General features: G+C 42.3%; 9 protein-coding genes across 17 annotated transcripts; 3 read left to right on the forward strand and 6 right to left on the reverse strand.

The window, feature by feature from the left end:
* Positions 1-94,964: 94,964 nt before the first annotated feature.
* On the reverse strand, positions 94,965-805,287 carry LOC119652307. Of its 4 annotated transcripts, XM_038057485.1 has the most exons (20): positions 804,587-805,287; positions 710,832-710,844; positions 473,955-475,600; positions 464,743-464,795; positions 353,114-354,594; positions 338,361-338,599; positions 301,182-301,535; positions 234,326-234,483; positions 225,959-226,461; positions 225,653-225,834; positions 225,390-225,593; positions 225,206-225,318; positions 225,007-225,145; positions 214,076-214,273; positions 205,479-205,750; positions 204,074-205,041; positions 168,139-168,854; positions 162,176-162,745; positions 157,952-158,143; positions 94,965-95,186 (listed from the first exon to the last, which is right to left on the reverse strand). In XM_038057485.1, exons 5-20 carry the CDS (start codon positions 354,591-354,593, stop codon positions 95,115-95,117), a joined length of 6,360 nt encoding a protein of 2,119 aa, XP_037913413.1. In that variant the 5' UTR covers position 354,594; positions 464,743-464,795; positions 473,955-475,600; positions 710,832-710,844; positions 804,587-805,287; the 3' UTR covers positions 94,965-95,114. The 4 variants fall into 4 exon arrangements, with proteins under 4 accessions (XP_037913413.1, XP_037912653.1, XP_037914128.1 ...); XM_038056725.1 differs by lacking the exons at positions 710,832-710,844; positions 804,587-805,287 and adding an exon at positions 622,418-622,898; XM_038058200.1 differs by lacking the exons at positions 473,955-475,600; positions 710,832-710,844.
* On the forward strand, positions 184,342-185,897 carry LOC119656124 (GDP-D-glucose phosphorylase 1-like). The gene is made up of 4 exons (XM_038062795.1): positions 184,342-184,617; positions 184,680-185,063; positions 185,250-185,559; positions 185,615-185,897. Exons 1-4 carry the CDS (start codon positions 184,444-184,446, stop codon positions 185,767-185,769), a joined length of 1,023 nt encoding a protein of 340 aa, XP_037918723.1. The 5' UTR covers positions 184,342-184,443; the 3' UTR covers positions 185,770-185,897.
* On the reverse strand, positions 234,593-265,025 carry LOC119654373 (GDP-D-glucose phosphorylase 1-like). Of its 3 annotated transcripts, none has more exons than XM_038060124.1 (4): positions 264,739-265,025; positions 264,299-264,682; positions 234,922-235,231; positions 234,593-234,825 (listed from the first exon to the last, which is right to left on the reverse strand). In XM_038060124.1, the coding sequence occupies exons 1-4, from the start codon at positions 264,910-264,912 to the stop codon at positions 234,659-234,661; spliced, it is 1,035 nt and encodes a 344-aa protein (XP_037916052.1). In that variant the 5' UTR covers positions 264,913-265,025; the 3' UTR covers positions 234,593-234,658. The 3 variants fall into 3 exon arrangements, with proteins under 3 accessions (XP_037916052.1, XP_037916842.1, XP_037917588.1); XM_038060914.1 differs by lacking the exons at positions 264,299-264,682; positions 264,739-265,025 and adding exons at positions 249,318-249,701; positions 249,758-250,099; XM_038061660.1 differs by lacking the exons at positions 264,299-264,682; positions 264,739-265,025 and adding an exon at positions 249,758-250,099.
* Positions 424,413-425,088, reverse strand: LOC119657681. The gene is made up of 2 exons (XM_038065110.1): positions 424,963-425,088; positions 424,413-424,898 (listed from the first exon to the last, which is right to left on the reverse strand). Exons 1-2 carry the CDS (start codon positions 425,020-425,022, stop codon positions 424,413-424,415), a joined length of 546 nt encoding a protein of 181 aa, XP_037921038.1. The 5' UTR covers positions 425,023-425,088.
* Positions 432,752-433,720, reverse strand: LOC119656878. The gene is made up of 2 exons (XM_038063919.1): positions 433,344-433,720; positions 432,752-433,266 (listed from the first exon to the last, which is right to left on the reverse strand). Exons 1-2 carry the CDS (start codon positions 433,401-433,403, stop codon positions 432,781-432,783), a joined length of 546 nt encoding a protein of 181 aa, XP_037919847.1. The 5' UTR covers positions 433,404-433,720; the 3' UTR covers positions 432,752-432,780.
* LOC119651160 lies at positions 436,514-465,094 on the forward strand. The gene is made up of 7 exons (XM_038054613.1): positions 436,514-436,689; positions 441,392-441,559; positions 456,993-457,155; positions 457,407-457,528; positions 457,626-457,766; positions 464,398-464,608; positions 465,026-465,094. Exons 1-7 carry the CDS (start codon positions 436,514-436,516, stop codon positions 465,092-465,094), a joined length of 1,050 nt encoding a protein of 349 aa, XP_037910541.1.
* Positions 701,102-704,901, forward strand: LOC119658424. Of its 3 annotated transcripts, none has more exons than XM_038067809.1 (3): positions 701,102-701,351; positions 701,478-701,727; positions 704,751-704,901. In XM_038067809.1, the coding sequence occupies exons 2-3, from the start codon at positions 701,571-701,573 to the stop codon at positions 704,870-704,872; spliced, it is 279 nt and encodes a 92-aa protein (XP_037923737.1). In that variant the 5' UTR covers positions 701,102-701,351; positions 701,478-701,570; the 3' UTR covers positions 704,873-704,901. The 3 variants fall into 3 exon arrangements, with proteins under 3 accessions (XP_037923737.1, XP_037922133.1, XP_037922942.1); XM_038066205.1 differs by having other exon boundaries at positions 701,102-701,343; XM_038067014.1 differs by having other exon boundaries at positions 701,102-701,323.
* Positions 805,288-815,961: 10,674 nt separating the features above from the next.
* LOC119661385 (fibrous sheath CABYR-binding protein-like) lies at positions 815,962-832,120 on the reverse strand. 2 transcript variants are annotated; one of them, XM_038070707.1, is made up of 3 exons: positions 832,011-832,120; positions 817,968-818,262; positions 815,962-817,913 (listed from the first exon to the last, which is right to left on the reverse strand). In XM_038070707.1, exons 1-3 carry the CDS (start codon positions 832,032-832,034, stop codon positions 816,070-816,072), a joined length of 2,163 nt encoding a protein of 720 aa, XP_037926635.1. In that variant the 5' UTR covers positions 832,035-832,120; the 3' UTR covers positions 815,962-816,069. The 2 variants fall into 2 exon arrangements, with proteins under 2 accessions (XP_037926635.1, XP_037926634.1); XM_038070706.1 differs by having other exon boundaries at positions 815,962-818,262.
* Positions 832,121-971,375: 139,255 nt separating this feature from the next.
* On the reverse strand, positions 971,376-1,036,488 carry LOC119646141 (putative mediator of RNA polymerase II transcription subunit 12). Its single transcript, XM_038046498.1, has 3 exons — positions 1,036,333-1,036,488; positions 1,035,757-1,036,038; positions 971,376-973,574 (listed from the first exon to the last, which is right to left on the reverse strand). Exons 2-3 carry the CDS (start codon positions 1,035,778-1,035,780, stop codon positions 971,709-971,711), a joined length of 1,890 nt encoding a protein of 629 aa, XP_037902426.1. The 5' UTR covers positions 1,035,781-1,036,038; positions 1,036,333-1,036,488; the 3' UTR covers positions 971,376-971,708.
* Positions 1,036,489-1,149,653: the final 113,165 nt, after the last annotated feature.

Raw genomic sequence — 1,149,653 nt, forward strand, 5'->3', positions numbered from 1 at the left:
TAGATTCATAGACATGAAACCGGTTCCGATTCCTCAGAAGGGTTCTGGCCCCTGTAAAGGCGTCCCTGCTCCCTTTTTGGCTGGCCTGAAACCCAAAGTATCCAGACCTTGTTGGACGAGCCGAGTGTATTCAGTCCCTCAAGGCATTCCCACACCAGTTTAGAGTTCACCTAGTTGGACCTAAGTGCCTTGATCGCTGCTTGGCTATCGGTGAGAATAACTATGTTCTGCCCCCTGTAGTTCCTTTGCAAATTAAAGGAGGCACATTTGTCTATGACGCATATTTCCGCCTGGAATATGCTAATGTACCTGCCCGTTGGCTCAAAGTACATTTTTCTTGGACCAATGACACCGACACCCGCTCCCTCTTCTGTGAAGGATGCCTTGCTACTCCAACGTATTTCAAACTTCTTATCGAAGTGAAACCTCGTTGTCATGTTATCCCTTGGTATCAGTAATTCGGGATACCGCCCAGAAAGAATATCAATCTTCCTTCATTTTAGGCAACTCCCCGCCTAACTCATACTACCGGCCATCCTAAACATTGCTCTCCTTGCCTGCATCTGTATGTGCAGATGGAGAGGGGTTAATCCCAGAAGGACCTCCAAGGATGCCATTGGGCATGTCCTCATTGCCCCACTGATACACACGCAAGCCAGCCTTTGGAGCTTCTGTAATTCCCCCTGGCTTGTGTGCTGATTTCGGTTCTTTCTGCCCAGATTATCGCTGCATAGGTAATCATTGGCCTTACTATTGCAGTATATATCCAAATTAGTAGCTTCGGGCTGCAACCCCATTCTTTCCTGCTATGGATCTGCAAGTCATCAGAGCTATCGTGGCTTTCCAACAAGTGTTTTCGACATGTGGCTTCCAGAGTAATTTGTGGTTCAGCGTAATTCCCAAATATTTGACCTCTGTTTCTCGTTTCACCTCCATATCATGTAATGTTATGGCTCTCAGGTGATCAAGCTTACGCCTATTAGTGAATGGTACTATGGTGGTTTTGGCTGGGTTGATCCGCAGTCCCACCTTCCTGAGCCAGGCGCTAGCCGCCATCTTAACACAAAGAACAAGTTAGGATTGTTCCGTGGTAAAGAACACTTGTAAGGAACACTTTCACCAGCCAGTTCGCCGCGGGTGTATTGACGAGAAGGCAAAAGTGGTAGATAAATGGTCACACATTAAGCAGAAGTGGCAACTTCATTGGTTGGCTTAAGAGTTAACGAAAACAAGGCGAAAAAATATAACGATTAACTGGCGAAAGATGGAAATGCAGTAGATGATATAAAAATCCGAATTTAGCTTACAACCATCCTCCTACGTGATTCGATTTTACAAATTGATGATAGGACCTATGCTGCGTTACGGAGATAAAGCAACATAATCTTCCGGTCTGGTCAATAACTCTGAGATGACGGTCTTAAGAATAATAGGAGCTAGAGGAGAGGACGATCAACGGGGAATCAGACACAAGCACGAGCTGTATCAAATATTTGACGATCCTGAATTCTCCGAAATAACTGAACTTCGAAAGCTGTAATGGGCCCGCCACATTCAACATACGGACGATACTCGGATAGCGCGTGCTTCTTTAGTGCATTTTCAGAGTCGGGATACTCGATCTCCAGATATTTCAGCGAGAATAATGTGAAGCTAATCTGTTTGAAATTAATTTTGATAATTATTCTTTCCAGGCTTTGGTATGAAGACTTCCTTAACCTTCTACCAAACAGTAGGGACGTAGCCTAGGACGATATTCATTATGAAGATATTTCATAGAGGAAATCTTTTAGTATCGATAAATTCCGAACATGTCAAATGCTTCGAAATGGTGAAGGGATAGCATAGCCGTTTTCGCTTTTGCATACGTGACTATCGTTCTCCCAATTTTCTAGTTTCCCTTGCAAGCTTTTCAACATAAAAACCGCTAGTTTTATTTTGCGCAATTCAGTCACCTTCTCTCACAGGTGACATTCTACAAAAGAGTGTGTACTGACTCAAGGCTGGAGTCTGTAAGAATACCATCTGGGTTTTGAAGAGGGTCCAATGTGGCAGCAAATATGTTTAACGTTTGCATGACTTCGGATAAACTATCAGATCTGTTAGTTCTTCCATCAGTGGAGGACACCAAGAATCATCGGATCGATACTTGAAGTAAATTATGACGCTTCTCATCCTATTGTGGAAGCGCTTAGCTTCACACCAACGTTGCGCAGCTCACCGTGACTTCGAACTCACCCGCCTGAGCAGCTCGCTTGTCTGTTGCTAGTAGGTTGACAACCACGAGGCTGGCATAGGAGTCGGGCTGTGCAGTCTTCCGTCAGCCGTCAAAGAAAAACGAAGGAGAATGAAAAATTAATAACTTAAGTATATAAAATAATTGTAATTCAAACGAAAAAAAAAAAAGAACAATTTAATTTATTAATTATATTGTATTTTCATAATTAAATAAATAAAAATTAAAAATATCATTGTAATTTTAATTATATTATACTATCATTAACTTGGTATTGTAAGTTGATCGCTGCTAACAAATCCTAACAAATTTCGTATTAGGACATAGGTTCTTGGTCCAGTGGATCTTTCATTGCTGAAGATTTCAGCCCCGGAAACCACAGACTTTGTTCAAGCAAACCCATGACTGTTCTACCGGAAAGATATGAGAGCAGCCTAGCATGATGCCAACATTTCAAACTGACTTTACTCACAAATGAAAAGCTCACCTCAAGCAAGGGCACTGCCACTTGCAAATTTGCAGCTTCCTTATTACATAACTTTATTTTTTTAAACCATTTCCCAGAAATGGGAAGAAAAATTATGACCCGCTATTTCCCTTCTTAAGAACCTCATCAGATTAGCTGGGAATTCGAATTAAACTTTTCATTGAAATTGTTGTCTCATTTTTAAGGTGCCTAGATACAGTCAATAAATGCAGTCCAATTTCTAGGTCAAAGGCTCTTAAATAAGTATATCATCGAAAATGGCCTCCCACGTCTTAAATTTAAGGGGAATCTATAACGCTACAAATTTCAGTGTAGGAATGATTTCGAAATATCTAGAAAATGTTGGCAGAGCTACTTTACTCAAATGCATTATGCTTGTTTTACAATACAGATTACGCTGGTTTGAAAGTGGTAAGTATAGTACGACTGTAAATAATCCTTTTTCAAAAACATTTGGGAAACCAGTTTAATCAACTTCCACCAAGAGGTTCAAGGAATTTCAATTATGCAATAACCTCTCGCAGTATCCTAGGTATCACTTGCTACATAAGATTTACCCGTTTCCTCTTCCCGATCAACTTAGAATTGCTACTGATAAAAAGAACGTAATTTCCTTCGGTCCAGCCAACATCTTTGAAATTATCTACTGGAAAGCGCAAATAAATTTTCGGAAAGGGAACACATTGCCCAACGCCAGGGAAAGCATCCTCCAGTCTAATAAATTTACCACATAAGTTGGTATATTATCTGTTGGCGCTAGTTGGAGCGCGTAAAAAGTTTTGCAATGTATCTAGGTGATACGATCGTAAATCTAATTTATTACCCTAATCAATATAGTATGCATGAGAGTGCTAGATGTAAGGACGATTTCGGAGCTGGCGCGGGGATGGGTAATAACTATCGTGTATTCATGCAATGTGAGTGTCGAATGTCCTCTTTTCCAGACAGAATTGACTTATGAGGGTGCGGAACTTTCTTAGCTTCCTTCCAGATGTCTTCTTTCTATTACAAACTACAGCAATGAAATTTCACTTTGTAAACTGACTGTAAATAAGGAGAATTATCTCCATTTTCTTTGCAGCACATAGCACGTGTCACTGTGCCATTAATCTTAGAAAACACGACTCGTGAAATAATGCTCCGTAACTATCGCCTTTTGCATCAGCAAATTTCTTACTTTTTCACTATCTACCTTGGAGCAAATTATCCATCAAATATTTTCATTGCTCCGTTACTAAATAAAGAAATCCTTGCGTCTGTGACGACAAGGACGAGGAGCAAAAATGCGGTAATAAAGCATTGCCGTGTTCGTGTTACGATAAAATCACCTCTGTCACATGGTATAATCCACGTAGCAGCCAAAGATTACCACCTACCATCTGACTTCAGAAGGATTATGGCGTTTGGGGGTGTATTAGTAAGGTACGCTGGGTGTAAGGACCGAATAGCAAATCCTCAATATTTTTTAGGGGAATGAAAAAATAGGTGACATGACATAATGATGGATGAACTATGCTTGACGCTGATTTATATTCAGGCGTAGGGACGGGACTCTGTGCTGGGAAATGTAATAAGGTCATTACAGGGAAGCATGTTCTCTGCGGTATGGAAACTGTTAACATCTTGCCCACCATGTGTTGACTGTTCCGATATCTGCACTGGGACTAACAACTGCTCCCCGTGATGGCCGAAGTTCAATTACATTTTCAATCATGGGATTTTTCATATTATTCTGTCGAAAATGGACGGAACAGGAGAGTTAGTCTGTGCAGAGCGTCGGCAAACAGACAAACATGTACAGAATATTCTGAAAATATAATGCAGGCCATTTATCTTGAGCAAACATTTGTTTGGATAGAAAACTGATTCATGCTCCTTCGGAGATATCACATTTTTGAGGGTGAATTGTGTGGTGATTTTCAAATATTTATCCAAGCAATGATTTTGAAATTAGAAAGCAAGTAAGAGCATAGTTAACAGAAGTTTGGGAAGTATCCGTTATTGACTCACGCCAGTAGTTAGCATAATATCAGGATTGGGGTTAGTCGCCTCATTAACAAACAAAATATACGATAAATTCTGTTTTTAATAGTAATTCACTTACCAGAATAAAGGAAAATGCTAGTTAAAAGGGGCAATCGTAGCACCAGGTAATCAAGCCATAACAGGTGCCTTGTACGAGCTACTGTGCGATCTAATCTGACAGTATTGCTGCGCCCTAGAAGGACTATTGCACCCCTTGACTTTTTAGAGTACACCTATTAAACCTTTAACCGACGGGAATTTGTTCACTACTTCCATCATCATTATCTCCAAATGCCGTTAACCCACTGTAATGACAACAAGTTGGAAAATCGCAATCTGGACGCTTCAAGTGAAAATATTAGTACCTAACATGGGTATGGAGGGTATTTCAGAGCCTAGGCATCATACAGTGGCAGCTTCGTGATTTTTTCAGATATTTCGATTGGGCAGGTTCTGAGATTGGATCCGTAAAAAATGATTATTTTTCAGCACCTGCCTCCCTCCTGTGTATATTGAATGTCGGAACTGAGATCAGATTTGAAAAGTACTAATCGAGACCTTTCGTTTGATACTCCACATGGCTGTATATTTACACCCTACTTTTATATATATGGAAAACCCCTTTAAATTCAAAATGGAAGGATATAGCTGCCTGTATGCGCATGCGCTCACAGTTCCCACCTTCACACCAAATTTGGTGTCAACTGGCATAACCGTTTCTAAGAAAAATGCATGTGACAGACAGATAGACAGACAGTAAACCGATTTATTATTATTTATTATCCTGATAAGGGAAAGTCGCACCTCGTCCTTGAAGAACTATTGCGCCCTTTTACTTGGTATAGTGTACCTATTAATCATAGCATCTCAAGCCTATAATCGTTAGGAACTTTAGTATGTTCCCTACTTCTAGATCTTTCACCCTTGCATCTGGTATTAAGTGTTCTCCCAGATGCCTCGACCTACTTTGCACAAGTGACGAACATTGTCCCTAGGTGATAGTTCAGCCATAGCCATGAAACCGTTTCCGATTCCACAGAAGGGTTCTGGCCCGTCTAAAGGCGTCCCTACTCCCGACTTTAACAGGGCTTTGTTTTACACGAAACAAAAATTCTTCGGAAGATTCTTCTCTCGAACGCGCCCAAGAGTTCGCAATTCTTCTTGCTAAGAACCCAATTCTCCGAGAAATAAATGAGGACTGGCAAGATCATTGTCTTGTACAGTAAGACCTTTGACCCTATGGTGAGACTTTTCGAGCGGAGCGCTGTCCCATACCTTGAGCACAAGTTGATGAACCACTTCGTGTAACTGGTCGCCTCCATATTTAACCAATTCGGCTGTAATTCCATCGGTTCCTGGCGTTTTATGATTTTTTAGCCGATGAATTGCACGGACTGTTTCTCCTATACTTAGTAGTGGCAGTATTTGTCCATCGTCTTCAGTTGGCGGGACCTCCAACTCGACGATGTTCTGGTTGTTCAGTAGTTCATTAAATACTCAACCCATCGCTCCAATATGCCCATTCTGTCAGAATTCATATTTCTCTCTTTGTCTCGGCAGGATGAACATCGAGGCGTATAAGGCTTCATCCTGCTGATTTGTTGGTAAAACTTCTGCGCCCGATGCGGTTGGTCCCAGTAATTTTCTAGTTCACAGACTTGTTGGTTCTCCCAAGCTTCTTTTTCCGTCTGTGAAGTCGCTTCTCCGCTCGACGGAGTTCGTGATAAGTCTCTCTCTTTGAGAATGCAACATTACTCGGTATGCAGCCTTCTCCCGTTCCGTAACTAAATTACGTTCATCGTGAAACCAGCCGTTCCGACTTTTCTTGCGGCTGGGGCCAAATATGTTTGTGACCGTATCAATGATAACGTTGGTTGTGAAGATCATTTGTTGATGCTTCATCTCCAGGACCTCTGTTGACTACGGTTATTGCGGCATCCATTTTCCTCTTATAGTTGTCGCGGAGGGTTGTGTTGTGGATGGCTTCAGTGTTAACTCTCACCTGATTTTCAGAGGGGATTCTGGGTGGTGTTGTTATTCGAGTTCGGAGCACCATACTAACGACATAGTGATCCGAGTCTATATTATGTATATATGTTCTGACATTCACCAAGGCTGAGAGGTGGCGGCGTTCGATCAGCACGCGATCAATTTGGTTGAAAGTAGGTCCGCCTGGAGAGACCCATGTATGTTTCTGGATCGCTTTCCGCGCAAACCAGGTATTTCTACCAACCATTTCGTGCGATACTGCTAACCGAATAATCCGCAGTCCGTTATAATTTGTATTTTGATATAAGCTATGAGAGCCCACGTCGCGCCTGAATACGGGCTCCTTCCCTACTTGGCTATTAAAATCCCCAAGTATGATTAACTGCTTCGTAGAAAGTATCCTTCTCCGACTTTGCAGTCTCCTCTGTAGGGGCGTGAATGGTAATGAGGCTTATATTTCTAAATTTGCTTCGCAAGCGTAGAGTGCATGGCCGTGCGCTTTGTTTTCAAAGTCTGACTAAGAAACTTACTCCAAGCACATGATTTACTGGATGGCCATTATAATATATGTGTAGTGACTCTTCTCCGGAAAACCGGTCCCTGTCCAACGCATCTCCTGTAACGCTGTTAAATGAGCCCTATAATGGGACAGGGTATCGGCTAGCTGCTCAGCAGATTCATCTCTGTACAGGGAGCGCACGTTCCATGAGAAAATGCGCAAATCGTTCTTCCTTTGTAAAAAAACCTGTAAAGATGGCAAAATTGACGCAGAGATCCGCCCGCAAATTTTGAAGTGCTCCATTAACGCCGGCTTACAAGCCTCTGTGCTAGCAAAGCTCGGGAATGTGGAGAGATCCTTGGAGGCATTCGAACCGTCACGTGTCATTCTAAAAAAATTCACGTGTGGCTTCGGAAACGAACTGAGAATTTCGCATGAGTCAACCTAATGACCAGCGCTCGAGCTAAAATTGAAAATTCAAAATAAAAGAAAATCGGAATATCTGAGGCTAACGTTTTGGATATAAAAACTTTATTTTCATTCTGTGTGAGAAATTTCCCATGCACATTCTTTCATTCGTATATAGCTAAAAATTCAAAATATTTCTTTGATATATCCATCGCCGACGTTCATATAAGCTCACTTTGTATGATCATGAGATTACGTCTTATATTGTATAAAATTCTCGTGCCTTCGATAACTTTATTGATAAAAGTTGATTTTTTCCCAAGCTTGCCAGAATTGTGTATTGTATTATTGCTTATCACAGTACCAAATTTTGTATTGCTACGATTAACTTTTTCAGGTAAATTTCTAACATGTTAGGGACAACATATTCCTTGGGTCTTTCGTCCGTATCATACCAGAATCTCCGTTCTTGTAAGTATCTATCGACAATGGCAGGCAGTATAAAAATCCAATTGGTCGAATCCAGGGCATTTCTAACGTCTTGAATAACAACTTCGCAAGATTTGCTGATACTCCCCTTTCTGTGAATTGAATTTTCGGGCAAGCCACTCATCAACTTGTTAGCATCGATGGCTGATCTGGCTTTGCGTAACCCACATTGCCGATCTGAAAGGTCTCTCAACGACCGGGTGCAATCTATAATAGATTACCTGTTCTAGCATATTCCCCACAGTTTCTAAAAGGCATACGCGCCTATCACCGTTTCTAAAAGTCATACGCGCCTATAGAAGGACGGTTTACCTGAAGGTTTGCCAACGTTAGGTAGCAGTTCCAACTTCTGTCGGTTTTATGTCGCAGGGAATGTACCTTTGGACATACATATTTCGAACAACTCAGGGAACATGTCCAGAGCTTAAGGGCCCTATTTGGTATTTCGTCCAGGTCCAAAGCTATTCTTACTGCAGGGATTGGTCCCACATTCAGACATCTTTTAAAGGTGTCAGCGCCGCTCTCATGCTGGAGGGATGCGTAATATGCTTACATACATTGTGTTATATGAAGACCTCCTTCCGTTTGGCCGCCAACCTTGGTAGGTTGATCTAATTAAACTTCTACAGAGGTTATTCTTGTAGACCAGCTTGATGTATTTCTTGGCTTTGGGTGCGCTGTTTCGGTGTCATGTGGCTCTCTTCATAGTTCGACGATAATTCACGTATTAGTGCAGGGCTGGTAAATATCAGGTACCCCATGCAGGTAGATACTTCTTTCCAAAAGATGTTTACACCTTACACATCCTTCGACCACGAGTATGTGTAACTTTTGCTTTTCTCTGCTGCCTCGCGGGCTCAGGGTTTAAAATCATCGGTAATCACTTTCGTATTTCGTCCCTTTGTGTCGTGAACAAAGTTGCCTAACATGTCTTCAAATTCAGACGTGTGCACGTACACACCACTTACTTTCGCCCACACAAAGCCACCGGCCAACTACCAGATTCGTACATGATCTGCTCAAGTAAATCCTGAGTAACCCTGCAAAGATGGAGGTTTATTCGAATGAATCTCAAGTTTTCATTACATTTGACACCTTCTTTAATTTCAGGCATTTATCACTTTTAGCACTATGCCAGTTATCCTGTCCTTCTTTTACGATTTTGGGATCCCTTTTGTTCCCCTTGGTAATATGACCTTTCTTCCCCCCTTTCTGCATCAATTGTATCAATGTCTCCGCCACCTGGGATCGTGTATGATGGGAGATCTGGCAACTCCTCACAAGTCCTTGTCTACATCTGTATCTGATGGTGACGTTATGACAAGTCAATCTTAGAACCTCCATTGACGCCGTTGTGCATGCCCTCATTGCCTCAATAATACTCACGCAACCCTGTCTTTTGAATTTTGTGCTAATCACTGGCTTTTGGGCTGAGCTCAGTTCTATATGCCCTGGTTTTCTGTGGGCAGCAGGTCCAACTTCCTGCTCGATTCTGCGACTCTTTTTGGGATCACGATAGGCTTTCCACTCGATAGGTCGTTCGAAGTAGCTTTCCTCTGTTTCTCCCTGTTCACCTCCCCAGATATATTGCCAAATCTGTAATTGATAATGGAATTACGTCGTTTATTTGCCTCAAAAAATCCTTCATGTACTCCGATAGTACGGAGTTCTTCCGTCACCATGCTTCTAAAGACTCTCCACTATCGCGTGTGGAGATTTTCATCCTGAGCAATAAAGAGGTGCAACAATTTCTCCATTTCAATTGACGACAGTTCCTCTCCATGCCAACTTAGGAATTTAGGGACTATGGTCCTAAATCAATTTACCATATCTTCTGTCGCGCAGTGAACCAGTGTTGTTCGTCAGCACTCCATCCCTCGCACATCTACATGAGGCCAATGTTTTCGATGATTCTCTACTTCTCATCAGTGAGTATTTGCTTCGGAAATAATTTTGCCAGAATAGTCAGTTGAATACCCTGCACTAGCGTAGCTAGCGGCGAGCTTCCGGCTTCCTAGTTCCTTTCACTCTTGACCCACGGACGACGCCTCACCTCTTGGGTTCAGATTTCGGTTTCTTGGGAGCATTCTGCTTACTTTAGATCCGTAGCATTTTGTTTATACTAGGGTTACCATGAACAAAGTGTGGCTATCACCATCCAAATTTGTGTATGATTGTCGGCGGTCAGTAGTAGTCCCATATTAAGAGGTTTCCAATAAATCAAACTTTACTCGATTGCAGATGTCCTTATTTCGGCACTGACACTGATGCAACTCAACATCTTTTGATCTCTTATCGCAAGGGGCTGTTCATTACTTCATTAACCAGCACTCAGAACTGAAGGGAACCTGGGATAAATATTTGGATTTGAGGCGTTCGTTGATGTCGTGTTCACCCTCGAACCGAGGCATGAAGCAGTCTCGACCTACTATACCTACCATACTTTGGACTTTACTGTTTAGATCGCGATTAAGTAATTTAACTCGGCGCCCGATTTTTTTGGCACTAGCTGTTGCCACAGAGGGAATCAGATGAGCTTAAGATCCATTCGGTCAAACGCCTTTTTTAATTCACAATTGTAATGTAGAAGGGTCGGTGCTTTTCGCGGTGTTTTGCGTCAGTGCTTGATATTTTGCCTTAGTTCATGGTTATCTGATACATCTTCATTATAAGGGACAGTAACCGGATCAGAGGGTAATTTGAATATTCTGCTGGACTGTCTTCCCTCTTTCATATTGGAATGGTCGCTGCCTGTTCATCAATCGGCAAGCAAAGTATAGCTCATCTTATTAGAGCAACATAAGGATATCACACAGGATGTGCGCTACAGTCGGCTTTTGACAAGTAGATATATGTAGATCTCTGCCTGTGTCACGATGTGAATTTGTTGTAAAGATCTTTGTATTGGACCGTTCGGACACGGTGGCAGGTTGGCATTCTCGCAAATTTGCGAATTCGATAGTGTTTTATTGACGAGGAGCTAATGACAGAGGCGTTTTTCTCACCGACCTTCATTTGGACATCATCGTTACATAGGTTTATAGGTGGCTTGATTCGCAAAACAGTAATCGAAGACCGATATTGATGTGCGATGGTCTCATAGGGAATAGCTTTCGCAGTCACTAACGGTGACAAAAAGATGAGATAATCGTTTGATGAACCATGTGTTGGTAAGCACAAAGTTGTAACTATTTGGAAAATCGACTATAGCGCTCGCAACCGTTGCATCTTCCAAATCGATTTCGATTAAAGCTATTGGTCTGAAATGCGCCTCAATACCTTCCAGGATGACAGAAGAGGCTCTTATTCCTTTCCTACTGCTCTGCACTAAGTTCCTTGGGGCGACTCACTTTTCGGCCATCTTGGAAGAGTGGATTCGACTGCATGACGTAGCCAGTAATTGAATTATTGTCGCTCCTTAATGTGTGACCTATCCATTGCCACTGACGCCTTCTGATCACATCGCCTCCAGGTAACAAGTCTGTGCGCAGGCCAATTTCTTTGACTCGAAATAGTATCAGGCTTGCGTTCTCCTGGGAACCGTCGCAGGCAAGTGTTTACGAAGGCTTGGAGAATATGAGTGGAAGGGGGAGTCATTTTCCGTCTCTCTTCTTTCTCTCTAGTGTCCGGATATCTGGGCGGTTAGAGCATAAGACGTACGGAAGGTTGCGGTTCAAATCTCATTGATGGCAGTGGGATTTGTATCGTGATTTGACGTCGGGTACCAGTCGACTCAGCTACGAATGAGTAGCTGAGTCAAATAAGGGTTATAATCTCGAGCGAACACATAATGCTGGCCACATTGCCTCCTATGGGGTACTCTAATCCTGTAGTATACCATTACGATCTTGAATGAAGTGCTCTAACACAATTCAAAGCCCTGATCCAATTTCATTGCTGCGCCAACGATTATTATTATTCTCCTCGATAGGAACCTGCAAAGAACATAAGCAGAGATCAATATCAACTTGATTTTGGTGTTGAGATAACTGTATTTCCAGATTTTAGTCAAGCAGCGCAGGCGGATCTAGTGCGTAATGGGTTGAGTGATATCCAATTCCATGCCAATGTCGGCACAAACCATGCTTCCTATTTAGATGAATTGACTCTTTTGGTGCTCTTCCCATTAATGCAGACAGGGAGAGTTGGATGACCTGTCGGACTAGGAACCTTGGTTTTGTTGTTGTTTTCTTAACTCAGTATCTACTTGCCTCTCTTTCCATATCAAAAGCTATTTGTCTAGCTATACCTGGTGAGAGAACAAACAGATGTCATCAACGTGGCCGAGATGTTTGAGGATACTATGATTCATTGAACTTTTCCACGTCCTCCGGACAACACAACATGAAGAACGTTACCGATAACAAGAAGAAATAAAATCGGTGACAAAATGGCGAACGCCGCCTTTAACCTCAAATTCCTCTGAGATTTGACTTCGATGTAACATGTGACTTTTTCGTCATCATATGTCGCTCTGATATTAGCTATTAGTTTCTCCTCTGTCGAAAGCCTTCTCTAAATCGATGAAGGGCAAATCAAACAAAGATCTAAACTCTGCACATTGTTCCAAATTATATACAGGTGGTTGATATGCATAGATATAGTATTTGCGACGTCAGGGAGTACAAAGATGCCTCTCCAATTGTTACATTCAAAATGGGTGAATTTATTTCGACAACTTAACGATCATCTGCTTCTTCCACTCTGTGGTAAAAGTCTGGGTCAAGCCTTACGGCTTTAGTTCCTTCGAGTGTTAAGGTCGAGATGAATTATTCTCGGTTTAGAAGAACAGTCAAAAAAGTTCTATTGACAGTCAATTGCCGTCCATCTTGGCCGGGTGAAGACCTCTGCCTGGTCCGAATTCATTCAAGATTAACTATATATATGTTTCATATTAGCATAACTTAAGAATCATCACACTAAACATCGGTCGCAACGGTCAAAAGATCTGTAAATCCTTCCGCTCATTGCACCGCCTCCATGATTCCGTAGTCATTGGGGTTAGAGACGTGGCCGAAGGCCTGCGTAGAATTCGAGGAAGGAGCATTTTTTATGGTGGCTCAATACTCTATCGATATTCTCAAGCGGATTGCCCAGGGTATCTGCGTCTGATCAGCAAGTTAACACTCTCAGTGTGGAGAACTGTTGGATCATATGGGCGGTCAATGTAGATCTTATTGGATCCCAGCTTTCCAAGATTTCGTTGCGTTTGCCACTAAACACAACGAAAAGTTGAATGTAAGTCACCCTATGAAGGTGCTACTTTTCGAGCCAGATGTTATTGCCTTTCCTGTTATTCACATCCAGAACACAACCCCTAAATCTGCTACTGGTCGCAAAACGGTCAATCTGATGCCCCGTGAGATATCGACTAGTGGAAACACAACTTTAGGGTAACCTCTGTGCTCAAATAATGCGCTCCCAATTACGAAACGTTAGAAAACTGCAATGCAAAAATTTCGTACCAGTATTTTTACGGCCGCCAAGGGCTTGTTTCCCTATCACAAGTCCGAGGTATTATCAAAAACCACCTTGGAATTATGATTACCCATCATGATCACAATATCACCTTTAGGAAGCCTCTCCTGAACTCCCTTTCCGTTATATTGGAAATGTCCGGTGGTGGATAGCGCTGCACAATTATGATGGCCCTTAATTTGGGCCGGAATCCTGCCAGAAATCGACTCCCAAGTTATGAGTGCTTTTCAGAATGCAAAAGCACCTTGCCGGAAGAAGGAGAGGAGTACGCTCCAAAGTCCCCCCACCAGAATGTGCAACTTGCATCGCTATAATTCTCGCTCAAGTTGTGAACATTTCAGAAACCAATCATATGCAGTTTTGATAGCCATTGTTCGAAGTTGTCAAGTGAGTTCTAGCTGAGACGTTGTCGGCGTCTCGGTAGCACTAAAGTTTCGAAATTTGCATTGTGTTAGTACTCAAATTTGCGTCCTTTTTAGTCTCCTTTACCAGCAATAGGGAACACTTTGACTGTATCAACGACAACAGGTCTTCAAGACCTCATACACCTTGACTACCCTTATGATATAATGTCAAGCTTTTCAGTCTTACTGGTCACCGCAGTTTTCCTAGTTGTATTAATGGTTTGGAGATTGAACTCGTCGAAGAGTATGTATACCAGGTTGGCGTTGTTCCCGCCGCGGCGGCACCAAACTCAATTTTAACCGACATGTAAATAGCGGTAAATCTACAGTTTTGTTGGAAATTCGGAAATGCATCTCTTTCAACATCAATATCAACGCTTTTCCAGGGCTATATTTTCTTTGCGCTAATATACGAGAAGATGACGTCGTTGTTCCTCGAAAGATCCAAAGTTGTCAACGATTCTGTGTGCATCATTTTAGCGGGTGTATTCTGGTTTAAGGCGGTAAATAATAAAGAACTTTGTTGGCGTACCGGGCAGGTATCCCAGACTAGAAACGACCAGAAAACGGAAGTAGCAGTAGAAGGATCATACATTATTATAGGTCAAAAACTCCACTGCGGCTAATGTCATACAATGGAACCCACTTTTCCAGGATGGGTGGCGAGTAAGCGGCCCAAGAACTACCTGGCGCAGTATAGGAAGAGTGTAATATTGCCGGAACCGATTGTGTGTAGTCGTAGTTGACGCGCTATGCTGTCCATGGGGGTCTATCACAACTGTATATAGTTTCCTTTCTTGAAAACATGCTACTACCACCTTTAATGCAGATAGCAGCATCCGAGTTTCTAATCCTCAAACGAAGAATCAAAGCACAATGAGTAGCGAAATGTCTGAAAACAATTTACTTTCAAAGGATTTCTTGGGTTTCCATGAATCCAGCATAGCTAAGATATGTATCTATGTTGGACCTTAAAATTGTTTAGGGTAAGACGGCCAGAATGGTATGACTGCGATACATATCTGGAATCTTGCAGAAAAACATTGAAGTGGTCTTCATACGAATGCAATTTTCCGTAAAACTGTGGAAAGTCTGTACGACGGCCAAATTGACTATGCAGAAATGTATGTAGAAAACCAGAGCTTCTATAAAATCTTCACATCAGATATGTTTGGACTTCGACAATGAGGGGCAACCGCTTTGGAAGGGTACCATGCTTCTCTTTAAATTTATAACCAGAAAGTTTCCATCAACTTTCCACAACCGAAAACTCGTTTAAACTTCTCTCGAAGGGTATTTATCAAAACGTTGCTATCTTTATGCCAGCATCCTGAAAATCGACCAACTATTTACATTTTGTGCACTGCATGCATTGAAAACATCTATGCATGTGCTATAACTAAAAATACTCTGAGTTTTCCACCCTGGCATCTCAAGCGAAAGGGGGAGGCATCTGAAGGCAAAGTTCTCTGAAATCTTGTTAGTTCTCGCTAATCGCAAGTTTCACTAAGCGCCGCTTTCATCCATTTGGAAGGATGTCGAAATTTTATGTGGCAGCTAAAGGAATGTCTCTACTACATTACGACGCCAACACTATTCCAAACAGTTTTCGCTCTCTTTGAGCTCCTCATCCGCATACAGCGGAAGTCCTGGGGGCGCACTCAGCCATTTGCAAGGTTGCTATGCATTAAAAGTTTTTTAGAGCCAGTAAATTTAATAAATATTTGACGCCATTCAACGCCAAAAGCAAATGTGTGGCACTATTAGCAGGAGCCCCAAGAGTCCTTCCTCGAGCATAGTAAACGAGTTTCACTGAAGTTTGCGAAGTTTAAAATAAAATCAAAGCCACGAGTAGATGAGCAGAACAGCAAACGTGATTTATGGCGCTTATTGTATCAACACAGGAGAGGCGGCTGATTGATTACCCAAAACGCAACCAACCAAGAAACTATGGCTAAGGAAACTGCCAAGACGAACACGACCAAGAAAATTGCCTAAAAATCTTAGGGGATGTAAACAATGAGCCACAATCCGCAAATCATAAAAATATAAAATCTCTAAATTTCCGTCGTGATATAAAGAGCAATTCACTTGTGACAATATATCAGCTACCAACAGGCGACTCCGACCGAAAGGAGGACTAAAAACAACACAACGCGGATTCCCAACAGCCGATCTCAGACACAGATCATAAAGGGGCCATCAAACTGCAAACTAAAAAGGCGTCACAGCCCGATATCTCGACCAGTATTGGTAAATATGAAGTAATACCTCAAACGCGAATGTCAACATTAATATAGATAAAGTCCAGAAAAGGAGGTTAATTCGCGATCACTAGTGAAGACGAGAATTACAACCTCCAACCGGTATATAGGCTAACGGGTCGAGATATGGGCAAAATGGCCCCGAAGTGCAGAATCTTATGAAAAACTTGAAACGCTCATATCTCCGTTTGTATTGTGAATTTCGAGAAAAGGAGCTTAATTCGTGATTACTACAATTAGCGGAGGCTCTGAGCTTGAAAATGGTATATAGGTTGGGGCGTCTAAGTGCCAGGAAAATGATTGATTTTTAAGGCTTTGTGTGAAACAAAACCTTATTAGAATCGTCTTTCTGTCTGTCTGTGTGTGTGTTTTTTTTTTTGATGAGGTCAAAATCCTCAAAGGCACTGGTCTGCATACACCAGCGTGTGCGATTTTTACCCACTAAAACCACCCTTGACTCCCTCTCTACCCCGCGCAACCACCATAAGGTATTACATCACGGGGCGGAGTCAGCTCACCCTAGTTTAGTCACCTTTCTTCTATACGCGGCGCACGTAACAGCGTTTTTCTTCCCTCCTCTGCTTTTCGCAGTTTATTTTGGATAGATGCGATCATGGAGTTGACCGCATCCCAATTCTCTTGATGTGCTAGCATTTTCCTCACCAGATTTTCTGGTACCACCACCGCTCCTAGAGTCTCCTCTAGATTCCTCCTTTCTTCCACAAATCTCGGCCAGTGGACGAATACATGCTCTGGTTCCTCTGAGACACCATCGCAATTTGGACAATCGGGTGAGGTCTCCAATTTAAACCTGTGAAGGTATTGGAGATATTCTCCATGCCCCGTGAGAAACTGGGTGAGATTATAATTAATCTCACCGTGTCGTCTCTCCAACCACTCCTTGATGGCAGGAATGAGCCTGTGCGTCCGCAGGCCCTTTCCCGAGCATTCCCACCGCTCTTGCCATCTATTTATGGATCTCTCCCTTTCAGTCTTCCTCGTCCGCGATGAGGAAGAGGTTGGCTTTGCATTGTATATGTTCGCCATCTCATCTGCCAAGATGTCAATCGGAATCATTCCAGAGATGGCGAATGCTGCATCATCTGAGACAGTCCTGAAGGCGGAGCATACCCTCAGGGCTGTCCTCCTGTAGACTGAACTCAGTTTGGTAGCGTTCCCTAACATCCACAACGCCTCCCTCCAAACTGGGGTTGCATAGAGTATGATCGAGGTCACCACCCTGGCTATAAGCAACCTAGAGGTATGCCGTGGCCCTCCAATGTTCGGCATCATCCTCGCCAGGGCCATACTTGCAGTGGATGATTTGTCGCAAAACATATCGCACATGTTGCTTATAGCTAAGCTTCCAGTCTATCACCACTCCCAAGTATTTGATGGTCGGCATGGAATGATGATGATATGATTCCCGATTCTAATACAAGCGTAATTTCTCTTCCGGCGCTTAGTGATGAGGACTGCTTCCGTTTTTTCCTTCGCAAGTGTCAAACCAGAGCTCTTTAGCCAATTTTTAACAGCACCGATTGCTTCGCTTGAGTATAACTCAGGATCTCCGAGACGCTTTGCGACAACAACCAGCGCTATGTCGTCAGCGTAACCCACCACTGTGACATGATGTTCCACGGTAGTAGGCCCAATACGGAGCCCTGCGGAAACAACGTACTCCTGGGGTCCGTCGTCGGTGTCGTACCAGAGCCTCCTTTCCGTTAAATAACTATCGACGATAGCAGCGAGATCCGTATTAGAATTCAATTGGCCGAATTGAATGCATTTTTCACAACCAGGGTTACTACTTGCAATATTTGCTGGTACTACCCTTTCCGTGAATTGCATCTTCGGTCAAGTCAGTAACCAATTTGATGGCATCCGTGGGTGATCTGGCTTTACGGAATCCATACTGCCGATCTGAAAGGCCGCCTTGGCTCTCAACAACCGAGAGTAATCTATTATAGATTACCCGCTCTAACATTTTCCCCACCGTGTCCAAAAGACATATGGTTCGGCGTGAGGATGGTTCACTTGGAGGTTTACCAGGCTTAGGCAGAAGTACCAACTTCTGCCGCTTCCATGCCACTGGAAATATCCCCTCAGACATGCACGCTTCGAACAACTCAGCAAACATGTCCGGTCTGGATTTCACGGCAAGCTTAAGGGCCTTATTCGGTACTCCGTCCAGACCCGGTGCTTTATTTTCTCCTATTCTTGCGTAGGTATCCAGCAGCTCGCCTCTGGTGACTGGCGGAATTGCCGTCACATTCAGAGGCGGCTGGAATGTGTCGGTGCTCTCCTCTTGCTGGGGGAATGACGCTTGGATGATTTTCAGTAAGAGAGTAGGACACGTTATCTGCGGAGATGAGCAGCCTCTGAACCGTCCCATCACGATTCTGTATTCACCCCCCCACGGGTTTACGTCCGCTTCTGAGCCGAGCTCCTCAAAGTATTTCCTCTTGTTTCGCTGGATGGCGAACTTGAGGGTTTTGCGGGCTGCCTTATAGGCACGCTCTTTTTGCCCCTGATCGACTCTACCTACTACCCTCTGAGCCGCTCTTCTGGCTCGGTGGCAGGCTGATCGAAGACCGATCAGATCCTCATTCCACCAGTAGTTTGGTCTACTACGGGGGAATGAGCACCTCCTAGGCATGGACGCGTCACATGCTTTGGCGATGCATTGAGCCACATGGACGGCTTTTTCCATAGAGGCGCCTGCTTTATCAGGTTAATCCAACCACACCTCTATGAAGGTCTGTCCATCCAAAGTTTTTGCTGACCACCCAGAAATCTTTCTCGGTTTCGGGCATGATGGGTCTTTGCTTGGTGATCGCTGTGGGTGTAGCGTTCGCTGACGCACCAGGACATACTACGCGCCAGCGCAGGGCTGACAAAGGCCAGGTCTACAACGGAACCTGATCCACTTTTCTGAAAGGTTTTTACAGCACCTTCGTTAGCCAAAACTATGTCCATCTGCGCAAAGCTTCTAATAAGCTGCGCCCCCTGGCATTCAATTCTCTGCTACCCCACTCAAGGGCCCAATCGTTGATATCACCAGCAATCACCTTTGGACTTCGTTCCCTAGCGTCAAGAACAAGATTATCAAGCATTTTCTCGAATTCAGACAGTGTCAGACTTGGTATGGGGTAACAGCTGTATACATATACACCAGTTATTTTCGTCCACACAAAGCCACTGGTTGCCTGACTTGCAGTACATTGTATGGCCTGTTGACCACAAGCTCATACGCCCACCGTGGCGGTTTCTGTACGGCTCACTTATGATGGCGATTTCCATCTCAGATTCGAACGTGGTCTGCTCAAGTAAATCTTGAGCGACCCTGCAATGATTTAGGTTTATTTGAATAAACCTCATTTTCTTATTGTAGTGAGCGCCTTCCTAAATTCGGGACATTTACTACTTCCGGCAATATGACGGTTATCTTGTCCCTCTTTCACCTCGCACAATAGGCATTTGGGGTCCCTATTGCACTCCCTGGCAATATGACTGTTCTCCCCACACCTTCTGCATCGATCGGATCGATCAATGCTGCTGATGCATACCTCGGCGAAGTGCTCAAACATGAGGCATTTAAAGCACCTCTTTAGTAAAGTCTGTTCTCTTAAACGGCAGACAACCCATCCAATCCGAACTTTTCCGGCCGCCAACAACTTCTGCGCTGTCTCCGCTGGTACTCGTATTGTGGCCGTTTGAGTATCGCCATAGGCCTTTCGTAAACTCATAACAGACTCCTCGGCAAGTTCTTCCAACTTGAATTGCTCCTTCAGAGCAGTAAAAATTTCTGCTTTCGATGTTGTTTCATTGACATCCTTACATTGTATGTAGATCTCATGTTTTTGGGCACGCACTGCGGAATTCTCCCCAAGTGAGTCCTTCACTCGAGTGCGAAAGTCATCAGTCTTGCCCACGCTGGATCTTTTCAGCTCGAACATGAGATTCCCCTTCTGGGTTTTTCGGATTCGATTCACATTTCCACTTATGTAGATCTTTTAGGTCTCTGTCTGTCTGTCTGTCACAGCCGATTTATTCGGAAACGGCTAGACCGATTGTCATAAAAATTGGTGAGAGTATGTAAACTGGTGTTCCCTTTACACGCAGTAAGTGGTGTCATTTTGTGTTGAGTTTAAGGGGGCTACTTTTCGAAACTGGTTCAATATTTGATATTGGGTGAAACATAGGGGAATGAGGGCTCAAAATATGACCCCCAAAAAGTGTAACAGGTCTCGTTCTCAAAACCTATCCAACCGAAAAATCCGAAAAAAAATCACAGTGGTGTATCTCTATGAAATCTAGGCCCCAAAATATATCCGGTTCTGATATCTGCAAAAATAAAGTTGATAACAGTATATTTCCACATTTTAGAAATTTACCCGGCAGACCCCCCTTATGTTCATCCCAGAAGTACAAAAGTGCGTGCGTGTAATGAAGAACATAATGCACAATTTGGTCAACTTTGAAGAAAATCCAACTATTATTAACAAAATTATAGGGGGTAAAACTCCCTGACGTCCTCATCATATATCAATTCATCAATATCACAACGAAATGACTTCTAATGAATGGGATCGCAAAGAATTATTTTGTTTTAGTTTTTTAGTCATTTGTTTGTGAATATCAATTACTCCAACCAGACATGTATGTATGTAGGTATACAGTATATGGGAGATCTGGGTGCCAGGAAATTGCTGATTTTTGGAGGAATCTTTTGAAAAACTTTAAACGCTCACATCTTCGTTAATATTGAGAATTTTGACAAAAGGAGCTTAATTTGTGTTCACTAATGAAGAGGAGAATTAGAACTTTCAAACGGTACATAGGTTGGAGTCGAGGTGACGGGAAAGTGGCCGCAAAGTGTAGGAATCTTTTGAAAAACTTGAAACACTCATATCTCCGTATGCATCACAATGCAGCAGTCCCGCGAAAATAGACACTGAGCTGATAAAAGCTCAGTTGCTGGGGAGGGAAGGTTCGAGAGACTGCACTTCTATACCTGAACACTCTCCACCGCTACTCATCTCTTATTTGAAGTCATAAATACTGTATTCGCGGTCAGCTGTCTCCTTCATCAGTGCGGTCTCATGTCTTTGTTACTTCAGTTTTTAGTACAGTGTAATTATTAAAGTGACCTTGTCAGAAACTGATAAGAACTTCGTTCTGTATGTTTCTCCGCAGAGCTGTATTCCTATTCAATCTATAGTAAACAAACCTTACTAAACATGTCAACATGGATTTTCTAGAGACCGCATTGCCAAGAAAATTTTGCATAACTGAATGCAAGATCGTTCAGAAACGCATAACTCTCCCCAAGTGCTGCTTTCAGACTTGGTTTTAAATCCTCCCATTCGTATGATATACTTGAGATTTATGCAAATTGCATTCTGGGAACTGCTCCTGAAAGGTGCATTAATTAGGAGAATGTTGAATTAAACACAGCGAATATTTCACGCTCATCTTCCGCTTTTCTTTATCACTATCTCAATGCCTTATCGCATCTAGTCAGAGTCACGAAGGGGATAAAAATGAGCGAAAATTGCCCGGCACTAAGCCACTCCAGGATACTTCAACCTGCCACTTAAAGGAATAGCCCAGCTATTTAAACTAATGGACTCAGCTGACTATGAGGAATTTTGTATCGTTCCTTCGCAGAAGCGCAAGAGGGTTTCCATTCTTCCCAAGCGTGGATGGCAAGCCATTCTTGGTCTTGTCAAGTAATACTGAAAGTGGTATGACCGAAATAATCTCTGAAAGAATCTCGTATTAAAAGGACATTCATAAGAAAGAATGTGGGTCGGGTTAGCTGATTCTTCATTGTGAAAGTATTTGTTTTTTTAGCCAAGACTTTGATGCGTTCATCTTCAGAGCATAATAGAATAACTGAAGGCTGGATTAATCTTTGTGCATAAGTGAGCAATCTGTTGATGAATAGTCGAAACACTGCGGTTAGGTGCAGTTTTCAAAATGGGCCAGTTTAATTTAAGGTTTCTAAAACTAACTGAACTGAAAAAAGAAACACAACCTGAAGTCAACACATCTTTGAGACTCATAATTTTCGGTTCCAGATGCGTAGAGAGTAATTTACGTTAAAAGGGGTATTTCCCTTGCAACTGCAAATAAATTACACAAACATATGCATGTTGGTATGATCGTATGATACTATGTGATTCAACACTGATGAAAACGCAATGATAACTCTTCCAAATGAGCTGGAAATCCAAAAATCCAGATTAATGGAATTGACATAATACCACCCATTGATTTGAGATACAAAGGTTAATGCTTTGGAGCGAGGGAAAATTGTACACATTCATCACAGGGGCAATCACTGAAAGTATACAGCTCCACCAAGCAGGGATGGGTATCCAATTCCTGTCTGCAAGGTAAGATAAAAGAATCCTATAATCGATTAGGACTTAGCTGGGTTTCCTTCTCACTTCATTCGGGATAAGATTCATCTTGTTTACTGGGAAATAAATTCCATCTTAGTCCTGTCGAAAGCGCATGCAAGGGAGACCACATTTTTCTGAACGGTGACGATAATAAGATGAACGTCGAGAATTATTAGAGCATTTTCTTGCTTTAAGTTTGAAGTGGTTCGGTTGCTTCACAGCCAGTCCAAAAATACAGAATGCATGCATTTATTACTCAGTCAATAGAATCTAACAAAAGATAGAATATATACTCATTACATGGCGTTGAAATACTGCTAGCAAATTGAGTATAGTATATTATCGTTTATTTTCGGGAGATTCCTTTGTTTAGATAAGTACTGGTTTGCAGTTCGCCATAAAAACGTCAACAATATCTCGGATAGGGGCTAACTTCAAGCTGAAGGCCTAGGGCTTTTCAAATCGATTGATGATTGGTTGCTAAAATGAGTACCCGTTCCTCAACAGCGTTATCAGAAGTCCCCAGAATGCTCACTTTCTTTCACAAGAGCGAGAACTCCAACGATATAAGGTCGGCAATCTGGGCGCAAGCAGAGTAAGATCGTGGGACCCTGCAGAATACTCCTATCCCTCTGGCCGCAATGCTCTTTTATTCGCGGAAAAGCCAAATGGTGTCAATTTGTTGATGATGGCTACCACAAGACGCGCTCCCTTGCTCGGGGAGCCAGTTTCTAACAGGATTCTGATTGCCAGATTCCCTTCCAAGCTAAGCAGCATCACAACTGTATAGTGATACGCACCCACGGTGACTTCTGACATAGTGCAAAACAATGGTATTTCTGAGCGAATACGTGCAGTTCAAAAAGGGCTCTGACAACACCTCGGTCGAATATGCGATGAAAAAGCGCGGCCGTAGACACCACCATCGATGTAGAAATTCATCACCACATAATAGTCCCTTGGGTTGCGTCCGCCGCTTCTGGCAGACTTGGAAAGCTGCAGTTAGATAACATGACTCGATTTTTCTGAATAAATGTGCTTCATTAATTGGGTGTGAAAATAGGGCTAAGTGTTTGTTACTATCATATTTTGCATTTTAAGGACTAATTCTTATCTTATTTGTTGGGCGTTTAATCTAAGATAAATCCGTATCTGAAATATTTGAATGTCTGGTAAATTCATAAAGATAGACAAAATATCCCTTTTTTTCAATGACTCACACCCTAGGGTTTAGACATATCTTTAATGACTTACGACTCAACTATATGCCCCTCAAGTTCAACATCGAACGCTTATACGACCAAGCTGTGACTCCACAATGAAAGTTGAACACTATTCAACAAGTATGCAGATATAAAGAACGGTGGTAAAGTAGGCAGCTACTTCACATATGGGCCTTGAATACCATTTTCTATTCTGAGTCCCATATTTCAAATAGGCGCATTATCGTTAATTTTTTCCGATTTTCGAGAAAAATACGTGTGACAGGCAGACAGGCGGTCCTGTGCGGAGTTACTAGATCTCCCATCAAGCGCATACCTTCGTGTGGATGAGAGCAAATGCGTACCGCATTTGGGGCAGGGTGTGCATGGGGATATTTATGTTCACCTCGGATAGGGTGGCAAATAGCCTGCGGAAATGGCTACGGGAAAGACACCCATATAGAAGGAAAGAAAATTGCCCTTTGGTGCTTTTCGAAATGGGTAAGCAGTGACCGCAGTGGATTACTTGGGCACCGTTGCATCTAATACTGAAAATAGTCTGGAGCAAATGTAACTAGGCGACATAAGGTAAACTTCCTCAAAACCTGTCACCTCGGAAGGGAGAGTAGGGGGGAAGCGAACACTTCCCTAGCAGGGCGCTAAAAGGCAAAAACGGCCCAGACAAGGAAAACAGCAAAAGCGCTAAAACGAAAGACACAAATGAAAGTAAAGTCACAAAAAACCACCGTAGAAGCTTGATTGAAGGTTGATGCAAAGAAAAAACTGATTAACAATAGAAGAAGTAAATGCTTAGGAGAACGCAATGAAGAAATTAGATTTATACGAATCAACCTCAATCATTGCGGGGCCGCAAAAGAACTACTCTCACAAACCATCGACATATGTATATGACGATGGTCGAAGTGGACATATTCCCGAACTTTACCGAAACAGCAACAGTGGGATCAGGGCTAAAGATGTGACTGGCCTGACGTGTAGAATTCAAGCCGTCCAAGAAATGGTGAAGTTTCCAGTAGTCAGACTCATCAGGGAAAATAAACTGACATTTGAAATAATAAAAACTTGTTTTTCCTATTCCCGATATTCCGGGAACCACTTGTTCCCTAGCAGAGATCCCAAAATTATAGCGGCTGATTTTAAGGTGTAGGTTGTTGAGTGCGGCTAACAAACAAGTAACATCAAGGGTCGTACTCTACTCGAAGCTTCCCCAGTTCAATACTTTATGCTTGTAAGTACAGTGAATGTTTCCGGGGGTCAGCATCAGACTCCAGTCGATTTGACATATATGAATACCACATTGAGGAGAAGGATGGTCTACTTTATTAGTGAGGACTAAACCCATAGCCGTCAAAGCTGAAGCTGTAATTTCGGCCTAACTGCAAACGTTGTGGATCCTAAATCTAGCAGACGACTTCTTCTAATGCACTACGATGCATATGAGTTGATGGTTTTTGCAAGGAGGTATGTTGTAAGTACTTTGCATAGAGAGAGACGCGGAGCGTTGCGGGTGGCGTCTAGCTATTGCATTCTTCTCTGAGCCGTGATAGTGATCGCGGGAGTGATTCCCCTACGGAACCTCAAGCCATGTACAAGTCCAATGGAGAAGACCCAAGGGAGGTTGTTGCTCGTAGGCACGGAAGTTTTCAGTTGTTCAACAACAACAACAGGGGAGCTCTCTTCAGACAACATTGTGAAGGAGATGAATAGAAGCGCTGAGAAGTAGAGCCATATCACGCAAATTCGGGTTCTTCTTATTACGGTGGAGGGTCTGGCGGGTAGGGGATTCCTGAAATTAGCAGGTTTCTCCCTCTGCTTCCCTCCCGCTGGTGAAAGGGTAGACCAAGGCAGAAGAACTCAGTGGTTAACCCAAAGTAATACGATTGGCTAGTTCTTTGGCTATGGGAGGTGTTTAGTTGCTAGTCGGACTGTGTACCGTTTCGCGAGTTCAACAATCTGTAGACACCTATACAACCCCCAGAATTATATGATACTCGTGGTGGTACGGTGACAGGGAGATCACAAATGGGTTGACACAAATCTCTACGAGAATTTATCTTCAGGGCCAGGATCAAGCACTACCCTGAAGTCCATCTCAACCGAACCTACTCTTCTAGCCCAATGATATCATATCTGAAAGTAGATTCACTTGCTGTGCAGGGCAGCTAGAGCATTCTAGCAGCTGTACCAAATTTGGGGGAACTCAAAAAAGGAGATGAGTCATTCTCTGATTTTATCATTAATAGAAATCTATCGGTGTGTGACCGGAGCAATACACCAACCTTCCATTTTTCCTAGCTCGGAGAACTTTGACAGTGGAGAAGAGGTCCTTGATATCTCTCAACCGACCTAGAGAACTGGAGAGTGTCAGACCAAAGATTCTTCTCAGATTAGAGTTGGCTACTTTTTAGTCTAGATCTCGCCGCCTAGATCTCCAAACCTTTAAGAGACCCCAGAATAATCGACTGGAGGAAGTTTAGTGTGGTTATCAAGAACAAACGCACCGGTGTGCAAACTAGTAAGATTGGCGCGAAAGATGAACTGCCTTTAAAGTCTCGTGCCGTACTAAATACAGCAAAAAACATTGCTACCGTAGAGGAATGAAGATCTGTCTAGCCTCACAAAGTTGACGAAGAAGATCTTCAACATCAGCTACGGGCAGAAATATTGGCAACCAAACAAGGACTCCCTGGAGATGCCTCAAGAATGCCAAGGGGCGGACCTGGTTGGAAAATTATCAGAAAAATTCCATCCAAGGAACATAGGAGCCCATCCTTTCTTAAAAAGTCTGAAGGCTTCTGGACGAAATATTCTGGTAAAACCCTGAAGCTGCCGATTGAGACACATTTCCCCGCCAACAAGGTGGACTGTAGCGAGCAGTGTGAAACTATCAAATCAATAATTACAAAATATAAAATTGGCTGGGCTATAAGCCGCCAGGATAATTCAATCGGGTCCCGCAGGCAGCCTCTTGATCAGAACTGGGAGCAGAGGCACACCCCAGTGTGGTGTCATCTCTCCGGTGTTCTGGTTAATAGTGATGGGCGAAATTTCGCGGATATGGGACAGGAGCGGGGTGAAGGTGGTGACGTGTGCCTACAACTTAGCGATATTGGTGTCAGAGATGTTTCCTGAGTGACACCATGGAATTTGCGTTGGGAAAGGTGCGCCTGTCAGACAAGGGTAGGTTTTTTCCTCCAATATAAAGAAGCTGGGTGTAATCTTCGATACGAATTTGAATTGGCTATTGAACCGATTGGAGATTGAGGCAAATATAGCCTTCTATACTGTCAAGAGGACGTTTGCAAAGAAATGGGGTCTCCCGGGGAGGCCATAGTAACTTCCTAGCCAAAGTACCTCGGGAATTGTGGGCATTCCCTACGGATTACGCCACACGCAACCCGAACTTCACGAGAAATTTTGCTGTGGACTTTCTAACCAGGATACAGTTGAAGACCGGCGGCATCTTGCAAGGCAATGACGCAGTATGTTTCATTGACGGAGTTGGTGCGTAAGCTTTGTTAGAGACACACAGGGGTACATATCATACGGTCTCCCAGGTTTCGCCAGTGTATTCCAAACAGAAGTACTGGCAACACTGGAAGTCGGTCGTTGGCTGGGCCATTATCCGAGCTCCAGGGGTAACATAGCCATTCTGACAAACCGCCAAGCGGCCATTGAAGCTTTGTAGTCAGCGGCGACATTCTCCAGTCTAGGAGGGCCATGCAAAAACGGAGTGAATAGTCTAGGTGGCATGCTCAAAGTCACCCTCCTCTGGATTCTCAACCATAGGAATAAAGAGGAGGATAAGGAAGCCAACGGACTGGCCAGGAGGGCTCTACTCTTGCAGCTCTTCGGCGGGAACAGTCTGTGTGCCACTGGCAACTGTCAAGGGTGGAATCTATTGACACTACTTATCAGACCTCAGATGGCGAAGGCTCACCACCTGTATCAAATCAAGGAGGATTTGAGTCTCTTTTAACGAAACCCTCTCGCGGGAACTCCTATGTCAAACGCATGCAAATGCATACAACACTTTGTATGGAGCTAAACTCGGCATTCCTTACAATTCGCATTGTCGGAGCTACATAGAAGCGGGGGACACCGCCCAGTTCTAGCTAAAGCTAGGTTGCGGGCACTAGGTAAACCATTCTTTGAGGACCTCAGAGAGATCTCTAACTGCAGGGTGGGAGAGGTGATTTCGTTCGTGGATGCTACAGCTGGCTCAGAATATCTGACACGAGTGACTCTGTTCCTTGCTCTTATAAAATCAGTCACGATTTTAGGAGTTTGTGGCGTCAAAACGGTGCACCACAGCGCTAATTAGGTTCTTCAGAGCGGCTGCTGATACCTACCTGCCTACAATACTAAAGTAACAGAATGCCACAGCTGTGAACTCATCTTTAACCTATTCCGCTCCTCCCTAGCATAAATCTAAACGCACTTAGGAGAGTCATAATCATCCCTCACGTTAATTCAACACAAGACTAACTACCCAGGCCACGAACGAAGAAACAAGGATCGTTACCAACCAACAACTTTGCCCTCTGTGTACGAGCTGCTTGGGCCCGAACGTTAGAGTATTAAAGCATGAAGGTATCACGTTAACATGGACAATTACATATATAACGAAAATAATACATTCGGTTGAACTTATCACAAGAGCCACACCTCATGCTGGAACTACTGCATTGCCTGCTGCTTATCCTCTTCGCTCGTAATCCACCTGATTTTAGACCAAGAAGTCTGCGTATACATGAACGAAATTTACAATTTGCTCTTACTTAATTCAAATCTGTCCAATCGTTACCAATTTATCTGACTTCGTTTTATCCTTAAAAAAACCAAAGTGGATAATTTTTACTTAAATTCAAAGCAAATCAATTATCCAAAGTCGACTCCGTTTTTATTATGCCTGTTTTCCGCTTGCATTTATCCTTGCAAATCCTTCCCGTATTCAATTCAATTCATTGTTGAGATAAAACTTGGGTACTTAATCGTTTAAGATTAATCTTATCGGGAAACAACAACGGCGAAATTTAAAGTTCAGAGAGTGGTCTTGAGTTTCGTCCTTGTCGTTGTTGTCGACGTTATCAGCGTTCACTTAATGGACGGCAAAATAGCTGAGTGCAAATACGGGAGCGATTCAAGCACAAATAGGCACTTGACTAGGACCAAATCGATTTTTGCTGAAGAAATACGAGACAAAGTTTTGTGGTCCTTGGTAGAGGCAATAGCGCACCAACATTCCAATCTAGGATCCCAGGTTGAGTACAAAAAGTGGCTTTTTATGTGTATGTAATTTATGCACGGATTCCGTCGCGAATGGTACCAAGCTCAGAAGCTTGTTATCCTAGAGTATTATCAGCACTCGTATGGTGTCTAGCCATATTTTAGGGGCTATAAGGCAGGCTCCGTATTCAGAGTTATCGTTATTGTGCCTTAATAAAAACTTTACTAAAAAAGCTAATAATCCTCTGGAAATAGGCACATAAATGAAAAATATTTCATTGCATTCTTGGCTACTTAGGGAAATTTGAGATTTCATTCTTCCGAAGAGGCTATACCATTGCTAATGACTGACCTCGTGCAGGAAAAGGGACATCGTATGTACATAACTCTGCTCGTTCTATAACCTGTACTAACAAAACATATTCAAGGTAGAGCCTGTACATAAGTTACATTTTCAATAAGAAACGGCCGGGGAGCAACTCGAACTAGACAAGTAGTTGTGACAAACGAAATCTGGAGTATGCAACCCGCCCACCCACTCGTACAGCAGTCTGTATGCAACATCCTCCCTCCCGCCTCTCTTAAAGAAAATGTTTTTTGGTAACTCTAATCACATGCACCCACACTACACTAAGTTTCCCTGCGTTATCCCAAGGGTGGAATAGATGTATATAAACAATGAGCTGTAATGGGCTTTTGCAAAATTAAATCAAATGTACTGGAAATTTCTTTTTCTCCGAAGACGAGCGATACACTTTCAAGCAAACAAGGCTTCGAACAGCTAAAACGCCGAATTCCTCCCATTTTATTTTGTTTTAGGAGCGGAATATTCATCTGGAGCGACGATAGATGTTTGCCGATGAGAAAATGGTGAAGACCGGAAGGATAAAAAAAGTTTACTTTTCCGATTTATTAGAACGAATTGGGCTTAGGGGCTCGACGAAAATACTGGAGAAAAGTTCTGCAAAAGGGTTGGAACATATACATATGACTTGGAAAAAATTTTCCAATTGAATTTTCAATATTCACGAAGGAAATTGTGCTGATCAAACATTTGCCACTGATTTATTTTCGGATGGGAATTTGGAGCATTTGAATGGGATACAAATTAAAATGTTTCCCTTAGTAATCCCTGCGGGGTAAATTTAATTTTTAACAACATACAAAACATGCCACTACCATGGTATTTTGCAGCCCCAACTAATTGCCTTGAAACACCTTTGAGTGCTCTCATAAATGCGGGCTTTCATTAGTGCAATTTCTCTTTGCTTTGATAAGTTTAACGTCCCTTAGAATTGCTGCAGATGTTGTGTGCAGAGAATTTAATTTAATTCAATTTGATTAAATTTAGAGGAACAATATGCAGAACGGAGTGTTATCTAAATATACTATCTTATAAATATTTTAACTTTATAATATTCTTAACAAAATTAAAATGAATTAATTAACAACCAATGAAGGATTGTGCAGAGATCCCGCAAAGGCAAAACCATCGCAACTGACCCTGCGTTCTTTCCATTATATTCAAAATGGAGTGTGATCGTTACGCACTTTGCTTGCTCCACCACAGTAGAACTTTGAACTACCACGTATTGTCATCAAATGGAGGGCAATACCTTACTTTTCGTATAAAAAGGAAGAAAGAGAAGCGTAAACAAACTTAGCTTTAGGGCCTCGGAAAAGCGGCATAACCGCGGGATCGGGAAATGAAAGTACCTATCGAGTTTAGCCAAGGAAACTTCCAAATTGATAATGCTACGAGAAATAATGCAGGAGATAATATTCAAAGAGGCAGAGCTGTCTATCAGGAAATTATAGAAATTGACAAGAGTATACATGCCAAAAACGATTCGGTATTGTTGCAGACAAGGATGATTGACAGAAAAGAGCTGAGAAGAATGGTACACACAGTAAAGCTTTTTTTATTTTTTAAAGGAAACGGGTCAATGTTTTCGAGGGTCAAAGAGTAATATAGGTCCCAGGGCGAAACGTGGAAGACACAACGCGAAACAACTCCTGGGCCAACACCAAGACCTATCTCCACTTCCACGTGGTGATCACTGGGAGTCCTCTCTTAATGAAAAACTTCAAACGGAGAAGGGTGAAGGCGCGTTTCCCACGCCTAAAAATGGGACAAATTATACCATTTGTGCTCCAGGTTGAGGGTTGAATAGGACTAATAACCCTACGACGGAAACCATAGTTACGGAGACACGAAAGAAGCCTCGAACTAAATTAATTACACAACGACGACCCCCGAAACAAAAACCGACAAATGATTTGCAAACTTTCTCATTGAATATGCGATCCCTGTACAGAAAAGGAGTGGCCATACAGCATACGGCTTATGTAACAGAGATGCGGTGGTCTGGCTGGTCTCATGGAGAAGAGTCACTACACCATATAGTATAGTGGCCGTCCGGTAAACCATGTGCCCGGAGTAGGTTTCTTAGTCAGCCAAAAACTGAAGCCTGCTGTCGCCGGCCTTGCAAACAAAAAGGAACCGCTATCCACTCTGCGTTTGCGAGGCAAACATAAGCCTCATTAATATTCACGCCACAACAAAGGAGACTGCAGGATCGGAGAAGGATACCTTCTCCGAGGCAGTAGAATGGAACCTTGAAGCCTGTTTCAAGTGTGACATCAAAATCATACTTGAAGATTTTAACAGTCAAGTAGGGACGGAGCCCGCATTCAAACGATACGTTGATTCCCATAGCATGCACAAACTCGTTGTTGGAAGTACCTGATTTGTGCTGAAAGCCGTTGACAAACACAAACAACATGGTCTTTTCCAGACGGGAACACTTTCAGCAAAAATGTCCACGTGTTGATTAAACGCTGCCACATTTCAGCCTCGATGAATGTCAGAGCATATACGGAGGCCAATATAGACTCGGATCACTATCTCTTTGACATGGTATTCCAAGCTCAATCAACAACACCATCTAAAATCCACTCTAACAATCAAGTGACAGTTAACATTGAATCCATCCATAACGCAGCCCTTCGTAACACTTATATGGGGGAAAGTGATGTCACAATAACCGCAGTCATCAGAGGTTATGCAGATGAGGTATCGATAAATGATCGTCACCACCACCTGAAGAACGTTATCATTGATATGGCCTCAAACATACTTGGCCCCATTTCCAAGAAAAGCTGGTTCGACGATGAATGTAAGCTTGCAACGGAACGGAAGAAAATACCGAGTAAGGTTGCATTCTTAAAGAATGCGGGCAGGGGCAGAGACTTATCACGAACTCCGTCGCGGGGAAAAACGACTTCACAGACGGAAATAGAAAGCATGGTAGAAACCACAAGTCTGTGAACTAGAAAAATTAGGTAGCAACCGTACCAGGTGCCCAAGTTTCATCAGCATGTCAGCAGAATGAAGCTCATCCAGCCGAGACAAAGAAGGAAATATGTTTTTCGACAAAACGGGTATATTTGAGCTATGGATTGAGCACTTTGACAAACTGCTGGACACCTAAAATATCGGTGATTTGAAGGTCCCGCCAACCGAAGACAGCAAAGAAATGTTGGCAACACCCAGCATGGAAGAAACAGTCCGTGCTATTCATCGGCTTAAAAACCATAAGTCGCTAGGAGGCCACAGAATTACAGCTGAATTGTTTAAATATGTAGGCGACTAGCTGCCCTAAAGGATCTATCAGCTGACATTTGTAGAGAATTTCAATTAAATTAAATTTTATTAATTATGTAAAAAGGTAGTAACAACTTTACTTAATACAATATAATTTAAAACTTTAAAGTGGATTTGTTATTTAAGTTTCTTTTTCCCCGAAAATTTTTTTTAAAAAAATAGTTGCTTGAAGGCAATGAGCAGCAAACCACCGACGGGTGGCGGGCTAGAACGGCCCCCCACCACAAAGCCTAAAGGCACTCGGATTGGCCATGGACCCTTGGCGAGGAGGATCCAGATCTAGAGAGAGGCAAAGGAAGGGTAGGCAACCTTGAAAAAAGAAATGGCGAGCTGGCGAATACATTCGAAGATCTAAAAAATAAAATCTCGTTATTAATAGAGAATAAGTGGGGAAACCGGCAGCTTAACGCTTCAGGTATAAAAGGTTTTGCGTTTCCCTATGTGGGAAGCACAACGCAGTTCTCCATTGGCTGACAGCATTGACTCGAGATATTTAAATTAAATATCTCGGGCCAACGTTATCAGAGGAGAGGAGGAGAATTGCGTTTTGAAAATGCTTCACGTATTAATGCGACCTGGATGAAGTGACATTCCACAACTGGTGTTCTTTGTGATCGACGCATAAGCGAACGTCTCAAATCTAAAATTTACCGTAATATCATCCGTCTGCCGCTCTTTATAGGTCTGAGTGTTGGCCGACTATAAAAGACAATGAAAGGCGTCTTGCGGTAATGGACATGAAGATGTTGGATTGCACTTGTGGCGTGGCTCGTTTTGATCACATCCGAAATGAAGATATCCGCGATCGATATGGGATTGCACCGATCCTGGAAAAACTGCGAGTGAGGCGTCTTGGATGGTATGGTCACAAAATTCGGGCTAACGAGAATTCAATTGCCAAGTCAACGGTAACCGACCAAAAGGCCGGCTGAAAGAACCGTGGCTTGATACACTTGATGGGGATTTAAAAGTCTCGCGATTACATCCAGATCAGGCATTTGATAAAATAAAATGACCACGATTGTGAATGGGACAAATGCTAAAAAAAAATATGTGAGGAGCGACGAGTTCATCACAGCCCCGTATCACATAGTTAAAAATTCCATTGCCCTGTAGTTTTTAGAAAGCGATTTAAATAAATAATTTAATGGAAAGCACATTATTGATAAAAGTCAACCTCTTACGATTCACTCTGAGTTTAATATTATTAGCAATTGCGAAGAATTTAACCTATAACAAGTCAGAATACCGGAAGCTCACACTTCAGGTATAAAGGTTTTGTGTTCTTCTTATGTAAGAAACTTCAAAGCATATTTTCCTATCCGTATATAGTTACAAATCCAACATATTCTTTCATATTTTTCCAAACTACAAAACGCAGGTACATATTGCAGACATAGATATTACGCTCACTCTAAACAAACAAACTGCCTATTTCCGACTACCGAAAAATGGCAAAGTTTCACCTCCTATAACTTTATTAATAATAGTTGGACTTCCTTCAAACTTGACCAACTTGTGCACTATGTTCTTATACCCCCCTCGTTATACCCATGCCAAATTTTATACTTCTGGGATGAACATAAGGGGGTTGCCGGGTAAATTCCTAAAATGTGGAAACATACTAGTATTAACTTGATTTGTGCAAATATCGGGACCAGATGTATTTTGGGGCCTAGATTTAACACTGTTACACTTTTTGGGGGTCATATTTTGAGCCTTCATTCTCCTGTCTTTCAGCCGAAATCAAATATGGAACCAGTTTCGAAAAGTACTAATTGTGCCCTTAGTTTGATACCCCCCACATGGCCACATTTTATGAAAAAAATGTTTGCACCATCCATTCACATGTATGGGGAGCCCCCCTTAAACTTAACACAAAATGAAGCCACTTGCTGTATGTAAAGGGAACAATAGATCACATACTCTTACCAGTTTTCGTGACAATCGGTCCAGCCGTTTCCGAATAAATCGGGTGTGACAGACAGACAGATAGACAGGCAGACAGACAGACAGATAGACGGACAGGCAGGCATCGACCCGATTCTAATAAGGTTTTGTTTCACACAAAACCTTAAAAAGGGCCAATGTCAATTATTCTCGTTAATTACGACGTCAGCATCTTATTTGTATGGCTCAGGATGCTGTTAATTCGCACGAAATTGATAAGTTTGAACTGCTATAACTTTGACACTAATAGTCGGATTTTCATGAAACTTGACATGTGTATGTACGAGACTGTCCTCTATGTCGGTGCTTTAGTACATCCAGGATGAACTTAAGGGGAGTTTTTCAGTCAATTTCTAATATACTATTTGATCAGATACCGAAATGGGACATATTTTAAGGCCTAGATTTCATCTAAGCGCACCATCCTGATTTTTTTTCGGATTTTTAGGTTGGGTAGTTTGTGAAAATTAGTCCTGTCTCACTTTAAGTGCGCACATTTTGATTCCTCACTCGCCCACATTGTAATCCACGACAAAACTAATATCAGTTACGGAAAGTATTAATTGAGACCTTTCATTTGATACCCTACACGACTATATCCACTTTATCCAGCGAAAAAACTGTTTGAATCCCGCGTTTGCATGTGGCCCCCCTTTAAACTCTACCTAAATTTATATCACTCGCTGTATGCTTGGGATTTCATAGTTCCCATCTGTCCACCAAATTTCGTTCGGATCGGTTTACTCCTTTTGGAGAAAAGTGCGTGTGACATACTGACAGAAAGACAGACAGTCAATCGATTTTAATAAGCTTCTTTTACACAAAACCTTAAAAATTAAAAGCTTACGGAGCAGCTGATAGCTAGGGAGGCGGTCCCGCCGACTCTAAAGGTAGTCAGGAAAATAGTGAACCTTGACAACGGGGGCGGTGGAAATGTCCCAGACGAGGCTGCTAACTAGGCTGGTTGCGGTAGTGAAAAGTGGTGCGGCAATGGCAGCTCTGAAGAGGGAAAACTTAAAAAATTAAAAAAGAAAAACAAAAATGATGAAAAAATGAGAACTGATGAAAAGAATAACCTAATTAGGACTGAAAATTTTAAAAGTGGTCCGACTGGGGCCACATTTTGCATACGAAATAAAGATAAAGGGGAATCGATGCCCCTATTAATGTTTGTGAATTAAATGGTGGAGATTTAGGCACTTTACTTAATAAAAGCTCGGGGCTCTCGAATTTTGTTATCAAAAAGTCTGGGGCTGAAAGAGTCCAGATCACATGCAAACAATTAGCGGACATGAAAGCAGGGGATGTCCCCGAGCGAGTGAAGGCTCCTCACTTTACCTACAAACCAAAGGAAGAAAAGGTGCAAACCTTCCTTCTGAAAGACTTGGATGAGGAGGAAGAGCCCGATGAGGTGTTGAAAATGTTCCAGAAGACGGGAACTGAGGTCAACTTCCTCTCAGTGTCGTATTTTAGTACAAGGAGATCCGTATTGGAAAAACGAATTCTGTCACACTTTCTCGTGTAGATAAGCCGGGAGAGCCAGGGAAGCGATCTGATCGCCATCAGGTCGCTTAATTACCAGGCGATTCGTTTTGAGCGCCTACTTGGGGGCCAAATAATCCAACAAGATGCAAATGGCGAGATGATCACTATCCTCAATAAAATACTAACCATGTGTGAAAACACGTAGCTTATGCTACACGTACACAATACAAAAATAAACAGTGTAACTGAATATTCACACACACGCCGTTAGGTCTGTAGTCTCAAAAAAATAGCGCTGGTCTCCGGAACATCACGATTAATGTGAATTCCATTATAGGAATGCACCGAAGAGTGGAGCTCGTTGATTTGCCAGGGAATAACCTAACATTGTCTTGATTTCAGAAACCCACCTCAGTCGCAGGCATTCGATAACATTCAAGGATTTTGAATTCGTGAGGAAAGATAGATGAAATTGTGATGGGGGAGGTGGTACCGAAATACTTGTAGGTCGCCATTATAGTTTCAGGCATATTAATAGCCTTGAATTTGAAACCTTTGAATGTATGGAAGTCTCTTGTATTCTGTTTTCACTCCCTAGAGAAGAGATTCATGCATTCTGTCAATATTTGCAGTGGGAAACAATGGAGCCAAGTTCAAGGACGATTTCCATTCTCTGTTTACGATACTAGAACTGAACAGGCTGCATAATTATTATATTATAGCCGGTGATTTGAATGCTACGCATAAATCGTGGCTAAACGCAACAAATAATCCCAGAGGGGTATTCCTCAAATATTGGATAGAGCAACGCCAGATAGAGGATAAATGCGAAATATACGGGTCAGATAGTCCAGCCAGGTAGAGAGCAAATTCCTATCTGGATTTGCGCTTTGCTGATGCGCTCAAAAAAACTTTAATTTTAGGAATCGTCATCGGAAACTACAGACTCTTCCTTACGATAGCGACCATAACGATATACTTATTGAGGTTCTGTTTGATGGGAGAATTTGAGAACAAGTTTTTTAAAACATAAAGTGCAGAATTAGGTTAGGGTATTTCCTTAATTTTTTTTTTTTCGTCAAGAAAACACAGCTAGCTTTGGAGGGTTTGTATTTTGTTATATAAATATATAATATAGTTTGTTATTAATTAGCCAAAAACTTTGAGTGACAGTGACAGTGACCATAATGATTATTCCATTTGTAAGGTTTTGTGTGAAACAAAACCTTATTAGAATCGATTCGATGTCTGTCTGTCCGTCTGTCTGTCTGTCTGTCTGTCACAGCCGATTTATTCGTAAACGGCTGGACCGATTGTCACGAAAATTGGTAGGAGTATGTGATCTACCGTTCCCTTTACATGCAGCAACTGACGCCGTTTTGTGTTAAGTTTAAGGGGGGCTCCCCATACATGTGAAAAGAGGGTGCAAAATTTTTTTTCATAAAATGTGGCCATGTGGGGTATCAAATGAAAGGTCTTAATTAGTACTTTTTGAAATATTTGATATTGGGTGAAACATAGGGGAGTGAGGTCTCAAAATATGACCATCAAAAAGTGTAACAGGTCTCGTTCTTAGAACCTATCCAACCAAAAAATCTGAAAAAAATCGCAGTAGTGCATCTCTACGAAATCTAGTACTCAAAATATATCCGATTCCGATATCTGCAGAAATAAAGTTAATAATAGTATATTTCCACATTTTAGAAATTTACCCGGCACCCCCTTATGTTTATCCTAGCAGACATACGTACATATTACAGCCGTAGATATTACGCTCACCCTAAACAAACAAACTGCTTATTTCCGAATACTGTACACATATATGCACGTATATAAATTGATCGTACCCATATTTCCGATTTACTTCTTATATCTATCTGAATTAAGCACTACCCGCAAAGTTTATTAGCACGCATATATTACGTACGTACATACACACATGTCTAATTGACAAATAACTAAAAAACTAAAACAAAATAATTCTCTGCGACCCAATTTATAAGAACTCATTGCGTTGACGAATTGATATGTGACGATGACGTCATGCAGGTTGTAGAGTGCACGAAATTCACAAAAAATTAGAAAGTTTCACACCCTATAACTTTGTTACTAATAGTTGGATTTTCTTCAAACTTGACTAAACTGTGCATTATGTTCTTCACTACACGTATGCCAAATTCTTCTACTTCTGGGATGAACATAAGGGGTGTGCCGGGTAAATTTCTAAAATGTGGAAATATACTATTATTTATTTTATTTATTTGTCCAGATATCGGAACCGGATATATTTTGAGGCCTAGATTTCGTTGAGATGCACCACTGTGATTTTTTTCAGATTTTTCGGTTGGATAGGTTCTGAGAACGAGACCTGTTACACTTTTTGGGGGTCATATTTTGAGACCTCACTCCCCTATGTTTCACCCAATATCAAATATTGAACCAGTTTCGAAAAGTACTAATTGAAACCTTTCATTTGATACCCCACATGGCTACATTCTGTAAAAAAAAAAATTTGCACCATCCATTCACATGTATGGGGAGCCCCCCCTTAAACGTAACACAAGATCACTTACTGTATGTAAAGTGAACACCAAATTACATACTCTCTCCAATTTTCGTGACAATCGGTCTAGCCGTTTCCGTATAAATCGGGTGTGACAGACAGACAGACGGACAGACAGCCACGATTCTAACAAGGTTTTGTTTCACACAACACCTTAAAAATGAAAGGTCTTGAGCTGCACATAAATAAAGGCAAGACGTTCATAATTTCTTCCACCTAGAGTTGAAAATTACAACCGATACAATTAAGACGATCAAATCCTCGCACAGTTGCTGGCAACCAATAAAGCCTATTTCAGCTTATAGAAATTATTTCGCTCACCATAATGTCAAAGTTCTTATTGCTCAAAACCACGATCTTGTCAGTCCTCATGTATTCCTCGGAGACTTGAGTTCTTAGCAAGAGAAACTACGAACTCTTGGTCGCGTTCGAGAAAAGAATCCTGATGTTTGCCTATATAACGACGAAATTTATGAGCGATACCACGACATCTGGATAAAATCCGGTTTAATATATTGCGGGGGCGGGTCACTTGAACCGTATGAGGGTGGTCTACTCCAGAAAGTCTATATGGGTAATATCTGTAGTAACAAAAGATGACGTCCCTCCGTGGAATGGAGCGATTGCGTAGACCAATGCGCAAATAGCTTTTAAGAATACCGAATTGGTGGACCTTGGCGGGAAACCGGGATGTTGGGAATTCCTTTATAAGGCCGGCCTAGACCGGATACCGGTTTTTGCGCCGTTGATAATGATAGTTCTCCGGAAAATCTCTGCAAGTTGCTCTTCACCGCAGGTATGCATATGACGTCGAAGTCTAGTTTATACTTTTTGCACTCCCTTTTGTGTAGAGGGAACAACGCCATAACTATATCAGGGAGAAGATGAAGGAAGGCTCCAAAAGAGTTCTCACTTATTGGTACAAGTAGTCGAGGATTTACGTATACTTTAGGTTTCATTCTGAAGTCTGCTCTTCCTCTAAATCGTTGGCAGATAATTCTCGCTCGAAATTGATTTCACCAATTCTTCGTTTCACCAATAATTTGACCACCTATTGATATAAATTCTCCATCTGGGCATGACAGCACCGCATGCTCCCGTTATATGTCTCATCACTAGTGCTACCTTCTCTGAGACCACACAATTGGAATCAGGGTCTCCTAATGGCATCTCTAAGAATGCATCTCCGTCAAACTTTTTCAAATCCATGGCAAAATACATCGCCGCGTGGCGAAATTTTGATTTGCAGGAAAATTTATCACTATTGCGCCCGAGCCTGCCCCTTGAAAATAGGATATATTTCCGGTGTCTACAAATACTAACTCTACCTCCGTCAAAGCCTCGAACAAAATATAAACCTTGGGATTTATCGTTCAACTTTCACGCTTCCTCGCAATGAAATAACCCGCTATTCTGAGTGAAATTATGCGATGTTTCCAACGATTAATTAAATGAAATAATAAAAACTTGTTGTTTCTTTTTCGTTGGTATGAATATTTATCCAAGCAAAATGCGTGTGATGGACAGACGGACAGACAGTAAACCGATTTTAATAAGGTTTTGTTTTACACAAAACTTTAAAAAGGAAAATCTCCCCCATAGCCGTCATTAGTTGAGCCCACCCCTCCGGAGTTAATACTGAAGTACATGTTGATGTAAGTTCAATTAATGTAAGGAATCGTATTTCATTCCGAACCGCGAACCTGAAAAACCAAGGACCTCTAAAGTAACAACTTTCATTAGGTAGATAAATAAGCAGAAATTGCTCGCAGCCGTTGTCAGACATCAATCGTATGATTACAATGCCAAGCGCGTTGGCAAGTTCCAAGCTTATATAATATATTTCAATAGGCACATAAGACTTATTGGCTTCCCTTCTCCTTGATTTGCGTCCCGCATGGAGTATATTGCATTCATACGTCCTTAATTCAAATCGCGAATAGAACATTCTTCTCTCAAGCCTTGGTAACAGCACTGAGATTGAAATTGAATCAAAATAAGACACATTATTCGTGGCTACTTTTGTCACTATTGATACTCCTACGTTCAATGTCCCAAAAATATCTTTCTGGTTGACTTTGTCTTCAGGCAGTAAGCTCTTGAACAGTACCAAGGATATTTTCCCGAAAGGCTCACATGACTTTTGAAGTTGTTTTCCTTACAATATGCTTCGAAGATATGAAACATATTAGTGTTGTTAAAAGGGGGATCAAGATATTTTCAGATGTCATAGAATGACAATCATTTAGCTTGATAAAGAGGAGAATTTTCTGCATTAATTTTTCTTCTGAGAAGTACTTTTTTGGTAAATTCCAAGTACTTCAGATCTGATGTGGGGAATGATACTTAATTTCGATGATATACATATGTATATTTGTGCCAATATAATTCCTTGTTCGGGTGTTCAAGGCTTCAAACTCACACTGACACAGTCATGGCAATGACTATAAAAAATGGAACAGAAGCGTTGAGAAAAAGGATATCAATTCCTGCGACTTGTAAAGCTGCTACTGAAATCGCATCTCTAATGGAAGAATACCATAAGCGCATTGAATATATTCACCATGGCTTCACTGAGTTATGCATTGGGAATATTGCCGTGGACGAAAACCGATCTGGAATATGTCCAGTGGTGGATACGGACTACTATGTCCAAATTTCGAATGCATTATCCAAACTCTACCGTGGAGCGGATAAACTTGTCTCGTGACGTTGGAGGTAGGGACGTGGTTAACGGGGCGCCTCAACATCACCGCCAAGTCGACTCACTACGCGCTTATTTTTACAGCATATAGCTGTGCGACTCCACCTACCTTGAAGGATCGATCTGTGATTATTCTGAGTGAGGTGAAGTCTGATCAAGAGCGGATCGATAAATGAAAGTCGAGGTCAATACACGGTAAACACGTCACAACCAGCCCGACGTGCTGTTAGTTGCCAAGACGGGTCGCTCTGCATATATTATTCATGTTACTATCCCCCCAAGTAGCAACATTAAACGGAAGCTCGTGAAGAAGAAAATGAACTATGAGCCACTGACTCGGCTTCTTGAGCGGGTGGTTATAGCTTCCATAATATTGTCAGCTACAGGTATTATACCTAAATACCTCTCGGCTTCCCTCGATATCCTGCAGCTCTCACACAGTCTGGTTTAAATCATTCAGAAATATAGCATTCGACATACGTTTCCCATATTGCATGGAGTCCTCGACAGATTCTCCCACTAACCTACCTACCTAGAGCCTCTTTATCTTTTAAGTAAGAAGGATCGTCCGAGGCTAAATTTTTGGCACTGAGTGCTAGTATTAGGTAAAATCCGGCATTTGCCGAGATTGTGATAGCTGGGAAAGTAAATAAGAACAAGTCTGGATAACGGAAGCTGGGAGCTTCGGGTGTAAAGATTTTGTGTTCATCCTACGTGAGAAACCTTTTATGTACGGTTTTCAAATCTTTCCTTCGCTAATTGCTAAACTCCAAATATACGTACAGGTACGTACATACATCAAAGACATAAATATTGTGCTAATCCGAAATAAACAAACGTCACCCATCCAAATTGGTGTAACGCATCTTCACGTATTTTCACTTTACCTTGTGCACGAAAGCTTACCTACCTAAGACGCTATCCGCGAACTTAAAAAGCATTTACATATACAGACACATATCTGTCTCGAGTAATTCAAATAACTAAAACAACTACAAAAGGAAAACTAAAATGTCCCAATCGACCCTACCGTTCATATAACTTATTGTATATGATAATGTGGTCATACACCTCTTCAAGTGCAACAAATTTTCGTCAAATGTAAAAAAACTTCCCGTGAATTATGTCTTATCATCAACGGCGCAACAACCGGTATCCGGTCTCGGCCTGCCTTACCAAGGTACTCCAGGCATCCCGGCGTTGCGCCAAGGTCCACCACTTCGATATCTCAAAAGCTGTCTGGCGTCCTGACCTGCGCCATCGCTCCATCTGAGGCAGGCTGCCACGACTTCTTCTTCTTTTTCTACCATAGATATTGCCCTTACAGACTTTCCGGCCTGGATCACTGGTGAGACATTTCGACCGAAACAGTTTTTGTAAGCTGAAATAGGCTCTGTTGGCAGCCAACAACCGTAAGCAGATTTCATCGTCATAGCTATTATCAGTTGTGATTTTCGACCCTAGATAGGAAAAAATTTCAACAGTCCGGAAGTTATAGTCTCATCTTAATTGTTCTCGTTTGGCCAGTGCGATTCGATATTGTTCGTTCTTCGGTTTTTGGGGCTGACGTTGCCACCATGTACTTCGTCCTGCCCTCATTAATGTGCAGCCCAAGATTTCGTGCCGCCTAGGGGTTGTTCCTGTAATGCCAATATCGTCAGCATAGGCAATAGCTGGGTGAGATTGAAGAGGATAGTGCCCCTCGCATTTACCCAAGCATCGCGTCACTTTTTGCGGGGCCAAGTTGTTGATGTTGATTGAGAGCGGTCCTGCTATTTTTATCTAGGTTCGCGCATAGGCCAGGGTCAGCCTAGTCAGTCTTATCAATTTCATCAGAATACTGAATTTTCTCATGATCCTGTACAATTTTACCCTGGCTATTGTATCATAGGTGATCTTGAAGTCGACGAAAAGATAGTGCAGCTGACGTCCATATTCCAGTAGTTTTTCCGTCGCTTGCCGCAGAGATAAAATCTGATCTGTTACTGAATTACCTAGGGTGAAGCTTCTTTGGTATGTGCCAATGATGTTCTGGGCTTATGGGGTTATCCACCAAAGTTATACCTCTGTAATTGTTTATAATTTATATAATTATAATTTTTATGTATGAAACAGATAATACCTCGTTGCCAGTTGTCAGGCATTGATTCGCTGTCCCACACCTTGAGCATAAGTTGATGAACCGTTTGTTGTAGCTGGTCGCCGTCATATTCAACCAATTCGGCTGTAATTCCCTCGTATTCCGGCGACTTATGGTTTTCAAGCCAATGAATTGCACGAACTGTTTCTTACATTTGTGGTGGTGGTAACATTTGTCTGTCGACTTCAGTTGGTGGAACCTCTAACGCGCCGATATTTTGGTTATATGTCCATATTTGCCTCGTCCGGAGTGGTATGTACATATGTCTGTCGACCGCTTTCCACGAAAACCGGGTACTTCAAACAACCATTTCGTGTGGTGCTTCTAAGTGAATAATCCGAAATCCGTTGTCATTGGCTTCCTTATGTAAGCTTTGGAGGCGACCTATCGCCCTTATACGGGCTCCGTCCCTACTTGACTGTTGAAATCTCCAAGTATGATTTTGATATCATACTTGGGACAGGCTTCGTAGGTGCGTTCAACTGCCTCATAGAAGGTATTCTTCTCTGACGCTGCCGTCTCCTCTAAATGGGCGTGAACGTTAATGAAACTTATATTTCTAAATTTGCCTCACAAACGCAGAGTGCATAGCCTTTCGTAAATGCTTTTAAAGCCGATAAAAAGTAGGTTTTATTTTTTGGCTGACTAGGAAAACTACCCCGAACACATGGTTTACTGGATGGTCCCTATAATATATAGTGTAATGGCTCTTCTACAGGAAACCGGTCCCTGTTCAGCGCATTTCTTGCAAATGCTGTTTCATCGCTGTATTTCTAGGATGAAATTAAGTGGTACTTTCGGGTAAGTTTCTAAAATACTCGTATAGTAATATGCTGTAGCTAATTTTGAGCAGATATCGGAATGAGATGGCCTAGATTTCATATAGATGCACCATTATGATTTTTTTCAGATTTTTCGACTGGATAGGTTCTGAGAACGAGACCTATTTCACTTTTTAAGGGACACATTTTGAGCCATCGCTCCCCCAATATTAGAAATAAGATCAGTTTTGAAAAGTGATAATCCTTTCATTTTATACCCCACATGACTATATTCGGTGAAACCTCAAACTCAATGCAAAATTGCGCCACACGCTATATGTAAAGGGATTCATAGACCATTCATTAAATTTCGGGACAATTGGTTCTGCCATTTCCGAGTAAATCGGATGTGACAGACAAACAGACAGATAGATATTAAATCGATTTTAATATTTGTGCACAAATCCAGATAGATTTTACGCTTTTGTAGGAAGGGGATGTTCAGTAAGCAGAGACGGGAGGTATAATCCACACGAGGGAAGTTTTTCTTAAAAACAGGAGAACGAGTGAATTGTACATTGCACATTTTTTATGGCAAGGCATTTACAGTTATGGGAAAGTAACCAGATTATGGAGCAATAGTCGAAGGCACCACTTACGAGAGAATTGAAGAGAGCTAAGGAGGGTTGGAATGGAGTCAAAATCAGAGGAGGAACGAAGTATAAAACCTGACAATTTTGATGCTCGACTGACGGCTTTTAGTAAATGGGTGTCGAAACGGAGCGTATTATTGAAAGTGACTCCGAAGTCTTGAATAGAGTTATGATGAGGAATATCCCTTAAGAGAGTAGGAGTGAGGATTGAAATGGGCAGCACATATAGACACTTTCTGAAGTTTAGCGTTACACCATTAGCAGACCACCAACAAACCAGAGGGTCTAAGTTTGCCAATGGGGTACTTGACAAGGAGAGAGGTTAGAATGGGAATGGTAGGCGATGCATGGCAGGCTACATCCACTAGCGGGAAGGGAGAAAAAGAAGGAGGAGGAACATTGACTGAGGAAAAGTAGCGATAGAATTGTGGGAAAATGTCCTTCTTTGAATTCTTTTGCTTATTATTTTCTACATAAAACCGAATATTTTGAATCGATTCACAACGCTTGGAAATTCAGTAATTATTTATTTTCAGCAACTTTTTAATTTAAAGACATAAAGGAATGCAGCAAACAAATTTTTCTAAAACTACAACTTCTTAACCCCTTTACATTTAACACGGGAAACTGGTCGCATTGGAAATTGTTCTGAATTCTACTACATGATATTTAAGGGGGTCATCCCGTGTGAAGGCTGTTTTTTTGCCTTTTTTGAACCACATTGACCACATTGCCTCCTAGTGTACCGTTACGGTGTTGAATGAAGTGCTCTAACACACTTCAAGGCCCTGATCCAACATGGATTGTTGCGCCAACGATTATTATTATCATTAGATGCAGCGGTGGAGGCGAATCCATAATGGCGCCCAAGTTCGCGCCTTCGATGCCCTGCCAAAGAATAAATCACAAGATAGTTGGAGGGAGTTAGCTGAAAAGCCGGAGAATTTAATGGACGGAGGAGATAACCGCACAAAACAGCGGGAGTTGCGAATGTGGGTACCAGAAAGGTTTAAAATTACCACGCTTCAGTAAGTCTTCAACATTGGCAAGATATTCCTTTCTGGATTTACATATTAAGGATTTGATCGAGAAACGCAGAGTTTTGAAAAAAGCCAGCTTATATTCTAAAGGACTGGAACTGTTTTTAACGAAGTTTTTATAGACTTTAGTGGTGAATCAGACAGGCTAAGAGTGCAAGCACTTAGGAGAGGGGGAACGTAACAGGGAAGAAGATCAGATAAAGTGGTATAGAAGGTGTTGAGTGCTTTGTGACACATTAATGGAGAGAGGAGGGGTACCCAGTTGATTGCCGCCAGGGCTGAGTTCGGACCTTCGAAATTCGCCTTAGGAAAGTCAAACTCGGTAGGCTTGCGCATGACATTGGAGTCAGGATATATGAGCATCAAGCTCGAGAGCAGGATGATAGACAACGAAAGAGGAGGCATGGGGGGATTAGGGAAGGTGTCATATTTCAGAGGGAATTTATTAGATATTCATAGTAATCTCAGAAGCACAACGTTTAAGTAGAGGACGATTAAAATCATTTGAAAGAATTATTTGATCAAGTTTCAATTCCAGAAGCAGGACGGAATCATGTAAATTCTTGAGAATCATACCAGCTTACTCCTATGGTGAGAATTATTCCCTCCATGCCGTTTCTTCGGAAACGCTTTGTTATTTGAAGTGTTTGCTGTATTTGACACTTCTTGGAATTCGAGCATTTGCAGAATAATCACCTCTACTCATAAGGGTTTCTGTTAGAATCGTTCAAGCTGCCTTTTTCGCCCAGACATATGGTGGTACGTGGTTTGGGTCTTCACATTCATTTTGACAGTGAGGGAAAAATAAGGAATTGTCAGGTCGAATATGAAGCAAATTCCCGTTGTCTTGTGTGCCCGGTGAAAAGCTGTCCACCTTGCCTTTTGAGAAGTATTCCAATGTTTTCGCGACCTGATGACTGTGCACGTTCTCTCCTCCCATCTACCATGCTGCAGAAAGCAAGTAATCTTAATTTTCCATAATAAAACTGGGAACTTGATCCTCCTGTCCACAGGTTGAAGCCGGTCTTTTGCGGGGATTCTTATGCTGATTGTGGTTCACACTAGCAACACACCTTTTACATGTATAGCACAAAACGATGGAACTCTTGGCCCGATGTCCCCATTTGAATCGTATGAAAGTGTTATTTTTGAAGAGGTCTCAATCAGCTTTATCAAATAGCCAAGTATATTTGTTTTAGCCAATTAGCTTTTAATCTGTCCTCACTTGGCTGGATTAGACATATTTTTGGCGTGCAACATTAATCTTGCACAACATTTGTTCGAGCAGAACTTGGGGGAGTGTACATTTTTTTCATAGAATATAGTCATGAGGAATATGAAATAAAAGGGCTCGATGAGTACTTTTCGAAACTGGTTCTCTTTTTGATATTCGGTGGAAAACATGGGAGTGAAGACTCAAAATCTGTGCCCCGAAAGGTGAAAAAAATGATAATGATATATACGAAACTTAATAAGCCTAAAAATACATTCCATTCCTATATCTGCTGAAATAAAGTTAATAAAAACATATTACCATATTAAAATTTATCCGAAACCCCCCTTAAGATCATCCCAGAAGTACGAAATTGGTACCGTTATAAGTAATAATATAGTACATAATTTTGGAAAGTTTGAAAGAAATTCAACAACGTCGATTGTCTTGGTAAGCGCAGCACAGCGTAGTCTCTGTCACAACAAAAGACAGGCTAACCTTTGAGGCAGCTCGGAATCTAAAATCCTGTCATCCAAGCAGGTTTCAGAAATGCATACATGACATGACATGACATGATGTTGGAATGCTAAATCAGACTGCTGGATACCCGACAGCTTGATCCTTAGACCCCTTACACCTTCATAAAACACTCTAAAGCTGCTAGTCGGTCAGGAGACCCATCGTTCGTCAACTTCACACATGGGAGACGTGCAGATTTGATTTGGCCTTGCTTTTGATGTAGGCCAGAACTTCGTCGGAAGTAGTTGAGTACGCTAGCCTCGAAACGAACAGTTGTTCCGGTAGTGAGGCAATGTTCAGCGAGGGTCACAGGGGCGGCACGAGATTGGGACGACCGCAGGTGTGACTTGCGGTTCAGTCGTGGCGAGTGACAATGATTCACAGGAGGTAGCATGCGGTGACGCCAACGCAACGGAAGTAGAACGATGGAGGGCGATTGTTAATTTGTCTTAGGAACATCATCGGGCTGGCGCTATCTTTTATAGACGTACTGGAACAGTGCGTAGCAGACAATGGCGTGGGATAAGTCGGCCGGGGCGACTTAGCTAGTTTGATGAAGCAGCAGCTCGAGGAAGCAGATTAGAAGGTGATTTTGAGAATGCATGTTGAATCGACGCTAAAGTGGCCGTGTATTACAACTATACTTAGCATCCAGAAAGAATATTGTATGGATGTCTGTGAACACAGAGGCCATCCTCAGACATTCGGCGTGGAAGGTCATACCACAGTACCCATCGCAGTCCAAAAACTGGGAGCGAATAAATTCGGGCACCTTGCAGAAAGCACATAGTGTGCCTTAAATCGGCGAGCAAGTTACATAATAGATATGAAGATGACTTGAATACACTTAGCCACCGGAGACTAACGATGCCATAAGGGTTTGTTGGGTTATCAAAGGGGTGCTTGCCTTATATATTAATTACCTATTACTAGACCAAACTAAAAAAATATAGTGACGATAGTGAATCGTGCTGAAATCAGAAATCCAGAACTTTCCCCCTTTCAGAATTTTTTTATTCTTTTTGTCGCCTTTTACGACAGCAGAGAATACTGGGAGTGGATTCTTAATGCCCAATTCACCGACAGTCACTATTTAAATTCAGTTAATTGTAACTACTATCAACTACTGTGATATATATTAACATCTCATTCACTCAGGTGTGCATAGTTACTTTAATTGCAGATTATTACTACCTATGAGCAAAGTTTTCTTTTTCACTACGATTCTCGTAGATGAAATTTTATGACAAAATTCATACAAATAGCACAACCTGAGCCAACTCAACTCCCATAATCTACAAAATGCATCCTTCAGTTTAGCCGCAAGGGATATTTTGGCGCTAATCATGTTCAAATTTGACCGAACTCCACCACATGTGCATAGCTACACGAAATAATCTCCCATACGAGACTTTATCAGGACCAAAGTTTGAAGTTTCCAGTGAAAACGCGAACTCTGTCGTGTTGGGAAAGTTTACATGTTAACAAAACAACAAGCAACCAGTTCATGGCTCGATACTGTGGCAAAAATTATGGCCGCAACGATATCAACCGGGGCTGCAACAACCCAGCGCCATTTGTTCTGATAAAGTTTAGACAGCTCGAATGCATGGCAAAAATTAGAAGAAATGTTGCAATGTAAAAGTTTCTCACAAATTTCCTGTCCGAGTTTAAAAATGTCTACTTTGTTCTGTTTTTGTTTATATGTACTATACAAGCTCGTAGCGAACAAGATGCTCGTCTGGGCGACGTTTCTTCTTAAACAATTGTTTCACAACTTTTTGTGGGTGATGTTCTCGGAGGAACTTTTTCCTTTGAAGTTAATTTAGTGAAATAGGACGAAATGGATTAGACTTTAGATATTTGACTTTTTCTTCAATTATCAAGAAAACTACTTGGATTATTAAACAGGGATTAAAATGTATGTCCCAATAATTGCAATTATGGAAGAAAGCGGACGACACTAGCTGCAAGACTGGTTAGTGATAGAGGATGAAAATGCTCTATGTTTTTTTTGGGGGTCACGAAGCGCACCACTCGGTGACAGTCACGGCTATGTGCATCAGCCAGTCTCGCCGCTTGGGCCAGTTCCTCAAGCATATCAACTGTGGATCGTCCCGTTCTATAATCATGTTGCTTTGGTGAAACGTCTCCATTAGGACGTATTGCATAAGTCAACCTTAACTGCATGAGCTTACCTGCTATGTGCAGCACATTGAAAGGACGGTGCATTGACGGTGGCCCGGATTCGTCTTTGCCTTTGCTTCCTGAATCCTGAAGCCACTCATAGGCATAGCATCAACTCCTCCTAGGAAAAAGCAATGGCAGGAGTATATCATATCGTGTCATGTTGCACCAAGGGCTCTTCAAGCAATACGCGCACGTGACTGTGAGGAATATTTTAGAGAATTATCACTTTATCACTCGAAGCGACACATACCTTACCGTCATCATGATACGTTTACTAGTTGAAGTTGTCGCCGAAACTGATAGCCAAGGGTCGATCAATAATAAAAGTTGATGCGGACTTAGGACCCCGCAGTTCTCAAAAAAATATTTTCAACTCTGGCCAGGCTCTGGTCAATAGTATGGACGGATTCGCGCTCAATATAATTCGTGGTCACGTTGTTTTCTGCGAATTATATAAAGAAGCACTTAAAATCTGCGAGCCGCTTCGATCACGCTGCTCCCAGGACAGAGGTGAGGCAGCGTCTGATGATTTGGCTCTGTCCTGATAAGAAACCGTAAAGCCGCCATCGCCTAATATTTATCTACAATACTACAACATAGTGCGGGCAAGAGGTTTAGTACCCCTTCACCATCAGGCGGTAGTCTCCGCTGAAACTCTGAATTGAATTTTCAGGAACTGACCGGATAATCTCAGGTTCTATGCATATTCAACATTTCTGTGAATTAAATGACGTGCTTATATATTGCTACTGCAACTATACTCACTAATAAGAACATAGTTCAAGACCCCGCAGACACAAGGCCGATCATTTACTTGCCATTGCTTTACAAATTCAGAACATCCACCATTAGTGGAAAACGAAGAATCAGCTGCCTAATTGGATCGAGTGGTTGCAAAGAGCATCTGATTTTTGGTTAGGTAGTTGTAAGATAGGCAACTAAAGGACAAAGAAATCTGTTCGGTTACTATATTGATTACGTCAAGGTTTTTGACAATCCCCCACGCACCTGGCTAATCGATGTCCAACGTCTATGTTATATCACAGCACCTCAGAACCCATTCGTGCACAAAAAGTCAGGATTCGTTGAGTCACTTTTGGTTTTGAATAACACTACGCCCTTTCTCATAACTACTGAAGGAGGGAATGGTTTCACAGTCAGATATACCCGACTTGAGAACTTTAGATAAAGTTGAATACTGGATTGATGATCAGGACATTCCGATGAAATTTAGTTTAAGCGAGTGCCGCTTTTCGCGCTTTGATAGCCCATCCACCCAAGCTATGGCCCAGATAGTCTTCTAGGATTATCTTGGAGTTCCGAAAAGAAGTCATGATCGGATTGGTGATTTGAAAGATGCTTTGACCTTTGAGTTACAGTAGTACGTACAGTATAAGGCGACTACATTGAATAGAAATTTGTGAACTAGCAACCCGCCAGTTTCGAAATTTGGCTGATACCGAAACGTAAACAACACATCGGCTACGGCCTATGGAATACCGAAAGCCGGTGCTTCAGGTATAAAGGTTTTGTGTTTTTTTTATGTGAGCAACTCTCTATGAACATTTTTTCATTCATACATACATACAAGAGTGCAGAATATTCCGTCATATATAGACAAACAAAGTATGCATATGTACATTCATACTAAAAACATAAATATTGTGTACAAAATTGATCTAAGGCATTTTCAGGCATTTCCACACTGTGCACCAAACCATACATACATGCACATACGTCCATCTTATTATTCATTAGCATATATAATACATACGTATACAAATACATGCCTGTCTCCAGTAATTGATACTGATATTAAAATAAATAAAAACACTTAAAAAAGAAAACCGAATGGCTCTCCATGGACCCCGCTTTTCATGCAACTTCGCTTTATACATATGATGATGACGTCATACTTGTCCTAAAATGCAATAAATATACAGGAAATGCAATAATTTGACTTCCAATAACTTACTTAATAATAGTTGGATTGCCTTCAAACTTTTCAGAATGATGTCCTATATTATCAGCTATACCATTGCCAAACTGTTGTACTTCTAGGATGAATTTAAGGGGGGTTTTCGGGTAAATTTCTAAAACATGGTAACATACTATTATTAACTTTATTTGTGCAGATATCGGAACGGAAGGTATAATATTTTGGAGCCCAAATTTCGTATAGGTCACTGCGATTTTGTCAGATTTTCGGGTGGATACGTTCTGAGAACGTTACCTGTTTCACTTTTTGGGCCACACATTTTGAACCCTGACTCCCCTATGTTTCATCCAATGTCAGAAATAAGATCAATCTCCGAAAGTTCTAATCGAGTCCTTTTATTTGATACCCAATATGACCATACTCTAAGAAAAAAATGTTGCACCCCCTTTCACATGTACACTTCAAACTAAACACAAAATGGTTCCGCCGTTTCCAAGTAAATCGGTTGTGACAGACAGACAGACACCGATGGTTGGTTACCTTAACATGCAGGTACGCACTACTCCTCCTTACAGAGGAGAAATAACCTCGGCCATCTATGTAATGAAATGTAGTACAGCTGCTAGGCTTTCCAGTCTCCCCAAAGAGTTATTAGTTGTTCCTATAGTTGCTGCAGATCTGCTATTTCTACTCGTAACTAAATTCTGGAAACACAACACCTTTTATATGGAATGGAAGTAGAGAATGATTGTTAAAATTTCGAAAAAGACCATCTGTCTCGAGTCCTGAGGACGGAGGGGTATTTTCGACCTACTTGCTACCACAAAGATAATCATCATCATCATCCCCAAAAATTGTTCGAACGCGGCCACGAGTTCGCAATTCTTCTTGCTAAGAACCCTGTTTTCCAAGGAGTAAATAAGGACTGGCAAGATCATAGTCTTGTACAGTAAGAGCTTTGACCCTATGATGAGACGTTTCAAGCGAACCAGTTTTTGTAAGCTTAACGGGGCTCTGTTGGTTGACAACAACCGTGCGCGGATTTCATCATCGTAGCTGTTATCGGTTGTGATTTCCGACCCTAGATAGGAGAAATTATCAACGGTCTCAAAGTTGTAGTCTCCTATATTTATTTTTCCCGTTTAGTCAGTGCGGTTTGATGCTCTTGGTTGGTTGGTTTTTGGTTCTGACGTTGTCACCATATACTTTGTCTTGCCTTCATTGATGTGCAGCCCAAGATCTCGCGCCAATCGCCACCTGCTCGATCAGGATGAAGGCAGTTTGTACATCGTTCTTTCCATGATTTCGATATCGTCCGCATAGGCTAGTAGTTGGGTGGACTTAAAAAAGATCGTACCTCTTGCATTCACTTTCTCGGGGGCCAAGTTAAGAGGATGCATGATAGGGCATCCCCTTGTCGTAGACCGTTGTTGATGTTGAATGGTCTTCAGAGTGATCCTGCTGCTTTTATCTGGCCTCGCATATTGGCCAGGATCAGCCTAGTCAGTCTTATCAATTTCGTCGGGATACCGAATTCTCTCATGACCGTGTACCCTGTTTATGTGTGCCCTGGTTATGCTATCATAGGCGGCTTTAAAGTCGATGAAAATATGGTGCAACTGATGTCCATATTCCAACAGTTTTTCCATGGCTTGCCGCAGAGAGAAAATCTGATGTGTTGCTGATTTTCCTGGAGTGAAGCCTCTTTGGTGTGGGCCAATGATGTTCTGGGCGTATGGAGCTATCCGGCCTAGCAAGATCGCGGAGAATATCTTATAAATACTACTGGGCAACGTGATACCTCTATAATTGCTGCTCTACTTGATATCTCCCTTTTTATGTATGGGACAGATAATGCCTTTCTGCCAGTCGTCAGGCATTGATTCGCTGTCCCATAACTGGAGCATAAGTTGATGAGCCACTCAGTGTAACTGTTCGTGCCTATATGTAACTAATTCGGCTGTAACTTCATCGGCTCCTGGCGACTTATGATTTTTAAGCCCCTGAATTGCACGGACTGTTTCTTCTATACTTGGTGGTTGCATTATTTATCCATCGTCTTCAGTTGGCGGGACCCCCAAATCGCCGATGTTCATCAAAATACTCATCCCATCGCTCCAATATGTTCATCCTGTCGGAAATCAGATTTCCCTCTTTGTCTCGGCAGGATGAACATCGAGGTGTGTAAGGCTTCATCCTGCTGACTTGTTGGTAAAACTTTCCCGCCTGGTGCGATTGCTCCCTGTACTTTTCGAGTTCACAGACCTGTTGGTTCTCCCAGGCTTCCTTTTTCCATTTGTCAAGTCGCTTCCCCGCTCGACGGAGCCCGTGATAAGTCTCCGCGCGTGCCCGCGTCCTTTGAGAGGCAGCATTACTCAGTATACAGCATTCTTCCGTTCCATTGCTAACTTACATTCATCGTCAAACCATCCGTTCCGACTCTTTTTGCGACATGTTTGTGGCCGTGTTAATGATAATGTTCTTGAGGTGATTGTTAATTTGCTTCCACAATAATCGATTCGAAAGTCACATGGTATTGGCCACTAACGATAGAAGGCCTAAGGTAACCGATAAAGAAAGTGCAGTTTGTTTGGAATTAATTTTTTTATCACTCGCCTCATAAATAATCAACTGCATGTTCCTCTCTGCAGAGAAAATAATTATAAATGTAGCCCCTGAAAAGCATAGAGGAAAACTGAAAACTATTTCACTCTTAAAATATTTCAGACAGGCAGTGTTCGCTTTATTAAGCAAAATCATTTGATCATTTTATCACCACTTACCTTTCTGAGACCACTTTAAGGCCCTCCTTAAGCACATTTACCAATGTGATTAATGAATACTTCACGAAAAATTAATGTCTTCTTTAATATGGTGAATAATTAATATTGTCTGGATGAAATATCTCCACTGAATCCTTTTTATGCTTCTTTCGCCACAGTCCCTTTCAGAAACTGCCCTAAGCATCTTAATTATTAACAACGATAAATTAATTTCAGTAGCTCGTCCTCATTCTGCCTAGTTCCTCTTATATCCAAGGAAAAAAGGAGATTTTAATTTAATGATAACGTCTGGCTTTATAGGGATGCCTGTTTTGACCATCCTATGAATAATGTGATAATTATTCGATGATTATGGAATGCTTTTAGGAGTGCATATCTGAAGATTATATACCTTTGTTATATCCACAAGAATACCTATCTTTTAGTCAGGCATAAATTTGTAATTTAGTTAAATTAAGGCTTCTTTGCAGTCCTATGATAGCCACAAGTTGTACTGATCGCGAAGGGCAAAAACTAGATGGAGATATGATTTATGCAAACAAAATTAAGAGAAAATCATTGGTCTTTCCATATAGTAACTAACCCAATAATAAATTCCTATTGTGATCTATTCTCTTCTTAAACGATGGCAGTACCTGAGTTCAGATTCGAAATCTAACGTTAGCCTTAAGCCTAAATTAAATCATAACTACTACCGGATATTAAATGTTTGTTTTGATTATTTGACTGCGTCATTTTTGAGCCAAGAATCCTTTTGGCTGTTCCGGATTTTAAAAAACTGAAAACATCTCATAATCAAAATCATTTTTCACGTGGTCAGTGTGCCTTCCTTTCGCGCCCCCTTCACGGCAAGGGAGCTCTACTAGGCTTGACCCTTCGGTGCACTTCGACGATTAACGGTGGCATAAGGCCATAAGAAAAGATCCTGTGGGTTGGGTTGATCCTAGAATGGAAAACTTCGATAGAGCTTCAGTATTTGCGGGCAAAGCATCAGCGTCAATTTCGCCAAACTTCATTTCTTTTTAGGTTTTCATATAGCTCTCTCCGGGTACTCAGCATGGTCTTTGGCCATCGTCAGAATCGCAGTGTCTTTACACTTTGCACCATTGTTTTCATATTTATTTCCTCGTTCATATTAGTGTTTTGTTCAAAATGGCCTCCTCATAGACATTCTTGCCGACAAGTAGGCATTTTCCATCAAGTAGCCACCGCGCCAGCTGCATAGATATGTAAGTTAAGATACATATATACGCCAAACACTTCCTTATCCGCACTAGTGAACGGTTTCCAATAAGCCTTCAGGCATTCCAATAATTCGCCAACTTAGGCAACTTACAATTACCTTTGCGAACGTCCCAAAATTAATCTCCAGAATATCTCATGCTACGCAAGGCCAACAAAGTTAGCATTCATGCGACCTCCACCAGCTATCCGTCCCGGATCTCCGATCTTTCCTTCTGCTCCACTTTATATCTTTACACCTAAAACTTCAACTTCATGACTGAGATCTCCAAATTTGTCACATTGCTCATCTACCCCGATAGTATTGCAGTGCTGTGAACTTCTGCAATTCCCTTTCACATTTGCTACATAAGCCAGCGAATCAGTCACAAATGTAGTCGTGTTCCTACATATGTAACTATGTGTAAGCTCAATATCAACCAAATGAAACTAACTTTCAAAAGATTTTTTATTAACATGATAATTCCGAAATTCACCTATAAAAACCTCCGATTAATTTTGAGATTTGAGCCGCATTATTGCTCAACGCCTTTGCTCTCTTCCTTTTTAATCTGACCGTCTCCCAGTAAATTTCCACCAAAAACAACGCCACACTTACCAGGAGCCCACTGAACAGAGCAAAGAACGCCAATTGAAGATGACTCAAAGTCAAAATAAGCTGTGAATCCTTAAGTAGCTTTCGGTTCTTCAAATGACCATGCAATCGAAACATATAAACCGAGTCCCGGGTCCATTTCTCCACCAGTCCGCCCGCCGCCACTAATAGCAAATAATGATTTATTGCGGCATAAAGTTCCGACGATTTATTCAGAAGAAACGCAAGATTATACGTCCTGCAAAAAAGATGAAGGTAAGGACGTGAAAATCTCCAAAAGGTGGGTGCGAAAAAGTCAAAGCGAAAATTCCCTTATCCTGTTTCCGACGCTTAGTTACAGGCAAATGGAATTCTTCGGGGATTTCGTCTTCGTGCATCCTTACTTAGGACAATCTGGAATTACGTGAATAAGTGTTTTTCCATCGGATCTATAAGGAATTTTAAATTTAATTCGATCGAAATCTCCCAGTCGCACTAGAGCTGCAAATTTCTGCCCCGACCCGATCTGCGCCAGAAGGGTATCGTCCGGTACTCCGGTTGCTTTGATTTTTCCTCGGAGATTCCCTTTAAGTAAGATGAGGACGAATGAGTGTTTTTGTGTGCCAGGAAATTTATGCTAATTTTCATTGGTGAACGCAAGGATGATTTGAATAGGGTTTCGGGTCAACATGATGGGATTGGAATTGAAATCGGATTTCTGAAATAAAGATGGGATCTAAATGCGAAATACAGTTTGTTGGCTTCACAGATTTACATTTTAGCGTAACATTTGTGATGTCTGTGAAATTGTGCATGAACAGCAAACCCCGCTGACAGTGCAGAAACTGTGCGTCAGTGGCATTATGGAAATATTAAATGGCCTTTGTTAGGGCAGCGTTTTTACAAAATGCTAATGTGGATTTGTTCAAAATTATGTTTCAATGAAGTTTTAAAGCAGTGACAGACACAGTGGTTAATACGAACAATGAAAAGTGAGGATAGCATATCACAACCAAAAACTTACATTATTTCAGAAGAAACGAAAAACCTCAACGACACAATAGCAGTAACCTTTTAAATATAATTTATTTGCTAAGACAATATTTAATTAGAATTGCCTTTGCTTACATACATATTATATTAACCAACAAGCAACTAATTGTAGTTTTCAAGCGAACAACATTCAGAATTAGCGAAACCAATTTAAAATTTGTTCGAAAAGCGGTACATACCAGGGGCTAAAAAACCTTGATTCGATCCGCCCCCGCACAAATGCCAATAAAAATGTTTGCACTGAATATAATCGCTTCGGGTATAAAGATTTTGTATATATATGAAGAACTCTCCATGAACGGTTTTCAAATCATACATAGCTAAAAACGCAAAATATTCATCATCAACGGCGCAACAACCAGTATCCGGTCTAGGCCTGCCTTAATAAGGAACTCCAGACATCCCGGTTAGGCGCTGAGGTCCACCAATTCGATATCCCTAAAAGCTGTCTGGCGTCCTAACCTAAGCCATCGCTCCATCTTAGGCAGGGTCTGCCTCGTCTTCTTTTTCTACCATAGATATTGCCCTTATAAACTTTCCGGGTGGGATCATCCTCATCCGTGCGGATTAAGTGACCCGCCCACCGTAACTTATTGAGCCCGATTTTATCCACAACCGCACGGGCATGATATCGCTCATAGATTTCGTCATTGTGTAGGCTACGGAATCGTCCATCCTCATGTAGGGGGCCAAAAATTCTCGGTGGATTCTTCTCTCGAACGCGGTCAAGAGTTTGCAATTTTTCTTGCTAAGAACCCAGGTCTCCGAGGAATACTGAGGTCTGGCAAGATCATTGTCTTGTACAGTAAGAGCTTTGACTCTATGGTGAGACGTTTCGAACGGAACAGTTTTTGTAAGCTGAAATAGGCTCTGTTGGCGGACAACAACCGTGCGCGGATTTCATCATCGTAATTGTTATCGGTTGTGATTTTCGACCCTAGATAGGAGAAATTGTCAACGGTCTCAAAGTTGTATTCTCCTATCCTTATTCTGCCTGTTTGACCAGTGCGGTTTGATATTGTTGGTTGGTTCGCCTTCGGTGCTGACGTTGCCATCATATATTTTGTCTTGCCTTCATTGATGTGCAGCCCAAGATCTCGCGCCGATTACCGCCTGCTCGATCTGGATGAAGGCAGTTTGTACGTCTCGGGTGGTTCTTCCCATGATGTCGATATCATCAGCATAAGCCAGTAGTTGAAGAGGATCGTACCTCTTGCATTCACCTCAGCATCAAGGATCACTTTCTCGAGGGCCAGGTTAATGAGGACGGATGATCGGGCATCCCTTGTCGTAGAGCGTTGTTGATGTTGAATGGTCTTGAGAGTGATCCTGCTCCCTTTATTTGGCCTCGGACATTGGTCAGGGTCAGCCTAGTCAGTCTTATTAGTTTCGTCGGGATACCGAATTCTCTCCTGGCCGTGTACAGTTTTACCCTGGCTATGGTATCATAGGCGGCTTTAAATTCGATGAATAGATGGTGCAACTATTGTTCATATTCCAACAGTTTTTCCATGGCTTGCCGCAGAGAGAAAATCTGATGTGTTGCTGATTTGCCTGGAGTGAAGCCTCTTTGGTATGGGCCAATGATGTTCTGGGCGTATGGGGCTATCCGGCCTAGCAAGATAGTGGAGAATATCTTATAGATGGTACTCAGCAACGTGATACCTCTATAATTGCTGCAATGTGTGATATCTCCCTTTTTATGTATGAGACAGATAATGCCTCGTTGTCAATCGTTAAGCATTGATTCGCTGTCGCATACCTTGAGCACAAGTTCATGAACAGCTTGGTGGAACTGGTCGCCTCCACATTTAACCGATTCGTCTGTAATTCCATAGGCTCCTAGCGATTTATGATTTTTTAGCCGATGAATTGCACGGACTGTTTCTTCTAAACTTGGTGGTGGCAGTATTTGTCCGTCGTCTTCAGTTGGCGGGACCTCCAACTCGCCGATATTCTGGTTGTTCAGTAGCTCATTAAAGTACTCAACCCATCGTTCCAATATGCCCATTCTGTCGGAAATCAGATTTCTCTCTTTGTCTCGGCAGGATGAGCATCGAGGTGTATAAGGCTTAATCCTGCTGACTTGTTGGCAAAACTTCCGCGCCTGGTGCGGTTGCTCCGTGTAACTTTCTAGTTCATAGACTTGTTGGTTGTTCCTGGCTTCCTTTTTCCGTCTATGAAGTCGCTTCTCCGCTCGACGGAGTTCGTGATAAGTCTCTGCGCATGTCCGCGTTCTTTGAGTATGGACCGGTGGATGGTGTGGAAGCGCTTGGTTGACTGGCACGCGGAAGCGTATCTATTTTCACTTGCAACACTTTTGTCAATCATAGCAGGATTACCAGTATTGTGTTCTATGCGCAGGTCTATATTACTGTATTTTCTGGAGAAGAAGAATCAAACACGGTGACGTTGCGTCGACTGCGCCCAGACAGATCTCGAACGGCTCCACCCCAGTGTTGGATTATCATACTGCCGCATTGATTGCAAAAGCAAAGAGAATATCGTCGATCGTCATTCCGGCAAGACCATAGAGGAGAACCCCAAAGCTACCACTACTGGAAATCATGCTATGGTTATTAAGTGCCAGTTGATACACTTCCACATGCTCTTTCGGGGTTGCCTAAATTCTAAAACGGACTTCACTTAATTCTGGGTGACATAAACAATGACCCCAAGAGGGAGAATCCTTGCGTCAGCTCGGCGTCGATGAAAGAATTCCGTTCCGAAGTAATTCTGTTCCGCGCTGGCCTCATGACTCAGCAGCCTGATGCACTGGCTTCGGTTCTGTGCCGATGGGTGTGTTCACTGTGTAGTTCGCGAATCCGATACGATTCGCACATTTGATGCGCCCATTGTGGGGTGCGTGTCGCCACAGTTTCACACAAAACTTTAAAAACGATTAAAGTTCATTTACAAAATTTCACCTAAAATACTAAACAGGAATTAATAGTAATATTCGTTGGCGCAACAATCCGTATTGGATCAGGGCCTGGAAGTGTGTTAGAGCACTTCATTCAAGACCGTAACGGTACACTACAGTAGTACACTGTAGGAGGCAATGTGGTCAGCATAGCGCTCGCCCGAGATTATTACCCTGATTTGACTCAGGTACTCATTTACAGCTGACTCGGCTGGTATCCGCCACGATAACAAATCCCTTTGCCACCAGTGAGATTTGAACCGCAGCCTTCTGCTACGACAACCCAGCGCTCTAACCATTTGAGCCATCCAGACACCAGGAAATCTTGGTGCGCAGTTAACCATGGGGGCCGTTGTGTTACATGTCCCTGGCATTTTCGTTGTCATTACTTTTCTGCCTACTTCGAACCCCTCAATTCTCCTTTTGAACCCGGGGCTATTACTTCGGAAATTACCACGCGAAGCGAACGGTTGTTAGCAGGAATTCAACGAAACACTTTTTTGATAAACTTAAGGTGTTTGTATGCATTTGCAACATCGGATCTGATTTTCACAGTAGGTTCATGAGGTGGGGAATGATAATAAACCCCTACCTACCTTCTCTTAACCCTCTGGAAGTGGAATAACTTTTTGGAGTCGATCACTTTGGTAGAAAAGAAAGGTAAGTAAACAATTTCAGGTGGTGCCCGGATTTCTTACTCTTGATAAGTGTCTCGAGGTGATTAGCATCGCCACGCTATAATAATTAGATCGTTCCCAAGGAAGCTTTTCATATTGTATTGGTTCCGTAAAGTGAGAATAACCACCAAACTGGTTACTACAGTAACCCGGCCGAAAATTCAGGGCGGGGAAGGGTAGTACTAGCCAATACTGCGCGTTAATGACCCAAAACGTGAGAAGTGCATTCATTTAGACCAATTGGAGCATTAGGCGTCTCTGGCGACAATTGGTGTTCGCACCTATTTCATTGCTATTATTATTGCTATCTTCATCATCAACAACGCAGCAATCGGTGTCCGGTCTAGGCCTGCCTTTGTAATGAGCTCCAGACATCCCGGTTTTGCGCCGCAATCCACCAATTCGAGGTCCCTAAAAGCTGTCTGGCGTCCTGACCTACGCCATCGCTCCATCTTAGGCAGGGTCGACCTCATCTTCTTTTTTTACCACAAATATTACCCTTATAGACTTTCGGGACTGGATCTTCCTCATCCATACGGATTAGGTGCCCAGCCAACCGCAATCTATTGAGTCGAATTTATCCACAACCAGACGGTCGTGGTATCACTCATAGATTTCGTCGTTATGTAGGCTATAGGATCGTCTATCCTCATATAAGAGGCCAAACATTTTTCGGAGGATTCTTCTCTCGAACGCGGCCAAGAGTTTGCAATTTTTCTTGCTAAGAACTCAGGTCTCCGAGGAATACATGAGGACTGGCAAGATGATAGCCTTGTACAGTAAGAGCTTTGACCCTATGGTCAGACGTTTCGAGCGAAAGAGTTTTTATAAGCTATATAAGTTGGCAGCCAACTACCGTGGGCGGACTTCAGTGTCGTAGCTGTTATCGGTTGTGATTTTCGACCCTAGATGGGAGAAATTTTCAACGGTCTCAAAGTTATAATCTCTTATCGTTATTAGTCTCGCTATTGCGATTTGATTTTGTTGGTTCTTTGGCCTTGCTTTATGCAAATGATGTTTTCCTAGAGACTTATAGCAAAACTGACCTCCAGCAACTTGTTCAACAAGTCGGAATACCGGAAGCTCGCGCTTCGGGTATAAAGGTTTTGTGTTCATCTTATGTGAGAAACTTCAACGCACATTTTTCTGTCCGTATATAGCTACAAATCCAATATAATCCTTCATATTTTTCCAAACTACGAGACATACGTACATATTACAGCCACAGATATCACGCTCACCCTAAACAAACAAACTGCCTATTTCCGAATACTGTACACATATATGCACGTATATAAATTGATCGTACCCATATTTCCGATTTACTTCTTATATCTATCTGAATAGGCACTACCCACAAAGTCCATTAGCACGCATCTATTATATACCTACATATACACATGTCTGGCTGACAAATAACTAAAAAACTAAAACAAAATAATTCTCTGGGATCCAATTCATAAGAACTGATTTCGTTGTGGTATTGACGAATTGATATGTGATGATGACGTCATGCAGGTTGTAGAGTGCACGAAATTCACAACAAATTGTAAAGTTTCACCCCCTATAACTTTGTTAATAATAGTTGGATTTTTTTCAAACTTGACCGAGTTGTGCACCATGTTCTTCGTTATACGCATGCCAAATTTTGTACTTCTGGGATGACCGTAAGGGGGGGTGCCGGGTAAATTTCTAAAATGTGGAAATATACTATTATTAACTTTATTTGTGCAGATATCGGAACCGGATATATTTTGAGGCTTAGATTTCGCAGAGATGCACCACTGTGATTTTTTTCAGATTTTTCGGTTGGATAAGTTCTGAGAACGAGACCTGTTACACTTTTTAGGGGTCATATTTTGAGCCCTCACTCCCCTATGTTTCACCCAATATCAAATATTGAACCAGATTCGAAAAGTACTAATTGAGACCTTTCATTTGATACCCTACATGGCTACATACTGTGAAAAAAAAATTTGCCCCCTCCATTCACATGTATGGGGAGCCCCCCTTAGACTTAACACAAGATGGCGCCACTTACTGCATGTAAAGGGATCACCAGATTACATACTTTCACCAATTTTCGTGACAATCGGTCCAGTCGTTTCCGAATAAATCGGGTGTGACAGACAGACAGACAGACAGACAGACAGACAGACAGACAGACAGACAGACACCGTCTCGATTCTAATAAGGTTTTGTTTCACACAAAACCTTAAAAATGGAACGATCGTTTCATGCAATACGGTCTCAGATTGAATTTGAGTAAGGCAGAATTCCTGACGGTGACCTACCCAAGGCTGAGCCATTCAATGCTATCAGCCAATGGGAAACTGCTTATTAAAAATGCTTCCATCAATGGCGCAACCTAGCTAAAGTGGTGCTTCACAGCTGGCGTTCTTGGTGATCGACATATCAAACGTCTAAAGTCGAAAATTTGCCGCAATGTCGTTAGAGCTGTAGCCAACTATAGTTCTGAGTGTTAGGCGAATGAGCAGCGTCTTGCGTTAACGGAAACGAAGATATTAGATTGGACTAGTGGCGCAACACGCCATGATCACTTCCGAAATGAGGATATTCAGGATCGATGTAGGGTTTCTCAGATCGGTGAAAAATTGAGGAAGAGGCGTGATGGTATGATCACGCAATTCGCGCTTACGAAAATTCACTTGACAGGACTGGTCTGAACATCGAAGTTGATAGGAAACGACCAAAAATCCGACCAAAAAATCGGTGACTTAATACACTGGATGATCTGAAAACCTCGCGACCGTGTCTAGATCAGACATTTGACAAAACAAAACGACGCTACCGAACAGGACGACCTGACCCCGCTTCTAAACAGAACAAAGGCTGAGGAATAACAGTGAACCCAAGGAGTATGTTGCCTCCACGCGCGGGTGCCACAGAAAACTCCGAGCTGGGTCCGCTATTACGAAACACCCTTTTGCAGTCACCACTAAAATCAACGTGCTGCTTTAGCCCAAAGACGTAACACTGGCTCTGGTCACAAAGCATCTCTAAGATGAGAGGCCTTCATTAGCACTTCCGAAGGTAAAGATGGAATCGGTCATCATTTCCAAATGCCGTTGAATAATACCCGTTATAGATTTGGGATCCATACCATGACTTCCAAGGCAACCATCAAATATCAAGAGTAATGATAGGTGCAAAACTCAATTTTAAACAGCTTGCAGATTATACTTGCAAAAAGGCACCCAAGTATGATGCCGAATGTTGGTGACTACTTGTAGCCACCGTGTTGATTTTTATGTTAATAATGATATTAATAACATACTACTCACCCGTTGGCGGGGTATAGCGTGTCAAACACACCAAAGTCTTATTGTCCACGGTTCGGTAAAACAAAGTTTAGCTCCCCTCAGGACTTCCCGAGACGCGCGCACTGCTCTTCTACTGTTCTCCACCAGTGGTCTGGGGGCGACTCAATGATCAGTCATCTTGGAACAATACAACTGTCGCCCTTGCATATTGTGTGACCTTTCCACTGCTACATTCGCCTACCAATCACATCGCTGACGGGTGGCTTCTGAACTGGATGTAATTCTTCATAGGAAATATCATTCTCCGCAATATCAGAATTCTCCGTTTCTGCATAGCTCCTTAACCTAGCCCGGAATCTTGCAGTCAGAAACCAGTCAGAAATGCGGTAGTTGTACGAAACGATCGGTCACCGGATTCGCGTGAAAGCGAACCTTGTAGAGATCTTCCATGCTGTTGTCGAGGAGCGTGTTCACATTCTACAAACCAATCATAATCCATTTTCGATAGCCAAAGTTCTTCGGTGTAAGGTCAGTCCCTATCCGAGGCGTTGCTGACGTTTCGGTAGCAGTAAAGTTTCGAAACTTGCAGGTTTCTAGCACACGAATGTCTATCCCTTTTAGTAACCTTTTAAGACAAGCAGGGAAGGCTTGGAGTGTATTCTTGAAACCCAACCCACAAGTTTTTATGCAAAAACTAAAAGGTTAAGGACCTGACGTTTGATGCGTTAGGAGACTTTTAAGACATCACCAAAAAGTGTTAATAATTCGTATACAAGCACATGTGTCATGAAAATAAAGATACTTAAAAATGTTCTACTTTCATTAAAGTTAATATTGAATTCCCATGTAAACTCAAGCAATGGTATCTCTGACTTCCACATTATTAAGCTCGTTAAGCGCAAATTTTGTTAGTACACTCTAATGATAGTGTATATTAGATGAATTAAGCAGTCCTGACAATTAAATTGAGCAAAGGAAAGTGGCAGTGGTATCAATTGACCTTTCGCATGCTCAGCCAAAGTGAGGGATGCAAGGCCTGCCAAAGCTATTCTGAAATTACTACAGAAAACCAATGGTCACACCGAATGAAGCATCAAAATCAAACATTAAACAAATAACTACCTAAAGGCATATCTGCAAGGACATAACATTTATCAGTCTAACCTAAAATACTTCCTGGTGCCTCGGTCCCGAATACATCTGTTTGCAATCCAGTGTGCTCCAGGATAATTAACATTCCGCTTTTGTCCAATTGCTCGAGTGTATCAATGCTCGGGTACTCCCTGGGCGTGGTGTAGATATCCATTAGTGAACCCTGTTATTAACATGAGATTCCAATGAAATTGCTATTGCTTTATCCACTGTCGCCCGTAGTAATGATGGTTTGCGAAAATGGAATTTACATAGTAATTACGGCTACAATTGTGGGCTATTTGCTATCATACGAGGGTGGACTGTTTGGAACGTTCCATCTAAACCGATAAGATTAGTTGTGGGTGCGTTAATTGGAAAGAATTTAACAGTGTGAGTGGTTTATCTGCTGTGCTGTGATTCAGCAGAAAAATCCTATTTAGATAAAACAATTGTGCGTCTGGCAGATAAAACTGGACATCTATATCTAGGCAAATTGTTTAAAGTGTTTGGTGCAGCTTTAAGTTCTAATCTAAATCTGGTGAATGGATTTCAACGTGCAAGTGGGCTTTCAACGTGTTTCGTAACAAACACCGGACATTGTTCCATATGTTCTACTAGAATGCACGGAACACATGTAACCAAGGTGGTAACGTACTTACCTGGAAGGACCCGGTCAGGTTGAGTCCCAACAGGAGGCAAAGCACGACGAAAAACCGCTCGTAAGAGGAAGAGTCAAATGGATGGCTCACTGAGGCATTGAGGATGATAGCAATTATCCGGGAGCACTGCGAAACGATTGTCGAAATTCGATTGTACAATTGATTGGAGGACTTGAAAGGTAATTGTCGCTTTCCTTCTAAGCCACTTGGCCCTTTATGTTGTAGCTTTCGTTCGTGAGGCTTTGTCCGCATTACAATTTGTACATCTGGTGTCGACGGTAGTGACAGTGAATTCAAAGATTCCAATTGTCTGGTTTTATTAACAATGCATAGGAGGATCGTGTATAGGATTGCAGTAACTACAAATGTCGCCATCAGAAGTATCCATACTGATGCTGTGAACACCTTGAAAAGCATCAAGGATCTAGGAATCTGTAAATGGAATATGTGTTCATCAGTTAGATCAAAGGAGAGTAACGAAATTGTGGAAAGTTTGTCGATTCATAGAAATTGTCTTGTCTGTCTGTTTATCAGTCATATATAAATAGCAAATACCTATCTTATTGGAACCTCATATGATGATTAACTAAGCTTAATCTAAGGACTAAGTTAATTTACTGCTAAAGGCATAAATAGGAAGATATATTATATTTATATGTTATTTTAGAGGGAATGTCGGGGAATGATATTTTAATAAAATATTGGGTGAGAGAAGGGGTAGAATTAGAGGCAAGGTGCTGGATTGGACAGATGCAGGGAAGGGTTGGAGATTGGTACTAAAGATAGATAGGTTTTGAAAATTAGGACGGCGGATAATTACTGGTGTAGAAGACTGCTCTCCTTGTAGATCGAAGAGTCTGTTGCCTTGAATTGCCTAGATAATGGAAGTTAGGGGAACAGATGAATGCGAAGAAAGTTCTTTTCGACATCTTCACTCTTATTACAAGGGGGTTGAGGTTTGTCTCACATTTGGTTAACAAGTTAACGGCATGACAAGCAATGGCAGTATCGATGGGTGCAGTTTAACAAAAATCACATAAGATTTCGCTGGAAATGAATTCGGAATGATCTTCGTCCAGATGGATATTAAAACACTTGCGGGAGATTTCTCGTTATCTTACTCGGAACCTTTCTATTTAGGACTGTGAACTATCGAATTAGAAGATGGAGCCGAAAATGATACGGGGTCTAAACAACTGTTTGTAAAATAACACGATTCAATGCCTTCAAAATATAGGATACGGATAGGAGAGGGTAGGGAAAGACGGGAGATCGTGTCACCACAAAATAAGTTTAATATTTTGAGGGAAAGAATGTCAGTGTCCCTCTTCATTTCAGGCGGCATTCTCCTACTACAACGGAACACCTACTTCACCATAAGGCAAGGTGTGACTTCCGTGTCGAAAATTGAACGATCACAGGGGTTAGATATGGCCGTCAATGTTGTACCAGCCGACTCCAATCTCAACTAACCTTGTCTCGATGAAAACGAAAATTACTTTCATCATCATCATCAACGGCGCAACAACCGGTATCCGGTCTAGGCCTGCCTTAATAAGGAACTCCAGACATCCCGGTTTTGCGCCGAGGTCCACCAATTCGATATCCCTAAAAGCTGTCTGGCGTCCTGGCCCACGCCATCGCTCCATCTTAGGCAGGGTCTGCCTCGTCTTCTTTTCCTACCATAGATATTGCCTTTATAGACTTTCCGGGTGGGATCATCTTCATCCATACGGATGAAGTGACCCGCCCACCGTAACCTATTGAGCCGGATTTTATCCACAACCGGACGGTCATGGTATCGCTCATAGATTTCGTCATTGTGTAGGCTACGGAATCGTCCATCCTCATGTAGGGGGCCAAAAATTCTTCGGAGGATTCTTCTCTCGAACGCGGCCAAGAGTTCGCAATTTTTCTTGCTAAGAACCCAAGTTTCCGAGGAATACATGAGGACTGGCAAGATCATAGTCTTATACAGTAAGAGCTTTGACCCTATGGTGAGACGGTTCGAGCGGAACAGTCTTTGTAAGCTGAAGTAGGCTCTGTTGGCTGACAACAACCGTGCGCGGATTTCATCATCGTAGTTGTTATCGGTTGTGATTTTCGACCCTAGATAGGAGAAATTGTCAACGGTCTCAAAGTTGTATTCCCCTATCCTTATTCTTGTTCGTGCTTGTGTTTGAAAAGTGCGGCTTGATGTTGTTGGTTGATTTGTCTTCGGTGCTGACGTTGCCACCATGTATTTTGTCTTGCCTTCATTGATGTGCAGCCCAAGATCTCGCGCCGCCTGTTCGATCTGGATGAAGGCAGTTTGAACGTCTCGGGTGGTTCTTCCTATGATGTCGATATCGTCAGCATAAGCCAGTAGTTGGGTGGACTTGAAGAGGATCGTACCTCTTGCATTCACCTCAGCATCACGGATCACCTTCTCGAGGGCCAGGTTAAAGAGGACGCATGATAGCGCATCCCCTTGTCGTAGACCGTTGTTGATGTCGAATGGTCTTGAGAGTGATCCTGCTACTTTTATCTGGCCTCGCACATTGGTCAGGGTCAGCCTAGTCAGTCTTATTAATTTCGTCGGGATACCGAATTCTCTCATGGCCGTGTACAGTTTTACCCTGGCTATGCTATCATAGGCGGCTTTAAAGTCGATGAACAGATGGTGCAACTGTTGTTCATATTCCAACAGTTTTTCCATCGCCTGCCGCAGAGAGAAAATCTGATCTGTTGCTGATTTGCCTGAAGTGAAGCCTCTTTGGTATGGGCCAATGATGTTCTGGGCGTATGGGGCTATCCGGCCTAGCAAGATAGTGGAGAATATCTTATAGATGGTACTCAGCAACGTGATAACTCTATAATTGCTGCACTGTGTGATATCTCCCTTTTTATGTATGAGACAGATTATGCCTCGTTGCCAATCGTCAGGCATTAATTCGCTGTCCCATACCTTGAGCACAAGTTGATGAACCACTTGGTGTAACTGGTCGCCTCCATATTTAACCAATTCGGCTGTAATTCCATCGGCTCCTGGCGACTTATGATTTTTTAGTCGATGAATTGCACGGACTGTTTCTCCTAAACTTGGTGGTGGCAGTATTTGCCCGTCGTCTTCAGTTGGCGGGACCTCCAACTCGCCGATGTTCTGGTTGTTCAGTAGCTCATCAAAGTACTCAACCCATCGCTCTAATATGCCCATTCTGTCGGAAATCAGATTTCCCTCTTTGTCTCGGCAGGATGAGCATTGAGGTGTATAAGGCTTCATCCTGCTGACTTGTTGGTAAAACTTCCCCGCCTGGTGCGGTTGCTCCCTGTACTTTTCTAGTTCACAGACTTGTTGGTTCTCCCAGGCTTCCTTTTTCCGTCTGTGAAGTCGCTTCTCCGCTCGACGGAGTTCGTGATAAGTCTCTGCGCGTGCCCGCGTTCTTTGAGAATGCAACATCACTCGGTATGCGGCATTCTTCCGTTCCGTTGCTAGCTTACATTCATCGTCAAACCAGCCGTTCCGACTCCTTTTGCGGCTGGGGCCAAGTATATTTGTGGCCGTATCCATGATAACGTTCTTCAGGTGGTTGTGAAGATCATTAGTTGATGCTTCATCTCCAGGTCCTCTATTGACTGCGGTTATTGCGGCATCCATTTCCCTCTTATAGGTGTCGCGGAGGGTTGTGTTGTGGATGGCTTCAGTGTTCACTCTCACCTGATTGTCAGAGGAGATTCTAGGTGGTATTGTTATTCGAGCTCGGAGCACCATGCCAACGAGATAGTGATCCGAGTCTATATTGGCCCCCCTATATGTTCTGACATTCATCAAGGCTGACAGGTGGCGGCGTTCGATCAACACGTGGTCAATTTGGTTGAAAGTGGTCCCGTCTGGAGAGGCCCACGTATGTTTGTGGACCGCTTTCCGTGCAAACCAGGTACTTCCAACAACCATTTCGTGTGACCCTGCTAATTGAATAGTCCGCAGTCCGTTATCATTTGTTTTTTCGTGTAAGCTATGGGAGCCAACGTATCGCCTGAATACGGGCTCCTTCCCTACTTGGCTGTTAAAATCCCCAAGTATGATTTTGATATCATATCTGGGACAGGCTTCGAGGGCTCTTTCTACTGCCTCGTAGAAGGTATCCTTCTCCGACTCTGCAGTCTCCTATGTAGGGGCGTGAACGTTTATGAGGCTTATATTTCTAAACTTGCCTCGCAAGCGCAGAGTGCATAGCCGTTCGCTTATACTTTCAAAGCCGATAACAGCAGGTTTCATTTTTTGGCTGACTAAGAAACTACTCCGAGCACATGGTTTACTGGATGGCCGCTATAATATATGGTGTAGTGGCTCTTCTCGAGGAAACCGCTGCAACGCTGTTACATCAGCCCTATATTGGGACAGGGTATCGGCTAGCTGCTTATCAGCTTCATCTCTGTACAGGGAGCGCACGTTCCATGAGAAAATGCGCAAATCGTTGTTCCTTTGTCGTTGCCGGGTCCGTCGTTTTAACATCCGTCCTATCCGAGGCTCCTGTTGTGGCTTCGTAACAGGTTATTTTCCGTCTAGGGTTGTCAGCCCTACCCAACCCCCAACCTGGAGGACCAGTTGGTACAATTTGTCCCGTTTTTAGGCGCGGGAGACTCGCCTTCATCCTTCTCCGTCTGCAGCTTTTCGTCAAGAAAGAGCTCCCAGCGGTCACCACGTGGAGGTGGAGATAGGGTTTGGTAGTAGAGCTGTTGGTGTTGGTTCAGCAGGCATTTCCCAGGTTTTATGCTCCATCGTGGGTACCAATCCACGTTTCGCCCCGGGACCTATACTACCCTTTGACCACCTACCCGGTAAAACAATATCAGGCAATTATGAAAAAAACTCTAAATATAAAACTAAAATCGAAAATTTCGCTTGTGACGATACAATCCTGAGCCCATCCATTGGGACCAATACAATTAGGATAGCTGACTGGTCAGAGCATAAGGCTGTCGTACGGAAGGTCGCAGTTCAAATCTCACTGGTGGCAGTGGTATTTGTATCGTGATTTGACGTCAGATACCAGTCGCCTCAGCTGTGAATGGGTACCTGAGTCAAATCGGGGTAATAATCTTGGGCGAGCACAATGCTGACCACATTACCTCCTACAGTATACTGTAGTGTACTGTTACGGTCTTGATCCAATATGGATTGTTGCGCCAACGATTAGGACGACGAAGGCCCTTTCTGTCAGCACTCTTAACACCAGTTGTCGCCACCGTGTAAGTCCTCACTCTTACGCACGGACAAGTATCCGCCTTCGGTAAAACAATGTCTCTGGATGAACTGCCTTCAGGCAAGCCACAACCTCCGAGTCCTGTCAAAGTGGAAGTGGTTGGATCGTCCGGGGAATCTATGTCTAAAATAATCCGAAGCGGCAGCAGTTCGGTGACGACCCTAACTCCTCAGTCCAAAGAACCGCAAAAAAGATTTGGCTGGCAACAGGTAAGTTTTCTTAGCTTAGGAGAAAAGCCCTTCTAATTTTAAGTGCTTTCTCTGCCTTCAAGTAATGGGCATACTGACGTTAAAGCTTTAGAACACCCTCTACCTTGATGCTGTTAGGCAGCAAAGCAGGAGAGAGCGGGCAGATAGGCCGGGAACTTACCTTACTATCGCCGTTCTTGAAAGGGATATTAAGAAGATTCAGGGACAAATGGACTATCAACTCTTTTATGGAAGTGCAGTTTACGGCATCTTCTTCTAAAGCGTAAATGAGGAAGGATATTTCTCAAACAAATTTGCAGCATTCTAAAGAAACCATCGCATTTTGTCAGTCGTCGTGGATTGTTCATGGGGAAATCATGGGCTTTAGCTTCCAACATACTGAGTTGTTTGATGCCAATAGAAGTGCCCGATTCCTGCATGGTGGTTTCAAAGGACCTCCAGGTTAACGACCCATGTAGTGGTGGCCCCACAGCTGCCGAATTAACCATAAAATCTCAACAGGGATATAAATCGATTCTTTGGAACGCTGCTTATTTTCTCTACTGTGAAAAGGTTTCCAGTGGAACCTTCCTTGGAACAATTCAATATGCCAAGAGTGCCTATACTCTAGCTAATAGCAGCGTGCAATGTTAAGGCTCAAAACAAATCCTATATAGCGGCTCTTGTTGGAAAGTAAAAAGGCTGGACTGTATCAGCCTTCCGGATCACAGGCGCATTGATTTCAAAATGAATTTTCCTTTGACCTTTCCATTTCAGAATCTGCGCAAAGCAGATTGGGTGACTTTCAAAATAGAACTGAGCCTTCTTCTTCTACTTTCGGAATTGATAAAACAATCCAGATGATCATAACTAGTATGAGAAAACTTTCGAAGAGAGCAATCCACTCAATAGGTCAGAGAAGTGTAAAACATCATAGTGGAACCCGGATTTGAAAAAATGTAGGAGAACGATATACGCATTCTTAAACTGAGCTCTGAAGTCAGATTCCACTGTTGGGTGAAAATGGTAGAGAAAGCTTCAAAGCTCTAAAGATGAGTGTAAGCTTGGAAAAACGATCATCGTGGAAACGCATTTCTGAGGAGACTAACTTGATTAAGACGGCTTCGAAGTTGAAGCGAATCCTAGTCAGCAGCTGAGTAACCCACGTTAATAAAGGTACACAGAAATCGCCTTCGGCAGATACACAGAAAGCGATGAGAAAACGGCAAATTATTGAAATGTAATTTCGCCGTGTTTCTGGCGATTAAATTATTTGAAATAATTAAGACGTAATTATTCGCCGCGATTTGTGAGCAATAAAACATCATGCAATCAATCCGCTAGTAATCAGTTGAATTCTTCACACACTGGACTGAAGGAAGTCTTTTCGGCTAGGCTGTTTTAGAGACTGCCCACAAAGAGAGCCTCTTCCTCCACCACTATGTTTCCTGATAATGGACACCTTGCTATGACTCAGATTTTTGCGCAAACATTTGCCGACGATCCAGCCGTAATAATTGTAATTATTGGCAAGTTGGCAGGAATAATATGCGACCGCTTCAATGCAACTATCCGGATAATCCACAGTTGGTGCCTCAGTAATGCCAGGAAAGCTAAGAAGACTAGATTTCAAATTAGCTTAACCGAAGGAATATTACTAATGGAAGAGTAAAGGATCAGGTCATCCATAGATTTTACTGGTTTTAGGGTTAAGAAGCAGTTTAGGAACGTGGAAAATAGGGTAGCTGAAAGGAATGAATTTTGGCCCCTTGCATATATATCGGGGATACCAGTGAATCTGCATTGCTAGACGAATTTGAAAGCTTTTCCCCAGTCTAGCAGGCTGGCTATTGTTGGAGTCCCACAATTGATACCGAGAAGAATATACGTTTTAAGGACACGATTCGCGTGCACAACTGAGTGTTTGGTTCAGTTGACAAACTGGTGGCTGGAAAGTTTATGATTGGATTCACCGTGCTCGTCGATGATAGACTTAACTGTCCGCTCGAAGAACTTCGTTGTGGAAGATAGGATGGAGATTGGCTCATTACTATCAGGATTCAAAGGGTTTTTCTTAGGATTGAGAGTTATACGAGCACTCCTCCAAACAAAGGGGAAATCGACGTTGAGGAGGCAACGGTTGGTAATTGAGGAAACGAAGGTTGAAATGCCTGAAACACATTTCTTAAGGTTTTGTTGGAAACAAAACTTTATTGAAATCGACTCACTGTCTGTCTGTCTGTCAATCACATGCACTTTTCGTAGAAATGGTTAACACGAACTTTGATAGGAAAGTGTGAAGTGTGAACAGATATACGGTGAATTATATTGTGCACGTTGAAATTATAAAGACTGATTTTTTTCACCGAATATAGCCATGCCGGGTATCAATCAGAAGGTTTCGATTAATACTTTCTAAGGCAGGTATCAGTTTGGGTTGCAATGGAGAGGAATGCGGGGATCCAAAAGAGATCAATCATTTCAAATTATAAATAAATACTTTCAAATTATGTACATGTTCTATAGGCCTCAAAATATTCTCCATTGCGATAACTGCCCCTTCAATTTCACCCTGGATCATCATACTGGGAAGTTTGCCGGATATCCTAATATCATTAACAAAGTTATAATAGATCAAAATTGGTTGGATTTTAAGTGACGTGGATGTGGCAAAGAATGGCATAGATTGGAGTCGTCAAATTGATTGATTTTGAAAAATGATCGCATTTTCGAGCGGTGAGATGCGGTTTCGCCCAGGCGAAATCAGGTTTTTCTAATCTATCTAGACGTGCCAGGGTCCAGCTCGATGTTGACGAGGCATATATGCGGAAATACAGGGCTAAAATTCGTTGGCAGGTTGACCTGTCAGTGTTGCGGAGTCCTTCAGGTTATAGGACCACGGAGAGTATCTACGTACAATATATCTAAACAGAAGAAGATAAATGGTGTACAGTGATAGCGGTTGAAGTGAATAATGCCTTTGTGTTTTGCTCCATTTCGCAGAATTGAAGGCATTATTCACTTCAACTGCTATAACAGTACACCATTTATCTTCTTCATTCATTAGGGTAATGAATTTAGACCTGGTGCGCATGATTACCAACTTTCTAATCAATAGGCTTCTGTGCTGTGGTTCAGATGAAGGACCGAAATTATATCAAATAATAGCGGAATACCACGAGGGTCCGTGTGTCCGAAGCGTTGACGTTAGATCTTCCTACCGCATTGATCAGCATCGGCTTCGTGGACGACGTTGAGCTAACAGTTTTTTGCCCACCTCCTTAATGAGGTCAAGATTTACACGAATGAAATGGTTTATAGCATTAAGTCCTGGCTGAAGTATGCGAGCATATCGTTGGCAGAACATAAGGCGGAAGTAGTTCGTATCATTAAGCGGCTGAATTTTAAATTATATGTGGAAAATACAGCGTTCAGGACACTGAAGGCTGCCCAATAAGGGTGGCCCAAGGCCGACCCGTCGCCAACTTATTTCAAGGGTGATCAGCTCGAATTTACTATATGCAACTGCAGTGTGAACGGATGCAGTGGCCTTAATTTACTCCAAACATATGGCACTTATCAAACAATATCCGACCATGCAGCTTCCGTGATAGAATGAATGATAATGTGGCGAGAGAAAGGCAACGCCTTCTTGATCGGACTATCTCACAGGATTATCTATTGCACGCTAGTGGCATGAGATGTGGAACAAGTTCCTGAACTCACAAAATCATATTGGATATTCGGAGATGGGCAGAGCAACCCCAGGCAAAGTAGATTTCTACTTAGCTTTTGAGCGGATAAGGAGGCAATCGAGCATACGAGCACTTTTATTGATTTAGGCATGACGATTTGCCATATTGCTCAATGTGCCCGGGAGATGGACTGAAGTCGAAAAGGTGGTCGGAGCCATCCCCAAGTAGCTTAGGCAGGCAGAAGTCAGATGGAGGAAGGAACGATTGGGAGTAAACAAAACCTTAGAAAGATTGACTGCCTTAGTGGTTGACACCAAATTATAAATACACTGGAACAATTCCTGATGGTTTCAAACATATATATTAGACCCTAGCTGCATCAAATTTAGAAGATTCTTCACTATCTTAATATTGGTTGATCATTGAAAATTGAAAAGACTGAAAATATTGTAGGACCAAAGCAAAACTTACCAACTCTGGAGTCTTTACCGCCACACAAATTTTATCGTCCAGGATTGAAGTAGTAAATAACAGCCGTTCACTTTCATAGTCCTTGACGAAAAATCCATTTACGCAAAGATCCACTCGATTATAAAGCAAATCGCCAAGTGTACCCACAAAGGTTCCATTGTCGAGCTGCATTCAAGTAATCGAAAAGTTTTAAATGAAGAAATTTTTTTTCAATATCTGGGTACATACAAATATATGAGCTAACTTTCAAGCCGGGAAAATCCTCATCTTGGTACGTGAATTCCCAATTTCCTCAAATTCGACTTGCTCAAATTCATTCTTAGTGAACGACAAGCTCAATTTAAGTGGATTTTTTTTCGGATATTTCTCTCTGCATTCTCAAACAATCGTTTTTGCAGCACTTGACCGAATCAAAACTTTTCGCGTTTGTTTGTGCGAGGAATTAAAGAATTCCCTTCCAATTACTTCACTTCACCCAACCTAAGCAAAGTACTATGCCGGAAAATCGTTTAGCCTGAAACTTACCTTCCAACCGTACGCGTTGTGATCACTGACTGGAACTAGTTGAATTGTGAAGTTCAGCTTTCGTGCCAACTCTTGCATTAGTACCACTTCTGGGCCCACAAAAGAGTCCAAGGAATTGAAAGGATTTTCGAGCAGCTCAGGTGTCAGGTGGCGGGCTAAAAACCGAAAGTCAGATTTCGCTATGGTGTTGGGGCTTGTAAAGGCAGCTACCCGTAGATTTTGCCCATTTGCATTAAATAGTAGTTTTACCGCTTTACCAAGATTTTTCTCAGTTGTCTGGAAGTCCCGATTCAAATCGATTTTCTTTAGTTCTCCGAACTTATGTAATTCACTCCCTATTTGGGTGTAGTTTCCACTTGCGGGATTCTTTATTGAGAATGGATTGTAGACGTACAGCGAATGGACGAGGCGAATGTTCTCACTTTGAAAAAGAATTCGATTATCCTTGTCTTCGAATTGATTCCAGAGGAGACTACTGAGACCATCTGCAGTCATCGTGTTATTATCCAGAACAGCGTCATCTTGTCGACTACAATTCTGACTATTGCAATTGGGATTAGAACGCAAATCTTCTTTGGGGCAGAACAACACAAAATATGCAAATATGATCCGGAATTTCAACCACAGATTCTCAGAAAACTCTTGCATTCGGTCTTCCGCCCGTTTGTCTTCCTTATTTACACATTCATCGTAGAAGAAAATAACTTTCACCAGCAACGGAATATTTATAGGGAAACTTTTCAAAGAATCCAAAGCCTCCGAATTTCGGAGAATGATTACTATTGATGTCATGGCACCCAAATTAAAATTCATTTGCTCCGACAACGGCGTCCCAGCGACTAATGTTTGCGAGACAGCACCCTGTTGACTAAGTGGGGTGTCAGATTTTCGCTTGTAAGATCTATGTCGTTCCCATTTGTTTCTCCCCTTGCGCTTTTTGCGAAATTTTGCATGGCTCATTTCTCGCTTCCTTCTATAATTGAACTGCATATTCCCCGAAGAATATCCACGTCCCCATCCTAGCCTGGAGTCGGGACGTCTCTTCCTTGCTGTCGCCAATATTCCAATCACGGATGAATTTTTCTTGAGCTTCTTCCTATCTAGATTCAGCAAGTCTGGGAAATTATTGAATGCCAGTATCTGAATTGTCTTCTGATGTGAAAATAGTTTTATGGCAAGTTCGATAACAACTGATGCTGACGATGCAAGGAAATTCCTACTGCTGTCGTCCTGATCGTCAAGCAGGAACAGAACGTTTGTAGTGTTCATAAAAGTGGACTGTAAAATGTTGGCAATTTGCATGTCCTTGCGACGGAAGGATGAAGCCGACGCTACATTTGTGAATGTTGTCATTACCGATATTTGCGAAAACATCAGAACGGGAAATAGTCGAGTCGCTGGTAAGTTGGGAAACGATATCAACTTGAGCATTTTCCTACTGAAAAGTCTGAAAGCGAAAAAAGATGAATTTATATTATAATCTCGTTGTTCTTTTTGTAGTTTTAATGTTAAATATGAAAAGGATGAATGCTCTTCGATATATAGGACGTTTAAATCAGATTGCCGTTTGATGATGTAGTCAACGCAAATGATGCAGTTGATTAAGCTATCAAAAGTTATATATCAAAAAAGGATTTCAATGTGAACAATTACCATACGAGGGAGGGAACTTGGAACAAAACCCTAATGAAAGATTCATATCCCACTTTCATACAATATATGTATATTATGGTATGTTATTATCATCTCCACCATGTACTATACATATGTTCCCAAGGTGCAAAAGGTAAGGGTCATTAAAATCTAAAAAACTGGGATACAGTCGATAGCATTAAGGTCAATTAACACCAATGTGTAGGTAGGTCAATTGCAACTTTGAACGATCGTAGAAATGTCTAAATTCTCAACAGGAAGTGCATATTATTTATACGCATTTATTTAAAGGCTTAACTTCCCTCAATTAACATTCTCCTACCACTTAGTACATGGGTTGTCTTCTACCTCTCTAACCGTTCCTGTAGCGCTTCTTTCGTCAGCTGCATACCCCCTCGTCCCCTCTCCGTGGTGTGGGTTCACTACTAATTTTATTCTTCGGCCACTTTTCAATTGCCCCTGTCCACCAATTCGATATCCTTAAAAGATGTCTGACGTTATAGCCTACGCCATTCCATCTCTAGCAGGGTCTGCCAAGTTTCCTTTAAATATTGCCTTTCTAGACTTTTTGGGATCCCAACCATACAGATTAAATGACTCGGCCACCGTGACCTATTGAGCCACATTTTACCCACCATTATTAACCAAACTACAATTCTAAACTGTACCTCATTGGGATTCAGTTAAGGAATTTTAACGAACAAGGACCATCACTCCCAGTACTATGCTATTTACATAAGTACTTAGGATCGGTACTGCACTGATTGCACTGACCTCAAAGAAAGAGATAAATAAAGTATAATGGAAGTTACTCCATTATGCTAAATACATCCTGATCTCTATTCGTGACAAGTCCCGCCGCAAGCCGACCAGCAAAACTACTACTACTACAAAGCCTAGGAGAAATGCTAGGGCGTTCACGTTCACGGTCATGTCAAAAAACCAGCAAGGGTTCTTCATGGATAAACGACGTCAGAACATATATATACGTATATATATCGTCGATCTTAATGGCCACACAGGTGAAAAGGCACATGGCAGCAAATTCCATGGGGAAAACGGTTTGGAGTGCCCAATGAGGGTGGCGAGCGTATAGTCGGTTTTGCAAACACTCACAACCTTGTACACGTTTTGACAGCTACAGCAGGCGGAGTCATGTTCCTGATCAGCGTAGCACCTAGACGTCGAACCGGCCCACGATTAACAGTTTCAACGCCGTGCTGTCCAGTCCGGGAACCCGACCCAGTCACCAATTCAATGAGTAATCTGCAAGAATAGCCTGAGGATGTCAAGGTAGGGTGGGAACATCAAAGATGACGCCTCACCATACATCTGAGGCAGGGGGAACATTGATCGAGGATGCGATCCATGGTGGATCAGCCCTTTTGATCGCGGCACTCAGGTCCGTACTTTTAAGGCTTCCCACGCGCGGTCCTGCCGTTATTATTTTATTTTCAAGTTTAGTTCAGGTGTAGTTGAAAAAGAAGGTGTCTCCCCCTGTGGAAGAAACGAAAAGCTGATCCTAATCCCGAAGCCGAATAAGCTACTTGGCCTCTTGCCTCTTAAATACCATCGGCAAACTTTTCGGGCGAGTAATTTACTAAAGATTACTCATAATCGCGGAAAAAATTGGTGGTCTATCAGGGAGACAAACTGGATTCCAAAAAGCGAAATCAACTGTCGATGCGGTCAATTTGGTGGGAAATCAACTTTTGTAGGAAACAAATGTTGTACGAAAGTAAAAATTAAGGCACCTACCAAGCTCGGTACGGGACGTTCATTATACGAATTGTTCTCGAATTTCTGATAGTTGTAGTTTTATTGTGACTCAGATGAGAGTCCTAAAAAATATTCAATATCCTGTGGAGTACTACAAGGATCAGTCCCCGATCCTTTGTTGTGGAACATATATATAAAGGAGTGCTAACGTTGGGCGTCTCCGGTGGGGCGGCCTCCACGTAGGTGGTATTGGAATTATTTATTTATTTATTACCAAACAAGGTATACCAAATACAATAATACAAAATACAGGAAAATATTTATTTATTTTTTATAATGTAGGTACATGTCTAAAGTTTTTATTTACGTTGTTTTGAAGATCAAAGCTGTTAGGTGACGTCCCTCATTCTCCATACATTGCGTAAACCGATTTCTGGCGTTTGTCATGACTCTTGTTAGCATAGCAGGTGTTATGTTTCTTTCTTCTTGGATGTTGGTCTTCAAATCTTGTAGGGTTCTTGGACGGTTCACATAAACACGGGATTTCAAAAAACCCCATAGAAAAAAATCACAAGGGGACAGATCGGGAGAGCGTGCCGGCCATTCCAAATCGCCTCTAATTGAGATAAGGCGCTCTGGAAAGTGTTCCCTCAAAACAGCCATCGATGCTTCTTCCTTTTGTCGTACTTGCAGTTTGCCTGAATGTAGTGAACCATGTAACAATTGATTTGCGGTCTGGGACGGGAGCCAACGGGGCTAAATTAAAGCGATTCCAAAATGCACGCTCAACGGCAAAGGCACGCTCCTCACTATTCCAACGCATGATGGCGGCTGAACCCTGTCGGGACAAAACTTTACAGTATCCCCTCTTGAACGAGACCACTAGCGCTCCGCTATGACATCAACTAACTGTGTGTGTATGGCGCGCATTTTAAAAAAGGAAGTTATGCTGCCACACCCTGTACAACACACAAGTTACAAGTAATACACGTAATTACAAAATAGAAAGCAAAAGCAATGAAAGAGATTGAGATTGGAGTCTAAAATTGATAGACCAGCAAAGCTAGCTTTGTACTGATGAAGGGAGTAAGTTGCTCCCGAAATATGTATATACATAATAAAATAAAATTGTAGTTTGGAGTAAGCTACTGGTCTATCAATATCAGACAATACACGAAATAAGTCGAAAATGAAAATGTTACATAGAAGAGGACCTAAATGACTTGCGGTACTGCAGAAGGCACGAAAACCCTCTTGGATAGATATCCTTGAAACTAAGCGAATTGAGTTTGATCCAGAAAATAGGATTGGAGCCAACTGAGTAAGGAACCCAATATACCGAAGTTACGCAATTCGTTCAATAGAACAAGATGATTAACCCTGTCGAAAGCCTTGCTGAAGCGTGTATAGATCGCGTCCACTTAGTGTCATTTTTCCAATTCCCAGAAGACGTTAGAAACTAAATTGATGAGATTAGTGGAGGTCGACCTACCTTTTCGAAACCCATGTAGTTGTTCGTTGAGAAGAGAGTCAATTACAGGAGTGAGTTTTTGCCTATGCCTGTTGCATGAATGAAAGAAAGGACGGAACTTCCAGCATATTGCCGTTCTGGCCAATGAATGCTATGGGTATGGGCTAGTGCATCAGCGAGGGGTATGCCTACAACGATCACCAAGCAATCCTCTTCGAATTAAGGTGGAGCAACAAAGTAGAGATGCATCACAACCGAGACCACGGAAATTATCAGGCTGGTCTGGAAAAGCCTTGGATGATCAGACCTTCATGGAGGTGTGACTAGACCAAATTAATAAATCCTTTTTGGTAAAAATCGTCCAGGGGTTTTTGCCCCAGCAAGAGGAGAGCACTGACAGCTTCCACCGACCTTAGACCTGCTGGAGATTTGTGAGAGAATAGGAGACAACGAAGCTACGAGGCCTAATGTTATATCGAATGGGGCATCAAATTGATTAGCCCTAGCTGCTAGCATGTCAGAGATGTTACCAAATCTATGCTCGCATCTATCCAGAGATATCTGCGAAAAGCAGAAGAGATGAGAAAAGCCCGAGTGCGTATGCCACGTAGAGAAGAAGGGTGGCCAAGCTAAAGTGAGCTAACTCCAACCCATGACGTAATTCCCTATGGTGGTTCCACGAGGCATGGGGGAATTCGTAGGTTTAGTGCTAGCGTGTCCAGACCAGTGTGTTTTGAAGTTTTCTCTCTCCTTAACAAAAAAAAACATTGAATCGGTTTCAGTAAGGGTAGATAGACGATGAACTAACTTTAATATGTAAGGTCTTGTTCTCCATCAGATCTGAGGAATGATAAAATTCTGGTAATAGCAATCGATACATTCCAGCAAATACTCGACATCGCTATATTCCGAGACAAATAAAGTACGAATCGCCTCTAAATACATCTCGATATTGATGAATACGTGATAAAAACTCCGACACTATCTCGACAATTCTAATAGATAATTGTTAATTTATAAGTCTGAGAAAAGCTAATTTTACCGATTGTTTTTAGTATATTCCACAGGGATTGTCGTTTCTCTGCGAATTCAATAAAATCTTTGAGAACCTAAATCTATTATTGAATAACGTAGATAAACGGCAAATGTTTCACTTTTTACTCATAATTTTGGTCACTATAAATATAATTTCTAATTCGGCAATTGAGTTATACCCCACACTTTATCAGTGGAACGTCCTGTTAATTAATTTTCACTAAATTTAAGTTAGTTATCTTTTTTCCACTATCTTTGGTTTTTTATGAATTAAATCAACGAAAATGTAATCAACAATGGAAATGCTTCCAACATTTATCATAGAAGGGAGTAACTTTCCAGACTTATATTTTTTTAAAAATCTATGCACTAATAGTTGGGGAGTTTACCACAAATTCTTAGTAATATTCTCAGAAACCCTCCCGTGAAGCAGCTAAGGCGACGGATCCATTAACAAACTAAACGATTTCCAAGGAGACATTTTCTTATATCCTGATTTCGACTGCAGTTAGCAACTCTACAAAAAGACTTAATTATTGTATCCCCTTGTTAAAAAGGAATAACAAGCGATGTTATCGCAAAAGCGGAACATTTCTAAGGTGCATGTCCCTTTTGTTGAGACTATGTATGTTTAGGTAAATATTTAGCATATCCCACACAAATTGCCTTTCAATCCATTTCTATTCCATGAATGGTCCTTGTTCGCTTCCGAAAAGGACACAAAGTTGAATAGTTCATTCATGTTGTCATCAAACTCACTATGGAGTTTATGGCTACGACTGAATCAAGGATTTATGGTAAAAGTTTTATTGACTTAATTTCGACAACGAGATTTTGGATTATACTAAGCGAGACATGGTGTGCCAGCTTGGAGAAAAGGTCATGGGAAACAGCCAAAGTTTTGGGGTATTCCGTAGAAGATTATCCTGGAAATGGCATCGGAAGCGTTGCTTTGATGTATTCAATTATAAGCTTGATGGTCTTCATTGTCATTTATTATAATAAGGAGTTAGGGTGTGAATCTCTTCTCAAATAATCTGCAATCATTTCCTGTATTTTTTATATCTGACATTCTTCATTTCTGTTATCATTTTAATTTGGTTATTGCTCCCATTCCGAATTTTTTCACTCCCTGGTTTTTTTCTAGGCATAACACTTGACTTCCAGCATTCTTCTCAGAGCTTGTGTTGAATATGGAGCTGGGCAGTAATTGAAGAATCATCATCAGCTAAATATAAAAAGTACCAAGTTCCGAAAGATAGGCTTAGACCTTAGTATTTCAATACCAGTACCGATATTCATGTATTTTAAGGTGAGCGCATTGAAATTGGCACCGTACAATGCCATCGCTCATAAAAAAGTAAAAGAAAGTTAACGAATCGAACACGCAAGTGGAGTCGAACCTCTGGCTAACCTAGATGCCGGAATCAAAGAGGGGAAGGGCCTGATGGATTCCATTACCGTTTAATACATCTCTAATTTCTCACGCTTAAATCTCACTTGAAGATTACCTTCCCTGCAATGATGAAGGCACTCAGTAAGAAATTGGCGAACTCAAAAAGAACTTGAAGCTAAACTCCAATCAAAGTCCAAGATAAGATGTGACTACCATGCCGACGGCCGAATGCTCACTAAGATTAAGTGTGAAGAACAATGACCTCTGTATTCCGAGTGACCCCGCATTTCGATAAGCCTTTCCTCGGCAACAAGAGGCTTTGGCAAGATTCACCCACTTTCGCCATGGCACCATCCGAAGCTCACCTAGAGAGAACCTGAATTTAGACTTAAATTCGGAGGAGCAGTGGCCCTCGGAGGATCCCAAGTCGGCAACGGCTAAACCTTTATTTGTAAACCAGTCTGTGGACATCGAAGAATGGGACCTATATGACGAAACAATTCCTGATCCAATCTGGATCATCAGAAGGTATCAAGCATTGTTTTGGTAACATCTTGCAGCTAAACCTAGCCAACGGAAGTTTGAACGATTAGCTCAAGCATTTTTACTGTAATGCTGAATAAGAATTTATATTTTTCATTTGCCAATATTTTGAGGAGTTGCCCTGTTCGTCAGTGAGTTTTAGTCTGACGAAAAGGACAATTGGTTCTCAAAATATTTGTATATGATAAATATAAATTCTTATTCGGCATTTCAGGAAAAAGTTAGTCTTTTCTTTATGTTTTTTCTTACTAAGAAACAAGCCGGACAAAACCACACACATAATCTCTCTTCTTATTCAGTCTTTGTTCCGTTCAGAAGCGGAATCGGTTTATCTTGGTCAGTTGCGCCATTTTACTTAACTACCGCGTTCTACCGGATCAAGCTATCATTATTTAGATAGATTTAGATAGATCCTGAAAGTGAGTAACAAGAGAGGCACTGACATTGGCCTCAAAAGTAATTGCCATCTGATAGTCCTTTACATTCGCCTCCATGTTGCGTCCGTCGCTTCTAGCATGGTTGAGGAGTTACATCTCCAAAATTCATCCAGCTTCTGCTCAAAAGGGGAAGAGCTATCCTGCCGGTCGGACGACAGATGCACTGAGTAGCCTGCCTGAGAATATCGATGGGCATTGAGCCGCGAAAATACTCTTTTCTCGGTTGCAACACTAGTCTTCCGCCACTTTCAGAGAGGGGCGTAATAAAATCTGGATGACTGCGGAATTGTAAAAACAGATCGATGAACGGAAAGGATTGAAAGCTCTATTGGCCGTTGCGGGTGATGCCGCTCGAAAATCGATATCGTACAAAATGCCGGGAAGTTCAACATCGTGTGCACCATGCAAAAAGAAAATTTTTTACTGCGATGATCATCATCATGCCGCAGAACGCAATGGCTTCAGAAGTCTTGACCACATCGCAAAAGAAAACCTTTCGATGGTCTTGTGAAGGATGTTAACAGTGGACTACTCATCCACGATGACAAGCAGTTGAATAGGCGGAAGGAAAACTTCACCACCAGCGAAGAGCTAATGGGTGCCCGGTCTATCACTGGTACGCGATGTGATTGGAAGGTAGAAGTGGGCTATCCACTCTGACGCTAAGAAGGGGCGACATTTGCATCGCTGACTACGCCATGCAGTGAAGCACACCCTCCCAAGGTGGTCAAGGAGTGGGCCGCCCCAAAAGCACTTGACGCAGGCCAGTAGAGGCTTGTTTCAGGAAGCCGAGAATCATGACACGTAGATGTAGTTGACACGCTATTCCGCTATTCGAAATTGGGAATCCGTCAAATAGGAAGGTAGTCCATAATGGACAAGCTAAAGCAGCTCCAATGGTCGCTATGTAGTGAAAACAGAGTGTTGTCCACAGGAAAGCAGCGGCACACAACCTATTTACATCGCATACAACGTGACAGCATTCCTTCCCGGGAAAGGTGCGCAGCTATTTGGGAGAACTTAGAGCACGTCTGCTTTCATTGCCCGAGATTTTTTGGGGGTGAGAGTGAGTTAAAAACTGCTTTCGATACTGATGGTGGATTGAGAGTAAAAACGCTAATTTTAGAAATTATAGGGTCAGAAAGGGTACGGGATGCCGTGAATAAGCCTGAGGCAGACAGGACGAAGAGAAGGTCGCGAGGAAGAAAATAATCGCACAAATGGAATAGAGCTTATGGCGCTCTCATCTAGTCTACAAAGCAATGTCCGCCGACAAAGGCTATATCGAAGAGGCGTTGTATTTGTAATGCTGTTGATTGCGCCATGAAGTAAAGTCTCGCGGCGTTCCGCGAGGGTACCCAATAATGAAAAGTGACTTTTGGTTTGGATCTTGCACTGTGACTTTTGGCAAAGGCAGACAACAGACAGATAGAAATACATATTGCGAGCAGGCTTTCCAAGTGACAGTATCATCGACCATATCTCAGCCAGCAGCAGGTGACCAGTTTTCAAGAAAACAATCTCAGCTATCCGTAAAAGGAGTTCCTAAATTTAAACTTTTATCATTACCAGGTAGCTCAAGGCCTAGTTTTCCCATATATTCTCAGAAATCAAATTGATGTTGGCCTCACAAGCAGTCAATACAAAAATACGGACTTGTGCCAACCGAGTCAATGAAAACAAACGCAAAAAAGAATTGCCACCAGTCATTCCAAGAAGTAGAACAGGATATTTCAAAAGATCATACAAGGAAGCTACATGGCGCATCCTCTTTTCCCGCAAGTGAACTGAGTCAAACCTAATTGTTCAGTTATACCCAGAGTATATTCCTTACGTAATCAGTAGAAGAAGTATTGAGGTAGCGGATCCCGAAATGGAAAATCTACTAAAAATGCGATCAATGCAGTAACGAGAATTGGAAAGAAAGCAATGGAGGCCAAGAAGCCTTGTGCGCTGGTGATATGAGGATTGCTATTAATTCTTCGAGAGGAGAAAAATAATTAAAACCAGTCAAATTAGGCGCTTCCAAATATCTAATGGATGAAATTATACAACTCCTTCTAGAGAGCCTACTGTGCTGCGATTCAAACAATGGATTTAAGACGTATCGGAAAACCTGCGAGGTGTGCCAAAGATCAGCAGGCGGTTTAAGACAAAGCCGCCTGAGTTACATCAGTCTTGCTTTATAAAGTTCCTGTTTGGGCCTTGGCACTGGAAAAAAAGCATATAGTAAACCTATGCTGCTTATCGATGAAGTACATTTCAAACCTGATGTACCTACCTTTGTGTCCGGATAGCTGAGTGGTTAGAGCACAAGGCTGTCATACAGAAGGTTGCGGTTCAAATCTCTCACTAGTGGCAGTGGGATTTGTATCGTGATTTGACGTCGGATACCAGTCGACTCAGCTGTGAATGAGTACCGGAGTCAAATCAGGATAATAATCTCGGACGAATGCTCAATGCTGACCACATTGCTTCCTGCAGTGTACTGCTACGGTCTTGATGGAAGTGCTCTAACACACTTCAAGGCCCTAATCCAATATGGATTGTTGTGCCAACGATTATTATTATTATGTACCTACCTAAAATATCGGACGAAGCAGCATGTGTGATAGTAGGCATGATCCTCATCAACATCTTCGCCAAAGAAGGTCAACGCCCGTACAACGCATCATATGCAATAGACGAATCCCATTATTACTGGTCGGCAATCAACATGAGCTGAGTCTAGTTTGGAGCGGGCCAAACAGGCCTCCATCTAGTTCGACATGTAAGATGGTTGGGAGTCATGTGGGGCCTGTTGCTCCTTAATATCAACCAAGGCACCGATATTGTTTACCATGACTTTCGCTGTACCAGGTGCAGACTGTTATTCACAACAATCACCTTTTGTTCTCACTTTCCGCAGTTTCGATCTTTAATTACAACCACTAGGGAGGACCACTAAGCAGAAGAACGATTCTATCCATATATTCCTGTTTCCACTTATATGTTTATCTCAATAATAGTTTCACCACTTTGCAAGGAATATGGTAGGAATGTGGCAGCTGTAGAGGTCCACCTGCGCTATTCAAAATTTCACAAACGCATCCCCATCAACTTAATAGCAGGAAAACACTTTTTCACTGACGTGGAGCATGGGCAATTAAATTAAATAATTTAATGTAATTTTTCCATTCATAAACGAATCATTAATTAGAAAACACTTATAGGCAATAGCTTATAGGGTATAGCTACTACCACGAGACTAAACAAATATGTAGAAATAATAACAAAATGTTTAAAAATGATTACATCGAATTTCCAGTCGAAGGCTTCCTAGGCTGGAAACAACCCCTCTGAAGTGGGTGAAAATGACTTTGGTTGAAATGAGGTACGTTAATAAATTACACTAAACAACTATTTTGAGAACAGCTGATATATGATGTAGCTGAATGATAAGAGGTTAAGGAGCCGACGGGTATGTATGCGTCCTTTTTAAGTTTTTGTGTAAATTAAAATCTTATTAACATCGATTTACTGTCTGTCTGTCTGTCGGTCTGTCATTCTGTATGTCTTTTTAATGGATGGTGGTGGAAATCTTATAAAGACACTGCCGCGCCAGGTTGCAGCAGTGTGTATGATTCTCACCCACTAAAACCACCCCCACTTCCTCCTTCTTCCTTCCTTCCCTTCTTCTCTCTTTTCCAAGTTCCTCTTGTATACTTCTGATTGCGGACTTCATTGTACACCAGTTTTCTTCTGACTTCAGCATTTCCCCGACGATGTTCTACGGGCTTAGGTTGATTTTCAGGGAGTCTTCCAGGCTCCTCCATTCTGAATAAAATCGTGGACAGTGGAATATAACATGCTCCGGGTCCTCAAGTGTGGAACCGCATTCAAAACGAAAGGGAGAATCATTCAGCCTGAATTAGTGCAGATACTTCCTGTAACCACCATGGCCCGAAAGGAATTGCGTCACATGGTAGTTAATCTCGCGTTGTCGTCGCTGGATCCACTCCTCAAAACGGGAAATCAAAGTGTGGGTCCAGCGACCCTTCTGCGAGTCATTCCACCGTTGCTGCCACTTTTCCAGCGACTCTCACCTTGCCACATTTCATCTGTTCGACAAATGCAAACCGACAAATTGCTGCTAAAGGCAATTCTCGTGTTTACCGTGCATTGCCTTCGACTTCCATTCAACGATCCGCTCTTGGTCCGACTTCACCCCACTCAGAGGATTGAAAGAGCGATCCTTCAAGTTAAGTGGAGTCAGCCCACAGTCTGCCTTACAGACAGTCGCATGCAAGGGACTCCTTTGCTGTAAAAATAAGCGCGCAGCGAGTCGACTTGGTGATGATGCTGTGCCGCAACCACGCTCCTACCTCCGATGTCACGGGGCAGGTTCATCCGCTCCACGGAAGACTTTGGATGACGCATTTGGAATTTGGACATAATTGTCCGTATCCGCCGTAGGACGTTTTCCAGTTGGGTTCCTCTCTAGATTCTCCTGCTTTGATCATATCAGCAGCCTACGAACCATTTTGGAAGAATCGCCATTTCACCTACTGTTCATCAATTTCGAGAAGACTTTGGAAAGCGGGAACAGTGAGTGTCTGAAGTGCCTTGAGCGGAGAAGTATCCTGGAGAAACCAAAAGATGTTATCAGAGCAACATTTGATGGCTCAAAAGTCAAATGTTGAACCCAAGTAAAATCTCAGAGGAATTTGAGGTTGGAAGCGGAGTCCTCCTGACTTCATCTTGTTGACGTCATTCATGATGCCTTTTCTGGAGGATATGAAGGAGTTCAATAGATCATCACACATCTAGACTACACTGATGGCATCTGACCACCGACAAACACCAACAAAACCAAGGTTCTCAATTTGGTGAAGTGTAATCTCACTCATCACACATCTCTATTTGCATTAATGGGCAGAGCACCAAAGACGTTGATCAATTTGTTTATCTAGGAAACATTGTATCTACCAATGGTGCCACCAAACCGAACGCATCAGGATCACTACATCCGCTTTGGATACCTTGTCTACCATCTACAAATTAAATTATCTCAATACGAAGATCAAGCTGAAACTGTTCTGTGGTAATTTTCGTTCTGTGTTGCTATATAGGTTTATCACATGGGAAGGGTTACTCACTTTTATTCAAAAACTGCAAACATAGTCAACACTGGCCTGTAACATGTCATTGGAGTGCAATTTCGAACGAAAATGAAAGTGGCAGCGAATAGGTTATGCAGTAAGAAAGAGCCACGATTCCATTGCTGACTACGCCATTCGATGGAATTCACTACCACACATGGCGTAGAACAGTGGAGGGGGACCGAAAACGTCTCGGGAAATCCTAGAAGGATCTGAAGCCCATTGGCGAGAAAGAATGATGGCGCGTAGGCGTGGTTGAGGTGCTACGCCCTTTTAAATATTGAATGGGAACCATATAGTCTTTCAAAAGCCTTGCTTCACTTGTCCACTATGCGTTATCTTTACCATCCATCGATCCCCTCCGGGTCTGACATCACCACCCCCAGAGGATTGATAGATTAATCCTTCAAGTTACTTAGAATGAGTCCACAATCTGTCTCATAAATACCTGTATGTGATAGACTAGCTTTCTCGTTGCTATAAAAATAAGTGAATAACGAGGCGACTTCGCAGTGATATTTTGCCACTACATACACCAACCACGTCGTCTTCCGATGTCACGAGGCACGCTTGCGATGGCGCCTTCGCAATTTAGACTTGCTGGTCTGTAGCTATCGCTGAAGGTTTTCCAGATCGGTCTTCGTTCATGGCAATATTCCGAATGCATATGAACTTACTTTCTTCTCCTGCACCATTTTCAGACGTCTCAAGGATTGAAATAATAAAACATCGGACGTGAATTCCTTGACAGATTTGTAGGTTTTTATAGACGTCTGTCTCGGTCGCCGACTGGAAATGGATTGCCACACCCAACATGCAACTCGTGATGACTAAACGAAAATACGTCCGAATATCGTTGACAAACATGTTCCTAAGATGGCCGTCGTAACACCTAGTCTCATCTAAGTACATCAATTGTGTCAGTTCATTTCTAGTCCACATTTGATTGCATAGCCATGCTCCTGACTCTAGAGAACATGGCTCAGTAGCCAAAGGGGTTCTAATGTCATACAAAGGCAAAGAGAAATCAAAGAATCCCCATGGGAAATGCCGCTCTATATACTGATGAGCTTTGAGATGTTGTTACCCTGAAGTGAGCACACTAAGAAAGTGGTATGACGGTCCCCAAAAATTTTATCATTTTCTATGATGCAAATGTAGCCTTGTCATAATCACGAGGGCCCCTGGTTGTCTTTCCTACTACTACAGAGTCGATAATGATTTACTTTTTGTAACCCTTAGATCCAACTCAGCAGGCGTTCTGATCCTCGGATAGAATATATCATAGTTAGCTTCGAGGAACACACTGGTCTTTCCACTAATATCGCACATTATGCATTTATAGAGGGCTGGCAAAGAAGTAATCGGCCTTGCGTCCGCGGGTTCTCCACAATGAGGAGGGGTAGGAATTCCACCGGTTGATTAATGATCTCGTTTATACCATGTGCTGGTGGACTTAGATCAGGAACGAAAACCTGATCTCGCTTGGGTCAGTTATGCAAACGACTTATCGTCGACCCTCCTCTTCAGTGGCATCCGCAAAATTCATGCGCTGGATGATGTTATAGCAGATGCCTTCAGCGGTCATCCACCTGTCATGCTGGGCGGACAACCACTACAGTAAACCTCATTATTTGATTCCGTTACCAAAAATAGAACTGTCGGTCGCTGTACTGGGATTCGCTAAGTGTTCTCAAAAAGCTTTATTCTGAAAAGATTTGGAGCGACTTTCATAATACCGTCGTGATTGACTGCATACGGAAAAACGTTTTTTTAGATGTGTCGAGAATTTAAACTCCAGATGGCTCACTGGAAATGCACAGTTTTGGTAAACACCCTGCACCAAGAAGACCGTATATGGGAGGAGCAAATCCAGCGGGATAGAGGTACCGAACGTCGTTGTGTATCTTTGACCCATGTGTGTATGTGTCGATGACGCTTAGCCAGTTTTGTTATTTGTATTTCCTCATCTCATGTAACAAGCCATAAACAACCGCTTGAACGCACACAAAGGCACTGCATAACATACACGACACTAACGCCACACCTCCGGCGCGGAATTTTTCCACCACAATTACCGTCGCCGTCAAAAATGCGCAATAATTGTTTTCCCCATAAAATTTGAAAAAGTGAGCAACATTCTTGCCCTGCAGTTTATTTTTCATTCATTTGCAGGAATTGCCAGTGCACCTTAGCAATGTCCTACCTCAATGAATTCCGTAGACATCCCAAACAAATAACACGAGGCTCAAACAGATAACACGAAAAGTGTTCTTCTGGCCGTTCAACTTGACAGCAGCAACTGCGCAACGTAGTAGCGATATACTCGTATCCGCATACAGTTGAGATGCAATATGATCATTGATCTGAGATAGAACTCTCAGTTTGCTGGGAATAGGTAGAGCCAGAGAACACCTGGTCTGTTCAATATGCCCGTTCCTGAAAATTCTATACAGCCTCTCACCGCCATTTATTTCAAAGACAATCCTTCGCAATCAGTAATCAACGGTGGGATGATTCCTCAATTATTGCACTTTCAACCAGATATGGTGTGGCGCGGCAGGATTCGCGGCATTCGAAATTTATTTCGAATGTTGCGGATGCGTGCGGACAGATGACGCCACCGGCGCCCTCCACTCAGTTCAGATCTCGCCACAAGAGTGGAGATCAGAGTGCCATGACTAAATAGCATGACATGAGAAAAATAATTGCTGATATTGAGACGTTTTGTAAAAAGAGTTGTGTTCGATTAGATTGATTAGATTGATTTCATAGTTTGTAATCATTGAACTAAATAAAAGGTTTTGCATGTAATCGTTTTATCGAAAATATAATTATGGTTGTGATATGACAGAATGATTTTATTGAGGAAGAAACTAGTCGTAACAGAAGTGGTAGCAGAACCTAATATTGAATTACTATTAAAGAGTCAACCATTTTTGGAAAACGTTTGAGAAGATAGCCAGTATGGACTGTCACTTGCGCCTGATGCTTTTCGCATTTAGTAACTATTTTGACTTGTGAAAACTCTCTGACCAAGTAATAGAAGCATGTTGAGATTGCATTCTAGTCTTTTTTGAAATAATCAGCTCTCTGCATAAATACTTCAGCGAGTAGTGATATCTGCAAACGATTTCCATTTAAGATCACCACTTGGTCACAGCGTGTGAATCCTGAAATAACTTCTCGTTGCACCTCTAGAGACTTATAGCCCCTCTTTTCACTGGAACCTGAAATTGTCATCTACAATAGGACATATTGGAAGTGGTCACATTTCTAGTAAACAATTTCTTCCTTATTTATGGGACCAATCGCCTGTGAAGCCATGTACTATTGACTTCTTAGCAGTTCAAATCGAAACAGACTAAGTCAGACATACTTACTTAATAACCTGTTTCTGGACAAAACAAATAAAATAGGATTCGAAACACGCTTCTATCGTTAAACTGGTAATCACATAAATATGCTTTATTCTCATGTAATAATAGTCTAACCCAATATCAATTGTCTTGTAATAATGCTCGTTAATGAGGCATATGTATGATTCAAATAGGTCCAATATATGTGTTATTGTATATATAATACGAATGTACATAAATTGAAATTAATGATAAATACGATCATTACACGTTTCACTCGGTAGCTCTCCTCGAAATTTCGCCCAGTTCACATCTCACAATGGTCAACACCCGCATACTGACATTCAGCCCCGTGAGTCTTATTTTCCCGAAGAAGAGTCAGGTCGTCGTTAGTTGAACAGGATTCGAAACTTCGAGCCGTTCCTGCTGTCGAAAGCGCATTTTTTCGATAACATCCAACTACTCTCACATTCACGTCCCTTCCTCCATTAGCCGAAATAGGATTACAGTCGTGTTTAGGAACCCTGCTCGCATGGTTGTCCACGATATTGGAAATCGCTCCTTTGTTGTCACCGTCTCCAACTGGCAGTGCATCCTTTGGTACGGTTTGTTCGAAAATTCTCACGGATTGCATCCACTTTGCGCTATTCAATTGATGAATCGGCAAAAGTCCACAAAACACAACTGGAATTGAATTATCCTCATCCACTATGTCATCCCCTTCAGAAGATCCCCGTGACAGAGGACGTCCTTTTTGAAGCTGGTTCGGGTGTCGTTCTTGTTGTTTGCTCGTAGGTTTTTCTTTTGCTTTGAGCATCGCCAGGGCACTTTGGAGGAACGGAGCCATCTCCGGCTGTAATTGAACAATTCGCTCGAATGGTTCGTCCATAGATTTAGTCGACATCATCTCGAAATTGTCCTGATAAAATTTGTCCGTGTAGAACTTCGTGTAAGTGGAATTTTTTGGCTGGTCTGTCGTTGCGGCTATCTTCGCTTCAGGCGATTGCTTTTTCGGTTCAGGGTCATATTTCACATAGGATTCGCAAACAATCACCTCGTCCGCGTCGTTGCCATGCTCGTAATTCCCGAATTCATCGAAGCCACTGTTCTTGTAGTAAACCTTGTTCTCGCAATAGCCAGCCTCAAAATTATCCGATATTATATTATTATTATTGGAAGTATCGCTAACTCTATCAAATTTACTAAAATTTTGCATTGCATTCGATTCTAGACTATCGCTAACTACTGCTAATTTAGAGCACCCTGATTTATTATTCTTTAACAATTTATTGTTCGTTACATAACTAATATTAGTGCACTCGCTGCGGTTGCTGCTGACCTTAAAACTACGACAGTTATTACTGGAATTGTTGTTCTCGCCATTCCTCAGTTTCGCGGAAACGTCGCTTGGCTGATCCAGGTTATTCAATTGTAGGTTCCGGTAATTCTTCCAATTTTCACGTTTCAGATTTGACTCCATCGAATTATCCTTGATCTTTGGCTCCAGCACCATCCTTGGTGCTGGTCGCTTTTTGCGACGCGGTGGTACGACTATGGGTTTTTCGGGGATTTTCTCTTCACAACTGAAGGGAAGGTTTGGACTCGCCCGGCAGATGTAATTGATTTTTCCATAATGTCCTCCGTGCAGTGAATCAGACGGACTTCGATGGCAATCATTGGGATTGAGTCGCTGCCTTTCGCATGGAGTGAACTTCTCATGATTCATGTCAAGGCTGAATGATGTCGAACGACTGCAGGGGTAGTAGGAATTCCCAGCCGAACATCGGCTGTAGTCGGAGGTGGTGTCATTCTGTCCATTTTTCCCATCGTAGACAACTGTAAATTTTTCCACTAGAGATGAAATTGTGTTGATTTCACGCGAGGGTTTACTGCAGTCATCGACTGATCGCCTTTTCAATTTTCCGAATGGCTGGCATGTTAGACAACCAGAAAATATATCTGAGATTGAAGTGCTATTAATGAATGGTACATTGACGAAAGGAAATATGTCTGAAAGGAGAGAATAAAAAGCATTAGAGTGATTGGGATAAGTTTGAAATTATTAAATATTATTTAGACACGCATTTATCCCGGTTTCCCATGGTCAAATTAATCCAAGGCTCTGTTCACAATTGAATTCCTCTTACCCTGATTAGATGTTCATCAACATTGTAAACCATGGCGTAATTACCCAAAAAAAGGTCTCTTGTGTGTGTGTGTGGTTGTGGTGGGGGAGAAGCTATAGCCTCTGAGCACTCAGGTCATGGTCGCCCATTGTACTCGACTCCCCCGTCTAATGGAATATCCCGGATTCGTTAAGGTATCTCAGGATTTCCGTTATTGGATATGATGCTACTCGCCGCAACTGGAGAACATCGGCACCAAACATTTGATGTCTGATGCGCGGATGAGCGGGACATTCACATAGAAAATGCTCCGAGGATTCCGCTTCCTCATTACAGAAAGGACCCGTATCATCTTGGATAATTCCTACTCTGAACATATTTGCAGCTAGTGAATTATGGCCTATCAGAATGCCCCCAATACTCCTACAAGTCTTCCTTCCCACTTCTGGTTTTTATTCGAGAGGCAGACTCCGGCTCCAGAACCTTGTTCTGTTTTTGAGCCATCGGTGCAGAAAATCTCCATGTATCTCGCCACACATCCCTCTGAGACTTCCCAGGGTAACTTCATATCTTCTACAAAACTGATGTATGGGGAGACGAGAATCAGAAGGCATTGTAAGAACTGGATTTAGTACTCCCAATGCCTTACGCTCCCCCTCCCCCCACGTCCATTGTTTCCCCATAGATCTAATCGAATTAGTCTTTGAGCTGCTCTCATTGCAGTACTTTGAATAAATATATCCAAGGGCTGCAAATTGAGTAATGCATTTAGAGCTCCACCGGATGACGTGCTCATGGCACCGGTAATACCCACACAGACAGCTCTTTGCAGTGTGATAAATTTACAGCAACAACTTAACCCACTACACTAGGGATGCATAAGCGCATATCGGCCTAATGGTAGCAACATATATCCATATTACTCCCTTAAGCCTAAATCCCCATGTTGAGGCACACCCCTACACACCCCTTAAGCTGTGAGAGCTTGTTTCACCTTTACCTCTACATGTTTATTCTAAACAAGCTACTTGTCAAAAAATATTTCACTTCTTCGGAGAAATGAAGGGTTGTACCCTTCATCTAAAGCTAAAGCCCATCCAGTTTTCTCCAGTTTACAAATAATACCATTGTGGTTTTATTTGGATTAATTGAAAGTCCATGCCAAAGGCACCAACTGTATATCAAATCAACTGCATGTTGTATATTTGTACAAACCGTTCCAAGATCCCGAACAACAGCAAGCACAGCAAAAACGTGAGTGTGTATTAGCCAATTTTTCAGTTCGCATAGTAGTGAGTTGATAAGCAAACTCCACACAAGTGGCGATAGGATACTTCCATGAGGGCAGCCTTTCGTTGCTTCTGCTGTTAGGTAGCAATCGACACCTACTTCAGCCCATAGCAATCTCTGTGTTAGTACAGCATAGATCCACTTAATTAAATTATCATCTAACCATACGCTCTGGCGGCATCACAAAGTTTTTGGAAAGGCGTACAGTCAAACACCTCTTCAATATCTACGAAAATCCCCATCGGGTACTCACCCTTCTGTTGCATCCTCTACCTTTGAAACTAAAGAATGAAGAGCAGACTCACAGGAATTTTCACGCTGGACAGCTGGTTGATTTTCATTAAGTGAGCGCAACCTAAGCGCCTTCCCACAAATGTGATGCTCAATCAGTCTTTCCAAACCTTTCAACAAGAATGAAGTCAAGCTGATCTGTCTGAAGTTCTTTGGATTAGAATAGTCATCTTTTCCAGGTTTTGATATAAAAACTACATTAACCTTTTGCCAAGGCACATAGCCCAAAGCAAGGTATGGTAGAAAAATATTTGTTAGCAATCGCTCTAAGTGCACCATACCTTCCCCTAGCATTGCTGGATAGATGCAATCTATGTCAGATGCTTTGAACTGTTCACAGGACAGTATGCCAGCTCCCACCTTTTAATAGGTAACAACCGCTTTTAATGTGTTCTTGTTGTAGGGGTTGCAGGAACCGTCAAATTTGCCCTTACCACTTCTCTCTGGTGTAGTTCCAGGAAAGTATGTACTAATTCCATCGGGTTTCGGCAGTGTCCCAATTCCCCCTACACACTTTCGTGTTGAAAGGTTTACAGAAACGACCAATTATCTCCCTCCCACTGCTGTCATCTGTTCTCCTGGATGGCGAACTTCCAAGAGAGTGTTTACAGAATCAACTCTCGAGTTCGTAGAAGTTCCATCCTATTTTCTAAGAGAGTCCAACTTGACCGACTCATCCCTTTTAAGGACTCTGAAGTCTCTCTTTGGTTTTCCAGTTCCTCACAGTATGCTCTGAAGAAGTCTTGGTTCGAACACTTAACGTGCCTCTTATATTCACGCTGTGAGTTCCTGAAATTTAACCAGTCTTCATTATTATTGCTTTTACAAGCACGGTTCTGAAGTCACCTAGTTGATTTCCTGAATTTTTGCAGTTCCCGGTTCCACCAAAAAATCGTTTGACCTCAGTAAATTGGACAAGCCCCTTCATAGCACTCTAAAAGTGTGTAATTCAAAGTTTCCAATTCAACTTCAAGTGCCAAAGGAGTCCTTAGTCACCTAGGGTGCTCTACTTTGTTGCCAAGAACTTCATTGTACTTTGTCCAATCCGTTTTCCTAGGATTCCGTCTTTGAATTACAGACTGTTCGCCCTCAATAATCATCAGTGATCTGACAGTGGGCGCCAGTGTGTAATCAACTCTAACACTTTTGAAGTATACATTGTTAGGTCAATTACTTCACTTCTTCGCGGTCTCGCGAAAGGTAGGGGCGCACCTTAGGTTTGTAGTCATGAGATCAGCTGATTAAATCAAATAGTTTCTCTCCTCTTGGAGTGCATTTGCTACTTCCCCAATAAATATCTTGAGCGTTTGTATCGCAACTTATTAATAATTCGAGATCACTTGATTCTGCATACGCTACCAAATTCCTCAGTTCTTGCCTCGGTGAAGGATGCAAATGACGATGTTTTTCCTATCGCCATTAGTCTGGTCTTGTACGATACCGTAACTAAATCCTGGGAGCAGAACTGTCGTAACATGGTTGCTTCTAGCCATCTTGACATCAGGACGCAAGCTCTCGGTCTTATGGATCTTTCATGGTAGAAGATCCTAGCCCCCTTTACTGATCTTTCCACAGATTCTATTAAATTGTACCCATGGTTCTTGCATCAGAAAAATGTAGCAAATATTAGGAGACTTTGGCATGCTGCAGGTTAATTTGACTAATCTTTATGCTTTTCGACATAAACTACTACCACGTATATATCTAATGTGTAATGGAAAACTATTAGAAGCGTATGTCGCGGTTCCCGTGTGACGGGGTTATCCCCACACCGTACTGCCAGAGACTAGATCCCCTCGTGTTTCATTTCTCACAGAATAGCCGCACTATGAAAGGTGTGTGTGTGGCTCATCCCACAGAGCCTGAGTTTGTTTTTCACTTAACATTTTCACTAATTTGCAGTGCCCGGTTTGCATAGATTCAATCACTCGAACTGGAATTAAGTCAATTTCGTTCACTTCCTTTCCTTCCGCCTGTTCCGTAAATGGTTTTGGAGAAGTTACTAGGAAGTGGAATTCTTCCTCGCCAGTGCGAATACCCATACGGGGTTCCGTGCACCGAAGTCCATGCCCGGGTTCTGTTCACCCAACATGCGAATGATGTCCCCTGCCTACCTTCGAAGACCAAGTAACTAATATCCGACGTGTTCTGTCCTGAACTGCTCAGCATTCACAATAACGAAATTGTGCCGACCGTCTGAACTCAAATCCAAGATTACCAGCTGGAACTACTTTAAAGCAGCCACATCAGTGCACTCCAAGTGGAGAAGTCTATCGCGAAAACCTCGATTGTGAAATCTTGGCTTCTTTCCAGGCTCCAGCATTTTTCTCCACAGCCATTCCCCGAGGATGGCAAATTGTCCCTCTAACATTTTACCATCCTTGGAGGAAACTCACAGCAGTCAGAAATGAGGCTGCAGCTTGCGCATACGCTCCCTTCCTTCTCGGCTCGGTTTCCGTATTCGTATGAAAGGGACCAGCTTCGTTGAGACCTCTCTCGCTGATTTAATCACCTCCCTCCCTCTTGACACACCAGTCCTAATCCCCGCGGGATGCGTGGGTGTTGGTTTTGGTGCGAAGTACAATAAAGCGTTGCCTACCTAGTCTTATTCTTCTTGCTCGCATTACCGCTGACATAAGAGTCTGGTGAGTCCAGTATAGCTCTCACCCGGGTTACTAGTTTGTCCCCACCTTCCGTAGAAGATTCCACTCCCTAGCGTCGGATTTGTCTAGACATTACCGCAAATAGTGGTACAGCCTCGTCCATGTCCTCTTTCCCAAGGTGCTTCATCTTCTTTCGCAATGCCTTCTTCTGCCGCCGGCTTGCGGCCTTCCCAGGTTCATAGTGTCTGGGCCGCAAACCGGTAGCGTCCACATCACCAGCTTCCCTTTCTTCCGCTTCTCCCGTTAAGGGTGAAGGAGAAGGTGCTGACGGGCAGGATTCAACCTGTAGTCCCCCCTTCTTAGTGGCTGAAGTTCCCTTCTGGCGGTGGATTTGAGCTGTAATTCCGCGGACGGGCTGGCGTAGTCGTATTTCCAGCTGGCTTCGCCGTATGCACTAAATGCAAGCTTTGCATTGAGTCGGAAAGCATGACTTCTACAGATTTCTCCGTTGAGGGGGCATGAATGTGGTGAGGCCTCTAAAAACCGCACCTCGACCGCGACATCATTGTTCATGGGTGGGCGGTTCGAAGTCTGTGACTATTTACCACTTGGAGAGTTCAAATCCCTAGTTTCCATATTCATGTTTGGATATCCTTATTGTATTTGCAAAATACTAGAGGCTCCCCCACCACGACAAGGTGGTGTCCGAGGAGAAACCCTCTCTTACACTTTGAAACATTATTTACTATGACGTTTCCCACTCCAAAGAAATCGAAGATGACAGGTCTTTCGTTTCAGCGGCTCATTACTGACAATTCTAATAGGCACTAGCGTTCTGAGGCAGTATCGTGAGATGCAATCGACCTATAGAATTTCCTTCACTCATCTCAAAGCTTTTAGAAATCATAGAAGTTCCTCGCCTACCGGTTTAGAACAAAGATTGTTGCGTGAAATGAAAATTGTGTTTTACCGAAGAAATTGGCCAACGCCATTAGATCGGGGTGAAGAGTTAACTAATAGGCATCAGGGGGCAACATTTCCAAGACAAAAACTGTTCTATAATACGGGACCGCCCTGAAATTAGACAACATTATACCCTCATGACCTTACTGTGCTACGGGGGGATGTCTACCTGACGTCGTAAGCAGCTAAAAAGGAGATGTACTATCGTCACACAATATACTCCACAGATAAATGATGATTTGAGAGCCTCTTAACTCCATCTTGATCAGTCCTATGACCAAGCAAAATGGCGCATTGATTGAGACCAGTCGGCGTTTCTGAATAAGACAAAGGCGAAAGATGAAGAAAATTTAAAAAAAAATTGATTGACAACCAATTGAAAGACAGGCGCATTGGAATGTATAACGATAGATTTTGAATGCTTTCAGCAGCTCATTGATTACCACAAAACTCATTCAGGAGTTCAAACTTTATTTTCAAATGATGATGATAGAGAAGGAATACCAAGCAAATGAAGAATAATTGGCCAGAGAAACTGACTGGATCTTGCAAACAAGAAGAGCATCTAAGAAAAGGCAGACAACTCGTCACCGAAAATCATTAGACAAATTCTTGCGAAAAGCGATAAATCCAAAAATCTAACGAAATTGAAAGTGAAACTTCCTCCACCGATAAATATTAGCGGAATCGATGGGAACCAGAAAGTTAAAAGCCTCCTATCGGCAGCCATGATAAAGGAGTGCTCATTAGTTGCTCTAAATAAAAATGTTTAGAGAGCACATACTGTAAACGCAGATGACTGCAGAGCCCTCTCGAAAAGCTGAACATGGGAAAAATCCAATAGAACATATATGAAGCCAAAAACAACAGGCTTCTTGAGGTTATGGCTAGGTGACTCCACTCAACGTGCCAAAAAGACGACATTGAAGAAGACCTAAAGGAAAAGGATTTTAAGATCCTAGACGCTGTGAATACATTGAAAGAAAAAACAAATTCAATGAAAACTGTGTGAAATGTGCTGGGACTTCAAAATGTCTAAACAACAGAGCTTCCCCGGCAAAATGTTTAAATTGTAAAGACCAACACCCAGCCAATTACAGAGGCTTTGAAGTGCCGAAAGAATTACAGAAGCTAAGACGTAAAGGATCGCTACCGTCAAACGCTAAAGTCATCATAAGCGGAAAAAATGTGCCACAGACACGTGAGGTCAAATATTTAGGTATGACACTCGCTGGAAAAGAGACATCCTAAGAAATCAGGACAAGCTAAATGTCGGATACAGACAGATGTACTGGCTATTGGGGTTAGCTGCTAGTTTATAAGCCGATCCTAAGTCAGGAAATTGACTGATATCGCGATATAATGAAACGACCGAAGAGAGTAAAGCCAAACAACTTGCTAACACAAAAGATGCTTAAAAGTATAAGCTATTGAGGAACAGCCAGTTCCTCAACGAAGCTAACCAAAGTGCTGGGAAGGACCACAAAGTTTTCTCCCAATAAAAACGAAACATAAATATGTAAAGAAACCTCAGTCATAGCTTGACGAGAGGTGATTTTAGTGAGTAGAACTCCCAAACTCTCAGGGATCGTGAACCCTTAGGTTAAACTTTTGAACATTTCCATCTATTAAAAGGAAAAAAAAAATAGTTTAAAGTGAAAGCGCCCTCCCTTCAGAGCTCTCATGGTTGGTTTACGGTCATGTGCACACTAAATATCTTACTAACTTGATACTTCTTCGGTGTTTTGATTTATCGAATAGGAGATTATTATTGACAGAATGAAATCTTTCATTAAGTTTCAATAAATTGTAAAAGATTCTAATTGAGTGATGTCTATCGCTCGAAAATTTTGAAGTCTTGTGACTTAATTCATACACGGTCTATCTAAGTTGATCTTTTCAAGGAGAAGTGAATGAGCTTTTAGGATAATAAAAAAAGTAGTCTAAGAGGCCGCGCAATTCAAATTCCAATACTATGTAAATACAGGAGAGTTTCCATGAGAAAATCACTTTGGCAGCTGGTTTCGACGAACCAGAAACAAATTCTACAATTCTGTGGAGCTCGTACGCAAAAGTCGAGGAATATGAGGCGAGGTGTCCTGCACGAACTTTTCTCTACTTATTTTCTTGTGCACGAACCTTTTATTTGCGGGACTTAGCAAGCCCCTAAGAGCTATCCCAGAGCTGCAATAATTGATACGTCATCGCACCAAGATTCCAGATGAAAATTGCGCGATTGCAGAGGAAAACTGAATAATGCATAACCTACGAACATCCTCTCACGCATTATGGACCATATGGACGGCCGAATAACTCACAATTTTCTCGGAGAAACATCTAGGGAGCCTCAATGTGTTAACGATTAACTTAAAATGAATAAATATTCCTCCAAAGAGAACTTCGCCTGTTTTCAATTTTCCTTGTTCCCCTCCAAAACTGCACTCGACAGCCAGGAACCCCAAACTCCACTCTTCAGTCATCTTTCGCCGAAGCAGCATCTACCTAATCGGGTTCCCGCAATATCCCAGCATTCGCATGAATAATATTTCGCCCTAGCTAGAAACAAGCATTAGAAATGTACTTAATAATATGCAACATGATTAGATCTAGATGAAAACAGAATGGAAACGCTAAGGGGCCACATGCGAAAAATAGTTATGCTGCACATTCGTGAGTGCTTGTCACTTGAAAGGCGAGCGAAATGATGCAGATGCCATAACGCTGGAGATATTTGCTAATAGAAGAAAATGTACGAGGCAAACAGCGCTAGCTAGCGCCCGCGAAAGAAACAGGTTGTTTTACATGGCTTATGAGAATGTTACCAATCGCAATTATGAGAATGTTACCAATTGCAATAAAGACATGGGCTGAAGGCGAAGCCATTGCTTCCTTATTTCAAGAATTGCTAGCGGGGTTCTATCATAACCCAGTGGATTTCTATCTGCACGGTGGGTATTCACGTGAAACTCCTTAAGACTTCAAAAAAATGTTCACAGCCAAATTTGAATCTTTCCTCTGTGCTGCTCCCTATAGATATGTGTGATAAGTATTACACTAATGCGACATGATACCGTAATCAGATTACAGAAAAGGATTGTGGATGTACTGAAACGTACGTGCATATGTTTATAAAATAAATACAAACGAATCAGCGTAAACCTTTCACAAACACAGGCTCATAGCATTGCTAAAATGGCATTTTTCCATTACGGAGGAAGGCAAATTCCCTTAATTTAAAACTTAACATGGAAAGCGTATGCTAATTAAGCGCGAATCGCCTTCTCTTCCATTCGATTTGAGGAAGTAAACAGAACGAGTGCAGTTACGCAATACCACCCCCGGTCAATAAATGGATGGTCATTCCCCATAAACCAGGATTCATTGAACGGACTGTGACAATAATTCTGACTGATTGGTTTTTTGGGGAAACTGAAAGGGTGAGTTAATGGGTTCATGATTAAACCGAGTCTGCAACTCGATACGTGTCCTCCGGATTTGCAAGTACTTTTCATGGATGTCCGGACGGGTAACGGAACGAATGAATTTCATTATGGATAAATCATTAAACCTAATGAATTTTCGTCTGGATTTTGTGCTGGAATCAGAATTCGGACGAACGAAATCCATTTAATTTCCTGTTGATTAAAACAAAAGGCACACGTCGGCTTGCGGTTATTGAGTAACCTGAAAATCCGTAGTATAAATGAGATTAGTGTCGTTCCGTCATTCCACTTGTGCATACCAATGAGCTTCACTCATATGGAACAGATTTATATTGATGCATGATACATGTTAAACATGCTTGAAGGAATGGCGAACTCAAGGTTGACCAGCATTAGTTGCGAATTATGAATGAAAGCAATACCTCAAGGTGCGTGAAATACATTGCGAAGGGTAATATGTATTATTGGAGAGTCTTCAGGCATACATTTAACTTATTCTGCTTCTGAATTGTTGAATTAGAGCAAACCAGTAGTTGAAGCCATTAATTCTCAGAAGAAAAAATATTTTGTGCTTTCATGGGTGAAATGTGTAAAGAAGCTGAGCCCCTACTCATCTAACTATTGTACCTGTCATTTTTAGTGAGGAACTTTTATTGGCAACAATTAAGTTATTTAGCTGTATGCTTACAGGGTTCTATTTCCCTTTTGACATCACTTTGTCGTGGTGGCGTAACCTATAGTAGTTCACTACTTCACCAAGGGTGTCCCAAAATACTGGAAGATAGAAGCTGTGGATTTTAACTCTGTGATAAAAAACCATAGACTTCAAATCTACCTGCGACTTTGAGCAATCAAGTCGCGGCCGAGGCACGGAGAAATCTATGGAAAACATACTCTCCGAAGAGAACCGCTCAGTGTCCACGACGCGGTAAACCAGACAGGAGTGCACAACAACTTACAGGATGGATGGACCTGAAAACCTGACTGCTCCCTAATTCTGGTAGAAAACGGGAGAGGCAGCCTCGAGATAAGGAAACTTCTGCCGCAAAGGATAAAGGACCACTGGCCAAATCTTATCTGTCAAAACTTTCTCTACCGCCTCTTCCAGAAAAACCGGAAGAAATAGAGATGGTGATGTGAACGCAACTGATATAATTCCGATACGTGGAAGCAGATCCTTGCAACCCAGACACGGTGCACCTGGGAATACGTCGGTAGCGAAAGAAGGCGAAACTTCTTGAGAATGAGGAGAAGTGCGTAGTTGTACCGCCATGTGTACCTGCCAGAAATTGGAGTAAAAAAAGCGGCGAGACTCATATTGGATGTAGCAGACTCTTCAGTTAACCACGGTTTTCACAGTACTACACTTAACATACGACTACGAATATAAAGATTAGTCAAATTAAGTTCCAGTAATGCCCTTATATACTTCTGGTAGGAGAGCCACATGTTCGGTTTTGGGATCAGTAAAAAGACTAGGATCTTCTTCGATGAGAGGTCCCTAGGTGCAGCCATGTTGAGAAAACTCTATTCCGAGAATCTATGTACTTGGATCACCCTACAATACCAGATTGATGGGAAGCGAAGAAGAGTCATAGTTGCCTCTGCTTATTTACTTATAATTCATTATAGCCTTCGCGCAAGAACTAAAGGATCTAAATGTATATGTAGAATCAAGTGGCTTTGAACTCTTAATAGGTTGTGATGCGAACGCTCAACCTTTTGGAAGAATTAGCAAATGCAATCCTAGAAGGGAACAGCTATTTGATTTCATTACTTCGACCGGTGTCATGACTGCGAACGTAAGGTGCGAACTACAAGAAGTGAAGTAATTGACCTAACAATCTAAACTTCCAAATTGTTAGAATGGATTAGAAACTGGTATCTTAAAATTCAGTCTGACAATTGCGAGCGAGTAGAATGTTATTCAAAGACGGAATCTCGGGAAGGTGGAATAGATATAGTTCAATGAAAAGCTTGGGAACAAAAGGTGGCTTCCTAGGCTACTAAAAACTCCGATAAAAGTTCAATTAGAAACTCTGAATTGGACACTTTTATAGCTTTGAAGAGGCTTGTCTTTTAACCCGAGGCAAACATGGTAAAACGGTTTCCAGCAGGGACCGAGAACTGCAAAAATCCAGGATATCAACCAGTCGATTTCTGAATCGTACTTTTAAAAACAATAAGAAAGAAGACTGGTTAAACACCCGGGACTCACAGCGTGAATATAAAAGGCTCGTAAAATGTTCGAAGCGAGACACCTTTAGAGCATACTGTGAAGAGCTGGAACGAGAAAAAGAAACTTCCAGGCTGTGCAGAGTCTTTAACAAGTCTGAATACCATAAACTAGCCACTCCTCGTATAAACATGTTCATCAAAAATAAATAAGCATTGTCTATTACCGCATCACAATGCACAAGTCAAAAAAAAAGAAAACTAAAACCCCCCTATGGACTACGCCGTTCATATAAGTTCACGTTATATGATAATGACGTCATACACACCTTAAGGTGCAATACATTCACCTAAAGTGCAAGACTTTGACCTTCGATAACTTTGTCAATAATAGTTTAATTGCCTCCAAACTTTTCAGAATTATGTCCTATATTGTCACCTATGCTGATGCCAAATCTTCTACTTCTGAGATAAACTGCCAGATTTCATATATATTCATCAATGTGATTGTTTCAGATTTTTCGGTTGGATAGGTTCTAAGAACGAGACCTGTTTAACTTTTTTGGGCACACATTTTGAGCCCTGTCTCCCTTATGCTTCAATCAATATTAGAAATAAGATCAGTACTAATCCAGCCCTTTAATTTTATACATGATGATTGATAGATGACCGTATCCTCTAGAAAAACATTACACCTTCCTTTCGCTTGTATGGACCCCCCTTCAAACCCAGCACAAAACAGCGTCATTCGCTGTATGTAAACGGACACGTAGACCACATGTTCTCAACAAGCTCCATGACAATTGGTTCGGCTGTTTCCGTTTATTTCACACAAAACCTTAAAAAGGATGAGTCGCACAAGTTGGAGTCACTTAGAAAACCGGATGGAACTTTCACGAACTCCAGAGGTGAGTCAGTACAGACTCTCTTGGAAGTACACCACCCGGGAGAATAGGTCTAGGAAGTGGGAGAAAAAGAACTGACGGTTTCTACAAACCTTTCAACACAAAAGTGTTACAAAGTGAATTGAGACACTGCGAGAACGATTGTTACCAATGACAAGGCGAGCACTGCTATACTATCGTTTGTACACTTAGCATGGATGGCAACTATTCGGCAAGACTAAAGGAGGGTATAGAGCACTTAGAGCAATTTCTAAGAGATATTTTCCCTTGGGCTACGTGCCTTGCTCTTGGCAGAATGTTAAGGTAGTCCAAGCTTAAGCCTGAAAAATATGACTATTCAACGTTTGTTTATAAAAAAGGACCGACGTGTTGATCATCCAGAGATAATACGATACATACCAGAAAACACAATGCAGTTATCGCCCTTTGTATAACCCGTACACTGCAAGTTCTGAATTCTGGTCACGAATCCACGAATGTCTGGCTCGTACTCCACGGAAGTTCTTCAGTTCTTCATTTGTTGTTGTTCCAAAATGACAATACGCTGACACCAGTTAATGAAAGCTTAGAGTCGGTGGTTGCCACTTTCTCTAAACCACTCCCATATAGCACCACATAAAGAAAATTGGCTTGAAGCAACATCATCTTGATGTTGGTTTTAAAATAGTTGTATCTCCGGATATAAGACAAAAACGGAGGCGGCTATAGCGCGGTTGACGCACCGAACGACGCCAAATTTGGCAAACAGGGTTATCTTGATATACAAATTATAGGCTCATTCGATATTCCGCCCATTAATTCACATTAAAAGAGTGACACAACGATTCCAACTGAGAACCTTGGTTTTACCAACCCTCGTTGTCCAAATCCAGAGCCATTTGTCCATTCAGTCAAAGTGGCAACAACGGCATCGCTAATAACGCGAAGAAAAGGTGTCGGTGATAAAATACTACATAGCCGGTCTTCGCTTTGGAATTTAATTTCTCCAGCGGTTTTATCCTGATACCTTACTGGACATATTTCACCATTATATGTTGCACTAGTGATAGTTATTAGTTTCTCCGGTATGCCCCTACTACGTAGTAGACTCCAGATACACTCCTTGCTGACGCTATTAAAAAGCTTCTTGAAATCGAAACAAGTTGGGAAACCGGAAGGTATGAAAGGTATTGTGTATTTCTTTTATAAAGAGATTTGGGTGTGCATTTGTCCCATTAGCATGTAGCACGTAAAATATGCATATATTATGTGAAAATAGCCACTTTCAAGTGATATTGACATTCATAGTCTTGAATTTGCAGTGGAGCGGCAGATTTGACCTAGTATAACTTTGTTAGTAATAGTGCGATTTTCACCAAATTTGGCAGGATCATGATCTGTAGCCTACATTGCTGCAAAATTTTGTGATTCTAGGAGGAACTTAACGGGGGTTTTCCTGTCAATTACTAAAAATTATTTTAATATACTATTATTAAGTTTATTTGAACAGGTATCGATATGGAGGGTATTTCGGAGCCTAGGCATCATATAGTGCCAGCCCCCTGATTTTTTCCAGATTTTTCGGTTGAGTAGTTCCTGAGAATGGGTTCGTTAAAGAAATGACCATTTTCAACACCCCGCACTCTCCACCTTTTCAGCAAAAGTCAAAACTAATACCGGCCTCGAAAAGTACTAACCGAGACCTTTAATTTGATACCCCACATGACTATATTTGATGAAAAAAAAATTTACACCCCCCTTTTGAGTGTATGGGGACCCCCCTTAAATTCGTCGTAAGAGGATGTAACTCACTACATGCGTGAGCGTTCATAGTTCCCACCTTTCTACCAAATTTTGTGTCAATCGCTATAACCGTCTCCGAGAAAAATGCGTGTGACGGACAGACAGACAGACAGACAGACGGACAGACAGACAGACAGTAAACCGATTTTAATAAGGTTTTGTTTTACAAACAAAACCTTAAAAAGGTTTGTCGGCCATACTGGGATAGTGGGTTCTATTGCACGACGTGGATTTTTCGTCATTCCTTCATGTGAGGCCACTCGTCTGACATTTCCACGCCACTCTAATAATAATGATTGGTTTCCCCAGAATACCCCCCCCCACCCTTGCATAGATGCTGTTCAAAATGCTGACCCACGGTACGCTACACTTCCCTAAGTTGGCCGCTGTACTAGAGGTCAAACGCATTACGCTCGCCTCCACACACAGCGGCAATAAGAGCCTTCATTCCATACGCTCGTTGATTTCTAGAAAATTGTATCTCAGTAAAATAAAATAAACTTCAAAGTTCTTCTTGAAAATGAGCAATCTTGCTGATAGTCTTTTGTAATTTCACCTCAAGGAGTCCTTTGTATCTCATATCCTCCGACCGGTTTCTGCGTAATTCGAAACCATTCATATTCAAAGTTCACTTTCAGCTGCCTGATTTGTTTACTTCTTGCATCTTTCGGAGTTTAAAATTTAAGTTTTACCTTACCATTTTCCCTCAGCAAGTTGTACAGGTAAGTATTTTTTATTATCTCAATTGAAATTGATTTTTCCTTGAATGCTCTTTCAAGAGGACGTAATTGATTTTTATTTGCGAGATTTTCCTTTTCCATGAATGTAGACTTTTATTTTCAGTAAAAATCTTATGTTCGCTTCTAGTCTAACTGAAAATAAATGAACCGAAAAAGGGCTTTCAACTCAAATGGAATTTTAAGATTTCTTTTACTCGTATCTGCCAGTCTCAGAGTTTTGTGTTGCATAACATTTTCAAAATTCATGAATGCAAATGTTCGTATAATACTTTTGCGTATTCTTTAATGATTGAAACGGTAACGGAACGACTCCGAAATAAACCGTTCTTATGCTGGCGGAGTCATATTTTCTGATTAAATTTCAAGAAATCATCAAGTTAACAATGCGTATACCAAAAATCATGGTTGAAATTAATGGAGCGATGAAGTTACATTTATCTGAAAATAATCTCAATTGAAAGGGTAATCAAGTAAGAAATCAAGCGTTCCATTTCGATTGGAGAACTCATCAGACAATCCGATTATGGTACCCACAACTAAAATATGAGAATATTTATTTAAAATATAAATACTAAGCGAATTGTGCTAAGTTCTAAGACAAGCGTATATAGGACAAATTCGCGATGTTCAAAAATTGATCAAGCAAGTTTGTTGTTTGGAAATCCATAGAGAAGACATCCGAATATAACGCCGCTGCTGGTGCTCGTCACTTCAAATGGACCCTAAACCTAATAGTGATTGGTGACTTTCTGATTACGGATGGGTATCACATTCGACTCATCTGTTTTCTCCTCACCAAATCCGTGAAGTTCTTGAAGGCATTCCGAAAATGACAAAATATACACCCCTCACGGACTCTTCAAATTCACTAGGATGACTTTTGAGCTGTGCAATGCGGCCCAAACCTTTCAAAGATTCATCCGCTCTGTGCTGCCACACCTCTACTTTTTTTCGTATATTTGGATGAAGTTCTAGTGGCATCATCCCCTGAGTTCGAGTGTTTAGTGCATTTTTCAACGTCTCCTTGAGGCCGATCTTGTACGCAGGTGAAATTCTTCGGCCACCTAATCACTCCTGAAGGTATCCAACCAAACCCAGTTCAAGCAATTCTGAGGTTCCTGCTTCCGAAAACAATTAAGAGGCCAAGTACCACCCGCCTACGTGGTCCTGCCATTTGCGACTACCAAGCAACATCTGGTGGAAGGTACGCTTTCTCGTTCAGCTTCTTTTTCAAACTGAACCCCGCTTTACGGAATAGCAGCACGATCAGCACCGTTGACTTTCGCAATCGGATGCGCAGAGGGTGGCAAAGTTCTTCAAAGGGTCAAAGTCAGTTCGAAATACTCATTTAGAGAATTTCCTATCTTTTGGTCAAAGTCCATTATATACTACGAGTCCTCAGATAACCCAAATCCTTAAAGGAGTCATTAATATCGTTCACAATCTAGCAAACCAGGACATCCGGACAACGAATCGGTTAGTCACTGCAGAGTATTTATGGCTGTCCATTAACAATGACATAAATTCTTAGGCCGGGAGTGCAAGACTACGAAACATGTTCCTTCGGTTCACCAAGAACTTCCACACAATGCATCTCGATCGTGATCATTGATAAGTTCATGCGGTGACTAAGGCAATAGCTCTGAATAGCATTTCCGTGCAATCTTCTGGCAAAGCTCTGTGTCGAGAGAGAATTCTACTATTCGATGTGATGCAAGTCATAATCACCGACCAACAAATGTAGTTTGAGTTCTTCCTCTTTCTCAACAATCGTGTACCAACCGCAGTCCAATGGATTCCTATAAAATGGCATAGGATGCTGAAGGCAGCTATAATGGCGCAAAATAACCTTTCCTGGTCGCAAGTGCTTCTACTCGTTTTACTTCTCCTACGGACAGCCGATCGCGAAGAATTGACTAGATTATTTATCTGCTCAAGAACGCAGTGCGAAGCTGAAGGCGGAATCACCCAATCACGCAACCAATGTGGTCAACGTGCCCAGGGAACTCGACTCCTGCATCCATGTCTGAATTAGAACGAATACAACCCGGTGACCTTTACAGCCGAGGGTTCCTTTGAAGGCCTCAAGCGGGGCCCATACCTTTTTAGCCTCGATGTCGGAAGCACGATAATGAATGCCTCCCTAGCCCAGATGAAGCCTTGTTTCCCGGAAGTAAGCGCAGACAAGAAACAAGTCGGAATACCGGAAGCTCGCGCTTCGGGTATAAAGGTTTTGTGTTCATCTTATGTGAGAAACTTCAACGCACATTTTTCTGTCCGTATATAGCTACAAATCCAACATAATCCTTCATATTTTTCCAAACTACGAGACATACGTACATATTACAGCCATAGATATCACGCTCACCCTAAACAAACAAACTGCCTATTACCGAATACTGTACACATATATGCACGTATACAAATTGATCGTACCCATATTTCCGATTTACTTCTTATATCTATTTGAATTAGGCACTACCCGCAAAGTTCATTAGCACGCATATATTATATACCTACATACACACATGTCTGGCTGACAAATAACTAAAAAACTAAAACAAAATAATTCTCTGCGACCCAATTCATAAGAACTCATTTCGTTGTGGTATTGACGAATTGATATGTGATGATGACGTCATGCAGGTTGTAGAGTGCACGAAATTCACAAAAAATTATAAAGTTTCACCCCCTATAACTTTGTTAATAATAGTTGGATTTTCTTCAAACTTGACCGAATTGTGCACCATGTTCTTCATTATACGCATGCCAAATTTTGTACCTCTGGGATGAACATAAGAGGGGGTGCCGGGTAAATTTCTAAAATGTGGAAATATACTATTATTAACTTTATTTGTGCAGATATCGGAACCGGATATATTTTGAGGCCTAGATTTCGCAGAGATGCACCACTGTGATTTTTTTCAGATTTTTCGGTTGGATAGGTTCTGAGAACGAGGCCTGTTACACTTTTTGTGGGTCATATTTTGAGCCCTCACTCCCCTATGTTTCATCTAGTGTCAAATATTGAAACAGATTCGAAAAGTACTAATTGGGACCTTTCATTTGATACCCTACATGGCTACATTCTGTGAGAAAAAAATATGCACCCTCCATTCACATGTATGGGGAGCCCCCCCTTAAACTTAACACAAGATGGCGCCACTTACTGCATGTAAAGGGATCACCAGATTACATACTCTGACCAATTTTCGTGACAATCGATCTAGCCGTTTCTGAATAAATCGGGTGTGACAGACAGACAGACAGACGGACAGACGGACAGACAGACACCGTCTCGATTCTAATAAGGTTTTGTTTCACACAAAACCTTAAAAAGGCACGCAATGCGTCTATTTTGACTTACGGCAGCCGAGCTTAGGAAGTCTTGCGTCTGGTTGCCCCCTGAAACCCGACGTAACTGTAAATGCTCTAAAAAGAGTCAGCCATGATTTCAAAATAATGACAACTATTAAAAAATTGTTTTTCGAAATCAGTCGGAAGTCAGGAGTGTGAGTGAATTAGAAATAATTTAAAATTTTTAAATATAATAATATATAATATATAAGTAATAGATATAATTTACATTGGTTGTGTTGTATTGTTTTGTTAAATATTAAAAATTAAAAAAGATTTATCATAACTACCATACAGTCTCACTATATAGAATACGTTACAATTATCTTGAGAGTCCTCATGCATTCCTTATGATTTTCGCAAGGATAATTGGGTGACCTTAGTCGCATTCGAGAGGCAGATCCCCTGAAGAATTTGTGACTCCCTGCATGAGGATGAAATAATGGTATCAGTGTTGACATCTCTGAGAATTTCTGTGATACCATTAAAGAAGGCGAGCGATTAGATGACCGATGATTTAAGCCTACTATTATCTCAGGTGATAATTCGATTCATTTCATTGCCGCGCATGTACCACAAACAGATCGACCTGATGACAAAAAATATGCCTTCTTGCAATTGCTCGTTACAAAGCCATGCGATGTGCCTGCCGATGACTACATCTTCATTGAGGGTGTAATGGTTACGGGTACCATGGGATTAAGGGGTATGAAAAACGCAATGTAGGTAGCGAATGTGCAGATTTTGCCGACACCCATGACCTCGTACTTTTCGATAGATATCTTCGTTTTGTGCCCTTTAATATATAAACAGTTAAATAAAAATACAATCCAGAAAGTGACCTATATAAACCTGGAGGTCACCAAATCTGGTAAGCGGTTCACCGGCCAAGATACTTGGCTTAAGAATGACAAAATCCAAATGAAGGTCCGTGAAAGGAAACGCCTACCGTATCTGCTCAAGAGGTATGCCAGGACCAGGAAATAGACCCATTCAGTAGAAGCAATTTTAAGATCTCCGCCACCGCCAAATACGGCAAAGAAAAAAGCTCATGAAAGCTTAGTAAATTATAAAAGTGAAGGAGTCTACGAAAGGAGTAACTCCGCCAAGACTTGCCGAGAAAAGGGTCTTGATCTGAAAGAACTTTTTTCCTGCAGCTTGAATCCAAAATAATTGAGTTGTCTAAATTCATTGAGGTCAAGCACAATGTACACCAAGCCATGGGGAGAGCCATCAGGGTGCTTTATAATAGGTCACAAAAGGAAGAAAGAAGACCTAAGGGAAAATCGAAACCTGATGTCCCAACAATATCATAGGGGATCCAACTGAGAACAAAGCGCAAAGTATCGATCAGCAGGTAAGTAAAAGAATGCGAGACGAGGAGAGAGTACCTTCAGAAAATTAAGAAACCTCTAAAAGAAAAAATGCATTCTGATCAGCCTAATGAACAGAAGTAAAAGTTAAGAGAGGGAAAACACATGTCCAAAGTGAGAATGTCGAATACCGAAGGAAAATAAAAACGGTTGACGGACTAAAGTCATAAACAAAATGAAAAGAAAAAAATGGTTTCTCCAGCAAAGGAAATCTATCGTACGCGATGATACTAAAAAAGGCCAAAGCTGACAACGATCGAAAAGACCTAGGAGGTCAAAAAGAGGATCTCATGTTTGAACTGAAAAAAAATCAGCATTTGAAAAACGGACGGCTTTCGTAACCAAGTTATAAACTCGCTTGGGGAAAATGTTGCGGCACGTTCCCAAAACATGAGCGTTACATACAATACAATAATGTTGATGAGGTGACATCCAGAAAAGAAATATTCACTGCCTGAAAACAATAATTCAAGTTGGAGGAATTCAGTGAAGTTAGTCTAAGAAAAGCTTATGCTGTTCTTAAACGGCCACAATGCAACTGCCAGTTGAGACAGCGAAAAAGTTATTGACCGCAGGGAAAGTTCGAATTAGATATGTTTTCTGCTATCAAACAGAAGAAATTAAATAAGTGCTTCTGCTTGATGTTTGGACCCTTCGGAGAAAGGAGATATTGACAAGGAATGCAATAGAGACCCCAAACACATTTCATGTGAAGGAAAGGAGGGACGGGGTATCCGGCACATTGCACATTGGAGACATACTTGCAGGCTGCTTGTAGCCAGGATAGTTAGTTCCATCTGACTATATGCAGTCCCTGCTTTGGAAACAACGCTGTATATTTAATGTAACGCACATAATCTGAGTGCGGGTGTAACATTTTTGTGGCTAAATATCTACATGGCCGACGTGACCAAAAGGGTAACGAAAATATAGAGGGATTCTGATTTAAATTTTGTTTTTATTTTTGGTGATTAAAATCACAATTAAACACACGTACGGAGGGTGCCAACTATTGCGAGTAAGAAAGGAAAAAAATACTAAGCAATTACAGTCAACTAATAGACTACCAAGACGAATACGTCCGCACTCGCTAACGATCGGTACTAGAAGGAAGTGGAAGTGCAACACACCGACCTCGTGCCAGGCCGCCAGCTGTGTCGAGAACAATTCAGTACGTCGCCCGAGGTGTTCTCACTGCCGGTAATGCAGTCAGTGGTTCTTGCCTCCGATTCGCCACGCAGTCTACAGATGATGGCATAGCTTTAATCGGACACCCCACCTGATTATCCAAACAGCCATGGAGTCCTAAAGGACACAGAGCACATATTCTTCCAATGCCCGAGGTTTTTGGAAGAGAGGAGGAACTTACAGGAGGCTCTAAATCAAGTGTTATCACCAGGAAGTTTTGTCTGGAGAATGGCAGCTTCCCTGAAAGATTAGGTTCCATAGTAGACTCTGGTAGGCGAGTGTCTTTCGAAAATTTCCATCTCCTTAAAAAAAGATAGACAGACGAATGGACAGAGCGCCAGTTAACCGATTTTGTTTAACATGTGATCTTAAAAAATGAAAAACTCCTCTGCGAGGACTACCATACTCGAATCTCAAAAAATACTCTTAGCGAATATTAGGGAAGGAATGAGGTGGAAATTCAGATAGTCCCAATAAATTAAATACTCAAAAACCGTCGGAAATACAAGGTTAATGTTCATCAAAGATTCGTTTACTTCAAACAAGCATACAACAGTATCGACTGTATTATCTGAATTTGAAATTTCAACGAAACTGATTGTACTCACCAAAATAACAATGAGTCATTATTTGCAAGATCACCTAACAAGATGCGTCCGCACAGACTCGGGATAAAAGCATGGCGGTAGGCTTACCAAAACCCTACTCAACATGGCTCTGGAGCATATGATCTAACGGATACCAGTAGATCTAAATGGCACGCTATAGTACAAAAGTCGCAGACAGGATACTATGTCGAATATATTATTATCTTACACAGTTCAAAGAGTAAAGTGTAAAGTTGGACGAAGTAGCGAAGGAAGCCTCCTGTAAATTCCTCCTCTCTTCCACGAACCTCGAGCATTAGAAGAATACGTGCGGTGTGTCCTTTAGGACTCCATGCTGTTTGGACAATCAGGTGAGGTGTCCAATGCAAAGCTATTCAGGTATTGGCGATATCCTCCATGGCCGATGAAAAATTGGGTGAAATTATAATTCGTCTCTCCATGTTTTCTCTCCAGCCACTCCCTGATGGTGGGGACCAACTTGTGTATTCAAAGACATTTTTTTGAGTGGCCAAAAAATATGGAGACCCCTCCTCTTTAAACTAAACGTAAAACGATGTTACTCACTGTATGCGGAAGAGTTACCAGAGCCCATCCTACCACTAAACTTCATATTAATAGAAGTAACCATTTCTGAGAAAAGCGGGTGCCACAGGCAGATAGACTAAGGGACAGACACCCAGTAAACCGATTTTAATAGAGTTTGGTTTTACACAAAACCTTAAAAATATATTATCTTCACTTAAAAGGTGTCAGAATAGCTTTTATTTTGAGGACTTGATCTTAATCAAAACATCAACAGACATAATAGATGTCAGGAAGGGAACCCATACCAGTTCCACTCACTATTCCAAATAGTTTTGGGTTCTTTTCAAAAATGAAAATGCTTTTAATCTATCATCAAACCAACTATATTTGGAGGGTCAGATTTGTATACCTATTTGAAATTTATTTATTGCAAATCCCACTCCATGTGTACCCCATGTGCCTTACATTTAATATTAGCCAGCTCGTGGAGATCTTTCGAAATCTTGTTCCATTCCATTCCGAATGAAAATACACAATTAATTCAATGGCCCATCCTCAGAAACTGCCCAACGGAAAAATTTAAACAAATCATGACAATCGAAATAGAAATATAAACAAAGTAATAGTATCTTTTTTTATTTTGGAAATTTGTTGGAAACCCACCTTAAGTTCACCCTAAAATTATAAAATTTTACAAAAATACGTTACATAATAAGAAGCGCAATGATGGGAAGTTTGGTGGAAATCCTGATATTGTTACCAAACTTATAATAGTTAAAAAATGTCTCCTTCGCCAAAATCGACTGCACTCTAAGGTACCATGTGTAGGAGTCAGCATCACATTAAAGTGAATATAATCAATGAATATACACTGCGAGCTGTGCACAAGCGGGACTATGTGCACTCAAATATTCTAACATAGGAAATCTACAAAACCATTCATAGCTAAAGCGTCGAGCCTTCGCCGTCCGACTTGCTTGTATGTTTCACATATCTAATTAGGTTCGTAAGCTAGCCACGTTTCCCGTATGCATTTACTGTAATAGTCAATTTATCAATTTTTAATTCATAATGGGTGATCATTTCAGGGGAATTTATTGCTGAATAAAAAAGTACCCAGACATTAACTGGATTATTTCGTAATTAAATTATCTGCAGGACATATGTATAACTTTCTAATGAGACAAAAGACCAACCAACTTATTTGATATAAAGAAATACTCAAGTCGAAAAAGATACGTATTTATCCACTAGCTTGATTGCATCCTCCATCCGTCCCTGAAGTAAAAGTCGCAAAGCTTCATGACATTGACAATGAATGGTTATTAGAACACATTAAAATACTTCCAGGGAAACACACCTTTTATGCAGTTCATATTTCGGCTTTATTTTGGCTTTCGTACGTAACCACTTTTTATCAATACTGAGCACTTTAATTTCAGTGTCAATCAGCACAAACTACGCTTAGTGCCCATTCGGGCTAATCCCCGAGCAGCTGGGTTCCATCAAAAATGTCAGTCGTGCTATTTGTCACCATAAGGACACAGATAACTTGTGCAGTAATCACTTCTTATCTCTCCACATGTGACGCAATCCCTGAAACCATGCCTATTTCAGAGTGAGTCCTGGTTTGCATGGTTCGTCGAGTCGGGAGCAAGGGTAACAAACTCGAATTCGCACAACATATAATCGATACAATATTATATGGGTGCATAAGGATCCCGCACTTTATTTCCCGACGTTTTGCTTAAATCGGACTTTAAGTCGAACTGACGGCTTCCATTCTATGGCCACCCGCTCTTTGTGATGTTCTTCTGCATAATTGAATTAGGCTTCCTCCCTGCAGACATGTAGGTAGTTAACCGACGCGGTATAACTTGTGGGCGGAATTATGGAGGGTATATTCGCCAAGGAATATTATTTTTTTGCTGTTCTGGCCGCTTTTGTTTTCATGTCATTAGAGGCTCCGCATGCATTTTTAATAAACTTAATGGTGTTAATCCGTTTATCATGCACATTTTTATGAGCTCCTCCTAGGATGACTAGTTTCAAATAGTCGTCCTAAAAGTATAGACCCGGAAAATGTAAACGAATATTCTTGGAAATTGAATCTTCGCTGAAATCATGGTGAATTTATGCAGAGATGTAGGATCATTTTATTAAAAAATAAATAATATTCTCCATCTCTCCCTTGCTCTCTAGGAAAATATTGACAAGAAAAATAGAGTAAGACTAATAAATAAAGTATAACCAAACAATAGATCTTTTTCTTTTCGTTATTAGAACTTTAAAGTTTATCATTAGATTGAAAAAGGGGAAAATTTATACTACACCAAACGAAAGTCACAACGATGCAAATGATCCTGCTTTATCAATTACCATACCACCAACGAAAGGAGTAAAAGTCCTGCATTGTAACTTTAGAATTGAATCCGCCGCGATAACAGGTAACAATGCCCTTTGCTATGCAGAGTGGTCTGCATCTGGCTGCCGTAGACAACAGATGTTTTTTTAAGGCCTGAAGAAAGTGGACTGCAACCAGCCTGTCCTGTGCCTACCAAGGGAAAATTCCCTCCGCCAGTATCGGTGCTCAGAGGTGACGATGAGGAAGACGGAGTGGCAACCCTGTCGGCCAAACCAAAACCAAGTGGCCGAGGAGAACCTCCATAGTGGTGGCACCGGGAGACGCAATACTCACTTTGACTTGCCGGCCGTGTTGCAGTAGGCGAATGCTCCAAAGGCCTAATCAGGGCGATCAGACCCGAGTCTGCATGGGGACTCATCTGAAGAGGCAATTTAGTCACGAAACCTTACCAGGGGTATACTGGTAATATGGGAACCGGGATAGCCCCTGGACTCTCATACTTCGGGTGAACTCCCGTCGTATGTGAGTACAGCTCGGTTGTTTGCGGTTGGTGAAGGTTGTGGTTATGCTCATGCGAGAAGAGATCTTCGGGCCTCGGCGTGGTGTTGCGTTTCAACACCGGTCCCGTACTCCTTAGCTCGGTAGAGGTTTCGGTAGGTCTTGGATCTACCAATATGAATGCTAAGCCATGCACTTGGTATAGACTGGTACCGTTCTTGCTTGTCTCAGCGGGGCTCTGATTGTAGTCACAAAAGCAATCCGTATCTTAAGAAGACCGTGGGATTAAGTCGTCTAGGTGATCACATTAAACCTTCAAGGACTTAACTCCGCCAGTATCAACTGCTAGTTTTTAGGAGCAGGTGCTCTACCACACTTCAAGGCCCTGATCCATTTGGATTGTTGCGAAAACGATTATTATTATTATTCCGAGTTATCACAATCTCGGCAGGTGCCGGATTTTACCTAATACTAGCACTAAGTGCCAAGCATTTAGGCTCGGACGATCCTACCTACTTAAAAACTAAAAGGGGCACTGGTGGTGATGGCCGGTGGTAGGTCAGTGGGAGAATCCGTCGAGTACCCCCCGCAACATCGAGCACGTGTGCAGAATGGTGTACTTCTGCATGGTTTGAACCAGACTGTGCGAAAGTCCTAGGACATCAAGGGAAGCCGTCAGGGATTTAGGTACAATACCGGTAGCTGACAATATTATGGGAACTACAACCACCCGCTCGAGACGCCAAATTTCTTTGATTTCACGAGCCAATGGCTCATAGTTCACCTTCTTCTCCACGTATTTCCGTTCAATGTTGCTATTATGGGGGATAGCAACATGAATAATATACGCGGAGCGACCCGTCTTGTCAACTAGCAGTACGTCAGGCTTGTTGTGTGCGGTATGGCGATCAGTCAGAACTTGCCGGTCCCAATACATGCTGTAAGCAGAACTATCAAGTACTGCTTGCGGCTCATATCGGTAAACCGGACATGTTCCCGTGATCAGCCCATGCTTATATGCAAGGTTTTGATGGATAACCTTACATACAGCATTATGCCTGGTGATGTATTGCACCGGTGCCATAACAGTACAGCCAGAAATGAGATGGTCCAACGTCTCTAACGCCGAACCACACATTCTGCACTGGTCGTTCTCCACCCGTTCTTTCATGATGAGCTTTTTATAAGCTCGGGTGGCGACCACGCCATCCTGAATGGCACACATGAACCCCTCCGTCTCAGCAAAGAGCTCCCCAGCACACAGCCATCTGTTCGACAGATGCAAACCGACAAATGGCTGCCAAAGACAATTCACGTGTTTACCGTGCATTGCCTTCGACTTCCATTCATCGATCCGCTCTTGGTACGACTTCACCCCACTCAGAGGATTGAAGGATCGATCTTTCAAGTTAAGTGGAGTCAGTCCACAGTCTGCCTTACAGACAGCCGCATGCAAGCGACTCGCCTGCTCTTTGCTGTAAAAATAAGCGCGCAGCGAGTCGACTTGGCGATGATGTTGTGCCGCCACGTCAACCACGCCTCTACCTCCGATGTCACGAGGCAGGTTCATCCGCTCCACGGCAGACTTTGGGTGATGCATTCGGAATTTGGACATAGTTGTCCGTATTATTATTATTATTTATTTCTCACTATCAGCGAAGGGCACAAGGCTGTCGTACGGAAGGTCGCGGTTAAAATCTCGCTGGCGGCAGTGGGATTTGTATCGTGATTTGACGGCGGATACCAGCTGACTCAGCTGTGAATGAATACCTGAGTCAAATCAGGATAATAATCTCGGGCGAGCGTAATGCTGACCACATTGCTTCCTACAGTGTTCTGTAGTGTACTGTTACGGTCTTGAATGAAGTGTTCTAACACACTTTCGGGCCCTGATCCAATTTGGGTTGTTATGCCAACGATTATTATTATCAGCAAAGGGTCCTAATCAAACCAACAGAAGTTCTAGCTGACTTCCCTGCATTTCGCAACCCACGTCAGGTAGTGACTTAATCTCGACCAACGCGGGACGGACCCGCAAGTGAACCAAAGCAGTCACCCGAAGCAGAAAAGATATACCTTGAAGTCAACTTCGTCTGTGGGCGGAAAAACTCCAAAAAGCAACAGAGGTGTTAAAAGTGGGAGTGCTTTCCAAATGCTAAATGCCAGTGCCACCTCTGCTTCTAGGGCCTTAAATCTAAAAAGGGAAACAAGGGATCATGCTAAAACATTTTCGCTGATTAAAGACCAAAGGTCATCACGAAAACCTCTCCACCCCTCCGTGATCTCTAAAGGAAAACTGATCCCGAAGGAATTATAGCCGAAGAGTACCCAATTCTGAAAGTTCGCTCGGTTACAAATTTTGTAACCAGGCAAGATAAGGTCCTCAACAGGATCTAATTTGAGTCCCCAAGATCTAAGTGAAGTTCATCTTTCATCAAAAAATTATCTTCGAAAAAGCATGACCAGTAAGAAAGTGCAGTGTTACAACTGCCAAAACTTCGGGTATATCGCCCAAAATTGCTCGATAGGGCACAGATGCGCTGAATGCATAAAGCGCCATCCACGTGGGCAACGCTCAAGATCCACTATGGAAGTTTCGCATTGCTACAACTACGGCTAAACTGGGCACCTTGGAAGCTCCCGTGGCTATCCACCTTATCAAAAATGATAATCATAAGGTAAACTGCCAAAATCCAGAAGGCAACTGTGACTCAATTTTCAAAGGGTTTGACTAGCCCAGGCAGTTGCTAAAAAATCTTTCTCAATAATAAGATGGCTTTGCCAGATACACCAACAACACCGAGCAATCAGCTTTCCTCGTCTTCTGAACTGCGAAAGGGGTTCTTAATAACTATAAGATCCTTCACTCACACAGCCTGCGGTAATTCAAATCACACTTACCGCCTAATCTGAAATAAAAAATAAAGAAATAAAAAAAATCGACAAAGCAATAATTGTGGCTACCAACGCCATCATCGGTGCTGCATGCAGAAATACCAAGCTAATAAAAGTCGATGAGTTCGCATATTATTCTCTACCCCATGAAAATCAGACAAATATGGTGCAGGAACCTAAAGCAGATTAATTGCCTGAGTGCGATTATTCGGGAAATGTTGTGGAATTTCCGCAATAAAAAAATAAGCCGGATATCAGCAGCCATAACACCCGGATTTAATATGTTCCAGAGTATAAACAAGCTGACGGGTAAACAAAAGCCCCGAAAGTTCGCTCTTACTAAGAACACAGAACCTGTCTGCAGTGACGCTAGAAAAACGCAAGTTCTTGCGGAATCGTTTAAGACGCAGCTCAATACCTCTCCGCTTCGAAACGAACCGGCCTTAACTGCGACAATTAGAAAATTCCTCCCCGAACATTCTAATAAGTTGGTAACCTTTTCGGCTGCGACCGTCGTAGTCAGACCAGCGGATTCACAACATTTTCGGAGTTTTCAACAACTTACTACCTTGACCCTCAACATAAACAGTATAAAATCAGCCGGACCTTTACCCATAACAACTGCATTAATAATGACCATTTTCCGAACGAAAGAAATCTCCTCCGAGCTAAAAAAAATATTAGACCCATTTCCCTGCTTTTCAACCTGGGAAAACTGTTTGAGAGTCTGGGCAAGTTCAGTAGTGAGCAATCTCAAAAGTATTCCAAACCATCAATTCGGACTCATATACAAACTAATCAAAAACAACTTCCCAATTCCGATTATCAGAATTTCCTGCCAGTAACATCAGGAGTACCGCGAGGATCCATTTCAGGAGCTGCCTTACATAACATTGCTGTTCCTGAGACCGGCGCTGACATTATCTTCGCGTCTTAGCGTCAAAGCCAAACTCATTCTCTACCAAACCCTGATAAGACCCATCACCTTTTAAGGAGCAGCTTCGTGGATCACCTGTCCCAACCCTGCCATCACTACATGCGAAGCAGTTTATTCCCGAATATTGCACTGTCCTATCTTATAACTGGAAGACTAGAAAGATCGGAAAAACGCCGAAGTATATCGACTAATAAAAGCGAAGCCACTTCGAGAATATGTTCTCAATTTGATCGAAAGGTTTTTAAGAAAACAGAAGGTCGCCCAAATCTACTAATTTGGCAACTCTACCAACATAACCCTTTTGGCCATATTTCTTACACCCTGCCTAATTGTGAATAATAACCTGAAACCCTTCGTCCTTTCCCTCTTAGATAGAGGATAAGCGCAAGTTTCTGTAATGTGCGATTGTATATAGTATAATAGTTTTAAGTATCTTAAGTTAGTAAATAGCAAATTTTTAAGTAATTAAAATAGAAACCTTCTGGACTCTGATGAACGGGCTGGTCAAAAATCGGAGGGTGTCGGATAAGCTCTCTATGTCGGATCACAGAATAATCAGATTCGACATTGAGGGCAACTACGAAATAAAAAGAACAGGAAATACTGCATGTTTTGGACTGTAATAAATTTGCAGAAAAAAGACAACTTTGACCTATCTTCTTTATTAGAAATCGTGCGATTGGCACCAAACTTAGCAGTATCGTGGTCTATATTATGGCATGTAGTACTGCAAAACTTGATGATTCTAGGATGTACTTAAAGGGATTTTCAATCGATTCCTAAGAAAAAAGATGTCGATGTTGAAGATATTTTGAGGCCTAGATACTATATTATGACGGCTTTGTATTTTTTTCAGATTTTGCCGTTGAATAGTTTCTGAGACCACTTTCCTTCCTCCTCCTTTTATCAAATTTAAAAAATCAGGCCAAATTTGGAAAGTACTATTGAAGGCCGTTCATCTAATACCCCACGTGACTATACGCGATGGACAAAAGATTACACCCCCTTTTGCTTGTGTGGGGGCCCCCTTAAAATCAACGTAGAGAGGGGTTAATAGTTCCCAACTTTCCTTCGAATTTCTCATCAACTGAAGTAGTCGTTTCTGAGAAAATGGGTGTAAAAGACAGACTGATAGAGACCCGGATCTGTGAGAAGTTACCAGAGTCCCCATCAGTTGCGACCCCTGGTGGCGAATATCGGCATACCTATTGATGTGCAAATACGTATTCATGCACTTCCTTTTCTGACTGTGAATGGGCTAGTGTTTATTCATCTCTGGTGCGCGGACCAAAATGACTATGGGAAGGGTACCAAGAAAATAAAACCAACACAGAATAAGACAAAAGAAGGAAACTTACGATGCAGGGTGTGATTTAGGGTTGGAGAAGGAGGTGTTCAATCGAAAAAAGACCTTCGCAAGAAAACCGATAACGAAGGCAAAAAATGAAGGGTTGGAAGGAGATCGCTGCCCAACTAAAGCGTCTTCGGCACCCATCTCAATTGTCCAAGAGGGACGACCACACATTGTCTGAAGTTGAGGACATACTAGACAACCTTATTCTCAATCCAAACGGGTAACCTCCAGAAGTAATTGCCGGTGACGTCAACACTTGGGCCCTCGAGTGGGAAGCAGGAAGAGTAGCGCAAGGGAAGAAAGTCTATTAGAGGCTTTTGTCCAGTTGGATTTAATGTTGGCCAATAAAGGTGATGCAAGCACTTTTTGCAAAGTGGGGTCGTCCTCAGTAGTAGACCTAAGTTCGTCAGTGTTGCACTGGTACGTGTTATGCACTGACACGTTAGCGAGGACTACACCAACAGCGATCACCCGGCAATTACCTTTGAACTGAGGAGAGAGCCACAAGCCAGGGTAACAGGATACCTAAAACCGAAAAAGGCATCAGACTGGCCTGGAAAAGCATTGGACGAATTAAGCTTCTTAGAAGTGTGGCTAGGTCAATATGCTACGGTAAGCGAGTCAAGGAGTCAAATCAAGGAGAGAGCTCTCCATATCACACAATGCATCGCCAAGGCATGTGACGCGTCCATGCCCAGGAGGTGCACATTCCCCAGTAGAAGACCCAACTTCTGGTGGAATAGTGAATTGGTCAGCCTTCGATTAGCCTGCCACCGAGGTAGACTAGCGACTCAGAGTGGGGTGGGTAGAAGTGATCAGGGACAAAGGGAGCATATTTACAAAACCGAAAAACCTGAAGATCTGCTCGAACGCGGATGTAAATCCGCAGGGGAGTGCTTATTCAATTGTGATGCGACGGTTGAGAGGCGGTCATATACACAGATCACGTGCCCTACTCTCTTATTGAAAATCAGCCAGGGGTTATTCCCTCAGCAAGAGAGGGTCACTAACACATTTCAGAGATCTCTGAATGTGACGACAATTCTGCAGTAACCACGGACAAGCTGCTAGAGATCTACAGGAGATTGGGTGACCACAGGGTTCCGGGCCTGGACGGAACACCAAATAGAGCCCTTATCATCATCATCATCATCAACGGCGCAACAACCGGTATCCGGTCTAGGCCTGCCTTAATAAGGAACTCCAGACATCCGGGTTTTGCGCCGAGGTCCACCAAATCGATATCCCTAAAAGCTGTCTGGTGTCCTGACCTACGCCATCGCTCCATCTTAGACAGGGTCTGCCTCGTCTTCTTTTCCTACCATAGATATTGCCCTTATAGACTTTCCGGGTGGGATCATCCTCATCCATACGGATTAAGTGACCCGCCCACCGTAACCTAATGAGCCGGATTTTATCCACAACCGGACGGTCATGGTATCGCTCATAGACTTCATCATTATGTAGGCTACGGAATCGTCCATCCTCATGTACGGGACCAAAAATTCTTCGGAGGATTCTTCTCTCGAACGCGACCAAGAGTTCGCAATTTTTCTTGCTATGAACCCAAGTTTCCGAGGAATACATGAGGACTGGCAAGATCATAGTCTTAAGAAGAGAACTTTGACCCTATGGTGAGACGTTTCGAGCGCGGATTTCATCATCGTAGTTGTTATCGATTGTGATTTTCGACCCTAGATAGGAGAAATTGTCAACGGTCTCAAAGTTGTATTCTCCTATCCTTCGTGTTTGACCAATGCGGTTTGATGTTGTTGGTTGATTCATCTTCGGGGCTGACGTTGCCACCATATATTTTGTCTTGCCTTCATTGATATGCAGCCCAAGATCTCGCGCCGCCTGCTCGATCTGGATGAAGGCAGTTTGTACGTCTCGGGTGGTTCTTCCCATGATGTCGATATCGTCAGCATAGGTAAGCAGTTGGGTGGATTTGAAGAGGATCGTACCTCTTGCATACTTAAGCATCACGAATCACTTTCTCGAGGGCCAGGTTAAAGAGGACGCATGATGGGCCATCCCCTTGTCGTAGACCGTTGTTGATGTCGAATGGTCTTGAGAGTGATCCTGCTGCTTTTATCTGGCCTCGCACATTGGTCAGGGCCAGCCTAGTCAGTCTTATTAATTTCGTCGGGATACCGAATTCTCTCATGGCCGTGTACAGTTTTACCCTGTCTATGCTATCATAGGCGGTTTTAAAGTCGATGAATACATGGTGCGACTGATGTCCATATTCCAACAGTTTTTCCATCGCTTGCCGCACAGAGAAAATCTGATCTGTTGCTGATTTGCCTGGAGTGAAGCCTCTTTGGTATGGGCCAATGATGTTCTGGGCGTACGGCACTATCCAACCTAGCAAGATAGCGGAGAATATCTTATAGATGGTACTCAGCAACGTGATACCCCTATAATTGCTGCACTGTGTGATATCTCTTATATATGAGACAGATAATGCCTCTTTGCCAATCGTCAGGCATTGATTCGCGGTCTCATGCCTTGAGCACTAGTTGATGAACCACTTGGTGTAACTGGTCGACTCCATATTTAACCAATTCGGCTGTAATTCCATCAGCTCCTGGCGATTTATGATATTTTAGCCGATGAATTGCACGGACTGTTTCTCCTAAAATACAGCCCTTATGCTCACCGTAAATCCAGACATGTTCGCTCCATCGTCCAAAGCATGCACGCCCGAAGAGATATTGCCTTCAGCGTGGAAGCGGTAGAAGTTGGTACTGCTGCCTAAGGCTGGTAAACCCATAGGTGAACCATCCTCCTATAGGCCCATATATCTTCTAGACACTGTGGAAAATCTTGGAGCGGGAAATTTGCAACAAATTGCTTCCGATTGTCGAAAACCCAGGAGACCTTTCAGGTCGGCAGTATAGTTTCCGTAAAGCCAGATCAGCCATTGATGTCATCAAAATGGTTACTGTCTTGGCCAAAAATGCAATTCACGGAATCATGCTCTATGAGACCCTAGTTTGGAGAGAGGCATTGCGAATGTCAGTTAAAGCTAACGAACTGAGTGCAGTCTACAGAAGGACAACATTGAATGTATGCTCTGCCTTCAGGACTGTCTCAGGTGATGCAGCGTTCGTCATCTCAGGAAGAAACGCTCGAAAAGGACCGGTAGACTCATACATTCATCCCTGCCATCAAAGTGTGGTTGAAAAGATGACATCGTGAGATTAATTATAATCTTACCCGGTATCTCGCGGGGTATGAAGGATTTCACCAATACCTGCACAGGTTTAAACTAGACACTTCACCTGCCTGTCCAAATTACGAGTCCCACAGGACCCAAAGCATGTATTCTTCCAGTGTCCAAGATTTGTGGAAGAAAGGAGGAATTTAGAGGAGGCTCTAAGGGAGGTGCTGATACCAGAAAATCTGGTATCGAGAATGGTAGCACGTCAAGAAAATTGGGATGCATTAATCTCCATGATCGTATCTATTCAGAACAAACTGTAAAAGATAGAGGGGAGGGAAAAAGCGCGGCTACGTACGCTGCGTAGGGAAGAAAGGTGGCGAAGCTGGAGTGAGCTGGCTCCGCCCCGTGATGTAATACCTCATGGTGTTTCCGCGGAACAGGGGAGAGTCAGGGGTGGTTTTAGTGGGCAAGAATCCCACACACTGGCGTGTCGAGGCCAAACAGATAGTAAACTGATTTTAATAAGATATTGTTTCCCACAAAACCTTAAAATGAGGCGAAACTATAATGTAAGAAGGGATTTCTTTTGCGTTTATGACTTTTGTTGAATACAAAGTAACACGATGAGAAACCTATAAGTTATAATGGTATTAATCTAGACAGATGAATACAAATGTACGTGAACCTCAACTTAGAGCAAATTCCGAGGTACCTCACCTTCATCCGACTGTTCCAAAAACTGGAGCTAGATTAAGGTGTTTTTGAAGACTTTGTATTGTATGATCTACCGTTTTCGGGTCCCACATTGGGTACCATTTACAATACACGTGAAATTCTTCTATAATCCCTCAAAGGTGTAATGGTTTCGACTTTCAAGGCTAAGCCTCTGACCACTCCCAAGCCCATGTCTCTTGACTTGTGTTTTGTAGGTAGGGAATTCTATAGGTGAATCTATATTCGCGCAATCCAGCCAAGAGTGACTATCTTAAATGGTTAATGTTTATATCGACAGCAAAATGCCTTTTCGTTTTCACTTCAACGGTTATCTGAAAGGATCAGAGGCTGTTCCAAGGAAAATTACACCCCCTCCGGATTATTATCCCCACGTCATCTTGACGGTGGTTGGAGATCAACACAACCTAAAGAGAATAGATTCTGTACTGGAAAAGGTTTGGAACTAGACCCTTCAAGCTAATGTAATCTACTTTTAATAGAAAAAGCTTAAATCCCAAAGTCAATAATATGGGTGTAAAACACGCCATATCATCTTCTCGTAAGCCTCTCGTAAATCCCATCATATTATTGACTTTTGAATTTAAATTTCTCCTCTTCAAGCAGGAGTAAATCAAATTTTATGATTCGCAAGGCCAGTCAAACACCACGACGAAATCTGACAGGCAAGCCTTTTATGACAAAAATAGAGCAATAACTCCTTTCAGACCTAGTCAAATGACAGAAGCACTCGACTCCTTTTACTGGTTAATGCCACCATCTAGCTATGATTTTGGGAAACAACCAAATGTGCCTGTTAATAAATCAGGCAGACGAGGCTCCGAGGTCAGGTGTTTGAAAGATAAAGCGCCGAAAACGCGATAAAACCGTATTCTGACATTAACAATTAAAAGCGACTAAGGACGCTGTACGTATGATACACTCAGTATAATACGATACTTGCCGCTGAAGGAGTTTCGCTCAGAGAATCCGGAAGGGGCCGGAAGGCAAGGATTATATTACCTTGGGAAATATGAGTCGTACATGCGGTGTTGTTATTAAGATTTTATGATGTCATATATTCGTTAATAACATAGGGACCAGTGCAATGGGGAAAATGGAGTTCATCGAGCAATAAATTTCAGGAATGTGGAGAATAATAGAAGATGAAATAGGATAGGAATTTTCTGGATTGTAGTGTGGGAATTTTCTTCGTAGGTTTTGTGTGCAGTTGAAAGATATACATACACCAATGTACAGATTTATACAGAAAGGCTGGCTTTACGAAAAATTGGATTTTGTTTTTTAAGATGTTGTGTAAATCAAAATTTGTACTTCAAATAACCCTACGAACACAGGAACGAAAGCTGGGCGCTTCATGTATGAGAGGTTTTGTTTATTTTTCATTTAAAAATATTTGAATGCGCTGCTGGCTAATTTGTACATAGCATGAATGTGAATGCTTTTAGTATGTTGTATGATAAGTAGTGGCTTATAGTTAATTTATGAACCCGGCAATTTCAATCTGCGATAGCTTTATCAGAAATAGAAGAACTTCCACTTAATGGTTGATATCATGCCCATATTACTGTAAATTTTTCGGACCCTAAGCTAAACATAAGGGGAGTTCCCAGCCAATTTCTCAAAAATATAGTGACTTATCATTATTGACTTTATTTGAGCTGATATCTCTATGGAGGGTGTTTTGAGGCCTAGAAGCCATATAGAGACGCCTTCATGACTTTTTCAGATTTTTCGATTGAGTTTTCTCTCAGAATGGTTCCGTGAAAGAAATAATGATTTCTAGCACCTGCCATCCCCCTTTCAAAATTAATGTCACCACTGATATCGGTTTCGGAAATCAAGGCCTTTCAGTTAAAAACATTTATGTTCAAATTTTGCTTGGAGCCAAAATTGTTGAGCTGTCGGAATTTGTTAAAAACAAGCACAATGTTCACCAAGCAATCAAGAGTATACTTTTTTTTGTTCATGCACGAAAATAAAAAATCTTGGAAAGACATGTCTACTCCAACCCAGCCGCACAACCATCGGGTTTAGAGTGAGGATGCGTGTGATTTACACCCACTAAAAACCATCGTCCCCCCAGTCCCTCGCGACTGCCATTTAGGGGGGATGACTTTTTCTTTGGGTACTCGTGCTTTTGCTCCTTTCCGCTTTCCTACTTCTGTCTTTAATCAGCAACTCCTTATGCATTTTTAAGATTGCGGCGAAAATCGTAAGTCAACTCTTCTTTGACATCAGTATCTCCGCAACTATAATTTTAGGTAACATTTTTACATTTTGACGATGCATACTTTAAGTGTTCCTTAAAGATCAGTTTAGCATCAATCATCCCCCACAGGTATTTGATTGCCGGCATTGAGACGACAATATGTCTACTGACTCCTCGTACTTTAACAGTGTTTTTCTTTCTACACCGCTTTCGTTTTCTCATCAGCCAAGGTCAGCCAGAACTTTACCGCCCTCACTGTTTCCGTCACATTGACCTTCACATGCTCTGCTACCACCACTACAGAAAAATCATTTGCAAGGGCAAAAACCGTAACCTCTCTGGGGGCGAGAAGTACAAACACCAATTATACATGACCGAATCCTGAGGTACCCCGCTGCGGCATTCATTTGTTTCATATCAGAAAGTTCTCTCTGAAAGATAATTTTCATCTGCCAGCGCCCCTTCAATTAAGTTCCAGTTGGATGGTTGAATGCACTTTTGATATGCCAACACGGCACCGTAGTCGCCAGACAGTCGGATTTTTCGCAGAAATAAGAGGGTTCGGGAAAATGAGGATCACCAAAGAAGCCAGCAAGTTTCCAAGAAAACAAAAAGGCGTATTGGCCACTTAAATGAAGGAGTTTAAATCCAAGGTAGACGGGAAAATTGTGACCAAAAAACTAACGCACTCACTGATCTCCATTTAAAAAGTACGGGAACTGATGCTGAAGATGAAAAAGTTCCAAAACATCCTACTTCTCTGTAACCCTCAGGGTCACCAGGCCAAATATGTGGTACATCAACCGAGAAACTTGGTTTTGGAATGACGATGTTAAAATGAAGCTCTGTGGAAAGAAACGCCTCTGCCACAAGTTTCTCGAAGATACAACACTCGCCAATTGGCAAATATATAAGAATGCCAACCCGAAGCAAAGAAAGCGATCGCTGTCACCCCAACGGCCCATTACAAAAACATAAATAAACTGGACACTCGGGATGGCGGGAGAGATCTGTATGCCAACTGGCCAAACACCCACTCGAATGCACATAGAATATCGAATATTTCTGTTGCGTCAATAACAAAAGCGCTACTTTGCTTACCAACCGTCGAGCCGCGACGGATAGATGACGAGGAGATTTCAATTGAAGAATTTGTTCACCCACCACTTCCACAATCATTGCCAACATTTGAAGCAGTTCCACCTGTCAGCGCAATTGAATTCGAGGAAGCAATAAAACGAATGAAATCGGGGAAATCAACAGGACCTGACGATATCGCATCTGAGCTTTGGAAAGCGAGCACCGTGACTCAGTGAATTCTTTAACTAGGTTATTAAGGAAGGTAGAACACCATCTGACTAGCAAAAAAGTACCACAGTTCCAATATGGAATAAGAAAGCTTGTGCAGCACAATGTTCAAATTACCGTGCGATCCGATTACTTTCCCATAAAAAGAAAATTTTTGAAACATTCTTGCCATCCGTACTCGCGAAATTGTTCAAATAACTGTGAAGCAAGCCGGAGTTATCAAGAGCTGCGGAACTACTGACGCAATACACGCTGCGTAGTTACTCATTGAGAAACACCGTGAGAAGCATCGTCCTCTGTACCTTACATTTCCTGATCTAGAGAAAGCGTTTGACCGTGTGCCAGAGCAACTCATCTGGTATGCTCTAAAATAACACTGAGTGCCGAAAAATTCGTGCACTAAGTTCAATTGCTCTACCACGATCCAAAAAGTAAAGTTCAAAGTGAGGTGGGTGTATCAAAACCACTTCATGTCTCTGTTGGTGTTCATCACTACTCCTCCCTGTTCTTGTTATGGACATTGCCACACGGAACATCCAACGTCCAGCGCCCTATACACTACTTTATGCAGATGATCTTTTCATAGGGTCTAATAGCAAAACTGATCTCGAGCCCCTTGCCCAAAAATAGAGTAATCGCCTCATGCAACACGGTCCCAGATTGAATCTAAATAAAACTAAATTTTTGACGACCGATTCCCCATGAAACCGGCACAATCACTGTCAGCGGCAGTGAACTGTGAACTGAGCTGAACCTGGATGGAGTAGCATTCCACAACTGGTTTTCTTTGTGATTGACGTATCAACGAACGTATCAAATTTAAAATGTGGTCCGTCCTGTTTTCCCCTATCGTTCTGAGTATTGGCCGACTATAAAAGACAATGAACACCGTCGTGCGGTAATGGAGACGCAGATGTTACATTGGGCTAGTGGCGTGACACGTTTTGATCACATCCGAAATGAGCGTATCCGGAGTTGCGCCAATTGTGGGAAAATTGCGAGGTAGGCATCTTCGAAGGTATTCTCAAGTTTTGCGCTCCTTCGTAAGTACCAACTCACATTTTTTGCTTGAGACCTACGCTAACCTTCGTCCCCTATGTTGTCCAAATAGAGATAAATATGGACGTCCTACTAAAATGTATGGCTGGAATAGTTTTTATAATATGATACAACTAATATACAACTGAAACTGCTTGCTTCCATAACAGACGTCTGGATACTGTCAAGCCAACCACAATCATCCGTACTGCATAAGTCAGAATTTAGATAGTCCCCGGGGAGCACGTCCTCCTGATGAGATCCATCTTCTCGCCTCCTTTGAGCGTTTTGATCCTTCACATGTCATCGGTACAAAATTAACGTGTCTATACCGATGCGTGGGTCCTCACCGGATTTAAAAATTGACAAGAAAGGAAGTCGCGACGGCCTAACAAAAAAAAAACAGAACGCTAGCTAAACCTGGAAAATAGAAAATAAAAAAACGGCCTGACCGCGCCGGACCCGAATGCCGCGATCGAGATGGAAGATCCACCACGAATCACAGTCCCGACCATTGTTTATTCTGCCTCAGATAGTTATTAAGGCGCGGCCCCTGAGGTTCCCTCCCTCCCCCTTGACATCCACAGGCCATTATTTAGAGGATGTCCCTAGTAAGGTTTTGCGGGGGTCAAGGAGAAAAAGAGAGGGAGGAAGTCCTCAAATAAAAAAATAGCCCAAATTCATGGTATATTCATGGTAAATGCAATCAAATAAAAATATAAAAGAAAAAATGAAATTAAAACAAAAAAAAACTTATGCACTGATTACACTCGGAGCTCGGCGTGGCGTGCATTTGATATTGTTTTATTTTTTTCTGTTTAATTCGGAAATTGCTTGACTCAAAAGAAGGAAGAAAAAAAATATGCATACGTATAACATCCAAAAGTTTGCACCGCTATCTCAGCAAGCCAATTCCCTGACCTTCCGACTACGCCACCACATCAATCATTCCTTCTTCCGCTGACCTTCTTTCTCATTCATGGCTTCGGCACAAACAATCAAATTTTGAAATCCCACCAGCGTTGACCAGTTGTCCACCCACGAACCGGCCCCCATTCCGCCACGCTCGCCTTGAACTCTGTTGAACTCCGATAATTCATGTTGCAGCAACATACGCGTGCGCTTACGGATGTGGCAAATCATTCCCCTCTGTGAAGATCAATTCGCCCGAATGCATTCAATAATGTGCAATCTGCGGCGACATTGGGGTAATTGCACATTATGGAATCCATTATTTGAGTAAATTAATTCAGAAAGAGACGAATGAAGGGGAATGCATGAGGGTCCCCTCCCTTCTCCGCAGCTTCGACAACGCAAATTGTAGGGTACGCTGAGCCTGGCGGCATGATCCCCTATGCGTCAGTAGTACAGTACAGTACAGCCCGCCAGAATCTTGAATGCACCGTCGTAATCTGTTATGCTTCTAGCATAAGAGCTCTCGTGATGGGACTACATTATAAGCGAGCCCAATCCACCTTAACTTGACACAGCTGGTAAGCCGTCTGAGGCCCGCGGCTGCTAAGTAGTGCAAATAGACTCCGTCCTTGAGAGCCGCCAGCAAGGCACCGACTATACCGGCCGAAGTGCCGCCAAGAGCAGAGCCTCGCCTAGCCAATCCGTCAGCGTGCTCATTCCCCTCTATGTTCCTATGCCCGAGAACCTAGAAGAGAGTGACCTTGAGCGTGCTGCCCAGACTGTTCAGCGCGTCTCTGCACTGCCCCACCAGCCTGGAAGATTTCGTCGCTGAGTACAAGCCGTAGATGGCCGCTTTGCTGTCGGTTAGAATGGTATACTTCCGCTCCTTCTAAAAATTCTGGCTATTGCTGGTTGTGTTGTTGTTATTGTTGTCATTCCATTCTCACAATGATCCGCGTGGTTACCTCTAAACGTCAAGAAGTCATATATGGATTGACACAACCTCTTATGAAAGTTTGTATTCAGAGCCAGAGGTTAGATGCTACCTAATGAGATGCTCAACCTAAGAACCATTTCCACGAGATGCCACTTTGATGTACTAAGGTAACACCTTCTCCTAATTGGTATTCTGCTCTGGTGCCTGAACGCATCGGGTCTTTTCGAGTTAGGGCACTTTTAACAGAACCCATTAGCATTTTAAGTCCAAGTATGTTATGAAACAAGTCGGAAAATGGGAAGCTAGACACTTCAGGTATAAAAGGTTTTGTGTATTCTTTCGTAAAGAGATTTGAGTGTACATTTGTCCCGTTAGTATCATATATAGCACGTAATATTATATATGCATATATTATGTGAGAATATCCACTTTCAAGTGATATTGACATTCAATGTCTTGAATTTGCACAGAAGCCACAGCTTTGACCTATTATAACTTTGTTAGTAATAGTGCGATTTTCACCAAATTCGGTAGGATCATTCTCTATGCTGTAGCCTATATTGCTATATTTCATGATTCTAGGAGGAACTTAAGGGGGATTTACCTGCAAATTACTTAAAATTACAGTTATATACTATAATTAACTTCATTTGGATAGGTATCGGTATGGATGGTATTTTGGAGCCGAGGCATTATACAATGGCAGCCTCTTGACTTCTTTCAGATTTTTCGATTAAGTAGTTTCTGAGAATGGGTCCATTAATAAAATGATTATTTTCAACCCCCCACACACCCCACCTTTCCAGCAAATGGCAAAACTAAGACTGGCTTCGAAAAGTACTAACCGAGACCTTCAATTTGATACTCCACATGACTATATTTGATGAAAAAAAATGCACATCCCCCTTTTGCATGTATGGGGACCCTCCTTAAATTCTACGTAAAAGAATGTAGCTCACTATATGCATGAGCGTTCACAGTTCCCACCTTTCTACCAAATTGGGTGTCAATCGCTGCAACCGTCTCCGAGAAAAATGCGTGTGACGGACAGACCGACAGGCAGACAGTAAACCGATTTTTTAATAAGGGTTTGTGTTTACACAAAAACGCAATCGAATCTGCGATGTCATAGAAGTAACTTTTTTTATTTCGCAGAGAACAATTGTTTATCAATTCAGTATAAGATGCAAAAAATAACGATATCACCCCTCTACTGTGCGTTTAGAAACAAAAAGTCCCAGATTTCGTCATAACCGTTTAAAATACCGAATGCCCCCATGAAACGTTGTAGTGACCGCGGCTGCGCGACGGGAGCGGAATTTCATTCGGCTCTTTCTTAATCAATTTGCTTAAACAATGCATTTAATAGTGTGCAATTGCCTTAAAGTTCGCCGCAGATTGCACATTATTCAATGTATTCAAGCGAATTGATCTTGACAGGAGGGGAATGATTTGCCGCATCCGCAGGCGCATGCGTATGTTGCCGCAACATTGCCTAGCGAGTGAGAAAGGCTATGTAGCGGGAATAGAAGCGGTGCACGAACAAAGGCAGCGAGAATGTTGCTGGGAGGAGGTTTTTGGCGGGAAGGAAAAAAACGAGGAGTTTGGTTGGAGAACTGGAAGACGGCGGTTCGAGGAGCTTTTGGGTGGAGGAGCAATTTTTGATCTTGAGGAGAAGGCTGGTGGTTTGAGCGAAGGAAGGTGCAGCAAGACTGAGGGGAAAAAGAAACCGAGGAGGAGGAAAGAGAAGAGTGAGGACGGAGGATAAAGAAGAGGATGATTCATCCTAAAGTGAAGATTTTCGCGAGCAAAATAAAAGAATCCGACCGAGAAAATTAACACCACATCGTGCTATCGGAAGTGTAGTTTAAACGAAGATTCCGAGATTAGATTCAAATCGTTTAATCGTTAATAGATGAATAAAGTACAGAGTTTAAAACAAAGAGAAGAAAAACAATTGGAATAGACGAAATCGTAACGGAAAGAAGTTAATATCTAATTTGCAGAAGTCTAGTGTCGAAATTTGCGCGTTGTGTATAAACAATCCCTCATAAAAGCATGAAGAACGAAATCTTAAAGAAGAAGTGAACTAACGTTAGTTTTGTGTCGTAGGACTATATATATTTTTTTTAGTTTTTAAATAATTTGAATTCAAAGACAAACAAAGAAATAGGTACCCGAAGGATCGGTCCGAGCTCGGAGTGACATTTGGGTAAGTGGTTGTTTATTTTCTTTTCTTTTCTTTTTTTTTTGTATGATTTTTAGTTTATTTCCCTTTTCGTTGGTAATTATTACACTTTGGTTATTTATTGTTTTTTTTCTCTTATTTTATTATCATTTTCTTTTTCATAAATTTACATTTTTAGTTAACTTTATTTTAATTTCTTCTTGGTTGTAATAATTTCTTTCTTTGTATTATGATCATAAGCGTGAAAAAAAATACATTAAAGGGTGAATAATCAAAGGTAGTTTGAGGACTTCCTCCCCTTAGTTCCTCCTTACTCCCGCGGGATTCTCATACAAAGGGACATCCTCTAAAAGAATAACTGGCCGGAGGATGTCGAGGAAGGGTGGGAACCTCACCGGCCGCGCCTCGTTCAAGATCTGAGGCGGAAGGGACGGCAATCGGGAAGGTGATCCGTCGTAGATTTTCCAATACTTGATCGCGGCACTCGGGTCCGGAGACAAACGGCTCCACGCGCGCGGTCGAGCCGTTTTTTTTTTATTTTCCAATTTTCCAATTTAGCTCGCGTTCTGGTTTTATTCGATAGGCCGTCGCGAATTCCTACATAAATTCGATTTTAAAATCCGGTGCGGACCCACGCACCGGTAAAGACACGTTATTTTTAGTAATGAAGCGTGAGGGATCAAAGCGCTCAAAGGACCCCCCCACATTCCCGAGCCTGGCTAGCACAGAGGCGTGCAAGAACGTGTCGACCGAGAGCTTTGATAGAGCTGCAATCTTCGTGGGCGGACCTTCACGGTCAAATTTTGCCAAATTGTTTAGTTTTTTTTGGGATAGCTCTGCCCTCTAGGTCGTTATCGGCCACTCAAGGGATCGACTGGATCTCCTATCTCCGCAAATATCATTACAAATGGCGCCCAACGTGGGGCCCGACATATCCTGGATTCAAGCCTAATTAATTATTTATAGGTTTCCTGAATCATGTGGAAGATAGCCTATTCCGGCTCACAACTTCGTTTGGTGGTGTCGGATAGAGAATCAATAGATTCTCAATATTGTTCCCGGCTAGGCTCCACGTACACTTGTCTTCAGATTTTTAGTTTTAGGTTTCACGCCTTTTTCCCCGGAAGCAAGTGTTCCTAAGCCTCAATTTCCTTTCCCACCTTGTAACGTAGAGTTTCCTGCCCTATCCTTGGTAGAATACCATAAGAGCTAGTCGTTTGTTGTGTTTGTCTTGAGACTTAACGTCTCGTAGGTGATTGCCTCCCAGAAGCCTCTGGATCTACGGGCCTTTGCGGCTATACGCTGAAAGGTATTGCCGTCCGAGCTTCTGAGGAGTGTCCTTCCCTACCTTTATGTGAAACGGCTATCTCTTCGATTCAGATTTGAAGAAAATTAAATATTCTTTCTTCTTTGTAGGGATGAAGTGACGGGTGAGATGGATCCTTGATGGAATACGGAGGTAGTCGGCTATATGCTGTGCCATTCCGTCCTCAATGATTCATCTTCACTTTGTTCTCTGACTCCAGACGAGGAAGATTGAATTCTCGCGTTCCCTTTTTGCTTGTTCTTTTATTTAATATTCTGCGACGGGGAGCAACTCGATTGTTGTCTCTTCTTGGAAAACACTGTGTGTGGAAGTTCTGCACACAGATGAGAAAATTTATGAGGTTGGGATGGCATTTTAGTCATCCGAGAGTTCTGCGGGAGTTGAATATGGAGTTGAAAATTTGAGAGAGGGAGGAGTCCTCAAAGTACATTTTACTGCATTTTTGGTACTACTTGGCTGTTGTTTTCCTTTCTTCTATTTTTGCTGGGATTTTTTTTTCAGGTTGTCTGTCAGTTAAATTCGGTTTTTTTTGTTTTTGTCATTATTCATTTTTTTTTTTTTTTATTTTCTCTTCGCCTCCAAAATGTCCGAGAACGAGGGTGACACGGTGCCGAGTGGCGATGAACGAGGGGCAGGGGCCTGGGCGTCGACCCATAATCGAGGGGCGCGATCAAAGCAGCGTTGGATTTCGGCCACCTGCGAGGATTCTGCTTATCCGGCGACAGATAACACCCAACAGGGAACTTCTAGCACAGCGACTCAAGTTAGAGGACCGTATGATGTGACACCGGAATCACCGTCGGTGTCATATCTAGAAGCTAGATTAATGTCGCGTTTAAACATGTTTGTGAAGGAGGTGCTGGACGAGGAACAGCGTTCTTCCACGCTTAAACATCCTCCGAGAGTGGACCGCCCCCCGGCACCTGTTTCTCTTTCATCGCCATTACCCCCGTTAACTCTCCCTTCTAATTCATCAGGACGACTACGTAGCATGATGTCCCCAGACAAAATTACCCACATCATAAACTCGTGGGGTCTAAAATATGACGGCTCTGAGGGATCGCTGCCAATAGAGAAGTTCCTTTTCAGAGTCGAATCTTTGACTCATTCGACTCTGCAGGGGAACTTTTCTCTTCTCTTGGAGTTCGCCTACACCTTGTTCTCTGGGGAAGCGGCTGACTGGTATTGGGAGTATCGACAAGGCAACCCTGACGCGCAATGGACGGATCTGCGGGACGCTCTCCGAGATCAATTCCGAGATCGTTTGCCGGACATTGACCTTTGGGAGCGAATTCGGAGCCGGACTCAAAAAGATCGGGAACCTTTCCATGAATTCTATAAGGATGTCCGACGTTGGGTGTCCCGACTTCGACAACCACCTAAAGAAGCTGAGTTAGTGGAGACTCTACGGCGCAATCTCCGGCCGGAAATCATGCGGGCTATTTTCCCCATTCACCTAGCGACAATTCGTGAATTGCGTGAATGGGTTGAAAAGTTCGAGAATGAGCAAGACCGCTTGGCCGTACGCCAATTAGCTAAATTTTCGGGTCCGAAGCGACATTTGTCGGAAGTGGACGCTACCGAACCTTTTGGCGTACGCAGCAGCTTGAATCGTCATGACATGCCCGAAGCAGAGGTCGAAGCGTTACAGCCCAGGGGTTGTTGGAATTGTGGGGAGTTAGGACACCAATGGCAGGATTGTATGGGGGAGTTGCGTCGATTTTGCTACGGTTGCGGAACTCCTAATATCATGAAGCCACAATGTCCTCGTTGTTCAGTGCAAAAAAACTGGACAAATCGCTCCCTCGGGGAAGGGAGTCGCAAACCTCAAATGCCACGACAACACTAGTCTCCTCGACTCTCGGTCCACCTACCGTGTTGAAGCGGTCCGACAAAATAGATATGACCTACCCGGATTTGACCCCACCACCAATTATTTCAAGGAAACCAATGCTTTCGGTTCTGAGGCCGTTGCACGTAAGACTGCAACAATATCAAGCGGCCAGAGAACGAATTTTCGGAGTAGCAGAGATGGCGACGAAAAAACCGAAGCGTTCAACTCTTCGCTTACGCCACTATTGGATGCGAATAATGCGCAACCGTCGTCTTTACTACTCTGCCATTCTCACGAGTCGGCCCAATAACGACATTCGCCCGTATGCGGATGTCACAGTCTTGGGTGAGCGTGTTTCAGGACTGATTGATACCGGAGCCACTGTAAGTTGCTTAGCTTCGGATTTCGCCCGGAAAATTATTAACGACGGTCGGTACAAGTGGGAGAGATTACGCATCGATCTCAGGACAGCTGACGGGACTAGCCACTCGACAGTAGGCAGAGTGTCAGCTGACATCACGTTTCGTGATCGGACGGAATCGATGTCGTTCCTCCTTATCCCGTCGTTAACGCAAAATCTTTACCTTGGAGCTGATTTTGTGCGCAAGTTCGATCTCGCACAGGACTTATTTGTACCTTCCGTTTGTTCTATCGAAAATGTTGAGAACGTCAATCAACACCAGTTGACGACACACCAGCGAGCAAGGCTCGAGGCTGTCATTGGCAGTTTTCCGTCTTTCGAGTCGGAGGGCTTAGGACGTACAAGTCTTACGACACACGTCATCGATGTCGGCGGTAACAAACCGATTAAACAGAGACACTTCTCAGTCTCTCCCGCCATCGAAAAGCTCCTCTACGAAGAGATTGATAGGATGCTGGCTTTGGGAGTCATCGAAGAATCGCAAAGCGCCTGGTCTTCGCCAGTTACCCTTGTGGTGAAACCTGGTAAAGTGCGACTTTGCCTTGATGCACGTAAAGTGAATAGTGTAACAGTGAAGGACGCTTATCCTTTACCTCTCATCGAGGGAATTTTCAGTCGTCTCCCGAAGGCTAGATTCATTACGAGTTTAGATCTGAAGGATGCGTTCTGGCAAATTCCTCTGGATGAGGCGTCCAAGGATAAGACTGCCTTCACCGTCCCAGGTCGGCCACTCTATCAGTTTGTGACCATGCCGTTTGGGCTCTGCAATGCACCTCAAACCATGCAGCGACTGATGGATAAGGTCATTCCTGCTCACTTACGTCATCAAGTCTTTGTATATTTAGATGACTTGCTGCTTATTACAGAGACCTTCGACCAGCACCTGCTGCTCTTAAGCGAAGTGGCTCTCTGTATGAGACGCGCTGGCTTGACGTTGAACATCCGGAAGAGCAAATTTGTCATGAAGGAAGTTCGATACTTGGGGCACATCATCGGTAACGGGACGATTTGTACCGATCCCGACAAGGTACACGCCATCAAAGATTTTCCGCGGCCGAAAACCGTCAGGCAACTGCGGCGGTTTCTTGGGATGTGTGGGTGGTATCAGCGATTTGTGCCAAATTACGCTTCGCTGACTGCACCGTTGACAGACATGCTTCAGAAGAAGCGTCAGTTTTGCTGGTCTGAGGAAGCTATCTCGGCCTTCGACGCTCTGAAAACGAGTCTCTCCTCGGCTCCAGTTCTGCACAGCCCCGACTTCTCCAAGCCTTTCGCCATACATTGTGACGCAAGTCAACATGGCATAGGAGCGGTGCTGATGCAGAAGACAGAGGAGGGACATGAAGTTCCTATAGCGTATATGTCGAAGAAGCTTACACAGCCTCAGCGAAACTACACTGTCACTGAGCAAGAATGTCTGGCAGCGGTGGAGGCAGTGCGCAAATTCCGAGCGTATGTTGAAGGCACAACATTCGAAGTGGTAACTGACCACGCTTCGCTCAAATGGCTGATGAACCAGTCCGACCTTCACGGCAGACTGGCCAGATGGGCATTGAAGCTTCAAGGATTCTCGTTCGTCATTAAACACAGAAAGGGATCACAACATCTGGTCCCGGATTCTCTATCTCGCATGTATTCACCAGCGGAGGTTGATGCTTTGGAGAGAAGTGGGAACAACGCAGACGTGGATTTTAATTCACCACATTTTCGGTCTGCGAACTATTTGCAGTTAATAGAGCGTATTAGGGAGAATTCCAACAAACTCCCTGATCTGCAGGTGTGCGATGGATTGGTATACAAACGAACCAATCATGCTTCAGGAGATGAGATGCAAGAACAACAGGCTTGGAAGCTTTGGATTCCGGAGGAGCTGACGATGGAGGTGATCACCCGTGCCCATGATCATCCTTTGAGTGCACATGGGGGGGTTGGTAAAACCTTGGGTAGACTGCGGTTGTGGTTTTATTGGCCTAAAATGGTTTCACAGGTCAAGGACTATATTCGCAATTGTGAAACGTGCAAGACGTCAAAAGCTCCCAACCAAACGCTCCAACCTCTAATGGGAAAAGCGCTCATCTCCGATCGGGTATTTCAACGTTTGTATATCGATTTGATCGGCCCATACCCCAGATCTCGCGCCGGAAATATCGGAGCAATAGTCGTTCTCGATTCTCTCTCAAAGTTTTCATTTGTGGAGCCGATTAAACGGTTTACCGCAAACGTGCTGACAGAATACTTGGAGAAGAGAATCTTTCATGTGTTTGGAATCCCTGAGTCGATCACCTCTGATAATGGGGTACAGTTCAAATCCGTGGCTTTCAACGATCTTCTGAACCAGTATGGCATTCAACACATTTACACCGCTTTATACTCCCCGCAGGCAAACGCCTCGGAGCGAGTAAATCGCTCACTGTTGGCTGCTATACGCGCTTATATCGGTCCTGATCAAAGAGATTGGGATAACAAGTTGTCATCCATCAACTGTGCCTTGCGTTCAGCGAAACACGTCTCGATAGGGACATCACCCTATCACGTCGTTTTTGGGCAAAGCATGGTCACCCATGGGAGTACCTACGCCCTCTTACGACGCCTGAACGCCTTACCTGATGCGACCTTGGAGATCTGTTCTCAGGATAAACTTGCTATTCTGAGAGCAGAGGTTCAAGGGCGAATCCTTCAGGCAAGAGAGACACAGGAAAGGGGTTACAACTTACGATCCCGAGCTCGTGAATTTCAGGTCGGAGATATCGTGTATAAGCGGCTCTTCAACTTAAGCAGTGCAGCAAAGCGATATAATGCCAAATTGGATCAGAAGTTCGTGAAGGCGAAGGTCATCGGTCGAGTCGGAACGGTTCAATACGAGCTGGAGGACATGGAGGGTCGTAACCTGGGCATCGCTCACGCGAAGGACCTCAAGACCTAATGTGGGTTTGGATCTCGGTCTACCTTTCCTTGTAACCGCCAACACCCAGCCGCTATCAGCAGTGAGGCCCTCACTGGTCTTCAGCTTTCTTTCCTCGAGCGGGTCTCGAAAACCCAGCTGCCCTGTAGTGACCGCGGCTGCGCGACGGGAGCGGAATTTCATTCGGCTCTTTCTTAATCAATTTGCTTAAACAATGCATTTAATAGTGTGCAATTGCCTTAAAGTTCGCCGCAGATTGCACATTATTCAATGTATTCAAGCGAATTGATCTTGACAGGAGGGGAATGATTTGCCGCATCCGCAGGCGCATGCGTATGTTGCCGCAACATTGCCTAGCGAGTGAGAAAGGCTATGTAGCGGGAATAGAAGCAGTGCACGAACAAAGGCAGCGAGAATGTTGCTGGGAGGAGGTTTTTGGCGGGAAGGAAAAAAACGAGGAGTTTGGTTGGAGAACTGGAAGACGGCGGTTCGAGGAGCTTTTGGGTGGAGGAGCAATTTTTGATCTTGAGGAGAAGGCTGGTGGTTTGAGCGAAGGAAGGTGCAGCAAGACTGAGGGGAAAAAGAAACCGAGGAGGAGGAAAGAGAAGAGTGAGGACGGAGGATAAAGAAGAGGATGATTCATCCTAAAGTGAAGATTTTCGCGAGCAAAATAAAAGAATCCGACCGAGAAAATTAACACCACATCGTGCTATCGGAAGTGTAGTTTAAACGAAGATTCCGAGATTAGATTCAAATCGTTTAATCGTTAATAGATGAATAAAGTACAGAGTTTAAAACAAAGAGAAGAAAAACAATTGGAATAGACGAAATCGTAACGGAAAGAAGTTAATATCTAATTTGCAGAAGTCTAGTGTCGAAATTTGCGCGTTGTGTATAAACAATCCCTCATAAAAGCATGAAGAACGAAATCTTAAAGAAGAAGTGAACTAACGTTAGTTTTGTGTCGTAGGACTATATATATTTTTTTTAGTTTTTAAATAATTTGAATTCAAAGACAAACAAAGAAATAGGTACCCGAAGGATCGGTCCGAGCTCGGAGTGACATTTGGGTAAGTGGTTGTTTATTTTCTTTTCTTTTCTTTTTTTTTTGTATGATTTTTAGTTTATTTCCCTTTTCGTTGGTAATTATTACACTTTGGTTATTTATTGTTTTTTTTCTCTTATTTTATTATCATTTTCTTTTTCATAAATTTACATTTTTAGTTAACTTTATTTTAATTTCTTCTTGGTTGTAATAATTTCTTTCTTTGTATTATGATCATAAGCGTGAAAAAAAATACATTAATGGGTGAATAATCAAAGGTAGTTTGAGGACTTCCTCCCCTTAGTTCCTCCTTACTCCCGCGGGATTCTCATACAAAGGGACATCCTCTAAAAGAATAACTGGCCGGAGGATGTCGAGGAAGGGTGGGAACCTCACCGGCCGCGCCTCGTTCAAGATCTGAGGCGGAAGGGACGGCAATCGGGAAGGTGATCCGTCGTAGATTTTCCAATACTTGATCGCGGCACTCGGGTCCGGAGACAAACGGCTCCACGCGCGCGGTCGAGCCGTTTTTTTTTTTATTTTCCAATTTTCCAATTTAGCTCGCGTTCTGGTTTTATTCGATAGGCCGTCGCGAATTCCTACATAAATTCGATTTTAAAATCCGGTGCGGACCCACGCACCGGTAAAGACACGTTATTTTTAGTAATGAAGCGTGAGGGATCAAAGCGCTCAAAGGACCCCCCCACATTCCCGAGCCTGGCTAGCACAGAGGCGTGCAAGAACGTGTCGACCGAGAGCTTTGATAGAGCTGCAATCTTCGTGGGCGGACCTTCACGGTCAAATTTTGCCAAATTGTTTAGTTTTTTTTGGGATAGCTCTGCCCTCTAGGTCGTTATCGGCCACTCAAGGGATCGACTGGATCTCCTATCTCCGCAAATATCATTACAACGTGATGAAATCAAACTTTATTTACTGCCTTAATCTATTACATCTTAACGAAGCAGGACAAACATCACCCCCAATACATCGCTCATCTTTACGTGTCCAAAACTAATCCCTACTTTTTAACTGAGTGCTCTTCTTCCACCCCATTAATTTGGGGTTCGTTATTCTATTTATTTTCCTTGTGTCAACTGTCTCCCGGTCTTACTGTAATCCCAGTCTAACGATTTATACATTTCTCCAGTAATATCATTAGAAATAAGGGAAAAATGTAAGCCCGATATATTATGACAGAGTTCTCGCCATATTCAATATTGGAACGCCAGTCCCGACCACGAAATGCGGAAGCATTACAACGAAGCTTACCCGCAAACTTCTGCTGTGGTTATTTCTGGCTTCGACAGCACGTCTCCGAAAGGCTACTTTATTTCATTCCTTTCTATTTAAAAAGTTACTCAAGACATTTACTTTATCATCATCCTCATCACCACGTCGTCATCTTCCGGGCAACGCTTCCACTTTTAAGTAGGTGGACTCAGAAGGAACCAGTTCGCACGAGCGTTTTGTGCAATTATTGTTGAAGTTGGTGGGAGCGAATTGAAAAAGGGGAGGCTCGTGAATTTTATAATATTTAGAGAAGTGGACTAGGTTCCTTGGGACTCCCAAGGGAAAAGTTGTGAGTTGGTATTAATTTTTCATAGAACATAATTCATTGTTATTTGCACGCATATTTTATGAGCTCTGTCGCCAGTTTGTCCATTAAGTGAACGCTATGCAAATTGTGGAATTTCAGCTACTTCCGCAGTGAAAAAGGACCCGTTTTTGGGAAAACATTTTAAGAAAGGCTATTATGCTGTTGAATGAACTTAACTTGGCCAAGTAATTTTCAGGCTTTTGTCACCAACCAAACAGAGGTAATGGGATTGGATAATTATCATTGCGTATTTATGTAATCACGAAACTTTTCATATTCCAAAGGGCTCTTGATGCTCCGTAACCTAAAGTCAGATCTAATGCTGCTAATTTAAGTTTTTAAAGTACTGGCTACAGATAAAAAGCTGGGTCGGTCAATTTGAAACTTTCAAAATCATATGGATAATAATGTCCCACTTTTTTTTCTGCAAAAGCCACTACCTTTGACAAGGAGGCATATTGACCCTGGTTGCATAATATGGTAGCGATTTAGAGAAACAATTGGCAAAGTAGTGCACAGCATACTTACAGTACCTTCTGATAATTGGATTGAAGACTAAACTTTTTAACTGTTGAATATTTGGAAGCCTAGTTTAAACATAAAGTATAAAGCACTTGATCTGCTTTTTACTGCTTTTCCCAAAAAATAGGCTCCTTTGTTGATTCATGCTGACCTTATCATGCTACGAGTGACATGGCAGACTTCCTAACCACCATACTTGTGGAAATTAAATGAATGAACAAATTTGAAATAAAAAAACAGCAGGACCCACGCCGCACATAAACTAATTCAACAGGCGGAAACACATCACACCCAAGTTAGACAGTTGAGCCAAGCTTACCATTGGTCTGCTGCGAAGACCGCAATCAACCAAGGTCCTTGGCGTAGACAGGGTATCTACACTATCTGAAGAAAAGCCTAGAGCGGGAAGAGGTCCTTAAGAAGGCATAGAGTAGACCTAAGTCTTCAACTTCGAAATCAGGAGGTACCAAAGGTCCGGTTGCAAGAGTGGAATGCTCCCAAGAAACCCAAATCCAAACCCAAGAAGGAGGAAATCTCGGAGATCCTGCGTTACATAGTTATGCTGACGCGGTGAAGGGCATCCCAGTGGTTATTCTACCTAACAATTTCTGGAGCAAATACTGACTCGTGAAGAGCAGAAAATCATAAAAACCTTACCGTCGGGCAGATGTCTAAGGGATACAGTGCTTGTGTTCTCTGGCATACAGGTCTGTCATGCTGGTAGACTACGTCGGAATGACTTAGGATCATGGTTCCTAAATTGCCTTACTAGAAGGGAGCAAAACTGTTACCATATGCTGAAAATGATATACCACGGGCACATATGATGACAGTCTTCCTAAAACCACACCACGAAAGACGCTTCTCCGCTCCTTAATCGACGAAACTTTGGGTCCTCACACACAGTGCTTGAGAGTATCCAGAAACAAAGTGAAAGGTAAAGGCAACTCAAGGTAGACCATCGACCCCTGAAAAGCCATAAGTGTCGTAACAATTATAGATTCGGTAACATTCCAGTTCATGTACACAAGGATAAATTAAAGAAAGCTTTTGCGGAGGACACATTCGGTTACCTAGAGTTCTGAAAGGCCCATGGAGGTTATGGCTACTTGAAGGGCAGATTCGAGTAAAGAAGTAGACTTACTGCTTATTGAGGAGAGAAGCTGGATGATCTTGAAGTGGATTTCCTAAGGCTCAAGGTGAACAGCGAGTGCCATTAAAGTCCTACGTCAGACGAGGAGACGATGCTCGGGCATTGCAGAAGAACTCCAAAAGTGAAGGGAAGCATCATTAAGATAATCCAAATAAACCTAATGAATAGTCCAGGCTCAAGAGCCCTGGGCATACCAGGGCGCATTCATAATATGAAAGGGAAAAGATGCAGATAAATCAGATATACAGAGATCTTGTCGCTGTCCAACTTCCATTGGTTGGAGACCTCCAGAGGCGGTCGTGGCAACGAGCTATTTCCCAGGAGACAACACTCGGATCCCAACTGACCTAGTCATTTGATTAGTGAAGTGTTGCGGGAGCAACGCAGAAAATGAGAGTTAACACAAGTTACCTTCTAAATTTATCCAATAGATTGGAAGTATATAATGTAGGAAGCATGCTCGACTGTTGCCAGCGCCAGGCCACTAAATACACCATGAACAAGCTAGTCAAAAATTGGAGGGTGTCGGAGAAACTGTCAGATCACAAAATAATAAGAGTCGACGATGAGGATATCTGCGAGGTAAAAAGAAAAAGAAGAAATTCCAAGAGAATAGATTGAAACTCCTTTATATGACACCTGACCAATGACATAGTTAATTCTGAGGTGGGCGGTGATATCAGCGAGAAAATGGAACTGGAGGCAGTGGTAGAGACCTCAACAAAGCCGTCATTGATGAATATGAGGATGTGTGGGCGGATATGTGTGGTGGGGGAGAAGCTACAGCTTCTGAGCACTCAGACCGCGTTGGCCCATTGTACTCGCCACCCCCGTCTAACGGAATATTCCGGATTCGTTGACGTATCGCAGAATTTCCGTTAGTGGATGTGATGCTACCCGTCGCAACTGGAGAACATTGGTACCAAAGATCTGATGCTGGATTCCGTTTCCTCATTACAGGAGGGGCACGTATCATCTTGAGTAATTCCTTCCTAATTTGAAAACAGACTTAGCCAATGCTACTGATACTCCAAATACTGGTTCGAGTCCCGGCATAGGGTAGATTGACCCCTCTTTCGCTAAAGCAACCGAGATTTCATTTCCCTCTACGCCACAGTGGCCAGGTACCCAGAGTAGTTCCACCGTATTGAATCTAAAGATAGAGTTCAAACGGTTTCTGCATTTCTGAACGATTTTCGCGGTGATCAGAAGACTACTCAACGCCCTCAATGCAGCTTAGCTATCACTGTAGATTGTCATGCGCATGCCCTTCAACCGCTAGTCAATCACCCAGTTTTCCGCCCTTAGGATCGTATAAACTTCGGCTTGAAAAACCGTTGCATATTGTCTGAAAGGAAAAGCCCACTTCTCGTTTTTATTCAAGAGGTAGACTCGGGCTCCAGAACCCTTTTCTGTTTTTGAGCTATCGGTGTAGAAGACTTCCGTAGATCCGCCACGCAGGCAGCAGCAGGTGCCCGGAATACAGGAGAGCCCTTAGCACAAATCGCAGATGAGGTTGATACAAATCAACCTCAACCACTGCAAGGCGGCGCAGCATCTACTCGCGCAAACCATCCGCGAGAAAAACATCGATACTAAGTGAACCATACCGAAGCCGCGGTGGTAGCGTTTGGGTCAAAGACCAAACGGGCCAAGCAGCGCTGTGGACTTGTGGAGAACAAGCCTTCCAGGAAATAATGGAGCACCCGGAGGAGGGCTTCATCAGAGCGAAGGTGAAGGGCATCCACATCTACAGCTGCTATGCTCCACCCAGCGCTACACTCGTCGAGTATGAGCGGATGCTTGCTGCTCTTGTTTTGGATGCAAGAGGACGTTGGCCGATCATAATAGGAGGCGATTTCAATGCGTGGGCTCTTGAATGGGGCAGCCGGATAACTAATGTCAGGGGACGTGTTCTCCTCGAAGCATTCGCGGAGCTGGACGTGGTACTGGCGAATGTTGGGTCTTCGTACACTTTCCGGGGAAGGGGCCTGGGGTCTATAGTGGACCTGACATACGTGAGTGCCACTTTAGCCAGTAGAATCGCTTGGCATGTCAGTGAGGACCATACTCACAGCGACCACCAGGCAATCTGCATAGAGATCAAGGGCGGATCGAGCTCGAAAAAGAGTTTTCGCAAAATGCCGGGTGGTATGCTTGGCTGGACAGTGAAAGCGTTCGAGGGGGACACGAGAAAGCCACCCAGATCACTCGATGGGTGACGGAAGCATGCGATGCTACTATGCCCAGAAGGCGATTGCTCCCCAGTAGGCAACCCAACTACTGGTGGAACAATGAAATCGCAAGTTTGCGAGCCGCATGTTTTCGGGCAAGGAGGCTTTGCCAGAGGCTCAGGGGAAAACCCGGTGGCGACGGTCGAGAGAAGGCACACAAGCAATTGCGTGGCCGCCTAAAGGAAGCCATTCGGAGGAGCAAAAAGAACTGCTTCAAACAGCTGTGCGACCATGCCGACATAAACCCTTGGGGCGAGGCTTACAGAGTGGTGATGAAAAGGCTGCGGAAATCACCCCAGGTGACCTGTCCGCGCCTCCTGAAACAGATTGTTACCACTCTGTTCCCTCACCACGAAAATAGGGGAAGGCAAGTTTTTGTCCAGCCAAATGACGGCATAATACCGCCTGTAACTGTGGAGGAGCTGCGGGAAATATGTGGTAGGTTCGGTGACAACAAGGCCCCAGGTTTGGATGGCATCCCCAACCGAGCTTTGAAACTGGTAGTGAAGACTAGGCCCGACCTTTTCGCCAACACCTTCGAGGCGTGCCTAAAAGAAGGAATATTCCCTGCCCAGTGGAAAAAGCAAAAGTTGGTGTTGCTTCCGAAGCCTGGCAAGCAACCTGGAAACCCAGCGTCGTATCGTCCTATCTGCCTGTTGGATACAATGGGGAAGATGATGGAGAGAGTCATCTACAACAGACTCCTGCCCCCGGAACGCCAGTTTGGTTTCCCACGCGCCCACTCTACGGTGGACGCAATTGGCATGGTGGTAAACCTGGCAAAAGGTGCACTGATTTCTGGCGGCTGCTGTGCCGTGGTGGCGTTGGATGTCAAAAACGCATTCAACTCGGCCAACTGGAATAGAATTAAAGGGGCGTTGGCTGACATAGGTGTCCCCGGATACTTAGCGAATTTGGTGGAAAACTACCTCTCAGAGAGGACTCTCTGGTACGAGACGGATGAGGGCCCCAAAGAGTACATTGTACAGGGATCGGTACTTGGTCCCCTGTTGTGGAATATCATGTATAATGGGGTGCTTGCTCTTCCCGTCCCCAAAAGGCAGCCAGTGCCACCACGGCACTTGCAAAAATGTTGCCAAATATTGGTGGGCCGAAACATTGCCGAAGGTTGGTGCTAGCCGGAGTGGTGCGCTCCATCCTGCTCTACTCGTCGCCTGTGTGGGCGGAGGCGCTTGCAAACTCTCAGAGACAGAAGCAGGTGAACTCGGTTTACCGGCAGATGGCTTTGAGGGTTTGCAGTGCTTTTAGAACCACATCAGATGAGGCAGTATTGGTGGTGGCAGGCATGATCCCGGTTGACATTGAAATGAGTGTCCTGTACAATGCAAGACATATGGAGGGGCATGCACAGCGTAGAAATGCGGCAAGGTCAGAGTCGCTTGATCTCTGGCAACGCAGATGGGACGAGTCTGCGAAAGGTCGGTGGACGCACAGGCTCATTCCCAACATTAGGGTGTGGCTTGAGCGAAAACATGGGGATACCAACTACCGCATTACCCAGTTCCTCACGGGACACGGTGGTTGCTACAGGCAGATTCTGCACCGCTTTGGGTTGGATGATTTTCCGAACTGTCCCAGATGCGATGGCATACCGGAGGATCCAGAGCATGTGATGTTTCACTGCCCACGATTTGCGATGGAGAGAAGGAGCTTAAACCAGGTGCTGGGCAGGAGCGGGACCCCGGAGAGCTTAGTTACTGAGATGCTGGAGTCCAAGGAGAAGTGGCTTGCGGTTAGCTCCGCAATCATCCAAATGCAGGAGGAGTTGCTGAAAGAACAAAGAAGGAGGAAAGCTGCAAATAGGAGAAGGATGAGTGCCTAAGAGCAAACCTACCCCGCGAAGTGATACCTCAATGGTGGTCCCGCGGGGCTGGGGCCGGAGAGACCGGGGGTGGTTTTTATTGGGTGTGAATTCCACACGCGCCCGCTGTTGTTCTGCCGTTCGGGCGGCGGAGCTGCGGCGGACGTGTCTTTCTAAGATTTTCCACCTCCGTGTACGCACAAAAAAAAAAAAAGATCCGCCACGCATTCCTCTGGGGCTTCTTCCCAGTTCTCTCTACGCTTGAGAGTAACTTAATATCTTCTACCAAATAGATGTATGGGACACGAGAATCGGAAGGCATTATAAGAACTAGATTCAGTCCTCCCAGTAACTCTTCCAATGCTCTGTGCCCCCCACATCCGATGTTTACCCATAGATCTAATCGAATTAGTCTATGAGCTGCTTTCATTCCAGTGCTTTGAATAAATATATCCAGGGGCTGCAAATTAAGTAGTGCATTCAGAGCTGTGCCGGATATCGTGCACCAGTGATACCCAGACACACTGTTGCTTGCAGTGCGCCTATTTTACGGTGAAAACCTTTTTGTCTCACCTTAACCCACCACACTACGGATGCATTTACGAACATCGGCTTAGTGATGGCAACGTATACCCACATGAGGCCTGAGTCGCCATATCGAGGCAAAGGTCCGTCTGCATAGGCCATAAGCTGTGAGAGTTCGTTTCATCTTTACCTCTACATGTTTGTTCCAAAAAATTTTTTTATCTTGATTGACTCCCAGATATTTCACTTCTTCGGAGAGTTGAAGGGTAGTGCCCCTCATCTCAGGGAGGCAAAGTCCATCAAGTTTTCTCCTTTTTGTGAATAATACCATTATGGATTCCGGGCTATATTGCATTAGAAAGCAAGGGGGCAGCGTTAAATGTACTGAAACACTTCTGTGGAATCAGAATGGAGTGTAAAATCATGACCAATCATGGCCAATCATGGCCAAAATAAGCACTGGCAAGATCATTGTCTTATACAGTAAGAGGTTTGACCCTATGGTGAGACGTTTCGAGCCAAACAGCTTTTGTAAGCTTAAATTGGCACTATTTTCTCCCAACAACCGCGCGCGTATTTCACCGTCATAGCTATTATCGACTGTGATTTTCAACCCTAGATCGGAGAGATTTTCCAAGGTCTCAAAGTTGTAGTCTCCTATCTTAATTGTTTTCGTTTGACCAGTGCGATTCGATGTTGTTCGTTTTTTGCTCTTTGCCACCAAGTACTTGGTCTTGCCTTCATTAATGTGCAGCCTGAGATCTTGCGCCGCCTGCTCGATCTAGGTGAAGGTAGACTGTACATATCCTGTTGTTCCTCCCATGATGTCAATATCGTCAGCGTAGGTTAGTAGTTGGGTGATCTTGACGAGGATGATCCTCTGGCATTCATATCTGCTTTCTCCAGGTTAAAGAGGACGCATGATAGGGTTTCTCCTTGCCGCAGACCGTTGTTGATGCTTAATGGTCTCGAGAGTGATCTTGCTGTTTTTACCTGACCTCGCACATTGGCCAGGGTCAGTCTAGTCGGTCTTATCAATTTCGTCGAGATACCGAATTCTTCCATGATCGTGTAAATTTTACTTGGTTATGCTGTTAAAGGCGGCCTTAAAAATGAAAAGAGGGTGCAACTGATCTCCATATTCCAACAGTTTTTCCATCGCTTGCCGCAGAGAGAAAATCTGATCTGTTGCCGATTTGTCTACGTTTAAGCCACTTTGGTATGAGCCAGTGATGTTCTGGGCATATGGGGCTATCCCGCCTAGCAGGATAGTGGAGAATATCTTATAGACGGTACTCAGCAAGGTGATACCTCTATAATTGCTGCACTGCGTGATATCCCCCTTTTTATGTATGAGACGGATAATGCCTCGCTACCAGTCGTCAGGCATTGATTTAAAGCCCTATACTTTAAGTATCAATTGATGAACCACTTGGTGTAATTGGTCGCCTCCATATTTAACCCATTCGGCTGTAATTCCATCGGCTCCTGGCGACTTATGGTTTTTACGCCGGTGGATTGCAAGCACTGTTTCTTCAATGCTTGGTGGTGGCAGTATTTGTCCGTCGCCGTCAGTTAGCGGGACCTCCGATATTTAGGTTGTTGAGCAGTTCATCAAAATACTGTCGAAAATCAAATTTCTCCCATCCTTTCCGCAGGATGAACATCGATGTGTATAAGGCTTCATCCAGGTGACTTGTTGATAAAACTTGCGCGCCTGGTGCGGTTGCTTCCTGTACTTTTCAAGTTCACAGAACTGTTGATTCTCCCAGGATTTCTTTTTTAGTCTGTGGAGCCGCTGATCCGAGTCTACATTGGCCCCCCTATATGTTGTGATAGTCATTAAAACTGATCAATTTGGTTGAAAGTGGTCCTGTTTGGATATGCCCACGCTTTCCGCGCAAACCAGATACTTCTAACAACCTTTTCTTCCGCTACTGTTAACTGAATAATCCGCAGTCCGTTATCATTGGTACCCTATGTAAACTATGGGAGCCGACGTATCGCCTCAATACGGGCTCCATCCCTACTTGGCTGTTGAAATCCCCAAGTATGGTCATACTTTGGACAGGTTTCGAGGGTTCGCTCAACGGCCTTGAAGAAGGTATCTTTCTCTGACTTTGCAGTCTCCCCTGTAGGGGCGTGAACGTTTATGAGGCTACGCCATCCGGATGGGTATAAACATTTTATACAGTATGCAAAATTCGTATTGGAACACCTATGATTTTACAGAAAAATGGTTTATTCTACGAGAAAATTAAATGATTTTAGCACAATTATATTTCTAATTATTTGCATTTGAGTTAAGACACTTTTAACACATAAAAGTTTTTAAAATAACAAAACCGGTTTTTCATAATGGGCTATAGATCATTATTGTCGAAGCAAAATTCGTATTAGAACACTAATGGTGCGACACTGTACGCTTCCAGGAAATGCACAATTTGCACAGATTGTGATGTTTTAGTTAATGATCGGCTGTGTATCGAATTAGAGAATAGTTTTAAGTATAAAAATTACATTTATTTTCCATAATTAGTTATACTATTCAAAATTTATCAAAATGGGTCGGAAGTCAACAGAGTTATCAAACGATGTTCGAAAATTAATCGTTAATTTGCATGAAAATGGGAAATCGCTCCGGGAAATAGCAACAATCGTTCAAAGAAGTCATACGATGGTTTACAAAATAATCAAAATATATAAATCAAGCGGCAGGATCAATAAGAAATCGCATAATCCGAATCGAATGCTTCTGACTCGCAGACATCAGTCCTTTCTTCTCCGTCAAATTCGAAAGGATAATGCCGTAAGTGCTGTAAAGCTAGCTGCCCTCCTAGAGAAATATTGTGGAGTAAGTGTAACAGCTCAAACGATTCGAAATTACATTCGCCGGCTTCAATTTCGGAGCAACGTAAGTGCAAGAAAACCTTTTATAAATACAGTAAATCGGAAAAAGCGAATTACATTCGCAAAAAGGTATTTAAATAAAAACTTCCGATTTTGGAAAAATGTAATTTTTACCGACGAATGTAAATTTAATGTTAAGTCGTCGGATGGTCGCATACGAATTTGGCGTGAACGAAATACTCGCCTCCATCCGAGAAATCTGAGACCAACCCTTAAACATGGGTACCGCTCATTAATGGTTTGGGGTTGTTTCGCTGCATCCGGCGTTGGAGAGCTCCACTTTATCGAAGGAAATATGAATGCCGCGCAGTATATCGACATTTTAAAAAAAAATCTGCATAAAAGTGCGAGAAACTTGGGCATTGAGGACCGCTACATATTTCAGCAAGACAATGACCCCAAGCATACCGCTTTAAATACTCGCTTGTGGTTATTGTACAATTGTAGAAAATATTTAAAAACCCCTCCTCAGAGCCCAGACATTAACCCTATTGAAAATTTGTGGTCAATTTTTAAACAGAGGTTCAGATATCATAGCATAAGAAACATCAGTGACCTTAAAACTGCATTACAGGAAGAATGGAAAAAAATTCCGAGAAACTTGACTGAAAAATTGGTGCAGTCGATGCCAAAACGACTAAGGGCTGTTATAAAGCAAAAAGGCTACCCAACTAAATATTAGATGTGTTTAAGAAAATGAATTTTTGTAATCCATTTTAGTGTTCCAATACGAATTTTGTTTTTGTTAAAGTATGAAATTATTATTATTTTTTTTTTGTTACCAAAATTTTTAGTTATTTTTATACAATTGAATAAATATTTTGCTTTAAAATCCAAAACACATTTTAATTTTTCAAAATTCGTGCGAATTTCGAAGATTTAAGCAAAAAACTGTTAAAAACCTATGTGTTCCAATACGAATTTTGCATACTGTATATATTATTTGTAGTTGCCAAATTTTCAAATATCCAAAAATGATCGTAAATATTTCTGTAGTTGTATTTCGTATAGATTCGATGGCATTTTGCATAGCGGTACGTCTCGGGAATGCTAGCTCTGATGCATTTAAGTATTACTGTGAAACAGCTGAATGAATAGTGGACTTTGTCGAGGGTACAAAGAAAATTCCAAGCTTTTCGTGGGGATAGAACTACTTTCTTTCCTTTTTTAGCCAGTGAGGAAATCAATTTTTTTCGATTGTGAGGTAACCGCGAGATTTTATTTTCTTGGAAACAGAGAACTGTTTGAATACGTCGTGGAAGAAAGTTTGTCGAGAAGTTACTGTATGGGCATTTGCGCACGCCAATTTAAAATGGAACGATATTAAATGTTTACACAGCCTTCCAGGAAACGGAGAAAATTTTGAAATTTGAGAGAGAAGTTCCCCAAAGATTCAATGATTTACAGAGGACAAAAACACTCAACTAATCCAGCTTAAAATGAGACTGTTAATAGGACTTGCAGTTTGAACTCTGCTCTCAGGTTGCAATTTTTAAAAAATGTCTTAGTAGCGTAAAGACATTTTTTTCGGATGAGAAAATTATAGAAATAAAGAAAGTGAAGAGTGATCTTTCGCGGAATGTACGACTCGTCATCGTTCTTATTCGGTAGTCGAGTTTGGTGAAGCACGGATGACAGTCGTCAAGAAAGTAGATGAAGGTTTCCTAGCAATCCAAGTAAAGAAACATAATTCTTTTGAAATCGAAATTTTCTCAAAGCAGTTACCGCTGATATACCGAGGTCGTCATCGTCTCATAACGACTAAGAAGGCAACAATCATAATTTCTAGGAAAGTTTTTAGTGAATTCAGGAGTGCATCGAAAATCCTTTTGAAAGTACAAAATTAAACAGCAAACGATCCCTAAAAATCTATGATACAATTTTGAGACAATTTTATGGTGGTGATGTCTATTTCTACGTGAATTTTTATTGAAATGTATGAGCATCAAGCAACATTCTATGGCGTCCCAGAGTTGTTGGAAATTACAGAAGAGGCAGTACACTATGCAAAGTAAATGATTCAGCGCTATCTGAACTATTTTGTGCTTCTCGAATTGTGCAATTGATCTTGCGGGAGCTATCACCTAACTCAGCAGCATTTCCACCCAACTAATTGTACTAATCCGGGTCCATTATCAATCACTGTTTCAAACATATTTCATGGAAAGGTATGAGTTACTCAACTGCAATCCAAGTCCACAGTCCAAATGTAAGCAAATGCCCTAATGAGGTTCAGACAACTTTTCGGTTTATAAAATTTCCGAAATATAACTTCAGGAAATACTAGAAATAAAAGGGCAACTGAAAATGTAAGGAAAGTAAGAACCAAATTCAAATGAAACAAACGTTTTAAACAAAATCATAAAACTCTTTAATTTTTTATATTGCATAAAAATCATTGCTAACAATCCATACTATGTTCTACTTAAAACATACCAAATGAAACTATAAACATTAAGCAAGCAAAGAATTAATTGAACATTATCAGTAAAACCGTAAAGAAACAATATCGTAAGAAAATTAAATTGGTTAATCTATTCTAATAATTAGATATTCATATAAACACCTGTTCATCATCTGAATCGGCTAGGAGAGATAGCTGATGGCGAATTGGTGAGAGGATGGTTTTAATTGGTGTCACAGGGTAACGCACCGGACCTAAGTACTTCCGGGACTGCGAAGCAGTTCGGGCTACTCGTCTCTTCCTTTCGTTGTTTTCTTCAGCAAATTGGTCTGGTTTGGGGATTATGGCAACAACCTGTAAAGAAATGTAGAGTCGTCATAAGTGGGGCCAAGAATAGGCTAATAGAATGGAATTTGCATATCTAATGTTAAGAAAGTCGTTAAACATAAGAAAGGTTCCTTTTATAACTTTTTGAAAATAATAATAATAATAAATGCACAGCGGGCCCATTTATGGAGCCTAAAAAACAACAAAGTTGACCCAGGGTTACCGACAAATAAAAGTGGTGGGACGCCTGTATCTATTATTCAGAAAAAAAAACGCAAAAGCGCTTATTATTTCTTTAACAAAAAGGGAGATTTCCCTCTTGCTGCTGCCCTTCCCTTGTTTGTCCCAAAATTCTCGAGAGATATGTATATTAATGACTAGTCGACCACACAGCAGTATAACCGCAACAAGACTTCATAAAACATAACTTTACCTACCATTCTGAAGCCTTTGTTTTATTTCAGTCAGTCAGAAGATACTTCTGTCCAAATTAGTTTCACTGAACTTTATTCTACCAATTATCCTTCTTACCGTTCTAATCGGGCACGTAGAATATCTTTCGATAATTGCACACTCCATTCCCAGCCCTTAGTCCACTGTGGCGCCCTAATAATCCTGCTGCTTGTTTAAATCCTCCTCTTCTCCCTCTTTATACCTTTTCAGTAGACCACCCCTATCAAATATGCGTTCATTCCCAGACCGGGACGTAATCTTCCTGGATGTCGGTCTACCTCATATGCACTACCGTAACTCCCTTACAAGCAACAATACAGAATCTTTTAGATGTTTGTAGTCTTTTTAAGTTTTAGAAAAAACCGATGGACTATTCGAAGAGTGACAGTCTCTGCAAAACAAACACCGCGAGGAGGAAGCCTAAGATCTACATTCAACCAGAGGAAAACTCTACGATTACAAGAATTCAGTATTAAAAAAGGCAACAACTCGTATTTATGAAGATGAGCAAATTTGAGGATAATAAAACACCGACATGTGGATAAAAATTGGTCATGGGAAAGATAATTCAAAAAGCAAAGCAAATATGGAGGAAGGCAGAAATAAATTCTGTACAATGCGGGGTTTCGGGAGCACAGCGGGACTGAGGAAGAACCCCGACTGTTAATACACATCCAACACAGTGCCTCATAAATGGCAAATTTGCGACTGTGGCATATAATACTACGAAAGATCATGTATATGGACTGCCATTTATCCCTCGGTGGAGTATACCGCATCAAACACAACTACGCGCCATCGCTCGCGATTACCTGAAATGCGCTTCAGCCCCCCCACCCCCACACTTCTTGGCCACCTTAGGAGAGTGGATTCCACAATTGTGACCTATCCATTGCTATTTCCACCTTTCGTCAACCAACTTCTTCGTTTGCAATAGTAACATACCAGCGTACTCCGATAATACAAGGCAAACAGGTGCTGACGAAAACTGGGAACTTTTGAGTAGCAGTGGGGCTCACTTTCCACATGCTACTACCAAATAGTAACAGAGGAAGAACGGAAGAACACTACCACAAAACAACCTCAACTTGATCTTGGTGTTGAGAAAATTGCATTTTAAGCAAAACATAGAAAAGCGTATCTAGTGCTGCTAATGCATCTGGCAGCATCTACTTCAGTACCACTGCCCGCAAAACTCACGATTTCCAGATGTACAAATTGATCAACACTTTCGATGGTCTGCCCATTAATGCAGATGGGAAGAATGTCATCACGAACCAGACTAAGATACCTTGGTTTTGTTGGTGTTTTTCATATATCCGACTCTACATCGTTCTTTCTCCAAATCCAGTGCCATCTGGGCAAGTTCCATGACTCGGTGAGAGAGCAAACAGATGTCGTCAGCGAAGCCAAGATGTTTCAAGAGGTATTTCATGGTAACTTCGATGGAGTCCAACATGTCCCCCGGACAAGAAATAATAAGGCATCGATAAGAAGAACAAATAATATCAGTGACAATATGCCGAGATTTTACTCGGTTCAACAAGTAACATTTTGCGCTATAATAAGTCGCTCTGATAATAGCTATTAGTTTCTTCCTCTTGCGTAGAGAACCTCAGGTACACTCCCTGCTCACACTGTCAAAAATATTCTCGAAATCGATGGAGAACAATTGAAGTGAAAATCTAAACTCCACGCACTGTTTCAAAATGATCCGTACGGGTGTATCGATGCAGAAAGATGAAGAATGGAAATCTACCTTCTCTATCGATGAAGCTTTCGAGGTGTTCCTTGATGCGTCCGAAGATTTTTTTGGTGATTATCTTTACGACCGCGGAAAGCACGCAAATACCCCTCCAGTTGTCACACTCTAGACGTTCCCTTCTTTGAAATCTTAACCATCATCCCCTTCTTCCATTCTCAGCATTTCCGTATAAGTGGAAGTAGCAGGTCTGCAACAACTGCGGCAACAGTCATGAACAGCTCTGCAAAAACTGCAGGAGCAGTCATGAATAGCTCTGCTGCGGGGACCGTCCATTCCACCGGCTTTACACCGTTTGAGGGCGTTGAAACCGAGAAGATTTCTATCCGCATGTTACGGTGGCTAGGCATCTCTTCTCCAAGACGCGAAACTTCATCGAACTTTCTCCACAGAAGTTCTAACCTGAATCCCCGGTCAGACTAGAAAGAAGAAAGCCCATTTCGCTTTGTTACATATTACCAATCGCCCACATTGCATCCGATCATCAACCGGCCATACGAAACGTAGAATTGTACAGGGCAGGGCGCCTTTTTTCCCGAAACTCAGTGAAGTACGTCATAACCATCAAAAAGCAGTAACAAACTCAGCTTCAAGTCCAATTTCTGAACCACTTGAGCCGAGTTAAGTTGTTTTTAAAGACTGATAGTTAACGTATCAAAATAAATAGGAAGCGCCGGGCATTGCCGATGAAAATTTTCAAAGTTTCAAACAGAAAAAATGTTATCAATAAGATGCTGATTTGTATTCGCCATTATTGAGAAAATACTGTACCATATAAACTTGCATCTATAAACCCAGAATATATCCATTTAAAATGGGCTAGAAATCAATCATATTTCTGCTTCCTTTACGATATTATCAGAATGGCTATGAATATATATTATCCACATGTACCCAATTCCCTAAATTTATACCCCAAAAATATACCCACAGACAAGAGTCGGCTACTTTTCCAGCAAACTAAATGGCATTAAAATTACCACCAAAATACACATCTTCCTCTGGAAAAACCCGATAAAACGCAAGCCTAGACAACATCCCCACAAAAAATGTAAATTGACACAGTTACGTGACGATCCCCGGTCATAAAGCTCGAGGTCATCCTTTTTATTCCTTCCTTCCACTATCTTATTTTCCATTCTGTGAAGGGATTTTCAGCTGCTGACTCCTTCAAATTCAGCACAAAGAAGATCCAGAAAGAGGCACGTTGATGTCGACCTGCCTGCTTACCTTGACTTGTCATCTGCTCTGGCCCAATTATCATATCAGCTTGCTCCGGGGCCAAAAATGAAATAATGCGAAATGAAAATTTTCTTGTCAACTATAAATCAGAGACACTTTAATACTAATGAGATTGTGTCCTTCAGGTGTAACTAGTTCCTTACGGAGTATCTAAATAAGAGGGGGAAGTTACGGTGATAAACTTAGAGCTGACGACCTGACCTTGGAGGGAGTTTCACGAGGCATACGGCTGGTTGAGGAAGCAGATGCAAATTGGACTTTCACCACGCTCCTTTCTCTCGACTGGGCGTAATCACCTTGATCCTGAACCATGAGTTTTTTGACTTGGTGACAGAAATAAACTAGGAAGAATTCACCGTGATAATCAGAGAAAATTTTAGAAATAAGGAGGTCAAAGAAAACTGGAAGCAACATATGCTTGCGCTTCTCGAAAGTTATAAAAATCCGAGATTGTATTTCGTCCACTGTTGGTGTAGTCACGCTCCTTTCTTCACTCAAAATAATTCCCAGAGGTGAATACATCAGAGGAAGAAAAATTTTTGAGGATGCTCCATGGACGAAAATAAAGCGTTTTCGTCAGCAATGAATGGATAGAAACTTACCTTTGGCAAATCTGGCATGCTTTTTGCCGGAGATAGAGCACATAAATTTCCATTCACGTTTCTTGGCGATTTAAATTTGTCCCGCGTCGGTCGTATATTATCGCCAGCGATCTCAAATGAGCCTATTCGCTTCATGCTCCGCTTTCCAATTCCCTCGACAAGATGCTCTGCATTCTGTCGGCTCGCTTTCATCTCATTCATATCGTCCTGGCACAGCAGGACACGAGCTTCCTGTTTTCTTCTCTTCGCAACCTCCTCTGGCTCCCTTTCGAGACATTTTAAATATTCATCACAATGATTTGTTACGACGCTGTTTAGATTTCTTCTTTCGTTATTTGCATAGTTAGGTCTCGTTGTCGGGGATGAGACGGATCCACGACTTACAACTAGATTCTCGTTATCCTTTTGGGATTTTGTTGTTGGCGCCGTCGGTGAATGTCTTGATGAATTTAAGTTCTTATTGAAAATTTGCGAAACTTGTAATTCCACAATGAGTCCGGTATTTTGAAGGAGGCGAAGGGATTCCGCGTAGGAGAGATTCAGGAGGGAGATTCCATTAACAGCAATTATCTGGAAGAAAAATGAAACAATGACGAGGGTTGAGATTTTGATTGCGTGGAGTATCAGAAGTAAATATAATCAAAGTTCATCCAAAATGTTTCCTCCTGATGATGCTTAGCAAACTTATCTTACAATTACTTATAATTATCTCCCATTATTGCGAAGCACCAGTCCTGTCACTAATTTTCTTCGAAATTGGATGGAGTTTTAGATGCGAAAAGTGGATTTTTGCATCATCATAAGAATAATTCAGCAATAAGTTCGAAAACTAATATACACTATTAAAAGGCTATGGAGACGACTTAGAGTTACGTACCAGCGCAGAGACAACTCACCAGACACTGCCCCACCTCTGCCCTCGGAACTGCATGTCCGAAACTGTTCGCAGGTGTTATACGCTCCTTTTAATAATTCGGAAACACAACATCGATGCGTATTATATTGAACGAAAATCTGCCCACACTTCAGGAAGATTCAGGAGCTCTAAGTCCGGATCCCACAAAAAGAGGAGTCCATAAACCAAAAAGAGTGGGAGTAAGTTGCTCTCCATTTGGTCCTTTATGTGGTGCCTGGTGCGTCAGCACGCTTAAATACCATCGCTGTCTGTTCCTGGCAATCTGCTTCAACTCCCTCCACGATTTTCTGAGAAGCTTGAACTGCTCGTCCACTACTCTAGGAAAGTTTTATCCATACTCTCCGTAACTTCGACATTATGATTTGTAGAGCATGCGACATGCTCCTGTATATGTAGACCACGGCCCCATACAAATCGCCACCCTACCGCATTTACACGAGCCTAACCCAAAAGCTCACGCAATCTAGTCTTATTATAGGAAACTTCGATGAACCTTCACCATCGGCAGTTAAATAGTGCGAGTAGACTCCATAATGCATAGTCGACAGTGAGATTCCGAATGGACAGGTCCCGAGGTACTTCATATAGGATGTTAATATGGCGCTCTGCAACATCTAGACTCATGTAGTCTGATAGTACTGAACGCCACAGGGTATCTAATGTAGAGGTCCAGGGTAGGAGATCAAGTATATGGACGGCATATGCCGGGCAGGATTACAGAGTCCCAGTACTATCTATACACGTGGATTTTTTAGTCCTATTAAGCTTGGTTCTATTGTATTGTTTGATGTTGGATATCCCGCAGTCATATATTACTAGCTTTCCTAAGGAGCTGTTTTTCTTCCATCATCTATCTGCTTCACACGGTTTGTTGACTGAAGCTCACAACTTAATATAGGTCGTGGATTCTAATTGGCTAAAGGCCATCCATTATCATTGGGCGTAGAATTTTTCTAAAGTGTTCGAAGACATTGATTGTCTGATACCTGATACGATTCATTATCCAAGTTTTGATCCATCCAGTATGAGCACACTTATGATTGCCACAAACACCTATGCATCGTCGTTACTAATTCCTGGCAATATGCTCCAACGTCGCCACGTTTTTCGGATAAGCTTCACCTTTCCTCCATTGGCTCTTTAGTCTGCGACCTATCCATTACCACTTCCGCCTTCTAATCCACACGATGAGGAGTATCTAGCCTTTCTTCAGTTCTTCATTATTCTCTAGGGCCAGGGTAAACACGACGAAGATATGAGCTTGAATACTTGAAGCTCTCTTTTGTAAAGCATTCCCAAAGATACGCTGTCAAAAGCTTGACTGACTGTAGTCTAAACTCTACAAACCATTCCACAATAATCCTAAGGGTGCCAAGATGGTCGGTATGGCAGGAAGCAGAACGAAAACCAGCCAACTAGGATGGCCAATCAAACTTTTGAGGCGTTCCTTAATGCGTTTCAGCAAGATTTTACCAAATATCTGCGCAAATAACCCTCCAATTGTCATACTCAAGGCACTTACCATTTTTTGAGATCTTAACGATTATTCCCCTCTTCCACCGACTGAGAAAAATCTCATACTTCAAAGACTTACGAATTACAACTCTACTCAGACTGGTGGGATTATATGGAAAACTTCCGAGAGAAGACCGTCAAGACTGACGGTCCTACTACGTTCTATTTAGAGGAGTAGTAGAAATGGAACTTCATCGGTGGTGGATGAAAACCCGATCGATAACGTCCCTCACGGGACCATGGAAATATTTACCAACACTTACCAAGATCTTTCGTAATGCAGCACACGATAGCGAAATCATTACTATTTGCGCCAACTTCCCTTACCAACGCAATAGTGAAACTTCTTTTATTATAACGTACATTATATCTTCATCGCATCGCGCTCACCCCTGGTCGCACGTCCTTACGTTCATCGATCCGCATACACATTTTCGTAGTCAGCCAGGTCTTATAGTATGCTTTTGAAACGTAGTCAATAATTTCATCCGCACCAGAGACAAAGGTATTTCTGAAAACGACCCGGTGCCCATCAATTTTCTCAGATGGGTTGGATAGACTTTGTGTCGTTTGCGGAGTAAGAAAGTTGTCCCACCGACTGATGACATCCTCTGTTCCCCTGCGAGCGAACGCCACAGCGACACGCAAGCAGAGCTAAAAGATCATTTCATCGAGGCAGTGAAAGTTGCCGAAATCTACAATAGCCACATACACATACAATCATACTTCCCGATCATATACTCGAGTAACGTTATTCCAAATCCTACTCTGGCATTCAGATCACCCATCAAAATCATGATCCTAATCGTTCATAGAAACCATCCTTTTCCTCTACATCGGAAATCTCCGGATTCGCGCCTGCTACCACTAGCCTTTTCAGAGTATAAAAGCACAGTGCCACAACACTTCGCTCAATTCCAGAATATTCAACTTAAATCTCCAGAATTCTCGATCAGGTTGGAGAAAGCCTTTGATACCGTTGTCGAGATTGGGAATGGTGAAGAACGCTGCAGCCATGCAGCGAAGGAGTGAAGAGCTGCCCCTTCCACCCTTCTGACAAGCGAGCCCTAGATTTTGATTTCTGAAAGTGGGGTCGGCGTTTAACGTGAATCGGATTCGTTCCACAGAAGTAAATATGATTAAGGCAACTTAGCTCTCCACCCCATCATCGTTCAAGAACAAAACCAGTCTACCAAACCAGCCAAACAGACTCCGCCCACAGACAGGTACACAAACTCCTCACGGAATTGAAGCTTGGTGACAAGAAGCCCTTGCAGCTACTTAGACAGATGCGCGGGCTAGAAATGGCCATCACCGATAACGCACCACGTGTCAAGCAGTTGAATCGGCTTGCCCCTAACGGACTGAACAAACTGCTAAGGTTTCTCAAGGCACCTCAGCGTGCAAATAATTTTTGCAATAATACCACGGATGCAGTCATGTACTACAATCGCAACATTAGCACACGTGGATCCCTTAACGAAGAACTTAATAACATTGTGACTCAGCGGGGCCTAGCTGAAATTACTGCGTCCTTGACCAAAGCAGCAGCGAGGACGTCGTGCCTCGACTTTCGAGCGGCTAACTCAAACTGGTGATGGTACCGCGCATTGCGTTGATGGCAGGTGCAGAAATATAGGGCGCCATACTATTTCAGAAACAAAATCCAAAGAAAATGCTAAACCCGTCTTCGAATCAGGCAGCAGAAGTCAACATTACATTTCCCGCAGAAAAATCTTTATACGTCAAAATACCTGCCACAGTTCCTAATTGGCACACGCTTATAACCTTAATGCTTAAAAAGGTGACCATCAAGACCAGCCAACAACATCGACAGCCTCTCTATGCAAGCAACAGCTCACCATTTGTCACGTAAGATGCATATATAATGACGCTCAATTTAAGATTGCAACGTCGGTGATACTCGCAACTCATCGTCACAGATGTACATACAACTAGATGTCACCTGTGTAGACTTCTTGTTGTGGTGGGATCTCGCTATCGAAATCCGAAGGAAAGAAATAGTCAGGTCATTACAGGGCCTCACTTCCTTCGACAGTATGAAAACATAAGTGGTGCTAAACATCTCTAGCATTTCGAGAGTAGCCGCACCACCCGTTCCTGCCGTTGCTGCCAGCGTGGCAGCAGAAATTATCAAGGCTTTATCACACAAGACCGAATCATTGAAGAAACGCCTACCCAGGTCCATCGACTCCCAGAAATACTCAAACTTTTCTTTCAAGAATTTTCGTGTGAAATAACAAGAAGATCGACCCACTGTGGGCAAGGCGAAAGCTGCATTCTGAAGCGGAACCTACTATCGTTCCTGACACCTAGTCGGATTTTTCTCCAAAAAGCTATTGAGCAGGCAGAGACGCTACAGCTATATTAAGCAGTTCCAACGCTTGCTGGGAGGCTGTTCTTCGATGGTCTTTAGTGACTATCAGACTCATTAGCTGGACTATATCTTTCCACGTCAAATTATCCCCAAGTAGTTGAAGAGGGAGCACATGGAGACAACAGATGCTCTTTTGTTCAAAGCTCAAGTAAATGACTTTTGATCATGGCACCGCAAAGGTCAAGGGTTCATTGATACAAGCGTAACTCCCTGGGAAACTTCAAGGCTCCGGACTCCCGATTCGACCACTTACATATCACATGACCCAGGTTTTCTATGTGGCCACTCGCCTTCTGCTGTGGTCGCTGTCGCATTCGGAGACGATCAGTGTTTCTAAGTCGCTGTTCACTCTCTCAAACGAAGATGTGCAGCTCGAGTTACTGATTTCAGTTTAGTTGTGTACTATCGGTCTCGAACAATCCTCATGGAGGATCCAGGTCTCAATAGTAGAGATGCTTTTTGGAACGACGAGTTCTCGATTTCAGCAGGCAACAAGGATTCTAGACAGAGATGGACGCGTCTTTGGTTTTGCACTCTCTTTTGAACACCATCCAGCAAAGAGATCAGAAGTATTCTACGACTCTACTGTTCCAAAACTGTCCCTTAAGACGAAGTATGAAAATTATCGCAAATTATCTCAAACATTCTAAGATTAAGTTAACCTCATTTGAATTCCGAATCTCGCCACAGGACATCCTGTACGAAAATTCCTGAATAAATTCAAGGCAAGCAGAACTCGGTAGTAGAACTTCAGCTTCTAAATTTAAATTTCTGTACAACCTTTGCTGTAGCTAATCATACATAACACTAGAAAGTAGACAAAAACTTTCTTCACCTCCTTCACCCTTCTCCAGTTTTTATTCAAAACTAAGAATAGAACATTCCAGGGTTATTTCTTATATCCTTAAATTCGAGGAAAATTCCCCCAGATTTTAAAGGTTCATCGTTTCCCACTACTCACTGGTGCTCACCACATCCGTTGAGTCAAAATAATAGATCAGGTGAGCCGGAAAATCAGAGAGGATAAATTTCTCATGACTATTTATGAAACATTCAATATCCGAGCACCATCAATCAAATAGGAAACATCTAAATAAAAATTATGAATATCATATGGATTTTATTGCACATTACCTGATCGCCAATTCGTATTCCGCCCTTCTCGGCCGGACCATTTTTCACCAGATCCTTGACGTAGACGTTATTATCAGAGCCCTGCACGATACTAATCCCCAAAGTAAATTCATTCGCTTCGCCACCCCCTCCGTGCCTGGTCCCTTCTGGTACCTTCGCATTGTAGTCGGATCTGCTGCTGCAGGAGCTGCTGTTCGTTGTGTCCTGATTTACAGCCAAACATTCATTTCTCACCGGAAATTTATTATTAATGAAAATTGATTCTTGACTCCGGGAGAGATGCCATAGAGCCTTAGAATATTCTGAATTCTCTTTGATATTATTCGCTTCGACATTTCGATTATTTACGCAATCCGAATATTCCTTTGCCATTTTCTGATTGAATGTGGCATATTTTATGTTGCTGTTGTTGCTGGCATTTGCAGGAGTCCCGAAGTTGATCCCATAATACCTCATTCCCGGCTCGTTGGAAATTAAATCATTTTTCTTATTAAGATGCGAATTATAGCTGAGGTGATTGTGTTGTTGATTCTGATTCTGATTTTTATTAAGACGTTCCTTCACCACCGTCACTTTTGCTATTATACGGTCCGTCACCGTATTGTTGCCTGAAATGTTGTTGAATTTTTCCATTAAGGATTCCGAAATCGTTTCGTTTGGCAGGCAGAAGTTATTGTACAGAGTGTTGATGTCCTTTTCGCTCTTTATGCTTGAATCTAGTTGAAGTAAATGAAAACAGTCGTATTTTAATAAGCTGAATAATTTTGAGTGTTGAACATGTGTTTAGAAATCCTTTTATGAAGGTGCATATATATATGATTTGTACATAAGAAGAACCAAATAGCAAGAGACCTAATTAAATATCATACTAGAATTAAGTACAAGCAACAATCTAAGACAAGCAATATACCAGCCACAGGTTCGAATTCCGGTAGTTATTGATGATGCATCTTAGCGTGTCTAGATGTTGATATGACAATAGAAGATTCGATGTTGAAGTGCTGCAACAAATACCCAATAGTCATCTATACCTGGCTCATTGTTCGGAAGTATCATAATATTGCAATACGCGATACGGGGATCGTCCTCCCTGCACTGGAGAAGGTGCTAATAGGACCCAAGCCAAGGTGGAACAGCATACGCGGAGGGCTGCATGGCCAATGGGGAGCTTGGTCTTAAGTATGCGAACTCTGAATACCTTGCGCACCTTCAGTTTCAAATAAGACCCTTACCCTAGTGGGGCCAGCCAGGGTGGACATTCTTCCCGGACTACTCGTGGGACCAAGACATGGACTCAATTTTTAAAAAACAAAAAACAACGATAGAAAAAGAGGGGGTAATACCAGGCGCATCACCGGGGGACGAGCTGCAGACATCCCGCCAGGAGACAGTAGCCGTCGAGAGCAGTACACTCGGTGGCAGCCGTAACACCGCTGTGCTAAAACCAACCGCAGGGACCTTCCCGGAGCGAGGCGGCCGACGGACTAGTGGCTTCCAGCCTGCAATTCACTGACGTCGAACTAGGTGTAGCGAGTACCAGACATAGTACTCCTAACTCGTAACCCTCAACGTCGGGGGATCCCTCGAAGGTGAAAACCGACAAGAACATCGGTCGCTAGAAACCGACTAAGAAGCGAAGGTCTACTGGTAACCTGCTCAAGAGCCAGTACCAGAAGACCATACATACTCTCAGCAAGATTGCTAAGAATAAGGAGGCCGATACTGTCCACGAGCGCGATGAAAAAGACCTCGCTAAATACCAGGCGATTGTTGAGGAATACAACAGCAAACGCCTGACAGACAAGCAGAGGGAGAAGCCCATCGCTCTGAAACGCAATCGACCTCAAGACGAGGTCGAGTAAGATCAGAAGCGGAGCAGTGGGGCAGTGGGCAAGATCTCAGACGCTAAGCAACATCCGAAGAAAATTGCGCAGCAACAGTCAGCCGACGGAGCACGAACTGCAAAACCCTTCAGCAACGTGGCCAGGAGCCACTTACGTGTGGCGCTGGCGGATGGTAATTCTGCTAGCGGCAAACTAGCGACGGAAGTGTGGACCAGTGTTGAGGACAGGCTGTTGGGGATGGTCTTTGAGCATCTCTTGGACACCAAAGGCAAACACGTGGGACTGATACCCTGCTTTGATTTCTCTCAGGTGGTCCGTGGGTTCCACGTTATAGCGTTATAGTTATAGGACCAGTTCTCTATGGACTTTCTCAGTTCATGCGTCGCTATGATCAACGCCTAGGAGGGCGTAAAGCTCAAGGTCATCCCTTACGACGAGATTCCCAGGAGACCGGTCGCTTGCATCTGGTTGTCGAAGATCCGCATGGATAAAGACAAGCTCGTCCAAATCCTGCGCCTTTAAAACACCAGGACTCCCATGTACGACTGGGTTGTTATCAAGGAGCAGACAAACAGCCAACCTTTCCTACTCCGTATAAACGAAGAGTGCCTGGAGGCACTGAAAAAGGTCGACTATAAAGGGCAGTTCGGAGTCAGAAATGCAAAGGTAAGAGTGTTCCGCTCTGCAAAACCGGACGATGACCAAGATCTAATCGACGCCGCCAACGAGCTGTTGAAGGAGATGACGATTGACGGTCCGACGAGGACTGGCGAACCCCCCACTCAAGCAGATCATGCTGAGGGTAACGCAGATAAATCTGCAGCACTCGAAGTGCGCCTCGACTAATCTGCTTGTCTTCCTTCTAGAGGAAGACATCGACATCCCACTAATACGGGAGCCCTGAGTCGGAAGCGACCGAACCATCAAAGGGCTCTAAAGCAAATATTTTAATTTATTCCACAGCATAGGAGACGCTGATCAGGACAGACCTAGAGCATGTATCTTCGCGAGGAAGAGTCTGCCCGCTTTTCTGGTTCCGGACCTGAGTTCCAGCGACCTAGTCGTGGTCAAACTGGAGCAGGTGGAGGCAGAGAACGTGTATATTTCCTCGGCTTACATGACTCATGACCGATCAGCTCCGCCAGAATAACTACAACATCTGACGAACACCATAGCAACAAAAAAGGACAACCTGTTGATAGGCTGCGACGCCAATGCAAGACATACGCCTTGGAGTAGCTCGGAAATCAACGAGAGAGGTGAGTTATTCTATAATTTTATTATTACTTCAAACATATCTAACCTTCTATTTCCCCTGCTCGGAGAACTGTGGCGATTGGGAGGTGGTCCTTAATATTATCTTAATAACCGACAATGGGATTCTTAGGGTAGCGGACTGGAGAGTGTCTGACCAGCGAACCTTCTCTGATCGCAGTTGGATACCTTTCAGTCTAGATCTCGCCGCAGAGGTCTCCAAACCCTTCAGAGATCCCAGGAGGATCGACTGGAGCAAGTTTGGTCAAGTAATTAAGAACAAACTTTCCGGTGCACAAATTGGCGAGATTGGCACGATAGACGACTTGGAGTCATAGGTCGGAGCTCTGGATACCTTTCAGTCTAGATCTCGCTGCAGAGGTCTCCAAACCCTTCAGAGATCCCAGGAGGATCGACTGGAGCAAGTTTGGTCAAGTAATTAAGAACAAACTCTCCGGTGCGCAAATTGGCAAGATTGGCACGATAGACGACCTGGAGTCAAAGGTCGGAGCTCTGGAGAAGGCATTCGATACCGCCTTTAAAGTTTGGTGCCCTACTGATTACAGAAAAAAGACGCTGCCACCGTGGTGGAATGAAGCTCTCTTCAGCCTCGGGAAGCTGGCTAGAGAAATCTTCAACATCTTCTACTGGCAAAAATATTGGCAGCCATACAGGGACTGCCTGAAAAAGTAGAAGTCGGCCGTCAGGACCGCCAAGAGGCGGTCTTGGTGGGACTATTGTCAGAACATCGAAAGCACCAGTGAATCCACGAGGCTCAGTATAATTCTGTTCACGGAACATAAGGCATCTTCTAGCGAAACCTTGGAGCTGCTGGTTCAAATGCACTTTCTTGCCAGCGAGGAGGACTCTGAGTCAGAACTTTGCCTGGAGGATTGGCGGCCACCCCAGCTGTGCGAGACTACCAAATCGGCAATTACCGAGGATAAGATCGACTGGGCTATAAACAGCTTCTCCGCATACAAGTCTCCAAGCCAAGATAGCATAATGCTAGTCATGCTAAAGAAGCAGCAGGAAAGGGTTATGCAGTGGTTTGTTGAGATTTACCGGAGCTGCATCTCTTTAGGATATGCACCACAGTCCTGGAGACGCGGACGAGTGGTTTTCATGCCGAAAGCAGGTAAGCGCGGTCATGAATCCGCGAAGCACTTTCGACCAATCAGCCTGACCTCTTTCGTGCTGAAGATCCTAGATCGCATCCTGGACATTCACTTAAGGACGATTATGGAGAGAACGTCTTTCTCTAAGTCCGAACATGCCTACCTCAAAGGAAAATCCATAGAAACCGCCCTCCACGAGGTAATTGGCACGGTTGAGCGGTCGCTGCAGTACAAGCACTATACCATAGCTGCTTTCTTGGATATATAGGGAGCTTTTAACAACGTTAGCACTAACGCCGTCAAGAAAACCTTGACTGATATTGGATTGGAGGGGTATCTTACGCATTGGATTATACCCATACTAAGTACCAGGATAATCCAGTCGGATCTGGAAGACAACCACTTGACCAGAGCTGTGAACAGAGGCACGCCCCAGGGTGGCGTCATCTCACCGATGCTCTGGTTAATAGTAATGGACGAAATTTTACGAACATTGGACAACAGCGAGGTGAAGGTGGTGGAGTATGCCGACGACTTGGTAATATTAGTATCAGAGATGTTTCTGTCCATTATGAGCGACATCATGGAGAGAGTGTTGCGGAAGGTGTGCCTGTGGGCCGCAAGATACGGACTCAACATAAATCCAAGCAAAACCTAACTGATGTTAGTTAAAGTAAATGGGGCGCAAGAGACAAACGTTTGTTCGTCTATTGCTTCTGTAGAGCAGCCTGATTGCACGGGGAATGATTTTTTTTATCTCCGTCCTTTCGTGCTCGACTGGTTTAGCAAGGTGACTTGAAAAGGGATAGCAATTATAGACATATATGCCATCAATTTTTGCCCATACGAAACCAATTGCAGGCTCATATTTGTCAGATCAATTACCCATATATGGTAGCCACAAAACCCGTATGGGGATCAAAGGGTGTTAAGCACACCAACACGCCATCGCTTTTGATTCCTTGTGACACGCTTCAGCTCCCTCCATGACTTCGCGAAAAGATTGCACCGTTTCTCCGCCGCTCTGCATCATGTAATTCGACCGTCCGGAGGTAATGGGTTCCATTGCATGGCGTAGTCCACAATGGAGTTGCCGATCTTTCTTAACGTGTATTCACTTATCCACTGCTACTTTCCCTTTCTCATCAATACTTCCACGGTTATTTGGCTCGTACGCCGAGGAAGTTCTTCATTTGATATTCTCTCGGTCCAAAGTACCTCGATAACCCAGCACAGATATGACTTGATGACAGCTTGCAGCTTTCGAAAAACAACAGAGATTTAAACTTTGCACACTGTTCCACAATGATTCGAAGAGTTTTAATGTGGACAGCAGAACCGGTCTGCTCTTTGTCGATCAAACTCTGTTGCAATCCAGGGACTATTTTAGATAGTATCTTTGCAGCACCTGGAAGTTAATGTCCCGGCAGAGGTCTCAAGCTTTTTGGTTATGCAGTATATGGTATCCTCGCTATTTGTGCAGTTTCTGCTTCTCTCACTAACACAGTGATGAAATTGCTTTTATCCCGGCGTCCGTTACGCTAGACTTTTGGTACTTTTTAACGGAAATTAAACTCCAGCGCGTCGTGCTCACTTCTGCTTGTGGCCACCAACTGAACAATCAGCTGCTTACAGTTATCGACGCGTCTTCACCTTTCCGGAGTCAGCCAGGGCTTGCAGCAAGAAAGTTGTCCAACTGCTGGACGACAGCCAGATCATATTGAATTCGAGAAAATGAAGTAGCTACATGCAAGCGAAGATAAGGGGTCAGATGATGATTCCTCTCGAGGCGGATGTTAGCACCTCTTTTGTTACACATATTCAGATTTTACCTCACAGCAACACGTAACATTTTGCGCTATCATATGTCGCTCTGATAATAGCTATTAGTTTCTCCGGAATGTCCCTCCTGCGTAGAGCACGCCAGATATACTCCCTGTTCACGTTTTCAAAAGCTTTATCGAAATCGATGAAGAGCAGGTGGAACGAAGATCTAAACTCCGGGCACGGCTCTAAGATGATCCGTAGGGTGGTGATGTGGTCAATGCAGGAGCATATGGAGCGCTAATAGATCTCCAGTAACTGCAGGTGTAGCGATAAATAACTCTGCGGTGAGACCGTGAAATCCCGCTGGTTTACTCGGTTTGAATGCATTGATGGCTTGAGTGATTTCTCTTCTAGTTGGAGGAAGAGTCCGTACCCGCATGTTATAGTGACTAGCCATTTCATCGACAAGAAGAGGAACCTCAGCCGATGTGATTGAAAACCGTGGTAAAGACTTCTTTCCACCTCTTTAATTGTTCGTCATCGTGAATAAGAAGTCGACCGTTAACGTCTGTTACAAGACCATCGATAGATTTGCGACCACATGCAAACTCTATCGTGTTGCGGTATACACTTGTGAAATCATTGCATTCTGTGGCAACTTTCGTTTCCCTGATCAGCAGAAGACAATTCCAAAATCTACTGCTGATAGCGATATGGTCGATCTGATCAGATGTTCGTCAAAACTCAACTGGCCTTGTGGCAGCCTCTGTGCTGAAATAAGGTGACATTGATCACGCTGACAGCGAGGTGAAAATTGCAGAAATCTACATACATCTCACTGTTGTTATTACGGTCACTAAGACCTTGCTTCCTCATTATATGCTCGAGCAAGGTGTTGTCAGAGCCCACCTTGGCATTCAGATCAACCATCGCAGTCACAATTTTTAGGAAGCCTCTCCTTAACTGTGTTTAGTTACTCATAGAAGGAACCCTTCTGCACTATATTGGGAAATTTCCGTAGCACTGTAAATTTGTGATGCTCCCTAAACTGGACCCAAATGACGCAGTCAAGGTCCAATCAGAAACCGGTCCCTAGCTTAAGAGTGTTTCGAAAGTACAAAACGGCAATGTCATTAGTACTCTCCAGAATCCTATCATCTCATTTCGCTTACGTCCAGAATATCCAACTCTTATCGCCGCAAATCTCGCCTAAATTGGAGAAAGTGAACATTGCAGGGGGGGGCTCCGATATAGTTGTCAAAGAGGGTGCGCACATTCTAGAAACCAAACGCGAGTAGTTTTCGATATCAGAAGTCGCAGCCATGATGTCAGGCTCTGTCCGAAGATTTATTGACGTTTCTTTCTTGAACCCTTACTCACAGTACCAGATATAAGTTGAGGATGCGGATCATGGGTATATCTTGCCCTACAAGATGCTGGAGATTAGCATGCGCCTGGCTTCCAATTAGCTAACTAGAACTCCTAGTATTCATATTATAGGATTCTCATTCTTAGTGAGCTGTGTTGCAATCAGTCAATAATTGGTTCAATTTAGGAGGCACTCATTGTCCAACAGCAATTTTTAAAGAGAACGCACTATATACAAAAATGTAACAGGGCTAATCTGATCCACAACAACTCTTTCGAAGGATTTGTTTGGGTAAAAAAATAAACCACATTTCCAACTGTAAAGAACTTGAGGACTGCACCACGCAAAGTTCTTTACAAAATTAGAGACAATTGAGATTAAATACTTTCATGGAAATACCACTCCGCTTTCAATTTTTAAGTTCATTTAAAAATTTACATAATAATGGAAAGAGAGAGAGAGAAAGTCAACTTATTAAACTTTGACAGTTTCTAATGAAACTCGCGGAATTTTTGATCACGATTGTTTATAATCTCCACCCACTATGCCGTTCTCTTCAGTATTATCCACTTCATTTGCTATCTTATCTTGACTCGTGCTGAAGGTTCATAAAAATTCATTAATGAAAGATTGAAACTTTGTTCTTAAGACAACTAGTTCCTCAGGGAATGGAAAATACTTTATATTAAGTTACATCCAATCCAGCTCGCTCGGGTTGTTGGAAGCAATTTTTTATGCAAAAATGACCAACTTTAAAAACTTTAGCTGGTTAGAAGCTTCCTTCAAGGTAGCAGCTAAAGCCACAGGATACATTTGACGAAGCAAAGAGCCCAATTAATATTTCATTGAATGGATGCATACACGGCCCCTATTATTCTAATATATTACCCACGAATACGGCGTTATCAATACCATAATCATATGCCTATGAATATCTCCTACATACAACCATGTGATTATTGATTTCATTGCCGGTATTTTCAACAAGCTCTCTCCTAATCTGCTTTCCATGCAATTCAGCCATCAGTGCCTGATAATTGAATATGCAACCCCATTTGGTTCTCCCCTAGTATCAATTCCATCGCTGATATCTAAATTATAACCAATAACGACATTTTGGTGTCTATTATCCCATCATTTTGAGCATGAGTTTCACATTCTCATCTCCGTGAAAAGCATGTATTTTGTTGTTCATTGATAACCGTCCTGAAACCATTATTACAGTGTAACACGATTACAGCTCACGAGTAGGGTGTAAATTCAGGTGGCACCGAAACGTATTTTTGCCATTGGAGAAAAGCTCAATAAAACTAACTCAATAGACAGATGGATGGATAAAGTTCCCACACAATGGAAATACGAAAACCATAAACCGAAATAATATCAAGAACTGGATGATTGTAAACACAGAGAGTTAGGAAAGGATATTCCACAACGTCGACACAATGGATTTAATCTTGCTTGAAACAATAAGTTGTTTGTAAACAAGTGGAGACAATCAGATTTGTATCAACACGTCACAAAGAGATATTTTTAAAGGATGGATCCCTTGTGGCGTTCAAAGATGAAATAGATCTGATAACATTTTATCGATAGATGTGATACTGCAATCTATGTATGTATTTTAGATTTTGATTACACATTGAAAATCAGTTTCGAAACGTCGCAAAAATACAAAACAGACGGAAAACCCAAAATAGTCCCTTTTATTAACCGCCACTTCTGACACTGGAAAATCAATTGACATTCAGGGTTTTCCGGGTTTGACAGCTGGCATGCTGAGTCGAAGTAGACATAGCAATGAACTAGGCTCTCACTGGAATCAAGCCAAGATTTATCTGCAGACACTTTATTAGTGTGTAGTTTGTAGAAACAATAACGCTGTGAATACTGAAGTTTTGGCATATTTCAGGAATTCAATCAAGCTTGGTAATCCTAGAGGGAATGAATGATTTGGCTCAGCGATATTGATATATATTCATGTAGGGCTGAAATAGCGGCAAAAAAGTTTCATTCGAAATACCATCGCCTCAATTCTTCAATTAATTTGATCCTTTATCCAAATATACCAAATATTGTAGTGGAACAATCGTTGAAAAGTGCTAGGAATATGACATCGATGTGCACCAACTGTTCGTTGGCTTCTATCAGGCGTAGAATAGTTTAAATCGTATTGTTCTGTGCATAGTAATGATCGGGCCAGAAACCCCACCCAAGCTAGTCCGGCTAGTAAAAGTCACAATGATTAACAATAAAATCCAAAATGAACTGACACAAAGTTTTCCTATAGTGTACGAACTCAAACAAGCAGATGGTCGCCCCACCCTTTTTAACTTGGTGCTCGAATACGTGGTCAGGAAGGTGGTTGCAGTTGATACCAAAGATACGTTACGTCATATCCGCTGGTGGCATACGCAGGCAACGTGAATATTCTTGGCCGATCGATGCTTCGTGCGAAGAAAGTGTTGCAGCAATGCGAGTCAACAGCGAGTGAAGTGGGGCTCAAGGTCAATGAAAAACGAAATGAAAACTAATACAAAATACATAATCTAAACTCGAAAGGCGGCTGCTAGTATAAAAAACATTGCAATGGACGAGCATAATTTGGAGCAGGTTGACTAATTCGTCTACCTAGGAGCCCTACTCTCGAAGGACGGAAACGAAAAACACGAAATCCAAAGACGGATTACTACTGCTCATAAAGCATTTTATGCGGTCTTCCCCATAATGGTCCGTGCTGTTGTATGGATGCGAGACGTGGACCTTGGGCAGATGTCGGAAAAGCATATCGATATCTTTAAAAGAAAAGTCTTCGGAAAGGCAAACCAGATACAATCATGAATTGTATGAAATACTTGACGACCCAACAACATCGACACTCGTCAAAATCGAAAAATTCCGATGGAGTTGCCACATCGAATGAATGCACGAGGGAAGGATTCTAAAACGAGAGTTGAAAGACAGAGTCGATGGTAGCCGACTAAAAGGAAAGCCAAGGAAACGTTGGGAGGACTCAATGGACGCAGATTGCAGATTAATTCTAAGATTTTCTAACTAGAGGACGCAGTCTTTGAATCAAGATAATTGCATCCCAGAGCCAAGGGTCGATTTGGGCTGTAGCACTATCGAAGATAGAAAGAACCCGAACTTAATGCGTAAAACCTCCGTGGGCGTGAGTAGTCAGTGTCACCTCTTGACTCGTTCTGCCAAGGGAGTTACCACTCATTCTTGCCATTCTTCACGAACAACTACTTCACTTGAGTCTTTTCTATTGCGCTTGTATTTACGTAGCCCTACGCTCCTTAGCAAGAAGGGAAACGGAAATCACTCTGGCGATCATTATCACGGCCGGCCCAGAAATAGGACGATAGGCAGGCGTCACCCACAAAGCTCCGCATCTTTATACTTGCGCAAGGTGATTACGATACGCCTCTTTGCCCATAGCACCAGCCTATACCTCTGCGCCATAGAGCAGAACAGACAACGTTGCACTTATTAGATGACGCCGCCTGCTAAATGTAGCACCCTCAATGTTACCATTAGCCGACTTGAGGCCGAGACTCCAGCTGCAGTGTTATCCGCTGCTGCTTTGATTTGCTCGGAAAAGCTTATCTTTGAATCGCATATAAATCCAAGGTATTTATTAACCATGGGTTTTGATTTGATTGTTATGAGATGCAGGGTCGGGGTTCTCATTTCAGTTAGAATGACTACTTCGGTTTTTCCCAGCGCAAAGTTGGAACCAGGGGCAGTTTTCCATCCGCTTACCTGCCGCATCAATATGCCAAGTCTGCTCATCGGCTCTGTACCTCCGCTTGATGGACCGCATCCGCGGCTTGCATCTCCCTGCTCTAAAACCGAACTCCCGTCAGGATAAGTCTTCGGCAGCACGTATCGCTTTATTTGCCAACATACCCGTCCCACCAATATGCAAAGTCTGCTTCTGCAACATCTATATAAACAACCAGGCGCGATTCTTTTAGCATTTCAAGTCTTAGCAAACTATCATAAGAAGTATTTCAGATGTTTACCCTAGAATGAATCCCTACGCTACCCCCGACGTAATCTCTACCCTCCTCTGATCGCGTCGCGTAGAGCAGGGAGCAGTTTGACAGATAATCCCTGAATATCCGCAAGGGATAACCCGGCACTTAGAATTAATTGCCCAGGGTGTCTAGCATAGCTCTCCATCTTACGAAATTAAAGACATTTCTGACTTGATCAACCGTATCCATAATTTGCATGACAGCGTCCACCGTGGATCTTCTAAAATAAAAAAATGTCTTGGAGTCCCCGGCAACATGCATGCTCCTGATGAATTTCTCAAACACTTTCCCGGCCAGTCAAGCACATGACCGTTTAGGGTCTCCTTTCCCTTTGCTAACCAGCGCAAGGTTCGCCATCTATCAGCTGGAAAGAGAAATACCCTCTTTCAGGCAAGCAACTTGCAGCACCAGCACCCCCGGAGTGTCCTCCAGCATGACTCTACTTTTATTAATAGACAAGAGGTAGCTTTCTCCAAACTACAATTTCTGGTTTTAAACGTAAATATATATTTCGGGAGCAACTTATTCCCTTCTTCAGTACAAGGCTACCACCTTCGCCTTTCCACGCACAGAGCGCCGGGCTGGTACACACCGAGAGGTAGCTCCAACCACTTCGAACATGATAGTCGCTTACCGAAAAGTCAGAAGTCGCCACTAGCCGCCATGATTCCGACGTCAAGGTTACATGACGCAGCCTGAGCGCCAGAATGTTGGCGTCGATCTGGTGTTTAAAACTACGAGCCCTGTTCTCGCCACCATTTCGAAAATCCGTCCCCTCTGGAATCTGGATGAGACATACCCCATTCAAGTGTCCTAGTTTAAGGTCAACCCCAACCAGGATCCACAGCTCCGTACCCAGGAAAGCGTCTTCCAGAGCATCAAGCCTACCTTAAGTATCTCTTCTGAAGAACTAATAGTACTTCCTTGTAGAGGTGGTCTACCGAAGAAGGAAGGAAGGTCATTGCCCTCTTTCGCGGAGTTTTCGCGAGTATTAGTAGATGGGCCCGCATATTTTTCACCCCGAGCCCATTCCTGAATATCTTAATAAGCCGTAGAATGTAATGGCATTCTACGAGGAAAGAAGCCAAACAAAACTTATAAGAAGCGAAGTTTTGATAATATCGTGATATACCACCAATAACTATTTCTGAATCCTGTTTAGCTTGTATGATTTGTTTGTAACTGTTACTTCCTACATTCGTCATTTTTGCTATGATTGTTTTCAGCGAGTACGGCCGTAAATATGACTTTCTCGAGAACACTAGCAAAAAAAGAAAGAAAGAAAGAAACTATAACAGTTGTGATTGATGATTTTTCGGTTTCAAAAAAAGTGAGATGTCAATTGATGAGAAACCTCGCAATAGATGCGCTTCATCCTTCCAAAAAAGTAGAGTTGGTTTTCACCTTTGATGACACTGAACAACTTGTTAATCGGTTCTTGGAAGGCCGCCTGAAGGACAAGAATGCATTAGATTACCGAGAAAAAATTACGCAGCCCAGGAAATAATGTTTTAAACAATACGCATTCCGAACTGAACTGAGCGAAAGAAATTAATCAACCGAATTTCCGCATGCAATGAGCTGCTGAAAAAGTTCAAAAACAAGCAGTTGTTGAAACGAGGGGTGAGAAATAGATGACGTATAGCGAATTGCAGTGAAAATGGTCCGAGAAATCAGAAGCTCCAGAGATAGGCGCGAAGCCAATCGACGAATGAGAAGGTGCTACTCTGCGCATGACGGGACTACAAAGGAATCATCCACTAAGACCTGCTAAGGCCTGGCCAAACTATTGATTCGGATTCAACAACTAACGAGACCAAGTTCCGCGACGTCTTTTTCCAGCAGAACAACCACACACATCTTTGACTACCCGTCAAATGGAGGAACTTGGCTGGACAATTTTGACCCCTTCGCGGTATAGCCCTGCTGAGTTTGTACCTTTAGATTACCATTTATTCCGGTCTCTTCAAAACTCTGCAGGGAGAAAGAAATTAAATCTAAAAGGTAACTGTGAAATCATTTATCCCAGTTTTTTGCGCGCAAGTCACAGAAATTCTGAGCATGGGATCATGGCTCTACTAGAAACATGGCGAAAGACCGTCAATAATAATGGACAATATTTCGACTGGTTCTACTTATTTTAAACAAATAAAAAATACACTTGAATTTACTCAAGAAATACCGCATTACTTTTTCACCAACTTAACATTAATTAAAAGCTCACAACTTTTATCCATTTATCTGCGTCAAATGAGGATACTTTGGTCGACTAAAAAAAGAAAATGCACAATTTCGTTGGTGTGCAGGCCAGATTCCCGCGGACGTTATGATCACAAGGCGAAAGTGGCAGTGGATAGGCCACGTATTAAGAGAGAATGGCCAAATATTGGTTCGCTGTAGAGCTACGCGGCGTAAAATAAAAGAGAAAGTGAGCAAACTTCCGGGAAAGCTGTGGTGCGTTCAAACCTCACGGACGGCTCTATTGTATGGTGGCAAGTTTTCAGCAAAAAGTACAATAGAACGAAGTTTAATAAAATTCAAAGAACAGCGTGTGCAGATGCTAAAGGCACACTGCAGTTCTGCCCGACAGATGCTGCCAATGTACTCCTACTACAACTCCTCCCCTTAGACCTCTACATTAAATACGTTATAGCGTGCAGTGCCATCAGTCTACGTCCGAATTCTGTAGAGCGAAGCCCTGTGGCCATACTATCATCCTAGACGAAGTTCCTAAGGAAATCTGGGAATTCCTTACGGACTATCACTAGAAACTTTGCTGTGGACTTCCCAACCAGGACTTTGTGGAAGACTATCGGCGTGTCGCAAAGCTTCGATGTTAAACAATTAAGTAATGAGACTGACTTCCCCGGCATCTTTCCCCTCTCCATGGATATATTCACCATCGCTCTAGCTTGTTTAGTTCGCCTGCTATGTCGTGTTGAGTAGACGTGTGTTGGTGGTGCTCGTCACGAAAATGGAGAAACAAAATTTTTCCAAAAAATTTGTTCCACCGGGACAAACCGTAAATCAAGGCTACTATCGCCAAGTACTCGAAAGATCGCTCGTAACTGGACCCTTCATCACGACAACGCGCCGTGCCACACCGCCCTCAGCGTGTCCCAGTATTTAACCTCTAAAGGGATCGCCGTGTTGCAACAGCCGCCTTATTCGCCCATCTCAGTCGAAGGGTTCCAAAAATGTTACGAAAAATGAAAAACGAGGTGAAATCGATGTATAGCTGCCCAAGGGAACTACTTTGAAGGGGACGGCAGAATTGTAGAATAATTTTTAAATATACGGTTTTTGTGGAATCAGTCTCATTACTTAATTGTCTAACCTCGTATGACACAGTATGCTTCACCGACAGATCAAAGATGGTCTGTGGAGTCGGTGCGTGGTTGTCTCGAATAGACACCGTGTTTCCGAGTCGTATGGTATTGCAGGTTTCGCCAATGGATTCCCAGCGGAAGTACTGGTGATACTGGAAGTCTGTCAATGACTGGGGCATGATTCGAGTCCCAGGTGTAACATAGCCATTCTGATCGACGACCAAGTGGCCTTCATGGTGTTGCACTCGGCGGCGGAGGGCGTTTCTGCACACACCGGGGCGGTGCTGAACAGTCTGAGCGGAAGCCCAACATCACGCCCTTCTGGGTTCCCGGTAACATAGAGGGGAATTAACGGTCTGGCGGACTGCCCAGGCAGGATTCTGCTCTTGGCAGTCCTTCGGCGAGTACAGTCTGCCTTCCGCTGGCCATTGTCAAGGGTGCAGTCTACTAGCACTATTTAGCACCCGTGCACCTTAGATGTCAAGGAGGATTTAGCCCGCTTATAACAAAACTCGCGAGAACTCTTGTGCCTTGCCGTCAGACTCGTCACATCTTACAATTCGCATTACCGACGTTGCGGAGAAGTGGAGGAAACCCTTAGGCCGTTCGTTTACGATTACCCAGCTCTAGGTAAACCGTTCTTTTGGGACTTCAGAAAGATCTCTAGCTGCAGGATTGGAGACCTGTCTTCCTTCGTGAAGGTTCCGGGCTGGCTCTGAAGATTTGAGCCAGCTGGACTCTGCCGCTATACTCTCATAACACCAACCATGGTCTTAGAAGTTTGTGGCATCAAAACGGAACACCACAGCGCTAATCGCGCTCCTCGGGGTGGCTACTGGAGAATCAGTGAATGCTGTTTTCATTAGATTGATAGCACGCTTATAGCAACTGCCTCGTCCAAACTCTGGAAATTCAGTTATTTCAATATCAATCGAGACTGTTCCATGTCAATGTTCTTTTTGGGTTGTTATATGGAAAGTGACTGCCACGTAAAAGCTCCAAACCTGCGTTGTCTACATTATGTCACCAAGGTACTGGGGCCTGACAAATTTTGGATGAAGAACTTGGTCAGCATACGAACCAGATACCTATAGACGTGTTGATGTGTTATGGACTAAGCCGAATCGAATCGACTACCCCAAGATAGCGCCAGAATCACTTGGCGCAGAAAAGTGGAAAAAACCTGAAGGGAGATGAAACACATGTAGGCGTAGTTAACGCACTATGGGCAAAAAATTGCAAATATATATGTAATACTCGGAAATTATTTTCCCTAGTAATCGAAGAGTTTTTTACTATGAACACTTACATTCTTTCTAACCCTCATACGTTAACATTCCACCTGTTTGAGGCAAAATTCTGATGACTGACATCTACCTGTTTATAGAATGACTGGCACTATCTTCTCAAAAACATCAATTGCAGATCCAAACAGAATGAAAGTTCTTCTTTACAAATATCAGTGTCACAAATTTTCTTTTAGACAGCGTCTATGTCACTCATTGTCAAATGTGAAATTTCATAAAAATGTATTTACCATAAATTTCGGCAAACATATTTTTTCAACAAAATTTTAAAATGCCCACAGGTCAGAAAATCTATCATTTGGATAACATTCTCGAAGCACGCAAAATTCGCCCTGAAATTGAAGCACGCTGGGTAGAAGTCGAACAAACTCCAGACCTTTTCCGTTACAAACTGAACGTCCAAAAACGGCGTATAATTGATGGGGAGTACGGATATATACTTGAAGTAGGAACGTTTGAGTTTGATTGAAGTTTCACTTGAAGACGTCACTAAAAATAAATTCACAGTTGAATGCTGAACGCGGTACAAAACGACGTAAACCAATGGTAATGGACACCCTGAAACCACCAGTTAATGAAGAGGATTTTAACTTTACCGCTATCAAGCCAGAGGAGAAGTTATTAGGCATCAAATTCAAGGATTATATTGTGTCGGTACTCATCAATGCTAGCCCGGTCACAAGGTATCATTGCTTGCTGGTCCTGAAACTGGAGGAAAAACTTCCGCAAATTCTGACTTTCGCGGCAATACAATTTGCAATCCGATTAGTACGAGTCCTTAATACTTTGGATTACAAAGTTGGATTTAATAGCCCCGGAGCTGGAGCATCTGTGAATCATCAGCATCTGCATCTTATCTACTCGCCAAGCGAGTATTTCGTTCAAACAGCTGTGAGTCTTCCCCGTCTAAAGGATTGCTAGCATTTTGAATTTCCTTGTGATGTGGAAGGAAAAGGAATTAACCTTCTATCTTGAAGTGTGCAACCAGTCAGTCAGTCCCTTTTTGCACCGTCCTAAATCCTTAATTATACAAGAGATCATTCCTATCGAGTATAACCCGTATAAATCTATTTCTAGGAAATAACCAGGCTCCGGTCAGGAATCTACCGCCTCAGTCCCAAGTACGCCGTCAGAGCCATTTGCTTCGTATTGCACGATTCAACTTTTGAGGAATTCGAAACCGAATCCGCCGAACGTGTTTACAAACTAGTCCGATATATGATCGACAAATCCATTCCGCATAACTTGTTCATTACATTGGCGAAATGCGAGCACAACAAGGAAATGAGGATTTTCATTTTTCCACGCAATGAGATAAAGCTCATAAAGGATGTGAATGAACTCAACATATCTTATTGTGAATATGCTGGATTCTTTCCACTACCAAGTGAGTGTACATTTATGGAATCAGAGGTTATTGCTTCAAACGAGGTAATTTGCAGACAGCCAACTATATGATACTCTAGACGAAAAAACTATTTTGGACGCTATAAAGGAACAACAGTCATGGGCCTTCGACCGACTTCTAGCCGTGGTTACCAATACAAAATTTTTTCCACACAGGCAAAAGCGACGGCAGTCGTCCGGACAAATTTAAAGGGACTCGTTTGGAAATAGATACAGCAGTTTATCTTAATTCTGCTTTAATGGATGAAAAATTATCAGAACTGAAGAAAAAATTATACTGAAGTTTCACAATAAAAGCATTTTAAATTTAGATCGTTAGGCGTCCCTCTTATCATTTATTTTATATTTACGTCCCTTAATTGTTTTCGGCGCAGAATGTGGACCAGGATCGGAACTATCATCATCATCATCAACGGCGCAACAACCGGTATCCGGTCTAGGCCTGCCTTAATAAGGAACTCCAGACATCCCGGTTTTGCGCCGAGGTCTACCAATTCGATATCCCTAAAAGCTGTCTGACGTTCTGACCTTCGCCATCGCTCCATCTCAGACAGGGTCTGCCTCGTTTTCTTTTTCTACCATAGATATAGCCCTTATAGACTTTCTGGGCTGGATCATTCTCATCCATGCGCATTAAGTGATCCAGCCACCGCAACCTGTTGAGCCGGATTTTATCCACAACCAGACGGTCGTGGTATCGTTCATAGATTTCATCGTTATGTAGGCCACGGAATCGTCTGTTCTCATGTAGGGGGCCAAAAGTTCTTAGGAGGATTCTTCTCTCGAACGCGGCCAAGAGTTCACAATTCTTCTTGCTAAGAACCCAGCTTTCCAAGGAATACATAAGGACTGGCAAGATCATAGTCTTGTACAGCAAGAGCTTTGACCCTATGATGAAACATTTCAAGCGAAACAGTTTTTGGAAGCTAAACGAGGCTCTGTTGGCTGACAACAACCGTGCGCGGATTTCATCGTCGTAGCTGTTATCGGTTGTGTTTTTCGACTCTAGGTAGGAGAAACTTTCAACGGTCTCAAAGCTCTAGTTTCCAATCTTTATTGTTTTCGTTTGACTAGTGCGATACTGAATGAAGGTAGACTCTACATCTCGGGTTGTTCTTCTCATAATGTCAACATCGTCAACGTAGGCCAATAGTTGGGTGGACTTAAAGAGGATGGTGCCTGTCGCATTTACGTCTGCATCGATAGGGCATCCTCTTGTCTTAGCCGGTTGTTGATGTTGAATGGTCTTGAGAGTAATCCTGCTGCTTTTATCGGGCGTGGCAAATTGGTCAGGGTCAGCCTAGTCAGTCTTATCAATTTCGTCGGGATACCGAATTCTCTCATGGCCGTGTATAGTTTTATCTTGGCTATGCTGTCATAATAATAATAATAATAATAATCGTTGGCGCAACAATCCATATTGGATCAAGGCCTTGAAGTGTATTAGAGCACTTCATTCAAGACCGTAACGGTACACCACAGTACACTGTGGGAGGCAATGTGGTCAGCATTGCGCTCGCCCGAGATTATTACCCTGATTTGACTCAGGTACTCATTCACAGCTGAGTCGACTGGTGTCCGACATCCAGTCACGATAACAAATTCCTCCGCCCCCAGCGAAATTTGAACCGCGACCTTCCGCTACGACAGCCCAGCGCTCTAACCACTTGAGCCATCCGGACATGCTGTCATAGGCGGCTTCAAAGTCGATGAAAAGATGGTGCAACTGATGGCCATATTCCAAAGAGAAAATCTGATCTGTTGCTGATTGGTCTGGAGTGAAGCCTCTTTGGTATAGGCCAATGATATTCTCGGCATATGGGCCTAGCAAGATAGCAGAGAATATCTTATAGATGGTACTCATCTATACCTCTATAATTGCTGCACTGCGTGATATCCCCCTTTTTATGTATGAGACAGATAATGCCTAGTTGCCAGTCGTCAGGCATCGATCCGCTGTGCCACGCTTTGAGCATTAGTTGATATTTAACCAATTTGGCTGTAATTCCATCGGTTCTTGGCGGTTTATGATTTTTAAACCGGTATATTGCACGAATTCTTTCTTCTATGCTTGGTCGTGGCAGCATTTGTCCGTCGTTTTCAGTTGGCGGGACCTTCAACTCGCCAATATTTAGGTTGTTGAGCAGTTCATCAAAATACTCAACCCATCGCTCCAATATGCCCATTCTGGAAATCGGATTTCCCTCTTTATCTCGGCAGGATGAGCATCGAAATGTATAAGACTCTCCCAGACTTCCTTCTTCCGTCTGTGAAGTCGCTTCTCTGTTCGACGGAGTTCTTGGTAGGTCTCCATCCATTTCTCCCTTATAGGTGTTACGGAGGGGCTGTGTTGTGAATGGCTTCTGTATTCACCCTCACCATGTTCTCAGCGGGGATTGTAGGTGGTGTTGTAATTCCAGCCCGGAGCACTATGCCAACGAGATAGTGATCCGACCAGAACCATGCTGACCTACAAAGGTTAGGTGACCCGCCCATCGCAACCTTACAAGCGGGGCCTCTTTCACAAACAAATGGCTATAATGTCACTTCGATTGAAATTGACCCTACAACTACAGAGTCCTTCAAATTTGAAAATCTCAACTGAACTAAATTGAATTGCTTGAGCACACGAATCCAAACTGAAGAACATTTGTGGTAGCAGATGATAAATCGATTTTATTACCAACTGAAACATTAACAGTGCTAAACGCCCCCTTTGCTATTCTGTCCAGTGCAGGTACTTCAAAACCAACGTCAAGTTATAGCGGTTATACACGAATGTTTTCTCTCCGCTGTTACATGGGAACAGCGCATAGAAAGTAACCCCTGTGGACAAGATAATTGGAAGACATAGATGGCAATTGATAAATTAGACCATGTCGACGATTCCGTTGCAGAATATGCCACCATATGAAACCCGCTACCCCAAGGTAGCTGACAGATGGATCGCCCTAAAATTACTTGGCGTAGGATAGTGGAGGAGTACCGCAAATTTCCCGAAAAACCCCGAAAAGAATCAGTACATATATTTTCTACGGTTCTGAGTCACTTGACGAAAAAGTTTCACCCGCAATCACTATTTGCGTTCCCACAGAAAAACTACACCCTATTTTCATTATCATTCTTTAAATTGTCGCTGAATTCCTCACCCCTTTTTGTCTAGACATCATAGTATAGTAGTCATAGTATATTTCACTTCATATTTATGAGAAAAAGCTCCACAGATAGGTTCCATTTTTCCATGGACTACAAAAATCATGGCATCTGTTATTTCTTAATTCAGAAATGATGCTTTGAAGAGAACAGTAATGGATTTCCTTCACTTTCACTTTCAGAGTCATCAAAAATCCCTTTAACTTTCAATTTAACGGGAATGGGAATCAATTAAAGCCTGTAATCAGTTAGAAGATGGTAAAATCCAGAAGCTTTTATCTCATTAACCACTCTGAGAAATCTGAAAATTTCTAAACTTGTTGTCATTGGCTTAATTGAACCCAATTCCAAACACTTACTAAAATTCGATTAAGAAAATTGTGGAGAAATTTAGACGCAGAAACTAATTTACAGCAAACTGCCACGCAAGGACAATAAAAGCAATGAATGAGAAGTTCCAAAGACTTATCAGAATAAAACTGCCTAATATCAGTATATAAGTACGTATATGTCCATAGATGACTTGAGTTAAAGACAAAGATTTTTTCATTTCGGGTTTTCTGAATTTAAGGCTTAAAAAGACTCCTTGCTAAATGTGAAATGAACACAATAACAGCGTCAGATTCGCTTTTCAGTTATGTCCAAAACTTGGCAATGCATATACCTCAATATCGAGTTAAGGTTTCTCCAAGCCTTCATTAACAGTTGTACCTGCCGGTGTCATCTGGCCTGAGAAAATCCGGAATAACCCAAGTCGCCATACGGGCCTGGTATCGGTGGATATGTTCATTAGAATGCGAAAATGGCAACCGATAGGTGGGAGAGCCACAAATGCATTGCAAGTGAAAAGTTCGGTGTTTTCTGTTTTCGCTTTATTTCATCGAGAAAATTAACATAAGACGGCACGATATTAAGGGGTAGAGCGCCACTTTTTCAATCGTGCTGCTCTGGGTTCGAATCCCAGTCGTCACGAGTGTCTATGTTCGCTTTATATTTGTCTCGCTGTTGGAAGCTTATCAAATTGCACAGCGTTAAGTGTGATAAAAATGAAACTAAAATACTGAAAATTAAATAGAGAAAAAATAATAACAACAAAAGGACTTTGCGGATGCGCTATACTCCACAGAGGAGTGAACAGAAGATATGCATTATCATAGAATATAGGGATGGCCAATCGATGCCATGGGCATGGTTTTGTAGCTGGCTCACAAGGTGATGTCCTCCAATAATTGACTAAGCCGCTCGAAAGTTTCCTCTCGAAAATAACACTTTGATACTATACAGATAAGGGAGTTAGGTAGTATATCGTCATGGTAGGAGCACCACAGAACTCAGTGTACCTCCAGTGGAATGTGGTGTAATATGAAGTCCATCTCCTGCCCGTGCCGAAGAAGGCTATGATACTCGGTTTTGGGGATTGGCTATTGTTGTCATCATGCAAGATGTTGATAAAAGTGTGGCTAGAGATGGTGAAGCTTGATTTCGCCAAGCAAAAAAAGGTTCCGATCTTGGTTACCAACTTTAGGAAAAGGAATACGACTAGTATTCGAATTTGTGGCCACACTATCACTTCCTTCCATATACCTGGGGGTGGTGATTGACGTGAAGTTCAATTTCAAGGGATACCAGCTTATCAGCATTGGAGGCCCGAAAGATAATCGTAGATTATATGTGGCCGGAATAGTTTGCCCTGTAATATTATAAACAGCGACAAACTGGGAGGAAGCACCAGCGTATTTGAACAATCGAAGGAGATGAACCATGGCGTTCCGTTTAGTGGCGTTAAAGGTGTGAAGGGCCTTCAGAACAAAACAGGCGAGGCAGCATGTGTTATTGCGAAAACGATTCCAGTGAACATTCTGGCAAAAATGCCGCGCTATCTGCACCAGAAAATAAAGATGAATTTATCTAAAAACAAATAGGAAAACCGGAAACTCGGTGCTTCAGATATGAAAGGTTTTGTTTGCTTCTTCTGTGAGTAAATTTGAGTGCAGAAGTGTACCATTTGTTCCTAGCCCGTTATGAATATGCATTTAACATGTCAGACTACTCACTCTAGTGTGATGTTGATATTTAGTTGCAGTAAATTTACACGGTAAAGTAAACTTTGGGCTACTGTAACTTGGTTAGTAATGGTATGATTTTGATTGAACTTGGGGATAACATGTAGAGTCTATATTTCCACAAATTTTTATAACTCAAGGGTAAACTTAAGGGGGGTTTTATTCAATTTCCCCAAAAATATAATATACTGTTTGTTGAATCCATTCAACATTGTACCAATATTTTATAATATCAATATAAAATAATCATATTCAAAATTTAATCGATAAATTTTCAAATATACTAAAATCAATTGCAACATTCCGGTTTCACATTTCGTCTAGAAAAAATTTAAAGTTAGCATATTTCAATTTATCATAACGTTCCGATCCAAATGTAATTTAATGTAATTGGATCGATCGTTCAATTTTTTCTTCAATCAATAGCTGACCCCATCAAAATCAATGCACATGCCAAGTAAATTTGCAATGTAAACATTATCTATTTTTCACACAGTTAATATTAAGATTATTTATGTATAAATACACTTTGTTAGGTTAAGAAAAATCAGTGAGATTATAACGTTGATATAGAAACAACAGTCTTTTCTATAATTCAAATATTTACACAAAGGTTCCTCACTCCCTTTACCCACAAGTGATTTGATCCTACTACAATTGGATCCTATCGCTTTCCTTAAGTTAGATTATACAACGACTGGAGCGGTCGTTCTATAAGCTATCAACAAATGGTCCGTCGAGCCTACCAAACGAGAGGTCAATCGAACCCTCAAAAATAGCGGAGAAATGGCGGAAGTATTACTAAAACACCAGCAGGACATCGCGAAAGAAGGAGAAATCATAGAAAGAAATTATAAGAAGGATGGCCCTTCGCGTAAAACTGACGAATACTATTCGAGGAAAATCAACAGGCTTAACGAGCTTGTTTCGATATTTCGCTCGAATCATCAACAGCTTCTCCTCTTATTGGATCCAGAAGATCCATACTTCGAATTATACAAGGAGGTGGAAGCCAAGTTCGCCTCATTTAAAGACCTAATGGAAAAAGATCGGTATCAGTTACCGACGAAAATTCCAACTAGCCTTGGACCGGAAGGTCTTGCAACGGCAGTTACTCCGTCTGCCAATGAAAATCAGCGCTATTACTTAAGTGAAGACTTACCGAAACTCCCAGCAATCCAGATACCACTCTTTACCGGTCTTAGTAAAGAATGGAGAATGGAGTCATTGAATTATTCAAATCAGTCATTCACGAGAATAGAACTCTAAAAAATATCCAAAAATTACAATACTTGCTGGGTTATCTTCGAGGAGAAGCGAAAGAAGCCGTGGCACATCTCCAGCTCACAAGTAGCAATTACGAAGCTGCGCTTCTTATTCTGGAAGAACGTTTCTCCAACCCTCGGCAGGTGGCTACCGAATACCTAGATTCAATACTGGACATTAAAAAGCTGGATTATAGATCCACAAACGATGTCATATCCATGTACAATACAATCAGAAACTGCCTTGCCGGTCTACAAAATTTGGGGTGCGCGACTAGCCATTGGGATCCCATCATAATTCGTATTATCATGCGAAAATTCGACACTGAAACACTCAGATTATTCGAAGAAAATTTGGGCACCAACAAAGATTTCACATCCGTCGAAAATCTATGCTCTTTTCTACTGAAGAGATATCAACTGTTATCCACAATAAAACAAAAGCCCACAATTTTCGAAAACAAAAATAATTTTACTCACCCGCAACAAAAGAAAAAATCGTTTCTCGTATCTGCTACCGCAAAACCCAATTGCATTCTCTAAGGGTAAACATAGACTATTTGCTTGCGAGAAATTCAAGCAATTCGAGGTCGAAAAACGAATTGATTTTGCAAACAGCAAAAATTTATGTCTAAACTGCTTGTCACATGGAAACAGTTTACAATGCAAAAGTAAATTGCATTGTTTCGAGTGCAATGGCCCGCATCATACATTGCTTCATAAAAATTCTCCAATAAATTCTAATTTTGCAACTAAACAAAAAAATTCGCAAAAAACATATACGGTCATACTAGCCACTGCACTAATCAAGGTGAACAATAAGACCGGCGGTCAAGTTACCATCCGAACGTTAATTGACCCCGGTTCACAAATTTCATTTATAACCCAAGCCGCAGCAAATAAGCTGGGATTGCAAAAATACAATGTATTGGCAGAAATCACAGGTATTGGCGGCATACATGCTGCTACAATAAGAAAAAAGATTAATGTGCACATTTCGTCAACGTACGAAAATAAGTTTAACTTATCCACTGATATGCACATAATGCCGTCATTGAACATGACACTGTCAGAAAAATCCATGAAGTTGGAAAGACCGACATGGGTCAATACTCTGCAACTTGCAGATCCGAACTTTGAAAATTCAATGAATATCGATGCAATACTATGGGCCGATGTGTATGAGCGCATCGTTGAGCCCGAAATTAAAAAAGGAGAAGTTCTTCTTGCCCAGAAAACCAAGCTGGGCTAGGTTTTATTGGGAAAAATTCCAATAATAACAAATAACTTGATCAAGGCATCAGCTAACATAACAACTGCAGAATTTCAACAAAAAATGCAACGATTCTTTGATATGAATGAGAAAGAAACAGAACAGTCTGATCAAAAAGAAATCCCAGAAATAATCTATCAATCCACAACCGTCCGTGAACCAAACGGAAGATACTTGGTAGCACTCCCCTTTAAAGATGATAACAAAATTCCACCACTGGGGAACTCTCGGAACAAGGCATTGATTATCTACAAACAACTTGAAAAACGCTTGAATCGAGATCCAAAGCTGAAAAAAGCATACAATGAGGTACTACAAGAATATTTAGATTTAGGCCACATGAAAGAGGTACCACCATATGTGGGGGATGATAGAAACGTTTTTTACCTCCCACACCATGCGGTGGTAAAGGCCGAAAGTAAAACGACAAAAGTCAGAGTGGTTTTCAATGCCTCTGCAAAAACTACTTCTGGGTCCAGCCTCAATGATCATTTATATACTACGATTAGATCGATGCTTCAACTTGCGATTGACGAAGCCCATAGGTTCCCATTAGCAGCAAAACGTTTAAAAGAAAACTGCTATGTAGATAATGTCATGACAGGCGCAGGAACAAAAGAAGAGGCAATGAAATTGCAAGAGGAAATGGTAGCCTTGTTAAAAGCTGGTGGTTTCAACCTTCGTCAGTGAGCAACGAACGATAAGGAGTTATTAGAAAACATACCGGCTGAATTACGGGAAGACAGTATTTGCGAAATATCGAATGATCAGACCGTTAACACATTGGGCATACAGTGGTATCCAGCAGACGATATTTTGAAATTTAAACCACTTAAATTCAGCGAATCCGAAAAAATAACAAAGAGACAGCTTTTGTCCAATATCGCCTCAATATATGATCCATCACAATGGCTAGCCCCATTTACAATAAGAGCGAAAATTTTAATGCAGCGAGTCTGGCAAACCGGAATCGGCTGGGACGAGGTTCCTTCTGATGATATCCTGACGGAATGGAGGCAGATAAAGGATGAGCTTTCAGTTTTACCATCGATTTGTATCCCACGTTGGACTGGTTACTCCATTGAGGATACAGTCGAATTGCATGGTTTCTGCGACGCATCAGAAGTCGCATACGCAGCGGTCGTATACCTTAAGACACGTCATACCAATGGGAAAAGGACTACTAACCTTTTATGGGCGAAGACTAGAGTAACACCACTAAATTCAAATACAACGCAACCAAAGAGAGAGCTCAACGGGGCGGAAGAACTAGCCAAGCTTATGGAGTTGACAATTACTACCTTATCTCTCGAGGGCGTTCCAGTATATTGTTGGTGCGATTCTTAGATTGTTCTTGCATGGCTGCAGAAGGAGTTGGTAAAACTGGAAAAATATGTAGCTAACCGAGTGAGCAAAATAAGACTTCTTAGCAAGAGTTCTTGGAAATGGAGCTACATTAGATAAAAACAAAATCCTGCCGATTGCGCCTCAAGAGGCATCAAAGCGCAAGAACTGAAAACACACAAGCTATGGTGGGAAGGTCCGACATGGCTTTCGCAAAATCAACCACCGGTTGAACTGCTCAGCTTTTCTGGAATTATCATACAATGGACGACGACTTTCTAACACGCTACTCCAATTTCGCCAAACTGGTTAGAATCACAGCGTATTGCACGAGATTTACGACGAAATCCAAAGGAGCCATATTGGCAGACGAATATGAGCAAAGTCGGTTGAGAATCCTACGAATCATTCAACAAAACGAGTTCTCGGACGAAATCGACGATATTACGAAAGGAAAACCTCTAAAGAAGAGGCTGAGAAGTCTTAATCCGTTCATCGACCGCGATGGAATTCGACGGGTGGGGGGCAAGCTTCGCAACGCGAATGTAAACAATGATTACCGACATCCGATCCTTTTGCCGCCCAGTCATCATGTCACCCATTTACTAATTCGAGAAGCTCACGAAAGGACAATGCATGGTACCGTCAATATGGTTCGCCAATACCTACGGATGCGGTACTGGCTCATAAATGACAAAAAAAGTATTCGACATGAACTACACCGATGTCTGACCTGCCTTAAACAGAACAGTAAACCAGCTACTCAGCTGATGGGTGACTATCCAGCAGTTCGTATCAATCCAGACCATCCATTTATGCACTGTGGAGTCGACTTTGCTGGACCCTTTAGAACACGCATGTCTAAAGGACGATCCACTGCAACCCTAAAAGGATACATTTGCCTGTTTATATGCATGGTCACCAAGGCCATACATTTGGAATTAGTTAGTGACCTGTCTACTGAGGCCTTTTTAGCTGCATTCAAAAGGTTCATCAGCAGACGAGGTCTATGCAAAGAAATATATAGCGACCATGGCACAAATTTCACTGAAGCCGGCGTGAAATCTGCAAAGAGGCATATAAAAGGTGTGTTCGACGAATGTAGAATCGTGCCAACTTTTGAAGAATTCTCAACAATTCTATGCCAGAGAGAAGCATGTCTCAACTCGAGACCACTTGTACCACTATCGAACAGCCCAGACGATTTAGAAGCATTGACGCCGGCACATTTTTTGGTTAGCAGACCACTGATGGCCCTTCCAGAAGTCGACATAACGAATGAATCACTACATGATCGCTGGCAACAGTTGAAACAAATTAATCAGATATTCTGGAAACGGTGGGTCTACGAATATCTTCATCTTCTTCAAAAGAGGGACAAATGGATAGCAGAATCACCTAACTTACGATGCGGTCAAGTGGTATTAATCCGAGAAAGAGAAACTCCTCCCACGAAATGGCCGTTGGCTCGCATTTTAGAGGTACACCCAGGACAAGATGGGAAGGTGCGAGTGGTCACTATACGATACCATGGTAACAAGTGTAAACAAATTGGTATCGTTAACCTTTGTCCGTTACCAGATGACATTCCTGCAGAACCCACTCCAGGACCGTCCATCAGCGACAAACCAGCAACCACCATCAGAAAACGTCCACCTGTTCCGCGAAGAGGTAAAAATCCTCCAAAACCAACGTCCCCATCAACTGCTAACCGGAAACCGAGACGAGCGAAAAAACCCAAAATAGCACCATGCACTTGGGCGAAGGCACTGCTAAACATCGCCATTCTATTTTTTACCTTCGCAACCGCTTTCACCCAGGATACATCCACAGAGTATTATAAAATCTGGAAACCTCAAGCTGGATACTACGTTGAGAAACTACAACCAGCAAAAATCATTAGAGGAAAACTGAGACTAGAAGTCGATCTTCCTCTGAAAAACGTCAACCAAGACCTAGACGGAATAGCTTCTACTTTGAACAAGAGCCAGGAGATGTGCCAGATGACCCAAGATTTACTTCAGTCCACTCATTGCGACGTATTACTACGACATTTAACTTCCAAGCGCAATGAACTCACCAGGCAAATCGACGAATTAACAGATATTCCAAGAGTTCTAAAACGAGACAGAAAAGGAGTCTTCGGAACAATCATGACAGCAATATTCGGGGTTAACGATGAAGTCTACAGAGATATTGAAACACTTCAAAGAAATCAAGAGATGACCCTAAAGACGGCAACTGAACAGAATATCCTAATCAACGCTCGCATAGATGACATGAAATTTTACACCACTCAAAAGCTGAGCGAATTTAGCAAGAAACAAGCAGAGGTCATAGATTCTGTAAACTCAATGAAAAAATGGTTCTCGAAGGTGGACCATGCGGCTATAGGCGTACAGGTGATATCAGCCTATTTGGCTGCTATAAATTACTACGACGAGTTGGCGGACAAATATTCAAAATTTAGTGACTGCCTCTATGGACATGGTAACATACTTAGCTTCCTGACTATGGCGATGGTGACGAAGACGATCAGCGAGGTCTCAACACAAATTGGACCACAGTTCACTATTTACAAAAGACCTTAAAGCCGAACCGATCTTATTCGTACCCAAGAGGACATCATTGTATATGGGTACTTTTATATTGTAGAGGTCCACAGCTATGAGCTTCTTCACGTCACAGCAGTTCCACAAAGGTTGCAACCGAACCAGTTCCTTTTTCCTCGAAGTTCCACATCGTTAGTTGCCGTAAATTTTAACCAAGAAGCGTATTTCGAGCTGGATAAAGAGGGACTTGACTCCTGCGAAATCATCGAAGAAGTTTACCTTTGTTCACCTACCTTGACAAAGAACATTAATCGTTTTCCTAATTGCATTATAGATGAAGTTTACAACCGACCGGGCAAATCCAGGTGTCCGCTACTGCCAACGATAGTCAATGAAACGCAATGGACTGAGCTGACAGCGCCGAATACCTGGCTTTTCACTACAATTCAACCAATAACGGCCTCGATTTCCTGCGCTGGCGAAAGATTCGAAGTTCTACTGAAGGATGTCGGCATAATAAAAACAGCAGGAGGTTGCCTTACAACAGTCGAGGGCATGAATCTACGATCGAGCACCACGAAAACGAAGAAGGTTACGCAAACGTATATGAAGGAGGTTCCATGGTTAACTTCAAAGAATTTCACTAGTCATCCCGTCAACGATACGATCATAATGAAAGTTGCGGATGCAAGCTTTGAGCTACCGACACGAAATAAAACATCGCATGAGGTCCTTCTGGAAAAAATTCATCACCAGAACCTCATCACAATTGCTACAAGTGTGCTATTAGTGGCAGCGGTTATGCTGTTCCTATACCTCCTGATTAAAAGACGATTCAGTATAAGGCCGAGTCCACAATCATCAAACGAAAAGGAAACAGAGGAAGTACAAGACAACGTGCCGCTATCTGAACGATTTGAAGAGCTCATTGCCCGGCCCCCAATATGTTGAATCCATTCAACATTGTACCAATATTTTATAATATCAATATAAAATAATCATATTCAAAATTTAATCGATAAATTTTCAAATATACTAAAATCAATTGCAACATTCCGGTTTCACATTTCGTCTAGAAAAAATTTAAAGTTAGCATATTTCAATTTATCATAACGTTCCGATCCAAATGTAATTTAATGTAATTGGATCGATCGTTCAATTTTTTCTTCAATCAATAGCTGACCCCATCAAAATCAATGCACATGCCAAGTAAATTTGCAATGTAAACATTATCTATTTTTCACACAGTTAATATTAAGATTATTTATGTATAAATACACTTTGTTAGGTTAAGAAAAATCAGTGAGATTATAACGTTGATATAGAAACAACAGTCTTTTCTATAATTCAAATATTTACACAAAGGTTCCTCACTCCCTTTACCCACAAGTGATTTGATCCTACTACAATTGGATCCTATCGCTTTCCTTAAGTTAGATTATACAACGACTGGAGCGGTCGTTCTATGAGCTATCAACTTATTTTGAGCAGATATCGGCATGGAGATTATGTTGAGACCTGGACACTGTATAGAGGAAAATTCATGATTTTTTTTCAGATTTTTCGGTTGGGTAGTTTCTGAGAATGGGTTCATGAAAGAAATCATCATTTTCCACACCTCCCACTCACCGCCTTTTTAAAAAATGTCAAAACTTTCATTTCATACCCAACATAACTATATTCGCTGAAAAAAATGTTATACTTTTCTTTTGCATGTATGTGCCCCCCCCTTAATCTCAACGTAGAAGGATATCACTCACTGTATGTCTGGGCGTTCACAGTTTCCACCTTCTCGCCAAATTTCGCGTCAATCGGTATAGCCGTTTCTGAGAAAACTGACACATACAGGAGGACAGCACTGAGGGCATGCTCTGCCTTCAGGACTGTCTCAGATAATGCAGCATTCGTTATCTCTGGAATGATGCCGATTGATATCTTCGCAGATGAGATGGCGAATGCGAAGCCAATCTCTCCCTTACCGCAGACGAAGAAGCCTGAGAGGGGGAGATCCATAAATAGATGACAAGAGAAGTGGGAACGCTCGGGAAAGGGTTGGTGGACTCACAGGCTAATTCCTGCTATCAAGGAGTGGTTGGAGAGACGACACGCCAATACCTCCACAGGTTTAAATTGGAAACCTCACCCAACTGTCCAAATTGCGATGGAGCCCCAGAGGACCCAGAGCATGTATTCTTTCACTGTCCGAGATTACATCTAGAAAATTGGAATGCGGTCAACTCCATGATCGCATCTATCCAAACGAAACTGCGAAAGGACGAGGAGAGGAGAAAAGCACCGTCACATGCATCGCGTATAGAAGAAAGGTGACTAAGCTAGAATGTATTGTTTTGTAGAAATGATAATATTAAAATATCATATCATATTCCTGACAAGTGAAGTGAAGCTGAAGAATTTGACAGAAAGTTAAGATGTACAGAGTTTTGTTTTTAATCATCCGAAAATGTGAAATTTTGTTCCTACGAAGCAGTATTGCGGGAAACTTTGCTACACTGTTGCAAATTGAAACAAGTCGAGAAACCAGAAGCTGAACGCTTCAGGTATGAAAGGTTTTATATATTTCTTTTATAACAGTATTTGAGTGAACATTTCTCCCATTAGTACTTAACACGTAAAATATGCACATATTAAAAGTATGTGAGAGTATCCACTTTTCCGTGATACTGACATTAACATCTTGAGTTTGCACCAAAGCACCAACGTTGACCTATTTGTTAGTAATAGTATGATTTTCGTCAAACACAACAGGATCATGCTCCATATTATAGCTTATATTGCTGTAAAATTCCGTTAGTCTAGGGTAAAATTAAGGGGGATTTTGCAGTCAATTATTTGCACAGATATCGATATGGAGGGTATTTTGGAGTCCAGACATCTTATAGTGGTAGCCTTCTTATTTTTTTTCAGATTTTCCGGTTGGATAATTTTTGAGAATGGGTCCGTAAAAGAAATGATCACTGCGAGCATTCACAGTTATAATCTTTCCGCCAAATTTGGTGTCAATCGCTCTAACCGTTTCTGAGAAAAATGCATGTGACAGACAGACAGACCGTAAACGGATTTTAATAGGGTTTGATTTTACATAAAACCTTAAAAATGGGCCGCTGAAAGTCTTAGATTGTTTGTCGAAGCTTATGACGGTTACGCAATATCAGAGAGCAGGTTCAGGGAATGGTTTAGCCGATTCAAAAGTAATAAATTTGACGTTTGCGACCAATCACGCCCCGGTGCACCAAAAAAGTTTGAAGAACTGGAAGCGCTACTCCAAAAAGATTCGTGTCAAACTTTGCAGGAATTATCAGAAGCATTAAAATCTTGATGTGACAGTTGCAAAACGCGTGCACAAAATTGGATTCATCGAAAAAGAAGGAAATTACGCATCGCACCAGTTGATCGAAAAACAACAAGAAAGGCAATTAGCACAAAGAGAAGTCAATGTTTATCGAAAAATTACCGATGATGAAAATTGGATTCACTATGGCAATCCTAATCCCAAAATCAATAGGGAAGCCAGGTGAACCGTCAGCATCGATACCAAAACAAGACATTCACCGCAAGAAGCTTATGTTGGGTATGAGGTGGGAACAGGGAGGTGGGATGTATTACAGTTGCTGCAACCGAATGAAACTGTGACAGCTCAACGATATCGAGAGCAAATGATCGCTTTAAGTCGAACATTGTACGACCTGAATGGGCTGAAAGACACACGGACGTAATTTTGCTTTACGACAACACTATACCTTACGTCGCGAAAATCGTAAAAGAAGCATTAGAATTACTTGGCTGGGGAATTTTGCTCTTCAGACATTGCATTTTCAGACCATGTTCCAATCGATGCAAAGCGGTTTACAAGACCAGCATTTCAAAAACTACTCAGAAGCCAAAAATTGGGTCGATTCGTGGATCGCTTTAAAAAATCAGAATTTCTTTCACAAAGGGATCCATATTTTGCCCGAAAGATGGCGAAAGGCCGTCGACGCAAATAGGAAATATTTTACTTAATTTCAACTGCAAATGTCTTTTATTATTACACAATTATTTTCGAACACTTAAAAACGCCTGGAATGGAAAGTGGAATTAGCAACGTTTCGCTACCACATATAGTCCATAACATCATAAAATTTAATAACCCATTAAGTTGGACATAAATGGAACGGCACATTGCTGGCAGTTCGAAAATAACGGGATGTTATTCGCGATTCCCATAAAAGTGCGTTCAATAGCGCCATGACATCGAAAGATGTCACCACATGCACGGGCGCACAGGTTCACTTTTAGAATTTTTGTGGGTAGCCAAGTTTCATAGTCGCTCAGAGTGAATATACTCTAATGTGTTTTGATTTAATTTGCTGCAAAATGCCACCTTGGCCATAGAACAACCAACCAACAATAGGACCACAACCCCAAGTACACTTCCTACTCGGCACGGGAATGGTAATAATGTCCCACGCTGACTCTATATGTCTCCATAATCGGTAAATCTTAACCTGGTTAACCTCGAACTCCAGATCAATACACGGCACATATCATGCAATTATGATTTCAGCAAGGTATTCTAGGAAGCTACGAATGAAATTTCCCCTGATGTGATTCAATACCTTTCCAATTCGATACATTGTTGTCTTACAGCAATACGTACTAAACATTCAAACTGAAGTCGAACTTCAATTTTTTATTGGTTTTTAATTATAATCTGTTTATTTTTCTTGTTCTTGCATTTGCCCCTTTAGTACGTAGCACATAATATATGCATTTATGTGAGAGTAGCCACATTCGGGTGATATAGACATTCATAGTCTTGAATTTGCAAAGAAGCGACAACTTTAACCAATTATAAATTTGTTAATAATAGTGGTACGATCATACTCTATACTCTCATTACAGCAAAAGTTCATGGTGTAAGGATGAACTTGAGGGAGGTTTTGCAGCCAATTACTAAAAATTATAGTAATACAATACCATTAACTTTATCTGAACAGATATCGGTATGGAGGGTATTTCAGAGCCCAGGCACGATATAGTGGCAGCCTCCTGACTTTTTTCAGATTTTTCGGTTGGGTAGTTTCCGAAAATGGGTTCGTTAAAGAAATGATCACTTTAGACCCCCGCACTTCCCACCTTTCTAACAAATGTCAAAACTAGGACCAGTTTTGGAATGTACTAATCGATACCTTTTATTTGATACCCCACATAACTATATTCAGTGAAAAAAATGTACAGCCCCCTCTCCTTACATTCGACGTAAAAGTATGTAACCCCGCTTTCCACGAAATTTGGTGTCAATCGCTGCAACAGTCTCCGAGAAAAATGCGTGTGACGGACAGACAGACAGACAGATAGTAAACCGATTTTAATAAGGTTTTGTTTTACATAAAACGTGAAAAACGGCAATCCGACAGAATGTTCTAAATGCCTTCGCTCTGGTTATCGTCCCACATAGCATTAACAAATTTGCGTACATTCTTAAAACTGCGTGCGCGACTTCGTTATAATTATTAACAATCAAGTCGATTTTTTCAAGGACTGTGGAACTACTAATGCTATACTCACTGACCGGTTTCTCATCGGGAGCTACCAGATAGCTCAATCTGTCAAGAACCGAACAATTTAAGCGTCTCAGATAAATGTTAATCTGTCAAGAACCGAACAATTTAAGCGTCTCAGATAAATGTTATCAGCCTATCGTGAACTGCGATATGGAAGTGTCTTTCGCCCTGTCGGCCTCTAGTGATCCGAGTACTGGTGGATCATCAAAGACAATGAACAGTGCCTCGCGGTAAGGAAAATGTTGTGTTGGACCAGTGGCACAGCACGATATGGTTTGATATAAAGACATTCGCGGTCAATATGAGATTGCACGTTTCGTGAAAAAAAAATCCAATAGAGGCGTCTTCGATAATATGATCATACAATTCGCGCCGCGAACTCACTGACATTTGCCTTAGCATCGAAGTCGATGGGGAGCGATCCAGACTCCGACCGAAACAGTAATAAATTAATACGATCAATGGGAGTTTAACAATCTTTCAACTCCACCCGAACCAACCCGGGAGACTACGATACGGGTCAAAGGTCCAACAAGAAGAAGAATGAAAATAACCACCCAACCATATTATGTCCTATGAGCTATGTAGAAGATGATCATTTACAAAAAGGGTTTTCCACTATCATTTTACGATTAAAGTTCTACCAACCTAAGTTGAAATTAATGTCCATGTTTTTTTTACAGTTGGTATATAAGTTGAAAAAAGAACGAGGTTTTTTTCCTTATCCTGTAAATATTTTTATTTTTTCCCGCATACAATCATTTCGAAGACCACGTGCCTCCTTCCTCAGTGCTAGTAACTTTCTACCAACCCTTTATTCGCTATAAGCACCATGATCATGTCCTTGATAAGAATCAATTTTTTTAGCCTGATTGCAAGCTCGTTCAGTAATGGTTAGGATGCCTTCAAACTGTTTCTTTGTCCGGTTGCAGCGAATATTTCAGTTATACCCGTAAGTACAAAACGGCATTATCCTTTTAAAATAGAGATAATAATTGAACCTCTCTAGCGGTAAAGCAGCGAAATTGTGATTTGGGGTCAGAACGGTGCTGAGTTAAAAGAATCCAGAAACAGGCCAAATGAAATTCTAACTACGACAAGGGATACCAAGAGGGTAAGGGCCTAAGAGATAGCTGTTAGTGAAATTCTTCATGATTTTTTGTTCAGAATTGATTGTTTTGAACAACAATTTGAGCTTAAGATTAATCTTTTGCGGTTCCACAGGGGAAATTAATGGTATACTAAACTAACATTATAAAAAATATTCAATAAGTACTTACGTATCACATAGGCGTCGTTTGTAGGCGGCGAATCTGAATATCGATTTAGCTTCTTCTCCGAACAGTATAAGGAATTCAAACTAGCACTTCGCACAGACAATCCATCATCTGCACCACTAAACTTGAATATCTCCAAATTGTTCTCCATCACATCGTTATTAATTGAATTATTCGATTCGAAACGATATAAATTCAGCGTCCTATCATAAATATTGTCGTAGGACTTGTTTAAAAATTGCGTGGAGAAGACTCGTGTTCCCATCTTCACTCGATTCCGGTTCGGACTATAGATTTTCGGTTCGAGATCATTCAACTGACGAACTTTAGGACATTCATTCTCTTTATTCTGATTCTCTTCTTTGCTGCGACCGCAATTGTTCCTGTCATTGTCCTCGACAACCGGAAAATTATTGCTTTTTTCCGTCCGTTTGCAGGACTTTTTACTGTCGTTTTCGTGACTACCATTCTCGTTTGATGAGCACGACCCAACGGTGGATTTGGAACGTCGCAAAAAACGTTGCTTCAGCTTAATCAATCTATTGTCGTTCAACATAGATTTCTTTAAATTTCTGACACGTAGTCCACTAGCCTTCAATTGTTTATCAATTTTCTTGATATTTTCCTGAATGCCGGAACTGATACCACCCCCTCCAATCCCATTTGCCATGTTTGCACGATTGACGTCTGCTTCGAAATCATCCTTGCCATTGTTGGGCTTCATCTCCGCATCCTGTCGCCCAACAGCCATATTATTGTGGTTCTCGAGCATGCCCTTCATGCTATTACTTTCGACTCCATTAAATTGGCGTTCCTCATCACAGGCCCCGGAACCCGACGACTTTGTCGGCGTTGTCGATGCAATTGGAATATTTAATTTATCCGATAAAGTTTTTAAGGATATAAATGAGTTTCTTAGCTTCATGTAGAATTGATGATGTTCCGATGCCAGACTAAATGCGAAGTAACTTCTGAAAAAGTGGAATTAGATATCCAAGGTGAAATCAAAACTTAATGAAGACCAAATTTCAATGAAATACTATTAAAACAAAGTAATTGTGTGAATGCCAAATAGTCATCGAAGGAAGGAAAAATTGGAAAACTTTCCGCGACAGAAGTCTCACAACAGTGGAATCACTGCCTGGATACCACGTCCTTTGCAACTTTCTTGTTAGGAATACCGATCCCCAACCTATATCCTCGCAATTGTACTTTTTATAGGGTAGTCCCGAAATAATCTTCACTTTTCAAACTAAAGTAAGTTCGTAGCGAACATAGACGTGACATCCTTAATTGAATTAGCAAAATGTTCCTTTATCATATACTTCTTACGTGACGAGACGACATGGGAATAATTCAGTACAAATTACAGGAATATGATTCCTTTCGGCTGGAACTGAATACTCACTTTCTTCCATCCATCTTTAGCTTATATTTTATCCTATTATTGTCTTTTGCTTTCAGACTTTCCGTTTTTCGTACAACGATGCAGAGAATATGCTTTGAGAAACATAAATTTTCAATTTCGAGCCATTCGAAGCTCATATAGAGTTTTCTTTGGTAAGAAGTTTTGGAGTTGGTTGAAGGATTTGCCTGCGGCTGACGATCACGTTCAAACAATGCAATTCCGCCTAAAGAGATTCCCACGTACACGTCAACCAGTATTGATTCGTCGGTGGTCTGGAAGGAAATTAAAAGAGAAAAAAAAGTGATTAGTGCAGCCAATTAAAATATTGAACTTAAATTTTAGAAAACACACGGAAATTCTCCTTGTAAATTAGCGGTTTTTCCTTGGCCATGACTAATTTTTTAGTTGTAGAAGTATAATCCCGCCTAATGTATCAAAGGAAAAATTATGGAATATTCGAAAGTGAAATGATATGCTTTGCCAAGTGATTACAGTTGCAGATATTAATATAATAAGTACGTAAAAGTATGTTTCTTGCAAAGTTTCCGGCGAGCCTTAGAGGGCCTGGGGTCCGCCCCAGAATGAGTTAAGTTCTAGAAACAGAGTGATATGTTTCAGTTATTGGAGCTAATTGAACGTCAGAAGCAGCGTCGGATTGTTCGATTGCTCTTAGTGACAGACCTGTCACATTACCATCCATGATCTCAGGCCACCCTTGTTTCGGTCGACCTTTGGATCATTTCCCATCGACTACGGTGTTCAGACCAATATGAGCAAGCGAGTTCTTGTAAGCGCAAAAACATCTCCATACTATCAAAACCTCCCTCCCTCCCCCGACGGTGTAACGCTACATCGATTGGAAATGTAGTCATTTTGTATATAATCATGACGTTTTACGCGACTGATTCGGGACCCATCTTTGTCTCCATTGCCACGAGGTGCAGAACACTGCGATAAATTTTGGAATTGAGACGTTCGTTGATGCAGCGATCATAAAGAACACCAGCTGCGAAACGCCACTTCATCCAAGTTGCGTTTATGTGTGAAGAAATTTCATAACGCAGATCAGCATTGACTGATATCTTCATTCTGACTCTTTTTCGTTCAGATTCAGTATCAGGTCGTGCTACATGATCATTCCACATTTGGACAAGTTGAGCGTGCATGGCGCTGCATATTGAATGTTCCGTGTGACCGTATCCATAACAAGAACGAAGAAAAATGGCGAGACGGCATTTCCTTAATCCACTGCAAAACTTCCAACTTTGTAAATGTAGTGGTTTAAAAAAGTACTAGTTGAATCCCTTCATTTTTATACCTCTCACGACCATATTCGTTGAGAAAAAAATTGTGCCCCCTCTTTCTCATGTATATATGGGAATCCCACCCTTAAACTCAATAAAAAATGGCACCACTTCCTATTCGCAAAAGGATTATCAGACCACACATTCTGACCAAATTTGTTGACCATCTGTATATTGACAATCAGTGTTTTGGATTGCAGTAAATTTACAAGTAAAAGACAACTTTATATATATATATATATAATATATGGTTGTTATTCACCCCTTGGTGAGGTATAACGCGCAAATCACTTCTACACGCCATTGCTCGCAGTTACCTGAAATGCCCATCGGCTGCCCTCACGACTTCCTAAGACGCCCGCACTCCTCCGCTACTATTCTGCGATAAATGACTTTGCAGCGGCCCACTCGCCGGCCATCTTGGGGAGTGCAATTGTCGCCCCTACTTAATGTGTGATTTAAATATAGTCACTTTCGCCCTCTGATCACAGTGCGTATCAGTGCCAGGCCAGCTCTTCGTTTGAGATAGCGTCCGACCAGCGTGATCCGATCATACAACGCAGACAGGTGTGGACGAAGGCGTGGAGCTTTTGAGTAACCGTAGAGTTCGCTTTAAATGTGCTACTCCCATATAGTAACACAGAAATGACACTAGCACAGAACAGTCTTAACTTGATCTTGATGTTGAGATAACTGCATTTCCCCACAAGGCAGCAAAAGCGGACCTAGCGCTGCAAATGTGTGAGCCAACTTCCAGTTCGGAGCCACCGCCGCCAGAAACCACACTTCCTGGATATACAAATTGATCGACGCCTTTGGTGCTCTATCCATTAATGCAGGGGAGAGTACGATGACCCGTCAGACCGAGAACCTTGGTTTTCTTGGTCTATTTTCAGTCCAAATCTACTTGCCTCTCTTTCCAAATTCAAAGCCATTTGTCCATGACCCGGTAAGAGAGGAAACAAATGTCATCAGCGTAGTCGAAGTGTTTGAGGAACAATGTCATAGTCCATCCAATTCCTCCACGTCCTTCGAATAAGGCAGCATGGAGAACGTCACCGATAACAAAAAGAAATAATATTGGTGAGAAGATGCAACCCTCCAATCCACTCTGAACCTCAAAATCAACCGACATTTTACCTCGGTGCAGCACCTGCCATTTTGCTCGCTCTAATAATACCTATGAATTTCTCTGAAATGCCCCTTCTGTGTAGGGCACTCCAGATACACTCCCAGTTCAAGCTACTGAAAGCTTTCCCGAAATCAATGAGGAACTGACGCAGCAAAGATCTAAACTCTGCATACTGCTCCAAGAATCCGCAGAAAAATCCGGAGCGGAAACCAGCCTTCTCCCTGTCGATCAGGTCTTCGACACTTTCTTTGATATGTTCCACGAACATGTAGCCATTATCTTTGCGACACATTCTTCCTATTGACACACTCAAAACAGATGTCCTTCTTTGGAATCTTAACTAACTCCCTGAGAAAGATCTTGGATTCCCGTACGAGTGGAAGTAGCAGATCTACAGTAACTGCATGTAAAATGATAAATAATTATGCCGTGAGACGCTTGACGGTAGCCGCTTTACTCCATCTGAGTGTATTGATGGTCGAAATGATTTCTCTTCTGCTTGGAAGGACAAGCCATTTCATCTACAAGAGGAGGAAGCTTACCGAATGTGCTACAGTTAATAACCGTGGTGTAGTATTGTTTCCATCTCTTTAGTCGCTCGAGTCCGTGAATGAGAAGTCGATCTTTGACGTTTTTCACAGGACCATCGAAGGATTTCATAATCCCGCATACATTTTTGAGATCATTGCGTTCTGCGGCATCTTCCGCTTCCCTGACCAGCGCAATAACAAATCCTCTCTTGTCATGGTAGTAAGCACTACGCTGAATTTTTCGGGATTTCACTAGGTATCGAAGTCAGAGCGCGTCACGCTCGACATCACTCGCAACGGTCAATAGAGCCTTAAACCTTCTTTGTTCATCGATCCGCTTCCACGATTCCGCAGTCAGCCAAATTTTATAACGACCATTCGAGACGTGGCCGACGGCCTATGTAACACCCAGTAAAAGACCATTTTTGATGGCGGCCCAATTCTCATCGATATTCTTAGGCGGGTTACCTAGTATACCTGCTGTCCGCCCGATCAGCAAAATAGGTCTCCCACTGCTGAGCGACAGTTGGATCATACAAGCGGCCCCTCGATAACTACCTACCTTGTCGTGGTGAGGGAGCTCAGTTAGGAAGTGCCTCCGGGAAACCAGAGATAACAGCTGAAGCTAAGCGGTAATCAAAACCCCAAGCCAAGCTGTGACTACCGTGCTAAGAGCTGAATGGTTACAGGGTGAATTCTGGGTACCAAATGACCGCCAGTTTCAACTAGCCTTGTCTGGGCAAAAAGGGGCTCTGCCGAGATCCACTTACTTTTCCCAGAAAAACAAACTATGAACTATGAAAAAATTAAAATCCCAAAGCTCAAAACAATACAAAAGCACTCCGATCATGACGATTCAACCCTGAGGTGACCCAGATTCTCCACTTGTTCAAGTGGGATCCAACCCAATTGAGACCCAGTCCTTAACGGACAAGCCGAAGTAGTCCCCTTCTGCCAGGACTCCTGTCCCCGGCCTTCAGTCGGCGCTACCTGGTGAGGCCACAGTCTTGCTTACGGCTTAACATCTGTCTTTGAGCAGCAAACAATCTCCGGGCAAAACACAGCCCCGGGTCAGGCCAATGTTGAAGGGAAAGGATCGTCCTGGGCATCTGCGACTAAGGTCAAACCATAGCGGCGGCGATCTTCTGACGATCCCAACTGTTCGGTTTAAATGACTGCAAATAGGGCTTGACGAGCAGGGGCCAAGTCTTCATTTGCAACCAAGAGTATCGTGGCCCATTGATGCGTTTTGTATGACGACACCAATTCATCAGGTTAAGATACTAAGCAATACAAGCAGCTTAGGAGGAAACTCTTCCTAGCTGTACGGACTGCATGCTCATAATGGATTATATATACCTCCAGCTGGATTAAGTTAGGCAGCAAAACAGGAGGAACAGCCGATAGGCCAGGAATTTTTCTTACTATCGGCGCTCCTGAACCAAATATTAAGAAGGTTTGGGAACAAACAGTCTACCATCTCTACTACAGACTTGGGGCCTTCACATTATAAGTGTCGGCTACTAAGACCATTGAAGGGGACGTGCAGCCCATGGCATCTTCATCCGAATCGTGGATGAGATGCCAATCTCTCATATAAATTTTCAGCATTGTAAAGCGGCGACCGCACTTATCAGTCGTCGAGTCAATAGCTGCAAGACACGTATATATCTCATACAAGAAGATTCTATGGTACTCTGCTTATTTCCCTGATGATTTATACGAAGTTCCCAACGGAATGTGAATCAGAGCTAACCAATATGCCAAAAGTAAAGGCATAGGAATAATAGCAGGATGTGATGCCAACGCTCACCATATATGCTGGGGAAGTTCCATCATAAACGCAAGGGGATTGAGACTACTGAAATATGTGGTAGGAACCAAATTGCAGATTATCAATTTGGATAATGAATCCACTTTCTTTAATGTTGTCTGACAAGAGGTCAACGAGATCACGATGGCATCCCTGGCATTGCGGCATTTGTCGGAGAGTATCTAAGGATATCACGCTTTCAGATCACAGGCGCATTGATTACGTAATGGGCATAGATCCACTCCATCCACTCTATCTCGGAATCCACGTAAGACAGATTGGGCGACGTACAAAACAGGGCTAAGCGCCCGAGTTACGATCCTTGGGATACCCATCAAATCCATTGCTGGAATTGAGAAAACAACTAAGATGGTCACAACTAGCATGAGAGAAGCTTTCGAAAAGAGCTATCCACTTAAGATGCAAACGAAAGGTAACGCACTATGTTAGAACTCGGAGTCTGCGAAATAGGAGAGAGCGACAAGGGTGTTCCTCAACCGAGCTCTAAGGTCTGTTGGCTAAACGATCAACATGGAGAAGTTTTTGAGGAAAGACCAACTCTCTGTAGGCACCCTCAAAGCTAAAACGGATCCTTGCCAAAGAACGGAGCCAGCAGTTGTGTTATCTACGGAATCTAGCGAGAGGTACGCAGAAAGCAATAGAAAAACAGCAAACCACACATCACTGGACGATTCAAATAAGCATTTAACTTGTTCCATAGATACAAAATATTCGGGTCCGGATGGCACCTGGGTCTACATATTCGGAATATATACCGCGCTTGCCTGGCACAGGCTTATATTTCAACTAACTGGCATGATGTGAAATTAATATTTATCCCCAAGCCGAGAAAACCCACCTATACAGACGGAAAAAGTTTCCAACCGATCGGTTTAACTTCCTTTCAACTAAAAGGATTGACAAGACTAGTAGATCGATTCATACATCCCTAGGTGGCCACTTCACTGTAGGCAACATACCTACCAAAAAGACAAATCCACGGAGGCGTCTTCAATTATCCCTCTTTCGCAACAATTTGTAACGCGGCAAGACAGCTTGGAATCGATTCGCTGTTAATAAGTTGGATCCTTCACGTGTTAGAGTGGACAAAGATTCACATATTGGTCGGTCAAAAGTATATTGAAGCAAGATGTCTTAGGGGTTGCCCACAGGGAGGAGTTTGCTCTCCTTTGTTATGGTTCCTAGTGAAGGACATCTTGCTATGGCTGCTGGAGAGCACACAGGTCTTCGCACAAACATTTGCGGACGATTTAGCCGTAATAATTTTCCGCAAATTTGAGAGCACAGTATGTAACCGCCCAAATGCAACGCTGCATGTAATCCACGGTTAGTGTTTCCATAATGGAGAAAGGTAGATTGGAACTTCAGGTGGAGCAGATACACGCTACCCACCTTAGCAAGGGCGAAAATCCAGCTGGTACAAACAGTCAAATATTTAGGAGTATATTTCGACTCCAAGTTAACGTAGAAGCACCATATCCAGGAACAATACCAGAAATCCTGCAGATTACTCTAGTGCTGTAGGACTACGATAGGACCTGGGGACTTTCACCAAAATGGATTCAGTGGATGAATACATCCATAATAGAACCCATTTTGATGTATGCATGAATCGTGTACTTGCCGAGACTGAGCTTTGGTAACAGTATGAAGCTGGTTGACGCAGATTGAAAGGCCCAGTTGCCTAAGTATTACTGGAGCAATACCCCAACCGCGGCACTAGAAGCTATCCTAAATCTACCTCCCATTCATTTGGAGGTGAAACGGAAAGCAGCTAACGACGTATAAGCTTGATACTATCGGTGTGTGCAAAGGCGGCCAATCATACGGTCAGGCGTCCATCAAGCAATTCCTTGGCAAACATCAGGTAGCTCTGATACCTACTAATCATATAGTTTCCGAATTCGTCATGATCACCAAAAGAGAAGAATGGTCGATAAATGGCCACTAGTCTTTTCGGATTGCAGGCTTAGTAATTTTTACCGATGGGTCAGTCATGAACGACGGATCGGACACAGGGGTGTTTTCGGAAAATCCAATTATGGAACTGGCTCGACCCCTTGGAAAAATGACAAGCTTATTCCAAGTGAACATATATCCCATTAATCTATTCCGACAATCGGGAAGCATTTTCAGCACTAAACAACAACGACACTACCAAGCCAGTTGGTGTGGAGTTGTCATCAAATGCTGCTGAAACTTAGTCCACCGAAGGAAACATTCCTGACGTGGGTGCCAGGGCACTCAAACATCGTTAGTAATGAGGGAGTTGACAGACTGGATCGCCAAGGTTCTGGATCCATAATGGTAGGGCCAGAACCAGTTTTTGGCATCCAGTCATCAACTGTCAATCTCACTCTTAAGGAGGAAATTGCAAGGTTTCACAGAACCGAATGGAGAAATTTGAACTTCTGCCGATAGGCGAAAATCTTTGTGAAGGAACCTGGGGAATTTTGTTGTCCTTCGAAAAGTGGAACATGAAAATACAAGTAGGGCTTTTAATGGGACACTGCTCCTCAAACTACCACATGGAAAAAATTGGAGTGGTGGTCTCGGCTATATGCAGCCAATGAGGAGGAGGAAGAGAAGTTCCTGCATTTCATGCCCTCAGAAGATACCTTGGCAAGGGTTTCTTCAACGAAGAGTCTGTGCATTCGCGTGCTTGGCGATAACCGTCAGAAGCAAACCGACTCCGGATTCGCATCTACTACCATTTGATTTTCCAGAGTACAAAAGCGCATTTCCATATGTGTGGTAAGAGGGAGAGGAGTACTCTCCAGAGTTCCACCATGTTACTTCGCTTAAGCCCAAAATTTTCAGCTTATTTCGTTGGAATTTCAGCTTAAGTTGGAGAAAGCGGGCATTCTGAGGATCCTCGCTACCGTCGTCGAGGAACGTGCACACATTCCAGAAACCAATCATAGTCCGTTTTCGATAGCCAAGCTCGTTGCCGTGACGTCGTTGTTGACGTTTCGGAAGCAATAAAATTTCAAAACTTCAAAACAGGTTTCTAGCCCACAAATTTCAAAACTTTTTAGTTGCCTCTTACAGCAAACGGGGAAGACTTTGAGTGTATTCTTAAGCCCCAACTCACAGACCAAAGCGTATGTAATGAATTTACATTGAATTGAGAATTTTTCTCACCCGTTTTTTAGCTTTTTTAGAAAGGAGCATCTCTAATATTGAAAGACCAGGGTATATCAAGGTTGCTCGAAAAGCCTCGTTTATATTCCTAAACTGGTTAGCATACCGACGTGCAAGCTAATTCTATGGGCACTACTGCTCTATGAAGCCACGAACCTAAATGGTCACTATTCGCCACTTTGTATATGATATATAGTTACGGTGTTCACAAAAGTCAAGTCAAAGATAGTCTCCTGGCCACAACATAGCACTGTGATAATTACACTTGCCGGAATGTGAATCAATATGAGAAATACATACGAATATTGTCAAAGGAATGCATCTGCAATATTGCGTGTTTCTACTTCAATCGTGGTAACACAGCTTCGAACAACCATCGACATGAGCCAAATAGCATAGACGAATTGCCTTTATATAGTCAGTAAACATTTTCAGCAGCAACTTTGAAGTCAATAGAAACGAAAACTGCCTGGGTTGTGACAACTCCGACCAAAGTTATTGCAATTCTCAAAACTCATTTCCACACACTTGGCCAGAACTCTTGATGCATATTATTGCTGTCCAAAGTACTGACAACATTATTGGCTCTCGTATATCCTTTTAACTCTAATATTAGCACAATATCTGTTTCTTCTGAATTTCCAAATACTCACCCAAACGGCACTGTACAAGTGAAACCCGTACTCCTTCATATCCTGGACGTACTTGATGAAATTTTGTTCTGCTTCTTTGGGGTGCAAACCATGACGGCAGTAATGCGAATTTCTCAGATATTTCGCCATCTCTTTGTTTCGCTGGTATACACCCTCGGGTAGATAATGTGAAATCGTAAAGTAGTCGCTGTATTTCATCTGAAATGAGAAGGAATGCAAAAAATTTAGGTAATCAAATTAGAGTGAATGCAAAGCTTTTTATCTTAATCCAAATAACTGTCTTCCATGATGTCTGCAATGGAACTATGACTGCCAGGAGTAATCTTCCAATGGAGTGAAACAAAGAAAATCTACTTTCATATGAAGATGAATCTACATCTTGAAGCTCCAAATTGAATTTGAAATTGTGAATATGCTAACAAAGTTAGAGAACAATCCACGGGGGAAGACGAGAGCCAGTTTCAATTGCAGTTAATATTCCAGAATTCTATTAGAATGCATTTTCCTTTCTGCTGAAGAGATACGTTTCAAATAACGATGATATGCATATCCATGTCTTGAGTGTATAAAATGGCTACAGTCAGAATTGAAATAAAGCTTTCTGGACTTTGTTAGATAGCAGAAGCGAAGAAAGCGATACTTGCTTATGTCCCGAAGAAGGATAACTACGAGTATATTGTGTACAAAATTTCGAGTAGAAGGTGTGTGCCATTAATACACAAAAATTGCAAGCTTCCTTAGATCCTTATTATGACATGTTATCGAGTTATCTTCAGTTCTCCCGAAACGGTTTCAAACGAAAAACTATGTCACCATAGAGAGTTTACTCAAATGCAGAAGTGATCACCCGATAACGGTGATCGGTTTCTGCAGCATTGTCAGGGATTAATTTTTCGACACGGGTTTTTGGCACATTAATTATTCATTTATCTTCAAACAAGAGCACAAACCAACTTGTACTGCATTTCATTTCATTAAGGTTTTGTGTAAAACAATACCTTATTAAAATGGATTCACTGTCTGTCTGTCTGTCTGTCACACGCGCTTTTCTCCAAAACGACTAAACTGATCCGAACGAAATTTAGTGGATAGATGCGAACTATGAAATTCCACACATACAGTGAGTTACATTAATTTAGGTGAAGTTTAAAGGGGGCTTTCCATACATGCAAGGGGGGATTTAAAAAAAAATTTCACCGGATATAGTCGTGTAGGGTAACAAATGAAAGGCATTGATTAGTACTTTCCGAAGCTAACATTAGTTTTGACGTGAATTGTAAAGTACGCGAGTAAGGAGCCAAAATGTACGCACTTAAAGTGAGACAGGACCCATTTTCAGAAGCTACCCAACCCAAAAATCCGAAAAAAACAGCGTGGTGCGCTGAGATGAAATCTAGGCTTCAAAATATGTCCCATTCCGATATCTGCTCAAATAAACTTACTAATAGTATATTACCAACTTTTAGAAATTGACTAAAAGACCCCCTTAAATTCATTAATTTAATGGAAATCTGGCCATTAACGCCCAAGTTATAGCAGTTCAAACTTAGGAATTCTGTGCGAATTTGATGCTTCCAATGCCATGCAAACAAGATGCTGACGTCATAATTAGAGAGAATAATTGACATTCGCGTGAAATATTAAAGTCGTATTTATGAAGAATCTACTTGTCCCCTTTTTTAAGGTTTTGTGTAAACACAAAACCTTATTAAAATCGGTTTACTGTCTGTCTGTCTGTTTTTTTTTTGAGGAGGTGGAAATCTTCAAAAGACACTGGTCTGGACACACCAGCGTGTGGGATTTTTACCCACTAAAACCACCCCCGACTCCCTCCCTGCCCCGCGGAACCACCATAAGGTATTACATCACGGGGCGGAGTCAGCTCACTCTAGCTTAATCCCATTTCTTCTATACGCGGCGCACGTGACCGCGTTTTTCTCCTTTCCTCTGCCTTTCGCAATTTATCTTGAATTGATGCGATCATGGAGTTGACCGCATCCCAATTCTCTTGATGTGCTAGCATTTTCGGCACCAGATTTTCTGGTACCAGCACCTCTCCTAGAGTCTCCTCTAGGTTCCTCCTTTCTTCCACAAATCTCGGACAGTGGAAGAATACATGCTCTGGGTCCTCTGGGACTCCATCGCAATTTGGACAGTCGGGTGAGGTCTCCAATTTAAACCTGTGAAGGTATTGGAGATATCCTCCATGTCCCGTGAGAAACTGGGTGAGATTATAATTAACCTCACCGTGTCGTCTCTCCAACCACTCCTTGATGGCAGGAATGAGCCTGTGAGTCCACCGACCCTTTCCCGAGCGTTCCCACCGCTCTTGCCATCTATTTATGGATCTCTCCCTCTCAGCCTTCTTCGTCTGCAATAAGGGAGAGATTGGCTTCGCATGGTATATATTCGCCATCTCATCTGCAAGATGTCAATGGGCATCATTCCAGAGATGACGAATGCTGCATCATCTGAGACAGTCCTGAAGGCAGAGCATACCCTCAGAGCTGTCCTCCTGTAGACTGCATTCAGTTTACTAATATTAACTGACATCCGCAACGCCTCGCTCCAAACTGGGGTCGCATAGAGCATGATTGAGGTCACCACCCTGGCTATAAGCAACCTAGAGGTATGCCGTGGCCCTCCCACGTTCGGCATCATCCTGGCCAGGGCCATACTGGCAGTGGATGATTTATCACAAACATACTGTACGTGTTGCTTATAGCTGAGCTTCCTATCCTGTCTATCACCACCCCCAAGTATTTGATGGCCGGCTTGGAAGTGATGATATGATTCCCGACTCTAACACAGGCGTAATTTCTCTTCCGGCGCTTCGTGATGAGGACCGCTTCCGTTTTTTCCTCCGCAAGGATCAGACCAGAGCTCTCCAACCAGCATTTGACAGCACCGATTGCCTCGCTTGAGTATAACTCAGCATCTTCGAGATGCTTTGCGACAACAACCAGTGCAATGTCGTCAGCGTAACCCACCACTGTGGCTTCCTCCGGAAGGGGAAGATTAAGTACATCGTTGTACATTATGTTCCACAGTAGTGGGCCCAATACGGAGCCCTGCGGGACACCCGCGGAAACGACGTACTCCTGCGGTCCGTCATCAGTGTCGTACCAGAGCCTCCTTTCAGTTAAATAACTATCGACAATTGCGGCGAGGTAGGCGGGAATACCAACCTTCGCTAGGGATTTCCGGATTAGATTCCAATTGGCCGAATTGAATGCATTTTTCACGTCCAGGGTTACTACCACGCAATATTTGCTGGTACTACCCTTTCCGTGGATTGCATCTTCGGCCAAGCCAGTAACCAATTTGATGGCATCAATGGTTGATCTGGCTTTACGGAATCCATACTGCCGATCTGAAAGGCCGCCTTGGCTCTCAACTACTGGGAGTAATCTATTATAGATTACCCGCTCTAACATTTTCCCCACCGTGTCCAAAAGACATATGGGTCGGTATGAGGATGGTTCACCTGGTGCTTTACCAGGCTTGGGCAGAAGCACCAACTTCTGCCGCTTCCATACCGCTGGAAATATTCCCTCGGACATGCACGCTTCGAACAACCCAGCAAACATGTCCGGCCTGGATTTGACGGCAAGCTTAAGGGCCTTATTCGGTATTCCGTCCAGACCCGGTGCTTTGTTGTCTCCTATTCTGCCGCAGATCTCCAGGAGCTCGTCTCTGGTGACTGGCGGGATTGCCATCACATTCAGAGGTGGTTGGAATGTGTCGGTGTTCTCCTCTTGCTGGGGGAATAACCCCTGGATGATTTTCAACAAGAGGGCGGGGCACGTGATCTGCGGAGACGAACGGCCTCTAAATCGTCCCATCACGATTCCATAAGCTCTCCCCCACGGATTTACGTCCGCTTCTGAGCAGAGCTCCCTAAAGCATTTCCTCTTGCTTCGCTGGATGGCCAGCTTGAGGGTTTTGCGGGCTGCTTTGTAGGCGCACTCTTTCTGCCCTTGATCGACTCTACCTACCGCCCTCTGAGCCGCTCTTCTCGCTCGGTGGCAGGCCGATCGAAGGCCGGTCAGTTCATCATTCCACCAGTAGTTTGGTCTTCTACGGGGGAATGCGCACCTCCTAGGCATGACGCGTCACATGCTTTGGCGACGCATTGAGCCAGATGGACAGCTCTTTCCGTAGAGGCGCCTGCTATATCAGGTTGATCCAACCACACCTCTAAGAAGCTCTGCTCATCCAAAGATTTTGCAGACCAGCCTGAAATCTTTTTCGGTTTCGGGCATGATAGCTCTTTGCCCTGAGGTTCGATACATGTCTCAAAGAAAACTGCCTGGTGATCGCTGTGGGTGTAGCGTTCGCTGACGCACCAGGACATACCACGCGCCAGCGAAGGGCTGACAAAGGTCAGGTCTACAACCGAGCCTGATCCCCCTTTCTGGAAGGTGTTTACAGCACCTTCGTTAGCCAAAACTATGTCCATCTGCGCAAAAGCTTCTAATAAACTGCGCCCCCTAGCATTTGATTCCCTACTACCCCACTCTAGGGCCCAAGCATTGAAATCACCAGCAATCACCTTTGGACTTCGTCCCTTCGCGTCGAGAACAAGATTATCAAGCATTTGCTCGAATTCAGACAGTGTCAAACTTGGCGGGGCGTAGCAGCTGTATACATATACACCACTTATTTTCGCCCACACGAAGCCACTGCCTGCCTGACTTGCAGTACATTGTATGGCTTGTCGACCGCAAGCCCATATCGCCGCTCCACCAGTCGAATCTTTGACCCATATGCCACCGTGACGGTGTCTATACGGTTCGCTTATGATGGCGATTTCCATCTCAGATTCGAACGTGGTCTGCTCAAGTAAATCCTGAGCGACCCTGCAATGATTCAGGTTTATTTGAATAAACCTCATTTTCTCATTGCAGTGAGCGCCTTCCTAAATTCTGGACATTTACCACTCCCGGCAATATGCCGGTTATCCTGTCCCTCTTTTACTTCGCACAATAGGCACTTGGGGTCCCTATTGCACTCTCTGGCAATATGGCCTTTCTCCTCACACCTTCTGCATCGATCGGATCGATCAATGCTGCTGGTGCATGCCTTCGCGAAGTGTCCAAACATGAGGCATTTAAAGCACCTCTTCAGTGAAATTTGTTCCCTTAAACGGCAGACAACCCATCCAATGCGTCTGTCTGTCTGTCTGTCCGTCTGTCTGTCTGTCTGTCTGTCTGTCCGTCACACGCATTTTTCTCGGAAACGGTTACAGCGATTGACACCAAATTTGGTGGAAAGCTGGGAACTGCGAACGCTCACGCATACAGTGAGTTACATCCTCTTACGACGAATTTAAGGGGGGTCCCCATACATGCAAAAGGGGGGTGTAATTTTTTTTTTCATCAAATATAGTCATGTGGGGTATCAAATTAAAGGTCTCGGTTAGTACTTTTCGAAAACGGGCTTAGTTTTGACATTTGTTGGAAACGTGGGGAGTGCGGGGGGTTGAAAGTGACCATTCCTTTACGGGGGCCATTCTCAGAAACTACCCAACCGAAAAATCTGAAAAAGATCAAGAGGCTGCCAATATATTGTGCCTGGGCTCCGAAATACCTTCCACACTGATATCTGCACAAATAAAGTTAATAATAGTATATTACTATAATTTTTGGTAATTCGCTGCAAAACCCCCCTTAAGTTCATGCTAGGACGACGAAATTTCGCAACAATATAGGGTGTAACATAGAGCATGATGTTACCAAGTTTGGTGGAAATCGCACTATAGTTAACAAAGTTATAATACGTCAAAGTTGTCGCTTCTTTGCAAATTCAAGGCTATAAATGTCAATATCATCCGAAAGTGGACATTCTCACATAATATTGTATATGCATATATTACGTACTACGTACTAAGAAATGCACAAAACCTTTCGTAACTGAAGCGTCCAGCTGCCGGTTTCCCGACTTGTTTATATCTGATGTAGGTTAAATTCTTCACATTTGCTAATAATATTAAACTCAGAGGTCTTTCCATCAAATGATTTATTTAAATCTCTTTCTAAAAAATAAAGGGCAATGGAATTTTTAGCTATGTGACATGGAGCTGTCATGCACTGGTCGCTTTTCGCATCTTCTTTTTCTTTAGCCTTTGTCCCGTTCACAAGCGGGGTCGGCCCGTCATGATCAGTTTCGCCATTTTATTTTATCAAATGCCCGATCTAGATGTAATCGCGAGGGGTTAAAAGGGGTCGTCCCGTGTGCCGGATCCGCGGAATTGATTTTTTTCTGGCATCAATTGTATCTAGATATAGTGTAGAATATATAGGCGAAGTGATTTTTTGATATTCAGAGACGTTCGAGAATTAGTGTTAAACAAGTAAAATGTCACATGCCAGGTTTATGCCGATCGCCGCAATAAAGCGCGTATTATCGTCCAAATGACATTCGAATGACTCTGCTAAAATCATTAAAATTGAAGCTACGACTTTACATGTGGAATAGCAGATTAATGGCCGTTTAAGAGTTTAGGGTTAAAAATCGCATTCTACTTTTCAAATGCGTTTTTCTCGAAACTGTTTATTGAAAATCTGCTACCACCATAGCCCAAAATATATCCAACGAAATTCCTTGAAATTTGCAAAATTTATTCAGAACACATTTCTACGGTCCGCAAACTAGGATAATTGCGATTCACTCAGTAGTTTTTTTATTCATTAAAGAAGCCTTAAAAAACGACAAAATTCACGAAAAAAAGTTTAACAAGGTGCCAAAAATTTACCTTTTAATATTTTTTAATAATAATAATCCTACTTTTTTTCTCTAAGATGCTCACAGCGCTCTCTAGCGTGGCAGCAGAAAACACCTTTTTTTAAAGATGGGTATATAAGTACGAAGTTGTCGTGTTGGATAAATTAATACGCATGCTCAAGACATTAATAAATATATGGTGAAAAATTCGTATTTGTACCTCCGGTTCTTCACAAAAAATTCCTAAATAGATCGACCCCCTTAAATCCCGATCCAGCGTATCAAGCCATCGTTATTTCGATCGGCCTTTTGGTTGGCAGGTTACTGCCGAAGAACTGAGCTATTTAAATATCTCGAGTCAATACTATCAGCCAATGGAGAAATGCGTTATGCTCCCACAACACCTTAACCCAATCCTCGTCTAACCACTGCGAATAGTTTGATGCGAAATGTAGACGTTTTTCTGTATGCCTTATGAATAACAAGGGTTTTTTGAATTCTTCCTCATTGATTAGGGGAATTTTTGCAGCTGATATGGTCAAATTTAAGTCTGAATTGATAGAGAATTTAATTTCAAATACATTTTCAAGGTTTTGTGTAAAAAAATCGTTTTACTGTTTGTTTTTTTTTTTTGTGAAAAAGTGGAAATTTTCAAAAGACACTCGGACACACCAGCGTGTGGAATCCTTACTCACTAAAACCACCAACAACCCCATCCCCCTGTCCCGTGGAACCACCATAGGGTATTACATCACGGTGCGGAGTTAGCTCACTCTGGCTTGATCTCCTTTCTTTTATACTCCGATCTCCTATGACTTTCGGAGTTTGCTGTGGATAGATGCAGCCATGCAGTTGATTGCCCTCCAATCCTCATGACGCGCTCGTCTGCACCATATTTTCTAGCATTTACACCTCTCCTAGAGTTTTTTCTAGTTTCCTCCGCGGTACGCTTGAGCAGAATAGCAAGCAAGGATGCTCCAAGGAACTTTGCGCGGAGGCAGACCAAAACCTTTGGGGAAAAGCGTACAGGGTTGTTATGAAGAAGATAGAGGGCCCGAATCTTCTTCTCGATATAGCGATGGCGCTCTTTCTTGAATTAAAAGAGGAGCGCAGAAAATATAAAGAAGTGTTAGACATCTTTAGCATACCTGCAGTAACCGAGGAGGAGCTTACTGAGATTTGTCGGAGAATCGGTGACAATAAAGTTCATGGTTTGGATGCTATTCCCAATAGAGTCGTTAAACTCGCTATTCAGACTAGACCCGACTGGTTTATCAGCGTTTTTGAGGCATGCTTGGTAGAAGGAGTGTTCCCCGATCGGTGAAACTGGCAAAAACTAATTTGCTTCCAAAGCCCAACAAGCAACGAGGGTATCCATCATCACACCGACCGATTTGCCTTACAGACACGGCTCGAAAGGACCATCAACAATAGACTTCTCCCTATCATAAACTACGGAGATAACCTATCAGGGCGGGCGTTTGGTTTTCGTCAAGCTCATTCAACGATAGACACGCCATGGCTTCTAATAAATATTGTGCCGTGATTCCATTGGACGTCAAAAATGCATTCAATTCAACCAGCTGAGAGTGGATAAAAAGATCAGTGGCTAAAACGGATGTCCCTTGTTATTTGACTAACCTAGTCGAAAGTTATCTTTCGGAAAGGACACTTTGCTAAGGAATACACCGTCACAACCGGAGCACCACGGGGCTCAACGTTGGGTTCTCCCGTGTAGAACGTAATGTACAATGGGCTCCTTGTTTTTCTCGTGCCAAAAGAGGCCAAAATAAACGGTTTTACAGATGATTTAGCGGTAGTTTTCAATGACATGACATGGCAGGCCCTATGCTCAAACAATGCAGAAATCCACAATCCTCCCACCATTACCGTTGCGGTGACCAAGACCGTGTTCCTCCATCACTTGTCCGAGCAAGGTGTTATTAGATCCCACCTTGGCATTCAGATCACCCCTGAACTGCGCTTAATTGCTCGAAGAAAGCATTCTTCTCCACTACATCGGAAGTCTCCGTTGGTGCGTAGCATTGTACAATTGTGATCTGAGCCGGAATCTTGCAATTAGAAGTCTGCCAAACAAGAATAAAGAAAGCAAACATTCTGAGAACCTTCACTACCATTGTCAAGGAGCGTGCGCACATTCCAGAAACCAATCATAGTCCGTTGTCGATAGCCAAAGGTCGTTACAATGGGGTCACCACCTATTCGGTAGCACTAAAGTTTTAAAATTTGCAGGTTGCTAGCCCACAAATCCCACGTTTGGTGGGAAGCATTAAATTGTATGTAAGAAATGTCATTTTTCTTTAGGTCAATTAATTCTGCACCGATTCCGGGGATTTGGAAAAGCGCTGTGCTGCCTATTGGGTAAAAGATATATTATCTGAGAATTTTACTTGCTTACTTTCTCGCTTAAGTACGAATACGCTCCCCTTTGTGGTGGTGTAGTTTACTACTACACTAAAAGTGTCCAAAAACACATGAAGATGGAAACAAAAGATTGTAACTCTCCAAGTAGTAAGAAGTCACAGACTTCGAATCCACCCACGACTCTGAGAAATCCGGTTGTGGTCGAGGCATGGATTTGGAGGCCTCACCTAATTCATATTCCCCCACGAAGACAGGCTCTCCACTTCAGTGGAGAACCTACACCCGGTGTCTACGGCGCGGTCAGCTAAAAAGAATAGTACAGCAACTCCCTTAATGAGAGGAACTGGAAATCTGACTACGGTCGTGACACGGTGACACTGTTACCTAACTCTTCTAAAATACGGGGGAGGAAGGCTCGGGAGAAGGAAACTTCAACCGCAAAGGAGAAGGGGTTACAAGCTTGCCTGTCAGAACCTTCTCCTCCGCTTGTACCCGGAAAAACGGAAGAAAGGGAAGCTGGTAATGTGGGCGCAAGTGGTTTAACGTCGGTATGTACATGAAACTTGGGAGGGCTTCTAGCCGACGACAACGGAAGGCAGTGCGAAAGAAACCGAAATTGAGGTCCACACTGAACGCAGCAGACTTTTCAGTTAGCGGCGGTTTTCATATTAGAGTGCACTTATGGCTACAAACATAAGAGCTTCTTCCTATCTACTGGCGACAAAGCTGGCAAAGTTGTAGGACTGTCCTTATATATTTCTGCTTCAAGAGCCATGGGTTCGTTTTAACAGAATCTATGGTATTGGATTAGTCAAGGGGACTAGGATCTTCTTCGAGGAAAGATCCTCGAGACCGAGGGCCTGTGTTCTGATGTCAAAATTGTTAGAGGCAACCATGCTGAGACAATTCTGTTCCCAGGACCTCGTTGCGGTCAATTTACAATACCAGGTTAATGGTAAGAGGTGAAACGTTATAGTTACCTCTGCTTACTTACCAGATGATTCTTTGTGCCCTCTGCCGATGCAAGAACTAAGGGATACACTACCATGCAGAATCAAATGGCCTTGAACTTTTAATAGGCGTGTGATGCGAACACTTAGCATATTTGCAGAATTTGCAGAAGTATGGTGGGCATTCTGACTGGCCATAATTCACTAGCTAGGCATATATTCAGATGTAATGAGGAAGCAGAATCCACGGAACATTTGCGATGTGAGTGCCTCACTTACAGACGCATCAGACATCAAACTTTTGGTGCTGATGTGCTCCAATTGCAGCGGATAGTATCACATCCACTAACGGAAATCCTGCGATACATAAACGAATCCGGGATATTCCGTTAGACGAATGGAGTACAATGGACCACTAAGGTCGGAGTGCTCAGAAGATTTGTCTCTCGAACAATAAATGTAATTAAATAGCTTTAGTTGAAGGAAGTAAATCATTTGAAGGCTCCCAATTAACATCGGCCAAACATAAAAATGTGTCCAGATAGCTGAGTTAGTTAGAGCACAAGGCTGTCGTACGAAAGGTCGCGATTCAAATCTCACTGGTGGTAATGGGATTTGTATCGTGATTTGACGTCGGATGCCAGTCGACTTAGCTGCGAATGAGTACCATAGTCAAATCAGAGTAATAATCTTCGGCGAGCGCAGTGCTGACCACACTGCCTCCTATAGGGTACAGCAATCCTGTAATGTCCGTTACGGTCTTGAATGAAGTGCTTTAGCACCCTTCAAGGCCCTGATCCGACTAGATTATTGCGCCAACGATTATTACTATTATTATTAAACATAAAAATAATTAGTAAGGACACTTACACTTTCTTTAAAATCTCCAACTTCAGCTTGTAAAGCTAAGCCTCCAAGCATGATTAAATCATCATCTGTGCAAAGAATGTGTTTCTCCAGAACACTTTTTCTCAGTTGCAAATATAACATATGGCGTGATTCAAGGGAACTGAAAAATAAAAAAAAAAATAATTGAGACTATTTCTATATGATAATAACAAAGACGCACCTGATGCCCCGCAAAGTTGGTAAGAAGAACTTTATCCTCAGGAATAGAGTGAAGAACACGTTATCAATATTATTCGTCCTTTTCGATACATTCACCCATATTTGAGGCGCAACCTACGGTAGGAAAACAAATTGAAAATTGACTTCAATCCTTCATTGGCAAAGAAGGAAAAAACAAAGTTTACCTTGTAAATTTTCAAGTCCTTTGGCAAAAATACAAAATCACCACCAATCAATGCACACAATCCAATAAAGAAGTTTTCAACGTAGTTCTCCGACTTTATAACAGCTTCAAATATTTGCTGAGCAGTTGTGTTGAGTGAGTTGCATGAAATGTGCAAACTTTGGCCGTTCAGCAGCAGAACGCTTACAACCCTTCGATGTTGGCACTGTAAGTGTTTGTAAAGAAAAGATGTAAAACAGATCGACGGGAGACTGATGGATTTACCTTCGATTCCACTAATTCAATCTCCCTCGATGGCAAGCTCGATTTCACTATGAATTCCGGTCCATTAGGTTTAATCCAAAAACTACTCTCGGAATAGGCTTTGGTTAGAGCCTCGAAACTTTTCAAACGATAATTCTTTGGGCGACTATTTGGTAACGTTGTGATTTTATGTACATTCAAATCTAGAATGAGGGAAGCAATGTTTCGATAAATTTAAGTTGCCACCGTAATATGTAGAAGCAATTTCAAAGGAGAATCAGTTAACGCTACATAAGTCCTTGTATTTTGAATAAAGCCCTTACTCACCCGGCATTGACAATCCTTCCATCCTCCTTGCTGCATCATTCTTAATCTTTTTCAAGCCTCCACCGACAATTTCGTCGTCAATCCGATCAATGCAATTCGTTGATTTAGATTTATTCAAATCGTTCTTCTCCTCCATTTGGAAATTCTCTTGGCGAGCTTTTTCCAGGTCAAATAAGTTGATATCAATGGTATTTCTGCGGAAGCTATTCCTTCTCCTGAGGACACCCTCCTTGTTTCTTCGTACTACCTGAAGAGCAGGTGCTCTCACTCCTTCTTTCTTTTGCATTAGAAGCGTTTTCACGCCCGCATATCCAATTGTTCCGAATTTCTGGTATTCAGTGTTCTCTGTTGGGCGGTTGCGTATCACTCGCAAATTCTGCTGATTCATTTGATCGTAATTCAGATCTGCTGTTTGTAGTGCTTGGTTCTGACAATCATATTGACCATAGCAGTCTGAATCTTTGTCACCATGTGCTGAACTCCGTCCAGAATCGGTTTCGCTCCTAGAAATGTATATTGAAATTATTGCAGGTTGTTAACTGAATGGCGGTCAAAGGGTAGTAAATGTGCCAAGGCGAAATATGGATTGATACACACGATGATGTATAAAAGTTGGGAAACGACTGCTGAACTAATACCAACAGCTTACTACCAAACCCTATCTCCACCTCCACGTTTGAAAACGGGACAAATTGTACCAACTAGTCCTCCAGGTTGGGGGCTGCGGCTGTGACAATCTTGCACGAAAAACTAAGGTTACGGACCCACGAAAAAGCTTCAGACTTGGCGAATTTCATAATGACGAATCCGGCAACGAAAATGACCGAACATTTTGGGCATTTATTCATGGAACATGCGCTTCCTGGAGCTGGCGAGCATTGAGTCGATAGCCTGTTCTAATACAAGGCTGATGTCACTGTGATACAAGAGATGCACTGGTCAGGGACGGTTTCCTGACGAAAAGCGACTGTACCATATGTTATAGTGGCCATCTAGTAAAACATGTGCTTGGTGCAGGTTTCCTAGTCAGCCAAGAAATGAAACCCGGTCCCTCGAAGCCTGCCCCAGGAATGATATCAAATTATTCATCATATTTGGGGACTTTAATAGCCCAGTAGAGACGGGGAAACATATTCAGGCGATACGTCGGCTCCCAGTACTTGCATAAAACTACCAATCATAACGGATTCCGGATTATTCAATTAGCAATTTCCCAAGAAATGTTTGTTGAAAGTACTTGGGACCACTTTCAACGAAATTGCATGTCACCACCTCTCAGTCAAACATATAGGGGGGCCAGATTACTATTTCGTTGGCATGGTGCGGCATGGACGGAATTTTCGTACCACCTATGAGGTGAATGCCACAATAACCGCAATCAACAGTTATCTTTGCAGTCGGCAAACAATTGGAACGATTAGTTCGACGATAAACGTAAGCTAGTAACGAAACGGAAGAATACTGCATTATCAGGTAATGCTGCAATCTCAAAGAATACGGACACGCGTAGAGACCAATCACGTACTCCATCGAGTGGAGAAGCGACTTCACATTAGCTCAAGAAGTACCGGGAGCAACCGTACCAGGCACGCATGTTTTACCGAAAAGTCAACAGGATGAAGCTATATACACATCGATCTTCATCCTACATCTGAGGGAAGTTTGATTTTCGACCATATGGGCATATTGGAACGATGGCGGTCTGGCGGGTCACTTAATCCGTATGAGTGAGCATGATTCAGTCCAGAAACTCTATATCTATGGTATAAAAATAAGACGTGGCAGACCCTGCTTAAAATGGGATGGGCCTAGACCGGACACCGGTTGCTACGACGTTGATGATGATGATGTTAACTGAATAAAATAATAAGAAGCAAGACGATCATTTTGACCCCTTTTTTAACCTAAACATGTGGGTCATTTCACTAGTTGATGAGAATAAATTGAACGCTGAAAACAAAATGTCAAATTTTATATTACTTACTTATATTACTTTCAAAACCGAAAAACCTTGAGCTACCTACCGGAGGGTTTACGAAACTATATTTCATCTGTGGAGACACGACTTTTACCCCGAAAACAAGTCTAAAAGTCGACTGTAATCAGTCTGAAACAGGCGGTCGGCCCACCATTTCAAATTTAGTTGTCCGACTTTATCAGGTTCGAAGGCGTCGAGCGCGAAAAAATGAGCTAGGCGACATAAGTGACATGAAAGAGGATAAATGGGAGAAGAGGCTGCGTGAATGTTCGAACGAATCATCGGGCAGCAACTCCGGAGGAGAAAAAGAGACCAATTCCCAAAAACGTGCAGCAGGTGGAGAATACGGCCAGCGAGCCTTGCGTAGCGGCAATTCTAAAGGAAGGAAGTAAATCTCACAAGGAGGATATGGAAGCATGGAGAAAGGTAACATCTCCGAAACGTAGAGATCGAAGGAAGAAAAACCCGGTTGTTATCATCATCTCCAAATTAGACAGTCCCAGAAAGGGAACTTTATGCTGGAGCTCAAAAAATCCGGAAATCGAAAGTCTTTGAGCCAGGAAGCCGAAGCCGACAGGAGGGTTAGCAGGCCGGAGATCATTATAGTCTTCAAGGACATAGATGAGATCACCACGAAGGAAGAGGTTGTATCCTCCGCCGAGGCAAAAACTAGCTTATACAGAAACAAGTGGTCTTGAACTCTTAATAAGTTGCAATGCGAACACTCAACATTGTTATTGGGTTCGCAATTCCAGAGGAGAGAAGAGAGAGGAGAGAGATTTCATCACTTTAGTTGGTCTCATGACTGCAAACATATGATGCACCCGGTTCCTTGGTGGAACCGCAAACTGGAAATCAACGAGACGACGTTTGCACAATTTTTATAAAAGCTATATGAATGAAGTCTGGTCCGAAACTCACAGCGTAAGTATAAGCGGCTCGTTAAGTGTTCGAAGCGAGACTCGTTTAGTGCGTACTGTGAGGCAAAAGGGAGACTTTGAGGCTGTGCAAAGTCTTCAAAAGAGATGAGTCGGCCAAGTTGGACCCTCTTAGAAAGCCCGATGGAACTTTCACAAAATCTAGACTGGAATCAGTACAGACCCTCTTGGAAGTATACCATCCAGGGAACTGGTGAGAGTAGTGGAAGAGGGAGAGCTGACGGTTTCTGGAACCCCTTTAACCGTAAGTGTCTCAAGGTTAATTGGAACACAACGAAATTGGGTGTTATCAATGAAAAAGTGAGAACTGCTATATTATGCTTTAAACACTTCAAAGCACCTGGCATGGATGGCATCTATCCAGCAATGCTAAAGGAAGGTGTGGAGTATTTAGAGCAGCGACTGCTAAGGAATATTTTTCTAGCATGTCTTGCTTTGGGCTACATACCTACCTCTTGGCAAAACGTTGGTTGACGTAGTCTTCATACCGAAACCTGGGAATGATGACTATTCAAATCCAAAGGACTTCAAGCAGATCAGCTTGACATCATTCAGGTTTGGAGAGACTGATTGAGCGTATTCGTGCGAAGACGCTAAGATCGCGCACACTACATAAAAACCCACATACTTCCCAACCTATAAGTCTGCTCTTCGCTCTTTGGTTTCAAAGATAGCGGATGTAACTCTGAAAGGTAAGCAGGCGATGGAGGTGTTCGTGGATATTGAAGGCGAGCTTAACTGAGTGCCTTCCAAAAACTTGGTGAAGCCGCCAGAACGCATGGTGTCAATTATAGTTCAATTAACTGCTGATAGAGAGAGAGGAGAAGAGAGATTGCTGTATGCTCAATTGGATGCCGATCTCTATCTAATAGGAGAAGTAACGAAAAGCTGTCCCAAGGAGGTTTGTCATCGCCACTTCTATGAAATATGCTAATCGGCTCACTACTATCCGAACTGCAAAATTTGCCAATACTTGTGTTGATGACGTGGCTGTGCTTGCTGTTCATCAGGATCTCGAAACAGTGTGTAGAAATATACCACGTGCCGTTGATTTGATTGACAGTTGGTGCCTCAGGCATGGACTTATAGTAAAGACAGAAAAAACACGCTCGTATTATTAACAAAAAAGAGAAAACTGGATGAAGTTTGCCTCCCAGAGATGAGGGGTACAATCCTTCAACTCTCCGAAGAGGTGAAATATCTGGAAGTCACTCTAGATAAAGAGTTTTTTTTGGAACAAACATGTAGAAGTAAAGTTGAAACGAGCCCATAGGCTGTGAGGATGGACCTTTGCCTTGACATGGGAACTCAGGCCTGATGCGGTAATGTGGATATATGTACGTTGCTATCATTAGGCCGATGTTCGCTTATGCCTCCATAGTGTGATGGGTTAAAGTAAGACAAAAAAGTTTGCACTGTAAACTAGCCGCACTGCAAACAACGGTGTGCCTGGGTGTTATCGGTGCCGTGAGCACGACATCCGGTACAGCTCTAAATTCATTACTCAGTTGACAACTCCTGGATATATTTATTCAAAGCACTGCAATGAGAGCAGCTCATAGACTAATTCGCATAGATCTGTGGGAAAACAACTGACGTTGGAAACACGGAGTATTGGAAGAGTTATTGTCTAAACTGAATCTAGTTCTTACAATGGCTTCTGATTCTCGGGTCCCCATACATCTGTTTGGTAGAAGATATGAAGTTATTGTGAAGCGTAGAGAGAACTGGGAATTCCCAGAGGAATGCGTAGCGGGATATACGGGGGTCTTCTAACCGATGGTTCAAAAACAGAACAGGGTTCTGAAGCTGAATAAAAACGAGAAGTGGGCTTTTCCTTTGGGCAAATATGCAATCCTAAGGGCGGTAACCTGGGTGATTGACGAGCGGTTGACGGGCAGACGCATCACAATCTTCAGCGATAGGCAGACTGCACTGAGGGCGTTGAGTAATCTTTTGATCGCTTGGAAAGTCGTTCTGGAATCCAGAACCCGCTGAACTCTATTTCTAGATTCAATGCGGTGGAACTACTCTGGGCACCTGGCCACTGTGGTGTAGAGTGAACTATCCCGGATGCCTTAGCAGAAGGGAGTTCAATCTTCCCCAGCAATTTGAGTATCAGTAGTATTGACTAACGCTGCTATTAAAAACTGGGAACAAGTTTCCCATAACGGCAGGTAGCAGAGCCTTAATGCTGCTAAACACACCAAACTTTTCTTATCAGAACCAAACAAACACTCTTATCCTGTTGAAAAGTAGGAAGACATGCAGGAGTATTGTGGGCATTCTGACCAAGGCTGTCTCCATAAACTGGTGTGGCGCAACACGGTTAAGAACATTCGAAATTCGCCCGATTGATTGGAACGAGGGAACATCTGCAAAGTTCTTAATTGTGCGGAAATTTGCAATTGCGACGATTGTGCCCAGTTAGAGCGAGGCAGCGCAGCCAAGACTTGAGCGAGAGTTGACATCGTCGCAGGGCCAGTTTCGGACTGCTTTTTTGTGTGCCGCTCGTTGTGAAGACGGCATAAGGTGGTTAAACTGTGCGCCAGAAGAAGCCAGACGCAGCACCGCGAATGCGGCTTCGAATGAGCGATCGTAAGGAATTCATTTCGTGGAACGCCGCCGTCGTGGTCGTGGCCACCACATTGTTGAGTTCTGCAGAGGACGTCCCGCATCATCGCCTACTAAAAGACGCGAAAAATTCCGTTGATTCTTTTGTGCCCCCGATGTCTAGTGATGAAATCATTGATTAGTCCGTTCAGCCACCAGCCTCTAAGAAGCGGAAGCTGACTTCGACAACGTCACCGCAGGGAGCCGGAGCCGCCGACAAGGATCATCCGCACGCTCAGGAGCCCCAACCTCAAAAAAGCTGTCAAGGCAAGAACGTCAAAAAAGCTGTCAAGGCAAGACGCCGCAGGTAAAAATTTTTTTAAGTTGTAAAATTTTGACATATTCCATCCGTGTCCTGAATTTCTAGTTAAAGCATAAATAAATGTAGAACCGCCGCGAGGGACGGCGACGATATTCTTTTTAAAATTCGTCGCTGGGGTTTCGCTCTCGTGGCGAGTTTTTTATTTTTGGTCTGCGCGTCAAGCGTCCGCTCCGGCGTACATCGGTGGTGTTTTTTTTGTCGTACGGGGATTTGTGGGTGCCGTCTGCCGTAGTCGAAGTAGGGCCTTGTGGAATCCGGTACAGCCGCGTCTTCGACAAAAACTCGCGTTGTTAACTTAGCTTTTGTTTTATCGGTTGACAATAAAGAAGCGGCAGACCCATCGGACCCTCAGATGACCGCCTTCGCTGTGCGCGTCCCTACCTTTTGGCGACGGAATCCGGAGCTGTGGTTCATCCATCTGGAGGCGTAACTCCAGTTATTTTGTTGATACTAGTGCGGAGGTTTCGGTTCTTCTCGTACCCCGGCGCCATCGGCTATTCCCTCAATTTTTAAGGTTTTGTTTGTAAAGCAAAACCTTATTAAAATCGGTTTACTGTCTGTTTGTCTGTCCGTCACACGCATTTTTCTCGGAGACGGTTACAGCGATTGACACCAAATTTGGTATAAAGGTGGGAAATGTGAACGCTCACGCATATAGTGAGCTACATCCTTTTACGATGAATTTAAGGGGGGATCCCCATACATGCAAAAGGGAGGTGTAAATTTTTTTTTCATCAAATATAGTCATGTGGGGTATCAAATTAAAGGTCTCGGTTAGTACTTTTCGAAGCCGGTGACTTTTGTTGAAAAGGCGGGGAGTGCGGGGGGTTGAAAGTGGTCATTTTTTTAACGAACCCATTTCTCAGGAATTACCCAGCCAAAAAATCTGGAAAAAATCAGGGGCTGCCACTATATGGTGCCTAGGCCCCGAAATACCCTCCATATCGATACCTGTTCAAATAAAGTTAATAATAGTATATTACAATAATTTTTAGTAATTGATAGGAAAACCCCCCTTAAGTTCACCCTAAAATCACAAAATTTTGCAGCAATGTAGGCTACAGTATAGATCATGATCCTGCCAAATTTGGTGAAAATCGCACTATTACTAACAAAGTTATACTAGGTCAAATCTGTCGCTCCTCTGCAAATTCAAGACTATGAATGTCAATATCACTTGAAAGTGACTATTTTCACATAATATATGCATATTTTACGTGCTACATGCTAATGGGACAAATGCACACAAAAAAGAAATATACAAAACCTTTCATACCTGAAGCGGCTAGCTTCTAGTTTCCCGACTTGTTTTATTAAGGTTTTGTGTGAAACAAAACCTTATGAGAATTGAGACGGTGTCTGTCTGTCCGTCTGTCCGTCGGTCTGTCTGTCACACCCGATTTATTCGGAAACGGCTGGACCGATTGTCACGAAAATTGGTGAGAGCATGTAATCTGGTGTTCTCTTTACATGCAGTAAGTGGCGCCATCTTGTGTTAAGTTTAAGGGGGGGCTCTCCATACATGTGAATGGAGGGTGCAAATTTGTTTTTCATAGAATGTTGCCACGTGGGGTATCAAATGAAAGGTCTCAATTAGTACTTTTCGAAGCTAGTTCCATATTTGATATTGGGTGAAACATAGGGGAGTGAGGGCTCAAAATTTGACCCCCAAAAAGTGTAACAGGTCTCGTTCTCAGAACCTATCCAACCGAAAAATCTGAAAAAAATCAGTGGTGCATCTCTACGAAATCTAGGCCTCAAAATATATACGGTTCCGATATCTGTACAAATAAAGTTAATAATAGTATATTTCCACATTTTAGAAATTTACCCGGCAACCCCCCTTATGTTCATCCCAGAAGTACAAAATTTGGCATGCGTATAATGAAGAACATAATGAACAAGCTAGTCAAGTTTGAAGAAAATTGAACTATTATTAACAAAGTTATAGGTGGTAAAACTTTACCATTTTTTGTGAATTTCGTGCACTCTTGAACCTACATGAGCCACATTACTACGGAATGTAGCCTCTTTAAACCAGTGAAGCACAATGTGCAGCACCACATTAACACTACTGGTTCCCCTATCTTCTCAAAGGTGCGTCCCCTACCACCCCAGGAGCTGGCTATTGCACGGAGAGAGTTTGAACAACTTATGCAACAGGGTATTTGCAGACCTTCGGACAGCTGTGGGTCTTCCCCACTCCATGTAGTCCCTAAGCCAAACGGCGAATGGCGCCCCTGTGGGGATTATAGAAGGCTAAAGGCAGACTGTTCCTGACCGATATCCCATTCCACCCATCCACGACTTTGCGCATCATATCGCAAACTGCCGCATCTTTTCGACCTTGGATTTAAGGCTTCTCCTGGGTCTTCCATCCACTTGGTTGTTGAGATGAAACTTAGCCAGCAATTTATTATCAGTAATCAATGACATGACTGTATCATTGAAGACCATCGACGATACATCCGCCGCCATATATATGTATATTTTTTTCCAAAACTGTTTCAACTTACCTTGAACCATCTGCTGGCGCGGCAACTGGTTTTAGCGTATGTTTGGCTAAGTCTTCGTTATCCCGTTCAGGGGCGGCAGTAACGTCAGCAAACAATTCCATGACAATGTGTGAAAATGGTTTCACCTGTTGCTGATTTCGGCAGAAGGTAGAAATCACCTGAAAAGGAAAGCAGGCAAACATCCTATAAAAACACTGCAATTAAGAACGAACTGAAAAAAAAACAATTTCAAATGAGTAGGGTCTTTCTGCACAATGAAACGCATAGTTTAAAAATTTCAACTGTTTATTCAAGGTGAAAAGGAATGCTGTGGATGTTGTACATATTTCTTGACTAATAATCATCTCGCATATTCGCAACAGTTGATAATCGAGGTCTTGTATGGGGATAAAATGCTGAGTCCTTTACTTTCACAAGGAGTCGATCAAAGGCATCACATTGTTGATCTTTAATAGCTTCCAGTAACTCAGCTTCAGTTAGTTGCGTAAAATGTTTCTCATCTGCAATGAACAAGAGGAAAGAAAATGAAGAAAGTCTTTTAAGAGGATTTCATGATCCCGGTTTCTAGTGCTAAGGCCACTTCATGTTTCACTTACTTGACAATGGAAGAAACCCACTAAGCTCGCAGAAAGCAATGTTCAAATCAGTTGTACTCTTCAAGGCGCACATTTTATCTCTCGGGTAGACAATGATTCGCATTACTCTTTCCTCTTTGTGTTTGGCCAGTGTAAAAAAGAGGTTGTGCGGAATTCCATTGTCGATCATGTAACGAACTAGTTTGTAAACCTTTTCGGCTACTTCGCTCTCATGCTCGTCATCCGATAATCTGCGCAGTAAGAAGCAGAAGGCTTTGATCTCATATTCCTGATTGAAACAATAAATGCCTGAACGGATTTTGGTGAGTTCCTTGAAGAAAGATCAATTGGTGTTATTTTAGCAAATAAATTAGACTAATCAAATTCAACTAACGCATTCACTGGCTCTACACGATAATATATCCGGTTAAGAATGTTGTGTTGTTATATTCAGTAAATTATATGAAAACAGTTGAATAAGTTAAGCCTATCTCCTTTCTATCGCGAATGTTTAGTGAGGTCGAAGAGAAGAGGTGGTCAAATGGTAGTGCAGGTTCCAGGGCGAAACGCGGATTGTTACCCACGATGGAGCATAAAACCTGGGAAATGCCTGCTGAACCAACACCAACAGCTCTACTACCAAACCCTGTCTCCACCTCCACGTGGTGACCGCTGGGAGCTTTTTCTTAACGAAAAGCTGCAGACGATGAAGGATAAATCCCGCGCCTAAAAACGGAACAAATTGTATCAACTGGCTCTCCAGGTTGGGGGTTGGGTAGGACTGACAACTCTACACGGAAAAAAGCTTGTTACGAAGCCACAACAGGAGCCTCGGACTGGACGAATAACACAACGACGAACCCGGCAACGACAAAGGAATAACGATTTGCGCATTTTCCCATGGAACGTGCGCTTCTTGTACAGAGATGAAGTTGCTGAGCTACTAGCTGATACCCTGTCCCAATATAGGGCTGATGTAACAGTGTTGCAGGAGATGCGTTGAACAGGGATCGGTTTCCTGGAGAAGAGTCGCTACACCATATATTATAGTTGCCATCCAGTAAACCATGTGCCAGACGGGACCACTTTCTATCAAATTGACCACGTGTTGATCGAACGTCGCCACCTCTCAGCCCTGATGAATGTCAGAACATATAGGAGCCAATATAGACTTGGATCACTATCTCGTTGGCATGGTGCTCCGAGCTCGAATAACAACACCACCCAGAATCCTCTCTGACAATCAGGTGAGAGTTAACACTGAAGCCATCCACAACACAGCCCTCCGCGACACCTATAAGAGGGAAATGGATGCCACAATACCCATAGTCAAGAGAGGTCCTGGAGATGAAGCATCAACAAATGATCACCTGAAGAACGTTTTCATTGATACGGCCACAAACATACTTGGCCCCAGCCGCAAAAAGAGTCGAAACGGCTGGTTTGACGATGAATGTAAGCTAGCAACGGAACGGAAGAATGCTGCATACTGAGTAATGCTGCGTTCTCAAAGAACGCGGTGCACGCGCGGGGACTTAATACGAACTCCGGCGAGCGAAAAAGCGACTTCACAGACGGAAAAAGGAAGCCTGGGAGAACCAACAGGTCTGTGAACTCGAAAAGTACAGGGAGTAACCGCACCAGGCGCTCAAGGTTTACCAACAAATCAGCAGGATGAAGCCTTATACACCCCGATGCTCATCCTGCCGAGAAAAAGAGGGAAATCTGATTTCGGACAGAATGGGCATATTGGAGCGATGGGTTAAGTACTTTGATGAGCTACTGAGCAATCAGAACATCAGCGAGTTGGAGGTTCCGCCGAAAACGACACCACCAAGTATAGGAGAAACAGTCCGTGCAATTCATCGGCTAAAAAATCATAAGACGGCTCCTAGCCGATGAAATTACAGCCGAATTAGTCAAATATAGAGGCGACCAGTTACACCAAGTGGTCCATCAATTTGTACTCCAGGTATCGGACCGCGAATCAATGCCTGACGATTGGCAACGAGGCATTATCTATACATAAAAAGGGAGATATCACACAGTACAGCAATTATAGAGGTATCACGTTGCTGAGTACCATCTATAAGATATTCTCCGCTATCTTGTTAGGCTGGATGGCGGATAGCCCCATACGCCCAGAACATCATTGGCCCATACCAAAGAGGCTTAACTCCAGGCAAATCTGCAACAGATCAGATTTTCTGTCTGCAACATCAGTTGCATGATCTTTTCATCGACTTTAAAACCGCCTATGATAGCATAGCCAGGGTAACACTGTACACGGCTATGAGAGAATTCGGTATCCCGACGAAATTGATAAAACTGACTAGCCTGACAATGACCAATGTGTGAGGCCAGATAAAAGCAGCAGGATCATTCTCAAGACCATTCGACATTATTAGCGGTCTACGACAAGGGGATGCCCTATCATGCGTCCTCTTCAACCTGGCCCTCGAGAAAGTGATCCGTGATGCTGAGGTAAATGCAAGAGGTACGATCCTCTTTAAGTCCACCCAACTACTAGCCTATGCTGACGATATCGACATCATGGGAAGAACGACCCGAAACGTACAAACTGTCTTCATCCAGATCGAGCAAGCGACGATTGGCGCGAGATCTTGGGATGCACATCAATGAAGGCAAGACAAAGTATATAGTGGCAACGTCAGCACCGAAAACCAACCAACCAATAACATCAAACCGCACTGGTCAAACGGGAAGAATAAGGATAGGAGAATCCAACTTTGAGACCGTTGATAATTTCTCCTATCTAGGGTCGAAAATCACAACCGATAAAAGCTACGATGATGAAATCCGCGCACGGTTATTGTTACAAAATCTGTTCCGCTCGAAACGTCTCACCATAGAATCAAAGTTGTTACTGTACAAGACAATGATCTTGCCAGTCCTCATGTATTCCTTGGAGACTTGGATTCTTAGCAAGGAGAATTGCGAACTCGAGAGAAAAATCCTCCGAAGAATTTTTGGCCCCCTACATGAGGATGGACGATTCTGTAGCCTACATAACGACGAAATCTATGAGCGATACCATGACCGTCAAGTTATGGATAAAATCCGGCTCAATAGGATGCGGTGGACGGGTCACTTAATCCGCATGAATGAGGATGATCCAACCCGGAAAGTCTATAAGGGCAATATCTATGGTAGAAAAAGAAGACGAGGCAGCCCTGTCTAAGATGGAGCGATGGCGTAGATTAGGACGCCAGACGTTAGGGATATCGAATTGGTGGACCTCGGCGCAAAACCGGGATGTCTGGATTTCCTTATTAAGGCAGGCCTAGACCGGATACCGGTTGTTGCGCCGTTGATGATGATGAAGAGAATTACGCAGACCACGAGAACGGAATGCTGGTGATAATATGAAAACTCAGTTCACTGAGGAAGTTACGAGAAAGACGGCGAAGAAGGAAGCAATGTAGCGAATTCATCGGGAGACGCTTGTCATCTCCAGCAAGGGCCATCCGCCTTACGGGGAGATATTGAATTAGGTCCAAGTCGATCTCGACCCAAAAAACCTGAAGGATTCGAAAAACTCAGAAAGGGGAAACTATTTTCAAACTGAAAAGATCTAACGCAATTGTCCGGAATTTATAATTGCGTTAACTGCAATGAAAAAAATAAAGTTTATCCAAATGAATCATTGCCGGATCGCTCCACTATAAGTGAATCATTCAGAAGCTGTGATGGTTATGTATGGGTCATAGATTCGAATGATGAAGCGGCGATATAGGCGTAGCCACACAATGAGTGAGCATAAGTGGTGCTATGCCCTAACAAGTCTCACTGTATGAATTTGAAGACATGCCCGCCGACCGGCCGAAGCCCAAAGTTGATTGCGGATGATTTCAATGCATAGGCACTTGAATTGCGAAGAAGAGAAACTAGCGCTCGCTAAGTGCTAACACTATAACCACAGTGACCACCAGCTGGTTATCTTTAAATTATGGAGAGAAAAGCCAATCTGACCAAAGTCAAAATTAAGGAGAACATCAGATCGTCTGTGAAAGGATTGGATGAGCAAACATTCCTGAGGATACGACTAGATCAGCCTAACAAGGAAGGCATCTCAACGGAGAGACCTCGCCATATAACACAATGCATCGCCAAAGTATGCAACGGGTTTATGCTAAGGTGCTGCACATTCTGCAACTAGTGGTGGAATAGTAAACTGACTAACCTTCTATCTATTGCTACCAAGTCAGACGAACGGCTCAGATGGAAGTAGGTAGAATAATAATAATAATCGCTTGCGCAACAATCCATATTATTATAGATCAGATCAAAGCCTTGAAGTGTGTTAGAGCACTTCAGTCACAGTACCCTGTAGGAGGCAATGTGACCAGCGTTGCGCTCGCGCGAGATTATTACCTTGATTTGACTCAGGTACTCATTTGCAGCTGAGTGAGTAGAATGCTTTAAGGATATCTGCCCGATAAGAGCCAGATGTAAACCCGCAGGGAACACATAGAATTATTATGGGATGACTCAAACATATCTAAGCAGATCACTTTGTAATATCCTCGGTTTCTCAACACGTAAATAATCCTATTTCTTTATTGCCGAGAATCTCTCTCCTCCTTTGCATAGCATCTTTTAACATTCCTTTCATCCCATTTCGAATTTCCTACATTTCGCCCCGACATTACCTTAATAATAATTAGCATATTTCAAAATATTCATTTGGAAAAAGTTCATATTAATCTCATCTTGAGTGAGCCCCTAACATCGTTACCTCCAACTCTTCTACCGCAAGCATCATTATCGTAGGGTATATCACTCAGTTGTCCGGATAGCTGAGTGGTTAGAGCACAAGGCGGTCATACGGAAGGTCGCGGTTCAAATCTCACTGGTGGCAGGGAGATTTGTATCGTGATGTGACCTCGAATAACAGTCGACTCAGCTGTGAATGAGTACCTGAGTCAAATCAGGCTAATAATCTCGGGCGAGCGCAACGCTGACCACATTGCCTCCTACCGTGTACTACTGTAGTGTACCTTGAATAAAGTGCTCTAACACACTTCAAGGCCCTGATCCAATATGGATTGTTGGGCCAACGATTATTGTTATTATATCACTCAGACCATAGGCTATCATTATGACAATTCTACTCAACTATTTGTTCAAGTCCGGCTGAAAGACCCCTTACTGCCCCACGTATTCTACACTAACCATCTGGCTAGCCACTTTAGAAAAGAACTCCCCACAGAAAAAGGAAATTCTTATTATTATTATTATTCTGTTAAGGGAAAGTCGCACCGCATCCCTGAAGAACTATTGTGCCCCTTTTACTGGTTATAGTGTACCTATTGATCATAATATCTCAAGCAGGCCTATAACCGTTAGGAACTTTAGTATGTTCCCCACTTCCAGAAGTTTCAGCTTGGTATTAAGTGTTCTCCCAGATGTATCCTACTTTGCACAAGTGCCGGACACTGTCCCAGGACGTGCATAGAGGTTTCGTCCTCCTCCTCACAGAACCTGCAGGCAGTGTCCGTAGATATTCCTAACTTCCCTAGGTGATAGTTCAGCCGACAATGACCAGTGACAATTCCCACTATGATTCGGAGGTTCTTTTTGGCGCGGTTTAAGCAATCTTTTGTACGCATGGGTTCGTATCCCCCAATAAGCACCCTGGACTGCTCCATCCCTGGTAGGCCCGCCCAATATAGTTCCCTCAACCGTTTCTCTTGGTTGTTTAGATTCATAGCCATGAAACCGTTTCCGATTCCACAGAAGGGTTCTGGCCCGTGTAAAGGCATCCCTGCTCCCTTCTTGGCTAGTTCATCCGCCATCGTTCGCGGTTCACTGAAATACACTTCAAGAACCATCCATGACTCGAGGAGAGAGCCAGCAGATGTCATCAGCATAGAACTCCTTCACATCCTCCGAACATGGCACCATAATGAACTTCTTTTTCTTCGACCTTTGTACCGTTCACAAGTGGGATCGGCTTGTTGTGATCGGTTTCGCCATTTGGTTCCGTCAAATGCCTGATTCGCATGCAATCGCGAGGCTTTTAAATCTCCATCAAGCGTATAAAGCCACTGTTGCTTCAGTCGGCCTTACTGTCGACTTCGATGTTCAGACCTATCTTGGCGAGTGAATTCTCGTTAGTGTGAATTACGAGACCATACCATCGAAGACGCCTCTCTCCCAATTTGCCCATTATCGGTGCAACCCCATATCGATTACGAATATCCTCATTGCGGATGTGATCAAAACGTATCATGCCAGTAGTCCAAAGCAACATCTTCGTCTCCATTGCCGCTATACGCCAACACTTAGAACCATAGAGAGTGATAGGACGGACGACATTGCGATAGATTTTAGATTTCAGACGTTCGTTGATACGTCGATCACAAAGAACACCAGTTGTGGAATGCCCTTTGATCCAGCTTTCGCTAATGCCTAAAGCAATTTCATAACGCAGTTCTCCGTTGGCTCGCTCAGTTCTAGGCAGGTTACTGCTACTGACAGTGATTGTGCCTGTTTTGTGAGAATCGGTCGTCAAAAATTCAGTTTTGTTTAGATTCAATCTGAAACCATGTTGCATGAGGCGATCATTCCATTTTTGGACAAGAGATCATTTTCGCTATTGTCACACTTCGAACTTTACTTTTCGGATCGTGGTAAAGCAATTGAACCCGGCGTACGAGTTCTTCTGGTACTAAGCGTTGTCATAGAACATACCAGATGAGTTCGTGTAGCACACGGTTAAAGGCTTTCTGTAGATTCACAAATGCAATCTAGAGAGGGCGATGCTTCTCCATTAGTAACAGCGCAGCGTGTATTGCGACAGTAGTTCCGTAGTTCTTGACAAATCCGGCTTGATGCACGGTTATGTCAACTATTTTGCGAATACCGTTGTTAAGAATACGTTCAAAAATCTTCATTGTATGGAAAAGTAATCGAATCCGACGATAATTTGAACATTCTGCTGCACTACCTCCCTTATTCCATATTGGAACTGTGATACTTTCTTGCCAGTCACATAGTGTTCTACTTTTCTGAACAACCCGATTAAAGAATTCACTGAGCCCCAGTGTTGGATCCCAGCTCTTGGTTTTCCAGCGTGTGATGCGATGTTCGGCTTCAGTTGCGCTGACATTTGGAACTACTTCAAATGTCGACATTGATAATGGAAGTGGAGGATGAAGAAATTTTTCGAAATATTTCAATCCGTCGCGGTCTTTATGCGAAGTACCGTTCTTGTCATTAACGCAAAAGAAGTGTTCGAAATTCTATGTGCGTTCGTGTCGGCTTTTGGTAAGTCGATACAGATATCTCTTGAATTCCCGAATGTCCAGTTTATCATAAATATCTTTGTAATTGAGCGCTCGGTTGGCATTCTTATATATTTGCCAATTGGCGAGCTTTTTATCGTTGAGAAGCTTGTGGTAGAGGCGTTTCTTTTCACGGACCTTCATTTCAGCATCGTGATTCCATCCGCACGTATCTCAGTTTATGATCCGCTTACCTGACTTGGTGATCCCGAAGGGTTTGCAGAGGCCGCTTTGTGGATCGTGTCTTTAATTTGGCTCCACGATTCTTCCACATTCGTAATGGTTGGTAATCGCGTGAGATCATTTCTTCTTTGTTATTACAAAATCGCCAGCATTTAATGCGCGGCGGGCCAGTGCATTCTTCGCACTGCTTTATCGGTGGTTTGATTCGAAGAACGGCAATCAACGGTCAATGGTGAGGTCCGATGGTCTCATAGGGAATGACTTTGTAATCAGTGATGGTGGTAAAATGTCGGTGCTTTATGAGAATATAGCCGATTTGCGTTTTACTTTTCCTACTATAAAATGTAGGAAGATTGTCTGTTTGATGAAATATGTATTCATAAATACAAGGTCATGGGTGTCTGCAAAATCGATTATACGCTCGCCACCCTCATTGTGCGCTCCAAACCCCTTTCCCCATGTCACCTGTTACCGTCTGCCTTTTCACCCACATGACCATTCAGGTCGCCGGCAATGATGATATAGTCATATGGTCATCAGCAGGCACGTTGCAGGTCTTTGCATCGAGAAGTTACCAGAAGGCATCATGAAAAACGTCACAGATAATAAGGAGAAATAATATCAGTGACAAGATGCAACACCGGCGGACTATATTTTTGGAATTAAATGCCTCTGGGGTTTCGCCTCTCTGCGTAGAACACTCCAGATACAACCCCCAGTCGATGAAGAGCAGGTGAAGCGAAGATCAAAACTCAGCGCATTGTCCCAAAATGATCTATAGAGAGTTGATGTGGTCAACGTAGGAGGATCCAGAGCGGAAACCAACTACTCTCTGTCAACCAAGCTTCCGAGATGCTCTTTGAAGCGTTCCAAGATTATTTTGGCTACTATCTTTGCAACGACAGAGCACGGCGAAACCTCTCCAATTGTCACACTCAAAGCGGGTACTCTTTTTTGGAATCTTAACGATCATCCCTTTCTTTCACTCTTTGGGAAAGGTATCAGATTCACAGGATCTCCATATGAGTGGAAATAGCGGATCAGGAGTAAATGCAGGTTAACGTTAACGTCCTTCACAGAACCATTGAGAAGTTTGCGAGCACATACAAATTCTTTCAGGATGCGGTATATGTTTCTGAAATTATTGCGTTCTCCGTCATTTTCTGCTTCATTGACTAGCGTAATAACAAATTTACATTTATCACGACGCACACTACGTTGAACTCGGAATTTTGCACGGTAATGGAGCGCGTCACGACTGTCAATCGTCAATAGAGCCTTCAATCATTTTCCTTCCTGATCCGCTTCAACGATTCCTTAGTCAGCCAGTTCTTATGACCTCCATTCGGGACCTGGACGACGGCCTGTGCAGCACCCGAGAAAAGAGCATTTGTGATGGTGACCTAATGCTCATGGAGAGGGGGGAGGGGTATTCAATGTAACAGATCAGTAAGGTAACACCCCACAGCCTGAGAGGATCATATTAGCGCGAAAAGCAGCGGGCGCAAGACGCAAGCGAACGTAAGCAACCATTAGATGGCGATCCCTTTCCAAGCCGATGTCAGCACCTCTCTTGTTATGTACATCCCGGAGACAACTCATAAATCTTCTGCTGATCGCAAAGTGGTCAATCTGATTGCTCGTGTCGGCCAACTGAAATCCAAGTGACCGTATGGCAGGCCTTGTGCTCGAAAAATGTGCCACCAACGACGAGGCGATTGAAGCTACAAAAATCCATAAACCTTCCACCATTACCATTACGGTCGCCAAGATGGTGGTTTCCCATCACTTGTCCACCTTGGCATTCAAATCATTTTCACGATCACAATTTCATCTTTTGTGTAATTTCCATCCCTTTTAGTCGCCTTTTGCAACAAGCGAGAAAGACTGTAAAGATATTATTACGCTACAATTCGCAGGGCAATGGGATAAGGCTTTCTTTGCTTTTGAATATGAATTGCAAGTTGTTGTTGTTTGTTGGTAAACCTCACCCATTCCCGGTCCTACCTAAAACAGGAACATGTAAGCGAATATCAATGGGACCCTCCAGTGGAGATACACTTACCTATTGGGGGACTTGCACAGTCAACTGCAACTTTCTTTAGATTTCGGGATAGCTCTACTCTCGGGGTTGGTCATGATCAACCGGAATGGTCATTATGGCCAACCCCTACCCTAACGTCCATTAAAACGAGACCGAGAAAGATGAACAGACCTGCTCAATACAGATTGCCACTGAGCTCAGTAGACGACAACTGGGCAAGAAATTATGTCAAAAAAGGGGCGACATTTTCCAAACAAAGTTATTCCTCCCCCGCTTACCGGAAACTGAGTCAAGAAGGCAAGCTTCTCATTTAGAGACAAACAAAGTCTTTACACAACAAGTGGACCTAAAGAAAGCTCCAGGATATGATCTAATCATGAGAAAAATGTTGAAGGAACTTGCAGGTGTAGCAATCATTCGCGTAACCCACATATTGAACGCAATTCTACCTCTCGACTTTTCAGAAGTAAATGATTCCTAAATGTGGGAAGGACCAAACGCAGGCTGCATCATACAGGCCTTTAAGTCTGCTACCCATCCTCTCAAAGGTGTTCGAAAAGTTACTACTCGTACTTTCAAAAATATCACCACATCGAGTGAAAAACGAAGTAATTCCTCAGAACCAGTTTGGCTTTCGAAAAGTTCATAGGATCGTCTCTAAGATCTAAAAGAGTGCACTAGAAAATAGAGTATTACTCAGGGGTTTTTTTTCGAATGTGGCGCAAAGCCTTCGAGAAAATGTGGAACGAGGGCTTGATTCTTAAAATAAGGAAGTTACTTCCAGTACAGTTTCATAGAATTCAGTTTCAAATAAGACCCTTACCCTAGTGGCCAAGCTAGCCGGGGTGGACTACTCGTCGGACCAATTGTACTCAATTTAAAAAATAAAAAAATCGACGATAGGAGAGGGGGGGTGATGCCAAGCGCCTCATCGGAGGAAGAGCTGCTGCCATCCCGCCAGGAGACAGTAGCCGTCGAGAGCAGTACATTCGGTGCCAGCCGTAGCACCGCTGTGCTGAAACCAACCGCAGGGACCTCCCGGAGCGTCAAACCGGGTGTAGCGAGTACCAGATATAGACTCCTAGCCCGAAACCCCCGAAGTCGGAGGATCCCTCAAACGTGGAAACCGACAAGAACGTCGGTTCAGGGAAACTGACTAAGAAGCGAAGGTCCACTGGTCTCCTGCTCAAGAGCTAGTATCAGAAGGCCATGGATATTCTCAACAAGATTGCTAAGAATAAGGAGGCCGGTACTGTCGACGACCGGAATAAAAATGACCTCGCTCAATACTAGGCGATTGTTGAGGAATACAACAGCAAACGCCTGACAGACGAGCAGAAGGCGAAGTCCACCGCTCTGAAACGCAATCGATCTGAAGACGAGGTGGAGCAAGATCACAAACGGAGCAGAGTGGGCAAGCGTTCAGACGCTAAGCAACATCTGAAGAAAAGTATACAGCAACAGGCAGCCGAGAGAGTCACGAACTGCAAAGCGACGTGGCCAGGAGCCACTTCCGTGTGCTGCTGGCGGATGGAAATTCCGCTGTTGATAGGCTGCGACGCCAATGCAAGGCATACGCCTTTGGGCAGCTTGGAAATCAACGAGAGAGATGAGTCATTCTTTAATTTTATTATTACTTCAAACGTAACGGGGGCAGTACACCAACCTTCTATTTCCCCTGCTCGGGGAACTGTGACGATTGGGAGGAGGTCCTTGATATCATCCTAATAACCGACAATTGGATTCTTAGGGTGGAGAACTGGAGAGTGCCTGACCAGACATCCTTCTCAGATCACAGTTGGATACTTTTCAGTCTAGATCTCGCCGCAGAGGTCTCCAAGCCCTTCAGAGACCCCAGGAGGATTGACTGGAGAAAGTTTGGTCAAGTAATTAAGAACAAACTCTGCGGTGCGTAAATTGGTAAAATTGGCACGACAGACGAAATGGAGTCAAAGATGGGGGCTCTGGAAAAGGCATTCGATACCGCCTTTAAAGTCTCATACCCTACTAAGAAGAGCAAAGGGACACTGCCACTGTGGTGGAATGAAGATCTCTGCAGCCTCAGAAGCTGACGAGGGAAATCTTCAACATCTGCTACAGGATTGATTCTTTCCTCTAATGTAAATTATCTGGGTGTAGTCCTGGATCCAAAGCTAAATTAGAGATTGAACATAGAAATGAGGGTAAAGAAGGCCTGTATAGCCTTCTCTATCTGTAAGAGAACCGTTGCAAAGAAATGGGGTTTCCGGCCGAGGATGGTTCTCTGTAGTGCGTCCAATCCTAAAGTACGGTTCTATTGTATGGTGGCAGGCTTTGAGCAAAAAATACAACAGGATGAAGCTTAATAGTATTTAAAGAACCGCGTGTGCAGGTGCTACTGGGCCTCTGTAGCCCTGCCTGGCAGATGCTCTCAATGTACTCCTGCATCTCCTCCCCTTAGAACTCCACATTAAATAGCGTGCAGTGCCGTCAGACTACGTGAGTCAGGATGCTGGGCAGCGAAGTCCTACGGCCACAGTAACACCCTAGACGAAGTACCTCGGAAAATCTGGGCATTTCCCACGGACTATGCCACACGCAAGCTGAAATTCACGAGAAACTTTTCTGTGGACTTTTCAACCAGGTCAAAGTGGAAGACCGACGGCGTGTTGCAGGGTTGTGACTCAGGATTCTTTACCGATGGATCAAAGATGTTCTGTGGAGTCGGCGCGGGGGTTTTCTTGAATACACACAGTGTATCCGAGTGTATGGTCTCCCAGGTTTCGCCAGTGTATTCCAAGCGGAAGTACTAGCGATATTGGAAGTCTGTCGATGGCTGGAGCGAGATCCGAGCCCTAAGCGTAACATAACAGTTCTGACCGACAGGCAAGCAGCCATCAAGGCCTTGTATACAGCGACGACATCCTCCAGGCCGGTGGGGCAGTGCAGAGACGCGTCTAGGTAATACGCTCAAGGTCACCCTCCTCTGGGTTCCCGAGCATAAGAACATAGAGGGAAATGAGCAGGCTAACAGATTGGCCAGACGGGGCTTTGCTTTTGGCAACCCTTTGGTGAATACAGTCAGTGTTTCGCTGGCGGCTTTCAGCGGAGGAGTCCACTCACACTACTTAGCAGTCGCGGGCCTCACAAGATGAAGGGTTACGAGCTACGCCAAGTCAAGGAGGATTTGGCCCGCTTATAATCGATCACAAGAGCTCCTGTGCTAGACACGTGCAAATGCATTCAAGATTACGGCGATCGGCACGGAGCACTGGCCAATAGGGGATCATTCTGCCAGGCTCGGCATACCCTACAATTCGCATTACCGAAGCTGCGGAGAAGGAAGCGAAACCCTCATGCACTTTCTCTGTGATTGCCCAGCTGTAGCTAGAATTAGGCTACAGACACTGAGTAAACCATTCTTTGGGGACCTCAGAGAGATTTCTAGCTGTAGGGTGAGAGAGCTGCTTTCTTTCGTGAATGCTACGGGCTGGCTCTGAAGATCCGAGCTGGCTGGACTCTGCCTCCCTGCTCTCATAACAGTAGTAATGGTCTTAAGAGTTTGTGGCATCAAAACTGCGCACCGCAGCGCTAATTGGGCTCCTCGCAGTGGCCACTGATACCTACCTACCCAACCTAAGATGAATTGGAAGGTGAGAGAGGACCAAAATTATATATTGGCTTCTAAACAAAAACTCTAAGTTGAGATTCGACTACAAACGCCTGGTCTATCAGGCCGTCATAATGCCAACATGGATTTGCGGAATTCAGCTGTAGGATTCAACGTGCACATCTAACATCGAGTTGCTACAGAGAGTAGTATATGAAAAACGAAAACATACACAGAGACCTTCAAATTGCGACAGTGAGAGAGTGACGAAGTACAAAGTAACCGTTAGCTAGGAGACTGCTGCAACAGCCTAGTGTCAGTCGATTAAAAAAATGAACATGCTAAAATGAGAGTAAAGACATAATAAAAACAAATAGCTCTACTTTGTGAATAATATATTCTGCAGCACCGGCAAGAAATAATAATAATCGTTGGCGCAACACTCCTATTGGTTCAGGGCCTCGAAGTGTGTTAGAGCACTTCATTCAAGACCGTAACGGTACACTACAGGATTACAGTGCCTTGTAAGAGGCAATGAGGTCAGCATTGCGCTCGCCCGTGATTATTACCCTGATTTTGATAGGTACTCATTCACAGCTGAGTCGATTGGTATTCGACGTCAAATTACGATACAAATCCCAACTGAGGGAATGCTGAATTGAAGTCATGTGAAGCAGTTAGTGCCGTTATACTTAGAGTGCGCTGAGCTGATAGTTGCGGAGGTAAAAGTGAGAGCGGTCGTCATCATCAAAATCCGTAAGAGAAATTACAGTCGCATTAGAACTAGGAACCATACCATCACCTCAAAGCTAACCAAGCTACTTTCGGATGATATGCTCCATAGCAAAGCATCTGCTGGGGCTATAGGCGTAGGAATGGTGATGCCCAAAAGGAGTTACGATATACTTGCAGGCTACTAACAGCCAGGGAGGTGAGCTCTATCTGAAGAAGGGCACATAATCTAAGTTCAGACGATGCAGTATTCGTTAGCTCATCTTGATAGACAAGATGACGGACACATATAATGTGAAGTTCAACTGTTGTGGACGATGTCGGCAGTACCTCTACAGCTTTAAATGGAATAATTTGCCGGTTGAAGTTTCGGAGGCATCCAGTCCACTACGAATACATACTTCGCTGATCAGTTTTCAAATATCCAACATTTGAATCTTTCATTGTAGAAAATAACCACAGCAACTAATCAATTATGGTACGTTCAGATAAGTTTTATCATTAGAAATAAAGCGCTAAATTATGTCATTGTGAATGAGTCAATTAGTGCCAAACTTACGGCTCGTTGCGCAAAAATCTCGTACTCCAGATGAATTAGGTGTAAGTGCAAGTGATTTACTGATCCCGATCCACCAGAGCTGTTGTAGCCTATCTTGTGCTCATAACTATCCAAAGATTTCAAAAAACGGATTGAAAACATGATGGCATTAAGCGTCAGCACTTGCGGCTGGCGGTCATGCAATCCCGGGATTATCAAGCAATGGAATTTTGTGTAAGGGCTCACGTTGGCGATAATCGCCACTTCGATGTCCTTAAGTCGTAGGTCCATGAGCCTCTCCTCGGGTTGGACTTTTGTAAAGTTAAATTGATTGTCGTCATAAGGAGTGTGCAGTGACGCCATTAATATGGGCTGCCGGCAATGAGTTCCGCGTTCAACAATAAGCTAAAAAGAACACTCCTTTCTCAATCCGCTTTACGAAACAGAACATATTTTCTCACCCGCATTAAAACTCCATAAGATCCTTTCAGCACACGTTCCGCCGGATTATTCAATTTGTATCGGACAATATTAGGCATGTTTTCAATTTCACCCAGCCGCCTTTTAATCGCCTCCCTTATCAATGGGTTGGGTCGGTCTGTTAAATCGAAAATTTGACAAGTCCTCTCCATTTTGTTTTTCAGTCCTTTGTACAGTAAATCCCACTCCTGATGAAACTTAGGTCCAGTTTCATTATTTTTCCTATTTAGGCTGCCAAAGTCACAAAACTAAAGCAGAAAAATACGAGCTCGAGAAGCTGCCGACCGACAGCGGCATCTTAACCGCCTCTTTAAGCTACTGCCAAAAATTCACGTTATGAGCTTATCACAATAATTTGTCATGATAATGAAATTGATTTTATTCATAATCAATGTAAACAAATGGGAAATGAATCAGGAACACTTACACTCGTAGCTAAAATTAACTTTTCTAGGTCTAGGTCCACTTAAGAAGTTGCATAGATGGAAACCGCGGTAGAGGATGAAGTTTTTGGGAATTAGCTAAATGACAAAGCTACGTTTTCGTGAACACATTCGCTTACTATGGAAATAAATAGTTATCGAGATGCTACAGGTTTGTACATACTTCTATCAATAAGTAAACCGTGTTTCTTTATCCAATTCTGATAATAACATATTGTTGTCTTAAATCCCATGGAGGAACTCTCCGAAAGGCTTGTTTTCTTCTTCGACTGTTCTGGACTGTTCTGGACTATGTAGGTCTAGAGTGACGGCCGTCCTTGACACTGTCAAAAAAAAATTTTGAAATTGATGAAAACCAGATGGAGCGAGGATTGAAGCTCAGTCACTCTTAGACAATAGTTCGAAAGGCGTTAGTGTGGTCAGTATAGGAGCGGAAATTAGCCTATTCCCTGTAGATCAAGATTTCGAGCTTTCCGTTAATGCATTCAAATACCGGCAGTCAAGAGATGGTGTAGGTCCTAGAGTGAAACATGGTTTGGTAGCAGCGATAGAGTAAAAAAACCACATCAGCAGCTCTACTACCAAACCCTATCTCCAAGCCTTCCTTACAAACGGAACAAATTGTACCAACTGGTCTTCCTGGTTACAGGTTGGGTACCTTTGACAACCCTACCCGGAAAAAGTTACAGAGCCATGAAAGCAGCCTCGGACGGATTTCACAACGGCGGACCCAGCTACGAAAACAGACTAACGATTTGCACATCTCTCACTCTCTCCCTGTACAAATCGAATGCCAGCTGATACCTTGCCCAATTATAAGGCTAATATGAGAACGTTACAAGAGACGGGTTGGAAAGGCAACGGTTTCCCAGAGAAAAGCCACTACACCATATATTTTAGCGACCATCCAGTAAACCATATGCTCGGAGTAGGCTTCCTAGTCAGCCAAAAATTAAACCTGCTGTTATCGTTACCCTACATGGGATACTGCAGAGTCGGAGAAGGATACCTTCCATGAGGCAGTAGTGCGGATTCTCAAAGCCTGTCCCAAGTATGATATCAAAATAATATTTGGAGGTTTTAACAATCAAGCAGGGACGAAGCCCACATTCAAACGATACGTCGCTTCCCATAGCTTAAATAGAAACACCAATGAAATTGTCGAAAGTACCTGGGTTGTGCGGAAAGCTGTCTACAAACAAACGTGGGTCTCTCCAGGCGAGACCACTTTCAACCAAATTGACCATGTGTTAATTGAACGTCGCCACCTCTCAGCCTTGATGAATACAGAACATATAGACGCTGACCACAATCTCGTTGGCATAGTGCTCCGGGCTCGAATTGCAACACCCGCTAGAATTCTCTTTGACAATCAGGGAAGAGTGAATACTGAAGCCATTAACAACGAAGCCCTGCGTAACACCTATAAGAGAATGGATGCCACAATAGCCGCAGTCAACAGAGTTGAAGGTTCCACCAACTGAAGACGACGGGCAAATGCTGCCACCACTATGCATGAAAAAAAACAGTTCATGCAATTCATTAGCTTAAAAGTCATCAGTCGTCAGGAGCCGATAGAACTACACCCAAATTGATTAAATATGGACGCAACCAACTACACCAAGCGGTTTATCAACTGTCGCTTAATGTGTGCGACTGCGAACCAATGTCTGACGACTATCAATTGGGCATTGTCTGTTCCATACATAAATAGGGGGAAATAACGCAATTATAGAGATATCACGTTGCTGAGTATCCTCTATAAGATAGTCTCCAATGTCTTACTAAGGCGCATAGCCACATACACCCAGGTCATGATCGGCCCACACCAAAGATGCTTCACTCCAGGCAAATTAGCAACCCGCCAGATTTTCTCTCTGAAACTGTTGAAATATGGCCATCAGTTGCACCATCTTTTCATCGACTTCAAGGCCACGTATAATAGCATGGTTAAAGTAAAATTGTACACGGCCATGAGAGAATTCGATATCCCGATCAAATTGATAAGACTGACTGGGCTGACCTTGACCGAGACCATTCAATATCAACAACATTCTAAGACAAGGAGATGCAATATCATGCATGTTCTTTAACCTGGCCCTGAAAAAAGTGATCCATGATGCTGATGTTAATGCGAGAGGCACCATCCTAGTCAAATCCACCCAACTAATGGCCTAGGCTGACGATATTGACATTATGGGAAGAATAACCCGAGAGGTACAGTCTACCTTCATCTAGATCGAGCAGACGGCGATTGGCGCCAGATCTTGGGCTGCACATTAATGATAACAAGACGAAGTACATGGTGGCAACATCAGCACTAAAAACCAACGACAGAACATGCCTTGACCAGTGGCAGAGAAGAATAAAGATAGAAAACTAAAACTTTGAGACCGAGTCGAAAATCAAAACCGATAACAGCTATGATGGTGAAATACGCGCACGGTCTTTGGCTCCTAACAGACCCTATTTCAGCTTACAAAGCCTGTTTCGCTCGATACGTCTCATCATGCGGTTAAAGCTGTTACTCTACAAGACAATGATCTTGCCAGCCCTCCTGCTATCCTATAGCAACCTCCAGCCTGGAAATCACTGTCGTCCAACTGGACGCAGTAATAACCAGCCCCAGTACTTCTGCTCCAAAACCATCGAGGTCCAGGTTGTCCTGTGGAACGAGGACCCACAAGAATGGCAGCTGCAGGAAACTAACGAAAAAGCGGAAGGCTGCTGGAATCCTACTCAAAAGCCAGTACCAGTATGTTATACATATTCCGAACAAGATTGTGAAGAATAAGAAAGCCAGAGGTAAACTTCGCCATGCTATTAACATAGTATGCTGGTCCCAAGCCCAGGTAAAGGAGGAGGGTTTGAGGCAACGTACTCTGTACTATCCTCAGTAAAACAGAAATAAAATGCTGAGATCAGGGAAAGAGATAAATAGATTATAGTTGGAGTTATTCTACTATGCTAAATCCTACCTCTCTTGGATCTCTCTTGGTAACAGGCCCCGCGACAGGTCGACCAAGAAAATGCATAGAATGTCGTTACAAACATGATGATCGGATTGAGTCACAAGCCTCGGAGAAATGCTAGGGCGTCCACCTCAGTCGACGCGGCAGGACGGGCCCCGGTCCTGTCGAGAAATGGGCAAGGGTTCTTGACGCATGGACGTAAGCAAGTTAGTACGCACACAACGAATAAAACAAATACGTGTCTGCACGCTAAATGTTGGTACCCTAACTGGAAAGACGGAGAAACTCGCAAGAGCCCTTCGGAAAAGGTGCATTGATATCTGCGCTCTGCAAGAAACCCGATGGTCTGGTGCCGAAAGCTGCGACATTGAACGCGAACGCAGTAAAAATGGCTACAAACTTCTCTATTTTGGTAACCCACACACTCAATATGGTGTTGGCATTGCCATCTCAGAGGGTTTCCGTGATGCCATTAAAGAAGTCGAACAATTTGATGATCGGCTGATGAAGCTCACCATTATATCAGCTGATCGCACTATTCACTTCTTCACCGCGTATGCACCACAGACAGGTCGACCTGATGCCGAGAAAGATGCCTTCTGGCAACTTCTCGATAAAAAGACTTGTCACGTGCCTGCTAACGATTACATAATCATTGCCGGCGACCTTAATGGTCATGTGGGTAACAGGTGCCATGGGGGAAAGGGGTTCGGAGCGCGCAATGAAGGTGGCGAGCGTATAATCGATTTTGCGGACACCCATGACCTTGTACTTATGAATACATGGTTCATCAAACGATTGTCTCAACTTCCCACATTTTATAGTGGGAACAATAAAACGCAAATCGACTATATTCTCATAAGACGCCAACATTTTACCACTGTCACTGATTGCAAAGTCGTTCCCTATGAGACCATCGCACCTCAACATCGGCCGTTGATTGCCGTCCTGAGAATTAAGCCACCGATAAAACAGCGTGAGGAACGCACTGGTCCGCCGCGCATTAAATGGTGGCGATTTGGTGAGAAGAAAGAAACGGTCTAACTCATACGATTGCCAACCATTACGAATGTGGAAGAATCATGGAACCAAATGAAAGACACGATCCACAAAGCGGCCTCTGCAACCCTCGGGGTCACCAAGCCGGGTAAGCGGTACATCAACCGAGATACTTGGCTTTGGAATGATGATGTTGAAATGAAGGCCCGTGAAAAGAAACGCCTCTACCACAAATTTCTCGACGATAAAACGCCTGCTAATTGGCAAACTTATAAGAATGCCAACCGGGAAGCAAAGAAAGCGGTCGCTGTCACCCGAGCAAACCATTTCAAAAATCTTTACGATAAACTGGACACTCGGGATGGCGAGAGAGATCTGTATCGACTTGCTAAAAGCCGTGATGAACGCACACAGGATATCGAACACTTCTGTTGTGTTAATGACAAGAACGGTACTTTGCTTACCAACAGTCGAGCCGCAACGGATAGATGGCGAGAATACTTCGAGCAGATTTCAACTGAAGAATTTCCTCATCCTCCACTTCCACAATCATTGCCGACATTTGGAGCAGTTCCACCAGTCAGCGCAACTGAAGTCGAGGAGGCAATAAAACAAATGAAAGCCGGGAAAGCAACAGGACCTGACGACATCGCATCTGAGCTCTGGAAAGCGAAGAGCTGAGACCCAACACTGTGGCTCAGTGAATTCTTTTACCGGGTTATTCAGGAAGGAAGAACACCATCTGACTGGCAAGAGGGTACCACTGTTCCAATATGGAAAAAGAAAGGTAGCCCAGCAGAATGTTCAAATTACCGTCCGCTCCGGTTACTTTCCCATACCATGAAGATTTTTGAACGCATTCTTGACAATCGTATTCGCGAAATCGTTGAAATAACCGTGAATCAAGCCGAATCAAAGTACTGACGCAATACACGCTGCGCGGTTACTCATGGAGAAACACCGTGAGAAGCATCGCCCTCTTTACATTGCCTTTCTGGATCTAGAGAAAGCGTTTGACCGTGTACCACACGAACTCATCTGTTATGCTTTACGACAACACTTCGTGCCAGAAGAACTCGTGCGCTGAGTTTAATTGCTCTACCACGATCCGAAAAGTAAAGTTCGAAGTATGGCAGGTGTATCAAAACCGCTTCGTGTCTCTGTTGGAGTTCATCAAGGAAGTGCCCTTTCACCACTCCTCTTTGTCCTTGTTATGGACACCGTCACACGGGATATCCAACGTCCAGCGCCCTACACACTGCTTTATGCAGATGATGTTTTCCTAGCATCTGAAAGCAAAAATGATCTCGAGCAACTTGTTCAAAAATGGAATGATGGCCTCATGCAACACGGTCTCAGATTGAATCTAAACAAAACTGAATTTTTGACGACCGATACCCATGAAACAGGCACAATCACTGTCAGCGGCAGTGATCTGCCCAGAACTGAGCGATTTAAATACCTTAAATGCTTCACGCATTAACGCAACCTGGATGAAGTGGCGTTCCACAACTGGTGTCCTTTGTGATCGACGTATCAACGAACGTCTCAAATCTAAAATTTACTGCAATGTCGTCCGTCCAGTCGCTCTCTATGGTTCTGAGTGTTGGCCGACCACAAAAGACAATGAACGGCGTCTTGCGGTAATGGAGATGAAGATGCTACGTTGGACTAGTGGCGTCACACGTTTAGATCACATCCGAAATGATTATATCCGCGATCGTTATGAGGTTGCACCAATCGTGGAAAAGTTGCGAGAGAGGCGTCTTCGATGGTATGGTCACGCAATTCATGCAAACGGGAATTCACTTGCCGAGATTGGTCGGAACATCGAAGTCGATGGTAAACGACCAAAAGGCAGACCTAAGCAACGGTGGCTTGATACGCTGGACGGGGATTTAAAAGCCTCCAGATTGCACCCAGATCAGGCATTCGATAGAGCCAAATGGCGAAGCCGATCACGACGAGCCAACCCCGCTTGTGAACGGGACAAAGGCTGATGAAAAAGAAGAAGAAGAAAGCCAGAGGTAGTGGGCACCTCGAACTCCATGGACGATTGATTATTGAGGATGGGAAACTAGACAAATCAACAGCCTTTCCTATTCTGCATAAATGGAGAGTGGTTGGAGGCACTGAAAGAAGTAGACTGCAGAGGGCCGCACGGAATCAAATTCAAAGCATTCCGCCCTAAGAAACCGGATGACTTGCACCCAATCAATGCCGCCAACGAGGCGAGGACGAAATTCTGATGAGCAAAATGCTAGTCCATATGGACTTTCTGCAGTTATTTGAGGATACCAAATCGATAATCACCGAGAATAAAATTAGCTAGACTAAAAACAGTTCCTCCGTATATAAATCTCCGGCTCCAAACGGCATAATGGTAGTCATGCTCCAGAAACAGCAAGTAATAATTGATCTGTGGATTTGTCCGAGCTGAATTTCGTTCAGATATCCTGGAGATGCGTGCACGTGGTTTTCACTTCGGAAGCGGGCAGGTGTAGCCATGAGTTTGCCAATCAGCCTCATCTTTTTCATGTTAAAGACCTTAGGGAGCTTCCTCCATACCCCTTAAGGATATTCACAGAAAGGACGATCCTCTGCAGATATCAACATGCCTATCTCCAAGGCAGATACCCAGAAATCGGTCTTAATTTCCTTGGCTATCTTCGTGGATACAGACGGAGCACTCACTCATTCTCAGGCTTAATGTTATTTACTGTTAAAGGTACCCGAATAGAACTGAGGATTGAAAAGAACTGTATATTTTTCTGCGACTGAAAGAAGACCTTTGTAAGGAAAGGAAGTTTCCAGTTGAGAATCGTTCTTTAGATATACGAAGCCGTGGTTCGTCCCATCCTAACGTACGCCTAGTGTGTATTGGCGAGCACTGAGCAGGAAGTGCAATGTATCCAAGCTTAGTAGGATCCAAATAATCACATGTGCAAACGCTGCCGGGGCTCTTTAGTCCTACCCGCCGGATACCCTTAATGAACCGATGAGCTTACGGCCAAATGAGAAATGTAGATAAGCTTCGGCATCAGATATACTTCCGATAGCTTCACTGGTCCTTCTGGGAACTGCTCTCCGCAAGGTGAAAAACCAGGAAGGCAAGCCAGTTAAACTGAGAGCTGTATTGTACAGTGGTTCCCAGATTACCATTAAAACTGAAGTCGCCGTAACCAAACTGGGACTGTCTCTCGTAAAACACAAAAACTGAATACCTTCCTTTGGAACATACCAAAGGATATTCAGTTGGGCGATTTCCAATTCAGACACGAAATACGTTTTACTTAACTTGAGTTAAATCCGTTTAGGGAAGGGCCTTCCAATACTGCAGGATATTGTATTCGACTGGATAGTTCCAGGTGGAATAACAATCCCTAGCACACCAGATGACTAAACTATTCACAATTTGTATACGGCGAATATCGATGTATCGTCAGATTCTGATAGCAAAGGAAGATAGAAAGATCCAGCTTATCGTATGGTGACATCATCCAAGCGAACTAATGAGATACTACAAGCTCCAACGCGCCAACTAAATGCCTCCACTAGTCGTCATGACAGTTGCAGTTTCAGTCTCCACTGGAAGGACCAGCCTTGAGAAAGGACATCCATATGAATGATGTGATGTCGGCAGCAGACATCCTCAGAGAACCCCTTTTCAAGCAACTTTCAAACAAGGTACCACTATCAAATCTTGCAACAGCGGACCAGGCAAGAAAATACACACCCTGGGCCTTATTTGGATACTTAAAATAGACGTAGATAGAGTGTCCACACCTTGAGACCGATAAGAAGACAACGAGAACAGTACTAACGTTTGTTCAACGCGTTGAGGATTATGGACTCAATAGCTATCATGACTAAGATATCACTTCCAGAAATTATGGAGTCATAAACCAGGATAAGATTACAGCTAGAATGATCGAGACATATTCGACATAATCTGCAAGAACTAGGCAAAATTTAAGATATCCCGACAGTTGTTCGGGGGGAGCACCCTAAAAGACGCAGTTACACGCATTAAAAAATGCATTAGAAAAGGGTACCCGCATGTATTTTGTGAATAGATTCAGACATCTTCCTGAACTGACGCCAAGCGCAACCGTCTTACTTTTGCAATGTCGTGGCCAATCGAGGTGCATTCTTACAACAATTGTCCAGACCGAATCAGTGAAATCATGTTGACTGCAAGCAAAACCCGGCAGACCCTGTATTCAGAGGTATCACACCAGAAAAACTTCGCAAATGCGGTCATTGGTTCTTTTCAATCTTTTTTCACGGAACTCAAGGTTCTTGACCTAGGAGATATCACAGCAGTAACATTGATCTGGTGAAGGAACGAACGAAGTTGGAATTGCCAGTAGAGACCGACCAACCTTCGTTCATCCATCAAATCCATCCGTCGGATGCAGGGGACTACGATCGATTAACCAGACAATTCACCGTGAAGGAATTAGGGAAAGCACTTCGCGTGATTATCAGGATGGATCAATGGGAGGCACAGCCAGAATCGATGAAACAGCTGCAAACTACCCACCAAACAAGTAGTACTCACCGATTATTACCTTCATCTACTTTCAGATGCAAATTGGACTTATGCGAGTGGACGGTTGACTAAAAGCATCAAACCTAGCCTACGATGCCAAGCATGTAACCACTCTGTCCTACGCACACTACGTAGCTTTCACTGAATGAACTTCGACACTCTCAAACAAATCATTGGATGGAGAGAGCACTTGTGAAATTTCTATTGCGACAAAGTAATCAGGCATGGAACCGACTGATCAATTAATTTCTGAAGGCTAAAGGGAATCAATTTTCATTTTATACTCACGGGGGTATAAAATTAAAATTGATTCCCCCTTCAACGAACTCTAGGAGGCAGCAGTGAAGATCAAAGGGCTACTCAACGCCCTCAATGCAGCCTGGCTATCGCTGCAGATTGTGATGCGCCTGCCCTTCAATCGTGAATCACTCGCGTTACCACCCTTAAGATTGCATATACTTTAACTTGAAAACCATTGCATATAGTCCGAAAGGAAAAACCCACTTCTCATTTTTATTCGAGAGATAGACCCCAGCCCCAGAAACCTTGCGTATATCCCGCCACGCATTCCTCTGGGACTTCCCAGTTCTCTCTACGTTTCAGGTTAACTTTATATCTTCTACTAAACAGATGTAAGGGGACCCGGGAATCAGAAGGCATTGTAAGAACTGGATGTTGTTATGCCAGTAACTCTTCTAATGCCCTGTGCCCCCATGTTCGTTGTTTCCCCATAGATCTAATCGAATTAGTCTATGAGCTGCTCTTAATACAGTGCTCTGGATAAGCAAGGGCTACAAATTGAATAATGCATTTAGAGCTGCGCCGGATGTCGTGCTCATGGCACCGAAAATACCCAGACACACAGTTCTTTGCAGTGAGGCTAGTTTACCTTGAAAACTTTTTGTGTTACCTTAACTCATCACATTAGTGATGCATAAGCGAACATCGGCCTAATGATAGCAATGTATATCCACATTACCACATGAGGCCTGAGTCTCCATGTCGAGGCAAAAGTCCGTCTGCACAGTTCATAGGCTGTGAGAGCTCGTTTCAACTTTACTTCTACATATTTCAGATATTTCACTTCTTCAAAGAATTGAAGGGTTGTACCCCTCATCTCTGAGAGGCAAAGTCCATTTTGTTTTCTTTTTTTTTTTGTAAATAATACCAGCGTGTTTTATTTGAATCAACTGAAAGTCTATACCTGGGGTACCAACTGTCAATCAAATCAACGATACATTGCATACTTCTACACACCGCTGCGAGATCCCGATCAACAGCAAGCGCAGCCACGTCATAGCATAGGCTTGAGCGTGTTTTGGAAAATTTCGCAGTTCGCACAGTAGTGAGTCGATCAGCATACTCCATAGAAGTGGCGGTGGCACACCTCCAGAAGTAGTAAACACAAGGCTACCTAGAAAATGGAAAAAACTGACATAAAACAGAAGGTTTTCACATTATTGGTCTTCTGAACATTTGTCTACGCTACAACTTCGATACAAATGGAAACAATACTGTAAAAACCTCAAGCCAGGCATCCTAGAAGTCCTTAAAGAAGACAACATCCATACTTTCAAATGGCAAATGGATCGAATCATGTGACATTTCGATCAGACTTGTATTCAATCAATCGCCAAAACGCAACGCTTTAGAAACCCGGATTCCCATTGTTGAAGTTTGGAGCGAAGGAAGAGACCCTTAAGCGCTGTCCGATCACCTAGCTCTAGGTAAAGCCAGGCTGCAGAGCAAGAGCGGCTACTTATAGCTACCTACCTACAAAGTACTAGGTAAAGGCCCTTCACGAGTACCGACTTAACACACCTCTCTGAGTGCTACATGCGCAACAACTAATGTTCGATGTGGGTCTGCCTTAGCAAGAAACTCTAAATTCTCCAGGTTTGCGCTGAGATCCCCCAAATTGATATCCTCAAAAGCCGCCCGCCATCCGGGCTTACGCTTTCACCCCATCTGAGGCACGACCTGTTTATTTTTTTTTGCCATACGGACTGGATCATCTTCACTCACACAGATTAGGTGAGCTGGAATTCAACCACAACCAGACAATCGTAGCATTCCTCATAAATTCCATCGTTGTATAGGCTACGGAATCGCCCTTCCTCCTATGGGAAGACCAAAAATTCTTCGGATTCTTCTAACAAGTTCGGCATTTTTCTTGCGAAGGAACCAAGTCTCCGACGAGTACATACGGGCAACTATATACGGATTTCGTCGTCCTAGGTATTATCGGTTGTGATTTTCGACCCCGCATTTTCTCTTTCTTTCTCAGTTTACCACCATATGTTTCGTCTTGTCTTTATCAATCTGCAGCCCAAAATCTAGTAGTGGTGTCGATATCGACAGCATAAGCGAGTAGTTGGATGGACAAAGCATCACGGATAACTTATTCCACGGCGAGGTTAAAGGGTAGTATAGGTCCCAGGGCGAAACGTGGATTGGTACCCACGATGGAGCATAAAACCTGGGAAACATCTGCTGAACCAACTCCACCTCCACGTGGTAACCGCTGGGAGCTCTTTCTTAACGAAAAGCTGCAGACGGAGAAGGATGAAGGCGAATCTCCCGTGCCTAAAAACGGGACAAATTGTATCAACTGGTCCTCCAGGTTGGGGGCTGGGTAGTGCTGGCAACCCTACACGGACAACTTGTTACGAAGCCACAAGAGGAGCCTCGGACTGGACGGATAACACAAGGACGAACCCGCAACGACAAAGGAATAATCATTTGCACATTTTCTCATGGAACGTGCGCTCCCTGTACAGCGATGAAACTGCTGAGCAGCTAGCCGATACCCTGTCTCCATATAGAGCTGATGTAACAGCGTTATATGAAATGCGTTGGACAAGGACCGGTTGCCTGCAGAAGAGTCGCTACACCATATATTATAGTGGTCATCCAGTAAACCATGTGCTCGGAGTAGGTTTCTTAGTAAGTCAAAAAATGAAACTTGCTGTTATCGACTTTGAAAACATAAGCGGACCACTATGCACTCTGCGCTTGCGAATCAAATTTAGAAATATAAGCCTCATTAACCTTCACGCTCCTACAGAGGAGACTGCAGAGTCGGAGAAGGATACCTTCTACGAGGCAGTAGAACAAACCCTCGAAGCCTGTCCCAAATATGATATCAAAATCATACTTGGGGATTTTAGCAGACAAGTAGGAAAGGAGCACGTATTCAGGCGATACGTTGGCTCCCATAGCTTACACCAAAATACAAATGATAACAGACTGCGGATCATTCAATTAGCAGTGCCACACAAAATGTTCGTTGGGAGTACCTGGTTTGCACGGAAAGCGGTCCACAAACATACGTGGACCTCTCCAGACGGGACCACTTTCAACCAAATTGACCACGTGTTGATCGAACGCCGCCACCTCTCAGACTTGATGAATGTCAGAACATATAGGGGGGCCAATATAGATTCGGATCACAATCTCGTTGGCATGGTGCTCCGAGCTCGAATAACACCACCCAGAATCCCCTCTGACAAGCAGGTGGGAGTTAACACTGAAGTCACCCATAACACAGCCCTCCGCGACACCTATAAGAGGGAAATGCATGCGCAATAACCCCAGTCAACAGAGGACCTGGAGACCAACAAGTCTATGAACTAGAAAAGTACAGGGAGCAACCGCACCAGGCGCGCAAGTTTTACCAACAAGTCAGCAGGATGAAGCCTTATACACCTCGATGTTCATCCTGCCGAGACAAAGAGGGAAATCTGATTTCCGACAGAATGGGCATATTGGAGCGAAGGGTTGAGTACTTTGATAAACTACTGAACAACCAGAACATCGGCGAGTTGAAGGTCCCGGCAACAGAAGACGACGGACAAATACTGCCACCACCAAGTATAGAAGAAACAGTCCGTGCAATTCATCGGCTAAAAAATCATAAGTCGCCAGGAGCCGATGGAATTACAGCCGAATTGGTTAAATATGGAGGCGACCAATTACACCAAGTAGTTCATCAATTTGTGCTTAAGGTGTGGGACAGCAAATCAATGCCTGACGACTGGCAAAGAGGCATTATCTGTCTCATACATAAAAAGGGAGATATCACACAGTGCAGCAATTATAGAGGTATCAGGTTGCTGACTACCATCTATAAGATATTCTCCGCTATCTTGCTAGGGCGGATAGCACCATACGCTCAGAAAATCATTGGCCCATACTAAAGAGGCTTCACTCCAGGCAAATCAACAACAGATCAGATTTTCTCTCCGCGGCAAGCGATGGAAAAACTGTTGAAATATGGACATCAGTTGCACCATCTCTTCATCGACTTTAAAGCCGCCTATGATACCATAGCCAGGGTTAAACTGTACACGGCCATGAGAGAATTCGGTATTCCGACGAAATTGATAGGACTGACTAGGCTGACCCTGACCAATGTGCGAGCCCAGATAAAAGCAGCAGGATCACTCTCAAGACCATTCGACATCAACAACGGTCTACGACAAGGGGATGCCCTATCATGCGCCCTCTTTAACCTGACGATAGCGACATCATTGGAAGAACGACCCAAGACCTTCATCCAGATCGAGCAGGCGGCGATTGGCGAGAGATCTTAGGATGCACAGCAATGAAGGCAAGATGATGACAACGTCAGCACCAAAAGCCAACCAACCAACCATAAAGATAGGAATTTTTGACCTCCTACATGAGGATGGACGATTCCGTAGCCTACATAACGACGAAATCTATGAACGATACCATGACCGTCCGGTTGTGGATAAAATCCGGCTCAATAGGTTACGGTAGGCGGGTCACTTAATCCGTATGGATGAGGATGATCCATCCCGGAAAGTCTATAAGGGCAATATCTATGGTAGAAAAAAAAAGGCCGACGCTGCCTGAGATGGCGCGATGGCGTAGGTCAGGATGCCAGACAGCTTTCAGGGATATCGAATTGGTGGACTGGAGTTCCTTATTAAGGCAGGCCTAGACCGGATAACCGGTTGTGGCGCCGTCGATGATGATGATAAGGTTAAAATGATCGCATTATGATGATGTTGTTAGCCGTTGTGCATGGTGAATGATCTGGATAGTGATCCTGTTGCTTTTATCTCGCCAAACACATTGGTCAGAACCTGCCTAGGCAGTCTTTTTAATTCAGTCAGATAGGGGAGAATATCTTATAAAAATTACTCAGCAGCAACGTGATACCTCTATAATTGCTGCACTGTGTGATATCTCCCTTTTTATGTAAACGCGAGGCAGCGCCTCGTTTCCAGTTATCGGGCAGTGATTTGCTCGTCCAAACCTTGAGCATGAGTGGAAGAGGAGGCAAATTGGGGACCTCTCTGAGGGACGGCGATGATTTGGGAGATTGTTCCTGATAATCGGTTTGTAACGCGAACCAGAAAAGAAAGGGCAAAAACGTCTGGAAAATAATCTTCGCGTCCACTTTCAAATGCAAAGAAATTCAGCTGACTTTATAGCTCTATCTTATCTACAAATCTATGTATCTCCGTATCGAACACGTAAGTAGTGAATGCGTCAATCCAACCAAGTAATTACAAAACTTACGGCTCGTTGGGCGAAAAATTCGTCGTTCATATGGATCAGGTGTAAGTGCAGATGGTTCACGGACGCTGCTGCTCCCGGGCTGTTGTAGCCAATCTTGTACTTGGAACTGTTTAAAATACGTAAAAGGCGGATTGAAAACTTGATGGCGTCGTGTGTCAGCACCTGCGGCAAGTTATCGTGCAACCCCGGCACAATCAGACAATGGAATTTGGTGATGGGGCTCACGTTGACAAGGATCGCTACGTCGAAGTCTTCAAACCTAAGATCCAAGAGCCTTTCCTCAGGGCGGGATTTTGAAAAGTTGAATTGAGTCGGATCGAAACTGGGGCGCAAGGACTCTATCGCCATTGGCTTCCGTCGCAGAAAACCGCGTTCGACATTCAACTGGAAGGTACATGTCTTTCTGAACTGCTTCCATGAAACTAAACAGACTGTCTTACATGCAATAGAAACCCGTAGTTCCCTTCCAGAACGCGCTCCTTCCGGACGTTCAGCTTGTACCGGAAGAGGTTGGGGATGTGTTCAGCCTCGTGCCATCGCCGCTCAATTTCTATAGAAACTTGTAACCCGTCGTGTTTGCTATTTAAGTTTAATGACTTCCATGTATTGATCATTTGGTTCCTAATACTGGTAATTTATTAAAACCCGAATATTTAAATATAACCGGCGAAAGCCGAATGCTAAATATTGACACTAAAAGACATTTCAGTGGCCCATCTGACATGACGTTGACGTTACACATGTAAATACTTACAATCAGCTTTCTGTCAAAGGTAACCAGGTTTAAAACAAAGATTACTTCGAATTCGAATATCATAGGAGAGATTCTCTAACACGGTTCGAAACCCAGATCCAATTCGATTCTCGGAAGAATGATTTTTATTACGGAAAAGTTTTAGCGAAGACAGGTCGCATCTTTCCAGACTGGAATCCGAAACTGGTATACTTGTATAAAAGCGAAAACTGGTGACGCATAGTGGAGACATGAATCAAGCGAGTAAGTCCCGTTTGAGCACTAGGAATGTCTAGTGAAGACATAAATCGGTTTGAGTTATGGGAAGAAGAAACAACCGAAGTGTAGTGATTTGAACATATGCAACAACCAGATTTCTAGATTGCTCAGGCGAGAACCCGAATCAGATGATACGTGATACATTCGTTACAAGAACCAGCGAACGCGTCCGGAATTTTTTGGGATCTGCTGAATCTGGTACTATTAAGGGTTTGTAGATACGTTTGAGAAAAGGATAAAAGTAGTGCAGACTTCCTTTCACGGAGGAAGATATCCTCGAAGGAACCACCTCTCCAATAAAAATAGCCCGTTGAAAGATTTAATCGAAAAAATCCGTTAATTCCGAGGAATTTCTTCTATCGCCAAATGTTCATGGGATCTAATCTCCCGAGAAAATTGTTCTTGGCTACACACTGTTAAATGTTGAATACTACATTTCAAAACCAGGAGAATGCAGAACTCCGCCATGCTATTAACATAGTATGCTGGTCCCAAGTCCAGGTAAAGGAGGAGGGTTTGAGGCGACGTACTCTGTACTATCCTCAGTAAAACAGAAATAAAATGCTGAGATCAGGGAAAGAGATAAATAGAGTATAGTTGGAGTTATTCCACTATGCTAAATCCTACCTGATCTCTGTTGGTGACAGGTCCCGCGACATTCCGACCAAGAAAATGCATACAATGTCGTTACAAACATGATGATCGGATTGGATCACAAGCATCGGAGAAATGCTAGGGCGTCCACATCAGTGGACGCGGAAGGGCAGGCCCCGCTCCTGTCGAGAAATGGGCAAGGGTTCTTGACGCATGGACGGCATCAGGACGTAAGCAAGTTAGTCCGAACAAAACAAATAAGTGTTTGCACACTAAATGTTGGTACCCTAATTGGAAAGACCGAGGAACTCACAAGAGCCGTTCGGAAAAGGCGCATTGATATCTGCGCTCTGCAAGAAACCCGATGGTCTGGTGCCAAAAGCTGCGACATTGAACGTGAACGCGGTAAAAATGGCTATAAACTTATTTATTTTGGTGACCCACACACTCAATATGGCGTTGGCATTGCCATCTTAGAGGGTTTTCGTGATGCCATTAAAGAAGTCGAACGATGTGATAATCAGCTGATGAAGCTCACCATTATATCAGACTGGCAAGAAGTACCACTGTTCCAATATGGAAAAAGAAAGGTAGGCCAGCAGAATGTTCAAATTACCGTTCGATCCGGTTACTTTCCCATACCATGAAGATTTTTGAACGCATTCTTGACAAACGTATTCGCGAAATCGTTGAAATAACCGTGAATCAAGCGGAATTTGTCAAAAACTGCGGAACTACTGACGCACTACACGCTGCCCGATTACTCATGGAGAAACACCGTGAGAAACATCGCCCTCTTTACATTGCGTTTCTGGATCTAGAGAAAGCGTTTGACCGTGTGCCGCACGAACTCATCTGGTATGCATGACGACAACACTTAAAGTTCGAAGTATGGCGGGTGTATCAAAATCGCTTCGTGTCTTTGTTGGTGTGCATCAAGGAGGCGTCCTCCCACCACCCCTCTTTGTTCTTGTTATGGACACCGTCACACGACATATCCAACGTCCAGCGCCCTACACACTGCTTTATGCAGATGATGTTTTCCTAGCATCTGATAGCAAAAATGATCTCGAGCAACTTGTTCAAAACTGCAATGATCGCCTCATGCAATACGGTCTCAGATTGAATCTAAACAAAACGCAGTTTTTGACGACTAATCCCCATGAAACAGGCACAATCACTGTCAGCGGCAGTCATCTGCTCAGAACTGAGCGATTTAAATATCTCGGATCAACGCTATCAGCCAATGGAGAACTGCGTTATGAAATTGCTTCACGCATTAACGCAACCTGGATGAAGTGGCGTTCCACAACTGGTGTCCTTCGCCGACGTATCAACGAACGTCTCAAATCTAAAATTTACCGCAATATCGTCCGTCCAGTCGCTCTCTATGGTTCTGAGTGTTGGCCAACTATAAAAGACAATGAACGGCGTCTTGCGGTAATGGTGGTAATGATGGAAGATGCTACGTTGGACTAGTGGCGTCACACATTTAGATCACATCCGAAATGAGGATATCCGTGATCATTATGGGGTTGCACCCATCGTGGAAAAGTTGCGAGAGAGGCGTCTTCGATGGTAACGAGAATTCACTTGCCAAGATTGGTCTGAACATCGAAGTCGATGGTAAACGACCAAAAGGCAGGCCTAAACAACGGTGGCTTGATACGCGGGATGGAGATTTAAAAGTTTCGAGATTGCACCCAGATCAGTCATTCGATAGAGCCAAATGGCGAAACCGATCACGACGAGCCGACCTCGCTTTTGAACGGGGAAAAGGCTGAGAGGTCAATCAGACCCAAGCTTAAATATGCTGAAGCGTCCCGTCAACAACCCAAGTTACATTAACAAAATGCTGGACAGCCTCCTAATTGGGACGTTGTGCAGGACTCATCAGTTCCACCGTTACGCGTGTTATCTTCGCCCCAAACACAGAAAAATGATTCTCAGTGCAAGTGAAATCATCAAATTAACAATACGAAAGTTTTTGAGAGTATTTATCCAAACCTTGCAGCAGCTGAGAACGATTACACGCACTGTTTCAGTGTCTTAGCCAACATCTTTCATCAGATCAAATCCGATCAAACACCCAACAGGGCCACCAAAATCCGAACCAGAATGGAATACAGCCCTCCCCCTCTTGATTATAAATTCCAACACAATTTAGCTGACTTGTGGAGTAGCTCACAAATTGTGGCTTCCACCTCCTTGGCGTTGATACAGCACGCTCGGCCGATTCTGCAGACTTCGCTGTTATTTTTCCCATATCTGGGAAATGTTTAGTTTTCAATCTCGTTGAAGCTTCGATCCTTACTGCTGAGTTAGCCGCCATCAAATTTGCAATCCGAGGAGCACAGGACTGAGATTTCGGAAAAATTATCATTTTGACATTGTGGGAGCGTGCAAATGCATAAAATCTCAAACACTCACCCGCTACTTAGTTGCAGAAGGTAGGTATCAGTGGTCGCTTCGAGGAACCCAATTAGCCCTGTGGTGCAACATTTTGACGCCACAAACACCTAAAAGCACAACTGCAGTTACGAGAGTAAGGAGCCATAGTCCAGCCGGCGCAGATCTTCAGAGACAGTCCGTAGCATTCATGAAAGAAAGCAGCATCTCTACGAAGTTCTCAAAAAATGATTTACCTAGTGTCCCTAGCCTGGCTCTAGCTAAAGCTGGGCAATCGCAAAGGAAGTGCATGAGGGTTTCCCTCGTTTCCCCATAGCTTTGGTAGTGCAAATTATAGAGTATGCCAAATCTGGAGCCATGGTCCCTTATAGGAAAGTGGCAGGTGCATACCGCCGTAATCTTGCTGACATTTGCACGCGTCTGTCACAAAAGCTTTCGTGATCGAATTTTGTTATCGGCGGGTCAAATCCTCCTTGACTTGGTACAGGTGATGAGCCTTCATCATATGAGCTCCGCGGCTGCCAGGTAGTGTGATTTCACCATTGAAAGTCCGGAGCGGGATACAAACTATACCCACCTGGGCAGTCCGTCAGCAGGCTCATTCCACTCTATGTTCCTATGACCGGGAACCGAGAGGAGGGCGACCTTGAGCGTGCCGTCCAGACTATTCAACGCGTTTCTGCACTGGCCCACCAGCCTGGAAGATGTTGCCGCTGAGTACAAGACCTTAATGGCCACTTGGCTGTCGGTTAGGATGATCCGTTGGTGAAGAATACTGTGTCATAGCCTTTTAACATGTCGCTGGTCTTCCAATCTGTCCTGGTTCGAAGCAGTATACGCAATCACGTAGTCTGACAATACTGCGCGCTACAACGTATTTCCATGACTATGTTCCTGCCTCGAACGAGGCTATGATTGTTGACTTTGCAGATGACTTGGTTATATTTGCTAAAGAAAACTACCTAGCGGATGTGGAGATCTACGTCCCGGAACTATAGAGAGCAGTGAAGTCTTGATTGGAAACGGCCGGCTTGACCCTGACTGACGAGAAAACGGAAGTGGTCTTGATTGGAAACGGCCGGCTTGACCCTGACTGACGAGAAAAAGGAAGTGGTCTTGATTACGAGCAGTGGAAAGAAAAACACTGTCAAAGGTCGGCCGTCCTTAAACCTTAACGCCAAACTAAATTTTAGGTGATATGTATGGTATGCATGTCAAAAGGTATCTGACGTCACTGCGGTAATATTTGCAGGGCGAAATACAAATAGGGGATTTATTATAGATGAAGTGATGCCATCCATTCTGCTATATGTGCTACCAGTGTGGGTGATGATGATTACACCACACTAGCAGAGATGAAACTGATTAGTTTGTTTTACCATCAGATGAGGTCATGATGTCGGTGGCAAACATCATCCCAGTCGACATTGACGTATAAATGAATGTAGAAACGCAGCAAGGCCAAATCCGTGTAATGGCTGGCAAAGCAGTCTCCGAAGGAATGGTGAAGGCTGCTGAGCTGGAACGGACGTCCTTTTTTATTATTTTTACGCCTTCAAGGACTGTCGATGTACCCATAAGATCATGTAAACTGGTTGATTGCAAGTAGGAGGCAGCAGGTTTGCTTTACTGTTGATTATGCGATGCAATTCAGTCAATCTCAATGGCTGCATCTGCCATTCTTATACGATCCAGTCAAGGTGTACAGTGTATAGTGTATGTGGATAAAAAATCTTACTCTGACCATATCAGAAAAGGTGGTACATGGATTCCATTTGTTACGAATTAAAAGCTCGCTCATCGTAATATCATACGAAAGTTGAATAAAGAACAAATGCTAAGGCTTAGCAACGGAGAAAAAATTTCAATTCTAGAGTTGGGGACTGGAAATTTAATAATGACTCCTTGTAGGGCCAGGGTACGGTAAAGAGTTTAGGAGAGTATCTTGGCAAAAAAGGCATTATGTATTGTTGCTACTGACAATTTGGAATGAAGGGTTTATCAAATCCAAACACGTGCCGTACTGATTGACGGTAATTAAGGATTATATTCACTCAGGTACCCTCCCATTGAATAGATAAAATTTTTGGACCTAGCAAAAATATTACGCTGAATGATTAAGTGCTCGTCAGAGACTTCTCAACCGTTTAGTCCTTGGCTCACCATTTTAGGCTGCAATCGCAAAGCGAATCCTTATCCCTGGGATAATTTTCTTCCAAGGATTCATCGAGCTGGCGTAAAATTAGGTAGTTGTGTGGGTGCGAGGGTTGGGGGCTGTAAATTGAATATACACTCTCCCAATTATGTGCACCTGTTATCACCCTTACCTTCAAATCTATCATTAACTCTGGAAACTCCTCTTTACAATTTCGAACAATCCTTCATTATTTTGCGGATTTTCGACGTGCTCCTTGTCATTAAAAGAATATTCAGGATGCTGATAGAAACGAGAGTAAATTTACAACCGAAATATTTCAGGATTAATTTGAAGAAAGCCAGCATACCGTGCATCCTTTTGTCTTCGTTCCTACCTTTGTCCCTATTCACAAAATATTCGGATACATCCAACCAACACATGCGGGTGATAGATGCAAATGACATGTCAAAAGTTTTCCCATTGAAAATCTTTAAGCTCCCAACATCGACAAATGTGTTCGCCGTGATTGAATCCTGAGTCCCGTTGATATATACGTGATGCCGGGAGTCGGCAGCGGCACAATGCCATTCACTCCTTGTTGCTTCTCAATTCAAAGGAAGGAATAAAGAAGAAACCTTTTAAAGTAACGAACTTCCTCTGCCTCCTGCAAACTATTCCTGCGGAAGGGAAGCGGCGCATTGGGAACAGGAATACAAAGAGAAAGAACGTATTGAGATACACTGTTCGGCATGACGACAGAAACAAATGAGTCTAAAGCAAATTGTTGAAGCGTATTCATTAAACGGAGTCCTTAGCTTAAGTTTGCCAGGACCTGGCTGTCTTACATTGATGCTCTGCAGATAACAAATTATTTGAGCACGCGATGAGGGGTTGGGAGTGCTCCATGAGTGTCAAAAGTAATTTGGGAATGACACGACAAATAGGCGCCCGTAAATCCAGTCGAAAGAAAATAAACATGTCGAGTTAGTTTAGAATGTTCTAATTGAAAAAATTGTGTTAATGGTGTACTGGGAAGGGGGTTGATAAGCACCCAGCAATTTCTATAAGCTGTTTGGAGTTTGAGTGAAAACTTAGACTTCTGTTATTTTCCATTTTCTCGGGGCCAACTTGCTTGGAATGAGTGCTCCGTTTGATGTGATTGACTTTCTGGTCGGGTAGAAGTATTTACCCATCTGTTTGGGGTTTGTTTTGGTAATGTGGTGACTATATTAAGCGAAGGACAGGAGATATGCAGAACCCCCTATGAGTAGGGTTCTTCATATCTCCTTCTCTCTAGGCTTAAATCATACGTAAAATGATACCATTCACTGTATGCATTGGGGATCACACCTCCGTTTCATTAAATACTAGGTTTACAAGGAAACTGCGTGCGTCAGACAGATAGACAGACAGCAGGCATGTGTAAAGTGTGTGTAACGGCTATGTCCCACCAGATCTCACAATGCCGCAGTTTGAAGACATGCTTGATAACCTTCTTATCGATACAAGGAAATAAAGTCCAAAGGTGATTGCCAGCTGACTTGATCGCCTTGGGCCCTGGACCTGGATTGGGGAAGAGAGGTTGAGAAATAATCGAAAGGAAACACACTTTTTTACGCAATTAGCATAATATTGGCTAATGAAGACGATATGAAAAACTATCAGAAAGACAGACCTGGATGCGTTGGAGATTTAGTCTTTATCATTGATGCACGAGTGCGTGGTATGTCCTGGCACGTCAGCGAGAATTACACTCACAGTAACCACCAGGCAATAATTTTTGAACCATCGAGAAAATTCCAAGGCGCAGAACCCACATATCCGAAGCCGAGAAAGACGTCCGACTAGTATGCAAAGGCATTTGTAAATCTTTATGAAGGTGGGGCTAGGCCTACCAATGAAAGCGCCTCCGCGGAAAAAGGTAATGCATCGCATTTTTCCGCGGCTGCATGCCGTTAGCTACCGTAATGCGGTAAAGAGCATTCGTCTGGTCATACTGCTGAAAATACTTCCGGAGGAAACACTTACTTGAGAGGGGCAGGAAATACTTGAAGACCTCATCACCATGAAGATGTGAGGGGGGGGATACAATAAGGAACTCGTCTTCATCGGCATACGTTTTCGACTAGGTTGACTATACTGGTAGACGGCGTAACAGAGGACATGGCGGACAGCCGTGAGACTATAGTTACCAAATTGAGAGGATGCCAGGGGCCGGAATTATCGGCATGTGATAGAGATGATATACCAGGAGCACACATCGTGACGATCTACCTTCGTGTAGTGAATGAGACGGGCAAGTTTCTGCGTGTTCTCATCACTTAAAATGTGGATCTCTTGCGATCGGGGTAGATTACCGATCCTTGAAGGCAATTAAACGTCGTACCTGTTCCATCAATTACAACTTTGACAGTATACTACGTGCACAGGGAAAATCAATGAAGGTTACTTCGGAAGACACAGTGAGTGGAAAGCCTACAGAGGTCCCCCAGGGAATCGCGGAGGCCAGAAAGGCTAAAAGTGCAGAAGCCAGCAGAGAAATGGACTTGCTGCCCACAGAAGTAGAGAGGCTAGACGACCTAGTCCCAGACCTTCTAGGGCTCAAGTTGGACGGTGAAACGCAAGAAAGTGCCATGTTGGAGGAGGAGGATGATGATGCGACTTTGGATAAGAGCTCTAAACACAAATGGAGCCAATGACCAGTACTAAAATAGTCCAGGTAACCCTCCACCAAGTAAAAGCTCTATCTGCAATAATTTCAAGGGCAAGTTCCAAGGATAACATTGGAATAGTGCTGTCTCAAGAACTCTCGATGTACCGCGGGCAAAATCACGGTCTGCAAGGAGGAAGCATGCATGAAAAACCAAGAGCTTCCATCATTCTCAGATACCTTTCAGATTTTCGGACTGGCTGCCAAAGTCTAACTAGAAGCCGGGAAAAGAGCTTGGGAGACGACAGTCGTGGCATCAGGATATTTCCTTGGAGACGACACACGGATATCAACGCAATTAGTCATTAAAGTGGTGAAGTCCTGGGAGAGGAAGGCGCTACTACTTCTCCTTGGTTGTGATGACAACGCCCACCATGAGATCTGGGGAAGTAATGACATCAATCGAAAATGTGAGTACCTTCTTGAACTCATCATTAGTAATAAGTTAGAGATACATAATGTAAGGAACAACGTCCGTGGCCACAAGGCAAAAGAGTACAAGACATAACTCTAGGGAACACTCTAACGAGGGGTTGGTCAGGAGTTCGAGGGTGTGGGATGAGCCCTCTATGTCGGATCAGAGAGTAATCAGATACGACATTGGAGGTAATTTGGAAATAGATAGAATAATAAGGAATTCCAGGAGAACAAATTGGGGTTCCTAGACAAGGCACTTGGGTGCCAATATCGCTCAATTACAAGTGAACGGTGACATCAGGAGCGAAAAAGAAGTGAAAACAGCGGTGGAAGGAAGAGAGGAGATGAGTTCAGCTGTCCATCTAAGGCAATAAAAATTCAGGATCTTCTATTGAAGGTGCGGTGGCCGAATTGGTTAAGCGTCAGATCGTGAAAGTTCGAATTCTGGTTCGAATGTTTGCGCATGTTCTGTTGCTGTAGACTTATTACTTGCCCAGTATAAAGTATGGATGATGATAATAAAGGCCCAGTTTTCTTAAAACACTATTAACCAAAGAAAAGAGGGTATGGGGGATGGGGGATGGGGGAATACTCCACGAAGGAGACATCAGACAGACAGACATCCAAGGTGAAGCAGGTGTAATACAGTGGATCTCTTTCGTACAAGGTCCTAAGCACAAGAATTTCAGCCTTTTCGCAATAAGTCGTCGCATTCAATATGACTTGGCACAGGTGCTCCCAGGGTTTCTTCATGAAGAATGCAGCGTCGGCTGCTGACTATCTGATGCCTTCGTTTATATTAGGTGAATTGATAGCCCGCAAAAAAAAGCTGTGCAAAATTAGCTTCACCAGTGGGTTGAAAAATGTAACCTTAAATTGTGGTTGTTGATCATTGTGATTGTTATTGGAGCTGCACATAGGTTGAGTTTCACCATTCCAGAATAAAATTAGTTCCAGCCACCTAGTCAGGATATATTGAAACTGTATTTAGGTTTGTAGTGGTCCAACGACCTCCCGCTGAATATATTCAAAACCTTTGTTCGAGACCGCAATGTACTCGTGTGGTCGATTTACTTCCCTATCGCGTCAGCCAGGCATGAGATAAGTCCTTTGTATGCTTGGCCATGTTTAGTCATCCGAATTGATGTTGAATAATCTTGTTCTTGGCTCGTTCACTTGAGTGTTATATCGAGAACCGTTCTTGGCAGAGACCAAGAGATATAATGCCAAATAGTATCAGTGGAATTATCACAGTCGGTTACAATGTTTGCGTTGTCCAGTTGCTGCATGCTCTAAGTGAAGAATTCTTTGCGTCTTTTCATAGCCTAGTTGAGCATCAGGTCGTCTGTATGTTGTAATGTTAATGCCCGGTGATTGGTAAGGGTGGAAAAGGATTATCCCTCTACGACCCAGGTGATTAGTTTATTTTGCGCGTCAATGATTAGTGAACTACGTTCCGAAGTCCTCGATCATAGACAGTATATTACCGGCGCTAGGGTTTTGAGTAGCTTCCAGGTCCCGTTGTTTTGGTCCAGGACCGGTCTTGAAGCATCTCTCTGGTTCACAAGAGTTATGACTTAAAAGGAATGAGATAATTGCGTTGCTGATTGTTGTCTAACCAATGCACTGATATTTCACTATGCACACTATACACTCCAAGGAAGGATGCTGATGAGATTCTTCTTCGCTCATCCGTGCGATTAAGATGTTATTGATGTATGCGTATCTCGGGTGAAGATCGATATATTTTTGAAAGGTTTCTTCTCCGCTGTTCAGGCCAAAGGACTTGACAAGAAACTTAAACAGGCCGAATAAAGTGGTGACTGTAATCTCACGATCCTCATTTCCTCAGCTCTGTTTGATATCAGTTAGTATGTTCTATTTAGAGCAGTGTGCCGAAAACGGCGCATCTGCTGTGGAAATGCACAAAATCGTGAACGTGAAAATTGCCCTATTCACCTTCAGGGACCTTTAAGCGGTGTAGATATTGTTGATTAAAATAATGTAGATTGAAGATGGGCACTGAACCGTTTATCCATATGATGAACTGAAAATTCATTTTATTGTTGCATTCCAAATCCAGAAAATGAAGCTTATGCAGATTGCGAAGGGGCACGTTTAGACACGGGCATGGGGATTGCCTCTAGGACATTTATTTCTGCGAGTTAAGCAGCTCCTGGAGAAAATAAGATAATTTCTATCTCTAGACGCTCTTCCTTTAGAGAAGGTACCATACTTTGATCTTCCCGGAGTCCCAAAAACTCTAGGACCTTCTACTTGATGACTTTCACTATCGCTAGCGCTGGAAAGTTACCAAGTTCCCACTATGCGGGTAGATCCTTTTCGCAGCACCTGCATTATGTAATTGTAGTTTTAGTGATTTCGTTGTTGAAAGTGCTGTCTTAGGTAGGTAGCCGCTACTCTGAGCTCGATTAGCGCTGTGGTACGCCGTTTTGATGCCACGAACTATTAAGACAATGGCTAATGCGGTAGGAGCAAGGAGCAAAGTGCAGCCGGCTGAGATCTTCAGCGCTCCCTCAACCTGGAACCAGAAATCCACTTGAGGTCTTCAAAGAATGGTTTACCTCGTGCCCGTAGCCCGGCTCTAGCTAGAGCTGATCAATCGCAAAGAAAATGTCTAAATTGTAGGGCGGCATGGTCTTCTATAAGCCAGTGCCTCGAGGAGACCACCGTCAATTTGTATGGCTTTGCACGCGTCTGACACAAGAACTCTTGCGATCGGGTCTTGTTATAGGCGGACTAAATCCTCTATGACTTAGCGCTATCTGAGGTCCGCGGTAATTAAGTAGTGTCAGTAGATTCTACCCTTAATAGTCGTCAGTGGAACACAGAGTGTACCCCCGAGGCACTGCCAAGGACAGAGCCCCTGCTGGCCAGTATGTCAGGTCGCACATTCCCTCTACAGAGAAGCTTGACTCTAAGCATGTCGCCCAGACTGCATTGCCCTACCATCTTGAAGGATGTGGACGCTGACTACAAGGCCTTAATGACCGCTTGGTTGGGCTGTCGATCACAATGGCTATGTTGCTCTTCAGGCTCGGACCATGCTCCAGCTATCGACAAGCTTCCAGTATCGCCAGTACTTCTACTTGGAATATACTGGCAAATCCTATAATAAATGAATGGTTAATGGAGCACATTATAGACTTCTTGCCATTAATTCAATCATCGTGACGTAATTCGTAATGGATTTGAAAAATGTCAAATTAATATTTGAAAGATTAGGTGATTAATGCATGAATTTTAATTGAAATTGATTTGGAATACTAATTAATCCGATTCAGTAGCAACTGTACATTTCAATCCGAATATGCCCGTTCACCGCATCGAATTGCTGGAGCGTACTTCCACTTATTTTAACCTTCGGCAAATATGCAATTCAATTGCATCCCAAATTAATGCAGTTTACATTTCATATTTAAAAAAATTATTGTTGGAATTAAAAAAGAATTACTGCATCCTTTGAGTGGGCTCGAACATGAACTCGCTCACTAGGATGCGATGCAGGGAAAATTAATTAATCTTCGATGCATGTAATGTAACGAAAGCAAACGGCTCGTTAGTAATAATAAATCGATGACCTATTGCGGTTGGTGGTTGTCGGTGCATATGCTGCCATAGTCAGGGCTATCCAATTGGAGAAAATTTAAAAGAAAAACATGAAAGCATTTCGCTGAAGTGAATCTGATTAAAAACACGTTTCGTGGAGATTCACGTGAAAAATTACATTTTCAAAGTTGAAAGTTAAGCATGATTGGAAAATGGCATGACTTTTGGGGAAAAATCATCAGCATCGGGCGTTTTTCTGGTCACTTCTACAAGCTACACACTCGTATCTGTAGTGAATCTAAATAAAATGGAGTATCTGACCACCGACCCCAATGAAACAAGTGCAGTATTACTGATGTCCATCTGCTGAGGGATTTAAAGATCAAGGCCGTCAGTCAATGGTGAACTGCGCTATGGAATTGCTGCACGCATTAACACAATTTGGATGAAGGAGTGTGTTGGAATTGGCATTTTTTGTGATCGATGCATCAGTGAACTTTTTAAATCTAAAATCTACCGCCTTGCTGCCCCCTATGAATCTGAGTACAGGTTGACTACCACAAACAATAAACACCGCCTCCCGGTAACGGGGACGAAAATGTTGGATCAGTTGTGTAGCATGCTAAGACCATGGCTGGAATGAAATCATCCAAGGTCGATGTGGCAACTTCGATGGTATGGCATGTAATTGGCGCTGACCAGAACTTGCTAGCAAAGATTGACCAGAACAGCGAAAAATAGTGATGTTTTTATATGGTGATTGCGAGACTCTTGGCTCTGCCCGTATCAAGCCAAAGGCTAAACAAGTCGGGAAACCGGAAGCTCAGCGCTTCAGGTATGAAAGGTTTTGTGTATTTCCTTTATAAAGAGATTTGAGTGTGCATTTGTCCCATTAGCATGTAGCACGTAAAATATGCATATATTATGTGAAAATTTCCACTTTCAAGTAATATTTACATTCATAGTCTTGAATTTGCAGAGAAGCGACAGTTTAGACCTAGTATAACTTTGTTAGTAATAGTGTAATTTTCATCAAATTTGGCAGGATCATGCTCTATACTGTAGCCTATATTACTGATTTTGTGATTCTAGAGTGAACTTAAGGGGGGTTTTCCTGTCAATTACTAAAAATTATAGTAATGTACTATTATTAACTTTATTTTAACAGGTATCGGTATGGAGGGTATTTTGGAGCCTAGGCATCATATAGTGGCAGCCCCCTGATTTTTTTCAGATTTTTCGGTTGGGTAGTTTCCGAGAATGGGTTCGTTAAAAAAATGACCACTTTCAACAAATGTCAAAACTAATACCGGCTTCTAAAAGTACTAACCGAGACCCCCCCTTAAATTCGACGTAAAAGGATGTAACTCACTATATGCGTGAGCGTTCACCTTTCTACCAAATTTGGTGCCAATCGCTATAACCGTCTCCGAGAAAAATGCGTGTGACGGACAGACAGACAGACAGACGGACAGACAGACGGACAGACAAACGGACAGACAGACGGACAGTAAACCGATTTTAATAAGGTTTTGTGTTTACACAAAAGGGAGGGGAGGGAGGGGGGGGAGAACCAACAGGTCTGTAAACTGGAAACTACAGGAAGCAACTGAATCAGACGAGGAAGTTTTCCCAACAAGTCAAGAGGGTGTAATCTTATGTACCTCGATGTTCATCTTGCCGAAACAAAGAGGGAAATTTGATTTCTGACCATATGGGCATATTGGAGTGATGAGTTGAGTACTTTGATGAACTGCTTTGTAACCAAAATATCGGCGAGTTGGAGGTCTCCCCAACTGTAATTGGAATTGGTTAAATGTGGAGGCGACCAACTACACCAAGCGGTTCATGAACTTATGTTCAAGGTGTGGGATTAGTGTTGCCGGAAGCGGAAAAGTTATGGCATAAAAAAATGAGGCAAAAAGGTATTAAAAAGTACTTTTATATGATCGTATTTAGATCAAGGGAAAACAAAAGATTGTAAGCTCCTTTGTTGCTGTATTTTGCGTCATGTCCATGTATATAGTATAATGTGACTGTGTTTACACAAAACTTTGAAAAGTCGCGAAGTCGGTCTAGAAAAGGCAAACAGACATTGAACCGATTTTAATAAGGTTTTGTTTTGCAAAAAAAAAACTGGTTAAAATTTTCATTTTCTTATTTCATTAAGAGAAAATATTTTGGATTTACCAATGTTGTTCAAAGAATGCGCAGAGTAAGGTCTGATATTATCTCTTTGCGTACGTTAGTTAGTTGAAGTTTGTCATGCAAGCCGTGCTTATTCATTAGTTTCCTTCATTAAAGTCGAAAGTTTATCAGCATCACCTCCTCGAATGGAAATATGAAACTTTTGTCGGCAAACCAGCAAACCAATTCCTGACTTCAATAAATTCTACAAGTTCCATCTTCCAGTATCAAACTTCTTTCAATACCTGCACGAAGACCCTCACATGTTTTGCACTCAGGCAATCTGATTCCTTCAACGAGTTCGTAAAGATATGTACTTTAATTGGCTTCAAGTTAGCTCAGAATTTTCTGGCAGTTTTCAGCGACAGAGATGAACTTGATGAGGGCTACGTATACGTACGAAGGCGGGAAACTTGGCTAGATTTCAACAGGATTTTCATTATCAAATCTCGTCATAAACTTTGTGAGTGGCATGTGTCAGAAGTTTGTGCATTCCAAAGTAATCCCCGAGAGACTGTTAATTTTCATATGTGACGATGTGGACTTAATTTAGAAGTTCTAATGAGATAATTGGACAGAGCAGACGTGAATCTTTTTAAAAGTTCGCTCTTTAATGGAACATTGAAATAGGATTCATTTCCTTCGATCCCTACATGAAAGTTGCAAGTTTTCAATTCCGAGAAAAATTGAATGAGTTCAATGCGGTATTTTAGCTTAGAAGTTGTTAAGGATCCTTAGGCAAATTTGATTTTAATTTAGGGAAACGCAAGGAAGCGATGGGCCAAAGATGATATTGGCGAAGTTTGATTAAGATTGAGTTCTTTAGAGTGAAAGATTACCTGCTGTACACGTAGTATCTACCTGTAACCCCCTTGGACACCACTTTGTTGTGGTAGAGTTGCTCATAATAGTTCGCTGCTATATTAAGGGTGTCCAAAAATTAATATGGAATCTAAGGATATTGACTCTCCAAGTGGTAAGAAATCATAGACTTAAAATCCATCTGTGGCTATTACGAGCGTATTTTCGAAGTCTTAATATATTTATGCCCCGATAAAGAAATCTCAAGGAAGTATGGTCTCCTATGGCACAGTCAGCCAGAAAGGAAAGTACGAAAACTCTGATGACAAGAGAAGCTGAAAAAGCGGGAGAAAAGGAAGTTGGTTATGTGGACGCAACCGATATATCTATCAAGGGCGTGGCCATTATTGCACTACCAGGTGCGATAATGTGGAGAGAAATTGGACATAAGGGAGCAGAACTTCACTGGATGCAACAGACTTTTCGGTCAGAGCCAATACGTGCAAAAACGTAAGATCAATACATCTGTGGTGGGCGACGTTTCGTTGTGTTCTGAGCTAGAACCTATCGACGGTTTCAGCGAGAACTAGGACCAGTTTCCCGACCCACAATCAGAGAAATCTCAAGGAAGCTGGTCTCTCCCATAGAAATACAAGGGCGAGAAAAAGAAGATGTATGTGCAAGCAGTAGCCTGGTTTCTGGTCACTGCCGTAGGATTTGCCTCTAAGGTTAGCAAAACGCAAGAGGAACAATTTGCCATCCTCCGGGGATGAATGCATCCTTGACTTCGATCCAGGTTCTATTTAGTAATCAACGCTTTCGCGATGTGCTCGTCCTTTTCAAATGCACTGAGGAGGCTGCCCTAAAGTGGTTCAAACAGACATATTCGAGCTATTATTAGCCCCTCTCGAATGAAGGCAGGGGAACATAATTGACATGCTGGGCGTTAATGTTGGAGGTCTAATGCCGGAGGGTAACGCACATGACTGCCAAGAAGAATAAATCCACAAAATTGAACTGGATGAAAAGAGTCTAGACGGGTGCGATAGTCGAGAACGTTGAGCGCCAACTTCTCGATCTTGTTACCCTGGTTTCGAAACCCAGCCGTCTTGGATGTTTGTGTTCGTTTTCGAGCTACCCCGCTATTCTAGGCTTATTATTTGCACAGCATTAAATGTGTTGACATTGAAACCTGAGGCTGTGGCCTGTACTCCAGAAAGGAGTGTACAGAAGAAATACAAAAGAGTCTAAAGGTACTTAGGGACAGTCACCATATGATACTCCATTTTTACCTGGAAAGATTTAAATTCAATCATATGAGGAAACGCAAAACAGCAAATTACAGCATTTTCAGTGCGCTCCTTCACAATGGATATGCCCGCGGTGAATAGTGCATACATTGGCACAACTGCCGTATGGTGGCTCGCACTGGCGAAGGAAGCAAATGCTACATTCCAACTATTAGAATTTTGTCGTATACCTTTAACGGAACAAGCGCATGAAAGGGAAGTGAGTGACGTGGAGGCAACTGACTCATGCTAAATCGAAAATAGAAGAATAATAATAATCGTTGGCGCAACAATCCATATTGGATCAGTGCCTCGAAGTGTGTTAGAGCACTTCATTCAAGACCGTAAATATAAGAATGATTTGCATAAAGAGAAGGCACCTTTTGCGGATGAGCACCCTTTCGACTGTGTGGTGGTTGTGTGAAGTCTTTGACGGTAGACTGTGAGGGACTACGCTTATTTTGAAAAATATAAAGGTGGGTCAAATCAACCCGCAGAAGGCCTTGCCTTCTCTCTTGGCAACAAGCCTAACAAAGCTTCCAGGCTGATATTATATCTTTCTATTACAAGAGCCATACGAGGTTCGATTTGTGCTATGGGTCAGTGAAGGAGGCAAGCGTCTTCCATCCAACATCGAGGGCAAGTATCCTAAAGTCAGAATTGTTTGAGAAAATCGTATTGAGACAGATCTGTTCCCAGAACCTAGTTGCGGCAATCTCACAATATCAGGTTGTGCCCTCGGCCGACGTCATCTGATACTGTATGTAGATCCGAGGTGAAGTGGTCTCGAAATCTTAATAGTTTGTGATGTGCAGACTCTAAATATTTGTAGAGGAAGTAACGAATACAATCTTAAACAAGTCGGAATACCGGAAGCTCGCGCTTCGGGTATAAAGGTTTTGTGTTCATCTTGTGTAAGAAATTTCTACGCGCATTTTTCTATCCGTATATAGCTACAAATCCAACATAATCCTTCATATTTTTCCAAACTACGAGACATACGTACATATTACAGTCCTAGATATTACGCTCACCCTAAACAAACAAACATTGCTTATTTCCGAATACTGTACACATATATGCACGTATATAAATTGATCGTACCCATATTTCCGATTTACTTCTTATATCTATTTGAATTAGGCACTACCCGCAAAATTCATTAGCACGCATATATTATATACCTACATACACACATGTCTGGTTGACAAATAACTAAAAAACTAAAACAAAACAATTCTCTGGGACCCAATTCATAAGAACTCATTTCGTTGTGGTATTGACGAATTGATATGTAATGATGACGTCATGCAGGGTGTAGAGTCCACGAAATTCGCAAAAAATTGTAAAGTTTCACCCCATATAACTTTGTTAATGATAGTTGGATTTTCTTCAAACTTGACCAAATTGTGCATTATATTCTTCTTCATTACACGCATGCCAAATTTTGTACTTCTAGGATGAACACAAGGGGGGTGCCGGGTAAATATCCAAAATGTGGAAATATACTATTATTAACTTTATTTGTGCAGATATCGGAACCGGATACATTTTGAGGCCTAGATTTCGTAGAGATGCACCACTGTGATTTTTTTCAGATTTTTCGGTTGGATAGGTTCTGAGAACGAGACCTGTTACACTTTTTGGGGGTCATATTTTGAGCCTTCACTCCCCTACTTTTCACCTAACATAAAATATCGAACCAGTTTCGAAAAGTACTAATTGAGACCTTTCATTTGATACCCCACATGGCTAACTTTTGTAAAAAAAAATTTGCTCCCTCCATTCACATGTATGGGGAGCCCCCTCTTAAACTTAACACAAGATGGCGCCACTGACCGCATGTAAAGGGAACACCAGATTACATACTCTCACCAATTTTCGTGACAATCGGTCTAGCCGTTTCCGAATAAATCGGGTGTGACAGACAGACAGACAGACACATAAATCCGTGGGGTAGCGCCTATAAAATCGTGACAGGACGATTCAGAGGCCGATCGTCTCCGCAGATCATGTGCCCTATGCTCTTGTTGAAAATAATCCAGGGGTTATTTCCCCAGCAAGAGGGGGGTGCTGACACCTTCCAGCGCCCCCTGAATGTGACGCCGATTCCACCAGTCACCAGGGACGAGCTGCTAGAGATCTGCAGTCGAATAGGCGACAGTAAAGCCCCGGGTCTTGACGGCATACCGAATAAGGCTCTCAAACTTGCCGTCAAAGGTAGACCGGATATGTTCGCGGAGCTGTTTGAAACGTGCATGTCGGAGGGTATTTTTCCTGCACCATGGAAGCGGCAGAAGCTGGTACTGTTGCCTAAGGCTGGCAAACCTCCAGGTGAACCGTCCTCCTATAGACCCATATGTCTTCTAGACACTATGGGGAAAATGTTGGAGCGGGCCATTTATAATAGATTACTTCCAGTCGTTGAGAGCCAAGGGGGCCTTTCAGATAGGCAGTATGGGCTCCGGAAAGCCAGATCAACCATCGATGCCATCAAAATGGTTACAGGCTTGGCCGAAAATGCAATTCACGGAACGGGTTGTACCAGCAAATATTGCGTGGTGGTGACCCTAGATGTGAGGAATGCATTTAACTCGGCCAATTGGAACCTTATACGAAAGTCCCTGGCGACGATTGGTGTTCCCACCTACCTCGCCGCTATTATCGATAGCTACTTGAAAGAGCGGACACTCTGGTATGATACCGATGACGGATCCAAAGAGTACGTTGTCTCCGCGGGTGTCCCCCAGGGCTCTGTACTGGGCCCACTACTGTGGAACATCATGTATAATGATGTACTCAACCTTCCGGTTCCGGAGGAGGCTACGGTGGTGGGTTACGCCGATGATATAGCACTGGTTGTGGTTGCAAAGCATCTCGAGGATGCTGAGTTGTACTCAAGCGAAGCAATCAGTGTTATTAAGGCTTGGTTAGAGAGTGCTGGACTGGCACTCGCGGAGGAAAAGACGGAAGCGGTCCTCATCACTAAGCGCCGCAAAAGAAATTACGCCTGCATTAGAATCGGGAGTCGTATCATCACTTCCAAGCCGGCCATCAAATACTTGGGGGTGATGATAGACGGAGGACTTAATTTTAAGCAGCACATAGAGCATACTTGTAAACGAGCATCCACCACGAGTATTTCCCTGGCAAGGATGATGCCGAACGTAGGAGGCCCGCGGCATACTTGCAGGCTGCTCATAGCCAGGGTGGTGAGCTCTATCATGCTGTATGCAGTCCCAGTTTGGGGAAAAGCACTGCAGGTTTTAGGCAATACACATAAACTGAGTGCGGTATACAGAAGAACATCCCTAAGGGTGTGTTCTGCCTTCAGGACCGTCTCAGACGATGCAGCGTTCGTCATCTCGGGAATGATGCCGATTGACATCCTGGCAACCGAAATGATGAACATTTATAACACCAGGTCCATCTCTCCCTTATCTCAGGTGAAAAAAGCCGAAAGGGAGAGATCCATAAGCAGGTGGCAACAGCGATGGGACCAGTCAGAAAAGGGTCGTTGGACTTACAGGTTGATCCCTTCCATCGGGGAGTGGCTGGAGAGAAAGCATGGGGAGATCAATTATAATCTCACCCAGTTTCTCACCGGCCATGGAGGATACCGTCAATACCTGTACAGGTTTAAATTGGACACCTCGCCTAATTGTCCAAACTGCGGGGTCCCAGAGGACCCGGCGCACGTTTTCTTCCAGTGTCCTAGGTTCGTGGAAGAAAGGAAGAACCTGGAGGAAACTCTAGGTGAAGTGCTATCACCGGAAAATTTTGTCCGAAGAATGGTAGCCTGTCAGGAAGACTGGGATGCGATCAATTCCATGATCGCTGTAATCCAGGAAAAACTGCGAAAAACAGAAGAAGTGAGGAAGACGCGGTTACGAACCCCGCGGGTAGACGGAAGGAGACCTAGCTAAAGTAAGCTAACTCCGCCCCGTGATGTAATACCTAAAGGTGGTCCCACGGGGTAGGGGGGGAGTCGGGGGTGGTTTTAGTGGGTAAAAATCCCACACTCTGGCGTGCCCAGGCCAGAGTCTTTTGAAGATTTCCACCTCCTCAAAAAAAAAAAAAAAGACAGACAGACAGACAGACAGACAGACAGACGGACAGACAGACACCGTCTCGATTCTAATAAGGTTTTGTTTCACACAAAACCTTAAAAATAACAGCTATTTGATTTTATCACTTCAGCTGGTCTCATTAGCGAGAGCGTGGGGTGTGCTCCTACCTCTAGGAGAAGTTATGTAATAGACCTCGCAATTTGCACTTTAAAGATGTCAGAGTTGATCACTGTTAATTAGATTTTAGTCTGACCATGGTAGGTGAGCAGGCTGTAATACCGAGACGCAAACGTAAGAAAACGGATTGAGCAAAGTTGAACGAACTTCTTGACAATAAAGTGTAGTTCCCTAGGTGATCCTTTGGTGATAGAAATTGGAAACTCCTTTGTCCTTCGGGAACTTCAAAGCATCTGCCATGGATGGAATCTACCTAGCAATGCTAAAGCAGAGGATAGAACACCTAGAATCACTTCTTAGAAATATTTTCCGATGATGTTTTGCTCTGGGCTTATGTTCTCTGCTGCTCTTGGCAGAAGGTTAAGGTCAACTTCGCATCTAATTTCGGGGAGGATGACTTTTGACCCAAAGAACTTCAGACAGATTAATTTAACGTTATTTTCGCTGTGGAGAGACTGGTTGAGGATTACCATGAAAATCAACATACTTAGCAGCGTGGAAAGTCCTGTGACTCTACTTTTTAATTTTTGGTTTCAAAGATAGAGGATGCTATTCTGAAAGGCGAGTACGCGATAAGGTGTTCGTCGATATTAAAGAGGTATTTCACTGCGCGCCGTTGCTGTATGCTGTGGTGTTGGTTGCTACGTGACAACATATAGATATATACATATATTCCGAGTATTGCAATGGGAGCAGTTCATAGACTGATTGGTTTCAGTCTATAGGGGAGCAGCAAAAGTGAGCAGCACAGAGCATTGAACAAAATATTGGGAGACCTGAATTCCCGTTTTGTAATGCCTTCTGATTTCCGTATCGCCATACATCTACGAACTTGTCCCCAAATGTAGAGGAAGCTGGGACGAACCAGAAAAATGCGTGGCAGGATATATTGACATTTTCTACACCGACGTTAAAAAAAAAAAAAGGTTCTGAAATATGAGTCTACCTTTCGGATGAAAACAAGCAATGGGCTTGTTCCTTGGGACAATATACATACAGCGGCCTTTTAGGCTGAGGTGTATGTAATCATACGAGGTACACATCGTGATCTGAAGCAAAAGTCAAGCTGCAATGAGGATGTTGAGTAATCGTTTGATCACCTGAAAAATGGTTGAAGAATGTAGAAAACATTTGAACAAAATTACTAGGTTCAATACCTGGTCACTGTGGTGTAGAGGAAAATGAAATCTCAGCGAGTTCAATTTCTCCGTTAGATCGAAACAAACCATTGAAGTGTTAGTAGTATTGGGTAATGCTGGTACCAAAAACTGAGGATAAGCTGGACATAAGGAAGAATGGAAGAGTCTAAATGTTGCTAGACTCACCAAACTTGTCCTGTCTGAACCAAAAAAGCATACTGCAAAGTTTATCCAAGGGAAAAGTAGGAAGACTAGAAATATTGTGGACATTTCAACTAGTATAACTCAGCAGCTGGACATAGGCTCTGAATAGGAAGGATTCCTTTTGAAGAATTTTACAAGATGATGATCTTATACTGAGGAAGCTGGATTCATGGAACATTTCTCACTATATTAGTGCCCCTCCTATGATTAGATTTTTGGTACTGATCTAACGGAAATACTGCGATACGTATACGATTCTGAGTTTCAGGAAGGAGGCAGGAAGGCGCAAAACCCTAAATTGACAGGTCCAAAATAGAAGGATAGTTTTATTGGCAAAGATGCGTTTGACTTAAAGATAAATTCTGTCAGTATGAATCAAGCATAAGCAGAAATATTGCCCAAACAGCTAATTCAGGCTGTTGTCAACGCTCGCCAGACAACAATACTAAAAAGAGAACACAGCAGGAGAGACTTTCCTTACTACTGGTAGGACGAAGATTGGACTTCCAAAAACAGCTGTCTACGTATAGACAATTGAGGCACGACCTGCAGAAAGTGATGAAAGAAAGTCAAAGCAGAAGTTTTAAAAACCACTGTAAGGATACTGACATAAACCCGCGGGGCACAGTCTACAGTGTGTTGACGTCTAAAATAAACGGATTAAAGACCAGAGTGAAATTATGCGGTGTTTCCAACGATTAATTAATTGAAATAATAAAACTTGTTGTTTCTTTTTCGTTGGTGTGGGTATTTATTCTTGCAAATACCGATATTTCGGGAACCACTTGTTCCCTTCATCAGTGCAAACAAGTAAAAACGGACGAGAAATAATCCCGAAGCGGTTCACAAGCTGATTTAGAGGAATAAGAAGTATGATTATCCAATTTGATATTAACAGCGAAAGAAGTGGGCGAAGAGCGTAAATTGGAGATGTGTGACCAGAAGAGGTTGAATTCCCGTCGCTCAAGAGAGCCTTCGATGCTATTTAAATATTGGGAACGGGCATTTTTGATCAGAATTTTCGCAGATTAATGTAGAGCTAGAACTTTGCCCTGTCTTCGACATCACCGGAACGATTAAATCTCAGACGAGCTGTATGTTTATCGGTATTTGCAAGAATAAATACCCACACCAACGAAAAAGAAACAACAAGTTTTATTATTTCAATGGATTAAAGACGTTGTACTTAACCTGTCTGATAACGCTGAAATCAGTAGTAGAGATACTGTTCCCGGAAAGATCGAACACCGTGATTAAAGCAACCGGTGCAACCAATCTAGAGATCATTCCTCGTATCACCGAAATAGTAAGCGACAAGAAAGCATTCCAAACAAAGCAGTGAAAACTGTGGTCTGCATAAATATGTTTGTATAAACAATGCAAAAATGGCTCGCCAAAGGGATGGCACCAGACGACTAGGAGATCCCTTCTCATTTCGTTCAATATGGCTTCTGAATACGATGGGAAAAATTCTAGACGGGAATAATTACCAGCAGATTGCTGGGGCAGTTGAAAACAAAAACGTTTTATCTGATATGCAAAAAATGCCGCTCCACCGTCAATGCAATGAAAATGGTGGTGTATACCGCGGCTGCTGACGTAAAAGGGGAGAGATGGTGGTGGGAATCATAGAATACTGTACGGTGATCACATCGCATATAATGTGAGATCGTCGCCCATCAAAAGGTCGCTAATCAGGAGTAATACGCTCCTAGACTACAATATCAACACTGATGAAGGCACAAATTGCAACCACGTGCCAAAAGGCAGGGATCGGTGTTTGGCCCACTGTTGTAATTGAATATTATGTACGATGGAGTCTTTCGACTGCTTTACCATGTAAATGATTCAATGAGAGTATGGTATGCTATTGACCATGAAAACGTTCTACAAATTTTATTTTCATTTTTAATACTTAGTCAACGCTCAGGCTGAACGTCTGCTAAAAAATTTTAATAGAAATCAAAAGTGGTTGGTTTCGTCAACGATTTAGCCGGATATGTGACAGTGGTTGTGACAACGCGGCGTTGGTTTTAGCTGGTTTATTGTCGGTAGACAGCCTAGCTGAAGAGATGCCACAAATCTACGCCAGAAGAACAACATTCAAAGTCGACGTGGAAATTATCACGATCGAGGGAAACGGATGTCAACGGTCAAATGGCAGACAGATGGAATAGCTCAACAAAAGTTCAATGGCACATAAGCTGATTACAATTATCGATAGCTTGTTTAATCATCGCCATGGAGACTATAGGTATTATCTAGCCACAGTGGCTACCGTAAGCCCCCCCCAATACCCAACTTGCCCAGTCCAAAACGGACACGGAGTACCAACATTCTGAGCGTGCGTTTCTTTGTGGATCACATGGTGCAGTCGCAAGGCGGATGGAAGGATGTATTGTAATTATAAGTGTAAGTGTAAAAACGTCAAAAAACGTTCGGTTATCGCGGAAAGGGAAAGTCACACAGTGCTTTTGATGCATCGAGCGTCACCAAGTTCGGGTTCGCCGCCGACAGAAATAACGATTCCTAGATATATAAATTAATCAAAGTCTTCAATGTTTTGCTCATTAGGATGAAGTCCAACCATACTGAGGGACCTATTCCAAATCAAGAACCATTGGGGATTGTGGATTCGGCGATGGTCAGGTTTACGAGGAAAGATGTCAGAGTTCATGGAACGCCTCCATATTCTCTGGATAAGGCAACAGGAAGAACGCAACCGATAAGAAGAATATAGAGAATAATATCGGTGTCAGGACACAACCCTGGCAAATTCCGCTTTAAGCCTTTAAATTCCTCTAAGAATTCGTTCTGATAAAAGCTATTAGTTTCACCGCTCTTCTTGTATAAAGCATTCCACATACACCTTCTGTTCACATTGTCTAAACTTTTCTTGAAATCAATGAAGAATTTATGTAGCGAAGCGGCGATGTCGTAACGGTCATCACCTTACTATCCTTGAGAGACATCCAGCGGTAGTATTGCCGAAAGCAGAAATATTATCGTATTAAAAAAAAATAAGACCAAACGGTACTGAATAGTACTTTTGTATGAGCTCACTTAGCTCACTTACAGACAGCCTGTTTTCTTCGTTATTTTCAGAGATACACAGTTTTCGCTACCTACAATACTTTCCTCTTAAATCAACCTGTCTGCCCCTGGATGTTGCAAAAACTTCCTCCAATGTCATAACTCCTTTGAATGGACTTTTCCGTTTGTTTTGAACTAGCAGCTTCCGCAGGGGACGGTTCCACTTTATGTCCACCTTAGTGGGTAATTTTATGCCTTTTATGGCGTTATGGGTCGTTCACCGAAACCATTTTTGCTATTTTATGCAAAGTTTGGGCTATTTAATGAAAAGGTCACAGACAAGGTAACGTTGCCAGTTCAACTTTCCAGTCATTTTGTCACTCACAAAAACGTTATATTGCCAAATAAAAACTTCGTTTCGGTTTCTGTCAAGAAGTACTGAAAAATACCTACGTAACTGAAAAAGTACTGAAAAACTGAACTTCAAACTGTACTCAATTTGGTACCTCTGGTACCAAAAAGACAACACTGTTCAGTGGGTTTACTGGCATTTGCACGTTTACCATAAAAATCCTTATAACTTACTTACGGTAAGGTTTTATGTTTTTTTTTCATTTTCTGTACCAAATAATTAAATCTGGACTCCGACCCACCTCCGATTATCTATGAGTTTTCATAGTCTCTTTATATGACGGCTTCAAATCCTGATTCGTGGATTTTTCAATATCCTTTATACAGGAAAAGCAAAGTTTATCTATGAGCTCTACAGGGGATATGCATTTTATACTATAACTAATCCTTACAGTGCATAGATCCCACGGACGGGATTCCGCCCGGATTCGTCTTTCCACGATCATGTTTTTCGCTTAATTTTATTTTGAAACTTTAAATAGAAGAATATGAGAAAATAATCTCCTATTATTCATTCGAAATTGCCGAAAAATACTCCCCTTTAATATTCGTTTTCCTGCTCACGTGTCGCGATTAGGCTATATGATTTGAATAAACAGGATTCCTACTAGATTGCCTATAATAAGCAATAATACACTCAACACAGTATCTATCCATCCTTGTACAAATTCCATTCCATCCTTTCTTAAACTTCACCCTTATAACCTTTCTGTCCTTTTGTGCCAGGGAATTATCTTCTAAAAATTCATCAAGTATTTTCTACACAGGAAATATCGTTTGAATAATAATAAAGTCTAAAAAGATCTTTTGTTAGGACTTGTCAAACTCAGAACAGTGCCAGATGTGATGATGATAAGATAGAAAATGCTTTCTTCCTTAACAGAAGGGAAAGTATCTTTTTTTCTCCTGGAATCCGATAACTTGGGAGATGGATGCCAATGCGGATTTAAAGGGACAGTTTGAACGAGTATATGTTAACATATAACATAGGTACATAGAAAGGACTAGACTTGATGGGAAGTTTAGTGTGCTTGCTCTATAATTTAAAGGACTTTAACCTTTTGCCTAGTTCAACGTTGAATTATTTTCAATGATTATTACTGGAAAGGGAAACATGAGAGGATCTCATTGAAATTCCACTCCAGGCGTAATTATTGGAGATAACTCGCTGAGGGATGATGACATGCCTCCGGATAGTGGGGATTTTTAATGGAGGAAAACTGGATTTTGATTACACGTATAATAGGTGAAGAGCAATTATGGTGTGTAATTTACAAGTACGATGTCGAGCAGAGGAGCAGATTTTTTCCTCCATTCCTTGTAGACGGCAGACCTGAATAAATTTTGATATTCCCTTGAGTCAAATAAGCGCCTTAACGTAATGTGCTCGATGGCGAAGATTATACACAATTCTAGGCAATAATTTGTATCTTGTTCGTGAAACAATTACTTTAGGGATTTTCGAACAACATATGAACATTCTCGCAAGTAAGGTTTATGCAGACAAACAATTGTACATTATCTTTTAATGTGTAGAGCTTTGTCATGTTACTTACATAATCTTCTGGTTTTCTGGACACTGAAGGACGATTTTCTTAGGTAATGGACCCAGAACTATTCTCAATAAAATAATGAGTTGGGAAACCGGAAGCTTGACGCTTCAGGTATAAAAGGTTTTGTGCTTCCCTATGTGAGGAGCATAACGTAGTTTTCCATTGGCTTATAGCATTGACCCGAGATATTGAAATCGCTCAGTTCTGGGCAGGTTACTGCTATTGCCAGAACAGAGCGATTTAAATATTTCGAGGGGCAGGTTACTGAATTCAGCGATTTAAATATCTCGAGCCAATGCTATCAGCCAATGGAGAACTGCGTAATGAAATTGTTTCACGCATTAATACAACCTGGATGAAGTGGCATTCCCCAACTGGTGTTCTTTGTGATCGACGTATCAGCGCACGTCCCAAATCTAAAATTTACTGCAATGTCGTCCGTCTGCCGCTCTCTATAGTTCTGAGTGTTGGCCGACTATAAAGGACAATGAACGGCATCTTGCGGTAATGGGGACGAAGATGTTGCATTGCACTGGTGGCGTGACACGTTTTGATTACGTCTGAAGTGAGAATATCCCCCATCGATATGGGTTTGCGTCGATTGTGGAAAAACTGCAAGAGAGGCGTTTTCGATGGTGTGGTCACGTAACTCACGCTAACGAGAATTCAACAACTAGTAATGGTCAGAACATCGAAAGCAATGGGAAGCAACCAAAAAACCGGCCAAAACAATGAAAAAGATCACCACGAGCCGACCCCGCTTGTGAACTGAAGGCCGAAGAAAAAGAAAAAGATGTGAGGAGCGACGAGTGCACGACAGCTCCGTGTAATATAGTTAAAAATTCCATTGCCCTCTATTTTCTAGAAAGCAATTTAAATAAATCTTTTGATGGAAAGCCCTGTATTGATAATGGTCAACTTCATGCGCTTCACGCTCTCAGTTTAATATTATTAGCAAATGCCAACAATTTAACCAACATCAAATATAAAACAAGTCGGAATACCGGAAGCTCGTGCTTCGGGTATAAAGGTTTTCTGTTCATCTTATCTAAGAAATTTCAACGCACATTTTCTACCCGTATACAGCTACAAAACTACGAGACATACATACATATTACAGCCGTAGATGTTACGCTCACCCTAAACAAACAAACTGCCTATTTTCGAATACTGTACACATATTGGCACGTACGTAAAATGATCGTACCCATATTTCCGATTTACTTCTTATATCTATCTGAATTAGGCTCTACCCGCAAAGTTCATTAGCTCGCATATACTATATACCTACAGACACACATGTCTCGTTGGAATAACTGATATTCATATACAAATGATTAAAGAACTAAAACAAAATAATTCTTTTCCGCCCAATTCATAAGAACTTACTTCGTTTTTGTATTGACGAATTGATATGTGATGATGACGTCATCAGGTAGTAGTGTGCTCGAAATTCACAAAAAATTGTAAAGTTTCACCCCCCTATAACTTTGTTAATAATAGTTGGATTTTCTTCAAACTGACCAAATTGTGCATTATTTTCTTCATTACACGCATGCCAAATTTTGTACTTCTGGGACGAACATAAGGGGGGTGCCGGGTAAATTTCTAAAATGTGGAAATATACTATTATTAACTTTATTTGTGTAGATATCGGAACCGGATATATTTTGAGGCCTAGATTTCGTAGAGATGCACTATTGAGATTTTTTTCAGATTTTTCGGTTGGATAGGTTCTGAGAACGAGACCTGTTACACTTTTTAGGGGTCATATTTTGAGCCCTCACTCTCCTATGTTTCACCCAGTATCAAATATTGAACCAGTTTCGAAAAGTACTAATTGAGACCTTTCATTTGATATCCCACATGGCCACATTTTATGAAAAAAAATTTTGCACCCTCCTTTCACATGTATGGGGAGCCCCCCTTAAACTTAACACAAAATGGGGTCAGTTGCTGCATGTAAAGGGAACGACAGATCACATACTCCTGCCGATTTTAGTGACAATCGGTTCAGCCGTTTCCGAATAAATCTGCTGTGACAGACAGACAGACAGACAGACAGACGGACAGACAGACAGACAGACAGACAGACAGACAGACAGACAGACAGACAGACAGACAGACGGACAGACAGACATCGAATCGATTCTAATAAGGTTTTGTTTCACACAAAACCTTAAAAAGGCTGGGGAGAATTAGATTCTTCTTGAATAGAATTTTAATATTTCACTCGAATTTCAATTATTCTCGTTAATTATGACGTCAGCATCTTATTTGTATGGCTTAGGATACTGTTAATTAGCACGAAATTGATAAGTTTGAACTTCTATAACTTTGACACTAATAGTTGGATTTTCATGGAACTTAGCATGTGTATACACGAGACTGTTCTCTATGTCGGTGCAAAATTTGGTACACTTAGGATGAACTAAAGGGGAGCTTTTAAGTCAATTTCTAAAAATTGATAATATACTATTAGTAAATTTATTTGAGCAAATACCGGAATGGGATATCTCTCGAAGATTAGATTTCACATAAGTGTTTTACACAGAACCTTAAAAAGGACTGCGGATAAATAGATTCTTCATAAATGGGACTTTAATATTCCAGGCGAATGTCAATTATTCTGGGTAATTATGACGTCAGCATCTGATTTGCATGGCTTTGGAAGCAGTAAATTCGCGCGAAATTGCTAAGTTTGAACTGCTATAACTTTGGCGTTAATTGCCAGATTTTCACGAAATTTAGCACGTATGTACGAAATATTGTCCTCTATTCTGGTGCAAAATTCGGAAGTCCTAAGATGAATTTAAGGGGGGTTTTCCAGTAAATTTCTAAAAAGTAGTAATATACTATTAGTAAGTTTATTTGAGCAGATATTGGAATGGGACATGTTTTGAGGCCTAGATTTTATCTAGGCGCACCACCCTGATTTTTTTCGGATTTTTAGGTTGGGTAGTTTCCGAAAATGAGTCCTGTCTCACTTCAAGTGCGTACACTTTGACTCGTTACTCACGCACTTTGCAATTTATGCCAAAACTAATGCCAGTTTCGGAAAGTACAAATCGAGGCCTTTCATTTCATACATTTGATAGACAGACATTGAATCGATTTTAATAAGGTTTTGTTTTACACAAAACCTTAAAAATGAAGACCAGGCAGAGATTAATATAGTATAGGTGGGGAGTTTTCAGTAAGAAGTGGAAATTTTGAACTTTTCAAGAATGTCACGGAGCCTTAAGTCGCATTTTCTTCTGAAAGGACGAATCTGAGAACGACGTTAGACTTATAACTCTTTGTGATGAAATTTATTGGTCTTAAGACTTCCTTTGTACTGAAAACCGCGAGAGAAATTTGCGTAAGTAATCTTAGATGATTCGTCGCTAGGCAAGTTCTGACATGTGTATCCTGAAAGGGTCATCTATCCTGACAATCCCAAGAGGTGGCGAAGACGATTAAGTGAACAATTCGTTACGAAAAATAAAAGTACGCTACTGTTGGATACAACACTTATTGACTTACTTTCCCTGTTCTTAATTTCAATTACAAAACCCTATCACCACCCCTCAAAACTATAAAATTAATTTAAATATTTTCAAATTCTAATGGAGCAATATTCTGATATTTCGAAAATAATCATTACCTTTTTATTGTTGCTTTCACATAGGCCCGCTCATGCTGTCAATTAGGTGCTTTTGTTTCTGGATAAAGCGAAATGCATCCGAATGAAAATGATGCTGACGATTTTGTTGAGGCTAATCCGGGATAATATATAAAAAAAAAATATAAATTATCGAAAAAATTGATGCATTTTCTGTTGTTGTCCCAGTTGACGGGGATTTTTGGGTTCAAGTTCCGGGCCGATGAATTAGGGGCATTGGGCAGATGCGGAAGGTGAACCGGTGAGTCAGCTTGCTGAGGAGATGTTGGGCCTGCTGTTAGAGTCACATTCATTCATATTTCATTCAATTCCCAATTTTAAAAAGGAAAAACACTGAAGTAGAAGAAGGATTTCGATTTGAAATCTGCTCGTAACAGTTCACAGAGACTTCCAGAAAACTAACCCTTAACGTCGCATAATAAACTAAAGCCGGCGTAGCAAGAAGAGTGCAATTGCCTTCCTACCAATTAGTTAAAGCCAAAAAAGGGACCACTTGTGGATGACAACGTCCGAACTTTCACGAGGATTCAGCGACAGCCAGAAACAGTTGAGCAAGAACTCGAGATAGTGTAGACAGAGTTACAATTTTGGACCGGAGAATACATAAACTTCTCGAACAATTCGGAGGCACCAGGCGTTAATAATTTTCAAAGGCATTCAATACGCTTTTTCGATAGCCCGCTCACCTGTTCGATGTAAATCATACTCCACGTAAACTGTGCTGACTAGGCAAATTAGGCTTGCAGGTTGGTCCAAGCCTAAGACGTTGTAGATGATGAAATCAGTGTGTCATTCTGGCAGTTGTTCTCCACCAATGACCAACCTTCAGTTACATCAAATCACCGTTAGTGACCTAACTGTCGGCGGCAACATCGTAATGATATCTTTAGCTGAAACATTCCAGTTCGTTGTCAAACCTATTGAATTATATCTTGAAAACCTCTTCTATCCAATAGGTCGGTCCCTCTCTCGTGTCTCGGAACCCAGAGAGAAATTTTGAAAGATTTTACCGCCGTCTCTGATGGTTACTTGGCTGTTAGAATAGATATATAATAATTTGCTAGTTAATCAGTATCATGACTCCGGGAATTGCACTGTACGATACAAAGTATTTGGTATGAAGATTCAATGGAAGGAGGTGACAACAGCTTTTGCATTTTTATATAGTACATTATACATTTCTAAATTTAGCAAACAAAAAAGTAATTTGAAAAATATAAAAACTCCCACATTGATAACTGCTCAAATAAAATTAAAATTAATTAACTACTATATTTTTGAAATTTACTGGAAACCTTTTTTATGCTAGAAGTATAAAACTGCACTAATATAGATCGCAACATGAAGCACCATACTGCAAAGTCTGGTGAGCATCCTACTATTATTAAGAATATTAAAATAAATCAAATTGATCTGTTTTACATAATTTTGCTGTACTCTAAGACATCATCAGTAATACATAACATATTTACGAGATGCTTCTTACAAGTGGAACCATCATAAGAAATGCACAAAAGCTTTCATTTCTGAAGCGCCGAGCTTTTGGCTTCCAACTTTTATTATTATTTACAGCCACTTCTTTCACCCTCTCCATATATTCGAAGAGAGTGGTGAAGGCGACTTAACATATTCTGGATTTTTTTATTGAGGATGCTGGTAGTGCTGAGTCCGCACCCACTTGATGATGGGCCCGAACATATGGGAAGCAACTTACTTCCTCTCTTGTGGCCCACAGACTTCCCTTTTTTGGGTTAAACACCCAAGTTTTCCAAAAATGTTGACTGACGGTTTCATCCAGAGCAGAAAGTAATGACAGGTGGTAATCGCTCCATTTTATATAATCGCAAACCGTCATGAATAGGAATTATATTGAAGTGAAATCCGTGGTAAGTTCAAACCAAAACCACGCCAAAGTGAATTTTTTTATTGAAGATGCTGGGAGTCCTTAGTTCGCACACACTTGATGATAGACCGGAGCACTTGGGGAGACAACTTACTTCCTCTCTGGAAGTTGGCAAACTTAACGGGTACACCAACTGGACCATCAATCGTTTGATCTCTCAGACGTAAGATGACTGAAAGCTAATACTCAGCAAACTTACTCTAGATCAACAGCTTGGAAGTAGAATAACAATGGAGATTCATCAAATCTCCGATTTGCTGGAAGAAGAAAAATCGATCAAATGGCTAATTCTAAGTATACAAGATTGCCTGCACCCTTGGTAACAAAGTGGATTGGACAGACTAGAAGGACAGTTGAAAACCGCCTCAGTGAGCCCCTAAAAGTGGCCGAGTTGCCGGAAAAAAGGAACGTTCTCTTTCCTTAGTTCCAACATAGCCCAGATCTGAATTGGCGGAGGTATATAAAGTAATTAAACATAGCCGCAAGTATCTATGTATCTATATATGGCTGCCATTTACCCCTTGCTGGGGTATAGCGCAACAGTTCGCGGTTACCTGAAGTACTCTCTCACCTCATTTTCCTGAAACCCCTTCACCCTTTCTCTACTGTTTTGTTCTGTGCGTATGGGGCGTGAATTTGGCTGTGGGGCGTAGCAGCAATGCGATTATCGGTGCTCTGCCCAATAATGCAGACAGGTAGAATGCGATGATCCGTCAGACTGAAAACCTTGGTGTGATTAATGCTTATCTAACTCGCCTTGCCTCTCTTTCAAAATCAAGCGACACTCAGCCATGACTCAGTGGGAGAGCAAACATATGTAATCAGCGAAGTCGGGGTATTTGGAGGAAGATGCCGTGGTCCATTCAACTCTTCCATATCCTGCGGAAAAGGCAGCATGGAGAACGTCACCGATAGCAGCACCTTACATTTTGCGCCATCCTATGTCGCTAATAGCTAATAGTTTCTCCAGGGGGTCCCTCCTACGCAGAGTACTCCAACTACATTCTTTATTCACAATATCGAAAGTTTTCCCGAAATTGATGAAGAGCAGGTGAAGCGAAAATCTAAACTTCGCGAACTGTTCTAAAATGATCAGCAAGATGCTGCTGTGATCAACTGTCACACTCAGAACGGGTAGGGTATCGGAATTTCAATGATCATTCCCTTCGTCCACTCTTTAAGAAAGGTCAGGGGTTGCTAAGATTTCCGTGCAAATGGAAGTAGCGCATGTGCAGTAACTGTGGGTGCAGCGATAAATAACTCTATGAAAAAACCGTCGCTTTACTTCGTTTGAGCGCATTGATGGCTGAAAAGATTTCTCTTCTGCTTGGAGGAATAGTCCGTATCCGCATGTTACGGTGACTGGCCATTTAATTCACAAGGGGAGGAACTTCACTGAATATGATACTGTTAAGAACCGTGATGAAGTGTTCTTTCCACCTCATCAGTTGCTCGCCGTCCTAGATGAGGGATCGACAGTTAACGTCCACGCATGGCTAGAGAAACGGCAACATAATATAACATAAATAAGTCATTGAAAAACAAATTTCATTTTCAACCGCCCAATAATTTCGGGCGTACCTATCGTGATTCCGGACTTGCATGGGTTATCGACCTAATCTGCGACATGCGGACATCATTTTAAACGGATCTCTTAACACAATATGGACACGCAGGCACTCGCAGCTTTCCAACCCTGGGAGAAGTGGCGAACGTAAGTGACTCTCAGATAGTGATCCCTTTCGACCTGATGTCTCCGCTGACACTCTTAAATCTCTTGCTGATTTCGAAGTGGTCGGTCTGATTGCTTGTATTCTGCTCTCTCTGAAATCCACAAACCTTCCACCATTATCATTACGATCGCCAATACAGTGCTTCCATATCACATATCCGAACAATGTGTCATCATCACAATTTCAGCTTTAGAAAACCTCGCTTCAACTGTGTGGAACTGCTCGTAGAAAGCATTCTTCTCCACTATATTGGAAGCCTCCGTTGGTGAGTAGCATTGTATAATTGCAGCCAGAAGTCTGTGAGAAACCAGCTCCCAGGTCAAGAGAGCGCGTTAGAAAAAATGCGGCACCAGATTTTCGTCTACTACTACTCGGTTTTCCATGGCTAGAAATTTAAGTTGGCTGGAACATTCACAGAAGATTAACTACTTAAAGTCGTTCTTTCCCCATACAAAGAACAGCAAAAAAGATATTGAAGACTTGGTCATAACTGGTCAAAGAATGACCAAAGACTTTTAGGTGAGGTCATATCGATTTCATCTCCAAGGAATTTCTCCAAGGAATTATTAACAATAAATTTCATATGAAAAAGATATCCCAACCGAGAATATTCATCCAAAATCAAAAGTGACCTGAAAATTTAGAGACAATTTTTTAAATGTCCCAGTTCGTCCAGGACTGATTTTTCTTTAGTTCATGACCCATAAATGACAGTTGATCTGTCACTTTAATTTGGAGATCAAAGAATAGTCGATGGTTAGGGAGGGACCGTCGTGAACGAAGCTAAGAAAATTTAAGTTTTCAGGCTCTGCGGAAATGGTAACCTACGTTGGAAGTGGGACTACTATAACTCGCACCTACTACCCAGAAAAGAAGTGTTAATACTTTGTGAAATAGTTTCCCAACTTGCTTACTCATTAGTCAAAAATCCATTGATTCACTGATGGTTGTCCACTTCCAGTTGAAAATGTCTTGGCTGTATCGAAATCCACTCAGAACTCTTAAGTCCATATTTCACTCCTTCAAGAAACTATTAACACAAATCTTCTGATCTAAATCTTTAGATCGGGATTACGGAGCGTTATAAGTTTCCCCGCTTATTCTCCTTCCTCCGTTGAGGCTTCTTGCAGTAACTTTAACCATGCGAGACATAAATCTCGAGCGAAGTATGAAAGTTTTCTAGCAACTGTCCTTATCCCATTTACACAGTTTTCAATATGGTCATTGTTCGCTTCTGATTAATGGTTGGAGTGAAGATTTGCACGAATCTTTTTGTTTGTTCTACTCAAGTTTTCAGGATTATTTTCGTCCTGCTTTATTCAGAATAAGGTTCCAAAATTTTATATTTGTTAGTTTGTCCCTAATGTTACCAAATTCTTTGAAAAGGTGGTAAAATGTTTGCATTTAAAATGTTGAACACTTAACACTAGCGGAGCGTGGTTAGTCCCAAACAATGCAGCATACGTAGATGCACATTTGCATGCAAATACTCAGCGTGCATGTTTCAGGGAATTTCGACAATGTTCTGATATATTCATTTGGTTTTTAGGACAGAAAACTTAGCAGACTTTTGTACTTACCTTTTCTAGGAATACTTTAAAACTTATTCACATGACACATTTTGTACTCGGAACACATATCTACGTACGAAAGGAGCTCTTCCGAGAAAAGCCTTGAAAACTGAAAACACTTTGCACTTAGACCGCGGGCGAAATGCAACGACCCAGCTGACCCTATTTTATGTACTTTTCGAATAAATCACTCTTGGCATCCGATATTTATGGACTCGAATATACGTACATATGTATATATGCTGGGAAAGCCAAGCAAAGTAGGATAAGGTGAAGTGGCTTACACTCTAGATACTCACGTCAAGTAAATACATTAAGCTGGCCCTCTGATGAAGATTACGTTCACACATGCATCCTAGCACCTGATCAAGGCTGATATCCAGAGCGCACTGGTAGCTGTTGTACGTGCAATAGGGATTCAAGCTGGCTGCACTGTTCCCACTTTCGCTATTGTTGGTCAGGCCATTCTCTTTGACTTCACACTGGTTGCAATGGCCATGATTTTGGTAAGTGCTTCTTGCAATTGACATAATTTTCGAATTAATTGCCGTTTCCGAGCCATTGTCATATGACAGTGCTCCCGGCTCGCCCTTGCGATTCTGCTGGCCCCTTATGATCTTCCGTAGTGTTATGCCCAATGAGTAAATCCACATCTGTAAGGGAGAATTGAAAGGACTTATTGTTTAATTGATAAATAGTGTTGAGGATAAAGCGGTATGAGAGTAACGTCTTTATGGGAGCCATTATTTTGCTGGGGACAGGTATTCCCAAATACTTATTTAGTGCTTGGCAAGGACATATTCGATTCATTTTTCATCTTGTGTACTAATGGCTTCAGGTGGGTGTTTGTGGATTGCTTAAGGTTAGTGACAATGGGCTGGGATAGGTTTACAATTTAGTAGAGGGATTTATGTGGCCAGATGACGAAAGCCGCTTTGAGAGTAGGCTCTTTACTATTTCGTTTATATGATGATGCCGCTAGCTGAATATTCGATAAATTGATTTTATGGAAGCATCTCAAAGGAAAGGAAAGGAAGAAGAATCCTCCGAAGAATTTTGGATGGACAATTTGACGAAATCTATGAGCGATACCATGACCGTCAGGTTGTGGATAAAATCCGGGTCAATAGGTTACGGTGGGCGTGTCACTTAATCCGTATGGATGAGGATGATCCAGCCCGGAAAGTCTATAAGGGCAATATCTATGGTAGAAAAAGAAGACGAGGCAGACTCTGCCTGAGATGGAGCGATGGCGTAGGTCAGGACAGCTGTTAGGGATATCGAATTGATGGACCTCGGCGCAAAACCTGGAGTTCCTTATTAAGGCAGGCCTAGACCGGATATCGGTTGTTGCGCCGTTGATGATGATAATGATGATTTCAAAGGAAAACAGAGATTCAACAGCGCTCTTGGTTTATAAGCCTTATACAGTTAGCCTCTCGGACTGGTTTTGCTCCCGTAGTTTAGGCTTACGTCATCGCTTCACGAGGCGATACGGAAAGTAATCTCCGAGTAAGCGGAGCAGTCCATCAGGCAATTGCAAAGTTTCAAAAGGAAGGAAGGAAGATAGGGCCTTACTGTAGGAAGGGGTCGTGCGTGGTCAACCAGTCGTTCACGTATCTCTCCAGGATTTTGGAGCAAGGGGAGAAACGAGAAATGGGGCGGTAGTTCACAGCAAGAGAAGGGTCTTCGCTCTTGAGGGTAGGGATGATAAGGGCCTTTTTCCAGAGATGGGAAAGTAGCATTCTTATAGACTTTTGTTGTAGATTATACTCAGGGGGACGGAAATATGTTTTCTACAGTTAAGGAGAAAGAGGTTAGGAAGCCCATCGGGGCCAGGCACGACATTGGGGTCAAGATTACTAATGAGGAACTCAACCAAGGAAGGCGTGAGGAGAGAAATGGCCAGGGATTCGGAGTAGTCCGCAGTTAGGAGAGGAGTAGAGGGAGGGGGAGAAGTAGGTGCGGAGAAGGTCGCAGAATTGTTGTGGGGAGTTGCAGTGGAGTCAGCAAAACTCATAGATGGACGGAGAGCTTAAGTAGGATTACGAGAATTGTGAGCGTGAAATAATAATAATCGTTGGCGCAACAATCCATGTTGGATCAGGGCCTTGAAGTGTGTTAGAGCACTTCATTCAAGACCGTAACGGTGCACTAGGAGGCAATGTGGTCAGCATTGCGCTCGCCCGAGATTATTACCCTGATTTAACTCAGGTACTCATTCACAGCTGAGTCGACTGGTATCCAACGTCGAATCACGATACAAATTCCACTGCCACCAGTGAGATTTGAACCGCGACCTTCCGTACGACAGCCTTGTGCTCTAACCACTCAGCTATCCGGACACAGCGTGAAAACGAAATGGTTTTAAGTTCTCGCGGGCAAAGGCGGCTTCGACGTTCAATAAGTATCTTTTACACGCTTTTAAGAATCTCCGTCATGAGCCAAGTTGGGTACGAACGTAGGCAGACAGAAGAAGAAGAGGAGATCCGACAGAATATTGTAAAAGGTGTTTAGAGTTTCATCACACGATAAGTTGCTTAATATATGTACCCAGTTGAAAGACGATAAAGCTGAGTTCAGACCGTCAAAATTGGCTTTGCGGAAGTTGAACTTAGTGGATTTAGGCTTGGTTTTGGGTTTTGAACGAAGGAGCTCCACTTCAAATTCAACCGTGGGGTGGTGAGCGTCAGTTTTGACATACGAAGATGTGCATGGAAATAAAGAGAGGTTGCGGTCGAGGAGGTTGGAAAGGGAGAGATCGAGAGTGCGGCCCAAGGAGTTTTTGGTGGTATTGAAATTCAGGGCAGACCAAGTGTTCATAAAGGAAGAAAGGGAAAGGTTGTTGGAAGGAATTGGAAGGCTAGGATGATTATGCCAGTGGAGCATGGGGAGCTTAAAAGCTCTGCAAAGGAAGAAAGGGAGGGAATTCAGACAAACTATCAAACAATTCTTCATACATGTGAGAAGGTCAAGCACAGGGGACATATAGACAAGATACAATAAACGGGAGGAAGTTGGGCGGAGAGATATGAAGAGCCACACAGTCAAAAGAAAAACCAGAGGAGGGGAGTGTATCTTTTATTGCAATTAGGATCCCACCGTCGGTGGACTTACAAGATGCATCCCGGTCCCTGTCACTGTGGAAAGTAGAGTACCTTTCGGCGAGCTCGGAGTTTAATATGACATCTTCCAGCTAGGTTTCGGAGATACAGACGGAGATCGGAGATCTTACCGCTCGCAAAGAAATTTTTTTTATTTTCTTAACCAATAATTTTTTTCATGCAATTATCCTTATTTAAATTATTACAAGCAATTTGTAGCTTTCTAGCCCCTTTTGAATTTTTTGAAAATAGTTAGATATGTTATTCTCTTGCCGTTGATTGCCGTCCTGGCCTGGCTCGTGGCGCAAATGGTGGCGATTTGGTGAGAAGAAAGAAGAAACGACCTCACTCATACGATTGCCGACCATTACGAATGTGGAAGAATCATGGAACCAAATGAAAGACATGATCCACAAAGCGGCCTCTGCAACCCTCGGGGTCACCAAGCCGGGTAAGCGGTACATCAACCGAGATACTTGGCTATGGAATGATGATGTTCAAATGAAAGTCCGTGAAAAGAAATGCCTCTACCACAAATTTCTTGACGACAAAACGCCGGCTAATTGGCAAATTTATAAGAATGCCAACCGGGAAGCAAAAAAAGCGGTCGTTGTCACCCGAGCGAACCATTACAAAAATCTTTACGATAAACTGGACACCCTGGATGGCGCGATCTGTATCGACTTGCTAAAAGCCCTAACGAACGTACACAGGATATCGAACACTTTTGTTGCGTTAATGATAAGAACGGTACTTTGCTTACCAACCGTCGAGCCGCATCGGTGGCGAGAATACTTCGAGCAGATTTCAACTGAAGAATTTGTTGATCGTCCACTTCCACAATCATTGCCGACATTTGGACCAGTTCCACCTGTCAGCGCAATTGGTGCTCTGAGGTGGCGGGAAGGAAGACGGGGCGGCAACCCTGTCGGCTGAACCAAAACCAAGTGGCTGAGGATAACTTTCACGTGGTGGCATCGGGAACCGCTGTATCGCATTGGCTTGCCGGTCGTGATGCAGTAGGCGAATGCTCCAAGGCCTAATTAGGGCGATCAGACCCGAGTCTGCACGGGGACTCATCTGAAGTGGCTTCGGTCACGAAGCCTTACCGGGGGTATACTGGTACCATGGGAACCGGGAAAGCCCCTGGACTCTTATACTTCGGGAGAATTCCTGTCGTATATGAGTACAGCTCGGTTGTTTGCGGTTGGCCCCTTAGTGGGAGCTTCATGGGGGCTGTTGGTAATACTCAAGCGAGAAGAGACCTTCGGGCCTCGGCGTGGTGTTGCGTTTCAACGCGGGTGCCGTACTCCTTAGTTTGGTAGAGATTTAGGTAGGTCTTGCATCCACCAGTGTGAACGTTAAGCCATGTACTTGTATAGACTGGTACCGTTGTTGCTTGTCACAGCGGGGCTCTGATTGTGGTTCCAAAATCAATCTGTGTCTTAAGAAGACTGTAGGATTAAGTCTCCACGGCAGGTACCTACGTTAAAACTCAAGGACTTAACTGTCAGCGCAACTGAAGTTGAGGAGACAATAAAACGAATGAAATCGGGGAAAGCCACAGGACCTGACGACATCGCATCTGAGCTCTGGAAAGCGAAGGGTTGGGACCCAGTGAATTCTTTAATCGGGTTATTCAGGAAGGAAGAACACCAGCTGACTCGCAAGAAAGTACTACCGCTCCAATATGGAAAAAAAGGTAGTCCAGCAGAATGCTCAAATTACCGTCCGATTCGGTTACTTTGCCCATACCATGAAGATTTTTGCCAGACAGGTTTTAGGGATGTCGAATTGGTGGAGCTCGGCGCAAAACCGGGATATCTGGAGTTCCTTATTAAGGCAGGCCTAGACCGGATACCGGTTGTTGCGCCGTTGATGATGATGATGAAGATTTTTGAACGCATTCTTAACAACCGTATTCGCGAAACCGTTGAAATAACCGTGAATAAAGCCGGATTTGTCAAAAAGTGCGGAACTGCTGACGCAATACACGCTGCGCGGTTACTCATAGAGAAACACCGTGAGAAGCATCGCCCTCTTTACATTGCATTTCTGGATCTAGAGAAAGTGTTTGACCGTGTGCGACACGAACTCATCAGGTATGCTTACGACAACACTTAGTACCAGAAGAATTCGTGCGCTGGGTTCAATTGCCTTACCACGATCCGAAAAGTAAAATTCGAAGTATGGCGGGTGTATTAAAATCGCTTCGTGTCTCTGTTGGTGTTCATCAAGGAAGCGTCCTCTCACCACTCCTCTTTGTTCTTGCTATGGACGCCTCATGCAATACGGTCTCAGATTGAATCTAGACAAAACTGAATTTTTGACGACTGATCCCCTTGAAACAGGGACAGTCACTGTCAGCGGCAGTGATCTGCCCAGAACTGAGCGATTTAAATACCTCGGGTCAACGCTATCAGCTAATGGAGAACTGCGTTATGAAATTGCTTCAGGCATTAACGCAACCTGGATGAAGTGGCGTTCCACAACTGGTGTTCTTTGTGATTCTCAAATCGAAAATTTACCACAGTGTCGTCCGTCGGGTCGCTCTCTATGGTTCTGAGTGTTGGCCGACTACAAAAGACAGTGAACGACGTCTTGCGGTAATGGAGACGAAGATGCTAGATCACATCTGAAAAGAGGATATCCGCGATCGTTATGGGGTTGGACCGAACGTGGAAAAATTGCGATAGAGGCGTCTTCGATGGTATGGTCACGCAATTCGTGCTAACGAGAATTCACTTGCCAAGGTTGGTCTGAACATCGAATTCGATGGTAAACGATCAAAATGTAGGCCTAAACAACGGTGGCTTGATACGCCGGATGGGGATTTAAAAGCCTCAAGATTGCACCCAAATCAGGCATTCGATAGAGCCAAATGGCGTAACCGATCACGACGAGCCGACCCCGCTTGTAAACGGGACAAAGGCTGAAGAAAAAAGAGGAAGTTATTCTCTTTGCACGCTTGTATCTATCTACTGTGATGCTGCAATTATGTGCATTTAAATATAACCTCGAACACAACTGCAGGTGAGTTTGTCTGGAGTTTCAAAAAAGGCTTCGTTAATACTTGTTTCCGCCGTATCATCGGGTACTTTGGCCCGACACAATCTCCAGCGTAGTACTGGGCTGGCGTACGACGCAGGTACCGATAGTTGCATTGATTAAAAAATGACAGTAGTGGGTAGGTCACATTTTAGAAAGGAATGGCAACTCCATTGCAGATTATGCCATGCAATGAAATCTAGAGTACAGAGTGGCCAACGAGTGGATCACTCACGAAACACGTAACGCAAAACAATCGAGGAGAAGCCGGCCAATTCGCAATGATGGGACATAGGTGGGGTTGACGCGCAATGCTTCATTTAGTGCATTTAATTATACCATATATATGTATCCTCTGGTGTAGTCCTAACGGTGAGATTAAATGAGAAAACAGGGGGTTTGAAACAGAGTGTTCTTCAAACAGATAAGTTTCGGGTATATTCGCAAAAATCTAGAAAAGATGCAGAGAAGTGGCTGGTTATATGAGCCAAGGTGTTTATATAATATGATAGACCCCTTTGGACTGGGATCTAAGAATAAACTCGTAAAACGGATTCCCTACTTCACGTAAAAAACAACGAAATTTTTTTTAGCTCTCGATGCATCATCAGTGCATTAGATAGGAAGTCTCCTCTAGGCTGCGATCTTTTGCTTGTGATTGTTTCTGGAATGTACACATGCTCCTCGAAAATAGTGTCGGAGCTACGGCCCTCAACTTGAGCGAGAATTCGACCGGTATTATTTGTGTATTATGAATCTATTGATGGCCGATGGATTTTTATCGTGATTGGATATCGGATACCAGTCGACTCAGTTGTGATTGAGTACCAGAGTTAAATCATACATATTGCCTCTAACAGTATACCGTAGTGTAGCGTTACGGTCTTCAATGAAGAGCTCTAACACGCTTCAAGGCCCTGATCCAAATGGATTGTCGCACCAACGATTATTATTGTTATTATATGGAGAATACTCCTTTCTCTTTTACGGAATTGTCTTTTTACTCTGGAAAGCCTACAAGCCTACAAGTAGGCACAAATTCAATGTCTCACTTTGGGTCTACTGCAAGGCGGGCTCTCATGACCTAGGAATCGATTTCTGATAGAATCTTTACTGAGAGATCCCGATTTAGATTAAGCAGCATCACAATTGTGCAGCTCTACGTTCCAAAGGAGATATTCGTATTGAAAACAAGGACTCTTCAGGAGGAATTCAATGGACTTTTTTCTTCAAACAGCTTCACTACACTCAACTTTTAGACTGAAGGTAAACACAAACAAAACCAAGGTTCTCGAGCTCACTGGCCACCACTATCCTTCTATTAGCATTATTGAGCAGAACATCAAGCAGCGTTGAACAATTTGTATATCTAGATAGGGTTATGTCAACGGAGGAAATTGTTCGATGTATAAACTGCACTAAATCGGTTTTCAGTGGTTTTCCCAAAATTAGAAAATTCAACTATCTCAACACCAAAATCAAGTGGAAGTTGTTTCACACTAATGTTTTCTTTCTGCCCTGATATATGGGAAAACAATAATTGAATAATCTGGGTTGCAGGCCATTTTGAGTTAGGAAGCAATGGGGAGCAGGAACGCCGCTATATGGACCATAACTCTTTTGTGGAATAAGAAAGGGGTTCATGGCTACGACGATAACGAATGAAGAGGTACAATTGAGTGAGCTATACTTGATGGACTTACCGAGAATAAAATAGTCCATGGTATTCATGGAAAGATAGCAACTTAAGCGCTCACAAGATTCATAAAACCTAACCAAGAAGAGCCTTAGGGTTATAATTAGAATACTCACTGGCCATTTCCACTTAGGGAAGCTAGCGATTCTGTGCGGAGAGTGACGAAACCTCCATATATATTCTGAGACAATGTCTAGCACCAGAAGGCTAAGACATTTGAGGGAATACTTAAAACCAGGTGCCAGATTGAAACACCTAGGAGTATGGAACATCTTAATGTTCACTATACTGCACTATAATCACCTTAGGGGCACAGTAGTTGTTTTAGAACGTAGCATAACTTCCTCTGACAATTTTATATTTGACATGAAAAATGACGGTCACTGTAACAAATGAAGAACTTCGCCAGCGTACGGGTTAAATATCCAGGGACATGTTGAGAGAAGGTGGAAGAGATAGGGGATAGGCTAAACATTGTGGCAAGGCGACAGCTCCCTCTAACCCATGATGGTTCAGGATGGTTGATGCGCTATGCCTAAGGCAACCATTATCCAATCGACCGTCGTGATCACTATCATTATCATCATCAACTACGCGAAAACCGGTATGTGGTTTAGGCCTCCCTTAGTAAGGAACCCCAGACTTCCCGGTTTTGCGCCGAGCTTCATCAATTCGATATCCCTAAAAGTTGTCCGGCGTCCTGGCCTACGCCATCGTTTCATCTTAGGCAGGTTCAACCACTACTAATTTTTCTACCATAGATATTTTTCGCAGGATTCTCAGGTAGTAATCACTAAATAAGGAATTTAACCCCACTTCCTCTTAATAAGATCAAGTTGAAGGAGAATTTTCCGCAATACGGTTCGGGTTCGAATTATAATAGGTTGTAATCAGTTTCAAATAGAACGTTCAACTCAAGTGAATTTTTCTCGCTGTAGTGATTTTAGCTTTTGTAATGCGTGATTCTCGGGAACAGGGTTCAGCAGTACAATTTTGCTCAGCAAATAGTAACAACAATAAAGATTGCCGATGGTCAAAAAACCATCCTGAGTGGCCGGAGGTGACCAAGAGGGGAGAGCTATCCCAAACACCTAAAAAGATGATCGTGAAGGTCCACCATAAATATTGAAGCTAAATCGAAGCGCTCCATTGACACGTGCTTGCACGCTTCTGTGTTAGCTGGGCTCGGGAATGTTACGGGATCCTTTGAGCACTTCGATCCCACAAGTCTCATTATACTAAAATTAACATGCCTTTTCCGGCACGTAAGTCCGCACCGGGTCCTGGAAATATAACGGAATAAACAACACGATGAAATTAATCAAAACAAGTCGGGAAACCAGAAGCTGGAAGCATCAGGTATGAAAGGTTACTGACAAGTCCTAAATTTGCATAAAAACGGCAACTTAGACCTATTATAACTTAATAGTGCAATTTCAATCAAACTTGGTGGGATCATGCTCTATGTTATAATCTAGATTGTTGCAAAATATCGTGTTCTAGGACGAACTTAACGGAGATTTTGCAGTCAATTACTAAAAATTATATTGATATGGTTGATGATTGATTTTATTAACTTTATTTGAACAGATATCGGTATGGGGGATATTTCGAGGCCTAGGAACCATATAGTGACAGCCTCTTGATTTTTTTTTCAGAATTTTTGGATTGGGTAGTTTTTGAAAAGAAAGGATCACTTTCGACTCCCTGTACTCTCCTATTTTCCAACATAATCCCTAAGACCGGATTAAGAAAAAATGTACACCACCCTTTTGGATGTATGGGGACACCTGAACACAATACACAAAACCTTAGAAAAGGACGGACCTAAGTACCGCGATCGAAAAGGAGGATCCACGACGGTCAATATACCTGCCTCAGATGTATTATGTGGCGTGGCCTTTGAGGTTCCCACCCTACCTTTACATTCTCAGTCCAGTCCCAGTTACCGGACAGGATCCGTGAATTTTGGAATAATGGCACGTGAGGGATCGAAGTGCTCAAAGAACCCCACCACATTCCTGAATCTGGCTGGCACAGAGGCGTGCAAGTATGTAGTAGTAGCCGACGGAGCGCTTCGATGCAGCTTCAATATTTGCTGGCGGATCATCACGGTCAATCTCGCCATGTTGTTGGGTTTTTGGGATAGCTCTCCCCTCTTGACCATCTCTTTAAACTTTTATTTAAATAAAGTCTCCGTTTTGGGGTCCTGAAAAACATTCGGCCTTGAGGAAATCGCATCTTTTCCTTCTCCTTCGGACGGGTCAAAAAGAATATTAATAATATTCGCTGGTTTGACAAATCAATTGAATCTAAGCGCCTTGAAGCGTGTTAGAGCACTTCATTCAAGGTCGCAACGGTGTACTACTCTGTAGGAGGCAAAGTGGTCGCATTGGGCGTTTCTGCCATTAGTAAGATATGAACGCGCTACGACAACCTAGTGTTGTAACGAAACTATCCAGACATACAAAAAATAGCACACGATAAAATGAGATCATGCACATAGCGATGAAATCTATGACCGGTACCATAACCGTCCTGTTGTGGACAAAATTCGGCCCAAAAGGTTGCGGTGGGCGGGTCACTTAATCCGTACGGATGAGGCAATCTCTACGGTAGGAAAAGAAGAAGTGGCAGACACTGCCTCAGATGGAGCGATGGCGTAAGTCAAGACGCTAGGAGTTCCTAATTAAGGCAGACCTAGCGCGAATATCGGTTGTTGTTGTTGTTGTCGATGATGATGATGTACATGTGGCCAAAGCTGTCATAACATTATATATTTTTTAACTTTAGAAAATGTAGATTGTCGCTCAGACGCGTTCCTAAAGAAAAAAATTCAGCAACTCCTCGTAAAACAACAACTAAAAATCGAAACGATTGTTTAGAAGGAAAGGGGAAAAGAGAATGAACGAAAAATTATTCCATTATTTAATTTCAAGTTGGACCCATACATTTTACAGCGAGCCCAAATTTTCCCTCTCTCACCATGGTTGGAGCACACAAGTGCTTAGCGAAATGACATCATCTGCTTGGGGGAGAGGGGATGGGCTTCCGTCTCTGGGAGAATTGCGTTTAAAGTGCAGGAGTATGGGTCCTTGTAGGAAGACACTTTAAAGAATGAGCCCTCAAACGAGGTATACTTCAGCAGGACCTCGCACCAGTCAAGCATATCCTGAAACTCGGCAATATTCCATTATTTTCATAATTTTGACTGCTAGATAGTTGTTTCTGACCTGGATCTTTGCATCAGAGTTCCTAGTGGCAGTCATATAGTATCAAAAACTGTTAATAGAATAGTCAAAAGCCATCAATATAAACCCTTCCGGGACAAGTGAGAAATATTCCCAACATTCCGGCGTGCTCGAAATATTGGGAAGGTGAACGTAGGCAGATTTGTCGAAACTGAATGGAAGAGCTTCCTCTAAAGGCTTCTGCTCAATTATGAACACCTGAAGTTACTAACAGTCCACCAAAAGGGTAAGATGAAGGGCGTAATGGACCTGAAAGTTTTCTCAAGAGGCCTCAGAGTGGATACTTTAACGAAGTGAAATTGATTTTGAAAGTGGAGTCTTCTCTCCAGTTCGTAATCTCTCCCTATGATTCTAGTTGCCGACTTACGTAAGAATAACCATCAATTTTGGAAAATTCCAGTGAACACGAAATCGCAAAGTGAAGAAAAATGTGAACTAAGGGAATGTCAAGACGCGGTGAGAGATCTTCACCTCGTAATCAACCGAGGAAAAGAGTTCTGTTGGCATCAACTAATTGTTAACATGAATAAGACTGCTGGGAGACTAAAGAATAAGCTGATTATGTAAATCATAATTTGTGAAGTTTGGCGAAGCTACGACTATTTTCGTCTTCGGTCAATAGTACGGGCTATTTTCTAAGAGCTGATAATACCCGGAACGTGGATGCCGAAACACATGTTCGTCTTTATTGAGGTCATCCTGCCATCCCATGAATGTTATGCCTAATGGCAAGAACTGTGCCACACATTTCTATACCGACTAGTATATGTAAGCACATACCAACGGCCAGTTCTATGGAGAGGCGAAAGAGAGAATAGTCCTTATTCTATGTAAATGTGTAATATTCAAAACTAGCACAGAACAGTTGGAAAGGGGTGAAAACTTCTTGAAGGGTCCTGATAAGTTTTTAAGGTGCTGTTAAGCAGAATCTAGCACTATATCAGGCATATAATCTTACAACAACCAGACTCGTATGCATGTGTAGATGCGAGACATGCTTGTGAAATTTTGAGTTCGTAGAAGTAGTTTTCCAGTCAAATAATTTTGAATCCTAGTTCAATAAAATTATTTAATTCGTTGTCTGAATAAATTTGTAAATGTAGCCAACACAGACACAATAATCCATTCAATAATTCTCAAATTTTCTATTCTTAAGCCCATTTCCTTTATTGTCATCCTTCCTAAGACGACAAAAGCCGAAAAACAAGAAAATCTGCCAACAGATGATTGTGTCAAAATTAACCTTCCTCCTTTATGTTTAGCATCACAATAAGATTACACACATTGGCTGTCATCATTTTTTATAGAAAAATGCGACTTCATAAAAGACACACATCCAACACCTTCAAACATCATAAAAGAGAGAATCCTTAAAAGCCATAAAACCCGTCATTCTCGTGGGTGACGTTTGCCTGCTGGAAGCATGATGACAGCGGTAGCATTGATATATAAGAGATTGCATTTGGAGATAACTTTGCAAGCATCATATTATGATGTCTAAATATGGGAAGTGTGGAAAAAAATGCGGAATTTCGCCCCAAGGTACGGTTTGTTACCAAAATGTCAGCACTGTAGGTATACACACCATGATGGGTACGTTTGCACACGTAGCGTTGCCAGTAAAGGGAGTTCTAGGACCGTCATCAACAACAACAATGACGGAAGTAACAAAATCAATTTTATCAGACTGATACCAGCAGTTTTTTGTGGTCGGAAGGATTTTTTTTTTGCGTGCGAAAAATAGAAAAGCAACACAGTGGAAGAGTCCTTGTTGATTGCACTTGTTGACGAAATTCTTGGCTAGACGCATTTTTTGTGAAACCTGGGTGGAAACTCTTCTTGGGATTTTCGTCAACTATTTTGGTAGGTATGGAAAAGTGAGAATAATTTGAATAATCAGAAGAATGGAATTTTCATCTGAGTTTCGGAGTATTCTGAGTTCGATCGTCAAAGAGGGTGCCAAGTCCGTTTGAGAGAGGAGTCAGTATAGTCTGAATGTCCCTCTAATAACAGGCGTCTCAAGGAGTATATGAGGCCTTATCAATAGCATTCGCTATTAATCTACAGTATCTTTATGCCGCTGATATAGTGACTCCCTTGTGGGGTGGGGATTAAGAATTCATTAAAAGTATTGTCTGCTTGGCGTAAAAAGCGACTAAAAGGAGCAAAAATTTGTGTGGTAGCAAACAGAATCTTACTTGTTATAGAAACGTTATCCAAACATCGGGTAAGGACGCACTTACCGAGAACGACACTTGGCTACTATGGGCACCATGGGAGCACTCCTTTCCTTCTTATGGCAGACAAATTCGGTGATGGATTAGCACTTCCAGTAACCGCAAGGCGCGCCCATTTCCATGTCAATTTCAAACAGGATACTGAATGCGGGATTCGGATCCAGAATTAGGGAAATTTCAATAGTAGCGTTACACACCAAGGAGGTATTCTATTGAACAAAATGTCACTCAATGTTGAGATGATGCACATTCCCTAACAGAAGTTTTACCTTCTGGTGAAATAGTGAACTGTCTAATTTGGGTTCACTTCGCTATAAAGTCGAACAATTGTCTAGAAGGTGACAAGTAAAACTTGGTAGGGAAGTCTTTAGATGGTTGTGATAGGCTTGACCAAAAACAAGGCAAGAAATCAAGTGAATCATCAGTTAGCGATTATCATCTCAGCAGAGGTAGATTTATGATTGCCAAAAGTGGCTTGAAAGATAATAATAGTATCCACATTAATCAGACAAAATGTACTAGATATGGGGGAACGAAACCTTGGGGCCGAAAAGAAGTTTTGCAGAAAATCCATTACAAAAGAGATATCCCCAGTATTACGGAAATGACAGATGCTTATACTAATACCTAAAGCTGGTAATCCTTCAGATAAGTCATCCTTTTTATTGACCCATAAATTTTCCAAAACACGCTGTAAGCTATTCAGGTTGGCCATCTGATTTCCATAAAGTGATCTCATTATTGAAATTAAATTGGTTGGCGAGTTAGTTGAAAAAGTGGGAATATGAAAAAGTATGAAATTCTCACTATTTCAATCAAATTGGGAAGTCCCTAGCGACGGTTGAAATTCACAGTTAACTTGTTATTTTTCGCGATAGTTGAGTTTGCTTTTAACTTTGATGATGGACTCAATCTCTCAGGGCTCTATGCTGCACCCACTATTGTGAAACATCACATATAACAATACATCGACCCTTTAATAAGCTACGGTATTAGATAACGTCAAATATACTATGAGCTATAGTTACAAAATATTTGAGGATGAAAATTGCAGTCATCATCACAAAATGCTATAAGGGAAATGAAGCTTTTGTTAATATTGAAAATAACATCGTTCCTTCTTAAGTTGGCTAATATGTTGGAGTTAGCTCCTGTAGTGCACTGGTTATATTGTGTATCCTAAGCGGAAGTGATCCCGAACGCAGGAAATATGTAATTTTTTGTCACCCAGGGTTGAGGGGATGAGCGCAGAAGCCGATTTACATCAGGCCCGGAATTTCCCCGTGGTTCCGGAATAGAATAACTAAAGAATCATAAAGCTCCCCGTATATTTTTCACCCCGGCCCAAAATTTTGCGGGCCCCAACCAGCACCAAAAGCCTAGATAATATAACAAAAGTGATATCACTTCAGAGTGTAACACATAGGTTACCAAACGGCACTTAATATCACCGCATCATGTAATGTACGTACCACTCTGACATCGCACTACAAGACCTCACTAAACATCACTCAGTAATACTGAAATGTTTCGTTCAATACATCACACCAATGGCAACTATCGGTGGCAAATCTGTTGGTGTTATAATTCCCTGTTTTCACGGCTAGCTTCGGCCTCGGAAAATGATTTAGAGTTTGTGTGCGACAACTTTGAACCATGTGGATCCTATGCAACGTTGAGCAATGTAATAGAAGATACATATACATAAATACTTCTAAGTGATAAGTAATACTCGTTTGCAAGACTCATGATTCGTTGATATTTGAAATCTTCATTTTTCAGTCATACCTACTTGGCGCTGCTGAATATTTTGCGTTATGAATTTGATAATGTGATAAATTCAGGATAAATAATACTCTTGTGATAAGTGATATTTTGTATTATCGGCTGCTGAGTATAATATCTGATGTTGGTGATATAACATCTCATGTGCGATAAGGGCAAGAAGACTACATATAGTAGATTTGCCTCGCGGCGTATTGCTTGAAATTGTATAGTGGAGAAAAGCGTCGGACATGTTCGACCTTCTTCTTCCTGACTTTCATACCAATGTTTAGTGTCAAATTAACAATTTAGCTATCAATCGACAAGGAAAATGCTATCCACGGCTCAAACTACTTTCAAAATTAATATTCTTAAGATGGCTGGCTTGAGAGACAGTGGATAGCTTCCAAGATCGATGATTTCCTGTACCTAACATCTGTACGTCCTTCCTGTAAATCAACATTAAAAAATCGTTCCAGATAGATTTCCTATTTATTATACGAAATGGCTAGAATTCACAACATCCTTGTAAGTAAATAAGTAAAATAAATTTCAAGTCCAAAGATTTATTCCAAGAACTCGTAAATCACGATCCAAAAATGTGCTTCTCTTTTGACAACTCTAGTCATCTAATTTTTTAAGAAACTAAGATTTTCATCTTCCAGGAAGAATCCCTGAGAACTTCATACAAAAAAATATCTGGGGATGTAGTATTGGATTCATTTCTTGGTAAAAGGGATTCTAAGAATCTACCATTTCTACCCATCTAAGACAGGGAAATATTTGAACATGACATTCAATGTAGAGCTGTGCAATGGATGAAAGACCGAACTTAGGAAATGGAAAGGTGGAATCGGATATTGTTACGAGTGTCACTCATTGAGATAAATCTGAGAAATTCTTTCAAATTCCTAAGGGATTGCTGGGACTTTTCGCTACTCCGGTGTGAATTAATAAGAAGATTAGATATAAGATTCGTTAATAAATGAGGCCATATTCAAAGTTTATTAATTAGAATTACTTGGAAGTGAAATTAATCCCTTCACTGATTATTCGTACTCCATGGGAAAATTTAATTGAAATACGTGTACGATAACCGTAGTAATGCTAACATCATTAATTTGACTAATTGACATTTCCACTGAATAATTAGAAAAGAGCAGCAGAAAAGAACATTGCAGGATAAACTGTTAACTGAACGAATGAAGATAGGCTGCGAATCCTACCATTAGCACCAGATGCAAACGTTTCAGGCCCTATTCAAATAGAAGCGAATAGTGCAGATTGCGAAATAGGAATATCTTTAGTTCGCAGCTCCACGGCACTAAGCTGTGATCGGATACATAAAGACTGATGCCATATTTCGTCACCATCCTCCCTTTTTCAACACAGTTAAATAATTGGGGTACACCGCTTTTAAGCCGCTTATATTTGATGCTTACTTTTGTATACAGTGCACTAACATAAGGGCGAAGTTAGTGAAACAAAACAAAGCTTCTTCTGCCCCATCCCAAGCCAATTAAATAAATGGGAGTGCCAATCAGTATAAGAAGAAAAGTTTTGCAAGTCCTAAGGCGACTAGAGGAATCTTATATTATATCAAACGTCTTTCCTAGAAAGTCATTGATTGCTACCTTTTGTTTGAGTTTCTCGCTCTCTTTTGGGATTATTTCAGTGAAGACTTGAAAGTTGAACATGAATATTTCAAACCTGGTACCAGACGAGTGATTGTTTGCAATAATCAGCTGGTGAAACTAGCACAATAGAAATGGATTATCTTTTCTTGGTGTTTGAAAACTTTTTAAGGAATTCCGTCTTCACCTTCTTCGTATTATAATCGTTTACATTTCCGAGAATTGGAGGCATGGTTTATATATAATGAATTCATATAAGAAAATTGATGGCTCCGTCTTCTCAACATACATATGTACATGTTCCATTATAAAAATACATCTGCGTATTACTTTATTTGCGGATTCGAAAAAGTCATTATAACTTTTTTTCCTGCAGCATTTACTCCATAAAACGAACGGGAGACATATGGTACGTATTAGCTTCACTGATGATGTATTTTTGGTAACCCTAAATATTCCACTATATAATAATTAAACCATTGTATACTTTGAAAACAAAGCGATCAGCGACCTCATTTCTTGTATTTCAGCATTACCATGCTATGTATATTTCCATGCTACCACACAATTAAATGCATTTTGTCTAAATGGACCGCGCAAGATAGAAATATGTGGTAATATAGGATCTGTTATGAAATTGTAAAAGTTTTGTTGTTGCCGATCGAGAGCGCAATCGATTCATTGTTACTAGCGATCGGTCGACCATCGATGGTGAAGTGAAACAGTTTTTGAATTTCGAAAGAGGTAAACAGATACCGTAGAACTGAAGTTTGAAAAAAGATTCGTGAGAAGATCCGAAGAACAGAGTGCTCTGTTAAAGAGTGCACGATGAGTTTTTAGCTTGTAGTTCAAATCGATTTATGCCTCGACAAATTGGCTGATAAAAATTAATATTTATGCGTGCAAGTTGATGTCCTTCGATATTGCCCGAAAACTTGCAAATTTCTAGAACAAATGGACTCGATTGGACTGATCATTCGAAATCAGTTGAAGGAGATGGAACTAGTCGTTACCGTTCCCAGTTGATTAGCTTCTTTTAGGTTTAGTACATTTTATTCGGCGGTCATAACATGCTTCAATCATCCGAATTCTGTCCATCTACGAGCCCATTCATTGGAGACGATTTAAATTGGAGTCAACCGAGGTTGACCATTGGTGGTATCGGCGAAACTCAGGGATTAGTCTTGGTCTTCTTTCGGAATAGTTAGTTTTCCAATTTTATTTTCAATTATAGGCCATATGCAGCATTTACATACTTTATTTTCTTTACTGTAATAGCTTTATGCAGAGTTACTTTTATCAAACATTTAGAAAAAATATTAAATGCAGTAAAGGAAAAAAGTTGCTGGTTCGAGCGATTAAGCCTCAAACGACTTTGAAAAAATCAGATTCTATAACTCTACAAAAATTGGTTGCTTAATAATCTATATTATCTCCACAATCAGCAGTCACTCTTGGTACTCTTAAGTTGAGAGTTTTTCTCAAGACCTCTTCAAAGAACCTACAGAATCTTCTTTCATTCACTGCCGGTATTTTTTTATTCCAATTTTCAGAATAGAAAAAACAGCGTCGTGTAAAGATGAGTCGACAGGACGTTTCAGCGAAGCTGCACGTCGAACTTTCGGTTGAATACAATCAACTCAAAGGGTCATTTTGACCATCTGTAAATATCTGCTCATCATCAAGGATGCCAGGTGAAATGAATGAAATTGTTTGTGCTAACTATCATGAAGCAGCCCGGAAATCACTAGCTTTAAAATGATCTGACCAATCTGGGTTTACCTCTATCGTTCTTCCAGAAATTGCGGTCGAAACCATAGAACTCCCATGCCCATCAGATTGACTGCTGCCGGAGTGAGTGAAAATAATCCTTGAATCCCAGAAATCAATTTCGGTGGATCCACTCAAAAGTCAATTTCCATCGTGGTTTCTTGACGCACAGCTTCAACTCAGGAATCTTTATACTAACTGTTGGTAAGGGTAAACAAGTTGGGAAAGTGGAAGCTCCACGCTTCAGGTATGAGAGGTTTTGTTTATTTCTTGTGTCAATATATTGGAGTTGAGAACTATCTCAATTGCACGTAGCCCGTAATGTATATGTATTTGGCATGTCAGACTACTAGCTTTAGTGTGATATTGATATTTAGTACTTTGGGTTGCAGTAAATTTACACGATAAAGACAACTTTGGGCTACTGTAACTTTGTTAGTAATACTACGATTTCGATCAGTGTTGAGGATAACATGCTTCATACTATAATCTAATCTCTAGCTGCAAATTTCCATAGCCCAAGGATAAACATAAGGGGGGTTCCTAGTCAATTTCCCCAAAAATATATTAATATACTATTACTAACTTAATTTGGGCAGATATCGATATGGAGAGTATTTTGAGGCCTGGACACTGTATGAGTATTTTCAAATTTTTTGGGGTAGTTTCTGAGAATGGATAGTTTCTGAGAATGGGTCCGTTAAAGGAATCATCATTTTCGACTCCTGCCACTCCCCGCCTTTCCAAGAAATGTCAAGACTAGGGCTGGCATCGAAAAGTACTAATCCAACATGACTATATTCGGTGAAAAAGAAATTTACACCGCCCCTGCATGTATAAGGACCGCCCCCCGTTAATCTCAACTAGAAAGATGTAACTCAGTACATGTCTAAGCGTTCACACTTTCCACCACGCAGACCAAGAAAATATAACCATACGTCCTTGGGAGTACAAGAAAACTCATGACATGGTCCACAGCTTCTCTGACCGTTCAACGAAGAAATCCATCCATATAAATTTCGCTTGGCCTTTCAAGTTAAAACATATCAATGGACGGGATCGGGGTCGGTGTTTTTTGCCGGTTAGAAAAATAAAATTAGGAAGAACATCAATTACTTCATGAAAATATCAGTTTTCTAAGCAACCAATTTTAACATATTTTTATTTAAAAGAGGACAAATATACGGAGATAATTCAATTAAATAAATACATCCAAAGAAAAAGAGGACTAGCTTCTGCTTAAAATCATAGTAGGAGGAGATTAATGGACCAGGCTGTAATGCGGCATATCACCGACAAGATCTTACCATGCACTCCGAAAATTTCTTCGTTACGCGTACTATATGAAACCGTACGGTAGGTAACGTTGGCAGAGGCGGAGCAATCTCTCGGGCTGGAGGATGATTCTGCGCAGTTTTAGGTAAGGGAGATTTAGAGAATGCAGACGGATAGGAAAGTCTACACGGAGGAAGTTCCTCTTAAAACGAAAGATCGGATAAAATTCCACTGCAGTTCCAAGGGACCATACTACCAAACCAAAAGTCAAAAATACTTCAAACAAGGAAGTTGAAGAGTGGTAAGAACGGTTTGACTGAGTCAAAGTCAGAAGAGATACCAAATATCAAGGCAGACATTATGCATGCGCGATTTTGTGTGTGGCGAAGCGGAACTTATCATCGAGTTCTTGGAAAGAACTAACAGATGAAAAAGTTTGGCCGCCTAGAGGCAAATGGAGTAGGGAAAATTCAGGGTCTACTCACTAACAGAGCAATAGAACCGATAGCAGTGAACCAGAGTGCTTATGTTTTACTGTAGAGACACACAACCTAACTAGCATTTTCTCTCGAGAAATTCACAGCTTTTGTCACGAAGTAGATGCAGCGTAGTAGGTTTCTAACAGTGGACACAAAGCGTATTGAACCTTAGCTATAAGGCGGCCAACATGAATGTTTGACTAGTCATCGACAAATCACTTAAAATTTCTAAAACAAGGTGGAGGGACGGTAAATCCTGGCGAAAGTATGATCGCCACCCTCTTTTCACCGGTTAGGAAAATGAGAATCTTTTGCAAAAACTACACGGGAAGAGACATAAGTATATCAATTGACCTATAGCAAAAAGACGTTTGGAAGGAAATCGCGTGAAAAGGAAACAAACGCGATGTTTGCGTCCCACTAAAATCTACAGTGTTGGAAGCATGTTGCATTTTACTGAAATCATCTATAATCATCTATGCAACCACGGAAATGCTAACTTCGTGGAACACTTTGTTATTCTAAGCATAGGTTGACATTATACTGCTGAGTTTAGATATTTCTGGAGTAGTAAAGGCAATGGTACAGCTTCATTCATGCTAGATATTTAGCTAGTGTCTGCCTGATGGGATACACCATTATTCACAAGATAGTTGCTAAGTGGAAAAGTGTCAGATCCAGGGCTAGCCTTGTTCCGGCTAATTCCTAGTGTGCTGACGGATACTGCTGTTTTTACATTTCGCGATCCATGGTCACATATGGGGGACAAAAACAACTGTGGCATAGTCCATTTATACTCTGCGTGGGACTTGATTATTAAGGTTGAACTCGTGCGGATTATGATAAGTAAATGTTCGATGTTATTTTTTCAAGCAGAATTGCCATGTATTCCAGGAGATAGAGGTTTAAGTATGCTTTGGTTCTAGGGGAAATATTGCCGGATCTATATCTTCTCATTAATTGCTACCTAAGTAGCACCTCTTCCTTTGTGGGCACTCATTTTCGTCTCCAACAAAATGGTACTATGATAGATCGTCCTTCTTGGCTTTCTCTCCAAAACCTTAATGAAAGTTATCTGCTACCATGGAAATTAGAATTGCCTCCCAAGAGTGTATTCTCCACGAAGAGTCTTGTTCTCAATACAGTAGAACGAAATTGGGAAATGGAATAGCCTATTTTCCACAAGTTTATCATAAAAAATTGAGTGATTGCGAAAAGATTATCTGAGCTGATCAAGGTCAACTAAGAGAGAAGAGCTAACAAAAAAACAATTGGAGCTGGAGTATTCAGATAGTGGTTAGTTTTGGAAATTCTGGCAGCTGATTTAGTTACCACGATTACAAAACAGAGTTTTTCCTTGTGTGTTTAGAGTACCCGGCTGCCGCAGTGGAAGTCACGGTTCAAATCTAACTGGTAGCAGGGGGACTTGTGTCATGCCTGAATATAGGATACAAATCGACTTATTTGTGAAGTGAGAGGTGTCATGAATGAAGTGCTCTAGCACACCAATTGTATTGTCGTGATACTGACGACAGAGTAAAGAATGCACAAGGCGGGGAATAGAGGACTGAGAACAGAGGGCTGCGAACATCGGCCGGAGGACAACTCCTACACCTCATGTATTATACGCCGATGAGATTAATAAATTCCATTATCATTATTATGAATGCTCTCTTCAGTCCATCTTTAAATCGGCCATTCCTCGGTCCGACTGGGTGGCAAGAGCGATTTTGGGTCTTTTTATTATACATATGTATATAAATTATAATTATATTAAATAATAATAAATTTTCTATGTAACTTTTAGCAAAGAGACTATGAACAAAACAGAAATTCACAGGTGATAAACAAGTTTCATAAAGGGACCACAATAAGTTAAGAGTGCTAGCGAATCCGGAGTCTTGAAGTATTTGTTTTATACGTTCTTTTGAAACAGTAGCTCTTCGTGAATTATCTGATGTTATCTGAAGGACACTGCTCTCGAAACCGCTCAAGGGAACTTAGCCTGCTGTGAATGGTCACAATGAACTAATGACGAACAGATGTGTTTTTGGTGCTTCTCTCAATTCTTTCTATCTCAAATCAGCGCGCTGAAGCTTACGTTTACGAATAGCGCTATCCGTGGGTTGGATTTAAAAGTGCCAAAAACAGTTCCATGCAATTTTCCAAGGAAGCAACAGGAGATTTCAGTTTGCAATTCAAGTGATTTAAATTGAATACACCGCGTTTACCGACAGTTCTGTGGAATTCCTGGCACGCGTAAAAAAACCGGTTGAAATATCATGAAAATTGCCCCTCCAAAAGAATGGAATATTACCTAAAGGAATGCCAGCGAAGGTTCGTAGAGGACTAAGGAATTATTTGAACTATAGGATATTGTCCACGGAGATTATTCACATTCATTCAGATCATTCACTTTTTAGCAAGGGATACCGAGGGTTCAGCAAGAGCCTTCATATCAGTTTGTCCATTCAATCAAAATGAAATGACTGTTAAGGTTGGGAGCTAAGTGGAAGAATACGCAAGGGAGACACCAGAGCTAAATTAGCAACGAAGGAAAGCACACAGAGAAGCCACAGAGGCACAGCTGGGCCTAAAACGGTAGAAGACATGGCATGATTTGGACTACATAGTAAATATAATTTCTGACTAATGGCTTAGTGGATTATATTCTTCAAACATTTTTTTTCGGTTTCAACATATTGCAATAACCGTAATCAAGAATCTTGCGAAAATTAGAAGGCATGTTAAAGATAACATATTCTAGAAGCATTAAGCAAGCAAGGTCAAGCAATTAAGCTTTTTCAAAAAAAACTTAGTGTCACATTGAAAAGACAGGTATAAAGAAGTGACTTAATTTTCACGGCAGATCACATGGTAGTGATGATCCGGATGGAACCGAAAGGTTCTTAGGTAATTATCTATCGTATCAAAATCATCGCTGTTTCGGTCACCTTTTGAGTCGTCTCTAGTTAATGGGTTCTCAACAGCGTGAATTATATGACCGACCATCGAAGACCTCTCTCTCGATTAGTGCACTCATATATGGATTGTAGGAAGTGTCGAGAGGGCACTTTCTTTATGAACACCGAAAGGGACAGGATATACCTACCACACTTTGAACTTTAGTTTTCGGATCGAGGAACAGCAATTTAACCCAGCATACGAGCTCATTTTGAACTAGGTATTGTCGCAGGGCATACCAGATAAGTCTTTGCGGAACAAATGCTTTCTCTAGAGCTAGGAATGTATTATAGAGAGGATGATGCTGTTCACTTGTGTTGATACGCAACACCACGTCGAGGCCCGAAGGTCTCTTCTCGCTTGAGCATAACGACAACCACCATAAAACTCCCACTAGGGGGCCAACCGCAAATAACCGAGCTGTCCTCACATACAACAGGAGTTAACCCGAAGTATGTGAGTCCAGGGGCTTTCCCGGTGCCCATGATACCAGTATACCCCTGGTAAGGTTTCGTAACCAATTTGCCACTTCAGATGAGTCCCCGTGCAGACTCCGGTCTGATCGCCCTGATTAGGCCTTTGGAACATTCGCCTACTGATTCATGACCGGCAAACCAAAGTGATTACAGCGTCTCCCGGTGCCACCACTATGGAGGTTCTCCTCGGCCACTTGGTTTTGGTTTGGCCGATAGGGTTGCCGCCCCATCTTCCTCGCCGCCACCTCTGGGCACCTGTGGTGCTGACAGGCAAAATTGCCTCAAATGTCCGTAGTGCTTATGGAAGTTACTTTGTTCCTGGAATTAGAAAGAATCGTGAAAGGACAATATTTTGCCACCCTTGATAAAATAGAAACAGAACCACTGAAGAATATTAACGCCATTCTATCTGAAAGGGATTATTTTGGAGAAGCTGAATTTGATGTTGACAAATACATAAAAATATTTTAAGAAAAATGGAAATATCTCTTATTTATTCTATCCCATCTCATACGGCATGAACTGAACGTAAGAGATTTCCTGACAGTGTATCAATCTGAACAAACGCTACCGTATAATCAATTTTCTTTCACTCTTGCTATGCGTTCGTCCCATGTGTATCTTTTGCCATTTTTTCAGCTTTTTCTTCAGCTATCGTCAACAGAGGTGTTTATAGTCACTGTTTTCCGTCGACACCTACGCATGCATATACCATACATAGCAAATATATGGTGTCTCTCGGGTATATGTCACCTTTAAGAGATTTTCACTGATTTTTATGGATTTGAGGAAAGGAATCATTTGTTTTTTATTTTGTCTTTACCGAGAGTTTTTTTTCCTCGTTACCAGAAACAGTATCAATTTGTTACTTAGAACTGAAATGTGATTACATTTAAGATGGTTCTTCGGATTGGATTTTGTTATTTAACCAGCATGAAATTGAAATCAGAAGGAAATCTTGGGACTACTATAGTTCAACTGTGTTAGGATAAAATACATATTTGTCTGTAAATATCCAAGAAAGGAATGGGGTATCAATTTTTCTGAGAAATGTATAAGCCAAGGGCTTTCAGCCGGAAATAACAGCTACAGAGCGGGCAATTTTGTTAACAAAGTCGATGTTATTGGATAAGGACCGCATACATAAACACATGCACAAATAGGACAGGAGAGAGAGGAGGCCGTGAACCAAAGGTTAAACTTGTTTCTGCTATGAATTTCTCTTTCACTGGTCAACAATCAACAACCTGCACATTATTTTAGAACAATGCGTCGAATTTAGATCACCGCTCCACCTGCACCTCATTGACTTTGAGAAGGGTTTCGACAATGTCAACACGGAGTGTACCTGGGGTCATCTACACAGAAAGAGCATTCTGGAGAAGCTAATAACAGTTACCAGAGCGAACATGTGATGATGAAACATGTCACGGGTTGTATCATGGAAACATTTCGGAGGAATTTGGAGTGCTAAACGCGGTCCAAAAGGAATGCATTCTATTGACGATACTATTTCTTCTTGTTATCAGCCACGTTTTTCAGAGAATGTGGAAGACTTCGATGGATCATGACATCTATCTTCAAACACTTAAATTAGAATAATGACATTTACTTGCGCTCACCAAGTCAATAGCCTTAACCAAATTGGACTGGATCTGGAAAAGGAACTATTAATATTCTCTGTGTGCTTGCTGTATGGATGAAGTACATGAAAAGTAGCTCCAACGGTCCTAACATCGGTGGATACTTGCTTCCGCCATGTAATCGAGATACTCTGACGTGTAAAGCTTCATTGACGTACAGGTCATGCACGGTAGTGACATACATATTGACAAGACGGCGAAAGTGGCAGCGGATAAATCACGCATTAAGAAAGGGAAACAACTCCTTTGTTGGCTATGTTTGCACTATCCCACTATGGCCGATGAGTGAGCCGCTCCAGAAACACATGGCGCAGAACAGTGGAAGAGAAGTGTCAACTTTCCGCGAAGTCGTGGAGAGAGCTGAAGCAAATTGCATCAAACCGATATTTAACGGTCAGTGGCAACCACATCTTTGTAATCCTGAGTGGAATTGCAGAATCTTCCATCGTGCGGAAACGGTAACGCTTAGTGGCTATGCCACGAACTTACACATGTATGTACGCATCTGAACCTGTGCGGGTAGGGCACGCTTATGTACTGGCCGGTTAGGTGGGAACCAATACCTATCGTCGATGAAAATTGGCTATGAGAGTAGAAGGTGACATTCTTTACGCTTCAAGATTGCGTTAACTCATTACTGGCGGTTTATGCGAGCGGGTAAGTGATCTCCCGGCCGTTGATATCCAACAACCGTAGTACCTCTATTTGTGGAAAATTTGACTACACTTAATACTACAAAAGATAATAGTAAAGTAGAGGAAATTATATCCAAACTGAATCTTCTTCACAAGAACTCGAAGCTTGAGGGGTCATCACCAAGCGCAATATTGCTTCTGCCGAGACTCGATTATTATCTGGTATTTGTAGTCTAGTCTAAAATTGATAGACAAGGGTATCTTCCTCCAAGCTACAATTTTAGTTTTCAATGTAAATGTGTATTTCGGAAGCAACTTACCCCTTCATCAGTGGAAAGCTACCTTTGTTAGATAGGCAAGAGAAAGTTAAAGCCCCAAATCATAACAATTAAATGCAAAGACTTAGATGAGGTTACATTGCAGGAGGATATCTGCGTATAGTGCATATACTACTATTATTACCCTGCTGGTGGAAGCAGCGGTTAAACTGATTACTGTGAGCTACTTTGGGGAGTAAAAGTTTCAGATGCCTCGCTTTCAGTCATGTTGCAGCATAATGCACCAATTAGACCATCATGAAAGATTGTATTGGAAATCTACAATGTATTTTGTATATACGGAAAAAGGGCATGGATGACCAACAAGCGTTATGTGGTGACAAGTGTCCGGTATGCAGGAGGGGGCTAAATTGCGTGGCTAAATGGAATTGATGCAAATTAACAATTAACCTCAGCAGATAGTTCAAGTCCTGCTCTTCGAAATCATTCGAAAATCGAATGATGCATAATATAAGCAGCAGCTAGACAGCCTTAAAATGATTGACGACAATTTTAAAGTGTGGGCCATGGAGTAGGAAACCCAAATGAAGCCCCAAATTCCACTTGAAACCTGTGCGGAACTGGACACGTACTGACCAACGTTTGATGCGTCCCTAACCTCCGTTACTGATGGCAAGAAGGATGGTCTGAGGGGTGAGTCAAAATTACAGCCACAGTTTCCACCATCCTTCTTGAAGTTAGAAACGCATGAAGCGATAACTGAAAGCGCTCTGGAAGTAAAAAACGAGAATACTTGGCTGCTTTACTGAAACTCTTGAGAAGGAGGTAGGTAGGACTCTGGAGAATCTGGAAAGATGTCACGAACCGAAGGGGACAGCGATGGTATAGGTGAGTCAGCTGCACCAGCCTATAACTGTGATCTGTGACTCTACAATGCAGTCACGGCACTTCAACCACAGTAGGAAAGCAAACTAATGGTGGAAGCAAAAAATTGCATAGTTGAGATCATCTTGTCTACGAGCAACGATACTTTGCCAAAGGGCAAGGGGGCAATGGATAGGTTACACATAAATGAGGGTCGAAATTGCATTGCCGATGAGTGGGTCGCCCCAATAGTAGAATAGTAATGCGGACATCTCGGGATGTCTTGGGGGAAGCTGAAGCGCATTTCAGCAAACCGCGAATGATGGTGCGTAGGTGTGTCTGGTGCGCTATACCCCACTAGTGGGTAAATGGCAACCATAAAAAGAAGAGGAATGTTGAAACCTTCGCAGTAGGCTTCAAGATGCCATACCGAAAAGCGGTCTGAATTGCAGAATACATGGAATTTGTGAATCGCTGGCTACAAGGTTCTAATGAACAAAATTCGTTGCTGAAAACTACTGATATGATAAGTGATATGTCCACGACTCTTGTATAAAATAATCACAACTGCTTTCCGCAACATGAAATAAGCGCGCACCGGCTAACGGTTCAACAGAACAAAACCCTAAAGTTGGCTGTGACGAACTTCTCTTGTCAAGGAACAGTTAAGTATCTCAATACGTTGGTCGGAAAATATAATAATTAATAAAAGTAGCCTTTATATTCGTCAAAAATTTTAAATGCGTGAACGATATCTCCTTGTTCCCTGTCAAACAGAGGATATTTGCTAAATCCCTTTAGATTTGAAGAAATTGACAAGGCGGAGTAGGCACTAATACCATTGAAATCAAGACTTTCAGTTTAACGATAGTGGCGTTAATCTCGATGGCACTTCAGATATGCATTGACTACCACGGAAAAAGTCAGGAATTGCAGCTGTTCCAATAACAACAACAAGTCGAGGGTACTCCGCCTAAGTATTAGAGGACAGTACACAGAAGTAATCACCATCGTCATTCAAAAGCTCTAAGTTTTCCTTGACTCCCTTCTGAGCTACGTTACCGGAGTGGGAGCTTATGGGAACCATATAGCAACGAAGTTACTTTCTAAATACCGGCAATCTCATCTTTACTCGCGATGCGGCTTAAGACTTTTGAAGAAGTGTTGTCTGTCGATGGGTATGGATGGCAAACTTGGTGGGTTGATTCATGCTCTTGAAAAGTCTGGCTACCTTTATAAAAGAAAGCATCGAGGTAACACAAGTTTAAGGCAGATTGGGAATAGAGGAAAATCAGAAGTTGTTAGAGATATTAACATACGGTATCCTTTTTCATCATATCAGGCGCCAATATTTCGCTCCACTAACAAGTTCATTTTTGGTACTATTTACACTATGTCAACTCCGATCTTTTGCAGGAATATATCAAAGCATCTTTTTACGGTTTTGTGTAAAACAATATCGTATTTAAATCGGTCTGTCTGCCTGCCTGTCTGTCGTTTCTTTTATTGTAGCCGTTGTTAGATGGAAAAGATCGAAACCTACTGTTGGCTCCTGTCATACAGTTATGTGAGACTTATGCTCACCTCCTTCCCCTCCGCTTATTTTACGGGTCTGCCATTTCAGTGTTACATCGCGAGGTAGGATCAGCTAAGAATTGAGCCTCATGTTGTTATTTGGCACTTTTCTGTGAAGCTCCTCCTTCTTCATCATGTGGATCCTCTTCAGCAGATAAAAATAACATGATCCACATCTCCTATATTCGGCAATATCGAGAGTCGTCACACCCGAAGCGATAAAGGTATGAACAGAACCCTTCGAGTCCGCTTAGCAACTATTTTAGATCATGGCTAACTTCAAACCACTCACGTTTGATCCGTTTTGAGAAACTAGAGATAATTCTGAGAGACAATTGTTCTTCAGGTGAATCGTTCTATTTTTTGCAGCTTTAAATAGCTTCATTTCGTGTCAATTGCCGAAGCTAAGTACAGGGCTCGGCGATCGCATATATTGGGGCATATAGGCGAAAACATTCGTTCGTCAAGAGGCCGATGGGCACCATGTCTGCTATTAAAAATAGTGCTTCGTCTAATGTTCTACGGTAAGCACATGACGTCTGCAGTGCACTTAATTAGAATGGGGCTGCTCGTTTTCTCCTATTTGGTGCCCAGACAAGAGCTGCATAAAGCAAGATGAAGCGGGCAACTCTCGAGATAAGGAGCGGTAACATTTTTGCCAACAGTGTAGCAACTCCAAACGAATTTGTTGCTAAACTCCCAAGATGTGACTTTAAATTTAGTTTTTGGTCAATCATGACTCCTTGGTTTTAAGCGCTGATTGAGAATATATGATGTGTTCGCCAGTTCTAATCTTAACCCTTCGTTTGGTGATCAGAGCTACCTTGGTTTTATGACCAGCTTCTTCCAGTGGAAAACTGATTTGGCCCGTTTGTAAGGATCTCGATTTCCATGATGGTCATTCCGAAGTTATCTGCGAAGGCAATAACGGTCAATCCTTTAAGGAGCTGTAACCTCGAAATTCCGTTATATATTATTATGCATGGGAGAGAGCGGCTAACTGCTCCTTGTGGAACCCCATAGGTTGGACGATAAACACATCAGCTTTATTCAAAATGCCGTCTAAAGTGTGGCTTTATTTTCGACAATCTTTTTGTGGGTGTGTCTATCTCGAGAATATCATCAGGATCTATCCGAACAGTGGGTTCAATTCATTTCAAACTTGTGAGAAAAGAATACCAACGATATCATGCAGCAAATCAGGGCCTTGTACATACCTCTACATGGGACGGAGTTTTCTTGTTTGCACAACCTCTTGAAGTGTTCCTTTTTCCACATCGGTTGTGCAAATTTTGAACCTCAAGTGTGTTCCTGCTACGTAGTCTGAGTCTCCTGGCTTCAAGGCAAATTTTGCGACTTTCTTCAACTTCTGAATTCAACTAGAAGTGGAGCATTCATTTCTTGAATACAGTGCGACGTGGAGTGCAAACATCATATACTTTTTGTATCTTTTCAGCAACCTGTGTTACTTTTTCCATTGCATTTCCCATCACATCGTCTCCTGCAATAGTACTTTTAGGAACATTTGTTTATCGAGTTTCTTGGGTGTTCAGCCCACTATTGTAGTTTTCTTGGGTCGATTTGCTTTGGTGTTACACTTCACCTGGAACATGATGGCATAATGATCACTGTGATCGCTTCCATGCCGTTGGGGGCCCTTTGGTGTCCATATCACGTTTCGGAAAGCCGTCGACTCCGCCGGTATTTGTCAGGACTATATTCAGACTTGAAAAGGCCTCGAGTAATATGCGGCTTCTTGCGTTGTTTCACGGCTTCCACAATCTTCAGCCCATGCGTTAAAATCGCCAGCTATGATTATGAGGTTGTGGAGTCTTTTGACCATTAGTATTAATTAGTCTAGCGAAAGGGTTGGCGCAGCATAGCAGCTGTATATATTTATGCAGCCTACCTCAACTCGTGTGAATCCCCATCCTCTGGGCTATTGATTGTGTTTTTGATAGTCGGCTTCCGCAGTCCCAAATTGCAGCTTTGCCGCTTTAATCTGAAACCCAAACACCACTATGAATGTCTCTGTATTGCTCGCATATGATTTTAACGTAGATTTTATGTTCCAGTGCACTTTGAGACAGCAGGTCCTGACTGCTTGGCAATGATTCAAGTTTAGCTGTAGGAAATTCATTTACAGAGAGCTGAAATCAGCTTCTTGCATGCCAGGCATCTACTGCGGCCCACAACGTAGACCCATCAAGGTTTTTAAAAATATGTTGGAATGGGGTCAGCCATTATTATATAGGCTGAATAGCTTTCATCGACTACAGATCGTCTAGAAAGAGAACATGCTGGCAATGAAGTAGCATTTAAAATAAAGTCATGCCCATCAAACTTCTCGCTATGGCGGTATTGTTCCTGTAAGCAAGCGGGGTTGTGCAGATTCAGGAGTTCTCAACGAATAGATGAAAGTGCATGCAGTTGCGAACAGACTGTGTAGAACTAAGCAGAATACCGTTTTTATCTCATAGACGACAATAGTTCAAGATATGGCAAAAGAAAACTTTACGATCGAAAAGATTTATGAGATGATTTTCTGGCAAAGTGAGTATTAATTCTTTAATACTCAGAGCCTCATCTCTGGACCAGGGCCTTTGTTACTCATTTGTCTTAATCTCTACTTTGTTGGCCAATGGCCCTAATGTACAAATTACTATAGATTCACAACAGATTTCAACGAAATTAATCCCAGAGTTCATATATCAAGTTATTGAGAACTACACAGCCCATTAAATATCAATTATTTCAGCACGTTCAAGTCATCATATTCCCCAATTTCCGCTTATCATAATTCCAATTATACAACATCAGACATTAAATTTTCCTTGGCTTTAAGTTATCACATAAGTGGGGCCATTATCCTAACAATTCCCAACACTATTATATATTTTGTAAGACCCATTTCTCCACGCATGACTCAGGGTACCAATTCAATATAGAATCGTCGTTAAAATATTCATGATCTGAGCATCCTACGTAGGCGGCTTGCCGGCAAAAGAAAAATCCGCATACATTATACAAAATGTCCTGCCTCCCAGGACCGATAAACTAGGAAAATTGATAGGAAAAGTGTGTCAATTTTCATTACCAGAATACAAATTACAATTTATAGAAATCCATTGAAAGTTTAGTATTTGGGCCCTGGGAATTAATAGAGAAATTCAGGGCTCACAGGATATGAAAGGACCTATATGGGAAGAAAAGTGTATACGTGCGACAAGAGAACTGAATAGGAACATTTTCAATTTTAAGAAATTGTCAAGATATATTTTTATATTCCAAAATAAGTTCGAAACAGAAGTGGAGTTAATGGTTTGGAAAGAACGGCGAATACTTCTTTAGTATCTTCCAGATCAGGATTTTGCGAATTAAAGATAAACGTTACGATTTAATTGATGGGAAATGATAGTAATTGTTATGCGGTAACAAGTGGCTATAAAAGCTCTTAAAGTTTGGTTAAAGCCATATAAAAGGACGGGCTACAACCAGATCTAACGAGGCGGAGGGAAGAGAAAGAAGTGATTCCCCCGAAACTGGAGTTTTCTCGTGCGCCTCTCCTTCAGGCCTTGAATAGAATAAATCGATATTTTAGTAATATACCGCTCTGCTCATTGGTATATGAACAGGGTCGTAAAAGAAAGCATGTAAAAGGGTACTAATCAGTCTGTTCAATGCACAAGTTGTGCTGGTAAAGCACACATTGCAAGGAGTGCGACAACACGGGAACTGAAAAATGAAATTAATTCGGGATCGGTTTTCGTAGTCAGTTTGGGTTTGCATTCCTCGACTACTTCCGAAGTGAACCCTTATGGATTTTTGCAGCGATGTATGGATTACAGATGAAACTGGTGCAGTCAGTTGTGTATAGGTGCCATGTGCAACTAAGTTTTAATCTGGGCGCTTTTGAAAAGATGCCTCGATAGCCCGCTCTTGGACGCCCATGAGTAAGTAAGAATATAGGTTTTTTCTTTGTCATTGTCGATTCTATCATGTTTCCGTCTTTCTGGTAATTGCCTTTGCCTACTTCAGACGTTCGGCTCACCTCGTTCTTACGCGCTTTTTATTTGCCCTATGTGGGGCATATAACAATCAGGAAAAGGCATCTGTTTTTCCAAGGTAAGTTTCTGTCCTTCACTGAGGGCAATTTATTTTTTAGTTGACCTTTGATGTCGCTAGAAATCTGGTTTTACAATGTTGTTAAGCGTTTTCTTTCAATCCGATTCTTATTAAGGATTTGTGTAAAATAAAATCTTATTAGAATCGGTTTATTGTCTGTATGTCCGTCTATCACATTTACTTTCTCAGAACTCATGTTGATATGAAATTTAGTGAAACGTTGGGAACTGTGAATCCGCTATAATACGTAGTATTGTTCCACTTTGAGTTTAAGGGGAGCGGGAGTAGGTCCAATTTAGGTACATATGTGGATGTGTCCACTCAATTATTATTAAATAAGAAATACACAAAATCTTTTATACCTGAAGTTTCAACTTCCGGTTTCCAGGCTTGTTCCCTTTTAATGCGAATTCAATTACGGCGGTTTTACTTGTTTCAGTCAGTTGCAGCATTTTCTGTAGATTTTGTTTGATGAATAAAGACCAGCTGATAATATCATGGGGACTAAAAACAACCTCTCGGGATGACAAATTTTTTTTATTTTCCGGGCCAGCGACTCATAGTTCACCTTCTTTTTCACATATTTTTGCTCAGTGCTACTTTTATGGGGAATAACAACGTCAATAATATACCCGGTCTCGGCATGGTAGCGGAACTATTGTGTCCTGCTTCTGGTTCGTATCGATAAACTGAACATGTTTCCGTGATGAGCATGCAGTATACTGGAAACAGGCAAGTGCGACCATGAGTCCGCGAAGAACTTTTACCCAATTAGCCTCACCTCTTCCAGCGGGAAGACTCTAGAGCGTATGCTGGACATCCGTTTAAGGACGATCAAGAAGACGTTGTCCTTCTCCAAATTTCGGCATTTTTATCTCAAAGGAAAACGCACACTTTCCTTCACGAGGAAAAGTTAAGATAGTGTTCGTTGCCGTTCCTTAGCCTTCCTGGATATAGAGGGAGCATTTAACAACATTAATACCAAAGTTATCAAAGAGGTTTTAACTGGAATAGGATTTGAAAGGTGCCTTGCGTATTGGATAGCATACATACTAGGATACAGGATAATCTAATCTGATCTGAGGAAGCTGGAGCAGAGGTCATCTCTCTGGTGCGCTCCTTCGTAGGGAAATAGTGTCATTGATTGAGGATGGGTCTCTTGACATGATACCCGTGGTTCGTACTATCTTGATGTACGATTTCACTGTGTGGAGGCCGACGCTTACAAAAAATAAAGAACCGCATTACTGGGGATCGCAGTCCTCATGCCCTAAATGTATTCATCTACCTCCTCCCTCTGGACCACCACATTAAATACTGGACAGCGAAATCCTACTGGCAGAGTAAAGAGGAATTTTGCTGTGGTCTTTCCAACCAGGACAAAGTAGAAGAACGCCGTTATGTAGCAAATTTATGACAAAGTATTCTTTACGGATGGATCAACTGTTTGCAAAGTCGATGGCGAATATTCCTCGGATACACATAATGTAGCCGAGTTGTTTCATTTTCCGGGATTCGCAAGAGTATTCCACATGGAGATACTGGAAACCTCTCAATGGCCGAGACATGGTCAAGCGGCTATTAAGTTTTGTACTCAGTGCCGACAACCTCCAGGCTGTTGAAGCGCGTGTTAAGGGAAACGCTTAACAAATCTATGCTACAGCAAAGGTAGGTTTAAATCCCACTACGAAACTACAACAGCAACAATTGTAGTTACGTAGTGGGAGCGGATGATATAGAGGTTGATTTCTTCAGTCCATTTCAACCGCTGTCTACGTGAACCAGTTGAAGTGGTGGGGATTGATTATTGCGAACCAGCTGTATCAGGTGGCACTCTGCGCCTGGTAATCATGATGCCTAAAAGTCAAACGGTTCCAAGATTGTTTTTCATTACGGGAACCCAACCACAAAGTCAGATGGCTCCCGCCGGTTATTCGTACTGGACCTTAGTTTTCTCTTTCTCCAGAGGGAGTACGCAGATTCTTAATTAAAGAAAACCTTTCCGAGGTGTCTTCGCCTGAGGTCTGAGGAGGGCGGACAGCTGTATATGAAGTGCAGGGCCGTTTCCTTCAATTCCTCCTGCATACAGCCGAAACCACCACCCCCGATTTTCTATCCGGTAGTTTAATGCGCAGTGTCCCGTTAAAATACCTACAAGGCTTTTCAAGTCCCACTTCTTAAGGCACAACGAAAATGCGCAACCCCAGGCTCACAAGGATTTTCGCCTGCCGACAAGAATTCAAGTTCCTCCACTCGGCTGCGTGAGTCATTGCAATTTCACCCTTCAGAGTATACTTGACAGTGGATGGCCGGATGCCAAAAGCTGGTTCTGCCTCCACCATTGTGGATTCAGAACCTTGGCGAACCAGCCTGTCCTCATTACCGGTGAAGTTTGAGTGCTTTGACACCCACATCAGGAATGTTTCGTTAAGTTAGCTAAGCTTCTGGAGCAACTGGTGGCAACTCTACACCAACTGGCTTGAAATGGTGTTGCTGTTTAGTGCTAATAATGCTGTCCGACTATCCGAACAGATTCGAATGGTGCGACCCCGCCATTGTTTTCGCAAGCATTCTTCTGCTGCCTATGAAATGGCATATATCTCCCCCTGGAATATGGTCGCCATTTTCCCGAGGGGTCGGCCCAGTCCCATAATTGGATTACCCGGAAAAACTCCGGGTTAACGGCTATATCGTTGGTAAATGCTTGTGCGAAGACTCCTTCCCTGCGGGCAGCTCCTAAGACATCCTACTTCAATAAACTTTTCGCTGGCCAACATGTGAATTTTTCTCCATTCCAGCATGTGAAGGATCCAACTGATTAACAGCGCATCGATTCCTTGCTGTCTTCCTCCGTCACAAATTATCGCGAATGAGGCATAATTGAAGGCACCTTCGATGTCCATGAATGATTTGCCATAAGCACATGGAGTGCTGTTAGCGTGGATTTGTCTTTCTGGTAGGCGTGGTTTATAGTGAAGCCGCCACTTAGGAATGTATATATCTCTTATGAACCGCTCTACTAGCTTTTCCAATCCAAGTTAGATTGATCGGTTAGAAGTTTTCTGCGTGCGTGTAGATGCGTTCCTTTGGTTTGGGGATAAATATCACCTTCACATCGCGCCAGTTAATTGGAATATAAGCGTGTGCTCGGTATGGCGGGTATATATTCCAAATATTTAGACTCAGGGCATCCATTCCCTCTATTACTAGCACAGAAATGATGCCATTTGGACTTACAGACTTGTATCTATGGAACGAGTTAAATGCCCATTTTACTCACTCTAGTGATACTACATTGCATGTTAGCTTCCAGTCAGCTGGTTGAGGGCTGTATGTGCCTGTCGGAACTGAGAAGAGATTTTGGAAGCTAGTCGTTTTTATTTCTCTATGGCTTAGGATTAACAGTTATTAAATGAAATAGGAAAATTAGCTCTTGGAGCTAATTTTTTAATTAATAATTAATAGAAGTGGCATCCGCCATTACCAGGGCTAAGCAAAGTAAGGGTAAGCTAAGTAAGGGCTCGCGTCTCCTGAAAATCGGAGGGCGAAGAGGCATAGAGTGAGATTGTGATTCGTCGTGGATCTTCCCTCTCGATTGTTGGATTCGGGTCTTCAGTATTTTAGCTGCAAGCCCACGCGATCGATCCGGTATTTTTTCTTTCGTTTCCATCTTCGTTTGCAGTGTTTGGGTGCGGAATAGACCTTTTTGCATTTCAGGTTCCGATGCATCTCATTGAAGGACACGCGACAATTTTGTAAATAGTATAAGAGGGGCGGAAGTATTTCCCCACAATCCGGTGCCTGGGCAGCATAAAGGCGTGGGGCCGCGTGTGAGCGAAACATTTCAGTAGAACTAGACCTAATTGCAGGTGGACCGTCACTGTTGACTTCGCCATTTTCTTTGGATTCTAGGATACCTTAGTTGAGCCTGGTTCCCTGAGAGGGGCTCTCGCAAGATGTACTGTGATTGCAGATAGTAGTTAAAATTTGTGTTTGCTGAGTATATGTACTGCTCCTTAAAATTCTGGTAAATTAAAATATAGTAGCTCATATTAGGCAACTACGTATCTGAAAATCCTTACACAAAAAACACATCAAGCGCCAGACCTTATTTTTAAATGGTCAGAATGAGAATTTGCAGTTGTTGCACTCCCAAAAATATTTGAGGATGTAAATTGGAAATATCAATTGTTACTTTGAACACATTGATTTTCATTAGCAAGACCAAATATACCAACGATTTAACTGCTGCCGGAAGCATCCTGGCCTCACTTAATATGCAGCCTGAATATGATAAAAAAAAAATATGACGCCCTTGAACCCGCCTAAGCACGTTCCGTTTCAATTAAATTTTATTCAGAACAACAACGACGGGGAAATAAGAAAGCATAACGGAGAACTAATGCCTTCAGTCGTCTGTGAAAAATGTTCAACAAAAGCCAGGACATTAATTCGGAGTTTATTGAATTTCTCAGTTGGAAGGAGGAAAGGACACAATTTTACTCATCGTTCAGATCGCCCTACAGTTCTCTGTTTCGTGCCTGCTTCCGCAAACTTTCCATGTTTGATCCGTTCATCTATCAGGTCTCACCAGCCGGCCATTCATCCTGGCTCCCACTCGCTGTAAGTGCCACTCCACGCAGGATAGTCGTGAACTTACCTTTTCGATATCTGATTCAGCAAAAGCCACTTTTTTGTCGATGGTACTCAGGAACTCCGGCGCCAAATGGGCTGTGATATCGTGGCACGGGGAAGCGTCCACGTCATTAAATTTGTCCAGTTGACCAAGCGATGCTGTTCCGAGCGTTGTCGTCACGATGAAAACGACACGTCCACGTGAGGTGATTTGTATTGTCGATGGTCGGACGAGTGGCAGGATCCTTAGTGTTGACGGGGTATCTGAAAACAAGAACAAAAACCATTGAGCCTCCAGAATAAGAAATTGGGAAGGAAGTTTGCTGAAAATTGAGTAAATGATTCGACATAAATAAATTTCATTGTAATGCAAATTACACGCCTGGAACTGGGCGTTATGAGGTCGTTGTGAAAAAACAGGACAAAAAGCTTGGACTTGAGATTTAAAGTGCTCTTAAAGATTTAGTTTAGTAGTGACAGGCATTACTTTTAGCACGGTAGGAAGTTTTTGTGATTTTGAAAGTATCTGCCCCTTTTGTTCCAAGGAGGGTAAAAAATTAACTAATATTAAAGGTAGTGTTCAAATGGAGAGAGAGGTGTCGCTTGGGTTTGCAGCAAAGAACTGACTCGGTATAATCCATGAGCGGATAAATAGCGTAACTTTTTCCCTTCCTTAAAATTATGACTTCTATAAAAAGTCTAACTACCTAGCGAGATATGTACAATCCTAATTGAATCCAACTCTTAATAGAAACAAAGTTTTACATAATCACTATTCAAGCCATAAGGAGAGAGCACATTCCCGCCTACAAGTGATTCCCAGCTATTGTGCGATCTGTAAAGCAAAGAAAAACAAATGGCGAGGAATGTTCCCGAGACAATCAAGAGGAAAAATGTGACTATTTGTCTTTAGTCATGACGCTCAAATTAAGCTTACATTAGGTTGATAACTTCGTCCATCAATTGGCCAGACAATGGTCAGAAGCTCGACGAACAATGCTCGAATAAAACTCCACTAAAGCTGGTTAGATTGGTACCAACTTTTTCATCAATTCCCCTTCATTCCACTCTTCTGCTCACGAGTCCTTTTTAAAGTAGATACTAAATAGAAAGTACTTGGGTACTGATGTGACGATTCCCAGGATTTAATGAAACTTTTCCCATACAAACAATGCTGACGTTCGACTGGGTTCTATGATAATTTCCATTCATTCCCGTTCTGATCTGTTTTGCGACGAACAAACGTAGGGGACGGGGCTGACTCAAAATAGAGAAAACGGACGAGCGTGAAAGGATCCCAGATTCGCTTTGAACACAGTGTGAATACTCGTACTAAAGTCTAGATTAAAAAGATAATGCTGGAGTAATGAATGGAATTCTTTTGTTTTAGGGAAATTGCAATTTTTATGGTGCATTGTTGGAAGATTAGCTTTTTGCATTGCCGGCATCGGAAATGGTTCAATAGGTCTGGGGCTGACGGGAACGAATGACAAACGAAAATAGTATTCCTGTTGGGAAAGAGTAACTTTCGTAGTTAGTCCGTGGCAGGAAGGCCATTGTGTGGATGGAATTCCAGCCTTTTTCATGTCAACCATCAGAGTTCAGGGGATAGCTATTGGGTACATAACAGGAAGGACGCACCGTTTTTAATTGTTTGCTTAGTCACTATTTAAATCATATCATTGTGATCTACAAGTTGAAAGTAACATCCTGCGGGTTGAGTTTACATTTCTCTATTTCGAGCATAAAGTTCAATTAATGCATGAGCTAGAAAACTGAAACCAAGGAGTACCCGAACGTCAAATACGTTGTGTAGGGGCAAAGTTTGAAAATAGGTCAAAAACCGGACGATTACGCTTCAGGTATGAAAGGTTTTCTGTATTTCTTGTGTAAGAATATTTGAGTGCAGAACTGTTCAGTTCGTACGCAACTTGTAATCTACCTGTACTATATATGCATTCAGCATTTCAGACTGCTTACTTTAGCGTGGTATTGATATTCAATGTTTTGGGTTGCATTAAGAAGACTACACAGGAAAATCGTCTCCCGCGCATTGCTTGAAATTGTATAGTGGAAAAAATCATTGCGTATGTTCGACTTTTTGCGCAAGAAAAATTTGCGTTTGCTTCGATGTTAGGGCCATCCATGTGATGCAGTACATCGATGTGCAGCCCCGTGGCTGCGAAACACACACAAGCTAACCATCTAGGCGCCATCGTCACACCAACAGTAAGCTACCACGTCCCTATCCTGCGAATCCGCATTCTGTGCCGCTTAGATATATGATTTGATCCTCATCTATGGGTTGTAGTAAATTTACGCGTAAGAGGAAACTTTGAGCCGGCGATAATATGCTTTATATTAGTCTTTATTATTGCGCACTTTTATGACTCCACTTACTTACTCTCGCCAGTTTTCCGAAATAGTAATATACTATTATTAACTTTATTTACATATAGGGTATTTTGAGGCCTGGATACAACAAGACTATATTTGTTGAAAAAAACATTGTACACCCTATTTGGCATGTATGGAGAGCCAGGGAGTTACACAAAGTTCAGCGATTGGCTTGTGGTATCCCTGGAAGTCTTTCTGGAAGTAACCCCTCTCCAGCTGCATATACAAATGCAGGTAAGGAGGGCGATATTCAGAATCGAACAAAATTGATATTCGTTCTAAGTGGTACCCCGAATTATTGATACAAAGGCATAACATGACGAGGGAGAGCGTGACGGTCGCATACGGCCTAATACGTCAACTGATTACCTGGTACACAGCAAGTGATTACCTGGCACACTGGCACCGGGGTCATTAGTCCAATGAAAAAGTATTTTTAACCAATGGGCAAGCACGTTAGTATATTCTAGGCGGAAAAATTAGTCATAGACACATGGGTCTCCTTGAAGCTCCAGACGAACTATAGGGGGCAGAAAATTGCTATTCTAAGCGACAGCCAGGCGGCAAACAAGGCGCTTAGGTCCAACCAGGACTACATACGCTCGACTCGCACAATAAGATGGGTTCCAGGCCAAGTTAGAAGGCAATGACACAGCGAACGAAGTGGCCAAGGAGGGAGCAGAGACGCGTCTACACAGACTTAAACCCTTCTGTGGAATCAGAAACGGGTTCATGGCTGTAGTAGCCATTATTATTAAAAAATGAAGAGGAACGGGTGAGGGAACTGTACTGGGCGTCCATGGTAAGACCTTGAGGTTGAAAGATTCTCTGAAAATCAGCATACGTCTGCAAAACATTATCAGTGAAGTGCTGAAGTTAGGGAAAAACTGGGGCGCGGTGAATTTCATAATAAGGTGAATTCAGGTTGTGTTCGACAAGGCGGAGCGAAGAGCGGAAGGCATGCTCACTCGAAGCGTGACCCCCTTGCGAAGTAATGCTTTGTGATGATTTCGCGGGGAACAAAGAAGCTTTTCGTGGATGAAAATCCCTCACATTACGGACAAACTCTGTACCAGTAATATCTTCTCAAGATTTCTATTTACAAGCATAGACATTTTTTTAAAAATTTTTAATTTCTAATTTAAATTTGTTTGTGTAAAACAAAACCTTTTTAAAATCGATTCAGTGTCTGTCTGTCACACGCACTTTTCTCCAAAACGGATTAACCGATCCGAACGAAATTTGGTGGATGGATGGGAACTATGAAATACCACGCATACAGCGAGTGATATTAATTTAGGTGGAGTTTAAAGGGGGGCTTCGGGCTTCCCATACATTCAAAAAGGGGATTTAAAAAAAAATTTCACCGGATATAATCGTGTAGGGCAGGCATTGATTAGTACTAACTAACATAAGTTTTGGCGTGAATTGCAAAGGGCGCGAGTAAGGAGACAAAATGTACGCACTTAAAGTGAGAAAAGACTCACTTTCGGAAACTACTCAACCCACAAATCCGAAAAAAATCAGGATGGTGCGCTTAGATTAAATCTAGGCCCCAAAATATGTCGCATTCCAATATCTGCTCAAATAAACTTACTAATAGTATATCACCAACTTTTAGAAATTTACTGAAAAGCCCCCTTTAAATTCATCCTACGACTACCAAATTTCGCACCAGCATAGAGGATAATATTTGGTATACACTTGTCAATTTCATGGAAATGTAGCAATTAACGCCAAAGTTATAGTAGTTCAAAATTAGCAATTTCGCGCGAATTTACTGCTTCCAAAACCATGCAAATAAGATGCTGACGTCATAATTAGCGAGAATAATTGACATTCGCGTGAAATATTAAAGTCGTATTTATGAAGAATCTACTTCTCCCCAGCCCTTTTTAAGGTTTTGTGTAAACAAAACCTGTCTGTCTGCCTGTTAGTCCGTCACACGCATTTTTCTCAGAGACGGTTATAGCGATTGACACCAAGAAAAGTGAGAGCTGTGAATGCTCACCCATATAGTGAGCTACATCCTTTTATGTCGAATTTAAGGGGGGTCCTCACACATGCAAGGGTGTAAATTTTTTTTCATCAAACATAATCATGTCCGGTATCAAATGAAAGGTCTCGGTTAATACTTTCCGAAGCCGGTCTTAGTTTTGGCATTTGTTGGAAAGGTGGTGAGTGCGGCGGATCGAAAGTGATCATTTCTTTATCGAACCCATTCTCAGAAACTACTTAACCGAAAAATCTGAAAAAAAATCAAGAGGCTGCCACGGTATGGTGCCTAGGCTCCAAAATATCATCCATAACGATACCTGTTCAAATAAAGTTAATGATAGTACATTACTATAATTTTTAGTAATTGGCAGGAAAACCGCCATTAAGTTCACCCTAGAATCACGCAGCAACAATGTAGGCTACACCATAGAGCATGATCCTACCAAATTTGGTGAAAATCGCGCTTTTACTAATAAAGTTATAATAGGCCAAAGCGGTCGTTTCTGTCCAAATTCAAGACTTTGAATGTCAAAATCACTTGAAGGTGGATATATTCATATATTACGTGCTACATACTAATGGGACAAATGCACACTCAAATCTGTTTATAAAAGAAATACCAAAGCCTTTCACACCTGAAGCGTCTAGCTTCCGGTTTCCCGACTTGTTTATATCTGATGTAGGTTAAATTCTTCGCATTTGCTAATAATATTAAACTCAGAGTGTGAACCGTTGTTTCAGCCGGCCTTTTGGTCACTTACCATTGACATCAGCGTGAATAACGTGACCACACCACCCATAACGCCTCACTCAAGATATTGAAAACGCTCACTTCTGGGCAGGTTACTGTCATTGACAGAACTGAACAATTTAAATATCTATCAGCTAATGGAGAACTGGGTTATGCTCCTCACATAGGGAAACACAAAACCCTTCATACCTGAAGCGTCAAGCTTCCGGTTTCCCGGCTTGTTTTTATAAGGTTTAGTTGCTCGGAAAAGTTCCGTGGATTTGTATATAGGGCTATAGTGAAGTGAAAATTCCTTGTAATCACAAAAATAAATGCAGAAATACTTCTTGATTGCAGTAAAAAGACCTCGATAGATCTCCGAAAACACAGTAATCTCTATTTCAATCAAGAGAGAAAAAATCACATCTAAAAATAAATAAATTCAGTGGAATTTCCAAAACGCTTACTTCTAAATATAAACCTTATTCTAAAGGAGGATGAGAAATCAATTTATTGGATTTATCAATGTAAAATTTCCTCTAATTCTCTTCATCTCTTTCAAAATGCACGGCACTACCTCACTCATCTCACGCAAAAATGAAAAGAGAACTAATCACATTGGATAAGAAATTTAATATAAAGTTTGAAGGAATTTATTAATTTTTCCCAATTTCACTGTCGGCATCCCTACCGGGAAGTTTCATGATTGGCTTTGGGTGGGCATGCGGACTCTCTCCTTTCAGAAATTGAAAAATGTAAATATATTCATTAAGCAGAAAATTGGTCCGGTCTCGAGGTCATAAGGCAAAAAAGGTTAATTTGCGACTGGATTTTTTTTTTATTTTTATGAATATTTTTAGTGAACACTTTGTAATGAGCTAGTCGACCTGTCTGGTGAATAAAAAGGGCTCCTTCCTATTTACTTGTGTCTCTTTTCATCAGATAAAAATGGGAGAGAGAGTCGCAGGGACGAAATTTCACCTCTTCAACTGCGAGTCAATTTATCAATCGAATTTGCGCTACGCCGGAACTGACTGGCTAGCGCGGAAATCCCGTCCGTCCTTATTAGTATTCTCCTCTCAGAACCAGTAAGCGTGCAATTTCGATCGATTTCATGGTCCTCATTTTGTCAAATCGGTTCGAAAGGCAGCGCTTTAATAACATTTTTATGTCTATTGTCACGCACCAATCGCTCATTCAGCAATAATTCATCGACAACAATACATATCACGTATCCAGTTGTATTCACTGAGCACTTATTTCCAGCCTCCCACACTAGCTCATAATAAAAGTAGAAAAAGGCCTACCTTAGCTTGGTGATTCCCGAATACCAATGGACCAGCAGGGCTCAGACATTTTAAATCCCGCTGGGAAAAATCACCTGCCTGGAAATCACGTACACGCACATATCGTTTACCTGATGCCCTCACAAATTGAAAGCCATCGAAACTTGGGGTAGATATGGGAATCAGGACTGAAATAGGGGCTGTTCACAACACATGTACTCCGATTTGTGATGACACGGGCTAGACGCTTCCACCAGCGGATTGAATCATCACAACTTCAATGGGGAGATGAGTTCTCTGCTTTTCGGGTGAGTGGAGGCAAATGTTAACTTCCGAGAGCGTATATGACTTTCGACATGGCGCTGATGTGGTGGGTTGTTTCGAACGATTTAATTTGATGAAAGTTGATTTGGTATTCTATGATGATGGACAGATAAACATAGGATATGCAGTCCATTTGTGAAAGTGGGAGAATAATGATACCAGCCAACCAGAGGATCTAAAGGATCTAAGCAGAAGATTACAACCCTATGGACATTTTTCAAGCGGGTATTCACATTTTTGTAGAGCTTTTGGATAATGATGCTTGTAAACAAACAATAAGTCTGCGAGTTGATCATTTGGAAGGACACGGGCATCTCTCAATTTTGCCATGAAAATACAGTAATCGCTCGAAAATTAGAACTGGCGGAAATTAGAAAAGCTTGGAAACTAGAACAAACAATTTATTTACATATGCTGCTCTGAAATTAGAATAAGTGGAAATGCCCACGTTCCTTGGCAAGGGGGGCAACGGGAGTTACTCTCGTGACCAACATCACTATCGATTCTGAGACAGCGCGATAGGCAGACACCAACCGCTAAGCTCCAGGTCTCTGTACTTACACAAGGTAATTGCGATACACCTCTTTCCTAAGAGCATTAGCTGGAACCTGCGTGCCATAGAATAAAACGGACTGCGAAACTCCAACAGTGGCTTCCCCACTGCTGCTTTGATTTACTCAAAAGCTCTCAAGATACTTAGCTATTGGTTTTCAATTTTTAATAATTGCCCCGATCGATACAGGACACAGAGTCGAGATGTTCCTTTCAGTTAAGATTGAAACCATGAACAGTCATCCACCCTTTTACCCATCGCATCAATATGCAAACTCCTATTTGTGCCTATTCAAAAAAATGTCTGACTTTTCTGGCATGTCAGGTCAGACTATCGTAGTGCTCGAGAGGTCCGGTCCTAGGGTGGGTAGGTGAGCTGCCTGATTTTCACCTTCTCTGGCCCATAACCTATCATACAGAGGGACGCTCAGATAACCCTTAAACATGCGTAGGTCTGGCATGTTCAATGGATTTTCTAGGAATCTTACGGATTTGAAGGTATTTCTGACATTAAGAGTTACGAGAAGTCAACATCAACGACTATACGGCTTATCTTAATGAATAGCATTATAACCTCCGTGGCAATGTCAGTGTGGATCTTTTTGCTTTGAAATCGAACTCTCTTGGGAACAACTTCCGCCAGTAAATATCACACTGCGTGTCCGGACAGCTGAGTGGTTAGAGCACAAGGCTGGAAGGTCGCGGTTCAAATTTCACTAGTGGCAGTGGAATTTGTATCGTGATTTGATGTCCTATACTAGTCGACTTAGCTGTGAATGAGCTGAGCTGACCACATTGCCTCCTATCATCATCAACGGCACAACAACCGGTATCCGGTCTAGGCCTCCGATAGGGTACTGTAATCCTGGAGTATACCGTTACGGTCTTGAATGAAGTGCTCTAACACACTTCAAGGCCCTGATCCAATTCGATTGATGCGCCAACGGTTATTATTATTATTAAATATCGTATCGGCGATTCTACTCATTAGCTTTTAAAGTATTTTTCCGACTGCATCAAGCATCATAATGTCTGGTATGTAAATAGCAACTCAGGATCTTCCTTGCCTGAGTTGATTTGCACCGACCTTGACACTTTCCAGCGGCAAGGAAAATTGCTTCCTCCAGGTAAGGGTTAAATGCCCGGCGATGGTGGAACACTAGTTTGTGCACCTTTGACAGGATACCTTCGGGTCCCATCTTATTTTCCATGGAGAAGAGCGCCTTTCAAGCCATTGTCATCAACCGGAACGGGTCCACCTTTTTTGAGATTAAGTGGACAGGGCTTCGGCGGAGTCTCGACCTTTCTAGTGATTAGTTATAATCGAGTCTCCACGGTTGCCCATCCACCCCGTCGACTAGCTCGTACCAAGCAGTGGGATTGGCTTTTGTTTACCATTCTGTGGAGTCCCTTTTTAGCTGTAATTTTGTTGCGCGCCACCTCGCAACTATGTAAACGTTGCATCAAACGGAAAACTATTTACATTTTTCTTTGTAGAGTTACTGAAAAATGTTATCCCTCAACACCAATTGCAGATAAAGCTTACCTATTGCCCTTAGGCCCCAAACTGAAACCGCCCGTCGTTACGGACCCAGTGGCAGCAGTTCGTAATAAGTCGGAGAGTCATGTGACTAGGTTTTCCTTCCTGTACTGTTCACTGACTAGCAGTGAATCTGCCTTGACCTGCGCATCGAACTGTGCCAGCATTGAAGAAAGCTACAATCCGGGAAGCCATTCTGTTTTTAAAGTCGGCTTTTGGATTCAGTTTCTCAGGCTGTCCTGCAATCGAGTTGGAAGAAAGTTTAAACCACTGTGCTGATATTACTGTGATGAAATGGCCATAGGAAGACAATATTCCACTTGCTATTCTAATGCTTAGATAGAAAGTACAGAACTGTTCCAACTTCTGAATATCATGGGGTTTTGAATGACACAATACACAGTGTAAGGATTTCTGTTTTTTGTAAGAGGTAACGGGCGTTCGGGTGGAAAGATAGAATGATGACATTATTGACAAAAAGCTACATTCATTCGTTCTGAGGATGAGAAATTGGGTCTCCCATTCAGAGAAAATTAATTTTGCTAATGGTTTGGTCAGCTCAACTAAGGAGAGCAGTTACCAGCGTTCAAAATTGTTCACAAATAAAATGTTAACTATGGTAGTTAACATTTTATTTGTGAAGAAATATTATTAATATTAAATCTGCCGAACAAAAGCTCCAGAAAACAATTGGTTGATTTGACTTGATTCAGATAAGCAGTTTAAAGACAGACGACACCAACCACATGTATCATAGCGAATTTTGAATAGTATGGCAGAAAGGCGGATCTGGTTTGCTAATTTGGCACGATTATCAGTTAATCGCTTGAGAATATCGATTTCTGCGCGAATCTTGTATAAAACAGATTGCCATGGAATAAGTGCTTTGTATATACAGAAACTTTAAGACATGGTCCTCCATCTCATTACATAGCAGTCGCGATAACGCTTAACAATGTAAGATTGAAACAAAGCCGCTTTCAACAGGTCTTATTTGGAAGGCAATGTAATATTATCTCCAACAACTCACGACTTGTGGTCATAATTCGTCAATCCCTCTAGTAACCCAGATTTAAGTTTGGCTTCAACGGAGTTTTTGGAAGTTGCATCAGGATGAATCATCGAACCCAAATATCTATCCATAATGCAAAACAATAAAATATGGAATGATAAATGCAAAATAAAGAAATAAGGAAAGTAAATGTTTTGACCGCGGGCGTAAAGCCAATTTCCTGATGACGTTCCATTTATATACGTCGTGTTGACTTTATGCAATTCGTACTCATATTAGACTTAATCGCACCTTTTTGATTTCTTATCCAAAAATGCTGGAAATATAGATCAAAACTAGTTCACTTGTTTACTAGCCAACAGTGCATGATGCTGTTAATGTAAATGGTAGTTTCCCGTCCTTGGAGACGATGGGTACAAATCTTAGAACACACGCAGTAGAACACAAGATGATTTGACCCGAGAACCGTATCTGAAGATTTTGGCACCTTTAGTAGGAAAGCTGAACATTTGTTGCGATTGGAGTCACCGAGGGGGTCATGGAATCACACATTGTTACTATGACCCCACTAAGCAGCCCAACTACTGATGTAGCTATGGCATCGCAACGTAGCAAACTATACCTTTTCAAGGAAGGAAAGAAACTTCAACAGAGGCTTAGTGAAAAGTCGGGTAGGGAGGATCGGGAGGTGGTATGGCATTTGCAGGCCGACATAAACCCTTGGAATTTACTGGGCAATTAAAAGATTGTGAAGGCAAGATTAGGTCACCTGCCCGCGCTTTCTTGAAGAAATTATTGCCACTCTCTCTCCTCCTCAGGGGCACCACCTTGTCGCGTTGAGGGAGCGTGCAGTAATGTACTACTAAATCCAAGGTATCCAAAACATTAACATAGAATCTATAGACTTGAATTTCCTCTAGTGGTAAGAAGTCACAGACTTCGAATCCATCCGCGATGATGAGCAATACAGTTGCGCCGAGGCACAGACTTTGGAGACTTCACTAAATTGAAGGCAAGCTGGTGACATGGACGTCACTGCGCTAACGTCGGTATATCACAATGGAACCATGCAGCCCAGGCACCATTGCATCCTGGATGACAGAACCTGAGCATTGATTTCGGACACGTGAAGGTAAAGTTTTTATCAATGGCAGGCAGGACAAATTCACAAACGTGGTTTCAGCTTGGCGTTCAAACTGGACTAAAAGCGTTTGAAAGTCTTCAGGAACAGTCATCATATTGTTCTCGACGTTTTCCTGGAAAGATGTATAGTGCATACCATAGCGGAACTCGCACTGGCGAAGGCACTAAATAGTAAATCCTACCTGCTAGTAACTTCTCCTAAATCTCCAATGAGACAAGAGATCGTGTTAAATGGAAAACAAAAGAATGCTCTGCGTGAAAAGATGAGATGCTTTGTTGGCGAGGAAATGGATACCTTCAAATGCGAAATATCTCAAAGAAACTGAGAAAGAGGGGATCGAGCCTCCGACGGTACAGTGTGATGGAAACCTGGGTACAAACCAATCGTGACATATGCCACGAACTGTTTTCTATTACATAGTGACTAAGTTTATGTCGAAAAACATAAAGGTTAATCAAATTAACCGGAAGCATGCCAAAGTCTTTTCTTATCTGCTGGCAGTGATGCTGACAAAGCTGATTATATTTTTCTGGTCCAAAAACGATTCGATATACCAACATATGTCGCACTAGATGAGTTAAGGCAAGGATCTGTTACGAGAGATCCATAAAACCGAGAGCTGGTGTCTTAGTGCCAAAACTATAACTTAGAGGCAACTATGCTGAGATAAATAGGGATCTGGTAGTGCATGCATAATTAAGTGGCGATGAACTTTTAATAGGTTGTGGTGCAAACGCTTAGCAAAATTATTGGAGCAGTAGCAAATGCAATCCTAGAGGAGAGACGCTATTTGATTTCACCATTTCATTGGGCTCATGACTGTAAACGTAGGGTGCGCCCCTACGTTCGTGGGCCAAGAAGAAGTGAAGTAATTGACCTAACAATTTGTATTTCAAAGGTGTTAGAATTGCTCACAGACTGGCGGATGCTAGACGAAGTCTCAATCTCAGACCACTGATATTTAGAATCCAATCTGACTATTGCAGGCGCACAGACTTCAATGTAAATGCGGAATTCTGAAAAACAATGTTTAGTGAACTTGGGAATAAAGGGTAACTCTCTACGCTACTAAGGACACATTTACGATAGAAGATCAATTGGGGACTCCGAGACGCACATTTGTAGAAATTTGAAGAGGCTTGTTCTTCTACCTAAGGCAAACCTGGTAAAACGGTTCTGTGGTGGAACCGAGAATTGGATAGGAAGTCAACCAGACAATTTCTAAACCGCGGTTGGAAAAGCTATAAGAATGAAGACTGGTTATACGGAACTCACCGCATGAATATAAGAAGCTCGTAAAATATTCGATGCGGGACTCTTTTAGAGCATACTATGCGGAACTAAAAGGGAAAAGAGGGACCTCCAGGTTGTGCCCAGTCCTTAAAAGGGATAAGTTGCCCAAGTTGGACTCTCATAGACAATCAGATAGATCTTTTACAAACTCCAGAGTTGAGTCTGTACAGACTCGATTGGAAGTATATCACTTGGGACAACAGATCTACAGAAGTGAGTTGGCAGTATCTGTAAACCTTTCAACACGAGAATGTTCCAAACGGAATCGGAATACTGCGAGAGCAGTGGTTACCCATGAAAAAGTGAGAGCTGGTATAATCCCGGTCGAACATTTCGAAGCACCTGGTGGCATCTATTTAACCATGCTAAAAAGAAAAGGTATGGATCACCTGGAGCAACTACTAAGAAATATGTTACTCTCTCTGGGCTGCGTGCCCACTCCTTGGCAGAAAGTAAGGTAGCCTTCATTCCGAAGTCTCGGGAAATAACTTTTCATACCTAAAGAACTTCAAATAAATCAACTTAACATCATTCTTGCTTAAATGTGTGGAAAGACTGGTTGAGCATCGCATTCGTGGGAAAGCGCTAAGATCGTACCCACCAAATGAAAGACAACGTGCTTACCAGCATTTTGCTCTTCATTCTTTGATTCCAAAGAAAGAGGATGCAACTTTGAAATATAAGTACGCGGTATGAGTATTCGTGGATATTGAAGGGACCTTTGACTGTTTCCAAAAACTTGGTAATGTAACCAGAGGACATAGTGTGGATGGTACTTGAATCAAGTGGATCTATGCTACGCTAACGCAGAATTTGCTGTGTGCGTTCGCTATCTAACAACAAAAGTGATGAGAGCCGTGACACGGCTATCCTAGCTGTTGATCAATACCTCGGAACGATATGTAAAAATATACAAAGCGCCGTTTATTTGATTAACAGCGGGTGCCTCAGACATCGGTTTCTATTTTCCACCACAACGCATTATCTACTAAGGGAACTAGATGGACTTTGCTACCAGTGATGTGGGGTACAGCTCTTTAACTCTCCGAAGAAGTGAAACCAATATCTCACAGCTTATAGCCGATAAGCGGACCATTGCCTCAATTTGTGGACTTAGGTGTCAGGAAATAATGTTGATGTATTGTGCTATCATTGGGGCGACGTTCGTATTGTGGTGAGTTAAGGTAAAATAAAAGAGTTTTTACTATAAATTAGCCACACTGCAAAGATCTGTGTGCCTGAGAATTACTCAATATGCGTTCTTCGAATTGTTTATTCAGAGTCCTGCAATGAGGGCAGCCCATAGATTAATTCGGTTAGATCTATCGGGAAACAATGGACATGAGTGGCCCCTTGCAAGAGTTATTGGGAGAACTTAATTCAGTTTTCGCAATGAGTTCTGATTTTCGGATTACCAAACAACTGTTTGGTAGAAGATTTGAAAGAATCTTGAAACGTTGAGAAAACTGAGATGAATCAGAACAATGTGTGGCGGGACACACGCAAGTCTTCTACACCGATGTTTCAGAAATAGAACAGAATTCTGGAGACGGAGTCTACCTCTCGCATGAAAATGAGAAGCGGACTTTTCCTTTGGAACAATATGCCACGATGTTTGAAGTATATGCAATTTTAAGAGCCCCCAACCTGTATGGATGACGAGTGGTTGAAGGGCATGTGCATCGGAATCTGTCGCGATATTAAAACTGCATTGAAGGGCGTTGAGCAGTCTTTTCATCACTTGAAAAATCTTTCAGAAACAACTGCGAAGAAGCTTCTCATAATGACAAATGGCAGAGACATACCAAATTTTTTCTGTCAGAATCTAATATACAATACATACCGTAAAGTTTATCCTACCGAAAACCAGGAAGAGTTGCAGAGGTTTTGTGGGCATTCTGACAGGTCATAATTCTATGTAAGTGCCTCGCCTATGGACGCATCAGAAGTCAGATCTTCGGTGCTGATAAGTTCCAGTTGCAGCGGGTTGCATCACATAAACTAACGCAAATCCTGCGATACTAAGACGAGTCCGGGATATTCCGTTAGGCGGGGGAAGCGAGTATAATGGACCACTAGCATGCAAATGCTCAGAGACTTTGCCTCCCCCACATCCACCTACTATTTAGAGGCCTATTTTTGGTAAACGCCCAACTTACTATTACCACCATTCCATCAAAAACTATTTCTGGATTTCACATTCATTTACAGATAATTGAAAGGGATGTAAGGCTTCCCTTTCAATCATAAAGTACAAAGTATTTGTATAGCAATAAAAATCCATGATATAATACCAAATATCCTTTACGTTCTCTCTTCAACCTATTTGAATTGCTCTCGGCATTTTATGCTCAATCCTTTTTTGCACACTTCTTCTCACTTCTACAATCACTGCAATAAGTCAAAAGAGCATAATGGAATGATGTAGTGCCGATTGAAAACTGTTAACCCTAGTTATCTAGAGATGCAACCTAAACGGATAATAAAACCTTTCAAACTCACCAGTCAAAAATAAATCCTGAAGTGCTTGTACTGCTTGACATAACAGTGCCCATCCTTCATATTCACTTAATCCACCGGGCTTCAATCTTATAACATCGTCCAGAGTAACACAATTAGTCTGGCTCGTCAGGGCATTTGTAGAGCGACTGAGCTGAGTGGACATGCCGCCAGGCTCACTATTAACTCGTCCAGTTAAAGGATATCTAATTTCCTGCTGTGACAATGCCCTGCCATAATTTTTGGCTAATGTGGCCGACATGCGAGCCAGCATATTAGAATTTTTCTGTTTTATCTGTTGCAGAAAGTCACTGGTGCCAGACGAACCAGATGGTACCGCACTGTAGGTTTTAACGTGCATCTGGTTTGATTTAATATCCTCGTGGAGGTTTCGTTGTAGTAGATAGTTGGTATCCCGGCTGCCGCCACCACCGCTGCCACCTTGACCGCTTCGCAATTTATGTGGTAGCGTTTGATATCCTTTTGCAGGGAGCAGCTTGTCGGCTTTTCCCTTTGCGTGGAATCCGTTGCTGGCGGCGCTAATTTCAGGTCGATTGACATTGCACGCAATTGGGTATGCGGATCCGGGCCCAGAGGCTGAGTTGGTATTCTGCAGAGATGGATTGCTGGAAGTTTTCGCAGATCGGCTTTGTTCAGGATGATAAATTGGATTCCACTGGTCGGCATTCACATTCGCATTCGTCATGTAGTGCTGACTGCTGTATATATTGTGCGTTGGAGATGCTGCGCTGCTGCCAAAGGTGGTTGACTTGCTAACCAGATTGCCTACTGAGCCTGGCGCCACGCTGGCCATATTGCCTCCACTAGGTCCTAATGCTACCGAAGGACACTGATTGTGATAACTATGATGGTAATTCGATAATGGATTGTTGCCGATGACAGGATTTGCATTAGCGGCGTGTGGTAATGAACGAAAGTCCTTGGAGACCGGGACAGCTTCTAATTGATGGTCTCGATGATGATTTATCGGATTCACTTGAACTTGCTGATGTTCGTGATGTGTGAAGTGGTTCAGATGCTGATGGTGGTTTAAATGTTCGTTATTGTCATTCTCATTGAAATGTGACTTTATTATTGGCTGTTGCTGTTGATGTTGCTGATGCTGGTGATCATTAAATTTATATTGTAGGTAAGGCCCCCTAGGCAAAATATTAGTTAAATAGGCACCGTAGGTGGGTCGATAATTTTCTACTTTTGCAATCGCGTTTACGTTTTGATTTCGATTTTCATTACTAATTTGATTGATTTTAACAAGATTATTACTATTACTAGCACTAACACTATCGATTATATTGTTATTATTGATGACGGTATTAGGGTTGCCGTTGCTATTACTATCATTGTAATTGTTGTCGTTTATTGCTGGTGCAGTTGCTTCAGAGGCTGGTGAATTCTTTGGTGACAAATTGACCATATTTGTGCTGATTTTTGGTTTTGTAGTTTCGTCTGATCGTTGATACATTCTGAAAAAGATAGGGAAGAAATTTATTAGATATATGTCTATCAAGACGTTAATTTTAAATTAAGGAATCTAAAAAAAGTTTGATAATCATAATTATTTAGGGTCAGATATACCATTTTTTCTGCAAAATTATTTGTAAGAATATTTATTTTTTTCCACAGTCGACATTTACGGTCATGTTATGCACTTCATATGGACTTACATTTACAGCCATTTGTACAGTGTACTCAATATTTTCACATAATCTTCCTAACTTCATAAATATCAAAAGAAATTTATTTTCGTAAAATAAAAGAAATGAAGTCAAATCTCACATTAACTAAGGATCTTGGGATTTTCTTCTAAACAAACACAGCAAAAACAAAGCAAGTTTCCACGAAAACTACCTGCACCGAACCATAATAACGCCCGACTTTCCTTCGCCAGGATTAAAGGCGAAGCACGACAGAAACACCATAAGGAACTAAATCGTTGGTCCGTTGACCACTCTTCCATTGCCCAAAGTGACGGCATGCACAAAACCTGTTTTCACTGTCTCCTTGTCGGGGTGCACTTCTCTAGTGCATATGAAATTTAGCGCCAGACCTTCCCTTCTGAGTATAATAAGATCGGCAACTTGCGTGGTTGAGACCTAGGAACTGATCATTCACAGCTCTCTTATTGGTAATAACGTTGCATGAATAGACAGCCAGGATTGTATCCTCTCTTTACAATTTGAAGGACAGGAAAATTGTGAGGGAATGTGAATACTAAGAAAGTGATGCTGAGGAATTAGATTAGGGTCAATTGGATTTAATTGACGATCCCTTATATTCCATATAATTGAATGATGGTGTGATAGGTCGAGCAAAATGTGAGAGACGTCGTGTATATTGATAAATCTGATTGCGAGAGCAAGGTCGCTCAGTATATCAGGTTTTTCTTTAGATAGTTTTTGGTTCGAAAAGTATCTGTAGCACGCTTGCAGGAAATGGAAATTTGTTAAATAAGGGTTGAAAGTAGATCTCTGGTTTATCTCTGTGAATAGCATATTCAATAAATTTTAAACATTTATTATTAAATTCATACCATTTTTGAGGAGCTTCCAACAGATGTCAACAAATAAAATTTTTGCTGAGAGTTATCAATCTGATGAGAGAATGCATTCAATAATATGTAATAATCCCTATTTCTTCCCATTTTGACACCCCCGCCTTTTCTAATTACGCCTCTCAATTTCATAATTCTCAACTCGAAAATCATTAATATTCGACATCTAACATTTAAAATAATTTATTTTATTTCTATTTTAAAAAACAATTCGTCAGTTTCCCCCAAAACCAAGAATCCATTTTCATTTGAACAATTCCAAATCTTATTTATTAATAATTTTCAAATGGTGCAAGCGAACATTGACAGAACAAACCGTTTGGTGACCCTCGTAAATTTGGTCATATTACATATTATTGGATCCAGGCAGGTGAGTGATCGTTGCTGGGAGGAATTTGCATGCTACATGCAAACAATTAGTTGTTTTTGTATTTGCTTGTCCGATTCGAACTTTTAAGTTCAAAGCCGGGGAGATCCGACTGATTAGATGGGCAGCTAATCAGCTGGACACGAGACATTTATTATTGGTCTTTGAGGAGTGAAGATAAAGGCACAGGTGGTGCGGTGTGAGTCGACTGGAATTGTTTTGGTTCGCGTTGTTTCCATTTTGGATGCCAATTTTTCCGTGAAAAATTCCCTAAACATGAAAGTGGTCTTCAATAAGGAATTGGAGTTTAATACATAATTTCGGAATTAATGTGAAAGAAAACTGTTGTTGAAATTTGGAGCCGTCTTGGGAGCAAGTGTGTGCTAACTTTCATTTCCTAAAACAATTTACTTACAAGGTTTTGGCAGTGTTTGAACGTATAGTATAATTCTTAATAAACAGGCTATTGAACTGATTTGAGATAAATTCTTTTTGATTTGAGAATCACCTTTTTCTCTTCCCCTCTTTGACCCTGCAAAACTCCCCGTATTAAGACGCACGCGGTCGAGCGGTTAAATTTCTTTATTTTCGCATTTCGGGTGATGTTAATTCGGTAGGCTCGCACGAATTCTCGTATTTATGGATTTTTCAGGATCCGGCGCGAACCCGCACATCGAACGTGCATTTTCGTATAATGACACGTGAGGGATCGAATTGCTCAAAGGATCCCCTCACAATCGGGCGGACCTTCACGGTCAATTTCACCGTCTTTTTATGTTTTTGGGATCGCTCTCCATTTTCAGTTGTCGCCGACCACTCAGGATAGTCTTAGACGATCACCAATTCCACTCAATCATTAGAAAAGTCAGTTTTTAATGTTTTACTTGTCCAGGGACCTTTCTTAGGTACAAGGGTTTACTTTTTCCCAGTAAAAGAAATTTTCTTTCCATTATGTTAGGGTAACTCTTTAGTTTGGCGAGAACCTTGTTCTCGTGCGCCACATCCCGAAAGGGTGAAACAAGGTCTGGTTGACAACGAAATCGTGGAGCCGAATGGTGGAAAGGAAGGAATTAAAAGCTCTATCGTTTGCTGCGAGCAGTGGCAAGTATGACAGACTTGAGCCTCAACATAGTGTGAAATCTCGGAACTTTATTATTATTATTGCACTAGTAAGGGAAACAGAAGCTACCCCATATCGTTAAAGTTCAACGTTGACGTTGACGAGCAGCTAACGAGGTTGACGAAACACTTCACCACTGTTCTCACCCTCTTAAACTTGCGCGTGTTGTGGATGAAATGGCTAGCTACCGTAACATACGTGGAAGGCTATGAAATATGGCATCCTTCCTTAAACAATTCGATTACGCTGACCATATCTGCCCGCTTTTCCACTGAGTTATGGCAAAATGGGACTGAAAATAAACACCAACAAAAGATTCTCAGTCTGACAGGTCATCGCACTCCTCCTATTTGAAATAATTGGTACAAAGGCAAAGCAGAGACAGGTTCTAATGTTCTTTCTGTATTTCTATATGCGAGTAGCACATGGAAAGTGATCGCCACTGTTACTCCAAAGCCCCGAGCCTTCGTCAGCACTTATCTGCATTGTATTATAGGGTTTCCCTGGTTTGATAAAATTTCAAACGAAAAACTGCGACGGCCTGCTGCCTGCAGACATGTTGATCACAAGACAGCAGTAGCAGTGGGTTGGTCACACATTACGAAAGGATTATAACTCCAAAATATTGAAGCTATCCACAACAAAGGCCTCCGTAACATCATCAAGGGGGACATGGACGTCGCAATAATCGCAGCTAACAGAGGTCCTGGAGATGAAACCTAGATAAATGATCTTCACAGTCACCTAAAAAACGTTATCATTGATATGGTCACAAACATACTTGGCCCCAGTCGCAAAACATCGAAACGACTGGTCCGACGGTGAATGTAAGCTAGCAGTGGAATGCAAAACTGCCACATACCGGGTAATGCTGCAAGTACAGAGAGCAAGCGCCTGAGGTGACCAACTACATCAAGCGGTTCATCAACCGATGCTCAAAGTGTGGGACAGTGAATCAATTCCTGCAATCACGCAGTTCAGAAATCATAGGATTATCTATAAGAAAGAGGCTAAAAGCAGTAGGATCATTCTGAGACCATTCGTCAACGGTTTAAGACAGAGAGGTGTCCTATCGTGCATCCTTGTTAACCAGGCCCCGGAAAGAGTGATCCACGCTGCTGATGTAAATGTGAGAGGCCCCATCTTCTTTCAGTCTACTAAACGACTGGCCTATGATGAAGATATTGACATTATGGGAAGAACAACCCGAGATGTAAAAGTTGCGCTCATCCAAAGGAGGATGAAGGTATGAAATTTTGGACTGCAGATCAATGAAGGTAAGACGAAATATATGGTAGCAATGTCAGCACCAAAAACCAAAGAGGGAAGAACAAACAGAGATAGGAGACTACACCTTTGTGATCGTTGATAATTTGTCCAATTTAGGGTCGAAAATCAGAACCGATAACAGCTACGACGATGAAACTTGTGCACGGTTTTTGACAGCCAACAGAGTTTATTTCAGCTTAGAAAAACTATTCCGCTCGAAACGTCTCACCATAGGGTCAAAGCTCTTACTATACAAGATAATGATCTTGCTAGTCCTCACGTATTCCTCAGAGACTTGGATTCTTAGCGAGAAATACTGAGAACTCTTAGCAGCGTTCGAGAGAGGAATCCTCCGAAGAATTTGTGGGTCCTACAAGAGCATGGACGATTTCACTATATAACGACGCAATTTTTGTGTGATATTATCATCCCCTCCTTGTGGACAAAATCCGGCTAAATACGTTGCGGTGGGTCATTCAATTTGTATAGATGAGGATTATCCAACCTGGAAAGTCTATACGGGCAATATCTATGGTAGAAAAAAAAAGACGAGGGAGACCCTGCCTCGATGGAGCGATGGCGTAGGGCAGAACGCCAAACAACTTTTTTGGATATGGAATTGATGGACCTGGACGCAAAACCGGGATGTCTTGAACTCCTTATTAAGACCGGACACTGCTTGTTGCGCCGGTAATGATGATGAGATTATTTTAGTCTGTTACAAAGAAGTTTACGATAAACCAGATATTCGGGAGGGGGAAATATTTTGATCAAACTATGAAAAGCCGACACCAGCGCAAGAAACTCTATGGAGGAGAATAGGATATTATCTGATTGATAAAACAACGCGACGGTATCAATATTAAAGGAGCTTTGGGAAACATCGGATACCAGTCGACTCAGCTGTGAATGAGTACCTGAGTCAAATTAAGGTAATAATCTCGAGCGAGCGCATTGTTGACCACATTGCCTCCTACAGTATACTGTAGTGTACCGTTTCGGTCTTGAATGAAGTGCTGTAACACACTTCAAGGCCCTGATCCAATATGGATTGTTGCGCCAACGATTATTATTTGGGAAACATCGCCTACTTTACTTTGGCATTTGCAACCTGAAGTGGGAGTTCCTGCGCGTGCAACGCATTAATCTGATATTTGCATACCGGAGCAACATCTTATGTTATGAGAAAAAGGGGTTTAATCCAGAGTTTTTACAGAAACTAATGAAATTGATACGATCATTGTTAGTGAGCAATTTAAACAGCACGGAATGGTGCTCTGAGCTAATGATAAGCTGCTCTATAAGATCCCCGCTCTCCTTCCTCCATCAGCGCTATCTAGATGAAGTAGCGTTTCCACATTATAGTTTTTTGCTTCCGACGTATTAACATGGTTCCAAGTGTTGACTGACCCCCATAGACAACGCCTGAAATGAGGACATTCGTAATCAATATGGGATTAGTTCCATCGTGGAAAAATGGCGAGAGAACCGTATGGGGATATTATTACTTTGATCGAAATTGCAGAGTTCCCTGTTGATAGTCAGTTAGCGAAGAGGGTTTGGCAATTAGAAGGGAGAAGGTTTGTGGCGCGGCAGGATTCGCAGTATTCGAAATTTATTTCGAATGTTGCGAATGCGAACAAATAAATGGTGCAGAACTTTCCACTTTGTAGAGCTCGCCACGGGAGTGGAGGACTAGCGAGGGAAGTGTTGGGGGCAGAAAGAACCACATGGAGACAGATCGCTCTCTTCTGCCTCTAACCTGGCGATAGATGACTGTCTTCCGGTGTAGCATTTATAAATTTTCTTAAACGCTTTCGTTCCAATTAGTGGATTTTGATTTATAAATTTCTTTAAACTCTTTTGTTCTAAAAGTGATTTCCAAGTTGTTAAATATATACAAAAATATGAAATTACTGAGTTTGGCCTCAAGGGTGTAAAGAATCGTAAGAACTGTGAATTGCCAGACGATACTGAAATTTTCTTAAAGTTGTTGAAACGGAATTACACTCGGAAATCGTTAAGCAGACTAGTGCAATTGCACAGCAAGGCCGGAGGAAAAGCCATGCCAGCAGAAGAGAAGAATTTATTGGGAAAATTTAGACATAGTAATTTGAATATAAGACCAAATCATCATAGCTCCCTTTATAAGATTTAGCGAACGCATTCTCAGACTTGAGATTTGTCAAATATCAAACCAATCGCGTCTCCGAGTTTTGATTGAAAACAAAACCTTATTCACATCAGTTTATTTTCTATCGGACGCACTTTTCTCAGAAACGACTGTACCAATTGACACGGAATTTGGTGAGAAGGTAAGAACTGTAAACGCCCACGCATGCAATGAATTACATCGTTCTATGTGGAACTTAATGAGGAGGGGGTAGTTCCCCTAGGAAGCAAAGGAGGAGTGTACATTTTTGTATTTTTTCATCGAATATAATCATATGGGGTGTCAAATGGAAGGTCTCGTTTAGTACTTTCCAAATCAGCCTACTGGAAAGTTTGGTGGAAATCCTACTATTATTAACAAAGGTACAGTAGGTAACAGTTGCCTCTTTTGTATTAAATTGGTACTGGCGAAGAGATAAAATGTCAGAACCAAATCGAATTGAATATCGTGTATGTTTAACGTATATGCTCTACGAGCTATGTGCAAATGGAACCATCGTGTACCCGAATATTCTTGCATGAAAGATCAGCAAAAACTTTCATACCTGAAGCCCGGAGTTTCCGGTTTCCCGACTTGTAGTACCTTTCCACTCTATGGATAATACCCCCAAATTGTGATTTCTGGAATTCGAGGGAACTATCGCTGCAATATGAAAGTTGTTAGGAGAGTTTAGCATTCATTCATAAAGGGTTTTAGCTTCACTCAATATTTTCTTTCGAGCGAATCCCAATTGCTGTGCATTTTAACTGCTCAACAGATTGAAAGACGACCTTGCTACATGATTGAATTTGTGACAAAAGTATAGCCGGCATGCCATTGTCCCAGGCCCCTGGGTCAGGCTCGGGAATGATATATAAATACTGACATCAAGAGTACAGTAAAAGCGGATATTTGCCCCTGATGTTAATCCCAGTTCCTTTCCTGGTTTGCACCACCACCACAGTGAACTACATTCAGGTTTTCATATTGCGACCTGCTGAATCATTTCATCTTTAAACAATTCCAACTCCCGACAAACTAAATGCAAAGCGGATAAAACAATTGTATCCAGTGTCGTCTTAGTTGCAATAGTAAAAAGATCCTGTCTCAGTTTCACCGAAACAGCATCAAACTCATCAATCTACACCTACCAGAGAATCTTCCTTCAAAAGAAAGCTCATAACTTACAGCTATAATAAATGTCAGTCATCAATTTGAAAATGGCATTTCATATACCATCACCCCCATTGATTGTCATAGACATTATGAGAAAAACCGTAATGAATTCAAATAATTCACAACCTTCCAGCGAACGTCTGCATTCTGTTGTGTTTTATGCTAACTATTGTACCACGCTAGCATCGTATTTTTGTACACACGCTCATATGAGCAAGGGGAGGTGAATTTCTAAACTTACAACGTATCCCTAATAAGTCATTTCTGACAGAGGATACTCTAATCCATTCAGAGTCCGTAATATTATTCCTGTTTTTCTGTGGCTCACCCAAACCCCAAATTGTAGTTGGAGGAGCTGGGGATATGGGGGTCATTTATATAAGTTACAAATGATATGAGCCTGCTAGCTTGTAAAGCTGTAGTAATGTACAGGGTGAGCCATAGAACCGATGTATTGTTTGATACGCATTAGGAGAGACTCAATTCTCAGGTTGTAAAAATTGTGAAATGCATAAAAATATCCAGTCTCTAAGCTTTTGCAGAGTTTAGCATGGTAAAATTTGTAATCCCACGAATTGCTCTGGGATTAAGTCTGAGGCATACAAAAGGAAAACTCCAGACTATCCTAACGATTTGAGTTTCAACATTCACCCTACAAAGTAGGGTCAAAATTTGGTAAGCACAGACCCATAAGCCCCTTAGTTACTGCAAAGCTAATAAAAAGGCGGCCTCGTTCGACTTTTGATGATGTTTCACGGCCAAACTTTTTCCCCCCACCCACCATTCTCGTATTCTCGTACTATTCATCATTGCTTAGACATTTTGCTGAAATTTGAACTTCGAAATAAAGTTCCTGAATGTTTTTGCATAGCAGAAATACTTTAATCCTTTCCACCTTTAACTGAACAAAAGGATATTTACTGGACTTTCGTAACTGCCGCTTTCCAACTTAAATCCTTCGGAATACAAGCCACGATAAGAGTGGTATCACTCCCATTACCAGTAGGAATAGGAATAGAACGGAATAAGAGCCCACATACACGCACAGCAGTGTGTGGAACAGTTATAAATTTTACTACTGCAAAACTTTTCAATTGCAATTTTAATCTTAATTAAAATCAGCCTGGAACGTCTGTTCCGTTACAGTTTTGCATATAGCATTAAGTTTGCTCATATGTTTCGTACATGTTAAATTTTATTCCGTGTCTAGGATTCATTTGAGTGTTTGCCAGGCACTTGTAATTGTGCTAGTCACTGACACTCTGCATGCACATATATATTTTCTGAGACGACATGGAAACTCAGAACGTGTAGATATAAAATACAGCCCCACACAGGACATACATCTGCTCCTTTTCTGTGCCTACTATCTAGTCTTGTGAAAGTTGTAAAGTAGGCAATGAATCTTACAAGGAGGAAGAGTAAAAACATTGAAGTGGTTTACAGCATAAATTTTCGTATAGGGGTTGCGAATTTTCAAGATATTATTTAACTAATGGGGGAGTCGGGTCGGTTACCTTTTGTAATGAGGATACAGACCACAAAATTTTCAAATACTCGCACATGTCAGTTGGAAGAGTTTCATGGAAGATTGCTGTGTACGACAAGCTCCATTTTGTTGGCTTGGCTTGCTGGAATTAGTTTTTCGGTCTTCTGCTATGATATTTTGAGTGTTGAGGGCGAGGGTGCCACACTCCATAGGTATATAGGCGAAATATTACTGGGTTTAAACGTGCAATTAGTTTCAATTAGTGAAATCATACGTGATACTTGGTTCAAGAGAATTATACTTGAGAAATGAGAATGACCCTCAGGTCATTGAGGATCGCAAAAACCCCTAAGACTACTTTCTCTCGACCTTGTATTTCATTAGCTCGAAAGTTGTCGCATTTAAATGCTAGACTATTTTGTGGATGGTGCTCCTTCAAGACATTTTATGCATCGTGTTGAAGAATTGGAAGAGTTTCAACAGCTTTGAAGTTCAAGGACATTTATATGAGCGTAATCTTACGCGAAAATGTTCTCGCTCGTGAACGTGCTGCAAATTAGCTAGATAATAAAGCTAGACACTGAGTGGTTCTACATGTTCCATATGATTGGTTTCTGAAATATGAGTACACTCCTCGACAACGGTATCGAAAGCTCCCAGCATACTTTCAGCATAGTTTCTTCATCTTAAGTGAGAAATCCAGTGATATACGCTTGACATTGTAGGCCTAATCGAAGGGACAAGGTGTGACAACAATGGTGGAAAGTTTGTATGGTTTCCGTTTTTACCATCTTGTCATTGACAGCACTTTGTTCGAGCAAAGGACATGTTAGAAAGTCAATTGGGTTCCAACTGATCGCCAACGAACATCTAATCGACTACATCGCTTTCAGCAGAAGATTTATGTAGGAGCAGCTCTCTTAATTTGCATAACAAAAGAGGTGCTGTTATCGGCTCCGAAAGGTATCAACGTTTCTTTCGCTTGAGGGTTGCTACTGATCTGCATCTGGGGAAGCAAACCGTGATCCGGTTGCAAAAATACTGATGTCAATGCTGTGACATCCGAAACGGTTAGCACCCTTGCAGTAAATAATAAATGTGAAGCCATCTTGCCTAGCAACGTAGAAAGATTCTAAAGAATGTTACTCGATTTGAATGCGAGAATTGGAGCGATATTTACATCCTTCTACTAATGCAAAGATAATAGCCAAACTAATCCCGGAACGCATCAACGAAGGCTTCGAAAGTTTGATTGACTAAGAGCTAATGATTTCCGCCTAACACTTTTTTTCTATTCATCAGTGACATTCATCATGCTGCTTTGACTTTAGGACGTGGAGGAGCTCAATAGACTATGTCTCTGTCACCTCAACTACGCTCATGAAATTAGATTGATCTTTTGGCAATATTTAAACCAAACTTTAAAAACCAATTCGAATTTATTAACTTAAACTTTAAACTTTAACTTTAAAAACCTTTTACTTTAAAAAAAACCTTTTCAAATATTACAAATTACTTTTAGGTGTTTACGCCGCCGCGGTTGGAAACAGAAGAGACCGGCTTATTTCCATGCGGTCCTTACTGTCCCAACCAACGGCATTTTTCCACCGCTAATTCTCCACTCCCTCGGTGCGTTCCGAAAATGAGTGAGTGGAGAGTTCCGCGCCATCTACCCGTCCGCATCCGCAACATTCGAAATAAATTTCGAATGCTGCAGATCCTGCCGCGCCACAATCTCACCGGGTCCAATGGATTTGTATTTAGAGAAGGAACCGGCAGAGTTTTAGTAAAAATAAATACAAAAAATATCAAGGTTCTAGGTCTAATGGGTTACCGGAGCTTGCTACATGCATTAATGGGAAGAATATCAAAGGTGTCAACTACTTCCGCTCTTGTGTGGAAAATTTGAAAATACAACTTTTTTTAAAAGGTGGAAGTCTTTAAAAGACTAACTCCAAGGTTGATATGCTCTGAGAGCGTGGGATTTTCAATCATGTGAAGCTATGACTGAGATTTATAAGGGGCGGAGCCGATGGTCAACCTAGCAAAATGGTTGTCTTTGCTATGGAATTTGCTCTTCTTCAAAATATTAGGTACTTAGACTTTTTGACCTCTATAATATTATGATATTTCATTCTAGTCTTTTCAGTCTCATCATAGTTGTGATGTCCGCCAATTTTTGGATTCGTTATGGCCTGGTGAACGTAATCGTTGAATATGATTAATTGCATGTTCTTTGATAACCTCACTAAGCCCCCAGGAAGCTCTGCTCGCGATTTGGGTACAGCCGCAATGGAACTCAAAAAAAGGGCTAACCGCAAATAACTCGGTCGAGAGAAAATCCTCATGAATTCTCCTGGAGCAAGTGCTCTTAGGCTCTCCTTGCGCTGCTAAATAATAAATAGTTAAAAAAGCGACGATGGCTTGTATAATAATTCAAGAATGCGTTGACCGACTGAATTTGTTCATAAAATAGGCATGAACATGTTGATGACAGTAACATTTTGCACTTACCTTTCATTAAGGCAAAAGAAACTTTGGCAGGTTTTGATATGGGAAGAAAGGATTGGGATGCAAATCAGAACAAGTCGGGAAACCGGGAGCTGGACACTCCAGGTATGAAAGGTTTTGTGTATTTCTTAGTACGTAGCACGTAATATATCCATATATTATGTGAGAGTATCTACTTTCGGATGAATTGACATTAATAGTCTTCAATTTTCCAAGCAGAAACAATTTTGACGTATTATAACTTTGTTAGTAATAGTACAATTTCCTCCAAATTTAAGATCATGCTCTACATTACAGCCAACCTCACTGCAATTTCGTGGTGCAAGGGTGAACTAAAGGGGGCGGGGGTGGGGGGGGGGGTTTCCAACCAATTATAAAAAAATATAGTAATATACTCTTATTAACTTTATTTGAACAGATATCGGTATGGAAGGTATTTCGGAGCCCAGACACCATATAGTGGCAGTCTCCTAATTTTTTTTCAGATTTTTCGGTTTGGTAGTTTCTGAGAGTGGCCCCATTAAAGAAATGATCACTTTCAACCCCTCGCCCTCCCCACCGTTCCAACAAATGTCAAAATTAAGACCGGCTTCGAAAAGTACTAACCGAGACCTTTGATTTGATACCCCACATGGCTATATTTGATGAGAAAACATTTTACACCCCCCTTTTGTACGTACCTTTCTACCAAATTTGGTGTCAATCAACGACCGTCAGGCAGACGGAAGTTCGTATCGGATGGGTGGTTTGCCGGATTCGAGAGCAAAGTCAAGTGCATAAATGTTTTATGTGCTGGCAGTTCGGCCACATTGCGAAAGCCTGTACCAGCTCACAAGACAGATCTAGTCTGTGCCGCAAGTGCGGAGAACAAGGCCATTTTGCGAAGGATTGCGACGGAAAGCCCAAATGCGTGTTCCGTGTCGAAATGAAAAATAGCGACAGCGTCCACATTGCAGGAAGCAGTAAATGCCCAATGTTCAGAAAGACGTTCATAAATAAATACAAATGAAGTTTACGCAACGAAATCTGAATCACTACCAAGCGGCCCAAAACCTGCTCTCCCAGAACGTGTTCGAAAATAATGTTGACATAGCTATTGTATGCGAACAATATGAAAATCTTCATAGCAGAGTATGGGTAGCTGACAAAAACAGCAAAGCCGCGATATGGAGCTGCGGAAGTCGTGCTATAGAAGATGTGAAAAAACATCCAGGGAACGGATTTACACGTGCCAAGATAGGAAGTATATACATCTATAGTTGTTACGCAGCCCCGGGTCTCACGGTGGAGGTATTCACTTTGTTGCTTGAGAAACTATCCTTTGATGCCAGGCGCTACAATCCCAAAATAATTGCCGGCGATTTCAACTCATAACGACGAAATCTATGAGCGATACCATGACCGTCCGGTTGTGGATAAAATCCGGCTCAATAGGTTACGGTGGGCGGGTCACTTAATCTGTATGGATGTTGATGATCCAGTCCGGAAAGTCTGGAATAGCAATATCTATGGTAGAGAGGACGAGGCAAACCCTGCCTAAGATGGAGCGATGGCGTAGGCCAGGACGCCAGACAGCTTTTAGGGATATCGAATTGGTGGACCTCGCCGCAAAATCGGGATGTCTGGAGTTTCTTATTAAAGCAGGCCTAGACCGGATACCGGTTGTTGCGCCATTGATGATAATGATTTCAACTCATGGGCAGAAGAATGGGGAAGCAGAAAAACAAATGCAAGGGGGCAAACACTGCTAGAGACATTCTCGCATTTAAATGTCGTACTTGCAAACTCTGGGGGAGCCAACACATACCGGAGTGGAGAATTACAATCGGTAGTAGACCTCACTTTCGTCAGTGACACCCTTATCAAAGACTTGCAGTGGCATGCTGCGAAGAATACACACACAGCGATCATCAGGCTATTGTCTTCCAAACCTCGCGTAGGAATTATATGAAGCCACCAAAAAGAATAACGATGAGCTGGGTAACTAAGAAATTCGATGAAGAAATGTTCAAGGAGGTACTTCTTGATGATACATTATTATCGGGAAGCGCACAAGGAAAAGCTTTACAGGTCGCGGAAAAATTGCAGCGGGCATGCGATGCCTCTATGCCACGGCGTAGAGCTTTCCAAAGACGAAATCCCAATTTCTGGTGAGATTCAGAAATTGAGAAATGTCGGAAAAATTGCCTCAGAGCTAGGAGATGCTCTCAGCGCAGAAGAACTCAACCTGAATTCGTTGAGCTACACATGCAATAAAAGGAAAAGATTGCAAGTAGCTATCACGAAGAGCAAATCCGGACATTTCAAGCGGATGTGTACTGAAGCTGATTCTGATCCATGGGGTGGCGCCTACAGGTCTGTAATATCATCACTGAAAGGCAAGGGCTCTCCACCGATTACGTGTCCTAAATTACTACAAAACATAGTGGACACTCTCTTCCTAGAGGATGTGAACTACACAACTATTGGCTTTGCAGACGATATCGGGGGAACAATAGTTGCAAAACGCTTAGGCGAAATCGAAATCTACGCGAATGAAGCGATATGGGAGATCTATTCCTGGTTGAAAAAGTCCTAAGCTACGAGCTAACACAGTTTTTAAGTGAACATGGAGTTTATAGGGCTTATCTACATCGATTTGGACACGACGAGTCACCATGCTGCCCAAGATGTGGTAACGTAGCTGATTATGTAGAGCCTGTTGTATTTGAGTCCCCAAGGTTTACAGCACACCAAACTAGGCTGGAGGCGATCACAGACAGGCGCTTAACACCTGGAAATATAGTGGAGTTTATGTTGGAATCTACGGAAGCTTGGAATCAAGTGCTAATTGAGCTGAAAGTGATTCATCAACAGCTAAGGCATGAGGAGAAGAAAGCAAGAAAGGGAGCGAACAATAATACGCCGCAGTTAAGAACTGATCCAGCCCCGTGATGCAATGCTTATAGCAGTCCGTGGGGAGAGTGGAAGAAGAAGGAGGTGGTTTTAGTGAGTAGGAGTCTCACATAACTGCAAGGCAGGAGCCAGCAGTAGGTTTTGAACGTTTCCACCTTCCAACGATGAAAAAAAAGACTGACAAACAGTAAACCGATTTTCATAAGGTTTTGTGTTTACAGATGGCAGCTACACTGAATAGCCCGCCTCAGGATAACCGTCAGCATTAAGCCACCATCGAAAATTCTCTTTTCTCGGGTGTTACGCAGGTTATCGACCATGCCCCAAAAAGGCGTGTTGACTCATGGAACCGGATAGATGAACGGAAGGGATTGAAGGCTATGTTGACCACTGCGAGAGGTGGCGAGCGTTGCGCGAGCTCCGTAGCCGTGTGAAATATTGCACCGGTCAGGGAAGCGGAAGACTCCGTAGAACGCAATGATTTCAGAACTGTATATAGCATCACGAAAAAACTTGCATGTGGACGGAAAGCTAGCGATGCTCCTGTGAAGGACATTAACGATCAGCACCTCATCCACGGTGACGAGCAACTGAAGAAGTGGAACAATTCCAATCGGTAAAGTTCCGCCTCCTGTGGATGCAATAGAATTTCTATAAAATGTGAGTGAATTTCTATAAAATGTGCCGTTTCCATGTAGGGGGTGCTATCTTTCTCAATGATTTTGCAACGGATTATTCCCCGTCTAAAAAGAGTCCTTTGTATGCGAAGTTAGAGTTGATGTTTGTTTAGATCCGTGCTTGTTTCCGGATTACTTATCAGTGTGGGGAATTTTTTGGAAGCCACCCATCCCAGCCACCACTTTACTTCAAGTTATGACAGATGTGAGTAGATTTAATTCCGGGTTTAAAAAAGATGCATACATTTTGATCGCTAGAAGTCGCAGCAATTTTTAAGGAAAAAAACTTAAAAATATGAAATTGGCGTATTTGTCAAGCGCCTAAAATTTTATCACGATTTCTGGATTTTTCACCAGATATACTATTTTGAAAGTTTCACCGAAAATTTCAACTGGAAGCTAATTTGATTGAATATCCATTTAGCAGCAGAATTAGAAATAATTAAAAATAAATTGTGATTGCAATGATTTGCCACAGTTGGGCGACGGCCGAGTCTCAGCTTAACAATCATAACGAGATTATCAAGCTAAGACTTAGCTACAACTACCCTTGCTCGAATTCCGTTATAGATGATTGGGTTTATCTTTGTGCTATTCTAGTGCAGTAGGCCTATCATGTCCGCAGTTTCAAGTCTGATAATAATGAAAATGAAGCATAGTATCATTGAAACTCAAATATAAGGAAAACACAACATGATAGAAAAGATAGCGTATGGATGCCCAATAATCCTTGAAATAGTGACCAGGAGATATACATACAATGATTTGCTAGGAACTCAGATTAATTGAAAGCCGGTAATATTTTTGTTATTCTGTAGTGCTCAGCCCTTTTGACATTCTACACTGTCAAATTTATTGGTTCCAGTTATTTATAACACTTTCAAGGATTCAACCTTTACAATTCAAATCCATCTTGCGTTCTCTGAAAATGTCGAAAGAGTTTCTAATAAATTCCTAATATTTTTGCACCTTGTCCTTACGTTGAACAAGTTCTGGATGAAAACTAGCTAAACAATAACTACGTGATCTTTGCTGGACGAATATTTTTCCATTCAATGCTAATTATGGATTTACACGAAAAGTTACAAATTTTCTCTACCACTACGATTCAATTAACTTCCTAAAACGTGCAAAACACAGCATTCCCACAAATTGCCAGGTTGACGACCCTTGTAAGACCCCATAGAATAACAATTGACTTTTTCCATTATGTGAAAATTATAGGGTGTCTTAGGAGGTTCCCACGACAGATTTTAATTGTTACAATAAAATAAGCCCCAATTCAATTCTTGCTCTATTACGTAATGCATAGACACCATGCTTGCTCTCAGGCTGTTTTCGATATTTGTTAATTATACACACACTCCTATGAATGTATTTTTCCTTCTACTCAGTAAGCAATAAATGCCCTCAAGCATGAGAAGAAAACTCAAAAGAAAATCCAAGAAGAGTCTCGAAACAGATGGTGGAAACAGGCCGAAGAAAAAATTAACGCAGTTCATTGCTCAGAATCCTATTCTTGATGTAAATTTATTCCGCCTGTGGTACATAATTAAATTACGATAGTGTAACTGTTTCCACCTACCACCATCCGATGTGCCTCAGGTTTTTCATTGTTTTCCACATTCATGGGCGATATAGGGCCACAACTACTGCCAGTGTATACCGCACTGGATGCTCGCACTACTATAGTTCCTAATAAAGTTTTATAGGAAAAGTTTAGGGGAAAAGTTCGGGTATTGCTATTTAAAACTTTTCCCGGGATGAAATCCAGACAATCCGAAAGGTTGTCGTTTGGTTCATTTGTGTATTTGCTCTTTCGTTTTTATCATGTTTTGAAAATCGTGAGTACAAATCCGGGAGCGTTCCGCACCGGAAAATATTTCCTGAAGTTTTCGGGATTGGCTTTAGAATGTTAATTAAGGAATAATAACACATTTTCGGCTACCGTTGTTTGAAGCTATTACGAGCAATTGAAATTGTTGAAATTTTACGACTTTCATTGCACTATCAGAAAATTCATATGTAAATTGTTTATGCATGTATATACGGGAACAGTAATTTAGAATTAATTTTCGGCAAAAACTGAAATTTATGAGTGAAAAAATAGCTCATCAAATAAAAATTATCCCGAACGGAGGAAGGGAGAGAATTGGATGCATGCAAAAATGCAACTTATTTGCAAAACACCGAGTGCAAAACTATTTTCATGCAAAAGGAATCAACGGAAAAAGATAAAAATAAAATCCTTGCTAAGGGCGAAAACAAAATAAACTCTATTTTCGTATGCAAAATTGAAATCTGGACAATACCAAAGAATCGTAATAATGACTTTAAAAACTCAAATAAATCGGAATACCCGCTTCGGGTACAAAGGTTTTGTGTTCATATTATGTGAGAAACTTTCTACGCACATTTTTCAATTCGTATATAGCTACAAAACCAAAATATTCTTTCATGTTTTTTCAAACTAAAAGATATACATACATATTATTGACGTAGATATTATGCTCACGATAAACAAACAAACATTGTCTACTTTTTTTTATGGATGGAGGTGAAAATCTTAGAAAGACGCTGCTGCGCCAGATTGCAGCAGTGTGTGGGATTCACACCCACTAAAACCACCCCCATTCTTCCGCCCCTCCTCGCGGGACCACCGTGAAGTATTACTTCGCGGGGGAGACTCTGGTTCGCTATACCAGCTCGTCCATGTTGCGTCTCCGTCGCGCCGCCTTCCGAGCTCGATCCAACTCCAGGAGTTTCGTCTGCACCACGGCTACTACCTCATTTACCGCCATCCAATTTTCCTCCGACTTCAGCATCTCTTCCACCAGGTTCGAAGGACGCTGATGGCTTTTCGGAAATCCGCATTCACCTCGGCTGGATTTGCCTTCCGTTTTTCGTAGAGCCAGTGTGCCTCGCTCGCTAGCAGATCTATAGGGATCAATCTTGCGATGACACACACTGCCTCCGTCGACGCCGTCCTAAATGCGCTGCACACCCTTAGCGCAATTGGCGGGTATGCCGAACTTATCGTCATCCGGTTGACAGCGTGGTTCAACACTCTCGCCCAGACAGGGGCCGCGTATAGCAGGATCGACCTCACCACTCCCGCGATGACTAGCCTGCGACTATACTTCGGCCCTCCCACGTTAGGCATCATCCTTGCAAGGGATGAGCTGGCATTTGCTGCCTTCTCTCGCGCATAATCCAAGTGTCCCTTGAAACTCAGCTTGGCATCGATCATCACCCCCAGGTGTTTGACAACCGATTTTGAGACGACCCCACGATTACCAACCCGGATGGTAACCGTGTTGTTCTTCCTACGGTTTCTTTCGTCCGCCAGGTCCAGCTTGGCCATTCGTAACCATGACTTGATGGTATAAATGGCTTCATTTGCATAAAGCTCCACGTCCTCGGGATGCTTTGCAATTGCAACTACCGCCAAGTCGTTCGTAAAATTCCACGACCTTTGCTACTGCATCGACCGTAGAACGGGCTCGCCGAAACCCATATTGCCGCTCTGAAAGACCACCCGCAAGCTCGATGAACGGGAGAAGCCTGTTATATATCACCCTCTCCAACATCTTCCCCATGGTGTCTAAGAGACAAATAGGGCGATATAAAGAGGGCACGCCGGGTGGTTTTTGGGGCTTCGGTAGCAACACCAGCTTCTGCCTCTTCCACTGGGCGGGAAATATTCCTTCCACCATGCACGATTTGAATGTGCTTGCGAACCACCTTGATCTGGCCTTGACCACCACCTTCAGAGCCTTGTTCGGAATTCCGTTCAATCCCGGAGCCTTACAGATCTCCCAAAGTTCATCTTCGGTGACATCAGGGATCGAGAAGACGTCCTGCTGAGCTGCCAGTTGGGGTTCTCTTTCGCCCTGTTTCTGCTGCGGGAAAAGAGTTGTAATTATTTGCAACAAGAGCCGTGGGCATATCACTTGAGGTGATTTTTGCCCGCGGATTTTCTTCATTACAACTTGGTAGGCTGTACCCCACGGATTCGTATTAGCCTCCATGCAGAGCTTCTGGTAGCATTCCCGCTTGCTTCTCCGAATGGCCTTCTTCAGGTTGCTTCGCAGATCCCTGTATTCCTCCTCACGCTCCTAGTGCTCCGGCCTTCCCCTTGTCCTGTGGGAAAGTCTCCTCGCTTGGAGACAAGAGGATCTCAAGGCAGCGATCTCCGTGTTCCATCAGTAGTTTGGCCTCATGCCGTGGTGCAAACGTCGTCGTGGCATCGTAGCGTCGCATGCTTGGGTTACACGCTGAGACAACTGTGTGACCCTTTCCACCGCTGCCCCATCTGGACCCTCCAATGCGGCTAGGAATATCTCCTCGTCGAAAGCTTCGATAGACCAGCCAACCGCCTTAGCCTTTCCATCCCCAGAGCGTCGTTGACTGACACATGGCTATATTCTGTGAAAAAAAAATTTGCTCCCTCTATTCGCATTTGTATGGAGCCCCTCTTAAACTCAACACAAAATTGCTGTGTGTGAAGGAATCCACAGACCACACGTTCTCACCATCCGTTTCCGAATAAATCTAACGTGACAGACAGACAGATATCGACTCGGTTCTAATTCATCCATGTCGATTGTGTGAAACAAAACCTTAAAAATGACTAGTTGATGCTATGTATGGAGGCTTCTAGAACCATATGCATCCGACATAATCCCGGAGGTTCTCAATAATATTGCACTTCTAGGATTGTGGAGAGGTTTTAAGTAGCTTCGAGCAATTGAACACTATCACAGGCGCGCTGTCACGATTTATGTTTTGGGTCACTGTTTTGGTATATCTTGAATGTTTGAGAAATACCTAACTTCTCTGCGCAGACATGCATATTTTTTTAAAATATCAGCATGCAAATTTCAATTTCTAGCTAAAGAAACGAAAGTTCAAACAAGAAAGGTTTTGTGTATTTCTTGTACATTTGAGTAGACATTTGTCCGGGGCTAGATACAAGCCCTTAATGTATATTCATATATAGTATCTGCCCAATGAACTTTTTCGCAAAAAATATCTATATCATTGGGTTTTTGATTGTAAGGAAAAATCAAAACATGTTTTCTGTCACCTTCATTTGTTGTTCTACTACCTAGGGTGGAATGTTAAAATATAATTAGAACCGTTATTTGATTGTCAATAGCTTAATTTTGTGGAAAGTGGTATTTTAAGCTGTTGGATTTTTCAATATTGTTATGTTTTTTTCTGGTTTTTCTCGGGAGAAACGGGAAATTAAACTTAGAATAGGTATTTGCGAGATTTGTGGTGTAATTAACGGTACACGTGAGCAAAAACATGATTTGATTTTGCCGATACATCTCAGCCTTTTTAATCTTTTTAATATTGGCAAATTAACAGGAAATGGGTAAAAAAGTAGATATTAAGGTAAAATAGAAGATGCTAATTGTATCTCTTTTGAAAGAGGGAAGGCTATGTGATAATTGACTTTAATGTCCGAATTTTTAAGTCACTAGTGGCTGAAATTGTGTGAAAATTCAGTATTGGTCATGATAAACCAGAGGTTTTCCAGAGTAGTCGAAAAAATTGCAAGGGAAAGCGGAAGACTAGTCAAAGGGAGACCGACCAATTATGCGGAAATCCCAAGCGAATCGACTGCAACCTTGCAGAGTATTTTGGATCACGCAAGAGATGCTGCCGTTGAGGTATACCATTATACTCTAGGCAGGCGTTTGTATGAAAACAGTTTGAAATACAGGTAACCAGTTAAAGAGCCACAGTTAACAGAAGCGATTTTTATGGGTCCGCTTACACGGGGATATAATTTTAACTATTGGAGAAAGATAAATTGGTTAAAAATACTTTTTTCGGATTCAAAATGTTTTTACCTTTCTCATTTCGGTATATGACCTTTGGTGACGAATGTCGTCTAGAGGCAGTGATTGAGGTGATGAATTAGGTTTGGAGAAGGAAGGATGAACACTTGTCTGATGCATGAATGGTCCAGAAGATTAAACATTCATCAGCAGTGATGATTTGTAGCTGTGTTCCTGAAGAAGGACCTGATCCTATACAATTTATTGAAGATACATCACAATCTGGACAGTACGCTAACGTAATACAAATGATATTTGTGTCATATATCAACAATCTGCAGCTTCTGTGCACAGAATATGACTACTGCTGAATGTCCCACCTTGCCATACCCCCATAGTTAGCATGAATTATCTAAATTCACTGGATTTGGATATGCTGCCTAGACCCGGCAATTCTCCGGACCCGATAAAGGATTGTTATCTGAAACCCAAAGTATGTCAGCAGAATCACAACGCTTACAAATTTCAAAGAAAATATTAAGGATATATGGATAAGGATATATATACCATATACCGTCATTATAATGACGTTGATTCAGTCTAGTGTCTAGTGTCTAGCAGTTGGCACGAATCTATCGGAGAGTGGCGAAAGAAATGGTGTAAGTTACAAACTATTCGTTGGATATACTACATTATCGGTAATGTCGCGAGAATGTGGAACTTAATTGCCCCAGGTTTATCGCACACGGAACCATATTATAGACAGGCCAACCAAGTTGAAAAGGAGTTGAAAGCTATTCACGAAAAACTTAGGTAGCGAGAATCGCGAAGAAAACAAGAAAGGCAGAGAACCACAACGAGCCGCAATTACAACTTCGGCACGCGATGCAATACTTTATAGCAGTCCCGCGGGAAGAGTGAAGGGAGAAGGCGGTCGTTTTAGTGAGCAAGAGTCTCATATAACTACATGGTAGAAGCCAGCAGTAAGTTTTATCTTTTGATCTTCCAACGATGAAAAAAAAGAAAAAGGTTTTGTTTTACACAGAACCTTCAAACGGAGTGAACAGCGCAGTCTGCCATCCCATTGCAGGGTACACAGTCAGGGGATTGGTCCCATCCCAAACCAGTGCAGGTAAAGTTAAAAAACCTCCATGCCCGCTTTGAAGCTGCGTAAAGAAGTAAACAGTGCGTAAAGAAGTAAACAATTTTACCAATCCTTTAAGTTGTCAATGAGCCATGCAGTCTATTTGCCTCTTGACTCGTTTTGCCAAGAGAATTGACACTCATTTAATGTATGTTGCCGTTTTCACGAACTTGAATATGGCTTCACATCCCAAGCACGCAGGGCAACGGCGATCACTCCCTCGACCACCATCAGGGCCGATTCAGAGGCAATACGATAGGCAGATGTCACTCACAAAGCTCCTCGTCTCTGCACATACGTAAAGCATTAATGATACACCTGCTTGTGTTGGACTAATGAGAACTCAACGAACCTTTTCCACAGCCTCCATGACGACTTTTCTGATGAATTTCCCTGCTTTAATACCGAACTCTCTTGAGTCCGGCAGTCTTCAGTGAGCCTACTACTGATGAGCGTTATTGCGCTTCCCTGACTGTGTCAAGAATACACCAGTGTTCGCTCTGCAGATGGCAGTTCAGTCCTTTTTTCTTTATTGAACAGTACAAGACCCGTCAGCTTTCTGCAAGAACGCAAAATACACCCCATCAGGCAAATGTTGAATGCGCGGAGCAGTAAGTCTGACCGATGTTGGAACACCAGTACACAGTCTTGACTAGTGAGATGAAGCGACGTTTATGGAGGTGCCAGGAGTTTCATGAATGCTACGAAACCGGTCGGGAATAATTAGACATAGTGGGGGATGAAACCGGAATTTTTAGTATAGAGTATGATCTGGAATTGAAGCGTCAGAGTAACGAGTGGCACAAAAAAGAACTCCTCGCCTGAAAAAAAGAAAGATGAAGAAATCGGGACTCAAGACGGTGCTCATTGCGTTCCTTGACCAAAAATGAGTGGTTCACATCGAAAGTGTACTGTGAAATTTTCAAATGGTTGTGCAAGAGAGTTCATAGAATAGTTCGGAACACTTTGTAAACTTCTATTGAATAAACAATTTTCAAAAAAAATCAATCCGGGAACTTTTGGTATAGACTTTGTATAAACTAACCCCAGATGAGAATATATTTCATTGCTATTTTAACACCATAACAAGTCACTTAACGCGAGACTTACTACTAGTTGATGTTAAAATTCGATTATCTGAATAAAACGTTCTTGATGTGGGTGTCGGGATAGCCGAGCATCACTGTTTATGGATTAGAGCCAGCTTTAATCATTAAATTAGTCCTTCTGAAGAGCGAAGCTGTAAGGACTAATGGAGGAACTTGAATTAATGTGGGTGACCGAATGCTACCAGAGTGTTGCTAGCAGGGCACTGGCCCCTTAAGTTATCACCTCGCGAAAATTGGAGTGGTCAGCTGGATTACTTGCAGCCAGTACGAGGAGGAGAGCACGATGACACTAGATGTAGCTAGCCGGCCTTTCAGACCTCAAGTTGAGATATCTTGGAAAGATTTTTAAGGAGAAACATCCTTAGATCGACAAAAGATTGTGAACTTTGCACATACATATGTATGTTCAAATTTCAAAATTCAGAAATTCTAGCTCTGGTTTACCAATTCCTCATTGGTTTGGAGCAATTCCTTATCAGTTCAAACACGTTTCTTCAACACTTCATTTTTTCAATTCGGTCTTTCTCTTCCAAGTTCCTGGAACAGATATTGACTACACAAGTGCACTACAAATCTGTTGTGTCTACAGGAGAATAACTGGAAAAAACCAAAATTTATTCTAACAGATATGGTGCTTACCGACTTTATAATGAATGAGGCGCGTGACACGCAGCACAATCCCAAGTAATTAAAACTGAATTCAACGACTCCATGAAGAAGTTATCGAATTAACCAACCTCGGCATCTCCTAGTCGTAATATGCACAGATGACCAGTAGGTCGTACCTCATAGTCATCTGAACCGAAGAAGATTGAGGGTTTCGGGTTTCAGGTTCACGGATGTTTGACGTATTGCGGACATTCGATTCGCAAACTTTACTTCCATTCTAAAGTCCGTCGGTGCATAATTTTCCGTTTTAAAATAATAACTTTTAACCAAAAATTGGTCCCCTTAGAAGTACAATAGCTATCTAGGCTGACGTGTTCAAGTACCACACTAACTTTCACAAACTTGGGAACACTTCAGTTGAGCTGCATTTAGATGCAGGTGCTTCTAGACCTCAAAATACTCCCCGACGCGATGTTTTCTTAAATAAAGTTAGTAACAGTATATTTTTATATTGTGTAATTCATTTCAATCCGCTCTCCATTAATTTCATCCTAGATCCATAAGTAGCGATAGTCTAGCTTATAAAGGGAATCACTACAGTGGAAAGCTTGGTGGAAATCATACTATTATTAACAAAGTTGTAGTCAATGAATGTCACTTTAAAATCCATTAACCCGAATATATATGAACTAACTAACTGAAATTATTATGAAATAATTATAAAGCTTCCAGACGGTCTGAACAAACTTTTAGTCAAATTTCACCCCGTTTCCATAAAAACCTCCTGGTTTCCGTTAAAATAATAATGAAAAAGTTTAAAATGTTCCCTCAATTAGCTCCCTTAAACTGCTTAATATATAGATGTTCATAGATATCTGATGTATAACGTGAAACTTCCAAAATATAAAATCTGATAAATTACTCATCATCAACTCTCCAAAGAGCGGAAAAATGCCCAAGCTTTCATGGCAATTACAAAGGACAGTTTTGAATAACTCTAACGAAAAATAAAATTCATAGCCTCGCCTTTTCAAATAAATCCTTACAAAAAAATATCTTAACAAGAACATAATCCTTTCGTCCAATTCGCTATAAATAGCCCGGGGTTATAAAAAAGGGATTGCAAACAAGTTCTATCCAACGAGAAAGCAAAAAACAGAGGACAACAAAACGGAAAAAAACTGGGTACATTATAGAAAGTATATCCTTTCGATATACCAAAAATCCTTTCAAAAATCATTCATTCCAAAATTCTGCACCATGCGCCTAGGTATGCTTTCGATTTTCACTTGTGACCGTTGAATCTTCTTTCAAGGATTTCTTGCGTAAGCAAACGGCAAATTTCCGCTTTAACTCATTGCGTCTATGCTCTGTGCCGTATCAGTCGTATCCGTTTTTCTTCGAGGGAATGACAAGAAAGAAGAGGATCAGAATCAACACGGCACGAGCTATATGCTATACTATTGTGTCACTAGAAAGGACATTGATTTCATCAGTTTTCCCGCGACGGAAGGATGGGAACCGAATCAAGGACAAGCATGTATAGCAAAGTGAATATACAGCTTCTAAGCAGCTGAAAATATCTGTGTAAATATGTGTCTATTGTTTTGGCGAAAAATATCTTTGCTGAAAATATATGGGTGACATTTAGACACTGGAAGATATTTGATTATTCTCTTCAGATGTTGAATGTACACATCAATTTGTTCTGTTCCTAACACGAACGTGAAAAAATGTTTTCTTCCTCCAGGGGTTAAAGTTGACATCCTTAATGCAAAAGTCAGGCCACCTGTTGTGTCTGTATGGTGAAGATAAGTATAAACTTGGCACAGTAATTTTATTACAATATATGGAGTCCCATATTGCATTGAAGGATCAATCTCAAAGAACCCAACATGTAAGTGCAAATTGAAGTCCCGAAAAGGAGTTAAGATTTGATGGGAGAACAAGGCTTTTACGGTAATTTTTCACAGAAACTAAATTTGCAATTCTAACAATGATATCAAGATAGATGGGTTTGCGCTAAAAAGGGGGATCCATATTGGAAGCATGTTATACATTTTGTGCCAAGTTGCTACGGTGAGGATGATCCCCACTGAATGAAACTTAATAAGTTCACGCAGGAATATTAATTTAATTTACTAAATGAATTTATTTATAAGTGGCATAGTTATTGTGTCCAAGAAAAAAGAGGATTCCTTATGCTTTTTAATTGAGATTGTAGTCTCGAAGATTCCCTAACTTGTCATAGTGAGGCAGTGCAGAGAGGAAGATCCCTTAGAAAATCTGGAGTTAAGCGGTAATCAAAACACACAAGCCAAGGTGTGACTACCTTGCCGAAGGTACAGCTCTGTCCCGGCAGAAAGGGGATGTCAAGATCGACTTACTTTATATAGTAAAACAAAAGGTTTTGGCAGCCAATATTGATAAAACTTTCAACAAAGAAAAGAAATTATAGTAAACCCAGATTGGGTGTAATCCTGAGCTCATTGGTAGAGAAATTGAATCGAGGCTCAGATGTTCCAGTTATTCAAAAGGGACCAATTCACCTGGAACTTAGTCCTTAAAGGTGGAGCTGAAGCAGACCCCTTCTATCAGCATCTTTGCCCCTGGTTCCATTCGGCGCCTTAGTCCATCAAACTTTGCTTTGAGACGGCTGGTGTTTAGCGTTGAACAGCTGACTTAAATAGTTGCACTCTTCCCTCAATTATGTGTCGAACGGTGCATGACTAGTGTTAAGGAAGGTCTCTGACCTGCCATCGTACAACAAGTGCTTTCTCTGGCTTCCAGGCGAGGAGCGTAGTAGCGTTGAAGTTCTGAATGTGGCAGCATCCTGTTGGAACCACGTGTTTCATTTGAAGTATGGATTATTCAGAAGTTTCGCGTGGTGGCGGCCAATGACGTTGCATGATTTCTGCCCTCCATGTTGTTTCAGTTTTCAATTAAACTTGATTCAGTGCTGATAATTCCACATCAGCCGGGCAGCACAAAGATGAACACAAGCGTCCAGAATGAACCAGGATTCAAATCCAGGGTAGATCTTGAGGCTAACGCACTCAACTATTGCTAATGTGATTATTCACGTATTCTTTCATGTGAAGGTGGGCTTCGGTTCAGAAACTATTCTTATTCAATCTTGGTGGTCCGGCGCTGTGGATCTTGTACTTTTCGAAACTTATTATAATCTATTTGCAATACCGGTTAGGGCATAGAGAAGTGACTTTATTCGATGTGTTACAGGGCACGGAAGTTGACAAACTGTGCCCATAGACTGCCGGGAGCGGAGCGCCGCCTGGTCAGTCCAGCCCAGTACAAAGTGACTTTAATTGTTCGGGCCATACTGTTTCAGCGCCTCCCTGTACTCTTCTACTAGTCTACAGGACTTCGCTAGTGAACACAAAGACTTAATTGTCGCTATACTGCCGATCAGAATGATCACTGCCGATCAGAATGATTATGTTACGTTTGAGATAATGAGCCAGTCATCGAAAGGCCTGAGTACCGTTTAAAATATACTGGCGAATTCTGGAAGCTAATACGACTTGAAAACTTCTTATACTAAATGAGTTGAATATGAGTCTTTGATCAGTTGATATAGGGCAACTTAGTGTCACCACAGAGAATGAATGAAGTTGATATTCGCAGTGCATCGAAAGACTTTTTAAGAAATATACGGTAGCCATTCACCCCTTGATGGTATAGCACCTCAACAACATCTACGCACCATCGTTCACTGTCAGCCGAAATGCGCTTCTACTCCCCTTAGAACTCCTCGCGGTGCTCGCACTACTTTTCGAAAGTTCTCTGCCAAGTACCCTTGAGGCAACACACTCATTGGCCATCTTGGGAGAGTAGATTTCACTGCATAGCATAGTCAGCGATGCGATTTTCACCCCTCCTTAAAGTATGACCAATCCAATGCTACTTCTGCCTTCCGAACACATCGTCTACGGGTAATACTCTTGTGCTTCGTTTAAAAAAGTATCAGACAAGCATGCTCCGATTATATGTTGCGGACAGCTTTTGATAAAGAGTTAGAGCCTTTGAGTGACAGTGGGAGCCACTTTCTATGTACTATTGCTATATAGCAACACAGAAATAAAACTAGCACAGCACAGTCTCAACTTGATCTTGATCTTGAAGTCTTTTTCCCACCTCTTCAATTGCTCGTCATTGTTGGTGAGGAGTCGACCGTTAACGTTCTTCACAAAACCATCGAAAGATTTGCTCCGTTGTAACACCAGTATATATTTCTGAAATTATTGTTATCTGCGACATTTTTCGCTTCCCTGACTAACGCAATAACAAATTCCCTTTTTCCATGGCCCTCGGTTCATACATTCACTTCCACGATTCCGAAAGCCAACTAGATTTGGTGACACCTCTTCGGGGCCAAGCGGGCAACTTCCGTCGCATCATGAAAAAAACATTTTTGATGGCGTCCGAATGCTCAACGATATTTTCAGTCGGGTTACTCAGCACTTGCGGGTTCCAGCCTCCCAACCCTGTGAGGAATGGCGTTCGCAACACGCAACCGGAAGTAACCGACCATCACATCTCTTACGAAGCCAATGTCAACGCTTCTCTTGTTGCACACATCCAGAAGGCAACTCCTGAATCTACTGCTGATCACAAAATGGTCATTTGATTGCTCGTACGGTGTCGAAGATTTGAAAGCCAACGGAGCTTACGATAAGCTCTGTACTTGAACAATTTGGAAAGACAAGGCTTTGGAAGTTGGAAAAATTCACAAACCTGCACCATTATCGTTACGGTCACCTAGACTATTTCCTATCACATGTCCCAGCAAGTTGTTGTCAAAGCCCACCTTCCCATTTAGTTACCCGTCATAATGTCACCTTTAGCAAGCATGAACTGCATGTATTTGCTGCTAGAAAGCATACTCTTCCATTATATTGGAAGTCTCCGTTGGTGCATAGCACTGTATAATTGTGATACTTCTCAATTTGGACTAAGAGAGAGTCCTAGGGGTTTTACGTGAGTACCTGCCTCATGGACTTAATCTCACAGTCTTCTTAAGACACGGATTGATTTTGTGACCACAATCAGAGCCCCGCCGCATCAAGCTACGACGGTACCAGTCTACACCGAGTGCATGCCTCAGCATTCATACTGGTGGATGCAAGGCCTACCAAATCTCTACCGAACTAAGGAGTACGGTACCCGTGTTGAAACGCAACACCACACTGAGACCCGAAGAACTCTGTTCGCTTGAAAGCAAACACAACCCCATGAAGCTCCCACTAGGGCACCAGCCGCTAAAAACCAGGCTGGACGCACATAAAACAGGAGTTCACTTGAAGTATGTGAATTCAGGGGCTATCCCGGTTCCCATGGTACCAGTATACCCCTGGTAAGGTTTCGTGACTATTGTCACTTCAGATGAATTCACGTGCAGACTCGGGTCTGATCGCCCTAATTAGGCCTTTGGAGCATTCGCCTACTGCATCACGGTCGGCAAGCCAATGCGATACAGCGTCTGCCAGTGCCACCACTATGAGCAACCTCTGAGCACCTCCTCAATTTGAACTGGAAACTTGCAGTCAAAAGTCTACGGTTACAAACCTAAGTGAGAACCACTATAAGAGGTGGTAAGTACGACAGGAATACATCACATAACTTTCGGAATTTTTTACTATTTACCCCATGACTTGTTCAGTAAGTCTATTGGGTAAACATACTTCCATAGTAAAAGGACCAGAATCTGTGCTATGATACCCGAGATGACTGCAGAACAAAAACAGTTTTTCTGCTTAATGGCAGGTTGGACCAAAGTTTTTTGCCCCTGCCAGTACTTCCTATGTTAAAGACATCTTGGCTTTCAGATCAACTGTTATATCTTTCGAAAACGTCTCTTGGTACCTTATTGAACAGCTCATATACAGCCCCCTTTAAATTGTGCCAAAAAAATACAGTGACTCCCAGTTTATTGACTCAGTTAGTTGAAGAATGCTTACAATTAAGAACTAGGAGACTCAAAAAGTTGACTGACGGTTAAGTCCAGAGGGAGTAAGTGGCTCCCCAAGTGGTTCGCTCCGTCACTAAGTGGGTGCGGAATCAGGACTCCTAGCATCCTCAACAAAAACTACAAGACTATTGTCAACCATAAATGCGACACTACCAAACAAACTAAACCAAAATATCCATCGAAAAGCGCTTGCTTGGATTTTGTCTAACCAGTTCGGGAAGATGGATCGTATGCTTAGAAGTCCCTTCCATCATAAGTCATTACCAAAGAACATGCGGCATTAAAATACAACCCTAGCGATCATTATCAACGACCAAAAGGCAGGCCGAAACAACGGTGGCTTGATGCGCGGGATGGGGATTTAAAAGCCTCGAGATTGCACCCAGATCAGGCATTCGGTAGAGCTAAATGGCGAAACCAATCACGACGAGCCGACCCTGCTTATGAACGGGACAAAGGCTGAACAAAGAAAAGAATGTGGCATTAAAATACAAATTTCTTTAGTAAGGGACAGAATAAAAGAACGAAAAAATATCCGATTCGGCTGCGTGTGCAGTCGATCAACGGAAAAATTTTAAATCTTCCTTTTTCCTTTTCTTTACTTTAACTTCACTCTTTCACTGCCATAGGTAAAATAGTTTTTTCCAAAAGTTTTCACATATTTGTTTTCGAATTTTCAACCCACCAATCCAATCCATTTTTCAAGGTATCACCTAACAACTATTTAAAGATGAAACGTCAAATCTTAGGCGTTATTAAAATATTGCTAGACATTAATTCAAAGCTAGCCCTTTTCGAGGTGCTGTAATTTTAAGAGAAATGGAAAGGGGGAATATTTTTTTCCTTCTATATATCCTCTTTACACTCTTACTGTCCGGGGATATGGTTGGCAAATTCAACTTTACGATGATAATTTCAAAATACCCCCCATTAGACGGACGGAATTTGAGAGAGGGGACATCCTTTATCACTGCAGAAATAGGGCTCAAAATTAAACCTTATCGTTTAAAGGGATGACGGCTGCCGATGGTTAGAAAAAGAAAACCTTTCTTCCCATTCCGTCCTCCCCGCGGGTTAACCTTGAAAATTCAACTTGGTCATGCTGATGTAAAAGGAACCCCACTTTGAATGGCCGTAACTTTGTTAGGGCGATGGGCGCATCGAGTTCCTTTTCCTCCTTTCCACTCCCTCCGGGGATGAGGTTGAAATTCTACCTTTATGAAAATTATGTTTCAGCGGTCGGTTGAAAAATATTGCCGAACGAAGCACAATATGCCGACACACAACACATCGCCTTGCGCAAATGTCTCCTTTGCGCAAAAGATTTCAAATATGTTTGAAATCCGTCAAACATTTGCGCAACGTGTCCAACATTTGCGCAACGCGTCAAACGCGTCCATACATTAGCAAATTATTGCGCAACAGCCTGCGTTGCGCAATGTGTTTGATAGTGTATGGGCCCTATACATGTACATGATCTTATGCAAATACATCCGAGTGTCTTTGGCAATCAATTTCAAGATGAGCAGACCATCTACAAAAAGGAAGGTTTTTAATTAATTAATTAAGCGGCAAATAATTATCAACTATCCATATTATCCACACTTCACTTCTGAAGGCTTTTTTCACTGCCATTTTTGGAATTTTTTTCAGATCCATATTACCGGTCCTATGGCAATCTGTTGTCTTTAATATAATTATACAATTGCCAATTTAATTGCGGACGGCTAGATCAAAAACCCTGGGTTATAGAAAATCCACCGTACCAATTATGAACCATAATTACTCATCATCCATCTAATTGTTTATATGACCAACAATGCATAACATCCCATGCCTGTTAAAATAGGAAATGGGAAACTGGGAAATTTGATGAAGCAAATCAGAAAAATTCTACCCTGTAAAAATTTGTCTATTGTGGCTGACGGACCCTTGTAAGCGGGAGTGGCATCTACTACTTATATGTCGGACAGTGAACTAAAATGGAACAAACTATTAGCCACAAATCGGTTTTTTCAATAAAATCCTCCTTCCAAATATTCTACACTACCCCAGGCAGGCGAATAACCCAACAGCACTTTTATGCTCCTAATTCAGAAATGTCTAAACGCATATACCTAAGGAATATCAGATAAGTGACTTCAAAATGCTCGTCTATCAATCCCTATCAATATTGGCATCTGTACTAGTCTTTACCGGTTTCGGTAGGTCAAAGTTTTTTTTCGCTCACTTCGTCCTTGAAGTGTTCTCGAAAAGTTGAGATTCTTATAGTTAAAATAGACGATGACTGTCCCTTGATTTGATTTCGTCATTTGTTTGATAAAGGTTTTAGTTTGAACCGAAACGTCATTCACGAGAAGTTTTTCATTTGGAAAATGAATAACCGAAGCTTTTCGGAGTTCAGTATCCTCCAGATTGATTCACTTTTCAAAGTCTTAAAAAGATTATTTCACATTTAATGTCAGCTCTCAGCAACTCATATTTTGGGAGGAAAACTCATTTTAGTTTACGAGTAATTACCGCAGATGTAAATACTTTCCAGACGAATTTTATGAAATCATTCAGAACTTCTAATTGGTCTGATAAAGAGCTATAAACATAAACTTTTAGTATTATAGTCCTTTAAGAAATACATTTGATTTTTTGGAAGTTGTATTTATAACTACTGTAGAGGCATAAAATGTGTAAAACCATGACTTCATTAATTAGATAATGGGGAAGATAATATCAGCAAGATAAAGGTATTAGTTCGAATTGTTCAAAATTAGGACAAGTTTTATCTTTCAAAACAGAAGTTTTGATCCTCATAAAAACGGTCGAAAAGATATGTGGGTAATGTGTAAGTCCAGATTGGAATAGGTGATGGTTGTATTGTATTGCGAATAACATGTTTTTTTGAAGTAACATAAGACAAAAGGCTGTCGCTATCACTTACAAACTTCAAAATTTCCATGACGTGTGTCTGAAGAGCTTCATCAATGTATTCCATTTCCAAACACAGAATCTTCCATGAAAATCCTGGATACTCCATAGCTGTGGTGAAGTCTACTTGAAGGTGGAAGTGACAGGCGGAAGGCGGAAGAAAAGACGACGGGTCCATTGCTTTACATGCTATGCAGAGGATTCCGCTTCCTAAGCCTTTTTTCGGAATTGTCTGGCGCAAAATAATTGGGAGATCTAAACAGACGTTGAGACGAATTGTCAAAAGTACCAAGGTACACTTTTATAAGAGAGTGAGTAATAGTAAATATTTGTAAGTAGTAGCAGCTTATGTTTTTAATATAATAAATACATAGCTGCTTGAAAATAAATAGTATTTTAATTTACTATTTCTGGACAACAACTTTTAACTCTATCCAGTGCATCGCACCGACCAAAAACCAAAAGAAACATCGAAGGGAGGTTGCTGCAAAGTCTTCTATAGTTTTGATTTCCTTCCTAGATCGAAGGCAATTCCCAATAAAAATTGAATCACTACCAGGATATGGCGAGCATGGTGTTGAAATAGTGCAGGCAATCCTCTATACGGCAGAAATTCCAAAAAGGAGAAAAGGAATGCCTCTTTTAAGGACTTATATGGCCGAAGGCTTGTCGGTAACCATATTCCGGAAGGCAAAGGACAAGGGTAATGCGGACAACATAGTTGTTTATAGGGGTATGCATGAATCAACGTGTGAATTGGCTAGGATTAGAAGCTTCCAAAAACATGACGTAGGAGAGTGTGACTGAATATCGACCTATCGAAGACGGCCATGGTACCATTGATGACAACACTTGAGGACCACTAGGAAATTGAAGGTAAATATCCAGGAATCAGCTTAGACTAAAATTAGTTTGAAACGCCCATGTCAGCAACGTATCAAAGGTATCCAACTATCTTGTTGTTCGGATGACAGATATCTAGAACAGCTCGACGTAGAATACTGATATCATCATCATCAACGGCGCAACAACCGGTATCCGGTCTAGGCGTGCCTTAATAAGGAACTCCAGACATCCTGGTTTTGCACCGAGGTCCACCAATTCGACATCGAATACTGAAATGCTGCTATCAAAAGTGCTTCTCTCTCCTGTGCAAGTGGGGTTATTGGTCACTTCCTGAAAGAGTGGCATAAGTATATCAATGATCCTGACGTTAATGATAGAGTCCTTATTCAAGATGATGAGAGATAGAGGTAACATTGCACTGCGATTCTTAACCGTATAATATCTAGTCAAGTTCCACCTCTTGTGATGATGAAATGGCTAGTCACTGTAACATGAGGATTAGATTTAATCGTCAAAAAAAAGAGTGATCGTTAAGATTTCGAAGAAGAGAACCCGTATTGAATGCAATAATTAGAGGGTGATTCTTGGCGTGGCAGAGAAAATAGCTAAAGTATTCCCGGAATGCACTAAATAACAACCTGCAGCATAATTGACAAAGATCAGACTTGATTTCGCTCTGAATCCTTGGACTACATCAGCACCTTTTGCACGCAGGACGTTCATTCCGAAGAAACAAATTATTAACAAATAATTAATTATTAATTAACTATTATCAAAGATCGACATATGATGGCGCGAAATGTCAGTTCTAAGTGGCGTCATTCTGTCGACGATACTATTCCTTCCTGTTATCGGTGATGTCCTTCATCGTTCCTTATTCGGAGGATGCGGAGAACTTCAATGAACCATATAGTCGTTCGTCAAATGCCTCGACTAAACTGATGATATCTGTCTGCTCCCTCACCAGGTCATGGACCTTGACTGGAATAGTACTATATTTGACAATAAAGCCAAGCAGAGTCGAAGTGAAAATACACACCGACAAAATCAAATCAATCGAACATACAGGGTGTTTTCCAATCTTTGTGGCGTTGTTTCTGACAAGGGTAATGCCAAACTGGTTATAGCTCGACACATTAACAGCGCAATATTCGCCTTCGCTATTTCATCTCAAATATATATCGTGCCCCTCAGCCTGAAAATCAACATCAGATTTAAATGTGTCCGCGCCAATTTTTTCTCTGCATTGTATGACAGCGGCAGATCGTAAGTGAATACCAATGTTACCCAAAAACTCCAAGCTATCGTTGTCTCTGCCTGAAAAAAATCTCAAATAATGATCTGAGTCAGGAAGAGGGCAGCGTTTCTCTGTACACATCAAAAAGGACCTCAGATTTCCTATTTACTTGGCCACTATGGGCCAAGTAAATTAAAAATCGAAGTCGTTCGTCGAGAAATGGGTACAGCGGCACAAACAGTGGCAAAACATTAATGACTCCTCGGATCACGGTTCAGTAGGAGGCTGATTACGCAACGTCTATTGTCAATCACGAGGGCAGAGGTACTAAAGAAAAACGTCATATTCAAAATTTTTAAGTCGGCTAGTATCGAAAAGAATCAGTCGATATCTGTTTGCTCGGCTCTTTGGTAGACAGTCCAGGAATATATAATAGTACATTGATTTGATGACGCAATTCCCAAAGTCAATGATATAATGGGAGGAGAGAAATGAAATCCGCAGGCGTCTGTATTCTGTCGTTATGAGCTGATGGAAGGTAACAACTGTCTAATCCTACCGTAGAGATTTCGTTGAGGTCAGTGCAGTTTATGTAGAGACCACTACCTGGTTCTAGATAGGATGAGGGTTTCGCTCTCGTCTTCACATAATCAGAAATACGTATTATAAGGTATGTCAGATAATGTGGTTCTCTATTGCCTAGTACTCTATGGAGGCCACACATCTGTCAAAGTCCAAAGTGCTTAAATCCAGGCCTCCAAGCATCACTTTGGACTTCTGCATTTTTTTTTAATTTTCAGTTTTACTGACTCGACAATTTTATTATCTCACCTAATGGTGGGCAAAAGATAAACCTCTAGCACCGGGACAAACACAAAACCAAATATCGCTGGAGTCCGACGGGACGGTTAATATACGTAACTTTTCTATGTTAGACAAAACTGTGCCCTTTTGGATGATAAAAATCCAGACTAAATGGTATTCGACCAGCCAATATTCCTAGCTCATTATAAACTGACGACTGAAAACGATAACCGGGGGCCATCTTTCAATACATGTTTAATAGTTTATTGTAGAAAATCTTATCTGATTTGCAACCAATGTGAACAGATAAACTTGTTGAAGGATGTCGTTGGTTTCGGCCTTGAAGACATAGAGCATATTATCATATTGAAAAGCTCTTGGTCTATGTATACGACAGTTTCGTTAGATAATCATGTCTAGTCCGTCCCCGGAATCCTATTCATGAGAATCAAATGCCCGTCCGGCTCCAATTTTAATATGTCCTCTAAGCGTTTTTTCCTTCCTTTGGACCTATTTTGATACCAAAAGTCCAGCTAAATTTGCACAAAGCTCAAACAAATTAAATGATATGGAAACGATAAGCTTTCCTCTGTTGCTAGCAATTCCCAAGAATACGTTAGAAGCAGGACTAATGAAGGGAGGAAATACTCAAAAACCCAGCACAACAATAGTCCTCGGTTAGCGGCTTGGATGGAAATAAGAGATCTGGCGTAGGAGTCGGACATCAATGAAAGAAAGAGGATAACATAAAATTTTATATTCGCATTAGTGCCACTAAATGGTTACTAATGACTTCATTGAATATCCATAAAAGAAGTGACCAGTAATGAAGCAAGGAGGAAGTATATCGGCCCCATAAACTGCTGCAGATGAACAAAGTGAAGGAAAATGAATGGCAGGAAGTCATCGCCATCATCTTCATAGTTTCCGAGCAGGTGGATTCCTTTTATGCGAAAAAGGAATGATCCTGATGGTTGAGCTGGGAGCTTAATGAGGTTTTGAAGAGTTTTCCGACGTAAGTTTTGATATTAATAGCAGAGCATGAAAAATTTTCGTGGTGAATGGAAGTTCATCAAAGAGGGGATGCAATTAGGTGGATCCAACTTTACTTCGAAGTAACTACTCAAATAGCAGGAAGTGATGTGAAAAGCTTGCATACTTTCTATTAAAATAGAATAAAGGTAAGTATGCCTCATTAGTTCTTAGTTTAACTTTCACATACTGAAATAATCCCTTAATTTTTGGAAAATTAGAACGACAATGAGCTCTTGTGTAGCAAGAAGCATCTTATGTATATCCTGGCATGGAAGATTGCTGTAAATATTTTATTGATTGGATTTGTTATTTCCTCAACGAAATGCAATTTTCAACCACTCCACAGTAGCCGTTAACGGTTCGCATATAATGCTGGTCCCACTTTCGGATATGTTTGAGAGGAACTACAAAAGGAATTATATCCGAGCATATACTGAGGCTCTAAAAGTTTCAGGTTCTTTTTATGGTTTTATCATTCTACTGGGCCAAGTGTTACTAATAATAATCGTTGGCGCAACAATCCATATTGGATCAGGGCCTTCAAGTGTGTTAGAGCACTTCGTTCAAGACCGTAACGGTACACTACAGTAGACTGTAGGAGGCAATGTGGTCACCATTGCGCTCGCCCGTGATTAATACCCTGATTTGACTCAGGTACTCATTCACAGCTGAGTCGACTGGTGTCCGACGTCAAATCACGATACAAATCCCACTGCCACCAGCGAGATTTGAACCGCGACCTTCCGTACGACAGTCTTGCGCTCTAACCACTCAGCTATCCGGACAAGTGTTACTGCCATTTATTGTTATCATGTGGGAACAGTACGCATGGGGGTTTTAGAACATTGTATATATACATAAATAGTAGTGCAAGCTTCAGACGGATTTCAAATCTAGGTAAGGGCAGATAATGAGAGATGAACGTCTACCTCAGCATGAACGCTATTAAATAATCGTCATGCTGAAAGATTAGCCAAGTTCGTAACGTCTAAGTATCCTCGTTTCCGGATTAACTCTGGATGGAGTGCAATATGAATGCTTAAATACGAATCACACTTCGGTGTCCCCATTCTTATCTATGGAAGTAGAAATTTTCAACTGGGTTGGTAAGTTCTTTCTTTGGCTATGTCTTTTTTGTCGGTTCATTTGATGGTTTTCCTTCGATCTGTTTCTGCTTGCCCGTTCACAATGCCACATCTGGTTGCCAATAGTGGCAGCAATAGCACAACAATAATAACGGCTGAATTGAAGTATTTAGTGTGCGAAACTTGCGATTACAGGATTTATTGGGTCATAAAACTCGAAATATTACTTAACACAAATTTTCCAAGAAAAAGGTTGTAGATATCCACTTTGCCATTATGCATCGACTGTGAGCGGAATGAAAAAAAATATTATATATGAAAAGAAGTGGATAGGGAGGAACATTCAAATGCACCTCCTAGGGAATAACGGAACGTGAAGGAGAGAGGGACAATATCGCTCGCGCAATAACCGGTTCTTGGTTTTACCCAGATGGTAAGGCAGTAGTTACTATCTGCTTCCCGGTTGAAATAGGAAAATGGAAAATCTAGAATGACCCCAAATCGAAAAATGCTACCTGTACGAACTCGCCGGAGAGTTATTTGACAAATTATCTCAAAAATGCCTCAGAACCTACAAATTATAGATCTGAACTCTAAGCTTGAAGATATTTCGATATTTAAAAAAAACGGAAAACCTGCGATGTAACTAAGGTAGATTTCTAAAAAACAAAATTAGATTTTTCTTGTTCTAAATTGAAACAGTTATGAGAAAGCACCATTTTTCGATAACTAGGGTTTCGTCGTTCGGTTCAATGGAATACTGTGGGTCATCCAATTCATTTTGGTGAAGATGAGGCCACCCAATTCTGCCTAGCGAAGAAGACAAGGACATCAGGCAGCTACTAGATGTGTCGCATTGATGGACCCCAGCGCAAACCCAGTATGCTTGGTGTTCCTTACTTAGGTAGCCCTAGATCGATTGATGACGCAGGTTCTCTTAAAAGGATTATTATCGAAAAAGGTAAAGTATACATAATTAGAAAATTTTAGGACTCCAGTCCTGCTCAGCAGAAGTGACTGTCAGTTTAAACTTCGATACTAATGGGAAAGAACAGGGATCTGATAGTGATATAATATCTAAGAAATGAAAAATGTTTTCGAACGAGTGAGAAAATTGGAAGAGCGCCTGGCGACTCCAAGAAAATTAGTATGGATAGATCTAGTTCGATCTGAAAAAGCCCAGTGTGAACAAAGCTAATGACCTCCACAGAAAACCTAATCTACTTGGGGAGAATTTCAAAAAAACATAGGACCTGGATATGATGTAAGAACCAGGAGAAATCAAGGTTAAAGAAGAAATATGTGCTGCATCTAGAGGACTTGAGGACGAATCTGTTCTGAGCCTTAGAAAGAGTTGTACTCAAACGGTAACAATAAAACTACCAGCGAAAGCAGAGCAGGAATGATATTATCCCCCAGAAAAGCTTGTATTGGATTGACTCTCTACAATCTGAGAGAACAGACATCAGCCATGATTTAAACGCTTTTTCTACGCACAATTCCTGGTATTGACTGGCCCGTGATTTCTACTGCTAAAGAATGCAATAACGAGCTCAGAAGCGTACTTTGCGAAGGAAAGGAGAGGATGAATAATACGCACATTGCCAAAGGGGTTAGAAAATCTTTAAATTCAACCGTTGCTATAACGAACTGCTTCAAAAGCTCACAGTTTAATCTAGACAGGACATACATGTTCTAGGAAATAGACAACTCGAAGAAGCTCTTCCCTGCGTAATGAAAGCAAATGGCGTTGATATTTGAAGATGGAATACCTCTTTGCGAAGCACCCTGCTGTAGGTCCACATTTGTTGAGAGACTCTTGTAGTGGGCAGTCTGTGCGAAATGTAACAGAAGATTGCTCCTGAATGTTGAACGCCTTGGTCTGGCAGTATAATTTTTCTGAAGTCAAATTAATCAAATTGGTTATTATCTTGGTCAGAAATGCACTTTGCGGAAAGGGCAGTGGCAAAAAATGTTGGCTGGCTATTGTCCTAGATCTCGCTGAACTTGAACTTAACATTAAGTCCGTTGGTTATCTTATTTCCATTGTCGGCTACACACTGACTGAAAACGTTGTCTCCGTGGCCGTCTCACAGCCTCTGTTCTGATCTCACAACTCTGAGTTCTTAACCTTACAGTTCCGATGTTTTGGTCGCGGATCACGCATCCCAAAGATGTTGGGTAATTCACTGGAAGCCTTGGTTAGAGAGCGCTGGATTGACATTTACGGCGGAAGAAACGAAAGCGGTGTTCAATGCAAAGCCTGAGCCAATGCGAATCTGGTTCTTGCACAAGAGGAATAATACATACAAAGATAGAGAGGAGAAAATGAGTAACATATTTGACTTTCTAAACTAAAAAAGAGAGGCATATAAGGCTGGCATAATCGAGAGATAAGGGAATGAAAGTAACAATCGAGCTCTCCAGTGTTATGAGGAGAGTGTTATGCGGAAGATAATATCCGAGGAGGCAGAGGCAATTACAGAGCTTGAAAAGTTGTTGCAAATAAGGTAGATTGAGATTGTAGAACAGTGAAGCATAGTTCACACAGGAAAAGATTTTCCTAAAAGGAAAGGATTTGGAGCTTGGTGGAATTGAAAGTTTTGGAGAAATCTGTATATATGGCTTAAAAAATCCCCCGTAAACTAAAACATTTAGCAACAAAGTCGGGAAAGTTGAGTCGCTGTGAGGTGATTAAAAAGTGCTAGTCGTTGGCGTATAGCTCTTAGCACTGGAGTAGCGAAGTGAAATAGGACGGCGCGGTTCAAAGGTGAAGTCCGGCAACCGGAGAAATGCAGAGCCTTAAGATGAGCAAAGTAAGTGACATTTTTGAAAGACAAAAACTTCATTCGTATTTTATGTTGTAGGCGAATGTATGTTCATGTTCAACGAAGTTAAGGAAAAGTGTAAACACATGAGAAGGAAGGGGCGTAACTGCGGAGAAAAACTGAAAACATTGAGAGTTCTAGCTAATAAGCAGTCCCAGTTGATGTTGCTAAAACTAATGCCTGCCATACATGATCAGACCGGTCGGTCAGTTACGCCTGAACAGTTCGCAATTAACCGGCGGCGACTGGAACGTATGTGTGACTGTGGCTTCCCTGTCAGTTTAGACTGTTCAGGCGACCGGTGATCGACTGAAACACGATGGTGTCATTACGCCAGTCGGAAAGGAGATCAGACTAACTGGTACGTGTGTGGGTCAATGCACCCGGCCGATAGTCGCGCAACTGACCATTTAAGCAGTGAGAGGGAAATCGAATCCGCATAATTCATCGCTGGTCAATATTTGTTATAAATGCCCAAACACAAAAATATCTCAAATTTGTATCTCAAAGTCTTACAAGGCTAAGTTGAAGTGATGATGTCGTCCGGCGTGCCGGAACGTGTATGTATTCAGTGCAACAGTTGGCCGGATGGACTGTGGACTGTTCAGGCGTATTTGGAAAGCCTGCCGAATTGTGTATAGCCACTTTAAGTTGAAACCCTTAAAATTGCTTCCGCAGGAAGTTGAATTTAACTGGTTTACATGCAGCGAGAAGGTTGGATCATTAGAGCTCCGCTTCAAATTCAGTTCAATTTTCACATCCGAGGATACGTAAAGAATTACACAGGTAACTCTCGGGTAGGTTGGGAAGGAGTGGGGTCCAAAGAGTTGTCGGTGTTGTTGAATCGCAAAGCAGAACAAGAAGAAAGAATTGGAAATCTACGGTGGTTACACTAGTTGAGCAGGACTAGGTCGAGGTTAAGGCTGACTTAGAAAGACGGTGGAAGCAAAGGCAATAAAAGATCAAAAAAATGGTCAAAGAATTCTATCAGAATCAGTTAGCATAACAGAAATGAGTCTTTGATACATTTCTCTTCTTCCATGGAACTGAAAAGGTTCCAATACCAGGTAACCCATGAGGGAAGAAGAATGGCGGGAAGAGCCCGGGATGCTTATTGAGACATATGAGCTAAAAGTCTCACGTGATTGTTTGAAACTAGTTAAGATGAATAACAGTGGGCATACTCATAGGTCATTGCCGACTAACCTACCATCAGCAGAAGCTGAGGATAATGGAAGTCAATATACACTCACAGCAACAATTAATCGACCACCTATATAATTCGTCGGCCTATTTGTTTACTTTAACTATGGGTTATCAACTGTTTTGTATTTTTGTCAAGTGAGTAGTTTTGCAATTAAATAAATATTAAAACCATTATTTCGCTCCTTAAATTTATGTCACCGAGGGGATTTTGTTGCATTGTTGCAATTGTGATACTTTGTTAACCTATCCTGCCATATTGTTCGCTTATTGTTTGTGATTGTAAAAAATGCCACTCGATGTAACCGATGCAGCCTTCGTTGGGTACAGGCAACGTCGCATCGCTCGTATATTCGGTGTACATCCTACTGCGGCACGGTGGCCGTCAGACAATTTCGGGAGACAGGCTCATACATCCGCAGGCCAGGTCAAAGCCGACATCGATGCTCTTCAACTCTAGATGACGGCTTCGTGGTCAGTAACGTGTTGAAAAATCGCATTTGCTACTACGTCTATTTGAGGTGAGAAATGTCATGTAAGTGAACGTACCATTAGAAAGAGACTGGCAGAAAGAAATCTGAGGGCTTTTCGTCCAGCTCGGGTTCCCGTAGAGCTAAGCTTGCTTTTGGCCAAAAATATCTTGACTGGACTGTGGAGGAATGGAAGAATGCCCTGTTCTCGAAGGAAAGCAGAATAATCTTAAGGGATCCAGATGGATGTCAGCGTGCCTACAGGCGCTAAAAGATTTCTTGATGCAAAATATCCGAAAAAGTAGGTTATCAGGAAGGCTGATTTGAGGAGGTATCTCTTATGAGGCTCGTACGGATCTTGTTGTGTTCGACAGAGGCAGTGTACCCGCTCAAAGATTTGTGAAAAATATTCTTTAAGACCATGTCGTACCTTTCGCACCATCCATTGCATAGCAACGCACGTTGCGATATGGCAAATCCCACACTAGAGTACCTTAATGAGGTGAGGATTCAAGTTTCACCATGGCCAGCACGCAATCCCGACCATAACGCAATTGAACATATTTACGACAACTTCAAGAGACGTTTACGAGCAAGAGTACCAGCCCCTACGGCCATAGGAGAGCTTGCTGTGGAAGAGGAGTGGCATAATATCCCCATAAGATAACCAACATATGATAAAAGAATTGCTAAACCGGCTCCAAAAAGTCATAAGACCACAGACGACAACACCCATTATTAATTTAACTGGAACATTTTTCCTCAAAATTTCTTTTTTTTTCTAATTCCTTCTAATTCTAATCGGAAGGAATACAACGTGGGCGGTTAATTGTGACTGTGAGTCTATTTGAATCGGGTTAGGGGGAGGGTGGTGGGGGGGTTGTGTATGTGAAAACAGTCAAAATATAATTGGAAAAACACCAGGCTAAATGCTAAAATATCTTTAGTACTACTGCTGCGCGCACGCGCAGAGAGTTATCCCGAACTCCGTCGAGCGGAGAAGCGACTTCACAGGCGGAAAAAGGAAGCCTTAGAGAACCAACAGGTCTGTGAACTCGAAAGAGCAACCGCACCAAATGCAGAAGTTTTACCAACAAATCAGCAGGATGAAGCCTTATACACCACGATGCTCATCCTGCCCAGACAAAGAGAGAAATCTGATTTCGAACAGAATAGGCATATTGGAGCAATGGGTTGAGTGTTTTGATGAACTACTGAACAACCAGAACATCGGCGAGTTGGAGGTCCCGCCAACTGAAGACGACAGACAAATACTGCCACCACCAAGTATAGAAGAAAGAGTCCGTGTAATTCATCGGGTTAAAAATCATAAATTGCCAGGAGCCGATGGATTTACACGCCGAGTTGGTTAAAGATGGAAGCGACCAATTACACCAAGTGGTTCATCAATTTGTGCTCAAGATGTGGGACAGGGAATCAATGCCTGACGACTGGCAACGAGGTATTATCTGTCTCATACATAAAAAGGGATATATCACACAGTGCACAGTGCAATTATAGATAGCCCCATACGCTCAGAACATCATTGGCCCATACCAAAGAGGCTTCACTGCAGGCAAATTAGCAACAGATCAGATTTTCTCTCTACAGCAAACGATAGAAAAACTGTTGGAATATGGATATCAGTTGCGCTATCTTTTCATCGACTTTAAAGTCGGCTATGATAGCATAGCCAGGGTAAAACTGTACACGGTCATGAGAGAATTCGGTATCCCGACGAAACTTGTAAGAGTGACTAGACTGACCCTGACCGATGTGCGAGGCCAAATAAAAGCACTTTCAAGACCATTCAACAACAACAACGGTCTAAGATAAGGGGATGCCCTATCATGCGTCCTCTTTAACCTGGCCCTCGAGAAAGTGATCCGCGATGCTGAGGTTTATGTGAGAGGTACGATCCTCCATAAGTCCACCCAACTACTAGCCTATTCTGAGAGGGGGGACATCATGGGAAAAACCACCCGAGACATATTATACAAACTGCCTTCATCCAGATCGAGAAGGCGGCGCGAGATCTTGGGCTGCACATTAATGAAAGCAAGACAAAGTATATGGCGGCAACGTCAGCACCACAAACCAACCAACCAACAACATGAATCCGCACTGGTCAAACGGGAAGAATAAAGATAGGAGAACTACAACTTTGAGACCGTTGATAATTTCTCCTATCTAGGGTCGAAAATCACAACCGATAACAGCTACGATGATGAAATCTGCGCACGGTTGTTGGCAGCCAACAGAGCCTATTTCAGCTTACAAAAACTGTTCCGCTCGAAACGACTCACCATAGGGTCAAAGCTCTTACTGTAGAAGACAATGATCTTGCCAGTCCTCATGTATTCCTCGGAGACTTGGGTTCTTAGCAAGAAAAGTTCCGAACTATTGGCCCCCTACATGAGGATGGATGATTCCGTAGCCTACATAATAACGGAATCTATGAGCGATTCCATGACCGTGAGGTTGTGGATAAAATCCGGCTCAATAGGTTACGCGGTGGGTGGGTCACTTAATTCATATGGATGAGGATGATCAGAAAAAGAAGGCGAGGCAGACCCTGCCTGAGATGGGGCGATGGCGTGGGTCAGGACGCCAGACAGCTTTTAGAGATATCGAATTGGTGGACTTCGGCGCAAAACTGGGATGTGTGGAGTTCCTTATTAATTCAGGCCTAGACCGGATACCGGTTATTGCGCCGTTGATGATGATGATGATTAGGAGGGGGGATGTATTTTGGTTTTGGAGCCTTCTGCAATGGTAGATATTGCTCGCAGAAGACATACACTAGCTATTCCCTATAATTGAAGAGTAGCTTCACAGAAAGTATGGCGAAATTATTCATGATCTCTCCAGTTTGCACCGAGGTTCACTTCTGGAAACACGCGGAAGATAGGAATCGACCATTGAACCACACCAGGTAACTTATCGTCTAGTTTCGGAGGAAGAGCGGGTAAGGTTAAAAGGTCAAATGGAATTCAAGAACCATACTTGTTTAACCATATTGATGATCTCCACCATATGTACGAATGAAGAGGAATTGTTTTCTATCTTCCTCGTCATATCAAGAAACGATCTTGAAAGTTTTAAACTAACCAATAAACTTTTAAATGTCATCTTAATAGCCTATAATTCCGGAGCTGTAAATAATTTTATGACTCTTACAGCAATAATCCCTTAAAATTGCATCAAACATTTAATCCAATTCAATTAAATTAATCCCGAATTAAGCATTTAATTTTAAGTAGTAAACTCAGATCCCGTGGGGATGAAGGCAATTTTCACAAGCGATTAGCCAGTCGACAAATAAAACATTAAATCTGGCCAATTAAAGTCCTTTCTGTTATGTTTAGCATCGGAAAGCACATTATCCTATATCTCGCCGGATTATCACATTGCAATGTAATGACTATTTGATTCGTACCAACAGGCGAGTCAACGATCAACAGGACGACCCTACCTTTGTTGTGCTTCACTTGTCGATGGTTTAATTTCTGTTTGCAGGGTGTCCTGGAGGTATTGTGGCGGTGAAGTAGAAAGTAGACTTTCTAATCGGTAATCGGAATCAGTAGAATTGTGTTTATTAGTTTTCCCAGACACATCCTTCTTTCCTTAATCAGATAGAGATAAGATTTCTAAAAGGTGGATTGTGGGAATTTCATGAATCTGTTAGCAGCCGTAATCCTTAAGGCGCTGTGGAACTGTGCGGCAGATTCTTGAGCATCCTATGTCCTCCTTCCAAGCAACTATCAGCCAGGACGATTACATGCAATTCCAATAACAGCGATACAAATCAGTAATTACCTGGCATCGTTGACATCACTTAAAAGTACATCGTCGTACATATTTGCCTCAATTATAATTGGGTAAACACTACTGTGTTTGCCAGATTATAATTGGTGCTGATTATGAATGAATTAAAAATGAGTTTGTTGTTGATGGTGACATATAAAGGTGGAGTAAGCTTGCAGGGGAAGTTTAAATTTGAACGCATTCTGCTTGTTCGTAATCAGGGGTAGCTCGAGCAGTTTACGAGTTGAAAAGTTTTAGTGTGGTTTGGAAAGTTCCCGAAATATTTTCAACTTTCCAGAGGAGTTATTCGGGACAGGAATTTCAATTTTCAGTATTTTAAGGTAACATTCAAGTACACTTCAAGTGGTTGTAGATAGTTAACTCTTGCTCTGCTCTGATTTTCATATAAAAGTTTTCCTTCTAAATATTTCAAAAGGAAAATAATATTTCGGGATTTACTTTTAGTGAGTGTTTATTTCAGTAGATAAAGTTTTGTAATCGTATAAAATGCGTTATTATTCGACGGAAAGTAATAAAAGTTGAATAGTTTCGAGCATGTAACATGGGCAGAGACTGTTCCTGGCATAACTTTGCTCTGATTTTCTAAGGCGTCACGAAGTCTTTATTTAGGTCTTGAAGGCAAGAAATGTGCATACTAACCTGATATTTCTTTTGGCAAAACTCGCTAGTTTTATTGTAGTAGAATCGAGAAATATGTATTCTACATATCTATATGTATGCATCCTATACAAACTGTGAGGGTGCACCGAGATTTCTAAAAATTTTGTACCCAACGGATCAGGCTACAGAGTCTCCCTATACCAAGCGAAACAGATGGTGCTATAAAAAGTAACCTTTTACGGAATAGAATGGCCACATCTTTGAATTATCCATCCCATATCCCATAGATCTCACCTTAGTTGCCGAATTACAGTATATGACCTTCCGAACAATCTACAACCCAGCAGGTATGGTGATCTCCAAAATTCGAATAACATGTATCATTTGGCAGGTGAAGAAGTCCTGCCAATTGTATTGGTTAATATCAGGCTGAAATTTCATAACTTATCAAGTTTCTTCAAAGAACAACTACCTCCAGAGGCGTAGGCTTCAGTCTCCAGCAGGAGAAGGCAACAGTCTCCTGAAAAATTTATAAATGGTCTTCATAAAACATGTATTCGTACTTTATCATCGTAGGCTCGAAGATCACAAATCACCACGACAAGCGCTTGCGGCCTTCTGAACTGATATGGATTTGAAATCGAGGAGTCCCGGGGAAAGCACCAAGAGTTATGGAAGCGGTCGCAAATTTAAAATGCGGAAAATAACAAAAAAATCTCGTCCCTGCACGAAGAACTGAAAAACTCGACACCTGAATGCAACGACCAAGAACGGAAGATTCACGACGGATCATATCAACATCTCATTCATCTTTTGTCTTAGGTGTTGATGAGGTGGAGCCTTTATGATTCAGATCGTATTATGGAATTTCTGAACCATATTTTTGGTATGCTGCTTTGGAGGCCGAAGCGCTTGGTTGAAAACCTTGATGTTTTATACTTTTCACAATTAATGGATTGGTCTTTGACCTGGAAAACCATTTTAGGTCAATATGTTAGAACCACATATCCAGTCGACCAAAGATTAAAGGATAAACGCTTTCGGTATCCAAAGTTTTGAAGCCTGTTGTTCTTACCTGAATGAAAATTAGGGGGCCTATTCACGAATCCGTTGTACCATCTCAGATCCAGAAGCTTCGTGGAATTCCCCACGATGTGGGCAATCGATAACAAATATGGAAACTGTAAGTTTACTATGTGCTGCTCCCGTTTCTTTCCAAGGCATCCTTTCTCATTTCGGCAAATGGCGAACTCATCAATACCCATCTAACCATCTGAGCGAAATATGTCCACCATTTTAAAAGTTGTACCTCCATATAGGTTCCAAATTTGGATAATGAACTCACTTTTTTCAACGTAGTCAGGCGGCAGGTCATTAAAATTACGACGGCATCCCTTGACATTGTGTTTCTTGTCAGAGAGTCGAGAGTATCAAGCTATATCGGGCTCTCGGACCAAGTGCATTGATTTCGGGCATGGATCCACCTTCAATAACTTTTGCAGAGCGAGAGGTACACAAAAAGTGGTGAAAAAATAAAATCTCATCTCACGACCGACAGGTGCATACAGCCCTCAACCCAGAGCCTGGACCTTGGCATGCAACGTAGTATTCCTGGAGCGAGTAAAATGGGCATTTAACTCTTTCTATAGATGCAAGTCCGGATGGTTTAAGTGGTTAGAGCGTTGGGTTGCCTCACTGGTGGCAGAAGGATTTGTTGGACCACATTGCCTCTTACAGTCTACTGTAGTGTATCGTTACGGTCTTGAATGAAGTGCTCTAACACGTTTCAAGGCCCTGATCCAATATGAATTGTTGCGCCAACGATTATCGTTATCATTTTTACAGATACGATTCTACCGGCCGGGATGGTATTATTCCTGCCCTTGTAATAGGGGAAATGGTTGTCCCGGATCTATATATTCGGAGTATATATTGTACCTGCTAGGCAGGCACACACTGATATTCCAATCAATTGGCGCGATGTAAAAGCGAAATTTGCTCTCAAACCCACCTACACGGACGCAAAAAGTTTTCGACCGATCACTCTGACTTCCCTTCTACTAAAAGGCATCGGAAGACTGGTAGATCAGCTCATAAAGGATATATAAATTCCTAGGTGACCATACCAGAAAAGAGAGAGAGAAGACAGCACTCCACAAGCTCACGACAAAAACGTGATGTCCGAAAAAGAATACGACTTAAGCGCTTTCATGGACATAGAAAGTGCTAACCGCGGTACTCGAGGTGAAACAAAAAATAGCTACTAAACACATACTTCGCCGTCATCATGATGCGGCCAAAGCCAGCTTTAGGTATCCGATCATGCACTGTCAAGTATACTCTGAAGAGTGAAAAATTGCAAGGATTCACGGAGTCGAATGGAAAATTTTTAATACCTGCCTGCAGGCGAAAATCTCTGTGAAAAAACTCATTGCCGCTAGAGCAGCGTTTTTGTTGTCCGTTAAAAAAAAGACCCTAGCAGATCTTTTAATGCAACACTGCTCTTAAAATTACTACATGGTAAAAATGGGTTTAGTGGGCGCGATTATATGTATATGATATGATCGGCCCCACCTCCTTAGATCGCAGACGAAGATACCTCGATTAGGCTTTTTTCAGCGAAGAATCTGCGCACTTTTCGCTACTGAATGTTCTCAGATTCGTGAAAGCCTGCCAGAGATTAGTGTTTAGATTAGAGAGATTAGGGTGTTGAAGTCTCAAATATACCAATCAGACCATCAAGACTGTCGCTTTTTCCGCAGCATCTCTGTTGGAGGACAGTGAATGAAGCGTTATTGTCCACATTCTAAAGACGTAAAAATTTGGAGATAGCACGAACCTTGTGGAGATCGGTGGCAATTGTTTGGCTCCCAATGATGAGGTAAAAGGATCGGACTTCTTAAATAATAGGATCGCTCCCACGTTAGACTACTGCGCTTTCGCGTTTTTCATATCAGAAGTGTACAACGATGTCTTTATCCATGAGATGCTGTATAATTTGACAGAAACCCGAACGGCACGGGTATAAACTGAGAGAGCGGTTGCCTTGGAACTGAGAAGGGAGTTCCACGCTTAAACGTTGACGTTTGACTGAGAGGAATTTGAAAAAATACCGTATTTCAAGTAAACCCCTAATAAGCCTAGATTTCGGAATGCGGTTAAAATTTTCCTCGGTGATAGGCAGGGTATAAGCATCTTGTACAGTAATCTATGAACATTGGGACAGTGACGCATTTCACAAGGTTTCATCACGAGGCTGACCGGTGACCAGTGAAACTTTGCGACTCGTAATTGCATGATCTGATGCACAGAGAAACTCAGAGAACTCAGTGTCTCTGCTTGATTTGCGATTGCTCACATCGATGACGTATGAAACAAAATTTGTACGCTCTATGTTTTCAGATGACAATGATAGCCTTGAATTTGCTTGCCGGTGGGAGGCAAATTGGTGTTGATTGATGTGCGTCACATTGATGGAAGATATGGAAAATGCAGATAAGTCTGGTGCGTCGCCAAACCTACACACGAAATAGGTGTCAAAGTACAAGTTTCGCGTTATTAATGAGGCGAGATAAAAGCATCGGCTCTCTTTAAAGTATAGATAATTGTGCCAGGTGTGCTTGATATAAGGTCATGTCATAGGAGACAGAATGGCTCACTTTCCCTTTCGCCTTGGCTTCTGGAGTCGTCGCTTAACTACGAGTACCAATGGCATTGGAACTTCGAGGTATTTGAAGTACCCAGTCCATAACGAAAGAAACTTTGTTGTCCTATGTACCCTCATTAACCAAACCCCATTCGTCAGAAATTCAAGCATTGCCGAGGTGTTTTGTTTGGTAGTAGCCTTTATCGCCGAGTCGATTTTCAGTTTGGAAAAGTGAGATCTTCATGAAGAAGAACCCTTGTCAGCTCGTCAGACTTGTTCATTCAACTTTGTAAATCCCTAAGTATGGTGACATGTATAGGAGCCTATGTAAAATATGACTTCAACCCTCAAGACTTTCCACCAACTAGATCCTTCACAACAGTTGCTGCAGTCGCGAGGGGCGTGAGTCGAGTCTTCTTAATTTCGAAATAACCTGCAAACGACTTACGATCCTGCTGCAATAGTCAATAACTGATCTTCAAATTAACTTCTTAAAGTATTCCGAAGACTCGGCCAGCTATCATGGCTATTCGACTGGCAACACTCCCAGTACCAATCAGTTGCACCACCCCCAAATAACATACATACGTATTCTGCCAAAAAGGAAAATTTCCTTCAGAAGTAGAGCATGCTCGAGTTTCGATTCAAAAAAGTAACTTGTCCATGGATCGCGAACCTTGTGATCCGTTTAATTTAAATCCACTCGGTTCAATGAGTGACAAATATGGTTACTCATCGTATGATTGATTTGCCCTGAGACTTGAGCTTAAGAATACACTCAATGTCTTCCCTTCTTGTAACCTGTAAATTTTGAAACTTGATTGCTACCGAAACGTCAGCAACACCTCGGATGAAGACTGACATCAAGGCTACGACCTTTGCTTATTGAAAATGGACTATGTATGGAAAGTGCTCACGCTCTCCAACAACGCATTGAGTGCTCTCAGAATGTTCACTCTCTCCAACTCGAGCGGAAATTCCAACGATATAAGCTAGACATTCTGGGTCTATCTGAAATAAGTTGGTGGGACTCTGGAGACTACTCCTCTCCTCCTCCCCTGTTGCTACATTTATGGCGCTGTGCTTTTATGCTCTCCCAAGCTGAGCGGTAGCAGGCGCGAATCTGGTGTCAAGTTCTTTCCCTCGGCTGCCGTAAGGCGCGTTCTCTTGACCTAGGAGCCAGTTTCTGACAGACTACTAGAGGATTACTATTCAGCTTAATGAGCATCTCAATTGTACACAATTGTGGATTTCTGTAGCTTTCACGCCCCTAATAGATATTATCAGAACGACATATGATCGCGAAAATGTCACGTGCTGCATCGAGGCAAAATGTCGGAGAACTTTGAGGTTCAAAGCAGAGTTACATTTTCTCACCGAAATTATTTCTTCTTATTATCGGTGATGTTCTTGATGCTGCCTTGTAAGGAGGACGTGGAGGAGTTCAATGGACGATGCCATCTTCTTTCAAACACCTGGACTATGGAGTTGACATCTACTTGCTCTCTCACCAGGTCAAATGGGCAAATGGCTCTGGATCTGGAAAGAGAGTCAAATAGAATTGAACTGAAGATAAACACCAACAATGGATGGAGCATCGAAACCGTGGACCAATTTATATATCTAGGAAGCGTGGTTTCTGCCGACGGTGGCACCGAACTGGATGTTGGCCGATGCATTAACAGCCCTAGATTCGCTTTCGCTGCCGTGTCTAAAATCTGGAAATCCAGTTATCTCAACACTAAGAGCAAAGAGAGACTGCTGTATTGTTTCTGTACTGCTATATGGGAGTAGCACATGACAAGTGACCTCAACTGTTCAAAAGCTCCAAGCCTCCGTAAACACTTGTCGGCATTGTTTCTTAGAAGTATGATGGCATGATATTATTACAAACGAAGAGTTGTTGGGAACACAGACTTTGCACTCGTATGCGTTCGGATAGGAAGGCGGAAGTGGCAGTGGATATCTCACACATTAAGGAGGAGCGAACCCACTCTCCCAAGATGGACGACGAGTGGGTCGCCTCAACGGCGCTTGTAGGAAAGCAGTAGAGAAGAAGTGCAGCTGTGAACAGCTGAAGCGCAGTTGGAATTTTGTGGGGCCTAAAGATCAAAGGGTAGGTCCCGGGGCGGAACGTGGTATGGCATCCACAATGGAACACAAAACCTGGGAAACCCCTGTGAACCACCATCAACAGCTCTACTACAAAACTCTGAGAGTTTTTTCTGAATGAAAAACTACAGGCGGAGAAGGATGGAGGCGAGTCTCTCGCGCCTAAAAACGTTACAAATTATATCAACTGGTCCTCTAGGTTGAGGGTTGGATAGGGCTAACAACCCTACACGGAAAGCTGAAATTACGAAGCCAAGGAAGGAGCTTCAGACAGGATGGATTACAACGGAATAACGGAAAACGGAATAACGATTTGCCCATTTTCTCACCGAACGTTCGCCCTCTTTACAAGCCGCTAATCGCTACCCTGTCCCAATATAAGATTGATGTAACAGCGTTGCAAGAAAAGCGCTCTACATGGACCGGTTTCCTGGAGAAGACCCACTACACCATATATTATAGCGAAGTCCATGTGCTCGGAGTAAGTTTCCTAGTCAGGCAAAAAATGAAACCTGGTGTTATCGGCTTGAACAGCGTAAGGGAAAGGCTACACACTCTGTGTTTGCGCAAATTTGGAAACATAAGCCTCATAAACTTTCAAGCTCCTACAGAGGAGTCTGCAGAGTCGGAGAAGGAGTTCTTCTGCGAGGCAGAGCGGACCCTCGAAGCCTGTCCTAAGTACGATATCAAAATCATATTTGGAGGTTTTAACAGTCAAGTAGCGACGAAGCCGTATACGCTGGCTCCGATAGCTTACATAAGGATATCAATGATAACGGACTGGGGATTATTCAGTCAGCAGTATCGCACGAAATGGTTGTTGCAAGTACTACATGAAGATGGACGATTCCGCAGCCTTTATAATAATGAAATTTATGGGCGATACTACAACCGTCTGGTTATGGATAAAATACGGCTCAACAGATTGCGGTGGGCGGGTTACCTAATCCGTATGGATAAGGACGAACCAGCCCAGAGATTCTATGAGGACAATATCTGTGGTAGAAAAGGAAGACGAAGCAGACCCTGCCTCAGATGGAGCGATGGCGTAGGTCTTTTAGAGATATCGAGCTGGTGGATCTCGGCGCAAAACCAGGATGTCTGGTGTTGCTTACTAACGCAGGCCTAGACCGGATACCGGTTGTTGCGCCGTTGTTGATGTGCTCAAAACTGGGGACCAGCGAGTATCTCCAAGATTGAGTTAGCACGGCAAGCTTCATCAAAGATATTATTGACGTAAACTAACCATAGAGGAAGTTCCACAATAAAGTGATCGATGTCGAATGTCCTAAGTCCAAAATTTTCCATAGAGTCGTCTCCTTTGTTACCTTCCATGGTCCCCCAGGTTCCCCAGGAGCTTTCCTTTATTTTTAATAGAAGGGACCTAATTAAAATGTACAGTAAAAACTACATAAAATACGTAAAATGCCGCCTCCTTTCTGATGCGTCATCAATTTCCAAAAGTACTAAATAGAAAAATTATCTTCATAATGATTATTGCCATTTCTTGTAATAGAAGCTTTTAGCACATTAGCTTAATATTTTGGTGGCAATATCATGGCTAAGTCCATAAATTATTTTATAGGCTATAAAGTGTTTCATAGGAGATTTATGGGAGACTGAATTGAGGCAGGATACATTAACGCATGTCCTTGTGTATGCGTATATAATGTTCATATGATATCAAGTGTGAACGTAAGCATGGAAAATATTGGGAATTGAGCGGTTGGGGAAACATAAAATCATTTACAATTCTTTCTATGCTGAGCTGTCGAACGTATTTGAAAGGAAGATTGAATAAGTTTAAGGTAGAAATCGAGACATCGCTCTGTCATAAAAAATTGTGATTCGTAATTTAATGTTAACGAGTTTTAGGAGACGAAACTTTCGAGCAAGGTTCGAATCTATTTAACTGAAAATAAATTGCATTGCAAATTAGTTACTCCCGAAAAGGCTATCATAAAAATATTCATTTCAAAATTCTATTAAATTTAAAGAGGAATTTAAATTTAAACGAAGAGGACAACTGGTCCTCGAAATATCCCTATATGGGAAATAAAAATTTTTATACAGCTTTTCGGGGAAAATTCAGTTTTTTATTTTTTATTTTTTTTTACTAAAAAACAAACCGGACAAAACGACATACATAAGAGTAAAATTAATATATTATACTATTAATTATTTATAACTGTTCGCTTTATATGAGCAGACGTTGGGTCCTATTTTCCATGTGCACGGAACACCATAATTCCTTCCAAATTTTTCAGTTGGGCAGTTTTTGAAAAGAAGTCCTTGAAGTAATTGATCCCTTTTCGGACCCGCACACTTCCTCTTCCCATAAATATCAAAAATAATACCTGCTGCGGAAAGTACTAATCGAGACTTTTCATGTGAGGTAACATGCCTATAGTCGGTGAAAAAAAATGTTGCCCTCCCTTTTAAGTTAGGGATCCTTGAGTTCCATGTTGTTGTTGTTGGGTGGCATCATTCTGCAGGATGACGAGACCACGGTGGTGATCAAACATTAACGTGTCTGAATCTTGGATGCGGGTGGCGCCATCACCCCGAGATCAAACGGGAATTGAATAAGCCTAAAGATCCGTCATGTTTCCCTTATGAATGGGAAGGGTTATCTTGGCTTCTCTTAACTAACCATCAACATTAGCAAGCAATCAACTAAAGCTGATGGTAATTCAGATGGAACATTACCATTAAATACCTTTACTTTTAGAAACTCCTTATGTTTAATGGTGTATATAACGGAAGTGAAAAAGGAAAGAAATGAAAAATTTCATTGCGCGTGCCGGGAAATTGTTTCGCGAATGTTAAGAGAGTATCTTAGAGACCACTTCCTACTCTATGGGACGCTCGAGGGCCTCTTCACGCTTGTTATGATACTCTTCTAGAACTCGATATGTAAGAAAGGTTGTGCTGGTTCCGTAATACAAATAATAATCATCATCATCATAATAATCATCGTCATCATTAGCAACGGCGCAACAACCGGTAACTGGTCTAAGCCTGCCTTACTAAGGAACTCCGGACATTCCAGATTTGCGGTCAGGGATAGTCTAGTCAGTCTTATCAATTTCGTCCAGATACCGAATTCTCTCATGGCCCTATACAGTTTTACCCTGGCTATGCTATAATAGATGGCCTTGAAGTCGATGAAAAGATGGTGCAATTAATGACCACATTCCAGCAACCTATCCATCGCTTACCGCAGAAAGAAAATCTGATCTGGAGCTGATTTGGCTGCAGTGAAGCCTATCTGGCCTCTCTGGCGGAACATCAGAGACGCGAACCAGAACGACATTGTGAATTCACCTTTGCCGCTGCATTGAATAGCTTAACCGGCCGGGGGACAAGAACAGAGTTTTGAAATGACAAAATATCATTCTTGACATTTATCACCCCAGTCTGCTGTCCGGTCGTCAACTGTTTCCACGGCCATTGACTTTTTCCTTGTGCAACGCTGTGCAGACTTTCCAGAGGTTCATCCACTCTGTCTTGCGAAATTTGAACTTTTGTTTGGTTTATATGGATGATGTTTTGATTGCATCTTCTTCAGAATCTGAGCACTTGGACCAACTTGAGTGCATTTTTCAACGTCTCCTTGAGGCCGGACCTGTTCCTAACTTTGAAAAATGCAGATTCATACAGAAGCGGGTAAAATTTTTCACCTGGGGGTGAAATGATGTGGCGGCACATCGGAGAAGCGAAACTGAACGCCATTGTGGATTCGCCTCTGCCGCTGCACCTCAATAATTGCTGAATTGCGTTATATTTCCCTTTCTATATATGGAACAGATAATACCTCGTTGCCAGTGGTCAGGCTTTGATTCGTTGTCCCACACTTTGAGCATCAGCTGGTGTAGTTGGACGCCTCCATATTTAACAAATTCGGCTCTAATTCCATCGGCTCTTGCTGACTTATGGCTTTTAAGCCGATGAATGGCACGGACTGTTTCTTCCATGCCTGGTGGTTGCAACATTTGTCCGCCGTCTTCATTTGGCAGGACCTCCAACCTCCAGGACCAAAATACTCACCTCATCGATCCAATATGCCCATTCTGTCGGAAATCAGATTTCCCTCTTTGTCTCGGCAGGATAAGCATCGAGGTATATAAGGCTTCCTCCTGCTGACTTGTTGGTGGAACTTCCGCGCTTGAAACAGTTGCTCCCTGTGCTTTTCGAGTTCACAGACCAGTTGGTTCTTTCAGACTTTCTTTTCCCGTTTGTGAAGTCGCTTCTTCGCTCGACGGAGTTCATGCCCAAGTTCTACCATAATGCCACATTACCCAGTATGCAGCATTTTCTTATTTCCGTTGCTAGCTTAAAGTAACAATAATAATAATCCTCAGGTGTTGTAAAGATCATTTGTTGATGTTTCATCTCCAGATCATCGATTAACTGCGCTTATTGCAGCATCCATTTCCCCCTTATAGGTGTTATGGAAGCCTATGTTCTAGATACCTTGAGTACTAACTCTCACCTGATTGTCAGAGGGTATTGCAAACAGTGTTATAATTCAAGCCCGGAGCATTATGCCAATAAGATAGTGATCCAAGTCTATATTGGCCTCCTATATGATCTGACATTCATCAAGGCTGAGAGGTGGCGGCGGTCAGTCAACACGTGGTCAATTTGGTTGAAAATGGTCCCACCTGGAGAGGCCCATGTATGTTTGTGGACCACTTTCCGCGGTCCCAGCAACCATTTCGTATGATACTTGCTAACTGAATAATCCGCAGTCCGTTATCATTGGTATTATTATGTAAGCTATAGGAGCCAACGTATCGCCTCAATACGGCCCCGTCCCTACTTAATTGCAATATGATTTTGATATCAGGCTTGGGGCTTGGTCCGCTCGATTGCCTCGTATAAGGTATCCTTCTCCGCCTCTAAAGGAGCGTGAGCGTTTATGAGGCTTATATTTTTAAATTTGCCTCGCAAACAATGCGTAGCCTTTCGCTTGTGTTTTTAAAGCCGATAAGAGCAGGTTTCATTTTTGGGCTGACTATAATATAGAGTGTAGTGGCTTTTCTCTAGGAAACCTGTCCCTGCCCGGCGCATCTCTTGCAACGCTACTACATCAGCCTTATATTTGACTGCTGAGCAGCACTCGGTCTGTATAGGGAGTTCACGCTCCGTGAGAAAATGCGCAAATCGTTATTCCGTTTTCGTTGTCGGTTCTATCGTTTTGATCCATCCTGTCCGAGGCTCTTTTTGTGGCTTTGTAATTTCGGTTTTTCCTGTAGGGTTATTAACCCTAACCAATCCGCAATATGGAGGACCAGTTGGTACAGTTTGTCCCGTTTTTAAGCGCGGGAGACTCACCTTCATCCTTCTCCGTCTGCAGTTTCTCATTAAGAAAGAATTCCCAGCAATCACCACGTGGAGGTGGAGATAGAGTTTGATAATAGTGCTGTTGGTGTTGGTTCAGTATGCGCTTCCCAAGTTTTGTGCTGCATCATGGGTTCCAATCGACGTTTTGCCCTGGTACCTACACTACTCTTGAACCGCACAATACAGATAATGCTCTTTATAAGGCGATGTATCTTAAAAGCCTTGCGGAAATGCCTATTGCACTGTCTCAGAACCGGCGGCGATGGTGTTCGTGGATTTGATCAACTTTTGCTTCTTTACTAAGGAACGCAAACCCTTCTACAAGTCGAAGAAAGAAAACTCAGCGGAGGTGCCTGCTCCTAAAGAACCGCTTGGTGAAAGGAGTCAAGAGGCACCTTGTTACGTTCGTCAACTACACTCTACCCTTGCAGACTTAGACTTAGGAATGTATCAAATTCCTGAGAGGTGTCTGACAACTAGATTAAAAGTAAATGCAAAATTATTAGTGCTCATCCTTAGTATCTTATTTTCCATTATCTTTTGCATAAAATTCGACAAGTTAGCTGAACAATTGGTGTGAAAATTCAGAAATAGAAGACATCTATTTGTCTTAACTAACATCCTAACCTAACATAATCTTATGGTAACTCACCCTCGAGTGGAATTAGAATAAATTTGCGAATCGGGGAAGCGTTTCCGACGGAATGTACCAAAAAGTGGTTGCGTTTCTTAGAAATTACCAGCAAAATTCGAAATGTAATTAGGAGAACCGGCCATCGATCTTTTATTGAATTTCCAAACTTCTCTTGATAAATACTTATCTTCCTTACATTACGCAACTTCTTTTTAAGGCTTTATTGTCACTTTATTTCCGCGTTTTCCTTCCGTAGTACAGCTTCTCCATTAAACTCCTTTATCTATATCCTTGCACCCAAATATACAATTTCTGACCGCTTATCGCGAATACTAGCACAAAGTTCGCAAAACACTTTTCAATCTGGTTGAGTAGACAATCTCTTCCACTATGACCATGGACCAAGCCAACTAATTGCACATAGGTCCAACAACACACAGCATAACAACAATTACAAGTATGTACGTAGATATCCTTATCTATAGTAGTCCGAACATTATCAGGATTAGTCCGGCAGTAAAAAAGCCATTCTTATCAGAATAAATTTTGAAATAAAATATAGAAAAGGATTAATGAAAGTAAGTTATTATGGAGTCGGGTAAAGAGTAGAAGAGCCAGAGAATTTTGGGCACGGAGATTATAATAACTATATGTTGTAGGGAAGGAGGAGCAAGTCTAAGGATGAGGAAGAACCTCTGGAAAGATGAGGTCAGTGAACACCGCCGGACGCTGGTTTTTTTTTGTAAATTTGTAAACTGGAGTGCGCAGTGACATTAAAATGGGGAATTGAGATCAATAACCGAAGCCGACCTTTCGTACCCTAAACTCATACAGGTGAAGCTTTTCAGAGTCAGTAATAGGTGCTAACGATAAAATATCATAAGATCAGTTAAATCATATCGAGGCCTTAAAAAATACAAGAGGTTGATATTGGCTACGGCACAACGTCGAAGGATTGCTATGTTTAGTGCCAATAAAAAGGAAAGCCAATATGTGTATTGCACTGGGTTCTTCAAAGCTGATGTAACGGAGGAACGTCAGAATCAGAAGAAATGAGGTGATTTGCTCGAAAACTTTTGGGGTTGCTATGTGGAGCAGCACCACTTAAACGACAAATGCTCTCTACTAATGAAGGAAAAGGGGATTGATTTTATGAAATTTTAAGTTATAATGAAATTGACGTCTGTCGATGTTGATGTCACTGGAATATTGCTCGAAAAACAAACCCAGGCCTGCTTGCAGTATATTCTCAATATTTATAGACGTAACTTACCTATTTCTGCTGGGGCTAATCCCTACGTGCTCAGGTCCTATTCAGAGCACATCGTTTCTATATTCGTATTCATCCCTATTAATATACACATTGTAATTAATGATCGCAATCATTCGGCTGGAAAACTAACTATAAGCAATCATCCTTCCTTCCTTTTACAGAGCTATTCCCGGAAACAATGACGCAACTATGTGGCAGGCATCACGGAGAAATGCTTATAATCGCATTAACAACGATATTGTTCCTGAATTTCGGTAATCCGCAGCTATCAAAATGGCGCTTGAGCAAGGACACAAAAATAATGGAACCTTGTCTATCATATGTGAGTGAAATGAACGTGAACAATAGACACACCGTCGCCGTGCTAGTAAACTCTGATGCCAGCGAATTATATAACAATGCGTTCATCCGGAGAATCATCAATTCGACTAATCTCTTAATCATCAGTAACAAGGATCAAATGCCAGGAGCCGCAACCAAAGCCGCAATGATGGCAAAAAATTTCACCCTAAATAAATTCCATCATGGATTAGGACGCGTAATGATATTCTTTCTGGAGATAAGCTCCTTATCTAGTCTGCACGATAAACTTTGGTTTATTGCACGTTTGACGTCAGTATTTGATTCACGAGGATGTTTTATAGTCTGGCATCATAATGACTTCAAGGACGCCAAGACAAGGGAGAAAATTACGGATGGTAACGAGCGCAGAAACAATGCCTCCCAGTATCTTGGATCGTTTCTGCAAAAAGCGTTCTCAATACTTTGGAAATTTTATATTTTCAACGCAATCATAGTCACGTGCCAGTATGGCGGCATCGGGGATGCCAACGACCCAGATGACGCAACTTCGCCTAATTGCCCGATATTTACGTGGTTCCCGTACCGCAAATCATCCCGCTGCGGGGAAAATACTCAGAATTTTGTAGAGGCGGACAGGTGCGAATTCGTGCCTAATGACAACGGTGGAGCGTTTTACGTAAATTATCTGAATAGCAGTCGGCGGCAGATTTACGATAATAGCGAATCCCCCGCTACTACCAGCAACGACTCCCGTTTACCAGTGCCCGTTGAGTCGCAAACAAACGACAATGGAAACGATGGATGTAATCAGAAATCCTGTCGTAACTTATATTATATGCATAATTATTTCAAATGGGAACCACATGGCATCCTGGAATTCCGGAAAATTAGCAGAAAGAACGACTCCCAGAGTGCAGAAGATCCTAATACAATGGCAAATGCAGATGAAGGGATTTTGAAGATTCAAGCAATCAGTCCTGAGTTTCGCCACTTTTTCAATAAAATTCCCAGCGATTTGAATGGATGCCAATTTCGAACGGTTCTGTTTATTTGGCCGCCATTTGTTACACCGCCATCAGTGAGCTGGATTGGAATAGAACATAAATTGCTTCTGGATGTTTCGAGGCTGATGAATTTCCATTTGGAGGAATTTTATGTGAAAAATGAAGCACATCCATCAAATGATTTGCCATCGGATGTTGTAGAGGTATGTATCCGGGTGAAATGTAAAACTGAACGAAACCTATATTACGAAAAAAAATCAACTTATTAAAAGCTATTCATTAAGGCTATGCTCTATTGAAAAAGCTCATTGAATGTTACTCAGTCGTCGTCACTCCCTTTTGAGTGAGAATTTCATCCTTTCAAGTAGGTTACTTGAACTGACTTCTCTACTTCATGTTGTCCAGAAAAGACAGAAACTCTGAGCCCATGATTGGAAGGGTATTCACGTACTCCCTATAAACGCGGCGATGACAAGTATTCTAAAATAATTAAGAAAAAACTTACTCAGGAGATTCACAGGTTGGTTCCTCCATTCTTATTTGTACCACATCACCATATTCTGGACCATTTGAAATGAGCATAAAGCAAAGAGGAAACTTTCGCCAGCCGCAAGAACAAAGGCATACTTCGCTGTGAAAATTTGCAAACAGTGATCGCAAAGGTCCACTTGCAACAGCACGGTGCCGCAGGCATGACCGTTGACATTTGATTGCATCCCTTTATGCAGCCTAGTTCGTCAGTGTTGAAAGAACTCTTTACATTTCCTCCTAAATTATAGAGGACAAAGTGTAATTCTCTTTCTAGCCTGGAGTCCGAGGTGCCTAAGAGGTTCAAGGCCACCTAAGAGGTTCATCCTGATTCCTCGGCCCCATTTTATATTTGATAGTAACCCACAGTATATATTTGACGGTAACCTTCATTGGACTACGTAACGTAAATTATGAATTCCTGAGACTCTACATTCCATGCGTAGCACCGCGAACACAACAAATTTAAAGGACGCTAGGGAGAGACCCTCTGGCCCGAGTGCGAGTGCCGACAATCGAATCGGCGCGGTTGGTAACAAAAAGACGAAGAAGAAAGCAAAGATACGAATTCGCCCAGAGGCAATTGTTATCTCCTCCTGGAGCAAAATGCCCACGCGTAGATACTAATAAAGGAAAAGACTGAACCCGAACTTGAAGATCTAGGCGGAAATGTGAGCAAGATACAAAGGACCCAGAGAAGCAATCTCATATTTGATTTAGAAAAATCCAGCTTAGGCAAAACTGAAGGCTTTAATAGAATCCACCTGGGGAGAATGATATCTCTATGCAGTGCAAGGATAAGGGCTTCAAAAACAAGACTGCATTGTGTGGAAAGAACAATTTAAGTTAGCAACTGGGAAGAATCCATTGTCTCAGAGTAGTACTCAAACGGCCACAACGTGACCGACAAAGAGGAACGGAATAACCGGCATATTGCCGAATGTGGTAAATGCTCGAAATTTAGGAAGGTGTTGACTACAATGAAAAATGAGGTTTATTCGAATATACCTCAATGATTGTAGGCTCCCTCAAGATTTACTTAAGTCTATGAATATGCGATGGAAATTGTCATTATAAGTAAACCCCACAAGAACCATCAAGGCGGTGATCGGGTTGATATAAGGGTACGGCCAACAAGCTATATAATCCCCCATGCTTTAGTCGACTAATGGACGACGCCTTCACCCAGCATCACATTGTCTGAGTTCGAAAACACGTTAGAAAACCTTGTTCACGACAAAAGACGACGAAGTCCAAAAGTGACTACTGGAGATTTTAATGCGTGGGCCCCCGAAGCAGAGAGAATAACGCTAGAGGGTTTTACGAAGTTAGATATGATTCTGATAAACGAAAGTAATATGAACACCTTTCAGAAAGGCTGGTCTGCCTCAGGAGAAGACCTGATATTTGATACCTCATCTGGTGGGCCCTGATACGTTAGCAAGGATTACACCCACAGCGATCACCAGGCTAGAGAGCCACAGGACAACGAAACTGCAAACCTAAAGCCAAGAAGGACCTCAGGCTGGTATATAAAAGTATTGAATGAACAAACCTTCATGGAAGTGTTTCTAGGCCAACCTACTAAGCTTGCCGGGCCCAGGGAAAGAGCGTTCCATTCGACGGAATGAATCGCCAAAGCATATGATGCCTCCATGCCTAGGAGATGCACATTTCCCAGCAAAAAACCAAACTACAAGTGGAATAGTGAACTGGCCCAGCCTTCGATCAGTTTGCCATCGGTCCAGATGAACGGTTCACAAGGCAGTAGATAGAATCAGTTAGCTACAAAAAGAGCATGCATATGAAAAAGCTCAAAAACCTTGAAGGTGGGTATCCAGCGGAGCAAAAGTGAATGTTTTAAGGAGCTCTATTCGACGGCAGATGCAAACTAATGGAGAGCGCCTGTAAAATTGTAATGAGATGTTCACCTGCACAGCTAACGTGCCCTACCTTCTTGCTAAAAATCGTCTAGAGGCTTTTGCTCCAACAAAAGACAACAAACAATTTCGCAACACCCAAAGATGAGCTTTTGGATATCTGTACTAGAATAGATGACAACAAAGCTGCGGCTCTAGGCTCGCCATGAAATCCAGATGAGCCATGTTTGCTGGCTTATTCAGGCCTACATGTCCGAGTGGATATTTCCGGTAACAGGGAGTAACAGGAGTAACAGGAGGTGGGAGAAGCTAGTATTGTTGCCCAAGCCTAAGAAACGTTCAGGTGAGTCATCCTCTTATATGTTTGCTAGACCTTATGGCGAAAAAGTTGTGGCAGGTAATCTACAATAGATTGTTGTGAGCTAGAGAAGCCTCTCAAATCGACAGTGCGAGCTCAGTAAAACCAGATCAACCACCAATGCCTTCATATTGATTACTGGTTTGGCCGGAAATGCAATTCACGGAAAGGGTAGCGCGTAGTAGTAACCCTGGACGTGAATAATGCTTTCAAGTTGGCAATTATGCAGAAGTTCTTGGCGCCAATTGGTGTACGCACCTACCTCGCTGCTGTTGTCAATAGAAGAAGAACTCCGTAATAAGCCTATTACTGTGAAATATCATGTATAACGATGTACTCAATCTTCCGGATCCTGGTTATACCATGTTATACGACGTAATCACCCGACCGCATGTACTCATTCGGAGCAATCAGTGATTCTAAGACTTACTTAGAAAGCGCTGGACTGGGACTTGGAGAGGTGACGCAGAAGCGGTCTGCTATTACGCTAACATTCGAATTGGCAAACATATGAGCTCAAAGCTTCAAATATATCTCCCCTCTATTGCAGGTGAAAAAAGCCGAAAAGGTAAAAAAACGGCAAATGACAGCGTGGCACCAGTAATATGCGAACAACGCCTTAGATAGGAGAAATATATGGAATCACGCCAACTTTGCGTCACTATTATTTTCAATGACGTAACAACCGGTGTCTGGCCTGGTCTTTAAGAAACTTCAAACATCCTCGTTTTGCATCGAGGTCCATCAATTCGATGTCCCTAGAATCCTGGCCTACGTGATCGCCCCACTTCAGTCAGGGTCTGCCTTCAATCTTGCAGATCCGGGGTAGTGACATATCACTGATTATGGTCGCCTACATGATCGCCCCACTTCAGGCAGGGTCTGCCTTGTTTTCTTTTTCTATCATAAATATTGTCTCTACAGATTTGTCGTCCTGAATCATCTTCACCCATACAAATTAGGTGACCCACCCACCGCATCCCATTCAGCCGGGCATTATGTACAAGCAAGCGGTGATGGTCAGCCTAGCCAGAATTACTATTTTTTTCGCCAATATCCACTCTTCTCATGACCGTGTACATTTATACCTTGATTATGCTATCGTACACGACTTTTAGGTCGATAAACCAATGGCGAAATTGATGGCCATATGTAGTTGATCTTGTACCCTGTAATTCTTCCATCGATGGTTATACAGAGAAAATTTAAACTGTTGCTAATTTGGCTGGAGTGAAACCTGTTTGGTATAGTTCGATGATGTACTGATCATATGTTGCTCTCTGACCTGGGAAGATAGCGGAGAATATCTTATAGATGGTAATCAGCAACATAATACCTTCATAATTGCTGCAATGCGTGATATCTCCCTTTTTATATCTGGAACAAATAATGGATTGGATTGGATTGGATTAACAGTATATATTGTTAGGTCGAGAAGCGTCGGCTGACATAGGGATTATTCTTTCAGCTCGGGGTTTAAAATTCACTTCCAATCTTCCCTGGTTTTCATAAAGGGCTAATATCGAAAACAAAAGTTTGTGGGCTAGCAACCCAGGAATTTCGAATTTTGTTTTTACTTCGGAAACAGCGACCATGCCATGGAAGCAGATCGTCCTTTAGACTACCATTACTTGCTTTTGTCAAAGGGCTATGATTTGATTTGATGAATTGATAAATGTACTCTGAAGCTGCTAGGTTTGCTCCGTCTTCAGCGGAAATACCAGCAGACTAGATGGTGAAATCCTGGAGAACATTCCTTTTCCTTTCAGCATTGCATTAGTGTACTTTGGCAAGCCTGCCGGAAGTAAGCATGAATCAGGCGTCGGACAAATGTTGATCAGACAGAATATCGACTGCGGTCCGGGTCAAAATGAGGAACACCTCAATTGTACATTGTTACTTATCAATTACGCGCCGACATAGAGGAGGAGCAACATGGTCCAAGAAATTTTCTAAAGGTCGAATGGCGATCGTGACTAATCCAATACCAAGGTAGGTTGTATAAGACCTTCCTGGGGAAACACGGTCTTGATGACCATAATAATGGTGGGGAGAGGTTTATGGCTTTCTATGACTTCCACCTCCTCAATATTCGTGGCACATTGTTTGGGCACAGAGTCTTCCATTAGGTCAGTATGACTTCGTCTGACATCTAATTAAATCAACCACATCGTGATCAACAGTAGATTGAAGAGTTGTCTTCTGGCCATGCATAATAAGAGAAGTGTTGAACTTTTTTATCTTCTGTGGAACTGTAGACCAATGTCGCCCCTTGACCTCCCGAAGTTTTCGTCTTCACTCTTTTCGGTCGAACAACTGCGTCCTCCGACGAGGACCGCCGAGCCTGCAACTTGCCCTCTACTTTTTGAAATACTAATATGGATGGCAGCTACTGGTTTGTCGTATGATAGGTACAATGGGGCATACCGGGCCTAATACTCTTCTGAGGACTCAACTTTTAAAAGCATAAATCTTTTACTTGTTGGCCCCATTCATTGTCCACATTTCGCTTCCACAACCTAAAGTATTTAAAGTTAATGAAAATTTCATGGACATAGGCGTTGTATTTCTAACACTTTTTCAGTATCTACTTCACTGAAAGTATCTTCGTTGGCTTTCCATTTTGAAATCCTACCTGGTTTTAGCCATAACATTTTGTGGAAAAGGTTCGAGCCTACTTTCAGTTGCTTTTGACAGTATCATATAACATGTTTACACGAACGATATTCCACTAAAGTTCTTGCAGAAAAGTTTGTTACCTTTTGTATAAATGGGACAAATGACGTTTTTGCGCAAATCGTTCGGCATAATTTCGTCAGGTCAAACAACGTTTATGACTTCATAAATCATGATCATGATCGCCATTTTTATACTTCCTGCTTTCAATACCTTCAGAAGTATTCTATCCACATTAGCGGCTTTGTTGTTCCTTTTTGTTTCAATACACTCTTGATTTCCTCGAGTGGTGGAGCAAGTGCCTTATAGTCTGTGTTCTTTCAATATGCGGAGATTGGATTGTGGCTTTGAGTCGTTCTTCAAAATATTGGGCCGATCCCCCATTTTATCTGCTCCACTTTTTCAATGAAATTCCCTACTGCGCCCCTGAAAATATATGTAGTTTTGGGCTGGAATCCTATTCCCATCCTATTCCCATCCTTTTCGCCAAGCGTGAAAAGACCTTATGCCTCTTGAAGTTATCGTCTAATCTGTAGATCTTATCATTGACATGCTCTCGTTTATCCTTTCTACAAATTTTGTCAGCGGTAGGGATTTATTTGTCTTGTTTGACTTTTTTGGGCCGTTTCTGATTTTATTTATGTGCAGTGCTTTTCTTGTTGATGACTTGCTGGCATTTCAACTGTTCAGTATTGGACATGACAGCTGGAATGCGCCTGATACTCCCATTATTTCCTATCCGGTATTTGCCCTGCGGTATGAGTGTACGTGTTAGATGCAGCTGATTTCTCAATAAACTTGATCAATCTGATTGAACAATTTCCAATTGAAGAGCACTAAGTTCCTTTGTGGAATAGAGGTGAGTACATGATGTAAGTAGTACAGAAAAGTGATGTCACCTTAAAATTTAATATCATATTACCATTACCGACCGCGATCCAAGCATCACAACATGATCCCACCATAAACCAATAGAGAATTGATGATGATATTTCTCTTGAGGTAAACCATTACCTAAGATTATGTTTAGGAATGAAAGGGAATCCTGGGTCCGCCATCCATACCCTGGCTACAATGTGTTGTTAGCCTCCTTAAAGTGTCGTGTTATGAATTGTATATAAGGGGGCAAACAACACCTTGTAAGCACTTCGGTCACACAACTCCCAGGGAGAGGTGTGGTAGCTTCTGACGAGTTGGCTCTGACCTGGACGAAACCGTCCTTCGTATTTTTGTATATGTTTGTCCGCAGAAACGACAACTCCCTTTCTCTGTCGGAGGTCTAGCCACTGCTGGCTTAGGTTGGTTACGTTCTATCTGCTCTGCTATTTCTAAAGCCACTATCTTGCCTAGGGCAAGTTTGAACATTACTTTACTTACATATGGTACAATGTGATGCGTTTTCTCGCTTGAAGCATTCGTTGTGTGTATGCCCTTTTTGTGACAAAAAGCACATGTTATATTTTTTAGGGTCCTTTTTAACCCTGTTTGTCTACTTTGGTTGTTGGTAGGAAATTGACTGCTGCAGTTTTTCCATGTCTAGAGCCCGCTGTGCTATACCTTCGATTATTCTATCATCTACGATGAATAGATATTGACATAGATGTGACTGCCTTCTTTCAGGTGCTAAATTTTTGTCGTGGTCTAGACAGAAAAGTTATCAAAGGGAGATTGTTTCATAGTAAGCAATTTATGTACTAGGTCCTGATATTTATCGCGCGCTAAATAATTTCTAGCCAGTAGCTTCTCAGCTTTTTGAAAGGTCGACAGCCGGCTGCTCACAATTCATTAATATGCCTCACCCCTAAGTCGAGTGGGCAATAATAAATCTGTTGGTTCGGTGTTTATGCAGCACCCAAGGAAAGCATTAGCTCATAATGGCACGTGGGGATTGGATAATATGGGAATTACTCACACTAAAACTATTGTCAGCTAAACTTATGCCTTTTTTCGGACTTTCCGTCTCGAGAGAGAGAGAGAGGATTGGTCAAATGCCAATAAATCTGTTCTAAATTATTCGGTGACGTACCTAATTCAGTCAATTTTTGCTGTCTTTGCAGCTGACTTCCTTCTCCAAAGTTCTTATGTACTACAAACATGCATCTTGGGACCTCATTCCCAAAGTGCAGCAGTACACGCATGGTTTGCTGGATTCTCAAGCCTAAGTGTTTGTACCGGTAGCCCACACTCTCCTCAGTGTTTACTTCGTACGTTGTCGCTGCTCCTAGGCCAGCCAAAAGAAGAACATAATCATGACATATTATATATATGTATTACAACCAAAATCCGTGGTTACTTACATATTTGTACAATCTGTAGTTAACAAAAATCTGTAGTTAACAAAAATCTAATGTCCTAGAACCACTGGCTGATGAGCGTAAGAGGTCGATCAGACGAAGGCGCAACAACTACCCTCGGCTCAGGGCCAGCTCACTCACTCGATCGGGATAGTACTTCTCTTTTACTTCGCAACAAAAGTGTCGAAACTTTTGGCGTGGATTTTCCACATCACAACAAAACCATTACCTGTTTATAATGTCCGTGCCCATGTGATATCATATTACAAGACATTACCGAGTAATATTGTAATGTATCGTTCGATACGTCACTTCGTTCCTAGTACAAGTGGCGGTTGCAGTTGTTGAGACCCGATGGCGACTATCTAATTAAAGGTAATATCCTGCGGTGAGGCAACCAAGTCGATTAAATTGTCATGTTTCTACTGCAAGCAAATTCTATGAGTTAACATTCGTTTGGGTTTCGGAGACTATTGCCCCAGTGGATGAACTCTTTTCCGCTTGTGTATTATGCCCGCATTGACGTGAAGAAGCGGAAAGCCTCAACCTTGTAAAGTCAACATGGTTCCCTTTTGTGATCTTGCTGTGATTCGGCAGTTGAGGAACTACCTTTCTGACTGGACAACAGACAGTTTGAGCAGCTTGCTGGGGATAGAGATGAGCATTGAATCACCATCATAGCCGCTCTTTTCTATGGAGCATGTCAAGCAGTCACTCACCTTTCAAATTTGCCTCATAGGATCTGGTTGATTGCAGATCGAGGAGAATAGGTCTCTACTCCTAATGAGGTTCCAAGATTTTCTCCACGGAACCGGAGGAGTGGAAGATCATGAAGACTTTGAAGAAAGGCATCTAAGTTCCAAAACTGGAGAGGTATCACGAGCTCCTTACCGTTCCAAAGACAATAGCTAAGATATCATTAAATCCGTCGCTAAAGTTATTCTGAAAACACAGAAGAACACTTTCAAAACGGTGACGGGCAGGACTCCACTCTTGATCTTTCTATAGCGATCATTGTGGAGGAACGTGCTTCTTATCGATTTTGACAAGGCTTTCGACAATAAGAGCATGTGTTTATCTGGAATGCTCTACGTATGGGGGCTTTCCGATGGTTTTAATAGCCATTATAACGCGATATACATAAGGGACGGTGAAATATTTTGGACTAGGAAATAAAATTCTGCCTTTATAGTTGATGACTGTGTAGATTAACTTATTATACTCACTCCTTAAACTGTCTTTGAATAAATTGTGTTACAGAAAAACACGCATATTGCTAATAAATGGATTTTAATTGAATTATTTTGGTAACGAAACCTTTAATAAAGTTGAAGATGATACAAATTTATATAGTCCCTGTGAAGGAAAAAATAACAAGAAATAGGGGTTGACATTTGTAGTTTTAACGACAAATATCCTTCAAAAAATATTCGGGAGTTACTCTCACTAAAGGAAAATATAAAGTATTTGTTTTTTTTTTTAAATCGGTACCACCGCCAATTGAACATCCCTTTCATCAACATCGTTTGTCGATTGCAAATATGGAATTAGTGTAAACCACTTCAATCATCTTGTTCCTTTCCTTCGAATAGACCTTCGCTTGGAAGCGGATTGAAGCCTTTTGGCTATAAAACAACTGATACGGAAAAACAGATGCTTCCAACCGAAGATTTCGTATATAATAATGGCCAGCCTTGAAGGGGCATCGGAATGAAATATCTGTAGTATTGCTCAGAGCGTCCAGTATCATCTGGAAAATCGTGTTGTACTTTGCAAATCGTGTGAAGTCACAAAATCGTATTGTCTTCCTCAGATGAAAATTGTCATTCTTGTTTTTGTCCGATGCACTGATATCAAATTTGATGTAAGGATCACTTATTGACTTATGCAGCATTACTTCCGCGTTGAAGTACATTTCTTTGGCCACAGTCACGGTGTAATTCAGATATTCCGAAGCTAATACACCATATGAGATGTTTTGAAAGGTGAAGAAGTAACATCGCTGCTCAGAAACAAGGATTTATTTACTATTGATTCTATAATACTGGAAAGGGATGCTGTCTAATCTGGCAGAAAATCACGTTTATACTTGATATTAAAATGAATACTTTTAACCAAGACTCCATTACCGAGGAACTTCATAGATCAGCTAAGCTTAACAAGTCAGTATTTGTAGGATAACTGACCTACTCAGGTTGCCATCGTGCTATAATCGTGATATAATCATAATATAATTTCGTTTCCACATCACTGAATGAATGATGAAAAACAATCTAAAGATAACAGCAGACCCAAACATGGTGAAATGTTGATTACAATCAGTATTTTTTCGGAATAATTTGTGCGTACGCATTAACTAATATATGTAATATGCCAGACAAATGACTGTTATTACAAAAAGACACTAATCAACTCGAAACGAATATAAGAAAAGAAAGATTTCAGTAGTATTAACGACTCTTCAGTACTGTCACTTGTCTCCTCTACCCCGTGGTCGTACTGTGCATGAAAAGCCCACGCGCAGCCGACGCGAATTCGTTGTCAAACCACAGCAAGGTGCGCTGTCATGACCTGAAGATCAGATTCTGACTGGATCTTGAGTGCAAATTATCTGACCAGAGTAAAAAACCGTGCTATGCGCCCACGGAGTTTTCCTATATAAAGAAGAAGTATGCGTTCTATGGGCAATTATACCCAGTTCAGGAGAGGTTTCCCAAAAGTGACATTGTCGTCATTATAGGTAAACATTGACTGACAAAATTTTGCCCGAACATGTGATGGGGTAACGACCAACGATGAAACGTTTGTAGATATATGTATTTCTGTAACTCTCAGCGCCTTGTTATTGCCTGCACATGGTTCAAGTACAGAGCCTCCCACAAGCTGAGTTGTGTTCTATCGTGGACTTCGGGGTCGAGATATGCTTCTTCCTACTGGGGCATGGTAGCTTGAATGAGCTTCCCTTTGCGAAACTGTCCCTCCAGCCAAGGATTTGTTCTATGCGGGGCAGATCCAGAGGACTAGTTTCACGTCCTCTGTTCAGTGTACTGTGACACCTGCAATCAAAGGTATCTTTGATTTTAGCTGGTGTCTTGCTAGTAATGATACGTTTGGAATATCAGACTCGAGTCTGCATGGGACTCACCTCAAACCCCCTTGTGGGAGTTTTATCGGGGTTATGTTATGCCCACCTCGCGGACAGAGCTCCACATGGGCTCAAGAGTGAAGTTGCGCTGTACAACTCGCGTGCTGTGCTCCTTAGTTGCGGTGAAGGATTTACGTAGATATTGCATCCTCCAGTACGAATAATGGAAGTAGTTCTTGTCACGAAGCCTCATTGGAGGTTATCTGATACCATTGTAACCTGACTAGGCCACTAGGTCGGGAACTTTCCTCATTATCGGCATTCCTGAACTGGTTATTAAGAAGGTTCGGGAACAGACGGGCTGACGGCTCTACTACGGGCTTGGGACCGTCACACTACAAGTGTCGGCTACTAAAACCATTGACGGTGACGTGTAGTCCACAGTACCCTCATATAAGTCGTAGATGAGGTGCCATACCCCTCAGATAAATTTGCAGCATTTTAAAGCGTGACTGCACTTATCGGTCGTCGGATCAATAGCTGCAAGACATGTACGAGTATATACCTCATAAAAGAAACATGGTTTGTCGGTGGGGAAATTAAGGGCTTAAATTTTCGACATGTTGACTTGTTGTATGCCAATTGAAGTAATAAACGCGGCTCCTGGTTTCAAAAAACCTCCAAACTATGACGACAAAATGTCAACAGAGAGACAAGGAGATTCTTTGATGCCCTACTTATTTTCCTGATTACGTAGACAAAGTTCTCAATGGCAAATTAATCAGAGCTAAAAAATATGCCAAAAGTAAAGGCATTGGAATAATAAACGATATCAGGCTATCGAATCACTGTCGCATTGATTTCATAATGAGCATAGATCCACCTACACCCTGTTCATCTCGGAATCCACGTAAGACAGATTGGGCGACGTACAAAATAGAATTGAGCGCCGGAGTTACGATCCATGGGAGACGCAGCAAATCCATTGCTGCAATTGAGAAAGCCACCCAGATAATTACAACTAGCATGAGAGAAGCTTCCGGAGAGAGCATTCCACTTATGATGCCAAAGAAGGGTAAAACACTATGGTGAAACTCGGATTTGGCGAAGTCTAATTCAGCCGCTGGCTAAAACAGAACTCAAAAAAGCTCAAAAGAAGAGCAGAAAATCTGCAAAACGATCATCGTGGAGATACCTGTCAAAGTACGTAGCTAGCAGCTGGGTTATCTACGTTTACAGAACGCGAGGTACACGCAGAAAGCGATGAAGGAATGCCAAACCATTTGCTTGAAGTGCACTTGCCAGGCACCAAAATCACATCTCAGGGCCGACGGATACCAAAACCGGCAATCAACTACTTTGAAGTGATGGTAGATGCTAGGCTTAACTTCAGGCACTATTGAGAGTTCGCTTGCATTATGGCGTCCAATGTTATCATAGCCCTGCCAAAGAAGATGCCAAACGTTGGGGGCCTGGGATACACCCGTAGCCTGCTTATAGAGTGGTGAGCTCTATACTGTTCTACGTGGCGCTAGTCTGTATATTACATGCAAAGTTCAAAAGATAGTGCGATTTATGAGAGGAGTATCTTAAGAATCTGCTGTGGCTTTAGGACCGAAGGAACGTATGCAGTAGCCGGAATGGGAGAGTCATGACAATCCCGGAACGTAACACTTTGTGGAGGTTCTACGGGGAAGAGGACAAAAGGTGTTTATTCGAAGCTGTTTGCAAAATTCGTGGTGGCAGATTCAGTTTAGCAATTCAACCTCATAGTGAGTTGACTGCAAAAAAAAACAAAGATTGAGACGGGAGTGACAACAATGTAAGTAGCCGTCACTGAAAAAGCAGTGGAAAGCAAAAAGTCAGTACGCAAAGCGCTGAAATAGAAAATGGAAAGTGACTTAATATTTCTGATTATCGTGAGAAATATTGGTCAGGAGCGATGCTAAGAAAGAACCCGTTCTAGCCGAACAGTTAGCTCATAGACTATCAAATACCGCCTTCGATCGCCCGAGCGTCTTAAAGTGACGCAAGAATGCATTGACCCTAAAAAGTCCCTTTGCTGCAATGACATTTTCGGGAAGGTGACTAAAAACTCCCCCGATCCACACTGGCTAAAGTGCTCCCCATGAAAGTATTATCCCAAATAATAATGACTCTAAAGGAAGGGAAAACCCCGACACCGGGTAATCTCATATGAAATAATAATGTTTGTTTATTCTTTCGAAGCTCTAGTCGCTCCTTTGTTGAGTACAGAACGCAGTGTCTTGTTCATATCATTACTGTGGAAGTGATGAGTCCACAACAGCGTGATAACACAAATACCAACCCAAACATCTATGACAAATCGGGATTTGAACTCCATGGTAACAAAATCAAGAGCATGACGCTAATCACAGCGTCAGCGATACTTGTATATGAAAGAAATAATTCCATACCATCCACTCCAGTTTAGAGAAATATACAGAACTGCTGCACGAATACCGATTTGATTTCGAAAAAGCAGATACTGCTCGATCCTTTTTGGAGGTTGCGCTTGCGTCCGACATCTTCCGGTATGATGGTCTTGTATTATAATTTTATATTAAACGTTCTTTGTCTGGTAGAGGCACAGAGTCTTGAAATTAGACCTTACCGATAAAAGATTCCTTGCCAAACACAGCGGTTTAGAGTCAGAGCATAGAGTGCCCGAGGGTAGTGTGATGGAGCCTTTGCTGCACACCTCTCTATCAATGAGAACTTCTTTAGATTAACCTTTGATGATTACGTAATGATACTGATCTCCGATTCGAACCCCGAAGTGGCATTTTGACAGTATTGAGCAATGGGAGGCACGATCGAGAATAAAAGTCAACGGGGCGAAATCGAAAATCAGCATTTTCTCCAAACCATGTTTTTCAACCTGGCGAACGCTAGTTTCTTCAGTTTTATTCAGTTTAGTTGACATTTTAATTGTGGCTTGGTAAAGTGCTGCCATTATGCAGCTTCTTAACCAATTCCAGATTTTTCGGCTGGGGAATGAGCCCTTATTTTAAATTCACATTTTTCAACCACCCTCTCCCTCCCTTTATAACCAGACTGAAATTTTCTTCGAAAAGTACCAATCGACACCTTTGATTTGATACGCTACATGGTAATAATAATAATCGTTGGCGCAACAATCCATATTGGATCAGGGCCTTGAAGTGTGTTAGAGCACTTCATTCAAGACCATAACAGTACACTAGGAGGCAATGTGGTCAGCATTGCGCTCGCCCGAGATTATTACCCTGATTTGACTCAGGTACTCATTCACAGCTGAGTCGACTGGTATCCGACGGCAAATCACGATGCAAATTCCACTGCCACCAGTGAGATTTGAACCGCGACCTTCCGTATGACAGCCTAGTGCTCTAACCACTGAGCTATCCGGACACTGAGGTCTACTACATGGTAATATTTGGTAAAAAAAACACCTCCTCGCTCCCAACTGCACCCCCTTTTTGCATGTATGGGATCCCTTTCTTCCGATCCCAAGGTTATTGGACCTGTTCGCTGGACATGTGGGGCTTCATAGTTCTAACCTTCTTTCCAAATTCCTTGCCAATTTCCGAAAAAAAAAGCACGTGCGATAGACAATGGACGTCTTCACTAAAAAAATATAGCACTGATGAATCAGATCAAAAAACTACCACGAACTCCTCAGATCATGATTGCTGTGGCAAGAGCAAGGGGCAGACTCCAGCCCAGCAGTTCTCTAACCCTCTTCCTTTTGTCCTGTCCAGCCATTACTTTTGCGGCCGCTCTGTTCGTCCTTTCCCATCGACTTCGATGTTTAGACCAATCTTGACAAGTGGATTCTCGTTAGCGTGACTTGCGAGATCATCGAAGATGCCTCTCTCGTAGGTATCATCATTTCGGGTGTGATCATGGCGTGCTACATCCCCCCTACAAATGTAATGTAAAGAGGGTGATGTTTTTCAAGATGCTTCTTCATGAGTAACTGTGCAGAGTGTATTGCGTCAGTAGTTTCGCAGTTCTTGACAAAACCCGCTTGATTTGCTCTTAACGCGAACGAAGTCACGAATACGGTTGTCAAGAATGCGTTCACAAATCTTGATAGTATGGGACAGCAACCGGGTCGGCTGGTAATGTGAACATTCTGCTGAACTACCTTTCTTTTTCCATATTGGAACTGTGGTACATTCTTGCCAGTCACGTGGGGTTCTACTTTGTCAATAACTCGACTGGAGATTTCACTGATCCACAGTGTTGGATTCCAGCTCTTCGCTTTCCAGAGATTAGATGAGATTTGGTGAGGTGCGTTCTATTGCTCCCTCGACTTCAGTGGCGCCGGCAGATGTAATTGCTCTAAATGTCGGCATTACTTGTGGAAGTGGAGGATGGACAATTTCTACAGTTGAAATCTGCTCGCCATCTATCCGTTGCAGTTCGTCAATTGATAAGCAATATACCATTCTTGTCATTAACGTAACAATAGTGTTCGATATCCTGTGTGCGCTGATATCGACTCTTGACTAGTTGCCACAGATCTCTCTCACCAACCCGAGTGTCCATTTAATCGCAAAAATCTTGTTAATAGACCGCTTGGGCAACAACGATCGCTTTTTCTGCTTCTCGGTTGACTTTCTTGTAAATTTGCCAGTTGGCCAGCGTTCCATCGTTGAGAAATTTGTGGTAGAGGCGTTTCTTTTCACGGATTTTCATTTGGACATAGTCATTTCAAAGCCATGTGTTGATGAGCAGCAATAGATACCAACGCAGAAATCACAGAACAACCCGATATGTCTAATATACGATCGAATTTGCCAAGTTGGACTCACAAGTTTACTTACTCTACAGCTTATGGAATACGTCAATCCGAAAAATAATGTCCATCACACCATCAAAAATCATGTGAAGGCATCAGAGCTTCCGTCCAACAACCCCACCGAGGAATTTATTAAGATTCATACCAAAGGAGACACCGACGAAGAGCAACTCAAACATTTCTAGCCGAAGCTAGTCAAATCTAGAAAGGTCCAAGGCGAACACCAAAAAGAACGACAGCTGCTTGAGATATTAAGAAAAAAATTAATAATACGATTTGTAAAAGAACATCGAGACATCACTCGGTGAACAAGCTTTTACTTTTACTGGCAATAAAATGCGTCAACCCCTGAGGCTCGCTTTAAGTACATTATGCTAGCTGGCCCCGGGACCTGTTATCACCGAAGGTCTATGAAAAAGTATAAGATATCGCCATTGTCTGCAAACAATTAAAGAATCTCCATCACGGTTTCCAGAAAATAGACGTAAAGGGGAGGGTTGTGTTCTGACCGTGCGAAAATCGAACTTTGTAGACAATTATAAACCACTCCGCACAAAGTACTTCAATAATTGGTTATTGTAATATATTAGGCATACTAATCAGAAATGCTGAACATCACAATCTGAGGATTATTACCAACCATTTTCAATAGATTTGGGGAGCCGAAAAACAAACGAAATGCGAAGGATCTTATTCAACGCGTTTCCTGTTTAAACAGTGCTTGGATTAATCCTGGAAACGTAAACACACTTCGGCTCTATTGTCAATTTTACTTCGTAAGTGACTGGATGGTCAACCCTCTACTCTGACATATCAGCGAAGATAAGCCATTCAAAGCAACAAGTCCCCAGAATAAGAAACCAAAAACAGGTTTATCACCAAAATCACTGATAACAGGAAAACCTTTGACAAAATACTACTCGGCGGAGTTGACTTTAAAAACGCGTTCAACTCTGCAAGGTGGAATCGTATTATTGAAACGCTCACCTTGGCACAAGCGTCAAACTACATGCTAAATATAACCGCCGACTACAATGTTAAAGGAGATGTTCCAAAGGGACTTGTTCTCGGTTTTCTGCTATAAAACATAATATACGATGGTCTAATGGCTTACAGTGCCAAACCAGGCCGTCATCTTCATGGCAGTCATGGCATGCCATCATTTGAATTATTGATGGCTTGGAGACCTGTGCATACAAGTTCAATGCCTTACGGTACAGAAATGAGGCCCACTGTAGCCTTGTAAATATTCGGGGATTTCCGCCAAATTTCCCAGAATACTACTATATATTTTGACCTTTTATACTTGAAGCGTCGAGCTTTGGGTTCCCGACTTGACAAAATTAACGTAAGTAACGTGGTTTGACGTCGGATGCCAATCGACTCAGCTGTTAATGCATACTTGAGTCAAATCAAGGTAATATTCTCGGGCGAGCGCAATGCTGACCACATTGCCTCCTACAGGCTATCCTGTAGTGTACCGTTTCGGTCTTGAATGAAGTGCTCTAACACACTTCAAGGCCCTGATCCAATATGGATTGTTGTGTCAACGATTATTACAATATATTATATTATAAATTCCTTCTGTATAAAATATTTAAAGTTGTCTTTCACTCTTAGCAGTTTTTACAATTTAAAAAAAAAACACCCCTTTTGACATGCTTTTGGATGTGAAATAAAAATTTAGTCTTGTGGTTGATAACTAACCAGATTCATTGACATCCTTACTTTTTGAACCCTCTTTGAATAAACTGTTACAGAAAAACAGAAAACAAGCAGATTGACAATAACTGAACATTTATTGATTTATTTCTCTATGGAAGCGTTTAATGAAGGTTATTCAAACGTAAATAGTCACTGTGACAGGAAAAATATCAACAAATATCTTTCATGGAACAATTTGTAATTATTCTCACAAAATAAAAGCTGTAAAATGCTTTCTTTCTTTGAAACCGTTACATTCACCACATTAAACACTAAATCCATCCTTCAACACCGCTTTTCAATTGCAAATTTGGAATTAGTGTAAACCACTTCAAGCAACTTACTCCTTTCCTTCGAGTAGACCTTGGCTTGGAAATAGATCGAAGCCTTTTGACTATAAAACAACTGATACGGAAAAACGGATGCTTCCAAACGAAAATTCCGTATATAATAATGGCCGGCATTCAAGGGGCATCGGAATGGAATATTTGTAGTATTGCCCAGAGCGTCCGATATCATCTGGAAAATCGTGTTGTACTTTGCAAGTCGTCCGAAGTCGCAGAATCGCATTGTCTTTCTCAGATGAAATTCGTCACTCTTTTTCTTGGCAGAAGAACTTACATCAAATTTGATGTAAGGATCGTTTATTGATTTGTACAACATTGCTTCTGCGTTGAAGTACATTTCCTTGACCACACTCAAGGTCAGATTCAGATATTCCGAAGCTGGAACACCATATGAGAAGTTTTGAAAGGTGAAGAAGTAACATCTCTGCTCAGAATGAAAGATTTATTAATGCAATACCGGATATATACGAGTACAATGTACGAAAATGGATGCTGTCTAACCTGGCAGAACGTCACGTTCACAATAAATGCTAAAACGTACGCTTTTATCCAAAATTCCATTGCTGCTGGTTGGAGCCCGTAGTTCAGCCAATCTTATCAAATCAGTACTTGTAATATAACTGATCTACCTAGATTGCCATCGTATTATAATCGTAATTTGAACATAATATAATTTGGTTTCCACATCACTGAATGAATGATGAAAAACAATCTGAATATCCGAGTCCAAATATATTGAAATGTTGTTCCCAATCAGTATTTTTTTAAGAATAATTAACTAATTAACTAATATGACATACTGTCAGACAAATGAATGTTATTGTCAAAAGATACAGATTAACCCAAAATGAATGGAAGAAACCTACTAGAGATTTTGAAAAATTTTGAAAACTTCGATAGGAGAACTTCTCATCCTGATTTTGTGGAAGTGTGACAGTTACACACATCAAATTATAGAGCACCGTGTGCTAACTAAATTCTCTTATCTTTTGTTGGGATTTCCCCAGCAAAGAAAATTAGCCTGTCCTTCAAATACTCTATTTTTGCATTTGAACATTCCATTATATTGTAGGTATCATGTTTCTCCTTAGTATATATATATATATGTAGTACGGCCTACATTGCCATTACGGGCTTATTTCAGGGCCATTCTTAGCACACCTGTTCAGAAACATGGTACTTCATCTATCTATGCATGCATTTCGATTTGATGATAAACATAACAAAGTAAAATGATATTATTCGCGAACTAGACTCTATAACGCAGTGATCCCTGTTTACTCCGTAGTGGAATATAGGACAATCACACCCTCGAAGTGGGAGGAGTGACCTCCCCAAGCAGCTCGAGTAGGCGGCTCTTATCCCTTAGCTGACAGTATACCTACGCATTAGGTAATAGTCTTGAAAAAGCCTCTGGTAGTCCCCGGAGCCGTCGACAGCTCTCTGCTCACGTCGATGGGGTGACGTGAGCCTAACTCTGCCAAGGTGGTAACTGTGACGCGTGTCATTATTCAGCCCCTTTGGAGCCTGGGTCAAGTAGAATGTATTAAGTCGGAATAAGTACACCGCGCTGCCCCAAGCGAGCGCTGGTCCGTCCGTCCGGGATCAGTTAATCGTAGGTCAGGCCTCAACAAACTAGTATAGGGGCTTTGTCCCGAGGGTACACCTGTTCCTGCCTATTGCGGCCCGCTTCCTTGCACACGATGCGCGAATAACAAAAACCCATAGAGCATCTATGCGATAATAGGGAAAGAGGAAGCGTTCGCTGCGCTTGGGTGCAGGACGAAAATGCGTGGCGCACTACAGCGGCACCAGTACGCACAAAGAAAGAGGACAAATTCCGATATGACGCGACTTCCGGTACGGGGATGGCAATTTTAGCGCACTGTAGTGTTTCTGCTCCGGAAAAAAGCCCGGGCAAAATTCATAAACCTGCAAAAGTGTATGCGGTCAGCAGCATTAAGCAACGGCATCAAAAACGTCAGCAAAGGCGTCAAAAACGATGGAATAAAATAGGAAGAACTACTGGAGAGCATTATATAAACGATAGAATGAAATAGGAAGAACTACTGGAGAGCATTATCTTCTACTGGCGAACATGGAAAGGATTGAGAAGCGCGCAAAAAAATAGCAGGCGTAGTTCCCCCTAAGAAGACTGTAAGCTCTAAATAGATTGCAGACAGCCCGCTGCAAAGCGAACTGGGAAAAAACGAAAGGAGGACAACGTGCCTGAAGGACACTTTATCCAAGTAGTTTCCAGGGCCCAAAAAAAGAAGACAAAGAAAGACAAAAGGAAACAACACGCTATGTCGTCAGAAACTCGAGTGTCCAAAGACAAGGAGGCTACGAATAGAAAATCACTAACAGAAAAGACATAGAAAAGAAGAAGGATTAGACCGTCGGGACTGTTCATTAAGCCGACGGAAGGCAAAACATTTGCAGAAGTCTTCAGTGAAATCCACTACAATCCGAAGTCCGAAGACAGTGGAGCAGAAGTGTTTTCCATAGGGAAAACGAGCTATGGCGAAGTCTCCGTTGAATTAATAGCAATAATAATCGTTGACGCAAGAATCCAATTGAATCAGGACCTTGAAAAGTGTTAGAGCATTTCATTCAAGACCGTCACGGTACTCTACAGTAAACTGTAGGAGGCAATTGAGGCATTGCGCTACCCCGAGATTATTACCCTGATTCGACTCAGATGCTCATTCACTCATTCAGCTGAGTCGACTGACATCCGGCATCCAGTCACGATAATAATCCCCTTAAACACCAGTGAGATTTGAACCGTGACCTTCCCCTACGGGAGCCTAACATTGTAACCACTTAAGCCATTCGAACACCGTTAAATTAAGCCCGAAGTAAACAGGAAGGCTACGCTCTGTGTACATTCTCGTTGAGTTGGGCCCGAAAGCAACAGCAAGAGAACTTTCTGTGAAGCGATCAAGGGGCTACTAAGAGAGAAGGCTCTTGTTTCTAATCTAAAGCCTATGTGCTCTCTAGAACTTGATTACCTTACAGGAAAGATCGAACTGGAAGAGGCCATAAAGCGTGAATTTCCAAAGCTAACCAATGCCCCGATAAGTATCACATCTGCTAATGTTCGAGGCCAAAAACTTGCCGCAGTGGAAGTCCCCGAGCAACATGCGAGGAAACTCCTTAAACACGGATAACAACGCGGATAACACCACACTAAGTGTTACAGGTGTCTGGACTGTGGACACACGTCTGCAACTTGCTAGGGACCCTACAGGGGGACAGTATGCCGCAGGTGCGGTCAGGTCACCAAGCGAAGACCTGTGACGAAAACGACAATTGCGTTCTCTGTGAGCATCGTGGCGCGTCTGGTAAAAGCGCTGGACAAACTGCAGGTTCGGGACGGTGTCTAGTCTACCAGGCGGAACTAGAATTGCTAGGATGCGACAAGATCCGCATCCTATAAATATTTTGAATGCATAAGCCAGTGAACGGATAGCGAGTACATTCAACACCCTTATTTTATGCTTCTATTCTTCCCCGCGAGAAGCGATCTCAGCACCGGTTCTACACGTCGGAGCGTACCAGCTTTACGATTCGGACAGCAGAGTATTCCCAAGATCACAAGTTCGAGCATGAGTTCGCTGGAGAATTTTTAGGTATTTGTAGACGTTTACCTCGATCATAACTTGGATATGGAGGTCACGAATGTTATGTTCGGCATTCAGTTCGTGATGGCCTTTGCGGATGGCTTGGATTCGATACTTGTCTGTTCCAAATTCCATGCGAATATCATGGTGCGAATATGTCCAACATTCATAACATATTTCTATGATAGCCCTCAGTACCAGCATACAACTAAGTACATCAAGTGTGTTAGCTTGCGCTTAGCAAGTAGGTCATATTTGATTGCAAAATCATACGCTCTAGCATCATTCAGTTCTATGCAAAACCAAAGGGGATTAACCGAATCCCCTTGGAAGATGCCTCTCTGTATATGGATAGACTCTGAGGTATCGGTATCCTCAGATGAGCGCACTGATTTTTTTATTTAATTAAGATAAGATACAGAAAACAAATGCCTTGTTACATTTTGTTCTCAGAGGGAGGAGGAAGTAAATGACGTATGTTTAAAACTAAAGAAGAAGATGGAGTCGAAGGACTGGGAACGCCATAGCCTCGGGATGGGGCAAAGAAAGTAAATCTCGAAGTCAGCGAAGGGTACTTCAAAAATGTCCGTACTACGAGGGGCGGTGCGGAAAATAATATCCGAGTTGGCAGAGCAGTCCATCAGGCAATTACAGGGTTTGAAAAGAGTACACATATCAAGGAAGATATGGCGTTGCTGCAGGAAGGGGAGATTAAGGATGCGGAGTCGTGACGAATAATCAACCCAAGGAAGGTTCTTTTTGTAAAAGAGGGTCCGGGTGAATTTGCATTGTACAACTTCAAGAGCACGACAGTAACAGATGCGGAAGGGGGACTGTACAGTAATACTGAAGGATGTTTCTGACAAGGGAGCTGAAGAGTGTTAAGAGGACTGAGCTGAGGTAAAGTCGGAGGAGGAACGTAGGATAAAACCAGACATTTTGGAAGCTCTATTGATGATGCCAACGAAGTGGGAATTGAAACGAAGTTTGTTGTCGATTATTACACCCAAGTCTTGGAAGGACGTCAGTAGTAAAAGGGGTTATCCAGTAAGAGAATAGGAAAAGGATGTTGGGTTTAGGGGAATAGCACATCCAGTCGCATTTGCTGACATTCAGTGTCAGCTTGTGGACTGAACACCGCCGGGCCAGATTATCAAGGTTAAACTGCAAGAGAACACAGTCCAGGCGAGACGAAACAGAGGCAAATAATTTAAGGTCATCTGCGTAAAGCAAACACGGGCAGGTGAAAATGGAGGCGAGGTCGTTGACAAAAAATAGGAAGAGTAGGGGACCAAGTATAAAGCTTCGGGGAACACCAGAGGAAGGAGGAGATGGGTAACAACGAAAAGAAACTCTCCAGGAATGGTACGAGAGTTAGGCAGAAAGCCAGGAGATGATTGCGGGAGTTTAGAGAGGAGAATATTATGGTCTACGGTATCAAAGGCAGTGTAAACAGCATCTACCTTCTGTTGTAAATTAAAGACCTCAAGGTTTGAAGTCGTAGACCTACGTTTCACGAAACCATGCTGCCCTTTGACAAGGAGGTGACCGAATTGCGCGGTCAACCAGTCGTTGACGTATCTCTCCAGGATTTGGGAGCAACGGGAGATGGGGCGGTAGTACCCAGCAAGAGAAGGGTCTCTTGAGGATAGCGATGATAAGGGCCTCCTTCCAGCAATAGGGAAAGTAGAATTCTTCCAGATTTTTGTTGTAGATTGTACACAAGGGAAGGGAAATATATTTTCTCCAGTTAAAAAGGAAGACGTTAGGAAGCCCGCCGGGGTCGGAATTGGAATCAAGGTTACCAATGAGGAGAAAGGCGAGGAATGGTCAGAGATTCGGCGCAGTCTGTAGTTAGCAGAGGCATAAAGATAAAAATGTTTGCTTTTGTGTGTCCAAAATTTCAGCTACGGGTATCTCACTGGGAACTGCATGGTTCCAGTAAACTCTTTGCACTTTTTTCTCCATCCGTCTGCTGTCACTTCCTGTGCTGATTTCAGTCAGCATACCAATCAATTTTCCATGACGTATCTCTAACACTAAAGCGAATGTTTTGATCGTGTAATCTGACAGCCGTAACCGCACTAGAATACACAAGTGACTGTGATTGCAGTAGCGACTCATCTGCACACGGTCGAGACGCAATTTTATCATTGATTTGAGATAGAATTCTCGACGGTGCTGGAAAGGCATAGAGACTAAAATATTGCACATGTCCCCGGCGTTATTTCGTAGTAGGAGCAGATGATGAAGAGGATCTTTTTCTCAGTCCACTTTATCCGCTGCCTACGCAAACCTGCTGAAGGGGTCGTCACAGATTGTGGAACCGGTCCACCTTTAGCGGTTTCGACGCCACGTTGTCCATTAGGGGAATCCGACCTAGTCATCAAGTCAGACATTTCCCGCCGGTTATCCGTTGCGGGTCGAAAATTCCTTCTTCTCCTCGTTTTTGGGTTTGCATTTTATACCTAACTGTCAGGTGTGGTGATAGCTTCCTCAGCGAGTATTCTGTAAAACTATAAAGTTCCTGCACCCTCCTCAACTACCTCCTGAGACGCGACCGGCCCTTCGGCCATTCAGACTGAAGATATCGATCCATTCTCCATTCACAACCGTGTTAAGGACTGACTACGCATATTATTTATTTTTATTTTTTTTTAAATTTAGTTTTCGTTATCCCAAATAAGGACGAATACACTTATGAGATATTTTCTGAACGGAACTTCTATCCTAGTCTTATCGTTTGCAAAGGCAGAAAGTTAGAAATTAATATCAGACTTATGAATATGGGGAGGTTCTTTTCTTCTTTAGTTTCAACCACATTTAGATGGATATGTACATACCGCAATTACCAAATTTAAATTTGAGGAAATATAACTATAATTCTCCTGAAACGCATCGCGAATTAAATTGGGGCTTACTCGATGGAACCAGCCCAATAAGTTTTATATAATTTTCGATTACCTCTTCCGGAAATTCTCTTTTCACAATCCAATAATACACACAAATTTAAATGAAGCTATTCGCCCCGGAAAAGTATCTTCCCATCACTCATCTCATTTTATCGGTTAAATTTACAGCGTGACCTAATAAAAAGCGAGGCATGGCCCCTTGTCGCTTACAAAAAAAAAAAACAAAAAAAAAATCAATTTGAATGGAATGTGCCTTTTTGAATGGAAACCGAAAAAGAAGAAATTTTCAATACCATCGGGGTAAGCCTGGAGGCATTCTGTACCCCGGAAGGATTGTGCTATTGTAACGAGGGACAATAATGTCAAGCCTAGTTATCCGGGTCCTCAAGTATCTATTCTGTCTGCGTATCCAGAGTGTATCGATTCCTTTGCTTCCTGGAATATTGTCTGCCTTCGAGCCAGGAATTCACGGGACTCCCTGTTCGGGGCTGTAGAGGTTATCCAATTTAACCGTAGCTCCTATTCTTTAGTGTGTGGTGTGCAGATAGTGGGACTATATTGAATTTTCTCATTCAGTTTTTTTACAGGACTCCCCGCTCATGACGTGCTTTTCTTTTTCATTTCAGAGTTTCAATGCTGACTTGGCATTTGGCAATCTATACCCCAGCATTGAGCGGTATCAGTTAATGGACCATTCGATTGGTTACTTTTACGACCATATAAATTGGGTGGTTCCATTAGCTGGAGATCAGCCCGTCTGGTTGAATTTGATTCATTGTTTCGGGTAATCAGAAATATTACAGTTGGTAAGATGAATAAGTTTAGTGAGGGCTGGTGAGCGGTGAAAATTGACCAATCAATAAGGTTCGGAAAGTACCTTGGCTTTTCGGCTGTGCAAATGTTTTCTCGATTCTAAGAGAGGAAAGGATGATTATGCGTTTCTGAAGTACTATAATGTTCGGAATTATGACGGGCGGAAAAATAATTATGTTTAGTTCTTAAAAAAACATCCAGAAGAAAGTGAAGTTCAATACTAGACCGTTAACTGTTTCGTCACTTATAAAACCTTGGAATATATATGAAATGCGGAGAATGGTAAATGTGCATGTCCTTATAGTACCTCACATGTGTTCTCAGCCACTTCCATTACGGAATCGACCTAGAAACAGAGTGACAAAGTATCTCTGGAAATGTAGGAAATCGTGGAACGTTGATTTCAGTTCGCGGTTATCCCTCGTGTTAGATCCAGAATATGGTTTCAAATTTGAAAAGTAGAAACAACAACGCATTACGTCCGTAACAAACGTTTTCTTTTTAGTAAGTGAGACATTAGGGGGAAATGTATATAGTAAAAATCTTTTCTTTTCCCGGGAAATATGTTTGAGTATCTGTTGGAAGCTTGGGGTTGTAATTTTATATTTATCTTTAATTAGAATTAAACTCGGCATTTCGTTTATTTGATATATAGCATCGGGTCCATAATTCATACTATATTTCGCTTCCCCAAAACATAATTTGATTAAACCAAATCGACATTTCTGCGAATCAGCACCCAGCGGTATTCCAGGAAAGGAAATAGCTTTGCGAGAAAATATTCCTTGGAGAATATTTACCGGGGGTAAATGGAAGGACACTTCAATTTGATGCCATAAAATGAGCGATTCCAATGTTTCGTACAACGGTAGAATCAAATATCCAAGTATCCTGCAGACTTTTCTCCCAATTCGAAGTTAGTTCCCAGAATCACAGTCCTATTATTGCGAGTATGTATAGAAATTTCCCGTTTGATTAAAAGCCTTAAATACAATATTTCTCCTAACAAGGATTTTCCCAAGAAACTTATTTTATGTACACATAAATACTGAGGAACATTGTGAAAACGCACAGCTATAAAATTCTATAAATTACTTGAGGAGTAAAGATGGAAGGAAGATGCTAACGAGAGAAATACGTTCCAAAGCGGGGGTGGGAATAAAGTAAATTCATGTCATTAATCATGTTCTTTTTCCAGGCCAGAAATATGGGTTCTTGTCGTGGTAGCTGCGGCTACTTTTATCCCACTCTACACAAGGATTTGTCAACTAATTGGAAATAAATCGTTTTCTGCAAGCGTTCTGGATTGTGTGATGATTGCTTTAGGAGCTAGTCAATATTCGTTGCCACGAAATGGAACCGTAAGGTAAGTTAGCTGTGAGTTCTTATCACTCTTGTACTTGAGAATTATATCAGACGTGCAAGGACATAAAAAGAAATTAAGTGATCATCAATCTGATATCACAAGAACATAGGCTTCCGGCTGATCTGACAGTAGCTTAACCAGAGTAGTACTCAAAAAGTGGATTTTTTTGGGAGTTCCGTAACGGAACGGATTATTCTGATTGACGGCTCAAATCAGCGCGTAAAGTTGCGCATTCTTCCAACCAGTGTTAGATAAGTATGGATATCAATTCTTCTCTAGATATAAACTAGTAGTTTTTCTCAGAACATGCTTTATTATTCTGCTGCGGGCCAACCACATTTCGGGTCGTTCTCCTGAATTACTGATAAGCGGTAGCATGTCAGCAAGCAATTTCAATACGAAATTTAAAATACGATGGAGCAACAGGGCAAACAGGGAGGGTATACTAGTGACCTATGGCTTAAATTAGTAATTGAACATTTAGTCCACTGAGGGGATATTGGTCCAAAGAAAACGTACTTTGAAGCTTGCTTATTGCATTGGTGTATTTCGACTCCTTATCAGCGATGACGAGCAGCTGAACAAGTGGAAGAAACATTTAACCACTGTTCTTAACTGCATCAGGCTCGGTGAAGTTCCATCCCTTGTGGATGAAATGGCTAGTCACCGTAACATACGGGTATGGGCTGTTCCTTCAAGCAGAAAAGTAACAGAGTAAAGCTGCTGGGCTCGAAGGTTTCGTCACAGACTTAGTTATTGCGGCGCCTGCAGTTTCTGTAGATCTGTATAGAATTTGTACGGAAATCCTGAGAATCCGAGCACTTTATTAGAGAGTGGAAGAAGGGATTGATAGTCAACGTTCCAAAGAAGAGTACCCGCTTTGCGTGGTCAGTTGGAGACTTATTTTCACGCTCTCTGCCGTCGCAAAGACTATAGTTAAAATAAGCTAAAACGCTTCAGAGATCATCTCGAGAGGTTGGTAGACAGAGAGAATGTTACTTTTTGCACCGAACCCTCCATTATTGACTATACCAACAACCTATTGAACTATTCTAGAACGGTGCGAGAAGTTTAGATCCTCTTCGGGAGAGCCATTCTGATAGAACTAACAGCCATTATCAGAGCAACATATGCTACACCGAGGTAAAATCGCGAGGAATTTGTAGTGCGAAGCGGAGTCTGTCAGAGTTGCATCTTGTCACTAATATTATTTCCAGTTTTTATCAGTGGCGGTCTTCATGCTGCCTTATCCGGAGGACCTGGAAGAGTTCAATCAACGATGAGATCTCTCTTCAAACAACTCGACTATGCCAAATGGCTCTGGATGTGAAAAGTGAGGTAGATAACGTTAGGCTGAAGGTAAACTCCAACAAAACGAAGGTTTTCAGCCTGATCCGTCATCACACTCTCCTGATTTGTATTTAATATGCAGAGCATCGAAGGCGTCGATGAATTCGTATATATAGAGAAAATGTGGTTACTGTCGATGTTGGCACGGAACTTGATGTCGTCTGATACATTAGCAGCGTTAGATCCATGTTCAATGTCTCGTCTAAAATCTAGAAATTTAGCCATCTCAACACCAACATCAAGTTGATGTTGTTCTCTTCCAATCTTCTCTCTGTGTTGCTATATGAGCGTAGCACGTGGAAAGCAAACCGATTTCTAACTCAAAAGCCCCAAGCTTTCGCCAACACCTGTCTGCGTCGTATCATCGGAGTACACTAGTCTGACACTATCTCAAACGAACACCTTAACACATTAATGAGAGGCTGTGACATACAATTGAATTCACTTTCCCCAGATGGCCGACGCCTGGATCTCCCAAAGTCACTTGGCTCAGAACAGTAGAGGAGGAGTACGGGCGCCTCGGAAAGTCCTGGGCGGTGCTGAGGTGTTTTTCAGGTAACCGCAATAGATGGCGCGTAGGTCTAGTTGACGCATTATACCACACCAAGGGGTAAATAGTAACCACATATATTTTTCAAGGTCAATTTGACAAGAGAATCTATTCAATTATATGTAATATTGCCTGTTTTTCTGCCATTTTAATACCCCTTAGTTTTCCTCACTACCTCTTTCAGTTTCATAATTCGTATCCCGACATTATCGATATCGAACGTTTGAAATAATTAATTTTACTTAATAAAAATGAAAATTTTGTTTGGGATGAGCCTGTCCTGAGCCCACCATCTACTTGATGGCGGGCTGCACATATTTGGGAAGCAACTTACTTCTGCTATTCAGTGCGCGGACTACTCCAGTTTAGGTTCTAACAAGGCGATTTCAGTCGTTATAATTCATACCCTTGGCGGGTTTTGAATTCAATATAAACGAGCCAAATGCCACCTGTTGACGCTTTCGGTCACGCTGCCCCGCAGGGTAGAAGCGCTGAGGCAGCGTCTGATGAGATCGCCTCTGCCCTGCGATCGAAACCGCATAGCCAATATTATAATTTTACTTATTTAGAAAAAAAAACTAACAAGTGGTTGCTTTCCCTTAAAGTCCAGAATCCATTTTCATTTCAAAAATTCCAAATTTTACTTGTTAATAATTTTCGTATGTTGCAAGCTAAAATTGACTGGGCGAATCGTGCGTTGGTCTTCATAAATTTATCCATATTACCCATTATTATCATCATCATCAGCGGCGCAACAACCGGTATCCGGTCTAGGCCTGCCTTAATAAGGAACTCCAGACATCCCGGTTTAGCGCCGAGGTCCACCAATTCGATATCCCTAAAAGCTGTCTGGCGTCCTGGCCCACGCCATCGCTCCATCTTAGGCAGGGTCTGCCTCGTCTTCTTTTTCTACCATAGATATTGCCCTTATAGACTTTCCGGGCTGGATCACCCTCATCCATACGGATTAAGTGACACGCCCACCGTCACCTACCGATTATTAGCTGGAGGTAAAGCGGTTGACCTTTGTTGTGATGAATGTGGACGCAGTAATGCGATGCAATTTTCTGCTTTTGCTGCACCGAATTTAAATTCTGAAGTTGAAAGTCGGTGGGAACAAAAGTGAGAATTAGCGGGATCGAGACCGGCTGATGATGCTGATGACGCAGCACAGGCAGATTGGTTTTTTGTCTTTGGAAGAAGGGGATCGATTTTGGATTTTGGTGGGTGAGGAAACCATTGCTGATGGTTGCAGAGTTGTTGCCATTGGATCGACGGTCCGAAATTAAAGAAAAACAAAAGAAATAGTGATGGTGACGGAATACAAAAGAAATAGTGAGCGCGAGTAAGAAAAGGGAATTTTAATTAAATTACTGCCCCTTCAAATGCGTGAGTACTGTGAATTAACATAAAGTGACTAGGCGGGGTTCAAGAAGTGACTGGGAGTCCGTCTGGTAATAAACTTGAAGGTGATGGCCGAGTAATTTTTATTCGATCGAATGAGTTTTAAGATTGGCGAGAAATGACTCTCACTTTGTGAAAGAACTTGGGAGTAAGTAAAGATAGATTCACAGATCACCATATATTGTCTTATGTGGAATATTTGGTTGTTGGAATTTCCAACGGGGTAGCATTAGCAAAACGGTCTGCATTCGTCAGATTTGATCCGGATTCAGTTCGTTGCGAATTACGGGGGTTGTCTGGTCAACAACGGGGCACAATTTTTTCACCGATCCTGGAGTTCTGAGCGGTGGCTTTTGTTTTCGTATTATGATAATTATTTTGAGTTGTTTTATTTTTATTTATGATTTCCTTTCTATTATTTTGATATTTTTTTATGAGCTATTTATCTCAGTTCACCTAATTTATTTTTATTATATTTGCTTCCTTTTATCTCATCTTATTTTCATTATTTTGATTATAATTTCATATTCTTTTTATTTCTATTATCGTCATTATTTTTTTAAAATTGTTTGAATATATTATACTAAGAATATGAATTTGAGCCAAATTTCTTTGATTTGAGGACTCCCTTTTCAATCGTCCTCTATCGTCGCATATTCAAACTTTCCGTATTGACAGACATCAACCAATAGAATGGTCTGGTGATGCAAAAGTATGGAAGGATCCTCGAAGGCCGCGCGTCACCATACAAATGAGGCAGGGGAACCTCCGATTAAGGATACGATTCGTCGTGGATTATTCCGTTCGATTACGACAATTGGGTCCGGAGTTTAACGGTTACACGCGCGTAGTCGAGCCTTTATTTTTTCCATCGTTCTATGTGGAACGTAAGGGGGGCCTCCCCATATATGCAAAAGAGGGGTGTACACTTTTCTTCACCGAATATAGTCATGTGGGATATCAAAGAAAAGGTCTCGATTAGCACTTTCCAATTTAAGTCTGAGTTTTGAAGCCGGTCGCCGAACAGGGGAGTGAGGAGTCATAAAGGGGTCACCTCAAAGAGGCCATTCTCGAAAATTACCCACCAGAAGAATATAAAAAACATCATGATGATGCCCCTGTATGAGATCTAGGTTCCGAAATACTCTCCATATCGACACCTGCTAAAATATCGTTGATAATAGTACATAAATATATTTTTAAAATTTACTGCGAACCCTCCTTAAGTTCATGCTAGTCCCGTAAATTTGTAGGTTGAAGTTACTTCTTTCCGTGAAATTGATACTCCCTCAGAGATAAAATATTATCATAGTACCATGTCGAACTGAATATCGAGCACTTCAATGTATATACACTACGAGCTGTGTTTAAATGGAAGCATCGTGTGCCCGAATATTATTACATGAAAAATCAACGAAATCTTTCATACCTAAAGCGCCGAGCTTTCGGGTTCCCGACTTGTTTTTATTTCTTTTGTCTTTTTAACTCCCTTCTCGACTTTTCGGGGGGTTTGCAGGAATTTTATTTAGTTTTAATTTCACGTTTTTGTATGAACCCACGCATCGATTAAGGACACACTCCCGGTCAATTTCAACAAATTTCTTTTTGAGGTTTTGGGAGCGTTTTCCCCTGTTTGTCGTCTCCGCTTATTCAGGATAGTCTTTTCACTGTCGCTAATCACATAAGTCATTACATCATTTTTGCTACTCTCTGGTAATCTTATTAGACAAAGTGTAATCGAAGCAGATATATGAACTAGAATTTTAGATTGAAAGAAGCTGCACTGCACTGACCGGGATGATAGGAAGAGGTATACATAGTTATGTGTTTTCGTAAATCCTCTCCTTTTTCCTACATAGGTGAGTATTTAGCTTAAAACCAGGAGTGAAAACTAACATGGTTGTACAATCCCCATAACTTTTGAACATAAAACTCACTTACAATCAACTGACACTTCTTATGGAGTTGCTACGAACCATCAGCAACTCCTCTCGCTTTCCACTATTTTTAGTAGCAATACGCATATTTCTAAAAAGGTTTGAAAAAATAGTCAATAATTCTTTCCGACAAATAAGTCTGAGGACCTTGTTCCAACTCACATGTTTTGTTTTCTTTATGCCGCATTGCTTCAAAATATAAGAATGGCCAATGACTGGTATATAGTAAAAGCGAATTCAAATATTATAAAACCTTTAAAGCAGTACAAATTCAGTTTCACTGTGAAATATCCTCTAAATGATTAGACTCTCCTAGTCCACCTAAATTTACCTTTACAACGCCACATTCCTCTGCGATCGTAGTTAATGGGATACTCACTGAAAGCAAACATTTTCCATGAAATTCCTGTAACTTTCATAATTTCAATTTTCATTATATCCCTTTGTAAGCATTGGCAATTACCATGAACTTTTATGAGCAGAACTGCACAAAATGCTGCAATCATAGCACTATGCAAAAATTAACCGTTTGGTAGCTTCCAGGCATCGTCAAAGTAGAAATTACGCAAGTGCAACATTTCATAAAACTAAAAAGCTCATGACCGCAATTTCATTAAGGTTCCAGGAGAGACAAACTTCTTACAAGTCACCCCTTGGATTCTTGTGGAAACCTCTGGGTTGAAAGTTTCAAAGGATGGAATAATACGGGGGCTGAACATAAAAATCTGTTTATAAAAATCAAAAGAAAATAAAAGCATGTTCAGCACCTTAATTAAAACCAAAGCAATCAGTTTCTAATGAGAATGTTCCAAGGGGGTTGAAAGTTGAAAGTCTAAGTTTGTTCCTCAGGAAATATCTCTAATGACAGTTTGCGTAGTTTGTCCAAGATTATTTCAAAGTGCATGCATTCCTTGTGAAGTCTAAATGTTGCAGTCCTTGTGTAGGAAGTATACTATTTCGTGTATTTATTGAATGAATATGATATCCTCAAAACTAGTATTTAATATTCAGGTCTCCCCCTTATTATGCATAAATAATTATTCTTTACAGTTGGCTGGTCTAGCCTTTCGATGACATATCAAACAAAATGAAGTGAATCTGATCGCATTTGTTCGACATTCTCCCTCCCATTAAATTCCACCCTTAATTGATTTAAAGCAGATTTTTTTCCAATACACTACAGTAAGTCCTAGAGAAAGTGTCTACATATAAAAGTCACCCCAACATCATCTATCAATATTATCAACATATTCCCGACTCTGTAAAAGGAAACTTTTAATCTCATTGCAAACGGGAATGAGGTCCATATTTTTCAATTCAACGACGAAACAAACGTGAAAAAATGCGGAGAAACGACAAAAAGTCATAAAGCTGTTTTGGATAACTCAATTGAGACCCATCCCCCTAGAAAGTTTCGAGTTTGTTGTTAATGCTTTTAAACTGATGAAAAAAGTTAAAAGTTGGTCTTTATTGGTGGATGCTTGGTTGTCTTACAACATGATGCCCGGAGAATAGCATTGGAAGTGATGGGAGGCGATGGAAGGAAACTGCTTATTTGAAGGCTGAAAATAGGGAATAATGTCCTAAACGAGTTGTTAACAGATAATGCTTGTGCGAATATGACATGACTACGTAAATGATTACAAAGGATACTGGGGAAGCTGTGATTATATTGCAAAGTGAAATTTTCCTGCGTCTCTTGCATCGATAGAATTTGTAATGATATATTATTGCATATGAAGGACAATCGTTACGTTCAGTATTTATTAGACTGAAATAGACATTCTTAATGCATGACAAGGGGTGAAATACACTAAATTTCACCCCTGGAAGCAGAATCCTTATTATCTTGCTTCGCTTGTGATGTTATTGGAGACTTCGAGCCAATTCAAGGAACTTGATTTGGTACTACCTAATCAAAGATAAACAATAAAGAAGAAGATGGATGAGCTCACTTACCATCTTCAATCACTACTGGAAGGGTCTAGTAGTTCGGACGACCAGGGACTATTCCGCAACGCGATTAAAATAACTCGAGGGTATCTGCACAGGGCTTTGAAAAAACAGGGACGGCGGTTTCTGGTAGTGGACAAGGAGGCTCCCCGCCATCGATATCCAAAGACCATTGCAGTCTTAGTAGTGGGAATGTTGACTACTCTGGCATAAATGTTATATGCACAAGGAAGGGAGTAGAATTGGTTCCATAGAGAGTCAGGTTCGTTCTTCAGTGGGAACAATGTAACAGGGAAATGAAGAAACTGAGACGCTTAACCATCCGAGCGATATAAAATTCAGGCAAAGAGGTTGCGTCTATCACCCTGGGTACGAAGATCACAGAACTTTGTGAGTCTATCAGGGAACGCCGGAATAGTCAAATAATAAGGGCTAGTAAGAACCATCAGGATCGCCTACGATGAAGCCCAGGAGAAGAGCGACACCTTGGAAAAAGAAAAATTAGAGGAGGATACGGCCGGAGGTTACCATCATCTTCAAACGAGGAGAAGGATCATACGTAAATATTCTTAAGAGGCTGAAGGCTGACCTAGCATTAACCAATTTGGAAGGTACCGCAAGCCGCACTAGATTTTACCACAGACCTTGAATCAAATCGGAAAGTGCTAACGACAAGAAACTGATGAAGCAGACCAGAGATCATACCATTTGCAAATGCATAAATGAGATTACCGATTCGATTCGCGAGATCTTAAAAAAGGAGTTCAAATTTATCGAATTCCAAAGCGACACAAACTACTATTACCAACCTACCAGTAGATGAAGCAGTCAAACAGTTGGTAACAAGAACAGTAAGAATAGGATGGGTTATCTATCGGCTTAGGAAGTAGGCAGCACAGAAACAATCCGGTAGATGCCTTGGTTTCGGCCACATCGCGAGGTTATCTAATAGTGCAAATGAAAGGTTGAATGAATGCAGAAGGTGCGAACAAAAAGCCTTATCAGCAAGGACTGCGGAGCTGACGCAAACTGCATACTCTGTCAGGGGATGAAGAATGGGAATTTTAACAACAACGAAAGGTTGCGGAGCTGAATGTGGTACTTGCGAATGTTGAGACTAGGTACGATCTTCCATAGACACCTCCGAGGCGTGCCTAAAGAACGGAATATTCCCTGTTCAGTGAAAAAAGCAAAACTGGGTATTGCTTTCCAAACACAGTAATCTACCTGGAAAACCAGCATCATATCGTCCGATTTGTCTGTTGGATATAATGAGGAAGATAATGGAGACAGTCACCTACAACAAGCAGTTACCTATCGCCGAAACAAGCAACGGCCGGTTGGAGCGCCAGTATGGATTTCGACGTGCCCACTCTATGATGGATACCATAAATACGGTGGTGAATCTTGCAAAAGGCTCACTGAATTCTGACGGCTTCTGCGCCGTTTTGGCACTGGATTTTAAAAGCATATTTAACATCGCGAACTGAAACTGAAATAAAAGCGAGACGGACGAGGGTCCCAAAGTGAACAGCAGGCATTGTATAAGGCTCGGAACTTCGATCGCCTTTATACCTGGGGTAATGGTTGAAGCTAAACTGAACTTTAGGGAAAACCTAAACTTCGCATGATAAAAGGCAACTGGTGCCACCGCGGCATTTGCAAAAAATTGACAGTCGAAAACATTGTCGGAGATTGCTCCTAGTCGGAGTGATGCCATCCATTCTGCCTTACGCGTCACTTTTTAGGGCGGAAGAGCTTGTTTAACAGAAGGAAGCACGTTGATTCCATTTACCGGTTGATGGTCTTGAGGGTGTGATGGCGGGCATGATCCCAACTAGTGTTTTAGTGAAAAAAATGAAAGGGCTGTACCTTGCAAGACGTTTAGAGGGGCCCGAAGAATGCAGGAGTACGGCAAGGGCAAAGCCATATGATCTCTGGTGACGCAAATGGAACGAGACTTCGAAGGGTGAGTAGACGCATAGGCTCATTCCCGACGTTAGAGTATAGCTCGAGTGAAAACACCGGGAGACCGACTACTGTATTATAATAATAATTGTTCTGAATGCAGTGCTCGTGACAATGAGAGGAAATCTGCACCAAGCGGAGGGATAGATCGTGGCCCAAAGGGTATAATTACGGAGACGCTGAGATAGAAGAAGAACTAGTTTACGGTTTTCACTGGAATTCCTAATACCAGATACATACGCTTACAAAACTGATCCGCTCGAAACGTCTCACCATAGGGTCAAAGCGCATACTGTGCAAGACAATGATCTTGCCAGTCCTCATGTATTCCTCGGAGACATGGGTTCTTAGCAAGAAAAGTTGCAAACGCTTGGCCGCGTTGGAGAGAAGAATCCTTCGAAGAATTTTTGGCCCCCTACATGAGGATGGACGATTCCGTAGTCTACACAATGACGAAATCTATGAGCGATACCATGATCGTCCGGTTGTGGATAAAATCCGGCTCAATAGGCTACGGTGGCCGGGTCACTTAATCCGTATGGATGAGGATGATCCAGCCCGCAAAGTCCATAAGGGCAATATCTATGGTAGAAAAAGAAGACGAGGCAGACCCTGTCTAAGATGGAGCGATGACGTAGGCCATGACGCCGGACAGCTTTTGGGGATATCGAATTGGTGGACCTCGGCGCAAAATCGGGATGTCTGGAGTTCTTTATTAAGGCAGGCCTAGACCGGATACCGGTTGTTGCGCCATTGATGATGATGATGATGAGATACACAAGTGCCTAAATGTAAACCCACTCAACGAAATAATACTTAAAAGGCGGCTCCGTGGGGCTAGCGAGGCCGGGGGTGGTTTTTAGTGAGTAAGAATCTCACACGAGCTCGCGGCTGAGCTGCAGCGGACATGTTATTCTAAGATTTGCATGAACGAAAAAAAGGAGAATACTTGCCCTGAGATTCCAGGTACTGATACGTTAAATACAGAGGTTGCCCAAACAGCAAGCAATAATCAGTCCGCTCTTTCTAAAGATATTATCATGGTTATTAAGCAGCAATAATCTACGGGTTGTGGAATGTATCATTAGAGGCATCGACACATTTAACCAGGCGCAAACTATACTTTGAACTGAAATCAGCTAAGGTGTTCAAATACTGCAAACACTTAAATCAGGGCTATCAAAACATACAGCAATGTTCCAATGCCAAAGTGCTTGGGGCGATTTTTTTCAAAATCGGAAAGCGAGGACATTTAAATGTTGCTCCGATTACAAGCGTGCTTCATGCAATAATTTGCCGCATACGTCTATTCCTACCTGCACTGGTAACTAAACACAATGGTAATTGTCAAATGATCTATTCCGTCAGATGATTCATTAGCAAAAATTGAGGAATGTAGAATGCGATTCGTCAAGAGTAATCTAAAGGGTGATGTGGAGCGATTTATTCGTTATCGTCTATTCATCTTCTAGAAGATGTTGAAAAACCGATGCAGTTATCAACGATTAAGGCTCTATTCATACGATCCAGCAGCTGGCATTTCTAACACGAAGCGCGTCCAGCACAGACGAAAATATTGATACCATCCAGCAGCTAGCGTGAGAATATTCATATTATCCGCAGTAGTCTTTTCGTGTCCAGCTTGGAATAAATTTATCGCAATACTAGTTTTTTCGTGAAATTGCAAATCAAATAGAAGTTCACCCTGCACATGGAATCACTTTATATTTGTGAAAATTAGCCTCCGTCGAAACAAATTTCCCAAACAACTTCGTGCGCGTCTCTATGCTTCTTCGTTTTCAATGAAATGACTGCGGATACGAAACTTCTGGTGCTGGGTAGTATAAATATCCCCATAGTATATGTATGTAATAATTCATTTATGTTTGACACGTTCAGTACTGGACACGCTAGTTGCTGGGTCGTCTGGCTAGGTGGTTGGGCGGGTCATTGAGCTGGGTGAACATACGGTCACTTCAGGATCCCCTCGCCTCGAAAAGATTTCACGATTTTACTAACGAATACCGATCGAAAGGAGTTTCACGTCAATATCGAGTGTCGGGATCCTATCTTATCACATACTATACTAAAGACTCGAGAGAGAATAATTCATGCTCCAGGAGGTTCTTATTCATCCTAGCGTCAAGTCATTGCCGCCTGATCCTGACCATTGCGAACGGTGCCAGTGCACTCTTCTCAAGAGAGGTAAAAATTGACTGTATCTGTTCCTGGGTTCCCATGAGGGAGGCAGAATTTGTGCCCTTCACAAGCGGGGTCAGATCGTCGTGATCAGTGATGACATTTTACTCTGTCGATGGATGCAGTCGCAAGGCTTCCAAATCACCACCCAGCGTATCAAGTCACTGTTGCTTCGTGCGGCCAAAACGCTTATCATCGACTTCGATGTTCAGACTAACCTTGGCAAGTGAATTCTCATTAGCGCGAATTACGTGATCATACCACGATCAGTACAGCCCCATATTGACGCAGGTATCCTCATTGCAGATGTGGGCAAGGCGTATTACGCCCAAGAAGACTATATACAGGACGAGTAAATCCAGTAGCAAAGGGGACCTTCCGGGTAGAGACGAGGTAGATAAGTGGTCCATTACCGATGTGGTTTTCTTGTGTGCGTTTCCCTATACTATCCCAACAAGAAACGGATGCATCTACTTATTTCCCCCTCACTTCCTAAGAAAGCGAACATGTTTGCTTCAATCAAGCTTCCTCTACAGGAATGTTGAAGCATCATTTCCTCAGTGATCCATTAATATCCAAACTGAATCTTTAAGGAAGCTTTGTCTTTCATTCTCGCTAGAATATGGGAATTTGTGAGCAGCTGTCCAATGATGGCAGGATATTGATAGGTAGAATGGATTTTGGTTGCGGACAAGTAAGTACTTTTTTGCCAACAAGTTTTTTGCATTTGAGTGGCCAAAATGTTAATTTTAACACACTTCCCTTGCTTCTATTGTTATATCAGATGCTGCCACGTGCTCGCAGCAACTCGCAGCCATGTCCTTGCAACCACGTGAGCACACCAATGGACTGCACCACATACACGAAACTAACACCAGCCCTTATATGCGGAATTTTCGCCCCATCCCATCGCAATCGAAGATGTGTAAGAATCTCCCATCACCAGAAAATGTTGAAGAATGCACCGGGGTTAAGTTCCTTGTAAAGTCCTCTTGGTTACGCCATTAGTGTAACGCATCATCTTCATCTCCATTACTGCGAGACGAGGTTCGTTGTCTTTTATAGTTGGCTAATGCCACCACAGAGGGTGGCAAGGCGGACGATACTACCGTAGATTTTAGATTTGAAACGTTCATTGATAGGTCATGTCTATAAAGAAACATCAGTTGTGGGGCACCACTTCATCCAGGTTGGGCTCATGCGTAGCTTCATAACACAGTTCTCCATTTGCTGATAGTATTGATCCGACACGCTCTATTCTGGGCACATCATTGTCACTCAGTGAAAGTGCCTGTTTCCTGGTGATCGGTCGCCAAAAATTGTGTTTTATTCCGATTTAATCTGAGACTATGCTGCATGAGGGTCCCTTTCTCCTAATGCAGAATCAATTGAGTAAAATTCTTGGTTCAGTGCTCCTGACAACTATAAAGGCAGAGATCCAGTGACCTACTCTCTACTCATCAGGTTTATACTCCCTGATGAGTAGAGAGGAGGAAAATTATATCATCACAATAAAATCATTGGTGACAGAGGACAGCTTTGATGCATCCCATTTTGAAGTTTTATGTCGATATGGATGTGACATTTTCATATTGCTTCATTCATTCGCAGAGCTTAGTTGTGATAAGTCAAAAAAAATCTGTTTCCTCTTTATTAGTCATACTCCAGAGATGACATTTCATTCAGTCGAGGGCACTTTTCACTTTTAGATATTTAAGGCAGGGAGAGCACATTATCTCCTTTTTCTACTTACTATCAAAAGTTCAAGGATTTTAAACTAAATGAGTGTAACCTATCTGAGAAGATCCGAGAGTATACGAGCTCTCACAACTTATGGGCTGTGCAGACGAACCTTTGCCTCGACATGGGGACTCAGACTTCATGTGGTAATGTGGATATACGTTGCCGTCATTAGGCCGATGTTCGTATATTCATCCGAAGTGTGCTGGGTTAAGGTGAGACAAAAAGGTTTTCACCGTAAACTATCCGCACTGCAAAGAACTGTTTGTCTGGGTTTTACTGGTACCATAAGCACGACATCCGGCGCAGCTCTGAATGCACTACAAAATTTGCAGCCCCTGGATATATTTATTCAAAGCACTGCAATGAGAGCAGCTCATAGGCTAATTCGATTAAGATCTATGGGAAAACAACGGATGTGGGGGGGCACAGAGCATTGGAAGAGTTACTGGGAGGACTGAATCCAGTTCCTACAATGCCTTCCGATTCTCGTGTCCCCATACATCTGTTTGGTAGAAGATATGTAGTTACCCTGAAGCGTAGAGAGGACTGGGAAGACCCAGAGGAATGCGTGGCGGGATATACGGAAGTCTTCTACACCGATGGCTCAAAAACAGAAAAGAGTTCTGGAACCGGAATCTACCTCTCGAATAAAAACGAGAAGTGGGCTTTTCTTTTAGGACAATATGCAACGGTTTTTCAAGCCGAAGTTTATGCGATCCTAAGGATGGCAAACTGGGTGATTGACGAGCGGTTGAAGGGCAGGCGCATCGCAATCTGCAGTGACAGTCAAGCTGCACTGAGGGCATTGAGCAGTCCTTTGATCACCTCGAAAATCGTTCAGGAATGCAGAAACCGTTTGAACTCTATGTCTAGATTCAATACGGTGCAACTACTCTGGGTACCTGGTCACTGTGGCATAGAGGGAAATGAAATCTCGGACGTTTTAGTGAAAGAGGGGTCAATCTCCCCTATGCCGGGACCGGAGCCAGCAATTGGAGTATCAGTAGCATTGGCTAAATCTGTTTTCAAAAACTGGGAACAAGTTTCCCATAATGACAGGTGGCAGAGCCTAAATGCTGCTCGACGCATCAAACTTTTCCTGCCAGAACCGAACGTACCGCAAAGTTTATCCTGTCGAAAAGCAGGAGCACTTGAAGGTGTATTGTGCGCATTCTGACAGGCCATAATTCACTAGCTGGGCATATGTTCAGAATAGGAATTACCGAAGATGATACGTGTCCCTCCTGTAATGAGGAAACGGAATCCACGGAGCATTTCCTATGTGAATGCCCCGCCTATGGACGCATCAGGCATCAGATCTTTGGTGCCGATGTTCTCCAATTGCGACGGGTAGCATCACATCCACTAACGGAAATCGTGCGATACGTTAACGAATCCGGAATATTCCGTTAGACGGGGGAGGCGAGTACAATGGGCCAATACGGCCTGAGTGCTCAGAAGCTGTTGCTTCTCCCCCACCATACACACACAGACATACGATTCCTAAATAGTTCCACGATGGAGCCAGCAATGCAAACGGCTTTCACCTGTTTGATCAATGATTCAAAGAACTTAGTTTTTTCAGCGAATTTGCGTCTTATGATTGAGACTTACTCGAATCTTACACCATTCCGCATCATCGTGCTAAGCTTACCTAACAAGTTCATTTTGGTTAATATCTTTTAAAGGACCATCAGTTCTAATACCGCATAATTAACCTCCAGAGCTTAATAGACGGAAAGCAGACTGGTTTTCGTTTTGGATTCTCCTATACCAACCACGTTAAACCCCTCGAATCATCGAGGACTAGTGAATAGAGTTTACATCGCAGCTCAGCCTGTTCTTCAAAGATTTTGACAGCGCTTTCGACAACGTGACACGAAGTGAACCTGACATGCTCCCCGCGAAATGTGCATTGTTGAGAAACTACCAGCAAAATGTTACGTGTTGCACCGTAGTAAAATTTCAGACGAACTCGAAAGTCCAAAGCGAAGTCCGCCAGGATTTCATATCATCGCCATTTTTTTTTCCTTTTCGTTATTTATTACGTTCTTTATGCTGGCTTGGCAGGGGGGCGTAGAGGGCTGCAAATACACGACTACTCGAATGACATATGGCTGCTATCTCACGAAGCTATGGCCAAATGTCTCTGGAGTTTTGGAAATAGACAAGCAGATCTGGACTGAACCTAAACCCAAACCGAATCAAAGTTCCCAGTGTAACTGAATATAAAGTAACCAATTTAGATTTCCAGATATTTTTGAATCAACAAACCAAATCGAAGCTGACCTAATTACTAGATTTTGTATTATTATTTCTTCGTTTTCAGATTCATCCTCGTTACTTGGATTATTTACTGTTTTCATATAAATTTGATGTATCAAGTGCAATTGGTGTCTGTGCTTACAAGACCAATTGCTGAAAAGCAAATATCGACGCCATCAGAGTTAAAAAACAGCAAACTTCCTTTTGGATTTACGAAAAATTTTGAGGTAGGAATCGAAAAATTAGGGAAAATATTACTTTCGTTATTCATCCAAAATTTCAAGTGATTTGCTATATTTAAAATCGTTTGTATCATATTTCATTCAATAAAACCCGATAAGAACGATTCTCAATTTCTAGGAAAGTCTCTGAAATATGAAATTTCTAGTGATTTAAAATTTCAAGGACTAAAAATTCGCTTCAAATTGAAGTTTCCAATTTACGATATTTATATCCATCCACTCTCCTTCCACTTCAGGTGCATTTGAAACGGATCAATGACAGCGAGTCCAGATATTTCATCGCCAACAATCAGGAGTGCTCTTTTGAAACGTGCATCACAGAAATGCATCGAAAATCTTTCGCTACCATTGGAAATAGGTATTGGAAAATCGAATCAAATATATTATTGGCTTGTCGAAAGTGAAGTGAATGAAGGAGTTTCCTCAGCTTACGTAAACACTTTTTTTTCTGGCAGAATGTATGTTCAATACGTGATTGCTTTCGAGAAACAGAATACCAAAATCTTCACATTTCGAGAACCAATCGCTAAAAGCTTTGTGGAAGTTTATATGACGAAAGGATTTCCATTAAGAGATAAACTCAATTTCCTGCTGAGGTGAGAGTTTTCTCTATTTTCAGATCATATTTTACTATTACATTTAGGGAAATAGTGAATTTTACTTTTGAGGTCTTCTGGTGAGGCAACTACAATAATATTACACATACCAGCTTAAGGGCGGTAAAGGTCCGCGTGTTGAAATCGAGGACATTGAATCGCAAGTTGATCCAAATGAAATAAAACAGGAACTTACTAAGAAAGAATATACGGTGAAATTTGTTAGTGTTATAATGAATGGAAACAGGATACCCCAACGTTTATTCAAAGTTAAGCTTAATCCAGAGACTCGCAAATTGGGAAAAAAGACGTTTGGCCGATGTACAATCTTCGCTATCCTTTGCACAGGAGAATTGCGGTGAAAGAACCATATAAACGCAATGGTCCAGTGCATGAACTGTCAGGACCTTGACCACATCAAATCATATTATACACTTCCGAACGAGTGCGTAATCTGCGATGAGTTCCATGAAACCGTTTTTTCCACCAAAAACGAAAAGGATATTTCAAGCAGAAAATGTAGTAATTGTGGACAAAATTATGCCGCCAATTATAGACGATGAGAAGTCTATAAAGCCTTGAAATTAAACACGCTTCATGTTCAAAGATTGGCACAACAAATGAACACTGCGGCGAAAACTCAATCATTGTGTAGCTCCAACGACTTTCTAACTTACACTATACGCCTTGGAATTCGATTCGCCGGATCGGATCTAGGAGCTAACAAAAAACCAAAACATCATGCTAGAGACCTTTTTAAATAATCAACAAATCAAAATAAAGTCAAGATTTTTCTGTGGAAAAAAGCACCAGTCCCTCTGAACTGTAAGAAGTAGAGCTAGAAATCGGTGCTTAAATCTACTTGGAGATACGGAATTTAAATTTCAACCATTCAAAATGAATTTGGTGTAGTGGTCTCAGTTTAAAAGTCAGAAATTTACATATCCATATATCCGGTGTCCCCTGGCATTAGCGTGTCGATGATCTCCACAAAAATAAGATATAACATACAAGATATTACATAGGCACGCGCATATTACGGACTTCTAACAACATTCTTCTAAACGTGGTCTTCTGCAAGCTACGCTTTGTGTGAAACAGAGCCTTATTAAAATCGGTGTATCTTCTGTTTGCTTGTCTATTATCTCAAAAATCGTTACTCTAATTGATACGGAATCTTTTACGTCACCTCAGGCAGGGTCTTCCTCATCCTCTTTTTCTACCATAGATATTGCCCTTATAGACTTTCCGAGCTGGATCATCTTCATCCATGCAGATTAAGTGACCCGCCCACCGTAAACTATTGAGTCCGATTTTATCCACAAACTGGTGGTCATGGTATCGCTCATACATTTCGTTGTTATGTAGGCTATGGAATCGTCCAACCTCATGTAGGAGACCAAACATTCCTTGGAGCATTCTTCTCTCGCGGTTCAAATCTCACTGGTGGCAGTGGAATTTGTATCGTGATTTGACGTCGGATACCAGTCGACTCAGCTGTGAATGAGTACCTGGGTCAAATCAGGGTAATAATCTCGGGCGAGCGCAATGCTGACCACATTGCTCCTAGTGTACCGTTACGGTCTTGAATGAAGTGCTCTAACACACTTCAAGGCCCCGATCCAACATGGAGTGTTGCGCCAACGATTATTATATTCTTCTCTGGAACGCTGCCGAGAGTTCGCAGTTTTTTGCTACTAAGAACGCAAGTCTCCGAGGAATACATAAGGACTGGAAAGATCAATGTCTTGTACAGTAAGAGCTTTGAGCTGTAAGCTGAAATAGGTTCTACTGGTAGCCAATAACCGTGCGCGGATTTCATCTTAATAGCTGTTATCGGTTGTTATTTTCGACCCTAGGTAGGAGAAACTTTCAACAGTCTCAAATTTATAGTTTCCTATATTCATTGTTTTCATTTCACCGGTGCGATCCGACGTTGTTCGTTCTTTCGGTTTTGACGCTGACGTTGCCACCATGCACTTAATTTTGCTGTCATTAATGTGCAGCCCAAGTTCTCACGCCGCCTGATCGGTTTGGATGAAGGTAGACTGTACATCTCGGGTTGTTCTTCTCATGATGTCAATATCCTCAGCGTAGGCCATTAGTTGGATGCACTTGAAAAGGATGGTGCCTCTCGCATTTATATCCGCATCACGAATCACTTTCTTGAGGGCCAGGTTAAAGACGACGCAAGATAGGGCATTCCCTTGTCTTAGACAGTTGATGATGTTGAATGGTCTCGATAGTGACCCTGCTGATTTTATCTGTTTTACTTGGCAGGGGCTATGCTGTCATAGCCGGCTTTAAAGCCGATGAAAAGATGGTGCAACTGATGTCCATATTCCAACAGTTTTTGCTTGCCGCAGAGAGAAAATCTGATCTGTTGCCGATTTGCCTGGAGTGGAGCCTCTTTGGTGTGGAACAATGTTATTCTGAGCGTATGGGGCTATCCGGCCTAGCAAGATAGCTCTATAATTGCTACACTGCGTGATATCTCCCCTTTTATATATGGGACAGTCGTCAAGCATTGATTCGCTATCCCATTCTTTGAACATCAGTTGATGAACCGCTTAGTGTAATTGGGCGCCTGAAATGTTTAAATAATTTGGCTGTAATTCCATCGGCTCCTGGCGACATATGTTTCTTCCATGCTTGGTGGTGGCAATATTTGTCCGCCGACTTCAGCTGGCGCGACCTCCAATTTGGTTGTGAAGATCATTTGTTGATGCTTCATCCCCATTTCTAAATTGGCTTCACAAACGCAGAGTGCATAGCCTTTCGCGTATATATTTTCAAAGCCGATAACAGCAGGTTTCATTTTTTTGCTGACTAAGAAACCTACTCCGAGCACATGGTTTACTGGATGGCCGCTATAATATATGGTGTAGTGGCTCTTCTCCAGGAAACTGGTCCCTATCCAGTGCATCGCTGTATCGGCTAGCTACTAAGCAGCATTCGATCTGTACAGGGAGCGCACGTTCCATGAGAAAATGCGCAAATCGTTATTCTATTGTCGTTGCCGGATTTGTCATGTTGAAATCCATCCTGTCCGATTTCCCGATTTCTGTGTTTAGACTGGTTTACATGATTGTGAACGGTCTATTCAAGTGATTTTGTCCAAATTTTGGGGGATTCTTGTAGTCCTATATAATTACAGCCCGTACCAGAATTACGATTTTTTTTATTACTTTGAATTATTGTATATATTGTTAACGGCATACGAAGCTAAAAAATTCCAAATGTCCTGATTTTTTTTCACCCAAAAGCCTACACATTTTTTCGTCACAATTTCCAGAACTGAAACATTATGTTAAAAAGTCATTTTTTTTGTCCAAGGCAGCCTTATCACCGCCATATTGGAACTAAAAAATATATTAGGTTGGTGAAGAAGTAAGGTTGAACTGTATTTTGTATGACAACACTGCACCGATTTTGACAAGTGCGCGTTACCGTCGATAGTTAATTGGATATTTCGCATGAAGAAAGTGCACCTCGCTATGGAGAGCAAATCACGGAACAAGCCGATGAAATAATGGAAAAACTCCATAAAAATCCAGATGCGGCCACTCGTGAGATTGCTCAGCGACTAAGTATTCATCACCTTACTATTTTAACCATTTGCAATTTCCGCAATATGAAGCAATAAACTGCTGTAAAATTCAAGAAACAAGCCAACTGTTGAAACGAAGGATTATTAGGGATGAGAACACACGACAATGTGCAACAAAAACGGTCGTGGAAAAAGCGATCAAAAGTTTCAGAAACGTTCGCAAAGCCACAATAGAGGAATAAGAATGTAATGCTCAGTGTCTTGTGGGACTACAAATAAACTATGAACTTCTCTTCATTGACGAAACTATTGATGCAGATCTCTACTGTCAACGACACCAAGCGAAGCAATTAAGAAAGAGCGATCAGAATTAACGAAACCCTGTGGCGTCTTCTTCCAGCAGGACCTCGTGAGACCACAAATATTTCTGATCACCCGACAAAAACTACAGGTGCTTGACTGGGAAGTTTTGACGCAGGGACAATATGACGGAAGAATGCATTTAATAATAAGCAATACTCCTCCGTTTTCTCCTGTCCTAAAACTCCTTAGCTTTCCCAATTTACTCCTTTCCTTGCCCATCACTACATTTCAGTTTCAACTCTTAACTTCAATACGTAACTTTTAAATTGAGTAATTTTATTTATTTTACAGAAAAGCTAATCACTGGTCGCTTTCGCCTAACCCCAAGAATTTATTTACGTTGGAACAATTCAAAATTTTATTTTAATTTTCAAATAATGCAAGTCAGTATCGAACGCAGAAAATGGACATTCACATCATTGGCTTTTACCTAATTGTGGAACGTTTTTATTGTTTCCACAACGAACCGTTCCAACGTAACGAAAGGATCACCATGTTGTTAGGTGAATGCTATAGCCGTTCTTTTGCTTTTGACCAAGAAATAGAGTGTCAATATTGCCGCTGAACCGCCATGAACTTCAAGGTAATGTTTAGTGGAATCACGATGAGTGGGACCGAAATCGGCTGATGAGTGGACAGCTGATAAACTGGATCGGGGGTTCATTGGGCATCTTGAAGAAAGCCGGACTTGTTTTTGCAGCAATTTGTGAAACCCTTAAGAAACCTTAAGAAATTGTGATATAAGACAGTGCTAAAGCAACTTTTGTAACTTTGAATCTAATAAAATGTCGGGCGTGAATTTTTGAAAAGGAAATGAAAAAACTAAACTGAATAGGAACATCGTTTCCGTCCTTAGTTAATGTCGAGGGGAGTTGTCATTTTCTTCGCGCAAAGGGGACTTCGTGAATTTCTGGAGATTCAAGTATTTGCGTTCTCATTTAATGGAATCGATTAAACGTCCAGAAAGTATTGAAGAATTTGAAAAGATTGAAAATTAACCATAACTGAGATAGGAAATGTTCATTTTTGGAAGAAGAGGGAAACTAGTGGGAACGTTTATCTTTGTGGTAGACTTGAAGAGAAGGTGAAAGGGCAACTTTTGAAGCGAGTAAGATGGTTTAGCGAATAATTAGTTTTTGCTTGGATTAGTTTTATAACGGCGATATATCAGAACGAAGAAAAACTATTGAATCGTGAGAGAGTGCACCGTGGTTGAAACTAGTTCATTTTTAAATAAAGAGGAATGAACCAGGCTTGCATTTCGTAGCCTATCCATCATCTTTTCCTCCCCAGTTAGGATTCTAGGAAATGAAGATCCACTCATAAAATTTGGCAATTTTCAAAATTTATTTGTACAAATTGGTGATCTGAGTTTCATTTCTTCATTGCATGCCTTCTGTTAACTACCATAATTTTTTTTCATATTTTATTATTTCTTTCCCTATTTTTGTTTTTAGTACTTTGATATTTTATGTACTTATGCCTCGAATTCATTCTCAAGTTATTTTATTTCCTTTTATTTTATTTTATCACATATATTTTCCTTCTTATCTTTGTTTATGTTGTATTCGAATTTGTATCTTTTCTTTTTTAATATTTATTGTTTCCTGTTTATATATAGATTTTTTTTGTTGAATAAAACCTTGAAATATAAATGGAAATGAATTCGAGCTAATTTCTTTTTAATCTGAAGGCCGTGCCTCACAATACATCTGAGGAAGAAGAAACATCGATCGAGGACGCGATCCGTCGTGAATCCTCCTTTTCGATCGCGCCGCTCGGGTCCGGAGTTATATGGTCCCACGCGCGCGGACGGTTTAGCTTGCGTGTTGGTCATTCGATAGGCTGGCGCGAATCGCCTTTGTTTTTATTTTTCAGGATTCGGTGCGGATCCACGGATCGAAAGGAACACTTGAATTTTGATATAGTGACATGTGAGGGATCGAAGTACTCAAAAGACCCGCTCACATCCCCGAGCCAAGCTAGCACAGAGGCATCCAAGCACATGTCGATGAAGCACTCGATGGAACTTAAATATTTGCGGGTGGAATTTCACAGTCAATTTAGCCACCATTTTAGTTTTCTGGGATAGCTCTGCCCTCTTGGTCGTCTCAGTCACGTTTGACCACTGCACAATCGCATTTGATCATTAAAGAGTCTCGTCAAAACTCTTGTGATTGTGAAAATCATTCGTTTCAGTTTTCTTGCCCACAAGGCACAGAAATTCTATTCGGATGGGCTCATGGCTCTACCAGAAAGATGCCAAAGACCATCGATGATGATGGATATTTCGATTGATTCTGTTTATTTGAATAAATAAAAATATACAGTTAAATTTACTCGAAAAATACGACATTATTTTATCGCTTTTTGCATAGCTCAATATGTATATTTTCTGGTGTGAAAATGATACAAAGCATAAACACATCTATCTATGAAGGCAAAGATCTTAAAAACTTGTTGAAAGAACTGCAAAATATTATATCTGAAGCTTCCGATGTACGGTTTGAATCAAAAAATAAATATTTATTCTAAAATAGGAAACTATATTCTATTACAGGATCTAATTTAGTTTAATATAAATTCCCTAAACTGATATATGTAACTTCTCTCCTAACTAACATAACAAAGCACAGCCAGTGACTATCTTTTATGCTACTTCAGAAGTACTATAGGATAATAAAACTACACACATCCTAACTTTTATCTTTCTTTCAGACGTATGGTAGAGATTGGGTACTTGTCGGGATCTCAAAGCTTCTATAAAATGTTTGTGAGAAATGTGTCAATTGATAACAGTATTCGTTTCCGTAAAAGAGAATTTCTCACTTTGGAACATTTCGCTGGTGCATTCATTGTTCTTGCAATCGGTGCCATAGCCGGAACTTTGTCCTTTTGTGGGGAAGTGTGGATTCGGAAACACAGGAAAGTAAGAAAATAATTCATGCCTTTTCTTTTAAACTCGGCAATTTACTTTATATATTGTCTATTTATTGATTGCTCTTTAATTTATTCAATGTAAGGAAATATGTAAAACAATGTATCTGTAAGAATGTGACTTACTCTAATCTGTGAGTCTATAGCAACATTTAACGGTCGATCGCAAATCTGAAAAACTAAGAAGATATTTATTAGATATATATAGATATATTCGTAATATAGTGAAAAAAAGAATTAAAATAAAAAAAAAAGTTTAAGAAAATAATAAATACAGTTTTAATAGGACATAATCAATAAAATAATAAAAATAAAAATACGACACTATAAATTGAATATTGATGATGATTTTTTCAAAATTTTTCGAGCCGTACCTAACACGTAGTTAATTACTTATTTTTACAAATAGCGCCAAGGAGCTCATCAGCCTGCAGCTGCCGGACATGTTCAAATGTTTTACCTGATAACCCATGGCTAGATCAGGATTGGAGGTCAATTCTTAACTAGCTTCACCAACGTTATGCGCCACATCATGTTAGCTTATAAATGTCAGTGACTATTCCACAGAATATGACAATTCATCGTAGCGAGATAGATGCTGCTGCATATAATTACTCAAATATTTTACAAAACCACGTTTTGTTTGCGAGAAAGTAGGACGCACTTCTGAATCTATTATAAGGATATATTAAAATAATAAAAGAATTTCAAAATATGAAACTAAATAGTTGATCAAATTAGTCATTTTTGGAATGAATTCGATAGCCAGCATTTCAAGTAAAAGAAAAAAAGATCTTAATTCCTTCCTTCCCAAAGTTTGCAAATCTCGCGAGAAAAATGTTTGAGCCATATGTCAATTTATATGCGAATAAAAACAGAAGGACCTTCCTCTTTTGACTACAATTTTGTTTCTTTAAATAAATACCATATTTCGAAAATCCTCATTGTCTCTGTCCTTTCTCCACTGAGGAAAAGAAGAAGAAGGCTTTTATTGAAATTTACAAAATAGTAACCAAGAAAGAAAGATCCTTCTTTTCTCGTTTTACATAAATAGTCTAACATGGACATGTGGCTCAAATATAATACTTATTGCGTCGAGATTTTAAAACTTTGAGGGAAGTGTCTAGACTTCCACAGATTCTACTTTTTACACAGTACAATCGTACACAGTCAAAATTAATGCCGTTTATTCAACCAAATGTGGTAATTAATTTATTATGTTGTTGCACATGAAATGCCCGATTTCGCAATCAAGTCAAGTTAGTTGCGATTTTGCTATATCAAACCACCACCAGTTGGGGTTGTTGGTGTCGGATGATGAAACATAAATACTCCTACATTTAATCAAGGAGTCATTTTAGTTTTGACCATCGTTGTGATAACAGGGAATAAAAAGGAAAAAAGAATGGAAAAGAGCCAAGAACGTATACTTTTTCTGCATGAGTTCAAACTCGGTCATAAAGCAACGGAGGCGACCAGGAGCGTTAATAGCGCATTTGGAGCTGATACAGTAAGCGAACGAACCACGGTGGTTCGAAAAATTCCGGTCAGGCGACGTAAACCTTCAAATTGAGCCACGTGGACATCCAGGACCATCGACTAACAACGACGAGCTGCGTTTGCTAGTCGAATCCGACACACGTCAGTCTGTGAGAAACATTGCAGAGAAACTGGATGTACACTATTCGACAGTTTCCCGGCACTTGCAACAACTTGGAAAGGTGAAAAAGCTCAAAAAATGGGTTCCGCATGCCCTTACGGAGCAAAACATAGCACTTGGAATGGAAATTTGCTGTTCTTTACTCTCCAGCAACAAAAGCGATCCCTTTTCACACAGAATAGTGACATGTGATGAAAGTTCTGGGGATTTAACGTGAGTACCTGCCGTGTAGCACCGCGGTACTGGTTTATACTGAGTGCAGGCTCAGCATTCATACCAGCAGATGCGAGGTCTATATAACACCTCTGCCGCAGCTAAGGGGTACGGCATCCGAGTTCCACAGCGCAATTCCACGCTTGAGCTCCAAGGAGCTCTGCCCGTAATGTAGGCATAACCACAACCAACATGAAACTCCCACTAGGGGGCCATCCGCAAATAACCGGGCCGAGAACACATCCTCCAGGAATTCTCCTGGAACATATGCTCTCAGGGGGCCATCCCGGTTCCCATAGTACCAGATAACCTGCGGTGAGGCTTCGTGGCAGAGCCACTTCAGATGCGTCCCTTGCAAACTCGGGTGGACATGTGCATTTTATCCATATTGTACTTCATTGCTTTAAGAAAGGCACACAAGCCTCACGGAGACGATGCCCTAACAGAATGTACTGCCGAATTTCACTCCGGAAATACGAGCCTTGAAGGTGGATTATGCAACAGTCTGCCAACCGAGATTAATTCGAATGATATCAAGGCAGGTCGTGCGACACCGAACGCTAGATTGTGAGAGATTACGGAAACATTTAAAATAAGTTATGGAACTGTTCAAAGACATTTGCACGGTCTGTTCAAAAAGTAGGGCCCCTTTAAAAAAAAATATTTATCTTCAAACGATTAGAACTTTTTAAAATTGGACCTTTGCACGCCCAATGAGTTTCCGAGTTCTCGTCGATTTTCTTCTCGGAAATAGAAAAAAGCTCCGCGGGGCCAAGTCCGAAAAATCTTCATTCTCATGATCCTGCCAGATCACTTTTCGATAGGCCTATTGTTGTTGCTGTTGTATTTTGTGTCGTATATCGTATTATGTGACTACCAATATTGTTAGTATAAAGCGAAAAATTGTTCTAGGAGAGAGGAGATTGAAAAACGCACATATGAGAGGATAAATGAAAGGTCCAAAGCATTTATTCCCACGTAAAACAGTTCACATGAGGAAAACAAAAAAGAAAACATAGTAGTTTTGTAATAAATTAGAGCGCAGCACAAGTATAATTCGTTTTCATCCATATACCAATCCTTTTGCCATACTTGACGATTTCATGTATGTCATCATCATCAACGGCGCAACAACCGGTTCCAGTCTAGGTCTGCTTAGCAAGGAACTCCAGACATCCCGGTTTTACGCCGAGGTCCACCAATTCGATATCCCTAAAAGCTGTCTGGCGTCCTGACCTACACCATCGCTCCAGCTCAGGCACGGTGTGCCTCGTCTTCTTTTTTCTACCATAGATTTTGCCCTTATAGACTTTTCGGGCTGATTCATCCGTATCTATATTTTGACCTGTTTCATGAAGTGGCCGCAGGCACCTAAACCTCACCATTTTCACTTTTGTCCTTTTGCAATCAGCAAAAGATGATTTTGACAAATATTGATTTTGCCTCGGTTTCTGCTAGACCCTTCACCGTACTTACCAGACCTTGCATCATCTAACTACCACTTGTTCTAGTCCTTGAAAAACACCTTCAACAGGAAACCCGTTGATCATCAAACAGCTGTGGTAACACATTTCAGCTGATTTATTGCAAGATGGCAAGAGGTCATCAACAAAAACTGAAAATGCACTATCAATTAAAATTTATCCTTTGCATGAAAAAAAAAAATATTTTCACTCCAAAAACCGAACGAACATATGGCTCTACCCAATATTCTCCCTGGGGTCAGCCTATTAATATCAACAAACGAATGTATTTGAACAATTCTTGTTGGAGATTATATTAAATGCAATATTTAAATAAAGTATGTAATTTAATACGTGTACAAAAATAATCATGATTGACTTGGTAATTTTTAGGAAAAAAGGACAAATCGATGCTCATTCTGCCGAGACAAAGAGGGAAATCTGATTTCCGACAGAATGGGCATATTAGAGCGATGGGTTGTGTACTTTGATGAACTACTGAACAACCTGAACGTCGGCGAGTTGAAGGTCCCGCCAACTGAAGACGACGGACAAATACTGCCACCACCAAGTTTAGAACAAACAGTCCGCATAATTCATCGGCTAAAAAATCATAAGTCGCCAGGAGCCGATGGAATTACAGCCGAATTGGTTAAATATGGAGGCGACCAGTTACACCAACTGGTTCATCCAACTTGTGCTCAAGGTATGGGACAGCGAATCAATGCCTGACGATTGGCAACGAAGCATCATCTGTCTGTCTCATACATAAAAAGCGAGATATCACACAGTGCAGCAATTATAGAGGTATCATGTTGCTGAGTACCATCTATAAGATACTCTCCACTATCTTGCTAGGCCGGATATCCCCATACGCCCAGAACATCATTGGCCCATACCAAAGAGGCTTCACTCCAGGCAAATCAGCAATAGATCAGGTTTTCCCTCTGCGGCAAGCGATGGAAAAACTGTGCGAGGCCAGATAAAAGCAGCAGGATCACTCTCAAACCCATTCGATATCAACAACGGTCTACAACAACGGGATGCCCTATCGTGCGTCCTCTTTAACCTGGCCCTCGAGAAAGTGATCCACGATGCTGAGGTAAATGCAAGAGGTACGATCCTCTTTAAGTCCACCCAACTACTGGCCTATGCTGACGATATCGACATTATGGGAGAACCACCCGAGACGTACAAACTGCCTTCATCCAAATCGAGCAGGCGGCGCGAGAGAACTTTGAGGCCGGTGATAATTTTTCCTATCTAGCGTCGAAAATCACAACTGATAACAACTACGATGATGAAATCCGCGCCCGGTTGTTGTCAGCCAACAGAGCCTATTTCAGCTTAGAAAGACTGTTCTGCTCGAAACGTCTCACCATAGGGTCAAAGCTCTTACTGTACATGACTATGATCTTGCCAGTCTTCATGTATTCCTCGGAAACTTGGGTTGTTACAAGAAAAATTGGGAACTCTTGGCCGCGTTCGAGAGAAGAATCCTCTGAAGAATTTTTGGCCCCCTACATGAGGATGGACGATTCCGTATCCTACACAATGACGAAATCTATGAGCGATACCATGACTGTCCGGTTGTGGATAAAATCCGGCTTAACAGGTTGCGGTGGGCGGGTCACTTAATCCGTATGGATGAGAATGATCCCGCCCGGAAAGTCTATAAGGGCAATATCTATGGTAGAAAAAGAAGACGAGGCAGACCCTGCCTAAGATGGAGCGATGGCGTAGGCCATGACGCCAGACAGCTTCTACGGATATCGAATTGGTGGACCTCGGCGCAAAACCGGGATGTCTGGAGTTCCTTATTAAGGCAGGCCTAGACCGGATACCGGTTGTTGCGCCGTTGATGATAATTCCCTACTCAGTGGAAAAGGCAAAAGTTGGTGTCGCTTCCCAAACTCAATAAGCCACAAATAACTCTTACCCACTGTTAAAAACGATATGGGAATCCCGGAGTGGTAGCAAGGTTTTGGCACAACCACTCTAGAGTGGATATGATAAGCACGCGATCGGCAAGAGAATACGGCAAATTCTGATGGATGATGAGTTAAAGAGTATTAGCTGCAATAAGTGTTTATTAATAATTGCTCGTCTTTTACTTCTTCTAGAAGACTCTCTGATACGGGACTGATAAGGGTCTCAAAAGTGCATCATCACGGTCCTTTGTTATGAAATGTTATGTATTATGGAGTGCTTTCGTTTCCCATCTCCGAAGTAGTTTAGTTAAAGCGAAGCACCTTGGTATAGAGGTAAGGAAAGCGATAAAGTCCTGCTGGACGCGGTTGGACTGACCGTGGCTTATGAGGAAACGATAGCGATCTTTATAAAAAAACGGTAGAGAGAAAAACCCTGTCAAAGTGAAACTGTCGTTGTTTCTGAGTCGGCTAATAAATACCTGGGGCTGATGCGGCAAACTGGGCTTTACAAGGTATCTAGAGTATGCTTGTCAAAAGGCAGCTGTGCCACTGCGGCATTTACAAGAATATTGCCAAATACAGTCGGAGCCCGCATAGCTAAAGTAGTGTGATCCATTCTACTATATGAGTCGTCTGTGTGGACGGAGGCACTTGCATATTCGCAAAAACACAAAAGCAGGTGAGTTCGGTTTATCGTCTGATGACTCTCAAGGCACGCAGCGTTTCTAGAACTATGTTAAAGAAGGCAGCGTGCTGGTGGTGCCTGGAATTGGTTTATTGCAGACACGGTGAAGCAACCCACGACATTACCCCCGTTGTCATAAGGCACATTGGTTGCTATAGATAGAGTATCCGTACGCTTTGATAGGTGGAGCTCTATCAAGAGTCTCATTATCTTTTTTCGCCTAGGCTCGAATGTCTAAATGACATTGACAAGGCTCTTGCTCCAGTTGAAAAAAAGCGACCAATGTGCACATATTCCAGAAAGCATTTGTTTGATAGCCAAGGGGCAAGGATGCAAATTCCGCCCGTACAAGTCGCGATTCACATTTCGGCGCCAAGCTACATTCGAAAATTATACTAATTTTCACCCTCAGCAGAGAAGAATGCTTTCCAGGAATGATACGCCGCATCGTAAGTGGTATAATATTACTCATATAAATTTTGTGGTCTATCTTAGTACATAATGTATTTAATTTATAAGCGACCTTTAATATTACGACTCCTTAGCCATCTCACTAGGACTTTACCGGGGCATGAAGTAGGGCGGCTACATTTAGCAAGGCCAGGGGAAGCCAAGCTGTGATGGCGTTGCTACACTGCACGTAAATGTAGCAGCGACGGGTGGGGGTATGAAACATCGAAGAACGCGACCCACATTCTCAAACATGGTAATAAACAGGCAAGCATATGCATGGCGATATATGCTTCCTCTGAACTAGTCCATAAACTATCATCGGTTTATAGGAGTGATTGCTAATAATCGAGCTATGTACGGTCAATGTCAGAAAGAGGATGAGATGGAGCTCCACTTCCTATGCAAACTATAACACTTTTTGCTTTAGGTTCTTTAACTCACAGAAGTGTAAGTGTGGTAGATAGGAAGCCGGCTGAAAAATATGTCAGAAGATTGTGCAATGGACCTAATTTACGTCACTGGAGTGCTTGGAACTGTACTCCATCTAGAAAAATCCAAAAGCCATATTGTTTTCGGGGCAGAAGAGAGGAGACGAAATCGCATAGATTTGAATAACTATGTACTTAGGAAACGGGTTTGTCAGGTAACAACTAAATATTTTTTGAACGGGTGAACTTGGAATGCTCATTCCAGAATAAGTTCAAAGTTTTGTCATATAAGACGACTAAAAAGGATAGAAATCGGTGGACAACAAGCTGAAAATTTCGCAATTCTATCACCATCGAAACGTTAACAAGACCTCGAATAGGGACTGGACTCAGGGTTACGGCATTTGGCCACCGAAAACCGCTTATGATTAGTTTTTGCAAAGAATTCATTCCTCTCATAAAAAGCCGATGCTTTCCAAAATGCTTGCTTTCCCCAACTTTAGTGAATGCTCCGAAGATATAAGGTGAATGTGCTGGGTTTAACCGAAGCGATATAGTATGATTCGCAAGAAAGCATAACAGAGGCTGCCCAAAGTCTCCACATTCCATTAATAGGATTTTTGTTTACTGCGCAAACAACGCAAACTTTAACGAAGCCGTCTGCGTATATCAGTGAGCACCAGACCACCATCAAGAGTGTTTTCACCTCTGGCGCAAATAAAGTTTTCGGCCTCTTCCCTGAAGGACGTGGCAAAACCTGACTGCGCAATTGTGATGGCGGGTTGACGAAAGTTAGAATCTGATGCGAATATGCGAGAAGGACGAAAAGTGCAGCGCAACGTATGCCATAACAAAAGGAATTCCACCAATACAATTTCTACAAATTCGATACTAAATATCGCATCACGAAATAGCTTGATATACAATATATCGCTTGGATTGGTAGAAGGGGACCCGCTTGCATGCAATTACATGAGGGATAATTGCATGATTCCTCCTGCGCGAAGATATTGACCAAAATAATCCTAGAGTTCATCAAACAACATCTGGAGAGATTGATTGGATAGAGCAGAGAGTAGAGACTGATTTCCAGTCTACGTGATTTTTATCCATTTCAGGAAAGTTCTAAGTCAGGAAGGAGCGAATGTGAAATGCTCTACGCAGAAAAGGGATTCCGGAGAAACTGACCTCTATTATCAGAGCGATATATGGTGGCGCATTCCGCAACGAAATAAAATTTTAGAAGAATTGCAAAAGGAGGGTGTACTTTTTTTCACCAAATATGTGGCGTATCAAACGAAAGGTTTCGGTTAGTACTTTCCGAAGCCAGTTTTGACATGTGTTGGAAAGATGGGAAGTGCAGAGGGGATCGAAAATGACCATTTCTTTAAGGGACCCATTCTCAGGAACTACCCAACCAAAAAAAAGTGGAAAAAGTCAAGAGGCTGCGACTCTATGGCGCCTAGACTCCGAAATACTCTTCATACCGATATCTGCTCAAAAAAAGTTAATAATAGTATATTACCCTAGTTTTTAGTAACTGACTGCCAACCAGCCCTCAAGTTCATACTCGCATACTCGAGGCTATAACATAGAGCATGATCCTACCAAATTTGGCAGAAATCGCACTATTGCCAACATAGTTACAATAAGCTAAAATTGTCGCTTCTTTGCAAATTCAAGACTTTGAATATCACGCGAAAGTGAATATTCTTACATAATATTGTATATGATGTATATATTATGTGCTACGTACTGACGGGACAAATGCGCACTAAAATGTCCTTTAGAAAGACAATACCTGAAGCGTCCAGCCTTTCCTGTTTCGTGTAGCTAAATTGCGAAATTCAGCGATAGCAATTCGACATTTTGAACAATTTATTTATCTTTCTATCTCGTATGAGTAGTATCAACTTGTTTGATGGATTGCCACTATGAAACATGCAGGAATGAAGAACTGATAGCGATGACAAATTATTGGATGGAACTATTCAATATCTCCCTTTTCCGCGTATTAAAAACTAAAGAGAAAACCCAAAGCTTTTCTTTTGCTCCTGCAAAACTAATTAACTTTTCCAGTGGTCTTTTCCGAGCTACCTGAAAATGCTGTTAAAAGAAGGAGAAAAAAAAACATTGATATAATGGACAAAAATAGAAATGAAACAGTTCAGGCTCCATTAACAGTAAAGTTTCCAGGAAAAAGATCACGTAGCTGTTGTTATAGAATAGAATGAATAGAAATTGATCCGAAATTAGTCGGGTATCTTCTTCCATCAGAAGAGCCCTTAATTCAGTTGACTCCATTTATCCTCCTTCGCCTTTTGTAACCGATCCCTTCCAGCAAAGGATTAATATTTGGAGGATTGATAGTGTAGTCTCCGATAGCAGTGCATATTTAAAACTATTGTGTTGTATAACGAAACAAAAAGCAACAACGAACGAAAGCGTACGGAACGACAAAAGTTTCGTAGGACTTTAATTTATCGGTAAAGGACTCACACTTACCTCTTCCAAGGATACTGACTTGTCCGTTGAGTTCTATACATCAGCAATTGGTCCTACACATTCCTTTACATCCATAAACTTGGCCTTAATGTAGCAGCACTGCGGTGCGGTGTGGGATGCGGAGCAAGGAGAGGCAACACCATTTTCAGTCTCATTGATAACTACGTGTTCGAATATAGGTGAAACGGATGGGGCAACTGAGCCAAGGATTTCTCCGAAGCTACTTACTCCCATTGCCGAAGAATTATCCTCGTTGCAATAGAAAATGTCATCACTACTGTCGTTATCAGGATCGTCGTCTTCGATATAATGCAGGCACCTATCGGTTTGTATACTGTGTCGATGGCAATAACGGTGATGAGGAGTAGGATGACGTTCTAGTAGCCGCAAGTCTACCGTGGAACTGGAAGCAGCACCCTCCTCATCCAAAGTAAGAACACAATCTCCTTCACGATTGACGGGATACGTACAAACTGAGCAGCCTGCGGATAAGCTGCAACGACAAGGACGCAAAGGTGTCAGAAGATGCTCTGGAATCTCGCGCTCCCGATCCTGATTCCGGATTCGATCTGGATAACAAGTCGCTTCGGATTCAGTCTCTGTTTCCGTCCCTTCTGTGTCTATGTCAGCTGACTGGGGATTGTAGCGCAGCTGATGAAGTTGAGTGAGTCTGTGGTGAGGACACAAATGGAATTTATGACGCTCGTATCTACAGTTGACAGATTCCCCGGCGCTCTCGTGATCGTGATGATGTTGTGAATGCGAATGTGATTGATTATGTTGTTTGCTTGCACCTCCTCCGCCTGTGGGGAGGTAGTAGACAAGACACGTGACTCCGACCAAAAACAGGAAGAACACAAACACTATATCAAACATTAGGAGCGAATTAAACGTCATAAGCTGCATATTATACTGAAAGGACCAGTTGTAGAAGTTACAATGACGATGGCGGGCCGGGGGTGGTATTCCCCTTTGAAAACGTCCCGACGTCGTTATTCAGGAGCTAACTAGGCTACGAAATCTATGTGTACAGGTCGTAAACATTTCCAGCAAATACATAATTGTCCGTTTGTTCGTCGAGTATTGCAAATGATGCTCCTTTCCTAAATCCTTTTCCACGTTACTATTCTATTCTGGGTTTACGCCAAGCACATCCTCGTGGGAGATGTCTGGATATACGCTGTTTTGCAAGAGTACTGACTGTCTAGAAATAATGCAATGCATTCACCGGGAACCGTCAGTCTTGAATGCTTTGTTTTGAAATTTCGCGGCACGTTGAACACTAGAGAGTCTGCTCGCTCCGGCATTTTTCACGAGGCTTTTCGTTATTTTGTTGTAATGTTTCACTTTGTTTTGCACTATCACAAGAAATTTATGAATATACTTCTCTCCTGACAATAACAGACATTTCCTCGGGAAGAGTTTATTCGCCCATTCAGAGGAGCTTGTGGGAGCTCGATGCTCGTCTTCTAGCCTCCAGGAGACTTCCTGGGTAGAAAATATCGCTGGCCTCGTTAGTGGCTACTTTACGTTCGTTATGTGTTTTCTTATATTATCACGAAAAGTTTTCACCGTTCCGTTTTATTATGAACAGAGAAGGCTGAACGCTGGTGCTTTGTAGTCCATTTGCTGGTTGTCGGGTGAACCTGTGAACAATATGACTTTAAAGGATATCCAAAACAGTATCATAAAGAAGACAACATGATGATGATAGCCTGGAGTGTTGATGTCACTTTGCTGGCGATGATGGAGGTCTACGGGTTGTCGCTTTGAAATGGGTACCCGACAGTTGATAAAAAAGTGCACCATCATGAACAATGATGGTACATTTTTTCTAGATATTTCAAATAAACTGTGTTGTTCTGCCGGATGAATTTCAAGCGAATTTGATTTTTCTTTTTATATCAAACGCTGGAGTCTGAGTTATTTGCCGATATTCGACAAAAAGTGATAAAAAGTTAGAAACATATCCTTTTTCTCCGTCCGAGAAAATTTAGCTTTCTCTTGAAATTTTGAGCAATTGGTAAAATTGATTGTGTACTATGTGGAGTTAAAAATGTGCCAGAAGAATTCTAGAATTGGCTTTCTCATACTATGTCAAATGTTTGGTAACACTTCAGGGATGGGGACATCTGTAAATGTTTAATTTTTTTTAAGAACGTACCAAGAATAGACAAAATTTCAGATGAAACCATCGCGGCGACAGCGCCAAAAAAAGAACTCGGGAATTTTCCAGCACTCTGCATGGTTATGATAAGATCCAGTTTCAATTTTTCAGGGAAAATTATGGCAAACGACTTTCTTAATTTTTATTAAAGTCAATGGTTTTTTTATGGCATTGCGTATTCAATCAGCGTAACGACCATTGAATAATTTGGCACTGGCTTCTAAGTGGTACTTACAGTTTGAGATCTTCGCTAGACGCACCAAGGTGGGGGATAATGACGAAGCCAGGGAAATGTGGATGCCAACCAACATAAGAAGAGTTAATGTCTCTTGAATTCTATTCATTCTCCAAAAGTACAACTTTTGTTGTTTGAAAAATGGGTCAGAGTCACATTCAGGCGGTCATGATAATATCGATGGCAAAAGGGAATAATTGAAGGCAAAAAATTAGTTCCAAATTTCAGCAGATGAATATCAACGGAATTACATGATTCTGGGGCACTGTGTCATTTAGGGTACAGTACCAATTACGTACCCCTGGTGGTAGCATCTTTATGATCAGGTTCTGTAAGATTTGGCCCAAACGTAGATATAATATTTCAGATGGCATTCGTTGCACCCTCTAGGAAAATGTTTAGTGTAAAGTATGAAGAGGACCTGGAGAATGTTGTTCAGAAAATTAATGTTCTGCGTAATAATGTCACATAAAACCTAAATATGCATTGTATAGGTGAAATTTATTCAGGAAGATATAAACCATCTTTGTGAAATAAAAGGGCACTTAGGTTTTTCTTTGCGGAGGTTTTGAGAAAGCATGATATTTTCGAGATAACGATGCGGCATATGTTGAAAATCGGCAAACTGAATCTTTTTTTTTTTTAGAAAAAAGCGAAAATCATGAAAGACATTTGCAGGCGAATCTTAAATGCGTAAACCATTTCATAATTTATTTTCCCGACATAAAGCGAATAAGGAGAATTCTCACCGTCTCCAACTATTAAACAATAATATCCGAATAGCCACGGCCGAGGCGATAATAAAGGAGCAAAAAGACCATGCTAAACAGGTTTCGATCTTCGAAGGGAATTATAGGAAAGATGGGCCTTCCTGGATGTCAGTCTACTTATCGAAGAAACGAGAAAAACTGATGACAATGTTCGGGGCAAATCATTGGAAGCTGCTCGATATCCTTAAGCCAGACGTACTTTAGCGTCGGAATGGAGATGGCGCGAAATTTGAAGCGATCAAAGCATTAATCGAGAATAGTCAAGTTCAGATTACCAGCAGATTGACGATGGAAGATTGCCGGTCCCGCTTCTTTTCTTCATTGACATCAGCCAGTAATACAAAAGTTGTAGGAGGTGCTGAAATATTTGCAAAAGGAAGCGAGAGTAGGCGTCTCGCCCCTGCAGTTGTTCAGTAGAAGCAACGAGTCCCCGCTCCTAATATTGGAAAAGCGGCTTTTTTAATATTGACAAGCTCCCTCTGAGTACATGAACGCAATCCTCGACGTGACCAAAAATCGGCTACAAAACGATTAACGACGTGATAGCGATGTTTAATTCGATACGGAACTGCTTGCCTGGGTTGAGCAACTTCTTACATATCATTGGAACACAATGATAATCCGTACTATAATGTGAACATTTGACAACGATACCCATCGTTCGTGTAAAGACTACATAGAGGGTAGCAACGGGGTAACTCCTGTGGGCTACTTATGCGATTTCCTCCTGAGATGTAAATTCAGCCTCCGAAGAAAAATCCTTTGCATATATTGCAAAGGAAAACATGCGATTTTTTCATGCGAAGAATTCATGAAGCTATTCCACGGGGAAAAAGTACTTCATAAAGTAGTCCAAAGTATGCCGAAACTGTCTACCGCAGTGACCCACAGAAGTGTAAGAGCAAAGTGTACTGTGTACACAATTTTGATCTTATAGAACTTCAATTATAATAGTTTGACTTTATTCAAACTTTCCAAAATTGTGTATTACACTATTATTTGTAACGACGACAATTTTGTACTTCTAAACTGAACTTAAAAGCGGTTTTCTAGTATATTTCTAAAATATGGTAATATATTACTATCAACATGTGTTAATGAGATGTATGATATTTTGAGCCCTATATTTCATATGGATGCATTATTGTGATTTTTTCAGACTTTTCGGTTGGATGGGTTCTGAGAACGATACCTGTTACTCTTTTAGGGCACACATTTTGAGCTCGCACTCCCCTATGTTTTACCCAGTATCAAAAATACCATCAGTTTCGGAAAGTACTAACTGAGCCCCTTCATTTGATGACCCACACGACCATATTCTGAGAATAGAGAGCCTCAAGCTCAACACAAAATGGTGCCACTTGCTGTATCTGAAAGGATTCACAGACCACTCCTCATCATCGTGACGATTGGTTCAGCCGTTTCCCAGTTATTTGGATATGACAGACAGACAGACAGACAACGAATCGCTTCTAATAAGGTTTTATTTTACGCAAGACCTCAAAAAGCAGTAAATGTGAATTCAGTCTGTCACCCCACTTGAAATGAGGAACGGCCTCCATACTACTAGCAACCGGCCCAGTAACGACGAAGGGGCCAATTGGTAAGAGTTCGGCACTTGAGGTTCTGATTGATCCCTTCTAGACATCATTCATTGCGGAATGTGTTGATGTCACTGTCAGACATCGATGGTGTTCATGCTGCGACTGTAAGGAGAATCGTCAATATCAAGATTAAACCAAATTTTGCGTCCAACTTGGAACTGGCGATTGAGGCGTGGTGTGTGTGTAACGCTAACAAGGGAAGGAAGGTATGACCCGCAAACCCGAAATATAACATAAAGGCCGACATAGATCTAGTACTGAGAGCTGAAGTACGAGTATTTGAGGAAATAGTTGAGCCACAAATCAAGAAAGAAAACCTATTAAGATGACGAAATTAGTTTGGCAAAGTGCCCATCGGTTCATCTGATATATCCCCGACGGACGTACGGTGCTCTAACGATTTTTCGAAGCTACTACGGACAATTTTTGGAAATTAGTAGCCGATGATTGTCAGTTGACGACCGTTGCGTACGATTCAACCAAAAAATTGATGAAACTTCTGTCAAATATTGCAGCCATATACGACCCATTGCAGTGGTTAGATCGAATGACGGTTGTTGCGAGATCTTAACGCCACAGATATAGGAATATAGATTTGGCTGGAATGATATCCCAGCGGAGGCGCTTGGAAGTCAAACTATCGATATTGGAATCCCGCGATGGGTTCAATACTTAAAGAATCAAAGATGACATCAGAGTCTGTGTATATCACTGTCGTCTACCTTAGGACAGCGAACATGCAAAAGAAGGTAAATGTTACCATGTTGTGTACCAAGAGTCGAATGAAGCCACTGAAAGCAGAAATAGTTCAGCCACAAGTGGAGCTAATCGGAGCTCTTCTATTAGCCGGACTGATGAAAATGGTGTCCACAACAGTGCAATTGAAGGTAACAAAGGTTGTGCAGGTGTGACTAGACATAGTTTTAGCATGTCTTAATAACGAGCCTGGAAAATGACGTATTAGCGATGATCCCCGATTTTGGAACCGCTAGATTATGCTTCAAGGGAAATAAGCCCCAAGAAGCTATGGTGAAATGGTGCTTGATACCTTGCAGGCGATGGGGTAGCTGAAGACGTACTTTCCGTTATTTTTAAGGCTGGTAAGAGTGGCTCCAAAAAAGCATGGAAGGAGCAGACTGCAAATTTTTCGATTGGTGCGTGATGAATTAAGCATCGACGGTGTAGTCAAAAAGAATTAGTTGAAGAAAAGTCTACAGAAACTATATCTCTTCGATGAATATCAGGGCCACCGGGGGTTCGAGCAAGGCGAAATACTAGATGCAGTAGCCAAGCCATTTATCCCGGTGACAACCCCACATTTTGTCGGGTTTTGGAAAACTGCAGTAAAATCAGCAAAGCGGCAGCTTAAGTGTGTATTCGATGAGACGAAAATAGTCCCGACGTTTGAAGACGTTCGACAGTGCTGTGCCAGATTGAGGCTTGCTTGAATTCTCAATTTCCAGTTAGATCAGTGCGAATTTAGTGGTATCTACAGTGCCACGAATTGCTCCATTTATGTGGGTATGCCCGCTTCTAATAATTCTGTTCCTCCGTTTGGCGAGATACTCTGTCAGAATATCTCCATTAAGGACTACCAAATTTAGACATCTCACATCGCGTACCACGTAGAAAGACTCGACTAGTCCAGACTAGTTTGGGGCAGCAGCAGAGTTAAATTTTTCCGTCAACGGAATATTGGGGGAGTGACAGGGGGTGCTAGTAGTATTGAACCACCAATGATGCATAACAATACAATATTGCAACACTTACTATCACTATATAGACACATGATTCGTACATCGTAAAATCGACGAAATCCTCGACATTCCAGTAAAGAGGAGAAGTAAAAGAGGACTACTCGGGAAGATATTCATGGCAGGTTTTGGAATCAATAATGAGTTCTACGATTTATTTCTACAACATGACCAGTTTACGACTCTACAAACAATAACCCAACAAAATGTTTTACTCAAAGCGATGGAGGCGTACCATTCGGCTACCTCTAATTCGGCCAACAGGTTCAACAACTTTATACTATGCATTCTTATAAATTTGTGTAAGTATTCAGCTACTAAAATTTATAACTTCGAAAAACAGCCACTCCTACATGCTGTAGGTTCTTCGTTCAACTAAATCCTCCAAAGTAACCAAAAATAATTCGTCAGTTTATCAAACAAGTCGGAAGCCGGAAGCTCGACGGTTTAGGTATGGAAGGATTTATGGATGTAAAAATATATTGAGGTCCACGATACTGACTATGTCCAACCATTCACAACAATCTATAATAATAATTAGATTTTACGTCTTAGCACACAGTAATTTTACGCACAAAAGGTAATTTAAGCTTATTTTGTTAGTATTAATCAGAGGCCGTTCCAGCGCTTAGATGCTATGTGTTTGAAGCCAGTAGGTCGAGTGAAGGACAAATTTTTGAAGACTTTGTGATTTTACCGACTGCTTAGTGGGCCATTTTATGCATATCGGAGACGAGGGATGTAACTATCGGAAATTGTGAACCGAATACTCCAGAAACGCCAACCTCGAGGCACATCAGTCGTCTTTTCCTAAATATCGTCTTCGCAAGAGGAACTAGCTTGATAGACTCTACCACGCCAGGTCCTTTAACCGACACGCTTCAAAGATTTGTAGGCGAACACCAGGACGAAAAACCAAACACCTTTCGTGGTACCGCGCGCTGGGTCTGAAAATGTTTCACCCAGAAATTCAACCGACGCTTCTCGCCCAATCATTGGAGCCGATCTACTCAAGCGTTACGGTTTGCTAGCAGACAAGAGAAACCACAGACTAGATCCGGAGACCAAAAACTTTTTGAGTGCTGTCAGCTATTCTAGAATTTCATCAATAGAAGGTGTTTCCTGTTTCCGGGATCCTCTGTGAAAATTCTGCCACTTATTGCAGACGACTAAACACACATCGCAAATTAACTTGTGAATATCCTACCACCAGGACAAATTGGACATTCTCAAGACGGTTGCGGTCACTCCCTTTGATTTATTCGAGTAGTGTAGTGTTGATATTTCGACTTTGAAACACCGCCCAGTTACTCCTGCGGTTTATGACCTACGTTCTACGAGGACTGGATTTTTGGGTTTGCTAGATTGAAGACATTCTGGTAACATCGAAGAACATGGGACAGCATTTGCTATACCTCCGGCGGTGTTCGGCATTGCAAAGGCCATATTTGGAATATTTCCGGTATTTCATCGACCAGTATTGTATTAGAGCACTAACCTCGTAGGTAGGAATAATTGAGAATTACAAGCGCCCGGAAGCTTCTCAATTTTCGGGAACAAGAAACTATTAATATCGATTCCTACCCAAAGCAACTAAACTGCAGAAACCATTAAACTAACTACTATGCAAATCCGAAAGTGAAAGCATCGTCGACGAAGTATTTCAGCGCTGCATACCCTCGACGGCAGAAACAATATTACTGATTCAGACAAGGCACATCATTAGCATTAGCCACGGAGTTTTCTAACTTAGTTTAAATGCGTTGTTGGAGTAAAAACACAGAGGAAGATGGTTGCCCCCAGAGTTCAATTAGCGGAAACCGACTTGTGAGGAAAGGTAGCAGTAAGCACGTAAGACCATAAATGCCTTGCTATATTGGCCAACGTTTCTTATTTTAATCACATCTTTGTAGGCGCTGATTTCATGGTGAAAACTCTGGCTTTCATTAGAAAACCGACATACTTCGCTCCCCAGGCTCCCCTTCCCATACTCAAGCAAGCAGAGCAAGCAAGAGAACTATCGTTTTTATTGGAGTTCACAGCGAGGATTGAATACGACTCCGGCGAGTTGAATTGTTAAGTCAATCTCCTTGCCATCAGATATCGACTGGAAAATTTGAATGATTATTACTACATTTCCTTCGAAGTGGGAAACGATTCTTCCCAATGTGCTGTCGTCCGGCAAACACCCATCGGATGGAACATCGAGAAAATCGGCGTTGGAAAATTTGTCGAAGCTCTCTCAAGAGGAGTAAATTAGCGACAACATCCAGCTGCAGACAGAAGAACTACAACTGAGTCGCTAGTTCATTCAGCAATGAGCCTTATTACCACATCTTGTAATGGATCGGCTCCCAAAAGGAAAATGCGTCGCAGGAACGGCTGAAATTTCAAGTCAACGAGCTAAACAACGACGTAAGCAGAGAACCATGGGACCTCAGGTGTAAGCTGATTTCCAAAAAACTCGGTGCTTATCGGAAGCCCTGTTCTATGGAAGCAGCGAAGATGGAAGAAATCGTTTTCTTGTCCCCTACGCTACGAGCCTCGGGAAGGACAGCGCATAGAATGCAGGTTACATCGGTCGCCGCTCAGGGATCAAACCTTGGTTCGGACCTTTATACGATAGTCTTTTACGATTTAAGATGTAATCAACCGCATGTGATCGGCTTCATGAATGAGCAAGTTCAGCGACTACTAGGAGTGGTGATGCAAAAGCTAAACATGGCTTCTCCCTAGTTCTGGAGAAAACCGAAGTCGTTGTCCTGACTAAGGAGAGAGGAGAGGAACAATGGTCTTTTCAAACCCGGCGATGAAATACCTCGGCATCATGATAGACACGAAGATGAGCTTCTTCGAGCAACACCGTAGACCGCCTGTGGCTGCAATGTTTGTGATTTTCCGGCTGATGTCCAATATCGGAGGTCCCTCATCCAGCAGGCTGAAGAGTGTAGTTCAGTCCGTTCTTCTTTATGGTTGTGAAGTATGGGCTGACTCCCTCTGTATCGCAAGCGCCAAGCGCAAGTACAAAGACGAGGAGCTCTGCGAGTTTTGACTGCTTATCCTACCATCTCGAAAAGGCGAGAAGAATGGAAAAACTGTCGCTTGTTGAGAGAGAGGTCATACTCTCTTGGGAAAAAGAATCAAGGGGAAGATGGACCGCGCATTTCAAAAAGAAGTGAGACCTTGGTTCAATCGAAAGTACGGTGAGGTTGACTATTACCTAACCCGGCTGCTCAGCGGATATGGGTATTTTCAATCTTACCTGCAGACAATCGGGAAATCACAGTCACTCGACTGCATTTATTGCAAAGATGTAATGGATAATGCCTGCAACTCCTCTTCATCTCTGCAGAAAGTAGAAATCGCCATTGCCATGACCTTTCGATGGAAGGTAATTTTGCAACCCCGGGCACTTTGATTGAAGCCATGCTGCAGAGCGAAGACTCGTGCAGCCGTGTGACACTTTGCACTCAAGGAATTCTTAAGAAATAATAGAGGATGGATAGAAAATAAATGCCAAGGTAGTTGACGCTCCCTGAATCTACGAGATTTTGCTCGTATACTGAATAGGTCTGGCGTGAGATAATGTGTCAACGAGTCCAGGTTAGATCCCTGGAAGCTCCAACTTCGTTTCGCAGTTTGCATTCTTGAAACTAAACAACCTATCATTATCATCATCAACTGCGCAACAACCGGTATCCGGTCTAGGTCTGCCTTAATAAGGACTTCCAGACATCCCGGTTTTGCACCGAGGTCCACCAATTCGATATCCCTAAAAGCTCTCTGGCGCCCTGACTTATGCTATCGCTCCATGTCAGGCAGGGTCTCCGTCGTCTTCTTTTTCTATCATTGATATTGCCCTTATACTTTTCAGGCTGGATCATCATCATCCACACGGATTAAGTGACCCGCCCACCGTAACACATTGAGCCGGATGTTATCCACAACTAGGCAGTCATGGTGCCACTCATAGATTTCATCGCCATGCAGCCTAGGGAATCGTCCATCCTCATGTAGGGGACCAAAAATTCTTCAGAGGATTCTCTCGAATGCGGCCAAGAGTTCGTAATTCTTCTTGCTAAGAACCGCTCCGAGGAATACATGAGGACTGGTAAGATCATTGTCTTGTACAGTAAGAACTTTGACGTGCGTGGATTTCATCATCGTAGCTGTTATCGGTTGTGAAACAACCTATGCTACTCGCTAATCGACCATTCACCAAAGACCCTCCGTATTTAAACAACTGGTTATAGTACTGCTGCAGAACTAGTTGTCTGAGGTCTGAAATCATTATTACGTCTATACTCTAAACATTTGCAGGTGAAAAAGACCTAGTTAATTAAAACTAACATAGTCTATTAGAAGTGTGATATGTAACTATGCACCATTGCTGAAAAAATCGAAGTAGATATCTGCTGCGTGTACGTCAATATCCCAATTTAATCTAGACTTAGCGGTTGGCTCAATTGCATCACTTTAATATTTGTATCAATCGTTCTATGGCAAATATCTTTCGTTCATTTCAAAAACGTGAAGCGAAGACAGCTCCAATCCCGAGTGCTCATACATGACCAGAAGTAAATAGAATTTATTCAAGTAACAAAGCTTCTGTAAAACGAAGTCTAAATCAATTCACTTAAATCTAACGTCCATTAAAATTATTACTCTGAAGACTTTATAAATTTAAGTAACGCTCTGTGTCTCCACTAAATCCTACCACCCCCCTTCATTCCCAGTCATTACAATACACCAGGCAATGAAGAACTGAAAATTATTTAAGAAGTTTTAAGTAATTGAAAGTCTCTTCCGAAGCTATTAGATGTTACGATACAAAGGACCATACTCGTATACACGACTCCTTCAACCCCGAACTCGGTGAAAAGTTACCCTAAATAACTCCAAACAATTTAGGCAAAGATCCCCGACCAAAAGTTAATTTGCTAATGGCATTAGGCAACCAAGGTCCATCGTTATTTTGTTTAGGAGTGTCATCGTTTGAACTGCGATATAACTTTCTGCTTGGTCGAGACAATGACAAAATCAATAGCATCCGTTTGTCGTGGGTTTGGCAGAGTACCTTGACCTTTTTCTTCTGTGCTCGATATTTATTGAAGACTCCAGGTATTCAGGATGTGTTGATTCATCCCTTTTTGATATATTTACAGCTTTCCCTCCAGCTTGGCACAATTCAAATTTCGTCCTACGCAAAGTTTTTGTTTGAGCCTCTTGGGCCTTCTCATTTTGCTTCAAAAGTATGGCACGTTTTGTTTGTTCTAAATCTTGAGGTTCAAATGCAATTTCCTTTTTCATTTGAACGCACCTTCTTCATTTCCATTGCTTAATATTTCTGAATTCTATATTCATCTCTGAATGGTAACGAAAAACTAGGGAAGTGATGTAGAAGATACAACCTCGTATAGCTCTCCCGGAATATGAGAACTAAATAAAGCTTAAAGTAATGCTCCTCCGAAAGACCTTCTCATTTATTTTATATGAACTGAAATAGCCTGAAAGCATCCACCACTATATATGTAGGTTAAATAATAACATCAACAAACAAAAATGTTTCATCCTAATTTATTTCTGTCCCAAGAGTGGACCAAACGATTTACCCAAATGTTTAAACAATGACCAAAAAGTGAGAAGTTTCGGAGTAAATTTGTTACTTAAAATGGCGCAATAGATAACTTTTGCTCTGTATATGATATCCTTGGCCTCAGAATAAATTGCTTTGGGGAGATTCTAGGATTATTATCATTTTTTTACTCCTGGTTCCCGAGCATTTGCATAATCAACCCTTTGCGAAGAGTGAGTAAGATTGATGTCATTTTTGTCTATACATTCCTGTACGAATAGTAGCGAAATTTTTTAAAGTGTCATCAAAATCGATCTATTTGAACTACCACCTGGCGGTCTGCAGGGTTGCAGGGTCATCTGTAGTTACTGTGAAGAAGCGGATGAGACGATTTTCCACTTCGAATCACACTTTCTGGCTTCCTTTGGCTTCGAATCCCAAAAGTTTATGGGAGGTACAGAGGAGAAGCTGTCTGAATAAAAGCCCAAGGAGGTCTACTGTAGTTTGTGTGGGAAACTTAACCTCCTTTTCAGCCTTCCTTTACGTATAACCGCACTTGAGTATACTCACTTATCCGCTACCTAAGGACTGGTAATAATAATAATATCGAGGCTCCAAAAGTATGTCCTACTATATGCGGGTCATATCTAAACGCGAGCATGAACCGGAAGATGATAAGCACGGCATACCAGGTAATCGCGATCAGTCTATGCAGCAGATATAAGACAGTGTGTCACCGCGGGGGTGATTCCTCAGCTCTCCTACTAAAGAAAGAGGACAAATCCACCCGAGCTTTCCACGGATTTCGGAAAAATCTTTGGAAAGAAGCTATACAGGAGGTGGCAGCAACCGCGGGACAATTCCGAAAAAGACTGCTTCACCCATAGCCTGATCTCGTGTGTATAGAGATGGGTCAAGCGAAAACAGGGAGAATTGGATTATCGCCTGGTACTTTTCGACATAGCTATATTTGGTGAAAAAAGTTTTTCACTCTAGAACCCACCAGGTCAGTTCTGTAAGTAGCTACTGCAACGAATGATAAGGAAAAGGTGCGCTAGCAAAACTACTCCGGGTGGAGGATTGCCTGAAGAAGATGGGGGAATACCATGAATACGCTCTACAAATTCATCGGGTCAAAGTATAATGTTCACCGCTATATTAAAGTGGTTGTTCGAAACCTTAAAAACACCTACGGAAAGACCATGAGCAAGTTAGGTTCGGGGAACTAATGCATCCCAAAGGATGAAACGATCTACTCAAACAAGTCCAAACTGGAAAGTTATAGAGGGTGTAAAGAGCACAAAAAAAGGAATAGAGGATACCGATGTAAAACTTCCAACGCCGAAGAAAAACCGAGGGTCCGAAGAACCAATAACGGAGATAGTTCAACGTTTGGACTTGAAATTCGGTTCATAAATGAAACCCTAGGAAATGGGAGCAAATGTTTGAACAACTGTGAAGACACCTTGACCGCGTGGAAAGAACTGATGCGGCAATCTCAATTTTCAAACGGTCACGTCGACGTATAAAACAAGTTACGGAAAGCGCATAGTGGCACGTGTAGAGCAGTCATTAATTTGCCAGTTGTTTGGTCAAATACACGGACGAAGCAAGGCGTAGAAATAACGTCACAGATTACCGAAACAGTGGCGGGATGACGAAGTTAGGCGTGCCGTATGCCTCCAAGCAAGAAGAAATTACCAACGCGCGAATGATGAACAGAAAATTACACAGAGAAAGTACAGAAGGAGCTGCGGAAGACAATCCGTAAAAGTAAACGAAAAGCCGACATCAACCCGGCGGGGGAGCCTCTAGAGCGGGAATAACTAAGTCAAGAGGAAGTAGGTTCCATGCAGATCAACTGCCCAGTTTTCTTGCGAAAAATAATGATCAGTCTCATAAAGCAAATGCACTATTGTAGTCGAAATAGAGCATCCCCCCCCCATTTCAAGTAAAAAAGAGGATGAGCTTACCATTGCCTGCCAAAAAGTATGGGCTTAAAATGTACTCGGGCTGGACGGGATACCCAACGTGGCTTTGAAAACGGCGATAAAAGAAAGGCCGTCGTGGTTCATTTCGACTTTTAATACTTTCTTGGAAGGGGGCAACCTCCCGACTCAGCGTTAAAGCGAAATACTGGTACTACCACGAAAGAGAAGTAAACCCTCTGGTGACCCATCGTCGAATCGTTCCATTTCTTTGCCGGGAAGTATGAGGAAATCGTTGGAGTGCATTATATGCAACAGGCTGCTCCCAATTATAAACGGTTTTCGCGCCTGCTGAAAAGAGTGGATTTTATTAGTGCAGTGGTCAATGTGGCAGAGCAAACAATTGCTGGCATAAGGTGGCAGGGTGGTACCAAAAAATACGGTGCTATCATCTAGAATCTTTTACAATGAGAGATTCTCAATATCGATGAGACAATTTTATGTCCAGGACCTAGATGCGGTCATCTTTTAGTACCCGGTTAACATACTTGTTGGGAAAGTAGCAAATGCAATCCTAGAGGAGGAAAGCTATTTGATTTCATCACTTCAACTGGCATCATGAATGCGAACCGTTCGTCAGACCAAAGAGAGTGCGTCGAGGAGGTTTCTGTTATTACCCAAACAACGCGACAAAATGGCTCCTTGCTGCAACCGAGAACTATAAAAATTCAGGAAATCAACTACACCAAAAGGGTTTATCGTAATCTTCACAGCGAATCCTGTCTTGAATACAATAGACCATTACAGTCCGAGTGCTCACAAGTTATGCCTCCCTCTCATTTCATACATACTCTTGTTTAGACTCAGATTTCTTACCTTTTCAACCGTGAATCTAACCATCTTTTTCATCGGAAACCAGATTTCGATAGACGAGCTGATGCTTCGTATAAATTGTTTTTAGGGAAACCAGCTTAATCGTCTCTGCTAAGACCAATTCCAAATAAACTACAGTTCTTAGGCTGGACTAAGACTGAGGGGAAAGGATGATTCAAAGCATAATTGTAATTCGTTCAGGATAAATCGTCTTTGGCAAACCGCTTCAGCGCAAACCAATTCCAAACAAACTATAACTGACAGGTTATAAAAAGGCTGGGGGAAGGAATGCTCCGAGGTATCCACAACCACGAGTAAACAAAAGCGGTTGCAATTTTCTAACAATCTCAACTAGACAGATCAATCGGTAGTAAAGAACATTCAGCTGCCAATGACTACCACTTCATTTGCAGCCAGAGTTGTCGAAGTCGATAAATGTTTTTCCTGGCTTCTTGATGAGGAACAGAATGGCGTTAAGGCTTTTAAGAAACTAGAACAGTCTCAATTAGTGTGAACCGGTATCAAGTAGATGGAGAACTCGGAACCATTCTGTCTCCAGAAAAAAATTATGTACTATATCGGGTTTATAGATAATAGACAAAAACACGTGGAGTTTCTTTCAACCACGCTCACCTTACCTTTAGTGTCTGAAGAGTCTTGACGACAAACCCTTAGAAGGCAAAGTTAACTACAGACTAGGCGCGATAAAAAAAGGCTCAGAAAGATCTAAAAAAGAGTGAAAGTTCGGCTAAGTGATGGTCTTGCGAAGAACGCGAACTTTTCGAGTGATTTCGAGGTTAAATCATTTCATAAGGGACGGGGGGAGGGATTCACGACCGGCGAAACTTGGCCGACTGAATGAAATAGGTGGATGTGGATGTCGTTGAGGCATTCATCGCTTGTAAGGAGAAAGCTAACAGTCTTTGCTCGCTAAGGGTCCGGCTTTACAAGGGTGGAATCAGAGCCAGTATTTGGCATTAAGCCAAGTTCATTCTAAAAAATCAAGTTGCAACCGTTCACGCAATCAAGTGAAGAATCTTCAGAAACGAAGAACAGGTCTCTGGAGCGACATTTTTATTGACCTTCAAGAAGAAGAACATGAAAACTTTAGTAGGGCTTTTAAGGCGACACTGTTCCTCAAGCTATCATTTGAAAAAATCTTCAGATCTTAGGCGAACATAATTTGGATGAAGTGAAGCCTCTGGAAGATGCTCTCAGATTTGCAGAAGCCTGCGAGTACTACAGATAGGAGGCCGCGACGGTAGGCGACAATAAAAGGTCTGAGAGCATGAATTTCTCAACCTAACCTAATTGACCTATGGTGAACTTTATGAGGACTGGATTAGCCATTATCACTACGAACGCCATATTATTCAATATTCTAAAAATGTAACTGGTGCAAACAGACATATATATTGAATTGTATTTTTGGTTCAAATTCACATGGACATATAACACTTTCAGATACAATACCGGAACCCTTGCATATTCCCCTGATACTGTAGTGCTGTGAGACTAGCGATCCCCTTTACCACATAGGGTTTACTAAATGTACCCTCCGACAATAAAGCCCATTAAGATGTACACAAGCATCTGTTAGTTGGCCAGAGTAATACTTTTTTCACAGCAAAGTCTGTAATCTTCCGGTAGTAGAGGAATGTCTGCAGCATAATTGACAGTGTCACATCATTTAAATCTCGTTGGACAACCAGACTATATTATCAGCACCAAATACCAACACTACATATATGAAGTGAGTTGATTTGGAGCTGCTACCAGCTGCTACTTAAACTCAGTCTACTGAATGGAATGTTCCTAATTATTCATAAAGAAATAGCTGACCCTGGACTGATTGGAGAACATTGCTTCCTGACAACAGGTAAATATTTTTGGTGTCCTTTAAAGAAGAGGAGGTGATAACCTTTTTGCAGGACATGGACGATTCCCTTACTAAAATCGGTGCGATAGTCACTGTCTGCAGTTAATGTAAGGAAAACCACGCAGTATTTAGTAAGCGACTGTCTGACTTCTCAAACGAAGACACTCTGAGAGTGTTCCCTTCACCTGGATAGAATCTTTAGCAAGGTATACAGTGGGCCTAATACACAGACCTCAGTGCTTCGGGTTAGAGCCTACCGCATTTCCTTGCCTTACCTGCGGAATTCATAGGTCTTTCAATTCGTGTGATTTCTTGATTATTAGGAAAAGTGGAAACCGCGATACCATAGAATTGACAAGAATTCCCTTCTCCCCAAACAGTCGTAATTTCCATTATGTACCACCCTCACAGCTATCGCATATCCAACAAATACTCAATTTTAAAGGGTATATTAAATTTGCACCGGGAAAACTGCCCCAATTCACTCTTCCGCATCCTTTTCAAAACATTTACTTCACTTCACATCCACTTTGGTTGATTGCTTGTATTCTTAAAGTGGATCTAAATTTGACGGAATGTTCCCGCATTGAATGTATCCATGACGATTTCTGTAAAAGCTCTCACGATTGGGTATGAATGGTGACAAAAAACTGTAATATTCCTTATGAAATTTTTATGTTATCTGCGTACGCGATATTGATCCGATGAAGGGATCAAAAAGAGTGCGCTTTTGAGCAAGTTCTCGTATGGATGTTTGGTTCTGGTGAAATTCGATTTATTCGGATTAAAATGGGAAGGGTTGAATATTCATTGCTGGCATTTTTTCGGGAAAACCCATATATGCACATAGCAGGAATATTCCGCCTTAAAATAGGGACCCGGAAATATTCCATGAATTTCGAAATTATGGAGTGACTTTTTAAAAGCGTTGTTTTTATCAACAACATTAGAACGTTTATTGTGTGGCTCAATATTCGGCTTGAATAATTTACAATTGTCATAGTTGCATTATCGCACTAACGAAGGTATAGATATTAACTGTTAAGTGCTGGACCTTTCTAAGTGACAAAAATACCGAAACGAAAAAAGGGGAAATTTTTATTACGCGGGAGTGTTTTGGAGAGGTTCTCATTTTCATTTATTGTTAGGATTGTTAGGAATAGTTTTACACTATATTTATATTAGGTCATCAAAAGGTACTCCAAGTCCGAAGATGGAAGCATAGATCGATACCCATGAGGTACAAAGCCTCGAAAACGCCTCCTAACTACGGGATATGGCTACAATCGCAATCATCATGAAACTCATACCAGGCGGACTACTGCAAACAACCTCAAGGAATTCTCCTCCAGCATATGCTTTCAGAGGACCATATCGGTTTCCATGGTGCCAGATAACCTCTCGTGAGGTATCGTGGAAAGATAAGCTTCAGATGAGCGCTATTGCCTTGCTCAAGTCAATGGGGACGGCATCACCAACGGCTTAGCAGGAATCAACCCGGTAAGCAGAATCGAAACGAAACCTCTCCACGAGCCAACTACCGCTATCCTACAATATAATACTTCAGAGGACAAAAACCAATATTAACAGACAACACATAGAGCTGGTGGCTGTCCACTATGGCCATTATAGCCATTCGCCCATCATATTCCAGCTGAAATAACCCCGAGGAACAACCTCGTTTGCCGGAAATAAAGGTACATTACCTTTGAGCAGCATCGCTATGATGTCTTTTTCTTTGAGAATGCGATATCGACTTTAGGAGACGACGCATTAACGATGCGCACGCACTCGGTACCTTCCTACTCGCGTTCAAGTCGACTGTTCCCCTCAACATGAATGCGAAGATTATCCGCGTAAGCAACGCATTCATCCCCCGAATTAAGTTCACTCATGATCAGGTTCCATGTAAATATACCTGCGATATATCCCTGCTGACACCAATATTTACAAAGCTTTGACAATACAGATGACTAGCTTAGGACTGCATCTTTGAAATCTACAACGATTCCAAGGATGTGTTTGTTAACACAACGTACAGCAAAGTTTCCCACATGCATTAAGGCTTCGTCAGTGGACCTGCCAATTCGGAAGCAATACAAACTTCCGGACGTCAGATGGCGTGCTTTTATTCCCAGTCGCTGGACCACAATCCTTTCCAGGACATTGCAGACAAATACTACAGAACCGAATCTGGACGGCTGAAAAAGGCCCGTGAAGCCTAGACCCTATACGTTCGCTGAGTTGCTTAAAGCCTCCTTAAGCGAGTTGGCATTTCCTGCATTGTGGAAGCCTTTAAGAAGCAGGCTGGTAAATCTCCAGGTAAGCCATACTTTTATAGACCCATACATATGTTTTCTAGCAAATATGAGGAAAACTCCAGAGCCTGTGATCCGTAATAGACTGCTTCCAGTTGTTAAGAGCCAAGGCAAATCAACCATTGATGCCAAGGATAGTTCTAGCAAATATCGTGAGAATCCTGTGGACGTGAGGAATGGATTCAATTCAGGCATTTGCAGTCATAGACCGAAGCTCCTGGTGATGATTGGTATTCCCACATATCTCGCTGCCATTTGCGACAACTACCTGCAGGAACAGATGCCTTTGTATAAAATCGATTATGCACCCATGGAATACGCTGTCTGCGCAGGTGTCCCATAGGAGTTCGTGCCAGGCTCACTATTGTGAAACATCACTTATTATGATGTAAAAATCCCACGCACTATCCAACAGCTACTCGTTAGTAGTATTGTGCAGCCAGCAATGCGATTGTCGCCTCTTCCAATGATATCGTCTATGGGTGACAGGCATGTATACCGACTACGTTGTTCATTCGAAATATAATCCAGCCAACATACTCCAATGATACGACACAGACAGGTGTTCATGAAGGCTTGGAGCTTTTAAGTAACAGTGGAGTTCATTTTCCGTGTGCTACTCCCATATAGCAACATAGAAAGCACACTAGCACAAAATAGTTTTAACTTGATCTTGGTGTGGAGATAAATACATTTTCAGATTCTAAACAGGGCAGCGAAAGCGGACCTAGCGCTGTTGATACGTCGAGCGAAATCCAGTTCGGTGTCACTGTCAACAGAAACCACGCTTCCTAGATATACAAATTGATTGACGCCTTCAATACTCTGCTCATCAATGTAAATAGGGAGAGTGCGATGATCCGTCGAACTGATAATATTGGTTATAAGTGAACACGGCTTTAAGATTTCGTACCCGGGCATAGGCAGTTCGTCAGACGCTGTTCGAGCTTCTCGCGCTTTATTCGAAAATAATCTTTCGTGATACGGCCTACACTGTTGAAGTCATTTTATTCTGCGGTATCTTCTCTGACCAGTGGAATAGCAAATTCCCTTTTGTCACGGCACACACTACGTTAAACTTCTCGGGATTTCCCACGGTATCTGAGTTCGAGCGCGTTACGCCCGCCAATAGAGTCAATAGAGTCTTCAATCCCTTACGTGCGTTGATTCCACATTTAACCAGACCTTTTGACATTCCTTCCGAATGTGCCCCAATGCTTATCGCTATTCTCAAGAGGGTTATTCAGTATATCTGCCGTCCGATCAGCCAGATAGCTCCTCCACTGTTGAGCGACAGCTGGTTCATACAAGCTTTCGATATTGAATTTGATGGGTCGCAGCTACGAGAAATAGGGAAACACGCAGTGAGAACATAAGCGAACCACTGCTGATTCCTTGTACGATTTCGGTCAGTTGAAACCCAACTGACCTTATGGCAAACTCTGTGCTCGAACATTGTACCACTAGGCGAGGCGGTTGAAGTTGCAGAAATCCACAAATCTCCCACCGTTAACGTTACGGTCGCCAAGATCGTGTATCCCCATCAAATATTCAAGCAATGTATTGTGAAAGGCTACCTCAGCATTCAGATCACCCATCACGATCACGATGTCACCTTTAGGAAGCCTCTCCTGAACTGCGTGTAATCGTTCTTAGAAAGCATCTTTTTCTAGTATATAGGCGTATGCCCAGTGTCCGTTTTTGGCTTCGTGCATCGTTGTTGAGGGACATGCGCATATTCCAGAAACCAATTATAGTCCGTTTTTGATAGCCAAAGGTCGTATCTGTGAGGTCAGTCCCTACGATTGGCATTGTTGACGTTTCGATAGCAGCAAAGTTTCGAAATTTGCAGTTTGCTAGCTCACAGATTTTCATCTTTTTAGTTGTCTTTTACGACAAACAGGGAAGAGTTTGAGTGCATTCTTAAGCCTCAACTCACTGAATAAGCGGTGGATTCAAGTTTCCCTTTTTTCTATGGAGGCTAATGTTCTGATAATCATAAAATCCTTTTATGGTAGGTGAAATCGCTCGAGCCAAACCATCTACAATCAGACATACGATAAATTGAAAAGTTACTAGATAGATATGCTGGAGTTTACAAAACAGGGAGGAGAATTTGCGTAGCCTCATATGGTATAAACTCATTCATCAGCAAAATGATGCTTTATTCATCATGCCTACTAGCAGGATCCCAATAATATGATAGTAAATCTTAAAGTAATGGTACTAAATTTTTGACCCAAAAATACGAAAATAACACTTTCCCAGATAAGCAATGCCAAAAAGTATATTTTCCATGCTCCTAGAATTTATTACTGGCACAACCACATAAACCAAAAAGCGGTACATTACCAACATTTTATCTTTCCCTTCTTAAAAATCCTTGCCTAGAAAGTCATAAATCATTCGCTTTACGTCTTCGTACTTAACTACTTTCCCGAAATACTTTAGCCAACACGCAAATGCCCGAACGTTAAGAACTTTCACCCCAAAAAAGTGATTTTTCGGTTTCATTAATGGGGCGTCAAGTTTCATACACTCATATAGGTACATGTGGATTCTCGCCATATAAATAGACATGCAAGTATGCCAAATGAATTATTTCTCATGTGTGGCATTACTAGTGGGTTTCTTTAATGAGACCTTCCTTTCCAGCTTTCACCTATCCTGCCCGGGAACGATGAGTTAAGTGAGAGCAGATACGTGAAAATGTATTCAGTTCCCGCGTTGCAAACTGTATCGTCAGCTCTGAGTACAGGTGATGTTGGCCCCGAGGTGAAGTGAAAAGGATATTCAGTTCATTTGATACATTTGTCAGCGGGTTGTGTGTGGGCCAGGTACTAGATACCTCCATTCACCTACGAACCGCCAATCAGATAAAATTTATTGCTATCTTAAATAAATCTTTCACCTGACACCTGTACAACCTGGGATGGGAAGAACAAGTATGTACGCAAGGGTACAGGATGGGTATGGAATTTCGGTTAAGTCTCTAACAATGGGGGATGATTTTGCTCGGAGAATGAAGCTTTGGATATAATAATCACGTTTGAGGCGAAGTTTGATAGTGTTAAATCATGCGGAAGTAAACTGGATATTGAAAGTGAGTTTCCATGTAAGTTTTGGGGTTTGCCTTCGAGAGGACTTAGAAGAGTTATATATAAGTTTACAGCTCATCTCAATTTTCTAACTTAAATTATTGCAAACTTTTGTTCTCTATCCATTCGTAAACACTATTAGGAAAATTCGCTACGTATGAGGCCCACTCCATAATCTAGGTTTCCCACGTTTGCCACTAAATCGTTTTGGTATTTGTTCCAAAATTCTTTAAAAATCCTGCATTCTCAACCCAACCATAAAATTTTTATTTAGATGCATTTTGTATTTTGAACAGCTTCGTTTATTTCTAATATGGATTATTGAGGGGTTATGGGTTATAGAGGCTATAGAGGTTGCCAGAGGGTCTGAAAGGAACTACAAAGTAGAAACTTCGTCGGTACACAATATTACAAAGTGTTCGAGCGGTTGGGATTCGAATGGACTAGAATCAAGCTCCACGGCAGAAAACTGGAAGCTGAAAGGGCTCCCCCTTGATTTAAAAAATGAACCGGTTTAAGATCCTGATGCAAGGCATGATATAACAAAGTGGTACGTACTCAGCCCAAGATATAACAGCTCAAAATATGTCACTGGAATGCACATGAATTAGTTAGTATAAAGTGGAAATACCATACTTGGTGTTTTCCAAAGAAAAGGAAATAATAGCCAAATCCTAAATCCATCTTATTCGAACATCCAGAAGGGAAAGCTTGTATGGTGACACTGGAATACTTATCAGATCCCCTATTAAGCGTTCTCCTCAACAAGAGTACTACAGAGCCTACCTTCAAGCAACTTAGTCCGATTACCGGCGTGGTCCAGCGAGATAACCATGTCTGCGGTCTAAAATTAGGATTAGGATAGGAAAACTTTTCAAAACTCTAGGAAATACATTTTTTCCAGGGGAGACTTTAATGCTAAGCACATTTACTGTGGATCCACCTTGATCACTTGCAAAGGAAGGCAGTTCAGTGGCGTCTGTTTTGAGGAATTTACTTATTGGCAGGTAGATCGTCGAAAAATACCGAACTTGATTGATTTTGGTGTCACTGAAAATCTGAAGCTGATAATGAGCGGGCTATACTATGAGCTATTCTCAGACCACCCGGGTGTCGTTATGAAGCTTGCGAACGTACCTATAACAACGAATAAGGGTAAGAAACTAACATTCAAATCAACCAACTGGTTGAATTTCAGAAAGCTCATAGGCGCTCATCTAAAGATCATATAGTTCAAGTAAAGTTCAAGTTGACAAGGGAATAGTAAACCTATAGATCGCCAGATATGAAAAATGATAAGACGGATCGAGTCGTTTGTTGTATGAAGCCCTCAAGGAGATCAAGGGGAACAGGAGTTATAAAGCTACTTAAGACGCTTATTGCCTAGCACCTTAACAGGCTTTTCCCTATGGAAAACATAAAGAGACCTACGATCAGCAGACAGCAGAAGTGATACACACAAAAGGGGCACTTGCAAAATACCTGGATAATATATTTGCTCTGTCCCCGCTTACCGCAAATAAAGATAAAACTTCCAAAAGTATCTCGGGGAGAGTAAAAGGGGAGCTTTCCTTTTCAATTCAAACAAGTTGGCTGAGTGATGATATAGAAAGTGAACCTAAAGAAAGATTCAGGGCATGACCTCATCGCTATCACCAATGCCACCAAATATGTTTAAAGTACTATTACATCGTATCTTATAAGGCTCGCAAAAGTTCAAGAGATTACAATGATTCCTGATTGTGTGGGAAGGATCAGACCCAATTTGCATCCTAAAAACCCATAAGTCTGCTACTTTCAAAAATCGCAGCATATCTACTGGAGAACAAACAAACGAGAGAAGCACGTTACAATCGAGCAACCATAGGATAGTATCCGATGTAACGACTTGACTGGAGGATAAGAAGTATTGCTCAACGGTGTTCTTTGACGAGATACAAGTTTTTGACAAATTTTGAAATGAAGAACAACAAACAAAGAAGTTGCTTCCAAGGCAGTCTCTAATATTGCCGCGGTATACCTCCTCAGCTTAGTTGTAGAATTTGAAAGCTCATTGCTAGTTTCTACTCAAGAAAGATACAATAAAATAAATATGTCGTTAAAGGGAAATATCACAAAAATCGCTCAACCATATTGGCATAGAAAACAATGAAAGCGAATTTAAAGATCTGATCCTAGCCAGAAAATGCCCATTAGCCATTTAATTGAGGTCAAATGATTTTTACAAATGGCAGCATTCGAAGAATAATTTTCAAAGACATCTCACGAAAAACAATAAACAGAAACAAGTAGAAAACCGGAATCTAGGCGCTTCAGGTATGGAAGGTTTTGTGTATTTCTTATATAAGAATATACAAGTGGACATTTATCCTAGGTACAGATAGCAATCTATATGCACATATTATGTCAAACTATTCACTTTAGTGCGATACTGACATTCAAAGTCTTAGATTGCAGCGACAACTTTGACCTATTAACATATAACTAAACCATTATCACCAATGCCAACAACATTCAGGTTTATTACTCTCCGGACGAAAGTTATGACATTACTTTTTTCAGAAAATTATCATATGACAAATACAGTACGGAATTTTCGAGAAGTTATTAAAGAGAGAGAACGAGGCAATTACGAACGGCGGTCGCAGTTGCGGTGATTTCCACTCAAGGATTGAACTTTTAACTACTGCAGCATCCGCTGGAGCGAATTTTGGTGTAGGGAATCCTTCTCTTTCAGCAGTTTCGGAGTAAATTCAGTGTGACAGACAGACAGACGAACAGACGTTCGTTGGAAGATTCTTCGGGCTTATAGCCATTTTGCTCTGAGTGCCTTTGTTTTCTGATCCCGATAGTAGCCAAATGAACCCCTCTTATCGGGTGCTCTTCTCGGTATTGCTGGATCATACACGCAGTGTGGACCTGTCAAGTTGGAATTTCGCATCTCTCTATGCTAAGGACGGTGTGGATAAAGATATAACCAAACGCATATAAGAAAGTCAAGACCGATCCAGAGAAATTACAATTCATGCAGCTTGCATAGAAAGTATTCGAACTCTCCAGGATTGACAAGGATAAGTGCAACGTGCACAAAGCCATAAAACATATTGACAGCAACTGGAATAATTTTCAATACCTAATGAAGAGAAGAAGGAGATCCCAAGGAAAAGACGAAAACTTCTAGCTCGACAGGGTTGCAAATATCCTAGAGATGAAACTAAAGATTCGAGAAGCGTAATGCCAGTGCTTTAGTTATACCAAAGGCAAACAATTGCATTAGATTTGATTTCGATCAAAAACAAACGGATGACAAATTCGCTCAAAGGTTGTTTCTGACTCTAATAAGGCAAGTTGATAAGTATAAAATTAAAAATACACTGAAGGAGAATGCTCCATTGTGTGAAACCAACTTAAGGACTCGCCTAAGGAGAATGATCCAATGCGTGCCCAAAAAATCACGCCAGGGTCCTAGGTAAGGTGAGGTAGAAAGATTTGCAATGGTTTGAGGGAGCGATTTGAACCGCAGCTGCAAGTGTGTGAGTTTCAGGAAGCAGCGAGCGGCTACCAGAGGAGAAAACTCGCCTAAGGATGAAACTGTTGGCAGAGCAGCACCTCTTTAAAAAGGATTTTTGAAAACCTCACACTGAGCGAAAAGGAAAGGAAACACGGAGTAACAAACATATTCTTGGAAGCACAGAATGCTCGTAACTTCAGTCGACAACTGTAATAATGTAGTTACGTACGAATTACTCGGTTAATAGAGCAGACCGGGGGAGAGAGCATTGTATACTCAGCCAGGTAGCGCCTTTATTTCTACAAACATAAGTGGCTTATATGTTTATAATCACTACATTCCACAAAATTTCCCATTGTCGGCTCCCTAAGCGGAAATAGATTGCAACAAACCGACTGCGATGGCACGTACACGTGGCTCCTATTTTTCGACTAAGCGAAATTCTTCGGACGAAATCTGGAGAAAACTATAGGCGAGATCTTGGTACCGTTGTAGAGAATGCTCGTATTCCAGCAAAGTCAGGATGATATAAACTCCATAATCAGATCCTTCTGAAGCAAAGCTGAAACGCTGGGTTGTGAATGCTATCAGTCGAACTAATTTGGAATTATTGGGTGTAGCACCTTCATCTTGTGATGTAGTACTACGGGGAAGCAGGATTGGTTTTAGTAGCTTTCCTGCACAGAAAACAGATAAGCGGGATGGCACTCCGACATGAATTTAAGAATACCTAAAAAATTGTAAATTTTTGTGGTAATATAAAACCGAAAGTAAATACACCACACCTACACATCATAGTTGACAAAATGTTACAGATTTTCCTCTCAAGACTCTAGTAGAGGCTTGGATTCTTCCCCGATTTTTATTGTCATGATTCCAGTGCATACGCTTTCTCAATGTGTGAGGTATACACTGCCACTTTTGCCTTCTATTATAATAACCATGTCTACAGGCACCTGGCCTATAGGATGAAGTATTTCGATGGCACAGTCCTAATGTAGACGTGGAGTTTTCAAGTGACAGTAGCAGCCTGGTAAAAAAGTTGGCGCGGACCAAACTCAACTTGATCATGGCGTCGTAAATTCGGCGTTTCTTGATTTCTGACAAAACAAGCAACGCGAATCTGAGGTTGTTAATGCAATAGGTGATATCCGACCCAGTGTTTTCAAGCGCTTTCAGTACTGTGCCCATTTATGCAGATTGGAAGGATGCGATGACCAGTCAAACTGAAAACCTTGGTTGTAATGGTATTTATTTTCTGTCTGACTTCAATTGGCGTTTTTCCAAATTTAGAGTTAATTTGAAAAAGTCTGTAACTCCGTGACTTAACAAGCAAAGGTTACCAACGTAGTCGAGGTATTGAGGAAAGATCAGCGTTGAACCGCCACCAGGTTCTTCAGCCAAAGCAGCATGAACAATGACGAAAAGAGAGAATATAAGTTGCAAAATAAAGCCCTAATGGTGTCAAATTTGGACCACCAGTTCCTCTAAGATAAAAACCTTCTCAGAATCAATGGAAGCCAAATGTAACGACAATTTAAATTCCCCATACTCCTGCACAATGGTCCGAAATTCGGAAATGTAATCAGGAAAGTACAAAGTGGAAACTAACCTGCCCTCAGCCGATTACGCTTTTGAAGTGACCTTTGTACTCCTATAATGATCGCACCTGAACACAGTGCGCTAGGGGAGAACTCTCTGGAGTCCTAAAATGTCATTTTGCTAAGAATGTTCAGCTAATATTGTCTGAGAATGTGAGAATTCAGTTGGAGAAAGAGGGGCGGACTCAAGAAAGCTGCGACATCGCTGTTGGCAACTGTACACACATATCCGAAACAAATCAAAATCCTTTTCCTATAGCCATCATTTGCAGTGGCTAAGTTCCTTCCTCCATCATCAACTGGCGGTTAAGTTGTGGGACAGCGAAGTAATGCCTGACGACTGGCAACGAGGCATTATTTGTCCCATACATGAAGTGCAACACTTAAAGAGGTATCACGTTGTTGAGTACGATCTATAAAAGATTCTCCGCTATTTTCCTAGGTCAGATAGCCCCATACGCCCAGAACATTATTGGCCCAGATCAAAGAAGCTTTACTCCAGGCAAATCAGTAACAAGTCAGATTTTTTCTCGATCGCAAGCGATAGAAAACTGCTAGAATATGGATGATTGCACCATATTTTCATCGACTGTAATACGATGACAATATAACCAGGGTAAAATTGTAAATGGCGATGAGAGAATTCGGTATCGCGGCGAAATTGATAAGACTGACTAGGCGGACCCTGACCAATGTGCGAGGCCTAATAAAAGCAGAAGGATCACTCTCGACACCATTCAACATCAACAACGATCTAAGACAGTGAGAAGCCCTATCTTGCGTCCTCTTTAACCTGGCCCTGGAGAAAGTGATTCGCGATACAGATGGCCTATGGTGGCTGACGATACTGACATTATGGGAAGAATAAACCGAGATGTACAGTCTTCCTTCATCCAGATGGAGCAGACGGTGCGAAATCTCGGGCTGCAATGAAGGCAAGACCAAGTAGATGGTGGCAACGTCAACGCAAAGAACAAAGAACCAAATACATCGAATCGCACTGGTCAAACGAAAACATAAAGATAGGAGACTACAACTTTGAGACCTTTGAAAATTTCTCATATCTAGGGTCGAATGTCGATTCCGTAGCCTACTAACGACGAACCCTTTGAGCGATAACACGACCATCTGGTTGTGGATAAAATTCGGCTCAACAGGTTATGATGGGCTGGTCACTTAATCCGTATGGATGAAGATGATCCAGCCCGAAAAGTCTCTATGGTAGAGACAGCTTTTAGGGAAATCGAATTGATGGACCTCGGCGCAAAACCGGGGTGTCTGGAGTTTCTTACTAAGGCAGGTCTAGACCGGATACCGGTTGTTGCGCCGTTGATGATGATGATGAAGTTCGTTTCTACCCACGCAGTGATCGACGCTTCGGTAGCAAAATAGATTTCAAGAGTGGAGATTGCTAACCTACAAATTTTCATTCCATTTAGCCGTCCTTTATCACAAGGATGGAACACCGTGAGACAGGTGTTCTTCTTAGATTTATGCTTGATGAACTTTGAACCTCCAAAAATACGAGACATTTGCTCGGCTCCAAAGAGCTGAATGAATGTCATTAGAGAGAAAATTTGGGGCATAGCGTATAGCGTAGGACCTTAAAATTTTATCGGTCGCACTTCTTGTGTCGGCAACTGATGCTCCGTTTTTAATTATGGTAAAGTGAAAGGCATAATTGGTTGGTATGAATGAAATTATATAGAAGACGTATGAATCGTAAGAGCTACTGTCCTGAGTGCCCAAGTGAAAGAAAGAAGATCCTGGTATAAAACAGATGGGAAACCTAAGGAAGAAAACACTGTACCAACGGGTCTCCAATAATGTCCTTAACGATCCATTTGTTGAAAGAACCATGATAGTGGGTTTTGCGAGTTGTGTACACCGATCCAAAGTAAGCAGGAGAATGCTGGATTGAAAATTAAAATGGAGGCGCTGCTATTCAAAACGAGATATATCCTTATCTGATTCCGTCACAGTAGGCACCCATATCGTCGCTTCAAAATGAGCTGTTGAAATGTTTGGAATGACAAAATATCGGAGGAACAAGAAGCACCCGCGGGCTACATAAATCAAGAGTTTTGAGTTCCATATTCCTCTTTGCAAAGCCATCTGGGTAGCTGCACTCCATGTCGCTGGCAGTGCCTACAAGATAAATGTGGTTGATAGAAGTATGATGAAATTATGCGAACCCGGAATGGGTCTAGTTCCCTTGACAGATGCGTGAAGAATGATGAAACGAAAAAATATCTGAGCATGTGGAAACCTGCGGGAACCATTACGAAAGGATGGTTGGATCCACGCACAGATTGCCTATATCAAGGTCAGGGTGCAGAGAAAGATCAGAAAATCTAACTATAATCCTATAGAAATTGGATCACAGATATTTTCTTAAATTTAGACTGGAAAACTGACCCTTCAGTGCTTCAGATACATAAACGAAAGAAAGAATCTAGAGGAGATGGTAGCACCAAGAAACCTGCTTTCGTGCCAGGAAAACTGAATGTAGGCTAAAGAAAGCAGAAGAAGCGGGGAAGATGCGGTTTCGAGAGCGATTGGTGAGCTGAGATGAGATAGGGAGGGTTTAGTAGACCCTGCATTGCTTTATATATTATACATAGGGAATGGGAAACATATGTGACAATATCCTTTAAGGATTTCCTTCTCCGAAAATATAGATAGATAGCTTATGTTTTGTTTCACACAAGACCTTAAAAAGGCGAACCCGAAATTTATCCCCCACGATAGAACGCCGTCTAGACATCCCAAAGAATAGTGAACTCCATTATATTTGTAGGACGCTGCCACCAACTTTTAAAGTCGCCTTCGCTGTCAGGAAAATATTTTTCGCATTCTAATGTACACTTAAGTGTACTGAACGAGAAGTAAAAAGGGGATGATTCCCCGAATGACGTCTTAAGGAGATGGTAAGCGCCCTCTCCGACGTAACACCTACACAGAGCTGTATGTACATTGAATTACGACTTACACCCATCGAAAACCTACCCAGCCTGGGGGTTGTATAATATTTTCAGAATTGGATTTGATTTCTCGTTCCTTGTATATAATTCATGAATCTTCGGATTGTGAACCAGCTCTTGTCGTTAATAAGAGTTTTCTTTTTCATCATTCATTTTTATGTAACGTAACGAGATGATATCTCATTTCTTTTGGCAACAATGGGAACAAAGTGCTCTTGTATTAACTGTCACTTTAGTTAGACTCGCCTTCTTGACGGAGGGTTCATATTCTTTGTATGGGAGCAGGATGTATTCGTAATAGGATGATGTGCTTCCAAGTTTGATGTTTACTTACGAGTAAATCATGATTTTCTGCAAATTGGTGAAAGGTGTACAGTGTCTTTGGGATGTTGTAGAGTTGATTCATTTATAATGAACAAAGATAGAGGGTGTTCCTTTGGAAAGGGACTGTTTGAGTGGAAGATGGAAAATCGATTGAGCTCCAAAACACTTCGAAAGGAAGGATGAGATTATTCCCGTCATCAAAAGTGGTGAGGGATACATTTTCTCAATATTGAATTTCTGGCTCATTTAGCAAAAGAATCAAAACTTCACAAGCAATTCGAATATCGCGAATCAGAATGACGCAAAACTGTTTGAAATGCAGGCACATTACGCGCCCCGCTAGGTCGGCTCATTTCCATGGAGCCATTTAATTAGTTTCACAGAGGAAATTATTTCCAATATAAAATCACTCAAGTTGGACAAGGATTAATTTCGCATCCCTTTAGCTTTTAATGAACGGAGTCCACGCAAAGCTACTGTGCATCATTAATGTAAGTACATCAGTGGAGTCCTGGCACTGACTGACAGCGCTCAATCCTGTCTCATTAAACCTTATTTAAACCGCCTACAGGATGTTTACACGTCCCGTCCAAATAAGGAGATTGGCATATACACCACTGATCACCTTCTCTAAGTTGGATTTAATTGAGCGTATGTTTGATGTGAAGGCTTCAATGTCACTTGAACTAGAAGCAAATTAAAGGGATATGCTGGTGTTGACTTGCCACCGGATTTCCTTGATTCCTTGTAATGAAAAGTGAAAATTCAGACACTCATGTTATTGATGCTAGACAAATATATGTCTTCATGGAGTTATCTGCATTTTAACGTGGGAGTTTGATGTAAACGTACGTTCAGATCAATGTAGATGATTGGTCCGGATTAAAATAAATACTTTAATTACAAATTGATAATGCACAGAGTCTGTTCTAATTACTAGAGATAGGTTTATGTTTGAATAAAAGTGATATTGTTGTGTGCCTACAGCTATTAATTAGGTAACTAAGACCTTGTAAATTAATTTGCCGACTTGGTTTGGTGGAAGGAGATGAAATTTGAAGCACCCATGCCCATTGTACTAACCTCTAAAATAGTCTATTCAACAACCTGCAGCTGCACTCGCAAAATTTCGGGAATCTCAAAATGTATGAATGATATTGAGGACGAAAGCCGCCTAGTTTAAGTCTAACTATGATCAAAGTATGAGGAAGCCGGGCAGCAGTATATGAAGTGGAGCACGGTCTTGTCGCTTTTCTCACCTTTGGTCACAACCAGCCGAGACCATCATTTTTCCATGTCGATAATTTAAGGACTCTGTTCAAAGACAGGGCCTTCATGTCCCACTTCTCAAGGAACAATAGTACTGGCGCTCTAGAAGTCCCGGATTCTTCCGCAAAAATTTGTGTCTGTCGACAAATATTTAAACATCACCATCCGACGATTCGAGTCCTCGGAGCCATCGGTGGGCTCCGAAGTCGACGGGATGATATGAGTTTAGCTCTGCCAAGGTGGTAGTTCTGAAGTGTATCAGGAGCCAGCCCCCTCATTACCCGTGTAGTGTGCATTGAACCGCCATTAGCAGACCACGTTGTTTCGAGCGAGCGCTGATTCGTCCGTGAGTTCTGCGGCCAGCTAAGTGTAGGTAAGGCCTCAGGTAACTGGTGTAGGGACTTTGCCCCCGAGCGTACACCCGTTCCTGACTATTACTCTACTACTGCTCAATAAACTGACGGAAGATACCACATTTGCAGAAGTTTTCGGTAAAATCCGCTAAACGATCAAGCCCAAAGACAGTGGAGCAAAAGTCTTCCATAAGGAAAACGATGAGGACGGAGGTTGCTGCGGAGAAGGCTTTCGTTTCTCCAGCCTATGTGTTGCCTAGAGATTCGAAATCTTTACTCCCTCGCAGCAAAAGTCGAAGTGAATCTAGCGTGAATATCTGGAGGTAAGCAACGGCCGAATGGGTACTACCTCCGTCAATTATTGAGGCCAAAAACTCACTGTGGTATAAGTAGCCGACTGACACGCAAGGAAATTGGTTACCAGCGGGAAAATCAAAATTGAATAGGTAGTATGCAGGGACCGAATACGGGTAATCCTCACCACGTCTGCAGCTTGCCAGAGACCTGATAGGAAGACAACATGTTGTGGATGCGGTCAGGTAGTTTACCAAACGAAGACCTGCAGCGAAAATTAGGTGAGAGCGCTGCACACTTTGCGGATTCTGGGCGGTGTCTAGCATGATCCACGCCCAACAAATTAACATACACTGGAATGCACCGAGTGAAGTATTCTAGTAGGAGATGGCTCTAATACAAGAGTGCTTGAATGAAACATACTTCACTCAGAATCCAGAGGGAAATAAATTCTAGAGATGGCGGCAAAAACCACGGTCTACACTGTTTTGGAAGCGCTGGATGTGGTTCATCGAGCTGAGGCACACAGCCCCCGATCCTAACGGACAATGCTCCTTAAAACACGGCTGATGTAGATGTTGGAAGGCCCTATACGGCGCGGAGGCTATGCGCTAGGGAAGGAAGTGTGTTGCGAGCGCCTTGCTCAGGTGCAGAGATGTGTAGCATTGCGAGTGGCATCTGCCTATTGCATTGTCTCAGAACCGGCCGTGATGGTGATTGCGGGAGTGATCTTCGTTGCCCTCCTTAATAAGAAACATAAAGGTATCGCAAGGGTAAATATTGAAATGAAAATGAAATGAAAAATGACGACGCACACTAACAGAGTGGCAGCTTTCTTGGCAAAATGACTCTTCGAAAATTCAAATTCGTGGCTGAATCGAAAGCATGATGGCATTGACTATTTTCTTACGAAATTTCTAAGCGGACATGGGAGGATGGAAAAGGTTTTATTAGCAACTTTACGAATTGACAGGGGAGCTCTCTCCAAACAACATTGTCAGAGAGATGGTGACGAGTGCTGTTGATGGAGTCTTGTCAGGCATTACGTTCGGGTTCCTCTCGTTACAAAGAAGACTGAGCTCGATCGGTGGGTGGCGAGAGATTCCTTGGACTAGTAACTCCATTCCTCCTCTCTCCTCCCTTTGGTGAGAGGAACTCCCTAAATCGAAATCTTCCTAAGCCGGGAGCGCGGAAGGCTACACCGAAGGAATGTGTTGAAAGATTCCAGGCTAGTTCTCTGATGACGGGGAGGTGTTTAGTTGGTAGTCCGACGGCATATCATTGCCAAACAAATTTACCTGCCCTACTACACAAAAAAAGCCTCCTAGTGAACACAGCTAGTCCAGTCTATTTAGCATGCGATCAACTGTGGATTATGTGCAGATTTGCATTCAATGGGTCACATACTTACGTCGATAAATGCTTGTCCAAACACCTTTGCGTCCTTCAGGAGCCATAGCAAGGTGCTTACTACCGATAGCAATAACAGAGGAGAAAAAACCTCATCCCACCTCCTCAATAGACTTCCTCCCTAACCAATATGTGGATTTTTCTACACTATATCATTTGAAGAACCCAACTGAAAACCAGGAAATCGATTTCACGCCATCTTGCCACATCACTAATCACAACGAATGAGGCATAATTCAAGGTACCTTCGATGTCCATGTTTGCGTCTAAGATGTATATATATGATCAACAGAATCAGCCTTCAGAGCTCGGTTCAAGAATGTCCTTGTTATTCTTGTCTGTTTAACTCTTCTTTGGAGTACTGAGTGGATAGCTCTCCTGGAAAACTTCTCTCTATTTGCTATAATTAGCTGAGTAGCTAGGTTTGTCACTACAAAGAAAGATTCAATGAATTAATGGCGGATGGCCAAAAAACACGTATGGAGAAATGTCTGTAAATTATGAGTAGAAGACGAAGAGGTAGAGGAAACTTTGTCATACACATCCATGCATATATAACGCAATCAACTTTCAGGGATAAGATTCTACGTTTCTATCTTGTCACGTAACATGCAACAGCAGGATAGAACTTTGGGGAATTTTGAAGTCTAAAGCGGAGTCGGTCTGGGTTACATTTTATCACCTCGTTATCGGTGGTGTGTTTCATGTTGTTTCGGCTGGGCGAGGTAAACGGATTCAGTGGATCATGTCATCTTTCCGCAAACAGCAACTCATTGAGGAGTTGGCCAAATAACTCTGCGCAACAAAGCGAAAGTTTCCAGTCTGATACAGCATCACACTTTACTATTTTCATTAATCGGTAGAAAATCGAATCATATGGCCGTCTACAGGAGTAAATGAGAAGCCTTGAATCTGTATAGTGCATGAAAATCATCGCACATGTTCGACGTTCTTCGATCATTTACAAGTGAAGAGTTCCCCGCAGCGTTTGATGGAGTTGGTACAGTGTATGTGATGCACGGGTTGAGGAAACATGCGCAAAAGGACCGTCTACATAAACCACATGTATCACGCACTTCGTTCCTAAACTGATTTGCTCCTTCTGTATGTAGTCTTCTTATAATTACTACTATGATGGGAAGTTGATGTTCCATTGAGATAGGTAGCTCAATGTATGCCATACTTGTCCTAAAATGCGACGCCTCGTAATGGGATTGACCTTACGGTCACGGTCTTTTGCTTTTGTCAACAAATTATGATTGGCCCTGGAATGAGCAAACACCACTCGATGACGGTATTAAAAGAAAAAGTCAAACTTCACAAAATCCTGGCTTGCTCCAATTGCAGTTGTACAGGCTGAAATTCTGGGGTTAAACGAGGTACGGTGGTGAAATTGAGGGACGGCTCCTCTCTCTCTTTCCTCACTCTGGTACTGTACTCAGGCAAGTCTGCCAGGCGGGAATCTGGTATTGAATTAATGATTACTGAACCTACGGAGCTCGCATCTATGACTTGGTAATATTAGACGGAAATTGACTACGAATTCCCGGTGGATACTAAAGAACATCTCAATAGTAGAGGTGACATTGCAATCGTGATGGGTTACCTGGCTCCTGTGGGAAACAAGAAAGACGCTTACATCGCCTCAAACGTGATTATCACTTGATATTGCAAACGCATTCATTCATAGGGGTGGACAGCCTCAACCCCCTGAGTTCACGGTCCACTCGCATGATCCAGCTGCCAGTAGGCACCAGTAGGAGGACTCTCTTTCTAACCGGGGATCACAAGTAAATCCCCATAGAAACACTTCCTGTTTAAAACATTGAACATAAAATAGAAGCAAAACTTACCAAACTGAAAAATACAAAAATTAAATTAAATTAAAAAAGAAAAATACATAAACGCAATAAAGAATTAAATTATGAAATAATCAATACTACTATCTATCCAACGTGGAGTAATTTATTGGAAGAAAATAAGCAGAGGAGAACCAAACATAGTAGGATTACAAACACAGATGGAGAAGCCTGTTAAGCGGCTCAGAAGAAATTTCAAACGTATTCCCGGCATCCTTTTTATGCAGGCTTAACGCATTATTGGAGTTAGGGCCGAAAGTGTATTCCCGTTGATTACTTCGAATAGGCCATTTTAGACTTAACTTGGTCAATATTCACGTCCAAGGTGTGAAATTCGTAGCATCAAAGTGAAATATTATAATCATTTTAAAACTTGGAAAAGTTGTTCGTACAAAACGATGTCTGTGGGTAGCATCCCTTGCCTTCGGGAAATGTTAAGTGGGTATCCTCCCTTAAATTCTTCTACGAAAGAACGATAGAATGGCATATTATGTGCTATCTTCTTGCTCGGCAAGGGAATATGGTTGCTGTACTGCCTGCATGCTCACTAATTCTCAGCAAAGCCCACGTGTTACCTCCTCCAATTCATGAATATGTGCTTCAAATTTTTCGTTTGAAATTCTAGACACACTCGCTTGCTGGAATTACTGGCAATGTGGAGACCACTATACAACAAAACCAACAAATAGGGTCGTGATTTACCCTGGGCCGGAATAGAGAAATTTCAACAAAATAATGTGCAATTTTGAACGGGGGCGTGCAATTTTCACTTGACTCATTAGTGGAGAGAGATGATTTCTCGGGCTAAAACCTGAGGGTCTGTTGATATTAGTTTATGTTGCGGTGTGTCCACCGGGGTAGTTTGATGATTTGAATCTCTAGAGGTTCAACCTAAAGGCAGCAAGCGGCCAGATTTAAAGTTGGAGAAAATTTCTGTGATTATTATTATTTCGTCCAGTCGTATTGTTCAGCTGGAGTACATCAGCAACAAAGATCTGATATCTGATGCGTCCATGGGTGGGGCATACTCCGAGGATTCCGCTTCCTCATTACAGGAAGGGCATGTCTCATCTTATACAATTCCTATTCCTATATGTCCAGCTAGAGAATGCCTACAATACTCATGCAAGTCTTCCTATCCTTTTCGACAGAATAAACTCTGGATTCTTTTTAGGTTCAGTGTGTCTAGAAGGATTTAGGTTTTGCCATCTGTCATTACGGCAAGCTTGTCCTCAGTTTTGGAAAACAGTCTTAGCCTTATTGTTTCAGGTTCCGACATGGGGGAGTTCCAGTTTAGTTTTCTTCTTTTTAAGGTTTTGTGTAAAATAAAACCAATCGGTTTACTGTTCATCTGTCTGTCACACGCACTTTTCTCAGAAACGATTGTACGGAGTGGCATCAAATTTGGTAGGAAGATGAAACTGTGAACGGTCACGCACGCAGTTATATCGTTTTATAACTTAAGGAATCTCCATACATGCAAAAGGGGAATGTAATGTTTTTTCCCCATACATGGTAATGGTAATGTGGGGTATCAAACGAAAAGTTTTGATTAATACTTTCGAAGATTGGCTTCAGTTCTGACATTTAATACAATAGGAGGGCGAAGCTGCCACTATACGGTACCTAGTTTCCGAAATACCCGCCAAGATCTCTACCAGCAATTAGTACAGCTGCGCCATCTGCATCGGCGTGTATCGGCAGATTTTGCAGTTCGGATGGTAGTGAGTGAGTGATCAACATGGGCCACAGAAATACAGACAGCATACCTCCTTGAGAGAAGTGTTCCATTGTTTTTGCTGTCAGGTATTGATCGACACCCACTTCTGCTCACAATTCTCCTTGCAACACTTACATATTGAAGTGGTTGAAGGAACCGCCAATTCTCCCCCATCTACTTGTCTCACCACTTTTCCTGGATAGTGCACTTCCAAGAGGGTTTTTATAGATTCCAGTCCAGAATTTTTGAAATTACCATCAGTTCCTTTTTTACCTTAGCCGAATCTTCCCTTCTAATGACTCTACACAGTCTTGAAGCCTCTCTTTTACTTCTAGTTCCTCACAGTACGCTCCAAAGGAGTCTCGTTTCAAACACATAACGAGCCTCTTATAGTCACACTGTGAGTTCCGCAATGTTAACCAGTCTTCATTCATATTGCTTTTACAATCATTCAGAAGTCGTTTGGTTGATTTCCTGAGTTTATGCAGTTCTTGGTTTTACCAAAGAACCGTTTTACCGTTTTCCAATTCATCTTCCATCACCAAAGGGGTCCTTAGTTGCCTAGGGAATTGTACTTTATTGTCAAGTAGTTCACTGAACTTTATCCAATCCGTTTTCTTAGGATTTCGGCCTTGCATTACGAATTGTTCCTCCGCAATAATCAGCCTGAATTCTAGGTATCGGTGATCTAACAGTAAGACTTCGTCTAGCACCCGCCAGTGTGTAATCAACCTTAACAACTTTGAAGTCCAGATTTTAGGTCAATTATTTCATTGCTTCTTGGCGCCGCGATTGCAGGGGCGCACCCTACATTTGCAGTCGTGAGATCAGCTAAGGTGATGAAATCAAATAACTTCTCATTTGGCATTGCATTTGCTACTCCCCAAACAGATATATTGAGCATAGGTATCGCAACCTGTTAAGAATTCGAGAACATTTTATCGTGCGTACGCTATCAGATCCCTTAACTCTTGCGTCGGTGGAGGACTCAAAGAATCATAGGCTAAGCAAGAAGGCGTAACTATGATGGTTTTCCTCTCGCCATTAATCTGGTATTGTAAGATGACCGCAACTAGGTCCTGAAAACAGACCTGTCTCAGCATGGTTGCCTCCAACCGTCTTGATATCAGGACACAAGCCCTCAGCCTTATAGATATTTCATCTGATCCGATGCCACAAATTGTATTAAACCGAAGCAAAGGCTCTTGCAAGGATGTAATAGAAAACAGTTAAAAGCGTTTGGCACTTTCGGGGTGTAACCAGGTTTTCCTTACATCGCACCGCCAGAGACTCGATTCCTTCATGTTTGACTGCTTTGAGAATCATGGCATCTGGAGGTGCAGCAGTACCCATGCATTTACTCATAGAAAGTCTTAACTCTTCACGCAGCGCCTTTTCCTGTTTTCCATTTACCACCTTCTCTGGCTGCAGTTGGATCTTCACAATAACGAACTTGGGCTGACCGACAGAATTCAAGCCTGGGATTACTTGTTTCCCACTTTGCCACTTCAAGCCAGTCTCATCGGTGCAGTATAAATCGAGGATCCATCGCAAAAAGCTTCATTCCCACTTTGCCACTTCAAGCCAGTCTCATCGGTGCAGTATAAATCGAGGATCCATCGCAAAAAGCTTCACTCTTGGCTTCGTTCCAGGCTCTAATTTTTTTTCCAAAGGAACTTCAGAGGATAGTAAATTATCTCTCTAACATTTTGGAGGAAACTCTCACTAGGGCAGTCAAAAATGAGGCTCCAGCTTGGGCATACATCCTCTTCTTTCTTTCCCGTCTTCGTGTCGGTTTTCCAATCCTCTTGTTGATTTCATTACCCGCCAGCACAATAGTGTAAATGCAGGTAAGATCCTGGCGCGAAGCACAATATAGCGTTCACCACGTATGTGTTGGTCTCACGCTTCATGTTTGCTTCGTCCAGTCTCAATGAGGTTACCAGTTTGTCCCCACCTTCCTCCGAAGATTCTACTTTCTGGCACCCGATTTATCTAGACATTACCGCACCTGGGATGATTCCTGGATTCATGGTGTCCGGGCCAGTTGGCTCCATTTTGCCAAAGCCGCGCTACACCAGTAGCGAGATGATGTTCGAGGGAGAACTCATAACTTGAACCAATCTTGACTTATAACTAACTGCATTCCGAATAGAAGTACATAGGATTTTTGTGGTATATTAGATAGTTTTTTATTAATAATTTTCCGACGACTTTTGTCGAAATTTCGAACTTTTTTTAAAAAAAAAAGAGTTGGTTTTGCTCAAAACATCATATTGAAAAAATCAAACGTTCTTCTATAACTATACACATACATGTAATACGCAATTCGCCGGAACGCATCCTTTACATTTAAGCTTATAATAAATCCAGTTTTCGAAAAACCGCTGTAAAACCCCTCGACGAAATATTGAGGCTAAGCGCTCTTTACAGTGACAGTATTATCCTTATCTGCATCAAGGCAAAGAAGCACTTTACCGAGTGTCACAATAAAAGTGACCGACGAGGACGAAGCGCTTTAAGATTCAAACCGCTGCTCTATGCAGGAAGCTTTTCTATGGCGGGAGAGTCTGAAAACTGTCTTTACTCAATCGATTTATTACCGGCAACCAAAAACGCTAGAAATTTCTGGGCCAGTAACCTGCGAATTTCAAAAATGTACTTCCACCGAAATGCCAACACCTCAACAAAACTTGCCGGGTAGAGACCTTTGGTTATCGAAAGCGATCAATAATTACTTTCTGCAATGTGCTCCTGGACAATGGTAGCAAAGGTCCACACAATAGCTTCTCTAACTCAAGCATGAATTCCTACGATATAAGTTCGACATTCCGATTTTCTCGCCGGAGTTATAGCACTATGGTTTTTTACTCTCGACAGGCGAGTGGTAGCAGATGCGAATCCGGTGTCGGATTGTTTCTGACGGCTACCATAGGGCACGATCTTTTCACCTTGGAGCCGCTTTCAGAAAGACTGAACGATTCCGACAAGATGGCCGCTTACGTCCGCTCCCATTTTGCGTCCGTCACTTCCCCCCCATCTGGACAGCTGCAACCCCACAGGTTCAACATCGACTGTTTGTATGATCCAGCTGTCGCGCGACAGTAGAAGAGCCACTTTTGTGATCGGACGCCAGATACACTGAATAACCTACCTGAGAATTTCGACGAAGATTGGTCTATCCTAAAAAATGCTCTATTTTCGGGTGCTCATAGAAGCGGATCGATGAACGAAAAGATTTGGAGGCTCAATTGACCGCTGTAAGTGATGGTAGGCGTGATGCATTCACACCTTGATGCCGAGCAAAATCTCAGAAAGTGCAGCGTAATGTGCATCGTAACAAAAGAGAATTTGTTATTCCGCTGGTTAGGGAAGCAGAAGGTGCGCAGAACGCTATCATTTCAAAAGGGTATTTCGCATCACGATTCAACTTGCATACGGTCGCAAATCTTTCGATGGTGATGTGTGATGATGCTGTGGCGCGGCAGGATTCGCGAAATTTATTTCGAATGTTGCGAATACCAGCGGACAGATGGCGTCACCCGCGCTCTCCACTCAGTTCAGACCTCGCTACAGGGGTGAAGAGCAGAGTAGATGACGGAAAAAATATGGGATGTCAAACTCATATTTTTCCTGGCAATTAATTTTTTTTTTTCAGTATTCGAGTCCTGATTAGGTACAGTTTTTATTGTAATTCAAATTACTATAATATTACTTTTTACATAACTCTTTCACTATAATTATGAAGAACAACACAGTCACCAACAATATTCGTAATATTACAATATTCGATATCCGTCTTTTTTTACTGTCACATAAGTTGAAGATTGAAAGGGGTTTACTTGGTTACTCAACATTGAGCGAAAAAAATTAATTGCCAGGAAAAATATGAGTTTGGCATCTCATATTTTTTTCCGTCACCTACTCTGCTCTTCACCCCTGTAGCGATGTCTGCTGCCGCGCCACAATGCGAACGACGTTAACGATCGACTTCCCATCTACGATAATGAGAAGCCGAAGAGGTGGAAGAACACTTCACCATGGTTCTTAACCGTATCAAATCCGATGCAAATCATTTCGCCCATCAATGTACTTAAACAACGAAGTAAAATGTCTGAGAAATTTGAGGTCTAAACTGGAGTCGACTAGAGTTGCATCCTGTTACCGATATTATTTCTTCTTGTTATTGGTGATGTTCTTCACGCTGCCTTGTCCGGTGGAAGTGGAGGAGTTCAACGAGCTATGACGTCTTTCATCAACTACGTTGACTACCTCTCACCGAATCAAGAACCTTGGCCAAATAACTCTGAATTTTAAAAGAGCGCCAGCCTCTCTTATACTTTGGACTGAAGGTAAACAACACGACTGCACTGCCGAACTGAGTGTCGCTCGACACATTGACAGCGTTTGATCTGCGTCCTGTTTAAAATCTGGAAATTCAGTTACCTTAACACCACAATCAAGCTAGGTCCTTTCTGTGTTGCTATATGGGAAAAGCACATGGAAAGTGGCCACCACTGCCACTCAAAAGCTCCAAACCTTTACACTTGTCCGCGACTTATCATCGGGGTACATCTTCTTTTCCATTAGCCTTTGTTCCGTTCACAAGCAGGGTCGACTGGTCATGCCCAGATGTACCATTTTTCTCTATCATTTGTCTGATCTGGATGAAGTCGCGAGGTTTTCAAATTACGGTCCCCGTATCAAGTCACCGTTATTCCCGCTGACTTTATGGTTGGCATGGATGTTTAGACCATCTTGGCAAGTGAATTCTGCGTGGCGCAAATTACGTGACCATACCATTGAAGACGCCCTCTCTCGCAATTTTTCCAAGATCGGTGCAACCCCATATCAATTGCGAATTTTCTCATTTCGGCAGTGATCAAAGCGTTTCACGACAGAAGACCGACGCAACATCTTCGTCTCCATTACCGCAAGACATAGTTCATTGTTTTTTTATAGTCAGCCAACACTCAGAACCATAGAGAGCTACAGGGCGGACGAGACTGCCGTAAATTTTAGATTTGAGCTATTCGTCGATATGTTAATCACAAAGAATGCCTTTCGTGCAACGCCACTTCATCCAGATTCCGCTAATACGAGAAGCAATTTTATAACGCAAGTCACCATTGGCTGATAACTTTGACCCGAGATATTCAAATCACTAAATTTTGGGCAGGTCAATGACACTTTCGGTGATAGCCTGTTTCATGGGGATCCATCGTCAAAAATTCTGTTTTATTCAGATTCAATCTGACACCTTGTTGTATTAGGCGATCATTCCATTTTTGGACAAGCTGTTCGGATCAGCTTTGCTATGCGACGCTAGGAAAATATCATCTGCATAATGTAGTGTATGGGCCGCTAGACAATGACAAATGACGTATGAGGGCGCTTTTTTAATGAACAACACGAAGTGGTTTTGATATGCCCACCAAACCTCGAACTTTACTTTTCGGATCGCGGCACAGCAGTTGAACCCAGCGCAGGAGTTATTCTCGCACTAAGTGCATAACAGATGAGTTCGTGCGGCACACGGTCAAACGCCTTCTCTAGATCTAGAAATGCAATGTGCAGACGGCGATGCTTCTCACAATGTTTCTCCATGATTAACCGCGCAGCTTGTATTGCGTCAGTAGTTCCGCAGTTTTTAACAAACCCGGCTTGATTCATCTTTATTTCCACTTTTTGCGAATACGGTTCCAAAGAATGCGTTCAAAAATCTAAATGGTCCCACACCAACCGGATCGGACGGTGATTTCAACATTCTCTTCGATTACCCTTTTTTTATTCGGAACGGTGGTCTTTTCTTACCAGTCAGATAGCGTTGGTGAATAACTCAATTGAAGAATTCACTGAGCCACAGTGTTGAATCTCAGGTCGTCGCTTTCCAGAACTCAGATGGGTTGCCGTCAGGTTCTGTTCCTTCCCCCGATTTTATTCGTTTTATTGCTTCCTCGACTTGGGTTACGCTGACAGGTGGAACTGCTCCAAATGTGGAAGTAAAGGATGAATAAATTCTTCAGTTGATATCTGCTCGAAATATTCTCGCCATCTATCCGTCGCGGGTCGATAAGAAAAGTACTTTTCTTATCATTAAAGCAATGGAATTGTACGATATCCTGTGTGCGATGATGTGGGATTTTGACAAGTCGATACAGATACCTCTCCTCATCTCTAGTGTCCAGATTATCGTAAAGATCTTTGGAATGGACCGATCAGGAAGCAGCGATCGCTTTCTTTGCTTCATCGTTGGCATTTTTCTAAATTTTCCAGTTGGCATTTAGGTCACCCGCAATAACGATGTAATCATTAGCAGGCACGTTACAGATTTTTGTATCGGGGTATCATGATTAGTCCAACTACAAACAAGAACCTTGTCGGCGAATTGACAGTGGATAGGTCACACATCAAAGAGGGGCGACAATTACATTGCTGGCGAGACCATGCAGTAGCACGCACTCTCCCAAGATGGCCGCCGAGTGAGTCGCCCCAGAAGGAATTGGCGCATAACAGTAGGGGAGTACGAGCGTCTTTGGATTAATAGGGAGAATTGAAGGGTATTTCAGTGAACCGCGAACAATAGCGCGTAGGTGTGGTTGGCGCGCTGTATCCCAGTGAATAGTAGCCATATTATATATAATAAAACTTTCCCGTTCATCGAAACCTCTAATGTAAGCCGAGTTATCGTTTTCTGGTACCAGCATTTTAAGGTTATCTGTTTAGTCTCTTGATTAGGGATGCGTTGCTACCAATAGTTTATGCAGTGATGCCTGGACATGTAAACAAGAAATAGTATAATCTCGTAGCAGATATACTATATGCAACGTTTTTGAAATAAGAAAACAACAAAACTTTTGTACTTTAGACTTCCGGTCTCCAGTTGTTTACCATTTTACTTTCACTTTTTCCTTTAATGTCTTAACTTCCTCTCCAAGTTGAATTTTAAATGAAAACCTACATTTCCAGGAAAATATCTCCCTAATTAGAATATATCACCAACTTATTAAAAGTGTCCCACAAGCACCTCATCTGTGCTTATTGTCTCAAGAAATCTAAATTGTTGAAGATGTTTATTCAAAGTAGGCATCTTGCTGCCAGCTTTTCTGCCTTTTTACATTTAACCTGTTGTATGTGTAATGAGGAGAATCCCGAGAAATTTACATTTTCATAGCGCCACCACTTAACCCCAATCACTATCTTATGGTAATTCTGTGCAGTAAAAGAAAACTGAAAATGGGACATTTCCACTTTATACTCATTCCTTAATGTTCAATTCTTTACATAACTGTGTACACATGCACATACATAATGGTAAACAGAGCACATTTAAAGAAGAATTGCCAACTGGTAAAGGAGTATTCCCAGTGTTTTTTAAGTAGGTGACTTCTAGCCATGCTATTAAATCTAAGGCTTCTGCCATCATCCTAGAAGTTACTATTCTCTTTCTTGTTTTGTTTCAAGATAAAGAAAATTATGCTCGCATAGGGAAAAAGCGAATTATGTCGTTTTGTGTAGACGGCGCTATTGAGAAGTCTGCGTTGGTATGTTCTCTTTTTCTAAAATTGAATAAACCTCTTGACTTCAAGCATGTAACGTGCTAAGAATGGAAAAGGGCAACTTGCAGTGAAATGCTTTCGTTTGCTCAAGCTATTCCTGCTTGTTGCTGAGTGGAGCAAATTGTTTTCGTATCGGGAATATTAATTAAAGTTCCTTGCACCCTACGGTCTTTGCGAGTCTAATAATTTGTTCTTCATTTGGTCTAAATCAAGTTTATAAAAAAATCATCCCAGATTGACATAAATTTGTAGCAATTGCAGAATATTTTCCCTAAAAATCTCAAGAGAAATGACAATAGCTGTGAGACGAAATTCAAACCTTTCTTAACTGCGCTTTCATTACATCCCCTGTAACTTTAGGAATTCCAGCGCTTGGATCGACTTCCCTCTTGCTTGGCACATGGCATAGGACTGAAGCTATTTAAAGCGAATATTTTCCTGTTAGCCTCTGAAATTGTTTTCCTGGTTTCCCTCAAGCCAAGTTGCAGGAGCACTTCTAGACAACGTGGCTGATTCCCCGAGGAATCATTGCAACCAGATATTACCACAACCGGCATCCTTGTCTCCCTCTTTTTGAGCAGCTACTTCCGTCATTGCTTTCGTGATTTCTTCCCTTTTCGCTTTCAAGGAATATTCCCTGCGGATATTCTACTAAGAATGCAGACGTACCACACCGGCAGCTGTACATTTCTTTGAAAACGACGAGCAAGCAGGCTAGAGGTCTGCTGGCTGCCTTTCTTTAGATTTGATTTGTTACGTCATTTGCATACTTCTTTGCTCCGCTATACACTCTGCTATACGCAGGATAATCCTGACATTGTTTTTATGTATTTTCCTAGGGATAGTACCGGAGAATTTAATGATTTCGCTACACAGAATTACGTGCAAATAAGTTAGACATACTCAGCGACGCAGCTGTGAACGTATGCATTAGTGAGGTTGGTGGCCACGTTTCACATTTTAGGAGTAATTTTTCTTGGAAACCTGTTTTATCGGACGCTGTTTTTTACCCCCTGATTGAATTAATAAGGACTCATCAATCAATCCAGGAAGCTTTGTTGCTCTAAAACCAATCACCATTTCAAAATTTCATTTACCACAGAGTTTCGACTCCATCGCACATGCCTTCCCCGTCCATTTAATGGAAAAAAGAAAAAAATTGGTTGCAAGAATGGAACACCTGAAAGCCAATATTTGTAAATAGCTACAACCCTCGCCATTATGAATTACAAATTTTGCATGTAAAAGCCCTCAAGTGGCGTTCAGAAATTGTTTCCACTTTTCCCGAATGTACCCTATTTCCCGTGACGCATTTTTTCATCTACTCAGTGAATTTTTATGCAAATTTAGTCAAAGCAGGACTGACGGGTGCAAACCGTTCTCAAGTCAGTGCTAAATCTTTTCTATTACACATTGTTTGTGGAGCTTGTACGTAGTCTTGTGAAAATGTTTGCGCGTTTGTTTTCAATATGCTGAAGAATGTTGATGGCGAAATGAGGCGAATAGTTGCTCCCCTTCTTGTAGTGGATGTACGTAAATTGAAGTTAAAAAGGATGAAATGTGTTTGGATACTCAACATGGTGAAGTGGAATATTTGAAATTTTTTCAACAGATTCAATTAATTTTGTTATGTTTAACAAGGAAATGTTTACTCTCATAAAATTTACATTACCTTTGGAGATTTGAGGAATGTATCCATTACAATTTTTATCCCCGAAAAGTTGGTAATGATTTGTAGTAAAATAAAAGGTGAAAAATCGGAAGCTGGTAAAAGATATTGTGAGTCCACACTTCAAACTCAATTCTGTATTCGGTATTTGTCCATGAAATACGCGAATACACATTCCGAGAATTGGGAATTATATAGCAAGCATTCGAACATTCATAACTCAAATGGGCAAAAAAATAAACAAAATAAAGTTGTTCTTGATTTATTATTCTCATTGAAAAAAAAGAAAAGGAAATGTTTTCAGATGGTCTCCTATCTAAATACCAACCATTTCAAACAACGCTTAACTTTATCGAACGAAAGAGTATTCACCTAACATAAGAAACGGCTGGACTTTCCCACTTACTGTTCACCACTATCTCGTTGAGGAGGGGATGAATACGACGGAAAAAGTAACAGTAATAAAGCAAGGCCCACCAACATAAACAACCTTCGAACAAGATCGCAAACATCGCAAATCAATTTTTGGCTTCCTAAATATACTGCCTCTGAAAATGTCGGTCGACTGACAACCGCTATATCGTGTTCTTTGATCTTTTTCCTGGTTTCCTTGGAAATGCACTTAAGGATTCTTATTTCGTCCATGACCTGCCCAATGCAGCTTGCGTAGTTTGACTAGAATAAATAAAGCAGGAACTTCAAAATTTTCGTACAATTCTGCGCAGTACCTGATGTACCTCCAGTCTGATCCCTCTCGTTTCGGACCTTTAAAAATATTAACGAAATTTTTAGGTATTTTCGTCATGGTCCAAGCTTCAAAGCCATTAACACAGTTTTGATGATTGTGCTATACTACGTAAGTGAAATTTACTTTTCCCATGTATCTTTGTTCTTTTCTTTCTTTCGATGTTATATTTCCCTATTGTCAAGTTTTATTGTGTTGGCGTTACTTTTCTGGTTTGAGCCATATATTTTATTTTAGTATTGTTGTTGAGTTCTACCAACAAGTCAGCAGGATGAAGCCTTACACACTTCGATGCCCATCCTGCCGAGACAAAGAGGGAAATCTGATTTCCGACAGAATGGGCATATTGGAGCGATGGGTTGAGTACTTTGATGAACTACTGAACAACCAGAATATTGGCGAACTGGAGGTCCCGCCAATTGAAGACGACGGGCAAATACGAAACAGAGCGTGCAATTCATCGGCTAAAAAATCATAAGTCGCAGGAGCCGATGGAATTACAGCCGAATTGGTTAAATATGGAGGCGACAACAACACTACACACACTACATCAACTGGTTCATCAACTGATGCTCAAGGTATGGGACAACGAATCATTGCCTGACGATTGGCAAAGAGGCATTATCTGTCTTATACATAAAAAGGGAGATATCACACAGTGCAGCAATTATAGAGGTATCACGTTGCTGAGTACCACCTATAAGATATTCTCCACTATCTTGCTAGGCCGGATAGTCCCCTACGCCCAAAACATCATTGGCCCTTACCAAAGAGGCTTCACTCCAGGCAAATCAGCAACAGATTTGATTTTCTCTCTGGGGCAAGCCATGGAAAAATTGTTGGAATATGGACAACAGTTCCACCATCTATTCATCGACCTTAGCGCCGCCGATGATAGCATATCCAGGGTAAAACTGTACACGGCCATGAGAGAATTCGGTATCCCGACGAAACGATAAGACTGACTAGGCTGACCCTGACCAATGTGCGAGGCCAGATAAAAGCAGCCGGATCACTCTCAAGACCATTCGACATCAACAACGGTCTACGACAAGGGGATGCGCTATCATGCGTCCTCTTTAACCTGGCCCTCGAGAAAGTGATCCGGGATGCTGAGGTAAATGCAAAAGGTCCTCTTCAAGTCCACCCAACTACTGGCCTATGCTGACGATATCGACAGCATGGGAAGAACCACCCGAGACGTACAAACTGCCTTCATCCAGATCGAACAGACGGCGCGAGATCTTAGGCTGCGCATCAATGGATACAAGACAAAGTTTATGGTGGCAACGTCAGTACCGAAAACCAACCAATCAACAACATCAAACCGCAATGGTCAAACGGAAAGAATAAGGATAGGAGAATACAACTTTGAGACCGTTGACAATTTCTCCTATCTAGGGTCGAACATCACAACCGATAACAGCTACGATGATGAAATCCGCGCACGGTTGTTGTCAGCCAACAGAGCCTCTCCATAGGGGCAAAGCTCTTACTGTACAAGACAATAATCTTGCCAGTCCTCATGTGTTCCTCAGAGACTTGGGTTCTCAGCAAGAAGAATTGCAAAATCTTGGCCGCGTTCGAGAGAAGAATCTTCCGAAGAATTTTTGGCCGCCTACATAAGGATGGACGATTCCGAAGCTTACATAACGACGAAATCTATGAGCGATACCATGACCGTCCGGTTGTAGATAAAATCCGGCTCAAAAGGTTACGGTGGGCGGGTCACTTAATCCGTATGGATGAGGATGATCCCACCCGGAAAGTCTATAAGGGCAATATCTATGGTAAAACAAGTCGGAATACCGGAAGCTCGCGCTTCGGGTATAAAGGTTTTGTGTTCATCTTATGTGAGAAACTTCAACGCACATTTTTCTGTCTGTATATAGCCACAAATCCAACATAATCCTTCATATTTTTCCAAACTACGAGACATACGTACATATTACAGCCATAGATATCACGCTCACCCTAAACAAACAAACTGCCTATTACCGAATACTGTACACATATATGCACGTATATAAATTGATAGTTCCCATATTTCCGATTAACTTCTTATATCTATTTGAATTAGGCACTACCCTCAAAGTTCATTAGCACGCATATATTATATACCTACATGCACACATGTCTGGCTGACAAATAACTAAAAAACTAAAACAAAATTCTCTGGAACCCAATTCATAAGAACTCATTTCGTTGTGGTATTGACGAATTGATATGTGATGATGACGTCATGCAGGTTGTAGAGTGCACGAAATTCACAAAAAATTGTAAAGTTTCACCCCCTATAACTTTGTTAATAATAATTGGATTTTCTTCAAACTTGACCAAACTGTGCATTATGTTCTTCATTACACGCATGCCAAATTTTGTACTCCTGGGATGAACATAAGGGCGGGTGCCGGGTAAATTTCTAAAATGTGGAAATATACTATTATTAACTTTATTTGTGCAGATATCGGAACCGGATATATTTTGAGGCCTAGATTTCGTAGAGATGCACCACTGTGATTTTTTTCAGATTTTTCGGTTGGATAGGTTCTGAGAACGAGACCTGTTACACTTTTTGTGGGTCATATTTTGAACCCTCACTCCCCTACGTTTCATCTAATATCAAATATTGAACCAGATTCGAAAAGTACTAATTGAGACCTTTCATTTGATACCTTACATGGCTACATTCTGTGAAAAAAAAATTTGCACCCTCCATTCACATGTATGGGGAGCCCCCCCTTAAACTTAACACAAGATGGCGCCACTTACTGCATGTAAAGGGATCACCAGATTACATACTCCCACCAATTTTCGTGACAATCGGTCCAGTCGTTTCCGAATAAATCGGGTGTGACAGACAGACAGACAGACAGACAGACAGACGGACAGACGGACAGACAGACACCGTCTCGATTCTAATAAGGTTTTGTTTCACACAAAACCTTAAAAAGAAGAGGAGGTAGACCCTGCCTAAGATAAAGCGATGGCGTAGGTCAGGACGCCAGACAGCTTTTACGGATATCGAATTGGTGGACCTCGGCGCAAAACCGGGATGTCTGGAGTTCCTTATTAAGGCAGGCCTAGACCGGATACAGGTTGTTGCGCCGTTACTGATGATGATTGTTGATGCTTAGTTCAAATTTCGGCTTTCGACTACAAACATTTAAATATGGGTTTGATAAAGTCCTACTATCCAACACAAGTAAAGCAGTAAAGTAGGTCCGCCCCATGCATAAATTCGACTGAAAATTAAATGCTTTAAGTTTAATGGACGAAACCTGAGTTCATTAACAACAAGCGGTGCCATAATGGACAATGTAGCCGAATTTAACTGAATAGGGTTGGAAAGTATCGCTACTATAACCAGTGAAACTGAGATCAAGCAGTGGACCACAGGAGAGGCTGACTCAGAATATAGCTCCCTGGAAGTCAACCTATCTCGCTCGGAGGAAGATATATGGCTCTATAATAGCCAAACCTCTCGTCTACCAGGATCGTAAGTGGGTGGTGTTACTAGACTATGTTCGTCTAAGCGATAAAGCTCGCTTTTCCGTACTACGGGACGTAAGGCACGGCGGACCTTCTAACCCCATACTCGTACCTACCAAAAAAACGACTAAATTAACAAAAAAAAAAGCAACAGGGAAGCGGGACCCTACACCGCACACAATCTGGTTCATTAGATAGCTGCACCCAAGAAGCGAGCTCGACATTCGCCTACTCCGAGGACCACAACCAACTAAGTGCTAGATCAGTAAAAGTACCCCTGGGGTCAGTATATCAGACGTCAAGAAGGAAACAGTTCCGTGGGCGTTAAATTTTATTTGCAAGGGACGGAGTGCAGAGCCCATGTTTACTGGTTTATGAATTCAGCCAGATCTTATACCGATGGGCTGCACGATGGAGGACTCAGGAAAACTGCCTTCGACCAAAATCCCTAAACTGACAGACTAAAAGAGAACAGAACTACCGAATGAACCCATACCTACCTACCTACCGTTCAAAGCCACAGTGGTGAATTTGGCCTCTGATTGCTCAAAGTAAAAATCTTCCAATGCGGAGAGTCGCCAAAAGTAAGGTGGAATGCAAATCAAACTTCTCATAATCCGGTTAGGTGACTGATGCCTGGACGCAATTAAACGCCGTTATTGCCTCATAAACTACATATTTAGTACAGGAAGAAACTGTAAAAAGGTAACTCAAAGGACATATCGGATATAAAGCCTATAGAGATCCCTGAACAAATCGCGTAAAGTAATAAAAGGCGAAAGGACAGTATTAAGCACTGAGAAGGAGAAACTTGACGACCTAGACCTTGATTTTGCAGCGACGGAAACCGACAACAAGAAACAAGGGAGGTGCCATGACGAAGGAATAGGACGAGAAGAGCACCAAATATTAATGGAGCCTATGGTCAGCACTAAATTAGTCCAGACAAACCTCCACCATGAACCATGACTCCATGGCTCGCACAAAGCAAGAGATACTTGGTATAACACTAAAGAATACTTTTATGAATGGGCTAGTCAAGAATTGGAGATTGTCGGATGAATCCTTTATGTCGGATCACAGAATAATAAGACACGACATTGAAGATAACTCTGAAGTAGAAATAATAGAAAGGAATGCAGGCAGCTTAGCAATCAGAAACGAACTGAACCTGGAGGCAGTGCTGGAAGACTTAAACAAACTCGTCAATGATGCAGATAAAGTCACCTGATCGCTTAAGACAGTCCGGTTATTAAGGGATGTACCCTGGCAGATCACTCTAACTTTGTTACCTTTCTTCTCTACGCGACATAAGTAATCGCGCTTTTTTCGTCTCCTCTGCCTTTCGCAGTTTGCTTTGAATAGATGCGATCATGGAGTTGATCGCATCCCAATCCTCCTGGCGTGCTAGCGTTCTCCGCACTAGGTTTGGATAGAAGTATTTTGTGATTTGCAGTGTTGAAGGCTTTAGCAAAGTCAGTTTAAATGATATGCGCTTCTTGCCGTGAATTTAGATATTTGGTAAATTTGGTGTTACTCTTCTACTAGGTTTTGGTCAAAGTGGGCAGACAACCAGTTGCTGACATATCTTTCCAAGATTTTGGAACAGGAGGAGGGGAAGGAAATGGGGCGGTAATTCTCGGCAAGCGTACAATCGCCACTTTTGTGAATGGGGATGATGGGAGCCTCTTTCCACAAGGCGGGAAAATGATTCTCTTCCAAGCTTTTGTTGAAAGTAAGGGATAGGGAAAAGGCAATTGACTGACCAGTTTTAAGCAAAAACAGGTCTAGAACATCATCATCATCAAGGCTGGCATTGGCATCAAGGTTGCCAATGAGGTACCCGATAAGGAGAGGAATGATAAACAATGCCAGGCAAGCTACATCCACTATCGGGAATGAAGAAGAGGAAGGAGAGGGAATACAGATTGAGGAAAAGTAGCAGCTGACACATCAAAAGCCAAGCGGGGAGAGCGGAGTCAGGATATCTGAGCAGAATCGTCGGTGGAGGAGGAGGAGGAGGAGGAGGAAAAGATAATTTCGGCACGAAGAGGGGATGTAACAGCTATTAGGGCCCCTCCGCCGGTTGTCCTGCACAGTCTCTGTCTCAACGGAAGATAGAGTCACCTTCGAGGCCCTCGCAATCTAAAATCCTGTCATCCAACTAGGTTTCAGAAATGTAGATGACGTGATGTTGGAATGCTATGGTAGATAGTTTGAAATCGACAGCTTGTTCCTTAGACCCCTTACATTTTGACAAAACAATGTAAAATTGTGAGTTCGGCAAGGTAGGCGGGCGGACCGGAAATTTTCTTGAAGCTTAGCTCTCTGATAAGGCTTGACGAAAACCCCCCTGTGGCCAAAAGGAAGATTGGGCGCATGGAAGTCGTGGGGATACGTCACTTTGAAGGAAACTGTCATTCGGCCAGGAGAGCTATCCTTCGTCAGCTTCACACATGAGAAAGGTGGCAAAGTTTAGTTGGCTTTGTTTTTGATATGGTCAGAAATGGTGGAGTACGCTAGCCTCGACACGAATAGTTGTTTCGGTGGCGAGGCAATGTTCAACTGGAACCGTTCAGGCGACATGAGATCGGAAAGGCCAGCAGTTCAGCGATGGCGCGCATCGATGATGAGCAGCAGGAAGGACCTGGAACAGTGCGTGGCAGATAGTAGCGGAGAATTAGTTGACTGGGGCGACTTAAGTATGGCGCCAGTGTTGTTAATCGTAGACGCGAGTAGAGTATAAATGGAGCCAGTCAGCGGCTCTCAGAAGCCGAGGCTACGCTGGCGCTCGATAAAGCAGCAGCTTGAGGAGTAAAAATTGATGATTTTTAACCCCAGTTAAATTGCATTAGATAGCATGGCACCGCAGCAGCCGTTACAACATTCTTTACTGTTACTAATTCTGCCTCAGATCTGCAGTAGCTTGTCTACGGTGACTAGTGGTATTGGCGTCGCTGGAAGCTTTCAGTGCTCACTTTTTCCTGAGGGAATAACACGGGATGATTTTTAACAAGAGGATAGGACACGCGATCAGGATTTTGACGTCGGGGCAGAGCTCCTTAAAGCATTCCCTCTTGCTCCGTTGGATAGCAAATTTCAGAGTTTTGCGGCCGTCCTTATAAGCGTGCTCTTTTTACTCCCGATAGATTCTACCTGCTGCCCTCTGAGCCACTCCCCTGACTCGGTGGCAAACTGATCGAAAGTTGACCAGTTCGCTATTCCACCAGTAGTTTGATTTTCTACTCGGGAATGAGCACCTGCAATCATGGACGCGTCACATGCTTTGACGATGTATTGGCCCAGATGGAAACGTCTTTCTGTATAGGTGCCTACTTTATTAGGCTGGTCTAACCACACCTCTATGACGATCTGCCCATCCGAAGCTTTTACACATCAGCCTGAAATTTTTCTAGGTTTCCAGCTTAACATCTTTCTCGGTTTTGTCTGTCACACCCATTTCATCAGAAACGATTACTCATATCGATACAAAATTCGATGGAAAGGTGAGAACTGCATCCAGTGAGTAACGCCATTCCACGTTGAGTGTCAGGAGGAGTCCAAATACATGCATGAGGAAATGTAGAATTTTTTTCCACCGAATACAATCAGGCAGGGTATCAAATGAAAGTTCTTGATTAACACTTTTGGAAGCAGATATAAATTTTGATACTGATTCCAAAGGAGAAGTGCGAGGGTCCGAAATGGGTCAATTATTTCAAGGACCCGTTCTCAGAAACTACCCAACCTAAAATTCTTGTTTGAATTTAGGTTGCTGTACATCGTACACTCGCGTCTTTTTTCAGAGCTACAACTTGGTTTTCTAACGAGTGGCGACCACAAACATTATGTAAAGTATCTTGGAATATCTAACTCATAATCTGGATTATTACACGTGCGTTTTTTCCCCAGACTGAATTTCTAATTTTCTAAATTTTGAATATACGTTAACGTACATGAAATGAGAAAAGTTTATGTTATGGTTGTCTCCTGCAAATGGAACGCAGAAGAAGGTCCTCGAGAGGCCCATTAAGTTAGTTTGCTTTTAATTGAGAGTTTCTCCCTGTTTAGAGAACTCTTACTCCTCACGCTCTAATAGAAACCTGCCGAGGAATGCCTTAAATGTTACATTCATTAAATAGATTTCTAGCGAATGTATAGTTTATGTTCTATAGGGCGGAAGCAACTAAGAGACATAAAAACTTTGTAGTCGTCTTCACCCTACAGAAAGTTTACTATTCCATCCAATATTACTGCTAGGTACAAGGTTAAAACTGAGGAAAACTACCGCAGCTTTTAGATCTTTATTCCAAAAGTCCAAAGTAGACCATGAACAATAGTAGTGTCACGATTTCACTTGTTGTCAGTTAGTTGGTCTGCAAAGAAAACTAATTTCAGTACGGAAAACTTCAATGATTCCCAAAGGAGGTCTCTGTGGACAAGCAGCATTTTCTGTGGAAGACGCAATGGAAACATTACTTAGAAGCAAGAAGCCTCACTAAAGTAATTCCACGAGACTAATTATTGTATCAATGATAAATATGTAACGTTGGAAAGTGCTATTAAGCATGCTATCTAAATATAAGTTCGTGAGTGTTATAATTTGGAAGGAACTTTGTATCCAGCAGTTTAAAATTATTCCAACAAATTGAATCCGCAAACAACACTTGAAATTTCCCGCAAACTCCCACAGAAACTACACATAAACCACCCTGAAAAATTAAGTTACCCAACATGGGAAAAAACTTATAAAGCACTTGCAAATGAAGTTGCTGCCACAGAAGAATAGCAAATGCCTGGGAAACTTTTCTCATATAGACTGATTTGTAACATTCCGAAAACAACTCATGCAATAACAAATTCCTAATTGATTCAAACTAAGAAGTCGAAAATAAACACGAAGAGTGTGTTTGAAATGAAGAAGAAACTCTTCGCAGTAAATTCTGCTGGAATGAAGTCATGGCTTTGGCACAGAGTCCTGGGCGTTCTTGCTCGGCGTCAATTTTAGTTTCCTTCGGAATTATCATATAGTCGGGATTTGAGTCAACCTAGATTGTTGAATATACATGGGATTCACATGTAAACAAGATTGTTTATCTATTTTTCGCAATATCTTTGAAGTGCAGTTTAAGGATACATTTATTGAATTTGGGGAACCTTCGAAAACATGCGGAAATACTTTATATGACTTTCTCATCATTTTTAGTTTAGGAAGTTTGAAGTTGGCCTTGTAAATTATTTTGCTTCCAAAATAACATGTTCCTAGCATACGGATGTTCACAATTCGTCATTTTATTGTTATAAACAGGAACACTCAAAGAATGTTTAATTGTCGAATGTTTCGATGAAGGAAATTAAACTTAGTATTTCAGAGAGAAGTGATAGACAACTGTAGTGGCCTTTGACCTCATAGCTCAAATTTAACTAGTTACCGACATCTTTTTTACAATATATCAATTTTATTATTTCCTTTTCCTCCTTTCCTGTCTGTTCAATTCCTTATGGGAGCGAACAATTTTTAACAATTTACTTTCCTTTCAAAATGTAATTTCAACTTTTTTCCCAAATCACCGCTTTATTGTCGCACTTTGTTCTCGTTGCGTAGTATCCTATTGACATTGGATGGTCGGTGGGAAATTATGGCAGATGCTTGTTAAGGTGAAATTGGCTGTTCTAAAATGTGAACGACAAATTAAAATAGAGTCACCGTTTCTGAGTCCGAAGAGAGCATTTAAAGAATAGAAGGGAAAAGTGCCGAAAAAGAAAGGCCAGAGGGCGAAACATTGGAAACGCCTGCTGATCCAACACCAATAGGTCTACCACCAAACACTATCTCCACCTCCACGTGGTGACCGCTGGAAGCTCTTTCTTAATGAAAAGCTCCAGACAGATAAGGATGAAAGAGAGTCTCCCGCGCCTAAAAACCGGACAGGTTGGGGGTTGGGTAGGCCTAACAACCGTACATGAGAAACAATTTCTTACGAAACCACAACAGGAGCCTCGGACTGGACTGAAGACACAATGAAGAGCCTGGCAACGACAACGGAATAACGATTTCCGCATTTTCTCATGGAATGTGCGCTCCCTGTACAGAGATGGAGCTGCCAAGCAGCTAGCCGGTACCCTGTCCCAATATAGGGCTGATGTAATAGGGTTGCAGGAGATGAGTTGGATAGGCACTACACCATGTATTATAGTGCCATCAAGTAAAGCTTGTTCTCGGAGTAGGTTTCCTAGTCAGCCAAAAATAAAACCTCCTGTTATCGGCTTTGAAAACAGAAGCGAACGGCTACGAATTCTACGTTTCCGAGGCAAATTTGGAAGTATAGGCCTCATTAACGTTCACAGCCCTACAGAGGAGATTGCACACTGCAACATCAATAACGGTCTACGACAAGAGGATGCCCTATACTATGTCCTCTTTACGTACCTCTTTAAAGTGATCCGTGATGCTGAGATAAATTCGAGGAGTACGAACCTCTTTCAGTCCACCTAACTACCAGCCTGTGCCGACGATATCAACATTATGGGAAGAACAACCCGAGATGTATAGTCTATCTTCATCCAGATCGAGCAGGTGGCGTGAGGCGCCAGATCTCGGGCAGCACACCAATGAAGGCAAAACGAAGTACATGGTGACAATGTAAGCGCTAAAAAGCAAAGAACGAACATCGAACAACTATGACGATGAAATCCGCGCACGGTTTTTGGCAGCCAACGGAGCGTATTTCAGCTTAAAAAAACTGTTCCGCAAGAAACGTCTCACCATAGGATCAAAGCTCTTACTGTACAAGACAATGATCTTGCTAGTCCTCATGTATTCCTCGGAAACATGGGTTCTTAACAAAAAAAATTGCGAACTCTTAGCCGCGTTCGAGAGAAGAATCCTCCGAAGAATTTTTGTCCCCCTACATGAGGATGGACGATTCTGTAGCCTACATTACGACGAAATCTATGGGCGATACAATGACCGTCAGTTTGTGGACAAAATCCGGCTCAATAAGTTACAGTGGGCGTGTCACTTAATTCGTATGGATGAGGATGATCCAGCCCGGAAAGTCTATAAGGGCAATATCTATGGTAGAAAAAGAAGACGAAGCAGACCCTGGCTGAGATGGAGCGATGGCGTAGGCCAGGACGCCAGGCAATTTTTAGGGATATCGGATTGGTAGACCTCGGCGCAAAACCGGGATGTCTGGAGTTCCTTATTAAGGCAGGCCTAGGCCGGATACCGTTTGTTGCGCCGTTGATAATTATGATAAAAACCAGCAAAGGCCAGCAAACGCTGGAGCAAGGCGAGTCCTAAACCGAGAGCCAGAGGGCAAAAGATATGGGCATAGGACGCACGTCGCATGGAAAAGAACTGTCGCGATATAGTTGAAAAGGAAGGGTGAAGTTAGGCAAAAGTACATGCGATAGCGCGCGACAGGTTAAACGACGATAAAAAGGATTTGTCAAAGTTACTCCAACCAACTAACAACTAAGCCAAACAGTAGAAGTAATAGGCACATTGGCGGCAAAATATTGTTGTTTGTGTAAACTATAGTATTGTAAAGCCCTGATCATAAAGAGAAGAAGGAATGCGAAGACCAGAAAGAGTCTAAATCCAAACGCAAGCGCAAGAATATTCAATTTTAAAATGATCCGAGTACACACATATGTGCGTAAATTATGATGATTACGTCATGCATGGCTTAGGGAACAATTAATTTACCTGAAATGCGAAACTTTCATCTTCTATAACCTTGTAAATCATTGTTCGATTACAATCAAACCATCCAGAATTGTATCCTATATTAGCACCTACAATGCTACCAAATTTCATACTTCTAGCATATACCTAAGGAGGGGGGAGGGCGGGGTTGTGAAGGGGTTCTTTTAAATTTCGGAAAACAGTAATATGCTATTATTAACTTTATTTGAGCAGATATCGGAACGGAATGTATTTTGAGGCCTAAATTTCATATAGATGCACCATTCTGAATTTCGTCAGGTTGAAGAGGTTCTAAGAACGAAACTGGTTTCGCTTTTTGGGGCTCACACTCCGCCGTGTTTCACCCAATTTTCAAAAAATTGAAAAATTTCGAAAAGTACTAACCAAGTCCTTTCATTTCATACCCCATATGGCTATAATTTGTGAAAAAATACTGTCCTTTCGCATATACGGGGAGCACGCCCTTATTCCCAAAACAATGGCACTCGCTGCATGGAAGACCAAAATTTATGATAATTGGTTTCGCCATTTGCGAATAAATCGGTTGTGACAGACGGACAGAATCGATTTTAATAAGGTTTTATTTCACACTTTCACACAAAACCTTAAAAAGCTATCGCTGGGACTCAAGAAGCAAGAGTTAGGGACAGACAAGAGTAAAAAGATACCCTGGATATTGCCGCTGCAGTAGACTTTATTAAATGTGCTAGAATCGAAAAATTAACGTGCTATTTGAATGTAAATCACTCTTTTTCGAAAGTCACTTTTTGAAATTGGCAATCACAATTTCTCAAAAGTTATGAACCGATCTTCTTCAAATTTCGCACACTTCGCATGACTCGCCAATGTATTTCGAAAGGTTCACAAGCCAAAGGGGAAATTCAAAAACAAGGAAAATGGGTGCTAGATATGTTTACTGAGGGACAGATGGAGAACTGATGAGCCACTTCCGCTTTTGCGGTATGAAAAAAAGAAACAGATACATTTTGAGAATCACAAGCACGAAAAATTGTTGCCTTCTTCTGACGAAGCATAAACATTGAAGGCACCGCCAAGTCGCTTCGGAAAGAAGACAGTGCTCTGTGTTTGATGGGACCACCCAGTAATAGTGTATCATGAGCTGCTGAAACCGGCCGAAGGTGTCAATGAGGATGTCTGTTGACAGCAATTCATCAATTTGAATCATGCATTGCTCGTAAAAACAATCAGAATGGGCCACGAAATGAGTGATACTTCAGCAAGACAACTCCGTGCCATCGGGATTCCATTTTCAGGACACCAACAAAATTCTGAAACGGGATGTGCTACCACACCCGCGATATTTACCCATCTGACTATCTCCTGGTCCTGCGCACCTGGTATATCATCATTGTTCCTAGAAGTATGGTTTTCAAGAACAATATGAAGGTCCATATGCCTCTGCAATGATAACTCTCTCTGAGAGAATCAAATCACACCACCACATATAGTACTAGAATCTCAGCTTTCAGGATTATTTTACGTACACTACAGAAATGAGCGTCATTGAACTGGATTGTGACCACCGCTAAGCTACTTAGCACCTGCCGCCAGGAAAGTTCTAATAAAAAACAACCTAAGTCGCTGTTGTCTGCGAACCATGCAAGAATTCTCGTCAAGGCGTTTGGGAAATAAAGTTGCAGTATTAATGGACGACATTTGAACTTTATACCAAGTAAAGATAGATCGCAAATACCACTTTATGAGGGTTAACATCAACGACCACTAAATATCGGGCTTTTACTCCGCTCTAAATATAACGATACCAAGTTATTGCCATAGTCTTCAAACAACACAACATGAAAAGTTCCCTTCTTATCACGTCCCCTAGATTGTTGTGTGAGGTAATCACGATATCAGCAAACTACCTTCCTAACGATATCAGCAAGTATCAAGGACATCTCCCCAGGCCAGCATTGAGAAGTAGTAATCGAGATCTTTCATTTGACACCCCATATGGAAGGATTTCAAAAAAAAGAAGAAAGAGAGAGAAACACAACGAGTAAAGGGACTGATTCAGTCCCGCGATGCAATGTTTTCGAGCAGACCTGCGGGGAGCGTGGAAGGAGGAGGAGGCAGTTTTAGTGAGTAAGGGTCTCACATAACTGCATGGCAGGAGCCAGCAGTAGGTTTCGAATCTTTCCCAACCGGCAGACAGAGGGTAAGCCAATTTTAACAACGCTTAGGTCTGTGATGGATTTTCACATAAACCAACCCTGATTAGCACTGGATTGTGTCTGAGCGCCTCATTGCTTCCATAGATAACCATGGGACTGCAGAGTGGCTACATACCTGAACACTCTTTTCCTGGAAAATGTGAACTATACGAGGACTGCTGCAGTTCATTTAACCATGGATAAGAACGAAATATCGAAAGTCCCTTCGAAAGGAGCTTAAGAGCTCCAAGATCATCGAGTGCAAACTTATAATAGAGGGTCAATGAATACGAGCCTCAAACGCCATTGAATGCAGATATGTAATGTAATTCAGAAACTCGGGTAGCAAATTATGCAATTGGTCGAGATGTTGGAGGACAGAAAAAAACGATCTATTAGAGAGCTCTGTATAAACTAATGGAGATTGAATGGCGGGATAAGAAGACCAAAGAAGCGATTTGAAAAACTAACTCCTCGCAAACGACTACCGGATTGAACATCTCCAAAGTGAAGAGGAAGCATACCTCAAATAAAGACTCTAATCCGAAATGTGAGCAGAGAGTGACAATGAAGCCAAGAACAGAGAATGCAACTAGATTACAGTATGGAAAAAAGTAGCCAAGACACGAACCTTATGGAAAAGCAAAAAGCCGATGCACGATGCTATTCTAATTCAAAAAGGGGGAATACAGCATACGGATACTCTGCTCAGCATCAAAACCGACTCAAAACTGGGAGAAATCGACAAAGCGTTGTCCAGTATTAGGAGGACACCAAATGGGGATCTGTAACTTCATCTCAACGAAACAGGAAGGAAAACAGTTCAAACAGAACATCAGCGCGACACTAGGCAGACGTTAGAAACTAATTCTACCGAATTACTATCGAAAGCAGATATACGGATGCGATTGCCACCAAGGAAGGTACGGTTGCGGCCATTCGACGCCAGTTCATAATCTAGAAGAAAGGACAAAGAAGCTTCTGAAAACAGGAGGAATAAAAATGGTCTGTTGTGTGAAGTCTGGGAATTTGGTCAGAAACTGTAAAAATGAAAAGGATCGCTCCAAACTATGGAGCAGATGCGGAATTCAAGGACGGAATTGCAAAAAAAAAACCACCGTATGTCCGTGTATACCACCTCAATTTTGACAATTCATGAAATCGAAGGCTGGACGCTTCAGTTATGGAAGGTTTTGTGTATTTCTTATTCAATAGAATCCCTATAATTGGTATGGTCAAGGGACTGGCGATTTGGTACCAAATATCGGGAGTACAAGATAAAATTAGTTTCCATCAAATTCGTACCAATTGACCGGAAATACGAATAATCGATGTATGAATTATCGGGATTCCCCTGTATAAAAATATTTGAGTGGAGATTTGTTCCATTTATGCTTAGCACGTAATAAATTCTTATGTCAGAATACCCACTTTAGCATGATACTGACATTCAAATGCGAGTGCGAAAAAATAACTGAGACCGAAACAAAATAATCACGCAGAATAGACCTACCTATTTAAGATAAAAAGGTTAAGAATAAAAAGCCATAGATGTGTATCCGCCCAGAAACGATTACTATCTCCGAAAGGTTCGCAAAATTAAAAATTAACCTCGATTAAAGCAGCCTATGCGAAAATGTTAACAAGATCCGAAAACTCGGAAGGCGAACATAACTTTGGAGTTCCAATCGTCTAATGCAGTCTGGGTAGGTTTAGCAGTGGAAACACTCTGTGGCTCGCCTACGCTTTGAAGAGCAAGGGCACTTTAAGTACTTCCTGGATGAACACTTTACGAAACCACTGATCGATTAAATTATTGCAGAAGTTGTGGGCCAAGTAGAGCAAAGTGTGTATAACACATACTGTTCGAAGTTTGGATGATAGATCACCCACGAACCAAGCGAGAAAATTTCTGCAATCAGTTAACTCTGTAGAAACTTTGAGGATAATATGATATATGCTTCTTCGATTCGACTGAAAAAGTCATTATGAGCTTGCCCCCGCCAAAATTGAGAAGATAGATTCTTTCCAGAAGAAAACCAAGCCATTTCTAACACCGAGCTAGAAAACCCCACAAAGCATCCCATTGATTTAAACAGTTTTTCGCAGAGGAGAGTTTCTTGGAGAAGAATCTATAGATTTGTGAACGTAGGTCATATATCTCGTTGAATCAAGTACGTTAATTTGATGAAAATTGTTCAAAACTACTTTTTAACGAAGGCTCGGTGAGGTGGTAACAATAGCACTAAGCAGGAGACAGTCGTTAGAAATTTATAATAGGCAAGAGGATACCGAAGCTCCGATCCTGACATATGTGTTGAATTTTCCAGTGGTCGCAATTCATTATGAAAACACAAATAACTAGTGCTGAATGTCAAAGTTGGTGAACCTTCAAATGCCCCATCTGTAAGAAAATTGGGCGCCTTGATATTGAAAAAATACCAGCCCGGGTTGATTATTGTCAACCATGGAATAGAGCTGGATGCTCATTAGTAAACAAATTCCGAAGGTGAGGCATAGATTCGCCTTTGCGATTGATAACTCTGCAGAGCTGCACCCCTAAACGCCCATATCTTTCGAATGGTGTAAATTACACCCACTTGGTGAGTGCCTAGAAGGCCTATCATATTGGCATGCAAAACATTCAATGATAAGTAGCTCCTGGCTTCGCTTAAAGTGTAATTTCAGTAGTATTAACAAATATTGCATAGTAGTTACCACAGATATGAAGAATGCATTCATTACGGCCAAGGGGAGACTTATTAGGATATAGCCAATGGTATTATTGTCCGTTATCTTCGTTAGACGTTAGACATCGCTTTACATAATGTAAAAGAGGGAAAGTGAGGTGAATAGTGAGCCGAGTTTGAAAATGCAAAATCGCTGACCCTCAAATTAGCAGATGTCACGCCCGGCCCAAATATGTTACAAAATGCAAATAGGCTAACCGGAAAACACAAATCCCGCAACTTCGTTCTGATTAACAACAGGCAACCTATATGCAGTGACGCTGGAAAAGCAAGAATCCTTGTGAACTCTTTCGAGTGGCAGCTCAATGTATCTTCTCTACGGAAATATCCAACCCTCAATGTGACTGTTTAATCAAGAGTCAAAGAATTCATTTCGAGAAATTGCTACAAGTTTAGCACACTTTCCTCGAATCCGTCAATAAAACCCACGAATTCTCGAACTCACCTCTCTGGTGGAAACCTAAGCGATAAAAAGTCAACCGGGCCTGACAAAATTCTAAACTTCTGCCGAAAGAACCTCCTCATAATCTCAATCAAGTTCCTACTTGCAGTCTACAACAACTGCATAAATAACGGTTATTTCCCATTACCATTAGAAAATAGAGTGCCCCTAGCCATGACCGTGACTACCAGTTTGGATTCCGATTGAAACACTCTACCCCAGCACGCCAAGCTACCTCTACGATGCCGTGAGTACCAGATTAAACGCCAATAAAAACCTGCGGTAGCTTGTACTCTTGACCTAGAAAAGGCCTTTGACTCCGTGTCATTTATAAATTGATTGAAATTCACTTCCCTATCCCGATCATAAGACTTGCTATCAGCTTTTTCGAAGGTAGAAACTTCTATGTCGGTGTTGGAAATGAAATTTCCGATCTCATGCCAGTAACATCTGGACTGCCGCAAAGATCCATTTCTGGCCGAACCCTATGCAACATTTTCACGGCTGATGTTCCGTCCCCTGAAATCGGCACTAACCTAATTCAATTTGCCGATGAGGCATTAGTTTATTGTTCAGACCCCCGACCTAACAAGGCAGCTAAAGCGATAGAGAAGTATCTCGTACTTTTTTAAAAATACTACTAGAATGAGGAATAAAAATATACAAATCTAAGATACAACTCTGGACCTTTCAGAGAAAATTTAGATACCCTGGTTCTAAATTCATCTACAAGAAGGCTAGACGCTTAAAGCACAAAGTCCTAAGTTCCTAAAGTTCAATCCTCAGGTTGCCAGTTCGTGCATTGAATAGAATTTACTTTCTTCTTCGTAAGAAGGTAGGTCAAAGGACTAAAACCAAACTGACTCTAAATAAAACCCTGATACGACCACTAAAATGTAGCCCCAACGTGGATCACACGCTCATCGGAAGCCATGAAAAAGTGTATGGCTTTCGAACAACGAATATTAAGACAATGCGCTGGACTGTCTTACAATTGGAAGATCGAAAATTGCGTTCGGAGCGCGGAAGTATATCGGCTAGCAAATGTCAGACCACTCAATCTCAGGCCATATTTCTCGAAAAAACGAAAAACCATCCAAATCCTAATATTAGAAGACTGCATTAGCAGGGCAAAATAACCCTTGGACAGATTTTTTGGCTCTGCCAAATAATGAATTGCACTCTACAATTCCAAACTCTCTGTCTCTTTGACACTCCTTGGCTGGTGGAAGTATGATACATAGAGAATAAGCGCAGGAAATGTAATGTGCTAATTGCCGAAAATAGTTTTTAAGCAATCATATTAGGTTAAGCTAGATTAAGTTAACGTAAGTAAGTAGTTAGTTTTAAACTTTTTCGTGCCCACACTAAGGACGCAGTTATTAAGGTTTTGTATGAAACAAAACCTTATTAAAATCGGTTCAATATGTCTGACTGTTTGTTTGTCACGCGAGATTTATTGCGACCGGAGCTATCGTCACGAAATTGGGTGAGTGGGTGTGGTCTGTGAACCGCTACACATGTAACGAGTGGCATCCTTTTCTGTTGCCTTTAAGAGGATGCCTCCCTATATGCGAAGGAGGGTGGGCGAATTTGCTCTTTTCATAGAATATGGGCACGTTGAGTATCAAACGAAAGGGCTAAATTCGTATCTTTCGGAAATGATTTTATTTCTGATATTGAATGAATCGCAAGGGGGCGGGGACTCAAAATGTATGGCCCAAAATGTGAAACTTGTTTCGTTCTCAGAACCTATCCAGCCGAAAGATCTGAAAAATTACAGTGATGCAAAACTAGGCCTACATCGCATTCCAATATCTGCTAAAAAAAGGTAATAATATCGCATTATTATATTCTAGAAATTGGCTTGGAAACTCCCCTTTAAATTCGCACGAAATTTTCCATGAATGTAGGTAATAGGGGGCATTCTGGAAAGTTTGAACTCAGTCCAATTAACTCAATCTAACTAAGTTATTGAAAGTCATACAAGACATACACATCATTGTCACATAAGGTGAACTTTTTTGGAAAGGAGGAGGAAGGGGGGGGGGGGATATCCATGGGTATATTTCCATTTTTCTTTTCCAGCGTTTTTAGTTATTTGAATATCAATATCAATTACTGGACATCAGTATATGTGATAATATATGACACAATTCTGGAAAGTTCGAATGCGATCCAGCTATTGCTAACAAAGTTATCGAAGGTCAAAGTGTTGTATCTCACGTGAATTCATTGTACTCGAAGACATGTGTGAGGTCATCGTCATATAAAGCAGTCTTTCTCAAAGTGGGCCATAATGCCATCTTATGGGGTCCAGGAAAAAATGGAGGTCGCTGAAGTGGCTTGTTTTTATTTGATTAAAAAAAAGACACTTAATATTATAAAGTCGGGTTTTGCCTTCTTGAGAATGTAGGTTTAAACTGCAGGCCAGACTAATATAGCACATCATAATTAAATTAATTCAAGATATACTGGCGGGCCGTACTAATTTGAGTAGCGGCTCGCTTTTTTTCCAGTTGAGGGCGGGATCAGAACAATTCATCCCTAAACAAAAACAAAAAGTGGTTGTATTAGCTGAAACCAATCTAGGTGGCGCGCTCGAGCAATAATTCATACCCTTCTCGGGATCTAAATTAAACAAAAATAGTGCAAAATGCCACCTGTAGCGGCTTTCTGTCATGCTGGTCCTCAGGGTTCACGTGAGAGGCAGCGTCTGATGACATCGCCTTCACCACCATTCCGATTTCTTTCTAAGGAAATAATTTTCTTTAACAAAATGTTAAGATCGATATAATAAAGTAAATTACAGAGAAGGTCGGGTTGGCCAAACAAATGTAATAACAACCCATTTGAAATAAGTTAAGATAATTGAGTAACTTGAAAATGCAATAGATGCGATAGTCGGAATGGTGGGACACCTCCCTATCTGCTTACCACGGCTTCTAACGCCAGTCGTCATACATGTTTGTGTTCGACTCTGTGTTGTCCCACTGCTGCAGGTTAAACAATTGCACAGCATTATGTTAAGTATGATGATAATGAAATTAAAACACAGTCTCATTGAAAGCTGAGACTGTATGGGTGCCCTATATTCCACAAACGAGTGAGCCAGGGGCATACAAATAAAATGGGATATTTTCGGACGATTTTCTAAAAACACACGTTATTGTGGCATCCCAAAGATACAAACCCATACAAGAAAACCGAACAGGATATATGCTTTTCAAACGACCACGGAGGGAGCTATTTACTGTTCCTTTACTTGTTTTCCAGGTAACGGGAAGTAAATAATTTTCTTCCAATTAGAATAAAATATGAGTCGGTCCTTGCTATACTGGACGCACGCTTAAACTAAAAGGTATCTCTCGCAATTTTGGATTAAAAATCTCCAGATAAAATTTCTTTTTCTTTCTTCCCCATCAATTGAGCAAATCCACAACAATACCACATCTAAGATAGCCTAAATACTCCCAGGATAAATCCTGCATAGGAAATGTACATCGTTTATCAAATATTCATCTAATTGCTCACTCCCCGACAGCATGCCCACAATTGTACATAATTTGGTCTTGGGATGAAGATCTCTTATTATGTGGAGAAAAACAACTTTCTTTGAAGACAATTTCAAATTCAATATGGAACAAATTTACTTTCCCGGGAAATAATGATGTTCCAGGCAAATTAATTGTATTTGCATTCAAATTGGATTTTAAATAGCACGTGTACGCGGATATGCATATTCTTTGGAACTTATTTACTGGAGGGAGCGCTGTGGCTGCAGGTGGTTCCTTGGAACTTCACTAAGTGGTTTCAGAGTTTACTAAGCCATATTTCAACATGCTTTAGGTTGCAAATGAGTACAGACAAATAATGTTAGTATATCAGGTGCGAATATTAATTTCTGCAAATAGTTTATAGCATTTAAATCATTCAGCCCCCGCAAACGAGATAAAAGGAAGTATTTATCATTACCACCAACGAACAGCAGGGCAGATTTTGATTCCGCTCAGATAGTACTCCAAAAACTCCAGTGGAACCCTTTCAAGCTCACACTTTCAATGGGGTACATACGAGTATAAATTTCCGCATTGTTGATAAGGGCCAAAAATAAGGATAGCACACAGTGATCCCTTTAGTGTTACTCCACGTTCTGGGGCTGTAGGCTTATGTACTTACATACCGATATGTGCATATGCATATATCCTACCCACATTAAATTTCACACATTTCGTAATATTTTTTTTTCGGAGAATGACTCGGAATTGGAATGACATCAATATATGTAAAGTTAATATGCTTATATTTCCATAGACATACACATGTAACGAAGTTTACGAGAAATGGTAGACAGATTGGGAAACTTTAGTTAAAAGCGCTGAAAAGCAAGTTTCCGACCAAATATGAAAAGAAGTTGAAAAATATGCAATTCAAAAATTAGCTATATCCTTTCCCAAAGATAACGCACTGCTTATAAGTTTAATTCAGAACTTTTTAAAATAGTTCCGGGATTAATACGAGTACATACATTACCTTTCACTTTTCCATGAAAAACGAAAATTTGCGGGCTACGAGGATGGTACTAGAAGTATACGATGTAACAAAAAACACGTCAGAAACTGGAAGCTCAGCCCCTCAGCTAAGACAGGTTTTGTGGGCTTCATGCAACAATATTTGGCTACCCGATGGTTCCATTTGTACAAAGCAATAGACAACGTTGATTTATGCATTAGTCCACTTCAATTCAATTCAATTTCAAATTGCAAATGAAGTTTCTATCGAAAACTTAACAACCATAACCCAGTAGTAACTACTACATCACATTAATTAAATGTGTGCCATGGGATGCACTTTGGCGAACGGCTCGCTGCAGGTATTAGAGAAATTTATGTTTGCGAACGTTTGTGAAGATTGCTCTTTCGTGCATTCAAGAGTAAATAATTGATGGCGGATTACTTGAAGAATACATAATTTCTTTATGCATATTTGGGTGTCCGGATAGCTGGTTAGAGCACAAGGCTGTCGTACCGAAGGTCGTTGTTTAAATCTCACTGGTGGCAGTGGGATCTGTATCGTAATTTGATGTCGGATACCAGTCGACTCAGCTGTGAATGAGTACTTGAGCCAAATCAGGGTAATAATCTCGGGCGAGCACAATGCTGATCACATTGCCTCCTACAGGGTACTGTAATCCTGTAGTCCACCGTTACGGTATTGAATGAAGCACTCTAACACACTTTAAGGCTCCGATCCAATATGGATTATTGCGCGAACGATTATTATTATTGTATATTTGAGATGTATTTTAGTTTTGCTTGATAATTACTTTGTTGTACACCTTTCTCTTTTCGGTTTGATTGCAATTTCCAGCGAGAACACTCAAAATTTCAAAGAAGAAACGTAAAGTAGTAGTGCATACTGAAAACCTTCTGCTGTTCACCTACTAAATCTTAAAAGCTCTTAGGGAAAGCTTCAGAAGCAAAGATGCTATTCAGCGCTACTCTTTATTATTTCCTTTTTTAGGAACGCCACTTCATCCAGGTTGGACTAATGCGTGAAGCAATTTCATAGCCATTACACCTACTAAAACTTTTCCAGATTACCAACATGCACTTTAAATTTCTATAATACAAACATGAGCTAAATATGTAATATATTCAAGATCATTATATGTGTATTGTGCAGTCCCGGACTTATTCTAGATTTAATTGCGGTGCCACCCTCCGATTGATCTTACATTTGCCTTTGGGACGGTTACGTGGAACTGATAGGACGGAGTTAATGCCGAAAACCAACGTCCAATGGTAAACGCTAGGTATCCAATGGTAAAGTGGTGGCTTTTACGCCGCGCGGAATTATGGGACAGCTCAAACCCCTGAGCATTTAGTAAATCCTCAACTACCTTTCTCACGGATAGAGCTACGCTTCTGTAGGGTTGTGTTCTTGAAGAAGTTAAATTCGAAGGAAGAGAGTTGCGACCGACGGGATGTGAACCCGAGTATAAATATAATTCTTTTTTTGACGTACCACATTTTAATACCTCCCCGTGTGAAAGATGCATTTATTGATCTAAACATTGTTAACTACGAGATGGGGAGAGCAGCAACTGTAATAAGGAGATTGAGGCTGACATGACCCTTGTTAAATCAAATTAAATTGTGGCAGCCCTAAGTTCGACATGATGGACCAGACCAATTGGAGAGAAACCCTACTCACTTTTGTGTGATATTAATGTTTAGTATTTTGAGTTGCAATATATTTGGCCGGAAGAGATAGCCTGGAGCTGCTGGAACTTTGTTAATAATAGCACGATTTTGATCAAACTTGAGAAAATCATACTCCACACGATAGTATATACATATTCCTACTATATTGTGACTATAGAATAAACTTAAGGGGGGCTTCTAGGCAGTTTCCCAAAAAGCATATTAGCATACTTTTAGTAATTTAATTTCAGTAGATATTGGCATGTAGGGTATTTTCATGCCTGCTCACCGTATAGAAGCAACTTCTTGATCTTTTTTTAGGTTTTTCGATTTGGTAGTTTCTGTGAAAGAAATTATCCCCACTTTTGCAGCAAATGTCAAAACTGGGACCGGCTGCGGAAGGAAGTATTCTACCATTTCATTCAATATCCCAGACGACCATATTTGGAGAAACAAAATGTACACCCCTCCTCTTGAAAGTATGGGGACCTCCCCCCTCCTTCAAACTCAAGGTAGAAGAATGTAACTCGCTGTATGTCTGGGCGACAGACAGACAAAGAGGCTTCACCCGGCGAGCTAGCAACTGTCCGCGTAAATCAGTCAATGATTATGATTGAGTGTAAAGATCGTGACGAAATCACCAATGAGGAAATTTGCGATACCAATTGAAAGGAAGCGCAGAAGCCTAAGGGGAACGTACGACGAAATGTAGACGGGTAGCCTAATAATGTCTGCGGCGTCAACTACAAAAGCACCACATCGTGCGTCGATCATGTGCTGACTACGCGACCAAATTATAATAAAAAAAGTGCTTCAAATGCCTCGAGTTTGTGTAGGATTGCTTGAAGTACCCTACATAAATGACAGTCACCCACTTCAATTCAAACCACCGCCAAGCCGCCCAGGACCTGTTAGCACAGAAAGTGTATGAAAAGGAAATCAATGTTGTTACTGGCTGCCAACACTACAAAAGTCTCTATCAAGGAGTTTCGGAAACAGAGATAAGTGGAAAGACTGCGGTGTAGTCTTCCGGTGATTGAGCTTTGCAGCAAGCAATGAAGCAGCGTGAACACAACTTTGTGAGAATTTAGATCGATAACCTCAAGATGTATGGCTGTTACGCCGATCCAAGAATGACAATACCAGATTATTGGAATATAACGCCAAAGAACATAACACAACGTGGCGAACTGATCTCCGTCGTGGATCTTACTTTCGTAAGTACCTCGCCGGTCAAGCGTCTACATTAGCACGTTAGTGCAGAATATACGCATAGCGACCACTAAGCGATATACTTATATCGCGATTGACAGGCGAACCAGAACAGTAAATCCTCATTTGAAGAAACCAGGTTGGTCATCAAGACTACGTGATGAGGAAACATTTCTGGAGGTATTGCTAGGTGTGTTCGGATAGCTGAGTGGTTAGAGCACAATACTATCGTACGGAAGGTCGCGGTTCAAATATCACTGGTGGCAGTGGGATTTGTATCGTAATTTGACGGATACCAGTCGATTTAGCTGTGAATGAGTACCTGAGTTAAATCAGGGTAATAATCTCAGACGAGCGCAATGTTGACCACATTGCCTCCTACAGGGCACTGTAATCCTGTAAAGTACCGTTGCGGTCTTGAATGAAGTGCTCAAAACACACTTCAAGATGCTGATCCAATTGGATTATTGCACCAACGATTATTATTTTTATTATATATTGCGAGTAAACACCGAATTCACTGAAACGGCCGTAAAAAACGTCGCAGCTGTCCCAAGAGACATAAGGAGCATGTGATGTTTCCATGCCAAGACGTGCACACTCTCGGAAACGCAAACTTAACTAGGGACTGCACACATTGACTGCAGGCGAAGTTCTGAACGCAGTGAAAGAGCCCGCGGTATTCATTGAATGCCTAACAAGACGCTGAAAATGGCGATTAGAACGGTACCAAGCATGTTCACAAACTACCTAAAAGAACGGTCTTTACCCGCAGATTGGAAAGTAAAGAAGCTTATATTGATCTCGAAGCCAGGTAGACTGATAGATGAACTGACATCCTGTAGACCTACCTGTCTTCCGAATACAATAGACAATGACCCCGCGCAGATAATCTATAACCGGCTATATCTAATAATTGATAGTGGCGGTTATTTATCAAATAGGCTGTTTGGCTTCCGGGAGGATATCAAAGTGATTTTTGAGCTAACTAGAAAGCATTTGGCGAAGGAAAATGTTGCGCGTTGATGACTCTCGACATCAAGAATGCATTGAATTTGGCCAGATGGAACCGTATCGTCGAAGCACTCATCGCAGCACAAACGTCAAGCTACATATTTAACATAATCTTCGATCTCTCCCAACAGCGGAAACTCCTTTACAATTCGGAGGAAGCGTCGAAGACACACGATATAACGACAGGGGTTCTGCAAGGGTCTGTTCTGGGTCCCCTTTTATGGAATTTTATGTGTGATCGTGCTTTACGGCTCTCAGTAGCTGGCAAGCCGTTGGATTAGCAAATTTCGTTCAGTTCGAGTGGTCACAACATCCAATTACCCCGACGAAGTAGAGATTATGCGAACGAGATTATACGAATGATCACGTCCTGGTTTGAAAACTTTAAGGTGAAGCTTGCCGAATATAAGACGAAGTTGGTACTCTTTACAAAGCGGAGAAAAGACAAAACTGTTGAAATTTGCATCGGTGAACATGTTAGCACTCGCTCGTCTGGGAGTAACTCTCAACTCCAAATTGAGTTCTAAACCTCACTTAAAGGTTACTGGGCAGAAAGCAGCGACCAACAGCTTAACACTAGGAAGGATGGATCGTAGAAAATCGCAGTTAGTTTCAAGCTGCATATTGGCTAAGTGGTCTCCGAAAATGCTCCGCCTAACGGACAATATCGTATTAGGCAGCATACGTAATTATGGGGATGACTCCAGTGGATATTTCGGTCGACGAAGCAAGCTGCTTGTACTAGAAACAGCAAGCAAGCCTTAGCAAGCAAACTGAGCGAATGAACTCATTGGCTGCGTGGCGAAGATTGGTCAGGCTAACCTCGAACATAAGTATGTTGACCACGCGAAACAATGGCGAGCTTCGATTTAAATTAATCACCAAATTGTCTTATACATATGAAGCGAGAGATGCAGAATAGATTTTCTTCGTATTCCCAAGATTCAAACGTCCAAGGGAAAACCTCTAAAATGAGATTGGGTTCTCCTTGAAGGTGCAAAATCTGGTTAGGTATATGTTGGAATCGGATGCTGCATGGATTGGAGTAGTTGCAGCGTTGAAACGGATGCACCAATGACTAAAAGAAGTAGACACAGAACTGAGCCATAGGTGCGAAGCTAATGCAATCAGCACCACATTAAGCACTAGCAGCTAAACCAAGAACAGTTAATAACTGAACTGGGCGCCGCGAAGCAATGCCATGGTCCCCCAGAAAGAGTGTGGTAAAATAAGGGAGGTGTTAGTTAGATACATATCAATGATGGATTTTTCCTAGCCAAAAAAAGCAAAAACAGGCAGACCCGATTTTAATAAGATTTTGTTTTCTACAAAACCTTAAAGGAGTACGAATGTCGAGCCGACCCCGCTTATGAACGGAACAAAGGCTGGAGAAAAAGAAGAAGACGAATGCGAATGTACATCAAGATGTAGGAAGTTAGCATGTTTAGGATTTTCTGCAATCGTTATGCGTTATCTTCCCCGGGCTGCATTTTCGTAGTAGAAGTGGAAATTAGGTAAACAGCATTTGTTATTTTGTTGATGCTCGTGAAAGGTGTGTTTGTCCAGCTTTGCTGATTTGAAGTCGAAAAAGAAGAATTATTGGGATTGGCTTAGACTTATAAATAGATGCAAACTGCAGCGGAGTATTGGTAACCACAAGAGCACACAAGACTCAGAAAATTGGCATATAAGGGAAAATGACTCAAAACATATGCTGACAACATATGAGCGGATCAAATAGTTTTGGTCAAACAAATGGCAGTGGATGAAGCTTTCTTTGTAGTCCTGTCCGTTATGATCGACACATTTGAGCGGCGGGCTCTGTGAAAGATTTTCGGACAAATAAAGGAAGAGGATGCATGGCCAGTAAGGTACAACCATGCATTTTATTCATTATTCGGTGAAACATGAGCATCAAAATAATTCAAGTTTCTCAAGTTGGAATAAACTAGATATATCTAGTGACAGGCAGAATTCTAAAAAGACAGGATCTGGACAACAAATTTATGTATGTGCAATAGGAGAACAAAATCGAAGAAATTTGTGGATTTACTATCTGTGTCAGCATATTCCTCAGTTTATTGAAAGCTCACAAAATTCCGCGGTCCCCGTTATTAATATTATTAATATTATTTTATATGAATGGCGGATTAAGACCTTTCTGAGTGCATAACCCAGTAGATATACCCCCAATTAGATTGATATTTGGGTAGAAACATTCCTATTACAAGTATATTCCAAATGAAATCTCGATCGCTCTCTATCTGGTTAAACCACTTGGAAACAATACCATTAGTAACGACCACAAAATTGTCCACTAAAGACCTCATTTATCTTTTCAAGGATCACGTCCTGAGTACTACTAAAAATCAGCAGGAAAACTCCAGAATATGAAGCGGACGTGTAGGTTACTTACATAAAACATAAGAGACACTCGATCCATGGGCTGGACTTACACTGACATGTAAGAAGTTGACAACCTCGACCAGCTCATTTTTAGCGAATTGACAGCAGTGCTTTGTAGGTGTGTCTTTCGCTCTACATTCCATTTAAGTAATGATGGTAATCATAATTATCCCTTCTGGGATAGAATTATTATTGCTGCCTAAGTGTTTGCAACAACCAAAAATGTGGCAATACATTTTTGCACAGTCGCATAAACATTGCAATTAAATGCCTGTCGGTTACGATACGAGCTATTGAAGTTACCTACCTTTCTGTTGAAATCTAGACTTGCTTGAGATCACGCTTATTTTTTCAATGTATCTGAAAGTTAGTTTCACCCTATACCATATCCTACATTTTAAAGATTTTGTGTACCACGAAACCTGATTAAAACGGTATAGTGTCTGCCTGTCTATGATACGCACTTTTGTCAGAAACGGTTGTACCGATTGACACCAGTGAGCTACATCGTTCTACGTGGAACCTGAGGGAGATCTCAATACAAGCAAAAGAGGGTGTAACATTTTTTTTCACCGAATACAGTCGCGTGGGGTATCAAATTAACGGCGTCGATTAGCATTTCTCAATGATGGCCTTAGTTCTGACAGTTAATGCAAAAAGGGGAGTGGGCAGGGGCGTTGGCTGCAAAATGGTCATTTTTTTCACGGATTCATTCTCAGAACCTACCCATCTGAAACATCTGAAAAAAAATCAGAACGCCGTCACTATACGCGATGTGTAGGCTCCAAAATACCATCCATATCGATATCTTTTCAAATAAAGTTAATAATTATTACTATAATTTTTAGTAATTGACTGTAAAATCCCCCTTAAGTTCATCCTAGAATCATGCAATTTTACAGTAATATAGGCTATAAGATAAAGCATGATCCTATCATGATGATAATGGAAATGACATCAGTACTTGCCAGGTACAAATAAATAAAAATATTTTTATATAATAATCCGGTTGCCCAACTTGTTTTAAATTCAATTTCCGCAATCAATTCGCGATTTGTGTCACTATTCTATCTGTACATATTTAGTACGTCGGAATATTTAGGGCACTCGCTCGTCGTCACTTATAAGAACTTCGGGTTGAACTTGCTCATGAAGCGCGGATGCATATGTGATAGAATCAATTCCTACAGTTCCTTTCTTTATTTTGAAATAAGCTAAGGATTTCCTTTAGAGATTAATTGAGGATGATCACGAAAATCTGTCTGAATCTTTTTGGAATGCACTCCCTTTTTTCTGAGACAGTCTTTCGTGCAGCTAAACCCTTTTGTAATTAAGTACGACTTTAGTTTGAATCACATTTATCAAAAGTCAACTTGAAATAAGTACCTCAATTTTGATTCTCCAATTTACATAAAACAGCATCTATTCTCAACTATCTAAAAAGTCCCCCGAAATCTTCCCTCGATTGACTCCCATCATTTAATAAATTCCAGGTAATTTTTCAAATACCTTCTATTTGCCGACTGTCTGCTTCACATCGGTAGCTTGTCCCATCAAACAATATTACATCCACCTGACTGGAATCTCCGGCTGATTTTGAATTGAAGAAAGTCTGTATAATTAGATAGATTTCAGCAAATGGGGCATGGTGGAGCTAAGGGGACCCGACGTTTTATCACCTAAATGAGCGAAAATCTTCCCGTTCAGGGGAATGTTATCTGAACTCTCTCTCATAGAGTTTGCCTCGGCGTGGGTGTCCATTGCCCAATCATGTGCTGGCTTATGTATTTCGTCCTTTAGAGAGGACTTTACGTCCGGTTTTAAATTTCAGAGTTTAGCGTTTGCTGAGTGCCCATCAATCAAAAGAGAATTTGTTGCCCTCACATAAATTCCTATCTAATTCAAAATCCTTCAAGGTTCTAGGTTGATAGCGAAATGACGCTTTGAGGGAATCCAATGGAGTGGTCTCGTTTTTTTGAGATGACAAGAAGATGTGAGGTGCCAAACCTTCAAGTAATTTACGACTGAAATATTAATGACCGTGTTTTGTACTCCACCTATATTAATTAATTTAATTGAGTTAAGCGTGGGGAGTTAACAAATCTATTTACTTTTTTCAGCTCAGAAGATGGTTAGGATTACACCCTGACACTGTCAATTTAGTAAGCTACTTCATTTTCATGGTATCTTGCTCTTAATAAATCTTTCCATACCTTTCTTTGTCATAATTTTATTTGCATAATAACGCTCACAACGAATCGGTCTCCACTAATTAGCGGCTGCTTCGTCCTACAATCTTTTCAGACATAATCCTGTGTCCGGAAATACGATCCTGAATTTGACTTTTAGGAAAGTTCGCTATTACCATGCAAAAAAACACATTCGTGCGCTCCAGTCTATAGTGCATTTTTTATATTTCTTTCTCTTCGTCAACGTATTATATCCACATTACAGAGCGAAAATAACTTCGGGCAAACATTTGTGCAAGAAATGTTTTCCAACGAACAAATGGCGCCCCCTTTATATTAGGGTCCACTATGCACTTCTGTTACCATCCTTAAAAACTGTCAAACTGTCACGAGACTCTCTAGAACTCCCCCTAAGTTCGGATGACGGGATTTTCTGTAGGAAATCCGGGTGGTGCGCGGTCTCCACGCTGCTTTCCATGAACAGTTTTTCGTCCTTTAACCTAATTTGTTAATACCGTTGTCCGTCACAAGAAAAATATTCTCGGGAAAATAATCTCTAATGAATTTCCTCACACTGAACAACATTTTTCCAATATTTCCTTCCCTCTTTTTCAGTTTATTTTAATTCAATTTCACAACGGAGGAATGAAACGGAAGGATGACGCCAGGAAGAATGCGGGGAGACCGGAGGAGAAACTTTTCAATTTTCCAAGAAGGATATTTCTTATTTGCTCTAAAAAGAGCCTTTGTGGAGAAAGTTTGATTATTTAATACGTTGTCAAATGGGAGCATGAATGCTGAAGCCGGGAGCACTCCATAGTATGCATTCTTTGGATAGCACCATGGATGGATAAACCTCTGGATTAAATCTGATATCACAGGGATGATGGAAAATAATTGAGTGTAAGTCGCTTTGATTGTGTGAATATTCCTGCAATTTCACTGATTATTTTATCATAGATTGCACCTTTGCTGGGATAATTAATGCTAAAAATATGAAAATTGAAGCCAGTGGGGAAGGTTGCCAAGTCCACTCTTGGAAGAGATTAAATTTATAGAAAAATACACAAAACTTGTTTGGAACTTTAACCTCAGTTTTGGCAGTCCATTGTCCACCAAAAAGCAACCAGTAAGGGAGATGTTAATAACAAAGGTTCGATAATGAAAGAGAAACGTGAAAGGAACTTAGGGAGGAGCATGATAGTGATATGATTTTTAGATAAACATTTTAGGATGGGGAAAATCAGACCCAAAAGCACTTGCGGTAAAGGCAAAGAAAGAGGAGCTAAACGGCGAACGTATCAGTGCAAGACTGAATGAAAAGGAGCAAGTACTTAACCTACTTAGACAAGGTCTATTTGTATCTCCGTAATAAGCTCTGGAAGGCAGGTTACTCTGAAAAAAAGATCCAGATAGTATCAAAGGCACTACAGGTAACACCTAACCGTGCAATTTAATAAAGGTACCTTGCGAAAAAAAGGAAGAACCATAGGCCAATACTCAGGCCTCATATATTACGCTAATTGTAATATCCCTTGATATCTTCTTTAAGATAGTTTTCTCATGCGTCATGCACGAACTTTAGTGAATGTAACATGTAGATTATTGCCATAAACTACTAACTAAAGCATAAGGATCAAGCAGTAAACCACAGGATAGACTGTTGTAGAATATAGCTCTTTGGGAGTTAATTTATCTCTCTCTGGGGTTTATATGTAGGTCTCTAGAAGTCAAGCCTTCCTTCTATCAAGTCCATCAGTGGGCAGTGACAGTCATATCCTGGATACCCTCCCCCCCCCCCCCAATCCTGTGTTTGCAGTGAGGGTTACTAGCTAGCTCGACTTTAATGTGTTACAGAGGGTTATTGCATGCCGGACCTTTTAATCCTCATACCTGTGGGCCTCAAATAAATGAGCAATTAACAAGAAAAAGCAAAACACCAAGCGGGAAGCCATACCGCACACAAACTGGTCCACATCAGGCGGAAGCACATCTCCGCAATATTGATAACTAGGTGGCTGCACCCAAAAAGAGGGAATTTGGAAAATCAAGCAAGGGAGCCAAGCTCGAAATTGGCCTACTACGAAGACGACAACCAAATTAGGTCCTAGAAGAAAAGGCAAGGAAGCCAATACATGAGACGTCAGAAAGGAGAAAGGCCACAACGGGGCAAGCAAATAAGCGCAAGGGGTTCTTGAGAATAGACCTAAGCCTGGGGATAGACCTAAGCCTTCAACAGTGAAACCGAAGAAGAGGACTGCAGCGGAGATCTGGTCGTCAGTCGTGACGAACAAGAAATCATCGAACACCTTGTCGTCAGGTAGATATGCAGAGCATGGAGTGCTAAGCTCATGTTCACTAGCATACGCTTTCGACCAGTTCTTATACTGGTAGACGGCACGACGGAGAGCACAGTGAAATGACTTAGGACCAGAATCCTTAAATTGGCAGGTTGGGAATATAAAGCTACAAGGATTTTGCGAGCAGGGAAGAAATGAGATGCACTCTTAAAAATACTATGCCCGATATTCACTGCAATAGTAAGAATAATGATAATAGAGCGCTAATCTGAGCAACTAAAATCGAACTCAGCACAACAGCCAGGGAGTTGCACAAACTTCAAAGCTTACCTCGCCTCATGTGTCTATCTTTGGAGGAATGAGCACATGCCCAACCACATTCCAGGAGATGCTTTTGAGACTGACTCCGCTTTATCTTCATATACTGATGAAGACAAGAAAGAGCCGCCTAAATCGAAAGAAAATTAACAATTTTCTAGGCGACACTCCGGAATACTGATATTAAGCGATAGTATGATAATGAGGGTTCGTTTATTTAAGAGACAACCAAAAATATAACTTGGATGGGGTTTCTCGTCTATAGATCTGAGGATGCCCATTGTACAGTTGAATTTGTCAACCACAGAAATCCAAGTGCTTTGGATTTCACGAAACGAAATGTCCGTCACACGCACTGTTCTCTGAAATGGCTGTGCGGATTAACAAGAAATATGATGGGAAGGTAGACTCTGTGAATGCCCACACTTGCAGTGAGTAGCATCTTTTTAAGTTGAGCTTAAAGAGAGTCGTCATACATGAAAAATGGGGGTGTATAATGTTTGTACCGAATAATCATGTTGGGTGTCGAATGAACTTCAGAAGTCAGCCTTAGTTTTAACATTTATTGAAAAAGTGGGGAATACTGGCACTAGAAGGTGATGATTTCTCTAACGGACCCATTCTCAGATACTGAAGGCATTTCACTAAAAAATAAAATTATAATTAATAAAATTAATCATTATATATTTTAAGTGTCCGGATAGCTGAGTGGTTAGAGTGCAATGCACTGTGGTTAGAGTACAGAGAACAGTGATTTGACAACAGGACAAAGACAACTCATCAGACGCTGCTTCACCTCTGTCCTAGTAGCAGCGTGACCGAAGGGGTTCGCAAGTCTTATACGCTCGCTTTTATATTTTGCCAAACACGAAACGGGTACGAATGATATCAGTCCAAAGTTCAACGCCGTTGAGAAGGTTTTGGCTGTTATATTTGAATATGTAAATGTACAGCTTTAAAAAAACCAATAATATTTGAAAATTGAAGGAAAGCATTCCATTTGCATGATACAACGCACAACGATATTCGGTATAAATTCCTATACTTCGCTCGTCTTTGAAACTCCATTGCCAGGCTAACGCACTAAACTCTTTGTTTTTAAATAATTCGCTTAAAATTTTCTTACTGATGATACATTGCACTTCACTTTGTTAGATATAGCAACATTTTCCCTTCCTGGTTACTTACCTATATTAATTTTCTAGGTTGCTCTCAAAACCAATATCAGAAAGAAAATCAGGTTCTAAATTTAGTGATCAAATCCTCCTGACACCCCATATGACCATATTTCATGAAAAAAATTGCACACCTAGCATGCATGGCGAGCGCCCCTTAAAAGGGACCCACAGACAACATGTTCTCACCAAATTACGTGAAAATAGCCTTAGCCACTTCCGAATAAATTGTGTGTGACAGACAGATAGACAGACAGACATTGAATCGATTCTAACCAAATTTTGTTTCACATAAAGCCTTAAAAGATAAGTACCAAAAAACACCTTAGAATCACATAATAGCAAAAAACATCAGATACTCGTGAATGTGTTGATCAAAATGGGGAATTGGCAGTGGACAGGTCAAGGGCTGAGAAAGGGTGCCAATTCCATCGAGGTTACGCCAAGCAATGGGGTTCACTACTCCAAGATAAGTGACGAGTAAGTCGCCCTAGACCTATATGACACAGAACAATGGAGAAAGAGTGCAAGCTTGGCGAAAAGTCTTGGGTAAGGAGCGGGAAAAATATTACGAAAGGCGAAGTTTGGTATTCATATATACTTATGGCACCAAACTGATTTTTATTGGTCTAGACCCCAAATCACTCTATTAACTACCAGAAATCTCACACACAAGGCTATTATACGGAAGGTTGCGGTTAAAATCTCACTGGTGGCAGTGGGTTCGGTATCGTGATTTGACGTCGGATAGCAGACGACTCAGCTGTGAATGAATGCCTGAGTCAAATCGGGGTAATACTCTCGGGCGAGCGCAATGCTGACCACAATGTCTCCTACAGTGTACTGTAGTGTACCTTTACCATCTTTAAGGCCTTGATCCAATATGGATTGTTGCACCAACGATTATTATTATTGTTATTTATCCACTAAAGGTGTCTCAATATTTCCTCACGTTTATCATTAGCTGGTAGGGTTGATTAGTACTTATCGGCAAGGGTGTTTGCACCACTAGTGGGGTGACTGGAAAAAAAGGTATGGTATTGTCACTGTGACTGAAGATTGTTTTATCAATGTATTCTCAGCCAGCTTTCTAGAATTTAAGTAAGAGGAGCTTTAATAGCAGCAAACTTCAACTGATAAATCTGAAATGACTTTTGGACCCCAGGGAACGAGTTAACCTTGGATTTGTATCTAAAAGCAGAAATGCCACTGTTCTGCCTTCTTCGTCAAGCTTTTATTTTATTCTTTTCACGGTTTTCCGAAAACAAGACCAATATGAAATAGGTAGCGGACAAAATCAGAACAGCAGAGTGTGTAAGATCGTAAATATTAGGAAATTACTGCATAAATTCAACCGATCTCATATCAAAATAAGAGTCGCGCATTTATACATACTCCCGCAAAAATAGGCCAACAAACTAACAAAAATATTCAACAGTCCCCCGAATTTTCAAACATAATTTTCACCTTGCTTCACCTGTTCACAGATAGTATAACCCCACCAAACCTAATCCCCGTATTCAAAGTCATCACTTAAAGCGATTCGCTACTCCAATGTCACACAAAATCCACTTTTGCCTACTCTAAATTACCCGCAAAATTGAATTCACCCCAACGGAAACAACAACTGTCGTCATCGTGTTTAAACTTTATTGAAAATGAAATGAGCCGAACGTGACATAACAAGGATATGTGGTAAGAAAATGTGATAAGAAAACACATTTTGTGCTCTCTGGAATGATATCTTCATTTTATGTACCTTGGCAAGTGACAATAACCCTTTTCTTGTCTTCCCCGTTTCCAATTCCCGGGGAAAACTTATAAACCCGGCCTGTATCTCTATTACCTCCTTTACGACAAATATCACCCTGAGTTATCCAAGAAGAGCGTCATGTACAGATAGAAAATGTCACTTTGGGCAACCACCATCGTTTTTCGTCACGACGGCGGATATGCGAGCACTCCCTAACCAAACAACGTTCATCACGCACACGACAGAAATGTTGGGACAAAGTCATATATGACCCCGCTTCAATGCATCCTCTCGCTTCCAATGATGGGATGTTATCCATGAAATGAATAGAAAATATTCTGACATATTTTTGACAGGATAGTAATGGAATTCTTAAATCGATTTTGACAGTTATATATTGTCGTAGGGGATCATATCGGGATATATTTTTGAGGAAGACCCGCTTATCACGAAGAGTGTTTCACTATATTCAACTGTCCTTTTTTGGGGTGAAACAGAGGAAGTAACTCTGAAATAGGCGCGTCTACACATCCTACCATGAAATACGTTTCAGGGAGAAAGCCCTCCAAACTTTACTGCAAGAAACACTAAGAAAACTGTATTTTTGTGAACTGCCTTAATAAAAGTAGTACTTCGAAAACTTAAGCTGACAATCAAATCGATAATCCTCAGAGATCATTACGCACACGATTAGCAAAATATTGAAAGCATTTTCAATTTCAATGTCACTCTCCCAAGGGGTAGATTATATAAAAGACTTTTTCCACTTCATATAGACTTGCAATTTCATATTTAATTCCAATTTGCTCCCTAAATGCTATGCTTCCTCAGCCCATGAGGGTGGTGGTCCCCTACATTTATTAGCAGCCTCTTGGTTATTTACAGTCCTGGGAAGACCGATTTGCATCTCTGAAAGGAGCAAACCCTATGCACAAGTTAATGAATTCTCAGAGTGTCATGAGGACCCCGTCCATTGGATAGTTTGCCATCAGGGGTAACTGATAGTATTCGAACAGGGCCTCACTTATTTCTGGTCGCCTCAGTGAATAAGTTTGATCTTACCATTCTACGGGAGGTACGGCGGCCCCATTCTCGCGGGAATCAAGTGAACGAGCAAGTTGAATAAAAGACAGAAAGAAAAATAATAACAAACAAGAGAGATCCCTTACCGCACAAAAACTAGCTCACCAGGCGGAGGTACATCTCCGAAACACTGAGAGCCAGGTTATTACACACAAAAAGGAAGAAGTCAGGGAGTCAAGCAACGGAGCTAGGTCAACATTGCCAAGATGGCAACCAACAACAACCAGTAAAAGAACGTCTGAGGTCAAGGTCAACATTAGACATTAGAAAAGAGACAAGGCTCACGACAGAACTGGGCCTTCATTATCGGAGCAAAAGAAAGCGGGGAGCAGCCGAGATAAACCATCAACGCATGAGGAGAATGCTCCCAACAAACCTGAACCCGAATCCAAGAGAGGGGAATCCCGGGTAGGTCCGGAGTCATAAGGCCTCCCATTAGCATTGCTAGTGCGGTCAAGACCATTTGACTGGCTATAATTCCAAAAACAATAAATTATCGAAGACCTTGTCTGCAGGGAGATGTGCACGGGAAAGCGTACGAAATCTGTGTGTACTGGCATACGATTTCCATTAGGCAGAATCATAGCCCTTAATTACCGGGCTGGAAAGGAGCAGAATTGCCTGTATGTATTGGGGATGGAATACCGCAGGCACACAAAGAGACAATGTTTCTTGCCAAAGACGCAGCGCACGAGACAGAGGATTTTATGGGTCTCCTAATTGCGTGACTACTGAGGAATATTCAGAAGCAATGTGGAGGGCAAAGCCAAAGGGGTAGATCATCGATTCCTGGAGGTAATTGAAAGACCAAATTTCCATATCACTATAGATTTAGGAAAATACCTGTGCATGTGCACAGGGAGAAACCGAGAAAAAATATAATACTTCGGAGGCGACATCGGGCGGAAAACCCACCGAGGTCTCCGAGGCTGAAACCATAGGATCACGCAGAGAAGTAGACTTAGGGCCTTGTAAAGAAAGAATCTGGACAACCTAGACCTGGATTTTTTAAGGTTCAAGGTAAACAGCTACATGCAGGAAAGCGGCATGTCCGAGGAGGTAGGTGATAGACCGACAGTGTAAAAAACTCCAAACACTAACGGCGTCGATAGCCAGCACTAAGATAGCCTAGATAAACCTTCATCATGCAAGAGTTGCATCTTCAGCAAATGCTCGGAAAATCTCCAAGGACAAATTGAAATAGTGCTGGCTCAAGAACCCTGGGTGTACCAAGGCAGATTCGTGGTTTGCATGGAGGTAGTATAGAGATAATTTGGGTCCCCTTCGCGAAAAATCAAGAGCTCGATTCATTCTTAAACGTAATTTGAAATATACATATCTATCAGAGTTCCTGATTGGCGACCTTGTGACTGTTCAAGTTTGGTAGAAGCCGGGAAGAGAACTCGGGAGGCAGTCGTGGTATCAAGCTACTTCCTAGGATACAATTATAGGCAAGTTTATGAGCACAGTATTTGACCGCCTGAATGCAACACTGCATGTAATTCACAGTTAGTGCCTCCAAAATGAACTCACGGTGAACGCTAGGAAGACAGAACTATATTTCGACTCCAAATTAACGTGGAAGAACAATATTAGAAATCCTGCAGATTGCTCTGGTGCTGCATGACGGACTCATTGGATATATACATCCACCCGTTTTGATGTATGCATGCATTGTCTGGTGGCCCGTACTGAACTTTGCTAACAGCAGGAAGCTGTTGACACAGATTCAGACGCTTGGTTCCCTAAGTATTACCGGAACAATCTGCGCCGATTGCAGCACTCGAAGCTATTCTAAATTTACAGCTGCATCTATTTGGAGGTGAAAAAAAAAGCAGCTAACGACATATATAGGCTACATACTATTGGCGGCTGGCGGCGGCCAATCATCAGTCATGCCTTCATCTGGAAATTTCTTGGTAAACATCAGGTGGTTCTGACACCCGGCGATCATATAGCTACCAAATTCGTCTTCGAGAAGAGATACTCTGTCGTAACTACTGAAAGAGAAGAATGGTCGATAGATGGCCATGGGTCTTTTGAGATTACAGACTTAATAATCTTCACGGACCGATCAGCCGTGTGTTCTTGGAAAACTCAACTTAGGTACTGGCTCAACTCCTCGGAAAAATTACAACCATATTCCAGGCAGAGATATATGCCATTTTATTGGCAGCAAAAGAATGTTTGCGATAAAACTAGAGGGGTCACACCATTCGAATCTGTTCCGACAGTCGAGCAGCATCATCAGCTCTAAGCAGCAACGAAATATCAACCCAGTTTGTGTGAAGTTGTCAAGAGGTACTGCTGAAACCTGGCCGACTCAACGTAACATTCCTGAAGTGGTGGGTGCCAAAATTCTGGTGGGGCCAGAACCGGCTTTCGGCATCTGGTGATTTTTTGTCAAGTCTACTCTGAGAGGGTTTACGCAGCCGAATGGAGAAATTTGAACTCCTACCAGCAAACGAAAATCTTTGTGAACGGGCCTGGGAAGAAGTGGGACAACTTTGCTTCTTACCACCACATGGAAAGAATCGGGCTGGTGCTCTTGGCCATATGCAGCCAATGTGAGGAGGAGGAAGAGACAGCCCTGCAATTCTTATTCAGCTGCCCGGCCTCACCAGACCTCAGACGAAGACACCTTAGTAAAGTTTTCTTCAACGAAGAGTCGGCGCATTCTCTGCTTCTGGAGAATGTTCTCAAATTCGCGAGAGCCTGCGAACGCCGTATGTAAGAGGCGATGAATAGGAGATTTCCAAGGATAAAACAATGGGCCTAACAAAGGTCTGAGTGCTTGGAGCTGCCGCTCCTCTTACTCAACTAAAGTAACTAACTTCTAGTGTTTGCCTTTCGGATCCCACGGAAACTAACCTAAACTGGTGAATTTATGTGGGAGGAAGGTGGTTTCACTTCTGCGGCTGCGATGCCAATGCTCATCTCGAAGTCTGAGGAACCAGCGACACAAATCGAAGAAGATAGTACCTTCTTCAGTTTATCCTTAGCAACAAGTTAGACATATATAACATTCGTGACCATCACTAGACAGGAGCTACTGGACATAACTCCAGGGAGTACTCACTCGACATTTAAGGCGACTCCATAATAAAAGAAAATAGTAAAAGGACTCCCAAGAGAACGTTTTGGAACTCCTATGCGAGGCACCTGAGCAACAACATGGTTCATTTACACACGGACGATGATATCAGAAGCTACGTGGAACCGGAAACAGTGAGATAGGTAAGTCATCAGAGCACGTACCATCTTAGAACAGGGATCTAGCCAGAATGAGAGCAGAGATCCGAAACCTCTTCTTCGCAGAATTAACTGGCGAAAACAAACTGGAGACTGACCAAGGAACGAAAATTCACTGGAAAGAAAAACGGAACGGCGTCATGGAACTTTTGCAGGGATAGAACAAATCACAGAAGCATTCAGGCTACACAAAGCTACAGCTAAGTCTTGTCAGCATTGAAGGGAGCAAGTGGCTCCCGAAAGTTTTTTATTATTTCAAACAAAAGATATTGCCCTGTCTTTGGCTATAGCTCTGTGTATCTTGAATGCTTCTGTGATTTGTTCTATCCCTGCAAAAGTTCCATGACGCCGTTCCGTTTTTCTTTCCAGTGAATTTTTGTACCTTGATCAGTCATCTTAGCACTGATGAAGGGAGCAAGCGGTTCCCGAAATATCGGTATTTGCAAGAATAAATAAAATAAAAATAAATAAATAAACCAGCGAAAAAGAAACAACAAGTTTTTTATTATTTCAAATATCGGTGCAAACATCGCATAATTACACTCAGATTTTTGTTTGTCAGAAGAAGGAACCTGGGACATTTACCGAGAATGAAAAGGGTGGGTAGATCTGCTTCTCAGGCCTCTATTTCCGGGCTCCTTTCCTCTTTATTTCTTTCTTCATTCTACCCAGCATCCCAACAACGGACAGAAGGGGGAAAGATGAATTGGAAACTAGCAAAAGAGGTATCCTCGGGAGCTAGTATAAGGTGGGCAGCGGGAACTTTTAAGCCACTGTAATCACCCAGAGTAGATGGAAACTTCCCAGCGCTACTCCAGCCTAGAAACTATCTTAGGATCTCTTCTATGAGTAGCAAGGGTCATCATAGCTTTGGGATATATACCAAAGGAAGAGGGCGGAGCAAAAGTGGACTTAAAAGGAACCTTTTCACCCTCAATCTTTCAGGGAAATTGGCCTAGCATCTTTCGTACTCAATACGCGTAAGAAGGTCAACTGGACAACTATATAATAACTAATGTTCTAATGTATAATTCTTCAAGTTCCTTCATCAGTGTGAATACGGAACAGGGTAATCAACCGAAATAGACCTGTATCAGCAACGAATGTATTACGGGACGCCATTAGAAACCTAGATGACATAGAAACGAAAACAAATAGCACTGCGTGCGTTCTGGAAATCGAAGGAGCGTTCGATAAAACATCGCACACGGAGATACAAGATGCTTTGATTCGTAAGGAATTGGGAGACACCCTGACCTTCTAAATGGGCAGAATATTAGAGAATAGGGAAACAGAAGTACCCATAGGTACTAATTTTGTTATCGTGAATACTACTGAAGCTTGTCCACAGGGTGGGGTACTATCACCGCCTATGAACTCCTAGGAGAGTTCACAAATACTGGAATACAAGTCCAGGGCGACATTGTTTCATCTTGAAGGGGCAAATATGAGGGTATCATATGCGATAAAATCCAAACTGTGCTAGGAATTACTAGCCCCTTGTGCCTTTAAAGACTGGCTTGCGTTAGTACCTGTGGGGCAATGAGGACATGTACAACGGGTTCCTTGGTAGCCTTTCTGCAGCAAGCAGAACAACGAGGGTGGTCTTTAGAATGCTGTGATACTTCGATTTACTGACAACAAGAGATAAGAAGGAGGTTTCATTTCGATAAGAAACTTGAAATACATTAAAGTAACAGGGCAAACTGGCAGAGTGTGGGAGTGATGTACCGCTTAAACCATCAGCTGATTAGCTGGCACACTGGATAATCTCTTGAAGCAGAGGGAGCGGGTGCCAAGGTTGGCCCATGGAAAGCATGCTTTTGACCAATGGGTAAGCACACTAATAGATTGTAGGCGGAAATATACGCCATAAGCCTATGTGCCCCATCAACTTCGAAACAAACCATAGGGCGCCAATCAACGAGGTGCACTGCGAACTGGTATGGGGAAGCGTTGAGAAATCCAACACGCTCGGCTCACACTATATGGTCTGGATGGTCTGGGTTTCAGACCATGTTGGGTTAGGAGGCAATGAGACAGCGAAGGAACTGGTTGCTCTACACGAACCAGAACTCTTCTGTGGAATCAGAAATGGGTTCATGGTTACGACACTGAAAAATAAAGAGGAACGGCTGAGGGAACTATACTGGATAAACCCCAGAAATGGAGGAGTCTTCATGGAAGGATACAAAGCGAAGCGCACGAACCACTGTTTAAATCGCACCAACAAAACCCTTGGGATTATAGTGGGAGTGCTCACTGGCCACTGCCAAGTAGACTATCACCTGGGGAAGCTAGGGATATCGACGGACACTGCCTGCAGGTTCTATGCGGAATGTGAGGAAACATATTCTGGGATAGTGTCCGGTACTTGTACAAAATAAGTGGAGGCATCTGGGCGAATATTTAATATCAGATGGTGAATTGAAATACTTGTTAGTATGTTAGGGAATAGATTAAAATTCCCGTCGACTTAAGGCTTGCTTGACTTAATAGGTACGCTATAGCTAGTAAAAGGGGCACAATAGTTCTTCTAGGACATAATGCAACTTCCCTTAAAAGAAATAGTAAATTGTCCTAATTGTGGATTCAGGTAGGAAATCGAAGGAGTAGGAATATAGAGTAGATCGAAAATGTAACGCTATAAGAAGAAGATTTTTTTCCATTTGATATTTCTTAGCGGGCCTGCTTACTTGCTTACTCATTATAGATTGTAATTGTTTGAATCATGGTTCTCATGCTGATCTGAGGAATGGCTATATTGTTTCTAATTTAAGAAAAAGTTGGTGGTAGCATCACATCTTGTTTTTCAGTTCAACAAATTAATTAATCAGATAGGGGTAGGAAGGTATAAAATTCGGGCCTTCTATATTGAAATTTCTAGAGAAGTCTGAAACGGTGGCCAGTTTTTAAGTAGAAAGTCAACAAGAACAGAAAACTACATTCATCATCCGCCTGTCTACATGAAGGTCTCCCTTAAAATATCGTATTTTTATAATTATCCGCTCTCTAAAAAGTTTTAGGGTGCCAAACATATTTCGGGAAAGCGGCATATAAATTGGCACCCAGACTGACACTTGGGGTAAAATATAGAGCATTCTTTAGTAGATGTCCAATTAGAAGTAGTAAAACATCCTTAAAGCAGGAACCTAAAACTAACTGCAAAGTACATCAAAAGCTCCCCTTGTAAACAGTTTTTCCCATATTGTATATGGCAGATCCAGGATGTCGTTCATTCCACTCATTTCTCAATTTATGGAGCAATAATTTTTTCACCATATTTTAGGTCTCGATATCCCCACGGTGTGACACTGAAGCGAGAACCTGTCCCTTCAGATTACTCTCTGTAATATAAATGATATCGTCTTTTAAACATACGACACTTTTGACAATTTATGAAGGGAATGCTGACTGTTTTTTTATCGGCAATGAAACAGAGACGGTTGAGGGTGGCTTCCGTTATTTATTTGCTGTAGAATCTTTTGGTTTTGGATGAAAAGCCATAACGGACTTCTGCGGAAAAATCAATATGGTTGAGGTTTATCGGTGCAGGAAATATCGAGTGGTCTTGCTCAAATGTTTATATGTATAGACAGGACTTGTTAGTGAAGTTAATACAATATTTTCAAGGTGGAAAAAGGAAACAACCAACAGATTGAAATTAATATTGAGTAATCGAAAGAAAATTTGAAAGTATCTACTTTCAGAATGATTTTTCTCTCAATCGCTAATGAATTTATGGTTTGAGTAGCTAAACATTTGGGAATGGCGTTGGGGGACAAAATAACAATAGGAAAGGAGGGAGATTTGGGATGCCTTCACAAGGAGTGAACAGAATACAAATCTTAGTGAATTATTCTGTTATTAGAGTAGTCATGTTACGGAAGCATGAACAGAAGTTGAAGTCAAGATTGGTGGTCAGAAGGTAGTATAGCACAAGTGTAGATGGGTAGGTATAATGGAACCCAAAACCTCAAAAACGCCTACTGACTGAACCAGTACGTGGTTATCGCTGGGAGTTCTTTCTTAATGGAAAATTACAGACCTAGAAAAATGAAGGCAAAGGTCCTGCTGATAAAAACGAGAAAACTGCTCCAACTGGTCTTTCAGATTTAGGGAAGCTGTAGGGCTGACAACTTCACACGGAAAAATTATTTGTCATGAAGTCATGAAAAGTACTGTGGACCTGACACGGGTAGAGAAAAAATAGATTTGTTTATTTTCTCACAGGACGTGCGTTCAATGTGGAGAGCGAAATCCGCTCGGTATCTAGCCTGTCCGAATATAATTCCGGTATAACTATAATACAAGAAATTTGTAGAGAAAAGCAAGTACATAATATAGAATAGCTGAAACTTGATATAAGCGGCTTTGCAAATATTAGGAAACAGTTGAACACTCTGTGATTGCAAGGCAAATTTCGAAACATCCAGGACCCTAAAAAGTAGACTCCAGACACCTTCTATGAAGCACCAAAATCATAGCTGGAAATTTGAATAACAAAACAGCAAAGGAGAAGTTTCAGCCGATACGCCCGCTTCCATAGCTGCATGAGCGTAACGATGACAACGAATTCCTGCCCATTTAACTAAGTTGGTAGGTTGAAGTCCACAACAGACGTGGGTACCTCCAAACGGGACTACATCCATTGACCGGGTTTTAATCGAATGCCCCATCACAGAGTATAGGCCAATGTAGACTCGGGTTGCCACCACATTGGCACGACACACCATGGTTAAGTAACAACATCAGCTCAAATCCTTTCTGACGATAAACCCCATGTAACACCTATAAGGGAAAATTGATGCCCTTGAGATGAGGCATCGAAAATTCATCTTCATAAATGTCTTAAAAACATAATCATGAGTATAGCCCCAGGTGCAATAAAAAAGTTGGAACGACTGCGTCTCTCATGATTGTGAGTGAGCCTTCTGAATTGGGATAGAAGACTACAAAGTTTTCGCGGCCTGTCGTAAAAGGCAGCAAACAGTTATAGAAATTTATTGGTTAGCAACCGGTAAATATTGAGACTTCACCGGTATCGAAGCATCAACAACGCCTCGGATAGGGACTCATCTGATGACTACAAACCTTCGGCGATCGAAATCGGACTAAGATTAGTTTCTGGAATATGCATACAACTCTAGCGGGAATTTCAGCGATATAATATGGACATTTGGGGCCTAAATGAGGTGAGTTGGTGGGAGTCTAAAGAGTACTCCTCTCCCTCTTGCGGCAATGTGCTTTTGTACTCTGGAAAGTCAAATAGTCGCAGACACGAAGTCAGGTTGTTACTAATGACTACAGTAGTACTCTCTTAAGCTGAGAGCCAGCTTCTGACAAGATCATGACAGCAACATTCTGGTTCAGGTCAAAGAGATCACAATTATACAGTGCTATGTACCTACGAAGACTTCGATATTGTGTAAAATGATGCTTTAACAATTATACACAGTTCAGTAGAGGCTTCCAAAAGATATCATTGTGATCGTGATGGATGATCTGAATGTCTAGCTGAGGGCTGGTAACACATTTCTCGAACATGTGAAGAGTAAACGTGGTCCTGGCGGACGTACTGGTAACAGTGGGAGGTTTTTGGATTTCTGCAGTTATCATTGCCTCTTGGTTGATAGTATATTGTTACAAGACAGAACTTGTCATAAAGTCCGTTGGGTTTCAACTGATCGATAACGTAGGAGACCTACTTTGTTGTTCAGTTGAATGCCTTTATGCCTCCTCGGGTGGTCGTCAGTCATGATCGGAAGGGGCATAACAGGATCTGACTGACTGGAAGTAGATGAAAAAATGTAAGCCACTGAATGCCCTATTGATCGCTGCGAGTGGTGGCTAGCGTGACGCGGTGGAGTTCAGATAATGTGCGAAATCCTAGGAAGTTCAGTGATTTTGATTTATTATTGCACTCATCAGAAAAGCTGAGGATATCGCAGATAGCAATGATTACTCTTCACGGCAGAACTCACATGTGGTCGTAAGTCATTCGATGATGATGACCAGCATCTAAAGAGGTGGAAAAAACACTTCACTATGGTTCTTAACTGGACAAAAGCAAATCAGTTATTCATCGCTGCTCCTGCCGTTTCGACAGAAATTCTAGTTCCACTTGAACGGAAATCCTGGGAATTCGATACCTTCCTCAGGGATTAGATGATGGGACAATCGGCCAGATATCGAAAAAAACATCTGTCTTAAGTGGGATAATTGGAGGGGTATTTTCGGGCACCCGTCCTTCGGAAAGATAATTGTTTAAATAATTCTAGAACGGTAAAAGTTTAAACAATCCTGGAACGCATCCGCTTCGGATCCTGCAGCGACCATGTCAACACTCTGTGAATCATTCCGATTCACCAGCTAGTCACCGATTTCAAGAAGGCTTTCGACAGCGTGAATGGAGAGTATTATCTGGAGTACTCCACATGGCAGCTAATAGCTATAATCAGAGCGACACACGATAGTGTGAAATGTCGAGTGGTACATTGAGGTGAAGTCTCAGAAGAATCTCAAGTTCAGAATTGAGTCGGCCAAGATTGCATTTTGTCACCGGTATTTTTTCTTCTTGTTATCGATGAAGCTCTTTATGGTGCCTTATTCGAACAACGTTAAATCACGATACAAATACCACCAAACTGCAGTGAGATTTGAACCGCAACCTTCTGTCAAGCCTGAGTTCAGAAGACGCCAACGAATCCATTTGTCCCTCGAATAAGGCTGTAGTAAAGACCGCCTCCTTCCTGTTGCCAAACTTTCAAATTTAGCACGAGCGAGCATGTAGCTAAAAAGTTTCCTATCGCCGACGAAGGTTTGCTAATTTAAGGTCTTAACTCAGGTAGCACTAAATAATATTGAGTGCCAGCAGTTCATGTGGAAGGTGGATGGGGTACCAAATACAAAAACGAATGGTATGAAGTCTGTGGTGAGCTAGAAGTCTTGACATTAATACAACTACAAGCGCTCCATAGCGTATGGACGGCATAGGAACACCAAAAAAGATATTCAAGGGGACAATTGGAGGAAGGACGCTGGTCGGAACATGGAGCAAAGAATAAAACGACGCAGTCATTCATATGTAAGCATCTACCTTTTATGTGACCTGACTTATCAATGGACCAAAGCTTATAGTGAGAGCATCTTTACAAATTTTGCAAATAGTGGGGGAAGCAATATATAATAGCTCCTTCTGAATCAGCAGCATTTGCCAGGACTCTATCGCGTTTTCTGGCACCTCACCTTCAATCTGCTGAAGAGATCCACCAAAATGAGGTTATGCTAGAATTTCGTCTTTGCTTGTTGCCATGAACTCTGGATAGGTATATAAATAGGTACTTTACAAAAGTTGTTTTCTGATCCGGTTGTGTGCTGTTTGCAGTTGTTAGACTATCAGAACAACTCAATCACGGAAGAACGCTGAACGGTACACTACAGGATTACAATACCCTATAGAGATTTTTGTTCCATCTGAGGTTCAAATAAAACGCAGGAAATTGGCGCGAAACAGTCTTAACTTGATGACATCTGCGATCCTAAATTTTAGACGCAACAGCCAAGGTGAATCTAGTTACCATTAATGAGTCAGATGACATTAAGTTCTATACCGCCGTCGGCAGAAACGACGCTACCAAGACAAACAAATTGATCCAGCCCGCGATGTTTTGCCCACTAATGCAAATGGAGAGTGCGTTGACCCACCGAACTGAAAGCCTTTGTTTTATTCTCTTCAGTCCCACTATGCTTGCCTTTCTTTCCAAACTCAAAACTTATTATGCGGGAAAGCCATGTCGCCAAAACCATCCCAATCGGATTATCGAAAGTGTCCCCGACAAAGAGATTTCTAACATGGTCTATATTTTCTTCGAAAATGCCACAAAAAGGTTGCCAAACGACATCTACACTACACTAGCTGCGAAAGAAAAATGTAACAAGTCGGGACACCGGAAGCCGGGCGCTTCAGGTACGAAAGGTTTTGTTTGCTTCTTGTGTGAGTATATTTGAGTGTAGAACTATCTCATTTGTACTTTGCCCGTTAAGAATATGCATTTAGCATATCAGATTTAGTACTTCGGATTGTAAATTTACACGGTAAGGCAACTTTGAACCACTGTAACTATGTTACTAATATTATGATTTTGATCAAACTTGCAGATAATATGCTTCACATTATATTTTATACTACCACCAACTTTTATAACTCTGACATAAACTTAAGGGGGGCTTCACTCAATTTTCCCAATATATATACTATTATTAACTTAATTTGAACAAATTTTAGGCCTGGGTACCGTATAGAGGCAGCTTCATGATTTTTTTTCAGATTTTTCAGTTGGGTAGTTTCTAAGAATAATAATAATAATAATCGTTGGCGCAACAATCCATGTTGGATCAGGGCCTTGAAGTGTGTTAGAGCACTTCATTTAAGACCGTAACGGTACACTAGGAGGCAATGTGGTCAGCATTGCGCTCGCCCGAGATTATTACCCTGATTTGACTCAGGTACTCATTCACAGCTGAGTCGACTGCTGTCGGACGTCAAATCACGATACAAATCCCACTGCCACCAGCGAGATTTGAACCGCGACCTTCCGTACGACAGCCTTGCGCTCTAACCACTCAGCTATCCGGACAGATAGTCAGTTTCTAAGAATGGGTCTGTTTAAGAAATCATCATTTTGCACCCCTCCCACTCACCTTTTTAACAAATCTCAAAACTAAGACCCGCTTCGAGACCTTTCATTTGATACCCCACATGACTATATTTGGTGAAAAAAAATTTTGCACCCCCCTTTTACATGTTTGGGGACCCACCCTAAATCTCAACATAAGAGGATACCACTCACTGCATGTCTGGGGGTCCACAGATCCCACCTTCTCACCAAATTTCGCGTCAATCAGTATAGCCGTTTCTAAGAAAAGTGCCTGTGACAGACAGACAAACAGACAGACAGCGCAGCTGAAAAAAGCTGAAAGAGAGAGATCCATAAGCAGATGCCAACAGCGAAGGGTCGTTGGACTTACAGGTTGATCCCTTCTATTGCGGAGTGGCTGGAGAGAAAGCATTGGGAGATCAATTATAATCTCACCCAGTTTCTCATAAAAATCCCACACCCTGGCGTGCCCAGGCGGGAGTCTTTTGAAGATTTCCACCTCCTTAAAAAAAAGACAGGCAGACAGACAGACGGAAATTGAACCGATTTTAATAAGGTTTTGTTTTACAAATAGCAACCGCGTATCTGGTCAAGGCCTGCTTTAATAAAGAACGCTATGGTGAGACGTTTCAAACGGGCCAGTTTTTGTAAGCTGACATAGGTTCTGTTGGCTGCCAACAACCGTGCGCGGATTGCACCGTCATAACTGTTATCAGTTGTGATTTTCGACCGTAGATAGGAGAAATTACCAACAGTGTCAAAGTTGTAGTCTCGTATTTTTATTGTTCCCGTTTGACAATGCGGTTTGATGTTGTTGGTTGTTCGGCTTGTCGTTTCGTCTTGCCTTCATTGATGTGCAGCACAAGATTTCACGCCGAAGGCCGTCTAGTCGAGTTCCACAACTCGCTCCCCGCTCCCCGGTCACTAGTCAAAAACCAAAGGCACAACCTCAGTGGAATTTTTATCTAGCAAGTGTGCAAGAAATTTCCCCATAATCTAAGACCGTATTTTCAGCTATTTTTGCAGCAATCCTTACATACACGAATTTTCCGCAATTACCCGCGACGCACCGCTAGACAAAATGTGTTTGCTGGCATACAGCATACGTTTGGAAAGGATATACCTTTTAGTTGCCAAGACCGCATATTTTACAGTAAAGATTATTTTGTTCGTCTGTTTCATTATTTCTTTTTGGAACACACTGTGTTTATTCATTTTTAAGCGATAGTTTTGTACAATCAGATAAACTATAATGCACCGCATCAGTAATTTTCAACAAAGAGAATGAGAATCATATGTTGCTAAGTAAGTAAGGACAACTGGCGACATTTAATCCATTTGGCAAATTACATGATTTGCGATTTTCAAAATGAGGGATATATAGGCGTGTATGAGCTGCGGGAGAGACAAAGCCTCCGAGTATTTAGACCTTAGTTGTCCATTGTATTGATGTATATATATAGGCATTAGGTTAGAAACATTGAAATATTTCGGCAAAATCAATTTAATTCCAAATAACCCCACATCATCTCTTTTATCGTTTCCGAAAATTGGTACCCAACTCAAAATTATCTTATATCTATGACTTCAATCTAGTAAATGATCTTCCACTGCCGACCTGGTATCGTTTTCTTTTCAGAATTCTCCACGTGTTACCCATTCCCGCTGATTGACGATCCTTCAGTTTTACAAAATAATTCCCTGACGGAACCATTCCCGTTATTCAAATCAGTATTCCCAAAAAATACGAAAATAATTCTTCCAGAACGTTACTTGCATTCATGCAAAACATATTTTCACAACTGACTACGACAACATTTTCCAGAAAAGCAGGAAAATTGTGTTTCTTTCCCAGATACTTTTGCAGAGTCAAATTCAACATCAGCATATTCTTTGATAAGGCTCAACTTTCAAGGAAGTACGACTGCCAATGTACTTTCTATGGACATGTTCAATGTGGGCGGGTTGATTGTGGATTTAAGCAAAAACACTTACATGAATTATGTAACGAATAGCAAACAAACTCCCAAGCCCGTTGCCCTCTTGTCCTGTTCGGACTCGAGGCACTAAGCCGCAAAAGGGTATTCTGTGGTATCCTTAAATCAAACACCTCAACAGCTTCCCTTTAGATTTTAAGTATCTGCTTAGTGCTGAAAATTTCGCACATTAACTTCTGTTTCAGAAACAAGATAAAGCTAGGGTGCCGGAAGGAACCCCATTCACTTGTACGAAATACAGGACGAAGGATGCTGGAAACAAACAAGTCAGGGATGGAAGGGAGTTACCTACTATTCCGAGACCTTTCATCTTATCGATTCTGCTTTCCAATCACGAACAGTGGCTACGACATTGAAGAGCATAAGACAGGACAGTACAAGAAGATAAGCAGCTTTAGCTGAAGGACTCTCTCTAGCTATTGCCTCGTTTTCTTCTGTTCCCACGTACGATTTAATCGTTCACTTTTCCTCTTCCACCGTTACCGGCATACCGGCACAAATTGATTTCTTATCGGATTCAAGTCGAAACCATTAAAAGGAGAATATACAAGGACAATAGAAGTCGATGAGAATTAATTGCTTTACTTATTTCTTAGTGTCAGTTAAGGATTTGGGCGACTGACAAGTAAAAGAATTTCCTCTGCATCGATTCGAAGATATGATATCGGGGCTTTATGTCGCCTTTCCACCGTTCTGGGTTAAGTGGTCTTTTATGTTTGTGTAAGGACATTTTGGGTGTACATAGTGGATGAGTTAATTATGCGATCTTTGATGAAGGAAATGTTATTCTCATTTTATGGTTGTTTACAATGGTGAACTCCTGACAGTGTTAGTTTCTGAATATATAAATCAATGAAAGATGGTCCCAGGAAACGAGGGGACGTTATCCTTATCTTTTCTCGTCCGATTAGGTGTCACCTTGTATTCAAGTTGGAGAACATATGTTTTCTCAACGAGGGAGCATCATCACTAGAATTTGAAGCGAAATTATATTTTAGATGGAGAGTAAAGTTAAGAATTTTGTGTAAACCTTTGTTCGATTTTTCACATCCTGCATTAGAATTATAAGGAGCTAGGGACTTAGGAGCCTGAAGTGTAAAAATTTTGGAACAAAATAAAACCGGTAGGATAAAAAGGAGCAAAAGGCTCAAATTTGAGTTGTCGTAATTAGAAAAAACGTACATTTGGGTGAACTTCGGGAGGTCATCGAAAGGAGTAATAAAGTTCTTCCACTGATTTCTGGCTGATTCCACTTCAATTTGATTTTTAGTCTGACCCAGTTTAATTCCCTAATATTGTGTTTCGATTCAACAGATCGTTATATAGCGAACAATCTTGATAGCAAACAAGCGGTTTAAAATTAAATTATGGCGAGATAACCCCTGCTATTACAGTATTGAGATGATATGCTCTTGAACGAAGACTCAATTTCCACACAACAGATTGGAGTTCATTGAATCCCCACAGCTCGGCAGAATATCGATGCACACATGCTAAGAGCTTCATGTTTCTCTTACAAGCACGTTTAGTGTACTCACATGTCTGATATATGTTGAATAGGTCTTTAACTTCACCATAAACCCTTGTCTACATATTATTATACTTTGGCACCGAGTGCGAAAATTTATCGGGGAATGCGCTTGGTTGAACAAAGCGGGTAAGCTGCTCCGGAGGGACTCAACCAGAAATTTTCACTGCTGGGAGGCATTATTAAGTAAAACTAGATCCCAGGGAGATTTTAATAGAAGGCACTAACGACCAGGTCATTAATTGAATTTTAGTTAAAAGTTTCATGAAATTTAAACTAGAATGGATACGACACTCAACAAGCGACAATTACCTTGCTGTTGTTAAAGAAAATTGAATTACCGTCAGTGAAGTAATTTTGAAAACCTCTACTGGCTTCAATGTCATTATGACATATTGCCCCTGTTCACTCCTTTATGGAGCTTAGGTCAGCCACGCAGTCTTTTGTTGTTTTTGTAATTTCATTTTGATGGAATGCTACTGCCCTGTGACCCCCTCTGTAATTTAGTGGTTTCTCCCATGCAGTATCCATGTCTATACTGACCGCCCGACAGGCATGAAAGAAAACGTTATTAAAGAAACTCTAGTTCCTTTATTATTTCCTCTATTGCATTGTTTATGTTTGATGTTTTCACCATAGGCTCGTTAAAGACAATTATATCCTATATCTAAATTATCTAATTTGCAAGATATAGCCAGCAATGAATTCGTCCCATTTTCTTAATGTGTGACCTATCCACTTCCACTTCCGCCCTCTAATCAACGCATTTGCGGTAACAGGCCCGTGCAGATTTTCTCAGGTCAGAATACACCGATGACACCCTTGGAGCTTTTTAGTAACAGTGGTGGTCACTTTCTATGTTTTGTTCCCACATAACAGCATAGAGAGCACAGAATAACTGCAACTTGATGTTTGTGTTGTGCTATCTGCGTCTCCATATTTAAACAAAGAAGCAAAGGCAGATCTAGCACCGATAATTTATCGGGTGACATCAAGTTCGATGCTACCGCCGGAAACAGACAACTACCAGAACAACAGACAGATATCATCAACTTAGGGGAGGGGGAGGGGTATTGAGGAAAGAGTACATGGTGATTGAAGTTCCCTACGCCTTCCGGAAAAGGCAACATGGATAAAAAAAAGGAATAGTATCGACACCAGAATGTAACCAGGCCAACTCTGCTTATCGTGAAGTAACACGTGACGCTTTGCTCCATTCATGTCGCTCTGATAATAGCTAGCCCACTGTCACCAGCGAGATTTGAACCGCAGCCTTCCGTATGACAACCCAGTGCTCTACCCAATGAGCTATTCGGATACTAGCTGGATGCTTCAGCAATAAAAGGTTTTGTGTTTCCCTATGTGATGAACTTTGAGCGCATGACAGTTGCACTAGGATAATAATATAAAATTCAACTGCGTCATTTACACAAATAATTTGCTCTGCAAGGTACTCTATCGATTATAGCTAATTTCATACGCTTCATACTAGGATTTCAACATTATTAGCAAACATGAAGACGTTCACCAAAAACGGATACACAAAAGGGATCAGCTTCCTGATTTTACTGGATTTTCGGGTTAGATAGTTTCTTACTTTAAGTGTGTACATTTTGACTCCTTACTCGCGCACTTTACAGTCCACGTCAAAACTGATATCAAATTTGGAAAGTACTAATGGAGATCTTTCATTTGATACCCCACGTGACTATATCCTGTGAAAAGAATTTGTACATCCCCCTTTGCATATATGAGGACTTTACGGGTGGGATTTCATAGTTCCCATATGTCCAGCAAATTTCGTTTGGATCGGTCTAGCCGCTTTGGAGAAAAGTGCGTGTGACTTCCTTCAAATGACCAAGGGGTGAAAATCACCCAGAAGTAAAACCAGGAAGATCACCAACACTTGGAGCCAGCTCCCTGAAGATGGACGTGGTGCTCAAAGCCTCAAAAAAACAGCTGAGCGCCGAACAAAATAATAATGTGAAAAGGGCTGTTCTTTTTGAGGTATGTGTTACGAAACCTCCACTTGACCTTAGGTCACCAGTAGCTATTTGGACAAAGGAGACCCCTTTTAAAATCTTTGGAAACTTTTGGAGTAAAAATTGGAAACAGGGGAAGGTAGTACTTGTTACCCGTGACATGATGACATCTATGGTATAAATACCAAGACATACAGACAGACAATATAAGCGATTCAAAGAAACTGTTCGTTAAGTTGAAGACTCAGAACTTGAATCTTAAAAGCGGGGATTGCAACATGATCAGTTCAGCAGGACGTTACCACAATGGTTACTTCTGAAGAAAGTTTGAGGCAAGTACTCGAAAGCTTGCACTGACCTACACTAACTAACCTTCGCCGATAAATGCTGAAGGTAATCCAGATAAACCTCCAGAGTAGTAAAGCTGTAAAGGCAACAACCAACCTCATATTCAAAACAACTGATACTAAATTGACCTTCATTATGAAGTGGTCCGGATGACTGAGTGGTTAGAGCACAAGGCTGTCGTACGGAAGGTCGTGGTTCAAATCTCACTGCCTCCTACAGGGTCCTATAATCTTGTAGTGTACCGTTGCGGTCTTGAATTAAGCGCTCTAACACACTTCCCTGATCCAATTGGATTGTTGCGCCAACGATTATTATTATTATTATCCTGCTGTTGCTCGAATCGCTTTCAATATGCTACGATGAGCCCTCACTCTGAAACCGCAGACATATTCCAATGGAAATCGTTAAAACCAGTGGTCGAGAAAATGTATATCGCAAAGTATGTAACACATACACATAAGCGAAACCTGTCAATTGCTACATAGGGAACAAGGAGGGCGGTTAACACAATCTACGACATGCGGAGGGCTGTAACTGTAGGCAGAAGGAGGGACTGCAATGCACAACGTGTAGCTGGTAGGACGAAAATCTGGAAGACCTATGACAGAAGGTATGCCAACTATTTGAGAACAATAATATACCATTGCGTTATATCATACATCGAAGACTTGGAGGCATAAGTTTGATAGAATTGTGTTATGAGCAGGAAAATTTCACGATAAACTCAACAAGATGAGTCTTTTGAAGTTTTTGGTAAATACCTTCAGTTATCAAATAAGGCAAAATATCCGAAAGAGATTCTGGATACAAAGCTAAACTGAGCAAACATCTCTAGTATGTTATTAATAAGGGCGAGCCTTTTTCAACAACCTAATTTTTCAATTCAGATGACATTTCATAAGTTTTCAACCACCTCCCCCCCGAAAATCATCACTTTTTAATATATTTTCAAATGAACATACATAATAATTCAAATATAAACAGGTTATGAGTTGTGAACCAAAGGAGTAAGAGGAAGGTGAAGTGTATTTATGCACAAAGTGCCGGACTCGTGTCTCAGACACTAACCCGCAACCATTTGGCACATTAGCTCATGATCATGCTCTATTCAGTGTAGCATCTCAACTCCAGGGAACTTCAGCTACCCTTATGTTTCTCCTACCCATCTCCCTTTTTTTCGCCTTAACAATACTTTGAGTGTAACGTGTCACTCTGCCCCTAGCGACGATCTCCAAAATTTGTGTGCCTTCAGAATTTGGTTGAACCGTGCCTTCTTCGGCGTCTAGAACTCTGACCCGGAACCGTTTGGCACATTACCTCATGCCAGGCCTAACCAGTGTAGGAGCAAAACCCCGTGTATTCAGGTAGCCTCAGCTACCCTGGCATATCTCTTATTCATCACCATTATTATGCCTTAAGAATGCCTTGAATGTAACGTGCCATTCGGTTCCACGTGTCCTCGCTCTGCAGTGTGGCCTCAATGATGGTGTCCGGGGATGAAAGGCGATGGCGGTCCCATCTTCTGTAAAAGAAAAAGCTATGTCAGGCATCATCCACCATATCCTTGCAATGAATAAAGTCATGCGACCGTGATTTTCCGATTGTGTCCAGGTACGATTGAAAATACCCATGTCCGCTGAGCAGCTGGGTTAGGTAATAGTCAACCCCCACCGTACTTTCGACTGAACCACGGCCGCACGTCTAGTTCTTTTGCAGTGCAGAGCAGACATTCCCCAGTATCAACTCCTTCATCGACAGCCTCGGTTCGGAAGGTATGGACAGGAAAAAGTTCCTGCACAATTTCTTCCAGAACAGGGTGATCGATGGGCACCGAGTTGTTTGGTAAACAGCTTATACCTGAGGGCCCATGACTCTCTGTTTACGTCGTTGATTAGCTCCTGCCAGCAACGTGTCTTCTCCCTGTTAATGTCATGGCAGCGTTCATTTTTCCTACTCTTATACTCTGCGGATCTAAGCGTCACCTATTGTACGCCGAGCAATTCGCCGAAGTCTGAGGCAGTTCCTTCATAGATTTGCAATTTCAGCCGCCCACCAGGATACGGGTAATTTTTCGGGACGCAATTTCCATTTGGGAGTCGAGACATGATAAAATATGGTAATAAGGCTCAGTGAACCAATGATTCAATTTCGGTTCATCTGCCTGTGCCACGATATTTTCGCTTATTTACCCCTTTTGAGAGAGGGTCGACAAATTTTGCAACGTCGATTTTCCCCATATTCCACGGGGTACGTTTGCCGGACGACAGAACTTTTAGAAAATGCCTTGATGACTACAGGACGCGAAGTCTTCCAGTACCTTCCATCGTCGGACCGTCGACACTAAGGACTCCGTAGCAAAAGTTGCGTCAGGAATGGTGCCCTCCCCCTCCCTCCCCCCAACCAGAGTATCGGAATGTCGCGTTGCTACCGGTATGTAGGACAATAAGTCTTGGCTTGCCAGCCATCTCCAAAATCTGTTTGCCTCAAGAATCTGGTTGAGGCATACCCCATTCGAGGGCTCTGTCGTTAAAGTTTCCTTTGACTAGAATTCCCCCTTCCGTCACTTCCGCACAACGAACTCAAAGGAAGCAGTTTCCTCGACCATGTCCCCGCACTCGCAAAGTTAATCGTATCTCTCACTCAGATGGCAGCAGTATCAGATATATCGGCATACCATGGTGGTGAGCTCCTATCTCGATAATATTCGCTGAGAAGCAACAAGTTAGCTCTTCGTCCTTACACCATATGATCCCCCATCAGATCGTGAGCAGTTGCTGATTGACTTTTCACTTTCGGTAACTCTTCTTTGGAGACCAACGCGCAAAACTGGGAACGTGAGTCGCATGTTTCTGCAGACTGCGGTTCTAGCAAAGAACACAGCACTTTGCCGATTCGCAGATCTTTGTTTTGTTTTCGGGTTCGCTACATTTGTAACACAAAGGGTTTCTGTCCTGCCCCTTGCAAGCCATGCTATATGTCCGTATGCCCGGCACTTGAAGGAGTGAGTAATTGAAATGTAAGTACAGGATTCTCCTAAACTACTAGTCTCTATAATAGGCATAACATATTTTCTTATTGAGACAGCTTTAAGATGTTTTGGTAAAGTTTGTTGCACCTGTTACCTTGATTTATGGACTTTCTCACGCTACATAATAATACCGCAGGTATAGACAAATAAATTGAAAAATACTGCAATTGTTAGCTAACTAAGCTGTATAACTTTAATTTCAAATAAATGAGAACTTCCCCCTTACACCAAGCAAGGATAGCGCCTCAGTGAATCAAGTCTAAATTTAATTACTGATCCCACCTACGATATTCCTGGTTTCGCTAGCTCAATATTATGACGTCGAATACCATACACCGGCTATGTACAGCAAAGTTGAATGCACACAGCAAACAATTCAATTTCAACGTAAGCTGGAGACCCCGGGTGAATTTCCAAGCCGAACTGCTCTGTATTTGTAGATAAAATTCCCATTAAAGTAATCAAAACTTTTGTTTCACATTCTGGTGAGCTGAAAAACAACAAACAAGCAGAACCCCAAGTACGGAAATTCTCCTGAGATCCCGAACATACCCTGGATCGGATGCTTCAGTAAACAAAGTTGGAGGAATACAGTTTGCACTGAATGAACGTGTTGGGAAGCGTTAATATTGTATGATTCACGCCTCCCCCACCGGGTAGCATTCGAGTATTGATTACATGTTCCCGCTTAAGGCGACGACCCGGTTCTTGTGTGGGTTGAAAGTCAATCTCCGGATCCGCATGGGTAACTTTACCTCGGATTTGAGTCCCGGTTCAAGTCGTAGATGTTTGTGCCTTCCTTTGTGTTTGTTTTGCACTTCCATGCATATCACTTGCATAGCAATAAAGGGACGAATTGTAAAATGAGGCGTAGTCATATCAACAATAAAGTTTATGAGGAAGAAGGAATAATTACAATAGTCCACAATGCAGAAAGAATTAAAGAAGCAGCTCCTGTTTCGGGTGCCTTGGCGAGTTCTGTCAAGCCGATTATGAGTAGAAATGAGTGCCTGAAATCAAAAACTGAGCAATTTCCACAGAGAGAGTGACTCTTGAAAATTACCAACCAAGTATAGGTTGCTAACACTGCTGTCCAAGGGAGTTAAACAAGGACTGACCAAAATAAGATTAGGACTCTGCAGTTTATAGTTCAAATGAACTTCAATAATTCAAAAGCATAACAGTTTATAGTTAAATAGAATCAAAAATGACGCATTGTCTCTTCACCGTTCTGGAATGTTTCTTCCGCTTTTTCTTGTGCCTTTAATCTGTAGGTCAGGACAATACGTCGTTCTTTCGAAAGTTGTTCGTCTCGTCGGTCTTCGATTGATCCAAATGGCACAGACAAAACAAACGTCAGAGTACACTGGCCAGACATTACTACAAACGAAGAACTTAGACGCCGCAAAGGCTTGGTACTCGTACGTCATTTGATCGAAACGCGGAAGTGGCAGTGAATAGGTCACAGATTAAGAAGGGCCGGCAATTGCATTGCTCACTACGACATGCAAGGGAATGCACTCTTTGAAAACGGCGAATGGATGGGTCATCCCAAGCGCAATTGCCGCAGAATAGTGTCGAAAGGCGTACGGGCGTTTCGAGAAGTCGTGAGGGGAGGTGAAGCACATTTAAGGTAACCGCGGGTGATGGCGCATAGGCGCAGTTGATGCGCTATAACCCCCCAAGCAGTAAATAGCAACCCTATATATAAAATCAACCTCGTGTGTTTACTTAGTACATCGCTTTTCCAGTTTTCACGTCGGCTATTCCTGGAACGCAATAGGTTCTTTCTGTCCTGATCCACCCATTCATTCACTCATAATAAAGCTGTTCGTGTCTGCTATAACCCAGCTTGTTACTTGGCATGCTCAGTAGGTTTACAAAGTCTGTCGTTGTTCGTATTTATCTTCCAAAGAACATCTTATTTGATAACCCACCATTGTCAGATTTTTAGTTACAGGATATTGTGTCAGGAATGTTTGGACTGCTTTTCGCTGGTCCCTGGTCAGGTGCATATTGTTCTTGTTCTGCCTCAATGTTATTGTACGGATGATAACATGCCACCAATGTGTAAAGGATTGGATGGGAGGAACAAAAATGTTCCAGCTACTGCTTTAAATTACCTCCCATTGCCACCAATGATTAGCTCACCCATTATTCTGTCGGCTTCACTACAGGTCATCTCGCTTTTCCGAAAAGATCTAAATAAATCGCAGTAGAGTTGTTCTTATTCGTATCCTTTTTCAGATTGGTAGGCGATGACTTCGCATCCTTCCCACCCTATAGCATATACACGTACTACACATATCGTATACTTTTGCTCATCGATTTCTTACTGGCCACTCTAGGATGCCCTAAAGAAGTGAAAAACAGCTCCTTCTCGTAATCGTAACTGTCAATCTGGGAATGAACTCTCCATAGTAGTTCACCATTTCTAAAAATGAACGTAATTGACTGAAGTTTCCCGGTTCAGCACAACTGTGTCAATTTTGTCGACGTTAGTCTCCTGGAGATCTCCTTTAACAAGGCAGTCGCAGACCAGTATGAAACATGAAGCTTACCAGCAAATACTTCAAAATGAAATTCGAAATGATACACTATTTGCCCAGCGTACGAAGGTTCTTTAAAATGGAGGAAAAATTAAAGTAGAAAAAAATGGGTAGGAGCAAGTGGCACCCGTGGCTAAGCAGTAATATTATTTCGGACAATCGTCCCGTCGCTGGTATTTACTGCAACTCTCTTCTGCATATATGGGAAGCTCCCCAAGAAAACGAACACTGCTGGAGACATTCTCGCGCTTGAATGTGGTACTTACGAACTCTAGGGGTGTCAAAACACTTCGTAAGGAGAATTACAATTGGTGGTAAATCTAGGCTTTACTATAGGCAAATCAGTAACAGATCAGATTTTCTCTCTGAGGCAAGCGATGGAAAAACTGTTGGAATATGGACAAAAGTTGCACCATCTATTCATTGACTTTAAGCATAGCCAGGGTAAAACTGTGCAAGGCCATGAGAGAATTCAGTATCCCGACGAAATTGATAAGACTGACTAGGCTGACCCTGACCAATGTGCGAGGCCAGATAAAAGCAGCAGGATCACTCTCAAGACAATTCGACATCAACAACGGTCTACGACAAGGGGATGCCCTATCATGCGTCCTCTTTAACCTGGCCCTCGAGAAAGTGGTACGATCCTCTTTAAGTCCACCTAACTACTGGCCTATGCTGACGATATCGACATCATGGGAAGAACCATGATAATTTCTCCTATCTAGGGTCGAAAATCACAACCGAGAAAAGCTACGATGATGAAATCCGCGCACGGTTGTTATCAGCCAACAAAGCCTATTTCAGCTTACAAAAACTGTTCAGCTCGAAACGTCTCACCATAGGGTCAAAGCTCTTACTACAAGACAATGATCTTCCCAGTCTTCATGTATTCCTTGGAGACTTGCGTTCCTAGCAAGAAGAATTGAGAACGAGAGAAGAATCCTCCGAAGAATTTTTGGCCCCCTACATGAGGATGGACGATTCCGTAGCCTACACAATGACGAAATCTATGAGCGATACCATGACCGTCCGGTTGTGGATAAAATCCGGCTCAACAGGTTGCGGTGGGCGGGTCACTTAATCCGTATGGATGAGGATGATCCCACCCGGAAAGTTTATAAGGGCAATATCTATGGTAGAAAAAGAAAACGAGGCAGACCCTGCCTAAGATGGAGCGATAGCGTAGTTCAGGACGCCAGACAGCTCTTAGGGATATCGAATTGGTGGACTTCGGCGCGGCGGGATGTCTGGAGTTCCTTATTAAGGCAGGCCTAGACCGGATACCGGTTGTTGCGCCGTTGATGATGATGATGATGAGTAAATCTCACCGTCATCAACAATAACCTAATCAAGAGCTTGCAGTAGCGTGCCAGCGAAGAGTACATAAATCCACTAAATTTCGTATCAATATATGTAGGCGTTTCTGAGAAAATAGGAGTAGCCAGATGAGGTAAGGTCCTGTGAGGAGATGCCGGGTGGCGTGTAGGGATATACCCATTGCTATGTGAATATGTATTTACGTACTTTTCTTTTCTGGCTATGCATGGGCAAGGATTGGCTCATCTCTGGTGCGAGGATCAAAAACGGCTCAGAACCCCAGTACTGGCGCCTTTTAGAAGTGAGCAAGCGGGTTCCTGGCCTTCGATATCTCTCGACCGCCTTGTTTCGGTGGGGAAAAATTTGGCCACCATGGCATTAAACACTACAAATGATTTATATTTGGAGAAAAAAGTGTTCAACAAACGAAGGCGAAAAATGATAAGCTAAAAGGAAATCGGTAGTTTCAGCATCTACCGCACCCGACGGACGAACACATCTGATATTCCAACAAGAAGAGATAAAGGGCACCTATTCAGACGCAGCTCTTCATTTTTCCGATCTCCACCAACACCAAAGACGTCTAAAACTCTGATGAGTATATTCAATGCTAAAGGTAATGGAGTATTTAGAAAGGTTGATCCGATCAAGATTCATAGAGAACAGAGCCCTGGCATGGAGCTTCATGCAGCTTGGAGCAAAAATATTTGAGCCAACCGCACAAATACTCAATCCGCACAAAGTGCAACAGGCTATTGAAAACATGGTGAAAGCCGTTAGGGTCTTTTATAATAGGTCGCAGGAGGAGAAAAGGGCACCCAAGCAAAAGCTGAAACTGCCTATCTAAAGACGGGCGACCCAATTGACACCTAGACGTAGTGCCATCGACTTGGTACCAAATAAAAAAGAGCGGAAAAAGCTGGTGATCCTCTAGGGAACCAACAGGCGCCTAAGAGGAAAAGGGCACTCTAGTAGTACCAAAGAACGGAGGTAAAAGTACCGAAAGGAGGAAGCCTGAGCACTCAGTGCGATCAACAACAAACGTAGCGAAACCTAAGCGAACCAAATATGGTGGACAGGTCATGGTCATTTACAGAAAGACGAAGAAGGAATGGAAGGGTGAATTCACCCAGAGGCAATTGTCATCTCCAGCAAGAGCAATCTATGGTATGCGGAGATACTAGAAAAGGTCACAGGGGACCCCGATCTAAAAGATCTAAGCAGAAATGTCAGCAAGGAACAAGAATGCGATCTCATGCTTGAGTTGCAAAAATCCAGCGTAATCGAGTGGAGAACTTACTTGGGGAGACTGTCACGGTGGGGTTTGAGATCTATATACAGTGCAAGGATTTCGACGAAGAAACATCCAGAGGAGAAATTTGCACTGCGTTGAAAGAGCAATTTAAGGTGGAGGAACTGGGTGAAGAATCCGATGGAAACCCATGGCACTACTTGAAAGCCACAATGCGAAAATCGATGGAGGCAGCGCGGAAGGTATAAGTGCCAGGGAAAGTTCCCGTCTGAGAAAGCAAATTCCCTTAAAGAGGTGCTTCAAGTGCCTCATCTTTGGACACTTCGCGAAGTCATGCACCAATCGCATCGATCGGTCCGATTGAAATAGAAGGTGCGGGGGGAAAGGCCACATTGCGAAGGAATGGGGACCCCAAATGTCTATTATGCGCAAAGAAGAAAGCGCGGGATAACCGATATATTCTCGGAAGTAGTAAATGCACGGAATTCAAGAATGAGTTGACGGCAATGAAAAGATTCACTCGAATGAACTTCAATGTTTATAGGGTCGTCGTCGAGTCTGAAATGGAGGTTGACATCGTACGTGAACCCTACATGGATCGTTACGGAGGTGTATGTGTTACAGGTTCAACTGGTGGAGCGGCGATATGGATTGCCGTGGGCAAATTATATAATGCAGCTTGATTCAGTCGGCCTTTAGCTTTGCGTAGACAAAAATAAACGGCATGTACATGTACGGCTGCTACACCCCACCCAGTCTCACATTGTTTTAGTTTGAAGACGTGTTGGACAACCTTGTTTAGGACCCGATGATTTTAATGCGGGATTGAGCAAGGGCTACCTCCGCATCGAACTAAGGTGATAGCCACTGGGTAGGCAAATAACATACCCAAAGACATCAGGCTATCCAGCAAAAGCACTCGATAAGCACACCTTCATGGAAGTGCGGTACTAAGTACTAAGGTTGGCGGTCCCACGGAAAAACTCTCCATGTCAGACAATGTAACTTTAAGGCTGCAGGTGCCGCGACCATCCCTAGTAGAAGAACTACTGGTGAAATAGTAACTTGTCCGGCCTTCGATCAACCTACCACCGAGCCAGGCGAACGTCCCAGAGGACGGCGAATAGGTTCAATCAGGTGCAAACAGACCATGCATAAAAGGAAGCCCGCAAAAATTTCATGCTTGTCATCCAGCAATCATCTCTGCAGAACAGGTGTACTACTCTCTTGATGAAAATAATCCAGAGGTTATTTCCCCAGCAAGAAAGGGGCTGTGACACCATTCAGAGAACTCTCAATTTGGCGGCGGGGGCTGGATGGAATACCTAATAGGGCCCTAGCGCTCACCGTGAAATGTAGGCCGCACATGTTCCCCGAATTGTTCGAAGCGTGCATGCCAGAGGGGATATTCCCTATAGCATAGAAACGGTTGAAGTTGGTAATATTGCCTAAGGCTGACAAATCTGCAGGTGAGCCATCTTCCTAAAGACCCATATGTCTTCTAGACACTGTGGGGGCAGGGGCCGTTGAGAGCCAAGGAAGCTTCTCATATAAACAGTATGGGTTCCGTAAAACCAAATCAAATATTGATACCATAAAATTACTGGGTAGTACCAGCAATAACGCATTCAATTCGGCCAATTGGAGCTGTATACAGAAGCGCCTAGCGACGATTGGCGTTGCAACCTTTTTCGCTGCTATTGTGGTCAGATACTTGCGAGAACGAACGCTCTGGTATAACACCGATGATGGACCTCAGAAGACCGTTGTCTCGCCGGTATCCTGCAGGGCTCCGTACTGGATCCCCTGCTATGAAACATCACGTACAACAATGGTTTTAACCTTGAGTGGTGAGCTACACCAAATTTCGCTTGCATTATAATTGGGAGTCAAACTCGTATCATCACTTCCTAGTCTGCTGTCAAATACTTGGGAGTGAAGCAACAAAGAGAGCTCAGTTTTGGGTAGCTTGAGGAGCATATTTGTGAAAAAGCATCCACCGACAGTATGGCTTCGGCAGGAATATAGAATATCCGCGGCAAACTTACAGGCTGCTTGCTGCCGGGGTGGTGGATTCCAACTTACTTTATGCAGTCCCAGTATCTATATATTTCTACTTCCATTCCGGCTCAGGGTATTCCCACAGGCTTACGAAATTTTTGTTCTCTAGGCAAACTCTCTCAAAGCTCCCTTTCTACATTTTCTCGTCCCTCCTCGCAAGGATATTTTTCACCTCTTGAAGGACGCTTTAGCATGGATAATCCCTAGTACATCTCACTTTTCACCATTTCCGCCTTTTGTTTAGATAAAAGTCCATCAAAAAATAATTACGGGATATCCACCAAGTGAAAGGACCACGACCACTTGGTGACTTTAAATTTCCTTTCTTGTCAGAAACATTAAACGACATTCGGAGGAGATGAAGTGCTTTATGGCGAATGAGGAGAAAATGTAAATCAATTTTACATCAAAGTGAATGAAAGGAAAGAAAAAATTTGCATGCTCTTGAGCCAAAAAAATCTGAATGGATCAAAGAAATCAATTTGGAACTTTAATGCTCTTCGATATGTTCATTGCTGAAGAGACGATGGTTTCAAATTAGAAGACTTGTATTGGGTAATAACGCGTAGGATCCAACGTAACTTGTTCCATTTTTTAAGGACTAAGGATGAATCGGACTTTTTATGTAGGCGTTGTACATACCACGCGTAGTTGGCTTGGGATATATGAAATAATAATTTCAGGAGGAAGTTAAAAGGGGTTCGCCCTGATTTGAAAAGGTAATGGGATGATAAAAAGGTAATGAAATGATAAAATCTTGCAACCTACGTATGAGATGTGGAACATTGTCCTTTTTATGATTACCATCGACCCACATATGAAAAATGGAGCATGACCCATATGTGTATGTTTCTGTTTTTGAAAGGACGAGCATGCAAAAGGCTGAAAAGGACATCTTAAGAACTCACATCGCGCAGTTAACACAAAGTAAGGAATGTTATGGCTCTTTAAGCACCTGCTGGATTTTGATCGTATAACACTACTAAGAAAAATGAGCATGACTTGAGAATAGGGAGGTGAATAATAGGAAGGAAGGAAATAAGCCAGGAATATTAACAAAAAACACGTAGTGAAAAGGAAGACAAATGTTATTAAAACCGAAATGATTAATTGCTCGATCGCCAAGCCAGTTGAGCTCCAGGATCACGACCCTGCATTTTCATGGATGTTTGTGTTGGCCTTTGTGGTGTCCCGCATGTGTAGGCCTATCACTTGCACAGCATTACGGGTGAACAAAATTCACTTACGCACTAACCAAGAAAAGTATCCACCAAAAATACAATGGAATCTGTATTAAGCCCGATGAATTAATAGGATTTCAAGGTATTCAAGGCATGCAAACTATTGGATGCAATGCCATAATTAACAGTTCAAAGGATATTTTAAAGGATTTATTCCACTACCTACATCGAGATTTTATTGCATAATGATGGGTGAATAAGATTATTTCCGGAGGAAGCTACAGAGAGCGCTATAACCCGTCAGAATGAGAAACTTGGTCTTGTCGGTATTTATTTTCAGTCCAACTATACTTGACTCTCTTTCCAAATCTAGAGCCTAGATGGCCAATGTCCAAGACCCGGTAAGAGAGTGAACGGATGTCATGAGCGTAGTTGAGGTGTGGGGAAAGATATCATCGCCCATTCAACTCCTCCATGTCCAGACATCAACCTCGCCATCGATAACAAGATGCAACCCTAGCGAACTCCAATTCGGGCATCAAAATCCTTCGAGATTTTATCTCGCTGTAACATTAACGCCATTATATGTTACTTTGATAATAGCTATTCTCCGAAATGCAATCGAAAGCCTTCTCAAAATCGGTGAAGAGCAGGTGCACCAAAATGATCCGTAGAGCGTGGATACGGTGAATGCAGGAAGATCTGGAGCAAAAACCAGCCTGCTCTCTGTCGATCAAGCTTTTAAGATGTTCTTTAATGCGCCTAAGGATTATTTTATTTTTATCCTTCCAATTACCACACTCAAAACGGGCCCCCTTCTCTGGAATCTTAACGATCATCCCTTTCTTCTACTCTCTAGGAAGTCTCGGGTTTCCAAGGTTTCCGTTTGAGTAAAAGAGAGGGAGAGCGTAGCAAGGAGGACCGTCAAACCCCGTTTGAGTGCATTGATGATCAAAATGATTGCTCTTCTGCTTGAAAGAACAGTTCGTATCCGCATGTTACGATGGCTATCCATTTCACCTACAAGTGGAGGAAACTAAACGGATGTAATAAGGTTAGGAAACGTAGTGAAGTGATCTTTCCACCTCTTCAGTTGTTCATCATCGTGGATGAGAAGGCGGCCGTTGACGTCCTTCACAGGTACATCGAATAATTTACGACCACATACAAACTCTTTCGTGATGCAGTATATACTCCTCACTGTGTTCTGCACCATCTTCCGCTTCCCTAACCAGCTCAATAGCATCCTTTTTATCAAGGCGCACACTACGCTGAACTTTCCAGGATTTAGCTCGGTATCAGATATGGATCGCGTCATGCCCGCCATCACTCACAGCGGTCAATAGAGTCTTCAACCCCTTCCGTTCATCGATTCGCTTTTATGATTGAACAGACAGCTCAGGAAGCCTCCTCTGAACTCCGTGTAATTCCGCACTATGTCGGAATTCTCCGTTAGTACACACTGTACTATTGTGTTTCTCGTTAGCCTGGGCCGAAACCTTGCAGTCAGAAATTTGTAGGAAATCGGCTCACAGTTACCCGTAGGCAGAAGAGGAAGGTTCATCCTTTCTGAGAAGAGCGAAAGAAAGGAAAACTGGTAATGTGCCAGCGGCAGAAAAGCATATTGCGGAAGAAGGTGAAGCTCGTTGGGATTGAGGACATGAACGTGACTACACCACTAAGTGCGGTGGTGTCCTAATATATCCGATGCAAGGGACGGAATCTTCAGGCGGAAAGTGGGGATAAACTTCTAATCAGATGAGAGATCGATGAGACCAACACTGGGCACAGAGGACTTTTCTGTCAGCCCGTCAAGCGGGGATTAGAATCAGTGTGCCGAAAGAAGATAAAATCAGCGAGAGATTTGAACGAAGCCGGTCTCTCCCGGAGAAAGACGGGAAACAAGAATACGTATGCAGAAGCTGCAGCCTCGTTTCTGACCGCACCCTTGGAAGTTTCCTTTAAGGATGGAAAAATGTCAGAGAGAAAATGTTGGCGCCTGGAATGGAACCAAAATTTAATAATCAAGGTTTTCGTCTGCGCTCCTTCATTTGGGGTGCATTAATGGGGCTGTCTTAAAGTGACTCCAGTAGGTAATCCCAATTTTAAGTTCTAGGGCCTGAGGATATTATGATGTAAAGGTATGGGGTATGGGTGTGGTTGCGTATGCAGATTCAAGTGGTCCCAAACCCTTAATTGTTTGCGATTCGAACGCTCGCCATATTTGTTGGCGCAGTAACAAATACAGTCCCAGAGGAGAGAAGTTATTCAATTTCATCACTTTACCTGGTCTCATGACCGCAAACGTAGTATGTGCCCCTACGTTCTTGGGAAATAGTGAAGTAGTTGCCTTAAAAAGCTCCAAAGCTGCTGGAGTTGATCACATACTGGCAAGTGCTACACGAAGTTTCGTTATCAGATCATCGATACCTCGAATTCGTAGGCAAAAGCGTTCAAGCGGTTCCACTAAGGAACTGCGCACTGCTGAAATTCAGGAAATCAACCAGACGACTTCTGAATTATGCTTGTGAAAGCATTCAAAATGTGAATATAAGAGGCTCGTTAAATGTTCGAAACGAGACTCCTTTAGAGTATACCTTGAGTGTTCGCAAAGTCAACAATTCGCTCCCTCATTACGTATGCCAAAATTTCATTTTCCTGGCTTCCTTTTGCAAATAGATCCTTGCCTCTAGAACTCCTGGTAATTTCTGAGGTGGACTTCACAGTATTTTTCCAAGGCTGATTTTTTAAATAGGTACGATCTACTTTTAAGCTGGGGGAACCAAAACGCATGCACTTTATTAGGAAGCAGTTACACTTATTAACAGGAAATTGGGTGAAAATATTGGAACTGTAACTATCTAGCTAAGCGGTAGCGTTTTACGTCTAGGTCCCCATATATGTAAAAGAGAGGTATACATTTTTTTTACCCTACAGAACTAGATTAAGTACTAAAATAAGGTTTCGATTAGCGGTTTCTGATAGCGTCTAGATCTTTGAGGTCGATTGTGAAGGAGGCATGCAATATGGCTAAAAATTGAGACATGAAAAAAATTATGATACTATTGAGAATCACGTAGAACACGATGTTCTGGAGTATATAAGGAGCAAAGTTGGTTTACTTTCTCCTCTGTCCTGCATTAAACTCACAAAAGACGACAACACCGACCGGGTCATTGCATCTTTCAAGGTTACTTACCCACACGAAGTTGATGTCCTCGGCAACCCTTCTTTCTGGCCTGAAGGTGTATTCATAAGGCCGTATAAGCGCCCCAATTCGCGGGTAAATTTCAGGGCAACTCGCCTGCCTCGCCGAGCTATATAACTGGATCCATGTTCACTGTCCGTATGTTTTATCAGAACGTCAGGGGTTTAAGAACCAAGCTGGGGGCCTTCAATTTATCCGCGCTGGCTCAGCAACACCATGCCATCTGTATCTCCGAAACCTGGCTAGACGATGCCATATTATACTCCGAGCTCCCCGAAGGGTACTCCACTTTCCGTTGTGACAGGGACCGGGATGCTTCTCGTAAGTCCACTGGCGGTGGAGTCCTAATTGCTATAAAAGATTCACTCCCCGCTGAACTCGTCTTCTCCTCCTCAGGCTTTCCTTTTGATTGTGTTGCTCTTCGTGTCTCCCCGCCCAACTTCCTCCCGTTCATTGTTTCTTGTGTTTATGTCCCCTGTGCTAGCCCTTCTCACCTGTATGAAGAATTGTTTGACAGTTTGTCTGAACTCCTTACCGTCAGATTCCCTTCCCTCCCTTTCTTCCTTTGTGGAGATTTCAACCTCCCCATGCTCAACTGGCCTAATCATCCTAGTCTTCCAATTCCTTCCAACAACCTCTCCCATTCTTCCCTCCCACTTTCTTCCTTTATGTATACTTGCTCTGCCCTGAATTTGAACACCGCCAAAAACTCCTTGGGCCGCACTCTCGATCTCTTCCTTTCCAACCTCCCCGAGCGCCACCTCTCTTTATTTTCTGGCACATCCCCGTATGTAAAAACCGACGCTCACCATCCCGCGGTTGAATTTGAAGCGGAGCTCCCTCGTTCAAAACCCAAAACCAAGCGTAAACCCACTAAGTTCAACTTCCGCAAAGCCAATTTTGACGGTCTGAACTCAGCTTTAGCGTCTTTCAACTGGGTTCATTTATTAAGTAATTCATCGTGTGATCAAACTCTTAACACCTTCTACAATATCCTCTCCTGTTATGTCCCTTCTTCCCCTCCCTGCCTACGTTCTTTCCCAACTTGGTTCACAACGGAACTTCATATTAACATGCGCTTGAAACATACACTGAGGAAGAAGTTTCGGGCTTCAAAAAATGACGCCGACCTTGCTCACTTTAAAGCTATACGATCCACTGTGAAGTCAATGGTCAGAAAGGCGCATAAAAGGTACCTATTGAGCGTCGAAGCCGCCCCTGCCCGCGGTAACTTAAAACTATTTTGGTCTCACGCTCGCAACTCTCGTAATCCAATTCATTCTGTCCCTTCTTCTATCAGCTTCGCTGACTCCACTGCCAACTCCCCACAACAATCCTGCGACCTTCTCTGCACCTACTTCTCTTCAGTGTTTTCTCCCTCGAGCCCTTCACCCTCTACACCTTTCATAACCACAGACTCCTCCGAATCACTAGCCATTCCTCTCCTTACGCCTTCCTTGGTTGAGTTCCTCATTGGTAACCTTGACCCCAATGTCGGACCTGGCCCCGATGGGCTTCCTAATCTCTTCCTCCTTAACTGTAGAAAACACATTTCCCTCCCCCTGTGTATAATCTACAACAAAAGTCTAGACAAATGCTACTTTCCTCGTCTCTGGAAAGAGGCCCTTATCATTCCCATCCTCAAGAGCGGAGACCCTTCCCTTGCTGTGAACTACCGCCTCATTTCCCTTCTCTCCTCTTGCTCCAAAATCCTAGAAAGATACGTCAACGACTGGTTGACCGCGCACTTCGGTCACCTCATTGTCAAAGAGCAGCATGGTTTCGTGAAACATAGATCAACGGCTTCAAATCTTCTGGTCTTTACCAACTTTGTTGCTAAACGCTTGAATTCACGACAGGAGGTACATGCTGTTTATACTGATTTCTCCAAAGCCTTTGACATCGTTGACCATAACATTCTCCTCTCTAAACTTTCTTCGCTAAAGTTCCCACTCTCAGTCATCTCCTGGCTTTCCTCCTATCTCTCATACCGTTCCTGCAAAGTTTCCTTTCATGGTCACTCATCTCGTTCCTTCTCTCCTTCCTCTGGTGTTCCCCAAGGCTCTATGCTTGGCCCGCTACTCTTCCTGTTTTTTATCAATGATCTCGCCTCCATCCTCACCTGTCCGTATTTGCTTTACGCAGACGACCTTAAATTGTTTGCCTCTGTTTCCTCTCCATTGGACTGTGCTCTCTTACAATCCAACCTTGATAATTTAGCCCGTTGGTGTTCGGTCAACAAGCTAACACTGAATGTCAACAAATGCCACTGGATGCGCTATTCCCTGAAACCCTCCCCATCATCCTTTTCCTATTCTCTCAGTGGTCAACCCCTTTCACTACTGACCTCCTTCAAAGACCTGGGTGTAATATTCGACGATAAACTTCGTTTCAATTCCCACTTTGTTGACATCATCAATAGAGCTTCCAAAATGTCTGGTTTTATCTTACGTTCCTCGTCCGACTTTACCTCAATCCAGCCCTCCATAACACTCTTCAATTCCCTTGTCAAAAACATCCTTGAATACTGCTCTGTAGTCTGGTCCCCCTACCGCATCCGTGACGGCCGCGCTCTTGAAGCTGTACAACGCAAATTCACCCGGACCCTCTTTTACAAAAAGAACCTTCCACGGGTTGATTATCCGTCACGACTCCGCACCCTCAATCTCCCCTCCCTACAGCAACGCCGTATTTTCCTTGATATGTGTACTCTTTTCAAACTCTGCAATGGTCTGATGGACTGCTCCGCCAACTCGGATATTACTCTCCGCATCGCCTCGTCTCATGACACACGTAATGCGGACATGTTTGATGTGCCCTTCGCAGAGCTCGAGATTTACTTTCACTCTCCGATCCCGAGGTTTTGCCGGTCGTACAATGCCCTACAGCTTGGTTCATTTGACTTTATGTCCCTCTCTAGCTTTAAGCGCAAAATAGGTCATTTACTTGCTCCTCCCTCTGAGGACAATATGTAATAAGAAATTTGCTTTCTGTGTATTGTCCTCATTAAATAAATAAATAAAAAAAAAAAAAACACAATTTTGGATCGTTTGATAATTTGTACTAATGCTAACAAGGCTTCTTCTGAGTATACTTTTTCTTTTAAGGGGAAACTGTAGCTCCAACACCCAGGCCTTTAGTAGATCCATTGTACCAACTTCTTTAGACAATCAGAAACATCCATGACTATAGCCGGAATTCGAACTCGGGGCAGGCCGTCGAGATTGTTAAACTAAGGATCCAACCATCTCGGTCATCGCACCGTGCTGCGTATATTTCAGCAACATCATCAACGCGCAACAACTGATATCCGATTTAGACCTGCCTTAGTAAGGACCTCCAGACACCAGTACGCTGGTCCCAAGCCCAGGTAAAACAGAAGGGTTTGAGGCAACATAGTTTGTACTATCCTCTCAGGGAAAGAGATAAATAAAGTATAGTTGGAATTATTCCCCAATGCTAAATCCTACCTGATCTCTCTTGGTGACAAGCCGGCCAAGAAAATGCATCCAATGTCGTTTAAAACAAGATGATCGGATCAAGCAACAGCCTCGAAAAAATGCTAAGGCTACTCCGAACAGGACAAATACGTGTCTGCACTCTAAATGTTGGTACCCTAACTGGAAAGACCGAGGAACTCGCAAGAGACCTTCGGAAAAGGGGCGTTGATATCTGCGCTCCGCAAGAAACCCGATGGTCTGGTGCCAAAAGCTGCAACATTGAACGCGAACGTGATAGAAACAGCTGTAAACTTCTCTATTTTGGCAGTCCACACACTCGATACGGTGTTGTGCTTGTGGACTTAGTATTGCTATCTTAAAGAGATTCCGTGACGACATTAAAGAAGTCGAATGATTTAATGATCCGCTGATGAAGCTCATCATTATATCAGCTGATCGCACTATTCACGTCTTCACCGCGTACGCGCCGCAGACAGGTCGACCTGATGCCGAGAACGCGTGTAACCGATTTTGCCGACACCCATGACCTTGTACTTATGAATACATGGTTCATCAAGCGATTGTCTCATCCTCCTACATTTTATAGTGAGAACAGTAAAACGCAAATCGACTATATTCTAATAAGACGCCAACATTTTACCACCGTCACTGATTGCAAAGCCGTTCCCTATGAGACCATCGCACTTTAACATCGGCCGTTGATTGCCGTCCTGCTTCACGCATTAACCCAACCTGGATGAAGTGGCGTTCTACAACTAGTGTCCTTTGCGATCGACGTATCAAAGAAAGTCTCAAATCTAAAATTTACCACAATGTCGTCCGTCCTGTCGCTCTCTATGGTTCTGAGTGTTGGCCGACTATAAAACACAATGAACGGCGTCTTGCGGTAATGACGAAGATGTTGCGTTGGACTAGTGGCGTGACATGTTTTGACCACAGCCGAAATGAGGATATCCGCGGCCGATATGGAGTTGCACCGATCATAGAAATACTGTAAGAGAGGCGTCATCGCTAGTATGGGGACGTTATTCGCGCCAACGAAAATTCAATTGCCACGATTCGTCTGAAAATCGAAGTCAATGGCAAACGACCAAGAGGCCGTCCGAAACAACGGTAGTTTGATACGCTGAATGGGGATTCAAAACCTTCATTTATCTTTTCCCTAATTTCAGGATTTCACTTTTCGTTTACAGAGAATAGTACTGGATACATTCCCCCAAACCCCCCTTTCTTATCCGGCCTTGGGACCAGCATGTTATGTAAATGGCAGATTTGGCTAGATAAACAGAATTATTCTGCCATGCTAATTTCCCAATAATTAAATAGGGATCCCATTAGAAATTAATTCAGATTTGAACATAAATATTTTAATTATTCCAGCAAAGTCATTTGCCTTTTTCGAGCGTGACAGTTGTTAGGCAATGAGGAATTCTGGACAGTCGTTAAAAGTATCATTATATCAGCCATTAAATGTTTTTGAATTAAAACTCGGAAATTATCAGGGGATAAATGAAGGCCCTCCACTCCTGCTTCTCTTGCCAAAGGAAATGTTAAGACGAAAATGAATGTTTACAAATTAGTGGAAGAAAGAAGCTTTTGATTTAAGAGGCGCTAACATGTTGCATGGGGAACTAAAATGTTGCAAAGAACAGAAGTGTTAATTTCTATCTCAACCAATTACAATCTTTGCTTTAAAATGAAATAACGTGGTAAGATAGTCATTCGTGAATTTAGTTTCCTGAGATCGATGAACATGAAACTTTGAAGCCTTAAAACTATTTAGAGCTCGATTTTCACTATCACATCCGCAAGATCTTTTCATTTTAAACGTATTCTGTTCTAGCCACAAATCTCCGAAACCCAAGACGTCTAGATGGTCAGTCCTAGAAATTTTCACTATCCCCGGAAATTTTCCAGAGTCCCACTGAATTCATCGTGACCCGGAAATCTGATTCTCGCAGCCACATATTGTCCCACAGACCAACGAGACCAACACAAATCAAGGCAGAATAAGTTCATTATTCTCCCAGCTGGAAGCAAGCCCACTTGGTGTAAAACAGTGGTTTGGTAAAAAACATCTACAATGGTTAGTATGGTTTCATGGAATCCCATGGCACAGTAGTAATTACAATGTTGCTCTTTCAGAATTTCGAATTGAATTCGCCGCACGAAACATAGATGAGCGTTTGCCACATTAATTGGTTTCTCAGCTGCACGCCTTGTTGATTTCAGTTGAATGAATGTATGTAAGTGATGCGTGTTCACTTGTGTGTACGAACATATAAATTACCTCTACAGTAGTTACTTTTTAATAAAAACATTTTCTGGTTCATGTTCACGTGGTGAATCCGCCCCTACAGCAAAGAACCATCAACAAGTTCTGGCGGGGAGGGTTCAACCCAAATGGATTAGTTCGTTGCAAACGCTTCATGGCGTTTACCACATATCTGCAACTTGATAATTTCTCCCTCACAAATGGAGGCTTTCATTGAAATAGAGCAGTGATAACGACCGCACGTAAAGCTGCTTAAACCGCAGCTATAGGCGGAAAACCACGAAGCCGAGCAGCCAAAAGAGACACTCAAATCCGCAAAGTATTTTCCGTTCGAATGCTTCCTTGTTTCAGCATGCAAAGGTTGTTTTTGACTGGCTTCCCCCTCTTCAAACTCCTTAACTTTTCTGGCGTGCAGAACTTCTCAACAAACGATTTAAATCATTTCAATTGTCTGCATTTGTTGAGGTTCCAGAAATATAGGATAATATACCAAATCTGAATAAATTCCTCTTGTCCTCATTCAATTTCACTTAAATGAGAACTCTCTCTCCGGAGCACGATGTCGGTACCGCAGAAAGTGAGTGGGAGACGGCATGTGGGTAACTTAACCATGAAACTTCAAATGACTGGCAGCAGCCCACAGCCTCTCGCGGAGACCCTTGTAGGCAATTTTCACTGGGAGCCCATCAATCTCCTTTTTGTGCAGAAAAAAAAACAAGCTGCCACAAAGCCTGGCGAAGTGAAGTCATTCCCGCAATTTTCCTCCATTTTCGCAGTTCTTGTCATAATTTCCTTACTGTATCGTTGAAATTAATTAAGTGCCACGAAAGCAGGCAGCATTGAGATGAAGCGGTTGGCATCAGTTGTGCTTTTCAGTCGTGTCGAAAAAGTAAAGAGTTTTCCGAGTCCTCAGCTGGGCCCAGTACGCCCGATGGGACAAACATAAACATAATAAATTTTTCGTTTGTTTGCTGCATGAAAATATTTTTATGTCCTGACACCCGCATCCTAGCATAGAGGTCGACAGTGGCAGGCAAGGAAAAGTAGATAAAATCGATTTTAGGAAGAGATGGAGAGATGAGAGGCAACTAATTTATCATTTTAGACATATTTCATTCCAGGGGCTATTACCCAAGTTATTAAGGTGTTTATTTTCAAAGCTCGTAAATTTAGGAAAGCAATACTTCATTGCCTCTCGTTCCGCAATTGGCATTTAAATTATTCCAGTCTGTTTGGAGAAAGTGTAGGTGGCTTAGCTTAAAAAGGAAAATAAATTCGCCTAAATAGGCGGAAATAGAAGAGATGAGAATTCCATTGATAGATGGAAGGCATCTGCAAAATAGAAAATGTAGAAATACTGCTATGTTTTGTTTTAAAGTTATTGTTATGTTACAAGAGGTAAATCGACCTAGTTATGCCTAAAATATTGTAGAAGGTGAGTGCGACGTTGAAGAAAACGGGGTAAGAGCCGTAGAAGACGACAGCACCCTGAAATGGCAGGGATTACTTTTAAGACAAATTTCTGAATTCTACTAGTTCAATGAAGACCTTAAGGATTAGTAATTCGGCCTTTCATATTCCGTGCAGATTTTTCACAATTTTGTAAGAGTTTGCGGTGATGTTATTGAAGACATAGATATGACATGGTTTCCCTTTCTAACCTTTCTAATAATCATTTAACATTCTGATTATTCCTGTCATATGTGGGTGGGGGCGCGTCAATCATATCTATGCGTCATGGGCACCGCTGCCCTGAAATGTGCTCCAGCTCCCGAAAGCCTGCACTTAGAAACGACCCAGAAGAAAGCGACTCTGGGAGAGTAGATTCCAAGATGCCGCAATGACCTATCCACTGCAACTTTCGTCTTCGATCATAAGGAACCACTAAGGAATGAGCAGCTCAACAACGATTTTTTAAAAAACAGGGTTCTTCGACATAAATCAGATTTTGAATAAACATGAATGATATAGCATTTCGTTATCGGCCAAGAACCGCCATTTCAAAAGCAGATAAACCATGAAAGCTCTACGCATGTATCTAACTAACAATACCGGAAGCTGGACGCTTTGGGTATTTTTTATGCACGTTTTTCTGTTCGTACATAGCCAAAAAGTCAAGTCTCACTCCGTCGTCCATATGAGTTCAATTCATATGATGATGACGTCATACTCGTCTTAAATAGAGACAAATTCATGTGAAATATATAATTTTGACATTCCATAACTTTGTTAAAACAGTTGCATTTCCTTCAGAATTGTGTATTATATAATTTTTGATAATCGTAACATATTTCGGACTTCTGTGATGAACCCCCCTTAGGGGGTTTTCGGGTAATTTTCTAAAATATGGTATTATGCAATTATTAACTATTTGAGCAGGTATCTGAATGGAATGTACTTTGAGGTCTAGACTTTGTATATGCGCAACATTGCGGATTCCGAGAACGAGACCTGTTACACTTTTTACGGCATACATTTTGAGCTCTCACTACCCTCCTTTTCGCAAAGTATCAGAATTAAAATCAGTTTCGAAAACAACTAATCAAGTCCTTTCACTTGATATCCCACATGATCATATTTTGTGAAAGAAAATTTACACCCCCCCTTTCGCTTATATGAGGAGGCGCCTTCCCCTTAAACTCAACACAAAAAGGCATCACTAACTATATATAAAGACCCTGACAGACCACATGTTCACAGCAACTTGCGTGATTACAACTTCACCCATTTTCGAATAAATCGGGTGTGACAGACAGATAAATTGGAAAACCGGAAGCTGGATGCTTCAAGTATGAAAGGTTTTGTGTATTTCTTTTATAAAATCATTGGAGTGGACATCAAAAGCTTTAAAAAGCACGTAATATATGCATATATTATGTGAAAATATCCATTTTCGCGTGATACTGACATCCACGATTTCTATCAAACTTGGTAGAATCATGCTCTATGTTAGAGCCTACATTCCTGCAAAATTCCGATTCTGGAATAAACTTAAGGCCGATTTTGCAATCAATTACTACAAATTATAGTAATACACAATTCTTAACCATATTTGAACAGACGGACGTATGGGGATATTTTGGAGCCTAGGCAGCATATAGTAGCAGCCTCTTGATTTTCTTTTAAATTTCTGGTTGTATAACTTTTGAGAATGGATCCGTGAAAGAAATGATCACTTTCGACCCCCCGCACCGGCTTCGGGAAGTACTCAGCAGGACCTATCATTTGATATCCCACATGAATATATTTGGTTGAAAAACGTGTCACCCCCCATTTGCATGTACATAGATATATAGATATATATATATAATAGATTACTCCCAATAGCGGAAAAGGAAGACGGTCCATCAGAGATGTAGTTTAGATTCGGAAAAGTAAAATCAACGATCGATGCGATCAATTTAGGGAGAAATCTGGCAACTATTGCAGGCAATAAATGTTGTGCGATGGTAACCCTCGACGTGAAAATCGCCTTTAATTCGGCGAGGTGGGGACAAATTGTGAGGTACTTGCCAGGCTTGGTGCCGAGAAGGACATTATACGCGTTGTCCTCGAGCTTCTAATAGAAAGGGGTGCTTTGTTGCAACTCAGATGAGAATTCTAAAGAATACCGAACAACTGTAGTGTACCACAAGGATCAGTCCTTAGTCCTTTATTGCGGAACATAATGCATAACAGACTGCTAACGTTGTGTCTCCCTAGCGGCGTCACCCCCATTAGAGTCGCAAATGACATCGGAATTATAATCGTAGCAAGCCGCGTAGACAATGTCGAAATATAGGCAAACGAAGCAATCTGGCAGATGAAGTCGTGGTTGCAAAGTGCTGGATTATCACTCGCAGGGCACAAAACAGTAGTACTGATCACAAAGCGCAGGAAGAATACGTCTATAAAAATTAACTTTGGAGACGAGATTATACAATCCTAGCCTGCTCTCAAATATCTCGGGTTGATTTTCGTCCAGAAGTTGAACTTCAATAAAAGTCAGAAATAGGCAGCTACAAAGTTGTCTAACATCAGCTCGTTGATCGCTAGAATGCTAGTGAATATAAGGGGCCCAAAACAAAGCCGTCCGCAACTCATTTCAAGAGTGGTTACCTCAGTGTTATTGTACGCAGCACCTATGTGGACAGTCGCTTATCGAGTTAGTGCCCTCCGGACGTACTGCGCTTACCAAACAACATCAGACGGCACAGCATGTATAATAGCTGGAATGATACCTATCGATATCTTAGCGACTGAAATCCTACGGATTCATGGACCAAGTTATGAAACTGGGGGACCTAACGTCGTTCGACGACAGTCGGCAAGGACTGTATTACTGGTAGCATAGCAGAAACGATGGAAAGAGAGCAAGAAAGGACTCATAGATTGATACGGAACGTCGAAAGCTGGATTGAACGGAGGCATGGTAACGTAGGCTATGACCTGACACAGATTTTACGCAGACATGTTGGTTATCAGGATAACTACCTGGTGAGAGCACAAGCTTCTCGTACGGAAGGTCGCGGCTCAAATCTCACTGGTGGCAGTGGAATTTGTCTCGTGATTTGACGTCGGCTACCAGTCGACTCAACTGTGAAGATTATATAGATCTCAAGCGAGCGCAATGCTGAGCACATTGCCTACTACAGTGTACCGTTACTGTCTTCAATGAAATGGTCTAACACACTTCAAGGTTCTGATCCAATATGGATTGTTGCGCCAACGACTATTATTATGTTGGCTGTCTAGGATACCGTCACCGATTTGATCATCATCATCAGTTCCCTGGAACTGCCCGATATGCGAATGCGTAACGGAGGATGGGGAGTACGTACTCTTCCACTGCCTGGAGAATACGTTGTGTTCGACTGAGATATAGAAAACGGGAGAAAGGAAATGAAGAATTTCCGGGGAATACTACGCCAGGAGGAGTGTAGAAGGAATAAAGAGAGGGAGAGGATCATAACCACGAATAACAGTTAAATACTAATCCAGTCACGCGACGTAATACCATATGGTAGTCCCGCGGGGAGAGTGAATGGAAAAGGAGGTGGTTTTAGTGGGTAAGAGTCCCACAGAACCATATGCCAGAGGTCAGCGGTAGCTTTTGAAGCTTTCCACCTACCATAAAAAAAGACAGGGAGACGGACAGATATTAAACCGATTTTAATAAGGTTTTCTTTTACACAACATCGTTGCCATTATTCCATCAACGAGGAATAGTGACTAGACCAGATCAACACGCCGTCACTGTCGGTTCGCCAAAATGTGTTCCAAGCTTCTTGAGGTTTTTACGAGAAGCTTGCACCACTCTTTTTCCCTACTGTGCCATTTGTTTCTAGGGGGTGGGTCCCTGTTCACTTTCCGGTAGTTTGCCTAGCACAATCAAGCACGGAATTTTCTTAAATTATGTCCTATCCACTCCCACGTCTGTCTTCTAATCAACACGTCTACCGGTAGCTTCGATCGAGATTGTGTCTGGTCGGAAAACTCCGATCTTGGAGCTTTACGTCCGGGTCCGGCTCAGGACTCGCTCAGGAGCGTTTGGTTGAGAACATGCCTGATTTCATTACAACGAAAGAAAGGTATGTAGGTAGTGTATAAGGGTTTTTAAATATATGTACATGGTTATGATTTATCCTTTGATGAGGCATAGGGCGTGAAGCACATTTACGCGTCATCGTTCGCAAGTTACTGAAATACGCTTCAACTCCTTCCAGGACTTCAAGAGATACTTAGATTCCTCCTCCACTGTTTTGCGCCATATCCCCCTTGATAGTGGATTCTATTGCATAGCGTAGCCAGCAATGGAGTTGTCGCCCTCCCGGATTACATAACCTATCCGCTGCCCAACTCGTTTACGAGTAACTTTTGTGCACACCGACTAAGTTTTTCGTTCGAAAATGTATCAGGCCAGCGTATCTGGATGCGAAAAAGTGTTGACAAAGGCGTGGAGCCTTTGAGTAACAGTGCTTGCCACTTTCTATACTCCCATCTAGCAATGCAGAATAAACACTTGCACATAACAATCTGAACTTGATCCATCGTGGAATATTCGTGAAGGGAATTTTGTGCCACAATCCTGGAGACATCTAGAAAGGCAAACACATAGGCAATGCATCTGCAAAACTTAAGAGCGGGTGAAGTCGAAAAGGAAAGAAGAAAGAGAGCAAACCGTTTCCTTCAATTTTGTTCAGGGCGCTAAGCCAAAAAAGCTTCAGTGAAGAAAGCAGTAAAGTCAGGGAAAAAAAAAGCCGCAAAAAAATTGGCATTAGGCTCAACAGTTGCCAGCAAATCCAAAAAGAAACGTGGGCAAGTTCCAAAAAGGTTACACATATAGGGACAGTATTTTCGTAATTGGTTTTGTTATTCAATGTTAGCATTGTGAGTCAATATGGAGAGGCTCGTCTCCCAATTAGACGTTCCTAAAAAGCAGATATTGTGCCGGAACTGAAGAAATATTTCATTTTGCCGACTCAAACGGAAGCCAAATAAGGCCGAACACCATGTACGCATGTTCCTCGATAAGCGGTAGCTCGCTTTCTCCAACTTGAGCGAAATTCCAGCGACATAAACTGGATATTCTGGGCTTAAACAAATAAAGACGGTAGGGCTCTAGAGAGTACTGCTACCCCCTGTGGCAATGTGCCTTTGTATTCTGGAAAGACAAGTGGTAGGAGTTCCGAATCCGGTGTCAGGTTGCTTCTGACCGCTAACTCAAGACGCGCTCTCTTGACTTAGGAGCTGGTTTCGAACAGATTTGTGACAGCAAAATTTCGATCCAGGTTAAGGAGCATCACAATTGTACAATGTTATGCACCAACGAAGACTTTCGATGTAGTGGAAAAGGATGCTTTCTACGAGGAATTAAATGGTGTTCAGGGGAGATTTCCTGAAGGCGACATTGTGATCGTGATGAGTGATCTGAACGCAAAGGTGGGATCTGATAGCACTTTGCTCAGACATGTGATGGAGAAGCACGGTCTTGGCGACCATTACGATAATGGCGGGAGGTTCTCGGGTTTCTGCAACTTCCACCACCTCGCCATTGGTGGCACATTATTCGAGCACAGAGCCTGCCATAAGATCAGAACGGCTTCAGCTGACCGACGACGTACGAACAATCAGATTGACCACTTCGCGATTAGAAGTAGATTTAGGGGTTGTCTTCTGGATGTGCGTAAACAGAGAGACGCTTACATGGGTCTCGAAAGGGATCACCATCTGATGGTCGCTTACGTTCGTCATCCTAACATACGGATACCGACTGTTCCCCCAAGCAGAAGAGAAAACATTTTGGCCATCAATGTACTCAAACGGAGTAAAACCGCAGAGGACGGAGATCTTGGGAATCCAAGACCTTTCCCAGAGAGTGGACTAAGGAGATGATGATCAACATCCCAAAGAGGAGGACCCGCTTTTAGTGTGACAATTGCAACATTGAAGATAATAGCTAAAATAATCCTGGAACGCATCAAAGAACATCTCGAAAACTTGATCGACAGGGAGCAGGCTGGTTTCCAGATCATTCTACATTGACCACATCATCTCCCTACGGATCATTTTGAAACAGTACGCGGAGTGTAGATCTTCAATGCACCTGCTCTTCATTGAATTCGAGAAAGCTTTGGATAGCATGAAGAGGGAGTGTGTTTGGAGTGCACTACGTAGGAGGGGTTTTTCGGAGAAGTTAATATAATAGTTATTAACAGAGCGGCATATGATGCCGCAAAATATTAGGTGCTGCACCATTGCATTCTGCCTCCGATATTATTTCTTCGTGTTATCGATGACGTTCTTCTTGCTGCCTGTTGGGAGAACGTGGAGGAATTCAATGAACGATGACACCTTTCTTCAAACAATTGACTATGCTGATGACATCTGTTTGCTCTCTCACCATTCTCACACAAAAATGCTAAATTTTCATCAATATCTGTCTGCGTTGTACCAACGAAGTACGTTGGCCTAATACTATCTCAAACGATAAACTTAGCCGGTGCATAGACCTGTCACTTTTATGCACTGTGATCGGAAGACGGAAGTGGCAGTGAATAGGTCACACATTAAGGAAGGACAACAATTACATTGCTGACTGCGCAATGCAGTGCAGCGCGCAGAGGGAAGCTAGCAAACGTTAAATATTGACTCCGATAATTGTCGCATATTAAATATGGATTTACTCGTATGAATGGAATGCTTTGCTTTCGATTGGCCAGTACCGGGAGAAGGGGGTATCTCGATAATCGGGAAACAGCCACCACAGTGTGGGAGAGAATATTGATGAGCACTGGTCTGTTTTCAAAGGTGCCTTCACCTCTAGATCAAGCCAAGTTATCGGTAACTGTAAGAACTTCACCGATTGAAGAACTTGGAGATCTGAGAGCAGTGATGATATCTGCGGTGAAAAAACACAACCTGAACAGCAGTGCAGCTGCGCAGGATAATGAGAACTTTATGAGAAGAAGGAAACTTTTCGGAATGGCTAAATTTCACTTCTCGAAACAGAAATGAAATTATCTGAACCATCTTTATAATGTAGACACTATCGAAATCATCATCCATGCACCCAAGTAGAGGAAAACTCGGGACTCGATGCATCCCCGAGGAACTTTTTTGGCAATCGTTTTGTAACACTTCAAAAATCCTGGGATTCATAAATCTTTTCCACGAACCGGAAGAAGGTGGCAATCTTTCATTTCCTGAAGAAAAGCACCCGCCTTGAGTGCAGCTATTGTAATAGTACTTGCGTACTCTCTGTTACCGCAAAGGTAATAATTTAAATAACTCTGGAAGGCATCAAAGAAGATCCAGAAAATGCAGCCGAATTTTCATCCCTGATCAGTTTGCACCAACAATATGAACACCCTGTGAATCTTTGTAAAAAAGTCGAAAGCGGAATTCAGTCCAAAAGGACGAATGATGCGCCCCGTGATTTTGAATAATAACGGGAGCGAATAGGTTACTAAGGATTAACTACATAACGGAGAACCAGCAACTGCTGTGAGGTAAAAATAAGTATACTACCCTCAGAAACACTCAAATGTGGGCCTTAACAGCATATATTTTGTATGCGTAATACTGATAATCAACATCGGCGAGTTGGAGGTTCCGCCAACTGAAGACGATGGACAAATACTGCCACCACCAAGTTTAGGAGAAACAGTCCGTGCAAATCATCGACTAAAAAATCATAAGTCGCTAGGAGCCAATGGAATTACAGCCGAATTGGTTAAATATGAAGGCGACCAGTTACACCAAGTGGTTCGTCAACTTGTGCTCAAGGTATTAGACAACGAATCAATGCCTGACGGATGGCAACGGGGCATTATCTGTCTCATACACAAAAAGGGAGATATCACACAGTGCAGCAATTATAGAGGTATCACGTTGCTGAGTATTATCTATAAGATATTCTCCGCTATCTTGCTAGGCCGGATAGCCCCATATGCCCAGAACATCATTGGCCCATACCAAAGAGGGTTCACTCCAGGCAAATCAGCAACAGATCAGATTTTCTGTATGCGGCAAGCGATGGAAACACTGTTGGTATATGGACAACAGTTGCACCACCTATTCATCGATTTTAAAGCCGCCTATGATAGCATAGCCAGGGTAAAACTGTACACGGCTATGAGAGAATTCGGTATCCCGACGAAATTAATAAGACTGACTAGGCTGACCCTGACCAATGTGCGAGGCCAGATAAAAGCAGCAGGATCACTCTCAAGACCATTCGACATCAACAACGGTCTACGACAAGGGGATGCCCTATCATGCGTCCTCTTTAACCTGGCCCTCGAGAAAGCGATCCGTGATGCTGAGGTAAATACAAAAGGTACGATCCTCTTCAAGTCCACCCAACTACTGGCCTAAGCTGACGATATCGACATCATGGGAAGAACCACCCGAGACGTACAAACTGCCTTCATCCAGATCAAGCAGGCGGCGCGAGATCATGAATCAATGAAGGTAAGACAAAATATATGATGGGAACGTCAGCACCGAAGACGAATCAACCAACAACATCAAACCGCACTGGTCAAACACGAAGAAGAATAAGGATAGGAGAATACAACTTTGAGACCGTTGACAATTTCTCCTATCTAGGGTCGAAAATCACAACCGATAACAGCTACGATGATGAAATCCGCGCACGGTTGTTGTCAGCCAACAGAGCCTATTTCAGCTTACAAAGACCGTTCCGCTCGAAACGTCTCACCATAAGGTCAAAGCTCTTAGTGTACAAGACTATGATCTTGCCACTCCTCATGTTTCCTCGGAAATTTGGGTTCTTAGCAAGAAAAATTCCGAACTCTTGGCCGCCTTCGAGAGAAGAATCCTTCGAAGAATTTTTGGCCAGCTACGTGAGGATGGACGATTCCGTAGCCTACACAATGGCGAAATCTATGAGCGATACCATGACCGTCCGGTTGTGGATAAAATCCGGCTCAATACGTTACGGTGGGCGGGTCACTTAATCCGTAAGGATGAGGATGAACCCACCCGGAAAGTCTATAAGGGCAATATCTAAGGTAGAAAAAGAAGAAGAGGCAGACCCGGAGCGATGGCTTAGGTCAGGACGCCAGACAGCTTTTAGGGATATCGAATTGGTGGACCTCGGCGCGGCGGGATGTCTGGAGTTCCTTATTAAGGCAGGCCTAGACCGGATACCGGTTGTTGCGCCGTTGATGATGATGATGTCCAATTGAATGCAGTAAAAGCGAGTCGGCGGGCCGCCACAAGCTCCCTTTGCGCTTCTTCACGTCCTCTGCTAAATATCCAACGATAGAAAGCATTCTGGTTAGCAGAAAATCTCATTATCGCCAATTGGACAGGTTAGGAATTGTTGCGATGTAGAACATAACAGAGCAGCAAAAGAGTGCTACATTATTAAAAGGGAATGATTGATATGATATTCGACGACGCTAATTGGGAGACCTACAAAGTAGAGAGAAGATCCTGCATGGGTCACTTGTTTATGATCGAAGAACTATCAGTGTCTTGGGAGCTAAGAAAATAGAGAAGAGAATACCTTGTTGATTACATCTTTGTGTATGCGATGATGAAGCACTGGCATGAATGCGATGCAGTCAATGGGCATTAATATAAAGGGGACAATATCAATTTTGATGAATGCCATGGACGAAACCATCGGACCTTCTTTTGTGACAACTAAGGTGCCAAATAGTAGGAAAGGTTTCTCACCAATTGGTCCTGTCTTCAAACTAGATCCAACTCAGAACTTCTTCAAAATTACGGGAACCCTTTGTTCAAGGTCTGCATGGCTGTGTCAGATTCCGCCTGACCTTTGGAAGAATTTAGGTGAGTTAAGTTTTTAGGGTGCTGAATCAAACTATATCGATTTGCCACATCATTCCGTTTGTGAGACTTTGAAAAGTAAATCTTTCGATGTGTAACATGTGTCTCTAGTACTATTTACGGGGCTAAATGCGAGAGTTCGGCACGAACTAGAGCGCCGCTCTTTCTTTCCATTAAATGAGCCTTCAATGCACCACATCATCAATTTGCTGTGCTCACTTCATTATATCTTCAATTATCATAATCTCAAATGATTTACTGGATTACTTTAAAAATTAGTCACTAAAATCAGAGAACCATAAATCACTTTCCCACAAATGGAATGACCATTTGGAACGAATCAGTTTGTCAGGATGATATTTATATGTATGTCGAGATTGTAAAATAATAAGATTAACTCCACCTCCAGGTTGAAATCGTTATTCCAGAAATAGTTTCAAATTCGCTACTTTATTGCGCCAATCTTTCAAATGATTTCCCACGCTTGAACCCATTCGGTCACTTACATTTCTTCGACAAGATTCCAAAACAGAAATCATACAATACAAAATGCAAATTAATTTATTCCCATTAATCGAGCAATAGTCTCAATTAGCATTTTCATTTGGAGTTAAACAACAATATAAGAAAATTAAATCCACAAATAACTTAAAGAAATTGCTCAATGAAAGCGAACATGACCAAGTTTAGAATTTCCTAATTCAGCCTCACCATTTTCGCTTTTCCCGCAGAATGAAAACAACATTTTTGCATAATAACGATCAACAACAAAAGAAAAGAAATTTCGTTGTTCCGTGACAAGAATTATCCTTTTGGGAAGTCAAGTGAATTTACCAGAAATTAATTTTACATCCATAAAAAAATTAAAGGCAATAACAAGGCGTTAACTTTGGGGACGAAAAGTCAACAATGTAAGTCCTGCCTTTATTCTCGAATTTTAACAAATTATTCGCACCTCTTTAACGCCTTTACAATGCCCTGAATGGAGCGGGTGTGAAATTCAAGGCAATTCGTGAAACTACCCAAGAATAAATCTGAGAAAGTCGGACCTCCCGCTTCCCCTGGCATTTTTGGCACTTATACACCTGCTGGGAATTATAATTAAGTCTTGTGCCATGAACCCTTTTCTCACCCAATTTGACACAGTCTCTCTAATTGTTTTGTCGTGAATTATGACCCAGAGCAATTAAGCCTAACTCCAATTACGACTGAGAGTTTACACAATGGCGTTGCTACTTTCCGCCCTAAGGGTTTGTTTGCTTTACCAGGATTGAGAATGCCACTACCAGGCGCACTCTCTCCGTGCATGTTGGGGTAGCGTCTTCCGTTCCGTTCTAGGGAATATTTTTAAATTCTTTTGTCCGCGAGCTATTCTCGAATAAAAATGAAAACGAGAAGTGAAAGATTATTTTATTATTATTTTTTTTTCTAGATAACAACTAGCAAGGCATCCTTGAAAATATGAGCTGTTTTGTGTGCCTTTTCTGGTCTTCCTTCGGGGAATTTATGTAGTACCGAGCCTTTTCTAAGCGGGCGTTATTGTTTGGGGGTTGTCCTGTAAGTAGAAATAAATTTCCATCTATAAGGCAAGTGTGGAGATCCCATGACTCCGGGGTTTTTTTTAAAGGAAATGTTTAACAAGAGCTTTAATCAGATTTGTTTTGGTGTTCTTTATTCGGAATAACAATATGACACAAAACATTGATTTCAAAAGAAAAAAATGGGGAATATGGCCTAAAACACAAATATCTTGGGGGCAAAAATCATACAGGCTGGTAAGAATTTAAATCTTTAATTTGCGGTAATACCCGTAAGAACCTAAAATGATAAGTTGCATTTTCAATCCAATCGTCATAACGGGATTGTCAGCCAGTGATGTTCAATGGCATATAGGAAAACACCGCATTCTCCACGTCAATGTGACATTGACCACTTTCTTTGTCTGTTGTTGACCTCTGTACCTTATAGCGTTTTTTGTGAATAGGAGCATTGAGACATGTCAGCCTCTGCTAACATCGATTAATCTGTCAATGCCTCTTCTGGTGGGCATTACTTACTTACTTACTATATTGATACCATATACGAAGTTGTAATGTTAAAACTTTATAGAAAGAAAGGCTGACTTCCTCCAACCTGAATGGAAGCTACAATGAAGCAGACATTCTTCCTTCAATTTCAGGAGTAGTTGCGAGCCACAAAGAAGGCAGGGTTCAACCACAACAGCAGTAAGAGCACTCTCAGTAATATGAAGAACATCAATGGCATCAGCAACCAGAACAATAGCAGCATCACCAGCAAGCGGAATCGTTCAACATTAATGTAGAAAAATCCGAAACTGAAGACATGTCCCTAAAAATAACTCTAGACGGAAAAGAAGCAATGAATGAGGACCTATTCAACTTCGTAGCAGCCCGCATAAAAAGAACTAAGAAGCGGATGAGTTCTAAGCATGTAAGTGCTCCACAGGCATCTTCTTCCCAGTTCAGTTCGAACCAGCAAACAAGAAGGAAAAACTCCCTCCCATCATCGTGTATCATTCGAATGTACCGCAATAGAAGGGCAGATAAGACCCTCACATTCGCGGAATCTCAACGAAAGATTTTCATTCTTCTTAAAGAACTACGGCTGAACATTACAACAACCTACCATTCTTCATTAACAAACAAACCCAACCAATATTCCTTCGGATATCAACAGATATCTTTAGCTTAAAATACGTTCGGTGTCAAACTTCGTGACCAAAAAGGTTGAAGTTCTCCACTTGGAGAACTCTACGCTCCTGATTAAATCGCAATTGGAGTTGTACGTGGCCACATTGGAGCAAACTTAATAGCTTCATCCGCCTTCATCAAACGGTGGGTATGAAAAAGGTAAAACCAGTTGAACAAGCCTAAACTGTACCATTGTACACAGATACGTAAAGTGCACAAGAAGCCATCAACGCCGGGAATGCATGAGATCCGCAAGTGAGGCCCATGTGTCAAGTAGACGGTGGCACAACTGGCGCAAACGTAAGGCTTTCCCAAAGCAACTGTTCAACCCATTCTCAGTCCACCCACCAATGCTTTCCGCGAATTAGTTGAAACGCTTATATCAACCCCCACCAATAAGCAACATCAATTCACTGCCATCAGAACAAGTTTTAACGTATGGAGTTAAACACCCTAACTTTCAACCCCGCGTCCCTGATCTCACATGCTCAACGTGCCACTATCCAAGGGTTGATTGACACTCTGAACGCAGACATCTACTGCTTTTTGGAAACCCATCTTAAAAGCAGGAGCAATGTTCAATTTTCCAGATATAACATTACCCGAAACGGCAATAACCCTGGTGCCGCCCTATAAGGGTAAAGACTGTCGTGTTGAGCAAACCGTTGTCGAGAATCTCCTTGGCTCTTCCATTACGGGGGCAATAATGAAAATACCGGATAGTAGGCGGATAGTGATCATCTCTATTTATAGCAGATGCAGCTCCCACAGTGAACAAGTGAGCTAGGGCAATCTCAAGTTAAATTCTAAATACCTTATTTACGGTGGCGACTTCAACTCGAGGCACGCACACAAATTTTTCAACACAACCGACCTTGAGATGGTCTTAAGCAATGCTGAACTTCAAGAAACCCGGAACCACTCGTAACTTGCCAGATAAAAAAATTGACGAAGAAATCATTCAGGTGACAAACGCCATTAATACGGCCTCATGAAAAAACGGAGTTTATTAAAGTCGATGAGTTCCAGTACAACTCACTTTCCCACTATATAATGCTACAGCTTCAAACAGATTTGGCGAAGGAATCTGAAGCGAATGTTCTATAAGCACGGAAATAGAGTTAATGCTGAAAGTAATTCAGGAAATGGTGACGTATTTCTGTAATAAAGAGCTGACCCGCAAAAAGTAAGCTCGGGCCAAATATTTTGCAAGACAAGCACAAATCCCGCAACTTCGTTCTGACTAAGAACAGAAAACCTATCTGCAGTGACACTGGAAAAGCGAGAATTTTTCCGGAATCTTTTCAGGGGACTGGAAAAGCCAGAATCTTTCCGGAGTCTTTTCAGGGGGCAGCTTAATATATCTTCTCCACAGAAAGATCCAACCCTAACGTTAATATTCAATTTTAAAAATTTGCTGCAAGTTCACCATTTATTCCTCAACGAATCCATCAACCAGCCCCACGCATTCAGCAAGGCCTGACGAAAATTCACAACAATCCTCCCCGCGTCTCAATCAAGCTCCTATTTACAGTCTACAACAACTGCATAAATAACGGTTATTTTCCATCTAGCTACAAAATAGGGAAAATTAGTGTCATTAGGAAAAAAATGTGCCGCTAGCGAACCAGAGAATTATAGGCCCATTTCCTTACTATCTATGTTGGGCGAACTATTTGAGAGGACATGGAAGATCGTGGACCACTCGATCCGCGTTGCGGTCTCAATAACATAATTCCTGACCACGGTGGATATCCAACTAAACATCTATAACAAACCTACGATGGTCCGTCCTCTTATCCTAGAAAAGGTCTTTGACTCCGTATGGAAAAATGGACTCATTTATAAATTAATTGAAAAGCTGTTCTTCATCCCTGGGTTGCTATCAGTTTTGTCGAAGATAGACACTTCTCTGTCAGTATTAGAAATAAGATTTTCCATTTCTTGCTGGTTATAACTAGAGTGCCGCAAGGATCCATTTCTGTCCCAATCTTGTATGACATTTTCGTGGTTGGCACCCCGTCCTTTGAAATCTAGATACTGTAGTTCTGATCCATCCACAAAAATGCAAGGCGCTTAAAGCTCAAAGTCGGGAAAACCACAGTGAACAAACCAAAATCGATCAAGTGCTTAGAAATTCAACTCAATAAATTCTTAAAGTTCAATGCTCACCTTAAGCTCGCTAAGGCACGTGGTGGATCTTCTTCGTAAGAAAGTAGCTCTAAACATCAAACCAAACTAGCTCTATATAAACGCCAGATACGACTAATCATATACTACAGAACCCCATCGTGGATCTCATCGGAAGCCATGGAAAAGTGTAACGCAACGTCGGATAATAAGACTAAGCACTGGAGTGTCTTACAATTTATATAATAATAATAATAATCGTTGGCGCAACAATCCATATTGGATCAAGGCCTTGAGGAGTGTTAGAGCACTTCATTCAAGACCGTAACGGTACACTACAGTATACTGTAGGAGGCGATGTGGTCAGCATTGCGCTCGCCCGAGATTAATACCCTGATTTGACTCAGGTACTCATTCACAGCTGAGTCGACTGGTATCCGACGTCAAACCGATACAAATCCCACTGTCACCAGTGAGATTTGAACCGCGACCTTCCGTACGACAGCCTTGCGCTCTAACCACTCAGCTATCCGGACAGACAGTCTTACAATTTGAAGACCACAAAATGCGGTGGGAGCACCGAAATAGGTATATCGGCGAGCAAATGTCAAACCACTTAGAAAATTCGTTCTCCATCCCATGGAAGAGTTTCTCGAAAGAACAGTAAAGTAACCCCATTGGCCAGATTTCATCGGCCCTGCCAAATAGTGAGCTTCATTTTTAAATCCTTTCGGCACAAAATATCACGTGATATATCGAAGAGAAGCTTGAAGTGCAAAACGGGGATTGCCAAGACCGCATCCTGTCGCCGATATTACTTCTTTTGTTGTTGACAGTCTTCTCCAAAGAGCATGAAGAGGATCGATGGACTATGACATATTTTCTCAGATACCTTGACTAAGGTGATGACATTTGCTTGCTCTCTTACCGAGCGATATAGTACCGAATGACTTTGGTCAAATTTCCCTGGATTTGGAGAAAGAGATAAGAGTTGAAATCGAAATAAAACGATGCAGAAAACCAAAATTCTCAATCTAACAGGTTACCGCGTTCTTCCTATTTGTATTAATGAGCAAAACTTTGAAGGTTTTGATCAATTCTTATATCTAGATAACGTTTTTTTTGCCGACGCCAGCATCCAACCTCATACCACTGAACGTATTAACGGCGTTAAAATCCGCTTTTGCTGCTCTGTCCAGAATCTTAATTTCGAATAGAAAACTTGGTTGGCATATGGCCAGATATCTGCTAACGTGCTGAAGAGAAGGCGGAAGTGACAGTAGGCAGGTCACACATTGAGAATGGCCGACAACTTCATTGCAGGCTTTACCATGTAACTGATTCCATTATCCCAGGTCTTCGGTTTTCCCAGAAAAAAATGTTCAGTATATAGTGTAGGAAGGTGGAGCTGGAATAGTTTCCAAATAACCAATGACGTTTGCGAGTGTAGTCGGACTTGAAGTGTTATGCTCTATTTAGACTTTAAGACAGGTACTTGGCTGCGTAACAAAGGCATTATTTTTGCGTCGGAAGTATTTGGAAGTATCATCGACAGCACTTTCTCCACCAAATAGGCTTTTAGCGACCACTGGGAGCTTTCGATGATAGTTACAAACCGAGAAGATTCCGATCTAGTTTGTTGCACCAGAAATTGGAAAGTCCAAATAGATATAAGAAGAATGAAGCATTGACAACACAGCGCAACGTGTGTGCGCATGTTATCAATCAAAGTAGATGAGAAATCTTTATTTTAATGTTGCTCATCTTTGGTTTGATTTTTGTTTCCTATTATTTAGGTCCAGAGTCTATCTACAGAATCGTGGTGATTGGTGGATGACATCTTCCGGTCCGTCTAACTCCATTAGGTTCAGCAGATAAAACAATATCAACAATGTACAGTCGCAGGTGGAAACAATTTCGGAGTAGCGTCAACTCAATTCAAAGTAATTTAAAATTGTACTTGCATGTGATTCTCTGCACCGAATTTCATGTCATTCTGACAGTAGCTACCGAGCTTCTTCGGAAAGTCTCTTCTACGAGTACTACTAACAAACTTTCTATTGATCCTACAAAGACTTCTCCAACCAATCAAGTCTACAAATTCCATTTATTGTTTTATAGATATCCGCGAATTGTAAATGTGGGTTGCAAAATTGAATCCCAAATAAAAAGTAGCTTACGGATTAATTTGAAACAAGCTCTTTCAGAATCCTAAAATGTATAAGGCGACGCGAAGTAAGATTGCCGAAAACTCGTCAAAATCAAATGGAATCGCTTTACTAAAGACTATCATAAGGCAACATTAATATTGTGAAAAAAGTATCCCCAATATTATCGAGAGAGTGGGAAAAGTACGATATAAATACGAATAACCTAGTGTCATCACAAATTTGACTTTGAATTATCGATTATCGATGATGATTAATAAGTGTGCTACAAACAAGAATCAGTAAGTCAATTGTTCCCAGTGGAAAAGTACGACCCTGCCATCATCATCATCATCAACGGCGCAAAAACCGGTATCCGGTCTAGGCCTGCTTTAATAAGAAACTCCAAATATCCCGGTTTTAGGCCGAGGTCCACCAATTCGATAGCCCCTAGAATCTGTATGACGCCCTGAACTACGCCATCGCTCCATCTCAGGCAGGGTCTGCCTCGTCTTCTTTTCCTACCATAGATATTGCCCTTATAGACTTTCCGGGCTGGATCATCCTCATCCATACGGTTAAGTGGCCCGCCCACCATAACCTATTGAGGCGGACTTTATCCACAACCTGACGGTCATAGTATCGCTCATAGATTTCGTCGTTACTTAGGCTACGGAATAGTCCATCCTCATGTAGGGGGCCAAAAATTCTTCGAAGGATTCTTCTCTCGAGCGTGGCCAAAAGTTCGCAATTCTTCTTGCTAAAAATCCAAGCCTCCGAGTAATACATGAGGACTGGCAAGATCATTGTCTTGTACAGTAAGAGCTTTGACCCCATGGTGAAACGTTTCGAGCGGAACAGTTTTTGTAAGCTGAAATAGGCTCTGTTGGCTGACAACAACTGTGCGCGGATTTTATCGTCATAGCTGTTATCGATTGTGATTGTCGACACTAGATAGGAGAAATTATTAACGGTCTCAAAGTTGTAGTCTTCTATCTTTATTCTTCCCGTTTGACCAGTGCGATTTGATGTTGTTGGTTGGTTGGTTTCTGCTGTTGACGTTGCCACCATATACTATGTCTTGCCTTTATTGACATGCAACCCAAGATCTCGCGGCAACCGCCGCTTGCTAGATCTGGATGAAGGCAGTTTGTACGTCTCGGGTGGTTCTTCCCATGATGTCGATATCGTCAGCATAGGCCAGTGGTTGGGTGGACTTAAAGAGGATCGTACCTCTTGCATTTACCTCAGCAGCACGGACCACTTTCTCGAGGGCCAGGTTAAAGAGGACGCATGATAGGGCATCCCCTTGTCGTAGACCGTTGTGATCCTGCTGGTTTTATCTTGCCTCGCACATCGGTCAGGGTCAGCCTGCCATTTACTGAGGAACTACCGAGAATGTGCAGGTCGTTTAGGATAGAGAAGTATGAATCATCTTAGGAATGACTCCTATAGATTCCAGCTAATAACTCTATTTTTAAGGAAAATGGAAAACAAATCGATTTAATCTGACTGCGAATTCCAAAGGAATAACTTGGAAAGGAAAGATGAGAGAAACGATGAAATAAAAAGGCCACTCCACTCAAAAAATATGAAGGATAAGGTTAATTTCAATATCGAAGAATACTAGATATTGTTGCAACCTCCAGCAGATTTCAATACTATAAAGAAAGCTATAAAGGAGGTAGTATACTAAAAACCATTGAGGTTATTAAATTAGGTGAGTTTGTGCAGGCTCAATAACTTTTGACTTATTATGCTACGGTTGCTTGCTTTCGTTATTAATTTGAATTTCAGCAGACTGCGGTTTAGGTCCCTTTTGGATAAAGTTTAAGCCAACACCGGGAAGGCGCTGAGGAGCGCTGAGAGGTGAAGTCGTGTTGCGCACTACCTCCGGGCTTTTTCGTTGCAAAGAAGATAGAGCTCGACCGGGGGAAGGGCCGGATGGCAGCGGGTTCGGTCAACTTACAGTTGCCTTCCCCCTCTCCCCTCCCCGATTTGGAGGCTCACAAAACGGGATAGCTCGGGGGACTAACCGGAAGTAATGTGACAAACAGTTCCTGGCTAGCTCTCTGGCGATGGGGTGGTATTTAGATGGTAGTCCGACGGCGTACCATGGAGGGAGTCTAACATCCTGTGCGTAAATGCATTCACCTCCCCTACCCCAAACAAAAAAAAAACTACGCATTAGCCTCCAAATTGTGATATTACTAATGTATTTAAAGGTGCAAACAATAGACGTCTATCAACCTCGAAATAGAAATATCAGTCCATGTCAAGGGTGGATTTTCCTTATGTGTATTAATTCTCCTAGTAGCCAAAACGCAGCACAGGTCCTACAGCGAAACTTTGAATTGGTACCCACGATGAAGCACAACACATAGGAAACGCCAGCCGAACTGACGCCTCCTATTAAACTCTATATCCACTTGGGAGTCCTTTTTTTCAAGAAAAGCTGCAGACAAAAAAGGACCGAGGCCGCACCAGCGGGTCCTCCAGGTAAAGCTCGGAGTCTTACAGCTCCACCCGGAAAAAATACCTGCAGCTAAGTCACGGAAAGAGCCACGGATTTGACTCCCAGTGATGGATCTGGAAATAAAAAGGGGACTAACGATTTGACAATTTGCTCATAAACATGGATGCCACAAAAACTGCAGTTAACAGAAAATACCCTGGAAAAGAAGTATTAAGAAATAACTTTCGTAAGCTCCTGAAGAAGATTATCATTGGCACTGCCATAGATATATTCAGCTTGAATTGCGTGCAAAATCAGAACACCAGAGCAGAAAAACACTGCATGCTTGTCAATGCAACAACCTCGAAAACTGCTGATACACGCAGGAACTTATCGCGAATTCTTTCGAAGTTCACAAACAGAAGACAGTAGCTTGCTAAAATTGACAATTCTGTGAACTCAAGAAACCTGGGACCAAAGTCAGCAGAATGAAGCCCTGTACACTCTGATGTTCATTTAGCCGAGCCAAAGAGGGAAATCGAATTTGCGGCGATGGGAAGCGAGGCACTGAGTATTTTGATGAATTCTTCGACAATAAGAATACCGGCGGGATATGGGTGCCGCCAAATGAGGAAGGGTGGCCAAATACTGTCACCACCAAAGCATGGAAGAACCGGTCTACGTAATTATGTCATTGGCTTAAACACTAATTAGAGGCAACTATACCAAGCGGTTCAGCAACTTATGCTCAAGGTTTCGGACAGCGGAAGAGGTACTGTCCGTCTCGTATATAATAGTATTATAGGCCCAGTATCTCATCTCCCCATATCAAACAGACTTCGCACCAGGCAACATCAGATCTGAATTTTCCTCTATAGCATGTGATGTGGAAACTGTTGGAATATGGCCACAAATTACACCATCTTTTCATCGATCTGAAGGTAGCCGGAGTAAAACTTGACATGGTCATGAGAATGTTCGGTATCATTCGGACGAAATTAGTGAGACTAATTCTGATTGCTGGAAGAACTGATTGGGCTGATCAACTCGTCACATCCGCTAAAAACAGAGACTGGCGCTTGTCTCTCGTATCTCCTCAACTTTTCATCTATAAGCTTGCCACGATTGGTAAACTCAATCAGATCGTACTTTAACTGAACCAAATGTCTTCGTATGTTGATAGCGGTGAAGCTTTGTCCAGCGCCAGGGTACATTCTCAGATCTCACTTAATGAGACAGACCGTGTCAACAACGCTAACGTGCCATCGATGACGATTTACTGAAATATGTTTTAAGCTACCTCCAGGAATTTTCAAGAAGGTTCCGCTCCTCTTGCACTGGTCTGCGCCATGTCTTTCTGAGGCAACACACGCGTCAGTGAGCGGTTGTGCTGATTCCAAATCAGTCAGAGTCCAGTAGAACGGCACCACTAAGCATCAGAATTGAAATCGTCCCGGGAAATATCCATGTACTTTCTATCCATCTTGGACTGCCCGATGCTAACCGCTTCCCAAGCGCTCTCTGAAATTCTGAGTTAATGTTGTCCTGCGAAATCGATTTTCGATGGAATCGAACTTTCTTGCTTCAACTGGTAGAAGCAAAATGCTTTCTGGGCTAGTAGGCAGTAACGGAGGTAAGTGTGTAAGTGTGTAAGTGTGTAAGTGTAAATATATGAGATTTCATTGACAGCAGGAAAATGTTTACGATAAAAGCGACGGAGTCCATTATATGAATTAGTTGGTGTGAAGTTAAAAATGAATCATGATGCGAGAACCAGGGCATCACTGGTAATGAGCAGAGTAACAAAGTGGCTCGTCAAGGGTCTAACTCAACAGTGGCTACACCAAAGCTAGTATTTGATATCAGGCCATCAACTGTTAAGTCTCTCTTAAAGAGTGAAATTGCAAGGATTCACATAGATGAATGGGGAAATTTGAATTCCTACCGTGTACGAAATATTTTTGTAAAAGAACTCGAGATGAACCCCGGTGGGGCTCTTAAGCGAATACTGCCCGGCAAATTGGAGTGGTGGTCTCGGCTAAATGAGGGAAGAAGAGGACGAAACGACCAGATTTAATATGCAACTGTCCGGCCTCCTCGGAGGAGTTTTTCTTTCATCCACCATCAATCACTACAAAAACTTCAGGGAAGCCATTCAATAGACGAGTTTAGGGGGTAGTACATGTCTAAAAAATGGCATGACTGTTTGGAGCTGAGGCTTCCCGACCCAACTGAACTATTTCTACCCTGACTAGAGTCAGCACTTTTACTAGCAGAACATAGTTCTTAATAAACGATAATGACAGGCCAGACTACCCCCGTGATGATTCACAGGCAAATAATTATAAAAGACTGAAGCTGGTAAAGTTCTCATTCTTGTCGATGATATTCCTAATCGACGTAAAATGCGGATACGGACTACCCCTACAAACAAAAGAGAAGTCATTACATGCACTCAAACAGAGTAAAGACTTGACGGTCTCCACGTAGAGTTATTCATCGTTTTGAGTATGACAATTGGAGGGATTCCTGTGTGCTCTCTGCTGTCGCAAAGATAATAGCGAAAATAATCTTAGAACCCACCAAGGAACATCTCAAAAGCTTGATCCATAGAGAGCAGGCTGGTTTCTTGCATTGACCACATCAACACCCTCTCCACTTTACCTGCTCTTCACCGATTTCGAAAATGTTTTCTACAGCATTAACAGGAAGTGCATATGGAATGCTCTACGCATGAGGGGCTCTTAGGAAAAAATAATAGCTATTATGAGAGCTACATATAATGAAACAAAATGTCATGCGTTGCATCGAGGTAAAATTTCACCGAGCTTATTGTCCCCCCGACGTGTTAGTAGCGCTAGATTGGCCTTCACTTTTTTGTCTAAAATTTAGAAATGCAGATACCTCAGCACCAACATCAAGTTGAGCTTATTCCGCACCAATGTTCACACCATTCTGTTATATGGGAGTAATATGCAGAAAGCGATCACTACTGTCATTCAAAAGCTCGAAGCTTTCGCCAACACCTGTCTCCGTTGTACCATCCGGGTCAGCGTACAGACCGGGCAGAAATGGTATTGGATAAGTCAACCTTAAAAAAAAAACGACAAATCCATTGTTAGCTATGCCATGCAATGGAATCCACTTGCCCAGAATGGTCGACGAGTGGGTCGGCGGATGACGCAGAACAGCAGCAAAGAAGTGTGGGTAAGACACGGGTAGTGTCAAAGCGCAGTTCGTCGAATCGGGAATGCTGGCGCGTAATCGTGGTGGACACACTATGGTTCGTTTACAGACATTAGTCACTACATAAATTACGTGAAAATTGAGTTTTTATGGCACTAGGCTGTCGCAGTGGACGGTTGTAATCCAAATCTCACTGGCAGGGCCCTTTAAATTTAGCTATTTCGTTGTATATCTCTACTCAGGGTACCCAAATAATAACTTGGACGGATGTAGAAATATTTATTCAACGGATAGAGTGCGTTTCCTATATCAAATCATTTGCACTAGCAGAAGAGTTTCTCTACCTCTACCTACAAAGGAATAAAACTTCGCCACAGACAACTTTATTGCCCAAAATTTATGGACCTCTAAAAATCCACAAGAGAACCTGCCCGTTTAAACCAAATGCGTTAAGCGTGGACAGTCCTACATATGGGCTCTCAAAAGTCATGTCATGTATAATTAACTACATAGTATCGAATTTTAATATCAAAAACTCCTTGGAATTCTGGGTAAAAACAAAAAATTTAACCATCCTGGCTGAGAAGGTAATGGTGTCCTCCGATTTGAAAAGTTTATCTCATAACATCCCGATCAGATTAGCGTTGAAAATCATCACAGAAAAGAGGTCTCTCCAACTTACCTCCTTAAGAATCATTTTGGAAATTTTGAGATTTTACATAGTTGACAACAATATGTTCAATTTGAACAAGAATACACACGTACATATAAAAAAGTGTTTTGACGCTCAATGGGAAGCGCGCTGTCACCTGTGGTAGCAAATATTTTAATGGGAGACCTAATACAAAAATGTTGTAACCGATTGCACCAAGCCCCAACAGTTGTTATCAAATATTGTCAAATATCCTGATTCTTTCTAAAAAGGAAGTAGACAACATTTAAGTTTTCGGTTCATACGATGAAAAATTGAGTTCATTGTACTGCCGCTTGTTATACGGGAAAGCATCAGAAAGGGTAGGGTAGAAAATGATTACAATCTAATACTCACAGTGAATGATGTGAAATTGCATGGGGATAACAAAAGAATTCTATTGAAGAATCGTTGATTTTCACAGCAATAAAAGTATTTCCCAAAAATAAAAAAACGCGGTTGGTGAAAATGATGCAAAGTACACTTTATGAGTCGTTTTGTCCAAAGACTCAGAATTTCAACAAAAATCCCAAGCTTCACTTGCAGGTATATGAAGATACCAGCATGCAGTTTCACAACCCCGCATACGCAAATATTTCCATGCTCTCCAATCCGTTAGGCTAAAATACATTTAATTGGCGGTTAGCATACAAAGGCGCATAGCATCGCAATACCAATTACAAGAAAGATAAATGATCCTTTTAGTTTTCAAAAGTAAACTTATATTTGTCAAGTTACTAACTGGTACTTAGGGTTGCAGGAAATCTATAGGTTGGTGGATCTTGACTATAAATTGTGAAGTTTAAATTATCCGCTTCAGAAGGAGTCGGCTGAAATCTTGATGCTGTGTTGTTTCAGGGGGGACGCGCTAAATTTCAGATTTGAGACGTTCGTTGATAGGTTGATCGCAAATAACGCTTGTTATGAAACGCCACTTCTTCCACTCTAATACTTCATGCATTAGCGCAAGCTGGATGTTCCTATATATATATAGTAGGAAGAGGGCAACTCCACCAGTCCGCATTCCCTAAAGTAAAAGAAATCAAAGCCATTCGGAAACTTTGTATGTCGTTTCATTCCCAAAAAGGTTTTGCACATTTTAGATACAGTAAAACTATGAAGATTTTTAGAACCGGAATTGTATTTTGAAATTTCATTGATCAACGATAAACCACCTTCTCTTTCCACGTATTCCACCCTGAATAATTAAAACTGTGACCCTTGCCCTCTCACAAATTTGCGGAGAGTTTCCATCTGCCTCGAGTTAGTAATAGCAAATTTTAAGAAAAACGGGTTAAACATGTTTTATCAGAATTTGCTACAGAAAATAGTGCGTGCCCTACGCTACGCTGAGTGAACTTGCGACATTCATAAATAATGTACTCCTTTAACAATTATAAATATGTAGCAGCGGCATCACATTTTATATTATAGGGAGGTTTTCCAGGTTAGAATAACTAACAGCACTGACCAAACGTTTTCCTTAATCACTAAATGCCTCTAAACAAAAGTGGAAAAAAATGTAAATCTGTAAAGAGCAGCGTCCAATGAAAGAAATCTGCCCTTGAAAACGAATGAATACGTGCAAAGACCAAGTTGGAAGTCCTTGATCCTAACTCACTTAGATAACAATGGATAAGTAATAAAGGCTAATTGGGAATAACAATGTGAATCATTAATCAGACCTGCCCATCTGAAGGATTGGCTTTTATCACGAGAATAGCTGAAAGTACACAATTCCCTACGCTTTCTCGTCCTGCTCTTTCGTATTCTTCCATATATATGCCAATGAAAAATGAAAGTAGAATCACCAACAGATCGACATGACCCTGCAGAAGTTAATAGAATTAATTCAGCTGAAAAGCTACACGTGCCATCAGATAAATTGTACATCATCATCACGGTCCAGGCGTTGTAAAGTAGCGACATCAACACTCCAGATTCCAGGTTTGAATCCCCTTAGAGGGACACACCACGTTTTTTTTTTTCACAGGATAAAATTCCACTCACTTTTTTTACTCAGATACCTCACATATCACCTAATGTTGTAAATGTGAGCACATATCACATAAATGAACTCACACATGAACGCGGAAGATGGCACAATAACCCGGCAAAAATGTACGACTTTGAATCCAATTAGATACGATTATATGCAAAGTTTACAGCCAACATCCCTTGAGAAAGCGACCCCCAACCGTCTTAGAATTCGATTGTGGTAGGAAAACCGCAAACCGCGTAACGATATGATAACCTCGATGGCGTCACCCTCACTTAAATCGCATGGAAAGATAAACTGACTCGGAACACATACGTGACTGCCGGGTATAATGAATAAGGAAGACTGTTCCTCATGAGAACCCTTAGTCTCGACGCTAACGAAACCTCCCGCAAGACTACACCGGATTCTGCTTCGATTCTGTTCAGAAAATCAGACGAAAACCTTCCATGGAAATGGTCTTCGACGAACTGAATGCTATGAATGCGGTGCAAAAACTCGGAGGCATCTGAACTCAGCAGGAAAGCCTCCCACCGGGTGTACCGGATTCACCGAATCCACTGCCACAGGTCATCGGCGAAGCAACAAATGTGTTTTGTACATCCCGGAATCATGTCCTTTGCCAAGAAGGTACCACTAGTCGGGGTGGTATTCGATGGGGTGAGTTGGATATGGATACACACTGGGGTAGAATATGGTACAACATCTTTCGAGGAATGTTGTGCTGCTGGACCCACTCCCTGGGTTGCATCCATCCATGTGACTGTTAGAAGGGATACGATAGTGGGTGTAAAGGAGAAAATGTGGCGGGAATGAGCGTTGCCTTGAATGGGGATGTACTTGTAGTATTGAAAAATGAAATACTTTTTAGATATTGTACCAAAGTTCGATGGCGATGGTATTTGGTCCGTCGTTTGAGAGAAGAATAGAACTCGTTACGGAAGTTCGAGGATGAAAATAGGCTTCTATTTGGAGCACAGTTCTATGTGAATCTTCTCTTCCATAGATTCGCTGGTTTCAAACATCGCGTTTACGTTTAAGACTATTGCCCTAACGAGTCTAAGGAACGGAGCTATAATGTGATATAACTTCGACATAGCCTCGGAATTGGGGACTAGAAAAAGAGTTCGAGTTCCACCGAAGAGGTGTAGTAGGCAATGTCAGTAAAAGTGGGGCAATTGATCAGGCGGGGTCTACGTTATTACAGGGACAGGGAAATTGAAAGAGCAGAGACAGGCAAGGCAGTCAACCTGAGGAAAGATAAAAGAATGAATTTGCGTGGTTCTTTTAAGACGAAGACGATCACAATTACCGGTGATGGACCATATTGCAGAGCAATATTCGCAGACACCTTGCAAATAATAGAGTGTTAAGGAGAGCTGGGGGAATATCTAACACATGCAATAAGGCTAAAGCGCTTAGAAGAAGAAGACACCTAAAAATTTCTGGCAGTTATGGGACACACAATAACACTTCAGTACGCAATGCAAACCCTTTTGGTTAATACTATTATTCCAGACTCTGAAGATTGAACCACTTGGGACTCATGTAAAATCAGAGAGGGGGAGATGTATTGGTTGGTTTTTAGTACAAAAAGGTTAAGAAAATCACCGTGCCCAACATTAGTATCAAGGTTGCCAATGAGGTCCCTAGGAAGAAATAGGGAGGTGTTGCGAAAAATGCGGAGCCTGCATCCATATGACAGAGGAAGGTAGAACGGGGAGGACCTGTATACCGAGGGAAAATAATTGCAAAGTAAGTCACACGACTATTCTGGCAAGTCAGCAAAGGAGCATGTCAATTTGATGAACGTTGGATGGGTCGTGGATGTTAGGCCAAAAGGATTTGTCGGCAACTTCGTTCCCGGTCCCTAGCAATGTGCGTTACCCAGTATAACTTTTCGAAAAGTCTGTACCCCTCTCCCGCTGTTCTGCGTCAGTTAGTTTCAGGACGACCCGGTCATCTTAGGATAGTTGGTTAACATGGCATAACCCACAGTAGAGTTGACGCCCCTTCCAAATTCTCATCAACACACACATGGCATTTGGTCCATATACCGTGAGACCCAGTTTTTCCTTTTTTATTATCTCAAGCCAGAGTAACTCGACGACACAATGAAGGCAGGAAGAGGTCGGAATTTTTGTATAGAAATGTCGACGTACTACTCCAGTAAGCAGCACACAGAAAAAATTGGCGCAGGACAGCCTCAACCTGACGTTGATGTTAAGGCAGTTACATTTCCAGATTTTGGACGAAACAACGAAGGCGGTTCTAATTCTCTTGATGCGTGAAGCATTAGCTTCGTGCCATCCAAGACATAAACACATTTCAACAAAATGATCATCCTACCCATCCATGCGAATAGGGAAAGTGTCAGGAAACGCAGGCTGAGATATTGGGTTTCTTGATGTTCATCTGCAATCTGACTCTGCCCGTCTCCTTTTCCGAATCAAAAGCATTTAGCCAAGAACCAGGACTTGGCCAAGGAGTAAGTAGATTTCACCAGCGTCGCCGAGGTGTTTGAGCAAAGATTACATCGAATCGGATATCAATCTACTCTTTACTGGATTATTTTTTTATTATCTTTATGGCAACCGCCGCACTCGAGACACTTACCCTAATGCAAAAACTTTGATGTTCCCCTTCTTTTACACACTGGAAAATCCCAGATTCAAAGGATTCACAAATGAGCGGAAGTAGCAAGAGACGGTAGGAACTACTGCTTAAGCGCATTGATGACACTTCTATTTGGAGGAGTGGCTGGCCCTATGATCCCCAGATGATGGAACAACAACAACCTACTGTGAACATTCTCACGGGACCATCCAGGCTGTTTCGTGAGGCGGTATGTAGTGGTGAAATTGCTATGCTGCATTTTTCCAATCTTAACACGGTAACGAGGCACAAACGCTTTGCACCCACCCCCGCTCGCATGAACTAAGCTCTCAGCTGTTTACGTCCATCGATCCACCTGAACGTTTCCGCGGCTAGTATGTTTCTGTAACACCCTTTTGAGATGTGGCTGACCGCTTTACCAGCGCCAGAGATAAAGGCACTTTTGGTAGCTGCCCAGTACTCATCTATATTCTCGAACGGGTTGTTTAAAGTTGATGACCTTCAAGGACCAAAAAGTTTTCCCACTGCTGGGAAACAACTGCATCGCGGAGACAGCCCGTATTGAATTTGTTGTTGTTGTTTGTCGTTCCTCTACGAGGAGATGCCGCAGCGACACATAAACGAAAGTAAGCGATCATCAGATAATATTCCTTTTTGAGACAAATGTCAGCACCTTCTCTGTTACGCATATTTAGGAAATAACTCCTAAATCTACTGTTGATCGCGATGTGATCTATCTGATTAAATAATTGCAAAACAAGTGACCTCATCGCCTTATTGCACGCCCTGTGTTCAAACAGGATGCTGTCGATGATTAGACAGTGAAATTGAAAGAAGCCTGAAAACCTTCCACCTTGATAGAGCCAAGAAATGCCTTCACACACATCACAATACGATCTTTAGGAAACCTCGCCTGAAATGATTGTAATTGTTAATAGAATACCTCCTTCTCCACTAATATCCCTGGTGTATAGCACTGCACAATTGTGGTAACCTAACGTCCGGCTGTCATGAGAGGGCATCTTGCAGTAACCGTCAGCAACAGTCCAAAACCGGATTCCCGTCAACTACTATGCTTCCCAGATAATGACAGCACAGTGCCTCACAAATTCCAATTATAGAAGCTAGACATTCTGGAACTAAGCGAAGTGAGGTGGTGGGACTCTAGAGAGTACAGACGAGTGTCGGATTGCTACTAACGGCCGCCGGAAGGTGCCTCCTCTTGACTTCGAAACTGGTTTCTGATGAATCCTGGCTATGAGATTCCAATTCACAATGCTATACACCAACGGATATTTCTTTTCCAGTGAAGGAAGATGCTTTTTTTGAGCAGTTACACGCATTTCAAAAGAGGCTTCCCAAAGGTGACATTGTAATCGTGATGGGTAGTCGGAATGATAATTTGGACGACAATGCTTGTTATGTTATGAGGAAGCACACACCGCAACGATAATAGTGGGAGGTTTGTGGATTTCTGTAGCTTCCATTCCCCACCGCATCGTCATTAGTCGATCATTGTTCAAACACAGAGCTGGTCAAAAGATCAGTTGCGTTTCAATGCGAAATTGCTACAATATTAAAAACATCCCTTTTTTGGAGTTCTACGCAAGTCTTCCGCCATATCCCAAAGGACATCACGAGATTTAGTTGACTGTGGGATCATGGAAGACGGAGGGGATTGAACGTTCGTGAGATCTTTCGAGGTTTACCGTCTCCCAGCTGAGCTATTCATTACTACTCCCGCACGGAAATCCTGGGGATCCCAGACCTTTACCAGAAAGGGAAAGAAGATGAACGTTAAGATTCCGAAAAGGCCACCCGTTTTGAGTGCGACGACGGGAGAGGTGATTGCGTGCTTCGCAATTATCTTTGCGTCGCAAAATTCAGATCCCCGCTTCATCCGCTCTTCATCGATTTCAAAAAGGCTATCGATGGTGACAACAGGGTGTATATGCGGAGGGCTTAACCCAGAAGGGGCATTCCGGGGAAACTATTAGCTACTATCATCGTGACATATGATGCCACAAAATGTTACGTGCTGCACTGAGGTAACATCTCAGAGGAATTTGAGGTCCAAATCGGACTCTGCCAGGGTTGCATCTTATCGCTGATATTATTTCTTTTTGTTATCGGTGACGTTCTTTATGCTGCCTTGCTCGAAGAGCGTGAAGGGTTTTAATGAATCACAACATCTTTTCTTAAACACCTCGACTACGCTGATGAAATCTATTTGCTCTTTCACCGCGTAATGGACCTTAGACAAAAGGCTCTGGATTTGATGGAGTAGAAGGCAAGTAGAGTCGGACTAAAGATAAGCACCACCAAAATCAAGACTCTCAATCTGAAGCTACAGTGGCACCGAATTTGATGTCGACTCATCAAGGGTGTACTCCGTCCAAAATTTGAAAACGCATTTGCCTCAATACCAACCTCAACACTGTTCAGGGCTCATGTTCTTTCTGTGTTTGTTATATGAGAGTACTACTGTAACTTAAGTCCGAGCCTTCATCAATGCTTACTTGCGACGTGTCATCATGGTACGCTGGCTTGATATAATTTCAAATGAAGATCTTCGTTTGCGAACAGGCCAATGATACGCGGACCTACTGATGAGAAGTCGTGCAAAAATCGCAGTGGATAGGCCACATATTAAGGAAGGGCAACAACTCCATTGTTGGTTGAGCCATACATTGGAATCGACTATTCCAGGATTTCGCATGGCACAGAACAATGGAATAGGAGTGTAGGCAGTTCGAGAAGTCTTTCGAGGAGCTGACGCGAATTTCAGCAAACCGTCAAATATGGCGCGTAGGTACGACTGATTCGCCACCCCCTTTCAGGAGCGAATGGCAACATTATATATAACTTTGTTAAGATGTAAAAGTACGCTTCCTACAGTGAAATTCCAACAGTAACATAATATCATCTACGTGATTTGAATAGAAATCGGTATGGGATTTGAGACCTACATAATGATGAAATATTGCAAACTCTTTATGGCCTGCGGATGCAGAGAAAGGATGGGAACCCCTCGAAGAGACCTTTCTAAAGATTTGAGCCGGTTGAGGATGGGATCCAGCTAGATTTTACTCGGGGCGGTCACGAATATTTTTTTATTTTCCCATTTCAGTTTGACACGTGGTTTCTTCCATGTTCTATTGCAGTCCCACAGATGGAGGACACGCAAGGGACGAAGTGTCTGAAAGGACCTCCTTCCCCCAAATTCCCGAACCTTACAAGAGCAGAGAATACTTCAGGGAAGTTTTCGGATTCACGGACGGAGTTTCATGATCAATTTTGGCATGTCTTTAGGGTTTTGAGAAAGTGCTGCCCTTTTGGATGAGGCAAATTTGGACAGAAGTAGCATGTGATCTGCAAGTTCGTAGGCCTTAGAAAAATTCATGTAATTAAAATGTACTCCCTAGGGATAATTTAAGTAAATTTAATTTTAACATTCAGCCACAAAGTTGATGAACTGTTAAGTTCATTGCAGTGTGCCGACAGTCTACAAGGCTTGGTAGTTTTCTGGCTATAAGGTTGTTGCCTTCCAAGGATTTTGGAACAGGAAGAACAGCGAAATAAGGCGGTAATTTGCAAAGAGAAAGATTTACTGATTGGTTTTTAGTAGAAAGAGATTAAGACAATCATGGGAATCGGATCAATTACTGGCATAAGATTGGCAATGAGGTACTCAAATAAAGAAGAGAGTCTGCACCCAGCTAGCAAAGGAAAGAAGAAAGGAGAGAGAAGATATATACTGAGGACAAGTAACTCCAAAGTAAGTCACAGGATAATTGAGGTAAGTCAGCAGAGGCGTCTAATTGAAAGTACGGATGGATCTCAGTAGTGCACCGAATAGGATAAAAGCACAGGGCCTTCGAGGAGGAAATGATGTAACTAGGAATCAGGTGCAAACATGGAACTTAGCGGGTTTGCGCATTACACGTGAGGTTATTTTATCATCGAATTCATTTGTGAGACGATAGACATTAAAAGCGATATAAGGAGGAATATGTAAGATAGAGGAAGCGACGCAGGTTGGAGAGAACAAGATCGAGAAAGTGATGTTTCGATGAAAGAGAAAGATCTACAGACTGACGCAAACATTCATGCAAAATTCATTGATAGACAAAAGAAATAAAGATTGCAGTAACTTAAAACATAAGGGGACTTTCTCTGCTGACTATGGAAGACTCAAAAAATGTAAGGGAGACGGCCACCAGCGTTCATTTACCACAAGGGCCTACCATAAGCGCGCGCTGGCCATTCTCATCAGTGGATACGACAGGTGTCTAATATTGGTACCATTTCTGAGTAACCGGGATCTGGTTGGAAATAAACGGAACTTCATGCCAAGTAAAAACAATGTTTCTTTTAAAAAATAACAAGAACAGAACTATCAGAAAGAGATCAGTCGCGAGTAATCAAATTGTGTTTAGGCTGGCCAAAATGCGCACTTGCAAAAAAGAGTAAATAAGAAAACCAACTAGGCTCTGTGCAACTTGGCATTGCTGCGATTCATTCGTAAGTTGAGCTCCTTAAAAATACAGCTTTATATAGCAGAAGATATCTGCCCCGAACCAGTGAAATCTCTTATTTCTGTCAATGGAGATTTGATTGATAGTACTTTGTCTAAACTAGATTTTTAGGCAGTTAGATATCTATAAGTAGAGTAAAATATCAAACCACGATATTTTTCCGTTTGAAAGTTATTCGATTTTCCATTTATTATGGTATTCCCGTGCACTAAATTTTGGTACGCGAAGCTGATGGAAGCGCTATCCTGAAACCAACCCGGCTTTTGTACAAAAATTAGTACAACCAACATTCACTCACTACCACTAACTCCTCGTATTCCTCAATTTCCCGACAAGTTGTCTGGTAGGTTCACCGGTTTCACTCCTGCAGTGTGACCCAGTGCCAGGCTGGCATAAGGATATAAGATCAGAAATTGTGGAAGTTTGTGTCCCAAGAGATTCCACCGGCTGGTGTTGCATGCATGTCGTGGGGGCGTTCGTTACTCGAAGCAGATTTGGTGGCGAGGACACTTTCTCATTCACAAAATTTCGAGAGAACGTTTCTGAATGGGATGTTCAATACAATTTCACTGAGTTCGATGTCTTTCAATTTTCCAGCGAATGACGTCACGTTTAAAAGGGGAAACTGGATAACATGCCGATGATGACTAAAGCAAAAGAAAAGCTGACGGAAAAGTTATATTGGTGGAAAGGGCAAAGGTTCTATGGAAGAGAGTTATCTATAATGGATGAGAAAAATATGGATGTGTGGCCGCTGGATGGGTTGAAATTTTTGCATGAAATGCGTGCTTGGAGATTAAAGCGAAAAATATTTTATCGATTGATGCTAGCCACTTTGTTAAAGGGTATTTGGAGGAATTTATTTTTTGTGTGATGGAATTTGCATATATTCGCAGACGGATATTTCTATATTGAGATATACACGAGGTTTTGGGCTTGAATGAAATTGTTCCACGGTGATTGCATAAACAGTGGTGGTTCTAAATTGGGATGTTGTACTTACGGAAAAATGGAACTCAAAACATACCTGAAAGAGAATGAAGATATCGATTATAATCTGAATATAAAATAATCCAATATATAGAAATAAATATACTATTTAGTTCATTAATAGTTAACACATATGCTTGGTGAGGAAAGGATTGATTTGATAAATTATTAACTACCTTGATTTAACGATCGATTCGAGGATGTGCTTTTTCGAGCAAATCAAAACAACAGTGGATAAGGCTGTAGCTAGAGTTTCAACCTTAAGTGGACTAATGGCAAATGTCTACAAGTAATTGTCTTCTGTTCTACGGCGCAGAGGTATGTGCTGATGCTCTTTTCAAGGAAATGTATGACAAGTGCAGAGGCGGGAAGCTTAGCGGGTGGCATTTACCTATCACACTGTCTCAGAACTTTATCTCCCTTACTAGGGAACCTAAACCTATCTCTACAAGGGCAAGGAAAATTTATACAAATGCAAGGAAAAAGATACAACATTAGGAAAGCAAGATCCCATGACTCTGTGTTCTGTAATGTGGTGCTGGATGACACTGGTCAACAAAAAAAAAATATGGAAAAATAAGTCGGGAAACCGGAAGCTTGACGCTTCAGAAATAAAACGTTTTGTGTTCCCCATGTGAAGAGAATAACGCAATTCTCCATTGGCTGATAGCATTGAACCGAGATATGGGCAGGTTACTGCCATTGCTAGAACTGAGCGATTTAAATATCTCGAGAGACAGGTTACTGCCATTCTCATTCTCTCAACTGAGCGATTTGAATATCTCGGGTTAATGCTATCAGCCAATGGAGAACTGGGTAATGAAATTGCTTCACGCATAAACGCTGAAGTCGATGAAGTCACGTTCCACAACTGGTGTTCTTTGTAATCGAAGTATCAGCAAACGTCTCAAATCTAAAATATACTGCAATGTCGTCAGTCTGCCGCTCTCTATAGTTCTGAGTGTTGTATAAAAGACAATGAACGGCGTCTTGCGGTAATGGAGTGGAAGATGTTGCATTGCACTGGAGGCGTGACCCGCTTTGATCACTTCCGAAATGAGAATATCCGCGATTAATATGGGGTTGCACCGATCGTGCATAAACTGCGAGTGAGGCGTTTTCGATGGTATGGTCGCGTAATTCACGCTAACGAGAATTCACTCACCAATATTGGTCTGAGCATCGAAGTCAATGGTAAGCAACCAAAAAGCCGGCCGAAACAATGGTGACTTGATATGCTGGATGGGGATTTAAAGGACTCGCAATTACATCCTGATTTGATAAAATAAAATGGTGAAACCGATCACGGCGGGCCGACCTCTCTTGTGAACGGGACAAAGGCTGAAGAAAAAGAAGAAGATCTGAGGAGCGACGAATGCACGGCAGCTCCATGTCACCCTTCATTCACATGTATGTCCCTTAACTTAACACAAAATGCGCCACTTACTATATGTAAAGGGAACAACAGATCCCATGCTCTCACAAATTTTCATGACAATCGGTCTAGCCGTTTTCGAATAAAACGGGTGTGACAGACAGACATCGAATCGATTCTAATAATGTTTTGTTTCACACAAAACCTTAAAAAGGGTTGGGGAGAATTAGACTCTTCTTGAAAGGAATTTTAATATTTCATTCGAATGTCAATTCGACGTCAGCATCTTATTTGTATGGCTTAGGATCCTGTTAATTCCCATGAAATTGATAAGTTTGGACTGCTATAACTTTGACACTAATAGTTGGATTTTCATGAAACTTCGTCTATGTCGGTGCAAAAGGCGAGTTTTTCAGTCAATTTCCAAAAGTTGGTAATATACTATTAGCAAATTTATTTGAGCAGGTACCGGAATGGGACATCTCTCAAGGTTTAGGTTTCACATTAGTGTTTTACACAAAACCTTAAAAAGGCAGCAGAGGCAAGTAGATTCTTCATAAATGCGATTTCAATACTTTACGAGGTCAATTATTCCCGTTAATTATGACGTCAGCATCTTATTTGCATGGCCTTGGAAGCAGCGCGAAATTGCTAAGTTTGAACTGCTATAACTTTGGCGTTAATGGCCGGATTTCCATGAAATGAAGTACGTATATACGAAATATTATCCTCCATACTGGTACTAATTTCGGCAGGCCTAGGATGAATTTAAAGGGGGTTTTCAGTAAATTTCTCAAAATTGGTAATATACTATTAGTAAGTTTATTTGAGCAGATATCGGAATGGGACATATTTTGAACTAATATCAGTTGCGGAAAGTACTAAGCGAGACTTTTCATTTGATACCCCACACGACTATACCCGGTAAAAAAAATTTATTAATGCATGGGCAGCCCCCCTTAAACTCCATCCAAATTTATGCCACTCGCTGTATGCGTGGGATTTTATAGTTCCCATCTGTCCACCATATTTCGTTCGGTTCGGTTTAGCCATTTTGGAGAAAAGTGCGTGTGACAGACAGACAGACAGTGAATCGATTTTAATAAGGTTTTGTTTTACACAAACCCTTAAAAATGGACAGACACTCTGATGGGTGATCTTTACTAATTTTGGGTCGCTGAATTAGGATATGACCTCCGTTTTTTTTCCATCACCCTCAATTTTTCAGTCACATCCCTATTCTTCGAATTTGAGTCGAACAGTATTCGGCCAACATACGAGGATTCGATTTTCCGATTCGTCCGAAACGGCTCTACAATTTTTCGGGAAAAAACTAAGGTGGGAGTGGAAAAAATGAACTTTTGAATGACACATTACAATCTAAAGCCTTGTAAGATTTAAGTAACTCATCAATTCGTTGTTGATAGTCATCTGATCTTTTTTTCCAAGAAAAGCGCGGCAAACAAAGATAAAAGATTCCCAAGCTCTTTTCTTGACAAACTGTTGGAGAAAGCATCGTCATCAAGCAACTGTTTAATCTGAGATCCCACAAATACGCTTTCTTTGATTTCAGCATCACTTATGTGCGGACATTTTTGCTTCAGATATAAGAATCCTTTACCTTCCTTATTTAGAGCCTTAACAAATTGTTTAAAAAGGCCCAGCTTAATAAGTGGAGGTATAATGATTTTTTCTTTTATCTATTAAGGCGTCAAAAGAGATGTTTTTACTACCGGTAATATCTTTCACGCGCAAAGGCCAGTCTTTTCGTACATAATGTTGATCTTTAGCACGGCTGTCCCATTCACAAAGAAAGCAACAAAATTTAGTGTAGCCAGCTGGCAATCCAGTTAATATTGCCACTACTTTGAGGTCAGCACAAACACTCTATTGGTGATGAACGTAATTGATTTTTTCCAGATTTTTTTTTCAGATTGTCATATGTTTCTTTCATATGAGTTGGGTAGGCAACAAGGATCGATGGTAAATCATTTCCATTAGTAAGTACAACCGCTTTCAAACTAGTTTTTGAAGAATCAATGAAAAGTCTCCAGTTTTCAGAGACGTGTGGTACTTTTAGTTCAGTCATTAGTCCTACAATGTTGTTATCATCGTCTCGCAAGAAAAAAGAAATTAAGGCGGAATTTCTATAACGTAATATTGACACCTTTCTGCAGGAGATTTTTCTGCTTCAGTCGTGAACCAAGAAGCTCAGCTTTTACTTTAGGCAGGACTAAATCCCGGACCAAGTCGTCCAATTCATTTTGACGTGAAAAGTTTTGCTTCTTTCGGATTGTTAGGCGTAAAATCTTTATCTAGGCTGCTAGGTGGTACCTCCTCTTCCGGCGATAGCGCATTCTGTTCAGTTATTGATTCTTCATTGTCAGGGGTGTAGTTTTCGGGTGGTATGGGACGCAACAAATTACTTATGTTAGACCCATAATTGCCGACAGGATATTCGGATAAGTTATAGCATGTTTCGATTTTTGGGAGTATCCAGATATTGCCGTCATACAAAAATAACAGTCCTCGGCATGAGAGGTGGGCTCATGCCAGACCATTGGTATCGCGAAGGACATCGTGCGTGATTCCCAACGTAACCCCGATTTTAAATTACTGTAACTACTTTTGCAACATAATTTTGGAGCCCACGCCTTGTCCTGATCCCCGACTTTACAACCGAAATAATGCTCATAAACTTTCCGAACCAACGCATTCAAGGGTCTCCTCTGATTCTTAAAAGTCACTTCTGCACAAATTATTACACCAAAAAATTTATGAATTCTAGAGAAATGTACTTAAAAAACAGAAACAAAAGCCACTTCTGCTAAACGCAAACACCGCACTCGAAAGCGAAAAAGGAATACTTACCAAGTAAGGCACAATTCAAGTAGTGCAATGTGTTTGATGAGTAAGCGGACAAGTTGTAATTTGTATTCATGAGCACTTTCTTGGGGCAACGTGTTTCAAATCCAGCATGCGCATACTTTTTCGTGTTATATTAACGAGAGAGAGAGACATTTAAGAGACAAAACTACTCCTTGGAGTCATTTTTAAGTTTGCTTCAAATAATAACTTCATTTAAAAAAATAAAATATTTTTATTTATACATCCAGATTTACTTTTTCCTTTTGAAGAATAAGGGGTAGAAGATTGATGAAAAAAGGGATAGGAGGCTGGCCCCCTTTTTTCACCCCCACGGAACACCAAAGATGTTTATCATAGGACATAGTCTTTATCATTATTTTCCCGTAATTTTAGACTATAAGTTGGCATTCTTCGTTGTAGGTTGAGCAGATTAGGCGAAATTTAGCAGTTTGGGCCAAAATAGGGGTGTGGCAGAAAACTGGAGGGTGATGGAAAAAACGGGGGTCATATCCTAATTCAGCGACTTAAAATTAGTAAAGATTACCCATCAGAGTGTCAGTCCATTTTTCCATGTCGACCAGTGTAAAATATCTTTTTCTTCTGGAAAACGGAATGGAATTCGCTATTATTGTCTCGAAAAAAATCGCTAAACTAAAAAGTTATTGTCCCTTCCTAAGGCGGGAGAACAGGCGGGCTAGCTGGAAGAAAAGTACAAAGGCGCACACGCCAGTAACACAAAAAGAGGACAGGCAGCATTGAGGGCGCCCAAGAAACGGAACTCTCATCATTCCGTAGAAACAATTCGTTGAAATTAACCGCTCAGCGCGCGAACCGAAGCGCGTTTCTAATTTTGATTTTTATTTTACTTATAAAATACATATATTTGAATAAAATGGTGCAAGTAACGCAACGGAGGAAAATAAGGTCTGGATATTGTAGATACCTATGTGGGGCATAGCGCGCCAACCATAATAGATTACCTTTTTATCAACTGGGGGAGTTCCTGGCAAAGCATTTCAACTCAATCTCTGATCTTTCGAGAAAATTTGCATTCTTCCTTCAATTTTCCAGATTTTGGAAAAACGGCGCTGCTAAAGCAAACTGATCAACGGCCCGGATGTTCCTTCCATCAACACGTCAGACTGAGAACGTTGGTTTTGTTGGTATCATTCATCTTCAATCTGACCCTTCTTGACTCCTTCTCAAAGTGTAGTGAACCACCAGATCAATCTTCCATCCTCTGTGGAAGCCTCAGAATTTCCTCAAGGACCTCTGTCGGTCTGCCCTTCTGCTCCAAATATATCAGTCTCGATCCCTTCATTTCGAGTTTGTTTCTATGAGTTGGAGCTTAAGAGTACAGTCAAAGTACTCCTTGCTTGCTGCTGAAAACTTTACTGATGCGGAAACGTCACCAACCCCTGGAATATGGGCTGATCTCAAGCCGAAGACCTTTGAATATCGAAAACGGATTATGATAGACTTCTGGGATGTGCGCACGTTCCCCGACAATGATGTCGAAAGCCGCTAGAATGCTCGCTTTCTCTAACTTGAGCGAGAATTCCAACGATGTAAGCTTGACATTTGGGACCATAGCTATGTAAGATCCTAGAACTCTGGTGAATACTCTTCTCCCTCTTGCCATACTAATGGCAATATGCTTTTGTACTCTAGAAAGCTAATTCGGAGCAGACGCGTATCCGGTAACGCAAGGTTCGCTCTACTAACTTAGCAGCTGGCTTCTGATAGGATTTTGATTCCGGCTCAAGATGAGGAGTACCAAAATTGGGAAGCATGGTCTTGGCAACCATAACGATAACGGTGGGAGGATTTTAAATTCTCTCAGTTTCTACCGCCTCACCACAGGTGGTACATCGAGAACAGAGCTTGCCATAAGGTAGTTGGGTTTCAATTGACAGACGCGAGCAGTCAGTTGACCACTTGGAATCACCAGTAGATTTATGAGTTGTCTCTTGGATGTGCGTAGTATGAGAGGCATTGACACCAGCCTCGAAAGGGCTCACCATATTGTCCGCACTTCCTTCTAGGTTGTAGAGCTGCGCCTCCTCTAAATTCAACATCTCCTATTGGATAGCCATTAAAATGCTCTTTTCTCGAGTACTGCACAGATCATTGGCCGCTACTCTGGAAGCGGATCGCTGAATGGAAGTGGTTTATGGCTCTATAGGCCGCCGCGAGATACATTGAAAAATCCTACTGCCAGAGAAGCAGATGTCGCAGAACACAATAACTTGAAAAGTATATACCGCATCACAAAAGAAGAACGTACACCGCAGACTCCTCATCGACGATGACGAGCAGTTGAAGAGGCGAAAAGAACACTTGGCCATGGTTCTTAACCGCATCACTTCCTGTGAATTTCCGCCTCTTGTGAATGAGATGGCTAGTAGCCATAACATTTGGCTACAAACTGTTCCTCCATGCAAAAGAGAAGCCATTTCGGCGATCAATGCACTCTAACGGAACTGGGTTCGACGGTATCGCAGAAGGTTTATTTATTATTATTAACGCTGTACTTGCAGCTTTTTCAGGTCTGGTATTTCTACTTATAGGGAAATCCTTTCCCAGAGAGTGGCAGAAGGGGAGTATTGTAGAGGTATTTGCATGATCCCTGCAATCAGAAAAATAATAGATAAAATAATCCTGGGACGCATCAAACGCATCTCGAAAGCTTCAAAATCTCAGAGCAATTTGAAGTCCAAAGCGCAATCCGCTAGGATTGCATCTCGTCACCGATATTATTTCTTTTTGTTATCAATAACGTTCTCCATGTTGCCCAGTCCGCAGGAGGTGGACGAGTTTAGTGGACCATGACATCTTTCCACAAACACCTCGACTACGTAGATGATATCTGTTTGGTCTCTCACCGGATCATAGACCTTGGTCAAATGGCTCTGGATTTGGAAAGTGAGTCAAGTAAACTCAAACTCAACAACAAAACCAGTTAGTTTGACGGGCCGACGGTCTCTCCTTATCTGCATTAATGGACATATGTAGCATCGATGACGTTAACTAAATTTGAATACCTTGGAATCATGGTTTCTGTCGACGGTGGCACCGAACCGGATGTCCGAAAAGGTGGTCACTCCAAGAGCATTTGGCGTAGAACAGAAGAGGAAGAATGCGGGAAGTCCTGAGGAATTGAACCACATTTCAGCGAACCGTGAACCACCGCTTTACAATTGCACAGCCGCCACAATCGTAGTAACCGTCTCCTCGATCTAGTTTTTTCCAACATTCCATTCAATCTCCAACGCCTTCTTATCCTTCTTCCGATAAATTCAATATTCTTTTGTCCCCCATCTCTTCTGTTCGCCCTGTGAATTCCGAATATTGTATAATTTGTCATCCACAGTACTGATCTGAGTATTCATGACGTTTGCGTCCTGACAGTCTCTCGTATCATTTTTTTAAAAAATGTAATCAACTTATTTCTGTTCCTTTTCTATGGTTTTGTTGAAAACATTATTAACATCGGTCTACTGTCTGTATCTCTATCCGTCTGTCTCTCTGTAAAAATCAAGTAAATAAACAGTGTCACTAAAAATGGTGCAGGATAAAATATGAAGTCCACCCAACTAGTGGCCTATACTGAAGATATCAACATCATGGGAAGAACCACCCGAGACATACAAATTGCGTTCATCAAGATCGAGCAGGCCGTGATGGGTGCGAGATGTTGACCTCCACATCAATGAAGGCAATACGAAATATATGGGGCAACATCAGCAATAAAAACCCAAGAGCTAATCTCTCCCCATAGGGTCAAAGCTCGTACTGTACAGGACAATGATGTTGCCAGTCCTCTTGCATTCCTTGGAGACTTGGGTTCTTAGCAAGAAAAATTGCGAATTCATCGCGGCGTAACCGAAATCGATCAACGTCGCTACCTCTAAGACGCGAACGCCGAGCATTCAAATTCCCAATGCGACTGTTTAGAGAAATGCATTCCCTCTTGTGGCAATGTGCTTTTGTACTCTGGAAAGCCGACTGGTAATAGATGCAAATACGTGTCGGGTTGTCTTCGACGGCTCCAGCAAGGTGCGCTCTCTTGACCTAGGAGCTAGTTTCTAACAGACTTCTAACTGCGAGATTCTGGTCCAGGTTAAGGAGCATCACAATTGTACAATACTACGCACCAGCGGACACTTCCAATATAGTGGAGGAGAATGCTTTCTACGAACAGTCAAACGCAGTTCAGAGGACATTGTGATCATCATTGGTGATCTGAATGTCAAGGTGGGAACTGGCAAGACTTTGCTCGGACTTTTCGACCGCAAAGGTAATGGTAGAAGGCTAGTGGATTTGGCGCATTGTTCGCGCACAGAGCTTGGCATAAGATCAGTTCTGTTCGAACTGACCGACGAAGTCAAAACAGTCAGATCAACCATTTCCTGATCGATGTCGGTAACAAGAGAGACGCTGACATCGGTCTTGGAAGGAACCACCATTTAAGGGTCGCTTACGTTCACGTGTGTGTTGCGTCCGCCACTTCTCGTAGGGTTGGGGAGCTACGACCCCCCCCCCCCCCCAAGTTCAACATCGACCGCTTGTGTGGCCCAGCTTTCGCTAGACAGTGGGAGAGTTATCTTGCTAATCGAACGGCGAATATACTGAGTAATATACCTGAGAATCTCTCGGGTACTACACAGGTCATCGGCCACGTCCCCAAGGGGCGTCATAAAATCTGACTGACTGCTTAATCGTGGAAGCGAATCGACAAACGAAAGGGGTTCAAGACTACGGACCGCTGCGAGTGACAGCAGGCGTGGCGCGATCGAATTCAAATACCGAGTGAAATCCCGGGAAGTTCAGCATAGCGTACGTACGACTGAAGAGGTGGAAACAACACTTCACCATGGTTCTTAACCGTATTTCATCCGGTGAGGTTCCTCCCCTTGTGAATGAAATGGCTAGTCACCATAACATGCAGATACGGACTATTCCTCCAAGGAGAAGAGAAATCATTTCGACCATCAATGTACTCAAGCAGAGTAAAGCCGCTGGGTTTGATGGTCTCCCCGCAGATTTATTTATCACTGCAACTGCAGGTACAGCGGATTTGCGGCTTTCACCCATTCTAAAATCTTGGGAATCCGAGACCTTTTGTAGAGAGAGCAAAAGTAGGAGATAACCCAATGGTTACTGTACCAGCTTGATTCTAAAAAAGGGGACTCGCTTTGAGCGAAACAATTGGAGGGATATCAACGTACTCGTGTCGTCACAAAGACAATAGATAAAACAATCCTGGAACTCATCAAAGAACATCTCGAACGCTTGATCGACAGAGAGCAGGCTGGTTTCCGCTCCCATTCCCCTGCATTTAGCACATCAACACGCTACGAACCATTTTCGAACAGCGCGGAGTTTAGATCTTCGCTGCACTTGCTCTTCATCAATTTCGAGAAAGCTTTCCACACCATGAACAGGGAGCATATCTGGGATGCTCTACGTAGGATGGGCATTCCGTAGAAACTAATAGCTATTACCAGAGCGAAATATAATGACGCAAAATGTCACGTGCTGTACCGTGGTAAAATCTCGGAGACTTTTGAGGTCCAAAACGGAGTCCGCGAGGGTTGCAGCCTGTCACCTATAATATTTTTTCTTATTATCTGTGGCGTTCTGCATATTGCTTTATTCGGAGGAACGTGGGGGAATTCAATGGACAATGATATTTTTCTTCAAACACCTCGACTATGCTGATGACATCTGTTTGTTTTCTCACCGGGTCATGGACCTTGACCAAGTGGCCCTGGATATGAGAAGAGAAGCAGGTAGTTTTGGACTGAAGTTAGACATCAAGAAAACAAAGGTTTTCAGTTGGACGGGTTCTCCGTCTGTGTCGTATCATCGGAGTATACTGGCTTGAAACTATCTCAAACGAAAAACAAGCGCCTTGGGAAGTCATGGGGGAGCTGAAGAGCATTTCAGGTAATCATGAACAACCAATGTTGGTGTGGTTAACGCACTATATATGCATGTAGACCCGCCGGAGGCTATCCCGTTTGTTTTTCTGAATTGCCTTTTAAGGTTTTGTGTAAACACACCCCCCTTTACATGCTGCAAGTGGCGCCATTTTGTGTTAAGTTTAAGGGAGGCTCCCCATACATGTGATTGGAGGGTGCAAATTTTTAAGGTCTTTTTGTGAAACAAAAGCTTATTAGAATCGAGTCGATGTCTGTCTGTCCGTCTGCCTGTCTGTCTTTTTTTCAGGAGGTGGAGATCTTCAAAAGATTCTGGCCTGAACACACCAGCATGTGGGATTTTTACCCACTAAAACCACCAACGACTCCTTCCCTGCACCACGGAACCACCTTACGGTATTACATCACGGCGCGGAGTCAGCTCATTCTAGCTTAGTCACCTTTCTTCTATACGCGGCGAATGTGACCGCGCGTTGTTCCTCTCCTCTGCTTTTCGCAGTTTGGTTTGGATAGATGCGATGATGGAGTTGACCGCATTACAATTTTCTTGATGGACTACCATTTTCGATATCAGATTTTCTGGTATCAGCACCTCTGCCAGAGTCTCCTCCTTTCTTCCACAAATCTCGGACAGTGGAATAATACATGCTCTGGGTCCTCTGGGACTCCATCGCAATTTGGAGGGTCGGGTGAAGTCTCCAATTTAAACCTGTGCAGGTACAGGCGGTATCCTCCACGCCCCCGAGAAACTGGGTGAAATTATAATTAATCTCACCATGTTGTCTCTCCAACCACTCCTTGATAGCAGGAATGAGCCTGTGAGTCCACCGACCCTTTCCCGAGCGTTCTCACCGCTCTTGCCATCTAGTTATGGATCTCTCCCTCTCAGCCTTCTCCGTCTGCGATAAGGGAGAGATTGGCTTCGAATTGTATATTTTCGCCATCTCATCTACCAAGATGTCAATCGGCATCATTCCAGAGATGACGAATGCTGCATCATCTGAGACAGTCCTGGAGGCAGAGCATACCATCAGGGCTATCTTCCTGTAGACTGCACTCAGTTTGTTAGTGTTAACTGACATCCGCAACGCTTCCCTCAAAACTGGGGTCGCATAGAGCATGATTGAGGCCACCACCGTGGTTATAAGCAACCTAAAGGCATGCCGTGGCCTCCCACGATCTGCATCATCCTCGCGAGGGCCATACTAACAGTAGACGATCTATCGCAAACACGTACAGTATGTGTTGCTTATAGCTGAGCTTCCTGTCTATCACCACCCCCAAGCATTTGATGGTCGGCTTGGAAGTGATGGTTTGATTCCCGATTTTTAATACAGGCGTAATTTCTCTTCCGGCCATTAGTGATGAGGACCGCTTCTGTTTTTTAGCCCGCAAGCGTCAGACCAGAGCTCCCTAGTCAACTTTTAACAGCACTGATTGCCTCGCTTTAGTATAACTCAACATCTTCGAGATGCTTTGCGACAACAACCAGCGCTATGTCGTCAGCGTAACCCACCACTGTGGCTTTCTCCGGAAGGGAAGATTAAATACGTCGTTGTACCTGTCTGTCTGTCTGTCACACCCGATTTATTCGGAAACGACTGGATCGATTGTCACGAAAATTGGTGAGAGTATGTCATCTGCTGTTCCCTTTACATGCAGCAAGTGGCGCCATTTCGCGTTAAGTTTAAGGGGGGGCTCCCCATGCATGTGAATGGAAGGTGCAACATTTTTTTTACAGAATGTGGTCATGTGAGGTATCAAACGAAAGGGCTCGATCAGTGCTTTTCGAAACTGGTTCGACACTGATATCGAGTGAAACATAGGGAAGTGAGGGCTCAAAATGTGACCATCAAAAAGTGTAGGTCTCGTTATCAGAACCTATCCAACCGAAAAATCTGAAAAAAATCACATCTCTAAGAAATCTAGGCCTCAAAATACACCCCGTTCCGATATTTCCATATATAAAGTTAATAATAGTATATCAGCATATTTAGGAAATTTACCCGGAAACCCCCCTTAGTTCATACTAGAACGATACAAGGCACAATTTGGTCAAGTTAGAAGAAAATCCAACTATTATTAAAAAAGTTATAGAGGGTGAAACTTTTCCATTTGATGAGCAATTTGTGCATTCTACAACGTGTATGATGTCATCATCCCATATCAATTAGTCGATACCACAACAAAGTCAGCTGATATGAATGGGGGTCACAAAGAAACATTTTATTTTAAGTTTTTGGGGCATTTGTAGATCAATATCAAGTGTGTATGTAGGTCTATATGCGTTCGCATTGTGAAGATTGCGGGTAGTTAGCCAGATATACTTGAACATTAAATCAACGGTACTCAATATACGTACTATATATGTACATATGTATACTTTTGCGCATGAAGTAAACCTGAAACATAGGTACGATCAATTTATATACGTGCATGGGTACGTACAGTTTTCGGTAATAGGCAGTTTGCTTGTTTGGGGTGAGAATAATATATACGGCTGTAATATGTACGCATATCTTGTAGTTTGGAAAAATATGAAGGAATATGTTGGATTTGTAGCTATATAAAATGTGCGTTGAAGTTTCTCACATATTTTAAATGAACACAGAACTGTTATACCCGAAGCGCGAGAGTCCGGTATTTCGACCTATTTAAGCTTACTTTTGAGATCCCGGGTTTCTTTCTCCAGATTCTGGAGCTTCTGCTTTGACTGAGCCTTCTCGCTCGGAGACACGGTGATATCAAGTCGACAATTCCTACTTTAACTAGTAGTTTGATTTGCTTGTTATAGTGCAAATGCCGTCAAAACATTGTAGTGCTTCATGCCTTAGTTACGCGCTGAGACAGCTGGCCAACCCTTTCCATCGCTGTTCTCTTCGGACTCCGACCTTCCTGCAAGGCTCCGAGGAATATTTCCTCCTCGAAAACTCTGGTAAGTCAGACTACCACCCTAACTTTTCTAATACCAGCGCACTGTTGATTGTCGATTCCTACATTTCAAGTGAAAGATATACTAAAGAATGTAAGACCGTTTATTGAGCCTTACCTCGCAAGGTCTGTACCCATTCACAACGAAGTTTCGAATTCAAATCTTATTATAATGGCTCATTTTTGTAGTGCGTAATTAACTTATATACACTATTCCAATATTCTCAATATCCACAATATCATTACAGAATGGATCGCGTTAACCAAGCTTAACTAAAAGGGCCAATGAATATATCATCTGCCAGGCTTCCTTGAATGTTAAAATCACTCCAATCATGGCACTCAACGACATACGATATTCCATTAACTCATAAAAGCACACACATGCAAGCTTTTTAAATTTAAACAAATTTGGAAAATTATGACACCCAACTTTATACATTTTCCAATTTCCCTGATTTTCCGGCCGCAACGATTGAAAGCGTTATTCCACATCGTGCGTTTCATTAGCGTGCCTGTAGGAGCAATTATAATTTCAATTTAAAGCATTAATTGGGCGAAGCATGCAGCGTCAGACCACCAATCAATATCGATCAATCAGTCGCAAAGAGGAAAGTAGGATTGATCCTGTACAGTAAAGGAAGTGTCCCAGTACTCGTAGGACTATCGCCGAAGTTGTGACACGATTCATGGAGTTTGGACTTTATTAATAAAGTTTGCGTTTGCATTCAAAGGAAATTCAACTTCTCAAGAGTTTCCAGACATCCCATTTATTGGACTTTCTGAAAATCAAGGGTTCAAAATACACCACAGAGACTTTAAAGCATAAAAGAGTGGGTATTTGTTAGTCCAGTTTTCTGACTTAGCTAACTGAAGGAGGAAACTAGGTCGGCGGATTTTTTTGCAGAACTTTCTAGAATTTTGTTATATATTGGCACGAATATTGATCTTTCGTCATATTCGTCATTTCTTATTTTACTCAGCCCACGCAAGAATGTGATTCCGGGAAAATTCCTTTTCCAGGAGGAAACTCGCTTTCAAAGCTACATATATTCATATCGCATTACTGCTCACTCTGCTCACTGATGTGGTCGCGATATGTATACTCGCCATAGTCACCATATTGTAACAGCACTTACTGAGTCCTTTATAATGGCATTACGTCTCTAGCCTTAGTCAATTTTCAGATCTGGATATGGTTTTAAGATGGCTTACCTTTCGCGTCAAAAGAGAATTCACTCACTGGGCGAAAGACAACAAGCAAAAACCCAACTTGATGCAGGGAAGAGGGTCTTGACAATTTCGTAGAATCAATTCAGAACACTAAGGACATATTTAAGTTTCAAAATTGTGACCCTTCGCTGAAAATAGTCACTCTTGACAGAATCTTGCTTTAAATTAGAAATGTGACTTTTCCCTCGACAAGATCCAATCCGAGCAATGCTGAAACAGAAAAAAATGCTTAAGAAGGAGAACATTCTCTGAGCAAATATGACACATACATGTGCAGTTCAAAGACGTTGCCTATCTGAATCAGGATAAAAAATTTCACAGGAGTAAGCAGATGAATGGAATTTTCGCTGATCCATTGATGGCGTCGAAGCAAAGTCCTAAATTGGCAAAAGACGCTGCGGAAATTTATCCTGAAGAAATTTTCGTTTATGGCAGAGATTTATTATTGGAAATCTCGAAAGCTAAATATTTGGATGAATAGATTATAAGGGGGAAACTTGCAAATAACAACAGCAAGCTCTCCGGGCGAATATTTTCGTTTAAAATTCATTTTTTACAAAAGTATCTGCGTGGTTGGAGTATACATATTGCGGTATGATACCATGCAGGGATTATGAGTGAAAATTAAATCGGGGAATTCAAATATTGACATTTCTGGTAGAAGATTTTGAATCGCCCTTGAAGTAGAGTTGAATTATAAACAGGTCCGAAAACCGGAAGCTTAAGTTTTCAGGTATGAAACGTTTCGTATTTTCTTGGGAGGAACCCTCAGTGCACGACAGTTCCATTTACATGGGAATGTTTATGCGGGGGACGGGTAGACGGGGATCAACGCCTTGTGATGGATGAAAGTGGCTATGGAATGTACATTCAGATTAGAAAACCGAAAAGTCATCGGCATGTGAAGACTGGTTCACAATAAGGCACACACCCACGCACTAAGTACAGTAACCATCGCCTGGTAAGCGTACTTCCTACTCGCATGTGTCAGTTTCCACTCACATTCGCAATCCTCGTAATCCCATTCAATCTCCAACACTTCCGCCGACTCCCCATAGCAAGTTTGCGGCTTTAATTTTTTTTACTGCTTCGTGTTTACCTTTTCGCTTTCTGCATCTTTTACGCCCTTTCTAGGTGCAGACTGTTTAGAGTCGATCGACGTTCCTTTCCTTATTCCTCCATGATTGGGTACCATATTGATGACACCAACATCCCGATGGACCTCCTAACCTTTCCGCAGTTAACGGTAAGTAATACATTCCCGTCCCCTTATTAATAATTCTCAACACAAGTCTAGAAGGAAAGTACTCTCACGTTTTTGGAAAGCCGGCCTTATTATCCTCATTTTCAGAAGCGGAGACCTTACCCAAGCAGTGAACTAGTGCCCTATCTCACGCCTTTCTTCTTGTTGCAAAACCTTTGAGAGACATTTTAACGAATTCGATCACCTTATAACGAAAGGGCAGCAACCATCTAACTATATAACTTCCATCAAATTTGTTGTTAAATATCCCCTTCGTTCAAAGCCTTCGATTCCGTCCAAAAAAAAAACATACTCATTTTTGAACTCTATTTACTCAATTTCTCGCCATCGATAATTCCTTGGTTCGCCTTCTACATTTCTAACCGATCCTGTAGAATTTCCTGTTAATTCCTTCCTTGCTCTACAAATACCCAATGCTATCATTTCTATTTTCTAACTCCGACATGCTATTAACATAGCATGCTGGTCCCAAGCCCATGTAAAGGAGGAGGGTTTGAGGCAACGTACTCTGTACTATCCTCGGTAAAACAAAAATAAAATGCTGAGATCAGGGAAAGAGATAAATGGAGTACAGTTGGAGTTATTCTACTATGCTAGATTCTACCTGATCTCTCTTGGGGACAGACCCCGCGACAGGTCGACCAAAAAAATGCATACAATGTCATTACAAACATGATGATCGGATTGATTCACAAGCCTCGGAGAAATGATAGAGCGTCCACCTCAGTCGACGCGACAGGACGGGCCCCGGTCCTGTCGAGAAATGGGCAAGTGTTCTTGACGCATGGACGGCGACAGGACGTAAGCAAGTTAGTCCGAACACAACGAACAAAACAAATACGTGTCTGCACGCTAAATGTTGGTACTCTAGCTGGAAGGACCGAGGAACCCGCAAGAGCCCTTCTATCTATCTGCGCTCTGCAAGAAACCCGATGATCTGGTGCCAAAAGCTGCGACGTTGAACGCGAACGCGGTAAAAATGGCTATAAACTTCTCTATTTTGGTAACCCACACGCTCAATATGGTGTTGGCATTGCCATCTCGGAGGGTTTCCGTGATGCCATTAAAGAAGTCGAACGATTTGATAAAGCTCACCACTATATCAGCTGATCGCACTATTTACTTCTTCCCCGCGTACGCACCAAAGACAGGTCGACCTGATCCCGAAAAGGATGCCTTCTGGCAACTTCTCGATGAAAAGACTTGTCACGTGCCTGTTACGACTTTACTATCCTCTATCTATCATTGCGAGCGACCTAAATTGTCATGTGGGTGAAAAGACAGACGATAACAGGTGCCATGGGGGAAAGGGGTCCGGAACGCGCAAAGAGGGTGGCGAGCGTATAATCGATTTTGCGGAATCCCCTGACCTTGTACTTATGAATACATGGTTCATCAAACGATTGTCTCATCTTCCTACATTTTATAGTGGGAACAGTAAAACGCAAATCGACTATATTCTCATAAGACGCCAACATTTTACCCCCGCCACTGATTGCAAAATCGTTCCCTATGAGACCATCGCACGTGAACATCGGCCGTTGATTACCGTTCTGCGAATTAAGCCAACGATAAAACAGCGTGAGGAACGCACTGGCCCGCGACGCATTAAATGCTGGCAATTTGGTGAGAAGAAAGAAGAAACGATCTCACTCATACGATTGGCGACCATTACAAATGTGGAAGAATCATGGAACTAAATGAAATGCAACCCTCGGGGTCACCAAGCCGGGTAAGCGGTACATCAACCGAGATACTTGGATTTGGAATGATGATGTTGAAATGAAGGTCCGTGAAAAGAAACGCCTCTACCACAAATTTCTCGACGATAAAACGCCTGCTAATGGGCAAATTTATAAGAGTGCCAACCGGGAAGCAAAGAAAGCTGTCGCTGTCACCCGAGCGAACCATTACACAAATCTTTATGATAAACTGGACACTCGGGATGGCGAGAGAGATCTGTATCGAGTTGTTAAAAGCCATAATGAACGCACACAGGATATCGAACACTTCTGTTGCGTTAACGGCAAGAACGGTACTTCGCTTACCAACCGTCGAGCCGCAACGGATAGATGGCGAGAATACTTCGAGCAAATTTCAACTGAAGAATCTGCTCATCCTCCACTTCCACAATCATTGCCGACATTTGGAGCAGTTCCACCTATCAGCGTAACTGCAGTCGAGGAGACAATAAAACAAATGAAATGGGGGAAAGCCACAGGACCTGACGACATCGCATCTGAGCTCTGGAAAGCGAAGAGCTGGGACACAACAGTGTGACTCAGCGAATTCTTTAACCGGGTTATTCAGGAAGCAAGAACACCATCTGACTGGCAAGAAAGTACCACTGTTTCTATATAAAAAAAGAAAGGTAGCCCAGCAGAATGTTCAAATTACCGTCCGATCCGGTTACTTTCCCATACCATGAAGTTTTTTGAACGCATTCTTGCCAACCGTATTCGCGAAATCGTTGAAATAACCGTGAATCAAGTCGGATTTGTCAAGAACTGCGGAACTATGGATACAATACACGCTGCACGGTTACTCATGGAGAAACACCGTGAGAAACATCACCCTGTTTACATTGCATGTCTGGATCTATAGAAAGCGTTTGACAGTGTACCACACGAACTCATCTGGTATGCTTTACGACAACACTTAGTGCCAGAAGAACTCGTGCGCAGGGTTCAATTGATCCACCACGATCCGAAAAGTAAAGTTCGAAGTATGGCGGGGGGATCAAAATCGCTTCGTGTCTCTGTTGGTGTTCATCAAGGAAGCGCCCTCTCCTCTCCTCTTTGTTTTTGTTATGGACACCGTCACAAGAGATATCGAACGTCCAGCGCCCTATATACTGCTTTATGCAGATGATGTTTTCCTAGCATCTGAAAGCAAAAATGATCTCGAGCAACTTGTTCAAAAATGGAATGATCGTCTCATGCAACACGGCTTCAGATCAATTTAAACAAAACTCAATTTTTGAAGACCGATCCCCATGAAACAGGCACAATCACTATCAGCGGCAGTGATCTGCCCAGAACTGAACGTTTAAAATATCTCGGGTTAACGCTATCAGCCAATGGAGAACTGCGTTATGAAATTGCTTCACGCATTAACGCAACTTGGATGAAGGGGTGTTCCACAACTAGTGTTCTTTGTGGTCGACGTATCAACGAACGTCTTAGATCTAAAATTTACCGCAATGTCGTCCGTCCTGTCGCTCTCTATGGTTCTGAGTGTTGGCCAACTATAAAAGACAATGAACGGCGTCTTGCGGTAATGGAGACGAAGATGTTGCGTTGGACTAGTGGTGTGATACGTTTTGAACAAATCCGAAATGAGGATATTCGCGGTCATTATGGGGTTGCACCGATCGTGGAAAAATTGTGAGAGAGGCGTCTTCGATGGTGTAGTCACGCAATTCGCGCTAACGACAATTCATTTGCCAAGATTGGTCTGAACATCGAAGTCGATGATAAACGACCAAAAGGCAGGCCTAAACAACGGTGGCTTGATATGCTAGATGGGGATTTGAAAGCCTCGAGATTGCACCCAGATCAGGCATTTGATACAGTTAAATGGCGAATCACGACGAGCCGATCCCACTTGTGAACGGGACAAAGGCTGAAGAAAAAAGAAGAAGATAATTTCTATTTTCTATTCTCTTTCTTCCCTAAATTGTTTGTCCTATTTCGTCTCAACAGACTATGCTTTCTTCCGTTTTAGTTTAGAGTTGAAATTAAATATTCCACAGTACCCCTGGAGATGTTATAATAATAATAATCATTGGCGAAACAATCCATATTGAATCAGGGCATCGAAGTGTGTTAGAGCACTTCATTCAAGACCGTAACGGTACATTAGAACACACTCGAGGAGGCAATGTGGTCAGTATTGGGCTCGCCCGAGATTGTTACTCTGATTTGACTCAGGTACTCATTCACAGCTGAGTCGACTGGTATCCGACATCCAATCACAATAACAAATCCCACCGAAACCAGTGAGATTTGAATCGTGACCTTCGGCGACGACCGTACAGCTCTCTAACCACTTGGGCCATCCGGATACTACTGGAGATATTACTCGCTCAAATCGTCCACAGCATCCTTTTCTTAATTTCTGTTGCTGAACAACCTCTATTACTTCTGAACTCCTTTCAAGACCTGACTGTAATCTTCACGGCAAGCTTCGCTCTAATTTCCACTTCTTCGACTTTACCAATCCTGCTTCCAAAATATCTAGTTTTATACTCCGCTCCTTGTTCGACTTCACCTTAACTCAGCCTTTCTTGGCACTTTTCAACCCCTTTTTACGGAAATATCCTTGAATATTGCTATGGGACTTGGTAACTTGGTCTGCCTTCCGCAATTGTTATTTCTTTGCTTTTGAAGCTTGCTGCTTGGTAGATGGACAATTCAAAGAGGGGAACGGAAGGTCTCTGAACTTGGGGCGAATACCCCAACACAAATATCCATGTAAGATACATTAACATTGAAGGACAGAGGAATATTGACGCTGCTCTGGTTGATTATTTTGCCACCGGAGTAACATAGATAATTCAACAAGTGATAAGAAGGAGGTGATGAATTTCTTTCTGATGAGAAAAAAAAAAGTAGAACAAACGGTTTCGTCCAGGGCGTGTTTTTCCAAATATATAAAGGAGCGTTTTCCATCTGATGCCACTCACGGTCACGTTGCTCCCAGGGCAGAGGTGAGGCAGCGTCTGACGAGTTGTCTCTGCCCTGGACGAAACCGTTTGTCCTATATTTTCTGAATACTTGGGTGTCATGCCCCAAACGAGGGACCAAAAAGACGTAAGAGTAAGTTGCTCTCCATTTGGTCCGGTCCAACAGCAAGTCATTGTGGACTTAGGATCCCTCACTTATCCTAAACAACTCTTTCTGATCTCTTTAGGCAAAGTGGTAAAATGCTACGCTCTCCACCTATGTCCATGCACACAGATAGAAAATTAGGTATTTATAGTGACAACGGATCTACCGCGCATAGCAGGAAAGACCTGAGCATGTAAACGATAAAGGAATTGATGCAGTGCAAGCTAAAATGCATACTCGCCAGTAAATTAGTGGTAGCGGGACTGCTACGAAAAGGACATGAGCGGATTAAGTTCTACAGACCATGATGATATCAAAAAAATCAAAAGAACACAGAAGAGGGAATTTCTAAAGGATCTCTGAAGGTCGATCAACTAGCAGCATTTGGTACATAGTAAGGGAGGTCATAGTGAGACTATTGACTCACGAGATAGTTGCTGATTACGATGAATGAGGATATAATAAGGCAATCGGAGCGACAATATCCAATTCCAGACGTAATTAAGAACTTGCGAAAAGCAGATGGCGGCATAAATGTACCGCCTGTCTGGCCAAACAAGTTCCTGGAAGCTGGCGAAGACTGGATGGATCGTCGGTAGGATTCGCAGGCAAACACCACCTGCTATCTTTTTAGATATTTAACTAGTTCTTGCACAACCAAGCACGATGGACTCAATTGATGCCGGCGGCGTTGCGAAAAGGGGCACCTGGCAAGGTATTGCCAGGGAGACTCTGATTGCATGCTACGCCGCAGCCAGCTGAAAATGTCCGTGGGCGATCCAAGTGAAAGACACAAATAAAGTCGCACGAGAGCTTTTGTGCCCGTAATTCCAAAAGGTCGATGTGAGCATGACCATCTCTAACAAGCCATACAGAGGAAAAGATAATGCCTTATGGACGCGCAACCGACAAAAATGAAAAGGGCTCATTTTGGACGGTTGGAAGATACCTATTTGAGGAAATAATCGCAGCAACTGGAAAGGGATTTGTAAGAGCCAAAATTAATGATGTTCAGATCCAAGCATGACAGGCGTGAAATATGATAGATATAAATATGTTAGATGCAACTATGCGCAATCCCCATTGTCATTGTTGAGAGACTTCAACGCATGGTTTTAAATAACAGGGTACTGATATAACTAGAATTCTTTTAGTCGCTGGACATTGCGCTTGCTAAATAGTATCTACACTTTCCGCAAAGGCTATTCTCCCTCAGTGCTTCAAATAGGAGCTCAGTGTCAAATAGGAACATTCCCTTCACTTCAATGGGTATTGCGAATATCTAGCATGACTAGTATCAATCATAGATATTGAACACATCTAAGAGAAAACACAAAAAGGAATTCTCTCAGGCATGGTTGCGCATCGCTCTTTTAGCGAGTTCAGTAAGACGGATCAGATCCTTGGCATTTCCTTCCATCTGTCTTGTGTATTTAAGACTTGAACTAGGATGGACATATAGCCAAATTATCAATCGATTTCTTCAAGAAATAAATATAACTACGACGAATAATATTAAATTGAACAAACAACAAACTGAGGAGCCGACGAAGCTTTTGAAAGATTTGGATTTCCGCTATGGCTACATCGATGGCATACTAGTAGTTTTTCATGTCGGCAAGAAGTAGAACCAGTTCCTGATCAAGAAATCACCACAGTTGCCAGAGGAAACTAACCGGAACTACAGCGTATCATCCTGAACTTGATGGCATGACCGAGAGATCCCTCCCCCCCCATTTCAACCAAATTGACCACGTGTTAATCGAACGCCGCCACCTCTCAGCCTTGATGAAAATCAGAACATATAGGGGGGCCAATATAGGCTCGGATCACTATCTTGCCGGGATGGTGCTACGAGCTCGAATGACAATACCGCCCAGAACACGCTCTGACAACCAGGTGAGAAATAACGCGACACCTATAAGATGGGAATGGATGCTGCAGTAACTGCAGTCGACAGAGATCCTGGAGATGAAGCATCAACAAATAATCTTCACAATCACCTCCAGAACGTTATCATAAATACGGCCACAAACATACTTGGCCCAGCCGCAAAAGGAGTCGGAACGGCTGGTTCGACGATGAATGTCAGATAGCAACGGAGCGGAAGAATATCGCACGAGGCATTATCCAGCAACGAAGCATTATCTCCCTCATACATAAAAAGGGGGATATCACGCAGTGCCGCAATTATAAAGGTATCACGTTGCTGAGTACCATCTATAAGATATGCTCCGCTATTTTGCTAGGCCGGATAGCCCCATATGCCCAGAACATCCTTGGCCCATACCAAAGAGGCTTCACTCCAGGAAAATCAGCAACAGATCAGATTTTCTCTCCGCGGCAAGCGATGGAAAAACTGTTGGAATATGGACATCAGTTGCACTATCTCTTCATTGACTTTAAAGCCGCCTATGATATCATAGCCAGGGTAAAACTGTACACGGCCATGAGAGAATTCGGTAACCCGACGAAATTGATAAGACTTACTAGGCTGACCCTGACTAATGTGCGAGGCCAGATAAAAGCAGTAGGATCACTCTCAAGACCATTCGACATCAACAACGGTCTACGACAAGCGGATGCTCTATCATGCGTTCTCTTTAACCTGGCCCTGGAGAAAGTGATCCGTGATGCTGAGGTAAATACAAGAGGTACGATCCTCTTTAAGTCCACCCAACTACTGGCCTATGCTGACGATATCGACATCATGGGAAGAACCACCCAAGACGTACAAACTGCGTTCATTCAGATCTAGTAGGCGACGCGAGATCTTAGGTTGCAAATCAATGAAAGCAAGACAAAATATATGGTGGTCAGACGGGAAGAATAGATAGGGGACTACAACTTTGAGACCGTTGAAAATTACTCCTATCCTATCGAAAGTCACAACCGATAACAGCTACGATGATGAAATCCGCGCACCGTGGCTAGCAGCCAACACAGCCTATTTCAACTTACAAAAACTGTTCCGCTGGAAACGTCTCACCATAGGGTTAAAGCTCTTACTGTACAAGACAATGATTTTGCCAATCCTTATGTATTCCTCAGAGACTTGGATTCTTAGCAAGAAAATTTGGGAACTTTTGGCCGCGTTCGAGGGAAGAATCCTTCGAAAAAGTTTTGGGCCCCTACGTAAGGACGGATGATGTCGTAGATTACATAACGATCGATACCATGAATGTCAGTTTGTGGATAAAATCCGCCTCAAAAGGTTGCGGTGGGCGGGTCATTTAATCAGTATGGATGAGGATTATTCAGTCGAAAAAGTCTATAAGGGAAATATCTACGGCAGAAATAAAAAACGAGGCAGACCCAGCTTGAGATGGAACGATGGCGTAGGCCAGGATGCCAGGCAGCTTTTAGGGATATCGAAGTGGTCGACCTCGCCGCAAAACCGGGGTGTCTGGAGTTCCCTATTAAGGCAGGCCTAGACCGGATATCGGTTGTTGCGCCGTTCATGATGATGAAATCTAATTGACATTGCCGGCTAGCTTTTTTATTAATTGGATCAACACTGCTAAAGAGGAGTGCGGTCGGGTGTTATAGCGACCAGATGTTCTTGGGTGACAGTCTGTAGCTGTACAGGAACTTGAAGAATGCATTTGGGCCATTGGAAACCGTGTTGCAGCTGTGCATTCGCAAAAGTGTCGTCCAAGGCATTTTTATCACGACACAACATTAAAATATTAATGGTTTCTCTAAATTAATCCCCCCCCTTCCCCTCCAAAACTTCAATTTATTCGATAAAAACGTAACGCTGGTAAATTTGAAGGATAGGAGCCGTGAATTAATCTTATGCAATTCAATAAATTTGAAAGAAATTGGGAGAAAACTGAATGTTAATCTAAGTGAACTATTTAAAAAGTTGTTCCTTGTAACAGTATGAGTGGGGATTTTTTCTGTGTTTGGTCCTAATGTTTCAAGACCGAATTATAAAGGAATGAATTGGGGCTAAATTTCCTTGATTTGAGGACACCCTCTTCTCTTCCACCTTTCTAACTCATAAGACTCACCACCATAAAGAAGCGTTGTTCAATATTATGGCCTGGCAGGGTGGAAGCCTCATACTTCGAGTCATAAATATCTGAAGCAGGAGAAGCATCGATTGAAAATGCGGTCCGTCGTGGATCTTGCCTCTCGATCATCGCACTCGGGTGCAGTTTTACGATCCCCTAAATACGATACAACCGCAATTTATTTTTCGTTTCCAGGTTGAGCTTGCGTGTTGATCTTTCGTTAGAACCTCCGAATCATAGTGGGAATTCTCACTGGTCATTGTCGGCTGAACTATCACCTAGGGAAGCTAGGGATATCTCCGGACACTACCTGCAGGTTTTGTGAGGAGGAGGACGAAACCTCTATGCACGTCCTGGGACAGTGTCCGGCACTTGTGCGAAATAGGTCGATACATCTGGGAGGAAACTTAATACCAGATGCAAAGCTGAAACATCTGGAAGTGGGGAACATACTAAAGTTCCTAACGGTTACAGGCCTGCTTGAGATACTATGATCAATAGGTACACTATAACCAGTAAAAGGGGCACAATAGTTCTTCAAGGACGCGGTGCGACTTTCCCTTAACAGAATAATAATAATAGGTCCCGCAATGTCCCATATTTGTTGGGGTTTCAGTTTCCGGTGCTAACCAATGCATTGGTTTAGGACACGTGAAGTTTTGTACAGTGACACATGAGGGACTGAAGCGGACCACCTCCATATTTTCGAAACTGTCTACATTAGAGGCATGCAAGTAGGTGTTGACGAAACACTTCGATGGAGGTTCAGTATTTGTGAGCGGATTTTCATGGTCAATTTTGCCAAATTCTTTTTGAATTTTGGCATAACTATCCCCCCTCGGTCACCTCCGGTCTCTAAGGATAGTATGTTGATAATCGAAAAATAACATTACATACAGTGCATACCACTACATACAATTCTCATCTAAATGCAAGGATTCTGTAAACACATTAGGAATCGTAGGCAAAATCATCGATAAATCTGACTGATCTGGGGCGATTATATTATCTAATGGTTTTCGAATATCAAAATTGAGATGTTCATGATAATTCGCAGTGTGAAATAACATTTCATTGATAAACTAGTTATTTTCGATCCCAATGCACAGGGAAGTTACTATGGCGTTCCGACTATGGTGACTACTATTTCCAACCACACTAGACGATCTATGGTGATTAGTTCACTGACATTATTTTTGGAAAAAAAATCGATTCAAATTCAAATTACGAACTTCAAAACCAAAACTAACGGAGACGAAATGTAAAATACAAGTTTTGTCAATCCTAGACCTCGATTTTTTATCAATAAATGAAATTCTTTAAACGATGTCATCAGCAGATTTGAGTTACTCCTTGAAATGCGTTCAAGCATAAATATCCAATTATTATGAGATACCATTGCATGGATCCATGGATCCATTCCCTTCTAGAAAAAAAGTGCACCAAACTCACTACTCCCAGAAAATCCTATTCGAATTGCTTTAGACAAACCGAAAAGAGCTAACTGCATTTCAGTGTCATGTCCTAGTGATAAGAAATGCGAGTCCAATCATTGAAATTCGATTCGTACTAATATCACAGCTTGCAATTATCCCTGCATCTGAGGGAATACGAACGTACCGAATCCCCAACCGAATCCAATTTATTGAGTTGGCAGTTGCCCAGAGAAATTTCCATTAAACGGACATTACCAAGGTAAATGGCAACAAAGTGATTTAAGGCTGCATTGAAACCAGGCCAGATACAATTGCAATGAAGTGCATTAGACAATGCAGCAGTAGTTGAGCTCCTCCTCCTCCTTATCTGGTGGTTAGAAATCGATATTTATTCTTAACGTTTTACTTAGCTGTTCCAGTGTTCCAACTTGAATCAAGGGCAGCAAACTGAGCAAGTAACCTCCGCTGCTCCATGTTACAACGAGTGACTGAGTGCTCAATTGCAGATATGAGAAAATTCGGTTTTGTTCATGAAAATTTATGAAATTCTGAGATAAGGACTCATGGAATTCACATCCAATTAATACAATGACTCTCAGCTCCTTTCCATCGAAACTCGGAACCAAGAACTTCTTAAATTTGTTTACACGATAATTTCCGTCTTTAATATGCACGAGATAAGTTTATTCGACTCCCCACGTAATGTGCATACGAAACCGAAGCTTATTGCAATTCCAGACGGAGGAATGCAATCTAGAAGGATAATAGCCGGGAGCTTGAGGCTTACTCCTCGTTAGAGTAAATTGACTGTAAGCGGATGCACGGCGGATACACTCTGTGCGCCAACAAAGATGCAGAATGCAAAGGTTCATATGTTACAAAGAATAGCGGATGAATGAGATGTTGTTCTACGCTTCGAGGACGAGATGCAACAAGAGTCCCGGAGTGCATGTAACGTAGAAAGGAATTCAATTAACAAGTTGGCATGCTGAATAGGAAAGGTCGATCGTCAGAAACACACCTGAAACATCTTTTCGATAGGTATCCTGGGCACGTACGGAACTAATTAATGAGGCACAATTCGAGCACCTGGGCTAATAAGGTTGAGCAAGAAACAGGAACCGTATAATAGCAGAAATTTAATTGGTGGCTTTCCGGAAGGAGTGCTCTTGACTTGAAAAGTATTATCCTTACGGAATTCCTTTGGCTATGCTGACGGTAGCACTAAGTGGTTTCATTGAAACAGCAGGAGAAAAGGGAACAAGATGATCCTTTGAAAATTGAAGAAAGCCTTGAGAACATACAAGGAAAAAACTTCGAAAGATTCTGCTTCTAAACGCTGTGATATTTTTAGATACGTGGATTGGTTATATATATATATGTACGTGCCTTAAACTTGCTAAAGTCTAGACAACTTTTTGAAGTTAGTGGGAAACTCGTGTAGAAGATTTTGTTGATTTTATTAAGGCCAGTGTTTTTGGTCCTATAAATGCAATATGCATAAGGAGGCTATATCCCCGGAATGTTGTATTGTAGATAATTTAGATGAACACTTTCATTGAAATAAAATACGGTTAAAAGTTGATAATTGTTCCCGTGAAAATGACGTAGTCAGTGAAAAAAATGATAATGCAAAATCGCAAGGTTACGAGCAATATTTGTGTAGCAAGCATTCGCGCCGATTCCAAATTCTCGAGGCGAAGTGTAACATTTCCAAAAATCTGGCAGAATTACTGACATATAGACCTCAAAAGGACACACTGAGAAGAAGCAAATGTGATATGTTACAATCGCGATACCGCGGAAATGCTAGCAAAGAATGTGTGGTATGTTAATTTCATAAAAAGGATCAGGTAAAAGCAGAAACTAGATCTGATTCGTCTTCCACTTCTCAATCACATAACCTGTCATAAGTATGCCATTGGGGACATTGGGGAATCTTCGGCAGTCTACACGGCTCTCAATTTCCAGAAATTATTCAGCATGGGGAAAAATGTCCTGTTGCGCTGTCACCGGGCATTGTTAACAGTCAGGAAATTGCTTTGAGCCTGAACAAAGTCTATGCATAGTTCTCTATGCATGATAATCTACCTTGCCGTACTGAGGGAGCTCAGATTCTGTTGAGGTGAAGCAGAACGCCAATGAAAACACCAAGCCACGAGTTGACTATCATGCCGAGGACTGAATGGTGACAGCGGTTTAGGATGTGCTTGAATGATGATCTTGTCTACCAAGTGGTCCCCAGTTTTAACTAGCCGACAATAAGAGGTTTCGCAGAGGTCGAGTTACTTTCCCCAGTTAAACAAAGACCATGGTAGCCAGCTATAATAATAATCGTTGGCGCAACAACCCATGAATTCAAGGCAAAAACTGAGCAGGCGTTATTCGAAAAGGAATAAACTTTTGGCGCATCCATGGACATTGAAGCCGTCTTCGATTTTGCCTCATTGGTATACTGCACTCATATACTGCAGGAGATCCAGAGTGAAGGATGTCTCATGGGTTTCCCATCGGAATGGGTTCTCTCTCCTCTGTTATCGCTCCTGGTAGTACACACTTTGCTATGTTTCCGGAGAACACAAAGGTCTTTGCGCAAGCATTCGCAGACTCTCAAGACCTAACAAACATCGGCAAGTTTTCGGACACAATATACGATGGCGGCACTCGACGCTATCCTAAACCAACCATTCATCCATTTGAATGTGAAAAGGCGGAAATGCATCCATCTGGAAATCACTTGATAAACATTAAGTGGCTCTGAAGCCCATAGAACAAATGATTTCAAGATTTGTTTTTGAGAAAACATACATACATACCTCCATAGTATCGCCATTTATCTCATTTGGAGATGATGATAACCTCCGGTCGTATCCATCCCTGAACTAGCTTTTCTCGAGGTGTCACCTTTCTCCAGCTTTCCACGTCCCCGTTGAACAGCCTATTCCATTTCTCTTGCAATTATGTGTGCTTCGCTGTCAATTTTAGCCGTCTTCTCTTCTCCTCAACTTTCTTGGCAATTGAGCCATTTTTTCTCTTGGAGTTTTCCGGCCCTGTTGATTCTTTTAACCGTTCACGCAGTCTCGATCCCGGTTTCTCCTTTCTCATCTAATAAGATATCAGTGCCGACTATGATTCGTGAAAATACATTACCATCCTAGACATGTAAGTTTCGATTCCAACTTCAAAATGAAAACAACAAACCTGCCGCTTCTTGGATAAAATAAACTGGGACGATGTACCAAAGGAACAAAAAACCTCACGAAAATTTCTTCACATAGGACTCCACTACAAAAAGGATTCGCCGCGCACGGTGAAATTCCAATTAGAGCGCTTCCCTCATAATAAAGACATAAAGTTCAAAAGCACATAATGACATGTTTACATATCCCTTCAAAAAACTTTACTTAGCATCTTCTTCCGACCCCAGCACTTTCACCTCGGGATCTCCTTTGTCTATTCCTTAAATACATACAATGCGTCTACCTATGTGGCTTCGTGTAAAGATCCGTCATTCAAAACTTTCCATGTTTTTTAATTTAGCCCGTAAAACACGGAACATCATTAGTGCTCAAACTAAAAAGTTTATTTCATTTGCAGTCTGTGCCCATTTCGTCCTTACATTCTCCTGTAGCCCCCTGTCTGGGCGACTTAGCTTCCTTTTACATTCGCAGCTGCTACTCTGCCTTTGCCTTATTTCAACCTTAAATTCTTTACGAACTTGGTGAAAAACTCGTGTACCACTTGAAACAGATTCCGTCGTATGAGCAAATGAAGGGATGAACAGCCGCTGTCAGAGTTGAATAGGATGAATATAATGAAAAAAAATGTAGGAACACACATCGCATAGCTCGATCCTGAATATTGTTGAAGGGGAGTTAGTACAAAATGAGGGCGTTATGAAGAATTTGTCGTTCTATATTACGTGGAACGTTACTTGAGTGGTGTGAAAACGGAGCAACCCATTAGCGTGCTGTCGATTTAGCTTACGGCGGAGGATGTTGATAAAAGGAGAGCATAATTCACTCTCCAGGGATTCACACCTTCACAACACACTGGAATGCTATTTCGCATAAAGACTATTATCTAGCCTTGAAGCTATTAGACTCTGTTAACCAGCTCCCGCTTTCAAACTATATAACAAGCGCTTCTGTTCTCGAAACTTGGAAAACGAAATCCAAAAATATAAGCGAATTGTCTCTTAAATTCGCCATTCTCCGGAACTTTTCCCTATGAAGAACCATGGTTCCATTCAACAAGTCTTTGCTCTCTACTAGTGACAAAATTACGAAAGTCGGCAACACCTTCATTTAAAGCAACATTCAACGGGCTATATGTCGACGAGATGAGTCCTTTAAGCTCGCATAAAAACAACTATGTCCTGCCGTGCCTCGAAGTCCCATAATTCTGACATACACAATCTGTAACGAGACGAGGGATGCGCCTTAGCTCGTTTTGTTTAAAGTCTTACCTCTGGAGCCTCATTACCGACGAAAAACAATTAAAGCGGGAGCTTCCTCCTTTTCCTTTTCTTCACTCGCAGCTTTAAATTTTACGACAAATAACAGTTCATTTCGCAGCTCACATCTCGGACGGATATTGTAGTCTAAGGATAAAGAAAGGAAGGAACACAGGGAAGCGGGAGAGGATTGAGCCCTAGTTACAACGCTAGTTACTTCGTGGAAGACTCAAAGTAAGTAAGGATTCCTGGCTTAATTCTGCTTTAATGATTTTCACTGTTGCTCTCTTTTAACGAGAAGGCATGCAAAAAGATGAAAAAATCTTTGCAGTTATGAGTGGAACTAAGTATGGTTCTAAAGCTTTAAACATAAAAGGAAAGCAACTTTACATGAAGTAGGACATGTTCTTTTCGTAGAAATTATGTGTGATGATTGCCTTATGAAATGCAACATTAAAATATACACATGAATACCATTGAAAGACTTATATCCATCTAAAAGGAATTACCTTCAAATTAAACAAATTTAATACTCTGAATTGAAATGATGACGAATAATGATCTCAATCATAAAATAATTGAGCAATTAAAGAAGAAGAAAAAATACGCATCAATATCCGAATGACCGTAGTCCCTCAGTGGCTAGAAACTTGACAACAGCGACATCTAATTCATCAAGAGAAAAAAGTACAGTGAAAATGCGATTTACCGCGGAGGTTCTATCTATAAGCAGTGTAAGTGGTGTAAATACCCTGAATGTAACCGATATTCGATTCGATGTGGCACTGACATTTTATCTTTAGGGAGTGTTCACTTGACGCGAAAGCGATACTTCTGAGTAGTATAACTTTATGAATAATAGTAGGATTTCCAACAAACAGTCCACAATGATGATTCATAACTACCATAACTACCAAAAGTGTATGACAGGCAGACAGACAGCCTGTAAGGAATTGGCAGACTTCTCATCAGGCACGACCCTTTTCAGACTATCATGAACTAGTGTTTGCTCATCTTCGGAGAGTGCACCAAAATGACTATAGGAGGGATGCTCAGAAAATCAAATCAACATGGAAAACGAGGGATCTATCAACCGCAGTGCCTCGCTGGTGGACAACTTGACCACTGCGACATCTAATGCTACAAGTGTTTTAGATTCGGCAAAAGAAGTGCCCAAACACACTACCACCTTACCGAGAATACAAGTAACAAAACTAAAGAAAGATGAGTTCAAGGCAGATCGGTGGATTACCAAAACGGTAATAGCATCCGTCGCGGCTTGTTCAAGAGAGGTGACCCAGACCAAGCAAAGGACCCATTGAGAAGAAGCTTGCCAACTTTTAGAACTGCGCCACTGCGTAAGACCGTAAAAGAGTAAAAAGTACAGGAAAGCTCTATATAAGTTAAAGGTGAAAGAGCGGATAAAAGAAATTACGGCCGAGTAAGACAGTACGAGAAAAAAAAGAGGGGGGGGGGGGCACCCAAGAGAATCAACAGTCCCCTACACACAGGCAGTTCCGAAAAGAAAAACTCACGACCAAAGCATGATGAAGTGACATCGAAAGGAGAAATTTGCATTGCCTTAAAGGAACAATTCAAGGTAGAAGAATTTGCGAAGGAGTCAATTGTCACTTTAAGAAAAGCCTATGACGATATTCAAACGGCGACAACACGAGTACCAGTAGAGGCAGAGTTCGGATGGGATGGGTAGTCTGCCGTTTGACAGAACCTGTTTGGACATAACGCGATGGCATGCCCAAGCGGCATTGATCATTCCGATCGATGCAGAATTTGCGAGCATAAAGGCCATATTGCCAAAAAGTACAATAGGCATCCCAAATGCCTATTATGCCAAGGAAAGGAGGAACGGGATAACCGGCATATTACCGGAAGTAGTAAATGCCCCGAATTGAAGAAGACGTTGTCCGCAATGAGAAAATGAGGTTTGTTCAAATAAATCTCAGGATTTACTTGAGCAGACGACCTACGAATTTGATATGAAAATTTGCATTATAAGTGAACCTTATAGTATTGTAGTAGCAAAATATAGATGATCTACTACTAGCGCCATCTTGTATAAAATATGTGAACTGAAGTTGTCTGTGTTCTTTACACCTTTGTCTATGGAAATAAATTTGACAGTCTTTTCTTCGTCTTCACTTAGACACGTTGTTTTAATTATATATAGAAATCGTCACAGCGGCGTATTTTCAACAGATTTGACTGGCAGAGTGGGGATATGGGCTTGCGGTCGACAAGCCACAAAATTTACAACGAATCAGGCAGCCAGTGGCTTCGTATGGGCGAAAATAGATGGAGCATATATTTACAACTACTATGCCCCACCAAGTCTCACATTCGAGGAAAAAAATTTCGCCTCCTCATTCTACTATTATGCAGTTAATATCCAAACTAACAGTTTTGCAGAAAGTAGTTATCAAGATCGTTTACTCCACCCGTTAGCATGTTCAGGCGACATTAATTGAAGAGGTGAATATCTTCTGCAATTCATCCTCAGTAATAAGTTAGCAATACATAATGTAGGAAACACATCAACATTCGTGACCAGCACTAGACATGAGGTAGGCTTGGTCAAGAATTGGATGGTGTCGGATGAGCCTTCTATATCGGATCACAGAATAATCAGGCTCGACATTGAGGGCAGCTCGCAAGTAAATGGAGTAATAAGGAATCCCAGCAGAACAGACTGGGACTCCTACACAAGACACCTGAGTGACAACATGGCTCACCTACAGGTCAATGGTGCATCAGGAGCGAAATAGCGCTGAAAACGGTAGTGGACGGCGTCAACGACGCATATAAGGCCAGCTGCCTGGCTAGGACAGTCAAGTCATCAAGGGACGTAGCTAGAATGAGAAAGCAAGAGATACAAAAGTGCACTGACAGCGTATAGCAACGCGCCCAAGGAAGCAAAACGAAAGAGCTTCAGGGAATACTGTGAAGGAGTAGAACAAACCACAGAAGTATCCAGGCTATATAAAGCTACAGTCAAAGACAATGCAATAACTTCTGTCTGTCTGAAGCTAGAAGTTGAGACATGAGGAGAATGAGGAGGACTACATCTGCCTCTCACAACTGATTTCCCGGGGTGTTACTCCAGAGCAGAAGACAAAAATATTTTGCCAGACACCCCATGGAAGGACAAGGTGAATTGGAGACTAGCGAAAGAGGTATGCATGGAAACTAGAATAAAATAAGCAGCGGGGACCTTTAAACCACTGAGATCACCCGAAGTAGATGGCATTCTCGCAGCGCTATTCCAGAGAGAACTGGACATCCTCTTAGGATCTCCACTAACAGTGGTAAGGGACAGCATAGCCTTGGGATATTTACCAAGACCATGAAAATGGGCAAGAGTGGTGTTTATTCCAAAAGCTGGTAAAAAGGATCATTTTCACCCCAAATCTTTCAGACCAATCTACCTGACATTGTTCTTACTTAAAACGGTGGAGCAGATCATAGACAACTATAGTATATTAAAACTAACGTTCTAATACGTAATCCCCCACATCCATGTTAGCACGCTTACCAGGCGGAACGATCAACCGTAACTGTTCTGCATCAGCTAAAGGATGTATTACGGGATGCCATAGAAACAAAGAAAATATATCGATAACCCATCGCACAGAGATAAGAGATGACCTATTCTGCAAGGGAGTGGGAAACACCCTGGTCTTCTGGATGAGTGGAATGCTAGAAAGTAGGTAAATATAAGGACCGACAAGTGCAAATTCTTATGTTATGAAGGCTACTCAAGGGTCCACAAGGTTGAGTATTATCAGCATTAATGTAGGGCATGGTAGTTGATAAGCTCCTAGGAAATCTCGTACGCCGATGTAGGGGAAAATATGATGATATGTGACAGAATCCAAACCGAATTGCTAATCACTGGTGCATAAAGGGGGTGCTGCACATAAATTCAGTCAAGGGCAACATAGTACCATTCAGTAGGAAGCGCAAGCTTGATAGCCTGAGAGCCATTAGATGACCTGAAATAGAGGTGCAATGAGTAACAGAGGTCAAATATTTGGGAATCACGCTAGACCAAAAACTACACTGAAACATATATATCGGAAAGTCACAAGGACTGCTCTGGATTTTCATTGCAATAGTAAGGGCAATGCTTACCTATGGGGCGGTAATCTGAGCAGAAAGAACTGAACTCAGCACAATAGCCAGAGAGTTACAAAAACTTCGAAGACTTTCTCGTGGGTGTATTAGTGGGGCAATGAGAACCTGCCCAACGGCATCCTTAGAGGTACTCCTGGGATTGTCTCCTCTCCATTTGCATATACAGATATAGGCAAGGAGGGCGATCTTCCCCTTGTAAGCTCAACAGCTACTCCAGGACGTGCTCACCTGAAAATAGTGTCTTCTTCTTTTTCTTCAGTCTTTGTCCCGTTCACAAGCGGGATAGGCTCGTCGTGTGCAATCTCGAGGCTTTTAAATTCCCATCCAGCGTATCAAGCCACCGTTGTTTCGGCCTGCCTTTTGGTCGTTTACCATCGACTTCGATGTTCAGACCAATCTTGGCAAGTGAATTCTCGTTGGCACGAATTGCGTGGCTATACCATCGAAGATGCCTCTCTCGTAATTTTTCCACGATCGGTGCAACCCCCCATCGCGGATATTCTCATTTCGGATGTGATCAAACCGTGTCATGCCACTAGTCCAATGCAACATCTTCGTCTCCATTACCGCAAGACGCCGTTCATTGTCTTTTATAGGCGGTCAACACTTAGAACCATAGAGAGCGACTGGACGGACGACATTGCGGGAAATACCGGGATTCATAGTTCCAACATTCCCGCTGAATTTCATGTCAATATATACAAATATTCCCGAATGACTAAATAGCCTATCTTAAGAAAATAACATATGAGCATCTTCTTTAGGTTTACCACATCATCCCTTTTGTTGATTCTAATGCAGAAATTACCATATCACGTACATTACAAATATTATCTTCCAAGTCATTCTCCCCTTTCTTCTCTGCTTTTCATTACATTATAATCAAAGAAAACTAGGTCATATATTAATATACACATAAACGCCAATAATCGACTGATAACGAATCATCGAATCATTTATCGAACCATGGAAAATGCATGGAACTGAATTAATATGTATGAAGCTTCTGATCAACAAGCAGCAAAGTAGCCCGTTGAGTGAAGGAGCATCCAGAGGCCACTTAAGCAATTAAAACAATGAAGAGTGGCAATAATCTAAAAGATACTCCTCTCCATGCATATACATAATGTGCATGACTACATATTTGTAGTTACCTACATTGCGAATATTCACCCTCCTTGTTGAAAGTAACATGTTCTTGCTAGTCCTCTGCATTTTCAATTAAGTTCTTAGTCTAGTTATCTAGTTTCCCAGTTTTGACGTGCCGCCTTGCATTAAATTTGGAGCGAACTAGTGAGAACCAATTTCACCCAACTTTTGGGAACTTTGTCTGCCTTTTATCGTCCTTTTTGAAGGGCACTATGGTGCCTGTAAGGCAAGACATCCTTCGCAATAGTCCTCCTGTTTCAAAAGCACTTTACTGTTAGTAAAGCGCTTTGTAGGATGCAGAAGACATGTAAAATCTTTGCATAGTTCGTTTCAAAGATGAGGGATAGGCAGATAGAATCGTCTTGATATTCAGAAATGTTTCTAGATCCAGATTGTGGAAGGTAGGTAAACAAATTCATTGATATCGCTGCGATATGGGTATATATAAAATAATCTTTCTAGAAACTACGGCGTTTCCTGGAGATCTTTTTAAGAACAGAAATCTATATCCGCTATGTTTTATCTAAAGTAGCAATCACTTAATATGACCATATGTAGTGCAATTGAATGCTAGACAATACAACCTTAAAGACAAGTGCTGGCAACTATAACGAGCGAGCTGTGAGGTGGGGTGACAGTGTGAAGAACTTTGCTAAGCAAAAATTGTATATAAATTGAGCATGCGACATGAAGTTTGGGTTTGATTGTCAATCGAATGTTCCTTTTCTAGAAGATAGGCGTTCTAGCGCGTGAGAGAATACTATAATCACACAGGATCGGCAATGAGAAGCCTTCTCGAAAAAATAGCTACGATACTTAGCTATCCATTTAACTATTGAAAATTTCCAGAACAAAACCCTATGATCTTAAAATCCCCCCCCCCCCCCCCTTACTTATCCAACTGCATATATTTTCAAAGAAGGAGATTAGCATCAGCTTTTCTCCGTCAATACACCGTTCGCACATGTATGTGCCCATACTAATTGCTACGAATGCATTTTTGCCTAGCGGTAGGTACTGTTTCGAAGCAGATGAGCGGTTTATCGATATCGGATGATTAGCAGATCAGTAGACCGAAGTTCAGTTTGGAAAGTGAACTTAGTGATTAGTAAAGCGGTATAGATATTAAGTGATAGATTCATCGTTTCATCTTTTAGCTTTGCTTTCCCACCATTCGGATAATTGAAATCAACCCGAAACCATAAAAGCTGCGAGCTACTCCATCCCACAACATGCTGTACAAGAGAAGTCGAGTCGTTTTTAATGCTTTGGCGCCACCCTTCAATAGCAACTCACTGAATAACGTGCAGTTCATCACATGCTCTTGCGGCTCCGCCAATCGCAACCAGCGTATCAGTTAGCGAGAGCATACGGACGAACCTCTTGCGCATTATCAACTACCAACTGTTGTCAATGTCAAGCAGCTAGCCGATACCCTGTCCCAATATAGGGCTGATGTAACAGCGTTGCAAGAGATGCGATGGACAGGGACCGGTTTCCTGGAGAAGAGCCACTACACCATATATTATAGCGGCCATCCAGTAAACCATGTGCTCGGAGTAGGTTTCTTAGTCAACCAAAAAATGAAACCTGCTGTTATCGGCTTTGAAAGTATAAGCGAACGGCTATGCACTCTGCGCTTGCGAGGCAAGTTTAGAAATATAAGCCTCATAAACGTTCACGCCCCTACAGAGGAGACTGCAGAGTCGGAGAAGGATACCCCCCCCCCCCCTACGAGGCAGTAGAAAGAACCCTCGAAGCCTGTCCCAGATATGATATTAAAATCATACTTGGGGATTTTAACAGCCAAGTAGGGAAGGAGCCCGTATTCAGGCGATACGTTGGCTCCCATAGCTTACACGAAAAAACAAATGATAACGGACTGCGAATGACTATTCAATTAGCAGGGTCACACGAAATGGTTGTTGGAAGTACCTGGTTTGCGCGGAAAGCGGTCCACAAACATACGTGGGCCTCTCCAGACGGGACCACTTTCAACCAAATTGACCACGTGTTGATCGAACGCCGCCACCTCTCAGCCTTGATGAATGTCAGAACATATAAGGGGGCCAATATAGACTCGGATCACTATCTCGTTGGCATGGTGCTCCGAGCTCGAATAACAATACCACCTAGAATCCCCTCTGACAATCAGGTGAGAGTGAACACTGAAGCCATCCACAACACAACCCTCCGCGACACCTATAAGAGGGAAATGGATGCCGCAATAACCGCAGTCAATAGAGGACCTGGAGATGAAGCATCAACTAATGATCTTCACAACCACCTGAAGAACGTTATCATGGATACGGCCACAAATATACTTGGCCCCAGCCGCAAAAGGAGTCGGAACGGCTGGTTTGACGATGAATGTAAGCTAGCAACGGAACGGAAGAATGCCGCATACCGAGTAATGTTGCATTCTCAAAGAACGCGGGCACGCGCAGAGACTTATCACGAACTCCGTCGAACGGAGAAGCGACTTCACAGACGGAAAAAGGAAGCCTGGGAGAACCAACAAGTCTGTGAACTAGAAAAGTACAGGGAGCAACCGCACCAGGCACGGAAGTTTTACCAACAAGTCAGCAGGATGAAGCCTTATACACCTCGATGCTCATCCTGCCGAGACAAAGAGGGAAATCTGATTTCCGACAGAATGGGCATATTAGAGCGATGGGTTGAGTACTTTGATGAGCTACTGAACAACCAGAACATCGGCGAGTTGGAGGTCCCGCCAACTGAAGACGACGGACAAATACTGCCACCACCAAGTTTAGGAGAAACAGTCCGTGCAATTCATCGGCTAAAAAATCATAAGTCGCCAGGAGCCGATGGAATTACAGCCGAATTGGTTAAATATGGAGGCGACCAGTTACACCAAGTGGTTCATCAACTTGTGCTCAAGGTATGGGACAGCGAATCAATGCCTGACGATTGGCAGCGAGGCATAATCTGTCCATACATAAAAAGGGAGATATCACACAGTGCAGCAATTATAGAGGTATCACGTTGCTGAGTACCATCTATAAGATATTCTCCACTATCTTGCTAGGCCGGATAGCCCCATACGCCCAGAACATCATTGGCCCATACCAAAGAGGCTTCACTTCAGGCAAATCAGCAACAGATCAGATTTTCTCTCTGCGGCAGGCGATGGAAAAACTGTTGGAATATGGACAACAGTTCCACCATCTGTTGAGAGAGAATTCGGTATCCCGACGAAATTAATAAGACTGACTAGGCTGACCCTAACCAATGTGCGAGGCCAGATAAAAGCAGCAGGATCACTCTCAAGACCATTCGACATCAACAACGGTCTACGACAAGGGGATGCGCTATCATGCGTCCTCTTTAACCTGGCCCTCAAGAAAGTGATCCGTGATGCTGAGGTGAATGCAAGAGGTACGATCCTCTTCAAGTCCACCCAACTACTGGCCTATGCTGACGATATCGACATCATGGGAAGAACCACCCGAGACGTTCAAACTGCCTTCATCCAGATCGAGCAGGCGGCGCGAGATCTTGGGCTGCACATCAACGAAGGCAAGACAAAATACATGGTGGCAACGTCAGCACCGAAGACGAGTCAACCAACAACATCAAACCGCACTGGTCAAACACAAGCACGAACAAGAATAAGGATAGGGGAATACAACTTTGAGACCGTTGATAATTTCTCCTATCTAGGGTCGAAAATCACAACCGATAACAACTACGATGATGAAATCCGCGCACGGTTGCTGTCAGCCAACAGAGCCTACTTCAGCTTACAAAGACTGTTCCGCTCGAAACGTCTCACCATAGGGTCAAAGCTCTTACTGTACAAGACTATGATCTTGCCAGTCCTCATGTATTCCTCGGAAACTTGGGTTCTTACCAAGAAAAATTGCGAACTCTTGGCCGCCTTCGAGAGAAGAATCCTCCGAAGAATTTTTGGCCCCCTACATGAGGATGGACGATTCCGTAGCCTACACAATGACGAAATCTATGAGCGATACCATGACCGTCCGGTTGTGGATAAAATCCGGCTCAATAGGTTACGGTGGGCGGGTCACCTAATCCGTATGGATGAAGATGATCCCACCCGGAAAGTCTATAAGGGCAATATCTATGGTAGGAAAAGAAGACGAGGCAGACCCTGCCTAAGATGGAGCGATGGCGTGGGCCAGGACGCCAGACAGATTTTAGGGATATCGAATTGGTGGACCTCGGCGCAAAACCGGGATGCCTGGAGTTCCTTATTAAGGCAGGCCTAGACCGGATACCGGTTGTTGCGCCGTTGATGATGATGATGAATAACGTGCAGTTCATCACATGCTCTTGCGGCTCCGCCAATCGCAACCAGCGTATCAGTTAGCGAGAGCATACGGACGAACCTCTTGCGCATTATCAACTACCAACTGTTGTCAATGGGATGGCTTCAAGTCCATATAACCCGCTCCGCACGTTGTACGCTTAATAATATTAAACGCATACCAGATTTAAGCCGAGTAGGAACCGCACGAAGTTGTATCCTTTAGTCTTCCTACGTCATCCATCTTTGAATAAGCATCGATATCGCGCATCTAGCGATACATGTGACTCATGAAATCGATCATATGCGTTCAGCAAGGCATTTTGTACTACGCAAGTGGAAAACTAATGAAATTTCCATGGTGCAAGTAAAATCTGGCACTACTGCTTCGTTTACCGAATTAGCTAGCGACCAATCTGCCACGCCGGTACTTGGCTTCTGATGAAACCAGCATCTGGCGAACTCTTCTTCTGAGTGGATCTTCCACCCCTGACATCACCTCTGACTAAACGACAGGTCTAGGTATACTAAAACTCACTGAGGAAGAGGGCCTCAAAATATCAATATAAAAAAAAAAATTCTTCCGGCATTTCAGGAAAATGTAATGCTGGAATACGCTTCTTCCGGAAACCACGGCGCGAACATGGCTCGCTTTTCGCAATGGAATGGACGACGTCAACCAACTGCGGATTCCACGTTGGAACTCCTGGTTGCATGATGGAACTTCATTGCTTTTCGGACTCTAGTATACAAGATTGTGCTGCAGTCGTCTACGAACGTATCCAGAACTGCTTCGGTCACACCCAGGTCGCGTTAATTGGAGCACATACTAAGGTAGTTGTTCTAAAATACCACAACGATTCACTTTGCAGCAAGGCAGTGATAAAATTTCGAGGTTGGAGATAAAAGCGGTACTTCCTCTGGCAGCAAGAGTGGATAACGTGCGATCAGCGCTGTCGTTAATGGCCATCCCCGACATAAAGAACAGAGTCGCAGATTGTATTTGTTGGCTTTGGAAGTTAATCGTGTGAACAAAATCGAGGCCCTCACATCCTGAGCTGATTGGCGCTGTGTAAAGTCGGCCGAGAGTCGCACTGACTGTGTCAGCTGCGGAATTTCTCGACCATCCCCTCTGGTGGCAAGTTCCAGCTTGACTCACCACTTTGATGGGATGCTCCGACGTGTAGACGCAGTTTCACCTTCCTCAGGGGATCTGCATCAGGCTCAACTGGAGGAGAAGCCTCCAATCATTGCGACATCAGCAACTATTCAATTTATACCGGCTGTTTCTACATACCGAGCAATCGACCAGGCGATCATTTCCCTCTTCGATCGATTTAGCCAACTTGGGCGCTTGCTGGGAACTGCAGCTCGTATTCGGTAATGGAGCCCCTCTCCCTCGGACTACATCTGTTGGGCTCATGACCAGACACTGCCGCTTGAATTTCGCATTGAACAAGGCACGACTTTCGGACCAGTGCTTTAGGCACGCCGTGCAACACTTCCTTGTCAAGTTCTAGTCTTCTCTTTCCCCTCGCTCCATGTCTAGACGATCAAGGATTGCTTCGATTAGGAGGACGAATCCAACATTCCACGCTGCTACACAATCAGTCTTTTCCGATAGTATTGCCGAAGGCCGGCGCTTTAGCTGAGCTTCTTATCCATCAGGAGCCTCTCACCAATTGCCACGGTGGACGCTTTGTCATTTATTCTGCGCATTAGCACCAAGCTCTCCCGCAATACCCAATAGCCATCATTTGTATTGCTACGCATGTGGTGCACATTGAAATAGTGTGGGAGTTCAGTTCCCAGGCATTTCTCGATGCGTTCACACTCAGTTTACAGTGTCAATGTCAGCAGGCATTACTTGGGAACCACCTGGAATTTTAACTCTCCACGGCCTCATCAGGGGAGATTATGGGAGTCAGCCAAACATGGCTTAACCCCTTTGATGGGAAGACAGTTTCTTTGGAGCAATTATACACTCTTGCTGTGTGCATCGAGCCATACTTAATTCTAGACCAACCACACCGCTACGAGATGATCCAGATGACGAATTCGAACTCCAGACGACTTTCTGCTTGGAAAGTCGCTTCTTGCGATGCCAGAACCTACGGCGCCTGATCCTAGCGAATCGGGTCAAACAATGGAAGTTCCTCCGTCGAATTCATCAGGACTTTTAAGCACGCTGGCAAGACAAGTACTTGGCTACTCTACAACTTCGAGGCAACTGACAGTGACGTATTCCAGACATTCAAATTGGCCGAAAGACAGAGTTGTCCAGAACGTCCGGCCAGTAATTGCCTTGTCCGTAACACCACCTTCCGAATGCGCAACTGCTTTGTCACCCATAACAATTTCGTAGCATCCGCTTCGACCGGGTAGGATATTAGTAATAATGGCGGCAATGGCGACACCATTGCCCTGCCGCATTTTTTGCTACCAAACGGAACCCAGCCTGGTGTTATGTCGGGGTTGATGGTTTCTTCCTTTTTGCATTTATATTGTCATTGCCAGCACAGGGTTGAAACGGTCTGTGCGGGAGAAGGAGATGAATCTATTCGATCGACTGCGGACTTCCGAAAAGTGACTAGTAAGGATTGAGCAACAGTAGTTATAGGAAGTATTTGCGTCGCCTTCAGTTTGCTGAACATGGTGACGGTTTCAGTGGATATGGGCTCACACACGGCTGTAATCAGCCGGTGCAGCAGGGCCTTTCGAAGATTTCCCCCTTAATGCATCAGAAAAGGTTTTAATTAGCAACAGGCTAAAACACGTTTGTTGAGTTATCCTCGTAAATGTTGCTTGCACTTTTTATAAAGTTTAGACCAAGAATCATGAAAATTAATTTGCCAGTTTACAACAGGTCAGGTTGTATGTAGGTCACCTTCGCGAATTTGATTGTCGCAAAATGCGAAATTTAATTGCCTCTTCCTGGAGCAGATTTTGTTGGCAATCTAACACGTACATAATTTATCGTTTTGTATTTCAATACGCAATTGGATAGTGTAGATAGATATATACTTGTGAGCTTTAGATACCCGAACGCATGTTATACATCCTTGAACTTGCCTATTAGCTGCAAAATCCAACTGCAGAACGCAAAAATCTCAAAACACTTGAAAAACTTCTGCAAAACACAAACGCATCAACAACTGAAACTTCATGGCATAGAGAGAACTACAGATGCAGCGCCCCAGGTGCCACCCTGCAAAGCAGAAGATACAAATGCAACACTAATTCGAAAACGAATGTTCGTTAAGCCCCCCAAGGAGCAATGCCAGCTTAAGCGTAGTACAACTATTTTTCACATTTTTCCCCCGGAATGGCAGTGGGTAAAGTTTTAAGAACTACTCAGCTGTGATGGTCAATGGCAAAATGACGAAGGTGAAGCAGAAATACACTTTTTCAAGAGTCCTTTTTTCTAGACCACTTGCTTGAATGTCTCCTTGAAGTACTAAAAGCGCTGAAGTTGCTTGACAAGTATTGTTGCATTAAATCTGGGACTGTAGTTCAAGTTCCCGCTCTTACAGTAGAGTAAACATTCCGGGAAATGGGGTGTTGGAAATTTTAGTAGAGAAAAGATGTAAAGGAGATGTAAACCTAGTTCTTACCAAGTTAAGCTGTTAGTTTAGGGTGGCGTGTGTTGATTAATGGATTTACCTGAAATGGAAAAAAAGAAAATATGAAATAATTGTAAAACTATTCGTTTCTCTGGGTGAAGGCTTACAATTATGAGTTCAGAAGTAATTACTAACCCCTTGAAAATTTGTTTACCCTAACCATTATAAGGGGCAAAATTATGCAGGGAAGTGACCGAAAATTAATGGCTAGAGGCTTTGATATTTCTCATATTTTGCTGCAATAGTGTCAGCATAAATTTGCTTATTTTCAGATGGTCGTCCCAAGGGGTTACGCGCACATACAGGTGCATTAACACATGTTTTGACATTTTTTATCTGATCCAAGCATATATAGGAAACTTTAAATAGTTTCACTTTTTGCAACTAGTGAATAGCATATGTAATACCACATGATTGGTGGCAGTTTTCTGTCTTAGCGTTGACTTCTTTCTCTTCTCAGAGTATTTCTTTAATCTACTTACCTTTAATTAAAAAATAATTTTATATAGGAAACTAAACTTTGATTAGTATTAATTTAGCTACATAAAAAGAAAGGCAAAAGATTCACTCTTTTCAGCTTTTGGAATTTTCTGTGAGACCAAATTCTCTACGTCATTATAATGACGTGTCTTCAGTCCAACTAAGTTTTTTCTATACAAAACACTTAATTTTTTCCATTACTGTTCGAATTTCAAAATCTTTTCGGGAGTCAACCTAACGAATCTATATCCTATGTCGAAAAAGGCTAAAGCGCTGATTTGACTGATGACTTTTTCTGCAACATCCACCAAACATTTTTGGACTTAAGTTTGAGTTACTGTCTTTTCGTCTTTATGTGCCGCTTCCAGGTAAGCCTCCCATCAAGATGTACATCATCTGATTAGCGACGACGAGTCTACTCCTGCCTTAATAAGAAACTCCTGACATACTGGTTTTGCGCCGAGATCCACCAATTCAATATCCGTAAAAGCTATCTGGCGTCCTGGCCTACGCCATCGCTACATCACAGGCAAAGTGTGCCTGGTCTTCTTTTTCCACCATATATATTGCCCTAATATACTTTCTGGGCTAGATCATCCTCATCCATACGGGTTAGGTGACTCGCCCACCGCAACTTACTGGGCCGGATTTTATCCACAAACAGACATCGATTTGGATGATGGTAGTCAGTAGTCAGCTGTTGACGAAATTGCTTGTTCAGTGATAGATAAGGATAGCTCTCTCCTGTCGGTCGTTTCCAGAATGATCATTGGCCATCTAGTTGTAGGAGCTTCTCATGTATCGCACTTATTGTTGCGTTTACCGCGCTTCAATTTGTTTTCGACCTCAGCATCTCCTCCATGAGATAATTACGTTGAGGGCTTCGAAGAACGTCCCTTTTTTAACTGTGAATCCTGAACAACGGAGCATAACATGCTTCAGATGCTCGGGTGTAGCAGCGCTTTCGGGACAGCCAAGGGATCGTCCAATCCAAAGCGATGCAAGCACTTCCAGGATCCTCCGCATCGCGTAAGGAGGTAATTCAATTTTCCGTGTTTTCGCTTGGCCCATCGCTCAAAACACAGGATCAGTGTATGGGTCCATCAGCCCTTTCCGAAATTATCCCACGGTTGCTACCATCTTCTGGTCCATTCTAGTAGCTTCCCAGAAGTGCCGTCACATTGGCGGAATTAGCTCTTCTTCTTTGGTAGAGACAGTGCGCCTCATTCGCTAGAGGAACCAAGGGAATCATAGTTCAAGTGCCACTTGCAGCTCAACAACACATTGCCCCCCAGATATTTAGTAATCGATTTTGAAACGACTACGTGATTACCAACTTGAATTTTGACAGTATTATTTTTCCTACGATTGGTGATAGGGACCACCCCTGTCTTTTCGACTGCCAGGTCTAGTTTAACCATTCGTAACGACGGCCCGACGAAACCCATATTTCCACTCCAATAGACCAATATCACCGACATTTTCCCCATAGTGTCTAAAAGTGAGGTAAAATGAAGAGAGTGCGCTAGGTAGTCTGCGCGCATCGGTAGCAGAACCAATCGCTGCCTCTTCCACTGGCCGGGAAATACTCTTACCATCATTCACGAATCAAACAATGCTTATGAACCATGTTAGCTTGGCCAACTCACTTGTAGTTCTTCCTTACTCACCCCGGGGATTAAGGAAACGTCGTGTTAAATGGTTGGCTAAGGTCCACTTTATTCGTGTTGTAGGCGTGATTTTCGCCCGCTAATCGTCTTCATTACAACTTTGTAGCAGCCCGCCATGGGTTCGTATTTTCCTCAAAATTTAGCTGCTTGTCGTAGTTCCGCTTACTTTTCCGTGTGGCCTTCTTAAGGCTACTTCGAAGATCACAAAATTCGTTCTCCATGTGCAGGTGTTCTGGTTCCCTTCTTGTTCTTTGGCAAAGTCTCCCGGCTGCACATCTCTCAGTTAACCGCAGACAGAGCTGGCTCAGTTTTTCCAGCGCCATTTCCTTCGGGTCGTGATCTTCTTCTAAAACCACCAGGATTGTCTCATCCTCAAAAACCCCACTGGACTAGCCACTTGGCTTGGTGTTTTTATCTTTGCTATGCATTCGACTTCACTGTGGATGTAATGCTCACCCATCCACCAGACTATATTTCTCACTAAGGAGGTACTGAGGTAAGTCAGATCGACGATCGAGCCTAACCCTCTGCCTCGCAAGGTAGACATGCATCCAACGTTGGCTAATACAATGTCTAACTTCCAGAAGGCTCCAAGTAGGATTAGTCCAGGGCTCGTGCATTGAAATCGCCGGGAAAGGTTTTGGAGCTGTGGTTTTTAGCGTCTAATACCAAACTTTTTAGTATCTCCGCATATGAAGATTCATTCACCTGTCGCCACCTGCAAAGTACCAGCCGGAAATCAGTTTTACCATTGACTCCACCGGTAATTCAATAGTAGTGGTCTGTATACCCCCATAAGTCTTCTTTATCCTCTTCGTCGCACTCTCTTCTATGTCACTAAGGTTAAATTGTTCCCTTAATGTAACACAGGTATCATCCCCCATCCCATCCCCTGTGAAAAACCAAGAGCTTGCATAATTCTCAAACGTAATTTAAAATACATATGTCTTTCAGAGTTCTTAACCGGGGACTTTGTGGCTATCCAAATCTCATTGGAAGCCGGGAGGAGCACTCAAGAGGCAGTTGTAGCATCGGGATACTTCCCAGGAGACGAGAGCCGGGCTCCACCGGAACAAGTCGCAAAGCTGACGAAGTATTGCGAGGAGAGGGCGTTACCACTTCTTCTCGGCTGCGATGCCAACGCCCACCGCGAAGTCTGGGGAAGCAGCGACACTAATCGTAGAGGTGAGTACCTTCTCGAATTTATTTTTAGCAATAAGTTAGAAATATACAACGTAGGGAACACTCCAACATTCGTGACCAGCACCAGACAGGAGGTACTAGATATAACTCTAGGAAATGCTCTAATGAACGGGATGGTCAGGAATTGGAGGGTGTTGGATGAACCCTGAATGTCTGAACACAGGATAATCAGATTCGACATTGAAGGTAACTCCGAAATAAAAAGAATAATAAGGAATCCCAAGAGAACGGATTGGGAATCCTGCACAACGTACTTGAGCAACAACATTGCCCACCTTCAAGGGGGCGGTGACATCAGGAGCGAACTGGAATTAGAAACGATGGCGGAAAACCTCAACACAATCGTCATTGACGCATATGAGGCCAGCTGTCCGGCCAAGACAGTCAAGTCATCAAGGGATGTACCATGGTGGAACAGGAACTTAGCCAGAATGAGAACGGAGGTACGAAAACTCTTTAACCGGGCAAAACGAACCGGGGACTGGCGGAGGTATAAAAATGCACTGACTGCGTATAGTAACGCCATCAGGGAAGCGAAACGGAACAGCTTTAGGGAATTCTGTGAAGGGATTGAACAGATCGCAGAAGCAACCAGGCTGTACAAGGCTGTGGCCAAAGACGGGGGAATATCCTCTGTCTGCTTGAAAAAGGAATATGGGGCATTCACCGAGAATGAGGAGGACAGGGTACACCTGCTTCTCAGAACTCATTTCCCGGGGTCCTACCCCTCGGCGGCAGGCGACAATAATCTGCCTGACACCCCAACAACGAATAAAAGGGGAAGGAAAGAGAGCTGGAAACTAGCAAAAGAGGTATGCTCAGAAGCTAGGCTAAGATGGGCAGTGGGAACCTTTCAACCAATGAAATCTCCCGGAGCAGATGGCATTTTCCCAGCAAATATCCAAAGAGGCCTAGGAATTATCTTAGAGTCTCTTCTAAGGGTGGTAAGGAGGAGCATAGCACTGGGTTACATACCAAGTGCATGGAGACGGGCAAAATTGGTCTTTATTCCGAAAGCGGGTAAAAAGGATCCCTTTCACCCTAAATCTTTCATAGACAACTATATTAGAAGTAACGTTCTAAACTGTAATCCCCTACATCACTGTCGACACGCTTCCCGGGGAGGACGGTCAACTGAAACTCCTCTGTATCAGCTGACAGAGGACTACGGGACGCCATAGAAACAAAAGAAATTGCACTGTGCGCGTTTTTGGATATCGAAGGAGCATTCGACAACACATCGCACACAGAGATACAAGATGCCCTGAGCCGCAAAGGAGTGCGAAACACCCTGGCACTCTGGATGGGCAAAATGCTAGAAAGCAGACAAATAGAGGTACAAACAGGTACAAATTCTATTATCATGAACACCACTCAAGGCTGTCCACAGGGTGGAGTACTATCGCCGCTGATGTGGAGTATGGTAGTGGATGAACTCCTGAACATGTTAACAAATACTGGAATACAAGTCCAGGGCTACGCGGACGACATTGTTCTAATCTGTAGGGGCAAATATGAAGATACCCTATATGATAGAATCCAAACTGGATTAAGGGTAACTAGTGCCTAGTGCGGGAAGGTGGGACTGCGGATCAACCCAACCAAAACCACCATAGTACCATTTACTAAGAGGCGTAAGCTGGATCACCTGAAAACCATAACATTCCATGATATGGAGGTGAAACGAGAAACAGATGTACAATTCACTAGGAGGCGTAAGCTGGATCACCTAAAAACCATAACATTACATGATATGGAGGTGAAACGAGAAACAGAGGTCAAATATTTGGGAATTACGCTAGACCAAAAATTACTCTGGAAGACATATGTCGGAAACACTTGTCGGAAAGCCACGAGGGCTCTGATGACTTGCAGATCCATAGCAGGAAAAAAATGGGGTTGTAGCCCGAAGATACTACTTTGGATATATACTGCAATAGTAAGGCCAACGATTACCTATGGAGCGGTAATATGGGCAGAAAGAACCCAACTCAGCACACAAGGGGGGGGGGGGGGGGGGGGGGGGGGGAATTACATAAGCTCCAAAGGCTGGTTTGCGTGTGTATCAGTGGGGCAATGAGAACATGGCCAACGGTATCCCTGGAGGTCTTTCTGGGATTAACCCCTCTCCATATGCACATACAGATGCAAGCAAGAAGATCAACATTCAGGATGGCCGGTAGTATGAGTGAGGCGTGGAGCTGCCTAAATCGAAGGAAGATTGATATCCTTTCTAGGCGGTATCCCGAATTTCTGACACCGAGGGACAACATGACAACGGGGTTTCACTTCGATAAGAAGTTTGAAACACGTTGAAGTAACAAGACAAACTGGGAGAGCGTGGCTGCGACATACGGCTTAAATCAGCAACTGATTACTTGGTACATTGAGGGATCCCTCACAGCAGAGGGAGCGGGTGCCGGTGTCATTGGTCCAAGGAAAATATATTTTGAGCCAATGGGCAGGTACACTAGCATATTCCAGCCGGAAATATACACCATAGACAAATGTGCCTCCTTTAATCTGCAAAGGAACTATAGGGTCAGAACATAGCTATTCTTACCGATAGCCAAACAGCAATCAAGGCACTTAGGTCCAACCAGGTGAACTGGTATGGGAATGCCTTGAGAGACTGAATACACTCGGCTCGTCCAACAAGGTCTGGATACCTTATGTTCCAGGCCATGTTTTGTTGGAAGGGAACGAGGCAGCGGATGAACTAGCCAAGAAGGGAGCAGGGATGCCTTTACACGGGCCAGAACCCTTCTGTGGAATCGGAAACGGTTTCATGGCCGTGAATCTAAGAAATGAAGAGAAACGGTTGAGGGAACTATATCGGGCGGGCCTACCAGGGATGGAGCAGTCCAGGGTGCTTATTGGAGGATATGAACCCATGCGTACAAAGGATTGCTTAAACCTCACCAAAAAGAACCTCCGAATCATAGTGGGAATTCTCACTGGTCATTGTCAGCTGAACTATCACCTAGGGAAGTTAGTGATATCTGCGGACACTGCCTGCAGGTTTTGTGAGGAGGATGACGAAACCTCTATACACGTCCTAGGACAGTGTCCGGCACTTGTGCAAAGTAGGTCGAGACATCTGGGAGAACACTTAATACCAGATGCAAAGCTGAAGCATCTGGAAGTAGGGAACATACTAAAGTTCCTAACGGTTACAGGCCTGCTTGAGACACTATGATCAATAGGTACACTATAACCAGTAAAATGGGCACAATAGTTCTTCAAGGACGCGGTGCGACTTTCCCTAAACAGAATAATAATAATCCCCTGATGTCACCTCATCAAAGTCCTTGCACTCCATTACTATTCCTTGCTTGGACTCTCCCCTTAATTTACTTAATACCCCGCATCAGAGCCCTGACATTTTGGTGGGAATTTCGCTCTTCCTTGATGAAGTTATAGAGTTCAATTATGTGTTCCCCACTGAAAGAAACACTGCTCGAATTTGCTGCCTTTTACGCTCGTTCTTTACAATAGCAGCATTAATGTCGACTCGGGGACTATCCGTACTCCTTTCCAGATCCCCTCGATTGCCGCGGCATAGCCCTCTGTGGTGATCTTCATAGCTTCTAGCACTTACGAAAAGGATCTGGTGTGGGCTTCATTTTCTCCACTTGCCGCTTGCCCACTCTCAAAGACCGCCGCAATATCTGGATCGATTCCCAAGTATCCTGCCTTGTTCCACTATTGGACGCCCATCTTGACTTTACACACCCGTAGACAGACTGACCGGTGGGACGTTTGGATATAGAGGCAGCACTTAAACCCACTGAGACACTATTTTCACACGCATCTGTCGAATACTCCCTCATCAAAACAAATCACGCGCCTGTTGGGAGATTTACCGTCGCAAGACAGGTAAGCTGAAATTCATGCTGGTGCCTAGGAACCATTCTATCGATTTCAAGATGGGAAACACCACTTCCACTCAGCAGTTCTATGAAATTCTGCGCCCAACCTTATATTTGGTAATTAATTAACCTCAAAGCTAAGCTAAACCAAGTTGGTGAAACATGTCACCTTACATTATTCTATGTTATTGTAATTCCTCACTGCCTGGGGTGCGATGTTTAAATAGGTTTTTAACAGCCAGTTTGAGATTGTACGTGCTTTATAATCCGCGAACTTACAGCTGAACTGTCTTAAACTAAACTAAAACTCGTGAAACGTATGACATTGATGCGGGAGAGCAGTTTCTTAGGGAGTATGGATTATTGTTTCCACTGTTTCCTGAATTAAGGATCTTAAAAAAAACGGGGTGAAAATCTAAACCCCTTATGAGCATTTGCGTCAAATGGTACGCATATACAGAATTCATATGAAGGCACTTATTTTCAAAAGCAACTGTTGCAAATGAATGCCACCCCATGACGATCTACCGAATAAGCTTACACAATAAACCAAAAAGGTAAATAACCGAAAATCGAATAGTGTTCCAATCGAATCGAGGCATAAAGCAAATAGCATGAAATCAAATGGTAAACTGTTTTCCTTCCACCATTTTCAAATCCCTCCTCAATAAATGCCAAGCCAACTCACGATAATTAAATTGCGGTAAGGATCCCCGCAAACATGCTACTTTCGAGCTTTAATAGCACCATCTCCTGCTAAGAGCCTCGTTACCCTTACTCAGGAAACGAAAAGCGGTACCAGAATACTCCAAGAGAGTCACCGGCAAAAGGACAAGCAGATGTTTAAGGATAACGTCGTAGCAATAGGAGACTAAAAAGTGGGCTCCAAAGGGCTAATTTAATGTTCTACTCAACCTACTTCTAATCCGATTTAATTTAATGGAATCTGGTACTGGAGGAAATATTAGGTTGGAGGTCGAGGATTTGATTAGCATTGTCGGTAAATAAATTTAATCTTCCCAGGGCCCTACCTTTACGGCCGACCAGATCTAGTAGACAACATGATAAAAGTTTTAAATAGATTTAAAGAGCTGCAAACAAAGGGGAAAGGTTTCCGGAGTTTAGTGTGCGCCATGTGGTTGAATATAATGTCGATTAAGTGAAATAGTTCTCAGAAGCTTTTAAGTAAATTTGCCCGCATGGATCCTGTCTAAATACACAAGACAAAAAACTGCACGCGTTCAAACTTAACATGGGTATCCGGAAGAATTTCCGTTTGAACGTATCCGTATTTCGGTCCTTCCGAGAATCGAGAGTACAAAGTTTTATCCAGCGCCCCTTCTCAGTAGTTCGTCCGTTGGGAGAAAAGGTCTTTGCAAGTTGCTGACTGGCCTAAATACTCGAAGCTCAATGTTAGGTATTTCGGAAATACATAAAGAAATATATCATATAAAGTCATTTTGTTAAATTAAGTACTTGCGTCCTGTTGCAAGCAGAAGGGAATATGTCTACTATGCTTCAGAATAATCCATGTCCGATGTAGATTAGTTTGGAAATAAATGGATGTTAATGTTCTGGTCTTGCAGGATTGTGGGGTTGATTTATTCTTCAATTTTTCGATAAGTACGGAGGCTTAGAGTTACTGATACTTTTTGATTTAGTATCGTAGAATGGACACCGAGTTATTCCCAATTGGGCCAGTCAAATAAATATAAATAAACCCAAGTAACATAACGTCTTTTTGATTCAAGATACAAGAAAATGTTTACTAAAATGGATAAATAATTGCTAGCGATTCTTAATATCAATTGATTCAGTGTCAGGACAAAATCCCGGCATTAAGGTTCTTCGGAATCAATTAAACTTCATGTATTTGGAAAATTTGCAATAAGTTCTCTTTTATATCTGCAGTCGTTATTCCAACAAGAATAACGTGCATTTACACACACACACAAATATAAATACGCACCCTCTTTCAGGGCTTTACCCAAGCTATCTAGTAGAAGACACGCAAAATAATGGAATTCGCCAAGAAATTGGCGTGACCAATGACAGACAGAAAAATTGATGAATTGATTTTCAACGGACGGATTTTTATTATTTAATTATCTCAAATTATCCTTTGTCACACCCTTGCTTGCCTCTTTAATAGCCAATTGGAGAAGTGAGGTCGGACCCTTTGGCACTTCGATACCTCACATGTTATTACCGAAGATCACATATCTTAAATGGTGGCATCTGAATTTGTATCGGAATAGATTTTGCAACCGAGACCCAGATCAAAGTCGATAATAGGCGTTCATGGCTTATCGAAAAAAAAGCGAATAAACTTGCATACTTCATGAATTCCGTGATCATTCTCCCCTGCGGTACTTGACATTTAGGTCCCCCTCCAGCGTTGGTGGCATTATTAAACCATTGTTTGCTTTTCGTGTGATTAAACATTGGCGAAATCTTCCAAAGACACCCTTCAGCTACTAATCTGATATATATACTTTCTCGCCAGCATGGCTAGCCAGCTCCTTCGTCTAGGATGGTTCTAAAAAACAGCACACTCTTAAGGCGGTCTTTCTATAAACCGCGCTTATCTTTTGAACATTCCGTGCGGCATGCAGTGCAGTTGGCTAAAATGGCGGTGCGTACAACAACATAGAGTTCACCACTCTAGCAATACGGTACATTGCGGGTCCCAAAAAATTAGCATGATCCTGGCTAGGGCCATGTTTACAGAGGACACCTCAGTACTAACATGTTGCAAGTGGTGCTTGAAATTCAGGATCGCATCTACCATCACTTCAAGGTATTTGATTGCTGGTTTTGAAGTGGTGATATGCCTCCCCATTGTGATACGAGCAGTGGTTTCCTTACGCCGCTTCGTGATAAGTCTCAATTTAATTTTCTGCGGCTGCAAGACCCGCATCTTCCAGCTGCTTCTTAATGACAGTGATTGCTTCGAATGAATACAATTCTACATCCGCGAGATGTTTTGCAACAACAATTAGCGCTATGTCATCTGGTTAATCTTCTATTGTGGCGTCGCTAACAACTGGGATGTTAAGGACATCACGGTATATGATGCTCCACAATAGCGGTTCTAACACAGAACCCTATGGAATAACTGCGGAAACGATGTATTCTCTGGGTCCATTGCCTATGCCGTACCAGAGCTTCGAGCTCGCTTCACCCCTTGGTCATTCCTACACATTACTACCTAGGCTGCTCGTGTGGCCCGATGCAGCACCTCTTCAAAAAGATTAGCTGTCTAAGACAGACCACCTATCAAATCTCTTCCCCACATTCAGCAGCTTGCGTACTGCCTCGGAAGGCCGACGTCTGTGTGCCTCCATATGATTTTCCGGGGTTTGCAACGGATGCCTCCTGGAAGTCGTGCAGCTTGTACTGCTCTGGTAAGGCAGTGTGAATTTCTGCCTGCGAAGTGACGAAGTGAGATTTCCCTTTTGGTTCCTCCAGATCCGGATCCTGCGGACGCCACGGCGAACAAGCAGTCCACCACCGATGCACTATAGTCGAGGGATATTGACAACCAAGAGCCTGTTTACCCACTCCAAAAAGCCGCAAATACTGGAGATCCGAGTCCCTGTTCCGTAAGTTTACACCTTTTCTTTTCATCTATATTGGTTTATTATTCTGTGTAATTTTTTCACAGCCATTTTGGGTCACGGGTGGGCGTTGAGCGCTTCCTTATCCACACAATCTGTTTATCTGTTCGTCTGTCGGCCACACCCATTATCTCAGAAACGAAATTTGCCGGAAGAGTGGAAACTGTGAATCCCCACGCATAAGGTGAGAAACGTCATTCTACGCTAAATTTAGAGGGGGGGAGGGGCCTCACATGCAAAGGGAGGGTGTCGATCTTTTTTCACCGAATATAGTCATGTGGGATATCAAATGGAAGGTCTCGATAAGTACTTTCCAAAGGCTCGGTTCGGAAATTTGATGCAAGAAGAGGGAGGGCGGGGATTGGATAGTGAGAATTTCTTTCCCATACCCGTCCCCCGAAACTACTCAACCGAAAAATCTTGAAAAAAAAACGAAGCTGCCACCCTTCATACCGACCTCTGTTTAAAAAAAGTTTATATATTTTTTATAACAACTTTTTTAGAAATTGACTGGAAGTCCTCTAAAATTCATCCGAGAATCATTCGCAATGATGACGACTATAATATTGCAAACTTTGGTGGAAATTCCAACATTACCAACACAATTATAATAGGTCAAATTTGTTTCTTTTGGGCAAACTTACTGCAATTCAAACGACTAAATATCAATATCAGACTAAAGTGCTTGACGTGGTAAATGCATATATATTATAAGCCACGTGCAAATGCAACAATTCTACACTCAAATGCTCTGACACCAGAAATACATCAAATCTTTCATACAGTTTCCGGTTTTCGACTTCTTCATGATTTTATTATTTCTATTTAAATTATTTTATTAAATTAGACAACACATTATCATAAAAATAATTCCTGTTGCATTGCCAGGTGAAATGATCCACGGTCGACGGCTGCTGCAATCAAACTCCGACCCTGGTGATATTTACGGTTTTCGGCCAGACAACCTGTGGCGTGGTCACTCGGCCGCAGGGGCTGACTGGCGCACGCAACACAACAACAATCTTTCCAAGACCGTTTCTTTTGTCGAGGACCAGGTCGTCGAGGAGTCGTAGGTTTTCCACGTACACCAGCTCAGCAGGGCTGACTGCAAACTATTCACGAGCGGCTATACAGAGTCCAAATCGAAAGGCGCCGGATCATCGCGTACCATAATACTGCCTTCCGCGTCCAATGCCAAGATCACAGTATCCCATTGGATTGCGTGTGGTATGCAGAATTCCGGTAACGAGGAGCTTTGCGAGCTCCGAGCAGAGAGCAGAATCTAACCTGGAAACCCAGAGTATGGAATCCACTCTCGACAGAGGGCACTCCAATGTCCTGTAGTGTCTCTATTTGGGAAGAAACCCAGGCAGAATAATAAGTCCACTACAAGTGAATCTAGACATGAACTGAGTTGACTTTCCTAGCTTAAGCCGAAGGGGTAGGACTCAACAGAAAATGCCCAATAGTGGTGAAGCATATGCGGTCGGTAACGTTCCTCCACAAGAACTTCTGCAAAGGCGTCAAAAACGGGCTGATGAAATTGGAAGAACTATTGACCTACGCCTCCATCCGCGCGGAAAACAAACACTTCCCCCTGAGAACATTGCAGGCGGCAAACGGATCACAGATAGACCACTTCAAAGCGAACTAGGCAAAAATCGGAAAGAGGAAGACGTGTCTGAAAGAAACTTCATCCAAGTACTTTCCAGGGCCCAAAAAAAAGAAGGCAAAAGAAGATAAAAGGGAAGAACTCACTACACCGCCCGTCGGTCCAAAGACAAGAAGGATACAAACCGAAAACCAATACCAGAAGAGACGAGGAAACGAAGAAAAACTAGACCGTCGGCTCTGCTCACACTCCGAATACACGTCGAACTTGTCCAAAGACGAATAGCAAAGGTACGCGAAGCGATCAAGGAGCTACTGGAGGAGAAGGCTTTCGTTTCTAGTATAGAACCTAAGTGCTCTCTAGAAATTCGAGATTTAGACTTCCTCATAAAAAAGGTCGATGTGAAGGTAGCCGTAAAGCGTGAATATCCAGATGTAACTAATGCCCGGATAGATATCACTTCTGTGAATGCTCGAAGCCAAAAACTCGCCGTCGTGGAAGTTCCCGAGAAATATACACACACTGGGGATTCGGGACGGTATCCAATATTTTGGATGGAACTAAAAATCTCTAGGACGCGACTAGCATGATCCGCATCCTACAAATTAACATGCACCGGTGTGCTACCGCCCAACAGTTGCTAGCGAAGTTAGCTGCATAGGTAAAAGCTAGTGCTAATCAGTAGGTAGTACCTAAACAGGGACCTGACTTCATGGCATTTTGACTTATCAGATACTGCTTGATCAACTTTGTGTTCCGGCCCAAGGCTGAGGGAATGGGTTTGTCTGGATTCGGTGTTTTGCGTTAGAGTTTCTGGCACCATCGGTTGGCTGGCAAGCCCTAGAAGACTAGTCGGCAAGTGGTCACCAGTAAACCGCGTTCGAAGTGGTTGACGTTACTTGCCGGCGTACACCAACTCGGCGCTTCCCCTGCGTGTAAAACGTCGCGAGAGTGAAGATCGGGAAATTCGCCGAAGCTCGTGAAACAGGCAGAGTGGCGCTGATGGGTGCTTCTGGGGTGGTAGCGTTGCATCTGACATTGTCGTAAATTCAACGATGAACCTCATAACGACAGCGTGTGAAGCTTCCATTTCCGAAGGGGCCCCATCCATGACAAGCCTTCGATATACTGGTGGACGGCACAGATTGCGATTGCCCGCGAGGAGGCATGCGACATAAATGTAGAGTATAGATCAGTGTGTCCGGAGGGCTCAAGTGGTTAGAGGACTAGGCTGTCGTAGCGAAAAGTCACGGTTCGAATCTCACTTATTATTATTATATAGATCAGCAAAAAGAAGCCTCCATATTTTTTCTTTTTGTTGGAAGGAGGCGAAACTCGCACTAATCAGCAAAGGAAAAGGAGACTCTGAGCTGCCTTCTGCATATCGACCGCTGTGTATGCTCAATACGGCCGGAAAGGTGCTCGAACAGATCATCCCCACTGCCGGAAATGCATTTAATTCCATAAGATAGACAGATATGTTAGGCATATTAGAAAACTAATTCCACTAGCCAAGCTAGCTGGAAAAAAACGAAGTAGTCTTCTTGACCAGAGAGAGAATCCCAACTCTATATATTTTGATTTAATACTCGACTCGAAAATGAACTTCTCCAAGCAAATTAAAACAGCAGCAGACAAGGCTGCCGCTGGAATCTCGGCATTGAGTTTGCTAATGGCGAATGTTGGGCTCCCTATACCTACCAGGAGACGTTTCTGATGGGAACAATGCCGTCCTTTCTGCTATACGGCGTGGAGGTATGCGCTGATGACCAAATAAGCGCGGCTCATCGAAAATTTAGATATTTGGCTGGACCGAACGCATGGAGAAATTATCCAACTTCTAAGCGGGCGTGGAGATGTTCAGTCTTTCCTGCACAAGATTGGAAAGATACGATCTCCTGACTATGTGTTCTGCAATGGAGCGGCGCTGAAAAATTTTTTTATTCTTGTGGTGGTAGAACGGCCGAAAAAAGGAGAAGAAGGGTTTCAAATCCTCATCCACTTTATGATGGATTGGGTTAATTGCAACATCATGCATTTACTCATTACTCATGTAAAGGTAGTTTTGTTAACGAAAAAACAAGTTGGTGCCTTTCAGAACAATCTCCTTATCCTTAAACCAGGGTATAGAAACAACAGATAGGAACAAGTTGGGAAACCGGAAGCTTGACGCTTCAGGTATAAAAGGTTTTGTGTTTCCCTATGTGAGGAGTATAACGTAGTTCTCCATTGGCTTATAGCATTGACCCGAGATATTGAAATCGCTCAGTTCTAGGCAGGTTACTGCCATTGCCAGAACTGAGCGATTAGATATCTCGAGGGGCAGGTTACTGCCATTGCCAGAACTCAGCATTTTAAATATCTCCAGGTAATGCTATCAGCCAATGGAGAACTGCGTAATGAAATTGTTTCACGCATTAATGCAACCTGGATGAAGTGGCATTCCCCAACTGGTGTTCGAAAGCAATGGTAAGCAAACAAAAAGCCGGCCAAAACAATGGTGGCTTGATACGCTGGATGGGGATTTAAAGGTCTCGAGATTACATCCTGATCAGGCATTTGATAAAATAAAATGACGAAACCGATCACCACGAGTCAACCGAAAAAGAAAAAGATGTGAGGAGCGACGAGTACACGACAGCTCCGTGTAATATAATATAACTAAAAGGATGCTGCTAATTAGCACGAAATTGATAAGTTTGAACTTCTATAACTTTGACACTAATAGTTGCATTTTCATGGAACTTGGCATGTGTATGTCCTCTATGCCGGTGCAAAATTTAGTACACCTAGGATGAACTTAAGCGGGGTTTTTTAGTCAATTTCTAAAAGTTGATAATATACTATTAGTAAATTTATTTGAGCAGATACCGGAATGGGACATCTCTCGAAGATTAGGTTCCACATAAATGTTTTACACAAAACCTTAAAAAGGGCTGCAGATAAATAGATTCTTCATAAATGCGACTTTAATATTTCAGGTGAATGTCAATTATTCCGGGTAATTATGACGTCAGCATCTGATTTGCATGGCTTTGGAAGCAGTAAATTCGCGCAAAATTGCTAAGTTTGAACTGGTATAACTTTGGTGTTAATTGCCAGACATTTTGACTCCGTACTCACGCACTTTGCAATTTATGCCAAAACTAATGTCAATTTCGGAAAGTACAAATCCGGACCTTTCATTTGATACCCTACGCAACTATTATATATCCGGTGAAAAAAAATTTTGAATCCCCCCTTTCCATGTATGGGGAGCCCCCCTTTAAACTCCACCTAAATTTATGCCACTCGCTGTATGCGTGGGATTTCATAGCTCCCATCTGTCCACCAAATTTCGTTCGGATCGGTTTAGCCGTTTTGGAGAAAAATGCGTGTGACAGACAGACAGACATGAATCGATTTTAATAAGGTTTTGTTTTACACAAAACCTTAAAAATGGTACATGGAAACAGTTTTTGATGACTTCCACTGTTGTTGTTTTGCACTTTTTTTTTAGAAAATTTTGGTGGAGTACTGGATAAAGGTACAAATGCCAATTTTTCACCATATATTTACTAATATCTTGAGCATGCGTGGTAATTTTCCCAGTCCGATAGCGTAGCTCATTATTGAAAGAAAGAGCAACTTATACACCCATTTCCAGAAAAATGGTTTTTCTGCTGCCACGCTAGAGGGCGCTGTGATAATTTTAAAGAGAACATGTAAACGGCGTTTTAACGTGCAGACCTAACCACAGTCCGCAAACTAGGATTATTAAGAAATATTGAAAGCTACATTTTTGGTGCCTTGTTGTTTTTGGGAAAACTACTGAAAGAATCGCACTTATCCTAGTTTGCGGACCATAGAAATATGTTCTGAATAAGTCGTGAAAATTTCAAAGAATTTCTTTGGATAGATTTTGGGCTATGGTGGCAGCAGATTTTCAACACGCAGTTTCGAGAAAAACGTATTTAAAAAATAGAATGCGACTTTAAACCATAAGATCTTAACTGACCATTAATCTGCTATATCTAGTCCACAAACCTTAGGCGATCGAGATAAACCTGGCACCTGTTTAACACTGTAATTTCCGAACTACTCCGAATATGCCCATATATTCTACACTATATCTAGATCGAATTGAACTAAAAAAAATCGATTCCTCGGATCCGACACACGGGACCATCCCTTTAAGTTTGAAAATTCCTTTTGGCTAATTATGTACCGACTTTCATCGTTCGAAAATTTTCCAACCTCCCCCTCCTGAATAAGCTACCTCTAACCACTTCCCATCTCGAAAACAATTCGGTTTTTTGCTTATATTGGCACAGATACTAAGATGTGAATATATTTGATGACTTATTGTGGAAATATCGTAATAATAATTACAATTTTGCGCAGCTTATTAAACGGAAATGTCCTTGCATTGACATTTTGTACTTACCAACTCGCAACCAAATACATTCGTGTATGTGAGCCTTCAGGTGAGGAATATATGCCACCCCCGGAGTACTTCTAGGCATAATTCACACTTTCCTTATTCTATTTTGGAACACGATGCCTTTTCTTATTAGTTACAATGCCTTCAATGCTTTTCAGCTCTGCAAAGCATTCCCCTTTTTGCCTACAATTCCCAGAGAAAAACGCTCATTACCACCCGCGTAATTAAAACCTCTCAAGTGTGATAACATTCAGTCTAATGAGTAATGTTCAGGGATATTTGCTCGTTCATTACGGGGAAGGAGAACAATTTCATTTAATTGTCTTTTCTATTTTGCATATATGATAATACAAGTGGGAAGGGATGAACCAGTGGGAAATACGCGCACCTTTTGGGGCATGTGTTAGACTTTTGCCAAGGAGAAAGTACGCAGTTTCTAACAGACATTTGGCTAGAACTCAGCCACAAGTCCCTTTATATCTTAATTTTTTCTTTGACTTACAGTTTTATTTTGGTTGCCAACTTCTGTAGTTGGTATAAAATTAACTCAATATTCTTCGCTACAAATCAAATGTTTCATGCATGCCTTCACCTATCCAATACTTCCTCATTATGAAAACTCCTTGCACTCAAGGCAACGATCGTTTTCAATTTGATGTTTGGCTTTGAAACTTCCGTGAAACACAATCTGACAGCGTTTTATCTTTTCCCACGACTTCTGATCTTTTCGAGAAGAATTAAATTAATTACGAGTCTCAGCACATAGACACACATCCAAGTAATTACACGTGAATTGCTTGAGATCTGGTGAGTTGATTCTTCAGGACAACTCATTTTCTATGCTTTTCGGTATATCCACTTCCTTTCACTGGAACAAAAATCCGCCATTTACGAGCTGTGAGTTGCGTCTGCTGCTCCTCTGTCGGAATTAATTGGGTGCCGAGTGGTAAGATGATAACGACGCATTCCTCTTGCCGTGAACTATGCAAACATGTCTGCTGCCAGCGAAAGATGAACCAGCTAGGACCAAGCTGAGTGTAAATATAATGGACAGAATGCCGGATAACGGGCGGGAATATCAAAGACGTCGAGGCAAATTAAAAAATCACTTCGTTACTTCTTGTCAGTGTAATTGAAAGGAATTAGAACGGACCGCTCGCCGTCCTGCCTGAAAGTGGTGATAATTCAGCTTTTCATTGAGGAAGCTGGGAGACGGTTCTATCCTGGAAATGAGTGAGTTTGGATGCGGGAACGATTTTCGTTAATTTCAAAATAGAACTAAAAGGTTCAATTGATTTGAGATAAAAGGGGTTGATTGTAATTGAATTTTTGCCACCGAAAATAAGATGTTTTATAAAGATTTAATGAAAAGATTGTTTTCGTTAATTCGAAAAGAAGGCAAAGCTTTTATTGCCAACAAATTGTTTGTGCCATATTTGGATGAGTAGAAGTGAATTTCCTCCAATTATAATGATTAAGAATTTCTATATACACGAGAAACGCCTTAAACATTTGAAGGGCGGTATCTAAGTACTCTACTGAAAATGTATCCTTCGGATTTTAGCAGGCAGCTGTTAGCCTCGTTCGAGAGGAGAGTTTTCTTCAGAATTTTTAGCCGCTTACAAAGAATTCGCGAATCCATATTCTGTAAAACAAGGAAATGTAGGAACGATGATGTGATCCTTAAGTTGTGGCTAAAATCCAGGTCAATGTGTATAAAATTCGGCGGTGGGTGGGTCAGTCAATTCATGCCGAAGGATATGATTCAGCCCGGAAACATTATCGAGCCAATACCTTTTCTTCTATTGGAAGAACAGACAGTCGTGACATCCAAGAGACCATACTAGGAATCTGCCAGAATAAATCGTACGCCTGGTGAAGGACTGCAAAAGCAAGGCCCTACCACTTATCCTTGGCTACGATATACGAAATAAACTTTTCCGACCAGTGCCAGTACCAGTATGCATAGGATAGTCAGCATGTGGAGAGCTTCGAAGGAACCCTTTATGTAGGATCACAGAACAACACGATTCGAGGTTGGGAGCAACTCTCAAATATACCCTTAGTAAGGTACCTCGAAAACGGTCATGTTATTGGTCTTCAATCCACGCGACAGGACAGGTTTCGGCCCTGTTGAGAAATGGGCAAAGATTCTTCATGTATGGGAGACGTTCGAACATAAGTAATTTAGTCCGAGCAAAACACAGACGAGTCTGCGTGTTTTAATATTTCTATTGGCACCCTCATTGGAAAGACAGAGGAACTCCCCAGAACCCTACCAAACAGGTGTATTGATATCTGCGCTCTACAAGAAATTCGATAGCGTGGTGCCAAAAGCTGCGACATAGAACGCGATCGTGGTAAAAATTGCTATAAACTTCTTTATTTTGGTAGCCCCTCTCAGAGGGTTTCCGTGGTAATAATATTCAAGGTATGTCGCACGGCGTTCAAAAAGAACTATTGTGCCCCTTTACTACCTATAAACTATAGTATGTCATTTAAACCTATAACCGACAGAAACTTTGTTATACTCTCTACTTCCAAGTATTTTAACCTGGTGTCTGGTATTAAGTATTCTCCCAGGTGTCTGAACCTACTTTACATAAGTGTCGGACCCTGTCGCAGAACACAAGCGGAGGTTTCATCATTTTCCTCACAGAATCTACAAACAGGTCCGTAGATATCCCCAGCTTCTCCAGGCGACAGTCTAGTCTGCAGTGATCAGTGAGTGAATATTCCCACTCCATCCGGAGGGTCTTCTCGACGAGGTTTAAACAATTTTTCGAGCGCTTGGGTTCGTATACCCTCATGAGTACTCTGGACTCTTCTATTCCTGGTAAGTTCGCCCAGCCGTTCATCTTCATATTTCAATGTTGTAGCTATGGACCTATTTCCGACTCCACAGAATGGCTCTGGCGCGTACAGGAGCGTCGCTGTTTCTTTCCCAGCCAGCTCGTCCGTTGATTCATTGCCTTCTAACCTAATGTGGCCTGGAACCCAGAGTGTCCACAACTTATTTAGCGAGCCGAGCGTTTTCAGTCTGTTAAGGCCCTCTCATACCAATTTGGAATTTGGAAGGAGACACATCTGTTTGTTGGGTATATTTCCGCCTAAAATATGCCAGTATGCTTACTTATTGGTTGAAAGTACATTTTCCTTGGACGAATTACCCTAACGCTTGCTCCTTCTGACGTAAGGAATCCATCAATGTATCATACTAGATAGTCAGGTGAGGGTTTAAGCCATATTGCAATGTCACACTCTCCTAGTTTGCTCTATTGCTCGAACGTGTTTCAAATTTCTTATCAAAATTCAACCTCGTTGTCTTGTTATCCCCTGGTATCAGTAATTTGGTATGCCACCTATAAGGAATATCAATATCTGCCCAGATTATCGACCCATAGATAATTTTGGGGATACATCCATGTTTTCTCCCTGCTAATAAGCTGAAAGTCATTAGAACCCTTGTGGCTTTCCGACATATATTTTCAACATTTGTCCTCGAGAGTAGTTTTTGGTCTAGTGTTGTTCCCAAATACTTGACCTCTGTTACTCGTTCCACCTCCATGCCATGTAATCTAATGGCTCTCAGGTGATCAAGCTTACACTTCCTAGTGAATGGCACTATATTGGCCTTGGCTAGATTTATGCGCAGCCTCGCCTTTATGCACCAATTACTGCTAATTGCAGTCCGGCTCGAATTCTGTCATATAGGGTTTCCTCGTATTTTCTCTACAGATTTAAAGTATATCATCAACATAATCCAGGACCTGTATTCCAGTGTTTTTAGCTCTCCTAGGAGTTCACATTAATGGAGATAATACCCAACCTTGTGAACAACCTTCGGCAGTGTTCAAGTCAATATATTTTGCACCCGTCAGTAATTTTGCCTACTCTCTAACATTTTGCCTATCCAGAAAGCCAAAGTGTTTCCGACTCCCTTGAGGACTAGGGCATCTCGTATCTCTGTGTGCAATGTGTTATCGGACGCTCCTTTGACACACAGTGTATTTCCTTCTTGTCTATCATCCCGTAATATATCCGTCAGTTGATACAGAGCCGTCTCGGTTGACTGGCCTGCTCGGTAAGCTTGCTAACGTGGATGTAGGGGATTGCGTACTGGAACGTTAATTCGAATATGATTGCCGATGACCTTCTCCACCGTCTTAAGTACGAACAACGTCAGGCAGATTTTTCTGAAAGATTTAGGGTGAAAAAGATCCTCCACTGTTGCGCGTCTCCAAGTCCTTGGTATATTAGCCAAGGCTGTGCTGCCCCTTACAACTCTTAGGAGAGATCCTAAAATTATTTCTAGGCCTATCTTGATTTCAGTGGTTTAAAGGTTCGCACTGCCCATTTTACTCTAGCTTTCGAGCATACCTCTTTCGGTAGTTTCATTCACTTTTTGCCTCCTTCTGTCCGTTGTTGGGGTATCAGGCAGAATGCTATTGTATTCCCCGTGGAGGAAGATCCCGGCAAATGAGTTCTGAGAAACAGGTGTATCCTGTAATCCTCATTCTCGGTAAGTGTCCCATCTTCCTTCTTAAGGCGGACAGAAGATATTGCCTAATCTTTGGCTATAACTTTATATAGTCTAGTTGCTACTGTGGTTTGTTCTATTCCTTCACAGCCAAAGCTCTTTCATTTTGCTTTCCTGATCGCATTGCTATACACAGTCGGTGCCCTTTTGTACCTCTGGCAGGCACCGGTGTGTTTCGCAGCTTCTTTCTTATTTTGGTAAGTTTCCTCTTCATTCAAGATACCTCCCTTAATGACTTGGCCCTCTTAGCCGGACAGCTGGATTCATATGCGTCAATGATGACTCTATTCAGGCCGTGCACCTCTGTTTCTATCTCTATCACCGGCCACCTGTAGATGAGTCAGGTTGCCACTCAGGTATCTTGTGTAGGATTCTCAGTCTGTTTCCTGGTATTCCTTACTATTCTATTTACTTCCGAGCTACGCTCAATGTCGACATAGAATTATGCCTAACTACATACGTCTTGTCTCGTGCTGGTCACGAAAGTGTGTCCCCTACATTATGTATTTCTAACCCATTATTGAGGAAGAATTCCAGAAGGGTTCTCATTTCTTCGATTAATGTCGCTGATTCTCCAGACCTCAATGTGGTCGTACTGCCGCCGAGAAAAAGTGGTAGCGCCTTCCTCTTGCAAAACTTCGCCAGTCTAACAACTAATTTCGATGGGATACGGGTGTCATCTCCTAGGAAGCATCCTGATGCCACGAGTTCTCCCCACGGCTTCCAATGAGACTTGGACATGCAGGAGGTTAGGATATATGCATCTTAAGTTTCTTTTGAGAATGATGTTGACACTTCGTTTTGCACAAAAGGAATCGCAAATTATCGACATACTTCCTCCAGTTGCAGGTTTTATATGATGGAGGTTTATCTGGGCTCTTCCCCAATATCGGAGAATTACCCTCCTCCTCCGACATGGCACTTCCTGGTGTTTCACTGTCCGACTTGACGTATAGAAGGGCTAGATCAAAGTCGTCCAGCTTCTCCTCTTCTGTGAGTAACAGGTCCCCTTCCCTGTTCGGTCTTGCCCTTTCAACCTCTATGGTTCCGGTAATTCCTTCGGGGACCTCGGTATGTCCTCCGAAGTATCCTTCCTTGATATGACGGTTTCGTCCAGGGCAGAGGCGCAACTCATCATACGCTGACTTACCTCTGCCCCCAGCACGATTCTCAAACAAAATTTTATACTTCCTTGGTTTCTCCCTGTGTACGTGCGCAAGTATACTACCAAATCTGTAATTAATGAGGCAGTTACGATATCTAATTGCCTCCAGGGATCGGGCATCTACCCTGATCGTAAGGAATTTGCCTTTTGCCCTCCTCCTTACTTCAGAAAATTCTCCATAACCGCATATCGAGATCCACGTTTTGAGTAATGAAGAGGCGTAGAAACTTCCACGTCTCAACCGCTGCAACTTTAGAAAAGTAGACCGTCACCATGTGCGCACCTGGTATATCATCTCCGTTCTGGCAGTTTAAGAACAGTATTTCTAAAACAGGCCGCCGTGTCCCCCGTCGCGGAGTCTATTTAAGACCTGTTCGCGAGCGTATGCCGATGAACACGAGCTCCTTATTCCATCTCTCGCACGTCTTCATGACGGTGAGGTCCTTGATTATTTCCAGCTCTTCAACAGTCAATATTTATTCCACTTTTGACAGTATGCCCAGTCGAATGCCCTTTATCGCATTAGCATAGCTAAAGGCGGATCTCCTGACTCCTGCCTTCACCCCTGATCGCTCCTTCTTCAAAGCATTTCCCTCTTGCAGGCTGGTTTCCGCTGCTCTTTGGTTTCTTGGCTCTGATGTTGAAGGGTTAAGTTTGTCCTGAGCGGCACCAGAATGCTTACAACTTTTCTTCAAACTTAAATTAACGTTCGATCAGTTCTGACAGGAAAAGTTTGATGTGTGTAGCGGCATTTGGGCCGTACCACTTATTCTAATGGGAAGCCTGTTTCCAGGTTTTTATAGTAGTACTTTCCAATGTCAATGCTGTAGTAGTACACCCATTACGGGTTCTGATTGCCAGAAGGCAAATCCGGTGAGAACTACGGCGATCAGACCCAAGTCTGCAAGGGACTTGCATTGGCTCTTGCCATGGAGTTATCTGGTTCTATGGAAATCGGGATAGCCGTCTGAGAACATATCTCTCGAAAGAATCTCTGGGAGGTGCGGTTGGCCCTATGTGACCCTTGTGGGCTCAAGCGCAGAGTTGCGCTCTACAACTCGGGCGTCATACCCCTTAATTACAACGTTGCATATCCACTATAATGAATGTTGATCCTACACTCAGTATAAACCAGTACCGCTGTGCCAGTCACGGCGAGGCTCTGATTATGGTATCCAAATCAATCCATGCCCGAAAAGGACCGTGGGGTTATGTCTGACATACACGGCAGGTACTCACATTTAAACACCAGGATTTAACAGTTACTTCCCCAACAAAAGTTCAAGACCATTTCTGGATACAGAACCATCCCAGCATGATTGCCTCTAACAATAATAATTTGAAATTAGAACAAAGTTTCCCTGTCCTGATTAAATACTATCAATTTTGTTAGCCGAAATCAAGGCTCTTGTGCCACAAAGACATAAGGGCGATCGTCAAACTTTGTAGTCCTTCCTGCCAGCAGAAAAGAAGTGGTTTCGGCACGCTCGAAATAATAAATGATGAAAACCCGCCTTTGAATAAAAGTCTGTGGTGTCCACTGTGTGTTTCACCGTGGTTACCAGGTTGTCTTTACTTTCTTTCTAAAGTTTCGTTTGTTTTCGTGCAGCTTCCTTGAATATTGTCACACCTAGTAGTACAACAACGCGCATGTCCCTACTCTCAACGATTTTCGTCTTCTTGTTGAAGTTTCCTTCGGCCGTGCCATCCTCTTTTGTTTTCTGAAAGATTTAATCAATAAAAAGTGACAAGGAGTTGAGTATGTATCCTTGACCAGTTTCCTTGGCCGAAAACGGATATTAATACTATTAGGTTGTTGCACATGAAATGGCCGATTTGGCAATCAAGTGAAGTTGCGATTTTGCTGTATCAAACCACCACCACCGCTGTTGGTGTCGGATAATGAAGTATAGATACCCCTACATTTAGTCAAGGAGTCATTTCAGTTTTGACCATCGTTGTGATAACAGTGAATAAAAAGGAAGAAAGAATGGAAAAGAGCCAAGAACGTATACTTTTTCTGTATGGGTTCAAATTTGGCCATAAAGCAGCGGAGGCGACCAAGAATGTTAACAGCGCATTTGGAGCTGATACGGTAAGTAAACGAACCACGCGGCGGCGGTTCGAAAAATTCCGATCAGGCAGCGTAAACCTTCAAAGTGAGCCACGTGGACTTCCAGGATCATCGATTGACAACGACGAGTTGCGTTTGCTAGTCGAATCCGGCACACGTCTAGACGTCTGGAAACTGGACGTACACTATTCGACAGTTTCCGGGCACTTGCAAAAACTTGGAAAGGTGAAAAAGCTCGACAAATGGGTTTCGCATACCCTAACGGAGCAAAACATGGCGCTTCGAATGGAAATTTGCAGCTGTTTACTCTCCCGCAACAGAAGCGATCCCTTTTTGCACAGAATAGTGACATATGATGAAAAGTGGATATTATACGACAATCGTCGCCAATCAGCGCATTGGTTAGATGCTGATGAGCCACCGAAGCATATGCTGAAACCCAGCCTCCATCCGAAGAAGGTAATGGGGACTATTTGCTGTTCTACAGCTGGAGTGGTCCACTATTCTTTTTTGGCACCTGGCGAAACTATAAATGCACAGAAATACTGTGCCCAACTCGAGGAAATGCACCAAAAATTGAGTATACAACGGCCGAGATTAGTTAACAAAGATGGTGTGATACTCCTTAACGACAATGCACCATATTCACCGGACCTTTCGCCAACCGACTACCACTTTTTAAGCATTTGGATCATTTTTTGGTGGAAAAACAATTTAGGAACGAAGAGGCTGTCAAAATTACCTTCGACGAATTTATCAATACCCGACAGTTGGACTTCTACGAAACTGGCATATATGCTCTTGAATCTCGCTGGGAGAAGTGTTTTGAATCGACTGGCACCTATTTTGATTAAATAAATAAATTTTTGTAAGCTTTACAGTTGTTTCAAATTTTAGTACCAAAACAACAAATTTTACAACAACTTAATACTTCAACAAAGTTAGTATGTCACTATGGAGCAAAGTAGTTAAGCAATTTGTTGAACAGAAAGGTTAGTTTTTCTGGAAGTCGTCGAGAGAATTTGGAACTCATTGCCACTAAATGGCAGCCATCGTCTTTAAACGTGGTTGACACGTTTTGCTCCATGTACAGATTCACAACAGCTGGATATATAAAAATATTGGTGGATGTTAAGATACTCGTGGCTCAAGTACATCTTGCATAGTTACCGGCTTGCGAGTAGTTATAAACTACTGAGTTCAATTCTAAAGGATCAATACCGAGGAACCTTAAGAAATAGTCCCGAAATATTAGGCATATTGTAATCGTGAAGCCCTAGGCGCTTTTTCCAAAATTGAATTATCTCTTGGATTAACGACGACCAGCACCAACATTTCCAGTAATAACAATGACTTTTCCGCTCTAATTTCTTCCTGTTCCGGCCGTTACGGTCCTAACACCGCCAGTGGCATATTCCGAAGCACTTCCGAAATGACACCTCACCATCAAATGTGTAAACGTGGTATTCCTGTATTACGCCATAATGTTTGTAGAAACGAGAGTGTAGATGGGCTGAAAACCGGGAACGAACAAGGGATTCGGGGGGTATGCATAAAGCACAAATCGACGCACCAGCCATATCGGTTAAATGGAAACCTTTCTATGTGGAATAATCCCATTACGGTTACGTCCATTCAGGCCACGGCTGATTAAGTCGGCAAAACATATCTGCAATGGTGCCGAAGTATGTACTTATGTGGAGATACGTTTTGCTAACGTGAATACGATATGTATAGTTGATAGTATTGTTGAGGAGCGGAAAGTTTTTTCATATATTGGGGATAGTGTTGCCAACAATCGAGCTACCAAACTCCGTGCCTTTTCCATGTATCAGGGATGGATGAATCCCTGCGAATAGGATACTGAAGCTCGCTTTTGTGATATAGCATCAAAAGTATTCTATGAAAGGATACAAGAGCCCTTTTCTGTTTACTAGCGCAGACACAAGCTAAGCAAAAACTCAGAACTATTTTCCTGGATGGAAAAATCGCAGCGAAGATTACATTCGAATCCAATGTGGATGCAACATCTTGTGAAGCAGATAATTTCATAACAGCGAATTGAATTAGACGATTCCATCCAATCCAATAGACTGCACTATGATTCGATAAGACTGGCAGCGTCCGCACAATACTCACGAAATACATCGTCTACAATTGGGCCTATTTTCGATTGGGAATCGATATTGACTAGCCATCTTCTAGGTCTTCCCCCAGAATTTTCTTGAATACATTGCAATGACCTCAAGTCAGGGTATATATTTTCAAGCGCACATACGGCTTTTTTCTCTAAAATTGTTATTTCGTTTCAGTAGATTAGCTGAAATTGAAGAGGCCGGAACGGGACGAGAACCATAATAAAAATAAACTGCAACCATATTCCCTTCGAAGTTGAAAATCGTACGCCATCCTTCTGAGTGAGTGAAGCAGGATCCTTGCTCGTTGAGTGTGCAATTCAATCATCATCCGTGCTGTGATCAAGAGAAAAATCTGTAATGGATTTCTAGAAGGACTCATAGAAAAAACCGTTGGAAGAAGTACGAAGGAGCCTTGAATAGTGAGCAAGCGAGTATTGCTTTATCACCGCTATTAGCAGAGTTTGGATTTATCATTGCCATTTATATTATTTATTCCTATAAAGTTGTTTTGAGATAGTTTTGTTTAGAATATTCTGTTCATTCATTCCCTTAGGAAAACGTTTGACAGAATATAGAAGGGTAGAACAAACCAGTGCTACATATAGTATAAATGGATTTTTAGTCCCGGAAGTGTAAGTAACAAATAATGACAAAGGCGTCTCGAAAAGGAGCATCAGTGCAACAGAAAGGACCCGTTAAGCCTTTGTTATCTCCCCAGCAGGAAGAAGAGGTTAAAGCAATTCATGCTGAAGATGATGATTCATATAACTCAGGTTTTGGCGCTTATTTGCGGTCAGCAGAAGGTGAGTGTGAAATGTACCGAAAGCAAAGAGATTCACAGAGAGATTCTGTGCCTTTCATCATTTATATTATGCAAGTGTTAAGAGAAGTATTTCAACGTAGCACTTGGTATTGGGTATTCTCCCAGGTACCACGACCTACGCCTGGTCCATGTAGAAGTGTCACTACTAACTTCCTGGCCAATTCGTCTGTTGCTTCCATTACATTCTAACCCAACATGGCCTGGAAACCCAGAATACCAGACTTTATTGTGCGAGCTGAACGTGTTCGGTTTTTCAAGGCATTCTCATACGAGTTTGGAGTTCACCTATCTGGACCTAAGTGATTCGATCGCCGCTTGACTATCGGTTACAATAGCAGAATTCTATCCCTTATAGTTCCTTTGGAGTTTGAAGGAATATACTTCGTTCAAACTACGCTTTTTCTGGATCAATGCATCCGGCAGTGTACCAGATAATGAGGTGAAGGTTTAAGCCGTATATTACAATCACGCTCTCCTAGTTTACCCTCTTACCCCAAGGCCTTCAAAATTCTTATCCAAATGAAACCTCGCTTTCATGCTATCCCTTAGCATCCGTAATTCGGGGTACCACCTGGAAAAAAATTGAAGTTTTCCTTGATTTAGGTAAATCCCCGAATTCAGTGATACTCCGACTGGCTGGATTCATAACACATCACACACAGAGAACGCTCATTCGACGCCTAAAAACGCACACAGTGGTATTTCCTCTGTTTCTATGCCATCCCGTAATGCATCCATCAGCTAATACATGGCAGTTACGGTTGACCATTATCCTCGCTGACTGAGTTGACACTGATTTGGGGAATTACGCATAAGAACATTAGTTTTAGTATAGTTGACTATGCCATTATCCACCATTGTACAGTCTAGTTGCTTCTGTCGTTTGTTCTATCCCCTTACATAATTTCCTAAAGTTGTTCCTTTTTGGTTCCCTGCTCGAGTTGCAATATACCGTCCCGGTCTTTTATACCTCCACCAATTTCCGATCACTTTTCGGACCGCTCTTCTCATTCTGGCTAAGTTCCTGTTTCACCAGGCTACATCCCTTGATAACTTAACTCTCCTAGCCGGACAGCTGATCTCCTGCATCCTATGTTGAAATCTTCTACTACTGCTTCCAGTTCGCTCTTGATATCACCGCCTCTTCACAGATGAGCCATGCTGTTGCTCAGGTGCCTTGCATAGGAAGGCCAATCCATTCTCCTGGGGTTCGTTATTATTCTTTTTATTTCGGCTTTCAATGTCGAATCCTGTCATCCGATAGAGGGCTCATCCGACACCCTCCAATTCTTGAACAGTCGAGAGTCATGTCCAGTACCTCTTGTCTAGTACTGGTCAGGAATGTTGAAGTATTCCATATGTTATATAATTTTAACTTATTGCTAAGAAGAAATCAAAGAAGGTACTCACATCTTCTATTATTGTCGCAGTTGTTCACCAGGCTAGCGACTAGCTCCGCTGTGATCCAGATATCGTCTCCTAGGAAGTAGCTCAACGCCACGACTGGACAGTAGGTCTACTTCCATGCTTGATCCTGTTCTCTCAGCATCTATGGCCTCGAAAATTGTTATGGGGACCTCGATAGGTTTTTCACCCGATGTCTCCTCCGAAGTATATTTCCAAATTTTGCCAAATCTGCAGATGATATGGCAACTTTGTCTTTTGTGTGCCTCCAGGGATCGGTGATTTACCCCGATCGTGAGAAATTTACCATCATCAGTTGAATAATAAGGAGACCCATAAGATCCTCTGTCTCTACCGTAGCGTCTTTGGGAAGAAGCAGTCCCCCTGGTACACATCCTCAGCCCGTGTCGATAATTCTGCTCCTTTCCAGGCTAGCAATTTACACAATAATCCGAAATTGTTCCGCCTTGTCGCGCAGTTCACCTGGTCGAAAGAATATGGCGGCGAAGACAAGTCCATCCTTTGACCATCTGCCTGACGACAAGGTCTTCAATAATTTCCTGCACTGCATGAGTATTTGCTCCGGAAATATTTCGGCAGTATGGCCAATCGAATGCCCTTGAATGCACTAGCATAGCAAAAGCTGGGCCGCCCAACTCCTGGCTTCGCCCCAGACCTATTTCCCCCGTTGGCTTCGAGTTTGAGTTTTTTTAGAAACATTCCCTCATGTATGCCAATCTCCGTTGCACCCCGGTGTATCTGAGTGGCTCCTGGAGAGCTATGATATATCACCCTCAAAGAGAGTCAGGTTGACTCCCAGCCACATATCTATCACCCTCAGAGGGGGACACTTTGGCTCCCAGGGAGCTATGTTCTGCATTAGTCTATCCTGCGGTCTTCTGCTTGACCCCACAGTGAAACCATACTAAGAAGACTAACCAGTGATCCTTGGTCCGGGATTCCGAACGACATAACTTCATTAAGTTGAAAATGCATTCGTTAATATTTCTGCATCAAAGATTATGAAATCAACAAGCTAATCACTATTCAACACTGCACCGACATGGTTCACATTTGTCACCCCGTTCACTGCTGAGTAATTTCAGCAACAATTAGGTACCTAATTAGTTAAAGTTTAACATGGATGGAAACGGAAGCAACGTTGTCGGTGCAATATATCATGTAATGATAAATTAAGCGTCCTCTGACATTTTCAAATAATGTCCTGCTACATTGTACGTCAGCAGATGAACGTTGTAGTTTTTATGGCCGCGATGCGAATGCATTCCACGCTGATGGCATACATTGTCGGAAACTAATCCATTACTACTTTCCTACGAACAATGCCATGGCGAATCATGGCAGCATATTGTCCCCAGATATTCATTCATATATCATAACTATGATTGATGCTTTGGAAAGATACATGAGAGCATGCAATTTCCATTAAACAGTTCATGAGCTCGCTCTTCAGAAGTTTATCAACCGGGGATGCTTTTGCTGTAAGATCCAGGCTCGCGCTCCATTATGCACGCACACTCGAAATTTCATTATAAAAGTTTACTATGTCGCATTTTTCACTCCAATTACTTTTTCCAGGAAGCGAAATGATGAAACTCTTCGTCATGGCGAACTCGATCCTTGTTATACTCACTATGGCTTGGCCCAGCATGAGGGAATTCGCTGAGTGGCTGAAGGAGTTTTTGAACTACTACCTTTAACTTACCAACAACAAATTGGAGACAAAGCTTACTGCAAACTGTTGACAGAATATTTTCTATAAATAGACAAATTGAAGAACTTACACAAGAATTATGATAGGTCCAGCGGTGCAGGGCGTTCTCTTTGTTAGTGTAATTTACTGGTATACAAAGGGGATGCTAAACCTCATCAATGATTACTACCGCGACGAATTCAAGGCATTCATAGATAAAGACGAGAAAAAAGAATCTAATCCCAAGCAAAAAGAATTTCTCATGGACGAACCGGAGACTTGTCCAGCTGTGCATATGGAAGGACTGCCCGACATACTCAAGTCAACTAATGAGCTCACCAAGGCAGATGGTATCGTCGTCCGTGACATTGACAAATCATCACCGGGCTCACCCAAATGCATTCATCCGCCAGCAATAGATACTGAAAATAGAAATGTCAATAGCGAAAACATACCACCAGGAGCTAGCACCCCATCCAACACAGGAGCCTCCGTCGATCCCGAAAAAAGTCATGACGATAAGAACTCAATTTCAAATCCATCCAAACTAGGTCAATCAAATTATAAACAAATGACAAATCAACAAGTTTCCGACACAGATGATGGAAAATCGGTGGAAAGGACATCACTGAATCGCAATAGCGGAAATTGTTTGGAAAATTATGACGGAAGCACAGATGTTCCAGGACGAGTACCACCTAATGTGGCATCAACATCGAAAACGACAACGAGAGCGGATACAGCAGCACCCGAAATTCCAAAAATAGCTGTGAATGGAGTGTTGGTGCCAGCTGATGTCCTTCGAAAGCGACTCGAAGAAAAACTACAAACGGAAAGTTGTAGACGGAAATCAGTCCATGAAATGGTTCAGTATTGGACAAATTATCTGGAAGCAGTTGATGTCGCCGAACAATCAGCAAACTTGAAACCGTCGCCAGTCACAAAGAAAATTGGATCAAGGACAATGCCAAGGGCTAAGTCTAGTGGTGAGATAATGACTAGTGCTCGAACTTCTGCTCATTCTGGTAATGCCAACAGTAGCTAGAATTCAGTTAGGTTTTACTACGCTAATTTAACATTGATGTATATTTTATTGTTACCTCTGAGTGTTGGATAAATGAAATAAAATAATTACTAAGTTGGACATTTCTTATGATTTAGGGAAGGATCAATTCGAAGGGGTTTGATACGCAAATTCCGCTATTGTGGCTTAGTAACTGCTGGATCGGAAACTCACTCAATTTAATTCACTTCTTCTCTTATAACTTGAGTGCGACGTCCCAACATCTATCGGATGTTCATGAGCACATTATTTATGCCTTTCATGTAAAATTTATGGACCTCATTCCTGAAATAATGGTGAGTCTATCTTATGGAAGCAGAAAAACATATCGACGCGATGGCGATGTACACGCAACTGATCTAATGCCAATATGTGGAAATGGAGTCATACGTCATATTCTCTAACGACGACAGCGGAAGGTACTGCAAAGGGAGGCAAAGCACTTCGGGAATGAGGACATGGGCGTGGCTGTGCCACTAGGTATTGCATTGTCTAGAAAAATCGGACGCGGGAACGCGAAATTTTCGATGGAAAGAAAACAACCCCGGTAAGACCCACCCTGGACTCACAGACTCTTTGGTCAGTGGTAATCTGCCCACTGTGTACTGAGGTCTACTTTTACGGCTTCTGCGGAGACAAGGACTCGTGTGAGGGGGAAAGAATCAAGTCAGCCGGAGGAATTCGAACGAAGCTGATCCATCGCATAGAAATACTAATACGAGAGCGGAAAGGAAGAGGACGTATGGGCAAGCTGTAGTGACCGCGGCTGCGCGACGGGAGCGGAATTTCATTCGGCTCTTTCTTAATTAATTTGCTTAAACAATGCATTTAATAGTGTGCAATTGCCTTAATGTTCGCCGCAGATTGCACATTATTCAATGAATTCGAGCGAATGATTCGCCGCATCTGCAGGCACATGCGCATGTTGCCGCAACTTTGCCGAGTGAGAAAGGCTATGTAGCGGGAATAGAAGCGGTGCACGAAGAAAGCACAGCGAGAATGTGGCTGAGTGGAAGAGTTTTTGGGCGAGAGAGGAGATGGGTTTTTGGTGCGGGGTGGAAGACAGGAGAAAAGAAGGAGCGGGTTTTGGCTAGAGAATCGAGGAAGAGGAACAGAATTCAATTTTGATAAAAGGAGAAATAAAGAAAGAGGAGAGAAAGTCTTGGAGAAGAGAAGAAGAATTGAATGAGAAGAAAACGAAAACGATATCGTGCTAAGCCCTAACGCAAGGGCATTTTAAACAAAGATTCCGTGGATAAGTTCAAATCGTTAACAAATCGTTCAATCGTTGGCAAGTGTTAAATGCATAGTGATTGAATGCAAAGAGAAGAAAAACAATTGAAAAGACAGATCATTGAAGTGTCGGATGATTAAGTAAATATTTAGCTGCCGAAGTAAAGTGTCACAATTCCCGCGCTGTGTATAAACATAAAAGAAACACATAAAACGTGAAGTACGAAATTATAGAGAGGAAGTGAATTAACGCTAGTTTTTTTCTAAGGACTATATATTGTGTTATTATTCATATTTTGAATTTTATAAAAAATATAGATACTAGAAGCATCAATCCGAGCTCGGAGTGACATCAGAGTAAGTTATTCGTTTATTTTCTATTCTTCTTCTATTTTTTAATTATGATTTTTATTTTATGATTTTTATTTTATTTTATTCTTTTCTTGTAAGTTTTACATTTTAGTTATTTTTATTTTAATTTTTTTTTTTGTAATAATTTTTGTCTTAACATGTATTGAAGGCTGGAATAATCATGACTGAATAATCTGAAGTAGTTTGAGGACTTCCTCCCCTTAGTTCCTCCTTACTCCCGCAGAATTCCTATTTAAGGGACATCCTCTAAACGAATAACTGGCCGGAGGATGTCGAGGAAGGGTGGGAACCTCAGAGGCCGCGCCTCGTACAAGATCTGAGGCGGAAGAGACAGCAATTGAGACGGTGATCCGTCGTGGATCTTCCCCTCCTTGATCGCGGCACTCGGGTCCGGAGACTTACGGCTCCACGCGCGCGGTCGAGCCGGTTTTTTTTTTCTCTATTTTCCAATTTAGCTCGCGTTCTGTTTGTCCATCGATAGGCCGTCGCGAAATTCCTTGTAAAATCGAATTTAAAATCCGGTGCGGACCCACGCATCGGAAAAGGCACGTTGTTTTAAGTAATGAAGCGTGAGGGATCAAAGCGCTCAAAGGACCCCCCCCCCCCCACATTCCCGAGCCTGGCTAGCACAGAGGCGTGCAAGAACGTGTCGACCGAACACTTTGATAGAGCTTCAATCTTTGTGGGCGGACCTTCACGGTCAATTTTGCCAATTTGTTTAGATTTTTGGGATAGCTCTGCCCTCTAGGTCGTTATTGGCCACTCAGGATGATCGGCCTGATCTCCTATCTCCACTCCTATTTCTACTATAACCCTTACAAATGGCGCCCAACGTGGGGCCCAACATTTCCTGGATTCAGGCATAATTTATTATTTACAGGTTTCCTGAATTAAGTGGAAGATAGCCTATTCCGGCTCACAATTTCGTTTGGTGGTGTCGGATAGAGAATCAATAGATTCTCAATATTGTTCCCGGCTAGGCTTCACGTACACTTGTCTTCAGATTTCTAGTTTTGGGTTTCACGCCTTTTTCCCCAGAAGCAAGTGTTCCTAAGCCTCAATTTCCTTTCCCACCTTGTAACTTAGAGTTTCCTGCCCTATCCTTGGTAGAATACCATAAGAGCTAGTCGTTTGTTGTGGTTGTCTTGAGACTTAACGTCTCGTAGGTGATTGCCTCCCAGAAGCCTCTGGATCTACGGGCCTTTGCGGCTATAAGCTGAAAGGTATTGCCGTCCGAGCTTCTAAGGAGTGTCCTTCCCTACCTTTATGTGAAATGGCTATCTCTTCGTTTCAGCATTTGAAAAAATTAAATATTCTTTCTTCTTCGTAGGGATGAAGTGACGGGTGAGATGGATCCTTGATGGAATACGGAGGTAGTCGGCTATATGCTGTGCTGTTCCGTCTTCAATGATTCATCTTCACTTTGTTCTCTGACTCCAGACGAGGAAGATTGAATTCTCGCGATCCCTTTTTGGTTTGTTCTTTTTATTTAATATTCTGCGACGGGGAGCAATTGAGACGGTGATCCGTCGTGGATCTTCCCCTCCTTGATCGCGGCACTCGGGTCCGGAGACTTACGGCTCCACGCGCGCGGTCGAGCCGGTTTTTTTTTTCTATTTTCCAATTTAGCTCTGTTTGTCCATCGATAGGCCGGTGCGGACCCACGCATCGGAAAAGGCACGTTGTTTTAAGTAATGAAGCGTGAGGGATCAAAGCGCTCAAAGGACCCCCCCCCCCCCACATTCCCGAGCCTGGCTAGCACAAAGGCGTGCAAGAACGTGTCGACCGAGCACTTTGATAGAGCTTCAATCTTTGTGGGCGGACCTTCACGGTCAATTTTGCCAATTTGTTTAGATTTTTGGGATAGCTCTGCCCTCTAGGTCGTTATCGGCCACAGAGGATGATCGGCCTGATCTCCTATCATTACAAAGCCCCGTCTCTGATCCCTGCATAGGAGAAGGCGAAATATTAGAAGCTCATTATCACAGGGACTATTTACTATACTGCAGAAATCCCTGTAGAAAAAATGTTGGACTCCTCAATTTGGAGAGCACCAGCGAGACAGATAATCCCTACTTTTAGTTCTAATGGTCAGTTCACCATTGTGAACACAAAGCTGAGCAGGACTGGGCATATCAGATGTTGGATACCCGATGTTCAAAGGCGACATCTTTTGCATGCGAGGAGAACATAGGCCGAGTCTTGCTCTCGGATACAGGAGCGCGTTTCTCTACAATGGTTTTGCGCGGCGAATAGTTTGTACATTGTCAGAACCCTCGTCCAGTGGCTCGCACTGCGAAAGGACTAAAGGGCAGATTCTGCCTGTAAGTACTTCCTCCTACACCTCTAACGGAATCGGAAGAAGGGGAAGCTACAGTTGTAAACGGAAACGGCTCGATGTCATTGTATGGAATCAACATAGATCAGCCCAAATCGGATACCGCGAGTCCGAGAATGCCTTGTGTACAGAGATTAGACCATTTGTATATCAGAAAATGGAAACAGATACTGAGGGAATTGAGTCTGTGGAGAAAACCAGGTAACACATCGATCCAACTTATGATAGTAAGATTGACAAAACTGAATGACTGCCATTATATCTTTCTAGTGCAAAACTCATGAATTCGATTTAACAAAATTTGAAGTGTTGAACCAATTAAGGCCCTTTTTTCAAGTAAAAAGCCCACAGGATAGAGAGCCCATCCCCTCAAAATTGTTTGAAGCAATCAAACTGAGAAAATTCCTTTCCCAGGACCTTGTTGAGATCGTATTAAAATGAATATTAATGGCAAAATTAGAAGCACAATAGCTGCCTTTGCGTACTTACCCTATGATTTTTTATGCTCTCTGTCCACAGGTTGCGATGCGAACGTTTAGGGAGCAGCAAATGTAATCCTGGAGGAGAGGAGGATAGTGGGACCTAGAAAAAATGTTATAAGGAATTGACCTAACAATCCACACGTCAAAGATGTTAGAGTTGATAAGTGATTGACTGGTGCCGGACAAAAACTTACTGTCTGATCACCGTTACTTAGAGTTTACTACTGCAGGCGACCACACTGTAATACTACAACGAAATTGGACGAAAAGAGATTCTACAAAGCTCAATTAACTTCCCCGGAGTAATGTGCAGTTCTTAGATGACTAAGAACTCCCTTGGGAATAGAGGCTGAATTAGAAACTCTAAATTGCACACTTTTAGGGTATTTTGAATAGGTGTGTCCTGTTTCCCGAGGCGAACGCGGCAAAACGATTCCCTGGTGGAACCGAGAAAAAATCTGGAAATTAATCAGGTGACCCCGGAACCGCAGCTGTAATAAGAACGGATATTGGTTAAACTTCAGCAGCTACAAGATGGGGAAAAGTAATCACTACATTGGAAAATGCTATAAATGGTGCCAATTGTCAATTCGGTTTTAACATTTGTGAATTAAAGAAATACAGAATACAAATCGATAAGCCATGAAAGGGATTACTCCGCAAGAACGCGAAATAATTGTTTCCATTTTCTGCGCAACAATTCGTTGATTGGTTGCGTTGACGCAGCGTGAATTTCGTCGTAGACCTACTGCGGTGTTTGGCCACTCGCCTTGAAGAGACTGGACAACACGAGACGTTCCCAAGACTAGCGGGCCTTGGAGCAGCCGTTCTGCTGACAATATCGCTGCAGTTGCCCAAGATGTCAGAAAGGAGCCCGGAACATCGACCAGACGATGTGCCACACAATTGGGCATTAGCCTAAGCAGCATTTTGAGGACGATTTTTCATAGAAAATAATCATGAGCGGGCTCATTTCTGTTTTAGCGGTTACGTGAATAAACCAAATAATCTATCATCCACGAAAAGTCATTACACCCGGTCAAAGTTACTGCGTAATGTGCTGTTTGTGCTAGAGGAATCATCAGATCAATTTTCTTTGAGAACGCCGAATATAAGAAGTTCAAAGCAAAACTCCTTTAGTAGATACTGTGGTGAACTGGGGAATGACTTGGTTTCTGCAAACCTTTCAAGAGTAAAGTGTTTCAAAAGGAACTTTAAGACTGCAAGAGTGATGGTTGCCACTGAAAATGCGATACCAAAGGAGAGCGTAGAACCCTAGAGCGGTTACTAGAAAACATCTCTCTAACATTATCTTGACAGAAGCCTAAGGTAAGATTTTGTATTCAAACTTAAGGAGCCTCAGGCAAATCATCTTAACATCATTCTCTCTGAAAAGTCTCGAGGGGCTGGTTCAGTATCACCTTCGCGGAATGGCGCAAAGGTCACAGGAAAATCCTGTGAACGTGAATGTGACCTTTTGGTTTCAAAGATAGAGGTCTCACCTCCGAAAGGGAACTACGCAATGGGGAGTTTGGTAGACACTGAAGACGCCTTTGGCTGTGCGCCTCTTCAAAAATTTCATCGATGAAATTTTAATCTGGATCTATGCTATCATAACGCAGTTAGCTATGCTATTCTAAAGCTTGTGGTGATCGTTCCTGACAGCAGAAGCAACGAAAGGCTGTCCCCAAGGAGGTATACTGTCGCCATTTCTGTGGAGTATGTTGATTGGCTCACTACTATGCCACTACGAAATCTGCCAATACACGACCAAACTTGTGTGTTGATGTGACTGTGTTAGTCGTGTGCTGTTAGTCGAGATCTTGGAAGGTTGCGTAAAGATATACAATGTGCCGCTGATTTAATTGACAGTTGGTACCTCAGGCATGTACTTTCAGTAATTCCAAATAAAACCGCAATAGTATTTACTAAAAGGAGGAAACTGAAAGGTCTTTGCCTTCAAATATTTGGGAGCGATTTTAGATGAAAAACTTCTTTTGAAGAAATATGTAGGCTAGATGAAACGACTTCTCATAGTTTCTAGACTGTGCAAGCGGGCCATTGCCACGACATGGAGTCTTAAACATTATGTAGTAGTGTCGATTGCGTTGTTATCATTAGGACGATGTTCGCTTATGCATCGGTGAGTTAAGCTGACACAAAAGGGTTTTCACTGTAAACCCTGCATCTGGGTAATACCAATGACATGAGTACGGCATCGAGGGCAACTTTAAATGCATTACTCAATTTTCAACCTTTGCCTATGCATATATTCAAAATTCTGCCTTGTAATTACCATACCATACTGACCCCAAACCCAGATACAAGAAGAGGGTTTGAGGCACCGTACATTATCCTCAGTAAAACGAAAATAAAATGCTGAGACCAATGAAAGAGATAATAATATTTTTTGATGACAGGCTCCGCAACAGGCCAACCAAAAAAATTCATTCAATGTCATTCAAAACGAAATGATCGTGTTGAATTCAAAGGCTCGGAGAAATGGGAGGGCGTCGGCCACATTCGATGTGGCAGAACATTTCCTGATCGTATCGAGAAATCACCAAAGGTTTTTGATGTCTGGACGGTATCGGGATGAAGGTAAATTAGTCCGAGGAAGCAAGTATGTCTACACATTAAATACTGCTGTCGTCACTGGAAGAAAGAGCTCTTTGAAAGAGGTATTCACATTGATCTCCTAAAACACGGTAAAAGTGGCTATAAAGTTCTCCATTTTGGTGGTCTAAACACTAAATATGGTGTTTCCATTGCAATCTCTGAAGGATGCCATGAACCGGCTGACGTTAGCTGATTGCATGATGCACTTTTTCACCGCATACGCACCACAGACAACACAAAGACCTGTAAAGTGCGTGCTTATAGTTATATCGTTATTTCTGGTGATCTTCTTGAGGGAAGTGAGCGTATAGTCGACCTCATACTTCCCAATACAAGGTTTATCAAGTGATTGTCTGATCTTCATAAATTTTATAGTGGGAACAGTAAATCGCAGATTGACGATATCTTCTACGAGACTGAAATTTTTCAATCGTCACTTACATGGAACCAAACTGAAAATATGATCCACCAAGCGGCCTACCCTCGGGGTAAGTACTTTATCAACCAGATACTGGACTTTGGAATGACGATGCTGCAATGAAGGTCCGTGAAGAGAAATGCGACGGATGGATGACGGGAATATTTCGAGTAGATTTCAACCAAAGAATTTGTTCATCCTACACTTCTACAGTTACTGCCGGCATTTGGACCAATTACACCTGTCAGCGCCACTGCAGTCGAGAAAGCAATAAAACGTCGGATCTGAGCTCTGGAAAGCGAAGCGCTGGGGACCAAGACTGTGGCCCAGTAGTGCTTCAATTGGGTTACTGACGAAGATAGAGCATCATCTGACTGACAGGTAAGCACCACCATTCCAATATGGAAAATGAAATTACCGTCGGATCAGGTTGCTATACCAAACCATGAACACCTTTCAACACCCTCGAAGGACACTTGACGCAGAACAGCGAAGGAGTGCAGGCATCTCAAGAAATTGTAGGGAGAACTCAAACACATTTCATTCAAAGGGTGGAGCGTAGGTGTGGCTGAAGCGCTATACCCCACCAAGGGATAAATGGCAACCGTATTTACAGCATAGTAGATATAACGAAATATTTTAGAAAACATTTCAATGTATGCATATTTAATTTTCCAAGTGCGCCCAATTTTATTTATTGGTGACATAGTTCGGTTTCTGCTGCTTTTTGTTTATAAGATCCCGCAAAACTAGAGCTCTATAGAGATCCACAACACAATCCGTAATATTACATAACTGCCTAGGTTTCGATACGCATGTTTTGCACATGCTTGGAATTATAATAGATATAAAAATGCAAATATACGCCTCCACCCAAAGTGAGTTAGCTGATACCTTTCAAAAATATGAATATATTTTCGGGCAATCTCAATTCGGAATGTTTGATTATGCTGATCGCGAATTATTGTTCTGGCATAAAACATACATAAATCTCCTGTCGAAGGTTTTTTCCCCATGTATTACGCGTAGATACATTTTTTACATCAATAGATGTGCCTTTGCAACGCCGCAATTGGATTCCTTCCGAAAACAACTCTGAAATTCGACATCTTTGGAAAGTATTAAATCAAATTGCTAGGAAAGATGTAGGGAGTTGAAAGATATAAACTAAGGCAAAAGTGACCATAAAAACAAACATATGACCAACTCCCATTTTAACTAAATCTTTGCTGTGTTCTGGGAAAAAACCAGCAATAACTAGTTGAATTATAATAGAAATCTCAATCAACCAGCACAAGCTGGATAAGGACAAAATTACTAAAATTCATTGAACATATAGGCGGAGTTAGTCATGCCGTTTCAAGATTAGGGGCATCTGGATTCTGGGCACCTCTCTCCGGTGGTATTGTACTGCTGTTATCTACTGCGCCAACCTGGAAGGATGTCAGATCATCGATTTCCACAACTTTTAATGGCTTATCATTGGCAGCACAGCACACAGTATGCAATGAAGTCAGTGGGCTTAAAGGAACTGACAGTATCTTACTCCATCAGAGCGATAAAATTGCGATCAACTGTAAATTTACAATTGGTTTTTCAGCTATGCATTATATGGGGACGCAGAAATCAACTAAGTGTATCAGCTGTGCTTTATGTAGATTGGTTGCATTCTTAGAGACCCGGGCACTGGATGCATATGCATGCATTGGCGGTGGAAGTAGCAATAAATTGCTCATACATCAAGATAGAGCGCGACTTTTATTGTTAGCTAGGCTAAACAAAAATTTTCCAATAAACCAAGGGGTCTACTTTTACACTAAGGACATTTCCCTCCGTCTTCGCATGGTTTTCGGCCCTGGAAATCGGGGCGTAAGAATGCACAAAGTCTTCCCTGCTTGTTGTAAGAGGCAACTAAAAGGGATAGAAATTTGTAGACTAGCAACCTGAAAATTTCGAAATTACCGCTACCTAAACACCAACTTCGCATAGGGACTGACTTCACGGCGATCGAAAACGGACTATAATTGGTTTGTGGAATGCTAGCACATCCCTCGACAAAGGTAGCGAAGGTCCTCAGCATGCTCACTCTTTTCAACTCGAGCGAGAATTCCAACGATATAAGCTGGACATTCTGGGCCTGACCGGAGTAAGAGGGTGGGACTCTGAAGAGTAATTCTCTCTCTCCCTTAAAAACCAATTAGTAGAAGAGACTCCCTTTTCACTAGAGACTTTGACACCTAGATTCCGCTATAGGCAAGGAGCATCACAATTGTACAATGCTGTCACTCAACAGTGAGTGAGTGAAGAGCTATCCTGCTGATCGGACGACAAATACGCTGAAATGTTCTTTTCTTGGAAGCTACGCAGGTGGTCGGCCACCTCCCAAAGGAGCGTCACAAAATCTGGTTGACTGCAGAATCATGGAAGCAGATTGATGAACGGAAGGGATTGAAAGCTCTGTTGACCGCTGCGAATGATGGCCGACGTGACGCGCACGAACTTATATATCGAAGGAAGTCCCAGGAAGCTGTTATTGCGCCCTGCAATCTGATACTTCCATTCATAAGGAAATCTTGGGAACCCGAGACTCTTCTCAGAAAATGAAAGACGGATCCGCGGGATCCAAAAGAAGGGAAAGAGTCGGCCTGTAGATAAACATCCAGAAAACCAAGGTTCTCAGTATGACGGGCTATCAGTCTCTCTCTATCTACATTAATGGGCAAAGCATCGTAGGCATCGGTCAATTGGTACATTTAGGAAGTGCCATTTCATTCGACGGTGTACTCAACTGGATAGCGCTCGACGCATTAATAACGCTAGATTCACCTTCATTGCCTTGCATAAAATCTGCAAATGCAGTTATCTTAATACCAAAATCAATTTGAAACTGTTCTGTGCTAGTGTTCTTTCTATGTTGTTATATGGAAGTAGCACATGGAAAGTGATCAGAAGCCGTAAGTGGCAGGAGATAGATCACACATTAACTGGCCTCGCAGTGGAACCCACTGTCTTTAGATGGCCGATGAGGGGTCGCCCCAAAAGCATTGAGCGTCGAACAGTAAACGCAGAGTGCAATACCACCGTATCTTTGCCAACAAAGCCAAGAAATGTGTCAGCCCATGCACGCTCACCACTTCATTCTACTCGTTTGGAACTCCCGCGGTGGTTACCCAGAACGTAACTCCACGCTGCTTCACAATCCTTGTGTAAGCGTCATTACATTATATTCGACACAGGCGGTGTCGTGAATCACAAACTGATTCCGCATCAACTAGCGGCGGCAAATTCTTCAACCGTATACACTTATGGCTACAGGTAAGTAGACGTAAGTCTAAGACTTCGACAAACGTTCTCATGGCGTTTCGCTGTAGTGTCCCATATTAGGCGCAGACTTTCTAGGCCACTGTGGATTGCTAGTGGATCTGCAGAATAGATCCCGTAACTTCGTTCAGATCTTCAGGTAAACTTGCCACCTGCTCTACTGTCAGTCTTTCAATCATTTTTGAAGAAGAAGCCAACCCTTACATTCGCGCATTTTTTTTCAAAATACAGCAACATAACTAAAGAAAGTACCTAGCCTCTCGTAGCTATCGAAGTCCAATGGCGAATGGAGACTATGTGGAGATTACAGACGTCTGAATGCTCAGACCGTTCCAGACCGCTATCCCATACCACTCATCCACAACTTTGCACACAACCTCGCAAACTGCCGTATTTTCAAGACCTTGGAGTTAGCCAAGGCATACCATCAGATCCATGTACTTTCAGAAGTTATTCGGAAAACGCACTCTTAAAATTCACACGGATGCCTTTTGGTCTGTGCAATTCGATGCAAACTTTTCAGCGGTTCATTCACTCTGTCCTGCGAAACCTTAATTTTTGGTTCATGAACTTAGATTATATTTTGGTTGCCTCTTCTTCAGAGTCTGAGAATTTGGAACATCTACATTTTTCAGCGTCTCCCTGAGGCCGGTCTTGTGCTTAACGTTGAAAAGTGCGAATTTCTTCAACAGCATGTGAGGTTTTCAAGCCTGATTTCCCTTGAGGGAATCCAACTGAATCCAGACAAGGTTCAGGCCATCATGGACTTTCCACAACGTAAAACGGTAGAGGGTCTGCAAAGATTTTTAGGCATGTTGAACTTTTATGGTCGTTTCTTGCCCAAAACCGCTCAACACCAATCAATGTCTAACGATCATACTTATCAGGACTCAAGGCTAAAGACTCATGCGTGATTACGTTCTCCATAGAGGCTATGCAGGCTTTTGAGTTAGCCAAAAACAGCTAGCTGGCGCAACAGTCCTGTCATTTCCTCAAACAGACGCACCCTAGCCGTATTCGTCGATGCCTCAGGCATCGCAGTAGGTGCTGCCCTTTACCAAAAGGTGAACCAAATCTGGCAACCGTTGAGCTTCTTTTCCAAGAACTTGAATACAGCTCAATAGAACCACAACACCTATATCAGCCACGGACATGGCAACAAAGTATTTCCGATACTCCCTTCAAGGCAGACCACTTACAGTGTTCGCGGACCACAAATCTCTTATTTTCACTTTTAAGCAGAAGCCCGACAAAGTGTCCCCTCCGGCACCTAAGCATCATAAGTCAGTTTACTTCGGACATCCAACACGTGTCTGGAACGGCTTTTCAGAGTTAAAGTCCCTGGCACGATCGATTTTTCGGCAATCGCCGAGGCACAGAAGGATGACGTAAGGTTTCAGAGCCTCAAGGACAAATATAAATGTCGAGAGTTTCCCCTTTTCGGCTCAACCTGCGATTTTACGTACCCAGGCATTCGGACAACGAATCGGCTTGCCACTAATAAAAATTTCTAGCCATCAATTAATAAGGATGTTAACTCCGGAGCGAGTCAATGCATTGCGTGCCGGAACTGTAAAGTCATCAAACACATACAGAAAGAGGTTCATTCCCTCGATCTATAAAGCGCTTTCATACGATACATATCGGCATTATTGGCTACTTGTGAGGTTTGCATGACTTCAAGTATAGTCTCATGCCTTCTCATAATCATCGATAGGTTCACGCAGTGGCCTGAAGAAATACCTCTGGCCGACTTTTCCGCACAATCGTGCATCGAGGCGTGAATGGATCCCACGCTTTGGAGTTCCGGCCGAAGCCATCACTGACTAGGGAATGCAGTTCGAGTCTACCCTGTTCTCGGAGCTGGGCAAACTCCTGGGCTTCAAACGGCACCGGGTGACTGCGTACCTCCCGCAATCCAATGGGATGCTGAAACGCTGACATACAATACTGAAGGCCGGTATAATGACACACGATGATTCCTCGTGGTCACAAGTCCTTCCTTCGTTTTACTTCGCCTACATACAGCCTACATCGCGAGGAGTTTCCCGCTAGCTCCGTCGAGCTAGTATACAGGAAAATTTGAGACTTCACAGTGATCCTGTGTTCGATAAGATTAAAATCACTCCAGTCATCCCGTCATTCTTCGACGAGGGTTAACAGCCCCAGGGACCTAGATATCTGCACACATGTCTTGATTCGCGTGAATGCTTCCCGGAAATCCTTGCAACCACTATATGAAGGTTCATATGAAGTGTTGAACAGAAAGGAGCACTCCTTTAGGCTTGACGTCGGCGGCAGGCCCAACGGCGTATGTCTCCAGGTTAAAGCCATTTGTCTCCGGGGCTGAGGTTTCGGGAAAAAAGGGTGCACGGCGCGTGAAATTCGATGTGCGATCCTGAAGTTGGCGGGCCAGAAGTCGAGTTTGTCGCTGAAACCTAGTATCAGCTGGGAGTGGGGTAACGTGGAGGCACAAGCTGATTATTGAAGATTCGTCCGAACTCTGCACAAGAATAATATAATTCACCATGAAATGAGGCTCACCCGTCTGAGTAGCTCGCCTTCGATAGTCAGTTCGTAGCGGGGTGACAACCACAAGGCGGGTTGAATTGAGTTTTTTTTAGAGTTTTTGAATTGAAAATAAATAACATTCTGTAATTATGTTTTAGAATTAATAAGTTATTGAAATTAGTTAATGTGTTTAATCACAACGACACGTAGGTGTGGCTGGCGCGCACCCTACCAAGGCTTCTGACTTCTTTGATTATTTCTAAACCAAACTCAATTACTCGAGAATTGATGTAAATGTTCATATAAAATAACAAATAAAGTAGCAACTTTTCGTCATTTTTTTTATATTTATATATTTTAATTTGCAAAACTCTGTGGAATTAAATAGTATTCGATTATCGTCAAAGTAAATTCTAACTGAAAGGAATTATATTCGATGCAGTACTCTCGAACTCGTTCTGCAAAGAGGTTAGGGATCACACTGCTATGATATAAGTAAACTACAAAATTTTTCATAACTAAAGCGCCAAGTTTCCAGTTTCGATTGGTTTATTATTACTATTACTTTGTACTCCCTACCCCCAAATAATAGATTTTCAAGAATATATCCACCAAAAACATACATCTTTTTCTTTTTCTTGGATTAAATGTTGAGTTTATTTGGGCCAGCAATTTCTCAAAATAAATCGTTCAATTTTAGTTTGAGGATCCTCGTCTTAACGAACCGCACAACTTTTCCTTGCCAGAAAATGTTATCTCCAGGCTTAGTAGGGCTCAGATATGTTAAAAGAGGTTAGGGACCCCAAAGTCGCGACTTATTTCGTTTGAAGATACGAGAGTTCGTTTCTGATTTGATCGCACTACCTAACCACATGCTGGCTACCTAATAACCATAGGCTTGCAGATATTTCCGCGCGGCTAGACGTAAGCATATGCTGGCTTTCATGCGGCTGTTGTCAATTTCTAAACAGGGCAGAGTGCTCTGCAATCGTAGTTGGCAAAAGGCAATTCGCAAGGATCTTCTGGCCACTCCTACGATTTCAGTTTCTTTTTTCCAAGGGATTTTATAGACAACTGAAGGTGTTTCTTCGATATTCAGACAGTGTAAGTTTTCACGGTACGGTGAACTTCAGAGCTTTAAGGCATATATTAAATCTGCCGCCAGGAAGAATGAGATAAACTTCCTCCTCCTCCTTACTAACCATACAACGTAACTAGTTTATTCATATATAACAAACTCGGCAATACGTTGGTAGTATACTAATAGAAATTACCCAATGTAACCGGCACGAAATCAGTTTCACCACCCTTGATCGGAGCCAACTGCATGTGGGTTGTAACGCCTTCTTGTCCATGTTAAAAATAACTGTCTTCAGGATAACAATTACCTTCCACTTGCAGTAGTTAAAGGTTTTACCATATGGGTTTGACGCTCACCCTAAGCTAGAAAGTAGTGGTAGGCGCGGCTGCTGTGCAACCATTATATTATATTTTCTATGTTCCTGGTACTACGTTGTTCATCCTGGACCAATTTTTTCATTAATCTGCCGATGCTGCCATCCAGGACCCATGTTGACTTTTTTGATTTTTTCTGTCAAAAAAAGAGCTTTTTGCAGTTCGTTCTGCATTCTGTCTGTTACAGTAATAACCAACCAAGTCTATCCGCTTCCCACAATTTGACCTATTTTCTGTCGTTGTAGATCGACAGAAAATTCCCAATTGAATAGAAGAACTGGTTTGAACAAAAAGTTAACCTCATTTTTATGAACACAAAGCAGGAGAATAAAGCATGACTAAAGCCTAATAACTCAGTCTGAGAAAACTTAGGTGATCCCATGCTGGAATGGCACTAGAGATAATTAAGGTCAACTCATAATAGTGAAACACGTGGACGAATTAAAAACTGATTAGAAAATATAATTAAGTGTATAAGTTCTAAAATTAGAAAATTGGGACAATTTTCCTAAAATAAGGTAGGCTTTTTCCCACATTAATTCCATTTGTAATACGGATATTATCAAATCCATAATGTATTCGACAATCATCTCGGATCAAGGTCGAGATAAGTGTTTGATAAAATATACATAAATTTCCCCAACAAAGTAACTAAAGAAGCATCGGAATGAATGAATACAGAGACCGTCATTCAATCCCAGTCCGTTACGTCGTGACATTAATATTTACAACAAAATTATTTATAAGGCTTTCATTTCTTAACTAGCCAAGTATGCAATACACCTTCTTCACGCCGTGGATAAAAAGAGGTAAAGGTAGACACGAATATGAATGTATCTGCGGTAACGAGTTATGGACTTTCTAAATGAAAAAATTCATCTAGCATAGAACGGATTAATATGTTTGAATCGTTAATTTGGAGGCCAGGAAAACTCGTTTCCAACGGAAACGCGATCAAGCTAGTTACTCGCTCAGTACAGAATTTTATTGGAACGTATAGTACGCGAATCGTAAGGAGAAACAGCGCAGTATGTATGAAATGGACGTCGAGCCTAAAGAGTTAAGGGGACCCGCGAGAAATTTGTGGTTTCATTTATTACCCGGCGTTTCGGGCTGTGAAGATTGGAAGAAGTGGTAAGAAATACCTTATATGCTTTGTATGATTCATGAAAAGGTAAAAATGTTGCGGAAGTAATGAGTTTATTAGGGAAAAATGCAAATTACCGGCAATGTTGATATTGTCGGTTTATCTGAGAGAAATCTAATAATTAATGCTGGTATTTTGAACACGTCTTTTGATAGGAAGCCGACGGCAGGGAAAGGCTCATTTAAATTCACTGGTGTTTGGATTAGTGTACCGTGAGCCTAGGGTTACATTCATTTGATCCCTTACCACCACTATTGATAGCAAGATAATAATAATAATAATAATCGTTGGCACAACAATCCATGTTGGATCAGGGCCTTGAAGAGTGTTAGAGCACTTCATTCAAGACCGTAACGGTACACTAGGAGGCAATGTGGTCAGCATTGCGCTTGCCCGAGATTATTACCCTGATTTGACTCAGGTACTCATTCACAGCTGAGTCGACTGGTGTCCGACGTCAAATCACGATACAAATTCCACTGCCACCAGTGAGATTTGAACCGCGACCTTCCGTACGACAGCCTTGCGCTCTAATCACTCAGCTATCCGGACACTAGCAAGATACTTTCATTATCTCCGAACACAAAGCTTTTTATTAAGATTTGTAAAAGGAATCCTATCTTAAAAAAGTGATGTAGCATTCGTTTGACGATACTAACGACCGTTCAAGCACGCTACCAATATGTGATAACAGACCAGCCAAATGTTCGCTTAGAATTAGAGCATCCATATAGTCAGCCTTTTCTTATTCTTATTTTCCCACCTTTAATGAGACCACGCTTGAGTCAACATTTGGTTTATGACTTCCACAAAATTACGTGAACATACTCCAAAAATAATTGTTTTGAGGGGAAATATTTAAATCCCTATTCTTTCCACGTTTCACGTTTTTGGACTTTTGGAATAGCTCTGTCCTCTTAGTCGACTCTAACCAATTCTAATCACAATAGTTATTACAAATGGAACCCAACGTAGAGCACATCATTGGTTTGGTTCCAAACATGTGAACCTGAGTAAATCAGCCTTTTTCTGGCTCCGAACTTCGTTTTGATGTGTCGATTATAGATACAACAGTTTATCTACTTTGTTACCGACTAGGCCCCACATGAATACGTTTTGCAATAATTGGAATTAATTAAAACTTGTCCTTTCTATTCGCTAGTAATACTTATACCGATATTTCGGGAGCCACTTTCACGTTCAAATTTTGCGAAAGCAGGTGTTCCTAAGCACCATTTTCCCATACCATCTTGTAGAGTAGGGTTTCCTTCCTATCCTGTCCATTGGCAGTACTCCTCAAGAGCTTGTTGTTTCTTGTGTTCGTCTTGGGACTTCATCTCGTAGGTGATTGCCTTTCAGAAATCTCTGGATATGTATACGGTCCTTTGTGGCTACAGGCTGAGCTTTTGGGGAGTGTCTTTCTCTATCTTTCTGTGAAATTATTTAAAAACTTTAATATTTTTTGTTCTTTGTCGGGAAGCAACGACGGGTAAGACGAAACGGCGATTAAATATGGAGGCAGTCGATAAAGCTATGACTATTTCGTCCTTAATATTTTATCTTCAATTTTTTTTCTCAAATTTTCAACGAGAAAGATTGCACCTTTGCGATCCCCTTTTTATGTGACTAGTTGTCTTGTACTCTACGCCGGCGAGCAACTCGACTGATGTTTCTTCCTTTGACTAACACGATAATTTTGGGGTAGAGATGGCATTTTGCGTCATCAGGTTCTGAATGAAGAACATCAGTGATAGAACGAATCCGAAGCTACTGTTTCACTGTTGACTGTGTTACTTTTATTGACGCTCTTGCATGCTTACGACGCATGCTGTCCTCCGAATCGGAGGGGCCATTGCCTATTGATAAGCCTCGATTTCAGAGTCAAAGCCCTGACACATTTGACTTTACAAGAGACTTTTTCTTTGCTAATGAAGCTACTTTTCACGGGGGACATTATTGACTGGTATTGAAAGCATCGCCAGTCCAACGTGGAGCTTAGTTGCGCGAGTCTGAGGGACGCTCTCCGCAACTGTTTGCTCGAGATTGATTTCAAGGACTGAATTTTCAGTCGGATCCAACGAAATAGTTAATCCTTCATCGAATTCTACAAAACTGTAGCTTGTTGCTCGTTTGCAGCAACCAGCTCGGGAAACGAAATTGGTGGAAACCTTGCACTGAAGTTTGTCACCTGAAATAATTCGAGCACAATTTTCCATTCAGATCGGAAATTATATGAATGAGTGAACAAATTTCACCGCCAGCAAACCGTTTATCTGCAGGTTCGTTGGAACGGCCGTCTAACACTCAGACTGTCGGTAGTGGATACCAATCGAACGCTGTCAGAAATAGTCGACGAAAACATTAACGAAAACCTAAAGGCCTAGGTAAATGATGGAACTGCGGAGAAACAAGTCATCAGCGGGGGAATTGTTTGGAACAACTGTGCCTCTTGAGGATCTGAGGCAGGGAAAACATCGACTGAGAATATAATCCGTCGAGTAGGAGTTTTACCAAATATGTTCGCAGTCGAACGCGTCTGGCTTGATACTCACTCCTATTGCACCTTGATCGTCAAATTTTTGCAGTCTTTTTGGGCTTTGGGTTAGCTCTGCCCTTTTGATTAGTCCAACCAACTCGGGTGGTCTTTTCACCATCGTCCAATTATCATAGGTTATTACAATTTCTTTAAACTATTCTCATCAATAAAAAAAAATCATTACCTTGCCAAATTGCCGATCTCGGTGACGCTTTTGGTTGCAATGCAGAGGAACATAATTGTCACTAAAATTCCGCAACAAATGTCGAGCATCATCAAGAAATATCGGATATGTCAGTTGCCAACAAAAAGTAGGAATAACAGAACGCCGAAATGATGCTGCAGAATGCTGGAATGAAGCCGCAGGTTACTACGAAGAATGTGCAAATCACAAGCACAAACCAATGCGCAAACTTCCAAAATGGTCGGGGGAATTATTTAGAGAAACAAAAAGGCAAGGGTAATTGATTCAAAAAATGAAAGTTTCAAACTAGCAGAAGGAAATCATCCCAAGAGACAAATGGATAAGAGATCGCAAAGCAGTATTCGAGAGATTCCAAAATCGTAACGGCAAGCCACCTTAGAAACATTGGGAAAAACAAAAGAACCTTAAATTGGCAAGAGAGTACCAATGGGGACATTGCTAAACCGCAAAACATCAAATAGAAAATGTGAAACAGCAGAGGATTACCACTTAGCATGCTTCAATACAGATGCAGAAAAATGCAAAACGGCAAGAAGAAACGATCATTACTAATAGAAAGTACAGAGGTTCCAACCATCATAGATACATCGGATGACAGCAAATGAAACTTAATTTCAGTAACTAATTCAGAAAAAGCATTCAGTATGTTGTTTTTGAATCACGACCAAAGTAGAATATACTTAAGACTTAAAAAGATACTTAAGAGTTCTGGGACTATTTTTTTAAAATTGAGTGGGTAAGGTCAAACCGGAGTGATAATGAATTATCTAGGAAGATGGTGTACCTCTCTGCTCATTCCTTTCTGGGGCGTAGACCATCCGCACAGTCTTTTTAATTGTATTTTTTTCCATTTGATTATTAATGAACCTGAATTTCAGTTTCATTAATAGAATAGAATGGAGTAACGAGATAACACAAAAATGGACAGAAACATCTGTGAGGACGGAGATTCGAACCAAGGGTGTGCCGATCGAGAGGCTGCGCTCAACCAACTCGCCCATAAATCCGTCAAGAAGATAGGCGCAACTGAAAACTCCATGGAAATGGTAAATATACTTGTTTGGATGATGCGTAGTGTGATAAAAATCACTTTGTCAGATAACGTCAGTCAAAATTCAATTTCACGACCATACGAGTTCGGAAGTCCTGGTAGTCACGTAACAATACCTACTGTTGCGAAGCATTACAAGAAACTATCAAATAATAGCTGGGGATTTCAATGGATATGCCGCCGATTGGTAGTTGGATTGCGAACACCAACGAGTAAACCTATGCTTCATTGTCGACCTGCCAGAAACTTTACTGTGAGAACGTGCTCCTGCGAATGGGTGGGCGCTATACTCAGAGTGATGACTAGGGCACTTTTTCAGCACTGAAGACAATCATAATGGTAACAAAAGGAGTTTTGACAGCAGGAGATCCATTCAATGCGCTTGTTTAATTTACGGTGGCTTTCCTTGTGACTCTAACAGGAAGTCATCTCTGCTCGTCCTTAGTCCAAATGGGGGACTACAATGTAGACAAGATTTTAATTTATAGCCGAGAAGGTGCAAACATGATTCAGGCCGTAGACAAACATTTATCATAGCTTAAGAAGCAAATTAGTTAATATCCTAAAATATTTCAACATGTAGCTCGGAGTGTTGATGTTGCTATCATTCTCCTTTTGGGTCCTGTTCTCATGCCTCCGTATACATGAGTCACACTATTCAGATTACCCAGCTGAAGACTGATTGCAGAACTCTTTTTTAGCGTCTGCTTCATGGCGAACATTTGGAATAAAGATGAGGCGGGAAGAGTGTTAAAAGGGAATTTGGGGAGTTGATTTTTTTCCATAAGAAGATAAGGTGACTCTTGCTTTGGGACCCAATAAATAGTGACCATTTGATACTGCAACTGGGGACGTTTTGAATTGTTTACAGACATTGGTGGTGTAATTTACGTTGGCCAGCCACAAAAGCAGGGGTGTCTTTCTGCCACGATGTATCACCTGAAGGGTGTGGAATATCTTCACCAAGGCTAGGTTTCTAGGAGATATATCAAACCATCATGATATACGCCCGAATGGCTCGCTTACGGGTAAGGTACACCTACTCATGAAATTATTTTCTATGATCCGGTAACTATTGGATTCTGTGCTGACTCAGAGGCAACTCTTGGAGTATCCTTACTCTATTTATCTGTCAGTTAGTGAAAGTCACTTCCACGATTTTCCAGTCCTTGATTTTGGGAGCTGCTCTTACCTTGCATATCCATAAGGCTCTGATGAATTTTTAAAAGTTGTTGCGAAATGGCCGATCGCATTAGTTTTGATTCATTCGGATCATCACACCCGGAGCTTGTTATATGCATCTATTTTAAGCGTATCCGTTCCATCGATTTCATGGGCAAAATTTAATGAAGAATTAATTTGTCGAAGCTAGTCACCCACCTGCACATGTACGCTCTCACACGACATTGGAAGAAGATGCAGCGGCATGTACGGGCAGACAGTATTCTGAAAATCTTGTTTATTTGCTTAAACCTAAGTACGATCTTATAAAGATACCATTTTGTACCTTTCTGTAATTATTTCGATACCATAATTTTTTCCCCTCCGACAAAACTCTTTCATGCACCAAGCGGAAGAATTGTAATAATTCGCGGTATAGCTGGTTTCTTCGAAGACAAGTGCACCCCTGATTTGGAAGCGAAAAGTCACCAATCATCGATCGACTTAAGTATCGAGTAAGAGGAGGTGTCTCATTTGCGGTTAAAAAACTATTCTTGTCATTTAAGTTATCCTCTAAATGCCGGTTTAACTACTATGTCACCCCTTAAAATATTAGGTTGTTGCAAATGAAATGGCCGCTTTGGTACTAAAATTTAAAACGACTGTAAAGTTTACAAAAATTTATTTATTTAATCAAAATAGGTGCCAGTCGATTCAAAACACTTCTCCGAGCGAAATTCAAGAGCATATATGCCAGTTTCGTAGAAGTCCAACTGTCGCGTGTTGATAAATTCGTCGAAGGCAATTTTGACAGCCTCTTCGTTCCTAAATTGTATTTCCGCCAAAAAATGATCCAAATGCTTAAAAAAGTGGTAGTCGATTGGTGAAAGGTCCGGTGAATATGGTGTATGAGGCAAAGTCTCATACTGCAATTCGTTCAACTTTTGAACCGTTGTTCTGGATACATGAGGTTGTGCATTGCCGTGAATGAGTATCACATCACCTCTCACCAATCTCGGCTGTTGAATACTCAATTTTTGGTGCATTTCCTCGAGTTGGGCACAATATTTCTGTACATTTATCGTTTCTCCAGGTGCCAAACAATAATAGTGGATAACTCCAGCTGTAGACCACCAAACAGTCACCATTACCTTCTTCGGATGGAGGCTCGGTTTCGGCATATGCTTCGGTGGCTCATTAGCATCTAGCCATTGCGCTGATCATCGACAATTGTCGTACAATATCCACTTTTCATCATATGTCACTACTCTGTGCAAAAAGGGGTTGCTTCTGTTGCGGGAGAGTAAAGAACTGCAAATGTCCATTCGAAGCGCCATTTTTTGCTCCGTAAGGGCTTGCGGTACCCATTTGTGAAGGTTTACGTCGCCTGACTGGAATTTTTCAAACTACCGCCGTGTGGTTCGTTCGCTTACCGTTTCAGCTCCAAATGCACTCTTAATGTTCCTGGTTGCCCCCGCTGCTTTATGACCGAGTTTGAACTCATACAGAAAAAGTATAGGTTTTTGGCTCTTTTCCATCCTTTTTTCCTTTTCATTCACTATTATCAAAACGATGGTCAAAACTGAAATGTATTTATACTTCAATATGCGGCACCAACTGCGCCAACTGGTGGTGGTTTTATAGAGCAAAATCGCAATTAACTTCACTTGATTGCTTAATCGGCCATTTCATATGCAACAACCTAATAGATAATAGATTCAGTTTCCTTCTATTATGAAAAGTTTTCCAATGCATTTTCAAATATCCTTTCTATAAATATGCTAACTTGCGTGTTACCCTCTGTAATGATTTCAATCCACCTGATATTGAATGATTCAGCTCCCCTGAGCTGCCCTTCACCCCAAGCATGTCATATCGTGTATAATTCCTATAGCATTTATGAATTCATGCTCCGCCGCCAAATTCAATTTTCAACGCAATCACAACTATTATATCCTGAATTCAATTTATTTCAATTATTTTGTTGAAAAGCATTATCAAAATCAATACGCAACGTCCCTTTTTTGAAATTAATTTTGACGTGGACTACTTCAATCTACAGCCGCTTCCTCCTCCATCGCGCTGTTTTCTACTACTAAACTAAACAAGTTTCTTTCATCTGTTGTCTATCTTCTGCAGAACCTGTCATGAAACTAGGCTGTATCTAAATGGCCTCTTTCCCTGTTTTGTTTCCCCCTCTGAGCTACATCTGCGGAAATGCCCTGTTTGGTTGCCGGAGAAATCTGCTGTCTTCGACTTAAACACAAATCTTGACAAAAATTTCAATAGCCCAATATCGATGGCGACCCATTCATATTCTCCGGCGGCTTTTCTATAGTCTGGTCTTCCACTGTCGCAATACGCAACCCGAGTTAAGCTACAAGCAAGCGCTTATCTCACTTGAGGAAAACGTCAACGCCTTTCATGTTTCGCACATCCAGAAGACAACTTCTAAATCTACTACTGGATATGATGTGGTAGATATCAAGAGGTGTACGTTGTCCGCTAGTTCAAACCCAACTGACCATATGGCAGACTCTGTGCTCGAACAGTCTGCCCCTACGAACGAGGCGGTCGAAGTTGATAAACCTGATAAAGAGAAGGGCAAAAGAGAAAGCCCGTTTTGGCATTTAGATTGTCCATCAGAACGTCAATGGTGCGAAGTTTCTCATGGGCCGTATTGAGCTGCTCATAGAAAGCTACCTCCTCTGTATCGGAAATCTCTGTTGGTGCGTAGCACAATCCAATTAAGATATCCATCATCTATTATGAAAAGAAATCTAGCAGTCAATACTCTGTTCGATGCCGCTTTCCACGTCATCCGAAATCAAATTTGTGCTTATATACGACATGCCTACTAGAGTACAAGAACACGGTGGCGCAAGGAGGAAATAAGTGCTCCTCAGAGTCGGATCGCCAGTTATAAATCTCAATCCGTTTGGGTCGTCTTTTACGATAACCAGAGATTAGTTTAAGTAAATTCGCAATTCCCAACTAACAGGGCATTAACTTCGTGATTGGACAGCAAATACTATTAGCCCGAGGTTTACTCGACTTACACCCTAAGACACTGAGTCGTTACGCGACCATTCAAACTGTATTCATTCTTCGCTTGGAACCTTCTATGGCGGAGTCTTTCCACTATTTTCTGTGTACTCTTATATGGAAAGAGCGCATGGTAAGTGACCGCCACTGTTGCTGAAAACTCCAAACCTTCATTAGCACTTATCGCCGCCGTGTCACCAGTGTCATGATCTATGAACCACGTTTACCAGCGTAGAGGCCAAGTGCTGATAGAAGCATTACGGGAAGGCGGAAGTAGCAGTAGAAAGGTCCCCATTTTGAGAAAGGGCGCCAACTCCATCGGTGGCAATGCTATAGAATGGAATCCAGGATCAGAGAGTGGTTGATGACAATAGAGTAGAGAGAAAGCTGATGCATATTCTGTCGAACCGACAACAATGGCGGATAGACTTTCCCTCATTTAGTGGATAATGGCAACCATATTATAGCAATGACAATCACCGCGCTAACTTCATTACTTTATGCCCTTCTGCGATAATTCTAATAAAACACGCTTATGCCCAGCATTTATTCAAAGTTCTCAACTCAAAGTATGTTGGTCATACATAAACGCTTCTTCGTCACCATATTTTTGCTGTTTACGCTTCTGTTCACATATGTACTCCTGATTCTTATATAGTTAAGAATTTTTCATATTGTGAACCTTATTTAAACCCTTCGTTTGTCGAATTTCGTATCGGCAGTATTGATGGTAAAGTCGGATAGACCTAAGACCGTGACTGCTGTTATGAGAGCAGGGAGGCAGAGTCTATCCGGCTCGGTTCTTCAGAGCCATCCCGAAATATTCAACAAGGAAAGCAGCTCTCTCACCCTGCAGCTAGAAATCTCCCTGAAGTCCCCAAAGAATGTTTTACCCACTGTCTGTAGCCTGACTCTAGCTAGATCTGGGCAATGGCAGGAGAAGCGCATGAGATTTTCCCTTCTTTCTCCGCAGATTCGGCATTGCGAATTGTAGGGTATGCCAAGCCTGGTGGCATGGTCCCCTATGGACCAGTGCCCCGTGCAGACCGTCGTAATCTTGAATGCATTTCCTCGCGTCTGGCAGAGGAGCTCTCATGATCGGACTATGTTATGAGCAGGCAAAATTCTCCTTGATTTGGCATAGCTACGGCATCTAAGGCCCGCGGCTCCTAAGTAGTACGAGTAGGCCCGACCTCTACCAACCGCCAGTGAAACACCGACTGTATTCACCGGAGGGCTGCCAAGAGCAGAGCATCGCTTGGCCAATTCGTCAGCCCGTTCATTCCTCTCTATTTTCCTATGCCCGGGAACCCAGGAGGGTGACATTGAGCCGCCCAGAAGGTTCAGCGAGGTATAATCTGTCTCATACATAAAAAGGGAGATATCACACAGTGCAGCAATTATAGAGGTATCACGTTGCTGAGTACCATCTATAAGATATTCTCCACTATCTTGTTAGGCCGGATAGCCCCATACGCCCAGAACATCATTGGCCCATACCAAAGAGGCTTCACTCCAGGCAAATCAGCAACAGATCAGATTTTCTCTCTACGGCAGGCGATGGAAAAACTGTTGGAATATGGACAACAGTTGCACCATCTGTTCATCGACTTTAAAGCCGCCTATGATAGCATAGCCAGGGTAAAACTGCACACGGCCATGAGGGAATTCGGTATCCCGACGAAATTAATAAGACTAACTAGGCTGACCCTGACCAATGTGCGAGCCCAGATAAAAGCAGCAGGATCACTCTCAAGACCATTCGACATCAACAACGGTCTACGACAAGGGGATGCGCTATCATGCGTCCTCTTTAACCTGGCCCTCGAGAAAGTGATCCGTGATGCTGAGGTGAATGAAAGAGGTACGATTCTCTTCAAGTCCACCCAACTACTAGCCTATGCTGACGATATCGACATCATGGGAAGAACCACCCGACACGTACAAACTGCCTTCATCCAGATCAAGCAGGCGGCGCGAGATCTTGGGCTGCACATCAATGAAGGCAAGACAAAATATATGGTGGCAACGTCAGCACCGAAGACGAATCAATCAACAACATCAAACCGCACTGGTCAAACACAAACACGAACAAGAATAAGGATAGGAGAATACAACTTTGAGACCGTTGACAATTTCTCCTATCTAGGGTCGAAAATCACAACCGATAACAACTACGATGATGAAATTCGCGCACGGTTGTTGTCAGCCAACAGAGCCTATTTCAGTTTACAAAGACTGTTCCGCTCGAAACGTCTCACCATAGGGTCAAAGTTCTTACTGTACAAGACTATGATCTTGCCAGTCCTCGTATTCCTCGGAAACTTGGGTTCTTAGCAAGAAAAATTGCGAACTCTTGGCCGCGTTCGAGAGAAAAATCCTCCGAAGAATTTCTGGCCCCTTACATGAGGATGGACGGTTCCGTAGCCTACACAATGACGAAATCTATGAGCGATACCATGATAGTCCGGTTGTGGATAAAATCCGGCTCAATAGGTTACGGTGGGCGGGTCACCTAATCCGTATGGATGAAGATGATCCCACCCGGAAAGTCTATAAGGGCAATATCTATAGTAGAAAAGGAAGACGAGGCAGACCCTGCCTAAGATGGAGCGATGGCGTGGGCCAGGACGCCAGACAGCTTTTAGGGATATCGAATTGGTGGACCTCGGCGCAAAACCGGGATGTCTGGAGTTCCTTATTAAGGCAGGCCTAGACCGGATACCGGTTGTTGCGCCGTTGATGATGATGAGAAGGTTCAGCGCGTCTCTGCACTACTCCACCAGCCTGGAAGATGTCGTCGCTGAGTACAAGGCCTTGTTGACCACTTTGCTGTCGATCAGAATAGCTATATTACGCTTAGGGCCCGAATCTCGCTCCAGCCATCGACAGACTTCCAGTTAATTTTGGACATCTCATTATGAAAAGTGTCATGGATTTAAATGCAGGCGTTCAACTGTCATCGACTCACTGAAGTTCATAGTTTTGCAATGGAATTTACCAACGGACGAAATGATATCCATGCAATCTACACTAACTTCATCGAAGCGTTTTTTTACTCCATGCTCCGAAGCTTCAAGCATATGGTTTTCCTTCGTCTGTTCTGTCTTGGCTTACGTCTTATATGTGAGATAAAGTAACCTGAGTGTCTTTCAATGGTCACCACTCGGCACCCTTTTTTTCCTTCTCCAGGGATTCTGTAGGGCTTCATCCTAAGTCCATTCTTATTTTCATATTTCCTTCCTTATTCATCAGTTCCTCTCTTCGATTAATGAAGGTGTTATCGGTTTCCGGAGATGAGATTCAGCTCCCTTCAATTAAATCTTGATGAACTATCTCGGCATTGTGTTAGGAAGCTTCAGTTAAATAAAAAATATTACACTTTAGCGCGATGCTCAACTATTAGCTCCGATTACCTCATATAAAAACTTTAGTGTTTATTAGCAATACTATACTTTAGTCTATAATCCACTGATAACATCAATCGAGCTTCGAGAATGTCTGGTTTTACCTTTCGTTCCTCCACTCGATTTGAAATCGTATCATACTGAAAGAAGTTCACACACTGCCTGTATTTCAAAAATAATATCAGCTAAACCAGTTCTCATTTAAAGAAATTATTGGCACTCGATTTCCTCACCATCAAGCAGAAAGCAACTCATGCTTTAATTTAACGATTCCTGCGGAAAATATGTGCAAAGACCTGTAGCAACAAGGTATTAGATTTGAATGGCATTCTCAACAAACCTTTGAAGCCCTTGCTGATCGGACAACCGATATACTGAATAACGTCCCGCCTGAGAACATCGATGAGTATTGGGCCGCCAACAAAAATTCTCTTTTCTCGAGTGCTACGCAGGTTGTCGATCTGGTCAAAACACGGAAGCGGATCAATAAACGAAGAGAATTGAAGGCTCTATTGACCGCTGCGAGTGTTCGCAAGCATGACACGCTCGAACTCCCGTCCCCAGAAGTTCAGCGTAGTACACGTCATGACAAGAGAGAACTTGCTACTACGCTAGTCAGGGAAGCGGAAGAAACCGAAGAACGCAACGATTTCAGAAGTGTATAACACAAAAGAGCTTGTATTTGGTCGCAAATCTGACCATCAACCTCGACTACGCTGATGACATCTCTTCCCCTCTCACTGGGCCATGATACTGCATTTGGAAAGAGAGGTAAGTAGAGTTCCGCTGAAGATAAACACCAACAAGATTAAAGTTCTCAGTCTGACGGGAAATTGACCTAGAACCGCTTTTGCTGCCCTGTCAAAAATCAGGAAGTGCAGTTATATCAACATTAAGATCAAGTTGAGATTGTTCTGTGCTAGCACATGGAAAGTGGACTCCACTGTTGCTCCAAAGCCCTTAGCCTTTGTCAACACTAGTCTGCTGATGATCGGAGTACGCTGGTCTGATATTATCACAAACGAGGAATTTTGTAAGCACACAGGGCTGGCACTTGTATGCGCTATGATCGAAAGTGGCAGTGGATAGGTCCCACATCAAGGAGGTGCGACAATTGCATTGCTGGCTACGCCATGCAGTGAAATCCACTCTCTCAAGGTGGACGATGAACGGGCAGAAGCAGAAGCACTTGACACAGAAAAGTAGAAAAGGAGTGCAGGCATCTCAAGAAATCGTGAGGAGTTGAATCGCATTTCAGATAACCGCGCCGGTAGGTATGGTTGACGTGCTGCACCGCATCATGGGGTAAATGGCAACCAAATATATGTTATTTTCCCAATAGTCCTTATCTATTGACTACAACATCAACACATTTGCTTTTTCTTCTTCTTCACGGCACTACAGCCTGCTGTGAGCCTTATCTGTATATGGTTTCATCTGTCTCGGTCTAGCGACGGCAATAGATGCCGATTTCTCACGCCATCACGCCTTTTTATACATGGAGCTAATAATTGAGTCTCTTTTGTAGTAGAGTAGATTCCAAGAAATAAACAATTGAAAGCCAGAATAAAATATAGGAATATTTGGGTGTTTCAGACCAAGCTAACTGCGGGAGTTATAAATTTGAAAAGCCCATTAAGATGAGTTCATAGGTTGTAAATTGCTTACCATGACTGGCAAAGAAAATTAAGGAAAAGATACCTTTCTCATATTTTTACTAAAAAGTGGTAGGGGAAGTTCTCGGGATAGAGAAATGAATAACACGTAAATACTGGCAGGACCCATGATAAACATTTTCTATGTGACCTTTGAAACGGGGCAGATATGCACAGTAAGGGAACATTTCAGGTTTCTACCGACATCGTTCCAGACAATCGGGAACCTTTCACACCTTTCGGTCTACAAACTATTCACATCCTGTTCACATCCAAACAATTTTGAAATGTCGAATATTATTATATGTGTAAGAAGCAGGATGGAAAGGACCGTACGCCATTTCCGGAAAATTTCGGACGTTGTTCTTCCGGAAGTAAAAATTTACAAGAATTGTTTTTAAGGTTTTGTGTAAAACAAAACCTTATTAAAATCGATTCAATGTCTGTCTGTCTGTCACACGCATTTTCCTCCAAAACGGCTGAACCGATCCGAACGAAATTTGGTGGACAGATGGGAACTATGAAATCCCACGCATACAGCGAGTGGCATAAATTTAGGTGGAGTTTAAAGGGGGGCTCCCCATACATGCAAAGAGGGGATTCAAAAATTTTTTCCACCGGATATAGGTGTGTAGGGTATTAAATGAAAGGTCTCGATTTGTACTTTGACATTAGTTCTGGCATAAATTGCAAAGTGCGTGAGTAAGGAGTCAAAATGTACGCATTTGAAGTGAGACAGGACTCATTTTCGGAAACTACACAACCCAAAAATCTGGAAAAAAATCAGGGTGGTGCGCCTAGATGAAATCTAGGCCTCAAAATATGTCCCATTCCGATATCTGCTCAAATAAACTTACTAATAGTATATTACTACTTTTTAGAAATTTACTGAAAACCCCCCTTAAATTCATCCTAGGACTTCTGTACCAGCATAGAGGACAATTTTTCGTGTATATGCGCTAAATTTCATAGAAATCAGGCAATTAACGCCAAAGCTATAGCAGTTCAAACTTGCAAATCGGATGCTGACGTCATAACTACCCGGAATAATTGACATTCGCGTGGAATATTAAAGTCACATTTATGAAGAATCTATTTATCCGCAGCCCTTTTTAAGGTTTTGTGTAAAACACTTATGTGAAATCTAATCTTTGAGAGATGTCCCATTCCGGTATCTGCTCAAAAAATTTACTAATAGTATATTATAAATTTTTAGAAATAGACTAAAAAACTCCCCTTAAGTTCATCCTAAGTGTACTAAATTTTGCAACGACATAGAGGACAGCCACATGCATACACATGCCAAGTTTCATGAAAATCCAACTATTAATGGGAAAGTTATAGCAGTTCAAACTTATCAATTTCGTGCTAATTAACAGCATTCTAAGTCATACAAATAAGATGCTGACGTCATAATTAACGAGAATAATTGAAATTCGAGTGAAATATTAAAATTCCATTCAAGAAGAATCTAATTCTCCCTAGATGTTGGTTAAATTGTTGGCATTTGCTAATAATATTAAACTCATAATGATAATAAACAGGGGCGTATGAGGTTGACCATTATCAACACAGGGCTTTCCATCAAATGATTTATTTAAATCACTTTCTAGAACATAGAGGGCAATGGAATTTTTAGCTATATTACACGGAGCTGTCGTGCACTCGTCGTTTTTCTTTTTGTTCAGCCATCAGTTCACAAGCGGGGTCGGCCTGTGGTGATCGGTTTCGTCATTTTATTTTATCAAATGCCTGATCAGGATGTAATCTTGAGACCTTTAAATCCCCATCCAGCATATTAAACCACCATTGTTTTGGCCGCATTTTTGGTTGCTTACCATTGTTTTTGATGTTGTGACCAATACTGGTTGTTGAATTCTCGTTAGTGTGAATTACGTGACCACACCATCGAAAACGCCCCTCTTGCAGTTTTTCTACGATCGGTGCAAACCCGTTCGATCGCGGATATTCTCATTTCAGATCAAAACGTGTCACGCCACCAGTGCAATGCAACTTCTTCGTCCCCATTACCGCAAGACGCCGGTCATTGACCTTTATAGTCGGCCAATACTCAGAACTATAGAGAGCGGCAGACGGACGACATTGCAGTAAATTTTAGATTTGGGACGTGCGCTGATACGTCGATCACAAAGAACACCAGTTGGGGAATGCCACTTCATCCAGGTTGCGTTAATGTGTGAAATAATTTCATTACGCAGTTCTCCATTGGCAGATAGCATTGACTCGAGAGATTTAAATCGTTGAGTTCTGGCAATGGCAGTAACCTGCCCCTCGAGATATTTAAATCGCTGAGTTTTGGCAATGTCGGCAACCTGTCCTTCGAGATATTTAAATCGCTCAGTTCTGGCAATGGCAGTAACCTGCCGAGAACTGAACGATTTCAATATCTCGGGTCAATGCTATAAGCCAATGGAGATCTACGTTATGCTCCTCACATAGGGAAACACAAAACATTTTATACCTGAAGCGTCAAGCTTCCGATTTCCCGACTTGTTTATTGTAAAAAAGGTTACCGTGATTATAAAGACAGGAAGACATTTTACGGTGCGATCATACCTTATATGCACAAACATATCAACAATGAAGATGAGGTGGAGTACGTTATGCAGGACCTAGTCGATGGCGCTTGAAGTAAAAATGTATACATTATCTATTCATAAAGCTAACCAAGGATGATTGGTATTCAACGTAGATTCCATTGAAATAGAAACAATATTTTATTGGACAAAAGTATGTAAATTAGTTATTTTCCTATCTTTTGATTAGCATAGCAAACTCCAAATGATGATAAAAATTGGTAATACTTACATGAATACATTTATGTATATTTAAAATGGAAAAGTAGCAATCAATTCATACGCACCTGGAAATAAAAAAAAAATCATGTCAATGATTAGAAATGAAAAGATGGAAATAAATTGAAATGGAGTACTACAGGCTTCATTGCCTACAGTTCCTGCAATAAGACAAGTAACAATTTGGAAATCAGAAGTTCGGCGCTTTAGGTAAGAAAGCCTTTGTTTATTTCAGATTTAAGAATGCACGAACACGACGAAATCATTTGAACATAGCAAATCATAGTGTGAATGATGAATTCATTATGTTAAACTGTTTACTTTAATGTGATACCAGCATTCTATGGTATCATGGAATACACCAAAAGACAGCTTTGATCTAAAATATTGCAACTTCGTTAATGATGGTGAAATATGCGCAAAAAAAAAATGTTTTAAAAATGTTCTCGTGCACCCCACCTAAGAACGAACAACACCTTGGAACCCTTAACCACAATGGTCGAATATCAATATAAAACACAAACCTGGTGACTTCGATTTCGGCTTCAAATTCCTCTGAGATTCTACCTCGATGCAAAACTTTGCATATGACATTTTGCGCCATCAAATTTCGCCATAACACTTATTAGTTTCTTCGGAATACCCTTTCTACATAGAGCATTCCATATTCACACCCCTTGAAACCTCCCGAAATCGATAAAAAGCAGACGAGGCAGATGATCTAAACTCCGCGATGCTCGATATGATCCGAAGAGTATTAATATGCTCTCCGCCGATCACGTTTTTGATGGTTTCCAGGATTATTTAAGCTAGCATCTTCGCGTTAGCAACGAGCATGCAAATACCGCCCTAATTATAACTCAAAATGGGTACCTCCTCCGGAATCCTCACGATATCGTGGAAATTGCAATTCTGCAGAGACTGAATGTTTATGTCATGGTGGTTTGACATATCATCCACGAGAAGTGGAATTTCGCGGGATATTATACTATTGAAAATCGTAGCGAGGAACACCTTCCATCTTTTTAGTTACACATTATCGTGAATGAGAAAGTCAGCGACAGGGGTTTGCGGGGTTATTGTCCTCATCAGAGCAATGTGGATGTTTCTTTTCACATGACTTCGCAATCACCCCCACTCGCAGCCATCAATAGAGCTTTCAGCTTCTTACGTTAGTTGATCCGCCCACAGTTAATCAGATATTGCACATCCCTTTTAGAACGTGATCGACAACTTCATCTAAATCAGAGAGCAAGACACTTTTGATGACAACCCAGTGTGTGCGTGTGTGTGGTGGACGAGAAGCTACAGTTTCCGGCCGTGTTGGCGCATTGTACTCGCCTCCCCCGTCTAACGGAATATTCCGGATTCGTTAACGTATTGCAGAATTTCCGTTAGTGGATGTGATGCTACATGTCGCAACTTCAGAACATTGGCACCCAAGATCTGATGCCTGATGCGTCCATACGCGGCGCATTCACATAGGAAATGCTCCGTGGGTTCCGCTTCCTCATTACAGGAGAGACACGTATGATCTTGAGTAATTCCTAATCTGAAGATATGCCCAGCTAGTGAATTATGGCCTGTCAGAATGCCCACAATACACCTGCAAGTCATCCTGCTTTTCGACAGGATAAACTCTGCGGTACGCATGTTCGGTTCTGGCAGGAAAAGTTTCGTGAGTCGAGCATGTCTGCCATTGTGGGGAGCTTGTTCCCAGTTTTTGAAAACAGACTTAGCCAATGCTACTGATACTCCAATTGCTGGTTCCGGTCCCGGCATAGGGAAGATTGACCCCTCTTTCGCTAAAGTATCCGAGATTTCATTTCCCTCTATGCCACAGTGACCAGGTACCCAGAGTAGTTCCACCGTATTGAATCTAGAGATAGAGTTCAAACAGTTTCTGCATTCCTGAACGATTTTCGAGGTGATCAAAGCACTACTCAATACCCTCAATGCAGCTTGGCTACCACTGCAGATTTCGTTGCGCCTGCCCTCCAATCGCTCGTCAATCACCCAGTTTGCCGCCCTTAGGATCGCATAAACTTCGGCTTGAAAACCCGTTGCATATTGTCCCAAAGGAAAAGCCCACTTCTAGTTTTTATTCGAGAGGTGGACTCCGTTTCCAGAACCCTCTTCTGTTTTTGAGCCATCGGTGTAGAAGACTTCCGGATACCCCGCCACGCATTCCTCTGGTTCTCTCTACGCTTTAGGGTAACTTCATACCTTCTACCAAATAGATGTATGAGGACACAAGAATCGGATGGTATTGTAAGAACTAGATTCAGTTCTACCAGGAACTCTTCCAATGCTCTGTGCCCCCACATCCGTTGTTTCCCCATAGATCTAATCGAATTAGTCTATGAGCTGCTTTCATTGCAGTGCTCTGAATAAATACATCCAGGGCCTGCAAATTGAGTACTGCGTTCAGAGCTGTGCTGGATGTCCGCTCATGGCACCAGTGATACCCAGACATACAGTTCTTTGCAGTGCAGCTAGTTTATGGTGAAAACCTTTTTGTCTCACCTTAACCCAGCACACTACGGATGCATATACGAACATCGGCCTAATGATGGCAACGTATATCCACATTACCACATGAGACCTGAGTCCCTATGTCGAGGCGAAGGTCCGTCTGCACAGCCCATAAGCTGTGAGAGCTCGTTTCAACTTTACCTCTACATGTTTGTTTCAAAGAAGTTTTTTATCTATAGGGACTCCCATATATTTCACTTCTTCGGAGAGTTGAAGGGTAGTACCCTTCATCTCAGGGAGGCAAAGTCCATCTAGTTTTCTCCTTTTTATGAATAAGACCATTGTGGTTTTATGACAACCCAGTACCCATGAATATTATCAGTGGCTTGTGCAGAGTTTCCGTCACTTTCGCAGCATAACATTTTTCAATCACTGAACCCCAACCGGATTGCTTCTGCTACTAATAAGACACTCAGGATTCAAAATCGCAATGTCACAAGGGGGTGAGGAACAATCTTCAGAGTCCCAACATCACACCTCACTTAGACCTAGAATGTTCAACTTATAACGCCGGAATTCTCGCTCCAGTTAGAGAAAGTTGACTATTAGGGCCCCTGATACCGTTGTCGAGGGGCGTGCGCATATTCCAAAAGCCAATCATAAAAGTGGATAGCCAAAGGTAGTAGCAGTGTGGTTATTTGCAATCCGAGACCCTACTCACTTCTAGGTAGCAAACATCGCCTTTTGCCAGAACCAATTCTGTGGGTGCATTCTCAAACCGCAACATAATGGCTATGATTTGCACTTAGAAAGTTATCACAAAAGTGGAAAATGTTATTTGAAAAATATAGTTAAGGTTTAACCTCGCAAAATTTAGACACTTTCGATGGCATTAATAAACCCATTATACTTTAAAACCGAAACTTATGTGTTGTGGATTCAACTGGAGTCAACTATCTGCGGCGGTAAAGTCCTCCCGACTACAGGATTCGATCCTCATGTACTTGACCTTTATGACCATTGCAGCTTGCGGAATTTGATAAAATCGAACATTTGTAGGTCGTCAAACAAATGATTACACTCAGAGGGAGAAACGGTAATGTTTCTTTTACGGCCAAGCATTTCGATGTTAGTACTTGACCTCTCGAAGTCTTCGCCTCCATTCTCTTCAGTCAGGCGGCCGTATCGACCAATTTCGCAATCTGCGCAGCCTGCAAATTCCATTGGCCATTCAATCCTCCCATCTGTTTCGAGGTTTTGCAGGAGGTCGTTTCTTTTCCACTTTCTCTTTGAGGGAATTCTTCAGTCGCTCATACGCTGAAGCTTTCGAATGTTAATATGGATGGCTACTCATTTGTGATCCACCGTACTGGACCTCAGATTCTCCTGAGGGGTTCTTTTTCATTTTAAACGTGTCGCTATAGTAACACAAGACAGGCCCAGTCAAAATTTTTGTATATTGTGAATTTCGTTATCCTGTTAACATTTTTATTTTGTTTTGGTGGCATGCATGATCCGCCTGTTGATTTAGCATATTTCATTCTTGTTTTTTTGTCACAGTTGTCTGCCTGAGTACACGAAACTATTGACTTGTTCCAATTTGCAACCATTGACTGTCGCGTGTTGTCTGACTATTTGAAGTTAACGAAAATTTGATGAACATCAGAGAAACGTAAATCTCTCACTAAGAATATCTATTCAGTGTTGACTCCCCCCTTCCCCGTTGTTATTCCACAACAATATTTTTAGAGAGGCGCCTTTCGATTAATTTTGACAGCACTTTAAACATATACACAAAGGCCATATTCCAAATGCCACTTTTGCGCCAATCTTCCTATATAGTGAGCATTTATAAGCTCATGAAACTTGGCCGCCATCCCCATGCTCCTTCCTTTTAGTAGCTCCGCCGAAATTCCCAATCTACCGCTTTCTGTTTCTCCGCGCTTTTAGTGCATACTTGACCTCTTCGAGTGTAGTTGATGGGAAGGGAGCTTGAACGGCCTCTGCTCCTTTGACGTAAGAACATAAGGTTGTGATATTCAGCAGCTTCTCAAAATATTGGGCCCATCGATTTTTTACCTGCTCCATGTCTCCGCCAAGATTCCCAGCTCCGACTTTGTGAAATATAGTTCTTGGCCGGAACGTTTGCTGCCAACATGCCATTGAAGTGTCGTCATTTATATGCTTTCATGTTTTCATTCTGCAGGTTTATAAGTGTCTTAATTCGACATATTTGTTGGGTTTATCTCTCGTGGGTTGCTCCTCACATTGTTTATATGCAGAATTTTTCTTGCCGGTTTCCTGCAAGCACACTTCGTCAAACCATTCATTCCCTTTGTGTCGCGGTTCGTGTCCGATGATTTTCTTTGCCGACTCTCACAATAATTCTATCGGTATCTTGATGTCGGTTCAACATCCTCGAGATTTATTTCGGTATTGCGAGAGTCCAGGATTCGCCATCTACTTGATAGCTGGAATTGAAGAGAAACTATCTCCCAGTTTTTTGCTCCATCGACCCCCCTGGGCATTAGGCAAGTCCAAAGTTAAAAAATCCAATCCAAAAATGTTTCCCGAACCAATACTCACTCGTGAGGAACAGGAACCCATTGAGGCCCTTGTCGTCAGCAAATGTGCAAGGGATAAACTTGAAAACTTGTGTTCACCGGGATACAGTTTCGAGCAGGCCTTATACTGGTGGACTGGGTGGTGTAGAACACTGCAGAGTGGATTAGAACCATAGTTCCTAGATTGCCAGGTTGGGAAGAGGTGGAACTATCAACATGTGCTGGGGATGATAGACCAGGAGCCCAGATGGTGACAGTTTTTCTGCCAAAAGGCGCGACAATAGGAACGGAAGACCTTATGGGCCGCCAAATCGCTCAAAATGAAGATGTCTATACCCCACTATGGAAAGTCTTCAGAAGCAACGTGGAGCGCAACGGTATACTTCTCACGATCGGGCTAGATTACCGATCCCGGGAGGCAATCAAACGTCGCAGTTGCCATATCAACTACCGATTTGGTAGCATACCCGTGCATGTGCACAGGGAAAAGCCGAGGAAAGACACCTCGGAGGAGACACCGGATGAAAAGCAGACCGAGGTACGCGAAGAAGTCTCGAAAGCCATAGAGGGGAAAGGACTGGATCAGCCAGGGAAGAAGACCTGGTGCCCAGTGAAGAGCAGAAGCAGGACGACCTAGAGCTAGAACTCCTAGGGCTCAGGATGGACAGCGATGCGCAGGAAAGCGCCATGTTGGAGGAGGAGGGTGATACTCCGTCAGTGGAGAAGAGCTCCAAACAATAACGGAACCAATGGCCAGCACTAAGATAGCCCAGATAAACCTCCACCATACGAAAGCTGCATCTGCGGTAATTGCAAGGGCAAGTTCCAAGGAGAACATTGGAATAGTGCTGGCTCAGGAGCGCTGGGTGTACCAGGGCAGATTCACGATCTGCAAGACGGAAGCATGCAGGTAATTTGGGGCTTCTCTTGTGAAAAACCAAAATTGCACAATTCTTAAACGCAATTTAAAATATATATGTCTTCCAGGGTTCTTAACCGGGGAACTTGTGGCTATCCAAGTCTCATTGGAAGCCGGGAGGAGCCCTCGAAAGGCAGTCGTGACATCGGGTGATAGGCGATGAAATCCGGACTCCACCGGAACATTTTGAGAAGAGGGCGTTACCACTTCTCTTCGACTGTGATGCCAACGCCCACCACGAAGTCTGGGAAAACAGCGACACCAATCGTAAAGGTGGGTACCTTCTTTAATTTATTCTTAGCAATAAGTTATAAATACATAACTTAAGGAACACTCCCACATTTGTGACCCCACTAGACAGGAGGTACTAGACGTAACTCTAGGAAATACTCTAATGAACGGAATAGTCAAGAAGGTGTTGAATGAACCCTCTATGTCTGATCACAGGATAACCAGATTCGACATTGAGGGTAACCCCGAAATAAAAAGAATAAGAAGGAATCCCAGGAGAACGGATTGGGAATGCTACGCAACGCACTTGAGCAACAACATTGCCCACCTTCAAGGGGGCAGTGACATCAGCAGCGAACTGGAACTAGAAACAATCGTGGAAAACCTCAACACAGTCGTCATTGACACATATGCGGCTGTCCAGCTAAAACAGTTAAGTCATCATCGGATGTACCATGGTGGAACAGGAACCTGTCCACAATGAGAACAAAGCCATGAAAACTCTCCAACCGGGCAAAACAAACCGGGGACTGATAGAGGTACAAAAATGCACTGACTGCGAAAAGCAACGCGATCAGGGAATCAACACGGAACAGCTTCAGAGAATTCTGTGAAGGGATTAGAACAGATCAGATCACAGAAGCAACTAGGTTTTACAAGGCTGTAGCCAAAGACGGGGGAATATTCTGCCTGTTTCAAGGAAGATGGGACATTTACCAAGAATGAGGAGGACAGAGTACACCTGCTTCTCAGAACTCATTTCCCGGGGTCTTAACCCACAATGGCAGGCGACAACATTCTGCCTGACACCCCAACAACGAATGAAGGAGAAGAAAGGAGAACTGGAAACTAGCAAAAGAGGTATGCTCAGAAGCTAGGCTAAGGTGGGCAGGGGAACATTTAAACCACTGAAATCTGCCGGAGTAGATGACATTTTCCCAACACTACTCCAGAGAGCCCTAGGAATTATCTTAAAGTCTCGTCTCAGGGTGGTAAAGGGGAGCATAGCACTGGGATACATACCAAGGGCATGAAGACGGGCAAAAGTGGTCTTTATTCCGAAAGCGAGTAAAAAGGATCCTTTTCACCCTAAATCTTTCCATCCAATTTGCCTAACATCGTTCGTACTCAAACCGATTCAGAAGGTCATAGACAACTATATTAGAACTAACGTTCTAAAGCGTAATCCCCTAGAGCACTGTCAACACGCTTACCGGGCAAGACGGTCAACTAAAACTACTTTGTATCAGCTGACAGAGATATTACGGGATGCCATAGAAATAAAAGAAATTGCACTGTGCGCGTTTTTGGATATCGAAGGAGCATTCGACAACACATCCCACACAGACATACAAGATGCCCTAAGCCGCAAGGGAGCGAGAAACACCCTGGCATTCTGGATGGGTAAAATGCTAGAAAGCAGGTACAAATTCTATTGTTATGAACACTACTCAAAGCTGTCCACAGGGCGGGGTACTATCGCCGCTGATGTGGAGTATGGTAGTGGAAGAACTCCTCTGGACGTGCTAACAAATACTGGAATACAAGCCCAGGGTTGCACCGACGACATTGTTTTAATCTGTAGGGGCAAATAAGAAGATACCCAATGTGATAGAACCCAAACTGGACTAAGGGTTACTAGTGCCTGGTGCAGGAAGGTGGGGTTGCAGATCAACCCCAGTCAAAACCACCATAGTACTATTCACTAGGAGCCGTAAGCTTGATCACCTGAGAGCCATAACATTACATGACACGAGAAACAGAGGCCAAATATTTGGGAATTATGCTAGACTAAAAATCATTCTGGAAGACACATGTCGGAAACACTTGTGGGAAAGCCACGGGGGCTCTGATGACTTGTAGATCCATAGCAGGACAAAATGGGGTTGCAGCCCTAAGATACTACTTTAGATATATACTTCAATAGTAAGGCCAATGATTATCTATGGAGCGGTAACCTGGGCAGAAAGAACCGAACTCAGCACACAAGCCAGGGAATTACATAAGCTCCAAAGGCTGGCTTGCGTGTGTATCATTGGGGTAATGAGGACATGCCCAACGGCATCCCTGGAGGTCCTTCTGGGATTAACCCCTCTCCACCTGCACATACAGATGCAGGAGAGCGATTTCAGGATGGCCGATAGTGTCAGTGAGGCTGGGAGCTGCCTAAATCGAAGGAAGATTGATATTCTTTCTAGGCGGTGTCCCGAATTACTGATACCAAGGGATAACATGACGAGGTTTCACTTCGATGAGAAGTTGGAAACACGTTGGAGTAACAAGACAAACTGGGAGAGCGTGGGTGCCACATACGGCCTAAACCATCAACTGATTACTTGGTACACTGACGGATCCCTCACAGCAGAGGGAGCGGATTCCGGTGTCATTGGTCGAAGGAAAATGTACTTTGAGCCAATGGGCAAGTACACTAGGTGAACTCTAAACTGGGGTGAGAATGCCTTGAGAGACAATACACCCGGCTCGTCCAACAAGGTCTGGATACTTTGGGTTCCAGGCCATGCTGTGGAAACGGAAACGGTTGAAATGAAGAGGAACGGTTGAGGGAACTGTACTGGGGGCCTACTAGGGATGGAGCAGTCCAGGATGCTTATTGGGGGATACGAACCCATGCGCAAAATTTGAGGGTATCGTAAAGTCATTCCCCCCACTTCATTCCATATTCCTTCTAAAAATATCAAACACGCAATGATATCACGATATGATTTAGCGTATCTCCTCCTAGAGGTTGCTAAGACGGACTTCGGCTTTAAACGATTCCTGCAGGCTGGCCTAATCTCTGAGATCTTTCCTCCAAATCAAGATCCTAAACAAAATTCTATCCATCTTTTATCGTATGAAATTCTCGTTTGCTACTAGAACTTCCCCTTAATTCTTGGTAATAAACCCGCCAAACATAAATGTTTTATTCATTCCCATTTTCCAATTATTAATTAGAGTAAATCATACCAAGCCCCAACTATGCAGTAGAATGTAATTGAATCTTTTGCATTCTAGTTTCAACTAGCCGGAGTGCAAGTCAGATGAACTTCTGTGCACGGCAAGCGTTCCGTAGTTACACATGTAGCTCGGCGACTAAGTAATGAGGCAGTAACTGAAACGGTAAAGAAAAAACTCTCCCTCATTAATTTTCATTTTTCATAATTAATAAAGACTTTAAGGTGTTCAGTTCAAATCAGTCAGACCACGAACATATGTTGAGCATGTAATGAGTAGCTGTTCCGTGTATCCAGGTCAAGTATCTGTTATCTTTACGTGGGAAAAAATGAATTTAAATGGAATTTTAAGACAATTTTCAATACTGCCAATAAAAAGCAGTGACAGCGTAAATCACTGGCTGGGCTGCAAACTTGTTCGATTTTCGCAACCAATCATTTCTATTTCACTTTTATATTCGTTATTACGAGAGTTTTTTCTAACGCATAACATAGGGGGAATAATATGCCGCGTTTTTTATAATTTTTTATTTAATTGGAATTTCATGGTCAACTTTTCGTATCTCAAAGTTGATGTTTTTTACTTGGCGGTTTTTGTGCTTCTTTTAGATATTGTGTCTTATTATTTGGCTTCTTGTAAGCGTAACGTTTTCCGGTGTGGCATGGCTCATAGAAGTAAACATGTTGAAACTGCTCAAAGAGTGCTGGCGTGTTTAATTGCAGTTTAGCTTGTTTCTTTGGTATTTGCTGCCCGTTCCGGAGTTAGTTTCGAAATATGACCCTTGTTCGTACTTCCACCCAAAGCGGTTGCATACTGGAGTGTCTCCGAGTTAATAATTTTGCTTTCTTAAGCCGCGCGTAATTCGAGCTTCTACTGGGAGAATGGCAAACTTTCGGAGCATTGACATCTACTCGTAATTAATTGTCCAGGCGATGTGTATTGTTTTGTTGACTGGATACAAAAATGTGGAAGAAATCTATTGTTTAGTCGTTATTCTCGTGTGCTGGAAAAGCAGATCATGAAAATAATTCTGAAAATGAATGATCAGGAAATCAGCATTTTCGCCCCACTATACTTTTAAAAATTATATGTCAACGTCGTCCCGTATCCGTTGTCGGTTTTCGTTGACCTTTCTGACCATAGGCGCCCATGCTAGTCCATATCTCGCAGGCAATTTTCACAATCGATTATATAGAGTATATGCGTACAGATACAAAACAAATTTACAGTCAATATTGTATTTTCAACCCCATTCCCGGATGAAGATGTAATTGAGAGGAGTAGAAAGGTCTCCCTTACAATCAAGACGAAATCTCGTGACAATAACCCCTCCACCCTAAAAAGTCATCATGCCTCAAAGTAGGTTTTTTTAAAGCAGCTGTGAAGTTTGAATATCAGGGATATCCTCGAAGAGGAAGGGTTGGGAGAGATATGCAAGAAAAGCAGGAAGGTCCATAAACTCTGTGTGCAGGGAAAAGGAAGGCGTTCCTTTCCTCCAATCCCGTTAAAAAATCGCCGAGGGTTTCCACCTTCAACAATTGTGGAGCCTCGAAAGAAGAGAAATGTAATATACACATAGCATTTTTGATTTGCTAACCCCACCCTTGGAGGAGAATAAGGTGAGGAAGGTATGCATAAAGAAGTGGAGGGTTCTCCCTCTCTCTTCTTTCCCTTTGTAAATCGTGGCGATAATTGTCATTTTGATGCGTTGTAACTTTTCGAAGATATTAACATACCTCCGTAGATTTTGAGAGGAGGACGTCGACCGCGATTTGTTACCGGGATTGAAAAAAAGAACGTCCGCTTCTTCCTCCATATTCACGCCACCCTTCCGAGGGAAATACAAAATTAAACATTATCGTTTTTACATAAAAATAGCCCTACTCTGAGGCCCTATTAATTTTTAAAAGGAAGGACCGCCACAACGCATCTTTCTCAACCCTCGCCCTTTGAGTCACCATAACTTTTTAAAGGGGAGACCCCCCGGGGATGAATTTTCAATGTTTACTAAACTTACTTACTTACCAGTAAGAATCGGGTAAAGCCGCCTTTTCCTAAGAGTAGACAGCTGAATTTAGAGATTGTTCCGTAGATTTATTTGATGCTTCTTCTGTCATATCTGCTGATATTATCAACCTCCACATTTTCCAAAAAGTCAAATAAAGGAATGTTTTGTAAGTTGCCGACAAAGAGCAACCATTTACGCATGACGCATCAACGGACAAAATAGGGAAATTAAACACAAAAGCATGCCATAGATACAGAAAAACCGACTATTCAGCAACCCCAACCAATGCTTTTGTCACAAAAGGGGAAAAAATGACGCCCGCCCATCAACAAGTGGATGGGGCATCAAGATTCCTTCACTTCTTAAACAAAAATGTGAATTGCACTTTGTCTGAACCAGACTATTTTCGTCCTGAATACACTCGTGTGGAGGCGTTGTAATGTGGAGCCGAAACTCACCACGGCTGGAAATTCACTCGCCTGAGTGGCCCGCCTGCCTGTTGCGAGGCCGTCGGAGCAACCAGGTAGAATAAATAATCTGTCTGGTTCTGTCAAAAAAAATTGATCTCGTCACGGCATTTTGTTTTTGCTTTAGAAAACTACAACGTAATTTCATCATCAACAGCTGCAACAACCGGTATCCGGTCTAGGCCTGCCTTAATAGGGAACTCCAGACATCCCGGTTTTGCGCCGAGGTCCACCAACTCGATATCCCTAAAAGCTATCTGGCATCCTGACCTACGCCATCGCTCCATCTTAGGCAGGATCTGCCTCGTCTTCTTTTTCTACCATAGATATTGCCCTTATAGACTTTCCGGGTGGGATCATCTTCATCCATACGGATTAAGTGACCCGCCCACCGTAACCTATTGAGCCGGATTTTATCCACAACCGGACGGTCATGGTATCGCTCATAGATTTCGTCATTGTGTAGGCTACGGAATCGTCCATCCTCATGTAGGAGGCCAAAAATTCTTCGGAGGATTCTTCTCTCGAACGCGGCCAAGAGTTCGCAATTTTTCTTGCTAAGAATCCAAGTCTCCGAGGAAGACATGAGGACTGGCAGGATCATTGTCTTGTACAGTTTTGTTAGCTGAAATAGGCTCTGTTGGCTGACAACAACCGTGCGCGGATTTCACTATCGTAGCTGTTATCGGCTGTGAATTTCGACCCTAGATAGGAGAAATTATCAATGGTCTCAAAGTTGTATTCTCCTATCTTTATTCTTCCTGTTTGACCAATATGGTTTGATGTTGTTGGTTAGTTGGTGCTGACGTTGCCACCATATACTTTGTCTTGCTTTCATTGATGTGCAGCCCAAGGTCTTGAGCCAATCACCGCCTGCTCGATCTGGATGTAGGTAGTTTGTACGTCTCGGATCGTTCTTCCCATGATATCGATATCGTCAGCGTAGGCCAGTAGTTCGGTGGACTTAAAAAGGCTGGTACCTCTTGTATTTACCTCAGCATCACGGATCATTTTCTCCAGGTCCAGGTTAAAGGGGACGGATGATAGCGTATCCCCTTGTTGTAGACCGTTGTTGATGACGAATGGTCTTGAGAGTGATCCTGCTTAATTTAGAAAAGTTAAATAATACTCATAAATTGTTTTACAAAACAATAAATTGGTGACCCTGACATAAAAACCAGATTAACGTGGAATTACTGGACTAGAGCCGAGTTTCCCACAACCGAGCGAAATAGCGAAAACTCGTTTGAAAGACAAGAGCTGACCAAGCAGATCGTGCAGCCGCATTTTGAGTTCCAGCCAACAGAGAAAAGCCAGATGTGAGAGAGCGGTTGCTCCCGACCTGCAGACGACAGAAGCTAAGTACAATCGCTCCGTGGTTCCTGATACGCAGACACACAGCGGAAACCTGATGTAGGCTTTCAAGTCAGTCTACAAAGAAAAGCCGACGACACGACAATGTGATCAGCAATACTTCCGCGACTAGACAATCAGAATGAAAATTAGTAAATAGAAAGTGCAAGGAAATCAACCCATCAGTGCGATTGCGCTGGTCTTACACCGCGTCATCGCTCGTTGAACTATTTTGTTTTGTTCTGTGGCGTGTAGTTTGTGTGTACGACAGCCCCTGTGTGCCATTGGAAATTATATAATATTAATTTACTCATTTGGTGAGAAGCTCTTTAACTCTACTTCAGCGCATTGCTCGATCGCATGTTGGCCCCAAACCCAGTCTTTGCAAGCTCAGGATCGATCCCCATCAACGTGCGAGCCTACTGAAAATCTCTATCAACCTTAGAGAAGACAAGCTTTTCAGCGTGTGAGCTATCAACCATCGACAACATCGACACTACTGCGGTGTTCGCGTGATAGCCAGCATTCCCAGGGAAAATCGTCTGAACTCGGAATTTCAGGAAAATTTTAAACGATTCAAAACTGCGACATCAGATTGCGCCCATTCTGCCGAAGCCTGCAGTCGACTAGCAGATTTTACATTTACTTTTATTCTTATTATTCATTCATTCTTTTTATAAAAATAAAAAACATTAAGTCCAAGGAGACCCCACAAAGCCTTTTTCTGAGAAAAGATAAACAAGTCGGTATACCGGAAGCTCGCGCTTCGGGTATAAAGGTTTTGTGTTCACCTTATGTGAGAAACTTCAACGCATATTTTTCTGTCCGTATATAGCTACAAATCCAACATAATCCTTCATATTTTTCCAAACTACGAGACATGCGTACATATTACAGCCATAGATATCACGCTCACCCTAAACAAACTGCCTATTACCGAATACTGTACACATATATGCACGTATATAAATTGATCGTACCCATATTTCCGATTTACCTCTTATATCTATCTGAATTAGGCACTACCCGCAAAGTTCATTAGCACGCATATATTATATACCTACATCCACACATGTCCGGTTGGCAAATAACTAAAAAACTAAAACAAAATAATTCTCTGCGACCCAATTCATAAGAACTCATTTCGTTGTGGTATTGACGAATTGATATGTGATGATGACGTCATGCAGGTTGTAGAGTGCACGAAATTCACAAAAAATTGTAAAGTTTCATCCCCTATAACTTTGTTAATAATAGTTGGATTTTCTTCAAACTTGACCAAATTGTGCATTATGTTCTTCGTTACACGCATGCCAAATTTTGTACTTGTGGAATGAACATAAGGGGGAGTGCCGGGTAAATTTATAAAATGTGGAAATATACTATTATTAACTTTATTTGTGCATATATCGGAACCGGATATATTTTGAGGCCTAGATTTCGTAGAGATGCACCACTGTGATTTTCTTCAGATTTTTCGGTTGGATAGGTTCTGAGAACGAGACCTGTTACACTTTTTGGGGGTCATATTTTGAACCCTCACTCTCCTATGTTTCACCCAATGTCAAATATTGAACCAGATTCGAAAAGTACTAATTGAGACCTTTAATTTGATACCCTACATGGCTATATTCTGTGAAAAAAAAATTTGCACCCTCCATTCACCGCGAGCCCCCCCCCTTAAACTTAACACAAGATGGCGCCACTTACTGCATGTAAAGGGATCACCAGATTACATACTCTCACCAATTTTCGTGACAATCGGTCTAGTCGTTTCCGAATAAATCGGGTGTGACAGACAGACAGACAGACAGACAGACAGACAGACGGACAGACAGACACCGTCTCGATTCTAATAAGGTTTTGTTTCACACAAAACCTTAAAAAACGTGAAACCGCAGTAGGCGGCACAAATTTTTTTGTAAAAGAGAAACAAAGTTGGGCAGGCTGTCGCTTTGCTAGTGTTTGTGGTTTCATCTGTCGTTAGCATTGGGGTTCGAGTGGTTCCGCTCTGGGGGTGAGTTCCGCTTGTCGCATACATAGCAATAAAATAGTTCCGATACTCCCTAGAAGGCAGGTCGTTCACAGTGTTCGCGGACCACAAGCCTCTTACCTTCGCTTTTAAGCAGAACCCCGACAGAGCGTACCCTCGCCAACTTCGACACCTAAACTTCTCAATTTTTTTGTGAAGAACTGGGTGAAGGTGCGAATTTTTCACCATTTATTAATATCTTCAGCGTTCATAGTAATTTTTCCAGTCCGATCGCATAGGTCGTTATTGAAATACAGAGTTACTTACACACCCATCTCCAAAAAAGGTGATTCTGCCACGCTAGAGGGCGCTGCGATTATCTTAAAGAAAAAAGTAAACGTCATTTCAATGTACAGACCTAACTACAGTCCGCAAACTATTCTTAACCTTCATGAAAAAACACATGTACAGGCTTGGCTTCAATTTTCGAATCCTTTTAACGAAGTCATTCGGACCGATAAATACGAGTTTTATTACGACCATCGACATAAATTTGGCATGTGACTTATCACTGTTTAACACTGTAAATTCAAAACGACTCCGAATATCAAAAAATCACTTTGTCCATATATTCTGCACTATATCTAGATACAATCGATGTAAAAAAAAAATCGATTCCGCGGATCCGACATACGGGATGATCCCCTTAAATGCAAAAAAAACCCTGTTCAGCTCCTTAAATAAACAATACAGCCCCTTTAAAGCATTTGGGTACGCACCTTTCTCTCCAACTTTCCTTTGTGATCTTCAAGTTCTTACAACCTTTAAGAACATGCCTTTTCCCCTAAACCCGGAAAATACCACTTATCATACTAATTGAATGATTATAAAAACGTAAACTTGCCATTCTCATCCGCTTTTCCCAGCTCATCTTTCCAACATGGAATGACGCCTCTTGACTTCAAGTTTTTCATATAAAAGGAAAGAGATCTGTTTTTCAACATCCTTTTTATCGCTAGCCATCCACTTTTCACCTATATCTTTTCAGCAGGGTGGAAAAATAATTAAGACCGCTTGGCAAATAAAGAAAATTCATTTTATCCCTGAAAAGTATAACTAATTAGAGGAGCAGAAAATCTCTCCAGTTACTCATGCAAAAAATGACTGCGGAAGTGAAATTTAAAAAGAAAAGGGTAAACAGTGCTAATAAGGAAGCGAACATTCTCATTTTCATTAAAATGCAATCCCAGAGAGATTCTGTGTAGGTTTAGGAAACAGTGCTTAATTAAATTTATGCGTTACATTGTTTGTTTAAAGTTTGAAAGAAGTTAGTTTACCCTCTTGAAGAGTGCTATGTAATAAAGTCAAACTAGTTTATTCCCATAGTTGAATATATTACAATACTATAAAGCTTCATTAAAGTAAAAATGTGCAACTAATCTTTGAATTCCAGATTCAGTCCTGAAATGGTACCAACAAACAAAAGCACGCATGAAAATTGGTTACCACCTCATCTGAAATGTCGCTTTGATAGTAATAGGTCTCGCATGCGTTCTTCAAACAAATGAAGTTATAAAGATGAAAGTAAGAAATATTGAAGATAACATCTTGATTATGATTACTCCCCACGTTATAATAAAATAATGATGGGAAACTTCGCCCCTGAAAATATCATAGAATAATTTTCAAGAAAATGAATGAAGTATTCTTGTGAAAAGTTTCATCTGCAAGATTAATCTGAGATAATAGCGTTCGTATTAATTATCTGTGCGTTAATGCCTTTTGAATTGGAAGCATCATTTGTTTTAATTTCTGGAAACGACTGGAACAACCAGAACATCGGCGAGTTGGAGGTCCCGCCAACTGAAGACGACGGACAAATACTGCCACCACCAAGTTTAGGAGAAACAGTCCGTGCAATTCATCGGCTAAAAAATCATAAGTCGCCAGGAGCCGATGGAATTACAGCCGAATTGGTTAAATATGGAGGCGACCAGTTACACCAAGTGGTTCATCAACTTGTGCTCAAGGTATGGGACAGCGAATCAATGCCTGACGATTGGCAGCGAGGCATAATCTGTCTCATACATAAAAAGGGAGATATCACACAGTGCAGCAATTATAGAGGTATCACGTTTGCTGAGTACCATCTATAAGATATTCTCCACTATCTTGCTAGGCCGGATAGCCCCATACGCCCACAACATCATTGGCCCATACCAAAGAGGCTTCACTCCAGGCAAATCAGCAACAGATCAGATTTTCTCTCTGCGGCAGGCGATGGAAAAACTGTTGGAATATGGACAACAGTTGCACCATCTGTTCATCGACTTTAAAGCCGCCTATGATAGCATAGCCAGGGTAAAACTGTACACGGCCATGAGAGAATTCGGTATCCCGACGAAATTAATAAGACTGACTAGGCTGACCCTGACCAATGTGCGAGGCCAGATAAAAGCAGCAGGATCACTCTCAAGACCATTCGACATCAACAACGGTCTACGATAAGGGGATGCGCTATCATGCGTCCTCTTTAACCTGGCCCTCGAGAACGTGATCCGTGATGCTGAGGTGAATGCAAGAGGTACGATCCTCTTCAAGTCCACCCAACTACTGGCCTATGCTGACGATATCGACATCATGGGAAGAACCACCCGAGACGTCCAAACTGCCTTCATCCAGATCGAGCAGGCGGCGCGAGATCTTGGGCTGCACATCAATGAAGGCAAGACAAAATACATGGTGGCAACGTCAGCACCGAAGACGAATCAACCAACAACATCAAACCGCACTGGTCAAACACAAGCACGAACAAGAATAAGGATAGGGGAATACAACTTTGAGACCGTTGACAATTTCTCCTATCTAGGGTCGAAAATCACAACCGATAACAACTACGAAGATGAAATCCGCGCACGGTTGTTGTCAGCCAACAGAGCCTACTTCAGCTTACAAAGACTGTTCCGCTCGAAACGTCTCACCATAGGGTCAAAGCTCTTACTGTACAAGACTATGATCTTGCCAGTCCTCATGTATTCCTCGGAAACTTGGGTTCTTAGCAAGAAAAATTGCGAACTCTTGGCCGCGTTCGAGAGAAGAATCCTCCGAAGAATTTTTGGCCTCCTACATGAGGATGGACGATTCCGTAGCCTACACAATGACGAAATCTATGAGCGATACCATGACCGTCCGGTTGTGGATAAAATCCGGCTCAATAGGTTACGGTGGGCGGGTCACTTAATCCGTATGGATGAAGATGATCCCACCCGGAAAGTCTATAAGGGCAATATCTATGGTAGGAAAAGAAGACGAGGCAGACCCTGCCTAAGATGGAGCGATGGCGTGGGCCAGAACGCCAGACAGCTTTTAGGGATATCGAATTGGTGGACCTCGGCGCAAAACCGGGATGTCTGGAGTTCCTTATTAAGGCAGGCCTAGACCGGATACCGGTTGTTGCGCCGTTGATGATGATGATGAAACGACTGGAAATTTCACCACATTCTATGTCATCAAATAAGTGTGTGTGTGTGTCTGAACATTATGCCTCCGTAGTAAAAAATGCAAGTCAGTGATTTGGAGATTAATTAGATTACAGCTAGGGCTTGGTAAAATTTGAATATCCAAGATTAGGTATTCCTGGGGTCCCTCTTAACCTTTCGACTCAACAGATTTCACAAATTTTTGTTGGATTGCTCGTCATCTAGCTTTCCTTTGTCGTACACCCCATCCGAGACTGCTACTGCAATCTTATGCCATTTTTCCACCATGTGTTTGGCTGCTGCCTATCGAGGCTTTTTGCCACCAGGATTTTGGCTCTCCAGAACGGAATCTCTTCAACTGTTGTCTATATATAGCTTATGGCATTCTGGACAGGTATCGTCAGAATTTGTTTCCTAATGATTGCCTTGAGTTTTCCTAATGAAAAGGAACAGGGATTTTGAGGTTTAGAGATAAAAACAGGGTAATTACTGTTGTAGAAGTGTTTTTTATGCCGTTTCGCGGGAATGTGCTTCAGTTTCTTCCACTATTTTCCTAAGAAGCTTACGTCCCCCCCTCCTTTTCCGCTGTTCTATGCCATGCAGTTGTCGGGCAACGGGCTGGACAAGTGAGTTCCACTAGATGCCAGCTACATATTTACTACCACTTCCGCTTTCCAATCAACACGTCCACGGATATTTAGTCCGTACGCTGACCAAGTTATTGGCTAAGGGCAAAATACCATGAGACGAAGCAGAGAGCAAACATGGAGCTTCTGAGTGACATTAGTAGTAACTTTCCATGTACTACCCACTATATAACTTCATAAAGAAAATTGAACCTTTGATTGTTATTGAAGTTTGTTTTTGATCCGACTTTAATTGCCTTCTTTTAAAAATCCAGAAATTATTTCTCCAAGGTCCATGATGATGAGAGTATAGGCAGACGTCAGTCATTAGTATAATCGAGGTGTTTGAAAAAGAGCACAGGCCATTGAACCACTTCACGTTCTCCAGCCAAAGCAGCATGAAAGACATCACCGATAACGAGATGTGGACTACGTTTTGAACGTCAAATTCCTCTAACATGCCACCTCAATGTATGTCATCATGTGTCGTTCTGCTAGTTTCTACGGAATGCGCCTCCTGTCAGCAGTAGAACATTCCAGATACGCTCCCCGTTGCCGTTCTCGAAAATGTTCTCGAATCCAATGAATCGCCGAGGTGGCACGATGATCTGAACTCCCCAAAGACTCGAAAGATCTTTATGTGGTCGATACAGAAGAATTCACAGCCAGAATCAAGCTTCTAGGGTATTATCAGATTGGAACATATCAGAGAACTATGTTATCTACTATCTTCGCAAATACTCCTCCAATTATCATACTTAAGATGAATACTTTTTTTCGGAATCTAGACAACCATCCCCGAGTGGATGAACTTCCACTGAGAGACACAATCGACGTACAGAAACATAATTTCGGGCATCAATCCATTAAACGTACGATGACGTTTCACAAATCTCTGAGTTTTAGCGACGAACAAAAGGCACATCACCTCCAGCTGCCATTCCAGCCGTCGTCAACAAATTACGCGAACTGTCGATTTCGGAAAATAGGATACTCTCTTGCACAAGTGGGTATGACTAAGTCGTAACAACTCTATTTCAGAGTAAAAACGCAAACATTCTCCTTGCTCCTTCGCTAATGAACAACTAAAGTTGGGCAGACCGTCAGCTACATAGACTCATTACAGCAAAAGCTGTCCAATAAAAAGCTTTCACCATTTTTACGAAAAATGCGAGAGCACACCGGGAAGGTAACCGTAGAAGCAGCGGTTCGAGCTAACGACCAAACAAGATCTGTCAAGCATTAGTAGATTACAAACTACTGAAAGCCTCGAACCACGCTCATGAACAAACCCATAGCGACCGATCTGACCCTGTTGGCCGTCAACATGCTGTCGTCAGTCTCAATGACAGCATCTTGTGCAAGGTCCCCCTGCTCTATCGAAACTCATCCAGTTGCCCGGAGGCTGGTCGCTCTTCGTCTCAGCATGGCGCAACTCATTTCCCTCACTAGATAAAGTCTGAAGATATGAGATAAATTGTGAACCACCCACAATCGCACTGTTCATGTATACGTTCCAACACACCAACTCTAAACGCACGTTTCGTGTACACGCACAGAAGGGCACTCTGCACTTGCATATCGTCCAAGTACCACCAAGTACCTTATACATTCGGGATCTGATATCCATTTATGAGCCTCTTACGCTTCGTGAAGCTAACGCCTTACCTATTCACACCTTTGGTTCGCAAGAGTTGACGGTCAGCCGAGGATTACGTTGACTTTACCCCTAGCGGTTTATCATCACACATTCCTCCAGCCATTATTGTCGCAGCTTTTCTTGCTTATAGATGTCAAGGAAAACCTGGCTTCCTGGTTTTTTTCTTCTTCTTGCCTTCTCTTCCTTAACTCCGCAAAAGAAAAAAAGAAACATCCCCAAAATAATGGGCAGACCTCAGAGGCCACGTCTCACAAAACATCTGAGCCGGTGGAAGCATCGGTCGAGGATGTGATCCGTCGTCGGTCCTCCAATTTGATCGCGGCACTCGGATTGAAACACCCAAAGGACTCCGCCCCTATTCCCGAGCCTGGCTAGCACTTCGATCGAGCTTCAAAATTTGCAGGCGGAACTTCACTTTCAATTTCACATTTTTTAAGTTTTTTGGGATAGCTCGTCCCTCTTGGCCGTATGCGGACATTCTGGATGGCCGTTTGACAATCGAAAATTCATATTTTATACTGACAGACTCCCGGTCTATACGGACCCTCGCCCTGTTACAGATGCAGGTCAATAACGCACAGACAAGGGAGGACAGCATTTTCGCTGATAATAATAATAATAATCGTTGGCGCAACAATCCATATTGGATCAGGGCCTTGAAGTGTGTTAGAGCACTTCATTCAAGACCGTAACGGTACACTAGGAGGCAATGTGGTCAGCATTGCGCTCGCCCGAGATTATTACCCTGATTTGACTCAGGTACTCATTCACAGCTGAGTCGACTGGTATCCGACGTCAAATCACGATGCAAATTCCACTGCCACCAGTGAGATTTGAACCGCGACCTTCCGTATGACAGCCTAGTGCTCTAACCACTGAGCTATCCGGACACTATTTTCGCTGATGCACTCGACAAATGGACAAATAGGGTTCTCGACGCATGGAAAACATCAGGACGAAAGTAAATTAAAACAAAGGGAAACAAATACGTGTTTGCACGCTAATATTGGTACCCTTACAGGGAAGGAGGCGCATTGGTATTTACGCGACATAGAAAGCGAGCGCGGTAAAATTGGCCGTAAACTTCTCTACTTTGATGGTCCACACACTCAATATGATAATGGCAGTTCCATCTTTGTCGAACGCTTTGATGACCGGCGGATGAAGGCCACATATCAGTATGAACGGACGATTCACTTCTTCAGCGAAAGATGCTTTTTGACAACTTCTCAATACAAAGACCTGTAACGTGCCTGCTGATACCTATGTCGTCGTTGCGGGCGGCTTTGATATGGATGAAAAGAGGGGGAGACGACAGTAAGTGATATGGGGAAAAGCATTTGGAGCATGCAATGAGGATGGCCAGCTTATGATCGATTTTACGGACACTCATGACCTTGTTTTTGTAAATACATAGTTGATCAAACGATTGTCTCATCTACTTACACTTTACAGTGGGAATTGTAAAACGTAAATCGACTATTTCCTTATATCACCATCACTGACTGCAAAACCGTTATCCATGAGACCATCGCACCTTAACATCGGATGTTGATTGTGTCTTGCGAATCAAGTCATCGATAAAACTGCGTGACGAACGCACTGGTACGCTACGCATTACATAGCGATTCCATGAGAAAAAAGAAGAAATAATATCACTTACGCGTTACTAACCATGACGAAAGCCCAAGATACATGCAATAAAGTTAAAAATATGATCCTTAAAGCGATCTATGCAACTTTCAGGGTCACTAAGCCGGATAAACGGTTCACCAATTGATATAATTGGATTTACAACGACAATGTCCAGATGAAGGTCCGTGAAAGGAAGGGCCTCTTCCATAAGTTTCTCGACTATAAAAGGCTAGCCAATTGGCAAATTTCCAAGAATGTGAACCGGAAAACAAAGAAACCAATCACTGTTATCTTGTTAATTTCCATAGGCACTGCCGACATTTCGAATAATTCCATTTATGAGCGCCAATGAAGCCGATGAAGCAATAAAACGAATGGAATTGGAAAAAGTAACCTGACGACATCGCACCTAAGCTCTGTTAAAATTACCGTCCAATACGGCTGCTGTCCCATACGGTGAAGGGTTTTGGATGCATTCTTAACAACCGTATTGACGATATCGTTGAAACAACCGTGAACCATCGCCCGCTTTTCATTGCATTTTTGAATCGAGAAAAGGCGTTTGACCATGCGCCACAGGAGCTCATCTTTCACATGCAGATGATGTTTTCCTAGTGCCTCATAGCAAAGCACATTTCGAGCAACTTGTTGTTAAAAAAAGGAATGATCGCCTTATGCAACACGGTATCAGATTGAATCTGAGTAAGACATAATTTTTGACGACCGATCAGCATGATACAGGCACTATCACTGCCAGTGACAATGATCTTCCCAGAACTGAGCGATTTAAATATCTCAGATCAATGCTATCAGCCAATGGTGAATTGCCTTATGACATGGCCTCACGCGTTACCGCCACCTGAATCAAGTGGCGCTCCATAACTGACGTTCTTTGTGATGGATGAATCAACGAATTCGCCGTAATGTCGAGCGCCCTGTCGCCCTCTATGGTTCTGAGTGTTCTGCCGATTATAGAAGATAATGGATAATGGATCAGTGACGTAACACATAATGATCACATTCGAAGTGAGAATACGCGCAATCGATAAGGACTTGCACTGATCGTGGAAAAATTGCGTCGGAGGCGTCTTCGATGATATGATCACGTAATACGCGCTAACGAAAGTTGACCTGCCAAGATTGGTCTGTTCGGATAGCTGCATGGTTAGAGCACAAGGCTGCCATACGGAAGGTCGAGCGCAACCGAACAAGACGAAACAAAGGAGGTAAAAGAAAACGAACAGCTACGACAACGAAATTCAGGTAGAGTTGTTGGCAGCAAACAAATCTTTTCCGCTCGATACGTCTCACCATAGGGTTAAAAATCCTTCTATACAAGCGAATGATATACGCAGTCCACATGTATCCTTTGGGCACTTCGGTTCATAGCAGGGACAATTACGAACTCTTAGCCGAGTTCAAAAGCAGAATCCTCCAAGGATGGCTGATTCCGTAACCTATATAACATGGAAATTAATGAGCAATCTCACGATCATTTGGGCATGGATAAAATTCAGCTCACCTAATCTATGGGTGAAGATGATGCAGTAGAAAAAGAAGACGTGGCAGACTCTACTTAAGATAGAGCTTTGATGTAGGATAGGACGCCGGACACACCTAGAGTTGCCAAATTGGTGGAGCTCGGCGCAAAACCGGGACATTTGGAGTTCCTTATTAAGGCATATCTAGACTGGACACCGGTTATTGTGCAATAGATGATGTCTTTTAAAAAAATTAATTCCTCATTCAAAAAACTAGATTTCTTAAATTACTATACCTACACTAACTTTACTATTTAATTTTAAGATCCTAATTGTGATGTTGAACAGCGGATACAATCTAGACTCCACGTTCCTAACGGTTACAGGCCTGCTTGAGATACTATGATCAATAGGTACACAAAAACCAGTAAAAGGGGCACAATAGTTCTTCAAGGACACGGTGCGACTTTCCCTTAACAGAATAATAATAATAGACTCCACGATTGTTGTTGGTGCTCACTCATCTCTCATTACAAATCCTAATTTCTATGGCTTTGCATATTATTTTGTATTCATTTATATAAACTGAATGCTGCATGACATAATTCTTAGAAAAACACTTCTGACCTATTCGTCATACGTATATTATATACAAAGGGTAGTTTTATCTAGCTTTTGCTGCCAATTTTTAGCCTCTTTATTGATATATTACTTTCTTTTCTGCGTAGTTGCTCTTTAGCCATTCTATTCTGACATTTATTTGATAAACTATTTTAACGGCTTTGGCCTCCATAAATGCAGCTTTTGCCCTCAATGTTTTCAGCTATAATTCGCAGTTTTATATGAAAACGAGTCCATTTAACTTTATTTACAGACGAAAGTACATTTTTATATCCCAAATAAAGCTAGAATTAATTAATTCAAAAAGAATCAAGGTTAATAGGAACTGCCCCAATAATCTTTGTGCGAAATAAGGTGTTGATGCTAATCCGCCTACAGTATTTTTCCGGCGTCCATTCAACGTCCGGCATCTATTCAATCCGTGATTACTTCAAGCTCTCAATTTACTTTCTTCAACCAGAACATTTTCACAAGATTACCATAATATCTATGAGATATTTGTAATATTCCATCTGAGCCTCAGATAAGGTAAAAAACTTTCCCTGAGAAGATCAGATCTGAAGTCGGCGAACATCTGCAGATTTCGCACAATCTGCAATAGTCAATGCGGTAAGTTTTGAGTGTCAGAATGCCTTTGAAAGTTTCAGGAGGAGAGATTAGAATACAAAAGGCCAAGTGCTGTTGCTAATGCGCTTACATGCGAGAGGTGCACAGTCACGATGTTAGCATTTACTCAGCAGAATGGTGTCCATCTGCAAGACCTGAGCTTCCCATGATTGTTGGTAAATGTATAACGCTGTGCCTGTTGGTAAACTTGAAATACATTCGGCGAACTGCAGAGTACGTCGCCGATTCAAATGGCGAATTAACAAACTCAGGCCCGGATGTTGTGCAATAAAATGGCTCCGAATTGCGATAATGGTTTTGCTGCTGACACTCAATTTCACATTTAATTCGGTGTTTCTTTTGTTTGCTGAAGGTGAATTTCATGTTAAATCACTTGATGAAAATAACAATGTTTACATCTCATTGTTGTAAAGGTTGTGGAACGTTGAAAGTCTGGGTTACTTACACAAATTACTTTTAAATTACGTTAAACAATCACTAACTACTTCAATGCCAGATTATGCGAATTACGAGTATTGTCAATTTTGAAACACTGATATACTGCTCCCTAGGCGTCAAGAGCAGATACTGTCTAGGTATACCTGATATGCATTCGCGCATATATACATATGTGGTAATACAAAATTTTAAATGAAGGTGAACAAAACTGTAATATAATCTCAAAAATTGAGCGATATTAATTATGTACTAAATGAGTCATATATTATTTTCTTATGAAGGAATAGGTCTAGCTACACAAAGTCAAGTTCCTCCCCGTCCTTCACTCTGCAAAGGCCAGTAATGACCTGCCATTCCTGAATCAAGTCAACTCCCAGTGGTACTAAAAATCCAAGCTCTTAAGAGCTAAGCGCTACAGATTTTGAGGACATTTTTTTTTTGCATTTAAACCCTTTTAGTAGTTTAAGGACTACAAAATCACTACCGTCGTTCAAAAACGAAACCCAAAGTAAGAAAACATCCCAGTAATAGTAAAGTACAGCCTGGAAATGCAGACGATTACAGAGCCCTTCCAAACAGAATTATTACGAGAAAAGGAAATGGTACAGGTACGAAGAAGAGAGCGTACGTCTCACTTTTCAGCGATACGGCTACGAGGTTCAGCCCAATATGTCAAATAAATGATATTCTATAATAGAAGGTTTAAATTCAAAGATTCTAAATATAATGTGTGTGTGTGTATGGTGGGGGAGAAGTTACAGCTTCTGAGCACTCAGGCCGCGTCGGCCCATTGTAGTTGCCACCCCCGTCTAACGGAATATTCCGGATTCGTTAATGTATGGCAGGATTTCCGTTAGTGGATGTTATGAAACCCCTCGCAATTGGAGAACATCGGCACCAAAGATCTGACGCCTGATGCGTCCATAGGCGGGGCATTCACGTAGGAAATGCTCCGTGGATTCCGCTTCATCATTGCAGGAGGGACACGTATCATTTTGAGTTATTCCTATTCCGAAAATATGCCCAGCTAGTGAATTATGGCCTGTCAGAATGCCCACAATACACCTACAAGTCCTCCTGCTGACAGGACAAACTTTGCGGTGCGCATGTTCGGCTCTGGCAGGAAAAGTTTGGTGTGTCGAACAGCATTTAGGCTCTGCCACCTGTCATTGCGGGAAGCTTGTTTCCAGTTTTTGAAAACAGACTTAGCCAATGCTACTGATACTCCAATTGTTGGTTCCGGACCCGGCATAGGGAAAATTGACCCCTCTTTCGTTAAAGCATCCGAGATTTCATTTCCTTCTACGCCACAGTGACCAGGTACCCAGAGTAGTTCCACCGTATTGAATCTATAGATAGAGTTTAAATGGTTTCTGCATTCCTGAGCGATTTTCGAGGTGATCAAAGGACTACTCAACACCCTCAATGTAGCTTGGCTATCACTGCAGATTGCAATACGCCTGCCCTTCAACCGCTCGTCAAGCACCCAGTTTGCCCAGATCGGCCTGAAAAACCGTTTCATGTTGTCCCAAAGGAAAAGCGCACTTCTCGTTTTTATTCGAGAGGTAGACTCCCGCTCCAGAACCCTCTTCTGTTTTTGAGCCATCGGTGTAGAAGACTTCCGTATATCCCACCACGCATTCCTCTGGGACTTCGCAGTCCTCTCTACGCTTCAAGGTAACTAAATACAATGAGTATAATGAAAAAGGATAGAATTTCTAAGAAGTCGGTAAGCCGAAAGCTAGACACTTCAGGTATGGAAGGTTTTATTGATATCTTATGAAAGAATATTTAGCTACACGATGATTCCACTAATATATAGCTCGAAGTGTATAAACATCAAATATACCCGATATTCAATTCCGTTTGGTGTTGATACTTCGCGGCAAGTAGTAACCTAGCGCGAAAGGAGTAACTTTGGCCTACTATAACTTCGTTAATAATGGTAGAAAACTCACCAAACTTCCAGCACAGGTATCAGCCTCCTACAAAACTTACTTCTTAATGCAATTTTACGGATCTAGGATGAACTTAAGGGGGGTTCGCAGCAAATTTTTAAAATATATTCATATAATTTTACAAACTGTATTTGGGCAGATATCGTAACGAGAAGTATTTTGAGGCTTGTATACCAGGTGCACCATGATTTTTTTTTCAGATTTTTCGATTGGCTAGTTTCTAAGAATGGGTGCTTGAAATAATTGACCCCTTTCAGACCGCCGCACTCCCCTCTTTGAAAGCAATGTAAAAATTAATATCTGCTTCGAGCAGTGCCGCTCCAAATTAATATTCGGTAAAAAAAAAAATGTATACATCCCTTTGCATGTATGGGGACTCCCCTGAAACTCAATATGGAGCGATGTTATTCACTGCATGTATTATAGTTCCCAACTTCCTACCAAATTTTGAATCAATAGGAGTGACCGTTTCTGTGGAGGTGGGTGTGAGGCACAAACAGACAGCTGGACGGACAGACAGACAGCAACCCCTTTTTGAATAAGGTTGAAAACAAAAACAGCGAACAAGTCGGAATACCGGAAGCTGGCCGCTTCGCGCAGCAATGTTTTGTGTTCATCTTGTGTGAGAAATTTCATATGCATGTTTTTCCATTCGTATATAATTGAAAATTCAAAAATTCCTTGATATGTATTTCTAAACACCAACTCCAAATTGACATATGTTTCCTTTATATGGTGATGACACCATAAACATCCTCGAGTGCCATTAATTCACGTGACTTTGCATAGTTTTGTTAACAATAGCTGAATTTTTTTCGAAGTTTCCAAAATTATGTATTACGTTATTCCTTCCTTGAAGGGGAAATTTCTAAAATATGGTAACATACTACTATTAACTTTATTTGAGCGGATACCTAAATAGGAGACTTCCGAAGAGGTTCTGCTGCCAAATACAATGCTAAAAGGAAACGCAAATGATAAGGCTTCCCAGATTGGCGAAAGGTTACGACGAGCATGTGATGCATCCATGCTAAGGTGTACCGGTTCATAGAGACGAGCACCAAACTTATGGTGGAACCCTGAAATCGAAGGATGCCCCATGACCTATCTCAAGGCCAGAAGCAGTCAGCGAAACAGAAACTGACAATACAAAAAAGCGCGGAAAAAAATGCATATGGCTATACATAGTATAGACATAAGTTCTCAGTCAAGCAAATCTTTATTTGTCACGAAGCAATAAACCAAATCAATCGAAAAGGACACCATTCGAAAGGCGAAACATAGAGCTTTCAAACTAAAAAAATTTTATTCAAAATGGCTGCTACTAGCAGCTATACACGCCTGAAGTCTGTAAGGCAATGCATCGATCGCTTTACGCACGGTATGAAGCGGCATTTCTCGAGCTGCACGCTGGCCTTCAAACTCTCCAAATCGGTGTAAGTTCGATCGCAGGCAGTCTCCTTTAACTTTACCCAAAGGCTGTATACAGGATTCAAATCTGGGCTGCCTGAGGCCCTTTCATCCGCGATTATGAAATCAAGAACATGCGCCGCAAGCCACTGCTGAATTATCTTGGCTTTGTGAACGAGGGCCGAGTCCTGCTCGGAGCACCACGGTTTTCCAGCGAATAGAGATTCATTTAATGACTCGACTACATCGTCTCACATCTTTTCGTACATGCTCGCATTGGTTTTGACGCCGGCCTCGCAGAAATGAATATCAGTTACTCCATGATATGCGACGCCCCAGCATGCCATGACAGAAGTCGGATAGTGACGACATTGAACGTGCGGAGCATTTTTTTGGCACCATAACCATACTCGATCATTTTGTCGGTTGAATTTTTCCTCGATGGTAAAAGTTTTTTCATCAGAAAGTAGTATTTTGCGAAATTTTTTTAACGAGAAATCGTTGCAGAAGAGCAGCACACCGAGTTCGCCGTATTTCCTTCAGTTATGGCGTTAACATATGGCTAGTGCACCACCGGTACGCACCAAGACCGTGATCTTCTCGTAAAATACGACTCTTGCTTGGAGTTAAAACGCCGATTTCCGCCGACATTCGTTTCTGCTTACGGAAAGGATTGTGACGAACACGCTCACGCACAGCATGCATGACACTCGGGGGACGTATGGCTCGCGAGCGCAGTGAATATAGCGCAAAATATGTTTGCCGCGGTATTTACCGCATATATTCAGGAAGGAGCATTTTCCATAGGGGCGAAGTACGTATCGGGACATGTCAAATCAATTGGTGCCGAGGGCTGATTCCAATTAGAGCCATGTTAAAACAGAAATAAAGAATACTGAAAACAAGTCGGGAAACCGGAAGCCGCTTCAGGTATGAAAGGTTTTTTTTGCTTCTTCTGTGAGTATATTTGAGTGTAAAGGCAGCTTCATGATTTTTTGGATGGGTATTTTCTGAGAGTGAGTCCGTTAAGGAAATCATCATTTTGCACCCCTCCCACCCCCCGCCTTTCAAACAAATGTTGAAAGTAAGACCGGCACCAAAAAGTACTAATCGAGACCTTTCATTTGATACCCAACATAACTATATTCGGTGAAACAAATTGCATGTAAGGCTCCCCATAACCCCCCCCCCCCCCCACCTTAATCGCAACGTAGAAGGATATCACTCACTACATGGCTGGGCATTCACAGCTTCCAACTTCTCACCAAATTTCGTGTCAATCGTTGCAAACAAAACCTTAAAAATATGTTGTTCTTTAGTCTAGGGGCAACGACAACGTACCGAGTAAACCCAGATGAGACCGGAGGCTACCCGTACAATTAAATAAGCTAGAGAAGTTAGCAAATCTTAGATGTACTGGTGCACTTTGGGAAATAGGTCCCAATGCGCATGATGCACTTTAGGAAAGAGAATAGAAAAATGGAAGGTGCGTATCATTTAACTGCACTCCGAACATATTGCGTCTGTCGGACAATATCCGACGAAGCAGCCTGTGTGATAGCAAGGGTTATCCCAATTGACATTCTGACGAGAGACAACGCTTTTATGATCTAACGTAGTTCATCGGAGAAACCATGCGGAGTAAAATAGGAAACAGAGAGGTGAAAGGAGTCAGAGAAAGGTTGATGAACACACAGAATCATATGGGATATTCGAAGATGGATCCAGCGACCCCAAGGCGCAGTGGGTTTCGACCTAACACAAGTCTTGAGCAGACACGGTTCTGCGGTTAAAATAGCTGCATTAGAAGCTAAAGCTTTGGAAAACATGATGAATCAAATGTTCAAATTGAAGAGGATATCGTTAGCAGTAAAACAAGGCAAACAAGCTAGAATATGAGCTTTGACAAAAGCTAACGAACTATCACCCGAATGCAAAAAATGTTAGTTGTTCAATTACGCGGCATCAAATTTACCGGTCATTGAAATGTCTCACCTAGAAAACTTTCCCGTCAGAGTGGATGAATTAAAGTCTATGAAGTAGCATAAAAAGTAACAAAAGCTAGACAACGAATGGCCTCTGTCGCGGATAACAGTTCCCGGCTGTAGTGAGACTCGATGCAACAAAGTATTTTGAGAGTAGTAAAATAAAGCATGCGAACCAAAAATGAAAACGATGTTAACCAAAACTATTTTGAATAATCCTACAGTTCTCAAAGGTGTCAAACGGGAATAGAATGAGGATGACTCCGAAAATGTCTTCTCGTCTCTGCCAAGAACTTGCCTCTCAGCACCAATTTAATTTCCATTCGTACCACTTATCCAACATCCTCCGCGTTAACTAAACCGTGCAAACGGTACCTTAGACCACTGTATCCTATGCTTAATTCAATAAAAACATTCCCCAAGAAGTCAAAATTTTCTGTTTCATACAATTATTTAGACTACTAGCCACTTTCGGGAGGGATGTCTCCCCGAGGATATATGCAGATGCCCCACAAAGACGCAAGACAAATTTTCCGCCAGTGTAAAGGTATATTTAAAAACAATGATGCTACGAAGTGCATATGCATATGCACCATTCATGCCAAACACCGCGGATCGATGCCGTGACGGCCAGGGACGCGGTGAAATTCCTAGAAAGGTGTCAGTATCATCCCAAGGGACATCCTCGATTTTTATGACCTGGTGAGCAATTGAGGCAGGAGAAGCATCGATTCAGGATAAGAAACGTCCTTCGGTTAAGAAGGCATGTTTTATATAATGAGGCGTGAGAGAGAAGTGCTCAAAGTAACCCCAACCCCGATATTTCCGAGCTTGACTAGCGGATATGTGTCGACGTTAGACTTCAGCGGTATTCCAACTTTTTTTAGATTCCTGAGCAGCTTGGTCGACTCCAACCACCTAGGATAGTTTTTAGGTCATCCAATTCATATAAGTAATTATATCTTCTTGATGAGATTCAAAGAATAATGTGAGCGCTTTTGTTTATATTTCACCCCTGAACTATTCCACAACTGTAAATTCGTACAGTATAGCATCCACAACCTTTCCTTTTCCTTTCTTAGTGTAATGATCATAAATCCTTCCCCGATCTGAGAAGCGTTCTGACTCATTTAACAGCACACATTCTAGTTTCTTGGCCAACTCATCCACAATGAAAAATCATGGCGTCCTTACGCAATTCAATTTGGAACCCAGCGTACCTAGACCTTATTGCCCGAATGAAACATATTTCATTTATCGAAGTTGTATTCACAAAGTATGTTCAAGAAAAAATTTCATCCAATTATATAGGGAGCGCTACAATTCCTTCATTAGCACCAGCTCAGCATTCCGAAAAATAACAAGCTAGTTAGCTGCAACAGAGTCAAAATTGATACCACAGCAAAAAGATGGGAGCAACACCGTTAACTAAAGGAATTACCCACTCCACCTTGCTGTTTACAAAGAGAAGAACCAAGCGACTGGTTGCAAACATCACCAACGCTACGACGATACGGATGATAACAGGCAAAAAAAAGTAAAAAATGAAAATCGGAAGGATGTAGTAGGGAGCAGAATGTGCAGGTCAAGGTTCTATATTCAAGGAGTGCGAAGGTGGCTTTGAATGTATGCTTTGAAAGCGTGAAAGTGGACTGCGAAAAAGCTGTTGCCAGTAACAAATGTTCAGTACTTAGGAGAGCCTTGGACGGAATGAAGAAATGAAGCCGGGTACAAAGGCGCCTTAACTTTTTCCCAGGCGCACTTTCATAAACTATCTAGGGGAAGGACGCCCAAGATGATGATGAACGAACTCGGCGGGGCCTGCGCCAAGGATGTAACTTAAACTGTGCGTCCCTGCGAATGGGGAGCTGGAGACCAAGGTTGGACCGTGGAACCGTTTGAAGGGGATGCGTTCATAGAAATGCTATTGGGAAACCATGATGTCGATGGTGCGGCTCCAGAAAAAGGAGCATGCATAATGAGATGCGTGGCGAAAGCATGCGTCGCTACTATGCCAACGCGACGAATCCTCACCAATAATCGATCAAACTATCAATGGAACGGAGAAATCGCGGTGTTCTGGGAAACATAGCGAGCTATACATTCCAGTAAACGGAAATGTTTGACATAATTCTGCGCGGAGGCAAACTTAAACCCCTGGAAAACAGCGAACACCATAACTAACCCGCTCGTATCTTCTTCTCGATACAGTGATTGCACTGTCCTCGGGTATAATGAAAACCACAGAAAGTATAATAAGCGTAGGACTTCTTCCCTGAGTACACAGCAATAAGTGAGACGTAACCTGTGGAAATTTATCGGCACATAGAGGATAAAGCTTTTGACTTAGAGCGGTTCACAATAGTGTCCTTAAGCTAGATGGTAAGATTATTCCCGATTGGTTTATCCACGTGGTTTGATTGAAGTTAATTTTGCTATCGAAGGCCAATAAGCAATCGGGGAACCCATCGTCCGATTCACCTGAGAGGAAAGATACCAAAAAGAGTTACTTATAATAGACTTTTTACAATCATCGAATATTTTTATGGCATGGCGGAGCGACAGTTTGCCAAGCTCATTCTGCGATTGACATTATATATGTAGTATTGAAACTGACTCACGTTGTGATATCCTCCAACAAATGTTATGCCATGGAGACCTTGAAAGTCAAAAATGCGTTTCAATCAGCCAGCTTGGGGATGGAATCCAGCTATCCCTTTCCGTGTTGCCTCTTCTCCTGTAGGCTGTGATGCACAATGGGGTGCTTGTTTTTCCGGTGCACCTAATGTTGAAGCTAAAGTACACCTTATGTTGAAGCGTACGCTAAACAAACCGCTTTGGCGCTTTAGCTTTAGCCAAAAAAAAATTGGCTGGATATGGTTGAGCTTGACCCAGCGGAATGAAAAACAGAAGCGTTCACGGATTGATGACCACACGATCACTTCAAAGTCAGTTAACAAGTACTTTGGGGTGGTGAATGACGCAAAGATGAATTTCAAACAACACTTGAACAATGCCTGTCAGAAGAAATACCAATGTATCGCCCAATATTGGGAACCGGAGATGCAGTCACAGATTCCTTGTGGCAGGAATAGTTAGATCCAGCTTATTATATCCAATATCTATCTGGAAGGAAACAATGACGTGCGAGAGGCAACGAGGGGCGGCAAATGTGACGTACCACTCAGTGAAAATACGAGCATGCGGCATATTCAGGACAACATCAAGCGAGGCAGCGGATGTTACTGCGGGAATGGTCTCTGAATCTTCAGGCAAACCGACGGCGCGCACGAGAGTACGACAAAAGAAAAGTAGGCCTACCTGAAAAGGATACAGAATACCGAAAAGCAGCAAGGCAAGGGTAACTTGAAAACACAATTCCTGATAGGACATGGTGGTTATCTGCATGGATTGATGTTAGATAAATGTAGTTTCGTACCTGAGGATTAAAACTTTCGAATACAAATGGTAAGACAGGTGTTCATCAGTCATAATCATCAATTACATTCCCATGTGAATAGCAAAATTTGAAAAACTGACAGATTCCTCAAGTCCGACGAGATGACTCAAAGAAATTAAGCTTAATGGTTTACTCTCTTTCTAAGGGCTTATAAGGAACAGCCAGTTTCAAAATGAAGCCAAAGAAGTGCACGTGGCTGACCACAGGATATTTGCTGTACAAATGTGAACACGACTGGCTTCAATGGGTACATAGATGCCCCCTACTTTCCTGGTGTCTTAATTTTGGGTTTAGTTTTTTTGACAGTTTTCGCTTTTATGAAATAAATATTTTTCCACTACCTCCCTTACTTTCCAACCGCACGCTTGTATATTCTCAGTCAGTTTCCAGGCTAAGTTCTTCAAAGCAGAAAAAAATTGATAGAAAGTTTTAGAAACGAGTTTCGTTTTAAACAAGTTTGTCCATTTTACTTTGATCTGTCGTAAGTGTTTAGATGTATAAACTCCTTCAATTACAGACCTCATAACTTCTACATGATATAAGCCGCTAAAGCAACCCAAATTCAACTTTCGCATGCATGATTTACTGACAAGTCATAGACGTATTATGAATGAATTCCAGCATCTCATTCATTTTGACTTAACCTATTCAATAATATCCAATTAACCTTCACTCATTCGGAAACACCCCTAGTTTCTCCATGGACCATGAACCGTGCAATGTCTGTTGAACACTGCATGCCTTCTTCAGACACAAAAACCTAACTTTCACTAGTTTAGCGTCGACAGACAAAACCTGGCGAAATAAATCGTCTCAAGATGGTCAAAACTTTTAAACAGTCTTCATTGCAGTCAATTGGAAAATTTACTTTAATTGAAATATATGTATATATTTTCGTTTGAATATATTCCCCGTCATGCAAGAGAAAACACCAAATTGAAGATCACTTAACGCTGCATTTAGACACATACAAAGTGCATGTGCCAATTATAAGAGTGAAACATACTTGAAATTCTGACCGAGAAAAACTAAGGGTTCTCACGAAGAAAACAGCACCAAAGCCATATGGTCCCCTTGCGGGTGTTATTCTTGGCAATACATGAAATGATACAAGAATGAGATAATAGCATTTACTGTCAAGGCCTTAAACTTGGGGTAAATTCTTGAAGCGACCATGTGCGGCGCAGCGGCATGGGGTTTGACAACACTTATGGGTTCAGTTACAACCATTGCATATGTCTCGTGAAAATCCATAAATATCTGTTTGGAATTTTTTCAAGCAAAGTGATAAGATCTACCAGATTAGCGTATGGGCAAGAGTAACATATGGTGAATTGCTGATATTTCAATCTTATTTGCATATTTGTCGAATGTGGGATTGAAAAATATCTATATTGACTCAAAGGTGTGATAAGTTTCCATTCCAAATTTCGATAAATGAAGTGAGAAGTTGAATATTCTGAAGGAATACGATGAAGGTAGTCTTGTTCTAGGGGAAATAAGACATTATCTATTCCGAACTGGTTATCTTGCTTTAATGAATTTAGAAGTGACTAATAATATCTGTCCTATTTTCGGTGCCTGGGTTATCCTATGCTCACATGCCTGTCATTTCGCAGTTCTAATGTTCGTATATAAACAACTGGTGACTATAAATGTGAATAAAAATGAACCCCTAGAAGAATGAAATCACTATGGTTATTTATATTTCCGCCGCACATTTTGGATGAACCATTAGCCCATTAAGCAGAGACATTTTGGTGTTTCTCCCGACATCCACAAACTCCACTTTGATCGAAAGTTGCCATTCGGGTGAAATCTAATAAAGTGCATCTTTGGTGATCGTAGAGTAAACAACGTCACTGTAAGATTGCTTCTCTTCTACCTCTCCTTGCAGAAATTTTCAGTCACCTGCTGAAAGATAGATTTGGCTATATACCTCGATCTGAGCCGGTTCTTTCTTCGGTTCCCGTCTTGCACAGCACTGACTTCATCAAACCATACACTGCAATAGAAGACGGAAGTATCAATCGCCTATATATCGGGAAGTTCAACGTAGCGAAATAAAGATGAAGTGAAATGCCAAGTGTTTTCTGTTACCACTTTCAAAAGTTAGCAGAAAATACTTCACTCAGAAGGCTATTGAAGCTGGTCTGAACTTTAAATTCAGAAGAAGCTGATGACTGAAATGATCGCCCGCGAACTTGACCACCCTTTAAGGGGTATATATTGATCTGATGGATCCTTGCCCTAGATCGCGCGTAGACAACATCGACGTTACAGCCGTTCTCGATTCTGTCTCAAAGTTTCCTTTCATGACTCCCATAAAATAATTCACCGCGAACGTGTTGGTAGTTTTATGCCTAGGGCATGCAACTAGTCTCTTCTCATATTGTTATTTTTTTTTCTAATAACAGTATCATTGAAATATTCTGCCTCTATCATACTTAATGCTGTGCAAACGATTAGCCTACAGCAGTGCAAGAGCACAAAGACGAGTGTAAATATCCATGACCAAATGGGATTCAAATCCTGGGGAATGAGATCGAGTAGCTGGCACACAACCATCTTGGTATTATGCAATTTTCTTTATAAGGCAAGGCGTGTCGATGATATATTTTTCTTTTTCTTTTTAAATATTTCTTCACTAAGAAATACTGTGTATCATTGCACGGAGGGGTAACGGCTTTTCGAACGTCTAGTCTCTGGATTAATTTTACATTCTTCGAAGCTAGGACAGGAATGGTGGTCAGAAACCACTACGAAGTAACTAGGACTGCAAACTCCTCGTCATATAGACATTTTTGCTTGGCTTCGAAGCAGATTCCGAAAACAGATCCTTGGAATAGGTGACCACTTTAACTCAGGAAAATACGATCACAGTTTCGGCTGGATTTTACCGACTAATAATATTAAGTGCTAAGCAGAACGATCCCACATACTTGAAAATAAATATAGAGGGGCTTTTGTGATGGTGGCCCCTGATAGGTTACTGACAAGATTCCATAAGGACTCCCCCCCGCCCTTTCTTTCAAAGTCGAGCTCGGTTGCAGGAGACTGGGTTGAACCAGGCTATGTGAGAGTCCCAGGACTTCTGGCAAAGATGTGCGCCACCTTTAGCTGACAATGGTACGCAAACTTCAATCATCCTCTCGAGACGTTAAATTTATTTGATTTTCATCTTCCTCTCCGCGTTCTCCCGCTCAATGTTGTCATTACAAGGAACATCAACATCACTAATCAATGTTTCAATACATGCCGAACATCCTGCCATCCATATGAGTACATGTTTCCGTGATAAGCTAATGCTTATATGCAATTATATACAGCGTTATGGTTGTACGCGAATTGCTCCAGCGCCATCGCAATGCAGCCGACAAAACGGAGATCAATGAGCCGCCGCCGAAGACAATTCACGTGCTTACCATTCATTGTCTTTGATCTCCATTCATCGATCCGGATGAAAACTCACCCCGCAATCTGCCTGACAAACAGCGCACACAAAGGATTCATCTACTCCTTGCTGTAAGCATAAGCGCAGGACCTTCGTAATGCATTTCAGCACCACTTTTAGATATCAAAGGAATTTGCATCGCAGAAATCATAGATACTTATAGAAGTCTATACCAGTCATAGTATAGGTCTTCGCTGCTATATGCGACATGCAGCAGTTAGATTACCTAAACAAAGTTCCATGCCAATGTCATGGCTGAACATATCTACTGTTTGCAATGGACTTCTAAGATCGTCATCAGTACCGGTATACAACTCGATTTAGTCTAAGTACATCAAATATGTCGCCCCAAGCATCATTCACTATCCGTGACGAGGATGTTCAATCCGATTAAAAACCGAAGAAGATTCAATAAATCCCCTGGAAAATGCCTGAGCATTCTTAGGCGTTGACACCCTTAGATGAATTCATTGACAAGGTATGCCATTTTTCCATGACTGTCGCCAAAAAAAATTCTTAGTTTCAGATTAACCCGGTGCAGACGTAAACACCGATTAGCCAAGTATGCGGGACGCTGTCGAAAGCATTGGCGTAATTGTAGTCAAGTTCTTCGAGCTGTGTATGGCTCCTCGAACCTTTTCTTCAATGACATCTGGAAACTCCGTGACTGGAATAGTGGCACCGAAGGTACGTTCGCCGGCAATCCTTAACATCCCATCCCATTATTCTCTTGCTTCCGTCATCAAAAACAACATTCTATGGACGGTCTGCTCATATTTGTCGAATAATTTGAAAGAGCTTTGAGAAATGGTTGTTGGAAGTACCGAGCTCGAATAACAACACCACCCAGAATCTATCTAACAATCAGGTGAGAGTTAACACTGAAGCCATCCACAACACAGCCCTCCGTAACACCTTTAAGAGGGAAATAGATGCCGCAATAACCGCAGTCAACAGAGATCCTGAAGATGAAGCATCAACAAATGATCTTCACAATCACCTGAAGAACGTTATCATAAATACGGCCACAAACATACTTGGCCCCAGCAAAAAGAGTCGGAACGACTGGTTTGACGAGACTTATTACGAGCTCCGGCGAGCAGAGAAGCGACTTCACAAACGGAAAAAGGAAGCCTGGGAGAACCAACAGTTCTGTAAACTCGAGAAGTACAGGGAGCAACCGCATCAGGCGCGCAAGTTTTACCAACAAGTCAGGAGGATGAAGCCTTACACACCTCGATATTCATCCTGCCGAGACAAAGAGGGAAATCTAAATTCTGACAGAATGGGCATATTGGAGCGATAGGTTGAGTACTTTAATGAACTACTGAACAACCAGGCTACAGGCAACTAGATCTGAATTTGGGATTTCAGCGCACGTATTTGCGGCGTTTCATTATAGCGGGAGATAGGACTCCTATTTAGGGCGTAGACTTCCTGTGTCACTATAATTTTCTAGTGGATATTTATAACAAGTCCCTCATTGACCATACAACTTCCCTTAGGTCATCGATTCCACCTGCTCATTCGGCACTCATCCATCATTTTCGAAGATGTTACCGACCCACCCGTTCGTGCACTTCTTCAAAAATACCGCAACATAACTACCGAGCGTAGCCTCTCTGCGCCTGTAAAGCATGATGTGCAGCACCACAAAGACACCACCGGTCTTCCTATCTTTTTTAAGGTGCGTCCACTACCACTACATAAGCTCGCTGTTGTGTAAAAAAGTGTGAAGAGCTTCTCAAGCAGAGTATATGCAGATCTTCAGACAGCTGTTGGTCTTCGCCACTCCACATGGTCCCTAACCCAAATGGCGAATGGAGATCTTCTGGCGACTGCAGACCCCTAAATGCTCAGACTATTCCGGACCGATATCCCTTGCCCCCATCCATACATGCTCTCGCAAGTAGTTGTATTTTTTCTACCTTGAATCTAGCCAAGGCCTGCCACCTGTAGCTCCTGAAGACATTCCCAAAACAGAAATATGCACACCTTTCGGACTATTCGAGATCACCAGAATGACTTTTAGACTGAGCAATGTGGCGCAAACATTTCAGAGATTCATTCATTCTGTTTTACGAAACCCAAACGTTTGTTTCGTTGACATGGATGATGTTCTGGTAGCTTTCTCTTCAGGGTCTGAGCATATAGCGCACCTCGTGTGCATTTTTCTCTTTGAGACCGGTCTTGTTCTCAACGCTAAAAAGTGCGAATTCCTCCAACCTCATGTGAAGTTTCTCGGCCACAATATTTCCCCGATGACATGCAACCGGACAAGGGCTAAGCCATTGCGAACTTCTGGTTTCCCAAAACTGTTAAGGATTTGAGAAGGTTATTGAGCGTCTTGCCCCTCGTCGTTTCTTGTCCAAGGCCGCCCACCATCAATCCATCGTTAACAATTATCTGTCCGGGCCAAAAGCCAACGACGCACGACTTATTCAGTGGTCCAACCAAGCAACAGCCGACGCCACGCATTTGGAATTTCCTCGGCAAGCTGCACCTCTAGCTATTTTCGTCGATGCCTCAGGCATCAACATAGGTGCTGATCTTCACCAAAAGATGAACCAGCTCTGGCAGCCATTGAGCTTCTTCTCAAAGCAATCGAACCCCGCCCAACGAAACTACAGTACCAAGGATCGTAAGTTATTAGCCGCGTATGTCGCAATAAAATACTTTCGCTATTTCTTAGAAGCTAGGCAGTTGGCAGTGTTCACGGACCATAAGAAACTTACATTTACCTTAAAACAGAAACCCGACAAAGTGTCTCGACGACAAGTGAGGCACATGAGCTTCATAAGCCAGTTTACCTCTGACATCCAACACGTGCCTAGAAAAGACTAGTTGCTAACGCTTTGTCACGAATTGAGGAGGTTACCCAGGCATCTGGACAACGGACCTGCTTGCCACTGCGAAATGTTTCTGGCCGTCCATAAACAAGGATCTCAATTGTTAGGCCAGACAGTGCATCGTCAGAAATGTATAACTTCCAAGCATGTGAGAGAAGAAGTGGGTGTGTTCCCCAGATCCACCAAGCGCTTCCACAGAATCCACCCTAACATGATTTACCCATTGCGAGACTCGCACCTTTTCAGGTATTGCCTCACAATCATCGATAGGTTCACGCAGTGGCCTGAGACGATTCCCCCAAAAGACATTACGGCACTGTCAGATTCCCAGGCCCCCTGTCGAGAGTAGATTCGACCCTTTGGTGTACTAACGATCATCATCACTGACCAGGGAATGCAGTTTGAATCCTCTTTTTTTAAGGTTTTGTGTTTACGGTTTACTGTCTGTCTGTCTGTCCGTCTGTCTGTCCGTCACACGCATTTTTCTCGGAGATGTTTACATCGATTGACACCAAATTTGGTAAAAAGCTGGGAACTGTAAACGCCCACGCATACAGTGAGTTACATCCTTTTACGGCGAATTTAAGGGGGTCCCCATACATGCAAAAGGGGGGTGTACATTTTTTTTGCCAATTTAGTCATGTGGGGTATCAAATTGAAGGTCTCGGTTAGTACTTTTAGAAGCCGGTCTTAGTTTTGACATTTTCTGGCAAGGTGTGGAGTGCGGGGGGTTGAAAGTGATCATTCCTTTAAGGGACCATTCTCAGAAACTGATATCTGTACAAATAAAGTTGATAATAGTATATTACTATAATTTAATTTACTATAATTATAATAGCATAGAGAATAATCTCACCAAATTTGGTGGAAATTGCATTATTACTAACAAAGTTATAATACGTCAAAGTTTTCGCTTCTTTGCAAATTCAAGACTATGAATGTCAATATCATCCGAAAATAGATATTCTCACATAATATATACATATATCACGTGCTACGTACTAAGATATACACAAAACCTTTCGTACCTGTAGCGTCTAGCCTCCGGTTTCCCGACTTGTTTGTATCTGGTGTAGGTTAAATTCTGCGCATTTGCTAATAATATTAAACTCAGAGTGTGAAGCGTATGAGGTTGACTATTATCAATACAGGGCTTTCCATCAAATGATTTATTTAAATCGCTTTCTAAAAACTAGAGGGCAATGGAATTTTTGACTATGTGACACGGAGCTTTCATGCACTCGTCACTCCTCACATCTTCTTCTTTTTCTTCAGCCTTTGTCCCATTCACAAGCGGGGTCGGTTCGTCGTGATCGGTTTCGCCATTTTATTTTATCAAATGCCTAATCTGGATGCAATCTCAAGGCTTTTAAATGCCCATTCCGCGTGTCATGCCACCGTTGTTTTGGCCGGCCTTTTGGTCGCTTACCATGGACTTCGATGTTCAGAACAATCTTGGTAAGTGAATTCTCGTTAACGCGAATTACGTGCCCATACCATCGAAGACGCCTTCCTCATTTCGGATGTAATCAAACCCTGTCACGCCACCAGTCCAATGAAACATCTTCGTCTCTATTACCGCAACACGCCGTTCATTATCTTTTATAGTCGGCCGACACTCAGGACTATAGAGAGCGGCAGACGGACGACATTGCGGAAAATTTTAGATTTGAGACAATCGCTGATACGTCGATCACAAAGGACACCAGTTGTGGAATGCCACTTCATCCAGGTCGCATTAATGCGTGAAACAATTTCATTACGCAGTTCTCCGTTGGCTGATAGCTTTGACCCGAGATATTTAATTCGCTCAGTTATGGGCATGTTACTGCAGCTGACAGCACTGAACAATTTAAATATCTCGAGTCAATGTTATCAGCCAATGGAGAACTGCGATATGATCCTCACAAAGGGAAACACAAAACTGTTTATACCTGAAGCGTCAAGTTACCGATTTCTCGACTTGTCATGGAGTAAGGTAAACTCCTTGGCTTCAAATGCCAACGAACAACTTCCTACCACCCTCAATCCAACGGGATGTTTGGAAGATGGCACAGGACGCTTAAGGCTGCTATAATGACGCAAGACGATCCTTTCTGGCCGCAAGTCCTGCCTCTCGTCCTACTTGAGCTACGGACAGTCAGCCGCGCGGAGTTTGCTGCAAGCCCCGCGGAACTTGTGTACGTGGAGACTCCCCAACGACCCAGTTCTCAACGTGCGGTCGAGCATAAATCATGCCCGCCTGTTGCATCACGGGCCGGCCACCATAGTGTTAAATAAATTCTTCCAAATACTTTATATGCGGATAATTGGCAAAATAAAAAAATTAGTAAAAAATAGACTACAAGCATATGCGCTACGCTCATAGCTGTGAATCCAATTGATAGCAAAAAACAAACAAAATGTTCAACTTGAATGAAGTAGGTCAAATTCAAAGCACGAAATATTTTTTACACTATTGTCGTTAAGAACGCGCTAGCCAGAACAGATAGCAGTAACCATATTCGTCGCGCGAATATAGATGAAATAATATTACAACCAACCTCATTTTAGACAACTATTCTCTGTAGGCCCTAATGAAGCATAACCAATTCCACAGACACCGATCATACAGTTTCCATAAAGATCAATTAATTCAACCTCCAATCGCTTTCCAAAGAATTAAATCATTTAGCTAAAACCTTGGAACATTTGCCAAATACGGACTTCTTCTCCGTGATACCATCATTCTTGTTGACTTAAACCCAATTGAACTCGCCATTCAGATTTGCCTTTGGCCATATTTAGTACACACAGCACGGTAACGACACGGTACCATTCGAATGCGGGTATAACGAGTCAAGCTTGATGCAATCAAAAACGACTTTGCCGAAAGGTATTCCAAATAACAACCATTACCACGGTTTCATCTGACATTTTGATATTTCTAATGTCGGGTCCCGCAGTGCGATATACCTTGCAATCTCTACAGTGGAAGGGAGCAGCATACAATATTACTGCACCGGGGGTTGGTGGCGCCTGGGCATTACTTTGTGCAAGTACTCTCCTATCGACTATTTCGCTTTCGTAGATTATAATCGAAATGAAAGCTCGATGACTCTACTATCTCGCGGGCAGTTATGGATAGATGAAAACGGTTAATAGGGAAATGGTTCAGATATTTTGTTATATAATAAGAACACCCTTGATTAGTTGATTCGTAAGAATACCTTTCGGAGGTAATACGACGCCCCTGAGGTTTCCAAACTTTCACCGTGAAATATTTTTCGCAATGTGGACCAAGAACAACCAATGAATGATTCGAAGTCAGTAGACTTTCCCCTACACACCTACCTGTATCTATTTTGTAACGAGGAGGACACGGAGTGAACCTGTTACGTTGTCTATGGATAAAACAAGCTCCGATAGATACAACCCAGTGGGTCTATAGTAGTATTTCGATTGAGGCCAGAAGAAGTGCATAGGTGCATTGCACTCGAGGGTAAATGCTATGGCGTGCGCTAGTCGAGTCGGCCTCTGGTTGTTGCCGTTGACCTATTTCAAATGCAAATCAGCAAATGGGTAACATATCGGTTTCCTGAGTGCACTAACTTTTGCTTTTGCTGCTGCACTTCTGCAACTTTCCGAACAATACATTATCCCCTTTGAGTGTTTCCCTGCACCGAATGGAGGCCATTGGGACTAATCACCTTCACCGAACAGACCAGAAGTTATTACAGCGGAAACGTGGAACTGTTGCAGCAACTTTGATTTTTATTGCCATTTCTAATTACGCGACTGTGCAATTGTGCTGATGGCAAACAGAAGCAACCAAGAGGGAACAGGTTTCTGGCGATATATCTTTCCATTTTACACTATTGTTCGGAAGCACACGGTCAAGTTGTTCTGAAAGTTGAAATCCAGATTCAGGCTCAAGTGGTTCGTGTAAGTTTGAAATGTTGAAGTTTCCGGTACACTTTCCAGGCAAATTATAACCTACGAAGCAAGGCAGAGGCGAGAGAGAACTGAGTGCAGAGGATTAGTGTACTTGCGAAGACCTCATTAGGCTGGGGGAAATCAAGGACATCAATTGTTTCAATCACTTGCAAATGCCATTCTCTCGTGCTACACAAGCAGGTTTCAGTATCGGCTTATAATTTTTTGCCTTCAGTTTACGTCTCCCAGCCAAGCGAACGCAAGAACGCAACCTCATCAACGTGAGACTTACTAAACAATATCTAGACCATGTGAGGCGATGTCAGAATTGTTCTGGAATAAATTACGGACTGAATTCAATCTGCAACCGGAGAAGCCAATAAATCGATAATCTCCGATATGAACGCTGGTTGAGAAGGAGCGATGTGGAGGGCAATTAGCATATGTGCTCAACCATTAACCCACTAATCTGATAGTGAATAAAGTCAGACTTCGGAATTGATTTCTTGATGCCATTGAGCGAACGGCGAATGTGTTTGCGAGTTGATATGTGTTAGGGGAGGCACTTGGCGTTGGAACTGCAAATTCAGAGCCACGGAATTCCAGCCGGGAGGAGGGTGGGTGCTTAAGACATATTACGCCGGAAACGTTTAATTCACAACAATTACACTTTCAGGTTTGCGTGATTCATTTCAGGTAAATAAATATTCGAAATTCAAATTATGCATACCAAAATGAATTGCTATTCGGAATGCGAGTTTTTCTATTCGGGATTGGTGTGCCTAATTTTCAATCAAAAAGCATTAATACTATCTCATATGAGAAATCGGGTATAGCTGCAAGCTTTCACCTGTACTCATATGCCAGAAGGTAGCATGTTGTTTCGGAAATAATTAATATTAATCAGCAACCTTGTTGTTATTCAAGGAAATTGAGCGTGGTGTCAATAAACCTCCACCTGTTCGTAATGGAATAGTATAGGGTCTTTCAACTGATACGTCTAAACTTAGACAATTGGCTGTAATTATGGTCGGGCCAGAGTCGATGCTACTTTGTGGTAAAGTTTTGATAATGTGACTGCCTTTCAACATCAATCGTTAGTCACCGTACGAATCCACCTTCAACTGTTCGTATGATTTCGAAGACCAGTTGCCATGATTTTTCGAGACCAGCCTTCCCTTTACGGTCCTTCTATATTATTTTGAAGCGATAGTAAATCTCACATTGTTACCCTTTGAAAATATATGAATTATTGTTAACTCAAGTGGTAATCTTGACTAAAATATAGAAAAATAACAAAGACCAAAGATTACGACAGAATCATCGTCTTATTTTGTGCAAGTTAAATCAATTTCAAAAAGTTAAGGTTATGCAACATTAATACGAACCTTCAATAACATCGCTATGTTCCGCAACACCAATTGGGTTTCTCCGGCACAACCCACATACCGCCCCATGGAATCGCGGAAAATTTGAATTAAAACTTTATCAGGCATAACGAAATTGTAAAACATGAAGAGAGCAAGAAGCGCATCTTGCTACAAACTTCTTCAGATTGCTGCTAAAATCGTGAAATCTACGAAAAGGCGAAAGTTCCGTAAATGCAGGACAATTCAAAAAGATCGTTATTCTGAAAATGACGGTGAAAATGCAAAGCTCCCCCAGCGGGTGGTTGTGACTCTGATGAGATGCATCCCTTAAATACGGGGTTGAGTATATACTGCAATTGTAAGGCCAATGTTTCCCTATCGGCGATAACCTGGACAAAAAGGACAAGACTCGGTATAATAGTCAGGGAGCAGCACAAACTTCAAAAAATGTGCATGTATCACTGAGTTAACGAGGACTTGCCCAACTACCTCTGTGCAGGTGACTCATCTTCACCCTTCCGGCGGTATCAGCAAGGCTAAAAGTTGTCTAAACCGAAGCAAGATTGAAATTCCTTTTTCATCATCATCATCAACGGCACAAAAACCGGTATCCGGTCTAGGCCTGCCTTAATAAGGAACTCCAAACACCCCAGTTTTACACCGAGGTCCGCCAATTCGATATCCCTAAAAGTTGTCTGGCGTCCTGACATACGCCATCGTTCCATCTCAGGCAGGGTCTGCCTCGTCTTCTTTTTCTACCATAGATATTACCCTTATAGACTTTCCAGGCTGGATCATCTTCATCCATACGGATTAGGTGACCCACCCACCGCAGTCTGTTGAGCCGGATTTTATCCACAACCAGACAGTCGTGATATCGCTCATAGATTTCGTCGTCATGTAGGCTACGGAATCGTCCATCCTCATGTAGGGGGCCAAAAATTTTTCACAGGTTTTTTCTTTCGAACGCGGCGAAGGGTTCGTAATTTTTCTTGCTAAGAACCCAAGTCTCCGAGGAATACATGAGGAGACGTTTCGAGCGAAACAGTTTTTGTAAGCTGAAATAGGCTCTGTTGGCAGTCAACAACCGTGCGTGGATTTCATCGTCATAGCTGCTATCGGTTGTGATTTTCGACTCTAGGTAGGGAAAATTTTCAACGATCTCAAAGTTGTAGTCTCCTATTTTTTGTCTTCGTTTGACCAGTCCGATTCCACGTTGTTCCTTCTTTGGTTTTTGGCGCTGACGTTGCCACCATGCACGTCTTTCATTCATTAATGTGCAGCCCAAGATCTCGTGCCCAACGCCGCCTGCTCGATCTGGATAAAGGTAGGCTGTACATCTCGGGTTATTCTTCCCATGATGTCGATATCGTCAGTATAGGCCAGTAGTCGGGTAGATTTGAAGAGGATGATGACTCTCGCATTTACATCTGCATCGCGAATCACTTTCTCCAGGGCTAGATTAAAGAGGACGCATGATAGGGCATCCCCTTGTCGTAGACCGTTGTTGACGATCAATAGTCTCGAGAGTGATCCTGCCATTTTTATCTAGCCTCGCAGATTGGTCAGGGTGAGCCTAGTCAGTCTTATCAATTTCGTTGGGATACCGAATTCTTTCATGGCCGTGTACAGTTTTACCCTGGCTATGCTATCCTAGGCGGCTTTAAAGTCAATGAAAATGTCAATATTCCAACAGTTTTCCATCGTTTGCCGCAGAGAGAAAATCTGATCTGTTGTTGATTTGCAAAGAGTGAAGCCTCTTTGGTATTATCCAATGATATTCTGAGCGTATGGGGCTATCCGGCCTAGCAAGATAGCGGAAAATATCTTGTAGACGATTATTATTATTATTCTGTTAAGGGAAAGTCGCACCGCGTCCTTGAAGAACTATTGTGCCCATTTTACATATTATAGTGTACCTGTTGATCATAGTATCTCAAGCAGGCCTGTAACCGTTAGGAACTTTAGTATGTTCCCCACTTCCAGAAGTTTCAGCTTTGCATCTGGTATTAAGTGTTCTCCCAGATGTATCGACCTACTTTGCACAAGTGCCGGACACTGTCCCAGGACGTGTATAGAGGTTTCGTCCTCCTCCTCACAGAACCTGCAGGCAATGTCCGTAGATATCCCTAGCTTCCCTAGGTGGTAGTTCAGCCGACAATGACCAGTGAGAATTCCCACTATGATTCGAAGGTTCTTTTTGGTGAGGTTTAAGCAATCCTTTGTGCGCATGGGTTCGTATCCCCCAATTAGCACCCTGGACTGCTCCATCCCTGGTAGGCCCGCCCAATATAGTTCCCTCAACCGTTTCTCTTCGTTTCTTAGATTCATAGCCATGAAACCGTTTCCGATTCCACAGAAGGTTTCTGGCCCGTGTAAAGGCATCCCTGCTCCCTTCTTGGCTAGTTCATCCACTGCCTCATTGCCTTCCAGCCCAGCATGGCCTGGAACCCAAAGTATCCAGACCTTGTTGGACGAGCCGAGTGTATTCAGTCTCTCAAGGCATTCCCATACCAGTTTAGAGTTCACCTGGTTGGACCTAAGTGCCTTGATCGCTGCTTGGCTATCGGTGAGAATAGCTATGTTCTGCCCCCTGTAGTTCCTTTGCAGATTAAAGGAGGCACATTTGTCTATGGCGTAAATTTCCGCCTGGAATATGCTAGTGTACCTGCCCATTGGCTCAAAGTACATTTTCCTTGGACCAATGACACCGGCACCCGCTCCCTCTGCTGTGAGGGATCCGTCAGTGTACCAAGTAATCAGTTGCTGGTTTAAGCCGTATGTCGCAGCCACGCTCTCCCAGTTTGTCTTGTTACTCCAACGTGTTTCAAACTTCTTATCGAAGTGAAACCTCGTTGTCATGTTGTCCCTCGGTATCAGTAATTCGGGATACCGCCTAGAAAGGATATCAATCTTCCTTCGATTTAGGCAGCTTCCCGCCTCACTCATGCTACCGGCCATCCTGAATATTGATCTCCTCGCCTGCATCTGTATGTGCAGATGGAGAGGGGTTAATCCCAGACCTCCAGGGATGCCGTTGGGCATGTCCTCATTGCCCCACTGATACACACGCAAGCCAGCCTTTGGAGCTTATGTAATTCCCTGGCTTGTGTGCTGAGTTGGGTTCTTTCTGCCCAGATTACCGCTCCATAGGTAATCATTGGTCTTACTATTGCAGTATATATCCAAAGTAGTATCTTCGGGCTGCAACCCCATTTTTTTCCTGCTATGGATCTGCAAGTCATCAGAGCCCTCGTGGCTTTCCGACAAGTGTTTCCGACATGTGTCTTCCAGAGTAATTTTTGGTCTAGCGTGATTCCCAAATATTTGACCTCTGTTTCTCGTTTCACCTCCATATCATGTAATGTTATGGCTTTCAGGTGATCCAGCTTACGCCTCCTAGTGAATGGTGGTGGTTTTGGTTGGGTTGATCCGCAGTCCCACCTTCCTGCACCAGGCACTAGTAACCCTTAATCCAGTTTGGATTCTATCACATAGGGTATCTTCATATTTGCCCCTACAGATTAGAACAATGTCGTCCGCGTAGCCCTGGACTTGTATTCCAGTATTAGTTAACACGTTCAGGAGTTCATCCACTACCATACTCCACATCAGCGGCGATAGTACTCCGCCCTGTGGACAGCCTTGAGTGGTGTTCATGATAATAGAATTTGTACCTGTTTGTACCTCTATTTGTCTGCTTTCTAGCATTTTGCCCATCCAGAGTGCTAGGGTGTTTCCCACTCCTTTGCGGCTCAGGGCATCCTGTATCTCTGTGTGCGATGTGTTGTCGAATGCTCCTTCGATATCCAAAAACGCTCACAGTGCAATTTCTTTTGTTTCTATGGCGTCCCGTAGTACCTCTGTCAGCTGATACAGAGCAGTTTCAGTTGACCTTCCTGCCCGGTAAGCATGTTGACAGTGATGTAAGGGATTACGCTTTAGAACGTTAGTTCTAATATAGTTGTCTATGACCTTCTCCACCGTTTTGAGTACGAACGATGTTAGGCAGATTGGTCTGAAAGATTTAGGGTGAAAAGGATCCTTTTTACCCGCCTTCGGAATAAAGACCACTTTTGCCCGTCTCCATGCCCTTGGTATGTAACCCAGTGCTATGCTCCCCCTTACCACCCTTAGAAGAGACTCTAAGATAATTCCTAGGCCTCTCTGGATAAGTGCTGGGAAAATGCCATCTGCTCCGGGAGATTTCATTGGTTGAAAGGTTCCCACTGCCCATCTTAGCCTAGCTTCTGAGCATACCTCTTTTGCTAGTTTCCAGCTCTCTTTCCTTCCCCTTTTATTCGTTGTTGGGGTGTCAGGCAGATTATTGTCGCCTGCCGCCGAGGGGTAGGACCCCGGGAAATGAGTTCTGAGAAGCAGGTGTACCCTGTCCTCCTCATTTTTGGTGAATGTCCCATCTTCCTTTTTCAGGCAGACAGAGGATATTCCCCCATCTTTGGCTACAGCCTTGTACAGCCTGGTTGCTTCTGTGATCTGTTCAATTCCTTCACAGAATTCCCTAAAGCTGTTCCGTTTCGCTTCCCTGATGGCGTTACTATACGCAGTCAGTGCATTTTTATACCTCCGCCAGTCCCCGGTTCGTTTTGCCCGGTTAAAGAGTTTTCGTACCTCCGTTCTCATTCTGGCTAAGTTCCTGTTCCACCATGGTACATCCCTTGATGACTTGACTGTCTTGGCCGGACAGCTGGCCTCATATGCGTCAATGACGATTGTGTTGAGGTCTTCCACCACCGTTTCTAATTCTAATTCGCTCCTGATGTCACCGCCCCCTTGAAGGTGGGCAATGTTGTTGCTCAGGTGCATTGCGTAGGATTCCCAATCCGTTCTCTTGGGATTCCTTATTATTCTTTTTATTTCGGAGTTACCCTCAATGTCGAATCTGATTATCCTGTGATCAGACATTGAGGGTTCATCCGACACCCTCCAATTCCTGACCATCCCATTCATTAGGGTATTTCCTAGAGTTATATCTAGTACCTCTTGTCTGGTGCTGGTCACAAATGTTGGAGTGTTCCCTACGTTGTATATTTCTAACTTATTACTAAGAATAAATTGTAGACGATACTCAGCAACGTGATATACTCACCAACGTGAATTGCTGCACTCCGTGATATCCCCCTTTTTATGTATGGGAGAGATAATGCCCCGTTACCAGTCGTCAGGCATTGATTCGCTGTTCCACACTTTGGGCATCAGTTGGTGAACCGCTTGGTGTAATTGGTCGCCTCCATATTTAACCAATTCGGCTGTCATTCCATCGGCTCCCGGCGACTGATGGTTTTAAGCCGATGAATTGCACGGACTGTTTCTTCGATACTTGATGGTGGCAGTATTGTCTGTCGTCTTCACTTGGCGGGGCCTCCAACTCGCCGATATTTTGGTTGTTGAGCGCTTCATCAAAATACTCAACCCATCGCTCCAATATACCCATTCGGTCGGAAATCAGATTTCCCTCTTTGTCTCGCCAGGATGAACATCGCGGTTTATAAGGCTTCATCCCACTGACTTGTTGGTAAAACTTCCGCACCTGGTGTGGTTGCCCCCTGTATTTTTCTAGTTCACACACCTGTTGGTTCTCCCAGACTTCCTTTTTCCGCCTGTGAAGTCGCTTCTCAGCTCGACGGAGTTCGTAATAAGTCTCTGCACGTGCCCGCGTTCTTTGAGAATGTAACATTACTCGGTATACAGCATTCCTCCGTTCCGTTACTAGCTTACATTTACCGTTGAACCAGCCGTTCAAAGGAGCCGAGGACTGAATTGAGATAAAGTCGGAGGAGGACCGTAGGATAAAACCACACATTTTGGAAGTTCTATTGATGATGTCAGCGAAATTGAAACGAAGTTCGTAATCGAATATTTCACTCAGGTCTTCGAGGGAGGTTAGTAGTGAAAGAGGTTGTCCACTAAGAGAATAGGAAAAGGATGTAGAGGAGGGTTTCAAAGAATAGCATATCCAGTGGCATTTCCTAGCATTCATTGTCAGTTTGGCAAATAATTCGAGTTCATCTGCGTAAAGCAAACACGGGCAGGTGAGGGTGGAGGCGAAGTCATTGATAAAAAACAGGAACAGTAGAGGGGCATATATAGAGCCCTAGGGAACAAGAGGAAGGAGAAAAGGAACGAGATGAGTGACTATGAAAAGGTCATGGTACTGCGGGAACGGTATGACAGATAAGATGAAAGCCAGGAAATGATTCCGGGCGGAAAGTTGGGTAGAGAGAGTTTGGTGAGGAGAATGTTATGGTCGACGGTATCAAAGGCATTGGAGAATACAGTATAGGTAGTATGCACTCCCTCTCGTGAATTAAAGCATTAAGCACCGAAGTTGGTAAAGACCAGAAAGTTCGAAGCTGGAGATCCATGTTTCATGAAACCATGCTGCACTTTGACCATGATGTGACCGAAGTGTGCGGTCAACCAATCTTTCGAGGGTTTGGAACAAAAGGAGAAAAAAAAGATAAGGCGGTAGTTCACAGCAAGAGTGAACTTCCTCCTAGAGGAAGACATCGCACTAGTTGAGGAGTCCTGGTTCGGAGGCGAGCGAACCATCAAAGAGCTCCAAGGCACATATTTTAAATTTATTCCCCAACCTAGAGCATATATCCTCGCATTCAAAAGCCTGCAGGCTTTTCTATGCCCGCACCTGAGGTCCAGCGACCCAGTCGTGCCCAAACTGGAACAGGTGAGGGCAGATAATGTGTATATTTCCTCGGCTTATATGGCTCATGACCGATCAGCTTCGCCAGAAGGACTGCAACATTTGACGACCACCATAATATCAGAGAATTCCAACCTTCCAAGCTGCGGCGCCAATGCAAGGCATACGTTATGGTGCTGCTAATGCATTCTTCCAATTTATTATTAACACAAATCTATCGGTCAAGATTTCGGAGTAGAGGTCTTCAAATCTTTCATAGGCCCCAGGAGGATCGACTAGAGGAGGTTTGGCTAGATTATCAAGAACAAAATCTCCGGTGCCCAAACTGGAAAATTTGGCACGACAAACAAACTGGAGTCAAAGGTCAAGGCTCTGGAAAAGGCATTCAATCTCGTGTCCCACTAAATACAGCAAAAAGATCTATTCCGCCTCAGGAAGATGACCAGGGAGGTCTTCAACATCTGCTAGAGGCATAAATATTAACAGTCATACAAGGACTGTCTGAAAAAGTAGAAGTTGGCCATCAAAAGTGCCAAGAGGCTGTTTTGGTTGGACTATTGTCGGAACATTGAAAAAATGCAAGGAACATAGGAGCCATCCTTTCTTAAAAAGTCGAAGGGCTTCTGGTCAGCTTCTTCGCATACAAATGTCCGGTTCCGGATGATATAATGCCAGTCATGCTGCAGAAGCAGCGGGAAAGAGTTGCCCGGGGCTTGTCGAGATTTACCGGGGCTGTATCTCTTTGGGATACGTGCCAGTCTTGGAGACGTGCCCGAGTGGTTTTCATACCGAAAGTCGCGGCCATGAGTCGAGCAATCAGTCTCTTTCTTGTTGAAAACCCTAGAGCGAATCTTGGACATCCACTTAAGGACGATTATGTTAAAAACGCCTTTCTCTAAGTCCCAGCATGCTTAACTCAAAGACAAATACACGGAAACCGCTCTTCGCGTGGTGAGTGAGCCGTCCCTGCAGTACATTCTAGCTGCCTTCCGGATATAGAGGGAATCAAGGAAGTCTTTATTAGTATTGGATTTGAGGGGTACCTTACGCACTCGACAATATCCATGCTAAGAACCAGGACAATCCAGTTGGATTTGGGAAGCAGCCAGGCCAGAGCTGTCAACAGAGGCACGTGTTACATATCACAAATAAATAAAAATTAAAGTTCATTGAATTTTGTACGCGGAGACAAATAATGTATTACTAAATTGCAACCTTTCGTATGCAAGTTGTTTACTTAATGCAATCGATGTACTTTCTTCTTTTGTGGCTTACTTTGAGTACATAATATCTAGCACGTGTAAACAAATTGCATTCTTTGCATTTTCACTTGGTAATTGTACAGGTGAGCTAAACAAAATACATTTTGTTGATTTAGCAATCCGGCAGCATAATTTGTTTAGCTAATAAATAAGTTTGTGTTGAAAATTCTAATATGCTTTTATTTTACTGGAGGAACATAACTCACGCCCCAGGGTGGCGGCTGATTGAACAACGATAGGTTCTTACCTCCAATGTATAATCCTGGATCGAAAACTAAATTGGAGGTTGACCATAGAAATAAGGGTTAAGAAGGCCTGTATAGCTTTCATTGCCTGCAAGAGAACCTTTGCAAAAAAAGGGGGCTCTCGCTGAGGATGATTCTCTGGATGTACACAGATGTGGTGCGTCCCATCCTAACGCACGGCTCTATTGTATGGTGGCAGACTTTGAGGAAAAAGTACAATAGGACGAAGCTTAATAGGATTCAAAGAACCGCGTTTGCAGGTACTGCCGAGCAGATGCTCTCAATGCAATGCCATCAGACTACGTGAGCCCGCATGCTGGACTCAGATTTCAGCAGCATAACATATTGCAGATCTTGATACTCACCTTCAAATGAACTTCTCTGAGCTGATAAGGAATCCAAATACCGAGCTTGTTTAGGTGTAAATGAACACTTCTTTGACTAATCTTAATTTTAATGGATGACCCAGTGGTAGGGTACTAGACTGTCGTACGGAAAGGCGCGATTCAAACCTCACGGGTGGCAATTTGTAACGTGACTGGATGTGGAATACCGTAATAGGATGTGGAATAGCGTAATGTTGAATTGAATAGTGTACTGTTACAGTCTTGAATGAAATGCTCTAACACTTGATCGAGAGCCGACACCCTCACAACATCCAACACGTGTCTGAAAAAGACGTCGTTGCGGACGCTTTGTCACGAATCTCAGGGGTCACAGTCTGAGGTCGATTATACGGCAATCGGCGAGGCGCAGAAAGACAACACAGAGCTTCAGCGCCTGAGGGCAAACCCCAACTCAAACTGCTACTTACTCGGCGAGACCTCAGACTATGTCATTTTTCCCGATCGATTTTCGCAAGGAAGTATTCGACCTAGTACGCGATCTTACATATCAGGCGTCAGGACGACGAACCGGTTAGTCGCTGGAAGATACTTCTGGCCGTTCACGAACAAGGGCGTAAACTCTTGGGCAAGACAGTGCACCGCGTACTAGAAGTGTAAGATCAAAAAGCATATAAAAAAGGAAGTAGGCGCATTCTTCGTTCGACCAAGCTCTTCCAAACACTCCACCTCGGCATCATAGGCCCTTTGCGAGACTCGCAGAGATATAAGCATTACTTCACAATCATCGACAGATTTACGCGGTGGTCTGAAGCAATACCTTTGACTGACATTACGACGTAATCATGTGCCGAGGTCCTCTGTCGAGAGTGGATCCCGCGCTTTGGTGTACCAGCGGTAGTCATCACGAACCAGGCAGTTTGAGTCTACTCTTTTCTCGGAGTTGAACAACCTCCTAGGTTTCAAACATCACAGGGTCACTGCATACCGGACACTAAAGGCCGCCTTAATAACTCCATTGGCGGATCACGTTTCGGGTTCTTTGGATGAACCCGCGCGGTTTCAAATTGGAGTGGAGTGATGCGGCGGCACATTGGAGGCAAGAACCACCGACTGCATTGCCGGCAGTGGGAACATCTCCGCCGACACAGCTGGTGGCCTTGCACCTCTATATATTATCAATCATCATTATCAATTTGGTCAGGTTGGCCCTCTGAACATTTAGCAGCAAAATCGCTAAAATGTTGTCTTCCATTTTCAACCTCTTTTTAAGGTTTTGTGTGAAACAAAACCTTATTAGAATGGTGACGGTGTCTGTCTGTCCGTCTGTCTGTCTGTCTATCTGTCTGTCTGTCTGTCTGTCTGTCACACCCGATTTATTCGGAAACGGCTAGACCGATTGTCACGAAAATTGGTGAGAGTATGTAATCTGGTGATCCCTTTACATGCAGTAAGTGGCGCCATCTTGCGTTAAGTTTAAGGGGGGGCTCTCCGTACATGTGAATGGAGGGTGCAAATTTTTTTTTCACAGAATGTAGCCAAGTAGGATATCAAATGAAAGGTCTCAATTAGTACTTTTCGAATCTGGTTCAATATTTGATATTAGATGAAACATAGGGGAGTCAGGGTTGAAAATATGACCCACAAAAAGTGTAACAGGTCTCGTTCTCAGAACCTATCCAACCGAAAAATCTGGAAAAAATCACAGTGGTGCATCTCTACGAAATCTAGGCCTCAAAATATATCCGGTTCCGATATCTGCACAAATAAAGTTAATAATAGTATATTTCCACATTTTAGAAATTTACCCGGCACCCCCCCTTATGTTCATCCCAGAAATACAAAATTTGGCATGAGTGTAACGAAGAATATAATGCACAGTTTGGTCAAGTTTGAAGAAAATCCAACTATTATTAACAAAGTTATTGGGGGTGAAACTTTACAATTTTTTGTGAATTTCGTGCACTCTACAACCCGCATGACGTCATCATCACATATCAATTCGTCAATACCACAACGAAATGAATTTTTATGAATTGGGTCGCAGACAATTATTTTGTTTTAGTTTTTTAGTTATTTGTCAACCAGACATGTTCATATGTAGGTATATAATATATGCGTGCTAATGAACTTTGCGGCTAGTGCCTAATTCAGATAGTTATAAGACGTAAATCGGAAATATGGGTACGATAAATTTAGATATGTGCATATATGTGTACAGCAGGTAATAGGCAGTTTGTTTGTTTAGGGAGAGCATGATATCTATGGCTCTAATATGTACGTATGTCTCGTAGTTTGGAAAAATATGAAGGATTATGTTGGATTTGTAGCTATATACGGACAGAGAAATGTGCGTCTCTTACATAACACAAAACCTTTATACCCGAAGCGCGAGCTTCCGGTATTCCGACTTGTTTAATCCCTAGTAAAATGTACTTCTTACAGTTTTTCTGAAGAGAAATTCATTCGTTCTGCTTTCATCTTCCTCAAAAAAATGTTTTTTTAGGTTTTGTCGGCCATCCGGTTACGGTAAACTATAATAACATGAATATTGACGGACCTAGAAACCCATTTTTCACCATTTTTTCCAATGTGAGGTCCCTGTTTATTGATTAATATCAACTCCGGCAAGTTTAATACTAAGTATATAATAATTACATATAGTTAGTTACCAACGATAAATTATCTAGCATTCATTAGAAAACAAAATTTTAATTTATATTAGAATTGCAAGAAAGGGGAGGTAGGAAAAATCAATGCGAATTAGCCCCAAAAATTGAGTGCACATTGTAGTTACCATCGGAAGAGGTAGCGTCAAAGGGGTAACAAATCCGTACTGGCACAACAAAACGGCATGCCAACCAAAAACCCCAGAAGACGTGACAATATTTGTCGGTTGCGAATTCTGGAGCCGCACGATGAGGTCATCCGTTCCAATTATACTGTGCATTAGTCCAGTCGCAGCCAATGGGGGCCAAATGCGCTAATTTAGCAGATGATGGAGTGATTTTTAAGCTGGACTCTTACATTTACGTTCGTTACGTTGATTAGTATATTTTGTGAATCTAGCTGGATCTAATTACAGTTGAAATACAGTCTACCATATACGGTCAATTAATATTTCAGTAAATGGCATAGTTTCAAGTCAACATTTACCCACCCATTCCATTAGTATCTACACACTCCACATTCCAGAGAGCGTATGTGTCTTTCCATGGCATCAATTCAAGTCACGGATTAGGCGTAACTTACTCTTCATAATTGCTACTTTGCAAATTGCAACTCAAAATTCTGATATAATATTTTCTTTCGCCGTTGGCTCCCTCTTACCTGCCCACTTACCATGGAAAGCACAAAAATCTCGTTGACCTTAGCACTGTTAGTACGAATCTTAGCGCCAGAGTCCAGCTACAGATAGCAGTACGCGCTCCTAATAATCAATTACCACTCTTGGAGAACAAGACACTTCTCGTGAACGACTATGGAGTGCTCATGTGCCATGTGGGAGCTAATTACAGGTAAGATTTTCCCACAGATCCGTTAACCGAACCCACAGAGCATGTGATCCGGCATATATTCAGTGGTTTCAGAAGCGGATTTTCTTCATGATGAGGAGCGTACTTACAAGAAAGTATCTTTTTGGTGAACTGAACAGGCCGAGCAAAAAGGTAAATATTGGATTACAAAAGAAAGTGAAGAAAAGGCATCACCTCGGAGATCGGAGAGAAAGGTTTCGAATGTTTATGTTGTGTGTGTGGTTGCGACGGTAATTAGACACCCAAGAAGTTGCAGAGATCTCTTCATCAAGTGATTGATACTTGACCTCATCTGGTGAAATGAAGTTACTCTGTCTCTTCTCAAGTATCTGCGGAGGTTCAGTTGAAAAGTAGCAATTTATCAAATATGCTTTGGTGAGAAGAAAATAGATATTTGTTCCACGTACTTATACGTACGGTTCGTTCTAGTTGAACCAATGATGAAGGCTTCAAATTGAATTTTCTCCGTGACGGCAGGAATTTGTTTTATAGATGGAGACGTTTCGCTTGATGAGCAAATTTCGATACATATTGACTCTCCTCCATCACGCCCTCTTCAGCAACTAAGGCCACTATCGATTGGTTTGGATTTTTTGGACCATTCATTTTCGGTCCAAGAGCGCCCATCTATCCATTAAGGTAGTGAGGAAATGTATTCTGGTTGTTGCAGATTTACAATAAAACATTACCTCATTGTCGATGCCGACTGAGTTACATAATATTTCCTCGATTATGTGATGTTGATTACGCAACAATTGCCATCCATTAGATGAACGTATCTACAATGCTAATAGACGTAATCCCACTTTATGTGGATCTCTGCAATGAAACTACCCAATTGAAGTGGATGGTCTGATAAGAAGTTCAATGGATATCAATTCGTAGTAATATTTTGTATATTCTGTTGTGGGCAGTAGCGAACCGAATAAAGAAGCAACTAACGAAGGCTTATAATTTTTTGGGCCAAATGCTCACTTACTTTTCTCGACACTCTTAGGAGTCAACGATGCTGGGGATATAACTGGCAAATTCCCGCAATTATAGAGGTAATTTGTTACAACATTCATAAGCTAATCCGAAGAGGACCCCAAGCTTAGTATAAATAAACAGGACGCAATCTCGTTACAATATGATAGAAATCGATGTCCCTTAAAGGTACAAAGGGAAAATACCATAGGAAGAGTTTATAGTTGGCATTGCAATGTGACAGACAGTCGTAATTTGCAATGCAAAGACTGCGAGCGAGTCGTCGTGCAATACCGAACTGCCACCTCCGGTATTGCTACGTCGAATTTCCCGTCACACACAGGCTAGGTGAATATCCCAAGACACCGGACGAACATTCTAAGTGCATAAACTGTGGGGCAATCGACCGCCACGCCAACTACGGCAAGTGCCTTAACTTTGCAAAAGCGATCGCGAAGAGGACCAAACCGATCGAGCCTCGCATGGACCTTCTGATCAAGCTATCTCGGATCTCCGACAATTCGCAATTCGGGAGTTCATGCTGACGTTTCATGATAATGTTCACCACAATGATTACCCCTATGGCATCCAAGCACGATGTAGTCGATCACAAGTAAGCGAAAACAGTCCACAAATAATCCTCTGGAATGAAACCATGGTGCACTGCCGATACATGCATTTTCTGCATAGACAGACACTGTCCTAACCATACCCCGTCATACAGACTTAAACGCCAAACAGACCCCGTGGTTGGACTCCTACATCAATAATAACGGTTGGAAACTGTACCGCTGGCTGACCGCAAACCCCATTGCTCATAACATCTAATACTTTACGCCGGCACTCCATAAGTACAATGTAAGGAACAGGAAATTATTATTTTGTGCGAGCATTAACGTGATTTCGAATCCAAGCGCCTCCCCATTACTTGAAACCGTACCTGACATCTGTCACTACAATGCCAGCATTCTGGATATCTATCTTTTCGATCAAGCGACCCGAGTCATCCAACACTGGATTTCAAGGATCTGGCGATGCATAAACCAATTCCTTAAAGCTAGACTGTTCAAATTCCAACCCCCGCAAAACCAGAAAACTTCTAACGCTACTATTGACTATGTAATTTGTCAATCGCCTGAAGCAATTGAGATGGTATGTCACGAATTCGTACTAACACGTTCCTTCAACTTTGAAACCTTATCCCACTTCCGAACGATATCCTTCAGGACATCCACCACAAGAAAACCCTACGGCGCAGACTATTTAGGAATAGATATGTTGGACAATCCCGTTTTTAAGGAAGAAGGGCTTGACAAAATCACTTTGATAAATCTTAAAATATGCTGTGTATCCATCAGACCCTTTCTGTCAGTATTATTTAATCATTGCTTACTAAATGCGCATTTCAATTCGAGCTGGAATTGTGCTTAGATTACACTCATTCAAAAAAAAAACGCAAAACGCAAATGCAATCCTCTGCTCCCGAATGGCTTCAGTACTACCTATATCCTATCAACCTTCATCGAAAAGTCCAAGTAGACCATCAAGTTAATTACAGATAATCACTGCGATAGATAGTTCTGGCTATCAACAAATATCAATGAAAAAAACACTAATCTGTTCTTAAAAACCTATACATAGTCCATCCCCTCAGTCAAGAATATGAAAAATAAGGAGGCCTGCACTGTAGACGAGTGGAACTTGAAGGACTTCGTTAAATACCAGGCGATTTTCGAGGAATATAACAACAATCGCTAGGAAAGCCAGAAGATGAAACCCTCACCCTTTGAATGCAGTCGATCTTAGGATGAGTCCGAGCAAAAAAGTAGTAGAAACAGAATAAGGTCTCGAACGCTAGTAGACAACAAACTAGGCGAATGGAGCATGCACAGCGAAAACCGTGGCCAGGATTGACTTACGGGTGGCACAGGGGCATGTTAATTCCGCGACTGGGAAACTGGTGCCATGTAGCACTGTTGAGACAAGGTTAGCAGGGATGATCATCGAATGTTTTCTGGGTGTCGAAAGGAGGCAGGAAGAGGGACGAGGATGCAGCCGATATTTTTATTTTTTGCAGGTGGTTCGTGGACGACTGGGTGGTGATCAAGTGGGAGAGACCCAAGGCTAATAATCATTCTATAGCTCATAAATAGAGAGTGCTAGGAGGCACTGGAAAAGACACTCTACGAAATACGGTTCTATCATCGAACTTTGATGTCAGGAACCCAAAGAAGAAAGTGTTCCGCTCCGCGACACCAATGACCTCCTGGAAGAAATCCAGGGGGACGCAAATAAATCTTCCACTGGGAAGAAGACATGGACATCGCATCAGTACGGGAGCCCCAAATCGAAGGAGGCCGTTCCATTAAAAGACTCGAAAGCAAATGTTACAATCTATTCCGCAGCGCAAAAGACATTGCTCGGGGCAGAACTAGAACTAGTATCCGCCTCAACACTAGTGCCACCTAAACGTGGTAAAACTGGAGCAGCCCGAAGCCGAGAATGTGAATATCAGCTCGAGGAACTACAATATCTGACGTTCATTATCGCAGCCAGGAAGGCCAAATTGTTCATAGTCTGGAAAACCAAAGCAAGACACGCTTTGGGGCAATTTGGAAATCAACGAAAGAAGTGAATCTCTTTCAGCTTGCTATTAACATAAACATCAGTCCGTAACAGGCACTTTACCTCGATATCCCATTTCCCAAGCTGAGCAGAGTAGTATGATTGGGAAAAAGTCACTAATATAAGCTAACCGACAATGTGACTTTTAGACTGTAGAACTGGAGAGTTTTTGATTAGAGATCCTCTTCGGATCACATTTGGATACTTTTCAATTTGAATTTCGCTGCAAAGGTTTCTCACCCGGTCAGAAACATCAGAGGGACCAATTGAACGAAGTTAAGAATCCAGCCAAACTTCAGATGCCCAACTCCCTGCCAAGAATAAAGGATCTACCAAAGATCCACAAATCGAGCAACGAATACCGGAAAATTATGACAGCTACAGACTTGGCTGCACAAAATATCGCCAAATGATTGTTGAATAGGTTTAAGGACCTAGGACGACTACCCACTGGAAAAGCAAGCAGGAATAGAGAGGACCCCATCAGGAAACTAAAGCAAGTGGAATTTACGACATCGGAGGAGGCCTCATTTCCAAGCATCCCAGCGAAGGAAGCACTTATGTATCTGGCGGAGTGGCTACTAAGTAAAAATCCCATATCCTCGGCGTGGAAAAGAGAAACAGGGATGCTCATGGAACTCTCCCAAAGATCTGGTCAAGGTATGTAGATGGAGGTGGAGCACAATGGAAATCTCCCATTTCTTGATTTAATGATCATTAGAGAGGAAAAGAGGATCTCTTTTTATATCTACAGGCAAGCCTGCACATACGCAGCGAACGATACCAGATAATTCGAACCACTGCCATTCGCATAGAATGGCCGCTTACCATGCCATGATCCCCGATTGTTCATCGTGCCTTCAGTGTTGAAAGATTTAGGAACAGAGATAGAAATATATAATCGACACCGATGAACGGCTTGCAACGGTCGATAATTAAAAGCCTCATGTGGAAAAATGCGAAACAGCAAGAAATAAGCACCATGACATCCATCGCTAACAACTTGGAAGGGAAAAGAAGAATAGCGGTCACACACTCTGCGGCTTCGTCGAAACTTATCAAAACGATGAAAGTGCCAAACACCGAGTAGGATTTACCAGCTCTAAAGCAGGCTGGGATCCCCCAATGACTGCAAATTCAAACATGAATCCAGTGGGATATATTAAGTGACATGTCCAGATTGTGAGAAGTGGTACAAACGACAAACTAAAAAACTGGTTTCAGTATGCTGGGACAAGCACGAGAGAAAAGCGGAAAGGTCCAAGAAAAAGAATAAGAAGAACACAACGCTTAAATGCTTAAATCAGTGATAGTACGGCACATGATTAAAGAGAAACATAGGTGAAGGATAGTATAGGTCCCAGGACGAAATGTGAATTGATACCCACGATGGAGCCTAAAACCTGGGAAACGCCTGCTGAACCAACACCAACAGCTCTACTACCAAACCCTATCACCACTCCCATGTGATGACCGCTGGGAGCTCTTTCTTAACGAAAAGCTACAGACGGAGAAGGATGAAGGCGAGTCTCCTGCGCCTAAACACAGGATAAATTCTACCAACTGGTTCTCCAGATTGGGGGTAGGAGCCAGGACTGACAACCCTACACAGAAAACAACTTATCACGAAGCCACAGACTAAACTGACAACACAACAACGAACACGGCAACGACAATGGAATAACAATTTGCGCATTTTCTCATGGAACGTGCGCTCCCTCTCTAAAGATGGAGCTGGCAAGTGGCTAGCCGATACTCTGTCCCAATATAGGGCTGATGTAACATCGTTGCAGGAGATGCGTTGGATAGGAGGAGAAGAGCCACTACACAATATATTATAGTGGCCATCCATGTTAACAATGTGCTCGGCGTAGGTTTCTTAGTAAGCCAAATACGCGAACGACTACGCACCCTACGCTTCCGAGGCAAGCTTAGAAGTATAAGCCTCATTGACGTACACGGCCCTACAAAGGAGACTGCAGAGTGAGAGAAGGATATCCTCTACGAGACAGTAGAAAGAACACTCGAAGCTTGTCCTAGGTACGATATCAAAATCATACTTGGGGATTTTCACTGTAGGCACCGACCCTGAAGTACACGCGGAAGGCGATCGACTAACCAACGTCGGCCTCTTTAGACGGGACCACTTTCCACTAAATTGACCACTTGTTGATCGGACGCCGCCTCTTTTTATCCTTGATGAATGGCAGAATATATAGGTTGGCCAATATAGACCCGGATCACTATCTCGTTGGTATGGTATTCCAGGCTTGAATAACAACACCACCTACATCCCATCTGACAATCAGGTGAAAGTTAACACCATCCACAACACAGCCCTCCGCAACACCCATAAGACGGAAATGGATGCCGCAATAATCGCAGTCGACAGAGATCCTGGAGATGAAGCATCAACAAATGATCTTCACAATCACATGAAGAACGTTCTCATAAATACGGCCACAAGCATACTAGGCCCCAGCGGCAAAGTTGGAACAGCTGGTACGATGATGAATATAAGTTAGCAACGGAAGAATGCCGCATACCGAGTAATCTTGCATTCCCAAAAGACGCGGGCACGCGCGGAGTCTTATCACGAATTCCGGCGAGCGGAGAAACGACTTCACAGACTGAAAAAGGAAGCCTGAGAGAACCAACAGGTCTGTGAACTCGAAAAGTACAGGGAGCAACCGCACTAGGCGCGCAAGTTTTACCAACAAGTCAGCAGGCTAAAGCCTTATTCACCTCGATTGACATCCTGCCGACAGAATGGGCATATTGAAGCGATGGGTTGAGTACTTTGATGAACTGCGCAACAACCACAACATCGGCAAGATGGAGGTCCCGCCAACTGAAGACGAAGGGCAAATACTGCCGCCACCATATAGAGAAGAAACAGCCTGTGCAATTCATCAGCTTACAGATCATAAGTCGCCAGGAGCCGATGGAATTACAGCCGAATTAGTTAAATATGGAGGCGACCAATTACAAAGAGGTTTTACTCCAGGCAAATCAGCACCAGATCAGATTTTCTCTCTGCGGCAAGCGATGAAAACATTTGGAATATGGACATTAGTTAAACTATCTTGTCATCGACTTTAAAGTCGCCTATGATAGCATAGCCAGGGTAAAATTGTACAGGGCCATGAGAAAATTCGGTACGAAATTGATAAGACTGACTCGACTGACCCTGACCAATGTGCGAGGCCAGATAAAAGGATCGCTCTCGAGACCATTCAATATCAACAACGGTCTAGAGAGAGAATGCTGTATCATGCGTCCTCTTTAGCCTGGCCCTCGAGAAAGTGATCCGCGATGCTGTGGTAAATGCGAGGGGTACGATCCTTCTTAAGTTTGCCCAACTTCTGACCTATGCTGACGATATCGACATCATGGAAAGAACGACCCGTAACGTACAAACTACCTTCATCTAGATCGGCAGGCGGCGCGAGCTGCCGTGCGGCACATTAATGAAGGCAAGACGAAGTACATAGTGGGAACGGCAGCACGAAAAGAACGCCAAAGAACGAAAAACATCGAATCGGAATGATCAAACAAAAACAATGAATATAGGAGACTACGACTTTGAGACCGTTGAGAATTTCTCCTATGTAGGGTCGAAAATCACAACCGATAACAGCTACGACGATGAAATCCGCGCACGGTTGTTGGCTGACAACAGAACCTGTTTCAGCTTACAAAAACTGTTTTGCCCGGAAGGTCTCACAATAGGGTCAAAGCTCTTACTGTACAAGACTTCCCAGTCCTCATGTATTCCCCGGAGACTTAGGTGTTAGCAAGAAAAATTGCGAACTTTTGGCCGTGTTTGAAAGAAGTATCCTGCCTGAGATGGAACGGTGGCGTAAGCCAGGATGGCAAAAATCTTTTAGGGATATCAAATTCGCGGACCTCGGCGAAAACATGTGGAGTTTCTTATTAAGGCAGACTTAGACCGGATACCGGGTTTCGCGCCGTTGATGGTGATGATAGCATCACATGGGACAACGAAGAAGTCATCAAGGAATGCGGGAACAGGAGGAAGTTGGACGTGCAAGAGAACGTGGCGATCCTGAGGGAGCCAGAAGGGAAAAAGTTGAACTACGACACGGGCACCGTGCAATCGAAGCTTCTGAGAGAAGTGGCACGTGAGACACCGGGCAACATTCATGATCACGAATAAACTAATCAGTTAGCAATTATAAGATCCCAAGGTTAAACTTAATATTTATGTAGTGGAATAGGAATCAATAGCTTGGTTGATCAGGTACTAAAGGAGGACACAACTGCTGTCGGAAATACGTATATACAAATAAATAATATATCCCTTTTCAGGAAAAATCAATTGTATTTTACTTTATTTAGATTCCATTATCGCTTGCTTCATTATGAAGGCTCTATCCTCCTGTCTAGCATTGAAGTCCACCAATAATACTTTGATGTCATTAGAGGGCAACCCGTCAAAAATTCTATGCAGTCGGGTGTAAAATTCATCTTTAGAGGGAAAAAAATCCAAACAGATGTAAACCCTTAACTGAATAATTACAAGGTATTTCTAGCTTCCTTGTTAGCACTGATGAAGGGAACTTGTGGTTCCCGAAATATCGGTATTTGCAAGACCAATAAATAACGCTAACGAATAGAAAAAGCAAGTTTTAATTATTTCAAACAAAGCCTTAAGTTCTTAACCCATTGCTATTGCTCTTGCAACTATCATCAAAAGCTAAAGCTGATTCATAAAGTGCTAATGGAGGTCTTCCACTTGATACTCCCCATGATTATATTCCAAAAAGTCCGTGCTCCTCCCTTTGCAGGTATGAATGACCCTCTCCCCCGTTTAGCTGAACTCAAGATGATGCCATTCACGGCTTGAGTGAGGGCTTAAAATTCGTCAACGAATTCCGTGTCAATATGTATAACCGTTTCTGAAAAAACTGCCTGCGTAAGATAGACAGGCATTAAACCGATTTTAATGAAATTTTGTTTCGCATAAGACTTGAAAAAAATTCGTATTAGGTTAGTTACAAGTTATAACGATCGACAATGATGCCAACTATTTTGCCTCAATTTGCGACAAACAAGTAGAGGACGTCTGTACCACAAGCTTACTGAGCCTTTCCTGGATGACTGACTTAATTGATTTACCGGGAAATACGAATATCTTCCTTGGCAATCAACCAATAATTATGTTATGTCTTTCTCAAGCCTTTTATAGACAATGTATCTTCATTTGCCTGATATAAAAATCCATATTGTCTTTGCACTCAATTCCCACATATCTGTTAATTCCTTTGCTTTATTATTTAGTTCTTTGACAAACCTGTTCAGTATAAAGAATGCTGCACGCATCGCACGTGAAGAATGGTGACATAAGACAGTTTTTTGTAATCCAAAAGAGCGCCGGTAACACGATGACCAGATAAACCGCGACTAGACGACAGTTAATCCACAGAAAGTCCACATAAAATTTATGATATTTTGAACCCTTTCAGCCACTTGAAGCCAAACAAACACCCATAAAGGCGGCTCAGAACCACTTTTGTACCACACGCAACCACCAGCAGGTAAAAGAACGAGATTCTCACAAACACAAAAGCACACCTGATACTCAAAGCCGGACACTGTGAACAGGTAAGACGAGACCAATATCTTCCTCACTCCTTATTGGAACCAAGATACACCTCAAGATACAACACTGCACACGGTCACAAGTAACCAGGACTCGGCTGATAAGAAACCTCTCGAAGATCACGAACACTAACACTCGCGCGGAAGTGGTAAACAAAACACAATCACGGCGAACTTTTGCTTTTCCTATCACCTTATATCACACCTGCAATAGATACTATGGGTGTCACAGAAAAAACCAATGCACTCACGTCCACGTTGGGCGCACAATCGCAAAAACGTGAATTCGGCAAATAAATTGCAATTCGAGCAATGATCGATGCACTGAAATCGTATACGAAAACCGCAAGAAACCGGACCGCGAAGGTGAAGATCAACAACACTCCGCCACAACAAGCGGCAGGTAAACGAATGGCCGTTAGTTCAATCTTAAGATTTGACATTCGAAGCAAAAGATACTCTAGTAAGACACTGAGATTGCTGGTCTCCACCACAGGGTCACCATTGGCGCTGAGCACAGAATCAGCTTCGTTACGATGGGGATCGGTTGTAGTCTTAGATATGTATCTAGACGTGAGGAAGATCCCATTATCTTTTAAATTCTCTCACTTCTATTATACATTTTTAGATTGTCGGAATGAACGGAACGCCCTCGCTAGTTTCTTGAACAATATCTGGCTAACAATTGTATTACTAGAAATGAATTTCTAAACATTCAAAATTGGGGTATTGGTCTCTTTGCATAGCTGTTGGAGCAGATATTGTAAGCTTTATATCATAGATATCTAGATAAAAAGTTCAATAAAAAGCAGTGGTTCAGCACTGTATCATTGCGCATTATATGCAATGACTAAACATAAATTTGCTCTTAAAAAAGATATGAAAGGATTAATAACACATGTTAGAAGCCAGAAGCTAGGCGGTTGGGGTGTAAAAGGCTCGATGGTATCACTCATAGATTTCATCGTTACGTTGGTTACGGAATCGTCCATCCTCTTGTAGGGGGTCAAAAATTCTGCGCAGGATTCTTCTCTTGAACGCGGCCAAGAGTTCGCAATTTTTCTTGATAAGAACCCAAGTCTCCGAGAAATACATGGGGACTGGCAAGATCATTGTTTTGTACAGTAAGAGTTTGACCCTATGGTGAGACGTTTCGAGCGGAACTGTTTTTGTAAGCTCAAATAGGCTCTGTTGGCTGACAACAACCGTGCGCAGATTTCATCATCATAGTTGTTATCGGTTGTGATTTTCGACCCTAGATAGGAGAAATTAGCAACGGTCTCAAAGTTGTAGTCTCCTATCTTTATTCTTCCCGTTTGACCAGTGCGGTTTGATGTTGTTGGTTGGTTAGTTTTTGGAGCTGACGTTGCCACCATATATTTTGTCTTGCCTTCATTGATGTGCAGCCCAAGATTTCGAGCTGCCTGCTCGATCTGGATTAAGGCAGTTTATACATCTCGGGTGGTTCTTCCCATGATGTCTATATCGTCAACATAAGCCAGTAGTTGGGTGGACTTAAAAAGGATCGTACCTCTTGCATTTAACTCGCCTGGCCTCACCAGGGCCAGCCTAGGCATTCTTATCAATTTCGTTGGGATACCGAAATCTCTCATGGCCGTGTACAGTCTTACCTTGGCTATGCTATCATAGAAGGCTTTACAGTCGATGACTGATGTCCATATTCCAACAATTTTTCCATCGCTTGCCGCACAGAGAAAATCTGATCTGTTGCTGATTTGCCTAGAGTGAAGCCTCTTTGGTATGGCCAATGATGTTCTGGGCGTATGGGGCTATCCGGGCTAGCAGTCTTCAGTTGGCGAAATCCTCCAACTCGCCGATGTTCTGGTTGTTCAGTAGTTCATCAAAATACTCAACCCATCGTTCCAATATGCGCATTCTGTCGGAAATCAGATTTTCCTCGACATCGAGGTGTGTAAGGCTTCATTCTGCTGACTTGTTGGTTAAGCTTGCACGCCCGGCGCGATTGCTCCCTGTACTTTTCGAGTTCACAGATTTGTTGATCCTCCCTGGCTTCCTTTTTCCGCTTGATGGAGTTCGTGATAAGTCTCTGCGCGTGCCCGCGTTCTTTGAGAATGCAACATTACTGGGTATGCGGCATTCTTCCGTTCCGTTGCTAGCTTACATTTATCGTCAAGCCAGCCGTTCCCACTCCTTTTGCGACTGGGGCCAAGTATATTTGTGGCCGTATCAATGATAACGTTCTTCAGGTGGTTGTGAAGATCATTTGTTGATGCTTCATCTCTAGGATCTCAGATCAGTAGATGGTCGGATTTGAAGAGCTGGTTCTGGCCCACAATTCTTTATCCAGGCGCTTGGCGAGCCAGTCTGTCAGCCTCCTCATTACCAGCGATTTTAGAGTGCCAGGCACCCACATCAGGAATGTTTCGTTCAGTCGGCCAAATTTCAGCAGCACCTGATGAAAACTCCACACCAACTGGCTTGATATGTTGTTGCCATTTAGTGCCGATAATGCCGCCCGACTATCGGAACAGATTCGAATGGTGCGACCCCTCTATTTTTGTCGCAGACATTCTTCTGCTGCCAATGAAATGGCATATATCGCCTGGAAGTTGGTCGTCATTTTTCCGAGGGGTCGGGCCAGTTCTATAATCGAATTCCCCGAGAACACCCCTGCGCCCGATCCGTCTTCCATGACTGACCCATCGGTGGAGATTATTAGGTTTGTAATCTGAAACGACTCATGGCCATTTGTCGACCATTCTTCCCCTTCAGTGATTACGACAGTGTATGTCTTTTCAAAGACGAATCTGGAAACCATATGATCGGTCGACATCAGGGCTACCGGATGTTTTTCAAGGAATTTCCAGATAGACGCATGCCCGTTGGATTGGCCGCCTTTCCACGCCCCAATGGTATCGAGCCTATATGCGTCGTTGGCTGCTTTCCGTTTCACCTCCAAGTGAATGGGGAGTAAATTTAGGATAGGTTCAAGTGCCGCAGTCGGCGTAGTACTCATTGCTCCAGTAATACTTAGGCAACCAAGTCTCTGCATCTGCGTTAGCAGCTTCTTGCTGTTAGCAAAGTTCAGTCTTGGCCACCAGACGATGCATGCATACATCAAAATGGGTTTTATTATGGATGCATACATCCAGTATATCCGTTTGAGTGAAAGTCCCCAGGTTTTACCTATCGCATTGCTAAAGCGCCAGAGCAATATGCAGGATTTCTGGTATTGTTCCTGGATATGATGCTTCCACGTTAACTTGGAATCGAAATGTACTCTTAAGTACTTGATTGTTTGTTCCAGCTGGATTTCCGCTCCTGCTAAGGTGGGTAGCGTATAGCTGCCCCACCTGACGTTCCTAGTGAACATAACTAGTTCAGTCTTCCTAGCGTTCACCGTGAGTCCATTGCGGAGGCACCAGCTGTGGATTGCATGCAGAGTTGCATTCAAGCGGTCACATACTGTGCGCAAACTTACCGGTATTTATTACGGCTAGGTCGTCTGCAAATGCTTGAGCGAAGACTTTCTTGTCCTCCAGGAGCCACAGCAGGGTACTCATTACCAAGAGCCATAACAGTGGAGAGAGAACCCCTCCTTGTGGGCAGCCCTTGAGACATCTCCACTCTAGCATGTGCAGGATCCATCTGATTAGCAGCGGTTCGATTCCATGCTGTCTTGCCGCATCGCAAATTGCCGCGAATGATGCATAATTGAGACACCTTTGATGTCCATGAATGCGCCTAAGGCGTATTCTTTCATGAACATCGCCTTTTCAATTTTTTCCGTAAGTTCATGGAGTGCTGTCTCCGTGGATTTTCCTTTCTGGTAGTCGTGTTGTCTATGGTGAAGTGGCCACTTACGAATTATGTATCCCTTATGAACCGATCTACTAGTCTTTCTGATCCTTTTTGCGTCTGTATAGGTGGGTTTTCCTGGTGTGGGAATGAACAACACCTTCACATCCCGTCATTTAATTGGAATATAAGCGTGTGCTAGGCATTCACGATGTATATTCCGAACGTGCAGACCCAGGGCATCCATGCCTTCTATTACTAGCGCAAAGATGATGCCATCCGGACCTGCAGACTTGTATCTATGGAACGAGTGAAATGCCCATTTCACTCGCTCCAGTGATACTACTTTGCATGCCAGATTCCAGTCTCTCGGTTGAGGGATGTATGCACCTATTGACCCCGAGAATAGATTTTGGATGCTACCTGGGAAGTGTACTCCAAGCAAATGGTTTCCCGCTTCTTTGTCATTTTTTGTGTAGCTCCTGTTCTGTAAACATAAATAACCCAGTTTTTGGCCACGTTCTTTAACCAGAACCCGCCTCAGCTTTGAGGTTGCCTTAAGAAAGTTAGTCTCTTCGCAAAAGCGTCTCCATGATGATCGTCTAGCCGAACTTATGCTCCTTTTTAGAGCCTTCTGTGCCTCATCATAACGATTCCAGCTAACGCCTGAATCACACTTCAGAGCACGGTTGAGAAGCATCCTTGGCGATCTCCTCTGTTTTGCCAAATCCGAATTCCACCATGGTGTTTTACCCTTCTTTGGCACCTTGAATGGACAGCTTTCTTTGAAAGCTTCTCTCATGATAGTTGTGATCATCTGGGTTGTCTTCTCAATTCCAGCAATGGATTTGATGCGCTTCCCAGAGATCATAACTCAGGCGCACAATTCTAGTTTATACATCACCCAATCTGTCTTCCTGCGAATTCCGAAATGGGGTGGATTCATGCCCATTAATCAATGCGTCTGTAATCCGACACTGTGCTATAGTTCGATACTCTCCACCCTCCGACCAGAGCCGCGATGTCAGGAGATGCCACCGTGATGTCGGTGACCTCTCCCCTGACCACGTTAAAGAAAGTGGGTTCATTACCCAAATTAAGGATCTGGCAATCGGTTCCTACTAGATCCACCAGTAGTCTCGATTCTCTTGCATTGATGTTGGAACTTCCCCAGCAGATGTGATGAGCGTTGACACCACATCCTACTATTACCCCCATGCCTCTACTTTTGGCATATTGAATAGCTCTGATGAATGTTCTACTGGGAACGTCTTCTGCGTCATAGGGGAAATATGCGGAGCACCATAGTATTTCTTTATCTCCCTGTTGACTTTTTATGGTTAGTTTAGCCCATGTGGTGTCGCCATCACATAGGACGTTAACCAAATTAGCCTGCAAGTCTTTTGAGACTAGCATGCAGGAGCGGAGTCGATCGCTACCATTGGCATACAACAGGTTAGCATATTGGAATTTTAGCCCCCCCCAACATCCCACGGTTCTTGTATCATCATCATCAACGGTGCAACAACCGGTATCCGGTCTAGGCCTGCGTTACCCAGAAACTCCAGACATCCCGGTTTTGCGCCGAGGTCCACCAATTCGATATCCCTAAAAGCTGTCTGGCGTCCTGACCTATGCCACCTATGTGCTCTATCTTAGGCAGAGTCTGACTCGTCTTCTTTTTCTACCATAGATATTGCCCTTATAGACTTTCCGGGCGGGATCATTCTCATCCATACGGATTAAGTGATCTGCCCACCGTAACCTATTGAGCCGGATTTTATCCACAACCGGACGGTCATGGTATCACTCGTAGATTTCGTCATTGTGTAGGCAAACATCCTCATGTAGGGGGCCAAAAATTCTTCGGAGGATTCTTTTCTCGAACGCGGCCAAGAATTCGCAATTCTTCTTGCTAAGAACCCAAGTTTCCGAGGAATACATGAGGACTGGCAAGATCATAGTCTTGTACAGTAAGAGCTTTGACGCTATGGTGAGACGTTTCGAGCGGAACAGTCTTTGTAAGCTGAAATAGGCTCTGTTAGCTGACAACAACCGTGTGCGGGTTTCATCATCATAGTTGTTATCGGTTGTGATTTTCGACCCTAGATAGGAGAAATTGTCAACGGTCTCAAAGTTGTATTCTCCTATCCTGGTTCTTCTTGTTTGGCCAGTGCGGTTTGATGTTGTTGGTTGATTCGTCTTCGGTGCTGTCTTGCAGCTATTGATCCGACGACTGATAAGTACAGTCCCGGCTTTACAATGCTACAAATTTATTTGGGAAATGTGGCACCTCATCTATGTTTTAGACGAAGATGCCGAGGGCTGCAAATCACCTTCAATGGTTCTAGGAGCCGACACGTGTAACGTGACGGTCCCTATCCCATAGTAGAGGCGGCAACCCGATTTTTCCCGAACCATCTTAAGTTGTAGGTCTATCGGCTCTCTCTCCTGTTTTGCTGCCTAGCAGAATCCAGGTGGAAGTGTTATAGTTATTCCGTACACCAAGTTGTTCCAGAACCCTTGCACTAATCCGCTCTTCTTCTGGAAGCCACAGGAAGCACTTTTTTAACGATGGTAGCTCAGAGACCCTCTTCAAGGTTAGTAGCGCACGCTCCCACACATCGTTGTGGGAGGAGCAGTATTGCCTGAGCCACTCGTTCGTGTCTTCGTCAGGCGTTTAGTCTGTCCTTTGTATATCTTATTACAGTCCCAGCGCGTTGTACGGTAGATCCCGCTTTTTTTACTCCGCTACCAAAGGATCCGCTTCCCACGCTTGCGAGTACATTCCGCAAGGTGGACGATCGACTCGAACCTACGATTTCCAGTTGAAACTTTTTTATCAAATTCCAGGTGTCATTAAATTGGTAGGAAATACGGGATACTTATCTGTGTCGTAGTTGTCCCCTTATGCTTCGAGAATAGTGTTGTATAGGCATGCCTATTGTGTCGCTTGATTTTCCTTACGATTAGTTTCTCAATAGTGCTTTTCTGCGTCGCTATAGGTTTACGCTGTATCTCGAACTTAAGCTTCCCACTAGAGTTGACGATATTCAGATCTAGGAATGGTAGAGCCCCATACTTTTCTACTTCTAGTGTAAACTCAATTTATGGTGAAGCTTGTTTATAGAGGAGATGACCATTTCGATATCGTCTCTTCTAATAATCGCAAATACATTGACTACATACATAACCATACTTTAGATTTTATTCCCATCGAATCAACTTCTTCTCTGAACTTTTCAATGAGCAACGGCGAGAGAGGGGTCCTATCGCTACTCCCGAAGTAGTTGTTGTAGTTGTAGAATCTATCCCGAAACGTAAAATAGTTTTCGTTCATGCAGAGCCTGGCAAAGTTTGCATCAATTCGAACTTTTCTTCACCATTCCGGGCTAGATCCGAGCTGGTTCAGCCATCTTTCGAGTTCGAAAATTGACTCTTTCATTTGCTTGTTGGGAAACAATGCCTCCACGTCGAACGACACTATCACCTCGTCTTCACCCATCCCTTCAATGCGTTGCAGCTTCTGTATTAGTTCATGGGAGTCAGCCACGGAATACTTACTATTCGTTGTCCCCGTGCTCATTGATCAACCACTTGGCGCTGTTGTAAGTCGGTGAGTTCAAGTCCGCAATAACTTCTTGCATCTCGCCTCCCTCCTTGTGGATTTTCAGTTGGCATCTGATTCTCCGTCCGGATAGCTGAGTGGTTAGAGCACTAGGCTGTCGTACGGAAGGTCGCGGTTCAAATCTCACTGGTGGCAGTGGAATTTGTATCGTGATTTGACGTCGGACACCAGTCGACTCAGCTGTGAATGAGTACCTGAGTCAAATCAGGGTAATAATCTCGGGCGAACGCAATGCTGACCACATTGCCTCCTAGTGTACCGTTACGGTCTTGAATGAAGTGCTCTAACACACTTCAAGGCCCTGATCCAATATGGATTGTTGTGCCAACGATTATTATTATTATTATTATCTGATTCTTGGAAGCGCAGGATTAGACATTTAGAGTTTCCCAATAGTCAAGAATACCCCACTAGCTTCCTTCAAAGCTCGATCGACCCTTTGAATAGATTCGGGAAGCGGGTAGTTCCGCAATTCGAAGAAGTTTCCACTGCGCTCCTTTGCAAGGAGGGCAACGGGGATCACTCCCGCGATCACCATCACTGCCGGTTCGGAGATGGTGCTATAATCAGGAGCACTCGCAAAGTTCTTCGCCTCTGCACTTGAGCAACGCGTTTACGATGCACCTCCTTGTCAAGGGTATCAACCCATACCTCCTCACCGTGGAGCAGAACCGACTGCGTTCCTCCCATAAGGAGACGTCTCCTAGTTTATAAAGGCCCCCGACATTCGGCATTAGCCGACTCGAGGCCGCGACTCCAGCTGCAACCCTGTCGCAACATTCCAGAGGTCCGGCCCTAGGATGGATCCGTTTGCTACCCCCGGCGTGATTTCCATCCTCCTTTGGACCCTGTAGCGTTTCATAGAGCAGGGAGCTGTCTTTCAGATAATTCCTCATTATCCGGAAGAGATACCTTAGCACGTGGAATGAGTTTTCTAGTGTGCCTAACATATCTGTCCATCTTACTTAATTGAAGGCAAGACACATCCCTTTCTTGGCGTGCAAACGTTGTACCAACCACCAGTACATAGAAGGCTTGTCGCACCTGGCGCCCCTCCGGGGCATGAAAGCCTCACAGCCGTCATTATCAGGTTCATCACTGAATTTACGACGGTGTCTGTCGAGTGTCGAGCGTCGTCGCGAACCGAGATGGCAGCGTTGCCCGATAAGTCGAGATGCCATGAGGACGGGTCCCTGTTTCGGTATTGCCCGCTAATCAGCACTAGATCAGACAGGTTTTATGTTCCATCGTGGGTACCAATCCACGTTTCGCCTTGGGACTACTACCCTGTGACCGCTGTCCTGTCCAACCGCCAGAACTAAAAATTCGGATTATCTGTTGGAGCCATAACCAAGGTGGTCTTTTCGGTTCACTTCCAATGGAAGAGCTGAACGCGAAACCCTTTATTATTACACCTTGGCTCGTTCCAGGCTGCAACGTTTATTTTTCACAGGCATTTTGAAGGATGGTAAATTGCCTCTGTGACATTTTGCTATCCTTAAAGGATTTTGTGTTCGTATTTCTGTGGGAAGGACCAGTTTTTTGGGATCTGTCTCGCTGATTTGATCATCCCCCGGCACACTGGTCCTGGTCCCTGCGGAAAGCGTAGATGTAGCCACTTCCATATCCTCATTCTGCAGGAGCTTCGCCTTCTTCCCGAATGCCTTCCCAGGTCCTCGGTGTTCGTTCCGCGTGATGGTTTTTTACTGATATTAGGGTAGTTACGTGCAAATCATCAGCTTCTTTTGTTCCATTCTACTTGTTGCGAATGGAAGAAAAGGTTCTGATAGACAAAACTTTCCCAATAATTATCTCAGGATAGCTCAGTGGTTAGAGCACTAGGCTGTCATACGGAAGGTCGCGGTTCAAATCTCACTGGTGGCAGTGGGATTTGCATCGTGATTTGACGTCGGATACCAGTCGACTCAGCTGTGAATGAGTACCTGAGTCAAATTAGGGTAATAATCTCGGGCGAGCGCAATGCTGACCGACTAGTGTACCGTTACGGTCTTGAATGAAGTGCTCTAACACACTTCAAGGCCCTGATCCAATATGGATTGTTGCGCCAACGATTATTATTATTAATAATTATCTCGGCGCAGTGTGTGAAGGTTCGCGAACTTTCCTCTACCCATTTCTGGTGAATTTAGATGGTAGTGCCGTGGAAATGAGAGTCTCCGTACTTTTCTTTCTGGCTAGCTGCACCGAAGGCAGTAAATGCGAGCTTTCCATTAAAGTAGAGGGAATGCCTTCCTTAGGGAAACGTAAGTTTGGTCAGGTTTACAAAACCCGCACCGCGGCCGCAACTTGACAAGCGGGTGGATTCGAATTTTGTGACTTTTTATCACTCAATTTCCTTTGCTACCATATTCAGGCGTTACTGCACTCTTAGTGCAGTAGCAGTCCGAGAGGGATGACGCGCATAATGCTAGTCCTGAAGTGTTCCTTTATATAGTGAAGAAAACCTAAAAAATATCCCATGATCTAAATTTAGTAAATTAATTCATTGTGACATTGGCGTATATCATTTGCTTTTTATGACAGTTTTCCAATTACAGAAGTGAATTACCGTAGGTCAATGTTCCTTCATTTAACTATTTGAAGCGACCGTTTCAATGGGGTGTTTGTTTCTGTGTGATCACTTCAATGGTACCTATCTCGTATTCTATTTACAACTCAATTTCAAAATCATTTCACACGGGTCACGCAACGAACAAAGTAACACACAACTCTCATCTGAATCGTGTATGTTCATTCTTCAGCTGAAATCGAAATTATTAATTCCATACTTTGTGAGAAAAAAGTAAAAACAACGTTCATAAAATTACATCAAAGAACTTAATACGAAAGAAATATCGCCAACAATAGATTGACGGAAGAGAACAATGACAAAGTTTTTCACACGTTTGTGATTTTTCTGAAGCAGACAGACGGGTAGACGGACGAGATGCTGGTCTGACTTGCATATGTGCTAAGTAAGGTGGATCATTAACCGTTAGCTGTCTTAGGTATATCCGAGGCTATGCGACAGGTTGCTGGCAGCAACTTGCATTGCATTGCGTAATTGAGATAAGAAGGCGGGAACGATGACAGCGTAGTGAAAAATTCAGAATTGGACTCAAAAATCGCACAATACCTGACTAAGGAGCGATGCAACTTTTGACGAATGGATATTGTTTGCCAAAAATTACGTAAGCGACACAAGTGGGACGCAGAGCACAAACACACCATGTAAAATATGTTAGAAGTTTTTCTTGATAAAATTATTACGATTGGAAGGCAGCGGTACCTTGTTATTATCCAATTACCTGAAGGTTGTCGGTGTACTATGAGAAGTTTCGTTGAATTAATTGTGTCATTTGTTATTAAGTTGCACTGTGGGAGCTTGTTGAGTAACTAATTAGAATTAATTACGGATCGCGTATCATTTATCGGAAACGACATTCAAAATCCTCCTGTAAGAGCTACATCCTTTGAATTTTCCGCATAATTATCACGCCAGACCCGGATTCTCTCTCTCTGGTGAAGCTAAATCTTTTAGGAAAACCGAATATAATCTAACTTGATGAATCAACCTATCCTTTACTATTTACGATTTAAAAAAAATACTTACGGTATCTAGATAGGAAATGGGAATCACTAACACATACCACAATGCATGATTTGTTATTTTTTTGTATTTATCATAAAAATCATAAAAAATAGTCATAAAATATGTTACTACAGCAAAAAAATTAGCTTATCTTAGAACCTACTCCTTGGTTTCCTCACTGTTCCTCGCCAAGAATCTGTACGCTCCTCACGGGTTTCTTGTAAACCAGAGAGCTCTTCGTTGTGGTACTCGCTTCTGAGTCACTTTCAGCAGCCACCTGGATAGGTGCAGCCACCGAACGTTGTTGAACTTCTGATTGCAAAGCCAACATGAGCATCCTGTACAAAAGCTCCTCCCGAACTTCTGGTGGAAGATATCCATTTGCTCCTCCTGCAGTCGGTGGAGCTGTTGCTGAATACGCACCCTCAGAAGCATATATTGCCTGTTGCGAACCAAAGTATCGCGGGTTACTCGTGTACTGTTTCTTTCTGGTCATCAAACGTTGCAACTCGTACGACATTGGCGTTTCAGCAGTTGAAATGGGGCTTTGAGCCTGATACATTCCATCTGCATCGGCGTAAGCTGGAATTGGGGTCCTATATGGAAGGTAAGCAGGTGGTGGTCTTGTAGCAAAAACTGGATATGGACTGTAAGGGTCAGAGTTGTATGGGTAATATGGTCGGCTATTATATCCAGAATAAGGCACACGCTGTTGAATTTGTTGATGGCGGAATATCAGGGCCTGCAGGAGTTTTTCGAAATCTCTGGTCGTTAGTGGCGGACGATCTAGGTAGTCATAGTATTGCGGCTGAGGTGGTGGATAAGGAATTGGATGAGTGGGATAGGGTATAGGAGCTTCTTGTTCCGGATACGAATAATATTGCGAGGCTTGGGGTGCGGCTACAGGATTTCGGTACACAACCTGAGGAATTCGAGCCGGAATCGGCTCCTGCTCTGCGATTTGTTCAGTTTTTGGCGGTGAAGTAGTTTCACGGAGATACTGCTCATTAGGATCAACTCTATGAGCACTAGGTTCAGCTGGTATCCGCACTAGTCTGGGTGCTTCATATCCACTAGCTGTAAGAGTAGGAACTTGCTGTTGGGGCTGAGAGTGCTGTTCCAATACCCGTATGAAATGCGGTCGTTGAATCGGTCTTCGAAGGATACGTTTGCCTTCGTCACGTGTGGCTGGAATTTGCACCGGTATCGGACTTTGAGTCAAGTAGGTATTTTCAGAGGTTGATTCAGTTGTAGGTTCTGCTTCAGGGGACTCTTGCCTGCGACTTGACTTGATATAGTACTTTTCGGTCGTCGGTGCATTATTTGCGCTGATAGAGTTTTGAATTTGAGCCGCTCTCTGCCGAGCAGCAAGTATTACTGGTGGTATCCTTGGTGAGCTTGTAGTTGTAAATAACGGCCTAGCGGTTGAGCCCATTGTTCCATAGAGGTTTCGAACGTCGTCATCAGCCTGGGAATTGTAGATGATTTGATGTTGGGTGTCATATTGTGTGTCGGCGTCAGGCATTAATTGCCTTCGCAAGAGATTGGTATGATATGGTAATGTAACTTCTTCTTTTTCATCGACTTCTTCAACCACAGGCTTTGTAGTTGATGCCTCCTTGGGACTTGTTACCTGAATCTTTGATCCTTGATTTATCTCTAGCTTATCAGGACGCGCCAACTGTTCTGCTTGTCGCATATTTGTACCAGGCAATGGAGTGGGACGAATGTTGACATATGGTTTCGGAGTTGGAACTGAAGTAGCATAAATTACTGTTGTAGTAGAATCGGATTTGACGGAGGGCTTAGCCACAGAATCTTTATTCATACGATCTGTTCCTGCTGTAGTTGAAACCCGTAATCTCCTTGGTATTGTTTGTATCACTGAGGGTCTTGTTGGTGATGCAGTTGAGCTAGAATACTGTGGTCGCCTGGTGGTGGGGGTTCCTTTGTGTCGCCTGGGTGTAACCGTGGTTTCTTCAACATGTGAATCTGATTTTAAGCCAGTCTCATTGTTTGCTATGTAAGATACCCTTTTGATTTCACCATTCACATCCACATATCCAAACGTACCTTTAACATTTCCCAAGACATCACGACTCTCAATTTTGAAGGTTCCGTCATCAGCTTCATACCCAACTGTATAAGACCCATCAGCATTTAATTTTCGTATTTGTTTGACAATTTCAGAGTCTTGACCATCTTTTGTTTCTGCTCGTTCAAGGTCCACTTCTAAATCTTCTGGTTTGATTTCTTCTATAATTGCTTCAGTAATTTCTGGTTGATGTAGGTCGACGGTATCCTGAGCGCGAATTGCCCGCAATCCAAATGTGCACATCAAAATAAGAATCGAGATTGTGGCTGATATCTGTAAAATTAAGAGGATCACCTAAAAACGAATTCCTAGTTGATTTCGCTGTACTCAATGCGGAATGGATGATAGTTTTGATGTTTAATTCAATGAGTTGCAAATTTTAATATATAAATTAATTGGTTTAAATTATGATATTTGATATTTGTTAAATCAAAGCCAATTCCGCGTAGAAACTTTTTGGCCGATGAAAATCCCTGTGCATAGCATAGCAGCTTCAGCGGTCTGCTGCAGCAATTATTTGTTTTTAAAGTTTTGTTTGCAAAAAAAATGTCTGTCTGTCCATCCAGAAACGGCTATACCGATTGACACCAAATTTGGTGAGAAGGTAGAAACTTTGAATGCCCAGGCATGTAGTGAGTGACATCTTTCTACGTTGACATTAGGGGGGGGGGGATCCTCATACATGCAAAGGGGACGTGTAGCATGCTGGGTATTGAATGAAGAGTATTGATTAGCACTTTTCGATGCTGTTGATATTTTTGACATTTGTTGGAAACGCGTGGTGTGGGAGGGGTCGAAACTGATGATTTCTTTAACGGACTCATTCACAGAAACTAAGCAACCGAAAAATCTGAAAAAAAATCATGAAGCTGCCTCTATACAGTGTCCAGGGCTGAAAATACTCTCCATATCGATATCTGCTCAAGTTAAGTTAATAATAGTATGTTACTATATTTTTGGGGAAATTGAGTAAAAACTGCCTTTAAGTTTATGCAAGGGCTATTGTAATATAGATTCTGGTAGGAGGCATGTTATCCCCCAGTTTGATTATGCTATTACTAACATAGTTAGTAGCTCAGTAGCTCAAAATTTTCTTTAGCGGTTAAATTCACTGCCACTAAGTATCAATATCAGGCTAAAGTGAGTAGTCTGACATACTAAATGGATACTCATAACGAACAACGTACAAACGGGATAGTTATTCATTCAAATATACTCACAGAAGAAACAAACAATACCTTCCGCACTTGAAGCGCCGAGCTTCCGGTTTCCAACTTATTTCAACAGATAATGAAGGCTCTCAGCGCTATACCACGTTTCCTGGTTTTCTACTAAAATAACACCATCAATAATACTATCGAATCCTACTTAACCCCAGGCAAAGAGGATAGATAAGATAAGAGGGTGGATGCGTCTAATACCGGAAGCAAGGATGATAACTAAGTCTTCCAAGTGAATGTTGGTCGAAATGGAGAACCGCCATCCCTGTAAAACATGAGACTTGTTATCTAAACTTCAATGAAGAGGAGTGCAACCACAGAAATGACATAGCAAAAAAAAAAACAGGTCGGGAAACCGGAAGCTAGACGCTTCAGGTACGAAAGGTTTTGTGTATTTCTTTTATAAAGAGCTTTTAGTGTACATTTGCCCCATTAGCATCTAGCACGTAAAATATGTATATATTATGTGAAAATATCCACTTTTAGGTGATATTGACATTCATAGTCTTGAGTTTCCAGAGGAGCGACAGTTTTGACCTAGTATAACTTTGTTAGTAATAGTGCGATTTTCACCAAATTTGGCAAGATCATGCTTTATGCTGCAGCCTATATTGCTGCAAAATTTTGTGATTCTAGGCTGAACTTAAGGGGGGTTTTCCTTTCAATTACTAAAAATTATAGTAATGTACTATTATTAACTTTATTTGAATAGGTATCGGTATGTAGGGTACTTCGGAGCCTAGGCACCATATAGTGGCAGCCCCCTGCTTTTTTTCAAGTTTTTCGGTTGAGTAGTTTCTGAGAATGGGTTCGTTAAAAAATGATCACTTTCAACCCCCCGCACCTTTCCAAGAAATGCCAAAACTAAGACTGGCTTCGAAAAGTACTAATCGAGACCTTTAATTTGATACCCCACATGACTATATTTGATGAAGAAAAAAATTACACTACCCTTTTGCATGTATGGGGACCCCCACTTAAATTCGACGTAAAAGGATGCAACTCACTATATGTGTGAGCGTTCACAGTTCCCACCTTTCTACCAAATTTGGTGCAAATCGCTACAACCGTCTCCGAGAAAGATGCGTGTGACGGACAGACAGACAGACAGACAGTAAACCGATTTTAATAAGGTTTTGTGTTTACACAAAACCTTAAAAATGGACTCTGCAGTCGGATCCTGGAATGTTAGGCACCAAATCCAGCATTGTTATAAAGTTGTTACATCAGGCCAGTCGATACAAGAGGAATGTGCTGGTAATCTAGCTAACTAAATAGACTGGTACTGAGGTTAAAGATATAAGTTATATGTATATGGATATATATATGGAGATATATACGGAGAGCCTGTTGGGTAGGAAGTTTAAATTATACACCATTGAATTTAAGCCAGGCATCAAACGAACGTTCCACAAAGCGAAAATTTGGCGTATCGGCCCGAAAACTCTGACGGAAAAAGGACGTTTGACTCATTGCCGACACGTCAAGGAGCAGCAACTGGATGATTTGAACGATGAAGCTGGCAATGAGGAGATTTATTGGGAAATAACAGAATGCTACAACCCCCACGACGAAGGTAACGGTGACAGCCACGGCCTAACTGGCTTTGCATGAAATCTATTTGCTTCCTATGTTAACCCAATTATGCAAATAATTCCCAACAGCCTCCAGGTGACAGAAAGTTTAGACATACTGATCACTTTCCCAAACAGTGGAGATATGTCTCCAGTGAAACATTTATTCGACATTGTGTGTGTGTGTTGGGCCCTATACCTACTAGGAGAAGTCGGGCAGCGTAGTCCGTTCTGCATTACGGCGCGGAACTATGGTACCCTTAGCAAGGAGATCTATCGTAAGCGCTTTGTCTAATGCGAGTAGTGTTTATTGCACTGTTTCAGAGCAAGCCGAGATGGTGATCGTGGGAGTGATCCCCGTTGCTCTCCTTTCTGTGGAACGTTAAGCCACACACAGCTGCAAGAGCGAAGATTTAAAAGGAGTTGCCTGTGAAGAACGCCAGCGTACACTTAACGGGTGGCAACTCTCTTAAACCAAGAGGCAGATGGAACACGTGGCTCAACGACAATTTAAATCTCCAGCTGAACCGAAAGCATGGTTAGATTGACTTATACCTTTCCCAACTTCGAAGTGGGCATGGAGATTTTCAGTCTTACTTACGCAAGATTGGGAAGGCACGATCTCCTGATTGTATGTTCTGCTATGGGGTGGTAGACGACACCGAACACACCTTTTTCTTTTGTGAAAGGTGGGATGTGTTTCGTCAGCAACTTTATATAGATTGAGGGGAGCTCTCTTCCGACAATTTTGCCAGAGAGATACTGAAAAGCGCTAGCAGATGAGGTTGTGTTGCTCATTACATTTCTTCTGATTGAGAAGAAGATTGAGCTCTCCCGGTGCAAGGACCAGATGCCAAGGGGTTCCTTGAGCTAACAACTCCCTGCCTCCTCTTCCTTTCCATTGGCGAAAGAAATTCCCTGACTTGAATGCTACCTAAGTCGGCAGAGCAGGATGGCTAGCCTGAAGTAATGTACTAAACGATTTCTCTCTGATGATGGGAAGGTGTTTGGTTAATTGGTCATAGCGTACCGTTACGGAAGTCAAACTCTCTGCGCGTAAATGCATTACCTACCCTACTCAAAAAAATGCTCCAGCGTATTTGGTGCCCACAGATTTCAAGCAGACTCTGGGCATTACTTGATCAAATCAACAATCTGATGCGGCTTGTCAAGATAGTCCGGGACAAAAAATAGCCCTCCACCATGATTGGATATTGAATGAATCTGAACAGGGTCTGGTTTGTGGGCTGGTCCCTGGATCGTTTAAGACAAGCCAATGTGAAAGTGGCAGTCATCGGTCGTATAATGAACGGAATGAAATTTGCTGACAAAAGTTTAGGGAACAATAAAACGATGAAAGGGTACAAAGTCTTGTAACACACCGGTCACTTGTCTTAAATTCCACAAAGGAGTGAGCAGGTGACTTAGATGCCTCAGATATTTGCGATAAATTGCTATTGAAACTTCCAGCTCTAGAAAAATCACTTTCTTCTGGAATGGAATTATCCTACATATTTGGGATCAAGAGCAAATGTTTCAGAAGAATAAGCATCCACTAATATAAAGAAAGTAGAATTAAAAGGAGTGTTTACAAAATAGTTAAGGAGGAAGCTTTTGGCAATTGTTGGGAGTTCTACCATGATATCCACCAAATTTTCGTTGATTTTAGGCAGGTGTCAGATATAATGAGATACCAGGATAGTGGACCCCAATCTCGATACTGCTTGTTAACGATATGATCTGCTTCGTCGACTGGCGATTAGGTGAATTCTTAGCATGTTTGCTTACAAGATTTGCTGCCTGGTTTTTAACACTCTCCAGCTCTTCTTTGAAAACCGGGTTCTTCACTGAATTTGGAACGCGGGCCACGTTTTTTTTAAGCATACCGCAGTCGTTGTAATGTAAAGTTCAAGTAACTGCATCAATGGCTTCGACGTGCACATCCTTGACTTATATCTTTCTACTAATATCCAAGATGGACTAATTCTTTAAGATATAGCAGTTACTTGAACAATGTTGGGAGATTTATATTAATATCCATCAAATTTTCGTGAATTTTAGGCACGCCGTTCAGATCGAAATCGATTACATCAAATAATTCCAAACTTTGGCATTACAGTAAAATGGGTCTGCTTATTAGAAGTGGGATGAGGTAAAAAATATCACAAATGAGATGTGGCCAGTGTGGCACTCCCTAAAATCCGATAGAGATGTGCCACTTATCCTGAAGGAAGGAAATTAAGTAGGTTAAGCTACAAATCAAGGAAATGAAAACGACTGTTATAACAAAAACTAGGAAGAAGGCTCCTAAGTAGACAAAATGTTATACGTAACGAATATAATCTTGGGAATATGGTCAACTTTTGGTCAAAAACGAAGAAAAGATGGCAACGAAATAAGATTATGTTGAAAATATCCGCAAACATATTAAACGTTTCCATAGGGCAGGACCTCATACGAATTGTTGGATCAACATGAGAAGATCAACTATACGATGAGTCTCCATGATTATACGACTGCGGAAGCCGACTAAAGTCGAATACGTTAGGAAAACTGAGAAGTTAAAAGGAGAATCCATGTGCACATCACTGCCTGGTTCGACAATTGAAGGATGCAAACGATGGACCGGTACAATTGAAAACGCTGTCTGCTGATAGCCAAAGTCCGAGAGGAATGGTCATACTAGAAGACGACAATCACAATACCACCAAACTGTGGTTCTTTTATTTCATGTTTTATTATCTCACAACAAAATTTTTGAGTCTAACTATTTTCAAAATTGATAGCATCTATTATCGAGGGGTCCAACAAAGTTAAATTTTAAATTCACTCAAACATGAAGATTCCCTGGAAACTATAGCAAAGTAATTTTACTAACTTGCTTAATAGATAGAATAGCCAAAATTGCGGTCATAAGATTGCAAGAAAATAAGGAAGTTCTTTATCTTAAAGGCTAATATGACCACTGCAACATCCACCACTTTCAATGCAATAATGTCGGGTTCCTTTGGGTCCTTCTTATCGTCGATACGGTAACCGTAACCCGCATAAAGAAATCAGTCATTAATGTGATGAGAAAAAAACAAGAATCTGCTGCCTCATCCTAGCCATGGAAGTCAGATGACCAAAAGTGCCAGGTGTTATTTGATCGCTTTTATGCATTCGTAAATTTGAAATGGGCGCGAGAAGGAGCCCAAAGCTTATTTCAAAAACTGTAGGGAAAAAAGGTCATTTGAATCGTTTGGCAGACCTGCGTTAGTCAAGGAAGCAAACGCTGGTACAAATAATATTTACGCTTCGTATAGGAGGAGCATTTCATTCCTATTCTCAATTGTATAAGATCCGCAAAAGTTCCACGTCTTGTGGATACGGACTGGTTATTTCTATCAACTATACAACAGCCTTAACAGTCCCATTGCGGAGCTATTCTATTGCAGCCCCTGTAGTTTTTGTAAAGCTGGTATTTTTCCTCTTTTCTAAAAGTTTGAGGAATCTAAGATTCTTCTCAGTGAGGCAGCAGGCAATGACCGTTAAGGTTCTGAAAAAGAGCATCCTTTTATAGTGGAGTGGCGGAGAATTTTTATATCTCTATCTTTCCCAAAAATAACAGCCAAAAATACCACGCTCTTTGAACCTATCAAAAAAGACCTCGAAAGCTTGGTGGACAGAGTACAATGCAGATTTGCTCTATACTCTTCAGCACTGACCAAATTAACACTCTTCGGATCATCTTGGAACTATATGTGGAACACCGTTCTCCTTAATTTTCTTCGATCTCGAAAGGACTTTCCACGTTTCTGGAGTACGCTCTGCGCAGAGGAGGTATTCCGGGGAAGGTATATCTACAAGTATTATCACTGTTACATATGGTGGTGCAAAATGTCACGTGCTACATCGAGTTAAAATTTGGAAGATTTTGGGGTCCAAAACGGAGTTCGCTAGAGTTTTATTCTGTCGCAATTTTTTACCCGTTTCCCGTGGCGTTCTTCACAAAGGAAGGATTGGAGGACAAAGAGGATTTCAATGGGGGATATCCTAACATATTTCCTCAATCAGTTTCACTTCGATGACATCTACTTGCTCTCTTACCGAGTTTTGAAAGTATGTAAGTGGGTCTGGTTTTGGGACAAGAGGCAAGTATAGTCGAACTAAAAGTAAATACTAATGTTTTTAGCCTGACGCGTCTCCGCATTATCTGCGTTGAAAGACATAATGTCGAAGGCACACTCACTCGACGTATTAAGAACGTTGAATTTGCTTATTCATTATTTGCAAGTCGATAAAGGAAATGCAATTGATATAATGAACAAGCAAAAATATGATGAACAAGTCACGAAGCAGCTATAGGAAAGTCGTTGGAATAAGGTAGGGTCTATCAAAGGAGTCAAAAAGGCCCTCAATGAATGAAAAGAGATTATTGCAGGACCTAGGAGCGCCTAATGCTACCTTGCAAAGAGTGGAATACTTTCCAAAAACAAACAAAGTTGGCAATGGTTTTAAGAAAACGGTAGCAGTAACGAACTCACCCAGGCAAAGATTGGTTAAAAACATTTAAAATGTCATTAACATACTGAGGCAGATAGAAACGTTACAGGGCCATCAAAAATGGCCCTATTCAACTTAAAAGTCTCCTTTTCTACCAGTAAAGGAACCAGTATGGGATAGCTGAACACTCAAGATGGCACGATAGAATGGAGGTAAATCTGTACAAGAAACACTCAGCCACATGAACGAGTTATATAGTGAGGTTCGAAGGGAATTTTGGTAAAACTTCGTGGGCGAATTGGAAAAAGAATTCGAAAACTTTGATTGAGCTAAATGGCAGACACGCTGAAATATAATATTCACCATGGATTTGGAGATCATTAGGAAAGAGGGAAAATTCGAATGCGACATTTTTAGAAAAGCACAAATACGGTAACCAGAAAATTGCAACATGATGCACCTTACCTCACAATACCCATAAGCAAAGGTGACAGAAATACGCAAGAAAAATACATACAGGACACGCCATTAAAAGTCGGGAAACTAGAAGCTGGACCCTTCAGGTATTAAAGGTTTTGTGTATTTCTTATATAAAAATATAAGGGGGGACATTTATCCCATCAGTAGCTAGCAAGAAGTATACATATATTATGTCAGAATATTCACTTCAGCGTGCCACTGATATTCAGAGGTTTAGAATTTGCGTTGAAGCGATAACTTTGACCTATTATAACTCTGTTAGTAATAGCACGATTACCAACTACCTACTGAACTTGTCGAGATCATGCTCTATATTATACCATATATTACTGCAAAATTTCATAATTGTAGGACGAACTTAAGGGGGCTTTTGAAGTCAATTAACAAAAATTCTAAGCATATTTATGCCCATATAATATAATATATCATTATTAGCTTTATTTGAACAGAAGTCAGTATGGGCACTTCGGAGCGTAGGCGCGGCATAGTGACAGCTTTGTAATATTTTTTTCAGATTTTTCGGTTGGGTAGGTTCTAAGAATGGGTTCGTCAAAGAAATGACGACTTTTTAGTCCCCGCCTTCCACTGTGTACATAAAATGTCAGAACTGAGACCAGCTTTAAAAGTAATCGATACGTTTTTTTGGATACCCCACATGGTTATATTTGGTGAAATAAAATTTTACACCCCTTCCCCCCTTCTTTTGCATGTATACAGACGGGCCCCTCCTTTGAATTGAGATAGAACAATGTAACTCACTGCATACGTGGCCGTCCATAGTTCCCACCATATATTCTGCCACTCTGAAAATCCGTTCCCTGGCCACTTGGTATTTCTACAGTCGCACGTGCATCACCCGCCGCATTTTCATGCAATAATATGTGGTCATATAATTTATCATATCTAAATTGTCGGACCGCTTCTACATGGTAAGTTTTAGAGTAGCTCCGGAAAACGTTGATGCAATGGCTTCATAGTCACGTACGTCCGAGGAACGCCCTGATGACTGCGACTGGGATCTGGGAATCAACATTTCGGACATAGGGACTCACGCATGTTCGGGAGCCCACAAACGAAATAGAGGACGTTGGGATCTCCCAACAGTTCTTGTACATTTGTCCAATCTGCTGACAATTCCAGCAGGCTAAATTTAAAACACAATCTTGATCATTCCACTGGGTATTTCCTGAGATGTACTTTATGCCCACCTCCTGTCCAGATTCAGCAGAATAAATGGGCAATTGGTTAGAGCCTGCTTGAGAGACGTCCCCTTCTCCAAAACTGCGCCTTGCTGCACTACCTTGCGTAGCCCGCAAGCCGGAAAGTAGAGAAGTTACCTCTGAATGTCGGGGCTCAACCCATGACATAGCAATTTTAATAATTTGTCCTCCGTTAGGAAATGTATTCGCTTATTGGCTAGTGAATGCACAACTTTACAATAGTTGTCGAAATCTTTGGATGACCTTGCTTGCTGTCTTGTCTCAGTTCAAGGATGTCCCAGTCATCTATTGAATCCTTAAACTGCTGGCAAAGAACCTCACGAAAAGAGGTCACTTGGTTCTTGTTAGTGTTAGTCCTAGTACCAATCTGCTGCTCTGTCTCTGAAAAGAGTGTGTACAGAAATACAGAGCAGACTGAAATCCCCCTGCATGATTAAATGAGTTAAGGCCTCCTGCGGAATAAGAATTTGTTGATGGGCAAAGATATTGGTGTGACATCAAATACCAGCTCCCAGGATGCCAAAATAGTGTCGACATAATTCGCTGACATGATATTAAGTGGTCGTGCCTGACGTCCCAAAGGCGAGTCGCCATCGCTCGACTCATTACATGTACAATAATGAGTCAGGTCCGAATCTGTCATTCTTTCCGTACAAGTTCTCGGATCCGCATGTCAAGTCTAAGAAAATTATTGTTCCGTCCATTATCATGTACGGAAAATTTATTTGGATTCCGTCCATCGTCACGACCGTCATTTCAATTTGCCGCATGAGTTAAAGCCAGCAGATGTTGAGAAGCCTGATGGACCATTTCTTCAACCCGTGGAGCGACACATAGGCGTCCGTCGCTCTAGCATCCTGCGTGGAAGGACCTACCAAACCCCCAGAAGCTTTTCTCGTGGCCTCATCATTCGATGTGTTGGATCAAGCTCAGCTGAGCTCTAATAACCTGACGTTAAAGTAGAGGGAAAACAACACCGATCGAGTGACCAGTAACCTCGTTTTTACATGTTTATGCATGTTTGAAATCAAAAACGACCAAAAAGAAAAGATGGACGACTTCTGTACTCAAGAAGAATGGAATGGAATTTCCAAGAATAAAATGTGCGGGAATAAAATCAGAATAATGCAATAAAGACAGATGGGAAAAACGTACAATCGGCAATAGTAAGGAAATAGCTGGAAGGAATATATCAAAAGCACTAAAATTAAATAATCCAAGCGAAAATTAAAGCAAAGATAGTGTAGTAATGTAGTGAAAAGATTAGATAAACTATAAAAGAATGAAGTAAGATAAACTCAACGCAGATTTCAGAAAAATGAACCCCTCTGTCCCGAAATTGTTCAACTCTCACACCAATCCCTCGAAGCTCCCGGATGCCAAAATGCCAGCCGTAAAACTTATTTGCATCCTTTGACCAGGAAACTCACTATCAACGGAGAAACATCCATCGAGTCGCTCCCTGGCACAGAGTATAAGATAAACAAAATCAAGAAAAAAGGAATCGCGAGAATTTTTCCTCGTTTGGAATCCGATAACAAAGGGAGGATGAATCATTGAGGACGGTACGACACAGCAATTATCCGACTGCCTCCGTATTCCATTAAAGATTTTAACCGTAACTTCATCCCGACTAAGAAGACTATATTTCATTTAAATAAACGAGGAGATTGCCGTTTCAAACGGCGGTACCTTTCAATATATAGCCTCAAAGGCCCGTAGGTCCAAAGACTTCTGAAAGGTAAACGCCTACGAGACACTAAGTCCCAAAGGCAAATACAAGAAACTACCAGCTCTTAAGGTATGCTACCGGGAACAGGATAGGAGATTCTACTCTACAAAGTGAGGAGGAAAAATCAGGCATAGGGCTAGTTGCTTCTGGGGAGAAAGGCGTCTAAACTAAAACTTGAAAGGATGCAATGTTGAGAAACAATTGTATCTCTATCCGACACTTCAAAACGAAGTTGTGAGTCAGAATAGGCTATCGTCCACTGGATTATTTGTTCGAACCAAACGAATTTCAAGCTATAAACCTAAGAAATGTAGGGCCGTACCCTGGACGACTTGTAATGATAAAGTGGCCTTGGGCACTAAATTTTTGCGACACCATCTCTGTCAATCCAAAAATTCGTTCGGTGGCCGCTTGGTATTGCTGCAGTGTCATGTACAACGGTCTCAGAACCGAAAGCGTCGGTGTCGGTGAAATACCAGGTGGTGAAGTCAATCCCATTTTGTCAACTTTCAGGAAACACTAGAATCCATAGATATAAGAATAAACACCAATGTTGCGAGGATCATGATAAATTTCACTTGACACGTTGTAGAAAAATACTGGGAGCAGAGTAGGTATGGTGAAGCTTTGTACATTTGTAGTATATATCGCATGAGGTTACGCAAATTCGAATAAAACCTGAATATTGCCCGTTGGTTGAGCACCTACAATCGTACTTCTAAATCCTATGTTCACCTCTACGCTGCCAACCTCTGGACAATGTAAAACACTAGAGTGAGAGAGTGTACAGGGAACGTGTCCTCCATGTTTAGAACTGGTACTCTCAGACCACTCATTGAAAGGTGAAAAAGTACAGATAGATGTCCTGGCGGTCCATGAAACGAAATTATTAAAACCTTGGAATGCAGAAAAGTCTATGTACGCAATATCACAGACTTCAGCCCAATCAATAGAAGGATTATTCAATTCATATATACATTTATGGTCCAACGGAAGACAAGAATGACTTAGTAAGATGAGGTCTGTAGGCGCCTAGAGCCAGCATTTGATTCATTGCCTACGGACGATGTGAAGATAGTACTCAGAGGCTTCAACGCCAAGATAGAAAAAAACGCGATTCATCGTGCATCTATGGGAAGCCCCAACGCCCACGATGTAACTAACGAGAACAGAAGCAGTTTAATAAAATTGTTTTCCAGCGGAAACATGGCAATCTTATAGACTTGTTTCCCTGACTAAAAGATCCACAAGGGAACATATACGGATCTCATCAGGTAGGATGACATTCGACCAGTCATGTCCTGATTGAGAAATAACTCTACTATCTTTTGTCAATTGAGACAACGGTCCATATGCAGGCAGAGGGAAATATTGGATAGCAAAAAATTATGGTAGCAGGTTCACCTTGATATTGAGAAACTTCAGAATGAAGACCAGCAACCCAATAGCGTTGATACAAAGAGGAATCGGCTGGAAGACGCAACTAAGACGGCTACAAAGAAATCCATCGGACACGAGTCTGGGTGCAAAAGGAACGAATGTAAGGACAAAGAGTGTCAGTAGGTAATCAATGAGAAAAACGCTGTATGTAAACAACATCAGGAGCAACAGACAAGAGGCAACGAGACAAATATGTAGAATTAAGAGGACGCACTGACAAAATCCAAAGAAAGAAAAAACGAAAAAATACAAATGGAGAAAAGAATAATAGCAGCACTGAATTATATCCATTGCAAAGATGCAATGGTGAATCTTATTAGAGACTCGACGATTCCAAGCCGTAAAAGTCGGTCTCCCCATCTACGCTTAACGATGAAAATTTAACTCTTAAAAACAGGCCGAAGTTAAAGTGCCGAGTGTTGATAGAATACTTGCAACAAGCTTTGCTACAAGAACTATAAAGAGATATCTTTATTGTGTACTCATATATGTTACATACAAAGTGCTATCCAGAATGATCCCAACCCTTGACAGGTCCTGTATCACGGCAGCAAGGCCAGGACGATGAACCTGGCCGGAGAGCAAAAAGTCAATGCTTTCGAACATCGAGTCCTCAAGAGAATCTTAGGTTCAGTGGACGGCGAATGGCTTGGAATTGAACCTATTATACGACGAACCAGGAGTTGTCATCCATGTTCAAATTGGAAAGTTCCAAAGGCAGGCCATGTAAAGCGCATGGATGTTAAAAAAATTTCCAGACGACTACTGAAAAACAAGATGGAAGGTATACCACCAAATGGAAAAGCCCGAAATATATGGAAAAATTCAGTTGACAACGCAAGTTACACCCTGGTCGGTTTCCGAAATTGGAGGACCCAGTCATTCGACCGGGAACAGTGTTGTAGAAGATTTTGAGAGACCAAAGATCAACATCGGAGAAGAAGAACAAGAAGTTGTACATTTGTTAGAAGAGCGCAGAGGGTGGTTACTAAATATAAAACACCAATGGATCTTTGAGATTGAGTTGATTTAATTTTTGTCCAATTGAAAGTGCAGCTTTTTGTAGTTTTTGAAAATGGGAAAATGTTAAAATTAAAAATAGAGATTGGCTGATGAACCCTGCTATAAGTGGCTTTTTGCGGAACAAAAAGTTGCAATTATTATAGCGCCATAGAAAGCCTTATTTTGATCGTTAATGGACAGCGGTGCAATATCATCGCCTGGAGAGTTTGAGTAGGAATCAGGCACTAAGAAAAGCGTTCCTCAAAATTAAATGGACTCATTGCACCAATCGCAATAGAACGTTAGTTCAGATTCTTTTACAGAAGTGAAATAGCAAACGCAATGAACTATAGGTTCACATTCCTTCCAAAACATTGCATTGCACAGTTACTGATGTTAATATCAACCAAGCAAAACTAATAGCAAATTTTCGAAATCTTTTGCTATTGAATCAATTTTTGTATGATCATGATGTGTGAATAGCTTGGACGATTCAAATTCCTACAAAACATATCTCACATCACTCACTCTATTCAACGCATTATTTTCTAATAGCATTATATCGGCTATTGCCCAATCGAACCGCTGTGCAATTAGATATTTCCTCAGATATGAAAAGAAGTAGAGAAACCACGCTAACAAAAGGAACTGAAATCGCGATTAGTACAATTCATATGAACACGCACTTTTAACCAATTTCAACTACATGCAGCAAGTACCAAGAGACAGTTAAAAAATCCACCAAGCGTTAAGAATCAAACCATAATTGTGCACGGCGCGCAGACGACAACGGAAATTAGGATGGGTCCATATCTTAAAATGTAAGTTTCTTCCATCTAATAATAACGTTTTTTGCTACTTTGTGTACCTTATGATGAGCCGCTAGTCCCATTTTGGAGTCTTTGGCTAGAAACTAAGAGTGGAAAGCTAGACGCGGTACGCACTTTACTATATCGCGCCGCGAATAATACGTTACGAATCCGCCTGACAAAATAACTTCAGCGTACCCAATGCATTTGATCTATATAATGAAACCCCACCAAAAACTAGCAGGTGGATTGACGAATATGTCAGATGGGGTGGTTAACAATTGATAGAAAAGCAACTGTTCCCGCTGAAATTTCCATCGCGTTCTTTGCAAACGACCTTGCCACCATATTAAACTCCCACATGATTTTATTATGTTTGATGCTGAATGGAGATGCATTTGTTGATTTTAACTGAAGTTGGAGTAGTTAATGGGGGACAGTCTGTGTTTCAAGAATAAGTTTCAGAAGGGGTATCTCCATCAAATACAAATTATTTGGTTGAAAAAGAAAATATTAAGCAACGTTTATTATTATTTGAGGCTATTTAGTTCCTTCACTTTCGGATTAAAGTACATGACCCATATTTGGTCGGTAATTGGAGTTTAACCAAAACAAACCTACAGTTTAGTCCATCCCTCTCGCTCCGTGATTTTCGAAGAATATTGGGCGAAGATCTAACCCTTTATTGAATTACTTTTAAATACTAATTATTTTTAATTCAAATTATTTTATTGACTTGAGAGAAGGGATCTTTTTCCTCCTGCTTGACTTCTCGAACTCCAACTGACATCAAAAAACAATTTTCACTGTCAGAAATTGTTTTTCGATTTCATGGCTAACGCGATTCGCATCTGCGTTGATCTTTCTGCCACAACATTCCACCCCCAGCTAAAACCAGTTTCAGCGAAGAACCAGACGCACGCCTCTCTCAACTCGGCTGCCGCAAGTCACAACGGACGCGTGGCGCGCTTCTCGTCCTGGCGGTTTTTTCTTGTCTGACGAAGGGCTTTAGTCAAGCCAAGGAAACCCGTTTGTTCGTGCCGCTGACGTTGAGGCTATAATGATGTCGACTTCGCTCGAGGGTTTCCAAATGGCCGTCATAGGGTGCATGCAGCAGTTTTCAAGGAGAGTCCGTCCTAATTAGGCATTGCTTCCTTGAGCAGACGCAACAGATCAGTACCGTCCTGATTTTGAGAACAGGGTCGGTGGGGAGTCTTAGCTTCTCCCCGTGTACCTGCCCGGCGGGACTTGCAGCAAATTCTTCGCGGTTGGCTATTCGGAGGCCAAGGAGAACGAGTGGCAGGACCTGCGACCAAGAAGAGTTGTCTAGAGTCAATACAGCGACCTTCAGCGTCCTATGCCACCTTTCGAGCATCCCATTAGATTGGGGGTGGTACGCGGTTGTCCTGTAGCGATTGTACAATTTTGGGAAAAGGGTGGACTCAAACTGTATTCCCCGGCCGGTACACCAAAGCGTGGAATCTATTCTCGACAGGGGGCCTCTGCACAAGATTGCGCAGTAATGTCTCTTTCAGACTTATTCTCTGGCCACCGCCTGAACCTATCGATGATTGTGAGGTAACAACTGAAATCATACGAGTCTCCCAAAGGGCCAATGATGTCGAGGTGGATTGTGTGGAAACGCCTGATCGGCCGTTGGAACACTCCTACCTCTTTCTCACATGTTTTGTAGTTTTGCACTTCTGGCATGCGACGCACTGTCTGGCCTAGGAATTAAAGTCATTGCTCATTGACGGCCAGAAATACTTCGCGGTGACTAACCGATTCGTTGTCCGAATGCCTGGGTGCGCCAGATCTGAAAGAGCGTGAAATGTGTGCCCCTTGTCTGGGGTCTCGCAGTATATACTGAATGTTGAGCTGAAGATAGGAGACTCCCTGAATGTGTATTTGGAATTGTTTCTTAAGCTCTGAAGAATTGCATACTCCTTCTGCGCCTCAGCGATTGTTGGAAAATCGACGGTGGCGAGGATCTTGATCCCTGCAACGCGTGAGAAAGCGTCAGTAATCACGTTATCCTTTCCAAACACGTGTTGAATGTCTGAAATAAGCTGCCTGATAAAGTTCAAGTGCCGAAGTTAGCGGGGGGACGCTTTGTCCGGCTTTTGTTTCGAAGCAAAAGTGAAAGGCTTCTGGTCCGTGAACAACTTGCCTTCAAGGGAATACCGGAAGTATTTAATTTCGGGGCTAGTAACTTACGATCATAGGTCTTGTAGTTCCGTTGAAAGGAATTGAGCTGTTTGGAGAAGAAGCTCAACGGTTGCCAGATTTGATTCACTTTTTGGTAAAGAGCAGCACCCACAGCAATGTCTGAGGCATCGACGAATACGGCTAGGAGTGCATCTTGCTGAGGGAATATCAGAAGCGTAGCATCCACCAGCTGATGCTTGGTGCTCTCAAACACCGGGACAGCCTCGGGGAATCACACAAACAGAAGGGAGTCTTTGGTTTAATGCCCAGCCAAGAAGGCATTAAGGATTGATTGACGGTGGGCGGGCTTGGACAAGAAAGGACGAAGTTTAACATTTCCAAGAACCTTCTCAGATCCTTACCAGTTACCTCGAAATCGCGTGCACCTCGACTGGGTCCGGTTGAATGCCTTCAGTGGTAATCAAGTGGCCGAGGAATCTTACCTGCGCTTTGAAGAATTTGCTTGTCTTAAAGTTAAGAACCAGTTCGGCCTCAAGGAGACGTTGAAAAATACACTCAAGATGTTATAAATGCTCTGACTCAGAAGAAGACGCGACCAGAACATCATCCAAATTTACGAAACAAAAGTTTGCGCCGCCTTGCACCGTCCAATAGTCATCTTAATGAAGTCGAAGAGTCCGAAAGGTGTGCATATTGCTGCTTTCGGAAGGCCTTTGGAAGCTACAGGGATCTGATGGTATGCCTTGACTAACTCCAGGGTCGTGAAAATACGGCTGTTAGCGAAGTTGTATTCAAAGTAGTGGATGACTGGTATGGAGTAGCAGTCTGCAATGGTTTGAGCATTCAGCCGTCTGTAGTCGCATTACGCTCGGTAGTGATGTTGCGGAATTTTTAAAGAATTGCACGAATACGTGAGTCGACAACGTCTTCAAAAACAATAGAAAGAGCGCTGGGTGATCACGATAGAAGATTTTTTCTGATGACCTAAAGGAAGTTATGGGATCAATGAGGAACCTATTATGCATATCCATTAGCAAACGATAGTGGCACAGGAAATCCGCGCCTAGTCTTAGGAATTAGGTATTAGCACTGAGGAAGGAGGCACGTGCTCTCCGAAACGATTGTATGCGGGAAAATATAAAAATATTTACAGGATAAGGAAAAAACCTAATTATTTTTTCAACGTATTTTCTATGTGCTTGCCCCGCTTATGGAGGCATCACGTATCAAATTTGTGGCGCCGATGTAGTCAAGCTCCAGCCGGTAGCATCACATCTACTAACAGAAATCCTGCAAATCGTAAACAAATCTGATATATTCGGTTAGATGGGAGTATCGGGTACAATGGACCACTAGGATTTGAGTACTTAGAGGCTTTGCCTCCCCTCACTTCACACAAACTCACACATAAAGGTATTACATAAATTTTCTTCGCCTTCATCAGCTGATCTGGTTAGGCTCAGGCAACCAATAGGGCTGAAGATATAATGCAATAGTGAAGAGATGACGCTTTGCTCGGCGTTCCACTATGTTTCCATCCTAAGTCGAAGGTCAAAAATCTCAAACCTGTAGCCTTTCCAAATTTGGTATAAATGCATAGACATGGAGCAGTTAGGCAAGACGGTATATTATCATATAAATTTCTTTTGATAAGAATACTATATTGGAAGTGTCAATACTTTTCGAAAGAGGTGAATGGGGTCGGTAATTGTCCATTGGCTTTGGAAAGCTTTTTACCGAAATAAACCCGTTAAAGGAAACGGAAATGATAAGGCTTTACAGGTTGCCGAAAAATTCTGGCGAGCATGAAGTTGCAGGGGGATCTGGCTCCCTGAAACAAATAATGAGTCTACGCGCTCCACGGAATAATTTAGTGGAATGCTGACACTACATCTCTGCAAATGATGTTGACGGCTGTTTCACGCCTCCTGGAAGAGATCACGTGAACTAGGCAGAGTATAATATCAGATCCTGGTTTGAGAATACTGGTCTATCACTCGCAGCAGAACAACTAGAGGAAAACCGAGGAAAAAAACGTATACGAAGAGCAAAATTGAAGCACCTTAGTAGGTAATATGATATCATATCACTTCTGAAAAGAATAAATAAATATCACAAACATCAAAACCGTGCATATAATGTTATGTCAACAACATTAAATACTAACACTCGGTAGCCGTCAATACTATCGATGTTTCCACTAATAATAGATGATGTGAATGGCTGCCAAAGATGACTTCACCCCGCTCAGAGGATTGAAAGATCGGTCCTTCAAGCTAAGTGGAGTCAGTTTACAGTCTGCCCTACAGACAGCCGCATGCAAGGGACTTGCCTGCCTTTGCACGTAACGACGAACTTGGCGGCGATGATGTGTCACCACGTCAACCAGGACCTTGCCTTCGATGTCACGAGTCAGCTCCATGGTAGAATTTGTATGATGCATTCGGAATTTGAACATAGTAGTCCGTATTCGCCGCTGAACGTTTTCCAGATCGGTCTTCATCCATGACAATTGTCCGATTTCATAAGCCAGTGAAGGGACACCGAAAACGTTCAATGCGCATATTTTATTCTTCCCCGAGAGATTCGATTTCAGTACTAGCTTTCCATATCCTTCAGATCACCAACTCGAGCATGGGTTGCTTGCAAAATTCCTAGGTCATAGCTGGGATGAGGAGGTCACCAACGCCATGTCCGGGATGCGGCTCGTGGTAACCTTTGCGGATGGTTTGGATTCGACACTTGCCTAATCCAAATTCCATCCGAATATCACGGCTGTACATGTCTACCATTCGCAACAGACTTCTAAGGTGGTTATCAGCACCAGCTTGATGTCATCTAAGTATATCATATAGCATCATTTAGTAGCCATGAAAGGGGGTTCAGTCCCATGCAAAACCAAAGGGGACTCAAGGAATCACCCTGGAAGATATGTCTCCGTATATGGATAGGATCGGAGGTATTAGCATCCTCAGATGGAGGTACTGATAAAGTGGTATGCCACTCTTCCATCACTGTCGCCAAAAACTTTTCAAGCTTCAGATTAATGCGGCATAGACATAGGACATCGATTAGACAGATATTCGGGATGCCGTCGAAAACGTTGGCATAATCGATATGACAACTGAAGGGATTTCTTTGGCTTCTTTGGCTTGATCCGACTCAGCAATTTTTCTGTTCCTCGGACAGAATATTGTTGGACCTATCCATTAATAATGGACGTTGTGAATTCGACACTGTAATTTGTAGAGGGTTGGTAAGCGAGTAATTGGTCTTGCGTCTTCGGGGTCCTGTACAGTGTCCTTCTTAGGGATAAGGTAAGTAATTCCCGCAGTGAGGAAGGGTAGAAACTCCACGCTTGTTGTGGACCTGTTGGTTGTCCCAGGCTTCCTTTTTCCGTCTGTGATGTCGCTTCTCCGCTCGTCGGAGTTCGTCATAAGTTTCCGTGCAAGCCGGCGTCCTTTGAGAATGCAGCATTACTCGACATGTAGCATTCTTACATTGATCGCCGAACCAGCCGTTTAGTTGAAAACCAGCTGCTTACAACAAATATTTTGTGTGACTCTCCTAATTGAATAACCCGCAGTCGGTTATCATCTGCATTTTTATGTAAGCTATGGGAGCCAACGTATCGCCTGAATACGGGCTCTGTCGCAATTTGGCTGTTAAAATTCCCAAGTATAATTTCGATATCACACTTGCGACAGGTTTCGAGGTTTTGTTCTACTGCCTCGTAGAAGGTATCTTTCTCCGACTCTGGAGTCTGCTCTGTAGTGCGTGAATGAGGTTTATATTTCTGAATTTTCCTCGCAAGCGTAGACTGTACAACCTTTCACTTATGTTTTCAAAGTCGATAACAGCGGGTTTACTGCATGACCGCTATACGTATCTCCTGCAACATTGTTACATCAGGCTTATATTGGGACGATCTTCGTCCCTATTACCGCAAGGCACCGTTCATTGTATTTTATAGTCGGCCAACACTCAGAACCTTAGAAGGCGACAGTGCGAACGGCATTGTGGTAAATTTTAGATTTGAGGCGTTTGTGCAATGAAAACCCGTTGTAGAATGCCACTTCATCTAGGTTTATTTATTTATTTATTTAACGGGCAATAAACGTATTGCCAGTGCTGATTTGAATCAGTCTAGCAATGTCTTATTTTAGTGAGTCTCGCCAACGTTCCAGAGGAATTTTCCAATTTCGATCACTCAAACCAACAACACGAAAAAATCTGACAGCCGTAACTGCACCATCGTACACAAATGATTGTAGTTGTAACGACATATCATCATGAGATAGAATTCTCGGAGTTGCTGGAGATGAATAGAGCCTGGGAATACCTGGTATATGCAAAGGATCCATTTCCAAGAATTCTATACACGCTTTTTATATTTCGTCCTCAACCCGGAGAATTCAACTGTACAGTGAAGAAGAGTACTGCGGCGAGTACTGAAACTGTTGCAGTGCATCGTGTGTGCCGTCTTTGCCCTTATCGGCTCTTGGTCACCAGTTCCCACGATGATCTCAATTCGAACGATGAATGCCGGGATTGTGTCGCTGCGAGTAATAAAGCGGTACTGATCTGCAACTCGCTTCACAGTCCCGTATTCCTTTATTATATTTCTTTTCTTTTATTTTGATTTAATTCCTATTTGTTTTAAGTTTTTATTTAACTCTTGTTTTCGTTTGCATTTGTGCCGCTGGGTTGCTGTATATTTTTGACCTAAAACATGAACTATAATATGATGAAGGCGATTTTACTTTTATCAATTTGACGACTGCTCTACTCTAAATCCAACTAAGCTCACAATAATATAAGAGGCTTCCTCCAATATGATGGCCAGAAGATGTCATAGCAAGTTGGGAATTTGAAAGGTTGCGCCTCATAGCACAGGACAACAGTCAATTGAGGATGCGAATCGTCGTGGATCCTCCCTCTCGATAACGGCACTCTGGTCCTGAATTTTAAGGTTCCACCCGCGCTGTAGTCGTCTTTTTAGGTGTTTGGAAAATATTGTGGCGAGCCAGTGAATTTCATTGCATGGCGAATTATGAATGAATGAATGAAATTATCGTCCCTTCTTAATGTCTGCCTATCCAATGCCACTTCCGCCTTCCCATCATATTGCATATGGGTGTCAGGTCTGTTCCGACCAAGTTCTTCGTTTCTAATATTATAGTTGTAAGTAGGCAAATGTACTCCGATAATACTATGCAGACAGGTATTGACGAAGGCTTGGGGCTTTCGAGTAACAGTGCGGGTCATTTCCCATATGCTACGCGCATATAACAACAGAAAGAATATTCGCACGGAACAGTTTCAGTTTCAGATCTGAGTGTTGAAGTAACTGCATTTCCAGATTTAAGACAAAGCAGTGAAAGTGGCTCTGCCGCTGCTAATGCGTCAAAGGACATCCAGTTTGGTACCATCGTCGATAGAAACCAAGCCCATAGCCCGATAGCGATCAACGCTTTCGATCCTCTGCTCAATCAGCACATCAGTACAGAGTACAATGACCCCTCAGACTGAGAACCTTGGTTTTGCTGGTGTTTACTTTCAGTTCAACTGCGCTTACCTCTCTTTCTAAATTGGGAGTAATACTAAGATTCATGATACGGTGAGTGAGGAAAGATTTCATCGGCCATTGAGATCCTCCAATCCTCCGGAGAAGGCAGTCATCACCGATAACAAGAAGAAATAATATCGATGATAAGATGTAACCCTGCGGACTTCTCTCTCTCTCTCCTCTCTGATTGCTAGCCCACAAATTTGGATGCCTTGTAGTTGTCTTTTACGACAAGCAGGGAAGAAGCTCAAACTCACAGGGAGCACCTTAAAGAAAAGTTTCCAGTGTTTCATTCATTTCTCAATAACTAAGAAGTCCAGTTCTCTAAGTTAAAATTTTCGTAATCATTTTTAGGGGCGCTGTATTCTACTTTAACCTAATTCTCTCCTTCCAGTTAATAGTTTAAGCTAAAGAAATATATTTGCTTTTAGTTTTTTTCGGTGTGTGGATCTACAATATTGTAACATTGCAACTGAAAACTTTTTGATAATAATATAATTAAGACACTAAGCTAGTGTAATAGCACACACTATAAATGCATCTAGCTGAAACGATACCTTCGGCAGTAGTCTTCCAGCTCCCTTCTCTCTTACAAATATGCTGAGGGGCCTTCTATCGTGAGAACCCTCTTCTGCATTGTCTCCACATAAGAAGGCAAAAAATGGAATTGTTCATATTATTTGCGAACTCCAACGCTTTTTTCCCAGTTCCTATGAAACTGAAAGTGATTTTTCGGTCGAAGGTAATTACATCGGAAGCCCTCCATAGATTTACGACAAACTTAGAGTAATTTGGGAGCAATCACCTCAAGAGTAGAATGGCTAAACTAGGGAACTTTAAAGAATTCAATTTATTTGAGGTCTCGAGCAAGGTGACCAGAATGGCTATTACTTTTCTACATAAAAGCATTCGATAATGGGCTGTAATTTTATTTGGGTCACTTTGCAATTGGGCCATTTAAAATGAAGGTAGGTAGAGGGTTCTCATTAGCGTATTATGATCTGTGGTTCGATTGTGTAGAAATGCTTTATGGTTCTACTCAAGGATAGGCTAGCGTTTCTACGGCTCTAATGTTTAAGGAAGCAAGAATTCCATAATAAGATACCATTTTAACATATTGAGAGCAACATATGCTTTTTAAGAGGCCTCCTCAGTGCCTTAATTGTAATTTTGTGAAAGTACCTCTGTTTATGATTATAGGATTAATCCCGGAAAAATACACGAATCATAAATTCAGATAATAAGAGTTGATGTAGCACAACACACAATAATACAGAAATGGTTTAATTTAGATCTTTTGCTGCGCATCTCGTCATTTTATCAACATGTTCTCAGCTCCTGGATGTTGGAGCAATGCAACATGACAAAGAACCACATAACAAATGTGGTTGTGCAGAACATAAGGTGGAAAAAACATACCTAACATATACGATATCTTATTCAAAACAGAGACAAATTTCATGTTTGCATTCATTTCAAAATATGTAAAGGTGATAAATTTTCGAAAACTAAGAAATATTCGCCGTTCCCCTTCCATGTTACACATGACAAATTTCCTTAAACAGAGAAGAAATTTGGTTCATCTGCATTGCGACAAGTAGTTTTTTCAAGAGTTTTTCTAGCAAGCAACAGTAAAATATGTTTGTTTGTGAAAAGCGGTAGAAACCACTGAACTAGTGAACTTCAATAACCGAAACTGTACTAGATTATGTGAATGTGTATGATTTTTCCTGATTTGCTACAGGTGACCATCTTCATACGAATGATATTCAATAATTAGACATGGTTAGTGATTAGCTAGGAAACGGAGACGTTGCATGCATTGTTGTGACTTGTGACAATGTAATAATGAATAATTTGAGACATATTCTTTCACTTTCACTTTGTTTGCAATTTAATTAAAATAACATTGTCATACGGTTTTGTCATTTGTAGGTTTTATGTACTTCCTACATATGCAAGTATGAGCATGGTTGATGCTTTTTATTTTCAAAATATATTTTCATATATTTTTCTGCAAGTGTATAATATCGGTAGTCCTATAAATAGAAAAAGTAAAAGTGGATGATATTTGCGAACTGTATATGTCACGCAACCTCGGCGAAAAATTGTAGATGATATGAAAAGGTAGGAGGGATGTTCTTTTTATGGGCTGGGCGGAAAAGCCGCGTCGGTTATCTTCTCTTGAAAAGTTATGGCTCTTTAAAAATGTACAATTAATATATCATCAATAATTGTTCTGGTAAGGCAATTTTTCAGGCCAACAATTATCAGTATATATAGTACCCCCGGAGTAAGCTGTACATACTAATTCCGAGGGTATCTATTTCATGCCGCACTGCGCTTTTGTATTACAGGAAGTCTAGTAGTAGCAAACGCGAATCCGATGTGAGACTGTCGCTGACGCCTACCACAAGGCACGATCTCATGAGTTAGCAACCGGTTTCGAACAGAATCTTCACTGCGAGTTTTTAGTCTAAATAAAGGATTATCACTATTATTCAGTTCGGGAGAGGCTTCTTCACAAGGTGGGTATTTCTCGGCCATGTGATGGGGTTGCAGTGATCGTGACAACAATGGTAAAAGGTTTGTAGACTTTTGCAACTTTCATTGCCTCGTTATCGGCTTCACCGGCGGCACAGTTTGCTCCCGAAATATATATATATACACTATAAAATAAAATTGTAGTTTGGAGTAAGCTACTGGTCTATCAACTTTAGACTTAAGGGGGTCGTCGGATCCGCGAAATCAAATTCTTTTTTTGGCATCAATTATATCTAGATGTACTATAGAATATATGGACAGAGTGCTTTTTCATATTCGGAGTCGTTCGGAAATTATAGTGTTAAACACGTGATAAGTCAAATGCTAGATTCATGTCGATCGCGGTAATAAAGCTCCTACTTATCGGTCCGAAGGACGTTCGAATGACTTCGCTAAAAGGACAAGAATTGAAGCCAAGGCCGTACATGTGTTTCAGGTTTATAGACTAAGTATAGCAGATTAATGGTCAGTTAAAATTTTATGGTTAAAAATTGCATTCTACTTTTTCTCGAAACCGCATCTTGAAAAGCGGCAGCCACCATAGCCCAAAATCTATCCAACCAAATTCTTCGAAATTTTCACGATTTATTCAGAACATATTTCTACGGTCAGCAAACTAGGATAATTGCGATTCATTCAGTAGTTTGTTTTTTATTCATTGAAGAAACCGTAAAAAAACATCAAAATTCAAAAAGAAAGTTTAACAAGGCACCAAAAATTTAGTTTTCAATATTTTTCAATATCCTAGTTTGCGGACTGTAGTTAAGTCTGTACATTAAAATGCCGTTTACTTTCTTTCTCTAAGATGATCATAGCGCCCTCTAGCGTGGCAACAGAAAAACACCTTTTTTGGAGATGGGTGTATAAATTGCTCTGTATTTCAATTACAAACTATGCGATCAGGTTGGAAAAAAATACTATGCATACTCAAGATATTCCTCCAGTTATTCACACAAAATTTTGCCTTCACACTGGATGACCCCCTTAACTACAAACAGAAGACAATATCTAACCTCTTAGGTTTAGGAGTTACGTTCTAAATATGCGTGACAAAAGACGTACTGTCATCGGCCTCGATAAGGTTTGTCATCTGAAAGTCGCTTATCTTTCGCTACTACTTCAATTTTTGGGGGAAGTGATCTTCAGCATCCCAGATACAAAAAGATTAGTACCCCTAAACCAGTTATCACCAAATAATAATGAAACTGTTTTGCTGCACAAGTGCGACAAATCCTAGGCAACTAGTCCAAGAATATCAATGGCCTTTTCGATGCTTTTGACTTGGTGATGAACTTCGCCAGTATGAACCAAGGATCAGCAGAAAAGTTGACAGCTAATTCAGTCTGTTGACAACGCTTGCGATGCTGTAATGCCGAGAAAAGTTCCCAGGAGAAGAAGCTCACCATGCTACTGGTGGGATGAGGAAATAAAGATGCCGAGGACAAAAGGCTTGCAAGCCCGAAAAAGCATCCAAATTTCGAGGAGAAAATTGGACTTCCAGGAGCTAATGTCTACATTCAAACAACTGAGACATAATTTGCAGGAAGTGATCAAACAAAGGAAAAACAGAAATTTTAAAGACCTCTGCAAGGAAGCTAATGTAAACCCCTGGACACAGCCTATAGAGTGGTGATGCCTAAAATAAAGAAAAAAAATGCATAAAATAAAGGAAAAAAATCACCGCAAGTATGTTGTCCGACAATTCTGGCATTGATAATAAAAGCACTGTTCCCGCACAGCCATCGTAGGGATCGGTGCAGCTGGTCCAGAGACTATACCCCGGATCACCGAGGATAAATTGCTCCAGGTATGCTCACGCGAGACCAGACATGTTTATACAAGCATTGCAAAAATGCCTCGACGGGAGGATATTTCATAAAAAATGGAAACAGCAGCGTTTGTTTGTTGTCAAAGGAAACAAACAAGCTGGCGATCCTTCGTCATATCGCACAATATGCCTTATAGATACAATGGGGAAGATACTCGAGGAAATAATTGCCAACAGATTTGGCGAGGGAGCTGAACATGAAAGAGCTCTCTCCGATATGCAGTTTGGATTCAGGGAAGGTCGCTCCACCGTCTATGCAAAAAAGGTAGTAGTACACCCCGTACTGCGGTCACGTTGGATGTGAAGAATGTTTTCAACTCAGTACACTGGTCAGCCATTGAAACGAACCTCATCCAAAAAAACACTCCATGCTATCTGAGAAACATAGCATCTAACTATCTCTATCTAAGGGAGCTAAATCACGAGAGCGAGTCTTTCGCCTGCATTCACCTGAATGGGTAAAAGCAGTAGGTTTCGACGGACGAAATTGCCGTGACTGTAGTTGCAAAGCACATTCACGAGATTAAGTCAGCAGCCAATGAAACAGTCTGGAAGGTCAAGAGTTGGCTGGAAACTGCTGGACTAGTGTTCGCAGATCACACAACAGAATTCGTATTGATAACAAGCCGGAAGATCTTGGAATACTTCGAAACTCTAGCTGGATCTCGAATGCACTAAATGTTAGCGGGCCTAGATACGTCAATAGAGTGTTGCTATCTCGAGTCATTAGCTCAGTTTTGACCAATGCCGCTCCTGTATGGCCTGCAGCATTGACGACTTAGGAAATTAGGAGAAGCCTATAGTGCTCATACAGATTAGGTGCCCTAAGAGGGATTTGTGGCTTTCGAACGATATCAGGTGACGCTGTTACCGGTGGATATCTTGGCTGAAGAGATGTCACAAATCTACATCATTAGAACGGCAACCCAAGACTCTGTGCAATTGATCAAGAGCGAGGAGAGGGCGTCATCAATGGTCAGATGGTAGTCTCGACGGAATAGCTCAACGAAAGGCTGATTCCGATCATCCGCTGATATAAGCTGATTCCGATCATCCGAATGTGGGTCAATCGTCGCCACGGAGTCTGTAGTGACCGGTTATTGCAATTTCTATTTGGTCACGGTGGGTAACGCAAATATCTACACAGGCTGGGGCAGGCTGGGGGACTCAACCTACCCAGGCGAGGAAGAAAACGCAGAGTATGCAATATTCAACATTCCAAGCATGCATCTTCTGCGCGTCAGCGGTTTCTGTTGATGTCTTTGGAAGATTCCACATTCTGGTTTGACCAAACGGAAAATATCAAAGGAGCTTATGATGGCCTCCTTGCACAAGTGTTTGATGCAATCCATTTTGCCCTGCCTTCCTTATGACCTCATTCATATTACTTAGTAGATGGATGTGTTTGTTCTGTCGTTCGAAACTTCCCCACGTACTCGTGGAGGGCGACCAGACCCGAGTCTGCAAAGGACTCATCTGAAGTGGCTTCGGCCACGAAGCCTCACCGGAGGTTATCTGGTACCATGGGAACCAGGACGGCCCTCTGAGAGCATTTGCTCCAGGAGAATTCCTGGAGGATGTGTTCTCAGCCCGGTTATTTGCGGTTGGTCGCCCAGTGGGAGTTTCATGGTGGTTGCGGTTATGCCTATATCGCGGGCAGAGCTCGTCGGAGCTCAAGCGTGGAGTTGCGCTGTACAACTCGGGTGCCGTACCCCTTAGTTGCGGCAGGGGTGTTAGATAGGCCTCGCATCCACTGGTATAAATGCTGAGCCTGAACTCAATATAAACCAGGACCGCTGTGCTTGCATGGCGGGGCTCTGATTGTGGTCACAAATTCAATCCGTGTCCGAAGGGGACCGTGGGATTATGCCTACACGGCAGGTACTCACGTTAAATCCCCAGGACTTTCATGTCGTTCGAGACTATCAAGCATCTCTCTGAATTGTTAGAAGAGTTAACTTGCCTAAAGCATGTCCGCAGCGCTATTATTAAAGGTAGCCCATCAACATTTGGCATAGTGGTATCGCATACGTCTGTGGCTCACTGTGTTATTTGATCAGACCTAGAGTAAACACTCTTATTGCCGAGTGTTGAAACATAAAATTCGGAAATTGTTTCCTTTTACTTTAATAATAATAATTGATGGCGCGACAATCCGATTAGATCTGGACCTTGAAGTTATTAGAGCACTTCACTCAAGACTATGACACTGCAGGATTACAGGAGGAGGTAATGTGGTCACCATTGCGTTCGTCCGTGATTATTACCCTGATTGAACTCAGGTCCTCTTTGAGAGTGTCTGTGACAAGAGCAAAGAGGGCTGGGAAGAGATTAACAGGCCTAGGTGTTTCTCTGCCGTTCAGACTGTGGTGGCTCTTCCTTTCTTTCTGTTTCTTCCTTTCTTAAAAAAACGTTAAATTATATCTGACCAAGTTAATTTCGATGCAGCTTAAACGTTTCCTACATCCTTGGTTTTGTAAATAATATGCTTCCTACATAATCGGATAATAATTTTAATACTTGCTATTTATAATGCGATCCGAATTTCTGCTATATTTCTTTTGGAATTTGTTGCTATTTAGTTTCCTTGTTCATTATGGTCCTTCAAATTGCCACTTACCTTGTCTCATGCATATAAATTTACCTGCCCAGGTATACTTTTTAAGATCCTAAAAACACAGTAGAATATAAATTACTCGTTTGAATTATAAATAATTGAGAATTTAAGGAGAGTTCTTATTTTAAATGCGGCGGATCTCATCATCAAAGAATTATGAAATAATTTTACGGCCCCAGCTACAGGAATATATAAATTCCACTTAATTCCCTCTAAGGCATTTACACTGAACTTCTCATGACAAATTCAAACTCCCCCTCATTTAAATTCAGACGCATCAAGGGGCAATATTTCCTTACTCGACTTAGGGGTCTTTTCTTCGATTACGTAGCCATGGCGAGCAACAGCCATTTCCTATAAAAAAATATGTTCCGATGTTATCACACTTAAGGTAATTATATGGATCATTAAGAAATTTTCAAGTTCAATTTTTGCTCTGGAGCAGGAAAGCAAAGATTGCTTTGGCGATACTTCCTAGAAGAACTCCTCTGACCCAACGCTCTAAAGACGTAAATAGAATTCCCTTCTCTGTTTCCCTAATAAGCATCTGACATTTAATAGGCCATTTTCTTTAGACGAGCCTCGTAAAATTGCAAAATAATAAAATTCCGACTTTCCATTAAGACCAATGACGAATCTGGACTAAATTTCGTAATATTTACGCGATCATAAAAAATAGACATTAATTATGTGGCAGGATACAATGGCCCAGTTGCTACAGAAGGTGGAAGAGCATATCGCTTGGGAAACACCCGAGAGTGGGAATCAGGAGTTTATTGCCTTTTATCTGATAAAGTAACGATTTTAGGTTCATCGTACGACGGCAGGTCACGTTCCGCAAACTTAAAAATTGGCCCGTGCTTTTTGGATTAGTTACTAAGAGAGTACTTCTTTTAAGGAAATTGACGTATGCTTTCGTCAAAAGAGCAGCAATTTCCAAATGTGCTGAGGTAGATTTAGAGGCTTTATAATCCAACTAGGTCAAAGTTAACGTCATTAATTTTATAGAAACGTATAACCAGATATCTGCAGATGCAGCAAACATTTTTGCAAAATTCGTTTTGCTTTTAGGCAGTAGTTAAAGCTATTCAAAATGAATTAGTAGAAGCTACAATGCTCCCATTTTCCCACAGTATCTCACAGATATTATCGTTCCGATATAAGGTAGAACAATGATAGCAATTATGCAATAGATAACATATTTAGTGAAGTTCGCAGATGTTTAATTCACCAGTTTTCTATAATGGCGTGTCTTCATAGGATATAAATGTGTGGAAAATTTTAATGGAGCCGTCATTGACCAGTAACATTAGCATCGAAATTTTAGCGCAGGTGGTGAGCTATCGCCATCTGAAATCCGCGGCTGCTAAGCAGTGCGAGTAGATTCCATCTCTGACATTCGCCAGCGGGACACAGACTGTACCCGCCGAAGGACTGTCAAGAACAGAGTTCCACTTGGCCAGTCTTTCAGCCAGCTCATAACCCTCTATGTTCCAATGACTGGGACCCTAGAGGTGCTTAACCTGTTCAGCGCGTTTCTGGACTGCATACTGTGTCATAGCCTGGCAACACGTCGCCGGTCTTTCACTCTGCCCTGGTTGAAAAGTCCACAGTCAAGTTTTTCGTTCAGCTTGCGTGTGGCGTAATCCGTGGGGAATGCCCAGATTTCTCGAAGTACTGCGTCTAGGTCTTTGCCGAAATCTGCCACCTTACCATAGAGCCGTACGTTAGGATGGGGCGCAGAGTAGTTATGTACATCTAGAGAGCGGAGACGCCATTTCTTTGCAAACGTTCTCTTGCATAGAAGGCTATACAGGCCTTCTTAGCTCGCAGTTCTACACTCAATCTCCAATTATTTTTGGATCCAGGATTACACCCAGATGCTTTACATTGGAGAAAAAACCACTCTTTGTTCATTCAGCCGTGGGAGGTGGAACAGCTTCAGTTCCGTTTTGGTTGTATTTATGCCGAATCTGCATCTTACGGCTCACCGGCACACCTTTCTCAACGCTCCTTCTATGATGTCAGTCATAATGGGGGAAAACATCCCTGACACTACTCTCACTAAGTCGTCGGCATACGCCACCACCCTCACCCCGTTCCTATCCAATATTTCATCAATATTAAAGCGCACCGGCGATGGCGTAACCCTGGGATATGCCTCTGTTTACAGCTCTATTCAAGAGGCTACCACCCAGATGCAGACGGATTTTGCTGGTTCTTAACATGGGTATTTTCTAATGCACAGGATACCCCTAAAATCCAATACTGGCCAAGGCTTCCTTGATGGCGTTCGTACTGGAGAAATTCATTCGACTATAGTGGCAGCGGCTTCTTGCTGTATTCAGCAGGGCACGAGACTTTAAAGGCGGTATCGAATGCTTTTTCTAAAGCCCCGACCTTTAACTCCACTTCGTCTGTCGCTCGCGTACCTGGATTTTGTTTTTGATAACTTAAACAAACTTCCTCCAGTCAATCCTCCTGGGGTCTTTGAAAGATTTGGAGACCTCTACGATGAGATCTAGACTGAAAAGTATCCAACTATGAGAAGGACCTCTGGTCAAATACTCTACGGTTAGTAGGGAGATATCAAGGACCTCTTCCTAACCATCACAGTTCTCCCAGCTGGGAAAATGGCGAACAGTCCCTGTTACATACCGATAGCTTTGTATTAATAATAAAATCAAATCATTCGTTAATCTCCGAGCTGTTACAAAGCGTATGCCTTGCATTGGCTTCGCAGCCTACTAACTGGTTGGCTTTCTTTGCTGTTATGATGGTCGTCAAATGTTGCAGTTCTTCTAGCCGAGCTGATCGGTCGTGAGCTATGTAAGCCGCAGAAATATACACGTTTTCTGCTCCGCCTGCTCCAGTTTGTCCATGACTAGGTCGCTAGAATTCAGGTCCGAAAACAGAAAGGCGTGCAGACTCTTCCCCGTGAGGATACATGTTCTAAGTAGGTCCCGATCAGCGTCTCTTGTGTTTTAATTTAAATCATAATACAAATCTGCTTTGAAGTTCTTTCAACATCGCTCGCGAAATTAGTTACAAAATAATAATTGGTAACTCATCATCATCATCATCGGCGCAACAACCAGTATCCGGTCTAGGCATGCCTTAATAAGGAACTCCAGGCACCCCGGTTTCCGGTCCACTAATTCGATATCCCCTTATAGCCTTTCCGGGCTGGATCATCGATACGGATTAAGTGACCCGCCCACCGTAACCTATTGAGCCGGATTTTATCCACAACCTGTCGGTCATGGTATCGCTCGTAGATTTCGGCGTTATGTAGGCTGCGGAATCGTCCATCCTCATATGGGGGGCCAAAAATTCTTCGGAGGATTCTTTTCTCGAACGCGGCCAAGAGTTCTCAATTCTTGCTAAGAATCCAAGTCTCCGCGGAATACATAAGGACTGGCAAGATCATTGTCTTGTACAGTAAGAGCTTTGACCTTATGGTGAGACGTTTCGAGCGGAACAGCTTTTGTGAGCTGAAATAGGCTCTGTTGGCTGCCAACAACAGTGCGCGGATTTTATCATCATAGCTGTTATCGGTTGTGATTCTCGACCCTAGATAGGAGAAATTTTCAATGGTCTCAAAGTTGTAGTCTCCTATCTTTATTCTTCCCGTTTGGCCAGTGCGGTTTGATGTTGGTAGTTGGTTGGTTTTCAGTGCTGACGTTTCCACCATATACTTTGTCTTGCCTTCATTGATGTGCAGCCCAAGATCTCGCGCCAATCGCCGTCTGCTCGATCTGGATGAAGGCGGTTTGTACGTCTCGGGTGGTTCTTCCCATGATGTCGATATCGTCAGCATAGGCATAGGTAGTTAGGTGGACTTAAAGAGGGTCATACCCGTCGCATTTACCTAAGCAGCCCAGATCACTTTCTCGAGGGACAGGTTAAAGAGGATACATGATAGGACATCCCCTTGTCGTAGACTGTTGTTGATGTCGAATGGTCTTGAGAGTGATCCTGCTGCTTTTATCTGACCTCGCACTTTCGTTAGGGCCAGCCAAGTCAGTCATATCAATTTCGTCGGGATACCGTCGGCCTAGCAAGATAGCGGAGAATATCTTATAGATGGTACTCAGCAACGTGATACCTGTATAATTGCTGCCCTGTATGATATCTCTCTTTTTATGTATGATACAGATAATGCCTCCTTGCCAGTCGTCAGGCATTGATTCACCGTCTCATACCTTGAGCACAAGTTGATGAACCAATTGGTGTAATTATTTGCCTCCATATTTAACCAATTTGGCTGTAATTCCATCGACTCCTGGCGACTTATTACTTTTAAGCTGATGAATCGGACGGACTGAGAGATGCAACATTACTCGGTAGGCAGCTTTCTTCCGTTCCGTTGCTAACTTACATTCATCGTCAAACCGCATTTATGATAACGTTCTTCCAGTGACTGTCAAGCTCATTTGTTGGTGCTTCATCTCCAGGTTCTCTGTTGACTTGGTTATTGCGGCATCCATTTCCCCCATATAGGTGTTGTGGACGGCTGTCTTGTAAATGGTTTCAGTATTCACTCTCACCTGTTTGTAAGAGGGGATTGTAGGTGGTGTTGTAAATGGAGCTCGGAGCACTATGACAATGAGGTAGTGATCCGAGTCTACATTGGTCCCCCTATATGTTCTGACATTCATCAAGGCATCAACACGTGGTCAATTTGGTTAAAAGTGATCCTGTCTGGAGGGGCCCACTTAAGTTTGTGGACCGCTTTCCGCGCAAATCAGGCTCTTCCAACAACCATTTCGTGTGACATTGCTAATTGAATAATCCGCAGTCAGTTGTCATTTGTATTTTGATGTAAGCTAAGGGAGCCAACATATCGCCTGAATACGGGCTCCTTCCCTACTTTAAAATCCCCAAGTATGATTTTGATATCATATCTAGGACAGGCTTCATGGGTTCGTTCTACTGCCTCGTAGAAGGTATCCTTCCCCGACTCGGCAGTCTCCTCTTTAGGGGCATGAACGTTAATGCTTATATTTTCAAGGCCGATAACAGCAGGTTTCATTTTTTGGCTGACTAAGAAACCTACTCCGAGCACTTGGTTTACTAGATGACCGCTACAATATATGATGTAGTAACTCTTTTCCAGGAAACCGATCCCTGTCCAACGCATCTCCTTTAACGCTGTTACATCAGCTCTATATTGGGACAAGGTATCGGCTAGCTGATCAGCAGCATTCGGTCTATACAGGGAGCGCACTTTCCATGAGAAATGCGCAAATCGTTATTCCTTTGTCGTTGCTGTGTTTGTCGTTGTGTAAGCCGTCCAGTTCGAAGCTCTTGTTGTGGCTTCGTAACAAGTTGTTTTTCGTGTAGGGTTGTCAGTCCTACCCAACCCCCAACCTAGAGGACCAGTTTGTCCAATTTGTCCAGTTTTTAAGCGCGGGAGACTCGCCTTCATCCTTCTCCGTCTGCAGCTATTCGTTAAGGAAGAGCTCCCAGCGGTCACCACGTGGAAGTGGAGATAGGGTTTGGTAGTAGAGCTGTTGATATTTGTTCAGCAGGCGTTTCCCACGTTTTATGCTTCATCGTGGGTATCAATCCACGTTTTGCCCTGGGATCTATAGTACCCTTTGACCACCATATGTACAATACAATTCGTGAAAAGAAATCACAAAGATAAGCTTGCTTTTTAGGCTCAAGGGTGTGAAAATCCCTTAAGCGAAAAATGCTTACATTAGTAATTGACACAATTTCTGCGACAATGGGTGGTAGTTCGGGTTTGAAAGTTGCAATAAATAATAAATTATATTATGAATTGTTAATTAATGGTTTGTTTCATATATAGAGATTATTCGAAAGCGTTTTTGCAGTATCAATTTTGCCAATATAACCAGCCGCAAAAAAGCGCATATTGAGCATATACAACTTTTGAAGTAGAGGATAACAGAAATTTAATCCCAAATTTTCACGTAAATCTATGTTGAACGAAAGATTTCGGACGTTCCACCCGATTTTAACTCCAGGGACTGAGTTCACTAGTGATACCACAGCATCCTAAGCATGTAAAATAAATGCTCCCTTAAGCGCAGCGTTTATGTCCTTTCCCATTTTCAACCTTGGTAGAAACTACAACATCATATTGAGGAACAGGACTAATGCCATTTCCTAGGAAGTACCTGTTACCATTGGTCTGCAATTTTCGTGATAACCTTAATTGTTCAAACTCTCTGAACATGGCCCGGAGCGTGTCGCTGTTGATGATTGCTTGCCCTTATCGACGGATTGAAATAGTCTCTATGAACACCCTTTCGTCGAATATTCTAACATTTAATCTCTTTTACCATTTGCTAGAAAGTACGGTAAACTCGCAGCAACTACATCTATTCGTTTGCGCTCCTAAATGTCTGGAGATATATAAAGATTCCACGCAATCTTCACGTCACTTTCTCATAAAACTTTTCCACAATAATCTATAGTCAAATAAACTTGCAGACGCTCTCCACAAAGTTCACCGATAAAATTGCACTACTCAAGCGAAACTTCCATCCAAAAAGAAAAATCACTCAGTCATGTCCTTACTTATTCTGAAGTTCACATCATCATATTTACGATAAAGTCTTGTGTATAATAGCCTCAGGGACTTAATCCTTTGACGTCTATTGTCGAATAAGGGCTGACATTGCAACGACGAAGCTCTGAGGATAGAATATTCTGTGTGCGACACACAGAGCCTTGTACTCAAGGAAAAAGAACTGGTGCGACTCGACGAACGTTCGGACACGAAGCACTTAAGAGTTTCTTGGCATTGAGTGCAAACCCTTATGACCTGTAGCTAGAACACAACATTGTTAATGCGAAAGGAGACATGCATCCTCCATTATTGCTTTCGTAGCTATGAAAACTTGATATCTCAAAATAGATGGCACGAAGAAATTGGAATGTTGAATGTCGACCCCCGAGCCATGGTTTCATTCGCTCTGCATGAAGCATTTGCGAACAATGTATGATGCGGAAGATATTTTCATCCGGCATAGCTGATCGAGTTCGGACAGAAACTTTGATCTATGCTTACTAGAGAAAGGTGCCTCCATGGTCCTACCCTCCAAACTACAACATATAAAAAGCGCGTGGGAGCTCTACTGTTCCAAGAATCTACGTGAATTCATATTTTTTGCCTGTTTGTTTGGCTACAATTTTGTATGCATTTTTCAGAAGATTTTATATTGAATACGTAGAGAAGAGGATTTTTAATACGCCTTCTTTGAACCAAGGGAATACAATGCATTCCCAATGATCCTGTATGCTTGTGACGGTTCACGTACATAAATTGCCAGCGAAGAGGAAAGTATTACGATACGGACAAATATGAACAACATCAATAGAAACTTGTAGAGTTTGAATTTTTCGCTGATTTTGAAAGAAGCTTTTGCCGGCGTAGGTACCTCACATTTCCACATGAATTCTATATCACACAAAATCAAAGGGGACTCAATGAATTCCCTTCGAAATACCCTTCAGGAGGAGATCTTGACTGGACACGCAGACCAGGTGGTATGCTACCTTTCCATTTCTGTTGCTAAAAATTCTTATTTTTGGATCTATATGATACAGATATAAGATATTCCTCTAGTTGCCTACCCTATAAGGGCGAAGGCAACTCACTGCCGCCTATGCAACTTTTTCAAGCTATTTATGGCTTTTCCAAGCTCCTATTTGCGGCATCCGTAAAATTTATGTCATTTAATTTGTTACTTCTCTTTCCTTCTACACTTTACTATCATTTTTAAGGTTTTGTTTGCACAACAAAAACTTATGAAAATCGGTTCAATGTCTGTCTGTCTTTTTTAAGGTTTTGTTTTACACAACACGCATACAGTGAGTGGCATCAATTTAGGTGGAGTCTAAAGGGGGCCTCCCATCCATGCAAAGGGGGCATTCAAAAATTTTTTTCACCGGATATAGCTGTGTAGGGTATCAAATGAAAGGTCTCGATTTGTACTTTCCGAGAATGATATTAGTTTTGGCATAAATTGGAAAATGCGTGAGTAAGGAGTCAAAATGTACGCATTTGAAATGAGACAGGACTCATTTTCGGAAACTACCCAACCTAAAAATCCGAAAAAAATCAGAGTGGTGCGCCTAGATGAAATCTAGGCCTCAAAATATGTCCCATTCCGATATCTGCTCAAATAAACTTACTAATAGTATATTACTACTTTTTAGAAGTTTACTGAAAAACCCCCCTTAAATTCATCCTAGGACTTTCGAATTTTGTACCGGCATAGAAGACAATATTTGGTATATACATGCAAAATTAGAAATCTGGTAATTAACGCCAAAGTTATAGCAGTTCAAACTTAGCAATTTCGCGCGAATTTACTACTTCCAAAGCCATGCAAATCAGATGCTGACGTCATAATTACCCGGAATAATTGACATTCGCGTGGAATATTAAAGTCACATTTATGAAGAATCTATTTATCTGCAGCCCTTTTTAAGGTTTTTTGTAAAACACTTAGGTGAAATCTAATCTTCGAGAGATGTCCCAGTCCGGTATCTGCTCAAAAAATTTACTAATAGTATATTATCAACTTTTAGAAATAGACTAAAAAACTCTGCTTAAGTTCATCCTAAGTGTACTAAATTTTGCACCGACATAGAGGACAGCCTTGTGCATACACATGCCAGGTTTCATGAAAATCCAACTATTAGTGGGAAAGTTATAGCAGTTCAAACTTATCAATTTCGTGCTAATTAACAGCATTCTAAGCCATACAAATAAGATGCTGACGTCATAATTAACGAGAATAATTGAAATTCGAGTGAAATATTGAAATTTCATTCAAGAAGAATCTAATTCTCCCTAGCCCTTTTTAAGGTTTTGTGTAAACACAAAACCTTATTAAAATCGGTTTACTGTCTGTCTGTCTGTCTGTCTGTCTGTCTGTCTGTCTGTCTGTCCGTCACACGCATTTTTCTCGGAGACGGTTATAGCGATTGACACCAAATTTGATAGAAAAGTGGGAACTGTGAACGCTCACGCATACAGTGAATTACATCCTTTTACGTCGATTTTAAGGGGGGGGGTCCCCATACATGCAAAAGGGGGGTGTAAAATTTTTTTTCATCAAATATAGTCATGTGGGGTATCAAATTAAAGGTCTCGATTAGTACTTTTCAAAGCCGATCTTAGTTTTGACATTCGTTGAAAGGGTCGGGAGTGCGGGGGGTTGAAAGTGACCACTTCTTTAAGGGGGCCATTCTCAGAAACTACCAAACCGAAAAATCTGAAAAAAATTAGGAGGAAATACTTTCCATGCCGATATCTGTTTAAATAAAGTTAATAATAGTATATTACTACAATTTTTTGTAATTGGTTAAAACCCCCCTTAAGTTCATCCTAGTACCATGAAATTTTGCAGTGATATAGGCTATAATATAGAGCATGATCTTACCAAGTTTGGTGCAAATCGCACTATTACTAACAAAGTTATAATACCTCAAATTTGTTGCTTCTTTGAAAATTGAAGACTATGAATGTCTATCACCCGAAAGTGGATACTCTCACATAATACATGTATATGGATATATTACGTGCTACGTACTAAGAAATACACAAAACCTTTCGTACCTGAAGCGTCCAGCTTCCGGTTTCCCGACTTGTTTATATTTGATGTTGGTTAAATTGTTTTCATTCGCTAATAATATTAACCTGAGGGCGTGAAGCGTATGAGGTTGACCATTATCAACACAGGGCTTTCCATCAAATGATTTATTTAAATCGTTTTCTAGAAAATAGAGGGGAATGGAATTTTTAGCTATGTGACACCGAGCTATCGTGCACTCACCGCTCCTCAAATCTTTTTCTTTTTCTTCAGCCTTCCGTTCACAAGCGGGGTCGGCTCGTGGTGATCGGTTTCGTCATTTTATCAAATGCCTGATCAGGATGTAATCGCGAGACCTTTAAATCCCCATCAAGCGTATCGAGCCACCATTGGTTTGGCCGGGTTTATGGTTGCTTGCCATTGCTTTCGATGTTCTGATCAATACTGGTTGTTGAATTCTCGTTAGCGTGAATTACGTGACCACACCATCGAAAACGCCTCTCTTGTAGTTTTTCCACGATCGATGCAAACCCATATTGATCGCAGATATTCTCATTTCAGACGTAATCAAAACGTGTCACCCCACCAGTGCAATGCAACATCTTCGTCCCCATTACCGCAAGACGCCGTTCATTGTCCTTTATAGTCGGCCAACACTCAGAACTATACAGAGTGGCAGACGGACGAAATTGCAGTAAATTTTAGATTTGGGACGTGCGCTGATACGTCGATCACAAAGAACACCAGTTGGGAAATGCCGCTTCATCCAGGTTGCATTAATGCGTGAAACAATTTCATTACGCAGTTCTCCATTGGCTGATATCGTTGACTCGAGATTTTTAAATCGCTGAGTTCTGGCAATTGCAGTAACCTGCCCTTCGAGATACTTAAATCGCTCAATTTTGGCAATGGCAGTAACCTGCCCAGAACTGAACGATTTCAATATCTCGGGTCAATGCTATAAGCCAATGGAGAACTACGTTATGCTCCTCACATAGGGAAACACAAAACCTTTTATACCTGAAGCGTCAAGCTTCCGGTTTCCCGACTTGTTTTATACTTTGGAAGGTGGAAAAGTTCAAAACCTACCGCTGACTCCTGCCATACGGTTATGTGAGAGTTTTACTTGCTAAAACGACCTCCTTCTCCTTCCCTTACCCCGCGGGACTGCCATTTCGGTATTAAATCACGGGGCAGGATCAGTTATGAATTGCGGCTTCTGCCGTTATTTGTAATTTTCCTCCGAAGCTCTTCCCTCCTCAACAAATTGTGGATCGCCTTCATTAATTTTTCCACCGCCCCCTAAGATGTTTCAGACGCTAGCATGTGGTCCACCATATTCTCGGGTGTCAACCGTGCCTCGGCGTCAATTTTCGCCTCCGCTCTGTCTGCGGCGAACCGCACAAACAACATGCTCCGCATCTTCCGGAATCATCACGCGATAAAGGTATGGACGATACCCTCCGTGTCCGCTTAGGAATTGAGTTAGGTGGTAACTAACCTCACCGTGCCTTCGCTTGATCCATTTAGAGACATCTGGAATAATCCTGTGTGTCCAGCGTCCTTTAGGTGAATCATCCCATCTTTTTTGCCATTCCAAAATAGATTCACTTCGTGCCAATTGCCGACGATTTGTATAGGACTCGTCGATTGCATATGATGGGTCATAGATCATGCCTGCTATCACACAAGCTGCTTCATCTGAAGTTGTACGGTAAGCGCATAACATTCGCAATGCACTCAATCGGTATGGGGCTGGCATAAAGCAAGATGGAGCTGACAACATTCAAGACCAGGAGCCGACGGCTTTGCCTAGGACCACCAATATTTGGTAACATTCTTGCCAACAATTTAGCCACATCGGAAGCCTTGGTTGCTAAATTTTGAAGATGGGACTTGAATTTCAGTCTTTGGTCAATCATGACTACTAGGTATTTAAGCGTTGATTGCGACTTATGATGTGTTCACCAATCTTGATCTTTATCGACGTCTGCTTCCTTCGCTTGGTAATCAAGACTACCTCGGTTTTATGCTCCGCGAGTGTCAGACCAGCTTCCTCTAGCCAAGACCTAATTTCAAAAATTGCCTCATTTGTGAATACTCCATCGATCTCCTCAATGTCTTGTGCCATGATAGTTACTCCGATATCACCTGCGAAGCCAATAATTGTCACTCCTTTGGGTAGTTGCAACTTTAAAATTCCGTCATACATTATTATCACAGGAGAGGACCGAGGACTGATCCTTGTGGAACCATGCAGGTTGTTGTATACGTCTTAGGTCCATCGTCCGAACCGTAACACAATATCCTCTCCCGGAGAAATTCCATGACTATGTGTAGCAGATATTTAGGAGCTTCCAATTTCGCTAAAGCCGGAATTATTTTGCTCCATTTTGCCGTATTAAAAGCATTCTTTACGTCGAGAGAAACTACCGCGGAAAGAGCTATGGGCCTCCATTTCCATCACCGCATTGACAGTAGATCTTGCCTTTCGGAATCCGAACTGCTTGTCTGAGAGACAACTCTCCTTTTCTGTGATTGGTACAAGCCTATTGAAGATCACCCGTTCTAAAAGTTTGCCGATGCCGTTTAGCGGGCATATAGGTCTATAAGACGAAGGATTACCCAAAGGTTTATTTGGCCTCGGGATTAGCACAAGCAAGCAAGAAAATCCCATCTATGGGGAACGTCGTAAATATTTCAGCGAACCACCTTGGAACTGTTTCGACGGCCACTGTCAGTGCTTTATTTGGAATGCCGTCTAAACCTGAGGCTTTATTTTCGGCAATTTTCTTCACGGCTTCCAGGACTTCTTTTGTGGTTACCTCGGGAATTTCACCGGGATCTACTTGGACAGTGGGTAGGTTCGACTCATTTGAAACTTGTGGAAAGAGAGTGCTAACGATTTCCCGCAGCAAATTAGGACTGGTGATCGGCGGTGAGCGCTATCTCTTCATTGTTGCCATAACTGCCTTGTATGCACCTCCCCATGGGTCGAAGTCCGCTTCCTTACATAACCTCTTGAAGTGTTCAGTTTTACTTCTAGAGATGGCTGCTTGTAATTCTTTCCTCGCCTTCTTATATTGGTTGTGCAACTTTTCAAACTCAGACCAGCTTCTGCTATGTTGGCTGTGTCTTCTGGCTTTAAGGTAAACTTTACGAAGTTCTTCGATTTCGGTATTCCACCAGAAGTTGTGCATTCGTTTTTTAAGTCCCGTGTGGCGAGGCATGGAAGCGTCACAAGGTTTTTGTAACTTTTCAAGGACCTGCGCCACCCTGCAGAAGTATTTCCTCCAACATTTCTTCTTCAAGTTTTTTGGAAGTCCAACCCGATACTGCAGTGTTCTTGATTCGCTTCGCTCCTGTCGTACGCTCCATCTGGAAGATGATAACCTGATGGTCACTGTGCGTATATTCCTCGGTCACCTGCCATCTTTAGATAATAAATCGCTAACAAACGTAAGGTCTATCACCGATCCCATATCCCGTCTCCGAAAAGTATTGACGCCGCCAGTATTTGCCAGAACAACGTTCAGACGTGAAAGCATTTATTTCCCGACTACCCCAATCTTCGGTCCAAGCGTTAAAATCGCCAGCTATTATTATTGAGTTGTGGAGGCTTGCTTTGGAAGCTAATTTTTCCACCATCAGAGGCTCGGCGCAGCGTAGACGCTGAATATGTGAATGTTTGTCTGTCTGTTTGTCACACGCACTTTTCTCAGAAACGGCTATACCGATTGACACGAAATTTGGTGAAAAAATGGGAACTGTAAACGCCCAGACATGCAGTGAGTGATATCCTTCTACGTTGAGATTTAGGAGGAGTCCCATACATGTAAAAGGCGGTGTAAAAGTTTTTTTCACTGAATATAGCCATGTGGGATATCAAATGAAAGGTCTCATTTAGTAATTTTTGAAGCCGTTCCTAGTTTTGTGATTTTTTAAAAAGGCGGGGAGTGGGAGGGGTGGAAAGTGATGATTTCTTTAACGGACCCATTCTCGGAAACTACTTAACCAAAAAATCTGAAAAAAACCATGAAGGTTCCCATCGATCCATATCCATATATCGATATCCGTTCAAACTAAGTTAATAATGGTATATTACCATATTTTGGGGGAAATTGAGTAAAACTCCCCTTAAGTTTATCCCAGAGTCATAAAAGTCGGTAGTAGTATAAAATATAATATGAAGCATATTATCCCCAAGTTTGATCAAAATCATACTATTATTAACAAAGTTACAGTAGCTCAAAGTTGACTTTACCGTGTAAATTTACTGCAAATAAATATCAATATCACACTAAAGTGGGTAGTCAGACATGCTAAATGCATGTACATAATGGGATAGTTCTACACTCAAATATAGCCACAGAAGAAGCAGACAAAACCTTTCATACCTGAAGTGCCCAGCTTGCGGTTTCCTGGCTTGTTTTGTTACAAGATATGCAACACAAATGAATATGAATAAAGATGAATTTTCTTTTACACAAAACCTTATGAAGATCAGTTCATTGCCTGCCTGTTTCTTCATCTATTCGTATGACTGCCTATTTTTGTGGCTGCAGGTGGAAATGGTAGAAAGTCGCCGCGCGTGGGACTCTCACCCATCAAAACCACTCCACCTTCTCCTTCTTCCCTGTAGAACTACAGTGAAGCCCATAGTGTTTTACGTAGGCACCTGTCGTGAGACTTAATCCTACGGTCCTCTTCAGACACGGATTGATTTTGTGACCACAATCAGAGCCCCGCTGAGACAAGTCCCAACGGTACCAGTCTATACCAAGTGCATGGCTTAGCATTCATACTGGTGGATGCAAGAATTACCTAAATCTCTACCGAACTATGGAGTACGGCACCCGTGTTGATACGCAACACCACGTCGAGGCCCGAAGGTCTCTTCTCGCTTGAGCACAACCACAACCACCATGAAACTCCCACTAGGGGGGCCAACCGCAAATAACCGAGCTGTCCCCACATACAACAGGAGTTCACCCGAAGTATGTGAGTCCAGGGGCTTTCCCGGTTCCCATGGTACCAGTATACCTCTGGTAAGGTTTCGTGACCAATTTATCACTTCAGATGAGTCCCCGTGCAGACTCGGGTCTGATCGCCCTAATTAGGTCTTTGGAGCATTCGCCTACTGAATCACGGCCGGCAAGCCAAAGTAATTACAGCGTATCCCGGTGCCACCACATGGAGGTTCTCCTCGACCACTTGGTTTTGGTTTGGCCGATAGGGTTGCCGCCCCATCTTCCTCGCCGCCACCTCTGAGCACCCCCTGTAGAACTACAGTAAAGCATTACTTCGTGGAGAAGACTACGCTTTCAAGGACTAAGCTTTTCACATGCGTCCGCCTCGCGCACTTGAGTCAGTTCGCCGCACACTAGTTTGCTTCCGATTACAACATTTTTCTAGCAATGTTCTATGGGCCTAAGTTGATTTTTAGAGAGTCTTTCAGGCTCATGGCTCAGTCCTCAGATTGGTACAGATACTCTCTGGGACCACCATGCCCTGAAACTGGGTCAAACGACTGTTAATCTCGCCGTGACGTCTCTGTATCCACTCCTCAGAGTGTGGGTCCAGTGGCCACTCCACACAGGCACTTTTCTCAGAAATCGTACACCATTTGACATGATATCTGGTGGAAGGGTGGATACTGTGAATGCCCACGCATGCAATAAGTTACATCATTTTACCTTGGGGGTCCCAATGCAGGCAAAAGGGGGTGTACATTTTTGGCAGTTCCTAATAAGTTTTTTCGATGTAATAAAAGGGTCACTTAAATTAAGGGGCTATTCTCTGAAACTAACCACCAGGAAAATCTCAAAAAAAGTCATGATGATGCCTATACATGCGTTGCCTTAATAAAGCTACAGCAAGTCTACCTCTTTTGCGTAAAATCGATACTCCTCAAATGATAAAATGTCAGTACCACATCGAACTGAATATCGGGCACGTTTAACGTATATATACTAGGAGCTATGTATAAATGAGCCCACTGTGTACCCAAATATTATTACATAAAGGATCAACAACACCTTCCATAGTAGAAGCGCTGAGCTTCTGGTTTCCAACTTGTTTCGAACTATCTATGGCTCGTCCAAGCTCCCATTCGTGGCATCGCAAAATTCGTGTCGTCGTCCATCGCGATCATTTCTCGCAATAATACACGGTCATATTTACCGCTTTCTCATAGTCATAGTACAGGCTTTCCATGAAAGTGATCCTCGCTTCAACCATCATGCCCAGTTAAGTAAGTAAAGTAATCGTATTTCTTTTCCTACAGTTGGTAATGAATCACGGCTAGATCATCGGCGAAACCGAGTACTGTGCAGTCCTCTAGCAGAGAAAGTTCAAGAACCCGATTGCCTATCATATTTTATAGGAGAGGACCCAATACTGAGCTACGTGGTACTCCTAACGTGACGGTGTACCGCTTAGGACCCTCAGTGTCCTTTCCGAAGTAACTTAGTCAAGTAAATAGGCACCCCCATCGAGCCAATGAGTTTTTTATCCACTCCCAGCTGGCTGAATTGAACTCATCTTTGACGTTCAATATTATCAAGGCACAGTATTTAATGGAGGATGTCGGGGTCCGACCCAGTTTCAATACCAGCCTACGGCGTCGATCGTTGAATAAACTTGATGGAAACCAAACTTTGTCGCTTCGATAGCGCATCCCTATATTGTATGACAAGGAAAAGTACATTATAGATGACCCTTTATAGGACCTTTCCTACCGTGTTTATGTATAAGACAAATCGTGTGATATGATGCTGGATGTCCTGGGTGCTTATTGAGCTTCGTAAGCAAAAATAGTATCTATTCAAATAGGGAACAGGTCAGTTGTGGTATTCGCTCCCTCTTCTTCTTCATAACAACCTTATACGTTGTTCCTCAGGGACTCTTGTCTGCCTCTGTGCAGAATTTCTTAAAACATTCTCGCTGGCTGGTGCGAATACTCGCAATCTGCGTAATCCCACCTCGAAGGGTCGCGAAAACACCTCCAGATCGTAGGAAGATCCTTCTACGATTTGGGGATTCTGACTTCTTACATCTGAAACTAGCATACCTTGATGGAGCATAGTAACTATCCCTGTAAACTACATCAACCACTTTACCCTGACGAATACAACAACCCAGGCCCCACTGATAGCGTGATCCCCGTCGCACACACGCCGCCTGATAGACCAGCAGAATTTCGGCAATACTAAAAGCCAGGCGACACACCTACGGAAGGAGAAGTGGGGGAGTCAAACAGTGAAGCCAAGCGTTACATTCACCTACTGCGAAAATTGCAAAAAAGTACCAACTCTTCGATAAGAACGGAGGGAAAAGCAAAATTATATTTGAAGACAGTATATTAGACGTTAGGAAGGAGATAGGCGTCAGAGCGGCAGGTGCTAAATGGTGTTTGGGCTACCTGAAGGAAGATCTTTAAAAAAACTCGGGATAGATTAAAGCCTTCAACAGAGGAGCCAAAGAAGAGGTAAGCAACGGAAATAGGGTCGTAAGATGGGAACGCTCACAAGCAAACTTAAATCCGAACCCAATAGGGAGTATATCCCGGATAGCTCAGGACCGAAGGTAGGAGCTAGGAGGCTCGCCGTTATGCTTGTGCTGTGAACTGATCATACTGCCGAAATTATATCCGGAGTAAATACATACTCGTGTGGAACAGGAAATCATCGAAGACCGTCTCGTCATGTAGTTGTGTGAGGGATGGAGTGCATATGGGCGTATGTTCTCGACCACATCTTATACTGGTGGACTGCGCAACAGAGAAGCGGACGGAACCTAAATTGCTAGACTAGAAGGAAGCAGAACTGCTAACATGTACTGAGGGTGACATACCAGAGGCACACATTGTGACAGCCTACATTCTTAGGGGCTGAGCAATGTAGACGGAGAAAATTGTGGGCCTTTCAATTGCTCAGATTAAAACTGTTCGTACGTAATGGTGGGCAGTCTTGAGCGATCCATGAAGGTAATTTAACACTGTAACTGCCTCACAAACTACATATTTGGCAATATCCGGGTGCATGTGCATAGGGAGAAACCGAAGAATGATATTTCGGAGCATACATCGGGTGGAAAGGCTATCGAGATTGCTGAAGGAATCACAGAAGTCATTGGAGCTGAAAGGATAGAAGCGAACAGGAAGTGGGCCTATTGCTCATTGAAGAGGCGAAGCTGGATGACTTAGACCTGAATCTTTTGGCTATCTGGACAGCCATGTCGGGAAATTTCATGTCGGTGTCGAAGGATGATACTCCGACATTGAAGCAACGTTAATTCAGCATTAAGGTAGGAAACCTCCACCATACAAAGACTGCATTTGCAGTATTTGCAAGTAAAATTTTCAAGGATAACAACGGAATAATGCTAGCTGAAGAACCCTGGGTATATTAGGGCAGATTCCTGGTCTGCAAGGAGGAAATATGCAGGTAATTTGGGATTCCTCTTGGAATAAATCAAGAGCTTGCGAATGCCAACGCCCATTTGAAATCTGTGAAGCCCGCGACCCTAATCGAAGAGATGAGTACACTCTGGATGGTCGCAACGGAGTCAGTCAGTTGTCCGGCTAAGTCAGTCAGTGTTATTAAGGAACGTAACCTGGTGAAACAAGATCTTAGCCAGAATGAGAACAGAAGTACGAAAACTTTTCAACCGGGCGAAACACACAAGGGGAAAGCCAAGGTACAAACTGCAGCGCTGATGTATAGTAACGTGGTCAGGGAAACAAAATGGAACAGTTTCAGGGAATTCTGTAAAGGAATTGAATAAACAACAGAAGGTTAAAGGTTATACAAAGCTACAGCGAAAGATAGAACAAAATTCTCTGGAATATTGGGCTGGCAAAAGCGGTATTCATTCTGAAAGTTGGCAAAAAGGAGCTTTTTCATCCTTGATTTTTCAGAATATTTGGCTGACATCGATTGTAGTCCAAACAGTGGAAAAGGGCATAGAGGAATGCATGAGGATTGACATTCTAATGTGTAAACCGCGCAAACGGTCAACCGAAACTGCCCTGTATGAGCTGATGGGTGCATTATGCCATAGAAATTATAGTAGTAGCGGTATCTACTGTTTTGGACATCGAAGGAGCGTTCACTAGCATGCCGCACGCAGAGTTAAGAGATGCGCTAATCCACAATTGAGTGGGAAACACCCTGGCTTTCTAGATCCGCAGCATGTTAGAGAATAGGCAAATAGAAGTTTTGATAAAAACAAACACTACTACTCAAGATTGTCCGTAGATAGATATACAATCATCGCTAATGTGTCCTAGGAGAGCTAACCAATACTGAAATACAGGTCCAGGGTTTCGCTGACAAAATTGTATTAATCTGTAGTGACAAATATGAGAATACCTTGTAAGACGGAATCCAAACTGAAGTGAAAATCGCCAGAATTTGGCGTGGGACGGTGGGGGTGCGCATCAATCCAGCAAAACCACATAGTGCCATTCAATAGGAACTTTAATCACCTGAACCCCATTAGACTACATGGAATGGAGGTTAAAGGTGAAACAGAGATCAAGTATTTAGGAATTACACTAGACCGAAAGCTACTTTGGAAGACACTTGCTGGAAACATATGTCGGTAAGGTATAAAAATTTCGGTGATTTGCAGGTCTATGACAAGGGGGGGTTTTGCTGATAAGTTGTAGAACCAAACTTGGCGCAATAGCTAGGAAGTTGGGCAAATTTGTGTGTGTATCTCTCGAGCAATGAGGACATGTTCAACGACTCCCGGGAAGTTCTTTTGGGATTGACTCTATTCCACTTTTATTCCTGGGATGGATAACATCCCCAAAAAAGTGCTCAAGACAGTATTCAAGGTAACGCTAAATAAGTTCGCTGAGGTACTTACTTGAGACATGCCATATGGAAGGAGCATTCCTCACAGAGTGGATGAAGCAGAGACTAATTCTCATTCCCAAAGCAAACAAATCTTCGCTTTTCATTGCGATATGCCTCCTAAATAACGCAGGCAAGTTATTTGAATGGATATTGTAAGAAAGGTTACCTTCAACTGACTAAAGCGAGGTGGCCTTTCTGAGACTTAGTTTTGATTTCGAAAGAAAAGCTCTACGTCCGATGCAATCAATCTGATGGCTAACATAGTTAGTTGTATCCGGAAAGCTGAATGGTTAGAGCACAAAACTATCCTGCGGAAGGTCGCAGTTCAAATCTCACTGGTGGCAGTGGAATTTGTATCGTGATTTGATGTCGGATACCAGTCGACTCAGCTGTGAATGAGTACCTGAGTCAAATCAGGGTAATGATCTTGAGCGCAATGTTGACCACATTTGCCTCCTACAGTGTACTGTAGTGTACCGTTATGGTCTCGAATGAAGGCCCTGATCCAATATGGATTGTTGCGCCAACAATTATTATGAACATAGCTAGGCCGCACTCGAAGAAATAAATATAAATAAATACTTTGTAGTGATAACACGTGACGTGAAGAATGCGCGAGATCTAGCAAAATACTCGAAACCAGTATTAAATTAGAGGGACGGAAGCACCTGGTGCCCATCATTGCCGACTTTTTAATTGATAGCCTTCTGGGCTACTATTTAAATAAAGGACTGAAGTCATATCAAACAATTTGCGAAGCTCCCCAAGGATCCCTAGAACCGCTTTTCTGGATATTTACGTATTACGGAATGCTGACATTAGATCTCTCTAACGGCGTGTCCATCATCGGCTTTGAGGACGACGTGGCGTGACAGAAGTTGGACGTCTCTCGATTAGTTTGAAATTAACACGAATGAAACAGTTCACGATATTAAGTCCAGGCTAAAGAACGCAGACCAATCCCTTTTAGAACATAAGGTGGAAGTAGGTCTTATCACTAAACGGATTAAGTGCGTGTTTATGAAGACCAAAGTTGAAACACAAACAATACATTCCCAACCTGCGCATTCCACATTCCTCATCCATACGGATCAAATGACTCGCCCAGCGTAACCTATTGAGCCGGATTTTATCCACAACTTGACGGTCATGGTATCGCTCATAGATTCGTCGTTATGTAGGCTACGGAATCGTCCATCCTCATGTGTCTTATATAGTAAGAGCTTTGACTCTATGGTGAGACGTTTCGAGAGGAACAGTTTTTGTAAGGTGAAATAGGCTTTGTTGGCTGCCAACAACAGTGCGCGGATTTCATCATCGTAGCTGTTATCGGTTGTAATTTTCGACCCTAGATAGGAGAAATTATCAACGGTCTCAAAGTTGTATTCTCCCCGTTTGACCAGTGCGGTTTGATATTGTTGGTTGGTTGGTTTTCGGTGCTGACGTTGCTACCATTTACTTTGTCTTGCCTTCATTGATGGGTTGCTCAAGATCTCGCGCCAATCACCGCCTACTAGATCTGGATGAAAGCAGTTTGTACGCCTCGGGTGGTTCTTCCCATGACGTCGATATCGTCAGCATAGGCCAGTAGTTAGGTGGACTTAAAGAGGATCGTACCTCTTACATTTACATCAGCATCACGGATCACTTTCTCGAGGGCCAGGTTAAAGAGGACGCATGATAGGGCATCCCCTCGTCGTAGACCGTGGTTGATGTCGAATGGTCTTGAGAGTGACCCTGCTGCTTTTATCTGGCCTCGCATATTGGTCAGGGTTAACCTAGTCAGTCTTGTCAATTTCGTTGGGATACCGAATTTTCTCATGGCCATGTGCAGTTTTACTCTGGCTATAGTATCATAGGGGGCTTTAAAATCGATGAAGAGATGGTGCAACTGGTATCCATATTGCAACAGTTTTTCCATCGCTTGCCGCACAGAGAAAATCTAATTTGTTGCTGATTTGTCTGGAGTGAAGCCTCTTTGCTATGGGCCAATGATGTTCTGGGCGCATGCGTCCAGCCGGCCTAGTAAGATAGCGGAGAATATCTTATAGATGGTACTCTGCAACGTTATACCTCTGTAATTGCTGCACTGTATTATATCTTCCTTTTTATGTATGAGGCACATAATGCCTCTTTGCCAGTCGTTGGGCATTGATTCGCTGTCCCATACCTTGCGCTCAAGTTATGAACCACTTGGTGTAACTGGTCGCCTCCATATTTAACCAATTCGGCTGTAATTCCATCGGCTCTTGGCGACTTATTATTTTTTAGCCGATGAATTGCGCGGACTGTTTCTCCTTTACTTGGTGGTGGCAGTATTTGTCCGTCAACTTCAGTTGGTGGGACCTCCAACTCGCCAATGTTCTGGTTGTCAAGTAGTTTATCAAGATACTGAACCCATTGATCCAATATGCCCATTCTGTCGGAAATCAGATTTCCTTCTTTATCTCGGCAGGATGAGCGTCGAGGTGTGTAAAGCTTCATCCTGCTTACTTGTTGGTAAAACTTCCGCGCCTGGTGCGGTTGCTCTCTATACTTTTCGAGTTCACAAACATGTTGGTTCTTCCAGGCTTCCTTTTTCCGTCTGTGAAGTCGCTTCTCCGCTCGCCGAAGTTAATGATAAATCTCTGCGCGTGCCCGCTTTCTTTGATAATGCAGCATTACTTGGCATGCGGAATTCTTTTGTTCCGTTGCTAGCTTACATTCATCGTCAAACCAGTCGTTCCGACTCTTTTTGCGGCTGGGGCCAAATATGTTTGTGACCGTATTGATGAGAACATTCTTCAGGTGATTGATCTTCATCATTTGTTGATGCTTCATCTCCAGGATCTCTGTTGACTGCGATTATTGCGGCATCCATTTCCCTCTTATAGGTGTCGCGGAGGGTTGTGTTGTGGATGGCTTCAGTGTTAACTCTCACCTGAATGTCAGAGGGGATTCTGGGTGGTGTTATTATTCGATCTCGGAGCACCACGCCAACGAGATAGTGATCCGAGTCTATTTTGGCCCCCCTATATGTCCTGACATTCATCAAGGCTGAGAGCTGGCGACGTTCGATCAAAACGTGACCAATTTAGTTGAAAGTGGTCCCGTCTGGAGAGGCCCAGGAATAAGAAGAATGAAGATAGGAAAATACAACTTCATGTATTCCTCACACACCAGGGTGCTTAATAAGTAAAAATGCTAACTCTAAACGGCGTTCGAGAGAAGAATCCTCCGAAGCATTTTTGGGCCCTTAAATGAGGATTGGCGATTCCGCAGTCATGACGGTCTGGTTGAGGACAAAATCTGGTTCAATAGGTTACGAGGGGCGGAATAGTTAAGCTGTATGTCTCGAAAAGCATATAAGGGAAATCTATGGTAGAAAAAGTGGATGTGGTTGACCATGCCTGAGATGGAGCGATAGCGTAGGCCAGGATGTTAGACAGCTTTTAGGGACAGTGTGGGCGGAATTATTGAAGAAGGTAGTAAATAGAAAAAAAATGGGAGCTAGATATCGCCAAACTGCACTCCGAATATGATGCGTCTATCGAACAATATTTGCGTCTATCGAACAATATTTAACGAAGCGGCCGGCGTGATAGCAAGGATAGTGCCAATTGATATTTCGGGAGGCGAAAGACATCGTCAGTCAGAAAAAGGCCAATGGACCGACAGAAATACGTGGGATATTCAGACATAGCGATGTATATTTTGACCCGCGGACACTCAGGTCGTTGAATATACCACTAACTCCCCAGCTGGGGAAGTAAAAGAAAGAGGAAGTGCTTTTAGTGGGTAAGAGCTGCACTTAACCGTTTGGCTGGAACCAGTGGTAGCTAGAACCTTCCCGTGACGAAAATAAGAAATATGTAGGCAAGGAGGGCAACCTTCAGAATGTACAGGGGTATCAGCGAGTTACCTAATCCGAAAGAAAATTAACATTTTTTTTACCCAGATTTAGATACCAAGTGATTGCATGACAATTAAGTTTAATTTCTTCGAGAAACTTAAACCAGCAACCGGTTGCTTGGTACACTGGCAGGTTCGCACAAATGAGGGAGTGCCGGGTCATTAATCCAAGGAAAATGTACCTTGAACCAATGGATAAACTCACTTGTATATTTTAGGTAGAAATATACGCCATGGACAGATGTGTTCCTTTTAACCTTTATTTTAAATTAAAATCCTTGCTGGTGCTCAAATACCTCAATGACAAGTTGTTTCATTTGCAACATCTAAGCAAGCAATTCGACATTATTTACTATCTCTGCAATCGAATTGTATCCAAATTTTCCTGACTCAGAAAAACACAAGAAATATCCTTTACATGCATAGCTCTCCGTATTCAAATTCCAAAACAGTTCTGTGCTGCAATAACCATGCTCTTTCAATTCAAATAAAATGCATCTCCATCGTTCCCGATTGCCATTAAACAACACTTTTGAACTGGAATTGTGCAGCTTAATTGCTAAACTACGACCCTACACTTGTACATGAATCCGGCACCCCGGCTAATTGCATAATGGGCAGATACGACTATTAATCAATGGAAATGTCTCAAACGTTACAAATGTGTATGTGGCAGACCCTCCTGAAAAACGAGAGAACTACTTGCCAAAGTCCTAGGTTTTGGGAGCGAGACCTCATGCAATAACGTAAAATAAATCAAAGTACAAGGCGTGTTTCGTTGTAGTATCCTTGAATATTTGCCAAAATGTTAATGAAAGTAACATCCTCCCCGGAGTCGGGTCGCAAGAGGCTAAAATGTGAACATGCAGTGCAGCTTTTAATCAGCGAGTCCTTGGACAATTAATATCAATAATGTGTTCTATGCCTTGACTTTCTAATCCTCCGCTCCTCGGATGTCTATTGCCGAAGGTTGACTGAATGGTTTAAGGATTGTTTGAACTAATTTAATATTCAGAATTTAATTCTCAGGTCACCCCTTTTCTGGCTAACTAGACTATCAACTTTATTCTCTCTCTAAATTAATTTCGAGTGACTTTTCGAAAAGCTGATAGGAGATAAGAGGAATCATTGGATTCTAACTAACCAATGACCCACCTTGGCTCCCAAAGAAGGAGCTGAAATTCGGCGATTGTTCATTTGCAATGGTTACCAGACTGCCACAGTCTGGGATCATCATCCTAGCAAACTTGTCTGTTAAGTTCTTGACCCCATCATTTGGCTAATTTCGCCCCCTTAATCGAGGTTCTTGCTTAGATACAGAAAAGACACCCTTAAAGAAACCGTTTTCAATAGAGTTAAAAGGATAAGATAGATTGTACTCGAGAGCTCGCAGTCTGGAGAACTCATAATTAGTCTTATAAATTGGGGAATGAAGTGTAATAATTTTAAACCTCATACTTTCTATAAAAATACAATTCATCGCAGTATCCTTTCCGCAGTCAGACAGCTGCTTGCCTCTTGCTGTTGTTGTCAGTTTCTTCCCTCCTTTTTCCGAAATGTCAGAACAACCCTATCGACTTCATCTCTTCTCTAACCGAAGACTATTTCACAAATTCAGCTTTCGTTAAGCACCATCAATTCTTTAGCTGCACACGAAATGCTGGGGCCGACGAGCTTGCAAAGGACTAATTACAGCGACAGAACCGAACCAGACGGAAGAACACAAGAGGTTGATGGATTGAAGGATATGGCAATGTTGAAGGTTGATTCTGTGGCAGCAAATGAATTCCGAGAGGTCGACGAAACCAACAGGATGTATGTTTGCACGTTGATAGATCACATAAACCGACTGACAATGTTGGCTGTTCGGTTTGGGGAGTACACACTTCGGGAATCGATTAAAAACTTCAATTACCATATATTGTCTCCGGTGCATGTTTGTTGGGTTAAGCTAATGGCGAAATTGACTTTGATGAATTTGTGAAATTGATTAATGGATGAGAACAAATTGTTTGCTGTGGACGTGTTGAGACGATGGTTGCATTAATTTGCTGTCCAAGATGAGTTTTAGATAATTTCGCAAAGGGGATTCATCATTTTCATGCTGATCGATTTTGTCTCATTACTAAACATTGCAGAATACATTCATTTTGTGCAATATCCTTGTACGAAATTAAACAATGTTAAAATGACGATTGATGGGAGATAAATTCAATCCATTATTTTGACTGGGTCTTTCGTTTCATTCAAAGCGTGTTCCATCATTTATATAGAGAGCAGCCTAATTGTCACGGCGTTACGATGACAATTTTTTAATTTGCCCAGTATCCTTCCAAGACATTAGCTGCGTCTCTTGCTATGGAGAAAGGCAGCTTGACTCCATTTTTATGAAATATGTCCACCTATGGGCAAAAATAGCTCAAGAAAAGACATGGAAATCAAGGAACCTATGTATACAGAGGTAGGAACAGTTAAGGTTAAGATATTACCGGTTTTTGGAAGTGAGTAAATAATAAAATACGCGCCGTTTGCCAATTGAAACCCGACGCAGGATAATCACAAGATCCATATTAATGCATTCATTGGAGTTATTTTCCGGTACTAGTAGGATCTAAACTTCTATGTAAGGGGGTCGTGTCATTTATCAAGGGCAAACGTTTACCGTCGATCACCAATGAAATTTCTGATATAACCGTAAAAGGACAAAAATAAAATCCCAAGCTTAGACGGTATCACGGGGAGAGTTCTGCTAGTGGCCGCCTCTGATTCTTTACGTAAAGGAGAAGCAATAGAAGCTACTAATTTTGAAAATTTCAACTTTTCCTATAGGCCTGTGGCGCGGCAGGATTCGCGGCATTCGAAATTTATTTCAAATGTTGCAAATACCAGCGGACAGTTGACGTCACCGGCGCTCTCCACTCAGTTCAGACCTCGCTACAGGAGTGAAGAGCGGAGTAGGTGACAGAAAATGTCATATTTTTTGATCGAGAAAAAAGTGAATACCGGAAGGAACAACGATGTTCATTAACGACATGGGTAAACTATTCGAACGGGCCACGGTGGGTGATCTCTCAGATTTGCAGCTCCAAATCCGAAAGGCTGGATTCACTTTGAATGCGATCAGCACAGTAACGAAAATCGCAAAGGCCCATGAACCTTCCATCTTGGTTGCTCTCGATGTGCTTTCAGTTTTGGTTGCGATAAACCTCTATGTGGGATATACCCTGTGATCCACACGTAAATGTCATAATTGTTGGTTTCGGCAATGAATTTCAACTACCTTCATGATTGTCTGAGAAATTTGCACTCTTATTCCATTGTTCTACTCAACATAGTTCGAGGGCGACCCACTCGTCAGCCGTCTTGGGACAGTGGGTTCCATTCCATGGCATAACCCGCAACCAACTTCATGTGATAGCATAGGCAGAACATTGGGGTAGAACAGCCTCAACTTGATGTTAGTTGCATTTTCAAATTTTGGAAAAAAAAACAAATGCGGATATAGCACTATTATTGCTTAGGCGATATCAAGTATGGTGCCTCCATTGCCTCGACGTTTCACCCATTAATGGAAATAGAAAGGGTACGATAACCAGTCAGGCTCGGTTTATGTTTATGTTCAGTGCGACTCTGTTTCAGTTAAGAAAAATCTCTATTTTATTCTTTGAACTACTCTAATATTTTACATCTTTAAAAATTTTGCGGGGCTCTGCGAATATTTTTCTTGGAATCTTTTTATTGACTTACTGCCAAAAAGTATTGTGACCGACTCTTCCAGAGCGTTCACAAATGAGTGCAACATCACACAAATTGCTCACTCCGCCACAGTACTCCACCTCCAGTAGAAAACAAAGAAAGAAGGGCTTGGTGTGAACCTCGCTTGAGCACTTTGAAAAGACCCTCGTAAGGTGGCTGCAGCGGTCTCCAGGGCATGCGTGTAGGAGTCGAGATCCCTGGGCGCATCGTTAAGTAAAGGCCGCTGAGGAGACCCTGGTTCAACCCGTATACCAACTTCGTAGGACAAAAATTCTTCGCAATTGGCTTTCCGGAGGCATCTAGAACGAGTATCGACCCCTGTAACCAATAAGAGAAATCTTGGGCCATTATAGTGACTTTCAGCGTCCTGTGCCATATTGCAAGTATACCATTGGACTGCGAGTGGTACGCGGTTTACCGGTGGGATTTGAAACCGAGGAGGGCCTCAGTAGAAAATTGTGCAGAAATTTGTTTCAGGCTTCAGCAACTACATTATCCTTTTCAGACATATGTTGACTGTCAGAAGTAAACCGGCTGAGAAAACCTAGGTTCCTAAGTTAGCGGGGGATGTTTTGGCGGGCTTCTTTTTCAAAGCAAAGGTGAGTAGCTTATGGTCCATGAATTGGAATATTGCGAGATATGCGGCTAATAATTCATTATTTTAGGTGCTGTAGTTCCGCTGACCGGCTTTCAGTTTTTTAGAAAGGAAGCTCATCGGCTGCCAGATTTGGTTTACTTTTTAGGGAAGGGCAGCACCTTCGAAAACATCTGAAGCATTGACGAATACGGTTAGGGATATACCTTGCGAACGCCTGAAGTATTGCACTGTAGTAAGATTGAAAATAGCATTACTACAATTTAAAAAACAAGCATACTGAGATTCATCCTAACAATAATCTTACTCAATCATTAATAATTCAAACATTCACTATATCGTGCATATCGCACAGAAAATCAATTGCATAACCGACCCAACATTGGAAACTACCTGTGATCCTTACTATTTCGACTGTTATTTGCTCGGCAATGACATATTGGCCCATAGCAATCCTGCCGTCCAACTAAATTCATTACAATGTAGCTTGCTTGGTGGTCTCAAACGCTTGGGCAGTCTCTGGGGAGCCCGCAATCAGGCAGGATCCTTGGCTTTCGCCCTAAGCAGGTAACCGTTAAGGATCCATTGAAAGTAGATGGCCGTGGGCATGAAGCGGCGATAGAAGTTTAAAATGCTCAACAACCTTCTCAGATTCTTAATTTGTTTTCGCAGGCGGGAAGTTCGAAATAACTTGCACTTTAACTGGATCCGGTTGGATGCCGTCAGCGGTTATGAGTCGACCGAGAAATCTCACTTGCAATTGTAAGAATTTACATTTCTCAATGTTGAGTACTAGATGGGCTTCAAGTAGATATTGAAAAATGCACTTGAGAGCAAAATCGTGAATAAATGGAATGGGGTGTCGATCTGAAATTGTCTGGGCATTTAGATCCCTGCAGCCGCTACGAAGGTCCTCATTCGCTATTGTGTTTAGGGACCGGGTGGAATGCAAATTTCGTGGTTTAGAAGTTCTTCAACCTCTATCTGCACAACACCGAGCTTCTGCGGTGGTAATACACGTACTTTAGAAAAGATAGGGAAGCCAGTAGTTCTGATTTCGTGCTGAACAATGAGGGATATGTTATGTAGATTCACTAGTAATGTATAAAGCGAAAGAAACTCTACACCTAAGATGGAAGTGCTGATATCCGCTATAATAAAGCGCCAAGATCTAGCTCTACATACAGAACGCAAAGACCGATCGTCTCCGCCGCTGGGCCACCTAGTTTGACAGGCAATACCTCGTCAACTGTGAAAGAGGAAAATGTCAGGCAATACCTCGCCAACTATGTGTCGCGGGTGGACCTTTTGGATGATGTCGACGCTGGCCGCCAAAATGCTTATAGACCCTGAATTTGCGGATCGATGGCCTGTGTTCTCTCCGGAAGTCTCCACAGCCACAAAGACTGTAGCAGCACGATGCCGAATTTCTCAATACCTAACTACTTCATTTCACGCAGTAGTTGGTTTGGCGTAGGGCCACCAAGTCTTAGCTCTATCAGACTGGTCAAACCGCGTGGTGTTCATCGTTACGTCGACTAGAGCAAATTGTGAATGGTGCTGCCTCAGGTTCATTTGTGGACGAGAAGAAAAGTATCGCTGACAAAATTCAACCCTGGGGACCCGGTAGAATGGTGATGTCAATTCCATACACAAATATAGTAATCCGAAATAACACAACGGTACAAAATCGAGAACGGAAATTAGGCTACTCTCTGTCAATCAAACCTTCGAGATGTTCCTTCATGCGCTTCAGTGGGAATTCCGCAAACATCTTCGTGACATCAGGAAGCACACCCCCTTTTACTTTACCGCCATGCTCAAAAAGTGCCCCTCCAATAACGACGAAGACGAGGCGAAGAAGGAAGTTGCAAAAGTCTACAAATTATTGCCATTGTTGTTACGGTCGGCAAGAATTTACTTTCCTATCACATGCTTGCGGAAAATGTTGTCAGAACTCAGTTTGGCATTTAGATCACCCATTTCAATTTCATTTGACTAGGTGTAGTTTTGTATAGAAAGTATCCTTTTCCATGACAACGGAAATCCCACAGGGCGCCGCACAATTGTGATACTTCTTAACCTGAACTAGAATCTTACACTCAAAGTCCTGCCAGAAACTGACACCCAGGTGAGAACGCACCTTGCGGTAGTCTTTGGTGGCAATCCGTCAACGCGAGTCGCTATCTAGAGCGCAAAAGTATGGTGGCAATCTTGGCTCAAGTCAACGCAGTCGTCACCTTATCTTAGCGTTAAGCTCTGTCTTGCTTTATACAGTTGCTATCATATAAGGAACAAGTTGAGGCTCCATATTGATTGACTGTATTGCAAAAATCATGTGCATTATCGGAAGAAATAGGATGTGTGATAACAGACCTTACATTTTGGTAAGCGAACATAACAACATATGCAATCAATGTTTCAAAAAAGAACAAACCGAGAAGTGAACAAAGCAGCTACGACATTTCTCTAAGGGTATCACTAACAATTGTACAGCTTCAGGCATGACAACCCCGATATGCTGGATGATTCTGGAGGATATAGGCTCGTTACTTTTACATGTCCGAGGTATTGTTGAGCAGCAAATCTTAAGATTCCAAAAACGTTCCATAATTTACCGAAGAAGTAGATTTGGTTTAAGAAAATGTGTAACAATACGAGTCGCAGTTAGCAACTGATCCTGTCCCGTGACATAATAGCATAATGGTAGTTACGCGGGGTGAGCGAAAAAAAGGACGTGGTTTTAGCTAGTAAAAATGCAATGTAACTGTAACGATTTGATATTTTAGATACATTATCATATAGAGAGACATCATAGAGACATACAGCCAATATACGTGTAAGCGGAATTTACACACAAACTGGTCCGTCAGGTAGAAGCATACGTCCGCAAAAATGATAACCAGACGATTACCGCGAAGAAAGGAGAAGTTGGGAAATCGGACAGTGGTATAAACCTCAACAAAGACCTGGAACCGGAAAAGGCCCTTGAGAAGTCTCAGAATACACCTAACCTTTGAAGATCGGAACATTAACCCACTAGATGGAAATGCTGCCAAAAAACACAAATCTGAACCCAAGAAGGAAAAAATCTCGAGCAAGTAAGAGACGAATGGGGGAACTAAGAGACTTGGGGTTAATTATTCTAGTGCAATGGAGACCATCCGACTGGTCATCCTAAATACATTATTTTCGGAGGAAATACTCACTCGTGAAGAGGGGAAATCATTGAACACCATATATGTAAGGTATGCGAAGGAGCGAAATTCGTGATCACCGGTTTTAGGGGAGAATTAGAGCTTTAAAATTGTGTAAGGGTTGGAGAGCCTGGGTGCCAGAGGAGAGCCCGCCGAAATGACTGAGGACGACATTCCTTAAATTGCCAGGCTTGTAGAGAACAGAATTGTCAGCATGAGCTGGGGGTGATATACTTGGAGCACACATAGTGGCAACCCACCTTCCCAAAACCATAGCGATTGACACGGGGGAGCTTTCTCACCTTATTCCCCCAAAAACCATAATGTTCACATGCGGTTGTGGAAAGAATTCAAAAACAAAGTGGAGGGCGAAATCAAACTGCCTACGATAAAGAGCAATTTACTTTGCTCTTCTTCTACAGCCTTTGTCCCATTTAGAAGCGGGATTGCCTCACCTTGATTGGTTTCGCCGTTTTGTTCGGTCAAAGGTCAAATCATCATCCAACGTATCAAGCCAGTGTTGTTTTGCTCTGCCTTTTAGTCATTCGCCATCGACTTCGATATTCAGACCATTTGTTTTTATTCCAAAGCGTGCAAAAGGAATTATTTTCACCCAAATATTTCGAACCAATTTGCCTGACATCGTTTATACTGAAAACAGTGGAGAAGCACTTGGACCACTGCATCAGAACTGGCACTATAACACGTTATTTCATAGATCCATTTCCATATGCTTATCGGCTGATGGATGTTATACGCAATGCAATCTATACTAAAGAAATATCCCTGTGCAGTTTTGGATGCCAAAGGTACTTTCCACAATGCTCTAATTAGCAGAGTCAGGTATACCTTCTTGGGGAGCAGGATGCTAGAGAGCAGGCAAGTAAAAGCGGTAACAAGTACCAATTCTATTGTCATAAACACAACCCAAGGTCAAGTTGAGTATTATCGTTGACGAACTTCTAGGTGAGCTAACAAATACTGCAATACTGCACTTGCGACGACATATTAATCTGTAAACTCTCTATTTCAAGGACCCCAATCTGGATTGAGAATTACTAGTATCTGGTGCGGAAGGGCGAGCTACCCACTAATTCTCCCAAAGCCAGCATGATACCATTCACTAGGAAGCGCAAGCTTGTTCACTTGAAAGCTATTAAACGTTTTTAGGTAGAATAGAAATTAAGTGAGGAACAGAAAAAATAGCCACTACAGAATTACACTAGACCAAAAAACTACTCCGAGAGACGTTGAGACCATATGTATATCAGAAAGCTGTAAGGACTTTGATGATTTGTAGATTCATTGCTGGGAAGGAATGAGGATGCACCCGAAAAATATTACGACAGATAACCAATTGGGAGGTAATTTTGGAAGATAAAACCCAACTCGGCACAATAGTCAGGGAGCTGCCCAAAACTCAAAAACTGGCTTATGTGTGCATCACTGGTACAATGAGTATATCCCCAATCGCTTACCTGGTGGCCCTTTTTGCAATTAAAGTCACCATCGAGGGCAATAGAGGTTTGTGACGGACCTCGGAAAGGAATGCTTAGAGCCTCCGGAACACACTGTTATACAAGACGAGCGTAGAAGGCAACAAACTTCAATAGCGTTTCTTCTGGAGGAACGCATAAATGAACTCCGTGAGTTCATCAAGGAAAGGCGAAATATGCACCAAAACATTAGAGCTCTGACATGGAGGATGTGGCAAAGTCACACGAACAACGCAGGTGGCACCTACTTAATATAAGGTAGGTGAGAACACCGGCAAACGACAAGGAAGAAGAAAAAACCACTTCATCGAAGAAAGCTGACCCCATGGAAGTGTGGAGAAGAGGGCCACCTTAGTTAGGATTGCACTGGAGATCCACGATTCATATTGCGCAAAGGGAAAAAGTGAGTGGACGAACGACACGTTGCAGATGGTGGCAGGTGTCGGACATATAAAAGGAAGCAGAATGGTAAGGCTTAATGAGATTGATACAGTGCACTCACTTGCCAGAGCATCCCTCTCGTCAACGAGGTCGATGTGGTAAATCAGATCGACGTGCGGCACGTATCCAACGGTCGCTAGTACGATGTCCAGATTAGCGAAGAGTTCAAGCAGAATTTGGCGCTGGTTATTCTGTTTGGATAATCAAGAGTTACTTCTCCGAGAGACTTTTTTGGTACGAAATGAATGAAGGCCGAAAGAATATGTTTTGACAGCATGTATTCCTCAAGGCTCCGTATTGGGGCTCTTGCTGTAGAATATAATGTTTAAAGGAGTGCTCGGTCTTTGCCACCAAAGTAGGCAGCGTTGATTGGTTTTGCAGACGACTTAGCGGTGGTAGTGTTACAAAGCACCACGAAGACGTGGAACTGTATGAAAGTAAAGCCATTCATGAGATCAAAGCATGGTTACAACTGGTTAAACTGAACCTGGCGGACGATGAGATGGAATCGGTCTTTATTACTGATCGCAAGAAAAACAATTCTGTCAAAATCGGGTTGGTAACCATGAGGTCGTTTCAAAATCGATCACTAGATATCGGGGATAATAATCGATACCGGAAAGCTACTGGGAAAAACTGTACACGAGATAGCAGTGATAGTGGGGTGATTCCAAAAAAGGCCACTGGCCCATACGTTGATCCCATGTATTGAGAGATGGGTCTAGTGAGAATTGAATTACCATCTAAAGCAGTTCCTTACGGGGAGGGTGGATGCAGGAAGTACTTGCATCGCTTCAGATTGGAAGAGTCCCCAGACTGTCCCAAATGCGCCCCTACACCCGAATTTATACTTGGAGATGGTCAAATTGGAACAGTGTGACAGTGACCTACGGCTTAAACCGGCAAATTGAATTACCTGGAACACTGACTGTGCCCCCCACAACAGAGGGCCTGGAAGTCGCCCTTAATACTATTATTATTATTCGAAATTTAAATTATATCTCTATATTTCTGATAACGAAATGATTTTATTTGCAGGGGGCAATGAATATAACTTTTTGAAAGTATTTCTCCATAACTAAACTCCTGAAATCCTAGCCTTTTTTTCAAAATGCATGATTAGTCTAGAATTCCCAACAATCGCTGTGACAAAAACTTCATCCAATTATCAGTTTTCAACACTCGATTTCAAAATTCTATTGGAATTCATATCACAAGGAAAATACCAAACCTTCTCAAGATACTGCAATCTTGATATCTCTACACAATTCAGATATTCTCATTTCGTAATTATTAACGCATATTTTACGTAATAGTGCAAACAACGTTGTGGTGTATGCAAAAATTTTCAAACTACTTGTGGGCACCGTCTGGTTGAATGGACCAAGAATGTCATAGTTTCCTTCAGTTTTTCACACGCATAAAAGCAAAAATCTTACTGAAAAGATTTCATATTATCCGCGAGGTGTATTGTTTCGATTTTATACTAACTTTGCAGAATTGTATTGTTCTCTGTAATCTAGCGTAAAAGTTTCGCTTCACAGGAATGAAAATAATTTGCAATTTTGCGTTCGGTATATATTTAAAAATGCATTCTTTCCCGAATAACATGCAGCAATTTAGAAATTATTCTTGAGGTTAATTTCTTCCCAAATAAATTCAATTAGTGACTTGCGACCTTCATTGACTCGGCAATGGTTGATTTTCGGTGATTATCTTTAATGGAAATGGGCTGGAAACAATTTTGGTATTGGGATATTTACTCTACCATGCGAGTAGTAATAGTATTGTCCAGTAACTGGGAGGGTTAAGAATACACTCAACGTCTTCCCTGCTTGTCGTAAAAAGCGACTACAAGGGATAGAAGTCCGGATAGGCACTGTCCTCAAAGCAATAACCACTGGATAGCAAAAACGAACTATGATTGGTTTCTGGAATGTGCACACGCTCCTCGACACCGTTAGTAAGGGTCCTTAGAATGGCCGCAGATATGCTGAGTAACCTGCCTGAGAGAGCCTCATTAAAAATGTTCTTTTCTCGGGTGCTACGCAGGTCGTTGTCCACATCTTGAAGGGGCGATCTTTGAGGGTTTGATAAACGGAAGAGATTAAAGGCTCTACTGATCGCTGCGAGCGATGGTGGGCGCGACGAGCACGAACTCCGCTATTTAGTGAAATTCTGCAAGTTCAGCGTAGTTTGCGCGTGACAAAGGGAATTTGTGATTGCGCTGGTCATTAAAGAGGAGGATGCCAGAGAACACAACGCAAACCTTAAGATAGTCCTGTAAAGGACGTTTACTTTTCCTGTAAAGGACAGGACACCATGACGAGCAACTGATGAGATGGACGGTCTTTAACTGTATCACATCCGATGAAGTTCCGCCTCTTCTGCATGAAATGTCCAGTCACCATAACATGCGGATAGGGACTGTCCCTATAAGATAATTGAAATTATCTCAGCTATCAATGCACTCAAGGAGAGTAAAGCCGCTGGAATTAATGTAATTTACCGTTGTATCTTTAGTTAATACAGATCTGGTACTTAATCTCGTACGGAAACCTTGAGAATCCGAGATATTTCCCAGAGAGTAGAAGAAGGCAATGATCGTCAAAATACCAAGAAAGGGGACCCATTTTGAGTGTGACAATTGGGAGGTACCTGCGTGTTCCCTGCCGTTGTAAAATAATGGCTAAAATAATTGTGGAACGCATCAAAGAACATCTCGAAAGTTTGATAGGCAGAGAGCAGGCTGGTTGTCGCTCCGAATCCTCCTGCATTCACATCAATACCACACAGATCATTATGGAACAAAGCACGTAGTTTAAAATGGGTCACCCCATGAACACTTGACGCAGAACAGTAGAGGAGGAGTGCGGTCTTCTCGAGAAGTCATGGGGCCAGTGAAGCGATTTTAGCAATTCGGAAACCCAGTATCGACGATAGATAGTTAGTTAGTAAGTAGGCACCTGGTCGTCACAGCTACAATAGTTCAGGAATGGCCAGAACAGTCTCATCATCATCATCAACGCCTCAACAACCGGTATCCGGTCTAGGCCTGCCTTAATAAGCAACTCCAGACATCCCGGTTTTGCGCCGAGGTCTACCAATTCGATATCTCTAAAAGCTGTCTGGCGTCCTGGCCCACGTCATCGCTCCATCTCAGGCAGGGTTTGGCTCGTCTTCTTTTCCTACCATAGATATTACCCTTATAGACTTTCCGGGCTGGATCATCCTCATCCATACGGATTAAGTGACCCGCCCACCGTCACCTATTGAGCTGGATTTTATCCATAACTTGACGGTCATGGTATCGCTCATAGATTTCTTCGATATAAAGCTCTTATCGGTTGTGATTTTCGACCCTAAATAGGATAAATTATCAACGGTCTCAAAGTTGTAGTCTCCTATCTTTATTCTTACCGTTTGACCAGTGTGGTTTGATGTTGTTGGTTGGTTGGGTGTTGGTGCTGGCGTTACCACCTTATACTTTCTCTTGTCTTCATTGATGTGCCAAATACCAAATGCCGCCTGCTCGATCTGGATGGAGGCAGTTTGTACGTCTCTGGTCGTTCTTCCCATGATGTCGATATCGTCAGCATAGGCCACTAGTTGGGTGGACTTGAAGAGGATCGCACCTCTTTCATTTACCTCAGCATCACGGATCACTTTCTCGAGGGCTAGGTTAAAGAGGACGCATGTTAGTGCATCCCCTTGTCGTAGATCGTTGTTAATGTCGAATGGTCTTGAGTGATCCTGCTACTTTTATCTGACCTCGCACATTGGTCAGGTTGATGAGTCTCTGCGCATACCCACATCCTTTGAGAATGCGGCAATACTTGGTATGCAGCATTCTTCGGTTCCCTTGTTAGCTTACATTCATCGTCAATTCAACCGTTCTGTCTTTTCTTGTGGTTTCTTGGGGCTGTGGCCAATTATGTTTGTGGCCGTGTGAATGATAACGCTTCAGGTGGTTGTGAAGATCATTTGTTGATGCTTCATCTCCAGGACATCTGTTAACTGCGGTTGTTGCAGTGTCCATTCCCCTCTTTTTGGGGTTACGGAGGATTGTGTTGTGAATGACTTTAGTATTCACTCTCACCTGAGTGTCAGAGGGGATTATAGGCGGTGTTATAATTCTAACGCCAACGAGTTAGTGATCCAACTTTATATTGGCCCCCCTTTGCGTTCTGACATTCATCAAGGCTGAGAGGTGGTGGCGCTCAGTCAGCACGTGGTCAACTTGATTCAAAATGGTCCCATATGGAGAGGCCCATGTATGTTTGTAGATTGCTTGCAGCACAAACCAGGCACTTCCAACAACCATTTCGTGTGGTACTGCTAATTGAATAATCTGCTGTCCGTTATCATTGACATCCTTATGTAAGCTATGGAAGCCGACCACCATCACCAGAATACAGGCTCTATCCCTACTTGACTGTTAAAATCGCCAAATATGATTTTGATATCATACTTCGGATAGACTTCGAGGATCCGCTCAACTACCTAGTGGTAGGTATCCTCCTCCGACTTTGCAGTCTCCTCTGTAGGGACGTGAACGTTTATGAGGCTTTTATTTCTAAATTTGCTTCGCAAACGCAGTGTGCATAGCTTTTCGTTTATATTTCCATTTTTTGGCTGACTAGGAAACCTATTCGAACACATAGTTTACTGAATGGCTGCTATAATATATGGTGTAGCGGCCCTTCTCCGGGAAGCCGGTTCCTGTCAAGTCCATCTCTTGCAACGCTGTCCTTATATTGGGACCAGGTAGCGGCTAGCTGCTGAGCAGCATTTGGTCTGCACAAGGAGCGCACGTTCCATTAGAAAATGCGCACATTGTTATTCCTTTGTTGTTTCCGGGTTCGTCGTTGTAAAGTCCATCCTGTCCGAGGTTCCTTTTGTGGCTTCGTAACTTCGGTTTTCGGGGTAGGGTTCTTAGGCGCGGGAGACTCGCCTTCATTCATCTTCGTCTGCAGTTTTGCATTAAGAAAAAACTCCTAGTGATCACCACCTGGAAGTGGAAATAAGGTTTGGTAGTAGAGCTGTTGGTGTTGGTTCAGCAGGCGTTTCCCAGATTTTATGCTCCATTGTGGGTACTAACCCACATTTCGCCCTGGGACCTATACTACCCTTTGACCGCTCAAGCCATTTTTAAGCGGGTAAAGTGGGATAGTGTTGCCACACAATTAAAAATTCATCTTCCACAGCCAAAGTTCGAAGACTCAAATTCGATATATCAAATTTGAATTTTCAAATTCCGAATGGGGGACAGAAAAATTCATCGATGTAACAGATTTTCAAAAGTTTTGGATTTCAAGGATTATCTCGTTGAAGGAGCCCGGATAGCTGAGTAGTTAGAGCACAAGGCTGTCGTACGGAAGGTCGCGGTTCAAATCTCACCGGTAGCAGTGGAATTTGTATCGTGATTTGCCGTCGGATACCAGTTGAGTCAGCTGTGAATGAGTGCCTGAGTCAAATCAAGGTAATAATCTCGGGCGAGCGCAATGCTGCCCACATTGCTTCTGCAATGTACTACTGCAGTGTACCGTTACGGTCTTTCTACGTGAATTCACCAAAAATCAACTCGAAATGGTTTTCTGGGCACTATGCACTTCATGATTGTAACATTTCTCTACCATGACTTTAGTTGAAACTTTTTTCGGTTTATATTCTATGCTACTCACCTAAGTTATCTTCCCACGCTCATATTTACCAATCAGTTATTTCGCTCCCATTCACCAGTATCGAAAGGCACAAAAATGAATCTGTCCTTGCATAACTCATTTGTAAATATACATACATATATAATATGTTTCAATAATTTAACCTCTCTCTTTTCGTGACCATCTCATTAAATGCGATTTGTGCCAATGAGCTCCTTAGAAGGAACTTTTCGTTAAAGTCCTCTTGAGCGTAAATACCCTTTCATCTCTTTGAACAAAAAGGAGTCCTGCCAGGATCATCTTCCTATTTATGTGACATCAAAAGCAAACTGGACTAAGTACAAAACATTTCATTTGTTCCGTTCGCTCTTAATTTACCACATTTGCTAAATCAACTGTAAACACCAAAGTATTACTCCACAAAAGTATCCACCCACCCTTGATTTATTTCACTGTAAATAAAAGGAAACAACCCGAACACGGTCATCATTCAGCGACGTTCTTGGAAGTTTTCGTGTTGCTCGCCCCAATTCTTGTGGTCTTCAGCATCTTTGTGCCCAATGGTATCCTCAATGTCCGGATAATGGCCATAACAGTCGGCAATGTGGAAGTATATCTGGGAAAATCCGAAGTTCGGGGAATCGATAATTGACCATTTAATGTGTAATGGACCGAACTCGATAATCCGATTGTTTTTAACAAACTCTTAAGAGGCTGTACTTGAAATACGGAACAAACTACCAGATGTGCAAGGGCCACCTTTATCTGGAGAACAAATGACGGTAACGACAGCGATAAGGTGAAATATTTCGGGAGCAATGCGGGTTGAGGTAGAGTTGGAAGCACGATTTAGGTAGGTGAAGGCAATTTGGCGCAGGGAGTGTGATATTTTTGCATAACTAAATGGCTTCTAGTCGTGATATTTGCTTTACTGAACTGAATTCGATCCTGCAATGCTACAATGAAGACATTTATTACCAAACACGCGAAGGAGGAGTTGAAAGCTAGATGCGATATTTATTATGTAAACCATTGGCATCACTGTCTTCAAAATTCTCTCCATAAGAAGAAGTTTATCAATTTATAGGGCCAAGAATATTTATAACCACACACTGTTTGTAGCTAATCATTTCGGATGAACTGTTGGATGAAATTTAGATACTCTACAGAATGTCGGGTTGATGTCTTGACTGGAGTTAACGGATTTCTTAACACCTATAAGTATGCTTCAAAATTCCAAATTTTCCAAACTAAGTTCGGAATTGATTATCTCAACTTTAAAATTTTCCACTTCACAATTTTCCATTTCAAACAAGAGTTTGTCATTTGGACCAGTTGGTAAAGATGGAAGTGATTTTCTATTCCATTTTATAAATCTTCTTTTTAGTAATTAGAAGAAATTATATAATAGATAATGAAGTAGGAATACATAGCAGTCAAACAACAATTTTTATTCCACTTATAAAATTACACGTCTAAATTAACCTAACTTACGTACTACCTTAACAGCTTAGCTTAATCTAAGGTACAAACTCTGGCTTAAACTAACTTATCACTAAAGAATAAATGGAAAAATACATGAAATGTTATTTGGAGGAAAAGTCGAAAAAAACCTCGACTCATTGATTTTTTTATAAAAGCGGGCGGGCGGAGAAGGAACTAGGATGTGGGTCGGGATGGGGCGCATGCGGGAGGGGTTTGGGAAAGGAAGCTAGGAATGGCGCTAAGGATGGGTAGGTTTTGAAAACTGGGATGAGGAGTAGATGCCATTATAGAAGATTATTTTACCGCCGTGGTCGAAAAGGAGGTTACGGGACTGGAGAGATAAGAGGATTTGAGGGAACAGATGAGCTCGTAGAAGATTCTCTTCGACGATCTCAATCTGCATGGCCTGGGAGATAAGTGGATTTGGGTGGGATATGGATTTTTCTAGGAATTTGAGGGCATGACGGGATAGGACGGCGTCAATGCGGGGCGTTTGAGAGGAGTCGTAGAGGATCTGGTTGGAGATGTATTTGGAGCGGTCTTCGTTCTTGTAGATATTCGTACAGTGGCGGAGGATTCTGCGCTCTTTGCAGCGGAGTCGTTCGATTCGTCGGGGGAGGGGGGGGGGTCGAAGATAAAGCCGAAAACGAGGAGGGGACGGATAAGCTGTTTGTAGCAAAACAGCTTGACTTTCTGAGGTGTTGGGTTAGTGTATTTTAGGATTGGGTAGAGGGATTTGAAGGCACCTGCTGCACGGTTCAGTGCCTTGGTGATATGTGGGACGTGGGATAGGCGGAAATTGATTGTCACGCCAAGGTAGGTGACTTTCTTGACGGTTGGGATGGTGTCGTTGTGGATCTTCAGGGATAGGGTTGAAGTGTCGTTCCTCATTTTCGGTGTCATCCTCGCGGTACCGGGGAATACGATGGTTTCGCATTTTTGCGGGTTTAGGGAGAGTTTCCAGCGGGTGAAATACCGGTAGAGCTCGTCCAAATAGGAATTCAGGCGGGCTTCTCCGGCAGGGATGTTCCTGGTGGAGGTGCAGAGGATGAGATCATCCGCGTATTGGAGGATTCGGATTGGATTTGGGTGTGGAGTTGGTTCAGGAAGGTCTGCGGTGAACAGGGAAAAGAGGATAGCGGAGAGGACTGACCCCTGAGGGATGCCAGCCGGGCTAGAATATGGGGATTCAAGCAATCAGCTGCAGGATAGACAGATGTGAAATATAGTTTTCTAAGAGACAACCTACCGCTCTGCGCGGGGTTGGTATGTGGCTTTCCAGTAGCCAAGCTTTTCGTCTACCAAGGCCGTTAGTGCGTAATGATAGCCAAACCCTGTACAAGGTGGTCCCACTGTTTCCAAAATGCTAAGGATTTCGACTCGAGAGTCGAAAAATGACGGCCCTCTTCCAGGGTCTTAAAGGAGGAAAACAAATTTTTCACATACTTCCTATTCTGAACAAATTTTGAGATTTTTTTCAAAAGTTCAGACCAAAAATAAAAAAGTTACGCGAAGATCGTAACCAGAGTTCTACAACTGCGGGGCGTGCAGTGACCCGAATTTTATCAGCTACCAAAGAGGATTTAATTTTACGTCATTTATTTTCTAAGAATATGAACCTGAATCTAGTTGAAAATATTCAAAATTAAGTTTTGCTGGTGTTAAAAAAAAAAAATTCCAACCTTCACCATATTTTTTTCACTAATTACGCAAAACGCCCTGTGAGTTTGGGCAGTCTCCAAGTCTTCCTTCCTTATTGTACGGGGTGACTAAAAGGAACAGAAATTTGTGAGCTACCAATCCGCAAATTTTCAAACTTTATTGCTACCGAAACGTTAACAACACTTCGGATAGGGACTAGTCTCATGACGAAGACCTTTGGCTATAGAAAAGGGACTATGATTGGTTTCTGGAATGTGTGCGCTCTTATCGATAACGATTGGGTGGGTCTTTATAATGCAAGCATTTTCCAACTCGACCGAGAATTCCAACATTATAAACTGAACATTCTGGGCCTTAGCAAAGTGAGAAGGTGGGACTCTGAAAAGTAATAACCTCCCACAAAAGCCAAATGGTAGCAGAGTGGATCCTCGACAAAATTTAAGGCGGTCCTCACAATGCTCGCTTTCTCAAACTTGAGCAGAAATTCCAGAAAAGTCTAGTAGTAGTAGACGCGAATCCGACGTCAGGTTAATTCTGACTGGTACCGCAACGCTCTTTTGACTTTGGGAGCCGGTTTCCGACAAACTTCTAACTGCAAGATTACGGTCCCGGTTAAGGAGCATCACAATGTACAATGCTAGGTACCAACGGAGACTTCCGATATAGTGAAGAAGGCCGATTTCTACTAGCAATTAAAATCAGCTCAGGCGAGGCTGCCGAAAGGAGACATTGTGATCGTCATGGGTGATCTGAATGGCAAGGTGGTATCTAAAAACTTCCTACTCGGACATGTGATGGCGAAACACGGTCTTGGCGACTGCAACGGTAACATTTGGAGGTGGATATCAACAACTTCCACCGCTTTGCCATCGGTGGGACATTATTTGAGCCCAGAGCCTCCCATAAGATCAGTTGAGTTTCAGATTATCAACGCCGTACGAGCAATAAGATAGTCCCCTTCGCGATCAGCAGTAGATCTCCTGGATGTGCGTAACAAGGAGACGTTGACATCAGTCTCAAAAGGGATCATCATCTGATAGTCGTTTACGTTCGCTTATGTGTTGCGTCCGTCGCATTTCGCAGGACTGGGGAGCTGCGACTCCTTAAGTTCAACAGCAATCTCTTGTATGACCCAGCGCTCGCTCGAGAGTGAGGGAGCTACCTTGCTGATCGGACGGGTGCTACACAGCTCGCCAGCCATGTCCCGAAGGGGCATCATAAGATCTGGCTGACTACTGAATCGTGGAAGCGAATCGATGAGCGGAAGGGATTGCAGGCCCTACTGACCGCTGCGAGTGATGACGGGCGTGATACGCTCGAATTCCAATACCGAGCGAAATCCGAGAAGTTCAGCGTAGTGTACGTCGTTACAAGAGAGAATTTGCCCTTGCACTGGCCAGGGAAGCGGAAGATGCCGCAGATTGCAATAATTTCAAAAAATGTGTGCATGTGGTCACAAATATTCCGATGGTCCTGTGAAGTACGTCTACTGTCGGCTTCTTATTAATGTCGATGAACAACTGAAGAGGTGGAAAAATGCTTCACTATGGTTCTTAACAGTATCACATCTGTGAAGTTCCACCTCTTGTGTTCTCTTGTGTTCCTCCAAGTAGAAGAGAAATCATTTCGGCCATCAATGAGCTCAAACGGAGTAAAGCCGCTGGACTTGACGGTCTCCCCCCATATCGCTGCACCTGCAGTTACTGAAGATCTCCGGCTTCCACTCGTACACAAATCTTACGATTCCGAGACTTTTTTTAGGGTGGGGAAGAATAGGAGTGTGGCATTTGGAGAGTTATTTGCGTGCTCCCTGCCGTCGCAAAGATAATACTAATATAATCCTGCAACGAATCAAAGAACATCTCGTAGACTTGATCAATAGAGAGAATGCTGGTTTCCGCTCCCCCTCCTCCTGCATTCACCACATCAATACCTTACGGATCATTTTGGAACACTGCGTGGAGTTTAGATCTTCGTTCCACCGGCTCTTCATTGATTTCGAGAAAATTTTCGCAGTATGAACTGGAAGTGTATCTGGAGTTCTCTAAGCGAGAGGGGCATTTCGAAGAAATTATCAAATATCATCAGAGCAACATATGATGCGCGCAAAATGTCATGTGCTGCACCGAGGTAAAATCTCGGACGATTTTGTGGTCCAAAGCGGATTCCGCCAGGGTTACATTCTTTCACCGATGCTATTTCCTTTTGTTATCGATGACGTTCTACATGCTGATTTGTTCAGAGGATGTGGAGGAATTCAATGGACGAGGACATCTTTCCTGAAACACCTCGATTACGCTAATGAAATCTGTTTGTTCTCTCACCGTGTCATGGACCTTGGCCCAATGGTTCTGGATTTGAAAAAAGAGGCAGGTAAAATTTGACTGAAGATAATAATAACAATAATCGTTGATTCAACAATCCATATTGGATCAGGGCCTTGAAGTGTGTTAGAGCATTCTTAACGGTACACTGCAGGATTACAGAACCCTGTAGGAGGCCTGAGATTATTACCCTGATTTGGCGCAGGTACTCATTCACAGCAGAGTCGACTGGTATCCGACGTCAAATCACGATACGAATTCCAGTGCCACCAATATGATTTGAACCGCGACCTTCCGTACGACAGCCTTTCGCTCTAACTACTCAGCTATCCGGACACACTGAAGATGAATCCCCAACAGAATCAAGGTTCTAAGTCTGACGGGTCATCGCACACTCCCTATCTAGGTTAATGGACAGAACATCGAAGGCGTCGATCAATTTGTATATCTAGGAAGCAAGGATTCTACCGACGGTGTCCCCGAATCGGATGCTGCCCGACGCATTAACAGCTCCAATTCTGCTTTCGCTGCCCTGCCTGAAATTTGATAATGCAGTTATCTTGACATCAGATTAGGTTATGCTAATGGTAATGTTCTTTCTGTGTTGCTACCCCCATGGTGACACAGGGAAATTGAACTCCGCTATTACCCAAAACCTTGAAGCTTTCGTCAATACATGTCTACGTCGGAATGCGCTGCCCTGATACTATCTCAAACGAAGAAATTGGTCGGCGAACAGGCCTGGCACTCGTTCGCACTGTGATCGGAAGATGGAAGTGAAGAAGGGGCAACAATTGTATTGCATGCTATACCATGCAGTGGAATCCCATCTCCCAGGATGGCTGACGAGTAGGCCGCTCCAAGTACACTTGGAAAGTTGTGGTGGGAGCTGAAGGGCATTTCAGGTAACCGCGAGCGATCGCGCGTAAATGTGGTTGACTCATTATACTCCACCAAGGGGTGAATGACAACCGTATATACACAAGCGGATGGACAATTCCTTAGCCTATATGAAGATCAAGTTTATGAGCGATACCATAACCGTCTGGTTGTGCACAAAATCCGGCTCAATAGGTTACTTAATCCCTATGGATGAAGTTAAACCATCCTGGAAGGTCTATAAGGGCAATATCTATGTAGGAAAAGAAGACAAGGTAAGCGTTGTAGCGATGCCTAGGCTAGCACACCATACAACTTTTAGGGATATCGAATTGGTGGACCTCAAGGCGAAACAGGGATGTCTGCAGTTCTTCATTAAGGCAGGCTTGGACCGAATACCGGTTATTGCGCCGTTGATGATGACTTGTGGAAAGTAAGTTAACTTACCTACCAACTTACAAGGAGGAAACATATCAAAATTCCTGGCAGTTACTAGCTTGATCGACATACTAGAGCTAATGGGTTCACTATACTGTTAAAGGGGTAAATAAAAGTGCAGCCACAAATAATATGGCCCAACGTCTCTAACGCCGAACCACCATGCCATAAAGTGCAGCCAGAAATGAGATATCCAACGTCTCTAACTCCGAACCACATATTCTGGATTGGTCTTTCTCCACTCGCTCTTTCAGTATGAGCTTTTTATAAGCTCGGGTGGCCACCACGCCGTCCTGAATGGCACATATAACACAGCCATCTGTTTGACAAATGCAAATCGACAAATGGTGGCCAGTGGCAATTCACATGTTTACTTTGCGTTGTTTTCGACTTCCATTCATCGATCCGACTCAAAGGATTGAAAGAGTGGTCGTTTAAGTTAAATGGATTAAGCCCCCGATCTGTTTTACAAACAGTCGCATGCAAGGGAATTGCTTGCTCTTTGCTGTAACAATAGGCGTGTAGCGAGTCGATTTGACGGTGGTGTTGTGTCGCCATGTCAACCACGCCTCTGTCTCAGATGTCACAACGCAGGTCCATCTGCTCCACGGGAGACTTTAGATGGTGTATTCGACATTTGAACATAGTAGTCCGTATCCGCCGCTGCACACTTTTCAGATCGGTTTTCGTTCACGGAAATATTCGGAATGCATAAGCCAGTGAAGGGATAGCAAATGCGTTCAGTGTGATTATTTTATTCTTCCCCGAGATTGCAGTACTAGCTTTACACGTCGCAGGAATTGGGTAAGCAGAGTATTCTCCAGGTCATCAACTCGAGCATGGGTTCCTTGCAGAATTCCTAGTCTTTGTAGAAGTCTGTCTCGGTCATTACTTGGATGTGGAAGTCACCAATATTATGTCTGACATGTGGCTCGTGACGACCTTTGCCGATGGCTTGGATTCGTCACTTGTCTAATCCAAATTTCACCTGAACATCACGGTTAAACATATCTACTATTCTATAGACTCCGAAGTTGGTTCACAACTTCATGTCATCGAAGCTCATCAAGTATGGTATACCAGTTCGCACTTAGCACGTAGTTCATACTTTATTGAGGAAACTCTAGCATCATTCAGCAACCATGAAAAGGGGGGTTCAATGCCATGCAAAACCAAAGGGAACTCACTGAACTGCTTTGAAAGATATCAATCCGTATGCAGATAGCCTTCAAGTGTTGGTACTCTTGAAAGAATGCACAGACAAGGTTCGTCCTTCCATGACTGTCGCCAAAAACTTTATTAGTTTCGGATCAATGCGGTACGGATTTAGGACATCGGTTAGTCAGGTATGCGGGACGCTGTCATAACCCTTGGCATAATCGACATTAAACCTAAAAAGATTTTTTTGGTTTCTAGTTGCCTGTTCTGCAACTACCGAATCGACAGTGCATCCTCTTGACCTAATTCGGTAGCCCTCCGCACCTCGCGCAGTATGTTATGGGTCTCGAATTTGTAGAGGGTTGTGAAGGAAGTATTCGGTCTTATGTCTGCGGGATTTGTACCGTGCCCTTTTAGGGGCAAGGTAGATAACTTCCACAGTGAGGAAAAGTAGAAATTCCTCCGATCACTTAATGACCTGATGATGCTATGTGCCAAACAATTGTGTATATTAATAACTTTTTTATACAAAAAGTTTTGTACCCGATCCAGACTAGAACCCTTCCAATTTTTCGAGCTGTTCATGGCTCGTCAGTCTTTCTCCTCGATAAAATCAGCAAAATTCATGCCAGGCGTGGTGGCATGGAGGGTGCCTTCAGCGGCAACCCACTCCGCATCTCAGCACGCTGAACGGGTAGCCCCTAAAGTCCACCCCCATCTGACAGTTGCAACTGCATCACAGTAAACAAGTGGTTGTAGTTCCAACTGCAACTTATCAGCGCACAGTCGAGCAGAGGATCCATTTTCGAAAATTCTATACACGCTCTTCGGAATTCGTCCCGAGCCTCAGCGGAGACTTCAGGCGGACGGTAAATAATTTTATTTTTTATAGCCCCGTGGATAGATCTACAGCGGCAGACGAAGAACACTTCATTACTTTGTAGCCAGGTTGGGCCCACAGATTACGTATTTAATTTCGGCTTCACAGCAAATAGAGTATTTTCACGTCATGTTTATTCATTTATTTATTTAATGAGGACAATACAGAGAAAACAAATTCCTTATTACATATTGCCCTCAGAGGGAGGAGCAAGTGAATGGCTTATTTTACGCTTAAAACTAGAGAAGGAAATAGAGTCGAAGGACCCAAGCTTTAGGGCGTTGTAGGACCGGCATAGCCTGGGGATCGGAAAGTGGAAGTAAATGTCGAGCTCTGCGAAGGGTACATAAAAAATGTCCGCAATATGTGTGTTATGAGATGACGCGATACGGAAAGTAATATTCGAGTTGGTGGAGCAGTCCATCAGACAATTGCAGAGCTTGAAAAGAGTACACATATCAAGGAAGATATTACGTTGCTGTGGGGGGGGGGGAGATTGAGGGTGCGGAGTCGTGACGGATAATCAACCTGTAGAAGGTTCTTTTTTGTAAAAGAGGGTCCGGGTGAATTTGCGTTGTACAACTTCAACAGCGCGGCAATAACGAATGCGGAAGGGGGACGACACTACACAGCAATATTCAAGGATGTTTCTGACAAGGGAATTAAAGAGTGTCAAGGAGGGCTGGATTGAGGTAAAGTCGGAGGAGGAACGTAAGATAAAACCAAACATTTTGAAAGCTCTATTGATGATGTCAACGAAGTGGGAATTGAAACAAAGTTTGTCGTAGAATATTACACCCAAGTCTTTGAAGGAGGTCAGTAGTGAAAGGGGTTGTCCACTGAGAGAATAGAAAAAGGATGTTGGGGAGGGTTTGACTGAATAGCACGTCCAGTGGCATTTGTTGACATTCGTTATCAAGGTTGGACTGTAAGAGACGAAACTTCCGAGACGAAACAGAGGCAACCAATTTAAGGTGGTCTGCGTAAAGCAAATACGACAAGTGAGGATGGAGGCGAGGTCATTGATAAAAAACAGGAAGGGTAGTGGACCAAGTATAGAGCCTTGGGAACACCAGAGGAAGGAGAGAAGGAACGAGATGAGAGATAGGAGGAAAGCCAGGAGATGACTGAGGGAGGGATGTCTACTAATGAAAATTTAGAGAGGAGAATGTTGTGGTCCACGGTATCAAAGGTGTTGGAGAAATCGGTATAAATAGCGTGTACCTCCTGTCGTGAATTCAAGCGTTTCGCAACAAAGTTGGTAAAGACCAGAAGGTTCGAAGCCGTAGATCTATGTTTCACGAAACCATGCTGCTCTTTGACAATGAGGTGACCGAAGTGCGCGGTCAACCAGTCGTTGACGTATCTTTTGAGGATTTTGGAGCAAGAGGAGAGAAGAGAAATGGGGCGGTAGTTCACAGCAAGAGAAAGATCTCCGCTCTTGAGGACAGGGATGATAAGGGCCTCTTTCCAGAGACGGGGAAAGTAGCATTCATCTAGACTTTTATTGTAGATTATCCTCAGGGGGAGGGAAATGTATTTTCTACAGTTGAGGAGGAAGATGTTAGGAAGCGCATCGGGGCCAGGTCCGGTATTGGGGTCAAGATTACCAATGAGAAACTCAACCAAGGATGGTTGGCCAGAGATTCGGAGCAGTTTCCAGTTATGAGTGGTGTAGAGGTTGGAGGCTCGAAGGAGAAAACACTGAAGAGAAGTAGGGACAGAGCAGTTCGCAGGATTGCTGTGGGGAGTTGGCAGTGGAGTCAGCGAAACTGATAGAAGAAGGGAGAGATTGAGTGGGATTACGAGAATAGCGAGCGTGGGACCAAAAGGGCTTTAAGTTACCGCGGGCAAGGGTAACTTCGACGCTCCATAAGTACCTTTTACGCGCTTTTCTGACCATTGACTTCACAGTAGAGCGTATAGCCTTAAATTGAGCAAGGTTGGCGTCATTCTTAGAAGCCCGCAACTTCTTCCGCAGTGTATGTTTCAAGCGAATGTTGATAAGAATTTCCGTTGTGAACCAAGTTGGGTACGAGTGTGGGCAGGGAGGGGAAGAAGGAACATAACAGGAGAGGAGATCGGACAGGGTATTATAAAAGGTGAATTTTGACACACGGTAATGTGCAAGGAAATAAGGAGAGGTGGCGTTCGAGGAGGTTGGAAAGGAAGAGATCGAGAGTGCGGTCCAAGGAGTTTTTGGTGGTATTGAAATTCAGGGCAGAGCAAGTGTTCATAAAGGAAGAAAGTGGAAGTTTACATGTACTACCCCCATTTTTCGGAAGTGCCCACTCCGTCGGTTCATTCCAGTTGCATTAATTCTACCCTTGACGTGGCCCGATCAATTGAGTGTGCTAATGTATAAATGATTACTCATATATATTGTAAGCCCTGAGCGCATTGTATATTTATATTGCAAATATGTACATAGATCAATTTTCAGCAGCAACTACATGTAACCTACTAAGAACGGAAAAGAAAGCGCAGAGAATCATCTATGTAAAGTCCAAGAACTAAGAAAGTATGAATATTAATATTTACGTCACATCGTCCCAAGAAAAATAATCTCCTCGATATTTAGGTCATTTTCTGCAGCCAGTCCCGCATGCTGGTAGCCATGGGTCGGGAACTTTACTTACGCTTCGAAGATTAAATTTACCCTAAAATATTTCTACATGCTTCCCAAACAAAATCTTGATTTCTTATTTACCGGAATTACAATTGACATAGTAGGCATATACGTATAATGCCTATAGAGATCTGGTCATTTTCGTTCCGAGATATTATTCCACGGCCATAGCGACATCGAGGCAAGCTACTAAGGAGGCCTACCCCACAGCATTTCTTTAATCAAACATTGACCAAGGACAAACGAAAGTGAAAAGCTCGAGAACGTCGGCGGCAACGACTCCGATTGTGATTTCATCCTTGACTCTGCAGAAGATTGCTTTTTTCCAAAAGATTTGGGTGAAGCAAAATAGAAAAGTAAAAGGAAGGTTTCTTTTAACGAAGGTCCTTGTCGTTAATAATAGAGTTACCATGCGGTAACTAATGAGAAGCTGCGAGGACGGAAAACATGAATTGTTCCAGTTGTACGGGCTTTTATGATGGGACCTTAATAATGCCGACACTGTAGTGGTTAGGATTGAAATAGATTAAAGTTATTGAGGGCAGAAATATAATTATAAAACCATCGGCTTTCAAAATTTATATTTTCATGTTTACCTTACAAGTTTAATTGCCAATGATGTCCATTAAATTTTTCATCATAATTAATGCCAGTAGAAACCATCTAAGGACGAAACTAAATTTAAGCATGTACAAAAAGGGAGCGGTCACCCATAACGATATCCACCATTCGTTCCCGAGAAAAACGTGAAGTGATATTTATTGGGTTCATGGGAACTCATATAATTCGTGCAATGTGAGATTTTTGTGTGGCTATACGAAATTCTATAAAGGATGACCGAAAATTGCTTTCGACCAGGCCATTTGCTCAAACAAATTGAGACAGGGCTTGCTTTTTATATATTTCCCATCAACGGGAAGATTACCGGAGTATGAACGACTCGGGGGTTTTTCATATCCCATCATGTAAATATTTGAGAAAGTCTCACCTGGGAATATATTTTCGTGGTAAATTCCGATATGCAAATATAAGGAAGGTTGCGATATCTAAAAAAAATTAAATTAAACCCAATTTCTCCTTGTTTCGTTTCTTAAGAAAATTGCCGAAAAAAAACAGGTAAAGAAAATAAAAAACATCTAATGTTTACAATAATAAAAAAGTCTATCCAAACCCCATTTTAGACCTTAAGAATTTTGCTTTTGCAGTCGACAGGTGTATACCGTAAAATGTCAAGGCTAAACTGGCGATGAAAGCACGCACGAGTGGTTCAGGCAGTACTGCTCCTTTCTCAACGACGTGTAGAAAGGTGCGCGACTAATTCTGAAGAGGGTTCCTAAGCTGTCATTTTTCAGGCTTCTAGAGGAAGAGCAGCGTAATCGTGCTAAGGTTTCGGAAAAATTTGGTGTCCAGAATAACCTGAACACCTCTATCCAGATACTGTTAGGCAGCAAAGAAGGGGAAAATGCGGGAACCACCGCGCTGCCGATTCTACTACGGACATGGAACCCTCACGTTACAAGTGTCGGCTCCTTAGGCCATTGGGAAAGAACCTGCAACCGGCAACGACTCCGTCTGAAGCGTAGATGAGGTGTCGTATTTTCCATAAATTGTAAAGTAACCACTGTGCTGATCAGTTTTCGGATCAATATTTAGTCTCCACGGCTTGGCGACAAGAGTGGTATTTCATCTGCCTCTTTCCAAGGTCAAGCTGACAAAAGAATGCATTCAATAATATGTAATATTCCCTATTTGGCCACTATTTGACGGGAATGCTTGCTTACTTTTGCGTTGATTGATTAATAATAATCGTTGGCGCAACAATCCAATTGGATCAGGGCCTTGAAGTGTGTTAGAGCACTTCATTCAAGACCGTAACGGGACACTACAGAATAGCCTGCAGGAGGCAATGTGGCCAGCATTGCGCTCGCCCGAGATTATTACCCTGATTTGACTAAGTTACTCATTCACAGCTGAGTCGACTGGTGTCCGACGGCAAACCACGATACAAACACCACTGCCACCAGTGAGATTTGAACCGCGACCTTCCGTACGATAGGCTTGTGTTCTAACCACTCAGCTATCCGGACAGTTGATTGATTGCCTTTGGTTTTTTTATTCTTTTCCTTCATTTTGCTATTTCCTTTTTACGATTGCAAATTTTTTTTTGTCGTTGTTGGGTTTTTCGGTTTAGCAAATTATACATGCTCTACTCTATCTCGTAAATTTTCCTTGGTTGATCCTTTTACACAAGATGCTACGGCGATCGATGACTATGTTTCTTCACGGGTTGAAGGACTAGTTTGCGAGCTAGTGACTGCGCTATGAAATTGGAGCCCAGTGTGCAGTACATTTTGACGAAGGACATGTGTGCATGTCTGTGGTGGGGGAGAAGCTACAGCTTCTAGGCACTCAGGCCGTGTTGGCCCATTGGGCTTGCCACCCCCGTCTAACGGAATATTCCGGATTCGTTAACGTATCGCAGGATTACCGTTAATGGATGTGATGCTACCCGTCACAACTGGAGGACATCGGCACCAAAGATCTGATGCCTGATGCGTCCATAGGCGGGGCATTCACATAGGAAATGCTCCGTGGATTCCGCTTTTTCATAACAGGAGGCACATGTATCATCTTGAGTAATTCCTATTCTCAACATATGCCCAGCTTGTGAATTATGGGCTGTCAGAATGCCCACAATACACCTGCAAGTCCTCCTGCTTTTCGACAGAATTAACTTTACGGTATACATGTACGGTTCTGGCAGGAAAAGTTTGGTGTGTCGAGCAGCGTTTAGGCACTGCCACCTGTCATTGTGGGAAGCTTGTTCCCAGTTTTTGAAAACAGACTTAGCCAATGCTACTGATACTCCAATTGCTGCTTCCGGTCCCGGCAGAGGGGAGACTGACCCCTCTTTCGCTAAAGCATCCGAGACCATGGACGGAATATAGACAATTTGTACAGTCATGATGTGCATTTTATTGGACTTGATTATTGGTCCGGATCCGAGAACTTCTACGGACATAACGACAGATTCGGACATGATTTTATGTATGGATTTGACAACTTGCCTTACGGATGCCAGGCATGACCCACAATTGCAGCATCCTGGGAACTGATTTTTGATGGCACTTCAACGTCTTTGCCAATCATTGACTCACTCAGCCCTACAGAGTGTTTTCAATTTGCTGTGGACTTATGTACACACCCTATTTTCCGACTAGCATGGTTTGCAAGTTAGTGCAGTAGAGCGACGCTTTAGAGGAGCGCCTTTCTAGCGTGCTCTCTAACCAATTGCACAGGTAGTCTGTTGAATCTGGAGAGGAGGTGGACATGAAGTTCATCTCAGCAAATCATCAGTTTAAGAATCAGGTTTTGGATTTAGATTTTATCTGCTGCAATTGTCGGCATATTATTCATATATATGATGACTGTTGAGAGAAACTCAAAGCCTTCTGTTACGATTGTGGGCTAACAGAGACGCTTAAGTCCTTATGTCAAAAATGTCGAATTCTAGAGGCCAGCGCCGGTTATCAGGGCGTTCCTACATCTGACTTTCGTGACTGCGAAAGCATTGCGAGGAAGTCTTTCACAGTAACGCCGAAAGTTAATTTAAATACGACTTACCCGGATTTTACCCTATCGCTTATTGTTCCTACCAAACCGATGTTTTCGGTTCGGAGGTCGTTGCATGTCAGACTGCGACAATACCAAGCGGCCAGAGAACGAATTTACAGAGTAGCAGAGATTGCGACGAGAAAGCCTAAGTGCTCAACACTATGAATAATGCTCAACCGCCATCTATACTACTCTGCAATTCTCCTGAGTCGCCGCTCGTATGCGAATGTCACAGTTTCCGGTGAACGTGTTTCGGGACTGATTGATACCGGAGCCATTGCAAGTTATTTGGGTTCGGATTTCGCCTGGAAAATTATTAACGGCGGTCGCTACAAGAGGGAGAGGTTACGCATCGATCACAGGATAGTCGACCAGACTAGCTGGTCGGAAGGCTTAGGACGTACAAGTCTAACGGCACAGGTCATCGATATCAGGAATAATAAACCGATCAAGAGAGACATTTTTCAGTCTCTCCCGCCATCTAGAGCGCTGCTCTTCTATGAAAAGGTTAATAGGATGTTTTGGCAGTCATTGTCGGCCACCCTTGTAGTGAAACCTGATAAAGTGCGTCTTTGCCTTGGCGCGCGTAAGGTAAAAAGTGTCACCATAAAGGATGCTTATCATTTACCTCTCCTCGAGGCGACTTTCAACTGTCTCCTGAAGACTAAAGTCATTACAAGTCTAGATCTGAAGGATGCGTTCTGGCAAATTCCACTAGATGAGGCGTCCGATGATAAGACTGCCTTCACAGTTTCAGGACGGCCACTTTATCAGTTCGGGACCATACTGTTTGGGCCCTGCAATGCCAAACAAACCATACAATTACTGATGGACAAAGTCATCCCCGCTCACTTGTGCCATCAAATCTTCGTATATGTAGATGACTTGCTGCTCATTACACAGACCTTCGACCAGCACTAGCACTGGCACGAGGCTAGCTGGCTTGGCATTGAACATCTGGAAGGACAAAATTTGTCATGAAGGATATTTGGAGCACTTTATTGGTAATGGGACCATTTGTACTGATTCCCACAAGGTGCTCGCCATCAAAGATTTTCCACGACCGAAAACCGAATGTGTGGGTGGTATCAGCGATTTGTGCCAAGTTACGATTCGCTGGCCACACCGATGACAGACATGGTTGAGAAGAAGCATCAGTTTTGCTAGTCTGAGGAAGCCAGCTCGATCTTCGACGCTCTGAAAATTTCGAACCTCTCGCCATCCATTGTGACGCAAGCCAATATGGCATGGGAGCAGCGCTGATGCAGAGGACAGGGGAGGGAGATGAAGATCCTATGGCGTATGTGTCGAAGAAGCTTAGTCAGTCTTAGTGGAACAGCACGCGCAGTGCGCACATTTGGAGGGTACATGGAAGGCCTTACTATTGAAATGGTAACTGACCACGCTACCCCCAAATGGCTGATGAACCAGACAGACCTTCACCGTAGACTGACCAGGTGGGCATCGTTCATCGGATACTAACTGAAACTAACTAACTAAACTCATAACGTGTGTGCAAGTTCGATTCTATATTTCGCATGAATTCACCAATGGAACTGGATGCTTTGGGGAAAAACGAGAACGCAGAAGTGGACTTTGATTCGCCACACGCACGTATGTGATGGGTCGGTAAGTGGTAAAGCCTAAAGTGGTTTTACAGGCTAAGGACTACATCCGTAATTGTGAAACGTGCTAAGACGTCATAGGCCCCCAACCAAGCACTTCAGCCTCCAATAGCGCTCATCATCAATCGGGTGCTTCAGTGCTTGTATGTATATCGATCTGATCACACATACCCTAGATTTCGAGTCGGGAACATTAGTGCACAAAGGTGTTGACAGAGAAGAGAATCTTTCATGTGTTTGGAATCCTTGAATCTATAACGTCTGACAATGGGGTACAATATAAATCTGTGGCATTCAACGATCTTTTGAACGAGTATGGCGTTCAACATATCTATATACGCAGCCAAACGATCGATTTTGAAATTTGTGTAGTCTGAGGAGTTATATCTTCTGAGCGACGGCACCATTTGCAATCGGAAAACAAACCATTTATATGAAATTTTATGTAGTTTCCGAAAATGGTATCAAATGAGGGTTTAAATGGCTGGGGCAGTGGAAAGTTGTGATTTTGTTGGGCGACTCAATCTTTTTGACACTATTTACAGAAAACACTTTAACTTTGTTATAGTAAAAGGTAGAGTGGCCATTCCTTGGAACAATTTCCTTCAAACAGGTAGTTCTATCCACCATTAAAATTTCTACCGTCTTGAACGGGACGTTCTGTATAGATAATGCAGAAATTCATCTAATAGTTTCGATTAGTGAGGAGTACATTATTGAATAGAACATGAAATGTAACTGCTACTGTTAACTGTGAAAGAATGCAAATATATCGCTACAGCTCCCCCTTAACACAGTGCTCGTGGGAGCACACGAAAGTCGAAAATTAGTAGCGTGGAAAAACACTAAATTAATTTTATAGAAGAAATAGTGACTGTTACTCAAATATTTAAATCGTAAAGATTGGTTGTATGTGTTGCAGATATTCTGTGTATCGAACAGATTGAAAAGTAATCGAAAGTTTTAAATCAAGCATGAAAATGATATGGCCAATATACATATATATGTATATCAGTATGTTAAAGTCTTGCTAGACTTTGTAAGTCCAAGATTCGCAAGAAATTAGCAAACTACTCCATAAAGGTTTACTTTTATCTGTGAGTTTTTGATGTGCGACGAATTAGTTCATTATCCCACGTAGCTTCACTTCCCAAATCGAAACTCGCCGTTGTATTCTGTGCGAATTGCGAAGTGTATTCTCAATAGGCCCTAAATTCATTCTTTAGAAAATTTTTGATTTCCATTTTTTTAGAAAGCCGATAACCTTCTACATTTAGTATGGTTTCATCTCTTTTTTTTCTGTGAAATAATATTAAAAAATACGTCTGTCTTTTTTCTGGCTGGGGGAAATCCACCATGGATACGATACGCATCTGGAATCTAGGACACGCATGCCGAACTAAAATCTCCCATATTTTCTCCACACTCTCCCCGCGGGACCACCGTTTCGGTATTGCTTCGCGGGGCTGTTCAGTTATTCACTGTTCGCTCTAAACGAGCTGCTACCGCTTTGCGTGGCGTTAATTGCAGTAGCTTCCCTTCTATGTCTCCGCTGTACTTCTGCTGCTTTTAGTTGCTGGTGGATCCGTTTCACCATTGCAACTACCACGTGCCATGTTGTATTAGATTGCACCATGCACCTTATCAGATTTTCCACCGTTAAAGGGCATTTAGCTCTGTTTCAAGCTTTCTCCTTGAGCTTTTAAATCTGCGGCAGGCAAAGAAAACGTGTTCTGCATTTTCGGCTGTACCTACGTAGGACAATCGGGCGATTCATCTAGAGCGAACCTATAGAGGTAACTCCTGTATCGACCGTGTCCGGTTAAGAACTGAGTCAGATCGTAACTCCTCTCACCGTGGTTCCGCATAGTCCACGTCCTTATGGCTGGGATAAGCTTGTGTGTTCACCGGCCATTTTCCGGCTGGTCCCATGCTGTTTGCCATGCAGCCAGTGACCTGAAGCATCCTTGCCAGTGTTGAGCTGATTGTCGCCGCTTTCTGCCCAGTAAGCTTTAGGTGGGGTCTAAAGCTCAGCTTGGAGTCGAATATTACTCTCAGGTATTTCAGCGATGGCTGAGAGCTAGCAACATGCGCCCCGATGTAAATTTCAATAGTTTACTGTTTCCGCCGCTTTGTAAAGAGTACCAACCCCGTCTTGTGTTCGGCAAGCTCCAACTCGTGGTCTTTAAGCCAAGACTTGATCATCCATATCGTCTCGTTCGCATATATCTGTATTTCGTCGGGGTGATTGGATGTTATGACCACTCCAACGTTACCTGCGAATCCGGCGAGAACGGCTTTTTTAGGTACTGGAAGCTATAAAACGCCATTATACATTAAGTTCCAGAGGGCCCAGAAAGGACCCCTGCGGAACTCCTGCCGTTATTACATACATCTTCGACTCTTCGTCCGTATCATAAAGTAGCTTCCGCTGTCGGAAGTAATCGAAGATTATATTTAAAATGTATTTTGGTGTTTGTGTCGCGATGAGCGCTTCGATGGCCATTTGGCAGAATTAAATGCGTTCTTGTCAATAGTCACCAGTGCGCAGTGTTTTCCTCCGTCTTAGGCTTTTCTGGCTAGCCCAAAAACCAGTTTGCTAGCATCAACCGCTGACCGAGCCTTCTGGGAGCCAAACTGCCTATTCGACAAATAACCTCCACTATCAATTAATGGATATAACCGGTTATAAATTACCCACTCGAGAACCTTGCCTATTGTCTGTCTGTCTGTCTGTCCGTCACACGCATGTTTCCCGGAGACGGTTGTAACGATTGACACCAAATTTGGTAGAAAGGTGGAAACTGAATATTAAAAATTTTGCAGTTGTTTGGACAAAAATTCAATTTTCACCATTTTTACACGAATTATGAAGAAAGAAGCGTCCTTAAAAAATGATATCATCCGAAAGATTAGCTGATATTTTTAACAAGGATCTTTTATAGAGAATTATACCTACAAATTGCATTATGATCTATTGGCGTCAGAAGTCTTTCTGAGAAAAGCGCGTTTGAAAAAAACTTGAATATGAAGATATTTCTCACTATCATTTACTCTCTCTCCCTCTCTCTCTCTCTTACTATTACGTAAGGACATAAAACCAGTACCTCCTACGCGATTACAGTACCTTATAGGAGGCAATGTGGTCAGCCTTGTGATCGCCCGAGATTATTACCTTGATTTGACTCAGGTATCCATTCAATGCTGAGTCGACTGGTATCCGACGTCACATCACGATATACCTCCAACTGCGATCAGAGAGCCTTGTGCTCTAACCACTTAGCTATCCGGACCCTTACAATAGCATTAAGGATTCAAAAGGATGTTAAAGCTTTTCCTTGTCTCAGACCGCTGTTGGTGCTGAAAGGCATTGCATATTGCTTTTATTTGATCTCACAAATTGAACAGGGTCAGCCATGTCAGTCATATTAATTTAATTGGGATACTTAATTCTCTCATGCTCGTGTATAGTTTTGTCCTTCCTTCTTACGTATGGCACTCAGGAACGTGATACCTTTACAGTTGCACTGCAATATATCTTCTTCTTGATGTACATATGTGGCGAGTAATGCCTCGTCGCAAGTCACCTGGCATTCGCTGTCCAAAAGCTTGAACATCAATTAGTGAACTGTTTGGTGTAGTTGATCGCTTCCATATTTAACCAGTTCCGCTATAATCCCATCGGCTGCTAGTGACGAACGACGAATTGCACGGACTATTTCCTCGATTCTTGGTGGTGCCAGTAGTCTGCTATGTTCAGTTGACGGGACTTCTATCTCTCCGATATTTTGTTCAGCAGTCCATATAAATACACTTCTCGAGTTAAAACACTTGTAGGTTGATAAGTGTTATTGAAGGTTTTGTTAAAGGCGTTCGCTCTCATCTGATTGGCAGTGACTATTTGGAGTGTTCTTATTACTGGAGTCCGTAACTCCATGTTGTCAACCCTATTCAAACCCCACCCTGGAGGAGTAAACGGTATACTTTACTTTACAAATGCGCCGAAGACTCGCGTTCACTCTTCTTCATCTGCAGTTCGTTAGGAATGAATTTCTCGACTTCTCGGCTACTGCCAAGGCGCAGACACAGTACTTCAGAGCGCCAAATTCAACCCCAAATACAAATTTCGGGAGTTGCCCATCTTCGGCTCGAATCTCTCTCTCGGCTGCGAATACTCAGAAAAGGGACCCGGCCATACATTCCGGCCACCTTTCGCAAGGAAGTGTTCCACGCGGTTCACGACGTAGCACATCAGGACGGCAAATCGGTTAGTCACCGAGAAATACTTCTGGCCCTCCATGAATAAGGACATCAACTCCTGGACCAGAGAGTGCATCGTATGTCAGAAATGTAAGGTCACCAGGCATATAAGAAAAGAAGTGGGCTCATTTCCCTGAATTACCAAGTGGTTCCACCCATACACCTCGACATCGTAGATCCTTTGCGAGACTCGCACGGTTTCAAGTATTGCCTTACAATCATCGACAGGTTTACGCGGTGGCCTGAGGCAATACCTCTGAAGGACATTACGGCGCGACCTTGCGTCGAAGCCTTCTGTCGAGAGTGGATCCGTCGCTTTGGTGTCCCTGCAGTGATCATCACTGACCAGGGAATGCAATTTGAGTCCACCCTTTTCTCGGAGTTAGACAAACTCCTGGGATTCAAACGTCAGCGAACTACGGCATACCACCCGCAATCCAATGGGATGCTAGAGCGTTGGCACCGAACGCTGAAAGCCGCCATTATGGCACGCGACGATTCGTCCTGGACTCAAGTTTAGCCTCTCGTCCTATTTGGCCTTCGAACAACCCGCCGAGAGGAATTTGCTGCCAGCCCCGCGGAGTTGATATACGGGAAAACCCTAAGCTCTCAAATGATCCGGTCTTCGACAAGAGATCAGGTCTCAGATTCGGGATGGCTGCTCCTGCTGAAAGACAATCACCGCCGCGTTAAAGCCACACCTCCCACCCGACAGTCTCCCGCCCCTGCCTGCGCGCACAAAGAGCTGGACACGTGCACGCGCGTCCTGGTCAGGCCGGATGCTGTCCGGAAGCCGCTGCAGCCTCCATACGCAAGCCCGTACCGTGTTCTCGAGCGGGGAGAGCAACTCTTCCAGCTCGAGATCAGGGGACATAAAGAGGCTTTCTCCTTGTCCAGGCTGAAGCTCCCCCAATCAACGTTCCGTTCGTTTCGTCGAATGATGGAGAACGCAGTTCCGAGTTCAGTCGCTGAAACCCCTAGGTTTCATTTGGGGGCGGAGTGATATGGCGCAGCAGGGTTAACCACATTCGAAATTTATTTTCACCTCAAATATCTTTCTTAATTTCTCTACTTTTTTCAAACTTAACCGCTAAAAAAGTTGGAATTTCCCAGGTCCAATTAACCTTATGTAATTAATATCTAATTACAGCGTAACCAATAATCTATTAAGTTCCCATACACATCTATCATCCGCAAATATGCACATTGTCGCTTTTTGTGTCCCTTTTGCAATTCCAGGGGCCTCACATAATTGAAACATTACACGCAGTGCCGATTTTTTTCTGCAAAACTATATAACCCAAGCCGTAAATTCCTCAAATAACCGGAGCACCGGAGCAAGCCAATGGACTTTTTCCATAGCGAGCAGGTATGGTTTCTTAGTAATCTCTCTACGAGTATGTGCACGAAATTGAAAGCACCTTAAAGTCATTTCGTGGATAATCTCCTGCTAAATAATGAGTTTAGTTACAACATGTGTACATACTGGAGCATGGCATTCATGGAAAGTTACTAATTTTGGAATGCGTCATTAAAAGTGTAGTAAGAAGCGCTATGGCTAGTGGCGAGTGCTGGTTCGCGTGTAGCATAAGGTGCTATAGCACGAGTGGTATTCAACTAATAAGCGTGAATTGTCAATCCTTTACACAAATGGATATATACATGCATATTATGCCCAGTGATTATATGTATAAAGAGAATAGATTTAACTGGCTTTATTCGGAACGCGAATGTATGCCCTTGGGGTGATAGATACAAAAGGACGAAATATAAAGAGGTATATTAGCAACACCCTGTGAGACCGTAATTTTTGCTTTTTCCCTTTTAAGGTTTTTGTATAAAAAAATCTTATTAAATCACACTCCAATTTCTTCGACAATACTGACATCAATTGCGAAGGCAATGTACTCGGAAAGATCCAACACTGTGGTTGAAGCAATTTATTTGGAATGCCAGGAAAAGAAAGCGCCCGTACCCGATAGTATTCTGGTATCTAAACATGCTTATGCCTGACGCCATAGAAAAATGTCCTAATGAAGGAATAGTTCCTTGAAAATGCAAGCACCAAAGTTTGGTTTTGTTATGAAAGGGGAATTGCAATTGATCTGCGATGGGTGCAGATCCATATCAATCAATCAATCAAACAAAACCTTATTAAAATCGGTTCAATGTCTGTCTGTCCGTCCCTTTTCTCAGAAACAGCTATACTGATTGACATGAAATTTGGTGAGAAAGTGGAAACTGTGGACCTCCAGATATGCAGTGAGTGATATCCTTCTATGTTGAGATTAAGGCGCGGTTCCCATACATGTAAAAGGGGGGTGTAACAATTTTTTTCACCGTCATGTGGGGTATCAAATAAAAGGTCTCGATTAGTACTTTTCGAATCTTTAACGGACCCATTCTCAGAAACCATCCAACCAAAAAATCTGAAAAAATGCATGAAGTTGCATCGATATGGTGCCCAAAATACTCTTCATATCTTCAAATTAACTTAATAATAGTAATTTCCATATTTTGGGGGAAATTGAGTAAAACCCCCCTTAGGTTTATTCCAGAGTTATAAAAGTCGGTAGTAGTATAAAAGATAATATGAAGCATATTATTCTCAAGTTTGTTCAAAATCATACTATTACTAATAAAGTTACAGTATCTCAAAGTTGACTTTACCGTGTAAATTTACTACAACTAAATGTCAATATCACACTAAAGTGGGTAGTCAGACATGTTAATGCATATACATAACGGATAGTTTAGTATAGTAGTAATTCAAATATACTGACAGAAGAAGCAAACAAAACCTTTCATACCTGAAGCGCCCAGCTTCCGGTTTCCCGACTTGTTCTTGGATGTGTATACATCATGTTACGCCACTGCTCGTAATGCAATTTCATGGGTCAATTCACCCTTCGCTGAGAGCATTGATCCGAGATACTTAAATCGATCAGTTTTCAGCAGGTCGCTATCATTGACAGTGCGATCTATTATAGAGAGCTCTAACACCCCTTACCGTATTCTTTAGGCCTTATTGCACATTGTGATTGTCCTTAATAAACTCGGGCAGTTCAACTATTTTCGTTCCATACTGAGTGAAGGGTATCTCCCGCAGTTCTCTATGAGGCCCGATGGAAGTAATTCTTTTATATGCTCCTTCACATTTGTTGTGTACTGATATACCCTGTACCATATCTTTTACGGGCTTTCGCGGCTTGGCGGAGATCTCGAAGTTAACGATCTTCTTCTGAGTGGGTCTTTTTCTTGGTCCTGGAGAACCTCCTGCTCTTGCTCCTTTTGAACATATACGGTGAAGCAACAGTTGGAGGAATTCAGCGAAGAATCTATCGTGAGTCTAAGAAAAGCTTATGGCGGTACTCAAACGGCCACAATGCGACTGCCAGTGGAGTCAGCGCAAAAGTTGTTGGCCGTGGGGAAGGTTCGGATTGGATGGGTTGTTTACCGACTAAGGGAACAGATCTCTTTAAAAAGGTGCTTCAAATGCCTAATGTTCGAACACTTCGCGAAGGCATGCGCCAGCGGCATCGGTCGATCGGTCCGATAAACCTCAATCATTGCAGGGTCGCACAAGGTTTGCTTGCGGAGACCACTTACGAATCCGCGATGGAAATTGCTATCGTTAGTGAACCGTACAGAAGTCTTGACGGTGGTGAATGGGTCACAGATTCGACTGGTCCAGCGACAATATGGGCGTGCGGTTGTCAAGCCATACAATATCGCATGGGTCAGGCGGCTAGTGGCTTTGTGTGGGCAAAAATAAGCGGTATATTCGTATATAACTGTTACGCCCCACCGAGCCTCACACTGCCTGAGTTTGAAGACCTGTTAGACGATCATGTTCACGACGCAAGGGGACGAGGTCCAAAGGTGATAGCCGGTGACTTTATTGCATGGGCTATCGAGTGCGGCAGCAAAGAGACTAAAGCAAAAGGGCGTTGCTTATTAGAAGCATTCGCCCAGTTGGATGTAATTCTGGCCAACGAAGGCGATGTAAACACTTATCGGAAAGGGGGAACTGGTTCAATTGTAGATTTGACTTTTGTCACCCCTGCGTAAGCACATAACATGTCCTGGCAAGTTAGCGAGGACTTCACCTACAGCGACCATCAGGCAATCACCTTTGAACTAAGGACAGAGCCACAAGGCAAAAGACCACCTTGGAAGCCGAAATCCAAAAGAACCCCAGGATGGATAGCAAAAGCGATGGATGAGCAAACATTCATAGAGGTGTGGCTAGACTTGCCTAGCAAAGCAGGCACCTCCACGGATAGAGCTCTCCATGTCACACAGAGCATCTCTAAAGCATGTTACGCGTCGATGCCTAGTAGTTGTTCATTCCCCACTAGAAGACCCAATTATTGGTAGGATAGTGAACTTGCCAGCCTTCGATCAATTTGGAAGCCGGCCGCTTCAGATATGAAAGGTTTTGTGTATCTCTTTTGTAAAGACATTTGAGTGTGCATTTGCACCATTAGAACGTATTACGGAATATATGCATATATTATGTGAAAATATCCACTTTCAGATGATGTTGACATTCAGAGTCCTGAAAATGCAAAGAAGTTACAAGTGACCTATTATAACTTTGTTATTGTTAGTAATAGCGCGATTTACACCAAATTTGGTAGGATGCTCTACATTATAGCTTACATTGCTGCAAAATTGCGTGATGCTAGGATGAACTTAAGGAGAGTTCTTATAGTAATATACTATTATTAACTTTATTTGAACATATATGGGTATGTAGGGTATTTCGGAGCCTAGGCATTTTTCAGATTTTTCGCTTTAGCAGTTTCTGAGAATGGACCGTTAAAGAAATGATCACTTTCAACCCCCCGCACTTCCCACCTTTCCATCAAATGTAAAAGGTAAGACCGGCTTCGGAAAGTACTGATCGAGACCTTTCATTTCAAATCCCACACAACTCAATTTGGTGATAAAAAATTGACACCCCCCCCACCCTTCACTTGAAATTGATAAGTTTGAATCGCTATAACTTTGATAGTAATGGTCATGAAACATTATTATGTACGATGCTGTCCTCCATGTTTGGTACTTCTAGATGAACTTAAGGGGGGTTTAATGTATGTTTATTTGGGCAAATATCTGAATGGGGCATATTTTGAGGTCTACATTTTGGTTCGTTACTCGTGCACTTTGCAATTTATCAAAACTAATAGTTTCAGAAAGTACTCATCCGGGCCCACATGACTATATACGGTGTGAAAAACAAATTGTACACACCCACCCCCCCCCCCCCCCCCCTCAATTTGCATGTACGGAGAGCCCCCCCTTTAAACTGCACGTAAATTTATGTCACTCATTGTATGCGTGAGATTTCATAGTTCCCATATGCTTACCAAATCTCATTTGAATCGATTTAGCCGTTTCTGCAAAACGTGCGTGTGACAGACAGACAGCGAATTGATTATAATAAAGTTTTGTTTGACACAAAACCTCAAAAGTTAAATAACGTAGAAATTTCAACTGTACTACAACCTCAACTTGAATGTCAATTGCAAAGCGGAGGATTGCTCAAATCAGAAGAAATAAGACAATAAGACACAATACATACATTGAATACCATTTACGTGTTTAACACGTACAAAATCGGGCAATCAAATATTTTTACATAAGAAAAAAAAAACAGAACCTTTCAAACCTGAAGCGCGTAGTTTCAAGTTTCCGCCTTCTTTCTATTTGTAGCAGGGCATAAGCAGTTTGTCGCTCTAGATAATGCTGCTTCTTTTAAGTGCACCTGTGATGCGGTATCACTTTGTTCATGTTTTCTATTTCTCCAAAAATTTGGTATGCCTTTCTAAGATCATCAACTTTTGGCTGCGGGGAAATCCAAATACCTTATTTACTAAGAAACAACGTGTTAATTAAAAGCTCTAAGTCCTCGTTAGTTCTAAGATGTATTATTAGAATCTTCTAGCCAGGAGCAGTTCAAAATGCATAGCACTCCATGGTAAAAACAAAGTTTCTCTTAAGCTCTTGATCCAAAATGAGAGCTCTTTTTCTAACTTCACCAATCAACACTCAGCCACAGTTACTTTCGATTGAAGTCATTATCATGGGAAAATAGGAAATATTTCATTAATACCCAATCGACAGAATCTACACTAATTGCACGTACTAACGGATTTATAATTTCCTAAGCTATTTTTCTCCTGTGAAGGCCAGGAATCACTAATTGCAGTTTGTGGAATTTCGAAATAAGTACACGCAATCGATTCCACTCCACAGTAAACCTAAAAACTGGCAAGACCTTGAACCTAGCAGAATGGGAGTCACTTACCGGTGAGGTGGTGGTGATTCATGCTTTTTCCACAAACGAACATTTCTGGCAATCTACGAACTTCCCAGCAGAAGTACTTGAGCGAAATATGTGGAACTCGATTATTGATCTCGCCAGGGTTACTTTTACGTTACTACCTGAAAGTGAGATATTGCGTCAAGCAGTTCTATGAAAGTTAAGTGGAATGTCGTTCTATTTGAGAAGTTACGTGCACTCGTATGTGTACTTGCTCCGAAAGCCGGTGCTGACATGCTGCACTATATATGTTGCACTTAGGCAAGAAGTTAAACGAGTTTTGTTACATAATCCCCTACTAGAGTCTTGTAGCTAGGGAGCCCGGGTCTTGGCTGTGTTCTGCTTTCGTTGTTTGCAACATTATTCGAGATTATGTGTAAGCAAAGTTTAGTAGAAGTTGAAGGTAGCAACGAGTACATTCCAGGATATTGCACTAACTATTTCATTCCCCGGAAAGATCCTTCAAAAGAGTGTACATGACAGAGTCATTTCAGAATTAATACTTAGTTCGACATTCCGGAGAAGGTACTACGACAATAATAAGCCGTAGCTACTGCTTTTAATTTTTCTATGGATTCGAAAGCAACAAATAAGGCTGACATTTTCACATAAATACTAAAGTTAGGTACCTGCAACAATTAGGTAGAAGATTTTAACATTTTCTTCTAATGCAACATATACCATTTTTGCCAATAATATTCAATTAACATCGTTACCTCTGTGCAACAGTGACGTAGTTGCGAAACTCATTCTAAACATTATCATCATCATCATCAACGGCGCAACAACGGGTATCTGGTCTAGGCCTGCCTTACTAAGGAACTCCAGGCATCCCGGTTTTGCGGCGAGGTCCACCAATTCGATATCTTTAAAAGCCATCACTCCATCTTCGGCAGGGTCTGCCTCGTCTTCTTTTTCTATCATAGATATTGCCCTTATAGATTTTCCGGGCTGGATCATCTTCATCCATACGGATTAAGTGATCTGCCCACCGTAACCTATTGAGCTGGATTTTATCCACAACCGGACGGTCATGGTATCGCTCATAGATTTCTTCGTTATGTAGGCTACGGAATTGTCCATCCTCATGTAGGGGTCCAAAAATTCTTCGGAGGATTCTTCTCTCGAATGCGGCTAAGAGTTCGCAATTCTTCTTGCTAGGAACCCAAGTCTCCGAGGAATACATGAGGACTGGCAAGATCATTGTCTTGTACAGTAAGAGCTTTGACCCTATGGTGAGACGTTTCGAGCGGAACAGTTTTTGTAAGCTGAAATAGGTTCTGTTGGCTGACAACAACCATGCGCGGATTTCATCATCATAGCCCGTTATCGCCCCTAAATAGGAGAAATTATCAACGGTCTCAAAGTTATATTCTCCTATCCTTATTCTTCCCGTTTGACCACTGCGGTTTGATGTTGTCGGTTGGTTGTTTTTCGGTGCTGACGTTTCCACCATATACTTTGTCTTGCCTTCATTGATATGCAGCCCAAGATCTCGGGCCACAGTTTGTACGTCAAACATCATCGCACCCTATTTGGCCAAAAACAAGGACACTATTGTCCTTGAAAAAGTATAAGCGTCACCCTTATAAATGAATTCATTATGATTTGTTCAATGAAGCAATAAATGAAATAATTCCTAACACTTGGTCAAAGGAGCTCCTGGGCGAAAGCGTGAATTGATGCCCACGGTGGAATACACAACCTGGGGAACGTCTATTCAACCAATATCAGAAGCTTTCCTATCAATGTTGATTTTCACCATCGTGTGATGATCGCTGTGAGTTCTCCCTTGTCGAAAAACCACAGACGGAGAATTATGAAAGCGAGTCTTCCAAACCGTAAAACAGGACAGACGGGACAAACTGTAATAATTGGACCTCGGGCTTGGGGGCTTAGTAGGGTTGAAAACCTTATCCGGAAAACTAATTGCTACGAAGTCATAAAAGAAATATCCGATCGGATTGATTTTACAATGACGGGTACTGCAAAGCAAAAGGACAAATGATTTTCACGTCTCCTGTTCAGAACACTGACTGCTAGCCGACCGCAGGAAAAGCACTTTATAGTCTAATAGTTTAAAATATTTCATCATCAGTATCCGGTCTAGGCCTGCCTTAATGAAGAACTTTAGACCGTGATGGTTTCGCTTTGAGTGGCACCAAATCGAAAGGGCTCTGTGGGTTGCTAGCAACCGTGTGGAGATGTCATCATCATAGCTGTTATCGGTTGTGATTTTCGACGCTAGATGGGAGAAATTATCAAAGGTCTCAAAGTTCTAGTCTTTCTATCTTTATTGTTTTCGTTTGAACAATGCGACTTGATATTGTTGGTTTCTTGGTTTTTGGGGGTGAGGTTGCCACTATATATTTTGTTTTGCCTTCGTTGATGTGCAGCCCAACATCTCGCACCTCCTGCTCGATCTATATCGTCAGCATAGGTCAGTAATAGTTGGGTGGACTTAAAGAGGATGGTATCTCTCGCGCTTAGCTTAGCATCAAGAATCACTTTATCCAGGGCCAGGTTAGAAAGGTTCCACCATGGTGCATCTCCTTGTCTTAAATCATTGTTGTCGAATGGTCTCGAGAGAGGTCTTATTTTTCTTCAGCATTTGTCCCGTTCACAAGCGGGGTCGGCTCGTCGTGACCGGTTTCGATATTTGGCTATATCAAATGTCTGATTTGGGTGCAATCGAGAGGTTTTTAAATCCCCATCCAGCGTATCAAGCCACCGTTGTTTCGGCAAGCCTTTTTGTTGTTTACCATCGACTTCGATGTTCAGATCAATGTTGGCAAGGGAATTCTCTTTAGTGTGAATTACGTGACCATACCGTGGAAGACGCCTTTCTCACAGTTTTTCCCCGATCGGCGCAACCCCACATCAATCGCGGATATCCTCATTTCGGATGTGATCAAAAAGTGACACGCCACTAGTCCAACGTAACCTCTTCGTCTCCATTACCGCAAGACGCCGTTCGTTGTTTTTTATAGTCGGCCAACAGTCAGGACCATAGAGAGCGAAGGGACGGACGACATTGCGGTAGATTTTAGATTTGAGACGTTCATTGATACGTGATGATAGCGTTGACCCGAATTATTTAAATAGCTCAGTTCTGGGCAGGTCACTGCCGCTGACATTGATTGTGCCTGTTTCATTGGAATCGGTAGTCAACAACTCAGTTTTATTTAGATTCAATCTGAGACCGTGTTGCATGAGGCGGTCATTTCATTTTTGGACAAGTTGCTCGAGATCATTTTTGATATTAGAAGCTAGGAAAACATCATCCGCATAAAGCAGTGTATAGGGTGCTGGACCTTGGATGTCCCGTATGACGGTGTTCATAACAAGAACAAAGAGGAATGGTGAGAGGGCGGTCAAACGCTTTCTCCAGATCCAGAAATGTAATGTAAAGAGGGCGATACTTCTCACGGTGTTTCTCCATGAGTAACCGCGTAACGTGGATTGCGTCAGTGGATTCGCAGTTTTTGAAAAATCTGGCTTCATTCGCGGTTATTTCCATGTTTTGCGAATAAGTTTGTCGAAAATGCAGCTGTTTTTATCTGGCCTCGCACATTGGTCAGGGGCAGCTTAGTCGGTCTTATCAATTTTGTGAGATACCGTAATCTCTCATGGCCGTGTACAGTTTTACCCTGGTTACCCTACAGAGGTGGCTCTGAAGTCGATGAAAAGATGGTCATATTCCCACAGTTTTCCGATTGCCTGTCACAGAGAGAAAATCTGATCTGTTGTTGATTTGCCTGGAGTGAACCCTCTTGGGTATGGGCCAATGATGTTCTAGGCATATGGGGCTATGTGACTTAGCAGGATCGCTATCCTGTAGATGGCATTGATTCGTTGTCCCATACCTTGAGCATAAGTTGATGAACCGCTTGGTGTAATTGGCCGCCTCCATACTTAACCAGTTCGACTGTAACTCCATCGGCTCCTGGCGACTTATGATTTTGAAGCCGATTTATTGTACGGAATGTTTCTTCCATGCTTGGTGGTGCCAGTATTTGTCCATCATCTTCAGTCGTCGGGACCTCCAAATCGCCGATATTCTGGTTGTTGAGTAGTTCATTGAAATACTCAACCCATCGCTCTAATATGCTTCTGCCGGAAATCACATTTCCCTCTTTGTCCCGACAGGATGGGCATCGAGATGTGTTAGGCTTCACCTTTGTTGGTAAAAATTCCGTACCTGATGCAATTTCTCCCTATATTGTAGCAGTGCATGGTTGATAATGTGTCGGTGGTACCATCGATCATGGTAAAGAACATGATGAGCTTAATGTCCGCTTTCCCCAGTACAGTTGGCATTAGTGTATCTGTCAACTTTTTAACTTGTCCTTCAATGTAGATGGTTTCTTTCTTAGTGATACCTTTTAATTCAGAAATAATTGAGTCTTGTGTGTAGGAGGAATCAAGAATCAATTAGTTTTAGTTCGGCAATGTGACGATATTAAAATACTGAGCGCCTCCAGATATCAAGAAACTGAGGATCCCTTTCGCGTTAAGCAGGCACGATCGTCCATCGACGTTCGTACGGAAAAACTTCAAAATAATTTCGCAATTCCACAAATACCGTTTGCATATGCGAAAACTTAGAATTTCGTCGATGTACTAGGGTCAATATCTCCATGTGTGAAGAACGCAGCCGAAATAAGAACAGGGGCGGAGGAAACACGCATTCACCCCTCGGCTAGTCGAGATTACTGCTGCGCAACACACCCGAAAATCTCATTTGCATTACGTTTGAAAATTGCTTCTTCGTTCCGTTTAACCGATTTGTCGTCATCATCATCAGTGTTACCCTACTCCATGTTTGTCCAAAAGACCCTAAACGTTCCCTCCCCTGTTTCGAACTTAATGGCTTTGCCTTGTGCGACAGCGGATTCCTGTCTTCCGGCCGGAAATGGCTTTCCCTGCTACTGGAAGCGCCTATTTATTTGCCGCTATAATAAGTACCCTGGCAAGTGGTTAAAAAACATCTACTCACTTTGGTCCTTAGAGAATTTTTCCGGGAAAATTTGGATCCAAGACGGGTCGGCGGGTTACAAGCAAAAACAAACCACCAATTCCAATTCCACTATTAGTTTATATTTATCTAGCCGTTTCAATATTCTTTTCTGCTCCACGCACTAAACTCAAATAACGCTTTCAGGCCATCAGCTGTCCCTCCATGTCCTGATCTCGCTAATCTCGTGCAAAATGCATTTTCATTCGCCTCAACCGGACCAACCGGTAGGTCTGCACTCCGGAATATATGAACCTGTCAAGTTTGCATGCAAGGTCGATGTTCCCTTTTGACCGGTCATGCAATATTCGAACATTGTTATTATTGTTATTTATATATAAATATTGAAATGAGTTTTAGAAATTTTAGGAAAAGGTGGCAGGTGGTAGGTTTCGATAAACGAAATGAATTGATTAATTTTTAATATTTTAAATGGTTGGTGTAAACGAATATTGTGGAGCGAAAAAGGAAATTGGGAGAAGTATATTGGGAAAGGTAAGGGGAGTTAAAATGGAAGAAAAGGCAAGAATATTACATATATTACATATTTTATATGCATACATATGTATGCTTCTGCTTACCAAGTAAATCGAAAATATGGGTACGATCTATTTATCTACGTGAATATATGTATATGTACAGTATTCGGAAGTAGGCAGTTTGTTTGTTTAGGGTGAGGATAATATCTATGGCTGTAATATGTGCGTATGTCTTGAAATTTTGAAAAATATGAAGGAATATGTTGGATTTGTAGCTACAAATGGATAGAAAACTGTGCGTTGAAGTTTCTTTCATACGATGAACACAACATTTTTATACCCGAAGCGCGAGCTTCCGGTATTCCGACGTGTTTAAGGTTATCTCTGGAAAAGGCGAAGGAAGTACTGCACTTGTCAAAAAGAGGCGGACGTTACAAACATCAGATTATTTCGTTCGCTATTTGAGTAATGAATGATTTGTCAATCTCTTAGTTAGAACCTGCGACACATACTGATAATTCTTAATTGCCTTCACCGCTTCTAGGATTTGCAAATCAGCCACCCAGGCTGAGTCAGTTTTCCTGACTTAAAAGCAATTGGACCTCCTCTCCCTTTCAAGTGCGGTAATAGCTTCCTCAGTGAGTAATCTGGAAGACTGTAAAGTTTCTGCGATTATTCACATGTTTTTGGAGAGTAAACATAGGTCCAAGTTTTCTTTATTGAGAAATCTGTGTGTTTGGAAAGTTTGTTTGCATCCCGTGTGGCTACTTTTACTACGTTATGTGCGTAATCTCGCCGCGCAGTTTTTTGCCGTCTCATTTAGAAAATTTAGCCTATGTTAGATGAGAGACGGTCTGAACTAGTCCTGATGATGGGGAAGGTTCTCCGCCTATCGCCAGCCCCCCTTTCGGAGTTCTCTCGGAGGCCCAGAAGAGAAATTCAAGTGAAAAAAGTATAGTACAGTCCAGTATACTTCACACACAGAAGGTGGCGTGGTTTGATTATACTTAAAGTTAAAGTTGCATAATTCGGCAAGTTTCACACGATCTCCTCGCGTTGGCTGCTGGAAACCATCTTTGGACGGGTCAAGAGTGTGTAGGGGCGGGCTCTCCAACTGTGTGTTAGTCATGTGTTAGGGGTAAGTGTATCTGGCGGGAGAATGAGCCGAAGTAACAGCTCGGGGATTGTCGTCCTTACACTAGAGAAGATGCTAACAGGACTGCAAGCCAAGGTGCAAAAGCATACGTCGCAGACTGCGTGGCCAATAGGGGCAGTTTCGAATAAGACCCTTATCCTGGTAGCCGGACTAGCCAAATGGCCATTATTCCAGGACTACTCGTGGGACCAAGACATGGACCCAAATAATGCAAACAAAAAACACATGAGAGAAGAAGAGTTGGTGATGCCAGGCGCATCATCGGAGCATGAGCTGCTGGCATCCGGGAAGGAGGCAGTAGACGTTAAGGGCAGTACAACCAATGCCAGCCGCAGCATCGCTGAACTGAACTACCCGGAGCAAGGCGGCAGTGGTTTCTAGTTTGGAATCTACTGCTATCAAGCTGGCTGCAGTGAGTACTCCTAGCCCTAGCTCCTAGCCCGAAACCATTGACGTCGGGGGACCAAAAGCAAAAGCAAAGACCAACAAGAAAGTTGGTGACAGAAACAAGCTAAAAAGGAAAGGTTCACTAGAGTCCTGCTCAAGAGCCAGTAAAGGAAGACCATGCATATTGTTAGCAAGATTGCTAAGAATAAGAAGGCCGGTACTGTCGGCAGGCGGGGTGAGAAGGACTTCGCTAAATACCAGGAATAGAACAATAAATGTCTGGCATACGAACGGACGGAAATTCATTGCCCTTAAACGTCATCGATCTCAAGAAGAGGTCAACCAAAAACACAAGCGGAGCAGAGTGTGCAAGAGCTCTTTGCAGAAAGGTAAGCAGCAACAGTCAGCCGACAAATCACGAACTACAAAGCCTTCACTGACGTGGCTAGGGGCCATTTACGTATGGCGCTGGCGAATGGCAATTCCACTAACTGAAAACTAGAGACCAGCGTTGAGACCAGGCTGCCGGAGATGGTCATTGAGCATCTCCTGGTCCCAAAGGCGAACATATAGGAGCCATCCCCTGCTTTGATTCCCCTTAGGTGGTCTGCGGGTTCCACGTTACAGCTTGCCAGGACTAATTCTTTAGAGACTTTCTCAGTTGCTGTATCGCTAAGATCGGCAGGCCTGGAAGGGCGTAAAGCTCAAAGTTATCCCGAAGATCCGCATAGGTAAGGACAAGTTTGTCCAAACCCTGCGCCTTGAAAACCCCAGGATTCCCATGGACGACTGGGTAGTTATCAGAGGGAACGAACCCCAGGCGAACAGCCAACCTTCCCTTTCCCCGCATGAACGGAAAAGGTAGACTATAGGGTGGGGTTAAGAGTCAGGAGCGGATCGTTGAAAGTGTTCTGCTCTGCAAAACCGGAGGAGGACCGGGATTTAATCGACGGCGCCAACGAGGAGGAGAAGAGATTCAGCGCATCGACGGGGTACTGATGAACCCCCGTGCAAGCAGATCATGCTGAGGGTAGCGCAGATAAATCTGCAGCACCCGAAGTTTGGTCAAGTTATCAAGAACAAACACTCCTGTGGGTAAGTTGAATAGATTAGTACGAGAGACGAATTAGAGTCAAAGGGCGGGGCTTTGAACAAGCAGTCGATATCGCCTTTAAAGTCTCGTGTCCTGCTTAATACAGCAATAAAACATTGGAACCGTGGTGGAATGAAGATCTGCCCAGCCTCAGGAAACTGAGCAGGGTGATCTTCGACATCTTGTAGTGACCGCGGCTTCGCGACGGGAGCGGAATCTCATTCGGCTCTTTCTTAATTAATTTGCTTAACTAATGCATTTCATAATGTGCAATTACCGTAATGTTCGCCGCAGGTCACCATTATTGAATGCATTCGGGCGAATTAATCTTGACAGAGGCGAATGATTTGCCGCATTCGCCGGCGCATGCGCATGTTGTCGCAACATGAACTGACAGAGTTCAAGCATATGTAGCGGGAAGCGAAGCGGTGCTGGGTGGAGGAGAGGTCAGAGGCCGGTAGAGTTAGAACAGTGAATTAAACGGTTGTGAGTGATTTACTTCTCCTCAAAATAGATATATTTCAAGATTTCGATTGAATAATTATTGAAACAAGTTGGGAAAGCGGAAGCTCAGCGCTTCAGGTATGAAAGGTTTTGTATATTTCCTTTATAAAGAGATTTGAGTATGCATTTGTGCCATTAGCATGTAGCACGTAAAATATGCATATATTACGTGAAAATTTCCACTTTCAAGTAATATTTACATTCATAGTCTTGAATTTGCAGAGAAGCGACAGTTTTGACCTAGTATAACTTTGTTAATAATAGTTTGATTTTCACCAAATTTGGCAGGATTATGCTCTATGCTGTAGCCTACATTGCTGCAAAATTTTGTGATTCTAGAGTGAATTTAAGGGGGGTTTTCCTGTCAATTACTAAAAATTCTAGTAATGTGTTATTATTAACTTTATTTTAACAGGTATCGGTACGGAGGGTATTTCGGAGCCTAGGCACCATATAGTGGCAGCCCCCTGATTTTTTTCAGATTTTTCGGTTTGGTAGTTTCTGAAAATGGGTTCGTTAAAAAAATGACCACTTTCGACCCCCCGCACTCCCCATTTTTTCAACAAATGTCAAAACTAAGACCGGCTTCGTAAAGTACTAACCGAGACCTTTAATTTGTTACCCCACATGACTATATTTGATGAAAAAAACATGTACACCCCCTTTTGCGTGTATGGGGACCCCTCGTTAAATTCGGAGGATGTAACTCACTATATGCGTGAGCGTTCACAGTTCCCACCTTTCTACCAAATTTGGTTCCAATCGTTATAACCGACAGACAGACAGACAGACAGTAAATCGATTTTTATAAGGTTTTGTGTTTACACAAAACCTTAAAAAGAATCGAATTCGTGACGAGGAAGTGGTTTGATGAAAAAATCAAAAGGAGATTTTGAAAGGACGTGAACGGCGCGAACCCTTTGTCGGCTCGGTTCCAGACAAAACAAACTTCCAGGACTACCTCGAAAACTAGCCGTGTTGTGGTTTGATTGGTATTGACGGTGAGAAATTGTGGACATAAATCGTTGCATCGGAAAGCAACGGAAGAAGGGAGAGGAGGCGGCTGCAATTGATGTGAGATTTTCGCGTACAGCAGTTGAAGTCACCGAACCCAAAGAGGTTTTCTTTTTTATTATAGAAAAAAAGAGAAGAGAAATATATAAACAATTGTAATTTTGTTTAGGAATTCCTAATGTGCTTAATTTCTTCCCACCCCAGAAGTAGCTACCACGCCGAGCTCGGAGTGTTTAATAGGAAAAGTAAGTCTAAAGTTTTTTTTTCAATTTTCTTTTTTGTTTGTTGATTTTTAATTTGATTTTTACTTAGTGTTTTATTTTTTTTCTGATATTTGATTATTTTTTTTATATATTGGATTTTTTTGAATAATTACATTATGAATTCTAACTAAGTCTTGAGTAATTTGAGGGCTTCCTCCATCTCTTTTCCTCCTTGTTCCCGCAGAACCTGTTCAAGGACATCCTCAAAAAGACAAGCTGGCCTGAGGATGTCAAGGAAGGGTGGGAACCTCAAGGGCTGCGCCTCATTCAAGATCTGAGGCGGAAGAGGCAATAATGGGGACTGTGATCCGTCGTGGATCTTCCCCTCCTTGGTCGCGGCACTCGAGTCCGGAGACTTACGGCTTCACGCGCGCGATCGAGCCGTTTTTTTTTATTTTTCAATTTTAGCTCGCGTTCTGGTCGTTATTCGTTAGGCCATCGCGAATTCCCTTGTATTGCCTATTTTGCAATCCGGTGTGGACCCACGCATCGGAATAGACACGCTAATTTTGTAGTAATGAAGCGTGAGGGATCAAAGCGCTCAAACCCCCCCCCCCCCCCACATTCCCGAACCTGGGTAGCACAGGGACGTGCAAGAACGTGTCGGCCGATCACTTTGATGGAGCTTCAATCTTTGCGGGCGGACCCTGACGGTCAACTTCTTCTTCTTTTTTTGGGTTTCTGGGATAACTCTGCCCTCTAGGTCGTTGTCTAGGATGATCGCTCTGATCATCCTACCCATTTAAGATCATTACAATTTGCTGCAGGCGTACATATTTGCAGCCATACAAGGATTGCCTGACTGCTTATAGCCAGCGGGGAGGACTGTGAGTCAGAGCCTTGCTTGGAGGGTATGCAACCGCCCCAGCCGGGCGAGACTATCAAATCGGTAATTACCGAGGATAAGATGGGCTTGGCTATAAACAGCTTCTCCGCATATAAATTTTCAAGCCGTTATGACCAGGAATACGACAAGAGGTTGATAAAATGAACGAAATAGCAAATCTCGAAAAATATTCTTAGACTATCTAAACGTAGGTTAATCTTAAATCCAGCATCAAAATTTGTAATTATAAGAGTAATTTCTGCCGTACTAGCGTAAATTGAACGGAGGAGAGAAAAATTAGTGCACATCGTTATGATTCTTCAAGCGGTTCATGTTTTTTCAACGCCCAAAATCCTTTCATATCCTTTCATAAATCCTTCAATCCGAAGGCATCCGGTACACCACTTTGCATACAGAAAGGACTTGGCTCAAGTTTATATCCGTCCAAATATTCGCACTACAAAAAACGCTTGCATAGACTCAAGCTAACAACGTTCCGCTCCACGACTGAACTCTTTTCAAATCTGCCAACGTCTCTGACTATAACAAACTATTTAAAGTTTGGCTCGGATTTTATAGTTTTGACTTGATGTTGATATTCCGCTTTATCTCCTCATTAGAATTTCGCATGAAGTTCCCTCTGATACTCCAAACTTTCGTGTTGAGAACTCCCTTCAACAATATTCAAATATACTTTCTTAGTTTTTTATCCGTGTTTTCTCAACTAAACGGAGGTCATGTGATAATGAAGCAACTGTTTGTGTTTTCCTTTCAATGTTGTTATTAATCTAGATCTTGAGATTAATGAAAATGCAGATAATTTTCATTCTCGACTACTATGCGTTAAGTGCTTGTTCGAGAAGCTGCTAGCAAAACTTAGATGCAAGATAGATTGGTGCTGGTTATAGGTACACATATGTGCATCCATTCATGCATGTACACATACATACCATATACGTGCCGGTCAACTCCGCATAAGCCAGTGTAATCACATAGTTATGCTATTACGCATAAACTAGAGCAAGTAGATTAACATTACGTAAGGAGCGAGGAAAGGTAAACAAAGAACTATGAATGGAAATCTACGAGTTGCATCGAGTGTTATGAAGTCAGTCTGGCTGACAACTGCCGGACACGCTTTAGATACAGCTTAGACCAGTAGAGCGATCACCGTGGTTATACCACATCAAGTATTGGGCATTCATATTAAACATGACTTGGCCACCGACGAGATGAGAATGTGTTATCCGTTTCGACAGGTTAGAAATTGGTTTTGATTAGGAAATGCATTTCTCATGTGATGTCATTAATTCATGCATGCATGTGTTCTGCAGAAGGAGAGAAAGTTGCCTAACCGTGTTTCGAAACGCCTCGAGCAATTGAATTTCCGTGCTCCAATCTTAGTAATTAACGGAATAAAATCAACAAGATAGCTTTTCTGAGAGTACGTCTGGGCTAACTAGAATTACTGAATTGCTTTTCTATAGTAAGATTTTTCAGTTTGTTTGGAAGTGGTGAAACTAAGGAAAAGTTTGCGAAATTTGATTAGAGGGAAGATAAGATACATATTGGGAACGGAAGAATTCTCTTTGCTGCAAAAAATATTGGATTTGGAAACCGCAAATTGATTGCAATCGACAGTTACCTGACTGGTTTTTTGGTCATAATCGAAAGTTTCAAGAAAAACTAGTGTAAGTCGGAAATGTCGAAAAATTTCCGGAGCACTAGCCAGGCTGGAGGAAGAGCGTCAAATACTACTCAGAATTGTCAACTCTGGGCAAGGTGGGCAACCGAAATCAGTTCAACATCCAGGGAGTTGCACAAACTTCAGAGACTAGAATGTGTGTGTATCACTGGGGCAATGACTACATGTGTAATGGCATTCCTGTAGGTCCTTCTGGGATTAAATATTCTTCATCATCAAAGGCAGCAGTAAGCAAGATAATTTTCAGATTCCAGTGATACCACCGAGCCGGAGAGGTGCTAATTCGATGGAGAATTGACTTTCTCTCTAGTCAGAATCCTATAGCTTTCATGTCGACAGGACCTACGGGCTAAATTGGCAGCTGATAACGTGGAACACAGGACGGGTCCCTCACTGCAGGGGAAGCGGTTGCTGGAGTCACTGATTCAAGGAAAACTTACTTTAAATCAGTGGTTGTATAGGTAGCTAGTGTATTTCAAACGCTATAGATAGATGTGCCTCCTTCTAACGTACGTCAAGATGAACTATAGGGGGAGAACATTGTCAGCGGAGTGGTTACTATGAGGTTTATGTTGAACCAGGTGCCTTAGCAGACTGAATACGTTCGGCTCACATAATAAGGTTTGGACACTCTGGGGTGCAGGCCACTTTGGGTTAGAAGAAATTATTAACGTATTCGAGTAAAAAATATCAGTTTATGTCATGTTTGTGAAACATGATAGAAAAACAGGGAAAATTGCGTGAGCGTAGCAATGACCTTCGGTTTTAACTGGCAATTGATTTCTTGATACACCGGTATTCCTCTCGCCAAACTTGTTTTGAAGTTTCTTCCGCTCTGTTTGGTTGAAGTTCAGCCTGTGAAGGGTGTCCAAAACATGAATATCGAAACAAAGGATTCACTCCAAGTGGTAAGAAGTCATTAACTTCAAATCCACCCGCGACCATGAGCAATCATGTCGCGGCCGAGGCGCAGATTTTGGAGGCCCCACCACAATCATACTCAACTATAGATAAATCTGTAGAAGGCATGATTTTCGGCTCAGTGGAAAGCTTGGCTATGTGAAAGCCAGAAAGGAAAGTACGGAAACTCTTAATTTGAGAGAAGCTGGATATCGGACTACGGCCGGCCCATCCGTGGTACTACAGCCCAAATCTACCCGCAAATGGAAGAGGAAAGCTCGGTGCGGGGATTAGAATCGGTGTGCCGTAAGGTGATGAAATTCAGCGAGAGAGATCTCAATGAAGCTGGTCCCCCAATAATAATGCGGACACGAAGGCGAGAGGGAAAAGGACACATCCGCAAGTAGCAGCCTCAGGTCTAACCGCTGCTATGGGAGTTTCCTCTAAGTATGGCATAATGTCAGTGGGACAATTTACCATCCTCCGGAAATGCCTGTGGAAAAAAATGCTGGAGCCTGAAACGAAGCCAAGATTTAACAATCAAGGTTTTCGCGATGGGCGTGCACTGATGAGGCTGCCTTAAAGTGGCTCCAACAGGTAATTCCGGCTTTGAGTTCAGCCGGTCGGCCCAAGTTCACTATTGTCAACGCTGAGCTGCGCAGGACAGAACATGCCGGATGTTGGTTACCGGGCCCTCGAAGGAAGACAGAGGACATCATCCGCATGTTAGGTGAACAGAACCCGGGCATGGGCTTTGGACACTGGAAGGTAAAGTTCATCAATGCCAGAAAAGACAAATCTACAAACGTTAAGTTTCAGCTTGGTGTTCGAACTGGACCAAAAGAGTTTGAATGTTTTCAGGGGAAGTTACCATATGGTGCTTCACTTTTTTTCTAGATAGATTGAAATTCAATCATATCAGGAAACTATAGAGCGTCATCTCCATTTTGAGAGCGAAGAACAATGACTCACATAATATAGAGCAATTTGCAGTATCTTCGGTGCGCTTTCACACGCTGTGCGCAGCGGACAGTGCATACAGTGGCGGAACCTTCGCATTGGTGAAGGCACTACAGAGTGAATCCTACCTGCTAGTAACTTCCCCTACATCTTTTAAGGAACAGGCGAAAGAATGGGAAGCCAAGACGTGAACGGAGGGACGTGAACGGAACTATGCAAATTGCAAAATTTGCCAATACACGCTGTGCTAGCTATTGATCGGGATCTTAGAACGGTGTGTAGAAATATACAACGTGCCGTTGATCTGATAGGTAGTTGGTGCCTCAGGCATGATCTTTCAGTTAGTCTAAATAAAACCACGATGGTATTATTCACAAAAAGGAGAAAACTGGATGGGCTTTGCCTCTCAGAGATGACGGGTACAACCCTTCAACTCTCCGAAGAAGTGAAATATCTGGGAGCCACTCTAGATAAAAAGCTTCTTTGGAACAAACATGTAGAGGTAAAGAAGAAACGAGCTCTCACAATTTATGGTGCAGACGAACCTTTACCTCGACATGGGGACTTAGGCTTCATGTGGTAATGTGGTAAGTTACTATCATAAGGCCAATGTTCGCTTATGCATCCGTAGTATGGTGGGTTAAGGTGAGACAAAAAGGTTTTCACCGAAAACTAGCCGCACTGCAAAGAACTGTGTGTTTAGTTATCACCAGTGCAATGAGCACGACATCCGGCGCAGCTTTAAATACATGACTCAATTTGCAGCCCCTGGGTATATTTATTCCAAGCACTACAATGGCAGCAGCTTATACACTAATTCGACTAGATCTATGAGGAAACAACGGATGTAGTGGCAGAGCATTGGAAGAGTTACCGGGAGTACTGAATCCAGTTCTTATAATGGCTTCCGATTCTCGGATTCCCATACATATGTTTGGTAGAAGATATGAAGTTACCCTGCAGCGTAGAGAGAACTGGGAAGTCCCAGAAGAATTCGTGACAGGATATATGGAAGTCTTTTACACCGATGGATCAAAAATAGAACAATGTTCTGGAGCCGGAGTCTACCTCTTGAAAACGAGGAGTGGGCTTTTCCTTTGGGACAATATGCAACGGTTTTTCAAGTCGGATGATTGACGAGCTGTTGAAGGGCAGGCGTATCGCAATCTGCAGTGGCATCCAGGCTGCAGTGAGGGCCTTGAGAAGTCCGTGGATCACCTCGAAAATCGTTCAGGGATGCAGAAACCATTTGAACTCTATCTCTAGATTCAATACGGTGGAACTACTCTGGGTACCTGGGCACTGTGGCGTAGAGAGAAATGAAATCTGAAATCAAATTCTCCCATAGCGGGATCAGAACCAGCAATTGAAGTACTAGTAGCATCAGCTAAGGTTGTGTTCAAAAACGGTGCACAAGCTTTCCACAATTACAGGTGGCAGAGCCTAAATGCTGATAGACACACCAAGCTTTTCCGGCCAGAGCAGAACATGCGTAGCGCAAAGTTTATCATGTCGAAAAGCAGGAGGATTTGAAAGAGTCTTGGGGGCATTCTGGGAGGCCATAAGTCCCTAACTGGACATATGTTCAAAACAGGAATTATTCAAGATGATACGTGTCTCTCCTGTAATGAGAAAGCAGAATCCACGGAGCATTTCCTATGTGAATTCCCCGTTTATGGACGCAGCAAGCATCAGATCTTCGGAGTCGATGTTATCCAGTTGCGACAGATCCACTAACGAAAATCCTGCGATATTTTAACGAATCCGGGATATTCAGTTAGATGGGGTGTCGAGTACCATGGGCCACCAGTGCTCAGAAGCTATAGCTTCTCGTCTACCCCACAGACACTTCTATTCACTCTCAAGTCTCAAAGTCTGACCCATTAATTCGCCCCACTCCCCACCCTTTCCTCATTACAATTTCGACTTTAGTTTCTCACGTATTCGTAATCCTTCAATGGTATAGAATACCTTGTTGGGGCTTTTTAGTTCCTCTTGTTGAACCACCTCTGAACAGGGCATCGCTCTGACAGGTGGTGCCAAAGGGACGGTATCTCTCAATACTGCTGACGCATTTGGCTTTTGGAACGATCTCGTTGCCTGCTGCCTTGTGGTCTTTTGGTCTGTTATATGCAAGACATCCATGCCACGAAGGCAGATGCCCGTCTCTTTAGTAATTGAAGCAGAAGATTTTCTTGCCTTCTTGTCTTTCCCGCACTTTATATAGCGCAACTGAGTGCTATCACCTCTTGCAGGCATCCGAAATTAATTGACTGGCAATTAAGCCCTTGATGTCGTTCAGATCACTTTCCCAGATCTCTGAGCTTATTTGCACGAGCTAGTGTAGCAAAATTCCATTCTTTTTATACTAAAACAAGATTCCGTTCAACAGCTCTCATTTATCGGAGCATTTTGAGTATCTTATCGAACTCTTCCTCCTTTCCATACCATTCAGAAGAAAGGTTTACATCTTCCGCTACTTTGGCTTATAGGCAAAGTGAAGAACTTTCACTCCCTCACTTACGTTGCTTCCCTATAGTCTGCTATTTGTTTTCCCGGTCCCGTTTTCTTTAAGGTCTTGTGTAAAACAAAATCCCGAATAGTTTCAATTCATGGTTCCCTCCTTTTCCCTGGGGGAATTTCTTCATGAATACCCATCTGAAGTCGAGAATGCGCTTGCCGGACTCCTACCAATTAAAATTTTCCATGTCTTCTCCAGCCTCTCCCCCCATGACCACCGGCCTGGTGTAAGCCCTTCATCCTAGATCAATTAGTTGCTTTGCGTAATATCAATTGCCTTCTACACCACCGTTCAGCTTTTGATTGATGTAGCCGTTCACCACTCGCACTATCGCTTTTCACGCTGTATGCAATTTCACCATTTCTCTCACTAGATTTTCCACCTTTAAATGCGATCAGAATTCACTCTCGAGGTTTTTCCTTCCTTAAGACTATCAAGCAATTCATCCATCCAGATTGAGAATTATCTCAAAAGGCAACTCCTCTCCCCGTGGTTTCGCGTAGTCAACATGCAACATATGTTCGAGATAAGCCTGTGTCTCCATCGACTACTTCGTCAGTCAATTACTTGTTTGACTATTTAGGCTCGCTTCCTGCTTCTCATATAAGCGGCACATCTTATCGGCTAAAATATCCACCGAGATGATGCCCGCAGTTATGCATGTTGGCTCATACGATTTTGTCCAATATGTTTGAAGAGGGCTTAGTCGATCTGAGGTTGAAATTTGTCTGCGATTTTCTACCATGTTTCTCGCTGATGCCATTGCTAGCGCTGAGCTGCCTACTAACGATAAAAGTAATCGTTGACAGCGTTTAGGCCTGCCTACATTTAAAAGCATCCTTTGCTAGTTGTAGTGACTGCGGCTTCGTGACGGGAGCGGAATTTCATTCGTCTCTTTCTGAATTAATGCCCAAATAATGCATTTCATAATGCACCCTAATGTTCGCCGCAGATTGCACATTATAGAATGCATTCGGGCGAATTAATCTTGGCAGGGGGGAATGATTTGCCGCATCCGTAGGCACACGCGCATGTCACTGCAACATAAGTTCAAGAGAATTCAAGAAAAAGGTAGCGGCATGCAGAGTGGTTCTCAGTAAGAACAGCTGATCGGTGGCGAGGTAAGTACAGGTGAACTGGTGGTCGGGAGGACTAGCGGTAAAGTCTTTGGGAGAAGGAGGATTGGCATTGACAGAAGGGGTTTTTGGAATTCAACTTATTCGTGAGTATTAATCCTGTGGTTACCCTTCGTAAATTGGTGATAAAAATTCAAAGCTAAATTCTCCCATTTTAAGAACATTACTTCGGTCGGGACTTGTTTCCTTGACGAGTGCATTCGGTGGATAGTTGGAGACAAGTTGTGAAGGAAAAGGCCTTAATTGTGCGGCAGCCAACGACGTAAATTCGCAACGATCCAGTTCGATTCCTTTTCGAAGCAAAACAGGAAAAGTAGAAGAAAAATCGGCGCGTGGAGAAGATCAGCGGGATTGACGGGCCTTAAAGTTCTTTATGTAATACATCAGCTTTGTGAGATAGTTTCGGGTAATTATTGAAAGTTGCCAATTTAAAACGGACAATTTGGAAATCTGTAGAAAGTCACAAGTCAAACTCCTACGAACAACATTGTCTTAGCTTTGGTGAATTTGAAGAGAGGATATTTTTGAGATTATCCTTTTCATTAGCTGTGTTGTGTGATATACCATGCAAGTCGGAAATTATACACACCTGTTGAAAATGTTGCACGCTTTGGGCAAATATTAGGAAGTTTCGAAAGGATTTTTTGAATGCTCATGAGGTGCTTCCACCAACTGTGAAGAAATTCGCGGTGGATATTGGTTCGACTCTAGCTACTTGTAGCCAAATCCGCCAGTGCCACTTTCCTGCAGTGCCTAGCTTTCTGGGAATTAGCGCGAGTCCGTTGCGTTAACGAGTAGCTGTGTTTTGGAGTCGATGGCGCGCTCTCCTGTGGCTAATTAATAGGTGCGTCGGCGGTTATATGATTCCAGAAATAAATTTTCTGGGCGCAGCCACTTTAAAGAAAAACACCATTTACCCGTGGTTCAGAAAGTTTGTGAGTCGACTTACGGTTGTTGCGGCTTTTCTTGAATTCTACGAAGGCGGATGCGGTTTTCAGAGGTGAGAAAGAAAAAAAGGAAGTTCCTCAGCGACATAACATCTCGTGAATATCATTGTTTCCTGGATTCTATCAAAAAGTGTTTGCCAGAGCTTACGATTTGTGGTGTTTTTTTGAGGTTGTCACTCTCGTCCAGAACTCGTTGTTAATTGAAACTCCGAACCGTCGATTGGTTGAGCGGTTGGTGCTAATTTTGCTTTTCGGACAATAAATACAACGTTAATGAAAGCCATACGTTATTGTTTTTAAAGAAGATATTCCCATTTTATGATTAAAATATAAAAATTTCGTGTACGAATAGCTCAGTGGTTAGAGCACTAGGTTATAATACGGAAGGCCGCGGTTCAAATCTCGCTGGTGGCAGTGGGATCTGTATCGTGACTTGACGTCGGATACCAGTCGACTCAGCTGTGAATGAGTACCTGAGTCAAATCAGGGTAATAATCTCGGGTGAGCGTAATGCTGACCACATTGTCTCCTACAGTGTACTGTAGTGTACCGTTACGGTCTTGAATGAAGTGCTTTAACACACTTCAAGGTATGGATTGTTGTGTCAACGATTATTATTATATGAAAATTTGTATAATAATGTTTAAAAATTTTCAACGAATTCAGCCTCTACATCGACACGTCGAGCTCGGAGTGATTCTGTAGTGAGTTTAAAATTTCATCTTTTTGTATTTCTCTTTTATTCTTTTATATTATTAGTTTTTTTTCTTTTCTTCTTTTATTTTCTTTTTCTTCGAATTTCAATTGATATTTAGCCCATATTATCATTTTCTTTTTTTTTCAAATTTTTTTTTGTTTTGTTTTTATATGTATATATATATTTGAAATTTGCTTGGCTGAGGAATACATAATGAATTATTTTAACTAACGTTTGAATGGTTTGAGGACTTCCTCCCTCTCTCTTCCCCCTTGTTCCCGCAGAACTTCTAGAAGGGACATTCTCTAAAAGACGAAATCGCCTGAGGATTTCAAGGAAGGGTGGGAACCACAGTAGCCGCGCCTCAATCACGATCTGAGCCGGAAGAGGCAATGATCGGGATTGTGATCCCGCATGGATCTTCTTCGCTTGACCGCGGCTCTCGGGTCCGGAGACTTACTTACGCATCGGAATAGGCACGCTAATTTTTTAGTAATGCAGCGTGAGGGATCAAAGCGCTACAAGGACCCCCCTCCCCCCCCCCCCCCCCAACATTCCCGAGCCTGGCTCGCACAGAGGCATATAAGAACGTGGTGTCGACCGAGCCCTTTGATGGAGCTTCAATCTTTGCGGGCGGACCTTTACAATCAATTTCGCTAATTTTTTTTAGGTTTCCGGAATAGCTCTGCCCTCTAGGTCTTTGTCGGCCACTTAGGTTGATCGTCTGATTCTCCTATCTATTTTAAGTTCATTACATAGTGTTGAACTAATGGTTGCTACTTTGTGTCCTCGTATACATGTTTACGCCTTCGGGGTGCTTGGATGTGATGTTCACCCCAACATCATCCGTGAATCCGACGAAAACAGTCACTGGGAGCTGCAGAACGCTATCATACGTTATATGCCATATCAAAGAACCGAGAACACCTAACATTATGCTACCGAGTTTGTGGAAGCTGCAAAAATCGAACCTCCCGCCACTATCGCTGCAAAGACTGTATTTCCCCATTATATATTCGAGGAAGTTGTTGAATCCGACGAAAACAGTCACTGGGAGCTGCAGAATGCTATCATACGTTATATGCCATATCAAAGAACCGAGAACACCTAACATTATGCTACCGAGTTTGTGGAAGCTGCAAAAATCGACAAACCTCCCGCCACTATCGCTGCAAAGACTGTATTTCCCCATTATATATCCGAGGAAGTTGTTGCTTGCGCCCACCTTCTTATTCGAGTCATCCATGACGGTCGCAGTGTCACTGTTAGGAAGCCAGTTCTAAATTGCGTGTAATTGTTCAAAGAACGCATGCAGAGTATTGTACAATTAGCACTGTGCAATTATGATGCTCCTGAAATTGGATCACAATCTTGCAGTCAGGATACTGTCACGAATCTGGTTGGGGTCTGCTACCAATCGCCTTTTCAAAGTATAAAAACACCATGCCGCAAAAGGGAGATAAGTACTACCCAGAGTCATCATCTTATTGTGCTTAGGTCCGGTGCTCAGAGGTGGCGGTGAGGAAGATTGGCGGCAACCCTGTCGGCTGAACCAAAACCAAGTGGCCGAGGAGAACCTCCATAGTGGTGGCACCGGGAGCCGTTGTACTCACTTTGGCTTGCCGGCCGTGATGCAGTAGGCGAATGCTCCAAAGATCTAATCAGGACGATCAGACCCGAGTCTGCACGGGGACTCATCTGAAGTGGCAATTTGGTCACGAAACCTCACCGGGGGTATACTGGTACCATGGGAACCGGGATGGCCCCTGGACTCTCATACTTCGGGTGAGCTCCCGTTGTATGTGAGTACAGCTCGGTTGTTTGCGGTTGGCCCCCTAGTGGGAGCTTCATGGAGGTTGTTGGTTATGCTCAAGCGAGAAGAGACGTTCGGGCCTCAGCGTGGTGTTGTGTTTCAACACGAGTGCCGTACTCCTAAGTGGTAGAGATTTAGGTAGGTCTTGCATCCACTAGTATGAATGCTAAGCCATGCACTTGGTATAGACTGGTACCGTTGTTGCTTGTCTCAGCGGGGCTCTGATTGTGGTCACAAAATCAATCCGTGTCTTAAGAAGACCGTGGGATTAAGTCGTCCAGATAGGTACCCACGTAAAACACTCAAGGACTCACTGTGCTTAGGTCCAGAATATCCAGCTTTGTCGTTGGAATTCTCGTCCGAATTGGAGAAAGCGAGCATTCGCGGGACCTTCGATGTGGTTGTCGAGGAGCTTGTGCACGATCGAGAAAGCGATCATAGTCCGCGTTAGTTAGCCAAAGGACGTATCCATGGTCAAAGTTTCGGTAGTAGAGAAACCTCCAAATTCCCATCTTTTTTAAGCCCCTCTTACAAAAAGCAGGGAATACTTTAGGTATATCCTTAATCCTGAACTTACAGAGTTATTCTAAATTAGAATCCCTTTATTTCACGGTCAGATTGAGGAAATTAAATTTGCGCTATAGTTGGACATTCAAACATAGCGTGTCTACCTTTCCCTCAAATATTTTTTCAATTACATGGGTTTTCAAAAATAAATATTCAAAAATAGATACGCAATGACTGATGCTTGTTATTTCAAGAAAGAGTTTTCCAATGAAACAACCATCATACCAAATATCAAATTACGCAGCTTGTTCAAGTTCATGGCGGTTGATTCCGATACAAATAAAATTTCTTCGTTACTTAATTTACTCTCAATTCCAAGAAACCCTAATCCAATCAATTTATTTAACTAACAGTGTGTAAACATATAGGCAGTGCAGGTACAATGTCCCCTCGTGCACTAAAAGAAAGTCTCATTATTATTGTCAAAGTGGTGAGCATTATTGATCTATGGACAATGAAGTAAGTTCGCGATTCGAATCGAATGAGCCTTCAATTGCTTTAATTCAGGTAGTTATAAAATCATTACTTCCTCCACTTTATTATAGATGATAGCTTGGCACGCTGCTTGCGTACAAATTAATTAACTGCTGAAATCACCATTCCATTACTTTTCCCTTTTAATTAATTTGCAGGTGAACTAGCGAAGCTACCTGCGATATTGGCAGCAATGATAATTGGGTGGCAAGTTATGTTATGATTTCATTTTTGAAATTAAAGAGAGTATATTACGTTGAGATCATTAATAAGTATTACATAACGTATTGTGTCTGGGCTCTTATATGATTCAGAAGCACTTAAAATTGCTGAACTTTATCTCAAAGAATTCATGGCTTAATTCTGTGGATCTAAAAGGGTGCTGGATTTGCTCAAACTTTCTTTTTCATGTGCAATAACATTTGTCTAATTACAAAACAAACTAGCTATCATTAGGAAAAAACGCATCATTATTGAACCAGAAGTACCAAGCCTCACTTTTTCCACGAAATTAAACATTGCAGACATAAAACGGTGCCTCACCTCACGTACATTTGTAACAGGCTGGGAGTTTGTGCTCTACTACTTGTGTGAAGGTCATTCTCTAGAATGAAAGTAAAAAAATCGACAATTATTACAGTATTCCAACTATTAACATTGCACGAAAAAAGCAGTGGAGTTTGCTCGTTAATTAAATTTAGTCGAAAAATGTGTTTTTTCTCGCTGACTAACTTTCCATTTTGCGTTTTGAATCTGTCCAATTGTTTAGTTCAAATATGTACGTAATTACCGGAAAAAATCCAATGTCATTAGTTGGAGTCGTGGGAAAACTTACTCAGAAAATTGTATTATGGAACCTTCTCTTTCCTTTCTGATGAAGCAATAACGTTCTGTACTGGCTGATTTATTTCGCTTATCTTTTGTTTAATCAAGAATTTTTTCACGTTTATCACTTCCTTCTACAAGGGTGATAATCATTGAAAGTTTTTATATAGTTCGAGGTCAAAGGTAATAAAAGTGAAGTAAAATTGGTAAATAACAATGGGGGATTAAAAAAAACAATAAAAGCAGAAACCATTTCAATAAAAATTAAATCGTCAACAATAACTTCCCGGATAGAGTAAAATAGTAAAATGTTGAATCATGCAGTTTACCGTAGTTTGCACTATATACGTATATATTCCCGGATGTGAATATCTGACTATCTATTTAAAATTTACTACGAATGCAAAAATCAGTATCGAGTTGCTCGCTTAAGTCTTTTGTTTTGTGCATTTTTTTATCAGCTTTATCATTAGAAAGCTCCTGGCATTAATTTCAGCAAACGACATTAAGACTACTTTTACTAAGTGTCCACGAGAGTACGAGAAGTAAACCGAATTATTTACCAATCTTTCTTCAAGAGTTTGGCAAGTTTAAGAACCCACGTCCCTTTGTTTTGATCGAATGTAGACGTACGTATGTAACTCGGCATCATTGACAACTCACCTCCAGAAACTTAAAACGTAAAATTCTCCTTTTGTTTGGGATATAAAGGATCCTACGTCCACATCTACTTGATATCGGATCCGACTAAATGGAGGGCTGCTTACGCTCACTTTTTTTGCGTAGGGGCATAGCGCTAAAGTATTCAAAAAAGAAGGGAAGAACGATTTCGTCGAGAGCAGGCATCAGGCACTGCCTCACCTCTGTACTGGAACCAACGTGACCGAAAGTGGCAACAGATGGAAATCGTTCCTTTTTTAAGGTTTTGTGTTTACTGTCTTTTTTTAAGGTTTTGTGTGAAGTCCCTTTACATACAGTAAGTGGCGCCACTTTGTGTTTAAGGGGGGCTCCCCATACATATGAATGCAGGGTTCAAAATTTTTTTTCATCAAATGTGGCCATGTGGGGTATCAAATGATAGGTCTCAATTAGTATTTTTCGAAACTGGTTCTATATTTGATATTGGTTGCAACATAAGGAAGTGAGGGATCAGAATATGACCCTCGAAAAGTGTAACAGGTTTAGTTCTTAGAACCTGTACAACCGAAAAATCTGAAAAAAATCACAGCATCTCCATGAAATCTAGGCCTCGAAATACATCCGCTTCAAATATCGGCACAAATAAAGTTAATAATAGTATGTTTCCACATTTTTGAAATTTACCCGGCGACCCCCCTTATGTTCATCGCAGAAGTACAAAATTTGGCCTGGGTGGGATGAAGAACATAATGCATAATTTGACCAAGTATGAAATCCAACTATTATTAACAAAGTTATAGGGGGTGAAACTTTGCCTTTTTTTGCGAATTTCGTGCACTCGACAACCTGTATGACGTCATCAGCACATATCAATTCATCAATACCACAAGGAAATGAGTTCTTATGAATGGGGTCGGAAAGAATAATGTTGTTTTAGCTTTTTAGTAATTTGTATATGAATACCAATTACACCAACCAAACATATGTGTATATAGGTATATAGTATATGCGTGCTAATGAGCGTTGTGAGTAGTGTCTAATTCAGAGAAATACATTTGTACATTAAACTAGCCGTCTTTAATATACGAACTATATATGTACATACATATGCTTTTGTGCACAAAGTAAATCGGAAATATGCTTTAAGTGTGCAGACCTTGCGTCGTCCTTACGCGCTCCGCTTTTCCAAGTTCCTCCTGTATACTTTTGATTGCGGAGTTCACCGTACATCGTCCTTCCCTCTGACTTCAGCATTTCCCCCACGATGTTCTGCGGGCTTATGCTGATTTTCAGAGAGTATTCCAGGCGAGTAAATTCGTGGACAGTGGAACATAACATTCTCCGAGCCCTCAAGTGTGCAATCTCATTCAGAACAAAAGCGAGAATCATCCGACCTGAATTGGTGCAGATACTTCCTGTAACCACTGATAGGAATTGGGTCAGATCTCAATCCACTTCTCAATACGACAAATCAAAGTGTGGGTCCAGCGACTCCTCTGCGAGTCATCCCAGCTCCGATGCCCTTTGCATAGGTGGTGTTCAGGAGAAGGTCGTGCACTGCCTCGTAATGGTTGAGGTTAATGTACTCATTTCTTTACGGCCTCCAACATGCCGAAAGTTGACGCCCTTTTTTCCCTTGCAAAGCATATAGTCAGGTTGGACCATGCACTTCCTGAAAATATAACTTTCTCTCACACATTTTCTGCATCTTTTTGACCTGGCCATTGTTACGGGTGGATTTCGCCGCTATGTGGCCGAATTCAAGCATCTAAAGCAGCGCTTGAGAGAGCTCTCTAAGTCGGCAAATGACCCAACCTATTTTTACTTTATTAGTGTGCCTTCGTATGCCTTCCTTACTTCTCTGATTGCGAATTCTTGCAAACCAAGTAGACCAAACTGTTTTCCTAAGGCGTCGCGGATATTCTCCATGCTTGTGATTTCATCAATGTCCTTACATTGCATCACAATCTTCTGCTTTCTGGCCTATACTTATGCCTCTTTCTCGAAGGACTTCTTCACCTTGCTGAGGAAATTTTCAGCTGTTTTGCCAGCCGACTTCTTTAGCCCCAGCATTAAATCTCCCTTGGGTCTATTGGAGCCGGCGCCACTGTTTCTACCCATTGCCGATGAGAGGCCTTTTCGACTTTTCGCATCCTGCGAAGATCCGAATGAATCGTTTACGCTTTTTCTACTCCTCTTTTCAAGCTTACCGCACTTTGGATTTTGAAGGGGTGTCACTTGTGTTGCCTGAGTGACGTTTGCTTTCTTCGAGGCATTTTTTTATCCTTTGCACTATTGTACAGTATGAATGGTTCGGACCATGTTTTTGATGGCATGATGCACTTTGTGTTTGTCCTTTATGAATTCGATCAACTCTATTATTTTTCCTCCGAGTAGGGTAAACAATAATTCGTCGGTATTCTGACACTGCCACTCTGCTTGGTTTTCTCACTGGGCACTTCCATATCTATTAGCCTTCTGGAAGCTTCCCTGATTTCCTTCCTTCATCTACGTTGACTTCGGGGAGATCCTCGAGCCTCTCCTAAATGGATTAAATAATTAGGTGTGCGACATCCCCCGACCAGATTTAGGCACTCCACTATGGATTCATGAATGACCAGTTCGTGAAGAATGATTCCGTGTTTTTGGAACACGGATTGTCGGGAGTGATGAATTTCTTTTAGATGCCTCTTTCTCCAAGTTACTTGTCGCCTTCGATGCAACGGTGGCCAAGTAATCCACCACCGAGGCACTGCACTCGATTGATATCCCCAGCCGGGAGCCTGCTTGCCCACTCGCAAAAGTCGCCAGTACTGGAGTTCCGAGTCCGTCCGCTGTAAATTTTTCTCTGCTTTTTCTTCCATATTGGTAAATTCGGCAAATACTAAACAACCCACAAAACTATATTTAGGTAAAAAGCATTTTACATCCCCTTTGAAACTGAATGCGAAATGCTATTAGTCATTAATAATAATCGTTGGCGCAACAATCCATATTGGATCAGGGCCTTGAAGTGTGTTAGAACACTTCATTCAAGACCGTAACGGTACACTACAGAACACTGTAGGAGACAATGTGGTCAGCATTGCGCTCGCCCGAGATAATTACCCTGATTTCACTCAAGTACTCAATCACAGCTGAGTCGACTGGTATCCGACGTCAAATCACGATACGAATCCCTCTGCCACCAGCGAGATTTGAACCACGACCTTCCGTACGACAGTCTTGTGCTCTAACCACTCAGCTATCCGGACACTTCTAGTCATTGCACGTTCATAATTCTAACCTTAAGGTCAAGCAGTGCACTGCAAGATAAACTGACACGGAATATAGCTCCCTGGCGCCAACCTGTTTTTCTCCGTGGGTGATATACCTATATATATAAACTCCGTGCGAGGTGACCCTACATTGGATAGTTTGCACTTGGGGGTAACTGACTGTAATCGAGCGGAGCCGGAGTTACCTGGGGCACCTCAGAGAGTAAGCTTGACCTTACAGTGCTGTGGGAGTTTATGGCACGCGGACCTCCTAGCCCCAAAACTCGTGGGAACCAAATGAGTTCAAGATTGAAAATAAAACAACAAGTCGGGACACCGAAAGCTCGCCCTTCAGGTATGAAAGGTTTTGTTTGCTTCTTGTGTAAGTATATTTGAATGCAGAACTATCTTATTAGTACGAAACCCGTAATGTGTATGCATTTAGCACGACAGACTACTCACTTTAGTGGGATATTGATATTTGGTACTTTAAGTTGCTGTAAATTTACACGGTAACGACAACTTTGAGCTACTATACTGTATACTATAACCTATGTTACTATCCTTTAACTCTAGGATACACTTAAGGCGAGTTTCTAGTCTACTCTTTCAAAAATATATAGTAACGTACCATTATTTACTTAATTTGAGCAAATATCGATATGAAGAGTATTTTGAGGCCTGGACACTGTATAGAGACAGCTTCATGATTTTTTTTTTAGGATTTTTGGGTTGGGTAGTTTCCCAGAATGGTTTCGTTAAAGAAATCATTATTTTCGACTCCCCGCCTTTCCAAGGAATATCAAAACCAAGACTGACATCGAAAAGCACTAATCGAGACCTTTGATTTGATACCCAAGATGACTACATCACCCCTTTTCCATATATGTAGTAGAAAATTGTAACTCAGTGCATCTCTGGGTGTTCATAGTTCCTACCAATTCACCAAATTTCGTAAAAATTAGTGCAGCCGTTTCTGAGAAAAGTGCGTGGCACACAGACATACAGGCAGGCTGACATTGAACCGATTTTTTTGCAAACAAAACGTTAAAAACCAAATAGGCGGCAACCCTTACTGAATACAAACTGGCCAAGCAGGCGGATGCACATTCCTCAGAACAGACCAAATTCTTCAGTGCCAGAGTTAAGAAAGCGGTAAGCAATTAGTGCGGTGCAGGGCATTCGACTGGCCAAATTGCCAAAAACGTTTCTGAAGCAAATACTCACTCGAAGATCTTGTGGTCAGGAAGATGTGTAAGGGATCGACTGCGGGGCTTGTGTTCACCAGAATACACTTTCAACCTGGATGGGATCAAACATCGAAGTGGCCATATCAACTATAGATACCTGTACACTTCGGAGAAGACCTACAGCTCAGTGAAGAGCAGAAGCTGGACGACCAAGATCTTCTAGAGCTTAGGGCGGACCGTGACAAGCAAGAAACTGTTTCGGAGGAGGAAAATGATACTCCGACAGTGGAGAAAAGCTCCAAACACTAATGGAGCCGATGGTCAGCACTCAGATAGCCCAGGTGGAGGTTTACACCATGCAAAAACTGCATCTGAAGTAATTGAAAGGGCAAGTTCAATAATAAAATTGGAATAGTGCTAGCTGAAGAACCCTGGGTGTAGCGAAGGCAGATTCGCGGTCTGCAAGGATTTCTCCGCATGCAGGTAATTTGGGACTTCTCTTGCGAAAAACCAAAAGCTTGCATAATTTTTAAACATAATTTAAAATATAGTTTTTTCAGAGGTCCTGACCGGAGACTTTGTGGCTGCCCAAATCTCAGTGGGAGCCGAGTGGAGGAGAATTCGAGAGGCAGTCGTGGCATCAGGCTACTTCTCAGAAGACGATATTTGGATCCCACCGGAGCAAGTCGCCAAACGGTTGAAGTATTGTAAATCTGGAGAAGCAGCGACACCAATCAAAGAGGTGAATACCTTCTTGAATTTATTCCTAGCAATAAACCAGAAATATATGACATAGGGAACACTCCAACATTCATGACCAGCACTAGATAAGAGGTACTGGACATAACTCTTGGGAATACTTTGATGAACGGGCTGGTCAGGAATTGGAGGGTGTCGGGTGAGCCCTCAATGTCGTAGCACGGAATAATAAAATAAACAAAAATAAACTGCATAATAAGCAGTCCTAGCGGAACGGTTTAGCGCTATGCAACTTAGTTGAACAACAAGATGGCTCACCTACAAAGAAGCGGTGACATCAGGAGCAAGTCCGAACTGGAAACAGTGATAGAATACCTCAACAAAGTCGTCATTAACGCATATTATATCATGTGCCCGGCTAAGACAGTTAAATCATCAAGGGATGCACCCTGCCCTTAGCCAAAATGATAACAGAAGTGCGAAAACTCTTCAACCGGTCAAAACAAACCGGAAACTCGCGGAGATATAAAAATGCACTGACTGCATATACTAACGCGATTAGGGAAGCAAATTCTGTGGCGCAGCAGGGTTAACAACATTCGCAATTTATTTCGAATATTGTTAATTAATTAATCTCTCCATGGTGAAGTAGGCCTCGCCAACTGATTTGGATTGTAAAAATAATTTAATAGAGTTAGTGAGTTGCGAATCGTCGACCGGGCAGGTCGCTTTAATTTAGTATTTTGTTAATCTTGAATTTCTCTAATAAATTACCCTTGGGTTTGAAGTACAGTTGTTTTTTCGTCCACAAGTTGCACGTGTCGAACATCATCCACCGATACGCGTCCAAACGGGATTTCAAGACGCGAGAGAAAACATAAAGCACAGCCGTCGCCACTAACAACACACCCTAGGAGTAAGTCAGCAGCTCCATTAAGGATACTAAATTCAAACATTAGCTTTTTAGGACTCATTTCCCGGGGTCCTACCACACGACAGAAGGCGGTAACACTCTACCTGATACCCCAACAACGAGCAAAAGGGGAGGAATGGAAATGTTGAAACTGCCAAAAGAGGTATGCTTGGAAGCTATGGTAAGATGGGCAGTAGGAACCTTAAACTACCAAAAACACCTGGAGTAGATGGCATCTTCGCAGCACTACTCCAGGATCAGGGATACGCTGGCGGCCTTGCTTTAATCTGTAGCGGCAAATATAAGGATACCCAAGGTCATAGATTCAAACTGGACTAAGGATTACTAGTGTCTGGTGCGGGAAAGCGTGGTTGCGAATCAATCCAGCTAAAACCACCATGGTACCATTCACTACGAAAAGCTTGATGTAAGGTTACATGACATGGAGGTGAAATGAAAAACAGGGGTCGAATATTTGGGAACTACACTAAACCAAGAATGACTCTAGAAGACGCATGTCGGAAATCTACCAGGGTTCTGATGACCTGTAGGTCCATCGCTGCAAGAAAGGGATTGAACCGCGGAGATACTACTTTGGATACACACTGAAATATTAAAGCCAAGACTACCTGTGGAGCGGTAATTTGGGCAGGAAGAACAAAACTCAGAGCGACAGTCAGGGGTTGCACAAACTCCATGGACTGGCTTGCCGGTGTATCAACGGGACAATGAAGACATGTCTAACGGCTTCCCTGAGGATGCCTCCGGGATTAATTCATCTCCATCTTTACATACAAATACAGGCAAGGAGGGCGGTGCTCAGGATTGCCGGGTGAATCAGTAAGGTGGTGAGTTGCTTCAATCGAAGGAAGATTGATATTCTTTCCAGGCGGTACCTCCAATTATTGATTCGAATGAATAACATGACATCGAGTTTTCACTTCGATAAGGAGTTTGAAACATCTTCGAGTAACAGGGCAAACTGGGAAAGCGTGGCTGTGACATACGGCTTAAACCAACAACTGATTGCTTTGTATACTGACGGATCCCTTACAGTAGAGCAAGCGGGTGCCGGGGTCATTGGTCGAAGTAAAATGTACTTGGAACTATTTGGTTACCACACTAGCATATTCCAAGCAAAATATACGCCATAAATCGATGTGCTTCTTTCAACCTAGAAGGAACTACAGGAGGCAAAACGTAGCTATTCTGGCCGACAGCCAACCCGCGTTCAAGGCACTTGAGTCTAACCAGGTGAACTTTAAACTGGTATGAAACTGAATACGTTCGGCTCGCACAATAAGATCTGGATACTCTAGGTTCAAGCCCATGTTGGTTTGGAAGGCAATGAGGCAGTCGACAAACTCGCTAGGACGGGAGCAGGGACGCCTCTACACGGGTTAAACCCCTTCTGTGAAATCGGAAACGGGTTCGCGGCTATGACATTAAAAAATAAAGAGGTGCGGCTTGGGGCACAATACTTAGCGAGCCTACCTGGAATGTAATGCAGGGTGCTTATGGGGGGACACGAACTCAAGCGCACAAACAACTGTTTAAACTTAACTAAGAAGAACCTCCGGATAGTGGAAATACTCACTGGTCACTGCCAACTAAATTACCACCTGGGGGAAGCTAACGATATCTACGAACACTGCCAGCAGGATCTGTGCAGAGTGTGTCGAAACCTTGAAATACTATAGTCAGTTAATATCTTTAACCAGTAAAAGGGTCGCAATAGTTTTTCACGAGCGCAATGCAACTACCCTTAACAGAATAGTAAAAGTAATTCCAATCTTCCCACCAAATTTCGTGTCAATAGGTGTAATCGTTTCTGCGAAAATTACGTGTGCCAGGAGACAGAGAGAGACAAAAAGAGGGACATACAGACAATGAATTGATTTTGAAAAGGAAAACTGAAATGTTTTCATACGCCCCGCGTTCATGTCAGTTCAATATATATGATGATGACGTCAGAAACATCTTTGAGTGCAATAAATTCACGTGGAATTCAAAATAGCTTTGTTGGATTGGGTTCAAGCTTTCTAGAATTGTAAATTATATGATCGCTTATACTGTTCTCAAATTTTGAATTTCTAGGATGAACTGAAGGGGGGTTTTCGGCTAACTTTTGACTCACTCACTGCCCTGTGTTCCACTCAATATCAGATCAGTTTTGAAAAGTACTAACTAAGCCCACTCTGCTTGCTATTTGTAAAGGGATTCACAGATCATATGTTTTCATTAAATAGATGCAGCCGTTTCCGGATTAATTGAGTGTGACAGACAGGCAGACGGACGAACAGACAGATATTATACTATATATCTTCTAAACATTATGGGAAAAAGTTGATGCGGGTAATTTACATACAATATATTACTCCCGGTTGTTGAGAACCGAAGGGGCCTTTCAGATCAGCGGTATGAGTCACTGAGAATTGCACTTAATAAGATGTAGCCCCTTTTTAAGCTGCCGGTTTTGGCTGGTAGGATTGTTGCGTTTGTTGGCGTTGTCAATATATTTCCTTCTGGCTGAGTCGTGATCAACGTTAATCTAGTGCTTGGATTAGTAGGTAATGGTCAGTCTATGTGCAATAATATGTTATGCCGTTGTTGCAGCCTGTCAATGATCAGGGTTGACTGCTATGGTCTCTTCAAGCAGTTATGACACACGTTATTTTTCTTCATAGTTTGGAGGCAAGCCCTTGACGCAGGAAAGTTTTGCGGAGTCGAATGGATAGATTTTTTTATAGACTGTGCATTCCTTTTCCCCTGATAGGATCACCAAAGATGCGGGCTTGAGCTGTTTTTGCTTGTCGATGTCAACCTCTTTTTGTTCGAAGCTTCCAAAAATACAGAGAGAGGGAGAGCTTAACTGCCAAGGTTCTTTTTTGGCATCTCACGAGATGCCTAAATTGTCCTATTGAGATACCTAAATTTCGCAGTCCCAACATACATTTCTTTGTCATATCGTACAGATTTGTTAAATAGTTGTTGACGTAGATTCGAGAGAGTTCGATAGTTGCGAAAAAAGTATGCTGGAAAGCTGTGTAATCAACTGCTTCTTGTTACCATTTCTGTATTTTACTATGAGTATGTTCCGTGCATCTAAGTAGACCACTTGTTGGAAATTGGAAAATGTTGGACAGATCGTCTTGGTTCGCTTAATAGATTTCTTATTAGATAATACATCTCTGCCCGTTACCGATAACACGGTTGTGGATCAGTTGCAGATACAAATCACGAAAGTGAGTCTTGCAATCACCCTTAAAGGTCGGGGGAACATTTCTTTGCAATTACACTTGAGTGTAACTTGGTCGTAACAGTGAGTTATCGCTTCTATTTTCGTGAAGTTCTTGATAGGCTAGTAACCATATAGACTTCCTTCAGTGAGTTGCTCCCATATTGCCCGGTCGGTCTCTGCCTGCTCATCGATTTACCTTCAAAACAAAACGGACTTTTAGTTTGTAGTATTCGTTGGAATGTATGCTGCTAACCTTCCCATCAATATCCGGAATGAAATACGATAGGGTTCCCATTAAGGTCTTTTGCCTTCTGATCATTTTTGTGGACTCAGGTACTTCTTCGCAGTCATCTCTGTGTTTGAACTCCCCGTGACGTCCTGGCTTTTTTTTTATCCAGACGTCTTTTCAAACTTGGTTGCAGATGATGGTGCTACGATGTTATTCAGCAGGAATACCTGCTATCCCATAGTACCGATTTGTGAGGTATGGATCGTTAGATACAGTTGTTTCAAATGGAGTCGATTTTGTCAAACTCGAACCAGTACATTTCTGGTAAACCTATCCACTTACCTAAATACCTCATTGTTTTTTGGACGGCTGGATCATTCTCGAAGTTCATCAGCGCCGCTCTAGTTCGCTCCGATTGCGTAGTCTTCCATTTCCCCATTGTTGGTAATTGGCCAGATACTACACTTGTACTTTTCTAATGATTGGGTTTTGTTTGGTTTCTGATCGCTCAGGATCACCAATGTTATTATATCGCGATAATGGTTTTTCTTTACTCCCCTTAACTAAGTAATCGTTGACAAATTTAATTACAACATCTAACAGCCTCACCAAAGGAAATTTAATGACAGGCTAGCTCCTTTATTGGCTAAAAAGAATTTTGGTAAGAAAAACAAGTATTTTGGCAAACAACCCCTTCCTCAGTGTGTTGTCTTCTTAGGAGAAGAAAATTTCTAGACTTGGATTCAACTTTCGTTCTCGTATTTTAAATTGGCTATTGTATACGAAACAGTGGTTTTATTTGGATTGATGTGGTGAAAAACCGCGGCTGACCAAAAAACCTGCTATGTCCAGTTTTCAACCCAGGGGGGTTATCAACTTTCCTCACCTTCTACTGAAAGATCTGCTTCCTGGCACCCGATTTCTTTAGATGTCGTCACATCTGTTAGTGCTCTCTCCACATATCATTCTATTAGAAACGGAAGAAAATGCTGTGATGGGCACTATTTAACCTACCGTTTCATCTCCTTAGAGGATGAAGTTTCCTCATGGGCAGAAACTATCCAATATTTTCTGGGACTATGCTTCTCCCATCTTCTTCTTTTCAAGCTTCATAATTTTCGAACCGACAATAGAAAAAGAAAAAAAAGAAAAAAATGACATGCTATTGCTAACTTGATTTCACGATTTGAGAGAATATCTTAATTCACATCATAAGGTGACCTCCATCTGTGCCGACCTTTCTAGGGTTTTTGACTCTAAAAACCACAAGGTCCTACTTACTGAGTAGTCTCATTTAAATTCCTGTGTACAGACTGAGCTCCACTCTTGGTGAAGTCAGATGTTTTGGCACGCTGCATTTCAATTAGCGAATTACACCCTAACGTCAGTAAATCCCATCCAATATATGCGCATATATTCATTCATCCATTCAAGGTCCTCCTTAATCGCATTGATCATAATCTTAAAGTTCAAGTCCTGTTCATTCCAAATTCCCGTATCCTCCCTTGATTAAAGCTCGCAGACATACAACATCTTGTTCATCTACAAAAGCATTCATTAACCAAATTCCTGTGCAATTCTGCAATATTGAAAATTCCATTCGTGCCTTTGTCCAAATACGAATTACGGGGAATGCTTGCGAGCAAATGTATATGCATATGCATGTATCTGCTCTAACAAGTATCTAGCGAATTCAGAAACTTCAAATCCCAGATATCAGTGCACTTTCGCCGCAAGCATCATCCCGTCAGGCTGTCTAGGTACTCTTGTGGAAAGTATCTGCGGACGTTGTACGTGTACGAACAATATTTGCTACCATGTTCAGCTTTGAATGTTTGTAAACATTTCATAGGCTATCGACATTGTTGTGCAGGCGTGTGCAGCCATGCAAAATGAAAAGCATGGCCAACAACAAAAGCAACGAACTTTATAATAACATAACAGCAGCAGACCAACATTAAAGCTTGTTTGTAAATGTCACGAACGTCGGTACAGCGCAAAAGCGGGGTCGCAATTGCACACATTTCCATATGAAATTATTTCAAAATTGTCTACTATTTACTCCTAATGGCAATGTTTCGGGTAGATAGTATCTGACGAATTAATCTGTTCTGCAAAAGGCCTTATTATTTCGGTGGTTTAGGTCGTGATCGGCCTCTACTTGATCCAAATTTTTTACTCCGAGGAAAAACCTTTAAAAGATCTTCTGAAGTGTGCTTGGTTTGTGTAGGCCCGCAGCTTGTTACATGAGAGACAGGTTGCGGACTCAGTAAATAGGTACACGTACTCTAGCTCGTAGATACGCCTTAAGCAATGATTGTGTGCAAGATCTAATTGCTGCCAAGGTCACTGCAAGAAATTTTCTCGACATGTGAGTAGCTAAGCACTTGATACAATTTTGATTGTTCGAATTGTTTTCCTTTTGAAAATTGTAATGGAAGAAGGATGACTAATCGATATTTCTTTGGACTTTACTTTCGATTAAGATGTCAATAACATTTTTGGGTTATATTCTTCCATAAAAGTTAACGTATTTCAATACAGAACAAAGTGGATACTTCTTCTTATAGAGAAAGTTGGTACTAAAGTAAAACTTTATTATCTATTTTCACATAAACAAGGTGGGAAACAAAGTTATGAATGCCTGACCCTTCATGTCGGCTCGCCTCATCTCTGTGTGGGGTTCCTCTCGGTTTAATCTCCTTCTATGGTTGTGGACTATAAAAATAGTTTCACCTGCATTGCCCTCCGCCATGATATGTAAATATCACGCCGGTCGCAAGCCCAGGACTGTCTCTTCTATGCTTGTTGGTGGCAGCATTTGTCTGTCTTCCTCAGCTGGCGGGACCTCGAACTCAACGATGTTCTGGTTGTTGAGCAGTTCATCAAAATACTCAAGCCATCGCTTCAATATGACCTTTCTGTCGGAAATCCGATTTCCCTTGCTGTTTCGGCAGGGTGAGCATCGAGGTGTGTAAGGCTTCATCCTGCTGACTTGTCATAGACCTGTTGCTTCTCTTAGGCTTCGTTTGACCGTGTATGAAGTCGCTTCTCCGCTCGACGGAGTTCGTGATAAGTTCCATCGTGGATAGGGACTTTACGCAAGTACTATCGACTTTTAACCTATACAGGAAAGGTTGTGCCCGTTTTACATCAAAGTAACATTTTTTAATATATGGCTCTACGCTCTAACTGAAGAAAAACATGTCAAAGAGTAACTTCACGATAGCCTGGAAAGACTGTTCCGCATATTTCCTCCGAATGACGTCAACAGATTGCTCGGAGGAGACACATCAAGGATGGACCGGAGGACCGAGTCTTCACTAATATATCTAATGACAACGGCTAACGCGTCATTGGATTTGCAAATAGCAGAAATTTAGTTGTAAAATCGATATACTTCCCACATAAGCGCATTCACAAGAGGATGTTTCTGAGGTATAAGGTGTGACAGACAAACAGACAGTCAAATGAAAGGACAGATAAAGGGAAGAATTAAACAATGTTCGACGCAACAGTTTGGGACGGAATCAATAAAAGCCTGACAGATGCATTTGAGACAAACGTTGGATTAGAACAAGAAGATGGTCTAGCACCTCTACCGTTCGTTCTAATCTGGCACCACAGCAGATGACACGGAAGTTGCCTGTCGAAAAAACAGGCACGCTGCTTTATAAATCCTGCCAAAACGTCACAAATGGGGATAATATAAACTTCATGGCACGATCTTTCATATCAACAAAGGAGACTTCTCTAAATATTCATAAAACTGTAAACGAAGTTGATCTACGAATTCAAGAAAACAACATGAAAATAATGACGAAAAGAAGAAAAAGACCGTCCACTGGATGAAATATAACTATTGGTGATGATTGATTGATTGATGTTTACCACTGACTGTCACATTTGCTTCTCCAACTGACGCTGCTACATCTTATTGCGGTGGTGATGGTGTCATCACGCTTCCTTGCGATAGCTTGCTTAGATCATCCTCATCCCGGTTACATATACAAAGTTTACTTACCAGAGCTTAATTGCAGCATCTTCGGTGCGCTCTCCCACAATGGAGCCGCGCGCGGAGGATAGTGCACACAGGAGCGGAACTTCCGTATGGGGGCTCGCACTGGGGAAGGGACTACAGAGTGAATCCTACCTGATAGTAACTTCTCCTACACCTTCCAAGAAACAGGCGGCAGGAAGGGAAGCCAGATACATGAACGGAACTGGCTTGATGCCAGTTCGAGTGATCGAACCTATGCAATCCGGACACCGCAAACCAATTAAGGTGCTAAGTGGAAAACAGACGAATGCTCTGCGGGATGAGATGAGATCTTTCGTGGATGAAAACATGGAAACTGCGGTACTTCCAAGTACGGCTTTTCTCAGAGAAATCAATCACGAGGGAATCGAGTCTCTGGCGGTACGGTGTGGGGGAAACCCCGTCACACGCGGACTGCCGCATACGCTTGTAACTGTTTTCCATAAGACAATAGACTAAGTTTATGTTGAAAAACATAATGATTGGTCAAATCAACCTGCAGCATGCCAAAGCTCCCTCCTACCTGTTGGCAGCAAGAATGACAAAGCTGCAGGATTTCCCCTATATCTTTCTGGTGCAAGAACCGTGGGTTCGATTTAACAGAATCTGTGGCATTGGATCAGTAAAGGGGGCTAGGATCTTCCACAACGAAAGATCCATAAGACCGAGAGTTTACATCCTGATGTCAAGACGGTTAGAGGCAACTATGCTGAGACAATATTGTTCCCACGACTACGGCCATCATACAATACCAGATAAATGGCAAGAGGAAAAACATCATAGTTGCCTCCGCTTATTTACCCTATGATTCTTTGTATCCTCCACCGACGCAAGAGCATAGGGATCTGGCGGGGTATGCAGAATCAAGTGGTCTCGAGCTCTTAATAGGTTGCGATGCGAACGCTCAACATATTTGTTGGGGCAGTAGCAAATGCAATCCTAGAGGGGAGAAGCTATTTGATTTCATCTGGTCTTATGACTGTAAACGTAGGGTGCGCCCCACGTTTGTGGGACCGAGAAGAAGCGAAGTAATCGACCTAACAATCTGTACATCAAAATTGTTAGAGTTGATTACACACTGGCGAGTGCTGGATGAGGTCTTACTGTCAGATCACCGATATCTAGAATTCAATCTGACTATTGCGGGCGAACAGTCTACAGTACAAAGACGGAACCCTAGGAAAACGGATTGGGCAAAGTTCAATGAACTTCTTGGCAATAAAGTACAGTTTCCTAGGCGACTAAGGACTCCTTTGGCGCTGGAAGATGAATTGAAAACTTTGAACTGCACACTTTTAGAGTGCTACGAAGAGGTTTGTCCTATTTCCCGAGGCCTAAGCGGTAAAACGGTTCCTTGGTGGAACGGAGAACTGCAAAAACTCAGGAAATTAACCAGGCAACTTCTAAACCGTGCTTGCAAAAGTAACAAGAACGAAGACTGGTTAGATTTCAGGAACTCACAGCGTGAATATAAGAGGCTCGTTAGGTGTTCGAAATGAGACTCCTTTAGAGCATACTGTGAGGAACTGGAAGGCGAAAGAAAAACGGCTGTGCAGAGTCCTCAAAAGGGATGAGTCAGCCAAGTTGGATTCTTTTAGAAAACCCGACGGTACTTTCACGAGCTCCAGACTGGATTCAGTACAGACCCTCCTGGGAGTACACCACCCGGGAGAACGGGTCAGAGAAGTGGTAGGGGGAGAGTTGACGGTTCTTGCCACCCCTTCAACACGCAAGGGTTGCAAGGGGAACTGGAACACTGCGAAAGCGGTTGTTACCCATAAAAAGGTGAGAGCTGCCATACTGTGCTTTGAACATTTCAAAGCACCTGGCATGGATGGCATCTATCCGGCAATGCTAAAGGAGGGTATGGAGTATTTAGAGCGACCTTTAAGAAATATTTTTCGAGGATGTCTTGCTCCGGGCTACGTGCCTTCTTCTTGGCAACAGGTTAAGGTAGTCTTCATACCGAAACCTGGGAAAGATGACTATTCTAATCCAAAGAACTTCAGACAGATCAGCTTGACTTCATTCTTGCTGGAAGGTTCGGAGAGACTGGTGGAGCGTCACATTCGTGGAAACGCACTTAGGTCACACCCACTTAGTGAAAACCAACATGCTTACCAACGTGGAAAGTCCTGTGAGTCTGCTCTTCATTCTTTGGTCACAAAGATAGAGGATGCAACTTTAAATGGTGAGTACGCGATGGAGGTGTTCGTGAACATTGAAGGGGCTTTTGACTGTGCGCCTTTTCAAAAACTTTGTGATGCCGCCAGAGCGCATGGTGTTGATGATGCTTTAATTAAGTGGATCCATGCTATGCTAACGCAGAGATTGTTGTTCGCTGAGGTAGGTGTCGATCGCTACCTGACTGCAGAAACAACGAAGGGCTACCCCCAAGGAGGTGTGCTTTCGCCACTTCTGTGGAGTATGCTGATCGACTCCCTACTATGCGAACTGCAAAATTTGCCAATACACGCTCAAGCTTATGCTGATGACGTGGCTGCACTTGCTGTTGATCGGGATCTTGGACCGGTGTGTAGGAATATACAACGTGCCATTGGTTTGATAGACAGCTGGTGCCTCAGACATGGTCTGTCAGTTAATCCAAAATAAAACTACAATGGTTTTATTCACAAAAAGGGGAAAACTGGATGGACTTTGCCTCCCTGACATGAGGGTACTACCCTTCAACTCTCCGAAGAAGTGAAATATCTGGCAGTCACTCTAGATAAAAACTTCTTTGGAACAAACATGTGGAGGTAAAGATGAAACGAGCTCTCACAGCTTATGGGCTGTGCAGATAGACCTTTGCCTCGACATGGGGACTCAGGCCTCATGTAGTAATGTGGATATACGTTGCTATCATTAGGCAGATGTTCGTATATGCATCCGTAGTGTGGTTGGTGAAGATGAGACAAAAAGCTTTTCACCGTAAACTAGCCGCACTTCAAAGAACTGTGTGTCTGGGTATCACTGGTGCCATGAGAACGACATCCAGCGCAGCTCTGAATGCACTACTCAATTTGCAGCCCCTGGATATATTTATTCAAAGCACTACAATGAGAGCAGCCCATAGACTAATTCGATTAGATCTATGGGAAAACAACGGATGTGTGGGGCGCAGAGCATTGGAAGAGTTACTGGGAGGGCTGAATCCGGTTCTTGCAATGCCTTCCGATTCTCGTGTCCCCTCACATCTGTTTGGTAGAAGATATGAAGTTACCCTGAAACGTAGAGAGGACTGGACCCAGTGGAATGCGTGGCGGGATATACGGAAGTCTTCTACACCGATGGCTCAAAAACAGAAGAGGGTTCTGGAGCCGGAGTCTACCTCTCGAATAAAAACGAGAAGTGGGCTTTTCCTTTGGGACAATATGCAACGGTTTTTCAAGCCGAAGTTTATGCGATCCTAAGGGCGGCAAACTGGGTGATTGACGAGCGGTTGAAGGGCAGGCGCATCGCAATCTGCAGTGACAGCCAAGCTGCATTGAGGGCATTGAGCAGTCCTTTGATCACCTCGAAAATCGTTCAAGAATGCAAAAACCGTTTGAACTCTATGTTTAGATTCAATACGGTGGAACTACTCTAGGTACCTGGTCACTGTGGCGTAGAGGGAAATGAAATCTCGGACGCTTTAGCGAAAGAGGGGTCAATCTCCCCTATGCCGGGACCGGAGCCAGCAATTGGAGTATCAGTGGCATTGACTAAGTCTGTTTTCAAAAACTGGGAACAAGTTTCCCATAATGACAGGTGGCAGTGCTTAAATGCTGCTCGACACACCAAACTTTTCCTGCCAGAACCGAACATACGTACCGCAAAGTTTATCCTGTCGAAAAGCAGGAAAACTTGCAGGTGTATTGTGGGCATTCTGACAGGTCATAATTCACTAGCTGGGCATATGTTCAGAATGGGAATTACCGAAGATGATATGTGTCCCTCCTGTAATGAGGAAGCGGAATCCACGGAGGATTTCCTATGTGAATGCCCCGCCTATGGACGCATCAGGCATCAGATCTTTGATGCCGATGTTCTTCAATTGCGACGGGTAGCATCATCATACGTTAACGAATCCGGAATATTCCGTTAGACGGGGGTGACGAGTACAATGGGCCAATATGGCCTGAGTGCTCGGAAGCTGTAGCTTCTCCCCCAACATACACACACATACCAGAGCCACCGAGACTTTACTAGGATGCTGCATTAGCCTTTCCAGCGGTACTTTTTTTGTTATTTTTTACAATTGCCTGCAAAATGTATTTTAAACGATAATCATTTAGAATAGGTCAAAGGGTAGTATAGGTCCCAGAGCGAAACGTGGATTGGTATCTATGAAGGAAAATAAAATTGGCAAACGCCTGCTGAATCAATACTAAACCTCCAACTCCACGTGGTGACCGCTGGGAGCTCTTTCTTAACGAAAAGCGGTAGGCGGAGAAGGATGAATGCGTATCTCCCACGCCTAAAAACGGTACAAATTGCACCAACTGATCCTTCAGGTTGAGGATTGGATAGGACTGACAACCCTACACGGAAAACTAAGGTTACGAAGCCACGGTTACGGCTGCGGATTATTCAATTATCAATACCACAAACATACGTGGGCCTCTTCATATGGGACCACTTTCAACAAAACTGAACACGTGCTGGGGCAATATTGACTCGGATCACGATCTCCGTTGCAGGTCTTATTGGATTAGAAGGCTATGAAGTAGCGGATGGGCTGACCAAGAATTGAGTAGGAATGAGTATTCGGAACTGGTTTGTGGAATTGAAAAAGGATCCATCGCTGTGACATAAAGGAATGAAGAGAAACGGTTGACTCTTAATTTGGGTGTATTATGTGGGAACATAAATTCTGCCATCTCCGACTACCATGCATAACCTCCATAATAAACGATGGTTCTATGCATTGGGCAGGACCTTCGATTCGTCCTTTTTCGAAAAACATGCGTACTGGACAATGTCCCACGAATTGAACTCGCAAAGGAATCCGGAGTTATGCTGACTGCAACACGTTTAAGTTTCCTCCAGTATGATCTTATACTAGATGCAAACTAACCATCCTCGAGCCACGCGGTCACTGGATAATCGCCAAAGATTCTATTTGATTTATGCAAATATGGGAATATTATATATAACCGGATAACTAACATAACCCTTCACATCTGGTTTCGCCGATCTATTGCAATACTTGGCATCTGGCATCGGGCTAGTCGAAAGCCCTCTGATAAGCATGGCCGTTAAGTACATCAACTGGCGCTTTCAAACAATTATAATAATCCTTTGTCCTTTGTTTGACAGACACAAACCTTGGCAAACGTATCCTATTGTTGCATAATGAGTGACGGTGTTCTTGAGATCAAATGAGAGAGATTAGGTTAGATCAACCTAATCTCAATTACCTTGGCTTCAAGCATTGCATCCACTGACTTAGCACCCACGTATGTAGCTGCACACATATAGCAGCATGGCTAGCCTGGCAAACGTACTTAGGTTCTGACTTAACTTTGCGTGCAAGGCGGGGTTGGTACATGAGTTGGAACTGCGGCGCATAGATGTTCTCCAAGCAGATGTATTTAGCCTTAACGGCAAACAGTATGCTCGGTTTGTAGTTAAACCGGAAGTACTCGATTGGGGGCAGTTTTCCATATGACCACTAAGTTTTCTCGAGGTACTGGTCTGCTGTTAATTGCTAATGGATGCCCACGCAAACCGTCGCCAATCACCGGAAAATGGGCTATTTCGTATCACCAAACCGGGCAGGAATCAATATCTGCCAGTTATGGCTTTTATCCACTAAAGGAGTTTACTGTTCAATATGGTTTTCCTGGGGTTTGGACAAGATAAACTTTACCGTATATTTGTTTGGTTCTGAAAGGGAAAGTTTGGTGTGTTGAGCAGCATTAAAGCTCAACCACCTCTCATTATGGGAAGCTTGTTCCCAGTTTTTGATAACATAGCGGTATTGAATCTAGAAACAGAGTTCAGATTTCTACATTCCTGAACGATTTTTGAAGTGATCAACGTACTAGTACGGATGTCGTGTTCATAACACCAGTGATACCCAGACATACAGTGCTTCGGAGTGTGACGAGTTTACAGCGGAACCCTTTTGGTTCCACCTTAACTCACCACACTACGGAAACATAAGCGGACATCGGACTAATAATAGCAAAATATATCCACATTACTACTTGAGGCCTAAGTCCCCATGTCGAGGTAAAAGGTCCGCCTACACAGCCCGTAAGCTGTGAGAGCTCGGTTCATCTTTATCTCTATGTGTTTGTTCCAAAGAAGCTTCTTGGTTTTCTAAGAGAGTCCAACTTGGCCGACTCATCCTTATTAAGGACTCTGCACAATCTGGAAGTCTCCCTTTCACCTTTCAGTTCCTCACAGTAGACTCTAAAAGAGTCTCGTTTCGAAAGTTTTACGAGCCTCTTATATTCAGGCTGTGAGTTCAGGAAGTTTCATCTTTATTGCTTTTGTAAGCAGGATTTAGAGGTCGTCTGATTGATTTTCTGAGTCTTTACAGTTCTCGATTCCACCATGGAACGGTTTTACTACGTTAGCCTTGGGAAATAGAACAAGACTCTTCAAAGCACTCTAAATGTATGCGATTCAAAATTTCAAATTGATTTTCTATTCCAAAAGGAGTCCTTAGAATCCTGTGGAGCTCAACTTTGTCCAATCTGTTTTTGAAGGATTCCGTCTGTGTATTACAGGATATTAGCCTGCAATAGTCAAATAAGTCTAAGTAATGGTGATCTGAGAGTGAGACTCATCTAGCACTCGCCAGTTTCTAATCAACTCTAATAACTTTAAAGTACAGATTTTTAGGTTAAATAATTCGTTTCTGCCCCACGAACGTAGGGGCGCACCCTACGTCGACGATCATCAGACCAGCTGAAGTGGTAGAATCAAACAGCTTCTCTTCTTTAGGATTGCATTTGTTATTGCGCCATATGCTGAGCGTCCGCATCACATCCTATTCAAAGTTCAAGGACACTTCATTCTGCATACATTACCAGATCTCTTAGTTCTTGCGCCGGCGAAGGACACAAAGAATCATAGAGTAAGTAAACAGAGGCAACTATGACGTGAATTTACAGCCGAAAGTGCAGTCTAATACGAAAACTGCGGCTAACTGAAAAATCTACTGCATTCAGTATAAATCTCACCGGGGTTACCAGCTTGCCCTCACCTTCCGTCGAAAGTTCCGCTTTCTTGCGTCCGATTTCTCCGGATATTGCCACCCTTGGTGGTATAGCAATGTCCATGTCATGATTCCCAAGAAACTGCGTCTTATTTAGCAGTGCCTTCCGTTGTCGGGCTGCATGGATTTCCCTTTCTTCCGTTTTTCCTGGTACAGGCAGAGGAGAAGGTTCTCACAGGCAAGCCTGCAGTCCTTTCTCCTTTGCGGCTGAAGTTTGCTTCTGCCGAGCCTTCCTCTCCCGTATTTTGGAAGAATTAAGCAATGGTGTCACCGACAGGCCGGTCATAGTGAAGTTTCCAGTTCCTCTCATTGAGGGCATTGTACAGTGAATGAAATCATCCAAAATCAAAGGACCCCCCCTCCCCCATGCAAAACCCTTGAAGGGTGTCAAATCAAATGAAATATCCCCACTATTATTATACTTTCTGAAGCAGTTTGACATAAGTTGTAAAGGGAAAGTGTGGAAGGAGAGGGAGGTGGTTTCAATAAGTAAGAGTCTTACGTAACTCCGTGTGAGAAACCAGTGGTACCTTTGAGCTTTGAAGAATGTTTTTAACATAGTCTAATATGAAGGACCTGACATACACCCCGCTTTTGTGGCTATCTTTTTGAATTATGTGCTCGATATTTTTATTGACTACTACTTACGGTGTTCCTTTTCACTTTTATATTTACAATACTAATCCGCAAATTAATTAAATAGATATTATGTTTGTTATTGGGTAGTTTATTTGTTTCAAGGATGTACAAATGTTCCTATAAATAAAAAATATTTATAAATGAACGCCTTTTATTCAATCGCTGACCTCCTTCCATCCTCAAAAACAGTCGATATAGAGTAAACAATATTCGCAATATTTCACCCTAAATTGCTGTTTTTGCAACTCTATAATTTTGAAACGGAAGCATAGCGTTCCACTAATAGGAAACAATCATAATTTCTCTATCAATTAATTCAATTTCGGTTGCTTCACTTCAAACTCAAATACCAGAGATACAAAATAAATGGATGTTATTAGCTTGTCGTTGCTACGCACATCAATCTTAAGGCGATAAACCAATTAATCGAGCACTTACGAAAATACGTTTTACTTTGAGAGGTTTTCAAGTTTGAAGGTTGAAACAGTAGTAATTTGCGTGATAATTGAGATACCTTCAGGTAATTAAACTCATCAAATACTCAGTGCACATTACCTTTTTGAGTGGACCCAGGTTCCACTAGGGTCAATCGTTTGTTGGATTACTAAAGAACTAGATGTGATAAGTGCCAATTTTTTATTACCTCAGCTCAAAATGTGTTTTGGTTTATAGTTTGCGGCTACTAAAGAGAATTCATTTCGAAAATGAGTTTATTGCTCTTTCGACAGTGAAAATAGTTTCCCAAATTTTCAGAAAATTATCTAACTTCCGCTTTTTGCATCAAAAAAAGGTTAAAAGTTCAGCATGAATTTACGTTTGCCGACAGTATCACGGATAAGGATCAGCGCGAAAAGTTAGGATACATATTATAGAAGAACCTAGAATGTTTCCTATGATAGTACTCTCTGACCCTAAGAACCTCTGAGAAGAACCTTTGAAGGTCATATAACTTATCATATCTGGTTAGACATACGATCCGTTGTGCTCTTTGTTACTAATAAAAGCTTAGCACAGCAGGCAACTGTGATGGGTTTGGGGCCAAATTTTAAAAGTTCCAGTGCGAACCAAAGGACGTAACTCCCTTTTGGGGATCCCACACCAAAGAACAGCCCACTAGCTCCTAAAATAGAGCATATTTCCTGAATATCACCACCATGCGACTTTTCTGCTGACTCGATTCAAGTTCTCCTTTTTGGTTACATTGCCATATCTGTTGCGGACATTCTCTACAAATTCCAGCGGCAACGCTCAACTGTCATGATAATGTTTAAATGTAGATTTTCGATTTTTCTACACTGATATGGAAATGTCTTAAAAGACTGAATATACTTGGCTCGCACAATAAGGTCTGAATACTCTGGGTTCCCGACGACATTGGGTTGGAAGACACTTAGGCAACAGATGGACTGGCCAGGAAAAGAGCAGGAAGGCTGCTATACGGATCACTGAATCGGAATGGGGTTCTTGACTATGACGCTAAGGAGTGAATAGGATGGTTAATGGTACTATACTGGAGGAACTTGGCAAGAATGTACTAGTCTTTGGTGCTGATTCTTCCAGGAGAACAAAAAAAGCTTTAGGGTCATAGTACTCATTATAGGCTATATTTCTACCTAAAGGAGATAGACATATCTAAGAGGCGAGTACATGTGTTTGGATAGTACCGAGTGTAGGCTTCGTCGACATACTATAGTTAATAGTTATACTATAACCATTAATGGGACACAATAGTTCTTCTAGGGCGCGGTGAAACCTTCCTTCACACTATTCTTATTATGGGTGAATTTGGCCCAGCATTCATCAAACAAGTCGCGAGTTAGTAGACAGCGAGCAAAGAGTGTAAGTCGGGCAATATAAGACGTTTGAATTTTATACCACAGCGAGTTGGTTCCTTGCGGTTTCTTTCTGTTTAATTGAGTCAAAACATTACGGCAAACGCATTTCAGCAGCCAAAATGAAATAATGAAACAAGTCGGGACATCGGAAGCTAAATATTTAAGGTATGAAAGATTTTGTGAATTGTTTATATAAGGATAGTTTGTATCTAGCTCGTACTGTTTATAAATTCAGTTTGTCAGACCATTCACTTTAATATGGGGGTTTCCAGTCAGGATGTCAATCGGCATCATTTTCGAGATGACGATCGCAGCATCATCTGAGACGGTCCTGAAGGCAGAAAACACCCTTAAGGATGTTCTTCTGTAGACCGTACTCAAACTGGAACTGCAAACAACAAGATTGAACTCACCACCCTGGCTATGAGCAGCCTGCAAGTGCAAGTGGTGGACGCTTTTTTGCAAGTATGCGCTTAAAATTGAGTTTTCCGTCTATCATCCCCCCAAGTATTTGATGGCCGGCTTGGAAGTGATGATATGATTTCCTATTCTAATACAGGCGCATTTTCTCTTGCGGCACTTAGTGATGAGGACCGCTTCCGTCTTCTCCTCCGCCAGTCCAGCACTCTCTAGTCAAGCCTTAACCACACTGATTGCTTCGCTTGAGTACAACTCAGCATCCCTGATATGCTTTACGATCACAATCAGTGCTATATCGTCAGCGTAACCCACCACCATGGCCTCTTCCGGAACCGGAAGGTTAAGTACGTCATTATACATGATGTTCCACAGTAGTGCGCCCAGTGCAGAGCCCTGTGGGACACCCACGGAGACAATGCACTCCTTAGGTCCATCATCGGCATTATACCAGAGCGTCCGCTCTTGCAAGTAGCTATCGGGGGCTGGAATGTGTCAGTGCTCAACTCTTGATGGCAAAATAACCCCTGGACTATTTTCAACAAGAGCATAGGGCACGTGATCTGCAGAGATGATCGGCCTCTGAATCATCCTGTCACGGTTTTATAGGCGCTACTGGTGGCAGTGGAATTTGTATCGTGATTTGATGTCGGATACCAGTCGACCCAGCTGTGAATGAGTACCTGAGTCAAATTAGGGTAAGAATCTCGGGCGAACGCAATGCTGACCACGTTGCCTCCGACAGTGTACTGTAATGTACCGTTACGATCTTGAATGAAGTGCTCTAACACACTTCAAGGTCTTGATCCAATTGGATTGCTGCGCTAACGATTATTATTACTAATCCATCCACAGGTTTTATTTTCCTTCTGTTCCGCTTCGCTAGCCGACATTCCTACTTTAGGCACTTTCGCCCCTTCTAAACTTTTAGTTCCGTTTGTTGGACTGGTCCAGCCCCTTTTTTCCTTATTGGTGCCTGTCGATTTCCCAAAGCTCCCGCTTATTTGTCTCATCATCATCAACGGCGCCACCAATTTGATATCCCTAAAAGCTGTCTAGCGTCCAATCGCCCCAAGATAAGTAGCGCCCTAAAAGGAACTAAGGATGGCGAAACGAAAAGTGCGACACGTAAAAGAAGATTACGGCCCGAATTATTATCTTGAAGAAGGTGATATAACACAACGTAAAGACTTTTATGAAATCACGCAATCAGAAAACTGAGGAAGGCGTACGAAGATACACAAAAGGCAACTATAAGCTCACCAGTTGAAGCAGCGCTCAAACTGCTCACGGCTGGTAAAGTAAAAACAGGTTGGGTTGTACGTCAACTCAGCAAGCAAGTGCCCCTCAAGTGCTTCTTTAGATGCATTGAATTTGGCCAAATAGCGGCGAAATGCACCGGTGACTGTGACGGGTTAAAGAGATACAGAAAATATGAAGGGGGAGGGTCATATGTTCAGGGAGTGCAGGGCTGGGCTTGAATGTATGCTTTCCAAGGGAGAAAAGGGAGTCGACTGTCGGCACATTACAGGCAGCGTCAGATGCTCAACGTTTAGGAGAAGGTTTAATGAAATGAAGAAATGAGGTTGATTCAAATCAATCACTGCGAGGCATAGCAAGCCCTACTATCACACCCCGTCTATGAGAAGAAAATCGAAGCTACCCTAATCAGCGAGCCTTATCATAATAACAAGAGTGGTGTCTGGGCTACAGATATAACTGGCAAAATAGGACAAAAATAGCTGGCATCTACATATACAGTTGCTATGCTCCACCAGACGCGACAATAGCAGAATTTGTGGAAATGGTTGGTATGCTGGCCTAGAATGTAAGAAGTCGAATCATGGAGATCATAGCGGGTGATTTCAACGCATGGGCTGTGGATTGAGGCATTCGAAGTATGAACACCAGTCTCCTGCTCGAGGCTTTCGGGGAGCTAGACTTGTTGATTGTAAATACGGGAAATGTATCCAGCTTTCATGGGGCAGTGGCTTCAGAAATTTTGGAGCAAATGTTGCGACGTATAATGAGATGCTGCCATGCCGGCAAATCCTCGCATAAAGGCGGTCGAACTATTAGCGCAATGAATAGATCGTGGAGTTACGGGCTGCATGTTTTCGAGTAGAAGGGTCCACTAACAAGAGGAATACGAGACTGCCACGAGAACTGGCAAGTATCATATATGCAAACTTCCTAGGTAGGCTTAAGCAGTCTATATGGACTAGCAAGTGGGAATGCTTCAAGGAACTTTCCGCAGAGACAGACCAAAGCTCCTGGTTATGAAGAAGATGAGTAGGCGCATACCATGACCGACCTGCCCGCATTACCGGAGACTTTCTTGTAAATGGCGTCAGTATTCACTCTCACGATTGTCGGAAGGAGTACTAGGCGGTGTTGTTATTTGAGCGCAGAGCACCATGACAACGAGATAATGATCCAAGTCTGTATTGCCCCCTTACATTTTTTGACTTTATCATGGCTGAGAAGTGGCGGCTTTCAGTTGACACGTAACCAATTTGGTGGCAAGTTGTCCCATCAGGAGAGGCCCACGTTTGTTGTAGTAGTAGTTAGTAGTGGCGGAGGCAACTAGGCGACGTCCATTGTCGTTAACGGCCTCTTGAAGGGTGGGTCTTCCTGTTGTATCTAGATACACGTTTCCGTTTCCAATTTGGGCCCACAACAAATATATTTTAACGACGTTATGAGATGCAGATAGTCTTTCGTTGATGAGTTTTAAGTATGTCACATGTCAAGTGTGTTGAGGGTTTCATCAATTCTCTCCTTGAAGTGGATTATCCGCCATAAAGATAGTGCATGATCTCATGACCATAACCTCGCTACATAGCAATTCCGTTTCCCGAATCGTATTCGGTTTGTACTGTATGACATGTCGGAGCAGCGTGTTTAGTACTTAACGTCTGCACAAGCATAGCACACTTCGGAATCCAAAAGAGTATCCAGTCCAGTGGTAGCGTCGATTGATCCTGTCTATTCCAAAGCGTGTTTCAGGTTGCCTGATAATAAGGCAATAAGTCGCCGGCCTCTGGCTTTTAGATGAGAGTTTAACCCCTCTTATTCGTTATTGCCATTGTTAGCGCTTTTCAACAGACACCGCAGGGAATCAAAATTGGAGCAGACTGGAATCACCCTATTGTCTCAAATAAATCAAGAACGTACTACTAATGCTTAGAAACAACAAAACGCCGAAAGTAGATTGAATATCTGCGAAACTATTTAAAGTGGGGAGTACAATGGCGACATTTGAAGTTCATGAGTTCCCCAATATAAATTCAGAGTTGTACTTCAGAAGAATTGACTAGAAAAAGTATCTATGAAATCAGATTCAACTGAATAATCAAAAACAAAGTCAGAACCGCATTGTGGTTGACTTGCCACCCTTCCTAATTTCTTGGGCATATGCTTAAATTGTATGTTTCTAATTGCCTGCGATTTCTCATTCTCCAACGTTTTAAACATTTCAAGAGCCAAATTGCCACAATTCTTTCACCTCACATCTCTAAATTTCGCACTCTATATTCTTGAATCCTCCAGCAATTCATGAGAAATATTCGGAGGATAATATTTTATACCTTCAGCATAATGGTTGCTCCCTGAGAGCCAAAAATAAAAATATTTTCTGTGAAATATCGCTAGCCGGCAGGGTAACCTTCAACTGGGAAAATCATAAATAAAATGTTTGTGACATTCCGAGAAAATTCCAATTGAGTAAGTCTGTGAGAAGAAAAATGTTTGTCGAAAGGATTTTGTTAGCGGCGGAAATGGCGTTGAAGGAGCGCCGTGTGTATATTTTTCCAAAACGGAATAGGAGACGATTTGGAATAGTTTTAGGTTAACACAGTAAAAACAGGAAACCGAGGCAGGGCCAAGAAAAGAAGGATTGAACTATTTCACTTTTTGTGCTGGTATTGTCGGAAAACATGCATTTTCTTCGTCAAATCTCTTCTTTATTTCAAAAGCGTTTATTAATACCCAAAAGACCGAAGCAATTCTCTCGCATAAAATGTGACGAATGCCGACCCTCTGAACCGCCAAAATTCCATGAATACGAGAAAATAATCTTAGCTCTCCCTCGTAACAGAAGTGTTAAACCCAATTCAACAAAAATGAGCCCCATCATATCGGGAATATCCTTCATTCATCACATAAGAAATATGTGCTACACGGAGAGGTTTATCAAATTCTGAGTGCTTCAGAAGTGCACAAAATGTGGGTTAAAATGTCAAGTGACCTATTGATCCAGAACGGGAGTTATTCGTAGTAAGGAAAGTGAAAAATTTAAAGGAACGCACAGGGAATGCATGAACAGGTTGTTGTGAACGGTTGCCGATTAAATGAGAGCAATATGAGGACCGAAGGAAGTGATTACTTTTCGAAATATTTTAGTCTTCTCGATGCTGGAATAGCACGAACTGGGACTATACATAATGCAAATGGATAATTTATTTTTAAAATTTATTATTTGATTTATACCAAATATTTCTCAGTTTTACTTATCATACAATATGCGAGTATGTCAATAATTTCAAAGCTTAGACTAATTGAATTACCAATCCCAACCCACTAAGTCGTAATGTTTATAAATTTTAGAATACGGATTAGCGATTTTAGGTAAAAAAGCCTGATTAACTTATTTATGCAAGCCCTTATGTTGGGTTGTGTATGCAGATAGGAAAAGCTGGATGACCCGTTGCACTGAGAACCTTCCTTTTGTTGGTGTTTATCTTAAGTCCAACTCCATCTACTTCTCTTTCCAAATCCAGATAGATTTGCCAAGGTCATTAGCGTAGTCGAGTGCTTGAGGGGAGATGTCATCATCCATTGAACTCCTTGACGTCGTCCGAACGAAGTAGCATGAAGAACGTTACTGATAACAAGAAGATATAATTTGGGTGACAAGATCAAATCTTGACGGATGCCGCTTCCGATCTGAAATTCCTCTGAAATTTTACCTTCCGCGTTCACCGCGAGAATTTTATTCCAAAAGTTGAAAATTTATCTAAAATGTACGTTTCATTGTTTACCGCAGTGCAAAAAAAAAAAACAATGCTAGTACAAAGAGAGTGAATTTTGAGAGGTAATCGAAGCCGGACCTTTATTTGAAAACGCCTAGCTTAATTTATCTCAAATTAATTTCACATTCAGTGAAAAATTAATGGGAGCGTTTCCTGCCGTAAAATTTGAATGTAATGGCTGAATTTATAGTAGATATGCATCATTTATAAATGTTCGCAATACAATATTTCCTGTTTACTTGACGTTGGGGTGGCGGTAGTAGAACCGTCGATACAATGAGAAAACAACCTTTTCGAAAGATAAATAAGAGCGAGAGTATTAACTAATATGTTCTCGAAGCGAACAGTCACCAGGAGCTGGAGCTCATCGAGGACTGACAAGTAAGTCACAAGGAAGTATCTGTGCTGGACAGTGATGCCATTACACGTCCAACAAGGCAATTTTACAAAAGAACATTTAAAGTCAAAAGTTTTGTTTACATTCCAGAGCTGCTGCGTGCAATAGCAGGTAGGGGTATGGGGACAGGATGTCCGCCGAGAGGTGTAAAATCATACTCCCGGAGGAAATGTCATTTGAAGAGAAAGGCAGCTCTTCAGAACTGCAGGTAACGAATGCGACCCTCCTCGAAAAAATCGAGGGGCTAAAGCAGGAGAACGCCCCCATGGTCCAGCAAAACATAATTAAGCAGTAAATGCAGCAAATGAATTTATCGGATATTAAACAGAGCTCTGGGCGAGATTATCGAAAGTGATCTTCTTTTAGTTTTTGTGTAAAACAAAACTTTATTAAGGCTTTATATAAAACAAAACCTCATTAAAATGCGTTTACTGTCTGCCACACGCATTTTTCTCGGAAACTGTTATAGCGATTGAAACGAAATTTGGAGGAAAGGTGAGAAGTGTGCGTTAAGGCATACAGTGATTTACATAATTCTATGTGGAATTCAAGGAGGAGCCCCCATACATGCAAAAGCGAGGTGTAAGCATTTTTCACTAAATATAGTCATTTGGGGTATCAACTGAAAAGTCTTGGTTAGTACTTCCTTACTTTTGACATTTGTTGGAAAGGTGGGGAGTATGGAGAGTCGAAAGTCATCATTTCTTTCATGTACCCATTCTCAGAAACTCAGCCAAAAAGCCTGAAAAAAAAATCAAGGAGCTCTTACTATATAGTCCCTAGGCTCCGAAATACCTGCCATACCGATATCTATTTAAATAAAGTTAATAATAGTGAATTACTGTCACTTTTAGTAATTTTAAAACCCCTTTTAAGTTCATCTAAGAATCATGCTGCGATGTAGACTACAGCATAAATCATGATTCTACCACGTTTGGTGGACATCCCACTATTACTGACAAAGTTATTATAGGTGAAAGTTGTCGCTTCTGTGCAAATTCAAGACCTGAATAGCAGCATCACAAGGAAATGTATATTCTCACATAGTATAGGCATATATTAGAAAGAAATAGAAATACACAAAACTTTTCATACCTGAAGCGTCCAGCTCCGTTAATTCCATTTTGATTTTTTTTTCATTTGATTATTGAATTGAATTTCTTCTTATATTATTTTTACCTATACAATTTCATTTATTAATTTATCCTTCATTTTCCTTTATTTTATTTCCTTTAATTACTTACTTTCTTATTTTATTTTTGATTTAAATAGAGTAATATAAATTTCACATGAATTTCTTTAATTTGAGAACTTCTCCGTAAAACCCTTTTTATAGAGGGGCATCCGGCACTTGATTGGAGGATGCCAAGGGAGGGTGGGAACTTTTAAGACCGTGCCTCACCATACATCCGAGATAGAAGGAACATTGATTGAGGATGTCTTGTCTTTAATGGTTCCCCCTTTTCGATCGCGGCACACGGACCCGGGGTTTTACCGCTCCACGCGCGCGGTCGACTCGTCCTTTTAAGGTTTTGTGTAAAACAAAACGTTATTAAAATCAGTTTACTGTCTGTCTTTAACGGAGCCATTCTCAGAAATTACCCAACCGAAAAATCTGTAAAAAATCAGGAAGCTGCCACAATATGGTGCCTGGGCTCTGAAATATCTTCCATGCCGACATCTCTTCAAATATAATTAATAATAGTATATTACTATAATTTTTAGTAATTGGCTGCAAAACGCTCCTTAAGTTCATCTTAGCACCACGAAATTTTGCAATGAGGTTATAACATGGAGTTTGGGGAGAAATCGCACTATTACTAACAAAGTTATAATACATCAAAGCTGCCACTTCTTTGCAAATTCAAGACTATGAATGTCAATGTCACCCGAAAGTGGATAATCTCACATAATATATATATTTATATATATATATATATTACGCGATACGTACTAATGGGACAAATGCACACTCAGATGTTTTTATATAAGAAATACATAAAACCTTTCGTCCCTGAAGCGTCCAGTTTCCCGACTTGTTTATATTTTCATTCCAGTTTAGCTTGCGTGATGTTATTTCGGTAGGTTCGCAAGAATCAACCTGTTAATTTATTTTTCAGGATCCACGCATCGGAGAGGATACGTGATTTTATGTAAAATGACACATGACAGATCGAAGCTTTCGAGGGATCCCCATATTCCCGAACCTGTCTAGGACGGAGGCATGTAATTACGTATCGACGGAACACTTCGATGGAGCTTCAATGTTTACAGGCGGAACTTCACGGCCAATTTCGCCATCTTTTTAGGTTTATGAGATTCCATCTTGGTCGCCTTTGGCCTCGCAGGGGGGTCATTTTCACATCTGCTCTACCACACTGTATAGAGAAGGTCTTGGATCGCCAAGATGTCCGCACGAGTGGAAGTAGCAGATCTGCAACTCCTGCACGTGCAGCAATGCCTAATTCTGCAGGGGAGCGTCTGGCTTCACTCCGTTCGCGTGCAATGATGGTCGAAATGATTTCTCTTCCGCTTGGAGAATCTTACTGTAACTGCATGTTACAGTGATTCGTAATTTATCCACAAGAGAAGGAGCCTCACCGGATGTGATATGGTTAAGAACTGTGGTGAAGCGTTCTTTCCATTATTAAGTTGCTAGTCATCATGGATGAACAAAATGAGAACATTCGCGGTCGATATGGGGTTGCACCAATTGCTTCCATGATTCCGTAGTCAACCCCTTCGAAACGTGGCTACCGATCTGCGTAGCACCTAATAAAAAAATATTTTAGATGGCAAGGCAATGTTCATCGATGTTATCAGGCAGATTACTCAGTGTACTGCTATTAGCAAGATAGTTCCCCCATTCTTAAACGATGGCTGGATCATATATAACTTAGGGCGGCGTAGCGTAAGCGACCTATAATTGATGACCCCTTTCGTAGTCGTCGTCAGTGCTCTCTTGTTGCGCACATCCCGGAGATAACTTCTAAATCTACTGCTGATCGCAAAGTGGCCTACCTGATTGGTCGTGCGCATTCGATTAACCGCAACTCAACCGACCTTTTAGCAGGGTCTGTGCTTGAACAGTGTGCCACCAATGACGACCCGGTTGGAACTATGAACTTCTCTCACTGCTACCCCTATGACTTGTCCGAATTTAGTCGCCTAGACCGTGTTTTCCCATCACATGTCCGAACAAGGCTTTGTAAGAGCCCACCTTGGCATTCAGATCACCCACCACGACAACATTTCACCTTTGGGAATCTTCCTGCTAAACTGCGAGTAATTGGTCGCAAAAAGCATGCTTCTCCACTATATCGCAAGTTTCTGTTAGCGCATAAGACTGTGTGATTGAGATACTCCTTAACCTAGACTGGAATATTACAGTCAGAAGTTCGTTAGAAACAACCCGACAACAAATTTCGTCTGCTACCATTTGGTTTTCCATGGTACAAAACATTTCCATTAATGTGTCAAGAAGGAGAGGGGTATTCTCCAGAGTTCCACCATCTTACTTCATTTAGGCCCAGAATGACTAGCTTATATCGTTGGAATTTTCGCTCGGGTTGTAGAGAGCAAACGAATTCTGGGAACCCCCGACACTGTTATCGAGGAGCATATGTACACTGCAGAAAGAAGAATTCGATAGCCAAAAATCTTCAGCGTGAGGTCAGTTCCTATCCGTGAATATATATATATAGAAATTTCGAAATTTGCAGATTGCTAGCCCACAAATGTCTATTGCTTCCAATCGTCTCTTACGACAAGCAGGAAAGACTTTCTTAAGCCCCAGCTCACACTCGGTTCATTGTCTGTCTATCTGTGCTACACGTATTTTTCTCAGAAACCGTTACACCTATTGATACTAAAGTCGATAAAAAAGTTGAAACTGTGCACACCCACGCATGCAGAGAATAATATCGTTCTATATTGTGGCTAAGGGAAAGGGGGTGGGACTCCATACATGCCAAAGGGAGGCCTTTTTTTTTCTTATAGTGTGTCTTTTACCGCGGATGTTGCCAAAGTGTCGATATCGCCCACATGTCCTTTTGCTCGAGCAACAAACAGAGATACACACACGATGAACAGTAAAGACCGCTCCGGAATACACTAGCGTAAGTTTACCAAATAAAATAAATGCATTGTAGCTATAAAGATAAAAGACACTGACTATTATTTGCCCAGGGTTTAATGGGGTAATCGTCGTTAACCCCCATAAGGGCAATACTAGATCTTCTCGATTTCATAGAACGAATAGCATTGCAAATTCTCAGACCTCACTTGGTCCTCATAAAATTGTACTTTTTAGAATCATTTGATAACTAAATTTTAGTCAGTCTTAAAACGACTATTAATGACAGACCTATATTAAGCGAGTTGTGGTAACCACAATATTTGGTGGAATAAAGGCTAAATTAAAAATGTAATTACTGTTTATTTGCTAAAGGTGAAGACGAGCCATAACGCAGTTCCACGAGCTGAAGGTGATCTGGATCACGTGCAGAATTTCTGGTAAAAATAAATTTAGTAGTATACACAGTCGGTTAGCACATATCATAAATCAGGTCATTAGTTGACCGAAGGAGTTTTCACGCTTCTTCACTGCGGGAATTACCTACCTTGTCTCTAAAAAGGAGGACCCCGCGGACACAAGACCTATTACTTGCATACCAACTCTCTACAAATTCATAACGTCCATTATTAGTTAAAGGGACAAAGCGCATCTCGAGACCAACAACATTCTGCTCGAGGAACAGAATGGCTGCAAAGAGTAACTCATTACTGACTCGGCAGTTGTAGGATAAGCATTTAGAGGCCAAGGGAGCCTCAATGGTTGCTTCATCTATTATGCCAAGTCTTTTGATAGCGTCCCGCACATCTGGCTAATTGATGTTTTACGTCTGTATTGCATTGATCCGAAACTAATAAAGTTTTTGGCGATAGTCATGGTAGGATGGCTACCAACTTATCAGTGCATTCATCTGATACCTCAGAGCTTATCCATCTTCCAGGGGGACTCACTTGAATGGAAATACGTGGAGAAGATGAACTATGAGCCAATGGCTCGGGAATTCAAAGAAATTTTGAGTTTCGAAAAGTGGTTGTAGTTCCCGTAATATTGTAGGGATTCCCTTGATGTCCTGGTACTCTCACTCAGTCTAGGGATTCTCCTATTAACCTATTACCGACTACCACCACTAGTGTTCCTTTGTCTTTTGAGTTGGTAGGAGCTCAAATGCTTGGCAATTAGTACTAGTATTAGGTAAAATCGGCCATCTGCCGAGATTGTGACAACGGAAATAATAATAAACTTATTTTTTTCTGTCGAATTGTAAAATCGAAAGTTAACTCGCGTGTGGCAACTGAAGTTTCAGTGGAATTGTACTTTGGTGCTTGCGGGCGTGAGCAGAGAAAATTCTCGAATTTTTCTCTTACCTGCGAGTGCCGTCCCCACGTACTCGAGGGGGGCGATCAGACCCGAGTCTGCAAGGGACTCATCTGGAGTGGTTCCTGCAACGAAACTTCCCCGGAGGTTATCTGGCACCATTGGAACTGGGATAGCCCTCTGAGAGCATATGCTCCCGGAGAATTCATCTATGCTCCAGGAGAATTCCTGGAGGATGTGCTCTCAGTCTGGTTATTTGTGGTTGGCCGCCTTGAGGGAGTTCATGGTAATTGTGAACTGCACTGTATAACTTAGGTGCCGTACCCCTTAGTTATGACAGAGGTGCTAGATAGGCCTTGCATCCACTGGTATGAAAGCTGAGCTTACATTCAGGGTGGACTCTGGTTGTGATCTCCAAATCAATTCGTGTCCGAAGAGGACCGTTGGATTATGCCTATTATTATTCTAATTCTAGTCTAGCTACGACAGCAGGATCTTCAAAAAAAATCAACAATTTTCAAGTTTTTCAATATTTTATTTCACGTAAACGACACAACTCATCAGCATCAGCTCATCATAATAAAATAGTTACAATAAAGTTACATCCGATAAAAAATAATTATGATCAGTTGATTATTGGTATGTATAAAAACGACCTAGGCATGTAGATGGGCTTAAACCTACGTGGACCTAACAGGTAAAATAGAATAGACGAACTCAAAAAAGTAAGGAAAACAAAGGAAAATGATAAAAATGTTAACACTGCCACTGCTTTAAATAATGTCTACACATTGGCAACTGACTCGAGCTTACAATTAAGAGAGTAATCCCTTAAAACTAAAAAACATTAAAAGTCGATATTGTGCCCTCTGAGGAAAGCGTCAATTTGACCTCCCGCTGAGGGTTGAATGTAGTAGAAACCTTGAGGCCCCTCGGGGATTGTAGGTCGATGTATCTGAGGTGCAGGCTGGAAGCGGTGCTGCGTTTGTGGTTGCTGCACTTGATGAGTTTGCTGTACTTGTTGAACTTGTTGCACTTGTTGACGTTGCTGTTGAGATGCGGCCTTACGTGCTGCTTCGATTCTGTCCTGCTGAAGCTGTTGTTTTTGTAGCTCCTGCTGCTGTTGGAAGAGCTGCTGTGAATTGTAAACTTGAACTTGTTCCCTTTCGTTTTCATAGACCTGTTGTGAGAATTGAGGAACTGGGGTGGGTTGAGTTCTGGTGTAAAGTGGACTCGACTGTCGTAGTTGTTCAATACTCAAAAGCTGGGGTGGAGCTGCGGTTGAACTGATTGGATGAACGTAAGGTTGGATTCGGTGGTTGAGTGAGAAATCCCCATCAGTTTGGGGCAACTGTTGGTAGAGTGCTGAGTCATATTGGCCACTTGACGGATCAAATACAAGTTGGGATTCGTAGATTGGATTCGATGTCACGGGTATTGATGGCTGCTGAGGAACTGGTATTTTATATTGTCTTACTGGCGCAGTTGTGCTCTTGGCGGTAGTTGTAGTCAAAGGAGCAACATTTACGTTGTGTTCCTTATGGAATTTGGCCAATTCTTCAGCGAAATCAAGTGGGCGACGTGTTGTGGATGGAATTGTATTTTGTAGAGGTGTCGAATAGTAAGAAGGACGTGGTGTTGCCTTGTATGAGATTGCAGCTGGCGTTTGAGTAATCTTTATTGCTGGACGGTAAGTAGTTGCAGGTGGTTGTGTAGGGATGGTCTGAACTGGAGCTCTATAAACTTGTGGGCGAGGAGTTATGCTAACAGGCTGAGGAGCAGGAGTGTAGACCGATACTGGAGAAGGCGTGGTCTGAATGGTGATACGTGGTCGTTGACGAATTGCCACTTCTGTTGGAACTTTGGGTTGGAAAGCTAGAGGTTGAACGGTAGGGGATACTCTTGGTCGTTGGGGTTGAAGCACTTGAATTGGTTCGGGTTCTTCTTCTTCAGTCTCTTCAGGAAGTGTGTGCTGAGCGTAGTTGTTTTGGAACAATGTTGTTGGAGCATGAGTTGTGGTATGTATTGGACGAGTTGGAATTGGGCGAACTGGGCGTTGTTTAGGATAATTTGGAATGTTTTCCGGTTCATTTGGTTCTTCAACAGATGTATCACGATCGCGTTCCTCTTCACTTTCTCGGCTTTCAGGATTGTTAGGATCACAAGGGTTTCCAGATACATATGTGAATTCTCGTTTGTTACCATCTGGATCAATGTATCCATATTTTCCTCGAACTACACAATCAGTTCCTCTTGTCTCCTCCTTGAAGCTACCATCAGCGGCTTCATATCCAAAGGTGAATGAACCGTCATCATTGACCTTACTGTAATTCCTAATGGTTTGAACTGGTGGTGATTTGGTACCTTGGTCCTTAGTCCTTGGTGCAATTGTCGTTGATCGAAAAGCTTGTGGTGCCGGTCGATCGGCCCTTGACCTGATTGTTGGCTGACCATAGAGTCCATTATAGTCATCATTTGAGGATATCAAAACGACTCTATCATCTTGTAAGTTATCTCGTGGCTCAGTGTCATAGTACTGAATGGCTGATTGAGCTCGGCTATCTTCCTCACTAGTCAGTTCCGATTCCGGTATGTCTTCACTTTCTTGCTGAACATGTTGCGGAGCTGGTTGTTGTACTGGTCTTGGACGCGTTCGAATTCGTCTCCCATCGCCGGCTGTCAGTAGCGCGAGACACGCAAATAGTGGAAATATCTGTGAAGGAAAAGATAGGAAAAGTCACATGAGTGATATGAAACGGAACTAGAGGGAAAAATGTAAAACATTGATTTATATTATGTGTCTCTAGTGACGACACTATGGACTGACATAAGAAAAGTCAATTCTAATTTTATTTTGATAGTAAATCAATCGGTCTATTCTCTTCTATTATAACATCTTCCTATATTGGGAGGAAATAAAAACATTTAGAGAAAGAACTTCGTTGTAGCTACAAAAAGTTGTTTTTAACAACACAATAAATGTGGCCTATACACATATTAGTATATACGCACCATTGGGTTAATGATGTCCGCTCATACACCGGCCATTGGAGCTGATAATAATTACAAACATTGCCATTAGTAACCGTACTCGAAAGATACGGTCCATTGCATGGAAAGTTAAGTAGAGTTCAATATCCGCACTTAAACTGTGGTGCTTAATCAATTCGTCTCTCGGTGAATGCATTTCGCCCATAGAAATGGCTAAGCATTGTATATTCGCCATGTCATTTTCAGTGAAAATGAAAAGCGGCATACAGGCTTCAATGTGGAAACCGGTGCAGATTTCCCAATGCGTTTATAATCATGCATTTGTTATTTTAGAGGAAATTGACCAATATTGATTGGGAATATACTATAGATCTGTGTATTGAAATAACAATAAATCACTATGGTAATTTTTGTTACATGCGCAAGAGTTTTTCAATAAATTTATCGACACCGACGGCATTTGCTTGATAAGATACGTTGAAGTGGTTATTTTTGGTGGAAAAACTGACACGTATGTTTATTCGCAGAGAGACTTTGAATTGGAATATCAAGCAAGTAGTCAGTAAGGTGAAGTGCATCTACAATGACCGCAATAAAATGAGGAGCAAACTATAAATTTGAACGAATTCAAGAATGGTAAAGTGAAATGGAAAAACTAACCACTTACAAGTATAGGAGCGCAGCAGGTGGAAAAAAAATCTTTTACTTCCACCCAATTCCAAATATATGAAGGCAAATTGGTCAATTGGCCACTCAAAAGAAAAACTTGATTGCAATTGAATAAAAGATTAATCTATCTTTTTGTGATGCGGGGCTTGACTAAGGATAATGCGAAAAGTGCAAAGATAAATTCCCGGAAGAGATCCCAAGGCAACTGGAAACAAGTCGGGAAACCGGAAACTAGACGCTTCTGGTATGAAAGGTTTTGTGTATATCTATTGTAAAGAAATTTGAGTGTTCTTTTGCCCCAGTACGTAGCACGTAATATATGCATATATTATGTGAAAATATCTATTATATTATTATTTCAAGTGATATTGACATTCAAAGTGTTGAATGTGCAAAGAAGCGACAACTTTGACCTATTATAACTTTGTTAGTAATATGCGATTTTCACCAAATTTGGTAGGATCATGAACTATGCTTTAGCGTATATTACTGCAAACTTCCTGATTTTAGGATGAACTTAAAGGGGTCTTCCGGCCAATTACTAAAAATTATAGTAATGTACTATTATTAACTTTATTCGAATAGATATGGGCATGTAGGGTATTTCCGAGCCTAGGCACCATGTGGTGGTAGCCTCTTGGTTTTTTTTTTCAGATTATTCGCTTGGGTAGTTTCTGATGTATGTTTTACCCAAAACCTTAAAAAGGAGGAAGGAGAGCATTACAGTTTATATGGTCGTCTAACATTCTCAGGTACAGTGAATCACGACTGTGGGGAACACTCCTCTGTCTGATGCAGAATTTTACTATTGTAATGTGAAAAGCTAGTCGAAACGAAATGTGAATCCGATTTCGCAGGGCGCTTTTGATTACTTATATTGCGCACTATTGAAGGTTTCCGATATAAAAAGGAAGCATTTCTACGATAAAATAAATGCAGTCCAGAAGAGACCTGCAAACAGGCTCATTGTGGTCGATTAGAATGCATTGCCATTGATGCCGTTGGAGTATTGAATCATGAAGTAACTTGGATTTCCTCTTCGTCCTCTTCGTTAGATAGTTTTGATGCCTGCCATGCCTCCAGATTCGTCTTTCAAAACACAAATTGCATCGTAATCACCAAAAGAGGATAATAACCGATAAATACCACGAACTTTTTGGGATTACAGACTTAATAGTCTTCATCGATGGGTCAATCATGGAAGACAAATCGGATATAGGGGTATTTTCCCGAAATCCAATTACAGAACTAGCTCTACTTTTCGGAAAAACAACGACCATATTCCAGGCCGAGATATATGTCATTTCATTGAGAGTAAAAGAATGTTTTTGACAAAAAATGGCGGGATTAAAACCATTCGAAGTTATTCCGACAGTTAGGCAGCATTACCAGCACTTAAGGGCAACGACATATCAAGTCAGTTGGTGTGGAGTTCCTGCTGCTAAAACTTGACCGACTGAACGAAACCTTCCTGTGGGTGCCGGCGAAGCTGAGAGACTGGCACAATGGTGAAATCCGAGTCACTGCTTTGCATCTGGCCATCCACTGTCAAGTCTACTCTGAAGGGTAAAGTGGCGAGAATTCGCGCAGCCAAATGCTAGTATGCGAAAATCTGTGTGAAACAACCTGGAGTCACTAGACTAATTGCTCCTCAAGATAATGGAAAACCCTTGTATGGCTCTTCAAGCGACACTATTCCTTAAAATACCGCATGGCTATATGTAGCCAATGTGAAAAGGAGAAGGAGACGGTCTTGGAGTTCATTTGCAGCTACTCGGCCTCCTCATATCTCAGATGAAGAAACTTCGGTAAGGTTCTCTTCAGCAAAGATTCTGCGAATCTTTAGATGCCTGCGAATGCTGTTGGCGATATCCGGGGATAGTACAATGTACTAACAATAGGCGTGAGTGCTTGCTACTAACCTGAAATAGCTAATTCGGTACTATATTCTATATTACAATGCAACTTGCTAGTGGTCATTCATAGGGAGTACATTTGGAATGTTTTGGCTCTTATGGAAGCGACATATGACAGCTCGAAATGTGCGTGATTTATTGCAATAAAATTTTCGAAAATGTGAAGTTCAAAGCATTTTCCGGCAAGGCTGCCTAACCAAACTAGCCAAAGTCTCTCTTTCCTGCTACATACACGAAAGTGGACCTCACAAATAAATCAAATCTACAAAATTGACAAATAAAAATAGGCGTGCTCTATGACTTGCGAATTAAGAATACACTCAGAGTTGTCCCTGTTTGTCATACGACAAAAAGGGTAGAAAAGTGTGGGCAAACCGCTTGCAAATTTTGAAACTTTATTCCAACCAAAACGACAACAATGCCCCAAACGGCAATTACTTTCACCAACTACCTTTGGCTATCGAAAACGATAACAGTGTTGAGTGTCCTCATAATGATCTCTTTCTCGAACTCGAGGGAAAATTCCAACAATGCAAAGTAAGATGACAAGACTCGGGAGAGTACTCCTCTCTTTCTCTCCCTCTCTTGCCACACCTGTGGCAATATGCTTCTCTACTCTGAACAGGCAATTAGTAACTGGTCCAGATCCGGTGCCGGGTTGTTTCTGGCAGTTACCGCAAAATATGCTTTCTTGACCTGGGAGCCGGTTTCGGATAGACTTCTGAGTGCAAGATTCCAATATAGGCTAAGGGGCATCACAATTGTACAGTGCTACACACCATCGCAGATTTCCGACGTAGTGGAGAGGAATACTGTCTGCGAGCACAGTTCAGGAGAGCCTTCCTTCTGACAATACCTTGGCGACCGTAACACTAAAGGCCGGATTTGTATCTCATACATGCAAAAGGAGAGTGCAAAATTTCTTCTTTCTTTCTTTCTTCCTTTGAATGTAGCTAGGTGGGATGTTAAATGGGAGGTTTCGATTTAGTTCTTTACGAAATAGATTAGCCTTGACAATCGTTGCAAAAGGGAAAAAAACTCTGCACCTCGAACCGCCTCGTCATGGGTGACACATTGTTCGAATATAGAGCTTCATGTAGAGTTTCACCTGACAGAACCCTTCGGAAAATCAGATTGACTAATTTGCGGTTGGTAGTAACTTTTGGAGTGCATAACAAAAGAAGCGCTGAAATTGACCTCCTTCTGATGGTCGCCTACGTTTGCTTGTGTGTCATTTCAGCCAATCGCGAGATTTGAAAGTTTCAACCCCCCCTCCTCTAAGTTCAACACCATCAGCTCATATAATCGCCCTGTCGCTTGACAATTGAAGAGTTATCTTAATGACAGCAGATACCCTGAGTAACCCGCCAAAAAATATCGATGAGCATTGAGCTGCTATAAAAAATGCTCTTTTCCCGGGGTTTAGGAGTTTCTACTCCTGAAGTAGCGCCATCTGGTCTGGCTGACTGCTGAATCGTGGAAACGGATGGATGAACGGAAAAGATTCAAAGTTCCATCGACTGCTCCATGCGATGACAAGCGCCTATACTGTTTGAAATTCCGAGATGTTCATCGTTGTGTGTGCCGTGAAAAAAAAAATCTGTTGTTGCGCTAGGCAGGAAAGCGAAAGATACCGCAGAATGCAGCGATTTCGGATGTATTCACCGAATAGGATTAGGATAGACATTAGAAGCAAATACTATGCTAACGAGAAAGAACACCCTGTGGGTTGAGGTTTAACAATACATTCAAAGCCTTTCCTACTTGCCGTAAGGGGTGACTAAAAGGAGTAGAAACTTATGGGTTAGTAACCTGCAAATCTACTGTTAACGAAACAAGGGGTCGAATATGAATTGACGTTTTGCTATCGAAAACGGAATGCGAACAGTTTCTATCGAGTATCAGCAGAATTCTTACTTTCTCTGACTCAAATGGTAATTCCAACGATTTAAGGTGGTCATTCTAGGCCTAAGCGAGGTAAGATAGTCGAACTCTGGGAAGTACCGTCTGGAGGGCCGAGTGATACCAGATGTGACCCGGGGTATCGGGTTGTTTCTGACGGCTACCACAAGGTACCAAGCTTGTCAGTCGATGACCCATCACAGTGATGACTCTCCCAATCTGCATTAATGGGCAGAGCATCGAACGCGTTGATCGCCTTATATGTCTAGCAAACCTTGAATTGAACTTGATGTTGCCCGACGCAATAGCAGTACAAGATCGGACTTCGTTGCCTTTTCTAAAGTCTGGAAATGCAGTTATCTCAACACCAAGATCAGTTTGAGACCGTTCTGTGCTAGTATCCTTTCTGTATTGCTATATGGGAATACCGCATGGAAAATTCCCCCCGGTGTCATTAAAAGGCATCAAGCCTTCGCCAACACCTGTCTCCGATGTATAATCGAAGTGCGCTGGCCTGACACAAGCGAAGAATTTGGTCGACGGCCAGGCCTGGCAGCCGTACACAATATGATCAGAAGGCGAAAGAGGCAGTGCATAGGTCACACATTAAGGAGGGGCGACAAATGCATTGGATGCTATGCCGTACTGTGGAATACCCTATCCCAAGCAGAGTATTAAAGAAGTGCGGTCGCTTCAGAATGTGGGAGGGTTGGGAAATTGAAGTGCGCCTAGATGTGGTTGACAGATTGCTACGACCAAGGGGTAAAGAGCAACCATATACATATTTAGAAAAAGAAGTGTATGTGGACAATTTGATAGATTTTCCTGGCAACCCCCGAGTAAGCCAATGGAATGAACCTTACCCATCTATTTTGAAATTAAAACATTTGAAGGAGATGGTCCTCGAGACTTGCAAAAGACATCCTTTTAATGCAATATTGGAGGTATTTTTCCAAAAACAGATTGGTTGAAAAGAAGATCGAAAAATAGTTTTAAAAAATTAGTTGTTATTATAAAATCGAATATTTTTGAGAATCCACACCACCACTTGGGTGTGTGAAATAAAGGATTCAAATTTCATTTGAATTCGCTAGATAGTTTTCTAACAATTCTTACTAAAAATATATTCCTAAATTCTTCTTGTATACTGTGTCAATTTCCCCATTACTGACGCAATACACGCTGCACGGTTACTTATGGAGAAACACCGTGAGAAGCATCGCCCTCTGTACATTAGATTTCTGGATCTAGAGAAAGCGTTTGACCGTATACCACACGAACGCATCCGGCATGCTCTACGACAACACTTAATGCTAGAAGAACTCGTGGACAGGGTTCAGTTGCTCTACCACGATCCGAAAAGTAAGGTTCGAAGTGTGGTGGGTGTATCAAAACCGTTTCGTGTCTCTGTTGGTGTTCATCAAGGTAGCGCTCGTTCACTACTCCTCTTTGTTCTTGTTATGGAGACCGTCACATGGGGTATCCAACGTCCAGCGCTCTATTCACTGCTTTATACATATGATGTTTTTCTAGCATCGAATAGCAAAAATTATCTCGAACAACTTATCCAAAAATGGAGTGATCGCCTCATGCATCAGATCAAATTTAAACAAAACTAAATTTTTGACGACCGATCCCCATGAAACAGTCACAATCATTGTCAACGCAGTGATCTGCCCAGAACTGACCGATTTCAATACCTCGGGTCAACGCTATCAGCCAATGGAGAACTGCGTTATGAAATTGCTTCACACATTACCGCAATCTGGATGAAGTGGCGTTCCACAACTGGTGCTCTTTGTGATCGACGTATGAACCAACGGCTCAAATCTAAAATTTACCGCAATGTCGTCCGTCTTGTCGCTCTCTATGGTTCTGAGTGTTGGCCGACTATAAGAGAAAATGAACGGCGTCTTGCGGTAATGGAGACGAAGATGTTGCGTTGGACTAGTGGCGTGACATGTTTTGATCACATCCGAAATGAGGATATCCGCGATTGTTATGGAGTTGCACTGATCGTGGAAAAACTGCGAGAGAGGCGTCTTCGATGGTATGGTCACGTAATTCGCGTAACAGTAATTCACTTGCCAATATCGGTCTGAACATTGAAGTCGATGGTAAACGACCAAAAGGCCGGCCGAAACTACGGTGGCTTGATACGCTTGATGGGGATCTAAAAGCCTCGAGATTGCATCCAGATCAGGCACTTGATAGGGCCAGATGGCGAATCCGATCACGACGAGCCGACCCCACTTGTGAACAGGACAAAGGCTGAAGAAAGAGAGAATTTTCTAACAGTATAAATTTTTACATAATGTGTAGAGCTGAATCAGCGGGCTGTGACAGTATGGAATCAAGTGTATTATAAAGGGGGGACGATTGGAGCAGTTGCTGCCGACGGGTTGGCTATTTCAATACCTACAATTCTTTCGCTATAACTTCAAAAATATTTCGAATTTCAATTTGAGATGTGGCACTGCCCTCCTAACATAAAAGCGAAAGTGATTATGAAGAAGGCCTAAAATAAGAAGGCAAGACGTTGGCAAGCCATGCTATGAAGTGGAACGCACTTGTCTAGTGTGGCCAATAATTGGATAGATTTATTGTGGCACAGCACAGAACAGTTAAAGATGTATAACTTATGGGGGAGTTTAACAAAGTTATCAAAAGACTTGCTGCGCGGACGATTTAAATATAAGTAATTCTAGGCTGGTTACGTGAAGCTTACCAAGCAATCAGATTATACGTCCTATTAAATCAGATTTCCATTTCACGCCGTAACATTGAATTGTCAGCTCTCACCACTACCAAACAAGCGAATATTCTTCTAGAATTAATTACAATATTTAATTCGCCGTGAGAATCGAATCGTAAGCAAGCACCTGGTGCGATAGCTTTAACGTGCAGGTGATACATTCAACATGTAAGAATTGCATTGCATTCAAGGTAAACTGCTGAGGATTTCCATCACTACGCGAATTGCGTTGACCAAATTTTTTGCAGAAATCAAACACCAAAAAATCAAGTTCACCTTGCAATTACCACGCCATCATTGCACGGTATCTTTTTTAGCGCGAAAAACACGTTGCGAATACGTATTGCAGCCGACATCGGAGAATCAATTAAACTTGACCATTCAGTTGTCGATTCCTATGGAAAGCGTATGTGATGAATTTGAAGGTAGATTTTCCAAACTGTCGTGCTTCGTACTGAGGAATTTCGATAATTTTTCCTCTTTTTGCAAATAGCTGGTCTACTATGTGCAGATAGTAGAATGTTTGCAAAAATCTAATAAAAATCCTTGATTTTGTTGGTTGCAATTGCAATTCTTTTTGGATCGCAGATCTAGAAACGTCATAGACAATGAATAAACAAAGAGGGTCTATACTACTCACATAGTTAAAATTTCTCAGAATTTTCGCAAAACCAGTACAGATCCAAAACCTATTACCAAACATCCATTGCAATTTGTCGTAATCACATTGGAACAACACTAATTCACGGCTCTTGCATTCAAGATTCTTATGTCGCGACATAATAGCAACACCACCATTAACTCACCTTCATGGTCTCGATAGCATGGAACCTGGCACCATTCGATTTTACAGAATTCCAGTCGCATTTTCTTTTGCAACTTCACGTACGGCCATTTTACGTAGAAGCGTGCAGAGTCGGTATCGAATCCAAATTGCAGTGCAATTGTCAATAGTAATTAACAATTCAGGTGAAGACAGTTGCTGATGAGAAAATTGAGCAATCGGTTGCCATCGCGTTGCTACAGTTAGTTCGCCAGTTGCTGACGACCAGGTAACATTTACAAGTCACCAATATCCGCATTACATCTTGAGAAAGTGTTTGCACGTTTCACCTACATAATCTGCCCCCTTTTTCAGCGTATCGCTTGCTGCTGTAATAGCTAATGCAAAAATTGTTTTGCACACCTTTCGGTGCCTTGGCAACTGATCGCCACGATGATATAGGCATCCAGAATATTGAGGAAGTCGCATGTTACGCGATATTATGCAAGTGTAAATATCTTTTTTTGGTCTATTACACACTGGAATGATTTCTAAAAGGAACGATGAAAAATTACGGGCAAAATATTGGACTAGATACATTCACGTATGTTAGGCGTAAGAGATGGATGACACGAAACTGATAGGTGAAGAAAAATGAGAAAAGTTCCAGTGGCTAATACAGATCTTATGTCGAAGCACGGATCAAAGGAAGATTAATGATATAAAAGATGGTGAGTTTATTTGGACAAGTGGCTTGTTTGAGGGATAACGATATCTTTAACACCCTCTTGATTCCAGAAGTTTTGATAGCATCTTTATTATTTTGCAAGAAATCAGGAAGTTGTGGGTAGAAAAACTTTAGAACGCCATATATTCTGAGTTGTGTGACAATGTTTATAGAAATCCATTCTTTTTCAGATAAAATCCTCCTTCAAAGTACATATAGAATTAAAAAATGGGATGACTCTTACTTACCTTCCCTTTTCTCTCCCAACTCAATTGGAGGTTTGCTATGTGAGCTCAAAATAGCTGTGTTTTCCGAGAAATTTAATGTCAGCAGATAATTATTGGAACAGAAATCTAACGTGTACAAGAGTGGAAGCTCCGGCTCCTTTAAGTAGAACGCCGAACATTGCATATCGCACTACATAGCTAATCAAACGAGGAGGTTTCTACAGCATCATTATCATGTTCAGGCACTACATGTTCTCTGATGAATTTGACGAAGTATTTCACTTCCAATTTGAGGGCCTGATGACCTTTACATAATTCTGGTTAGGGTATGGACATTGCCGGAGAATTAAGCTAGGAGATACTTGGCAAGCACCAAGGAGAGAACTTTTGGGATTTGATTTTTTTGTATACGGTTGCCATAAACACATATCTGGGGTATGGCGCGTCAGCGACACCTATACCCCATCGCTATCGCTTTCTTGCAATACGCTTGAATCCTTTCACAATTTTCTGAGAAGCCTAAATCTCACTTCCGATGTTCTACCCAATGTTGTTCTACGGCGACACGTCCGCCGTCCTAGGAGAGAGTGTTCTACTGTGTGAGGTAACCACAATGGAGTTTTCACCCTTCCTGAGTATTTGATCTATCCACCGCTACTTTCGCTTTCTAATCGACATGTCCTGTTAATGTTTCATATCCGTATCTACGTCCTCGATGTTCTACTCACTAATGGAAATAAGAAGAGCTCAGGGAATAGACAGACTTAGAACCCTGGTTTTATTGATTTTATTTTCAATCCGACTCTGCTTGTTTCCTTTTATAAATTCAGAGCCACTTGCCCAAAGCTCATGATCCGTAGATAACGTCTCTCACAAGACCATTGAAAGTCTTACGAACTCCTACAAATTTTTTCGTGCTGTGGTACAAGGTGACGAAATATTTGCTTCTGTTTCTAACACCAGCATAATGATGGCGTCTCTTCCACGGTGTGCGCAACGCTAAACTTCTAGTAATTTTTCACGGTAACACAGCTCTAGTGCGCCGTGTTCACCCCTTCTTGTAACCATCAACAGTTCTATCTGGTCCTTACATTCATCGAACTACCCCCAGGTTTTCGCATTTAGTCTGGGCTTGTCCTTTGACAAAGATACTCCCAATGGCGGCCCAGTATTCATCAATATTCTCCGGCGGGGTTATTGTTGAAACTAGATTCGCCTGCGAAGGCCGACCGCCATCAAAAGCTGCAGAAGTCTAGTCCACCAAAGAAAGTAGCACTATAACAGTTAGTACTGGAGCAGCTAAAGTCGAAAATGTAGCAGTCGCCGAGCCAACTCTTAATAGACCCCCCCCCCCCCCAGATTCACCAAATCTTGGGTAGGTAAAATCGTCCACACTGTTTAGAAGAACAAATGCTAGAAGAAGAGAAAATTTTACTCTAAAAAGCGTGATTGGAAATGTAGGTACTCTTGCGTCGTACAAGATTAGAACGGGAGACCTATCATCTTGGGTTTTCTATGCAGCAGTACAGCCCTTGCGGTCGTTGAATTCCTGCAGTTGTTTCAATAGATTGAGTCATCAAACGATCCATCGCATCGTCCAACTGCGAGCAGCGATGTAAAACCATCATCGAAGGAATCAGTCATAGTACTCCCTGCTGACCTTCTTCCCCATTCGTTGGACGTGTCCTGTCCATTGCAGTCTCTGTAAATTAACATATAATGGGAGAGGTATCCAACTTGTCGAATAATAGGTAGAAATAATGGTTGTTCTTGATTAGCCACTTATCTTCTTCTCGCTTTGCTCCAACAATTGACCTAGAGCCCACTATTTTTAGAAAGCTTTAAGTAAGTTTGCTCGCGCACGCCTGGTAAGGGTTCATCCCTGAAGTTGGTAGCATAGCGCAAGTCTTATTCATGATTGATAGACTTCGAAACTTCAATTTTGTGTGTATGTTTCTGGCATTTAGAATTGTCGGAATTAAGTGAAAGGTCCTATAAGCGAACTGATTTCTTCGTTTTAGTTCGGAAATTTCATTGTAAGCTTAGTATTTCGCCGTCTAGATGCCATGCATGGGCCGACATATTTTTTCATAATTTCGTTGGGTAGCTTCTGAGAATGGGTCCTTGAAGTAATTGGCCCCTTTGGGACCCAGCACTTCTCCCAAAACTAATACCTGCATCAGGAAGTACTACTCGAGGCCTTTCATTTGATACCCGACATGACTATATTCGTTGAAAAACAATCTGGCCCCCTTATTTTAGGGGTACCGCCCACCCCCTTTAAGTTCAATGTACAGCAATGTAATTCATCGCATGCTTGAGGATTCATAGTTTCAACCTTTCCACCGAATTTCGTATCAATTAACGTTACCGTTTCTGAAAAAAGTACGTGTGACCGACGGACAGGCGAACGGGCAGAGAACTTGCCCGTCTCCCTTTATGTCTATCCAATTGACAGAAGCAGTGAGAAAAAGTTATGACCATTGGGAAACAGTCGCGCCGGATGAGTTAGATGTCGACTGTTGTCAAATGCCTGGAATTTGAACCCATTTCGAGAAACTGATCAGGCAAGTACGATAGGTCTAAATTCGGATGGAGATGCGGAGAAGGGGGCATATTCTCAAAGAGTGCAATGGGAATCCTAAATGCCAGCTATGCAGAGAAATACAGGGAATTAAAATCGACCATATGACAGGCAGTTACCGATGTCCGACGTATAAAGCCTCCCACAGTTGTGTTTTTGTATCAGACAGAAGTGGCAAAGTGACACTCTGAACCTGTGGAAACCGAGCAATTGAAAGCACGAATAATGCTCCCGAGAACACAATCACACAACGTAACGTAGGCGGCATTCACGTATCCAGTTGCTATGCTGAGCCAAGCCGTTCGTTAGATAAATTTGTATTGATGATGGAAAGATTCCGAAGCAAGTCGCTACAACGCTTGGGGTGGCCAAGAAACAAATGCAAGAGGCGGCATATTGTTCATGCATCAGTACTCTTCGGAGACCGGATATGGGATCGGTGGTATACCTAAGGACCTCCAACGGCAGTTGAGCAAGGAATATACGCACAACGACCACCAGGCTATTATCTTTCAGATGGAGTGTAGGACAGGTGTAAAACATATCAGTAAACATTCAGTAGCGGATTAGACATCCAAGAAAACAGATGTGGAAACCAATACTTCTGCAGGAGATGATGTCGATGGGAACCATAGAAGGAAATGTGATGCAGGTTGTTGAAGGAATACAGAAAACATTTGAACTTCTATGCCATACCTAATTGAACTCAAAAAACTAACGCCTAACTTCTGGTTGAATTCCAAAATTGAAGAACTTCGCAAAGTTTGCCAACTTAGTAGGAATCGATATGACTCTTAAGAGATGCAGTACCGATATAAAAAACTGGGAAAGAACTGCAAGTTTCCACCTCTAGAAGTGACTCTGAACACCACAAGAGCATATGCAATGAAGCGGACTGAGACCCATGGGGGGGTGTATACAAGGCAGACTTGGCAATAATCAAGGGTAAACGGTCACCATTGATCTCCAACCCTGATTTGCTACGGGATATCATTGGTACCCTCTTCCAGCAAGTTTTAAGTGAATCGAACCTATTCAGTCTCCAGATAGATCCCGATGAAATTGTTAAGGTAAACACTGAAGAAGTTCTGGAAGCCGCGAAGGGAATTGTCTAAAATGAAGCTCCTAGCTTAGACAGCATTCCGAATAAAGCTACTACAGTGGCCATCAAAACAGTTTCAAAGTTGTTGGCTTAACCATTTACAACGTACTTCGAAAAAGGAATTTTCCCGGAAAAGTAAAGGAAGCAGAAGCTTATACTAATCCCGAAGCCAAATAAACGTTTGTGTGATCCTCCTTCTTATAGGTCTATATGCCTATTAAATAGCATCGGGAAAGTTTTGGAGCGTGTCTCTTAAGTAAGCAATTTGGAATCCAAAAGGAAAGATCTACTTTCCATGCGTCTTGCGCGGTAGTTACTCTCGATGAGAGATGAATGCTTCAATACTTCAAAATGGAGCAAAATAATTGCGGCTTTAGCTAAATTAGGCGCTCCCGTATACGTATAGTAGTCGTAGAATTCCAGCAAGAGAAGCGATTGTCTTGTCGGACGATGTGCATAAGACGTGTAAGGGTTCCACAAGGATTAGTCCTCGGTCCTCTCCTGTGGATAATAATATATGATGGAATTTTCAAGTTACCACTGCCCAAAGGAGTAACCATCATTGACTATCGTGGTACAAGATACTGAAGAGATCGAGGCCCCTACAAACAAGACAATGTTTGAAATCAGATCTTGGCTAGAAGACGTTGGTCTGACGCTCGCAGAGCATAACACCAAGATAGTTTTGATTAGCAAGTAAAAGAAGCAAAAGTCGATAAAAATCAAATTTTGCGACCATATTTCACATTTTCAACCAACGCTTAAGTACATATGAGTCATGGTTAACTAAAAACTGAAATCCGAATCCCGTCTTGAGAATTTTGCAACAAACGCTTTCAGGGTTGCTAAATTGTTGACAAGAATGTCACAGAATGTAGGCGGCGCTAGGTAAAGCCGTCGGCTTCTTATCTCGAGGGTTGTCAACTTCATACCGCTTTATGCAGTTCCAGTAAGGGGAATCGACATTTTCAACCAGTAAAGCTGGAATATCTGAAGAACAAGGCTCGCAACTGTGAACAGAAAGCTGCAGTGCACGAGTACAATAGTACCCACCCCAAAAGTATGACTGGTTCTGAGCTGAAGATCAGAAAAGCGAAAAATTTATTATTTGTCAACCTGAGAGTTTAAGCTTTTACTTCAAGAGCCGTCGAAACGTCTCAACAGTCTGGTCTATGAATTACAAATCTTCGAACGTCGAAACATCTTATTTCGGAGCTAGTACAATTCCTGAAAAGTGAAACGCAGGACATGAGGCTGAACGCCCAAGAAAGGCTCAATCAAGATTGAGAATCGATCCTAAGAAAGCAGTATTCAGGATACGATTACAAAATGCCTCGAAATGTCCCCATTGATCTAATGGCTATATTGTGCTCCAATTTGAAGGCTTTGTAAAAAATCCCTGAACTATGTTGTTTTACTGGCAATGGTGGGCCAATTTGACACCAACGATTGAGCCCGCTGGGGCTACTCAAGAATCCAAACACTTTTGGCAGCATATTTTCAAAAAGCATCAGACTGGTTCATTTCTTCTGCCGGAAGTAAATCCGCAGTTTTTGCAAACACACACAGATAGAACAATGTCTGCCAGGTTCAACTAGTATTGTATGTATATTAGACCTATTACTAGAACAACTGCTTCCCACATTGGGCGCCATCTGGAATAAATTTGTCTGTTCATTGTAGATCAAAAGGCTGCTCCGGATTGACTTTGTTTTATCACGAAAACAGGATTACTCTCAATTTTTAAACTTGGCACCCAACTACAACTTCGTAAAAGTATTCGCCGAAACGAGCTTGCATGCCGCTATGCTGGGTATTTAGGAAATATAGTCTTCTCACCATCCCAATCCATTTTTGTTACTTTAAATTTACAATTTATTGTAAAAATAAAATCAGATAGCCCAGAAATTAAAATGAGCAAAAATCGATAAAAATTTAACAATATAAACAAAAAAAAACAATTTTTTGGTGTGGTATTCCTTTGAAGGCTTCCTATTACTATGAGCATCTATTATAATAACGTGTCTCCCAGATTTCCCACATATGTATGTACATATATATATTGACGCGACATAATATTAGCTTCAAGTCTTCCAATATATCAACAATGTAACTGGACTAGCTCTGTTTTTATGTTAAGAGATATCATTCCCATCTATCATCTATATAATTCTAGATATATACATATCTGTATACATCTCACCCTACATACCGTTTGTTGGCAAGATACTCGGCCGTTTCTCCCACTATAATTGTAATCCCGGAAACGTATTCAATCATGGAAACTCAACCAAAACACTAAGAGGTTTCCTCTTCCCAAAATAACACAAAAAGGATTTTATCCGATACCTGAAGTTACCTAATATCCGAATTATGATTGTCCAACTGGAAAAAATTAGGCATGTCAAAAATTCCCAGACTGTTCGTACTGGTCCATTCCCCCCGATTAATGGAAATCCGTTCGGAATATACCCCCAACTCCTGTGTGGGAAAGAACCAAAGTCGCCTGCTTGCGGGTCCCTGCCTAAGCGATAGCAATAAGCATGTATGTCATCACGTACGACTAATTTATCACTTAAATGTCAACATAAATTACATTGGAATAGAATTTGTGGTTTTCGGGTAATTGTTTTGTGATGTTCAACTCAATGGGGCCCGAGCTTCCCCCAAAGCGGTTACGAACATAGTCGTATTGAAATAAAACAACACATGCTTCAGACGGCGCGGATAAAGTTAAATTGAACCCACAATCCAAGCGGCGGTTAACGTGGAGCCGCCAGATCAAGTTGGGACAGTAAAAAGATATTGATGGAAGCTTTGCTGTTTACAGAGGATTTGAAAAGACAAACACTTCATTACCGCTCTAGTCTAACAAGCTTAGAAATCGTTTCAATCCATGAAAGGAAATTGTACTTTTTATGACATCTTCGAAGAATTAGTCCGCTTGCAGCATGGGGGATAATGGGATGATGGTCTACACGTTTAAATGGCTTCTGCCCACTGCTCTAGCAACTATGCTCACTTTTTTCTGCTACTGGTTTTTGTATGCCCTTTCACATTTTAGACAGAAAATCAGATAATTGATGAGACTATTGAATAGTGCAACTAATTGCAGCAAATGGAATCTAATTTTCAGTGCAGAATGTTGTAACTCTAATCCTATATGCTCCAAACGGCATAGGGAAAACACCTAATGAAATACGCCATTATCAACTATTGGTATTGGGCTTGGCTTTTGAGTTCATAAAGCTGATATCATTAGAGACCTAAATCTAGCTGGACACACAAAACTTTGCATATCTAAACTAAAGGAACATACCGCAAAATTTACCCTGTCGAAAAGAGGGAATGTTTGCAGAAGGAACTTATGTTAGGAATAGGAATTGTACAAAATGATGATGATACTCCTGCCTGATCTGATTATGCTTCAGGTTAGAGTTGCATAATTCGGCAAATCCTCACACGAACCACTCACGGTGGTCAGTCTTTGAGCGGGCCAGTAGTGTGGAGGGCCCGGCTGGGAGTAGACTCATCGTGCTGAAGAGAATCTGTTTGCCTGCTGTTAAAGACAAGTGGATCTGGTGGGGATGAGCCGAAGCAACAGTCCGGGTATTATCGTCCCTGCATTGGAGACAAGCCAACATACGCCGAGGTCTGCGTGACCAATGGGGAACTTGGTCTTTAGTATACGAACTCTGAATACCTTAGGCACCATTAGTTTCAAATAAAGCCGTTATTCTGGCGACCGGGCTAGCCACGAAGGACATTCCTCCCGGACTATGTGTGGGGCTACGACACATACAAGAATAAAAAACCAAAGAAAACAGACAATAAAAGAGGAGGTGGGGATGCTTGTTGGTATCCGGCCAGAAGACAGTAGCTGTTCAGGGCAGTACATTCGGGGCTACCCACAGCACCGCGCTGCTGAAAACAACGACAGGGACCTCTAGGAACGAGGAGATAGACGGATTAGTGGTTTCCAGCTTGAAACCGCTGTTGTTGAGTTGGTCACAGTACTCCGAACGAAGGTTGACAAGGATGTAGGTCACCGGAAACCAGCAAAGAAGCGGAGATCCACTGGAGTTCTACTCAAGAGCCAATACCAGAAGGCTGTACATATTCTTAGCAGAATTGGGAAGAATAAGGAAGCCGGTACTACCGACGAGAGGGATGAAAAGAACACCAAGCGATTGTCGAAGGATGTAGCAGCAAACGCCTGGCAAACGAGTAAAAGGTAAAACCCTCCGCCTTCAAATGCAATAGATCTCAAGACGAGGTAGGAAAGCGACGTACAGTATGATGTATACTTTGCCTGACGTATATACGCTGTGCAAATGCATCATTTACAACATAATATTAATATGCTTCAGACTGCTTCAAAGGGAACTCCCCATGCTAACATCTGACCTATTGTTGCCTTTGAATAATGAAATGCAAAACAAGCGATTGGATTCCACAATCAGAAAGCCTTTCGATTCCATGCGCATCTCAACTAGCAGCAATGCAGTAATGGTGCTAGCGAATAATCTCAATATTATATCTTTGATTACATCTTGCGGTAGTTCCACCACACTAACAGCAGCTTTTCTGATAATAAGAAGTCAAAAACTTCAAATGTGGCGCGGATCTCATCGTCATAACGGTTATCGGTTGATCGCATTAGTTTCCAGAAAAAAGAAACGGAAAATAAAGGGGCAAAAGAACGGGGGGGCTAAATCTTGCCAGTTAGAACCGTCCCTTCTGCCAGAAAAAGCGAAAGGGAAGCTCGCGATGTCAATACAACTGGTCTGATAACAATATGTGAAAACGGGTTCATACGGGCGGGACACTATGAGTCCAAGAGAAGGGAAGGCACTGAGAAAAGGGGCACAGCGCTCTGCGAATGAGAACATGGAAGGTGTTAACAGGATCTATGGAATTGAATCGGTGGAAAGGGCTAGGATCCCCTACAACGCGAGATCCTAAAGACTGAGACTTTGTGCTACGATATCATGCCATAACCTAGCTGCAGTAATTTTACGACACTAATCTAATGGCAAAAAGAGAAACATCATAATTGCCTTTGTGTACTCAACTTAAGATTCTCCGAGTCCTCTGCTGAGACAATAATCAAGGGATCTTACAAAGTAAGCGGAGTTGAGCTGTCTAGGACTTTTAATAGGTTGTGATGCCAACCGTCAACGTATTTGCTGGAAAGTAGCAAATGGATTCCTAACAAGGGAAGCTATTTCATTTCATTACTTCAACAGAATCAGATTGACCACTTTGCGATCAGCAATGGATTTAGGAGTTATCTTCTGGATGTGATTAATAAGGGAGGGTGTGATATTAACCTAGAAAAGAGTCTCCATTTGACGATCGCTTACAATGGCTTGCGTGTCGATTCAGTTAATCGCAAGATTGAAACGTTGGGTCCCCAGCAGATACAGTGAGTAACCTGCCTGAGAATATCAATGAGCATTGGACTGCCATTAAAAATATTTTTTTCTCGGGTGTCTCGCAGGTCATCGGCTACATTCCCAAGGGATGTCACAAAGTCAGGCTGGAATTATGGAAGCGGATAGATGTATGGAAGAGAATGAATACTCATCGCTACGAGTGACGGCAAGCGTCATGTGCTCGAGCTCTGATACGTCATGAGAAAAGGGAATATGTTTTACTGTACACAAGGAAGCAGAAGCTACCGTAGATAGCAATGATTTCAGAAGCATATACCGCTTCACGAAAAACTTGCATGTTGTTGCAAATCTTTCGATGGTCCAGTTAGAAGAAGGGCATCTATTTTAAATGCGAGAATTGAAGGGATATTTGCGTGGTCCCTTCTGCCGTAAAGAAAATAGCCTAAATAATCCTAGAACATATTAAGGAACCTCACAAAAGCTTAATCAAGAGAGAGCAGGATAGTTTCCGCTACGGATCCTTCTATATTGGCAAATCATCCGTATCATTTTGAAACAGTGCACGGAATTTCGATCTTCGCTCCACCTGCTCTCCATCAATTTCGAGAGGCTTTTGATAGCGCAAACAGGGAGTGTATCTGGCATGCTCTACGCAGTAGAGGGATTCCGGAGGAACTAATAGTTATTATCAGAGGTAAAATCTGTTAGGGTTGCATCTTGTCACCGACATTATTATTTCTTGTTATCGGTGAAGTTCTTCATGTTGCCTTCTCCGAAATTGGGAACCCAAAAAATAGTTTTCTAATTTATAAGAAGAAATCAATAAATTTGTCACATACTCACATATTAATAGCCACTCTCATTTTAGCAAGTTACAAAATAGAAAGAAGCCATTTGCTTACCTGAAAAAAAGGAAAGCTTTAATTATTATTTTTCAATAAATATTTAAAATTGTTATAAGGAAACTACAGAGTTCAAACATAATAATAACAATCAATGCTGTAACAGTCTAATTGGATCAGAGCCTTGAAGCGCGTTAGAGCATTTCATTCAAGACCGTAACGGTATACTATAGATTTACCCCACCCCTACCTACCTACCCTACCCTATAGGAGGCAATGTGGTCAGCATTGCGCCCGCCTGCGATAATTACCCTGATTTGACTCAGATACGCATTCATAGTTGCCTTGACTGGTATCCGACGTCAAATCACGATAGAAATCCCACTGCCACTAGTGAGGTTTGAACCGTGACCGACGACAGCCTTCAATTCAAACATATTATTTTAAAATAAAAGCTCTACAGTTTCATAATTTTTTAAAGTAGGAAAAATATTTTCAAAATTTGTGTATCCATATCAATCATTATAATATTAGATGGTTACGTTCGGATGGAATCGAAAGGTCCTCAAATTACCATGGAGTGCATCATCCCATTGCTGTTTTGGCCAGCCTTTGAGTCGCGATTAAAAACGCGTGGTGTTTTTTCAGCTCCTACGGACGAAACGAACAATCACTTCGGCAGAATATTGTCGGCAATTGGACAGTTTGAACGCATCTCTCGTCAATCGTAAAGTAGTCTTATTCCACCACCCGTTACCAATTATTAGAGCTTGGATGGAAGATTCAATGGAAAAACTTTAAATCCAGGTAATGTGTTAAGTCGACATCTTCTTCAGTTGTTCGTCAATGCAGGCGACAATTTTACCTACGTCCTCATTCGAATCTCATTTACTTTCATATCAGCTGTTTTATGACCCCTGCGACATAAATTCACTGTGCCTATAGCCCTCCGCTGTTTCCCGTCGATTGGAGTGTTTTTTCCTTTATCAGTCCCTTATGGTTCTAACAGCTGGAGACTTGCTAATTTCAAGCACAGTTTCGGGTCCTACAAAAGACAAAGTATGGATTCCTTAATTTGCTGCGAGCGTTATACGTTATAATTGGCATCAAGCATCAAGTCTGAAAATCGAGCAGTCAACTAGGGGTCAAATACATATTATAAGTACAAAAAAGGAGTTGCAACAGATATATGGCGGTATTGACAGAAATCAACAGAATCGTATTATGTTGAAGTTTGGAATGCTATAGAGACTCGTCCAGTTAGTGAAAATGACCTCAAAGTTGCTTGAATCACAAATTAGAGTACAAGATGAGCTCACTATTAGCTTCAGCATGGGAGTTGACCGTAAGCAGTCTGGCCGCAACACTGTTCAATTTAATACATGAATATATCGCATCAATTCAGCGTTGACACCAAAGGGACTTATCAAACTAGACGAAGTCAGTATACTTTAATCTCTAAATTACTGATTTGTACAAGACGATAATAATACCTGTTCTGATATGTGGTAGCAAAACTTAAACTCTCAACTACTCAATAACTAATAAAAGCGAACCAAGATTCCTCAAAGCCGGGAAAGAACAATCAGCAAGAAGAGTCGATTACCGCGCAATAAATTTGAACCGGTATAACGTTGATACTGATAAGCGGATTTCCACGAAACTGTCCAGTATTATGCGGGACACTAACTTTCGGGTTTTTTGATACTCATAGGATGAATTTAGGGGGTTTTCTGTCAATTTTAAAAAAGTTGGTAATGTACTATTATAAAGTTTATTTGAGCAGATATTGAAAAGGGGACAGATTTTGAGGTCTAGATTTCATATAAGCGCATTGTCCTGAAAGTACTAATTGAAATCTTTCATTCGATACCCAACACATTAAGAAGGGGGTAACGTTTTTAAACTTTTTTCCATTTTTATGTTCGATTTTCTGGGACTGGCTCGTAGATTGTCTAACGGGGTACCGGGAGAGGGACACATGGGATGAAATAGAGTACCCCTATTCAGAAAAGGATATGATTACACGTGGAGGCATCGGTATATCAAATAGTTTAAAATTATTTATGGGAATGTTTCCTTGAGATATGGAGATATGTCCTCCTTAATGATACGCACTCCGTTTGTATGGCGCATAGAATAAGGCACAGTTTGAACTAAGTGGAATCCCCAAAGCTTCTTTCCACAAAAATGCACTATGTCAAATAGAAGTACACCTAAGTTGTATTTTGTCGATAATGCTACATTGGGTTCAATTGTCGCCCTTCATTCCGTTCTGGCGAGGAAAATTCAATTACACGCTAGAGAAACTCCTCTCAGACGCTGTATTCACAGATATCGAACTCTGCGACGGACTGTCTCATGATGAGTCTCGTCTCCACTTTCCAATTTTAGACCTACACGTGAACTTTTCAAACCCTCACGCGACTCGATTCAGGATACACTTTTAATGTGCTTCTCAAATTTCACACAACACTCACTTCATCCTAATTTGCAGTCAATCATGCACTTGCGGCGGCATTTAATTAAAATTGTAGTTTATTGTTTGGTCCTTATCCCAAGCTTTTTATTAGCTTACTATCACTCATATCCTTCCTCAAACTTCGAACTTCGAAAGAAAACGATCCGATTCATACAGCGACCTCGAATCAATTCCTTGGTCCATTAGCTGTCTATTGATCAGCAGTCCCCCCAATTTTCAATTATCTCTCAAATATCTTTTCAGTCACCTCGATCAGAAACAACCGTTAAGCCTGCATTCCATAATATGTGACCTGAACAAGTTTAAGTGTAAAGTCAATATTCCTTCTTGACCGGTCATGCAATATTCGAGCATTCTTATTGCGTACAAATTGAAAATCTGTTAAAATGTAAATCAGTTTTATAATTTTGGCGGAAAGGTAACACGTGGTGAGCTTCGGTAAATAAAAATCAAATTAGCTTAGCTTTCCCAATTTACTCATTTTAATTTATCAATTCCCATCCCTACATTTCAATTTTATCCTTCAACTTTAAGATGTAACTTTTAAATTGAGTTATTTTATTTATTTCGCAAAAAACCTAGCAACCCAAGAAATTATTTACATTTGAAAAATTCTTAACTTTATTTTAATTTTCCAAATAGTGGAAGCCAATATTTAACAGTGGAAATGTAAATTCAGCGCAACTGCTTGCGTCTACATCATTTTGGAACTTTCTTGTTGTTTCCGCAACGCAATGTTCCATTTAGCGAAGGAATCAGCGTGTTGTTGTCTAGCCGCTCTTTTGCTTCTGAGTAAGTCACGAACTATGGTTGTTGTCGTTGAGCCAGGTTGGACTTTTAAACTAAAGACCAAATTTAGCGGGGCCGAAACCGGCTGATGAAGAGACAGCTGATCAGTTGGAGTGGGAGTTTATCAGCTGTCTTGAAGGGTGGCAGACGTTTGCAGCTTTGGGGATCGAAAATGGTCTAGGCCGGTTGTGAAGGTTGAATTTCGGCGCTGGAGATGAAGGAAAGGCGGAAAGCAGACGTGTGGAGGCATTACGTTTCTTGGAAAACATGCGTGAAAATTTTTGTGGGTAAGATTTGATTTCTGTTGTGCCATTCGCCTCTTCCAGTAGTTGTTCCAATGTGGAGTAATCTCAAACTGTGAGCTTTTGGTTGGAATTTAGTACCCGAATGCAGTGTTTGGTTCTTTTTCGCGATTTTCCTTCCCCATCAGGGAGAATTGATCTAAAGATTGTAGCTCGTAGGATTTTCCAAAGTTAATTGTTTCGTGCCGTTTCTCTAAATTTGGTGGAACTTTAAAACGCAAAGTTAACCACCGAACGTGGTGAAATTGATTGGGAAATTGGGTGCTGAAGAGTTAATTGACTTGACTAAACGCCACCAAATAGGCCCGACGGGCCTTTCGAATATTAGGTGCTAAGTCCTAGAGCTAGCTAAGTGAAATCAACTTGAAGAACAAACTTGGTGAGTTGCGCGTCTGGTGTTTCATGCGAGACGACGTCAACAGGAGGAGCGTATCCGAGGATAATTTCTGGCAAATTGCACCATGATGATTAACGTTGAATTAAATCACACTTTCCTTTAAAACATTTTTTTTTAAGGTTCATCTTTACTTTGAATTCTTAAAGGATAGAAAAAGAAACAAGTGTTCGAAATGTCCGAAGTAAGGGGTTTACCCAAACAGAGCTCTGGGTGAGGAAATTTACCTTCTTCTATGACTTTTTTGAGGTTTTTTTGTAAAACAAAACCTTATTAAAATCGGTTTTTTGGACAACTCCTCCTAGTTGGTCGTCTTCGGCCACTCAGGATGGTTTTTTGACCACCGTAATCCCTTTTTCTCATTACAATACCCATGAGAAGGCATACGTACGTAGAGCAGATAATTTAACAGTTTTAACTAATAAATGTAACTATAAGCTTGAATAGAAAGCCATTATTCGTTTCGAATACAAATAACGCACTTTTAAAAAGAAATGTCTTCAATCATTCCTCAAAATTTGTTCTTCCAAATACTTTTTTCCAGTGATTCAACTAATATCCAATGGTGCAAGCAAACTTTTGAACTTTTCCATGAATGGCCATATAGAAGTTGGCTGCATACACAACTCACTCGGGACTTTTCAACTCCATCTAGATATAAGTAAATATACATATGAAGGCAATAATATCGCTACATATGAAGATGGCACCGACAAAGATACATCTCCCGACGTTGTGGGTGCACTTGCATTGCATGCACTTCACCCATGTTGCATTCGCATCTATCCCTTGAGTTGTTGATTTGTGTTCTTCATAAAATCGTGGGAATATTGGATTCAGATTCAAATACGATTGTCGCGAATGAATTTAATATTATCTATTTCCATGTCATTAGTATGTCAAAGGTTGTGGCAATACCACTTTCGGGTACATCATACACATCGATTCGCAGTACACAACGCGATGATGGTATATGAAATGGCGTTTGAATTTTGAGTCGTGCCTGCTACCAGAAATTGTGTGTGATATTGGCTTATCCAAGATTGCACTTGCCGTGTCGAACGCAAATGCAATACGTGGTCATATATAATGTGTGTATATATGCTTTCAAAATGATTGCGCTCTAAGTGAATCCACGGATCTGTGCACTCGCAAGGATCTCATTGAACTCTTCCCAGAGCCATCAGACTATTGCTCATGCAATAATATGTTTTGCATATAAAATTGATTCGAATGGTATTCAAGTTTTAATTACGTTGACAGTGCTTTGAGTGTGCTGCTAGGCCTTTACAATAAATCGATTTATTGGATATGCCATGTGCAGAGCCAAAAATATGCACGTTCAATACACCCGAGATTGCATTTTACCTTTGAAGTTTTATCGCAGGATTTGGAAATGCCATTATTGCTTCACAAAGCTTACACTGCCCTGTTCCTGCATTTTAAAATAAACACCTAAAAAACAATTCCGGAATAGTCAAATGGAATATTTCAAGGAAGATACAAATTCAAATAGGATCAGTCAAAGCTGAACACAATTACTGACCTCAAACCCCATTTTAACTAACTCAATTTTATAATATTTCCACCCGCTCAGTGTGAAATGTGAATGAAGTGTTCTCGCAACGGGTATATAACGGGGCGCTTTTGAAAGTTATTGTAGTACTCAGAAAAAAAATAAACTGAACGGTTTAAACGCTCTTTTTCGATGTTCCAGGCAGAGTGGGATATTTGAATTCAGCCGTAGCTTTTAATTAAAACAATTGTGCCAATTAACATTGCGCCCAATGTGGGTGATAAAACTGAAACACATTTATGGGGAACAAAAGTAATAATTAATCCCTTATATCATTTCGGAATACATTACTGAATAAAGAAGAATTGCGTCTACGACCGATTCAAAGATATGTTGGCTAAGTGCTCATAGGTTCTTAGTGAAGCAGATGTCTTTCGACGAGCAATCTTTGGTAGCAGGAGGACCACGAAGGAGTTCTATTGTTCTAACTGGAAAGAGTTGGTTGGGCCTTGACCTTGGAGAAGCTCTTATGATCGCGAACCACAGTACATACGCTAATAAACACATATAATTACAAAACAAGTCGGGAAACCGGAAGCTGGACGCTTCAGGTACGAAAGGTTTTGTGTATTTCTTAGTACGCAGCACGTAATATATGCATATATACTATATTAACTTTATTAACTTTATTTATGCAGATATCAGTGTGGAAGGTATTTCGGAGCCCAGGCACTATATAGTGGCAGCCTCTCAATTTTTTTCAGATTTTTCGGTTTGGTAGTTTCTGAGAATGGCTTCCGTAAAGGAATGGTCACTTTCAACCACCCGCACTCCCCACCTTTCCAACAAATGTAAAAACTAAGACCAGCTTCGAAAAGTACTGGCCGAGACCTTTAATTTGATACCCCACATGACTATATTTGATGAAAAAAAAATTTACACCCTCCTTTTGCATGTATGGGGACCCCCCCTTAAATTCGTTGTAAAAGGATGTAATTCACTGTATGCGTGAGCGTTCACAGTTCCCAGCTTTCCACCAAATTTGGTGTCAATCGCCGCAACCGTCTCCGGGAAAAATGCGTGTGACGGACAGACAGACAGACAGGCAGGCAGACAGACAGACAGACGGACAGCGTACGTTGATAATAACGAATGTGAATCGGAAGCGCTGTGAGAATTAAATAGCATAGGAAGTGAAAAAAACAAAGATTGTTTTAGTTGATTTGGCGGAAAAATTGCCGGATGGTGTATGGTGCGCGAGTGCTTGGAGATGAAGTGAAATCTAGAGCCACTTCTTATTTAAACCACGAACAAAAATAGCAAGTGTTTCTTTTTTCTTTGTTGTTTCCTCGCTGAACCGGTCACTTGTTTGCCGTTTTTCTTTTTCCAATACATTAACGACTGTTGGTTGAAAACATTGAACAAGTTGAACAGGAACAGATTTCGCAACATTGAGAACAGTTGGGTGGCAGCGCGGTTGCTCGTGGGCAGGCAGCCCCTGGTTCGATTACGTTCGTAAGCCTTTTTTTTTTCTATTTATCTCTATTTAAACAAAGAAAAAATTACAAACAAAAAATCGTAAACTGGACTTCTGAATCGGTCTTTGGTTCGTTGGTAATTGGAGAAAGCGAAATAGCAACGGGAGCAACTCTTTCCCTTTATTCGGCTCTCTCGCTGAGTGCTGAATTGAATTTTTTTCTAGTCGACTTCATTGAGTTTAATTGGAAAGTGAAATAATTACGTGGTCCACACTACGCAGAGCTCGTCCTTCCAAGCAGTGCGCAGCCTAGAGGGAGCACGTTTGGCCCTTGATTCTCGGGATCGAGGTTCAATCCCGGGCTGCAGCGCGGGACGATCCTTTTTTCCTGAAACATTAAGCATTAATAAAGAAACCCCAGTTTAGAACCATTTGCGGGTGGATAGCCCTCAGTTCGATCTGCAGCCAAAGCAAGAGTGTGTAGGAATCAACAGACAAATTTGTTTGTAAATTATTTCACTGCAAACAGTGGAGGAAGCCGAGAATTTCGGGGGGCTTCCCACTAGCAAAACGGCTAGTGGGGAGTCGCCTTTGATGGTTTTTAGCCTTAATGATCCTTTTAGGCGGAGCGGTAAATTAGTGCGATCGCCTCCAGCGAAATCGAGTGAGAAACAGATGTCGGATCAAAGGAGCAGCAACGGTGGAGTCAATTCTTTAAATGAGGCCGACGCGTTCACGCAGCTGGGAGCAATGATCCAAAATCTGATGGAGTACGTTGGTCAGCGGAATAACGTCCATCACGCTATCAAAGACCAAGTGCGTTCTATTAGGGCGACGTACTTTAAGGCTAAAGAGGATGTAAAAGCACGCGAAGAAGGTATACTGCCGAACAGCCAACAGAAAGTGATGGTTACTGTAGCAACACAAACTATGGTGAAAACATCTCTTCCCAAGAGGCTTTTTGACAAAGAAGGTATCCAAGGTGAAAGAGACATCTCAGCAATGCGCAATAAGCGACAAAGAGACCCCAACGAAGAGGTACAATCACCCCAACGGACAGCGAAACGCAAAAAGGAGAAACCACTTCCGGCGCAACCTACGAAGACAGGAGACGGAAGCTTATCGGCCCACCCGGAAAAAGCCACTAACCGCACCGAAGAATCTACCTGGACTAAAGTAGAAGGTAAGAAACGGTTGCAAAGGAGAGCCAGGCCAGACGCGCTGATCATAACAAAAACTAGCGAGCTGACGTACGCGGAGATTTTGCGTAAAGTAAAAGCAGATACCTCCCTGACTGAACTAAGTGGTAATGTTACGCGTATCAGACGTACGCAGAAAGGTGATCTGTTGCTGGAGCTTAAAGCGGGTGAAGATGTAGGCGAAAACCTACGAAAAAAAATCGAAGTGGCACTAGGTGAGGCTGCAGCAATCAAAATGAGCAGAGATTCAGTGGTGATAGAATGTAAGGACTTGGATGAAATCGCCACGAAGTCCGAGATCTGTGAAGCCTTGCAATCTCAATTAGGAATACAGTCAGTGAGCGAGGCCAACGTGCTACGACTTAGGAAGGCGTACGGGGATACACAGATAGCGTCGATAAGTCTTCCTGTCGAAGCAGCAAAAAAGGCTATAGCAGCAGGTAAAGTTCGTATTGGATGGGTGGTTTGTCGGATACGAGAGCAAAGTCAGGTGCATAAATGTTTTAAGTGCTGGCAGTTCGGCCACATTGCGAAAGCCTGTACCAGCTCACAAGACAGATCTAGTCTGTGTCGCAAGTGCGGAGAGCAAGGCCATTTTGCGAAGGATTGCAACGGAAAGCCCAAATGCGTGTTTTGTGTCGAAACGAAAAATAGCGACAGCGCCCACATTGCAGGAAGCAGTAATTGCCCAGTATTCAGAAAGGCGTTCATAAATAAGCACAAATGAAGTTTATGCAACTAAATCTGAACCACTGTCGAGCGGCCCAAGACCTGCTCTCCCAGAGCGTGTTTGAAAATAATGTCGACGTAGCTATTGTATGCGAACAATATGAAAATCTTCATAGCGGAGTATGGGTAGCTGACAAAAACAGCAAAGCCGCGATATGGAGCTGCGGAAGTCGTGCTATAGAAGATGTAAAAAAACATCCAGAGAACGGATTTACACGTGCCGAAATAGGAGGTATATACATCTATAGTTGTTACGCAGCCCCGAGCCTTACGCTGGAGGAATTCACTTTGTTGCTTGAGAAACTATCTTTTGATGCCAGGCGCTATAATCCCAAAATAATTGCCGGTGATTTCAACTCATGGGCAGAAGAATGGGGAAGCAGAAAAACAAATGCAAGGGGGCAAATACTGCTAGAGGCATTCTCGCGTCTAAATGTCGTACTTGCGAACTCTGGGGGAGCCAACACATACCGGAGGGGAGAATTACAATCGGTAGTAGACCTCACTTTCGTCAGTGACACCCTTATCAAAGACTTGCAGTGGCATGTTAGCGAAGAGTACACACACAGCGATCATCAGGCTATTGTCTTCCAAACCTCGCGTAGGAATTACATGAAGCCACAAAAAAGAATAACGATGAGCTGGGTAACTAACAAATTCGATGAAGAAATGTTCAAGGAGGTACTTCTAGATGACACATTAGTATCGGGAAGCGCACAAGAAAAAGCTTTACAGGCCGCGGAAAAATTGCAGCGAGCATGCGATGCCTCTATGCCACGGCCTAGCGCTTTCCGAAGACGAAATCCCAATTTCTGGTGGAATTCAGAAATTGAGGAATGTCGGAAAAACTGCCTCAGAGCTAGGAGATGCTCCCAGCGCAGAAGAAATCAACCTGAATTCGTTGAGCTGCACATGCAATACAAGAACGCGAGGAAAAAATTGCAAGTAGCTATCACGAAGAGCAAATCCGAACATTTCAAGCGGATGTGTACCGAAGCTGATTCTGATCCATGGGGTGGCGCCTACAGGTCTGTAATGTCATCACTGAAAGGCAAGCGCTCCCCACCGATTACCTGTCCAAAATTACTACAAAACATAGTGGACACTCTCTTCCCAGAGGATGTGAACTACACAAATCTGCCTAAAGTGCATGTAAACCCCGACGAAATCCCTGAAGTGGTAGAAGAGGAAATTTTTGATGCAGCAAGTAAATTGGCTGAAAATAAGACCCCAGGGCCAGATGGAATCCCGAATATCGCCCTGAAAGTGGCAGCCAGGTCAGCACCAGGTATGTTTGCTAAAGTTTTTACGGCATGCCTCAGAGAAGGAGAATTCCCCGAGCAATGGAAGCTGCAAAAGTTGATACTTATTCCGAAGCCAGGTAAACCATTGGGAGACCCCTCCTCATATCGACCGATATGTTTGGTCAATACCATTGGTAAACTATTTGAACGAGTATTATACAACAGGCTGCTCGCTGTTGCGGAAAAGGAAGGAGGCCTATCCGACAAGCAATTCGGGTTTCGTAAGGGGAGATCAACCATCGATGCAATCAGCATGGTGACTGGCCTGGCTCGCGCTGCAATACAAGATGACAAATGCTGCGCAGTGGTGACCCTCGATGTAAAAAATGCTTTCAACACTGCAAAGTGGACGAAAATCGTAGAGGCTCTAACCAAACTAAAGGTTCCAAAGTACATTGTACGCATCGTTGTTGCATTTCTTCTTGGAAGAAGATTATATTGCGACTCGGACGATGGAGAGAAATTATTCCCAATGACGTGCGGCGTACCACAGGGGTCTGTCTTAGGTCCCTTACTGTGGTTAATTATGTACAACGGAGTGCTGACGCTACGCCTTCCTAACGGCGTGACAACTATTGGTTTTGCGGACGATATCGGGGTAACAATAGTGGCAAAACGCTTAGACGAGATCGAAATCTATGCAAATGAAGCGATATGGGAGATAAATTCCTGGTTGAAAAAGTCCGGTCTATCACTTGCTGAACATAAAACGGAACTAGTGCTAATCAGCAAAAGAAGGAAAGACACGACCGTGAAAATTAAAGTTGGTGGAAAAACAATTTACTCCCAAGAGTCGCTTAAATATTTGGGAGTAATGATTGACAAAAGACTCAACTTTAAAAAACACATTGAGTGCGCTACAACTAAAGCATCTTCCATCGCTGTAACGATCTCGAGGATACTACCGAACATTGGTGGACCAAGACAAAGTCGACGTCGTCTTATTTCAAGGGTAGTTAGTTCCGTGCTACTCTACGCAGCTCCAGTTTGGGCAACCGTTCTGGAAAACAAATCAAACTGCGGAAAACTAGGAATGGCGTATCGGTTAAGTGCACTCCGGGTATGCAGTGCATATCGGACAACATCAGGAGAAGCGGCATATGTACTAGCAGGGATGCTCCCCGTAGACATCTTGGCGAAGGAAAGTCGGCGACTCTACGACAAAACGTATGCAGCTGGAGAGTCTAGCGCATTTCGACGGCAGCTGGCACGGTGGGAATCTATCGAACGGTGGCAACAGCGATGGGATGAGTCCCAAAATGCTCGTTGGACATACCGCATCATTCCGGATATTCGGAGATGGTTTGAACGAAACCATGGGGAATTAAGCCACGAGCTAACACAATTCTTGAGTGGACATGGAGGTTATCGTGCTTATTTACATCGATTTGGTCACGACGAATCACCATGCTGCCCAAGATGTGGTAACGTGGCTGAGAATGCGGAGCATGTCATATTTGATTGCCCCAGGTTCACCGCGCACCGAACAAGAATGGAAGCGGTCGCAGACAGGCGTTTAACACCCGAAAACATTGTGGAGTTTATGCTGGAGTCAACGGATGCCTGGAACCAGGTTGTAAGGGAACTACAAGCTATTCACCAACAGTTTAGGCAGGAAGAACTACGACGAAAACAAGGAAGGGAGAGAACCATAATGAGCCGCAGCTAAAAGCTGATCCAGCCCCGCGATGCAATACTTGATAGGAGTTCCGTGGGGAGAGTGGAATGAGAAGGAGGTGGTTTTAGTGAGTAGAAGTCTCACATAACTGCGTGGCAGGAGCCAGCAGTAGGTTTTGAACCTTTCCACCTTCCAACGCCGAAAAAAAAAAAAAAAAAAAAAAAAAAAAAAAGACAGACGGACAGACAGACAGACAGACAGACAGTAAACCGATTTTAATAAGGTTTTGTGTTTACACAAAACCTTAAAAAGGGCTAGGGAGAATTAGATTCTTCTTGAATGGAATTTTAATATTTCACTCGAATTTCAATTATTCTCGTTAATTATGACGTCAGCATCTTATTTGTATGGCTTAGGATGGTGTTAATTAGCACGAAATTGATAAGTTTGAACTTCTATAACTTTGACACTAATAGCTGGATTTTCATGGAACTTGGCAAGTGTATGCACGAGACTGTCCTCTATGCCGGCGCACCTGGTACACCTAGGATGAGCTTAAGGGGAGTTTTTTAGTCAATTTCTAAAAGTGGATAATATACTATTAGTAAATTTATTTGAGCAGATACCGGAATGGGACATCTTTCGAAGATTAAATTTCGCATAAGTGTTTTACACAAAACCTTAAAAAGGGCTGCAGATAAATAGATTCTTCATAAATGCGACTTTAATATTCCACGCGAATGTCAATTATTCCGGGTAATTATGACGTCAGCATGATTTACATGGCTTTGGAAGCGGTAAATTCGCGCGAAATTGCTAAGTTTGAACTGCTATAACTTTGGTGTTAATTGCCAGATTTCCACGAAATTTAGCACGTATATACGAAATATTATCCTCTATGCTGGTACGAAATTCGGAAGTCCTGTGATGAACTTAAGGGGGGTTTTTCAGTAAATTTGTAAAAAGTAGTAATATACCATTAGCAAGTTTATTTGAGCAGATATCGGAATGGGACATATTTTGAGGCCTAGATTTCATCTAGACGCACCACCCTGATTTTTCTCGGATTTTTAGGTTGGGTAGTTTCCGAAAATGAGTCCTGTCTCACTTCAAGTGCGTACATTTTGACTCCTTACTCACGCACTTTGCAAATTATGCCAAAAGTAATGCCAGTCTCGGAAAGTGCAAATCGAGACCTTTCATTTGATACCCTACACAACTATATCCGGTGAAAAAAATTTTTGAATCCCCCTTTTGCATGTATGGGGAGCCCCCCTTTAAACTCCACCTAAATTTATGCCACTCGCTGTATGCGTGGGATTTCATAGTTCCCATCTGTCCACCAAATTTCGTTCGGATCGGTTTAGCCGTTTTGGAGAAAAATGCGTGTGACAGACAGACAGACAGACAGACAGACAGACAGACAGACAGACAGACATTGAATCGATTTTAATAAGGTTTTGTTTTACACAAAACCTTAAAAATGAGTTTATATCCTGATAAACCTTGAGGTGTGCAGCGCTTTGTGGTAGTATTGGATAAGAGGGCGTTGGTTATATCAGGCATGACCACAATCCACTCAATTACGGCGAATGAGAATGCGCCTGCTGTGGTGGATCAAGCGAGTTGACTCGTCGGCACCGCATCAAAAACAAAGGTTCATGACTAGACTAAAGTCCTGTAATGAGTGGTAGTAAGCATGAAAAAGTATCCCTAATTTTAAGGAATAAATCATAGCCAAATCATGGAGACAAATTTCCCCCTTACCCCGTTCCGCACAGGTCGTCGAAGTTCTTATAGAGTTCGTGCCCCGTTTGGAATATATTCGAGGTTGGCAAGAGGAGACAAGGTGGAACGGCGATGGTGAACGTATGCCATTAGAATATAATTGGAAATATACTCAAGTCGGAGAAAAATTTGTATACAGTTATCTCCGCAATTATAAGAATTCAAAAGCAGCTAAGAGAAAGTCTAGATATACAAGTAATGCGTAAATTGAAGGGCAGAGAGACAGAGATGGTTTTGCGAATCCCACACGCACTCTCTCCCGAGTGTAGTTGGTGGCATATTCAAATGGTTGATAATTAAACAGTCGCACTTAATACCTCAAGGTTAACATTTGAGAACCATAAGAGAAAGCAACACGTATCTTTCTATAATACGAATTTGTTCAAAGTATAATAATTCAAAGACATCAGAACATCATCCTATTAGTTAGTTAGCTTAGTTTACTGGGGGGAGCCGCAGCTCCGAACACTCTGGCCATTGTTAGGCCTATTGTACTCTCGCCGTAAGTTGCCTATTCAATGGCTTCCCGCCTACGGTGTTCGCAGGCTTTAGCGAATCTGAGAACATTCTCCAGAGACAGAGAGTGTGCAGATTCTTCATTGAAGAAAACCTTGCCAAGGTGTCTTCATCTGAGATCTGAAGATGCCGGGCAGCTGCATAAAAAGTGCAATGCCGTCTCCTCCTCCTCCTCACATTGGCTGCGCATAGCCGAAAGCACTACCCCAATCTTTTCCATATGGAAGTTTAAAGAGCAGTGTCCCGTTAAAAGCCCTACTAGGGTTTTCATATCCCATTTCTTAAGGGACAACAAAAATGCCACTCTAGTGGCCCTAGGCTCTTTTACAAGGATTTTTGCTTGCCAGTAAGAGTCCAAATTTCTCCACTCGGTTGCGTGAACCCTTGCAATTTCACCCTTCAAAGTAGACTTTGCAGTAGATGGTCGGATTCTGGCTCCACCATTGTGGTTTCAGACCCTCGGCCAGCCAGTCTGACAGCCTCCTCATTACCGGCGATGTTAGAGTACCCCGGCACCCACATCAGGAATGTTTCGTTCAGTCAGCCAAGTGTCAGCAGCACCTGATGACAACTCCGCATCAACTGGCTTGATACGTCGTTGCCATTTAGTGCTGATAATGCCACCCGGCTCTCGGAACAGATTCGAATGGTGCGCCCCTTCACTTTTTTCGTAGACATTCTTCTGCTGCCAATGAAATGGCATATATCTCCGCCTGGAATATGGTCGTCTTTTTCCCGAGGGGTCGGGCCAGTTCTATAATCGGATTCTCTGAGAACACCCCTACGCCCGATCCATCCTCCATGACTGACCCATCGGTGAAGATTATTAGGTCTGTAATCTGAAAAGACTCATGGCCATTTGTCGACTATTCTTCTCTTTGGGTGATTACGACAGTATATATCTTTTCAAAGGCGAATCTGCAAACCATACGATCGGTCGGCATCATCCTATTCCACGAAGTTCTTCCAAACATGTCAAATCTCTTATAAGTTCGAGTAGAATTCGACGCCAATTACTACGAAGACGCGCGCAATTTAGAACGTTAGGTATTTAGTCCAATTATTAAAGTTGAAAATCGGATGCCATCTTTGAATTCTTTCAGTCAAGGCCGATTGACATGAAATTTGGGGTGGAAGTGGAGGGCGGCATAAAAGACAAAAGTTATACAGTAACGATGTGCGCCTCCACATTTTTATATTTTAGCATTTTGCCATTATCTTCTTTTTGAGATTTAAAAAAAAACTAATTTTCTTTTAAAAAAATAAAAAAAAATGTAGGAGTAAGTCCCGTTTTTTTCAGGAATACGCACTTTAGATGCACAAAATTTTCAGAATTTATTGCAAGGACTTAAACACAGTAGATTCAAAGGATTCGGCTTACTTTCAGCTTATGCGAGAAAACCAGGTTTTGTGGTTATTGATTCTTATATAAAAAGTTCAGATAACTACTTTGATCATGGCTCTGTTATTATTCATTGCACCGACTTCAATTATACCTCAAATATCTTCTCTAGCACTTCAAAAAGTATTTAGCTCAATTTCCATTAAAAAGTTACTGGTTTGGATTATTTGATTTTGAAAGTATTGTTTTTTCGTTCAGTCCTTATGAGTTTAGGTTTGACGAACCCGAAATTGGATGCTTCTGGTATGAAAGATTTTGTGTATTTCTTTCAAAAAAAAATTTGAGTGAACATTTGTTCCATTTGTACCTAGCACGTAATATATGCATATATTATATGAATATTCACTTTCGAGTGATACTGGCATTAAAAGTCTTAAATTTGCACAGAAGTGACAACTTTGACCTTTTATACCTTTATCAGTAATAGTGCGATTTCTATGCTCTATGTTGTACCCTATATAGCTGTATGATTCTAGAATGAATTTAATTAGGATTTTGCAGTCAATTACTAAAATCAATCTACTATTATTAACTTTATTTGAACAGGTACCGGTATGGTGGGTATTTCGGAACCTAGGCACCATATAGTGGAAGCTTCTTTATTTTTTTCAAATTCTTGGTTGGGTAGTTTCTGAGAATGCGTCCGTGAAAAAAGTGATCACTTTACAAAAAAGTTTAAAAAGAAAAATTAATTCCTAAGCAATGATTCCGAGAATCAACAGGATTCATCGAGTATCGCCAGAGTCATTTTTCGGAAACAAATTATGTTCGACTGTTAAATCGGGTTCCATTTAAAATAGAAACAATGAATTGAATCTGGCTCCAAAGAGAAAACTTACATCTACAGAAAGCAGCGTTAAAAGTTGTCTGAAATCAGTACAACCATTTCATGGAACACGAAGATCAAGTGCAAAGTACTTAAATCAAAATGAACGTACATAACGAGACTGACAAATCTGATGTCAAGTTACCAAAAGTCGCACTGTCAAAATTTAATGATAACTACGGCAAACGGATGGAGTTCAATGGTTCATTCATGCAGCTAGTTCACAAGCAACTTATACTAAACTGTCCGAAGTTATAATAATGTAACAGATGAGGCAGAAAATCTGATAAGAGGTTCACCAATAATTACGAGACAGTTTGAAAATCTGTTACATCTACAAGCGGCCATAGATTTAAATACAATGCTTTCATAGAAAAATCCAAGGACTGAAGTCTGATCCTATTCAAATATTAAAAATCTTCACGATATTATCGACGAATGTTCTGCAAAAGGTGGACTGAACTACCCACACCTTATCCCTTGGAGGAAACTAATGAGATTTCAACATTTAAAAATTTATTGTAGTTCCTGTAAATCCGTTTCCGAACCTTGAAAACTAATGGAAGGAAGGACATAAATCAAAATAAACTCCAACAATTAGCTTTGTCGACGTGTGTCGATCACTTCATCAATGCGTCCACTGGCCATTTAATTAACATGGTTAAAACTCATTAGCTGCACCTGAATTTGCTTAAATCAAGACATTTCATCAAAAGGATCAAGAAATGCGGAAAAGGCATTACATTTTGCTACATTCCAATGACCACCGTATGATAAATATACCTAACCAGGATGTCTAGTACTAGGGTTAGGTGGGAAGCTTTCAATAGATAGTGTTTCCATAAATGTTCCTTGTGACTGGATTACTATGAGAGCCATAGCATCTAATTCAACCTAGATGGAGAAAGAAGAACTTCACCGAATGTGATATGATTACGAACTGTGGTGAAGTATTCCTGCCTCATCAGGTACTTGTCATCGTTGATAAGGATTCGACCGATAACATCCTTCATTCCTACATGACACGGTATACAGTCTACAATCATTGCGTTCTGTAATATATTTCCCATTTCTGACCAGCGCATTAACCAATTCACTTTTATTGTGGCGCGTACTACGTAGAATTTTCTCAGAATTCGCACGGTATTGGAGCGCGTCACCCGTGCTATCAATTGCAGACGTATATAGAGCCCTCAATCGCTTCGGCAATTCCGTAGTCAACCAGATCATCGTGGTCACTAAGACCCTGTTTCTCCATCACAAGTTAAAAGCCCAGGTTTGCACGCATCGCCTGAACTGCGTATAAGTGCTCATAGAAAACACCTTTCCCCACTATATTTCCGTTGGCGCATAGCACTGTATAATGGTGATGATCCTTAACCTGGATTGGAATCTTGTAGTCAGAAGTTTGTCAAAAACCGGCTCCTAGGTCAAGAGAGCTCGTCATGTGGTACTAGTCAAAAACAACCCGACACCGTTTTGGCGTGTGCTACCGCTTGGCTTTCCAAAGTACAAAAGCACATTGTCATTAGTGTAGCAGGGGAGTATTTTCCTTAGACCTACCACCTTACTTCACCCAAATCCGAAATGTCCCGTTTACATGGTTGGAATTCTCCCTCGCTTTGAATAAAGTAAGCATTCTGGGGACGCTCACTACCGTTGATGTGGATTGTTTCCACATTCGAGAAACCAATTATAATCCGCTTTAGATAGCCAAAGGTCTAGCCCATGAGGTCTGCCTCCATTCGAGGCATTGTTGACGTTTTGGTAGCAATAGTCGCCTTTAACGACAAGCAGGGAAGACTTTATGTATGTATGCTTAAGCCCCAAATCCGAGAAAATTGCAGAAAGTTCGCGGCAATCAACTGATTTTTACAAAAAAGAATGATGTTGTCTACAAACTTCAGTTATCCTGTCACAGCAGAGTATTTGAGAATGATTTTGACGAATTAGTAGCGCAATGTCCCTGGCAATGAGTGGATGTTCGGATTTATGAATCATTAGTAAGTGTTGCCAATGAAAAATAAAAATAAATAGATATTTAATAAAATACGTCCTCATAATTTTGAAAAGTTTTGAAATTCGAAATCAATGGAGAAATGCCTAAATTCTGCGGCAAAAACGAAATATATTTTTTTCGTTCCGGCCACATTCTGCATATATGTATGTGTGTAATTTTCCCCTAATTTTGAAATATTTTGAACATGTTAAGAGTAACCGCCTTCAAAACATATTCTTTTCCTCAATATTGATTAAAATTAGTACTTTTAATAGATTTCGGAATTATCTCGGTTACGATTTCTCTTATATTGCAAAGTTTGTATATTTAACTCCATAAACCGGAAGCTGGACGCTTCAGGTATGAAAGGTTTTGTTTGCTTCTTCTTCGAGTATATTTAAGTGTAGAACTATTCCATTTGTACGTAGCCCGTTATGTATTTCCATTTAGCACGTCTGACTACCCACTTCAATGTGATATTGATATTTAGTTGCAGTAAATTGACAGGGGAGAGTCAATTTTGAGCTACTGTAACTTTGTTAGTAATAGCATAATTTTGATAAAACTTTTATAACTCTCGGATAAACTTAAGGGGGGTTTTACTCAGTTTTCCCAAAAATATGGTAATATACTATTATTAACCTAATTTGAACAGATATCGATATGGAGAGTATTTTGAGGCCTTGGGACTATACAGACGCAGCTTCATGACTTTTTAAGACTTTTCGGTTGGGTAGTTTCTGAGAATGAGTCCGTTAAATAAATTCTCACTTTCCACCCCTCCCACTCCCGCCTTTTTAACAAATCTCAAAACTAAGACAGGTTTCGAAAAGTACTAGTTCAGACCTTTCATTTGATACCCCACATGACTACATTCGGTGAAAAAAAATTGTACACCCTCCCCCCCCCCCCCTTTGCATGTATGGGGACCCCCCTAAATTCAACCTAGAAGGATATCATTCACTGCATGTCTGGGGGTCCGCAGTTCCCACCTTCTCACCAAATTCCGTGTCAATCGGTACAGCCGCTTCTGAGAAAAGTGCTTGTGACAGACAGACAGACATTGAACCGATTTTAATAAGGTTTTGTTTTGCAAACAGAACCCATAACCAAATAACAGGCAATCAATGTTGGTAAAACAAAACCTTATTAAAATCGGTTCAGTATCTGTCTGTCACAGGCACTTTCCTCAGAAACGGCTATATCAATTGACACGAAATTTGGTGAGAAGGTAGGACCTACATACCCCCAGACATGCAGTGAGTGATATCTTCCATCGTTGAGATTTAGGGGGGGGGTCCCCATACATGTAAAAGCGGGGTGTAAATTTTTTTTGGGAAAATTGAGTAATACTCCCCCTGAAGTTTATTTCAGAGTTATAAAAGTAGTAGTAGTATCAAATATAATATGAAGCATATTATCTTTAAATTTGATCAAAATCATACTATTAGTAACAAAGTTATAGTAGCTCAAAGTTGTCTTTACCGTGTAAATTTACAACCCGAAGTACTAAATCTGAGATGCTAAATGCATATTCTTAACGAGCTACGTACAAATAGGATAGTTCTACACTCAAATATACTCACACAAAAAGCAAACAAAACCTTTCGTACCTGAAACGCCCAGCTTCCGGTTTCTCGACTTGTTCTTTGTTAAATGCCCCTTTGCGTATGTATGGGGACATCCCCTTAAACTCAGTGTAGAATTACGTTAACACAGCAAATTTTAACATAAAACACACATAATGTGAAACAAAAAACAAAGATTTGACCTTTGTTTAAGGTTCACCGCAAAGCACCAAGCCGAAGACAACCTTAGATCTACAGACGGAAAAGGGAGCGCAATTTACCGGTCTTAATGAGCAAAACGGCTTGGAAGATAGATATCTATCGTGAATCAGTGTGCCTCTTAGTAGAAAATGAACTTAAACTCAAACTTTATAGGTTATGAAAATGTCAGCTACTCACGGATGAATTCAAAAAAGTAAGGCTTGAAAGATATCACCTGCTAAAACGTCGAGTCCCAGGAACAGGATGGGAGAAAAATCGTCTTCACGGATGAGAAGCCTTTTACTGTTGAAGAAGCCCACAATCGACGGAATGACAGAAACTGATCGACAGAAGATCCAGGGTCGTCATCCGTCATCGAACATCGCCGAAATCTGCAATCTACTATGGTATGGATTGGCATTTGCACCAATCGCAAGACATCGCTGATTTTCGTAGAAAAAGCAGTCAAAATTAATAAAGTCGTTTACTGCCGCAATATTTTAGAAGATTCTGTTCTTCCCTGGTCCCAATAGCACTTTGGCGATGAAAATTGAACGTTCCAACAGGACTCTGTGCGGGCTCACAAAGCAAAAGCAGCACAAGAGTGGTTCAAAGCAAGTTTTTCAAATTTTATAATGTTCTCCTCTTCCGATCAGAATCCGATGGATTGCAATATATGATTAATTTTGGAGCCAGGGCCTGTGTAAGACGCCACGAAAGTTTGGAGCTTGGGATGAAAGAGTAGGAGAGTGGGATGAAGAAACTATAAAGGAACTGCAGCCCATAGGCCAGAATTTCGCAAAGCGTTTGACCTTATGTATTCATGCTAAGAGTGGTCACTTTGAAAACGGCTGAAGGTAATATAACTTAGATATTATATAACAACTTTTTATAGTTTATTTGAACTTATGTTAATAATAAAATTTATTTTACTGAAAAGTGTTGTGTACACTTATTTTTTGCCACCGTGTAAAAGAATGAAGTTGGTCGGATTTCTTCAAAGTACAAATTAGGGATATTTTCAGATCGAAATGCAAACATAATACTCATATTGAATGATAAGAAGGGAATGGATAATTTTCACACTTACAAACCCTAAAGTAAAATAATAAACAACAAATAAAATATTCAGAACAGCAGTCAATATATAATTGCATCTATTCTGTGAAAGCGTTGTCCCAATAAAATAAAGTCAATACCTTTTCGTTCATTGGTTAACACGAATGAAATCCGGGTGTTAATAAATTCAATTAAAATTAATATTCTACTAAAACTAGATGCAAATATGCACAATACAGATACCATATTGCCCCTTCTTACTTCTCCCTTCCTGCATGAAATTGCACTTGGAGAATAGATATCAAGCAACATATTGAAAACAATAGAAACAGCAAACATCCGGCACACGAGGACTCAGCAATATCAAAACTATGCCATTATTCTGATTACTCAAAAAAGATACAGCAGAGAGATCAACAGCCATCGTAGCGTGCACAGGATTTTGAACTTACCATCCAATTTATTCCCTACGCAAGTGAATAAAGAGTCTTCATGCACATCCTTGATATAAAGGATGCTTGGAAAGATATTGTTTCGAACAATGCAAATTCATCGTAAACTTCCACGAGTGATACGAGATAAAACAGTTGCATGCATGCCACATATGTACATATTCGCTGGTGGTGAAAATTCAAAATTTAGAAAACTTTTAGTTGCCACAAAATCCGTTTTCAAGCCGTATATGATTCGTCGCTGAAGTATCTGTGCTTTCTGTTTTTCAAGTTGGGAAACATGGAGTTGGAATTAGATTATTCTATGGCATATGACGAATGTCGTAAGTATTAGAGACAGATAATATCAAGTTTGTGTAGCCGCAAAGAAAATGATGTCGCGTACGGTAAAGAATTCGCAGCACACTTTAATCGCAATGAGAGGACGATGGTTGATGTGTTTGAGTGTTTGCTCTGAATGTGCATCCAAGTTGATTTTTGCCAATCACGGAGTGAAAGCTATTCAATAAACGGAAAGAGCAGCAATAAATCCGAGGCGAATATTTTGAGGCCTAGATACCATGTGCATGGATTACCATTTTTTCCAGATTTTTCGGGTGGATAGATTCTGAAAACGGGTCCTTACATTAATTGACCCTTTTCATACCCTGCGGCTCCTCTATCATCCTACCAATGCCAATACTATGTTAATACCTGCATCGGAAAGTAATAATTGAAACCTTTTGTTTCATATATCACACGGCTATATTCGATGAACAAAAAATTTGTGTCCCTCTTTTAGGTATATAGGGACCCCCTTCCCTTCCCCTTCAGTGCACAAAAGCATGACATGTGGGAGGATTCCCAGTTCCAACTTTTCTAACGAATTTCGTGCCTATAAGAGCAATAATTTCTGACAAAATTGCGTCTGTGTGAACCAATTTTAATAAGGTTTTTTTTTCAACAAAACCTTGAAAATCTAGGTGTGAAGTCGTTTACTACAAGTGGAGATGCGCCTTATTACCCTTACTGGGAGTTAGAAGGAGAGCGAGGTAAGTTTTAACTTTTTATCTTGAATAAATGTTATATTACAAAAGTCCACATAATATGAAGTAGTAAATTCAGAAAGAAAACAGTAAACACTGAGCTCTGAAACTAATATGAACTACTGTGATTCCAAAATACTGGCGTGGCTAGGTTCTATAAGAAAAAACTAAACTTGAAGTTACGCTTTCGAATACAAAATGTCTAACTAAATCAGATGGGAAACAGAGCCGGCTTCATTTGAATTTGCTGGAGATTTTCTTCACAATCTACGCATGATCAAATCACAAGCCACTCCGGCGTTAGCGGCAAAGATCGAACATTAGAAATGAGAGCAGATTTAAAGGTTGGAACTCCATACGAGGGAGCTAAAGCAGAACTGTAAAAGATACTTTGTGAAGGTCCGGAGTTAGTTCGGATAAACCTTCAGGAAAGTAATTTCTGGTGCGACTCTACACCAAATATTGAGAGTCACCAAGAAGTACCCGGAATGTCATCCGTGTTATAATGGATCTACCGTACACAATAGTTGTCAGCATACAATGGCTGGGACAAATGATAAAACAAATAAGGCAAAAGAAAAAATGAAAACAAGCTGGAAGAGGTTACAAAGGAAATGAAAATGATTAGAAGGATTGATGAGACAAATAACAAAAGAGCTTCCAAGTCAAAACGATAGGAGGAAGCTACGGAATCCAATAATGTCTTGTAAGAAAAATATAAGTTTGTAGTAACTGCGTGGATTTTGGTCCTTAACAGTTTTTCCTTAAGTAATTCCCGGAAACCTAGCTGCTCCGTAGCATTCGTGGTGCAATGCTGATCATTTCTTTTCGCCTTTGTCCCGCACTGAACTGACAAGAAGTTCAATTTACATGCATGCAGCATTTTTCTTTTTCCTCCTGTCTAGCATCAATAGGTATTACAATTTGATTCCTTTTAAGTTTCTAATTCCCCATAAGACTGACTAGGCTGACCCTGAGCAATGTGCGAGGCCAGATAAAAGCAGCAAGATCACTCTCAAGACCATTCGACATCAACAAAGGTCTACGACAAGGAGATGCCCTATCTTGCGTCCCCTTTAACTTGGCCCTCGAGAAAGTGATCCGTCATGCTAAGGTAAATGCAAGAGGTACGATCCTCTTTAATTCCACCCAACTACTGGCCTATGCTGACGATATCGACATCATGAGAAGAATCACCCGAGACGTACAAACTGCCTTCATCCAGATCGAGCAGGCGGCGATTGGCGCGAGATCTTGGGCTGGATATCAATGAAGGCAAGATAAAGTATATGCTGGCAACGTCAGCACCAAAAACCAAAAAACTAACAACATCAAACCGCACTGGTTAAACGGGAAGAATAAAGATAGGAGAATAGAACTTTGAGACCGTTGATAATTTCTCCTATCTAAGGTCGAAAATCACAACCGATAACAGCTACGATAATGAAATCCGCGCACGGTTGTTGTCAGCCAACAGAGCCTATTTCAGCTTACAAAAACTGTTCCGCTCGAAAGGTCTCACAATAGGGTCGAAGCTCTTACTTTACAAGATAATGATCTTGTCAGTACTCATGTATTCCTCGGAGACTTGGTTTCTTAGCAAGAAGAATTGCGAACTCTTGGCCGCGTTCGAGAAAAGAATCCTCCGAAGAATTGTTGGGCCCCTACATGAGGATAGACGTTTCCGTAGCCTACATAATGACGAAATATATGAGCGATATCATGACCGTCAGGTTGTGGATAAAATCCGGCTCAATAGGTTACGGTGGGCGGGTCACGTAATCCGCATGGATGAGGATGAGCCAGCCTGCAAAGTCTATAAGGGAAATATCAAGTCAATAGAAAAAGAAGACGAGGCAGACCCTGCCTAAGATGCAGCGATGGCGTAGATCGGGACGCCAGACATCTTTTAGGGATATCGAATTGGTGGACCTCGGCGCAAAATCGGGATGTCTGGAGTTCCTTATTAAGGCAGGCCTAGACCAGATACCGGTTGTTGCGCCGTTGATGATGATGAATTCCCATTTTGACTTCATATTACACAAAAATATTGACGTAATCGTCGTAATTTATAAATAACCATTTTGATTTCCTTTAGAATTTTTTTATCACAAATTCCTTTCACCTTTAAATGTTATGTATAATAACTCTTCAAAAACTCAAAAATGGTCATTAGCAGTTTTTGTTGCTTTGTTCCGCTACGTCTTGGGAATGCGAGGCATTGGCACTAAAAGCAGTTGAACACAAGCGGTTTGAAATCATGAATAATTGTGGATATTGAAGTGGATCTAAATCAGTAAATGCGCTCTACAAAAGCACCTTGCTTGCCAACCGACTTCAACCATTCAGATTGCCCTTTTACCATCACCCAATCTACATTAACCGTCAAAAGTGGTGGTTTGAAAGAAGTTAATGGATTATATTCCTACAGGCCTATATGTTTATTGGACACAACGGAGAAAAAGCTGCAGCGAATAATATACGACTGATTGCACCCGACTGTAGAGAGTCTGGTGTACGGTCAGATCAACCGTCGGGTCTATCAAACTGGTCACTATCTTAGCTACAAGTGCGATGCACAGAAAGGGTTGCTGGAACCTTGTAAGGAGGTTTTTGGCGGCAATTAGTGTACCCAGTTACTTAACTGCCCCTCCGCAGGTATTCCAAAGGGCTCTGTGCTGGGACCACTAGTGTGGACCATAATGTATAGTGATGCCCTCAACATCCCAGTTGCTAGCGAGTGTATTACGTCGATGACATAGCGGTGATCGTTGTTGCAAAACCTTTGGCGGAGGTGGAATTGTATTCATCCGAAGCACTCACTGCTGTAAAGAAGTGACTGAAAGATGCAGGTCTTCCATTCGCGGAGGACAAAAAAGAGACGGTGCTTATCACGAAGGGGTGTAAGGAAACCACTGCTCATGCCAGAACGAAGATGCATATGTTACTTCAAAACTAGAAATCAAATATCTTCCAGTAATGATAGATGGGAGGCTGGATTTCAAGCAACATTTACAACATGTTTTGCACTAAGCCGTTCAATGTTAGCATGGCCCTGACAAGGAGAATGCCAAATGCTGGGAGGCTGTTATGCAACCGTGGGATGTTTATAGTTAGAGCAGTCAGCTCTATACTGTCCTAAGCAGCACCAGTTTGGGAAACTGCACTGCGGTTTATAGAAAGATCACCCTAAGAGTGTATTGTGGTTTTAGAACCACCTCAGATGAAGCGGGCTACGCGGTAGCCGGAATGATGCCGATTGAAATTTTGGTTGATGGGGTGACTCGCATCTATGATGGACCCTATTAGTCCTCTGATCGGCATGTCAAAAACACGGAAAGGGAGAATTCGTAGAGCAGGTCGCAACAACGGTGGAAACGGACGGAAAAGGGTCAATGGGCCCACAGATTGATAGCCAGCATCAAGATGTGGACGCAGAGACCGCACGGGGAGACAGTTTCTCCCGGGAGATGACGGATATCATAAATACCTCTATAGGTTTCAACTAGAGATGGCCTGGCATCGGCTGGAGGACACAGAAAAAGAATCACTCTCGCTGTAGTCTCGCCCATGTTCGTTTTTTAAATTTAGTTAAAATACATTATTGGTTACGCTTAAGTTTAGCTATAGTGTAATGTAATTGAAATAGAAAAAAAATTTTGAATTGTACAGTATTTTAATTATTCCCTAAACTTTCATCCATTGTCCTAGATTCCCAGAGGAAAGGAGACATTGACAGTATCATGGTGGGGTTGGACTCAGTGCAGGTTGTGAAAGGCAGACTGCGCGAGAAAAGCGTGGTTGCAGATGCAATCGATGGGCGAATAAAGAGACTAGAGCTATGGCCCCCATGCGGGGTAATAATTTGCGGCGGTTCCGTGGAGAAGAGCACAGGAGTTAGGGGGTGGTTTTAGTGGGTAAAAATTCCACACGCTGTAATTTGTGTACCAGTGCCTTTGGGAAAAGTCCACAAAAAAAGACAGATAGACAGGCGGACATACAGAAAGATAGACCGTAAACTGATTTTTTAAGATTTCGTTGCCAATTGCCAATATGAAAATATAACCGTTAAAACCTTGTTGTTCAACAAACTAAGGTTACTTCCATAAAAATAAAAATACAATCAGCTTCTCAATTTTTTTCGGAAATCGAGCGGCCTACATTCAATTCTAACCAAAAAGCAATTTTATTCACCACCACATTGCGCTCCATGTTTTAGCCTCTCTCCACCAATAAACCAACATGAATCACATCCGATCAATTTCCTTCCAACGTGCTCATCAAAATAGGATGAAAATCATAATATATTACCCCTTCTGTACGTAGGTGTAACGTAAAGCAGACGAATGAGTCTGTAGTAAAGTAGAAATATTACCCTCTTCCTCCTCTGTAATCGCTCTCTATCCTATTTTGATTTCAACCCCGAAATCGGCCGACATAGGCCTGCAATTTGAACACAATTCAATTATGTCCTTTTTGATTTGCAATATCATCATATAAAATGAGTCCTTGGCGTCATGGCAAATGTCGAAGCATTGTTGAATATAAGATTTATGAACGTCCCACAAGTTATAATACATAAATCTTAAGCGGGTCCAATTTCAGAGGCATGCCTTGCTCCCAACGGAGTATGGGCGGTGAAGGTGCAGACAGAATAAATGCGAATATATTGAAGGTTATTATTCTTGGCGGAGAAGGGTGAAGGTTACGCTTATATTATACCTTATTTGGCTAGGATCCTACTTATGTATTATACATGCTTCTCTTGACTTTAGCTCATAAACGCTTCGTAAAGTGAATGGTCAGAATGTGGTAAAGATAGCCGACAGCTTCCCAGATGTTGAAAATGTACCAAAATTATGTAAATTGATAGTGTTTCCCTTTAATATGAGTAATAAGTGCTTGCCAGCTATAAAAGCTATGTGAATTATTGGGTGAATGTTGGTAGCGAGAGCCTCATGAATGAGTTAGCACAGCCCATAAATGTAGTAAGGAGGCTAAATACATGTTATCATTATGTGCTCATATCTCAAGCCAGCACGTAGATGGGAGTCCTATTCAAAGAGACTCCATGACAGACGCAAAGCTGAGGAAAGCATGCAAGCAGTGTGGTTCATTTTGAATGGAGTGAATGGTTGAGTAATGGCAGAGAGTAGTGAATATGTGGAGTTAATATGTAGGTAGAAATGAGAGATTGATTAAAGAAAAGACATACTCATTCTACAGTTTTAGATTGTTATGTTTAGAATGATTACAGCTACACTTCCCAAATTATGTATAAGTACGATTCTTAAAAAGAACAAAAATTAACGAAGTCCTTGAAAAATTAAGCAAGAGACGAAGAAACAGATAGTTTAGGATGGAAACGGGAAGAGAAGAGAAACTTCCCCTGCTCGATCAAAAAATAATTTGGAAAAATGGAAGGATTGAATATGACACTACAGAAAATCTACCAGTATCCAATGAACCATATATTCAAAACCAAAATTTTTGCAAAAAAATGGCAGCATTCAAAGCCATGGTTCAGAGGATGGTGACAACTTCAGAGAGAGAAGAAATAAAACTATATTATATATACAATTTCAGGGAACATAACATCTTTTTTTCCCATCACTCGGATATTGAGTATATACTGAGCATGTTGAGGATATACTGAAGAAGGGACCAATCCGAAATACAGAGCATATAGCCAAAAAGGGAGCTAGCATTCTCTTTTACCAAATATGAACAGTCCTGTGAATTGAGACTCAAAGTCTTCCCTGCTTGTCGTAAGAGCCGACTAAAAGGGATAGAAATGCAAATTCTTAAATTTCACTGCTACCGAAACGTCAATAACGCCTCGCCTTGGTCAATTCCGGTTCAAGTTAAGAAACGTTACAATTGTTCATTGTATCATTGGAGAATTGATTGGGTAATCCGGATCACCCCAACCAAATTATAGAGATGTTTGGATTACGGGCACATGTCCGCAACCTGTCGGAGACCTAATAGAAGGGTAACATGCCGCTCATGCGATCAGGTAGGCCATAAAGCGAACACCTGCAACGAAAAGGATGCAGGGACCATGGCGCTCCTGAAGAGAACGTTGCGCACACTGCGGGCTCGGGGCTGTGTCCAGTCTTCAGAGCAGAACTGGGAAGAGCTAGGGCGCGGTCAACATGATTCGCATCCTACAAATTAATATGCACCGGAATGCGACCACTCACGTATTGTTAGCGCAGTTCGCTGTGGAAACCAAATCTGATTTAGTGCTCATCGGTGAGCAGTACTAAAACAAGGAACCAGCTTCATAGAACCCTGATATATCAGGTATCGCTGCCATCTGGATTCGAGACGGCAGCCACCTTAGGATCCTTATCGAAGGGCGAGAGAACAACTTTGTCTGGATTCGGGGTTTCATGTCTGTCCACGTAGGCTTGATGCTCTGGAGGACGCTATCTTAGGCACAGATGGACGGATTCTGGTCGGGGTGACTTCAGTGCCAGGGCACTTGAATGGGACATGCTTCATCCATACTCCAGAGGGAAACCAATTCTCGAAATGGCGGCGAAAACTGGACTTGTAGTTTAAAACCCCGGATTCACCGCAGCGTTCAGGCGCCCAGCCTGCCAGAGAAGCAATTCAGAGGTAACTTTTGCATCGGAGTCACTTGTGTTGCTGGTGGACAGGTGGCGGGAAGTTTGCCGAAACTCTTGCAACAGGTGGGGTAGGCTGGTAGGTAATGCTAGGGTTGCTAGCACCGCAGCTGACACTGTCGTAAATTCAGTTATGAATCTGATAACGACGTCTTGCTGAGTTCCATGCCCCGGAGAGCATCGAGACATGGCAAACCTTCTAAGTATTGGTGGACGGCGGAAAGTGCAGTGCTCCGGAAGGAATGTTACAGACTCCGCCACTTAACTCAATGTCTAAGCGACCGGGATGAAGCATGTACCATAATGAGAGAGTACAGATTAGCCAAAAGGAGACTCCGCAGCGCAATAAACAAGAGCAAAGCTCGCTGCTGACAAGATCTGGTCCGCGGGGACTCGGTTAAAAGCTGGAAACCCAAAAAATTGGGGCTCTGTGGAAACCCCGTTCACTGAAAGCCCAGCATATTGGTCGCATTGTACGGGCACTATTCCCTGCACACTCCGTACATGATGATGACGCGAAGAGCGCCGAGAACTAGCCACTTTTATCTGGCTCTGGTTGGAAGGTGGCGAGGATTTCGCTGATCAGGAAAGGGAAAGGCGACCCTGAGTTGCCGTCTTCATACCACCCACTTTGTATGCTTGATACTGTGGGGGAAATTCCGGCCTTGCATCCCATATCATTCGGCGAGTGAATAACCGGTCAAAGCCAACGACAAAGTACCTTGGAGTGACTCTTGATTCAAAGATGAGCTTTTTTTAGCAAATTAAATCAGCAACGAACAATGCTGCAGCTGGAGTTTCGACCTTAAGTAGGCTCATAGCAAATTGGGGGTTCTACGTCTAGCGGGCGACGCCTTCTGATGAGTTCAATACTTTGCTCTACAGCACAGAGATATGGGCTAATGCTCTTGGCAAGGAGGTATATCATAAGCGTCTCTCACAAGTACAGAGACGGGGAGCTTTGGGGGTAGCGTCTGCGTACTGCACGGTTTCTGAAAGGGCCATAATGGTGATGGCGGGAGTGATCCCCGTTGCCCTTCTTATTAAGGAGAGTGATGCCATATACCAGCGCAAGGGAGAGAAGCCAAGGGGGGTGATTTCTTGACAAAATGAAACTGGAGACAGATGGACTGCGCGGCTCATTGGCAACTTAGGTGCGTGGCTGAATAGGAATCTTAGCGAGATTGACAATTTCTTTACCCAGTTCTTAAGTGGACATGGAGGTTTCCGATCTTACCTGTACAAGATTTTAAAAGACGCTCTCCGGACTGTGTGTTTTGCAATTTAGTTGTAGACGACACCAATTACACTTTTTTTTCCTGTGGAAGGTGGGATGGAACTTGACTGCAGCTCCATTTAAACACAGGGGATGTTTCACCAGACAACATTGTCGATGAGATGCTGAGGAGCGCTGACAGGTAGAGGCGTATTGGCCGTTACGTTTGGGTCCTTCTCGTTGGGAAGAAGATAGAACTCGACCGGCGGGGCAGGAGGCTCCGTCTACAAATAGTTGCCTTCCTCCTCTGCCCTCCCATTGATAAAAGGAATTGCCTGGTTTGAATGCTCCGCAAAACGGGAGAGTTCGGGGGCTAGCCCAAAGTAACATCACAGACTGTTCCAGGCTTGATCTTTAAAGATGGGGAGTTATTTAGCTGGTAGTCCGACCACGAACTACTGCGAGAATCCAACACACTGTGCTTAAATTCATTACCAACTCTACCCAAAAAAAAGTCATCGGAGACTCTCGATATAGCCGAGAAGAATGTTTTTACAGGAAATTACAAGCAGTTCAGGGAGGCTTTCTAAAGGTGATATTGCAATCATGATGGTTGATCTGAATACCAAGGTGGGTTCTGATATCACCACGATCTTGGCGGCCGTAACAGTAAAGATGGGAGGTTTATGGATTTCTGCAGCTTTCACCGCGTCATTATTGGCGGTACATTGTTCACACACAGAGCTTGCCATAAATTCAGTTAGGTTTCAACTGACCAAATTCCGGCGGCTATCAAAAATGCTCTTTCCTCGGGTGCCACGCAGGTGGTCGGGCACGTCCTGAAAAAGCGTCATAAAATCTGGCTGAATGCAGAATCGTGAGAATGCATCCATGAACAGAAGGTATTGAAAAGTTTGTTGACCGCTGCATGTGATGATGGGCGCGACGCGCTCGAACTTTGCTACGGCGCAAAATTCCGGTAAAATCAACATAGTGTGTGCCGTAACAAAAGGAAATCTGAAAGAACTTGTATGTGAACGCAAATATTTCAATGCTCCTGTGAAGGAGAGTAAAGATCGACTCTTCATCCACGAGCCATTGAAGAATTGGAGAAAACACTTCACCACGGTTCCTAACCGTATCATATCCGATGAAGTCCGCGCAGCAACAAATATCCGATGAAGTCCGCGCAGCAACAAATATCCGACGAAGTCCGCGCAGCACCCCTCCCCCCCCACAATGTTCCGTGTTTTTTGTCATGGACGTGAAAGAGGAGCAACGTGCGTTAAATTAGGCAAATCGTTCACAAAAACTTTTCAAATGCTGCAGTAAGCCTGCGGCAAGTGATGAACCGTTCACGGTGTCACGAGTGATTTAAATGATTCAAAGGCGGCAGATCATCAACATCATCCCTCCAAACCCTGACTACTTTACGCCAAAAGATTCATCGGAAAAGGCCAGAATAGTGAGCAACAGGCGAGAGGTTTTTCTACTACGATAACGCGCCTTCTCACACAGTGCTCCCCATTCACGAGTTTTGTGCCAAAAACTCGATGACAACCCTTTCCTATTCCTCCTATTCTCCCGACCTGGCTCCGTATGACTTCTGGCTATTCTCGAAACTCAAGTACCCAATGAAAGGACAGCGGTTTCAGACAATAGAGAAGATCAAGGAAAAAAAACACTAGAACAACTTAACAGTATCCATGAAACACAGTTTTCCAGATACATCACGACTGCATCCAGATCAGGTCTTTGATAGAACAAAATGGCGTAACTGATCACCATGAGCCAACCTCGCTTGTAAATGGAACAAAGGCGAAGGAGTAAAGTAATTTTAAGTTAACAAATTAATAAAACCATTTAATGTCAAGTTTGATTTTTCATAAATTTTAAGAATGTGTCTCTTCATAGACGATCCAACAAGTTGCCATGATTCTTTAAATGATATTTCCCTTCTATTAAAAAAAGGATGATATGTACGGCTAACCTAAATTGTTACATTTCGAGGTAAGCAAGTTACCCTCAAGAATTACAACATCGACCAACTTCTGCTATTAATTTGAATTACACCAATTACAAGCATAGTCTCCTTTCCTGTATAGCATTATTTTGCATGAAACCACAACATCTGCCGATAGAAGTAGTCAATTTTCGTCTGTGCAAGTTCTCGTTTCTACACTGCCACCCAGTAATTATGCAAGAAGTGTTCTCAATATGTCACCCCACAAAGGATGATGAAATGAAACATAGCTAATGTGACGACACCATTAAAGCTGAAAGTGCATCTGAGTTCACATAGTTTCCACCGCACACCAGCGCACCTGATAAGTTAATTTTATTTCAAAGTTCACTTACAACAAACAATACCGCAGATGCATGCTCACAGCGTAACTACGCTAAGCACAAGCTTCTTAACACCAAAAAGATGCATTCAATGTCCAACCCAGTTTACAGAGGCACAGAACACCATTCTATACATGTGCAGGAACAATACTGGTGAGTTTCAGTAATCTGGTCTCAGTAAACCAGTGATAATGCTTGTAATTAATGCCTTCAGTAGCTAATAACCGTACGCTGCACAGTTGCAGCCACTACAGTACTAGCAGGTGTGCGAGCACACGTAAAATAGCCTCCCCCTCGTCCCTGCACTGGGGCTTGCTTCCTCCCGCCTAAGTCATAAACAGGTTGATATGGAAGTGGGATTACCATAGAATGGCTTTGCATCCTTCGCGACTGACATCGAATTTCCGTGCCACTATGACTTCAGGCAAGAGAGTGTTGAAAGCATCAGGTTTCATCTGAAAGATAATCTGCTCAAATAGATGCATATTGGCGCTATTGGGATTTTATTGTAAACATACGAGTATGTACTAGACACGCGCAAATATGATTAACTTCTCGTTGTGATCTCTAATTGCTGCATTCGATACTGAGTCAATATTACGAAATGAAAACCAACAGAATCGGCAAACAGCAATCAAGCATATTCTGTAGTGCCAAAGTCGAAAATGAGGTTGAAAAACTAATGAGCTGGGTGAAACGCTGCAAATATTGCCTTGGATGTATCTCTCTCCAATTAATTGGGAAAATTATGAATAAACTACTTCCCAGCACTACATATGATATTTTCCCTTCCTATCACGGTAATAAATGTATGTACATATTCGCGTATTCTGGTATTCAGTCTGTTGCATATACAAGGCAATTCCTTCGAGGACTTCTCAGCAACGTATCCAACCAGATTGACAGATTTTCAAATGAAATTTTCATCATGTTACATCTGCCATCAATCGACTGTGGATTTCCTTTTCATGGAATTCCTCACAAGAATTGTCTCCGTGGTGTTCTGTGGAAATAGCGATTGGACAAATTGTCAATTTCTCAACAGTTGTCAGTTGCGTCGAGTTCGAGTTGAAAGTTTCCTGAATGTCGACTTGACTGTTAGACAAAATTGAAAAAGTATCATCAGATTAAATAGAAGTAGACTCAGTTGCCGTCGAGGGTGAACAATTTGGTATTGAAAATTTCCCGTGGAATTTTCACTTTTGTGTTGCAATATTTTGAATTTTTGTTGAGGAATTTGGTATTGATTTGGCTTATAGGGGGTCCGGAATTGGACTTAGTAAATGCTATCTGTGCTTCAAATATACACAGACCCTGTTTTAGCGTTTCCTATTCACTCCTTAATGAAGCATAGGGCAACCACACAGTTTCCTTGTTTTCCCTCCCTTTTTCAATGAGACTGTGCTTCAGTTTCATTATCAACACGTTTAGCGCTGTATAAGTGATAAGCTCACAGCAGCGAGACAAACACATGACGGACACATACACCCATGACGACTGGAATTCGAACCCAGAACAACAAGAGCTTAACGCTTCATTACCACAGCCATCAGGCAATCAAAAACCCTTTGGAATTCACTATTTTCGAGAAGCAATTATATTTAGCTCCGGCGGAATCAGACTGTAGTGAGACATCTCGAACGAATAAACATTCAGTCGGCCATAACTCCAAGGAATAAAGGAAAACCGAATGTAATTTTTTAACCAAATGAAAACAAATCCCGAAACAAACAAACACAGAAGAAACCATCAAAATTACAAAGCTAAGTCAAGGCCTCTTCAATATTGTTTTCGGTTTCGAACAAGGGCATCTCTCTTGAAGTCGACAACTGCTTCCTGATGTAGCGAAGATATTATTATAGCTAAAATTATTCTGTAACGAAGCAAAGAACACATGGAAAGCTTGATCGATAGAGAGTAGCTGTTTATCATCAATTTCGAGAAAGTTCTCGAGCCAATAGGGAATGTAACTCGGATGGTCCACGCAATAGTTGTCTTCCGGAGAAACTATAATAATAACCATTATCAGAGCGACGTATGATAGGGAAAAATGTCACGTGTTGTATCTTGGCAAAGCCGTAAAAAAATTTCAAATGCCAAGCGAAATTCGAAAGGAGCACATCTTGTCACTCGTAATTTGATCCTACCGAACATTGGTGGGCCAAGACAAAGTCGACGTCTTCTGCTTTCTAGGGTAGTCAGCTCCGTGCCACTCTACGCAGCTCCAGTTTGGGCAACTTTTCTAGATAACAAAGTAAACTGCGGAAATTAAGGAATGGCGTATCGGCTAAGTGCACTCCGGGTATGCAGTACGTATCGGACAACATCAGGAGAAGCAGCATATGCACTAGCAGGGATGCTCCCCATAGACATCTTGGCGAATGAAGACCGGCCACTCCACGACAAAACGTATGCAGCTGGGGAATCTAGCGTATTTCGACGGAAACTGGCACGGTGGGAATCTATCGAAGAGTCACAAAAAAGATGGGACGAGCCACAAACTGACCGTTGGACATACCGCATCATTCCGGATATTCAGAGATGGTTTTAACGAAGCCATGGGAAATTTAGCTACGTGTTAACGCAATTCTTAAGTGGGCATGGAGGTTATCTTGCTTATTTACATCGATTTGGTCACCATACTGCCCAAGATGTGGTAATGTGGCTGAGAATGCGGAGCATGTCATATTTGATTGCTCCAGGTTCACCACGCACCGAACAAGAATGGAAGCGGTCACAGACAGGCGCTTAACACCCGAAAATATTGTGGAGTTCACGCTTGAGTCAACGGATGCTTGAAACCAGGATGTTAAAGAACTGCAAACGGCCAAGGCCGGAAAAACTACGACGAAAACAAGGGAGGAAGAGAACCATAATGAGCCGCAGTTAAAAGCTGATGCAACCCTGCGACGCAATACTTTATAGGAGTTCTGTGGGGAGAGTGGAATAAGAAGGAGGTGGCTTTAGTGAGTAGAAGTTTTACATAATTGCGTGGCAGTAGCCAGCATTAGGTTTTGAACCTTTCCACCTTCCAATGACGAGAAAAAGACGGACAGACAGACAGAGGTTTTTTTTGTTTTACACAAAATCTTAAAAGAAGTTCTCGGCAGCATTCTGGCAAATGACTTCCGACTTTGTCGAAGCACAAAAATCCAATTTTGAAAACGGGTAAGGTTTTATAATAATGTGAACAATAATTTACTTTTTCTACAATCAATTCTTGCTGCGAACTATGTTATCAGTGGTAGGTTGGAATTGACCTTATTTTTTCGTTGTGCCAGTGAATCGTAGTTTAGGACGAATTTGTGACGCTAATAAGTTACCGGAGGTGGACGTGAATAATAATAACCGTTGACGCAACAATCCACATTGGATCACGGCCTTGAAGTGTGGTAGAGAACTGCATTCAAGACCGCACGATGCACTGTGGGAGGCAATGTAGTCAGCATTGCGCTTGCCCGAGATTATTACCCTGATTTGACTCAGGTATTCATTCACAGCTGAGTCGACTGGCATCCGACATTCAGTAACGGTAACAAATCCCTCTACCACCAGTAAAATTTAAGCCGCGACCCTCTGCTACAACAGCCCAGTGTTCTAACCACTTGAGCCATCCGAACACATTGGTTGAGGTTTATGTAACACGTCTTCATTTGTTACTTACCCCATCTGTAGGTAGATCTTTGCTTCATCGCTGTGTAGGATTTAGATCCTCTCTAATCGACAATATGGTCTTGATCATAGTTACTGCATTCTCTGATTGTAGTGTCTTCTTCGCTTTTGCGCATATAATTGTTTTATGGAGACTAGCCCAGAGACTAAAAAACAAGTCGAAAATTTCAGGTATGAAAGGGTTTGTTTGTTTCTTATGTAAGTATATTTGGGCACAGAACTACCTAATTTGCACGTAGCCCATAATGTATATGAATATATCAGACTACTCACTTTAAGGCGATGTTAGCCCTGTTATTGAGGCTGAAAATCGGGTGCGATCTCTGAATTCTTTCAGCCAATGCCAATTGGCATGAAATTTGGAGTGAGAGCTGAGGGTGGCGTAAGAAATAAAAGTTATATAGCGCCAACATACGACCCCCTTGAGACTCTAGGATAAACTTGAGAGGGTTCCAAGTAAATCTGGAGGCCTGAACACCGTATGGAAGCAGCTTCATGTTTTTTTTAGATTTTTCAGTTAGGTAGTGTCTAAGAATGGGTCCCTTAAATAAATCATCAATTTCGACTCTCCCCCCACTCTCCGCCTTTCCAATAAATGTCAAAACTGAAACCGGCTTTTAAAATTGTAAATTGAGACCTTTCAGTTAAGACCCAACATGACCGCATTCGGTGAACAAAAATTGTACACCCCCCATTTGCCGTTATAACCGCTATAATTTACTACAAGTGTGGGCATTCATAGTTCCCAGCTTCCGACCGAAATTTCGTGTTAATCGGTGCAGAAGTTCCTGAAAAGAGTGCGTGTGACAGGCAGACGGACAAACACACAGCCATTGAAGCGATTCTAATAAGGTTTTGTTTAACTATCAAAATCTTAAAATCGATGAATAGTTGTTTGCCCCATTCCATAAGACGATGGAATGCTACATCTATTCTCAAAGGGCAGCAAAATAAGCAACAAGAAAACAGATAGGTTTATTCTTTAAAGAATACCACCCCTTAAAGCATATGGAATACTGGATGTTGGGCTCTTCAGCTAGCTAGGTTTTTTGCTCATCTTATGTGAGGAACTTTCTATGTTCGCTTTTCAGTTCATACATAGCTAAGAATTCAAAACATTTCTTCATATATTTCCCAATTCCAAGCAAAAGGATTATACACAGGGGATTCAGTTCTCAGCACATTCTTTGAAATTTTATGGAAATGGAAAAGTCTTCCACACGTTCAACTGTGATGGGAGTTGCGCGAGAAAAATTCCGCGTATAAGGGCTAGTGTTAGTGCCGTGTATGTGATGCCGTGTATGTGGGCACACAACGGTTCAGAGACCACATATTTTAACCAAATGTCGGTTTCGAAGTAAACCTCGTGTGACAGACGGACAGACAGACATTAAATCGGTTTTAGTGAGGTTTTGTTTCACACACCTTAAAACAAGTCGGGATGTAAGCTATACGCTCTAGGTATGGAAGGCTTTGCTAGTTTCTTATATAAGTATATATATCCAAAGTACATAAGCTTGAAGTAAAAAGGGTACGAACATTTCTTTCGGATCCTCCCAGGACACGAAAAGGCAAAAGGCCTCTCACCGGCAAAATGAAAGGCAAACAAAGTAACCAAGATCATGGAAACACCGGCGCCGGATCCAATTGACCCAAGGGAGGTAAAACTCCAGAAAGGAACCAAGGAAGCATGGACCGAGGTTAGCGGTAAGAAAAGTGCAACACGTGAATGAAGATTATGGTCAGAATGGCCAATATCCTCAAGAAGGTCAAAACTAATCCCGAGCTGATGGACCTTGGAGAAAGCGTCAGTCGAATTAGATGATCCCAAAAAGGAGATTTGATGCTAGAGCTATAGGCCGCTGAAAACTTCCTCGGCAAGGCGGAGAAACCTTTAGGGAAAGAGGCATAAGTATGTTCTAGATAGTAGGAGATGTTGATACAATGTAAAAAGATTGATGAAATCACGACCAAGAAGGTTATCTGTGAGGCCTTAGAATAGCAGGTCGGACCACCCATTTCGCTAAATTCCGCAATCAGAAGACTGAGGAAGGCATTGGAAAACACGCAAACGGCAACTATAAGCTCACCAGCTAAAAGCGTTCAAACTGCTAGAAGCTGGTAAAGTAAAAATAGGTGGGTCCATATGTCGACTCAGGGAGCAGCTGCCTCTTAAGCGCTACTTTAGATGTCTAGAATTTGGCCATATAGCAACGAAATTCACCGGGGACGGTGACAGGTCAAAAAGTTGCAGAAAATGTGGGGGAGGGAGTCATATGTTCAGAAAGTGGGGCTGAGCCTCAATGTATTCTTTGCAAGGGGAAAAAGGGCGTGAAGGCAGCAAAAGATGTCCAGTGTTTATAAAAGCCTTAGTTGCAGTAAACAAATGAGGTTGACACAAATTAAATCATTCCGAGGTAACGTAAGACCTTACCTTGCAAAAACCATATACAAGACGGGAATCGAAACTGTCATAATCAGCTAGCCTTATCGCAACCATAAGAGTGGTGCTCGGGCTACAGGGGTAACTTATTGAGGCAATACATAAATAAGGATATCAAAGATAACGGACTGCGGATTATTCAGTTAGCAGTACCGCACGAAATGGTTGTTGGAAATACCTAGTTTGCGCCGAAAGGGGTCCACAAACATACATAGCCCTCGCCAGACTCCACTTTCAACCAAATTGATTACATTCTGATTGAACGCCGCCATCTCTCAGCCTTGATGAATATCAAAATATATAGGGGAGGAGGCAATATAGACTCGGGTCACCCCCTCATTGTCATAGTACTTGGGACTCGAATTACAACACCGCCTACAGTCCCTTCTGACAATCAAGTGAGAGTGAATACTAAAGCCATTCACAACAAGGCCATCCGTAACTCCAATAAACAAGGGCATGGATACTGTAATAACCGCAGCTAACAGACGCCCTGGGTATAAAGCATCGACAAATGATCCCTACAATCACCTAAAAAACTTTATCATTGATACGAAGAAAGTTTTACCAAAAAGTCAGCAAGTTGAAGCATTATACATATTGATGATCATCCTGCCGAGACAAAAAATGAATCTAATTTCCGACCGAATGGACATATTGGAGCCATGGGTTGAGTATATCAGCGAGTTTGAGGTCCCGTCGAGAGACAAATGCTGCTGTCTCCAAGCATGGAAGAAAGTGTTCGTGCAATTTATCGGCTTAAAAACAATAAGTCGCAGGAGCTCATGGAGTTACAGCCGAATTAAATATGGAGGCGACGGCAGTTCATCAACTGATGCTCAAGATGTGGGACAGTGAATCAATGCCTGATGACTGACAATGAGGTATTTTCTGTCCCATACATAAAAAGGAGGATATCATGCAGGGCAGCAATTATAGAAGTTTCACATTGCTGAGTACTATCTATAAGGTATTCTTCGCTATCTAGCTAGGCTGTGTAGCTCTATACGCCCAGAACGGCCCATACCAAAGAGATTAGATTTTCTCTGTGCACAAGCGATGGGAAAACATCAGTTGCACCATCTTTTTATCAATTTTAAGGTTGCCTATGATAGCATAGGCTGGGTAGAACTGTACACAGCCATAAGAGAATTTGACTAGGCTGACGCTGAACAATGTGCGAAGCCAGATAAAAGCAGCAGGATCATTCTCGAGACCATTCAATATCAACAAAGGTCTATGGTAAGACACGGGGATGCCTTATCATGCATCCTCTTTAGCCTGGTCCCGAAAAAAGTGATCTGCGATGTTGATGTTAATACGTAAGGCATCATCCTCTTCAAGTCCATCCAAATAGTTTCCTACCCTTGCGATATTGACATTATGGGAAGAACAACCCGAAAGGTTCAGTCTACTTTCATCCCAATCGAGTAGGCGGCAATCGGTGCAAAATATCGAGCTGCACATAAATAGAGGCAAGATGAAGTCCATGGTGGCAATGTCAGCACAACAAAGACCCAACAACTTCAAATCCCACTGGTGAAGTGAGAACAAGAAAGATGGGAGATTACTATTATGAGACCGTTGATAGTTTCTCCTGCTAAAAATCACGGCAGCTAACAATTACGACGATAAAATCGGTGCCCTGTTGTTGGCAGCCAGCAGAACTTATTTCAACTTGAAAAAACTGTTTCGGTCGAAACATGCGATCATAGAGTCAGTCCTCATGTATTCCTCCAGGACTTGGGTTCTTAGCGAGAAATTGCGAACTTTTAGCAGCGTTCCAGAGAAGAATCCTGCGAAGAATTCTTGAGCTTCTACATGAGGTTTGACGATTCCGTAGCCTATATAATGACAAAATTAATGACCGATACTATACTTCTCTGGTTGTGGATAAAATCCGTTTCAATAAGTTTCGGTGGGTGGATCATTTAATCCGCATGAGTGAGGATGGTCCTTCCCGAAAAATCTATAAGCGCAATATGTATGGTAGGAAAAGAAGACGTAGCAGACTCTGCCTGAGATGGAGCAATTGCGTAGGCCAGGACGTCAGACAGCTGTTAGGGCTAACGAATTGGTGGATCTCAGCGGAAGGCCGTAATGTTTGAAGTTCTCTACTAAGCCAAGCTTAGACCGGATACCGGTTGTTGCGCCGTTGATGATGATGAACGGTGTAAGACAAAGAGGTGTTAGATAATGCATACTTTCTAACCTGGCCCTAGAAACTGATCAGACTATACGGACAATGTCGACATAATCAGAAGAACCATGTCCAAATTTCTTCTGCCTAGGGTCGAGAATCACAACCGGTTACAACTACGTTCGAAATGAGAATCTGCGAAAGATTTTCCTTGCATACATAGGATTTAGAATATATCGGATTTGGGCTTTGCATTCAGATAATTGGAAACAACAGATGTAGGAGGTTGAAAGCGGGAAGTAGCATGTAACATTATTCAAACAAGGAAATTGCATGCATTCAAGAATCACCTTCAGTGCAAAAGATTTGTGTTTGATTATGAATCATAATGTTAGTTTCTTACTTTTCAACTAAAATTTTAATTTTTCCTTTATTATTTCCTCATAATAACCACGAAAGAAGCGTTTTTAAAAATTCCTGAATACTCAAATATTCAAATTCAAACTATCATCTTAGGTGAATATTGCATATACAATAAACCGTAGTGATAATTGATCATATAAATGAGCTGTCTTATATCAAAGAAGAGCATATAAAAACTACACCACTATACCACTTAAAATATAAATAGTGTATCAATAGTTTCAGGTTGCAGCATAATCGTAACAATTTTGTTGGCTAGAAAGCGTAAGGTGGGCGTCGCGGCCTATCTTAAATATCTCGCCAAATAATTTTAATAGCAATAACATCATAATAAAAACTCAACCATGAAATAGCAATTATCCATCAATTTATAAGATCGGGGTTAATAATTTAATGATTACGATATCAATTTATAGACATGAAAAGATTTTCAACCAAAAAGCATGAAATTTACCAAAGCGAGCTGAGACTTTAAAATTGATCCAATACAAGAAGAAATCAAATTATTCAAAACCATATACCATGGCGGCTCGCATCAAGTAAGAACCGAAGAAATTCCATGCGGCTTGAACTTCATGAAAATTATTGCTATTAAGTGCAAAATGTGATTTATGATCGCAAGTCAAACAAAAAATCTACAAACCCTATATGCTCGTATCTTAAGTAATAGAAAATACTCCAGGTTCGGCGCCATAAAGATAATCCGAGTCAGGTGCATTATGTAAGACCCAATCAAAATACAATATAGTAATGAAATTACATGACTCGCAAAAGCAAGTATGAAGAGTACTAATAGCAAGCGCGCATAGTCTAAACAGGCCGAGTCAGCTAAGGTTCAGAGCACAATATACCGTGACAATAATATCTGGAAAAAAGATTTCTACACAAGCCCCAAAGAAACCTCAATCAAGACCCAGACAACAACGTTGTCTTAGAAGATAGACTTTGTCAAAGCCATAAAAGTTACAAAATCGCACAGTTTAAGCCAGCTAAGCTAGCATAGATAATCCAGTCGCGTAGCTATACATCTTCTATCTTTCTGTACTTATGCACAAAAGGAAGGTGATGAAAAAGCGAAGGAAAATGAAAGTGAATGACACTAAAGGAAAACAATACGAACTAGAAAGATGAGCGAGTCGCGAGCTAACTACGTAGTGGAAATCGCATCGTTTAAATAATAACAGTCACAATAAAATATTCATAACACCGTATCTACCACGGAGTAAATCAAGTCTGTTGAAAATAAAAGTGGTTAATTGGCATGCCAGACCTGTCCACTTTCATTCTCGGGCGAATGTGCAGTTTTATATTTCTTGTCTGTGGATTGTCGTTTTCCATCCGATTTTCACTTTTTTGCATCTGCGGATCATTATACGAATAGAAACTATTATGCAGTGAATTATGGTAATACACAGCCCGATCAGTTTGAGTTTATCTAATAAAAATTAACTCGATAAAGAGCTCTAAATGGCGAACAAGAAACTGGTAAGCACTCACCCGTCTTATAAGCGTGATTTGCATGGTCGCCGAATTATCTTCAATCAACCGCCGAGTCGATTCGTAATCCTAATCCAATCGTGATGATCTTCAATCGATGATATAGTTATGATATTCCTATGCCGTGGAGCATGCAGTTTTCAATGTGGAACAAACATTAACTATGAGCACTTAACAGCAGAAAACGGATTAAGACCGCTAATAGGCACGATCTTCACGATCACTTTCAATTTCCGTTAATATCTCGCTTAACAGAATCTAATCACACTGCGTTGCTGTGTTCTGCAAAAACAAGGATTTGAAGTGTTTTCGTTATTCTCGACTTCCTTCTCTGTTAATGATAACTTCACGATTATTTTGTCTTGCTATTGAAAACTTTTTTTAGATCTTTTGATAAAAAATCCAGAATACAATTAAATAATTTTTCCACGATCGATTAAAACGGACACGATAAAAACGACTGAATTGCTACCAGTTGGCGTTCAGATACTAAGATTGGAAACCATATCCGTCCGCGACGGGATAAATTCAAACAACAATTGCACGTTCTTTTACAAAATGACTTGCATGACCTACCTGTACTTGGTTTTATAACCTTTTTCTAGAAAATGCTATGATTATGGGGACGGGGAGGCTTTGGCTCAAACCAGCTGCGGCCAAAGCTAAAAACTGAAGCTAAAACTAACTACCACTTCTTGCTCCTATAGATTTTCCATACCCAATATACTGCAATATCAACAACGCTGGATATTATACCATGCACCAAAAGATCTCCACTCTACCACTTGATCGTGCAAGAAGTTGAGTTCATTTTACAAGATGGGGGAGCAATCGTAGTTCAACTATACCATAACTAGATGGACAGTAGTGGGTATGAAAAATGTGACGCTGTTACGTACGTAACTTGCGTATATGGTCTACTGAATGTTTGCGTGCACGTTACTCATAGATTCAAAACTTTCCAGGTAAAATTATTAATGTTAAATAAATGCAATTCTCTTCTTCAGCAGGCAATTAGTACATTGCCAGTACATAATTACGAAAACTATACAAAAAACTTAATATAAATAATGAACGCAATATTTACAATATGAGGACGCTAAGGTGAACACTTTCCAATTGTGATTCTATTCTCCGCATACATTTGTAAGCACATTTCAAATTCAAAACAGGCAGTAACTACTGCCTACTGCATCACGACCAGCAAGCCAAAGTGGCGGACACAACACCCAAGGGAACGCAAGCGAACTTCAGATGATGACCTTTTTAGAGGCCGATGTAAACGCAAGGGACCATCAGATGGTGATCCCTTTAGAGGCCGATGTCAGCGCCTCTCTTGTTACGCACATGCAGAAAACATCTCCTAAATTTACTGCTGATTGCTATGCGATCAATCTCATTGTTCGTACGGTGTCGGTTAGTTAAACCCCAACTAACCTTATGGCTGTGTGTTCAAACAATGTGATACCAGTGACGAGGCGGTGGAATTTGACTGTGTTTCCCCACCACATGTCCGAGGAAACTATTCTGAGAGCCCATCTTAGCAATCAAATCACCCATCACGATCACAATGTCACTTTTAGGAAGCCTTTCATGAACTGAATGTAATTGCTCATAGACACTACCCTTATCTACTATTCTAAAAGGCTCTCCATAGCACAATACAATTGTGATGTACCTTAACATGGACCGGAATCGGAATAGCTGAGTTCAACCCGTATCTGAGACGTTACTGACATTTTGGTAGCAGTAAGATTTCGAAATTTCCAGGTTGCTAACTTACACTTCCTATTCCTCTCCTATACGATAAGTAGGGAAGACTTTAAGTTTTTCTTAAGTCACAATTCTCATGTTGTTTGATACTTCGTTACCTGAAGAGAGATCTCTTCTCTTAGGCCATTGTTATAGTCTATCGGAAACTTGGCCAAAAAGTTTTCAATACGCTATAAAAGATAAATTTAATCAAGTATGTCTTCACTCTGCATCTGATTGTCATGGATAGCAGATGCTTTTTTCAGGCTCAAAGAAAGAGGACTGCTACCAACTTGCACCTGTGCTTTTAGAAGCAGAGATTTGTATTGCGGCCAGACTGTCGTCGGACGTTGTGACTCGTCAATAAAGTTTCAGGCACTCTGTGCTAACTTTCAAAATCAAGTCTCCTTCCCTTCCAGAAACTAGCAAAACGCTTTTTAAAAATAGATTTTAGGAACTCCAGATACTGAGTACGCAGAAATGCGGCCTTAAGCGCCACACCAACACAAACGATGCCCAGCATATTAACGACGTTTCCGAAGATGACGTATGGCCGAAGTCACTCATGCTATCCGATTATAATGACTCCAAAAAAGCAGCAACAAATGCGAGTTAAGTATGATGATGCCGTGCAGAAAAACGAAAATCAACGTACTCAAATCGAGCTGCTACTGAAACGATCAGTGAACATATAATATTAATGTTCCGCAGCTACTGAAATCACTGAAATACCTAAAGGCGACCCTAAAAAGCACGAGGGATGGTGGAACCTTCATTTTTGCGAAGTCCACAGGAGACCATGCCAAATTTATTTCGTTAATTAAGGAGCAAGGGCTTAGTGCCACCACAAGAACCCCTCCATCCCTTAGAACTAAGGTCATAATTATCCGTTGTCTCCAAAGGGAAACTGACCCTGAGGAAATTATGGCTGAATTCACTTCTGAAAGTTCACTCGGTTGCAAATTTTCTGACCAAACAAGATAAGGCCCTCCACAGGGAGATTCCTTCGCTCCCTATCAAATCACAATCTGGTCTTTTTGTAGCCAACTTTGAGCCCTCCCAAGAGCTAAGTTAAGTTTTCAGGGTGAAGTACATCCTTCATCAAAAAATTACCTTCGAAAATGTCAAACCAGTGGAGCAGTGTTACAACTGCCAAAACTTCGGGCATATCGCCCAAAAATTGCTCGTTATCTAACTAATAAAGAGATGGTCGCCAGACGTGAATCTGCCAAATCCCGGAAAGGAACTAGGAAATCTTCAGTCAAGCAAACAGTTACTCAACTTTAACTGAGTTTGATCAGCAACCAAATTAAGGTTTCCGAAAATTGGTTGAAGCTCTCGCTTTTGCACCCTGCAACGAGCACCGTCCATTCTGCTATTAAATTTATCCTTAATTTATGAAATTAAGTGTTATTACATTCAACTCCGCGTCGCTGATCTTACACGCCCAACGTGCCACCGCCCAATTGTTAATCGACACTCTGAAGGTAGACTTCTACCTACCTTTGCGGAGACTCACCTTAAAAGCAAGCATAACGTAAACTTCACCGGATATAACATTATTCGGAGCGATAACAATTGAGGCACTGCCCTCCTAGTCCGAAAAGACTTTGTTTTTGAGGAGGTCGCCATCGAGAACCTGCAGACTTCTCCCGCTGCCGCGGCAATAGTTACAACTACCAATGGTGGACGGATCCTGGTAGTCTCCGTTCACATTAAATGTAATTCTAAAACTGAGCAAGTGGACCATGATTTGCAAGTCTTGGGTAATCTCCACTTAAAGTCAAAATACCTTCTCCGCGGGTGCGATTTCAACTCAAGGCATACCTCCTGGGGCAACAAGGCAGACAATATAAATGGGGAAGTCTCGCTAAAATGGATCCACGACCCTTTTCCGCTCACCAATATTAAGATGGTTTTGCCACATACAGCGACAAGACCAAGTAGTCAGTCTATTCTCGACTACTTCCTGCTGTCTGACAAAACCAAACAAAGTTTTCAGGTGAAATCGAGTAAAACATCACCGGGTTTATAAGACCATTTTGCAGTTAAACTTCAACTTTCCTCGTCTTCCCAACTGCGAAAACGAGTCCTAACAATTATTAGATTCTTCGTTCATACGGATTGGGACAAATTCAAGTCAGACTTAGCACCTAATCTGAACTTGAAAAATCTTGTTATAACGAGAAACTTGTCAGATAAAGAAATCTACGAAGCAATAATTGTGGCCACCGACGCCATTAACACTGCTACACACAGAAATACCAAACTAATAAAAGTCGATGAGTTCGAATATAACTCTCTACCCTATGATATCGTATTACACATGAAAACCAGACAAATATGGCGCAGGAACCTCAAGCGGACTTTTCACAAATATGGAAATGAAGTCAATGCAGAATACAAAGCATTGCTTTCCCGGATTAATTGCCAGAGGACAATTAATCGGCAAATTGTGGCGAGTTACCGCAATAAAGAATTAACTCGGAAATCAGCAGACATAAAACTCGGGCCTAATATGTTTCAGAATATAAATAGGTTGACGGGTAGACACAAGTCCTGAAACTTCGCTCTTACTAAGAATACGGAACCTATCTGCAGTGAACCTAAAAAAGTGCAAGTTCTTGCGGAATCTGTTGAAACGACAATTAGAAAATTCCTTGCCAAACATTCCAATAAGTTAGCGAATTTTCGACTACGAACACAACCGTCAAACCAGTAGATTCGCAACATTTTCTGAGTTTTCCACAACTCACCACCTTCGTCGACAACCTAAATGGTAAAAAATCAACCGGAGTTGACCCGATTCGTCATTAAAAATTTACCCATTGTCTCCATCAAATTTCTTTCAGCAGTTTTCAATAACTGTATTAAAAACAATTGTTTTCCATCTACTTGGAAAGTAGCGAAAATCGTTGCGATCCGAAAGAACCAAACAATTTCAAACCCATTTTCCTGCTTTCAACTTAGGAAAGCTTTGTGAGGGAGCCTGTACAACTTAACTTGTCTAATAAACCAACCGTAGCCTGTGCATTGGATTTAGAAAGACCTTTGATTCCGTATGGGCAAACGGACTCACGGACGGAAACAAATTCCCAATTTCGATTATCAGAATTGCCATCAACTTTTTCGAAGATATGCTGTTCTATGTCAACGTGGGAAACAAATTTTCCGATCTCTCGCCATTAACATCAGGAGTACTGCAAGGATCCATCTCAGGGTCTACCTTATATGACGTTTTCACGGCTGACGTTCCCATCCCTGAGACCGGAGTTGACATTATCCAATATACCGATGAAACCTTTATCTTCGCGTCAAACCTCCGCCCCAACAAGGCTGCCAAAGCAATAGAAAAATACATGGTACCTCTCTGCAAATACTTCTTCTATTGAGGCATTAGAATAAATGAGGCAAAAACGCAATTGTGTACTTTAAGTAGACAATCTAAGTCAGTCAGGTACTCTAGAAGTACCCATAAAATCAGCTTTCCTAGCTAGCTACCAATGGTGAAAATAAAAAAAAGTACGTTTTGTTAAATATGAATCAAAATATGAATGTACGTATGGCCTAACAACTCCAAATAAAAACAAGTCGTGAAACCGGAAACACTACGCTGCAGGTATGAGAAGGTTTTGTGTATTTCCTATACAAAAACATTAGTACCTAACCGTAATATATTGCAGAATATTCACTTTCGAGTGCCGATGGCATTCAAAGTCTAAGACTTTGCACTGAAGCGACAATTTCGACCTATTTTAACTTTGTTACTAATAGTGCAATTTCCACCAAATTTGGTAGCGGATGAACTTAAGGGGGTCATGCCGTGTGTCGGATTCGCGGAATCGAATTTTTTTTTTGGCATCAATTATATCTAGATAGGTAGTGTAGAATATATGGGTAATGTGATTTTTTATATTCGGAGTCGTTCGGAAATTACAGTGTTAAACACGTGATAAGTCACATACCAGATTTACGCCGATCGCCGTTATAAAGCTCGTATTTATCGATCCCAATGACTTCGCTAAAAGGGCAAAAATTGAAGCCAAGGCTATACATGTGTTTCTTAAAGAAACCTAAGGTTTATGGATTGGGTATAGCAAATTAAGTTAAGGTTTTATGACTAAAAAATTGCATTCTACTATTTAAATGCGTTTTTCTCGAAACTGCATGTTAAAAATCGGCTCCCACCATAGCACAAAGTCTATCCAACGAAATTCTTATTCAGAACATATTTCTACACTCTGCAAACTAGGATAATTGCGATTCGTCCAATTGATTTTTTGTTATTCATCGAAGAAGCCGTGAAAAAACACAAAAATTCACAAAAGAAAGTTTAACCCGGCACCAAAAATTTAAATTTTTTAATAATCCTAGTTTGCGGACTGTAGTTAAGTCGGTACATTAAAATTCCGTTTTCATTTTTTCTTTAAGATGATCACAGCGCCCTCTGGCGTGGCAGCAGAAAAAACACCTTTTTTGGAGATGGGTGCAAATTGCCCTGTTTTTCAATAACCAACTATGCGACCAGACTGGAAAAATTGTTATGCACACTCAAGATATTAATAAATCTATGGTGAAAAAATCGTATTTGTATCTTCATCCAGTTCTTCACAAAAAATTTCTAAAAAAAAGCCAAAAAAAATGGCTTTCACACGGGATGTCCACCTTAAGGGGGGTCTTACGGTCAATTACTAAAAATTAGAGTATTATACTTTAAAAATTGAGCCTCCAATCCGGGATAGAATGGATGAAAAGTGTTATTTCCATATTTATTTTTTTTGCAACTTGTATTAATAATTATTATTTTAGTTTTAGATAAAATATGAAATCAAATGTTTTGATGATTTTTTCAATAGACTACATAAGGTTGGACGATTCCGTAACCTACATAACGACGAAATCTATGAGCGATTTCATGACTGTCAGGTTGTGGATAAAATCCGGCTCAACAGGTTGAAACAGGTACAAAAAGAAGACGAGGCAGACCCTACCTGAGATGGAACTATGGCGTAGGTCAGGACGCCACGCAGCTTTTAGGGATATCAAATTGGTGGAACTCGATGCAAAACCGGGATGTTTGGACTTCCTCATTAAGGCAGGCCTAGACCGGATATCGATTGTTGCGCCCTTCTTGTTTTATTCGTCATTGGCTTTTGCTTACAACGAAATCTAATTCATCATCATCTTGTTGCTCGAGGTGAAAAAAAATCGGAATAGGAAAATAAGAGTTAAGGAACCTTTGCACCACCAGGCAGAAAGCATAGTGGACAACTCGAGGCAAATGAGAATTGAATAGGGTGTCGTTACATAGATGGTCATTTCCTTTGCGGGCTGATTCAGGTTTTTACTGAAGCGATGCGGCTTCGATCATGTCTTTTAAATTTATGTAAAACACACACACAAATTTGGGCTGTTTTTCATAAGGGCCTCCTTATTTCTCCACGAACATTCCTTCCCATTGTGAGGAGAATACTCATTCCTCAGGGAATACCGAAAAACTTGAACAACATATTGGGTGGTCCCCAGACTTCCACTTTCAGAGCATTACTCAAGATCTAGAATTCCATTATCTGCTTCGTTGTAGCTCAAATGGATTGTAGGTTAACTGCTGTAGTTATCATTTTCTAGAAATAGAAAGTGAACGTTTACATAATAATCATCATTGGCGCGACAATCCAATTAGATTAGAGCCTTGATGCATATTGGACTATTTCATTCAAGATCAGCAATGCTCTCAGCATTGCACTCCTCGACGATTATTACCTTGCTTTGACTCCTCATTTGCAACTGAGTCGACTGGTATCCGACATCCAGTCATGATACAACGTTACCTTCTGCTACGAGAGACTACCACTTCACTCCACCATGGAGCTCCCTGGATAACAAAGGGCGTTTGCCCGTTAATTTTGGCATTACCGGCTTGCATGGCTACCACATATATAAGAATCGGCTCGAAATTATTATGTTCTTGAACAGTGTACCGCCGACGATGAGCTGGTAAAACTTGCAGAAATCTAAAAATCTTTCAATGTTGTTGTTAAGGCCCCCGAGGCTACGCCTCGACCTCTCATGCTCGATTAAGTTCTTGAAATTCATTCTATCCCGTATTCCGAATTATCGGTAGACAGGGATAGCAAACAACAAAGTTCCGTTTCGATAAGAAATTTGAAGCAGGTTCAGTAACAGACGGATTGGGAAACCATAGCAGGGTACATTGACGGGTCCTTCTGAGTAGAGTGGTCGTTGGTGCAAGGAAAAAGTACTTAAAACCAATGGGTAAGCGCAGTAGCATATTTCAGCCGTAAATATATACTATGAATAGGTAGTTTAACTTCCAAAGAAAATATAGAGGGTAGAACCCTGCGATCCTGACTGGTAGCCAAGAATGACTTGACTAGCCAGATGCACTATTGATGCTTATGGGGCTCAATAGCTCCGGTCCATATTGGGTTAGGCAATGAGGTGGCGAATGAACTGGACAGGAATGAAGTAAAAATATCACTCTATAAAACACAATGGAACAGTCCAGGATGCTTATGCATGAAATATTTATATATAAATGTGAACGAAAGCGCCCAAGATCGTTAAACTTTGGCCAAAAAGAATCTTAGAGTCATAGTCGGAATATGTACAGGTCACTATAAGCTAAATCACTATTGTCGGGAAACTCGAGATATCAACGGACAATGATTTTGGGAGAACAATGTAATATACTAATTTGCGGCGACACACTGCACTTATGCAAAATTAGAAAATGCATCTGGGAATACCAAATACATAGAAGCAGGGAACGTCCTAAAAAATTGTTCAGTTATAAGAGCGACCAATGCACCGATATAACTAATAGGTACATAGTGTACCATCAAGATAGAGAGATAGAAAAATTTCTCCTGATATAATTACTTCCGATTTGTCAAAATCACACTTTATGCCGGATTTTGCGAACATTAGCACTAGGTACCAAGCAGTTAAGCTCGGAAGATGATTAGTGATAGTGGCTAGCTTAGTAGGACTTGAAGGATCCTCCGAGCATCCCCGCAACTTTGAGTACGCTTCCAGAATAGTATATTACTACATGGTTTGAACCAAACTGTACGGGAACCCCCTGACATCTAAGGAAATCGTAAGCGATTTAAGTACAATATCTGCAGCCGTCTTTATTATTTGAACCACAACCAGTCCCTTGAGACGTCAAATTTCTTTGATTTTCCAAGCCATTGGGTTATATTTTACCTTCTTCTCCGCGTATTTTCGTATTATACAGGATAGCAATATCAATAATATACACGGAACGGCTCGCATTGTCAACTAACCAAACGTCAGGTTGTTGTGTGGAATATGGCGATCAGTTAAAATTTTGCGGTCACAATACATTCCGTGAGCAGTACGAGCTAAACTTGAAAATAAACAAAATAAAACAAGTCGGGATACCGGAAGCTGGACTCTTCTGGTATGAAAGGTTTTGTGTATTTCTAATATATCATTTGAATGTGCATTTGTCCCATTAGTACGAAGCACCTACTACATATGCATATATTATGTGAGAATATCCGTATTCAGTCTTGAACTTGCAAAGAAGCGATAACTTTGACCTATCATAACTTTGTTACTAATAGTGTGATTTCCACCAAACTTGGCAATATCGTACTCTATGATATAGCCTGCATTCCTGGTTCTGCAGCCAATTACCAAAGAGTTATAGTGATGTACTATTATTAACTTTATTTGAACAAATGTCGGTATTGAGGGTATTTCGGAGCCTAGGCACCATATTGTGGAAGCCTCCTGACTATTTTCAGATTTTTCGGTTGGGTGGTTTCTGAGAATGGGTCCATTAAAGAAATGATCATCATTGAATCGAGTGTGTTGAGGGAATAGATCGTCCAGATATCAAGATATTCAGAAGACACAATCCTCCTTTTCGCGGATGTGTTTGCGTACGTGAAGACCGCAGGCAAAACAAGACCCCGGACAAAGAAAAATGCGTCTATCCATCGGTCACGCCGCAGTAACAATACAGAAGAAAGTTTCAGAGCAAAACATCAAATTGAGATCACCCGTCCGAAACTCCCACGATAACTAATCTCCCACAAATTTAATTTTCCTCGCAAGAAAGAAGTGTGTTTATTTTTATTCCTTCTTCAAATCTAGCTCCACAAATTTTTGTCCTACCAGAATCGTCCGTCTGAATATTATCCATTTTGGCTAGTCTTCCCTCAGCACTGAATTCTGAGATGTTTCTGCACATACTTGGTCCAAAATGCCGTCCGCTGTTAAATATAAGACATATGAGTATGTGAAGCTGCTACCTCACCAACTGCATGGAATTTAATCAACTGAGATAGGCTCTCATCATACCCGCTTGAGACTGGAACCACCAGTACGCCGTCTTCCTCTCAACTTTTCTTTTTGTTTTAAGACTGGACTCAAGGAAAAAGTGTCCGGATAGCTGAGTGGTTAGAGCACAAAGCAGTTGTACGGAAGGTCGCTGTTCAAATCTCACTGGTGGCAGTGGAATTGACTTCGGATACCAGTCGACTCAGCTGTGAATGAGTACCTGAGTCAAATCAGAGTAATAATCTCGGGCGAACGCAGTGCTGACCACATTGCCTCCTACAGTCTACTGTAGTGTACCGTTACGGTCTTGAATGAAGTGCTCTAACACACTTCAAGGCCCTGATCCAACATGGATTGTTGCGCCAACGATTATTATTATTCAAGGAAAGAAGCACCAACAGAACTCTTTGGACCACTTCACTTTAGTTACACTTCAACTCTCCCGCACTACACAACCTCAACTGTGCACTTCGGCTCAATCGTTGTTAATCGATCAGCCGGTCTTAAAAGTTCATGCCGGTTCAGCGTGTGTGGGAAAAAAACGTCTTCAAGTTACCTACCCTCAACAAGTATCTTTTTAACCGCCTTTTAGAGTGGAATTCATAGTCTTAAACTGAGCAAGGTTGGCGGATGTTATTAAGAACCTCCGCGGTGAACTAAGTTGGGGAAATAATGCAGAAAAGTAGGAGAATGTGCTTTCTTCTACGACTTATCAGCAACAGGGGAGAAGATCCGACGCGAAATTGTGAAACGTGTTAATATCTCGACCACACGGAGATTTAAATAATATGTGATCCCAGTTGATTGACACGAAGGCTGAGTTGAGATGCCAAAGTTGGCTTTGCGAAGTAAAACTTTGGAGTTTGAATCGAGAACTCCGCTTCAAATTCAAGTGGGGCCGTGGTGAGCGTCAGTTTTGGCATACGGAAGGTGGCGAGAGGTGGCGCTCAAGGAGATTGGAAAAGAAGATATTGAGAGTGCGGTCCAAAGAGTTTTTGGTGGGACAGGACAGTACAAGTGTTCCAAAGAAGAGAGTAGAAGGGAAGATTGGGAGAGGTTGTTGGAAGGAATTGGAAGGCTAGGATGATTGGGCCAGGATAGGTTGAAGTCTCCACATAGGAAGGAAGGGAAAAAGGGAATTTGGCAGTAAAGAGTTCCGACAAACTATCAAACAATTCATCCTATGGCTCAGACGGGTAAGCACATTAGGACCCTGCCGCCAGCGGGCTTACGTGATGCATTCCTGTCCCTGTTGCAGCGGAAAATGGAGTACTCTTGGCGGAGTTTGATAGTCAGCTTTCAGAGACAGAGATGGCATAGTGTTGCTGGGCCAGTGCAAATACATTGCAAGCTCCAGCCAAGTTCCTAAGCCCCTAACATTTTGATAGAACATACGGATAGAAACACGGAGTCAGTTAAATTGATCGGCGAAGCAAGCAGGCTGACCTGAAACTTACCCGCAAATTGGTACATACATTTTATTGTAGGAAACTAGACAATCAGTATCTAATTTGCTTTTCTCAAAAATTATTTGCAAACCCGAGACTGACGGTAAGTTAGGCGTTAATCGAGCAATGCATAACTTTTCGTTATTGCTTTCCTTGACGCACACAGGCGTGGGCGTGGATTAATTATGAAGTTGTAAGTTTTAGCCAAAAAACAGAGGTAGAATGCAAGATATCGCGAAAAGCTGTATTCTACCTCCGGGATTAAAAAGGGGAAGGATATTTAAGAGAGTCTAAACGGAAATTGCGTGGCATTATCCTGCATCAATCTCTCATAAATTAGGACAATGATAGGGCTAAATCAATGCACTTCTACTGTAATTAGTCTAGTCTAGGCTATCTTGATTGTTTCTATTGTAACTAGAATTTTGTTGAACTTCAGTACACCGGTAAGGACATTTCTATTGGGGAAACCGCTTCGGAACACAACAGCTGTTGCAACTTTCTCAACCGCCACTGTATTTTACTTCGCAAACACGCATTACAATACCAACTACGGATGTAGTTATTTATAAAGTAGACTGCAAGAAACCCTATTCCGCGATTAGCAATAAACCAGTGTGCTGACTCGCATTCCCACCATAACAGATAACTTGTAAAAAGTAAATTCATAAGTAAAACACATGCTCACCGTAACAACATCAGCCGAGGCATAGGTGGGCTGAGGCCACCACTTTGGTCACCGCCAACCATTACCGCGATGATGAATTGTCTCCCCATAAAGCATTTGTGGTGAACTTATTGTGGATTTGAATGCTCTTAATGTTGTATCTTTTTCACGCTATTGTTATTGTTTTTTATACGAATTAGCCGAATATATTCAGTTTTTTACACCAACAAACGAAAGGAAATTTTTGAATATTAAAGTGAGACAATTTCATGCTGGCATTTTTGACTCAGTCTCTGCCGGAACTGGTTTCCACAATATGTTTTATGAGGTGACAACACAATCCTGTTGATCCAAACAGATTAGCGCAATAAGTACTACTTGGGGACTGTGTGAGAGTTATGCGGGCAGAAGTGGCCCAACAAATAAATTTCATAGTTTATGAATGATGCACATACACCTGCGAGAAAATATGTGTAATACGCAATTTATCGTTGAATGATTAACATTGTTTTCTTGTTTAAATTATAATCCCTGAGCGACCAACGGCTGAAGGCAAACCAGTCCGTAGATCGACATCATTCGGCTGGATAAGAGACATCTAAGTGGCGGCAGAACAATTGCGGTTCGCTAATTTAGCAACAACGCCTGCGGTATAAATTCTTAAACAACTAATTTTATTAATGATGCATATATTTGTGCTCAGCATGGGACACTTACGAAGTACATATGTATCATGAAAACTATGACAAACATTCAATTAATTTGCTGATATACATACATGCTCGTGTAGTGTGAACAAAGTAGGAACGAGAATGCGGAATGTCTTACGTATTTGATGCTGCTAGAGTATCTTTTATGTATTTTGACGCAAATGCCGCTTTTACACATTAATCCATGCAATTACCTAATTGGGGAACATGCTGGTAATTTCTCTAAAAAAAACTCGGTAACAAAGTGTATCACATGCACAATTTTAATCCATAGTGCAATGTGTATCTAGTTTTTCACCATCTATTACTTTTACGTCTTCAAACTGAATGCAACCTTCTCCATAAACTCTTGGCCGATTAAAACACGTATGTACATATGTAAATAAATCTGTATGATTTACAGGCGGTGAAATTCAAAATAATGGCAATTTTCATTACGCCGCTAGCTTGCCAACAGATATTTCATTATAGTTAGATGCGTGCATTGAATAAAACCGCAATAAATTCACGAGATCAATTCGATCAATTGAGTTGATGAATTTCACTGAAATTCATGCAGAAAAACTACCTCATTCGCAATATCGAGATTGGTGTTTAAGCTAATATGGTTTGTATGTACATACGCCAGGAAATTGATACCTTTTGTTTAGAAAAGATGAGTATACAGTTTTTATTTTAAAAAAATCACTTCAGATAGTTTGGTGAACAAAGCCTAAGCCTAAACTAGTGAAGTATTGTGGGAAAAAGGTCCTACCATTTCTCCTCGGTTGCGATATCAACGTGAATAATGAGATTTGAGCAAGCAGCAACACCAACAATAGATTAGAGGTATATAATGCAAGAAACACGTCAACATTTGTGATTTACCTCGTTGGCGAGAGGGATGGTCTGACAGGTGAGTGAACACTACACCCACAGGTACCACATGCGACTCTACAATGCCACGACGCAAGTTCCATCACAGTAGGACAGTAGGAAACTACTGGTGGAACCAATAAATCTCGCTGTTGAGAGCACCCTCTCTGCGAGCGAGGAGGCTTCGCCAAAAGACCAGAATATAACCAGTCGGAGAAGGAATACTGCTATCTTCTAAGTAGCTTTAAAAAGGATATACGGAACAGTAAGCGGAATTACTACATGCAGGTGCGTCTTGTGGCAAATAGGAACCCGTGGGGCGCTGCTTACATGGTTGTAATGAATAAGATTCGAGGACAAAAACCACCCCAAGTGACGTGCTCACGACTCTCGTTCAAAATATTCGCAACTCTTTCCCCACAAAAGGAAGAAAGTGCCCTCATTCAAAGGTTCATTGGAACTTCTTCTCAATACCCAGGATAAAGGGGTAGGGACTAAGGGAGATCTGAAGACTAATTGGGAACAATAAGGTTCCGGGATTGGACGGCTGAAGTTGGCTGCTAAAATCAGGCCCGCATAATTCATGCACGGTTGAAGGAGTATTTCCCGCTCATTGATAAAGGCAGAGGTTGGTTCAGCCGAAGCCGCAAAATCCAATTGGCCCATCCTCTCCATATCACCCGATCTGTTTTTAAGATGCTATGGGAAAGATGTTGGAGAGGGTGGTATACAACAGGCTGCTTCCGTTCATCAAGCTAGCGGGTGATCTATCGGAGCGAAGAATGAGATTCCCAAAGCGCGTCGGTACCATTGCAATGATCGGCCCGGGAGGCATGGGTGTCCCTGGTTATTTAGCTCAGATAATCGAGAGGTATCTCTCGGAGAGACTTCTTTGGTACAAGACGGACGACGAGCCGAAAAAATATGTTATGACAGCAGATGTTCACCAAGTCGACGGTGCGTATCACAGGGGTGGTGATCGAACCCAAGCTCATGCTGTCTGGGCGTGCGCACTGGACAACTCAGTGAACCATGGAATGTTAGGTTCGGCAAACCGGCCCATCGCGCTGAGGGTGTGCAGGGCTTATAGGACGATGTCACACATGAGCACGATTCCTTTGGATCTTCTAGCATGTCACACTGTCTCTACCGGAGAAGGAGGGTGAATCCGGCCGAAGTAACTGCGGGCTTCGGAAAAGCCACTAAGAAGGAGCTTTACAGGAGATGGTAGCAACGGTGGGATATTTTCGAAAGGGGCCGCTGGATGCTTTTTTTAAGACTTCCACCTCCATCCATTAAAAAAAAACATTCGTGATTACCACTGACTAGTACTAAACGTACGGGGATACTCTTATACAAGATTTGGTTAAAAATTGGAAGATATCGGATAAACCCTATAGAATAATAAAATTCAACTTTCGACAGCGCAACTCTAAAGTAGAAAGAATTGTAAGGAATCCCAGAACACCAGAGTGGAACTCCTATATAAAGCATTTGGGCAATAACAGGGTTCAGCTGAGCGATGATGCCAAGAAAGATCAAAAACATGATAAAGTGGTGGATGACCCCAAAATAGTCGCCATTAACGCACATGAGTCCTACTGTTCAACTTAGACAACAGCTTCATCAGCTGATGTACCTTGCAAGCAAAGCGAAATAGCTTCAACAACTTATTTGAAAACAAAAACATAGAAGCATTCAGGCTAAAGCCAAGGTAACATTCTTTGTCCATCTGAAACAGGAAGATGGGATTTTTACTGATAATGCGGAAGGCAAGGTACATTTCATCATCATCATCATCAACCGCGCAACAACCGGTATCCGGTCGAGGTCTGCCTTAATAAGGAACTCAAGACATCCCGGTTTTGCACCGAGGTCCACCAATCCGATATCCCCAAAAGCTGTATGGCGTCCTGACCTACGCCATCGCTTCATCTTAGGCAGGGTCTGCCTCGTCTTCTTTTTGTACCATAGATATTGCCCTTTTAGACTTTCCGAGTGGGATCATCCTCATCCATACGGATTAAGTGGTGACCCGCCCACCGTAACCTATTGAGCCGGACTTTATACACAACCTCATGGTATCGCTCATAGATTTCGTCATTGTGTAGGCTACGGAATCGTCGATCCTCATGTAGGGGGCCAAAAATTCTTCGGAGGATTCTTCTCGCGAACGCGGCCAAGAGTTCGCAGTTTTTTTGCTAAGAACCCAAGTATGCGAGGAATACATGAGGACTGGCAAGATCATTGTCTTGTACAATAAGAACTTTGACCTATGGTGAGACGTTACGAGAGGAACAGTTTTTGTAAGCTGAAATAGGCTCCGATGGCAGGTGAAAACCGTGCACGAATTTCATAGTCATAGCTGTTATCGGTTGTGATTTTCGACCCTAGATAGGAGAAATTATCAACGGTCTCAAAGTTATATTCTCCTATCTTTATTCTTCCCGTTTGGCCAGTGCGGTTTGATGTTGTTGGTTGGTTGGCTTTCAGTACCGACGTTGCTTTGCGTTCATTGATGTGCATCCCAAGATCTCGGACCAATCGTCAGCGTAGGCCAGTAGTTGGGTGGACTTAAATAGAATCGTACCTCTTGCATTTACCTCTGCATCACGGATCACTTTCTCCAGGGCCAGGTTAAAGAGGACGCATGATAGGGCATCCCCTTGTCGTAGACTGTTGTTGATGTTGAATGGTCTTGAGAGTGATCCTGCTGCTTTTATCTAGCCTCGCATATTGGGTCAGCCTAGTCAGTCTTATTAATTTTGTCGGGATACCGAATTCTTTCATGGCCGTGTACAGTTTTACCCTGGCTATGCTATCATAGGTGGCTTTCAAGTCGATGAAAAGGTGTTGCAACTATTGTTCATATTACATCGCTTGCCGCACAGAGAAAATTTGATCAGTCGCTGATTTGCCTGGAGTAAAGCCTCTTTGGTATGAGCGAAAGATGTTCTGTGTGTATGGGGCTATCCGGCCTAGCAAGATAGCGGAGAATATCGTATAGATGGTACTCAGCAACGTGATACCTCTATAATTGCTGCACTGTGTGATATCTCCCTTTTTATGTATGAGAGAGAGAATGCCTCGTTGCCAATCGTCAGGCATTGAGTCGGTGTCCTATACCTTGAGCACAAGTTGATGAACCACTTGGTGTAACTGGTCGCCTCCATATTTAACCAATTCGGCTGTAATTCCATCGGCTCCTGGTGACTTATGATTTTTTAGCCTATGAATTGCACGGACTGTTTCTCCTAAACGTGGCCAAGGTACATTTGCTTCACAAAACTCATTTACCGTTGTTCTATCCTATCCAGCGAAGAACAACAGTATATTGTCTGGCACTCCAGGAGAAAAAGAAAAATTAGAGAATACCAAAGAGGCATGCCTAAAAGTTAGAGTAAGATTAGTGGTGGGAACTTTTAAACCATTTTCCCAGCCCTTCATCCGAGGGACCGAGAAATAATTTTAAGATCTGCACTAAAGGTGGTGAGGGTCAGTATAGTGTTGGAATATATTTAAAGCGCATGAAGGGAAGAAAAAGTGATTTTCATTCGAGCGCCAACAAAAAGGATCCTTTGCACCCTAAATCTTTCTGACAAATTTGTCTGACATAATTTACACTGAACGCAGCGATGGGAGATTTTAGACAACTGCATTGAAACTAAGATTTTAACTTATGATCCTTTATACTCAAGTCAACATGGTCATCAAGGAGCAGGGTCAACCGAAACTAGCCTGATTCAATAGAGAGATATATTACGCGATGCTATAGAAACCAAAGAAATTGGTCGTTCAGCGTTTTTGAACATCGACAACACATCGAAAAGAAGAAATGTCCAAGGAGCCCACAAGGGAGCCTGGTACACCCTGGTTTCCTGGATTAGCAGGATGTTAGAGAGCAAGCAAGTAGAAGTAACAACAAGTACAAATTCTTTTATCACGAACACTACCACCATCACCCCAAATGTGGGGTATAGCAGCTGACGAACTCCTGGTAGAGCGAACAAGTTCTGGAATATACACCATATGTTGTCGAATGCAAACTAGATTGAGAGTTACTAGTACCTGGTGTAGGAGGGCGCGCATCAATCCAGTCAAGGCTACTACAGTATATTCACTAGGATACACAAATTTGATCACCTGGGAAACATTCGAATAAATGGTATGAAGGTCAAACGGAAATGCGAGGTAAAAAATTTGGGAATCACAGTAAATGAAAAACTACCCTGGAAGATGCATGCTATAAACATATGTTGGCATGCTAGATAGAAAGACAGAAGCATCCTGAAAATACTATGCGGAATATTGACTGCAAGCAATACCAACGGCAGGCAATTGGTCCTTCACAACAGAAAGAGCGGGCGCCGGGGACGTTGGTCCAAGGAAAACATACCTTGAGCCAATGGATAAGCAAACTAGTATATTCCAGACGATAATATATGCCATATATGAGTCAACCACCAGGGACCTACAGGGAGTAAAACATTATAAATTTAAGCCACGGCCAAGCGACTATTAAGGCATTCAAACAAATAAACTTGAAACTGGTGGGGAAATGGTTATTGGTGTGGAACTGAAGGAATCCTGAATCCACCATCCACTTGGCGGTCCGCCAAGACCAATTTAAAGAGAAACTCAAAACTGAAAAAAGCTGACGATTATGGTTTCGCCCAGAGCAGAGGCAACTTATCAAATGTTCCATTAGTTCTGTCCTAAAAGCAGCCCAACCGAATTGGTTTAAAGGACTTGTTGCTGACTTACACTAATTCGCAAGCACAGGAATGCCTTAATAGACTGAACACGCTCGGTTCATACAGTATCTGGATACTTTGGAATCCAGGCCACATTGGGGTGTAAGGAATGAGACAGTGGATAGAGCTAGCACGTCGCTATAAACACCAAGACCCTTCTGAGTAATATTATAGAAGCGAGGTTCATCGCTACGTCCCTAAATAATTAAGAAGAAGGCAAAGGGTGGTCATGAGGGGATACAAACCTAAGCATTCGCAGCATTGTTTAAACCTGACCAAAGAGACCCTCCCAACAATAATACTCACTGGTGGTGAAGGCCACATTATTACCTGGGGAAGGTAGGTATATCTAGGGGAACAGTATACCGATGCAAATTTCATACATGTTTTAGGATAGTTGTGGAAAGTAGGTTAAGGTACCTGGAAGATTTGAAATAGGGAATATATTAAAATGTCTCTCGGTAACGGCCATGATCAGCATACTACAGTTAAGAAGCATATTACAACAATAAAGGCGCACAATAGTTGCGCTAGGACGCAATGCAACTTTGTTTGATGATATTATAATTATTATGGTCTCATTACAGCACTCTGAAAATATATATATATATTCAGAGGCTGCGAATTCAGTGATGCATTTATAGCTGCGCTATGTCCACGACATACAAGGCGGCGATAGTTCTAATAATAATAGTTCACCATTCCTGAACAATCTTTGGAGTAGCCAAGTGACTGCTCAACCTGCGGAACCTAGTTAGTTAAAGAACTATTTGTGCACTGCAAAGGCAGTGAGAATACCCCACCACACCACGGATGTATAAGCGAACATTGGCGTAATGATAGCATCGTCGCTTCTGCACGTTTGTTCCAAAAAAGCTTCCAGAATAACCTCTAGATATTTCCTTTCTTCGGGGAATTGAACGATCACATCTCTGGTAGGCAAAGACTATTCAGTTTTTTCCTTTTTGTAAATAATATCATCGTGGTTTTAATTGTGGTTGTGAGGTTTTTATTGGGATTAAATCAACGGTCTGTTGTGTAGTTCTGCACACAGTTCCGAGATCTCGAACACCAATAAACATACCTAGGTCATCGCATAAGTTGAGGAGCTGGGAAGAATGGGTTGTGGCAAATTTACTGTTGTCAGCAAAGGGTCAACGCCCACTTCAGCACAACATTCTCCGCATAACCATAGCAGAGGGTCACTTAATCAGAGTACAATCGATCGCATGCTACCTTGCGGCATTACAAAGTTTTTGGAAAGGCGCAAAATCAAAAGCCTCTTCAAAGTTAATGAAAACCCACATCGTTTACTCACTGATCGGAGTTACTTCCTCTATCTTTCAGACCTAGGAGAACAGACACACAGGAGTTTCCACGCTGCGAAGCATATTAGTTTTCATTTAATGGGTTTCGGTATGAGGACTACCTTTATCTTCCGCCAATGGGTTGATATATAGCCTGTAAAAAGGCATATATCTATGATTGACATTCACCCTTCGGTGGGATATAGGAAGCAAACGAGCTTACGTGGCCCAATGCACGTCAACTCCCAACACTTACACCGAACAGTCTCAACATGATTTTGGTGTTCAGATAACACGATTTCCAGACTCTAGGCAAGGCAGCGAAATCGGATCAAGCGCCATTAATACATCGAGCGATATTCAGTTCGATGCTACTATCGGCAAAGACAACGCTTCCTAGATATATAGGGTTATTCTTTTCGACCTTTTTATAAATTCAAAAAAAAAAACATGAAATGAGACTTTATGGTGAGAATATTATTACGACTGGAGAGTCGCCGAATACGATTAAAATGGTGCATCCTCAAATCGACCGCGTCACGCTTACCATCACTCGCAGTGGTAAATAGAGCCTTCGATTCCTTCTGTTCATCGAAATGCTTCTATGATTCTGCCCGGGCAGTGGCCGATGACTTGCGTAGCATGAGAGAAAAGAGCATTTTTAATGGGGGCTCAACACTCTTCAATATTCTCAACGGGTTACTCAGTATATCTACTGTCCATTCAGCAAGATTCTCTCCCAGCGAGCGATAGGTGGATCATACAAGCGGTGGATGTAGGAGCTAGGGGTCGCAGGTCCCCGATTCTGCGAGAACTGGCAGATGCAACACGCAAGCGAACGTAAGCAATCATCGGATGTTGACCTCTTGCGAAGCCGATGTTAGTGCGTCTCGCACAGCAATCAATCAACCAACTCACCCCGTGGCAAGCTATGTGCTCGAACAATGTGCCACCAATGGCGAGGCGGTGGAAACTGCAGGAATCCATAAATCTTCCACCATTATCGTAACGGTCACCAAGACCGTGTTTCATCATCACATGTCCGAGCAAAGTGTTATCAGAGCCCTTCTTGGCATTCAGATCGCCCACCATTACAACGTCATCTTTAGGTAGCCTCTCCTGAACTGTGTGTAATTGTTCCTAGGAAACATCTTTCTCCACTATGCCTGAACTCTCCGTTGGTGCATAGTTCTGTACAATTGTGATGCTCCTTGACCGGAATATTGCTATGAAAATCCTGTCATAAACCAGCTGCCAGGTGAAGACAGTACACCTTCCAATAGCCGTCAGATACAATACGACACCTAACTCACGTCACAAAAGCAAGAGGGAGACGAATACTCTCCAAAATCCTTCCACCTTACTTCGCTTAGACGGTGAATGTACAGCTTATATCCATGAGATTCTTCCTTGAGTTGAAGAAAGCGAGCATTCTGGCGATCCTCGATACTGTTGGCGAGGAGCGTGCGCACATTCCAGAATCCAATCGGAGTCCGTTTTCAGTAGCTAAGGATCGTAGTCATAACATCAGTCCCTATCCAAGGATTTTTCAGCGTTCCGGCAGCAGTAAAGTTTCAAAGTTTGCTGGTTGCCAGCTCATATAATTCTATCCCTTTTAGTCGCGTTTTACGACAAAGAAAGAAGACTTCTTCAACCCTTACTCACAGGATCAGAACAAGACATATTCTAGGTATTCTAAAGCCTCTTTTAGCATCTCTGCATTGAGGTGATCAAAGGAGAGTATGGCAGCTTTTGCTTTTTCACTGGTAACCATTGCCCTCACAGTGCTGCAATTTCCCTTGCAACTTTTTCGGGTTGAAAAGTTTGCAGAAACCCATAATTATCTTCCTCCCGCTTCTAGTACCTGTTCTCCCGAATTGTGCACTTTCAAGAGACTTTGCACTCACTCAACTCTCTAGTTCGTAAAAGTTGCATTCTGTTCTCTAAGGGATTTCAGCTTGGCCGACTCATCGCATTTGTCACCCAAAGACCTGCCCTTTACTACCAAGAAACTTTGACCAATCAATCTATCTAGGGGCTTCGTTTTTTACAGTCTGTTCGTTACAAAGACTTTGTCTAGAACCAGACAGCGTCTAATCAACTCTAACATTTTGGAATTATAAATTGTTAGGCCAATTACAACTGTTCGGTCAATTGCACACCTCACGTCAAATAGCTTCTTTCTTCTAGGATTGCATTTGCTACTTCCTCATACAAATGAGTTGAACATTCGAATCACCACCTATTATGAGTTCAAGCCCACTTGGCTCCACATATGCTGCCAGGTTCCTTAGTTCTTGAGTCAGTGGAAGGCACAGAGAATCATAGTGTAGGTACACAGAGGGGAAATATTCGTTCGGGGACTCCGATGCTTTTTCTGTTACCATTAATCTGGTATTGGAAGATGGGTGGAGTTAGGTCCTGGAAACAGAATTGTCTGTCTATATCTTCTGTTAACTCCTTTGTAGAGTACAGGGCATCACATAGTCTCAGGTTTCAATGGAAGCTGTGCTTTAGTTTCGTTATCATCACATTTAACGCTGAGCAAATAATAAGCCTACATCAGGTTGACAGAACGAATACGAACACAATCACCCAAGGCAACCGAGATTCATCCGAGGTAAATAGATCGAGAGGCTGAAGGGCAACAAGCTCGACCACAGTCCCCGTCTGCAATATGCTTGTTTATACAAAATTTTATGTCAGGTCATAAGCTCTTGGTCTTGAAGATCCCTTATCTCTCCATAATACACACATTGTTAAAACGAATTCATGGCTTTTACACCAGAAAAATACAGGGCAATATGCAACGTTGGCAGCTTTGCTGTCATTAGGAAGGGAGAGTCTTTGACGCACTGTAAACTAATTTGGCTAACCTTTATGTTTGTAGACATAAGTATAGTTTAACATATGCTAAAAAAACAGACATCGACTGCAGCCAGTGTGGATCTCACCGGAGCTTATACCCACTTCAAGCCGAAAGCTCCACTCGCTGCTGCCAATTTTTTTGGAATAGTGTCACATTTGGTGATTTACCAATCCCCACGTCCGCATTTCTATAAAGCCTCACCTTCTATTGCTGTCGGCTGGGATCCTTCCCAAGTTCATGGTTGCCCGGTCTCCATGGATCCGTTTCCATATACCAATGTAAAATCAATTGCGTTCGCAGCTTGCTTATCTTCCACTTTTCCTGGTAGAGACGGAAGAGGAGCTTCTAACACACAAGATTTAGTCTGCAGTTGTCTCTCTTTTGCAACTGAAGTTCCCTTCTGTCGACCTTCCCTCTTCCATTTTCTTGAAGAATTAAACAGCAATGTCACCGACAAAGCAATCGTAGTCAGGATTCCAGTTTCCCTCTTTATGGAAGTCGCTGCACGCTCCTTTTTTCCTGATCATACCGTAAGCACTAAGTGCAGGTTTTCCACTAAAGTGGATAGTATGTATGCCACAAATTGCTCCGTGGGTTCCGAAATCTGTGTCCCGCGCGCGGTTTGATTGCTTGGAGTCGCGGGTGGATTCGAAGTCTATGACTCCTTACACTTAGAGAGTTGAAATCCTTAGCTTCCATGTTCATGTGTTTAGGACACTGAGTTTTGTAGTGAAACACTACAGATTACCCCACCACGACAAGGTGGTGTTCGAGGGCAGCAGGTTATCCGTACTGACCATTGATTTCGTTCCGTTCTTTTCATGCTACAGGCTCAGACTTTGAAGTTGTTGCACTGATTTTATGGTGATGCAACTCAGATTTAACTTAACTCTCCTGTCATAGACTTTTTCGCGACTAGTGGTGGTCAAATTTTTAATATTGTGCCATTTTATTTTTTCGAAACGCCGATGTATCCAGAAGACTGGTTTTTACTCGAATCTAAGAGGAGAAAGAGGCACTTTATAACTTCAGAACGACCCAAAACATTTTGACCTGGCCTTAAACTGCCTTAATTATGTGGCGTTGGTATGGTTACTTTCTGCAGACGACTGATGATAATTTGTTGAGCTGCGTGGAACATATTCATAAGATGAAAATTGGAAAGCGACTACAGCCGAACGGATGACAAGGATATCCGACCGCAAATTTTGTAACACCCTCCCCCGCTTCACAACCTTATTTTTTAAATCGCCTTTTCAACGTATAAAACTTTAAATCCAAGTTGCATAACTGACTATGAATCATGCGAAAATTAGCGTAACTAACGTTTACCCCGTACTCATTCATTCTTCTTGTCAGCAAACAAATTGCTACAACAACATGTAGATTTCCGTCAACTTGTACCGAAAATACTTTCATAAATCACTCGAGTGTAAAGACCTAGTTCTCCTCACTCATGAACTATATTCCGGCTTGTATATTGCCACCTACCTTGTAGAATTAAAAATCCGTGATATAGTCTGTCGGTGACTAATGCTTCTCGGGCTTCAAGGCGGATAATAACAAATAATGAAAGAGTAGACCACTTCGGTTGAAGTACTTCCATTTACCTGAGCAAAGTGAGAGTTTCCAGTATCTCCAGTCCAACAATTACAGTTCAAGGTGAAGTACCTCTATCTGCCGGTAAGCATCCACTTAAGATCGGTTTCTTCAACGATTATGCTTCACGTGCATATCATCACGCCCAATATCTCTAACCATTTATCTGATAGATACTTAATTGCATTGTGTTTGAATAAGTAATTTAACGAGCGTCTAGAAGCCGTGACTCAACTTACGAATGTTGATTCGATTAAACGGAGTTTCTACCGAATAAAAAGCATTTTGCATTGGCATTCTGATTTGATGGCAAATGATACGAGCGTAAAAAGCTGTCCTTCAATTTCGAGCGATATTCGTACTTCATTGGCTGCAAGGAAGCCTAAGTAATTCTACCTCCCTCGGAAGCATTCTGCGACTCAGATGCAATAAATATTTGTCTGCACGTCAGCCTTACGATCACCTATCCAGGTCACACCAGCTTCAGATTGAACGCAGCTGAATCTATTTTCGCTTCCAATTGAAATTATTAGACGTAATTATTGCTCAAAAGTTAATTATTTGATCATAAACCTTGCAAACTGACAGACTCGAAATAGTACCCAAGACTCAATGAGTTTCCGATATCGTCTGTTCATAAGGGGAAGCAAGTAAGAAGTCACCTTTCATTCCAATGTAAAATTATCTGTTGCTAAGAATCTCTTACAATGATCGAGGAAGTACTATATCTGCTGCTGTAGCTAGAGCAGACTTATTCGAGCACGAGTTCAGATACGTAAATATGAATTATGACCTCGCCTTTAGCTGAAAATCGATAAAAATTTATATAATTGAAGGAGATATGAATTCAAATTGGCGTTGATTTTTTTATTGCCGTCGATGGAATAATTTTTAAATATTTCAGTTAGAGTTGTGGACTTCAAGCGTAAAGCATGGTGTCGACGATCAGTTTTGGGTCGTAAATGAATACAGTTAATAATAGGAAGTAAATTCATTGGAGTTGGGCGAGTAATAAGTCTTTCGTGCATTGGACCAGAAATGTTTGACTGGTGTGTCCATATGGAGACAATCTTGAATTCAATCTTATCTTCAGGCGCTCTCTATGTAGTAAATTCCTACAAATGCATTAATATCGAAATTAGAGAGTGACGGTGGATAGGTTGATTTAAGCGGCCTGCAAGCAGTGCACAATTACCGTCTAAATACCAGAACTATTGAAAAGGTGACAACCGTAAGGAGGCGGGTTCTAATTCTCAGATCCACTCCGTGGAGTTCACAAATTATATCAACTTCTCTTAGAGTTTAACGTCATGGTTCTATGTTGGCTCCTACTTCACACAGTTCACCGCGATCCTCTCTGCCTGATTTATACCTTCGTATGTGGTATTCGGTCTAAATTTTCTTCAGTTTACTGCAGATAATCAACTTGCGCCAAATTGAGTTATCTACTGACAAGTACTGGGAACACCAGCAGGGTGCCTCGGAATAGAAATTCCTGTAGAAAATGGGGTAGTGAATCATCCCCGCATAATTTTCTCCCTGAACCCAAATAATTTTCACCTCGGGCCCGATTTTCCACATAATTTTGATTCCGGGCCTGGATTTTCTTTTTACGGTCCTACCCTTTCGATTTGCACAATGACGCCATTAAAGTGCCCAAGCAAATATTTTCAACCCCTAGGTTCTATACTCGCATAATTGCGTAATAGCCTTGGGACAGTTTCTTGGTGTATGGTATATTGAACTGCGAGTAACTGGTACACACTAGGACACACTGGGAGTGCCTGGAGCCTTCAGTTGTTCCATGCTGACCTCATTGGGGAGATGTGAGTCTGGCTGTGTCTAGGTAGAAATTTTAAGGTGTATCACGTGCCAGCTCCGCCAGAGGTATCATTCATTGAGACTCTATTAGTACACCGTGCCGCTCCGAATTGATTCGTCCATGAATTCCGGAATTAGCTAAACGTAGGTCAGGCCCCAGGAAATTGGGTCAGGGGTTTTGTTTCCAAAGGTGCACCCATGCATTGATGTAAATTCCATCGAGAATAAAAAAGCAATAACTGACGAAATAGCAGGCAAAAAAAGAACAGCTACCCGCATTTGGAGCTAGTGGAGAAGTTATCAATAGCTGAAACACCCTTTGATGCTCTAGGGTGCGCAAAGCAAATACAAAGCAAGTCTCGCAAAGTGGCCGTTGCGAAGACGGTAACTTCAATATTCTAATTGAAGTAATAAAAAACTTGTTTCTTTTTCGTTGGTGTGGGTATTTATTCTTGCAAATACCGATATTTCGGGAACCACTTGTTCCCTTCATCAGTGCAAACAAGTTTTCGGTATTTGCAAGAATAAATACCCACACCAACGAAAAAGAAGCAACAGTTTTTTATTACTTCAATTAATTAATCGTTGGAAATACCGCATAACTTCACTCTGGTTCAATACTCTGCTGTAGTTCTTAGAAAAAAAAACCAGAAGAGATCTGACTTATGACGAGTGAGAAGCCAGTGGGCTGCTATTGCCCAAGCGGAAGAGGACAAGTTTTATCAGAAATGTACGGCAGTCTGTAATCTTCCTCGGAAAACGGCATGAAAATCAGGAGATGTAACTGGAAGGACGGAATTTCCTTTTATAGTCGCATATGAACAGCAAAGGACGACATGCAAAAAGCGGAGGTTGCGAGCGCCATAAGCGGCAAAAGGAAAAAACACTCATGGGCAAAATTTCATCCAAGTGATCTCCAAACACAAACAAGTCGGAATACAGGAAGTTCGCGCTTCGTGTATAAAGGTTTTGTGTTCATCTTATGTAAGAAACTTCAACGCACATTTTTCTACAAATCCAACATAATCCTTCATATTTTTCCAAACTACGAGACATACGTACATATTACAGCCATAGATATTACGCTTACCCTAAACAAACAAACTGCCTATTTCCGAATACTGTACACATATATGCACGATCGTACCCATATTTTCGATTTACTTCTTATATCTATCTGAATTAGGCACTACCCGCAAAGTTCATTAGCACGCACGCGTTGACAAATAACTAAACTAAAACAAAATAATTCTCTGCGACCCAATTCATAAGCACTCATTTCGTTCTGGTATTGACGAATTGATATGTGATGATGACGTCATGCAGGTTGTAGAGCCCACGAAATTCACAAAACAATGTGAAGTTTCATCCCCTATAACTTTGCTAATAATAGTTGGATTTTCTTCAAACTTGACCGAACCATGCATTATATTCTTGATTAAACGCATGCCAAATTTTGTACTTCTGGGATGAATATAAGGGGGGTGCCGGGTAAATTTCTAAAATATGGAAATATACTATTATTAACTTTATTTGTACAGATATCGGAACCGGATATATTTTGAGGCCTAGATTTTATAGAGATGCACCCCTGTGATTTTTTTCAGATTTTTCGGTTGGATAGGTTCTGAGAACGAGGCCTGCTACACTTTTTGGGGGTCATATTTTGAGCCCTCACTCCCTTATGTTTCACCCAATATCAAATATTAAACCAGTTTCGAAAAGTACTAATTGAGACCTTTCGTTTGATATCCCACATGGCTACATTCTGTGAAAAAAAAATTTGGACCCTCCTTTCACTTGTATGGGGAGCCCCCCTTAAATTTAACACAAGATGGCGCCACTTATTGCATGTAAAGGGAACACCAGATTACATACTCTCACCAATTTTCGTGACAATCCGTCTAGCCGTTTCCGAATAAATCGGGTGTGACAGACAGACAGACAGACAGACAGACAGTCCTGTGAGGAGTGGCCAGATCTCCCATCAGGCGCGACCCCAGCTGGCGGATAGGGGCATACCTATTGATGTGTAAATATGTGTTCATGCACTTTTCTTTTTTGATTGTGCATGGGCTAGTGTTTGCTCATCTCTGGTGCGCGGACCAAAATGGCTATGGGAAGGATACCCAGAACATAAAACCACCATGGAAGACGAGAGAAGGAGGAAACTTACGGTGCAGGGGCTCGGAACCCCAGTACCGGCGGCTTTTGGGAGTGAGCAAGCGGGCTCCCGGTCGTCGATATCCCTCGACCGCAGTGCCTCGGTGGTGGACAACTTGGCCACCTTGGCATATAATGCTACAAGTGATTTGGATCTGGAGAAGGAAGTATTCAAGCGAAGTACGACTTTACCGAGAACACCAATAACAAGACCAAACAAAGATGAACTAAAAGCAGCTTTTTGGACAACAAAAACCGTGACAACACCCACCGCACATGTTCAAGATGCTCGACAGCAGGAGGTGCTCCAGGAACAAGGAAGAGATCCATTCGAAAGAAGCTCATCAACTTTGAGATCTCCACCAATGCCAAAGACGATGAAGGATAAAGTACAGGCCAAAAGTGAAGGACCATGTAAAAGGAGTAACCCTGCCGGGACTTATAGGGAGCAGAGTCCCGATCCGGAGGAATTACCCTTCACCCAGCTTGGGGCAAAAATAGTTGAGCTGTCCGAGTTTATCAAGGACAAGCACAACGTGCACCAAGCCATAAAGAATATGGTGAGGGCTATTAGAGTTCTCTATAATAGATCACAGATGGAGGAAAAGAATAATAAGAACACGCCGAACCCCGCTGTGCCAACAGTATCACAAGCGACCCAAGTGACGCCTAACCGTACTACCATCGAATCCCAGCGAAATAAACGAGTACGTGAAAAAGAGGGGGATCCTTTAAGTAATCAGCAGGCGCCTAAGAGAAAAAAAGGCGGACAGGACATCCGGAAAACCAACACCAACAAGTCAGAAGGAGGAAACCGTACAGCGAATCTAGGAAACTCGACCAGCGTTGCGAAGCCTAAGACCAGCGAAAATGATGGATGGACTAAAGTTACCAACAAAAAAGCGGAACGAAAGGCAAAAGTGCGAACTCGTCCAGATGTAATTGTTATCTCCAGTAAGACCAATCTGTCCTACGCGGAGATACTCAAAAAGGTCAAAGCGGAAGCGGTCTGAGCGGAAATGTAAACCGAATCCGAAGAACCCAGAAAGGGGATCTCATGTTCGAGCTGAAAAGATCCAGCGTGGGCAAAACTGATGACTTTCGCACTCAAGTGAAAAACTCACTTGGGGAGAATGCCGCAGTGCGTGCCCAAAAACATGAGATCTACCTTCAATGTCAGGATCTCGATGAAGTAACATCGAAAGAAGAAATTTGTATTGCTCTGAAGGAGCAATTCAAGTTGAAAGAACTCACCGAGGAGTCTATTGTGGGCTTACGAAAAGCCTATGGTGGTACTCAAACAGCCACAATACGAGTACCAGCGGAGGCAGCACAGATGTTATTGGCTGCCGGAAGGGTTCGGATTGGATGGGTTGTCTGCCGTTTAAGGGAACAAATTTCACTGAAGAGGTGCTTTAAATGCCTCATGTTTGGACACTTCGCGAAGGCATGCACCAGCAGCATTGATCGATCCGATCGATGCAGAAGGTGTGGGGAGAGAGGCCATATTGCCAGAGAGTGCAATAGGGACCCCAAGTGCCTATTGTGCGAAGTAAAAGAGGGACAGGATAACCGGCATATTGCCGGGAGTGGTAAATGTCCAGAATTTAGGAAGGCGCTCACTGCAATGAGAAAATGAGGTTTATTCAAATAAACCTGAATCATTGCAGGGTCGCTCAGGATTTACTTGAGCAGGCCACGTTCGAATCTGAGATGGAAATCGCCATCATAAGCGAACCGTATAGACACCGTCACGGTGGCGTATGGGTCAAAGATTCGACTGGTGTAGCGGCGATATGGGCTTGCGGTCGACAGGCCATACAATGTACTGCAAGTCAGGCAGGCAGTGGCTTCGTGTGGGCGAAAATAAGTGGTGTATATGTATACAGCTGCTACGCCCCGCCAAGTTTGACACTGTCTGAATTCGAGCAAATGCTTGATAATCTTGTTCTCGACGCGAAGGGACGAAGTCCAAAGGTGATTGCTGGTGATTTCAATGCTTGGGCCCTAGAGTGGGGTAGTAGGGAATCAAATGCTAGGGGGCGCAGTTTATTAGAAGCTTTTGCGCAGATGGACATAGTTTTGGCAAACGAAGGTGCTGTAAACACCTTCCAGAAAGGGGGATTAGGCTCGGTTGTAGACCTGACCTTTGTCAGCCCTTCGCTGGCGCGTGGTATGTCCTGGTGCGTCAGCGAACGCTACACCCACAGCGATCACCAGGCAGTTTTCTTTGAGACATGTGTCGAACCTCAGGGCAAAGAGCTATCATGCCCGAAACCGAAAAAGATTTCAGGCTGGTCTGCAAAATCTTTGGATGAGCAGAGCTTCTTAGAGGTGTGGTTGGATCAACCTGATATAGCAGGCGCCTCTACGGAAAGAGCTGTCCATCTGGCTCAATGCATCGCCAAAGCATGTGATCCGTCCATGCCTAAGAGGTGCGCATTCCCCCGTAGAAGACCAAACTACTGGTGGAATGATGAACTGCCGGCCTTCGATCAGCCTGCCACCGAGCGAGAAGAGCGGCTCAGAGGGCGGTAGGTAGAATCGATCAAGGGCAGAAAGAGTGCGCCTACAAGGCAGCCCGCAAAACCCTCAAGCTCGCCATCCAGCGAAGTAAGAGGAAATGCTTTAGGGAGCTCTGCTCAGAAGCGGACGTAAATCCGTGGGGGAGAGCTTATGGAATCGTGATGGGACGATTTAGAGGCCGTTCGTCTCCGCAGATCACGTGCCCCGCCCTCTTGTTGAAAATCATCCAGGGGTTATTCCCCCAGCAAGAGGAGAACACCGACACATTCCAACCACCTCTGAATGTGACGGCAATCCCGCCAGTCACCAGAGACGAGCTCCTGGAGATCTGCGGCAGAATAGGAGACGATAAAGCACCGGGTCTGGACGAAGTACCGAATAAGGCCCTTAAGCTTGCCGTGAAATCCAGGCCGGACATGTTTGCTGAGTTGTTCGAAGCGTGCATGTCCGAGGGAATATTTCCAGCGGTATGGAAGCGGCAGAAGTTGGTGCTTCTGCCTAAGCCTGGTAAACCACCAGGTGAACCATCCTCATACCGACCCATATGTCTTTTGGACACGGTGGGGAAAATGCTAGAGCGGGTAATCTATAATAGATTACTCCCTGTAGTTGAGAGCCAAGGCGGCCTTTCAGATCGGCAGTATGGGTTCCGTAAAGCCAGATCAACCATTGATGCCATCAAATTGGTTACTGGCTTGGCCGAAGATGCAATCCACGGAAAGGGTAGTACCAGCAAATAATGCGTGGTAGTAACCCTGGATGTGAAAAATGCATTCAATTCGGCCAATTGGAATCTAATCCGGAAATCCCTAGCGAAGGTTGGTATTCCCGCCTACCTCGCCGCAATTGTCGATAGTTATTTAACTGAAAGGAGGCTCTGGTATGACACTGATGACGGACCGCAGGAGTACGTCGTTTCCACGGGTGTCCCGCAGGGCTCCGTATTGGGCCCACTACTGTGGAACATCATGTACAACGATGTACTTAATCTTCCCCTTCCGGAGGAAGCCACAGTGGTGGGTTACGCTGACGACATTGCACTGGTTGTTGTCGCAAAGCATCTCGAAGATGCTGAGTTATACTCAAGCGAGGCAATCAGTGCTGTCAAATGCTGGTTGGAGAGCTCTGGTCTGACGCTTGCGGAGGAAAAAACGGAAGCGGTCCTCATCACGAAGCGCCGGAAGAGAAATTACGCCTGTGTTAGAGTCGGGAATCATATCATCACTTCCAAGCCGGTCATCAAATACTTGGGGGTGGTGATAGACAGGAAGCTCAGCTATAAGCAACACGTACAGTATGTTTGTGATAAATCATCCACTGCCAGTATGGCCCTGGCCAGGATGATGCCGAACGTGGGAGGGCCACGGCATACCTCTAGGTTGCTTATAGCCAAGGTGGTGACCTCAATCATGCTCTATGCGACCCCAGTTTGGAGCGAGGCGTTGCGGATGTCAGTTAACACTAGCAAACTGAATGCAGTCTACAGGAGGACAGCTCTGAGGGTATGCTCTGCCTTCAGGACTGTCTCAGATGATGCAGCATTCGTCATCTCTGGAATGATGCCGATTGACATCTTGGCAGATGAGATGGCGAATATATACCATGCGAAGCCAATCTCTCCCTTATTGCAGACGAAGAAGGCTGAGAGGGAGAGATCCATAAATAGATGGCAAGAGCGATGGGAACGCTCGGGAAAGGGTCGGTGGACTCACAGGCTCATTCCTGCCATCAAGGAGTGGTTGGAGAGACGACACGGTGAGGTTAATTATAATCTCACCCAGTTTCTCACGGGACATGGAGGATATCTCCAATACCTTCACAGGTTTAAATTGGAGACCTCACCCGACTGTCCAAATTGCGATGGAGTCCCAGAGGACCCAGAGCATGTATTCTTCCACTGTCCGAGATTTGTGGAAGAAAGGAGGAACCTAGAGGAGACTCTAGGAGAGGTGCTGGTACCAGAAAATCTGGTGCCGAAAATGATAGCACATCAAGAGAATTGGGATGCGGTCAACTCCATGATCGCATCAATTCAAGATAAATTACGAAAGGCAGAGGAAAGGAGAAAAACGCGGTCACGTGCGCCGCGTATAGAAGAAATGGGATTAAGCTAGAGTGAGCTGACTCCGCCCCGTGATGTAATACCTTATGGTGGTTCCGCGGGGCAGGGAGGGAGTCGGGGGTGGTTTTAGTGGGTAAAAATCCCACACGCTGGTGTGTCCAGACCAGTGTCTTTTGAAGAATTCCACCTCCTCAAAAAAAAAAAACAAAAAAAAAAAAAGACAGACAGACAGACGGACAGACGGACAGACAGACACCGTCTCGATTCTAACAAGGTTTTGTTTCACACAAAACCTTAAAAAGAGGTTGAAGGGCAAGAAGAAACCATCTGTGGTGTCGATAAGGAACCGTTTGTCTAAAGTCAAGACAAATGGAGATAGTTGACAGTAGAGTAGCAAACAAAAACATGAAGAAACGAATTACGACTAGACCACCAGCTCTGTTCTCTCTCGTACCGTTTGATTATTTTATTATTTGCACTTAGAGTTGAGTACTAGGACAATACCTCAACTTTATATGTTGAAGGCCAGGATGAGGTACTCGATATAGCGTGGTGGACTTCACAGTACCCAGTCAGAGATCTTTCTCAGACCACAATTTTGGTAGATGTTCTTCCATCTGGCCCAAGCTGTAGAGGTTTTCAAGGCACTTACAGATTCTTGGAACACCTACTTCCTTCTTTCAATGCAGCGCTCCTGTACTAAAGTGAAATCGAAGTCTTATCCTCTGAGGTCAAAAGCGGAGTCCGTAAGGTTGCTCGTTGTCACCATTATTATTTCTTCTTATTATTGGTAACGTTTTTTATGTTGCCTTGTCTGGAGGATGTGGAGGAGTTACATGGACAATGGCACCTTTCCTCAAAAACCGCTGATGACACTTCTCTCACTGAGTCATGGAATTTACTCAAATGGCACTGGATTTGGCAAGATAAGCAAGTCGAGTTGCACTGAAGATAAACAAGAACAAAACCAAGATTCTCAGACTCACGGAACGTCACACTCTCCCTATCTGTCTTAATGGAGCTCGTAGGCGTCGATCAATTTGTACATCTAGGTAGCGTTGTTTCTGGCGACGGTGGCACCAAGCTGAGACTGTTCTGTGCTAGTGTACTTTCTGTGATACTACATGGGAGTAGCACATGAAAAATGACCCCCAATGTTACTCAAAAGCCTTTATTAACGCCTGTCTGCGCCGTATCATCGAAGTACTCTGGCCTGATACTATTTCAAACGAACAACTTGGTCGCTGCACATTCCTGGCATTTGTACACGATGTGATCGGAAGACGGAAGTGGCAGTGGATAGGACACACATTGAGGAGGGGCGCCAATTGCATTGCGGGCTATGCCATGCAGTGAAACCCACTCTCCCAAGGCGTCCGACCCACCCGCCCAAAGAGCGCTTCCTGCGAAATAGTAGAAAAGGAGTGCAGGCAATCCGGCAAATCGTGGAGGGGAGCTTAAGTACATTTCAGATAATCGCGAACGATGGCGGGTAGGTATGGTTAACGCGCTATATTCCATAATGTGGTAATTAGCAACCATATGTATATTGTGCCCGGATGGCTCAAGTGGTTAGAGTGCTTGGCTGTCGTAGTGGAAGGTCGCGTTGCTAATCTCACGTGGACCATTACGTTCTTGAATGAAAAGGCTTCGACGAGTGTACACCGTTGAACGGCCATTGTTTTATTGTTTATTAAGGATGACCCGGAACTTAGAGTTTGCAGACCTTATTGTACGAGTCAAGTTTCTTCAGCCCCTCAATGCATTCCCATACCGGTTTGGGTTTGGCCTGTTTGGACCTAAGTGCCTTAATCGCCGCCTATCCGTCGGTCAGAATAGTAATGCCTTCTATAGTCCTTTTGAGGTTGAAGGAGGCATATCTGTCTATGGCGCATATTTCCGTCTAGAATATACTAGCGTGTTTACCTATTGGTTCAAACTACATTTCCTAGGACCAATAACCCTGACGAGTAATCAGTTCCTGGTTTTAGCCATATATCAATGAACAGCACTTCCAATTTGCCCTGTTACTCCAACGTATTTCAAACTTCTTAACAGCATTCAACCTCGTTGCCAGTTATCCGGGGTACCTCCTAGAAACAATACCCCGTCATTCTGAAAATTGCCTTCTTACCCGCATCTGTATGTGAACATGGAGAGGAATTAACCCCAGAAGGACCCCCAGGGTTGCCGTTGGGCATATCCTCATTGCCCTACTGATGCACACGTCTTTGGCTTTGTGTTTATCCCTGACTGTTACGTTGAGTTCTGTTCTTTCTGCGCAGATTATAGCCCCATATGTAATCATTATCCGTTCTATTGCACTCCATATCGAAAGAGGTATCTTGCTATGGACCTACAAGTCGTCGAAGCCATTGTAATTTTCCGACATTTGTTTCCAACATGTCCCATCCAGAATAATTTTTCGCCTAGTATGAATTCAAACTATTTTACCTCTGCTCTCGTTTCACCTTAATAATAACTCTCAGGAGGGCAAGCCAATGCTTCCTGGTGAATGGTACTATGGTGGGTTTGGACATCAGCGGTGATAGTATCCACTTCTGTGTACAACCGTGAGTAGTTTTCATGATAATAGAATTTATACCTGTCAATACTTCGATTTGCCTACTCTGTAACATTTTGCTTATCCAAAAAGTTCTGGAAAAGTTACTAAACATTCCGATTCCTAAAAGGCACAGAGGGCTTTTTATTTTATTTCTATGACTCCTGCAATACATCCGTTAGCTGATACAGGGCAGTTTCGGTTGACTGTACGGCCTGATTAGCGTGTTGATACGAATGTAAGGGATTGCGTATTAGACTTTAATATAGTTGTCTATGATCTTCTGCACAGTTTCGATTACCAACAACGTTGCCAAATTAGTCTGAAAAATTTAGGGTGAACTCTTAGAAGAGACCCTAAGATGATTTCTAGGCCACTTTGAAGTAGTGCTGGGAAGACACCAACTACTTACTCTAGCTTCCAAGCATACCTGCTTGCTAGTTGGGGTGTCAGGCAGAATGCCATTACCTCCCGCCTTGGGGTTACATAAAGAAAAATGAGTCTAAGAAGCAGATGTACACTGTCCCCCACGTTCTCGGTAAATGTCCCATCTGCCTTTTTTAGACAGGCGGAGGATATTGCCTTGTCTTCGTCTATAGCTACCTGGATACTTCTGTAATTTGTTCTGTGCCTGCACAAAATTCCCTGAAGCTGTTACGTTTTGTTTGACATATAGCATTGAGGAAGCGAACAACTGGTTGCCGAAATATCGGTAATTGCGAATAAAATCAGAAACACTAACGGAAAAGTAAAAACTGTCTAGTTATTTCAAATAATTTAATCGCAGCCGAGAAGCTTCTAGTCGTATTACCGCTCAAATGCCCCTCTTCACATTTCTCAGTTTTTGATCAACTTATCAATCAAGTCAGCAATCCATCCTGCTGTTGGTTGGTTGGCGTATTTAATTCTTAACTGGTAGACATTATGCTCATTTCTTTAGCTAGTTCTCTGCGTGAATTAATAATTCCTACTTTTCCTTTATCATTGCTCTGAGACTCACTACTGTCTATTCAGAATACAGTTGCTCATCTCTCCTACTTTCACAACCCACCTTGGGACCGTCTGCTACTATTATTATTGTTATTACTATTGAAATTTGAATAAAAGTCTAAGACCTTGAGTAAACAGCTGAATTTCATAATAGTTGATTTGCAAATATAATATTTTTTCCTTAATTATCTGGCTAAGGACATTATAAATCATCTAGACACTTGCAATATTTAGAAAAATTCAGAACGTTACATAACACATTCATAATTCATTAATTCCGATGTCTCACTCGGTGAATCTTCAAAATTCCCAAAATTCATTCCACAATTGAATGCAAATGTACTCTGGGTTGTGAACTTCGTATAATTTCACTACCATCTTCCATTCATACAAAATATTATTGCTATAGAAAAAGTGCGCATACAATCTAATAATGTTTTCATAAAGTAAACAATAACTAATAAAAGCTGTGGGCAGTTAGCAAGTCTTGTAAACTACATATTTCACCAGATGTTATTAAAACCATTTTTCTTCAGATAAATCTTTTTTGTTTCTTGGTCGGAAATTTCTTCAGTGTCCCATTTGAACACATTTTTTTTCTAAAAAATGTTGAAATCGCTGAAAGTGGATTATTATTAATATTATAAAGAATACCAAATTACAACCGCTACAGTTTTGCCTTTCTCCTAGTGTTAGATTACATCTGTTTATTTGATAGATGAAAATAGTTAAACAAGGTTGGCTAAGTTGAAAAGCGTAGACTGGACGGACAATTCGCTGTGGAAATGCTCAATGGGCATCACATAAAAAGTTTGTGTAGATTATGATCACAGTGTCTTTTCTTATAAACAATAAGCAACCGACGAGATATCATTTCCAATTTGAGATATTGTGGATGATTAACCCTTAAGATCATTTGGTGGATTTGGGGAGTAAAACGAAACTTGCAGATATATGTAGATGCAACTTAATATACATTATTATTCTGTATAAGTGAACTCACTAAACACTTTATTATTAGCTCCTCAGAAAATCACCGTGTCTTAACCTAGAGCCAAATTATATGTTGAGAAATGCTTCATTGTAGCCAGTTATTTCCATACTTTCTTGTAATAAACTGGTCACTTATTAAACCCCAAAAAGAACAATTACCTCCCCAAAACGGGTTAAGTATGCTCCAAAATTTTAACCATTTTCTGCATTGTTCGGCATGATCATTTCTAACGGCCGTAGATCAGTTTCAACACAGTCTCGATCTTAATTATGAATTGAAAGGCTTTGAACCGATCTGATTACTTTAAAATGCTAATTCTTATATAATGCACAAAATGTGAAACGCGGTCAACCAGAAATGGTATTGAACTATTGAACGCGCAGATACTACGTTTATCACTTGAAGTTTCTTAGAAGAAAAAATTAAGTTGCAATCTAGAAAAAAAATTGCGCTGAGTATCAAATAATGTGGTCATGCTTGTTGGATAAAATATGGACAAAAACCGATTATTCCCTTTAAGAAGTTGGTTTCCCAGACTTCAATGGGCATTGTGGTTTCACGGTTGGTCAGGTATTCTATCAAAAACACTTCTCAGCATATTTCCAAAACCTTCAAAAAGTAGTGGGTTAAGGGCGCAATTATTTTCTCCACATCAAAGTCAATGTATCTAATGTATCCACTTGATATTGCCTGCAAACAAGATATCGGTCGAATTCTTTTATGACCACGAATGGTGAAATTTATTCACCGCACTCGAATTTAAATTTCATTTAACCGTGCCCATGTTCAAGTACGTGAATACTCGCATGTTATGCATGCATCTTTGGTATTTTTGCATAACAATTAATTTTGAACCTTGAGATACATACTCAAGATTGTTTTCGACATGAATGAATTTCAAGATATGAATGGATCGACATAATGAGAGTAAATACGAATCTGATAGCTAACGTTGGACATGGACACCTATCAAAGCTACTAATCATAACTTGAAACAAAACTTGGAATTTTTAACTGAAATACAAATAACAATACCGCTGCCAACAATACTACTGATCAAAAGTCCTCTCTAGACAATTCAGTACGTACTCGTATATTATCTTTTCTTGTATTCAAATATTCAATTGAAGAAAATGGAGTAACTTATATTATCATAACTTGTCTTCCATGTTCAAGGCCGAAGCAGAAAACTTTCCAACATTTTAAATTTCAAGTTTTCCAGTAACATTAAATAGCAATTACATATGGCTGGATCGTTACACCTATATTATAACCTGTCGTATTAAAAAAATCAAACTTTCCGCATCACAAATTAGGACCATAAGTTTCTCGTAAGGTTAGACATGAGAAAAGGTAATTCGTAATCAAAAATTGCTCGGTATCACTGTTAGCTATTTTTCATAAGCTAAGTCAAGGGAAGGCAGTCAAAGGGTAAATAGGTCCCAGGACGAAAAGTGAATTTGTATCCACGATGGAGCATAAAACCTGGGAAACGCCCGCTGAACCAACACCAACAGCTCTACTATCAAACCCTATCCATGTGATGATCGCTAGGAGTTCTTTCTTCATGAAAAACTGCAGACGGAGAGGCGAGTCTCCCGCGCCTAAAAACGGAACAAATTGTACCAACTGGTCCTCCAGGTCGGCGTTTGGGTAGGGCTGACAACACGGAAAACCGAAGTGACGAAGTCACAACAGGAGCTTCGGACAGGATGGATTTTACAACGACGAACCCGGCGACGACAACAGATTAACGATTTGCGCATTCTTCACACGGAACGTGCGCTCCCTGAACAGACCGAATGCTGCTGAGCAGCTGGCCAATACCCTGTCCCAGTATAAGGCTGATGCAACAGCGTTGCAAGAGATGCGATGGACAGGGACCGGTTTCCTGGAGAAGAGCCGCTACACCATATATTATAGTGGCCATCCAGTAAACTATGTGCTCGGAGTTGGCTTTTCAGTCTGACAAAAAATGAAATCTGCTATTATCGGCTTTGAAAATATAAGCGAAAGACTATGCACTCTGCGCTTGCGAGGCAAATTTAGAAATATAAGCCTCGTAAACGTTCACGCACCTACAGAGGAGAGTGCAGAGTCGGAGAAGGATACTTTCTACGAGGCAGTAGAACGAACTCTCTAAGCCTGTCCCAGATATGATATCAAAATCATACTTGGAGATTTTAACAGCCAAGTAGGGAAGGAGCCCGTATTCAGGCGATACTGTGGCTCCCATAGCTTACACGAAAATACAAATGATAACGGACTGCGGATCATTCAATTAGCAGTGCCACACGAAATGGTTGTTGGAAGTACCTGGTTAATTATACGTGGGCCTCTCCAGACGGGACCACTTTCAACCAAATTGACCACGTGTTGATTGAACGCCGCCACCTCTCAGCCTTGATGAATGTCAGAACATATAGGGGGGCCAATATAGACTCGGATTGTTTCGTTTTGTTTTTAAAATCATTTTTATTTTTAAGAAATAGGTAACAATAGTATATAGTTTGGAAAAGTGAACAATAAAAAACAATCTTTTAAAATAACAAAAATAACTTAAATCTAATGGCCACTGTGGGCTCTCAAAGTTTTCGAATAACAATTTACAGGCAGAGACGAGAAACAGTAAGAAATAAAAATCGAATTTTACAATAAGTTGTCGGGAAATGGTCAAAAACCCGAAAGAATTCAGTTGGCCTTAGTGGCAAATAAAGAAATATAAAAGTAATAATAGTAATAAATGTTTTATCGCTTCAAAAGATACTTTTAACTTAAATTATTGTGCTTAAAACTATCATAATTATATATTATATATATATTTTTTTATTTTTTTACCATAGTTAGAAAAGGTAATGATAACAGTTGTAATATTTACAAAGAAACAAAGAATAATAACGTATGTATGTATAAGTTATTATAAAAATGGAGGCAAAATCAGCACCCGTTCAACATGTACATATTTACAAAGCCCCACCGAGAAACAAATGGCAGAACTGAGCACGGCCACCGCTAACCGGCATCCCGCAGCCACCAGTACCAGGATTTCTCTTTTTCATCCAGCTTAATATTAATTGCTCTCGCTCTGGACTATCGCCAGTCGAATCCCGGGGCCCCCACTGTCAAATTCGGGGGGTCTTCTATCCTTTTGTCCGTGGCCCGTCTATGTATATGATACATAACCGGATCACCGGCAGAATCAAGAATTAGACCATTTCTGTCAAGATACACGAACGCTTCGGGAGGAATGAAGCCTGTCGCGAGAGTTTTCTCGAAATACCCATCATTTGGGTAGAACGGCTGCGAAACCCAAGGGTTCTCACCATGCGAAGTAGATCGCACTATATGATTCCGAATCAATCTGACGATGACTGTGTCGATTCTTGGCACAGCAGCAGCTGCATACATCACTTCATTAGTTACATAGTGCTCATAGTTTGACGAAGCAGTCCTATTAAGCCCCGTGCAAGCACGCAGACATTTCCTTTCAAAGATCCTTATTTTCTCCATTTGGTTAGCACTCAAATTAAACCAGATAGCACACCCGTAGGTGAGCACCGGTCTAACCAAAGTAAGATAGCAAATAATGTTAACCTTCCGGCTAAGATGTGGAGCATAAAAGAGTCTTCGAAGAGACATGAAGCCTTGCGAGCGCTTTCTAGCGCGAATTTAACGACGCTCGTCAAGACCCACACCCAGGTATCTAACGCACTTCTTATGAGGAATGCGCTCAGAACTATTCTCGTTCGCGACAATGTGGAAATCTCTCCAATTCCTTTTCAAGTTCCTACTGGCATACGCCAAGGAATTTCGAAACAGAATCGTTTCACACTTTTGCGCATTGATTTTCATCCGCCAACTGTTCGTGAAGAACTTAATATCATTGAACATCTTCTGAAGTTCAACTTGCACCTCAGTTACCTTCTTGTGTGCCGTGTAGGCTATCAGATCGTCAGCAAAGGCAACCAACGACCTTTTAGGAGATTTATTAAAATCGAAAGAATTGAGCAATTCGCCGGTAAATACCGCAAAAAGTGTAGGCGCAGTCACTGTCCCTTACTGTAATTCATTCAGAACATGAAATTCTCTGCTAGTAGTGAGATTTCCGTCCGCAATGACAAAGCACTTGCCATACAGCATACTACACATATTCGCTACGAGGTGGCTGGGAAACTCATTCTTCAGGAGCTTGAATATCAGTCCATCCAACCAGACGGTATCAAAGGCTTTCTCCATGTCTATAAGGCAAGCGCCTACGCACTCACCATTGTTAATCCGCCAGCAAATATCAGACGTTACCTTCGTTATTGCATGTATTGTCGAATGTCCAGATCGAAATCCGAATTGCGCGTTCGGCAATAATTCCTTCTTCTTGATATGCCCGTTCAAGGCTTTCAATACCAAAACCTCAAACACCTTGCTGATGTTAGGCAGCAAACTGATTGGGCGGTAGCTTTGAGGGCTGGATGAATTATTCCCTCTCTTTAAAATCGGGAATACTAGGAATTTCTTCCATTGTCCTGGAAAGAAGGAATTGTTCAATAAATTATTGAACAAAATGCAATAATTACGAATGGCAATGTCTGGGAATGCCATCCATACCGGATGATTTCTTATTATTTACTCTTCTGAATATAGAAGAGTTCACATGAGACCAAGTAATCAAGCAGATTATCACTCGGTATGAGATCAGCCTGCAACGCAGAGGTAAATTGGAGAACTGTGGTGCCGTTCAGGCTATATTTGAAATTGTGGACATCTCGTTCTACAATTTCCGAAAGTCGCGTTGGCTCTAAGTCCATTCTGGGCCAAGGCACCGCATCATCCGTCACGATGTAATTGCTTTGCGCATCAGCAGTTACACTATTCGTGTCTATACCTGAATCAATAAGGTGTTGTATCTCGCTGCCACCGACTTTAATTCTCGGTACAGTTATTCGTGACTTCTTCCGGAATAACGTATTTATCTTAGTAAACATGGAATCTGGATCACTTGGTGAAATACCCTTTAACTTCTCCCGCCATTGGAAGTTCACTTCATTTACGTAATGTTGTAATGTTGACGGATAAGATCCCGCGCGATCTTTAGAAGTGATTTGAACTCAACCAATATGGGATGTTGATAGTCCCCATATCTCCGATATATTTTGTTGACGCGAGTGAGCAGAAGGCTTTTCACTTTTTTCAACCGTTTTATGGCTGCAGTTTCATATCCTTCCATATTATTGCGAGGTTTAATCTTAGGGATGACTTGTTCAATTGTTTCCAGCGTCAAGTTCTCCAGCTTGAGAAGATACTGAAGTATTTCCTTGTTGCTTAAGTTCCTGTCACCTGGTGCAATTGTACTATCGTTTTCCCCATCAAGAGGTGGGTATTCCTCTCGATATCCCCGAATAAACCTCTCTTGGAATTTCTTCCAATTTGTTTGCTTAAAGTTCAACCTGTGGACGCCACTGTCCATCGGCAGAAGGCGAACTCTTCGTCCATCAAACAGAACTTCAATAAGAATCGCGTTATGGTCGCTATCATAAGGAAGAGTCTGTAGTTTCCGTTGAGGATTCCTAAAATTAAAGTTGAAGCGCGCGTAATATAGACTCGGATCACTCACAATCTCGTTGGCATGGTGTTTCGAGCTCGAATAACAACACCACCCAGAATCCCCTCTGACAATCAGGTGAGAATTAACACTGAAGCCATCCACAACACTGCCCTCCGCAACACCTATAAGAGGGAAATGGATGCCGCAATAACCGCAGTCAACAGAGATCCTGGAGATGAAGCATCAGCAAATGATCTTCACAATCACCTGAAGAACGTTATCATAAATACGGCCACAAACATACGTGGCCCCAGGCGCCAAAAAAGTTGGAACGTCTGGTTTGACGATGAATTTAAGCTAGCAATGGAACGGAAGAATGCTGTATACCGAGTAATATTGCATTCTCAAAGAACGCGGGCACGCGCAGAGACTTATTACGAACTTCGTTGAGCGGAGAAGCGACTTCACAGACGAAAAAAGGAAGCCTGGGAGAACCAATAGGTCTGTGAACTAGAAAAGTACAGGGAGCAACTGCACCAGGCGCGGAAGTTTTACCAACAAGTCAGGAGTATGAAGCCTTATACACCACGATGCTCATCCTGCCGAGACAAAGAGGGAAATCTGATTTCGAACAGAATAGGCATATTGGAGCTATGGGTTGAGTACTTTGATGAACTACTGAACAACCAGAACATCGGCAAGTTGGAGGTCCCTCCAACTCAAGACGACGGACAAATACTGCCACCACCAAGTATAGGAGAAACAATCCGTGCAATTCATCGGCTTAAAAATCATAAGTCGCCGGGAGCCGATGGAATTACATCCGAACTAATTAAATATGGAGGCGACCAGTTACACTAAGTGGTTCATCAACTTGTTCTCAAGGTATGGGACAACGAATCAATGCCTGACCTGCCTATTTGTCCCATACATAAAAAGGGAGATATCATACAGTGCAGCAATGATAGAGGTATAACGTTGCTGAGTACTATCTATAAGATATTATCCACTATCTCGCTAGGCCGAATAGCCCCATACGCCCATAACATCATTGGCCCGTATCAGGCTTCACTCCAGGCAAATCAGCAACTGATCAGATTGTCTCTCTGCGGCAAGCGATGGAAAAACTGTTGGAATATGGCCATCAGTTGTACCATCTTTTCATCGACTTTAAAGCCGCGTATAATAACATAGCCAGGGCAAAACTGTACACGGCCATGAGGGAATTCGGTATCCCGAAGAAATTTATAAGACTGACGGGGCTGACCCTGACCAATGTTCGAGGCCAGATAAAAGCAGCAGGATCATTCTCGAGATCATTCAACATCAACAACGGTCTACGAAAAGGGGATGCCCTATCATCCGTCCTCTTCAACCTGATCCGTGATGCTAAGGTAAATACAAGAGGTACTATCCTCTTCAAGTCCACCCAACTACTACACTACTACACTGACATCCAGATCGAGCAGACGGCGATTGGGCTGCAATTAATGAAGGCAAGACGAAGTACATGGTGGCAAGATCAGCGCCGAAACCAAAAGAACGAACAACATCGAATCGCATTGGTCAAACCAAAACAATAAATATAGGAGGCTACAACTTTGAGACCGTTGATAATTTCTCCTATCTAGGGTCGAAAATCCCAACCGATAACAACTATGACGATGAAATCCACGCACGGTTGTTGGCAGCCAACAGAGCCTATTTCAGCTTACAAAAACTGTTTCGCTAGAAACGTTTCATCATAGGGTCAAAGCTCTTACTTTACAAGACTATGATCTTGCCAGTCGTTATGTAGGACTTGGGTTCTTAGCAAAAAAACTGCGAACTCTTGGCCGCTTTCGAGAGAAGAATCCTCCGAAAAATTTTTGGCACCCTACATGAGATGGACGATTACGTAGCCTACATAACGACGAAATCTATGGTTGTTGCGCCGCTGATGATGATGATGAAGTCAAGGAAAGTCTTCTTCGCACCATGCACGTTTGGGGCTACCGCCGACCGTGATTGACGGAGGGGGAATAACAAAACCCTATTTTGCTAAGACATCCGAGATTTCATTTCCCTCTACACCACAATGACCGGGTATCCCTAGTATTTCCACCGTATTCAATCTAGAAACAGAGTTCCAACGGTTTCTACACTGAACAATTTTTGGAGTGATCAAAGGATTGCTCAATGCCCTCAATTCAGCTTGACTATCGCGGCAGATTGCCATACGCTTGCCCTTCAATTGGTAATCAATCACCCAGGCTGGGGCCGTTAGGAACGCATGCACTTCAGCCTGAAAGACCGAGAAGGAGAAGCTAACTTCTTGTTTTTGTTCGAGAGGCAGACTCCTGCTCTGGAACCTGGTTCTGTTTTTGAGCCATCAGTGTAGAAGACATCAATATATCCTGATACGTATTTTTCTGGTTCCTCCCAGTATTCTCTTCGTTTCATAATAACTTCATATCTTCTACCAAACAGATGATGGGAGTTCGAAAACCAGAAGGCATTGTGAGAACTGGATTGAGTTTTGCCAATAACTCTTCCAATCCTCTGTGCTCTCACGTCCGTTGCTTCCCAATAGATTTAAGCGAATTAGTATAGGAGCTGCTCTGATTGCAGTGTTTTGTATAAATATATCCAAGAGCTGCAAATTGCGTAATGTATTTAAAGTTGCACCAGACGGTATGGGGCACTCAGCCACATATACATATGTAGTGTAGCTAGTTTAAAGAGAAAACTTTCTTGCTTCAGCTTAACCCACCGCACTACAACCGGGTGCATAAGCGAACATCGGCCTAATGATGCCTGAGGCTTAAGTCAGCATGTCGAGGAAAAGCTCCGCCTACACAGCCCATAAGCTATGAGAGCTAATTTCATCTTTGCCTCTACATGTTTCTTCCAAAAAAATTCTTGTCTAGAATGACTCTCAGATATTTCACTTTCTCGGAAAGTTGAAGGATTGTATCTCTCATCTCCAGAAAATCAAAGACCATTCAGTTTTCCTTTCCTTTGTAAATAATACCATTGTGGTTTTTTCTGGATTGATTGAAAGTTCATGGCTGAGGCACCAATTGTCAATCAAATCAACGACGCGTTGTGTAATTCTACCCACAGTTTCGGGATCTTGACTAACAGCTAACACAGCCACGTCGTTCGTATAAGCATGAGCGTTTAATGGCAGATTTTACAATTTGTATAGCATACTTACTAGTAGCAAGTCCATCAACATACTCCACAGAAGTGGCGATAACCCACTTCCCTTGTTAGGTAGCGATCAACACCTACTTCCGCACACAGCAATCTCTGCGATAACATAGCATAGAACCATCTAATTAAAGTTTCATCAAAGCCATGCTCTCTGATGGTTTGACAGAACTTTTGGAAATATACACAGTTAAACGCTCCTTCAATGTCCACGAACTCCCAAACCACAGAGTGAAAAGTAAACTCATAGAAATTTCCACTGGCAAACTTGTTGGTTTTCATTTAGTGGGTGTGACCTTAGCGCTTTATCACGAATGTGACGCTAAACCAGTCGCTCCTTTCATTTTAGCTAAAATGATGTTAAGCTGATTTGTCTGAAGTTCTCTGGATTGGAATAGTCATCTTTCCCAGGCTTCAGTATACTCAGCAACCCCATTTCACATCGCTAGATAGATGTGTTCCACGCCAGGTGCTTTTAAGTGTTCGAAGGATAGTATAGCATTGATAACTACTGCTCTCGTCGTTTTACAATTTCCCTTGCAATACTTTCGTGTTTCGTGAAGGGTTGATAGAAACCGCCAAATCTCTCCCTCCCACTTCAATCACCTGTTCTCCTGGATGGTGTACTTCCAAGAGAGTCTGGAAAGACTCAGCTCTGGAGTTCGTGAAAGCTCCACCCGTTTTTTTAAAAGACAGTCCAACTTGGCCGACTCATTCCTTTTATGGATTCTGCACAGCCTGGAAATCTCCCCTTCTCCTTCTAATTCTTTACAGTATGCTCTAAACGAGTCTCACTATGAACGTTTTACGAGCCTCCTATAATCGCGTTGTGAGTTCGGGAAGTTCATTATTATTCCTTTTAGAAGCACAAATCCAACTATACTTTGTCGCCAAGAAGTTGGTAATGCTTCGTGCAATGCGTTTTCCTAGGATTTCGTCTTTATATTATAGACTGTTTACCTGCAATAGTCTAAGTAACGGTGATCTGAGAGTGAGACTTCATAGTGCAGATTGCTTGGTCAATTACATCATTCGTTCGTTCGTGGTTACTTAGAATGCCCTTCAGCTTCGGCCTCCCAAGATGCTCGCACTCCTCCTCTAATATTCTGCGCCAAGTGGTTTTGTAGTTGTTTATCTCCAGTCCAACTGTACTTGCCTCTCTTTTAAAATCTGGAGCCGTTTGGCCAAAACCCATGCCCCGGTGAGAGGGCAAACAGTTGTCATCATCGTAGTCGAGGAAAGATGTCATCGTCCATTGAATTCTTCCAAGTTCTCCGGACAAGGCAATACGAAGAACGTGACCGATAACAAGAAAAAATAATATCGTTGACAGGATGCAACTCTGGCAGACTCGACTTTGAACCTCGAAATCCTCCGAGATTTAATTCGATGCAGCACGTGACATTTTTCGCCATCATATGTCACTCTGATAATAGCTCCTAGTTTCTCCGGAATATCCCTCCAGCATAGAGCGCTCTAGATAGACACGCAATCCAAAGCTTTCTCGAAATCGACGAAGAGCAGGTGTAGTGAAGATCTAAACTCCGAGCACTGTTCCAAAATGATTCGAAGAGCGTTGATTTGGTGAATACAGGAGGATGGGGAACGGAAACCAGCCTGTTCTCAGCCGATCAAGCTTTCAAGATGTTCTTTGATGCTTTGCAGGATTAGTTTAGCTATTATATACGGCAGGGAGCACGCAGATACCCCTCCAATTGTCGCACTCAATACCAGTCCTCTTCTTTGGGATCTTAAAGATCACCCATCCAAGCTCCTTTCACTCTCTAGGACAGGGCTTGGATTGCCAAGATTTCTGAACGAATGGAAGTAGCAGATCACCCATAACTGAAGGCGCACCGATAAATAACTCTGCGGGGAGACCGTCAAGCCAAGCGGTTTTATTTCGTTTCAGTGCATTGATGACCGAAATGATTTCTCTTCCGTTTGGAGGAACAGTCCGTATTCCTATGTTACGGTCACTAGCCATCTCATCCACAAGAGGAGGAACTTCACCGGATGTGATACGATTAAGAACCATGGTGAAGTGTTCTTTCCACTTCTTCAGTTGTTCATCATTATGGATAAAAAATCGACCGTTGACGTATTTCACAGGACCATCGAAAAATTTGCGACAACATGCAAGTTCTTTCATGATGCGATATGAGACCATCGCATCTCAATATCTGCCGTTGATTGCTGTTTTGTGAATCGAGTCATCGATAAAACAACTTAAGGAACGTAGTAGCCCAATGCGTATTAAATGGTGGTGATTTCGTGAGAAAACAGAAGAAATAATCTCATTCACGCGATTACCAAGAATAGAATAGTCGATTCGTCGAACCAAGTTAAAAACACGATCCATAAAGCAGGACGGGAATATTTCGAGCAAATTTCAATGGAACATTTGAGCTTGTCAATGCCGCTTGTGTTCTGAGGTGGCGAGGACTCAACTAAATCGACACCAAGCGTTCATTGAGAGCTTCCACGTGGTAGCACCTTGAAACGCTGCAATCATATTGACTTGCTGGTCTTGGTACAGTGCTCCAAAGCCTTGGGTAGTCAGACCCTAGTCTGCCCTGGGATCCATGTCAGGTGGCTTGGCCACTGGGTCGGGGCTGTGGTTGCGTTCTCAGCGTGGGCCTTACGCGTGCAGTTGCGCTTTACAATTCGGGTGTCGTACTCTTCAATTTGGCAGAAACTTTAGGTGGGTCTTGCATCCACCAGTGTAAATACCGAGCCTGCACTCAATATAAACTGATACCATCCGGCTTGTCACAATTGTGGACGCAAAATCAATACATGTTTTAAGAAGACCATGGGGTCAGGCCGACGACATCGCATCTGAGTTCTGGAAAGCAGAGAGAGAAGGACCCAACCCTCTGGGTCAGCGAATTCTTCAATCAGATTATTGATCAGGACAGAAGAATATCTGCCAGGCAATAAAGGACCTTTCCAATATTGAACAAGAAAGATAGTCTAACAGAATATTCGGGCTCTTCTTTCTGCTCTCCCAGACCATGAAGATTTTTAACGTATTATTGAAATTCATATTTGTGGCTTTGTTTAAACAACCGTGAATCAAGCCGCTTGTGTTAATAACTACGGTCCCACTGACGCAATACACGTTGCATTGCATTTCTGGATCTAGAAAAAGTCTTATAAATTTTCTAAACTTTCGCCATTAGCTGCCTTGAGATATTGTCCTTTCGATATCTGCAACTATTCCCGTTTCGAATGATCTTGTTTGTTCTCCTCGTGTCGATTTACATGTGGGTTATTCCAGTTTCACACTGAATATCGTCGTTGAGTACCAACTCGACAATTGTTTTCGAAGCAGAACATATTAGACTTAGATTCGCAACGAGCAGTCCGATTTGGTACACGTCCAATTTTTTAAATTATACCCTTATATTTTCTTCTAGTTTTAATCCCATTAAGGCAGTAGAAGATATCGAACACTGTCTAGTTGATCTCGACACCTACACAGTAGTTGGGGCTTAAAATCAACTATAGCAAGACCCAACCCTCCATCCACCAAATGACATAACTGACTGAATGAAAAAGTAGCTTCCAGATCATTCTCGGCTACTCTAATGTAAGAATCCAAACAATATGCCACATTTATTTGAAATTTCTACGCTTTTCCCATTAACTCCATGGCTCACAATTTTTCATGATATTTTCTCTAATTGGCAATTATGGAGCGGAAAAAAAGTTGATTTTGAAAACCAGTATTTCAGCACCGAAATTCCATTTTCTTGCTTACAAGTTTTCTAACATTTACACATGAGGAATGCTTATGATTGTGCTGAAGACGCCATCCCCAACGACCATACACAATTAGGAACGCAAAATCAATTTACCAAGTTGGCGATTCCAAACAATGGTATTACGTATTAGAAAAGTTTACATGGTTAAATATGGTGAACCAGAGTTCATATTTTTGAGGTTAATTGATAAACTGTAATAATTTTTTAATGGAACAATATATAGTTGAACGCATTTGAGGATATTGTTCTTTCGGGCCAATTAGAATGCAATTGACATTAAACATAATTTATAATTCGGAGACCATAGTGTACATGTGTAGTGACCAAATGCGATTGGCCAAAAGCCATCCTGCTTGGGTCGAAACGATCAAGAGGAAGAGCTGTCCTAAAATTGGAAGTCATCATCATCATCAACGGCGCAATAACCGGTATCCGGTCTAGGCCTGCCTTAATAAGGAACTCCAGACATCCCCGTTTTGCGCCGAGGTCCACCAATTCGATATCTCCAAAGGCTTTCTGGCGTCCTGACCTACGTCATCGCTCCTTCTTAGGCAGGGACTGCCTCGTCTTCTTTTTCTACTATAGATATTGTCCTTATAGACTTTCCGAGTGGGATCATCCTCATCCATATGGATTAACTGACCCGCCCACCGTAAGCTATTCAGCCGGATTTTATCCACAACCGGACGGTCATGGTATCGCTCATAGATTTCGTCGTTATGTAGGTTACGGAATCGTCCATCCTCATGTAGGGAGCCAAAAATTCTTCTTCTCTCGAATGCGGCCAAGAATTCGCAATTCTTCTTGCTAAGAACCCAAGTCTACGAGGAATACATGAGGACTGGCAAGATCATTGTACAGTAAGAGCTTTGACCCTATGGTGAGACGTTTCGGGCGGAACAATTTTTGTAAGCTGAAATAGGCTCTGTTGGCTGAAAACAACCATGCGCGGATTTCATCATCGTAGCTGTTATCGGCTGTGATTTTCATCCCTAGATAGGAGAAATTATCAATGGTCTCAAAGTTGTATTCTCCTATCTTTATTCTTCGTGTTTGACCAGTGCAGTTTGATGTTGTTGGTTGGTTCGTCTTCGGTGCTGACGTGGCCACCATATATTTTGTCTTCCCTTCATTGATGTGCAGCCCAAGATCTCGCGCCAATCGCTGCCTGCTCGATCTGGATGAAGGCAGGTACGTCTCGGGTGGTTCTTCCCATGATATCGATATCGTCAGCATAGGCCAGTAGTTGGGTGGAGTTAAAGAGGATCGTACCTCAGTATCACGGATCACTTTCTCGAGGGCCAGGTTAAAGAGGACGCATGATAGGGCATCCCCTTGTCGTAGACCGCTGTTGATGTCGAATGGTCTTGATAGTCATCCTGCTGCTTTTATTTGGACTCGCACATTGGTCAGGGTCAGCCCAGTCAGTCTTATCAATTTCGTCGGGATACCGAATTCCCTCATGGCCGTGTACAGTTTTACCCTGGCTATGTTATTATAGGTGGCTTTAAAGTCGATGAAAAGACGGTGCAGCTGATGGCCATATTCCAAGAGTTTTTCCATCGCTTGCCGCACAGAGAAAATCTGATTTGTTGCTAATTTGCCTGGAGTGAAGCCTCTTTGGTATGGGCTAATGATGTTCTGGGCGTATGGGCCTATCCGGCCTAGCGAGATAGTGGATAATGTCTTATAGATAGTACTCAGCAACGTTATACCTCTATCATTGCTGCACTGTATGATATCTCCCTTTGTATGTATGGGACAAATAGGCAGGTCAGGCATTGATTCGTTGTTCCATACCTTGAGCACAAGTTGATGAACCACTTAGTGTAACTGGTCGCCTCCATATTTAATTAATTCGGATGTAATTCCATCGGCTCCCGGCGACTTATGATTTTTAAGCCGATGAATTGCACGGACTGTTTCTCCTATACTTGGTGGTGGCAGTATTTGTCCGTCGTCTTGAGTTGGTGGGACCTCCAACCCATCGCTCCAGTATGCCTATTCTGTCGGAAATCAGATTTCCCTCTTTGTCTCGCCAGGATGAGCGTCGTGGTGTATAAGGCTTCATCCTGCTGACTCGTTGGTAGAACTTCCGCGCCTCATGCGGTTGCTCCCTATACTTTTTGAGTTCACAGACTTGTTGGTTCTCCCAGGCTTACTTTTTCCGTCTTTGAAGTCGCTTCTCCGCTCGACGGAGTTCGTGATAAATTTTCTACGCGTGCCCACGTTCTTTGAAAATGCAACATTACTCGGTATACAGCATTCTTCCGTTCCATTGCTAGCTTACATTCATCGGCAAACCAGTATTCTGTTGACATGCGCCTACTTGCCTGTATGCTAGCTAGGCTCGGGATCGTCGAGAGGTGATTTGAACACTCACTCACTTGTCATTTAACAAAACTTCACGTATCATTTAGCCGATGCGTGGATCCGCACCGGATCTTGAAGAATGAACAAACACAGTAACTAGCGCATATCGAAAGAACCAACAATAGAGCTAAATTGGAACGTGAAAATAAGGAAAATAAGGGCTCGATGACGCGTTGAGCCGTAAAATCCCGGACCAGAGTGTGTCGATAGATAGGTTATTTCCAGTGACACAATCCCGGCCGGCATCCGCCATGCCACAACGCCGGACATGAAATTTGCGGATGTTAACGAAGACTAGGTTCGTCATAGATAGCTAGAAAAACTGGAGAGACCCTTGTCGGGTGAATAATTTCTGACATAAAGAGTTCGCCAGTATGTATAGTCGGTTGCACACGGCTGTCTAAAAACCAGTTCATTAGTCGGCCGAAGGAATTCGCAGCATCCCTCACTGCGTCGATTACCTACCTTCTCCCTTAGTGGACAACCCCCGACAAGTTCATAACGCCCGTTATTAGTAGAAAGGTCAATGCGCACTTCGACACCAAAAGCCCGTAGAGTTGGATAAAGGGGTTGGAAAGAGCAACTCATCATGGAGTCAGTAGTTGTAAAATAGGCAACTAGAAGTCGAAGAAGTCTCTTTAGCTGCTAAGTCGTTTACGCCAATGCTTTTTGCGAGTGATGCTCTTTGTGACCCTAGACGTAACAAACGGCAATTCTGCAAGCTGAAGCCACATGCTTGAGACGCTAGAAAACTGTTTCCCTACTACAGACTACCTTTTGTAGATATTGAGGGAGTAGTTGAAGGACCATTCCCTACTCTACCAAACCCGGGAAGGACAGCGCAAAATGAGGGTCACTTCGGGGCGGCACAGGAATTTATCCTCGTTCCGGACCTGATGAATTACATCTAGTCGGGTACGCGGATGACATTTCGGCACTGGTAATCCAACGCATGGTTGAGCAAGTTCAGCGCGCACTGAGGATGGTAATACGGCAAGATGACAGATGGATGACTGAACATAGATTCTCCGTAGATCTGGAGAAATCCTCCGTCGTTGTTCTGACCAAGGAAAAGGGTCCCACAGTCCTTTTTGTTCCGGTTAGGGAAGCCATGGTCTTCTCGAAGCCGAAGATGAGTTTCACCGAGCAGGTTTGCAACACCGCATGCTGCGGCTACAATGTTTGCGATTTTCGGACTGACATCAAAGTGTGCAGTTCAGTCTGTCCTTGTCTACGGTTTCGAAAAATGGGTTGACTCCCTCAGTAGAGAGATACACCCCAAGGGCCTAGCACACGCGGTGTAGGGGAAAAGGAGAAATGCAAAGTGTCAGTCACCATTACGTAATGAGAATGAATTGTTTGAAGATGACGAACGTTGCTAATGGCATAGGGAAGCTTACGCCCGCAAGTCGATTTTGGTGAAGTTGCGAATGGGGATAGCTTTAGTCCTTCGCCGTCGTGTGTGACCGGGATCTGGTTAGGGTTTAGCTGGGCGATAAATTGAAGATCATCAGATTCTCTCCCAATGGCTGGCATGGATCCATACTCCTTGAAAAACAGTGTGAATTAAATAAAATAAACGTGGCGCTACTTATAGACAAGTCAATCTCATTGTCAACTCGTTGGAGTATGTTCTACGAACTTGAAGATCGGCAATTAGGCGGCAGCCTAGAATACTGATGAATCCAACGAATCCTGAGAGTTCAAAGTAAATCTATTTAAGGTTTTAATGTGACGAGGTGTTTTATGAACACGAGTCTATAATATTAGAGAAGACAAGGACCGGGACACAAATATCTCTTTCTTTGTTTTCAAGGTTTTGCGTTCGTTTTTCTGGTATTTTGGTTTGTAATATTCGCTGATTTATGTATGGAATCAAATGGATTTTGTTGTTTGAAATGTGAACCAAACCTTCAGAGTAGAGAGGGAATAGAGATATTATTCCATATGTTCGTTTATGTTGAACAACATTTCTCTTATTTTTCTGAGTTGTCACAATCTCGGCAGATGCCAGATTTTACCTAATACTAGCACTAAGTGCCAAGCATTTAGGATTGAACGATCCTACCTACTTAAACAATTAAAGGGGCGCTGGTGGTGGTGGCCGGTGGTAGGTTAATGGGAGACTCCGTCAAGAACTTCCCGCAACATCAAGCACGTATGAAGTATGGTGTACTTCTGCATGTTTTGAACCAGACTCTGTGAGAGTCCCAGGATATCAAGGGAAGCCGTGAGGGATTTAGATATAATACCTGAAGCTGACAATATTATGGAAACTGCAACAACCCGCTCGGGCTGCCAAATTTCTTTGATTTCCCGAGTAGAGCTCACATTTCACCTCGTTCTCCACGTATTTCCACTCAATTTTGCAATTATGGGGGATAGTAACATCAACCCGAAGCGACCTGACTTATCAACTAAAAGCACGTCAGGTTTGTTGTGTGGAATTTGCCGATTAGTTAGAACTTGCCGGTCCCAATACATGCTGTAAGCAGAACTATCAAGTAAAACAAGTAAAACCGGACATGCTCCCGTGATCATCCTATGCTTGTGTGCAAGGTTTTGATGCATGACCTTACATATAGCATTATCCCTGTTCATGTATTCCACCGGTGCCACCCCACTCAGTGGATTGAAGGATCGAGTGTTAAGTGGAGTCAGTCCGCAGTCTGCCTTACAGGTTCATCTGCTCCAGGGCAGAGTTTGGATGATGCATTCGGAATTTAGACATAGTTGTCCGTATCCGCCGCTGGACGTTTTCCAGATCGGTTTTCGTCCACGGCAATATTCCGAATACATAACCCAGTGGAGGGATAGCGAATACATTACTCTTCTTTTTCTTCAGACTTTGTCCCTTTCCGGCTCGTCGTGATCGGTTTCGCCATTTGGCTCTATCAAATGTCTGATCTGAATGCAGGATAGCGAATACATTCAGTGCGCTTATTTTATTTTTCCCCGAAAGATGCGACTTCAGTACCAGCTGTACACGTCGCAGCGATTCGAACGGCAGAGCATCCTTCACATCATCAACTCGAGTATGGGTTCCTTACAGAATTCCTAGGTATTTGTAGAAGTCTGTCTCAATCATTACTTGGATATGGAGGTCACCAATGCTATCCCGCATGCGACTTCGGACGACCTTTGCGGATGGCTTGGATTCGACATTTATCTAATACAAACTCTATTCGAATATCACGGCTGAACATATCTACTATTTGCAAGAAATTTTTAAGGTGGTCACCAGTACCAGCATCAGCATATAGTTTGATGTCATCTATGTACATCAAGTGTGTCAGCTCACACTTAACACGCAGACCACACTTGATTGCGAAACCATGCCCATCATTCAGTAACCATAAAAGGGGGTTCAGTGCCATGCGAAACCAAAGGAGATGGGCTCTGAGGTATTATCACCCACAGATGAATGCACAGATAAGGTGGAATGCCAACCTTCCATGACTGTCGCCAAGAACTTTATTAGTTTGGGATCAATGTGATACAGACGTAGGACATCAATTAGGTAGGTATGCGGGACGCTGTCAAAACCCTTGGCATAATCGATTTAGCAACTTAAGATGTTTCTTTGACCTCTAGTTGCTTGTTCTACAACTACCGAGGCGATAATGAGCTCCTCTTTACAATTGACCATATATACTGTATATACTGGTAAATTTTTCATACCAGAAACCTACACCCGATCCAGACCTGGGCCCCTCCAGTTCTTCGAGCTGTTTATGGCTCGTCGAACTTCGGACCAAGCCGCAAAATTCATGCCAGGCGTAGTAGCATGGCGGATGCCTTCACTGGTAATCCACTCAGCATACTGGGCGGGTAATCCCCAAAGTCCACTCCAATATTCTTTCGCTTCCGTCCGAAAACTGTGCTGTCTAGACGATCTGGATTCGTTGAGTGATCTGAAAAAACTCCGCGGGTTTCTGCCGTACGTTGCATTCTGGATACGTCTGGAGTGACTTCGCGATACCGTCGTAACTGACTGCATATGACTGAAAATTTCTGTTTTGGTGTGTCCACAATTGCAACAACGGGTGTTTCAAAGGGGTGGCATAGTTTCGGTAAACCCTCTGCACTTTAATTCTCACCCGTCTGCTGGCATTGCCAGAGCTGATTTGAATCAGTCTAGCAATGTTCTACCTTAGTGAGTCCCGCCGTCCTATTATTAATTATTATTAACTTTTAGTTTTCTACTTTTATTGATCTATTATTCTTATGTTTTTTTTATTTTCCCTTATTTTTTTTATTTTTAGTTTATTCTTACATATTTTTTCAAATAAAAGGGAAAAATAGCCTACTTTTCTTGTTTTTGGTTTTTCAGAATGAGTTGAATTATAATGAGATGAAGAGAAACTAAAATGTTGATTTGAGGACTTCCTTTCCCGCTACTCCTCTCTAGCTCCGCAAAACTGTCCAGGGAACATCCTCCAATAGAATGGCACCATGATACCAAGGTAGGGAAGGAATTTCAAAAGCCCGCCTCACCGTACATCTAAGGCAAGGAAAACATTGATCGAGGATGTGATCTGTCATGGATCTACCCTTTAGATCGCGGCATTCGAGCCGTTATTTTTTTTTATTTCATTTGCAAGTTAAGTCCCCATGATGTTATATCGGTAAACTCACACGAATCCGCGTGTTTGTCAATTTTCAGAATACAGTGGCGACCCACGCGTCATTTAAAAGGACACGTACATTTTTGTACAATAACGTGTGAGATAACGAAGTACTCAAAGACAATTTTGTTTTGATTTGTTAATCATTTATATATCAATATCTATTACTCCAGACAGATATATGTACATATTTCTTGTAGTTTGAAAAAAATATGAAGGAATATTTTGGGTTTTTAGCCATATACGAATGGAAAAATGTGCATAGCAAGTTTCCCACATAAGATGAATACAAAACCTTTATATCTGAAGCGTCAGTTTCCTGTATTCCGACTTGTTTTGTTCCTGGGATAGTTTTTGCCTCTTAGTTGTCTCCGGTCTCTTAGGATATTTTTTTGACCATCGCTGATTACATTTTCGCCGTTGTGAATGGGCCTTGTATCACTTTGAGGTTGTTCTTTTTGACCTGCCACTCCCCCAGCTTGCAAATGATGTCTTTGATGTAGTTAGTATAAATCTAGATCTTTTGTTTCATTCAACCAAGTTTTGCACCCCCTCTTTGTTTGTGTGGCCCCACCCACTTAAACTTTACACAAAATAATGCCTTTAACTGTATACACCGATAATAAAGTTTTGTTTTCGTAAAAAACTTCAAAAAGAGAAAATTTATTATGGGAAAATTTTAAAGCTGTACAAAGGATGCCGGTCACCGCGTCATGCAGAAGAGGAGCCCTTCTAGACGCGTCGTAGTCCATTTGCCATTCCTTTTAAAAACTTTGCAATAATATCAGAGTTATAATATACTTTCGAAGCATCATAAGAACAGTATTCAACAAACATACATATGTTCTATGATACTCATTTCGTATAGTACGTGAGAATAATTAAATTTATTTCATGCTGAACCAGAACAATTCAAATTATTTGGAATATCTGTGATTGATTGGTTAAACATGGGCTTGCTCTGGACATGTAATATGTATAATAATTAATAAATGTAGTTGGGGGCTTTCCAAAATCACTCATTTGTGATTAATCAAGGAATTACTCGGCTCGTATTTATCAGCACATGGAATTCCATTTATCCAAACTTCACCGCAATTCGATATGTTGAATTCCAATGACTGGAATTCATCCATATTCAGTAATAAGATAAATTTAAAGTTATGAGTGTCAAAATGCTTATTTCTATTCAAGCAATTCTGAAATGTGCTGACACCAGCAACAGATTCCACATTCCAAATGAATATTAAATGACCTTTATAGGGGAGAGGAGGATTCTATAAACATTCTAAGGTCTCAAAACCTTAGCCAAGGTCAATAACTCCGCTAGAAGACAAGCAGGTCCTTTCGCTGTCAGGGCATATTAGAAGAATTTCAATTCTATATCCCCTAGACAACACAGAAAGAAAATGTCAGCGCCTACAAGAAAAGCAACGTGTACACGTGTTTACGTTCATATTCGTCGCTTATTCCGCCTTCCAACTGACTTCTTTCTATCTAAGCTTCTTATGAATGGCTGCCACCACCTTTTCCACTGCAACCCATATCCTCCTCGATGTCAGCTCCATGATGTTCTCGGATGTCAATTTTTCCCCGGTTGTAGCTTCCAAAGCAACCCTTTGAACTGCGAATCTCGGACATTGAAATAAGACGTGTTCTGTGTCTTCTGTGTCTTCTCCAATGTTCGGGCACTTTGGGTAATATGGCGAATCGTCATGCCCAAATCGATAAAGATATGCTAGATAACCTCCGCGTCCGCTCAAGAGCTGTGTTAAGTTGAAATCAACTTAGCCGTGGGAACGTTTGATCCATCTCCGAATATCCCATATAATTTTGTGGGTCCATCGGTTTTTTTCTTACTAGTTCGACTTCTCCAGCGATAGATTCATTCCGTGCGAACTACCGCAGACTTGCAAAAGATCCTCCGATGAGATACGTTCAACCCTAAAGACGTTGTCCTTCTCTTGTCAGAATATCAATCAATATTTCGTTAAATATTGTTTAGTGACCACACCATGTTCATAGTGCACTTATCCGATAAGCAGCTCCAATTTTTCCTTTATTTGCCTTATTTTCTACTGTATCCGCCTATACTGGAGCTGCATATTGTAGAATCGAGCTGACTACCCTTAGAATGGGGAGTTGACGACTCGACCTTAGGACCACCTATATTTGGTAGCATTCTCCCGATCAGTGCTCTGGTGTTGACTTGGCTGCAGCAAACTCTATATGTGGTCTGGTCACACATTACGTCTAAATACTTCAACACAAGCTGGGAAGTTCCAATTTTGACCTTCAAAAACGCTTACTGACAGGTACTAATCCAGTATTAAGTTCTGCAAGCGATAGATCAACTTTACCAACCAGGAATAAATATCATAAACTGTTCCATTAACATAAAGCTCGACCGTCACTTCGTCGTCCGCGAAACCAATAGAGACCACACCAGTAGAGAGATCTAACGTCAGTACTCCGTTAAACATAGTTATCCAGAATAGTGGACTTAGGACGGACCTTTGAAGAACTAACTCAATGAACTCCCTGCTTACCATAAAAGGCTAATCAGGTAGAAATTTTAAAGCTTTTCTAAAATTGAAATATTATGAATACAACGTTTCCTCCAACTTGATCCATAGTTCGTACGTCACAAAATAGAAAATCCGAGGCTAAACGAAGTTAGACGATTGCGTGATTGCGGCACTACCCTATTATACTCAGATAAGAATGACAAAAGCAAACGGCAACAGTAAAGTGCTCCCACATTACCATGGAGTCGGTCTAGGACAGGATATTGAATGCTAGATTCCAGTTTAAAATGGTGATCATCTTAATAGTACAGCACTACCTACAAATGGAGATAAAGAAGAGAAAGAGACCTCTATGAACAATTGAATCCAGTCCAGGGAGGAGGGGCATTCTAAAGGTGGAGGTAATCTGAATGTCAAAGTAGGCTCCAATATTGAATTACTCGGACATGTGATGGGGAAACACGGTTTTGGTGAGCGTAAAAATAACGGAGAGGGTTTGTAGATTTCTGCAAATTAAACAACGGGACATTATTCGAGGAAAGAACTGTTCATAGGGTCAGTTGAGTCTCAATAGTCCAGCAAACTATGAGCAATCAGTTACAGATTTAAGAATTGTGCTTTTAAATGTGCGAGTATGAGCTTAGGTTATCATTTGATGGTCGCCTTCTGGTGTACAATACGCCCACGGCTTTTCTTTTGTTGGGAGAAGAAAGGGAGTTATTTTGCTAACCGGACGGAAATGTCTTGAGTATTGATGGTGACGCTAGTGAGCTTGGTCACGTTCCAAAGGAACTTCACTAAAGTCGGATGACTGTGAAAGCAAAGAAGCAGGTCGGTAAATGCAAAGGATTCTCAATCAGATAACAGCCTGTGAAGTTCCAACTATCGAATGATATGGCAAGCCGCCATTTCATCTTAGGGGTGACTTCTTCAATATATCCAACTTCAGATCCCCTATAAGAAAAGATCCGTCTCCTAGTTGCGTTGGTTCCTGTCAACTAGCACAATTGTAACATCCTTCCTGTGGACATGACTCTTAATTGTCAGAAGGAAAAGTGCAGTTTGGGGAGAGTTCATCCATTCAGGTATTGCTATAGACAATGAAGCAGGAAACAAGAGACTTTTAAACACTCAAAGGTTTCAAATTCAGGTCTATTGATTGGCTTCAATCGATGCTGACGACCCAACGTCTACCCTTACAGAATGCCTCGAATTGAGATGGGTTATGGAAATGAGAACAGTATTAACTTGTTGCCGGCTTTTACGTATTTAAAGTTAATGATGGTAATCCCGCCGCTTGAGTCTTGTTTAGGCCATTTTGAGACCCCTGCCCCCTGCCGGGTCTTTTTCGCAAAGGATTTCCTTGGGCAATTGACATGTCAGGAGTGCTTACTCTTAGTACCGTCAATGCAATCGGCTTTTGGGCCAGGTGTGAGGGCGGCTGCTTCATGGTTTTGATTTTGCGGTACGCCAAATATTGTCACCGCATGACCATTTCTCTACAGGCGTCCAAACCACAGCCGGGTAATTCAGCAATTTAGCACCGAGCAACTTGCTGGTTGGGCCCTCTAGACTTATTCGCTCGGGAAAGCGATGGAAAATTCGTTTTTTTACTACAGACAAAACAAACTTAATCTCCAAAGACTTCCCTGGAAGGAATTCGATCATCTCATTAGACTCTTCTTTAATGCCTACATCTTCGAAGAAGAAAATTTGAACTCCCTCGCACTACTTGCTCGCATGTAATCCGGACTTTTCCGACACCAAATTTGTTGAAAATCATACTATTGCTAGTAATGTTAAATTATGTACGAGTTGCCTATTTTATGTAAATTTACTGCAAGAATACCGCACTAAACCGAACAGTCAAGCATACTAAATGCATATACATTATAAGCTACATTTGTGCATTTAAATAATCTTGAATCTGAAATACGGAAAACCATTCATACCTGAAGCGCCGAGGATCCGGTTTTCGACTCGTTTTACAATACAGGAAGAAGTTGCTACTGGATAGAAAGGTAGAGCCACAGACGGAGGCATCTCGGTTGCTGTAAAGTCACTGAAGAAACTATCTTTCCCGTGCACTGTTCACCTTAATAATAATAATTGTTGGCGCAACAATCCATGTTGGATCAGGGCCTTCAAGTGTGTTAGAGTACTTCATTCAAGACCGTAACGGTACACAAGGAGGCAATGTGGTCAGCATTGCGCTCGCCCGAGATTATTACCCTGATTTGACTCAGGTACTCATTCACAGCTGAGTCGACTGGTATCCGACGTCAAATCACGGTTCACTTTACGACGGTATTATCCTGGGCATTTCCCCTGTTTAGCTCCACTTCCCTGTGCAAGGAATTTCTCGACAGACCAATTGTAATTGTAGTTTAGCCTCTCTCCCCTTCCATTTTTGTGGTGATTTTAGTGATTTCAGCTTCCCTTAACATTCCTGGCGCCCACCACCATCTGAGTCCAGGAAAAAGTATCTCGTTAGTGGCTTGCGGAAACTTTAAACTTTTTTGGTCTCACATCCGCAGCACCCGCAATCCCAGCCTTCTCCCACATTTATCAAGTTTGCAAGTTCCTCTTTTGACTCGCCGCAATTGTCGCATGACTTACGTTCTCATTTTCCTTATACTCAAAAGTCTAATCATAAATTAGGTGAGAATCACCGCCATATTTCCCTCTTCTCCTCCTGTTGCCGAATCGTTGAGAGATATGTAAACGACTGGTGAACTGCTCACGTTGGCCACCTTATAGTTAAAGAGCAAAGCAACTTCTAAACCCTAAGTCCACGATTACTCAGCTATTAGACTTCGTCAGCTCGCGGGCAAATATATAATATAAATTTTCGGCGGGAGCTTTAGATGACACTGTCCTGCCATTCAATACATAGCTTGGTTATTACCTACCTACTTGTTCCTGCAGCGTTTCCTCCTTCCCTAGTGTAACACTTGGTTTCATTCATCCCCACGTCCCCATGACCTTCTGCTTGCTTTACGCTGATGACCTTAGGCGATTTTCATCTGTTGCACGCCCAGTAGATTATGTGTCCTTTCGGTCGAACTGGTTTGCTAGTGTTCAATATATATAGCAGTAAAAGTAAGCTAGTGACATTCGATATACAAGTATTTAACATTTTTCAACTTCTTCATAAGTAACATTCCTGAGTATTGTTCCGTCAACTGTGCCCCTTCCCCCAACTGTGGTTCTGTTGCCCTAGAAAAAACTGAAAGCTACTTCATCCAATTCCTCTTTTTTAAAATAAACCTCCTTGGTAAGGACTATCCTGATTGACCTTACGGTCTTAATCTCTCTTACTTATAGCTTATATAAAACTATCATTGATATATGCACCCTCTTTAGCTTTTCTGTTAGGCGGATGGACTGCTACGCATCTATTGACATTACTTACCGCACGGCTTTCGAAGTATCTTTCGCGAAGTTTGAATTTTATTTCTACTTCCCGATTCAGAGGCTATATCGGTGCTATAAAGCAGACCCTTGGTCGCTTATTTCTTCTTCATTTTTGATTATTTCCATATATTATTCTTCAAAAAAAAACATCACCGCCACCACATGAAGCCCTGCTGCCGTGAACTCTTCTCTCCATTCCACCTCCAGGACGACCCGGTATTCCAATATAAGCAGATTCTGCAATGGGCACATTTAGAACAGCTCATCTCCTATATGGGAACGACTGCACCTCGAGTAAGTCACATCTTATTCACCAGCCAGCGATTGCTCAGTAAGCTTATCCTTGTTCTTCTTTAATGAAATTTGCATTTTAATATGTACTGCCGACTTCATCAGCTCTCCGTTTCTTCGTTCTAGGTCGGTGATTCTTAGTCTGGCTCCCGCCTGGCCCTCTTCAGCTTACAGGCCAAATACTCGTAGATTTCCAGCGGTTGTTGATCAAAAGGCTAAGTAGCCATTATGTCACATTACCGGGAATTATGTCCCATTACCGAGAATGAACAACGATGGTGCGCCTTTGAGGCTGACCTACCATACCTCACAAGGAGGATTATGACAACTACGTATTCTAACCGCGAGTCACACTAAGCTGAAATTCTTTCACTTGTAATCCAAGTCCAGTGGCAACTATGGAACCAGATGCAAGTGCTTACAATTTGAAGGTGAACTATAACAACAAAACTAAAGAAAACAAAATATGATTGTTAAATACGAGCAGGCAGCCCTTACCGCGTTTGATAGGGGAAGCCGCTCGTCCAGATTGAATTCGCCGATTTCCTCGGTCATAGGATTGATGTCGCTAGTAACTTTCTAAATATATTGGTTTGCCAGGACTGAAAACATTTGAATCAATTCTTTTAAGGGAGTCATCCCGTGTGAGGGCCGTTTTCTTTCGCTGTTTTTAGAAATTTTTTTGTGAAGAACTGGATAAAAATTCAAATACGAATTTTTCACCATAGATTTATTAATATCTTGGGCATGCATAGTAATTTTTCCAGCTCGATAGCATTGTTCGTTATTGAAATACAGAGCAACTTATACACCCATCTCCAAGAAAAGGTGTTTTCCTACTGCCACGCTAGAGGACGCTGTGATCACCTTAAAGATAAAATGTAAACGGCATTTTAACGTCAAGATTTAACTACAGTCCGCAAACTAGGGTTATTAAAAAATATTAAAAACTAAATTTTTGGTGCCATGTTAAACTTTTTTTTTGTGAATTTTGGTGTTTTTTTAAGGCTTCTTTATTAAATAAAAAAAACTGCTGAACGAATTGCAATTATCCTAGTTTGCGGACCGTAGAAATATGTTGTTACGTTGGATAACTTTTGGGCTATGGCGGCAGCCGATTTTCAACATGCGGTTTCGAGAAAAACGCATTTAAAAGGTAGGATGCGATTTTTAGCCATAAAACCTTAACTGACCATTAATCTGCTATACCTAATTCATAGACTTTAGGTTTCCTCAAGAAATACATATACAGCCTTGGCTTCAATTTTTGTCCTTTTAGCGAAGTCATTCAAACGTCATTCGGATCGATAAATACGAGCTTTGTTACGGCGATCGACATAAATCTGGCATGTGACTTATTACGTATTTATCACTATAATTTCCGAACGACCCCGAATATCAAAAAATTACTTTGCCCATATATTCTACACTATATCCAGATATAATTAATGCCAGAAAAAAAAAATCGATTCCACGGATCCGACACACGGGTTGACCCCCTTAAGCCAACTCTGTTTCCTGCAGGTGCTTGCCAATGCGTGTTTAAACCTTCCTTCTAGCCTGTATACCATATTGCAATGGATACAGGGATTTTTCTATACTTCAAATTTGTCCATTTGGTTAATTGGGTTGGGTTGATTCCACAAGAGCTACTTTAAACGAATCCCGAACAATGTTTTCACATGGGTCTGGTTTTATGTTTTATGTTTTATGGGTCTGGTTGATATACCCGATAAGATTGGCGACTTCCAGAATACGTTTAGTGAGGTGACCTTGTGCTAATGGGCGTGGTTCGATTCATTTAGATGATATGTTTCGTGTACTTTCGATTACTATAAATCTCCAGTTCTAAAGTTCTCCTCCTTCTTCTCAACGGCAAATCTAAAAATAGCAGCTTTCCTTTACCTTCGGTCTCTGGGGTAAATTCTGTAGTCTGATATAAGCGATGGTGCGCAACATAATTTTTGTGGATAACGACGTAAATATCACCCACATATCTCTCAACCTTGGATTTGGAAACAGGGAGAGGGATCTGTCGGAGCTTCCTTCAAGTGCTTATAATGTCCGCTTCCCTTTCTTCCACGCAGATTCTGACCAATTTCTTGTATTGTTTCGCCTTACTCTTCCATTGAGGAGCGGTTTTTTGCTGATGTAGCCAATTTTCTTTGACAGAAATGCCCCCTCCTCGAGTTCCCCCTGTTCCTAACATCAAAGCAGTTTTCTAGCAAAGTATTCTCTCAACGGCACCAGCGAGGTTTAAAGTTTTGATGACTCCGCCCCGAACTAAATAGCAAAATAAACATCGGAATCTCGGGGGAACCTATCGGAAAATAATAACTCGCAAGCTGGAAATGAACCAAAAAAAAAAAAAATAACTGGTTGACTGTGCCCGTGGAATCGTGCAACTCCGGGCCCGAGTGCCTTTCCTGCCTTAGCGTTTCATGATGCGAAGCCTTTAGAGATTCGATATTCTCCAAATTTTGGTTAGCATTGTCAATGACGATTTTTTCCTCAAATTTTCAAAAGGCTACTTATAGCAGCAGAAATATTGGTATGTGCGTATCAAGGGGGTCATCCCGTGTGTCGGATCCGCGGAATCAAATTTTTTTTTCATCAATTATATCGTGATTTGACGTCGGATACCAGTTGACTCAGCTGTGAATGAGGACCTGAGTCAAATCAGGGTAATAATCTCGGGCGAGCGCAATGCTGACCACATTGCCTCCTAGTGTACCGTTACGGTCTTGAATGAAGTGCTCTAACACACTTCAAGACCCTGATCCAACATGAATTGTTGCGCCAACGATTATTATTATTATAGTATAGAATATATGAGCAAAGTGATTTTTTGATATTCGTAGTTGTTCGGAAATGATAGTGTTAAATACGTAATAAGTCATATGCTAGATTTATGCCGATCGCGGTAATAAAGCGCGTATTTATCGGTCCGAATGGCGTTCGAATGACTCCACTAAAAGGACAAAAATTGAAGTCAAGGCTGGACATGTTTTTCGTCTATAAACCTAAAGTTTATAGACTAGGTATAACAGATTAATGATCAGTTAAGATTTTATGGCTAAAAATGATATTCTACTTTTTAAATGCGTTTTCTCGAAACTGCATATTGAAAATCGGCTGCCACCACAGCTCAAAATCTATCCAATGAAATTCTTTAAAATTTTCAAGACTTATTCAGACTAGGATAATTGCGATCGATTCGGTAGTTTTTTTAATCATTAAAAAAACCTTAAAAAACACCAAAATTCACAAAAAAAGTTTTAAATACCGAGAAAAATTTAGCTTTTAATATTTTTTAATAATCCTAGTTTGCGGACTGTAGTTAAGTCTGCACGTTAAAATGCCGTTTACTTTTTTTCGTTAAAATGATCGCAGCGGCCTCTAGCGTCGCTGCAGAAAAACACCTTTTTTTGGAGATAGGTTTATTAATTGGTCTGTATTTCAATAATGAACTATGCTATTGGGCTGAAAAAATTACTACGCAGGCTCAAGATATTAATGAATATATGGTGAAAAATTCGTATTTGTATCTTTATCCAGTTCTTCTTAAAAAAGCGAAAAACCGCCTTCACACGGGATGACCCACTTAAGAAAAATATTAGCGATAGCCAGTCCAGAAGGAAAGAATCCACGTAACAGTTCGTTTAGATATTCCAACAAAGAATTGATTACAATGTCCATAATGTTCAATTTTCGCATCAATAATAATCCGATAGCAAAACATACGTAACTTAATACATACTCGTATGTACATGCATAATTGCTTGGGTGCTTTTAATTGCCTTCAGGATGGATAGCTTGGAAAACATACTGACATATTTACCTTATGAACAGATTCAAAGGATTATACTCAATTATGCGAGCAATGCCTGGGAGAGAAGGAATACAAAATGAAGCTTGAATCCTATCTTTCAAAATCAATTGTATTCCAGAGCCATGCAATTGATCAGCCCCAAAACTAAATTGAAAAGAGAGTCTTACAGAGGTATAACAACAACAACGTTTACTGGATAAATAAGTCATGAATAATCATCATCACTAACTCAGTAGGAACGGTCGACTATCTTTCTAGTCATGATATCACATCGTATCCAATCGATTATTCAAGCAATACATGCAAATTGATTGCTTCCATGACAATATTCAATAGATGGTTATTCAACCCCAAAGATAACTTACCGATAAGTGCAACGCCCCCTATTGTCGTGCATCTTGCATGACACAAGTACGTATCAAGTGCCCATGGATTTATCTCTTCTATCCAATCCCCATCACGTTACCGTTCATCGACCCAGCTGAACTCTTGCAACCAACAACAGACTGCAGACACTGCCGGAAAATTCGATTGTTTTCAATTATTCTCGAGAGGCAGGGCTTCATTATTTCCAGCATTGCTGCTCCTTTTATGCACACTTACAAAATCAAAGAGATTGCATTCACAACTGGGACATAATTTAAACGAATTCCATCCTTTCTGTCTCCACAAGTCTGTCGTTTCCATTATCTCGTGCACCCTGTCTGGGGGAAAATATAGGAACCTGCTAACAAACGCGATGCATATTAATTTGCATACAGAATAGTCGCAGGATGTTCACCCAGCCAACTGAAAGACAAAGAGGCTCAAGGAGTTTACTATGTACGTTTTTAGTGCACACAGAATCAGCCTCAATCTGGCGAACATCTGTAAAGGATGCCAGCTAGCTCCCAAATGACTTGAATGTACCAAGTTTTTAGAGCCTTTCTCGTGCAGGACAATTAAATCCTAGGTTAGTGTCTTGAAAAAGATACATGAGATTAATAGCTGTCTGAAGTTTACATGACGGTGCGGATGTGCTGATGTCTGTATCTACGGCTGCTTTAACTCAAGCATGGAGTTATGGTTTGGTAAGGTGTGAGGGTAGTTCTGGAAGCTTTCGCTTGGTTGACTCGTTGACTGTTTTTGAAAGATATTGAACATCCATAGAAAATACAGATTTATGTATGTATCTCAATAACGCTCATATTATCATTTTACAACGCATATATATATAAAAGCCGAAGCAACCTCTCACACAAACCAATCTATTGTTATTGGAAGTATGCTACTTCACTATCTTTTATCATTTCCAAGATATGGCAACATAGGTACGGGTGCTTTCTGTCCTAAACTTTTTGTTGCTTGAACGTTTTGGAAATCTAAAATCTGCTTCTGGTTCGATGCCTTATATTGTAATATTCTTCGTAAAGAGATGCACTGGTATTTGAACGGCTTTAAATTCCCTGCGTTAGTTCTTTCTTTTAAATTAATAATAGTAATGATATTGAGTGAACTATGAACTATACACTACGTGTGGTTATAGTGTTCCTATGTGTGGATAATAGGTACTAACGTATAATAATGTGGTTAGTAGGTACCCTTATTAACTATTGTATGCCGATCAAGCCGATAAACAACAGAAATTTCTACATGATTCGTATTTCTAGATGTTTAAGTCTGACATCCGGTTTTGAGTATTCTGCAAGGCGTCTCAATCTATCGTCACACAGAATCCAACTAAGGCCTACAGATATCCATAGCTTCCCAAGGGGGGTAATTTAGCCCGCAATGATCAGTGAGTATGCTTCCTATGATCCTAAGACTCTTTTTGATGAGGTTTCAACAATCATGTAAGCATTTTGATTCAGGTCCTCCCCGCTCCGGTCCCATTTCTGGTAAGTTCGCTTAATATAATTCCCTCAACCATCCTTCTTCGATCATGGCCATGAACTCCTTTCCCCTTCAACTGAAGGGTTCTAGTCAATATAGCAGCGTACCTGCTCCTTTCCTGACCAACTCGTCCGCTGCTTCATTGCCTTCTTACTGAATGTGAGTATTGTTCGAACAAAGCGTATTCAATTTACTAATGTATTCTCATGCCATTTTAGAAATTACCAAGCTGATTTTAAATGCCTTGATAATCGCATGGCTGCCAGTTAGAATCACATTATTCTTGCCCTTAAAATCCTGTGGTGATAGTATATAGTAATTCTCAATCCCAATTGGATTCTATCACATTGGGTATCCTCACAATTACTCCACAGATTAATACGATACCGTCAACGTAACTCTAGACCCCTTTTTTTTATGGATGGAGGTGGAAATCTTAGAAACACGCTGCTGCGCCAAGTTGCAGCAGTGTGTGGGATTCACGCCCACTAAAACCACCCCCACTCTTTCGCCCCTCCTCGCGGGACCACCGTGAAGTATTACTTCGCGGGGGAGGCTCTAGTTCGCTATACCAGCTCGTCCATGTCACGTCTCCGTCGCGCCGCCTTCCGAGCTCGATCCAACTCCATGAGTTTTGTCTGCACCTCATTTACCGCCATCCAGTTTTCCTCCGACTTCAACATCTCTTCCACCAGGTTGGAGGGCTCGATGTCCGCCCCTAAGATGCTGTTCTACCTCCTTTTCTGCTGCAGAAATCTGAGACAATGGAACATAACGTGCTCCGGGTCCTCGAGTGTAGCACCGCATTCAGGACAGTTGGAAGACTCGTCCAACTCGAAGCGATGCAAGTGCTTCCTATAGCCACCGTGTCCCGTAAGGAACTGTGTCAGGTGGTAATTCAATTCTCCGTGCTTTCGGTTGACCCATTTCTCGATACACGGGATCAATGTATGGGTCCACCTGCCCTTGTCGGAGTTATCCCATCGTTGTTGCCACTTGCCATACAACTCTCTCCTGATGTCTTTTCGGAAATCCGCATTCACCTCGGCTGGATTTGCCTTCCGTTTTTCGTAGAGCCAGTGTGCCTCGCTCGCTAGAAGATCTATAGGGATCATTCCTGCGATAACACACACTGCCTCCGTCGACGCCGTCCTAAATGCGCTGCACACCCTTAGCGCAATTGGCCGGTATGCCGAACATATCTTCCTCAACGCTCCCGCCCAGACAGGGGCCGCGTATAGCAGGAGCGACCTCACCACTCCCGCGATGAGTAGCCTGCGACTATACTTCAGCCCTCCCACGTTAGGCATCATCCTTGCAAGGGTTGAGCTGGCATTTGCTGCCTTCTCTCGTGCATAATCCAAGTGTCCCTTGAAACTCAGCTTGGCATCGATCATCACCCCCAGGTATTTGACTACCGATTTTGAGACGACCTCACGATTACCAACCTGGATGGTAACCTTGTTGTTCTTCCTACGATTGGTAATGAGGACCGCCTCCGTCCTTTCGTCCGCCAGGTCCAGCTTGGCCATTCGTAACCATGACTTGATGGTATGAATAGCTTCATTTGCATAAAGCTCCACGTCCTCGGGATGCTTTGCAACTGCAACTACCGCCAAGTCGTCCGCAAAACCAATCAGCGTTGTCTCCTCCGGCACGCGAAGGCCAAGCACTCCGTCGTACATTATGTTCCACAGCAGCGGTCCCAATACAGAACCTTGAGGCACACCTGCTGTCACAATGTACTCCTTCGCCCGTCGTCCGTCTCGTACCAGAGAAGTCTGTCCGAAAAGTAACTTTCGATGAGCCGAGCCAAGTAGCTAGGAACACCCAGTTTGACCAAAGCGCCCTTAATCCAGCCCCAGTTGGCTGAGTTAAAAGCATTTTTGACGTCCAGCGTCACCAGAGCACAGCATTTGCCCATGGCCATTGCATTTCGAGCCAATTCCAGGACCTTTGCTACTGCATCGACCGTAGAACGGGCTCGCCGAAACCCATATTGCCGCTCTGAAAGACCACCCGCAAGCTCAATGAACGGGAGCAGCCTGTTGTATATCACCCTTTCCAACATCTTCCCCATGGTGTCTAAGAGACAAATAGGGCGATATGAAGAGGGCACGCCGGGTGGTTTTCGGGGCTTCGGTAGCAAGACCAGCTTCTGCCTCTTCCACTGGGCGGGAAACACTCCTTCCGCCATGCACGATTCGAATGTGCTTGTGAACCACCTTGGTCTGTCCTTGACCGCCACCTTCAGAGCCCTGTTCGGAATTCCGCCCAATCCCGGACCCTTGCTGTCCCCAATACGTCTGCAGATTTCCCAAAGTTCCTCTTCGGTAACATCAGGGATCGAGAAGGCGTCCTGCTGAGCTGCCAGTTGGGGTTCTCTTTCGTCCCGCTCCTGCTGCGAGAAAAGAGTTGTAATTATTTGCAACAAGAACCGTGCGCATGTCACCTGAGGTGATTTTCGCCCGCGGATCTTCTTCATTACAACTTGGTAGGCTGTACCCCACGGATTCGTATTAGCCTCCATGCAGAGCTTCTGGTAACATGCCCGCTTGATTTTCCGAAAGGCCTTCTTAAGGTTGCTTCGCAGATCCCTGTATTCCTCCTCACGCTCCTGCTCCTCCGGCCTTCCCCTTGTCCTGTGGGAAAGTCTCCTCGCTCGGAGACAAGAGGATCTCAAGGCAGTGATCTCCGTGTTCCACCAGTAGTTTGGCCGCTTGCCGTGGTGCAAACGTCGTCGTGGCATCGTAGCGTCGCATGCTTCGGTTACACGCTGAGACAGCTGTGTGACCCTTTCCACCGCTGTTCCATCCGGATCATGGGCTCCCTCCAATGCGGCCAGGAATGTCTCCTCGTCGAAAGCTCCGATAGACCAGCCAACCGCCTTAGCCTTTCCACCTCCAAAGCGTCGTTGACTGCTTCCCCGGTTCCCAATGCGGAGGAAGATGGCCTGGTGGTCACTGTGGGTGTAGTGCTCACTCACTTGCCAAGCCATCTCCCTCACCAGTGAAGTGCTAACAAATGTCAGGTCAACGATCGAACCCGACCCTCTTCCTCGAAAGGTGGGCACGCATCCAACGTTGGCCAGCACGATGTCCTGCTCCGCAAATGACTCCAACAGAATTTGACCTCTGGTGTTCGTCGACCGGCTTCCCCACTCCAGGGCCCACGCCCACTCTAGACCCTTGCATTTCAGTATTTGTTAGCTATCCTTGGAGCTTATGAACTACTATGCTCCACTTTAAGTAGTGACAGCACCCCAATCTATGGCCAATTTTGGGTTGCATTCAAGTTGTCCAAAGCAGCTTCGACATTCAAAAACGCAGACAGAATTATTTCTCTAGTATTTATTGAATCGCATAATACATCAATTTTGGTGAAAACGACCCTTTTTATCCGCTTTCGGAATGAAGCCCATTTTTGCCCTCCTCCATGCCCTTGATGTGTATCCCAAAGCTATGCTGCGCCTTGCCATTTTGAAAAGGAGTTCGAAAATGATTACAAGGCCCCTCTGAATTAGTGTTGAAAAGATATCATACACTCTAGGTGATTTCGGTAGTTTAAGCTTCCTTAAGAGTAAAATGGTTTTACTCTAGCTTCCGAGAATACCCATTTTCCACCATTACCATTGCCATTTTCCTTTTTCTCTTGGTTATTGAAGTATCAGGCAGAATGTTATTGTCTTCTGCTGTAGGGAAGGATCCCCAAAAATTAGTTCTGGGAAGTGTATATGTCCCATCTTCCTTTTTCAGGCAGAGACGATATCGCATTACCTTTGGCAATAGCTTTGTATAGATGGATACTTCGGTGGCTTGTTAAATACTACAGAATTTTCTGAAGTTCTTTCGGTCTGCTTACCTAATCGCATTATTATGCGTTGTAAACGCGTTTTTGTACCACGGTCAGTCCCCAGTTCGTTTCGCCTAGTTGAACGATTGATGGACCTCTGTTTTCACTCTGTGCGTCAGTGACGACTTTTGAGGTCTCTACTCTCTACTCTCTACTCTCTCCACTTCCAATTTGCTCCTGATATCACAGCCCACCTCTAAATGAGATATTTTATTGCGCAGACGCCTTATAAAGAAATCCCAGCCTGTTCGCCTGGAATTCCTTATTATTCATCCTGCTTCGGAGTTACCCTCAATGTCAAAACTTTAAGGTTCTGTGTAAAACAAAACTGAATATGGTCATGTGTGGTATCAAATAAAAGGTTCGAATTAGTACTTTTCAAAGTCGGCATCAAATCTGACGCAAAACGAGGGAGTGCGGGGACTAGATATCATTTCGCATAATCATTTCTTTCTCGGAAGCTTTCTCAGAGACCGATATCTGTTCACATAAAGTTAATAATAGTATCTTGCTACAATCTCTAGTAATTTACTGCAACCCCTTTAAGTTCATCCTAGAATCATAAAGTTTTGTAGTAGTATAGGCTACTCAATAGTTTTTTAAATAAAACATATACAGAACCTTTCAATCTGGACGCTTCATGTTTCCTGACCTGTTTACGTTTGTTATCCCCTTCGATAACAGGCCGTTGCAGAGGCCTAGTTGGGAATATCTGAAGTACCATTGCTGAAACTATAATGACAATAGATAGATAGCATTGAAGGCAAGTAGTATCTAATAGCCGAACATAACCCCGAGGTACTGATCAATTCCCAGAGTAGAAAACCCTGTCTATTGAGGTTAGACAACACACTCTCTATCGTTGCTGGTTCGCCGAAATGTGATTAACTTCTGGATCTTTCCGCGATACGATGATCAATCAGAGACAAAAGCTTGGTTTTCCTTGGTGTTTATCTTTAAGGGGATCCTCCTTGCCTACTTCTTGAAATCTATAGCCATTTGGTCAACGCCTATTAACTTATCATCCTGGACCAGAATCTTGTAATTAGTGTGCTGAAAGTAGATATCAATTATAAGCCGGTTAATCGAAGCTAGGGGTCTGGATATAGTGCTCATCCGTGAGACTGAATAAAATGAAACAGGCATATAAATCTTTTGGTTCAGGTTGAACCTCTTGAAGTCAAAGCAATGGTGGCGGAGAAATGCAGGGGGCTTTCCTATATTTAATAGATATGCAGGTGTGTTCGATATCAATCGACAGTCTCTGCTGCCAGGGAGTAATTTGACGATAGGCATAGGAGAATTTCACGATAAATCCCTAAAATACTCCTCTCCTAACGTTCACCACAAACTCGATGAACTAAAATTCACTTCTCTTTTTTATGTATAGCTTCAACTATTAAATAAGGATATTACAGATGTATATGCGAACATCTTGAATATACAGTAAATAAGCGCATTTTCGCCTTTAAAAAGGGCCTAGAATTATGGCTATGAAGAACATACTCATCCTTGCCCTGGAGATGCTTATGCTCGCGATAAAGAGTGAAGGGATGTTTGCTGACTACGATATAGACTTTGACTAAACGGCCAACAGACCACTTTTTCAGCCAGAAGTATATGGAATCGACATGTGTGTCAAGCGAATTCTACAGAAGAGGTACATGAAGGTCCTAGGGGGTTTAACGTAAGTACCTGCCGTGTACGGAACTCTTAGGCCACGAATTGATTTGGAGACCATAATCAGACCACAGAAGAGGAACAGACGTGCTTAAGCCTCTCTTTGGCAATCAAAAAGCAGTGAAAGCTATCGTATCACCCCAAACCAGATCTAGATTTGTATAAGAACGCCAATAAAATCTCGACACCTTATCTGGCAAAAACGAGGTAACGCTGAAATGGAAAGGGGACACAAAAGCATTGCTAGCAATGATCCCGGATACAATTTGTAGAGTTTGAGTTTGCTCTTGAAATCAACACCCTGAAACTAAGTAAAATTTAAATAAGGGCGGTGATAGGAAACATCTGTACACAATAGAAATTTAAAGTAAAGATCTTCAATCAGGTACACTTAATAGATTGTCCCCTTCGCCTAGCAGCTAAGTCGTGGCTCAACATTCATCATCATCATCATCAACGGCGCAACAACCGGTATCCGGTCTAGGCCTGCCTTAATAAGGGACTCCAGACATCCCGGTTTTGCGCCGAGGTCGACCAATTCGATATCTCAAAAAGCTGTCTGGCGTCCTGACCTACGCCGTCGCTCCATTTTAGGCAGGGTCTGCCTGGTCTTCTTTTTCTACCATAGATGTTGCCCTTATAGACTTTCCGGGTGGGATCATCCCCATCTCAACATTAATGAACTTTAATGGAAAGAAACTTACACAAAGCGCCTTCTTATTTCCCTAAACTAAGTTTCTGTGGGTTACCTCCATCCAATTGCGTAAGTATTTAGAAGCCAATACATTTTTTTGTAATCAGCTTCATTTGCAATATGCTTTCGTTTCAATGTGTTTTCTCCATGTTAATCGTCTTTCCAACAGCAAACCAAGTTACTATACCTCATTCTATTGAAGGATCATTACACGATTGATTGAGACCTTAGCGCAGTTTTGTCGGGTCAGAGTGAAAGTGACATGACAGCACTTGGTTTCACTTACGCGGATTTTCCATTTTGTAAGCTACTTTTCAATTTGTCGTGGGTGAATTTCTAAGTTTGTTGATACAACCTTGATACAACCAAGTCGGTGTGGATACTTAAAATGGCAGTGCTATCCGAAAACGTCGTGGCTATCAGGTTAGGGTCAGTTGATAGATCCGAGGTGTAGATGAAGTAGAATGTCGCTCCGAGGACACTGCCTCGAGGGACTCCAACTTATATATTCGCGAGATGTGAAATTTTTATATTTTACCCTGAATCTGCGCTCGAAGAGAAAAGGTTCCAAAATTCCATGAAACTGTATTGGAGTAGCTTCTTTATTTTAAAAATTAGACCCTCGTGCCACACTTCGTCGAAGGCTTGCGCCAAATCCAAAAAAGACAGCTCCTTATCTCAGAGATGACCCTGTGAACATGTTCGAAAGTCAAACTGATGCTGTGGAACTATAATACTTTGTTTTCCACCAGGTGTGGTGAGATTTTTAAAAGAAACTTTGAGAGAATGGGTAGCGGAGTTATGGACCTGTAGGACGCAACATGCATTTGACTTCCCATATTTAGGAATCATTGTAATTCCTGAAACTTTCCAAGCCTTCTAAGAGAGTGCGTTGACTATTCGAGTCACGTCAGTCGAAGTTCCTTCAAGATTTTTCCCGGGATTAGGTCATATCCAGGAGCTTTCTTTGGATCCGCTTGTCATTTAAAGCCTCGAGCAACCTGTTTGGCTCTAAAAGAGAAACTTCGCTTCGGCGTAACCGGAAGTCTTGGGTCCATCTGCGGTAAATAAAGGAGAAATACTTTTTCCAAGTGCTTTGCAAATGCTTTCCCTTTTTCGGCATCAATTTTTTTCCCAAGTGCCGTCAACTTTACTCATTCGCATTGATCAGGTCTCCTCAGAGTTCGTGTAGCTTTCTACAGGGAAAAGTTAAATGATGCAGTAAGCGATAAATAAGCAGCTTTGCAACTCCTGTCCCTTTTGATCTTTAAGGGCTTCATGGAGCGATCGACTTGTTTTGGCTAATTCTTTTTTGAGGTCTGAAGATATATGCCATTGCCTTCTTAACTTCTATAATTTTTTCGATGAATTTCGACAACGCTTTGTCTACTTCACCTCTGATTTTCAAAGAAGTGTTGGTTTGCATATGAGCGCTTACATATGTACGCACGGAAATTCAAAAAGTTCTTTGATTTAGTTGTTAGTTTCCTACTTGCATTGCTTGTTATAGGAGGTATGCCCGCAAGTGTGGTAATGGCGTATGAAATGAATTCATAGCACGTATGAAAACAATTCATAGCACAGTTCCCTCTTTATCAGTTCCCACCTAATTTTTCTAGTGACACCGAAGTCAATCATCAATCAATTCCGTTGATCTGCTGGCCAGTAATTGGGCTGTACAAATGAGACGATGTCATATCTGCGGTCTCAGGCTAGCACGTTTCACAACTGTGTTCCTTTGGGAGTGATCAGTCTGATCAGATTACCAATAAGCACTAAAATCTCCAGCGACAAGTAATCTGTTCCAAAGTGTAATAAAAATTCGCTCAAATACTAGAGATGTCAATTCATACTTTCGAAGGCAGCTATCGCAGTGATGGTTATCTCGCTGGTCCACTCCACTGAAGTTGCTTGGAGGTGATCTTTGCAGTAATCTTCATAATATTTTATTTAGGGAGTGTCGCAATCCCAGTTTATGCTGGCTGACGCCATTTGCATTCCAGCGACATATTTAGCACTGGTTCATTTGTTTCTGAGAAGGGCTCGTAGGATCTGATTCTGATTATGCATTATTTTTTGCATCAAGACCATAAACTGGTTCATCGTCAATATAAGGAGAAGCCCTTCTAGATTCTAGATTCGCTTGTTTTTTCTTGGCTTTGAGGTGCGGTGTTAAAACGCTTGTATAGCTCACGCCTTGCCAAACTATGTCTTAAGAGTTTTCAACCGCAGATATGCTGATGGGAATCATATTTGTCTCAACATGTTGAAATTTGATCACGACGAGCCACAAACAATACCCAAGATGTGGTAACGTGGCGAAGAATGTAGAGAGTGGAGTGGAGAATGATTGGCCCAGGTTTACCACGCACCGAACTAAATTGAAGGCGGTCACAGACAGGCACCTAACACCCGAACTAAGTTTTAAAGGAGCAGAAAACTATTCATCAACAACTTAACAGCAATGATAAGAACTGATTCAACCCTATGGCATAATGCTTTATAACAGTCCCGTGGGGACTGGCTTGCCACTTTTTGGTGACCCCAAAAGAGAGTTGTGAAAAACTCAAAGCAAATTGCACTCCACATTGTCCGGTCCATCCGTCCGTCTTGTACATGTGAACTGAGGATCTAGTCCCCCCCCCCCCCCACCCAAATAAAGTTAGTGTTCACTTTGTCACAAACCAACTTCTCATAGTGTTTCGAAATCGCGAACAGAAAAGCATTGCCTCAATAGTTATCAATTAGTCCCTTATCAGCGTTATGAGGTAGGTGTAAGATGTAAGCACTTCCATGAAGGCGGAAGGATGTCCTTCCAAGATAGTGATTTATTAAACATCGCCCGGAGAGTAGTTAGCAACAGACATTATTTAATCGTTCACATAGGAATGCCCCAGTCTCGCAACAGAACGATTGCATTATTATATCGTCTTCTTGAAAAGCCTAAACTCCTGCTCTGGTATTCCGCGTTTTTTATTTTTAGGGCGACCCACTCTTCGGCCACATTGGAACAGTGAATTTCCATGCATGGCAAATGAAGATGTCACCCTTTCTTAAACGGGGTTCTAACCGCTATCAGTTCGGCCTTCTGATTAACACATCTACCGGGACCTAGGTCGTACACTATATCAGGCCAGAGGACCCTGATAACACAGCAGAAACAAGTGTTATTCAGGACTTTGAGCAGTGACGGTCTCATATACAGCTCCGATATAGCAACACAGAAAAACACTGGCTTGGAACAATTGCAACTTAATGTTAGTGTTAAGCTATTTTTGCATTGTTACAGGTACCAGAATAGTTGAGCACTACCATCTAAGCATATGATAAGGAATAGAACACAATTTCATTCGGCTATATCGACATAAAAAGCCCAGCATAAGAGTATAAACTGCTTAAACTAACCAGCTTCCGGTTTACAAATAATACCACTTAATGGATTATTTTGAAGATACGTTTCCATTGAAAAGCATCAAATGAACGCATTGAAAATATTGAATAACATAAAATTGGACTATACAGATATTGACCATATTAGTGGATTGAACATCAATCTAAGACCTATAAAATAATTTAATAAGGGAAAGCTATTTTGTACTTAACAATCGAAGGTAATGACCGTAACAAAAGTATGGCAGATAGTTTAGGCTTTAATCAGACACTTTCGAAGGGGATTAAATACGAAATATCATATTGGATGTCACAGAAAATTACTAAGCCCATTTTCACTCAAATTAAGAAGTTAATTTATGATTACCTGCAAAGTTCTTATGTTGCATGAAAGTTCTGCTACCGAAATCTATAAATTTATTAAATTTAACCACTGAGAAGGTGCAGACTTTTCCATAAGAAGACTAGAGCTAATCATAAATAATCTAAATCCATTTCAAGTGAAAGTCGACTATTGCTGGCTATTCCCTGTGAAGAGCGATATTACTATAATTTAACAATTTTGTCGAGCACACCTTTCCCCGTGTGGGGAAAAAGGAATACTTGAAACTGATATCAATCAACGACAGTTTATTACTTTTTCACAAACAAGTTAATTTAAAGCTGTACTGCCGCATTAAACAACTATATAAACTTGGAGTTTCCTTTCTGTAAATTTTCATTAAACCGCATCAAAATTTCAAGAAGAAAATTGGTTTTCTGCAGGAAACCTCCCCCCGACTAGACATCACTTTTTACTCGGGAACTTTTAATCTGTTTCCATATGAATACTCGTACCATTTTCTTGAAATTTATGGAAGCATTGAAGATGCTCTGCAAAAACAAACATTTCAAATAACTCGGAGGCTCTTCCGATTCCAGTAATCCCCGACATCAATCATTGCCGAGTGTTGAGAGAGTGGAAGCAATTATGGTTTTTGTCGTAGACGACTATGAAATGCATCATCAACTTTTAGCCCAAGCAGCCGGTCGGTGTACACCTGAGATAGGATATGTTTGGGGGCGGAAAAGATATATGTTTGCATGTATATCAACGCTGAAGCACATCCATTTATCTTCAGGACACCACCAGGTGACATATGCTCAAAATGTGCCCCATTGATTTTATATCTCCTTTCCGGGACTCAAAACACATTCTTGCTATTTTGTTTCAGGCTGCCGGAGACGGGTACGCTTTTTTAAATGTAATTATTCTTCCTCTGCCATAATCGCATGAGTTTGCATATTTTGTGTAGATTCATGCTTGAATGGTTAATGGCTCCCATGAAATTAGATGACGCTCTGGTGTAGTGACGATGCTATCTACTTAATGATGTTTGAAGAGATTTTATATTATGAAACATAGTTTGTACCGAGAAAGCCAGAGAATTGGATGAAATTGTATCTAAAAAAAGATTTGCTCATTAACTTAATTTATTGCAACGTTGGGCTGATTATTTCCTTGTGGGAGAGAAACTTTTTAATTTTCAAGAAGCAGAACAATTATTATGCGTCAAGAATATAATTTAGGTGGTTCTCCACATAATGTAGTCATAAAAATTTTCAGGACATAACCGCATATTAGTTCGTTGTCCTGACTGGAGGGTTGTTGTGCTAAAAAATATGTAGTAAGAATATGAGACCTTTAAAAGATAGAGTCCTTACAATTTCTATTTTTCCTGATGCATGACAATAGAAATGTGATCTCAAGAGAGTCTCCTAAAAAGTTGCAGCTCAGTCTGACTGCTCATTGCCCCTTCCCCTTTTTGTTAATAGGCAGAGCATCAAGAGCGTCGAATATTACGTGCATCAAGAAAACGTCCTTTCTGTCAACGGTGGTTATTGAACTTAAGATGGCTGGAAGATTTAAATTGCTCCTCAGAGTTAGTGCGGTTCACCGTCAAATGGGCGAAGCAGATCATTTCGACGCCGCCCTTTTTGATGGGAGCACATTTCCACTCCAATAATTTTTTTAACTAAAATTTTTTTTCAAATTGTGTCTGTTATGTGTGTTCCTTCCATTTTGATGGCGTACATTTTCTCACCAGGATGATGTTGGTGGCGCCTTTTAACGTACATTCATGTATGTTATAAGCATTTATGATATAGATATGTATTTTGGATTGCATTGCAACACTATTGAACTAGCGTTTAAAAAAACAATATCTGGAACCCTATTGCTTTCAGACACAGTTTTTTGTACCAGGTTTTGTTCCAAGTTCCAATATACTTAACAAACATGATTTAAGGGTCAAGACGCTTCTTCCTTTAGGTAGTCATTCCTCGTGACATTTGGGGTGGGAGTTGAGAGTGGCATAAGAAACAAAAGTTATATAATGCCGACGCCGGCAAATGTATAGCTTCCCTTGCGTACAACCCAGATACTCGTAGGCGTATTGATGAGAAACGGAGATGGACGCGTCATATATTGACAAGACTGGCTATACTATGCCCTGGACTCACAACTTAAGAATTAAACGAGTGAGTCACCCAGGAACTACAAGGCGCAGAACATTGGAGGAAAAGTGCAAATTCATTGGAACCAGAGCATTTAACCAGAAGCCAACTGCGATGACGCTTAGGTGTGGCAGATGTCCTATGCTCCACACAAGGATTTATAACCACGATCTATATAAATAATAAGAAGATATATCGTCGCCACTAACTTTGGAAACAGAAACATGCTGACTTCTAGTCCATGGAGGAGCTCCTAATTCAACTCATTCGTTGACAAGAAGTTCCAATGTAACTTGTTCCAGGGTGAAGAGTGTCAAATCTGAGTATATTCTTAAATCTTATATCGTGAGTTCAGAGTCCCACCTTTTCTTTTTAAGGGTTCATGATTAACTGTCATGACATTAGTTTTACTGGCGAAATTAAATCCATTTCATCGGGGCTCCCTTCTGCTAAGGGGAGGTTATTTGAAACTGGAGCCACCTGGTATCCAGTATTTATCGTTAATACACACATCCTGCTCTCAGCACTGTAGTGGCACTTTTGTTTGGGGTTTGATTACGGCATAGCCTCGGTTTCCCCCTTAACTCTCCAGGAGTCTCCTATATGAATCCGCTGACGCTGCTGAGCTCGTCATGAGAAGACTGGGTTACCTGCTTGAATAGTTACAATCACTGATAAAATCAAAAGTGTAATAAAAAGTCCATTATCTGAGATTCATAAGATATGAAACTACACTCACTGCGCGCTTTTCCATTCACATAGCTTCCTAAATAGGAACCATCCACACCCGGAGCACCGCAAAAAAATCCTCATAAACACCCAAAGTAATGGACATAAGAGAGTAACCAAAGGTGAGAAACAAACAGTACAATTCCTGCCTTTCTCAGATGCGCCCGGAAAAGAAAACATTTGGAGTGGTCAAACAGAGGAAGAGAAAGGAAATCTATGAAGGAGCGAAAAATGGAAAAGGAAGAAAGTCAGTGTTAAGATCGAGTGATCCGCTAGTATTTTTTACTTACTTTCTTTTTCATTGTTTTACCTAAAGCGGAGATATGTGGCCATTTTTGACCTACTAAGGCAACGGTCGATTGGGATTTCTATATATCGAAATACAATTACGGTAACGTGCTCACGTGTTTCTGGTGATATTTCAAGATGTATATTTTTCTGTCGCCTATCTTCTTCTTTTTCTTCTGTGTTTCATCCAGATTGTGTATGCTTTGCGCTTTCGACTTCAAACGCTCAGTTGAGTGTTAAATTTCCTCGCTAATTTCATCGTCCACCTCAAAAACAGAGCTATCCCCTACACGGAAATTCGCGAATATTATATACAGATCTGCCGGCACCTACGTACAGCAACTAATCTAGTACTCAGTGCCGACCTTCTGCATCACGGTGTTAGATCTCACCTTTACCTCGGCCACTCTTCCAAATTTCCACAAAGCGAACTGGAAACGTATTTTTTTTTATGGGAATAGGGTAGGTAAATGCGTTTACGCACAGAGTGTTGGGCTCCCGCAACAGTACGTTGGCGGACTACCAACTAAACACCTCCCTGTCATCAAAGAACTAGCCTGGAACCGTTTGACACATTACTTCGGGCTAGCCCTCCCGCTCTCCCAGCTTTGGGAGCCTTCAAGTCAGGGAATTCCTTTCACCAACGGGAGGGGAGGGGAGGAAGGGAGTTGTTGTTAGTTCAGTGAACTCCTTACCGTACGATCCCTCCGCCGGTCGAGTTCAATCTTCTTCGTAATAAGAAGAGCCCGAATATAATGCGCAATACGATTCCAGCTGCCAGCGCTCTTCAGCATCTCTCTGACAATGTTGTAATGATAAGAGTGGAAATAGGAGATCAAGTCGATCCCTTGAGTGGCCGATAACGACCTAGAGGGCAGAGCTATCCCAAAAAGCTAAACAATTTGGCAAAATTTGACCGTGAAGGTCCGCCCACGAAGATTGCAGTTCTTCAAAGCTCTCGGTCGACACGTTCTTGCACGCCTCTGTGCTAGCCAGGCTCGGGAATGTGGGGGGGTCCTTTGAGCGCTTTGATCCCTCACGCTTCATTACTAAAAACAACGTGTCTTTACCGGTGCGTGGGTCCGCACCGGATTTTAAAATCGAATTTTACGTAGGAATTCGCAACGGCCTATCGAATAAAACCAGAACGCGAGCTAAATTGGAAAATAAAAATAATAAAAAAAAACGGCTCGACCGCGCGCGTGGAGCCGTTTGTCTCCGGACCCGAGTGCCGCGATCAAGTAGTGGAAAATCCACGACGGATCACCTTCCCGATTGCCGTCCCTTCCGCCTCAGATCTTGAACGAGGCGCGGCCGGTGAGGTTCCCACCCTTCCTCGACATCCTCCGGCCAGTTATTCTTTTAGAGGATGTCCCTTATGTAAGAATTCCGCGGGAGTAAGGAGGAACTAAGGGGAGGAAGTCCTCAAACTACTTTTGATTATTCACACTTCATTGTTTATCCAGTTCTTCAACATTAATAATAACAAACAAAAATGAAAATAAAAATAAGCAATTTGTCAAATCCAAGAAGAAAATAAAAAAAATGAAAAAAATAAATAAAAAAAAATAAAAAGAAAATAAAGAGAAAAAAATCAAATCAATGACTCACCCTAGTCGTCACGCCGAGCTCGGTTGGCGGCTGGTGTACAAAGTCTAAAAAAAAACCAAAATTTTATCAAGAATATGACTAAACAATGTACATGCATGTATCAATAGCACTTAGCGCAAGTCATGCAAGTAGCAGCTTTGGCCGTTGTGCATGCTCTGTGTCCTTTGACGTCAACAGTGATGATATACACGAAATATTGAATGCATAAAAATCTGATCGCTATTTATGTCACAGGACATCATCAATATCTAACGCACTGATTTTTTTATTCTTGTGTAAAGTGCTTGCATAATTTTAGATTTGTTCTAATTTATATTACAAACATTTCCCGTTAGAGCATTAATAAAAGAGTAAAATTCACTTGAATATTAATTCTATTCGTTTCCTACTTTCACCTTAATTCAATTTCAAATTAGGCATAAACCCAGGTTTCTATCACTCACTTTCTTATTTGCCCCTTCTGTTTATAATCCACTTAGCTTTCAAAATATTTTTATCGAAACAAGCACTCTACTAAACTTCACTTTCTTTGTCGCTTCGTCTCCTCCACTCCAAACGAAAAGACTCCCTTCGTGCTCTTCCTCCGTTGCTCCTCCAATCTTTCCACTTCCTCGTTTTCTTTTCCCCGACTTCTCCCAGTCTTGTCACCTCCTTGCTCCTTCAACTTGTCTACCTACTCTCTTTCTTTTCTCCAACTTCTCCAAATCTTTCCTCTTCTTGTTGCTCCCTCAACTTGTCCACCTCCTTCAACGCCAAATCCAAAAAACCCAGTTATTTTTCTGTGCACCGTTTCCCTCACCAAGCAACATTCTCCTCGTTCTCTCTTCGTGCACCGCTTCTATTCCCGCTACATAGCCTTTCTCACTCGCTAGGCAATGTTGCGGCAACATGCGCATGCGCCTGCGGATGCGGCAAATCATTCCCCTCCTGTCAAGATCAATTCGCTTGAATACATTGAATAATGTGCAATCTGCGGCGAACTTTAAGGCAATTGCACACTATTAAATGCATTGTTTAAGCAAATTGATTAAGAAAGAGCCGAATGAAATTCCGCTCCCGTCGCGCAGCCGCGGTCACTACAATGTTGTCTGGAGAGAGCTCCCGTGCGTCTGCATAAAGCTGCTGGCGGAGGCCGTCCCACCTCTCGCAAGAGAAAAAGTGTGTTCAGCGTCGTCGACCACTCCATTGCAGAACACACAATCAGGAGATCGCGCCTTCCCAATCCTGTCCAGGTAAGATTAAAAACCTCCATGCCCACTTAGAATTTGGGTAAGGAAGTAATCAATCTCACCGTGCGGTCTGTTCAACCATGGGTCTAATTTGTCGATAAGCCGCGCAATCCACTTGCCCCTTGGCTCATTTTGTCAAGAGAGTTGCCACTTGCTAAGGGTGCGTTGACGTTCTTCACGGACAACCACTTTTCTTAAGTTTTCGCCCTTACGGCGATAGATAGCTTAGCGCTCCTTGGCAAGGAGGGCAACGGGGATCACTCCCGCAATCACCATCACAGCCGGTTCGGAGACGGTGTCACTCGCAAAGCTCCCCGCCTCTGCACTTGAGCGAGGCGTCATCCATCCGCTTACCTGTCGCATCAATATGCCAAGTCTGCTGTGCGCTTGTTCAACAGTGCGTCCGGCAACAAGTGCCGCAACGTCGTCTGTATAACCGACCAGGCGTGACTCTTCGGGCATACTCGTTTTCAGCAGACTATCGTTGGAAGAATTCCAGAGGTCCGGCCCTAGGATGGATCCCTGTGCTACTCACGACGTGATTTCCATCCTCCTTTAGCCCTCTAGCGTCTCATAGAGCAGGGAGCGGTATTTCAGATAATCCCTCAATATTCGCAAGAGATAACTTGGCATGTGAAAGGTGTTCTCTAGTGTGCCTAGCATATCTGTCCATCTTACGGAATTGAAGGCATTTCTGACATCAAGCGTTATGAGGAGCACTATCCGTCGAGGTCGGCGGCTGTGTGCCCCGGCTCGATTTAACGCATGTACGATCTCCATAACAGCATCCACTGTAGATTTCCCTGTTCTAAACCCGAACTGCCTTGCGGATAAATCCCCAGCAGCACGGATCGCTTCAGCGAATCTACCCCTGATGAGCTTCTCGAGCACTTTTCCGGCCGTGTCAAGCGTACACAGCGGTCGGTATGTAAACGGGAGCTCCGGGTCTCCTTTACCCTTACTGATCAACGCGAGTCTGGCCATTTTCCAAAGACAAGTAAAAATGCCCTCCTTCAAGCATGCGTTGAACACTTCAAGCACCAATTCTGGCCGTTGGCGGATCACCAGTTTGTAAACTTCCGCCGGGATGCCATCAGAACCTAGCGCCTTCCTGTTTTTCATAGTTAGAACCGCTTCTTCGAGCTCTCTCATTGTGAAAAGGGGGCAGTCCAGAACGCTTTCCGCGCTATTTACATCAACCCGTACAGGGTGTCTGGGAAACAGTGCAGAGCCGCGATTTTCCGAGTGACAAGCTTATAGCCAAGTCCCCACGGGTCCTCATTCACCTCATTCACCTCATTAACAAGATTGCTTTTATTTATAGTGCCGCGGAGTCTCCTTTTTGCTGATCTATATTGTGCCTTTATGGCACATGCCTCCTCGTTGGCGTGCAAACGTTGTGCCAAACAGCGGAGCTTATGACAATCCTTCCGTAGGTCGACAATTTCTGCCGTCCACCAGTACATAGAAGGCTTGTCGCGCCTGGGACCTCTCCGGGGCATGGAAGCCTCACACGCCGTCGTTATCCGATTCATCACTGAATTTACGACGGTGTCAGCTGCGACACTACCGCCCCCCGGAGTGCCCCCCAGCGCGGCCCTACCTGCTCCAAGAGCTTCGACGAACTTTCCGATGTTCACCCTCGCGACGTTTCACACCCAGGGGGAACGTCGTGTTGATGCTCGCCGGCAAGTAGCGTCAAACACTTCGAACACAATGTACTGATGATCACTTCCCGATAAATCTTCTAGGATTCGCCACCCGTCCACCGATGATGCCAGAGATTCCGACACAAAAGTGATGTCAGGAATGCTTCCTTCACAACCTGGGCGCCGAAACGTTGGCGTGGATCCGGTGTTTGAAACTACGAGCCTGTTCTCGCCGCCATTTCCAGAATCAGAGCCCTGGCATTAAAATCACCGCCAACCAGAATTCGTCCCTCCGTGCTCGAAACGGCGTCCTCCAGAGCATCAAGCCGGCGCCGAAAGTTCGCATCGTCTCATTCGGCGTCAGGTAAACGCTAAAAAACGTTATCCCTAAACACCGGATCCAGACAAATCCGTCCCCCCGGCCTTCGGCTAGAACACGAAGTCGAACGTTGTCCCCAAACCAGATGGCAGCGGTGCCCGATAAGTCGAGATACCATGAGGACGGGTCCTTGTTCGGTATTGCTCGCTAATCAGCACTAGATCAGCATTTACTTCCGCACTGGAAACGTATTAACCAGATACTTAAATCCAGACTTGAACCATTCCTGTTCCCATCCAGTCAGTTTCCACAACTTCTGTAACCTAATTCCTCTCCCTAATGATATCTCGCAAAATCAAATACAAAGAGATCACCCGGCGAAGACTATCTACAAATGGATCCTCTCTGCAGTCCTCTCACCTCAAGGAAATTCGTAAACTTGCCAGATCAATTCTTCAGAGGATTTTAACTCTTTGTACAGACCACCTCTACATGCGCCTCTCTGATAACGAGCTGTACCCTATCACGTACAAGGAAATTCGAAAAACTTACCCTTACCTAGGCAAAACAACCCAATAAACCCCACTCCTACCCCAACGCATCATCTCCCCGCCCAAAAAGGTGAACATTCTGGTAAAATATTTCCTCCAAGCATACCATTGCAACCTTCACATCCGCAAACAAGTTTTCAAAATCGTGGTAAGCAAATCAGCTGAATTCTGTCGGACGATGGCGATGGCGGGAAATTAATTTTGGCCGTTTTATATTTGTATGAGTTACTTCCAGTTGCCGGTCTATTGAAGTTTCTTGACTCGAATTGTGACGCGACATAACATGACGCGGGCTTTTCAGTGCGTTTGAATTTGGTTGAAATTTAAAATGCTGATAATTTCAAACAAACAGTTTTCTTTCAAAAACGGTCTTCAAGAGTTTTGTTAGATTGCACTATAGCAGTGAGTGGCGTTATTAATGGAAATACGGCGGGGAGTCTATTGTCGCCCCTCCTTAAAGTATCACCTATCTACTGCCACTTCCGTCTTCCAATCACAGTGCGTGCGAGCGACAGCCCCCCAACCGACCCAGGTCGGGATAGTGTCAGGCTAGTGCGCTATGATGACACCACGCAGACAGATATTGATAAAAGCCTGAAGCTTTTGGGTAATAGTGGAATTCACTCTACCCCCATATAGCAACACGGAAAGAACACTAGCGCAGAACAGTCTCAACTTGATCTTGGTGATGAGATAACTCCATTTCCAGATTTAAGGCAGAGCAGCGATACACAGTATATAAATACAGATATACAAATTTTTCGACGCTTTCAATGCTCAGCTCATTAATGCAGATAGGGAGAATACGATCCCCCGTCAGAGTGAGAAGCTTGGTTTTGTTGGTGTTTATCTTCAATCCAACTCTAATTGCGCCTCTTTTAAAACCCAGAGCCATTTAGCCAAAGTCCACGACTTGGTGAAAGAGCAAGCAAATGTCATCAGTGCAGTCGAGGTGTTTGATGAAAGATGTCGTTGTCCATTGAACTCTTCTACGTCCTCCGGATAAGACAGCATGAAGAACGTCACCGATAACAAGAAGAAATAATGTCGACGACAGGATGCAACCCTGGCGGACTCCACTTTGCACCTCAAAATTCATAGAGATTTTGCCAGGGCACAACACGTGACATTTTTCGTCACCATATTTCGCTCTGGCAATAGCTATTAGTTTCTCTGGAATGCCTCTCCTGCGTAGAGCACTGTAGATACACTCCTAATCGATGAAGAGCAGGCGCATCAAAGTACTAAATTCCGCGCACTGTTCCAGAATGATGTGTAGAGCGTTGATGTGGTCAATGCAGAAGGATGAGGAACGGAAACCAGGCTGCTCTCTGTCGATCATCTTTGTGGCGGCAAGGGGCACATAGATACCCTTCCAATTGTCACACACATCGACTCCCATCTTTGGGATCTCGATCCACTTCTTTCACTCTCTGGAAAGCGTCTCGGATTCCTATGATTTCTCAATGAATGGAAACAGCAGATCTGCAGTAACTCCACGGGGACTGTCAAGCCCAGCGGCTTTACTTCTTTTGAGTGCATTGGTGACCGAACTGATTTCTCTTCTACTTAGAGGAACAGTCCGCATCCGCATTTTATGGTGACTAGTCATTTCATACACAGAAGGAGTAACTTTACGGGATGTAAAGAACCATGCTGAAGTGTTCTTTCCATCTTTTCAGTTGTTCATCATCGTGAATGAGAAGCCGACCGTTGACATCCCTCACAGGACCATGGAAAGATTTGCGACCACAAGCAAGCTCTTTCGTGATGCGGTATACAGTTATGAAATCATTGAGATCTGCTTGTCTGACCAGCGCAATAGTAAATTCTTGCTCTCTTCTACGCTTAGCGTCTCGGGTTTTCACTCGGTATCGGAGTTCGAGTCCGTCACGCCCGCCATCATTCGTAGCAGTCAGTAGAGCCTTCAACCCATTCCGTTAATCGATCCGCTTCCACGATTCTGCAGTGAGGCAGATCTTATAAAGCTACTTCGGGACGGGATGGAAAAAGATCATTTTTAATAGCACCTCTATGCTCAGCGATATTCTCAAGCGCGTTACTCAATATATCTGTCGCTCAATCAGCGAGATATTTGTCCTGCTTTCGAGCAACATCTGGGTCGTACAAGTGAAGAAGTGACGGGCGCAACACGCAAGCTCATCAGATGGTGATCACCTTCGAGGCCAATATCAGCGCCTCTCTTGTTGCGCACATTCAGGAGACAACTCCTAAATCTACCGCTGATCGCGAAATGGTCGATCTGATTGCTCGTTCAGGGTCGGTCATTTGAAACCCAACTGACCCTATGGCAGGCTCTGTGCGCTAACAATGTGCCATCAATGACGAGGCGGTGGAAGTTGCAGAAATCAACGAACCTCCCGCCGTTATCGTTTCGGTTGCCAGGGCCGTGTTTCCCCATCTCTTTTCTGAGCAAGGTGTTATCAGCTCCCACCTTGGCATTCATCACCTATCACGATCAGAATGTTGCCTTTAGGAAGCCTCCCCTGAACTGCATTTAGTTGCTTGTAGAAAACGTCCTTTTCGACTAGATCGAAAGTCTTTGTTGGCACATAGCATTGTACAATTATGATACCCCTTAACCTGGGCCGGAATCCTGCAGTTAGAAGTCTGTTAGAAGTTCCCAGATAAAAAAAAAACGTGCCTTGCGGTAGCCGTCAGAAGCAACCTGCCACCGAATTAGCAACTGCTGTTACTTGGGTTTCCAGAGTGCAAAAGCACATTGCCATTGGTACAGCAAGAGGGAGAGGAATATTCTCCGGAGGCCTAGAATATCCAACTTATATCGCTGGAGTTCACGCTCAAGTTGGCCAAAGCGAACATTCTCAGGACCGTGTGCACATTTCAGAAACCAATCATAGTCGGTTTTCGATAGCCAAAGGTCGTTGCCGAGAGGTCAGTCCCTATCCGAAGCGTTGCTGAGTTTCGGTAGCAGTCAAGTTTCAAAATTTGCATACTGGTAGCCCACAAATTTCTATCCCTTTTAGTCACCTCTTACTATACAACTCACAGGGCAGAGGGCGAATTGGAATACATAACAACTGGAAACTTTTCATTTTGAAATTAAGAGTCATTTTTTAGAAATGCTTGGCATTATTTAGCAGTTGGTATTACGTGAGGGTTATGGAGAAAAGATGAGGATGTGCTAAACTAACCGTATTTAAGAATATTTTGTTAATTGACTAAGATCAAATTAATACAAAGTAACACTATGTGCTTGAGGTGAAAGGAACCATTTTACATAAACGCCCTCAAATTAAGCCGCATAAGTTCATCTGCACAATATTTCTCAAGCAGAGAAAAGTTCAAGGTGTTTTTAAAGCAAGAAGATTTCGCAGCTATAAAGTAGAATTTTTGGAGTGGAAAAGGTCTAATCAAAAAATTTGAAACAAAAAATTATAAATTGTAAATTACACCAAAGAGATAAAATTGTCGTAATGCATGAACTAGTTTGAAGCATTATCAATGCCAGAGTAGAAATTCCAGACTTTTAATCTATTTCTCATAACCCACATCAAAAAAGATTCCTATTACCAAATATCCGAAAGCGGATACATTTCCATTACCGTCAGTACCGCTGAAAAGTCGGCCTAGTAACAACTAATAAATTTCTTAACAACCTCAACTTCATACCACAGATATTAAAATAATCTTCACGAAATTGCCTCAGGGCGAATCACTGAAAGCAAAAGTGATATTTGGATAGCCAAATCGGATCACATTGAAAACCGCACAATGAGCACATTACATATCATTTACCAAACCATTATGCCTACATAATGCAAATCTATTGGAAAAAATAGTGGAAGTGGTCTTGTGGGTGCCAAGACTGTTACTTGGTTTGCACAAAGTTTTAATCCTGATACGTATCATAAGCCGGATTTCAGTAGTTTAGTTCTGAAGCATGCGACCAGGATACAAGCCGTGGGATGTAATCGAAGCGCCTTGAAGCGGATTTGTCCCACGAAATCGATCAATCTTCAATCTTCGGACGGCGATAAGCTATGAGATTGAAGAACGGGATGGAATCGGAAAGTCTATTTAGTGACTTAACTCAAGGGATTAAAAGACCGGTGTTAATTGGTAACAATTACCGGCGTTTGGCTGAAGTTTCTGAAGATTCATTCAAATTGGTTTAGGTTAACAATAGTATAGATAAAATATGTTTGTCTTCCAAGTGGTAGTCAAGCAAATACCGCTGGGGGCAACTTCTTTATATATGAGTAATTTTCAATTCCCAAATTTCCAATTCACCTCATGTCACCTCAGTGAATCTCGAAATTCCATTTCATCTTCACACTTAATTACTCCTGGCAAGCGTTCTCACACTAACCAGGCCATTAGTATTAAATGTCGATGTTGAAAACTGCAATGTTTCACGGCATGTATAGTTATGCATATTCAAATTAAGCTAATTCCCGGAGAGACTAACCACAGCATCTGCTAGTGCCACTTAGACAAGGCGCTGGATACTGAAATTTGCATCTTGCTCACGCAATATTCTGGCAAACTTAATGTTGTGAATCTCTCAAATAATTGCACAGACATTGTCGCTATTGTATCAAAAAATCGATTGCAAAATTGATATAGGTTGCAATTTTGCATAGTGAGATCGTTCATACCCAAGTTAGTGCTTGTACATCTGGCGACCCAAAGTTGGGGCCTAGAATTATGAACAATTCTGTAAGACCTTTTTCTTAACAGATATACATAGATGGCATTAGATAACTCGCGAAAATAATCGGTTCCCTCCGTCTCTTGAATTGCGTGCAGAAGATACAGAATTGCAATCTACGTGTTCCATGTTACGAATAGACACCTTTTGATGGGTATTCTTGATTATTGGACACTCACTGCAATTGGAGTTGAACACAATATTCATTTGTACTGAGATGAATCCTTAAAATAGTGGTTTATTTCACTGAAGTGAAATATATCGACGGCATTGGGTAGGCATTCTAGGTGCTGTGAGAGTAAACTTTTAAAACTCTAAAGAGCGCTATTAAATTGCATTGCTGTCTATACTGAAAGAGGAAAAAGAAACGAAGAAATTCGATGAGTGGCAGGTATTTCTGAATGTCTGGAAAACTAGCAAGTTTCAGTCTCCCACACTACACTACACAGAGAAAAATTCAAGGTTCACATGAGCGACACAATACCTGGTGCTCTAGCACTAAAATATGAATACCAACATATATCAACAAATGTCTCTCAATATACATTGATCGCGTCATCCTGTTGAAAAATTTCAGGAGCTTGTTACTGGCCTCTTCCGCTGAGTTCTTCCACCGTATGTGCGGTTTTCCCACTCAGCGGCGTCCTTTGGGTGTGCCTTTGAATGCCCTGTTAGGTATTCCCTTATCGTCCATCCATTCTACGTAATCGGCCCACTGCAATTTTCGTAGTTCTACCACCAGCAATGTTGCTGAGTCGTCATAGAGCTGGTATAACTCATGGTTGTATCTAATTCGACAGTCAGCTCCATCTTTCACCGGTCTAAGTATTCGACGTAGACCTTTACGTTCGAATATGTCGATGGACTTCTCTAATGCCTGCGATAGAGTCCACGCTTCACAGCCGTACAGTGGCACAGGTCGTATTATGGTATATACATAAATACGAAGCTTATTTTTCCTGTGCATCCTTTTACTTTTCATTATCCGTAGGACTGAGTAGTATGATTTATTGGCCATAATTATTCGTCGCTGAACTTTGTCTTTTTCATTACCATCCTTCGTTATGTTTACTCTTCATCATCATCAACTTCAACGGCGCAACAACCGGTATCCGGTCTAGGCCAGCCTTAATAAGAAATTCCAGACATCCCGGTTTTGCGCCGAGGTCCACCAATTCGATATCCCTAAAAACTGTCTGGCGTCCTGACCTACGCCATCGCTCCATCTTAGGCAGGGTCTGCCTCGTCTTCTTTTTCTACCATAGATATCGCCCTTATAGACTTTCCGGGCTGGATCATCCTCATCCATACGGATTAAGTGACCTGCCCACAGTTTCCAATGAGCCGGATTTTATCCACAACCTGGCGGCCATGGTATCGCTCATAGATTTCGTCGTTATGTAGGTTACAGAATCGTCCATTCGCATGTAGGTGGGGAAGAATTCTTCAGAGGCTTCTTCTCTCGAACGCCGCCAAGAGTTCGCAATTCTTCTTGCTAAGAACCCAAGTCTCCGAGGAATACATGAGGACTGGCAAGATCATTGTCTTGTACAATAAGAGCTTTGACCCCTATGTTTACTCTTAGGTACACAAAATCGTCCACGTTTTCAAAATTAAAGGCGTCCATTGTCAGGTTTTGTCGCATTGGCGCTTGTCTTCTTGATCGGGTCATGAATTTAGTCCTTTTTGTATATAGGACAAATTACACTCAGGTAACTTTTCATTTGTCCAAATTTTTAAAATAGGCTTATTGAGGAGATTTCCTCCCTTCCCCTCTTCAATCGAAGGAGGTTTGCCTGGTGTGTTGTTAATAACTTCCGGATTAGTCAAAGCTGTACTTCTTGCTGGCGCTTCCACTGGGTTGAACAACTTCTTGAAAAATTCCATCCATCTTTTCTTGTTATCGTCGGGGTTACCTAGGATGCTTCCTTGGTAATCCTTGTCTGTGGCCTATAGTTTCGTACGAAATCTTTCACCACGCCGTATGCGGCTCGTGCACTTTTATTTTTCATGCCGTTGTCAAGTTTTAATATTCTGTCATTGTTCTATTTTCACTGTTTTTTCCTACACGTCCAGTTTGCTATTCGCCTAAGCTCGTCATAAATTTCTTGTTTTCGCCTTCATTCTATGTTTCGTATTTAAGGTTTTTTGTAAACACAAAACCTTATTAGAATCGAGTCGATGTCTGTCTGTCCGTCAGTCTGTCTGGCTGTTTGTCACACCCGATTTATTCGGAAACGGCTGGACCGATTGTCACAAAAATTGATAAGAGCCTGTGATGTGCTTTTCCCTTTTGATGCAGCAGGAGGCGCCATTTTGTGTTAAATTTAAGGGGGCTCCCCATAGATGTGAATGGAGGGAATGTAACCATGTGGGGTATCAAATGAAAGGGCTCAATAGTACTTTCGAAACTGGTTCCATATTAGATATCGGGTGAAATATACGGGAGTGAGGGCTCAAAATATGACCATCAAAAAGTGTAACAGATGTCGTTCCCAGAACCGAGCTAATTGAAAAAACTGAAAAACTCGCAGTGGTGCATCTCTGCCAAATCTTGGCCTCAAAATATATCCGGTGCCGATATCCGCATAGATAAAGTCAATAATAGTATACTAGTATATTTTAGAAATCTAGCCGGAAACCCCCTTAAGTTCATGCTAGAAATAAGGACGACATAAGGCACAATTTGGTCAAGTTTGACGAAAGTCCAACTATTATTAGCAAAGTTATAGGGGATGAAACTTTGTCATTTGCTGTGAATTTCGTGCATTCTACAACATGTATGACGTCATCATCTCATATCAATTCGTCAATACCACAACAAAGTCAGCCGATAGATGCGATATCAGTACTACCTTTACCCTCCAAATTCCATCCGAATGTCACGAGTGAACATTTGCAACTGTCTTCTAAGGTGGTCGTCAATACTAGCATACAACTTGATATCATGTAAGTATTTTTTAGTTATTTTCCTTAAGAATTGTTTAGGTTTTTTCTCGTTTTTTTTTGTTTTTTTTTTGTTTTTGTTTTTTTGTTTATTTTTATTATGGTTATTTTCTTTTATTGTTCTATCATTTATTATCTCCCTTGAAGCATGACTTCGATTGTGATGTAGATTTGAATTTAGAATACGTCTCGTATCATGAATTATAGATAATTTTCTTAAATTTGAGGACCGCCTTCTTCTCTCCTCCTCCATGGTCCGGCAAAACTCTTATTAGGGACATTCTCCAAAATAGTGGCCTGAGGATGTCAACCTCAGAGGTCGGGTCTCACTGGACATCTGAGGCAGAAGAAACAATGATCGAGATGTGATGCGCCGTAGATCCTTCCTCCCGATCGCGGCACTCGGGTTTGGAGATTTACGGCTCAATGCGCATGGTCGAGCCTGTTTTTTTTAATTTTTGCTTCCAAATTTAGCTCGCCGGTGATTATATCTTTAGATGTATGCGAAACCCCGTTTATTTATGGTTTTTCAGGATCCGATGCGGAGCCATGTATCGGCAATGACACGTGAATTTTTGTAGAATGATATGTGAAGGATCAGAGTGTTCAAAGGGCCCCGACTTTCCCGAGCCTAGCTAGCATAGAGGCGTGCAGGCACATGTGAATGATACACTTCGATGGAGCTTCAGTATTTTGGGGCGGATTGGTCAATTTCGCCATTTTTTTTAGGTTTTCTGGATAGTTCTTTCTCGTCGTCTTCGACTCTTTCTTTGACCACTCCTGATGGTCATTTGATCAGCCCACTTCAATTTTTGTCAATACACTTCCCATGTTCATGAAAGTAGTAACTTAAGTTCGTATAGTTACCGCTGTTGGGCGCTAAATTTTGACAAATTTATCCACCTTAAGACAAATGAGTAACAATGCAGTTGTCTTAAGTCCAACATAGTTAGGGCTAATATCGTAGAACCTTCATCGGTAGGTGGCCGAAAATAATACACAGTGACCATCAGAGGCATGCGTACAAGGCGCCCATGTCAGGGTAAACAATAACCGTAGACCACCGATCCTGATTTGTCATGGGATATTATAGGTACTCTTTTTCCGCAAGTTCTAGGTTCTAGGTGGGGCAAATCTTCCCACTGTTCAGGTAAACATAAAATTCTTTCAGAACCACGGAGAAGTCGTCGGGTTAAAAATGTGGAAAAAACTCTGTTAAAGTTACAAAATGGTTCCTTCAAAACTTCAACAACATGCTTGAAAGAAGATGGTTTCCCCGCACAGTGTAAGCAACAGAAGCTATGACTGATTCTGAAGTCAAATAAGCAGTGAGAGGGGGCGATCCTTTGTCCTGTGGATTTCTTCCAGTAGCTCATCGACCGCCCCGAAGAATGTATTGCTGTTTGTTATTTTACGACCTCCGCCAAACTTCCTTTTTCCCAATAAGAGACGCTGCTCCACTGTTTGCAGGATCTGGCTGAGGATTTTCGCAAAGCTTTTCCCTTCTGTCGGTTTAATTAGCTGAACTGGCGATCGAATCCTCGTTCATTTTCCCACCTTTCTTCTGATGCTCCACCATTCGCATCCATCTTCACATTAGGCGGACCGTTTTCTAAAGGTACTGCTTATACTCTTTCGTCTTCTTGTTTTGGCCATTGGACACTACCTGTGTCCCCTTCAGATGCCCCTTCCTCTTTTCGTTTTTTCCCAATTCGCTCTACAACGAATTATCTGCCATCCAGGGGGTGATCCCCGGGAAGTACAGTTGTTTCTGTTTTCTCGCATCTTCTGTTGCTCTCCATGTCTGCCTTCAGGTCGACGTGATCGAGGAATTTCTCCAGCTTGATCAGCCCCGCTCACTCGCCTTTGCTGACGCTTTTCTGGAGGATGGTTGCAGACCGCTGATAAGCCTTTCCTCTCCGGCTTCGACTACACTCTCACTTGGCTTATATTCAGCCATCTACCTAGTTTCATTTACCTCTGTACCTCTCCATATTTTTTATTAATGACCTTCCTTCTTACCTCACTTGTTCACCTTCCTTTTCCCATTCTCTCGGTAGACATCCCATATCACGTTTGAGTTCCTTTCTACACCATTGAAGACATGCTTCGTTTCACTTCCCACTTCGTCGACTTCACCAATTGCGCTTCTAAAATGTGTGATTTGATCCAATGGGTAGGAGCACCGACTTTCCAACTTTACATAAATCCATTTTGTCCCCTTTCGGCAACTTTGGCTGCCTCCTTTTGAAATTGTACACTGCAAATTCACTCGATCCTCCTTTTCAGAAAGAGATCTTCCCGATTCTTTATCTGTATCCATTCCGTATCATCCTTGATAATTGTATCCTCAAGCTCTGTAATTACCGGATGAACAGCCCTGCGTCCTCGGATAGTAGTCACCTAACGCGAATATTTTTGAAATTCGCTTAATGAAACTCAACAGCTACATTCACTGAGATTACACCGCCCCTAGAATGACTTACGGCTTGGTACCTCTCACTCTGCCGGTCTTCTTAGTTTTAAGCCTAGAATAAGCTACTTATTTGCACCTCCCTCTGAGGAGGAGGCTAGGGATAAGGACAGGTAAAGTTGATAGAATCATGTAAGCAGTGGTAAAGTCAACAGTATTAAGTCGAAAGGGAAAGAAAGCTCAATTGCCGAGGAGAATTCAACTGAAGCTGGAACTATCGTCCTTGATTCAAAATGGTCGGAGGCCTCATATTCAGTAAATCAAGGAGCTTAACATACTAAAAATCAGTCTAGCCTAATTAAAATACTTCCTTAGAATTCAGTTGAAGTTAATCGATAGACCTAAGTGGAGAATCGGAAAACCAGGAGTGTGATTTTTGCAGTTGTTCGTTTTCGGACTAAACCTTGATCTGTGTACTTCATATATATATGACCTACAGCGCGTGTTAACGGATACAATTGCTTTAGATGCTTTCAATCAAATTGCGTTTTTAATTTCGTGACGAATTATATGGGTTTTAAATAAGGTGCAAAAACCAGGCTTAACACAGCTTTCAGTTAACATTTCAATATCGATTTGAAGCACTTCTCCAATAAATTCAATCCGCTTTCATTAAGATATTTAAATGGCATAAGTACTTTTTAGAGAAGTCACTCTTAGCATTCAAGCGAACACAATGACCGTCTGGTCGCTGTGAATCAAAGTACATTCTCAGGTCTGACTTTATTCTGTATCGGGCCAAGCTAATTCCAAAGGTGTCACATTGTGTTCGCTTCATGGCGGACTGCAGTGTATTATGCTTTTGTTCCGTGAGAAGTCCCAATACATGTCTGGGATTTGAAGATCCCGGCAAATAGATGTATCTGTCTATTAGTTTGTCTATTTTGGCCAATAATGGGTGTTTGTTCTCAGCCCTTGGCACCGAAGGTAAATACTTGAACGCATTCACATTACACATCCGCAACAATGCGAGCACCTCCTTAAATTCGCCCAGAGAAAACACCCAAGAAACCGAAGCGGAAAGAAATAACAAAAGATAAAAATAACTCGTGAACTGACCTTTAGTTAAAAAAATCAAAGCCAAAACTCGTGCAATTAAAAGTCAAGCACCTCACCCGCCAGTTTACCGTTCACCGATTTAAGCACTTTTTTGTTTGGCTTTTGTAGATATTTCAGCTCCGAGACGATCATAAATTTTGGAATGACCTTTGGGCATTGAAACTGAAAATCACAAATATGAATTTCTGTTGCCGCCACGTAATTATCGGGAACTGACCCATTACATCGTTGACATAATAGCGACGTAATAATGCTAATTAATTGGATCGAATCAAATTGATTTCGGAGAATGTAATATCGCACGCCAATTGACCCAGATACCTGTGCTTCGATTGGAATTACACATCCCCGTGGAATACTTGTTTTTTGAGTTAAAAGTTCAAAATTGTTTTCGACAGAATCGAAGCGTTGATAATTTCGTATGCGTTGTGTATTCATACAGACACGCATGAAAGCCATTGAAAAGGTTCCGAGTAATTTATAGAAGAGCCTGCAATCAACTTGGGTTATTGGAATATTTTTAAATTGTGGTGGTTGGTGGCGTCCATTTCTGAATTTTGGAAACGAGAAATGCAAAACCAATGGGTAGACATAAATGAAACAAACAACTTATCAACAGTTGCTGTAACCAATTACCCCTGAAGTCATTTTGGCGAAAACAGTCGAATAATGCACTGCAGCCCAGATACTTAACAACCAGGTTATTTTCAGATTTATTACGCATCGAATGAATTTTCAGTACCATGTGGACCACAGCTAGCCCACTATCCTATAAACAACATTAGACTTTTGTATCTGATCAGAGAGAGAGAGGTGGTCAAATGGTAGTATAAGTCCCAGTGCGAAACATGGATTGGTACCCACGATGGAGCATAAAACCTGGAAAACGCCTGCTGAACCAACATCAAGCTCTACTCATCATCATCAACGGCACAATAACCGGTATCTGGTCTAGGTCTGCCTTAATAAAGAACTCCAGACAGCGGTTTTGCGCCGAAGTCCACCAATTCGATATCCCTAAAGTCTATCTAGTGGACCTACGCCATCGCTCCATCTCAGGCAGGGTTTGTCTCGTCTTCTTTTTCTACCGTAGATATTGTCCTTATAGACTTTCCGGGCTGGCTCATCCTCATCCATACTGATTAAGTGACCCGCCCACCGTAACCTATTGAGTCGGGTTTTATCCACAACCTGGCGGTCATGGTATCGCTCATAGTATTTCGTCGTTATGTAGGTTACGGAATCGTCCATCCTGCCAAAAATGCAAAAAATGCAAAAAATGACCAAAAATTCTTCGGAGGATTCTTCTCTCGAACGCGGCGGAGGCGGACAATTTTTCTTGTCTCTGAGGGATAAGATCATTGCCTTGTATAGTAAGAGCTTTGACCCTTGGTGAGACGTTTCGAGCGGAACAGTCTTTGTAAGGTGAAATAGGCTCTGTTGGCTGCCAACAACAGTGCGCGGATTTCATCGTCATAGCTGTTATCGGTTGCGATTTTCGACCCTAGATAGGAGAAATTGTCAACGGTCTCAAAGTTGTAGTCTCCTATCCTTATTCTTCCCGTTTGACCAGTGGGGCTTGATGTTGTTGGTTGGTTGGTTTCTGGTGCTGACGTTGCTACGATATATTTTGTCTTGCCTTCATTGATGTGCAGCCCAAGATCTCGCGCCAATCGCCGCCTGCTCGATCTGGATGAAGGCAGTTTGTACGTCTCGGGTGGTTCTTCCCATGATGTCGATATCGTCAGCATAGACCAGTAGTTGGGTGGATTTAAAGAGGATCGTACCCCTCGCATTTACTTCAGCATCACTGATCATTTTCTCCAGGGGCAGGTTAAAGAGGACGCATGATAGGGCATCCCCTTGTCGTAGACCGTTGTTGATATCGAATGGTCTTGAGAGTGATCCTGCTGCTTTTATTTGGCCTTGCACATTGGTCAGGGTAAGTCTAGTCAGTCTTATCAATTTCGTCGGGATACCGAGTTTTCTCATGGCCGTGTACAGTTTTACCCCGACTATGTTATCATACGCGGCTTTAAAGTTGATGAAAAGATGATGCAACTGACGGCCATATTTCAACAGTTTTTCCATCGCTTGCCGCAGAAAGACAATCTGATCTGTTGCTGATTTGGCTGGAGTGAAACCTCTTTGGTATGGGCCAATGATGTTCTGGGCGTGTGGGGCTATCCGGCCTAGCAAGATAGCGGAGAATATCTTATAGATAGTACTCAGCAACGTGATAACTCTATAATTGCTGCACTGTGTGATATCTCCCTTTTTATGTATGAGACAGATAATGCCTCGTTGCCAATCGTTAGGCATTGATTCGCTGTCCCACACCTTGAGCACAAGTTGATCAACCAATTCGGCTGTAATTCTATCGGCTCCTTGTGATTTATGATTTTTTAGCCGATGAATTGCACGAACTGTTTCTTCTATACTTGGCGGTGGCAGTATTTGTCCGTCGTCTTCAGTTGGCAGGAGCTCCAACTCGTCGATGTTCTGGTTGTTTAGTAGCTCATCAAAGCACTTAACCTATCGCTCCAATATGCCCATTCTGTCGGAAATCAGATTTCCCTCTTTGTCTCGGCAGGATAATTATCGGGGCGTGTAAGGCTTCATCCTGCTGACTTGTTGGTAAAACTTCTGCGCCTAATGCTGTTGCTCCCTATACTTTTCAAGTTCACAAACTTGCTGCTTCTCCCAGGTTTCCTTTTTCCATCTGTGAAGTCGCTTCTCCGCTCGACGGAGTTCGTGATAAGTCTCTGCGCGTGCCCGCGTTCTTTGAGAATGCAGCATTACTCGGTATACGGCATTCTCCCGTTCCGTTGCTAGCTTACATTCATCGTCAAACCAGCCGTTGCGACTGTTTTTGCGGCTGCGACCAAGTATGTTTGAGGGCGTATTTATGATAACGTTCTTTAGGTGATTATGACGATCATTTGTTGATGTTTCATCTCCAGGACCTCTGTTGGCTGCGGTTATTGCGACATCCATTTCCCTCTTATAGGTGTTGCGAAGGGCTGTGTTGTGGATGGCTTCAGTGTTAACTCTCACCTGATTGTCTGATAGATTCTGGGTGGTTTTCTTATTCGAGCTCGGAGCACCATGCCAACGAGATAGTGATCCGAGTCTATATTGGCCCTCCTATATGTTCTGACATTCATCAAGGGGGTCACGGGAAGAATAAAGACGAGAGATTACAACTTTGAGACCGTTGATAATTTCTCCTATCTTGGGTCGAAAATCACAACCGATAAAAGCTACGACGATGAGATGAGCGCACGGTTATTGGCTACCAACGGAGCCTATTTCAGCTTACAAAAACTGTTTCGCTCGAAACGTCTCACCATAGGGTCAAAGCTCTTACTGTACAAGCCAATGATCTTGCCAGTCCTCATGTATTCCTCAAAGACTTGGGTTCTTAGCAAGAAAAATTGTGAACTCTTGGCAGCATTCGGGAGAAAAGTGTTTGGCAATTTTTTGCATTTTTTGCAGAATGGACGATTCCGAAGCTTACATAACGACGAAATCTATGAGCGATACCATGACTGTCAGGTTGTGGATAAAATCCGGTTCAATATGTTGCGGTGGGCGGGTCACTTAATCCGTATAGATGAGGATGATCCCACCCGAAAAGTCTGTATGGGCAATATCTATAGTAGACAAAAAGACGAGGAAAACCCTGCCTGAGATGGAGCGATGGCGTAGGCCAGAACGCCAGGCAACTTTTAGGGATATCGAATTGGTGGACCTCAGCGCAAAACTGGGATGACTGGAGTTCCTTATTAAGGCAGGCCTAGACCCGATACCGGTTGTTGCGCCATTGATGATGATAATGATCGGATCAGAGAAAAACTCCTTGAATCCTATTTTCGACTTGGCAAGACTCATTTTTCTTCAATTTTGCACAATATTAATGCACTTACTTTTCCGTATTCTGATAAATTAAGAATAATCTTCGCCCTCCATTACAAGCAACCAGTGTTTTTTGTTTTCTTTTCGGCTAAGCCAGGATGTGGAATCTTCCAAAGACGTCGGCAGACACAGCTGACGTGCACGATTCGTGGACCTAAATCCGCACCTACTAACCCACACCCGTGCATCGTTCAGTCGCTCACCCTGCGGAACTGCAGTTAGATATTACTTCACAGGACCGGTTGGGAAATATATTCTGTCATTCCTGTATGGCTACCGCTCGCCTTTCCCTTTCCGCTATAGGAAGGTTTTTTTGAACATTAGTTACGAATGTCACTAATCCCTGCTATTTCTCTTCCGACTGAAGCATGCGCTCCACCTGAAGATGTACGCTTTGAATGTTAATCCTCCACTGCGCGAAGTGACTACAGTTGCATCCTCTGCGTCTTCTTTCTCGCCTGGGCAGGTTGGCCAAGCTGGCGAGTCATAACGAATCGCCCAAACCTGTGTAGATATTTGCAGTACCCACCGTGACCAGATAGAAACGTCGTTAACTGTGAAATTCAGGCTCCGTGGTGACCCACATACGGATGATTGGAATCAGCTTATGCGTCCATCGGCCTTTCATTGAGCTATTCCACCAGGTCTGCCATCTGACCATTGATAGTACCCTTTCCTTGCTCATGATTAATTGTACAGCGACTTGGGTTATCGTTCTGCTGATGTAGATTCGTGAAATCTATCTAGCCAAGATGTCTACCGGCAACAGTCCCACTATAACTAACGACGCGTATTCCGATATCGTTCGAAAGCCACAAATGACTCTTAATGACTCATTAATGCTGTAGCCCAAATAGGGGCGACATAGAGCAAGACTGAGGTAATGATTGGAGAAAGCAACACTCTACTGGCGTATTTGGGTCCGCCAATATTTGGCAGCATTCGTGAAAGTGCTGCCTGCAACAATCCTGCCTTTTTCGACGTACTCTACATGCACTTTGAATTTGAGTCTATTGTCGAGCGTCACACTTAAGTATTTAACTGCCTCATCGCATCTTATGGGCTGGTTTCCAAACCGAATTTTGAAATACTCGAAGCTCTCCCGGCTTGTTATTAAAATAACTTTTGTTTTCTGATCTTCGAGCACTAGTCCAGTAGTTTCCAGCCAACTTTTGATGTTCCAGATCGCTTCATTGGCTGCTGCCTCAATCTCGTGGATATGCTTTGCAACTGCTGCTACAGCAATATCGTCGGCGAAAACTTCTACTTTTACCCCTTCTGTTAAATGTAAGCGGAAGACATGATGTTCCACAGAGTGGACCCAGTTTCCATTTTAGGGAACATCCCTACGTCAAAGCATTTTTGCATTGCTTGTATGTACATATCTGATCTCTCGTGGGCCGCAACTTTCACTGTTTTATTGAGAATACCATTAGGTTCCAGTTCTTTCTTGTCCTTTATTTTTTTGCATACCTGAAGCAATTAATTTTCGGTTATACGCGGTATGGTCTCTAAACCAGCTGCATCGATTGCTTCGACGATTGTGTTCGATCTTTCCAGGAACAGGGCCTTCACTATCGATGCGAGCATTGTCGGAAAAGTTACTTGCGGTGAGTTCTTCCCTTGTATTTTGGACATCACCATTCTATAGGCTTTGCGCCAGGGATTTACGTCCGCTTCGTTGCAGAGGTTTTTAAAGCTTCTTTTCTGCTTTGTTTGATCGCTTTCTGCAAATCGTGCCTCAATTGTTTGAATGTGGAGAGCAGCTCCTGGAGGTCCAATTTCCTCGAACGTTGACTGATTCTTTGGGCTTGCAGACATTTTACCCTCAGCATCTTCATTTCCTCACTCCACCAGTACCATAATGAGCTTCTTACGCTGGGAACTCTTCTGACTAAATTAGCTGTTTGGCCAATTCTTCTGCTAATCCTTGGTTCATATAGGCGGAATTCATCAACGAATCAAAAGTATCATTTTCGAAGAGGCTATCCTTCCATTTTTGACCTTCATTTTGAGATTCTGCACCATGCTCTTTAATTTCAAACGCTACCACCCGTTGGTGAATTCTGCACTAACTTACCACCTCATCTTAGTCAAAAGGGAAGACTAGCGAAAGTGATGTCGAAAACCCAGTAACCTACCACCTACCAAGGTTTCTACATTCCTGAACGATTTTCGAAGTGATGAAAGTATTACTCAACGCCCTCAATGCAGCTTAAATATCGCTGCAGATTTCGATGCGTCTGCCCTTCAACCGCTCGTCAATCATCCAGGTTGCTGGCCTTAGGATGCACACACTTCAGCCTGAAAGACCGTTGTGTATTGCCCCAAAGGAAAAGCTCAGACAGATAGACTCCTGCTCCAGAACCATTTTCTGTTTTTGAGTCATCGGTGTAGAAAACGTCGGTATATCCTGACACGCATTCTACTGGTTGAACATAGTTTTCTCTTCGTTTCAAGATAGCATCATATCTTCTACCAAACAGATGAATGGGGATCTGAGAAGGCTTTGCGGAAACTAGATTCAGTTCTCCCAATAACTCTTCCAATTCTCTGTGCCCCCATGTCCCTTGTTTTCCCATAGATATAATCGAATTAGTCTATGAGCAGCTCTCATTGCAATACTCGGAATAAACAAATCCAAAGGCTACAAATTGGCTAATGCATGAGAGCTGCACCGGATGTGGTGCTCATGTCACCGGTGATACCCATTGCAGTGTGGCAAGTTTACAGCGAAAATTCTTTTGTTTCACCTTTACCCACCACCCTACGGATGCATAAGCGAACATCATCCTAATGATAGCAACATATATCTACATTACTACCTGAGGCCTAATTCCCCATGTCGAGGCAAATGTCCGCCTACACAGCCCATAGGCTGTGAGAGCTCGTTTCATCTTTATCTCAACACGTTTGTTCCAAAGAATCTTCTTGTCGAGAATAACTCCCAGATATTTCACTTCTTCGGAGAGTTGCAGGATTGTACCCCCCATCTCTGGAAAGCAAAGACCATTCAGTTCCTCCTTTTTGTAAATAATACCATTGTGGTTTTATTTAGATTTACTGAAAGCCCATCCCTGACACACCAACTGTCAATCAAATCAACGGCGCGTGTGTATTTCTATACACAATTCTGAGATCTCGACCAGCAGCCAGAACAGCTACCTCATCCGCATAAGTTTCAACGTGTATTGAGAGATTTTACAGTTCGCGTAGTAGTGAGTTGATCAGCATACTCCATAGAAGTGGCGACAGCATGCTGGTTTTCATTTAGTGGGAGCAACCTTAACGCCTTCCCGCGAATGTGACGCTCACCCAGTCGTTCCAGACATTTCAGCGAAAATGATGTTAAGCTGATTTCCCTGAAGTTCTCTGGATTTGAATAGTCATCTTTCCCAGGCTTTGGTATGAAGACTACCTTCACCTTCCCCCAAAAGGGAGGAACATAGCCCAATGCAAGAATCCTCGAAAAATATTTCTTAGAATTTGCTCCAAGTGTTTTCTACCCTACTTCAGCATCGCTGGGTAGATGGTGGCCCATGCCAGGTGCTTTCAAGTGATAGTATAGCAGCTTTCGCCTTGTTATTAGTAACAACCGCTCTCGCAGCGTTCCAATTTCCCTTGCAACAACTTCGTGTTGAAGGGTTTACTGAAACCGCCACTTCTCTTCTCCCAACTTTTGAGACCTGTTCTCCCGGGTGTTGTTCTTGCAAGAGCGTCTGTATAGACACAACTCTGGAGTTCGTGCAAATACCATCCGGTTTTCTAAGAGGGTCAAAATTGGCCGACTCATTCTTATTAAGTCTCCCTTACACCTTCCAGTTCATCACAGTATGCTTTAAAATAGTTTCGTTTCGAACGTTTTATGAATCTCTCATATTCACGCTGCTAGTCCCGGAAGTTTAGCCAGTCTTCATCTTTTTATTGCTTTTGCAAGAGCGATTTAGAAGTCATCTGATTGATTTCCTGAGTCTCTGCAGTTCCCAGTGCCACCATGGAACCGTCTTACCGGAAAATAGCACAAGCCTCTTCAAAACATTCTAAAAGTATGCGATTCAGAGCTTTCAATTGATCTTCTATCGCCAAAGAAGTCCTTAGTCGCCTAGGGAACTCACCTTTGTTGCAAAGAAGTTCATTGAACTTTCTCCAATCCGTTTGCCCAAGATTCCGTTTTTGTATTACAGGCTGTTCGCCTGCAATAGTCAGACTAAATTCTAAGCAACGGTGATCTGAGGGTGAGACTTCATCTAGCACTCGCCAGTTTCTTGTCAACTCTAACAACTTTGAAGTGCAGATTGTTAGGTCAATTACTTCACTTCTTCTTGGCTCATCAGACCAGCGGAAATGTTAAAATCAAATAGCTTCTCTCCTCTAAGATTGCATTTGCTACTGCCCCAACAAATATGCTAGGCGTTCGCATCACAATCGTATACACTACCAGGTACATCAGTTCTTGCGACGGCGGAGGACACAAAGAATCATAGGGTAAGCAAGCAGAGGCAACTACGACGTTTCTCCTCTTACCATTACCCTGGTATTGTAAGTTGACCGCAACGAGGTCCTGGGAACAGAATTGTCTCAGTATGGTTGCCTCTAACAATTTTGACATCGAAACGCAGGCCCTCGGTCTCGAGGATCTTTCATCGAAAAAAATCCTAGTCCCCTTGACTGATCCTATACCACAGATTCTGTTAACACGAACCCATGGCTCTTGAACCAGAAATATATAAGAACAGTCTCCAACTTTGCCAGCCTTGCCGCCAGTAGATAGGAAGAACCTTTGGCATGCTGTAGGTTGATTTGACTAACTCTGTTTGTAGCCATAAATGCAGTCTAATAAGAAAACCGCCGCTAACTAAAAAGTCTGCTGCGTTCAGTGTTGATCTCACCGGGATTGCTAGCTTGTCTTCACCTTCCGCCGAAAGTTTCTCTAGATATCGCCACACTTGGTAGTGTGGCAACCTCCATGTCCTTATTACCAAGAAACTTCGCCTTCTTTCGCAGTGCCTTCCGTTGTCGACGGCTGGGAGCCCTCCCAGGTTCACGGTGTCCGGGCTTCATGGATTGTTCCCACATACCAGCGTTAGACCAGTTGCGTCCACATTACCAGCTTCCCTTTCTTCCGTTTTTCGAACTACAGGCGGAGGAGAAGATTCTAACAGGCAACCCTGTAGTCTCTTCTCTTTTGCGGCTAAAGTTTGGTTCTGACGAGCCTTGCTCTCCCATATCTTAGAAGAGTTAGGCAACAGTGTCACCGACAGGCCGGCCGTAATCAGATTTCCATTTCCTCAAAGTCGCGGGTGAATTCGAAGGATGTGACTTCTTACCACTTGGAGAGTTACAATCCTTTGTTTCCATCTCCAGGTGGTATCCGAGAGAGAGAAAATATATTTTACTTAATTTCAGCTGTGAACGTTTTTTAAGTAAAAATTTGTTTCGAATACCTAAAAGCGCTTATTATGTATTCCGCCCCCCAATAGGAGAGGCAGTAAAAGTATCTCTTATGCGCGTTGGCAAAATAGTCCCCAGGCATCTATCTAAAGTAAATTCGGTTATTTCTGTTGACTAAATCTCAGAAGCGTGTGTAATTCAGTTACTCTCAAAATTAATTCGTTTTCCTCCCAATAATGATTTCCACATACAATGAGCGCAAAACTTAGCAAACAAAATCTTAAATTACTTAATATCATCCTTGTAAAATTTCCTGAAGTGTTTTCCTTGAACATTCACTTTGTTTCAACAAGCAAAACAATCTCCAAAACGTTTAGAATGAATTTCGAAAATCTTGAGACTCATTATTCACTTGAAACACAATAACAAGTAAAATACGAAACACACCTGCCATTAGATACATTCTTTATCAATTTCATTTAATAAAAAACTCCAAATCCATATTCTCATTTGAAATTATAATAATTCATGGAGTGAACTCACACCAATGTTTCCGCAATAAATATTTGATTTTTTCTATTTCTTTTGCATTTTTCGCGAATGAATTAATCAAATGAATGGCGGTTGGTCTGATTTTATCTGAAAAAATAATTTGTTGCAAATTTTGCTTTAATTTTTTCCCGTCACAAATGAATGCACCGCACCCAGAATGTGTGAGAAAAATTTCGTTGGAGTAGGTGTCCTTCGTTTTTAAGGCTGTTTTGGGATTGTGTAATTGATTATCACAGATTCCGATTCACAATTTGCATTATTATCATGGGAAAAGTATAAAAAATTTTAAAGAAATTTCGAGAACTAAATGTTAACTCATATAATTCGGCACATGAGAACATTTATCTGCGGAGACCGGTATTCAAATTAAAACGCCATAAATCCCTAAAATGGCAAAATTAATCAAATTATCTTTAATTCAATGTTAGGAATAAAATATGTATAATATTACGATATTTCATACCAAAATCAATTTAGGCTTCCTGGAATGCTGAGAGAGAAAATGCACTTTTTACGGTTTTCGAGGAAACCTTCAGAATTTTTTCAAAATTTGTAATAGCCTCAAAGCCCGATAGACACTCTGTCATTGCCGCAAATTAGGTTCAAAGTGTTATTTGCATTGCTTAATAAAATAAATGTTGGCAACGATATTGGAAAGTAACTCCAGCGAAAAAAAAATCCAAGAGTAACAATCAAATTAGCCTAAGTATTTGTAATTAATTTATCAAATTTCATGCCCTCTGAATGCCCACCGGCACCAGGTAAGCAACTCCCCGAAACCCCGTGGATAAATTAAATATTTTTTCTTTGCAAGCCGCCGTTACTACTGTGTATTTCGCACTAGCCCAGGTTATCTACGCCCACCGTTTGGTCGTCATGCAGGGTTCAAATAACCATAATTGCGGTTGCAGTTGGCCATGACTTTGCCCAGATATTACCCGTGTGGCTGGCGGTATATTTCGCCGCGGTAAGTTGGGCAATCCGCGGTTATGCATTCGAGTGATTACGATTAATAATTTTGGGAAAACATATCATGAATAATTTCACCTTTGGTTTGACCGCGGGGGTTCGATACTTCAGAGCTAGTGATGTATTCCGCCCGAACTTTGATACGATTGCAGCCTATTGTTATGTTTGGGTGAACATTTTGGACCTTATCGGATATAATCCGGAGTACAAGTAGTTTGAAATTGGAAAATATGAAGGCCAGTGAGCGGATTTCGCAAAGTTCACGTGAAACAGATTTACACGGTAGCGCCTGAAGGGCGGATGCGGTTATTTGTTTGAAATCGTAAGTTGTCCGGATTTTCCGGAGGGCATGGAAAAGTTCCAGTACATCTATTTGAAGAACTGACATTCGAAACGACCAAACTGTTACAGAACCACAAAACAGTAAAGGCCTCTGAATAAATGTAGCCCGCAGGGGGTAAAGCTGTATTTAGAATCCAAAAACTATGGAGAGAAACACAACCAATCAAAAATCTATCGGGCACCATTATAACATATATAGAAAAGACTAACAAAAAAGATTATGGAGCTCTAGGAATTCATTAAGGAGCACCAGAATACTCATTGGAATATAAGCACCATGATAAAAGTCATCAGGCTGGCATACGGCACGGCCTAGGATGAAGGAAGAAGAAGAAAGAAGAGGGCGTCGGACGAAAAAGTGAGCCAAGCGGTAAAATTGATACCCATTCAAGGCAGGAGAAAGGTGGAACCGCTGCGCGAAGTGTTTAACACGTCAACAGGGCAGCAAATACCCAAAGAAACAAGTCGAGAAACTGGAAACTGGACGCTTCAGGTATGAAAGGCTTGGCGTATTTCTTATATAAAAACATTTGAGTGGAAATGTATGCCATTAGTTTCTTAGAACGTAATGTATATGTATATACAGAAAATCCACAAAATCCACTTTCCCGTGCCACTGACATTCAAAGCCTTTAAATTTGCACAGAAGCGACAATTTTGATCAATTGTAACTTTGTTAGTAATAACTTAATTTCCACCAAACTTGACAGTATCATCATCATCAACGGCAGAACAACCCATATCCAGTCCAGGCTTGCCTTAGTAAGGAACTCCAGAGGTCCACTAATTAGATATCCCTAAAATCTGTCCGTGTCCTGGCTTATGCCATCGTTCCATCTCAGGTAAGGTCTGCCATGTCTTCTTTTTCTATGATAGATTATTATTATTATTTTTTTAAGGGAAAGTCTCACCGCGTCCTTAAAGAACTATTGTGCCCGTTTTACTGGTTATAGTGTACCTATATCTCAAGCAGGCCTATAACCGTCAGGAACTTTAGTATGTTCCCTACTTCCAGATCTTTCAGCTTTGGATCTGGTATTAAGTGTTCTCCCAGATGCCACGACCTACTTTGCACAAGTGCCGAACACTGTCCTAGGACGTGTATAGCGGTTTCGTCATACTCCTCACAAAACCTGCAGGCAGTGTCCGTAGATATCCCTAGCTTCCCTAGGTGATAGTTCAGCCGACAATGACCAGTGAGAATTCCCACTATGATTCGAAGGTTCTTTTTGGTGAGGTTTAAGCAATCCTTTGTGCGTATCGGTTCGTATCCCCCAATAAGCACCCTGGACTGCTCCATCCCTGGTAGGCCCACCCAGTATAGTTCCCTCAACCGTTCCTCTTTATTTCTTAGATTCATAGCCATGAAACCGTTTCCGAGAAGGGTTCTGGCCCGGGGAAAGGCATCCCTACTCCCTTCTTCTTCCCTTCTATTATAGATATTGCACTTATAATCTTTCCAAGCTGGAACATCCTCACGCAAACGGATTAGATAACCCGTCCACCGCAACCTGTTGGACCGGATTTTATCCACAACCTGACGGTCATGGTATCACTTAAAGATTTCGTCGTTATGTAGGCTACGGAATCATCCATCCTCATGTAGGGGGCTAAAAATTCTTTGGAGGATTCTTCTCTCGAAGTCGGCCAAGAGTTCGCAAGTTTTCTTGCTAAAAAGCCAAGTCTTCGAGGAATACATGAGGACTAGCAAGGTCATTGGCTTGTACGATAAGAGCTTTGACCCTACGGTGAGACGTTTTGAGAGGAATAGTTTTTATAAGTTGAAATAGGCTCTGTTGGTTGCCAACAACGGTGCGTGGATTTCATCGTCGTAGCTGTTATCGGCTGAGATTGCAGTTGTAGTCTCCTTTCTTTATTATTCTTATTTAACCATTGCGATTTGATGTTGTCCCCCCTTTGTTCTTTGGTGCTGACGTTGGCACCATATATTTCATCTTGCCTTCATTGATGTGCAGCCCAAGATCTCGCACCTTTTTATTCGATCTGGATGAAGGCAGTTTGTACATCTCGGATTTTTGTTTCGCACAATGTCAATATCGTCAGCATAGGCCAGTAGTTGGGTGGTGTTAATGAGGATGTTGTCTGTTGCATTAACATCTGCATCGCGGATCACTTTTTTGAGGAGCGCATCCCCTTGTCTTAGACCGTTATTGATGTTGCATGGCCTCGAGAGTGATTCTGCTGCCTTTATCTGATCTCGCACATTAACCAGGGTCAGCCTAATCAGTGTTATTAGTTCCGTTGGTATATCGAATTCCCTCATGTCTTACCCTGGCTGTGCTATCATAAGTGGCCTTGAAGTCCACAAAAAGATGGTGCATCTGATTCCCATATTCCAACAGTTTTTCCATCCATTTTATCTTATATGTACATGATAGTCGTGGTACCTCTATAATGACTCCACTGTGTGATATCACCCTTTTTAAAGTTTTGTGTAAAACAAAACCTTCTTAAAATCGATTCACTGTTTATCTGTCTGTTTATCACACGCACTTTTCCCCAAAACGGCTAAACCGATCCAAACTAAATTTGATGGTCATATGGGAACTATGAAAACCCACGCATACAGTGAGTGACATAAATTTATTGGGAGTTTAAAGGGGGGCTCCTCATACATGCAAAGGTGAAATGTAAAATTTTTTTTTCACCAAATTAATCATGTGGAGTATCAAATGAAAATACTTCTCGAAACTGATATTAGTTTTGACGTGAATTGAAGTAAGAAGTCCACACTTACAGTGAGGCAGGAATCATTTTCGGAAACTACCCAAAAAAATCTGAAAAAAATCAGGATGGTGCGCCTATATGAAATCTTCACCTCAAAATATGTCTCATTCCAATATCTGCTCAAATATACTTGCTAATAGTATATTGCCAGCTTTAGAAATAGACTATAAAACCCCCTTAAATTCATCCTAGGAGTACTAAATTTTTTAAATGAGCATAAAGAGCATCTGCACGGAAATCACAACCGTCTGGCTATTAGCGTCAAAGTTATATCAGTTTTAATTTACTGTCTCTTAAGCCATGCAAATAAGATGCTGACGTCATAATTAACGAGAATAATCGACATTCGAGTGAAATATTAAAATTCTATTAATGAAGAATCTAAAATACTTCTCCCCAGCCCTTTTTGTACCTGTTGTACGTTAGGGTAGGTAAGTAGGTATCAGTGGCCGCTCCGAGGAGCCCAATTAGCGCTTTGGTATGCGATGCCACAAACTCCCAAGACCGTGACAGTTATTATGGAAGCAGGGAGGCAAAGTCTTGCCGGCTCGGATCTTCAGAGCCAGCCTGTAGCATTCACGAAAGAAAGCAGCTCTCCCACTGTGCAGCTAGAAATCTCTCTGAGGTCCCCAAAGAATGGTTTACCCAGTGTCCGCAGCCTGACTCTAGCCAAAGCAATCGCGGAGAAAGTGCATGGGCGATTCCCTTCCTTCTCCGCAGCTTCGGCAATGCGGGTTGTCGTGCAGATCGCCGTAATCTTAAATGCATTTGCAAGCGTCTGGCACAGAAGTTATAAGCGGGCCAAATTCTCCTTGATTTGATACAGCTCATAAGCCTTCGCTATCTTAGGCCGGCGGCTGCTAGGTAGTGCCAGTAGACTCGACCCCCGACAGCCGCCAGTGGAACATGTATTCGTCGAAGGACTGCCAAGAGCAGAGCCCCGCCTAGCCAATCCGTCAGCCCGCTCATTCCCCTCTATGTTCCTATGCCTGGGAACCCAGAGGAGAGTGACCTTGAGGGTGCCGCCCAGACGGTTCAGCGGGTCTCTGCACTGCCCCACCAGCCTGGAAGATGTCGTCGCTGAGTACAAGGCCTTGATGGCCGCTTGGTTGTCGTTCAGAATGTTACATTTAGGGCTCGAATCTCGCCCCATCCATCGACAGACTACCAATATCGCCAGTACTTCCGCCTGGAATACACTGCCGAAACCTGGGAGACCGTACGACTTGGATACACTATGTGTATTCGAAAAAATTCTGTGTAAAAATAAAAATGTAAAAATACTGTGTCATAACTTTGCAACATGCCACCGGTCTTCCACTTTGCCCTGGTTGGAAGGTCCACAGCAAAGTTTCCCGTGAAGATCAGCTTGCATGTGGCATAGTCCGTGGGGAATGCCCAGATTTCCCGAGGTACTTCATCTAGGATGTTGCTGTGGCCGTAGGACTTCGTT

This window comes from Hermetia illucens, chromosome 1, assembly GCF_905115235.1.
Source record: "Hermetia illucens chromosome 1, iHerIll2.2.curated.20191125, whole genome shotgun sequence".
Classification (NCBI taxonomy): Eukaryota; Metazoa; Arthropoda; class Insecta; order Diptera; family Stratiomyidae; genus Hermetia; species Hermetia illucens.

Coding starts and splice junctions, on each gene's coding strand:
- LOC119654373 (XM_038060124.1), bottom strand. CDS start 264,912: ATGATCAATACATGGAAGTCATTAAACTTAAATAGCAAACACGACGGG. Junction 264,683..264,738: donor ACTACGGGTTTCTATTGCAT/GTAAGACAGTCT, acceptor TGTACCTTCCAG/TTGAATGTCGAACGCGGTTT. Junction 235,232..264,298: donor AATTTTTCGCCCAACGAGCC/GTAAGTTTTGTA, acceptor TCTTTCTTCAAG/GAACTCACCAAAATCCGTTC.
- LOC119657681 (XM_038065110.1), bottom strand. CDS start 425,022: ATGGAGTCTTGGTTAAAAGTATTCATTTTAATATCAAGTATAAACGTG. Junction 424,899..424,962: donor TAAACGTGATTTTCTGCCAG/ATTAGACAGCAT, acceptor GTTTCTGAGCAG/CGATGTTACTTCTTCACCTT.
- LOC119661385 (XM_038070706.1), bottom strand. CDS start 832,034: ATGGGACTAGCGGCTCATCATAAG. Junction 818,263..832,010: donor GACTAGCGGCTCATCATAAG/GTACACAAAGTA, acceptor TTAATTTTACAG/ATATCAGCCACAATCTCGAT.
- LOC119656878 (XM_038063919.1), bottom strand. CDS start 433,403: ATGGAATTTTGGATAAAAGCGTACGTTTTAGCATTTATTGTGAACGTG. Junction 433,267..433,343: donor TGAACGTGACGTTCTGCCAG/GTTAGACAGCAT, acceptor CATTCTGAGCAG/AGATGTTACTTCTTCACCTT.
- LOC119651160 (XM_038054613.1), top strand. CDS start 436,514: ATGGAGGTCACGAATGTTATGTTCGGCATTCAGTTCGTGATGGCCTTT. Junction 441,560..456,992: donor CCACGAAATGGAACCGTAAG/GTAAGTTAGCTG, acceptor CTTCGTTTTCAG/ATTCATCCTCGTTACTTGGA. Junction 464,609..465,025: donor GGATTCGGAAACACAGGAAA/GTAAGAAAATAA, acceptor TTTTACAAATAG/CGCCAAGGAGCTCATCAGCC.
- LOC119652307 (XM_038058200.1), bottom strand. CDS start 354,593: ATGTATCAACGATCAGACGAAACTACAAAACCAAAAATCAGCACAAAT. Junction 225,835..225,958: donor GGAAGGATTGTCAATGCCGG/GTGAGTAAGGGC, acceptor CCCTCATTCTAG/ATTTGAATGTACATAAAATC. Junction 158,144..162,175: donor GCATGCCAGATTTGCCAAAG/GTAAGTTTCTAT, acceptor ATTTCTTTACAG/GTTGTTGCCATAATCCCCAA.
- LOC119656124 (XM_038062795.1), top strand. CDS start 184,444: ATGCCCACAGGTCAGAAAATCTATCATTTGGATAACATTCTCGAAGCA. Junction 184,618..184,679: donor AGTACGGATATATACTTGAA/GTAGGAACGTTT, acceptor ATAAATTCACAG/TTGAATGCTGAACGCGGTAC. Junction 185,560..185,614: donor TGGATTCTTTCCACTACCAA/GTGAGTGTACAT, acceptor GGTAATTTGCAG/ACAGCCAACTATATGATACT.
- LOC119658424 (XM_038067809.1), top strand. CDS start 701,571: ATGACAAAGGCGTCTCGAAAAGGAGCATCAGTGCAACAGAAAGGACCC. Junction 701,728..704,750: donor TTATTTGCGGTCAGCAGAAG/GTGAGTGTGAAA, acceptor TACTTTTTCCAG/GAAGCGAAATGATGAAACTC.
- LOC119646141 (XM_038046498.1), bottom strand. CDS start 1,035,780: ATGCAAATCACGCTTATAAGACGG. Junction 973,575..1,035,756: donor AAATCACGCTTATAAGACGG/GTGAGTGCTTAC, acceptor TTTCCTTCACAG/ATATTTCCACTATTTGCGTG.